An 888,474-nucleotide genomic window follows, 5' to 3' on the forward strand; every position below is an offset into this window, starting at 1 on the left:
GGTCACTCAACTATGTAGAGGTTTTACTGAGAGGTTGGCACCAGCAGAGGAACCCATCAATAACTGGTCAGTGAGATCTAAGGAAAACCAGGAGAATGGGTCTCCGGGAAGCCTAAAAAAGAAGAATTTCAGGAAGGAAGGTGATGCCAAATTAGTCTGTTGAAAAGTCAATGAAATGGGAAAGAAAACAGCCTGCTGGGTTTGATAAGATGATGATTCAATGGAGATGCTGAAAGAGGAGAATGAAAAGTAAGAATGAGGAGAGGATGAGAAGTGGAGATTTACGGACAGAAAGTATAGACAAGCATGCTTCATGGAATTTGGTTGTGAATGGCAGCTGCAAGAGGTTAATATGGCAAAGAATGCTTGTTTGTTTATTTTTAAGGTCAGATTTCTATAGATAGACACAGACATAGATATACATAGATAGTTACAGATATACATATAGATACAGATACAGATAAGATATACAGCAGTTGTAGCTGGTATTGTTGACTACCTTTTTCCACTACCCATTCTGCATTCCCTTTGCCTTCAGCAAGCACTTCAGCAGGTCGTGGTGTTTTTCCTGGTGGAGTGACCCAGGCTTTCATTCCTGAAGGGTCTGGGCCATTTGTAGCCCTGCCTGGATTGGGCTGTTGTAGTTTCTCATTGACCTTAATCACAGGGCATGGTAAGACTAAGAGATGCCCTAATGGATCTCGTGTATTCCATGCATACTCTTCTTACCTCCACTGTGGAGTAGTAGACTGATTTCATCTTGATAGTCCAGGTCAATTACCCCAGCCAACACTGTCACTCCCTTCTTAGCCTGTTGGATTAAAGGTAGGAGAAGCCCAAAGTGTCCAGGTAGCAATTTTAATTTCCAGTTTAATGGAAACCTTGTTGTTTCTCTTGGTGGTAGCATTTCTCCCTCTGGAACTAAAACCTCTAGGTCAGCCGAATGTTATATCAAGGGAACAGGAAGCAAAAATTTTGCTAGTGGATCACTAGGTGTGATGGTGCACCCCTTGATTTTTGGACGTGTGAATCCTGGCTATGGGAGAAACAGTACCATATATTGGACGCTGATTCAGAGCATATACAGCCTCTGGAGAACTTTGCCCCAGCCCTGCAATGTGTTGTCACCTAGTTAGCATTGTAATTGTCACTTCAAAAGGCCATTCCATCGTTCTATCAATCCAGCTGCTTCTGGGTGATGGAGAACACGATAAGACCGGTGAATTCCATGAGAATGAGCCCACTGCTGCACTTCTTTAGCCATGAAGTGAGTGCCTTGGTCAGAGGCAATGCTGTGTGGAATACCATGATGGTGGATAAGGCATTCCATGAATCCACGGATGGTAGTCTTGGCAGAAGCATTGCATGCAGGATAGGCAAACCCATATCCAGAGTAAGTGTCTATTCCAGTGAGGACAAATCTCTGCCCTTTCCATGATGGAAGAGGTCCAATATAATCTGCCACCAGGTAGCTGGCTGATCACCCCGAGGAATGGTGTCATATCGAGGGCTCAGTGTTGGTCTCTGCTGCTGGCAAATTGGGCACTCAGCAGTGGCCGTAGCCAGGTCAGCCTTGATGATGGCTAAGTTGCTAAGTCCAAGTTGCTAAGCCCATGCATAACCTCCATCCCTGCCACCATGGCCACTTTGTTCATGGGTGATGGACATTGGGTGATGACAGGGGTGGCTGGGGAAAGAGGCTCAGTGGTGTCCACAGAACGAGTTATCCTATACACTTGATATTAAAATCCTCCTCTGCTGAGGTCACCCGTTGGTGAGCACTCACTTGGGATAAAAAATATCTTCAGTTTTTGACTAATCAGAGAGGTCCATTCACATACCTCTTCTCCAAATTTCTTTGTCACCAATTTTCCAATCATGCTTCTTCCAAGTTCCTGACCATCCAGCCGAACCACTGGATACAGCCCATGAATCAGTATATAACCACACATGTGGCCATTTCTCCTTCCATGCAAAGTGAACCAACAGGTACACTGCTTGAAGTTCTGCCCACTGGGAAGATTCCCCTTCTCCGGTGTCTTTCAGGGATGTCCTGGAAAGGGGCTGTAGTGCTGCACCTGTCCACTTTTGGGTGGTGCCTGCATATCGTGCAGAACCATCTGTGAACCAAGCCCTAGTCTTGTCTTCCTCTGTCAACTGATCATAGGGAACTCCCCATGAGGCCATCGGTGCAGGCTGGGGAAGAGAAGGCAGCGTGGCAGGAGTGGAGACCATGGGCATTTGAGCCACTTCCTCACGTAACTTACTTGCGCCTTCAGGACCTGCTCAAGCCCGATCACCTATATATCAGTTCCATTTGATGACAGAATGCTACTGTGCATGACCCACTTTATGGCTAGATGGGTCAGAAAGCACCCAGTTCATGATAGGCAGTTCAGGTCACCCCAGAAACACTTTTTAGAAGCTCTGATCTACTTAGATGTTGAAGTTGCTGAGAATAAGGTTTGGATGATTGGAGGAGAGCTGGGGTGGAAGACAGGAGAAAAGGTGTTAAGATTTTAGCACACAACCCTCGTTGTGGCTGGGAAAAAAAGTGATAAAGCAAGGAATTAGAATGAAAAATATGATTTTGTATGTACCTTTGTTACCTACTTCTCTTTCTTGTGATCCACGCATTGCCTTTTCCATAGGACACAGATCCGTAGATCCAGTGCAAATACCGAAGATCACAAACTCTGCTCTAAGTAGAGTCACACTTTCTGACACTAGGGTAAGAGGATTGTTTGTTTCTTCACTTTATGTTTCTTATTTAGCTAATGAATTGTACTTTCTTAACCTAACTTGGGAGCTCTCCCGGGCTCATCACAGGCCCCCGCAAAGCCCCTCCAGCTTCAGCTCCCATAACGTGGACAGTATCCCTACCCCCTTTCACAACTGCTCCCACCTGGCTTCGTATTCTGTCTCCCACTCCATACAGACTCTCCCTGCTGGGCGGGGGCGGTCTGTGCAGGCTCACAGGTGGTCCTGTTGGTCAAAACTATGAGGGTATTTAGGTGAAAACAGTTGAAGACCATTCTCTTGTAAGGAAATGCTGCTCTGGAGGATTAATCATGTTACCGATGGAGGGTGTCCAGGTTCTTGGTGTCTTGAACAAAGAATTGAACAAAACACACAAATAAAGCAAGGCAAGAATAAAGCAACAAAAGCAGAGATTTATTGAAAATAAAAGTACCCTCCACAGTATGGGAGCAGGCCTGAGCAAAGGGGCTCAAGAGCTCTGTTACAGAATTTTCTGGAGTTTAAATGTCTTCTAGAGGTTTCGTTGGTTATTTGGTGTATGCCCTATGTAAATGAAGAGGATGAAGCAGTTACAAAGCATTTACTTGGTGTACACCCTATGTAAATGGAAAGGTTACTTCCTGTCATACCTGAAGTGTTTCCATTTGATTTAGTTCTAGGAAGTCAGCATTAATTGGCCTTATGTTCCCTGCCTCCAGACCCTATTCTCCTGCCTCAATCATACTTTTATACAATGAAAATATCTAAAATTTAATTATATAATTTAGGACATTGGTTTTCATTAATTTATACAATTTTAAACCTATTGCTCACAAGTATATTCATAAAATGTTAGCTTAGCTTAGAACCCTCCGGGTTTTAAGAGTCTATACATGTCTATATTTCAAAGTCCATAAGCCAAGTTTGAAAAGGATTTTTTGTTGACAAAACAAGATCAATGCCAACCGGCTTTGTGGAAAAGGGCTGGTGTTGATGCAGAGCTAACCAATATTAGAAAAACAAGAGCAACAAAAGTATATGCAATAATTGAGACAGATGCAGATGGTATAATGCTCTACTGGAAGAGACATTAGATGCCAATCAAGTATTCATTCCAACAACATGTTTGGGTCCCAGTCCTTATTGGGATGTAATAGAAAGAGTACCGTTAGTCGTAGTTCTAATTCTGATTAATCTCTTAATGAGCTATATGACATTGGTCAAGCAGGTCAACTTCTCTCATTCTCAATTTGCTTCCCTGCAAATTGGGGAAAATTATATGTACTTCATTAAATTCATATGGGAACTAATATACGTATTTCTGTAAAAATCCTAGAAGAGCATCCAATCATCCTTCAATAAATATTCCTACATCACCCATCCATACATGTATTTCCAAGTTATCTTAATAATAAGTAAACTTTGGTAAGTTTTAGATGAATAAAACAAATACATTTTTCTTACCATTTATTGACTTTACTTATAATCTCATAAATGTGTTAAATACTGAAAGGTATTTTCTTATTTGTCTCCTCTTTTCTCTATACTGTGTCTTCCAGTTCTTACTATTTCAGTTTAATTTTTCTTAATTTCATGTATTTTTACAAACTAAAATAACTTGGTATGCCCGATTTTAGAACAAAAGATACCAAGATAAATATGGTCCTCCTTTCTAGGCTTACTTAAACTTTCACAATGACTCTCTACAATAATTAAAACATAGGAAAATAAACTGATGACCTCAGGATGCTAACATTATTTTTTTATTTTTAAGCCCCTTTAGTTTCTCACACAGTCTTGGTTACCTGTATTGTGGGTGTTCATATTATACCAGTTTTTTCAGATTAAAAATTGGGCAGTCACAGGAGAAGAGGAACATGTTCAGGAAAATATAAATAGTATGACACAAAGAAGAAAATTTAAATTCATCCAAATCTTGTTGTCTTAGTCCTTTCAAGCCTCTATAACCAAATCTCATCATCTGGGTAGTTTATAAACAATAGAAATCTATTTTTTTTTGCAATTCTGGAGGCTGGGAAGTTCAAAATCAAGGCAGATTTGGTGTCTAGTGAAGACCAGCTTCCTGGATCACAGTCAGCACGTCTTTACTATATCCTTACATGGTGGAAGGGGCAAAGGATATCTCTGGGGTCTCTTTTATAAGTGCTCTAAACCCATTCATGAATGACATGGTTTGGCTGTGTACCCACCCAAATCTCATCTTGAATTGTATCTCCCATAATTCCCATGTGTTGTGGGAGGGACCAGCAAGTGGTAACTGAATCATGCGGCAGGTCTTTCTTGTGCTGATCCCTTGATAGTGAATAAGTCTCACAAGATCTGATGGTTTTATAAAGAGGAGTTCCCCTGCACAAGCTCTCTCTCTTTGCCTGCTTCCATCCATGTAAGATGTGACTTGCCCCTCCTTGCCTTGCACCATGATTGTGAGGCCTCCCCAGCCACATGGAACTGTAAGTCCATTAAACCTCTTTTTCCTGCCAGTCTTGGGTATGTCTTTATCAGCAGCATGTAAATGGACTAATACAAGGACCTAAACATTTTCCAAAAGGTCCTTCCTCCTAATATGATCATCTTGGAAGTTACCATTTTGACACATACATTTGTGGCAGATGTAAACAATCAAACCATAGCACTTGTGTTCACACTGTAAGAATTCCAGGAAACATGAAAGATATTAGATTAGTTCAAAAACTCTTGCAATTCTTGTTACATTTGTACCCTAAAAGTGTGCATTTGTGAATAGTTCAGAAATAATATGTCTGTGGTTTAGATTTGAGAACCTTGATAGTATTTCAAAGAATGGGAGAGAAAACTTGAAAGAATCTTGTAAGGTGATACACAAAGTTATTCACACAAACTTTTGGAAGAAGCAAACACTCAGCCATCACAGATACTTATCTTCTTCTGCACATGAAATATTTTTTACCATTTTTGATAAATTTTAGCTTATGAATAGTTGTATTGGTTAATACTAGTCCATCATTCTAAAGCATTAGTTTTTGCATTCATTTCTGTGATTTCACCGCCAAAATCTATTTGGTTATTTCTTTAACATGAGACATGAGTGAGAGGTTGTTAGTTTTACAATGAGCTCCATAACTGTCTAAATTTTAAAAATCACGTCATCTTCATTTAAAAAATTTACTATAATATTATTAAGAAGGCATATATCCAAAAGTTATTTTACATAAATAGAAGAAACATTTTGGCTCTCAAGTGTCTTTACATTAAGAATCAACTGATGGAACAATAAACATTGTTCCAAAGGGTGTAACTGCCATTGTCCATTTCCATGGAGGATTTGGCTGAATGTGCCTACTCTAAAAGTACTTTGCTATTCATAACATATTGATACTGTACCTTTTTAAAGTCAGAGATAATCCTATAATATATTTTAATAAACTATTTTTAAAGCAGTTAGAAGAATTAACAAGAAGATACAGAGATTCCTCATATACACTCTGACCCCATACATGCCTAGCCTCCTGCATTTTCAATATCCCACACCACAGTGGTGCATTTGCTGCAATCGGTTAACCTACACTGCACATCAGTATCACCCAGAGTTTACATTCAGGATAACCCTGCATGTTATACACTCTGTGAGTCTGGAAAAATGCATAATAATATGCACCCACCATAAAGTGTCATACAGAGCAATTTCACTGCCCTAAAAATCCTCTGTGCTCCACTTTTATACTTTATTTCTCCACTTTTATGTTTCATTGAATATATTATAATTTCAAACCAGTTTAATTTTAGCTTGGCAATAATTATCAAATATTTTAAAGTCAAATATCATAAATAATTTACACCCACATATAGTTTATAATCAAAGAACATTCACCTTTTCTGATAATAATTTGCTGACTGGTTGATGTGAAGAGAGGTCCCATTTTTAAATTCAGTTTTAACCTTAAATAATCAACCACATTTTCTAGTTTACATTTGCATCGTGCTGTCATCCATGTGCCTGAACTTTTAAAAAATAAATAAAAGATATGCGGCGTTATTTCTGAGGGCTCTGTTCTGTTCCATTGATCTATATCTCTGTTTTGGTACCAGTACCATGCTGTTCTGGTTACTGTAGCCTTGTAGTATAGTTTGAAGTCAGGTAGCGTGATGCCTCCAGCTTTGTTCTTTTGGCTTAGGATTGACTTGGCGATGTGGGCTCTTTTTTGGTTCCATATGAACTTTCAAGTAGTTTTTTCCAATTCTGTGAAGAAAGTCATTGGTAGCTTGATGGGGATGGCATTGAATCTATAAATTACCTTGGGCAGTATGGCCATTTTCACGATATTGATTCTTCCTACCCATGAGCATGGAATGTTCTTCCATTTGTTTGTATCCTCTTTTATTTCATTGAGCAGTGGTTTGTAGTTCTCCTTGAAGAGGTCCTTCACATCCCTTGTAAGTTGGATTCCTAGGTATTTGATTTTCTTTGAAGCAATTGTGAATGAGAGTTCACTCATGATTTGGCTCTCTGTTTGTCTGTTATTGGTGTATAAGAATGCTTGTGATTTTTGCACATTGATTTTGTATCCTGAGATTTTGCTGCAGTTGCCTATCAGCTAAAGGAGATTTTGGGCTGAGACAATGGGGTTTTCTAGATATACAGTCATGTCATCTGCAAACACGGACAATTTGACTTCCCCTTTTCCTAATTGAATACCCTTTATTTCCTTCTCCTGCCCAATTGCCCTGGCCAGAAATAACGCCGCATATCTACAACTATCTGATCTTTGACAAACCTGAGAAAAACAAGCAATGGGGAAAGGATTCCCCATTTAATAAATGGTGCTGGGAAAACTGGCTAGCCATATGTAGAAAGCTGAAACTGGATCCCTTCCTTACACCTTATACAAAAATTAATTCAAGATGGATTAAAGATTTACATGTTAGACCTAAAATCATAAAAACCCTAGAAGAAAACCTAGGCAGTACCATTTAGGACATAGGCATGGGCAAGGACTTCATGTCTAAAACACCAAAAGCAATGGCAACAAAAGCCAAAATTGACAAATGGGACCTAATTAAACTAAAGAGCTTCTGCACAGCAAAAGAAAATACCATCAGAGTGAACGGGCAACCTACAGAATGGGAGAAAATTTTTGCAACCTACTCATCTGACAAAGGGCTAATATCCAGAATCTACAATGAACTCAAACAAATTTACAAGAAAAAAACAAACAACCCCATCAAAAAGTGGGCAAAGGACATGTACAGACACTTCTCAAAAGAAGACATTTATGCAGCCAAAAAACACATGAAAAAATGCTCACCATCACTGGCCATCAGAGAAATGCAAATCAAAACCACAATGAGATACCATCTCACACCAGTTAGAATGGCAATCATTAAAAAGTCAGGAAACAACAGGTGCTGGAGAGGATGTGGAGAAATAGGAACACTTTTACACTGTTGGTGGGACTGTAAACTAGTTCAACCATTGTGGAAGTCAGTGTGGTGATTCCTCAGGGATCTTGAACTAGAAATACCATTTGACACAGCCATCCCATTACTGGGTATGTACCCAAAGGACTATAAATCATGCTGCTATAAAGACACATGCACACGTATGTTTATTGCGGCACTATTCACAATACGAAAGACTTGGAACCAACCCAAGTGTCCAACAATGATAGACTGGATTAAGAAAGTGTGGCACATATACACCATGGAATACTATGCAGCCATAAAAATGATGAGTTCATGTCCTTTGTAGGGACATGGATGAAATTGGAAATCATCATTCTCAGTAAACTATCGCAAGGACAAAAAACCAAACACTGCATGTTCTCACTCATAGGTGGGAATTGAACAATGAGAACACATGGACACAGGAAGGGGAACATCACACCCTGGGGACTGTTGTGGGGTGGGGGGAGGGGGGAGGGATAGCATTAGGAGATATACCTAATGCTAAATGACGAGTTAATGGGTGCAGCACACCACCATGGCACATGTATACATATGTAACTAACCTGCACGTTGTGCACATGTACCCTAAAACTTAAAATATAATAATAATAAAATAAAATAAAATAAAATAAAATCAAGAATTAACATTAAAAAAAGAAACTACTTTTATGCCACACACACACACAAAAATAAATAAATAAAAGAAAGAAAAAAGAAATGAAACAATGCCTGTCTCAGCTTTTAATTACAAAGGAATCATATGCAAATGATAGAACATTTAAAAAGAGAGAAAAACACTAAGAAAAAAAGTGGCATCATATTACATCCCTTTTTCATGAGAAAAAAAATAACTGTTCCTCACTGTTAAATCATGTTGCATTATTTCCTAGTAACACAGCATATTAATATACTTTCACATATACATGCATGCACAGTCTTATATAAACATGAGAGAATAGTCTGACATTTGTAGGGGTATATCTGATGATCTTGCACATGCTATTTTCTATTTATCTGTCAGATTTTTCTATCATTTCTTTTTCCTAACTAAAGGCTCATACTCCAGTTAAGTGGCAGATATTATAACCACACACAAACCAATGTGAGCCTTTCAGCATCCTGTTCCTGCCATGTTGGAGGATCAGCACGATGGTAAATGGGTTACAATCTTTGATTTCGTGCCTTTGAGAAGCCACATTATCCCAAAATTTGCAGCATCTGCCATCTAATCCATAGACACATGTGCCCTGCTTTCTAAGGACGCTGTGTCTTTTTTCATCTTTCTAACCTTGGAAACAAATTGCAAGTTAAATTTGTGAGTTTGGAATACTTTGCCCTGTGGCTGGTGTCCCAAAGTGAGAGTGATTAAAGAGAAAGGCCACATAAACAGAAATACTAAGATTTATCCATATCTTGTTTCTGCCCCTGCACAGTCTGCTTTAACAGAGAATCTACTCATGTTACTAATAATAGGAGCATAAAACCTCTCATTATTACTACAAGTATTGTTACTGACGTCTAGCTGTAAAGAGGGTTATTTAGGATGTAGTTTAGATTTTGTGGGCCTCAAGTGATCAATTTTCATAAAAATGTTTGATGTTTTTCATCAGGAAATCTGTACTTTGTTATGTACAGCAATTTATTTGCTTCATTAATGATATATTTAGTACAAATCTAATCTCTCTCTTTCTCTCTCCCCCTCCATCCTTTCTCTTCTTTCTCTGACTTTCCAAACACCTTCTTCACCCAGCTACCTTTAACACAGAGCCCTTAGACATTAAACATTCCTGGGATAAGGCTAAGGAAATGGATCTTCCCACTTCAGTGGACAGGAGCTGTAAAAGAAAGGCGTTTCTGTAACAGGTCAGAGAAGTGAGTGAGTCAAGTAATATAACAAAGAAATGATGCTCCTGGTCATCAGCCTGTGGAGATATTAGCAGCTCATTATCTCTCTGGAGAATGGTGGAGCAGGGCTACACCAATATTTGAACCAAAAGGGGTCATTTCGCACTGTCTTCAACTGAAAAGATCCCCCCAAAAATAAAGCATACCTTTTTAACTGCTCAGAGATAAAAAAGAGAAGAAAACGAGAAAGGAAATACATCAGTAGTCAGAAACAAGAAGAGTCAAAAGCAATACTGTATATATATATATGTGTGTTTAATTACTTGCACTCCCTTTTCTGGACTATTATGCATTAATAATATGTTATTAATATTCTTATTTTCTTTTTGGAGACAGGGCTCACTCTGTTGCCCAGATGGAAGTTCAGTGGCACAACCATAACTCACTGTAGTCTCAATCTCCTGGGCTCGACAATCCTCCGACCTCTGATTTCTCAGTAGCTGAGACTATAAACATGTGTCATCATCCCAAGCTAATTTTTTTCCAAATTTTTTTTGTAGAGATGGGATCTCACTATGTTGTCTAGGCTGGTCACGAACCCCTACCCTCAATCTAATGTTCTTAATGTTCATAGTATGAAAGTCTTGTAGAATGTGCACAAAATAAATTGTAATGACTTACAAGAATACATTTTTGAGTTTGTTTGTTTGTTTGAGATGGAGTCTTGCTCTGTTGCCCAGGCTGGAGTACAGTAGTGTGATCTCGACTCATTGCAACCTCCACCACCCAGGTTCAAGTGATTCTCCTGCCTCAGCCTCCTGAGTAGCTGGGATTACAGGCGCCCGCCACCACGCCCAGCTAATTTTTGGATTTTTAGTACAGATTGGGTTTTGCCATGTTGGTGAGGCTGCTCTCAAACTCCTGACCTCAGGTGATCGGCCCACCTCAGCCTCCCAAAGTGCTGGGATTACAGTCAGGAGCCAAGGTACCCGGCCTAAGTTTGAATGAAATTTATAATTAATTGGAAGATGAAAACTCAAGAAATATCTAAAGTTATGTGACAAATTTGCATATATCTATTAAATTTTTACAGATCAGACTATATATCATGGACCCTGATTTATATATAAAAATTCATCATGACAACTTTATAAAATGCATCTCGACTAAACAGCTAACATTCTGAATTCTGCTTTATGCAGTGTGTTTGGGTCATACATAGAGGCCGTGAAAACACTGAGCTTGGCTTAAATACACTGGTTTCTCTTATCTACGTTACCATCAGTTTAAAGTAAAATTTGGAAGAAAAAATATATTGAAGAATAATATAAGTAGGCACTCAAACAATGTGCCACACACTTCCATCTTAAAACAAAGTTAATATGTAGAATGGCACAGGCTTCAGACATTTTCATATTATCTGGTAACACTTTTCTTTAACTACAGCATTTAAAATATATAGGCAGGTTAATATAAGAAATATCATTCCAAAGAGTAAATTTTCTCTTTAAAATTTTTTAATGAATCCATTTCAAAAATTTTAAATCAATTATCTTTTTCATTACATAAACTCAGGCATGTATGAACATATTTTTTAGTGGAAGTAGTCAAATAATTTTGATTTGAAGCCTTTTAAGGCTTAGGAATGTCAAGACAGACATCAAATATTTAACAGATCCATGATGCAAAAGCAATTTCAGAGGCTTTTGAAATAGACTTTTGGCCTTATGCTGAATCATCCCATACTGAGGTGCTCTTTGAGTTATTACATTTGCCCTTCATGTTTGTGTTTTTCACCTGCTATTCGCTGGTATTTCTTGACACCACATGCGTTCCTCCCTAGAGGATTCTTTTCAGTGTTGTGTGGTGCCTGCCCTGGTTTGAGCAGGTGCATAGCCAAACTCAACATGAAAGAAGACAGTAAGTAAAGTCCAAATCTAACAGAAGAAGCTTTAGAGCTGGGAGCATCTTATAGTGACACACAAAAAAGACATGCTCCAAAAAAAAAAAAAAAAAACATAAAAAAGAAAGACACATTTCAAAGGTGAGAGGAACCAACTGAAAGAGCTCCAAATGACCAAAACTGGATCAATTTCAGCAATAAAATAAAGAAATATTGGATTATAACCCAAAATATAATATATTCATAAATACACACTGATATAAATAAGTAACAAAATAAGTGAATAAAATGGAAGAAGAGACAAATCTTCCATACAGAAAAAAATCCAAATAATTTCTGTTAATGCTGTATTCTCAAGGAAGTAGAGCAAAAACCTGATTCCTCAGGTGTGGGCTGTGCATAATAACTTCCTTCCAAAGAATACAGTATGGCAAGCCAAGAGAAGAGAATAACTGCACATTACAGAAACATGGATAAGGCCAATATCCACAGGGATGAATCATGTTAATATTATGTACCCTTGATAAGATGTGATAAGAATGGCATGTTTCCTCTTTAGTCTTTATCACAAGAGTCCAGAACCCCTGTCTAACCTTGAGAAAAATGTTCAGCAAACACAAACTGAAGGATATTTTACAAACTACCTGACCAGTAATCCAAAAGTATCAAGGTCATCAAAAAACAAAGAATGTCATGAAGTCTTTACCAGGGCCGAGGTCCAGAATGGTATTTCCTACATTTCCTTCTAGGGTTTTTATAGTTGTAGGTCTTACCTTTAAGTCTGTAATCCATCTTTAGGTAATTTTTGTATATGGTGAAAGGAAGAAGTCCAGTTTCAATCTTCTGCAGATGAGTAGCCAGTTATCCCAGCACCATTTATTTAATAGGGAGTCATTTCCCTATTGCTTATTATTGTTGACTTTGTCACAGGTCAGACAGTTGTAGGTGTGCAGCCTTATTTCTGGGGTTCGCTAACCTGTTACATTGATCTATGTGTCTGTTTTTGTACCAGTCCCATGCTGTTTTGGTTACTGTAGCCTTGTAATATACTTTGAAATCAGATAGTGTGAGTCCTCCAGCTTTGTTCTTTTGCTTAGGATTGCTTTGGTTATTCGGGCTCTTTTGTGGTTCCAAATACATTTTTGAAATTCGTTTTTCTAATTCTGTAAAAAGTGCTGTTAGTAATTTGACAGAATGCTCCAAAACCAACTGCAACAAAAACAAAAATTAATGATAGGGCCTAATTAAACTAAAGAGCTTCTGCATAGCAAAATAAACTATCAACTGAGTAAACATATACCCTACAGAATGGGAAAAATAATATTTGCAAACTATGCATCTGACAAAGGTATAAAATACAGACTCTATAAGGAACTTAAACAAATCAACAAGCAAAAAAACAAACAACCCCATTAAAAATTGACAAAGGACAAGAACAGACACTTCTCAAAAGGAGTGTCACATTGTCAACAGCACAGAAAAAAATATCCAATATCACTAATCATTAAGGAAATACATATCAAAACCAAACTGAGATATTATTTCACACCAGTCAGAATGGCCATTACTAAAAAGTCAAAAAGTAACAGACGCTGATGAGATTGTGGATAAAAGGGAACATTTATACACTGTTGGTGGGAATGTAAATTAGTTCAAACATTGTGGAAAGCTGTCTAGAGATTTCTCAAAGAACTTACAGCAGAACTACCATTCAACCTAGCAACCTCATAACTGGGAATATAAATTGTTCTACCATAAAGACACATACATGCATATGTTCACCACAGCACTATTCACAATAGCAAAGTCATGTAATCAACCTAGATACCCATAAACACGGAGTAGATAAAGGAAATATTGTACACACACACCATGGCATACTACGCAACCATAAAAAATAATGGCATCATGTCCTTCCTTAGGACAATGTCCTTTGCAGCAACATGGCTGGGGCTGAAGGCCATTACCCTAAGCAAATTAACACAGGAATGGCACACCAAATACCACATGTTCTTATTTATAAGTGGGAACTAAACATGAAGTACACATGGACACAAAGAAGGGCAGAGTAGACACCAGAGCCTGCCTCAGGGTGGAGGGTGAGAGGGGAGTGAGGATTGAAAAACAACCTATCAGGTACTATGCTGATACCTGGGTGACAAAATGATCCATACACCAGACCCTCACAACACACAATTAACCCATGTAACAAACCTGCACATGTACCCCTTGAACTAAAAGTTGGAAAGAAAGTATAAATAAATAAAACATAAATAGACAAAACCAAACAAAGAAAACAACATCCTAGATGCTATCACAGTCAAGAGGAGCCTGAGGACTAAACGTAATGTGATATCTGGATGGGATCCCGGGAGAGAAAAAGACATAAGACGAAAACTAAGGAAAGGCCAAAAACAACGGAAACAATTACATGAAGTAATTTGAGTTAAGAATGTGCTATTAATTCTTATATATTGGTTGTAATAATTGTAACATACTGTAATGTAATTTATAGTTATTATTAACAGTATGCAAAACTGAGCTTGGGTGTACAGGAACCCTCTATATTGTCTTTGCAATCTTTTTCTAAGCCTAAAACTATTCTAAGATTATGGTTTATTACAAAAAACGACAGCCTCTTTCATAGTATTTGTGTGTTTTCTCCTTGTTATTTGTTATATAATCTGTTGTTTTAAATCATTGGTTTCCCAATTCTAATCTGCTGGAGAATCGCTAATATCTTTTAAAAATTGTATTAATAGTTAGGAACCTTGCACTATGTTGGATTTCCTTATAAAACTATATCTACCCGGATCCCATACTGAGAGATTCTAATTTATTTGCTTTTGTGTGTGCTTGGACAACAGGATTTTTAAACACACCCTAGAGATTTCAGTGTACAGCCAAAGCTGGGAAAATCTTCTTTTAATAATCCACATTGCAGATGTTGTTAGCATGTTCCCCACCTCCTCAAAATGCAAAGAGCTGATCAATTGTATCAGTGTCTCTAGAGATGCTTGTTAAACATGCAACTTCCTGGTTTACATCCAGAAGTCAAAATTATTGTCCTTTACTGGCCAGCAGGGTGCCTAACAGAGAGGAAAATACATTTTAAAATGAGAAGATAATGAAGGAGGAAGAGAAGGAGGCAAAGAAAAGTAACTGAGAACTAAATGTGACTGGGTTGATGATTATTTACCTGGCATACATACTTTCAATATTTTTGTCATATTAAATTCTCACAACAATCTTTGTAAGTTAGTTTTGCTATTCCCACTTTACAAATGTGGAAAGAGACTCAGTGATGCTTATCAACTCACCCTGAATCACTTAGCTAGATAGAGTTCAATGCACTTGAGTATAGAGAGTGCACACACACATACACACACACACATAAACCCTGTTATCTCAAGGATACCAAAATACAGAGATGCTTTAGTCCCATATATATATTTGCATATAATATGTGTGTAAGACACATTTTCTCATATCTTTTAAATCCTCTCTAGATTACTGATAATATGTAACACAATATAAATGCTATGCAAATAGTTGTTATATTTTGATGTCTAGAGAATAATGACAAGAAAATAGCCTGTACATATTGAGTACAGATGCAACCATCTATTTTTCTTTTTCCCATATTTTTGACCTGGTTTAGGGAACCCATAGGTCTAAAAGGCTGAGTGTATGTTCTGTCTAAAATAATGTTCTGCTTAATATAACCATAAAGAATGTGGGTATTCACTGTGTATTTTCCAGCTGTTCATGTTTCTTCTGTTTTGCCAGGAGTTTCTCCTGGAGCACCTACAAAGAAGTGCCAGAGTCATGGGATTCGTACACATCGGAGTGGATCATGCCATGTTGGGGCAGCTGTTTCCATAGTGATGAGTATGTGGGTAGATATAAGGAAATGTTGGTATGCAGATCCCAATATCAAACTCTAATAAATGACTAGGAAATAATATTGCTGAGAAGTCCAAACTCCAAAGTGTGAAATGAAAACATTCAATGATGCTATAGTATACCTGGTCACAATCTGCAAATAAGAAACATCAGGAAAATACACAATACAATTTGGAAATATCATCCAGTGGCATACTGTTTACTTAGGAGGAGCGTTATAGTACTATTTAGTTTATCTGTACAGAAAACATGAAGAGAAATTTGTACTAAGAAGAATTAGGAGGCATTCTTCGACAACGAAGAGGAACACACCATATGTTGAAGGAAGAAGCTGTTTCATCGAGGAGCATCATGTGTTGCTGTATTAAAGTTAGATAAAGGTCTTCACTACAGACGGTGAGAGGGAAATTAGTGGGGCAGGCTGCATAAACAGCCTCACAGCGTGGCTCCATCACAAGCTCTGTGAAAGCCAACAGGAAAGAAAGCACAATCCTATGGTGGATCTTGAGGTAAGATTCAAAAGCTCTCCGAATTTGCTAATTGTTTTTTCGTGGAAAGAAAATAATCTCAAAATGAATGAAAAGAAAGCCAATTGGGAAGAAGGGTAGTTAGGGAGAATGTTAGAATAAGAGAAATGAAAAGAAAACTTCATTTTAAAATAGAAAATTTGCATTGGTGGAAATGTTTTCAGAAGATAATAAATGCTAAAGTGCTTTTATTTGCTTCATTTTTATAATTTTTATTTTTAATTGACAAATACTCATATTTATTTATGAGGTACGATGCAATGCTTTATATAAGTTTACAATATAAAATGATTAAATCAGGCTAACTAATCTATCATCTTACATATTTATTAGTTGCAGACCAGGGGTTTCTGGATCACTGCTATGTGTGTGTGTGTATATATATATATTTTTTTTTCTTTTTTTTTTTGAGACGGAGTCTCGCTCTGTGGCCCAGGCTGGAGTGCAGTGGCGCGATCTCAGCTCACTGCAAGCTCCGCCTCACGGGTTCACGCCATTTTCCTGCCTCAGCCTCCCGAGTAGCTGGGACTACAGGCACCCGCCACCACGCCCGGCTAATTTTTTGTATTTTTAGTAGAGATGGGGTTTCACCATGTTAGCCAGTATGTTCTCCATCTCCTGACCTCATGATCCGCCCATCTTGGCCTCCCAAAGTGCTAGGATTACAGGCATGAGCCCCTGCGCCTGGCCTGCTATGTGTATATTAATGTGTGGTCTTGATCTTGAACTGAGGCTCTGAAAGGGTATGACAAATACTGACGGCCATCTGCCAACTACAGAGCTGTGAACTGTTCACTCATTAACAGTTTATAAACAACAAGATAACATCCTCCAACTTATCTTCCTGCTCTAGCAGAGGTGGGCAGTGAGGATAACTGTTCAGGTCCCCTCTTTGGAGGTCTGGTGTCATGAGCATGAGCCCTCCTGCAGGGCACTCCAGGACAGCTCTCCCTGTGCCCACGGACAGACCACCTCAGGGGCTGCCATCTAAGCTTCAGATGGTGCGGAGCTCTGAGTGTGTGTGTGAGTTTAAGTATGTGTGAGTATGTATGAGTGTGTGTATGAGTTTCTGAGTATGTGTATGTGTGAAAGAGAGAAAGAAAGCAGCAGCAACTGAGAAAGAGAGAGAGAGAGTGACTCTCTAGTCATCAGCTGTGATGGTGAAATTTATGTGTCAAGTTGACTGGATTGAAAGATGCCCAGAAAACTGGTAAACTTTATTTCTGGGTTGTGAACGTGTCTCTGGAAGAGATGGGCACTGGAATCAGTGGACTGAGTAAGGAAGATCCACTCTCACCTGTCATTCATAAGAGCAGGCATCATCCAGTCCCTGGAGGAATCCAGTAGATCAAAAAGGTGGAGAAAAGGCAAATTTACTCTCTCTTCTTCACCTGGGACACCCATCTTTTTCCCTCAGATATTGGCACTTCTGGGTTCTGGGCCTTCGGGTTTGGATTTGAACTACACCACTCACTTTCCTGAGCCCCCAGCTTGCAGGTTGCATACTATTGGGCTTCTCAGCCTCCATAATCATGTGAGCCTATTCTTCAAAGTAACTCTCTTCCTTTCTATCTGTCTATCTATCTACTTACCTACCTATCAATCTATGTATCTATCTATCTACTTACTGACCTACATATCAATCTAATGATCTATCAATCTATTAATCTATCTTTATCTATCAATCTATCATCTATCTACTTCCTACCCATCAATCTATTAATCTATGTATCTACTTATCTACCTACTTATCAATCTATTGATCTATCAATCTATTAATCTATCTCTGTCTGTCTATTGATCGATCTATCTACCTACCTATCTACATCCTATTGGTTCTGTTTCTCTGGAGAACTCTGACTGAGACATCATCAATGTCTAGTTGATTTTGTCTAATAAACAGCTTCCCTTCAGTTTTGGCTCCACTCTGTCTTCAATTTCTGGCCCAAGTTTCCCTAGGCCCCAACATAAAAGAATATTATTGACCCAATTGACCCACTGTGATAATTTGTTTAATATATTCAACAATTTGTTGAAATAATAAAAGTAATAACACTCACTGATCTACTGATTTGAACTGCTAACCTTACCAGACATGTGCCATGGCTTGTCTATCCTCCTAGATGTTGTGTAAAAGCATTTGAGAAAATAATGTATAAAAATCACACAGGAAATGTCATCAGCTATTTATTACTAAACTTTGTTCAGGTTAGATGTTTATCGTAGTTCACAATGCTGATTTGAACAAAAAGGCATCCAAGCCAATAGAATGAAATTTAATTTGTTAAAGTAAGATGCTTTATTCTTAAGTATTTATATTTAATATGCCCCATGGAATTTTGAACTTAAATTTGGTGATGGTAAAACATAAGTCACTTTAGATGTCAACATTTTCTGGAAGAAGAGTGCCAAGCATGATTGCCCATGTCACTTGGTGTTAGGTGACATTTTTGTTCCAGCAGGTGGTGCCATCAGAGCATGAAGGAAACTCCATTTTAAAAGGAACTTAGGCAGTGGGGACTCTTAGAGTCATCGGAGGCAAGAGAAAATGTCCCAGAGCTTCTGTGGGTCTGAAGGTTCATGTTTTAAATGTTCCTATTGTAGATTTTAAGAAAGTATGTAATTCAAAATTTTTTAACTTGTATTTTAAGTTAGGCATACATGCGCTGATTTGTTATATAGGTAAACTTGTGTCAGAGGGGTTTGTTGTACAGATTATTTCATTATCCAGGTTTTAAGCCTAGTACCCATTAGTCATTTTTCCTGATTCTCTCTCTTCTCCCACCTTCCACCCTCCAAAATACCCCAGTGTGTGTTGTTCCCCTCTATGTGTCCATGTGTTCTCATTATTTAGCTCCCACTTATACGTGAAAACATGCAGTTTTTGCTTTTCTGTTCCTGCATTAGTTCTCTAAGTATAATGGCCCCAGCTCCATCTATGTTCCTGCAAAGGATATGATCTCGTTCTTTTTTATGACTGCATAATACTCCATGGTATATGTACCACATTTTTTTAAATCCTGTCTATCACTGATGGGCATGTAGGTTGATTCCATGTCTTTGCTATTGTGAATAGTGCTGCAATGAACAGACACATACATGTGTCATGATTCCTTTGGGCATATGCCCAATAATGAAATTGTTGGGTGGAGCACAGACTTAGGGTCCTGAGACCCTTAAAGAGTAGGAGTCAAGTCAAAGAACTTTATTTTATGGTTGGTTGTGATAGAACTTCTTAATGTTGTAAAGTGTGGAAAAACAAACATTTTAAACAATGTTTTCCTTGTATATAGCCCAAGACAGGCTAAAAGCTTTCCTCATTTTGCATTCTGAACTGGAATGGAGGGACTGACTCTGGGAAGTCCTGTTACTTTTAATGGATTGAATGTTTGTGTCCCCCTGAAAATTCATATGTTGAACCTCAAGACAATGCCATTTGGAGGTAGAAAGCCTTTGGAAGGTGATTAAATTTAGATGAGGTGAGGGGGATGAGGCTTTTATAATATGAGTAATGCCCTTATAAGCAGAGGAAGGGACACCAGAGCTTCGTCTCTCCTCTATGTGAGGACACACCAAGAAGGTGGCCATCTGCAGGACAAGAAGTGGGCCCTCACCAGGATCAAATATGCTAGCACCTTGACCTTGGAATTCCCAGCCTCCCAGACCTTGAGAAACAAACGCCTGCTGATTAAGCTACCCATATATGATATTTTCTTACAGCATCTGCAGACAACTATGGCACTGTTACATCAACTCAACACATTCTAAATTTAATTCACAAGTTTGCAGCCATCTTAGCTCCCAGATCAACCTTCTGTTCACCAGCAATTTCCTACCCAAATGAACATATTCTCAGGTACCTACTCACCTCCTTTCTTGCCTTTCTTTTCTCTTCTTCTTCCTGTTCTGTAATTCATTGTTCCACGTTTGCCTTTTTTCCTCTCCCTTCCCTCCAGTATCTCTTCTTACTTTCTTTTTCTATATCAATTATATCATTATACACTTTGCCCTTCATTATATCCTGGAGGATAAAAAAATTTTACTCCAATTTGGTTTGAGATTCTCAAAACACACCTTTGGTGGGTAAGAAATACATAGTCCCTATTGTCCATATTAGGGTCTGAACATCAGGAAAATGTTGGCTGTTGATATGGTTTGGCTGTGTCGCTACCTAAATCTTACCTGGAATTGCAATAATCTCCATGTGTCAAGGGTGGGACTAGGTGAAGGTCACTGGATCATGGGGGCGGGTTCCCCTATGCTGTTCTCATGATAATGAGGGAGTCCCATGAGATCTTATAGTTTTATAAGCATCTGGTGTTTCCCCTGCTGGCATTCATTCTCTCTCCTGCAGTCCTGTGAAGAGGTGCCTTCACCATGATTGTAAGTTTCCTGAGGCCTCCCCAGCCATGAGAAACTGTGAGTCAATTAAACCTCTTTTCTTTATAAATTACCCAGTCTCCGGTATTTCTTCATAGCAGCGTGAGAACGGACTAATACAGTAAATTTGTACCACAGACAGTGAGGTGCTGCTATAAAGACACCTCAAAACGTGGTAGTGACTTTGGAACTGGATAATAGGCAGAGGTTGGAACAACTTGGAGGGCTCAGAAGAAGACAGAAAGATGTGGAAAAGTTTGGAACTTCCTACAGACTTGTTGAATGGCTTTGACCAAATATCTGATAGTGACATCAACAATGAAGTTCAGGCTAAGGTGGTCTCAGATGGAGATAATAACTTTTTGGGAACTGGAGTAAGGTCACTGTTGCTATGCAAAGAGACTGGCAGCATTTTGCCCCTGTCCTAGAGATCTTTGGAATTTTGAACTTGAGATGGATGACTTAGGGTACCTGGCAGAAAAATTTTCTAAGCGGCAAAGCATTCAAGAGGAAGCAGAACATACATTTTTGAAAAATCTGCAACAGCCTGACAATTCAATAGAAAGGAGAAACCCATTTTCTGGGGAGAAATTCAAGCCTGATACAAAAATTTGTGTAAGTAACAAAGAGTTAAATGTTAACCATCAAGGCATGTCTCCAGGACATGTCAGAGGTCTTCATGGAAGCCTCTCTGATATGGTTTGGCTGTGACCCCACCCAAATCTCATCATGAATTGTAGCTCCCATAATTCCCATGTGTTGTGGGTGGGACCCAGTGGGAGATAATTAAATCATGGTGGTGGTTTCCCCCATACTGTTTTCATGGTAGTGAATAAGTCTCATGAGTTCTGACGGTTTTATAAGGGGAAACCCCTTTCACTTGGCTCTCACTCTGTCTTTGCCTTCCACCATCCATGTAAGTAAGACATGACTTGCTCCTCCTTGCTTTCTGCCACGTTTGTGAGGCCTCCCCAGCCAGATGGAACTGTGAGTCTATTAAACCTCTTTTTCTGTATAAATTATCCAGTCTCAGGTTTGTCGTTATCAGGAGTGTGAGAACAGACTAATACAGTAAGTTGGTACCAGCAGTGGGATGCTGCTCTAAAGATACATGAAAAAGCGAAAGCGACTTTGGAACTGGGTAACAGGCAGATATTAGAATAGTTTTGAGGGCTCAGAAGAAGGTAGGAAAATGTGGAGAAGTTTGGAACTTCCTAGAGACTTGTCAAATGGCTTTGCCAAAATGCTGATAATGATATGGACAATGAAATCCAGGCTGAGGTGGTCTCAGATGGATATGAAGAACTTGTTGGGAACTGGAGTAAGGTGACTCTTGCTATGTTTTAACAAGAGATTGGCAGAATTTTGCCCCTGCCCTAGAGATCTGTGGAACTTTGAGCTTGAGAGAGATGATTTAGGGTATCTGGCAGAAGAAATGTCTCAGCTGCAAAGCATTCAAGAGTGCTGCTTGGGTGCTGCTAAAGGCATTCACTTTTCAAAGTGAAACAGAATAAGAGTTCACAAAATTTGCAACCTGATGTTGTGATAGAATAGGAAAACACATTTTCTGAGGAGAAATTGAAGCATGTTGCAGAAATTTGCATAAGTAACCAGGAGCCAAATATTAATTGCCAAGACAATGGGGAAAATGCCTCTAGGGCATGTCAGAGAACTTTGCAACAGCCCCTCCCATCACAGGCCCAGAGGCTTAGGAGAAAACAATGGTTTCCTGGCCAGGCCTAGGGCCCCCTTGCTGTGTGCATCCTAGGGACTTGGTGCCCTGCATCCCAGCTGCTCTAGACATGCTAAAAGGAGCCATGGTACAGTTTGGGCCATAGCTTCAGAAGATGCAAGCCACAAACCTTGACAGTTTCCACGTGGTTTTGAGCCTGTGGGTGCACAGAAGTCAGGAATTGTGGTTTGGGAACCTCCGCCTCAATTTCAGAAGGTGTATGAAACCACCTAGATATCCAGGCAGAAGTTTGCTGCAGGGGTGGGGAACTCATGGAGTACCTCTGCTAGAGAAGTGTGAAAGGAAAATGTGGGGTTGGAGACCCCACAGAGAATCCCTACTGGGGTAGTGGAGCTGTGAGAAGAGGGCCACCATCCTCCAGACCGCAGAATGGTAGATCCACCATCAGCTTGCATTGTGCACCTGGAAAAACTGCAGGCACTCAACACCAGCCCATGAAAGAAGCTGGAAGAAAGGCTGTACCCTGCAAAGCCACAGAGATGGAGCTGTCCAAGATCATGGGAGCCTATTTCTTGCATCAGCATGACCTGGACGTGAGACATGGATTCAAAAGAGATTATTTTGGAGCTTTAAGATTTTACTGCCCCACTGGATTTGGGACTTGCATGGGACTTCTGTCCCTTCATTTTGGCCAATTTCTCCCACTTGGATGGGTGTATTTACCCAATGCATATACCCCCATTGTTTCCAGGAAGTAACTAACTTACTTTTGATTTTACAGGCTCATAAACAGAAGGCTCTTGCCTTGTCTCAGATGAGACTTTGGACAATGGGCTTTTTGAGTTAATGCTGGAATGAGTTAAGAATTTGGGGGACTGTTGGCAAGACATGACTTGTTTTAAAATGTGAGGTATATGAGATTTCGGAGGGGCTAGGGGTAAAATGATATGGTTTGACTGTGTCCCCCCATCAAATCTCACCTTGAACTTTAGCTCCCATAATTCCCACATGTTGTGGGAGGGACCTGGTGGGAGATAACTAAATCATGGGAGTGGTTCTCTCATACTGTTCTCAAGGTAGTGAATAAGTCTCATGAGATCTGATGGTTTTATAAGGGGAAACCCCTTTCACTTGGCTCTCTGACTTTGCCTGCTACTATCCACATAAGACATGATTTGCTCCTCCTTTCCTTCCCACCATGATTGTGAAGCCTCTCCAGCCACGTAGAACTACGAGCCCATTAAACCTCTTTTTCTGTATAAATTACCCAGTCTTAGGTAAGTCATTATCAGGAGCATGTGAACAGATTAATACACCCTCCCATCACAGGCAAAGAGGCATAGGAGGTAAAAATTGTTTCATGGGCTGGGCCCAGGGCCTTGCTGCTTTGTGCAGTCTCAGCACTTGGTGCCCTGCATCCAAGCTGTGGCTAAAAGGGGAAAATGTACAGCTCAGGTCATTGCTTCAAAAAGTACAAGCCCCAAGCCTTGGTGGCTTACACATGGTGTTGGGCCTGTGGGTACACAGAAGTAAAGATTTGAGGTTGGAACCTCCACCTAGATTTCAGAGGATGTATGGAAATGCCTGGATGTTTGCTACAGGGGTGGGACCCTCATGGAGAACTTCTGCCAGGGCAGTGTGGAAGGGAGATGTGGGGTCAGAACCTCCACACAGGGCCCTCACTAGGGCACTGCCTAGTGGAGCTGTGAGAAGAGAGCCATCATGCTCCAGATCCCAGAATCATAGATCCACTGACAGCTTGCACTGTGCACCTGGAAAAGCTGAAGACACTTCAATGCCAGCCTGCAAATGCAGCCTGGAGTGTAGGTGTAATCTGCAAAGCCATAAGGGTGGGGCTATTCAAGGTCTTGGGAGCCCACCTCTTGCATCAATGTGAGCTGGATGTGAGACACGAAGTCAAATGAGATTATTTTGGAACTTTAAGGATTAATGACTGCCCTTTTGGATTTTGGACTTGCATGGGGCCTGTAGTCCCTTTGTTTTGACCAATTTCTCCCATTTTGAATGGGTAAATATACCCATTCAATGCCTGTATCCTCATTGTATCTAGGACATAATTAATTTGCTTTTGATTTAACAGGCTCATAGGGGAAAAGGACTTGCCTTGTCTCAGATGAGACTTTGGGCTTGGACTTTTGAGTTAATGCTGGAATGAGTTACGCCTCTGGGGTACTGTTACGAAGGCATGATTGGTGTTGGAAAGGCATAATTGTGTTTTGAAATGTGAGGACATGAGATTTGGAAGGGCCCAGGGGTGGTTTACCTCATGCTGTTCTCATGATAATGAGTGAGTCTCACAAGATCTGAGGGATTTATAAATGTATGGCATTTCCCCTGCTCGCACTCATTCTCTCTCCTAACACCCTGTGAAGAGGTGCTTTCACCATGATTGTAAGTTTCCTGAGGCCCCCCAGCCTTGCAGAACTGTGAGTCAGTTAAATCTCTTTGCTTTATGAATTACCCAGTCTCAGGTATTTCTTCATAGTGGCATGAGAGTGGACTAATACAGTCATAGAGTCAGATAGACCTTGGTTTGGGCCTGGCTCCACCACTTTCATGTGTGTGACCTGAGTCAAGCTTCTTCATTCCTATAGTCTCAGCTTCACCATCTGTGCAAAGAATGAAAATATCTCTTCTCTCTTAGCACAGCTTAGATAAATGAGGACATACATCTAATGCATCATGTCTGGCACATGCAAAGGTTAAATTAATGTAAAATGTCATTAGCAATTGATTAAAATATATTAAATTACAAAAACTAAAATAAATATATGCTCTTCACCTTTGTTGTTGTTTTGCTTTGTTTTGTTTTGTTTTATTGAGATAGGGTCTCACTCAGTCACCCCGGCTGGAGCGCAGTGGCGCAATCTCAGCTCACTGCAACCTCTGCCTCCCAGGTTCAAGCAATTCGGGTGTCTCAGCCTCCCAAGTAGCTTCTATTACAAGCATGCACCACCATGCCTGGCTAATTTTTATATTTTTAGTAGAGAAGGGGTTTTACCATGTTGGCCAGGCTGGTCTAGAACTCCCAGCCCCAGGTAATATACCCGCCTCGTCCTCCCAATGTGCTTACAAGCATGAGCCTCCATGCCTGTGCCTGCTCTTCATCTTATATAAAATTCAGGTTAATTAGAAAAATATCTATTCTTTGGTCTTATTACCTTAAATTAAGAAACCTCTGCTTTTTTTTTTAACTTTAAATTCTGGGATATATGTGCAGAATGTGCAGGTTTGTTACATAGGTATACGTGTGCCATGGTGGTTTGCTCAACCCATCATCTAGGTTTTAAGTCCCGCAGGCATTAGGTATTTCTCCTAATGCTCTCCCTTCCCTTGTGGCCCACCCCCTGACAGGCCCCGGTGTGTGATCTTCCCCTCCCTGTGTCCATGTGTTCTCATTGTTCAACTCCCACTTATGAGTAATAACACGTGGTGTTTGATTTTCTGTTCCTGTGTTAGTTTGCTGAGAATGATGGTTTCTAGCTTCATCCGTGTCCCTGCAAAGGACATGAACTCATTCTTTTTTATGGCTGCACAGTATTCCATGGTATATATGTGCCACATTTTCTTAATCCAGTCTATCACTGATGGTCATTTGGGTTGGTTCCAAGTCTTTGCTATTGTAAACAGTGCTGCAATAAACATACATGTGCATGTGTCTTTATGGTAGATTGATTTATAAGTCTTTGAGTATATACCCAGTAATGGGATTGCTGGGTCAAATGGTATTTCTGGTTCTAGATCCTTGAGGAATCACCACACTGTCTTCCACAATGGTTGAACTAATTTACACTCCCACCAACACTAGTTTTAAGGGAAAGTCCTATAGCAAAGTTTGCTTTTTGTATTTTTTGTTTGTTTTTCTTTGAGGTTTATTTATGACAGTTCAATTGTGCAGTCTCAGACTTCCAAAGGGCCTAGATACCTGAGGAGTTACGATGTTTGAAATTTGTACCAGTTCAGCATCAACGCTCAACCCTGTCTAAATAACAAATATGCAACAAGTTTTTCCTAAGTTTAGACATTCTACTCCTTTTGGTAAATATAAATAAGCATTCTTTGATGGGTGTATTTGAAAGGGCAATAAGAGAGTATATTAGTCTGTTCTCACACTGCTAATAAAGACAGACTCAAGACTGGGTAATTGATAAAGGAAAGAGGTTTAGTTTACTCACAGTTCAGCATGGCTGGGGAGGGTTCATAAAACTTACAATCATTGGGAAGAGGGAAGCAAACACGCCCATCCTCACCTGGTGGCATGGAGAAGAAAAATGAGTGCCCAGCAAAGGGGGAAACCCCTTATAAAACCATCAGATCTTGTGAGAACTCACTCACTATCACGACAACAGGATGAGGGAAACCACCCCCATGATTCAATTATCTCCACTTGCTGCCTCCCATGACTTGTGGGTTTATGGGAACTCCAATTCAAGATGAGATTTGGGTTGGGGCCACAGCCAAATCATATCAGAGAGCTAAGTATATGAGTGTTTTTGTGTCATTTAGGATATGGGAGACAGAAACCACTCAGTAATTTGAACGAGGAGGGCAATATATGCATATATATAGATATAGATATAGATATATACACACACACATTCATACACACACACACATACATATGTGTGTGTTTAGATAGATGATAGATATAAATTATATCTATATCTATAGATGTAGACATATTTATATATATTTATATCTATAGACAGATATAAATTATCTATCTATACACTTATCTATAGAAATTATCTATGCAATTATCTATCACATTGATAATTTCTATCTATCTATCTATCTGTCATCTATCTATCTATAGAGAGATTATTAAGAGGAGATGAAGCCAGGTTCAGTAACTAGCACCTATAATCCCTGCTGCCCTGCCCTGGAATGCTGAGGCAGAAGGATGGCTAGAGGCCAGGAGTTCAGCCTTAGCAATATGAGCCTGTATCAAAAAAAAAAAACTTTATTAGGTTAGCTGCATAGTCGTGGTACACGCTTCTGTGCCTGTAGTCCCAGCTGCTCACTACTCGGGGACGAGGCAGGAGGATCACTTGAGGAGTTTGAGGCTGCAGGTGAGCTATGATCACATCCCTGCACTCCGCCATGGGCAACAGAGTTAGACTCTGTCTCTAAAACAAACAAACAAAAGAGAGGAGGTGAAAAAAAACCGGAAAGGATACCTAGGCGTACCAAGAAGGGAGCAATCCTGGTCTGATGGGCACACCCCCACCAAGTTCCTCTGAGGCTGAGACTCTGTTGGAGAGGGGATGGTTTCAGCTCACTGGATGCCATGAAAGTAATGAAAGTGGCTGGATAGCCCCTAGTCGGAGCTGGCCCACAGTCCACTCCTGGCTGAGCCTGGTAGTGAGTACTCTGCAGGCCAGGAGGGGCCACAGCCTTGCTAGAGCGTGAGTATGGATGCAGATCTACAGACCTGTACTTAGTGACTTGAAGAGGTGAGCTGAAGAGCGAGAAATACTCAGGGGGCCAGGCCACATCACAGAATAAGACTATAAGGGCATATTTGGAGAGGAGACCATGACAAATTGACAGCTGGTACAACTGATTTCCCAACATCATCTCTGCTATGTTTTAACTCACACATTCCATTTTGTGTTTTCTGTTTTCCAAAACGCTTAAACCTGACAACTGGTGATGGACCTTAGCACTAAAAGACCAAGGATTAGTTCAACAAAAAGCCACATGCGACAACATGGCCAGTGTATTATCTTAGGAAGGAAGTTAGGATGCAGTGTGCAACTTCAATGAAAACTTGGTGATAACAATTCAGTTGCTCAACAACAGATGAGTGTTTAGTACATGTCAGGCTGTCGGGGAAAAATGAGCATCTTATTTCATATACAAACATTAAAGAACAGACTTTTTAAGAGCAATTAATATGTGTAAAATGAACACACACATAGGAATTTGGTTATAATTACAATGAAAAAATTTTTAAATTGCACTGGTAGAGTCAGTATTGTAAGGTAAATGTCTCTTCTCCGTTTCTCTCTCTCTTAGAAAGTTTTTCATAGTATGAATAATGTTTTAAATTATTTTTATAAATTCAAGATTGTAACACTCTACTTTCTTAAAACTAGATGATCATAAAACCGATAGTGCCACATATACTTAATATCACCATCCCATCCTGTTATGATTATGTCTGAACTCAGGTCATTCTTCACTGATAATGCCAAGCCATTATCTCTGTATAGTTATTGTCCCCTCCCTAGGAAGGGCAGGAAGAGAGATGGCTTTAACTTCACATGACAGGATTAATGCCACAGTTGTTGAGATAAGCTCACAACATAAGCCAGCAATTCTTTATCCAAACAAGAGTCCAGGTTGCAATCCTCCGAAAACACCCTGGAGGGTATTAACAGTTGCTGTAATCTATGTAATGAATTGGACTTTTATACTCCTTCAAAGAAAGGCTGCTTCCTAATTGGCAGCCTAGGAGGTTTTTTTTTTTTTTTGGATCCTGTACTTTGGAATAAATAAATTGCCAAAGTAGGAGTGAGGGGAGATGGAGGGAAGAGGGCCAGCAGGAGTGAGGGGAGGTTGTAGCCTCATTAATGGTGGGCCTAAGGCAGCCACTCGGCCGGCCATTCAGTCATTCCATTTGTGCTACCAGTCATTTGGGGAAAATGAGAAAAATCTGCATTTCAATAATTGCCCTTTTTTTAAGATATGATTAACTTTTAATGATAAATATAAAGCAAGTAAAATGTTATTTTGTTTAAAATGAAAAAAATTTGTTATATCATTCTCTTTCCCAGAATGATCCAAAAGAGCTATTTATTTATGCATTTATGTTGAAATAAAATGTCAGAAAACTCATATATATAAAGAGAGAAAATCCAGCACTTAATGATGCCTGAAAAATTCTGAATGATCATAGACCTGCCTATTAGTTTTAGTCACATGATAGAAGCTCAGGAAATGTGGAGTAATTGGCAGAATCTGCGGACTGAGACATGAACTGGAAATCAGATTCCACGGGTAATATTTTCTTTTTGCTAGGAGATTCCATAACACTCCAATTCCTGAATTGCAAGGAAGCTCTGGGGATATTTCAATGTCCTAGAGAGAATTATTTACATTTCCAATACAGTGCAGGTTAAAGGTCCTCAAAGAAAAATGGCATGCAATATCCTGGGCCCCAGGGGCCCTCGTGAGATGATGGGCAGAGTGAGGGATTGAAATAACTCAAGGCAAATGCCACCCTGTCCATAATGAAGGGCTCTTTTGGAAGATGAGTTGTGGGAGAGAAAATCATAAATAGGTTTTCAGATGTCAGTCAGGAAATAAGCTATTACTTTGTCTAAAGTGAAGGAGTTAGGGATAGTAGACCAGAATGTCCAATGTCTGAAATTCCATGTGAGTTCTGGGCATCAGGACAACCAAGCTGGGGGGGGTGGGACAAACCATCACTCCCAAAGGCAAATGGATCACAATGATTTTCCCTCCTTTTGAACTCAGAGTACAGCTAAGAGGGATAAATGGAAAATGCAGTTCAGTAGCCCCATCCCTGATGCTCCTGAAATGTTCAGACTTCTAGAGACAGTGGAAAGGTCCTGGGTCATGGGTGTGCCTGGTGGAGATTCGACTTCAAACAACATCTATGCCTGCCCTTGTGTGGAACTTGGCAACGTCTCATTTCCACTCTGTGAGAAACAGCAATGATCAGAACCTTTGCCAACTGCTGCTGTGAAGCGAAAATTAAGGGAATAAAGTGGGGATTTTGAAAATAAAACAGTCTTGGAGAACTTAAACTTTGCATGTATAATAGGGCTTACTTGCTATCATAAAAGGATATTTTTGAAATTCGAAAAGCTTTAATCCACTAATTCTGTGATGCTAACAAGAGGGTCTGGGTGCCAGGAGGGTAAAAGTTTCACTCTCATTAATTATTTGGTTCTCATTTTTGAGTAGTATTTCTTTAAGAAATGCAAACACAAAAAACTCATATGTGAACTTTGCAGACATGAGTAGATCAGAATTGGAAGATAACACGGAACCCTGCTTCAGACACAGGGATTTGAAACTTTGATGTGCTTTGATGTGCTATTTGCAATCTTCCTTTCATCACAGTTTGCGCTAAAGTGGTCATCTGTCTGTTAAAGCTTACACAAACTAGTTTCACATGTAGTCAGGGTTACCTTATGTTCCATAAAAATAAAATTTGAATTCTTATCAAGAACTTCTAAAAGCTACAGCTTATCTATTTCTGTGGGAACAAGGAATCTTCTCAGGAACAAGAATTCTACAAAATTCTGAATTTTTAATTTCCAAAATTATAATTTCTATAAAACCTTTATCATGTTGTATTTTTAGTTCATTTATCTTTATTTATTTATGTATATAAAGGACAACCTTTCCTTTTAAATTGATAATCTGTATTTGTCGTGAATACTTATAATTTTGTGTTGCCTCAGTATCCATTTTTAAATATGTTTGACTTTCTCATGCCAGAAGTAAGGCTCAGTCACGGTTGACAGTTTTTATACTATACCCCACACAAATGGCTGCAACCAGTGGTCAGAGATACAGTTTGGAGTCGTCTCTTCCACCTTGCAGACTGGGCTCCCCACTTTCCCAACACTGCCTTTAAACAGGCCATTGAGATACTTGTCTGCCAACTTAAAGGGACAACCTCTCAGTCACAGCATGGTCTCCTAGAACTAGTACCTGCTAGTTTTTAATCTACCACTTAAAGCTTTCCTAGGGAAACCTGTTTGTATTACACCCTTCACCCAACAAAAACCTTGCCCCAGTGGATCCCTACTTTCTCTCTGTGTTTGTGCTCCTTGACGTCCGTGTGTGTGGGGGTTGGGTGGGGAGGCATCCTTGCATTCTATGTAGCCTTCAGGGTCTGTAAGTACTAAAAATTCTTTAACTTTTACGTTGTGGTTGTGTCATTGAAGCAGTGCACACAATCAGATCTCTGATGGTGAGGCCACCCCAAAGGGACCCACACATGTGGACCCCCTGTTGGTGCCCTTCTGTTTGGGCTTCTCGGCCACTGGTGACAGTAATTACCAGTTAAGATGGTAGAATTTTATTTAAAACATTGTTGGAGGATGTTTACACTGAGTAAGTCTTTAGATTCTTCAGATAGTCTTTTACATATTGGTACTACACATGCTTGCCATTTTGTCTTAACTTTAAAAAAGTTCCCTTACTCGAGTTTGGGGAATTCTGCTCAACACATATCTATGTCACCCTTTGTTCCTAGAACTTTTGGATGTAACTCAGTAATAATAAGCAACTTGCCTATTTCTGGGTGTTCAGCATAACTGTCCTTGGTTTGACTGTTCTCCTGAATTTATATTGTTAATACTAAAATATAACAATAAAATCTATCTGGAGTTGGGAGAGTATCAATCTTTATACATTTAATGAAAAGGAAAATATTTTGGATTATCACTCTCTGCATTCATTTGTGTAAACAGAGGAAAGAACATATGACTAAAGTAGAATAAACTTGCCTGGAGGTGAAGTGAGTAAACATGTCTGCTGATTAGCTGGAAATCCATTTCAGCATTTGAAATAAACCAAACGTTGAAAGCCAATTGTCTATGTGTTTCTTGAGTTTCTGAAAGTCTTGTGAACAGAGATAATAATTGGCTTTATTCTAGATTGTCCTTTCCAGAATACTTCTATAGCGAAAAGTTTTGGAAGACAGTGACAGAGGGCAGACGTGCTTACTATGTTTCCCTTCAAGCAAAGAGTAGGCAGGCTTATGGCCTATTATAAAAGACCCAGGATCCCTAAGCTAGGAATTTCTCTTCTTCAATCAGCCTACAGGGTGTGCGGTGTCATCTAGGTCTCCTCATATTTCCCTGTGGCAAATGAAAAATGTAAGCTTTAAATCATTTAATATAAAAAATTAAAGAACCTAGAAATTCAGAAAGGGAAATATAGCTGTGGAATTCAGTTTATGAAAATTCAATGCATTCATACTCTATGATCCCAAAGAAAGGCCTGGAAACAACTGCAAGAATTTTCAGGAAGGCAATTTTCAGGTAAAGTTTTCAGGCATTTTGAGTTGACTGACACTGAATTGACTACTTCCTCAAGGAAATGTGTCCCTAGCCCTTCCAGCAGAGGCTTCATGACCATATGAAGAGACGGAATCTGTGCCTCTGGCATCGGCTAAATGAGCTCCGAGCAGCCTCCTTACATAATTTTTAAGTTCTGTGGCTGGAGGGCAAGGCTGTTGGGAATTTGGGAGATATGAGGCTCATACTGAGACAGGCTTCTCTGCACATTCCATATGAAAGCAAGTGCAGTCACTGAAAATGCTGTAAGGATTTGCAGTTGCCAGCATGCCAGCATTGTGTGTTTTCCTATCATATCTCCTTTCATGAATCATCAGTAATCATATTTGTTTCCTTTTCTTCTGGATAAATCATAAGAAATGTATTTATATTGAGAAGAAGATAATTCTTTAATAAAATGTCTTATATGCCCTTTATCTGGGGTTTACTTTTGAGGATTAAGCCAGTACAAAGTTTGGTGATGGTTACACAACTTTACACAATTATCTAAATTCGGAAATATACCCCATAAAAGTAAATTTTTCTGTTTGTTAGTAAAAACAACAACAAAGAAAGCTCAGTTCTAAAATTACTTTCATTTTTAATCATGTTGATTTAAAGACATTGTTCAGGCACAGTGGCTCACGCCTGTAATCCCAGCACTTTGGGAGGCCGTGGTGGATGGATCATCTGAGGTCAGGAGCTCCAGACCAGCCTGGCCAACATGGTGAAACCCCTTCTCTACCAAAAGTACAAAAACTAGCCGGGTGTGGTGGCACATGACTGTAGTCCCAGCTATGCAGGAGACTGAGGCAGGGGAATCACTTGAACCCAAGAGGCAGACCCTGCAGTGAGCCAAGATCAGGCCACTGCACTCCAGCCTGGGTGACACAGTGAGACTCCATCTCAAAAAACAAACAAACAAACAAAAAAGAAATTATTTTTACTTCCTGGAAATTCAACATTTTAACAGAGTGCCTTTCCAAGCCTGCTTTAGAAGGATCTTGACTTACACAGGATATTTTATTCATTTTGAGAGAAGACTACATCATATTCATCTTGGACTGAAAAGAATTTCAATTTTTAATTTTCAAGTAGTCATGAAATTAGCTTTATAAGGAAAGAAGTCACTTATTAAGTTGAAATATCATCCCGGGAGTTTGTAGAACTGCATTGTGTTTATTTGATCCTAGAATAACACCTGGTATTAGTCTTTACTTCCTAGAATCACTGTTAACTATGAAGACATTGGCATTGTTAAGTCTTGGTATTTACTTGATGCTTTGCAAAATGTCTCACATATATTGTTATCCTTCAACTCTCCAACAATTTTGAAGTTTCAATACTGCATATCATTTTTATATTTTTATAGAGGAATAAAATCAATCTATTCTATGATGGTCATTTAACTAATCAATGGGCAGGACTCAGATTTGAACCTAGATCTGTGTGTCTCAGGGATTCATCTTCTCAACAATGTGCTGCTTGTCACACAAGTCTCAGCTACCCTGAGCTCTGTTTAAATTGATCCTGATGCACATTTCAATGCCATATAAATTCCATAACATTCTTAGAAAGCAATAAGAACTCACTCCTCTGCTAAACACAGTATTTACAAATAGGGTTTGGGAATGCTACTTTCTATCACTCAAATCAAATTTTACATCCACCATTGTGCTGTCCATTTGAAGTAAAGAAAGCAAAGCACTACTATAGACTGTGAACATCTCACAGATGTGTTCCTGAGAGCCTGTCTCTCTGTGATTGTCCTAGAGGGAGATGGACCGTGAGGACTTTGGCAGGTTCTGCGGCTGGGGATCAGTAGGATTTTGAGGAGGAGGAAGGCAATGAAAAGTTTAAGTTCTTATCCCCCTAAGTTTAAATGGCATCATCCAGACAGTGGCCGTTCCTTATTTCTCCTGGGGGACAACAGGTAGATTGGAAGCAGCAGGGGGTGACACATTAGCATGTCACGGAGTTGAGCTAGAGTTTTGCTTCTGCACATTATACTGAACTGAAAGTCATTCTCCTTCTAGGCATATTATATTATTTTGGACAGATTTGAGTAAATTGCTACTAGAAGAGGTTGTTGTAAATTAGGTTGTGAGTTTCAAGACTTTTTCTGGTCTATAAACAAAGTTCTGTTAGTAACTCAATGTGGGCTCTGTGGCTGTGAACCCCCAGATGACAATACTGTACAACAATGGAAAATGAAATTATTGATCTTGAGAACTGAATCTCTGTTATTATTAAATCTGTTCCATGCTATTGTTTTATGGAGGTAACAAAAGCTCTTTTTCTGTATTACCTATAAATCTTTTCCCCACAACCATATTATATTTTCCTATAAAATAACTACTATTGTTGCTAGTGATTGGGAAATATTAAATATAAGTAGAGCTTCCCTATTACCCATTACTACCATTTTTTCTTATAATAATCTGGTTTGTGAAGCAGTAGAAAGAAAATATGTTCACTTAAGAAAAATATAATAATGTCACTTAAATCCGTTCAGTTTGTTAATGTGAATGTAAGATGGGAGGAAAGGAAAGCCTGTGACAGTGGCTTTAAGGTAAATTTCTTCTTCCTCAAAGTGAGGTTCTCATATGTTGCGGACATTGCTCGCAAACCTTCTGGATAACAGACATCACTCCAGAGAATGTGTTGCATTTGCTTGTGTGTGAGAGGTTCTCCTTTTGTTTAATTTGGAAATGCAGCGTGCTGCAGTGACTCCACACGGAACATTAAAATCAGGGGGCTGTGAAGCGTGAGTTCCTCTCTCCAATTTATCATTGGTTTCCACTTCAATCACTCTATGACACAGAGCATTTGTTCAAGAGCTGATGGGCCCCAAGTTGTCCTTCCCATCTTCCCCAGTGTCCCCTGGAGAGACCCAGTCTGCCCACAGACCTCCCCAAAGGATGCCCTGTGCTTTTCCATTTCAGCAGATGATGCCTGAGCTACCATTAGCTTGAAAACTTAGAAAGAGAGAGAAAAAAGACAAAGGAATATTGCCACAAACCACAACTGCCTGGTGAGTCTCCTAGGACTCATAATTTCACAACTTCTGTTGAGAGAACTAATAGGGCGTTAATTAGTCATTGTTGTGACTGCTACTGAAGTGAATGATTTTTTTTTATGGAACTGATATGTGATCTAGGCTAATTTGCAGAAGTTGAGTAAACAGATTTTTCATGCCAGCATGAAAAATAAATCACACGTGATGAAAACCTATTTGATGACATGATTGTATATCTAGAAAACCCCATCGTCTCAGCCCAAAATCTCCGTAAGCTGATAAACAACTTCAGCAAAGTCTCAGGATACAAAATCAATGTGCAAAAATCACAAGCATTCTTATACACCAATAACAGACAAACAGAGAGCCAAGTCATGAGTGAACTCCCATTCACAATTGCTTCAAAGAGAATAAAATACCTAGGAATCCAACTTACAAGGGATGGCTAGCCATATGTAGAAAGCTGAAACTGGATCCCTTTCTTACACCTTATACAAAAATTAATTCAAGATGGATTAAAGACTTACATGTTAGACCTAAAACCATAAAAACCCTAGAAGAAAACCTAGGCAATACCATTCAGGACATAGGCATGGGCAAGGACTTCATGTCTAAAACACCAAAAGCAATGGCAACAAAAGCCAAAATTGACAAATGGGATCTAATTAAACTAAAGAGCTTCTGCACAGCAAAAGAAACTACCATCAGAGTGAACAGGCAACCTACAGAATGGGAGAAAATTTTTGCAAACTACTCATCTGACAAAGGGCTAATATCCAGAATCTACAATGAACTCAAACAAATTTACAAGAAAAAAACAAATAACCCCATCAAAAAGTGGGCGAAGGATATGAACAGACACTTCTCAAAAGAAGACATTTATGCAGCCAAAAAAACACATGAAAAAATCCTCATCATCACTGGCCATCAGTGAAAGGCAAATCAAAACCACAATGAGATACCATCTCACACCAGTTAGAATGGTGATCATTAAAAAGTCAGGAAACAACAGGTGCTGGAGAGGATGTGGAGAAATAGGAACACTTTTATACTGTTGGTGGGACTGTAAACTAGTTCAACCATTGTGGAAGTCAGTGTGGCGATTCCTCAGGGATCTAGAACTAGAAATACCATTTGACCCAGGCATCCCATTACTGGGTATATACCCAAAGGATTATAAATCATGCTGCTATAAAGACACATGCACACGTATGTTTATTGCGGCACTATTCACAATAGCAAAGACTTGGAACCAACCCAAATGTCCAACAATGATAGACTGGATTAAGAAAATGTGGCACATATACACCATGGAATACTATGCAGCCATAAAAAATGATGAGTTCACGTCCTTTGTAGGGACATGGATGAAGCTGGAAACCATCATTCTCAGCAAACTATTGCAAGGAAAAAAAAAACAAACACCGCATGTTCTCACTCATAGGTGGGAATTGAACAATGAGAACACATGGACACAGGTAGGGGAACATCACACACCGGGGACTGTTGTGGGGTGGGAGGAGGGGGGAGGGATAGCATTAGGAGATATACCTAATGCTAAATGATGAGTTAATGGGTGCAGCACACCAACATGGCACATGGATACATATGTAACAAACCTGCACATTGTGCACATGTACTCTAAAACTTAAAAAGTATAATAATAATAATAATAATAAATTCAAATAATCAAAATAATCAGTCTGCAAACTGCCATTCCTGCCACTCCTGAAAGAATACCTTAAAGGATTCTGCTAAAATTCTACTTTATTCTTGTTTTTAAAAGCAACTATAGGAACTCAGCCTGGATGCGGACAGCACCTAGGACAAACTGTGCCTAATGGCACTCGGCTGACAGGGCCAGCAGGCTGGGCATCTGCATGGAAGAAATGAGGACCCACGAACCTGCTGCACTCCCCAGTTCTGGGGCTTCTCCAGAAGGAACAGGCCAGGCACAGGCTGAATCCTTTCAGAGGGGTAATACCCTCACACTTCCACCTGCAGAGAATCACACAGGCTGCAAAGGCGCTAGTCACCCAGGATAGAGCTCCTCAAACAGAAGGTAACAGAGGCATCCATGCATTCGTTGCAGATGAATCTGTACAATTACCTTTTTTTTTTTTTTTTTTTTTTTTTTTTTTAACAGAGTCTTGCTTTGTCACCCAGGCTGGAGTGCAGCAGAGTGATGATCTCAGCTCACTGCAATCTCTGCCTCCCGGTTCAAGAGATTCTTCTGCCTCAGCTTCCCGGTAGCTGGGACTACAGGCACGCACCATACCTGGCTAATTTTTGTATTTTTAGTAGAGACGGGGTTTTACCCTGTTGGTCAGGCTCATCTCAAACTCCTGACCTTAAGTGATCCACCCCACCTTGGCCTCCCAAAGTGCTGGGATTACAGGCATGAGCCACCCCTACGAGTCCACAATGACTATTTAAAAAGGCAATTGCATAACAGTCAGACATGGCTCCCAGGCTCATATGACAAAAGATAAGGCTCCACCGTGGATTCTCCTATAGATCACAGAAGGGCTAAGATGCAACATCGGAACTGACAGTGCCATGGTGTTTGCACCCACCTCCTGATGAAAGTCAGGGGCCTGCCTTCCACAGAGAGGAACGCTGGAATTTTGTGCTGCAGTTATGATAGCTGTACCTGAGAGGTGAGGAGAAGTGGCAAGCCTCAGGCAAGTCATGACCTGGAGTAACCAGAAGATGGGTTCGCCCCACAAGTTTCCCTGTGCTCAGAAGTGAAAGACACTCTGAATGTGATTCCTCATTTGATCGTCAGTGCAGTCCTAAAAAATGAGCCCATGACCATGGAGGAAACAGAGATTTTGAGAGACTAAAGGAGTTACATCACATCACTCAGCTAAGAGCCAAAAGAAGGAAGGATTCAAATCAGGATGTGTCTCACACAGAGTTTAAATTCTTTTTTTTCCTTTGTTTTATTTTTTTTGAGATACAGTCTCACTCATTCACCCAGGCTGGAGTGCAGTGGCACTATCTCTGCTCACTGCAACCTATGCCTCCTGGGTTCAAGCAATTCTCCTACCTCAGCCTCCTGAGTAGCTGGGATTACAGGCATGCCAGCATGCCCGGCTAATTTTTGTATTTTTAGTAGAGACAGGGTTTCACCATGTTGGTCAGGCTGGTCTCAAACTCCTGACCTCGTGATCTGCCTGCCTCAGCCTCCCAAAGTGCTGGGATTACAGGCGTGAGCCACTGCACCCGGCCCAGAGTTTAATTTCTGCCACCACCTTGTATCTTCCCCTGGAAAAACTTGGTAAAGGTCATGTCTCCCTGGGGTCTTTACCCAGTGGTCCAGAAGTGGATTTTCTCTGCCTGTAGAACCTCAATCATTTCACTCATGTTCAACACACAAGACAGTGAAATTACCAGGAAAAAAGAAAGAACATCAATGTCCACAGAGGGACAAAACCTACTACATTAAAGCACTCAGTTAATCAGTCCCAGGCTAAAGAACCGCAGAAAGCCATGTCTTGCCAGTTAGGGGCCAGGCCTTTAATTCGGGGGCTATGAGCTACTTGACTACTCGTCCTGGGTTATTAATCAAGAAGAAAACACAAGGTATCTCACCATACCTGTGTGTTAGAGCTATCATAGATTATTGTGATTAAATCCCTTATAATCACTTAAGACCTAACATCCATGTATTAGAATACTATATAGAGGATTCTTCAAGGAAAAGTGATAGAGGAAAGTACTCAAGGCCAGCTCCATGACAAAGCAGCAAGGAATAGCAGGACCAAGAGTTACACTCACTTCTCCAACCAAAACATGCAGTGGCAAGGGAAATGCTTCAGCTGGGGCACTCCGGCAAGACCCATCTGAGAGTGGGACATTTGAGTTGCAATATGATTGATGAGGGAAGGCAGAACTGTGCATATATGGAGGAAGAGAAGTTCATTGGAAGGAATGGCAAGAACAAGAACATTTAGGCAGGATGGAGCTGGGCATGATTTAAGACAGAAAGGAAACCCACAGCTGGCAGGTCACAACAGGTAGTGGGATGCTTTCAAACAATCAGGTAGACAGGTGAGGTTGCATGGCTCCTTTAAGACTATGCAAATGCAAAGAGTGCTGGCTTCTGTAGAAGCTGTAATGTGAAATTAATTGAACTGACAGTGACTTGTCAGTTTTGATTTACATTTTAGGAAGGTAATGTTGCTTCTCAGATTGACAATGTTGGGTGGAAGCAGGAATGGAGGGCAAGGTATCCTAGGAAGCTGTAGAAATGGTCCAGATGCCGCAGGAGACTCGTTTGGACCATGTAATTAGCATCTGACATGAGAGAAGCAGATAGATGATTGACATATTTGGAATGCAAAGCTGACTAGATGTGTTGCTGGAGTAGGTATGAGGTGTGCAGGGGAGAGAGCAATCAGGCTCATCAGGGTGTCCAGCCAGAGCAACTACAGTTTTTGTTTTCCTGGAGAACAAGTTGGGAGAGGCTTTGGCGGAAACAGATCTGTGGGTGTGCAGGGTCAGACATGGGATAGGAAAAGAAACCTATGGTACTTCACTTAAGCAAGAATGAGATCTAGCCTTGATCTCATTTTTCCTCACCCCCTGCCTCCCCATTTCATTCATGAGGGGGTATAGTTGACACTACTTCCAACACATATCCTCGATCCTTCCATATTCCCCCGTACCTATAGCCACCTCTCTTGTAACCATCATCCTGACTTGCCTCCTCCTTCCCTCCTTTATTCCATATTCCATTTTTTATGCAACAATCTTTTAAAAATGCAAATCTGACCCTATCACTTTTCTGCTTAAAATCTTCCAAGGGTTACCTCTCAGATTTAGGTAAATGTAAAAGCCTGGCTCATCAAAGGTCTGTGTGTCCAGGCCTGTCACCTCTCTATCCCCTGGCCACACCAATCCCTCTGCCCCACAGCAATCTGGCAAGAGAGCTTTCTTCCTATTCCTATTTCCAAACTCCAGCCCATTCTTAGGACATTGGGAATAACTTACCTCTGCTTAACTTCTACATAGTGAGCCCCTTCCTGTCACTCAAATCTCAATTCAAACGTCACCCCTTCAGAGAAATTTCTCTGCCCATGTAATCTACAGTGGCCACCCAGCCCCACCTCATCACATAACTTTATTGAAATTATCATTATTGCTCTCATTACTGGGATTATACCTGTTAATGTGTTAGTTTGTTATCTTACACGTTTTCTTTCCCCCCAAATTAGATCAAGGTACATGAAAAAGGACCCGGACAATGGCCCCTGGACAGTGCCTGGCACCTAGAAACACAAGCATTATCTGAAGGAATTAATTGTTATTTCCTTAACACCTCGTAACTGTACTTGGCATAAAGCGGAAGCTCAGTGAAGGTTTCGGAAGTGTGGATTTTGAAAATAATAAATGTATACAGGAAGAAAGAACCCAAATGACACTCAAAAGTCATTCAAGCATCTCATATCTCTTCGTTTTACCACTTGAGTGGACACTAACTAGTAATTTTCCTAATCTTTAAATCAAAATACTGCTGTGACAACTGTCTGCTAAGTACTCTGATATACCTAATATTTTTTGTTTGTTTTGGACTAAGAAGCATTATCTCAGTATTTTCAAACCCAACTTCTCATGCACTGCTAAATACAGTCACTAAGTGTTCTATACCCCTGGAATCAAGATCATCTGTCCTTGCTGTCTTAAGTTTTGCCTCTGGTGGAGGTGAGTGCACCTGCCACCATCATCAAAAGCTTAGACTGCCCCTTTTCTACTGGCTGTAAGAGAGGAGGGAGCATTTTCTTCTCTCTGGGGGCACATTTCACTCTCAAACGTGGGTTCTAGTTTGAAAGACAGCAACATATTTGCAGATGGGCTGCAATATTATTTGTTTCAGAATAAATAAGGAAATCAAGTAGCTAACATTCCTTTACTTCCCCAAAGAAAGAAAAATGTTAATTCAGTCTGAATAATAAACAGAATCAGGTCTTGCTAAATCAGCCATTTATCAAATTGACTCTGTTGCACTTATGCCCAATTGATCCACATACAATTATCGTGACTGGCATACGTTGCTAAAGTTTGGGGGCTGATGGAGGAGAGAGGGAACAGATAGTACTGCACACATCATTACCCAGCTGGGGCCTATGAGCCAAGGGTGCAATGAGGTGGCCAGCAGCCTCAGGATAAACATGGCTTATTGTACTGGAGCACTGACATTTTCAAAACTTTGGAGAGAACGAATTCTAGACAATTAAATGTAAACTTATCAAGAACTATCCTTTTTATATAAAACAATGTCAAGGATTTTAAGAACTAGAATGAACTTTTACATGAATTTATGAGCTAAAAGATAAAATTGTAAAGGGAAATCCCTTAGGCAAAAAGGCTTCTTAAGTTATATAATCAGTCCCTGCACTGTCCCCACTGCCATTAGGGATTTCAGCAGAAATATTTAAGAAGTTCAACCACAAACAAGGCTGCCTTACTATTTCCAGCACACCAAGCCCTAACACACACATCCACCTCCCAGCTGTACTTTCTTTCCTTTCTTACAAAACCCCAACTGGTTCATTCATGACCCACTCAGGGATACTCCCTTAAGGAAATTTTCCCAGAATTAACCCAAATAAGGTTAACCCAAGTAACCCACTCCCCAATACAATGCATGAGCATCTGAGACTCACTCATTCCACCAGCTTTCAATTTCTGCTTCCCTACCAGGGTGCAAGATTCTCCACTCTGGAGCTGACTTTCATCTCTGCACTCATAATTCCTGCTACCTTCTGGGCTCAATAACTATCTGAAGAATCCATGAACTTACTTTTAATCTTGGATGGTTGTGCTGAAATTGATGAGAGAATAGTGGCCAAGAAAGTCACATGGGCAAGAAGAGATGAAAGCAGAGGGTTAGGAGTGAAGGGGGGAGTGACAAGACATGAGGCTGGAGAAATAAGCAAAGGCCAGACCAAAGTAAAGAAGATGAATTTAGAATGAGTGCAATGAGAAGCCTTCAGAATTTGCATAGAGGCACTCATAAATTTGCAAGTTATTGCAATTTCCTAGGGTGGCTGAAGGGTATTTTGCAAAGTACACTTAAATCTTAAATTTGTATCATCTAAAATACCCTAAACTAACAAGCTGCTCATAGCATGCTAATAATTCTTTACATAGGCAAACAAATGGATACAGAATGCTAGAACTGGGAATAGTTTTCTTATTAAAAGTGTTTATTGAGTTAATTACATTTTCATTAAATTTAAATAAAATTTGGCACTATTTAGATAATTTGACATAGAAATTTGTGTTCAATAATTAGGTTTATATTGCTTTCTAATTTTATATATATTTTAATATGTGAGAAAAAATGACAATTTTAACTTATTTATTTATTTTTTTATTTTTATAATTTTTTTTTTGAGACGGAGTCTCACTCTGTCTCTGAGGCTGGAGGAGTAGTGGTGAGATCTTGGCTCACTGCAACCTACCCAACCCGGGTTCAAGCGATTCTCCTGCCTCAGCCTCCTTAGCAGCTGGGAATATAGGGGCACACCACCATGCCCGGCTAATTTTTGTATTTTTAGTAGAGACAGGGTTTCACCATGTTGGCCAGGCTGGTCTCAAACTCCTGACCGCAAGTGATCTGCTCACCTCAGCCTTCCAAAGTGGTGGGATTACAGACATGAGCCACGGTGCCTGGCCAAATTTTTTATTTTTGTTACATTAACTTTAGATGTTTGTGGAAAATATACACCATTTGTGTACTTCAAACAATTACATTTTATTTTCAGTCTTTTAAATTATTAATATGAATTTGTGTCAACTGTGACTTCATATATTGATGTGAACATTTTAACTATAAAACAGAATGAATGATGTTGTCTTAATATTACTATTCATCCAACCATTTCCAATCTATTAATAGAATAATCTCATTATTATTCACCCAACCATTTCCAATCAATTAATAGAATAATCAGGCATGGTCAATAATAATTTAATTGTAATAGTTTTAATATTAAATATCAGTTTAATACTATTTTGGTAGTTTTAATATTTTGCTGAGTTTCTCTTATATAAAAATATAGAGTCTTAATCCATTCTGGCTTCTATAACAAAATATCATAAACTGGGTAACTTATAAACAATGGTATTTCCTAGTGTTCTGAGATTGGGAAGTCCAGGATTAAGAGATGGCCAATTCAGTGTCAGCACAGATGATGCCTTAACTGTGTCCTCACATAGTAGAAGAGAGCGAGGTCTCTGGGGTCTTTTTATAAGGACACTAATCACATCATGACAGCTCTGCTCTCAACTTAATCACCTTCCAAAGGCCTCATCTTTTAATATTAACACTTGGGAGTTGGGATTTTAATATATGAGTTTTGGGAGGATGCAAATATTCACACCACAGCAAGTAAATTTGTATGTGTATTTCAATATTGTCATTTTAACAACATATTTAGAAAGGTAGAATGATAGAGCATATTTTATTGAGTAAATTGTTAGCTTTGTTCATAAGTATTACCTATAACATGGTTTTTGAGGATCCATTTGTACCTTTGTCATGTACCATTGTTTTGCAATGTTAGGGGTAGACCCATTGGTCTTAGCAGTGGAATACAATCAATACCCTTACCAAAACTTCACTCGCTCATTGCCTTTTCACTTTAGTTTTCATCCTATATCTTGACAGTGAATAACACAATCAGACATGTCTACCTGAGCTGCCCAAGATAGGAGGTGGGCTGAGGATGGGGAATTTAGAATCACATAGATTGGAGTGACCACAAATCTGTCCACCTTCATTGACTGGTGCCTCAATGCTTCACCCCAACATACTGTGTTTCCCATGAGGCTGTTTTCCTCACATTCTACAACGATTATTTCAACTGATTGCTCTTCTCCAAAGTGAATGCTCACAAGATGAATGAATTCGTTGGTAGGAGCAAGCATCACCATCGTATCTTCACTATTTACTTGGCTTGGTCAAATTCCAGAATTTCTAAGAGCTTAAATTTCTTCATTCCTAAAACGGAGATTTTACCATATACCCTACAGTGTTGTCCTAAGGATTGGAGATAATGACTAGAAAGTGCCATTCATACATGAATGTTAATTATAATAAGTATCAATAAGTATTTCTTCTTTTTACGTTTTCCTTTTCTGTTGATATTTGTTTATTTACTTTTTCTTCTTTTTTAAATTATACTTTAAGTTCTGGGATACACGTGCAGTATGTGCAGGTTTGTTACATAGGTATACACGTGCCATGGTTGTTTGCTGCACCTATCAACCCATCATCTACATTAGGTATTTCTCCTAATGCTATCCCTCCTCTAGCTCTCCACTCCTCGACAGGCCCCGGTAGGTGATGTTCCCCTCCCTGTCTCCATGTGTTCTCATTGTTCACTCCCACTTAGGAGTGAGAACATGAGGTGTTTGGTTTTCTGTTCCTGTGTTAGTTTGGTGGGAATGACGGTTTCCAGCTTCATCCATGTCCTTGCAAAGGACGTGAACTCATCCTTTTTATGGCTGCATAGTACTTCATAGTGTATATGTGCCATATTTTCATTATCTAGCCTACAATTGATGGGCATTTGGGAATAAGTAGTTCTAAAGTCCTCTCCTCCACCAACTATGGAAGATAACCTTACATCTTCCCAACATAGAAAATAGAAGCCATAAAGCAAGACCTTGCTCAACTTCTGACACAATCAGGTACTAATTACTCATTTTTTCTCTCTTCCCTTCCATCACAGATTGTGCCTGTGCCTATATAACATAACTTCCCTGCCCACATTATTTTCAATGACTACACTTCCTCATCCAATCTCAGCTCTATTGTATCTTTACCTTCCACAGTCCATTGGGTCCTACTTATCAGCGTTTAAACCAATTTATACAACATAAACCCAACCATTTTCCCCAAAGGAAAACCTCTATTAGCCCTTCTGGCTCAAACCATACCATCTCCTATATTATCAAATTCTTTGTGTAGTTTTTATGGTGGTCATTTTTAATAAGATGTGTTCTATAGAAGGGAACAAGAGGAGTTATACCTTTGATTCTCCTACAGTTCCTGATTTCATCAATCCAAGGTCATACTTATTGGCATAGTCTCAGGTCGGTATTTCTTCTCCATGCAGGTAATGCAAATTCAGACTCCACATCTCTGTGCGGCAGGGACTGAATTTATAGGTTTCATTTCATTCAATAAGTATTTGCTGAACTCCTATGATGTGTGTAGTGCTCCAAGTGCTAAGTACCCCAGTTAACCAGAGTAAAAACTTCTATCCTCAGGAAGCTTACATTTTCAGACGGAAGTGAGTCTTCATCCTGAGGCACAGGAAGATAGAAAGCTCTTAGTCCATTTTGGCATGGTGGTGGTTTTCTTGCTGCTTAAACTGGCAGCATTTAAAGGACCTTGGCTCTAAGGCAGTGAGTCAGATCTATATACCCTCTTGGTTAGATAGAAGGCCACAAAACCTGCCCTCCACTGAGATTTAGAATCCTAGCACTCGTGTGCCTGTGTCCTATACGTGGTGGGCTGCTGGAAATTCAGTTTGAACTCCCCAGTAATTTGCTATAGACTAAATGTTTGGTTCTCTGTAAAATTCATTTATTGAAACCCTGATCCCCCAATGTTATGGTATTAGAAGGTGGGGCTTTGGTAAGTTATTACATCATGAAATTGGATCTCTCTTGAATGAAATTAATGCCCTTATAAAAGAAACCCTGGAGAGCTTTCTTGTCCCTTCTGCCATGTGAGGACACAGAGAGATGGGACCATTTATGAACCAGGAAGCAGACCAACACCAGACACATAACCAGCCAATATCTTGATCTTGGACTTCCCAACCTCCAGAACTGTGAGAAGTCAATTTGTTGTTTATAAGACACTCAGTCTGTGGTATTCTGTTACAGCAGCCCTAATGAACTAGGGCACTTCTTGACCAGAGTGTTTCCCTTTCTTTTGAACTAAGCAATTTATTAAGGGCTCTTTACTGTGTTTTATCTAGTGCATCTCAGGACGTCCACGAAATTCTGGAATTATCATCAATAAAATTTTCAGGTCGAAAATAATCTAGATGATTGTTTCTATATTAGTCTATGCTCCCAGGTTTTATCAACATACTTGTCTTTAGAATGTGTGAGGGAAAGGGCAGGTTTTGATTCAGCACAGTTCACCAAGCTACTGAAAGGACATAACAAATTTTCACAATCTTCCTGTATAGGAACCATTTCCACTTTTCAACTTCAGACATTAATATAATCTTATTGGGGAGTCATTAAAGGGAATGAGTCATAGACCATATCCTGATGAGGGATACACACTATTTAAGGAGCCAATGCTCTCTTCTCCCTTAACTTTCAGCTGAGCTCATGCATTCTATGATCACTATTTTCTTTCTTTTCTTTCTTTCGTTCTTTTTTTCTTTCCTTTCTTTCTTTTTGCTTTCTTTCTTTCGTTCTTTCTTCTTTCCTTTCTTTTTGCTTTCTTTCTTTCATTCTTTTTTCTTTCTTTCCTTTCTTTATTCTTCTTTCCCTTCCTTCTCTTTCCTTTTCTCCTCTTTCTTTCTCTTTCCTTTCTTTCCTTCTTTTCTTCTTTCTCTTTCTTCCTTTCTTTCCCTCCCTCTCTCCCTCCCTCCCTTCCTTCCCTCTTTCCTTTCTTTCTTTCTTTCCTTTTCTTTTTCTTTTCTTTCTTCTTTTGTCTCTCTCTCTCTCTCTCTCTCTAAGTCCCACTCTGTTGTCTAGGCTCGAGCACAGTGGTGCAATCACACCTCACTGCAACCTCAATCTCCTGGGTTCAATGAATCCTCCCACCTCAGCCTCTCAAGCAGCTGGGATTACAGGTGCATGCCACCATGCCTGGCTAATTTACTTTTGTGTGTGTGTGGTTTTCTTTTGTTGTTGTTATTTTTTGTAGAGATTGGATTTTGCCATGTTTCCCAGGCTGGTGATGATTATTTTCTTCTAGTGTTTGTTTGTGCCACCTGAACACTGAAGTGGTGTACCACCTGATCCTCAGGTCTTCTTGTTTCCCTCCTTCCTCCTGGTGGTGAACAACACTTTTTCTGTGCAGCCAGCATCCCTTTCCTACACCTTTGATTACAATGTCCACCTCCACTCTAGGAAACTTCTTCTTTCCCTCAACATGAGTGCTCTGCTGTCTATGGCAACAAGAGAGAAGGAGTGAGCCAGCCTGACTTATTATATAGCTGTGCTAAGGCCACTATTTCAGGTAGCAGTTCTGTACAGTAAAACATCTCAAAGCTTAGAGCCTTAAAGAAAGCTTGATTTATGTTCTGTCATGTGTTCTGGGGGTTCATAGGGTAGGTCTTCTCCAAGTGTCATTGGCCACAGTGACTCAGGCGGCTGTATTCAGTTGGTGCCTGAGCAAGGCTGGGATGGAGGTCAAAATAGCTCTCTGTCAAGTTTGGGTTTTGATGTGTGTCAAGTGGTTCTACTAGCCTCTCCTCCATACAAACCCTCTATACATGGCCTCTTATCCTCCAGAATATAGCCATAAGCCTCCCTCTTCTGTAGAATCACCTGGGCTTCTCTGCAGCATGACAGTCAGATCTGAGAACTAATTGAAAGCTCCCAGGTCTCTTAATGACTAGTTCTGTAACTGACACAACATCACATCTACCACCTCCTATAGGCAAGTCACTAAACTGGCCAAGATCCGAGGAGAGGAGAAATAGATTAATCTGCAGATAGGAGAAGAAGCTTTCACATATAAAGGGACGTTGAAGTGTCAGTACTCAGTTTTGGAGGCTATCTACCACAGATGCAGCATTTGGTACAAGATTTGGTATAGCATTTGGTACATTTGGTACAGCACCCAAGCCAAGCAAGCAAGTAATCAATATTTCTGGATTGCAAATCATGGAGATGAGAGCTGCTGGTCATCCTGTCTCCTCCAAAAGAGGAAGTCAGTGAGGCCAACACACAAAAGCTGAGCAAAGACAGATACAGAGAGCGGACATGAGCCGAAAGCAAGGTGTGGACTCAGACTTCAATACACTCACCTTGTGGGAGGTTCCTCAGAGCCGCTCACGGCTGAGGCCAAGTCCAGGCTTCTTCTTATAGACAAGTGAATCATTACATTTCTTTCTATTTATCCAATGTCATCTCTTTCTCACACTTGCAACTGAATGAATCCTGGGCATTTTCATTTGTTTGTACAGCTGCAACTTCAGTCTGCATTTTTAAAGCTCCCACTTTGTTATCTTCAACTTGTTTTTGTCTCCTGAATTTTACATATACATATTAAACTCCCCTACAATCACTTACCAGGTAGCTGTACCTCATTGTTACTTCAGAGCCTCAAACTCATCGAAAGTCTAAGCTCCATTATGAAATCATGATTCTACGTAAATCCATTTTTCATGTTGCCATCCCTACATTGGTTCTGGGTACCTCCTTCCATCCAGTTTTCTAAGCCAGCATTCTAGGAGTCTTCTTTCACACTGATCCTTTATTTTGTGAGTAGTCTGGTGCTGAGAAGTGCTCCACCTGAAATCCTCAGCTCTGTCACTTTTCAGTCCCTGCCTCATCTCAGTGATTTCCATCCCTCATAAATTCTCATGGCTGCACTTTCTTCCACTTGCTACCATTCACCTTATCCCACCAAATGCTGTTCCACACAGTTGCCATGGTGACATGATGAAGCAGTAATTTGACCATGTCCTTGCAATACTGACTTCTTCAAAGACTCCTCTTAGACTTCAAAATAAAGCCCCAAAATGGGTGTAGCATCATAGAACCTGTCACTTGCTGATCCTGCTACTTTTTACAGCCGTAACCCATACCTTGGCTTACCCCTTGTCCTCACCCGCACTCTCTTGGGTTTTGCCTACATTGAAATTGTCTCATTTACAAAAATATGTCACTTTTGTTTCTTTAGATATAGGAGTCTGGGGCTTCTGCCTGGATTCTCTTCTTTTCATCTGACGCCCATTGAGACCACCCTAATGGCTTATGTCCAGGGTGGGGTTTAGTAAGGTTGGGACAGCAGATGGGAGAAACTACACAATAAACATCGATCCAATGTAAACACGCACTTACCCTTTCACTCAAATATTATACTTCTAGTCACTTAAAAAATATTGCTCAAATATTCTCTAAGATGATCATGTAACAGTGTAAACATATATCAGAACATCAAATTGTGCCCCATAAATATATAATACATACAATTATTACTTGTCAAAAGTAAAATGAAAAAACAATGTTTTCTATTATAGCAAAAGGTGGAAATCACCTAAATGTTTTTCCATTAGAGACTGATTAAGAAATGTTTTGTACATCCATGCAATGAAATATAATACTAACCACTTGCTAAATCCATATGTAATAACAGCAAGTGAAAAATCATATTATTAAAGGACATGATGAAGGGAAGCATCCTAAGGGTCTGGGAATGCTGCTTACTAGAGAGTTCTACTCTCTCTGTGTTAATTGGAATTTTATTACTTACTGTCAGAAATAATGTATACTTCATTTTTGGAACATAGAGGTAGATATATTTAGATATCCCACTAAATAAATCTCAACTTCTGGGTTAGAATTGGAAATTTTTTATCTCAGAATAAAAATGACCCATTTTCTCTCTTTGACTGTTTCCTAGTTTAATTTTCTGTCCACATTATGCTGCTAAAGTGCGTGGAAGAGCTATGGAATACAATTAGATATGTTCAAAGAATTACTTTTATTCTAAATCTCATTTTTAGCTGCTTAAAACTTCTTGAAAAAAAAAATGTGCCTTTGGCCTAAGATTTCTCGAGCTGTTCTCAAGCTAACACTCAATTTTATTTGGAAAGCTGGGTGGAAGTTATCTAGTTCCTTTCAGTTTTCAATATTTAAACCAATGTTTTTATTGCACTGAAAGGAAAAACAATAATGTTCAAATACTTTATTTATGAGTAACCTGAAAAGGTTTCCATTAAATTATCCTCAAGTTGGCATGGTTGCAGTCTGAATTAAAAACAAAAGGAAACCCAAAGCATGTTTTCTCTATCCATACTGGCATCCAGGTAAGTAAAATTGAGCAACAGCAACTAAAACACTATTGTCTTTGTGGTCTCTGTGTTAACATCAACTTTCACGTGGACCCACACATATAAACAAGTCTTCGTGGCATTAGACCGCAGTGTAAGTCTTTCCTTGTGCAAATGATTTATTTTTACATTTGTTTGTTTTTAATTATGGCAGCAAACCAATATGGCATTTCCTGTATGTTAACATTATGTCTCTCTTCTCTCTCTCTACCTCTCCCTCTCTCCCCCTGCCTCCCTCTCTCTCTCTCTCTCCTACCTCCCTCTTACCTCCCTCTAGCTCTCTCTTCCTCTCTCTCTCCCACCTCCCTCTTCCTTTCTCCCTCTCTCTCTTCCTCTCTTCTCCCTCTCTCTCTCCTCCCTCCCTCCTTTTTATTTGTCTCTCAATTCAGATTATTCTCTCTTTGACCTTAGTAGTATTGATTATTCATTTAAAAATAATGATCCAGGCCAGGCATGGTGGCTCATGCCTATAATCCCAGCACTTTGGGAGGCCAAGGGGGGCAGATCACCTGAGGTCAGGAGCTCAAGACCAACCTGGCCAACATGGTGAATCCTCGTCTCCACTAAAAAATACAAAAATTAGCTGGGCGTGGTGTTGGGTACCTGTAAGCCCTGCTACTCGGGAAGCAGAAGTAGAAAAATCACTTGAGCCCGGTAGGCAGAGGGTGCAGCGAGCCAAGATCACGCCATTGCACTCCAGCCGGGGCAGCAGAGAGACTCCATCTCACAAAAACAAAAAACAAACAAACAAAAAACTTTATCCTTGGCATGGGCCTATTTTCGTGAATACTATTTATCAAAAGCTTTCCTTCAATTTCCTGATTTTACTCCCTTGCCCCATGTTCTGAGACACCTGGTGGTGCCAGTTTTCAGCCATCAGATCAACCTGCTTTGTGAAGTCAATGAACTCCTGGCATTGCTCACCATCCTCTAAGGGCATATATGTTACACTTCAAATCACAATAAAATCCCGCCTTGAGTGTCCCAGGTCAGTTATTAGCATCTCTTTCCAGCATCCAAAACACCTTTACTATTGTTGCCTCCCCTGTTCTCACAACACTTGTATTTTGTGTGTGTGTTTTCTTTAAATTAGTTCTAGTGGTGGTTCTTGGAGGGAGCATATTTAGTTCTCATACTTTGAATTTTATTCACCAACTTATCCTAGAAAGTGTGTAAAATTTGTCAAGTGAGCACAAAGCAATTGTCCTTCGTAAGTGGCCCTGGAAGGCTGAAACAGCAAAGAAAATCTAACCATGACTGCCACAGTTTTTTTCTGTACTATTTTAGGTGGAAAAAAAAAATGCCTGAAGTCTTCAGAGCTACATGTCATAGGCAAAGTAACATTTTATGTAATAACAAACTAAATATATCCCAGAACAGCAGTACTAACGCATTTAAATTTCTGTGTTATTGAACACAAATTAAAGAATCATTTACTCTCTTACATATTAAGACGCACAGTTAAAAGCGAACCTATAAAATATACAAATTAAGTTTAAACAGAATTATCTAATGCCTCTGCGTGAGGAAGATAATTATTGGTAACTTCCCAGCTATAAGCTATTTATGTTTTAACCATGAACTAGAAGAACATTTAAAGTGAGTTTTGTAATCCATTTTTTCTTATCCAATTTAACTTCCCCTAAAAGTTCAATTAGAAATTTATGAGGAAGAAATCAGAAATCATTAGAGTAAAGCTGCTATCAAATTTCTGATTTATGGACTTCCAAACTTTTAGCCTTCTACCCTTTTTTGATTAAAACTCCTATTCTTTACTAATCCACAGGAACGAACAATTTAACTCTAATTTGTCATTGCCAAATACATTTGAAATGTTTCTTATTGATGCAATGATATATGTGACTCTACATAACGCTTATTTTCAAAGGATTTGTATTAATATACATATATAACTATATCTGTAGCTCCATCTATGGTTAATGGTTTTCGTGGATTTCTATTTCAAGCAATATGGCAGACTAAATAGAAGGCCACTCCATCTTAGATGAATTGAAACAAATACATCTTAAATTTACTGTGAAGCTTACAGATGTCAGACAGGATGTAAGACAACTGTCTAAAGGGCAAAAGGAAAAACAGAACATTGCAGGGAAAACACATGTTATAAAACCTGGAATTTCCTGGAAAAAAAAAAAGCCAACCCAAACCTAGCACCTGTAAATGTTGGAGACCTAAGTGTGAGACTCTTCCTTTAATCCTTGACACATTGTAGGCCCTCAGTATTTCTGTGATTAATTTTAACCAATGAGGAAAAACATACCACCAATGGCAAAAGAAAACAAGTCACCAATGGTTGGTAGTCAGTAGAAACAATCCAATATAAATAAAACCTCAAAGGCTTCAGATACTAAAATTATAACGGAAAATGCTGTGTATGAAATATCTAAACAAAAGAAGGAATCACATATTAAGCAGCAATATGCTATCAGAACTGGCAAGGAAGATTTGGAAAATCACTAAATAAAGCATTTAAAGATGAAAAATATAATCACTAATAATCAAACTTCAATTAGTCTATTTAATGCCAACTAGGGAAAGGCTGAAGAAGTAACTGGTATCTTTGGCAATAGAAACAAAGAAAGTATGCAGAATATATTGAGTCAAAGGATAGTAACAGACATATTCCACATTCTATTGAATCATTAATAACCTATCCCAAAACTTAGTAGCCTAAAAAATCAATTATTTTATCCTCCACATGGATTCTGAAAGTCAGTAGTTCATTTAGGGCACAACTACAAGCAAGGATGGTTTCTTTCTGTTCAACGATGTGAGGGGCCTCAAAAGCGGGGGGTGACTTCAGCTGATGGCTGATGGCTAGGTGACATCAACACTCACGTCTGATGGGTGATGTTGGTTGGCAGCTTGTACCTAAGTTGGGCTGTCAACCAGAACAACTGCATGTGGCCTCCACACACAAGCTTTTACCTGTGTGCCCCATGAGAAAGCTTATTTGAGGTTCCTCATATTATGAGGCTGGCCCCAAAAGCAGGTGTCCCAAAAGACTGCAACATTATTATGACCTAGCCTTGGAAGTCAGATGGAATCACATCTGCTATACTCTGCTGGTTGAACAGTCACAAAAATCCACTGAATTCCAGAAGCAGGGAACTAGGTGCATCCCACTCTTTGATGAGATGAATGCCAAGATCACATGGCAAGCAAATCACGTTGAGCCATCTTTAGAAACACACTTGGCTACAGAAAGGTAAAATCTATGGAATGGATTGAGAAGGTCCTAAATAAAGATAATCAGAATCCTGGAAAGGGGAAAGACAACAGCAAGGAAACAATTTTCCAAATGAAAGTGGCTGAGAATTTCATACAAGAATGAAGGCACAAATCCCCAAACACAGGAATCACAAGCTATAAAAGTAAGGATAAGTAAAAGAAAACTTGTCTTTTCATATTGTAATGAAGCATACAAACAAACATACAAAAACAAAAGACAAAGAAAATTCTTAGGATAAAAAGAGGAAAGACAGCTCATCTAATAGAATAACATGAAGACGGCTCCTCAGGCACAAAAGTGAAGGCCAAGAAAGCAGGGAGTTATGTCACTAAAGTCTCATAGAAATCTAATCTCCTCCTGGAACTGTCTATTCAGAAATGTTTTTTTTTCATTAGTGAAGGTAAAATATATTTCAGATTATCAAAAACTAAAAAGAAATTCACCATCTTAAAAAAATCAACATGTGTCAAACTTGGCTAATGAATTTTCAAGGATATATTTTAAAAAGAAGAAAAATGACTCTAAGAGAAAAATGAACCAAAACATTGGTGAATATGTTGGTAAATACAAACTGGGAATTTTTTGCATTAAAAAATGACAAAATAATTAAAAATATCTTCTTTCTAAAGTTAAAGTGATGAAGAATTTCTAGAATTAAAATATTAGACTACAATAGCTTGTGATATTGTTTGGATCTATGTCCGGGCCCAAATATCATGTGGAATTGTAATTCCCAATGTTGGAGATGGGGCTGATGGAAGGTGATTGGATCATGGGAGTGGTCCTTCATGAATGGATTAGCTCCCTCTTCTTGGTGCTGTTCTCATGATAGTGAGTGAGTGATTTATTGTGAGATCTGTTTTTTTAAAAGTGTATAGCACCTCCCTCCTCTCTCTTGCTCCTACTCTGGCCATGTAATATGTGTGTTCTCTCTTCACCTTCTGCCATGATTGTAAGTTTCCTGAGGCCACCCCAGAAGCTGAGCAGATACCAGCATGATGCTTCCTGTATAGCTTTCAGAATCATGAGCCAGTGAAACCTCTTTTCTTTGTAAATTACTCAGTCTCAGGTATTTATAGCAATGTGAGAATGGCCTAATACAGCATGTAAGTTGAGGTGTGGGAAGGAAAATGAACGGTTAATGTTTCCTAAGCTCATCTTACTGTTCAGGAGGGAAGGTTCAGATATTGATTGCTTCTAGACATCGTTAAATGCAGTTTACAAAATTGAAGGGATAGTCATTAAAGTAATGAAAACCAAGCATACAATTTACATACCAGTAAAGGGGTAAAATGAAATTTAAAAATAAACATGTAAAAATGGAACAATAAAAATAGGTCAAGAAAGAAGGATTTTTTAATATGAATAAAGTGGGACAAAAAAGCATTAGGAATTGAGTCCAAATATTACTAATCACAATAAACATAGATCCAATCATTAACCTACAGAAAGTAGAGATTAACCAATTGCATTTTTAAAAAGTCAAATGCTTAATACGAGACAAAATCTAAAACCTACATGTATTATTATAAGACTGGGCTCAGAGGTTCCTGCTGCTGTTTCACATCCCTCTATAAAGATTGAGATATTTGCAAAATGAGGAATCTGGGATCTTATATCCTAGCAAGACACAAGTTTTCATGGCTTCTCTGATCTTCCCTGAGATAACTAAATGGGGGAAAAAGAGAACTGAGGATGGCTGGGCAGTGCAAGAGGCAGCAGTGGACACATTGCCCCAATCCTTGGCCTGGCAAGGATGCTGTGCAAGGTGGCTTTGCAGGAGGAATCTCGTGTGACTCCCTTTAGTGGGTTGACCCCTTGGAGAGGACCCCAGTTACAAAGTCTGTGGGGAGTTCTATCATAGTACAGTATTGATTTTGGAGGAAAAGGCCTAGCCACAACCTCATACTCCACATCAAGGAAGCGTGCAATAGGAACACCCATCTTGGGGCCAGAAAAGAGAGTAACTTTGCTCAAACCTTCAATGATAGTTCCTTAGAGGGACATAGAGACTCAGGTCGATCTGACTCTGGGCCACCCCTCCAGCTCATCCTCCAGCCACCAGGAGCCTCAGAAACAGGTCCTTCCCTTCATACTCCATCAGGCTACTGATCTCGCTCCCTGAAATTCCCCCTTTCAGTAACTCCACGTTCTTCAGAACTGCACCCTTCTCAGTCCATCTGTGCTAAGGCCCCAGCCTGGGATCTATGCTTCTTCCCAGCTCCTGTGGTCCCATGTCTACTTCTGTCCTTGTGCTGACTACACCCAGCTCTGACTGCCTGGGTAATATCACCATATAGTAATGAACCAGGGAAATAAATTGGAAAAAGGGAATAGAAAGAAATGTCTCAATGGGACTAATTATGGAATATAAAACACAATGACTCCCTGTATGCACTGGAAAAAGGCAGAGAGAAAAAGCTAACAAGACAGGCACCCCTAGTGAAGCAAATTAGGTTCCTGATTACACCGCTGTGGAGCTGAAAGAGAAAGTTCTCCAGGGTCCCTGTGCATCTCTGGTCTCTCCATTCAGAGTGGGGTGCAGGGCTGCAGGTGCCTTTCTCCTTCCTGGGGTATAGATCCTAAGGTGTAAGGTCCCCAGAGTGCTGAAACTGTGTGACACACAGGTGTAAACCCACTCTTATGGCTGACTCCTGAGGATGGGAGCTTCCAGTGGGGTCTGGGACTGCATACCAATTCCCCTCACTTAAGACCACTGAGGGTGACTGTGCTGTGAGGTATGGTAAGCGCCATTTGGATGGTGTCTTACATTGCAGGGAACGATATGTCTAGTCATTCTCTACATCCAGCTTTTGTGAATGTGCACCCGATAAAAGAGACTGAGGGCGAGTCACCTGTGGAGGAGCTGCTTTATAGTCTAAGGTAAACTCAGTACTCTGTATATCCATAGCAATACAGGAACAAATCTGTCTTCTCCTTTCCCCTGATAAAGTCTTATGTTGTTACTATGGCAACTCAGTCCACAAAATTGATAATAATTAGAAACAAAATAGGAGAACATCTTTACCTACTGGAACTGGGAAATAAATCCCCAAAAGTACAAAGAAAAGATAGGCAAATAGCAAGCCAGTGGCCAAATGTAATAAAACACAGTTGGGCAGTTTATGGGACTGAGGAAATGTATCCTGCCCTTGGTAACCACCTGTTTTATTCTCTATCTCTCTGTATTTGACTTTTTAAAGAAACTTTCTTTTTAGATTCCACATTTAAGTGACATCACACAGCATTTTTCCTTCTGTGTCTGGTTTATTTCATGTCTTCTAGATTCATCTATCTTGTAGCAAATGTCAGGATCTCTTTCCTTTTTAAGGTTGAATAATATTTTATTAAACACAAACACACACATACACACACACACATACACACTTCAGTCTCTTAATCTATTCAGCCATTGATGATACTTCAAATGTTTCCATATTTTGGTTATTGTGAACAGCACTTCAATGAACATGGAAACGCAGGTATCTTTATGAGGTGGTGACTTGATTTCTTTTTGATCTGTACCCAGAAGAGGGATTACTGGGTGGTACGTTAGTTCTATATTTAATTTCTTTAGGGACCTCCATACTGTTTTCTACATGACTGCACTAATCTACATTCCTACCAACAGTGTACACGGGCTTCCTTCTCTCAATAACCTCCCCAGCACTTCTTATACAATCTTAATTGATGCATAAAAATCATTTGACATAGTCTGACATATTTTCTTGACAAAAATCATTAACAATTTAGGTATGTAAGAAATTTACTCAATGTATTACAGGACATTTATGAAAAAACACACAGTTAACATTATGATCATCTAATACTCAGCACAAAGCAAGGATGTCCACTCTCACCACTTCTGTTCAACACAGTACTGGAAATATTGGCAAGAACAGTCAGAAAAAAAAGTAAGTCAAAGGAATACATCAGAAAGAAAGAAGTAAAAATATCTCTATTGGTATACAGTATAATCCTGTATCTTTAGCTTTTTATTTACAAAATTTACATGACAACACGCTTTTTTAAAAATCATTTGAAAAATACAGTAGGGTGTTTTGTAAAATATACTTTATTATGTTTATAATACATATATTAGTATATACTATATATTCTACCAAAAAAGGACAGTCTATGTTCCTTCTCCTCACTCTGAGTTTCCAAATATTGCTACCCAAAGCTAGCTTCTTCCCTAAATGGAACCACTTTTAACAGCTTGTATGTGTATCTTGGAGGGAGGAAGGGGTGAGAGAAGAGATAAAAATATACCAAGTTTTCTAAACCTCACACTGTTGACATTTTGGGCCATATCATTCTTTGGTTTAGGATACTGTCATATACACTGTGTAGGATGTTTGGCAGTATTCTTCACCTCTACCTAGTAGATGCTAGTAGCATACACCTCTCCAGTTTTGTCAAACAAAAATACTTTTAGACATTGCCACCTGAGGTGGCTGCTCTAGAGAAATCTTTCTTTACCTCATTTTCCTTTTTCTCCACTTACACTTCAATGAGCAATGATGACATGAGTCTTCCCTGAAAAGGTCCTGAATTTATCTCACAGTTGTGAAAGTAATAGGACAGGGAAAGTTCCTCAATACCATGCTGGTGGGGGCCTAATGCCTCCCAGTGCCATATTCAAAAATTTAAGAACTGTCACACTGGGTTGGCTCCATGTGTCCCCACAACATCTCTATGTATACAACAGGATCTTAAAGTTGTTGCTACCTGGATTGAGTGTGCTACAATCTGTGGGAAATTAAGAATGACAGGAACTCTTGCTATGGAAAATCAAAACTTTTATTTCAAAAAAAGCTAGCCTCTCATACATTGCTGATAAGAATTTAAATTGCAGTGACGTCAACAACATGGTGGAACAGGAGGCTCCTGACTCTTCCTCCCACAGACATAACAAGTAAACACCTAGACATGGATTGATTGTCTCCAGACGAAGCCAAAACCCACTTTAAAGACTCTGAGGCAACTGGGGACTAAGAAAATATCCATATCAATATAAATGGGAAAAGTGAAGATACACCTATGAACCAACCCTACACTGAGCACAGCACGTTGTAATTGAGAAGGAAACCCCAGCTCCCAGCTATTTTCTGGAGTGAGAGGCATATACCGCACAGAGAATGTCCAACTTTTACAGTTCCTGCAGGAGGGCATGGCTGTTACATCACCTTTTTTGAAAAATGGCTGCGACAAGGCATCAGGAAATTTTTCTCAAGCACAAAAAACAAAGAGGAGTTTTGAACCACATGGACACTCCCAGATGCTGTAGCATCTCCTAGAAAGAGTTTGGCTGCACACTTTCCCAGCAGCTCTCTGTCATTCTGGCCTGCATCAAGCCAGTATCAGGAAGCATACAAAGAAAATTAAAAAAAAAAAAAAATGAATCTCTTCCAGCCTAAACGGGAAGCCTAACACTCTCTGTACCCTTCTCTCCTGGTTTGTTTCAGTGATAACTCAAGACAAAAAAGTTCCCTCTGCAAGAAGGGTAAGAACCATCTGTTTTATTGCAAATGGGAGTGGGTCCAGCCCTACAATCTCTCCCAGAAAAGAGGCTGGAGGCCTCTACGTGTAAGAATAGGAGCAACAACACTCCTCACCACTCTTCCCCTGGCTTGTTTCTGAGGAAAATTTCTTCAGTTTCTTATTATAGGGAGGCTAGGGGACATCTCTGTTCTGAAAGAGAAAGGGATAACTCCCTGTGTACTTTTCCTTGGCTTAATTCAATGATAACTCCAGACCAGAATACTCATCCTACAAAAGGGGTGAGAAGGCAGCTTGCTTGAACAAAAGGGCAAGAACTTTCTGTGCCCTTTTCCCCTGCTTTCTCCAGCAATAATTCCAGTCCTGAAATCATTCCATAGAAATAGGTTACAGGCCTCTGCCAGCAAAAACAGTAAGAATGGCACTCCTCAGCTTTCTCCCTCAGCTTGCTCCAGAAATTAACTCTTTCAATTTTTCATTGAAAGGAGGCAAGGAGACTTCTCCATGCCTGAAATGGAAAATAGACACTGCATGTGCCTTCCTTGCTGACTTGCTTTGGTGATAACTCCAGACCAGGAATCTCTGTAAGGAAGGTATGGTATTTAAACTTACTCAAACAGGAGAGTGGGTACTCCCCATGTTTTCTGTCCTGGTTTGCTCCAGCAGTTAATCCAGATAGGAAGAATCTCCCTTAGCTTCTGTACATATTGAACATTTTAACATTTATACCCTCTACTCAAAGGACTGGCTCATAAATTACCTAACTGGGAGTTCACAAAGCTCTGCACTTCTTAGACTCTTATACTAAAGAGAACAAATAGATGACTTTTAAACTTGTAAATGTCCAGCAGCCATCTCTCCCCATTCAAAGTGAGCAGTATGATAAACAGTACTGACATCTGCCTTAGACCCTCTCCTTGACAAAGGGCAGAAGGTATAGAAAGTAAATTCTGGCTCTAAGCTTCTCTGCAAGGAAAGAATAAATTTGACCACAAATTTAACACTCTATGCTCTTCAACTGCATGTGAAGGGACTGCCTTCTATCTCAACTCTCTCAACGCAATAGAACAACATTTTGACACTTTCTAATTTCTTGGATGCCACTAAGAACAATGGCAACAGGTTGGACAAGCATAAAGAGTTTTGAGGAACCTAACATCTCTACCAAGGCTGAATAAGGAGGAATATCTCTGACACAAAACCAGTTTAACAAGACTTTGAAGAAGTCTTTTGTTTTGTTTTGGATTTTTCTTTGTTTATCTAATGCACATAAAAATGCATAAAGTCAAGGAAAGTGAAGATGGGAAAATATATTCCAAATGAAAGCACAAGATAAAGCTGCAGAATAAAATCCCAATGAAACAGAGATATGTGGTTTACCTGACAGAAAATTCAAAAAGATAGCTGTAAAGATGTTCACTGTGGTAAGGAGAGCAATGAGGGAACAAACTGAGACCATCAACATAGAGATAGAAAATATTAAAGGTAATAAACAGAAATAATTGACCCAAAGTACACAATAGCTGAACTTAAAAATTCAATGGAAGTGTACAACAGCAAACTAGATCAAGCAGAAAAAAAATAATTAGCGAACTTGAAGACAGGTTATTTAAAATCATCCAATCTGATGAACAAAAAGAAAACAAAAGGTGAAGACAACCTAAAAAAATTTATAATACTATCAAGTAAAATAATATATGCATTATTTATGTACCAGAAGGAGAAAAGAAAGAGAGAGACATAAAACATGTTCAAATAAATAATGGCAGAAAAATGCCCAAGTTTGGAAGAGGAAATATAAATTCAGATCTAGAAAGCTCAATGAATACCTGATATGATTATTTCCAAGGGACACACATCAATTTACATCATAATCAAATTGTTAAAATTTGAAGACAAAGAGAGAATATTGAAAGCTGCAAGAGGAAAGTGACCTGTTACATACAAGAGGAGCTCCATTACACTCTCATGGGATTTTTCAACAGAAACCCTGGAGGCCAGAAAGGAATGGAATGCTATACTTCAAAAGCTAAACAAACAAACAAAGACTAGCAATCAAGAATACTGACCCCAAAAATACTGTCATTCAAAAATAAGGCAGAGATAAAAAAATTTTCCCAGACAAAGGCTGAGATATTTATTATCCCTACATTTTCCTTACAAAAAATGCTAAAATGAGTCCTTAAAACTAAAGAAAAGTATTTCTAAGTAGTAATATGAAAATACAAAACTCACTGGTGAAAACAACTATAGCTACAATAATTTCTTAGCGGCACAAAGTATAAAACATATAAAATTTGCAAACAAAACAAATTGTGGGGCAAGGGGAGCAAAAGTGTAGACTTCTCGCAGGTGATAAAAGTTAAGTCATTATCAGCTTAATACAGCCTTTTATTAGTATAAGATTTTTTATGCAAGCCTCATGGAAACCACAAAGCAAAAATGTTTGTTTATATATACACAAAGGATTAAAACAAATAATTCAAATACTATCAGTAAAGAAAATAATTAAAGCACAAAATAAGAAAGCAAGAAAAACAAAGGATCTAAAAATTAACCAGAAAACAATATTTAAAATTTCAATAGTAAGTCCTTACCTATTAACAATTACTTTAAATGTAAATGAATTTAATTACCCAACAAAAGGCAGCAAGTGGCTGAATAAATTAAAAGAAAATCCAATTGTATGCTATCTATAAGACTCACTTCACTTCTAATAACACACATAGACTAAAGGTAAATAAATGGAAAAAGATATCCCACAGAAATAAAAAACAAATGGTGTGTGTAACAATATGTATAACAAATAAAATATACATTAAGTCAAAAACTGTAAAAAGAGAAAAAGAAAGTCATTATTTTATGATAACATGGTCAATTTATCAAGGAGATATAGTAATTGCAAATACGTATGTACCTAACATAAGAACACCTAAATTCATTAAGCAAATACTAATAAATCTGAAGGGAGAGATAGACTGTAATACTATAATAGTAAGATATTTCAATATCCCACTTCAACATTAGACAGAAAATTTAGACATAAAATTAATAAGGAAACATTACACTTGAACTACACTTTATAACATATATACTTAAAAGATATTTACAGAACATTTCATCTAACAGCAACAAAATATACCTTCTTCTAAAGTTGACACAAAACATTCTTCAAGATATATTACAACTTAAGTCACAAAACCATTTTTAGTACATGTAGTAAGAATTGAATCATATTGAGTATCTTTTCTGACCTCACTGGCACAAAATCAAAAATCAATAATGACAGCAATCTTGGAGAACTCACAAATATTTGGAAATTAAACATCATGCTACTGAACAACCAAAGAGTGAGAGAATGATTTTAAAAAAAAAATTAAAATTATCTTGAGATGCACAAAAATGGAAACATACCTTACCAAAACCTATTGGATGTAGCAAAAGCACTACTAAGAGGAAAGTTTATAGCAATAAAATGGCTACAACAACAAAAGAGAAAGATCTCAAATAAACAACCTAATGTTACACCTCAAAAAACTAGAAAAGACAGAAAAACGTAAGCCCAAGTTTAGCAGAATAAAGGAAATAACAAAGAAGGCAGAAATAAAATCAAGTCTAGAAAAATAACAGGAAGTATTTTAAAAACCAAAGTTTTTTTCAAAAAGATAAAATCAGCAAACATTTAGCTAGACTAACAAAGAAAGGTCAATTTTTCTGATGAACACAGATGCAAAATAACAGAAACCTGAACTCCATGTCACATAAAAAATTAGTTATCATGATCAATGATATGTGAGGGATGCAAGATTAACTTAACATATGTAAATCAATGTGATATACTATATTCACCAACTGAAGGGCAAAAACCACACGATCATTTCAATAGATACAGAAAAAAATTAACAAAATTCAATATCCATTCATATCAAAAGCTCTCAAAAAATGGATATAGAGGGAATGTGTCTCAACACACTAAAGGCCACTTATAACAAGTGCACAATTAACAGCCTACTGAATGAGGAAAAATTTGAAAGCTTTTCCTCTGAGATCAGAGACTTGACAAGAATATTCATTCTTGTTATTTTTTTAAACATAGTAGTAAAAGTCCTTGTGTAAGCAATTAGGCGACAGAAGAGGAAAGAAAGGAAGGAAGGAAGTGATGGAGGGAGGGAGGGAAAGAAACAGAAAGAGAAAGAAAGGAAGAAAGAAACAAAGGCAGAAAAAGAAAGAAAGAAAGAAAAAGAAAGAAAGAGAGGGAGGGAGGAAGAAAGAGAAAAAGAAGAAAGAAAGAAAGAAAGAAAGAAAGAAAGAAAGAAAGAAAGAAAGAAAGAAAGAAAGAAAGAAGAGGGAGGGAGGGAGGAGAAAGAAAGGCAGGAAGGAGAAACAAAGAAAGAAAAAGAAGAAAGAAAGAAATAAAGAAAAAGAAAGAAAAAAGAAAAGAAAGAAAGAAAGAGAGAAAGAAAAGACAGAAAGATGAAAAGAAAAGAGAAATGAAAGGAAAAGAGAAGAAAAGAAAGAGCATCCATATAGGAAAGGAAGAAATGAAAGGTTTTTTGCTAATGTCATGATCTTATACCCAGAAAACCCTAAAGACTCCACTAAAAACCTGTTAGAATGCATAAACTAATTCAGCAATGTTGCAGTTTACAAAATTCACATACAAAAATTAGTACCATGTCTATACACTAATAATAAACTATCTGAAAAGAAATTAATAAAACAATCTCATTTACAATAGCACTAAAAAATACATAGAATTAAATTTAATCCAAGAGTGAAAGATCTGTGCACCACAACAATAAAACTTTGTGGAAATAAATTGAAGAAGACAAATACATCAAAAGATATCCCATGTTCATGGACTGGAAGAATTAATACCCCCAAAATGTTCATACTATCCAAAGCAATCTACAGTTTTAATAAGTCACTATTTAAACATGCCAATGACATTCTTCATAGAAATAGAAGAAAAATCCTAAAACATGTATAGAAAAAGAAAAGACCCCAAATAGACAAATCAATTATTGGAAAAAAGAAAAAAGTTAGAATCATCACACTCTCTGATTTCAAAATATATTACAAAGCTACTGTGATCAAAAGAGTATGGAACTGGTATAAAAACAGACACATCAACCAATGGAACAGAATAGAAAGCTCAGAAAAAAAATCCAAGTAATTACAGTCTATTGATTTTCAACAAAAGTTTCAGGAATACACAATGGAAAAAGAATACATAAATGGATGTTGAGACAACTGGATATCCACATGCAGAAAAATAAAATTGGACCCTTAGCTTACAACATATAAAAATTCAACTCAAAATAGGTAAAATACTTCAGTGTAAGGCCCTAAAACTGTAAAGCTACTACAAGAAAACAGTGGAAAAACTCCACAACTTGGGTTTCGGCAATGGTGTTTTTGAATAGGACTCCTAAAGGACAGCAACAAAAGCAAAATTAGACAAATGGGATTGCATCCAAGTAAAAATATTCTGCACAACAAAAGAAACAACTAACAGACTGAGAGAAAACCCACAGATTGGGAGAAAATACTGAAACTTCAGCATTTCCTCAGTTCCGGGACCTACTGCTGATATCAAAATCCACTGATGCTCAAGTCTAATATATAAAATGGAATAATATTTAATTTTGTTTATGTGGTGTATCAAATCTATTGATTTGCGTATGTTAACCCATCCCTGCATTCCTGTTATGAAACCCACTTGATCATGGTGAATTATCTTTTTGATATGCTGTTGAATTCAGTAAGGTAATATTTTGTTGAGGATTTTTGCATCTATGTTCATTAGGAATATTTGTGGTTTTCTTTTTTTGTTATGTACTTTTCTGATTTTGAATTAGGGTGATACTGACTTCATGGAATGATTTAGGGAGCAATTCTTTATCTTTTGTAATATTTTAAATAGGATCAGTACCAATTCTTCATTAAGTGTCTGATAAAATTCTGCTGTGAGTCCATCTGGTTCTAGACCTTTTTTTGTTGGAATTTTTTTTGGTTACCATTTCAATCTCACTGTTTGTTACTGGTCTGTACAAAGTTTCTATTTCTTCCTGGCTTAATCAAGGAAGGTGGTATATTTCCAGGAATTTATCCCTCTTCTCTAGGTTTTTTAGTTTATGCACATAAAGGTGTTCATGGTATCCTTAAATGATCTTCTGTATTTCTGTAGTATCAGACGTAATATCTTCCATTTTGTTTCTAATTGAACTTATTTCAATCCTCTCTCTTCTTTTCTTGGTTAATCTCACTAATAGTCGATTAATTTTTATTATATTTTTGAAGAACCAGCTTTTTGTTTCATTCACATTTTGTATTTTTTTGTTTAAATTTTATTTAGTTCTGCTCTGGTCTTTGTTATTCTTTTCTTCTACTTGGTTTCGGTTTGGTTTGTTCTTCTTTCTCTAATTTCTTGAAATGTGACACTAGATTATCTATTTGTGGTCTTTCAGACTTTTTGATGTAGGCATTTAATGCTATGAACTTTCCTCTTAGCACTGCTTTTGCTGAATCCCAGAGGTTTTCATAGGTTGTGTCACAATTATCCATCAGTTAAAATAATTTTTAAATTTCCATCTTGATTTCATTGTTGATCCATTGATCATTCAGTAGCAGGTTATTTAATTTCCATGTATTTGTATGGTTTTGAGGGTACCTTTGAGAGTTGATTTCCAATGTTATTCCACTGTGGTCTGAGAGAGTATTTGATAAAATTTACATTTCCTTACATTTATTGAGGCTTGTTTTGTGGCTTATCATATTGTCTATCTTGGAGAATGTTCCTTGTGCTGATGAGTAGAATATATATTCTGCAGTTGTTGGGTACAATGTTCTGTAAATATCTGTTAAGTCCATTTGTTCTAGGGCATAATTTAAGTATATTGTTTCTTTGGTGATTTTCTGTCTTGATGACCTGTCTAGCGCTGTCAGTGGAGTACTGAAGTCCCCCACTAATATTGTGTTGCCGTTTATGTCATTTATACAGTCTAGTAATATTTGTTTTATAAATTTGAAAGGCCTAGCATTAAGTGCATATATGTTTAGGAGTGTGATTTTTTTTTTTGTTTCACTAGAGTTTTTATCCAGAAAAAGCATTTGACAAAATCCAGCATCCCTTTTTAATTAAAATCCTCAGTAAAACTGGCATAGAAGGGACACACCTTAGGGTAATAAAAGCCATCTATGACAAAACTACAACTAACATTGTACTGAATTGGGAAAAGTTGCAAACATTTCCCCTGAGAACTGGAACCAAACAAAGATGCCCACTTTCACCACTTCTATTCAACATAGTACTGGAAGTCCTAGCCAGAGCAATCAGAGAAGAGCATGAAAGAAAAGGCATCCAAATGGATAAAGAAGGTGTCAAACAATCACTGTTTACCAATGATACAATCATATATCTACAAAACCCTAAAGACTCATCAAAGAAGCTCCTAGATCTGATGAATAAATTCAGTAAAGTTTCAGGATAGGAAACCAATTTACACAAATTATTAGCACTGCTATACACCAATAGCAACCAAGCTGAGAAAAAAAAAATCAAGAACTCAACCTCTTTTACAACAGCTGCAAATAATAATAATAAAATACTTAGTAATATGGTTTGGCTGTGTCCCCACCCAAATCTTACCTTGAATTGTAATAATCCCCATGTGTCAAGGGGGCCAGGTAGAGACAACTGAATGGGGGTAGTTTTTCCCATACTGTTGTCATGGTAGTGCATAAGACTCATGAGATCTGATGGTTTTATACTTAGGAGTTCCCCCACACAAGCTTCTTGCCTGCCACCATGTAAGATATGCCTTTTGCCTTCTGTCATGATTGTGAGTCCTCTCCAATCATGCAAAACTGTGAGTCCATTAAGCCTCTTGTTCTTTATAAATTACCCAGGATCAGGTATGTTTTTATCAGCAGGATGAAAACAGACAAATACAGTAAATTGGTACTGGGAGTGGGGTGCTACTTTAAAGATACCTGAAAATGTGGAAGCAACTTTGGAACTGGGTAACAGGTAGAGGTTGGAAGAGTTTGGAGGGCTGAGAAGACGATGGAAAAATGTGGGAAAGTTTGGAACTTTCTAGAGACATGGAGTACTCACAAGACAGGAAGATGTGGAGAAGTTTAGAACTTCCTAGAGATTTGTTAAATGGCTGTAACCAAAATGCTGATAGTAATATGGGCAATAAAATCCAGATTGAGGTGGTCTCAGATAGAGATGAGGAGGTTGTTGGGAACAGGAGTAAGGTCACTCTTGCTATGCAAAGAGACTGGCAGCATTTTGCCACTGCCCTAGAGATCCGTGGAACTTTGAACGTGAGAGAGATGATTTGGGTATCTGACAGAACAAATGTCTAAGCAGCAAAGCATTCAAAAGGTGACTTGGGTGCTGTCAAAAGTATTCAGTTTTGAAAGGGGAAAGAGTACAAAAGTCCAGAAAATTTATAGCCTGACTATGAGACAGAAAAGAAAAACCCATTTTCTGACAACAAATTCAAGCCTGCTGCAGAAATTTGTATATGTTGATAAGAAGCCAAATGTCAACTCCTAAGACAATGGGGAAAATGTCTCCAGGGCCTCTCAGAGATCTTTGTGGCAGCCCCTCCCACAACAGGCCCAGAGGCCTAGGAGGAAAAAATGGTTTTGTGAGCCTGGCCCAGGGTCTCCCTTCTGTTTGCAGCCTAGGGACTTGGTGCCCTGCATCCCTCCCACTTTACCCATGGATATAAGTGACCAAGGTACAGCACAGGCTGTGGCATCATGGGGTGCAAGCTCCAAGCCTTGGAAGCTTCCATATGGTGTTGAGCTATATAGGTGCACAGAAGTCAAGAATTGATGTTTGGGAAGCCTCACCTAGATTTCAGAGGATGTTTGGAAATGCCTGGATGTCCAGGTAGAAGTTTGCTGCAGAGGCATGACCCTCATGGACAACCTCTGCTAGGGAAGTGCAGAAGGGAAATGTGGGATTGAAGCCCCCACATAGATTGCCCTACTGGGTCACTTCCTAGTGGAGCTGTGATAAGATGGTCACTACCCTACAGAACCCAGAATGGTTGGAGACCATTATTCTGAGTGTTTAGTTAGGTAACTCAGGAATAAAAAACTAAACATCGTATCTTCTCACTTATAAGTGGGAACTAAGCTATGAGTATACAAAGGCACGAGAATGATATAATGGACTCTGGGGACTCCAGAGAGGGCAGGCTAGGGGAGTGAGGGATAAAAGACTACACACTGGGTACAATGTACACTGTTCAGGTGATGGGTGCACCAAACTCTCAGAAATTAGCACTAAAGAACTTCCTATGTAACAAAAACCCACCTGTTCCCCCAAAACTATTGAAAAAATAATTTAATGCCTGCTCTTTGAAAATAGACTTAGGAAAATGAAAACCAAAAAACCCAACCATATACAGAGGGACAATATTTTTAAAACATATTCCTGATGAAGAAATGTTCCAAATTGCAAACAAAACAGACAAAAGAGCAAAAACAAAACTGAAAATTAAACATTGGTATAGGTAATAAACAAAAAGTCATTTAACATAATTATTCATTAGGGAAATGTAGATTACCACATGAAATATTGCTGCACAATTCTAAGAGCAAATCTAATACCCTCCCAATGGCAAAATTAAACGCTGGAAAACATATGAAGAAACTGATATTGTAATAGTTTGCTGACCATTTTGAGGTTCTGTAATTACTCTCGTTTCCCAGAGTAATAATATTAACACCAATTGGAAATGTTTTTCAAAACAATGACTTTACATTCTATCTCATATGTGTTGAGTAAAATATGTTTGAAGTTAAAATGATGCCAATATTAATGGATTTTGCTACAAAATTAGATATATTTCTATTTTTATTCTTGGAGGAAACTGGCTCATTAGTTTATAATTCTTTTTTTTTTTTTTGCCTGAGCAAAAAGTTCACAAAATTTAAAATTCACAAAATATAAAGGAGTATACAATGAAATGTGATTTTATTATGGCTCTGTTTTATGAGTATAATCTGTTTACTCAGACAGTACTGCTAAGAATATTTAGGTTGGCTCCCACATTTTGCTGTCACAAGCAGTACTTTATTGAGAATAGTTGCAATATATCATTTTATTAATACACGTGTGCAAGAATTTTGACAGAATGCTTCACATATAGAATTTGATATATCAAAGTACATATGCAATTATACTTCCAAAACATATTTCCGAATTACCTTCCAATTAACATTCTCTTTTTCTCACTTGACAAAAAATAATTTTGTACATTTATGGGATACAACATGATGTTTTGATCTATACGTACATTTAGAAACATTAAATCAAGATAATTGGCAATTTCATCAGTTCACCAATTTATCTTTCTTTGTGATGAGAATGTTAAAAATCTATTTTAGGAATTTTGAATTATACAATACATTATTATTAACTGTGGCCACCATTCCATGAAATAAATCACTAAAATTTATTCTTCCAGTCAAACTGAATCTTTCCACCATTTAAACAACATCTTCACTTTTGCTATTCCTCTCACTGTTCCCAACTGCATGTAACCATCTTTCTATTCTGTTTCAATGAGATCAACTGTTTTACATTCCACATAAGTGACATCATACAGAATGCGTTTTTCTGTGCCTGGCTTGTTTCGCTTGCATAATGTCCTCCAGTTACATTCATATTGTCACAAATGACAGAATTTCCTTCTTTTTAAAGGCTGAGTAGTATTCTTATGCATACATGCCACATTTCGTTATTCTTTCATCTATTAATGGACTTACTTCCATATCTTGGCTAGTGCTGCTGAAATGGACATGGGATTTGAAGACCTCTCTTTGACATACTGATTTCATTTCAAATATATACCCAGAAGTGGAATTGTTTGATCATACGGTAATTCAATTGTAATTTTTTTAAGGAACCTTCTTACTATTTTCCAAGGTGGCTGTACTGATTTACATTATCACTGTACAAGTGTTCCCTTTTCTCCACATCCTCACCTACACAATCTATTTTTGACAATAGCCATTTTAACAGGTGTGAGATGATATTTCATTGTGATTTTAATTTGTATTTCCCTGATTATTAGAAATGTTGACCATCTTTTTATGTATCTGTTGGCCATTAGTATCTCTTCTGTTAAGAAATGTCTATTCAGATCCTTTGTCTATTTCTAAATTGTGTTGTTTGTTTTATTGTTATTGAGTTATTTTCCTTCTGTATTTTAGATATTAGGCCCTTATCAGATGTACAGTTTGTAATACAGTTGGCCCTTTGTATTTGTGCGTTTTGCATCTGCAGATTCAACCAATCGTGAATCAAAAATATTTGAAAAGAAACAATAAAAATAAAAATACAACAACAAATGATATAAATAAATATAAAGCATACAAATTGCAACCTAGTATTTACATTGTATTAAGTATTTTTAGTAATCTAAAGATGATGTAAGGTATACAGAAGAATGTGCTGCATAGGTTATAGGCAAGTATGGACTATGCCATCTTTTTTATTTTTAGGGATTTTTTTTATTTCAATAGGTTTTTGGGGAAGAGGTGGTGTTTGGTTACACAGATAAGTTTTCAGTGGGGATTTCTGAGATTTTGGTGTACACCCAGTGTACACTGTACCCAATGTTTAGACTTTTATCCCTCACACCCCCACCCTTCTTTCCAAGTCACCAAAGTCCATTGTATTATTCTTATGTGTTTGTGTCCTTTTAGCTTAGCTACCAATTATAATTGAGAACATATGATGTTTAGTTTTCCATTCCTGAGTCACTTCACTCAAAATAATGGTCTCTAACTCTATTCAGGTTGCTGTGAATGCCATTATTTTGTTCCTTTTTATGGCTGAGTAGTATTCATGGTATATGTGTGCCAAATTTCCTTTATCTGCTCATTGGTTAATGAGAATTTAGGCTGGTTTTATATTTTTGCAATTGCAAATTGTGCTGCTATAAACATGCCTGTGCAAGTGTTTTTTTTATATAATTACTTATTTTCCTCTAGGTAGATATCCAGGAGTGGGATTGCTGGATCAAATGATAGCTCTACTTTTAGTTCTTTAAGGAATTTCCATACTGTTTTTCATAGTGGTTGTACTAGTTTACATTCCCACCCGCAGTGTAAAAGTGTTCCCTTTTAACCATATCCACACCAACATCTATTAATTTTTTATTTTTAAATTCTGGCCATTCTTGCAGTGGTAAGGTGGTATTGCATTGTGGTTTTGATTTGCATTTCCCTGACCATTAGAGATGTTAAACGCTTTTGTATATGTTTGCCATTTTTATATCTTCCTTTGAAAATTGTCTATTCATGTCCTTAGCCAGTTTTTGATGGGATTATTTGGGTTTCTTTTCTTGCTGATTTGTTTGATTTTCTTGTAGATTCTGGATATTAGTCCCTTATTGGATGCATAGTTTGTGAAGATTTTCCCCCACTCTGGGGGTTGACTGTTTACTTTGTTGATTATTTTATTTTCTGGGCAGAAGATTTTTAGTTTAATTACTTCTCATCTCTTTATTTTTGTTTTTGTTGTATTTGCATTTGGGTTAATGGTCATGAATTCTTTGCCTAAGCCAATGTCTAGAAGAGTTTTTCCAATGTTATCTTTTAGAATTTTTATAGTTTCAAGTCTTAGATTTAAGTATTTGAACCATCTTCAGTTGATTTTTTTTAATAAGGTGAGAAATGAGGATCTAGTTTCACTCTCCTGCATGTGGCTTGCCAATTATCCCAGCATCATTTGTTGAATAAGGTGTCCTTTCCCCACTGTTTTTGTTTGGTTTGTTGAAAATCAGTTTTCTGTAGGTATTTGGCTTTATTTCTGGGTTCTCTATTCTGATCCATTGGTCTATCCTATTTTCATGCCAGTATCATGCTGTTTTGGTTACTATAGCCTTATAGTATAGTTTGAAGTCAGGTAATGTGATGCCTTCAGATTTGTCATTTGTGCTTAGTTTGATTTGGCTATACAGTCTTTTTTGGTTCCGTATAAATATTAGGATTGTTTTTTTTTTCTAGTTGTCAAGAATGATGATGGCTCTTTGATAAGAATTGCATTGAATCCATAGATTGCTTTTGGCAGTATGGTCACTTTGACAATATTGATTCTACCTATCCATGAGCATGGGTTATGTTTCCATTTGTTTGTGTCGCTGATGATTGTGTTTTCTAGTTTCCCTTGTAGAGACCTTTCACCTCCTTTGTTAGGTATATTTATAAGTATTTTATTTTTATTTTGCAGCTGTTGTAAAGGGGATTTGTTCTTGATATTTTTCTCAGCTTAGTCGTTTTTGGTGTATAGCAGTGCTACTGATTTGTGTAAATTGATTTTGTATCCTGAAACTTTACTTAATTCACTTATCAGATCTAGGAGATTTTTTGATGAATATTTAGGGTTTTCTAGGTATATGATTATATCATTGGCAAACAGAGGCAGTTTGATTTCCTCTTTACCAACTTGGATGCCTTTTATTTATTTCTTTTGTGGGCATTTTTAAATTTTGGTGATACCTATTTTTTTGCTTTTGTGATCCATCCATATTACATTGTATTTAAGGATTCTTTGGTTGACTCTAAGTCATCAACATGGTTTTTCTATTTTATTCCAGAAATTTTGAAGTTTTAGGTTCTACATTTAGATCTCTAATTCACTTTGAGTACATTTTTATGTGGTATAAGGCATGAATAACCATTGACAGTTTAGCCATAAATCTTTGCATGCTATTTTGTAGTGATTCTTCTTGGGATTACAAAATACATCCTTGATTCTTCACAGACTACTTAGAGTTCATTTTGTAGCCCTTCCTATAGAACCAGCCTAGAAACACCAAGATTTCATTTTGGCATGCATGAATTTTTATGCTATAATTGATATATATGCATTATATATTCATATCATATTAAATTCAAATACAATGTCATAGTTTTGTATAGTCATGTGTTTTAAAAAAATAAAAAAGATTACTTTTCTGTGTATCATATTTTCCTATTGCCAGTGTTATTCATGCCTTCCTGAAAATTTAGGTTTTTTAACTACCTTTACTTTACTTCAGCCTGATGGAATTACTTTTAACATTTCTTGGAGAAGATTTGTTCTGCTGACAATGTTTGCATTGTTTTTAATGTGCTATTAGCTGCCTTTCATATCTTCATTCCTCTGTATGTAATGTGTCATCTTATTTCTTTTTACTTTCTAGTGTTTCATTTTATCTTTGGTTTACGTGAATTTAACTATTTTGTGCCCAAGGTGATGAATTTATTTTATTTATCCTGCTTAAGGGCTGTTTAGTGTATTATCGCCTTCGTCTGTGCATTACTTAAATGATGATATTCTCAGAACTCTGCATGGACTCTATTTTCATCTCATTTTCAGAGGAAATTCATCCTTTCAAAATAGCAAGTTACCATCTGTGTGTTGATAATTCCAACATCATTAACATTAGCTGACATACCTCTCTTCTTTTTTATGACTGTATGTTCAGATATTTTTTTCCACAGTCTTTATCAGGCATCTCCTTTGTGGCCAGCACTTTTCCAGGACACGTGTATAAAATCTTTGAAAACAGATTGAAGAACATAAACAGACACTTCTCAATAGAAGACGTACTAGCAGCCAGCAAATATGTTCAAAAATGCTCATTATCACTAATCATTAAAGAAATGCAAATCAAAACTATGAGATACCATCTGGCACCAGTCAGGTGGCTTTTGTTGAAAAGTCAAAAAATAACAAATGTTGGCGAGGCTGCAGAGAAAAGGGAATCCTTATACGGTGTTGGTGGAAATATAAATTGTTCCAGCCACTGTGGAAAGCAGTTTGGAAAATTCTCAAAGACTAAGAGTTGAACTACTATTTGACTCAGCAAACACATTACTGGGTACATACCCAAAGGAAAATAAATCATTCTACCAAAAGCATATGCACCCATATGGTCATCATACCACTATTTATAATAGCGAAAACATGGAACTAACCAAGCTGCTCATCAGTGGTGGACTGGATAAAGAAAATGTGGCACATATACATAATGGAATACTATGCAGTAATAAAAAAAATGAAATTATCTCCTTCGCAACAACATGGGTGCAGCTGGAGACCAACTTCCTATATGAACTAGTGCAAAAACAGAAAACCAAATATCACATTACTTTCGCTTGTAAGTGGGCACTAAACATTGAGTACACATGGAAATAAAGATGGAAACAACAGATACTTGGGACTAATAGAATGGGGAGAGGGAGGAGAGAAAAGGCTGTAAACTACCTATTGGTTATTATGCTTACTACCTGGGTGACAGGTTCAATCAGATCCCAAACTTAAGCATCACACTATATCCCTTTGTAACAAATCTGCACATGTACCACCTGATTCTAAAATAGAAGTTGGATAAAGGAATGAACACCAGATTCTACTTAATGGGGTTCACATCACAGTTGGAGAGAGATAACACAAACAAACAAATACAAGCATAACTGATGAGATTAACTAGTGAGCATAATGAAAACAAAAAGGAAATTATCCCAGAGATTTATGGAAATGAAGGGTTTTAGCTAAAATAGCCTGAGAAGGCTTTCTGCAGAGTCAACATTTAAAATGAAACCCAAATTCACATCTCTTCACGGAACTCCCCCTCTTAGGTATCAGATTGCCTATTTAAGAGATCCACTTAGATGTCTAACTGTTACAGCAGGTAGGTAGTCAGACATAAGCAAGGCAAAAGAGTCCTCCATCTCCCACCCCACCAGGAATGTAAGGAGACCATCAGGTGATGGTCAGTCGGTTGTTAAACTATCTGTCTAGAATAATAATTGGTCACAACTGGTGCCAGGGAAAGGAAGTCGCCCAAAAGATTAAAAAAAAAAAAAGAAACCTAAAACTGATGATCAGCAGCTCCTGATAAGATCTCAGGAGTTAGGTGAGTGGGCTCAAGCATGTGCACTAAGAGGTGAAATGGCAGAGTTTAACTGGTGACACTCAACTGATAAAAGAAAACATCTCAAGTAAGCACGCATACAACTTCAGCAAACACATTGGGCATGCAGCCCCTCCCGTGTGCTGGTAGGCCACTGCACATGCAGACAGCCCACCCCAGGGAAAGAATCAGGGGAGAAGAGATGCAACTTCCTGGAAACATGCCAGCATATAAAACCCCAAGTCAAATGTCAAACCGCACATGAATCTCTCAAGTCACCCTCTTGGCCCTCTTCCAAGTGTACTTCCCTCCATTTCTTCTCTAAAACTTTTTAATAAACTTCCACTCTTTAAAACTTGCATCAGTCTCTCACTCTGCCATATGCCCTGCAGTCAAATTCTCTCTTCTGAGGAGGCAAGAATTGAGGTTACTGCAGACCCATACAGACTCACTGCTGCTAATATACCTATTGGATACTTAGACTTTCAATACTAACTTTCTGATTTTTACCTAAATATGTTTCTTCTACAGTCTTCCCCAGGGTCAAGGCCATCTTTTCATTTTCTCTGGCCACTGAAAGAATTAGTGACCCTGTCAGATCTTGCTTTTATATGTTAGGTGAGATTAGGGAATTTTTGGTCTAAGTCCCAGCTTCGAGTAGTTGCTCCACCTTTATGTGCTCCCCAGTACTCTATGGAATAGGTCCTTTAAAGAACTTCAGATTCATCTCTTTCTGCAGTTCCCTTCCCTCTAGGCCTCTAGAGTTTTGCAAACTCTAGCTATCTTGGTCTCCCTAGATTCTCAGTTGTCTCTTCAACTAAGGAAATCTGCTAGGTTCTGTCCACCTTCCCTCTCTCCACGCTCTGTCTTGGAAACTCAAAGGCAGTAAATTGGAGTGATTTGTAGTTTTTACTTCATTTGTTTTCTGTCTCTTGTGATCCGTCCGTCTCCTTTGCTGCTTCTTGAAATCCATTATTAAATATATTTCTGCATTTTTTTACACTTTTGGGAAAATAATATATCCTATTCTTACTATTACATCTTGGCTGGAGGTGAAGCTTCAATTTGCATATTAATAGAATTCAAGATACTGACCAGCAGGGAAGTACCCCTCAGGGAAGATCAAGAGCAGCTCTTTCCTGCAGCAACCAAGCACAGATCATGCTCAGGGCTGTTCCTCAGGCATGTGGATGGCAGCATCCACTTAGCTTTCAGACAACTCTTCAAAGCAATAGCAGCTTGCTTCAAAAACCTCAGGGGGATGATGAGAATGTTAAGGGGGAACAAGAACATGATCACACAGGACTTACTCAGAAAGATTTTACTGCATTGCCTTTGTAATCATATTCTAGTTTGATCATAATCAAATGTAAAAATAGAAGCAGATTTAATTAGTGTGACGAGTTGGATATAGGAAAGCAAGAGTTCTATGTCTGAATCATATTTTCTTTCTTACTAGATGATATGGTTTGGCTCTGTCCCCACCTAGATTTCATCCTGAAATATAATTCCCATATATAGGAGGAAGGACATGGTGCGAGGTGATTGAATCATGGGGGAGGATTATCACCTTGCTGTTCTCATGATAGTGAGTGAATTTTCACCAGATCTGATGGTTTAAAAGTGTGGCACTTTCCCCTTCACTTTCTCTCTCTCTTTCTCCTGCTCCACCATGTTGAGACATACTTCCTTCCTCTTTTCCTCCCACCATGACTGTAAGATTCCTGAGGCCTCCTAGACATGCTTCCTGAAGAGCCTGCAGAACTATGAGTCAATTAAACCTCTTTTCTTCATAAATTACCCAGTCTCACATAGTTTTTATTGCAGTGTGAAAATGGAATAATACAGAAAATTGGTATCAGGAGAGAGGGGCACTGTTATAAAGATACCTGAAAATGTGGAAGTGATTTTGAAAAAGGCTAATGGGCAGAGGCTGGAAAAGTTTGGAGGACTCAGAAGAATATGAGAAGATGTGGGAAAGTTTGGAACTTCCTAGAGATTTGTTGAATGCTTGTGACCAAAATGCTGATGGTGATATGGACAATGAAGTCCAGGCTGAGGTGGTCTCAGATGGAGATGAACCGCTTATTGGGAACTGGAGTAAGGGTCACTCCTGCTAGGCTTTAGCAAAGAGAGTGGTGGCATTTTGCCCTTGCCTCGTAGATCTGTGGAACTTTGAACTTGAGATAAATTATTTAGGGTATCTGATGGAATAAATTTCTAAGCAGCAAAGCATTCAAGAGGTGACTTGGCTGCTTCTAAAAGTATATGCTCATATATGTAACAAAAAGATGGTCTGAAATTGAAACTTATATTTAAAAAGGGAGCAGAGCACAAAAGTTTTGAAAACTTTGCAACATGACCATGCAGTAGAAAAGGAAAACCCATTTTGTGGGGCGAAATTCAAACTGGCTGCAGAGATTTTTGAAACTGAAGGGAAGTCAAATACTAATAGCCAAGACATTGGGGAAAAGGTCTCCAGGGTATTTCAGAGATCTTCGTGGCAGCCCCTCCCATCAGAGGCCCAGAGGCCTAGGAGAAAAAAATGGTTGTGTGGCCCAGGCCCAGGGCCCTGCTGCTCTGTGCAGCCTTGGTTTGTGGCACCCTGCATCCCAGCTGCTCTAGCTCCAGCCATGGTTAACAAAAGGAAAGTAAACCTTGGGCTATGGCTTCAGAGGGTACAAGCCCCAAGCTGTAGTGGCTTCTACATGGTATTGGGCTTGTGGGTACACAGCAAGTAAGAACTGAGGTTTGGGAACCTCCACCTAGATCTCAGAGGATGTATGAAAATGTCTCAAAGTCCAAGCAGAAGCCTGTTGCAAGGGCACAGCTTTCATGGGAAATATCTACTAGGGGAGTGCAGAAAGGTAATGTGGGGTTGGAGTTCTCATACAGTCTCTCCACTGGGACATTGCCTACTGGAGCTATGAGAAGAGGTCCATGGTCCTACAGATCCCAGAATGGTAGATCTACTGACAGTTTGCACCATGCACCTAGAAAAACCACATGCACTCAGTACCAATCTGTGATAGCAGCCACAGGGGTTGTACCCTACAGAGCCACAGGGGCAGAGCTTCCCAAGGCCTTGGGAGCCCACCTCTTGTATCAGCATGTCCTGGATGTAAGACATGGAGTCAAGAGAGATTATTTTGGAGTTTTAAGATTTAATGACTACCCTGCTGAGTTTTGGGCTTGCATAGGGCCTTTAGTCCCTTGGTTTTGGCCAATTTATCCTTGTTGTAACAGGAACATTTACCCAATTCTTGTATCCCCATTGTATCTTGGAAGTATTGTTTTCTTTCCATGGCTCATAGACGAAAGGGATTTGTCTTGTCTCAGATGAGACTCTAAACTTGGACTTTTGAGTTACTGTTGGAATGAGTTACGTATTTGGGGGACTGTTGGGAAGGCATGATTGGTTTTGAAACGTGAAAATGACAATTTTGGAGGGTCCAGGGGCAGAATGATATGGTTTGCCAATGTGTCCCCACCCAAATCTCATGTCATATTGAAGTTCCCAAGTATCACAGGAGGGGCCTGGTGGGAGGTGATTGAATCATGGAGGCAGATTTCTTTCTTGCTGTTTTCATGACAGTGAGTGAGTTCTCATGTGCTCTGATTGTTTAAAAGTGCGACACTTCCCCCTTCCATCTCTCACTTTCCTGCTCCGCCAAACTAAGATGTGCTTGCTTCCTCTTCACCTTCTGCCATGATTATAAGTTTCCTGAGGCCTTCTAGCCATGCTTCCTGTATAGCCTGCAAAACTGTGAGTCAATTCAACCTCTCTTCTTCAAAAATTACACCGTCTTGGGTAGTTCTTTATACAAGTGTGAAAACAGACTAAAACACCAGATATAATAATAAATTAATTGTTATAATCCTTCATATAGCCAACTATAAAATGGGAATGAGATTAATAGACACCTACCAGATCAAATATGAGAACTGGGCACACTGATGGATAATATGTTTTATCTCTGACACACAATTTACACTCAACATAAAATAACTAGTATAATTATTCTTAAGACACACATGTCTAGGCTGTAGTTCTAGAAATAGTAACAGAAGTCATTTCTCCTCCTTTGAAAATTAAATAAAAGCACAACTATAAGTTATTAATGAAATTGGTAATATATTAGTGATTTTATTATTTTGTAAAATATAAAAGGTGAATAAAACTCTACACAGTAACGTGGAACCATGTTAAAATGTAATATAATCAAAAATTTTAACATGGTTTGTTAATTGGAAACGTGTGAAATAGCTGGATAAGAATGAGGCATGAGCCAGGCACAGTGGCACATGCCTGTAGTCCCAGCTACTTGGGTGCCTGAAGCTGTAGGGTTGCTTGAGCCCAGGTGTTAGAAGCCAGTCTGGGCAACATAGAAAGATCCTCACTCTTAAAAAAAAAAAAAGAAAAAAAGGTATCCTTTGTATCCTTCAACCAAGAGAATCCAATTATCTTATTTTTGACAAGTAGGATTCATTTTTCTTTAATAGAGATCATTTCAGAGCAGTTTTAAGTTTAAAGCAAAATCAAGTAGAAAGCACAGAGTTTCTGAAGTCCCTGCCCCAAACACCTACAGCCTCCCCCACTATCAACATCTTATATCACAGTACTACATTTGTTAAAATCAATAAATTTGTATTTACACATCATTATCACACAAATGTTTATACTTTACATTCAAGTTTACTCTTTCACATTCTATGAATTTTCACAAATCTTTAATGACATGTATTCACAGTTGTGGTATCACATAGAATAGTTTCACTGTCCTAAAACTCCTCTATGCTCCACCTATTCATCCCCTTCTAACCCTCAACCTTGGAAAGCACTCATCTTTTTTACTGCCTCATAGGTTTGCCTTTTCCAGAATGCTATCATACATTATATAGCCTTTTAGATGAACTTATTTCATTTAATAACATACATTTAAGGTTTCTCTATATCTTTTCATACAGTTCACTTCTTTTTAGCACTGAATAACATGGCATTGTCTGGATATACCACAGTTTATTTATTCATTCACCTCCTGAAGGGTATTTGGTTGTTTCCAAATTTGAGCAATTTTGAATAAACGTGCTATAAACATCTGTGAGCAAGTTTTTATGTTGATAAAAGTTTTCAAGTTGTTCGGGTAAATAACAAGGAGAGCAATTACTGGATCGTATGGTAAGGGTATATTTAGTTCTTTAAGAAACCAAACCTAAGTGACCATATCATTTTGAATTCCCATCAGCCACATATGAGAGTTTGCTCATATGCTGGTCCACATCTTCACCAGAATTTGGTATTAATGTTTTGGACTTTAGCCATTCTGATAGGTGTGCAGTTAGCTGTCTCTTGTTTGAAATTGCTACTCCCTAATGACATATCACATCAAACATATTCTCATATGTTTATTTATCATCTTATATTGCCTTTGGTGTGGTGTCTGTTCAGGTATTTTTGCCATTTTATAATTGGGTTGCCCATTTTTTTATTGTGGAATATTATGAGTTCTTTGTATAATAGCCCTTTATTTGACATGTTTTTTCAAGTATTTCTCCACATCCTATGATTTGTTTTCTCATTATTTTGACATTGTTTCTCACAGAGCAGTTTTAAATTTTAATGAAATCCAGCTCAGCAATTATTTGTTTCATGGATCATGCCTTTTGTGTTGTATGTGAAAAGTCATTACCTAACCTAAGGTCATCTAGATTATCTCCTATGCTATATTATAGGAGTTTTACCTTTAAGTCTGTGATCCATTTTAAGTTAATATTTTGAAGACTGTTATGGTCTGAGTCTAGATTTCTTTTTGGCATGTGAATGCCCAGTTTTCCAGCATCAATGGTTGAAAACACTATCTTTACTTCATTGTATCACCTTTGCTTTTCTGTCAAAGACTATTTGACTATATTTATACAGCTCTATTTCTGGGCTCTTGGTTCTGTTCCACTAATCTATTTTTGTATTCATTCACCAATACTACACTGCTTTGATTATTTTAGTCTTGAAGTCAGGTAGTGTCAGTTTTCCAGTTTTGTTCTTCTCTAATATTCGGTTGGCTCTTTGAAGTCTTTTGTCTCTCCATATAAACTTTAGAATCAGTCTGCCAATATCCACAGAATAACTTACTAAAATTTTGATGGGGATTGCACTGAATGTACATATCCATTTTGGAACAAGTGACATCTTGACTATATTAAATCTTTGAGATCTTCTCCATAGACAGTTATGTCATCTGGAAGTGATATGCTTTGGATCTGTGTCCCCACCAAATCTCATGTCAAATTGTAGTGCCCAGTGTTGGAGGTGGGGCCTGGTGAGAGGTGATTGGATCTTGGAGGTGAATTTCTCATAAATAATTCAGCACCATCCCCCTTGGTACTGCCCTCACAGCAGTGAGTGAGTTCTCATGAAATCTGGCTGTTTAAAAATGTATAGCACCTCCTGCTTCTATCTCTTCCTCCTGCTCTGGCCATGTTCGGAGTTCCCTTTGCCTTCTGTCATGATTGAAATCTTCCTGAGGCCTCCCCAAAAGCAGAAGTTGCTATACTTTCTGTATAGCTTGCAGAACCATGAGCCAATTAAACCTCTTTTCTTTAAAAATTACTCAGTCTCAAGTATTTCTTTATAGCAATTTGAGAATAAACTAATACAGCAATCAAAGAGAGTTGTATTTTTTCCTTCTCACGCTGCAGACCTTTGATTTATTATTCTTGTCTTATTGCATTAGCTAGAACTTCCAGGATAATGTTGAAAAGTAATAGTGAGAAGAGACATTCTTGCCTTGCTCATAGTAATACTTTGAAAGAAACATTCTAGTTTCTCACCATTAAGTATAATATTAACTGTAGGGTTTTTGTAGATATTTTTTATCCATTAGAGGAAATTCTCCTCCATTTGTATTTGCTGAGATTTTATTTTTTAAATCATAAATGAGTGTTGAGTTTTTCAAATGATTTTTCCAAATCCATGAATGTGATTACATAAGTTTTATTAATTGTTTATATGAAGAATTACATAACCGATTTTCAAATGCTGAGCCAGCTTTGCATACCTGAAATAAAACCAACTTGTTTGTGGTCTGTGATTCCTTTTACATAATGTTAAATTTAATTTGCCAATATTTTGTTGAGTTTATTTATTTTTTGCATTCATCTATGTTTATAAGAGCTACCAATATGTAGTTTTCATTTCTTTCAATGTCTTTGTCTGGTGATGGTATTAGGGCTATGCTGCCCTCATAGAATGAGTTAGAGAGCATTCCCTTTTATTATGTTTTGCTATAATTGGTATAGAATTGGTATAATTTATTTCTTAAATGTCTGGTAGAATTCACCAATGAACCCATCTGGGCCTGGTGCTTTCTGTTTTGTAAAGTTATTAATGATTTATATAATTTGTTTAAGAGATATGGGCTATTTATATTGTTTATTTCTTCTTGTGTGAGTTTGGCAAATTATGTCTTTCAAAAAAAGATTGCTTTCCTATAGTTTATCAAATTTGTTGGCATAAATTTGTTCATAATACTTATTATTATTTTTGATGTCAAGGGATCTGTGGTAATGTTCCCTTTTTTATTCAAGATATTGGTAATTTGTGACTTCTCTGCTTGTAATTTAGTTAGCCTGAATAGAGGCTTATTTTATTAACCTTTTCAAGAACCAGCTTTTGGTTTTGTTGTTTTTCTCTATTGGTTTCCTGTTTTTAATTTCATTGATTTCAGCTCTAATTTTTCTTTTCTTCTGCTCATTTTGGTTTTAATTTGCTCTTCTTTTTTTTTTTCACTTCCTAAGGAGAAAGATTAAATTATTTATTTTTTATGTTTCTTTTAAAATACGTGCATTCAATGCTATACATTTTTCTCTAAACATTACTTTTCCTGCATCCCACAAATTTTGATGTTACATTTTTATTTTAATTCAATTTAAAATATTTTAAAATTATTCTCAATTTTTTTAATTTTAATTTATTTTTTGTGGATACATAGTAGGTGTATGCATTTATAGAATACGTGAGATATTTTGTTAAAGGCATATGATGCATAATTATCACATTAGGGTAAATGCAGTATCCATTACCTCAAGCATTTATCCTTTCTTTCTGTTACAAACAATCCAATTATCCTCTGTTATTTTAATGTATAGTAAAGTATTATTGACTGCAGACATCCTGTTGTATAATCAAATATTAACTTATATTCATTCTATCTAACTTTTCTTTTGTGCCCATAAACCATCTTCCTCCACCCCTTGAATTTTCCTTTTGATTCATGTATTCTTTTAAAGTCTTGTGTATAATCTCTAAGTATTTGCAGATTTTTTTTAGTTATTTTTCTGATATGTATTTTGTGTGTCATTCAATTGTGCTCTAAAAGGGGACATTACTTCTATTCTCTTAAATGTGTTATTGTATGTTTTATGAGCAGAGTATGATCACAGGGGAATATTACATGTGAGCCTGAGAATAATGTGTACCCTAAATGAAGTAGTAAATAGATGTCAATCCAGTTGATTGATGATGCTCTTGAATTCAAGTATGTATTTACTGATTTTCTACCTGCTGGCTGGATTCCATCATTTCTGATACAGAAGTATTTAAGTCACCAACTATAATAGTGGATATGATTTGGATCTGTGTCCCTGCCTAAATCCCATGTCAAATTATGATTCCTAATCATGGAGGTGGGGCCTGGTGGGAGGTGATTGGATCACAGGGACAGTTTCTCATGAATAGTTTAGCACCATTGGTATGATTTGGCTCTGTGTTCCCACCTAAATCCCAACTGCAACTGTAATCCCCACATGTCAAGTGAGGGATGTGTTGGGAGGTGATTGGATCATGGGGACAATTTCACCCATGCTGTTCTCATGACACTTCATGACACTGAGGGAGTTCTCATAAGAGCTGGTGTGTTTTTTGTTTTTTTTTTAGATGGAGTTTCACTCTTGTTGCCCAGGCTGGAGTGCAATGGCGCCATCTCGGCTCACTACAGCCTCCACCTCCTGGGTTCAAGTGATTCTCCTGCCTTAGGTTCTGGAGTAGCTGGGATTACAGGCATCCATCAACACGCCCAGCCAATTTTTTGTATTTTTAGTAGAGATAGGGTTTCACCACGTTGGCCAGGCTGGTCTCAAATTCCTGACATCAGGTGATCCACCCATCTCCCAAAGTGCTGGGCCACCATGTCTGACCGAGATCTGATGGTTTTTAAAGTGGCAGTTTTCCCTGTGCCCTCTCTCTCTCTCTCCTGCTGCCATGTAAGATGTGCCTTGCTTCTCCTTGGCCTTTCACTATGATAGTAATTCTCCTGAGGCCTCCCCAGCCATGTGGAACTGTGAGTCAATTAAACCTGTTTCCTTAATAAATTATCCGATAGTTTCTTTATAGCAGTGTGAGAATGAACTAATACAACCATCCTCCTGGTACTGTCCTTGTGATTATGAGTGAGGTCTCATAAGACCTAGTTAGTTAAAAAATGCATGGCACCTCCCTATTTCTTTCTCTTGCTCCTGGTCCTGCCATGTGAGACATCTCACTCCCCTTTTGCTTCTGCCATTATCGTGGAAGCTTCCTGAAGCCTCTCTAAAAGCAGAAGCCAGTATGCTTCCTGTACAGCCTGCAGAACCATGAGCCAATTAAACCTGCCTTTATAAATTTGATAGTCTCAGGTACTTCTTAACAGAAATGTGAGAATGAACTCACAGTGAATTCATCTATTTTTCCTTGCACTACCATTAGCACTTTTCTTTTTATATTCTTTCCCTCCCACTTTTTACACACACACACACAAGAACACACACATATGCACACACATAGAAAATCTAAATTTAATAATCAAAATTTAGCCCCAATGCATCTTATATTATTCAGCAATGTTAAGGAAAGTTTATAAGATGATTACGGAATTATTTTCATATAAATACAAATAATTTTGCAATTACATTATGTCAAATTAAAATAAATTAATAATCTATTTTAATTGTGTTGCATTGTTGTACAGTTGGCTATACAAGATAAATGAAATGCATTGATTTCTACTTGAAGACTTCAATTTGATCCTGCATATATTGAATAAAGTATGACTTAAAATTTTATGCTCACATCATTCATCCAACAACAAACAATGGCTTACTCTGTTAAAATGAAAACATTGAGGAATATGAAAATAAGTTAAGCTGATATTTTGTCTAGAATTAAGAATGAAAGCAAAAATAGTTGTTTTATCATCATATGGACAAAACATAGGAACTTGGCATGAAATTTTCTGTTATTATTAAAGCTACAAAATTTTTATACCACAAAACATGATATTACTAATACACACAAAGGATAGAATTATCACTTTATTTATACTGCTTTTGAATGAATAGACTAAAAATATGTAAATGCAATTTAATATGCAATGCACAATGTAACTAGAATTTTAGGTTACTCAAATTTACGAATACTTTTATCCGAGATCATTATTTGCATTTAATAATCTTTCCATTTTGTTTTAAGATATAAAGTCTTAGTAATACCACTTAAAGGAAACACACCATAAAATGATAATCATTGGAATAAAAGCATTTTCTCATTAAGAAAATTTTTGCATAAAATTATATATTACTATGTCAAAATATATCTTTAGCATTATAATATATGCTTCTGTATAAGTTATTATGTATAACATGGGGACAAACTCAGAAAATTCATTCTGTGTGATTTTCTTCCTCACTAGTAAATCAGAGCTGAATGCTAATGCTGTTCCAATTGAAATATTTTCTACTTATATATGTTTATCCCTTCAGGGTAGCATGACAATATTGATACTTCAGTCATTAATATAAATAGATTTGTAGCACCAAAAATTTAGATTCAAACAGGATACACCTAGCTGCTCATGGCTTACAGTTTACTTGTTGTTTGATTTGTTGACTCGTACAATATCTATCTTTAGAAAGACCTTAAGGAAGTTCATATTAACATACACAATGAAATAAGACAAAATATAATAATTCAAGTGGATCAGAAGAGTGGCCTATTTTTTCATTTGCATGCCCCATTATGTGTTCCTTGATACGATTACATTGTTTTAGTCAAACATTTTTATTTGAGGACAAAAAAAATTGGATCCATCAAAGATAGTCTAAGCCACATGATACTGAATGATTTAGAATTTCAGCTTGAGACATTCTGGACATCCATATAGGTATGCAATTTCAGCAATTTTCCATCTAGCAGACACATTTCACATAAGACCACCATCCTATTCTTATATGATTCCCCTTTGTAGACTGTTTACCTTGTTCTGGGGGTGTCTTCATAATTACAAGCTCACACAGAAGACATGGCATTTATAATACTAGTATTGTGGAAGCTGGGAAAATGCTGACTAGAATGCTAAAACAGTCTGGTGTGGGACTAGCGCACCTGTCACTCAAGATAAATGGCCATAAGCACCACAAGCAATGAAGGTGAAAGCCCACAGCCTTGGGCCAGACCTCTGTTATATTCACTCTCTCAAGGAACTGATGTAAGAAGGACTTAATCAAAGGTAATTTATGGCAACTCACAACCTCTTGATTTGTTCTATTTGGTAGCATTTTAAATTACAATCAATGAAATTATAGTCAATTGTTTTATAAATCTCCATTACTTTCACAAATTTACTTGTTTTGTAAATATGTAATTTTATGCCACTTCTCAAAAGTGAGGCAAAATAAAAATTTTCAAAGGATAAAAATTGTCAATCTTGACAAGTAAGTCGTTTATCCTGGTCTTTACCAAAATTGATAGGATGGATGAAGCCCAGAAAACTCTGTTAAACCTCTGCCTTCCTCAAATTCTATTGTCTGCTTGTTGCAGGAATATTCTTTAGTTCAGCTAAACAGGGGTCCTTGTCCCATAGCCATGAAAGTTTAGGCTCGCAGGTGGTTTGAAGGGTGTGTAAAGCAGAGTTTTATTGGGTGAAAAGGAAAAAAAAAAATTGGGGGGAAACAGGGACTCTCCACAAGGCCAGAGTTCCTCTAGAGCTTCCCGCCTCGCAGTTTGAATCCCAGGTCCCACACAGGAAGAGAAGGTTCCAGGCAACTCCCTGCTGCAAATTGCATGAACTTCTGTGGCTCCACCCCAGTGTGCATTCCTCCCAGTGTGCAGGCTGGTTCGAGTTTCTCTGGGGACCCCTTACCACCTGGCTGTCTGACATTCACTCAGTCACCTTATGACTCACCAGAGGCTTAAGGGGTATTGGATCTGTGCTACCTCCCAGGGCCACTAAACCAGACAACTGGTACTTATGGAACTCTGGCTCCACTGTCTAAATAAGTAAATAGATAGGGAAGTTAGAAACTGTGATGTGTCTTATAAAGCAACAATGACTGTCCTAACCTGATGTATCAGACTGGCCGCTTTCCCATCCATAATCTCCTCCCTGTGCTATAGAAAGTGAAACTGCAGAGCCTCCATACAGGCTCCAGAGCCACTCTTGGGTTTGAAGTCTCTGGTAATCTCTGCATGTGACCTTGGGCAACTCACTGACAAGGTGCCTCAGTTTTGTCATTTCTAAGATGGGCACAATAAATAGTATCCACCTTCTCATGTTACCATGAGGATTAATGAGTTAATGTATTTACTTGCTTAGAATAATAGCTGACATCAGGATGAGTGAGCTGTTGTTACTTACTATTTTTACCCATGGGAATTACAGATTCTGACATTTATTTTAAAGAGAAAAATTTGGAGAAAAAAGAAAAGCAATCAGTTAAAAGGCAATGACTTAAAGCACACAATTTTGGAACTAAGAGAACCCTAGATACTATCTGATACAAACTTTTCATTTTCCAAATCAAACATAGAAACTATTTGTTTTGTGCTGAATGCGCTCAGTAAATTAGCAGCAGGGCCCAGCTGGGATCAAAAATGTCTATGGCTGGGTCAATGGGCTCCCTGCTGCACTGCAACCTCACTCTATAGAATCTCCTTCCAGAATCCAAGTGAGGAATTTATTTGAAAACCACCAAGGAAAGTCAGAATAGACCAGGTTTACAGCATGTACATTCTGATGGGCTAACTTTCTTATTTTTCTCTCCTATAACTCATTTTTTAAAAAATTTCTAGTTTTCTACCTCCCAAGTAAAGCAGGAAGAATTACTCGTTATCAGCTGTTCCAAGTGTGAAGAGACACTAAGTTGTCTACAAACATCTTCTAATCCTCAGCCTACAAAAAAAAAGGCCATCTAAATTATTAATCCTCAAAGTGGTTACCCTCCACAGCACACTAAATTGTCAAAAGCCTATAAATGGCACAAAACAGACATTCCTGTTTTTGCCCAATGGGCAAAAACAGGTTCTCCAACTGTTAAGAATGGCTTTTAGAAAAATCTCTCAAACACCAGGACACACATAAAAGCAATTACACCAAGGAAATAGTTGGAATTGGATGTTCTAGTTCTCATTCTGGCCATTTACCAAGAGAGTTCTAAATAAAATGGGCATGTATCTACACAAAGAAGATTGGGAGATGCATCAGAATTCCCTCCAGGGCCCAGAAAGCTCTGCCCTTTAAAAGTCAGAGAAATCCTTTTGCTTCAAAGGAAATAAAAGTTTATTCATGTGTACCTAGAGGCAGACGGCTGAGGGAAAGGAATTAATATGTGTAGGTGTGGCCTTCCTGCATTCTGATTACTAAAATAAGCTTGGGACTGAATGGAAATCTAGCTCTTATCCCGGGTATACATATCTTGGAGGGTTTTACACCCACCATTTTCAGGGTACAGTTAGCCTTTGCTTCCCAGACCACTACCAAGGCATCCTTTGGTGTCTGGGCACACACTAGCCAATGGCTTTTTTCCTCCCTCCCCAGCCAAATCAAGCCTCATTCATTCCTATTTATTTTCCAAGATGGAGTAGGGGTTTCACTTCTTCCAAGTCATGTTTTCTGACTCTCAGTGGAGCAGGTTGGGGGTGCTCCTGTGTGAGGCTCTGCTCTCCCCTCTGTGCCTTCATTGTCTTGCCTGTCTGCCCCTCCGAGCAGCAAAACTGCTGGTGCATAGGAACTGAGTCCTTAATCTCCGTCTCCCTGGCACCAAGCATTAGTCCTGTGGCATAACAAGTCTTCAGTGGATATTTGGTGAAGTTTTTAATTAATTAATTAAAGCCCAGCCTTTTCTGCCATCTGGAAAAGCATATATACGTATATACCCTCAAGCACATGCATGCTGAAGCCAACTTTTATTACCCACTGAAGAAAGAGTATTAGAATGGGAGTGAGGGTGTTTCCAGTGGAAGGTGTCTAGGTTTTTGGCATCTTGAACAAAGAATTGAACAAAATACACCAACAAAGCAAGGAAACAATGAAGCAACAAAAGCAGAGATTTATTGAAAATGAAAGTATACTCCTCAGGTGTGAGCAGTTCTAAGCACAGGGGCTCAAGAACCTGGTTACATAATTTTCTGGGGTTTAAATACCCTCTAGAGGTTTCTGTTGGTTACTTGGTGTACACCCTATGTGAAGGAAGAGGATGAAGTAAAGTTACAAAGTCGTTTACTTGGCATATGCCCTAAGAAAATGGAGAGGATATTTCCTGTCATTGCTGAAGTGTTTTCATTTGATTTAGTTCTAGGAAATCAGCGTGAATCGGCCTTATGTTCCCTGCCTCCAGACCCTATTCTCCTTCCTCAAGGGAGAACCACATCCTAAGGATAACACTTAAATCTACTTCATTATATATTAAACAGAGATGAATCAGGCCAGAAAGAACACTAGCAGATGAGGTTTGGAGCGAATCAGAGCTAGCAGAGAACTGTTCTGCAAGACACATAGCTGCTCCCAGCCTGGGAAGTAGAAGGCAGAAGCAACACAAATAAGGAACTTAACACAAAAACTGAAAGAAAACAGACTCCAACCGTGAGCCATTTGGAAAACTGTAAGTACCCAGAGTTTGTGAGGGAGATAAACTGCCTTTATACACTCCCACCAGGGAACCTGGCAATCCAGGCCATGGGGGAAGTCCTTAACCCTACCCAGCACTGGAGCTGATTTAGAGAGTGGTGGGAGCATGTAAGAAGGAGCGGCACTGGGATATTCTTTGTATGCACTCCCAGGCTCCAGTGGATGTGGAGGGAAGCCATTCCTGATCCAACCTCACAGGGGATGTTTTGGAAGTCTGTCAGGTAACTCAGGTGGTGGTCACATGTTAAAAGAAGCTCCCAATTGAGATTCTAGATATAATCCAGAACCAAAGGGGAAGTGGCAAGTGGGCTGTAAACATGGGCACTGGAGCTGAATGTCCCTGCTTGGCTGGCTGAGCAGAAAAGGCATGGCCTAAAAGCCAAGGATTCGGTCTTCCAGGGGAAGGCATATGGCCTGGGGAAGTTTTGAGTTCTGAGTGCAAACTGCCTGGAACATAGCTAGCTGCTGCTAGAGAAACATTGAGATTGTGAGACCTGCTTTGCCAAGTGTATGGGAGCTAGGTGAGTGATATGGTTTGGCTGTATCCTCATCCAAATCTCATCTTGAATTTCCACGTGTTGTGGGAGAGACCTGGATAACAAAGTGCCTAGGAAGAAGAAAACTTATGCGTGTCCTCAACTATCACCACTGCCTGCATCATCCTGGCTAACCAGGAGGTCCTATGTCTGTCCATGTGACCAGTTCATTACTACTGGCATTTGAGACTTCCTGGCATTTGAGAAAGCCAACACAATAAGGCTGTTTATAACCAAGGAATCTTACAGAGTCTATGTTACTCCCCTGTCACCCCATAAGAGCTGGTGCTTGTTCCCACTGCTGGGAGACTTGAGGACAGGTCACATCACTGGATCACTTGCAAGCATTCCCCAGCACCAGCCTGGAGTGTTGCATTCACCCCATGGGGAAGCTGGACCCAGAGAAGCAGTGGCATTCACAGTAGTCTGTTCTTCAGGGATTCCTACTCCTAGGGGAAGGGGGAGTACACCACATCAAGGGACAAAAAAATACAGACAGCAGGACTTGAGTCCCAGAACTTTCTGCTATGGAAAGCATCTTTCAGCAGAGGCACAAGTGCAGTGCTGGGCTCAGTGTGGAAAGTCTATGGCCCTAATTCAACAGTCAGGCAACCCTGGTGCTTGAAAAGGGTCTTGGAGAAGGTGACTTCTTGTCCCCCTTGCCCACCACTGCAGACAGAGCTAGGACTTCTCTCACATGATCAAGGCTTAGGTACAGCTATAGACAGCCTTTCTGAAACACTTCAGGGTCAGTGCATCTTCACAGGACTCCCCTCCATGTTCAGAGTTGCACAAGGGGTTGAGTCACAGTGCTGCTTTACATCTAACATCAACATTCCTGCAGATAAAAAGAGATGCCTGTCTCAGTTGAAGAGCTGGAACACTGGGTCAGGAGGGTGACTCAGAGGTGGATCATTTTTCTGCTGGCCTGGAAAGGAAGCTGACTTGGCTCCCACACATCCCCCCTGAAAAGATCTCAGTGTATTTCAATTGAGAGCTCCCCCAGCTGCCTCTGTCAAGGCTGGGACCTCTGCCCACCATTGGGTATTGCATTTACCCACCTGATTTAGCCACTGATGTTTTTTATCCATGGACACCTCTCTTACTGGCCTGAAGCCTGAGCTGTTCAACACAGCAAATAAAATACTGGGGAAAAAAATAAATAAATAAATGTACACCCCTGGGGAATAAGATAAGATTCAAGAGGCCTCTGCCATTTCAACCCCACAGAGGACAGTGAATCTGCCCCACACTAACCACATTGTTATTACAACCAGCATCTGAATAAGCCCTCATACAGAGACTCTTTATCACCAAGGAACTCATACATAATCTTCACCCCAAAAGCACCCAGAGTTGAATTAGGTTACAATAAAGTATACTCATGAAAGTCATATCTTCAAGGGAGAAAAAAAAGAAATTAAACAAAAACAGTTGAATTAAAAATAAATTCAAAAATAACTAGAAAAAATAGTCCACTCAAATGAAAAGAAAGAAGAAAAATAATTATGGCAATATAAAAAAACAGGGTTCTATAATACCCCCAAAATATCATGAATGAATAGCAATGACTCCAAACCAAGATGACACCTTTGAAATATCAGATAGAGAATTCAAAATGTTGATTATTTAGTTACTCAAGGAGGTACAAGATAAAGGTGAAAGCCACCATAAAGAAATTATAATGTGAATAAAATATGATTCATATTCAGGATATGAATTTGAAAAATCTAAAGGATAGATGTTTTAAAGCAAAGCCAATCAGAACTTCTGGAAATGAAAGGCACATTTAGGAAAATACAGTTGGAAAGTTTTAACAACAGACTAGATCAAGCAGAAAAAATAATTTCAGAGCTTGAACACATGACATTTGAATTAACCCAATCAGACAAAAATAAAGAAAAAGGATTTCAAATAAATGAACAAAGTTTCAAAGAAATATGGGATTATATATAACAGCCAAATCTAAGAAACATTGATGTTCCTGAGGGAGAAGAAAAAGCAAAAACTTGGAAATTTTATGTGAGAAAATAATTGAGGAAAACTTTTCTGGCCTTGCTAGAAATTTAGACATCCAAATACAAGAAACTCAAAGAACTCCTGGAAGATTCATTGCAAAAAGGACATCACCATGGCAAACAGTCATGAAGCTATCTAAAGTCAATATGAAGGAAATAATTCTAAGTGCAGTGAGACAAAAGCATCAGATAACCTATAAGGATAAACTTATGAGACGAACAGCAAACTTTACAAACCAGATGGGATTGGAGTCCTATGTTTAGCGTACATAAACAGAGTAACTGTCAGTCAAGAATTTTGTATCCAACAAAACTAAGTTGTATAAATGTAGGGGAAATAAAGTCTTTTTCAGACAAGCAAATACTGAGGGAATTTGACATTACCAGACCAGCCCTAAAACAAATGCTAAAAGGAGTTCTACATTTTGAAAAAAAGCTCAATATGCACTAGAATAGAACCTCTTGAAAGCACAAAACTCACAGGACTTATAAAAAAGTGACACAATGAAGAAAACAAAGTATTTAGGTAACAATAGATATCATGACTGTAACAGTATCTCACATCTCAACATTAATGTTGAACATAAATGATCTAACTTAAAAGATACAGATTGGCAAAATGGACAAAAATAATCACAAACCAAATGTCTGCTGTCTTCAAGAGACTCACCAAACACATAACGATTCTTATAGACTCGAAGTTAAGGGGTAGAAAAAGATATTCCACACAAATGGAAACCAAAAGTGAGCAGGATTAACTATTCTTAGATAAACCAGACTTTAAGGCAACAGCAGTAAAAAAAAAAAAAAAAAGACAAAGAAGGTCATTGTGCTAAAAGGAAAGTGTATAATGCTAAATGCCAACATCAAAAAGTCGGAAAGATCATAAGTTGGAAACCTAATGTCATAACTCAAGGAAGTAGAGAAATAAGAACAAACCAAACTGAAAGCTAGCAGAATAAAAGAAATAACAAAGGTCAGAGCAGAACTAAATGAACTGGAAACAAAAAATACAAAAGAACAATGACACAGAAGGTAGTTATTTGAAAAGATACAAAGATTGATAGACTATTAGCTATATTAACTAAGAAAAAACAAGATTTAAGTAAGCCTGATTAGAACTGAAAATGAAGACAGTACAACCAACACCACAGGCATAAAAAAGATTATTTGAGCCTGATATGAACACCTCTATATACACAAACTAGAAAATCTAAAGGAAATGGGTAAGTTCCTGGAAACATATAACCCCCTTACATTTAATCAGGAATAAACAGAAATCCTGAACAGACCAATAGCAAGCAGTGAGATTGAATCAGTAATAAAAAATATTGTCAGCTAAAAAAAGCCCAGGACCAGACAGACTCACAACCAAATTTTACTAGAAATTCAAAGACGAATTGGTACCAATCATACTGAAAGTATTCCAAAAGATTGAGAAATAAGGAATCCTCTGTAACTCATTCTATGAAGCCACTCTCATCTTGATAACAAAGCCAGGAAAGGACATAACAAAAAAAGAAAACTACAGACTAATATCCCTGATGAATATAGATGCAAAAATACCAGCAAACCACATCCAACAGCACATCAAAAAGATAATTCTCCATGATCAAGTGGGCTTTATCCTGAGGATTCAGGGATGGTTTAAAATATATTAGTCAATAAATATGATTCATCACATAAACACAATTAAAACAAATAACTACGTGATCATCTCAATAGACACAGAAAATGCATTCGATAAAATTCAGCATACCTTTATGATAAAAACCTCCAATAAACTAGGCATAGAAGGAACATACCTCAAAATCATAAAAGCAATATATGGCAAATCCACAGCCAACATCATATTGAATAGGGAAAAGTTGAAAGCATTCTGCTTAAGAAATGGAACAAGACAAGGATGCCCACTTTCACTACTATTCAACATAGTACTTCAAGTCATAGCCAGAAAAATCAGACAAGAGAAAGAGAGAGTATCCAAATTGGAAAAGAAGTAATAAAACTATCTTTGTTTGCCAATTACATAATCGTGTGCCTAGAAAACCCTAAAAACTCCTGCCAAAGACTCTTAGATCTGATAAATGAATTCAGTAAAGTCTCAGGTTACAAAATAAGTGTATATAAATTGGTAACACTGCTATACCTCTACAACAACCAAGCTGAAAATCAAATGAAGAACTCAATTACTTTCACAATAGCTGCAAAAATTAAAATACCTCAGAATACACTTAACCAAAGAGGTGAAAGATCTCTGCAAAAAGAATTATAAAGTACTATGAAAGAAATCTGTGAAGGAAATCATAGATGACACAAATACAACTACATCCCCTGCTCTTGGATTAGAAGAATCAGTATTGTGAAAATGCCATACTGCCCAAAACCAATCTACAGAGTCAATGTAATTCCTATCAAAATACCAACATCATTTTTCACGAAATTAGAAAAAAAAATTCTAAAAGTCATATGAAATCAACAAAGAGCCCAAATAGCCAAAGCAATCCTAAGCAAAAGGAACAAATCTGGAAGCTTGAAAAATCCTTCAACTTAAAATTATACTACGAGGCTATGGTTACCAAAATAGTTTGATACCGGCATAAAAGTAGATACATTTGCCTAACAGAATGGAATAGAGGACCCAGAAATAAAGCCAAATACTTCCAACCAAGTAATCTTCGACAAAGCACACAGAAACATAAATTAGGGAAAGGACACCCTATTCAATTCATGCTGCTGGGGAAACTGGATAGCCACATGCAGAAGAATGAAACTGGATCCCCAACTCTCACCATATAAAAAAAATCAACTCAAAATAGATTAAAGGCTTAAATCTAAGACCTGAAACCATAAAATTCTAGAAGAAAACCTAGAAAAAAACACTGCTGGATATTTCCCTAGGCAAAGAATTTATGACTAAAATCCAAAAAAAATGCAAACAAAACAAAAATAAATAAATGGAACCTAATTAAGCTAAGAAGCTTCTGCACAGCAAAAGAAATAATCATCATAGTAAATAGACACCCCACGGAACAGGAGAAAATATTTGCAAACTCTGACAAAAGACTAATATCCAGAATCTACAAGGAACTCAAGCAAATCAGCAAGAAAACAAAACTAAATCGTATCATCAAAAAGTGGAAAATCACATGAATAGACATTTCCCAAAAGGGGACATACAAGTACTCAACAAATATATGAAAAAAAATACTCAACATCATTAAGCATCATGAAAATGCAAATTAAAGCCACAATGAGATACCATCTTAACCCAGTCAGAATGACCATTATTAAAAAATAAAAAAACAATAGATGTTGGCATGGATGTGGTTAAGGGGGAATGCTTATACACTAATGGTGGGAATGTAAAGTACAACCTCTATAGGAAACAGTATGGAGATTTCTCATAAAACTAAAGGTAGATCCACCATTCAACCCAGCAATCTCACTATTGGGTATCTACGCAAAGGGAAAGAAGTCATTGTATCAAAAGGATAGCTGCATGTGTATGTTTATCACAGCACAATTCACAATAGCAAAGATATGGAACCAAGCTAAGTGCCCATCAACCAATGAGTGGACTAAAAAAAATGTGGCATATATACACCATCGAATACTGCCATTCAGCCATAAAAAAGAACATAAGGTATTTTGCAACAACTTGGATGGAGCGGGAGGCCATTATTGTAAGTGAAGTAACTCAGGAATGGAAAACCAAATACTATATGTTCTCATTTGTAAGTATGAGCTAAGCCATGAATACGCAAAGGCACACTGAGTGGTATAATGGACACTGGAGACTCAGAACAGGGAAGGGTGGGAGGAGGTTAAGGGATTAAAAAACTACATACTGGGTATAACATAAACCACTCAGGTGATGGGTGTACTACAATCTCAGACATCATCACTATATAATTCATCCATATAACCAAAAACCACTTGTACACCAAAAGCTATTAAAATAAAAATATATGTTAAAAATATAAGTAAATAAATAAAGGCATATTTTTAAACTATTCTAACAAGCAGGAAATGACTTGTAAAACACCTCATATTAAATTACATTTTATAGGTTTTTCACCAATCTGGGATTGATTAACCAGCACCAAATGATCAGGAGAAAGAACATGCCATGGAAAAGATATGTCCCCAATACACAAGAAGACACAAACATAACTGTGGCTCACACATAAACTGTAACAGCTACATCTCTATTATTGACGCCACATGCTTGCCAACATTGCCTGTGTTAATCATAGAGATAGCTACAAGGGGTGAGAGAATCAACGCTTGAGAAACCCATGTTAGGCCAGGTGTGGTGGCTCATGCCTGTAATCCCAGCACTTTGGGAGGCCGAGGTAGGCGGATCACAAGGTCAGGAGATCAAGACCATCCTGGCTAACATGGTGAAACACCGTCTCTACTAAAAATACCGAAAATTAGCCGGGTGTGGCGGCGGGTGCCTGTAGTCCCAGCTACTCGGGAGGCTGAGGCAGGAAAATGGTGTGAACCCGGGAGGTGGAGCGTGCAGTGAGCTGAGATTGTGCCACTGCACTCCAGCCTGGGCAACAAAGCGAGACTCTGTCTCAAAAAAAAAAAAAAAAAAAGAAACCCATGTTAAATGCTGCTTTACAATAATACAAAGCATCCATCCACCTAGAGCAATATGTACAGGCTTCCCTACAAGTGTTGCCAAGTACCAAACATAGAGAAGTAAGATATATTAAATTTCAGAACTACTTACCGTGTCCATTAAATCCATGTAGATGTATTTGGGAGCCCAGTCTATGCTGTTTTCTTGCCTGAAATTAAAAAGTGACTGTTTATTCTCACTATGGACCCAGATTACAGTCCTAGTTCCCAGCACAGCAATAGGAGCTGAACAAAATTGCTTGAGGAATTAATACCAAGAGAAATTTTACAAGATAAAATGTAAGCTTGAAATAAATGTTATGTCTTTATGGTATGATCATTAAAATGACAATTTTTACATAGACCATTAAGTGCATCTAATGAACACACATGTGGGAGGACGCACCTGTGCAAAGTCCTCCCTCAAAGTCAGGTACGTGCAGAGAATGTCAACTAGGAGACACAAGCCTCCATTCCGAAAAAAAACAGATGTCACCACAGGGCTTCAGAAGCAATGCTGGCAATAAGAGATGGTTTTTTTACAAACTAAATATTGTGTGTTGTAACAGAATTTTTAAATACATATTTTTCTCACGAAGGTCAGTAACGATGGTGTCTCCAGTAGTAATTCAGTCTTTTGAAACTAAGATAATTAATGCTCAATTCTATTGTCATGCATCTGCTCATCAACCTTTGCAAGGGTTGGGGATCACAGCCTTCTCCTCCATGCACAACCCTGCACCACTCATGAAGAGCTGGTCAGAGGGCCTGGAGGCCAGGGCTCTACTCTGGCACCCACACTGCATTGGAGTGCAGCAGATTTCTGCACTGAGCACCTCCTAGTGATGCTGAGAAAGAGTGAGGCACCTCGGCCCTGGTGGTCTACTGGAAAAACCTCTGCTGGAAGCTCCTGAGGTGTTTGAAACAGAGGTTTGCATTCAAAGTGAATACTGGTAAAGGATGAAGACGACTAAAAATGTCAAATATGAAAGCCAGAGTCATCTTTACTGGTACTGTTATAAAACTGGTGTCTCATTAAAGTCAGAGCAACACGTATACGTATATACATACGTATAAATACATAAATTTATACATATTTAAGTCTAAATGAGAGTCCCAGGAGAGGATTCATCTAACTCATGGTTGCAATAATATTGGAGGATGTCAGGGTCTCACTTTCACTTGTTTCCAGGTGAGGTGAATCATTAAAACATTTCTTTTTTACAATGATGACTCCTCTAGGACCCTCCACCCACCTCCCACCACCATCCTCCAAGCCCATGTGACAAGTTTTAATAGCATAGCAGTGACTAGATTTCCCTAAATGGGATCTACTGACTCATGGACAACAGATGAGAACCCTGTCATCTCAGTCTTCTGTGTAAAAACATCATATGTCTCAAAAAAGACATCCGTTGAAACATATTTAAAATATAATAGAACCACTTGGTAGGAAAAGGCTACTTTCCTGCAATATTGTCATTACTAAATTTTTCAGGTAATTTACTTTTTTGGTTTTGGTTTTGATTTTTATTTGATCAGGATGTGCAACAAGGTTGCTCATTTAGTATTCAGATTTCTGATGACTGGAGAGAGATAATATTTTTATTTTTCATATCCATTTCTTTATGTTTTATGAATGCCCATTCATATCCTTTGTCAATTATTTATTTGTTGCTTTTGCTACTTTTTCCTGTATCAATTTTTAGAACCCTTTGTTAGGTGCATGTAATAAACATTTCCTCCCAATTTGTTCCTTCACTTTCTTTGTTTATTTTGATTGTGTTATTGATTCTAGAAAATATATAATTTTATTGAGTTAAATTTGTTATGCCATTTATGCTTTTTAATCTTTTGCTTTCAGTGTTTATGTATATATTTAATTGTGCCAAGTTTTAAATAGTATTGTCTTCCAGTATTTAATGCATCCTTAAAATATTTGTATGCTGTTAGGTGTCTATTTTTTCCATTGGAATATGGAATTAGTGCAATACTTTTATTGAACAGTAGCTATAATATTATGAAACCATGCAGAGATCTCATACATATATTAAAAACTTTGGTCTTTACATCCTACAAGCCCTGAAAAATCGTTTAAAGTTTTTATTAGAAGAAAGACATGCTGAAATTTGCTTTTAAATCTAAAATACCATTCTCCATGGAGTGCGGAAAACAGATTACAGGATTAAGAACACATGTGTTGTTAGGCTGGACTATCTCCATGTTTTTCTCTGGCATTAAATGCCATCATTCTAAGATGAGAGTCTCAAAAACTGGCTTTTTTTCTTTCATATGAGTTACATGAAGTTAACCAAAAGTTACATTCTGTGGAGACACTTCAGAAAATGCTATTAAATTTTCCAAACATGCAAAGAACAGTTTTGAATTTGTAAGATGTCAGACATTCCAAAAGGCTAACAAGTAAGGGCAAATTTAAAATTGGGTCCTGTATCCAATAAAAATGTCTGTATTCTGTGTATAACGCTTTTCGGGATTATGAGATTTCAAGAAAGTTTACGTGACAATTGCAAAGATCATATTGTGTTGCAGATAAATTTAGGATCTTTATGACCCAGGTGATTGACATGTATATGTACACATTATACATATGTATACATATTTTCCAAAATACATATTTCCCAAAACTAAGAATTTAAATAAAGGGTATTTGCTGAAAGGATGGGGGTTGTGTGGGTGAAAAAAGTATTCTCATTAGTTACAATTCAAAATGGTTTTGTTAATTCTCAAACACACATTCTCCCATTTGGTCAATTATGAAGTGCTGTTCTGTTTATTGCTGTATACCATCTGAAAACTAAAAGGATTAAAACAACAATTTGTGATTGCCTTTCACAGTTCTGGAAGTTTATAGTTCAGTTGGACATTTCCCTCTTGGGTTCCTCCATCAGTTACAGGTAGACTGGGGCCGAGGCTGGAAACATCTCAAGGCCTCTTCACCCATGTACCTGACATCCAGACTGAGAGGTCTGGAAAAGCTGGGGTAGATCAGGAAGGCACCTTCTCCATGTGGCCAATTTGGGATTCCTCAAACCATGGTGCTCTCCAGGTAGTTAGGCTTCTTATTTGGCACCTGGATTTTTACAGAGGGGGTGATCTAAAAAAATCACAGCAAATGTTTCACAGGGTCACAGAAGCTTCCTATAACTTAGTCACAGAAGTCACACAGCATCACCACCACCACATTCTCTTGGTTACAGAGGGCTGGCCCAACTTAGCGTGGAGAGGACTACCAGGAGGCATGGTTCATTGGTGCCACCTGGGAGCGTAGCTACTGAGAGGTTATATTCACGTACTAGAGGGCAGTGGAGACAAGAAAATGTGTCACTAAAGGCTGTCTGGGGACTAAAGAAAGTCCTCATTATTTTGAAGAGGGATGTTTGTTACACAAGGGATCCCTGCTATGGTATGTCATCGAGTGGACACCACACAGGAAGCTAGTTTAACTAAAGAGGGAATTCATTTTTTACATTTAACTACTAACATTTTGGGAGAAAGCAAGAAACAAGATGAGCACTGAGCGTTGTTATTATTATTTGAGATGGAGTTTCATTCTTGTTGCCCAGGCTAGTGTGCAGTGGTGCGATCCCAACTCACTGCAACCTCTGCCTCCCAGGTTTAAGCAATTCTCCTGTCTCATCATCCTGAGTAGCTGGGATTACAGGTGCCTGTCACTACGCCCAGCTAATTTGTTCTATTTTTAGTAGAGATGGGGTTTTACCACGTTGGCCAGGCTGGTCTTGAACTCCTGACCTCAGGTGATCCACCCACCTCGGCCTCCCAAAGTGTGAAGATTACAGGTGTGAGCCACTTTGCCCAGCCTGCATTGTTATTTTTTGTTCACAGAGAGAGTAAATAACTAAAATGCTTCTTCAAGTCGCAGGTTACATTTAATAGCAGAAAAAGAATTTCAGGAACTGTTACTTATTGCCAGGAAATAAGGGGCCAGGTCAATGCTCAGAGCCTACCATACCCTTGAAGATTCCTAGCAATTAAGTGAACTATTAATTTCTGGATTCGGAAACCAGAAACAAAACTTTGCCTTCTTTACAGATAAGGGGGACACTGTATCATCTGCTGTCCGGTGTCAAATGTCACAATGAATGGTCTGTTCTCCCCTGTGAATTTGTTCTGTGGTCATAACTGTATACAGGAATCACTTTGGAATCCTCAAAACCCCCGAGCCTTGTGTTAAACCCCACGAGTATTTAGAGTTTTACAACTACGAAGCTGAATGTCGAGAGAAAAAGACAAAGATTCCAAAAAAATGGTCTCAAAGTACCTCCTTGTTTAAGTTGGCTGCCAGGCAAATCAGCTCATCTCCAGCAGAACAGAAGCCGCCTTTTCAGGGAAGCGTGGCAGCTGCCGGCGAACACAAAGCAGCTCTGTGATGGTTGAAGCCAGCAAAGAAAAGCGCCCCCTCCGAGTGGAATCACAGGAAGGAAACCTCCGTGGGCAGCAGGAGCAAGTGCAATCCCTGGAGACGAGTCGAAGGGGCCCGAGGCCCCGAGAAGGGCAGGATGCGATGCTGGGTGTGTGACCTCAGCCATGGAAGGGCCACCTGCCACCGGGGGGCTGGGCCGTCGGGCCTTTGGTTGTGGAGGGAAAAGAGTGGCCACTTGCTGGAGCTGGGAACGTGCAGTGATGAGCACTAGGACAAGAGGACCGTGACAAACAGACATAGAAGGTAAAACTGCCCGAGTACAGGCTGATCCACAGACCTGTGTCCAGGGAGAGGCCTCAGGATGGATTTGGAAATGCAGGACAGGTTCATGAAATCCTCACACACCTGCCACATACTCAAGGAGGGTGCTGTTTACTTGATTGATTGTGCTGGTCCTGAACATCTGACATGATTTGTGGTTATAAATGGGTGTTTGCCGTTAACTATAAGTATCTTGGAGTAATTTAACAAACAACAATAGGTATTGGGGCAGGTCAGCGCGTCTCCACCTGAAAGACAAAGGAAAGCCGTGAACGCAGGACCAGCAGTTGTGGCTCACGGTGAGAGGTGACAGCGTGGTAGCATCCCTTGCTGGCTCTGGGCGCGTCCTCGGCCTCGGCGTCCGCTCTGGCCGCGCTCAAGGAGCTCTTCAGCCCGCCGCTGCGCTATGAGGGCCTCTCTCTGGGGCTGGCGGAGGCCGGAGCCTGCTCCCTCTGCTGGCGGGGAGGTGTGAAGAGAAAGGCACTGGCTGGAGCCGGCGCTGCGCGCGGCGCTCGCGGCCCAGCGCTTGGGTTCCAGGTGAGCTCCGGCTCTGCAAGCCCCGCACTCGGCGTGGCCGGCCGGCGCCTGCTGGGCTTGATCGGAGACTGAATCCCTGCGTGGACCACCGTTCCCTCTTCGCGGGATTGTTGGCCACCATAGCCGATCTCCGTCTCTTTCTCTCTTCCCCTCTTTTCCTCTTGATTGTCTGGAACTAGCTCCCTCTGGGCTGCCGGATTACCCGGCCCGCCAAGTTCCGCAGCGAGAGCCAGTGAGAGATGATGCCGGCTGGGCTTCTGGGACGGTTGGGGACTTGGAGAACTTTTGTGTCTAACTAAAGGATTGTAAACGCACCAATCAGCACTCTGTGTCTAGCTAAAGGTTTGTAAATGCACCAATCAGCTCTCTGTCAAAACGGACCAATCAGCTCTCTGTAAAATGGACCAATCAGCTGCCTGTAAAGCGGACCAATCAGCAGGATGTGGGTGGGGCCAAATAAGGGACTAAAAGCAGGCCACCAGAGCAGGCCGCTGCAGCTTGCTCGGGTTCTCTCTCTGCTCTGTGGAAACGTTGTTGTTTAGCTCTTTGCAGTGAATCTGGCTGCTGCTTATTGTTTGGGACTGTGCCACCTTTTTTTTTTTTTTTTTTTTTTTGAGACAGATTCTTGTTCTGTCTCTTAGGCTGGAGTGCAGTGGCGTGGTCTCGGCTAACTGCAAGCTCCGCCTCCCAGGTTCACGCCGTTCTCCTATTTCAGTCTTTCCGGTAGCTGGGACTACAGGCGCCCACCACAATGCCTGGCTAATTTGCGCCATCTTTAAGAGCTGTAACACTCACCGCTAAGGTCTGCAGCTTCACTCCTGAAGCCAGCCAGACTACGAACCCTTACTACGAACCCATCAGCTGGAAGGAACAATTCCAGACAATTCCACACAGGAGGAAGCAACAACTCTGGATGTGCCACCTTTAGGAACTGTACCACTCACGGGAAGGTCTGCAGCTTCACTCCTGAAGTGAGCAAGACTACGAACCTACCGGGAGGAAGGAACAAATTACGGACACACCATTCTTTAAGAACTGTAACAAACCCGCGAGGGTCCGCAGCTTCATTCTTGAAGTCAGCGAGACCAAGAACCCACTAATTCCATACGCAATGGGTTCATTTCTTTTTTTTTTTTTTTTACAAAAGTCTTCTCTGTGCTGACTTAAGGGGACACTTTGTGTCACTTCCAGGGAAGGATGCGCTGGGGTCCCGACATTCTGTCAGGGTCCAAACACCCTCGTTCCTCATCCAGGGCATGGAGCACCTGAGTAGGATGGAACATTTGGGAAAAACCCCACCTCAGTCCCAGGCCCGGCAGCCTGAGGAGATCTAAGGCTGGCTGGGCATTCGAGCTGTAAGAGCAGGGAGTGTTTACTGCACCCAGGAGAGGTGATCAGGACACAATTTCACTATTTCTGGTTGTTTTAGAATCAGGTTCCTTTGTCTCCTTATTTTACCTCAGTTACATTTTCCAAGATCCTAGGACTCACAGAAGGATGCAGTCGGTGGGGGCAGAGTGCTGTACCAGGGCCTCCAGACATGGTTTCTAGACACTGGCTCATGTGATGGCACCAGGGCCCCCAGCCATGGTTTCTAGACATTTGGTCATACCATGGCCTTGGTTGATGACCCCATCCATCGGATTTCATCCTCCTCAAAACGAAACAGAAGGTTTAGCCCAGCAGATCTCTGGAGTCTGTGATTTTCAGATGAGAGCCCAATTGATGGTGAAGCATAACAAGAGTACGGTTGATTTCATTCCTTCAGCATTCACTTATTCCATGTGTGTGTAAAGCCTGATCTGTGTTGGAGAGCTCAGCATGCAGACATGACGTGATGGAGCTGTGGCTCTACAGTTACCCCTCACCATAGTAAACAGATGCACAATTACTTTTGATTATGTTCGTGTAATAAAGGTAGTTAAAGTTCAACATTTATCAGAAAAACATATGAGCTCTGACAGTTCATAATTTGACATCATTTAGAACCATGGCCATAAAAGAGTCTGCAGGCACAAAGCCCGTGTCAAAAGAAGAAGGAAAGTGATCAGGTGTCTCTTACTACAGGTCCTTTGCTTATGACTTCCAGAGATTCAGTATAATTGTGCATCAGATAAACGGGCTAGAATAAAGACTCATAACTTCTTTGTCACACTTTTGACAGCTTATTAAGCTCTAAGACAATTATGGTATTTAATTCATTGATTAGGATATGTAAATTATACCCCCAAACCTGAGCCTTTAATAGAAGCATGACAAATACCGCTGTCACTTGCCATATCACATTTTATGTGAGGTGCACAGTCAGAAAAACTGAGGTTACAGGAGTTTAGTTCATCTTCTCAAATTCCCCCAGTTGCTGATTGGTGTCTTTGAATGTCATGCTCTGGTTTTTCTGGCTGAAATATTGGTCTTTTGTTAAAACAAAGGACATCAGCTCCAGTGCGGCTCGTGCACAGGACATGTTATGTCCGGGTGAGCATCGGACCTCCCACTGATGGTCGGCCCCAGCAGCATAGCATCTTGAGATGAACCCCACCAGCTCCCTCACGGCAGCTGCTCCAGCAGCTGATGTTCAGTTTCCTCACTGTCCAGCTCTGCCCTGTGCTGCCTCTGCTGCCCTCTGGCTTGCAAGTTTCTCTCTGCTAGTCTATTTCCTGTCTGTTCTACTGGAGGCATCACCTGCTATCTGCACAGAGTGAACATGGGGTGACTGTCACTTGATTCCATAAGCAAATGTGGAGGGAGAGACCTCACTTGACAAAGAATATCCATACTCAGCTATTATTAGATCATCATGGAGAGAATCAGAAGTCAAGGGTAATTGTAAGTGTCCCAAAAGGTCAAGTTTGAGAACCACAGTCTTGCAATAAACAGGGAGGAGCCCTGAACAGATCAGCATTTGTTGTGCTTAATTTGCCTGAGGCAGCTGGTATGATGAAGTGTCCTGGAGGCTGAGGCTTGAGCAGAGCTCTCACCCCATTCACTCCAGAGGGGAAAGGCAGGCGAGGTGGGGGAAAGGCAGGCAAGATGGGGGAAAGACTGGGACTGCGCCTCCTGTGCCTGCTGTTGGGGCGCAGCAGAGTCCTGAAGGCATGGCTCCTCATTCCCAGTTGAGAACCCCTTTGGCCTCCCTGGGACCCTGTTCCTGGCTTTTCGTTCCATCAGTTGGAATGAGAATGTTTATCAAAGAATGGTACTCACGTGGCTTTCAGATGTCCTTGAAGAAAAGCTGCTTTCTCCATTGTATTTATTGCAAGAGCAGGATCACTTGAAACTTAAAGCTGAAGACTGACACGAGACTAAATTGCACAAGCCATTTCATTCCCAAGTGTCCCAGCAAATACACATGTCAAGTGATGTGAGCAGCTGTGTGTGTAGAGCTGACGCACGTCCTCTCCAACCCTTAGTGCTCCTGTGTGCTAATGAAGGATGCTGAACGCAATCATTATGGTAATGAGGAGGTGGACAGTGCAACCTCCCCTTCCCTCTGTGTTCAACAGCTTCCCACAGGGCAGGCCCCACACGTGCTGAGGCTGAGACCCAAGACTGGTGACTCAGCAGAGCAGACGAGCGTGTGTGTGTGTGTGTATGGATAGTGTCTTTTTGTCACAGAGAGAGGTTGGATATGTGTGTTTCAGATTTCTAGTGCATGTTTGTGATCCTGTGTGACTGTCAGTGTACTTTTGTGAGTGTTTTGTGAGAGTGAGGCCATGTTTGGTGAAAGAATGTGTGACTGTGTGTGTGTTCTGCAGGACGCAGGAGTAAGAAGGGGATGGAGAGAGCCTCTTACAGACTCCCCGGGAAACATGGGCACTGGAATTTCACCCAATCCTTGCATACACATCTTGTTAAAGCCCCACAATGCTCTAAAAAGCTTGGGAAAGTGATGTGGCAACCCTTCAAAATGAAAAATTAGATCCCTGTAAACACAGTGCTCCTAGTGTTCCTTCTCTTCCTTGCCCTGCAGGGCCTTGATCTTGGCGTTGCTCTCAGCTGACTGCATGGGTTCCGTTATCCATGGAAAGAAAGCCAGCTAGAAACAGTTGAGCAGATCTTCTCTCTTTCTTAACTTTCATTTGTCAACCCGTCTTGGCAGTTCCTTTATACTTTCATCCTGATTGCTTCGGGTGAATAACTTTAAAAAGAAATGATTTGGAAAAGTCTGTTTATTAATTTTAGATTCTGCTTTCATACACCCATTAAAGCAACTTAAGTAACAAAATCAGCAAAAAAGCACAGAGAGATTTCTGAATTAGCCATTTCTGTTTTGCCCTGAAGAAATCCCCCATAACTGGGCACCGAGAGGTTGTTGGAAGCTCTAACCAGGGAGCTTGGCTGCCATATGTTGCCCTTGCAGGAAGAACATTCCTCCATCTCCTCCGGAAGTCCTCCTCTGGGAGGTTTTGCTGGGCTGCCAGGCAGAATGGGGAGGAAGTGGGGAGCAGGCAGAGGACAACGGGTGGCACAGCCGCCTCTTCTGCCAAATCTCTCTGAGGAAACAAGTGGTGACAGCTCATGTCCCCCAGACAGCTTCTCTCAGTCCAGGACTTCCTGTCTAAGAGGGAATGCATTCACTTAGGGAGCAAGCAACCATACAGTAACAGGAAGACAGATGCGATGCTGGAACATTCCATGGATGAGAACCTCAGTTAGCGAGTCAAGACTCAAATCTGCATCTTCAGGCTTTCATCTTGAAATGAGATTCGAGTTTTTAAAATATTGTCATCCCATATGGGAGTGCTTATCATTAAGTTTTTTAAGAAATTGTGTCTTATTCTATGAACGTCCAAGTTCACATTAGAAAGACTATTTACTACAAACGTTTGAAACCCAAAGAGCTGTCAGTGGTAGCAAGTCAATGTGGGCGCATTCCTGAGACAATACAGCTGAGTTACAGCTGAGCTATGGCCCTAGGTAAACAAGGGCGGAGACCATTTTACCCTCTACCCGGGCCTCTGTCTTTGGCCTTGGTCTATTCTGCTGCTCTATGCAGTGGCCACTACTGCTGTTGTGTTGGGAGATGACCTACAGGGAGAAGAGTCAGAGCTGAGTCAGGAACCTCTCACTCTGACAGATTGTGATACAACTCTGTTATTCCAAAGTATTGGCTGCTTTTTCTTTCAGGAAAAATGCAAACACCAGTCTTTCATTCATATTAATAGATACATTAATATGTGTAATATGTTTTGATGTCATTGAGCCTATTGAAGAATGTTGCTTATGATCTGTTTCTGTGCGGATTTTCATTTTTGTGATCTCCATGGCTTTCAAATTAAAGCCAGAGCCAAAGAGAACATACCCTGTAATACTTTAAAATGCATTTTAGTGTTCTTTCTGCCATTTTAGGTGCTTGAGATATTTTCACTTCCACAAAAACAGCAATTGCAGCAGGTACTCTTGCCCTGAGATTTTCTTAGTGACTCAGGGCAAGAGTACCTTCTTATAGTAACCTGTAAATGGTCTATCTTAATCACCTGTAGATGGCCTATCTTAATCTTCCTACACCAATACCCATGGGCATGTACTAGTTTTTCTCCAGCCTCAAAAGACAGTCCAAATTCTTTGCTGTTTGGTGTGTGCTGCAAAGAATTGAGAAGGAAAGAACAAACTCAAGATTCTACAATCAGCACTGGAGTATTTTTATTATTAGTTTACGTAAGTTCAGATCATGAAAATTCCTGTATTGCTTTCTGACAACCATGTTTTATATCCAGTGAGAAATGTATCTCTTTCAACAATGCTGAGAACAAGTTGAAGTGTCTTTGATTTTTTTCATTCATTAAACGGAAAGCAGGTTGTTAGCTCTGAACAAATGCTGAAACTAATCACTAAATATTTTGTTAAGAGGAAAAAAAAAGTCAGACTTCCAAAGTGGTACATTCAGGATTCATGAGATCTAGATAAAAACAAGTGACTTTAGTGAAAGCTAGGGCTAAATTTTAAAATGTGTGTTCTGACATGGTAGAAAAGATTTTGGTTTTTGAATGTTTGGAAAATATAAGTACAGCCTGTGTTACCGTACCAATACAAAAGCTTGAAAAATCTTTTTAAAATCTACAAAACAAGCAAATTTATAATTAATAAATCATAAACTGTTATTTTTACATATCTAAATAGGGATATACTTATTTAAATATAATTAAAAATAAGAGTATTTATTATATTGCTTAAATTAAGCACAACTATTTTAGTTTTGTTTTCACTGGTCCCATATTGTTTTGCACAACTTGATATTGGCTCTTTGTTCTGAAAAAAGTAACTGACTTTGAAGACTTCAGAAGATTAGTTCAGAAGAATCTTGCCTATACTCAGAAAACCATTGTCTCTGAGGCAAATTTACTACTCCCAAGCATACCCCTTCTTGCTGCTGCATTTTAAGCCAAAATATAAGGTTGCTTAGTAGAAGGTGAACTGTACTGCTTAGATATTCCAATTGCTCTGTAACAAAAGAAGAATGAAGTAAATGTAGGTATTATAACTGTTTTACTATTGCTGCCATGGCAGATTACCACACACTTGGAGGCTTAAAACAACAAATTTATTGTTTCCTAATTTTATAGAGCAGAAATCTAGGTAGCTTGGCTGATGTTTGTGCTCCTGGTCTCAGAAGTCTGAAATCAAGATGTCTACAGAGCTGTGTTCCTTCCTCGAAGCAGTGGAGAATCCACTTGTAAGCTTATTCTGGTTGTTGGCAGAAATCACTTCCAGGTGGATGTAGCACTGAGGTCCCCATTTCCTTCCTAGCTTTTTGGGAGATATTCTAAGCTTCTAAAGGACACCTGAATTCTCTGGCTTATCACCTCCCTCCTCTTCAAAGCCAAAGTCAAGTCTCTCTCACATTTTAAATTTCACAATATTCTTGTCTGCCTTATTTCTGTGCTTCTGCTGGAGAATGTTCTCTGCTTTTAGGGGCTCATGTGGCCTGACTCTGGATAATCCAAGCTAAATCTCCCCATCCATAAATTTAATTGTATCTGGTAAATCCCTTTTGCCATGTAATGGAACAAATTCACAGGTTTCAGGAGCCAGGGCATGAACATCTTTGGGGAGCTGTTACTTTTTCTAACTGGAACTATTTTAAAGTAATACAGAAGGTCTAGCAATTGTCCCCATATAATTATCTGCCATTCTGAAATGAAATACTAGAACTTTGAGTTTAAATTATTGGGAATTAGTTAATACTGAGCTATACTGTTTAAATATTTTGGTAAGGCGATATTTCTCATGTCGGCACCATTTCCTTAGGTTTCTTACTCCATACGTGCATATTTTCTATATTTGTATTCTATGTAAAATACTATATATACTTATAATTAGCATATGTATATATGAGTGTACGTACTAAGGGTGTGAATTAATGGTCACTGAAAATTTACCTGTATTAAGTATTTAAATTTCTCATGATTCTTTTTCCTTTTTACTGCTCTTGGTATTTGCTGATTGTCTTTTGTTCATGTGATCATTTATTTTTAGAATTAGCATTTATTAGCTAAGTCATTAGTAAAACTGTTAAAGGTAGTTTCACTGGAGGAAACATACCTGCATTACACATGTGAAAAAAGTCTTGCTCTTTTCTATCTATTTTCCCCAATGATGTAATGGACTATCTTAGAACTCTTACACAATGTAATACCTTAGCCCTCAACCCAAATTCTACAATTACTCAAATTGAAAGGGAAGATGAAAGATGATAATGATTTGTATTTGCTTTATAGTGTGATCCACTTTTTTAAAGGCACAAACTTTTTGTATTCCTATTTACTAGAATCATGTATTTAACTTTCAAATCGCAAACTGGGTTGATTCCTTCTTTTTAAAACCACTTTAGGGGGGAATTATTGATATATAAAAAATGGCACACATTTAATGTGTACAACTTGGTGAATTTGGAGATAAATATACACCCATGAACCGTCACCACAGTCTTTATCATAAAGATACCCATTACCTCCTAAAGCTTCCTCCTGCCTTCTCTATTATTATTTCTTTTGTCCTCATAGATCCCCCTGCCGAGAGAGCCCGACAGCTGCCCCAACCACCCATGGGTTGATTTGTAAGAAGCATATTGGAATACGGTCCTGCAGACAATAGACAGTTGCAAAATCAGGACCTGACGCTAATCCCCACTGCTTCAGAAATCTTCATTCCAAATCAACGAAAAAAGAGCGCAAACCCCAAAAAGACCTGCACTTCATAGAATGGCTTTGGCTTTTATCAAGCCACAGAGAAAATATATCAAAACCCTTGAGAATCCAAGCAATTTTTTTGTTGCTCTAAAATTTGTCACAGTTAACATCAGAGAAGAGAAAACTTGTCTCGTTCAGGCCTACTTTCTAAAGAAAGCAGTGAAATTCAGGTCAAAATACTACCAATACTGGTTATATTCTTTTATTCTTTTTCTTTAAAAAAAGTAAATTCTATTTTCACAACAGCTTGCAATTTCTGATCAAAATAAAATGCTGATATTTAACTCATTTCCTGTAGAATGTTTCTAATGTAAGATAAATTCAGAGAAAAACACACTGAAATTAATCTATTCTAATCCACTGCTTAGCAAAAGGAAAGATTAACCAAAAAGAAAAGTACAGTGCTAAATGTTAAATGAAAAAAAAATCACCACAGAAATGACAAAAAGGAAATATTAAATACAAGAAAATCTGCCCTGAGCAAACATCGTATAAAATCATGATGTCATGATTTTATAGCATTTCCAATATCAATTGTAAAACTCTTAATTGTCTTTAATATTTTAAAAGGAGTTTAAAAATTCAGGCAAAGTGGAGAGGAAATTCCACAAATGGAGTCTCACGCCATTGACTTTGGTGCCAGAACTGGCATCAGGGACTCAGCCTCATTGTTTATGCAATGAATCAGATGCTACTCTGCCTTGATCCAAGTGCATGACAACAACCGTAGGTGGGTGACATCACCCAGGGTAGGCTGAGGGCAGAGCCTACATTTAGTAGACATAACTCCTGATGCTTCCCTTGGCTGTGACATTTTCTCAGATTTCCCTTGTTTTTAATGACTTCCACAGTTGTGAAGAACATTGGTCAGGTATATGGTAAAATCCCTCCTCTCCATTGGGACTTGACAGATGTTTTGCTTTTGATTAGATTGAAGTTGTGGGTTTGGGGAAGGAAGACTACAAAAATGAAATGCCATTTTCATCACATCTTATCAAGGGTCCTTCCTTCCTTCCTTCCTTCCTTCCTTTCTTTCTTTCTTTCCTTCTTTCCTTCTTTCTTTCTTTTTGCGATGGAGTCTCTCTCTGTTACCCAGGCTGGAGTGCAGTGGGTCCATCTTGGGTCACTGCAACTTCCACCTCCTGAATTCAAGCAATTCTCCTGCCTCAGCCTCCCGAATATCTGGGATTACAGGCACCTGCCACCACGCCCAACTAATTGTATTTTTAGTAGAGATGGGGTTTCACCATGTTGGCCAGCCTGGTCTTGAACTCCTGAAGTGTTGGGATTACAGGCGTGAGCCACCACCCCCAGCCAAGGGTACATATTATGAACCCAACTAATTGCTATTGATGTTGACTTTGATCACCTGAATAAGGTAATGTTTAACATATATAAATGACATAATGCTGAGGTATATTAAATAACTTTAAATATGATAGATGTATCTTAAAGGCAAAGTGAAATCACACATATTTTATGACTTTCAAGAGTGCTGAGTGTCTAGATGATCTCAATATTAGGAGCTGTAAATTGCTTGAGAATAGATTCACTTAGAGAAAAAAAAATCCATAAATGTTTCATCCAATCTAAGAACTTCTGTTTTCCACGAAGATCCTATCACAGGAGAGTTCTTGTTGATCTGTGAAATACTTTGAGGTGGGTGTGGAGCTCAGTTTATCAGTGATGTCAGGGGTAACTTAAATGCCCAACAGAAACAAGAATTTTGAGAGCCTAGGCACTATTCATGACAAAAGAGAGTAAGCAGTTAATATAGAAGTAGGAAAGAAAGGAAAAAAGCTGATAAAATAGGAATGGAGGTATATATTTGTATAAATGGGTGAGAGATTATCAGTGTCAGGAGACCCAGGCATTGTAACTTCTATCTCACGCAGTAGGCGAGGTAACTCCCCATCCCCCCAGGTCTCCAGTACAGACTCTTCTACCCTGATGTATCAAATGTCTTTGATGAGGGAAATAAAGCAGAACAAATTGTTGCTTGGACCTGAGATCATATCAGGGCAATGATATAAGGACTTCCTTAAAACACACACAAGACAATCTAATTCATGGAGATACTACATTGACAACATAGATGGGGAAATGTAGATCTGCTAAAAATTTGGAGAGATCTGGGGAATGTTTTCAGACTTCCACAGTTGTTGGAAAGAAGGTTAGAATCAATTTTTTTCTGAACATTAGGGGTCAGGAAAACTCCACTGGCAGTGGGTTTGCTCATCCAAGTTAATAACTTGATCACAGCCATGGCCCTAGTCATGCTAGATTCGGGAATATTCATCATAACTGTCTCCCTCACCCCGGGCTGCTTCTTATTTTTCTTTGTCCTCATCCCACTCTTCACCCCTTCCCTGCACACAGGATTGATCCCTACAAGCTGCATTTCCCCTTCTCCCAAGACAGCTTTATTCTGGCAGGATTCAGCCAATAGGAAGTTCCAGCAGGAAATGAGAGTGGGAAGGAGAGGGAGAAACCAGAGCTTTTCTTCTCCTCCTTTTTTAGGTGGAGGCTGGCAGTGCCTGGGTCTCCTCTGTGTCCTTGTAGAATTCTGTGCCTGCCTTTGCCACTGGGTGGCCCCAGCCCTGGGCTCTGATGCCTGCCTCCGGTCTTCAAGCCCAGGGTGGCAACAGCTCTCTAGGATGGCTCTTCCCTGGGTGGCCTCACTCACTCCGGCATGGATGCTCAGCTTCTTCATCATGTGGATAAACAATACTGCTTAAATTATTTCTGTTTAAATGTGTCTGTCTGAAACACACAAAATAATTTTCTTTTTCTTTTTTAGACCCTCATTGATAAATTGCTTATGCCCAAAGGTCTCAAGCAAGCCCGCATGAGAAATATATACTAGTGTTTCGCTTTAGATACTGTATTTCAACCAATATCTTTCTCTGAATGTAATACAAGAAGGCCATCTGAAGCAATAAGTATGGCATTTATTCTAAATATGTGAAAGATAAGGTAGCTATGGAATACAAAAGTTTTACTAACCCCTTGAACAAACAGGAAAAGGGCAATAAAGCCTTTCATTCATTCATCCATTCATTGCTGCATTCATGCATGTATTTAACAACATTTGCTAGCACCTTCCATGAATCAGAAATTCTCCTTTTTTTGTTTTTGGAGGAAAGATTAGGGATCTGTGCCCAGGGATTGATGATAGTAAAATAAACAAACAAAATTAGTTTCTGGCAAAATTGGTTCAGATTCAATTGCAGGAGAAGAGAATAAACAGATAATTCTATGACTCCCATCCTCCCACCACACTCACTACCACATACCCATTAGTGCCAGGAGAGAAGGAAGGAACTCCTAAGACATTTCTCATCAAATACACAGAAATCTGGTTTTAAATAAATATTTGTTATTTCCCGAGGGTTTACTCTTATTGCAATTTAGTTTTCTGCATCTTCTGTTTGACTTTCTTAAGGCTGTTTGATGTTCAAGCCACAAATTCTGCAAGCCCTGTGGTCTCAAAGTTGTTGAGGGACTGAAGTCCATGCTTTCGTGATAATCTGATTGATCACACATACAGCAGATACATGTGTACTCTACAAAGGTATCAGAACATCCATATAGCAAGACCTATTTTTAAATTGGCTACATCATGTGTTTCCTTTTCTAATTCACTGAATATTTCCCAGAGAGGAAATACATTGACATTTGATATTGCATAGATGTATCTGTGTACCACCAAAACATACTAGTTCATTTAATTTCAAATTGATTACCATCGGAGCTATAACCTACATCTTCTATGGAATGCTATGGTATGAATCAAACCTCAAGGAAGCACAACTGTGATCACTGTCCTGTGGATCACCCCAGCATCTGGGGGACTCTGGAGAGGCAGAAAAATTCCTATAATCTATAGCAAACCTGCCTAGGAAACCAACCCATGATCTACAGTAACCAGCCGAGGAAGCCAGCCTTCTCTCTCCAAATCAGACTTGTAGGAAGGCAGGGCACTCTCTCTAGCAGTGATATGGGAAACCAAACAATAACACCTGTAACAATTGGCCCAAAAGGGCCAGGACTTGATTGTTAATGAGCAGTTTCCCTAACTTTTGTCCCTGCTTCAAACTTAGGACCAACTAGAAAAAAGGCAAATATGCTCCTAACCCATCTGGTAAAACACCTGCTTTTCCTTAGTCCACCTGCACCTTCCCCAGGCCAACATCCTCCAGTCAGGGCACACCTAGAGCCTTCTTTCTTCACCCCCATGAAACTTTCCAGATCTTCTGCCTGTCTTGGAGTCTCTGGTAAATGCAGGTGGCATTGGTTGAATCTCTTACTCTACTCTGAGAAGCTCTGAATAAGTAGCCTTTGCTGTTCTTATTTGATTGGTCTTCATTTATTTCCACATTGGGTTGGTCTTCATTTATTTCCACATAGGATTTCTCTACTTTCTCTTTTCACCTACATTGAGTTTGCTAGATATAACATTCATTATTATGAATGAGACATTTGTGTTTTTAAAACCAGATTGTCTGAGCTTCAGCAAGCCACTTTAGAGAGAGGTTGTGAAACTGCTTATCATAGAGTCTTAGCTCTAAGCCTGAATACATCTAACAAGTACAATAAAAGAACAACAAGGGATTCCTTCCTAGTGGTCTGTGCCATTTGGGCTAAGAAAAAAATTAGATATTAGTGGGACAAAAGCTAAAGAGATAAAATTAGAAAGTGCCAAGAGAACAACTCTGTGGTACAATGGAGGTAGACCAATAACTATCATAGTTCAGGAGAGGGTGGGGAGGACATGGGGTAGGTCTGGAAGCCTCACTGGAGAGGACTAGTAACAACAAGCATTGGTCCAGTCTTAGTAGAGATTAAAGAAGAATTTCATAGCCTATGCCACAGATTTAAAAGGATCTGTGGTGGAAGGGCAAGGTGATCTAAAATACCAAACAAGACATTATGTTGAACGTGGATGAAGAAAAAATACATTTAACCCTTAAAATATCGAAATATTTGAAATGTGAATTTTGGTGGGCATTAGGTGGATGATTTCTTATTTTTAACTTTTATTTTAGTTCAGGGGTACATGTGCAGGTTTGTTACGTAGGTAAACTTGTGACATGGGGGTTTGTTGTACGGATTATTTTATCACCAACATACTAAGCCTAATACCCATTAGTTATTTTTCTTGATTCTCTCCCTCCTCTCACTCTCCACCCTCCAATAGACCCCAGTGTGTGTTGTTCCACTCTATAAGTCCATGGGTTCTCATCATTACACTCTCACTTATAAAGGAGAACATGTAGTATTTGGATTTCTGTTCCTGTGATTGTTTGCTAAGGGTAATGGCCTCCAGCTCCAGCCATATCCTTGCAAAGGACATGACCTCTTTATTTTTTATGGCTGCATAGTATTCTATGGTTTATATGTACCACATTTTCTTTAACCAGTCTATCATTGATAGACATTTAGGTTGATTCCATATATTTACTATTGTGAATAGTGCTGCAATGAACATATGCATGCATGTGTCTTTATAATAGAACAATTTGTATTCCTTTGGGTATATACCAAGTAATGGGATTGCTGGGTCAAATACTATTTCTGTCTTTAGCTCTTTGAGGAATTGCCACACTGTCTTAGGTTGGATGATTTCTAAAAACTCATATATCTCTAAGATTTTACATTTCTACTTAACTACAATTATTGTACTGAGATAATAAATAGCCAAATGTTATAGAGAAAAGTACAGATGTGATGTTTATAAAATAAAGACTGTATATTTTTCAGTTAGTTGTAACTATCAGCAGAATTCAAAGCCTACAGGTATGTGGGGACACTCTGACCCACTTCCGCCTTGTGAATATATCCTCAGTGCAAGCTCAGGGATCATGCCAGATGGGTGGCAATCACCCTCCACTGTCCTCAGCACCATAGTCAGAACTATGTATTCCATTTCTGGGTTCTCCCTGCACAAGACAAGGCCTCATAGGAGACTAACCAGAATGGCCACACACAGCATTGCCATAAGAGGTTGAAAGAAGATGAAAGGTTTAAGGCAATTGGCAGGTTTAGCCTCAGTAGCAAATGACTTAGAGAAATTTCATCTGAATCCCTGTTTTGGAAAATTGTTACGTGAAATGCAAATCTCTTCTTACCTATGTGTAGTTCCACTGAACAAAACTATGGCCACGTTTGGAATTCAGGGAGGAAAACTGACAGTCAGTAGTAGGAAGAGATTTATAAGAAGGTCTATATATTTCTTATAAGCTTTATAAGAAGACATGATGAATAAATTTGATATTTATCCCATATTAGATCCTGGAACAGAAAAAAACACATCAGAGAAAAACTTTTTATAATCCAAATAAAGTATAGTGTTAATAATAATATAACAATATTGGTTCACTAGTTGTGACAAGTATACTATAAAACATATGACCTTAACAACAAGAGAAATGGAACATAGAGTATACAGGAACTCTCCAAACTATCTTTGCATTTTCTCTGTAAATCTAAAAGTATTGTAAAATTTAATGTTCATTTAAAAAAATAAGAACTCCTTAAAAATGAATATGGCTGATTGCCCATGGAATTTTCTTTCCCTTCCACTCAGGATATACAACTAAAAACATTGTCAAAGGTATAAAGTATCAAAGATAACGTCATATTAAATTCTAATCTAAATATGTGTCTTCGAAAATGCAAATAAAGAGGCATAACTTATTTTACTGGCAATTAATTCACAACAGTCACCAGAATTTTTATAAGAAGTATTTAGAGCCAGTCATTGCCATAGTTATCTAAAACTATTTTTATTGAATATCTTTTCCAGTGTTCATGATTAATGCTAAGGTATAGAAGTAGAAATACTTATTACAAAATATATAAACTATTACAAAATGGTCAGGATTTTCTTAAAAATGGGATTTCACTTACGGACTTGGAGCTCCTTTCTAAATAGTGTGGGAATTTATTCTTTTAGTCACTACACTAAGTAAACTGTTCTGGCCGAAAACTCTAAATAACAGCATGCTCTTTAATAAATAACCACTAACGATACTCAATTAATTGAGAGTGACAAAGCAGAGTCTCACATCAGCAGCTCCACTAGATTAAGTACCATGTTCTACTCAGCAGGACACTACTTTAAACAATTATTTATCCATTATAAATTAAGCTTAATTAAAGGTTAAATATGAGAAACAAAGCAAAAAAGCTAACAAAAATATTTAGAAGCAACTCTCACAATCATTTATGTGCCAATTTCCAGTTTCATTAAGAATACATTAGAGATAATTTAATATAAGAAGGTTAAAAATGTAAGGAAAGATGACTTACTGTTGCATTTTAACATATATAAATTCACTGAAGCTTTAAAAAAAGTTTTATTGAGATATAATTGGCATAAAAACCCCACACATATAGAAACTATAAAATGTATGCTTAAACATACAACCATCACCACAATCGAGAGAGTGAATATACCCATCAACTCGTAAGAGTGCCTGTGGCATTTTAAAATTCTTCTCCCTCTTCAGCACACCCATCCACAGGCAAACACTGATCTAGCTGAGTCTCGCAGAATTGTAGAGTAGGTATATTTACAGGGATACATGTACACAACTCGGAAAATATACTTCTTTCACTCATATGTTGTGGTTTATTCTGGTTGTTGTGTGTATCAATACAATCATTCATTCTGTTTGATTATTAATATTCTAAATATTTCATGGTATGGGTATAGGATGGTTTGAGCACCCACTCACCTGCTCATGGGCATCTAGACTTTTCCAGTTGTTGGTTATTGATAATAAAGCTACGATGAGCATTAGCATGTAAGTCTCTGTGCGGACAGATGTTTTCTTTTCTTTTTTTTTTTTTTTAATTATACTGTAAGTTCTAGGGTACATGTGCACAATGTGCAGGTTTGTTACATATGTATGCATGTGCCATGTTGATGTGCTGCACCCATTAACTCATCATTTACATTAGGTATATCTCCTAATGCTATCCCTCCCCCCTCCCCCCACCCCACAACAGGCCCCGGTGTGTGATGTTCCCCTTTCTGTGTCCAAGTGTTCTCATTGTTCAATTCCCCCCTATGAGTGAGAACATGCGGTGTTTGGTTTTCTGTCCTTGCGATTGTTTGCTGAGAATGATGGTTTCCAGCTTCATCCATGTCCCTACAAAGGACATGAACCCATTCTTTTTTATGGCTGCATAGTATTCCATGGTGTATATGTGCCACATTTTCTTAATCCAGTCTATCATTGTTGGACATTTGGGTTGGTTCCAAGTCTTTGCTATTGTGAATAGTGCCACAATAAATGTATGTGTGCATGTGTCTTTATAGCAGCATGATTTATAATCCTTTGGGTATATACCCAGTAATGGGATGGCTGGGTCAAATGGTATTTCTAGTTCTAGATCCTTGAGGAATTGCCACACTGTCTTCCACAATGGCTGAACTAGTTTACACTCCCGCCAACAGTGTAACAGTGTTTTAAAAGATCAGGAAACAACAGATGGACAGATGTTTTCATTTAGATTGGCTAAATACTTAGCAGTGGAATGTCTAAGTCATATGAAGCTTTTAACTTTGGAATTCTAACTTTTAAGATGTTGTCAAACTGTTAGTTCTAAGTAGTTGTGCCATTTTACATTCTCCTTGAGAGTGTGTGATAGTTCCAGTTACTCTGCATCATTGCCAGCGGTTTTTATAAGCTGTCTTTTTACTTTTAGTTCTCCTTATAGGTGTATTGATTTTAATTTGCATTTCCTTAATGACTAGAATTTGAGAAACTTTTATGTGAGTATTTGCCATTCTTACATGTTCCTTGATGAAATCTTTTGAAATCTTTTCCCGTTTTATTACTAACATGTTTGTTTCCCTTTATTGAGTTTTCAGAGTTCTTTACATATTCAAGATCCAAGCACTTTATTAAATATGTGATTTGCACATATTTTCTTCCAATCTATGAAGTCTGTTTTCATTTTTGTTAACATTGCCTTTAAAAATCAGAAGTTCTTAGATTGGGTAAAATAACATCTATTTTATAAAGTTAATCTACTATTGAGCAGTTCATAGCTCTTAATAATAAGACCATTTAGAAATGTACCACCCTTGAAAGTCATAAAAAGCTGTGTCATTTAACTCAGCCTTAAAATGTATCTATCATATTTCCAGTTGTTTAATGCAGCCTCATGTTATGTTACTTATTGATATACGTTAAACACTGGCTCATCCAGGTGATCATAGTTAACATCAATAGCAATTAGTTATGTTCATTTTCATAGTACATACCCTTGGTACAATGTGATGAAAATGACACTTTATTTCTGTGATCTTCTTTCCCAAAACCCACAATCCAAATATAATCAAGACAGAAACATCAGGCAAACCCCAAAGGAGAAGAATTCTACAATATACCTGACCAGCAGTCCTCAAAATTCTGAAGGTTGTTAAAAACAAGGCAAGTCTGAGAAACTGCCACAGCCAAGGAGAGCCTAAGGAGACAGGACTACTCAATTTAATTTGGTAATTTGGATGGAATCCTGGTATAAGTAAAGGATATTAGATAAAATCTAAGGAAACTGAATAAAGTATGAAAGTATAAGAATGAGTCAATATAATATAATGGTATTACATATAATATAATGTTCATCATATAAACATAATGTGAAAATTTAATTATACAAATGCTATGAAAACTTAATAAGAGAGGGGGATAATAACAGTGAAAAACAGAGCAGGGTGGAAAGCCAGGTCGTGATCTCACTTGCTGACCATGTGGTTTTAGGTAAGCTATTTAATTGACAGTGCTCTCCTTTTTCTTCCATAATACAAGGAGTAATAAAGTACCTTCTTCATAGGGTTATTAATTGTTGCTATTTTTGTTATACATTTTACTTCTTAATTTGTCAAAAAACTTGCTTTACAGTGTTATTGTTTATTCTTCAAAAGTCAGTTTTATTTTAAATCAATTAAAAGAAGAAAGAACATATCATATTTTATAGTTAATCATCTAGTCACCATTCATGGTGCTTATCATCCCTTCCTGTAGATCCATGTTTCCAACTAGAAACATTCTCCTTCAGTCAGGACAGCCATTAGAAAATCTTGCAGTACAGGTGTGCTGGCAGCAAATTGTCCCAGCTTTTGTTGGTAAGAAGGTATCTTGATTTTGTTCTCATTTTTGGAAGATGTTTTTCTGAGAAGAGATTTTTGTTTTCTTTTTTTAATATCCAACACTTTAAAAACTGCACTTCTGTTATCTTTTAGAAATCCCCAGTTATTCTCATCCTTTCCCCGCTGTACATAATGTGTCTATTTCCTCTGGCTACTCTCAAGGTCATTTTCTTTTAAAACTTTGGTTTATGGCATTTTGAGTATAAGGTGTTTAGTTTTGGGTCTTTAGTAATTATTTTACTTGGGTCTCACTGAGATTTTTGAATGCATGAGTAATTTTTTATCAATCATTGAAAGGCTTTAGCTATTATTTCTTCAAATATTTTATTCTGCTCTAATTATACACTCTTCTCCTTCTAAGGAACCAACAACATATATACCAGATCATTTGATGTTGCTCATAACTTCTTGAAGAGCTGGTCATTCTTTTCAATTGGGATCTCTCAGATTGGTTAATTTCTATTGTCTGTCTTCTAACTCCAGTCATCTGTTAAGTAATTCAATTAATTTTTTATTTATTTTGTTGAACTTTTCACTTTCAGAATTTTCATCTGGTTCACTTCTATATTCTTTATGTCTGTTGAGGCTTTCTACTTGTTCTCTCAATAAGACCACAAAGGACCCTGAATAGTCATGGCCATCTTGGGCAGGAACGCAGATGGAGGCATCATACTTTCTGATTTCAAAATGTAGCAGAATGATACAGGAATCAAAACAATATGGCACTAGCATAAAGACAGACATTTAGGCCGATCAAACAGAATAGAGCCCAGAAATATATTCATACATTTATGGTTAACTGATCTTTGGCAAGGGTGTCAAGAATACCCAATAAGAATACCCAATCTATTAAATAAATTGTGTTGGAACAACAAGATATCTACATTCAAAAAAATAAAATTGGACCCTTATCTTATAGTATATTAAAAAATCAACTCAAAATAGATTAAATACTTAAATGTAATACCTAAAACTGTAAAACTACTAGAAAAAAACACGGGAAAATATTTTTTACATTGGTCTGGGCAATGATATTTTGACTATGACAACAAAAGCACAGACAACAAAAGCAAAAACAGGCAAATGGGATTTCATCAAAGTCAATAGCTTCTGCATAGAGAATCAACAGCCCAAAGAGTCAACAGCCTGAAGAGACAATGTACTGAATAGGAAAATATATTTGCAAACCGTGAATCTTATAAATAGTTAATGTCTAAAATGTATAAGAAACTCATACAATCCAATAGCAAACAACAAAACACACACTAAAAAACTAACTAAAAATGCAAATTATTTAAATAAACATTTCTCAAGGAAGACACACAAATGGATAAGAGCTATATGAAAAATGTTCAACATTACTATCATCAGGAAAATGTAAAATTAAAAGTACAATGAGATTATCTCACACTAGTGAGAATGACTATTATAAAAAAGATGAAAGATACATGTTGGCACATTGTAGAGAAAAGGGAATCTTTTACATTATTGATGGGAATGTAAAGTGGTACAACCATTATAGAAAATAGTATAGAGGCCAGGCACGGTGGCTCACACCTGTAATCCCAACACTTTGGGAGGCCAAGGTGGATGGATCACTTGAGGCCAGGTATTTGAGATCAGCCTGGCTAACATAGCAAGACCCCATCTCTACCATATTTCTATGAAAAATACAAAAAAATTAGCTGGGCATGGTGCCATGGTAGTCTCAGCTACTCAGGAGGCTGAACCACAAGAATTGCTTGAACCCGGGGGGCAGAGGTTGCAGTGAGATGTGATCGCACCACTGCACTCTAGCCTAGGTGACAGAAGCTTGGCCAACATGACAAAACCCAGTCTCTACTAAAAATACGAAAATTAGCAGGGCATGGTGGTGCATGCCTGTAATCCCAGCTACTCAGGAGGTTGAGGCAGGATAATCACTTAAATCTGGGAGGCTGAGCCAAGATCATGCCACTGTACTCCAGCCTAGGCAACAGAGTGAGACTCCGTCTCAAAAAAAGCAAGAAAGAAGATAGTGTAGAGGTTCCTCAAAAAATTAAAATTAGAACTACTTTATGATCCAGAAATCTCACTTCTGAGCATATACACAAAGGAATTTAAATCAATATGTCAAAGCAATATCTGCACTTCCATGTGTATTACAGCAATATTCACAGTAGCCAAGATATATAAACAAACTACATGTCCATTGATGAATAAATGAATAAAAAAGTAATATATATTAATGTAATGAAATATTTATATTATTTTTGTGTAGTTTGTACATATACATACATACATACACACAAAAAATTGAATATTATTCAGCCACTAAAACGAAGGAAATCCTGCCATTTGCAACAACATACATGGGCCCAGAGAACATTATGCTAAGCAAAATCAGCCAGGTAGAGGAAGACAAATACTGCATGATCTCACTTATATGTGGAATCTAAAACTTTGAAGTCACAGAAACAGAGAGAAAAGCTGAGAGGAGGTGGCAATGGAGGGATATTTGTCAAAGGGTATAAAGTTTCAGTTATGCAGGTTGTAAACACTCTGGAAATCTAACGCCCAGCAATGAGAGTATAGTTAGCAATACTGTATTATAAATCTTCATAGCTTCCAAAACGTATGCCCTGACTATAAGACCTTTACCACCTATAACATATAAGAATGTTCACCTATTTTCTTCTAATAATTTGTTTTTATATTAAATTTTGGATATATCTAAATTATGAATCTGGCTACATCATATTTTAATGGCTGGCTATTTCCCCCATCAGTATATGTTTCAAAGTACATATCTTTATCACTTACTTAAATGGCTTAATTATTATAAATTCCCTATATAAATATAGGTGTGGTTAGGGGACAATATGCAGGCACAAATTTCTAAGATTTTAATTCCTGCTTTAAATAATATAAATTTGTATATATTTTAATGGAGGATTAGTTTCACTATTTCTCATTTGACAGAGTAAAATTCTCCAGCTGTTTTCACTGTCCTTCCTTAGTGGAATTGTACTTCCCCAATTTCCTGAATTTATACGTGGCCATATGACGTGCTTCAGTCATAAAATGTGAGTGAAAGTGGCACATGACTCTTCCAGGCGCTGCTGTCTGAGCCAGCAGATTCTTCATCGTGTTCTCTTTTTTCTCTGCCTTCCTGTTCACCTATGTTCCAGACAGTTGGAGTCTCACCGGTGTGGGTTTGGCATGCAAATGACACAAAGCAGATTATGGAATGGCCTGAATGTAGAGTAAAATATTTGCTGTTTTAATTACTGAGATGTGAGTGTCACTTGTTGCTAGAGCAAAAATTAGTTTATCTGACAGATACTATAGGTCAGATATGTATTTATTCACTAAAATTTTAGACTATCTCATCAGGTTTAAATATTTTTTACTAGATGGATTGGGCTATTAAGCATATAGAATAATTCAAAATAATAAATAAATTTAGATTATGAATCTTCCTCTGCAAGAGTCTTTCTATTCATGTAAATCTCTTAAGGGGCAATTTTGGGGCTGTTATAGCATAATTTATTTCAACATTTTCCTAATGAAGAATATATAATTATTTTTATCTTTAATCTGTTAATAGTACTGTAATAAAATTATTTTACATAAACATTTTACTTGACTTCTAATTTATTCTTCATTATAAATGTGTGTAACAGGACCCCTAGATTAAAGATAATAATGATTTTGAGCTTCTATTATCATCAAATAAAACTCTAGAAGAATTGCATGAATTTTCTCTTCCATTAGCTGTATTATTTATGTTGGTATTTTAATACAATTTTGCTATTATTAAATATTATCTTTTCTTTGGTAAAGTGTTCAGGTAGAAAGAGAGAGAAGGAGAGAGAAATACCATATATGTGTGTGTTGAAGAGACTCCCACAAATAAAAAGTGTATAAAAGCCTGGGAAACATAGTGAAGCCCTGTCTGTACAAAAAATACAAACATTAGCTGGGTATAGGTGTGTGTACCTATAGTCCCAGCTATTTGGGGAGCTTGAGGCTTACTTGAGGAGGATCACTTGAACCCAGGAAGTCAAGGTTGCAGTGAGTTGAGGTTGTGCCATTGTGCTCCAGCCTGAGTGACAAAGTGAGACCCTATCTCAAAACAAACATGTGTACAAAATGTGTGTGTATGTATATAGGTGTGTATGTTTATGTATGTATGTATGTACACACACACACGTTTTAACCTACACAGTGAAATATACAGACGTCCACTTACATACATATTCCCATGCACATATCTACACATACACATACGGTTTTTGACTGTTGATTTCTATGAGTGTTAACAATCATTATTCAGCCAACCTACTTTCATTTGTACCTTTTTACTACCCATAGTCCCTAATCCACTGAAGTATTTTAAAGCAAACCCCAGACATCATATTATTTCACCAATATATTTTCCATTATGAATCTAACAGATAAGGAGGCAATACCATTATTGCAAATAACAAAACTCTAGTGTTTCCTGAATGCCATATAATATTCATTCATTGTTCAAATTTCAGAAAGTGTCAACAAATATTTTTTGGTCTTAGGTTGTTTTTTCTGATCCCTTCTTTGTTTTTCTTGTCATCTATTGGTTATAGAAATCCAGGTTATTTGTTCTGTGGGATTTACCACATTCTGAATAAAGTTAATTACTGTTCAAGCTGTCTTTTGTGGTTCCAATGATACAGACAGAAGACAGAGAAATACTGGGTAGGAGAGGATGGCTCCCTCGCAAAGGCCCTACCCTCAAGCCTGGAAACCCGTGGCCCTAAATGGGAACATGTATTCCTGTTTTCCTACCCAAATGTTGCCTTTTGGCCCACCACGTCCCCCTATCCTGTAACCATATAAACCCCAAACCCAGGTTCCAGGAGCAGACAAGCAAACAAACAGAAGAACAGAGGAGCAGAAGAGTGTCACGGCAGAGAAGGAGAGAAGAGTAGGAGCTTCTGAACTTAGAGGCTGGGGGAAGTCAGAGAGGAGATTGGTCACAGGATTACCAGGGGAAGATCATCTTCCTATTCCAACCCCTTTCAACTCCCCATCTATCCTATTGAGAGCCACCTCCATCTGGCAATAAAATTTCCTGCATTTACCATCCTTCAATTTGTCCGTGTGACCTGATTCTTTCTGAATGCGGGACAAGAACCTGGGTACCAAGAGGGCACTGAGCTGGTTAACACTTGAGCTGTCTGCAGACAGCAGAGCTAAAAGAGCACTGTAATATGACTGCTGGGGCTTCGGGAGCCACAAGAACCCACCCGTAGACACTACCATGGGGCCAGAGCCCCAAAAGTGCTCACTTTGGCTCCTGAACTTGCCCATCTGCATGCTTCCCCTCCCCTAAGGGGTTTGAGCACACAGAAGCCAAACAAACAAGCCACAGCCCTCTTGCACGTCCTGCAGGGGGCATCAGGGAACTCTCCCATTTCACCAGTACCTTGACTGTCATCTGTAAAGACTTGATCACATAAGTCCCAGAGAAGGTACCACTGAAAGCAACGATGTGCTAGTGGGGATGCTGGTGCCTCCCCCTAAGTGACCTCAGGACACACTCCAAACTCTTTTGTCTTCTTTTTGTGATGTTATCATTGGTAAGTCACTTAGTGTCAGACATATTAGAATATATTTTAAATAAGTAAATCACTATAGATTCAGGAAAATTCATTTTATATCTCGCTCACATCCTTTTACTCCCTTCTCTGATGGTAACACATACTGTGTAATTTTATAGATGTGTGTCTGATAAAATATAGTGAATTTTTATAATTTTATATAAGCAGTCTATTATGTATATGTTTTTGTATCAAGATTTTATTTCAACATCTTTCTTAGATTTATCAAGATACATATATAAATATAAAACTATTTATAGAGATACATCACACATTATGCATCCATTAAACTCTCAAATTTTAAATTTAAAAAATTATTATTAGAAATCAGACTGAAATTAACATACTTGTGCTTATATCCTTGTGAATATGTTACCCATTTAATCTTTGGTATCTCCAAAAGAGTAGAAATTGTGAGATCATAGAAAAATCTACTATTTTGTTTTGTTTTTCGGGTAATGCTAAATAATTATCCAGTGATTATACTTACCTATCTGACCAAACACAGCATATTATGATTCTTATTAATCTACATTCTGGCCAGATATGTTTGTTTCACATCATTATCAAATTGTTGAATCTGCCTTCCCCAATTACTAGGTGAACTGATAATTCATATGTCATTAATGCTTTTGTACTCTACCTTCATAGTTGTTCCATGTTTCCAAGCATTCAGGCAGAGAGGAGGAAACTCCCCTGCCCTTAGGGAGATAATGCTTCCATCCCCACACACAGCAGCTGCCCAGACTCTCATGGGTTGTCTGCCTCTCACCTCTGTGTATCTTTAATAGGAAGTGGCCACATACCAGGATAAACCATTGAATTATTATTAGCAAAGTGCTGTGTTCAAAGAGGAGTCTATATTCACTATAGTAATCGTTGAGAAATGGAGCTGATGCCCCTGGGTCGTGAGCAAAGAGAAATCCATGCCATCTTTTCTCTTTACCTCAAGCAACCATAACAACTAGCTTCCTGACAGATCAGACAGTGAGGCTATTCTCTGTATTATACATTGAAAAGATAACTCAGGGGCTGAAGCCAATTCGAAGCCAGTTTGTAAAGCCATTCTCTTTCAGAACGGCTGCTCAAACCCGTTCTAAGGAGAGGGGTGCCTTGCACCAGTCAGTATGGCAGCACAATGGCAGCTTTGCAGCAGGGTGAGGGTTAAAGAAACCAACATACTTTGGGCTGCAACACTGCAAAAAGCAGCCATGAAAGGTTGGGGAACCTTTCAGACCCCCTGTTCTTCTACCATTACCTTCCCAGAAGGCAAGATAAGAGGAGGAACTTGCAGGAGTGGAGAAGAAGCTTTCTTCTGCCCCATTTATTGTTTACCTGACCATTTGTTGCAGGCTCTTGCTAGTGTTAAAACACCAATTGTTCCTGACATTTCTCCGTTTCCAGCTATTGTGTGTTGTCTAATACATCTCATCCCCATCTTGGACAAAGAGACCATTGATGTAACAACACAGACTTTCCAAGGTGCCATCATGAGCCATGGATTCTCTCTCAAATATCTGTTTCCCTGCAAAAGGATGATCATTATAGTTTATCACCCATAAAGCTACCTCCAGAGCTCTAAAACATAGCGCTCTGCGGAGCAGCCCTGCTTGTCTTTGGGGCTTCGGAAGCAGTGAAACCTTTCCTTCTCTGTACTCTCGCAGCACAGTCATTGTAGGGCAGGGCTGATCGCTGCATGTTTTCAGTTCCTTCTTGAGTATATAATCGACTGTTAAGAATGTGAAGTACTGGCAACATCACCCAGAGTGTCAGCCTTCATCCAATCTGGGAAAAAATAAGCAGTTCCCCTGCTTCTAGTGGGTTTCATCAAGAGGTCAATGGGTCTGTCTTGTGGCAATGCCTCTCAAAACCTTCCCCTTGAACTATTCCTCCAAGCAGAGGAAAGGGAAGTGGGACCACTGAGATACAGGGGTGGCTGGCAATGAAGCTTCAGAAAAAGTGAAATTCATATGTGAACATTTATATCTCATCTGTAAATGTTATCTGGATTTTGTACTGTGTGCCATTATACATTCACCTTTTTAGAAAAATAATATTTTATGTAACCTTTCTTCAAGTAAAATGAGTTATCCCTGAAAGTTCACCATCTCTATCTTGTGGCTTCCTGTTCTTCCTGTGTGTGTCTTACTTTGAAAATTAAGAACTTAGGGTTCTTAGCCTCTCTTACTTAAAAATACTCCTTGAGTGGCAGATAATGGATTGGTTTATCAGTCAATTACAGGTTGGTATGAATAATCTTGATAGTTCCTTTCTAATAAAGTGTTAGTGTAGGAAAAAGGGTGGTGAAATTACGAGGATTCTGTTGAAGTGGGAGTGGAGAATGGATATCACTGAGCGAGGACACAGTGGCAAAGGGCTGAGCAGGAAAACCACTGAATGATTGGGAAGCAAGATGTATTCAGTGTAGTTTAAGGAATCAGTACTGCAGATGAAAAGCTGGCCTTTCTGTTAATAGGTACCAATTTAATAACTGCTATAGAATCAGTTATTTAATTTTACCCGTTGTATTTCCAATCATAATTTGCAATAAAATAGGACATATACCCAACCTAAAATGAAATGGGAGCTAAAAGGAAACAGATATCGACCTTTCTCTTTTATTTCTGTTTCATAGCTGAAAATCCAATGTAAGAGCGAACCCTGAAGTCGCAGCATTCAGGTCTCTGGCGCATGACTTAATGTTCATTAACAATTGCACTGAATCTTGTTCAAATGATTCTCTCCTGCTGAATTGTTCTCATTCCTTAATTGGCTTTGTTGTTATTGCTTATATGCTTGAATCAAATTACAATACGTGTCACCTATGAAAGTCTCTCAGATAATAGATCTGGTAGCCATTGTGTATTTTGTGATCTTCACAATACAACAGAAGTTGGGCATCAATTTGTGCTACAAAATCTGGCACACGGAAGCCCACATTCAAGTATATTGTGCACTGAAGAAGAATGTTTAGAAGGAGCACCTGGGACCCATCTATACCAGCTCTTCTCAGTTCGTCTGTGCTTTTGCTATGTATGCATTTACTTAATGCAACTTCAGAAAGTTGACCATTACAGAGCAGTGCACCTCTCCTTAGCCCAGTCAGCATGTCCTTTCCCCTTCTATTCTACTTTGTTATAGCAAAATAGCTTGCCAATTACAAGTGCACAGTTAAGCAGAAGCCTAGCCACTCATATAGCTACAATTGTCCCCAGATTGTGTATTTTTACAACGTGCAAGTTCTGATAGTAATCTTCAGAAGTACTCAGAACACAGAAAGAATATAACTTTAAACATTAAATACTATTAAAGGCTTAGTTAGAACCTATCTTAGTGAAAATTATTCAGAACTTAGAATGTAAAATATTTCAGAATTGTTTGTCAAAGGCAAAATTATGGAGTGAAATATATGATATGAATGGCTATTTGTTGAAGAAGTGACTGGTAAAACCAGAGCAAATGAAGATGTCAGTTTACATATGGATATAACATGTTCCATGTGGTGGTTTTCATTCTAGGATTTCAAATACAATTTTTTATAAGGAGCTCGTAGTTTTCAATGATGGTTGAGTGGGTCAGGAGAAGGCAAAGTGATGTAGTTCAGTAGATCTCAGCATCAACTGCAGGCTGGAATCATGTAGAGAATTTTAAATACCACTGTTGGGAGTTGCACCCCACAGGTCTGGTAAGTGGGAGACTAAATATTGTGTTTTTAAAAAACCTCCCAGGAACTTTTAATGTGCAGAAAACTTTGAGACTCACCATATACAGTCCAATTCACACATATTGAGCAGTCATATTCCCTGGTCTATTTTTCTTGTTCCAAAGCCAAGGCTCAAATGTAACTGCCATTTATGACTTTCATTTTGCCAGAGGTCTTCCATGCCCTCATTCACTATTCTCAACTGACTGAGAGTAGTTTCCCAGAACTAAGCTTCTCATGCTTTCCTGGGATTAGGAGTCACCACTGGATGTTATTAAAGTGCAGGTTCCATTTCTGGAGGTCTGGGGTGGGGCCCACACCACAGCACCACTAACAAGCCATCAGGGGATGCTGGGCTCATGGTCCAGGAACCACATTTTGAGTGGCCAAAACCTAGAATGTATTTAACGATCCCTCTTTCTAAACACCATTAAAATGTTTTTTGAATACATTTCTATTAAATTGTGAGGGGGGAACCTTGAATAAACTGTCCATTTATAACCACCAAATTAATTACTATTATGTGGATGTCTGGGTTTCATACTGTTTATATGCAGTGTAAGTATAACAACCATTTCAATGAAATCCTGTCATTTGTGAATCAAATTAACAGGGCAGCTTTCTTGTCTCAGAATTCTGATATGACCCACTCATCAGATCAACATGATGCCACTCTGCACTGCGTGATACCTGATGTCTTCCCCTTCAAGCTGCTGTCATGAAATACCATAGAATGGGTGACTTATCAACAATAGAAATTTATATCTTGCAGATCTGGAGACTGGGGAAGTCCAAGATCAAGGCTCCAGCAGATTCAGTATCTGGTAAGAGACCATTTCCTCATAGATAACCATCTTCTCAGTGTATCATCACATATTCGAAGGGGCATAGAAGCTCTGTGGGGTCTCTCTTATGAGGGCTCTAGTCCCATCAGCAAAGGCTCCCCTTTTATGACTTAATCTTCTCCCAAAGACCACCTCCAAATACCATCGCACTGAGCATACGGTTTCAACATAAGAGTTTTGGCTTCAACTTATGAGGGATACAAACTACCAGTCCTATAGCACCTGTTATGATTATGAATCTCAGCCCACAGATACACGTGTATAAGAAATACACCTTTGTTTGCTGTCACTCCACATAATGCAGTCTCAATTACCAATTCACCAGCCAGGTAGGAGACTTTGTGCTAGCTCCTTGGGATGTGACCCCTGCTCCCAAGGCTTATGCCATAACTCTGGGCCTTTCTCATGCCAAGGCACCTGGTGGTGAGAGAAGAGACCCACAGTTACACAAAACAGCATCAGTTTCCCAAACAGCATCCCGTAGCTCTAGGAGCTACAGCTGTGGGGCAGATGGCTGACTACACACCCTATATGCTTTGCTTGATTGACTGATTTACAATACTCACTGTGGAGAATATCTACATTCTTAATTATTCTCATTTGTTACAGTTAATTCCAAATAAAATAAACAATAGTACCATGGTGGCCATTCTTTCATACACATCTCAGAGCACTGGGCCAATTTCTGCCTTAGCAGGTGTAATGGCTGGGTCAGAGGATGTGCACACAGAATGGCGTTTGCTAGGAGATGTAACGAGACCGCCAAAAAGTCTCCATCATTTCAGACACTCCTCAGCGGTTTCAGGGGGCCAGTTCCAACAGCCTCACCTTAGAAGCTAGTAAGCCAACACGGGTTAGCTTTCTGTTTGTTTTCTAACCTAATAATAAATAATGTGAAAGAACAAAGGTTTAGTTCATTTTATTATTTAAATTTGTTGTTGGGTAATTTCATAATAACATAATAACATACTGTTATTGATACGGGAGAGTTCCCTTATCCCGCTTGCAGGACGTGCCAGGGGTGTGGCTCACTTGCTCAGTGCCCCACTGCTCAAACCCCTGGGGAGAGCATGCAGGCAGGCAGGAGCAGAGGGTGTGGGGAATGCTTTTGGGCTCCCACCTCGCGGAAGCGTCTGGCAGTGAGAGTTTACGACTCCTGAAGCCCCCGTGGGTGTGTGTTACAGCGTGTTCTTTCAGCTTTGCAGTCTGCAAACGGCTTGCGTTAATCAGCTCAATTAGGCCCTCTGCCTTATTGCAAGGGCAGAGGGCTTTCTGTATCCCGAGTTTTTGCCCAGTGTACCAGAAAAATCAGATCACACGTGGGCTTGGAGGGTGAGGCTCTCAGCAAGGGGAATGGAGTGGGAAGATGGTCTCCCCTGGAGTTGGGCGGCCCGGAAGCAGGACTCTTCTCCGACTGCCCCAGCTGAACTCCCCTCCGCGTCCACGTTCTTCTGCCGTCTGGTCTTCCGGGTGTCTGCTGGTGTCTGCCAGGGTCTGCTGGTGTCCCCACTGGTGTCCGCTGGTGTCTGCCGCTGTGTTCCTCTGCTCTTCTTGATGTCGAGCCGCCTGTATTTGTGCCTACCAGGTCTCAGGTTACTCTGGGAACAGGATGGGGGGCGTGGCGGGCCAAAAGGCAACTTTTTGGGCATGAAAACAGAAATGCCTGTCCTCACATAGGCCTGTGGGCACAGGACCCAGGGTGGAGTACTCACCGGGGACCCCGCCCTTCACTACCCAGCACTTCCCCGGCCCCCTCCCGTATTTTTATGAGCTGAATTGCATCTTCTCCTCAAATTCCTATATGGAACTCCTAACCTCCAGTACCTCAGACCTTGTTTGAGATAGAGACTTTAAAGAGGTGATTAAGTTAAACTCGATAGTGTCAGTAAGGAGGGCCCTAATCCAATATGACTGCAAGAGGAAATTTGAACACAGACACACACACATAGGAAAGCTTTTGTAAAGACACAGGGAGAAAAATAGCCACCTATAAGCCGAGGAGAGAGGCTCCAGAAGAAGCGAATTCTGCCCACGCCTTGATCTCAGGCTTGCAGCTTTCAGAACTGTGAGACGACAGACACATTTCTGTGGTTTAGGCTCCTGGTCCGCTTTACATTGCTAATGCGGCATAGCAAACTGATACATATGCATTCGTAGTTTTTCTACTAGCACTTCATCATTTGTTATTTGAAAAGTTGTCATGAAAATGCAAATATTGGTGTCTATTATCTATTCACTTCATCATGCTTTATCAATGTTTGAATTTAAAAATTTGGAAATGAAAATTAACTAATTGTTTTCTTTAAGGTTTTAACCTTTAGTGTTATACTTAGAAAATCCTTATCATGTTATCCTCTATGAACTTCTATTTTTCCTCCTAGAACTTTTATGATTTACTACTTTATATTTAAATCCGTAATTACCATGTTTAAATCTTTAATCAGTCTCTAATTCTTGTTTTTTCCCCCATATCAACAGCAGATGTTACCATTTAAAAAAATCCTCTGGTAATCTTATTATTTAAGTTTGCCCAACCCACAATTGTTTATTTAGTAATTTTGAATCAGAGACAGAACAGCAAAATAAGGCAACATCGCTTCCTCAAAGGAAAGATACTTTATCAGGGGACATGGCTATCTACACAGGCAACTGGAATACAAATCAGATTGAGATATGTGCTATGTAGAGATGGGAGCATCTCTTGTGGGCACAGAAGGAGGGTGACAGGAGCAGAAATCTCCACAGCAGTAGAGTTTGAGATCAGCCTCAAAAAAAGAGAAAAGAAAGAAAGGGGGAGGGGAGGGGAGGGGAGAAGAAGCCAGGCAAACATAATGAAAGGAGTTCTATGCTAAGGAAACTTAAGGAAACTTATTTCATGGAGGCTTCAGGCTTTAAGAAGCACGGCCTCAGATAATGCAAAAAGGGTTCTTCCATCTTGGACCTTGGACGTCGTGTTTCTGGATTATTGGGGATGTGTGGGTTGAAGAAAGAGGAGGAAGCAAAGATGTAATCAAGTTATGGAGAACCATTAATGATGTACTTCGCCATTTGAATTTATCCTATAGCTAAAGGAAAACCATTGAATGACTATGAAGCAAACACAATTCAACTGTCTTTTTCTAAGGAATTAGTACTAGAAATGAAAAATGCCCTTAATGTTAAATGATGGCAATTTTAGTAGCTTCTTTAACTAAAGTTATTTTAATTTTACAATTCACATTTCTAATTACAATTGGCAATTAAAAGTGGGGCATATTCCCAAACCTAAAAGGAGATGTGATCTAATAGGAAACAGATATGAATGAGTGATGTGAATACAAGGTCTCTCTACCTTTCATGAAGTTGCCACAAACAACCTGACCTAGAAGTTCAGCTCATGGAGAAGGGGACATGGAGCTTGTTAAAGGCTGTAGATATGTTTAATGGTCACATATGAATGATAGAAAAAGCATCAATCTGTAGATTAGACACTGTAAAGCTGTAGAGGACAGAAGTTCTTTGCACGTTGAGAAAGCACCAATTTTTAACACAGTTGTGGTTTCGGGAATGTGTGGGAGAACAGTGGGGTTAGGGGCTCAGGTTGCAAATGGCCTCAACAGTCCAACTACAGAGACCATATTATTCAGTAGACACATGATGATCCAAGCATCCTCCTCTCCTTTCTTCAGAGGCCAACACTTGCCAGGTCATGAATAAAAAGGGGCCAGAGTGTATTGAACAGCCCTCCAGCATGTGCCCAGTCTTGGCACTTGCTCTTCAGGTCCACATGCCCCTCCCAGCCAACATCTGATCCTCTCCTCCTGCCTACCCATTCCTGCCCTTCCAGCTCCTCCCTGGCCCCTCAGTGCCTTTTCCACTTTGCCCTCCCTCATCCTCTCTCTATCCTTCCACTTAACTAACAGCCCCCTGCCCCTCCCTGAGCCATTGCCCTTTCCCTGGTGATGAAGCCACACAGAATGCTTCCAAGGTGGGGAGATCTGGCCTGCCTTGATTGTGCTTCCTTAACTCCCTGTAGCACCACCAACCCAAGGCCCTACAGGTGCATCAGGGCACACCCACTTCCTAGTGTTTTCTCCTGTTCACATCCCCATGACTCGGGGAGCAAAGGCAATTCCTCAACTTCTGCTGGGTCAGGCTCTACCCATCTTTCCAGAAATGTCTCTCAAAACACATCAGCATGGGCTTGCTCTATAACCCATATCTTCTCCCAGAAGCAAGCGTACCAGTCAGACCCCAGATGTACTCTGGCGTTGCAGGTGCTAGAATGTTCCATAAAGGGTTTTGACATTCCAGTTCCAGCTGCAGAGCCTAGGGCTGACAGAGATGCTAGGGACAATCCCTATCCAGCCCTGTCAGAGATCAGGGCCCCTTATCTCTGCCCCTAGTCAAATGTGAGTTACAGCATGCATGCTGTTGTGTACTTCCAAATGCTTCAATGGAGACTGACAAATTAGACACACATACACACATACACACACAAACACCTGTCAAAAACAATTCTCAAAGGTGGTAGAAATTGTTTTCTACCATAATTTTCATGGTTGTATCTGACAGTTGATTTTTTTCAAGTAAATGAGTAATTAGTGTTATTTTCTTCATCCCATGCTATGAAATCCTACCCTTCTGTCTGGCCAGAAATGAGATGCAGAACCACTGGGGTTCATTGACTTGCAATGGGTCCCTTTCTCACTTGCAGGAAACCTGGTTGGGGCTTCAACAGGAACACCTGCAAGGACCAGCTGACTTCCTGCCCAGACACCCTTGCATTCTCAGCCTCTGCCTGGGAGGAGGAAGAGGCACTTCCACATTTCTTGTGACAGGTAGTTTGGAGCCAATGAAAGCTTCCAGCCATGGAAGTGCCATGATCAAATTGGTATCAAACAAAGGAACTTCCCAGTTGCAGGGTGTAGTAGAGGCTTCAGGGAAGGGGGTTTGGAATGAAATAATTTGGGAGACTGTAACCATGGAGCTGAACTGGGATAAGTACTAGGTGGCCTATCTGAAATTCAGAAGACTCACTGGAGCTACAGATGTTAGTATTGGGTGATGTGTTATGAAGACCCCCCACCTCCAGCTCACTGTCAAATGCAGACACCCACTCACCTATGTGTGGAGGTTTGTCCTGCACAGACACTGCTGTTGACCCAGCCCACCTGCAGCCTCCTGGACACCTGAGGGCCACTGGCATAGTCAAGGCAAAAGCCTTGGGCCGCACTCCCATCTGCTGTAGCTGCCACAGGTTCCCCATCTCAGTGGCAGTTGGTTTCCAGGTGCTCATCCCTTCCTGGCATTGCTAGAGGCTTAGAGGCGGCTGTTTCATGGAGCCTGGTATGTCTCTTGTGAGAAAACATGCGACATTTCTTGCTTGTCTGAACCAACACACCACACTCCCTTGTTAGAGACAATGACATGGCTAGAGAATAATTGAGGTTAGCAAGACTCACTTCTTCTGTCATGCCTGGACAGCGGTTCTGCTCTTCCTTTTACTTTTTTTCCTGTAGACTTAAACTAGAAGTCACAGCAGTAGCTAATCATGTTGAAAAAAAATCCTCAATATTTGGATTTTGCTTTTGAATGTATTAAATGTGGTCAGTGGGACCCACACTTTCTTGATGACCTTCCATGAGAAGGAATTCTCTGATCTTGTTGAATAGTTTAAGCCTTATATTTGCAAGAGGCTAAATAATATTCTAGGAAAATAAAATGTTGTTTGAAAAGCAATCATTTATTATAAGTTTGTCAGCTGAGGAAGATAACTAGCATTTTGTTGTGGCCAGGAATGTATATGAGCCAGGAGGACTAATATGATACTACCCTGGAAGTCAGAGCTTGAAGTTTAGTTACTGTGGAGATCACCCATCTCTCACCTGGAATGCATTTCTGACAATTAACATTAATGGTTGCCATTGTAGTTTTGGTCCCTGGGTAGATATCACAGAGAATCTGTGTTCAGGAATTTACACAGAAAATACATCTTGGGGTCAAGTATTTCCATGCCTGAGCCCCACACCCAGAGATTTTTGGTTTACCTGGTCTGTGACTAGTACTGGATATTAGAAGGTTAAAAAGGTTTAACTAGGATTATGAGTCCCTGATTTCATGCCAGGTGGGTATTGAGTGTCAGGCAATTGTTCCAAAGATTCTTTTTGTCTTCTGAGACTTGATTCCAAAACTAATTAAAAATAGTAACAATAGTATGGCAATTCTGTTCACACATACTCTTCAAGTTTCCAATTCGCTTTGGAGAAATGAGCTTTCTAGGTTCAATGAGATGTCTACTAAGTTCACGTACCTTTCCTCTCTCCAAGGATGTCCTTACTTTACCCATATAAGAAGCAGAATTCCTAGGGAATCAAAAGGACCCCAAAGAGTTAATAATTTCCCCAAGGCCCTGAGGCCATCTGAGGGCTGACCCAAAAGCCTCAGGTCTCTCCACCACCACACAGTTTTTCGACTTGTCAACTGAAAAGATTACACTGGGTCGCTGTGCCTTTGCCTCCCAACTTGCATTCTCTACCAACAGTTTCCCCACATCATGATCATTGGAGACATTTACAGATGTGTGTTTGTCCTCCTTCCCAGGGCATGGCAGGGCTATATTTCCTTGCCCCTTTAGAAGTTGGCTGACTGGTGCATATCTGATTTCGCCATTGCCATGTGAGTGGAAGGAAACGCAGAACTGCCGGGCAGACACCCTAAATGCCAGCATGTCACTTCCCACGTCCTCCCTAACCTGTTGCAGCAAGTGTGGTAACTTCTACCAGGATGTAGCTTTTGCTTTCATTAGCCCAGATGGTGAAAATAAGTAATTCAGAATCTAAGTTATTGGAACTCTACAGTTTTTTTGAACCTTAAAGCAATGTAAATTACTTTAAGGCCCAAGTCATGTGACAGGCAGTTGTAAGCTGTTGTTTATCTGAATTAAGTCTTTTACCTGCATTATTTTGTAAAATGATGTAAATGGTGAAGGATGCCAGGGAAGATCCTTCCTTCTTCCTGTTGACTTTCCTTATAGATTAACTTCCCTCTTATCATTCATTTTTTACTTTTTTAATTTTTGTGAGTACATAGTAGGTGTGTATATTTATGGGGTACATGAAATGTTTTGATATAGTCATGCAATGCATAATAATCACATCATAGAGAATGGGATATCCATCCTCTCAAGCATTTATTCTTTGTGTTACAAACAATCCAATTATACTATTTTAGTTATTTTAAAATGTACAATTAAGTTATTATTGATTATAGTCACCCTGCTGTGCCAACAAATAGGTTTTATTCATTATTTCTATTATTTTTGTACCCATTAATCATCCCCACCTCTCCTCCACCCCTCACTACCCTTTCCAGCCTCTGGTGACCATTCGTCTACCCTGTATCTCCATGAGTTCAACTGTTTTAATTTTTAGATTCCACAAATAAGGGAGAACATGCAGTGGTTGTCTTTCTGTGTCTGGCTAATTTCACTTAACATAATGATCTCCAGTTCCATCTATGTTGTTGCAAATGACAGCCTCTCATTCTTTCTTATAGTTGAATAGTACTCCATTGTGTATATGTACCACATTTTCTTTATCCATTCATCTGTTGATGGACACATAGGTTGCTTCAAATCTTGGTTATTATGAACAGTGCTGCGGTAAACATGAAAATACAGAAATCTCTTTGATATACTGATTTCCTTTCCTTTGAGTATATACCGAGCAGTGGGATTACTGGATCATATAGTAGCTGGATTTTTTTGTTGAGGAACCTCCAAACTTTTCCCCATAATAACTGTATTAACTTAAATTCCCAATTTCCACATCCCTAGTGGCATTTATTATTGCCTGGCTTTTGGCTATAAGCCATTTTGCCATTTTAACTTGCGTGAGATGATATCTCATTGTAGTTTTGATCTGCATTTCCTTGATGATCAATGATCTTAAGCATCTTTTCCTATGTTTGCCACTTGTATGTCTTATGCCTTATTTTCAGAAATGTCTATTCAGACCTCTTGTCTATTTTTGATCGGATTATTGGATTTTTTCCTGTAGAGTTGTTTGAGCTCCTTATATATCTGGTTATTGCCCTTGTCAGATGGTTAAGTTGCAAATATATTCTCCCATTCTGTGGGTTGTCTCTTCACTTTGTTGATAGTTTCCTTTGCTGTACAGAAGTTTTTTAACTTAATGTGATATCATTTGTCTATTTTTGATTTGGTGCTGTGCTTTTAGGGTATTACTTAGGAAATTTTTGCCCAGGCCAATGTCCTGAAGATTTTCCCCAAAGTTTTCTTAGTCTGCAGAAAGTTTGATAGTCTGCAGACTTTAATTTAAGTCTTTAATCAATTTTTATTTGATTTTTGAATATGACAAGAGATAAGGGCCTCATTTTCTGTGTGTGTGTGTGTGTGTGTGCGTGTGTGTGTGTGTGCATATGGATATTCGGTTCTCCCAGCATCATTTATTAAAAAGACTGTCCTTTTCCTAGTGTATGTTCTTGGCACCTTTGTCAAAAATGAGTTCACTGTAGGTGCGTAGATTTGTTTCTGGGTTCTCTATTCTGTTCTGTTTTTCTGCCAGTACCATGCCATTTTGGTTACTATAGCTCTGTAGTATGATTTGAAGTCAGGTAATGTGATTCCTCCTTTTTTTTTTTGCTTAGGGTAGCTTTGGCTATTCTAGGTCTTTTGTGGTTCTATATGAATTTTAGATTTTTTTTTCTATTTCTGTGAGGCATTTCACTGGTAGTTCAATATGGATTGCATTGAATCTGTAGGTTGCTGTTGGTAATATGTATAGTTTATAAATATGGATTCTTCCATCCCATGAACATGGAATACCATTCCATTTTTTTGTTGTCCTCTTCAATATCTTTCATCAGTGTTTTACAGTTTTCATTGTAGAGATTTTTCATTTCCTTAAGTTAATTCTTAGATATTTAATTTTATATGTGGCTAATGTAAATGGGATCAGTTTTGATTTCTTTTGCAGATCGTTCCCCATTGGGCATATAGAAATGCTACTGATTTTTTATATGTTGATTTTGTATCCTGCAACATAATTGAATTTGTTCATTAGTTCTAAAAGTTTGTGGTGTGTTTGTGTGTGTGTGTGTGTGTGTGTGTGTGTGTGTGTGTGTGTGTGTGTGTGTGAAGTCTTCAGGTTTCTCCAAATATAGGATCATATAATCTGCAAGCAAGGATAATTTGATTTCTTTCTTTCCAATTGGGATGCCCTTTATTTCTTTCTCTTGTGTGATTGCTCTAGCTAGGACTTCCAGTACTATGTTGATAACAGTGGTGAAAGGGGGCATCCTTGTCATGTTCCAGATCTTAGAGGAAAGGCTCCAGTTTTTCCCCATTCAGTATGATACTAGCTGTGTCATATTTAGCATTTATTGTGTTGAGGAATGTTTCTCCTATACCCATTTTTTAGAGTTTTTGTTATGAAGGGATGTTAAATTTTATCAAATACTTTACAGCATCAATTGAAATGATCATCTGGTTTTTATTCTTCATTCTGTTGATATTATGTTTCACACTGATTGATTTGCATATGTTAAGCCAACCTTGCATCCCAAGGATACACCCCCCTTGGTTAAGATTAATGATCTTTCTACATGTATTGATTGCAGTTAATGCTGGTATTTTGTTGAGAATTTTTGCATCAATATTCATCAGAGATATTGGCCTGTAGCTTTCTTTTTTTGATGTGTCTTTGTCTGGTTTTGGTATCAAAGTAATATGGCCTCGTAGAATGAGTTTGGAGGTATTGCTTTCTCCTCAGTTTTTTGGAATAGTTTGAATAGGGTTGGTATTAGTTCTTCTTTAAATGTTTGGTATAATGCAGAAGTGAAGCCATCAGGTCCTAGGATTCTTTATTGGGAGAATTGTTATTAAGGCTTCAATCTCATTACTTTTTATTGATCTGTTCAGGTTTTGGATTTATTTCTGGTTAAATCCTAGTAGGTTGTATGTGTCTAGGAATTTCTCCATTTATTCTAGATTTTCCAATTTATTGGCACATAGTTGCTCATAGTAGCCTCCAATGGTCCTTTGAATTTCTGAAGTCTCAGTTGTATTGTCTCCTTTTTCATTTCTGATTTTATTTATTTGGGTCTTCTCTCTTTTATTCTTAGTTACTCTGGCTAAGGATTTGTCAATTTTGTTAAACTTTTTTAAAAAATCAATTTTTGTTGATCTTTTGTATTTTTTTATTTCAATTTTATTAATTTCTGCTCTGATCTTTATTATTAAAAGGACTTGGGTTTGTGATTTAAGCTGTGTCTACTTTAGGAGGCCCTCCATACCCAGTAATATTGTGGTTCTTGCAGACTCATATAGGTACCACCTTGACGGTCCTGCACAAGATCCGAGAGAATTCTCGGTATTACTAGGCAGAGACTCTTGTTCCCTTTTGTTACTTTCTTCCAAAGAAACAGTCTCTCTTTCTGTTCAGAGCTGCCTGAAGCTGGGTGTTGAGTGACACAAGCAGCCCTGTGGCCACCACCACTGTGACTGTGCTGGGTGAGTCCTGAAGCCAGCACAGCACTGGGTCTTGCCCAGGGCCTGCTGTGACCACTCCCTGGATACTGCCTATGTTCACTCAAGGCCCTCAGACTCTACAAGTGGTAAAGCCAGTCAGGTCTGTGTCCTTGCCTTCTTGGCAGCAAGTTCCCCAGTCCCCGGGCAGGTCCAGAGGCAAATTCGGGAGCCTGGGACTAGAGTCAAAAACCTTAGAAGTCTACCTGGTGTTCTACCGTACTGCAGGCTGAGTTGGCATTTAAACCACAAGACACAATCATTCCCACTCTTCCCTTCCCCCTTCCAGAGGCAGAGGAGCCCCATCCCATGGCCACCGCCACCACAGTTCTACAAGGGGTACTACTGCCAGCCTATGGCTAATGTTCTCCTTAAGGCCCAAGAGCTCTTGAGTCAACTTGTGAATGCTGTCTGGCTTTGGACTCACCCTTCAGGGAAGTGGGCTCTCCTCTGCCCCAGGGCAGGTCCAGAAATGCTGTCCAAGAGACAAGTTATTGTGTAGGGGACCCCAAAAGCCCAGGTGGTGCTCTGCTCCCCTGTGGCTGAGCTGGTATCTAAGGTACAAGACAAAGTCCCCTTTATTTTTCTCTCTGCTTTTCTCAAACAGAAAGAATCTCACCTCATAGCCACCACAGCTAGGAATGTGCTCAGTGTCAACTGATACCAGCAAGTCTCAGAGCTTCACTAAAGGCTCTCAACATAATACCTGGCTATCACTACTGGTTATTCAGAGGTCAAGTGCTCTTCCCTTAGCAGGTGATGAATCTTGCCAGGACAAGGTCCTTCCCTTCAAGGGAACAGGTTCTTTTCTGGCCGAGGGCATGTGTAGAAATGTTGTCCAGGAGCTAGGGCCTGGAAAGAGGACCTCACAACTCTGACTGGTGCCCTATCCTACTGTGGCTGAGCTGGTATCCATGATTCAAGACAGAGTCCTCTTTCTTCTCCCCTCTCCACTCCTCAAGTGGAAGAAAAGGGTCCCTTTTAGAGCCCATGAACTGTGCAGCTTGGGTTAGGAAAGTGGTGATGCCATACCCCCTTAGGTGCCCTGGTTAGTGTCTCAGTAGCTCATGTGTACCCAAGCTGTTGTTTCTGTGCCCAGCTCAGCACTAGGACTCCTATAATACTTGCAGTCCTTGTGCCTAGACTGCCTTTCAAGTTTATTAGGGCCCCAGAGCACTTTAGCCCACGGTGGTGAGGCTTTCAGGAACTTAAATTCACTGCTGGAACTGGTGATTCTATTTGACTAGGGCTGGTTTATATGTTCCCTCTGTAGGTGGGCATCAGTTGAGTTTCATCTGGTTTACCTTTCTGTTTTAACAGGACAGCATTGAGTTCATTGCCTCAAAATTGCTGCGCTCTCCTTCTGCCAGTGCCCAGAGATGCTCCCCACACCACACTGCACTGCTGGGGGATGTTAGAGGTGATTCAAGACAGTTTTTCCTACCTCTTCAGTGCCTCTTTCAGCAATATGAAGTTAAAACCAGGTACTATGAGAACTCACCTGATTTTTAGTTCTTATGAAGGTGCTTTCCTTGTGTAAATATTTGTTAAATTGTTTTCCTTGCCAGAGGAATGATCAGTGGAGCCTTCTATTCTGCCACCTTTCTCTGCCTCTCTCCAATCCTCTTACCTTTTTCACACAGCCTTCGTGGTTATCACAGAGACTTAAGATGGAATGTTAAATACACTCTTTTATATTGGAAATAAAATGAAAACCAGATATAAACAAATAAACAAGCCACGGAGAAAAGAAAACAAACTTTGAATAATTAATTTATTGTAACTCATAAGCCCAGCGTTGTATAAAAAATGTTGTCATCCTGTTATATTTCTTTGTCTTCTTCCTGTTAGCAAGAATTTGGCTTTTAACTTCTAAGCACTATCCCTGTTTCTCTGTAGTGGTGCATCCCAGAATGGCCATTCCTAGCTTTTTGATTAAATACTCTTTAAAATAGAAATCTGACCCTTTTGATTATTTCAGTTTGGCAGTGCGTTGATTATTACAGGTGCAGTATCTTTGCCAGACTTCACTGTATAACCTGGAAGCAAACGTGAATTGTTTAAAACCACTGAAATTTTAGAATTGTTTGTTGCTGAAGCACCACCAGTTTTTTTCTGACCGATGCACTGTCACTCAACTTCTGAAACTGCCATGGGGTATTTTGAAAATGTCTGGTGGCTTGCTGCGAGTAACTTAGTCTAATATGTGATGATGATGATCCTAATACAGTAATGTGTTTGAGTTACCAAAAAGAGATTATTTTTCTTGTGTTACACCTATAAAACATGTTTATGACTTTATTTGGCAATTTCTGGGATTTGGCCAATGTGATTTACAGATTTCAATGTGTTTCAGAGTTTTATGATTCTAGGGCTGAGAATAACAGATTTTCTAGGGATTTTGCCTATCCTGACAGCCATAAAAAAAGCAGCAGGATGTACTTTTGCAATCTAGTGGTCAGTTATTTGGGCATCAACGCCCACATAACCTGTATGAGAAGCTTCACAGAAAGTCAGTTTCTCCCACTGAGGTTTTATTTTATTGGGTTTAACATTTCATACCTGATATTTGGTTATTAGCTTATACATGTGGCAGTGAACTAAGTAGATGGCATTTAGCTGAGATCATAGGCACAAAATTACATTAAAAATTAAGATAGCAAGGTTCATTTACCATAGCTGCTTGCTAATGAAGATATATTACTAATGAAGAAATTTAGCTTGTAACAGGAACTTCCACCTGAGAGTGCAAAAAATACAGAAGCCACGAGTAAACTAAGACAAAGGCATGAGAAATTATTCCCAATTAAATATCAATCAGGTATTTTCTGAACCTCAGACTGCAAGAAAAAGTGTCCCTAGTTGTATAACCAAAGAATACAGGCACGGCTCTGTCTGATGTGATCCTAGACTAATTCGAATTTGAAGTTGTCAGTATACTCTCCCCAGTGTTCCCGTCCTTTCAAAATGCAATTGCTTATATCTTTGCTCTTGGTTCATGCCTTCTAAAATAGGGTGATACAAAACCAAACAGCACTCAAACTTTAGAATAACTGCTGTGACAGCAACAAACATGTTCTACATTTGTTCTCTTTCTTCTGCTGAAGTTTTGAAAATACTTTGACCTGCCAGAGTCAAAAAGCAGGGCCTATAACTTGTCTGATAGCTGGAACTGCATCTTTCTTGTTAACAGACTCCATGGTGTTTACTTGCATTCTAGAAGCACATGGTAAAATTGCAGGAAAAAGTCTTATCCTTTGGTTACTCACAGGAATGCTTTCAAGAATAAGCACAGCATAAAAAGTCATGAAATGGCAATCTCTGAGGCTGGTAAGTTGGAGACAGTAGTGTGCAAAACAGTGAGGCCAAATGAACAAATGAGGGTATGCCAGGGGCTCATGGAAGGCTAAAGTACTGAAAAATGTTCTCAGCCCAAGGATAGCAGATTGTGGAGTCTCACTATGTTAGTGGACAGCCTGATACCACTCACCTGTTGGGTTGTAGTTCAAACAATGAGTCTTGAGAAACCCAGAGGGGAATCTGGTGGAATATTCTGATGCAAAATGATGGTGAATTTTTATAGACCTCAAGCATTAGTCAATGTATTGTTTCACATGCAGGGTCCTCCTGTCCACAGTAGTTGAGTGTAAACTATATTTTTGGTGTTGATGTTCACTCAGTTCATAAAGAGTATTTATTGCATGCCTATGTGCTAAACCTAGGGCTATAAAAATAAACAAGTCCAAGGTCTTTTTTTTCCCAAGGGGACAAATCTAGTTGGCTCTGAGGGTTTAGATTCTTTATTCTTCTAGGAGTTCCTGAGGTAAGTGGCTCAGCAGGTCAGAGTTAATTCAATAGAACAGGCTGATACCAGCCACTGCTAATTCTTCCTGACAAAACCATTTTTAAACAGAGAGCATCCATTGGTACTAGTTACACAAGTGCTCCATGCTCCCAAGCCATATACATATGCGGAGCATCAGAGACATGAAGGCGCTGTATACCAGCTTGTTGGCCATAGGTATGAAGACTATGATGTTGGGTACTGAGAGTTCAAGGGTGTGTGTGCCTCCTACTTCTCTGATCCTAAGCTTGTCCCCAGTAAACTCCATGCTCTATCTGTACCACATGCTAGTGGTGTTGACAGTAACCCCTTTGCACAGCTCAGGAGGGGCACAGACAAGTAAAGAGCCAACCAACGTAGTCTTAAAGCATATAAAACAGCATTATTTCGCACTGCTGAGAAAGAGCACTAATACCATCAGCATTCTATGGGGCAGTTTCACGAAGATTCTGCCGATTAAGGAGGGCCCTAAATACTGAGTAAAATTTGGATAGAGGCAGGGAGGAGGCATTTGGAGTGAAGGCAAGTGGTTGAGAAGAGTGTAGGGTGCTTGGCTGGTGAGAAGCTTTTAGGGCTTGGATGTGTGTGCTCTCAGCAAATCACATCTGCCCTTTGCTAAGGACGCAGGGAGTAACTGTGCATTGGTTTATGCCACAGCCTTCCTAGAAATATCAACACCAATAGAATAGTTATGAACACGAAATCCTACAACATAGAGCTGAAATGCATCTGAGATCTATTAGAATGGTTTTTTTCTCTTCAAGCTGATTTTCCACCTTTCTTTCAAGGCATTGCTTTCTCTGAAGGGGGCAGCCTTGAACTTCTACACATAGCACACACTCTGTTAAACATTCATATATTTTTAAAGTTTGGATTTTACTACATTTTTCTTATAATTATGGTTTGGTATTTGATGGTAATAGGTAGGTTCTCTACCTTGTTCTCTTCCAGCAAGTAGGTTCACATTTTTGTATTCTGGAAGCTCTGGGGTTTGCATCTATTGCTAAAATAGAGTCAAAGTTGTCGGCATCAAAGGAGCAAAGCTCAATCCCCTTTAAAATTTCTAAGAAAACACCTGTGTCTAAATGCCAAGTAAACAATTTAATAATAATGTGACATTCTATATTTTCTAATAAAGTTTTTTTATGTCACTTTAGCAGAATAAATATCAAGAAAAAAATAGAAAGGTCACCTAACTGATTCTTTCTCAAACCACACAGTACCATTGACTAAAGTAAGAGTTTTAATTCATCTAAATTTCTCTGGACTGTTGAACAAAGGTTTTATAGATTTGAGGTTATGTGAAGATTATAAACTTAATAATACAACTCGACTTCACATACCCTAGCTTCTGCCTATAGACCATGACTTGGTAAAAAGGGCAGATGCACATGTTGTATTAAATATGAAGTTAATATCCATCCTCTCATTCCAACTACCTTCTTTTCTTAACATGAAATTTACTTTGACCTTCTCAAATAATAATTCTCTGTAGCTAGAAGAGGGCAGGGAAGGATAAATAATGAATGTTACAAAGTGATGGGCAGGCAGGGTAGGGGGGTGGGGGAATGACCTAGAATGTTAAATCTAGCTAAATTTATATTATGAAGGCAAAATAAAGACATAATTTAGTTCAAACAAAATCAGATGCAATCTTTTTTAGCCAACTTTCTCTACAAGATATAATAGAGAAATTTCTTCAGGTTGAAGGAAAATTATAGTACGTTAAAATTTGTATATACATAAAGGAATGTGCAGACTTGGAAATGATAAATATCTATGTAAATAAGACAAGTATTTTAGGTTTCTATTTAAAATATAATTAACAGTTTAAAGAAGAATTTCTCAAACACTTTTGTCTCATCATACCTTTGTAGTTGTGATAATTATTGAGGATCCTGGATAATTTGTTGATGTGGATTACATCTACTAATATTTTCTGTATTAGAAATTAAAACTGACATATTTATTAATAATATCTATTAATGAAAATATTTATTTATTTGTTTAAAACTAGTAATAATAACCCCATTTTATATTAACAAAAAATAATATCTTTTTAAGAAAAGTAACTATATTTTTCAAGGAAGAAAAACAATTAGTGAGGAGAATGGCATTTAAAAAATATTTTGCCAATCGCTTCAATTCCAGACTTAATAAAGAGCAGCTAAAGCATAATATGTGCTTTTGCATTTGGTCTGTTGCAATATCGTATATCATGTAGCCTTTGAGAGAATGAGAATGAAAGTGTAAGCAGTGTCTTACAATTATGAAAATAGTTTCCACCTCATGGATACCCTGAAAAGATCCTATGAACCACAGGAGACCCCAGACTGCACTTTTAGAACTATTTGTGTAAAGCAAAAATAATAGGACTGTACTTTGAAGTTTATGACATATATAGAAATAAAATATATGAAAACATTAGCATATAGGTTGGAAGGGAAAAATGAAAGTAAATTTTGTATGATTCTCATCCTTTACCTGTGGATTTATAATATAATTTAGAAGTAGCCTGGGGTAAGCTAAATATGTGTATTGGAAAGCCTAGAGCAATTATTAAGAATAAATAAATAAAACAAATTTAACAAATAATTTAAAAGTGGAGAATATTAAAATATAACATTAAAATAATCATTTAATCTTAAAGAAGTCAGGAAGAGAGGCAAAAAGAAAATATGAATATATGGCACATATAGAAAATAAACAATAAAATGCTAATCATGTGCCCAAGAATATCATAAATTACATTAAATGTAAATGGATCATAATCAATGACTTAAGCTTCTACCTAAAAAGCTAGAAAAAGAAGGAAAGACCAAGTTTGACCAAAATAAGTATAAGTAAGGAAATAATAAGGGTTGAAACAACAAAATAGAAAATAAAGCAACAGTATAGAAAATCAATAAAAGCAAAAGCTTGATCTTAGACTACATCAGTAAAATTAAAAAACTCTTATTACTCATTCTGATCAAACTTGTACAGGAACTGAAAACCTAATACCACATGTTCTCACTCATAAGTGGGAGTTGAACAGTGAGAACGCATGGACACAGGGAAGGGATCATCACACAGTGGGGCCTGTCAGAGGCTAGGGAAGGGATAACATTAGGAGAAATACCTAATATAGATGAGGGGTTGATGGATGCAGCAAACCACCATGGCATGTGTATACCTATGTAACAAACCTGCATGTTCTGCAAATGTATCCTAAAACTTAAAGTATAATTTAAAAAAATTAAAAATTAGAAATTAGAATAATGAAATATATTATGAATAAATTTGTCGAAAAAATCAACTTAAATAAGTATATAAATTCCTCAAAAGATGAAAACAAAATTGAAACAAAAAGGAAAATATTAAAATAACCTGTACCCCAAAATTAAATTTTAAATAAAAAGTTTTTTATAAAAATCTAAGTCCCAGATGGATTCACTGGTGAATTCCATCAAATATTTAACACAAAAGTAATACCAATCTTATGCAATAGTTTTTTAAGTAAGAGGACAAAACATTTTGCAAATCCTTTTATAAGGCCAGCATGGCCCCATTCATTACCAAAACCAGAGATAGTACAAGCAAGTGTAGCTATGACTCTTAAGAACATTTATGCAAAATCCTTTACAAAATCTTACTGTTTAGCAAAACAAATGCAGAAATATATAGAAAGACTAGTACTTAAAGGTCAAGTGAGGTTATTCTTAGGAATGCAAAGTTGGTTTATCATTCAAACCACAATCATTTAAATTCTCCACATGCAGGCAATATAGAAAAACTCTATGATTATTTCAACAGAAGCAAATAATAATTTGTGAGAATTCAAAATGTATTCATTATATTTTTTAAAAATCAGAAGATTAGGATTAGTTTTAAAAAAAGCCTTCTATAACCTAATCTAACCTAATACAGAATTTGAAAGAATAAAACTTCCTCTCTCAGTTTAAGAAAAGGTCAAGTATTTCTGCTCACACAGTTCTGCTAAGCCTTATACTGGAGATCTCAACCATTGAAATAAGGCAAGGGAAATAAATTTTCAAAATACAAAATAGAAATGAGGAAACAGGATTATTCTTATTCAGAGACATGAATGTGTCACACAGAATATCCTTAAAAAATTACAAATAGCAGAACTAATAAGTTATTTTTGCAAGACTACAGGGAACAAAGTCAACATACAAAAATAAAATGACTTATATGCAAATAAACAGTTAAAATATAAAATTTTGGAAATTCATGATTATGCCAAAACCAGGAGATAACCAGAGACAAATTTAATAAAACCTTGAATTTAATATTGAAGCCCTATACAATGAAAACTATAAATCATTCCTGAGAGAAATTATAAAAGATCTATATAAATGAAAACATGTATTTTTTTACTGGATTAGAAAGCTCAATATTGTCAAGACGTCAATTCTCCTCAAAGTGATCCATAGATTTAAGGTAATTCCAAATTAAATCTAATAAGTTTCTAAGGAAATTTAACAAGATATCTCTAAAATGTATGTGGTTATAAGCTAGAATATCCAAAATGATTTTGAAAGTGAAGCACCAAACTGGACAACTTACACTGCTTTGTCTCAAGAGTTTTAGAAAGCTAAAAAGCATTAATTAGGAGTTATAGGTGGATGTATGGGCCCACATACAGCCTTATTTTAGCTATGAGGCTGTAGAAATTATGACCGTTTTCAATGATGATTCCAGAATTCAGGATTCAGTGACAGACTGAGGATCATAAGGGATCGCCGCTATTGCTCTGTGCCTCACTTCTGCTCCAGGTGATGCTAAGGTTGGTGAGCCAGGGTTGGTAGACTCAGCACCTTTCCTGTCAGAGGCCCTGGCAGCCTGGAACACTGTGGGCTTTGAATGAGTGACACACACTTTGGCCTTATTTTGCTAATCCTTTACGCTGCCCTTGCAGACTCATCTTTTCAAAAGTTTCTCAATTCTAAATATTTTACTTTAAAAATGGCAACATATGTAGTACCAGGTATAAAACCAAAGGAAAACCCAAAAGAAGAAAATAGGTTTTAACAACTGTATAATAAGTAAACACTACTTAGAGCTATTTTTCTAAAGCCCAGAGCAGAGAGATATAGGCAAAAGTTAGATGAGTATTGAATGAATATTTAGAAACTGGTTTACACTTATCTACAGCAATAGAAGTCAAAACAGCAGCTGCATGCAGGAGGGATACTGAATGGAGAGGAGCACTCAGGTACCCTTGGGGAGCTGGAAATGTTCTATAGGAATATATGCATGTAAATATATAGACTCAGTTGAGCTGCACACCTATTAGTGCAGTTCTCTCTATGTGTGCTTCTTTCAATAAATGAGCACAAAACTGTGCTTGATAGAATTGATTTTGTTAGAGATGCTGATTGAGAGAATGCAAAATTAGATTTGGAAATATTTTATTGTCCTATACGAAAATTTCCTCCTTAAAATACATCTAAAATAAATTAGAGCAAGGAACAAGCAGGCTATGTTTAAACACAGAGCTCACTGGTCATGTGGGATCCAATTTAATGAGAAGGGACATAAAGCAATTTCCCATCAATGGAAGTCCCCATCACCCAGTCCTGGAGTTTTCCTGAAAGGCAAAGCAACCTCCTTCTGAATCTTCAAACACCATGGCCCTGAGCGTGCTGTATTTGTCTTTATTTATGACAGCCACACACTATCTCATGGCAGAAGACACCACTTAACCCAGGCATCCCACATGGAGGCTGTATGTACTGGCAGATTTTTAATGACCAGGACCACTATGGATCATAGAACAACTTGGAAGCTAGTTCTTTTTTTAAGCATTGACATCCATCAATCTTTCGCCTTTACCTAATGCTGCATTCAAAAGAAATATGTGGAGCAGCAGCAAATTAAAGAAGACCAAAATCTGAACCACTGCCAGGCTCTCTCCATGTAAGTGGGTTTCTTTGTTCTCCTTATAAGGCAAGATAATGAAGAACTTTTAACTAAGAGGGCGGGCTAATGTTATTATAAATTAATAATATAATGACTGATTCAGGGATAGACTGCTTAGATGGAGCATGGTAGAGTGTTGAAGTCCTGGGCTGGGTACACTGTGAAGGTCCTACAAAGAAACTAGACTCAATTTTCTAAGTGAGCAATTTACAGCTATTGCAAGGAAAACAAGCACGATGTTTAGGGGAGGAACAGATGTACCTAAAATCTCAGTGATTCAATGTAATAGAAAATTAGTTCTTGTTCCTATAAACTACAATAAGCATGTTCATTTCTGTGGGCCCATTCACGGCCCCATAACATGGGAAGCTCAACCTGTGTAGCACCTGGTGACCTCTCAGCTGGTTGAGGGAGAGACATAGTGGTGGGTATGTCTGGTGGGCTTTGAGGGTCAGGCCTAGTAGCAGCATCAATCACATCTGTCCACATCCAATTGGCTGGAAGTCAGTCATGTGGCTACATCTAGATAAAAAGTGTCCAGCAAAAGTAGCTATATTATGGAAGAGATGCATGAGTCTTTGGTGGCCTGAGAGCTGTCTCCACCACAGACAACAAAAGTACTGTTTGAAAATAATTTTCAAGACTATTAATACAGTAAGTTATTTTAATGGGTCCAAAGTATAAAATGCTTGCCTTGGACATCAAAATATCAAAGCAATTGGATTCAATTATCCAAAAATAATCTGCCAGAAAGACTTACCTTTGAAATAAAATAATTCCTACTTTAAGTGTAGAGCAGTAAGAAATGTATAAAAGGACTGGAATATATAAATTGAGAAAATGGAGTAAAGATCAATAATTCTTCATTAGGGAGAGTTAGGTATTAATTAATTTCTATATAAGAGTATGTGTGTGAAAATTTTAAAGTATAAACTTTCTTTTAAAGTATATGCTTTATTTAAACACAATATACAAAATTTATACAAATCAGGAGTGCTCACCTCAATAAATTTTAACAAAATGAACACACCTATAAAACCAGTACCTGGATCAAGATAAAAAAATGTTAAAGTGCTGCCTTCAAGCCCTCTCCTCCCTGACACCAATCACTGTGCCAAATAAAGTTAACTTCTGTCTTAGCTACAAGCATTTCAGGGCAATTCGATCTGATTGTGAATGTTATATGAATGGTGTCATACAGCATGTACCCTTTTATCAAATTGGTTTTCCTCAAAATTTTGTTTATCAGCTTTATTTATGCTGTGACATATGGCAGTGATGATGAAGAATACTCCATTGCTACTTCTAAAGCTTTTGTTTTGTTTGTTTGTTTGTTTGTTTTTTGAGACAGAGTCTTGCCTTGTCGCCCAGGCTGGAGTGCAGTGGCACAATCTCAACTCACTGCAACCTCCGCCTCCCAGGTTCAGGCAATCCTCCTACCTCAGCCTCCAGAGTAGCTGGGATTACAAGCAGGCGCCACCATGCTGGGCTAATTTTTTGTAACTTTAGTAGAGACTGGGTTTCACCATATTGGTCAGACTGGTCTCAAACTCCTGACCTCGTGATCCGCCCTCCTCAGCCTTCCAAAGTGCTGAGATTACAGTCGTGAGCCACTGTGCCAGGCCACTTCCAAAGCTTTAAATAGTTCCCAGAATATCATGTACACTCTTCTCTGTCTTTGGGATTTTTCTTTCCAACTTCCACCTAACGCTGTATTCTCATACATTTCACCTAAGCCTAAATCCCTCATCTAATGATAATACCTAACTTTATTGCACAGATACTAAGTATAGGGCCCTGAGATATGGAGATTGATAAATAGAGTTTCTAGGTACTCCTTCCTTAGCTTCTTTTGCAGTTAGGTGTGGCCATATAGCTAAATTTCAGCCAATGGCAAGTGAGTCTGTGTGATATCTGAGACTTGCAGAAATGACCCAATCCATCCTCTCTCAATCAAGTTTTTGTATTATTTCCTCCCCATGACCATGCATGGGGATCCTGGAAGCCACATGTTCAAGATGATGAAGGCACAAGAAAAAGGGGGGCTGGGCTCCTAAATCATTGCTCAAAGGAAAACCTTCTGCCATCCAGGAACACTGACTCTGGGATTTATGTATGTAAGCAGTAATAGCCTTCTACTTAGGTTTGAGATATTATACACACAGGATTTTGCTTTGGTTCTGCTCTGCTTGAAGTATACATACATGTTTATCTGCTACAGCAGCTGGAGTCACCTTAACTAGTATACCTGCTGCAGGGACACATGGCTGGCTGTCTATTGACATCTCCCCTACAGGTTTCACAGGGTCCTCAAGTTTGGCAGGTTCAAAATTTATCCTATTTCTCTTGCCCATCCCAACTCTATTGCACTCCCTCCACTGCATGCTGTATTAGTTCATTTCAATCTGCTATAAAGAAATATCCCAAACTGGGTAATTTATAAAGGAAAGAGTTTTAATTGACTCACAGTTCCACATGGCTAGGGAGGCCTCAAGAACCTTACAATCATGGCAAAAGGCAACGGGGCAATAAGCACCTTTTTCACAAGGCAGCAGGAGGGAGAAGAATGAAGGGGGAACTTCCAAATACATAAAACCACCAGATCTTGTGAGAACTCACTCACTGTCATGAGAACAACATGGGGAAACCGCACCCATGATCAAATCACCTCCCTCTCTCAACCCATGGGGACTACAGGGCCCTTTCTCAAAAGGGGATTACAATTCAAGATGATATTTGGGTGGGGACACAGAGCCAAGCCATATCATCCATCCCTGGTCTCTCCCAAATCTCATGTCTTTTCACATTTCAAAACCAATCATGCCTTCCCAACAGTCCCCCAAAGTCTTAACTCATTTCAGCATTAATTCAAAAGTTCACCCTTCCTTCAGCTTCATCTCCTGACACTTTTTCCAGGCACCCCACTCTGAATGCCCCTCTTCGGGACCACTGGCTCAGTCCTGGGCCTCTGCTGTGCTAATGGGCATGTCTTAATGTGCTTTTCCTGCAGGCTTTGTCTATTCTGTGTTCTCTGTCTGGCACACTCTGCATCATTTTGTGAGCCTCTGGGGCAACTACTCAGAGGTACCCTTTAACAAGATCTCCTTCCTTAGAGGGAAGCCAAGATGCTGTGGACTGAATTGTACATTCCCAAAATTCGTACATTGAAGCCCTAACCCCCAAAGTGATGGTATTACAGGTAGGGGCCATGGGAAGGACAAGGATTAGATGAGTTCATGAGCATAGGCACCCCCACGATGGGCTTTATAAAGAGAAGATGTGATGAGTTAATGATAATGGGATTTGAGATGAGACAGAAAGACCAAACCTCCCTCCTTCCTCTGTATGGAAACACAGCGAGAAGGCTGTACTGGCAAACCAGGAGCAGAGCCCTCACCAGTAACAGCCCTTACCAGCACCCTGACCCTGAACTTCCAGCCTCCAGAACTGGGAAGAATTCACTTCCGTTGCTTAAGCCCCCAGTCTACGTATTTTGTTATGGCAGCCTAAGCTGGGCCTAGAATGGTGCCTAGAATATAATGCATCCTTTGTAAACATTTGGCTTTTATTCCTCTTAGGTACTTATATCCTATTTTGTGTCACACTTTCACATTGGAATTTGAAACACTATTAAAAAAGCGAAGCCAGGACAATATGTTTGATGTTATTATTAACTTGGAGAAAATGCTCTTTATTTGCATTGTTATTATTTTTCAGGGCCTCCTTTTCTTATAGAGGTTGTCAGGGGAACATTCAGCACAGCACGCCTGACTCCAGTGAACTCGGAGTTAATGGACCCTGAATGAGACTTCAGTACATGAAGTACCTTCTATCCTGGAATAAGATGATGGACATATTAATAGCACACATACAGCTTTTGAGGCTGAAGATTCAGGTCAAGTTAATTGCTTTAAAAACCCAGTAATTTAACCTACAGAAAAACAATCACATTGGTAATAGCAGTCTTAAATATAGTTTTGTGTACTTTAAGACTTTAGTTAGTGTTTTTACACAAGATGAGAGAAACTCATGACAAATACAATGGCAGTGAAGATTAAACATCAGTAAAAGAAAAAGCACATGCAAGAGAGAACAAAAATGCTAATAACCAATTACATCAGATCCAGGAGAAAGTCAGCTATATATTCTTGTTGAGATTGAAACAAAAATGTGAAGATAATGTAATGGAGTTAAGAAGTGGTCAATAGTTGAATGCATCCTAGGCCACTTAACAAAACCAGAAACTCTCAGCCGTAGGAGAATGCAGATGCCCTTTCTTTACCAAACAAGGGGAGAGCAAGGAAACAAGAATGGATCACAGGATCTCATCCTTAAAAAAGTACCCATGGGAGATGTGGACGTTCCTTGTCGGGAAACCATCAGTACTAACTCTATTTCATGTACACAAAATGAGAATTTTGCCACAAACTTCTTGAACCGGAGATAGTAGACATATTCAGCCTCTGGATAGCCTACATTATAAAGAACAGAGATTCATCCCATCTCCTTCTTTCCCCAACAAAAATATAATCATATGAAAAGAAGTCAAGAGAACAATTCTCCAACCTGAGATTTCCTGTATTTTTTATTTTATCTCCCTATTGTTTCTTTTATTTGTCGTTGTTTTCATTCCAGTTTCAACCAGAGTCACATTTGCTTCCTAATCCAGTGCTTGTAAATTTCTGTCTTCTTGGATAATTGTTGTTAATAATTGCTGTGGATGATTCTCTAACTTAGGAAGGTATCTAGATGAACCGTTTCTTTTTTCTGTGACCTGGTGCTGAAGGGCATGTGTTGCCTGGGAAGTCAATAAAATGAGATGAGCATTATATCCTCAATTGCTTTTCAAACAGTCCTTTGATATGCAACAGTCCTTTGCCCCTTTCTGAATCAGCCCATCCTCCAAGTGTTCCCAGGTCACAGCGCTGTCAGTACCCATGGGACAGCATAAAAGGAAGAGGTGTGTTACTTCTTTTCTTCCCTTGAAGTTTTTTTCTTTGGTTGGTTTAACCATTAAAGATAAGGTTTGAACTTAATGAGCCTTTTATTCGATGTAAGTGATGTTTCATTTTTACATGATTCATCTAGCCTCAGATTAATTAAGTATAATATTTTCTATTTAATTACTGGGCATATTTAGGTAATTAATTTTTGAAGAGAAGAAGTGGTTTTGTGTAGGCTACTTTATCTCATTTTTTAATTGACTGAATTTTTTTTCTCTGTTAGACTGAAGAATATTCTATATAATTTTCATCAATGAGTTACGATAATTTTCTGTAAAAAACTTTCACAATAAGTTTTGTTCCATGAGCAGGTGGCTCCAAATCCTTCATCATTAACTCTGGTACCCTGCTTCCTTTCCCTCAATTCATTCCTATGGCTTCTTGGGAAATTCCTTAGAAGCAATTGACTGAGAAAGTAGAGACTCAAGCCTGGTTTACAAATGGTTCTGCATAGTATGCTGGTAACACTTGAAAGTCAGTAGGTAAAGCACTACCAGGCCACTCAAAGTCCTCTCTGAGAATTGGAGGTGGCCCCTTTTCCCTCTGAGCCTCTACACAGCACCAGCCTTCAACCTGGATGCCCAGAAGCTCTAAGACCTACTCTGGGTCTTCAGTGTTCTCAGGAGGCATGGGAGGCAAGAGGTTTTTCCAGAGGCTTTGTAGGCAGAGCTCATAGGCCCCTGAGAAATTATCCAGAGAGAAAGGAAAAGAGGCAGACTTGTATGCTTACGAGGACACACGGGGTGAGGACACACGGGGTTCCCTCTAAGGACTTCCACAAATAACTGGAGGCCCTTGAAGAAAAGACAGATGCTCCATCACTAACACAGAAGAAAGTTTTCAATGCAATGGCTGCCAACTGCATCATTATTTCACAGAGCCATGTCACTGCCCAATAACTATTTCCTATGATCTCTTGATTGAGATGTCTCACACCATTCATGCAGCTGGGCCACTCCCTCTCCTAATTAAATACATACATGTTCTCAGCATCTTTCACAATTCCAGGATAGCTTTACTTCTAAAACCGACAAAGATTGAAAAAAGGAAAAATAAAAACAAAAAAACACAGATATTTTTCCCCTAGTACTGGTGAAGGTATTTGGCAATGAGATGGAAATATAAACTGGAATAATGTTTCCAAAGAATAATTTAACCATCAAATCAAAAGCCTCAAGAGTGTGCCAGACATTGGCCCTGTAACTTCATTTATGGGAAATGTCTTAAGACAGACTTACAAAGATTGTCATCACAGCCTTGTTTGTAATGAAAGACTCGGAATCCACCTAACTTCCCACAAGCAAAAACTGGACATTCCTGACAGGGAAACTTTGGAACCACTCAATATGATGAAGAATATCCAACAATTTGTTGCATGGAACAATGTCATGTAGAATGTTAAGAAAGGAAAAACAAGTTAAAGAGTATTCAATTTCATATTTATAAAGATATGTATATATGAGTAATAATATAAACATCCTCACTGGAATAACACATTCTGAATATCAATTTGCCTTGTGAGCAGCACCATGCATAGACTTACAGAATTCTTATCCATCAGCATGGTATTCTGCACAATAATGCTTCTGATCTGCAACTTACTTCACAGCAATAAGTACAGCAATGGGCTTATATGCATAGAATTAACTGGTCTTATCACATTACCTGGAAGTAGATGGCCTAATTGCGCAGTGGGATGGTTTACTAGGGACTCAGTTATGGTACCAGTTTGAGCAGAATGCTCAAAGAGAATGACATTCTGTATTACAAGATGTAGCATATTTTTTTGAATTGGAGATCACTATATGATGTTTTCTCCCTCCAGAGGCAGAATACTCGAGTCTAAGGATCAAGGTGTAGAAGGTGGTCCATCTCCTTTCAAAATTATTCCTAATAGCCAACTTGCAAAAGCATTGCTTTTTGTCCAAGAGATCTACTGGTTTTGAGGTCTTGTTTCCTAAAGGGTGAGAATTCACTGCATTGGAAAATGAGACTGCCATCTGGACATTTTGATCTTTTTATGCCAAGAGAGAGAAAATGAAATTACTCTGCCTGGTGGAGGAATTGATTCTTATTATTGAGGAAAAAATCCATTGCTGCTACCAACGGAGGGTAAGGAAGACTGTGTCTAGAACCCATAATGGTTCTCAGGGCTAATGCTTAGTACTCCCCATTCTCAACATTAAAAGTTAATGAAAAACTATAGTAATCAAAATAGAATTTTTGAGCATCAATACTATACAGGATTTGGGCCACTCCACTAGAAAAGGAACCCTGACCAGCTTTGGTTATGGCTGAAGGAAAAGGGAATGTGAAATGATTAGTAAAGGAGAAAAAAAACAAAAACAAAGATAAACTACAACCATGTTACCAGTTTCAAAACTGAGCATTATAGTTTATTTGCATATTATATTATTTGTAATAAAATAAAACTACAGTAATCAAAATGCACTTTTTGAGTATCAGTACCGTATAGGGATGAGGATTTGGGCCACTTCACTAGAAAGGGAACCTTGACCAGCTTTGGTTATGGGTGAAGGAAAGGTGAAATGTGAAATGATTAGTAAAAGAGAAAAAAAAGAGCTATCAACTACAGCCTTGTTACCAATTTCAAAACTGAGGATTATTGTTTATTTGCATATTTATATTATTTATATTTAATAAACATTTTCCTTCTTCATTTTTATTTTATGTACAAGTTGTTTCAAAATAACTTTATATAGTTTTTAGGTAGTAGAATATTTAATGCTGCCGTAACTGAATTTGACCAGTAATTAATATAGCCAACAAAGGAATCCAACAGACTGCTACAACTGTGTGCATCTTCCTGATAGAAAAAAAGGATAGCTTATTCAATTATATGGAGGATGGCTTCCCCTTTTTAGGTGGAAACACAGAGTCACATTATTGTACAGAAGTTCAAAAATGTGTAGAAGGGTGCACTGGAAGCTGAGAGTCTAAAGGAACAGTCTGTATCATGTAACAGTTGATTGCCCCTTGGCTCAAAGCTACATTTTTTTCACTCTTCCTGGTTATGCTAGACCTGTACCTGTGAACATTTATTATTTGCCAGCTGACAGGATATTTAAGGACACTGAAGAGTCACTGCAAGAGGTAGAGTTTCATCTTCTTCCCACAGCATGGCTACCCGAGGCACACCACCTCTAGGGAATTTCCCATGTACCTCCGTAGTTAGTTTCCTACTGGCCAACCGTGTCCCACGGCACCTCAACACACTTCACTGATCGTGAATAGTGGTTTGTTGCTGTTGCTACTTGTTATTTTGGGAGAGCTGGATTGGGGCCCCCAGGTATATTCTCCTCAGTAAGGTTTGAATCTCAGCCTTGGGGGTTGAATGGAGAGGATTTTCCACAACAATTCCTTCCGTAGGTATTTTCTCTCATCCTTCAATATTCCACTTTCAGTCTTGCATAGAACAACTAGACAGAAGATCACTAAGAAAATTGGAGGCTTGGACAATACTACAAACCAACTAGGTGTAATAAACATCTATAGAACACTCGCCCAACATACTCTTCTCAAGCGTGCACGGAGCAGTCTGCAGGAAAGGTAATGTTGTTTCATGAACAAGAAAGACTCAACACATTTTGAAGGACTGAAATCATACTTTTAAAAAATTGAAATCATATATAGTATGTTTTCTGATCACACTGGCTTAAAATTAAAAGTCAATAACAAAAGGAGGTTTTGAAAATGTATATGTATGTGGAAACTATAAAAGATGCTCCTAAATAATAAATGGGTCAAAGAAGAAATTATGACTTATGTCTTTTAAGTATTTTAGCCATTGCGAGTTATTTTTGTACATAATATAAGGGTCTAATTTCAAATTTTTTTGCAAGTGAATATCCAGTTTTCTCAACACCGTTTTTTGAAAAGACTGTCTTGTCCCACAATTGGAATTAGAAAATACTTTGAGATGAATGAAAATGAAAAGAAACAACATAATGGAACTTAAAAAATTCAGCAAAGGCAGTGTTCATAGGAAAATTTTTGGCTGTAAACATCTACACTAAAAAAGAAGGATCTAAAATCAACAACCTAATTTTCCATCTTAAGAAACTAGAAGCCCAGATGAGATGGTTCACACCTGTATTCCCAGCACTTTGGGAGGCCAAAGCCGGAGGTTCACTTGAAGCCTGGATTTCAAGACCAGCCTAGACAACATAGTGAGGTCCAGTCTCTACAAACAAAATTAAAAAAAAAAAAATAGCAAGTGTGGTGGTGTATGCCTGTAGTCCTAGCTGCTCAGGAGGCTGAAGTGGGAGGATCACTTGAGCCCAGGAGGTGGAGGTTGCAGTGAGCTATGATCATGCCATTGCCCTCCAGCCTGGGTGACTGAGCACAACCCTGTCTCTATAGTAACAAAAAAGGAAAGAAAGAAATTAGAAAAATATAAGCAAACTAAACCAAAAGAAAGCAAAGAAAAGAATAAAAATTAGAGCAGAAATTAACCACATAGAGAACTAAAAATCTGGGAAAAATCAACAAACCCTAAAGTGTATTCTGTTCTTTGAAAAAAAATTAAAATGACAAACTTTCAGCTAGACTAATCAAGAAACAAAGAAAAGATGCATGCTGGACCAGATAACCTCACTGCTGAATTCTATCAAATATTTAAGAAATATTAACACAAATCCACCATAAAATCTAACAAAAAAACAGAAGGAACATTTTCTATCTCATTCTTTGAGGCCAGTGTTACTCTGACACCAGAACAAAGGACATTACAAGAAAAGAAAACTACAATCTAATATTCCAAATTAATAGGGAGAAGATGCAGATCTCCAATATGGAGCTTCAAATAAATTGTTTACATACTCCAGTCTGAAGGAGAGGAATCATGACTCTATAGTCATTAAGTTTGAGCTGCAAACAGTGACTTCCTTCCGAAGACTGCCATATGGAAAGAAGGAATAAATAGAGTAACTTTGCAAAAGAGAAACCTTATAAACACTACATTGGCCTGGTGATCAACGTCAGTATTAACAGTTATAAGTCATGTTTAAAGCATGGACCCTTGATACAATAAAAATGGTGTTTTACTTCTGTAATCTTCCCCCCAAAAGCCCATAATCCCAATCTAACCATCAGAAAATCATCAGATAAATTCTAATATAGACGGATATCCCATAATATGCATGAGCAGTATTCCTCAAAACTGTCAGTGTCATCAAATACAAAGAAAATCTGAGAAAATATCACACCCAAGAGAAGCTAAAGGAGACATAATAACCATTAAATGTAACATGATGTCCTATATCTCGGAAAAGAAAAAAAAAGGTAAAAACTAAAGAAATCTGAATACATAATGGCTTTTAGTTAATGATTTATAATATTGTATGAAAAATGTACTGTCCTAATGCAAGACGTTTATAATAGGAGATACTGTGTGCAAGAATGTGTAGGGGAATTGAATATGGAAACTGCTAACTGCTCAATTTTTCTGTCAACATAAAATTGTTACAAAAACTAAGGTCTATTCATAAAATTTATTTAAACACTTTAAAATGGGTAAAAGGTTTGAATAGACATTTCTCCATAGAAGATACACAGCTGGCTCATGAAAGATGCTCAGCATTGTTAGTCATTAGGGAAATTCAAATCAACACTGTAACAAAATGCCATCTCACATCACATCCACTAGGAGGGCTATAATAATTTTTTACGTGAAAAATAATAAGTGTTTGGAAGGATGTGGAGAAGTCAGAATGCTCATATGTTGCTGGCTACATTGCTGAATCTGAAGTGATGCAACCTGTATGGAACACAATTCGGCAGTTCCTCAAACCCTCAAACATGGAGTTACCACATGACCCTAAAATTCCATTCCTAAGTATATACCCAAAGAAATGGAAAACATATGTTTAGACAAAAACCTGTACGTAAATGTTCATAATAGTATTACTATAATAGTCAAAAGAAGAAAACAACACACATGTTCAGCAACTGAAGAATAAAACACTTTTTAATGTGTTCTATTGATGCAATGGAATATTATTCAGCTATAAACATGAGTGATGTACTGATACATGCTACATGAAGAAACCTTGAAAATATTACACTCAGTGAAAGAAGCCAGGTATACAAGGCCACAAATTGTATGATTCCACTTCTGTGAAATCTATAAAGACAGAGTAGGTTAGTTGTTGCCAGGGGCAAAAGGAGGGGGACATAGGGAGTGGCTGCTAATGAGCATGGCTTGTTTTGAAAGCAGAGTGATGAAATTTTTCTAAAAAAAGATTGTACTGATGGTAGTCCAACCTTGGGAGTGTGCTAAAAATAGCTGATATGTACACTTTACAGTGATAAATTTTGTGGTATGTAAATTATACCTCAATTAAAAAAACTTTTATAAGGGGCATAGCGTATAGGAAATTCCGAAGTGAGTTTATGGAGGAAAACAGTGATTACACTGTGGAGGTTGGCTTAGACTAGATCATAAAAAAATTTTATATCCATCCTAAACTAAAATTTTACTTAATTGAAAATTAAGAGAAATGTTTTTAACAGGAGAGTAGAATGATCAGGAATGAGTTTTAGATACTCATTGTCAGGGTAGAGTGACAGAGAAGGAGACTAGAAGCAGGGGCAACAGTTGGGGGCTCATTGCAATCGTCCTAGTGGGAGACAACGAGAGTGTGAACTAAGATGAGACAGAGCAGCTGAAGGGTCAGGAGAGTAGAGTGCACTGGCCACAGACACTGGGCATGTCTATTAAGAAAGGGGAAGAATCAAAGATCCCTGGAAATTCCTGTCTTAAGGCCTGGAAGACAAGGTGAATGGACATGCTATGATCCCAGGAGGGGCTTATGAAAGGAAGAATTATTTGGGTGGGGAAGTGAGTAGATACACTGTGGACATGTTGAGACTGAGGTGCTTATAGTATATCTGGGTAAAGATATCCAGTTGATGGTTGAATATTTCTGTCTATATTTCAATAAAGGTATCTAAGCTGGAAATATGATCCTACATCTATAGTTATATAATTATAATTTTATATCTCTAACCTATAATATAATTTTAAACCTATCATTATCCTGTAACTGGTAATTAAAGTCACCAGAATCCTTCACCTTACCAATTAAGTCACTTAATTTGAGATAAGTTATGTGAACTCTCAGGGCACTAAAATATACCAGACACAGACAAGTGTCAGGAAATTCACAGAAAAGAAACACTAGCACTGAGACCCCAGGAGAAGAAAACACATAATCTAGGGTTGCCCCATCCTATCCCCAAATCCACTGCTTGATTGCATCCTACTCTCTCTTCACCACATATTCTAAAAAAAAATTTTATGCTGATGCATAATAAATAGTGGGAATTTTAAACAATTTTCTTGTTTCAGGAGCAAGTTTATCAGCTTAGATGTCTTGGACATTGCCTAGATACACTGACAAGTGTTTGAAACTACTATTACTTTAGGGCAGCATATAATAATCTTACAAAGCAAGCCACACCTCATGACGAGATCATTTCTTATATAGTCCCAAGGCATGGGACTAAATTCCTGATTCTACCAATTAGAGAAAAAGCCTTTGCACCTGTCTATGTCTGCAGAGTGACCAGCTTTGATATGCATGTGTATGTTGGAGGTGGGAGAATTGTTTTATCTTATTTTACTTAATTTCTTGTTTCATCTACCCTGGATGCCTTTCTGTAAATTATTAGATATTCCCATAACAGACCACTGAATGACACATTATCATGGAATGAGAATTTTTAAAAATACTTTTGTCATTTCGTTACATGTAAGAGAATAAATTACTGGCATCTTATGCGAATGATGAAAAAAAGATGCTCAAAATATATTCCAGAGCAATTTATACTCACACTAATAAATCTATGGAAAAGTAAGACAACGTTGCTTCTAGAAAGAAGCATCTAATATTTTATAATATAATAAATGAACCATTCATTGAAATGAATATTACTCAGATAAAATAAAAGGTGCATAGAGGGCTGGAAGCCATGAAGAAAACAGCCATAAAAACAGATTATGTGGTAAGAGAGGTCAGCTTTTCTTTCTTCCCTCAAGCAATCATTGTATTGAAAGCACCTAGATTTCACCAACAATAAATGTAAATTTCAATTATTAGAGGTTGACAGGGGCCCATCTGGGGAGTCATTAGCAACAAAGTCATTCATTCATTCATTACACTCACACAAGTAATAAAAATGGATATCCCAGCTTGATTCCTGCAGTTATTGTTTTATAATAGAATTGGAAAGACAATATGACAGAGGTAGATAGGCCAGTGAGAAAGACCACTAACCTTGGAATTCAATCACCCATGCTCAAATCTCACTACTGCCAATGGCGTAAATCACTCAAGCAGAGTTTCAGTTTTCTCCTCCCTAAAATAGGTATAATATTTTTTGCCCTACTTCTCCTTAAATGTTGTTTTGGAAGCTAAATAAGACTATGTACTACTTTAAAAGTGTATTAGTCCATTTTCGTGCTGCTGATAAAAACATACCCAAGACTGGGCAATTTACAAAATAAACAGGTTTATTGGACTTACAGTTCCACATGGCTGGGGAGGCCTCATAATCATGGCAGAAGGCAAGGAGGAGCAAGTCACATCTTGCATGGATGGCAGCAGGCAAAGAGAAAGAGCTTGTGCAGAAAATCTCCCGTTTTTAAAACCATCAGATCTCATGAGACTCACTCACCATCAAGAGGACAGTGCAGGAAAGACCCACCCCCATAATTCAATCACCTCCCACCAGGTCCTCACAGGACACACAGGAATTGTGGGAGTTACAATTCAAGATGAAATTTGGGTGGGGACACAGCCAAACCATATCAAAAAAGGAATAGTCATTTCTAAAGTATGGTGCCATTAGTGTTAATTTGATCGTCAGAAGATGAGTGTTGGGAGTGCACTTAACCAATCATGGAACACTGTCGTTTCTAGTGCCGAGCATGGTGTACTGGATTAAGAATAAAATCAGTTACATGTGCATTTTGTCTTGCAACACTTGCTGTGGCAAAAGTTGCTTTTTTCTACTTCACTTAAGTTAAATCTGCTCTGACCCTCGCCTGCCTAGGAATTGGGAAATCCAGTCTCAATCACTATTCCTGTTGTATACTCACTGCTCCCTCCCCGTGCAGGTTGTACAAGATCCTGCTGGTCTGTGCTGCCATAAGCCGGCCTCGGCAATGATCTCAACTAAGTTCACAATGTCCTCTTAGAGCTGCAGACAGAGATGGAGCGTGTGTGCTCCATTAGAATCAAGGGTTTCCCTTCTCTGTGGCAACCATGGGTTTTTATCAAACACCTTTGAGTTCAGCCTCCTGATTTTGTGCATTCGATCACAGTGCACATCAACTCAATGCATCCCAGAACTTTCAGAATCTCCCATCCTTCTCATGCCCTAAGTTCAGAGACAGCCTTCTCTCCTATCCTGAGTCAGTCACTTCTGCTGCCTCAGCTCTAAGCAGCCATCTCAGGTCTAGAAAACTCAGGACAATGGCCTCCAGTGAGCTGGAAGCACAGAAACTATTTCCCCCTCGTAACTCATCCTCAAAGCCTCAGGCCTTCACAACCAGAAAGAGAGCCATTAAATAAAAAGGTAGGAGCCGGAGATGGTGCTGCTTTATTCTTTGATAATGAAGCTCTGGCTCCCGTACCATTTGCACCACCAAAAACAATTAAATAAATAGCACTAGTTAGTTTCTTCTCTCTTTAATAACTCACACAGTCACACGCATATAGAGACAGGCACATGCATATACATGTAATTTATTGCCTACTGAGTACCTATCTATTTCTTAAGTAGTTCCTCCTACCAGTTCTAATTTTATTCAAGTGGTCTTTATATTCAGGTAATTTATCAGAAGCAGGTTCTATCCACACATTCATTATTCACCATTCACTCATTTAGCAACCCTTCTACCACCCTTATTTTGTTCTAGATATTTTTTCAAATATTGATTCAATAACTCACAACCCTTTGTAGGTGTGTCCCCCCAAATAATCTAAACAACAAGATTTAGTCCATTCTCATTGCCAGTGTTGAGATCTGGATGGGAGACCTAGCAGCATCTGGGCCAATGAAATATAAAGAGAAGTTTCCCACTGGCTTCATGGGAAGTTCCCATTGCTCCCCTGGGAGAATGCTCAGGAGCAGCTCTCTGCATCCCCAGGTGTGAGAATGCTTCGAGTCCCGGGTCCTGATAACTCCATACTCAGGGAAACAGCCCTGCTCGGAACTGGACTGTGCCACGGGGACTGAAGAGACAGAGAGTATGGATCCCCTATGGCCCAACTGAGCAAGAGAACCCATCAGCACCAAGGCGAGTGGGGCACTTGTATCTCCAGGGTGTGACCTCAGGGTCACTTCTTTACTCCCTCACTAAGCAGTTAGCAGTAGGTTCTACCTTCAATCTGCTGGAAATACTCCCACTTGTTCGACAAGCCCTCCAAGCTGAGAGAATCAGGTTGTTTCTAATTATGTGGACAATGTACAGTGATAGAGATAAGTGCCTGGTAGAAGTTGACTTTACATAGCAGACCTTGTCCCAAAGAGCAGCTTCCCTTTTAATTATGGGCAGATGTTTCCATAATTTGACTCTTCCTCGGTCTTAACACTTAAGTAGGTAAGAAAAATTATTCCATGGGACATGGTCAATATGCAAATGAATGACAATACTCACACAATCAATTATAATTAAATTTATCATGCTTCCAGCTTTCTCTGATTTATTATGGAAAGATAACTTGTCAGAAGAGTTTGAACTAATTATAGAGTAGAATTTTGGTCTCCAGTTTCTTTCCCTGAGGCATTATTGAAGTCAGCCAGTGGCAGTGATTTAAAATGCATTCCATTTGGAAGCCTGCCAGAGGAACGCCCTACTCTTACAGAAGTAAGAGGCAATGAAACAACTCCGTATTTTCAAAGGCCTCTTTCAAATTGTATATCAGCAAAATTCCTGGAAAATGTGTTTAGAATTCAGCCACCAAATGTGTTGGTTCTTGTCTGGTCACATTTCCAAGGTACTTGTTGAACCAACACACATCTTCCCAAAGTCACAGATGAAGTGTCTCAACTTCCATCAGTGTAAAAAGGCAAAGTGGAGCTCACAATGTATGGCTTGTACCAATTGGCAAGAACTGGGGGCACATTAATTCTCATCTTTCCACCTCAGTTCCCTTTTTTTGTAAAATGGCAATAAACCTCTCTGTTTAAAGATTTATGAAAATTAAATGAGACTGTATTTCTAACACTAAGTACCATGACTGTCTCATAGGAGGTATGCAAGAACTATTTGTGTTCTCCTCTTTTTCTAAAAGTTCAAAAAATAACATTCACCCAGTCTACTATTCAAGTTCCTCCTGAACTGGGCTCCCGTTTACCCTTTAATCTCATCTTGAACTTCTCTCCTAGGTCCTGCCTTTCTCTGTGAAGCCATCTCTATACATCTTCCAATCACTATGCATTACCCCAACAATCCACGCCTCTGTCCTTGCTTCTCTCCCTGCCAGGCAGGCTTCACCCTCCTCTCAGCACTCACGGACCTTGGAAGCCCAGTTTGCAGCCTGCATCTTCACGAAGGCCTCTGCCTGCTACAGACTCCATGGGCTCTGCCTTCATTGTGAAGCGCACTTCTGTTCTGCGCCGTTCTCCCTCAGAGGTTGTTTCCCCCTCACCTGCTGTCCCACAGTGTTATTCAACTTCAGATGCCTGGCTTCCCAGCGGCTGGACACTAGGCTTCTTGAGGGAGGGAGGCACAGTATCATGCCCTATAACACAGTGGCCACAGGAGATTAGTTGCCCCTCTCTACCCACTGAGGTTTTACTCCTCAACTGTGCCCCACTGGGAAAGTGGACAAACTAATTCATCTTCTCTCTCATTACTTTGATAATTGGGCAGAGTATTCTTTATTAAACATGGCATAATTGAATAAGATAATGCCTTTCTTAATTTGAACCTGTCTATTTACAAATTACAAAATTAAATTATATGATCAAAATCAATATAAATGGTTTCAGAACAAGTAGTTTGACTTTGAAACTATTTTCAGAATGAACAAGAGCAACTGGGTCATTCTGCAAGTGTAGCGCCTTTGTGGGTGTATGCAACAGCTCGCCCTGGCACTGTGACAGGCCAGGCTGTGTGGCACTGACGTTAATGGCAAGAGATGGGGATCCAGAACACCTGGGCTCTAACCACGTCCTGCCACTAACTGGTCATGTAACTTCAGCTTCTTAATTAACCTCAACCAAGACCCTCATCTGTAAAATATGATGATAATAGCGCCTACCTCATAGGGTTGTTTTGCGTGGGGATCAAATGAGTGCATACACCTGGAGCGCTTGCAGCAGAGTCTCGCACGTGGAGTTTGCTCATTAACCCCAGAGCTCCGCATTGGGCAATGATGGAATGATGTCTACTAGGGGCAAGGCACGGATGATTCACCACCACAAAGCTCACAAAGAGGGAAACAGGACAGAAAAATCTGGAAACGGGCACTCCCTGGTATAAGCAAAATCCCACAGCTGTCCACCATTGACAGCAAATGGGTTCCCAAAACAATAGAGACTGAAAGTAGTAATTATATTTTAAATATTTTATATGATACAATTTGATTTCTTTCAATTTATATTTTTATTAGTGACACGATTCCTCTAGTGAACTACAAAACTTGTAACTATTAAACTTAAAGAGCAAACTGCCTAATCTTAATTTCAGTCAGATTATCTCATCTATACATCATGCTTTAGTAGAAAATATGTTAACCTGGACTCTAAATTCAGCATGAAAAGTTACGGCCACATTTTCCTCCCAAAACCTCAGTGTCTTTATTTAAAGCAACACAAACCGAACACCTACCTTCACTACTTAATGAATTTTTTGAGAGTTTGAATTGAAATAATTTATGGGAAAGATGTGAGTCACCTTAAACCACTGTAGAGGCACAAAGGCCTATTAGGAAGCTGAATTTACAACATAGAGTTTAAATTAAAAATTTCTGAGTCACAGGTATTCAATGTGTCATCTGTTCAAAGTTTACATAAAGCAAGAGGTTATTATTTTAGTCTGGTTATGATGTTAGCTTTTTGGAATTCACATTTAAATCAAACTGGACAGTAGGATGGAATCTGGACTTTTTTTTTCAAATCTCCTTCAATTATTAATAGATCGATATTGCTATGTGTGTTTGTGTGTAAGAATAAAACACATAGTCATATACGTTAATGTCAGCACTTCCTGGAAAAACCACGGCTTAAAAGCACGTACTTCTGCTGGAAAACATAGATTCAACAATTGTTTAACAGACTATAAGAAAGCACTTGATATCAGATTATTTACTCCTCCTACTACTCCGGGCGACCTGTAGCCACTTGGCTTTCCCTGCATGGGGTACCGTGGTGACAGGAGTGCCATGGCTGTGGGTTTCTCTCCCATTTACCTGCCATGACCAGGGGACATGAGAAAGGAGTTGGGGAGACCCCACAGCAAAGCAGCACTGTTCCTCTCTGTAACTCATTGCTCTCTCCTCAGTAGAGAAGTCGCTGGGGAGGTGAAGAATTCTTTAACCTCTATTTCCTCATCTATGGAATGAGGATGATGGGACCAGCCATCACAGAACAGAAGTAAGAATTAAATGATAATTCAGGGAAAAAGTTGTTGGAATCCTTCATCTCTGTGTTCTCTTCCCTCGGTGCCTCCCTGGACACAGGTCCCGTGACTACAGGTAGTGGAAGTATGCAGGATGCCCTGTGCTAGGTCTGGAAACGTCAAAAGGAGCATCTCCATGGAAAAGCTTGCAGTTTTATTTCTTTGTTTTCTGTGAGCGCTTTTTAGAGCTCCAGACTTCTTAGCGCCTCCTTAGGGTTGGCACAAGAGTGAGGGAGACATAGGAGCAGTTCAGCTTCTCTCCACCGGGGGCAGCAGAGAGTCCACCCCAACAACTCTAAAGTGGAGATATTTTTCCTCTGTAAGAAAGAAATTGAGAAGGATAGGTGACTTTCCCAGTGTCACAGAGAGAGTGCACATGACTCATGGTTGGCTGGGTTTAGACTGGATCTTTTGGAACATCCTGCATGTCTTTGGCAAAAAGGAGACCAGCCCACCTCCAGGCACCTGGTCACCTGGGCATGAGATGAAAGAGGGGATATGGGTTTGTCACTCCTTGGAGCCACAAAGCTTGTGCTTGAGGAGAGTATCTCCTTAGTTGGAACATACAAAGGGGCCTGTCCTTCTTCCTATCCAGAGCTTTAGCACTCTTCTCTCCAGTGACGTGGAACCACCGGAGGCATCTGAACCAGCTAAGGGATGCCCAACTTCTGTAGCTCAGAATGACTTGACAGGTGGCCCACTGGAGTGGAAGTTTGATGAACTGACCTCTCAGCAAAGCCATTCACCTGGTAAAATACTATATTCTCCATCATATAGCATGCCTTCGTCTTTGCCAAAACATTTCTTGTTCAGTACTAGTGCATGACTCTACTGCAGGGATTCTGTTTCATTGTTGAAAAGGAACAAAAGAAATATTCATGTAGTGAATTTGAAACTACAGAAAACTGGACTATTTAATGGTATTTACTTCAACATTTATCATAAAACAACTAAATCTATTCTGAATGTCATAAGAGGATGTTGTCCTGGAAAAATTTACTTTCTAGTTTATCTTATTTATGACAAGGATTTGTTGGCAGCAATGAAAGTCTTTCAAAACAAGAGTATAATGATTTGTAACTCAGCCGAGTTCAGAAGTCCTGGTTTAGTAAGATGCAATTAAAGTATAGATCCTCATTAGATGGTATTCCTCAAAATGGTTTACAAATCCAAATGGACAAGCAATTGTTTCATCCATGTATTGTTATTATTAAATATTTATGATTGAATTTTTGATTTAAATGTATCTCAGTTGCATGCATTGAGGAACACTTTTCATAACTGGGAAAAACAAATACTACACAATTTGGATATTATGATGTGAATGTTTTAATAGATTTTCAGAATACTGTGATTTCTCAGAGGTGATATTTATAGCTTAATATAAATTCTGAACACAATATGTCAGATGTGTGACATTAAGCATATGTACTTATACTTAAATATTAATCTAAGGTGTGTGATACCAGGTAACAGGAAGAGTAGATAAAGATATGTCCAGGGTGGCGAAGTTATGACACAGAAAACATAAAACCCCTTCTGTAGACATCACACAGAAATTGTGCCAACTCCATGGAGAGATAAGAACAGTAACCTTTACATCTTCACAAAAATGAGGCAGTAATAGTGCACAAAAATTGTGTACTTAGCGTTTGCCAGGCATCGTGCTAAGGATTTTACATGCATGTCTTATTTAGTCATTAGGATATTTTGGGGAAAGAAAGGCAGAGCTCAGCAACAGGGAGGAGTGGTGGACCTGGCTAAATGAAGTGGTACCAAAAAGTACCATGTTTTGGTTGCTAGGACATTCTCTACCATCCAGGAAGAATTTTCTGCAAAGTGAGAGTTTCTTGGTGGTCAGAGTATGCATGCTAAAGACTTTTGATTATTCTGAGCAGCCAGTAAATTAGTATGGTGTAGTGATAATGAGTAATAACAGAGAAAATGTATTCAGGAGTAGGGGTAATTAAATAGGACTAGGTCATAAAAGAAAGGTGAGGACTTCCTCCTCTGCAGTCAACTAAATCCTGAGGTTAGAAAGATGCATCAAGTCGAATCCTGCTATTGTTCTATCATATGTACAACAGGGTCAACGGTTAATTGAAGTAGAAGCTGAGGATTTTATTTTACTTTTTAAGTTTAGGTCAAACAGTGTTTCTGTGCATGGCTAATGGAGTGTTTTGGGAGATAGATAGTTAAATTGTAGTTCATTGCATATGTACCCTAAGGGAACACTAAATAAACTATACTCTAGGTAGAATCATGAATGTACTTTGAAATATGTTTAATACTACAATTAATACAAGCAAGACAAAAGTAAAACTGGGCCAATTGTTTCACCTCCTCATCCAGCTGGCCGTGATTTTTAAATATTAATTTCTTTTTTGGCACTCACTTTCATTATCTATAAAATTAGGGCAGTTGAATTATTATGTCCCTTTAGGAAGAAGATCCCATGGCCCTGAAACCTCTCTTCCTTGACAGAGAGTTTTATGAGTGCTACACAGAAAATGTCACAAAATATGTGTCCTGCTTAATAGGTGAATTTTGTTTTCATGTTGTACTCTACCATTCCCAGGAAAAGGAGATTGACACACTTACCTCTAAGGAGAAGTAATCAAAAATAGTGGAAAATGAGAGGTCTTCAGAATGGGACCTGAAGACCCCAGAGAGATCCTGTGTCTCTTCCAGGCAGTATGCAACATCAAAGCAAAAAGAATTCAATGACATTATTTGCCTTTTCCACTTTCATTCTGTTGTAGTTAGACTTGAGTTCGCTGGAGGATACATCATGTGATGTCATCATCAGTCTGATAACAGAATGTGTGTCTGTGTATTCATGTGTATTCTAGAGCATTCTAATGTATTACATTTAGAGTATTCTTACGTTCAGTGTCAGAGATTAACTAGTTTGTTCTCAGTACTCCTACCATCTTGTTCTTTCTATCTTTGTTTATACCTGCTAAATTTTCTTTAGCCTCATTACTGTTCAGTACGTAATTTTCCCAAATCTGGTGATTTTTCTTAGTTGTACGGAGAAACACAAGAAGCAAGTATAATTTTTGTCTCATTTTGCAATATAACTTTTTGGAAAACATATTTAAATTTTTTAAGTTTATTTATACTATTATTTATTTTAGAACCTAGTAATGTATTATTGTAAAATACAAGATAATTAATTTGTATTCTATTCAAGGATTCAGCATTGGCTTTAGAAGGGATTATAATACTTCTATCATCTATGTCTAAAGAGACTCTTCAGAGTTGACTTATCAGAGAGTTCTCTAACTTATTAAAGGACATACTCTACTAAAAAATGGGTAAAACTATATATAAGAAATTGAAATATGATGAAAGCTATTTTCTGCTGGCATTATAAATGTTAATAATTTACTATAATCTTATGCAATGGAACCTTTTGAATAATGTTATGGTACCAGGTAAGTCGTAGCATCACTTTGAGATCAATCAATCAAAGAATAAAGAAAAGGAAGTTGAATATGCTAACCAGAGCTATGATGAACTCTTTCAGATCCATGAATAATTATTTGTTACAGACTTGCATACCACAAATAAGAAAGCGAGGGCAGCATTTTCCAAGGTGAGCTATTGCATTGTTTTGGCTGAAGGACCACATGCAATAGCTGAGGCACACTGCTGAATGCCTGCTGGATGAAAATGCAACATAAGAACCAGGGCCACTTTCCCACCATACAGTAACTTGTTGATTCAAGCATTTTGCTGAAAACCCAAAGTCTCAGGGTAATATCTCGTCAACAGAATTTCCCTTTGCCTTACAAATGGCTCAATGTGTACATGTGGCGGGACTTGTTATTTTGCTTGCATTGGTCCAATATGAGAAACAATCATCGGGAAATATTTTCTACCATGTGAGTGCCTAACAAAAACATCAAGTGGTGCTGAAATATTCCAAGTATCAAATAACCATTTTGAGATACCTTGGTTTATCCCAGAATTGTGTTGATGTTTTTATTGATGATGCAAAAAGCAATGGTGGCTTATGGATCAAGGCAATGGCACAAAACTCTGTAGGCAGCAGTTATATTCCTCCCCACCACATACTCCCACTAAAGAAAACAAATAAGTTATACTTAACGAATGCATCAAAAATTATTACAATTAATGTACTAGGGCTCTCTAGAGGGACAGAACTAATAGAACTAATAGAATTCACATGCACATTTATTAAGGAGTTTATTAAGGAGAATTGACTCACATGATAACAAGGTGAAGTCCCAAGATAGGCAGTCTGCAAGTTGAGGAGCAAGGAAGCCAGTAGTGACTCAGTCTGAGTCCCAAAACCTCAAAAGTAGGGCAGCCAACAGTGCAGCCTTCAGTCTGTGGTGGAAGGCCTGAGAGCCCCTGGCAAACCACTGCTGTAAGTCCAAGAGTCTAAAGACAAGAACTTGCAGCCTGATGTTCTAGGGCAGGAAGCATCCAGCATGGGAGAAAGGTAAAGGCGGGAAGACTCAGCGAGTCCACTCTTTTCCCCTTCTTCTGCCTGCTTTTCCTAGCCACGCTGGCAGCTGAGGGGATAGTGTCCACCCAGATTAAGGGTGGGCCAGCCTCTCCCAGTCCACTGACTCAAATGTTCATCTCCTCTAGCAACACCCTCACAGACACACCCAGGAACAGTACTTTGCATCCTTCAATACAATCAATTTGACACTTTATTAACTATCACAATTATCAAATCTCAACCCTTTAGTATTCATCCTTTTAAAAATATTTTACCTGTTAAAATGAGAAATTCAGTGATTATCTCAAGATAAGTCAGTTGTGTGATTACTTGAGTTGCAAATTGTACAAGCCATTTTTTCCAGAAACCACCTTTTATATTTGAAAGAAGGGCAGACAAACTATGGTTATTTAAACATAAATATTTGGCAGATTTTTTCTTTAAAATGTATAAAGTAAGCCATTAGCACCAAGGGAAACAGCTGATAATACATGTTTTCAATGATAAAATCTGAGCTTTCAAGTGAAAATTAGAGTTTTGGGAAAGTTACAGCTGACACTTTGAGTTTGGCTGCTTCTTAATACTTAAGCCATACTTCGTATGAGATTGGAGATCATATTCACAAATGTGATTTTGTGTGCATGTTATATTTATAATATGGAATATATAAATAGACATAACATTTATAAACAAAAGCTCTTTTGGAAAACTCATTAATATTTTAAGAATACAAAGGGGCTCTGAAACCCAAAACTTAGAAAACATGAGTAGTCTATTGTTGCAGGAAAACAAGATCAGAAGATGTGAAAAATAAATTCTGGTCAGAACAATCAGAATAGAGATCATTTTCTTTCTTATTTAAATTCAGCTAAGAGATTTCACAAGCACTTTATTGAGGAGGGTCTAGAATTCTGTATTATCACAAACAGGTATTTTTTTTTAATATGGAGCCACTTTACCATGACTGTAATTGAACCAGTATTCTATAAACTGCTTGAGAAAAACCAGACCTCATTGTATGATGTGGGCTCAGACCAACCTTGGGAAACCCAGGCTCACCAGGCACATGGGTATCATGGCCACTGAAAGCCTAGATGTAAGTCCTGGCCCTACCCACAACCATTCTGTCACTTATACAAGTTGCACCCGCTGCCAGTTTCCTCATCATTAAAGCTGGCGTAATAGCAGCACCTAATTCATAGGGTTGTTAGGGCAATGAATATGCAGCAACGTCCTGACAAGAGTACCCAAAAGAAAGTGAAACCTGACAAATGCTCTCTGCCTGCAGCATGCTCGTGCCCAGAGTGAACAAAAACAGAAGATATCTGTGTTTGAGAAAAGCAGTGGTTCTCAAACTTGACTGTGTTTGAGAATCCCCATCAGGACTCTCCAGGCCCTTCACAATCTTATTCCTAGTTCTTCTTCCAGCCTGAGTTCCCACCATTGTATGAACAGACTGTGATCTCAGCAAATTCCCATGCTCAGTTGTTCCCATTCCTGGGCTCATGCCCTTCCATGCTCCAGTTTTGTGCAGTTAAGATGGAGCAGCCTTTCTGTGTCTGGCTTATTTTAGGTTCACCTATGTTGTCCCAAAGAACAGGATTTCCTTCTTTTTGAAACCTGTATAATATTCTATTGTGCTTATATATACCACAATTTTATTATGTCATACATCCATGCATACCTAGGTTGATTCCTGTATTAGTCCATTCTTGCATTGCTATAAAGAACTACCTGAGACTGGGTGATTTATAAAGAAAAGAGGTTTAATTGATGCACAGTTCCACAGGTTGTACAGGAAGAATGACCGGGAGGCTTCAGAAAACATAATCATGAAAGAAGCTAAAGAGGAAACAGGCACATGGGTGGAGCAGTAGGAAGAGAGCAAAGTGGGAGGTGCTACTCACTTTTAAACAACAAGATTTTGTGAGAAATCACTCACTACTACAAGAACAGCAAGGGGGAAATCCACCCTCATGATCCAATCACCTCCCACCAGGCCACTTCTCCAACACTGGGGATAACAACTGGACATGAGATTTGGGTGGGGACACAAATCCAAACCATATCAATTCCTTGACTTGGCTATTGTGAATAGTGCTGCAATAAACATGAGGGTGCAGATATCACTTCAACACACTGATTTCATTCATTCCCTTTGGATATATATTCAGAAGTGGAATTGCTCCATCTCATGAGAGCTCTAACTTTAACTTTTTTTGAGGAGCCTCCATAGTATTTTCCATAATGGCTCCACCAGTTTATATTCCCACCAATGAGGTACAAAGGTTCCATTTTCTCCACACCTTTGTGAATCTTGTTATCTCCTGTTGTTTTTTCATAATAGCCATCCTAACTGGTGTGAGGAGATATCTGATCATGATGGTGGGAGGAAATGGGGGGATGTTGGTCAAAGTGTACAAATTTGAGAACAAGTTATAAGACGAACAAGTCCTGGGGGTGTAAGGTACAGCAGGGATGATGATGGATGTGTACATTAACTTGACTGTGATAACCATTACACAATGTATACCTATATCAAATCATCGCATTGTGCACTTTGAATGTCTTCACTTTTTGTTTTTCAATTAAGTATTTCAAATAAATAGATAGAGTAGCCATGTATTTCTTTCAGGAAGTCTCATTCACAGTCAGAATCAGTACTGCTTTCTGCTGATGCATCGTTACCTTCTGTGGTTCCTTTGTTATAGGTGTATCTGCTATAATACATTTCTTTGTTACATAGGAACACGGCTAACACAGTACTTGATATAAAATGACATCCTATGAAATATTATTTCCTGAATTGAATAGATAATTTTTTTGTTTGTTTTTGTTTTTTCTTTTGAGATGGAGTTTCACTCTTGTCACCCAGGGCAGTGGTGTGATCTTGGCTCACTGCAACCTCCTCCTGCTGGGTTCAAGTGATTTTCCTGCCTCAACTTCCCGAGTAGCTGGGACTACAGACATGTCCTGTCTAATTTTTGTATTTTTAGTAAAGACGGGGTTCTACCACGTTGGCCAGATGGTCTCGAACTCCTGATCTCAGGTGATCTACCCGCCTCAGCTTCCCAAAGTGCTGGGATTACAGGCGTGAGCCACTGCATCCGGCCTGAATAAGGAATATTTTCTTAATAAGGTGGTATATTATCAGACAAGGTAGAAACAAAATGACATTCCTGTTATTGGTTTCCTTGATATTTAAAAGTTCCATACTAAAAGGGATTAATACATTGCAACCAGCTACATTTCTTTTTTAATCAATATGGGAAAATATTTGAATAAGGAGTCATGTCATTCATTTGATACAAGTTCAATACAATGACAGAAAACAGTAAAATATATTCTTAAACATTAAATGAGTAATAAGTTTTTTTGTTTATATATACTTTCAAGAAGCACTTTTTGAACTTTTGTTCACTTATAAATCTGTCAGATCACATCCAGGCCCTGGTAATACAAGCAGTCCTTTGGAGGCCAGTTTTTGTACCTATAGAAAGATAAAGACAGGTCAACTGAAAGCACTGTCTGGTCACCTTGTTTCAAGCTTGTTTGAAATCACATCAGAACTGATCTGAAGAAAATATTCTTCTCATCCACTTTTAATATGAAGGAACTAGTAGGCACTAGTTTCTAAAAACAGTCTAGTATCATAGTACATATGGAAATGGAGTGTTTTGTAAGATATAAATATTCTTGATTCAATGTAAATGCATTTCTTTTATTTGAATGATTTGGAGACATCGAAGTTTATCCTCACAGTCCTAACATTATATTGCTTATTGGAACAAGCATGAGCTTTGGACTAAGTCACAGGCAGTTGGATTCAAATTCTAACACTTACAAATATCATTTATATGGCTACAGGCAATTTCCCTAATTTCTCTGAGCTTCAAGTTTTCTCACCTCTACAGAAAGGACCTTTCTACTTCTGTGCATAGTTGTAAAAAATGAATGTGATGTGGCAATTATAGTGCTTGGCAGAGTGATCATTATATTATTCTTTTGTATTGTTTTGTTTTGTTTTTGAAATGTTATACACTTCTAGGATCCCAGGCATTGTGGAGGCTGCATGGGAAATCCTATTTCCTTATTTGTTAAGGCATTTAGAATATTGCACTTATGTCAGAAGAAAAAGATGAATTAAACAATGACCAGTATTAATCAAAAACAGGTCACTGCTATAAAGAAAATTACTCAACATTTCAGAAACAAAACAAAAGAATAATATAATGATTCCTCTGCCAAGCAGTATAATTGCCATATTATATTCATTTTTTACAACTCTGTACAGAAGTAGAAATGTCCTTCTTTCTGTAGAGGTGAGAAAGCTTCTAGGGTCCCAGGCATTGCAGAGGCTGCACGGAAAATCCGACTTCCTTATTTATTAAGGCACTTAGAATATTGCACTTGTGTTGGAAGAAGAAGACGAATTAAACAATGGCCAGTATTTAATAAAAAAAAGTCATTGATGTGAAGAAAATTACTCAAAAAATACATAGTAAAAATTGGATTTTAGACACCTATATAATGGGCATGATTATCCCTTTCTACTCCCACAGATGTTTATAAGATTCAAATGCACAAAAAGGCACATTGAATTACACACACATACACACAGAGGCAAAAGGTACTGATTTTATTCTGAGAATTAAAGATAATTTAGATTATAACCAAAAGGAAAAATATGGCAACATACTATAAATACCTTTTCTTTATTTTCACTGTATTCTATTGAGGAGCTTAGTATATCATTATTGAGGACTATAGGTCATGTATCCTTTCAAACAATTATTTCACAAATTATATTCTGGATTTTGTGACAAACAGTGCAACCACCTTTATGAATAAAAGTATTACTATTATTTTGGCTTCAGAAAATACAAACGTTAACCAAATAAAAGAACAAGTAAATTTTAACTGTAAATTGTGATAAGTTCTGTAATTGAAAACAATATGCAGCTATTCAAACAAATACCTAGGATGCAGAAAGATTGAGTCTGAAATTAGTGACAGTGGTCTCCAAGGTAATATGTAGGCTGAGATGGGCAGGAAGGGTATAGGTGAGGGAGGTGAAGGGGGGATGTTAGTTCAGGAGTGGGAACAGCACATGACAATGTTCTCAGAAGAGAAAAGGGGCCACCATGGCTGGACATTATAAAGAAAAGTAAGGAAGTGTCAGGAGTTGGATGTAGAAAGACAGTCTTGTTCTAGTCATGCAGGGCCTCAAAGGGCATATGAAGCATTGTTTATTTATTTTAACTCACACACAATGAAATACATGAAGTGCTTTCAAAAGGTGAATGGGGGATCCATACATGAGAATTTAATTTTGGCCACTCTACACACGGCACATAGGAAGGTGCAGGTAGAAGCAAGTAAAACAGCAAAGACAGCCTCTCAGTTACCAGGTGTGACAGAGGACAGCATCTCACTGCTGGGATGTAAAGAGAGAGGACACCATTTTAATGGTGGGATATGAAAAGCGGGGAAAGCATCTCACTACTGGGATGTGAGAAGGGAGGATATCATCTCACTACTAGAATGTGAAGAAGGAGGACAGCATCATAGTACTGGGATGTGAGAAGGGAGGACAGCATCTCACTGCTGGGGTGTGATGAGGGAGGACAGCATCTCACTACTAGGATGTGAGGGAGGGAGGACAGCATCTCACTACTGGCATATGAGGAGGGAAGACCACACCTCACTACTAGATGTGAGGAGAGAGGACAGTGTCTCACCACTGGCATATAAGAAGGGAGGACCACATCTCACTACTAGAATGTGAGGAGGGAGGACAGCATCATAGTACTGGGATATGAGGAGGGAGGACAGCATCTCACTACTAGAATGTGAGGAGGGAGGACAGCATCATAGTACTGGGATGTGAGGAGGGAGGACAGCATCTCACTACTAGGATGTGAGGAGGGAGGACCGCATCATAGTACTGGGATGTGAGGAGAGAGGACACCATCTCACTACTAGGATGCAAGGAGGGAGGACAGCATCTCACTAGTGGGATGTGAGGAGGGAGGACAGCATCTCACTACTAGGATGTGAGGGACAGAGGACAGCGTCTCACTACTGGCATGTGAGGAGGGAGAACCGCATCTCACTACTAGAATGTGAGGAGGGAGCACAGCATCATAGTATTGGGATGTGAGGAGGGAGGACAGTCTCTCACTCCTGGGATGTGAGGAGGGGGGACAGCATCTCACTGCTGGGGTGTGAGGAGGGGGGACAGCATCTCACTCCTGGGGTGTGCAGAGGGAGCACCACATCTCAATCCTGGGATGTGAGGAGGAATGACAGCATCTCACTGCTGGGATGTGAGGAGGGAGCATCGCATCTCACTGCTGCAATGTGAGGAGGGAGGACAGCATCTCACTGCTGGGGTATGAGGAGGGAGGACAGCATCTCACTTCTGTTCCAATTTTTTGCCACTTATTTTTTTCTGAAGTTTCCCCCACATGCATGTTATAGAGGTATTCATATGTTAACCTTTTCAATCTATTAAATATTCTATAATTATCTTACCTACACATTTACTTATATTTTTACTTTATGTTACTTGCTTTTATTTTCTTTATGCAGATGATAAGAAATGGTGAGTTTTCATAACTATATTCAAAATATGCAGGATTATATTTATAACTATGATGTAATAAAATTAGCATTGTAACTAGTTTGCCAAGAAGGGAATGAAGGAGGATAACTTTTCACTATACATACATAAATAAAATAATACAGAGTTTTACAATAAACTGGCCAGCCAGAAGCATCTGAAATAAATGTTGTGGGTTTCTGTCATCACCAGATTTAAGCTTGTCATCCTCTCTGCATTATTCACAAGCACTACATTTTCTCTCTCTAGCTTTTTCTGCTCTCATGGAACTCTCTTGTGGGGAAATGGGAAGGGAGGGACAATGCCTGTTCCCTCACAGAAGGCACTTAAGCCATCTGTAATTCTTCATCTTCTCAGTGATTTCCCAATGTAAATGCCTTCATATACTCTTTGCTTTTGAACTTATCCAGTGATTGATTCTTTCCGAAATGGATCTTTCATTCACCCCGGCACATGTAGAAATAACTTACGATTTGCTCAATACATCAACAATAGAAGCACCACTATTGCTTCCTGCTAGTACTGAAGACACCGCATTATCAGGAAAATTAATAAAATTCATTGATAACAACACTAATAAAGTTTTATATAAGCTTCATATAACTTAAAATCATAAAATGTGGCCAAAGCAGTAAATACATAAGAATCATTCAAATCCATGGAGATTTGTGATTTCCCACTTACCAGGAATCTCACAGAACTCCTTAAAGTGCAGAAGAGGGCTCCAAAATTCCCAAGAGTTTCAACCAATGACTTTGTGGAACACTAAGCGCTCCCTAAGAAGCACTATTGGGAAAGAAAGAACCAGAGCATGAATTTAGCTTCTCTTAGACGTTTTCAGATTGGTTGGAACCAACTAGGCCTCAAGGCAGTGTGCTTAGGGTCAATGGTGCTGTGTTCTCTTCCCTCTGAGCCCTTAAAATTAATTTAATTTCAAATACTGACGGTAAAAAAAGAGAGCCTTAGTTCTATAGATGATATAAATTTTAGAGTCAGAAAACAAACCTGATCTTGTTTCTTCTCACAGTTCTTTCTGCCCTTTCTGCTGCACAACACAATCATACGGAGAAATTATGTGTAGTTTATCTTCTAATAAACACATCAATCTACTAAAGATACAAGTTAACATTATTAACATTTTTTCTATAATTCTAGAAAGTTTATATAAGCCTCATATCAGTATCTCATTTTTACTTTATACACAAAGTAAAGCTGTGGAAAAGGTAGCTATTGTTTTCTTTTTTTTTTTTTAACAAGTGAGAAAGATCAGATAGAAAAGTTACATGATTTCCTAAAGGTCTTGAAGCTTGGGAATGGCAAAGTCAGATTTGGGTCAAGGCATCTGACCCCCAGTTCTGGTCTCTTCTCACAGTAACATAAACATCCTCAGTCCTTACTCTGCATTGACCCACAGTGCTTTGAGGTAGGAGATTAAATTCCTTTGGATTAAGGGGAGGAGGTACATGACAATCATATATGTATTTTTCTGATATTAGTGCCTGTTTTTATTATATTATTTTGTATTTACTTGCCCAGGTTTCCAATATGTTATAGTGGATTTTCTGATAACTGTACATTAGCTTGTCGCTTGCCAACCCTCTGAACAAGAAAAACTAGAAACCCTGACCAAGATAAGAAAATATCCATTTGAAGGTTCTGAAGAATTACCAAGACAGTAGAAACCAAGATCCCAGAGAAAGGAAGTAGAAACAAGTAAATTTAACACTAAGCATTATATTTTCTTTGAGCCATTTGTGCATTAAAAGACCAGTTCCTAGTGGCTCAGAAGCCAGTCAGGAAGCTGAAACTGAGAAGTGAAGCAGAGTAAAGATTCCAGAATTTCATTGCACTAGAGAGACCACAAATGAAGTTCAGGTCACAGCAAAGAGGAGGATGCCTGGTAATTAACAGTGGTGACCATGAAGGAGTACATTCTGTATGTACGAGCAAACAGGAATGAACCAACCTTCAAGAAGATTAAAACTTAGCCTTTATTCTGTCAATCAATCCCTCATCAGATTAAATTTATAATTGGCTTCTGAGCCATAAGCTCTGACTTTTTATTTCACAAATACCTCAAGGGAAAATCATGTTTGATAATGAATCAAACATCTGTAAGAAGTAAAAATAGATTTTTTTCTGCCTGTAAGAAGTAAAAATAAATTATCTATAAAAATAACAAACTGTCCTCACAACATTTAAACATATGTATGGCATTACATTAAAAAGTTACTTTACACAACAGAAACTAAGGTCAAATCATAGAAAATAAAGAAGAAAAAAACAGAAACAACCAGGTTTCTGAGAAATGCAGATATAGATAGTGAAGTTTCTAAATACAAACTTTAAATTAGATACATATATATTAATAAAATCAATAAATTCTGTGGCAAATAGGAGATTATCAGCAGAGAAACTGAAACCATAGAAATGAATCAAAGAAAAAATTATGAAATTTAAAGTATTATAAATATAATTAAGAGCATAATACATTAATTTGACAACAGAATACTGAGGCTGAAAAGAGGATTATTAAACCAGAAGATGGATCAAAAGAAAACAGACCAGAAAATGAAGAAAAACACAAGAGCATGAAAGTTATATAATGCATGATGAACAAGGTCTAATATAGGTCTAATTGGAGTCCCAAAAGTAGAGAAGAAAAGAGAATGAAGAAGAAATAAATGCCAAGAACTTTCAGTAAAACATGAGCAACATCAAACTTTATATTCATAATTTATAATGTATACTGTTAAATCTATAAAGAAGAAAAGTATGCCCATTAGGATACTATATCTCAAAATTTAAGACAAATGGAAATTATAAGAGTTCCAGAGGGGGCAAAAATACATAAAACCTTTAAAGAGGAAAAAGGTTTTACAGAAGGCTTCTCAACGAAAACAATGCAAGCCAGAAGACCAGATAATAAAATATTCAATATATTGAAATGAAAACCTAGAATTTTATACCCATAAAAATGTAATATATTTCAAAAAGGCAAATAAATAAATTTTTAGACAATCAAAACATAATATAACTTGCAACCTCCATACTGAGTAAAATGATTACAGAAAGAAGAACAGAGATATCAGGATGAATAAAGAGAAAGAAAAAAAACAAATGTGGGAAAATCTAGTATATGTTGATTTTCTGAATCAATTATAAAATTTTAAGTTTTAAATATCAGAATAGTAAAATATATAATATGCACATGATATGAAATAAAAATAAATAGAGTTAAAGTGTTCTAAATTCCTTGAAGTGGTAAAAGTAATTATGAATTCACTTTATAAACTCCAGAGCAGTGGTTCTCAGCTGGGCTTAGTGGTTCTCAGGGGCCCAGTGGTTCTCAACAAGGCTCAACCTCAATAGGGCTGAGGTTGAGAAACCTGCTCTGAAGTATCCACTAAAGATTGGCTAGTGTAAAAACGTAAGTACATGTATGTACTATCAACTGGCAAGTTTATACTCAATTATATACCCAACAGAAATGTGTACATGTACATACACACACACACACACACACACACACACACACACATATATATAATTCTGTAGCAACATTATCTTTAATAGAAAAAAAAAATAGAAGCAAACTGACATGGTTCGGACTTGTGTCCCAACCAAAATCTCATGTTGAATTGAAATACCCAATTTTGGAGGTGGGGCCCGGTGGGAGGCGATTAGATCATGAAGGTGTTTCTCATGAATGGTTTAACACCACTACCTTGGAGCGGTTCTGCTGATAATGAGCAAGTTCTCATGAGATATGTTTGTTTAAAAGGGTGTCACACCTCCCCTCCTTGCTCTTGCTCTTGCTCTTGCTGATCTTGCCACATGAGATGTCTAGCTTCCCCTTTTCCTTCCACCATCATTGTAAGTTTCCTGAGGCCACTCCAGAAATCAAGCAGATGCCAGCATCATGCTTTTTGTACATCTTGAGGAACCATGAGTCAATTAAACTTCTTTTATGTATAAATTACCCAGTCTTAGGTTTTTCTTTATAGCAATGGGATAACTGACTAATAAACAACTTAAATGGTCATTAATAACAGTGTGTCAAAGTATATTCATTCATACAGTAGAAAACTATACAGCAAATAGCATATACACAAAACAACGTGAATTAATCTCATAAACACACAAGAAGCACGGCATAGTAGAATACAGACTTCATGATTTGAAAACAAAAATTCAAAAATGTCCAACGCTTAGCTAGGATATGTGAAGCGACAACGGTGTTTTTCAACTCAGGGAGAGAAAAGAGACAGTGATCAGTGCAAGATGGCTGAATAGAAGCCTTTACCAATTGTACTCCCCACAGGAACACTAAATTTAGCAACTATATACACAAAAATCACCTTCATAAGAACCAAAAATCAGGTTAGTGATCACAGTATTTGGTTTTAACTTTAGATTACTGAAAGTGGCAGTGAAGAAAGTAGGAAAGACAGTGTTTTATTGCCAACACCATCCCTCCTCCATCCCTCAGCAGGGTGAGGAGAGAGAATCTGCGTGCCTGAGAAAGGAAGAGTGCAGGGACTGTGGGACTTTCACTGGAACTCATGCTGTCAGCACCAGGGAGAAGTCAGCTAACACTCACAGAGGGAGCATTTAGAGGAGCCCTAACTAGGGTGGAATTGCCCATCCCAGTAATTGAAACTCAGTTTTGGCAAGCCTCACCACCATGAGCTAAAGGGCTCTGGGGCTCTAAATAAACTTGAAAGGCAGTCTAGGCCACAAGGACTGCAACTCTTAGGCAAGTCCTAGTGCTGTGCTGAGCTCAGAACCCAGATATAGCAGACTTGGGAAGCACACAACCTAGTGAAACATCAGCTAGAGGGGCTAAGGGAGTGTTTGTGCTACTCCTCCTCCCACACCAGGCAGTGAGCTCGCTTGGAAAGAGAACTTATTCTTCCTCTTGAAGAGGGGAGAGGGAAGAGGAAAGACAACACTTCTTGCAACTTGAATACCAGCACAACCACAGTAGGATAGTGCCCCAGGCAAAGTTGCGAGGACCCCTTTCCAGGCTCTAGCTTCTGGATAACATTTCTAGACACACCCTGGGCTGGAAGGTAACCCACTGCCTTGAAGGGAAGGACTCAGCTCTCACAGGACTCATTACATGCTGACTAAAGAGCTCTTGGGCCTTGAATAATTAGCAATGGTAAGTAGGAAGTACACGAAGGAAATCTTGGGTGAGACCAAAATGTGCTGACTTCCAGTGTGACCCAGCACACTCACAGCTGTAGCAGCTATGAGGAGAGACTCCTCCTTGAGAAAATCAGAGAGAAGAGAAAAAGGGACTTGGTTTTACAGCTTAGGTACTAGCTCAGCCACAGTGTGGTAAAACAATGAAAAGGTTCTTGGGGTCCCCAACTGCAGGCCTTGGCTCTTGGATAGCATTTCTTGACCTATCCTGGCCCAGACAGGAGCCCACTGCTCTGAAGGGTGAGTCTCAGCCCTGGTAGCTTTCACCACAAGCTGACTGAAGAGCCTGAGGTCCTTAAGTAAACATCAGCAGTAGCCTAGTGGTACTAACCATGGGCCTGTGGTGGCGATGGAAATGGAGAAAGACACCCCTGCCTGGGGAAAGGGGAGAGAAGAGTCTTGTGGTTTGGGTTCAGCTCAGCTGCAGTAGAATAGAGAATCAAGTAGAGTCCTAAGGTTTCCAACTCCAGGTCCTGGCTCCTGGATGGCATCTCTGGAACAAACCAGAGCCTGGGGGTACTTAGCACACTGAAAGGAAAAAACAAAAAAGCCTGATTGGATGCACCACCTGCTGATTGTACAGCTGTTGGGCATTAAGCAAACATAGGCATTAGCCAGGTAGTGGTAACAGTGCACCTTGGGTGAGACTCAGTGCCACGGTGGCTTCATATCTGATGCAATAGTCCCAGTGGTGGTGGTGACAGGAGGGCTTGTGTCACTCCTCTCCCAGATCCAGCAGCTCAGCAGAGACAGAGAGAGAGAGAGAGAGAGAGAGAGAGAGAGAGAGAGAGAGAGAGACTCCATTTGTTTGGGAAAAAGTAAGGAAAGAGAAAAAGAGTCTCTGCCTGGTAATCCGAAGTATTCTTCTGAATCTTGGCCAAGACTACCCAGGCAGTACCTCTACAAGTCTTTGAAAACCACAGGACTACTAGGCTTAGGGTGACACTTATACAGAAATGGCTGAAGTGAGAAAAGACTTAGATCAAAACACCCAAGTCCCTTTGAATACCTGAAAAGTCTTCCCAATAAAGATGGGTGAAAACAAGCCTAGACTGCAAAGAGTATAAATAAATCCCTAACTCTTCAGTGCCCAGATACCAATGAATATCCACAAACATCAAGACCGTCAGGAAAACATGGCCTCACCAAACTAAGTATGACACCACGAATCAATCCTAGAAACACAGAGATGTGGGACTTTTCAGACAAGAAAAATTATAATAGCTATTTTGAGAAAACTCAAAGAAACTCAAGATAACACAGAGAAGGAACTCTGAATTATATCAGATAAATTTAATAAAGAAATTTAAATAATTAAAAAGAATCAAATAGAAATTCTAGAGCTGAAACTCAATTGATATACTGAAGAATGCATCAAAGTTAATTAACAGCAGAATTGATAAAGAAGAAAAATTAGTAAGATTGAAGACAGACTATTTAAAAATACACAATCAAATGAGACAAAAGAAAAGGAATACAAAACAATGAAGCATACCTACATTATCTAGAAAATAGCCTCAAAAAGGCAAATCAAAGATCTAGTGGCCTAAAGAGAATGTGAAGGGGGTATTAGAATATTTATTCAAAGGAATATAAGAGAGAACTTCCCAAACCTAGAAAAGGATATCAATATTCAAGTATAAGAAAGGTATAAAACATAAACAAATTTAACCCAAATTTAACCCCTTACCTCAAGCCATTTATTAATCAGACTCAAAGGTCAAGGATGAGTAACATGTCCTAGAAGCAGCAAGAGAAAATAAACAAATAACATACAATCAAGCTCCAATACATCTGGCAGCAGACTTTTCAGTGGAAACTATAGGCCAGGACAGAGTGGCATGACATATTAAAATGCTGAAGGAAAAATTTGTACCCTAGAATATTATATTGACAAAAAATATCTACAAACATGAAGGAGAAATAAAGATTTTCCTAGGAAAACAGAAGTTGAGGGATTTCATCAACTACAGTGAGATATCATCTCACTTCAGTTATATTACCTTTATCCAAAGATAGGCAGTAACAAATGCCGACAAGAATGTGGAGAAAAGAGAACACTGTACACTGTTGATGTGAATGTAAATTAGTGCAACCACTAAGAAACAGTTTGAAGATTTCTCAAGAAACTAAAATCAGGGCTACCATATGATCTAGCCATCCCACTGCTAGGTATATGCCCGAAAGAAAGAAAATCACTATATCAAAGGGATACCTGCACTCCTGTGTTTACTGAGGCACTATTCACAATAGCCAAGACTTGAAAACAACTTAAGTGTCTATGAACAGTCTTAGGGAGAATGAATATGTGGTACATATACACCATATGCATAAAAAAGAATGAGATCCTGTCATTTGCAACAACATGGATGGAACTGGAGGTGATTATGTTATGTGAATTAAGCCAGGCACCCAAAGAGAAACTTTTCATGTTCTCACTTATTTGTGAGGGAAAAAAATTAAAGCAATTGAACTGATGGAGATACAGAGCAGAAGGTTGGTTACCAGAGGCTGAGAAGGGTACGTGGGGGGTCAGGAGGAAGTAGGGCACAAAAAATAGGAAGAATGAATAAGATCTAGTGTTTGATAGCACAGCACAGTGACGCTAGTCAATAATAATTTAATTGTACATTTAAAAATAACCAAACGTGTGGCTCACGCCTGTAATCCCAGCACTTTGGGAGGCCGAGGCGGGCAGATCATGATGTCAGGAGATCGAGACCATCCTGGCTAACACGGTGAAACCCCGTCTCTACTAAAAATACAAAAAAAATTAGCTGGGCGTGGTGGCGGGCACCTGTAGTCCCAGCTACTCTGGAGGCTGAGGCAGGAGAATGGCGTGAACCCGGGAGGCGGAGCTTGCAGTGAGCCGAGATAGCGCCACTGCACTCTGGCCTGGGCGACGCAGCGAGAATCTGCCTCAAAAAAAAAAAAAAAAAAAAAAAAAAAAAAAAAAAGAAACCAAAAGTATAATTGGATTGTTTGTAACACAGAGGATAAATACTTGATGTGATGGGTACCCCCATTTCCTTTGATGTCATTATTGCACATTGTAATGCTGTATCAAAATATGTCATATACCTCATAAATATATACACTTACCATGTATCCACAAAAATTAAAATTAAAAATAAATAAGTAAAACTAGCAGGTAATGAAAATCTGTGGCCTCTGATTTCCAAAGTAAAATCTGGTGTCGTTTTCCAGAAGGCATCAGGATTTCTACCAGGCTGAAAACTCTTGCTAGACCAAGACCCTTGTTTTGCTAAAGTCATGCTGGTATGTTTGCCTGCGTTTTCCTAATGTTGATATTTTACATTTCAACATTATGATACTTGGGTGCTGGAGGAAAGAAGGGAGAAGGTGAATAGGAAACAAAAGGATCGGTGTGGAATTGCATGAGCGTGAGCTTGTACAAAGAAAATACCCTATTTAACTGGCCTATAGCTGTGTCTAGGAAGCAGTTAAGTTAAAATATATTTGGCATATGTTAAGGAAAATGTGACAGAATTAAATCTATGAATTAGAATATTATAGAAATGTGAGCATGATTCACTTACAAATTTACTTCTCCTAGAACAATATCCAAGAAATGTAATACTCAGTTGAAATGAATTTACTGAACTTATTAACAACTGTACTGAAAGTTCAGAAATCGACCATTGGGATTATGTCTAGTAAAATGCAATATACAGAATATATGAAAGTTTCAATACCTCTCATTGATTATGAGTAATATTTTTATAAAGTAACTTGTTCCTAATTCTTTTAAACATTCTTCTCACTCTCATTTTTAATATAAAATGATGTATAAGCAAAATGACTGAAAAGCCTTTTCTGCGAACAAAACTGGAATTGAATTTTATTATTGTTTGTTCTTATGTTCAGTTTTTGTTTTTTATGTATTTGTCTTATGAAACCCATGGGGCTTATGAGTGGGAGAGAAATCAAACTCTTCCGGATTCTTAGAGTAAATAGGAAAAAATATCACCGGTATTCACAGAAGCCACATGATATTCAGAAAAGAATCTGTGTCTTTATTCAAAATTTTCATAAAATGTATGATTTTGAAAAATATTTTACAGTAAAGATGGCAAATGTGCAGATGTCTTTAGATTACAATTGCACCTCAGAATGAAATATAAATTCACTCCCTTCCAATTCACTTGTCTCCAAACTATAAACAAATAACTTTCCCATTCTCTGCAGATTATTACAAATACTAATATTTTCTACTCTCCTAAAATTCCACCTCGAATTCTGCAGAAGCCCTATTTCTACCACCTCTGGGAGTTTAACCATTACTGAATCTATCTCAGATTTTTTTTCACTAATTGTACACATCTAGTTTTACTTGCATTAATTATATCTTTCTTTCCTCCTGTCAACTAGGAACAGGTGCTACTGACTTAAGCCCACATTCTCCTCAAGTGCACTGGGGCTCATTTATCCCAAAACCTTCTCGAGTTTCGGGAGCCCTGATGTAGCAATTATCTTCTTCCTGATCTATATTCAACCTCACCCTCTTCGTTTCCTCATCAGCATTTTAAAATGCTCAAGAATCTCCCATTTTTTAAAAAATGACTTTTTAAATATCCAAAAAACATTTTCTCCAGTCACCCATGTCCCTTATTTTCCACCAAAAACTTGCCTACATTTGTTCTATTTCTTCATTACTACTCCCCAACTCACTCATTTATCTCTTTTCTCCCAATACACAGCTCAGACAGCTGCATGTAGGGTACCAGTTACTTCCTGCAGCTATGCCCAAGAAATGTTTTCATTTCTTCTCCACCCTAGATTTGATTCTTCTGTCCTCAAAGCACCATGCTCTAGTAAGTTATTGGAGCCAAAAACCAAGCAAGGGATGCCATTCGAATGGGATTATCATTGTCTTTCTTTTTCACCACACACTCCGTGGAGTTCTGCTGTGTTTCATAAGTGGAGTAAATGCAAAACAAATTTTTAAGGCTTTAAATTTTTTTTCAATTATCTCAGAAAATTTGTGGGTTTTTTTTGGTAATTCTACTAAAGGTAAACAGACGGAAGGACTGCAATAAACAACATTGTGTGGTTTTACTCTCTTTTGCCTTGACGAACTTGGTGATGGAGAAATAAAACTTTGCATTTTATTTGTATTTATTTATATTTATTTATTTTATTTTATTTTTAGTTCTGGGGTACATGTGCAGGATGTGCAGGTTTGTTACATAGGTTAATGTGTGCCATGGTGGTTTGCTGCACCCATCAACCCATGATCTAGGTATTAAGCCCAGCATACATGAGCTATTTTTCCTAATGCTCTCCCTCCTCCTGACAGGCCCCACTGTGTGTTGTGCCCCTCCCTGTGTCCATATGTTCTTATTGTTCAGCTCCCACTTATAAGTGAGAACATGTGGCATTTGGTTTTCTGTTCCTGTGTTAGTTTACTGAGAATAATGGCTTCCAGCTTCATCCATGTCCCTGCAAAGGACATGATCTCATTCCTTTGTATGGCTGCATAGTATTCCATGGTGTATATGTACCACATTTTCTTTATCCAGTCTATCATTGAGGGGCTTTTGGGTTGATTCCATGTTCTTGCTGTTGTGAATAGTGCTGCAGTAAACATACGTGTGCATGCATCTTTGTAATAAAATGACTTATATCCCTTTCATTATATATCCAGTAACGGAATTGCTGGGTCAAATGGCATTTCTGGTTTTAGATATTTGAGGAATCGCCACACTATCTTCCACAATGGTTGAACTAATTTACATTCCCACTAACAGTGTAAAAATGTTCCTATTTCTTTGCAACTTTGCCAGCATCTGTTGTTTCTTGACTTTCTAATAATGGCCATTCTGACTGGTGTGATATGGTATCTGATTGTGGTTTTGATTTGCATTTTTCTAGTGATCAGTGATGTTGAGCTTTTTTCATAGGTTTGTTGGCTGCATGAATGTCTTCTTTCAAGACGTGTCTGTTCATGTCCTGTGCCCACATTTTTTTAATGGGTTTTTTTTTTTGTAAATTTGTTTGAGTTCCTTGTAAATTCTGGATATTAAACCTTTGTTAGATAAATAGGTTGCAAAATTTTTCTTCCACTCTGTAGGTTGCCTGTTCACTCTGATGATAGTTTCTTTTGCTGTGTGGAAGCACTTTAGTGTAATTAGATCCCACTTGTCAATTTTTGTTTTTGCTTTTGTCAATTTCTTAATGAAATCTTTACCCATGCCTACATCCTGAATGGTATTGCCTAGATTTTCTTCTAGGGTTTTTATAGTTTTGAGTTTTACATTTAAGTCTTTAATCCATCTTGAGTTGATTTTTGTATAAGTCGTGAGGAACAGGTCCAGTTTCAATTTTCTGCAACTAGAGAGCCAGTTCTCTTAGCACCATTTATTAAACAGGGAATCGTTTCCCCATTGCTTGTTTTTGCCATATTTGTCAAATATCAGATGGTTATAAATATGCTATCTTATTTCTGAGTTCTCCATCCTGTTCCATTTGTCTATATGTCTGTTTTTGTACCAGTACAATGCTGTTTTGACTATTGCAGTCTTATAGTATCGTTTGAAGTCTGGTAGCAAGATGCGTCCAGCTTTTTTTTTTTTAGAGTAGTTTTTTATTTACATAAAAGTTACAAAGGTTGTGCAAACAATTGCCATACACGCTGAACCCAGTTCCCCTATTGTTAATATCTTACATTGCTATAGTCTTATTTGTCACAACTAATAAACCAACACTGGTACATTACTATTGACTAAGCTCCATACTTAGTTCTGTCTCATGACCTTTTTCTTTCCAAGATCCTATATCCAGAAGACCGCATTACATTTAGTCATCATATCTCCTTAGTCTCTGGTTCGTGAGAGTTTCTAAGACTTACCCTGTTTATTCTTCAGCTTTGAGAAGTACTCCTCAAGTTATTTTGTAGATTGCCCCCAATTTGGTTTTGTCTGATGTTTTTCTTTTTTTTTAATTATTATGCTTTAAGTTCTAGGGTACATGTGCACAATGTGCAGGTTTGTTACATATGTATACATGTGCCATGTTGGTGTGCTGCACTCATTAACTTGTCATTTACATTAGGTATATCTCCTAATGCTTTCCCTCCCGCCTTCTCCCACCCCACAGGGAAAACTGGCTAGTCATATGTAGAAAGCTGAAAATGGATCCCTTCCTTACACCTTATACAAAAATTAATTCAAGATGGATTAAAGACTTAAGTGTTAGACCTAAAACCATAAAAACCCTAGAAGAAAACCTAGGCAATACCATTCAGGATATAGGCATGGGCAAGGACTTCATGTCTAAACACCAAAAGCAATGGCAACAAAAGACAAAATTGACAAATGGGATCTAATTAAACTAAAGAGCTTCTGCACAGCCAAAGAAACTATCATCAGAGTGAACAGGCAACCTACAGAATGGGAGAAAATTTTTGTAATCTACTCATCTGACAAAGGGCTAATATCCAGAATCTACAAAGAACTCAAACAAATTTACAAGAAAAAAACAAACAACCCCATCAACAAGTGGGCAAAGGATATGAACAGACACTTCTCAAAAGAAGACATTTATGCAGCCAACAGACACATGAAAAAATGCTCATCATCACTGGCCATCAGAGAAATGCAAATCAAAACCACAATGAGATACCATCTCACACCAGTTAGAATGGCGATCATTAAAAAGTCAGGAAACAACAGGTGCTGGAGATGATGTGGAGAAATCGGAACACTTTTACACTGTTGGTGGGAGTGTAAACTAGTTCAACCATTGTGGAAGACAGTGTGGTGATTCCTCAAGGATCTAGAACTAGAAATACCATTTGACCTAGCCATCCCATTACTGGGTATATGGGATTATAAATCACGTTGCTATAAAGGCACATGCACACGTATGTTTATTGCAGCACTATTCACAATAGCAAAGACTTGGAACCAACCCAAATGTCCATCGATAATAGACTGGATTAAGAAAATGTGACACATATACACCATGGAATACTATGCAGCCATAAAAAAGGGTGAGTTCATGTCCTTTGTGGGGACATGGATGAAGCTGGAAACCATGATTCTCAGCAAACTATCACAAGAACAAAAAACCAAACACCGCATGTTCTCACTCATGGGTGGGAATTGAACAATGAGAACACTTGGACACAGGAAGGGGTGCCTCCAACTTTGTTCTTTTTGCTTAGGATTGTCTTGGCTATATGGGCTCTTTTTTTGGTTCCATATGAATTTTAAAATAGTTTTTTTTCTAATTCTGTGAAGAATGTCAATGGTGGTTTAATGGGAATAGCATTGAATCTATAAATTACTTTTTGCAGTATGGACATTTTCATGATATTGATTCTTCCTAACCAAGAGCATAGAATAGTTTTCCATTTCTTTGTGTCCTCTCTGGTTTCCTTGAGCAGTGATTGGTAGTTCTCTTTGAAGGGGTCCTTCACTTTCCTTGTTAGCTGTATTCCTCTTTGTAGCAATTGTGAATGGGAGTTCATTCATGATTTGGCTCTCTGCTTGCCTGTTGTGGATGTATACAAATGTTTGTGACTTCCGCACATAAATTTTGTATTCTGAGACTTTTCTGAAGTTGCTTATCAGATTAAGAAGCTTTTGGGCTGAGACCATGGGGTTTTCTATATATAGGATCATATTATCTGCAATCAAAGATATTTTGACTTCTTTGAGAAATAGGACTTTGCATTTTAAAATTCCAGAATGCTTGATTCTTTTTCAAGGTAGCTATTGGCCCTTTTTTATTTGGGCATTTGCATTTTTATCCTTGCCTCATTTCCTTATTATGTCAACTTCTTGTGGGTGTGTAACAGTCTAAAAATTGATATAAACCCTTCGGAAAAGTTTTGTTTACAAATGGAACATACCCTAAAAGTTACACACTATTATAAATCTATATGCATATATAGAAAATATAATCAAATAAAAATAACTCAGGGTATGGCAGAAAATTGTAAATGTGCTACATGTAAAATATTAGCATTATTGTAGATCCAACTTTTGGGCTTCACAAACAGTATTGGGGCCAATGAATCATGGCTTTATTCAGGCTGAAGGAAAGCCTTGAATTTTTTACTAGTTCATCCTATCACAGACATGACATTGTTTCTCAATGAAGTTCAGAATTACTGATTTTATTAATAGCTAGTCAAAGCAACGCAATTGTCTTACATAATAGTGAAGTCTGTGATGCTTTCAATATCTCCTACTTGGGTGGATCTGTCAGTTTGCTGGGTGCTTTTCTGTTCCTGATGGGCTCTGTTGAGGACAATATTGATCTGAGGAGGGCTGCAGAGTGTGCAGTATGAATCTCTCATCAATCCCCAATGTCCATGAGAATACAACAATCTTTTTATCTACAATTATGAAATCTAAATGTTGAACAAGAGAAATATGCAGAAATCTGGACTGAGGAAGACTGTTTTTGTGTTGTCTTCAGATGGACTGGGCCCCAGTTCCTTGGTGTCTCTTCCCAGCTCTCTCCACTCCTTGCCTGGAAGAAGCAGTTCATTCCACCCCCCACCCCACCAGCTTCTCTGATTCCAATCATTCCCTCTCAGCCCAGTTTACACAAAGACATCTGAGAAGTTTTCCAATCCTTGACTTTGGCTCCATCACTCCTTTTACATCTCTAAAGAACAAGAAGAGTAGGTTCAGGATACCTATTTTAATGCCTGGCAGTTATTACATGAAGAGTGTTAGCTCCTTTTCCAAAGTTTTAAGATAACAATAACTCAGTGAGCTCGTCTTTACAGATGGTATTAAGCAAGCATCTCAGCACAAGGCTGAGGCCTCCAGCCTCAGACATACTCTCAAATTTCGTATCTGAAGATATGTGCTCCACACTCCCTCATGGCTCCCCTAAATGACCCGCCGTCTCCACACACACCACACTGCACTGTGTATTTTCTCAGGGTTCTGGCTCTTTAAGGGATCCTAACTGCTGGCTTAGGCTGGGAAATCTCTGTCTGTCATTCACCTTGCATCTCACAGCTGTTGCTTCTGTAGCCCTAATGTCCCCAGGACTCATCCTCAAGGCATAGGCATGGCAAAGACAGTGGGAAATGCTGGATCCTGGCCTCACCAGACCTGGGTCATAATTTCAACCATGTCTCTGGGGCCATTCACTACTCTGTAAAGCCTGAGAACTAATGCTTGACTACATAAAATGAATCCACCTGCTTTATTATTTAGTTGCCACAAGTGTGCCCTCTGCTATCTCCTTCCCTTTGACTAGTTGGGACCTGGCTAGCTGATGCTGGCCTGGATCTGTTACCTCCTACTGGATTCCCTCAAGTCCCACCTGCGTCCATGTGGCTCCACCTTCTTGTAGCAGTCTGTGATGACTCAGTCCCTATCAGCCACACCAGGCCCTGGCCTGGCTGAGCCCTGGAGGGGCTCACCTTTCTCCAAGTGAAAAGCACATACAAACTTCATATGGATCTCCCCCTAAAGTGAAAACCCCACCTACAGAGTTTCTGAGCCTTCTGGTGATGAAAAGCTTTCTGGAGAGCCACCTGCCTTCACTGAGAACCTGCCCATGTCAGGAGGAAAGCAGCCAAACTAAGAAGTATAAATCACTGGAGCATAATCACTCTAAGAATCTTTTCTCTGCTAGACAATAAAAATAAAAACCATACTTTGAGCAACTGGGAAACTTAAGCTTATATTTGGAATTATGATCTGCTCACAGTGTTTCTTTGTTTTTTGTTTTGTTTTGTTTGTTTTTGTTTTTTTCTGGTGAGGTAAATGTGCCTTTGTAGTATAATCCTGGAAAACAATCCTTAATACCATAATCAGGAATGTTGAAATTTTGAAAATTCAAAAATCTCTAAAATCAACATTCTCCAAAGTCTAAATTCCTAAAATCTAAAATCCCTAACACTTAAAATCCTGAAAATCACAATAACAAGGCAGTAGCATTACGTTAGACAGGACTATCATCTAGTTATTGCCTTCATGCAGAAGAAATGGATTTCAATTGGATTCCTAAACCATAATGAAATATTTGGAATTAGGTGTGATCAAGCCTTCTAAAACTGAATTTCAAGTTGTTGCCAATAACACTTGTTTTTTCCATTCAGCCCAAAACATTTGGTAAAAAATTTATATGAGTAGATTGGCCAACCAAGAAAACTTCAGTTTAAAAGTGTGGCATTTCATTCCAAACAGATCTTTGGAAAGAAGACATTCAGAGTGTATACAAGGAGGACATAGACCCTGGACTAAAAGGGTAGGGAACTGAAAGCCCGGAGTGGGTTGCTAAGCACTAGAACTCGTTCCTGGCCCTGAGCCCTTCCTAGGCAAGGGGTGAGTGAAATACGTGTGAAGTGGCCCACTCTCGCCACGGACCTCTGGGATCCTAGCGCAGAAGACCCAACAACCCCCATGGACATTTAAGTTGGCAAGGAGAATAGTTCAGAGATGGCAAAGACAGAGGTCCAGTATGCATGGAATGCAGAGGATTTGACATGGGAATGGCTGCAGTGGAGCATGACCATGGGTGCCCGTTGCCTAAGGCTTACCATACTCCTCCAGGTAGCTTTAGCCTTTGTATGCTGCTTGTCTTGGAGACAGCAGGGCTGTGTTGCCACAGGATGAGGTTAGTCTGATCTGAATGCCCCTCTGTATGCTGGCCTTATCTAGAGTCCCTGCCTACCTGTACCTGCCTGCAGTGCAGCCTCAGCTGCCCTATCAAATACTTACCCACAACCACCACCATAGCTCATTTGCCAGAAAACCCCACCTTCCTATTATAGTGTTTTTGCAGACAGTCCCCTCTGACATACTTGCCCACAGCCTTCCCCTGCTGCACTGCAGGCACACACATGCATATGAAAATCCATCACTTTGCTGATATGCATGTGCTTGTGGACCTACCACTAGCCCACCAGCATGCACATGCTCACAGCCGCTGTGCCACTGTGCACTTTCAGGCAGCACTCACCTTCCCCCAACACTTCCCTGTTAGAGCATACTCATCCATGTCTTAGGCACCAATCCCCTGCCTGTGCACTTTTGCCAGAAGCCCCTGTCAGAGTGTTGTCATGGGAACATCTCAGCCCCTCCAGCACAGCAGATGCTTGACCTCAAGGGGCCAGAAACAAAAGTTTCTAACCCTTGCCCCAGGGTCAGAGCATGTAGTCCAAGAATGTTGAGCTGAACTTTGGCCCCATGAACACATCCAGAAATGAAGCCAACAGACCAAACTTAACTTGTACAACAATCAAACTCTCAAGGTCATTAAAGAATATAAAAACAAAAAATAGCAACTTCAAAGATTAAAGAAACACACAGATGAGAAAGAATCAGTGAAGAAACTCTGGCAACTCTGAAAATCCGGAGTGTCTTCCTACCTCCAAATGACCACACTAACTACCCAGCAATGGTTCTTAACCAGACTGAAATGACAGACATAAAATTCAGAATCTAGATGGCAAGAAAGTTAGACAAGATACAGGAAAAGATTGAAACCCAATCCAAGGAAAATGGTAAAACAATCTGAAAGTTGAAAGACATAGCCATTTTAAGAAAGAAAGAAAGAAACTAAAATGTGAAAATAAAAAATTTACTAAATGAATTTTATAATGTAACTGGAAGCATTAATAACATAATAGAACAAGCTGAGAAAAGAATCTCAGAGCTCAAAGACCATTCCTTTGAATGAATACAGGCAGAAAAAAATTAAAGAAATGTTTTAAATGAACAAAACCTCCAAGAATATGGAATTATATAAAGATGTCAAGCCTATGATTCATTGGCATTCCTGAAAGAGATGGACAGACAGCAAGCAACTTGAAGACATATTTCAGGATATTGTCCATGAAAATTTCCCCAACCTCACTAGAGAGGTCCACATGAAAATTCATAAAATTTAGAGAACTGCTGCTGCAAGATACTATACAGTACAACCATCCCCATAGTACACAGTCATCAGATTCTCCAAGGTAAATATGGAAGAAAATTATTTAAAGGCAGCTACAGAGAAGGAGCAGATCACTTACAGATTGAAGCTCATTAGGCTAAGAGTGGATGTTTCAGCACAAACTTTAAAAGCCAGAAGAAACTGGCAGCCTGTATTCCACATCCTTAATGAAAGAAAATTCCAACCAAGTATTTTATATCCAGCCAAAGCAAGCTTCATAAGCAAAAGAGAAATAAAATCCTTTTCAGAGAAGCAGATGCTAAGGGAATACATTACCACCACAACTGCATTACATTTATGAGAGGTCCTTAAGGGCATGCAAAACCTGAAAATGAAAGACCAATACTTGCCACCACAAAAATACATTTAAGTACATAGCCCACTGACACTATCAAACAATTATATAATCGAATTTACATGACAACAAGCTAACAACACAATGACACTATGAAATCCTCACTTATCAACATTCACCTTGAATGTAAACTTGCTAAATTGTGGGGAAAAGGAAGAGAGATCAGATTGTTACTGTGTCTGTGTAGAAAGAAGTAGACATAGGAGACTCCATTTTGTTATGTACTAAGAAAAATTCTTCTGCCTTGAGATTCTGTTAATCTATAACCTTACCCCAACCCTGTGCTCTCTGAAACATGTGCTCTGTCAACTCAGAGTTAAATGGATTAAGGGCGGTGCAAGATGTGCTTTGTTAAACAGATGCTTGAAGGCAGCATGCTCCTTAAGAGTCATCACCACTCCCTAATCTCAAGTACCCAGGGACACAAAAACTGCGGAAGGCCGCAGGGACCTCTGCCTAGGAAAGCCAGGTATTGTCCAAGGTTTCTCCCCATGTGATAGTCTGAAATATGGCCTCGTGGGAAGGGAAAGACCTGACCGTCCCCCAGCCCGACACCCGTAAAGGGTCTGTGCTGAGGAGGATTAGTAAAAGAGGAAGGAATGCCTCTTGCAGTTGAGACAAGAGGAAGGCATCTGTCTCCTGCCTGTCCCTGGGCAATGGAATGTCTCAGTATAAAACCCGATTGTATGCTCCATCTACTGAGGTAGGGAAAAACCGCCTTAGGGCTGGAGGTGGGACCTGCGGGCAGCAATACTGCTTTGTAAAGCATTGAGATGTTTATGTGTATGCATATCTAAAAGCACAGCACTTAATCCTTTACATTGTCTATGACGCAAAGACCTTTGTTCACGTGTTTGTCTGCTGACCCTCTCCCCACAATTGTCTTGTGACCCTGACACATCCCCCTCTTTGAGAAACACCCACAGATGATCAATAAATACTAAGGGAACTCAGAGGCTGGCGGGATCCTCCATATGCTGAACCCTGGTTCCCCGGGTCCCCTTATTTCTTTCTCTATACTTTGTCTCTGTGTCTTTTTCTTTCCTAAGTCTCTCATTCCACCTTACGAGAAACACCCACAGGTGTGGAGGGGCAACCCACCCCTACACTAAATGACCCGTTTGAAAAGCCTAGAGTGGCAACATGGATAAAGAAGCAAGACCCAATGGTATACTGTCTTCCAGAAACCTATTTCACATGTAAGGACATCTATATGCTCAAGATAAAGGAATGGAGAAAGATCTATCAAGCAAATGGAAAACAAGAAAGAGAAGAGTTTGTTATTTTTATTTCAGTCAAAACAGGCTTTACCAATGATCAAAAAGTACAAAGAAGGGCATTACATTATAATAAATGGTTCAATTTGGCAAGAAGACTTAGCTATCCTAAATATGTACACACCCAACACTGGAGCAACAAGATTCATAAAACAACTTCTTAGAAACATATGAAGAGATATGCATAACCACACAATAATAGTGGGATACTTTAACACCCCAGTGACAGTATAACACATTATCGAGTCAGGAAACAAACAAAGATATGTGGAACTAAACTCAACACCAAATAGGCCTAACATAGATTTACAGAATACTTCACCCAACACCAACAGAATATGCGTTCTTCTCCTTGGCACAAAGCACATATTCTAAGAATTACCATATGCTCAGGCATAAAGCAATTCTTATGAACTTCAGAAAAACCAAAATCATACCAAGCACACTGTTGGACCACAATGCAATAAAAATAGAAAACAATATCAAGAAGATATCTCAAATCCATTCAATTGCATGGGAATTAAACAATCTGTTACTGAAGGACTTTTGGGTAAAGAATAAAATTAAGGCAGAAGTCAAAGCATTTACTGAAATTAACAAAAATAAAGATCCAACATGCCAGAATCTCAGACACAACTACAGCAATGTTAAGAGAAAAATTTATAGGGCTAAATGCCTACATCAAGAAATTAGAAAGATCTCAAGTTAAAAACATAACATGACACCTAAGGTACTAGATAAACAAGAGCAAACCAACGCCAAAGCTAGCAGAAGAAAATAAATACAATCAGAGCTGTACTGAATGAAATTAAGAAGCAGCATCCCATAAAAATGATCAATAAAACAAAAAGTTGGTTCTTTGAAAGCCTAAACAAGATTGATAGACCACTAGCTTGACTAATAAAGTAAAAAAGAAAGAACATCCAAATTAACACAATCAAAGATGGCAAAGTTGAGATTATCACCAACCCTACAGAAATACAAAAAACTGATGGTCATGCATAGTGGCTCACGCCTATAATCTCAGCACTTTGGGAGGCCAAGGTGGGTGGATCACCTGAGGTCAGGAGATCAACAACAGCCTGGCCAACATGGCAAAACCCATCTCTAATAAAAATTCAAAAATTAGCCTGGTATGGTGGCATGTCCCTCTAATCCCAGCTACCTGGAAGGTTGAGGCAGGAGAATCACTTGAACCTGAGAGGTAGAGGTTGCAGTGAGCCAAGATTGTGCCATTGCACTCCACATTCCAGCCTGGATGACAAGAGGAAAACTCCCATCCAAAACACACACACACACACACACACACACACACACACACACAACTCTCAAAAACTATTATGAACACTCCCATTCACATAAATGATAAAAGCAAGAAGAAATGAATAAATTCCTGGAAACAGACAACCTCCCAAGACTGAACCAGGAATAAGCTGAAACTCTGAATAAACCAATCAGTAGTTCCAAAATAAAATTACTAATAAATGGCTTACCAACTATAAAAAGCTCTGGAGCAGATGAATTCACAGCCAAATTCTACCACATGTGAAAAGAAGAGCCGGTTCCAACCACCCTGAAATTATTCCAAAAAAATCAAGAAGGGACTCCTCCTTAGCTCCTTCATGTGCAAATATACAATGAAAAAATAAAACTTCAAGCCAATATCTCTGATGAACATAGACACAAAATCCTCAAAAAATACTAGCAAACCAAATGCAACAGCACATCAAAAAGAAAATATACCATGATTATATTAGTCCATTCTAACATTGCCATAGAGAACTACCTGAGACTGCGTAATCTGTAATAAAAAGAGGTTTAATTGGCTCATGGTTCTGCAGGCTGTACAGAAGCATCGCTGAGGAGGACTCAGGAAATTTATAATTACGGTGGAGGGTGAAGGGGAAGCAGGTACATCTTACCTGGTTGGAGCAGAGGGAAGAGAGAGAAATGGGAGGCACTACACACTTTTAAACAACAAGATCTTATGAGAACTCACTCACTATCACAAGAACAGAAAGGGGAACGCCCACCCCATGATCCAATCTCCTACTGGGCTCCTCCAACATTGAGGATTACAATATGACATGAGATTTGGGCAGGGACACAAATCTAAACCATATCAATGACCAAGGAGGCTTTAATCCTGGGATACAAGGTTGGTTCAATAAGCATAAATCAATAAATGTGATTCCTCACATAAACAGAACTAAAGACAAAAACCACATAATCATCTCTGTGTCACGTGACACAGAAAATGCTTTCAATGAAAATCAACATATCTTCAGTTAAAGACTCTCAAAAAAATAGGCACCAAAGGAATATACTTCAAAATAATAAGAGCCATCTGTGAGAAACACATACCCAACATCATACTATAAATGGGCAAAAGCTATAAGCATTCCCCTTGAGAATTGAAACAAAACAAGAATGCCCTCTCTTACCATTCCTATTCAACATAGTACTAGAAGTCTCAGCCAAAGCAATACGGCAAGAGAAAGCAATAAAAGGCATCCAAATAGAAAGAGAGGAAATGAAACTATCTCTCTTTGCAGAGTACATAATTCTATGCCTAGAAAACCCCATTGTTTCTGCTCAAAGGCTCCTAGAACTAATGGACAACCTCAGGAAAGTTTCTGGATATAAAATCAACTAAATATTGAGGACACATGAACAAAAAGATGAGAAGACTAGACATCAGGGCCTACTTGAAGGAGGTGGTTAGGAGGAGGTGAAGGTCATAAAAACTACCTATCAGGTACTATACTTACTACCTGGATGATGAAATCATTTGTACACCAAACCTGAGCAGCATGTTTACACAGGTAACAAATCTGCAAATCTGCACTTTTACCCCTGAATCTAAAATAAAAGTTGAAAAAAATAAAATAAAAATATTTCATTTGCCTGCACTTGCATTCCTTCCAGCTGATGGCATTCCAGGAGTTTTTAATGAATTAAAGCCTCATTTTCAGAAGAAGCCAGTGAAGTTACTGACTGGTTTGAAAATAATTATGTGCATGATAGAATAAAAAGACACTTATGCAATGGTGTTGCTGTTTGATCACCAATATTGTTTCTGCCAAATTTGTTATCTATATATGAATACATGTGAAATACATTTCTGCATACACAAAACAACATTGAAGCATGGAGCAGAAGATGGGAAAATTTAATAGGGAACATGTATGTTTATATATATCAAATTATAAATTTCATAAAGAGCAGCACCATGTAGAAAATGAATGTGAAAATATTCTCTGAGGAGAGCTGTGTCCTAAAGGAAAACAAATGCAGCTACTCATCATGATACAAGAATTCAAAATAAAATTTAATGATCATGAAGGTCAGCTATCTCTTATGAACTGTCTCCATGTAATCGCCTAGACTCTATTCCCTGTAATGTACTTTCAAATATGTCAAAATTTTTTTTCTTTTTCTTTTTTTACTATTTAAAATTATAGTCATTATTTTTTACAAATCTCTGTGTTATGCATTTCGTCTTTGAATCATTTCTAATACTGAAGGCATACATTGCATAATGACTTTTAGATAGCTCTAATTAGTTTTACGCAATATTTGTAAATGTGAGTCCGTGAAAGTGCATTATTACAATGTTGACTTTGTGTGTGAGCATTGCGTTTGTATGTAAAAATCTTAATACTTCTTTAATAAATGATGAAATGTCCTTTTTGTACAGCTGCATCTGTGAACGATAAAATTTATCAAGATCTTGACTTTTGGGGCAGTTGATGAGGCGGTGATGTGGTGGTGATTCTGTGGATTTTGATCAATATTGTCAAAAAACTTAGGTTGTCCCTCATGGTATTTCAGATAACTGCAATTTTAGCTGGGTGCAGACAGTTTCCAACCACAGTGATACACATTTATACATTTCACATTCGACCTATCTCTTTATAAATAAAGTTTGTCTTCTCATAGCCATTATACCTGCATGACTGTCATTAATATACCTGAATGTTTATGCTTGGAAAAATATGTATGTTACTATTGCCTATTATATCATGTAAAGTGGCCTATGAAGTGTTCTATTGTAGTTGTATATGTTTCTCAAATAAACCTCCATTTTAAAATGTAAATAAATATTTTTTAAATAATTTTTACTTTTTTTCAGAAGTATATTTTTGAATGCTCATTGACACAAACACAATTCTTCCACGCAAAGTCAACATTGTACTAATGCACTTTCACGGAATGACATTTACCAAAAAATGCATGAAACCAATAGAAATATCTAAAATCTTTTAAACAATTTATACCTCCAGCGTTAGAAATAATTTAAAGACTAAACACATTTTTTGGTCTTCGAGAATTTCAACATCCGGGATCATAGTGCTTGGATATACAGATTAGTTGTATTTTTTTAAAAATGATGATAGGATCCCAGAAAATATCACCTTCAATTTCTAGGATGGGGAAGGCACAGGCTGATGTATCACTCCTATTTACTCTATAATCCCCTAAGTTTGACATGAACACATTAGGGTTTACTTTCCTCCAACTGTAAGTCCGAGAGTGCAGGTCAGCTGCTTCAGAACCTGAAGTTTTCTGAGGTTCCCATCCAGCATGTGGCTTCCGACTCAGGGTCACAGGAAGGCCACTGGTGCACATTCCAGACAAGTGAAAGGGAAAGGGAGAAGCGTGTTCTTCCCATGAACTTTGGAAGCTCTATTCTGGCATGACTGCCTAATTGTCCAAAGCACACCTCAGGATCTCCTAGGCTCACACCAGAGGATGGCTGCATATTTTTAGCTTGGAACATGTTATTCACCCCATAAAGAGGACAGACATGTGTTAATAAGAAAAAAAGAAATGAACATTGGTAGGCAACATGCAGGGACTGCTACAATAGGCTTACTTTCCTCACCAAGCAGAGAAAAATGGAACTCCTGCTGTAGCAACACTGTATACTGCCCTTGACCCTATCTTAAAAATATGAATGCTGTACTATTCTTTGTGCCTATGTCAGATAACTTGGCAAATCTTCAAGCTTTATACTTAATCCATTGTAACCATGTAAGAAATGATATTTATGTTTTTATAGATAAACCACACATGTAACATTTCCAAACAGCCATATATTTCATTTTATTGTTGCTGTTGTTACTGTTGTTTATTGACAATTTGTCTACCTAAATTATTAAGTTTCTTCTTTTGTATATCTTTCCCGTGAGCACGGTTTGGGTTTGTGATTCCGGAGGTAGGGGGTGTGGGGGAAATGCATCACTCTGCAGTTCCATATTCTGCCTCCTCAACCCTTACACACAAATCTTAGCAAAGAGGGTAGTATGAATAAAAAGGAAAAGGTCAAATGCCAAGAGATTATTCATGTCTGATTCATGTGGTTTGCAGAATTGTAAAAATTGCTTAATTCATTAGAATATAGAAACCATTTCAATAAGTTTCTATGTGATTGCAGCACGTAGGACACTGATAAAATATTTGATGACTTAAGATATGAAACATTTATGAAGGTTCATAGTTATACAGATCAATTCATATTGACTCTCCTGAAATCATATTACCTAGATCAAATTGAGGAGTACATTTTATAGTCATGCAGTTACTGTCAAAAATGATAATTGCCAAAATGGATAATGCAGGTAAAAATGGCCTCCATTTCATGCCTCAGTTATCAGTGTTCACTGATCCTTACAATTTTCCTATAAGACGACAAAATAGAAAATAATTCAGTCTAGCCATTTGACAATAAGTATAAGAATGCTAGTTTTTTCTAAGTTTGCCATAAATACAAAATTTCTTTGATATTTTGGCCACTATTCTTTACTTTTCCTACAAAGAGAACAGAGAGTAAAGCTTACTGTATTCATTTAATGGTTCTTTTCTTTTTCTAAAACTTGTAATCATAACCAGTAACACATGCTGAGACCAAGATATCAATAGAAAATAAGAGAAATATCTGTCCTGATTCACGTGTGTGTGTATGTGTGTCTCTGTGTGTGTATGTGAAATATGAATGGGGAAATGTGTAGTGACTATGTTATATCTGTCTAGCTCTGTTTTATCTTCCATGAAGGCCCTGTGGTCACAACTAGTTGTTTTATATTGATGAAAATCACCAAAGTGAGATGCAATAAACAGAAAGTGAGCAAGTGTATTTTATATCTAAAAAAAAAAGTACAGATCCATATTTCCAATTCATGACTTCAAAATCAGCTATGCGGACCACTGCAAGAACAGTTTTTTGATAGGTGGAACCTTTGTGTCAGTGTATTTGCACATGTTTTGTTGTTATTGTTTCACTTTACCTGTTGATTTTCCCCCACAATGGGAATGGCCCATGTATACCGAAAAGATGACTCCTCAGAGGGAACATAGACGAGAGTTGTTTGTTGAATGTAGTTGAAAAGATTCTTCCCTAGGCGGAAACCCAATTCAAACCAGCTTAATGTAAAATGAGGATTTAATGGCTCCCAGAGAAGAAATCTTCAGGAATGGTTTAATCAAGGTTCTCACACAAGGTCAGTGGGTACCCCTGTCTCCCCACCTCTCCCCTCCCTTGCTCCCTGGACAGGACTCATCCTCAGCACTGCTCTCTCCATGCTTGTGATGATCAATTCTATGTGTTAAATTCACTACACAGGCCATGTGTAGTGAATTCTCATAACTTTATATTACCTTGGCATCTGTTTTGAATACAAGTTTAGTTTTCTCATACTAGAAGCAGGGTTTAGTTACCCTTGACATGGTTTCCAATTCTACACTGCAACCAAATGGCTCAATCCAGTGGCCAGAGATAAGAATTTATCTGCCTCTGATACTGGAACTCCCATTTAGCTAGAGGCTCTCAAAACACTATGATACCCAGTTTTGGGTCAAATATCAGTTTATATATTGATTCAAAATTATTATTTAGCTGTGTTTTTAAGTTATGATTAATATTTAATTCAGTGGACTTTCAGTAGAGAAGATTATAACCCCCTTTCTCTGTGTGTATATGTGTATTATTATACACATAATAAGTTTGCTGACTTTCTCTTCCTAGCGTCTTATTTTGGTGCTTTTCTTATCAAGCTAAAACAAATTAGGAGTCTTAGAAAGGATAGTTGATATTCTCAAATCATGTTAAATTGTTTTACATCAGTGAACTGATTTTTTAGCCAATAATGATACATGTAATCTTTCTTTCACATGGCAGTTAGATCACTCCTATATTCTATTCCACAAATGCTAAAGAGATGACATCCTACAAGAAGCACTTTCTCTCCCACTGAGCTCACTGGAAAGCCCCTGTCACTCTTTTTTATCCCACTGTGAGTATGAATTCAGCTTTCCCAGTATGTCCTCTCGTACAGTCATTTTAAAATACAACCAATTTATTCTCTCTTTAAAACATCCATTTAGAAATCCTGATAACTCCTGGGACTCACTACCATGTTTCATGTTGACGAGAAAATCACCTGTTTATATGAATAGTCCATACACAAATAGCCAATATTATTCTACAGAAGGTAATTTAGTACCATAAATTAGAAACGAATTGATTTACACATCTGGAAATAGATGTTGAGGTCTTTTATTCATTGACTAATTTTCCAAAATTATTTCCCTCATGTCCCAGAACTTTAAATTTGATAAAATAAGATTCCCACCCCTCTTTTCACAACTGTATTTAAGAGAAAAAGAAACACAACCTGAAATTTCCCTTAATCATCTGAAATGTATTGCTAGCTCACATGACATCCCTTTATGGCCAGACGTTCTGCCTCCTGAACAGACTTCTGTCCACTCGCATTTAGCATGTCTCAAGTCCAAAAAAAAACAGCTAATTGACAGGCCACATTGTAAAAATCTGCTTTTAACTTGCTTTGTGCCACATTGTTAAGAAGCAGTTAACTAAATTACTATTGTCAATTATCAACATTAAATTGACACTATTAAAACTGATGATTAAAATCACATTTGATGATTTGTTTTGTTTTCTCTTGGTTTTCTTTGGGCTTTGAGGGTGTAGAAAAGATTGTGTGTTGGATTCAATAACAACCAAATTGTCCTTTGGTCTTCTTTCCCATGGAAGTGCCTAGGTGGTGGGGGTTGGGGGTAGTGTCATGTGGGCTAGTCAGGACTCAGCTCATCCAGGTTATTTTTGAGCTGACAGGTCACATTGGTATAGGTGAAGACAGCCTATTTGAGGGTGGAAAGGGCCATGCTTAGGGCATTGTCTGGGATGTGTGTATCAGTAGTTCACCTGCATATGATACTTGAGCAATCTCAGAGAGTCCCAAGGGAACATCTATTGGTAGGACTGCCAAGAACTGTGACAATGAAGACATAATTTTGAGGGCTCCAGCAATTATCTTTGAAGAAGCAGATAAGGTCCATGACATTATGAAGGCATAGAAAAACATGTGGGGTTTTTTTCATGAAGGAAAAAGACTGGCTAAAAGGAAATCCTTCAAAAAGTCTAGGCACAAGTAGTCAAATTAGCACATAAAATATTGAAATTAATTGCCAAATAATCAATTTGTACACACTTCCACAATCATAGTTGACTTTGCGAATAAATCCACTGGGCTTTGTGAGGAATCTATTCTACGACCCCAGGCTAATTTTCCCCAGTGTATCGTGACAATCCTGAACCATCAGGGGAAGCAACAGAGAGAACCCAGCCAGTTGTGAAAGTCACTGTCTCCTCTAGTCGCTCTCTGTTGGACAGCAAGTTAGAATATTTGGCCCTTGGGATATTAGAAGAGAAACACAAATCGATTTTAAAGTTAACCAGCACTGCAAACCAATAAACTGAGAATGTAAACCAGACATAATTTCCATCAATGATGTACTAAGAAAATCAACACCAAAAAATAAAATGAATTTAGGGAGGGGCTACCAATAATGACTGTAATAAAATCAGACAAAATAGAAAACATATACTGTATTGTATTAATATAACTCTGATGGGACATTGTTCTCTGTGGCCTTAATTACTTAGTCATTTTCTTTCATCTTAGATTTTATTCAGTAATTCATTATTTCTATTGTTATTATTGATAATATTGGAAGAATGCTACTATGCTATTTCACATGTATCATCTCAGTTAATCCCAATAATGATTATATCACAACTTCTGATATTATAGAGGAAGGATCTGAGGCTTCACAGTTCATGTGAAGTGTCAGACCTACGAGGCAGGAAGGTGGAGTCAGTTATCAGAGCTGAGTCGTCTGACTCCGGAGCCAGACTCTGCACAATTCAAAGTCTCTGGCTCCCAACTCCCATTGCTTATGACCTGGAATTTGAACACTTAGCAGTATTTTGAAACCAAGGTGTTCAATTCCACCTCTACTGGAGACTTGACTAGTATAGCTGTAGAACATCCTTCCTCTGAGTGTCTTTCTCTCATACTTCAAATCAACTTTTGTAGCAGGGGAATTTATTATCCACAGTGCCAGTCAGGTCACCTGCATTGAGTATAAGAAGATATAAGAGTGGAAGAGGCCTGTATCCAAACAGACACACAACACACACACACACACACACACACACACACACAGGCGTTCAAACTCTCTCTTATAATACACAGTGCTAACCAAAGAACAATCAACCATCTGCAATCCAGATTATACTTGTGGACAGAGGCTTATGACCCTAGTTCTAAAGTCTCCAAGAAAATTAGGTAGGATAAGTGCCCAGTGTTCAGTTAGTTAAGAAGATCCAGATTTTAAGACACTTTAATAAATTCTCTTAAATAAGTAGATTGCACATGGCATTCTTTTACAAAGTTGAAAAGGAAAACTTTTGGAATAAAATAAAATTGGGCTATCATATTGAGCAGTAGTTGAATAAAAATCGGATAGTATGCCTATTCTAACAAGATGAATTTTTAATGCTGTTACTATTATTGAATTCTAAGTTTTCAGAAGTCAAGGTCTTTTGTCCTCATCTGATATGAAAGATCCACAATTGTTTCAAAAAAAAACCCAAAACTTAAAGATGCCAAAATGGAATATCTAACTTATGCAAACAACTTGCGTATTTTAATCTATTCTGTGGCATGTGTATTGAGAAAAATTAAGAAACTGCATTTCTATAATTCATCTTTGTTTAAATTGTAAAATAGTATATTGATGAAACAAAGATGACTGGAAATTACATTTAACAAGATTGGAGAATATTAATGTGCAATGTAGATAGAGACCTGCAGTGTAAATATAGATGTCATTGCCAGGCTGCCTTAACACTCATAATGTACCTACTATCTGATAATTACTGTTTGGAGGGGAAACATTTATAATTTTGACTTTAGCTGCCTTTTGCTGTCTATACCTTACTCTAGCAAAATACTATATTAATTGTGAATTCATGCAACTTTTTACTGGAAATGGAAAAGGAAACACAAAAAGAAGCAGAATTGTATCAGAAGATGTTTATGGGAAGACAGAGACACAGGGAAAATGCAACATGAAGAGGGAAGATTGGAGCGAGGCATCTACAACCCATGGGAATACCAATGACTGCCAACCAACCCCCAGAAACTAGGAAATGCAAGGGAAGGGTGCCCTGCAGTCTTTATAGGGAGCATGGCTCTGCCGACACATTGATTTTGGACTTCCAGCCTCTAGAACTGTGAGACAGTAAATTTCTGTTGTTTTAAACCACCCCATTTGTGGCACTTTGTTATGACAGCCCTAAGCCACTAATACAGTAGAGAGCTAGAAATGGACTTAATTGGTACAAGAATCACATATTTCATTTGCTCAAGACATTGCCAGTTTACATTAATTTTCTTGGTATAATTACTAATAACATTCTTTAATTTTAGAAAGTGACCTAACTTGGATGTGCTGGAAAAGTACTAGAGGCTCATTCTACACCTTGCATCTAGCCAGCTTCAAAACATCTCTAATACCAAGTGTTCCTCTTCTTAAGTATGTGTGAGTGCAGCATAGGGAGAGTAAAGAGTTAAAGTGAACAGCATCCTAGTATAACTTGGTAACATAAACATTTTTCTGAGATAAGAAAAGAAGTATGGACTATGAATACTTAATTGAAGTGTAGGAAAACTGGTTGCTTCAATTCTTAGCTCAGTTAATCAGTCAGTGAATAGTTGAGGTTTCAAATGACCCAGGAACAGTGAATAGAAACTCAGAAAAAGGGAAGAAGACTGGATGATTTCTGACTTTTACAGCATTTACCTGAGGGCGGGCTTTAGTCAGGGTCATGCATGACAGAGGGCTTACTGGATTGAGAAATGAGAGGACAGAGTTCAGGGTGAACATGGCAGATGGAAAGTGAGAAAGGAAACCAAGATGTGTAGAAGAAAGTCACAGTAGAGGGGAACCAAATCATGTGGATAAACTCTGCCTACATCTCTGGCTGACCTTTGAACTATCCACAGGTCGGACAAACTAAGCTAAGCTCAGCTAAGGTTAAAAGAAGAGGAATTTAGTTGCTGCCCATTTCAAGGGAGACATGATTGGGAATTTGAATTTAGTCAAATTAATTGGATGTCCAAAAAAAAAAAAAAACACTTTGAGAGGATTATATCAGAATTCATGGTTTTACGGTATCTCACTCTTAACGTTTAGGATATATTCAAAATTACAAGACATACAAAGCAACAAGAAATGTGAACTCATACTCATGAGAAAAAGCAATCAGGGGAGTCCTCATTTCCTGCAGATTTCTGAAAAGAAAGTGGAAATAAATGAACACACTCAGCTGGAACTATGGGACTCTGGCACAGAACAGCAACAGCGAGGCAGCCCTCTGCCTCAGGGCACCTACACTTCTACTTTTTGTTTCCACAGGCCCACCATTCAAAGGTCCTGACTTCACACCCTCATCAGTCAATATATTATGTTTTATCATTAGAGTGGAGGACAAGGAGAACCTAGGTAAGAAAGAGTGTGAAAGAGGAGAGATAGCAGTTTTGCTTTCCTAGTTAGGTTAGTTAGTTTTAATTTTCTCAGGCTTAATGGCATATGACATTTAAGGGACTGCTGGGGAACAGTCTCTGAGCTATGGTGAATCTGCTGCTCACTTATGAGACTTTTGAAGGACTGAACAGAGAAGGTAATATGTGTTTGTCAAAGATTTTGCATTGACTCCATTTACCTCTATGCCTGATTCTCTAGTTGTTTCCTTTTATTGGCTTCTTAAGAACTGAAAGAGCCCAGGAGATCATTTAATTTACCCCCATCTTTGAATAATTTGTCTCAGAAAGTTTAATATACATACAAGGTTAAACAACTGGTTAGTGTTAACCCTACACCATGTCTTGATCTCAATACTGTTCTTTGCACTGTTGCATCCTTTAACCAATTAATTAATTAATTAATTAAATGCAATTTTTATCACATGCCTACTAGGTGTCAAGAATTGTCCTGCAGGATGGAGGCACATTAGTGAACATGACAGACAAGGTTCTTGTCCTCAATTCACACATCTCATGCTATCTTGGAAGCTGTATGTTGCCTGACTTGGAGTTCTAATCAACTGATATATACAACTTATTATAATTTTCACTTCCAATAAAGAAATTCCATTTGTTGATTTTCCTAACACGTTATCCTCCTATTCCTGTTTGTTTATAAGAAGTTAAATAAAAACTATACATTTCAAAAGACAAAATAAAATCTACCTACTCTTGGCTATAACTAGGCCGGCTTCTAGATATTAGCTCTCTTAATTTATTATGCCATTTATTCATGTGATGATTGACCTACTGAAGCCAAGTTGAAATGATACATGTTACATTCCATGAAATGTTTTCTATTCCAGTCATTCAGACATCTTTTAGTTGCCATCTACCTGCTGCTTTGTGAATTGCTGAGATCAAAGAAAACTGCTGAACAGAGTTAGACATTGCATTTTTCTTATTTTATTTGGTATAATTTATTATAATCTAGTAGATATTCACTTTCAAATAACTAAAGATATACTTTTTGTGTATTGACATGAGATTCTTGTTTCTTTTCACGATTGTTGATGTGGTTTGGCTGTATCCCCACCCAAATCTCATCTTGAATTGTAATCCAAATTGTAATCCTCATGTGTCAGGGGAGGGACCCGCTGGGAGGCGATTGGATCATGGGGGCAGTTTCCCCTATGTTTTTCTCGTGATAGTGAGTTCTCACGAGATCTGATGATTTTATAAGTGGCGATTTCCCATCTCTCTTTTCTCCTGCCTCCTTGTGAAGAAGGTGCCTGCTTCCCCTTCTGTCATGATTGTAAGTTTCCTGAAGCCTCCCCAGCCATGTGGAACTTGGAGTCAATTAAATCTCTTTCCTATATAAATTACCCAGACTCAGGTATTTCTTTATAGCAGTGTGAAATCAGACTAATATTTGTCTTCTGTTTTTTAAAATGTATTATGACATTAGATCTTCACTCATTATACTGTAATTATTAAAGTTGAATCCAGCAAAATAGTAAGCAGAGTGCAGGTGCTGAAGCCATGTGGTTTGAACTGGTGAAAGGAAGGAAAGAAAAACAATGTTATGTGGTTATCCAGTTGATCTAAAGTGAGTATGTGAACAGGAGTTGTGTGTGTGGGGGTGGATATTATTATGTATATATCATGAAAATATAAAATATTACATAATTTTATAATAATCTTGTGGATCACCATTTACAATACACTAAGATATGGTTAGTTCTTACTCATATATGGCAAAGAAGCCCATAGCTAAATCTGCAAGGTAGTGCTATTCAATATTCAAGATCCAAAACCTAAAAAATGGATTGGCCAACACTTTAGGCACTTTAATCATAGCACTCTCTAGTTTATTTAACTTCAAGTTCTTTAATCTGTGTATGTTTTCATACAACAGGATCAAGAAATTTACTTGAAGATTTAACCAACTGCTAAGGATATATTTTAGGTTCCCTTCAAAAACCAATCTTTTTCCTGCTCCTACATCCCAAAAGTGTGTCTTTATTTCTGATAAGACTTGACCTCTCGTCAAAAGGATAGTGTATACTGAAACAACTCTGCCCTCTATTCAAAGGTAAAGAACAGATAAACACACATACACTCAAAAGTAAGGTAAATTAGCTGTGGGTATATCTATAGAGTAGGGTCAAAGCACACAGGAATCAAACCAAGATGTGGAGGCTCAAATTTAATTTGCCTCACAGAATCAGCAACTGAACACAACCTACTGACTGCAGGAGAAAATAAACCAGCTCTCAATAAAAAGTGGCTCCTGAGTCTCAGTTCTTTTCTGAAGAGCAGAAGCTGAACATTCTCTGCCCTGTGCTTGAGGGTTTCAGTTAGAAACAATTTGCATACTTGTAACAGTACAAAGGAAATAATCAGAGACCCCTGCACAACAGGAACTGGATATAGCCTGAATGTTTGCTCCAAACCGAGAAGAGAGATACCATGGAAAGAAACCCTGAGCTGCTGATGCAAGACCTGCTCTGCTTCTGAGAAGTGATCCATCAAAACTTCTCACAGAAAGCAATGAATGTGGGGGGAAAAATGAAACAAACCCTGTGCAATAATGAGAACATGAACAAATGAGGAAATGCATGCAAAAATGAAAATCAGCTTTGGATTTTGTTTTTTGTTTTTGTTTTTTGTTTTTGTTTTTGTTTTGAGACGGAGTCTCACTCTGTCGCCCAGGCTGGAGTGCAGTGGCGCGATCTCGGCTCACTGCAAGCTCCGCCTTCCGGGTTCACACCATTCTCCTGTCTCAGCCTCCCGAGTAGCTGGGACTACAGGCGCCCGCCACCACGCCCTGCTAATTTTTTGTATTTTTAGTAGAGACGGGGTTTCACTGTGTTAGCCAGAATGGTCTAGATTTCCTGACCTCAGGATCTGCCCGCCCCTGCCTCCCAAAGTGCTGGGATTACAGGCGTGAGCCACCACGCCCGGCCAGCTTTTGATATATTTTTAATCACACCAACTATAGAGACAGAAGACATATACAGTTGAAGAAAATATCAGTGAACTGAGAAACACATTAAGGCCTTGACTCACAAGAACACAGCACAGAGCATTAGAGACGAAGAGGACGAGAAAAGAAGAGAGAGAGAAAAGCTGAGACACATAGAAGATTGAGTGAGATTAGAAGCTTCGAACTATGTTGCTGAGTAGTTCTGAAAGAAAGGAAACAAAGCATGGGGCAATGGTGCAATAGAGAATGACTGAGAATTTTTCAGAATTAGAAAAATAAATAAAATGACTGTTTTTAATTTAATGAGCACACTAAGGTCAAATGGATTTTGTAAATTTGCATCTTAGACAAACAAACACATTTCACTGAAACTTCAGGATGTCAAAGTTAATGAGGAAATCTTAACAGTTCCCAGTGAAAAAGAGCCATTTAACTACAAAAGAATGACAGTGGGTCTGATTCCCCTGAGAGCAGCTTTCAGCTTTCTCATCAGAAAAAAGAGATGGAAGATTACAGTGGTTGTATTTTTTTCTCTTCCAAGTGGTGTGTGAAAATACTGTTCTACCTAGAATTCTTTCATCCAAGAATCAGGCAAAATAGAATACATTTCAGATTTATCAAACAAAGAAAGGCCAATAAGAACAGGCACTAGGTAGACATTAGATAAAAGACTTACTAACGTATATAGTGTATCAGAAAAAAAAGAACCCAGAAGGTCAAAGTAGGATATAAAAATCAGTGATTTTTTTTTAAAAAACTTAAATATATAGTATTTTAAGTACTATTTAAAAAATGTTAAAGCATCTTTGTTAGGTACAGGATAGCAATTCTATTTATCCAATAAAATTTCAGAATAAGTAGTTATGTACATATATATATATATAAAATTTCACAACTCTAACCAAATAATCAAAAATAAAATGTATAGATTTCAAACTGCAGACAGAAAACATCTAAGTACATTTTATATGCTCAACACAGAGAAAAAATTAATCAAATAAAACTATGGTAAATAGGAGAAAAAATAACATTTAGATGTAAGTTCAACATAACCAGTTGCAAAAAAATAAAAAGATTAAGATGCTATATTAATGGATAAATGCCCATAGATTGAACTTTTAAAATGTTATGAATGATGTTATTTGTATTTTCACCATGTTAGAAGATAATTCAAACCCTAATATATGTAAATAATGAGAGACACAATTCTTACTTTCAAATTCTGCTTTTCATCTTTTTCCACTGTAGGGGGCAGGTTGACGACAGTAGTAAGTGATAAGCAGTTTGAGAAAGGACCCTATTAAACAGAAACTCTAAATGTGCTTCTGTGTGGCATATTTATTACTATGCATGTATATTGCTTGTAAATAGGGTTTTTTCATTTTATAAATTCCATATTAATGTCACACGACAGTTTTTCTATAGCTCTATTATTTTCTTTGGAATCATTATGAAGGATATTGGAATAACAAAACAAACAAACACAAAATAAATACAGAGAATCTTTATACATCTCAGGCGTTTGTGGGTATATGGTTCATTATACAGAATTTTTAGTGCAGGTAGATTTTCAAAATAGGGGTATACTTCTTACTGTCTTCCATTTTTTACACCCTCCTCCCTTGTCCCCTAGGTTTTGGGCTGGCTACTATTTCTTGCTTAGTAACTGAGGCATATTTCATGTTCCGAAGATGACCACACCAATATCTCCCATCCTGCATGTCCTTTGTACAATGTAACCAGCACTCCTTCCTGGAGAGGTGTGTAGGGTCTCATGGATAGTATAAACAACAGTGTGCCAAAATGGTATTTTGTGGCTTGCAAGACTAAGTCATAGTCTTTCATGTCTCTCTAGTCTTCATATTCTCTCTGTCATTTGACCACTATGCTTGCCCTTGGACTCCACCTACCACATTGTGAGAAAGTCCAAACTAGCCCATAAGAAAAGACCACAAGGAGAGATCCACTGTCAATGGAATTGGAGTCTCCTGCTGAAAGCTAGCACCAACCAGCCGAAATGAGGTTGAGTGAATCTTCAGATAACTTTAGCCTTTCAAGCTTCCCTATGATGTGCCCTGTTTGAATTCCAGACCCACAGAATGTGTGATTATGATAAATGTTCTCTTTACACCACTGAGTTTTAGAGTATCTCATATGCAGCTTTAATAACCATTCATTGTTTGTACCTGTATAATTTACCTAGAATTATTTTGGCCTCTGGAGAGGAGGACAAGAATATGATTTATTACCTTTTTCTCAATATTTTCTTTTCATTAGGGAATAATGCAAGTAGAGATTCACCGTCCCTGGCCCACTGACATTTTCCTTTGGTGTCTTTTGTAAATATGTATTTGCTACTTCACATTATGTAAATAAATCATAGGCATTTTTTTTCCTATCCAGGGTTCCTCAGGATAATTTTTCAGTAAGATTTATTATATGCACTAAGTGCAGGTGAACTGGGGGAAATGTTTCTTTTCACACCTGTTTCTATTTTGCCATTACGTTTAAATGGCAAAAGTAGCAATTACTTTCGCACCAACCTAATACATACTCCCCAAGTCCAAGGCTTAATTAGCTTCTGCTTTCCAAAGCTCTATAAGCACTCTTATGACAATGTGCCCTCCACACAATAAAGCACCGTGACCATCCACAAATAAAGTTTTATCTTCAAAATAAGTTAATTGCTAAGATCAAGTCTAAGTACTTTCCCTATCAACCAGAAGTCAGAAGATGTATGAAAAGTGAACTTCAGTATAAATACAGAATCTTTTTCAATCTAAGTTACTTGAAAGTAGGCTTTTATATAAATTCTACTGCCGTGTAAAGACATATTACAAACTGTTCTTTGGCAAGTCTTATTCCTTTGAATAAATTAATATTATTAGAGTCATCTAGCATTTTGTCATTATGCCCTTTCTCGTGAAGCTGGTAATACAAATGCAGTCATCTAAATGGCAACACTAACTGCAATTACTATGGCTGCTGTTCATCACCATCCATTTTTTATCATTTTCATTAGACCTAGATTTCTTGCTCATTCATTGACTTCACATGCCATGTAGATTTGATTTCCTCACTCGAGTTGTCAAGGATGCATTTCCATAGATGACAATATGAGACACAGACTTCCATAGTAGATTTCAGGGGGTAAATTTTAGTGCTGTGCTACAATTACTGTTCTGTCAGGTTCTGCTAAGACCAATTTAATTTCACTGCATCATGATTTACTAGAAACTGTGGTATAAAATAAGATCTGGCTGAACACCTGGGGTATCTAATCAGGTTGACAATGATGGAGTGAAAGTCAAATTGCCCTTGGTATTAGGGAAGCCTGGACATTTAATTCCTCAAAATGTGTGGTGAAAATCTTCTCTAGCACCTAATAGTGCCCTTTGTTCTGTGAATAGAATGCTGTTCTGATCTTCCGTGTGGGAGGAGCATGCCTTCCTCCTGAGCAGTGCCATATTACCTACTTCATTGTTATGGAGTTCTACACTCCTTACAAATGAGCTAAACTTTTTTCAAAACTTCTATATTTTCATGTATGTTTTCTGCTGCAATTTTTCTTCAATTGAATAAAAATCTGGAGACATAAGGTATCATAACTCTATACCATCACACTTACAAAAACGCAGGACACTGCCACCACTAGTTACAACACTGGCAACCCAGTCTCATACATCCGCAACGTGCTCAGATAGATAGGTTGTGGCAAACCACCAACCTGAGTGTTGCAAACAGTTCAAGGTACGGGGAATTAGGAATTCTTTTTTTTTTTTTTTGAGATGGAGTTTCACTCCTGTTGCCCAGGCTGGAGTGCAATGGCGTGATCTCAGCTCACTGCAACCTCTGCCTCTTGGGTTCCAGCGATTCTCCTGCCTCAGCCTCCTGAGTAGCTGGGGTTACAGGCATGTGCCACCATGCCTGGCTAAGTTTTTTGTATTTTTTAGTAGAGACCGGTTTTCTCCATGTTGGTCAGGCTGGTCTCAATCTCCTGAACTCAGGTGATCCACCTGCCTCGGCCTTCCAAAGGGCTGGGATTACCGGCATAAGCCACCATGCCCAGCCCAGGAATTCTTATAATATGATTTCAACACATTGAATGGTCCATCATTAAAAGTGAAAAATGTGAATATTCTACTATTAATTTATCCATTTTTTTTTAATTTTGAAACTAACTGGCTGTGTGCCACAGACCATATTAGACATGATACATATGAAGACTGGATGTGTGATACATATAAAAATAAAATATTTGAACTCACAAAAACAGAGTCTAAAAGGGGAAACAGTGTATGCCAACTACAGAGAAAATAATCTACAAGTAAAACCTGTGCTGTTTACTTACTACAGTTAACTGTTTTATTTTTCTATATTTGGCTGTCATGTTGGTCCTTGGCTCTAACATGATGGGCATCTATGAAGGAAATGGGATAACAGCATCAGAGCTTGGGAAAAAGATAATTTATGGTTGAGGATACAAGAAGCCAAATCAAGGGCATAAATTCATAACTGACTTAAAATTTAAAATCTTAAAATTTATAAATTTATAAATCTATTAAACATACTCCCAAATTGTAAGAATAATTTTTTATTTACTTCAAAGCATTCTAATTCACAGTCTCTTACAACACTTCCATGGAGATAATCATTTTCAGGTGAGGAGGGGTGACCACATGTAAGCGAAGCCATGACTTTTAAAAATGTTAGGATTCCATGTTTGAAATTAAAAGGCATGGGTAGAACTTTCTTCCCCTTCGTGAGCTGCAGGAGGCACATGATGTGGCATTAGCCTCTTCTAATAAGTCACTGACACCACTTTGCTGAACTCAAAAGGCATGAAGAAAAGGTTTCCTTTCTTTGCTTCTACACACCCCCTGGGAAGCTACCATACTCTCTTCTACATTAGGTCACTTTTTTTTTCTCCACGCTCTTCTAACTTAACAAATGTTTCCTTTGAGTTCTTACACAAACACATTATAAATGATGACCTCCTGAACGGTGTAATCTGGGAGTGCGGTTGAATGCTCTGTCCATGGTAGAGCCTTGAAGTGGCTTCTGAGTATGAAAGGATCACGTCCAGGATCCTCATGGATGATTTTAATCTCCACCCCATCTTCAGCAGGACAATGGTAGCCCATCAATGTTTCCCTTTTATTTAAGAGGTAAAATTCTCCTAGAACATGGGAAAATGACGTTATTTTTACTTGTCATAATGCACAATTATGTATGACAGATCTGCTTTCTGTTTGTTGATAAAATACACTTTCCCAGTCTACCAGCTTTTATTGATGTCATCTCTTTACTTCAGCACTTCTGGTTCTCAGTCTGTATATATGATACAAAATAATATATATGATCACATAGATTAAATAATCTCAAATTAAAATCAACTGCAGTGGCTTTCCATGAACTTGGGAACAACGAAGGAGATGGGTAGATTAATACCTGTCCTTAAATCAGCCAGAAGATGGGTCTTTCCTTCAGGCAGCAGGTATAAAAATGAAGACAGTGCCAAGCATGGGTGATGGTGAATGGATTCCTGAAGCTTCCTGCAACCCAGGGTACCTCGTGCTTTTTGCTTGGCTGAGGTGGGAGTAGGTTAAGGACCTATGTGACACTGGCAGGAGGCAGGCAGCCCACATGGACCTTCACATGCAGGTTGCTCCAATGTGCATCAGGACAAATACCCACTCAGAAGACTCTACCCCAGGACTCTGCACAGGAGACAAAAGGGCATTCAGCTGAGCCTCAGAAGATTGGGGGTCAGCCCTGCCCCTACCCCAGTGAGACCTTCCATTTGGAAAGGCACTTTGACTTCCTGCCTTGGATTCCTCAAGGGTGGGAGGAAAGAACTATAACTAAATCAGCTCTGAATACCAATCAAGCTTTGTTATTTTTTTTTTTTCACTCAAAATGTTAGGGACAACCACAGATTGTCTTGAGATCCAGCAGACGTCCAAGCATTTTATGACTTTAAAGGATTAAAGAATGCACACATGTCTAGGAAAAAGCTAAAATGAGATGTTTCCAGTTGTAGCTAGCAATTTCTTGTGATTGAGGAGCTCTGGATGAGGATAAATGATCATATGTCTGCTAGGAAATACAAATTATAAAGTGTGCTGAGATTTCAGTTTTTCTTCAAAATGTTACAGAAGTCAAGGCCCATACAGTTCCTTCTTAAAAGAGTCAACAGGGAAGGGTGTACCTGAACATAGCAGAATCTGAGGTGCCAAGCAGTTACTGGAAAAGAGTTGTGAATATAATTTTTGGCCATTTTTTTGTTTTTGTTTGGGGTTGTTGTTGTTGTTTTGGAGGAGAAAGTCCTTAGTTTATATATATTCTACCATCTTGAAATCCAAGAGAAAAATCATGAAGTGACAGAAATCAAAGTATTATCATGTTTACTGTATACTTGGTCTCCTGAAGCATAGAAATGTCTTATATTGATTTTGCTACAGATGTCACCCTTTTCTTCTGAATGATGACAAAAATTTTGTAAATTAAAATTTGGAATTAAGTTTTCTTTAAAGATACAAATTACTAAAACTAAAAAAATCCTAGCATTTACTAATTTTACCAATAGAAGTGCTATTATATTGTATATGTGAGATACAGCAGTATTTTTAATATTCTCCTATGGTTTGATTACTGGCACAGAAGATTCTAACAAGGCACTTTTGTGTTCAAGGCACAAGGTGATTTAAGGATGCACGCCACCCCTGTGTCTCCTTGGAGGAGTTACAATCTATGAGACAGAATGCACACACAAATAACTACAAAACAACTCAGTGAGAGATAAACAAAATTAATGGTGCTTCTCCATATAAATGGCTCATTCTTAAACATTAACTTTGTGGATCCTGTCCACAAATCTGTGGAAGATAAAAGGGTGGATAATACTGTTCCAAATTTACTAATGAATATGTAAGCACAAATCAAACAAGGGCACCATCAGCAAATGAGAAGTGCAGATTTTTACTTCTGCCCCATACACCAAGTTATACTCACCATTCATGGGTGAGAATGGTTTTTATACGCCCTATCAAGCTTAGTAATCAGAAAAGTATTTGATTTTTTATTTAGGAAGAACAGGGGTGAGTTATCTTCATGAAGCTGAGGGTGCTGAGCATTTTAGGCAGAGGAAAGAACATGGGAAAAAGGATGGACATAATGAAGTGCTAAGGATGCTCGGGTTACTTACAAAAACACACTGTGGCCAGCACCTGAGGCTCCTGCACAGTCACAGAGGAGGGGGCATCGAAAGACAGGCAGCATGTGCTTGTTTTTCAAGGATTTCAAAATTTGGTCCATGGACATTGGGAATCCCTGGCAATATTAAATCAAGAAAGGGATAGATTAAATAGATAATTTGGGAAGAGCAAATTCAAGGAGTCTTGCAGATTTACCTTGAAAGAATCCAACTGAGGAAGGCAAGCTAAAGGGAAGTGGGAATTTCTGGGGGTATGAGGGTAAGAAACCCAGTTGAGATTATTTAAGCATAAAAGAGAGTTTAGCATTTCGTAAAACTGAAAAGTTGAGATGTGCTGACTTCGAGACCAGGCACTAAAGCTACATCATCAGAGATCTGTCCCTCCTCCTTCACCTTTTGGTTCTGCTTTTTGTGTGGGCTTCTTTCTCATGCTTTTTCCACATGAGAGGCAAGAAGGTACTGCAAATTCCCAGTTTGTACAGCCTAGCATGCCAAAGAGATACACTCTCTCCCACAGTATCAGTTTCTCTCTCTGAGAAAGAACTTGGATTGGTTTCTTTCAATGTCTCCTGCCCAGAAATCACTAATTCCTAAGGGAGAATGGTAATCAGATTAATCAATGTGAGTCTCACGCTTACCCCTTTGGCAGGGATATATAGAAATAACACAGCAGCCCCAAATACTAAGGGTTTAAATCAGCACAATTGTGTTTACTGCTCATTCTGCTTCTATTCAGGATCAGCGTGGGTTCTGCACTGTTTCTTCTTCATTCCTAGACCCAGGCATGTTAAGAACAATAAGTAATCAACAAAAATGACGTTAAACTCATTGGTTCAGTCAATAACATCTATAACCTCAATTTAACAGCTAAAGGTATGCTAACTCCTGAACACTAATGGCTTTAAAGCTTGCCAACAATCCATGTAGGAGAGAGTGGGTTAACAAGAGTCTACCTTCTTTGTTTAAGCAAATAAGAAACTCAGATACACACACACACACACACACACGAGATACTGCATGGTAGCCTCTTTCTTTGACAATTGAAAGTTTATCAGATTCTTTTGAAGACCCTCTCCTCTTGGTGTCATTCCAAAAAACCTTGAAACAATAGGAAAACTCGGAGGGCTCCTTGTTCCCCACAGTCTGACAGGCCTTTTGAAGTGCTGCCTGGGAATTTCTCAACAATGATGTCAGATCTGACTTCTTTCATTGAGGTTGCATTGCTAAATTTATTTTGTTACTCTATGGTTTGTTTTTAAAAAGTCCTTTCTATAAAGGAGTTTGAGCTTTTTAGGGGGAGTGCACGATTTAGTAAATATGCTCATCATTAATCTTCCTATCTTTTTACCGGGTTTCTTCACATTCATTTTTTATTGATTTAACCGCACAAAGGCTTGTCTTATTTGCTTCCATTTTATGCCATTTTATGTCTTCCAGAGCATATGGAAGTGATGGAGGCAGGGGCCAAAGAAGCTTTCAATTAAGACAGTCCCATGGACTGATGTTTGGAGGTCTGCTAGAATGGCAGCCTATTTGTGCTAAGGTGGCATGTCAATAATGATTGCTTCTTTTCTGCCCTCCACACCACCAGCTAAATCTATGTGGTGACACTCCTTATTTTATCAAATCATGAAATAAGATCATTTTCTTTTATTAAAGTTAGGGGTTACATGTGCAGAACATGCAGTTTTATTACATAGGTATACGCGTGCCATGTTGGTTTACTGCACACATCAACCCGTCATCTACAATAGGTATTTCTCCTAATGCTATCCCTCCCCTATCCCCCCAAACCCCACAGGCCACAGTGTGTGATGTTCCCCTCCCTGTGTCCATGTGTTCTCATTGTTCAGCTCACACTTATGAGTGAGAACATGTGGTGTTTGGTTTTCTGATCTTGTAATAGTTTGCTGAGAATGATGGTTTCCAGCTTCATCCATGTCCCTGCAAAGGACATGAACTCATCCTTTTTTTGGCTGCATAGTATTCCATGGTGTATATGTGACACATTTTCTTAATCCAGTCTATCATTGATGGACATTTGGGTTGGTTCCAAGTCTTTGCTATTGTGAATAGTGCTGCAATAAACATACGTGTGCATGTGTCTTTATCGTAGAATAATTTATACTTCTTTGGGTATATAGCCAGTAATGGGATTGCTGGGTCAAATGGTATTTCTAGTTCTAGATCCTTGAGGAATCGCCACACTGTCTTCCACAATGGTTGAACTAATTTACACTCCCACCAACAGTGTAAAAGCATTCCTATTTTTCCACAACCTCTCTAGCATCTGTTGTTTCCTGACTTTTTAATGATTGCCATTCTAACTGGCGTGAGATGGTATCTCACTGTGGTTTTGATTTGCATTTCTCTAATGATCAGTGATGATGAGCATATTTTCATATGTCTGTTGGCTGCATAAATGTCTTATTGAGAAATGTTTGTTCATCTCCTTTGCCCATATCTTGATGGGGTTGTTTTTTCTTGTAAATTTGTTTAAGTTCTTTGTAGATTCTAGATATTAGCCCTTTGTCAGATGGATAGATTGCAAAATTTTTCTCCCATTATGTAGGTTGTCTGTTCACTCTGATGATAATTTTTTGGAAACGAAAGTCAAAATTGACAAATGGGATCTAATTAAACAAAAGAGCTTCTGCACAGCAAAAGAAATATCATTTTATAATGACATATTCTGGAGTGGGATTGTCAGCTTTCATATCAGATGACTTATTCCTACCCTATACTTTTCCAACACCAAGACAGCATTCAGTAGCTTAGGATTTTGACCAGGTATAGCCTCATTTGTGTTTGTCATGGAACTGTCCCCATGAAAGGCACAAACCCTTGCATTTTACATATCCTCTCAAAGTGGCTCTTATAATTAGCTTGACATTTGACAAGAGTTTATTAAGGAAGACTTAGAACTGCAATAACTGTTATGGAGACATTTTGATACATCAATAATAGATTGAAAAGAAACTCTAGGAGGAAAATAAAATATCAAACACATGGTAAATTTTCTCTAATTACATGATTAAGCATAAGAAAATAAAAACTCCGGGTTAGCCTCCCTCAAACTTTCTATTGAGAATGTTCACTACCTCTCAAGTCTTCTGAAACCCACACTCCTTGCATCTCTCTGTATCTGGCCTTGTCTTCACCACCCTCTCATACCGCTTCTGTTCCTTCTGTTCTACGTTTCCCTCATGGTTCTGCTTGTGTTTTTACTTTGAACAGGAATAATTCACATTGAAATTGAAATCCCTTTTATTTTTCTAGATCTATAGAAGATGAACTTAAACTCTATCTAGAGATAACTTGAGAGCTTTACCCTAAATTTTTAAAGTAGTTCCTCAGGTTTCACAAAGACAAACAGAAATCAGTGCCAGAATCCAGGATTTTGATAATTATTGTCATGGAAAATCAGCTTCGTACTATCAAGCTCCTTTCATTCTTAGGCCCTTATAAGGGGAAAATGGTTAAAGCACCATAATATGAAATGCCAGCAGAAGATTTAAATAATCTAGCTGTGCATAAACCAGAAAATCACTTTAAGAGTGCATTTTTAAAAGAAATGTATTATCTAAGGTCCTTAAGTTCAGACTGGGAAAATATACAAATATATAAACAAAATGAAGATGAATCAAAATAAAAATTAACATATTTAAAAATAGACTTCAGAAATACTTCAAACAGTGTTCTGGGGTACATCAAGAGCTAAAGTCAAGACAGACTTGTTCCTTTATAAAGTGGTATAAAACTATTCACAATAGCAAAGACGTGGAATTAACTTAAATGCTCATCAATGACAGATTGGATAAAGAAAATTTGGTACATATACACCACGGAATACTATGCAGCCATAAAAAAGGATGAGATCATGTCTTTTGCTGGAACATGGATTGTACTCCAGGCTATTATCCTTAGGAAACTAATGCAAGAACAGAAAACCAGATACCACATGTTCTCACTTTCGAGTGGGAGCTAAATGATGAGAACTTATGAACACAAAGAAGAAAACAACAGACACTGAAGTCTACTTGAAAGTGGAAGGTGGAAGGAGGGTGATGAAATAATCTGTACAACAATGAGATAAGTTTACCTATGTAACAAACCTTCACATGTATCCCCAAACCTAAAAATAAATGTTGAAAAATAAAATGGGCTCAAATACAAAAAAAAAAGAACTTTTGAAACTCAACAACAAAATAACAAACAACCCAATGAAAAAATGAGTAAATGGTTTAATATTTCTCCAAAGAATATATACAAAAGGCCAATAAGCACATGAAAAAATGTTCATCATCTTTTCAAATGCAAATCAGAACTACAATTTGATACTACTTCATACCTACTAGAATAGCATTATCTCAAAGACAGAAGATAAAGACTTTTGGCCATGATGTGGAGAAATGGGTACATTTCTCCCTGTACATTACATCCCTGTGCGTTGCTGTTGGGAACGTGAAATGTGCAGCCTTTGTGGAAGACAGTGTGGCAGCTCTTCAAAATGCCAACCATAAAATTACTATATGATTCACCAATTCAACTTCTAGTTATATACCCCAAAGAATTGAAAGTAGAAATTTACGTAGATTATTGCACACCAAAGTTGATAACAGCACTTATTTACAATAGTCAATATCCTCTGACAGGTGAATAAATCAGCAAAATGCAGTGTGTATACGTGTGTGTATGTATACACACACACATATATATATTACATATGTATATGTGTATTATACATTCTACATAGATAATAATCAATTGATACAATATATAATGGAATATTAATTATTCTTAAAGAAATGAAATTCTGATACATGCTACAACATGGATGAACCTTACAAACACAATGCTATGTGAAATAAATTAACCAGGCATGAAAGTATTAAATTGTACTATTTTGTATACATGAGGTACCTACAACAGGCAAATTCGTTGAGGCTGAAAGCAGAATAGTGGTTACCAGGACACTGGAAGGAACGGGAGTCATTAATGAGCACAGAGTTTCAATTTGGAATTACGAAAAAATTCTGGAGATAGCTAGTGGTGATGGTTGCACAACGACGTGAATGTACTTAATAGCATTGAATTTAATATTCTAAAAGGGAAATGTTATGTCATGTATAGTTTAGCACAATTAAAAAAAAAGGAACAAAAGTCCTTGAAAGTAAGGAAGCAAACAACAAAAAAATGCATTGACATCTAGAGTAAGAAAACGATCTGTATCTCCAAACAACAAGACTAGCTTATGCTCTGTTCTTTAAGAATTAGCAGCCTATCCTGTAACCCTAGCACTTTGGGAGGCCGAGGTGGGTGGATCACGAGGTCAGGAGATCAAGACCCTCCTGACTAACATGGTGAAACCCTGTTTCTACTAAAAATACAAAAAATTAGCCGGGCTTAGTGGCACACGCCTGTAGTCCCAGCTGAGGCAGGAGAATTGCTTGAACCTGGGAGGCAGAGGTTGCGGTGAGCTGAGATGTTGTCACTGCACTCCAACCTGAGTGACAGAGTGAAACTCCATCTCAAAAAAAAAGAATTAGCAGCCTATAGATCAGTGCACTTGTATGTATTGAGAGCCAAGGGCTACTCGAAGGACCAGAGTCCCATATTGTCTAAGAAACAGAGGACAACTTTCCAAAATCTTTCTGAAGAAGCCACATCAAAAAAAATCAATGGCCTCAGCTTCCACATTTTCCCCCACCCCAAATCCCATGTTAAAACTGCATGTAAACTAAAGTGTAAAACCATGTGGCTTTCTTGTTGGTATAGGTACCTCTGAATCTACCATCAGTCTTAATCAATGAGGATTCTGAGTATCAATGATTTGTGCCCAGGTTTTAACTCACAAAGGTAACTGAGTAATGACACACAAAGGTCAATACCACTGAAAGAAATATTTAATGCTACTCACAGTTCTCCTGCAAAAGTGAAGCACTGTGTGCCATGTAGAACCACAAAGGGATGCCGGCGTCAAGAGGGCATTGGCCACAGCCTTTTTTGTTTCCATTTCTGTAGGAAAAGTGAAGGCAAGGCAGAGCAGGATTCAGGAACTGGTCAGTTGGAATAATTTGGGCATAGAGACTGTTCTTAGTTGCCTGGTTCCTGACCTTGCATTGATTTCAGGTGGGGGAAAGAGTGGCTGGGTATGTGAGAGTCAGAGAAAGGTGGTATTGCAGGTACAGCCCTGGATTGGTTGGTTTGTATATGAAATCACTGGTGAGTTGGTTACTGTCTTTAGAAACTAGCTCCAGGAATGGAAAGTATCTTCCCGGCCAGGAAGGTCCCCCAAAGATGTCAAAACATCATAAATACAGAAAATATTAAAATATGATTAAGGTAATCATATCCCTTTGAGTTCTAAAATCACTCAAGTGGTGGAAATTTCTAACAATCTTTTCTTCATGGCAGAAATTGTAATGTTATTTTGGGACCATTGCGAGAAGAACACAGAATTCTCTGAAGCACAACTTTTATAACATTTAATGAGTAGATATCTATTCTGCCAAGAGAACAATCAATAAAATGTACTGCATAGGAGCTAATTTTAGAAGTACCTGAAAATTATTCTATATCTGGTCAAATTATAACTAATCCATACATTAATAAAGCCATATTCTTTAGAATTCAAAACATAATCAAATAAGTTGTAATGTTCTGAGAAACCCTATAAGTATAGACTTCTTAGACATAGGCAGATGATTGGAGAAGAGTCCTTTGAACACTAGACTGATTTTTCCTAGGTTATTATAACTGTTCTTCTTGTATATCACATGAAAGGCTCTAGTTACCCAACTCAAATACAAGGAAAACTCTTGATAATGATTATGTTTCTGAAAAGTGAGATGTGTCTACTCCCATAACAGATGAGTTGAACATTTCAAGACAAAATTCTAACAGCATTGTTTGTTGACGGGTTTATCATAAAAATGAAAATGAGAACAAATGTAAAAGACAATATCAGACTTTGCTTGAAATACTCCAGATCCCCTTGTAGAATCACTTCTTTACCAGATGGCAACTAGTCTCAAATGGCTGAATTTAAGGCATTCTCTGGGGCATGTTAAATTGTTAAAATTTACAATAGAAATATAGGTGGTAAAAATATCCACCTATATTTGATACACTTCTGATAGAGTTTAAGACTTTAGAATGCCAGGAAACAAAGAGTGCTCTCAGATTCCTGAGATACCCCAATGAAAGCTGCCAAAAATTGAACAAGATTTTCTTATATCCCTGGAACACTCTCCTTTGCATACTCTTTTAGTCCTATTTTGGATGGGTCATATATCCTTTATTCATCATTTTTTATTGATATAAAATATCCATACATATTTATGAGGTGCATGTGATATTTTGCTGCATATATAGAATGTGTAATAATCAAGTCGCTTTATTTGGGGTGTCCACCGCTTTGACCAATTAACATTTTTACGTGTTGGAAATATTTCAAGTCCTCTCTTCCAGCTATTTTGAAATATGCAATATATTGTTATTAACTTTAGTCACGCTGCTCTGCTATCAAACATTAGAACTTACTTTTTGTATCTAACTCTATGTTTGTATCTATTAATGAACTTCTCTTATTCTCCCCCTCTCTATTCACAACCTGGTATTTTTCATTCTACTCTCAGCCTCTGGTATTTATCATTCTACTCTCTACCTCCATAAGATCTATTTTTTTGGCTCCCTCATATGAATGAAAACATACAATATTTGCCTTTCTATGCCTGACGTATTTCACTTAACATAATGACCTCCACTTCCACACATGTTGCTGCAAATGACATGATTTCATTCTTTTTCATGACCAAATAGTATTCCCTTGTATATGTGTACCCCATTTCCTTAATCCATTCATCTGTCAATAGACATTTAGGTCAATTCCATATTTTTTCTATTGTGAATGGTGCTGCAATAAACATAGGAGTTTAGGTATCCATTTGATATACTGATTTATTATCTTTTTGATAAATATCCAGTAGTAGGATTGCTGGGTTGCATAGTAATTCTATTTTGGGGTTTTTTGGAGTGTATTTTTATGTTTATTTTTTGCAAATCTGCAAATCTCCACGTTGCTTTCAATTGTGGCAATACTAATTTATATTTCCATCAACAGTGTGAGTACCCCTTTCTCCACCGGCATCTATTTTTTTGTCTTTTTAATAATACCCATTCTAAATGGGGTAATTTTATATCTTATGGTAGTTTTGATTTACACTTCTCTAATTATTGGGGATGTTGAGCACTCTCTTATATATCTGTGGGTCATTTGTATATCTTCTTTTCTTTTTCTTTCTTTTTTTCTTTTTCTTTTTCTTTTTTTAATAGAGAAGGGCCTCAGTATATTACCCATGCTGGTCTCAAGCCACCTCCCTACCTCAGCCTTCTATAATGCTGGATTACAGGTGTTGGTCACCATGTCCGGCATGTATATCTTCTTTTGAGAAACATCTATTCATGCCCTTTGCCCATTTTTTAATGAGACTATTTGTTTTTTTTTTACTGTTGAGTTTCCAACTTCCTTGTTTATTCTGGATATTAGTCCCTTGTTGGATAAATAGTTTGCAAATAACTTCAGTCCTTCAACAGGGTGTCTCTTCATTCTTTTATTTCTTTTGCTGTGCACAAAACTTTTTAGTTTAATACAGTTCCATTTTTCTATTTCTGTTATTGTTGCCTATGCTTTTGAGGTCTTAGCCATAAAATCTTTGCCTAGACCAATATCCTGAAGTGTTTCACCTATGTTTTCTTCTAGTAGTTTTATAGTTTGGGATCTTACTTTGAAGTTTTTACTCCATCTTGAGTGGATTTTTTTTTATATAGTGAGAGATAGGGGTCCAATTTCACCCTTCTGCATATAGACATCTAACTTTCCTACCACCACGTATTAAAGAGGTTGTCTTTTTCCCAGTGTATTTTCTTGGCACCACTGTTGACAATCAGTTGAGTGTAAATATGTGGATTTATTTCTGGGGTCTCTATTCTAGTCCAATTGTCTATGTGTCTGTTTTTATCCCAATAGCATGCTGTTTAGGTTACTATACATATACTTGTAATGTGTTTTGAAGTCAGGTAGTGTGATGCCTTCAGCTTTGTTTTTATGTTTTGTTTTGCTTTTTTGGTTTGTTGTCTTTCCTGTTTGTTTCTTTTTTCTGTTTCTGTGAGAACTGACATTGATACTTTGATAGGAATTGAATTGAATCTGTAGATTGCTATAGGCGGTATGATTATTTTAATGATATTACATCTTCTGATCCTTGAGCATGGAATGTCTTCATTTGTTTCTGTTCTCTTCAATTTCTTTCATTAATGTCTTACAGTTTGTCTTGTAGAAGTCTCTTAACTCCTTGGTTAAACTTATTTCTAGGTATTTTACTTGTAGCTACTGTAAATGGGGTTGCCTTCTTGATTTCTTTCTTAACTAGTTTATTATTGGTGTATATAAACTCTACTGATTTTTGTAAGTTAATTTTCTATCTTGCAGCTCCACTAATTTTCTATCCTGTAATTGCACTAATTTTGTTTATAAGTTTCAAGAGTCTTTTCAGTGGAGTCTTTAGGGATTTTCTAGACATAAGGTCATAACATCTGCAGAGAGATATAGTTTGACTTCCTCTTTTCCAATTTGGATAACTTCTATTTATTTCTCTTGCCTAATTGTCTGGCTAGGACTTCCAGTACTATGTTGAGTAGGACTGGTGGAAGCAGTCATCCTTGTCTTGTACCAGTTCTTACAGGAAAAACTTCCACTTTTAACAATTCAGTATGATGTTAGCTGTGGGTTTGTCATGTATGGTCTTTATTATGTTGAGGTATGTTCCTTCAATTCATAATTTGTTGAGAGTTTTTATCATGAAGGGATGTTAAATTTAATAAAATTTTATAAAATTTAATACCCCTTTATGATATAACATTTAAATATTATAACATTAACATTTTTGCATATATGGATATGATACATGGTTCTTAATCCTCATTCTGTTGATGTGATGCATCACATTTATTGATCTGCATGTGTTGAACTATCCTTGCATCCCTGGTATAAATCACACTTGATCATGGTATATTACATTTTTCATGTGCTGTTAGATTACTTTGTTAGTATGTTGTTGAGGAATTTCGCATCAATATTCTTCAGAAATATTGCCCTGTAGATTTTTTGTTGTCATTATTGCATTATTGTCCAGCTTTTGTAACATGGTAATAATGGCCTCAGAGAATGAGTTAGGAAGAATTCCTTCCTCTCCAATTTTTCGGAGCAATTTGAGGAGAATTGATATTAGAAAGCCTGGTAGAATTCAGCAGCAAAGCCATCAGGTCCTACAGTTTTCTATGTTGGGAAATTTTTTATTACAAATTCAATCTCATTACTTGTTATTGGCCTGTTCAGGTTCTGTATTTCTTCCTAAATCAATCTTGTCAGAGTGTATGTTTACAGGAATTTATCCATTTTTTCTAGTTTTTTTTTTTTTGGTTTGTTGGTATCTAGTTGATCATAATATTCTCTGATGATCTTTTGTATTTCTGTGGCATCAGTTATAAAATCTTATTTTTATTTCTGATTTTGTTTATTTGGGTCTTCTCTCTTTTTTTAGTTCCTTGAAGTGCACCACGAGATTGTTTATTTGGACTCTACTTTTTTGATGTACGCTTTTATTGCTATAACATTTCCTCTTAGCATTGCATTTGCTATATTACAATGGTTTTGGTACATCTTGTTTCAATTTATATTTGTTTTAATAAATTTTTTAGTTCCTCCTTAATTTTTCCTTGACCCAATGGTTATCAAGAAACTTTTTGTTTAATTTCCATGTATTTGTAGAGTTTCTCAAGTTCCTCTTGTTATTGATTTCTTATTTTACTCATTTGTGATCTGAGAAGAGACTTGATAAGATTTTAATTTTTTTGATTTGTTGAAACTTGTTTTGTGTGCTAACATATGATCAATTCTGAAGAATGTTCCATGGACTGATGAAAATAATACACATTCTGTAACTGGTGGATGAAATGGTCTATAAATGTCTGTTTGATCTATTTGACCTAATATGTAGTTTAAATCCAATATTTCATTGTTAATTTTCTATCTTGATGATCTGTATAGTGCTGAGATTGGGTTGTCAAAGTGTACAAATGCTATTGTATTGGAGTCTATCACTCTTTTTAGATTAATATTTGCTTTATATATCTGGTTGCTTTGGTGTTAGGTACATATATGTTTAGTATTATTATATTCCCTTGCTAAACTGATCCCTTTGTCTTTATTTAATGACCTTATTTGTCGTTTTTTGTTTGTTTGTTTAAGTCTATTTCATTTTATATAAGGATAGCTACTCCTGCTTTGTTTTATGTTTGTTGGAATATCTTTTCCTATAACTAAAATTTCATTCTATACGTGCCTTTATAGGTAACATGAGTTTCTTCTGGGCAGCATATAGTTGGGTCATTTTTTTTTATTCATTTAGCCAATCTGGGTATTTTAAGTGGAAATTTAATCCATTTATATTCAAAGTTATTATTAATATGTGAGGCTTTATTCCTGTCAGTTTATTAAGTGAATTCTGATTGTTTTGTGTATCCTTTGTTCCTTTCCTTCTATCTTATGATTTATCATAGTGATTTAGTGATTTTCCTATAGTGGTAACAATTAAGTCCTCTCTTTTCCTTATTTGTATATTTGCTCTATCAGTGGGTTTTACATTTCATGTATTTTCATGTTCATACTTTAATGTGTTTTCATGTTAATAGATATCATCTCTTTTGCTTCTGCATGTAAGACTCCCATAAGCATGTCTTATAGGACTGGTTTGGGGGTGACAAATTCCCTCTGCTTTTTCTGATCTGGAAAACCTTTATTTCTCCTTCATTTTTGAAGGATAACTTTGCCGAATATACTATTCCCGGATGTCAGGTTTTTTTCTTTCAGCATTTACAATATGTCATTTCATTATCTCCTGGCCTGTATGGTTTCTACTGAGAAATGTACTATTAGTTTGATGAAACCTTCATTAAAAGGGACTAGATGCTTTTTTTTTGATGTTTTATAATTATCTCTTTTTCTTTGGCTTTTGACAGTTTGACTATAATATGCCATGCAGAAGACCTTTTTGCATTGTATATGTTTGAAGATATCTGAGCTTCCTATATCTATATGTTTAAATCTCTTGCTGCCCTTGGAACACTTTCTGCTATTATTTAATTAAATGGGTTTTCTAAAACTTTCATTTTATCTTTGCTTTCTGGGAGAATGAAAAATTGAATATTTACTCACTTTATGGTATTCCATATGTCATGTAGGTTTTGTTCATTCTTTTTTATTCTTTCTTCATTACTTTTGTATGCCTGGGTAATTTCAAAAGATCTGTCTTCATGTTACATGATTATTTCTTCTCCTTGGACTAGTCTATTGTTGGATTTCAAGTGTATTTTGTATTTTATTCAAAGATTTCTTCAGTTTTATTTTTCTGTATTTTCTTGTATCTGACTGACCTACTTTGATATCATTATTTTTAATTATTTATCTGGGATTTTATAAGTTTCTTCTTGATTGGTATCTGTTGCTGGAGAATTATTATGTTCCTCTGGAGGTGCCATATTTCCTTGCTTTTTAGTGTTTCTTGTGTCCATATGTTACAACTATGCATCTGGTGTAACAGAAATCTCTTTTAATTTTTAGAATTTGCTTTCATAGGAGAGGACTTTTTTCTGAAGATGTAGCTATGGTGTTGGCTGGGCAGAGGACTGTGGTTTTGATTCTGGGTGCATGCAATAGTTTATTCTTTATTATTTATTTGGCTGTAAACTGCATCAGGGCAGTCTGTGATTTTCTCAGTTGTTGGTGGAGGTTGTAATGAAGTTTTGCTGGGTACAAGGACAACACGTGAGCTTATCCTCAGACCCCAGTGGTTGCAGTGGTGACCCAAGCGTGCTTATCCTTGGGCCTCTAGGTGGCTTGTTCAAGTGCCAGTAGTAGTGGTAACAGTGGTCCAGGCAGATGAGTGGCAGTGGGTGTGGTATGGGTGACAGTAGTAGCAGTGGTGGGACAAACCTCTGGGTCCAAGTGATCCAGGCTGGTGTTGGCCATGGCTGTGACAGGCTGGATGGACAGCCCTAAGCCCATGGATGCATGTGAGTAGGTTCCCACTGTGGTGGTAGCAGCAGGTTAGGTGGGTCCAACCTCAGCCCCTAGGCAGAGTGCTCATGTGCCAAGAGTAGTGGACTAAACTGGGAGAGCCCCAGGCTCCTGGAGAGCATGCCTGGGCACCGGAGGGTTGGGCAGAGCTAGACTTGGCATACTTGTCCTCGGGCTCCCTGGTGGTGGCATACAGGTGCTGGCTGTGGTAGGCAGAGGTGGGATAAGTACCCTAGGTCCACAGTGGAATGCTCTGGAGGGGCCTGGAGAGTCTCTGTAGAGGCTGATGTGCTGCAGCCTTGTTACTGGGGAGGGCAGAGTCACTTTCAGTGGCAGCAGCATTAAGTATATAGGTGACTAGGGAGCATGCTGTTTGCTGGCACTTCAGGCTTGGCCACAGCAACTCACAGTGACAGCTGCTGTGGTCAAGGAAGTCTGTCCTTGGAGGCTATGAAAATATTCAGCAGTTTCACTGCTAGGGGCATCAGGGTCTTTGACGATGGTTCACACTTCAGTGCTGGAGGCAGCAAATTGCTGTGGCAATGGCTGCAGGCAGGAAATGTTAGTGGGGTTTCAGAGATGTGGAGTCAGGGGCTGATGGGCTTCCAGGCAGGAGGCAGTCTGGTGGGGGCTGGGCTCTCAATATGGCAACTTGTTGTGGCTGCTTAGAGCTTGGAGGATGTGTGGGATCCAGCTTGAGCTCCTTTTCTGGATCAATGCCTCTGTGTGGTCTCTAGGTAGCTTGCTATGCTAGTCTCAAGGCCTGTGATGGCCTAGGGGCTTTCCCATGGATAACATGTGGGAGTTTATGGTGGAAAAGTTGAGCACTTGGGGCTATTCAATTACCTTTTTCCCACATTGAAGAGCCTCTCCAGACTCTCAGCTAATTGCAAGTTGCCTCGCCTCCCTCTCCTTTCTTGCTTTAGGTGTTTCCTTTCACTTCTCTGTTGAATTCCAGTGATCTCTCTTAGATGATATATCCAAAATGTGATTATCTTCTCACAATTTTGGTTCTTCTATATGGAGGAAGCAAGTACCAGATGCCTCTCTAGTAAGTCATCTGGAAGCTGCTACTGCTGTGTCTTTCATCCTTTGTAATCTATGAGTGAAGGTATAGTGTGAGAGTACAATAAAATCCTGAGCAGATTAAGCCATTTCACTCATTTCTAGATTTCCTTGGAGAGCATAAGCAAGTAAAACGTGTTCAGACTGAAATCACAGCTCTTATCCTCCAGGCTCCATTACTTTCCACAACATGCCTTTAGCCCTCTGGACCAAGAGAAGAACCTGTAATTCTTTCGTAACAGTTGATACTGTACGCTTCTCTCTTAACTCATCGTGTTTCCCTAAGTAACAATAACAACTTGCACTTGCATAGGTCTATGTTTTTCTGCAATCACCACCTGAATCTTAAGGAATGTTAAGCATATTATCTCTTGCCAAAAAAAAATGTCCAGAATAGCAATTAATGCTATTAAAATATATCTTTACCAAGGATATAGTCATTACTTATCCTTAACAAATGGTAGACTAATAAATATTTAGGACAGGGTGACTATAATTTTACTTATATAAAAACCATAATTCAACATGATCATGTAATTTGATCTGTTCCTAATAATACTTTCTCTGTTATGATTGCTCATAGTATTTCTTTTTAAATCATACTACAAATCAAATCTCCAAAGAGACTCAAACATTTGAAACCATATCTACTACTATAAAATGATAGCAGTTCTAAATATTCAGGCCTATAAAAATAGAGAAGGACGTGATGCTATGTTACACCCAATTATTCAAAAATGATTCAAAGGCAAACACAAGGTGAAATATTAACACTCACACTACAGATCAGATTTCTGTACATTAAACTTCAATACTGCAGATAATCAACACTTTTGACTGAAAGTTTGGATAAGAGTTCACCAAAAAATGAGAATACAGGTTTCCCCAGTCTCAGAAAAAGAAAAGATTGCCCTACAATCATGGCAGGTAACCACGAGGAATAATTTAATCAATGATAACTCAGCTCCATGACATCACTTTTTAAACCTATTCGACTAGTGATAGGACACAGTTTTGAATCCACTGATTGGCAGCAAAGACATGTCAGTAACAACTCTTGTGAATGCCAGCCAGATCATACCACCACACACACACCTATAATAATAATCACCCAGATAACAGTAACAAATACCTAAATACCTCTACCTCTTGAAGTCCACCAACGTCTTAACTACACATTTCTCAGAATCACATAGAAATCTTGCTCAGTTTGGAGAAGTCGTTTCTGCAAACTTAGTTCTCTGACTTAGGCATACAATGAGTTTAACTTTACTTAGTGGTGTCCTCCTCCTTTGACAGTCCAATAAAAAGATCCCAGTAATCAATTTCATATTTTATAGTGATGATGTTGCTTTCTGTCTTTTAAGTATGTAGAAAATAAATGCAGGGAATAGTAGGAAACATGCCTGCCTACTGGCAGATAGATTCAGCAAATATTCTAAATTTTATCAAGGGAAAACTTTTTGTCATTTAAGAAAAATAGATAGATTAAAAAGTTAATTTTATGACAGAAAATTCAGAAGCACTTTCCTTAGTTTCTCTTAAAAGAAACACAGCAGCAGATATTTCTCAGATAGTCCTACCTTCAGGTAAGCAGGCTAGAGTGCTGTCAGCTGTAAGTTATTTCTTAAATTTTGTCTTGCTCTGCTTTTTTGCATTTACATTCTTTGTGGACTTGGAATTTATCTAACTTCTTTTATAGCTTTGCCTGAGTTCATACGTGAGAGAAACAAATAGTAAACTTTATATGTATAATGCTAATTATGTATAATATGGTATCATATGTTTCAGACTTTTTTTGTAGAATAACCATCTCTTTTTGGATTTGATGAGAACACATAACACCAGACACCACTCTCCCTGCCACAAGCACAAATTACAAACATATAACTCATTAAAACTCTTGCAGAACAGAAAACCCAACATGACATTTAGCATTCCTTTAAAGGAAAGACAGCAAAGGGCCAAGGAACAATCATCTTTTAATTTAGTATTTTAAATCCTCTTTGACATTAATCCACTATTGTTTACAAACTCATACCTGCTTCTGTACAACGTGAAAGCAAAAGAAATCATTTCATATTAGAAGGGGCATAAAATTTGATTTCTCCTTTGGTGGTAGAAGAATTGGGGATCATTCAAATGATGCACAAACTATGATGTATTAATACACTCTTACAAGTGGTAATATGGCCATGAACATAAAATATTTCCTTACATGTTATTCAAAGTTAATTTCAATTTTAATAATGGCCATCTGACCTGATGTTTAAATGATTCATAACAACTGATTAAGTGACACGAGAATCATTGAGTCAACATTTCTATATTGCTATAATTTAAGAGTCTGTGCCTTAATAATTTGAAATGTTTCCGTAATATCCTACTTAACACTGTTCGCTAATGAGATGTTTTCAAATTGCATTATTCCTTCGAGCATATGCATAAATATAGTCTTTCCTTCAATTCTTTATAATAACAATTTGCTTTGCCAAAAAAAGAGGATTAGTTATTCCTAAAACCATAGAAAGAGTAGAAAATGCAGAGTCTAAATTTTTTGAAAAAGACACCACATAATTCCCAGTTTATTTCAGGTTTACCTTCTTTGAGTCCCCAGATCATGCTGGATGTTGAGTACAAAACTGAGCATGTTCTCCTAGCCTTTAGGATTGATGTAAATATAGGACACACCTTAATGAGGAAATCAACAAACTACCACTGTGTAAGTTACACATTTAAGAGACATTAGTTGCACTTGCTATATCCAGTCAGTACCTTAAGAGGAATTAGCACACTCAGATGGGATATTTATAATGCTGTGTGTAAGCTTAAAATAAAACCAAAAGGGATGTTTTAGCACCCAGAGTACAATAAGGACAATGATCTTTTCTCAACCATGGGCAGATGCTAAGAGGAGGGAGCTTCTTTCAAAACTCAAAGAGAGAGTAATTGCTATAGAAAAGGAACACCCAAAAGAAGCAGCATCCTTACAGGAAGGATCACAGCTCCTACAAACCCATGGTCTGGCTGGCAGGGAACCCCAGGAATAAATACCTAAACCTCATTCTCCCCCATTGCACAAGCTCAATGGGGAGTTTGGAGAGAGTGGAACCAAATGAAACGGTTCATAAAGGTCATCCTGAGAAGGAAAGCACAGTGAAAAAGGGAGGAAACAGATCTAGGGCAGCAAATTCAACTTGTCCAGCACATATGCCCTGTTGCTTTTCCTTTTTGCGGAAATCCTCTTCAAGGTTTGGATCTGTGTCCCCACGAAACCTCATGTCAAATTGTAATCCCCAGTGTTGGAGGTGGAGGCTGGTAGGAGGCGCTTGGTTCCTGGGGATGGTTTCTCACAAATGGTTTAGCATCGTCCCCTCGGTGCTGTTCTCGTGATAGTGAGTGAATTTCGTGAGATCTGGTTGTTTAAAAGTGTGTGGCAACTCCCCCACCTCTTTCTCCTCCTCCAGACATGTAAAGTGCTGGCTTCCCTTTCATCTTCTGTCATAATTGTAAGTTTCCTAAGACTCCCCCGGCCCCTACTCCAAGCCGAGCAGATGCCAGCATCATGCTTCCTGTACAGCCTGCAGAACCCGGAGCCAATTAAACCTCTTTTCTTTATAAATTACCCAGTCTCAGGTATTTCATTAGCAATGTGAGAATGGACTAATACAAACAGGAAGCAAGGACACCTCCTTTCTACTCAGGCTGTCCTCTTTGAGAGGTTAGCTGTGCTCCCAGCCCCTTATATGGCTGCATTGTGGTTGTTTCTCTCTTGGAGACTTGCTCAGTGTGAACTCATCATGAGCAGAGACACTATCTCATTAATCGATGTCTCTCTAGTACATGGCAGGATACCTGGCGTTGCAAGTGTATTCTAGCCATGCATCTGTACTCCTAGCTACTCAGGAGACTGAGGCTGAAGGATCCCTTAAGCCCAGGAGTTGGAGACCAGCCTCGGCAACATCGCAAGACCATGTCTCAAAAAAATAGTGTGTATCAGAAATTTTTATTGATTGAATAACTATTGGAATTACCAAAATTTCACTGCAAATTTATAATTTATAATTATATAAATATATGAGATAGAAGATGTTGTTATAATCTATGAATACAATGTGGAGTAATTAAATCAACCTAGTTAACATATACATCACCTCCAGTACTTAACATTTTTTATGGTGAGAACATTTGAAATGTACTCTCTTAGCAATTTTGAAATGTACGATTATCCACTATTGACTATATTCATCTTGCTATGCAATAGAACATTTTAAATATTAAAGAATGTTATAAAAAATGACTGATTAAGTGGGGAATAATAAATACATTGGTATCCACTTCTTCCAGACATACTATTAGAACTGTATTTACTTCAGGCAACCATCTCAATTTTTTTCCTGAGAACAATTTCACAGAGCTTTCAGACTACAGCATTTTCCTGTTATTCATGACTATTATACATTCTCTGTAAGAGAAAATGTCCTAAAGAGAAATTGATGCATGACAGAGAACTCCAAGCCTCCCATTCTTTCCTAAGCTCTGCCCTCTGCCCCCTTTGTCCTTTGATTCTGCTCTGGTGATGTGCCCCTGACTAATCTCCAAACACAGAGGAAGCTCTTTCAGTGGTCCCCAAATTCACTCTTGACTCATCTTTCTAAATCAAATTAAAATTAAGGAAGGTTTTATGTTAACTCCTCCACACAATGAAGAATCCAAGTATATTTCTTTGTTTTCAACTCTAGTAGTTCTTCCAAATTAAACTATAACCTGTTAGACCCTGGTCTTGCTGGCTATTCTCCTCTCTTCCGGTGTTCCTTCCAGGGAATTCCAAATCCTGCACTTCTTTATGCATTCCGTTACCTGTGTATGTCTCAGGAGTTCCCTGCATTACTTGTAGTGGCTTTTTTAAAAATCAAAATATTTGTTCCATTCAAATACAGCATGAAGCTCAGCCTACTGCTATTGTTGAATGAATGTGAAATTGCAGAAGGAATAAGAATTAAATTATGTAAAATCAGCTTTCTTTTTAAATGAACTCATTTAATCCCTAGTCCCACCTGTATAAAATAGATACATTTTTAAACCCCATTTTATGAGATGAGATGCTGAATTTAATCAACCAGCTCCTCCTGTTGCACAACCCATATTGTTTTGGCCTGATTGTATCAATCACCAGCACGAAGATGACCACGTGTGCTTTGTCCTCATCTAGACTCACTCCAATTTCCTAGTCAGGAAAGTCACCCTGCACTGAATAGTAAAGGAGTGAGGTTAGTGTTGGGGAATAAACAAAAACATGATTTACAGGATCAGAGCTTAGGGACCAGGAACTTCTGACTGTGGTGCAGATCTTCCTGGGCATAGATCCTGACTCCCTTAGTTGTTTACCGTGTCACTTCAGGAATGTTAGTTAACTTTTTAAGCCTCAATTTTCTCATAGAAAAGTGTGAATAATAAGGGAATCTGACTCAGGCATGGCATGAGAATTAGATTAGCTCAGGTGAGTTAATATTAACAAATAACCCACAGCTTGGTACACTATAATTTTGAAACCATATTTTATTTACCAAATACTTACACAACATATATTGTCTCCATTTGTTAAATGCCAAAGTGGAGAGATAGCTTCAGGCTGGTAATAAAGTTCCCCCAACTGTCACATCTTAGGACTCAAAAACATTTATCAAAAGGAAAAGAAAATTTAAAATGAAGGTCTTTGGCAGCCTATTAAAAGACAGGTCGGGAACGTAGTATGTTCTTATGCTATAAAACAGCTTGTAGCTCTTTAGCAAATGCTCCCCCTACAAAGGATCTCATTTTATACTTTTATAAACTAGGAAAAAGGACACATTCTCATTTTAAACATGAGAAATGCAGTGAATTCCTACCATTTTATGTTGCCTCCGTGTCCATTTTGAGTCGAAGTGTAACATTCTGATGTCAGAAGCAGACCTAATCACCCTCAATACAGATTCCAGGGCTCCATCTCCTCCCAGTTCCTCAGTGTGGTGGATCCAGTATAGTGTTGCCTCACACTATGAGACAACTACATACATCTTTCTTGACTCACCCTACTGACCCGCACACCCACACAGACTGCACAGGTATGCTTCAGAGACACCCTCTTAGTTGCAGCATGAATCCACGGGACTCCTCCCTGTTTGCTCTAAACCCACCAATTACAACTTCCCATGTGAAACTTACTTGGGCGATAACTTGCACCCCAGTAAAGGCTTTGGCTCCCAGGTCTGTTGTTTCCTGTCTCCTGCTCCCACCTGCTGATGGAGCATACATGTCCTGATGGCTCTCCCCTTCCCCCTGGCCTTGTGAGGCACACTGTCCTCTTCTCCCTGGGATCTGTAAGTAATAATCTGCCTCTGTTATTTCATGTGTTTGTTGAGTTCTCTCATGTGTTTCTTACTCACCCAAAACACCTGATGCTAACCTCTTTCTCAGTCAGGGCCCTCCTAAACAGTGGCTATCTTGTTAGGAAAAAACCAGAAACAAGTGAGAAACAACCACCAGGGTGTCTGCCAATATAAACAAGCTTGGGGGAAAGGACTGATGCTGCACTCCAAAACAGAGACTCACCAAGTGGGAGGTACCAACTACATTCTTAATTCACACAAGTAAGGCACTACTCTACGATAAGGTCTGGTGATCTCTTCATTAATATGCTTTATGCCATTTATGCAGATGGACCTCATCATCTAATTAAGTATCTGTATCTTCTTAGCACTCTAAAATTCCAGAATGATTTTATCAAAGACTTTTTTAAAAAAGATAATTCTTCCAGCACTAGTGAAGAAACTTAGAAACAAGATAGAAATATAAATTGAGATAACCTTTCCAAAGGGCAATTTTGCAATCAAATCAAAAGCCTTAAATATGTCTATAACTTTGACCCAGTAACTTCATTTATGGAAAATATCCTAAGACATACTTACAAAAATATTCATCACAGCCTTATTTGTAATAACACTTGGAAACCACCTAACTTTCCCCAAACACAGATTGTAATCCCTGACATGGAAACTATGAAGCCATTTAACAGGATGAAGAAGAATACCTCTGAGCTTTTGCATGGAATGTGTTCACATATAACGTTAAATAAGGGAGAGCAAGTCAAATGACAATCAATCCTACATTATAAAAATATTTGTGTATCCCTGATCAAACAGACATCTAATGATAGCAGTCATCTCTGGATGGCCAGTTCACACAGCAAACTGCTTTTTATCTGCATATTAACCATTCTGCCCTTCTTCTTACCTGAAGCTTCACCTTGGAATTGCAAGATACCCAGTTACAGAACTAAGTGTCCACCCTCTCTTGCACCTAGGGCTTTAACCAAATGAGAAGGTGCAGAGGTCTGCCAGCAGTTTTCAGGACAGGCCTGCTGCTGTACTGCAGGGACATCCCTACTCATCAACCCCTTTCACCCTCCATCCCTCCTTCCCATTTTGTTTGCAATAATAGAAAAGAGAATCACTCGCAAGAAGAGAAGAGTAGAAAGATTGAAACAGTCTTTGCCCTGGAAGACCTTGGTAAGCCCTGGAATGCCAAATTTCAACTTTCTTATATAAGACACACAGCCTCTTGTGACTAAACCACACTTTCGTGGGTTTCTGTAATCCCCTAATATTCCTGATACAAGCATTTTGGTTAATTTTGAAACGTAGACAAGCAAAAAATTAATTTGAAAATGATTTTGTAGCCAGGCACAGTGGCTCACGCCTGTAATCCCAGCACTTTGGGAGGCCACGGCGGGTGGATCACGAGGTCAGGAGATTGAGACCATCCTGGCTAACATGGTGAAACCCCGTCTCTACCAAAAATACAAAAAATTAGCCGGGCGTGGTGGCAGGCGCCTGTAGTCCCAGCTACTTGGGAGGCTGAGGCAGGAGAATAGCTTGAACCCGGGAGGCAGAGCTTGCAGTGAGCCAAGATCGTGCCACTGCACTCCAGCCTGGGTGACAGAGGGAGGCTCTGTCTCAACAAAAAAGAAAGAAAGAAAGAAAGAAAATGCTTTTGTAAATATATTTCTGTAATAAAATATTTTAAATCATACAAGCAACAAAAGGACGTGTCTGGACCATCCCCACGATATTAATGATGGATTTGATGTGGGTCTGGTTTGGTCCAGCCTTACAAGCCAGTCTTTAGATTTATACTTTCTCCCCTTTCTCATATAATGAGTAATCCAGACTAAATATTCTCTCCTATTAGACCTCGCTTCAGTCTAGCTTCTTTGCTTCTTTCATTTGTCTGTGTTCTTTAATTAGTTCAATTTATTTTTCAAAACACAACCCATGATTCTTACAAAAGCACACATGGGTGCACCTCATTTTTTTCCTATCTCACTGGAATTGAGTTTCCTGCCATGAACCTGCCTATGTTTTCTCTTTTTCTGGTTCTCTGCACCTGCCTGCTTGTTCTATACACATACTAGAGACTGGGCCTCCCTTTCAGGTGAAGAGCTTTCTCTCCTTTACCCTTTCTATCGTATTTATAAACATGTCAGCCCCTTCCCAGATTCCACATTGTCATGTCTTCAATTTTTAAAGTATTTGCTCCAAACAGGGTCCAAATACAGATATAAGGGGGTCATAAATATATTCTAAAAATTAAACTTTGGAAGGTTAGTTTTTAAAATATTTTGTTTACATTAAAATCTCTGGTTAGGTTTATTTTAACTTTTCAGCACATCTTTTTTTGGCAGAATAGTAGGCTGGAAATAAAAAATACTCTTTTCTGTTAGCTTATTAATTATACTTGCTACTTCCAGCTGTGGTGTCTGTCAACTGTTTAGGAAGCAATATTCATACTCATATGCTCTGAACAATTTTACCGCTTTTCTTGGAAAATAGAGCTATTTGAAGAAATAATGCACAGTTAACCCTTTTAAAATCTGGAAAACATGTTTCCTCAGACTTAAAAACAATAAAAGTTACCTGTGCCCTTGCCTTATTGTCCTACCACACACAGGTCTGATTATGGAGCTCTTCAGCATCCATTCACATTGCCGAGATGGCCTTCCTTAAATCAGCTTGCTTCTTTTTTGATATTTGCAATTATAGTACATCTTCCATCAGCACAAACACCGTGGTCAGCTACCTTCAGAAGTTTGGGATGTATGGTTTCTCCCCAGCTCCACTTTACCCTAGGTGGCATCCTCCATCCTGTGCAGCTGCCAATCTCCTTCCCTTCGGATGGACCATGGTAGCCTCCATGCTGCTTAGGGGCTGGAGATGTTCTCTGAGACATTGGAGACCAAGATCTTGTGTTTGTGTTCACTTCATCTTCTGCTGAAGACTCTGACGGAATAAAACTGAACTACCTGGAACTTCAATTCTTTCACAGTTCACATCCCAAATGAGTAAGCGGTGGGCCCTTAGGAGTGTTCTGGGGTGACATCACTAGGAAGATCATCAGGTTAATGGTTCTTAAAATGTAATTCACTGGTGACACGCAGGGTGAAAAATATGCTTACAGGATCCTTCCTCAGCTCTACAAGACTCCTAAGAAATTGATAATCTGAAATATTTAAACAGGTATATCTGCCAAGAATTTTCACACAGAAGCTTAACTCAACAAAATAGGCTATAATATTAAGGTACAAATCAATCATTTCAGGAAGATTGACATTTCTGAAAATTTAGTTTATAATTTAGTAACATAGCTCCAGTTCACATTGATTTTATCTCCTCTTGCCGATTCCACCACATTTGACTTTTTCATTGCTCTTAGGTTTACATAAGTAAAATTAACATTTTTTTGATGTACTAAGACGTGTAGAGTCGTGGAACCACCACTTCAATCAAGGATACACAAAAGTTTTATCACTCCCAAAACTCCCTTGAGCTGCCCCTTTGTGGCTACATTCTTTCCCCAAACTTACCCTTGTCAGCCACTGATCTATTCTCTGTACCTTGGTCTTTTCCTTTTCTAGAATGTCATGTAAATGAAATTATGCAATATGTAAGTTTTGGAAACTGGCTTCATTCAGCAAAAACATTTTGAGATTCATGTTTTGTTGCATGTGTTCATAGTTTGTTCTTTCTTATTAAAAGTCATATTCCATTATGTGGATGTACCACAGTTGGATTCTCCATTCACACATTGATGGGCATTTGAATAGTTTTCAGCTTGAGAACATTTTGAATAGAGCTGCTATCAACATTTTTGTGTATAGTTATTTGTGAATATAATATTTCATTTATCAAGGAGTGTTGTCAGAGTCATATGGAAAAATATATATGTAATTTATAAGAAAAATTCTAAATTTTTCCCCAAAGTGATCATATCATTTTGCATTCCGAAACACAAGAGTTGGTCAAGGGATGTGGCTGGACCTGCCGATTTCTAGTCTGAAGATCTTTCTTCTATATTACTCTCTCCTAAATTTACTTTTTGACATTTTCATATTTACTTTAACCCAATATTTTAATATAACTCCACTGAAAAAGTTATGAAATTACTGTCTTGACAACGGTTATCATTTTAGTATACATCCATGTATAGGTGTTAGCATCTTCTTCCCTAAAATTGTGACATAGCACCACCTCTATCTTGTCTAAGTTAAAGAAATATACTGAGGCATATGAGTAGATGCAATGAAGGCTCCACAGCTCATAGTGAGTGGAAATAAGGAGAGATTTATTAGCCTCTGTAACGGTTGTTAATGAAATTTTCTAAAACCTCAAAAAAATGGCTTTAATCTTTCTAAGGTTTTTCTCTTGAAGTTATTTAAAATAGTTTATCTCTAATCTTAGAAAATGCTGAAAACATACTTTTTTCTCAACAATGCATGATTTCCATGAACACTGATTTTCACAGGGGCTTGACATTAAAGATGCTAGAATTCTTCATTTTTAATTAACAAATGCATGATCTCACATAGTCATTTTTGTGGTGAGAGCCCATAACTTCTACTGCCTTTACATTTCTCAAGAATACTATATATCATCATTATCTAGCCTTACCTTGCTACACAATAGATATAAATTTATTTCTCCTAACTATAATTATTAAGGCTTTGACCAACATCTCCTCATAATCTCTCCCCATAGCCATCCCAGGCCCTGGTAACCACCATTATACTCTCTACTTCTGTAATATGAACTTTTTAAAATTCCACACACGCGTGAGATCATGTGCTATTTGTCTTTCTGTGCCTGGCTTATCTTATTTCAGTTATCATAATGTCCTCCAGAATCATCCATGTTGTCAAAATGACAGGGTTTCATTCTTTTTATGGCTGAATAGTATTCCATTGTGTGTGTGTGTGTGTGTGTGTGTGTGTGTGTGTGTGTGTGTGTATTTTTACTACCTATTCATGTATTGATGAACACTCAGGTTGATTCCACATCTCGGCTAATGTAAAGAGTGGCACTAAGAACATGAAAGTTCAGATGTCTCTTCTACAAACTGATCTAATTTCCATCAGATATATACCCAGTACTGAGACTGCTGGATCATATGGTAGTTCTATTTTAAATTTTTTGATGAACCCCCATAGTCTGTTCTATAATGGCTGTACTAGTTTACATTCCTATGAACAGTGAATAAGGGCTTTCTGAACATCCTTGACAAACCATGTTATCTTTTTCCCTTTTGATAATAACCATTCTAACCGAGGTGAGTTGCTTTCTCATTGTGGTTTTGATTTGCATTTCCATGATAAATAGTGATGTTGAGCATTTCTTATATAATTATTGGCCGTTTGTATGTCTACTTTTAAAAAATGTCTATTTTGGTCTTTCACTCATCTTTTAATCTAGTTATCTGGTTTTTTGCTGTTGAGTTGTTTGACTTCCTTATATATTTTGTATATTAACTCCGTGTCAGGTTTACATTCTATAATTTGTCTCTTTACTATGTTGATTGGGTCCTTTGCTGTACAGAGACTTTTTTAGTTTGACGTAATCCCATTTGTCTATTTTTGCTTTTGTTGCTGGTGCTTTTGAGGTTTTATCCAAAAAAATCCTTACCCAGTACAATGTCATGAATTATTCCACCTATGTTTTCTTCTAGTAGTTTCATACTTTTGGATCTTGTATTTAAGCATTTAATTAAGTTTTAGTTCAATTTTGTAGATGGTGAAAGATAAAGGTTTGGTTTTATTTTTCTACATGTGAATATCCAGTTTTTACATCATTATTTATTGAAAAGACTATCCTTTCCCCAGTGTATTTTCTTGGTACCTTTGTTGAAAATCAGTTGGTTGTAAATGTATGCATTTATTTCTGGGGTTTCTATTCTGCCATCTCTATATATATATCTGTTTGTATGCCAGTACCATGCTGTTTGGGTTGCTATAGATTTGTAGTATATTTTGAAGTAAGGTAGTGTATTGCTCCCAGATTTGGGTTTTGTTTTGTTTTTTTCAAGATTGATTTGGCTAAGGTGTCTTCTGTGGTTCCATAAAACTTTAGGGTTATTTTTTTCCATTTTGGTCAAGAATGTCATTGGTATTTTGATAGGAATTTCATTGAATCTGTATATTGAGTATTAGGGATATTTTAACAATATTGAATCTTTCATTTTATTACATGGAGTATCTTTTCATTTATTTGTGTCTTCTTCAATTTCTTTCACCAATGCTTAGCAATTTTTATTGTAGAGATCTTTCCCCTACTTGATGAAGTTTATTCCTAGGTATTTTAATTTTTATTTGGCTACCGTAAATGGAATTGTTTTCTTGGTTCCTTTTTAAGATAGTTTAGTATTAGCAGATAGAAACACTACTGATTTATGTATGTTGATTTTGTATTCTGCAACTTTACTGAATTTATTTCTTCTAATAGTCATTTGGTGGAGTCTAAAATTTTCTGTAGATAAGATCATGTTGTTTGTAAATAAAACAATTTGACTTCCTTCTATCCAATTGTATGCCTTTTATTTTATTCTTCTCCTGACTATCTGCTTTGGTTAGGTCTTCCAGTACTATGTTGAATCAAAGTGGTAAAATAAGTACTCTAGTCTTGTTCCAGGTCTTAGAGAAAAATTTTTCAGCTTTTTCTCATTTAGTATGTTAGCTGTGGTTTTATCATATATGGCCTTTATTGTGTTGAGGTGCATTCCTTCTATATCCAGTTTGTTAAAAATTTTTATCATGAAGAGATATTAAATTTTGTCAGATAAATTTTCTGCATCTATTTATGATTATATGGGTTTTGTCCTTCATTCTGTTAATGTGATATATCATGCTTATTCATTTGCATACATTGAACCATCCTTGAATCCTTTCAATGAATCTCACTTGATAATACTGAATTATATTTTTAATGTATTACTGAACTTGGTTTGCTAGAATTTTGTTGAAGATTTTTGAATAGATGTTCATCAGGGATAATGGCCTGCAGTTTCCTTTTATCATTGTGCCCTTGTCTGGTTTTGATATCACAGTAATGCTGGCCTCATGGAATGTTTTATTTGGTATACATCTTGCTATCTTTGGTTTTCCATTTGAAATGACTATTTTTTCTATCCCTTCATTTTCAGTCTCTGTGTGCCTTACAAGTGGAGTGCTCTTTTGTAGGCAGCATGTAGTTTTGTCTTCTGTTTTATCCATTTAGTCACTCTGTGTCATTTAATTGGAAAGTTTAATCCACTTATATTCAATGTAATTATTGATAAGTGAAAACTTACAACTGTTTACAACTGCCATTTAGTTGCTAGTTTGTTTGCTTGTGTGTGTGTTTGTGTGTCTATGCGTGTGTGTATAGAGCTTTTCTTATTCTCTTCTGTCTTCCTTTGTAGTTAAGTGATTTTCTCTGGAAATATGTTTTGATTCTTTTTAAAAAATGTTTATCATTTATAAGTTTTTATTTTATGGTTACCATGAGACCTATTTTTAAAATCTTATATTTGAAACCATTTTTTAAAAATAAATAACAACTTATTTTGGTCACAAAAAAACCATCTACACTTTATCTGCATTCCCGCTCCACATTTTTAATTTTTAATGTAACAATTTACATATTTTTATATTGCCTATCCTTCAACAGACTATTATAGTTATTATTTTACTAGTTTTATTTTTTAACCTTAACACTGGTGTGTCATGTATACACCGAGATTACAGTATTATCATATTCTGAATTTGATTGTACACTTGGATTTACTAGTGAGTTTCATACCTTCAGATGTTTTTGCATTACTCATTAGCATTCTTTTTATTCAGTTTGAAGTATTCCCTTTAGCATTTCTTAAAAGACATATCCATTGGTGATAAATTCCATCAGCTTTTCATTGTCTAGGAAAGTCTTTACCCTATATTTCTGAAGGATAGCTTATTGATTGGCCGGGTTTTTTTTCCCCTTTACCACTTTGAATCTGTCATCTCACTCCCTTCTGGCATGTAATGTTTCTGCTGTGAAGTCTTCTGCTTCCAGGCATATTGGCACTCCCTTATGTATTATTTGCTTCTTTCTTTATGTGGCTTTCAGGATCTACTTTTTTTCTTTGACGTTCGATAGTTTGACTATACTATGTCTTGGGGTAGTATTATTTAAATTGTATCTGATTGGTGACCTTCAGTCTTCCTGTACCTGTGTATTTATATATTTATCCAGGTTTGGAAAGCTTTCTGCTCTTACTTATTTAAATAAGCTTTCTACATTTTTGTCTTACTCTAATCCCTCTTGAATGACAATGGGCCAAACATTACTTGTTTTCATAGTGTCCTATAGATCCTGTATGATTTCCTCATTTTTAGTTGTTTTGTTTTTCTTTTCTCCAATTATATATTATCTTTATTTTATTTTATTATTATTATACTTTAACTTTTAGGGTACATGTGCACAATGTGCAGGTTAGTTACATATGTATACATGTGCCATGCTGGTGTGCTGCACCCATTAACTCGTCATTTAGCATTAGGTATATCTCCTAAAGCTATCCCTCCCCCCTCCTCCCACCCCACAACAGTCCCCAGACTGTGATGTTCCCCTTTCTGTGTCCATGTGTTCTCATTGTTCAATTCCCACCAATGAGTGAGAGTATACAGTGTTTGGTTTTTTGTTCTTGCGATAGTTTACTGAGAATGATGATTTCCAATTTCATCCATGTCCCTACAAAGGACATGAACTCATCATTTTTTATGGCTGCATAGTATTTCATGGTGTATATGTGCCACATTTTCTTAATCCAGTCTATCATTGTTGGACATTTGGGTTGGTTCCAAGTCTTTGCTATTGTGAATAGTGCCGCAATAAACATACGTGTGCATGTGTCTTTACAGCAGCATGATTTATAGTCCTTTGGGTATATACCCAGTAATGGGATGGCTGGGTCAAATGGTATTTCTAGTTCTAGATCCCTGAGGAATCGCCACACTGACTTCCACAATGGTTGAACTTTGTGTTTACGGTGAACTAGTTTACGGTATCAAATATCCTGTCTTTCAGTTCACACATTTATTTTTCTGCTTGATCAATTCTGCCACCGATTCTATTAAGTTTTAAATTTTGTTCATTGTAGTATTTAGCTCCAGGATTTCTGTTTGATATTTTAAATTATTATTTTAACCTTTCTGATAAATTTCTGTTATGTTTCTGAATTATTTCCCTGTATTTTCTTTAAGTTTGCTGAAGAGCTTTCTTAAAACAGAAATTTTGAATTGTCTGAGATGTCATACATCTCCATCTCATTAGGGTTAGGCATGAGCACCTTGTTTTGTTCATTTTTTGAGGTCATGCTTCCCTAATTAATTTTGTACCTTATATTCATATGTCATTATCTGTGTGTTTAGTAAGTAGGTATTTATTGAAGCCTTTGCAGTCTGGCTTTGTATGTGTCCATCCTTCTACAGTAAGTCTGTTCAGAAATTCTGAGCAGACTGACTGTCGTGGTCCTTAGATCCACGAACTCTGCAGCCATTTCAGCACGACAGAGTTCCCCAAGCGCAGGTCATGAGTCTTGCAAGAGCTCTGAAGCTGGTTTCATTCCCAACCTTTAATTTTCTGGGGAAGACCCAAGGAGGATGCCTAAGCTATGTGGGAAAACTGACTAGAGGCTTGAGCCCAGGAGACCTGTGGGCTTTGCTTCCTGCAGCATGGTGATGCTGACAAGTCTTCTATGCTGTGGCATGTTTACTGGCAGAAAAGGAGAACAACCACAGAGTTCCACATGCTGATTATTGTAAGCTCTACCCCTATTCTTTATCTCTAGCTGACCTCAGGTAGTTCAGCCCTGCCAATGCTTGCAATTATTTTTGTGAGATAAAATAAAAGCAAACCTCCTGCATAGAGTCTCAGAATGGTGGGGAAACTGGATGTCCACCTCTAACTCACTTTTTTCACTGTAGGAACTATAAGCTCAGTAAAATACCCCACTTGTGGTGCTTGGAGGAAGGGCACTGCAATCAAAGAGAGTCATCTCCATTACCATCTGATTGTGTTTTTTTTTCAGCTTTGAGGTTCAAGAGAGTATCACAACCTTGCTCCTGATTTAAGAATATTCGGATTGGTAATCATACTTCTGGATAGTTGCTAGTTTGGATTCTGTGGATAGGAATGAAGCTGGAGAACTTCAGCTTCATCATATTTTTTTCATGTGACTTACTGGAATTCTTTATAGACTCTGTGACCTTGAAAAATGAAAAAAACCGTAACACAGAATCTATCTCTTCAAGAAAATAACATCTATTTTCTAGTAAAGTACTTCGATTCTTTGGAAAAACACATATTGTGAACATTCAAGGTCTTCATCATATGAACAGTACCCATTTCTAACATCATTGATCCTTGGTGATACAGCAGAAGGGACTTACTAAATAAACAATAGTCTTGAAAATTATTACAGTTAACTTTTTAAAAGATCAAAGTGATTACATTTCTAACATGGAAAGTATGTTGTTATAGAATTATCAAAGCATTTTAACTTCTGTTTTAGTAACAGTAAGCTAACTGATTTAGCAAAGAGACCCAAAATTGCATAATGGCATAAGCACCATAAAAGTCTGGTCATTGTGCCCACATACCCTTTCAGGTCAATGAGGGGTAAATGAATTACTGATGCAGCAACAGCACAAATGAATCTCAAAATAATTAGGTTGAATTTTGGGGGGTCTCCTCTTGGCAGTGTCAATGTCTTAGTCAACATGTGGTCTCCAAGACTCTCTGGACGTCTCCAACCAACACATGAGCAAAGGCTGAAAGGCTCACACCAGAAGTAACGTGCATTGTTTTCCAATGCTCACATTATATTGGCCAGAATTAGTTATCTGGCCCCACCTAAAGATGCTAGGATAAGAAAATAAATTTCCTGGGTAGCCATTTTCCAGAAACAATTCTAATTCACAAATGGGGAAACAGCAATCTTTGACGACAGTAAACTTTCTTTGACAAATAAGTGTTAAAAGAATTTGTATTTGTTTTATTTATTTTACCCAATACTCTGGAACATTGAAACGTATTCTGGATTTTTCCCCTAAATATTTTTCTCCTTTTTCAAGTCTCTAATCCTTTTCTTTAATCAATAGCATTAAGTATAGGCAAGAGAGTATAAGCTGGTATCCAACAGAGTGTTTAAATATTGCTTCTTAACATATTTATCTATTCTCAGTTTTAGCCCTAGGTGTTTATTATATAATTTCTCTTTGTCATGGCTCTTAATTCTTGTTTGATATAGGATATATGTGATGTATTTTGGCTTATTTCCTCATTTCTAACTTTGAATTACTATTTTCCTGTTAGCAATATGTAATTTACCATTTACCTATTTTGTGAGATATTTTTCAAGGATTATAGTTTTTTTCAGAATTTTTATGTTTTTTTCTAAATTTTCCTTTTCTTTGGGACTTATGTCATATTCTTGCCTTTTGGGTTCCGCCTTTTCTTCTCTTTTTAAACATCTCTAAAATATTTATTTTAAAAATTTTTTGCAAGCTTTGAAACAGTTCCAAAATAGATAAAACCCAAAAGTTAATCAACTGGTGGCAGTTTCTGGATGTCTCTCAAGAAGGTTAAGGAGGGATGTTCTCTTGTGTGCTTCTATTTGTTTCTTACCTGACTTGGGAGCTGTTTAAGGAAGGCACACTTTGCCCCTAGTGGTGAAGACTTTATAGTGAAAGAGTTTTACATTTGTCTCTGCCTGGTCCACAATATTTTATCACTTCTAGACTATTTTTGTTTCCTATCAGCATTACTGAAATGTCTAAGTAACACAACATACATGTTAAAGGTAAAATTGCATAAATTTGACAAATGTATACAATCATGTAACCACAACATTTATTTCCCTTACTCAAATTTCTGTCTAATGTCCTTGTAGAGGATTTGTTCATACTTCCATCCCCAGACCCAGGTAATGCCAAATCTTCTTCCTATTACTAAAATTGTGCCTTTTCCAGAATTTCATATAAATGCAGTCACAAACCATGTGTTTTTTGGGGGTATGCTGGACTTATTTTACTTATTTAATGCTCTTGAGATTCATTTCTGTTGGGTGTATCAGTAGTTTATTCCTTTTTATTGCTAGACTGTATTCCATTAGATGAATATACCACAACTTGTTTATTCATTCACTAGTTGATAGACTTTTGGGCTATTTTTATTCTTTTGCTATTATGAATCTGTGTGCTACACAAATTTTGCATACAAATCTTTGGACAGATGTTCTCATTTCTCTTTGAGTACATATCTAGGAAGGATTGCTAGGTTATATTAAAAAAAGTTTGTCTTTATAAGAAATTGCTGACAATTTTTCAATAAGGCTATTTCATTTTGTATTATCACTAGCTTTGTATAAGAGTTATCCTTGCTCCAAATTCTCTTCATTGTATAGTCCTCTCAGTGTTTATAATTTTGGCCATTATAGTGTGTATGTAGTGATACCTTAGTAAGGTTTAAATTTACACTTCACTAATAATAATGTCCTTCATTTATATGTACTTATTTACATCTGTAATTCTTCCTTGATACGGTGCATGTTCAAATATTGTGTCATATTCTGTGCTGCATTATTTAATTTTAAGTGTGTTTTATATATTCCAGATACAAATTATTTATTAGGTTTATTTTTCAAATATTTTCTCCCAGAATTTTGGTGACTTTTTCATTTTATTAACGGTATCTTTTTTATATGGTTTGACTAAGTCCCCACCCAAATCTCATCTTGACTTGTAGCTCCCATAATCCCCACATGTCATGGGATAGACCCGGTGGGAGGTAAGTGGATCATGGGGTTGGGTTTTCCCATGATGTTCTCATGATAGTGGATAAGTTTCATGAGATCTGATGGTTTTATAAAGGGCAGTTCCCCTGCACATGCTTTCTTGCTTGCTGCCATGTAAGACATCACTTTTCTCCTCCTTTGCCTTCCACCATGATTGTCAGGTCTCCCAAGCCATGTGGAAATGTGAGTCCATTAAGCCCCTTTTTCTTTATAAATTACTCAGTCTTGGATTTTTCTTCATAACAATATGAAAATTGATAAATATAGTAAATTGGTATCAGTAGAATGGAGTACTGCTATTAAGATACTAAAAAATGTGGAAGTGACTTTGGAACTGGTTACAGGCAGAGGTTGGAACAGTTTAGAGGGCTCAGAAGAAGACAGGAAAATGTGGGAAAGTCTGGAGTTTCCTAGAGACTTGTTGAATGGGTTTGAGCAAAAAGTCCAGGCTGAAGTATTCTCAGATAGAAATGAAGAACTTATTGGGAACTGGAGCAAAGGTGATTCTTGCTATGCTTTAGCAAAGAGACTGGCAGCATTTGGCCTCTGTCCTAGAGATTTGTGGAAGTTTGAACTTGAGAGAGATGATTTAGGGTATCTAATGGAAGAAATTTCTAAGCAGCAAAATGTTCAAGATGTCACTTAGGTGCTCTTAAAACACTCAGTTTAATTCATTTACAAAGATATGGTTTGGAATTAGAACATATGTTTAAAAAAGAAGCAGAGCATAAAAGTTTGGAAAATTTGCAGTCTGATGATGTGATAGAAAAGAAAAACCCATTTTCTGAGGAGAAATTCAAGCCAGGTACACAAATTTGGGCTGTGGACTTTTGACTTACTGCTGAAATGAGTTAAGACTTTGGGAGATTGTTGGGAAGGGCATTGATTGGTTTTGAAATGAGAGGACATGAGATTTGGGAGGAGCCAGGGTGAAATGATATGGTTTGGCATGTCCCCACCCAAATCTCATCTTGAATTTTAGCTCTCATAATTTCCACATGTCATAGGAGGGACTCACTGGGAGATCACTGAATCTTGGGGGAGGGTTTTCCCATGCTGTTCTCCTGATAATGAATAAGTTTCATGAAGTCTTATGGTTTTATAAAGGGCAGTTCCTCCACATGCTCTCTTGCCTGCTGCCATTTAAGACATGCCTTTGCTCCTACTTTGCCGTCCATCATGATTGTGAGGTGTCCCCAGCCAGGTAGAATTGTGAGCCAGTTAAACCTTTTTTTCTTTATAAATTACCCAGTCTCTCATATTTCTTTATAGCAGTATGAAAATAGGCTAATACACTTTATATAATAAAAAAGTTAATTTTGTTGTATTGCAATTTTTCATATTTTTATTTCATAGGTTGTACATTTTGTGTTTTAGAAATCTTTGCTTAACCCAAGGTCACAAAAAATTTTATCCTGGAAGTTTTATAATTTTGGCTTTTGCCTTTATGTATGATTCAAGTTAGCTTATTTATAAAGTATAATGTAATCACTGTGACTTTTTCACACAGATACATATTTCCTCTTCAAGAAGTTTGTCGATCTTCGTGGATATGTGAGTTTATGTTTCTCCTCAAATTTGTATAATTTTTGGCAAATATTTTTTCAAATATTTTTCTTGTCCTTTTTTCTTGTTTTCTTTTCTTTTTTTTTCTTTTTTCTTTTTTTTTTTTTTGTGAGACATGGTCTTACCCTGTCACCCGGCTGGAGTGCAGTGGCACAATCTTGGCTCACTGCAACCTCCGCCTTCCAGCTTCAAGCAATTCTCCTCCCTCATACTCCCAAGTAGCTGGGATTACAGGCACCCACCACTACGCCCAGCTAATTTTTGTACTTTTAGTAGAAATGGGGTTTCACCATGTTGGCCAGGCTGGTCTTAAACTCTTGACCTCAGGTTATCCACCCGCCTTGGCCTCCCAAAGTCCTGGGATTAAAAGCTTGAGCCACCACACCTGGCCCACTTGTTTTCTTTTGAGACTCCAATTACATGTATGTTAGGCTGTTTGATATTGGTGGATAGGCTTCTGATATTTTATTTATTGTTCTTATCCTTCCTCTCACTTTGCCTTATTTTAAATGCTTTCTATTGCTATGTCTTTAAGTTCACTAATCTTTTCTTAGGTGGATTTTTATTTTTGTTATTGTATCTTTTATCTCTAGAAGTTTTATATTTTATTTTATATCTTTGTTACTTTCCTCATCATCCTGATGCTTTTTTAATACTCTTGACATTAAAGGCAAGTTTATTGTTGCTGTTTTAATTTCCTTATCTGAAGATTTCATTATCCAACTTTAGTATTTCCAGGTCAGTTTTTATTAATTGTTTATTCTTACTATGAGTCATGCTTTCTTGTCTACTTGCATGCTTGATATTTTGGGAATGGATGATAGAAATTGCACATTCATTTTATTTAATAGGGACTTGTTCTGATGATAACTTATGTTACTTTACCTTTGAAGAGGCATTTTATGACTCCAGTTTTATCCTCCACTTCTCCACAAGCTTGTCTACTACCTGTGGAAGTTATCAATATCAAAATGAAGTCACTCATGTTATACCCTAATAAAATGGAGTTGGGAGACCATGAAGAAGGAGACTTTATGTACATTTGCCTGATAGCAAGAACTATCACAGGATACTCTGCCAAATCCACAATCTTGTACAAAGGTCACCACAACCTTGCACAAGGATAACTCCTGCAATGACACCTGCCCAGCAACTGCCTGTTTTACTAATGGACTGATTCCAGCCTTGTTATTAATTCTTATAGCTACAGATAATTATTCAATAACCATTAATGTATATGCCCTCATATTGCCTTTAAAAAGCTTTGCCTTCCTTTTCCTCCTTGGATGTGCCAGTGTTTCACCATAGCATCCATATACTGGATTGCAAATTCCTACTATTCCTGAAAAAATTATTGGTTCTGGAGAGCTGGTCTCTCTGCTGTTTATTTTTTACTGACCCACCTCAATTCTAACTTGAACAACACTGTGTTTTAATAAAATAATGAGTTTAAGGGACATTGGGCATTTTTTTGGTAGAGATTTCTGGACGACAAAGTCTTAGGTATTTCAACTATGTATGTAATTTTATTTCTTTAAAACCACTCTTTCAGTGTGAGCACAGTGGACTGCAGGGAAATGGGGGACTTACTTCTAGTATACATTGACCCCAGCACTTTACAGGTGATATGACAGCAATGTGAACCAGGTTCCCAAAAAAATTAGTTTCCTTCTTCAAAACATATCTAATCACTAAAGGGATAATCCTATGTAATGTGGCAGATATAACAATCATCTTCCCTAGAAGAATAAAATTGGCAACGTTCTCTCTAATGAATCCATTTGTAAGTTACATGTTTTAACTTGCTTTTTGCTTTAGGCTGTCACAGCATTGTAATTAACCATACCCAGGTCTGGCAGTATGGATGTAGGATTGAGACATTCCCTGAATTTTCTCCCTAAATCCTTCTCTCCATTTTTTCCCAAGCATCTAATCCTTCCTTTTTTCTTTACATTTTGCCACATTAACCTTGGCAAGGCAGGTGAGCCATCACCCCTCAGGGTACTAGGAACAAATTCAAAAGGCATTTTCACTGAGCTTGGGTAAAATCCCATTGTCTGACAAAGAATAACTTTCACAAGCATAAAATACTTATTATACAGTTGAACAATAGGGTTTATTGTTACCTGGGTCCAATTTTAATGTTATTATAATGTTGAAACTTCTTTCTCTGAAAAGCTTCCAGAAAATAACCTGACTAAACTGTAAAGTTAACGGTGTTGGATTTTAAGATAAACAAGAGAGTTAGCTATTTTCTAAGCACTGAGCACTCATTCTGATATCCTGAGCTCTGGCTTAGAATTTGACATTTGCTGACTTTCTATAACAGAGGGCCCATCCTTAAACAAAGTTCGAATCCTCTGATCAAGTGACCTTTCATTCTCTCAGCATACCTAATCATTTTTCTTTCCATCACTCTGTACTCTATAATTACTTTAACTCGTGTCCATGTGAAGAGACCACGAAACAGCCTTTGTGTGAGCAATAAAGCTGTTTATTTCACCTGGGTGCACGCAGGCTGAGTCCAAAAAGAGAGTCAGTGAAGGGAGATAGGGGTGGGGCCGTTTTATAGGATTTGGGTAGGTAAAGGAAAAAGGGGGGTTGTTCTCTGGTGGGCAGGAGTGGGGGTCACAAGGTGCTCAGTAGGGGAGCTTTTCAGCCAGGATGAGCCAGGAGAATGAATTTCACAAGACAATGTCATCAGTTAAGGCAGGAACAGGCCATTTTCACTTCTTTTGTGGTGGAATCTCATCAGTTAAGGCAGGAACCGGCCATCTGGATGTGTACGTGCAGGTCACAGGGGATATAATGGCTTAGCTTGGGCTCAGAGGCCTGATATTCCTGTCTTCTTATATTAATAAGAAAAATAAAACAAAATAGTGGTAAAGTGTTGGGATGGTGAAAATTTTTTGGGGGTGGTATGGAGAGATAATGGGCAATGTTTCTCAGGGCTGCTTCTAGCGGGATTAGGGGTGGCGTGGGAACTTAGAGTGGGAGAGATTAAGCTGAAGGAAGATTTGTGGTAAGAAGTGATATTGTGGGGTTGTTAGAAGAAACATTTGTCACTTAGAATTATTGGTGATGGCCTGGATACAGTTTTGTATGAATTGAAAAACTAAACAGAATAAGAGCAGGAGAAAAACAGGTATTAAAGGACTAAGAATTGGGAGGACCTAGGACATCTAATTAGAAAGTGCCTAAGGAGGTTCAACATAGCTTTGCCAGCAAAGATTATTTATTTACTTTAAGAGTTAAGAGTGGTGGTTTGGGGATAGCACCAAGAAATATCAGCTATGATGGCTTGGAGAAACAGTGTAAACTGGCAGTGTAAACAAGAGCAGGGCATGTATGAGTAGTTGAGAATGGTGAATAGGAGTATGACTAGACAGAAGATAGTAGGGATGACAAGTTTTTTGGGGCACAGTCCAAGTTGGTCTGGTGTCTGGAATGAGACTGGGGCCTAATAAAAAGAGCGTCTATACAGGAGCTCAAATGGGCTGTACCTTGTAGCATTCTGAGGACAGGCCTGAATTCTGAGAAAGGAAAGTGGTAAAAGTATTGTCCAGTCCTTTTTAAGTTGGTGGCTGAGCTTGGTGAGGTGTGTTTTTAAAAGACCATTAGTCTGTTCTACCTTTCCTGAAGACTGAGGACTGTAAGGGATATAAAGTTTTCACTGAATACTAAGAGCCTGAAAAAATGCTTGGCTGATTTGACTAATAAAGGCCAGTCTGCTATCGGACTGTATAGAGGTGGGAAGGCCAAACCGATGAATTATGTCTGACAGAAGGGAAGAAATGACCTTGGTGGCCTTCTTAGACCCTGTGGGAAAGGCCTCTACCTATCCAGTGAAAGTGTCTGCCTAGACCAAGAGGTATTTTAGTTTCCTGACTCGGGGCATTTTGAGTAAAGTTAATTTGCCAGTCCTGGGCGGGGGCAAATCCCTGAGCTTGATGTGTAGGGAAGGCAGGGGGCCTGAATAATCCCTGAGGAGTAGCAGAATAGCAGAAGGAACACTGAGAAGTTATTTCCTTGAGGATAGATTTCCATGATGGAAAGGAAATGAGAGGTTCTAAGAGGCAGGCTAGTGGCTTGTACTATAGCATAGCCTGCCTTTGCTGGTGTGTGGTGATTAGGCCTGGTGGAACTGTCATCAATAAACCAAGTGTGATCAGGTTGAGAAACAGGGAAGGAGGAAATGTAGGGAAATGGGGTGAACGTCAGGTGGATCAGAGAGATGCAGTCATGAGGGTCAGGTGTGGTATCAGGAATAATGTGGGAGGCTGGATTGAAGTCCGGGCCAGGAACAATGGTAATTGTGGGACACTCAACAAAGAGTGAGTACAGCTGAAGGAGCCAGGGAGCAGAAAGTATATGCATCAGGTGTGAGGAAGAAAACAGATTTTAGAAATTATGAGAGCTGTAGAGAGTGAGTTGAGCATAGTTTGTGATTTTAAGGGCCTCTAAAAGTATTAGGATGGCAGTAGCCACTGCATGGAGACATGATGGCCAGCCTAAAACAGTAAGGTCAAGTTGTTTGGACAAAAAGGCTACAGGACGTGATCCCAGTCCTTGTGTAAGTATTCTGACTGCACAGCCCTGCACTTTGGTTGTGTGTAATGAAAAGGGTTGGGATGAGTCAGGGAGAGCTGGGGTGGGGGCAGTCTCTAAAGCTGTCTTCAAGGAACAGAAAGAGGAGTGGGGAAGGATTTAGGATCTATGGGGTCAGCTAGGTTTCCTTTTGTGAGTTTATATAATGGTTTTGTTAGGATGGCAAAACCAGGTATCCAAAGGCAAAAGTATCCAACCATGCCCAGGAAGGAAAGAAGTTGTTGTTTTGTAGAAGGGGTTGGGGTTTGAGAGATTAGTCAGACATGATCAGCAGGGAGAGCACGTGTGTTTTTATGAGAATTATGCTGAGATAGGTAACAGATAACGAAGAAATTTGGGCTTGACTGAAGTAATGGGGTCTGTCTGTTAAGCTTTGCAGCAGTACAACCCAGGTAATTTGCTGAGCCTGATGGTTGTCAGGGTCAGTCCAAGTGAAAGTGAAGAGAGGCTGGGATGAAGGGTGCAAAGGAATAGCAAAGAAAGCATGTTTGAGATCAAGAACAGAATAATGGATTGTGGAGGGAGGTATTGAGGATAGGAGAGTATATGGGTTTGGCACCATGGGGTGGATAGGCAAAACAATTTGGTTGATAAGGCATAGATCCTGAACTAACTTATAAGGCTTGTCTGGTTTTAGCACAGGTGAAATGGGGGAATTGTAAGGAGAGATTATAGGCTTTAAAAGGCCATGCTGTAGCAGGCCAGTGATAAGAGGCTTTAATCCTTTCAAAGCATGCTGTGGGATGGGATTTTGGCATTGAGCGGGGTAAGGGTGATTAGGTTTTAATGAGATGGTAAGGGGTGCATGATCGGTCACCAAGGAGGGAGTAGAGGTGTCTTATACTTGTGGGTTAAGGTGGGGGGATACAAGAGGAGGACACAAAGGAGGCTTTGGATTGGGAAGAAGGGTGGCAATGAGATGCAGCTGTAGTCCAGGAATAGTCAGGGAAGCAGATAATTTAGTTAACGTGTCTCGGCCTAATAAGGGAACTGGGCAGGTGGGGATAACTAAAAAGGAGTGCTTAAAAGAGTATTGTCTAAGTTGGCACAGAGTTGGGGAGTTTTAAGAGGTTTAGAAGCCTGGCTGTCAATACCCACAGCAGTTATGGAGGCAAGGGAAACAGGCCCTTGAAAAGAAGGTAATGTGGACTGGGTAGCCTCCATATTGATTAAGAAGAGGACGGACTTACCCTCCACTGTGAGAGTTATCTAAAGCTCGGCGTCCGTGTTGGTCTACAGGGCTTCCGAGGCGATCAGGCAGCATCAGTCTTCAGCCACTAAACCGAGAAGATCTGAGAAAGAGTCAGTCAGAGAGCCTTGGGCCAGAGTTCCAGGGGCTCTGGGAGTGGCTTCCAGGTGAGTTGAACAGTCCGATTTCCAGTGGGGTCCTGCACAGATGGGACACGGCTTAGGAGGAATCCCGGGCTGCGGGCATTCCTTGGCTTGGTGGCCAGATTTCTGGCACTTGCAGCAAGCTCCTGGGGGAGGCGGTTCTGGAGGAATGCCTGGCCACTGTGATTTAGCCATTTGGAAGTTCTTGTGTGCTGGATATGTGGCTGGGGTTTGTCTCACAGTGGAGGCAAGGAATTGCAACTCAGAAATACGTTGCAACTTGGCTGCCTCTACTCTATAATTGTACACCTTGAAGGCGAGGTTAATTAAGTCCTGTTGTGGGGTTTGAGGGCCGGAATTTAATTTTTGGAGTTTGATTTAATGTCAGGAGCAGATTGGGTAATAAAATATGTATTGAGAATAAGATGGCCTTTTGACCTTTTAGGGTCTAGGGCTGTAAAGCGTCTCAGGATTGCTGCCAAATGAGCCATGAACTGGGCTGGATTTTTATATTTGATGAAAAAGACCTAAACGCTATCTGATTGGGGATAAAGAAAAAGGAACATTAACCTTGACTATGCCTTTAGCTCCAGCCACATTTTTATTATTATTATTATTATACTTTAAGTTTTAGTGTACATGCGCACAACGTGCAGGTTTGTTACATATGTATACATGTGCCATGTTGGTGTGCTGCACCCATTAACTCGTCATTTAGCATTAGGTATATCTCCTAATGCTATCCCTCCCCCCTCCCCCAACCCCACAACAGTCCCCGGTGTGTGATGTTCCCCCTCCTGTGTCCATGTGTTCTCATTGTTCAATTCCTACCTATGAGTGAGAACATGTGGTGTTTGGTTTTTGTCCTTGTGATAGTTTGCTGAGAATGATGGTTTCCACCTTCATCCATGTCCCTACAAAGGACATGAACTCATCATTTTTTATGGCTGCATAGTATCCATGGTGTATATGTGTGATATTTTCTTAATCCAGTCTATCATTGATGGACATTTGGGTTGGTTCCAAGTCTTTGCTATTGTGAATAGTGCCGCAGTAAACATACGTGTGCATGTGTCTTTATAGCATCATGATTTATAACCCTTTGGCTATATACCCAGTAATGGGATGGCTGGGTCAAATGGTATTTCCAGTTCTAGATCCCTGAGGAATCGCCACACTGACTTCCACAATGGTTGAACTAGTTTACAATCCAACCAACAGTGTAAAAGTGTTCCTATTTCTCCACATCCTCTCCAGCACCTGTGGTTTCCTGACTTTTTAATGATTGCCATTCTAACTGGTGTGAGATGGTATCTCACTGTGGTTTTGATTTGCAATGCTCTGATGGCCAGTGATGATGAGCATTTTTTCATGTGTTTTTTGGCTGCATAAATGTCTTCTTTTGAGAAGTGTCTGTTCATATCCTTTGCCCACTTTTTGATGGGGTTGTTTGTTTTTTTCCTGTAAATTTATTTGTGTTCTTTGTAGATTCTGGATATTAGCCCTTTGTCAGATGAGTAAGTTGCAAAAATTTTCTCCCATGTTGTAGGTTGCCTGTTCACTCTGATGGTAGTTTCTTTTACTGTGCAGAAGCTCTTTAGTTTAATTAGATCCCATTTGTCAATTTTGGCTTTTGTTGCCATTGCTTTTGGTGTTTTAGACATGAAGTCCTTGCCCATGCCTATGTCCTGAATGATAATGCCTAGGTTTTCTTCTAGGGTTTTTATGGTTTTAGGTCTAACATTTAAGTCTTTAATCCATCTTGAATTAAGTTTTGCATAAGGTTTAAGGAAGGGATCCAGTTTCAGCTTTCTACATATGGCTAGCCAGTTTTCCCAGTACCATTTATTAATTAGGGAATCCTTTCCCCATTGCTTGTTTTTGTCAGGTTTGTCAAAGATCAGATAGTTGTAGATACGAGGCATTATTTCTGAGGGCTCTGTTCTGTTCCGTTGGTCTATATCTGTGTTTTGGTACAAGTACCATGTTGTGTTGGTCACTGTAGCCTTGTAGTATAGTTTGAAGTCAGGTAGCGTGATGCCTCCAGCTTTGTTCTTTTGGCTTAGGATTGACTTGGCAATGCAGGCTCTTTTTTGGTTCCATATGAACTTTAAAGTAGTTTTTTCCAATTCTGTGAAGAAAGTCATTGGTAGCTTGATGGGGATGGCATTGAATCTATAAATTACCTTGGGCAGTATGGCCATTTTCACGATATTGATTCTTTCTACCCATGAGCATGGAATGTTCTTCCATTTGTTTGTATCCTCTTTTATTTCATTGAGCAGTGGTTTATAGTTCTCCTTGAAGAGGTCCTTCACATCCCTTGCAAGTTGGATTCCTAGGTATTTGATTCTCTTTGAAGCAATTGTGAATGCGAGTTCACTCATGATTTGGCTCTCTGTTTGTCTGTTATTGGTGTATAAGAATGCTTGTGATTTTTGCACATTGATTTTGTATCCTGAGACTTTGCTGAAGTTGCTTATCAGCTTCAGGAGATTTTGGGCTGAGATGATGGGGTTGTCTAGATATACAATCATGTCATCTGCAAACAGGGACAATTTGACTTCCTCTTTTCCTAATCGAATGCCTTTTGTTTCCTTCTCCTGCCTGATTGTCCTGGCCAGTACTTCCAACACTGTGTTGAATAGGAGTGGTGAGAGAGGGCATCCCTGTCTTGTGCCAGTTTTCAAAGGGAATGCTTCCAGTTTTTGTCCATTCAACATGATATTGGCTGTGGGTTTGTCATAGATAGCTCTTATTATTTTGAGATACGTCCAATCAATACCTAATTTATTGAGAGTTTTTAGCATGAAGGGTTGTTGAATTTTGTCAAAGGCCTTTTCTGCATCTATTGAGATAATCATGTGGTTTTTGTCTTTGATTCTGTTTATATGCTGGATTATGTTTATGGATTTTCATATGTTGAACCAGCCTTGCATCCCAGGGATGAAGCCCACTTGATCATGGTGGATAAGCTTTTTGATGTGCTGCTGGATTCAGTTTGCCAGTATTTTATTGAGGATTTTTGCATCAATGTTCATCAAGGATATTGGTCTAAAATTCTCTTTTTTGGTTGTGTCTCTGCCCGGCTTTGGTATCAGGATGATACTGGCCTCATAAAATGAGTTAGGGAGGATTCCCTCTTTTTCTATTGATTGGAATAGTTTCAGAAGGAATGGTACCAACTCCTCCTTGTACCTCTGGTAGAATTCAGCTGTGAATCCATCTGGTCCTGGACTTTTTTTGGTTGGTAAACTATTAATTATTGCCTCAATTTCAGAGCCTGTTATTGGTCTATTCAGAGATTCAACTTCTTCCTGGTTTCGTCGTGGGAGGGTGTATGTGTCAAGGAATTTATCCATTTCTTCTATATTTTCTAGTTGATTTGCGTAGAGGTGTTTATAGTATTCTCTGATGGTAGATTGTATTTCTGTGGGATCGGTGGTGATATCCCCTTTATCATTTTTTATTGCGTCTATTTGATTCTTCTCTCTTTTCTTCTTTATTAGTCTTGCTAGCGGTCTATCAATTTTGTTGATCTTTTCAAAAAACCAGCTCCTGGATTCATTGATTTTTTGAAGTTTTTTATGTGTCTCTATTTCCTTCAGTTCTGCTCTGATCTCAGTTATTTCTTGCCTTCTGCTAGCTTTTGAATGTGTTTGCTCTTGCTTCTCTAGGGTGTCATTAGATCCCTAATGATGTGATGTTAGGGTGTCAATTTTAGATCTTTCCTGCTTTCTCTTGTGGGCATTTAGTGCTATAAATTTCCCTCTACACACTGCTTTGAATGTGTCCCAGAGGTTCTGGTATGTTGTGTCTTTGTTCTGGTTGGTTTCAAAGAACATGTTTATTTCTGCCTTCATTTCGTTATGTACCCAGTAGTCATTCAGGAGCAGGTTGTTCAGTTTCCATGTAGTTGAGAGGTTTTGAGTGAGTTTCTTAATCCTGAGTTCTAGTTTGGTTGCACTGTGGTCTGAGAGACAGTTTGTTATAATTTCTGTTCTTTTACATTTGCTGAGGAGAGCTTTACTTCCAACTATGTGGTCAATTTTGGAATAGCTGTGGTGTGGTGCTGAAAAGAATGTATATTCTGTTGATTTGGGGTGGAGAGTTCTATAGATGTCTATTAGGTCTGCTTGGTGAAGAGCTGAGTTCAATTCCTGGATATCCTTGTTAACTTTGTCTCGTTGATCTGTCTAATGTTGACAGTGGGGTGTTAAAGTCTCCCATTATTATTGTGTGGGAGTCTAAGTCACTTTGTAGGTCACTCAGGACTTGCTTTATGAATCTGGGTGCTCCTGTATTGGGTGCATATATATTTAGGATAATTAGCTCTTCTTGTTGAATTGATCCCTTTACCATTACGTAATGGCCTTCTTGGTCTCTTTTGATCTTTGTTGGTTTAAAGTCTGTTTTATCAGACACTAGGATTGCAACCCCTGCCTTTTTTTGTTTTCCATTTGCTTGATAGATCTTCCTCCATCCCTTTATTTTGAACCTATGTGTGTCTCTGCATGTGAAATGGGTTTCCTGAATACAGCACACTGATGGGTCTTGACTCTTTATCCAATTTGCCAGTCTGTGTCTTTTAAGTGGAGCATTTTGCCCATTTACATTTAAGGTTAATATTGTTATGTGTGAATTTGATCCTGTCATTATGATATTAGCTGGTTATTTTGCTCGTTAGTTGATGCAGTTTCTTCCTAGGCTTGATGGTCTTCACAATTTGGCATGTTTTTGCAGTGGCTGGTACTGGTTGTTCCTTTCCATGTTTAGTACTTCCTTCAGGAGCTCTTTTAGGGCAGGCCTGGTGGTGACAAAATCTCTCAGCATTTGCTTGTCTGTAAAGTATTTCATTTCTCCTTCACTTATGAAGCTTAGTTTGGCTGGATATGAAATTCTGGGTTGAAGATTCTTTTCTTTAAGAATGTTGAATATTGGCCCCCACTCTCTTCTGGCTTGTAGAGTTTCTGCAGAGAGATCAGCCGTTAGTCTGATGGGTATCCTTTTGTGGGTAACCCTACCTTTCTCTCTGGCTGCTCTTAACATTTTTTCCTTCATTTCAACTTTGTGAATCTGACAATTATGTGTCTTGGAGGTGCTCTTCTCGAGGAGTATCTTTGTGGTATTCTCTGTATTTCCTGAATTTGAATGTTGGACAGCCTTGCTAGATTGGGGAAGTTCTCCTGGATAATATCCTGCAGAGTGTTTTCCAACTTGGTTCCATTCTCCCCGTCACTTTCAGGTACACCAATCAGATGTAGATTTGGTCTTTTCACATAGTCCCATATTTCTTGGAGGCTTTGTTCATTTCTTTTTATTCTTTTTTCTCTAAACTTGTCTTCTCGCTTCATTTCATTCATTTCGTCTTCCATCGCTGATACCCTTTCTTCCAGTTGATTTCATTGGCCGCTGAGGCTTGTGCATTCATCACGTAGTTCTCGTGCCATGGTTTTCAGGTCCATCAGGTCCTTTAAGGACTTCTCTGCATTGGTTATTCTAGTTAGCCATTTGTCTAATTTTTTTTTCAAGGTTTTTAACTTCTTTGCCATTGGTTCGAACTTCCTCCTTTAGCTCAAAGTAGTTTGATCTTCTGAAGCCTTTGTCTCTCAACTCATCAAAGTCATTCTCCGTCCAGCTTTGTTCCATTGCTGGTGAGGAGCTGTGTTCCTTTGGAGGAGGGGAGGCGCTCTGATTTTTAGAGTTTCTGGTTTTTCTGCTGTGTTTTTTCCCCCATCTTTGTGGTTTTATCTACCTTTGGTCTTTGATGATGGTGACGTACAGATGGGTTTTTGGTGTGGATGTCCTTTCTGTTGGTTAGTTTTCCTTCTAACAGTCAGGACCCTCAGCTGCAGGTCTGTTGGAGTTTGCTGGAGGTCTCCTCCAGACCCCGTTTGCCTGGGTATCAGCAGCAGTGTCCAGCCACCTTTTTAAGAGTAAATTGCTGGGCAGGTGGGGGAGGGCTAGTCACGGAACGAAACTGTAAGCCAGACTGGGTGTGAGGAGGGGAGGTGGTAGAAGGATTATAGGGTGAAGGAGCGGAGGCTGAGGAAGAATTGGAACTTAGCTTGGCCTGGCAACGAGCAGCCTGAGGAGGAGGAGAAAGATCAGATGGGTCTGTAGAAAAGGAAGACTGGAAAGACTCAGCGACACTTGGGGTTGGGACTGAGGGGACAGGCAGGAGGGAAAGAAGGATTTGGGAGGAATCACATTGGGAACAGAGACTAGGGAAGGAAAGAAGTGTGAAAAATGCCTGGACGTAAGGCACCTCAGACCATTTGCCCATTTTTCAACAAAAATTATTTAGGTCTCATAGGATGGAGAAATTGAAAGTGCCATTTTCTGGCCACTTAGAGCCATTGTCAGTTTGTATTGGGGCCAAGTGGTGTTGCAGAAGAAAATAAGGCATTTAGGTTTTAGGTCAGGTGTGAGTTGAAGAGGTTTTAAGTTCTTGAAAACACAGGCTAATGGAGAAGAAGGAGGAATGAAGGGTGGAAGGTTGCCCATAGTGAAGGAAGCAAGCCCAGAGAAAAGAGAGAGTAGAGACACGGAGGGAAGGGGTTTGGGGGTTCTTACCCTCCAGAAAAGTGGGAAAGGGGTCAGGGTGTAGAAATAAGGGTTTGGGGCACACAGATAAGATGTTGGGGCACGGAAATAAGGGATGGGGCAAAGAGATAAGAGGTCGGGGCACAGAAATAAGGGATCAGGGCTCAGAGATAAGAGGTTGGGGTGTGGAAATAATGGATTGGGGTACAGAGATAAGAGGTCGGGATATGGAAATAAGGGATTGGGGGTTCTTGCCCCCTAGAAAAGTGGGACTTGCTGCTAAGGGTGAAGGAGGAGGGGCTGAGGGGTTCTTGCCCCTCCCCCAGAAAAGCAGAGAAGGGGTAGAGACATGGAGAGAAGGGGTTGGGGTACTTGCCCCTCCCCCAGAAAAGTGGGACTTGCCACTAAGGGTGAAAGACCAAGGCAGGCTTCCCTGCATGGTCTGACACCTCTGAAACGTGGGTGAATAATCAGAGAGGCGTCCTTGCAATTTTTAAACACCAAGAGAATGCTGCCTTCCCAGTCCGTGACTGGCACCGGAGTTTTGGGTCCACGGATAAAACGTGTCTCCTTTGTCTCTACCAGAAAATGAAAGGAATTGAAATTAAGAGAAGGGAAAGATTGAAGTGTGGTGCCAAGATTGAAAGGAGAAAGAGGTTGAGGGATAGTGAGGGAGGTTGGAGAAGAGAGTAAAAAGAGGCCACTTACTGGATTTGAAATTGGTGAGATGTTTCTTGGGCTGGTCAGTCTGAGGACCTGAGGTCATAGGTGGATCTTTCTCACAGAGCAAAAAGCAGGAGTACAGGGGATTGATCTCCCAAGGGAGGTCCCCTGATCCAAGTCATGGCACCAAATTTCACTCATGTTCGTGTGAAGCAGGGCATGGAAATAAGGAATTGGGGTGCAGAGATAAGAGGTTGGGGTGCAGAAATAAGGGATTTGGGGTTCTTGCCCCCTAGAAAAGCGGGACTTGCCACTAAGGATGAAGGAGAAGGGGTTGAGAGGTTCTTGCCCCTCCCCCAGAAAAGCAGAGAAGGGGTAGAGACATGGAGAGAAGGGGTTGGGGTACTTGCCCCTCCCCCAGAAAAGCGGGACTTGCCACTAAGGGTGAAGGAGAAGGGGTTGAGTGGTTCTTGCCTTTTCACGCAGTTGTGCTGTAGTTATTGCATCGGGTCTATGAATGGACTATGGCTTCCCGGTGATGGCTTCCAGGGTGCCAATTCTTCCAGAGGCAACAATGTGATTTACAGATTTAGATTGCTAGGGAATCTAAATCCCTGGGCCATGGATAATAGCAAAGAAAGTCACACCTGTCTCACACCAAAGCCATACCAGCTCCACCTTTAACCTTTAACTGTTCTACATATTTGTGGTTCACTTTTTGGTTTTGTTTTGTTTTGTTTTCAAGAGAAAGAAGTGCTACTGAACAAAATCACTGTTCAGGAATAAAAGTTGTTTTTGTTTTTTTCTTTTTGTTTTGTTGGAAAGATAGCTAAAGCTTTTCATTGTAGGGCTCCTCCTGATCTTGCTAACTTCCTTCTTTTCTTCTCTTCTCTCCCCATAAACAAGCTCCATTCCTATCAGACTCACCTCTTTACTACCAGCCACTGCAACATGCCACAAGCATTTACATACCTTTTCATTGGCTAATACTCTTTCCTTTGCATAAAATGTACAACCCCGATTTTCAACATCTGCCCTTCAGTAAGTACTTGCTCCATTCCTGCGTTTTCAGGCAAGTGGCCAATTATTCTTCATTTCCCTCGTGATGGGCATAGCCACTTCACAATAAAGCCTTGAGAATACTTTTCCTTGATCATTTCCCCAAAGTTGCACAGAGTAGACTTCGATCTTCCACACCACATGAATCCTCAAGTAGTCCTGCACACCTGAAAACACTCAGCAAAGAGTGGGGCTGCTCACTGGTAATTAATAAACTCATTTAAGTTTGGTGACCTTGCTAGTGCCCTCAGCTGCATGAGCACATCTGTTCCACCCCAACCAACTCCTGCCACTCCCTCAGGGTGAACTGGGTCGGAGAATGTTGGCATGTCTGCTGGATATGACATGTGAATGTGCATGAGTAAACTCTGAATTTATGGAAGAATGGCATCACGTAGCCATGTCTTTGAACACAGTAATACAATCACTGCATGTGTAGGGAGCGGTTCTGAAAACCTTTTTATAAAAGCAGAGATGACATGGGAAAATGGCTGGATTAATGAGGGCCAGCATGATAGACATTTTAAACGTTTTATTAGGCTTTAAAAATGCCTGTGCCAAGGTGTGTTCAGCATTTATTAAGAAATACCCAAATAAATGCTTCTCTTTTCTTATTTCTCTTCTCATTCAGTCATATCTTCTTGTCTTCATATAATGGAGGTCACTTGTCAAATCAAGATAATTGGAAGAAGAAACACAAACTAAATTATTTCAAAAATGTTCCAGTTGTTTCACTTTCAAAACAATCAGCGAGGCTCTTTCTAGGCCCAGGATCATGGGTCTTACCTACATCCCTAGACTGATCTTCCACAATTCAGTGTGGTGGCTATCCTCACCCTCATTCTCAAAAAAATTCTCATCTCATGGCTTTTGGTCATCTGACTAAGGCCCCACCACTGGACAGCCAAGGCTGGATTGGCAATCAGCTCTGCTGCCTGGAAACTGGTGCCACCCCTGGTCACCAAGGTGGCAGTGGACATGGCTCTACCCTATGGGAAAAATGGAATCCATGCAAGAACATTCCAAATACTTCAGTATTGGCTGGTCATGAGTTTCTAGACTTTTGATTCTGTTATTGGTAGCTCTCCCTTTGGGCTGAAACACAATATGTAAAAACACATTTACATTTACTTTGTTTTCTAAAAAAATTATTTTTCCATTACCTTCAAACACCAGATTCAGCAAAAGATGCTCTGTATTTATGTTTTTGTGTGCAATTAAAATATACCAAATCATGAGGCCGGGCGTGGTGGCTCATGCCTGTAATCCCCACACTTTGGGAGGCCGAGGCGGGTGGATAACGAGGTCAGGAGATCGAGACCATCCTGGCTAACATGGTGAAACCCCGTCTCTACTAAAACTACAAAAAATTAGCCGGGCATGGTGGCGGGTGCCTGTAGTCCAGCTACTCAGGAGGCTGAGGCAGGAGAATGGCGTGAACCCAAGAGGCGGAACTTGCAGTGAGCTGAGATCGCGCCACTGCACTCCAGCCTGGGCGATAGGGGGAGACTCCTCTCAAAAAATAAAATAAAATAATAAAATATTACCAAATCATTTTAGGATCTTACTGCAAATAAAACTTGTGCCCTTCAGTTCCAGCTGACTTAACTCTTTCATATATTTCACACTAGTAGCCTCTCTACCCAGTAAAATGCTTTGGGAACTCCTACCATCCCCACCATCTGAAGTTTGGTATATTTGAAAAACTCTCCCATTTATAATTTCTGTAAAACTTTTGAAAAAATATTAATCAGTGAAAAATCAAACTCAATGATCAAATGGGAAAAAGCATATCCTGGTATGAAATACGTTTTTGCTGGCAGATTTTTCTTCTCATTCTTGAGTAGCTTGTGTGGTCTGTTAACGACCTTACCCTCCATTTTCTGAAGGAAAGTTCAGAGGTTGTATTTCTGTTCTTTTTACCTTTTATGGTTTCCCAACATTATCTCATTTGGTAAAAGAAAAATATACCAGAAAAAAACTATTACCATAACAAGCAAAAAGCTACCTGCCAAACTCTTTCCTTCTCTGATCACAAAAGCAGAGAGCCCAAGATAAACAACAACCATGACTACTGACCAAGGAAAATACATTTTTTTCATAATTTTTGAAAAAATTGAAGTACCTCACTGTCTTTTTTTCAACAATACAATCTAGTAATGAGAATGTTACCTTAAATGTACAGAAAGCCATTCTTCATAAGAGCTAAAAGAGTATTTTGTGTTTGAACAATTCCTTCCATCTTCCAGGGAAGCCAGGAAACGACTTTGCTCTAAGGAGTTGCCATGTACTCCTGTACTCCACAGAACAGAGCAACCAAGGATCTAAATGGAGAATCAGTCTTCACAATGGCACTTCTGTTATGGATAATCATAACTTGCTTGTGTTTTACGGAACCCTTAATCAATCCCCAAAATAGACTTCTGACCAACCTGACTCTCCATTTCCCTGCTATGGAAACATATCTGTTCTGGTATTTACTCAGTTTGAAATCACATTTCCTTTATTCAAATGCTATGGGATTTAAAAGAATGTTCAACATCCCAATTGCCACAAGGAGTTTTAATAAAGTATCATATATTTAAAGGTTATTTACATCATTTTTCAGATTTTATAAAAGCAATAATAACAATGACTTATATTTGTTGAGCACTTGCTAGGCAGTCAAGCATTTTTCTTAGTGTCATATGGATTAACTCAATAATCATCAAGATAAACCTGTAATCTAAGATGTTCTTATTATCCCCATTTTACACATGAGAAACTGAGTCATAGTAAATGCAAACAGCCCCCAGATCACCCAAACAGTAATGGACAGAGACACTAGCAAAACTCAGCCCACACCTCCTCTCTGCCATAGGATGTCCAGGTCCTTTGAAAGGGAATCATCCACAGCTGCCTTAGTCAACACTGGCATCCAATTATCCAGCCTGAACCTTGCACCTAGGAGTACAGAGATGGAGTATCCTCAGATTAAAGTCTCAGGAGCATCAGGAGTTCTCATTCCCACATGGTCATGTGGTTTTCTAAAATGTGATCAATTAAATGATTTTAGCTGCAGTTAAAACTTTCTCCAACTTTCTTTATATCACATATTCCCTGGAGGTAGGTGATGTTGGAATGGCTATGGGCATCTCTGGGAGGTTCTAAGGGGAAACTGAGATTGGGATAGATTTAGTTTAGGTTTAGAGAAATGCATGCATGTGGCTTGCAGACACTGCCACGTGCAGTAAAGTTTCTGTGGGCCATCTTGCAGTAGCACGGGAGTCCTCAACGTCCATGTGTCATGTCATTAATGTGCTGATGTGAAGAGGCAAGATCAGAGGCGCTGTCCTCCAGAGCATGGCCCCTGAAGTACGTGAACGGTAAAGCTAGTCTGTGGAGTTAATTATCCTAATCTCTTAGCTCATACATGAATGAAAGTTGATAGGAGTGTTCCAAAATTTGACAAAAATACCAAATATTTACATGTGATTATACATAACAAGCTGTAATTGATACAAATAAAAAACACACATTTACATCTGATTATACATAACAAGCTGTAATTGATATAAATAAATCAACCTTAATTAACAATTATTTTCTATTCAGGCAATAAAAAAAGGCTATCATATGATAGAAAAGTCAAAGTATACACAAATAAGAAACATAATAAAGACATGTCTGGCAGTTAACACAAATATTGTTATTCCTTGAAATTATTAGATATATAGTTTCTATCAGATTTTTTAAAGTGAAGTTTGTTGTGATTTCTTTTCCAAAACTAAAATCCACATTTCTACTGGACTTTTTTAGTGTTCATTTTATATTTCTTTTCTTTCAAAAGGCTGTCTGAATTAAGCTTCAGATACTTTAAAAATGACCTATCCCTATGAGTATGGGCTAAAAAATGTATGTGTCAGAAGTTGAGTCAAAATGACTAGAAGTTCATGAAAAATGTTGCTCTAAATTCAGAATCAGGCCTGCCTTAGTCAGTCCAGACTGCTATAACAAAATACCATAGACTTCTTTGGGAGGCTGAGGCTGGCAGATCACAAGGTCATGAGTTAGAGACCATCCTGGCCAACATGGTGAAACCCTGTCTCTACTAAAAATACAAAAATTAGCTGGGCGTAGTGGCATGTGCATGTAATCCCAGCTACGTGGGAGGCTGAGGCAGGAGAATCACCTGGATCAGGGAGTCAGAGGTTGCAGTGAGCTGAGATCGTGCCATTGCATTCCAGCCTGGTGACAGAGCGAGACTGCATCTCAAAAAAAAAACACAAAGAATAAAAACAACAACAACAAAAACATAGATTTAACAAAATACCATGACTTAAACAGCACTTAATTCTCACAGTTCTGGAGAGTGGGAAGTCCAAAATGAAGCGCCTGGCAGATGGTGTCTGGTGAGAGCTCATTTCCTGCCTTGTGGAGGGCCATCCTCTCACCGTGTCCTCCCATGATGGAGAGCAGAGAGAGCTCCTGGAGCATCTTCTATAAGGGCTGCACCATCCTGACCTAATCACCTTCCAGGTCTCACCTCTTAATACTATAACCTTGGGGGTAAAATTCAACACGTGAATTTGTGGGAGACATAAGCACCCAGTCCATAACTGAGCCTCTCCAGCTGGCACACTTACTTGTGAGTGTGTATTCCCCGGGCCCACTGGGCAAATGTGAGCAGCTCATAGATTCAGAATGGAGCCCCTCAAGCTGCTGTCCTTACCTGTGCAAGTGTGCACACCTGGTGAGCCCTTCTCTCTGTCCCTTGCCCACTGAGCAAATATCTCCCGAGCACCTTCTAGGTATAGGGCTCTCAGCAGGCCCAAGGAAGGGCAATCAAAGAAAGACAGAGGCTGTCCTTGCCTCCTCAGGCTTAGGGTATAAAGGACAGGACTTTCATCACAGGATCACACAGAGAAATACTGATAGCCTCAAGGATTGCTGGGAAGGAAAGGTGCCCAGGGCGCTGTAGCGGAGCCCCTTTCTTTTTGGCAACTTTCTCTTCTCTTGAGGAACTTTCTCTTCTCTTGAGGAAGTTACTTAATTACCAGAGCGCAGACTGATTCTCCACCTATCTGTCTTTCAGGCTCTCTCTACCGCTGTGTCTCTACCTGTGTCTCTCTCTCTGTTTTATTCTCTCCATTCCCCTCTCCTTCCCTTTTTCTCTCCCTCAGGCTGACATTTTAAAGGACTTCAGATGACTTTAAACACTTTAGGGAACAGGTGTTCAGACTGTGATAGGAAAGTTTTGATTTAGCCTTAAGCAGCCTTGACTTTGCTGTGTGACTTTACAGATGTCACCAAGTGATCTTCATTCTTACAGAGGACAGTCACGCCTTACTTCGCAACCCACATGGGCTATTACAAGGATTCCATTCCTTAAGAGATAACGTGTGCTTTAAAAGATTTAAATCTATCTATCTATCAATCAATCATTATATATTATAGTTAGTACTATCAAGGGCATGTGGAAATTTTAAAAATTTTTCTCTTCAAAAAATTTAAAAAGAAAATAATAAGCTAAATGTTTTAGAGAAAATGAATACATACCACAAGAGTGTGGGAGAAAACATTTCAGAATATGTGATCTTAATTATCTTAAACCATTAAAATGTGAAACATTCCAAAGACCTAACCCCATCTCAAAGAGCAAACTGTTCAGGAAATTACTGTCAGCTCCAGCGTGACCCCATCACTCTGCCCCGGGCTTCCTGTGGTGGCATAACTCTAACCACATTCTGTTATGTTTAATTCTTAGGGTCTCATTTTTTCTAATTATATTGAGAATTTTCTGAGAGCAGGGAATTGAATCCTTTTCCTATTTGCATTATCACTGTAACTCATGAATTTTAAAATGTTTATGGATTTGAACTGACTGTCTGCCACTCCTTGGTACACCCCTAGTTAGAAGCAGTGAGCTTTCCAGCATCTTTTTCCCATATAGCCATTATATTCGTCCTCTGGGGCTGCTGTAACAAAATACCACAGACTGGATGGTTTAACAATAGACATGTTTTCACAATTCTGGATGTTGGAAGTCCACAATCTAGATGCCAGCAAGTTAAGTTTCTTGCGAGGGGACTCTTACTGGCCTGAAAAATGCCACCTTCTCTCTCTGTCCTCTTGTCATCTTTCCTCAGCACAGGGAGAGACAGGGAGGGGCATGAATGAGTGAAAAAGCACAAACAAGCTCTCTTGTGTCTCTTCTTATAAGGAAATTAATCCTATTGGTTCAGGGTTCTACCCTGATGTTCTAATTTGACCTCAGTTTATTCCTCTGAGGTCCCATCTCTGAATACAGCCACACTAGGGATTAGGGCTTTCACATATATATGTGGAGGGTGGGAGCACAAATTTCCAGCCCATAACAGCTAAGCTGGCCAAACCAGATGTAAGATTATATTTTCAGTTCACATCGAGACTTGCCTGTGTGCCTCCATTTGTACTGCTCCAGGCACTTGGATGACACAAGTTGGTTTACAAATTTTCCCAGATTTATTCAGGTCAAAATGCCACCACTCAGAGGCAGAGCCAGACAAAAACCTTATAATTGCTGAGGGCTGGTCTTGCACCAAGCATTTGGCCTTTTTTTTTTTTTTCTGTATTATTCTTTCCTTAAGACAACTTCAGTTCCTCTCCCTGTCTGTAACCACAGATTCACATTTCCCAGGTGTTGCCCTATGCTGTCCCCAGTGAGGTCCAGAGCTTCTCCTGGGAGGTTGAACAGATGGATAATGCCCGGCCTGGCCCCAGCTTAGAGGATGCCTCTCAAGAGCATCAATGCATGCATCATTATTTTGCAGTCATTCATCTGTTCCCCAGATTAGAGCTGGGTTTCAGGGAACCTTTTAGTTATTTCCCTTGGTCTTCTCTGGCATAAACACCACTGTGCTCTCAGCAGATTTGGCCACCCTAAAATCTGTCACTTCTGCCTGGTCATTAGAGAAGGAATTGATACAATCAGTCTTCCTTAACCAGTAGCTCTAACTGCTAACCTTTATACTCTAGGAGCTGGTTGTTGACTAGAACAATGCTTCCCTCTCGTAGACCTTTGTAAAATAAATAGCTGTTCTTGCCTACCACTCTATCTATGGGTCGCATCTTTTGTCTCTTGTGAGGGAGTTAACAAAAACCTTTCAAATCTAGAAAATATTGCATGTCTAAATAAATCATGTCTCCTGAGCTTTCTTTAGTGACTACTGTGTCAATTTCAAAAGTTCAGTGATATATTAATATTATAAAAGTCAGCACTTACAATTTTTCTATTTGTATTAAATCTCTATTGGCTAAAGATTTACTTGATATTCTTTCTTTCTTAGTTTCTTCTTGTTTCTCCTGACTTGTTGTTGTTGTTGTTGTTGTTGTTGTTGTTGAGAGGGAGTCTCACTGTCTCCCAGGCTGGAGTGCAGTGTCTTGATCTTGGCTCACTGCAAGCTCCTCCTCCTGGGTTCACGCCATTCTCCTGCCGAAGCCTCCTGAATAGCTGGGACTACAGGCGCCCGCCACCATGCCCAGCTAATTTTTTGTATTTTTAGTAGAGACGGGGTTTCACCAGGATGGTCTCCATCTCCTGACCTTGTGATCCGCCTGCCTCAGCCTCCCAAAGTGCTGGAATTACAGGCATAAGCCACAGCGCCTGGCCTCCTCCTGACGTTTTTGAGATCAAGAGAAACCATATCCACTGGATTCACACTCTTTGGACTGTACTTTTTTTTTTTTGAGATGAAATCTTGCTCTTGTCTCCTAGGCTGGAGTGCGATGGTGCAATCAGCTCACAGCAACATGTGCCTCCCGGGTTCAAGCAATTCTCTTGCCTCAGCCTCCCGAGTAGCTGAGATTACAGGCACCTGCCACCACGCCTGGCTAATTTTTGTATTTTTTTTAGTAGAGACGGTGTTTCACCCTGTTGGCCAGGCTGGTCTTGAACTCCTGACTTCAGGTGATCCGCCTGCCTTGGCCTCCTTAAGTGCTGGGATTACAGGTGTGAGCCACTGCACCCAGCCTGTCTTTTTTATTAAGCATTGCATTTCTCACTGATTTTGCAGTTCTTGAACAAAAATCAGTGAGTGACATCTTTGGATGCCCTTCAACAGGATCTGTAGAACAATTACCAGGAATTCCATGTTTGGCCTTAGTGTTTATTAATAAAATAATGTCTGTACTCTAAATGGACATCTGGTCACCCTAGCACATTGATCTGGACATTTTGCAGACCTGCTCTTGAGCCTGATTTTGTCTACAATGATGAGAAACTGTCCTGGGGCCAAATTAAAGAAATCCCATTGATTTTCTTACCCAAGGACATGAAGTTCACAATTCATTAAAATACTAAGTACTGTGAGCTACAAAATTAGAAAATATTCATCAGATTTTAGCTGAGCTCAAATTACCTCTCTCTGGCCTATGTGTCATGTAAACTCGTCTAGAAGACAGTGACTTTGGCATGTAGCTGCCCTTAGGACAGATATAGAATGAGGATTATGGAATACCATCTCTTCCTGCAGTCTCTGTCTCTGATAGAGATAGCATGGCTGATTCCACATTATGCTGTCACAGCTGGAAAAGATGTAGAAATAGACACACACATGCTGAGCCTCTCTAGAAGGGGTTGCTGTCCATGATTGAAGCCTCCAGAGGAGGCAGCTCAGGTTTGTTTGCTAATCAGAGTGAACAGTAATTGTCCCATGGCTTCCCATATGTCCTGACTTGGCAGCACTTGAGCACAGGTCTCACAAGTCATGAATGGCACAAGTGAACCCTTGGTCAAGCATGATCCTCCCAGGAGTAGTTAATATTCTTGAGATAGTATTTCTTCCAAAATTGATTTACAGATTCAATGCAACCTTTTTCAAAATCTCAGTAATATCCTTGCAAAAATTGACAAGCTGATCAAAAAAGTCACATAGAAATGCAAAGACCTAGAATAGACAAAACAATTTTGAAAAATAAAAACAAAATGGAAGGACTGTCTTAGTTTGTTTTGTGTTGCTATGACAGAATACCTGAGGCTGGGTAACCTATTTTTAAATATGTTTATTTAGCTCAAGATTCTGCAGGCTGAAATGTACAAGAAGTATGGTGCCAGTATCTGCTCAGCTTCTGGTGGGGGCCACGTGGTAGATCAAAACTTCTCAAAGAAAGTCAAAGGGGAAGTGGACACATGCAAAGAAATAAAACTAAAGGAATGTCCTGCCATTGTAACAACCCATGCTCCTGAGAACTAATTCATTTCCATGAGAATTAACAGTCTCATTGGAACGAAAACTCACTCACTACTAAGAGAACACCATCAAATTATTCATAAAAGATCTGCTCCTATGATCCAAACACCTCCCACTAGGCTCCACCTCCTGACATGGGTACATTGGAGGTCAAAATTCAACATGAGTTTTGATGAGGAAAAATAAAGCATATCCAAACCATAGGAAGGACTCACATTTTCTGATTTCAAAACTTGCCATGAAGCTATGGTAATCACAACAGCATGCCACTGAGATAAAGATAAACATATAGATCAATATAATAGAATTGAGACTCCAAAGATAATCCCTCACACTTACAGTCAATTGATGTTTGACAAGGATGTCAAAACAATTCAATGGAGAAAGAGCAATCTTTTTTCTTTCAAATAGTGCTGGGGAAACTAGATATTCTGTATAGTATACAAAAGAACAAAGCTGAACCTTCATCTCACACCATATGAAAAATCAACTCACATGTTATAAAGACTTAAATGTAAGAGCTAAAGCTATAAAACTCTTGGACAAAAGCACGGGTGTAAATCTTTATGATTTGGATTAGACAATGGTTTCTGAGACATGACATTTAAAGCTCAAGTAACCAAAAAGTTAAATATATTAGACTTTTTCAAAATTAAAAAACTTTTGTGTTTCAAAGTATAATATCAGTAAAGTGAAAAAAATTCCACATAAGAGAAGAAAGTATTTGCAAATCATGTATCTGACAAAGACCTGGTATCTAGGATAGATAAAGAAGTCTTATCATTAAAAAATAAAGGAAAATAACACAATTTAAAAATGGGTAAATGATTTGAATATATATTCCTTTTTTTATTCTTGCTATTTTTAAAAAATAATTTCAACTTTTATGTTAAATTTAGAGGCTAAATATGTAGGCTTTTTTGTTGTTGTTGTTTGTTTTGTTTTTTGTTTTTGAGACAGGGTTTTGCTCTTGTTGCCTGGGCTGGAGTGCAATGGCACGATCAGCATGATCTCGGCTCACCGCAACCTCCGCCGTCTGAGATCAAGTGATTCTCCTGCCTCAGTCTTCTGAGTAGCTGGGATTACAGGCATGCGCCACCACGCCCATCTAATTTTATATTTTTAGTAGAGATGGAGTTTCTCCATGTTGGTCAGGCTGGTCTCAAACTCCCAACCTCAGGTGATCCGCCCGCCTCAGCCTCCCAAAGTGCTGGGATTACAGGCTTGAGCCACCGTGCTGGGCCAATATGCAGGCTTTTTACAAGGGTATACTGTTTGGGTTACAGTTGTTCCCATTGGGTTACAATTGATCCCATCATCCAGGTACTGAACATAGAACTCAATGGTTAGTTTTTCAACCTTTGCCCCTTCCCTTTCTCCTCTCTCTAGTAATCCCCAGTGTCTATAGTTGCCATCTTTATGTCCATGTAATACCTAATGTTTAACTCCACTTATAAATGAGAACATGTAGTATTTTGTTTTCTGTTCCTTTGTTAATTTGCTTAGGATATTGGCCTCCACGATGGCTATGTTGCTGCAAAGTAAATTATTTTGTTCTTTTTTATGACTGTGTAGTATTCCATGGTGTATATGTACTATATTTTCTTTATCTAGTCCACCATTGATAGGTATCTAGGTTGATTCCATGTCTTGTTTTTTGAATAGTGCTGCAATGAACATACAAGGACTTATGTCTTTTTGAAAGAACAACATATTTTCTTATTGATATACACCCAGGAATGTGTTGAATGGTAGTTCTGTTTTGAAGTTCTTTGAGAAATCCACAAACTGCTTTCCACAGTGGCAGAATTAATTTACATTCCCACCAACATTGTATAAGCATTCCTTTTTGTCTGGAGCCTCACCAGCATATTTTGCATTTTGACTTTTTAATGACAGCCATTCTGACTTGTATCACATTGTTGTTTTGATTTGCATCTCTCTGATGATTAGTGATGTTGAGCATTTTTTTATGTTTGTTAGCCGTGTGTATGTTTTCTTTTTAGAAGTGTCTGTTCATGTCTTATGCCTGTTAGTGGGGTTGTTTTTGCTTTTTCAGCTGTTTAAGTTCCTTATAGATTTGGAATATTAAACTTTTGTCAGATGCATGGTTTGAGAATAGTTTTTTTCCACTCTGCATGTTGTCTGTTTACTCTATTGACCGTTTCTTTTGCTGTGTAGAAGCTCTTTAGTTTAATTAGGTCCCACTTGTTAATTTTTGTTTTTGTTGCAATTGCTTTTGAGGACTTAGTCATAAATTCTTTCCCAAGGCTAATCTCCAGAATTGTGTTTCCTAGATTCTCTTATAGTATTCTTATAGTTTGAGGTATTACATTTAAATCTTTAATTCATCTTAAGTTAATTTTTGTATATGGTGAAATGCAAGGGTCCAGTTTCTTTATTCTGCATATGGCTAGCCAGTTATCCCAGCCCCATTTATTGAATAAGGAGTCCTTTTCTGATTGCTTATTCTTGTCAAAGACGAGATGGCTAAAGTTGTGCAGCTTTATTTCTGGGTTCTCTGTTCGATTGCATGGTTCTCTGTGTTTGTTTGTGTACCAGTACCATGCTCTTTTGGTTACTGTAGTCTTATAGTATAGTTTGAAATCAAGTCATGTGATGCCTCTGGCTTTGTGCTTTTTGCTTAAGATTGCTTTGGCTACTTGGGTTCTTTTTTGGTTGCACATGAATTTTACAAGAGGTTTCTCTTTTCAGTTCTGTGAAAAATGTCATTGGTAGTTTGATAGGAACAGTTTTTAAACTTTTTAATGTATACATTTAGCACTATAAACTTTACTTCTAACACTGCTTTTGCCACATCCCAGGGATGTTGGTATGTTTTCTTTCTGTTTTTATTTATTTCAAATAATGTTTTTTATTTCTGCCTTGATGTCATTGTTTAACTGAAAGTCATTCAGGAGCAAGTTGTTTAACCTCCATGTACTTGTGTGATTTTGAGAGCTCTTTGTATTCCTTTTTATTTTTATTCCACTGTGGTCTGAAAGTACAGTTACATGATTTTGATTTTTTTAAATTTATTGAGGCTTGCTCTATCACCAACCATGTTGTCAAACTTGTAGTATGTTCATTGTCCAGATGAGAAGAATATTTGATCAGTGGAGTATTTTGTAGATGTCTATTAGGTCCAATTGGCCAAGTTCTTATTAAAGTCCAGGATTTTTTTTGTTAGTTTTCTGTCTTGATCATCTATGTAATGCTGTCAGTGTGGTGTTGAAGTGCCTTATTATTATTGTGTGGATGTCTAAATTCTTTCTTATGTCTATGATATTTGTTTTATGAATCTGGGCGCTATATACATGTAGAATATTTAAGCCTTCTTGTTGAATTGAACCCTTTATCATTATGTACTGGCTCTTTCTGTCCTTTTTTACCATTATTGGTTAAAAGTCTGTTTTATCTGATATAATAATAGTGACCCCTGCTCTTTTTTGCATTCTATTTGCATGATAGATCTTTATCTAGCCCTTTACTTTGAGTCTACGGATCTCATTACAGGTGAGATGGGTCTCTTGAAGACAGCAGAAGGATAGGTCTTGCTTGTCTGTGTGTTTTTTTTTTAATCCAACTTTGCCTTTGAAGTGGGGCATTTAGACTATTTTTCTTCAAGGTTAACACTGATATGTGAGGTTTTGAGCCTATCATGAAATTTTTAGGTGGTTGCTTTGTATTTTCTACTGTTTGATTGCTTTATGAGGCTTGTGGGCTATGTAATTATGTGTGTTTTTGTGGTACCAGGTATCATTCTTTCATTTCCATATTTAGATCTCCTTTTGCAACTCTTGTAAGATTGTCTAGGGATAACAAATTCCCTTAGAGCTTGCTTGTCCAGAAAAGAGTTTACTCACCTTAAATTATGAAGCTCAGATTAGTGGGATTTGAAATTCTTGGTTGGAATTTATTTTCTTTAAGAATACAGAGAAGGAACAAGCACAAGAATTCTGACACCATGAAAAGCCTGAACGTAGTGACACCACAAAAGAATCACACTAACTCTCCAGCAATATTCCCTAACCAAAATGGAAGCTCAGAAATGACATATAGAATTCAAAACATAGATAGCGAGAAAAGTCAATTAGATCCAAGATGAGAAAACCAACACAAAGAAATTGTGGAATTTGAACTTTTTGTTGGAATTTCTTTTCTTTAAGAAAGCTGAAAACATGGTCATAATCTCTCCTGACTTGTAAGGTTTTTGTTTAAAAGTCCATTGTTACCTTGATGGGGTTCCCTTTGTATATTGTCTGACATTTTTCTCTAGCTGCCTTTAAAATATTTTCTTTAGTGTTGATGTTGGACAGTCTGGTGACTATATAATTTGATGATGTTAATTTTGAATAGTATCTTGCAGGTGTTCTCTGATTTTTTTCTATCTAGATGTGTACATCTCTAGAATGATCAGAAAAAAATTTTTTGAATTATTCCCTTAAACATGTTTTCCAGGTTTTCTTCCTCTCCATCTCTCATAGATTTGGTCACTTTGCATAATCTCATTTCTTGAAGATTTGTTAATTTATTAAAATTCTTTTTTTCTTTATTTTTGTCTGCTTGGTTTAGTTATAAAAAGCCATCTTCAAGCTCTGAAATTCTTTCTTCTACTTGGTCCAGTATATAGATAAAGCTTTCAACTGTATTTTGAAACTCCTTTAGAGAGTTTTTAAATTCTAGAATCTCCGATTGATTTTTCTTTTTTTTTTTTCTTTTTCAAATAATTTTATTAAGTTCAGGGGTATATGTGTGGTTTGTTACATATGTAAATGTGTGTCATGGAAGTATTTTGTACAGGTTATTTCATCATCCAGGTATTAAGCCTAGTAGCAGCAGTTATTTTCCCCACCCTCTGACAGTGTGTGTTGTTCTCCTCTATGTGTCCATGTGTTCTCATCATTTAGTTTCCACTTAGAACATGCAGTGATTGATTTTCTGTTCCAACCCTAGATTGCTAAGGATGATGGCCTCTAGCTTCATCCATGTCCCTGCAAATGACATAACACTCTTTCTCCCTTCTTTTCTTTTCTTTCTTTTTCTTTCTTTCTTTTTCTTTCTTTCTTTGTCTCTTTCCTCTCTTCTTTCTTTTTTCTTTATTTCTCTCTCTCTCTCCCCCTCCCTCCCTCACTCCCCCACTCTCTCTCTCCCTTTCTTCCTTCCTTCTTTCCTTCCTTCCTTCCAAAAGATGTTTATATCTTCCTTCATTTCCCAAATTGCTTTAGAACTTTCTTTGTGTTTATATTCAACCTTATCTTGGATCACATTGACTTTCCTTGCAATGCATGCTTTGAATTATTTCTGTCATTCTGAGTTTCCATTTTGATTAGAGAACATTGCTGGAAATCTAGTGCCATCCTTTGGTAGTTCCACTACATTTTTCATGGTGCTAAAATTCCTGCGCTAGTTCCTTCTCATCTGCAGATGCTGGCACTTCTAATTTTTGTAATTATTTTTATACAGGTAGAATTTTTCTTTTTGTTTTGCTATAATGTTATTTTTTTTCTTCTTTCCCTTTCTCTTTCTTCCCCTCCCTTTAGGGAGTGACTGTAGAAAACGCTGGGTATGGTCTTTTGGCTTTGCTTCTATAGCTACACGCACTTTTTTAGCCAATTTTCTATTATGCAGTTTGACCTACAAGCCAGTAGATGATGCATATGGGTAAGAGCCAGCCACGGCCAGTTCAACTGGGTATATTCCTGTCCTTGTTTACTGGGAGAAGCTATCTGTTGCCTCAGGCAATGAACTGATCCCTGGGATACACAGTGGTCTGAGCTGCCTGCTCCGTCCCAGGCAGCTGGAAAAAAAGATGGAAAGGACTGAATGAGGCACATTTACCTACAGGTTCCCTGATGGCAGACATAGGTACCAGCAGTGAGGGATAATCCAGTGGGTGGCCACCAAGCAGTCAGAGGTATGCCTATTCATGGAACTGGGAAATTTCTTTGGCTTACATTCTCTGCATGGGTATTAGAGTGGCCTAAACTCCTAATGCAGGGGAGTGGGTCCTCCAGATGGCTGGAGAGATCTGCCTGGGTATGGGGTGAAGAGGGTCCACCTGCAGTAAGATCGCTACACAGGAATGAAAGTGAGCCAGGATGCTAATCCAGGGAAGGGGGTGCTTCTAACATCTGGAGGTCTCCATACATGTGGAGCCATGAGGGCCCCACTGTACTACAATATATGTCCAGGAAGGGTGGGGAGGCTCAGGCTGCTGGTCCAGACAAGCGGGTGCTCCAAATATGTGGAAGTCTGCCTTGGCAAGGAGCAAGGAGGACCCTCCTGCACCACAGTCTCAGGGGAGCAGATCAGAACACCCAGCAATTACACACATAGACCGGTCCCAGGTTGCCAAGCTGGTCCCGGCTGTAATCTTGTCATCTAAGAGAGCAGCAGCTAAGCAGTTCTTCTCTCACCTCAGGCCTACAACAAGGCAAACAACACTCCCAGCACCTACTGCTGAGACACTTTCCACATTTCTGGCTGTGGAGGCCCCTACTCCACTCCAGTCAAATTCTCCAATCTTTGGGCCAAGACTACAGTGCCTGTGTAACCATACAGCCAGGTTACCACGGAATGGCTAAATATGTATTTTCCCAGATTAAAAATGGCACCCTGCTGTCAGTCCTGAGTCTGGGAAAATGTCTGGAACTTTTCCTAGTTTCTTTCCCTCACTGTATCTCCAAGCAGGAAAGTGTCTTTCTCTCACTTGCATCTCCCCAAGTTAGCTCCAGGGCTTGGGAGAAACAAAATGCTCTTCCTCAGCCTGGGTTGCTCAGTTCCTCAGAGGAAAGGTGAGTCACAGAGGGAGGCTCACTGCTTCTCTTGCATACTGGGACTTCACTCACTTTTATCAGCCAGATGCCATCACAGGGGCTGTTTGCCTTCATTCTCCCTGAGATCTGAGATGTCATTCATGATTAGGGTGGTAATATAGTTTGGCTGTGTCCCCACCCAAATCTCATCTTGAATTGTAGTTCTCATAATCCCCACATCATTGGAGGGACCAGGTGGTGATAACTGAATTATGGAGACAGTTTCCCCCATTCTGTTCTAGTGATAGTAAGTTCTCACAAGATCTGATGGTTTTATAATGGGCTTCCCTCTTCACTTGGCTCTCATTCTTCTCTCTCCTCCTGCTTTGTGAAGAAGGACATGTTTGCTTCCCTTTCTGCCGTGATCATAAATTTTCTGAGGCCTCCCCAGCCCTGTGAACTGTGAGCCAATTAAACCTCTTTCCTTTATCAATTACCCAGTCTTGGGCATGTTCTTATGGCAGTGTGAGAACCAACTAATACAGTAAGTTGGTACTACAGAGAGTGACATTCTGCTGTAAAGATATCAAAAAATGTAGAAGTGACTTTGGAATTGAGTAAAAGGCAGAGGTTGGAAGGCTCAGAAGAGTTTGGAGAGGTCAGAAGAAGACAAGAAGATGTGGGAAAGTTTGGACTTCCTGGAGACTTGCTGAAGGGCTTTGACCAAATTGCTGATAGTGATATGGACAATGAAGTCCAGACTGAGGTGGTCTCAGATGGAGGTGGGGAACTTTTTGGGAACTGGAGTAAGGTCACTCATGCTATGCAAAGAGACTGGTGGCATTTTGCCTCTGCCTCAGAATTCTGTGAAACTTTGAACTTGAGAGGTGATCTAGGATATCTGGCTGAAGAAATTTCTAAGCAGCAAAGCATTCAAGAGGAAGCAGAGACAAAAAGTTTGAAAAATTTGCAGGCTGACAATGTGATAGAAAAGAAAAACCTATTTTCTGGGGAGACATGCAAGCCCATTGCAGACATTTGCATACATAATGAGAAGCCAAATGTAAATCACCAAGACAATGGGGAAAATATCTCCAGGGCATGTCAGAGACCTTCATGGCAGCCCCTTCCCATCACAGGCTTAGAAGCCTAGGATGAAAAAATGGTTTCCCAGGCCAGGCCCAGGGCCCCCCTGCTCTATGAAGCCTCAGGACATGGTACCCCACATCCCAGCTGCTTCAGCTCCAGCCGTGGCTAAAAGGGACCAACATATAGCTCAGGCCATTGATTCAGAAGGTGCAAGCCCCAAGCCTTAGCAGCTTCCCTGTGGTATTGGTCCTGCAAGTGTGCAGAAGCCAAGAATTGAGGTTTGGGAACCTCTGCCTAGAATTCAGAGGATGTGTGAAAATACCTGGATGTCCAGGCAGAAGTTTGCTGCAGGTGCACAGCCCTAATGGAGAACCTCTGCTAGTGCAATGTAGAAGGGAAATGTGGGATCAGAACCCCCATACAGAGTTCCCCCTGGGTCACTGCCTAGTGGCGCTGTGAGAAGAGTGCCACCATTCTCCAGACCATAGAATGGTAGATCCACTGACAGCTTGCCCCATGTGCCTTAAAATCCACAGATACTCAATGCCAGCCAGTGAAAGCAGCTGCAGGGGCTGTACCCTGCAGAGCCACAGGGGTGGAGCTACCCAAGTCTGTGGGAGCCCACCTCTTTCATCAGCATGACCTGGATGTGAGACAAGAATTCAAAGGAGATTATTTCAGAGCTTTAAGATTTAATTACTGCCTCAATGGACTCCAGACTTGAATGTGGCCTGTAGCCCCTTTGTTTTGGCCAATTTCTCCCATTTGGAGCTAGTGTATTGCCCAATACCTGTACTCTCATTACATCTAGAAGGTAACTAACTTGCTTTTGATTTTTCAGGCTCGTAGGTAGAAGGGACTTGCTTTGTCTCAGATGAGATGTTGGGCTTGGACTTTCTGGTTAATGCTGGAATGAATTAAGTCTTTAGGGTACTGTTGGAAAGGCATGATTGTGTTTTGAAATAAGAGCACATAAGATTTGGGAGGGGCCAGGGTGCAATAATATAGTTTGGCTGTATTGCCATCCAAATCTCATCTTGAATTGTAGTTCCCATAATCCCCACGTGTTGTGTGAGGGACCAGGTGGAGATAATTGAATAATGGGGGTGGTTTCCTCCATCTGGTTTTCATGATAGTAATTTAGCACGAGATCTGATTGTTTTATAAGGGGCTTCCCTCTTTAATTGGCTCTCATTCTTCTCTCTCCTGCCACCTTTTAAAGAAGGGTGTGTTTGCTTCCCCTGCTGCCATGATTGTATGTTTCCTGAGACCTCCCCTGCAACACTGTGAGTCAATTAAACTCCTTTCCTTTATAAATTACCTAGTCTCAGGTATGTCCTTATAGAAGCATGAGAATGGACCAATACAGGTGAATTCCCATTTTCCTCCTTGAATTAAAGCTCAAAGTTGATATTTATGCACTATCTTGCTATTTCCAAGGGTTGAGGCACGCTAAAAGCCTCTAATTTGCCATCTTGAAAAACAAACAAACAAAAAAACTAAATAGTTCTCCAAAGACCATATACAAATGGTAAATATACATATAAAAAGATGTTCAATATCATTAGTCATTAGGAAGATGCAAGTCAAAACCATCATAGATACCACTTCAAACCCACTAGGACGACAATTAATCAATGAAAAACAAGTTTTGGTAAGCATATGAAGAAACTGACACTCTTATATACTGCAGGTAGCAGATCGAAAAGAGGCAGCCACTTTGGAAAACAGTTTGGCAGTTCTTTAAAATGCTAAATACAGGGTTTTCATATAGCTCAAAAACTCTACTCTTAGATACACACCAAAGATACTTAATATATATTTCCAGTCAATAATTCGTATACACATTTATAGCACTGTTATTTACAATAATCAAAAGGTGGAACAACCCAAATGTTTATCAAATGATGTATACATAAAAGAAATGTGTTATGTCAATAAAATGGAATATTATTCACCCATATAAAACAATTACTCATGATTCAAAATACCACATGAGTAAACCTTGAAAACATACTAAGTAAAAAAAAAAGTCACAAAAGTCCACATATAGTATGCTTCCATTTTTATAAAATGTCCAGAATAGGCAAATCCACAAAGATCAATACAAGATTAGTAGTTGTCAGCAACTAGGGGGAGGGGGAAAGGAGAGTAACTGCAAATGGGTATGAATTTTCTTTTTGCTTTGATGAATATTTTCTGCAATTACATAGTAGAGATGGTTGCACAATCTTGTGGAGATACTGAATATAATTATGTACTCAAAATAGGGAATTTTAAAAATTGCATTTGTAAAAGAAAAAAAGAGGTTTAGTCTAGGATCAGCAATGTGTGTCAGGACTGCCATGAGCAATAGAAAGCCACACAAGCCACACACTGCTATGAGGTGGTAGCAGGTAGAAGAGGCCATACTTCTTGGGGGTGGCCTTTTATGCTCCTTGGAATAATGGCTATGGCTTAGGGGACCCAACCTCCATCAAATATGTTCCATTTCCTAGGTAGATTTGCTGATATTCAATGGACCATGCAGCCTTTTCTCTTGTATGTCGGTGGTGTCTAGTGAGCAATGCCAAAGTGTCTCCACTTCCCAATGGCCATTTTTTTTTTTATATACCATGGAAACTTTGTATCATCTTAGGGATAGGGATTGGGGAGAAAATTCCAAGAATAACTAAAGTTTTATCTTTTTATCATCTAAGGCGTTATTTTAACTGATTCAAAGAGATAGGGATTAAAAATAAGTTTTTTCTTGTATATCTGAGTTTGTTAACTGAGAGTCGTACTTTATACCTTTTATTGGAAACTTAAGTTGCTTCCTTAGATTATTATAAAAGATACATAAAAAGTTTGTAAAAACAAAGATCTTCTTTTGCAATTATAGCTATTAGTACTATGGAAAACAAAAACAAAAACAAAATCTTTTGATCAGGAGAATTCATTCTTGCCTCTGTTATTTATTCAACTAAATTTCCAGTTCAATCAACTGGTTGTCAATCAATTCAATTTAAATCAAATTCTATTTAATAACTTGTGTTCTACCTGTCTCTTCATGTCTCCTCTTTCCCTGATGCATCCTTTGAAAACTTTGCCTTTCCCTCCCTGCTGCCCTCTTGCTGTGTTTACTCCCAATCCATCTCTGTGTTAAGTCTCAATCCAGGAGTCGCCTCACCAGGGCTGTTTCCTTTTCACTTGCATGGGTTTGGTGCTTATGTTATAATAATCAGAGAGAAAGAGCTCATGTCTGCCCACAGAGAACTCATTAAAATAATAGAACTTATTTTGTCTAATGCTTGTCTTTCCAGTGTGTGTATTCTTTAGGCCTTGGCCATCCTGTCCCATATAGAGACTGCCATCATATTCAGAAACAGAAAATCAGCTTCTGCATCTTTTGTCCCTTCCCAGATGATCTTCAACATGTTGTGCAAAGCCAATAACAGTCCTCTTGATCATCAAGCCTCACATTTCAAACCTTTTGAATGTTTAAAAGGTTGTGCTTAAATGTGTGATATTTGCTGTTGTTAGTCAACTGCATTTTTGACCTTTTGTTGCATTGTTTCCATCTTATCAATGATCATTGTTTCAATATTAGGAATTGATACCCAAATTCTTATCTCAATAGTATGTGACAGAGGAAAAATTAAACATTCAGAAAGATTCCTCATGAAGAAACAAATTAGCTTTTCATATACAATATTGAAGCCCTAGGTTTTTGACAGGTTACTGGATTCCCCTTCTCAGACTTGTGTTTCCCAAAACAACACAAAACTATTTCCCTCACCTGAGCAAGTTGCTTCAGAAAGAAAGCAAAACCAGAGCTCTGCAGGCAAGAAGTAAGCAGGAGTGTAATCCACTTTCTTATAAAGGAACATCCTCTTCTGTCTTCAGAAATGAGGCATGTTTTACACATTTATGCATTATTATTGGTTAATTTCTCAAGTTATAGATAGATAAAATATTAAATTATACAAGTAGAAGGTTCCAATCTTGGTTAGTGGTAGCTACTTCCAGAGAATATTGCTTGCCTCCCTGATTGTTAACTGTAGTCATGAATTTACTCCTGGGCCTCCCGTGAACCTTCTCCTCATTTGTATGGGGCATATATTCCATTCAGGCTCAAAGGCTTCTGCAGTCACTCTTATTAATTTATAAAACTGGTTCACCTACAACTTTGAGTCTAAAGAGGGAAAATGGCTTGCACTGCTCCCAGAGAGAGAAGATGAATACAAGTAAAGTGAGTCCCTGAGTCATAATAATGACAACTACACCATCGTTTATTGGGAACTTACTGTATATGAAGCATTGATGGTGTATCTTTCAATTTTATTATCATTCATGTTCTTTCTATATGTTACTGCTTGATGTAATGATGAGGAGTTTGAGCTTCAGGGAGGGGGGATAAGGAAGTCAGGTGGTTGAGCCATTTATCATTTCTGGATCTTCAGGCTTGCTTAAGCCTGTCTTTCGGAGTTTGAAGTCAAGCCCCTGCCCCAACTTCCTTCTCCATCCTCCCATGTCCATTCGAAGATGTGGAGTAGAGCAAGGGAAATTTCTCTTCATAAGGCAGAATCTTTATTTCACGTGACCTTCCTGAATATATCTAATGCTCAAACAAAACATAGCAAAGTCTTTGTAACTTATCCAAATTTTTGTGAAATGCCTGATTTAAAGAACTTTTCCAAAGAATTATGGTTTCAAGTACAAGCAATAATACTGCTTACATAAGGAAGAGAATGACAAGCCCAAATTGTATGCCCTATTATAAAAATCTCATTAGTAACTGACAGTGTTCATTTGTAATGAGCTTATCCCATGTGTGCATACTAACTGTTGCTGAAAATGGTCTGTTTGACTTTTCTTTAAGGAAGATGAACATTTTCCCTGTTTATGGGATACACTTACTGAAAACATCATGTACTAATTTCAATTATTCAAATTTAGACTAGACGGAACCTGTGTCAATGAATTATGCTGTTGAATTATAACAGCCAATATTTGTGAAAGAACAACATCCCATGCAGACACCCTCTTTTCTTTTGAGAAAGGCCCACCAAGCCTGGATTCCATAAAGTATTCTGGTCTCAGGAAAGAGAATAGTATGAAATAGATTGTATTTTTTTTTCCTTTTGGGGGAGGGTTAAGATGAGATGTAAGAAGGTGGGTGGGGAGAAACTCCAAGGTAGGAAGCCACACATGGCATTTCTCCTGCTCAATTTTCTAAGTTGATATCAAATATGGGGCCAACAAATGACCTTTGACCCAACTTCATTTATAATCTCTTGGGAACTGTGCATTTGCTGTGTCCTCCCAATCTCATGCATTTACTTCCTTAAACTTCTGTCTCTGTAAAGGACTCAATGCAGCGTAGAGAATAGCTATTTAAAGGGCATGGACCATGCCACCCCTCATTTTATCCCCGCCTGTTAGCACAATGGATGCTGGAGCTTTTCCAACTATCTGTGAAGATGTGAATGTCTTGTTCTGTGTTATTTACTCTTAGATTGTCTCCAGATTTTAGAATAGGGGTGGAAAGAACTCTAAATGCAGAGTCAGGACACGTCTTTGAGCACAGAGAGTTGGAAAGTGTATTTTAGTGAAACACTTTCTAAAGAGCTCACAGAGATTAAACAGGTCACCAAGATTTTGGACAGGAGTTTGAAATTTACTTAATTATTTCTGAGAACAGGGCTGGAGGGAAAAGAGTCTTGGTGGGGATTTGCCACACTGGGTTTGAACCTGGCTGTACTTGTTTGGGTCCTCAAGGCATCTTTCTCCTCTCTGTAAAATCTGGGAATTTAACTACTATCATTTCACCTCAAGATAAATTCAGGGACCAAGAAAATTCCATTGTTTCACAAAACACATTTTCTTGGAACTTCCAGCTAGAAAGGAAGTAGAGAAAGGAGGGCAAATATATTAGTCCAAAGGGAGGGTGATGTGTTTTGTGGCACTGGGTGGAAGAGGCCCTGTGAGCTGTGCTGTTGCCTGGAATTCACTCTCTAAATGGCTGCTCCACTGTCATCTCCCATGTATGTTCCTGATGGGGATTTCCAGACATGTTGCTGCCACCAGCATCCTTCTCTCAGGGAAGGGTAGGTTCTTGTCACCAGGAGGCACAGAACCTCAAGAGAAGCACCATGAAACCAGGTAACTTGCAACTACTATAGGAAACAGGAGACGACTTAGAGCAATTCCTAGGCGGGAGAGAGGAAGCAAAGTGAGTGGACAGGAGATAGAATGTAGATGTCTTCACTACCTATGCATTACTTTCAAAGGAAACATGGCCCGTGAATCCATCCTTGTGAGGAACAGCCAACCCTCTGGCATTTAGGCAAGGCCACTTAGATTAAGAATTAAAAATCATATTTCAGCAGTTTTCTGTTTCCTATGATAAGGCTCATTTTCAAAATATTACATTTTATTAAACATAATTATATTTGAGCTTCATTTCCTCCATCATGCTTTTAGTAGCTCTAGTCTTAAGATCTCTGCAACACCCAGATCTATGTTAACCAAACGTGAACTTGTGGTTTCAGTCCTGGGTCTCAGTCTGACTGCAGGGTAAGAGCTGCAAATGCTTCCAAGAAAAATGTACAGCAAGCAGAATAATGTGACAAAAGCAATCTCTGACACCACTTTGACTTTATAAAGAAAATCATATCTACTTTATAAAGAATAAACCAAGAATAATTTCAGAAAAGTAATAGTTTCATATTACTTTAAGGGAAATTTCCTTTTAGACTAAATATCCATAATTGTGCAGTCAGTACATTCAATCCTTTATGCTGTTTTTCCCAAATGGGGCTTGAGGAGATATTTTAAATGAAAAATTACATCATATATTTCAAGTAGGTCCAGAAAGATATTTGAAATCATATTTCAACCTGTTTCTTAAAGCAAGTGAATGAAATGTGGAGGACCTGGATACACAAGCATTTTGTGAGACCATCTAAATATCAGAATATATATTACCAAGATTACAAGTGTTCAGGAACAAAAAGGCAAGAAACAAAATTATGGTATGACACTGTAAATTCCATTCACTTTCTAAACTAATAGCCAAATATAGGTTATTCATGTAATGCTTTAAAATTTTAATTTTTCATTGCTTAATGAAAAAATAAGTAATTTGGGGGTTAAAACAGTTTAATCTTTATAACATGCTTCACTAGTTCATATATTTATATAGTTGTATTATGTTAATTTTTGGCCCCATATTAAGTGGGCTTTTTCAGCTTTTTGGTCAACTGAAAAATATATATAAAATAATTATACACATATACTTTTATGTATACATATATGTGTATATATGACATATATAAATACATACATATGCATGTATATTTTTTCCTTTAATGGGATCATGAACATTGAAATATGGCTTTCACTAAATAGGGTGGTCTTCCTGGGTCAAGCTTCTTATCTTTGTGTTCATGCTGACTGACAGCAGTTCATTCAAGAAAAACCTTGTTTTATGCAAAGAAGAATGGAATAGGGTGTGTTGGAGAGAGGGTAAGTATAATACAACTCAATGCATCATTCATCAGCTCAACCTGATACCAACTCTTTGTAAACAGAAAGCCTAATTGGCCTTCCTTATCACATATTTCCTGTTGCCCATGGAAATATTTCTAAAAGTGCTTTAATACATCCTTATGTCATGTCCTGGCCACCATTCAAAAGGCCTGAAGATAAACAGGAGTGTTATGAGTTTTCCTCAGCAGGAAGTGGTCTGCACTTCACTCTGATGAAATTCATTCCTTTGAGCAGTGGCCATTGCTTAGCACCTCTGGGGAGACCGCACACTCAGAGGCAATACAAAGAAAAATGCCACTAAATTGTCCCCTAAATGGTAGGATTTATTTCAATGCTCACATACAATTGAATGAGACAAACTATTTACATAAAACATAAGTACAAAAAATATAATACAATTTATACTGTACACAATCAGGATTCCCTTGTTTTGTTCCCCCCACAAATGGCAGCTAGAGATGGTAAGAAGGGGGTTGGTAGGAAAGTGTGACTGCACACTCAGCAGTGCTGAGGATAGATCTTCAGAATGCTTTTTCATAAAGATGAATAGGGTTGAGATACAGAAACTGTCAATGCACCAAGAGCAGTAAGAGAGCACAACATATTCACTTCTGTAATAATAGCTATATATTTTTTCTTATAAACGTGTTTGTTTCTCAAAGCTGAGGCTTGGAGCAGGTGTGAGTTGCCTTCCATTGATTGGTTAGGTGACCTCCGCCCACCCCTGCTCCAACTTCCATAGTTGATCCAATGCAGCAGGTAATGAGTTTCCAGTTGCCACAATTGGTGTCTTAAGCTGATTTCAGAAAACAATGCATCTGTCAGATGTCATTAAGCAACAATCTGGGATACAGACCTAGACAGCTCTCAGGAAGCATTTACAACCAGTGAATTGATGGACAGGAAAGATAAAAGTCATGAACATTAGAAATTTCTATTGCGCACATGTAACAAGAAGGTTTTGAAGAATATCAATGCTTCAAATGTAAGGATTGAAAGAAAGTGTGGTGTGTCCATGGCCCCCTTACAAAGGACCCAGCAATCTACAAGTGTTCTAGCATAGCAACCCAAGATCCATTTTCTCATTCAAACAAAGGGGAAATGTAAAGCTATCTCATTGTTTTAAAAAGCTAAATTATAATTAAGATACATTGTCTTTTAAAATTAAATTTAAGATCAGTAACTGTCTGCAAGCTTACCAAGGGCTGAAATTGGCTTTGGAGGAGTTTCACAAAAAAAAAAAAAAAAAAAAATCTCAAGTTTATTTTGTGTTCACAAAACAGCCAACAGCAAATTAACGCAGAATGAGGCATTTAACATTTGATAACATCTTTAAAAGTTACATCAAGCGGCATAGCACAAAAGTTTTGCTATGCACTTTTGAAGAATCCAACATTGGACCAAAAGTTTGTGCATTTTCTTGCAGATGATGTAGAATCTCAGTGGTGAAACTAAGTGCTTGGGTTAAAGATTCATACTGTGCTTTGTTTCAAAGTGCAGAGGTTCAGCTTGCTTTTGGCCAACAGTCATGGTAAAAGAGAAAAACAATCAACTTCAGCAGAGATAATACTATTACTTTTCTTAACCCAAATTAAGAGTGACAACTTTTGTGAACTTGTGAAGCAGTTTTGATATAAACTTAAAAATAATCAGGCAATGTTGTAGGTGGTTCTCATTCCATGCTCACTGTATCTATACCAGTTGTCACCAGCCTGTGTCTGATTTTCCTCTATCTATGGACTTGCCTGAAGAGAAACAGAAACAAAAACCTCTAACTTCTATAGGCATCACGTTAACATTCTTATTACAGAACAATCACTATGATTTTTTTTGGAACATGTAAAAATTAAAGTGATGTTAGTTTCTAGAAGGCTAATACTGAAGTCACCTCTCTTCTGAGCATATGTTGTACCTATTCTGGTTCTACATCCCCAGTGAGGGCAAAAATCACATCTGAAGATGATGTGCTTCTTGGTCATTTTCTATTCCTGAGTTCAAAGAGACATAGGAGAATAATTTTCTTTAAAGTAAATCCAATCAATCTTCTCCTTCTAATTAGACCAATAATATCCACATGAAATGATAAATGATCATCTTAAACAAGGCACTAGCAACTTTTTCTAGGAAATTAAACTACCGCACTTACAGAGAGGGAAGAAAATGATGCTCTCATTTTAGCAACATGATAAAATAGTTCCGATTTTTCAGAGTCCAGATTTTGCTCTCAGCTTGTATTTATCAAACATTTGAATCATTTTATTACTGCCATTCATCTAACATTTGGAATATTTGGCATTAAATTGCCAAAAGGCTGAGAAAGAACAAGATCACATTTCAACTACTGGCCCCAGATTTTAGAGCAAATATGAAGGGGTGGAATAAATTTTCTTGCTTGATTGACAGTTTAAGAAACACAAAAGAGTGATTTTCTACCTCCTCTTTCCTCTTTCCAGATCTGAAAGTGCCCTTGACTAGTTCCTGCCATTGCGCCAACACTGTAAAACATGTTTGCTTGAGCAAGAATTGATATTGACTCCGATTGCAGGGAGTAAGCTTGATTGCCTTTCTATGGCAGATATGAGCTAATATGATCCATCAAAAAGGCTGTGTTTTGAGACAGCTTTCACTAGGAAGTATACATTTTGTGCCAGGCTCTGAATTGGTTTTGATAATGCCCTATGTCGCTTGCAATGTGAACTCTATTTTCAAAAGTGGATAGGATTCCCTTCCTCATGCTTCTGTAACATGTATCAAATTTCTGATAATGCAACAGATGACCACTGAGTATATCTTTGATCTATCTGCTAAAACAATGTGTACAATGCATCTTTAATATAAGTCCATAGGAAAGGAGTATTTAAAGAGTCGTTTTAGAAATCATCACCAGCAGTTCAACATTACATCTTATTTACCTTTTCTATTACCAAAAGAGAAAAGAAGCAAGGATTAAAGCAACATATTTTCCTTTGCTTTATTAGGTTAACAAGCAAGGATTAAAGCAACTTATTTTCCTTTGCTTTATTAGGTTAACATAGCAGATAACCTGAATTCCTTGGCTTAGTGTTTGTAGAGTTTAAAAAAAAATCTTTAAATCCATTATAATTAATGACCTCAATAGGGCAGAATAGCAGAAATAAATTTCACGATGATCCCCTGTCCCCAAACATTTTATCTTACATTGTGCATGGCATTCCCTTTTATGCGTTTCTTAGGTCAAAGTGAACATTTCTCTATGTTCTCCCATTTCACCCACTGCCCAAAGAAGTAAGGGGCTCAAATGGCATCTAGGGTCTGATAAGATAAGCGTAGGTAATTGCAGATAACCATAGGTAATCAAATATTGGTAACGTTGTGTCAACATGCTTCCCCAAGTGCATCAGGAAGTGATGAAGAAGTTAGGATGAACAAATGGGCTAGGCAAGGCCAAGGCCATCTGTAAACTCCAGTTTGTACCATATCATAAGTGGTGAAGAATTTGCATATAGTTAAGGTTATTAGTACCGTCATAGAAATTGATTATTGGAGGTGTGGGGCTTAAGCACAGCCCTGCCATGTGGAAAATGGTTATGCAGTCGCTGTTAATTTTATCAACCATTAGTACCTGTTGCCTCTGGTTCTGTGTTCCAGAGCCATCTCTTGAGATAGAAATGCTGAGGTCAATGGAGTTACCCCCAATGACACACACAAGAAAACCCCATTGAAGTGTAAAGGATACCCGGACCCTAAAGAAAGCTGATGGTTCAGGGACAAAGTTGAAGAAGTATCTTGACAGTATTGGGGAAATATTTATGATTTATTCTAAAAGCAAAAGGAACACTGCAAATAAGCAAATGAATATTTGTAAATTCAAATGCTAACAAGGCTGTGTTTAGACAAAACGATTAGCTGAGTATAGACTTGATATATGTTTAAGGTAAAATTCCCTTTGATATTCAATTATACGCTAATGGATCCCCTTAGAGAGCCACTTGGGGACATAGAGACCCCCCGCTAAGACTTTGTTCTTTTTTTTTTTTTTTGAGACAGGGTCTCTCTCTGTCACCCAGGATGGAGTGCAGTGATGTGATCTCAGCTCACTGCAACCTCAACCTCCTGGCTCAAATGATACTCCCGCCTCAGCCTCCCAAGAAACTGGGACCACAGGCACGCACCACGATGGCTGGCTAATATTTTGTATATTTTGTAGAGATGGAGTTTCCCCATGTTGCCCAGGCTGGTCTCAAACTCCTGAGCTCAGGTGATCCGCCCACCTTGGCCTCCCAAAGTGCTGGGATTATAGGCATGAGCCACTGCACCCAGCCTTTGTCCATGATTTTGACAGCATGACCTGCTAATTCTACCAGAGACTCCAGTGGGAACACTCAGCAAAATAGGCTTTGACTCCCACAGTTTCCATCCTTTTGCAGATAAATAAGGAAGTAAGTACACCTTTGGCTAAAACTCTGGCACTCTGGGCAGTTGATCCTGGCAGAGTCCAAGGGTCAGACCCATGGACCTGTGAAGTGGGCAACCGTTTCCGGGAACTGTCCATAGCACTTGCTGGGGTGACCAGGTCCTGCCTTTCACGTCACCTACTTATCCGACTATTTCCTCCATTTGCTTCTTTTCTATTTGCCATCACCTGTGACCCGATGGGGCCAGACCCCTGGTTCATCCCAAACCACATGACATGAACGGACTCTTCCTAGGGACAGAGGTTTCTCCCCAGCAGGGATGCCCTCACCCTCATTCAATGTTTATCGTCTCTTTTCAATTCCTTTAGAACCTCAGCCCCACACATACATTTATTAAATGTTCTTTTCTTCTCAAATATGAATGGTAACTCTAGTGAGAGCCTACTTGAACAGGCTTAGGGAACCATCCCTACAAACATGAAGAAGCTGAGATGCCTCATGTAAGTCACAAGAAGCAGCAGCATAGAAATATGCTCAGAGGGGAATGGGGAGTTCTGGAGGGAACGCCATGAGTCTGGAGACTGTGGCTCTTCTGTGCGGTGGAGCCTGACCACGTGCCCCCTGAGTTCCTTAGAATTCACTAAGTCCATATCATTCAGAGGTTACAAAACCCCAGTTTCACCAAAGCTACATGTCCCTGGAGCTACAGGAAGCCCACATGTTGTGTAGTGTGCAGAAATTCTGTTCTTCTCCTTCCTGTAAACTGTCAGTGCACTGTAAAATCAATAGTAGATGGTGATGAGTCTGGCCTCAAGAAAGGACCCTGAATAGCACTGGGAGCCACTTTCAAAGAATTTAAATGTAAGACTAAAGCCAAGCCAGCTTCCTCATGAAAACCAGCCTATCTCCAACTGTATTCAGAAATAATTTTAGAAGTTAAATAGTGATTAATGTCATTTTACATCAGGTGCAGAAAGGTGTAGCTTAAAACTATGTGTTGGTTTTTGTTCCACTTGTACCAAGAAAATAGGAAGAAAGGAAGAATTAAAGAAAGAAGAAAGGAAAGAAGAAAAGAAGGCAGGAAGGAAGAACAAAAGGAGGGAATGAAGGACAAAAACAAAGATAAAGAAAGAGAGAATGAAAAGGTCATTCAGGAATTTAAAATGTGAACCGCAAAGTTTCACCAGGACTTCCAAACAGCCCAGGCCTAAGGAAGAGCGGCTTTATGAAGGAGTTTCCAAGACAGGTGAGAGATCACACTGTGAAAGTCCAACATGTGAGGGTTCACGCGATAAGCGTGGAGTACAGAGCCAGAACATGTGAACGGTAGCTACACAGTGATGGACAAACACAACTTATTCCACAGCTGGTAAAATACTTAGAATATATCTGAAATTATCTAAACACTTGCTATTCTGTCAAATAAGAGAGAGAGAGAAAGGAAGAGAGATAAACAATTTTCCTTTGAACAGTGTGGTACGAAACAAAAATGGGATTCTTTTGCAATGCTAATTTCAAAGGTTTGTTTATATTATTAACAACATGAAGATCCTGTAGTGAGGGAGGGTGTTTTTCCCAAGTCATTGCAAAAGACTCATTAAAGACCAGCTTCGATGCCATTTAGAAACCATTTCCCATCAATTCCAGTGAAACATTCTTGAAATATTAGAATCCTCTTTACCAGGGAAAATAAAATGTCCCTTTAAGCTTACAAACTATTAGGGAAGAAGACTCAAAAATAACTAAAATGTGCTACAAAGTGAAAATGTTTTTTTCTTACAAGAAACTGATGAGATGAGTTGAAATATCTGATGATGAAAATCCAGCCGAGGAACAATTGGAGAACCATCCGGCTAGATTTCCCCTACTGAGTATGGACTTTGAGCATGTGCATATAGACAGAAGACTCTGACATATGAGGAATGAGTGAGAGGCAACATGAAGTCCCCACTGCAAAGACCCTGAATGTCATTAATCCAAAATAACTTACAGAGCCCACCTGCCATTTCAATACTGTGTCATCTCTGTAAATCTGGGTATATGAGAATATTTTGAACTCAACAATATTCATTATTAAACATAGAATTCTTCTAACACTTTCTGAAATTGTTTCTTTAAATTAGAAACAAAGATAAGGGTAAAATCACATATGCTAATAAAATTCTATGTTCCTTAGTCCCCCTACTATATTTTCTTTCATAGATCCGAAGGTTCATTTGTAAGAACACGTTTCCGTGTCTACCCAGGACTTTATCACATGCTCAGAGGCATCAGATGAACTTTTTCAGTCGTGTTCTTTTTTTCAATAATTATTCAACCAACTGCCATAGGTTATGTATTGGTTGTTTGTGAGAAAATTATATATTTTTTTCCAGGGACCTCTGTGAATGGTGTTAGCACACTCTTAAATGCTTATCGATGATCAGTGAAGAGACCACAGGGATCCCAAAAACCCTTACTTCCAGCTATCCTGACTTCCCAAGGTACATCTTGAAATGCTGTTGCCTCCATGCAGGGAGAGGTGAGGGTGAATGGACTGGGTGGGTGGGAAGGCAGCACTGAAATAAAAGAAAAGGCACCAGAGCTGAGCATCTCCTGCTCCCCTGGCCTGGAGGCAGCAAGTAACAGCAGAAACTGGGGGTAGCACTTCGTGTGGACCTGGCAGACTCCAGAAAGCCAGCTTTACATGGTATTAATGCTCGTGGTAGGGGCTGATTGCCACACATTGGGTATATCAGAGAGATGAAAAATAAAATGATTATCATTAATATCAGTTCTTTCAATATTTTCAATAACATAAAAAGTTGCTTTTAGTTATAATTTAGTATTTTCAATACTTTCACTAATTGACATCATAAATGTTCAAGATTTTTCTTTGCAGGGAGAGAGAAGGCATGGAGTCTATCCAAACGCTAAGTAAGTGGTTGGTTATTTTACAGACTGGCTCTTCAGGACGTCACTATGGACCAGACAGGTGGACTTCCAGGCCAACAGCATGGCAAGGAGCTTCCTGGAATGCCATGAAATCCAAAAGTCAGAATAAGGTGAGTTTTGCAGCAACCTGCAGAACACATCCACGCTTCATTGTGCCTGAGCCTCTGCTCCGCTGCCTCCACCAGCACCAGCAATGGCACAGAAACTGCATCAGGAGCAAGGTGGGGTGCCTCACAGTCTACTGTAACTTCTGCCGGTGTGGACCAGGTGGAATTCCTGGGCTTCCCAGGCAAGATGAAAACACTCAAGCTGCTTCCAAGAATCCCACAGCTTTATCCAGATTTGGAAAGTTGGGCAATCCATGGTGAATAATTGTTTGGCCACATTCTTTTTCTTCATTTTATGAAATATTATGGACCTATGCACTTCTTGTGGAAGGAGCAGGTCTTTCAGAGAAAGTGCCTATTTTCTTGAATTACAACATCATGAAGATTTACACTCCAAAGTTCTAAAGAAAGACTCCTTCCAATGTGGGTGGCACATTTATAAAATAATGCTCAAAAAACAAACCAATGGACTTGTCAGAAAAATAGGATGAACACAATTAAAAACTTCACACCCTGGCTCATTCAACAATGGTCAAGATTTTCACGATGTCTTATTTCAATTTTTGTTGCTTTTAAAGACGTGTATTTTTGGCAGCAATGGGACACTCTGGTGGCTTGAAATGCACTTGAAATGTATCCAAACTTCGACTCTGAAGCCTCAGAAACATGGGCAGTCATGGGGCACAGGCCTTGAGGAACTGGGGATTTACAAGAAGCCAAAAACATGAAAGCTGTTAGTACTCATCATAATTATTGAGATCTGTAAAGTAGGCATTAGAATAGGTCTTCCCAGTGAGATGTGGGTTGAAGTATTTGTTTCTTTCCTCTAGGATCAAGTTGTTTTTGTTAAATGCCTGGAAAATATATTAAAAAAAAACAGGTTTAAGAATGCTGAGTAGCATTTCAGAAATAATATAACAAGGATGACTATTATGTTGAATTTGAGCTCTCTGCTAAGACTCCATATTTTAAAATATGTTTTCTTATTTATTTGCTTCCCCAGATTATTTGCCCCATGGAGGACTTGCCTAATTACCAGAATAAGGTTGGCAGTTTGTGATATCTTCTGGTTAAGTTTTCAACTTTAGTTATGAAGTTACCACGAGAAGCAGGAGGTAAGAAAATCTAAATCTAAATCTCTAGAAAACCTAAAACTATAATGATTTCAAATTAACAGACACTTTGACTGTAACTGAATATATATAACTAAATTCGTATTCATATAACTGAATAGATATATAAGCAGCTTTCAGATGACCATGGGTGAGGACATTTATCGGAGACCTTGATGGAACTTATTTAAGTAAGGGCCTCAGGTTTCAAATGCCTTAATTGCTTTTCATCCTGAACTTATTAGAAGGTGATCACTGTAGCCATTTTCTATTAATAGTCATTAAAGTCACCTGCAGTTTCAAAGAGCTTCAACTGAGCCAGGTAGAACATATATATTGAGAGGATTAAAATGAAGATGAAGGAGGGTGCCCAATGGCCATCTGTCCAGGGTTAGTCTGGGCAAAGTATCAGACAAATGTTCTAGAAGGATTCGTTAAAGACTGGACAGCTGTCCGTACCTTCAACGTCCTTTATCTTCATGAGAGAAACATTTCTGATTATCTTAAAAGTGGCTGCTGAATCTTCAGTGGGAACACAGGACTGGGTAAATTACCTTCTGATGCCCATAGTAACAGTGATCAGAGACAAGCTGATGTGTTGGAATCATGCTCAGAGGAGCCCCTTTCTTGAGATCCAAATGTTTGTTTTGAAAGCTGTTGTTCATGGAAGGAGCTCGTGTTCCTCTTTGGGCTTCCTCCCTACTCTAGGAGCTAGTTTCTGAGAGGCCAGGAGGGGCGTGTTATTAATTCCTGGTGCTTCATTCCCCAGATCTACCATCTGAGTGAGGGGAGATGCTCATGGCTTGTGGATCTTGGTTTAAGCAGGGTCCAAGGGGAAAAGTCAATTGGTGTGTCTCCATACAGGTGGTGGAGAATAGAGGCCACATGGCTAAGAGACAAGTATGGACATTGTGGCTCCTGGGACATAAGTTCTCCCAGCCACCTGAAGTCGTAAGGACTAAAGATGTTTCTTATTCTCACATAGGGAGAAAATTCAGTTTCAAAGGAAACCACCACAGCAGAGAAAGGGCATCAAAATACTCCCTACAAGTGTTAAGGAAAACCAGGCACTTAGCAGAAATATTAAAATTCACTTACCTTGATGGCCTCCACCGAGTCGTACTTGTCCAGTTTGTTGATGTGGTTGGTTATGCTGGTATTAAGGGGGGCAGGTGAGACGGGGTGGATGACAGTCGCATCGTGGGATTGCTGCTGGTACCGCTGGCAGTAAGTATAGACGAGCAGGGTGAGGAGGCAGCCGAGGATGGAGCTGCTCAGCCCCACGGCGATCATGTGGAACATGTTGAACTCTAGGGAGACATGAGCAAAGTGATGCCACACTTGAAAAGAACATCCTGCCTAGCTACTCAAAGCACTAGGATGAAAAGAGAAAGTCAAAATGAAAAGCTTCATCCCCATTCCAAAATTAAGGAAATTATCATTCTTAAGAGTCTTTCATTGGAAATGTCATGGCCATCAAGAAACTTCTACACAGGGAGCACAGGATTATTATTATTATTATTATTTGAAATGGAGTTTTACTCTTGTTGCCCAGGCTGGAGTGCAATGGCATGATCTCAGCTCAACACAACCTCTACCTCCTGGGTTCAAGCGATTCTCCTGCCTCAGCCTCCCGAGTAGCTTGGATTACAGACATGTGCCACCATGCCTGGCTAATTTTGTATTTTTTAGTAGAGATGGGGTTTCTCCATGTTGGTCAGGCTAGTCTCAAACTCCCAACCTCAGATGATCTGCCAGCCTCAGCCTCTCAAAGTGCTGGGATTACAGGTGTGAGCCACTGTGCCTGGCAGAGCACAGGATATTTTAAGTTCATTCTCTTATGAATGATAGTCTTTTGGAGTGACCTTAAACTTTAATACTCTACCAGAAGCATGTTTTTATTATTATTTAAAGGTTTGCACAACAGTGTTCTGCTTCAAGTGCAGCCTAATCCATGGTGTACAGGGTTTCTGCAGAAAAGTTTATTCATGCACCTCAATGGGTTGAGCCTCCCTGTGCAGCAGGGCTGTGTCCTGAAAACAAGGGAGAAGCAGCTACTTTTCTAATCTACTGCTCGCCTGCAAGCCAGACTGCTTTTAGCTCTCTCTCCATTTCATCCTATTTAAAATGTTTTCTATTCACATAAACACATACACTTTTCATTATATTTTTTGAGTATGAATATGCACACATTAGAAAGTACAAAAGGGTCTACAGGAAAAATAAATCCTTTCCTAGAGGTAACTATTATACCTAGAGGTAACTATTATAAGCACTTTCTCCCGTGCCCTTCCGGAGATACTCAGCACACATGTGTGCTGGTGTGGTGTAAATACTATCCTGCGTACCACTTTTCTCACTTATGTTGTATTTTGAAGGTCTTGTCAAGAAAATGGTTTACTAAAAAGAAATAAGGGATTTGTGTTAAATGAACAAAATATGATATTTTAAATGGTCATGAAATGACCTTCTTTTCCCCTAATGTTTTCCTATTTAATGGCATCTCTTCTGTCTCATTATTTTCCTGCAGTTATGAATACAAAGCATTCAGAAAATTTGCCAGCATGGACTTATATCTCTAAAATAGGATTGGCTCAAGTGATTTCAAGGCACCATACCAAGACCTGTGTTATGTCGGAGCAAACAAAAGACAACAGATATTCCTTGTGTATGTTGGTGAAATACTACTATTAAAGTTTCAAGCTTTTCCACAAATGAAGGCAGCATCTCGTCAGTGCCACATCACTGGGCTTCAGGAGAATTGGGTAAAGTAAAACAGGGCCTTATCTTCCTCTGTGTTGTTATCTTCCTCTGTGTTGTTAGAACCAAGTGGCTGCTGCCCATGGGGTACTGGCCTCATGTGCCACCTGCTCAGAGCACATCCTGAGGACACCAGCTTTCCCCAGAGTGTCTCCTCCACACACCACCAGGGTGAGGGGCAGTGTCACTAATACCTTTCCCTGACCTGTCAACCCTGCACCCAGTGAGACGATTGGAGGTATGTGCTGAGCATCACTGTGATGCTGGCAAGTCTACCTGGCTGCAGAGCAAGGCCTTTCAGGCTCTGGAGATAATGAGAAGAGCCTGGGTGCATCGTAACCACCCCAGTCTGTCTCCTCCCCAGGGATTTTCTGAGCTGTCTTCCCTGTGCTCATGATCCTCCCTACCTGGAAGGGATTCCACCCTGCCAATGCGGACCCACGGGGCTCTAATACTTGGTGTCAAAGGGAGGGTCACTGTTCAGTGAGTGCCCACCTGGCCTAGGTCTACGGGGCTCTGTTTGAGTCCTTCCTGAACCTCATGCAACCCTCCAGTGGCTGATAGGCCCCAGGGAAGCTGAACCTACAGTCAGGAGATGCCATCAAGGCCTCACCTGTGATACATGGCAGAGGTCGGATATCTCTCTTTGTCCCTAAACCCTGAACTTTTCCCTCTAAGCTGTGCTCCTTGGCTGCTCCAGACAATGTGTTCCAGGAACCCAGGACTTTGGAGCTGGATCTGCCCCTTCGGGTGCATGGACACTGTGAAGGGAGGCTGCTTTCTCTCTGACTCACTGTCAGGCAAAACTCACAACACATTCCTGACCACTGAAGTGCCAGTGGATAATGCAGTTCCCAGCACAGTCCTGATCACTCACTCACTCACTCACAACCACCTCAACTTTTCACTTCCAGCTTAGTTGGTCAATGGTTTCAGCATCTTTGGCCTTTCTTGACTCTGTCTTGAAGCCTCTAGGGCTGGAGAACTGCCAACCTGGGACAGACAGATAAAGTATCCAGGGGACATTTCACCAGCAGCCACTGGGACTTTAACTGTAACAATGACGCTATACTTAGATAAGCAAGAGCTGATTTCACACAAGTTCTTACTTCTTCTCTCTCTGACAGAGCTGTTAGCACTCTCAGGGTCAATGCCTTCTTCTGAAGGAAATACTTCCTGCTGCACCGGTAACTCATGTTTCATTATAACATAGGGAAGATGCATGATAGTCTCCATATGCAGATACTGTGTCATTAGTCAAATGAATCATTCCAGCAGGTGCCTGGGAAAGGCTGGGGCCAGCTGACATCTTTATGATGATTATATAGTCTTTGTGTCTCATGCAACTAAAAATAGCTCTCTAAGACAAAAAATTTGAATTGAAGCACATTTTTCTGCATGGGGAAAGTAGTGCCCATTAAATTTCTTCTGATTTTCTGCATGGGGAAAGCAGTGCCCATTAAATTTGTTCTGAATGTGCTTACTATAGTTCTTTCCTTTGAATATGATTTTCTGCTGTTGATTTTGATCAGTAAAGATGGAATACAGACCAACTACCCTGTTGGTTCAATTGGCTAATAATTTCCTGTACAATGATTGATTTTCAACAAAATGAAAAAATAAACAAGTGAAGATGCCTATGTTGTCAAAAACATCCTTGCTAGGTAACTGTTTTCAACCATTAGCCCTACAATAAGATTCATCTAAACTGCCTATGCCATTGTGCCAGTGCCAGCAGCCTGAAGATCTAAAAAAAAAATTCCATTCTGAATATCTCAGAATAGTTCAACTTCCTCTGATTTAACCAATAGCATCTCAGCTGGTTCAGACACACAGGAGTAGTATTTTAGGGTGGTGATGGGCTTTGCACCAGGTTCTCCTGGGTTCTCAAGGCCCTTGAAGGTCTTCCACAGGGTAACTGTGAGGCTCAGCAGGAGGAAAGTGAACTGCACACGTCTGGCAGCAGGCACAAATACCTAGCCAGCTCTGCTGAGGCATCAGCTGTTTGAGCCTCAGGCTCTGCATGGCCTCCCTGAGAATGGGAACACTTATAAACTCTGCTCCACTCTTGACCTACACTGTCCTGGACCCAGGCAGCAGACAGTCCTGGACCCTGGGTGTTGTCCAAGTGTGTTACCTAACCAGGGCTACTGTGGCTCGAGCCTCCCGAACACAATGCTTTTGGATAATTTTATTGTCAGGGCTCGTTTCCTACGGTGCTTTGGGTTCAAAACTCACACTGGATCCCACTGGCTGAATTCCATGTGTGCACTTGGGCCAGTGACATCATCCCTCTAAGTCTCATGGTCTCCATTTATAAAATGCAGATTAAATACATAAGCACTGTTCCTTTTCTATAATTCCCAAGTGCAAAATCTCTGAAAAGTAATGCTTCATCAGTCATCTGGCATTAAAATGTCACTGACCTGAACCATTTTCTGTAGACCTGACCAGAACTTCTAGGAAGACCCTTAGCATCTTCACTTTTTTCAACATCTCACAGCAGCACTGTTAAGGAGATTGGTTGTAGAACAACCCCAGGCCCTGTGCAGGTGTCACGTAATATAGAGTAAAGGCCCCACATACCCTTCTAACAAACATCTAAAAGCTGCTGAGTTCCAAAACCCTTCTCTATTTCCAGAGGTGTTACATGAAGAACTGTAGACCCTTGGTGCCTACATCAATGCTCCTTGTGAGGACCAAATGGGCTTTGCACCATATTCTTGTCTATAACATGTAAAACAGTGTATAGCACACAATTAGTGATCTAAAAACATTAGAGGGTACTAATTGGTATGATCATTTTTATGTGAACTGTTTGCATATTCATCTTGTAGTTGGATCCCATGTTAGCAACTGTTAGTTAGTGAACTCACTCCACTGACTTAGCTCAGACACCTAACATTGCCCTTCTGAGGCACTGGGGTCTCTGATGATATGATTGCTTGTCAGAGGGGCTGGGACTGCGTGGGTGCCCATCCTAAGCTCAATGGCCTTCACAAAACTGACACAGAGCAGGTGTTCAGCAAGGATTACTGAATGAATGACTGAATGAATGAATGAACTAACAGACTGCTGACTGAGCAGACAGAATGTCACAGATAGTGAGCTCTTCTATTATTTATTTATTTATTTATTTATTTTTGATGCAGAGTCTCATTCTGTCGCCCAGGCTGGAATGCAGTGGCACGATCTCAGCTCACTGCAACCTCCACCTCCCAGGTTCAAGAGAGTCTCCTGCCTCAGCCTCTCCACTAGCTGGGACTACAGGTGTGTGCCATCATGCCAGCTAATTTTTACATTTTTTGGTACAGATGGCATTTCGTCATGTTGGAAAGGCTCATCTCGAACTCCTCCTGACCTCACGTGATCTGCCTGCCTCGGCCTCCCAAAGTGCTGGGATTACAGGCGTGAGCCACTATGCCCAGCCAGTAAGCTCCTAATCAAGGTAGTTAATAATGGTAGTTAGGAATGATAAGTACATTCCTGAAACATGCCTATGAAGCTTCAGGTTCCATGTGAACATGTCAGAGGCAATGCCTGTTGGGCTGGGCTCTCTGAGACACCCTGTGGAACGGATTAGGGGAGCAAATGGGAATCTATCATCATCAGTCACACATGTGGAAGTTAAGGTCTCAATGTAGACATTGGCTCGGATTCTGAAAGGCGGACATGGGCTGTTCCTTGGTGGCTGGACAGCCAACCTCTCCATCCAGGCATGTTCACAACACAGACAAGTACTTTATGGGTATATGTAAGGCACAGACTGTAAAGTCCAAATTTATCATGTACTTGAACCAGATAATGTTGTCTTTGACATTCAGGGTGGCAGGAGGTTTGAAAAATTCCTCTAGCACTATAGGTATAACCTTATGCCTCATTACAATTTAGTCATTTCAGTGGGTTGGAGATTGGAAGCTAGCTGCCATGGATTTGTATTATAAATATAAACAAATTGTTTGAATTCTACTTTACTCATGAAATTAACTATAGTGAATACCGAGACCACTGGTTCATAAAGCTTAGAACCCATAAGAATCACCTGCAAGGCTAATTGAACCACCAACTGCTGGGACCTTCCCATGAGGTCCTGATTCTGTGGATCAAGGTGGGGCCTGAGGATCTGCATTCCCATCAAGTTCCCAGGCCATGCCCTGGACGTGGGTCTACGCACCCCATTTTGAGAACCACCGATCGGTACATCAAATATTGACTATTAAGCCTTTATGCCAAGGTAGAATGCCTGGGATCCATGACTTTCTCCGGTTTTTCATTCTTGGCCAAGAGGCAGAAAAATTATAGAAAACATGCAGGAAGGGAAATGATTAGAATATATCAGTACATCCATTACAACTACTTAAAAGGAATAACGTACCTCCACACCTTTTCTCTTCTACGCTACTGGATCTTGCCACAGATACTTCTGGAAAAAGAAAAGTCGAATCACAATGTGTAAAAGGTGTTCAGAAGACAGTCCACATTCATGCTTCATGTATGTTTGTCTAATGATTCTGAATGTTATGTGACACAAAGTTTCAAAAGCTTGATTAATTATCAGAAAAATTCTACTTGTTTCTTTGCTTGTTTTAACCAACCTGATATGGATTTGGCCAAATCACCTTGACTGGGGAGAGATAAGATTCATTTATCACAGAAAGATAATGCTATGGTCTCTCAGGCTGAAAGCAGGGAATGTGCTCATTTTCCATTACAAGGTGTCTTGCCGGGGGGATCCCCCCACTCTGCCCAACACACAGAGTACTCCTGTGGTATTCCTGCTTCTGAGACTTGTTCCATCAAAGCCAGTGTTGTCACCTTCCCGGCAGAGGGAGGGCCCATTCACCAGAGCTCAAGGACATCTCCAGAACAAGTGAAGTCCCTCTTCAGGAGGCCACTGATGCTCTTGGCATGCCACACATGAAACCCACAGTAGGATGCAGAGAGAGGCCACATCTCATACATGTTTTAACTCCTGAGGATAAAATATCACTCGGTAGTCTAGAAACACCATTCTTTCCTGTACTGATTTTTTGTTAGACAACAAGAATTAAAAATATGTCTATCGTTAAAAAGGAAAACAATAACAACCACTCTTATAGTTCTGTGCCGTACATGACTGAGGTATGGTATGCTAATTTTCTCTAAAATAGTATCTTTTGCACAGACGAAAGAAAACAAAGAAAACTGGCTTATAGAATTCAACTCTACTATTTATTTGTAAGAGGCTGGTCCACCTAACAGTCCTAAGGCACACAGTGGACATATGCGCAATGATCTATGCATTCATATAGCACCTTCTCACAGTGAGCATGCAACAAGTGATCAGCTATCACCAACAACTACACACTGACTTTACCATGAGAAGCTGGTTGAATGAGGGCCAACCTCTTCTCCAACAGGAGAATAATGATGCATTTCTACCTTCTCAAGTATATTAAAGATAGCATAAAGAGAATGGTGCTTTTTCTCTGTGTGCCAGTGCATACACAGCGAGCACTGCCTAAACATTTAACCTAATATTAAAATAACCAAATAACCAAAACATATTTAATAATAACCAAATATTTTCATTTTTTTGAGCAAAGTCTTCTGATTGCATTATAGTTGATAAACTGCAAAAGACACTTTTCCTAAGAAATCTTAAATTCATGAACTGAATTCATGTTTAAATCTGCAGTTATCTATAGACCTACGTTTTAAACACCTTGAAACCATGGGGCTTGATGGAATCATCTCTATTTCACCAAATAAGCCAAATAAAACTCTGACCTATGAATCATTTTCTCTCTCCATGTTGGAAATGATTTTATTCTTACTGATAAATACCTCTGCTCTTACCTGGGATGAAATTAGAGTCAAACACACACGGCCGGCTCTCCGTGGTGTTCCCGGAGCACTGGCTGCCCATGGGGAACAGGAGGATGCACTGGCGGGCGCGGACTTGGACGCCAGAGGCTTCACACTCAGACCAGTCCGACCACTCCGACCAGCTCTCTGCAGAGACCAGAAAAGGGGAGATGGGGCGGAATGGCCAGTAAGCTCAATCATCCTAGACTCACTGGCAAGTTACATATGTGATTTCTGGATTCCAGGATTCCATAGCATATTTTTAATGGTTCTGTGCATCAGTAAGATGTAGTTGTATCATCTAACAGATCCAGTACATACAGTACACACGAGGATGAATAAAAGTGCCTGCGCTGTTATATATTTGATCAGATATCATGAGCTTAAAATAAACATTATTTTAACGTTATAAAGTAATTGTATTTAGACACTCAATAAGTGAATCCATGAGACCCAGCTGTGTGCAGACCATCAGCAGCAGCGGTACATAAGTCATCAATGCAGATGCCATTTTGCTATGGGTAATGCTCCCCTCAAAGAAACTCAAATGCTTTCCTGAAACATTCCTGAAAATTCTCCACCTTCCTCTGTGCTCAGGCGAGAGAAATAATTGTGTGCTCATGAGAGTCCTGGGTTGCTGAAAGGGAGTCTGAAGCTACACAATTACTTTCTTTTCTGTTATAAAAACAATTCCGCAGAGTCAACATGCCAAAGTCAGGTGACCCTTGATGTAGAATTCATCTTATCTCGTGTTTGCTGTCTCTGAAGAGATAAGGTCAATGCACAAGTCTTGGGTCAAGGCCAAAAGAGGGGCATTGAAAGGATACTTCATCCCGAAGTGGAAGATTTACTAGGATGTGTGAAATTCACCCAGGCATACAGATGTGTGAAAAGAAAGGAGTAAGACTCCTATATAAGTAAGAAGGTTAAAAAAAAAAAACTCTGGATATTGTTTATGGAATTTTAATCAGGATAAAAAGGTATTTTTCTATGCAGTTTGCTTTTTTCCCCTTTTTAAATAGAAGCATCCACTTTGTAGTGGCAGGGAAAATTTGAAAATCAAACTTGTGCTTTGCTCCAGTTAAAGGGTAAAATGTTTCCTTAGAAATGCAGAAAGTGCCAGTTTTTGGAATGACAGTGAGAATCTGGCTTTAAGGCCCTTTTCAATATACATAGAACCTTCTAGAAAGATGTGCAGGAGCAAGCTAAAAAAAATTGTGTGTTTCAATGTCAAAGTTAGACCAAGAAAAGAATAGCTCATTTTCATTCCAGGTCATTCCTTCATGTCAGTAAACCAAGCTATTTCTGGGATGGTGGTGGTGGTGGAGGCCCCAAGCGCCTGCATCAGCCACAGGGAGCTTGAAGCGAGGAGCTCCCACACCCACGGGCCCAAGGCTGGCTCCTATGAGGTGCACTTCACAGCGGTGCTCCCTGCTCTCCACCCTGATTTTCAACAACAAAACCTCAGACTCTGTTATTAGGCTACTGGCTTTAAGAATGCTTTGCTATCACCAGTTTCTGTTGTTTGCTGTGCTCCTCCACTTACTGATTTGATGTCATGCTTTTTCTTTCCTTTAATTGCACTACCTCTAAATTACAGCCCATCGACCATGGATGAAGCATCCTGCAAGAGTGCTTAGTGTCCCCTTGTCACATTTTAGAAGTCATTCCTGGAACACAGGTCTGGAGATCTTTGGAAGACATGTGGCTGCACCCAGGCTGGTTTTGAGACAAAAAGGCTGCAGGCGATTTCCCCACTCAGACCTCCAGACTCCATGGGGGGCACTAAAAATGTTCGTTCTTTCCCACCTTTCCTTGGACTTTCTCCCTCAACACAGCAAGGTGTCACCTGTGGGTCACTAGTGTTAATTAGCAAAGTCAAGAATAAATTGGGATGTTTCCTAATTAGGGAGATTGGGTGTTGTAACATGCCATAGATTCAGAACTCGTGCTTGAAGCCTTTAGCACTCTCCCATTGCTGGGCTAAAGGCTTTGAACACGAGTTCTGAATCTATAGCTCAGTGAGAACTATTTTATTATAGATGCTATGTTTTAAAGTCACTTCAAGGGTAATAGCATGTTGCTAACTTGCCCACCCCCCTTTCAGTACTTACCATGATGCAGTATCATCAATTACACCATTTATCCATTAAGGAAAGAGGCCAATTTGTCTGAAAGCTGTGCAGTAGGTGAGGTGCCGCTTACCTGGGCAGGGCTGCGTGTTGCAGAGTGCCTCTTCTGTGTGCAGCCCCAGGCAGATGTCCCCTCCATAGGCCGGGGCTGGATTGGAGCAAGAGCGGGTCCTCATATAGTGTCCACCGCCGCATGTTGCTGAACATTTTGTCCAGGGGGACCAGCAAGACCACACGCCATCCACTGTGAAGAAACACAATGTCACAGCTCTTCTATAATCCAATCCCAACCAAGTGAAAGGAGTTACTAAATGGAAGCTAAGTGGATTCTGTTTAGTAAGGGAAACAAAATGGAATCTGCACTCCAGAAAGGCTTCAGTGCATAGGCACACGTAGCAACAAGGCTTCTGACCCCTCGCAGGGCTGCATTTGGAGTCTTCCTCTTGGTGACAGATCCAGTTTTACAGATTCCTCCCTACACTTTTTCAGTTCCCTTTATTCACTGTTTCAGAAAACATTTCTAAATCAATCGTATCTAAGTACAAACATGACAGCAGAGTGCACGAGCTGTCATAGTAATTCCAGCCCCTGAGAACAACCATGAACCACCTTGTACGGTTATTGATGTAAAGCCCCAGCCAGCTCTCACCTTTGCCATCTAACTAGCCAGACAAGACTTAAAGCCAAGGTAAGTAGTTCAAGTCACGAGCTCCTTTACTAATTGGATTATGGTTTACTCCCTGACAGTGGGATAGAGAAAAGCTAACACGTCCCATGAGGAAGGTAACTGAAGAATGCTCGGTAAATTCAGGCACAGAATGACCAAATTAAGTACAGCCACACAGACTTGACACTATGTTTAAATGACTATAGAGAGGAATCTGAAAATCTGCAGCCATATGTCAGATTAGATATTAAGGGTGCAGTTTTACAATGTGAAAGTTAGGCCGAACTGGTTCCTTGACTAACCATTTCCATGACAGCTCACAACCCAGCACATGTCTCTGCCTGCTCAAGTTAGCCTCCTGAATTCTTTAGGCTGGGCTCTTGGTACCTGTAGACCCGCCTGCTGAATGCTGGGGTCAGGTGGCCCACCTGAATCTGGGAGACTTTAAGAGTCAGTCCTTTATTAGCTGATCTTGCTAAAACCAAGACCTCATGTTGGCTTGGGCTTGTGACAATGTCAAATATGATTTTCAGTTTAGCTAACTCCTGACTGTGCCTCTCTCTTACTAGCCAGATCTTCCTTGTTATTGCTGAGTCCCAGGACAAAGCTACAGGACGTTGTCAAACAAGGTATTAGATCCTAATCTGGGGTTAAGCACAAATTGTAACCACAGCTAACTCAATTAAAAAGCTGAGGAGAGACTCACTATTGCTGTATGTAGACAGTATCATATTTTAACATTCTTTGTAGCCTACACAAAGAAACAGGAGCAAGAGGATGCCAAAATCATTCAGGGCATAAGATTGTTTTAGCTAGAATAACTTAGATTGTTTTTTAATATGCCTGTCATGATGTATTACATCATTATGGTGTAATGTTTCTTTTTAGATATTGGCAAAGGTAAAAAGAAAGCATTTTTGAGAAACCAGAGCAAAAATATCATCTTTATGACAATATTATAATTTGCAGAAAGTAAAAAGAAAACAAAAATATTTGAACCCAATTTAGAAATAAGTTTGCAATCTAACTGGAAATTTTGTGATTCAATAGTTTACACAAACTTGCAGAATTCAACAGTATTTTCCCTAAAAGTTATACGGTATATCAGACAGTTAGAGGAATTGATCAAGTATTTGATACTGGCTGTAATATCAGCAATAAAAAAGCCAGGCATGTGTTTTCCTAGAACTTTAAAAATTAAAAAAAAAAAAAAGCTCTCTCCCATATCTATTCTCACTGAAGGAAGCACTTGCTGACAGTTTTTTTCTGTTTGTAACCTAAATTGGAGCTTGGCATCAGTGAGTACCCTTGCATGCCCCATACACCAGGGCAAAAATAAGTCATTGTGACTTATAGTAATGGCAAGTGTCTTAGATCTTGGCTTTCTAAATGCGCACAAGGCAGCTCAGGGCTCAGAAGGGTCTAATGTGTGCCCTAGATTGTGTCAGGGCCTGATGTATAACCAACCATGTGTTCTGTAGATCCCTGGCCTCTGTATGGAATGATAAACCTGCAGATGAATGGCCGACAAGTGTGTGAAAAGATGCTCAGCATCATGAATCAACAGGGAAATGCAAATCAAAACCACAGTGATGTATCACCTCACACCTGCCAAAATGGCTATTATCCAAAAAACAAAAGATCAGTGTTGGTGAGGATGTGAAGAAATTGGAGCCCTTATACACTGTTGGTGGGAATGTACAATGGTGCAGCTGCCTCGGAAAACAATGTGGAGGGTCCTCAAAAAATTAAAAACAGAGGCCGGGCATGGTGGCTCACACCTGTAATCCCAACATTTTGGGAAGCCAAGACAGGCGGATCACCTGAGGCCAGGAGTTCGAGACCAGCCTGGCCAACATGGTGAAACCCTGTCTCTACTAAAAACACAAAAATTAGCTGTGCATGTTGGTGCAAATCTGTCACCCTCACTACTCAGGAGGCTGAGGCAGCAGAATCGCAGGAACCTGTGAGGCGGAGGTTGCGGTGAGCTGAGATGGTGCCAATGCATCCAGCATGGCTGACACAGCGAGACTCCATCACAAAATAAAAAAATGAAAATAGAATTACTGTAAGATCTAGCAATCCCAATCCTGGGTATATATCAAAAAAACTGAAATTAGGATCTCTGAGATACATTTGCATTCTCATGTTCACTGCAGCATTTCTCACAATAACCAAAATTTCAGAACAACCTAAATGTCCATCAAGAGATGAATGGATAAAGCAAATGCGGTAGGTACATACAATGAAATACTATTCAACCTTAAAAAATGAGATCCTGCCACATGCAACAACATGGATGAACCTAGGGGAGGACATTATGCTATGTGAAACAAGCCAGACACTGAAAGACAAATAATACATTATTCCACTTAGATCAGGTATCTAAAATAGTCAAACTCATAGAAGCAGAGAGTAAAACGGTGGTTGCCAGGGACTGGGGGAGAGGGAAGTGGGGAATTGCTGTATAGCTGGTATAAACTTCCAGTTATTCAAAATGAGTAAGATCTAGATATCTACTATACATCGTTGTATACCTATACTTAACAATACCGTATTGTGCACTCAAAAATCTGTTAAGTAGGTAGATTTTATGTTGAGTATTCTTACCACAGCGAAAACAAAAATAAAAACAGAGACTAAATGTGCTCATTTCAACGGTTCCATAATCATGCAACATCTAATGATCTCATACCAGGAAGCTGATGTACATAATATATCCTGTGATATTCCAAACAATATTTATTCCTGTCCACATTTCTACCAACATGTAAGCCAATGTGTATGTGATCTAGTCTAATAAATCCTCTCTCACACATACACCAACTGTCCATCTGGTATCATGGTAAATTCTCCTGGCACAGGATCATTTATTGTTAAACAGAGAGAATGGAGCTGTTGTTTGAATAACCGTTTAAGAGAGCATTTGGAACAGAATCCAGTTGCTGAAACATTCCCACTTGGGAGTTCAAATCACAAGATCACACTCTACCTCTACCAATTTCAGCAGTCAAAGAACTGGGGAAATGGATGTTTCTAGTACAGAGGGAACTCAAAGGAGACCTGGAACCACTTCCTTACTCTGTCCGGAAGTTGCTTAGTCTGCAATTGCCCTATGTCCCCAGACCAATTCTAATGCGGTGCTTGCTTTCTGTCCTCTTGACCCTGTCTTTATGTTACAGGTTTCAACCCACATCATGGAGCCATAATGTAGGATATTGATTATTGTACTAACAATTCATATTAGAAAGGCCAAAGCATTTCTAAAATAGACATTTCAGAACACAGATCTTAATGAAATAGCCTTCATCACAAGGGAGCCTGTACAACCTGGTGGGGAAGTAGAAAGTTGCAGGGCCAAGAAAACAAAACAAATGTAAGCCACTGTGGAAGGCACAGCATGTCAGGGGCCTGAGTGAGGCTGAGCCACTAAAATAGATTTTTTTCCCCTGCTATGTGAACTATATTGGACTAAAAAAATAACATTAGTAATAGTAATAATTAAAATAATAAACTCATTCAATATTCCATCTCCATCCTCACAACTGCCCTGGGGGTTGTTCCAGAAATGAAAGACTTGAGGCATAGAGAGGTTAGGTCCTGGGCAAGTGAGTGGGAAGCTGGGGCTGGAACAGTGGCAGGCTGAGCACAGAACCTGACACACAAGCACAGGTTAGGGCTTCCCATAACTCCTCCCATGTTGCTAAAAATCACATAGGAATCTCCTCATGGCTTGAATCATCACCCAAGTTAGCTCAAGAAATACTGGTTCATGGGAAGATCAGACAAACACAAACTCAGATCCATGTTTCTTTCAAGGAATCAAAGCAATTAATTATAGGAAATTATTTTTGATAAAATGAAATTTATACATGAAATAACTTGACAGAAGAGGATAACATTCTTGTTGTAGAGATTCTAGCTAAATATTCCACCCACTACAGTAAGATTAAAAACAATGGCAGTAACCAATGTACAATTGCCAGAGACCTAAATAGCAAAGTAAAAACTAAATAACTAAGATTTGCTCAACAGGCTTCCTGTGTGTGATCAGAGATGTGAAGCCCTTCACTCACAGTCTCTCGGGACATGGGCAAATGTGGTATTGATTCTCCAGCATACTGAGGTCTGGACTACATAGGTTTGCACTGCAGGACAGCTGTGCTCTCTGCTCCTAAGGATCTCTAAGCAGAAATTTCCTACACCAACTGCCCCCTGCCTGGCTCCACTTCAAAGTATGGACTCAAGGACTCCAAGAATGCAAAGGAAGAGAGGGTTCTGAGCACACCAGAGATGCCTAAGAGATTTATCTATAGGACACACAACTGCCAGAATTATTCTTTTGACTCAGAGTCTGTCCCTCCATTAGATTTAGTGTTCCTTCCCCCATAGAATTATTGTTTGCAAAATACAAAACAGAACCATCTCAGTTAAGTCTGATGAAAAGAGTTTGTGTTTACTTCATTAGGTTTTTACCTTCATTTTCTTTTCTTTTTTTTTTTTATACTTTAAGTTTTAGGGTACATGTGCCAAACTCTGAGGTTGCTTTCCTCTTAGCTGAACATTACTTAGCAACAAAAAAACATCTGTTGTCTGTACCTTTGTAGGTCAAAGTCTGGAGTCTTTAAGGCTAAATCAAATATGCATTGAGGAAAAGGAGTGAAGAAGAAATAATTAGCTATTTCTCAATGCTGGCGTAAATTATGTAGGTGAAGGTACTAGTTAGATGGACCCACAGAAGGTGAAAAAAATGATTATTTCAGCATGGGCTTGACTTAGAAACCTTATTATAGTTTATTTATACACATCAGTCTTAGAGGTAAAATTTTTTCATTGATTAATTTAAAATGTGTTTTTATATTCTCTGGTTTATTTTATTTTTATTTTGAGACAGAATCTCACTGTGTCACCCAGACTGCAGTGCAGTGGCATGATCTCAGCTCACTGCAAACTCCACCTCCTGGGCTCAAGCAATTCTTCTGCCTCAACCTCCTAAGTAGCTGGGATTACAGGTACATGCCACCATGCCAGGCTAATTTTTGTCTTTTTAGTAGGAATAAGTTTTTACCATGTTGGCCAGGCTGGTCTCAAACTCCTGACCACAAGTGATCTATCCAACTCTACCTCCTAAAGTGCTGGGATTACAAGTGTGAGCCTCCATGCCCGGCTGATTTATTTTCATATTTAATTTTAATGAGGAAACATATTTTTAAATAAAATACAGTGTCCATTTGTAATTGTCCACTATGAACCCAACAGGGTTAAAGAAGAGTAAATTCACAGGGGAGAGTATCCTGAGTGAGACAGGAATCGGCCTCTAACTGGCTTCCTGGTGACTGTGCAGCTCAGCATTCACACCCCTAGCACTTCCAACCCTCCCTGCTGGGTCATGCCCGATCATATGTTTAGGAATTTCCCAGGCAGGGGAAGCACCACTCAGCCCTGACTCACCCACTGCCTAGTGCAAGGTGACATGGGCCACTCTGAATAACTCCACAACACTCTGCAGAATCTTGGCTTTTAAAACGAAAATGAGGACAGGGTTATTTCAACATATTAAAGTTATGTATACATGGTATTGGCTTGACCACCAAATCAACTAAAATGAGAGCAACCAACAGATCATGTTAATAGAGTGTCTCTGAGATGAGTGGTGACCCTTTGTACTTGTGCACTAGGACAACATCCAAGTGTCTGCAGGAATCTGCACATCCTACCCATGGCAACAAGGATAGGGTCTGGAGCCCAGGGAGACAAGGGTGGGTGGAGGGACCCTGACATTCCCATGACGTCTGCCCCTGTTCCAGTTTATAGCATGGACCCGAATCTAGTGAGCTTGCCCACAGGATTCCTCTCAGCCCCCAGAGGAGGACTCCTTTTACTGGGGCTGTGGGAAAGAACAGTTCAGTGACCTTTCCCAGCCTCTCAGCATCAGCTTGGCTGGGAAAGCTGGGTGGGCAGAGGAGGAGTCTCCTGAGGCTGGAGAAATTCAAGCAGAGACACCCTAGGAGGAGCCAGGCAGCTGATAAGAGCAGAAACATTATTGGGAGCCTCAGCTACAAATCTGGAAACTATATATTTTCAGTTTTATATACATGTTTATTCATCTATGCATTCATCCATCCATTATCCACCCTTCCAAGCACCCAATCCAATGAATTTTCATTGAGTATCTGCTACAAGCCAGTTTCTTGATGTAAGAACTCAGAAAGTTGTATCTACTAGAAATATGTTAATATTCTATGCCTTTAAAAATGTTGTATCCAACTCCAGAATGAGCCTTCCTCCCAATTTCCCATCTCTGCTTGTCAATTTCACCAACTCGTTTCTGTCCCTCGAGACCCAGCTTAAGGGCAGCCTGCTTGCTGTGGCTGCCATGATTTCTCCTTGGTGAAATCCACCAAGGGGCTGGCTCCTTGGTGGATATAGCCACTGCACCTGGTTGTCATAAACTCAGTAGCCAGTGGCCATACTGGGTTGACGCTGCTCCCAGGATGCACTCTCCCTAAACTCTTAAGTTTCTTTCTGACCTGGATCATAACACTGCATCTGTGTATACCCTGTAAACAGTGCACAGTCGGTTACTCAAAAATGTTTCCTGAGAAATGACATGAATGAAGAAAGATCAATTAACCAACTCTTTGTTTCCTCATTATTAAAAAACAATCCCTGATGGGTATTTCTAGTATGTGCCAGGCCCCTGCTGGGAGCTAAGGTTGCTGCCATGAGTGAGACCAGGCCAGGAGTCCCTGTCCTCATGGAGCTTCAGACAAAAGTCAAGGCAGCCTCCCCAGTCACAGATCAGCCCTCAGGATGGCCATGACGTGTGGGCTGAAGACTTTCCGTGGGTTCTGGACAGGAGAGCAGGAAGTGGGAAGTTCTGGTGGAAGTGTTTTAGGTGCTAGGGACCCTGAGCTGCGGCAGGAGAAAGGCAGAAACAGGGGCTTGAATATTAAAGGGAAAGATGGAGGAGTGTTTCAGGCATTGTCAGAGCAAAAGCCCTGGGCGGGGGCTCTTTCGGCTCATTTTCATGACTCTGTGCTTGCTTGGGAATTCAGTGGAATGAAAAGCCAGGCCCCAGGAAGAAGACCCAGAAAAACAGCTCTGCTAGGCCCACAGGAGAGAAGAGTTTGCGTCTTTGGAGGACTTAATTAATGAGGTAGACCTTTTGTGACAGAAGACATGAGGACCAAGAACTGGCTTGGCAGGCCCAGGGTCCAGGGGTTGCATGTTTGATACCCGTGACCCTGGATGACCACCTGATGGTACATGGAGGCCATGTGGGGGAGGGCTGGGTCCATCAGTGGCCCAGGAAGGGATCAGCCTCCAGAAGGAGCTGATGGTCACTCCAAAGGCCCCAGATATTTCAGACCACATTAGAAAGGCCGGCTTTTCCATCAGGCACAACAACTAGAGTCCATATCCTTCGAGTAGCTCATAGGAAAGTTTTAGTTCCTTTTACAATCAGAAGAAAAAAACATGAACACAATCTAGCCTAGATGATGTCTTTCCCCAATGCATTAGGGAGTGGGGGGCCCCTGCAGACAAATGTGCCCAGGGCCCAGGGAGGTCCCACTGTGGCCCGGCCTATCAGATCTTTTTATACAGACAACTAAAGTTGCATGCTTGTCTGAAAGGAGGGCTGAGAGAATGGTCTTAATATTGCTTGGAATGATTTAGGATTTGGTTTCAGGTCTGCTGGGAGAAGGGGTTTCTTTTTCTTTCCTTTTTCCACTCTGGGCTAATCCAACAGGTGATGACATCACACAAGACATTTATTTATTTGTTTGTTTATTTACTTTTGAGACAAGGTCTCGCTCTGTTACCCAGGGTGGAGTGCAGTGGCCTGATGATGGCTCACTGTAGTCTTGATCTCCTGGACTACAGAAATCCTCCCAACTCAGCCTCCAGAATGACTGGGACTACAGGCGTGCACTAACATACTTGGCTAATTTTTGTATTTTTCGTAGGGATGAGGTCTGGCTATATTGCCCAGCCTTGAGTTCTTAGGCTCAAGTGATTCCCCCTCTCTGGCCTCACAAAGTGCTGGGATTACCAGCATGAGCAACCACGCATAGCCAAGACATTTATTAAGAACACAGATCTCAAACACGAAGCCAGGGAGCTGCGTGAGGCCTGGTAAATTAGAAGACTCTCCAAGGCCCTTGAGTTTTCAGATGTTTTGTAGACTACACAATCCACTTACCTGGGCAGGGCAAAATGTTGCATTCCTGGTATTCCAGAGATGGGCCAAGGCAAGGCATTCCCCCATACTTGGGTTCGGGGTTGTTGCAAACACGCTTCCGGTTCCGAATGCCCCTGCTGCAGTCACGGCTGCACTGTGACCACGACGTCCAGGCTGACCAAGCCCCGTTGACCGTGTGGGCAGAGTATCTCCCAGCACGCAGGAAATCCCCAGAAAGCCCTGCCAAGGAAACAGGTGAAGTGTGATTCTGTTACAAGTTTCAGAGGAACTACAGTCCATGCTGACTTTCATTCTGTATCTGCTGTCTGCCTTATTTCTAGAACTACCCTCTCACATTCCGTTGAGCTCTTTTTACACTTCAGTAGCCAAAAATCAGTGGTGTGATAGCCTCTTATCTCTCAAGCTTGTTTCCTGCAATTACTATGAAATAAGGTTGAAATTAAGAACTCCATGTGAATGTGGTGAACCTTTACACAGTAAATAATAGATTCTATATAGGTAGTTCGTTTACTTTTTGAAGACACTTCTTACAAAGAAAACACAACTTTCTCACTTTCCTTGGGAATTCTACAACAAACTGCCCTCAGACACAATGGGTAGAGCCTGCCCTCAAGGACCTCCATCTGGAGGAAGGGAAACATAATTCAGACATTTTCTAAACCTATTCTTTCAGCTGTTAACCTTTCAAAGGTGAATTAATGCTGGTAAAAGGGGCCAAGTCAACTGCTTCTGGATCACAGGCCTGAGAAACTCCTGTCTGCTCTGTGGAACTCATGCCCTAGAACTGAACACAGCACTGAGTGACATTGGCAAACGTTTCTATGAAGTTTAGAGCACACTACCTAACAAAATGTGTTTCCCAAGGAGCCAAGAGAGGCAGCAGCAGCAGCAGGTGGGCTGTGGGGTGAGTGGGGAGTTGCTGTGGCAGGAATCACAGCCAACAGGCTTTGAGGACATATTGTGGGTGATGTGTACAGTGAGCACTTTCACTTGTTAAGTCACGTAATTAGCCATAGTCAAAATTTTATGAAAATGTCTTCCCACTCACAATACTAAAAAGTATTCAATAATTTTCTCAAATGTAGGCAATGTGACACAAGCTTTAACAAATAACTCTAAAAGTATGCAGTAAAGTTCCGGGGAAGTGTGCTCAGAAGACAAGTGTGCCAACAGCTCTCAGTGTTGTTAAGCAACTCTGTTGTTTACTTAGAAAATCTGTTTCTGAAAGGATGGCAGCATACTCTTCAGAGAAATTGAATTAGAATTGTCTGTCTGTGATAAATTAGTATTCTGTGGTGAATCAATAAAGAAAAACTATGCACAAATCAAGCCTCATTTTATGTGGTCAGAGGAAAATGAGTCCCATTTTGTGTTTTCAAGATATCAATACCAAAATGTGAAATGGTCATGAGAACTCAAAGCCATTGAGATACAGAAGAATAAAACTCTATGCGCACGTATGTTTATGGAGGCACTATTCACGATGGCAAAGACTTGAAACCTGGCCAAATGCCCATTGATGATAGACTGGATAAAGAAAATGTGGCACATATACACCATGGAATACTATGCAGTCATAAAAAAGGATGAGTTCATGTCCTTTGCAAGGACATGGATGAATCTGGAAACTATCATCCTCAGCAAACTAACACAAGAACAAAAAACCCAAACACTGCATGTTCTCACTCATAAGTGGGAATTGAACAATGAGAACACATGGACACCAGGAGGGGAACACCACAGACCGGGGCCTGTCGGGGGTAGGGAGCTAGGGGAGGGAGGTTGAGCCATGATTACACCACTGTACTCCAGCCTGGGCAACAGAGCGAGACCCTGTCTCAACAAACAAACAAGCAAAAACCAAAAAATTTCATGGGGCTTAGTCATTTAAAAAGTTATGTGGGATATACTTTTCCTGAAAAGGATTCATGGGATATACTTGTACTAGAAAAAAACTTCTAAAAGATAACTGAAACTTGCATTTAAATTTTGTGCTTCATCTCACCACCCTAGGTGGAGGTCACAAGATCATCCTTTATAAAATGTGCATATTTAAGTCCTCAGTTATCTTTCTCTTGGTATTTCATCATATACCTTCTCTTCTAAATACAGCAAGAGTTTACAAAATTAAAAAGAGTGACTATTATTTTGTTACCCATTTTTCCAGGTGAGTGGTATTTGTTTAAGTTGTACATAAAATACTGTATGAAAGCAGACTTTTTTATTTGCTTCAAGGAACAATGAGCTTGGGTAATCACTGAACTACAGTGAGCAGTGGTGTGAGGAGAGGAGAGAGTTAATGTCAGTGAGAGCAATAGGATGAGGAAGCAGGCTTGTAAAGCAAGTGGCTCCTGCTGCACCTGCTGGGCCTCCAGGCATCCAGGCTGTTCACCAGCTCCCAGGAGAAGTCATGGTGATCTGTGACACGAGAGCAGCTGGTGGCCGTCACACAGAGCCACACTGTCTCAGAGCCTTCCCTGTGGCAACACCAAGGAGATCTACCAAACCTCCATGAATTTATCCCACAATAAATTCTGTCCAACGTGGCAACACACCAGCTCGGTGGCACTTGTCCAGGCTATCCACTCTGGGTAAAAGACCCCTTCTCTGTAAATGGTGGCTGTCCTTTCGTGTTGGGAGAATAAGGTAGAATCACCTGTGCAAAGATGCTAAGGCAGATCTAAGAATGGCCACAAGATATAACAATCACTGTTCTCATCAAACTGTGTACCAAGGACCCATCTATGAGTATCTATTTCCTTTTCTGTTGGTATCTTTTCCTTTGGAAGAGATTTTGCCCAATTAGAGGAGGCTGAAAAACAGAAATGAAGAACAAAGCAAAGCATCAAGCTCTTAAGGACCACCAGGCTCAATTCCTTTTTCTGCAGTTGAGACAGCAGAGCTCTAGGAAGAGAAAGTGAATTGCCCCAGGTAAAAGGACCACTTGGTGTTAGGGCCAGGCAGAGGCCAGATCTGGTTTCTGCCTCAGGGCTTTCTCCATGCTATTACTATGGCATTCAAGGGATTTACTCAATTATAAGGAGCAAAGTTATTTCAAAGACTATTCTAGTATCCTTACACAATGTGCTTTTTAAAAACAGAAACATCCTTTTATAGGTACAAAGAGAAATGCACTTCCATTGCCTTTGTGAAGTTTTGGGATAAATAAAGAAAAACCTTTTTTCAGCTTACATTTTAGTGCCAGAAGATGTATGAAAGATCAGTGATGCTTCCCCAGTACATTTTCTGATACTGAATAAATCTCACACAAATGATTCTGGGTCTATAATAAATATAGTGTTATCTGGGGGCCTGATTTCATAGTATCACTTCAATATCTAACTTCTTACAGTAAGGCTCCTTTCTTTCAATTTGTCCTACAGTCAGTTGTGCTCTACAGGGATCATTGTTTTCAAGGCTGCTAAGCCATAAATAACCAAAAAGGAAAATGCCCCCTTGCTGTTTATGACCTTAGAGAAAAGATCAAAGGCCCTTCCATGGAAGTGGGTCAGTCCCCACGGAATCACTACTCACCATCTGTGGAGCAGCCACTGGTGCCGTCGCTAGAACAGTACCGCATTTCGATTCTCTGTCTTCCCACTTCCAGCAAATTCGGATCAGCCAGGCGGGCTTTGCATGTGTATCGGAATCGTTGCTCATAGTGGCCGCCGTTGTCAGAGATGTTGACAGGTGTCCAGGGTGTCCAGGGCGTGGTCTTCTTCAGCTCAGGACACGGGTTGGTGTTGCAAGACTGGTACTCCTGGGGAGAATGCGCAGACGAGTGTTACTATACGGGGTAAACAGAGCAACCTCACGAAGGGCTCCTTTCCTTTAGGGAAAGATAAGGGTCTCTAAAACACCAGCTCCTAAGACACTCACAGCTACTCTACCAAACTAAAAACACATTTATGTTAAATTAGGTATTCAACAGAATGCTCAGTGTTCAAGACATCTCCAAAAGGAATCCCCACAGTCTCTCCTGTGTAAACAATGGGAATGAGACAACAAACTTAATTGCTTGTGGGAAAAAAACCCACCGATCCCATAAAAATCGTCTTCCTTTCACTTAATGAGTAGCTAAAAGTACCCATTATTCCGATGTTAAGTTTAGCTATTTTCTTTAAAAGATTGATTTGTAAACCTCACAATATTCAGTTTGAGATTAATGGATGTTTTAAGACCTGGGATCACAGATGTGAGGTGTTAGAGTGGTAGGGGAGCCACAAGATAAAATGATGCAAGAGACTTTTTTTACGTATAAGGTTTCCCATCATCTCACAGCTAACACCTTCAAGGCCCTTCTGAGCTTCTCCTGAGAGTACACTAAAATGTAAGTTCTGTTCCCTCCCTCCCAGGTACCTCCCTTGTAACCACAGGTAGGAGGATCCTGGGTAGCTGAACATGCAGTGGCTTTGGAGGTCTGGCACGTGGAGATGATGAAAATCTGCCTGGAGCACCTACTGATTTATTTGACAAGCATTCTACATACAATTGCTGCAGACACAGAGCCCAACAGGAGGGATACAGGAGTTGACCTTGGATACAGTGTGACATAATTTCTCCATTTTACACCAACGGGTTTCACTGGAGGGAAACCCATACACATAATACACCTAGTGATGGCCACAGGATTAAAGATTTTTAACAATGTTTTATTAATAAAATAAGAATTAAATCACTCTTTAAGCTTTATCATAAAATAAAATAAAATAAAATAAATTGCTCTATCATTCCTCCACCTCTTTCAGTTGCAGATTTTGATACTTATCTCCATAGAGCTAAACTTGAGTTTGGGTCCTTTTGGTAAAACCTTTGAATCTACAAATTCCTTTGGTTTTAGAAATATTCTTGATTACTTCATTTCATGCTCTCCCTCCCTTTTCTTGCTGCATCTCTTATCTTTTGGATGTAAACTCATTTATCCATTTTCACGTTTCTCATCTTTTATCTCATAGTTTCCATATCTTCATCTTTTGCTTTAGTTTCTGGAAGATTTCCTCAACCTTATCTTTCAAAATGATGATTGAAATATTCATCTTCTCTACTACATTTTAAATTTCCAAAAGCCCTTTTGTGTCTTTTTTTTTGGTTCTTGATTATTCCCTGTTATTGTATGCTATTCTTATTTTTTTGGTCACACTACTTTCTCCAATTTGAGCACATTGATGATTTGAATACTCTGAGTACTTTGATGAATTATTTCAAGGTTGTAGTCTTTCTCTATAGCTTCTGTATCTTCTAATTGCTGAATTCCCTTTGCTTTTTTGGATCTCTATCTTTCTTGTTAGATTGTTTCTTCTGTGATCTGAACAGTCTTTGTTTTCTGCTCTGATTTAGAGTGGAGGGCTAAAAAGTTTAACTGGAAGGTCTGTAGCACAGAGAAGTCTGTAGACCTGGTCAGATCTGGTTGAGATCTTTAAACAGAATTTAAGAATCTTTGTCAGAATCTTAAACCTTTCCTGCTGGACTCTTCAGAGACCCCTGAGAAGACTGCTCCAGTGTCTTGCCTGTCTGGATGCTGGAGGCTGAGCCATGGAGGATCTGGGAGCTGAGTGGAGGAAGAGGGCAGAACTCTCAGTGTCCAGTAGACACCCACTTATCTCACTCTGCCGTTCTCAGTTCTGAAGCACCCAGTTAACTGAGCCCAGTGCTCAGAGGTCCAGAGACGCTCTGTTTTCCTCTCCAGAAAATAAGCTTCCTATCATCTGCTGGACAGAGCAGGTCTAGTCCCCTTGGTGGAGTGGGAGAGAGGTATGGAGGTCTGATAACTTCTTAAACAGAAGTCACCCAATGTTGTTTTGCCACTAACAAAAAAAATGGGGCTGTGGATTCCTAAGCTCTCTGAGGGGTCTCTGGTGTGCATTGAGATGATTATTTTCATGTATGTGCTGGGGGTCCCCAAGATCCCTCCAGTTTCTATGATTAGATAGCAGGATCCATAGGACTCTGTGTGCAGCAGTGTTCTCAGCTAAAATGTATTACGGTAAAAGACTACAAAGCAAAATCAGCAAAGAGAAAATGCACATGGGGTAGAAGTGCAGACAAAGCCAGGCAGCACAACCAAGAGTCCTCTCTCAGCAGAGTCATGAAGGATGTGCTCAGGTCGCCCAGCAGCTAGTTGTGATGACGTACAGGGAAGGTGGTCTACCAGGGAAGCTCACTGGAGACTTGGTGCTCAGGGTTTTCACCGGGGTCTGGTTGCAGAAGCATCCTTGTTTTGCATGTACCAAAAGTTCAGATTCCCCCAAGGAAGCTTTCAGTATACACCACATTGTTTGTACAGACAATTTAAGCACAGAGAGCCATTCTTGCCATCTGGGAATGGTAGAAACCTTCCTGAAATCCAGATTCCCAGATGCCAGCCAACAGCTAGCCTTGCGAGCAGGCCTTTCTAAGAATCACAGGACTGGGAAGCATTGTCTTCCACATAGTTCTCCTCTGTTAGACTTGAATTCATGCTTCTTCGATGTATTTCCAGATTCTACTTTTTAAAAACAACATGGTTCTTTCTCTTTTTTTCTGACTTTGCGCATTCATGCCTTGAAAAATCAACCCCTCTAACACTGTATTAGTATGTTTCCAGTGGGATAGAAAGCAACTTGTGTGTCCATGCCACCAACTTTACCTGGGAACCTAATACAATCTTTATTTTGTACTGTTTTAAATACTCTAACTAGCTTTCTTTACTCACAATGCATTTATTTTTTATTTTTTTTACAGCGGATAACACTCAGGATTTTTGTGACATCATAGGCTTTTAACAGAAAATATGTAAGGCGATCATCGCTGTTTCTTTGATTTAATACTCTCTAGGCATTCCTCCCGGCCTGCATGATCTCTACATCAACAAATACTAGAAAGATAGATGACTTCATTTTCTTGTGTTTATAGCATCTTTTATTATGGCATCTTTTGAATGCTGCCTCTTAAATGAAAAAGCCCCAATGAATGCCATAAACCCAGTCATGTGAAAAGCCAGGCACAACGCGTGTGTGATCTCTTTCACTTGGAATGAAAACCACATGACAGGAAAGCCATAAACCCTTGTCTTGGACCCTCTGTGCCTCTAGTGTGGGGATGCTCTCACCTCTGGATTGAGAATGTCATATGCCACTGCCCTTCCCTCCCTCACTCCGAGCCAGCCTGGCCAGATAAGAATCCTGGAGTTCCTTGCTGAAATGGGCTCAAAACACATGCAGCTCGGCCATGCGTGGTGGCTCACATCTGTAATCCCAGCACTTTGGGAAGCCAAGGTGGGCGGATCACCTGAGGTCAGGAGTTCGAGACCAGCCTGGCCAACATGGTGAAACCCTGTCTCTACTAAAAATACAAAAATTAGCGGGGCATGGTGGCAGGTGCCTGTAGTCCCAGCTACTCGGGAGGCTGAGGCATGAGAATTGCTTGAATCTGGGAGGCGGAGGTTGCAGTGAGCCGACATTGTGCCACTGCACTCCAGCCTGGGCAGCAGAGTGAGACTCCATCTCAAAAAAACAAACAAACAAAAATCATGTGCAGTTTATGGGCCTCTGTTTGAAAAGTGCTGGTCTTTAGGTCTTAACAAATGCAGCATTACCTATAAATTAGTAAAATCCTACATCTTCATAAACAGATTTATAGGATACCACCAATAATTCTTAGGTTTCCCACACTGCAAACTTCATTCTTTCTATGGAGATGAAGTTTAATTTTTGAAATGTATGAGGGGCAAATGTGTTTGAAAGCTGGCTCAAGTGTCTGCATTGGCATCTGTGTGTTGGTCCCAGAGGTGGGCACAGCTCACGGCTAAGAAAGATCAGTTTAGTCTCTTCAGATCTAAGCCTCCAACAACAGTCTGTTCTTATGTTCTTATTTTCTCATGGTTCAAAATTTAACATGAGACTCAGAATTTCTCCTTTCAAGTGCTTTTTGAGGTTTAATTATGATACATTCACTTGAAGTATCAAATTATGAAATGGTGAGAAATGGTATGGCCAATTTGTTTTATCTTAATGAGCAAAATCATGAAGTGATTTAATTCTATTGTGATCACTTATATGGCTTAACTGAATATGTATGTTACAATTTACTAGAGAACTGCTGCTGTAACTATCCAAATGTAAATGGAACTTTAACAAAACTGCACTTAATACTAAAGAGATAAATGATTTTAAAAAGGATTTCAGGAAGCTAACTATTATGATTTGGCACCTAAGGTTCTTAATATTCTGGTGCAAAATATGAGATAAGAATGCTTACTAAAGCAATTATAAATAATTCCTCCAAATATGTTCCCCACGTATTATGTATTCCAGTCAACAGTGATAAAAGCACTCATTTAAATGTTTAATCCTGCAACCCGGGAGACACTCTGCCAGTTCTCCCTTACTTCTATGCCAAGTACTACAGTCATGGCTTCCTGTGTTCCTTCTGTCCTCTCCATCTTAATTGCCTCTTCTAATTCAGGCCCCCATCACCATAGGCCTGATTTAGAGAATCAAAGCATGTAGTTCCTTAAAGCTTAAGTGCCTATTTATAATTCTGCATCCACTAATAGACTGCAAATTTGTCAAAAGCAAGAACTTTGTCACGTTTATTTTATATTACCAATCTTGGGCATAGTAACACTATTTGGTAAATGGATAAATCATATTGATTAAGTAACAGATAAGTCTACTGAGATGAAATTTGCATACATTTGGGGAACAGATTTAGATAGTTAAGTGGGACCTCCTGTTTTGCTGTTTATTTTTCCCTTGAGAAAATTAAAATATCTCATATTTCATACATTGCAAGTAAAGTAGAGAGACAGAGACAACCCAAGCAGAATTTTGATACCACATGCTCAGAGTGAAGCCCAAAAATTACCCTTCAAGTCATCTCATCCACAACTGAATATGTAAATCAAATTTATTCTCATATGGAATACTTATGGTTTCCATATGCATTTATCAAGTTCTCTTTCAGTAACTAAGCTTGGCCTGCTGAGACTGAAAGCAATTCACATTAGAGAAATAACAAAGTAATTGAATTGTGCTTGCAAAGAGCCAAAACACTCAAGTATCTACATGGAAGTAGAACCATGCTCCCAGGAGCTTGTGGCAAACAGAACAAAGATTGACTGGAAGTTCTGGAAATTAGTTTAGTTGTACCCAGTAAGGAAGGTATATAAAGGAATGTGGTGCATTCAAAATTATATGGTCACAGAGTGTCTTCTGTTTCCCACCAATATGGAGTAAGAGAAACTGGATTAACCCTTTTATCCAAATAACAAAAAGTTATATTAAATAATGGTTCTTAAAGTACTGGACTTCAGGCAATGAAGGTCAGTGATCACTGAGTAATGGGAGACAACTTATGGGAGACCCATGAGTGCCACAACCTACAGCCTTGAGAAGGTTCCCAGGCCACAGCATGGGGAGCAGAAACCCAGGCACAGGCTAGAGACTGAGAAGACAGGTTTGGGAGCTGGAGAATGCCAAAGTGGCTGAAATTATTGGAAAGGAGAAAGTTGCACAAAATGAACACACCAGTGATGTGCAAAAATCACCCATCACGATTTCAATTGAGTACAAATCAGGTAACAGAGGTTTTGACTTAAAAAATCAGCAAGTTCATGTGAGAAACTACACAGGAATAGGGAAAGATCTGCCTGAAATGATCAGAGGGAACACTGTGTGTTACCCACACAGGACCAGGAACAGTGCTTGCTTCAAAGAGCAAAACCAAAAGACCTCATAATTCAAGGGTCATTGGTTGGATACCAAAAGGGGCCTTGCTTCCACAGTGGGGAAAAATTACTGCAGACTAAATGTGGCTTTGATCCCAAGTAACTAAGACTAAAAGCAAGCACCAAAACCATCAAACTGTTTTTACATAACTTAATTATGTCCTCAAAGAGAACCTTAGCATATTTTTAGGACAAAAAAATTGTCTACCAGTTTAAATTCACAATGTCTTGCATCCAATCTAAAATTACCGGATATGGAAAGAGGCCAAAAACATGACCCGTAATGAAGAGAAAAATCAGTCAATTGAAACTGATGCAGATATGACACAGATGACAGAATCTGTAGTCAACAGCATCAAAACAGTAATTATAACTGCATCCCATATGTTCAAGGAAGACCTCGAAGAGATAAGGAAGAAACAACTTGCAACATGCCAGCTGTAACATACAAAATATTTGCAGATAATTGCAAACGAGACAGTATCTCCCAAGTCATTCTATGAGGCCAACTTTGATATCAAAACCAGACAAAGACAGAAAGAAAGAAAACTACATGAATGTAGTTTTCTATTCCTCATGAATGAGTATTCCTCATGAATGTAGATGTTAACATTCTTAAAAAGAATTTAAGAAATCAAACCCAAAATATATCAAAAGGTTAACACCTCATGATCAAGTGGCTTTCATGTCATCAATGAAAGACTGGGTTATCATTTGAAATTCAATTAACGTAATTCATCATATGAACTGTATAGAAGTAAACTCATGTAATAATCTCAATAGATGCAAAAATTATTGGATAAAAATCAAAATTAATTCCTTATAAGAACTCTCAATCAACTTGGAATTCAAATAAATTTCCTAAATCTCATGAAGGATATCTATTAAAAACCTACAGACTGAATCACACTTAATGGTTAAAGCCTGTGTGCTTTCCTCCTAAGATGAGAAACAAGGCAAGGATGTCTGTCCTTATCACTTTTATTCAAGATTATCCTGGAAGTTCTAGCCAGTGCAATCAGGAAAGAAAAAGAAACGAAAGTCATCCATATTAAAAGTAAGAAATAATTATATTTTTACTCTCATACAATATGATTGTCTATGTAGAAACTGTTATGGAGTCTACCAAAAAAAAGCTACTAGAAGTAATAAATTAATTTATTAAGGCTGCAGAACACAAGATCAATGTAAATATAAAATATTATTTCATTCCCATGCACCAGCAACAAGCTACCAGAAATTAAAATTTTAAAAGAACACTACTTATAGTAGCATCAAAACATAAAATACTTAAGATTAAATCTCAAAAAAATATGTGCATGACTTTTACAATGAAAGGAAATGGAATCACTACAATCCTAATTATAATTCCAGGAGGCATTTTTGGTAGAAATTAACAAGCTAATTCTAAATTTCATATGGAATACAAAGTTATCTAGAATAGTCAAAATATTTTGGCAAGGAAGAACAAAGTAGGAAGACATACTTTCTAACTTCAGGATTCATTATAAAGGTACAATAATCAAGATTCTGTGGTATAAGCATCAAGATAGAAAGACTGAGCAAAAGAACAGAATGGAAAGTCTAGGAATTGACCCACCTGTTTATGGCTTATTGGTTTGTTTTGTAAATGTGCAAAGGCAATTCAATGGAGAAAGCATAGTCTCTTCTGAAAATGATGTTGGAATAATTGAATATCCACATGTGAAAACATGAATTTTGATCAATAACTTGTTCCATCTATGATAATTGATGTAAATGGATCATAGCCCAATATCTAAAACCAAAGAACTCCTAGAAGCAAACACATGAGAACACCTGTGGGGTCTTAGGTTAAGCAAAAATTTTCTAAATAAAATACCAAAAGCACCATCCATAAAATAAAAAAAACAATTAAAATGAATTAATCAAAATAAGAAGTTTCTGCCTTTTAAGGATCACTGTTAAGAAAATTAATGATGAGCTATATAGTCTGAGAGAAAGTATTTGCAAATCATGTATCTGATAAAAAGACTTGCACCCATTATGTATTTTAAAAGTTAAAACTAGAGTATAAAAACTAACTAATAGAAAAACTGCTGAAAGATATGTATAGGCATTTCAACAAAGATATGTGATGGCAAAACAAGCGTATGTAAACTTAGAAAAAGGTAAATTGAAACCACAAGTAAACCACTACACATGTATTAGAATGACTAAAATTCAAACAACAGAAAAAACAAAAGCCCCCAAACCCAAAATCGTGTCACAGTATCAGATGCTGAGGAGGACACAATGCTTTAGATTTACTCAGCCACCCCAAATAAACACCTGGTGCATGTATTTGGATCTGGTCCATAGAACGGAAAAAGACTCAATTTTCAGAATGCTACAAGACAAACTCAGTATATGCCAGTTACTCTGAAGACAGGTTGATGATTTAGAGATTTTTAGATATTCCTGGTTTCTTTCCACTACTCTTACTAGTCATAAAAACACAATAAAATACAATAGAAATGTTTTGAAAAAAATGTGAAAACAATATTATAACCAAAAAGTTGAGTATTTCTAAGTAGAAATTAATCCACAATCCCACTGTTTTCTATGCAGTAACTCCATTTCTGCAGGTTTGCTCTATCTCATACACTGCTGATAGCATTGTAAATGGCACAAGCCATTTGAAAACTGTTTGATACTTTCCTAAGAAGTCAAACGTATACATATCACATAGCCTACTCATTCCATTCCTCTATATTTACCCAAGAGAAAATGAAACACATGCCCATACAAACACTTGTACCTGAATGTTCACAAAAGCTTTAATTGTAATAGACAAGAAACTGGAGACAACTCATATGGCCATCAGCAGATGGATAGCTAAACGAATAATCTTATGGAATATTAATCAGCAATTAAAAGAAATGAACTCTTAATATACAAAACAACAAAGCATCTGAAAATAATTATGCACATAAAAAAGCCAGCAAAAAAAAAAAGGTGTGACACTGTAGAATTCTATTCATATAACATTAGGGAATATGAAAACTAATGCATAGAGACAGAAAGCAATCAGTGCTTATCTGAGATGAGGGAGTACTGGGACGGGTATCAGGGAGGTGTTGCAAAAGGAAATGAGGAAATGGGTTGATGGACATGTTCACTACCTTTATTGTGTCAATGGTTTTATGAATGTATAAATACCTTAAAACTGACCAAAATTTTATCATTTTAAACATGTAGTGCATTGTATGCCAACCATACCTCAATAGAGGTACAAAACTGTATGGTCTCAGAAAAACAAGCCTCTTTCTAATACATGGTGGCTTCTTTGCTATTTAGAAATTATATCTTCAGGCCAGGCATGGTGGCTCACGCCTGTAATCCCAGCACTTTGGGAGGCTGAGGCGGTTGCATCATGAGGTCAAGAGATCAAGACAATCCTGGTCAACATGGTGAAACCCCGTCTCTACTAAAAATACAAAAATTAGCTGGGCATGGTGGCACGTGCCTGTAGTCCCAGCTACTCAGGAGGCTGAGGCAGGAGAATTGCTTGAACCCGGGAAGCGGAGATTGCAGTAAGCCGAGATCGCACCACTGCACTCCAACCTGGTGAGAGAGTGAGACTCCATCTCAAAAAAAAAAAAAAAAAAAAGAAATTATCTTGAAATCATGTCATTTGCAGCAACACAAATGGAGCTGAAGGTCACTATCTTTAGTGAAATAATTCAGGCCCCAAAACACAAATATCACATGTTTTCACTTATATGCCAGAGCCAAAAAAAGTTGATCACATGGAGGTAGAGAAATATAGTAAATAGAGTTTGAGAAAGGTAAGTGGAAGAAAGAGAGGAGGATGAAGAGAAATGGATTAAAAGGTAAAAACATGCAGCTGGATAGAAGGAGTAAATTCAGTATTTGATAGCAGAGTAGGGTAACTATAATTAAGCAGAAATGCATTGTACTTGGGTGGTGGACACCCTAAATACCCTGACTTGATCACACACATTATATACATGTAACAATATTTCATGTGTACACTACAAATTTGTACAAATAAAAAATGGTATCCAAAACAACTATGAGTTTATACATTCCTGTATATAGTAAAATCATCGTAATTTTTTTCATGGCATTTATGTTTGCTTATTTAGGACTGAATATGACCAGTATTTGTAGATAAATGCTTCATAAAGCATGCACCATCCATTCATTTTCACTTTCCACCATATATGTCCACAAAATGACACTGTTATCTACCACATAGCCAGCCAGTGCATTGACTATGCATTACGATCTTTGTGTGTGTGTGTGTGTGTGTGTGTGTGTGTGTGTGTGTGTAGCCTGTGCATGTTCCTCATTCTTTTAAAATCACTTATGTCTCTTCTAATCAGTTTCTTTGGTCACAGTGCTTTTTCATGCTGGCACAGGCCTTTGAACATGAGGAAGTTATCATACAATCACCTTCCATGGGATTTGGAGAAGTGTGGGAGTCACAGGGTAACTTAGGAGAACTTGGCTTCCAGGACTGTTTCTTACTTACTCACCATCCAATCCTCTGCAAAACATCTTTAAATGCTTGTAATACCTCCCAACAAAGGCCATATAAGAGGATAGAGAAGCTGATCTCCTAACACCAAAATGCCTTTGCAATCCACAACCTTGCTTTAGATTTACTTAGCCATCCCAAATAAACACCCAGTGCATGTATTTGGATCTGGCTCATAGAAGGGGAAAAGAATCGATATTCAAAATGCCGAAAGACAAACTCAGTATACGCTAGTTACTCTGGGGAGAGGTTAATGATTTAGATATTTTAGATATTCCTGGTTTCTTTCCACTACTCTTACTAGTCATAGAATCACAATAAAATGCAATAGAAACGTTTTGAAAAAATGTGAAAACAATATTGTAACCAAAAAGTGAGCATTTCTAAGTAGAAAATCATCCACAATCCCACTATTCTATGCAGTAACTGAATTTCTGCAGGTTTGCTCTAAGTAGCTACAGTACTCTCTACATACCTTATCATGCATCATGAACCTTTATTATGCCACTTGTTTGCAAGGCGGTCTCCCAAGCATGTGAGCTTCCCCAGGGCAAAGCCTGGGATGGATGCGACTTCAGGTCTCACCTGGGTAACTGACACCCTCACTGGCTCGAAGTGGGGAGTAACTGAGCCAAAATCTCTGGGGCTTTTGAATGGCCGCATTCACTTTCAACCTGTAGCCAACCTGGGTTCTTCTAAGTGCAGAAAAGCAAACACATACTCCTCTGCTTTCTTGCTCAAAAGTGATGTATGTATGTGCACAACATATATATGTGCGTGTACGTACAAAAATGGAACTACCTTTCCTCCTTACCCATTATTTTAGGCATTCCTTTTTATAACAGCCTAAAGCTCAGGAGAATAAGAAAATCAGTGCTGTCACTGGAAATCTTTATTACAGAGGCTGTGATTTGTGGGCATTTTGCTTCCATAAACTTACATCTCAAATGAGAAGATCCATCTATTTATTTTATTGTCTCACTGTAATGCCTTTAAATTCTCACTCTCTGAGAGCAAAAGCCAGGAATTCAGATATCTTTTTCCTAGCAAATATCTTGCAATGAGAGGAGTAACTACTTTTAGATAGAAGCAAATGCCTGTCCTTTGGGAAACGTTTCCTTCTCAAGCTAACAATTGAAATCGGTGACCTTGAGCAGAGGCATCTGCCTTTTATTTCTAATCTTCCATTTTTAAGGGGAAAATGTTTAAACATACTATAAGTGCTTGAGAACATGATGATAATTTGTACAGATTTTAAGAGTTCTTATGAGGAACTTTGGAAGCATTGAATACATAACAAAAGTCTAAGCGAGACTGTGTTATTTAAGATTAAGGTTTCAGCAGGACTGTCATGAATTTGCCTTTACAATAATGCATGGGGACATTTACCCCAGATTCTTTGAAGGACAAAAAAAAAAAGTGGCAAATATTGGTCTGCCTTCTGACCAGAAAATTTCAGCTGGGTATGTACACACACACACACACACACACACAGTCATACATATGCAACAATAAGAAAAACAAAATTTAGAAAAAAAAATTCTGCCTATAATAATAGGATTTGTATGGGATGGTTACAGACACATAAACATACTTGTATAGGACCAAACTGGCTCCATTTTTTGGCAAGAAAATATAAAATAAAATTAGAATAATAGAGTACTTATGGCAGACATAGGGTAAAGCCATACTCATGTCCTTGGGAAACCATCTCATTGATAAAAATTTATATTGCATTAAAAACTCTTCATTCAGCAGCATAGGCCACTAATAGTAAATAGTTTGCAAAGACCTGATGATTAGTCTATGATAAGTTAATATTTTCTGTTTAAATTGATATCTAACATTTTTAAGTTTTGAGCTTTTGAGAAATATAAAAAATATAAATACAGAAACTATAAATATAAATAAAAATAAATGTGAATCGCATGGCTTAAATATATACCAACTTGCTTTTTACCTGAAAATTAATGGCAAATAATTTAAATACCATTTTCCTCTCCTAGATCATTTGGATGCCATTTAAAATTTTTTGCTTTTTAAAACTAACACTCCTTAGCAAATGCAAAAGAACGGAAATCATAATAAACAGTCTCTCGGACCACAGTGCAATCAAATTAAAACTCAGGATTATGAAACTCACTCAAAACCACACAACTACATGGAAACTGAACAACCTGCTCTTGAATGACTACTGGATAAATAACAAAATTAAGGCAGACATAAATAAGTTCTTTGAAACCAATGAGAACAAAGACACAATGTACCAGAATCTCTGGGACACAGCTAAAGCAGTGTTTAGAGGGAAATTTATAGCACTAAATGCCCACAAGAGAAAGTAGGAAGGATCTAAAATTGACATTCTAACATCACAATTAAAAGAGCTAGAGAAGCAACAGCAAACACATTCAAAAGCAAGCAGATGACAAGAAATAACAAAGAAAGAGCTTCTGCACAGCAAAAGAAACTATCATCAGAGTGGACAGGCAATCTACAGATGGGATAAAATTTTTGCAGTCTATCCATCTGACAAAGGGCTAATATCCAGAATCTACAAAGAACTTACTTAAACAAATGTACAAGAAAAAAACAAACAACCCCATCAAAAAGTGGGTGAAGGATATGAACAGATACTTCTCAAAAGAAGACATTTATGCAGGCAACAAACATATGAAAAAAAGCTCAACATCACTGGTCACTAGAGAAATGCAAACCAAAAACACAATGAGACACCATCTCACGCCAGTTAGAATGGTGATCATTAAAAAGTCAGGAAACAACAGATGCTAGAGAGGATGTGGAGAAATGGGAATGATTTTACACTGTTGGTGGGAATGTAAATTAATTCAACCATTGTGGAAGACAGTGTAGCGACTCCTCAAGGATCTAGAACCAGAAATACCTTTTGACCCAGAAATCCCATTACTGGGTATATATCCAAAGGATTATAAGTCATTCTACTATAAAGACACATGCACATGTATGTTTATTGCAGCACTGTTCACAATAGCAAAGACCTGGAAACAACCCAAAATACCTATCAATGACAGACTGGATTTAAAAAATGTGGCACATATACACCGCGGAATACTATGCAGCCATAAAAAAGGATGAGTTCATGTCCTTCGCAGAGACTTGGATAAAGCTGGAAACCATCATTCTCAGCAAACTAACACAAGAACAGAAAACCTAACACCACATGTTCTCACTCATAAGTAGGAGTTGAACAATGAGAACACATGGACACAGGGAGGAGAACATCACACAGGGGAGCCGGTTGGGGGTGGCTAGGGGAGGTATAGCATTAGGAGAAATACCTAATGTAGATGACAGGTTGATGGGTGCAGCAAACCATCATGGCACATGTATACCTATGTAACAAAACTGCACGTTCTGCACATGTATCCCAGAACTCTTAAATTAAAAAAAAAAAAAACTGAATGAACTTAGGATGAAACAATTGTAGCATCTTCTATTGTTTTACTCAATTGGTAAAACTACTAAAGACCTCCACAAAGACTCAGGGGTAACGATGTAGTTTGCACTACTCAGTCTTCTTGTATTTCATGAGGCATGTGGTGTTGTGTGTCCTCAGGGTCCACAGGTGAACAGTCCTGCTTAGAGCCTTCAGAGCAGCTGGTCCATCTTCTTCCATCACCTGCACCCTGACTCCTTCATTGTAACGCAGCTCTGATCTGAGGGGCCCTCTGATAGGAAGCACCCACTCACACACCTATGGTGGGGAGAATTCTAAGAAACCCCGAGATTCCCACCACCTGGGTGTCATGCTCTGCATAATCTTCTCTCTTGGAGTGTTGGTGGGTCCTGTGAAGATGATGGGATAGTCACCCTCTTAATCAGGTTACAATAATCCACAACCTCCTCGTACCTTACTAGAAAGAGATTTTCTTTTGCTGGCTTTGAAGAAGGAAGTTGCCTTGTGGTGAGTGGCCCATATGGCTAGGACTAAGGGCAGCCTAGGAGCAGAGAACGCCACCCTCTAGCCTATAGCCAGCAGGAAATACAAGATCTCAGTCCTAAAACTACAGGCAACTAAATCCTACAAATACCCAGTGAGCTTGAAACACTCAGTGAGAACCCTGAGCCACAGAAAAGACTGTAGCTCTGGCCAACACCTCAATTTCAGCCTGTGAGACATTGAGCTGAGGGCACAGTTTGAATTTTCCCAGACTTTGACTCACTGAATGATCAGATAATAAATACATGTAGTATTAAACAACTGAATTTGTGCTAATTTATTACCTAGCAATAAAACCCTAATATACATTTATGTATGTATGTGTATATACATACATATGTGTGTATATATCTATATATAGACATAGATAGAGATATATACATCCAGTTTCCCACTGGCAAGGAATTTTCCAAATGGAAGACTCATTATCCTCTCGCTATGATATTTCTCCAATGCTTTCTCATGAAAAAGTTTCAGTTAAAAAAGATGACCATTACTTATTATTAATGGTACATAGGCAATTTGAGGTGTTGATGAAAGTCCTGCAAGTTATCTAGGAAGGTGAGGCCAGTGGTTACAATTCATGTTATTTTAAGGTGCCTGATACTGTTCAGAACTCATATTTTTGAATTTAACTCTCCAGAATAGTGATGAACTATGCATGTGTTGACAATTTGTACTTCAACTTTAACAATTCCATTAAAACTCTGAAGTTCAGTCCACTATTTTTGAGGGAAATGTGTTGAGTAAGTATCTTCTGCTTTAAGAGAATTCACAGAACTTAAAGCGGTGTTCTATTCCTTCCAGGGAAGAGTTTTTCCTAAAAGGCGACTCCACAGGGTACTAATGAGTGCTACAGGAAAAGCATCTGTTGTCAGGAAAAACTGAGAAGTCTTGGGTTAAAGAAAGTTAAATGGGTTTCTCCAAATGAGTGATCAGAGCTGCTCTTGGAGCCCTTTTTCTCAAGAGCTTCTTGCAAATGCTGCCAGGGAGAATGCTATCTGGAATCAAACAAGTTCTCAAAAGATGTGAGAATTTCATTGTTGTATGACAGATTCTACAATCGATTTACTGATTTAAAAACTGAAAATAGGGGTGCATCCCTACTGTTTTGAAATTGTATAGAAGTTACCCTTCTTCTGCCCAATGTAAACAGAATTCAAAAGATTGAGGATGGAGTCTTATGTTCATAAAATCCTTAGCCCATTGATTCTGTATTTTAATGGGGAAAATTGTCTAAAATATCCACCTCCTTTAACACTGTTGGTAGGTAACTGAGTTTCCAGTGACTACCTAAGACAGAAAGAGTTGATTCTTCATTAGGGTTGATGTCTTGAAAACAATTTTCTTCTCTGAGTTCACTCAGAAGCGGGCTAATCAGTCTAAACTGTGATGCTCTCTGCTCACTCCCAAGTTCATTGTTCTGTGTTATAAGCAGGAGAGCCCACCAAGGTCTGCCCAGGGGTTCTACTCCCTTCAATCCTTAACCTAGTTCCTCCACTTTCTCATCTATAAAATGGGATAGAAAGAAAGTCATCCACAATGCTAATTTTGAAGTGTTAAGTGAGATAATGTGTTTATAGTGATTAGCATAGAGCCTGTTCTATATGGCATCTTTACACGGAGCCCTGGAAGCAAATATCAGATGCAGACCACAAAAGCATCAGGGATTCTCCAAAATGACCACTGGAGAAATCATCCTTTCTTCCTAGAAAATGCAGATGGTCACAATACCCCATAATTATCCTACTAGGAATATCCACAGCAGGGTGCATTTATCTAACTGGTAAAATAAGTTTCAATTTAACTTGCATCCAAGTTTCTAGGGGTATCATTTTACTCCATTTGTGCTCATCCAAAGGAAAATTATCTTCTAAATATGATTTTATCAGAGTTTACATGAAGCTGTCTTTTTATCAGCTCATATTCTGTAAATAAGTAGTTAAGATTTACTGCTCTAAAAGATAGTAGTAGAAACATTTATTTAATCTAAAGTTCTCACATCATGAATGATGTATTTGGAACATGCACAGCTATGGTCAACGTCCCTGTGACATTTCATTTCATTGTATGCAAATATTTGGAACTCTTGGGTGTTTTCTTGGCTCTCTGTGCTGGGATTTCATCATTTAATGGATCTGGGCTTTGGAAAATATGAATGTGTTATCAGCATCACTTTCCTACAATTTAAATCCCAAGGAACTGCATTTTTTGTTCTTTTATTGGCCAATTTACTATGGGAAATTAATTATGTTCCTCTTAAATTCAGATTTTAAATGACTTTAAAAAATAACTCAGGTTATTTAATTAGATTCTTATTACTGCATGAATATTTCCTGCCAGAACTTATGGATAATGACCTAAGTACCATAATTTAAACACGTACATGTTTGAAACTAAAAGTCAATGTAGTGTTGCCTAAGTGATACTTTCTATTTACAACACAGTTATGATAATCAAAATATCAGGTTTTCCATTCATTCATCCATTCATCCATCCATCCATCCATCCATCCATCCATCCATCCATCCATCCATCTTTCAGTTATCACTGTTGGAACATCTATACCATGTGCAAGAAGCTGAGATTCCTCCTGAGAATTCTCAGACACCAATGGTGAAAATAAACCCATGAAGTTTAAGGAAGACATGTGGAAGTGCCATCAGCCTCACACCAACTACTTATGAAAGGAGTTAAGATGCAAGAGGGACTTAGTGTTACATAACACTAGCACACAGTAATTGTCACTCTGGCCAACCCCATTAACCACCTGATTCAGGACTCTCTGTCTGACAGACTGACTTGTTTCATATACAGGTGCCATTGTCTTCCTTGATCATGGCACTAGAATTGCAACACATACAGCATTTTAGTTACCTTGAGCAATCAATTCTGCCTAAATTATCCATGCCCTAAAAGTGGAATATCATTGCTAACAAAAGGAAAACCTTAGAGAAATCTTAGCCCCTTTAATAAAAGTTGAAAATCTTGATCAAAGAAAATAAAAGACCTACTAGTCAAAAATAGTAAGTTATCAAAATAGTTGGATGCAAATGTTATTTTTTAATAAAGCTTAAAATTTTTGAGCCCTGGTTTTGTAAATACTCAAGATGTGTGCCTCCTGTTCCAGCAGTCATCCAAATTAAAAGACTAGAGTATGATGGTGGCCTTCCCAGAACATGCAGCCCCAACTGAGAGACAAGGTTAATTTGAAAGCCCACAGCATGAGTGGGGCTCCTTGTTCTCCAGTGATGTTTCTGTTGGCTTCCCTCCTGATATGGTTTGGCTGTGTCCCCACCCAAATCTCATCTTGTAGCTCCCATAATTCCCATGTATTGTGGGAGGAACCTGTTGGGAGATAATTGAATCATGAGGGCAGGTTTTTCCCTTGCTGTTCTCATGATAGTGAATAAGTCTCATGAGATAAAATGGTTTTAAAAACAGGAGTTTCCCTGCATGAGCCCTCTTCTCTTGTCTCCTGCCATGTGAGATATGCCTTTCACATTCCACCATAATTGTGAGGCCTCCCCAGCCACGTGGAATTGTAAGTCCAATAAACCTCTTTCTTTTGTAAATTCCCTTGTCTTGGGTATGTCTTTATCAGCAGTGTGAAAACAAACTAATAAAGCAAATTGATACTGTGAGTGGGATACTGCTGAAAAGATACCCCAAAATGTAGAAGTGACTTTGGAACTGGGTAATAGGTAGAGGTTGGAACAGTTTGGAGGGCTCAGAAGACAAAAAAATGTGGGAAAGTTTGGAACTTCCTACAGACTTGTTGAATGGTTTTGCCCAAAATGCTGATAGCGATATGGACAATAAGGTCCAGGCTGAGGTGGTCTCAAATGGAAATGAAGAACTTGTTGGGAACTGGAGCAAAGGTGACTCTCATTATATTTTAGCAAAGAGACTGGTGGCATTTTCCCCCTGCTCTGGAGATCTGTGGGATTTTGAAGTTGAGGGAGATGATTTAGAGTATCTGGCAGGAGAAATTTCTAAGTGGCAAAGCATTCAAGTGGTGACTTGGGTGCTGTTAAAAGCATTCCGTTTTATAAGGGAGGCAGAACATAAAAGTTTGGAAAATTTGCAGCTTGACAATGGGATAGAAAAGAAAATCCCATTTTCTGAGGAGAAATTTAAGCCAACTGCAAAAATTTGCATAAGTAACAAGGAGCCAAATGTTAATCCCCAAGACAATGGGGGAAGTGTCTCCAGGGCAGGTCAGAGGTCTTCACGGCAGCCCCTCTCATTACAGGCCCAGAGGCCTAGGAGGAAAAAGTGGTTACCTGGGCTGGGCCCGGGGTCCCTGTGCTGTGTGCAGCCTAAGGACTCGGTGTCCTGCATCCCAGCCACTCTAGCCATGGCTGAAAGGGGCCAACATAGAGCTCAGTCTGTGGCTGCAGAGGGTGCAAGCCCCAAGCCTTGGAAGCTTCCACAGGGTGTTGAGACTGTGATTGCACAGAAGTCAAGAACTGGGGTTTGGGAACCTCCACCTAGATTTTAGAGGATGTATGGAAACACATGAATGTCCAGGCAGAAGTTTGCTGCAGGGGTGGGGCTCTCATGGAGAACCTCTGTTAGGGCAGTTCAGAAGGGAAATGTGGGGTCAGAGCCCCCTCACAGTGTCCCTACTGGGGCACAACCTAGTGGAACTGTGAGAAGAGGGCCACCATCCTCAGACCCAAGAATGGTAGATCCACTGACAGCTTGCACCATGCACCCGGAAAAGCCGCAGACACTCAATGCCAGCCTATGAAGGCAGCCAGGAGGGAGGCTGTACCCTGCAAAGCCACAGAGTTGGAGCTGCCCAAGACCATGGAAACCCACCTCTTGCATCAGTGTGACCTGGATGTGAGACATGGACTCAAAGGAGATCATTTTGGAGCTTTAAGATTTGACTGCCTTGCTGGATTTTGGATTTGCATAGGGCCTGTTGCCCCTTTGTTTTGGCCAATTTCTCCCATTTGGAATGGCTGTATTTATCAAATGTATCTAGGAAGCAACTAATTTCCTTTCAATTTTACACCCTCATAGGCAGAAGGGACTTGCCTTGTCTCAGATGAGACTTTGGACTGTGGACTTTTGAGTTAATGCTGAAGTGTGTTAAGATTTTGGGGGACTGTTGGGAAGGTATGATTGGTTTTGAAATGTGAGGACATGACATTTGGGAGGGACCAGGGGCAGAGTGATATGGTTTGGCTCTGTGTCCCTACCCAAATCTCATCTTGTAGCTCCCATTATTCCCACGTGTTGTGGGAGGGACCTGGTGTGGGTCTGGGTGGACCCACATGGAGGTGGGTTTTTTTCCTGTGCTGTTCTCATGATAGTGATAAGTCTCACAAGATCTGATGGTTTTAAAAATGGGAGTTTCCCTGCACGAGCTCTCTTCTCTTGTCTGCCGCCATTTGAGATGTGCCTTTCACCTTCCACCATGATTGTGATGCCTCCCTAGCCACATGGAATTGTAAGTCCAATAAACCTCTTTCTTTTGTAAATTGACCAATGTACAAAATTGGGTATGTATTTATCAACAGTGTGAAAACGGACTAATATACCTACCAAAGCCTGGAGCAACATTAGCCAGGAGCTTCCCAATCTGCAAGCAGAATAAATGTGTTTTCTCACAAAAGCAAATATTCTTTCTAAATGAAGTGATGACATCATGACCCAATAATCCGTTTATGAATGCTGTTGATAGATTTATTTCTGAGATTTATGACCATTTCTTTCTGAACTTAATTTATTTCTTGGGGTTATAATTAAATTTATTATTGAGAATACTATTAATGCATTTGATTTTATTTTCTTTTTTGCTACAGCCTAAACACATTTCTTAGGTCTTCTTTGATTGTTTTTTTAACTTAAGTTTTAGACTGTCAGGCAGCAACTCTGCTGCTTTCTCTGTGCCCACTTCTGTGGACTTCTCTCTACTTCCATCTGTGTGACAATCTGAAAGATAGACGACTAAGCTGATAGAGAAAGTATCAAGGGAACAGCCAGATACAGCACGATGTGAGGACATCATCTAAATCCTTGCTACCAGGTATGGGTCAGCAATATCCCTGTTGCTCACCTGCTCCCTAAATCGGACCCCAATCCTGGCTGCCATTACCGACATGGCTGTTTTCACATAACTGAGCACTACATTGCAATTAAAATAGTCAGGATGTTTAAATCAAATGTATAAGTTGAACTTAAACATTTCTAGACTTTAAAATACTTAACATATGGCAATGATATAAAACAGTTCATTTATCTTGAAGTTTCCTATAAAATAAATAATTATCCAAATCAGTGTTTAAAGACTGGGTCTTCATCTGCTTAAATATGATTTGAAAATCATTCTGCTGTGTGTTTCTAAAATATAAAATGGTGATTAAATAATTAAATGGGCAAACTTCTTTTAAATTTGTATTTTTAGCCACAGATGTTTATTTTTATTATATTTATTTATTTTATATTTATATTTATTTTTCCTAATGCATGCTGTACATACATTCTTTAGTTTCTGGCTGTAAAAATCATTCTCCTTATCACTATAAACACACACACACACTTTCATATATTATAATATCATAACTTATAATGGAGGTCACTTATATGCCAGTTCATATATAAGGTTATCTAAACCAACAAATGCAGTTACAAATCTGTTCTAGAAGTTGCCTAATAAGGTGGGATGTTTCTTATTCAAAGCCCTCTTTCAGGCCTATAGAAAATGCTCCAGTTGTTATACACAGAATTCTGTACCATGGATAAATGTTTTTATTTATTTTTCTCTCCTAGGAAACATTGCAAAATTTAAGCAAGTGTATTGACTGCTTTTTGCTTCAATTTCTATTCACTTAGACAAATAATTCAATAAGGTGTTTCATAAAAACACCTGCTCTTTCAAAATATGAAGACAGTGGCCGGGCGTGGTGGCTCACGCCTATAATCCCAGCAAAAGTGCAAAAGTGGCCTCTCAAAGGGGAGGCCAAGGCAGGCAGATCACGAGGTCAAAAGATCAAGACCATTCTGCCCAACATGGTGAAACCCCGTCTGCACTAAAAATGCAAAAATTAGCTGGGCATGGTGGCATGTGCCTGTAGTCCCAGCTTGGGAGGCTGAGGCAGGAGAATCCCTTGAACCCAGGAGGCAGAGGTTGCAGTGAGCTGAGATCATACCACTGCACTCCAGCCTGGCAACAGAGTGAGACTCCATCTCAAAAAAAAAAAAAAAAGAAAAGAAAAGAAAGAAAGTATTTTTTTAATTTCTTAATTTTCCTATAAATATAAGTATATAGAATAAGGGTAAGTGTTATGTTGGGGTGAATATAGAAATCTAAGTTTTCTCTTATACTGTGACAGAAAAAAAAGTTAGTTTTCTTTTAGAATGTTCCTCAATATTAGAGGTTACTCAGCTTTATTACACCCTGAAGTTTTCTAATCATATTCAGATAGTACATTACAAAATGTCGGGAATGAGATGCATGGTTGTTCAAACAAGAATTTACACAGGCAGACAAAAATGACAGCAGCAGCAGGAAGCCTACATTTATAATATATATATATATATATATATACACACACACACTCATGGAATTCCACAAAATTATAATCCAAATAGGAGTGTGGACACTCTCATATAAGAGATTTTGAACAGGTCATGGTGCCAGTTTCAAAGGCACTGGGCTAATTAGTATTAATTGTATTTCTGCAGTTTCTTGTTACCAGCAGAATAAAAGTCAAAGTGCTTAGCTTCTCTGATATTTGGAAAAGTCTCATCCATTGCACTGTGTTAACCCCTCCCACTCCCGTGGCCTGTATACTAGCCACATGGCACAGTCTGATAGCTCACAAATGCTGTGGGTTCAGGCCTCCATGCTTTTGCCAGAGCTGCTGTCATTCACGTAAGATTCTGTTCTCCTAAATTTACCTGAAAACACTACTCCTTCTTTGTGCTACCATTGGATGCAATATCCAGTGACCTGTCTGTGCAGGGGTCTCCCTAACAGACTGTGAGACTTGAGAAGACTGTACTTATCTATTTCTCATTCCTTTATTTTTGGCCAAGCACTGGACACTTGCTATTTATCACACAGCAGGCACTTGGCAAGGATCAAACCTCACAGCACTTCTTCTGTAAGACATGGCGCTAATGCGATCCATGCACCAGAAAACAAGCGGCCATCCCTTGGATAATGTTTCATAACTTTTGTTCAATGGTGTTCAAAATCTTTAAAAATACTGAATAACTCTTTACTCAATAAACAACTTTTAAAAGATAAAAAGAGGTAAAGATCAATCTGCTAGAGTTCAAATGGGTCAGAGGCCAGGAGTGCATCCAGTTGTGAGCCCCCCACCAACTCCCCCCATAAAGGCTCAGCATGGCACCTTTCACCAAAGACTGCAATGGGTGAATATCGCAGTACATTTGATGACCAGTCATTAACCAATAACCTCTGACCTTTGAGATGCAGGCAAGAGGGCTGGAAGGAATCTTTGGGATAAATTATCCCCACTCTTGACCTTACCACCCTTATTTCTTTACCTTGTTGCATTGAATTGGCTGTGATCTCCAGTACAATATGGTATTGAACGCTAGCAGCCCTGGCAGGAATCCTAGGCTTTTTCTTGACTTTAACAGAAAGGCTTCTAACCTTTCATCACTAAGTATGATAATGTTTGTGGTAAGATTTTAATAGGTATCCTTCATAAGGTGAAAGAAGCTCCCATTCACTCTATGAATTATTCACTCACAATTCATATTAGGATGAGTGTTAAACTTATCAAATGTTTATTCTACATCTATTGAAATGATTGTAACATTCTTTCTCTCTTAATCTTGTTAACATAAAATGTATTATTTACAAGATTCTCCACTTGGTCATTATAAATATCATATTGTGAATATGACTATATAAATATAAGTGAAATGTAAATATGTGTGTATACATGTGTAATTTATATTTAAATCCTGATGAATTTACTCTGTACAAGATTGTACAGTCTGTACACTGCACAAAAGGAGCTGTGTGAGAGCGTGGAAATTCAGACAGAATCACCTCTTAAACCCTGAGTCTTGAAATAGGGCTCTCTGTGCCCAGGTGAAGGGACCTTCAGCAGGGTAAACCTGTTCTACTTCACACAAAGGCACTTTCAGGATAGCAATGCCTCTGGATGCCATTTATTTCTAATTCTCAGGCCCAACTCCATTTACCCAGTAACCAAGCACTGGACATATTAGCTTGGGTGAACCTGCTACAAAAGTCCTCGCTTTAAAACGAACTTCCATTTCCATCTGCTGATAGCTCTTTAACTTCTAATGCCTTTGCCTACTCCTAAAGGTGGCCCTGAAAAATGCCGTGAAAGTTTAAGTAAAGAAGAGAAAGATAATACAACTTAAAATGTTGAAAGAACTCTTCTCTGCATGTCTCCTTACAAATATGATGACGGTTGGGGGACTTCTGGTGCAACTGTTTGATCTGTGCAGCTGGCCTCAAACCTGAAACAGACAGTTCTCCACTAATCTGAATGCTGCCAATGTGTTTCACACAATGCCTAAGAAACTACTCATGGAGCAGCTACTTTATGCCAGGCACTGAGAATGTCCTGAGGATGCAATGATGAACCAAAGAGACAGGGCACCTGCAACCGGGGAGTTTGGAATCTCAAGCGATTTTCCAAGAGTCTCCATTCGTCCCTCATACAGAAGGGCACAGGAAAGCCCCGGCATCACCAACTTCCTCTCACTTTGTGTTCACCAGTGACTTTACCCTAAGATAGTTACGAGAGCATGATTTATAATGTAAAGCTGTGCCAAGCAAATATCTGTCCTCCACTGAGATATAAATGAAATGTCTGCAAAGTGCCAGGCTTGTAAAACCTCCTTTGGTAATAGGAGGCCTGTTGTAAGTAGTTATGTAGAAAGCTTATCATTTTTACCTTCAGTGCTTAGGCTGGGAGTTAATTCAGATTCCTCTCAAACCAAGGAAGCACAAGCTGAGAAGCTCACAGTAAACTCACAGTCACCCCTACTCAGAGGCCTCTGCTACACAAACAGCAGTGCTAAAGCAACAAATGGAAGTTTCAAATTCTGTTGTGGGAAAAGGAACCAAGTCTACTTAGAAAAACTTACAATGTCCATTGATTACTTTTCTTTCCCCACAAAACATGAAGTAAAAGATAGAAGCCAACTGTCAGAATTTTAAAAATCAACGATTTGTATCAGAATGAAATGGTGTTTCCCTTGTCCAGATTTATCTTGTTATACTGTAGATGTACCCATGGGGTACATCTGAGAAAAACAGGGCTCTGTAGAGCTGAGGATGACAATCCAGACAAGGATAGAGCAGTGTAGGTCCTGAGAAGTTTGTGTAAGATATGTGCACCCGAGGAGAAGCCTGCCAAATCTCTTCAGGAAGGCACACACATGGAAGTACATCTCCTTACAAGCACTAGATTTGTGGTTTACAAAATTCAGCATAAATCACAATGGGTCGGAATTATTTCTATTTCAAGTTTAAGACACAGGCTAAAAGACCCATTTGTTTTCATGAGATTTGCAGTTCAAAACACAACAACCCTACTGAAGACCCACAGGCCAACCTGTATTCTGTCACATAAACCATGAGGGCTCCTCAGTGGACATAATGCGGCACCCTCAGGACCATAAGCAAGCCACTACCACAATTCTAGGAAAACAACAGAGCCTCAGCCAATTCCAATGACAACCCCTCTTATTGAAACAAACATCTTGGCATCACCATTTGTATGACAGTCCTGTTGAGCACTGACCTCCTGAAGTCTCAGTAACCACCCAAGAAAACCCAAATGATGGCATGAGACTTTTTCAGAGAAGCCTGGCTCATGTACAAGGAGCTTAAAGTTATGAGCTTGAATCCTTCCATTCTTTGAACACCTGTGGCTTGCTTTCAACTATGATACTTTCTATCAGGCATCTGTATTATTCGGTCTTGGGATCTTTCTGATTCCAGAGTGAGAGCTCCTTAAGGTCAAGCTCAGCAAGTCAACCAGATTCATATTCCACCCAGCTGCATCCTGAGCGATGCCTCATACTCATGGTTGTTCCAGGCTTATTGTGAGACAACTAAGCTGCACTAGATGACTAGACTGGGGTTGATGTGCATGAGGTGCAGCATGGGAAATAAGACTGTATTTGTCGAATGCACAGGGTGATGGCCCCAAAAGGGCTCAAGGCCATTATGTTTACAATTTTATTTACAGGAGGAAGCTCAAATATTGGAATTCGCACCATTTTAAAGTATGAGATTCAGATTTCTTTTCTAATGAGGCTCTCTATAATAGTTGCATGTGCTCAATCAATTCTTGCCTGTGGGGACCTGATAAGGTCCTGGAAGATCCCTGCCAAGTATTACCTAATATCAAAACCAATTTTAATGACTGTACACTATTACTGCAGGAACACGGAGTTTCAGTGCTAACATTTTACCATTTGGAGCAGCCCTGCAAAGCTAATTAGAAAGAATTTGAAATAATTTAAGAATATGAACAGGAAATGAGATGTTCATAAGCAAATATCATGGAAAGAAAAGTTAAATGTGGACTAAGAGTAGCTCCATTTTAGTGTGAAGAATCTCTTTGAATGAGAACACAAAATGTGTTGCATTGTAAGAGATAGTAAGAATGAACCCAAGAGTAGATAAGAACAATATAATACACAAGAATAATCACTTCATTTGGAAAGGTGGTGACACTCTTTTCCCAAATTGCCATTACCTTTTTAAAAAATCACACATACATTAAATAACTAGGTTCATTTATTCACTACCCTACACTCTGCAAGGTGTTGAGAAAACAATAGTGAAAAAAATATTGTCCCTGATTGTAAAATCATAAAATGTCATTTTTTAGTATTAGTAAGCTTTGAAACAAATTAGTTCATCTAATAGTGTAGTGGAAATTTCTTCTCTGAAATTGAACTAAATCCAAGTTTATATAACTTATTTTGAAGAAACATTAAACTTAAAATTGAGTTTTTTAAGATTAGGAGTACTTACTAAGGTAAATAAATTGTGATAAGGAAGGAAGTTGTAACTAAAGTTGAAGAATGATTGTGGGAAAGGAGAATATGGCTACATACATATATCTGAAACCATAACATTATGTATGTATATACAATCAGATAGCTTCCCTCTTTTAGATAGTAAGATCAACATGCTTTCTTCCCTGTAAGAAAAAATAATTTAAAACATGATGTAACATATTTTTTGAATTATTAACAGAGTTCTACTGTGTAAATTTTAACCCAAGAAAGTTGGTACAGGTCTAATTATGCAACTGTGACAGCAAGCTAAAAGAACTGAATGGCCGGGCGTGGTAGCTCATGCCTATAATCCCAGCACTTTGGGAGGCTGAGGCAGGTGGCTCACGAGGTCAGGAGTTCAAGACCAGCCTGACGAATATGGTGAAACCCCGTCTCTACTAAAAATATAAAAGTTAGCTGGGCCTGGTGGCGCACGCCTGTAGTCCCATCTACTCGGGAGGCTGAGGCAGGAGAATCGGTTGAGCTCGTGAGGCGGAGCTTGCAGTGAACTGAGATTCAGCCTGGGTGACAGAGTGAGACTCTGTCTCAAAAAAAAACAAAAAAACAAAACAAAAAAAAACCGAATGACTGTGCACCCCCATGCCTGGTACTCAAGCCCTTTCAGGAATGATGACTACTCACTTTCCAGATCTGTCCCTTGCCGCATCCCTGTACACATCCTGTAGCCCACAAGTGACTGTGCTTCCAGTGTTAGGTGTGAATCCCATGTCCTTGGGTTCACAGCCTGCACACAGAGACTTTCAGGGAAGCTCCTCCTCTTAACTTGGCCGAGTCCTGCCCACACCTGTTGGTGCCCTTGACCCTCCACACCTGTTGGTGCCCTTGACCCTCACTTCCTCCTCCTCATGTTCCACTCAGTGTTCTCTCATAATTGCTCTGATGGCATTTATTACTTCGTTATTATTTAGCAATTTGAATTATGTTTTTTTCTCCTAAGCCAGAAAGGAGGCTCCTTGAGAAAGTTTACTGTATCCATCTACATGGGTTCCCTTGCACCAATTCTTTACACACAGTATGTAGTCAACATGTTTTCATTGACTAAATACATAGATGAAAGATCTGAAAATTCTGCAAAGTATAGTACCACAGACATGAATCAGTCATTGAAGTCATTGAGAATTTTCTTTTCTTCCACATGCAAAATTATTTCAAATGAACAGTATCATGTGAGATCACACCAAGCATTAGAGAAATTAATGATCAAAGATGATGCATGTAACAGGCAGAGTTTCTTTCTTCCTCTTCAGTTTCAGACGTCAAGGCCTTATTACTGAAAGCTATTAGCAGTTGCAAGAAGATAAGAGAAATAAACCAATTAAATGAGCTTCATAATGAAAACTGCCCAGCAAATGTCAGAGGCTCCTCTAAATGTCTGGATTCCATCTGTCTGCCTCTGCCATTTTGTATCTCTCTCTTTTGAGTTTGAGAGGCTTATTGTTCCAGAGCTTCTGACTTTATGTGCGGAGCCCGAATAATTTTATAAGACAGATTTCACAGTCCTTCTTTCAGTCACTGTCATTTTTCTCACACAATGACATTAGAGGTCCTTCGAGGATTGCTTTCTAATAATCTCAAATAGGGCAATTTCGTGGGATTAGGATAGACTGAAACAGATGTGGAAAACACTTTACATCATGATAGAAGCAAGATGCCAAATAATAGTGTGTGGGATGTTACTTTCTCATGCAGCACGGCTTATAAAATACTGTAGGAATGTGACATGGAATGTGAAGAGTGTTCTTTGCAACTCTTCCTTCCACAGTAGAACCTCACGAGATTCTGCAAGTCAAATAGATCTTGAAAAAAAAATATGCCATGGAGGGAAATGAAGGGACAAGTGTTCAGAAATGACAGTTACTGTGGCACACTATCAGGCCACAGAGAAAACCAGCTATTTATTTACTTATATTGACATATTTTGAAGGCTTCTAAATATAACCTTGTATTCCTCTTTAGAAATATTAACAAACTAACACAAAAACAGAAAACCAAACACTACATGTTCTCACTCATAAGTGAGAGTTGAACAGTGAGAACACATGGACATGGGGAGGGGAACATCACACACTGAGGCCTGTCGGTGGGGGTCTGGGGCTGGGAAGGGATAGCATTAGGAGGAACACCTAATGTAGATGATGGGTTGATGGGTGCAGCAAACCACCATGGCACGTGTATACCTATGTAACAAACCTGCACATTCAGCACATGTACCCCAGAACTTAAAGTATCATAAAAAAATTAAAAATAAAAATATAGTAGCCGCTGTTGTGCCCTTTCTCACATTCACGTAGAAGAGATCTGAACTAGGCTCCAGTTCTTAAAAACTTTTAGGATTACTAAAGGGATAGTGTTTGGGAAGAAAGAAACAATGGAATCTATAAAAAATAGTCAATGTTTTGAAATAATTTTTCACACTCCAACACCTGTTGTTTCTTCTTTAATTACAAGTTGCCTCAAAAATTATTATGTGTGCAAGTTGTTTTAACAACTGAAATGACACATGCTCAGTAATACCATTGGAGGCACTCCGATGAAATAATTTAAAAATGGAAACTGCAAATCTTAAGCAAAACACAAATTAAAACATATTGTTGATATAATTAAGCATTTCTGTCACTTCTACCAAAGGAAGCATGGTTTGCCATGAGGCAAACCAAACGAGTATAATGCAATCAAAACATATTTTGAAAGTCTCTGGCTGCATTTGTATAAACATGTGAACTGTTCCTATAGCATGCCTCATTCTTGTTCATTGAACATTGGTATTAAGATTATATTGCGTATTGCAAATAATGCTACAGTGAACATGGGAAAGCAGGTGCTTTACGAGGTAGTGATTTAATTTCCTTTGGGTATATGCCCAGAAGACGGCTAGTAGGGTCCTATGGTAATTCTATTTTTAATTTTCTAAGGAATCTCCACACTGTTTTCCATACTGGCTGTACCGGCCTACATCTCCACCAACAGAGTACAATCTACATTCTTTACACCCTCACCAGCACTTGTTATCTCCTGTCTTTTTTATAGTACCTGTCCTAACAGGTGTACTCATGTAGCAAATTTCTGAATACAACACACCATCATTAACTATAGTCCTAATGTTATACGTTAGGTCTTTCAAGGTGTTCATTCTACATATTTGCTACTTTGTGTTATTTGACCTATATCTCCTCATTCCCCCTGCACTCTCCTGCCAACCTAACAACCACTGTTTTATTTTCTCTCTCCATATATGAGACCTTTTGTTTTTTATATTTCACATCTAAGTGAGATAATGCACTATTTCTCTTTCTTTGTTTGGTTTATTTTATTTAGCATAATGTGTGCCACATCCATCCATGCTGTGACAAATCACAGGATCTCATTTTTAAGGCTGTATAATATTCCACTGTGTGTGTGTGTGTGTGTGTGTGTGTGTGTGTGTGTGTGTCCCACAGCTTCTTTATCCATTCATCTATTGATGGACACTTAAGCTGTTTCCAAATGAAATGGCAACCTACATGTTGGGAAAAATATTTGCAAAGTATACATCAGATAAGGGATTAATATCCAAGGTATATAAAGAACTCATACAACATGATAAAAAAAATATATATGACCCAATTAAGAAATGTCAAGGGACTTGAAAAGAAATTTCTCCAAAGACATAAAAATAGCCAAAAGGTACATGAAAAGCTGCTCAACATCACTGGTCATCAGGAAAACACAAATCAAAACCACTATGAGATGTCACCTTACGCCTGTTAGGACAGGTACTCTCTATGATGAAAAAACAGTAGACTTTTCATCATAGAGAGGAAAAACGAGTAACTATGAGAGAAGGTGGATATATTAATTTGTTCCACTATAGTAATCATATGACTATATGTACCTTTTACCATCATGCTGTATATCTTAAATATACACGATAAAATTTACTTTAAAAAGAGGGGGGAAAAAGCATACTGTGAACAGTAGCATCAACACACCAAAACAATGTAAATAAAAGACAGGTACCCAGAGCATTTTGATTTAAGCCTCACAAGTAGTAATACTGCCCCAGGTTTAAGTAGAGACCACACTTCCCTTATTTACACTGGTATCCCCAGAGTCCATCACAGGGTAGAAGCTTATTCTTTATTAAATAAATGGTGGAATAAAAATGGGTAAAAAACCAAAATGCTCAGATTCTAGGTACAGAGTGTGAGCTCAGGTAAACCTCTCTTAATACTATGATGTATGCAGGGATTTGAACCTGAACAAACCAAATGAAGACCACGCCATAAGCAGCATAGTCAATTAAGGAGATGACAATATCTTTTGAGCAGATGTATGTCTCTGAAGCTTTTTGTTCAATTCTCTACTTACTTCATTTTAGAAAGGTATTGGAAATGAGTCTGCTGAGAGGCAATATGCTGGCCTCTGCAATATGGAACCTACAATGGGTAATGTCTCAGGTGATCTCCACCTTTTCTGTACATTGAATGAGCAGAGCTAATATCAATTAGACCCACAGGTTTCAGATTGGGATCCTGGGGTGGGGAGAGTGTTACTCTCACTCAGTCATGGCCCAAGTGCCATATGGCATGGAATGTCTCCTGGAACCATGGCCCAGCCTGTACAACAAGGTGATGGACTGAAATAGGACTTTAAAAGGTAGAATGAGCTATACAAAGATGCAAATGAATACAAGAGCCCAGCCTTGATGCTACAAGTTGCACAACACAAAAAGGGAGTACTTGGCTGTTGGTAAGAGGGACAACATCAGTACATCACTTAAGTTGGCTGGATAGCCAAATCTCTTTTTAAAAAATAAGGGCTGAGTGTGGTGGCTCATGGCTATAATCCCAGCACTTTGGGAGGCTGAAACAGGTGGGTCACTTGAGGTCGGGAGTTTAAGACCAGCCTGGCCAACATGGTGAAACCCCGTCTCTACTAAAAACATAAAAATTAGCTGACTGTGGTATCAAGTGCCTGTAATCCAGTTACTCGGGAGGCTGAGGCAGAAGAATCACTTGAACATGGGAGGCAGAGGTTGCAGTGAACTGAGATCATGCCACTGCACTCCAGGCAACAGAGTGAGACTCTGTCTCAATAAATAAATAAATAAATAAATAAATAAATAAATAAATAAAATGAACAAGCAACACTACTCCAGGAGACTACTGTCTTTTAATTTCAGTAGCAAGTGCTCGGTAGAATCAGAAGTAGACAAGGTGAGCTACAGAAATTGACCAAAAACATGTGTCCAATTTGAAGGGAACATTTAATTGACTAAAAAGCCCAGTGAGTGTTCTTTATGGATAATCAATTGATTAGCTCAAATCCGTCAGCAGCACTACAATCAATGACGGAAGATGCATTTGGAAAAGAATATTGTCTGATTGTTTTTAAATAAACTTCTATTAAGACTTTAAATCTAGAGAGTCACTCTTAATTACTCATTTTTAACAGTTAAAAAATCTGACATTTAAAAAACCAGAGACATGGGTTCCATCTGACTGAGCATTTGCTATGCCTTTAACAGAATCTGTTTGTTCTGCATGTACTGCCTACTCGTGTAGGCCTATAAAATATTTTTTAAATTGTGGCCATTTAGTAGAAATTATTACAATTGAAATACTATTATTGTGTCTCCACATATAAGTTCTAGGTATTTTAATATCAAGTATTGAATAATCTTTATCATGGAATTTATTGGAAAGTTATAAAGGAAAAATGTGTGTGTGTGTACAATTTAAGTCACTTTTACAGTAGGAAATCTCTTCATGAAAACTTCTTTCAATTAACTTTGCAATCACTGTATTTGAATTATTGTAGGCATAAAAAATTTTTAAAAACTATAGAAATGTACAACAGAGTCTTCCAACATTATAAATAAAACATTTTTGTGAAATATTCCAGATCTCCATACCAATTGCAATTTCCAGAGATTGTAGATGATTATTTATATGTCCTAGAGGCAGACTCTTGATGGATTAATTCCTATAATCCATCATTTTTCTTTTCTCTCCATCTGTGCCATACATCATTCTTAAGCTTGATTGCGAAACTTTCAGTGCCAAATTTTAGAAAACTTATACTTTTGTGGCCATCTGCTGTACCACTCAATTTTGTGTACTGATATTAACTTTCTCAAAAAGCTTAAGCATCCTTTAACAACATGTGGCATTTTCACTTTGACAATCTTTCATATTTGCAAGCTCTTCACTGAGATATTTTATTAAAAAAAAGAAAACAAACTTTGCATTCCAGTGTTTGTGAAGATATAATATCCAGTTTCAGCAAGGGAGATCAATTATTCCCTTTACGGAAGAATATTGGGAAATATAAGTGAATGGATTTTACAACCACAATGCAATGGAAGAGTTCAGGTTGCAACCTTCTTCATAAAGGTCAAGGTCATGTCTTTAGCTTTCATGGAAATGGGTCACTTGAAAATCCTAGATCATCTCCATCAGATACAGCAATTATTAAGGAGGGACATGTCTTTCCCCATCAGCTACTGAACGGTATTTGAAGGGTAGCTTCCACAAAGGGGAGGGGAAATACAAAGCAGTTAGAATGATTTTGACTCAGACTAGCTGAAGCCACCAGAGCTTTTGATTTCACACATCAGGCTGTGCCCAACAAGGTGGATTTTGGGGAGATGAGCCCCTTGGTGTCCTTAGCTCTGTCTCCCTGCTTTGCTCCTGTCCTCCTCCTCCCTGACCTAGCTACTCTCAAGGCTGCCAGCTAGTGGGCAGCAGCTCCAGCTTCACTCTCGACACTCTGTGTGCAGAGAAAGAAAGGGCCTTCCTGTCCTGTATCTCTCTCTATGGAGAAGAGAGAACCTTTCCAGAAAAATGACTTTTCTTTCATGTGTCCCAGGCAAGAATTGGTCCACACAATGGAGAAGCCGTGTGCTAAATAAATATGCCTGGCAGAAAGTGGAGTGCCATCTGGCCTAATAATGGGTATCCATGGCTATGCGATGACTGGGAAGTTCTCACCAGTCCATGGGACCTGTAAGGCAGGAGGGCTCCAGATTGTGTTTAACCCCAATTATTGGACTGCAGCCTCAGAAATCCTGTTCTTATTGGTCCATTCTACTATGGTCAGGATTTGTTTTCACAAAGCCAGGTGTAGATGTGCTTTTGGGGCCGCACAGCCCCTCAGCCTCCTGTGGTCCCAGCTGCGGGCAAAATGGTGGTCAGTTCTTTGCCAGACACATCCACCTGGGGCACACACTTCCCTTCCTGTGGCTTTCCATGTTGGGAGTCTTCTCTGAAGCCCCAGGAGACTGCTGGGTTAGTGAAAGTGCAGCCTGGGTGCATCCTCAACCAATGGTAGCTGGGAAGGTGACACACTCCCGAGAGGCATTTACAGGCTTCTCAGAAAATCAGTTCTGCTGCCCTTAGCAGTGACCTTGGTGACAAACCCTAATAGGAGCTTTTCCCTCTTTCCTGCCTCACCCTGTCATCCTCTCCACCTGCTGCTGTCGACATATAAAAAACCACCTGCCCTAAACCCCTGTCTTGTCTCAAAATCTACTTTAAACAGGGGCCAAGCTATGATGCCAGAATTTTCACTCTCAGCTCCTATTCCCATGATGAAGAAAATAGTCCAAAATAATGGTTGGGATCCTACATGTCTCGGAGGCTTTGAAGAACACACTGAGTTTTTATGCACTCAGTTCAGGGCTAGGGTGGCAGCCAGGATGTGCTGCCCTTTTTCAGAAGTGCTACTCACATCTCCATAATGTTTAATACTCCCTTTGGAATTCTGCAGTGCACAACCTGCACAACTGTATGCATTGCCTTTGGAGGAGAAAGTGAAAAAAAAGGAGAAAGATGGGCATCACTTCTCAGATGCATCTAGATATCTGGGGCTTTCCCAAGGTTTCTTGCATTCTTCTGGACCCTCAGTTACATGCACAGTCTGAAGCCACCAGGGATTATCTCAATAAGTGCTTAACTGTTTTCGGTTTTTAGTTAGAACCATTCACTTTATCGAATCTCATATAGGTCATATTTAGCTAGATACAACAAACTTCTATAAGCTCATTGGTGTTTAAGTTAATCTTATGAAAACTACAGTCCTTAACCTTTTCAATTACTTATCAAATATTAGATGAGGCCACACAGTGTAGTGGGGGAAACAAGCAGGCCACCATTATAAATGTCTGGCTTTGAGGCTGGCAACCTTCCTACAACCTGGACCATCTCGCTTCTTTGCTCCAATTTCTACATCTATAAGTTGGTTACACTAACAACAATACTACTTCATTGGATTATTGGGAGGAATTCCTCACTCATTCCCTAAGAAGCACTTTAAACAATACCTGGCATGTAGCAATTATAATGACAGATGATGATGATGGTGATGAAGAATATTATTTTTATCTATAAAAATTCTGTATGTTTTCAGTGGAGTTAGAGTCAACTATTTTATGTATTTCTTAAACTTTATTTTAGAAAATTTCCTTTCTAGGATTATAAAATGGTATTTTCATGAGCAATGGATAAACTTAGTTGTATCTAATCCAGGTCCACCGGCTTGTTAAAGTAAGAACAGCTTCCAGACACATCAATAAGTAAGCCATACAAATAGCCTACTATTCATATAGGGTCTGCATTAGTACCCTATTCAATAGTAGCCTATATGAATAGCTTACTATTCATATAGGGTCTGCATCTGTGAGGTTTCAAGGGTATTATTAAGGGCAGCAAATAAACTTGGAAATGGGTCTACGTCCAATGTAAAATAACAACCCTTTAACAAACACAAATAATTCAGTGTGAGCTGCCAATGTTCAAGTATCCACAGCTTAGCATATATTGGGGTGACATTGCCCAAACATAACCAAATAAACAAAAATAAGTGAATAAGAAGAAAACTTTTCATATATCTCTTCATAACAACCCACCTGCCATCTAAGGCAGGACTATGAATCTCTAGAAAGCCACGGTTCAAAAATGAGGAAACACCAAATATGAATACAAAGGGAACTAACGATTACAAACAAGCAAGCAGCCAATTTTAAAACAGACTGTTCAATTGTAAAACTGTCAATCTCTCTCAGGCTACCTCTCCTCTATATTTTATGATGAAAGGAAGTGCCAGCTGTCCCATTTGAATAAAAGTACACACCATTGCAAGGAGGTTGCTATGCTCTTGAAAATATTTTAGTACTAAAAATTAAATGGGGAACTAGAGATACTTTTTTGAAGTCTAGGAAGACAGGAAATGAGTATTTCTAAAACCCACAGGAATACATTGTCCATGGAACACGAAGATGCTGCTCACCTGATACCAGCCAAATAGGAAACTTACAGATAAAATTGTCCCAGAAATCAAAATTCTATTAGAGTCTTATAAGGATATAGAGTCTTACAAGAGCATTCACAAGGATGCTCAGAAAATGTTTTATGAAATGTATCCTGAAAAATATAGTATTTATATCATTAAATTATTTATACTTACTAAAACAGCATTGTCAGAAGTTGAAATTAAAACATTTCTTGAAATAAAACTACAAAAATCATCTACAGTATGCTTTAAATATCACCAAATTAAGAACAATACAATTATTAAAATTTATACGAAAATATTTACAATAAGCAGTGGTTTGTAGAAAAATCCTGAACATGGATTCAGAACTCTAATTCTGAATCAGAGCAGTAATATTAGGCAGATGAGGCTATATGCAGCTCCTACTTTTTAAAACTTGAGTAAAATGTGAGCCTCAAATAGTTTTTGTTGTATTAGTGAGGTTGTTTAAAATTGGGCTTACACATACATCACTGGCCAGAGGCAAACACAGCTGAGACTGTTGAGAAATACGACTGGAGCTAAACAAATACAAAATATACCTGTTTGGGGCTTTTGAATGGTCTACTTTCATGGGTATGAGATATTAGATCTTTCCCATTAATCTCACTGTTCTTGTTCGTATACTTGCTGAGGGAGACACAGCACCCTGGATTGTCTCAGGACCTCTGAGTGGAAAGACCTGGACCGGGGGTCTTGCTGTCTCCAGTTGCAGGGTTTTTGGGTACCTAACTGGTTTTCTACAGGTCTCGATTTTCTCATTTGGAAAATCAGGAAAACACGAGACGACCTTCCCCAAAGCATTCTGCAGACCCTAATGTGCTACACAAAAATGTGATATTTTGTAATGCCTGTCATTATTTTCATGTGTCACAACCTATTTAAACTTCCAATGGCCACGTTTCATTTGCTCTGAAGATTATCCATTGTGCCATTATTTGACACAAACAAATGTTAGTGTGTTATATCAACTCTGACTGACCCTCGCAGAATCCCTTTTGACAGCATGTATTGATTATAATGTCTTTCTTCTTGACCTTTCCAGGCTTTCTGTGGTCTGGTTCTTTTGTATCTAGGAAATAAATATCTCCCCTGTGCTCCCTGTTGCTCTCTTAAATCATAGCTTGTGGTCAATTGTTTCACGCTTTACATGATATTTCAGTAAGAAATATAGTGCTGCCAAATACTAAGTCTGCTGTTCTTTGTAAATTATTTTTGCTGTATCTGACGCTGTCTTTGGCTCTGATACAGCAAAAAATAAGGTAAATCTGCTAAACCTTTGAGGAAATTTTGAGTTGCATTAATTTAAGAAGTAATTCTATGTATACAACATAACATTTTATATCTTTCTTCCTTTCATGTGTTGTAATTTTCAGCCAAAATGTAGAGTTAAGATTTGTGTTACGAGTTTATCTTCGATTAATTCCTATGCTCATGATGATCTCCTAATAGTACTCTTATGGTTGGCTGAAATGATCACAATATTATAAAAATCAAGAGTGTAAATCAAGAGAAGAGCTATAGAAAGACAAAAAGCTCCTCCTTCTTTTAAGCTACACTTCAACCTAAATAGGAGTAAAGTAAGGCTTATCATTTATCACTTAACATTGGGCAAATAAATTATACAAATGGAGTTGTGTCATTAAATTCTATTTGTGCCCAGAGGACCAGTTCTCAAATGCTGGTCCAGTCCCCCACTGGCAACTTGCTACTGGGCAAGTTCATTAATCTTTCTCAGGCTGATTTTTTTTCCATCTCCAAGCAGAGGTAATAATGAAAACTGCCTTGCAGGGATACAGAGAGAATAAACATAATAAATTTTAATTACTCTTAGTGCAGTGCATGGCATGTAGTAGGCACTCAACAAAAGTTATTTTATGATGTAATACAGGATTTCAGGCAATCATTAAATATTAACTCCAGTATGTGTAGTTATAACTTAATTTCAATATTTAATTTGACATCACCTAGTAAGTTGGGATTTGCAAGTCTTCATCCAACAACAATTGTTACAGTTACTATTGTCAAAATAGGGTTAAAAGGAAACACACATATGACAGTGACAATCATTTCTATTTTATAAATGTCTATGTTAGACTTGGCACTGGGCTAGGATATATAGAAATATTAGGTACTATATGTAATCCTCTAAACAGCTCTGTCATTCAAGTGTTCATGCTTCATATTTCATTTGAAAACAACCATGTGGAGAAGTAGAACAGCAGGTCAAATCTCACAGTGACTCAGAGGCAGAGCCCCTCTGACCCACCACCCTGCTCCTTCCACCCGCTCTGTGAAGCCACAGGCATGCAGGGCTGACATGCAGACCTGGAGAGCAGCACCAAGGACCAGAGGACCCCAGATGCTCCTGTGGGTTTAGCCTACTTGGAAGTGGGGAGTAAACATCTGTGTTTTAAGTGTCTCATTCTGAGCTCACTGGAGCTATGAGCCACCAGGGAGGGACATTTGCTAGAAGTGGTCCCTCAATCAGCTGGACACATGTGCCCCAGGGTCCAGAGAAGGAATGCCAGGGTCACAGAATCATCAATTTCAGGGTCTGGCCCTGCACTTTGCAGAGCAAGACAGAAGCCCAGAGGGCAGTGAATGCATCTCAAGTTCACAGAGTTAAGTGACAGCACAAGATCCAGGTCCTCCCTCTGTGTCTGTCAATCAGCTCCCCGAACTAATCCAAGGCTCTGGGTTTCCCAAGCTTTTGACATTGAGCAATTTACGAGTAGGGATTCATGGAGAGAACTAATAGCTCTTGGCAAGGGTCCTTCACTGCCTCTTTATTGAGATTCAAATAAAGGCTTGGTGACTTAGTCTAAGACAAGGATGTAGAAATTTCACAAGTGAAGCTGGGAAAATCCTTTCATGAAATTTCAGCTTTAAAGTGTTGGCAGAAGCAGAGATTCTTGAGTCTTTTCTAACCGATGCATACTTGAACTTGAAATAATCAATTCTTTCTTTTTCATAAACTGCTATAATAATCAGGAAATTGAGGTTTTTATACTTTCCACAAACATATTCTGTATTATATAAATGACATTTCATTAGCTGACTCCCATTTTTAATAAGCTGGAACTCAGAGAAGCAGCTGAAGCCCATGGATAACAATTAAAGAAATGAGACTAGGAAGGAGCACTCAAACGTGAGACCTGCCAGACCTTACGGATGGCACCCTCCTTGATACAGGAGCTCTCAGTAGGAAAAACCATCACCGCCTTCTCCAAGGATGACACTGAGACTCAGAAATGTCACCTCTTGTTATCCAGCCACACACACTGGTCACTTCATGTCTCAAAAATCAATACTTTTTTTATACTTACAGCTACTATCTTGATAATAGAACTCAATAAAAACCGAACCCTTTGTGGACAAAGATTTACGAACTGCAGCTAGAATATGAAGACCAAAAATGTTGCTTTAGCTAGGTAACTATCATTTTTAAATCAACTTCTTAGGAATTCAACTGATAGTATAGATCTTCCAAACAATCCAAAGAAACCGAGCCCTTCCTTTCTACTGTTTGCATTCCTCAATTAGTGTGAGCTGGCATTCCTGCCTTAGGACAGACAGAAACCAAAATGCATGGGAGAAGACACGTCAGAAGAAAAATATACTCCTACCACTGAGAAGTGGATTGCTCCTCATTGCCGCAATAACACCTTCCTAGAAGTAGACTACCAAAAGGCTAAGTTTGGTGGTACAAACAAAAAGAAAAACAAACCTTTAAATTTCCCAAAAAGTGACAATAGTCTCTTTGGAGACATATGTGTTATTCTGGATTTGAAAGCAGTGGTTACATTTGTTTCATAAACTGTAATTCTATAATAAATAAAGCAATAAATACATTGATATTTTAGAAAGACCTTCAATTTTTACATTTATCATCAGATGGATGTCACACATACACACATAGGAACTACATAAAAATGCTACATTATTGCTTAATATAATTTTTTTATTCATTAAGCTATATTTGAAGGTAATTATAAAAGTCAATGAACAATGAGAAAATTAATGATGTGGACTGTTCTCTGAATTTTTCACACTGCAATGTATTTAGAAACTAGGGTGTGAGATCAACCCAGATCATCCATTCCTGTGGTTTCCCAGCAAATGAGACAAACCTTGACATGGCAATGCAGACCTCAGGGGGCACACATCATGCCACCAGGAACAAAACATGACATTCTTCAGCAAAATACAAAGTTATCCCATTTGAATGGTTTTCCTAGAACATGTGAGTGTTCATAAATTTGTCATTTTAAAATTATTTAAAATAAATAGTTTTAAATGTCAGCATCTGAAATATCAATAAATATACATCGTAATGAAGATTTTTCATGGTCTACAGTTAGTTCAGGCTGATCTGGAAAGAAGTGTCTTTATAATCAGTACTAGACTATATGAGAGCTACGACAGTATCTTTTCCATTGTGAAGGGGAAGAAATCTAATTGTAATTTCCAATAACAGAAATCTCCTTGGGTCTGGTGTAATATCTGACAAAGAACCTCATATCCCTCTTCCTTTCTGAGAATTTCCCAAGGATATCTCGGCTGTGTGGTTTTTGCATGTCACAAAAGCAGGCTTTACAGCAGCACAAAAGCATTGCTCAGCCTCACAAACCAAAGGATAAAGATGCTGCAAAGGCCAACTGGAAAGATCAGTGAGGAAGCAATTTAGCCAGACCTTCTCGTGCTGAGCTTCTCCATCAAACCTTTGCCACTGTCTGTGTCCACTCTGTGCAGCCAGCACCAGAGGCAGGTGAGTAAGGGGAAATGCTGTTACTCTTACAGAAGAAGCAGGAACAGCAAAAGCAAGTCTTTTGAAAAGAGCTTGTCCAAGAGGAATTTTATTTGACAGTTTAAAGTGTTAAAAGAAATATAACCTGTAAAGGCAGGAGAAAAAAAAAAACATGCATTCTCTTTTATCCTCTCTGCATTGGCACCAGCTTACTCTAACAATGGCTCCATATAGTTTCTCAGTCCCCAGGGTGTGTCCGGTTCATCCCACAATGTTCTATACCTTGGTGTAGGCCTGATATGGGGATATTATTCCGTGTCCCAAACCGAATAGAGTAGCCATATATAAGCAGGCTGAAGGCTTTGTGACTCAGAAATCAGAACAGAAAAACTCCTGGGACAGTTTATCCCATATGTGAATACTTAATTCACGAAGCCTCCAGGATACTCTGAATTTCAAGTATTTTCTCCAGATATTCTAATTAAATTGAAAAACTTGCATGATTTGCAGCATCTAGTGTGTGTAGAGAATCGAGTACTTGACCATGTTGTGTTTACAGAGCACTCAGTGGTTGCAGAACATCTAGTGTCTGCCAAGAATCTCATGTTTGCAGAAGATCCAGTGTGTGAGAGGACCTGGTACCTCCAGAGCATCTATTGTATGGGGAACATCCAGTGTCTGGACATGTCATATTTATAGAGCATTTAGTATCTGGAGAGCATAAGGTGTTTGCAGAGCTTCTAGAATGTACAGAGCACCTAGTGTGTGAGACCATTTAGTGTTTGCAGTGTACCAAATTTGTGCAGAGCCTCTAGTGTGTGCAGAACATTTATTGTTTGCAGAACATCTAGTGTGTGCAGAGAATTTTGTGTGTATTGAGTCTGTATTCCTGGTTCTGGATTGTGGGCTGGGTGTGAGAAGAAGGCTACTCACCACATTGCAGCCTGCACAGTCAGGCCCATTCTCACAGATCCTGCGGCGAGCTTGAATGCCACCCCCGCATTGGGCTGTGCACCGTTCCCAAGGACCCCAGCCTGTCCAGAACATGTGTGGGGGACATAGCAAATGTTCATTGCAGTATCTGTAATGAGGAAACCAAAATGACAAGGAAACTAATTAGTGCCACTTGAAACCACTGACGTTTCCATCTCCATCCCTGCACCAGATGTTGAACACATGGGCATGCTCTGCGTGGAGGAGCTTTTTGTATTTTGAGCAGTTGCACCATACAGAAGGCAGATGTGGTGCTGGCCATGCTGTGTGTGCACAGACAATGGGATGCATGGCAGACAATGAAGAAAATGCTAAACTCACAATGCAGGATGGATCTTCCTGTGCAGCCAATTAAAGGAAAAACAAACAAAACCCTTCAAACAGACACCCAAAAATAAGAGTATACAGAAAATATCTAGGTAGGGCATTTATCTTGTGAACATAAACATTGAAAGATAAAGCAGATTACAGATACAAAGTCAGCATAGCTTTACTTGGAATTCCTTTCTCATTCTTGAATCAAATAAGCCCATAGTTATATTAGGATAAGTTAAAGAAAAGTTAGAGCATGGGATTAGCATGAAGGCCCAAGTTATATACTGCTTAAGCTATTCTACTTTTAAATTTATTTGTAGGCTCTCAGAAGAATGCCAAACAATTTAAAAGACCACTCGTTATTCAAAAAGAATTGATTATACAATTTTACAAATATTAGTTCTATTTTTCAGTGTTTGAATATACTTCTATACTTCTACATATTTTTCCAAATGTCAGCCAAATATCCAAAGCCTCCTTTATCCTTATCATGAGTCATATTATTTCTCTTCAATTTTTTTTTTTTTTTTTTTTTTTTTTTTTTGAGACGGAGTCTCGCTCTGTCGCCCAGGCTGGAGTGCAGTGGCGTGATCTCGGCTCACTGCAAGCTCCGCCTCCCGGGTTCACGCCATTCTCCTGCCTCAGCCTCCCAAGTAGCTGGGACTACAGGCGCCCGCCACTACGCCCGGCTAATTTTTTGTATTTTTAGTAGAGACGGGGTTTCACCGTTTTAGCCGGGATGGTCTCAATCTCCTGACCTCGTGATCCGCCCGCCTCGGCCTCCCAAAGTGCTGGGATTACAGGCGTGAGCCACCGCGCCCAGCCTTCTCTTCAATTTTTAACACTGCAAGTGAAATGAAGTGAAGTGAGGAAAGTAAACAAACAAAAAACAAAAAGGAAACAGCCTGGCATTCTACAGGTTACAGCTCATAGAAAGGAAGAGGTTAGTCTGAACAGCACCAAATGTAGTGAGACACACTCGGTGATTCATAGTCCATCTAAGAAGCCCAAATTCCCAAATTTACCTTCTAGAGAATACTAGAATGCACAACTTTTTCTCATGCCCTCCTCTCTTGCTAGGCTATCTGCCTTAAGAAACAAGAGGCAAAGGTTCCCATCTGCTGGTGTAAGTCAGTCACCTTTATTGTCATCAATATTAATAAAGGCTTAATCCTGCAGGGCCTATGCAACAGGAATTGCAGAAGGCTTCCTGATCACAGGTATTCACAGTCGAAAATAAACACAGGGACATGGACACAGCTCAGGATGTGCAAAACTATCTTAATACACAGTGGCATTACTGTAATTATTTATGCAGAAGTAAATGCTTTTCTGGAACTGAAAATAGGGGCAAATGGTAGCCAGCCACCAGGAAAAGAAACTTGGAGAGTGTAGTTTCCTGACAGTGAATGCTGGTAAGATGGAACTGTTTTCCTGTCAAACCAGAAAAATTTCATGGGGAATGTGTGGGCTTCAGGAACAGGGACAATGTGAAAAGTAGAAAGCAAGGCCAAGCTGAGGGGTGCTGACGGGATGAGGCACACTGAACCCCTGTCAGCATTTTGGAAAATAATGGAAGGTAGAAATGGAAAGAGTAAAGCACGAAAGATCATTGAGAAGAACAAAACATAAAAAGGCAACAGGGAGTGGGATGATCTATCTTTACCAAATACAGTGGAAAACTGGAACTTTATGAGAAATCAGGAAACTTCCACAGAGCTCCAGAGACAAAATAACTCCATGAGAGTTAGATGGCAGACTCATCTCCAGGAGTTGGTGCTTCATCTTGACTATTCTCTGGAGCCCCTGAGATTCGAGGAGCTCCTCATATTTCAGTATGGGGTCTGCATCTCCCCAGACAGGGCAGTTTAGCAGCAGGAAGAGCCCATAGAACAAACAGCAACTAGAGGACGCTGGATTGCAACAATTCAAATGAGAGATACTCCAACCTAGAAAACGGCGATGGTGTTGGAAAGAAGGAGAAGAAGTGGTGGAGATGGAGCTTGGTATAGTGAAAGTACAATATGGCAACTGTGTGACTGTATAGAAAACAAAACAAAAACAGTGGAGTCCAAAGTCAGCCTCTTAACTGAAAGTGGAAGGCAGAAGACACTCTTACTTCCAGGGAGAGATAGTTGATGTGTAGGGGGTGAAGGAGCCTCCGGAGAGTCAAGAACCAACTGGGCAAGCAGTTTAGTTTGTCTAAACTTACACATTTGAGCGTAGCCAATGGAACTGAACAGTTATCACTCTTCCTCATCTTTTCCACATTTAAGATAACACAGAAACGTAAGGTTTTCCTCTTTAGGTGGTAACTATAGTCTCCCAGGGTCCTATTCTCAGAGCTCAGGGCCACTGGACATTCCTACACGTAGTAGGGGAAGGGAAAGGACCTTCTAATTAAGAGATCATGGCCTCTAGATAGGAGAGACAAGACAAATTTGAGAATACAACAGATGAAAAGAATTTGATCTTAGGAAGTACGTGCAAATGTGTCGAGTTCCAATAAGTAAAATTAATATGTGTGTTGGTTCATGGAGTATTCCAGGAGAAAATTGACACTTGTTTTGAGAACATATTTTGAGGAAGTCAAGAAAACTCAGAATATCAGAACTCTCAGCATTTAGTTAAAATATCTATGTGTAGCTCACTGTGGGTAGAAGGAGAAGTAGGCTATCTCCATTTCTAAGCTGATTCACCAGCATTTAAAAGGCATGGACTTGTTAGAAAACTTGATCCTAATTTCAGCTTTCAACAACCCCTCTCCTAAAAACAACAACAAAAAAATGGGTATGGAAGGCAGAGGGAAACCTTACCAAAAATGTTTATAAAACCCCTGACTTTTAATAAAAAGCACAGCAACTGAGCTACCATTTCCCCAAAGCAAAATAAACCATAGCACACAAATCCTTTCTGTTATTTGCTGACAGCAGGCCACTCCTGAAAATGCTCAGCATGTTATTATTGTAAAAATCTACCGCAGGGTAACCCGTGCATGGAACTTTCAGCCAGTGTTAATAAATTGTCTACTGAGCTGCATTTTAAGGTTGTCAATAACCTGCCTTGTTTTTTTCTCTTTCTCCTATAGTAGTCCATGAAACAAGCCACACCAGGATCTGCTGGCGTGTCACCCTCTGAAATTGCAGCCTCCCCATTGAGAGAGGTCAGAGGGAAATAGAAATTACTAGGCTAACTCTGTCTCTTTGTGTCTGGGTTTTCACTTAGGAATTCACCCTGGAAGAGACTGTTCAGAGACAAAGTGCTTGGAAGCCTGTAAGTATGGATCCTACACAATTGTGAGAAAGTGTTTTCCTCTGACCCTCTCCCTGCCCCCAGCCCAACTAACTCATGCCCCTGAGAGAAGCCCCTCTTATGAAGCTATACAAAAAACAATGAGGTTGGAAGTCAGTTACTTTGGTATCTGCTGGTTAAGGGTTTTAAAATTAATTGTGGATAAAATATCTACACAATGGGCCAGCAGTTGGTCCCCTTTCTCTAGTCCCCAACACACTGCAGACTTTTAGCAAAGAATGAGCTACAATGTTTTTCAAATGCTATTGGCTCTTGAGTGTCTCTACTGTGTTAAAGCATTGCAAGTCACAGATGTACCTCATGATGTGTTAATAATTAAGATTTTAATTTTGCCCATGACTGCTTATTCTCATTTTGTATTTAAAAGTCAATTAATGACCTAGCACTGTTTCTCTATAAATTATCCACTTTTTTTCACAAATCTAGTCTCTTATGAAAATAAAGACCTTTTATAATTCCATATGGACTAGATTCTCAGCACTATATCATGCAATAAAGTGTTCTTTCTATTATAAATTATAAAATGCATAAATTATGTTCCATTCTGGTTAGATCCATGCTAGTTGCTCACTGCAATCTCTGTTAACCTGAACCAATCAGGGCCTCTTCTGAACTATTTTCTTCTTGCTTCACTCTAAATGATCAGCCCTCTACTGGGCCATACTGCTATAAATTTTTATGGCAACAGGGAAACTGCACGTACATTAAGTCTACCATAATATTTAATTCAAGCCATTTAGGAAGAAAAATAACTTGTGAAGAACATCAGTTTGGCTCACCACAGGATTCAGCAAACATACTGATGAAGACAAATAATCACTTAATAAAAACCATTGAGCCCTGGGACTCTTAACTTTGAGAATGCATTGGACAGGCTCTAACATGTTCCCCGTGATCCCCAGCTCCTAGAATTCACACCTTGCGTAATCTCCTCCTATTGAATATGAATGGGACCTGTCACTGGCTTCTAACCAACAGAATATGTGAAAGATTTTGGAATGTCACTTCTGTCATTATGTTACATAGATTGTAATACCCTAATTTCAAGAGAACTTTCTCCCTTGTTGGCTTTGAGGAAGCAAGCAAAAAGGTGAGAAGGACCCAGTTGTCAAGGAATTGAGGGCAGCCTCTGGCTAACAGCCAGCAAGAAACTGAGGCCCTCAGTCTGACATCCCACAAGGAAATGAAGGCTGCCAACAACCACATGATCTTGGAGGCAGGTCTTTCTCTAGCTGAGCCCTGATGACATCACAGCTAGGGCCTCTATGTTGATTTCAGCCTTGTGAGAACCTGAAGCTGTGCCCAGATTAAAAAACTCATAGACACCATGAGCAAATAAACACCTGGTGCTTTAAATGCCTAAATCTGTGGTAATGTTATTATATAACAACTATTAACAGACCGTGGTACATGGGAGTGCAGTGCTACTGTAAGAGGTTGGAATGTGAAAGTGGCTTTGAGACCACGGAATGGCAGGAAGCAGAATAATTTTGAGGAGCACATTAAAGAAAATCTAAATCACCTTGAACCATCCATTAGTAGAAATCTGGACTTAAAGGACATGGCCAGTAAGGGTTTAGAGGAAAATGGGATAAAGAACTAAAACTGAACATCAAAACAGATGGTCTTCCCACCACACACACAAAAAAGAAAAATTTGTGACGTGATGCATGTGCCAATTGGTTCAATTTAGCCATCCACAATGTATGCATATTTTAAACAACATTTTGTACATGATAAATATTTACAAATTTCATCAAAAATAAATTAGTTATTGAAAAAGACAAAAACACAATTAGAAAAACAGGCAAAATATTTGAATAGACATTTCTATAAATAAGATACACTAATGTCCACTAAGCACATGAGAAGATGCTCAACAATATTAGTCACTAAGGAAATTCAAATCAAAACCACAATGAGATACCAGTTCATACCTACTAGGATGGATAAAATTAAGGAAAAACAAAAGTAAATAAGAAGAATGCAGAGAAATTGGAACTCTCATGCGTTGCTGTTGGGAAAGAACATTGGTGAAGTCTCTTTAGAAAGCAGCATGGTGTTTCCTCAAAAAGATAAACATAGAATTAACATCCAATGCAGCAATTTCACTCCTAGATATACAGTATACACAAAAAAGTTAAAACAGGGACTTAAATGGATACTCATATGCCAATATTCAGTACAGCATTGACAATAGTCAAAATATTGAAAATATACCAAGTGTCCACTGATGAAAATAATGGATAAACAAAATGTGGTATAGCCATACAACTGAATCTTATTCAGCCTTACAAAAGGAATGAAGTTCTGACACATGCTACAACATGGAAGAACCTTGAACATTATGCTAAGTGAAACAAGCCAGACACAAAATGGCAACTACTGTAGGATTCCACTTATGTGACATATCTATAATAGGCAAATTAGTAGAGACAGAACATAAATTAGAGGTTATCAGGGGTTGGGAGGAGGGTGGAATAAGGAATAGTTATTATTGCTTAACAATTACAGAGTTTATGTTTGGGGCAATGAAAAGTTTTGGAAATAGTAGTTACGGTTATACAATAATGTGAATGTCAATAATGTCACTGAATTACACACTTATAAATGATTAAGTGGCAAATTTATGTTTTTTTTGTGTGTGTGTGTGTAAAAGCACAGTAAAAACTTAAAAAGTAAACAGGAATATATTATCAGGAACTGGAAAAAGGGAGAACTGCATTACACAATGGGTGAAAACTGCCAAAACTGCTACCTTTGTTAATATGAAAGGCAAAACACATAAGTTGAATTACATAGCTAAGGAAATTTCCAAACAAAGTGTTGAAGGTGCTGCTTGGTCTCTTCATGCTGCTTACAGTGAAATGTAGGTGAAGAAAGACTGAGGAATGGATTATTAAACTAAAAGAACAGGAACTGGATGATTTTGGAAATCAGTCACTTTTAATGGCAAAAGATGCAAAAAATATGAAATAGCTTTCACAGTCCTTTCAAGTACTGTTAGGGAAGGTTGGAATACAGTAAAAGCTGATGTAGTGACTGTAAAACCTTTTATTGTAACCTCAGAAAGATGAAAGAATTGGAGTAGTATTTAGTTACACAAAGAGTCCTTTCTAGAGCAAGTGTGTGCCTCACAGATCCTCTCAACTGCATCAGATCACCTCTAGTGAGCTGGAGGGTGTTGTCTCTCAGCCATCTCAGCAGCACCCCAAGGTAGAGAAGAGCTAACTCAAAAAGGTCTGTGAATGTAGCTTTTGTTTAGTGGAGTAACCTTGTAGAAATCCATTGAAGGCCCATAATGTTTTTAAGAAACTTATTTCCACAATGATACCAGCAGCTTGGATGGAAAGGGACAGAGAAAATACACATGAAAGGCTGCTGGAAACCCTGCACATTCTACTGACAGGAAGGAAGCTGATAAAACTACCTAGCTACAAGCACGTGCTCTCTTCAAGAAAAAGAAAGCCTGACTCAGGAAGCATAACTAAGAGTCCAGAAGGCAGAGCCAAGAACCATAAAACATTATGCCCACTCCCTGAACTTAATTAAGCAACTCCAAACACTTGCTCAGCTAGATTTCAGAATTTATATGGAACAGTGATTCCTTCATAATTTCCATCACTCCACCCACCTACTGCCTTTTTGAACAGAAATGTCTAAAGCTGTTATCCTTTGCCTGACTCTCCAAGTTTGTTAGTGGCAGATAACTTCTCCCTTTGGCTTTAGAGATTAACAGACTGATGGGAACTACACCCAGACAGCCTCTTCCACATGTGGGCCTGATGTAAATAATAAGGTTCTGGACTTTGGGGAGATGGCTTAATGGGATAAGACTGAGGGACCTTGAAAGTGGGTGAAATGCATTCAGCATGTGAGGGGTAGGGATGTGAATGACTGGGGAACAGAGAATCAACTCTGGCAGATAGACTCTATGGTGGCCCTAGTGAGCTCTGCCTCCTGATATTCATACCCTGTGTCATCACCTCCTCTAGGTTGTGGAGGCCTGTGTCTTACTTCCAAACAACAGAATATGGCAAAGGGGTGAGATGTCACTTTTGTGATTATGTTACATAAGTTTGTAATGCCCATCTTGCAAGGAGACTGTCTTTCCTGCTGGATTTTAAAAGGCAAGTGACAACACCAGGAAGGATCGCTTGGCAAGAAACTGAGAGTGGTCTCTAAATAACAACTATGTAAGGAATTGAGGTCTGCAGTTTGACAGCCCACAAAGAACTGAATACAAACAACTACCACATGATCTTGGAAGTGCATCCTTCCCCAGTGGAGCCTCAGATGAGACCACAGTTCTGGCCCATGTTTTGATTGAAGCCTGCTGAGGCCCCAAGCAGAGGATCTAGCTAAGCCATATAGGAATTCCTGACCCACTGGGACTATGAAATTTCAAAAAGAAACGTGTGTTGTTTTGAGCCACAAAGTTTATGGAACTACCACTACACAGCAGGAGGAAACTAGCACAGATAATAACATTTGCATCTTGATAATATTTGCAGACGTCCATTTCTTCCTTTTGTTAGTAGCCTCTCTGGGAGTTGGTGCTTCTACTCAGTTCCTGCTACTCCAGAAAATCTTTTCAAGGAAATGTCAGAAGAGAAAAAGAAACTGTCTATACATTTTAAAGTACATGTAAAAATTAAGCTAGAGTTATTTTTCAGAAAAAAAAATTATGTAAATACTTCTGAGATTTTTGTTGCAACAAAGCTCCCATTGAATAATTCCACACACTGGAGATGTCCCAGATGAAAAATCACTAACTATAAACCTACCATTAACTTAGGGAATCTTTTGGGAAGATCAATTCATTATCTTGTGGCTACCCAGGATTTCTTGAGGGTTGATGGTGTTTAAATAAATATGATATACATGTATCAATTATTTTGTATGCCTAGTTCTTAGTCTTTTGTATTCTCCCATGGAGATCATAGTCTCCTTCAATCTTGAGCTTAGTCCTCAAACATCTGCATTGTTGGAATCAGAATGCTTTTATATTTCTTAGGTGAAGAGACCTTTCATATAACATGGCAGAGACATCTAAGAACCTATTGCTTATGAAGACCACAGAGGAAACTTTAGGTACTTGGTTTTTCTGGTTTTCATTAATCTCCCAGTAGCCCCCTAGAAAGACTATTCAATAGAAAAGCTTAAATTCTATAAAAATTTTACATAGTCCCTGTTCTTACTATCCATCTATTATTTAATTTCACGTTTTCCTCCATTGAGCAAATGCTAATCTACAAATGAACATTTCTTCTTTACAAAAGGAATATTTTACATATAAGTCCCTCAAACACACTTGTCATCTTTATTGAAGACACCGCTGTATCTTTTCCTGAAGACACCGCTGTATGAAAAATCCTATGTGGATGCAAACGTACGCATATGTTAGCCACAGTGTTAATCAGCCTCTTCCTTCCTGTGTGATCAGCCTGGGAATGGTGATAACACATGCTAAGTTTGTGGTGGTGCCTTGACTCTAGGGAAGCCTTTGTACAGATGGAAGTGACTTTGCCTGGATGGGCTATACAGGTTGAGCATCCCTTAGCTGAAATGTTCAGGACCATTAGTGTTTTGGATTTCACATTGTTTCAGATTTTGGAATATTGGTGTATATATAATGAGATATCTTGGGGATAGGACCCAAGTCTAAATACAAAATTCATTCATTCACACATCAAATATACCATATACACAAAGGCTGGATGTAGTTTTATATATTTTAAATAATTTTTTGCATAAAACAAAGTTTTGACTGCATTTTGACGGCAAAAGTCAAAAAACCGTGTGGAAATTTCCACTTGTGGCATCATGTCACTGCTAGAAAAGTTTTGGATTTTGAAGCATATTGGGTTTCAGATTTTCAGATTAGGAATGTTCAACCTGTCCTAGGTGACAATTCATAGCATTTAAAAACTTCCAACCAATTTAAAATTGTACAAGGCTTGGAAATAATAGGGAGACAATTCTTCCATAATAGGCTTTCCCACTTATCAACTGGTGTTAGAAAATGACAGGGCTTGCACAAGACTGTCTCAGGGACTGCTTAAAAAATGACACACCCTGCTTGGTAAAAATCATCTTCATTTCCTGTTAGTCAAAAGGAGTGAAATCTTAATTGGCAAGTGAGGAACACACTTGAAGAAAAAAAGGAATGATTCTCCTTAGTTGATTTTAGGTTGTAGTAAATACCTAATAGAGAGCTATCTAAACAGTAAGTCTGTTGGTTCTGTTCGTATAAATACTAAATGCATAGCAAATAACTATATACAGTATTTTTATTCGAGGTTCCAGTGAGCTCATGTCATCAAATATAAACCTGCTACATTTTAATTAAAATGCACTGAAAGTCATTCAATAAGTTTATATTAGTATAGCTGAATAAGAATCCTGAAAGCATTATGAAATTTACCTACTTGAATTCTTTCCCAATAGTGACAAATTAGAATAAACATTAATAGTATATTTAATGCATATTAAGACAGATTCAATGATCTTGCAAAACAGATTCAATGATTACGATTGCAGAGGTTGAGCCTGAAACCAAATGTCTAATTCTACACCAAGAAACAAATTGTTAAATCCAAGACTAAATCAAAATGTTGCCATGATGTGCTGAAAGCTCAAAATACACGTGGAAAAGAGCCCCCAATTTGGGTTGTGCTGCAGCTTCATTGAGGGTATTTCTGAATATGCCCTCCCATGCCTTCCAGAGGATTAACTGAGTTCTGAGGAAAACCCTACCGCACCTGCCCAGTAGTGTCTGCATCCGGGACCTTCTTAGGTCCTCCTTGGAACTGGAGCTTTGAGATCTGTCTGGTTAAATTCTCACAAGAGTAAGTCTCCTGCAGACGTACTTCCAGAGTCTCCAGGAGCCTAGCACAGCACAGAGGTTCCTGGGTACTCTAATCCCTTGGCAATTGCTCAGCGGAGCCAGCCCAGCTGTGTAGGCACCAGAGCAGCCCAGTGATGCTGTCGACGAGGCTTTGATCAAAATTAAAGGATGCCAGGAAAAGAAGAGGACGACTGGCTCAGCGGAAAGGGATGCCACACATAAGCTTAGGCAGATCCAAAACTAAAACCGCGGGGAACTCGACCTGGCCGGAATGAGAGTAAGCGTGAGGCTGGCGGTGCTGGCAGCAGGGTGGGCACGTACCTTTCCTCGCGGTTCTGTCCCACGCACACCCGGCCCCCGTGCCTGGGAGTGGGGTTGCTGCAGGAGCGCTGCCGCACCTGGAAGCCGATCCCACAGGTAGTGCTGCAGGGAGACCACGAGGTCCAGGGAGTCCAGCCTCCGTTCCTGAGGGAAGGGAAGCAATGCAATCATTAGGTCCCGCAGGCTCAGAGTCCAAGCCCTGTCTGCACCCACGGCCAAATGCCTGTGTTCCTCAGGAGGATCACGCTTGGGGCTGCTCAGGAGAGAAAACACCAGCCAGGGGACTGAATGGACTGCACCCTGTGAATCTCAATTCCTGTGTCTGCAGCCCCCAGGCATCTGGTTTATAGCCAAGATAGGAAATTTGAGAATAAAGTTTTAAGTGCACCATAAATAATGGACTATATTAGAAACTATCAAAAAACTTGAGTCATGAAAATATTAAACTAATAAAGAATAAGGTTATTTCACTGAAAAGCATTTAGAAATGAATCCCTACACCTCTACAGTTTAGGATTTTTTGGACTTGTATTATATCATTTATAATCTATGAGAAGTGCACCTTTGGACAAAATGCTCATCTAAAACTGCCGAAAATGCTATCTTTTAAAATCTATTAATATCAATGAAAATCAGTAACTTTCCTGATAGCATCAAATTGATAAAGAGTGTTGTACTGTTAGAATAACTATCAAAGCTTTAAAACGAAAATGTTGTATTGTTAGAATAATATTCAAAGCTTTAAAACAAACTTTATTAAAAATTTAAAAAGGATGTTTAAATTCAGATTATTGGCTATCTTTTCACAGATTGACAGAGACATAAAGAGTGCAAATAAGAAGTGCAAATTGCATATAACTAACCATGTGTATTTATGTTATTACACATACAGAGTAATGTAGATATATAAAAATATAAAATAAAAATAGGATGAACCAATTTAAAAAATTTTTTTAATTCTATTGACAGCTCTAGAAATGTTTTAGTATTGTATTTTTTCCTTAAAATGCTTGTATTCAGACTGGTTATAATTTAAGTGTCCCCCTTAACACGTTGCTCCTGCTATTAAAAAATACATAGGTTTTTTTTTAAAATTTTATGTGTTAAAATATATATTAAATCCAGATTCCAAACTTCCACATAGACGGTCTACTTCATGCAGAATTTTTTTACTTCTGCAATCACATATGCATTTCTTTGGATATTTGTCACCTTCATCCATAAGATTTACATTTCCTATGAAAAAATATTAGCTCACATTAATTCTCATTTTTACTTCGTGTATTTCCTTTTAAAACATGGAGGTCAACAACTATGCCACTGAAGGTCCTGCTATAAATAATATGTTGAATATATCATATTAAAAATAATTTCAAATAAAAATTTTTCTGAGAAAATTCTTAGAATATTTCATGTTTTCCTACTTTACTGAAACCTAATGATTTAATAAAATATGTAGTAATAGCTTTATGTATGATATTATAATAAACCTGCTCTATAATAATATAACCAAAATTATCACACAATAAGACAAATCTTCCCACATTTCTTATAAAGATAATCAGCTAGTATCTTATACCCTGCTACCTAAAATCTTAAAAATTATCCATGTTATTCACTGAATTATATTTAAAAATTTAAATAGCAGTTTTAATATAAATAAATTACATTTAATTTGCAAAGTTTCATTACATGTGCAAAAAGTTGTTAGATCATGAAGCAAATGGTGCTTTCAAATTTGTTTGGAAACTCTTCATTTTTTAAATCTTTTAGCAAATGTGGATTGATTTTTTTTTTTTTGAGACAGAGTCTCGCTCTGTCGCCAGGCTGGAGTGTAGTGGCTCTAACTCGGCTCACTGTAACCTCCGCCTGCTGGGTTCAAGAGATTCTCCTGCCTCAGCCTCCCGAGTAGCTGGGATTACAGGCATGTGCCACCATGCCCAGCGAATTTTGTATTTTTAGTAGAGACGGGTTTTCTCCATGTTGGTCAGGCTGGTTTTGAACTCCCGACCTCAGGTGATCTGCCCACCTCAGCCTCCCAAAGAGTTGAGATTACAGGCGTGAGCGACCATGCCAGGCCACAAATGTGGAATTTTATGACATATTCCATTTACAATATATGGAACATGTTTGTATATAGGGTAGTAACTAAATAAAAGTGTATATAAGTAATAGGAAAAGAATATCTGAGGAAAGAAGTGAATGCAGCTTTACACGTATATGTCTATTACCCAGACCTGAGTTTCCATACTTCTAAATGCTGCTTAGAGGCAGACACAGTGACCAAACAAGTCACATAAAGTAAACAGAGATCAGGAGGGGGTCACTTTCACGATTATTAGTACAAAGCAATCCACTTACGTTTTTAAAGCCTCATTAAAACTAGTTCACTTTCTAGATTTTTAATCTTAAAATAACTACTAGTTGCATTGCAGCTCTGCTTAGAAAATGACTTTCCAACTAGAGCAAGAACTGAAGACAGATCGATAAATAAGTTATAGCAATTCATTTGATAATCTTCTTTTTCCATGAAACAATATGAGCAAAGAGTATTAGCTACTTGTTGTAATCTTCAAACAACAGCAGTTTGATAGTTTTTGTAAGTTTTACCCAGGCATCTGTGGAAATCATTTCATTTAATAGAAAGCATACAGTACATAATGCAATGTTGATATGCCTGTGTCCCCTGTAATACAAAACAAAACAAAAAAAAACCCTAATCTCTGTGGCCCTGATTTGCTCCTTTCACCTTGGTGGTGAGAAAAATGTGAGCAGAGGGCAAAGTCGGCCTTTTGCTCCTGCACTTTACTTTCCTGGCCCACTTCCTCTTAGGTGCATGTGCCTGCATGACCTGGGCTCTCCTACAATTTGATCACCCAATCTGATTTCCACTGTTAGTGACTTCATAAACAATTGTCCCAGAGACTTTTTTTTTCATTCTAAGTGGGCTCATGGAAAGCAGATAATATGTTTAAAAAATACTGCAAATTAATGAACAAGTGACAAAGAAGCATAAAGACTGATCTCAGAAGTGTTCCTGATACTTGCTTTAAAATTTCTCTGTGATCATGGTGTTATAGGTGCAGGGGATGGAGAGCAAACAGAATATAGTTGTAAAAAAAATAAATAAATAAAACAAACACCACCACAGTAAGCGGAAGCAACAGGAAAGCTATTCAATAGGTTATCTTATTTAAACTGCTCTCTTGATTACCCAGTGCCTAACGTTAGCTCAGGTGAGGTGCTCTGAGCTCCAATATCCTATGGAGTAGAGCAAGTCGATCAAGGACTTGGCTTCTTCTACCTCCTAACCTAGTGTTATTATATCCTACCCCTAATGGACTATTTGTAGATATATTCCATGAAAAGACTATTAAATAACATGGATGTTTTCCTTAAACAAAGCCAATCATATTGTCCAAATTGTAAATACTTTTCCTAATCTAATGAAGAGTATGTGAATAAGCGTAGATCTGTAATCCAATTTATAGTTTAAAATCTCCTTGCAAAAATCATGTAAGTTTTAAATGGTGAATGTCCCTGGTGTTTCACCACAGTTCTCTCCAAAAGGGAGTTATATTATAAATGATGTCCCAAACTCCTCGAGAATCTGAGTTTAATACACAGCAGCACAACTGGCGTGTTCTGAGCGGCACACCTGGAACAGTTGGCGATCTCCATGCCAGGGCCCTCGCACTGCCAGCCACCACACTGCGGGGCCGGGCTGTCGCAGGAGCGGGTTCGACAGAGGCAGGATCCCACGGCGCTGCCATCTGTGTGCGTGCAAGGCGTCCACGGAGACCACACACCAAAGTGCCCATCCACGGTGAGATTCCTGGTCTAGGAAGCAAAACCAAGCAGAGGTGTCAGAAAAGGTTAAAGCTGAACACATAATGGAGTAAAAATTAAAAATCCCTCATAAGACAATCAAAACTCCTCTAGAATTTGTTGTTGTTGTTGCTGCAGTTAGAAAAAGGGCCAGGCGCGGTGGTTCACGCCTGCATCCCAGCACTTCAGGAGGCCGAGACGGGCAGATCACGAGGTCAGAAGATCGAGACCATCCTGGCTAACACGGTGAAACCCCGTCTCCACTAAAAATACAAAAAATTAGCCTGGCATGGTGGCGGGTGCCTGTAGTCCCAGCTACTCAGGAGGCTGAGGCAGGAGAATGGTGTGGTGTGAACCCGGGAGGTGGAGCTTGCAGTGAGCCGAGATCGCACCACTGCACTCCAGCCTGAGGGAAGGAGCGAGACTCCGCCTCAAAAAAAAAAAAAAAAAAAAAAAAAAAAAAAAAAAAGATTGCATAAGGGAGTATTTCAACGTAAAGCAGCAGAGGTGATTGCTGGAGATGGTGAGGAAGAAGCAGGGAGGGAGACAGGGGGAAAGGGGAGACAGAAAATAAGAAGAGGAAGATGAAGAAGAAGAAGGAAAAGGAGGAGGGGGAGGAGGAGGAAAGGAAGGAGAAGAAAAAGGAGAAGGAGAAGAATGATGGGAGGAGGGCTGAGAAGAGAGGAGGAGGAAGAGTGAAGGATACTAGTGACTTGGCATCAAGTTATGGACAAATTGTCCACTAATTTGGAAAATCCAAAACTAAGAGGAACTGGAGTGAAAAATCACAGCTGCACAACCCCATTGCATGTTTATGTGCCTTTAAAAAATGAAAGCTTAGTAACATTTATCATTAAAGACTTGGTTTGGCTCTCAAACTGAAAGCATTCAATTCAGAACATATTTAAAGAGTATCTATTAAGCAGCTGCAGCGCTTCTCTTTGTTAAGAATATCCCAGTCAAACCTGTTTTCTGATCAACTTCTAAGAGCTTACGGGCCAGTGAGAAACAGCTAGACACATAACTATTACTCCATGTAGAATCCGACGATGGATTCACGAACAGGGGCTATCGGAGCAGAGGAGAGAACACCCAACATGCTCACAAGGTCTGGGAAGAGCAACGAGGAGCCTGTGTTGAGTCTTAAAAAGTGAAGAAAGAGCCAAGTAGAGGGGCTAGCAAGGGCTGGCAAGGATGAAGGCAGAGGAATGAGGCTGCCAAATGCAAAGGGCACATGGGCATTCCCCATCAGTGTGGGGTGAGCTGGTGGTTCAGGGGAGCAACACCAAGGACTGAGGAGGAACCCAGGGCAGGGACCTTATGGGGAGGGGTCAGGGAGCCCCCTGAGCTTGCTGGTGTGGCACCTCTGAAGGCACTCAAGGGGAGGGCATGGCATCGCTGGGACATGCATGACCAGCTCTGGTGTGGCGGAGGCACCAGCATGTACCTGGCTCATTGAAGAAGGGACGGCTTCTTGCCAAATCTGATAAGCAAATCTGCTCAGGAGGTGGCAGTGCTGCTGGAAGGAGAGACTCATGGGGCACAGCCTTACATCACATGCCCAGAAACCAGCAAACAGAGCTCTCCTCAGAAAGGCAATGGGAAGAAGGCCTAAGTCTAAGCCTCCTGTTTTGGTTGTTGTTGTTTTTGAGATGGAGTCTCGCTCTGTTGCCCAGGCTGGAGTGCAGTGGTGTGATCTTGGCTCACTGCAACCTCCACCTCCCAGGTTCAAACGATTCTCATGCCTCAGCCTCCTGAGTAGCTGGGACTACAGGCACCTGTGACCACACCAGCTAATTTTTATATTTTTAGTAGAGACAGGGTTTCACCATGTTGGCCAGGCTGGTCTCGAACTACTGACCTCAAATGATCAGCTCTCCTTGGCCTCTCAAAGTGCTGGGATTACAGGCATGAGCCACCATGCACGGCCTCCAAACCTCCTAATATTAATATGGAAACTTCAGCATCCTTGAGAAAATCTGAGCAAGGAAGACCTTTGGTGATGAGTGAACCGCATGCTTTCACCTTGCCCTCTGCAGCTGGCTGCACCCCTCCTCCTCTGCCAGAGTTCTCTTCCAGAACCATCCACTACCATCGGAAAGACTCATCATCCTCACATGAAACAACTCACAGGAAACAACTCTATGTACCATACAGTTCATTCTCTTCGGGTTACAAACTATACCCATACTTCGCCATTTCAGAATAATGCTGACACCATATTTTGTGGGTAAAAATATAGGCAAACTTTACTTTTGATACATCATTGACCCAAATACAATAGGAACTAACATGAAAAGTGTTCGTTGTTTTTGACATGACCGGTTGGCCAAATCCAATTGCTATAATTATGACTATCCCTCCTTTCTAACCAACCCTCTAACATTTTCTATCCAGTAAGGTGGATGGGATTGGGAATTTCCTTCCATACCTGGCTATCTATGTAAGAAACTGTGGCAAAACGGACGGAATGGAGCTGCACCATCTGTTAGAGCAATTCTTTTCTTTTTGTAAATTTTACTTTAAGTTCTGGGACATATGTGCAAAATAATCAAGTTTGTTACATAGGTATACATGTGCCATGGTGGTTTGCTGCATCTATCAACCCATTACCTAGGTTTTAAACTCCACATGCATTAGGTATTTGTCCTAATGCTCTCCCTCCCCCTCACAACCCACCCTCCAACAGGTCCCAATGTGTGATGTTGCCCTCCCTGTGCCCATGTGTTCTCATTGTTCAACTCCCATTTATGAGTGAGAACATGCAGCACTTGGTTTTCTGTTAGAGCAATTCTAAGTGATACACTGGATCCTACCCAAGAGGAAAATATCCCCATTTCCAAGGTCTCGGTGGCCTCCCTATTGGCTAAGATGAAAAGACAGTGCCTACTCTGATCATGAGGTTCTCTGAAGACCGTAGAGCTTTCTTGGAGAACCAAGCCTTGCATGACAACGTGACTCAAGCCACTAATACAGAAGATTCTGTGTTAAAGAGGCAAAGACCCTACCATTTGGGATTTTCAACATTCTCCTTTCACCTGTTTATCAGCCCTCCCTCTTGTCTCCAGCCAAAAGACTCCTGTGTCAGTGGATAAGAGGTCACTTTCACTGTGAGCAAACGTAGTTCCTATGCTTACACATCCTCGCCTGCTTTCACATCCAGACTCCTGCTTGCTGTGCAAACCTTGCTAGTATTGTTTTGACTGTCAAAAGCATGTCTCTTGTTCATGGAGCCAGCCTCAAGCAATAACGGTGGTCAGACAGAATATTTGCATCATAGTTACACAATATATAGGTCTGTACTATTTTGACTCTTTGCAGTGTGGGCCCAGTTAAGAAACCTTCTAGGGCTGCTGAAGGCCCCAGCAGACACCACCATGGGAGCTGTGACCATCCTAAGCCTGCAGGTGGGAGGGAGGACAGGGTGGCTGGAGCAATCCTTAGTTGAAGGGGGTAAGGGAGTGATACCCGTCTTATTCCTCCTGCCCATGCCTCTCATTACCTGAGCCCAAGGTCACAAGACAGCAAGGGAAAGAGGATCGGACATTGGATGTGAGGAAGGTCAGACCCTTGAGGCAGAGAGTTAGTGGGGAGGGAGACTGTTTGAGAGGCTCTCTGGGACATCTGTTCATCCTTAGCCTCACTTCTCTATGAAGGTGTAACAGCTCCAAGAGTTCATCTTGCCCTCCACTCAGAAAGCCAAATGCACTGGGAACAACAGGAATGACAGCAAAAAAAAAAAAAGAGCTGAATTATTACAGGGCCAGGCAAGTGAGGAGAACAGAAAGAAATTCCTCAAGCCTGACTCCCTGAGAATTCAGAGGCTAGGGGTTTTTGAGGGTACTTTGGCAGGCCGGGGTGGGGAACTGAAACAGTTGATGAAATCACAGCAGTGTTCAAACTGCCTTCAGGCAGCTGAGTCAGTTCCTGAGAGGGGGTCTCGGACTACAGGACAGCTTTTGGTCAGCTGAAGTGCTAAATCTGAAAAATATCTCAAAGACCACTTCTTTAGGTTTCACAATTGCAATGTTATCTATAGGGGTGAGTTAGAGAAGTTATAAATCTTGTGACCCCTGGTTACCTGAATCTGTGGTAACCAGCTTAAAGAAAAGCAGGTTAAATGTCAGCAGGTCATTGCTCATGCCTATTCTTCAGCAAAGGTCAAGCCCTTACCATTGTGAATACAGTTTCAATCTCTGAATACGAGGACAGGGAGGTAAGTTTTCCTTGCCTCAAAATTTAACCATAAACTAAATTCCTCTCACAGTTATCTTGGCATTGGTCTCTGTGTTATTATATGTAAAACAAAATTACATAAAACAGGTTAGCCTGCGACGTTAAAAGCAAGGTGGAATCAGTCATGCTGGAATTCTCTCATCACTTCTAATTCTGCAAAGGCTGTTCCAGAGGTGTGAGGGGTCATTCAGGTTGGGATGCTATGGAGGTCAAAGCAGTTCTATCCTGGATGCTAATCCACCATGCTGACTTCTGATTAACCCAAGTTCTGGGAATGCCTCTAAGATTTCCAGTTTACCTATTGTTCCTTGTGTAAGAGCATGTACTTAGCGCAAACAGTGCCCTTCAGCAAATTCCTAGGCATTCCCTCTGAAGCACATATACACTTTCCCTATGGCTCATAAGCCCTGGGAATAATGGCATGGAGATCTACCTGTCCTGCAGCTGCCCAAGAGCATATTTCTCTCTGTAAGTTCCCAATAAACTCACCCTGTACCGACAAACTGACTTTGTCTGCCTCACTCTTTGGTTTCTTGGGTCCTTCTGTGTTTGGGGGTTTATTTGCACATATGTCCCTTTCATGAAGCAGATGCATTTGTGATTTTTTTGAAGGTTTATAAATCCCCCTAATATTAATCAGAAACATTTGACATGGCAGAATTGGGACAAATTAGAGAATTTGAGGCAAAGAAGAGCTTTCCAAGCCCCTTTGGTCTCCATTTTCTCATCTAAAATACAAAGGAAATGACCAGGGAGGTTCCTAGGATCTCCTTAGCTCTAAGAGGTCATAAGGAAATCCTAAACTCATAATGATATAGATGATAGAAATATCTAAGACTGTGAGGCCAGAAGGAAGTACAATATGATGGTGACAACCGAATGAAGACGGAAACAGAAATCACTCAGAGTTCCAGTCCACGTGATTCCTTAAAATAATCTCCTGTCCTGGAGGGAACCTGAGAATTTCCACTTTTCCAAAGAGGCTAAGGTAGGGACACCAGCCAAGGTAAATGGATTTTTATGAAGAAAGTACTTTGAAAAAAAGAGGATTTGCATTCATTATGGGAATTATTCCTCACCATTGTGAGGTGGAGCAGAGGGAGGAGGAATCTGTGGTGAGTTGGGCTGGCACCACCGGCCATGCTTCTGAACCTCAAACAGGACATATCTGAGGCCAGGGTTGAATCCTGACTAGGCTATAAGCCAATCATGGCAACCCCTTCAGTTGGGCCAGTGCTGGGTCTAGAAACCGACATGTGACCCAGTTCTGGCCAATGAGACTCAAGAGGACACTGCAAGAGGTTTCTAGAAACTATTTTCATTCAAATGAAGAGGAGGAAGCTTTCTCTGCTCCTTCTCTTCCTTCCTGCTTTGGACATGGTTATGTGTGAATATGATACTTGGCAATCCTACTGCCATCTTGTGAGCAAGAGGAGAAGGCCTAGGGAATCAAAGACTTGCTCATCTGCTGTCCTGCCTGAATTCGGCAGCAGAATCAGCCCTGAAACTGCTGCCTCACGATATACCACAGGATGAAAATAGTCCTTAATTAGGCCCTATTCACAGGAAATTTAATTACCATTAGGCATATACAGTCTATATGATTTAATTTCTTTATGCTATTTTTATAGAAAAATTAAACTAAGATTCATATGAATTTGATAATATCCCAAAGAATCCCTAGCTACTTATTTGGAAGATGTAATCTGAAGCACTGGTCTTCCTTTTCTCCACTGCCCCAGAGTTTCTCCACATCGGCACTATTGACATTTGGGCTGGATAATTTGCTGTAGGGGCTGCCATGTGCATAACAGGATGTTTAGTGACACCCCTGGCCTCCACCCACTGGATGCCAGTGCCCTAACACCCCCAGATGTGACAACCCAAAATGTCTCCAGACATTGCTAAATGACCTTGGGGGCAACTTTTTTCCTGATTGAGAACCACTGCACCAGACATTCTTTGTTCATTTTCTTTTGGCCTAGCATGAATTAGTAGGGTCTTAAGCAAAGAGATGCTATAAATGTTCTCTTTCCAAATATATGAATCGGCAAAAGAGGAGCTCATAAGAAAGGCACAGGGAAATAGAGGAAGAACTTGAAATAAGTGATGGCTAATGAAAGAATGAAGAGGAAAGAGGCAAATAAAATAGTGCAGAAACAGTTACCAAACCCTGGAAAGAAAAGGAACTGCATTGGGCAAATCACAGTGAGAACACACAGCAATTGCACTCTGGCAGGGTAAGAATGTGAGATTCAGTTTCTGGCCATGGCCGGAGTAGTTGAAGACTTTAAGGGCAGCGTTTTCAATCCAGGATCACTGTAGTTGGTTCTACTACATTTCAGAATGAGGACTTGCAATCCTTAGAAAAGTACATGGGTCTTTGGGTGCAGGTTCTCTGTGTTGCATTTAAGCACTTGCTCATTTTGACCCTGAGTATATTCGTGTAAGAATCTGCCTAGAAAGCAGATCCATGAATAACAATCTAAGTTCTGTGGCTTTACTTTTTCATATGAATAGGTATTTTTATATTTTCTTAGGCTTCCTTAAACAGACATCAGACACATATCTAGAATAAATTATCTGTAGTTGTGCTATCTTCCAGATTTCTGCAATGAAAGTTTCTATTAGGGGTATGTGTATTATACTATTTAATATTAAACATTAGACCTTAGTGAGACATATACCATGTAGTGGTAGTTTCGTGTATGCCAGGCACTGTGCTTTACATGTATTAACTCCTTGAATCTTCAACACATCTGTAGCACCTACAGCCCATTCTACAGATATGAAATGGGCTGAGATATGATAAGTAAGTTGCTCAAAGTCACTCTGGTTGTAAAAGACCCAAGAATCAAACAAGCTAGTCCAGAGCCTATGATCTCAACCACTTCATTCTGTAAAGTAATTTGTAGATCCTTCTTTGGTGAGACTCTCAAAGAAATTAGCTTCAAGTAATTTTACCCCCAACTCTGTAATAGCAAATTTCCCTTCATCTAGGAAATAGCAGGTTTCCAAGTGCTAGCTAAGGAAGATTCAATTTTGTTACCAAGCACCATCTACAATCCTATATTTGATTTGTTCATGTCCATTTCATTAATTTCAACTGACCAAGGATGTAGATGCATTTGGTGAGTGCAGAGGTCCCTGGAGTTCATCTTTAGATTCTTACTATATTCCAACCACTATTGTTTCATGACTTAATTGAAGTCTTATTTTTCTATTCTGATATTTTTTCAAAAATTAAAAAAAAATCTTCCTTTTTAAAATTTTCATGTACGTTTTGCCATAGAATGTAACAAAACAGAATGTTAGATATGCTCCTCGGGAAAGCTTGTCTCATGCTATGATATCAACTAAGCATCATCCCTAAGCCTATCTCTGCAAATGAGTTACACAGGAAATGCAGTGCCTCCAAAAAGAACTAAGCTGAAGCACTGTGCAGCCTCTGATAGGATGGGTGAACTGGGGCAATAGTTATCTAATACCTCTGAGCCCCACCTCTTCCATTTATAAAATGGAAGCAAAAATATCCATCCCTGGGGATCACAGTGAACGTTAAATGAGATAATCCATTGAAAGTTGCCTCACATGGCACTGAGCACACGTTCCAGACATACAAGTAAACCTTAGTTCTCTTTTCTTTCTCTTATATTAAGATTCTATCACAAAATTCAGAAATAATCTCTCACCTACTCTCTAAGCATCATCTGTTGGTGATGACCGTGTCACCCCTGCTTTGGAAAGACGTTGAGAGCTTAGAAGGGCATTATCCTGAAGATTAGGTATAATGTCAAAAATGTTGAATTTAAATCCTGGTTTCTTTCCCAGTGCAGTTTTGGAACATTTGATAAACCCCTTAGACTATAGTCTATGGTACTGCCATCTAAAAGAGGGCTCTGGGCTTGATCACTGCTAAAGTCCCCTTTTATTCTAAAGACCCTAACTACATAATGGCATTGAGGAGAATCCTGTTATTAGGAGACCCCCTAGGTGTTTATTTGCTCCTTGTATTTTGTTACTTATTACATGATGTATAGCTCATTTTGCATTTCTGTAAAGGAATACCTGAGGCTGGGTAATTTACCAAGAAAAGAGGTTTATTTTGGTCACAGTTTTGCAGACTGGCCAAGAAGCATAGTGCTGGCATCTGCCTCTGGTCCTACAAAGCTTACAATTATGGCAGAAGGTGAAAGGGGAGCAGATGTGTCACATGGTGAGAGAGAGAGTGAGAGATGCTAGGGTCTTTAAAACAACCAACTCTCAGCTGGGCGCAGTGGCTCACGCCTGTAATCCCAGCACTTTGGGAGGCCGAGGCGGGTGGATCAAAAGGTCAGGAGATCGAGACCATCCAGGCTAACACGGTGAAACCCCGTCTCTACTAAAAACACAAAAAATTACCCGGGTGTGGTGGTGGGCACCTGTAGTCCCAGATACTCAGGAGGCTGAGGCAGGAGAATGGCATGAACCCAGGAGGTGGAAGCTGCAATGAGCTGAGATCTCGCAACTGCACTCCAGCCTGGGCGACAGAGCGAGACTCCATCTCAAAAAAAAAAAAAAAAAAAAAAAAAAAAAAAAAAAAAAAAAAAAAAAAAAACCTGTCATGTGAGCAATAGAGCAAGAATGCAGTCATTACTGAAGAGAGGGAATCCAGCCATTCATGAGAGATTCGCCCCCATGACCTAAACACCTCCCACCAGGTCCCAACTCCAACACTGGGGATCACATTTCAACATCATATTTGTGGGGAGTGAACATGCAGACTATAATACATGATGCATTTTGGAATAGGGACTCATTACATCATATGGTACCCTGGTCATCATGTATCCACAAAGGGTGTGGATGGTATTCATGCATAAATAAAACTCAAGTAGATTCCTAAGACTATGCTACCCTTGTTAAACAACATTATGATTTATGCAGGACATATATATTATTCTAATCAGTCTAGATATGCCAATTTAGATTTTACTGATGCACTTCAAATCTCTTAAACTGAGAGTAATGTTTTCAATTACAATTTTATAAGCAAACAGAACATTAATCAATATGTGAGTAAACTATTGCCCTGTCATCTGTACTATAGAAACCCATAAACATTTTTAAATAGGGATCCCTCTGTAGAAAATAAGTCTTCTTTAAGTCCCTAATTCCCTAGAAATATTTATTGGGGGTCCCTTATCCAATTCAAACTCTCTGGATAGCAGAGGATTTAAGCCACTGCCATGGCCTGAATGTGCTCCTTCCAAATTCAGGTGTTTCCAGTGTGATACTATTAAGAAGTGGAATCCTGAAGAGGTGATTAGGTCAGGAGGGCTCCTACCTCAGGAATGGATTTGGTACCCTTATAAAGAGTTGTGACAAAGAAAGTTGGCTGTCTCTTGCCCTCCCAACTTCTTCTAGGCGGGACACAGCAAGAAGCCCCTCACCAGACTAAGTAGTGGTACCTTGATCTTAGACTTACCAGCCTTCAAGACGATGTGAAATAAATTTCTGTCCAATTTAAATCACTCAGCCTTATGTATTCTGTTGTAGCAACATAAATGGTCTAAGACAGCCATAAGTCACAGCCACTGCATGAAGTTTGACTAGAACACTAACTTTGGGAAACTCAGTTGTGCTATGTCATTGATCCAAGGTTTGTGAAAGTTTACTTGGGAGGGTCACACACAAGAGGGTCTGAGGTTGACTCACCATCATCAATATTCCTGTAACTCTTATTGCACTCAATGTAACAGGATCTCCTGTCTTTCATTATGCAGCTTGCACTTTTACATGAGGTATAAAATATTTGGTCTCATTCAAAAATCCCTCAGCTTATAAAGCTTAATTTCCTTTGGAAAGAGATACATACCTCTATGATCTATATACGTAGAAGTAGGTAACAGTGTTTACTGATTGCAAACTTCCCTCTGCTTTTTTTTGTATTTTACCATCTCTAAAATAAACTGGCATCTTGCAATCCATGAGAGTGTTTTTTGTTGTTGTTGTTTCTTAGCAACATATAAAGCAGTGGTACACATCACAACCAGTGGCATATCAGAAATGATTATATATGATAGATTTGCCCAATAAAATTAAGCCCTTGTTCCATTTCAGTTAAAAAATAACACGGAAGAAAATTACATTTCAATAGTTTTTTTAAATACCTAAGTTAATACTGATGTATATTAATGCAAATCATTTACATCTAGGTCATCTCCTTCTAAGAGACAGATTTTTAGAAAGAGATGTATAGTTAGATAATATGAATTTCTCATTTTCAAAATGGTAGCCTATATAACCCAGAAATATATATGGTTTCCTTTCCTGTGTTTTGTGCAAAATGACATAATTTATTGTCTTTTGTTGCCTTCTTTGTATATGCTTAACTTATCTAAAGTGTATCTTGATATGTGATAAAATACATTGGGTGGGATGACAGACATAGTTTTGTGTAATGAAATACCCTGTCATCAGAAGAAGCAGACCTTGTAATGAGTGTTTTGCTGACTGAGAGCCAGATATCACATCTCAGCTTTATTTTTGAAAGCAGAGATGGTAGAGGAGGCAGCCTTGACACCATGGCAGATCCTTGTTACCTTCTGATCTTACTTGTTAAAAACTCAAGTAAGGTCAGAAGGCAACAAGGACCTCAGGTCCTCTCAGTAGTAGGAAACAACTTTAGTGACCATCCTCTCTTCACTTCTGAAATATTAAATCTTTCCTTTTCTTTCTTTCTTTTTTTTTTTTTTGAGACAGGTCTTGTTCTGTTGCCCAGGCTGGAGTGCAGTAGTGATATGCTTTGGCTCTGTGTCCCCACCTAAATCTCATCTCAAACTGTAACCCCCACATGTCAAGGGAGGAACCTAGTGGGAGGTAATTGAATCATGGGGGTGGTTTCTCCCATTCTGTTTTCCTGATAGTGAGGGAGTTCTCACAAGATCTGATGGTTTAAAAGTGAGTTTCTCCTGAACTCTCTCTCCTGCTGACTTGTGAAGAAGGTGCATGCTTGCTTCTTCTTCACTTTCTGCCATGATTGTAAGTTTTCTGAGGCCTCTTCAGCCATGCAGAACTGTAAGTCAATTAAATCTCTATACCTTATAAATGACCGGTCTAGGTATTTCTTCATAGCAGTGTGAAAGCAGACTAATACAAGTGGCATGATCTCGGTTCACCACAGCCTCAAACTCTTAGGCTCAAGCAATCCTCCCACATCAGCCACCAGAGTAGCTGGAACTACACGTATGCACCATCATGCCTAATTAAATTATTTTACTTTTCTGTAGAGTCAGGGCCTTGCTATGTTGCCCAGGCTGGTCTCAAACTCTTGGCCTCAAGCAATCCTCCTGTCTCAGCCTCCTAAAGTGCTGGGTTTACAGGCATGAGCCACTGTGCCCAGCCAACTCTCCATTTAATGACTAAAGACATATACAATACATACATTCATTATAAACCAAGTGCGTGGGTGTGTATTTCTGGCCCATGAACTCCAGCCCACAAACACTAGAGCACAGAGGGAAAGCCCTTCTAGGTTGAGGGTCCCACGGGGACAAGCTGCCTGCTGGGAAGCTCCCATTACAGATAGTAATAATTACATAATTAGTATCTCTCAGATATATACTAAAACAACTCTGGGTCCTAGACAATGGCCTTATTACTTAAGAAACACAGCTATTATCTTGTGCCTTTTTTATGATTAAAAATGCAAGATCAAAGATCTGCAAGAAGATTTGCTGATTCTTCCAAAGTGTATGTCTGTACTTTGGAACCACATTTCAGGTATTAAACATTATGTTTTATCAAGCTGCAAAGAATGAAAGGTGAGCACCCTTGTGTTCTTAGTATTTTTCAGAAATAGGAAGGGCCTTAGAACAAACAATGACATTTTTCTAACCATTTTAAAGGGATTTTGCAGAAAAATTGGCTACTAAAATAATAGATCTGAAGTTAAATAATCATGAGGACCCACAGCTAATCCTACTAGGAAGCTGTCCAGAGCCTAGATGTGGTGATGCACACACTGTTACAGTGAAGGCCCCTTGATTCGGTGCCAACATTTGGGAAATGACACTGGTTTGAATAGCCCCAGACTTCCTTGCTTCATCCTGTCTGGTTTCTGGTTTTCCGACTTTCTTTTTTTTTTTTTTTTTTTGAGATGGAGTTTCGCTCTGTCGCCCAGGCTGGAGTGCAGTGGCACGATCTCGGCTCACTGCAAGCTCTGCCTCCCGAGTTCACGCCATTCTCCTGCCTCAGCCTCCCAAGTAGCTGGGACTACAGGCGCCCGCCACCACGCCTGGCTAATTTTTTGTATTTTTTAGCAGAGATGGGGTTTCACTGTGTTAGCCAGGATGGTCTCGATCTCCTGACCTTGTGATCCACCTGCCTCGGCCTCCCAAAGTGCTGGGATTACAGGCATGAGCCACCGTGCCCGGCCTGGTTTTCCGACTTTCAAGCTGAAGGACAGGCTTTATGAATATGTGGTTGAGATAACAGAAAGGGTAAGTTCTTTGGTGGGAAACAGGCTGACTGTTGCAACGCCTTCGCAGTTCTAAAGCATGGAAGAAACAGCAAGGAGTTCACACACTGAATGTGCCACACCTCTGTCTTGCAGAGATACAGCAGAACTGATGGGCAGAGATCAGCAGTTTTGTAAAGGCAACATGACTTATGACTTTTCCATTATATGGAAGTTAATAACTGTTGTTCATATTCTATGAGAACACATAAGAGAATTTAAGATGATTCAATGAAATGTTCTAAAGGCCAAAAACCCTCCAAAAACAAACAAACAAAAAAAAAGCAAAAAATATTCTAAGTACTGGTTCCTATAAATGTGGACCCAAACACATATATCAGCAAAGGAAACCATGAAATGTGCTTTTCTTGGATTCAGTCTGGCTCTCAATACAGGTGAGTTTCTCCTCATTCCATAGAGTCCTCTATGGGAACGCACACTAGGCGGTCTCTTCCAGACCTTCCTGTGACCTTGAACAGGATCTACGGGTTGGCCCCACATGAAGGTGAAAGTAATATCCTTTAGTTTATTCTTTTCTCATCTTTCCTTATGTCAGCCTCTGGAATTATATCTCCCAAAAGAAATTTGTGGGTGTGGAAGTTTCTCTTTTATTAGCGCTGTAAGGGGCAAAATAGTCCACACCAAACTCTGGAGGGGGAAAAAAAAATCCAAGAATAAAACAAACCATAAACTCCATTATCAAATCAACACAGTTTTCTGTGAAGACATTTCTCTTCAAACAGACAAAAAAACCTATAACAGCATTCCACGTGGCCCTGTGCAAGCCAAGAGCTGAGTGATCTGAGAGAGCACAGACTGGGTTTGCAAAAATGGTTCTCATATGAAAAGGTGCAGACAGCGTGACAGTGTGACTGAGGATCGCCAGGGGAGCATGGCTCCCATGGGCAGCATTTTCAGAGGATGGAGAAGGTGGGCACTCACCGGACACGCAGAGATGCTCTGTTCCCACTGCGTCATGCTCAGGCTCTCCTCCAGGCTTGTGCATTTCTTCATTACCACATCCCAGCCACAGTAAGGGTCCTGGGCCCCAATGCAGGTGCTGGAAACACACACCAAATGGTCAACAGAAAGGTCGCTTTACCCATGATAAGATACACAAGACAAGGCGAACCTGTCCCTTGGCAGAGAGGTATGGGATTTCTTACATATGAAGCCCAATGGGTATTTAGGCTGCACACTGGAGAGCACAGCTATCTGCACACTCCAGTAAGTACCTAATATTAAATCATTTACACAGACATTTTGAAAAATCTATGTTTTAATCTAACATACATGACAGATGACTAAAGATGAGCCAACACGAGCATTTTGCTGTCATAAATAGTGCTAAAATCAAGATTCTACAATGTTCAAAAACAATATAGCTGTGCTCACCACTACCGTCACCATGATCATCCGCCTCCTCTTTACAACATGTATTATTTGTTTAACACCTACTATCATATTAACTATAATACAAACTATCATAGCATGCAGACGCTTAAACGATTTGATAGGCAGGTTTTATTTACTGTTACCATCACCATAATCATCATCGTTATTACCACCACTTTATTGATGAGAAAACTGAGGCACAGAAAATCTGAGAAATTAGCCCAACAACATGCAGATACATCCAAAACTCTTCAACATGAATAGTTCAAACTCAAAAAATAGGAGCATCTTTCATTTGTTTACTGTAGCTTAAACGTATTAAAATTTTCAATTTAATAGTAATTTCATATAGTTGTGTCTATAATATCCTACATATGATATCAGAAGTATTTTAGATGGCGGATATTTTCTTTTTAACTTTGTCTAAATGAAAGAGTTCATACACTACATGGGCATTATTAGATGAGGGCTGTGGCCTTTACATTATAAAGACAAGCAAAGGTAAATGAGGGAGGAAGAAGACGGAGATGATAGCGATGGAGCCAGAAATATACAGAAGATAATGTCATGGGCACGCAGGACATTGAACCTGGGAATTCTGTGAATGCACCAAGAAGTTGGAGGGGCAGGAAGCAGATGTGAGGAAAGAGAGACAATGCCAGCATGGAGGTGCCAATGACCCCTCTTAGAGGCAGGATAGTACTTACAGTGAGGGAGGTCCTGTTACAAACTAGTCAAGGACTAGAAATCTGGTAGGACCAGAAGTCATGGCTTAACCATCAACCCTGTCAGCAGGGAGGTAGCGTAAGTAAGTAATGATGAGTTGTTCATATTTATAATACAAAATAATCATTGTTAAAACACCAAATGTATTAATCATATATAAAGCAGTTTTCTAAGAATGTGACTTATATTTGGTCATTTAAACCCCATGACAACCTTATTAATACAGTACCTCAATTAGGCACTACATTGACTGTCGCTTTGAAATGAAAAAACTGAAGGAGGGAAAGATCGATTTGAAGGCTGTACAGCTAGGGAAGATATGTTTACAGTTGATAAATCTACTGATAGGTAGTAAGTTATTATACAATTGTCATTTATTAATTACCTAAAGAAGTGCAAATGATTTAAAAAGCTGTTTCTCAGAAGTAGGGCTAGGTTGGGGTACAAAAATGTATGAAACAACTACCTGTTCCTATAACCTCATTAAAACTCCTTGATATGCGACCATATGCAGACATGACTTCCATTCAAAAATACAAACAAGGCAGTTATAAAGGACAAGGGGAAAGCCTATTTCCCTAGTAGTAGTTTATACTGTTTATACTAACTCACATATTCTGCAGATATTTTATCCATACATATAAGCATGCTTGTGTACACATATCTATATATACATATATATATTTTGTTATTGTTTATAGGCAAATATATGTTTTATATAATAATGATATGCAATACACACAAATGTGATTGTGCACGCGGTTTCGCATTTTGCTTTCTACAACCAATAATCTATTATTGCACTATTCTTGTCAATAAATATAGCTCTACCTTACTCCCTTTAACAGCTGTATAGTGCTCCATTTCTTTGATGAACCAACATTTATTTAAATTTCCCTTTCATTTTATTTTATTTATTTTCAATTTTTTATTTCCATAGGTTATTGGGGAACAGGTGGTGTTTGGTTACATGAGTACTTTTGTGGTGATTTATGAGATTTTGGTGCACCCATCACCCAAGCAGTATACAATATCCACTGCATCCAATTTGTGGTATTTTATCCCTCACCCCCTTCCTACACTTTGCCCCTGAGTCCCCAAAGTCCATTGTGTCATTCTTATGCCTTTGCATCCTCATAGCTTAGCTCCCACTTATGAGTGAGAACATGCGACGTTTGCTTTTCTATTCCTGAGTTACTTCACTTAGAATAATAGTCTCCAATCTCATCCAGGTTACTGTTAATTTATTCCTTTTTATGGCTGAGTAGTATTCCACCATATATATGTATCACAGTTTCTTCAACCTCTCCTTGATGGATGGGCATTTGGGTTGGTCCCACATTTTTGTAATTGTGAATTGTGCTGCTATAAACATGCATGTGCAAGTGCCTTTTTTCATATAATGACTTCTTCTCCACCAGATAGATACCCAGTAGTGGGATTGCTGGATCAAATGGTGGTTCTACTTTTAGTTCTTTAAGGAATCGCCACACTGTTTTCCATAGTAATTGTACTAGTTTACATTCCCACCAGCAGTGTAAATTTCCCCTTTAAAATTATTAACTTTACCCTTTAAAAGCAAGGCTGCAGTGCTCATTTTTGTATGGGTTTTCTATATGATAAAATTTTATTCATGTAGTTATAGGCATTATTAAATTTGGACCAACCAACAATATGGGAGTGCCTCTGCTGCCTCACCCTGTTACACACTGGATGTTACCATATTTTTTAACTCACCCAAAGGGTGAGTCTTTCAGAAAGCTGGTATATGAAAAAAATAGAATTTCCCAATTGTCTGTTTTCATTTCTTTCAGTTGTGTCTTAGGTTAAGGCTTAGCATAGATGAATATACTTTTTAAACATTTGCATTTTCCATGTGTAAACTTCCTATCCATATCCAATTCCTGATTTGATCTCTTTCATGAGTCATTCATTTTATTACATGGTCACTGGAAGGGGTGATTTTTGCATTAAAATGCAGCCCTCTCTGAGTAATATTTTCCCTGTTTGACATTTTTTTCTTGAGATATACATGTTATAAGATTTTATGCAGTAAAACTTATGAACACTTTTCTTTATAGCATCTAATGTGTGTTCCATGTTAAGATCTTTCTCACTTAAATCTTCCCAACTTAAAGATTAAGCATCAAACATTATAGAAAGATTAAAGATTATAGAAACATCACTCCCCCGATTCCTTCTGATTCTTCTAAGGTATCATTTTTTGGCTCCCTATCCTTTATCCACTTGAAATGTATTTTTCTCCTCCTCATAAACAAACAAACAAATCAAAAATCACAAATACATATTAAAAAATCTAAACATCTCAAACCCCACACAAAACAAACAAATTCAGGTGTTAGAGGAAGAGTAATAGATGTGAGTATGGTTTCTTTTCCCGTTATTCAAATGACATCCTTTTCAATTACTACAAGTTTATAACAGAGAGTGTGAGCATAAGCATTTTAAAATCTCTAGCTTTGGGAATATGATTCCCAATAATGTACTATTTTAAATAAAAAATTATTCCAATGATCAGTCTCATTGAATAAAACTTGAACCTGTATTTTTATTGTAGAAAACACATAAAAATTTTCTCAATTCTCAAGACACGCAATTGATTTAATAACACTTTTTTGTGCAGGGAATAGAGAAGATGAGAATAAACTATCACAACCAATGACTAAGACCATGAAAAGTGTGCATTTATTATCCAGGTGTCAGCAATTTCTTCCTGAGTAACTTTGCATGTGCAGTGTTGTTCTGTAGAAAAATGCCCAGAGGAAGTTGCTGGAAATCTGGAGACCCTTCAAGTGCAACTCATGAGACAGACCCGGGTGGGGTGAGCGCTAAGAGTCCTTCTGCTCCCTGCTGTGACTCCACCTGGCTGTGCCAATGAGATCGAATCTGAGAGTGTCTTCATCTTACTAAACTAGCCAAAAGTGACATATTTATATTTGCGGCTCCTATGGCAAACCTGAGAGTAATTCTTTTATTGACAAAATAACATAGTGTATATCACATATGGGAATTCTCTGTGTATGATTCTTTACACAGAGCAAAAGCATAGCGAGGCTACACTTAGAGATCATTCAAAAGGCCTGCATTCCTTTTCGTGTTTCTTATTAAAGCAACATGACCAGTAGTTAAAATTAAACCTCCAAAAAGGGAAAAATTCCACGGGCTCCTCACGTTTACCCCAGACTTCCCATGCAAAGCTGCTTGGAGACTTAAAACAATGCCACAGTGTTAGAGGGAAGTATTTCAAGCTGTTTTAAGTGGAAAGCTGCATGTAATAACATCTCTTTCTTCTGATGATTCCAATGGTTCTGCACGTTCTTAACATTACACTTATCCTTTAAAATGTTAAAATGTCTTTACAAACACAAATGCCCATTCAATAAAATATCATGTATATTTAAATATAATTTCCTCATGCAAAATATTTTACACCATGGGCAAAATTCTGATGAGATCTACCTTTATTCTAAATTATGTCTTAAGAAAATCTATTACACAATTTTATTTTTGGAAGCTGGATCTCTTTAAGAAACTGTGGAAAATCATGGGTTTCCAATTAATGCAGCCATTGTGAAAGTGGCTTTTCTGTATTCCACTTTGAAAATGTTTTTCCTTGTGTGGTAAATATTTTTAATAAAAGTTTTAGCTTGATTTAATTATTCTAAATTGTAAACATATGTCATAGCATCATTTTGTACCCCATAAATATATTCTGTTCAAATATAATTATCAACATTCAATTTTAAAATTTCCATAATGTGTTAATGACCTTACACTATTCTCATTTTACATATTACCCTGGTATTTGAAAGTATCTGAATTTAGATAAAAATGTTAGTCAGAATCCGAAGGTTTAATTTTTTTCAAAAACACACTTATTGAGGGTATTTTTTAGAGCTAAACATATATTTGGAGACAGGCCTTAATTCTAAAAAGCAGGATAAATGTCTACTTTCCTTTCCACATGACAATAACATCAACATATATCTAAAGTATTTCTTTACATTTTAAAAATTTGCAATTACGTTTTTTGTTAGTTGGAGTAACAGAAAAATAAGTTTATTCATTAAAATATTTTCACTGTATTTCTGAAAAGTTGAGATTTATTAATAAGTACAATTCCTCGTGCCTATTAGATTATCTAAGTATCAGTGATGACTTTATCTGGCTTGTCACTGTCACACTAATTATCATTAGGTCAGTTTATTTTTGATATTAAGAATTTTTGCCATTTTGTTAATATAAAATGTATTCTTACACATGGGATTTTAAAAGTGTTTCAATCATGTATCAATTCAGCACATACTTACGAGCACTTGCTATGAAGTCAACTTTGAAAGTGCTGGGTGTACCATGGCAAACAGACACTGTCACTGAGCTCCAAGAACTTCCCATTTGGTTAAGAAAGTAAATATTAAATAGTTACATGATAAATATCAACAACCAGTTGCAAAGGAAGAATTCAAAGGGCCATAAGAGTCTGGTGAATCCCCACTTCGATGGGTGGGTGAGCCTTGGATGAGAGGATATGTAGGGACTGGAACAAATGGGATGAACAGAAGTGACCCATTTGATAGGCGCCAGCAAGAACAGAACCTTTTTGCAGAGAGATCAGCTTGGGAAAAGCACTCAGTGGGGAGAGAACTTGGAGAGTTTGAAGAACTGGTAAAATGGAGGCTGGACTTGGGCTGAAGCTTGAGGAGAGAAATGGGCAGAGTCCTTGGGCTCCACTAAAGATTGAGGGTTTCCTTGCAAGTGTTGCATACTTTAAAGTGCTTCCCAAATACTGTGCAAGAGCCACACTTCAAACATCAATATTAACTTCTATTATCATTACAATGATTGTGGTAGTGATCAAACTGCCTATGAATTATCCCTTCCCTAATTCCTATGAAAATCTGTCCCATTCCTAAGTACCATGTTACCATATACTTCATAAGCTATTCTTGTACTTTAAGAGCTGCAATTAAAAACATTATCTGGCCAGGCACGGTGGCTCATGCCTGTAATCCCAACACTTTGGGAGCTAAAGGTGGCTAGATCATTTGAGGTCAGGAGTTCAAGACCAGCTTGGTCAACATAGTCTTGAACCATGTTCAAAAATAGAAAAATTAACCGGGCATGATGGCACATGCCATGTTGGGAGGCCGAGGCAGGAGAATCACTTGAACCTCAGAGGCAGAGGCTGCAGTGAGCTGAGATCGTGCCATTGCACTCCAGCCTGGGTGACAGAGTGAGAATCCATCTCAGACAAACAAACAAACAAACAAATTATCTTACAAAAAATAAGACTGAAGAAAATTCCAAGTAGACAATAGCCTTCCTGAGACATCCACAGATCCTTCAATTGGTAAATCCAACTAGAACATACATTTTCATTGTTTTCCTCTTCTGCAAAACTAGAACAAAAATACCTATTCACAGGGCTGTTTGGAGAGTTATATCGTGCTAGACAGTATATAAAAAAGGTTTTTTTGAGATGGAGATGCATACAGTTGTTATAATTAGTCCCTAAGCACAATTTCAAGTTATTATACACTATGGATTTCTGAGGTAGTTGAAAACATTCTATATTGAAAATACTAAGTCCAGCAATAATTCACATTACATGCTATGATTTGTAGGTGAAATTAATGTACTTGATTTCAATTAGTGATTAACTTTTAATACTTTTCATGTATTAAAACTACTCGGCTTAACATTAAATAACACTGATCAAATACAATGGCTGTTTTTTACATTTCATTTTGCACTTAATATTAAATTTAAATAATTGACTTATACTGGCACTAATATTAAGCATACTAAGCATATGTTCTTTTAGTTAAAACCCATAGGCAAATATAACATTTCAATTTTCCTGAAAAATCTGTTTTAAAATTGAACAAGATTGATACACATTTTACAGTAAAGCATTTCAGGAAAATTGATAATTTAAAAAACAGTGATGGGATTAGATAGAGCACATGTGAAATAAGCAAGTCAAAAGTTCTTCCTGGATCTAGGACTTGTGATTAACTTGGTTTGCCAGCTTTGGTTTCTGACCTGATGCAGAGACCCCGTTCCACTCCCTCTTTAAGCACTGAATCCTGAGCTGTTTATCTTGACCTCCTTGTGGGCTTCAATCATTGTAAATTTTCTCTAGAACAAATATAAAGTCTTTCTAGAAAGGCCAAGACTGCCTCCAGGACAAAGCCAAGAAAGGCAGCCTCTTCCATGGCTAGGATTGTACCAGGGGACCAAAACCAGGACAAAGGAGGCACAGGGTGTTTCAATGGCCCAACATAAACCTTCCATGGTTCCACGATGTGGAAGTAACTCACCAGGAATGGCAACCAGAAACAGCTGTGTCTATGTGCTCAGGAAGAAAAGAAAATAATTACTGGTCACTTCATTCAGGGAGAAACCCACACCATTGGTATTCCACATTCTCTATTCCATAAGTAGGCATAATTATAGGTACCTCCAAAGTTCACCCTCCCCCAGTGTCCTCTCCTCTTGGCTAATTAAGATTTAAAATGAAGACACAATTACTTATTTGCTATATAACATGTTTTTCTTTTTCAAGAGAAACACTTCTGTGAAATAGGGTTTAAGGGTCAACAATTATGCCTGAAGAATGCAGAAGGTGTCAAGTAATACATTTTAATTTTTACTCAAAACCTTAAAAGGGCATAAGTCCAGAGGGGAAAATATGTATTATTCTGTTTTCTTATAATTCACCTAACTTAACAGTTTGACTGCAATTGAGTGGAAGAGGTTCAATGCCAAGGAACCCTTCTGTGTAGTACAGCCCACCCCTCAGAAAGAACATTTGTCCCTCTCAGCGGGTAGTTACAGCAAGTGTGAGGTCTGCCTTGAATGTGGATTCTCTGGTGCCCTCATGACTGCTGGGCAGCCGGTGACAGTGGTGAAGGCAAGCACCTGGCTCTCTTCACACTTGGCCTTGTGTAGCCTTCATCAGTGCCTGAATCCCAGTTGCTCTTGTGTGGATAGAGACATGTTCACTTGAGACAGGGAATTATTGCAAATCCATGGACAGATGCTCCCGCTGCTTGGATGAGGCCATGCTGACATCACTCACCCAAGCACATCATGTGGTCATGCTAGAGTCTCATGAACTGTTGATTTGCCCCGGCAGAGTCAGGTAACAATTGAATGAAAGGAGAAGAATCCTCCTCTCAGACAACATGAAGTTGTTTGAAGGCAGAGCAGCAAATGATTGGCTGGTCAGTTTACCTTCAGTTTAGTCCGGAGACCATGAGAAGTATATGTGGGCAAAGAAGGCAAACCACACATAAAAGAGCAGTCTGTCATTTTTACTTTTTTTTTTTCCTTCTCTTTCTTGTTTGTTCATTCACTTTTTATTTTGACTTACATCTAGGACAGAGGGAGACTTTGAATCCCAGCCTTCAACATAGTGTGCAGAAAGTGTAAAAGACCACTCACAGGCAATGCCAGCTCAGAAGGACCTGCATGAACTGAGTATAGTATTAAAACAGGAAAGGAACTATCTTGTGTCAAATTCTTATTAAGTACCAGCCCCCTAACATAGCCTCTCTCTCTTTATCTCCAATAACACACTCCTATGGAAACAGGGTTGAGAAATAAGATACAAAGACTTTGAGTAACTGGCTTATGGTCACACACACAAAAGCCCCATCCAGAACCATCTGAATGCAAAGCTCATGCTCTTTCCATAGGCAAGCTGTTTTGCAAACATATGAGAACAGTTATCTCCTTAAGAATTCACTGGACTATGCAGCAAATAAAAATCTTAGGAGAAGTCCAGGTGCTCGTATTTAGAATAACTCAGGTGCAGGGGTCTGGAGCCAAGAAGTGGTGGCAGCTCAAGCTTTCCTATGGAATTCTTACATAACTTTAAATTTGAGAGCTCAAAAGCAGGAGGCCTGTGGAGTAGATATTAAAGAAGAAAACTTTTTTTTTTTTTTTTTTTTAGATGGAGTCTCTGTCACCCAGACTGGAGTGTAGTGGTGCAGTCTTGGCTCACTGCAAACTCCACCTCCCTGGTTCAAGCAATTCCCCTGCCTCAGCCTCCCGAGTAGCTGAGATTACAGGCGCCTGCCACCACATCCAGCTTTTTTTTTTTTTTGTATTTTTAGCAGAGATGGGGTTTCATCATGTTGACCAGACTAGTCTTGAACTCTTGACCTCAAGCAATCCACCCTCCTTGGCCTCCCAAAGTGCTGGGATTACAGGTGTGAGCCACTGCACCTGGCCAAGAAGGAAACTTTTTCTTTCTGATATCCTTTAGTTGTGTTTCTCAACTGAAGTACAAACAGTTGGTAATAGATTTTCAAACTTTACCCAGCTGACTGTTGAAAACACACATTGCCATTTAGAGACCAAGGACACATTCTCTTTGTAAAGCAGTTTCACGTGTTGATGGGTTCTTACCCACCCTGCCCAGGGTCTGGGGGTGTTACCTTACGACAACACTGGAATACACTGTGCTCCAGCCCAAGCCTACCTTGGAACCCCTCTTATCATGTCTTCCTCACTGTCCTAATTAGCACTTACCACTTTTGTTAGTGCCAGCACCAACAAAAACTCGGTGCATTTACTTTCTGCCATTTCTCTATTTTTAAAAACAGATTTAATGGTGGCATCCATATAATGTTGCTGTGCTTTATTACATTTTTGTTGTGTCATACAGATGTCTTCATAGGTGTCGCTTAATGGCTTCAGAATAACTCAATCAGAGAACAATCGTTGAAAGGATGTATCATAAGTGGTGATTAATTCCCTTACTACTGGAAATTGAAAATTAGAACACTGGTTATGATACAGATATAGCTTTAAAAAATAATTGGAGAGGAACATTAGGTGAGGAGATTAGGTCCTAGTGTATTCCGGGATCAGACTTTAAAGATAAATCGATTTTGGAATAAATTCTAAGGCAACTCCAAGGTCCTTCGGTTCAGTTCCATGACAGCAGGTGATTTTACTTACACCAGAATTTCTTATTACACTCTGAGTCCTCTGAAGGCAGGGTCAGGGATGCCTCATTCATCATCCTCTATGCAGGGCCCCACTTGGTGTTTGGCATGTATTGAGTTCAATAAATATAATATAAAGGAATTAATTACAAAAAATCCACATTCTCTAGAGGTTAAACCAAAGCCAGCACAAACAAAAACTCAAGACTTTGAGATTTGGCAAATATTAAATTCATTCTGAGGGGATAATATTTACTTTGTAAAATGGGTACATGTCAAAATGTCCTCCTGAATGTTTATTTGATTAATGACCAAATGAGTAAGGTTGTCTGGCTGGGAGACCACGTGGAGACCCTGCAATTTCTCTGTACACATTGTATGCTTTTTCCATTGGCAGATGCTGTCTTTAGGGAATATTTAATTAAGAAAGGTGTCAACCTATTAACTCCGGCTTTTAAAACTTTGACCTTTAGAGCAATAAACATCCTGTAGTAATCTAATTTTCCATACTAATTTTTTGATGAGGTGTTAATTTCTTTAACTAAATGATACTATTAAAGGCTAACTGCATTAAGAACGCCCAAATACCAGTTCACTCAATAGAACCAATGTCTTTTTCCTTTTCTTTTTCTTTTTCTTTTTTTCTTAGACAGAATCTTGCTCTGTCACCCAGGCTGGAGTGTACTGCAACCTCCGCCTCCTGGGTTTAAGCGATTCTCCTGCCTCAGCCTCAGAGTAGCTGGTTTTACAGGCTTGTGCCACCAAGCCCAGCTAATGTTTGTATTTTTAGTAGAGACAGGGTTTCACCACGTTGGCCAGGCTAGTCTCGAACTCCTGACCTCTTGATCCACCCGGGTCAGCCTCCCAAAGTGCGGGGATTATAGGAATGAGCCACCACGTCCTGCCCAATGTCTTTTTCTTAATGGTCCATCTTTCCCTCTAGTCTTATAAGGCACAATTTAAAAGGTGTGACTCTTTTATATGTAAGCTATAATACTTCCAGTTCCCAGATTTTCTCTCCTTTCCCCCAATTAGTTCATTAAGCAAAAATAAAACAAACCAAAAAAAAAAAAAAAAAACCCACCTAAGGCCCAAAGGCTTTCAATCCTTTTGCTACTGTATGATATTGCCACATTTTTCTGCAAAGGAATTTTATTTTGTCACAAGAATTTTGCTTCCTTTCAAGGTATGAAGTAAATTAGCAGATAAGGGAGAGGCAGAATGTCCATTTGCTAATTTAACAAATATTATATTTACTGACCCTTTTTTGAGCTGGATACCAGGCTGGGGGCTTCATTGAACTCAGAAGCACAGAGGAAGCCCAGGCTTTGGGAGCTTATGTTCCCACAGCTTGAATGAAGCCTGTGCTGGCATGCAGGAATTTACAGTCTACTTTCTGTTCTATGATAAAAGATTAAGTGCACACTCTTTCAATGAATGTTAAATAAAAAATTAAGATTGTATGAGTAAGTATCCAAAGGGTAGAAAATTCCATGGTGTTCAGAAAATATTAGGGTACAGATTAACCTATGTAATTTAATAACTCATTTGATAAATGAAATACCTAATTTTCTAAATTAGTGTTATTAAGGAACATTCATTTATTCAAAAGGTAGATGATAATCTAACTTAGGGGTCAGCAAACCACACAGCCTGTGGCCAAATTCATACGGCCACCTAAACTTTTCCTGAAACACAGAACTGGGGAATGTTCCTCTCTGGTGACTGTTCATGAGTGCACAGAGGCCACAGGGCAAGGCTTACTCACAAGTGACCTAAGCTTTGGCCCCAGGATCCTCCCTGGTCCTGGAACGCGGGAGGATTATGAGGAACTGCTGCAAAACCATTCCTCCCTCATCCCTATGTCCCAGGAAGGCTGTCAGGAGCTTCTCATTGCTTTCCAGGTTCTGATGAGGTGTAAGGCTTTCTGCCCCTTCATATACCCGCACTAGGATACAGCTTTAGGCTCTAAAACTGCCAGGCTACAGCATGGAACGGGCTCCTGAGAGTACAGTGCCTTAGTCCTCCTGCTGCACTGTCACCTGGCCATTTTGTTTTGTTTTGTTTTGGTTTTGAGACAGAGTCTCACTCTGTCGTCCAGGCTGGAGTGCAGTGGTGTGATCTCGGCTCACTGCAACCTCTGCCTCCCGGGTTCAAGCGATTCTCTTGCCTCAGCCTTCTAAGTAGCTGTGATTTCAGGCATGCGCTACCATGTCCAGCTAATTTTTGTATTTTTAGTGGAGACGGGGTTTTGCCATGTTGGCCAGGCTGGTCTTGAACTCCTGACCTCAAGTGATCTGCCCTCCTCAGCCTCCCAAAGTGCTGCAATTACAAGTGTGAGCCACCATGCCCGGCTGCCCCTTTTGTTTTGATGTCATCCTGTGGGACAAGGGATGTGGTGAGTAGACTCATTTTCTGCTCTTTTTTTGGCTAAGTAATAAACTGTCTGGATCTAAAAGCGGATCACACTTTTTTCAACAGACAAATCCATCAGCCTTGCTTGACCCACACATCTACCCATTCATTATGGTCTATGGCTGCTTTCACACTGCAAGGGAAGAGCTGAGGAGTTTCAACAGAGACTGGACATCTGTGCAGCCTACAAGTGTTTCTCTCTGGCCCTTTGCAAAGAAAGTTTGCCAACATGCTGATCCACTCCACACAGAGGCCTTAAAATGACTTTAAAAGTCCACATCAGGGCCAGGTGCGGTGGCCTATGCCTGTAATCTCAGCAATTTGGGAGGCTGAGGTGGGTGGATCACCTGAGATCAGGAGTTAAAGACCATCCTGGCCAACATGGTGAAACCCCGTCTCTACTAAAAATACAAAACTTAGCCAGACCTGGTGGCGCATGCCTGTAGTCCCAGCTACTTGGGAGGCTGAGGCAGGAGAATAACTTGAACTCGGAAGATGGAGGTTGCAGTGAGCTGAGATCACACCACTGCACTCTAGCCTGGGTAACAGAGTGAGACTCGTCTCAAAAACAAAACAAAACAGAATAAAAAGAGTCCAAATCAGCGGCCCTCCCATCACCACACCTCTAAGCTGTTCTTTTCTTAGCCTTGAAGAGGTACAATCAGTCACACTACTTGGAAGGCTATAACATTTTCTTGTGGGAGAAAATAACAACCTGATTTCTAGACAAGATTATTAGAGCACAGGTCCTGTGGCTGCTCTTTTCCTCCTGAATTACAGAGGTGGGAAGCCTATGAGTTCTTGGCCAGAGCTCATAGGGTAGCAGGTTCTGACTTCGCATTGGTGTTTACACAAGGCAGGAAGTCAGTGAGTGGCTGCTCTTGGCTGCTCCATCCTGTGCCTCCTCATGGAGACTTTTTCCACTAAATTAATTTATTCATTGTAGAGACAGGTCTCATCATGTTCCCCAAGCTAGTCTTGAATTCCTGGCCTCAAGCAATCCTCCTGCCTCAGCCTCAAGAAGTGCAGGGATTACAGGTGTGAGTCACCACTTCCAGCCTTTTCCCACTTTAAAGACCACATGATGCTACTCGACCATGAGCCAGGTGCATGGCCTGGCCCACAGGATGAGGTCAGCTTTCCTGTCTTCCCCTGTTACTCATGGTACTCATAGCTGGGCCTTCCCAGATCCCCAAATTCCTCAGAAATTAGTGAATGTGAACTCACTTTTGCAACTTATACACAGATGTGGTCAATAAGGCCTAAAATGAAAAAGGATATGCATGAATAGTGCAGTTTCTCTGGTACTCTACATCCCCAGAGATCACCACCAATTCCAATGAGTTAGCTTTGTCTTTTGAATGATTTTCTCACTCTATCTATTAAATGGCTGTGCTAAAAAAAAATGCTAACATCAAAACACAATTTTTTTACTCGTCTTTGAGGTCAAACTTGACGGAAATATAATTTTGAAATATTGATCTTTTAAAATAACTTTCTAAGGCAACAGTGCTATGTTCTGATCAGTCACAACACACGTGTGGTCAGTACAGGCAGGTGTTCTCTCACCACTCCCAACCCCCGCCGCCTGAGGTCCCAGGATCTCCTTAAGAATAACCAGGGAATGGAGACTCAGCTTAGAAAGCTTTGGAAAAACAGAGTATAAAACCTCCTTCATGTTTGCTTGATCCAGTCTGATGGCAAGCAGAATGAGGAAGAGGCTAACGGGAAGGGGGTTGAGCCTCTCTCAGAAGACCTGGCTTCTGCCTGTCTGGGTACTGACCAGCTCTGCCTCTCAGTTTCACACATGAAGAGTGCAATCCAGCAGCTCCTTCAGCTGAAATCTGACCACTGAATGGGTGGTCCTCGTTGTACCGGGGCAGCAGAAACAACCAGTAATACAACATGGGCCTGGGGCAGTCTCGGCTCTGACCCAGGTCTCATGTTGCAGTAGCTATGTGACTTTGAGCAGGACACCAAAAATATGAGCTGCCATTTCCTCATCTGAACAATGGATATGGTATGCTACTTTACTTTCAGGATTGACATAATAATCCCGCCAAATTCTCACAAAATCTAGCATATTGTCAGATATGTGAAAGAAATTTGTGAAATTGTATCAGTTATCATTTATACACATTTTAATAAATGTCATTGTGCATTGTCTTTGGAAAAAAGACTCAAGAAAATTAAACATGTAAACATGATTTAGAAGGAGATGGGTAATTTAGATAAGCAGTTTCCCTTTTTAAATACTTCAAGATTCATTTATAAGACTGGTTTTCCAATAATAAATGGCATTACTGAGATTCTATGATGGAAAGTATATTGGCAAAGAAATTAGTATCCAATCGTTACCCAATTGTTTTCCTATTCCTATTTAGTGTACTTCTTTAAGCATCTTTCTGAAAGATTAAAATTGCTTTTGTCAAAAAACCCCACAATTTTTCCTTATAATTTATAAAAAATGTTTGTGCAGTTATTTTTTTTTAAAGATTCTTTTCTCCATGGAATGTTAACTAGGGAGGGTTTCCTATCTTTCTACAGGAGTAGGATAATAGAGAAACACATTGGAAATATTCAGAGAAATGCTTGGGTTGAAATCTTTAGTTTTCTTTTCTCGAATGAAATACTAAAGGACCAGGCAAAAACTAACCCCCTCTGAGGAAGGGCACACAGAAGACTATAGTCTATCAGTTGAAAATGAAGTTACGATTTCTTACTGCTTCTCTCAGAGTAAACAGCAGGATGATTAAGCTCCAGCTATAAATGTCAAGCTCCTTCCCTCTCAGGAGCCCAGTGAAGACACACCAGTGTCATCATTCTCCTTGAAAGGAAAGAGGGAACAGTGAACTCCTCCCCAGGCCTCTGTGCCTGGAGCACCAGCTCCTGTGGATCCACAAGTGGGCTGGCAGTTCAGGTGCATGAGAGATGCCAGGGACACTGTGCCTCTCATCACTGATCTGATGCAGAACTTAGTTCCTAAGTTGCGTGTACAAGAGGCTGAGCGATTATGACCCAGACTCAAGGAAGGAGAGCAACCTGTAAAAGATGAATTGCCTCATGCTCTGTAAGCCATGCACTCCCATTCTGGCACCAGAATCACCCTGCAGACAGCACAGGCCTGCGGCTTCCTGTGGGTTATCCCGTGTCACCCTCCAAAAAGGTCATCCTTCACTGAGCTGGAGTTGAAAGACTGGTGTCCTTCTAGATATATTCCAGCTATGACATCCTGTTGGCCAGACCCCAATCCTGTTACCCACTGAACCAACAGCAACTGGAGGAAGAATAATTCCTTCCCTAGGCTAGTTCTGCAGGGAACACAAACCAGAACACATTTCAAGCAGCCAGTGGTTAAATTTAGGAAGTAAGCATATATAAGAATGGCAGTTAATAAATACCACTAGCTGTTATTAATGTTCACAATATCATTATGATTAGCTGGGAGGTTCCTGGCATTATTCCTCAACTCTCTCTCTCATTTCAAAGGAGACATTAAAGACTTCATTTTCTAGAATCATCTTGACAGGCTTATTGCTGTGATTACACATCAAAACCTTCCTTCCACCTAAGAATACTCACTTTGCAGAGTGCTTAAATTTTATACTCTATATATTATCCTATTTGAGTCTACAGCAATTCACATGTGTTGAGTGACAAAGTGAATTCTGAAATACTTTTGCGACCTGGGTCAAGAAACAGCAACAACAGGGCTGGGCGCAGTGGCACACGCCTGTAATCCCAGCACTTTGGGAGACAGAGGCAGGTGGATCACTCAAGGTCAGGAATTCGGGACCAGCCTGGCCAACATGGTGAAACCCTGTCTCTACTAAAAATACAAAAATTAGCTGGGCATGCTGGCACATGTAATTTCAGCTACTCAGGAGGCTGAGGAAAGAGAATCGCTTGAACCCAGGAGGTGGAGATTGCAGTGAGCCGAGATCACACCACTGCACTCCAGCCTGGGTTACAGAGCAAGACTCCATTTCAGAAAAAAAAAAAAAAGGCAACAACAGGTCTGTTCCATGAACCCTAGCTTCTGAGTTCCAAAGCCAGTGTAACTTGGCACCTTGTTTAGAGAGAGAGTGGCCTGTGTAGGGTAGATGTCTGTGAGTGATATATCAAAAAGGACTATTTCTACTCCAAATCTGCAATTACACCCTGCTTTAGGAGTGGAATTAAACAAGATGCCTAAGAACATTTAAGATTCTGATTTCCCCAAGGGCGATCTTTTGTCAGGGATCAGAGTGTATATACAATCTCCCGGAGTAAAGTGCTGGTCAGGTGTGTGATGTATACAGTACTTTTTCATTTCCTAAGTACCTGGGCCAACATGTTTCCAAATTAAACTTTAAACACAACTGTGGTTGATCGTGGATGTCCCACGGAAGATAAGACTGGCCTGAGGGTGAAGGAAGATGCAATGACTCTTGGGTTTCCCTGTGGCTGGAGACCTCCCTCCCTACCCTCTCTGCAGGCTCAGGAGAGAAGCAGCACTCCAGGGGAGCTGGTGCCAAGGACAGTGGCGGGGGAGGGGGGGGTGTCCCGGAAAGTGGGTGCCACTGCAGCAACATCAACCACTCCTTCTTCTCAAGGGGTTATCAGCATATGAGCTGTGGTCGAGAAGGACGTATACCTTATAATATTTTTTGTTATTTCTATATTCAAATAAAATACAAGCTTGAGGCCAGGTGCAGTAGCTCAAGCCTGTAATCCCAGGACTTTGGGAGGCAGAGGTGGACAGATCACTTGAGGTCAGGAGTTCAAGACCAGCCTGGCCAACATGGTGAAACCCTGTCTCTACTAAAAATACCAAAATTAGCCAGGCATGATGGCACACATCTGTATTCCCAGCTACTTGGGAGGCTGAGGCACGAGAATCACTTGAACCTGGCAGCCAGAGGTTGCAGTGAGCTGAGGTCTCACCATTGTACTCTAGCCTGGGTGACAGAGTGAGACTGTGTCTCAAAAAAAAAAAAAAAAAATATATATATATATATATATATATATATATATGTGTGTGTGTGTATGTGTGTGTATGTATGTATGTGTGTGTGTGTATATATATATACATATATATAAGCTTGTGCCAGATTAACATATTAATACAGTCATCAAATATCAGTATTACCACTGAGTGTTCTAAGGCACTGAATAATTTATTTTAACCCTGACAACTTCTTACAGGTATTATAACGTGGCTCCTCCTCTGAGGAGAACTGGTGGGTTATTCTCATCACAGTGAATCTATTTTAATGAAAGCTCTGCATCCTAGAGCACAGGACTCTCAGAGGCATGAAGGGTGGCTCTGAGGCCATTCAACTTCAGGGCATCTGAAGCCTCCCTGGCTCTCTCTGGGTGGGCCCTTCACACACACACCAGTGCATCCTGACCCCGGAGATGCCCTACCTGCGTGTGCGGTAGAACTGGCACCTCTTCAGGGGGATCTTGACCACGTGCTCCCGCAGGCCCACGAACAGGACACTCTGGCTGTGCAGGATCTGCAGGCTCCTGATGGGCTCCCTCCGCCTCTCAGGGAAGAGCTCAATCTCTTCCAGCAAACAGCTGCTTGAGGTCTGATTCAGGGGTACCCGCACTTTCTTAATGGTTCCGTAATCTATGAAGGTCACAGGATGAAAAGGAAACAAGGTCAGAGGGTCTCACAAACCAATCCCTGGTTAAACAGAGTGTGCTGTGTATGCAGCCATGGATCTTCAGCCAGGAAAGCCATCTGAGCATCCTTCAAAAACAGTACACCTGGACACCACTGCAGACCAGTTAGGTCAGCTGCACTGGATGTGGGGCCCAGGCAGCAGTATCTTTTAAAATGATGCTCTCATGTAGCAAGGGATGAGGACTAATCATGTCCGATTGGACCCTTCCAGTTCCAAGTCTCGGGATGGAGAGCTCAAAGTAGCAAGCTTTGTGCCATCCCATGGAAAACATCAGGAAAGAAAGACCCTCAAGGGACGATCTTGGATTCTTAGTGACAGAGATGCTGATTTTGGTGCCCAGCAGGGCAAGGAAAATGCAATGTGATTGGCAGCTTCAAATATCCAGTACGACTGTGATGCCCCCTCCTCCTTCCTGCCACGAGAAGTACACCCTCCTCCATCTCCCTCTCTCCTCTGTCTACATTAGCTCCTTCTTTCCTCCTAGTGCTTGCTCTTTGGGATGATTTTCTTGGGCTCAACTCCTCCAAACTTTCTTTCTTGTGCTTCTGAGTATTAATTTCTGGCCTGATCCAAGCCCTCCCCGCTCCAGGCTTCTTGCTCCCTGGGTGTTTCTGTGCACTTATTTATCTGCTTGACTGCTAGCACTGCTGGAGGGTGAGCGGCCCCTGAGCCATGCAGCCTTCCCAGCTTAGGGGGACACACAGTTGAAACGAACATTGCTCTCCCAGGTACCCTGTGCTGCACCCCGCAACTCCTTGCTGACACCCTGCAAATCCCAGGCATGAAATCCAGCCTTCTGGAAGCCGCTTAGAGATCCACTCAAGTACCTGGAATCATCCTGAAGGCCCTGACTGAATAAAACCTTCCATGATCCCGAGTTTCAAAACATCATGGTTCTTATTTTGCAAACACAGAAAATGAGTTTAAGGAGTTATTCTAAAACCAGAAGTAGTCAAGAATATTTGACTTCAAGGCCTCCTATCAAGCAATTCATTGCAAAAGACCTTGGATAAAATACTTTACATTTTTCTCTCTCTATGAAAGCCATAGAGATGGAGGCTATTTGTGTTTAAAAAAATACATAAGCAGACATGTTTTAGCCTGAATTTACTTTAAAAAGCATATCTGAAACATCTCCAGTGAGCATTTTCTGATTATACACTGACTGAAAAATCATGTAGACAGTATTGGCAAACAATTGCTTGCTTTCATTTTAAGCTAACTGGTTAAATATGCTACTTTTTAAAAAGGTCAATCATACACTGAAGTATGCTATATGCGGGGAAGATTTTAAAATGATCTTGAGGAAAGAGCATGTATTTGTGTTCATGTAAAAGGGTGAGGACAAAAGAGAGAACGAGAGAGGGAAGAGAAAGGGGCAGCTGTGGCGTAGAGAGGCAGACATTTTAGCAAATTCACAGTTCACAGATGTAAGCATGTAAGAAAAAATTTATGTCTTAATTCTATAATTCAAATTAATTTTGACTTGGACATCACAGTTCATAAGCTTGTTGGAAAATTCAGCCTCAATGATTCTTAGGTCTCTCTGCCTGGGGTACAGCGAAGAGTCAATAAACTTACACAGCACCAAGGAACTAACAGGGACAAGATGGGGGCTTCAGGGAAGGTGACATCAGCTCACATGTGTCAGCCACAGGCCCTGCAAGGAGGTCCCCATGAGGCACCAGCAGAGGGAGGTGTCAGCCTTCCTGTGGAGCAGTGATGGGCATAGAGCCTGTGGCTGCCTTTGCGACATCATTACACAAGAGGACATCATCTGAGACACATGTTAGGAGGGAGGCAGGGGAAGCAAGGCTCATGGGAGAACTTATGTGAGAGACCCCTGGGTGAAACAGGAGCTTTCATAGAAGTTCAGGGGTGGGTGGCCTGCCTAGAGTCAGGATCCAGCTGGAGGATCACTGTGCTGTGACCAGCGTCACACTAGTTGTTCACCAGCCTAGAGTGGCATGGGAAACAGAGTTTACAGAACTATAGCCTATCTGAGAATTTAACAAAGACTCATTGCTGTTTATTATTTATTTTGTTGAAGGATTATGATTCTGAGAAACCTGCCCAAATTAACAACAGTCCAAATGTCAATATGCTCATATGTATTTCAAATTCTTAAGTAATTGTGGAAAGAATCAAATTTTTAAAGATCTGTGATAGTTTGACTTAAAAGAGTGAGCCATCTTTGATCATAAACTTTTACTGCATATTTCTGCATACCTTGTATCTGATTTTCCAACTAGTGGGAACTAACAAAACTACAGGGCTTAGCATTTCAGAGCAAAGTGCTCAGCGTGGGCTTGCATGCTGGTCCACAATGGATGACCGTGCATCCTTCACTCCCTGGAGTGTCTAGTCATGTGACGAGTCCCCTCCACAGTTCCCCCTTCCCTCTGCATCAGGTTTAGCACACAAAGACCCTTCCTGTCTCCTTGAAGCTCTTCCTTCCCCTGCCTGTGCCCTGCCCTTGTTCTGAACTCCTGCATGCTCACATGTTTGGTCACAGCCTTCTCATCCCCTGTCCTCATGATTACCCTAGGGTCTGTCTTCAAAGCCGGGATCTGTCTTCAAAGCTGAATGTTGGCTCTGTATCTGCAACTCAACCGTTAGGGACTGGAGACACCAGAAACTTGACAGGCCTCCCTGACTCTCCATGTGGCCTACCAGCATGTCCCACCTCCTGTGACCTTGTCTAAGGGACAGCAGCACCATAATCCCAGGGCCGATGATGGGACCTCTCCTTCCCTGTCACCCACAGCTCACCTAGTTCTCGTCCACCCGCCCCTGTCATCCCTGCCACTCCTGCAGCTTCCTCTACACCTCTGTCACCCACATCTCACTGCATCTAGAGGCAGGCTCCAGGCATGCACATGGTGGCCCCATGCTCCTTCATGCCTCCATCCTTGCCTGTGCCTCTCTGTGCTCTGGCAACGGCCACCAGGAAGCACTTGCAGCCCAAGAGCCTGTGATTGTGGCATACCCTGGACATGCAGCTCCTTTGCCTGAGGTGACAAATGACAATGTTATTTTCTTTCAGTGGCAGAAAGACAGAGATGGCCCTATAGAAGAGACACCCCGAAAAACCCCATAGATTTCTATTTGACATAGGAGGACAATAGCAGGACCCTGGTGGATCTTGCAAAGCTATTTGTATTTGGTTGCTGTTTTTACTTTACAACATTTACCATGGTTTTAGTTACTAACTTACTTGTTTTGTGGTTTTTACACTTGATCTTAGGCTCCATAGGGAAAAGAACTATGTCAGTTGTGTCATATGATGTATGTGTAGTGGCTGCTATTAGGGCCAGTAGAGATTAGATGTTTCATGAATATATTCTGCTGAAAGACTGAACAAATGAGTGAGGGAAAGAAGTGTAGCCAGCCTGGAATGAGAATGTCATTATTACTCCCACATTTGCTAAAGAGCGCTGATTAATATTTTTCCCATTATAATCTCTAGCAGGAGTTATGATATTAGTCAGTGTGAAGGTGAAACAACAAACATGAATTTCACCAATATGGAAAGATTTCAACCCAAGATGTCATAAACTAAATATGAATGAAGAATTGGTTTCATCCAAGAAAATATTAACTCCGAAAATTTGCCACAAGAAATAAAGCCATACAAAACTTCTATACTTCTGAAATTTAATACTCTAACCAAAGTTATTTGCATGAAAAAAAGTGCCAGAAATATGTAAAATCTTCTTAATCATTCTTTAACATTCAGAGATCAACAAGTAAAAAAAAAAAAAAAATAGGCATTTCCTGTCCATTTCAGTTCCCCTTCCCAAGGAGAGACGACAATGTGAGGTGGAGCTGCAGAATCAGTGCTGACCAGAGGATGCTCAGAATGGACACTGCTTCAGTGCAAACTCTCATAGTATTTGCCATTTGTGAAAATGTCCCCTACTCATTATGCTATGGACACAAATCTGAGTGTCATCTATTTATAGTTTCTCTCTCAAATAGAAAACTATAGATACTCATCATGAAAGGGACAGAGCTACTTCAAGACTTTAAATATCCATTAGTGTTGATATGGTTATTATTCAAAAGACACAAATACTTGTAATTACATGAAAACATCATTAAATATTATACTTCACTACATATTTGTCTCATCTTAGCAGAAGAGAAGGGATGTTATATTCTAGGGTTACCAGATTAAATACAGGCTGCCAATTTGAATTTCAGATAAACATGAATAATATTTTAGTATTAGTATGCACTATTCAATATTATTCATGATTTATCTGAAATTCAAATTTAAGTGTGCAGCCTGTATTTATATTTGCTATATATGGCAGCCCTATTACATCACATCTCCTTTGATCATCTTGGCAAGCTAGTGAAGATATGTTGGATATATGTAGCAACATATTCCTACTTTATAGGTGACGATATTGAGTTTTAGAGAACAGAACTGATACATATTTTCTATGAACTGGTTAGACATGAAATGCCTTTTCACTTCAATGTTGATGAATGAAATAAAGGATTATAACAATGGACTCCACAGTGAACATTAATTATAAGGCTATTACTGAGGATACAGACTGAAACAGGGGAAGAGGTAGTTGTGCTTTGATTGCATTGTCCTTTTTTTCTATCCGCTCTTCTAGAAGTCATAGAACTTAGCCAACTGGAGGGCAATGAAAAGAAAGTCAGTATTCTAATGAATGCTGAAAAAAGCTCAATATCATTGATCATCAGAGAAGTGCAAATCGAAACCAAAATGAGATACCATCTCATGCCAGTCAGAATGATTATTAAAAAGTCCAGAAACAACAGATGCTGGTGAAGCTGTGAAGAAATAGGAATGCTTTTACACTGCTGGTGAAAATGTAAACAGTTCAACCATTGTGGAAGACAGTATGATGATTCTTCAAGGATCTAGAACCAGAAATACCATTTGACCCAGCAATCCCATTAATGGGTATATACTCAAAGGAAAATAAATCATTCTACTATAAAGCCACACGCACACATATGTTTATTGCAGCACTATTTATAATAGCAAAGACATGGAACCAACCCAAATGCCCATTAATGATAGACTGGATAAAGAAAATGTGGTACATATACACCATGGAATACTACGCAGCCATAAAAAGCAATAAGATCACGTCCTTTTCAGGGACATAGATGAAGCTGGAAGACATCATCCTCAGCAAGCTAACACAGGAACAGAAAACCAAACACCGCATGTTCTCACTCTTAAGTGGGAGTTGAACATTGAGAACACATGGACACAGAGAGGGGGACAACACACACCAGGGCCTGTTGGGGGAAGGGGAGTAAGGGGAAAGAACTTAGAAGACAGGTCAATAGGTGCAACAAACCACCATGGCACACATATACCTATGTAACAAATCTGCACATTCTGCATATGTATCCTGTTTTGCTATTGTTGTTGTTAAGAAGAAATAAAGAAAGAAAAGTCAGCATTCTCCTCCATTGGAAGACTTTGTCTGTCATCCATCTCAAGGACAAGCAGAGGCACATCTGTGTCAGAAGGCAATATGTTCTTCTGGCCTCAATGACCCCCTCCCTCTGTACATACAAGGTGGACTCGAGCATCCTTGGGCAAACAGTGAAGGACCTTCCTGCTCCCTTAAACCAACTGTTTAAAGAGAGTAACATGCAAAGAAAAGTTCACATAACTATAGATGAGTAGAAGTTATGTGTATAATTAAATGTTGGTGTTTCTGAGAATAAGATAAAAGGATGATTTCCTAAAGAAACAAGGACCACATAACATGCTGTCACCAGACCAACTCTCGAACAAGCAAAGGGCTTCAGTGGCATGCCTGCCAATGAGAAGAAGAGAACCCTCCTCGGCACAGATCACTACATTGTAGGTCTAAACAATTCTTAATATATATATATTTTTTGCTGGTGACCAATGCAGTCAAAGAAGACCAGGAGTAAACCTGATGTCAGGTATAAAATGCAGAGGTAAAACTGGATTACCATAATGACAGAGATGGTCCCTTCAACCTCTACAATCTGAGTCATTAGGAAAATGACCAAAAGAAAAAGCAAAGGTCATAAATGAAAATAGTTTACAAAGGTAAAGTTTGCACACTGTCACACAAAACAGTAGTAGATTCCATTGGAAACATGACTACTGGAGAAGAAATGTTTACACAATGCTTATCAAAAGACAGGAGTGTAACTTGAAAAGGACAAAAAGAAATTACCCCCAAAGAATTCCAGCCACAAGAAATGACCCATGAAACACTGAATCTTATATTCCCAGTCCCCATCCCACAGGAAAACGTGTTCATGTCCTGGAACAAATAAGTTACTAAGTACACTGTGGGAAGAATAACTGGAAAGAGAAATGTGTTTTTTAGTGGGGAATTTTTTTTTTTTAATGGGAGTTTGAATGAAATACTGTTCTTAGAGCAGAATGTGGCAGTAAGTAAAGCTACCAGGATAAATTCCTAATGCATTTCATGGGAACGCAGTGACCTGAACGCGGGAACTGGGGAAGCAGCAATAGCAATTAGGATCCCCACAAAAACCCTCAAGCACTGAGGTTTAGGAGGTAGGAACCGAAAGGGTTTATCTAGACTAGCACTGTCCAATGGTGACACATCAGACTCCACAAAAGTAATTTAAATTTTTCTAGATGCCACATTTAAAATGGAAAAAAGGAAACAGGTGAATAAATTTTAATTATATATTTTACTTAACCCAAGGTTTCCAAAAAAATTATGTGATATATCATATGTAATCAATATAAAATATTTGGATCTTTTATATGAAGTGAAATCCAAGTGTATTTTATACTTATAGTCCATTTCAGTTCATACTAACCACATTTCAGCTGGCCAGAGACACATTTCAGCAGGCTGTGGCTAATGTACGGGACTGCCTGAGGATGTACAGGGGTGTCCTGGTGCTGCTCTGGAGAGCCAGGTACTCCTGGCTACACGCAAACAAGAGACAAGTCCAAACCCACAACATCATGAGCTTCAGTTTTCTGCATTTCACATATTGAACCTTGCCCTATTTTTCAAATATAGAGGTCCTTCTCTATAAGTGTTTAAAAATCCCTGCACCAGGTCAATTGCCTCCTCTTTCAAGTAAGATGATGGAGGTTCACCAAGGTGAAGTGACAGCTCACAGCTACACGGCCAGTAAATGTGGCCATGAGAATGGAACCTGGTCTCTAAATCCTTACCTGGACACCTGCTATCACTTGCTGGCACACAGCTCACAGGCAGTGGCAGATGCCCTGTGGGAGTGAATGCCATGTAGGTAGTTCATTTCAGAAACTTATTGATGGACAGAAAGCAATCACGACCATTAGAAAAGGTTATTTCTGTTTTTCATCTGTTTGCTTTGTAGAGTTTTCTATCTACCAAGAAGTCAAGTTAGTTCCTACTTTTCTTTGGAGTATAGCTTCTGTGTCTCTTTTATGAATAACCCTGACTGACCTCCCAAACAGAAACACTGCGGCCAACATGATTTTCCATCATCCAGAGCCTGAATAATCCACATATTAAAGCAAGTGCAAATCACAGGGGAAATCAGATGTATTTATTCCTAAATTAAGCTAACAAGGAAAAGCAAGCAAAGGTATATAGCATGATGTTCAAACAAACATGTGTGTGTGTGTGTGTGTGTGTATATATATGTGTGTGTATATATATGTATATATATGTGTATGTGTATATATATGTGTGTGTATATATATGTGTGTGTGTATATATGTATATGTGTATATATAGGAATATATGTGTATATGTGTATATATATGTATGTGTGTATATATGTGTGTGTGTGTGTATATATATATATATATATATACACACACACACACAAACCATCTTTTCTTCCTTAATGTAAGAAATGCAGTCGATTTCCTTAATCCAGCAAGATACATTCTTGGGGAGACTATGAGTGATCCTACTGATTTTGGTCATCTCTAAATTTGAACCTTCTTTCATCATTATATTTTCCAAGTTAACCTTTCAAACAGTCAAAGATATGATGGATGTTAAGGTTGGAAGGGACGTAAAACAATATTTTAAATTGTGCAGTTGAGAAAAGCAAGGTCCAGAAATGTTAACTGATTTCCAAAGGTCAGACTACTGGGCCAGAGTTTAGGTCCTGTTCATACGGATCAAGAGCTGGTTTCTGAATTTTTGAAGGTATTTTTGTTTCAAAAGTATAAAAAGAGACATATGCAATCCCTATAATGGTGCCTCAGTAATAGTATAGATTGTGAGTTCCTAAAAATCAGGTGAACTGATACAACAGCATATTAAATAGCAGTTGTTATTCCAGGAAAAGATGCAGCTGTGATGTATAGACATGTGCTTATCTTATCATACCACTGACTACACAGAAAACTAGTGTCTAAAGGATGCCAAGCCCAGGGCAGATCAGACTTCTCTATCAGGCTTCAAGCTCCCATTTCTATGGGCTCATGAAGCAAACAGGGAAACAGACGATGAAAAAAAACCTTCTATTGCTGTTTCATTTAAAAAAAAAAAGAATTTAGATGACAAAGGATTTGTTTAAACATTAAAATTGACAATAAAAATAAGCCCCTTAAATCACTATTTGCTATATATAATGTAGACTCTCATGTGCATAATTCAATTATCAGTGGTGAAAAATTAACCATGTTTTTTGCTCTGGGGGAAAATAGCTGCTATTTTTTAACTTTCAATGTTTAAGTAGCTAACATGAATTTTATGGTTTGAACAAGATTCCGTTTTGCATCTTCAGAGTACTGGCCAATTTAAATGAACACAAATGTAACAATATCTCATTTGTAAGGTAAATATGCCTTATACTAAGATAGAGTCTGTTATGAGCTGAACTGTGTCCACCCAAAAGTCATATGTTTAAGTCCTGGCCTTCAGGACCTCAGCATGTGACTGTATTTAAAGACAGGCTCTCTAAAGTGATTTAAGGTAAAATGCAATCGTTAGTGTAGGCCCTCATCTGATATGAGTGTTGTCCTTATAAAAAGAGAAGGTTAGGATACAGGCACAAAAGAAAGACCATGGAAGGACAAAGAGAGAAGGCAGCCATCTGTAAGCCAGGAGGAGAGGCCTCAGGAGAAACCAAACCTGCCGACAGCTTGATCTTGCACTTCCAGCCTCCAGGGCTGAGAAATAAATTTCTGTTGTTTAAGCTGCTCAGTCTATGGTACTTTGTTATGGCAGTCCCAGCAATATTGTATTATATAACAATTATATATTATGTATATAATATAATATATATTTATAATATAAATATTTATATAATATAATATATATTTATAATATAAATATTTATATAATTTATATAATTATAAATATATCATATAAATATTTATATAATTATAAATATATCATATAAATATTTATATAATTATAAATATATCATATAAATATTTATATAATTATAAATACATAGTATATATAATTATATAATTTATATAATTATAAATATAGCATATAAATATTTATATAATTTATACAATTATAAATATATGATATAAATATTTATATAATTTATATAATTATAAATATATATAATATAAATATGTCAAGAGTAGGATATAGAAATAATAGATTCTGGCATCCAGATAAACTGTTAAGCGCAATTTAAAAACTAGATTATAAATATTTTTTTGCTTTCCTCTAAAATATTGTGATTCAAATTCTAATACGGAAGCATTATAAATTATATATTAGATTCAATCTTTTTAACCTTGTACTATAACCTTGTACTCATATTATGAATAGCCTATTATTTGTAAATGTTTTCATTTATTTCACATAACCACCTTTATATGTAGTTCTGATCTAGAAAAGTCGCAGGGAATGTCATAGGACGTATAACATTTTGCAAAATTAATGCATTTTGATCAACAATATGTAATAATTCATATGGTTGGTGCTACTGCTTAAAACCTTTATGCTACTGCCTCTGGTGATTTTGGGGGAAATTCAGAGAGAACTAAATGAGCACTTAAGAATGAACTTTCAAGTACCTAAAGAAAAGGTCTCTGATTATAATGAATTTCTTTTTGAAGGATTTCTAGAATTTTAGCTCCATCAACATTTGAAAATTTTACGGAAATAAATCTTTAGAAGGAAGAAGGTAAAGTGGGAAACGAGGGGTGGAGACAGGAGGGAAAGGAAACACAGTGAATCCAATATAATATTTACCATCACAACGAGTAAAAACAGTGCACAATTGTCCATACTTGTGTATGATTAGATAGCCTTCTATCATCATGAGTGCATGAACAATGAAAAAATTTAATGCTTAAACAGTATTTACGTGAAAGTCCCTGTGTCTCACGTGTATAATGGCTTAAATGCTGAGACACCTGGGAACACTGAGCAATCAAAAAATACTCAAAGAAGTTATTTTGTCTCAACAACAGCAGCCCAAAACACTTCCAAAACAGAAGATAAACATATATTTTCTCTAAGGTGCAATAAAAAACTTAAAGGGTAGAAATGTAATATATCTGATATATATAAAAATTCTTATTTTGTATGAAAAGAAAAAAGTCCTACCCACAAAGAAAAGGAAACGAATTGAGGAAAATGTGATATAAAAATAGATTATTGCAAAGCATTGGATGGTGAAATCTATTATCTGGATTCCATTCTCTTTTTATTAATTCTGTAACTTTTGTTATAGTTTAAGGTATTTTTAAAATTATTCAGCCTTCAGTGTGCTGAATCCAATAGAGAAATTAAACGTGTGAGGAAGACAAGTGGCACCCCTGACAATGGTCACTTGTGACAAGGCTGGAGATTCATGTGGACAAGGAGGCCACTAACCTGGGAAGCTAAATTAGTTTATTTCCAGTTGTGCATTTGGATTCTATTTGATTCTCTGCCGCTATGTCCAAGAGGCATTTCTAGTGTTTGGCTCATCGACCCAGAGTCACTGCAGAGTAAAAGAAAAGCTTTTGTATTTGTATGTGTTACCATACCAAGCATTATCAGCGAGGTAATGATGAAATACCCGCTTCCACTCACTGGGCAGCTCGTCACCATGGCAACAGATCATTATATAAAGTTCATCAATTCAGCTGGTCATTATCCCAAAGCAGCAGACAGCTAATATGTTAAGGAAAGTTCTTTCTCTTAACTTGTAAACGAGCAAATGAATTAAATTGGTCTTGGCACTGGGAGCTCAATATTACATTTATATAGAAAAGGAGAATTCAGAGAAGAAAAAAAGGTCTTCTTGGCTAGTGTATGCTTGAAAAGGAGAATTTAATTCACTCAGTTACCAGATTCAACTAATGGCTTATTTTTTCCCTGAAAAGGATAGTCAGTCGGTTTAAACTTTCCTGGTCATAAATTAAAAGCAAAATTTTAAAATCACAAAGTATTAATATTTTAAACCATATTCTCATAGCCTGACCCTCTGCATGTAAGTTCTGGAGACCCGGCACTAGGGGATGCAGCCTGCCTTGTTCACTGTGACCCTGTTGGTTTCCAGAACAAAGCCTGGCACATAGTAGGTGCTCAAGCAGAGACATGTTCATTGTGTGGCCTCTGGGGCACAACAGCCCAGGTTAAACTCCAGGCTCCCACAATCACAGGCCGTGTGACCGAGCGCAGATCCCTCATATCTCTGTTGCCTTCTCCCCAGTGCCCAGCTCACAGGGTCGGCGGCCACTAAGTGAGTTTAACTGTATGTTTGTTTGGATGGTACCTGGTACACAGGACACGTTGTATAAGAGTTTGCTGCTATTCTTTTCTTATTAATGTTTAGCTTGTAAATGATAAGTCCTATTCAAGTTTTGTCTAAAATCAGCAAGATCCCTGCTCCACCACTACTCACTGTACATATGCCAGGAGGAGAAATGACAACTCTTTTACAGCTGCTTTGGCTGCCTTGCTGAACAAAACCTCAAAAGCTCCTTGCAGTACCCTAAATCATAAGCCAGCGCTTATAGGAAATTTACCACTGCATTTCCTGTGAATAAAAACCATATTACTTTTAAAACAAGAGTGCAATTAATAGAGCCCTCTGGGTATCCTTTCTAAACTCTCATCTAACCCACAGCTTAAATATAACTCCAATCATTCTGTTAAGGAAGCAATTCAAGTTTCTGAAAGGAAATTACTTGCCTTAGATTTATTGTATCTAAATTACAAAACAACCACCCAGTTGGTAAGGTTGGCAGCCCTTCTCTGACAGTCACCAGGCAGGCATCCAGAGTCTAAATTACCCTCTAGCCCCCAGTGGTGAAATTTATACTGTGTCTGGTCCCATTAGTTGTCAATTGAGATGGTTGAGAAAAATCTATGCTAAGCACTTTTGCACTTTTGAAACATTAATTCTAAAGGAAAAAAAGAGAGCTCTCTTACTCAGTGGAATAAGAAAATTATTTTGTCATTTTTCTCAGTGGCTACATTACACCAATTACGACTAGTGCCTGATGTTCCAAGCTGTTTGTTAGCTCGTTATGAGCTTTCTTTAGGCACTGTCTTATCCATTTCTATGATTTCAAAGAAAACCTGAGGCTGCCATTACTGACCTAAACCTTCCTCTCTGGCTTCAAAGAAGGATTTCCAACCAACTCTCAGGCGTACCGCATGCAACTAGAACTCAGTATACCCAAAACTGGAAACTCAATGTCTCCCCTTTGTATCAAATCTGTCCATGCACCTGAAATCCTGAATCCACTGGCTAGGATGGAATAGTCAATATGACTATCCTACTGTTCAGCTTCATCTCCTATCTCTTCACCCACAATTGCAGCTCATTTCAATGTCTCCCCCTTTCCAGAACACCCCAGGACTTTCTAGATCTGCATGCTTTGCATATTCTGTGCCCTCTCCACCAGGCAGCCATCTCCCCATCCCCCAAGAGCCAGCTCTCAGGCCTCTGGTCCGGGTGGAGTGGGAACCTTTTCTCACCTCCCAGGCCAGCTCAGTTTTTCCAAAGTCTGTGTGCTTATGGAAGGTATTCTTCCTTCAACTAAGATAGTGCATTAAGTCAAACCAAAGAATAAATGTCCATCTTTTATGGGACATAAGCTTTCCTTGGTGTGATATGCTGAGCCTTATCCTTATTCATGACCACCGTCATGCTCTCGGGATACAGTAGGCCGTCAGTTGAGTCTTAGTGAATGAACATATGAGGATTTCACAATTCTAGAATCATGCCTCAGAAGTCAATCTTTAAGCTCAAGGTGGAAATATGTCTTTCAATTTTCCTGGTTATTGCCAAGAAATAGCAGAATAACCATGTTAAAAATTCTATAGGTGTCCAGAGCACACAGGTCACTCCTAACTTCCTATGCACCCCTCTCACTGCCCACTCCACTGAAAGTTGCCCAAGAGGTGAGAAGCTGAAGTGAGATGGAGTGGGGTGGGGATCTGAAAAGGAAGGTGTGACAGGAGGAGAGCCGTAAGTACAGCAGAGTGGTTCCCAAGCTTTATGACTAGAGAAGCTACTCAGGGAGAAGCCTGAGATGGACCTTCCAGGTGCATCCCTGAGACCGTGATTTGGGAGGTCTGCAGTGGGCCTGAGGACCATCGTCAATCATTAACAAACATTCTAGGTGACTCTAACTCAAAGGATCTAGGATTTGACCAACAATAAGGGGCTGTTTTTAGTCCATATCACCAGATGCCAACAGTGAGGTCAGTGATGAAGGAGCTTTGAGTCTTGACTATTCTTTAACTGCCAGGAGCCCTTATGTAAAGGGCTTAGCATGGTGCCAAGGTCAAGGGAAGCACTTTATGTGTCTTCATCATTGTTACCATGTGGGTGAGGGGGAGGAGGATGCCACGGCCAAGGGCCTCCCTCCATCTCAGAAGCTCTTCTTTCCATATATTAAAACTGCTACAGGAAAAAACCAATGGGCAGGGATACTACCTTCAACCTGTGAGTGACAGGGGCTGGATGTACACTGCTTCCAATTTAATGCATGATAAATAGTGTGATTCTTGCTTGACAGATGCAAAATCTGAGGCTCGCAGAGGCTTCCTCATTTTCTGACAGCACCCAGCTTACAAGAGGTGGAGGGAATATTTGACTCAAATGCCCCTGGAACAAAGGCTTAAATGCTCCTCCAGGCCATGTTGCTGTGGCTTGATCCCTTTCTAAGTACTTTATTCATATATTAATCTCATTCTTGTTCTAAAATCATAGTGCATTAACCATTACCCAAAGAGTTACATTTAACACACATTTGAGTCATTCCTTAATGACATCACAAGACTCAGACCCCTCTGCCAAAACTGGAACCTCCTTAAAGTTAAGGATGAAGTATTTGAGTTAGAAAAGATGAAAAAATCCTGGGGGTCTAATGTACAGCACGGAGACTATAGCTAACAATGCTGTACTTTACAGTTGAAATTTGCCAAGAGAGTAGATTTTAAGTGTCCTTACCACAAGAAAAAAGCAAGCAAGCAGGAAAAGAAAGAACAAAGAAAAGGGTAACTGTGTGACCTCCTGGGTATGTTAATTAACTTGATTGTGGTGATGATTTCACAATGTGTTCGCATATTGAATCAAGTTGCAGACCTCAAATATATACACTTTGTATTTTTTAAAAACCCATAATAACCACCTCTTAAGTTTCTCCTATATCTTGAATCTCACACAGTAAGTAATGTGTCCTCTCTCCATGCTTGCTTATTAGTCATGGAGTAATACATATATAATGAGTTTGGCTTTGTTCAGATAGTTGGATGATAGCCACGGCATGTAAACGTGTCACACCCTTGTTTAGTACTTACTAACTGGACTTTCCTTCTAGGAGCAGAACTGTGTAATGTTCACGTGATGCAAAGGACACATTTGGCCAAGATGGGCTTGCTCACCTGACATTCTTCTATCATTTTCCATCTGCTCTTGAACAAATAAAACCCTGGCATAGTCAGACGCTCTCCCACTCTCCTCTCCCTTCAACACATAGAGCAACTTTGGTGTGGCCTCTAGTCAGGACTGACTATTCCTTCAGCTGCTTCATGACAAGGAAGGGCCTCCAGGCTGCTCAGGTCTGTGATGGGCCACTCAAATGACACTGCCCTCATGATAATTACCCACTCAGAACTACCAACTATTTGCCCTAGGACACAAATACTCATTAGTTCATTTGCTCATTAGGTGAATATTTATTAAGAACTTATTTGGGTCATATTCTGGCTTAGCTGCTCTTGCTACAAAAATATCAACTTCCAAAGGTTTTCTGATGTTTGGATACTGGGCTCAATGTCCACTGATTTCCTTCACCCGAGGGAAAGTGTTACTTGCAGGGAATTATTTTCACTGTCAGTATTCCATCTGGGAGGTGTGAGCCACAGTTAATGGTGCATATGAATTAACAAGTCAGGAGTGACAATGCCCCCCTTTTCTAGCCTAAGTATGAACAGGGTCTGTGCATTCTGAGGGCTTTCAAATGCTTCAGTGTCCTACCTTCCATGTCCAGCCTGGTAGGGTGGAGGAACCTCAGCTGTGTGCATGAACATGGGTGACTCATTTGCAAGAAATGTGGAATGAAAAATACATGTGAAACTTTGATACCCAATACAATTCTTGACTTTTGTGAACTTATTTTGAAGTAGATACCCATGCATGTCACTAGTACTTTGTGCCATACTCCACTACCCAACATGTACATGTTATAGGAACCTACTCTTAGATGCAAATATATTAAGTCTACATTAAAAAATGAGAGACAGGACATGCATATTGAAATAGGCTGAATATTTGTGCCCCCCTACCCCCAGATTTAGAGGTTGAAATCCTAAGTCCCAACGTGGTCATATTTGGAGGTGGGGGGCTTTGGGAAGTGATTAGGTCATGAGGGTGGAGCCCTCATGAATGGGATTCATGCCCTTATAAAATAGGTCTCAGAGCCCTGCCTTGTCTCTTTCCCCTGTGAGGGCACAGGGAGAAGGTAGCTAATTATAAGCCAGAAAAGGGTCCTCATGAGAACCCAAGCATGCTGGCATCCTGATTTCATGGCTTTTCATCCCCCAGCACTATGAGAAATACATTTCTGTTGTTTCTAAATCACCCAGTCGACAGTAGTTTTTTATAGCAGCCAGGACCAAGACAAGTATATGATAAAGGAGACCCTTTCATTCACCAACAGTCCTACTGGGGAGTTTCCAGCCATCCTTTGGGTGGTGCCCTGTACAGAGTTTGACATGAAGCCTACACTCTCCTCCTTCCTCGCCCCCAGACCTACATATTGGTTGGGTCAAAAGAGCTGAGAGAAGAAGGGGCTCCATATGGGAGAGGGGTTGGAATTCCTCTGCTATCCTCCTGAAAGAAACAGAAAAAGTGAAAGAAAAGGGGTGAGAGTGAAAAACTAGAATGATGGCAAAAAGATGCCTACACCTCCATCAATCCTTCCTTGTGAACACAGGTCCTCCCATAATCTATTCAACTCACACAATTCTGTCCTTTTTTTTCTTTTAAAACACGCTCTGGGGAAGGGGTTGAGTTGGTGTTTGACAGTGAGAGAAATTCATTCACCCTGAATATCAACAGGATCTGGTGAGCATAAGCCCAAGGATTGGTAACAGAAATGATGGGGAGGGCTGTGGACTTCCTAGGCAGGAAATTGAGAGTCTGAAATATGAAAGCAAACAGCAAACATCTGGAGGGCAGGAAAGGCCCAGTTGGCATCTGAGGGGCAGGAGTGACAAGTTTTCTTAAACATCAGTTTGGAGAAAAATTGTTTTAAATTGGGACTCATGGTCGAGACGACAAGCTGAAAGATTCAGTCACTAAACATGCTCCACGCTAATGATGCAGAGTCCAGGGCCCCCAGCTCTCCAGCTTCCATTGACTTTCCAGTGAGACTCCCCAAATCTTTTCATGGGTGCAGATTTATTTATGATCTATGAGGAATCTCAGGCCAGTTCTTATTGGGCAGCAGGAAAATCATGAGTCTTAACCAATTCATTGCTTTCCCTAACTGGGATGTAGATGGCTGAGAGGGAGCCGGGTTCCAACACTAGATATATGTCCTCCAGCTAAACACACAGGCTGCGGCAAGGGTTCCAGTCAGACAGCAAGAGTCAGAAGACCTGGAGGATGAGAGGTCAGTGCCTGGAGATGGGACGAGAGGGAGCGGGCACCAACTTACAGGGCACAGAAACGGCTCTAATTCTGAGATGGGGATATGTCCTAGGACACAGGACAAAGCTCAGACACCAGAGCAAAGAACTGATCACTTGAGAAGATGTCAAAGGCCAGGTCACTCAAACTGGGTGAAAGGTCAGAGCTGAGCCAGGACAAAGATGAGGTAGCATTGAGCCTGGGCCCCCGAGCTCCTGGCATGCCCTGACTCCAAGGCTGGAAAACTCCAGAATCTAGGGAACTAGAAGTGCAGGTTAAGTGTTAGAGGGTCCCACAGACAAGCTGCCAGGTGAGTCACTGCAGGTCAGCAACTCCATAAAGCCCCAGACAACTGGCTATTATCCAATCCGTGCACAGAGAAATGAATGCTGCCTAGAGATATTAAAAATGCCAACACCGTGTAATCAATATGATTTCTAATTGAAGGAAGATTATAGTTTAACTCAAAGAGCAGCAGTTCCTTGTGACGATTGCCATTTAAAGACAGTTTACCAAGGACAAATCAAGGCATTTGTGGTTGAAACTATTTTTTTCACTATGAATCAGTGTTCTTCCGCTAAGGACAAGGTCAGATTTTTAAAATTAATCAAATGATCACATCATTGAAGGCCTAAATGAAGTTTCTACTCTGACAATTAATCTTGGTGATCACTTCAATACTAAAAATCATAACTTTTTTAACTAAAATCCCTTAACTGTACTTGGGCATTCAAAAAATTAATTACTAAATTTTTATCATTGTCACAAACACATGAAAATTGAAGCCTACAGAAACCTCTAAACTGTTCTGGGTGTGTAGAAATCAAATTCTACCTGGCATAACTGAAGATCACTTTAAAGGATTTTTTACTAATTTCAGACAATAATGCTCAATATTTTAGTTACACATGAGAACAATTCTTAATACATATTTTCTGGTTATAAGAAAGAAATCTTCAGTTTCTTGAGCAAATTTTCCTTTCCTTTCTCTCAATTTTAATTCCTCAAAGAAACATACTATGTATTTAACAAGATTCACTATACTCAGTTGAAACACAGTGGTTATAGGTAGCAAGAAATGCCCTTCTAAACAATGCTTTAATCTCAAAATGGTTTAAAACTTTCAAACATAGCTGAGCTTTCACAGCCTTCAAAATCCAGAATCTGGTGATAAGTGTTCTCTTGGTCAGAAACTTATTAAACGTGTGTTGATTGCTCTTAAATGGGAAAAAAATTCAAAAGCTCTTTACTGCTGTTTCCATATTGTTTCTGTTTTGGGATTAGTCAAAATAATGAAATGGCACTGTTGAAGATCTGAAGAAAGGAGGAATGCACACAGGGACAGATGGCTTGCTGCTTTCCAATAACTCATTCATTCAGCATTTATTTTGCACTTACTACAGTCAGAAAATTCCAGACAGGGAAAGTTGTTTTCTTCACCCGGTTTTTTTTTTTTTTTTTTTTTGGTCTAGAAGAATAACTGGCTACATAATTATAATTTCAGATATTCTCAACTTTAGGAGCATCTTTAGTCCATTCAGGGTGCTATGACAAAATACCATAGACTGGGGGGGTTATCAACAACAGAGATTTATATCTCATAGTTCTAAAGCCTGGGAAGTCCAAGATCAGGGTGCCTGCAGATTTGATGTCTGGTCACAGCCACTTCCTCACAGATGACACCTTCCTTCTGTGTCTCACATAGTGGAAGAGGTGAGGGATCTCTTTGGGATCTCTTCTATTGGGCACTAATCCCATTCATGAGGAATCCATCCTCATGACCTAATCACCTCCTAAAGGCTCCACCTCCAGATACCCTCACATTGGGAATAAGGTTTCAACTTATTTTCAATCTGGAGGGACACAGGCATTGGTATCATTGCAAGAGGGCTGGTTAATGACAGGCTCCTTTGATTCTTCAAACAAGGTCTCGTTAACACATTGCATGTCCTCAGCTTCTCCAAGGAAATGTTGATCTGATGAGTAAGACAGGATCGTGTAGGAACAGCATTGCCCCTAGGGACATAGCTCAAAACATCATTCCTTTCTTAACATTATGAAAACATAACATTATGAAACTCCACAGCATCCTTTGGTAACAATTCTGTTTAAACCCCAGAAAATACCATACTTAAGAAACGTAGTGTTGGACTTCTCTAGGTTTCAAAAAGGAAAGAGAGATGAAAATATTATAAACCAATAAATAATGGAGCAGATTTTTAGGCTGTGTTTTGAAACAACCAAAATAAAAGTAATTCTGATGTTACATCTCTGCAAGTGACAAATACTGTTTTTCCCATGCCTGGGACAAGTATGCAGTTAGACTTGGCCATTGTCAATAATTGCACCGCTGTAAATTACAGCTTACTGCAGACATTCTGGTGAAAGGAAATGTTCTAAGTGTTAATTTGCTGGGAGATTTGAGGCGAGTTTTTTTCCACTAATGACTTCCAGGTGGGAACTGCAATATTGACAGTTGCACCTTACTTCCTACTCCCAACCCTCTCTTAATCCCAGATATGTGAAATATCTTCCTTCTGTTCCTTAAGGTATCTTGGTATCCTCATCTTCTCTGCAAAGGCTTTTTTGAAAAGATGTGGTGAGGTACCTTTTCTTCCAGTCACTCTGCTTTGTAACAACTCCTGGAGGAAAGTTCGTCTGTAACACCATTGTTACTGCTATTTTATCACGCACTGGAGGATGCACCCATTCCTTCCATGTCCTTCAGAATGCACTGCTGTCTGTTTTAGAATTTAATTACAGAGGTCAAGGCCTAAATGTGCTTAGTAATGCCTGGTCATCATTGCCAGGCAGGGGCCATCTATACAAGTTAACAAGGATGACAGGATGTGCTTAGATCCAAAATAAAAACATCAGATACTCAAAGCCAAGGCAGAAAAAAAAGTCCTACAAGGAATTTGACTTCTATGATTAGCTGTGCTTCCACTTTGCACCAGTAAATACAGCCCAAGCAACCTCACTCCTTCAGAAAGTCTCTGCTACCGTGCCCTTCATGTTAGACTACATCATAATAGGAAGCTTTACTCTACAGACCTTTGAAGGCGTAAGAGACGACAGCTCTGTGGTGATCTGAGCTTGGAGTCAGAGAGGTCTCCCTGAGCAAAGATTCCATTTGTTAACACATCACAGCAGAATCAAATTATTCCACATTTTATGGTTCTAAGAAGTATTTTGTTTTCTGATTTCACAGCTTAGAGAATGACTGTGGTGGGCCAGGTGACAGGAATTTTATATATTATTCTAATATTCAGCAGCAAGTGGGGGTGTGGTAGAGTTCTAAAATTCTGCTCCCTGCATCCCCAAAGGAATTGCAAAGGTCATCCAGATCCCGTGTGTTCATGGAGGGTCAAGTTACTCCCAAGCAGTGGATACTCTTTTCTTGCAGGATTCCTTAAATTCTCTCAGTGGTCCTTGAATAACTGGGTATCAGAGACACAGCATGCCCTGGGACAGAGATGCAGTCACCTCACTGCCTGTATTTCTGCCTCCAGTTAGGCACATGTTTATGCCTCCAGTTAGGAAATGAACACCCATCCCATTGGCAGTACAAAGAAAGGAAAGAAAGAAAGTGCAGAGATGGCTAGAGGGGTGCAAGCAGAGATGGCGGTGGCCCTTACACGTTTAACACTGACAGGTAGGGGTTTGGTTTGTTCACTGACTTGATTTCAGTTAGTGGGAAATTACCCTTTGAATGCCATACAACATATGGCATCTTCCTTTTGTCCTTCTCTTCTACATTCCAGAATTTTTCTTTTTCATTATACACATTTGCTCATGGAGCACTTGCAAAAATGGAAAATAACTCCGTTTGGTGGAAGCACTTCAGCCAGGTCTGGATAACTAGATGTAGAGCAAATAACCAACGTAATTACTTGTGCAGCTCAAACCAGAACAATTTCTCCCTTTAAATAGGAACAGCCTCGTAATTGGAGTCCTAGCTGTTTGCTCCAAGGAAAACCATTTTACATTTAATTTTAAACTTTCAAAATTAAAACATATTTAGAGGGTTTTTGGGGGATGAGAATAAGAGGTGTCATCTGTAAGACAGAGGGCATCTAATAGACCTCCTACCATAGGCAGATTCCTAAAACAGTCCCTATCATTCCCAACCCCTGGTGTTCATGTTCTATGTAGTCCTCTCTGGTGAGTATTGGCCAGACCTATGAATATGACAGTGTGTCACTCCTGTGATTAGATCATGTGACATTGCCACAGTGAAGGAATTCTGCAGATAAAAGATTACAAATAAGTTAATTTCAAGTTAATCAAAAGCTGGATCATCTTGGATGAGCCTGACTTAATAAAGTGAAAAACCCTAAAGGGAAGACTGGGCCTCTCTGAGAAGAGAGGCTCTCCTTGCTGGTTGCATAGAGTAAGTGGCCACATTGAAGAAGGGTATGGGTGGAAAGCTGCAGGTGGTCTTAGGATGTGAAAGTAAACTCTGCCAACAGCCAGGACAAAACTAGGGCCCTCTGTCAACACCATGAGGAAATAAACTTTGTTAATGAACTGAATAAGCTTGGAAACTGACTCCTCACTAGTCAAGCCTTCAGATGAGACTGCAGCCCTAGCTGGCATCCTGATTGCAGCCTAGTGAAACCCTGAACGGAGGACCCAGCTAAGCAGTGCCTGGGGTCCAGGACCATGGAAATTGTGAGCTAATAAGTGTATGATGCTTGAAATTGCTAAGAATATGATAATATGTTGTACAACAATGCAAGAATAACACATCCTCTGAATACCCTATTTAACACCTTGTTGAACTGTGTGTGAAGCCCAGGGTCCCCTCTGAGGTTAGCTGTCCTGCTCTTGTTGAAAAAAGGGGCCCCAGTTCTGGCAGAGGTGACCCAGTTCCTATTCCCAAAGCTGATGGTGTCAGAGGTTGGCCCCTGACCCAAGGATGGCCACTCTGCCAGCTGACCAGCAGCCTCAGAAGTGGCCTAGCCTGTAGCATGTGGCACATTCAGGATAATGGTGATCTGGTATTCAGGTCAGACTCTCCCTCTCAGGAATGTGAGTTAAAGAATGCACAGATGGGTGACCACTGATGGGGCAGCAGAAATATGTATCCTTAAAATATACCCCATTGCTTAAAATAACCCAAGGATTTCCTCACTGCCAGAATAATCTAATTGAAATTAGGTAGAATTTAAATAGAATTATCAGATAGGGACAATAATAAAGCCCATGCTTACCCAGCATGTGGGTGCCACTGTAACTGGACTGCTCCAGCAACACAACAGAATTAATCCCATAAACAGACTCAGAGGAGCAGGAGCAGCAGTGATCACAGTTGATTCATTGGAGTGACAGTACTTAAATTCTTCCTATTTGGCCAGATGCATAGTTACTTAGAAACCAGAAAACTGGGGCAGTTATAGGCTGCTGAAGTCTCTTTGGAACCTGGTTACCCTAAAGAATTGACTTCAGGGTGCAGGTTACAGAAAATGAAGGTAGAGGACAAGATGAGTGCTTTAAATGATGGAGTCATTTCAGATGTTCTTCTAATTGCAGGTATAAAGACACAACTGTGGGAAACAGTGATGTTGACTCTATCCCAATATGCCTGAGGTTCTATGAGGGCAGGTTGTGTTCCTGACATAGCCTCATCTGAACATTTGGAGGGCTTCATTCTGGTGGAAATGTATGTGTATTTTCTGTTGATATGCATTTTCTGAAGTCAGTGCCTTGACTTGGCCTTCGTTGAAGATTGACTTGTTCATCTTTGTTCACAACCATGGGTGAGTTCCACGCAGGTCCTGAGAAGCCACCAAGGCTCATCTCCATTGTCTCTTCCCAAACTGGGGCATCCCAGGATACTCCTAGGAGATGCAGGCCTGGGCTGCTGCCAGGTGACCCTAAAAGACATCCTGCATCTCACAGGTTACTAGGGTTATGTGGATTTTGACTTTGAACCCAGCCTTAGCACCCTATTAGAACTCTAAAACTAAGCATGAGGATACTGGAAATGGACACACGGGGACACATGTCAAGAATCACCATCCAACAGATGAAATGGATTAGCTTTCGAAGACTTAATTTTTACATATTTGTCAGTATAATTTCAGTTCTATCTCTGATATCCATAAACACCTTGGCAGAACTTATAATAAATTGGAATTTACATGACAGTACATCAGATAAATTGAAACCTTCAGCCTGCCTCATTCAAAACCAACAAAATTGATGTCTCATGGTGACAGAACTTGGATTTATTCCTCAAAAAAAATTTAGTTGGTAAATGCTTCTTATGGAGAAAATAATTTTTAAAAAACTACCGAGAATCTCATTATCCAAGTTAAATCACCAGCAGAATCTGCTCTTAAATATTTGTTTAAAAATATTCTCATCAGAATATGTTGAACAAAGGAAACACTTTCAGTTATGTTCAATTTGCACACTTGGGTCTTACAAAAGTGAGCTCCTGAGTGAGGAAAAAAAATGTATAAGCTCTCTTTCTTTTTTTTTTCTCTCCTTTTTTTTTTTTTTTTGTTGAGATGGAGCCTAGCTTTGTAACCCAGGCTGGAGTGCAATGGTGCAGTCTTGGGTCACTGCAACTCCATCTCCCGGGTTCAAGTGATTCTCCTGCCTCAGCTTCCTGAGTATCTCGGATCACAGGCACATGCCCCCACACCCGGCTACTTTTTTTTATTTTTAGTAGAGACAGGTTTCACCCTGTTTGCCAGGCTGGTCTTCAACTCCTGACCTCATGATCCGCCTGCCTCGGCCTCCTAAGTGCTGGGATTACAGGCATGAGCCACCGCGCCCAGCCAGATAAGCTCTCTTTTAAGACATGCCAGTATTCTGTATAGATAATAGTTAAAAAGTGTTGGTAATGATTGTAAAATATGTTTTACCACAACAAATGATATGGATGAAGATGGAGGAGCCATTTAATTGAAAGCCCTTAGTACCTATAAAGACCTATGTTCTTATCATCAACTAGAAAAGTCCTTTGTAAAAACACTTGCAGATTCGTCATCAAATTAGCAGTCAAGTGGGTCTTCTCATAACTGAATTTTCCAGGATAAATATCTGTTAAAAATTCCTAAGCCTGTGTCTACATTATATACTCCAGTAACTCGTGTTCTACATTAGACATGTCTCATGAAGCTTTCACGTAGAAAATGGTTTGAATGTCCCTCTGTAGAAGTAGAGATTAGACTTAGCAAAAAATAAGAAAACCTGGGGCACTGAATCAAGATTATGAAAAATCCTCGTAGTTATAATACCATCATCTCAAAAAGAAACAATACTACCCTAACTGGGTTTTTGTATAAGCAAGAGGACAGCAGGTTTGGGAACAGGAATCCACTGGGCTTCATCTCCTAGCCACTACCATTAAACCTGAAGGAGTTATATCAAAAATTTGTATCAGGCAGGATCTGTATGAAAAAAGGTAAAGATAAGCAATTTTATTTACTTATGTATTTTTTGTCCACAGACCACAATTTTTACTACTGAGGGCAACTTCCAGTCAATACTAATCATGTGAAACCTGAGAGGAAAGTCACCTGTCTCAGGTGGGTCCAAAGCAAAGCAAGGTGGAGAGGAAGCAAGAGACCAAGAAGAAAACAGGAAATTTATCTGCTCCATGAAGATGAAGTTGGTTGCATCCTATTTAGAACATACTGGGAAATTTACTAATTCATAGGTTATAACTTCATATTATTTTGTGGTTGGGAGACCAGGCATCAGCTACTAAAAATATTCAGAAAACATGTTTAAAAGCTAAACACATTAAAATACAAGAACTAATGCTCCCACATTTAATCAAACAAAACAATTAGTTGTTTTTATAGCATTTTAAGTGGTTTGGCATATACTAAATTATATTCAACACTATTTTTTCATTTTAATCGGGCCTAAAACAAACTCATACTAAAGAACTAATTGTGTTCATGGAGTTCAGGGAGTAGGAGAAGACCAGGCTACTCTTTAAATTTGACTGTAAGAGCAGATGCAGTGTGGCAAAGTCTACCCAGGTATATTAGTAACCTAGGGGTGCTGCAATAAAGTACCATGTTCTGGTGGGCTTAAAGCAGCGGAAATGTATTTGCTCACAGTTCTGGATGCTGGAAGTCTGAAATCAAGGTATCAGGAGAGCCATACTTTCTTAAGAATCTGGGTGGAATTCTTGTCTCGTGCTAGTTTCTGAGGGCAGCTGTCCATTCCAGGTGTTCCTGGGCTTGCATTTGTGCACTCCAATCTCTGCCCGTGTTATCACATGGCATTCTCCTGGTTTGCCTCTTTTCTCATCTTACAAGCACACCAGTCATATTGGATTAAGGGTCCACTGTACTCCAGTATGACTTCATCTGGACTTTACTAATTACATGCTCATGCTCAAAGGCCCTATTTCCAAAGAAGGTCAAATAGGGTACTGAAGGGTTAGGAATTTCAACATACCTTCTTTGGGAACACACTTTAACCCACACCACCAGGTAATTGAGTTGCTATTGGTTGCTGCAATTATTCCCTCAGTAAATGAAAAATTCATTAAATGTTATCAAAGAAGCACTCAAATTATGTAATGTACCCCCTTCAGTTGATGGGAGCCCCTTACATAAAGAAGCACACGTAATGCAAGTCCAGACTTGGTTTGGATTTATAATTTCTGGTGAGAAGGACAGAATTTGGAGTGAATGTAAAAAAAAAAATTCCAACATGATAGTTTTTCACAAGTTAATACTTGTTCCTGACACTTAGATAGTTGCAAATTGCTTAGAAACATTGAGTGAGATAATTCTCAGGAGTGATGGCAGCCGTAAATGTATTAACTTAATTTCTGGTACCCAGAAGGGTATCCTTGGGGTCTCTAAAGTCTTATGTATGTTGGACAAAGGGAATGTCAAGTTCTGTTCCTCACTCAGCCTTGCCCTACTTTTTTTAGATAGGAACCTGAAAACCTTGAAAATTAGGTGCTAGAAAAAAAAATTTGCAGGGAGAAAAGAAAATTAGAAACAGAATTTTAGCATTTGTTGAGCTAGTTGGCCACTATCACTCTTGCAGAAGAAACTTCTAGAGTACATAGAACATTGTTTGTCTTTTCTACAAGTTCATTTGGAAAGTCATATTGATCTCCTGACTTTAAAAAATGATTCGTAGCAAGCAACCATAAAAAGATACTCCTCTGTACTTAAAATGAGTTTGGAAGGGAAGAGTGAGAACAGGGGAGGTCCCTGGTTACATTTCCTCCCTGGTGCTCAGGGCAAAGCTAAGTGAAGGTGACAGGCATGAGTCTCAGGCCCCCAGGTACATCAGGGCATCTCCGCTTTTTTCCCTGAGGTTATTCTGACCTCTGCCCCCAACCCTTGTGCACCTCAGAACCTCCCCAACTTGGGGACCCCTCTTTCTTACTCCCTCATTCTTCCTCCTTGGTGAAATGATGCCCATTGGCAGTAGTAAATATTTAAAAGCCACATTCATAGGTTCACAGGATCTAACCTGTACTGAAAACAGTCAAAATTGCATGTGCCAAAACCCCAAAGTCCTTACAGGTGGAATTCCATCTTTACCTAGTATTAATACCCTTCAAAAGCACTAAACAGCATGGACTTCAGGTGCTGCCCTTAGAAACTATTCTGTTGTTGCCTTTCTCACTTCTCCAGTGGCTGGTTTTTCCTCAATTGGCAGCCCCCCTGGCACCCCACCAAACACACACAGTCACGCCTCCTTCCCCAGCTCACACCCTCTCTTGGTTCCCTTTGGTGCTTTATTTTGAGGCCTAACTCAGCCCCTCAGCCAAGTCCTCTCCTTCCCCTTGGCTTCTCAGCCCAGGTTCTAGGTCTGCATCTTGGAAGATTGGGGATGGGATTGATAGAAACACGTTCCTCTGAGGTCCGGAAGGGATGCGACAGTGAGTATGTGGAGATGGAGAGGGGGGACTAGAAACATTTACAGATGCATTTCCCCATGACAGGTGCAAAACTGTCTGCTGACACCCACAGGTAAAGTACCCTTGCCAACCCCGCATGGTACTCGATTCAATCTGCTGTCTCCCCCAACCCCCTGCCCCATCTCACTCCCAGCCGCAGAGTCCCTCATCTATTAAGAAGTTGTCTAGATGGGTATCTATTTCCTGACCTCTATCTCCTCCTCAACTCACCCCAATCTCTCTGCACCCCAATTTTCCATGAAAGACAGCACAACTTCCAACTTTAATGGACCTGTTTCTCTCCGCACATTGCACGTTTCTTCTTACCACTGAAAGCCCTGCCTCCCCCATCTCATCTTCCTGTTTCGTTTTTTCCTATTTAACATTTAATGCAACTGCTTGTTTTATTGCTTCTGCCCCCCACCCCAAAAAAAAATACGCTTCCTGAGGACAGGGTGTCTGTCTGTCTTGTCCATTGCTGAACCCTCTCCAGTGAATTTTGGCACAAAAACTCCAGTGTCTTCTTTTCAGCAAAGGCCACGAGAAGTATCAACTGTCCAAACCAAAAACATCAGGAGTCATTCTTAATTGCACCCATTCTCTCACTCCTCCAAAACACCTGCTGCATCTGTCAGCTTCTCTTCAAGAAATTAACCAAGAGCAGCATTTCTCAAACTGATAGGTGTTCCATTATCACTTCTACAAGAAGACTTCTCACATTTTTCCTGATTGTCCCCTCACCCATGAAATTTTACTACAGATATTCTGTACTGTATATTTGCTTGTATAGTCCATGTCTATTTGAATAAAAATAAGATTTTTTGTCCCCCTAAGAACCAATGTTTGCTTCATTGAGGGTGACATCTGCCTATCTTCTGGCTGAGCATGCCATGCTCACCTCCTCCTAGACCACCTTGATGACTTCAATAGCTTTGACCCCAGCCTACTCTTCCTTACTCAGTTACAATGCAATGACATCTAGAATGCCTGCTTATTTTTATACAATGGCGGATCCTGTAGCAATACAGTACTGTTGGTTTAGAAAGAAATTGTACCCCAAACTTTACCCTCCTTCTACCCTTTTTGTTATCCTCTGATTAATTCTCCAGGATGTATAGATAGTAATCTTTGAAAACATGCATCATATCATGTAACTTCTTTTCTTTACAGAACTTTCAGTAATTATTATTATGCTTAGATTAAAATCTGAATTTTTAAACATAGCTAGAAGGCACATATTAGCTATCCCTGCCTGCATCTGGAGCCTAGAAACTCTACAGGGTTGAATGAACTCCAGGCATTGTTGGATCTCTTACTGTGGTTGCCTAGAAAACAGAGGGAAGGATTCAAGTATTTGGTGCTAATGCATTACTGGGGGTGCAATCCCAGGGCTGTGTGGTGAGGGAAAGGAATAGGGAGCAGGAAAGAGCAGGAAGTGGTGCTATATGATTTGTTACCATGGGGCTCTTCCTTTATGATGAAACAGAAAGAGACATCTGCTTGGCTACATGAGAAGCCTGCCCTTGGACAGCCGCCTGGAGGTGAAAATGGAAGGGGAATTCACCAGTTGCGTTCTGCCCATACCCGACATCCCTCTGGGTGAGGCTTGCTTCATGGAGAGTTCATCCTCCTGCACTTCTGGGCTGCAGCTACCAGCTCTTCCAGCACCTGCTTGAGAAGCCATATCCCACTCCCAGAAGCGTGCGATCTCATCCAAGCCCAGGTGCAGCAACAGCGCCACAGACGCCTGACCACCAGCTGCTCAGCATCAACTGGAGGAACCTCCTGGTCCTGCCCAGGAATCTGTCAGCCACGGGGGCAGCTGAGGCAGAGCAAATGGCCAAGGGTTCAGGGTCAAGTAAGGCTGAGAGAACCTGCGGTTGAACTTACGACCTGACCAATGAGCGGTCCTTCTCTGTTGTCTGAGCTCATTATGCTCCATTGCACCCCAGAGCCTTGGCTCACGTGACACCTTATTGCTTCTTCCTCAGATAGTAAAATGGGTCCCCAACACCTCACTTGCCCTCTTTCCACAACGTCTTTCCTGAGGTTTTTGTTCTGATTTTCTTCTTTGGCTAGCAGCCAAGGTTGTCTGTTTTTGAAGTAGGAATCACAGATACATTATCCCTAAATTTTCCATGTACCTTTATTTTTGATGGAAAGATTAGCCTAGAATAACATTCTTGAGTCACATTTATTTTCCTCTAATGTGTGTATATATTGTTCTACTTGAAATCTGGTATTGAGTGTTCCCCTATTTTGGTTTTACTTTCTCAAACCTTCTCTCATCATTTGGCTGAATTTAGCCCCTAATTAGTCTTATTTCATGTTTGTAAAAGAGATTTTTGGTTTTCTATTCCTTGAGATTTTCATTTTTGTGAGTGTCTGTTTTTTTTTATTCTTGGATGAGTATAACATGCTCAATTCACATTTTCTTTTTCTCAGAATATTGCATAACCATGTTTCACAGATTTATACAGCTGCAGAGTATCCTGAGACCATGTGATTTTTTTTCATTTTTAGTTTTTTTTTTCCTCCTCAATACCTAAATAATTATTTCTGTATTCTTGGAATTTAAAAACTTACCTGGCTAGTGTTCCTTTATTCTGAATTAATATTGCACAAATACAGTATGCTTTGAAATTTGCAGACTCAATTCTTCCTTTATTGCAGGGTAATTTTCTCCAATAGTGTCTTTGGGCACAAGTTTTTAGCTCCACAGACAGGGTTCTTTGGTTCAAAGACACCAATCACTCTGTGTGGTCCATTGTCTTTGTGGGTCCTTCATATTTAAAACCTTATCTTTTATTTCTACATTTTCCACCTTAATCACTGCAAACATTTACTCTGTGTCTAAGCTTTAGCTGTGTTTTTGTTTCCATGAAGTTTCTAATTTAATTTTTACTCTTGTAGTAGAATAGCACGTCATTTTGATCTTCTATTTATTCGCTTATCTCTGTGAACTTCCTTTTCATCTCATTTTGTTTCTTTCATCATTTCAACTCTGGGTACTGACTTTATTTACATTTCTCTCCCTTTTTTTTCCAAGCAAAGTAACTTTGTGGCACATGTCCTGCTCCTGCTGGGATGCCTTCTATTCCATTTGCTTTTCTGTAGACTGAAGTGACAGGACAGGGATGCAGAGAAGGAAGCTCAGCCCAGGCTCCCTCTTTGTTGAAGGTCTTGAGCCTTCATATTTTTTTTTCCTTTTTGAGACAGCATCTTACTCTGCTTCCCAGGCTGGCGTACAATGGTGCAATCCTAGCTCATTGCAGCCTCAAATTCCTAGGCTCAAGCAATCCTCCCAACTCAGCCTCCAGAGTAGCTGGGACTGCAGGTGCTCACCACCATACCTGCCTAATTTTAAAAATGTTTGTAGATGTGCAGTTCCACTATGTTGTCCATGCTGGTCTCAAACTTCTAGCCTCGAGTGATTCTCCTGTTTTGTCCTCCCGAAGTTCTGGGATTACAGGTGTGAGCCACTGTGCCCAGCTCTATTTTTTGAGATTTCTATAAATATTTCATTCCACAATACAATTAACCTTGGGGCTAGGGGAAGAGAAGGAAACAGAGGTGATAAACATGGCACAATCTCACATGAGTTCAGCAGCTAGAAGCATATAAACCTCTATATGAATGTTTCCTGCTTTATATTCATCTATTAGCTGCCCCTGATTTTTCTATGTAAAATTTTGCAAGTTTGAAATGAAAAACAATGATTCAAAATGTGTGTGTGTATGTCTTCTTCCTTTACATTTCTTTAGTGCCTGATAGGTGTTTTTATATAAATGTTTATGAATTATCCTCTAACTAAAACAATTTATAAAATATAACACAAAAAGAGATCACATTCCTTTTAAAAAATATATTTATTGAGATATAATTTGCATGCCATAAAATTCACCCACTGATTTTTAGTATATTCTGAGTTGTGCAATTATTGCCACAATCTAAGCTTAGAACATTTTAAGATTATATACAATTTAAGGTTCAAATGCTTTTCTAAACACTAGAATTGAGTTAAAGTGAAAATAAAAATGATATATCTCATCCTAGAAGGGAGAATAGAAAGCCCAAGACTGAATGGCATTGTGGGGGAGGGAGCATAGAATTAGAACAACCATGGCCATGCTGTGGAAAAAGCCCAGAGCGGCAGCCACATGTCTGGACCAGGAGTGCATGTGGGACTGCGAGGGACTGTCACAGTGGTGGGGAAGAGCCAGTGGAGAAGTGTTTCCAAGTCAAGTAAGGGAGAAACTCCCAGAATACCTGATTGCTCAGCATGACCTTAATTTTGTCTTTGTAGAGAACTCAATAGCATATGAGACTCCGTCACTAACAGAACTCCAGTCATAAATATTCTACCATTTCCACTTGACTCTGGCTCTGAGAAAATCTTCAAAAACCAACTTACAAAATATTAGCACAGTCATGATTCAGATAACATGCCTGGCCCTGGGTGGATGGACACCAGGAGAGATACAGGGCAGTAGCATGAAAATGGACCCAGAATGTATCTGGGGAAGACTGCTGACTCAGCATAGTGGCAGCAGTGGGAAATGCCACCAAAGAGGCAAGACGCAGATGAACTACACCAGCAAGAGAAGTCTAGCTCACATGGATCTGTAGACAATATGGACAAATAAAATAAACTGACTTTTCAAACAGCCATTGGCTGGTTTCCTCCCATTTGCATGTGTTCATGTAAAATCAAAGTAAAAGAAAATACACCTACCACCAAACCTGGATTCCCAAGCCTGGAAGGATATCAAACTGATTCTGCAAGTAAGGTAGGAAGGACTCTAGCTTCACATTCATTAGTTATGAATGTCTTACCCATGCTCTATCAGTTGATAACTCGTTTAACTCCTGGATATGGTATAGCAAGTGCACCCAGACTGAAAGGACTCTAGCATGTGTGCTCAATATCAGATTCTTTTTTAGATTTACCTTTTTAATTGTTTTAATTGAAACATATTAGATATATATATTTTCAAGGTAGATGTGATAATTAGATACATTCATATAATCAAATCACAGTAATTGAGAAATCCATCACCTAAAATATTATGTTTTCTTTATTCTAGAAATATCTGAATTATTCTAGATTTTTTTCAAATATTCAATCAATTAATGTTAACTACAGTTGCCATACTGATCTATTGAACACCAGGTCTCACTTCTATCTATGTCTGTATCTGTACCCATTAATCAATCTCTCTTTATCCCTCCCGCTTCTATATCAGTTTTAAAATCAAATGAGATGAATTTCCCTGGTTTGCCTTGATGTAACTACTGGGGCTAGTTATAAATAAGAGACCGGAAAAACATCAGCTTTTTGAATTCAAAATGTCAAAATCTCTAGTCTTTAACATTTCTGCTTGTTGGGGGTTATTTGGCTCTTAGAGGGTTAAATTAAAATGTATATTATTATACCTTCCAGTATTCAATTCCTTGGACATAAAGACTGTATGTTAAAAAAAAATATCCCTTAAAACTGAATATCATTCTTAATTAAAATCTGAAAAAAAGACTATATCTCCTTCAAAATATATTAAACAGTGCTATAAGAGTAAATGAAAAGATCCACAAGTTAGTTGAGACATGAAATATGTAATTATAGAGGTTGTTCAGTTAAAATTGTCAAGCCAGTCTAAACAAGCTGAAATGCTTTCTGGGAATTCACTTTTCAGTAGAACTGCTTTTGTACCTGCCCTGGGTCACTGCATATGGTTTGGAGCAGGGTTTGTGTTGGGCCCCGGGTATCTATGGCTGTTTTCTGCTGGAAAGTACCTTCACCCACTACAAAGTTCTCCTCCTCTTGAGTTTAACTAACAATCCAACTAGTGAGAGATGGAAACTGTCAAAGAGTTCTACATATGGCATCTTTACCCATAATCCCAACTTGTGATTCAAATTAACAGTATCTTGATGTACATGTACAACACAATTGAATTTGTACACAGGCAGTAGATCAAAAGAAAAGCCAAAAATCAGGTTTGTGGAACAATAAAGCGAATCTCTGCGAAATGCATTTGCCAAATGGCACATAGTATATCAATATCGGAATCAGATCTGCACATCAGACAGGATCAGATGGTCTGGAATCCCTGCGGCAGCTGAGTCCTGAGCTACTCTCAACACGGTGTGGGGGTGAGGGTGTTGGGAGCAGCAGTCCAATCATGCTATCATTCAAAACAGACATGTGCAAGCAAGTTTCTAGAAACTTTTAAATAGTGGTTTTAAACAATGGTAAAAGAAGTTGCTTGTAGCTATGGACTGAATGTTTGTGTCCCCCCAGGATTCATATGTTGAAGCCCTAATCCCCCATGAAATGTAATTAGGAGACGGGGCTTTAGGGAGGTGATTAGGTCATTAGGATTGGAGCCCTTAGGAACGGTATGAGTGTCCTTATAAGAAGAGACATAGGAGAGAAGATCTCTCTTCATTCTGTGAGGACACAACTAGCAGGCAGCCATCTGCAAACCTGTAACAGGGCCGTCACCAGGAAATGAGTCATCAGCCACCATGATCTTAGACTTCTAACCTTCAGAACCATGAGAAATAAATTTCCGTTGTTTAAGCCACCCAGTCTATGGTAATTTGTTGTAGCAACTGACTAAGACACTCATCAAAGTAAAAATAGAGGAGTTTCATCAGAAATCCTCAGAAGTTCACTACAGTTCATTATAAACACAAGAGAAGCAAACATGACCTACTTGGACTTACGTGGGGAGTACGTCCAAAGGCTCAGGTTGAGACCTCAGGCTGCTCTTCACTGACCCATTCAGGTCTACTCAAGAATAGCCTCAACCCCCATCAAAATCCCTCCCACTCCCAAGGTACTAAGGAAGTCCTCAACTGCCTCCTAGAATTGGAAGAAGATGGCCCTATTCTCCGTGTCATCAGCCTGGACATTTATGGTGAAAAACTAGGAACTCTTATGGAAGGGTCCAGTTCATTCATCCCACAAACCTATTCCGTGCCGGGTACCCTGGGGAAAATTAAGGAAATACATGACAGAATAAAGAGAAACAATCCTTCCTTTCTCTTAACACAAACAAAAATCAACAAAATCCTTTCCTTGACCTCCCATCCCCTCCAGATAACTCATCAATCCTCCATTTCCCTTCCCTGAAAAGCTTCTAGAGGAGATGCCCTAAGCAGCTGGTTCCATCTGACTTCGGCCAGTGCTCTTCCTCCTCTCCAGTTCCTCCTCTTCCCACAGACTGGCCCTGAGGAGCAGCTGTGGCCTCCATCTGCCCACTCAGTGGTCACATCTGTCCTTACCTTACCTGACCACTCAGTGGCACTGCCTGCCACTGGCCAGTCCCACATCTGGCTCATTGGTTGTTTCCCTTATGGGTGCAGGGCTGGCCCTGCCTTCTCAGTCCCTGCTTAGCTTCATCATCACCTCCTGGCGGAGATCAATGCTAACTAGCAAATGCAGGAGCTTGCTGGGCTGTCTCTGCGCATCTGCTGTGTCTGCTCACCGTCACCTTCCTGGCATCTTACTGACTGCTCTGTTTATTATCTGCTGTCCCCACTAGAACGTAAGGTCCAGCAGGGCAGGTGATGCCTATGTGTTCACCAGTTTCCTTCCCAGTGTTTCAAATGAACTCCACAAATAGTAAAGATTCAGTAGATAGTAGCAACTTCATGAAAAAAAAAAAAAAAACTAACTGGTAAATATGTGGTAAATATGTAACTAGGAATTGAGAGGTTCTTAGAAGAAAAAAAATGTATATTATTATCAGCAACAAAAACAGTAATCGTGATCCATGAGAAATGACAATTATACAGAACACTGGACAAAGAATGGGGAGGGGCAGACTCCACCATGAGATGGCTCTGTATGGGAATCTGAAGGCAGGAAAGAGAAGGACAAGCCCACAGAGCTCAGCCAGGTCCCTACAGCTGGCCTCACACACCCAGAGCCGTCTGTGTAATGAACTGAGATGGAACATGCTTTCTACACTCTAGTTGCTTTGGAAACTGAAGAGACCTAATTGTCATTTGTAATTTGAAAGTATCACTGCCTACATTTGCTGTAAATGTTCCATTATTTATGCCCCAAAACATATTCTTTGAACACTGCCATGTACCACCATCCACGCAAATATTTTGCTGAAGGCACTGTTTTTGAACAAATGAGAAATAACCATGACAATCCCAAGATAATATTTCACCCAACAACATCTTCCAACAAAGCATACCTTTGTCTTAAATTATCCAAATTCAAATGGTCTTGCCAAGAAAAGACTTATTTTATGAATAGTTGAGGAATAATAGCAAAGAAACAAGCCATTGTCTTTCCAATTAAAGTTATGACCAATATAGTGAAAATAGATTGAGATTTCCAAAAAGAGGGACAGAGGCTGAGGAAGATAAGTGAGCATCGCGGGTTTTGCTGGTTGCAAAAAGAGACATCAGGCGTAAAGCTTGAAATTGAAATTGAATGTTTAGAATCTAAATCTAAAACACAAAATCAGAAGATGGTAGAAAACCCCTCAGAGGGGGCCAGAGCTCCTACCTGTGGCCAAATAGATGATGTGGACGAGCGCTTCTCTGCCCTGCACCACGTCGACTGCCACGTGGGAAAAGCGGCTATTGTCCTCCATGAAGGAGGGCACTGTGGTCACTGGCTGTACCACCTCATGCATCAGAATGAACTTCTGAGCATCCTGCAGATTTCTCTCGGTCAGGTTCACGTACAGGCCCTGGTCCACGGTGCCACACTGAAAGGGAAGACGGGCCAGGTTACCAGAGCCGGCAGCCTGGACACCCACAGCTGGCTGTGGCCACCCTAGCTGGAAAGTAACTTGGAAATCAAGTAAGCCACAATCCATCATTGAAGTATGCAAACATGTCTGCTTCTCCATCCTCCCTGCAGCCCCTATCCTTAGCATCCTTTTCATGTTAGATTTGAACTCATATCTTGGGAGTCTCCCAACATCATCATAAATGAACTGATCAGAAGTTAAAAAAAAATTAAAGTGGGAGTGATTGCTAACTTTAAACAGCAGATGCATAGAAACTCCTCCTTTCCCGTCGAGTTACTTGAAAGCTGTCTGGTTAAACACATACTATTATATCTGCCTGACAAATTAGGTAGCAAATTGAAAATGCAACAATCAAGGATCTCATATAGATGTATTAGTTTTTCTACTGCAGCAGGGGGTCTGTAAGCAAGGCATGGATTTCAAGCTGATAGCATTAGGTCATTCTCATCTGTAAGATCGAACAGCATTCACATGGGCTACAAAAATACTGTGCTGGCCTTACTGTTTTCTACTTGTATTTCCAATTAGAAGAAATTATTAAAAAATGTTTAGAGTCCAGGAATATGGAAAAGAACATGGCAAATTTATAAGAAGAACAGGAGATGAGGAGGTAAGGGAAATGGGGAAGGAAAGGAGAGGAGTGGGGAGAAGAGAGTAGAAAGGAATAAAGAAGGAAGAAGGAAGGAAAGAGATTTCAGATAGAGCAAATATCATGGAGATGAACCTGGGATATGCAAGGGGAAATTCAGCCCTGTACAATGCTGGGAAATAAATTCAGAGCTGTGTTGTGGGGAGGCTGGCAGATGTTATATAAGACTGTTTCTGGCAAGGATGAGGTAAAAAGAGGGATAGAAAGGAAAGCACTGCTTTCTTAGAGCCAAGCTCAGAATCAGAAACTACTACCAATCCTTCTCATGTCTTTCATAAACTTTAATTCCTGGTACAAATGGTGACTGATCCCCAGTAGAACTTCACATAAGTAGGTTTGATGGAAAAGAATTTCCAGGCCCATACCACCTGAAACTACCCTTTATAACATGTCATGTCTAATATGTGGTTTTATAACAGGTGAGAGGTGCAAACGTATAAGATGGAAATTGCTTTTTGAAAAGTAGATGAGATATTTGTATAGCATTTGATAAAATGCTCCATAAGCCATAAAATGATGGGATGATTGTAGAAAAAGAGAATCTGAGAGTTAAACGGATTTCATGCATCCAGTCCAAGGCTTAATTTACTATCACACCCTTGCAGGGGCACCCCAAGTTCCACAGGCAAGGACTGTGTGAGTTTAGGTGAAGGGCTCAGCCCTGCCATGACCCAAGTGTGAGTTTAGGTGAAGGGCTCAGCCCTGCCATGACCCAAGTGTGAGTTTAGGTGAAGGGCTCAGCCCTGCCATGACCCATGTGTGAGTTTAGGTGAAGGGCTCAGCCCTGCCATGACCCATGTGTGAGTTTAGGTGAAGGGCTCAGCCCTGCCATGACCCATGTGTGAGTTTAGGTGAAGGGCTCAGCCCTGCCATGACCCATGTGTGAGTTTAGGTGAAGGGCTCAGCCCTGCCATGACCCATGTGTGAGTTTAGGTGAAGGGCTCAGCCCTGCCATGACCCATGTGTGAGTTTAGGTGAAGGGCTCAGCCCTGCCATGACCCAAGTGCTACTCTGGCTCCGTGGCTCTCAAGCCACATGGAATCAGGTGAGTGGCAGCTGTCCTGCCACATGGTCTGAGGTGAGGTCTCGCCTCTCAGTCTCTGTCTCTTTACCTGTCCGGTGGCTAGGAAAATAGTTACCCTGCTCATTTCTCAGGGCTACTGTGAGACCAGCTGAGATAATCCGTGGAAAGCATTTGTAAATTAACTGGAAGTCCTTATAAATGCCAAAGAACAAGACAATGTGCCTGGCACTAAAGAGAAGCCATTCAACTAATGGTGAATGGTAAATGCATTGGTCTTGGAGCAGGACAGCAATTCTATGGTCTGTTGAGCTTCAGTGGCCAGAGGGAAATGAGTGAATAAACAAAGAAGGGAAGGAAACAATGAGTGAATACACAAGTAGTTGTAATTGGGGGGGGGAGGGGATGTGCTAGGAAAGTTTATATAATTACAGTATTAAATAGTAACATTTGGAGGTCAGAGACAAGTCCTTACCTGTCAACACATGTTTTAAAAAATGAAAAAGAGCTCTACTAGGCTTGATCTAATGTCTACGCAGAAAGGTTCTAGTTCTGAGCATGATGTTACGTGTGGTGGTTTACATTCCTGAAATCAGTGGTGATACCCAAGTCACGGCGGCAGTTAGCTGCCTACCTGCTGGGTGAAGTTTGCACACAGGTCTTGTTTTGTAAGCATAGTGTTTAAAAAAAAATTGGTATCTTGAAAACCGGATGGCATAATATACAAATAAGAATCTCTTGCTGTTCTTAAGGAACCCAGAAAAATTGGACACCTAACAGGGAGTTCTCGGTGGCAGGGGTGAGGCAGGATCACTCGCTACGCCTTGTCATCTTTATTTATATATCGCCTGTATCAATCTTATTTATGACTGCCAGAATTGCCAAGAATTGGTTTTGAGGTATACTCTACTACTTCTTGGTTTATTTTGCTGGCTATAATATTCCACCCAGTGCTTCTATTTCAAATAGTTGGAAGAGTATTCAGAGTTATAGAATCTATGTATTGGATCATAAGCAACCCACTTAGCTCTCTAATACCTGAAAATTTTCTAGCTTTGCCTTTTATGCTGGACTCCCGCTGTGTCCGTGTGGGGCACTGTGTGACTCCCTGGGTTCACCATGCAAGAAGAAAACAATAAAAATAGTAAAAGCACAGCCATTGCTCTCATGTGCCCTACAATCCACAACAGTTTTCATGCCAACATCTCTTCAAGTAATTCAGTCAGTAATTCTACAATTTTTTTAAATGATAATAAATATTTGCACTTTTGTTTATTTACTTGTTTCTAGGACAACAAATCCATTCTTGTTCCAGCACACTAGTGCATGGTGGTCAAGCCCACAATCACCTAACCTCCTGCAGGAGTGCCCAATTTTAATGGTCCCTTTGTTCACTTACTCCCTTGCATCTTGCTGCAAACATGCTTGGCAGGCCGGGGGCGGTGGCTCACATCTGTAATCCTAGCACTTTGAGAGGCCGAGACAAGTGGATCACGAGGTCAGGAGTTCAACACCAGCCTGGTCAAGATGGTGAAACCTCGTCTGTACTAAAAATACAAAAAAATGCCTGGCGTGGTGGTGGGCACCTGTAATCCCAGATACTTGGGAGGCTGAGGCAGACAATTGCTTGAACCCAGGAGGTAGAGGTTCCAGTGAGCTGAGATCGTACCACTGTACACCAGCCTGGGCAACAGAGCAAGACTCTGTCTCAAAAACAAAACAAAACAAAACAAATCTGCTTTGCATATCAAAGGGTCCTGATGGACAGGATCAGATCTACGCACTTGCTCCTCCAACAACTGCCTCCTCATCCACTTAACTACATTTGAGGGTCTATTCGTCCATTTCAACTCCATCCTTTCAGAGTGACAGTAATCAAAGCTGCACAGAAAATTCTGGAGTCTGTCACAGCTCAGCTGTGCCACTGGGCCTCGGTGATGTTTTATATCAGTGATTGCCGCGTGTCTTACTGAGGGTCAGGGTCTGGATGACTTTGAGGACTGCAGCCTCTAACAGGGCAGGGCTCTGAAGCACCGCCTAGAGTGGTTTATATATTTTGTCCGAAAAAAATGATACTTTTTGTTGCTTTGTTACTGTTTTGAGATTTCTATATTAAATGTTGAAATATCATGCACCATCTCTCCTAACCCATTCTTCTTCCTGAATCCAATTCTGCTTTCTGCTTCTCTGATTAATTAGCTACTTCTAGTATGTAAGTACTGCACAAAATCCTAAATGTCAGTAGGAAAAACAAGAATTTAAAAAATCTAACCACTTTCCATTGTTGGTTATTGCAAACATAAGGCCTCTTATACATGTCTGGGGAGGGATCGTTAGTTCAAATTGAATTCCCACTCTATGCCAGTCTGGATGGTTTCATGAATGTCTGTGAGGATACTTTGCCAGTGTGGTTATCAAATAGAGTAAACATAAAGAAAACACTTGCTGTGTACTTGTACTAGGAGTTATACAAAGAATCACCATAATCTGTAACTTGAGCTCCATTGGAGTCTTAAATAATACTCAGAGAAGAACAGCTCAGGAATGCAAGCTTCCTGCCTGAAACGCATGCCAATTTCTGCATGCTTCATTCATTATGCTACATGGACTGGCTTCCATCCCATAATGAGAGTAAGCCATTCAGTGTGACACTGGCATTATAAAACCAGTCGCTCCTGGCCTTAGGAAATGAGATTTGCTGTGTGCTGCAAAGGTATCCTGATGAACGGGCTACAAGTTATCCACTGCCTGGAGGTGGTAAGGGGCTATGAAGTTTACTAAGCCACGCTGTTCACAGTAAGGCCTTCTGCAATAAAAACATCACTGTATGGAAAATACAGTAAGCATTATTAATTATTTAACCTTCAGGATTTTATTATACAAAGGACTTTCTTAAAAGGAGTATTTCCTGTATTCAAGAGGAGAAAATGAGACGAAATATGCATTTACACAACATTTGATATGTAGAAGGCACCAAATAAATGATTCTTTTTTGATTTTTAGAGACAGGGTCTTGCTCTGTCACCCAGACTGGAGTGCAGTGGATGGATTATAGCTCACTGATTGAACTCCTGGGCTCAAGCAGTCCTCCATCTCAGACTCCCAAATAGCTAGGACTATAGATGCATGACACCGTGCCTGGCTAATTTTTTTTATTATTATTTTTGTAGAGACAGGGTCTCACTCTGTTACCCAGGCTTGTCTCGAAATCCTGGCCTCAGGAGATCCTCCTGCCTTGGCCTCACAAAGCACTGTGATTATAGGCATGAGCCTCTGGGTCCAGCCCTTAAGAGTTATATTTATCAAATATTTTATACAGTAAACAATGCACATTATTCAGTGTTATCAAAATTTACTCCTAAACTATTTGCATGCATTTTTATCCCTTTCCCCCTTTGTTGATGGAAATATGCAATAAAGATGCATAATAGATAGATGTGTGATAAAAATGCACATAATTTGCTCAAGGAAAGCAGCACATGGAAAGATGACATGTAAGCCAGCCATCTTATTTTTAATCTCATGCTCCTTCAAAAGCTTAAAGACAACAACAAACACAAAACTCTTTCAAAACAATCATAATTGAATGGTCCTTGCAAAAATCAAAGTAAAGTATAAAATCACTGAACCTTTCCATACTCCCAGTTTTGGGAGTCCCAGATACAGGACCCACTTCTACCACTGATTAATAATAGTAACTAATGGCCATTTAGTTGGAATAGGCTAGGATTTTGCATCTGAGGACCGAGGTTGGAATCCTCACTTGGCTACTTATCAGCTGTGTGGCCCTGGCCAGGTGATCTGCCCCAGGCCCACTGTCTTTCCCTGCACATGGAGAAGGCATTACCCACCATAGCACTGCCACCAGTGTGCAAGCTGATCTATCTGAAGCATCTAGCACAGGGTCTGGGACTTGCTGGTGCTAAAAATGACAGCTGTGATAATGATGATGATGATCTTAAGAAAGCTGTCAGAAGGCCCTCCAGGGAAGCCTGCTGCTATGGACCCAATGTCTGTAAGCCACCCAAATTCCTACCCTCCAGTGTGGCTGTATATGGAGATGGGGTCTTAATGGTAGTAAATGAGGGTAAGTGAGGTCATAAGGGTGGGGCCCTGGTCCAGTGGAGCTGGTGCCCTTACAAAACAGGAAGAGATACCCCAAAGGTGTCTCTCCACCATGTGAAAATGCAGCAAGATGTCCACCTGCAAGCCAGGAAGAGAGAGCCCTCACCTGAAAATGGCCCTGCTCACGCTTTTGTCTTGAAGGTCTAGCTTCTAAAACTGTAAGAAAATAAATGCCTCTTTTTTAAGCTACCCAGTCGGTGGTGTTTTCTTACGGTAGTCCAAACTGACTAATACACCTGCCAACTCACCAAACATGAGTAAATTGCTTCATCTCTTTGGGTCCCAGCTTCTTCTGAACACTGGGAGATGGATGACTCACAAAGCCCTGGAAGCTTGAACCTCCTGCAGTTTTGTGATAACAGATGAAGGGCCTCCACCTCCTCTTCTTTCCTCAGCTGCCTGCATCACATTCTGTCCTTCCCAACAGGGAATCCCACCACATTTGCCAATTAGCGCTCTAATCCTGTTTGTGTGTCTCTGCTGCTCTGTGCCCTGGACCCCATTCATTAGAATGTCATTCATTAGGGATCAGAGATTCTGAGGACACAGAGCCCAGCATCATTAGTACTAATTGAAGCCTGGATTCCTAACCTGCTGCAGAATGCTGGCCTTTTTCCGCCCAGTCTCAGGCATCACAGCTGACAAAAGGCCCTTTCTGGGTCCAGGCGCCACAGTTCACAAAAGGCCTTGGTCTATTGACATTAGCCAGCAGAGTATGGGGCTGTCCATGAGGGGCCAGGGAGACAGCTGCATGGTGCATGCACCCGCGGTTTAAATTACCCTTGCCTGTCTACACAAGGCTTCTGCATTCTTCATGGGGGATGCCAACAGTGCCCCTTTGCCCCCCGAAAATTACCTGGAAGTGGGGGTTTGGGTTGGGATACGGTAGCCAGGCCGAGCGCGAGTTTTCTTGGTACTTGAAGGGCCCAGAGAAGGCCTGCGCGATGGCGCTCAGGTTGAAGACGCACACAGCTGAGGCCGCAATGCTGTTCCTGGGAGCGGAGGGAGAGAGAGAAGGCAGTCAGAGAGCTCGGCAGCACCTGCTGACCTCCCCCTATGGACTGGGCAGCAGCTGTGACCTACAGCTTCCAGAGGTCTCAAGACCACAGTCTCTTAAAGATCCCAAAAGGATGAAGTCAGAGCGTGAATGGGGCTCCCCTGTGGAGGAACAAACATCTTGGTACAGAAACCAGGCTAGTTAGCATTTAACACCTTGTAATCCTGTCAGCCAGGATTAATTCACTCAGTTGCAACAGGGGCAAGAGGGAATTTGAAGAGCTAGCTATCTGCTTCACCTTTCAAATTCTGGAATAAAAAGACTTCCTTCTCCAACGGATGGCGTCTCTCATCAGCCTCATGCAGTTCCCTTCCTGACCTGTTTATCTGGTCACTTTGCCCAGCAGCAGGGAAAGCTGTTTGTGTGTGTGTGTGTGTGTGTGTGTGTGTGTGTGTGTGTGTGTGTGTGTGTGTGTGTTTTAACCCAGATATTTGTTTTATTTGTCATCCTTTAAAAAAATCAACTCAAAGTATTTTATAAAAAGTGACTGTCTGACTCTTCATATTTTCTTTTAATGTAAAGTAGATTTTAAATTCAAAGGGTCAAAGAGAAAAATTTGACATAGCACTGACATATGAAATCCTGAAGCCATAATTTAGAATTCAGGCTCTGAGAGAAAGTCATAAATGGGAGCCCTCAGAAGGTCAGTGCCCTCTGACTAAGTATGGAAACAGCAACATTATTTGGTTAAGTAAATTTGCATTTTGAGCTCAGTCCGGGTTCTCAAAGGGGAAGTGGAGATAAAACAAGAAAGCTTACATATATTTTCTCTTGCTCTGAGACAATACCACAAGCATTTCTCATCAATTTTCTTTTCCTGCATCAAAGGAAAGGTCAAACTCCAAAACTGAAATACCTACCTTATATTTCTTTGATTTGATAAATACTGAATAGGAACTAGGCTCTATTCCAAGGACTTTACTAATTCCCATTCATTTAATCCTCATAAGGTGAAGGAAATTCACAGGTAAGGAAAACCAGGCACAACGAGGACAAGACCCTTCCCCAATGTCAGCCAGCTACTAAATGGGGAAGCTGGACTTGAACCTAAGGCTGGCTCCAAATGCCCGGATTTTCCCCAGTATGGCTCCAAATGCCAGGATTTCCAATCCTTTGCAATATCTGTGGGTGAAGTAGACAGGATTCTACTTCAGGAGAGCAGACAGTAAACACATCCTTATGGAAAAGTAGGGCCTTGAGGGTATTGTGGGCCTTCTGCATTTTCTCCAGAAGTCCAGCACCAAGGACAAGGCTCAGCATGATGCATACAGGGCCTGGCGCTGGAAAATAAAGGGGCGAACACCAGCTATGGGTTTGTTCACTTTGCTCTTTTGACTCTTCATTATCCTTAGAGAGAATGGGAGAAGTTAAAACACAAGTACAGGGAAGAAACTGGCCTTTGAACATGTGAGTGGACTTTAATAAGGACAAGAAAATAAGTGTGCTGGAGTAAGAATGGCTAGACACAGGATATCCCATCCAGGCATGCCTTGGGCCAGGTGCAGAGGCAGGCAAATGGGGGATATTACGAATAATAACAATATTTCCCTGAGCCCCCTGCTAAGCACTTGATACAGATCATCTAATTTCTCACTGAGAACCTACAGATCCTGAGAAGACCCTGACTTACAGGTAAGAAAACAGTAGCACAGAGAGTTTACGCAGCCCAAGTCACAGGCTGCAGAGAAATAAAGCAGGATTTGTACCTGCTTTGCATGGGGCCCCAGGTTTCCAGGCAGCTTCCAGGTAAAGGAAGAACCTAATCTTCTTCCTGCTGGCATAATGTTTCTCTGTTCACTACAACCACCAGGACTGAATGGGCTGACCTGGGCTCTGGTGTCACCCAGAGACTCCCCTGGATGTCCCAGTAGCTGCCAGTCTGAGCATCCTTTAATAGTGTTGTGGGAACACTTCTTCCTGTCCCCTGTGCCATCCCCTGGGGAGCACAATTGGTATAGTATAGCCCATGCCTGCCCCTCTACCCTTTCACTTGCTGTGCTCTGGGGGCAAAGGACGGGCCTGTGTGACTCCACTGTGCTCCTCCCTCTGCCCTCCCCGCTCTTCCTAGGATGGGATTGTCTACAGGAAGTACATATTCACTCGCTTCTTCAGGGTCTCCAGACCTGTGGGCAGGCGAGGGCAGCCCAGGTCTAGAACATGACCTTGAGAATGAGAAGGCTTAAAGCTGGAATCAGTATGAACAAGCTCACTTGGACAACAGACCTGCAGCCACCTGTTCCAATCTGGCTTCTATCAGCAATCAAGGTAATAACTTACAAGAGCAATAAAAAAATCCTACCCCCCACCGCAACTTTACTATCTTTATATCCATATCTATACATAGTAATACTTTACTACAATCTCTACAGTTTACTATCTACACTATAAACAACTACAATGGTAAGCCACCATTTTTAGATACCTAGAAATAAAGCCAAATCTTTAGAGACTCCATTGTAGTAGCACACCATTTTCTGCAGGCCAACCCATGCTCAAGTGACTGAGAAAACTACACAGTCGTGCTAGGAACAGAAGGAGTCGGAATGGTTATCTTTTCCCCATTCCCCTAGTGCTGAGAAACCTTGACGAATGTACAGAGGCAAAGCAACATTCTGAGCCCTGAAGCTCAGCCCAGTATCGGACAGCTTTCTGATTCATAAGACCTCTGATCCTCCTTTTCTTTCCGTTTGAAAAAAACCTTGTCTGAGACATGAAAAGGAGGTGGAAAATATTGTGAAATTTGAGTTGGGCATATTAGAAATGCATTCTCAAGACCCAACACAAATTAGTATTCCAGGGAGAAAGGGGAGATGTAGCACTTCTATCTCTAAAAGTATAGATTCCGTACATTGGGTGACTTCTGACATGATGGGAATTTGCAACACTAAACAAATAGTCTAGAGTAGTCTGAAACTTATTTTTGCAACTATCTAAATTGACCATACACCATCTTGCAATATTCCAGGCATGGTACTTTTATAACTTCTGAAATTGGTGTTTTGTTTTGTTTTGCCCAGAGCCAGGGGAATGAAGAGCTAAGTAAACCAGACTCTCCTTGTGCATAAAACTGATGTCAACTGAGCAAATGCACATTTATCTTGGGTGTGACTACACTAGTTTTTAAACAAGGTTTTGGAAAGAAAATCAACTTCAGAAACTGTAAATTGATTTTTTAAAGTAACTTATCAAAGAGAAGAAATAATCTCTGGGTTGAAGACCAGATTTATGAAAATAAAGATGGCCACGGTGGAGCAAGGATATGTGTGGAGCCATCCATACTAGCCTTATTTTTCTAACCTCATGTCAGAAAGAAGACTCTTCATGGGGGGTAAAAGTTGTTATTAAGCAAATACTAACACAAGTTAAGCAGTGGAGAGACCAGGAAGAGAAGGTTAATGAGGAAATAAGCTGCAGGTAAAGGGACTTTTTAGAAATACCACTCATGGGCAGGCATCTGATGCCCAAGAGATGAAAAAGTAAATTAAAATACTTAGGAAGCAGAAAGGACATCATAGGGTGACCAGTTGTCCTGGTTCACCCAGGAAAAAGAGGTTTCCTTAGTTACAGGGCTGTCATCAATGCTAAAACTGGGATAATCTCAGGCAATTCAGGACTGTTGGTCATCCTACCTCATTTATCAGCACTTCCAACCCATCCAGATTTTGATCCTTTACTTTGCATACAAATATTCAGCTTTTGCTTAAAGTCTTAAGTCACAAGACAAGAGATTTCAAAGGTGATCCAAATCAGAACCCATAGTGTAGGATCAGCAGCAGCACAGCCAGTGTGTAGGAAAGTGATGCTCAGAGTCTCAATGTGAGCCTTGATTCCTGGGTTTGGCACGTGCTCCTCCTGAGTCTTACACAGCATACCAGCTAAGGATAGGAAATAACTCTGGAGACATGTGATACTCCACTAGATTAAGAGTGAAAGAGATCAGAAAACTTCATAAGCTTAAGACAGCCGAAATATTGTTCATTCTAAAGTTAGGAGTATCTCCCTGTCCCACCCCCAGACAAAAAATACTATAATTTTTACAAAAATATTTCAAAAGTATAATTGACATTTACAAAATGTGTGCTCAAGTAAGCAATCTTCTAGAATAATAGTGTAAAATGCAGCTATGGAAAATGTGCATTTCAAATATGAGCAAGGTTTAAGCAAGAGCCATGTTATCTCAAAGATTTCAGATTCTCCAGGCAACACTATTTTCATTATACACAAATGCATGACTTGCATATAGAAAAAATATACATATAATATGTATCAGTATTTCAAAAAGTGCCCAGAACACAATGGCAAATCAGGAAGGAGCAATTTATAATAGAATAATTTAATGTCACTATATCCTAAAGATTGACAAAAACTTTCTTGATTTGGCGTATTTTTCCTAATACCAGTCTCACAAATCACATATCTTTATCTAACATGTAGTCTACTGAAAAGTCCTCTTTTTTTGTCTGTTAGCCCAGTAAATTAAGAAAGATTTTCTCTAAAGTAAATTTAAAACCTCAGAGGTCAAAGAACAGAAGACTTATTCAGAATGAGTAAGAGAGAGGGGAGAAAAATTATTTCAAGTTACATACACATTGGTGGTAAAGATGCCATAGATCAAATCCAGCTCAGGCAGGAAGAAAGTACTCTGCAATTCGTTGTAGTAAAAGGGGACTTCCCCAGGACGGGAGCAGTTCAGGCGAGCCTTCATGAATGTGGTCCAGGTGTCTTCCAGCAGGAAGCGCCCACCAATATCGTTCTTGCACACCCGGGCAGCTCTGGAGAACACTGTTTTCCCACAGTCATGCTCTACTGCATTTTCTCGGAAAAAGAAGTAGGTAAAATTTCCGATGTCATAAGATGACACAAAGTTTGGCTCTGGAAACAATAGAAAAGAGGGAAAAAATCTCAACATTCATGTCATTCCCTTTTGGTCTTGCCTGCTCAGTATTTCATCCAAAGAGACGTGGTTTTGTTTAGATAACACCTGGTTCCTATAGGACTATTGGGAGGCCCCGTGAGCAGCTTAATGATCTACACTGTTGGGAAACTCAGTGTCATACACAGATTCTAAATAATGGGAAGTCACTGGTATGATTACACACTCAAGTATCCCGAGCTAAATTAGGGCTCAAGTTAATGGGACGTTAATACCAACAAAAATTGGCAGCAAATATTTGCAGTACATTTTAGAGCAATATGTATTACTTTATTTGCAAATTCTTACATAACCTTCAGAGAGGGAGAAAATATGATTAAAAAGATGAAATGTGGTTCAGAATATAGCAGTCTACAATCCTATTTGTGTGCAAGACAACAAAATTATTTGACTTATATACATTCCTGTGACTTCGACATAATGTATGTGCTTTTACTAAGGACGTTAAAAATGTTTTCATTGTTGGGAATGAAAATAAAGACTAAAACTATAAGGTGTGTCTGGAATTAGCTGTAGCAATTTCTGTTGCTATGGTGACCATGGAATAGTGAAAAACAACTCTGATTTTCTTATTTCTGGTTTGCTGGGTAAACCATTTAGAGGAGGGAAGAGTATGGGGATGGAGACATTGCTTTGTAGTTTTCTGGTCTCATAATTAGTTTTAAAATGGGGAAACAAAGAAATGGCAAAATTATGGCAAAGCCTTTACTTAATCACCAAGATCTTCAGGAATTTAGGAAATATACATTATCAACTGAATTTTACATACAGCATTTGAAGTTTTAGCTTCCTAACTTCCGGTTTGAAACCAGTGATAATAGAGATAGTACATTTTGAGATACACATACTCCGTAATATTTGCTTTTAAAACTCTAATCACAAGGTTTTATTCTTCGCTATTTCTAAATGCTATTCATTCAATCAGCAAGTATCTTAATTTTCTGGTGCAAATTAGGATAATTATAGCAGTAACCTTTGGTGTCCAAAATTAATGGAAAGATACAGACAACAAGTATATTCACAAAGACACATTTTCAGGGACAATTAGTTTGTTGGGGCAATTCAATTGGCCTTGTACCTTTCCAGATACAATTGCACTGCAATAATAACATGTTACTGGCAGGACAACTAAAAATATGTGTGGCTGCAAGATAAGCCATTAATGTTAAGAGTAAGACACATAAATGGAATCACCTAAGGTCTGAAGTGCAGAAGTTGACTTCAGACATTGACAAAGGGTTGGGATTGACTACTCTGTTATTCTGTCCAGGAAGACTATTGCCAATTTTCAATCAATACCTATATTCGATATTTTCACAAAATGTTTTAATTTAATCCAACTTTACATTTTAAAAATGTAATAAATACTCTAAATGGTTTATGTATGATACTTTTCCCTTCAGTACAATACGTTGTTAAGTCATTGAAGTATATCAAGTAATATACTGAGGTGATTTTAATTTATAAACCGTCCAACATATTCTTAAGTCACTATTGCTTTCACCCTAAATGACTGTTTAAAAAAAAACTTGAATTGCATAACATTGTAAAAGATGGAGGTTAGATATCTTTACTGTGATAGTATGCTTTAATATCCTGGAGAGATGTTCACAAAAACAGCAGATTACATATCTGTAACTTGTGTTTTTGGAAAATAAAGAAAATACTGGGTGGTGGGTGGGGGGGTGTTAAGTCTGTGTTTACTGTAAGTCTCCAAAACAGAATTACCTGATGAAGCAGGCCCCAAAAGCAAAGATACGGAACAATTTCAAAACCATGTGTAAAGAAAATAATACTGGCATGTCTAATTCTAAATAAGAGTCTAAATTATTTTGGAATGGGTCCTGCACCCTGGCTAAACAAAACTAGAGTTTGGGAATTGTACTAAAAACAAACAACAACAACAAAAACAGCAACAAGCAACCCTTCCTAAAATGTGGAAAACAAAGAGAGAAGGCGTAAGGGTCCAAGTGTGTCTAGCCCGGGACTTAGGTTACCAGCACACATGCAGGAGGTCCACCAAAACTTATCAAATACACTCACTATTACCCACTTCTGCTATTAACTTGGGGACAAATGGCATGAAAACCACATAGTAAATAGCTCCAGTTTCTCAAAAGTCCTGAGCTGAAAAACGAGAAGATACAAAGGAAGAAAGATCTTTTATGGTTTCCAGCTGAAGGATGAGTTTATAATAAAAACAGCTAATATCTGTAGAATGCTAAGTCTTGTGCCAAGATCTGTGCTTGGTGCTTTATATCCCCATTGAACTCACAAGAATCACAGAGCTAGGTGCTGTGCTATTCTTCCCATTTCACAGATGAGGACACTAAAGCCCAGAGATTTAATAACTTGTCCAAATTCACATAACTAGCAGTGGGGGATGGGGATGGAAAGTCCTGAATCCATTAGACCGGGGGTCACCAACCCCCAGGACATGGACCAGTACCAGTCCATGGCCTGTTAGGAGTCAGGCCACACAGCAGGAGGTGAGCAGCAGGCAAATGAATGTTACCTCCTGAGCTCCGCCTCCCGTCAGATCAGTGGCAGCATTAAATTCTCATAGGAGCAGGAACCCTACTGTGAACTGTGCATGTGAGGGATCTAAGTTGTACACATCTTATGAGAATCTAATGCCTGATGATCTGAGGCAGAACAGTTTCATCCCTAAACCATCCCCTCTATCCTCCCTGCCACCCCCAGTTTATGGAAGACTTATCTTCCATGAAACTGGTTCTTAGTCCCAAAAAGTTTAGGGACCACTGCATTACACTATACTGAAAAAAATAAATAGTGCTTGCAAAAAGAAAACAATCAAAAGCTAGCAATATTCAACAGGATTTGATTTTCTGCTTTAGAAAAACAATGGTAAGCTCTTGGCTGGACAGTCATCTTTCCATGGAGACTGGTAAGCAGGTTTACTGAGGAACAGTCTAAGGGGGGTTTCAGAACCAACCAGAGAGACAATAAATGATGAGATGAAACTTTAAACCACAGTTATCATGGAAGTCAGGAATGACACAGAAAGAAGAAAAAGTGGAAGAAGAAACAACTTTAAGGACTTATTAAACAAGAACATTGTTGGAAAGTGTTTGACCCAACTCCAGAGGGTGTTTCAAGGAGGGCCAACCATAGCCTCAGAGAGCCAATAAATGACTTTCACGAGGTCATTCTGTACCCTGTGTCTGTTCCAGCAAACCACATCCACTTTTGCAGACAAGGAGAAGACTGAGCAATGGCAGGTAGACTGACCCACAGTTTCCTCTTTCCACAGAGAGCCTCTACCATATCTCCAAACCACCCTGAACCAATGTTATAAGATCACAACGTCCATTTTAGATAGAAATGCTCAAATACATGTTTTCCTTTTGGTTTGCAAAAACAACAAAATAATTTGTATTCAGTGTGTAGTGAGTGCTGTTCTCTAATTCACCACACAGTGCAGGTCATGTTGGTCAGGGAGTGAGACTGCATTTGGAAACACATCATGCGGCCCTACACTGATCCTTCAGGATGAGGGTGGACCCCTGACTGTGTGACCTGCCATTAACTCGGGAAACACAGTTTCTTGAAAAGTAGAGCCTCTTGAAATTCGGCTAGCATCCTGTTCCTTTTTCAAAGACAATGAAAAAGTGGGAATAATTGTAAGACAGACAGTCAAATAGCTCTTATATTTATTGATATAAATTTGGAAGTAGGGGATGTTAGAGTCTTGCCAGGCAGGATGATAAGATGAATTTTGTTTTCCTTCCATTATTTAAGTTCTGTCTTTTCTCAAAATGCAATCCACCACAAACTAGTATCTGTCACTCCTGAGTGAATTGAACAAGTCAGAAGGAAAATCAGGTATTTTCTTCTTGTCTACAATGGATAGGAGTGCATGAAAGAGAGATCTGAGGTATGTTGCTAACTAAATCACAGTAAAAACAGGCACGTCAGCTGCTGTGTAAACATATGCATGGAGAAACTGTTTTTTCTAATGTTTGTAAAACATACTGAGTTATGTATTACCGTGTTGTACAAAATATATCATGTTAATAAGAATTCTTCTTCATGATATAAGAACTTTTATTTTGCATATTTACTTACATAATAGTGACCATACAGATAGGACTACCGAGAAGTGACTCACCATATATGTAATTACAAGTGATGCGAAGAAAAACATCAAAAATTTTGAGATTTCGACCACGCAAAACCAAATACTGAGAATCCAAAAGAAGCCTCCCATTCTATATTCTTTCTATTCCAATGCCTAAAGCATCAATATGGGGGTACACCATATTCAAATGGCTCGATCTGATCATTGAGCAGATCTTTAATAGGTTCTTGATATAAAAATATTTGTACACAATGGGAATGAATATTAAAGGCACAAAGGAATCCCAACTCTACAAAAATCTTACTAGAATCAAAGTCAATTATAAATTATTTTGCAGTCAAAAGTCGCCTTGTGAGACACTTGCCAAAGTCAGGCTGGAAAATGCCTGTACACGATGCCTGTGACTCTGCCCTGGTTGGACCATTGACATCTGATATTTTCTGTTGTTGCATCTGACAATCAGACCTAGTTTGCAAAGCTGTGAAAATTAAATGGGCTGATACATAGCAGGATGCCAATAAATGGTGGCTATTATTATTTTGGCATCGTGTACAGGCATTTTCCAGCCTGACTTTGGCAAGTGTCGCACAAGGTGGCTTTTGACTGCAAAATAGTAGCCACCATTTATTTACTCTCAATGTCCCTTGGAATAATTTCTGTTGAACAGAACTTCACATAATGATAATGAATGATCAAGTGTATATATATATATATATATATATATATATATAAAGCTTAAAGGTCATTAGAATTTTAGGAGCATAAATAAGTCATACTGAGTTTTGTTTGTTTGTGTTTTGAGACAGAGTTTCTCTCTTGTTGCCCAGGCTGGAGTGCAATGGTGCGATCTCAGCTCACTGCAACCTCCGCCTCCCAGGTTCAAGAGATTCTCCTGCCTCAGCCTTCCAAGTAGCTGGGATTCCAGGTGTGCACCACCACACCCGGCTAATTTTGTATTTTTAATAGAGATGGGGTTTCTCCATGTTGGTTAGACTGGTCTTGAACTCCCAACCTCAGGTGATCCGCCCACTTCAGCCTCCCAAAGTGCTGGGATTATAGGCATGAGCCACTGCCCCTGGTCTACCATGCTGAGTTTTTAAATAGCAAGCTATTTCACAAAAATAAGATGAGTTAACGGAAACAATATTCAGATGTGACACACAGCCAGCAGTTTTCTGTTCCTAAATTGTTGGTATCAGTCAGTACAAAATGCCTTCCATAAGCATTCCCTGATTTTAGACCCTCTCTGTATTGGGTACATTGTTTCCATTGTCACAGTTTATGTAGATAAAACTGCTGTAGAAGCTTCCAGGGCAAATCTATTTTTATCTAGATATTCATTAAAATTAAAAGCGGATAACTTAAAATTAAATTAAATTAAACATAGGTTAAAAGCTACTGGTAGGCTAAAGTTCTTTTCCTGAGGTTTCTACTAAAAGACAGATGATGATAGATAGATAGATAGATAGATAGATAGATAGATAGATAGATAGATACATAGATAGATAGATAATAGATAGATTTTAATAGATGGATGCGCACATTTGTGTCTGTGTATATGTGTGTATCACATACATGAGTATAGAGATATATGTATACATGGCTCAATACTTCCACCTACTGGCTGTGTGAATTTACTCACATTATTTACCAGTATATTTTCTCTGTTTCCTGTTTTTGAATAACAACAACATCCAACATACAGTATCATTGTGAGAATCAAACGCACTTTGCTGGTAATCATCAAAATACAGACCTCTATTTATTAAAAATAACTCCAAAAATTAATATAAACACAGATGTGAGTAAATAGTATCAGTAATTAATAAGATAACTCATTGAGTATGCATTCCGTATATCAAATTAAGATCTACACTTATTCCATCAAGCCTGAAACCAAACACAGTGGCAGGGACCATGCTACAGACGAGCCTGGAGCCGGCCAGAGTACTGCTCTAGGCATTTCCTCACTGCCTCAAGGGGCTGTCCTGGGCACTGGGTGCTCCTTAGTAAACTGATAGACACAGCCCGTGCCCTCAAGAGCAGTGTGAGGAGACAAACAAGACAGATCAACAAGTGCTTACAGTGAGGACAAGGGTATGGAGGGCCAGGGCAGCTGGGAGAAACAGAGGATCAGAAAGGAGAGAATAGGGAAAGGGCAGAGGTGAGGCTGAGAAGGGGCCACCCAGACAAGGATGGGGGAAGAGAACATCCCTGCCAGAAGGAGCAGCCTGGGAGAAGACCATAAGGCTGGCAAGGAATGGAATGAAGCCACAGTCAGGATCAAAGAGATCAACAGGACGGGAGGTGGAAAGCCAGGCAAAGCCAGGAGCCCATAACAAGGAGTATGGATTTCAACTGCCATTGGAGAGACACCAAAGAGTTTTAAAGAAAAACTTATCACTCCGTTTCCTGGGTGTGTGGTGTGGGATGGGGTAGGAAGTTGGAGCCAAGTGCATCCTTGGTAACTATTTTCACAGCAATCAGGGCCTTGCATCCTCAGGTGTGTCACTCATTGAGCCCCTTGACAGAAAAAAGTTATTGCTAAGACCCTTGCAGTAGGAGTGGAAAGACAGTTCTAGCACATTTGATTCCTTCCTTCTTCCTGGGGAATATGACCCATTGAAAATACACTACTTTCATGAATTTGCTGATTCAAGTAGGAACCACTTTTACCAAGGGGAAATGGGCTGGCTTCCCCTAAATGAGAAGCACCACTTCTTCACACCGCCCTACAAGTCCAAAACTCACACCTACAATTCTCCATATCTTTAGGTCAATAGGAGTTTTATTAACTGGATATGTGTCTAAATGTTCTAGTTCAAAGTGACAGACTTTAGTGTCTACTCTGCTCTTATTCCATTCCAAGCACATAGCCCTCTCTTATAAAATTCTGCCAAATCACACACTCCTATTAGTTATATATCATTTCATGAATATTTCTGAAAATTGTCAAAACACAAAATTTCTATTCGCCATGTTCATTTTTCTCTGATGATATTTTAAATTTACAGGTTCACTTCTTTGAAGAATTAATCATTTAATCTGCCAGATCAAATTAATACAAGGTTTTTATTGGAATGTTAATTTAAATTTTAAAATCTGGTAAATATTTTAACTCCTAAAAAATATGTTAAAAGACTGAAAGAAAACCATGTAAGATTTTACTGAAAGAAGACATTGAGCTCCAACATTATTCAGTTGTTATCATACTTCTTCCCAATAAGCTACTGTAGAATAAGGAAACGTGCATGATGGCTCTGGCTTTGTCTCCTGAGTTGATCTGAGCTGGGGCAAAAAGAAGACCAAGACACAGGGAGCCGACTTCCCAATATGTGGCAGTGAGTGAACAAATGTCAGAGGCCCTTGACTGGGATAAATAAAAAGTTCAATAGAATAATATAGAGACAAATTTATAGAAACACATAAATCTGGGCATTTTAGAAACAAGATGACAACATGATTTATGCTCTAAACTGGGATGCTTTTAAGAAGGAAAGGAGGTAACATTAGTCATCAGGCAAGGACATCAAGAGGGATTCAAGACTGTCACTAGGAAACTGCTAGAATCTCTAGACAATGAACATTGAGCCATTTCCCAATTGTTTTAGCAGTTCTAGTACACGTCTGCATGATATCTTCACTACAGTGAGGCATCCCTTCTTGTAGTGGATTTATTCTTTATGAGGTTTCCTTGACTCATGTATATACAGTTCATGCAAGTATCCCCATAATGTGGTAGCAGGAGAAAGAAAGATTTACTCATCCCTTTTCTTTTGGAATGCACAAATTAAAATCTAAAGGTAGTAAAAGACCTTTGGCAAGTATATTGGCAAGTGTAGAAGCTTCCTCACATGACTGGAGAGGACCTGTGGCTCCCCAGCTTTTAAGCCCTCTGTGCTCGATGTACAGGATGGAGCAATACAGTGTTTTCAGAGCACCGTAAGAACTGACTCATGTCACTTAACCACACTTTTGTACCCATAAAGGTCTGCATTAAATTACCACACAGGCTTTTCTACTTTGGGTTTAACAGCCCCAGTTTATTGCACCATGTATGCAAGGCTACAACAGTCAAGAAAATGCTCTCAACCTTTTCCAGAGTCCACATACCCCTCTTCATGGCAGCTCATGCATGAAAATGTGGGCATCGGGAGAGAGAGATGGAGGCCATTTGTAACGCTGGTATTTCCTAAAGTGCCAACTAAACAAAGGGAAGGTCAGCAGCTTGTAAAGGAGGAAGGGTGCAAGCTCTGGAGTGGATCTGTTTTCAAGCGCTAGCTCAGGTATGCATCAGGTATGGCCTGTGTCAGGGGGCAAGTCCCTCTGAGCCCCATAGTGCTCATCTGTAGAAGAAGGATAATGCAATCTCCCTTAAGAGGTTGTAAGAAGGATGGCAGATGACATGGATTTGGAGTCTTCCATCTACCTAGCATATTGTAAATAGCTACTGCGACTCTTCCTTGCGGGTGGTGTAATAACTACAAGTAACAGATACTCCAATAAGTACATGGACAGGCAGGCGATATGCATGGAGGCCATTGATTTAAAATGATTCCTGACCCTCAAAGATAATAAGATTAGATTTACAGCACGATATCTGAACTGCAGCCATCCCACAAGGCATAGGCAACTGGCAATGGCTGCTGACAGGCTTGATCAGGCCTGAATATTAGAAAAGGGCATCTCATTGTGCTGTGTCACATGTCACACAACTTTGCTCAACACACTTTCCATCCATGTCATCTCATCTTCACCCTAGCAAGTTTAAACTTGAATAAGATATCAGCCTTGGACTTGTAATGCTGAAAAGAACTTATTGTTCACAAGGTCATTCTTTTTAAGCATCTCCCCAGGTGCTTATTTGGAAAAAAAAAATAGGCTGCTGACTATGCAGTCTTGATTCTATTCTGGCTTTACAGAGCTTCTTTTTCTTGACAAATACTTGCATTTTGGTACCCACATATACTTCATTCCCAATCCTCATTTGTCTTTGTTTTGCTTGTTCTCTGACCTCTGCTTCCATTTCTGAATTTCCAGCTGTAGCGAATCTTGTCAGTCGAGAGAGCACCTCTTGCAGACCAGTCACACCTCCAGGTACTGTGCTGTGCATACCCTTCCAAACAGGCTCTCACTGTCCCCAGGTTGGAGCCCAACAAAGTCACGCCACCCTAGCTGTGCTCAGGCTGTTCAGAGTCAGCACCTGGTCCCAAGGAGAAGCACTGAGCTCCCCAAAGCACCTCTCTTCAGGACAAGCAGAAAGAATTTCTCCTTGACTTAAGCACGGAGGAGATTTTCATCCTCCAAGTAAATTATCATTAATCATTAGAAGGTTCATAGTTGCATTTTAAAGACCTCAAGGGTCTACTTAATGCTTGAGTAACATCATCAATGTATTTCAAACAAACAGAATTTAACATTGTTACCAGAAGAGTTTTCTCAACTAGAATTATAATAGCTCATAAAAAATGATACAGTTGAAAAGACAATGCTTGTGGATTTCAAGTGAGTTCACCTCCATATGAAATCCTGGCCAAAATCTCAGAGACTGCAGGACACTGTGGAGTTCCCTGGGAGAACTCAGTGGGATAAGTACACATTTCCACCAGAGAAGGAAAGCCAGCTGGTCTCTGAGTGTTAATAAGGCTACGTGGATTAGATGTTCATGCTGAGTTATTAAGCCTCATTTAGGAGTTAGTTTTTCCAAGTTCCTACTCAAGTTTTTCCTCTGTGTGCAAGCACATAATTCCTTCAAAACTCACAAACTCAATTTGCACAATATTAATTTGGAAATGTATTTTCACCTTTTCATGGGTTTATTGTTCCCCAACTTGATTGCCAGTTTCTTGAAGGCAAGTTTTATTGCTTTTCTATTTTAAGCATCAACCATTAAACATTTATTATCCTGCCTTACAGTAATCATTTCAAAGTTATTAACGATTAATATTTTAATGCATTAAAGCTGTTAAGGTATTTCTCTAAACACATAAGTTTGTTTTAAGAGCGACTTTGGCACAGGAGAAAATATGACTTTGAAATATATTCATTACCAAACACATAACTTAATGTTCCAGATTCATCCAGAATGTCATCCAATTGATTGTACTGCCTTTGAGAAATGACAATAAATAATGGCTGGAAATGGGGGGCTAAGTGAGATGAGGGCTCAAAGGGAAGATGTTATAAATTTTTGGACCAGGTTCAATTTCAAATATGCATATCTGTGTTTTTGTTGCTGTTTAATTCTGATATATAATTAATAGAACATTCTCCCATGTTTAACATTATTCACATTTCTGCTATTTGTGAAGTGTGCTAATGTCTTACTCATTCAACAAATATGGATTAATCCTCATCTATGTTTCAGACACTGAGTAAGATGCTGAGCACATAAAGCAGGCTTCCACAGAGCCCCTGCCCTTAAGGAATTCATAAAATAGTGGGGAAAACAAAGAAGTCAACTATCTACCCATTGTCTTCATCTATTCCAGCTGCTGTAACAAAAAATACCATAAACTCGGCAGCTTATAAACAACCAACATTTCTTTCTCACAGTCTGGAGGCTGGGAAGTCTATGATCCAGGCACCAGTAGATGTGGTGTCTGGCAAGGGTTTGCTTTCTGGTTCCTAGCCGGCACCTTCTCACTGTGTCCTCACAAGGTGGGAGGAATGAGGGAGCTCTCCGGGGTCTTGTTTACTCGGGCACGAATCCCATTCATGAGGGACTCCACCTTTATGACCTAATCAGCTCTCAAATGCCTCACCTCGTAATACCATTACATTGAAGGTTCAATTTTAACCTACGACTTTTGGGAGGACATAAATGTTCAGACCATAGCACCATTTAACTCATTAATTAGAAAAAATGTCCGTTGAGTGCTTACTTTAATGCCAGCACTGCTGTAAGCATGTGGGACCCAGGAGTGAGAAAAAGACGTTAAGTCCTGGTCATTGGGAACTTTCATTGTAGTGGTGGGAGGAAATAACATTAATAGCTGAGGCTAAAACTGAACATGGTAAGAAGAGTCAAAAGGGCTAGATAGGAGGGAGCTGTGATCTGAAATAAGGTGGTGAGGCTTGGGTTCCATTAAGAAGATGGCATTTGAGCAAAGACTCAAAAAAGATGGGACAGTTGGCCAGATGGGTTGTCTGGGGGAAGAGCTTTCCAGGCAGAACAGCGCCCAGCAAACTCTAGCCCATGGGCCAAATCCTACCTGCTGCCCATTTTGTGAATAAAGTTTTATTAGCACCCAGTCACACTCATGCATCCATAGACTGTGGAGATTTTCATACTATGATGGAAAGATTGAAAAAATGCAACAGTGGCCATGTGGACTGCAAAGCCTAAAATATTTATTCACTGGCCCTTTATAGAAAAGTTTGCTGAGCTCTGAAAGGCAAGGAAGAACCAGAGGCACTGTGTGGCATTTCAGAGGCTAAAGCCAAGGGAGCACATAGATGAGGACAGGAAGGGAACAGGAGGGCCATGGCAGCACTCTGGCTTTCTCTGCAAGTAAAATGGGGGCTCTCGTAAGGTTGGGGCAAGAGACTGACCAAGAGCTCCAGTAGTATGGGGGAAAGTGCAACTTGAACAGTGTGAGAAAGGGATGGAACAGACCCACCAGAGACTGGGGAAAATGGAAATTTAAACTAAACTAACTAGGAGCCAGAATTAGCCAGGAGGCAAAATCAAGCAAAGTGAGGACAAAATAATCACAAACTGCAAAGCAACATGGTGAGGAAGGCAGAATGCGCCCCCGAAACTGCACATTGCTCCTTAAAGGACACCAAGCATGCATGCGGGAAAAATAGCAGGAGCCAGGGCTGTAAAAACAGGCAGAGCCAGATCATAGCGGCCAGGCAAGAAGAAACAGGCAGAACCCACAAAGGCTTCCAGAGCTCGGGCCAGGCCTGCTGGCCCTCTCCAATCCAGCTTGTGCTGACAGCTGACAGCACCTCCCACCATCTAGAGCCCCTGCAGAGGTGCAGAGGATCAGGGGGAAGGGAGTGTGTATTCATCAGTATATAACCAATAATGCTGTTGGTGTCATAAGAAATTGCACCTGGAACTGCAGTATAAAATCCAAGAGACTTAGCTTGCTAAAGGCAGGTTTTTAGAACCATACCAGATATTTATGATGGGTTTCTGCAAGATGTGGTGGGAAGGTTAGAATTCTGGTAGGTCCTTACTCAGGGATCTCTGTATCCCGGCCAGATGTCACCATGGAAAAGCCAGTATCATCATTTGCCTGAAGATTAGTTCTGAAACTCTGGGTCCTGGGGTTGCAAAAGGCCACAGCATGTCATGCTCTGCCCACACATTCTGATGATGCATGCTTTGTGCCTCTGTGCTCCTCTTAGGCTAGACTATGAGAGCACTCATTTCTGCCATCCTTCCCTGTAGTCTTTTGAGATAGTAATTCAGATATAGAATAAGCAACACAAGATCGAGCTCACTGCTAACTCAAGCATCAGCAATGCTCAAGAGTTTTAGCATTGTTCAACTCAATAATGAATCTTGACTTGCTGGATCTTGCATTCTTGAGACTTGCGGAGGAGAGAAGCGCCCCTTCCCCAGAGACATAGGGGCAGGGAGCGATGCACAGTGGACAAAGCAGCAGTTCAAGTGAATGCATTGTCCATAGCAGTACTGTAGAGAGAGGAAGGAAGAAACATGTAAAACAGCCCTCTGCCCTGGGCAAAGCAGACAGGAGATCACCATCCCTACCTCAGGACTCATGACTCTCACAGGAAACAAGAAGACAACGCCATCTGCTAACAATGGAGATGATATGGCTGATATAGGAAGCCTGAGAAGTAAACAGATTTACCAGCAGTAGAAGAAAGAGCATTAAGATTGTCAGCAGAAAGTAAGGCGTTGTGACTTCAGATCTCAACAGTTGAGTATTTCTTCCTTTGGACAGTGTTATAGTTTAACTGTACCCATCCCCCAACCAAAAAAATATGTTGAAGTCCCAACCCCCAATTTTCATGAATGTGACCTTATCTGGAAACAGGGTCTCTGCAGATATAATCAAGTTAAGATATTCCAACATGACTGGTATCCTTATAAGGAAAGGCTAATTTAGAGAGAGGCACAGGAAGATGGCCATGTGAAGATGGAGACAGACATAGGATTGAAGCTATCATAAGCCAAGGAGTGCCTGGGGCTACTAGAGCTAGAGGAGGTAACCATGGTTTCTCCCCTCAAGGACTTGGAGAGTGCATGGCCATGCCGGCACCTTGATTTTGGACCTTCAGCCTTCAGCATTTTAAGACAATACATTTCTGGTAGTTTCTGATGGTTATTTTTATTTCTGTGGGTTCAGCGGTAACATTTTCTTCTTCATTTCTAATTGTGTTTATTTGGATCTTCTTTCTTTTCTTCTTTATTAGTCTAGCTAGTGGCCTATCTTATTTTTTTTTTCAGAAAACCAACTCCAGGATTCACTAATCTTTTGAATGAGTTTTTATGTCTTGATTTCCTTCAGTTCAGCTCTGATTTTGATTGTTTGTTGTCTAGATGAGCACTGTGGGGCTCAGAGAGATTTGCCCTTTAAACACAGGCTATATATGATGCATACCTGAGCTAGGACTTTGGGGTTGATTAGGTCCTGTTTCTTCTAGCTTTGGGGTTGATTTGTTCCTGTTTCTCTAATTCTTTCCATTGTGATGGTAACCTATTAATTTGAGGTCTTCCTAACTTTTTGATGTGAACATTTAGTGCTATGCCTCTTCACACTCCCTTAGCTGTGTCCCAGAAATTCTGGTATGTTGTATCTTTGTTCTCATTAGTTTCAACGCACTTCTCGATTTCTGCCTTAATTTCATTGTTTACACAAAAGTCACCCAGGAGCATGTTGTTCGATTTCCATGTAGTTACATGGTTTTTTGAGTGATTTTCTTAGTCTTGACTTCTATGTCTATTGCACTGTGACATGAAAGTGTGCTTGGTATGGTTTTGGTTCTTTTGCAGCTTCTGAGGATTGTTTTATGTCTAATTATGTGGTCAATTTTAAAGTATGTACCATGTGACAATGAGAAGAATATATGTCCTGTAGTTTTTTGGTGGAGAGTTCTGTAAATGTATATCAGATTCATTTGGTTCAATGTTGAATTCAGGTCCTGAATATCTTTGTTAATTTTGTGCCTCAATGATCTGTCTAATACTGTCAGTAGAGTGTTAAAGTCTCACATTATTATTGTGTGTGAGTCCAAGACTAATTGAAGGTCTCTAAAAACTTATGAATCTGGGTGCTACTGTGTTGTGTGCATATATATTTAGGATAGTTATGTCATCTTGTTGAACTGAATCCTTTACCATTATGTAATGCCTGTCTTTGTCTTTTTGATCTTTGTTGGTTTGAAGTCAGTTTTGTCTGAAATTAAAATGGCAAACCCTGCCTTTTTCTCTTTTCCATTTGCTTGGTAGATTTTTTTCCATCCCTTTATTTTGAGCCTATGGGTGTCACTTCATGTGACACAGGTCTCTTGAAGATAGCACACTATTGAGTCTTGCCTCTTTCTCCACCTTGCCACTCTGTGCCCTTTAAGGGGAGCATTTAGCCTGTTTACATTCAAGATTAGTATTGATATGCATGGATTTGATCCTATCATTATGTTGTTAGCTGGTTATTATGTTGGCTTGCTTGTGTGGTTGCTTTATGGTGACACTGGCTGCGTGTTTAAGGGTGGTTTTGTATTAGCTGGTAGCAGTCTTTCCTTTCTATATTTAGTGCTCCTTTCAAGATCTCTTGTAAGGCAAGTTTGGTGGTTAACAAAGTCACTCAACATTTGCTTATCTGAAGAGAATCTTATTTCTCCTTCACTTAGGAAGCTAAGTTTAGCCGGATATGAAATTCTTGGTTGAAGACTTTTTCTTTATTTTTAATTTAAGAATGCTGAATATAGGCCCCCAATCTCTTCTGGCTTGTAGGATTTCAGCTGAGAGGTCCACTGTTAGCCTGATGGTGTTCCATTTGTAGGTGACCTGTCTTTTCTCTCTAGCTGCCATTAACATTCTTTCTTTCATTTCGACCATGGAAAATCTGATGACTGTGTGACTTGGGGATGATCTTCTTCTGTAGAATCTTGCAGGCATTCTCTGTATTTCCTAAATTTGACTTTTGGCCTCTCTAGCAAAGTTGGGGAAGTTTTCATGGATGATATTTGAAATATGTTTTCCAATTTGTTTGCTTTCTTCCCCTCCCTCTCAGGGATGCCGAGGATTCATAGATTTGGTGTCTTTACCTCTTTACATAATCCCACAATTCTCAAAGGTTTTGTTCATTCCTTTTATTCTTTTTTCTTTGACTGTCTTATTTCACAGAACCAGTCTTCAAGCTCTGAGATTCTTTCCTCAGCTTGGTTTATTCTGCTGTTAATACTTGTGATTGCATTGTAAAATCCTTGTATTGTGTTATTCAGCTCTGTCAGACCTGTGAAGTTCTTTTTTATATGGGCTATTCCTTCCTTCAGCTTCTGTATCACTTTATTATAATCCTTATTTTCCTTGGATTGCATTTTGCTGTCCTTCTAAATCTCTAACTTCATTCCTATCCATATTCTCACTTATAAATGAGAGGTAAATGAAGAGAACTTATGAACACAAAGAAGGAAACAAAGAACACTGGGGTCTACTTGAGGGTAGAGGCGGGGAGGAGGGAGAAGAGAAGAAAATATAACTATTGGGTACTGGACTTAACTCCTGGGTAATAAAATAATCTGTACAACAAAACCCCATGACATGGGTTTACCTTTGTAACAAACCTTCACATATCCTGCAGAACCGAAAAGTTAAAAATTAAATAAATATTTTTTAAAAAAAGAGAATAAATTTCTATTGTTTTGAGCTACCCTGTTTGTGGTACTTTGTTTTAGCAACCTAGGAAACAAGCACAGGCACTGTCCAAAATGTCACTGAAGGTATGGCTTGATGAAACAATTCATTGGTGGCTGTCTGCTGGCTGCCTGGAAGTTTGGGCAGAACAGTGCCCAGTATATGAGCACGCAGTAAAAGTTAGTGACTGCTCTACTGGGCGTTTCATCGGTTTGTCCAATAACTATTGGAAACATGCAGAGGGACTACCTAAATGCATAAGCAAATTGTCTCATACACAATTTAATCACAGTTAATCGGAATGCAAAAATTTTGCTGACTAAGGTTAGCAGCTGCTATACCCTCCCAACTTCTCCTGCTGAGACAATTTTCTTTCCTCAACACAAAAATGTTGCAAAAAACTGAAAAGCATGCAAAACAAAGAAGTGAGTTTTGTTCATCATTATATGTAAGCAGCTGCTAGCTGAGTGGTGGCCTTCTAGAGGATCCAAGTCCTGCTAATGTTCTGGAAGTCACAAGATTAGATGGTGATGGATGTAGCTTGAATGTGCCAGTAAAGATGAGGAAAGAGGATGTTGGAAGGTGTCAGTAATTCAAGAACCACAGGCCCAAATAATCACTCATTTATTCAGTCAACAAACATGTATTAACTCCCTACTACATCTCAGACATTGTATCGGACTTTGGGGAGTTCACAGTAGCTCCCCTTATTTGTGGAGTACTGACTATGTGCCAGACACTAATACTTATCATCTTCGTTGTCCCACTTTATTCTCACAATGTCCAGGTCAGGTAGTCAGTGATCTGCAGTATGCAGATGAGGAAGCCAAGAACCAGTAAGACAAATTTATGCCCCAAGGGCCAAGCCTCAGATCGTCTAACTCCAAAGCTTCTACTGTCTATCTCAAAGCTTCACACCACATATTACTGGCTATTCTGTGGAGAGTGGGTCAGAGAGGGGCTAGTGCAGCATTTCAGATGAGGAAGGCTTGAACAAGCACAGAAGTGGAGGAATAAGAAGAAAGACTCAGGTCTGGGAGCCACTCTAAAAGTGGTCTCTGCAGGACCTGGGGTTGAGTGGGTCTGGAAAGAGAGGGAAGGAGTTGGCTGAGATTTGCAGGTGTCTGGCTCAGATGAGAGGTGAAACATGGAGCCTGCTCTGGGCTGAGTTTTGTCTCCCAAAACTTATGTTAAGGTCCCAGCCCCCAGTACTCCAGAATGTAACTATACTCAAAAACAGGGTCTTCAAGTGGGTAATTAGGTTAAAATGAGGTCATTGGAGTGGGCTTTAATCCAATATGACTGCTGTCCTTATAAGAATAGGAAATTAGGCAACAGGCATGGACAGAGGGAAGACCATGTTTAGAAGATATAGGGAGAAGATGACATCTACAAGCCAAGGAGAGAGGCCTCAGGAGACACCAATCCTGCTGACAGCTTCCTTTTGGACTTTCAGCCTCCAGAAGTTTGGGCAAATAAATGTCTGCTGTTTAAGCACCCAGGCTGTGATACTTTGTCATGGCATCCCTAGAAAACTAATACAGAGCCCATACCCAAGATTGAAAAACAAAGAAATGAACATGAATGGGGTAGGCTGAGCTGAAAGTACTGCAAGGAGCATCCAGCTGGAAGTGAACATCGCATCTGTGGACTAAGTCGGAGCTGAGACCAGATCTGTGAATGGTCCTCAGTAGGCGGGCATGGTGTGAGTCAGGGGAGTTAAAATTTTGGAATAGAAAAAAAAATGTGATTACATATACACCATGGACTACTACTCAGCTATAAAAAGGAACAAAATAATGTATTTTGCATCAACTTGGAAGGAGCTGGAGATCATTATTCCAAGGGGAGTAATTCAAGAATGGAAAACCAAATATCGTGTGTTCTTACTTGTAAGTGGGAGCTAAGCTATGAGGATGCAAAGGCATAAGAATGATACAATGGTCTTTTGGGACTTGTGGGAAAGGTTGGCAGGGGAGTGGGGGATAAAAGACTATATACAGGGTACGGTGTACACTGTTCAGGTGAAGGGTGCACTACAATCTCAGAAATTACCACTAAATAACTTATCCATGTAACCAAAAACCACCTGTGCCCCAGAAATTATTGGAATAGAAAACTAAGAAAAAACAACAAAAAAACTTCAGGATAGATGGGAATCCAAGTAACCAAAAACCACCTGTGCCCCAGAAATTATTGAAATAGAAAACTAAGAAAAAACAACAAAAAAACTTCAGAATAGATGGGAATCCAAGTAACCAAAAACCACCTGTGCCCCAGAAATTATTGAAATAGAAAACTAAGAAAAAAACAACAAAAAAAATTTGGTATAGATGGGAATCCAAGAAAAGCGTGTGGAATGAGAAGAGTGGGCAGAAGGAAGGGATTGAGGACAGAATTCCCAGGGATAAGCAAAGCTTAAAGACCAGCGGAAGGAAAAGAGTCAAGGACAGGGCAGACGCTCAAGCCACAGCGTGCACTACCTAAGTATGGTACAGCATAAACTTTCTGTAAAAGAAACTTCGAGGCAACAATGTCATCCTTCCAGTAAGATAGTTAAGGTAATGGCTGGAAATCGGTCCTCAAATAATGTAACTAGACACTGTGGGACTGGGGAGAACCACAGCAGCGCCGCATGGTGGGATGCAAAGGGCAGAGAAGATGAGAATTGCCTGAAGATGGGAGTTTAAGACTGCCGTCCTCAACAAAGTCAGCCAATAATGGAGGGCAACTGATGGGACAGGGACTTACCCTCCACTCCTCCTGTTTCTGCTGAGAGAAAATTGCCACTGCATGGCCACCAAAGCAGGAAGACCTACGCCTTCACCACCCCATTGTAGCCTCCTTCCGCAACAAGTCCAACTCTCAAATTTTATTTTGCTCACTTGGTTGAAAACTCAAGAGAGAAGTCTGAGAGCATCATTTAATGGGTCCTTAAAATCACCATGTGAAAGGGGAGCATTCTTGGACACGGCAGAACTAAGGGTGTTTGTTTTTAGCTTGTTGCGGTTTCTTTGTTTTTGTCTTACTTAAGAGAAAAGGCATCCGAACATTTTCTTTTTTTTTTTTTTTTTTTTTGAGACGGAGTCTCGCTGTGTCACCCAGGCTGGAGTGCAGTGGCGCGATCTCGGCTTACTGCAAGCTCCGCCTCCCGGGTTCACACCATTCTCCTGCCTCAGCCTCCCGAGTAGCTGGGACTACAGGCGCCCACCACCACGCCCGGCTAATTTTTTCTATTTTTAGTAGAGACGGGGTTTCACAGTGTTAGCCAGGATGGTCTCGATCTCCTGACCTCGTGATCCGCCCGCCTCGGCCTCCCAAAGTGCTGGGATTACAGGCGTGAGCCACCGCGCCTGGCCCCCCGAACATTTTTCTGAAATCATGAGTCATCATTAGAAAGGAAGAAATTTGAGGTTATGGTGAAAAGAAAGATAATGGATAAGGCAGAAATATTGTCCAAAAAACGAAAATTACTCCAGAACACAGCAGAAAGAATCAGCTACAGACCCCGAGTGACAAGAAGAGGTAAGTTTGAGGGCTTACTGGGAAAAACCCTTTAGAACCTAACATTTCTCTGTAAAGTAGGAGGAAAGATAAACCCATTGAGAATCCCTGGGAGAGGCTGGGAGAGGACTGGAGTGGGGGTAGTTGCAAGGGGAGAGGACAGGAACTGGGGTGCTTAGACCATTACGGAGCTGACCTGAGGGCCTCACTGAAGACAGAGGCTCCACCTTTTCTGTTGCCCTTTCTACCACAGGACGATTCTCACTAGCACCCCAGTGTTTAAGAGACACAGAAGCCAAGGGGTGGCCCCCCCTGGGGCTGGATTTGGTGGGAGTCAGTGCAGGCGGGCAGGAGTGGAAGGAGAACTAAAGGAGGAAGACCTGAGACAAGGGCATCTGGCAAAGAACAGATGGGATGCAAAGCCTGTGTCCCAATTAGGCCAGGAAGGATAAATGTCCCTGTGTTCAGGCTCAGCAGGGGGTGGAAGCAGAACCTAGTGTGGTTAGAGACCAGAATCCATCCTGGATGGAGGATCAATCAGAGAAGCGAATCAGGGTCAACTAGGAGTGGAAATAGTATCTCAGGGCTCAGCAGTAGCAGAAAGTGCCCTAACAAAACACAGGAGAGGTATGAAGACAACACTTCATATGCAATAACTCAGGGTCCTCAGGCAGGGCTCTTGGTTTTCTATCCTAGGAGAGAGGGTCTTCCCAATGTAGGCCAGGGAAGGAGTGTGGGGGAGGGCGGTGGAAATGCTGCTTTCCTGAGAAATGCAGGCTATTCATTGTCATGCAAATTGTGCTGCCCTTGTGGCCTGAGTGGTAGAGCCACCGTATTGACCTCTGAATTACTTTCAGTGTCTGCAGTTATCAGATCTTAGAAATGAACAGCAGAATGTTTTAGGAATCGGAAACATTAATGCCTTTGTAAATCAAATAACAATGTTATGCCTGAGAAGACTGTGATAAACACTGTTTTAGCTCTTCCATTGCCTGGATGGCAACACATGACTCTCCAATGGAAAAGGAGAATTCACAGATGCTGACAACCAGGACGCTGACCGATACTGACCACCTGATCAGCTGGTGGTCACTCAGTCACATGTAAGAAGGCAGCTAGTGTTTGTAACTCATACTATGACCTGAATTGTTTTTCCAGGATATTCTTAAAGTGTCACTTTGGGAAAAGAGCTTTTTACTTTGCTTCTGGCAAATGCTAATTACAAAGCTTTTATTGGGATAGGGATTCTTGATTTTTAAGTGGAAACTTCCTTGGCCAGTCAGAATCAACAAACATATGGAAAGAACAACTTGAAGCTGCACAGATGAAAGTTTCAGGGCCAAAAGGGGACCATCCACATAGAATCAACTGATTCGGTTGAAGTCAGTTCAACAGAAATGATGTTAATGGGAGAATTCTAGTTAGTGCTTCAGTTTGGGAAAACAATTCATGTTTCCCTTTGGAAGCAATAGAGTCATTTAGTTTACTTGAGAAAGTTAATGACGAGGACATCCTTTTTTTCCTACAGGACAGTCTTTTAAAGGCAATCTCTGATGATTAGGTTGACTGTATTATTTGGCAAAATACTTGCATTGAATATATGTACACGTATCCATGGTTTTGCATATATGATGAGTCTAAAGCAGTGGTTCTCAACTAGAGTTAATTCCCCCCTCCCAGGGGGTACTGAAAAATTGCTGAAAACATTTTTTGTTGTTACAACTGGGCAGAGGAGGATGCTACTGGCATATAATGACTATAGGTTGAAAATGCTGCTAGACATCCTACTATGCCAAGGACAAGACCCACCCCCCAGTCCCACAACTAAGACAATTTGGCCCAAAACATCACTAGTGCTGAGGTTGAGAAACTCTGGTCTACATAATTAGCTGATATGTAGCAAAAGTCTACTAACTCTCAAGATTTCACTTTTGTACAAACTATCAAATAAATGCTTGGGGCAATGGATTACACATGGTACATATACATTGTCTTTGTAGGTGTATGTGTATGTGCGTGTGTGTGTGAGACCACACTCACACATGAATGCACAGATATACAGAGGGCTGCATTTCAGCTGACACACATCAGGGCTTTGTACACAGCGAACCTCAATTTGGATGGTTGTCACCATCTTCTGATTGCTCAGTAAGCAAGTGACCAAGTTCTGGCCCAGAACTGAAAGAAGCCTTCTAAGGGTTTCTGGTTTCTTTAAAAATAAATGCATGGATGAAAAGGGGAGAGGGATGTGGCTCTTCTTCGAGTGGATGTTGCCACATGTGGATGCAATACCTGAATTTGCAGCAACAATTTTGCAACCACAAGCAGAGGTGGCCTGAGGGCCCATCTGCCAGACTGTGGATGGCAGAGACTGCAGTGAATACTCGCCTCCTTATTAACTGAGCCACTGAATGAATAAACCCTGAAGATGCCTACTACTAACTTCTAAGTATGTGAGTTGATACATTTTTTACATTTTTAATTGTCATACTTTTTGGAGTTACCTATAGACAAACACATTCTTTTATACAGTTGCTGAAAATTACATGCCATGTTAGTAATTTCCATTTCTAGACACATAAAATGGAAGTTAAGAAGTAATGCACAGGAGTCTACACATGACAAGCTGTCAAATTTTCTAGACATTAAACAACAATATAAAAAAAAACAGCAAGTTTCTATAAGTGGTCATATCAACATTAGCCATATTATCATGGTTAGAGTGTTGCGAATATCACTTCTCTTCCAAATACTAAATAGCCATATGATATCCTGTTTATCATTAGTCCTGAACAAGCGACACTTTGATTTCTTTAGAAGATGAAGAATTCATTTTTATTTAGAGTGTTGTAGTTTGCTTTTGAGCACCAAATCACCAGGAATCAAAGACAAATGAGGTGAGAAAGAGGGAGTGACGGAAGGCTTACCATTGAGCCATTTGGAGTTGTACTGCGCCGTGCGGAGAGGAGGTAAAATGCCTAGGCTTCGGTAAATGGCAGGATCACGTCCTGGAAAATCCATGGCTGTAGCAGCATAGAGCTCCCCACCAGCTGTGAGGAGCGCTGTGGAATTGTGCTGGGGACTGTAGGGACAGCGGGCCATGCCACTGATCTGATCATGGATCTCAGTCAGGTTGCTCAACTGTGGGGGAGGATGAGAGGGAAAGCAGTTATCTCTGCACAAGCCCCTTTAGTGATGCTTATGGTCACACCCACCATCATCACAGTGACGCTTGTGCAACAGCCTCTCGGGGGCCCATGGGGCAAGATGACCAACTTTTACATTCCAACTGATGTAAAGAGCCTACTCTGCTCATGGTAAGACAGTCCATCAATCAGTTTCTTTCTCATCACTTTAGAGTTACTGAACCTTGTACCACTGAATACTCACAAAATAAGAAATAAGATCATTGTATATATGCCTTTGATTTATAATGCACAAGTATTGCATACTTTTCCACTTTAATATAAAAACCAGTGTCAATATTTACAGAAATAGGATCACAATAAAGAATTATGTATAATTGCCTGGGCACAGTGGCTCACGCCTATAATCCCAGCACTTTGGGAGGCTGAAGCGGGCAGATCACGAGGTCAGGAGATCAAGACCATCCTGGCTAACACGGTGAAACCCCATCTCTACTAAAAAAAAAAAAAAAAAAAAAAAAAAAAAATTAGCCACGCATGGTGGCATGCACCTGTAGTCCCAGCTACTCGGGAGGCTGAGGCAGGAGAATCGCTTGAACCCAGGAGGCGGATGTTGCAGCGAGCCAAAATCGTGCCGCTGCATTCCAGCCTGGGAGGCAGAGCGAGACTCTGTCTCAAAAAAAAAAAAAAAAAATTATGTATAATTCTATCAATATAAGTGAAGCAAAATATAATGAATAGCCCCAAAAAATGTGTTCACAAGTAAGGATGTGTGGATATTCAACACTATGTGGCCCACATTTCCAACACTTTCTTTCTTTTTTTTCAGTTTTCAGAGAGATAGCTAAGCGTCTTGGAGTCATTTCGTATGAATCCAGCTTCCCAAATGCTGGATTCCCAACCAGCCATTGAATGAGAAAAGCTCTTGGGTACTGGTGGAATCTTTGCTCAATTTGGTTCTTGGTTCTCGCCTGAGAGGTATTGGAGCAGAAGGGTCAGGCCCGGTAGGTACAGGCACACTGCTTGCTCTGCTATGAGATGTGTACCTGGGTAAGTTCCTTCAGCTCTTTATGTCTCAGGTTCTTCTTTCATAAAAGGGGGCCCCAAAGAGTAGCGATCTTGTGGGGCAGATGTTGAGGACTGAACCATGGCACTGGTGAAAGCGCCCAGGGCAGGGTGCAGCACCTAGAGAGCTCCCTGAGTTTCACACCCCTTATCATCCAACTCCTCCCTTTATTTCCAATAACTGAATGCTAACCTGAAATCATGAACAGTAAAAGCAGATGGTCAATTAAGGTCTTGAGGAAAGTTGTGCAACCAGGGAATGAACATATTTCTTCATGATATTCCCAGAGGAAGGTTGCATTTATACCCTGAATTAGGAAGATTCCACGTGTGTTCTACTGACCCTGCCATGCTACTGCTATGGTGTGTGCAGCTGAAAATTACTCTGTCAATGATTGCCAGGTTAAAGACAAGAAAGAGGATCAGTTATAACTGGACTTTGCCTAGGGTGCAATTTCTTAGTTTGCTTATTTTTTTTTACATACTTCTTATCCAATTTGTAGGCTAATTTTTTCTTCCCTTGGATTGTGATTTTAGACCATTTTAATAATTTTAAATAAATATAAATAACAGTAACAGTATCTCTACCATAAAGCAGAATAAGACAAAAAAGAATATGTTTAGGATTAATGTTTAAAGTCACTGGTGGAAAAAAATGCTGGTTGGAATAGTTTAGAAACATATTTAAGTTTAATTATACAAGTTATAATTATTTCCAGTTATTTATCTAATTGATGGTCCTGATTAGAAATATATCAATAAATCAAATATTTATTCAATTTGACAAAAAGTGCTTTAGAATTGAACAGCAACACCTTGGTGTATAGAAATTCATTTAAAACTAGTATTTTTACACAATGTTTTGCCTCTTCTGATATTAAATTCTTTTGAGGCACAAAAAGAAGCCATACCGAGCGGTTGGTGCAGACAGGCGTGAATGCATTGGTCCCACAGGTGAATAACCGGTCGCCACCCACCAGAAGCACCCGGATGTAGTTCTGACATTCCTCCTGAGGGAAAATAAATAAATTAATTAAAAATATATATATATATGTATAATGATAAACATGCTAACAAAGTCTGAGCACAAGAAGAATGGTGAGAAGGAATACATTTTATCTAATAAATATGTAAGCCATTAATAAAATGTAAACCATTAAAACAACAAATAAACCTTTCAGATATTGACCAAAAAATAACAACAGAGCTATTAAACAATTTGATTTTTATCAAATAAATTTAATTGCTGTATCTGCACCTTGTTTGATAAAAAATATGAAGATAAATACATGTTCAATTAAATTCTCAAAGCATGCATCTAATTTTGACAGAAATGATTTCATTTTGAATTGTATCTGATAGTAGCACAAATGCTAAATGGCCTTGGACGGGTATTAGGAAAATAAATAAAAGGAACCTATTAGATGTCGCTCGGGAAGCAGTGCCTTGGAAAACTTCCTCAGACTTTGAGAAAATGCTGCAAGCGCTTTTTGATCAGAAGGTCACATGAGAAACTCTGTACACAAACTGGAGCAAATTTTACTTTATGGGATCCAACTGCATATTTTAAATACAAAGCAAGTATCTATATGAATTTTTTTTTTTTTTTTTGAGACGGAGTCTCGCTCTGTCGCCCAGGCTGGAGTGCCGTGGTGCAAATTCGGCTCACTGCAAGCTCTGCCTCCCAGGTTCATGCCATTCTCCTGCCTCAGCCTCCCGAGTAGCTGGGACTACAGGTGCCCGCCACCACGCCCGGCCAATTTTTTGTATTTTTAGTAGAGACAGGGTTTCACCATGTTAGTCAGGATGGTCTTGATCTCTTGACCTCGTGATCTACCTGCCTCGGCCTCCCAAAGTGCTGGGATTACAGGCGTGAGCCGCCACGCCCGGCCTGTATAGGCATTTTTAATTCATTGATTGAAAAGTGAAAATATGCTTAATGAGGACAAGATGTTCGAAACATTTGGGACAAAACCCTAGGCTGAGGGATACTCCAAGAATGGAGTACTTTTTGTGGTTGCAAAGTGTTCTTAGAAAACCCTGGGTATGGTCATAGCAGTGATGGACATGTGAGCTGGAGAGCTCCTCACTTATTCAGCAAGCATTCACTGAGTAGCTCCTCTTTGGTAGCCACTGGGTTAGAAGTCTCAATCCAGGCTCCTGGCAGAAAAATACAGGATCATGACAATTACCACAGAGCTGTCCATGCACTGTAATGAGGACACACAGAGGAATAGCATATTACGTAGCTCCAAAGGAACAGGGAAGGGAAGAGGTGTAGAGAGGCTTCCTGAAGGAGCTGACAACTAAGTGTTAAATAAAGTGTAAGGTTTAGTGAGGCTTCCTGGAGGGGGTGCTTGTAGGACACCTGTTGGACTTTACTGAGCAAAGGAGGGAAAAGACACTCCACTCAAGAGGAGCAGACTGTGTCAAAGTGTCGTGGCTAGAGAAAGCATGGCGCTCTCATTGTGTACAGAGGAGCTCACATAGAAGCCGAGGAGCCTGAAACAGGCCAAGTGTGCCCAGGTAGTGAGTTCACATGTTACTCTGAATGTGAAAGGAGCCATTACATGTTTTGACTGCGTGAAGTATTGATGAGCTCTCATGTTTTATCACTGAAGAAGCACTCAGAAACCAATGTGCAGGATAAGCTGAAGAGAGAAGCCTGGAGTCAGGAAGCCAAGGAGGAAGTCACTTCCATAACTCAGGCTCTTGTCATTTCATGCCTAGACCAAGGTAGTAGGTGTGAAAGGACAAAGCCAGAATAGTGAGTCAATTGCACGCCATGGCGAATGAATGACGCACGAGGCATGAAAGATGCTGCATGATAACATGATGATTTGAATCACATCATGCTGGAAATCAGGGGAATCTGGATGTAATGGTATAGCTCATCTTCTCTTCAACCAAATGGACCCCCACTCTAGATGAAAGTGTTAATTTCCCATAACCCAGTCTACTGCATAGCATCGAGACAGCGGAAATGCATAGTGCTAATTTCTGTATTTTCTTTACTAGAGACAGGGTTCTGTCATGCTGCCCAGGCTGGTCTCGAACTCCTGGGCTCAAATGATCCTCCCACCTTGGCCTCTCAAAGTGCTGGGATTACAGGTGCGAGCACCACTCCTGGCTCAGATTGGCTTCTAAATGTAAAGTGAAATACCAAGGGTGGATTATCCTCCTAACATTATTCCTAACAGTAATAGTAACCACTTATCATTGGAAGCTGAACTGAGGAAGATGGAAAACAACCACAAAGACCTAAGTAGACTTCAGAAGAATTACCAAATGCTCGTAAACAGTAGACAGTGAATCTGGTAACTGAGAAAGGTACACCAGAGGTGGGAGGCTTGTCTTGTTTTGTTCTCTTTTGTTTTTATTCCTGGGGAAGGGTCAGGAGAGTTCTAAAGGGAAAGAACAAAACAAAAGACTTCAAAGAACCACACAGTACTTCCTTCCCAGGCTGAAGAGAACACAGGAGGGCCAGGGAAGAAACTAGAGGGGTACGGGAGCCTATAAAGGCAGGCAGAGTGAGGATAAAAGAAGGAAGCCGATGCCTGTCAGAGGAGACCCACAAAGACATCTTCCAGAACACAGGGCTGAGCAAGCTGATGGACTTAATGGATGACACAGACATATTAATGACACCATCATAAGGACTGGGATGGAAAATTACAAACAGAATAGAAGGGTGAGGTTTTGTTTGTTTTTTGATGCTGCTTTTAGAACTCTTTTAAAAGCAAGGCAAGATGTAATAAAACTTTTTCCTTTAAAAAAAAAAAAAAAGCAAGAGCTTGCCCCAAGGTAAACCACAAACAACATGGGCAAGGGTAATTTGTTCCAGGAGAATCATCTGGATTGAAAAGATGTGATTTCACAGCAGAGTTCTACAGCCCTGGTGAAGAGAAAGCAAGGGCCTCCAGTCAATTATGGAAAGGAGAATAACCAAGATATCAAATATGGTGTTTACGTTAATTTCCCAAAGGAAGAACAAAGTGCAAATAAGACTGTAGGTTGCTTTCTTTTGTTTTTGTTTTTGTTTTTTGAGACAAGGGTTCACTCTGTTGCCCAGGCTGGAGTGCAGTGGCACAATCGTGGTTCACTGCAGCCTCGACCACTTGGGCTCAAGTGATCCTCTCACCTCAGTCTCCCAAGTAGCTCGGATTACACGTGTATGCCACCACCCCTGGCTATTTTTTTCTTTTTTTTTTTTTTTTTTTTTTGTAGGGTCAAGGACTCATTATGTTGCCCAGGCTGGTCTCGAATTCCTGGGTTCAAGGGATCCTCCTGCCTTGTCCTCCCAAAGTGCTGGGATTGCAGGCATGAGCCACAGTGCCCTGCAACTATAGGTTAACATTCCTGAAGACCACTCTCAAGGTTGACGAAGAACCAGCATGTTGGTCAGAATGTGTGATAACCATGGTAACCATGGTGCAGCAGTGTGCCAGGGAGGGGCAGTGCAAACCCAGCTGGTAGTGTAAGAATATCAGAGAAAAAGTAAATGAGGAAAGGGACAGAATTATTTCAATTAGGGCAGAGAATGAAAGAGCACGTTCTGATCATTAAGACCACGTGAGAATACATGAAGACACTGGCTCTATTATTGGCGATGAGCCACATCCCCATGTGTCACTGGTGTTCTTCGCAGAACGGAGTGAGTGTGTGGAAAAAAAGGAGGAAGATGTCAGGGATCCAGATGATCAGGCAAGGAGGTCTGTGCAGAATTTTTATAAAATGATGGAGGGTGGCCCCAGCCCTATGGAACCCAGAGGAGCCTGTGGCAATCAGGAGCTAATGAAGGAGGGTAGTAGTGTAGTTGGCCCCAGCCTTAACTAGAGGTCTGAGTTATCACCAATAACAGTAGGTGTGCTCATTCACTGAGTCCTACAGGAGCAACGAGTGGAGGTGGGTGGTATTCGAGTTTCTTCTTAACTGTCAAGAGCATAACTCAGTCACCCAACTGGCTAAGGGCATCTCACGTACTTCCCGTTCTTACTCCCTTAAAGGCATCCTCATGTTTAATTCACAGATTGTGAATTCCAGATGTGAATTCCAAACAAATTCATTTAAAATAATAAATGTTTTGAAAAGAGAGATTGGGACAAGTTCAACTGAAACAGAATGTGAAAACACAGGGAAAAAAAAGAAAGTAGAAGTATTTAGCTTTTGAGCAGAAGATAAATTTGGGAATTGGACAGTCAATACTGTGAATAAAAGGAAATGAGTGGCTGGGCACGGTGGTTCCATGCCTGTAATCCCAGCACTTTGGAACGCCAAGGCAGGCAGATCACCTGAGGTCAGGAGTTCGAGACCAGCCTGGCCAACATGAAACCCCATGCCTACTAAAAATACAAAAGTTAGCCAAGTGTGGTAATGCATGCCTGTAACCCCAGCTACTACTCAAGAGACTGAAGTGGGAGAATTTCTTGAACTCAGGAGGCGGAGCTTACAGTGAGCCAAGATGGCGCCACTGCACTCCAGCCTGAGTACAGAGCAAGACTCCATCTCAAAAAAAAAAAAAAAAAAAAAAAAAAAATGGAAATGAGTAACCGTTCCAGGCTGTGTAATAATTAGTCTCCTCTTGATGGTGTTTTCAAAACTCAAATTCTCTTGCAGATCCACTGGCAACGCACTTTGCCAATCTCTGTTACAAACGTGGCCTTTCCATGGGTTACCTGAACTTGCTTGAAGTACTGCTTGGAGTCACAATGTAGAGGTAGAGTCACAATGTAGAAGTCCCTTTAGGAGATTCTTTTAAAGGTTTCTCTTATAAATCAGCATACTTAAATGTCTATGATTTTCCTTTTGTCATCTAAGAATTTTTTCTTCTAGCCCATTTCTGTAACTTGAAAATAGGTGAAGAGGATTTAATGAATTCTGATTTTCCAAGAAGTCACAGTGCACATCTCCAAGGCCTCTAGCAGCTTGCTGCCACAAGGCTTCTAGGGTTGATAATGAGAGTCATCTATCTACATTTTGATCACAGCACTTGAACATTAAAATGACCCATGTGGGCCTGTGATCCACAGACGTATCAACCTGTCCTTGACTTCAAGGCAATTGATAGCCGAGGAGCATGGTTGCTGACTCATAGAAAGGGCTTTTACATGGAGACTGGCCAATACCCACTTGGTCTCAAGGACACAAGGCCCCAGCCCCAGCAGAGAAAACATGTTTTAGGGCTGTTTTCTTAATGAATTAATTGGTTTTGTCATATAGCATTTCATGATTTTTTTTTAAACAGGTATGTTCTGTGGATCCCTCAGGTATCTCTTCAGCAATACCCAGCCCGTCGCCCAGCCCACTAATTTTAGGGAGGAAAGGTAAGGGTTAGAAGGCTACAGGCTTTATGTTAATCATAGTGCTCCCAGTGAAATCAATGTGTCCTCTTCATAATGTGTTATCTTTGTCAGCATCAAAGTGCTGAAGAAGAGCAATTTACAGGAATTGCATGAGCCTTTCAAAGTTGAACCCACATCAACCTAAATCATGATTACCTGGTGACTCTTGCAAAACCATACCTAACCAAATCAGATGTATGTGTGTATGTGTGTGTGTATAAAGGTTGTATCTATATAATTGTATACATGTATTACTTGTGAATATATGCACATGCAAATCACAGATGCAATATGTAGAGATAAACACTCATATACATATATTACGTGCTATGTAATGTACAGTGTATTGATATATAAAATATACTATACTGTATATATGTACATACTCTATTTTCAACTGAGCTGACTTCATGGGAAACCTTTTTGGATACCTCAATTAAAAAAAATAAAATTAGGTGTGCATAATCTAATTTTAACCTAATGTTAGTATTTAACCTAAAGTACCCTCAATTTTTAAAGCAATTACATAAAATAAAAGCAGGGCTACAATGTGTCCCATGTATTGATTAACTCACAGCTTTCAAAATATTGGCACTTAGGTACAAAATGTCAAGATCCAGCCCTACACCAGCAGGCACTTAGGTAGTATGGTGTCATGAGTTTCTTCTCCTGTTCACTAGGAGTTTACCTCTTTACCAGCATAATTTGACAACTTGGTAAACAGGACCACAGGATATGACAGGGAGAACAATATACATAGCTCTGGATTCTAATCAAAACCCTCCCACTAACTAGCAAAATAATTCTAGGAACTTGGTGTCAAAAATCCTGAAATGAGATCATGAACAAAAACTTTTGAAAATCACAAAGTGTAATAGAAGCATACAGCAGCTCTTTCATTCCCATAATAATCAGCTGTGTTTCCTTTGTAAAGTTCCTAAATGTCAGAGTGGGAGGAACGTCAGTTCAGACATTATAGCCCAACACACACAAGGAACTCTTGTTAGGTCGTGAGAGAATTGACTATTTGTGTTTAAAATAATATTTGTGTAAAAGATACTTAAGTAGTTATAGAATTCAGTTTCTATAATGCTATGTCCAGAAGAACTAAATACAACAGGTTTTATTATAAGTTTTTGAATCCATAAAAACAGATTCCCCACCCCCACTTTTTTTCCCCCATGGAATATTTAAGCCATTGCAGGCAAAGGCACTCCCTCTTTCCCAAGGGAGCTGAACATTTTCTAAATAAAATAGAATTCAAACTTTACAAGGGCTTGGCAGCTTCAGTACCTACCTTCTTTTCAAACCTGGCCCAAATAAAAAATCTGGATAACTTCTCTTGACCCTAATTCCCTAAATTGTACTTTTAATGGATTATATGTGAAATCATATCTGTGTCTGGATACAGACATCCCAGGGAAACAAGGGGAAATCCATCATCTCTACTCTCCTCCACTCTGCAGCAAGCTGAGGAATGCTCCCATCAGAACAGCAAGTGGGCACAGGCAGTGTCCTCCCTGCACACCCAGCCACCTCCTTCCATGCATGCATTCCAGCTCAGCTCAGCAGCTAAATGCATTATGTGCAGAAGCACAGACCACTTTTCTCAGAGTAGGAAAAAAAAAAAACAACTTCAGTTTAAATTGCTGGCATTCTTCTCATTTTTGAGATGTCACATTTTGCATTATTCTTTTTATTTCAGGGAGAAGGGAAACTTTGTAATTCTGTTCTCATAAGAACTTCAGCACAAGCAAAACTACAAAACAGCTGAATTAGCCTTCTAAGCTCATGACCACTAAGAAAAGTCTTCATTCCATTCACCCAAAGAGACGTTACCTATCAGTCAAATTGACTGTGAGAATGTTCTCTGAATTGGCTCCTAGGAACTGTCAAAATGGGGAAATGTGGGTTGTCTGAATTCTGAGTTCAGGGGGCAGTCCTTCGGAGGCTGCATTTGGTCCAGTTGCCCCTGTTCATAGGGGCTGCCTTGTTTCTTTCCCTTCTCTGTCCCAGGAGCTGGGCTTGGTCAGCCAGCTTGGTCACATCATGGTCATTGTTCAGTTACTATGTTAAGAAAGCAAGAGAGATGCCAAATAAGAAAGAGGAACTTATAAAGGTGGGTGAAGAGCCCTCTCCTCTCACCACCCATGAACCAGCCCAGTGCTGTCTAGACCAACATGTTTGTAAAGCTACTGCATCATTTTTGTACACAGGAATTTCCAATGCACACAGCTCTGCTACATAAACTGAGCTGTACTTCGAAGCAACAGAAGTTATTTAAACTGTCTGTGAATTTATCAATATACTTAAGGCAACCTAAAAGAACGTGTGATTTATCTTTCTCAGAGTACGTGGTGCTTGACACTCATCTTCATCTGTCTTACTATATTAGTGTTAAAAAATCCATTCACAAATGCGGTTTGAGTCAATTAATAATTACTAAGATTTCCCATTATTTTTAATCCATTAAAACCCAAAGCATGTGAAACATAAAGGTTTGATTTTACTTGAAAATATTTGTTTCCCTCATTTGCTTTCTGTGTATCAAGAAAATTCAATTAAGTGTAGTAACGATTGGTCTCCTCCGTGAATCGAGGGTATATTACCTATCGGTCCCAAAAGATGGCCTTTTCCTAATACTTCTCTGGGTTCAATTTACTTAAGTTCTAAGCACCAAACAACCAATGATCACGGCTTAAGGCAAAACGTGGGCTAGTTCTTCTTCAGCAGAAGCAATTTTTCACCCCAAGTAGAAATAATCTATTAGCAAAAGGCAACCACATAGATTCTTTGTAAATTATGGACTTCCAGACTATGAGGAGGAAAAACCCCTCGCTACATGATGGAATCTGATGCTTTGCTTTAGTAGGACAAGGAGTATAAGGAGACTGAAGCTCATAAAGGGGAAGGGAGTTAACTGTTAATTTTTAAACGTCTTTGTAACAAATATATACATGTAATCAAGATGAAATATGAGAGGACTCTAGGGAGCATAAAAATCAAAATAAACAATGCAAAAGTGACAAATAAATTTGCCATTTTGGAAATTAAAGCAGGGATTCCCGACCAGGTCAATGTCTGGCAATGTGTTTCCTGCCATGTATGGAATAGCTGCCATGTCAAAGCATAATCTGGCCCCAAATATCAATAATGATGAAGATGAGAAACCCTAAATTAAAGTTCACTACCCTGGTATGGGCTTCTCATGTTCATTCAGTCATTCAGTGGAACATCTTTAAACGCTCACCGTGGGCTGGGAGTGTTAAGATCGGACGAGGAAATAGCACTGGGACCTGGGAGAGGGAAGGAGGGTGGGGCCCCTCAGGTCTGGGCTATCAGCTAAACATTTTCAGAACAGACACTGTGACAAGTGTGCATCAACAATATCTGCTGCTAGGTTGCTCAAATCTGAATAGTGCTTATTGATGTGTCCATGAGACCCAGAAAGAAAGAAAAAGAGGAGAGGAAAGAGTCAAAGTACCAGAAGGAAGATAAAGACAAGAAGAAAGAGTTGAGAAAAAGCAAGAGGGAGAGCTAGGTCACTGTATTAGTCTGTTCTCACACTGCTAATACCTGAGACTGGGTAATTTTAAAGGAAAGAGGCTTAATGGACTCATAGTTCCACATGACTGGGGAGTCCACACAATCATAGCAGCAAATGAAGGGGAAGCAAGACACGTCTTACATGGCAGCAGGCAAGAGAGCTTGTGCAGGGGAACTCCCCTTTAAAAACCATCAGGTCTTGTGAGACTTATTCAGTATCATGAGAATAGCACAGGGAAGCCCCACCCCCACAATTCAATTACCTTCCCCCAGGTCTCTTCTAGCACACATGGGAATTATGGAAGCTATAATTCAAGATGGAGTTTGGTGGGGACACAGCCAAACCATATCAGGCATCACACAGAGCAACCCCTGGGAGGCATTGATATCCCCAGGCAAGGCCCACGGCAGGCCTTGAGAGCATGGAACAGTGGTGCTTGCATCAGTGAATCTTACTAGTTGAAATAAAGAAAGCCATCTTTCCACCCCTCACTTCATGTAAGTCTGACTCCAGGTCCCATCTCATTCCTTGGCACAGGTGGTCTTATTTAAAGGACTGTGCTCTGACCAGTGAAGTGGGGCCGAGGGCCGAGCCACACAACCCCCACATTGAGACTCAAACACCACAGGGAGGAAAAAGGAAACTATTTAGAAATCACCTCTTCAAAAGTCCTATACATCATTTCTACAAACTCAACAAGAAGGTTATAGGGGTCCCCGATGTGTGGGCTTTAGATTATTTATTTATTTTGGGGAGCATTTGAGGATATCACATTCGAATTCTTTGACAATTGGAGTACCTTTAAATCTCCTTATATCTCTGATGATTTAACTCAGAGGCCTTTTCTGCGGTTAAATATCTTCCAGAAAATACCCTTCATCAATTCCTGCTTTATTTCCCCCTTGTCTCCAAGTGTTTCCCTGGCTAAGACTGCATTTTCCTCCTTCTCTTCTTCCTACTCCTTTATTCAGGGTTGGGAAACCCCATAACTAAGCTGGCTGACACTTGCCTCAGTGTCTGACTCCCACAGCGATTCAGTTAAAGGGCAGGGAAGCAGACAATGAAATTGGGTAAAAAAAAGGTACATAACACTCTTTTATAAATACAGAAGGGGGAGGATCTTTTGCCAGTGCTCTCTGCATTTGCTATATTTTTTTCCCCAAACTATTGGTCCTAGGACCAACTTTGCATAGCAAGCCCTCTTTTCTACTCTGTGTATAACTGCTGTCTTCTGTAACCCAAAGCATAATTCACCATTGGAAGTCTGTGCTCCAATATAAAGTAAGAAGATCACTAACAGAATAATACACAGTGAGCCTGTTCACAAGCTGCAGAAGAATTTCCTCAAGTTGATCATGAATAATTTTCTCAAAGACACATAGTCTTCCTGGAAAGGCAAAGAATCACGCATCTTTTTGAGCCAGAGAAACATTTGAAAGAAGCCTGCAACATGTACAATTGCTCAAGAAACACATTTCCAACCTTAGCTATAAACTGCACATTCTATAGGAACATGGGATGTAGATTTTCGTATGAAAAGAGAGTTTATTATAAAGAATATGTTAAGATAAAGAATCTATCACAAATAATATTTTATGTAATAAATTTATTTGTCATATCATTACTTTCTAGATTTAGCTGTAAAGTAAGAAAGGAGGAATTTAAAATATCTTAAAAATTCAGGCCCATATTTTTTCCAGCGCTATCAATCAATTAATTTCTTATCTTAGTCTAATGACAGAAAGGGCAAATTAGCTCTGATCTTCTTATGTTCTGAATCCTTTTTGGAAATGATTGATTGCTGGGGTTAATTTTAATTTAGTATTAAAAACTTGAGAATATACCGTATACATATTTTGAATCTTGCTTTTTTCACTTTACATGGCACCGTAATCAGGAATACTCTTCATATCAACATGCTTTATATAGTGTAGAGTCCTTCAAGACAGGGTGATGGCTGCTCATAATTGCATTCTTCTTACCTTTGATTTGCCTTTGCTGTAACAGGCCTTTTTGGTAGCTTCATCACACTCCCATTCCACAGCCTGTAGAAAACACCAAAACAATAGCAGTCATGGTTTTGACTAAATAAAAGGGAAAATATAAACAAGGTAACAAGGCACTGGTAACCAGATTAGGAAATATGGCTGCATCCTGGCACCAACATTTTCATACTCATAGAATTTACACCAAATACATGAAATTTAGTCATGGGCTTAGATTTAGCTCTAATATTGAAGCATAAGGACCTTCCCCCTTACTATTTGCTTTTGGGTAGTAATGATGGGATGCTTAGATCTAGTCACTGTTAGAAAGGAACAATGAGTTGGTGACTATAGCACTGATGGTAGAAATGATCACTTCAGTGAAACTATGGAATAGACCCAGACGAGGCTTAAGGGAGAGGCCTTGAGACAAGATAATTTAAATATTAATTTTAACATTTTTATTTTATTCAAATAATATGTCATTTATCAATATTCATAGATAATGAAGGATGATTTTGCATATCCTTACTACCAAGATATACCTGTAAATGATAATCAATCAATAGATAGCTCATGCAAAGAACATAGCTAGGATTTTTCCCCAGTAGCAGTCATTTTCATACTATTATTAGCTCTGACTAAATGTTTAGAGCCACAGCTTTTAAATATTTTTTCTCAGAATTTCCAAATCTCACTTATGCTGATTAATTTGCTATGTGTGCTTCCACGTCTGATGCTAACTCACAAATGAAATGTGTGATTAGTGAAGAAAACAGACAGGGCTTGCTTTACAGAAAGGATGCCTACAGGCATCCATGGCCTAGCTCTCGTGAATAGTTTTTTGCGCAAATTGAGGCACCTGGGCTTTTTTTTTTTCTCTTTTCTATCATTGTATAGAGTGTGAACTTTTATAGGGTAAAAATATTTTTTTCATTCTCCATACCTGTTATCAGAATTATTATTTTCTATTTTACTATTAAAATTGGATTTCTGAAGGAACAGGGATGTGCGGTAATTCAATCATTAACAGAAAGACATTTTGAGATAGAGACTTTTTTCTGTTAATTTGGACTAATGTCAAATAATAAACTAAACCAAAAGCAACCTAGTGTCAAATCATATGAAGGAAAATAATGGCTTCACCCTTATTTTTTAGTAAGAAATGTTTTCTTTCTAATTATCCAAACTTGGGAGAATAACAAAGTCAGGCTAACACCATTCTCTAATATCTTCTGCCTTCCAAAGAATGTTACATAACAGAGATTAAATCATACAACACTGCATCTTGTATAATTTATGTTACTTGGCAAATATGAGTCCATAAGAAAAGTATTCTAGAAAGAACCACTTCAGTGTCTTTGAAACCAAAACAATGCTATAACTGTTTTCCCTTGTGCAGACTTGAAGATTTTTGTCAGTGTCAACATCTGATAAGAGAATTTGTTAATTCCTTCTGTGCTGTTTCCCTGTTCATAATGTTTGATGGTAACAATACAGTCATAGCTAATCAGCATCTGATGCAAACACATGATTTGAATTCCATACCAGGATGACAAATATTTTCATGAAAAGCAATGACACCTCCAGAGAAAACAGCCTCCCATACAGTTGCATAACTATATCCCCATGAAGTACAGATAAAATAAATGAAAATAAATGTGTTGTTGTTCATCTGATTTGACCTTTAGTATATTCCTTTCTTAGATCTCTTTACAAAATATTACTCAGTTTTTTTGTATTTAAGTAGATATCCACGTCTTGGCCTTTACTTAAACTTAAAACAGTATTGAGGATTGATTAAAACAGTATTGAGGACTGAAAGAATATGATATATTCTTTCAGCAGAGTAAAACTCATTATAACTTTGATTGTGTATTGCCAGAGGTTTCAGTATTACATATCACCAAGAGGAACTGGTGTTACACAATTACTAGGAAAACTATACAGTGAAATACTTTAGATAAAGAGTCATTCACGGTGGCTTTCATTGGTCTAGTGATTTTGTTAAAAGTTAAATAATAATGTTCTCTTCTATAAACATGAAAGCTATAAAGAGAAGGATTAGTCCCAGGGCTAAGGAAGAAGAATATTTACCAAATGCCATCAAAATTGTTCAGATCCTGCGGCTGAAATGGCAAACAAACAGCTTCACAAGTCTACCTAATGCCCAAATAGCCTTTGCATTTTCAAGATAAATATTGGCCAAAGATTGAAAGGGAAAATAAGAGAAGAAAGAATGTGAGAGTTTTAAAAAATATTTCATTATTTTTATCCAGCATACCAAAAAATAGCAACTGCTCTTACAAGTTTATTAGACCAATAATAAATATGACAAATCTTACAGATTTTCTGAAGATAGTGATTAGAAAGAAAAAAAATTAATTTCCTAAGGCATTTTATTACAGCCTCACTAGCTTGCCTATAATATTCAAATCCAGAATTAATTAAAGACCATGATTGTACAGCTTTTCTGTTCACTTTCTACCTGAATAGAGAACAGGATAAAGGGAAATTTTATATTAAGAATGGAACTTTACTTATTCCAGAAGACAGCAGGAATATATACATATTATTGGATAGCACAGAATTTGAAAAGGAATAGAATGGAGAAAAGTGGCTTTTCCAGATTATACTAGAATGGGATGCTCCAGATTCATCCCATAGTGTCCTCCTATTCACTAGGTCAGCTAGACTTTGCCTATTTCATCACTTGACAGACATGAAATTAAAAAAAAAAATCCATCAGAGACAAATAAGAGTATCAATGTACCTCCTCTCTGTGGGTTCTTATTTCTCACAGTGACGCATTTTTCTGTTTGAAATTAGGCTGTTTGTTTAACCTGGTCACAACTTCCTTATTCTTCTAGATCCATTCTAATGAACCAAATACCTCTTAATCAAGCCTTCTCTTTCATTTCTCAGTGAAAATTTTTATTATTTCATGTATCATGATTATAGAACAAGTCTCACTACTGATTTGAGAAGCCACGTGTCCACTTGTATTCAAAAGATGTTTTTCCACTAACCCAAACCTATCTTTACAATAGTCAAAACAAGTGCTAAAGCATTCTACATTTCAGATCTCAACCCAACATTCATAGTCTCATTTCCTGAGTCTCCCTTTTAAAAATATTTAATTTTTGTCATCTTTTGTCTTTTTCTATTTCAGGATAGCCCAGTAGAGAAAAGAAATATTTCTACTCTAGGCTATTCAATATTTTGTCTGCATTATATATTTCAGCAGCAGACATATAGCAGTAATATTGTGGTTACTTGAATATTCAAAGATTAGATACAGTAGGCAGTGAGTTTGAAACACCTACATTTTAAAAGACACAACGATTCCTGTTTGCAGTAAGTTTTTTTCTGTAAATACATACAAATAATACCTGTACTAAGGAACAACTCACAGAAGTTTTGCTTTATGCAAATACATTAATTATCTCCTTTATTTAACAAATATTCATTAAGTACCTACCAAACAGAAGACACTCTTCTATGTGACTGACAGAAGGAAAAACAGACATAGAGATACACATCAGATATTAATTTACAATACAGCATAAGTGTATTCCATCAGCCTAGACAGAATTATGTTAAATCTGAGGAGTCAACAGTGTTCATTTTCATTGTTATAGTAGCCATATGCACGTTAATCTCAGGTCCAGTGACACACTCTAACTTATAATATCATTAGCTTTCAGGATGTGACAAACATACAAAGAGAGCTACAAAAAAAAAAAAAAAAAAGAAGAGGCTTATGGAAAACCCATTTTATATCTGCATAAATCCTGGGTATGCAACAAAGCCCCCATTGTTTCAAGGTACAGCATCCATTGGACCGTGTTGCACACAGACATACTACGGTTAGGATAAATGGAGCTGTGATCTCAAGAGTAAATCAGATAGAGAAAAGAAAAAGAGATTGGCTCTTTTTATGTATGTGTTACATACATATAAATCCACAGTTCTCAGAAGTATATAAACAAAGCTGTGTATTATCACACTCCACCGCCAGATAAGTTAATTAGATAGGGACCAGCAAAGGCAGACACTTCATAAAAATGAAGAGAACAACATTCTAGGCAAATGGGCTACTACTCTTTCAGCAGATGGCTTTGCTAATTAGATACTGGCAAAAGATAACATTAAACAAAACTAGTTTAATTACACAACGCCAAAAATTAACAACCACCTGAGGGCTTTCTTTTTTCATATGTTTACATTCATATTCTTATGTCATGTATTCTGCGATGCGCTGGGAAATGTTACATTGCCATGGCAATTATAAACAAATCGTCAGGGTATGCAAGACTATATCTTTGTTCAAAACTGAAACAAATGCAAATGAGTTGGAACTAGAAACAACTGTGATTTGACTTGAATAAAATGTCAACCTATAACAGTAACTTTGAGAGAGGACATCTTTGCTAATTATAATACCTTCATGGTCACACGTGTCAGGGTCACACAAGTGTCACTTGAGCTAGAATGGCGTGCATTGAACGAAAAAAGGCAGTAAACATTTCAGTCAATTTGGAAGGATTTGTTCGATGTTCCTCTGCCTTTACTTCCTAGTGGATATTCAATGTGTTTGTTATTTTTTCACATTAATTTTCAGTATACTTTCATTTCCGTCCATGTCAAATACAAGCAAGTACAATTATAACCTCAAAATCAAAAGACTAGCCAAACATCTTATGTTCTCACTGGTATGTGGGAGCTAAGCTATGAGTATGCAAAGGCAAAAGAATGATACACTAGACTTTGAGGACTTATGGGGAAGAGTGGGAGCGGGGCAAGGCATAAAAGACAACCAACGTGGTGCAGTGTATACTGCTCGGGCGATGGGTGCACCAGGATCTCACAAATCTCCACTGAAGAACTTACTCATGTAACCACATACCTTCTCTACCCCAATAACATATGGGAAAATAAATTTTTTTTTAAATGATCAATTTCAAAATTTAGAAATTAACTTAAAAAAGACTGGAATCGCATTAGAGTCATATCATCCCACTATTTTTTGATTCTCATACACTGCCATCATCTAAAATTAGAAGAAATATCTTAACTTTAGAAATACCTATGAAAATGTGTTATAATAATTTTTAAAGCCCTTATGCTAATGCCCAAGATTTTCTTTCACATAATAACACCACATTAAACTTACATTGATAAGGAACTGCAGAGTGGTGCTCCCAGCCTGTTGAATGCTCACTGGGCGTTCTGTTCTCTAATTGGGAGTTGACAATGTATTCATTCCCTAGAGCTGTTGTGAGAAACTACCACAAACCAGGTGGCTTTAAGGACAGAAATTTATTCTTACAGTTCTGGAGGCTCGTTGGCAGGGTTGAATCCGACTGAAAACTTTGAGGGACAATCTGTCTGGGCCCCTCTCCCAGCCCCTGGGGTCTGCCGCTGACCTGTGGTACGACTTGGCTTACAGGGCATCACTGGAACCTCTGCCTCACTCATCGCATGGTGTTCTCCTTGTGTTTTTCTTTGTCCAAATGTTCCTCTTCTTATAAGGACACCGGCCACTGGATTAAGGCCCACTGTATTCCAGCAATGAGCTCATCTTAACTAATGACATCTAGAAAGACTCTTTTTTCAAATAAGGTCATATTCTGGGAATCTGCATGGACATGAGTTTTGGGGTGATACTCTACAACCCAGTACAAACAGCATGGCATAAGAGATTTGGAGAAACAATTCATAGTCACAAATTAGGGTCATTGCTTTGCCACAAATTAGTTGCCAATTCTCAAGCAAAATAATGGTAACAATTTATTAAATGTGTGATGTGCTAGCTACAGTGCTAAATGCTTTCTATACACTTACCTCGTTTAATGTGAGAGGTACTATTATAATAAGATTTTGGATGAGGACTTAGGGTAAATAACTTGCCAAAGGCCACAGAGTATTAAGTGGCAGCCCCAGGATTGGCACTTTATAACTTGGATCTGGAGCCTGTTATCTGAACTACTCTCCTGCTATTTAAATTGCCAAATTAAGTGCCCCTTCTTACCTGATTTTTACAGTTTCTTTGTTTTCCACCCCGTAATTTAGAAAAATACATATCTGAAGCAGAGAAATTTGTGCATGTCTAAGTTCAGAGCTGTTGGCATTCAGTAAATATTAATCAAAAAAGCCATTGATTCCCTTGTCATAGAATGTATTCATGTCTAAAGCCTCTGGGCCCATTCACAGCCCTAGAATCGATTTTAAAAGGACCATGATTTGCCTAATGAAACTCTAAAGTCAAGAAAGGTGCAGCCAGGGTATGATATAAGAATCTTGGGTTGGTTTTGTGAAATTAAACATCTTCTGTATAAGAACACAGTTTGTTCTTGACACAGCAGCAATGTCCTGCTTTCAAAATTCAGTCTGAAGACCCATCACTTCTATTAAGCCCTACCGGGGCTTCCCACACCTCCTGGATTAAGAGCCAAAGTCATCTAGAAAATTCTGCCATGTCCAGGTACTTATTTCCTAGTGCCCCCACCCCATTCTTTTACGGGTGGCATGGGTTTCTCAGCATGGTCTCTGAACAAAGCAGACACATTCCCTATGGCCTGTGGACTTACTGGCCCCACTACCTGGAATACTTTCCTCCAGATGCCCACCTAGATAATGGCTGTGCCTCCTACATACCTTTGTTCAAGTGTGAGCTCCTCGCTGGACCCTATGTAGCCATATATGTATATGTGAAACTGCCATTTGCTTCCTCCTTTCTCACTAGAAAGCAAACTGCACTTGGGCAGGCAGCTTGGCTGCTTGGTACACGTCTGTATCTGCAGCACCTAGGACAGTGCCACATACACAAGCACTCAATATCTAGCTGTTAAACAAATTAACGGATGTGTTAATAGAATGCCCTGCACCCATGCCCTTGGAAGTCGCTCAGGTGTCCTTCTAGAGACCCCTTGTAGAATGGGCACATGAGGCTTGGCAGCCCTTGAGCTGGTTGGGTGAGCCTACCACGTGTTGCACCTCTGTGGCAAAAACATCCCACAAGAATTTCTCTTCCACACTTCAATTTGCCCTGACACTGGGAAGAAGAATATGAATGCATCCGCTCTGGGAAGACAGAAAGGGAAGGATCAGAACAAAGATTTTACTACTTTTTCAGCAGTAGACAACGTTTTTTTAAGTAACATCTTCAGCCTAATCTCAAACAAAAGGAGATAAAAGTGGTATAGTATTCCCCTTCTCTGCAGTTTTACTTCTTGATACCGCAGTCAACTGAAGTTCAAAAATATGAAATGGAACATTCCAGAAACAAACAATTCCTAAGTTTTAAATTGTGGACAATTCTGAGTAGCATGGTGAAATCTCAAGCCACCCTGCTCCATCCTGCCTGCGGAAATAAAGGATCCCTTTGTCTGGAGTATTCACATGTCTATGTTCCCTGCCTATTAGTCACTTAGGAGCCCTCTCAGTTATCAGATCAAAAAAACATAGCACACACAGTGTTCAGTACTATCAGAAGGTTCAGGCATTCCCTGGGGGTCTTGGAACCTATCCCCCGTAGATAAGAGAGGGACTACCATATTATGTCAAAGTCATGCTTTAAGTGCAAAATTATACTAAGTCATTAGAAAAATGTGAGACCAAGTGACTGCTGAGTCATAACACCCTCGGTATCCAAGCATTTCTGTATTTTGTTTTGGTTGCCTGCTTTTGAAAAAAACACAAATTTATAAAAATTAATAGTTATAAATAAGACCACTTTGAATCTCAGTAAATTGGCAGTACAAATTGAAATGACAGCGGACACCTTATTCCGTACTCTATAATAAACCAGGGAGGCCAAGTAATGTCACAGTAAAAGTTAATTTACTGAGTGAAGGATTCTAAAGTCTTAAAATTCTGTACATGGTATACATTTTTGGTATAAGTGTTTCTTAAATAATGGGATTAAAGCAATATAATATCTCAAATCTCAGAAGCACCTCTAGAATCTGAGGGTTCTGAGTAACACAGTTGGCAAGTCACTATTTTAAGGAACCAAATTTATCTGATAAGAAATTTTGGGGCTGGACCTGGGGTCAGACAGAGAAAAACAAAGTGATGGAAGATGAGTTCCAATGACCCTACTCCTGAACACGAATGAACCCTGCTGGGATGATCTTTTGAAAGAAGAACATTAGAGAGAGAGAAGAAAAACAGTATCAAGGACATTATAATATCTGGTATAAAATTTAAAACCATGATTGTCAGACCTTGAAGCATCAAACGACTGGTGCACTTCAAAAATATTTCTAAGGTAAGGCTCATAAGAGCCTTACTTCTTGGTTGCAGGGTTTTACAGAAATTATTTTCATGAATGCAAGTAGGATTGGTTTAAAAAATGGTGCATCGTCAAATTTGCAAGACTAAATGTAGCGAAAAAAATCAAATCACTGGAGGGATGGCTATTTTTATACATGAATTTCCTAAAAGTATTAGTATAAGGAACCCAATTCAAAGTCAATCAAGCAGGGATAAAAGTATTGACATCGGAGTGGATTGAATTCCCAAGGACTGGCTTGCCTAGTTTAATATTTCCCAAATGCATTTGGTGGAAAATTGATTGCATCTAATGTTATATTTTCTCTCTTTTACAACATACAATTATATCTTACATCACATGGATGATGCCATCCAAGTACCACAATATCTGTATACTGTTCAACAGAAATGTTTGCTAGCAATTAGATATATCACAAGCAAATTAGAATTAGATGTTTTATCTGATGTAACATTTATTCTGCATATGTAGAGATATTCCAAAAGGAATAAGTTGATTATAGAAAGTTATGAAAAATGTCACACCAACCGAGCTTAGTAAGACTATCTGAAGATTGTATGGGACACCAATATGAATTCACAAGATAAAATTTTAAACAATATGAGAAGCAGCATGTTAGCATGGGATTCTCTGTAAAACCTTGACCAACACTAGGAAAACACAACTTGATATAATGAAGCCTGCCTTGAAAATACTTTTACAAGGCTAAGTTTGTGGTGTGGCTTTGACCAAATCTTTCTTTCACACGCCAGTTAACTACTGACAATAATATTCTAGCACTATTGGTAAAAGTGAAGATTAACCATCCTGTCCCTAAAACAAAAAGAAATTTCACAGTTATATGCCAAGGTTTCATCTGGGAATATAGTTAAAGGGTTCAAAAGGGACTGCATGTAGCAAGTAAGAAGAAGTACCAATCTTTTTATTTTGAGGCAACATGAAACAGATGTAGAAAACGACGCCAGCAACCACAGCATGAATGCAAATGAAGGTGCAGAAACCACGCAACTCTTTGTTGTTTGGCTTAGAATTTTATTTTACTGATGTGAATGAAATATTTTTATATTTTCAAGAGGAATATCCCATTTGTGATTTTGTGTGTTAGATTTCTCTTGCTTAAAATGTAAAGCCACCTATATTGGCATCATTGGTTTGAGTCCTATTATTGTGTATTCTGGCCAAATCTTAATGAAGACATTCTGTATGAACTGTCAGCCTAATAGCCAATATTGATGTAAATATATGGATGTTTGCTTTCAGTTTCTCCATAAATCTTTTCTATTTTTCTAGTCTTCTGAAACTGGCTTCATGAAAACAAACAACACTTCATACCTGATTACTTTCTCTAGAGTTCTGGGTTAATATCTATGCACTAGACTCACTGGAGCACTTACAAAACCCAGATTATGAATGTTTCCTGGGGAATTGTTTTATACTCATGGAACAACTCAGAATTTATTCATTATTCAAGTTAAAAATGCTTGCTTCCTGAGATATATCCTATCAAAGTCAACAAAGATTGACTTTACTTCCAGCTTGAGAACATATTGATCTATTTTCCAGATCTCAAGATATATGCAAAACCCTCCTTATGAACCTTATTCAGCATTATTTCCATAAGCTTTTGTTTTCAGCTACAAAAAAATGAACACGAAAATTTGTTTTCTAGTGTAAGTTTGGTAGTCATTGTTTACTCTCATTTTAAATAAAATGTGTAACAGGATAATATACTCTGTTCAAGAAACACATTATTTACTATATTATCACAATGGTAAATGAGCACTTAGTGAACATGACTGATACATTCATGTCCTAGTTAATATTGAACACTCTCATAACTTAATGAATATCTGCTTAAACGTATTAAATCAAATAAATAATTTAGCATTAAACAGCAATTGTGTGGTTTTGCCATTTATTTCTCCAAACATTTTTCTCTCTTCTATAATTTGTTCATTTACATGCCAGAGATGTCCTAAAATATTGTCATTACTATTATTAAGATGTTTGATAAGAGCTCCATCTAAGAAAAAAGTCCAAAAGCATTTCAAGTGTGAGAATAAGAGTTGGTGAATTTTTAATGTCTGTAACATCTGGGATATGTTGATGGAAAATTGATGCCTTTTGTTATAATTTTACAACAAAATGAAGAGAACATGAGGCACTCCTTCCCTTCCATCTATTTAAATCATTCCTTTTGTTATGTGATTAGCCAGGGTTGGCAACTAATTGCCAAATGTTACAACTTCACTCAATTTCCTACTAAAGGAATTTGATTTTGAAATAAATTAATTGCCTACACCAATTAGGGCCTTGAAACACAACTTTGTGTATATCTGAGGGTGGAGCATTGGAGTAGGATGAACACTGGTCCCTTAAAAGATATCCATCATCATCTCTGCAACCTGTGAAGTTAACTCATACGGCAAAAAAAAAAAAGAAAAAAGAAAAGGACTGAAGATAATTAAATTAAGGATCTTGAGATGGAGACATTAATCTATTATTCAGGGAGCATCTCAACATCACTGAAAACATTCTCATATGAAGCAGGCAGAGGAAGATGCGGAGCATACAGAGGAGAAGGAAATATGACCGTGGAGGCAGAGATAGTGATGAAGGAGCCTCAAGTCAAGGAGGCCGGCAGCCACCCGAAGCCAAAAGAGAAAAAGAACAAATTATTTCCCCCAAACTTCTGGAGAAAGTGTGGCCCGGGGGACCCCTTTATTTTAGTCGCATAAGAATTAATTTGGACTCCTAGCCTCCAGAACTGTGAGAGAAAAAATTTCTGTTGCTCTAACCCACCAAGTTCATGATAATTTGTCACAGCAGCCATACAAAACTAATACATACATACATACACATGAATTACACACATGAACACAGTCACACTCAAGCGAGTTTAGGAGCATGGGGTGGACATGTTAGTATCTGTGTGTCCATCTACCAAACATCTGGGCCAGGCCCATTGTACGAAATTGGAACATGTCATCCCAAAATATGCCTTTGTCATGGGATTATTTTGAGCTGATTATTTTGAGAAAGCCTAGACACAGGAGAAGCTCTGAAAACAGAGTAGAAATTGTGTTTGTGTAAGGTAAGCTTACATCTATAAAGGAAATCTCTATTTGTAAGGGTGTCTCCCCTACTGTACCAGGAAGAGAAATATGATCCTGGTCAGGAGATAAGTCAATGGAGAAGCCACTGACTTAAATGTGCACAACAAACCTTACTCCGGCTAACCATGCCATTTCTGGTCACGTTGCCATTACTTACCTCTCCCACACACTTCTTTCTTTAATCTAGCTGAAGATGGTATTTAAGCTTGAATTCTAAGATATCTCTTTGAGAGTGACTCATTTCCCTGGGTATCTCCCGTGTGTGTAAGACATAAACATATTTTTATAACTTGTTTTTCTATTGTTAATATGTCTTTTGTTACAAGGGCCCAGCTGAGAATTTAGAAGAGTAGAGGGAAAATTATTTCTTCCTGCCCTACAATATATATGAAAGATGTAGTTGTTGATATAAAAGACCTCTTAAGGAAAACATGCTGTGATCTTGGGCGTCTTGAAGGGGAACACTCAACCCAGATGTAGGGATCTGGAGATGGATGAAGGAACATTTCTTAGGGAGGTCAAGGCTTGAGCTGGATCTTGAAGCAATTGACCAGTGAGTGAATAAGTGGAAGAGTAGATGTTCAAGAAAAGCAAATGAATAAGCTGGTGCAAAGGCCTGAAATGGGAAGAAAGGACATCTAAGCTGGAGAACTGGACCCCAGGGTGGGGATTGGAGAGGTCTCTGGCTACACGCTGATATGCAGCTCAGGACAGGCCTCCTGAACCATGCTAAAAGAAGTTAGTTCAGATTTATTTTTCATGAGTTGAAGAAAAGCCATGAATAAAATTTTAAGCAAGATATTGGCATGGTGAGAGACAAGTAGTTGAGAAAGACTTCTCTGTGGGTATAAGACCTGGAAAGCAGTGTGGCTGTAGTGGTGAATACAAGGAGAGTGATGTAGAGGTCATTGCAGGCAACCAGCAGGTAGGCATTGGGAACCTGAAATTAGCAGGGACAATAGGGATAGAAGAAGGGATGGGTAACCAGCAATTTAGTAGTGGGAAGGGCACTGTCTTTTGATCATGTAGATGTGTGGGTGGACAGCAGTAGCACAAGTCTGCCTAATCTACAGTATGAAACTAATTCCCACCCATTCCTTAAGCTGGGTTTGGACTGAATGCCACACACAATTCTGAACTGCTTTCTTTCCACCCCCATAAGTAACTTTAACCTTAGACAAATAAAACTACCTATACGATCCTGTTTAAAGAAAACACAATAAGACAGTAAATCTTCCAAAATAGCAAAGTAGTTCAAGAAAAAAGACCGAATTCATACAATGTTTTGATCATCACACTTTTAAATCAAACACACTTTAGTTCATTGGTAATACATTCTGGATTTTTAAAACAAATGGAAAACCAACCAAAGAAAATCTTATGAATCACATGAAAGTTACCTTTAAAACTGTAGGAATTCAAAGTAATTCAGTACAAGAACTTCTTTTTCAAAGTAATACAATAATGATTTATTTGTTTGGAATTCTGTGTCCTAAGTCAAGCAAATAAGATATAAAAAATTACACAAACATAAATTTCAAAATGAGAGAAAACTTACAACTCTTGACTTCCAAGACATTTAGCAAAGCTAAAGAAGTTGGAATTTAAAAGTGGAAAAACATAAGAAAAATAGACTAACAAATTAAGATTTTCATATCTATTAGTATTACATTTTTCTTAGATTTTCACATGCTATGGTTTTAATGCTCCACCAAAATTTATGTTGAAATTTAATTGCTGTTGTAAGTATTAAGAGGTAAGACCTTTAGGGGACAACTAGGTCTTGAGAGCTCTGTCCTACTAAATGGGACTAATGCCATTGTCTCAGGAGTGGGTTAGTTATAACTGGAGTGGGTTTCTGAGAAAAGGATAAATTTGGGCTAGTGTTCTCCCTCTGTCTCATGAGCTTTCTTCATATGATGCCTTCCATACTAGGATGACTCTAGTCAGAAGCTGGCACCAAACTCTTGGACCTCACAGCCTCCAGAACCATGAGTCAAATAACCTAATATTTTATATAAATTACCCAGCCTATGGTAATCTAACAGCAGAAAAAGTGCTAGACATCACATCTGAGAAAAATTCTGAAAAGAGCCATGCTATTAAATGCTGATATTAATTGTCTCCAACCTAGAAGAGGGAGGGCATTTCTTCCTTAATCAGCCAACTTTAGAATTCACACTAAAGTTTCAGCTGTACTGTGTCTCAATTATAATTCACAATATCAACAGCAAAAATTCAATGCTATTTTCTAAAAATACTTTAGGTATGACTCTGATTTCTCAAGTTTTGACTATGACTATGAGTCATGACTACCAACATTTAGATCAGCACTATGAGATTAACCAGAACCAATATGTAAATGTATACGGCAGAAAGCCATCAATCAATCTGGAGTGGACACAATGTTTCCAAGTGTAACTATAATAGAGGAGCAAAGCAAAAACAGAATCCTGGAATCAGACAATGTGTGACAGTACAACAGCCTAAAAGAGCTGCCGGCAAGACATATTGGGAAAGTTAGTCCAAAGGAGCACATCCATGCTCAAGAGATAAGAATGAATCAACTCCTGATGGGGAAGATGGCTGGTACTCTTCTGCCCATCATAACTAACTCTACCCTCCCAACAATCTAGGGTATAGGTACCAGTATTACATTCATCTTACACAGTAGGTAGAAAGGAGCTTAACAACTTGCCAAAGATTACTGAGCTTTTAAATGGATGGCCTGGGATTATGAAGTCAGGCCACCCTGGCTGGCTCCAGGGTCCACAATCTTAACCCACGTGCGATGGACTCTTTCAGTGAATGAGTTGGCAGGATCTCCCAGATTCCTAATTCCTTCCTGTCTCACCAGAGTTCTATTGACAGATTGAGTTTGTTTGCTTTGAACTTGTCAGACAAAATAAAATGTGGTGCTTTTGAAAGGCCCTTGGTGGGAAAGCGGGGAATGAAATGGTTTGGCTGGAGAGAGAACACTACTCCACATCTTCACTACTGAGATTTCAACCCAGTTGTTATGATTTCAGTGCTGATTTCACAAAGTCATCGATTCGAAAGCTTCCCCCATTCCCACCCTGTAATCTGAACTCTGAAAGTACATGGAAAACACAAAAGTAAACTTAATTGTGAATAGTCTTATTATTCTGCAATTTTGTGTAATTATCCAAACCCACTTGAAATAATAACAGAGGTCAAGACAAAGAACATGCACGGATAAACATGGATATTGTTCCATAACCTGACACATTATATGTGGGTTAAGATCTTTACACTATACAAAGAAAATTCAAACTGGGTTATATTTCCTAAGCGAGTTTATACGTTGAATTAGGAGAATACAGCAAAAACTATCCCATGGAGACATTATGCAAACTGGTAAGCATGGAGGTCATCAAGCCTTATGTACTGGAGATGGTAGGACAGATCCATCCATTATTCAAGCACAGCCAAGAAAGTGCACTTGAAGTTCCAATCTAAGATTCTAAGATTCCATATTCTTCCTTTATGGTAAAAGATGGGTTCCAAGTTTCCCATATGGAATATAATGGCCAAGCCCTTTCTTATACAGCTCAGAGCAGGGACACCCTGGGGAGGTGTGAAGAACCGTGGAAGAGATGAAGATGAGGGCCTAGTGCACTCTTGGGCTCTCACCCTTTTGCATGGGCTAGCTCCCTGCTTTCTGACCTGCTCCCTACCAGAACACAGCTCTTCCTCATCCCCAGCCTCACTATCCCCCTACTCTCCTCTAATTGGAGTATCCACCTCATTAGAGTCTCCTTAAATGGTCTCAGGGCTGACAATAACACAACAATTTATGGAAGAGCTAAACATTCCTCCCTATGCTATCACACAGGCAATGGGTAAGTACTGCATTTTAAATTTAGTGCTTTCTAGGACAATCATACCCCAAAAGAGCTCTAATATGTCTGAAACAAGTAATGCTAACAGAGTTGTCTGCCTCATTTCCTAATGCTTCAAGCTCTTATTAGGCTGAATAATTAAGAAAACTATTTTTTCTTCTTTGTTTTTCCAAGTATGATAACTTTCTTCCATACATGTCTATATAAGCTTTTACTCAAGGACAGCTGATTTAATGGGTTGTGATGACGGATAATTAAGTCTCTTAATTATTCTCTTAGGATTATTGTAGCTGTGAAAATCAAGCCACATACACATACATTCAAACAGCAATTAAAAATATTGAATTGCTTTTTAATTTAGAAATTATTTCTGGTTTTGGAAGCTATCTCTGGCCCCAATATGCTCATCATTATATTTGCATATTCAAAGACTTTATCAGTCTTCATAACCATTTTGATTGGTCTACCTCCTATGGTGTTTTGACAAATATTATTATAATCTGTTAGATTTATGTTCCTACTAATACACTATCCAGGTGATTTAACAAACATATAGTGTTTCGTTATCCAATTTTAATAGAACCTATAAAAATACAAATGTAACTAGTCCAAATGTGGTACAAAATCTCATCCTTTCAAGAAACCTGAATCTGGTTATTACCAAAATAATTCCTTCCTGTGCCATCTACACCAGCCTCTACTTTCCCTTTAAATAATGATGAGCCTCAAGAGAAAGAAACTCAACATTAGGAAGGAGCTTCTATATTGCCTTTACATGAATAACAAACAAAACTATTATAGCATGATCATCCTAAGATAAAACAGTTAACTTTGCTCCTCCATGCCTAACATCATTAAGGACATTCCTTGAGGTTCAGTAATGTTTAATATCAATAGATTCACAACATACAAAATAGAAATAGAAACATTATCAACTATATAAAATCACTTGATTGGTTCTCTACCAAGAAAATGCCACAAAACAGGAAGTGTTAACTCTCCAGTAATATTCCTACATAGTCAGTGGAACTTGTAAATGTATTCAACTAATATTTACTGAGCACCTATTATGTAACAGAATTTGGGATATAATATGAGCTTTTCTAAAGCCTGCTGTATTTTAGAAATTCCCAGCCTAGTAAAGGCAAGAGAAAAAAAGTAATTGTAATACAAGTTGAGAAGTAAAGGTATATACTGTAAGAACACAGAGAGAAAAACACGTTTGTAGAGAAGATGGAGGATTACACAGCGATGCCCAGCCCAGCAGCCACCTGAGCAGGAATGAAGGGAAGATAGAAGTTCTTGAGAGATAAGAGAGACGTATGCTTGCTGAAAACAGGTACCAGGATGTGCAAAGTCTGTGAGAAGTGGAAAAACATCTCACATTCATGAAACTGCAAGAAATGTGTATGGCTGAATGCCACAAGGAATGTTGAGGAATAAGCAGATCTTGAAGCTGGAAAAACAGGAAAGGTCAGACCATGGTGTTTCATACAGGATATTGTTTGAAAATAGGATTTTTTTTTTAAATTTAAGAGTTTTAAGCAGTAAGGTAATGCCATAGTTTACATATATTAAGCCATGAACCACAGTAGGAGGCAGGAGGAATGGAGGACACAGAGCATTATAAACAACTGCCCAAGGCCAGAAAGCAAGTAAAGGAGCTAAGATTCAAATGTGATCAGATGCGCAGTTTAGAAGGATGACTTGAGGAAAAAGGGATAGAATGTATGTGAGGATAGAATACAATTAATAAAAGATTAGCTAGTTTAAGCCCGTGGTGATAAGGCAACGAGGCTGAATTCAATAAGCTTGAATAAGGCTGAATGCACTGTAAGCTGTAGACTAGACAGAACAGTATAAGTACACATTTAGGGACCATCAATGAGAACGGGGAACCAGCAAAGGCATCCATTGCTCTGGACAAAAGGTTATGAATCTGATCTCTGAGGTCAGTTTAAAGAGCTCCATCCAAATGATGATAGTATGAAAAACTATTCTACTGTTCAGGAAAGAAGTTAGTTTGGAGGTAAAGACAAAACATTCCTTATCTTGATTTTTGTATGTCTTTGCTTGGGAACAAAGGAGATACAGTGATGTAAGTGTGGCTCAGATGTTTTGTTTATTTTGACTTTGCTTCTTTTGAGGGGAAAGGAATGGAACAAGAAGTCACCTACAATTGCTCACACAATCATCCATCTGCATTTGTCATAGCTGGTCAACATGCAGGGTCCACACCAAGGTGCTGACCACATTATGGGTATGATTAAGGATGAGGACCCTCATGTGAAATAGCTTTGTTGAGCGTGAGAAACAATGTGCCCTAACACAAAGACATACGGCTTGATCACCATGAAGTGGGGATCACAACAATTCACTACAGCTCTTTTTCCTAAAGAACAGAACAAAGTATCCATTATAGCATTTGACAATCTAAGCATTCCTTCTGGGACCACCTTCTGCCCATGGCTCATCCTGTCCAGGTTTTCTTCCTCATCACTAGCTGCTCCTTCTCAGTCTCCTTTAGCAGACTAAGCTGTGTTTCCTCCAATGGTGGCATGGCCCTGGCATCTGCTTCGGATCCTTCACTTTCCACTCTTCCTTCCTCCTTGGGTAATATTACCTTGTTTTATGACAGCAAACACCATCAGTACAACACACCTGCATTCCTGTCCATTACTGGAAAGTATTAATTCTTCCACCTCTCTCCTGGGTATATTCCTTGGCATATCCAAAAGCATCTCAAACGTAATACATGTAAATCACCAGCCATGATTTCCCTCTCTGCCTCCCAACTTGCTTCTCCCCTAGTGTTGCCCATACACTACCCACTTAGTTGCTCTGGTCAAAGGTATACAAGTCATCCTTGAGTCTTCTTGTTTCCTCACTGCCAACATCCAATCCACCAACAAATCATGTTGACTGGAACTAACAAACAAAACTTTCCAAATGCGTCCATTTCTCTACCAGTAACTCTTGCCTAAATTCTAATGCAATTTCCTAATGGATGTCCTTCCTATAACTTTGTCCCATTATAACCCTTTCCTCTATGACTCACCCAAAAGTATCTTTTTAATAAGAAAAATAGATGATGTTTAATACCTTCGAGTGGCTTGCCATTTAGGTACCTAAAACACAATTCAAAGTCTTGGGCCTGGTTCACAAAGCTTGAGGTGTTTCTGCCTCCAATTCTCTGACCCCGTGTGTCACCATTCCTCTACTCCTTGAGCCCTGTGATCCAGCAACTCTAAACCTCTGTAGGTTCCTTTAGCCTTATCCACTGTTCCCTCTTCCAAACCTTTGTATTCACTGAGCTCTCTTTCCCAAAGGTGCTTTCCCTCACCTGTGCCTGACTCCTCAATATTCAGATATTGACTCAACTGCCACTCTATAAGAGTAGACCATTCTTTGCCACCCTATCTACAAGAACTTCATAAATACTTTCTATCACATCACTGCATTTGAATTCTTGGCAGCACACTTACCAGTTTCTAACACTTTTCCTAACTATTAATTGATTAAATATCTCCTCCAACTATAATAACACTGTAAGAGAAGTCCTTCCCTTGGTTCAACACTTTATTTCCTGTACTTGGAAGTCTGACTGCCCCATAAGAGACCCTGATTAAATATGTGCTGAAGGAAGGAATAATCTAGGAGTTTGAAATGAGTTTACTTTTGCAAACTTCTGTCTGAAGGTAGGAATTTCAAGGCGAGAGCCTCATCACATTTGTCATCAGGTGAACCTGGTTTTAAGAGTATAAGTTCAAGATTAGCATGAAGAGTGAAAAAATCAGTTTGCATTTAGTTTTCAAATTCATCTTGCATATCTATGTGATGTGAATAATAATCTCTGACCTTCTTGGTTCATAAAATTGTTGTGAGATTTAATGAGATAGTTACAGAGGCACTGTATAAACTCTCAGGCAAAGTAATTTAGTAGAAATAGTTGGGTCTGTAGTCTTCTGTCTGCATCACCAACTGGAGAGCTTATTCATGGCATGGAGGAATTTGCTGGTACATTGAGTGAGTGTGGCTTAACTGGGGCGGTGGGAGTTGCCACCTGGCCCTTGAAGAGTTTTGCATCTGGCAATAATCCAGAGAATGACTCCACTGAGAGGTAATAAACACAGAGAAAACTCTTTACCTATCATCTCTATGACCTTCTCACAGCGTCTTGTATTGGAGACATTTCAATTGTTCCTTGGATGGAAAGTAGCTCACCTTTTACTGTCAGCAGGACACATGGTACATGTGCCATTACGTTGGGAAATGGCTGCACAACTATTCTAAGTGGAAAAGTAAAGCTCTACACATCTGTATACTACCCACATAGATCTTTTTTTTTTCCATTCTACATTAAATGTCACTGAAAGTAGATCAAATGAAGTGCAAGCTCCCATGTCATCCTGGAAAATGTCCATGAAAACAGTCAGCATTAACACAAAATGTGTGGTTTATACTAGGGACTGAGATTCTATTTTGCTCTAAAAAAAAAAGACTATAATTTCTCCTGACAGATGAGGTCAGTGAATAATGTTTAAAATAGATGACGTCCCCTTACTTCTTACCCTTCCCCTTGGTCATAAGGCACCACTAGTGGTTCAGAACCCCCAGCATTACAACCACCATTACATGCATCAAGGTGGTGGTCAGGGCTTGCAGATGTTTTATTACAACTCTACCAAGGGGCATCCATGGGAGGGTTCAGCAAAGCCCAGGAACAGGGTACACAGGGGTGTGCAGGGCAAGTCAGCCCCTAGACAGCTCTGTACCCAGTAACTGAGGCCTCAGAAGGCAGAGAGAAGCCAAGTAAAGGGCAAGGAGGGTGTTAGGGTGTTTTGTTTCCTTCCTTCGAGGCTATAGATGATACCACTACACCCTACAACTAGCTGCCAGCACCTAGTGCAAACATGCTGAGATTTTGACCTGCTGAATACACATTTGGACTGAATACTGAAAAGTCGCTGAGAAGAAACACAAGGGGGAAGAACTGTCAAATGGCATGGCATATTACTAACATAAAAAAAGAAGCATTCCTGTTGATTTGAAAAGAATATCAAGAGAAGCTAGAAGCCTTACCATCGCCCCTTCAAATAGGTTATCAAATGCTAGCTTCAGTCCTAACTCTATATTTTCATGTAAGTTCTTAAATTAAGAGGCTCAGGGAACCAAAATTTTACTATGCAATGAACATCTTGGCCATTGGGTTACAAATGAATTGATCAAACTTACTTTGTCTTGGGATTGGATTTAGGTTACCTATTGAAGACTGGTAGCCAACCAGGCGTGCTGTCTTTCAGTGAGGTGGCAAGAGACCACAGGCCTATCTCATTCTGTCTTCTCCACTCGCAGGCTCAAATGCCAAGGCCTCAATGCACTGGCTCTCTCTCTCTCCTTAAGTGTACAAGACAATGGAAGAAGTCTTGCCCTAATCACCCTTAGGTTATCCAGGGGAACAAAGAGCTGGGCTGAATCCTGGTGATGAGATTTACTCAAGTCTTTTTATTTCCCTATCCCTCATTTTTCCTCATTGCTTGCTGGATATAATAAAAATAGCAACCTCAAAGGGTCTTGGTGAGTATTAAGGAGTGCTTACAAATAGCATTTAATCCAGTGTCTGCACATAGTAAGCCTGTGATATTGTTAACTACATAATTACTTCCACTATTATTTGTCTTTTCTTCTTTCTTTCTTTTTTTTTTTTTTTTTTTTTTTTTCCCTGAGATGGAGTTTTGCTCTATAGCCCAGGCTGGAGTGCAATGTCATGATCTCTGCTCACTGGAACCTCTGCCTCCTGGGTTCAAGCGTTCAAGCAATTCTCGTGCCTCAGCCTCCCAAGTACCTGCAACCACAGGGGCCTGCCACCATACCTGGCTAATTTTGTATTTTTGGTAGAGGTGGGGTTTCACCATGTTGGCGAGGTTAGTCTGGAACTCCTGACCTCGGGTGATCTGCCTGCCTTGGCCTCCCAAAGTGCTGGGATTACAGGCATGAGCCACCAGGCCCGGCCCCATTATTTTTTACAAAAAGCCTTTTTAATCCCATTCTAATTCTTTTGCTATCTGCCTTTCACTTGGAAATACAGCTACAATGGAAGAGAGAAATGCAAACTGCTTCTGGGCAAAATTTGCTTTTAATATTCTCAAAAGGTTTGTAGTACCAAATTTTTCCCCACATGTTCACTTGAAATTATTCTTCACTTTGGGGGAGATTTAAAAATAAAATTTTAGTTTCCATGTAGTTGAGTGGCTTTGAGTGAGATTCTTAATCCTGAGTTCTAGTTTGATTGCACTGTGGTCTGAGAGATAGTTTGTTATAATTTCTGTTCTTTTACATTTGCTGAGGAGAGCTTTACTTCCAACTATGTGGTCAATCTTGGAATAGGTGTGGTGTGGTGCTGAAAAAAATGTATATTCTGTTGATTTGGGGTGGAGAGTTCTGTAGATGTCTATTAGGTCTGCTTGGTGCAGAGCTGAGTTCAATTCCTGGGTATCCTTGTTGACTTTCTGTCTCCCTGCTCCTGAATGACTACTGGGTACATAACGAAATGAAGGCAGAAATAAAGATGTTCTTTGAAACCAATGAGAACAAAGACACCACATACCAGAATCTCTGGGACGCATTCAAAGCAGTGTGTAGAGGGAAATTTATAGCACTAAATGCCTACAAGAGAAAGCAGGAAAGATCCAAAATTGACACCCTAACATCACAATTAAAAGAACTAGAAAAGCAAGAGCAAACACATTCAAAAGCTAGCAGAAGGCAAGAAATAACTAAAATCAGAGCAGAACTGAAGGAAATAGAGACACAAAAAACCCTTCAAAAAATCAATGAATCCAGGAGCTGGTTTTTTGAAAGGATCAACAAAATTGATAGACCGCTAGCAAGACTAATAAAGAAAAAAAGAGAGAAGAATCAAATAGACACAATAAAAAATGATAAAGGGGATATCACCACTGATCCCACAGAAATACAAACTACCATCAGAGAATACTACAAACACCTCTACGCAAATAAACTAGAAAATCTAGAAGAAATGGATACATTCCTCGACATATACACTCTCCCAAGACTAAACCAGGAAGAAGTTGAATCTCTGAATAGACCAATAACAGGCTCTGAAATTGTGGCAATAATCAATAGTTTACCAACCAAAAAGAGTCCAGGACCAGATGGATTCACAGCCGAATTCTACCAGAGGTACAAGGAGGAACTGGTACCATTCCTTCTGAAACTATTCCAATCAATAGAAAAAGAGGGAATCCTCCCTAACTCATTTTATGAGGCCAGCGTCATTCTGATACCAAAGCCGGGCAGAGACACAACCAAAAAAGAGAATTTTAGACCAATATCCTTGATGAACATTGATGCAAAAATCCTCAATAAAATACTGGCAAACCGAATCCAGCAGCACATCAAAAAGCTTATCCACCATGATCAAGTGGGCTTCATCCCTGGGATGCAAGGCTGGTTCAATATACGCAAATCAATAAATGTAATCCAGCATATAAACAGAGCCAAAGACAAAAACCACATGATTATCTCAATAGATGCAGAAAAAGCCTTTGACAAAATTCAACAACCCTTCATGCTAAAAACTCTCAATAAATTAGGTATTGGTGGGACGTATTTCAAAATAATAAGAGCTATCTATGACAAACCCACAGCCAATATCATACTGAATGGGCAAAAACTGGAAGCATTCCCTTTGAAAACTGGCACAAGACAGGGATGCCCTCTCTCACCACTCCTATTCAACATAGTGTTGGAAGTTCTGGCCAGGGCAATCAGGCAGGAGAAGGAAATAAAGGGCATTCAATTAGGAAAAGAGGAAGTCAAATTGTCCCTGTTTGCAGACGACATGATTGTTTATCTAGAAAACCCCATCGTCTCAGCCCAAAATCTCCTTAAGCTGATAAGCAACTTCAGCAAAGTCTCAGGATACAAAATCAATGTACAAAAATCACAAGCATTCTTATACACCAACAACAGACAAACAGAGAGCCAAATCATGAGTGAACTCCCATTCACAATTGCTTCAAAGAGAATAAAATACCTAGGAATCCAACTTACAAGGGATGTGAAGGAACTCTTCAAGGAGAACTACAAACCACTGCTCAAGGAAATAAAAGAGGACACAAACAAATGGAAGAACATTCCATGCTCATGGGTAGGAAGAATCAATATCGTGAAAATGGCCATACTGCCCAAGGTAATTTACAGATTCAATGCCATCCCCATCAAGCTACCAATGACTTTCTTCACAGAATTGGAAAAAACTACTTTAAAGTTCATATGGAACCAAAAAAGAGCCCGCATCGCCAAGTCAATCCTAAGCCAAAAGAACAAAGCTGGAGGCATCACACTACCTGACTTCAAACTATACTACAAGGCTACAGTAACCAAAACAGCATGGTACTGGTACCAAAACAGAGATATAGATCAATGGAACAGAACAGAGCCCTCAGAAATAATGCCGCATATCTGCAACTATCTGATCTTTGACAAACCTGAGAAAAACAAGCAATGGGGAAAGGATTCCCTATTTAATAAATGGTGCTGGGAAAACTGGCTAGCCATATGTAGAAAGCTGAAACTGGATCCCTTCCTTACACCTTATACAAAAATCAATTCAAGATGGATTAAAGATTTAAACGTTAGACCTAAAACCATAAAAACCCTAGAAGAAAACCTAGGCATTACCATTCAGGACATAGGCGTGGGCAAGGACTTCATGTCCAAAACACCAAAAGCAATGGCAACAAAAGCCAAAATTGACAAATGGGATCTAATTAAACTCAAGAGCTTCTGCACAGCAAAAGAAACTACCATCAGAGTGAACAGGCAACCTACAACATGGGAGAAAATTTTCGCAACCTACTCATCTGACAAAGGGCTAATATCCAGAATCTACAATGAACTCAAACAAATTTACAAGAAAAAAACAAACAACCCCATCAAAAAGTGGGCGAAGGACATGAACAGACATTTCTCAAAAGAAGACATTTATGCAGCCAAAAAACACATGAAGAAATGCTCATCATCACTGGCCATCAGAGAAATGCAAATCAAAACCACTATGAGATATCATCTCACACCAGTTAGAATGGCAATCATTAAAAAGTCAGGAAACAACAGGTGCTGGAGAGGATGTGGAGAAATAGGAACTCTTTTACACTGTTGGTGGGACTGTAAACTAGTTCAACCATTGTGGAAGTCAGTGTGGCGATTCCTCAGGGATCTAGAACTAGAAATACCATTTGACCCAGCCATCCCATTACTGGGTATATACCCAAAGGACTATAAATCATGCTGCTATAAAGACACATGCACACGTATGTTTATTGCGGCACTATTCACAATAGCAAAGACTTGGAACCAAGCCAAATGTCCAACAATGATAGACTGGATTAAGAAAATGTGGCACATATACACCATGGAATACTATGCAGCCATAAAAAATGATGAGTTCATGTCCTTTGTAGGGACATGGATGAAACTGGAAACCATCATTCTCAGTAAACTATCGCAAGAACAAAAAACCAAACACCGCATATTCTCACTCATAGGTGGGAATTGAACAATGAGATCACATGGACACAGGAAGGGGAATATCACACTCTGGGGACTGTGGTGGGGTCGGGGGAGGGGGGAGGGATAGCATTGGGAGATATACCTAATGCTAGATGACACGTTAGTGGGTGCAGCGCACCAGCATGGCACATGTATACATATGTAACTAACCTGCACAATGTGCACATGTACCCTAAAACTTAGATTATAATAAAAAAAAAAAATTAAAAAAAAAAAGAAAATATATTTCTTATAAAATAAAATATTTTCGAAAAAATAAAAATAAAAATAAAATTTTAAATAAATGCCTAAGGAATTCCAAATGATTTGGCAAGCTAAATCCATTCTGTCAATAGAAAAAAAAAAAAAGATACAGATGTCTCTGCCAACAAAAAATCGGTTCAGAATATTAGGTTGTTTATTGCAATATTTGTATTTGAAGAAACCCACAATGGTTCTGTGCATTAAGAATTTTTGAGAATTTGTTATCATTGAAAGAAAGAAAAATTCCCATTCCCCATTCTTTTTTACTCCGTCCTCCAGGTCATCTAAGTCAGGGGTCCCCAACACCCAAGCCACGGACTGGTCCTGGTCCATGGCCTGTTAGGAACCAGGCCGCACAGCATGAGGTGAGCAGCAGACAAGTGAGCGTTACTGCCTGAGTTCCTCTGCCTGTCAGATCAGCAGTGGCATTAGATTCTCTTAGGAGCATGAGCCCTATTGTGAACTGCGCACTGCAGTGAGGGATCTAGGTTATCTACTCTTTATGGGACTCTAGTGCCTGATAATCTGAGGTGGAACAGTTTCATCCCAAAATCAACACCCACCCTTTCCCCACTGCCCCAATGCTCGTGGAAAAATTGTCTTCCACGAAACTGGTCTCTGGTGTCAAGAAGACTGGGGACCACTGATCTAAGTCGTTAGAACTCTTGTATTCTACCATTCAACCTTTACCTATGACATGAATTTAGGTTCTTGCAAAAGAAAGAGAACATAGGTTTTCATGCCTGTGATTAAATGCCTATGATCTGTACTTTGCCATGTGATTCCATGGTGGGAGGCAAGTTATCCTCATCGATCACATTTAGAGTTTAACCACATGAGCTACTCTAAAGAAGATGTTCTCATGGCTGAGTTTTCCCTGTGTCTCTTGGGTATTTCTCAATGTGCACTGCATTTAGAAATAAATCTCAAAGTGCTCTGATGACGTATCTTTTCTCAAACACACATTCCCCTCATCTCTCCCCATCTCCCCTGCAGAAATTGATAAGAAGTGAATTTCTCTAGAAAATCTAGTTTTGTTGTTGCCATTAAACTAATTTTAGGATTGGAAACTCACATATATGGTCACTATGTGCCTACCTTCTTTTTAGGAAACATGAGTCTGTGATGAAAGATATAAGTGAATCCAAATTCAAGTTTAATTTTGGAAACCATATGGTAAGATAAGAAGAGAATAAAACATAGCCTTCAAATAGATCACATTAGTTTTCATTTAGACCTATTATTTACTATTTAAGAACATTTTACATTTGCCAAATACATTTCTATAAGCCAAGAAGAACCAAATTTTTAGAGCTAGAATAAAGACAGAAAAAAGCAGGAGCCCAGAAGGAGGAAAAGAAAGGAAAAAGAAGGCCAGGAAGGTGAGGGAAAGTGGGAATAGTCAAAGGAAAGAGGATGGCAAGGACAAAGAGGAAGTGAAAAAAACATTAAACCATCTAGGCTCCAAGTAAATAACGCATTTTATTTCAATATGTCAAAGCAAATCCTAGAATAACGTACCAGGCACTTGAAATTAAAATACAGCCATATGCTCCGGGAATGATTTTACAAAGAAATGAAGGCAGAACTGATGTCAGCTGAACCACTTGAGAAGAAAATGCCCTACAGTTCTCAGCTTCGGGGTTCCAGGTTGCTGGGGGTGTGGCATTCTCATAGTGACACCTCCCACCCTGAGGTCATAGTGACACCTCCCACCCTGAGGTCACCAGCGGGTTAATGTTCAGTTTGCCCTTGGTAGATCCTGGCAACCAGGAATGGCAACATAAAAAAGGAAGCACATCTCTGTTTTATAATTTTATGTATCATATTTGAGGACAAAAATATATCTTTCCAAGTAAAATGAATCTAGTTCTTAAGTAACAACAACATTCATCACTCTCAAAAGTGTGAGGGGCTGGCTGACTTCGGGGTGGGAAGAAACATGGGGCGAGGGTGCAGTGGGGAAGAATCAAGTTTCTTTACCTACTAAGTACATTATCCCTTGTTTCAAACCCCAAAGACGTGAACAGAGATTGACTTTGATCTGAAATTCCTTCTAATCTTACTTTGGGAGCCTTCATTATAATGCACATGCATTTAGGAATAAAAGTTAGGGAAAATTCTTACTATGTGGATTGAATGACTGAAACTGTGAGTGAATGGTCTGTTGTGGATGAAATAAGGACATTCCCCATAGCCCCAAACCACCGCGAGACATTTTGGTGTGAGAGTAAAATTCAGCTCCACGGTCGTGTGCTAGCTCAGCATCTGGGAGGAACCAGGAGGGTCTCCAACGGCCTAATTACATATTCCCCTCCTGAGGCTCCTCTTGTGGATGAGGTGCTCTAGACAAATAACCTCCTTATTAGAAGGACAGGCCCAGTTCCTGCCTATCCATGAGGTGTGGGCTTCAGCTCCCTACCAGACCATATAATTTATCTAACAAGTCAATCCCATCCTTCTATGGAAACCACAGGCATCCTACCTTCCTTCCACTGTAAGGCCTGCCTCCCACAGCCCTGTGATGTTCAACTCTTCTGCCGCGGGACTCCCATGTGGCTTTGTGTGGTGTGTGCGGTCCTCCTGCTCCAGGCTGTGAGTATATGTGACTCATAAACTGCTGCTGATCTCATCTGTCCAGTGCCTGGCGTCCCATGTTCAGCTATCCCCATAACTCTAGGGCAAGGGATCCCTCCCTCACGAATAAGACAAACAAAAGGAAATTAAAACAAGCAACTTCTGAGGTCTGCTAAACCAAGTTCAAGTGAGCTGTCCACTTAGCGTCTGTTTAGGCCACTGCAAGGCTGCTTTCTCCCTACCCTGCAAGTCTGGGTTCCAGACACAGGATTCAGCAAGCCCTGGCTGGCTCTCCAGCAGGCGCTCTTGAGAATGTTAAGGGCTCAGCAGGCACACCGTGTTTTCATGTTCAGGGCCTGGCATCTGAAAAATGCTAGGCGGAGAAGGGCAGTGTTTTGCGGAGGAAGACCAAAGAGTAATTGCTACATTTCAACATTCCTTGCCCCACGGCTGCCCTGCTTCCAAATCTCTCCCACATTTTCTCCCACTTACCGCGAAAAAATCCATTTATCTCACATTTCCCAATCTGTTTGTGAACAAAAGGCATCCGTCCTCAATGCCGCACTGTATGAGCTCCAAATACTGCTGGTGCTACGTCTGCCTTGAGGGCATTTTAGGAGAGCAGGGAATGGTTCGAGTCTCTGAATACAGGTTGATGTTTCCAAAGGAGAGAACAGTCTATCCATGGTTCTGTGTTTTAGTTTGATATATCAGATAACACAAGATGCCAGAGTTATCCAGGGCACATTTTAAAGCACAAGTGAGCTTCTGTGCTAAGTATCTTATAAATAGAGTCTTCTGGCAAACTTCTGCTTTTAAATACTATTATTAATGAGAATGAATGGAAATAAATGATCTGGAGGGTTTCCTGTTATTCGTGACAATCTTTAGAGGGCCATGGCTCCTTAAATGACGAGATACTACACATTTTAAAAGTCTCTATCAATCTAATGATAAAATGCTAAGTTGAATACACCATTATTATTTAATGTAATTTCAGGCTAAATTAGAAACTTTTATCTGGTCCCGTAAGATAGTGTTAGAAAACAATATTTTATCTTCTAAGCAACTTCTTCTCACCCTCATGAGAAAGAATGTAGGAAGATTATAGCAATGAAATAATTATAACTATTCTCTTTTGATGGGACAAAGTAAGCATGATTAACTTATTTATCCTACAGTAATAAAGGTAACTTGTCCAGCTCAGAAAGCCCATGAAACTCTAGCCAACTTGTGGCCAGACCCTGTGTAACTCACTACTGAACCCCAAGTTCAGACTGCTGAATAAATCAATACAAACTCAACTTTACCAAAGCAGTATCAATATGGAAAGTTCAGCAAGCTCTGGATATTGGAAGAGTAAATATGAACACCTAATACAAAATACCTAACTAGGTACAAAATGAAGGAGAGAGATTTTAAGTATGCACCTAATTTAATTCTCAGAAGACTCCCTTAAAATCCCATTGTACAGATTAGAAGCCTGAGATTCAGTGAAGACGTGATATACCTTACAGAGCTCTGCCCAGCTAGAAAGTAGCAGAATCAAGGTGGATTTCTAGGTTGCTGGCTCAAAACCTTCGAACAGCTCTCTGAGTCCACATTGCAAACAGCAGGATGAGGCTCTTACCTGATGTTCACATTCAGAAAAGATTAGATTCTTATTTAATATATGAGCCAGGAAGAATTTCAGCTGAGAAGCCCGCCACACTTTGCAGGCTTCTGGGTTTGGAAAAACTCACAACATAAAATCTCATCTGAATCTCCTGTACTTTGCCTCTATATCGCGCTATCAAGCTGTTGCCCGATCCACTTGAAAACTCTGCTGAGCTGAAACCATCAATTCCTTGTGACAGTTCATTGAATCTTTGGTCCACTTTACTTTAGGAAGTTCTTCCTTAAACTGAGTGACATCAATCACCCCATACCTTGTACTCTTTAGTTCTGGGTCTATGCCTTAATGACACAGAGATAAATTCTTAACTGGTTTCCACATTATTGTGCTTTTCTTATTTACAGACCCTGAAATCTTCCTCCTGGGTCTTCTAGACCAGTGTTTCTGAAAGAGAGTATTCCTTCTCTCATTTCTCAGATAAAAGGCATCTGATTCCTCTGACTGCCCTGGTCTCTTTCTTCACTCTTCTTTCTGATTAGCTAGACCTCAAAAGTATAGAATTCAACTAAAATAGTTAAAGATAAAAAGACACATCTGAGATCGACTTCAGAATCATCTCTGGCCGGGGTGGGCATGGGCGAAGTGGATAAGGAAAGAGATGAGAAAAGATTTACAGAACACGTGGATAACTTTTTAAATTGGCAGCTGGGTACAAAGGGTTTTATTATACTATTCTCTTTACCTTTGTCTATGATTGAAATTTTTCATGATAAAAAGCTTTTTTCAAAAGTGTAGCATGCAAAAACATGCATATGACAGGATCTGTTAGAGGAAGCTAAGTTATCACATCCTGTATCATAATAATATAAATTGAGTAATAAAAATATGATTAAAAATTTGAGCCATGTAAATATGCTAATTTGTGCCTTCTGAAACACCTATAGTATTGGTTATACCTATAGTAGTTGGTTCTTGTTGTTCTTGTAGGTAGTGCATTTAGCACAATTGTAGGGCTTCTTATTTGCCCTTGAAAATTTTTTATTGGTAGATTTCATCTGTTAAGAATCTATGGACCCTAAAGCTGTCAATCAGCTGATTCACTTGGGATGATCCTCAAATATTTTTAACACATCGATAAAAATACAGAGACAGGCTGAGTTTAGAAACCTAGAGAATCAACTTCCAAGACATTTTCTGTGTGTGGAAGATGTGCACAGCTAGCAGTTCAGTCTGGAAGGATGACTGAACAAACAGTGATAAGACCACCCATTCACTGAGGAAAACACAGAAAACGGCGTCATGAGACTCCCAGGGAAGGAAATGTAAAGCTTACTTTTTATCCTTTTTTGGCAACACAGTTCAGAATTTTTCAGTAAATAGTAATGTGATAGCACTGATCTGGAATTTGAATAAAGCTAAATTATGATGGAACTAAAAATGCCATCTTAATAAATACTACTGCCCCCAGGCCATAAGAGTTGATACAGAGGTAGGAAATATTGAATCCATAAGTGAGCAAAAGATAATTAGATGTTAATAAAGAATTTATTTTCCCCGCACTGTGGCAAATTTCATTTACATCACACTTCATAAATAATCACCTTCAACACTTCAACAGATTGCTGTAATTTATCATAAATTTTTAAAATGCTACCTTGTATATATATAATTAATCAGCACCAACTGCTTGAATTTGTAATTGCTTAATAATTTGGGGATAAATTATTATCTGTGTTTTAAACATACTAATTTATTTTTAAAGTAAGTATATTTCTATTTGTTTTAGAAATGATGACAATTTCCAGATCAAGAGCTAGGAAGGCATACAACATTTACATCGTACAATTACCTTCTGGATGCTAAGGACAAAACACATTTTTGTTTCTCCAGGTTGCAAGATCTATAGGCTGATAGAAATGCATCCCTCTGCAACAACACACAGCACATGTGGTGGGGGAATGAACTGAGAGAAAATCCGCGGGATGGAGACTGGGAGCCTCATGCCTCTAATTTGTCATCACGCTGAATCATCCAACATCCTCACCTACAACAAATTACTGAGACTAGCACCCTGCTTACTCCCTTCCCCAGCTCTGTGAGAGACACCTTGGCGCCAGATGGCAGGCAGGAGATGGCCAGGCAGATAATACAGGATCTCCTGTAGGCATGGAAGCAGTAGAAATAGATATTAATAATAATCACCTATTGTGTTGGAGCTGTGACTTGTATCTGACTCAGTAGAAAGACAATGGAGATGGCTATGGAATTCCTAAAAAGTACAAGAACAGTATTTGTGTTCTGGCTTGGTTTTGATTAGCTATGCAACCTTGAGCAAATGGCCTCACCTGTCTAAGTTAGCGTACTCACTTGAAAATATGGGGAGAAAATAATAAATGCCCTAATTACCAAAAAATGGTGAGGTAGAGCTTGAAGGAGATAATGTTCATGAAAATATTCTTGTTAACACTAAAATAGAATAGAAACATTGTAATTACAACTGCTGTTGTAAGAGTAGCAAAAGAGACATAAAATATAAAATGTAAGATTATACATGGTGGTGACCTTAAGGCTTCTATAAATTTTTATAAAATATCTATTTATATTCTCTATGTCTATATACATAGTATGAAATGTAATAAATCTGCATATGCAAAACATAAGAATTAGTTCTAACACTCACTTCTGAGTTAGGAAGCCAGTGTTATTAAATTCCGTATGACAATGAACTCCATCCAGTCCCCTTTTTACAGCTGCACAGAGAAGACTTAGTAGAGTAGGCCTGAGACTGTCATCCTAGAAGGGCCTGCTTGCAAAATTGGCCCCTTAGCTGGTTTCTGGGAGCTCAGATATCAGGAGGGTTTCCACAATTCCCTGTTAAAAACGGCTCACTGTGCCTCAATTATTAATACATGCAAGGTGGTTTACGCAAGCATCTGCTTTCCTTCCAGGAGTCTGCAATTTTAATACATTCCAGGCAGAGAGGTCCTGTGTGATCTGCCCGCAGGAGAAACCCAGGGCATTGAGCCTCTCTGGTAGACAACACTCTCCTCGTGTTGTCACAATTTGCTGATGGAAGGATTAAGTGCATCCAGTGTGATTCCACTGGAAGAAGACTCTTGGAAGATCACACCTTGTTTTCTTCATGATCTATCCATGCACCTCTTGTCTTTGCTAATTTTTTTTTCCTTCACTGTAATAAATCACAGCCATGCATGACTACATATTGAGTCCTTGAGTCCCGGAGAATTATTGAACCTGGGGTGATCTACGAGAACCTCAATTCAATAGCATTACAAATCTATATGGAAATGACAATTTTCAGAGATAGATGACCCAAAACTTGAGCAAGTCCCATAGGAAACAATAACAACTCTTTCTAGATTCTGGCCAGAAAAGGAAGTATGAAAGGTACTGAGAGCGGGGGAAAGTCGAGTCTGGTTGGAAACACAGCATTCACTTTGGGAGCACATTCTCAGGTTGCCTGAGAACTGACTAGAGATGCTTCCAATATACCTAGAAAGCAGCAGCCCAGATTTGGCATACTCTGATGTTGGGGCAGCGGGTGGGGGCAGGGGGAGGAGGGTTTCCCCAGGACAAGGTTAAGGAGCTTTGCTTTACCTGGAACTTCTGGTCAAAAAAGAAAAAAAAATAGATTAAATATAAGCCATAATGTTATTGAGATCTAAGAGGCAGACTTCTCCAATGTACATCAGAGTAGCAAACTACAGCCTGTGGGTCAAATCCAGCCCATTGCCTATTTTCTGATCACTTGCTTGCTAAAAATAGGTTTTATATTTTCACATATTGAAGAAAGAATTTGTGAATGTTTGCTTTCTCCTTTTTAACATAAGGAACTTGATACGGTTTTGTTCTCTGTCCCCACCCAAATCTCACGTTAAATTGTAACCTCCACATATCGGGGAGGGGCCTGGTGGGAGGTCTTTGGATCATAGTGACAGATTTCCCCCATGCTGTTCTCCTGATAGTGACTGAATTCTCATGAGATCTGATGGTTTAAAAGCATGTGGCACTCCCCCGTTTACTTGCTCTCTCTTCTGCTCCTCCATGGTAAAACGTGCTTGCTTACCCTTTGCCTTCCACCATAATTGTAAGTTTCCTGAGGCCTCCAGGCCATGCTTCCTGTTAAGCCTGTGAAACTGTGAGTCCATTAAATCTCTTTTCTTCATAAATTACCCATTCTCAGGTAGTTCTTTATAGCACTATGAGAATGAACTAATAAAGAAAATTGGTAACAGGAGTGAGGTACGGCTATAAACATAACTGAAAATGTGAAAGCGACTTTGGAACTGAGTAACAGTTAGGGGCTAGAACAGTTTGGAGGGCACAGAAGAAGATAGGAAAATGTGGAAAAATTTAGAACTTGCTAGAGACTTACTGAATGGTTTTTGACCAAAAGGCTGATAGTAATAAAAACAAAGAAGGGGACTGCTGGCAAGATGGCAGAATAGGAACTGCAGCTCCCAGCAAGATCAATGCAGAAGGTGGGTGATTTCTGCTTTCCCAACTGAGGTACCTAGTGCATCTCATTGGGACTTGTTGGACAGTGGGTGCAACCCAAGGAGGGCAAGCCAAAGCAGGGTGGGGCATCACTTCACCCGGGAAGCACAATGGGTCAGGGAACTCCCTCTAGCCAAGGGAAGCCATTAGGGATTGTACCATGCACTCCGGCCCAGATACTGCACTTTTCTCACGCTCTTCACAACCCACAGACCAGGAGATTCCCTCCAGTGCCCACACTACCAGGACCCTGGGGTTCCAGCACAAAACTGGGCGGCTGTTTGAGCAGATACCAAGCTAGCCACAGGAGTTGTTTTTTCATACCCCAGTGGCACCTGGAGCACCAGCGAGACAGAATCATTCACTCCCCTGGAAAGGGGGCTGAAGCCTGGGAGCCAAGTGGTCTGGCTTGGCAGGTTTCAACCCCACAGAGCTCAGCAACCTAAGATCTACTGGCTGGAAATTTTCACTGCTAGCACAGCTGTCTGAGCTAGATGTGGGACGCTGGAGCTTGGTGGGGGTGTAGGGGAGTGTCTGCCATTGCTTAGGCTTGAGTAGGTGGTTTTACCCTCACAGTGTAAACAAAGCCACTGGGAAGTTCGAACTGAGTGGAGCCCACCACCGCAGCTCAGCAAGGCCACTGAAGCCAGACCATCTCTCCTCTCTGGGCAGGGCATCTCTGAAAAACATGCAGCAGCCCCAGTCAGGGACTTATAGATAAAACCCCCACCTCCCTGGGACAGAGCACCTGGGGGAAGGGGAGGTTTTTGGCAGAGCTTCAGCAGGCTGAAACATCCCTGCCTGATGGCTCTGAAGAGAACAGAGATCTCCCAGCACAGCATTTGAGCTCTGATAAGGGACAGACTGCCTCCTTAAGTGGGTCCCTGATCCCGGTGTATCGTGAATGTGAGACACCTCCCAGTAGGGGCCGACAGACACCTCATACAGGAGAGCTCTGGCTGGCATCTGGTGGGTGCCCCTGTGGGACAAAGCTTCCAGAGGAAGGAACAGGCAGCAATCTTTGCTATTCTGCAGCCTTCGCTGGTGATACCCAGGCAAACAGGGTCTGGAGTGGACCTCCAGCAAACTCCAACACGCCTGCAGAAGAGGGGCCTGAATGTTAGAAGGAACACTAACAAACAAAGGAATGGTATCAACATCAACCAAAAGGATGCCCACTCAGAGACACCAGCCAAAGGTCACTGACTTCAAAGACCAAAGGTAGATAAATCCACGAAGATGGGGGAAACCAGTGCAAAAATACTAAAAATTCCAAAAACCAGAATGCCTCTTCTCCAAAGGTTCACAACTCCTCACCAGCAAGGGAACAAAACTGGACGGAGAATGAGTTTGATGAATTGACAGAAGTAGGCTTCAGAAGGTGGGTAATAACAAACTCCTCTAAGGTAAAGGAGCATGTTCTAACCCAATGCAAGGAAGCTAAGAACCTTGAAAAAAGTTCTTGAAAGTTAGAGAAGAACATAAATGATCTGATGGAGCTGAAAAACACAGCAAGAGAAATTCGTGAAGCATACACAAGTATCAATAGCTGAATCAATTAAGCAGAAGAAAGGATATCAGAGATTGAAGATCAACTCAATGAAATAAAGGTGAAGACAAGATTAGAGAAAAAAGAAGTGAAAAGAAATGAACAAAGCCCCCAAGAAATATGGGACTATGTGAAAAGACTAAATCTATGTTTGATTGGGCTACCTTAAAGTGACAAGGAGAATGAAATCAAGTTGGAAAACACTCTGCAGGATATTATCTAGGAGAACTTCCCCAACCTAGCAAGGCAGGCCAACATTCAAATTCAGGAAATACAGAGAACACCACAAAGATACTCCTCGAAAAGAGCAACCCCAAGACACATAAATGTCAGATTCACCAAGGTCAAAATGAAGGAAAAAATATTAAAGGCAGCCAAGAGAGAAAGGTCAGGTTACCCACAAAGGGAATCCCATCAGACTAACAGCAGATCTCGCAGCAGAAACTCTACAAGCCAGAAGGAGTGGGGGCCAATATTCAACATTCATAAAGAAAAGAATTTTCAACCCAGAATTTCATATCCAGCCAAACTAAGCTTCATAAGTGAATGAGAAATAAAATCCTTTACAGACAAGCAAATGCTGAGAGATTTTGTCACCACCAGGCCTGCCCTACAAGAGCTCCTGAAGGAAGCACTAAACATGGAAAGGAACAACCAGTACCAGCCACTGCAAAAACATACCAAATTGTAAAGACCATTGATGCTATGAAGAAACGGCCTCAACTAACGGGCAAAATAACCAGCTAGCATCATAATGACAGGATCAAATTCACACATAACAATATTAACCTTAAATGTAAATGGGTTAAATGCCCCAATTAAAAGACAAAGACTGGCAAATTGGATAAAGAGTCAAGACCCATCGGTGTGCTGTATTCAGGAGACCCATCTCATGTGCAAAGACACACATAGGCTCAAAATAAAGGGATGGAGGAAAATTTACCAAGCAAATGGACAGCAAAAATAAAGCAGGGGTTGCAATGCTAGTCTCTGATAAAAACAGACTTTAAACCAATAAAGATCAAAAGAGACAAGGACATTACATAATAGTAAAGGGATCAATGCAACAAGAAAAGCTAATTATCCTAAATATATATACATGCAATACAGGAGCACCCAGATTCATAAAGCAAGTTCTTAGAGACCTACAAAGAGACTTAGACTCCTACACGATAGTGGGATATTTTAACACCCCACAGTCAATATTAGATCAATGAGACAGAAAATTACCAAGGATATCCAGGACTTGAACTCAGCTCTGGACCAAGTGGACCTAATAGACATCTACAGAACTCTCCACACCAAATCAACAGAATATACATTATTTTCAGCACCATATCACACTTATTCTAAAATTGACCACGTAAGTGGATGTAAAACACTCCTCAGCAAATGCAAAAGAATGGAAATCATAAAAAACTGTCTCTCAGACCACAGTGCAATCAAATTAGAACTCAGGATTAAGAAACGCACTCAAAACCACACAACTACATGGAAAGTGAACAACCTGCTCCTGAATGACCACTGGGTAAATAACGAAATGATGGCAGAAATAAAGATGTTCTTTGAAACCAATGAGAACAAAGACACAATGTACCAGAATCTCTGGGACACATTTAAAGCAGTGGGTAGAGGGAAATTTATGGCACTAAATGCCCAAAAGAGAAAGCAGGAAAGATCTAAAATCAACACACTTACATCAAAATTAATAGAACTAGAGAAGCAAGAGCAAACACATTCAAAAGCCAGCAGAAGGCAAGAAATAACTAAGATCAGAGCAGAGCTGAAGGAGACAGACACATGAAAACCCCTCAAAAAAATCAATGAATCCAGGAGCTGGTTTATTGAAAAGATCAACAAAATAGATAGACTTCTAGCCAGACTAATAAAGAAAAAAAGAGAGAAGAATCAAGTAGATGCAATAAAAAATGATAAAGGGTATATCACTACCGATCCCACAGAAATGCAAACTACCATCAGAAAATATTATAATCACCTCTACTCAAATAAACTAGAAAATCTAGAAGAAATGGAAAAGTTCCTGGACACATACACCCTCCCAAGACTAAACCAGGAAGAAGTCGAATCCTTGAGTAGACCAATAACAAGTTCTAAAATTGAGGCAGCAATTAATAACCTACCAACCAAAAAAAGTCCGGGACCAGATGGACTCCCAGCCTAATTATACCAAAGGTACAAAGAGAAGCTGGTACCATTCCTTCTAAAACTATTCAAAACAATAGAAAAAGAGGGAATCCTCCCTAACTCATTTCATGAGGCCAGCATCATCCTAATACCAAAACCTGCAGAGACACAATAAAAAAAAAGGAAAATTTCAGGCCAATATCCCTGATGATCATCGATGTGAAAATCCTCAATAAAATACTGGCAAACCAAATCCAGCAGCACATCAAAAAGCTTGTCCACCACAATCAAGTCAGCTTCATCCCAGGGATGCAGTCTGGTTCAACATACACAAATCAGTCAAGGTAATCCATCACATAAACAAAACCAATGAGAAAAAACACATGATTATCTCAATAGATACAGAAAAGGCCTTCAACAAAATTCAACAATGTTCATGCTAAAAACTTTCAATAAACTAGGTATTGATGGAACATATCTCAAATAATAAGAGCTATTTATGACAAACCCACAGCCAACATCATACTGAATGGGCGAAAAACTGGCACAAGACAGGGATGCCCTCTCTCACCACTCCAACTCAACATAATATTGGAAGTTCTGGCCAGGGCAATCAGGCAAGAGAAAGAAATAAAGGTTATTCAATTAGGAAAACAGGAAGTCAAATTGTCTCTGTTTGCAGATGATATGATTGCATATTTAGAAAATCCCATCATCTCAGCCCAAAATCTCCTTAAGCTGATAAGCAACTTCAGCAAAGTCTCAGGATACAAAATCAATGTGCAAAAATCACAAGCATTCCTATACACCAATAACAGACAAACAGAGAGCCACATCATGAGTGAACTCCCATTCACAATTGCTACAAAGAATAAAATACCTAGGAATACAACTTACAATGGATGTGAAGGGCCTCTTCAAGGGGAACAACAAACCACTGCTCAAGGAAATAAGAGAGGACACAAACAAATGGAAAAACATTCCATGCTCATGGATAGGAAGAATCAATATTGTGAAAATGGCCATACTGCCCAAAGTAATTTATAGATTTAAAGCTATTCCCATCAAGCTACCATTGACTTTCCTCACAGAATTGGAAAAATCTACTTTAAATTTCATATGGAACCAAAAAAGAGCCCACATAACCAAGACAATCCTAAGCAAAAAGAACAAAGCTGGAGGCAACACTGGAGTTACCTGAATTCAAACTATAATACAAGGCTACAGTAAAACAGTATGGTACTGGTACCAAAACACATATATATATACCAATGGAACAGAACAAAGGCCTCAGAAATATCACCACACATTTACAACCATCTGATCTTTGACAAACCTGCCAACAACAAACAATGGGGAAAGGATTCCCTCTTTAATAAATGGTGTTGGGAAAACTGGCTAGCCATGTGCAGAAAACTGAAACTGGATCCCTTCCTTACACCTTATACAAAAATTAACCCAACATATATTAAACACTTAAACATAAGACCTAAAACCATAAAAACCCTAGAAGAAAACCTAGGCAATACCATGCAGGACATAGGCATGGGCAAAGACTTCATGACTAAAACACCAAAAGCAATGGCAACAAAAGCCAAAAGAGACAAATGGGATCTAATTAAACTAAAGAGCTTCTGCACAGCAAAAGAAACTATCATCAGAGTGAACAGGCAACCCAAAGAAAGGGAGAAAATTTTTGCAATCTATCCATCTGACAAAGGGCTAATTTCCAGAATCTACAAAGAACTCAAACAAATTTACACGGAAAAAAACAAACAACCCCATCAAAAAGTGGGCAAAGGATATGAACAGACACTTCTCAAAAGAAGACATTTATGCCACCAACAAACATATGAAAAAAATGCTCATCATCACTGGCCATTAGAGTAATGCAAATCAAAACCACAATGAGATAACATGTCATGCCAGTTAGAATGGTGATCATTAAAAAGTCAGGAAACAACAGATGCTGGAGAGGATGTTGAGAAATAGGAATGCTTTTACACTGTTGGTGAGAGTGTAAATTAGTTCAACAATGGTGGAGGACAGTGTGGCAATTCCTGAAGGATCTAGAACTAGAAATACCATTTGACCCAGCAATCTCATCACTGGGTATATAGCCAAAGGATTATAAATCATTCTACTATAAAGACACATGCACACATATATTTATTGTGGCACTGTTCACAATAGCAAAGACTTGGAACCTACTCAAATGCCCATCAATGATAGACTGGATAAAGAAAATGTGGCACATATACACCATGGAATACTATGAAGCCATATAAAAGGATGAGTTCCTGTCCTGTACAGGGACATGGATGATGCTGGAAACCATCATTCTCAGTAAACTAACACAAGAACAGAAAACCAAACACCACATGTTCTCACTCATAAGTGGGAGTTGAACAATGAGAACACATGGACACAGGGAGGGGAATATCACGCACTGTCAGGGGGGTGCGGGGCTAGGGGAGGGATAGCATTAGGAGAAATTCCTAATGTAGATGATAGGTTGATGGGTGCAGCAAACCACCGTGGCACGTGTATATGTATGTAACAGACTTGCATGTTCCGCACATGTACCCCAGAACTTAAAGTATAATAATAAAAAAGAACACATCTAGTAGAGACAGTATTGACTTATCAATAGACCCAGAAAAAATGTTTAAATTAAATTTTGGAGATGTGTTTATTTTACTTTATCAGTAGTTTTAAAATCAGCCGTATTTACTAAATGTTATTAAAGTCATGTAAACTTAAAAAAAAAAAAAAAGAAGTCCCAGCTGATGAGGTCTCAGCTGGTAATGAGGAACATACTGGGAAGTGGAGTGATGGCAACCCTTGCTATGCTTAAGCAAAGAGACTGGTGACATTTTGTTCCTGCCCTAGAGATCTGTGGAACTTTGAACTTGAGAGAGATTACTTAGGGTATCTGGTGGAAGACATTTCTAAGCAGCAAAGCATTCAAGAGGTGATCTGATTGTTTCTAAAAGTGTATGTTCATATGCATGAACAAAGAGATTATCTGAAATTGGAACTTAAAAGGAAAGCAAAGCATAAAAGTTTGGAAAATTTGCAGTATGGCCATGTCGTAGAAAAGAAAAACCCATTTTCTGGGGAGAAAAATCAAGCCTGCTGCAGAAATGTGCATAAGTAAAGAACAGCTAAATGTTAATCACCAAGGCAATGGGGAATATATCTCCAGAGCATTTCAGAGACCTTCAGGGAAGCCCTCTCATCACAGGCCTGCAGGTCTAGGAGGGAAAAATGGTTTTGTGGGCGAGGCCCAGGGCCCTGCTGCTCTGTGCAGCCTCAGAACACAGTGCCCTGTATCACACATGCCCCAGCTCCAGCTATGGCTAAAGGGGCCAAGGTACAGCTCAGGCTGAGGCTTCAGAGGGTGCAAGCCCCAAGCCTCAGTAGCATCTACGTGGTGCTGGGCCTGCAGGTGCACAGAAGGTGAGAGTTGAGGTTTGGGAACCTCCACCTAGATTTCAGAAGATGTATGTAAACACCTTGATGTCCAGGCAGAAGTCTGCTGCAGGGGTGGACCCCTCATGGGGAACCTACAGTAGGGCAGTGCAGAGTGGGAATGTGGGGTTGGAGCCCCAGTATGGACTCCCCATTGGAACACTGCCTAGTGGAGCTGGCAGAAGAGGGCCACCATCCTCCAGACCGTAGAATTATAGATCCACCAACAACTTGCACTGTGTGTCTGGAAAACCCACAGGAACTCAACGCCAGCCCATGAAAGCAGCCAAGGGGCGTGTACCCTGCAAAGCCACAGGGGCAGAGCTGCCAAAGGCCTTGGGAGTCCAGCCCTTGTGTTAGTGTGGCCTGGATGCAAGACATAGAGTCAAAGGAGATTATTTTGGAGCTTTAAGATTGAATGATGGCCCTGCTGGGTTTTGGACTTGCATGGGACCTCTAGACCCTTTGTTTTGGCCAATTTCTCCCATTTGGGATGTGAATATTTGCCCAATGCCTGTACCCCTACTGTTTCTTGGAAGTAACTAACTTGGTGTTGATTTTACAGGATCATAGGTGGAAGGGACTTGGCTTGTGTCAGATGTGACTTTGGACCTGGATTTTTGAGTTAATGCTAGAATGAGATAAGAGTATGGGGGATTGTTGGGAAGCCCTGATTGTTTTGGAAATGTGAAAAGGACATAAGATTTGGGAGGGGCTGGGGCAGAATGATATGGCTTAGCTCTGTGTCCCACCCAAACTTCATGTTGAATTATAATCCCTGCATGTCAGTGGAGGGGCCTAGTGGAAGGTGATTGGATCACAGGGGCAGATTTCCCCCTTGCTGTTCTCATGATAGTGAGTGAGTTCTCATGAGATCTGATGGTTTAACAACATGTGGCACTTCCCCCTTGACTCTCCCTCTCTCTCTCTCTCCTGCCCACCATGGAAAGACATGCTTGCTTTCCCTTTGCCTTTTGCCATGATTGTAAGTTTCCTGAGGCCTCCAAGCCATGCTTCCTGTTAAGCCCATGGAACTATGAGTCAATTAAACCTCTTTTCTTCATAAATTACCCAGCCTCAGTCTCAGGTAGTTCTTGACAGCAGTGTAATAACTGACTAATATCAACTTGCATATGACCATTTTGTCACTGGCTAAAATATTAACTATCCAGCCCTTTCCAAGAAAGAGGTGACTGAACCCTGATGCAGAATGATGAGTGTCTGAGGGACAGGATTTTAGAGCAATTTCTTTTAACATGTATTTTTTCTTGGAGGAATTCCATCCTAGGAGTAGGAAAAAAATACCGATGTCAAAAGCAAATCTAATACCAGGGCTTTGTACACTGACAGATCCAGGATCCCTAATTACAGATTCTGATTTTTACTTTACATTTACTGCAGCAGATATCTCTGTATTCAACAGATTCCATTTGTTAATAAATGGACCAATCACTACAAAAAGCACATGATCCCTATTGATCTTGTCAATGAATAATAGAAAAGTAAAGAAAAGAAAGGCAAAGATGAAAGTGGGAAAGGTCCTTCAAGACCACCTGAGCAGCATCATTCTTCACAGGTGAGAAAGTGAAGCACATCTGGACACAGGACTTGGCCCAGGTCACACAGCCCTTGCAGAACCAGGACTCCCTCAGCCTGACCCCGTGTTAGTGCCTATGTCCCTCAACAGGACCAGGGTTACTATTCATAGGAGAAGCTCTCACTTGGCCAGCCTCAAATTATATCAAGGATGACAATCTAAAAATGACATTTGAAGTCCAGTTTCCTACATTAAAAATATGCAGTGTTCAATACTTCAGTTATTTTGGTACATAGGCAAATTGGATACCTCTGAAATTAACAGAAACAAGAATTTGAAAAACCAACCAAAATTTTTACATGGAGGACTCTCAAGTTAACCAGGCTTGCTAAGATGAGAACATCACTGACAACAGCAATACTCACCCAATTGTCTTCCTCAGACCTGGAAGGAAATTGTTCCAATTATGAATAAAATGTAACGTTTTAGCAAATAACAATAAATAATTGTATGTGTATGTGTATCTGTGTGTATACAATTTAAATAATTCCTCCGTTAATTTAACCCAATTCTTCATTAATAATATTAGCATGAATTAAGAACTTCTAGGCTTGAGAAAAACCACTTTAAAAGTCTCATTTAAGCTTCATAATAACCCTATGAGTTACAAACCATTATCATTCTTACTTTATAGATGAGAAACCAAATATATTTATATTACTGAATTAAGATGAGTTATCAGAATTTCATTTCTAATATTTAATGATCCTGGTAGGATGGAAAATACACAAAAATGATACATCAGTTACTGTACTTTGATAATGTATCTTTACTTCTATAGGAATAAAATTTCCATTTTCCCTCTAGCACAGAATTTTTCTCTTCTATAATGTAAATACCTTCACTTCATGCAAATACCTAATTCAATCCAGCCAAGAACTCCCATCCAAAATGTTTTCCCTATAATTTTTGTATATATTTATAACAGTGGTCCCCAAATAGGGATAGTTTTGCCCCCCCAGGGGACATTCAGCAGTGTCTGGAGACAGCTGGGAAGGGTTTGCTACTGGCGTCTAGTGGATAGAGTCCAGGATGCTGCTAAATGTCCTATGCTGCCCAGGGCAGCCTACACAACAGTGAATTATCTAGCGTAAAAAGTCAACTGTGCCAAGACGGAGAAACCCTAGTTTATATGAAAAGCAAATCCCATATCCATATTATTTTATTGATTATCTCTTGACTTATGGACTAACAGGGTTCTTCAGGGACAATGAGAATTATCTGGATTCTTATAGACCCCCAGATCACCAAATAGGGTAAGGCAAATCGGGTAAGGCAAATCATACAAACTGATTAACAGGAACCAAGAGATACTGCTGTCCAAGACCGGGGAGAAGACGGCATGCTGTGACTAATGGACATCAGTCAATAATTTCATAACCTCTTTGGGATACAGGCACTTTTTTTTTTTTTTTTTTTGAGACAGAGCCTTGCTCTGTCACCCAGGCTGGAGTGCAGTGGTGCAATCTTGGCTCACTGCAACCTCTGCTGCCTGGGTTCTGCCTCAGCCTGTCACGTAGCTGGGATTACAGGCACTTGCCACCACGCCCAGCTAATTTTTGTATTTTTAGTAGAGACAGGGTTTTACCATCTTGGCCAGGCTGGTCTTGAACTCCTGACCTCGTGATCCACCCATCAGAGCCTCCTAAAGTGCTGGGATTACAGACGTGAGCCACCGTGCCCAGCCCAGGCACCTTTTAAGTAAAGCGAGAGACAGTTCAGTCCTCGTTTCCTTCCACCTTTAACACAAGAGCATCATGGCAGATTAGTTCAAATCTTGGAGCAAAAATATGAAGGCCAAACACTTAAAAAATGAATAAAAATAAAATTACAAAAACACACCAAATAGAAGAAAGCAAAATTTAAAACAAATGAAGCAAAGAGGAAGTTGATTGGAAAGACATGAGGCCAAAACTGATTCAAGCGGTGAGTCCTGTGAACATGGGTATGGGCCACATATTTGTCTCTGCGGTTTTCAGTAATGAAAGAGAAGAGGATGTGGGATTTCTAAAGGCAGAATCCTGGAAAAGCAATAACTTGCCCATTCCTAAAACTTTCAACCAATGTAATGCACATGTACAAAATGACACACTCCTCTCTGAAAAATGAATATTAAGGAAAATGAGCATTATATGACGTATATTTATACCTAAATCCTAAATACTTTTTCTAGAAAATAAGAAAAAAACAGTATAATCTCAGAGGTTCACGGAGGCATCATGCACTTTCTGGCAGTTGTAGCTGACCAGACGGATAAAGGGACCCCCAAACAGCCGCCTCCCGTGTCATCAGATTGCTCTAAAATACGTAATTCCATCTTCTCACATGTGCACCTCCCCATCCCACAGCATCAATCCTAAATTCCTAGTGGTAGGCAAAGTAGAGTCCCACTTTCTAATCCTTAAAACCTGTGACCATGTTATGCTTCATGGCAAGGGGGAAAGTTTAGATTGCTGGCAGAATGAAGGCTGTTAATCGATTGAGCCATGACAATCAGGTAGCTTGTAGAAGCTGGAAAAGGCAAGGAACCTGACTCTCCATAGAAGAGCCTCCAAGAGGGAACCAGACCTGCCAACACCCTGGCCTAAGCACAGTAAGACCAATTTTGAACTTCTGGCATCCAAAACGGTAAGATAATCAATGTGCATTGTTTTAAGCCACTGAGTATAGGATAATTTGTTGCAGCAGTATCACAAAACTGATACAACTCGTTTTAGTTTCCTTTTGCTGTCTAATAAATTGCCATAAACCTAGAGCCCTGAAGCAATACCTATGAATTATCTCTCAGTTCTCATGAGTCAGGAGTCCATTCGTGGTTTAACCAGATCCTCTGTTTAGAAGCTCATTGTCCTGACACTGAGATGTCTTTTTAGGCTTGTGAGAGTCTTCTAAACTCATTGGTTGCTGGAAAAATTCAGTTCTTTGTGACTGTAGGACTGAGACCTCTTGATACTAGGGAATGCCCACCCCTGTCTGCCCTGTGGTTCTCTCCACAACATGGAATTTTGCTTCTTCAAAGACAACAGAAGGGCACCTGCTGTGGCCCTTTTAAAGACTTGCCTGTTAGGTCAAATCCACTCAGGATGATCTCCCTTTTGACTAACCTATACTCAACTGATTAGGGTTCTTAATTCCATCTGTAAAATCCCCTTACTCTTACCATATAAGGTAAATTAATTATGGTCCTGCTCACATTCAAGGGGAGGGGATGATATAGGGTAGGTCCACCAGGGGGCAGAATCCTGGGGCCATCTTAGAATTCCACCTACCACACTCCTTGGCTGGGCAAAGTAGCTACTGTACCAGTTTGCCTCTGCCCGTTAATTTTTAACCAAATGCCCCAACACAGGCAAGTTAGTAAGGTTTGTCCACTGTCCTGGACATGTTCAGTATTAGATACATAGAACATATGCAAATGCTAGCATGTTCCTCTCTCTCCAGTGACTGTTCCCAAACTTCACCTTATTTTCATGATTGCAGGACATAACACAGAACCCGAGGTACATGGACTTAATCACTGTACATCTCCACGCATGTGATACATGGTCTTACTAAAAAATAGATAGATAGATAGATAGATAACAGATAATAGGCAGATGATAGATAACAGATGATAAATAAATATCAAATGATAGATAACAGATGATAGATGATAGATAACAGGTAATAGATAGATAGATATTAGAGAGAGAGAGAGAGAGAGAGAGAGATAAGAGATAGATGCTGTCTGTGCCAAATTTTTTTCTTGATTGAATACTCTAATTCCAAATTAGGAGATTGCTTGATCAATTTCCCTGCCAATCATTCCTCCACAGGTAGGCAATCAAGGGTTCCAAATGAAAGCATATCATAATGAATATCTAACACAGTAGCAATTTGCAGTAGACTATAAAACAGTAGCTAATACAGAATTCTGAGAGAAACTAATAGTGACAAGGAGAAAGCAAAAGACCTTCAGTTTCATAATGTAAACTCAAACTCAGATTTGCTTGCCTGAAAAGTATCAATGTAGGCACATCCTGAATGAATTATGTAGAGAAGGCAACCGTTTGGGAGTTAACAATGAGCCAGCATATAAGGAAAGATGGCAACATAATTACTTCCATTCCTTTTCTATAATGGATTGGGCTGATTCAAATTCAACATATTTCATCAATTTTTTTTTTAACAATCACAAGTGATGGTATTTTTCCCTTTATTTGCTAACTCAGTAATTCTTTTGGGGGGTAAAATTTTGAGGAAATCACAAATGAAACAAAATCCCTGATCATGGGCTAATGCAGACCTAAGATGTTTTTGTATAAAATTAAGAACAGCCTTCGTATTTCTTCTTGCAGTTTTTAGCTGGAAGAAGCCTACCAGCACAAAAAGGATAAGCTTTAATAAATAGCTCTCCTTGTGATAATGTAGCACACATTGCTTCAATTATAGTTCTATTCTAGTACTGGGGGAGGGAAGGATCCGTCCTGGCAGCCAGAACCCTGCCCAAGAAAATGTGATGATAACACAGGAAGGGGGCACCCCCTTAGCCAGCCAGATAAACTCTACCAGTCTGAGGCAGACTTCCCAGCAAGAAAATTCTCACATCCTCCTATTCTAATAATAGAACCAAACTAGAGGAAGGGAGGAAGAAACATCTGTAGTTGTGTGCTAAATTCCTCAAGCCTCCTACACTTTTTGAGTCCCCTCCCTTTAATTAGAAGCATTTATGCGTCATTCCACAGTCTCTTTTTCCTTCCAACTATCGTCTAGTATGTCTTCTACTCTACAAATGATTTCTAACATTTCTTGTTACAAAATGTTCCTGTGTGGAAAATGCTAATATTTCATGATGCAACTGACCCAACTCCACAGTGCAGTGTAGGATTCTGCAAACACCATCTTGTTATTCTCCGTAAATATCCCCCTTTCCTTCTTCTGGAGAAAATCTCAAGCTTCAATCACTGGGCCGTGAACCCGCCAAGACAGTGGCCTTTGAGTCAGTTTGAAAGAACAAAAATGCCTAGAGCCCTTCCTCCCCAAAGAAACATGGGATTGACAAGAAACTCTTTAGTCTCTCAACATACTAACATACAAATTAAACACATTGTTTAACACAAACTATACTTGCCCCATTAAAACTATCAGTCAAAAGACTCAGAACTAGCCAGGCTTGGTTCTTCTCCAAGCCAGACTTAAACACCAGCTCACAAGTTCCCACAACATCTGTTTCTAGATGCTTGATCTATCTCCCTGCCAATCATTCCTCCACAGGCAGGCAAAGGTGCCTTTTGAAGCTTCAAGGACTGATCTCAGGAGCATAGGATGGAGAACACACTCTCAAGGAGATGAAAAGCCCTTTTCAAGCCATGAGGGTGACCTCCTATAATGACCTTGACCCAAATGTTCTGGTGATGGCTGCTTCATGGGGAGCAAAAGGAATACTGTCTTAATAATAATTTATTGTCTATTTCAAAATACGCAGAAAAATAGATTTATAATGTTTCTGACACAAAGTAATGATAAATGGTTGAGGTGATGCATACCCCAATTAGCCAGATTTGATCATTATATATTGTATATGCTTGTATCAAAATACTGCATGTGTTCCATACATAGGTACAACTATAATATATCCATAAAACTTTTTTTTAAAAGGATGCTTCCTGAAAAACTGAGGCAAACTGCACTAAGTGATATTTATATCTTTGTATAACGCTGCAGAATGCTAGGAGTTCGTTCCACCATATTGACTAAATATACTTGCTAAGATAAGGTGTAACGATTCCATCTTTAACATTATAATAAAAAGAAACACCCGGGAGACTTCTTATGAGCCTCTATTTGATAATATGCCATGTGTATTATATATAGTTGGGTTACTTTTAACTGATTTTAACAACATAAAGGCAAATTTTCAAGTAATTGCAATGTTTTAATAAGCTAATTTTTAAAATTTATATTATATGAACTTTTTTCCTACCATTGATTTTTTCCCCCAGACTCTGACACCCCTCCGTACTCTTTTTTCTATCTCCCGGACCATATTAATAAGGTTCAGCAATCATTGTTTGCTGATTGAGTTTGACTTCCCATGTAATGCTTTGGGCAACGGATATTTGCATGCAGAGAAATGTGGTCCTCTCCTTGGCTCACCACCTCACTGCCAGGAAACTACCCCTTCAAGAGCTGACTGACCAGGGCTGGACAGTTAACTCACTCCTCCAGTCCAAATAATATGTTCCTTATTCATATGTTTTTATTCAATCATTCATTCATATTTTCATAATCTCTCTCTCCCTTACACACACTTATACACACATACACACACACACACACACGTGAATTTTTATAATTAAGTATATAAAGACTGAAAAATGGCAAATTCATCTTGGCAAATACCCAAAGTAAAGCCCATCAGCAGAGAATAAGAAACACTGAGTGATAAGATAGCTGAGAGTCCCCTGAGATCTTGGCCTTGGGCCGGGCTCCTTCTGCACCTTGGACCAGAACTGGCTTTGGACTCTTCAATCTTTGAACACATTTCCTTTTTTAGTTGCAGGCAAAACAATCATAAGCAAATGCTGTCCGTCACTGTTTTCCTACATGTACCCAATGCATTGAGGGAGATAACATACACTCCTGGGGTGGCCAGGAATGCAGAGGACCAGAAGCGAATGGGTCAATTAGCCACTAACCCTCCCCCGTCCACCTGCACTTCCTCCAGAGACATAGGCAAGTGTGCACTTGAGCACAAGTACATGCACACATGTGTACGATGGATACAGACATTCATCTTTATATTAACCCAGGCAGCAGCATGATCCGAAAAATGCCATCTATATTAACATCATCAGCTAGGGTTAATTGAATATCTGTTAAGTAACTTTGGTGTCAGCAAAAGTATCAAATTCTATTTTTAGACATCACATAATACAATAGATATTATTCAGTTTAAGCAGAATAGACACTACATCCTTTCATATATACATAATTCCTAAAGCTGAGTATTTCTTTGTACATTGCAATTATTTTTAGAGGAACGTAACTAAAACTTTTCCCTAAATATGATTTAAATAATAATTTAAATGTCAAAAATATTTTAATCTTATCCATTGCAAGAATTTATAATTTATAAACCTTTAAAAATTATATTCTTCTGAAATAAATTATATCAATTTTCTAATGTTATGTTACCCTAGTACAGGACTTGGCAAACTATAGTCAGCAGGCCAAATCAGGCCTACCACCTATTATTATAAATAAAGTTTTATTAAAACTCAGCCATCCATATTCATATACTTATTGTCTATAGCCGGCTTTGTACCATCATGGCAGAGTTGATGAGCCATACCAGAGATCACGTGGCCTGCAAAGTCTCTGCATTTACTATCTGGCCCTGTACAGAAAATGTTTGCAAAGTCTTGCTCTAGCCAATTATGGCAAAGTAACTTAAAAATTATTTCCCTCAAGCCCTAATTTTTAAAAAATAAAATGTCATCATGTTCAACCAAACTCAATAGATTCTGAATATCCTTCCAGATATTCTGAATATTCTGAATACCAGAATAGTAGATTCTGAATATTGCTGTCTTCAAAAACACTTATGGATTAAGAGGATAAGCAAGCAAATGTATAAGATAAATGTAAAAGAGACACATGACATATCTAAAATAGAATTAAAAGCACTTCACAAAACTGGGAAAATATTAAAATATGTTTTAGGATACTTTATGAATCAAGGGTTCTATAGGAATTACGTGACACCATCACATAAGATAATTTGAAGAAGGCTTGACAAGACAACTATCAACAAAGACACAGGTGTGGAAGAGGCAAACACAAGAGTTCCCAGTGGCTACTAAGGGGCCCAAAGGAATGCTGGGGGATAAAGGGTCATAAAGGGAGAGCCAGGTGGGTGTGGCTGCTGCGGTGTGAGGCCAGGGCCACAGCCAGTCCCAGGTAACCCAGTGGCAGCCAGTGGTGGGAATCGCAGCTCGGACTTCCCTCCCCTTTCTCCCACAGGCCTTCCAAGGACCTTTTCCATGGCCCTATCCAGCTGGCCGCGAGAGGGCACAGGGGCATGACAGCAGTCATAGAAGCTTCCCAGTACAGAGGCAGAAACAGACGCTGGGAGGGGCAAGAGAAAATAGCCAGCAGGAGTTCACTTTCTTTCGAAGATGATAAAACAGGAGAAAATAAATGTGAAACTGTTCTCTACAGTGTTTATATTTCTAGCCAAGAACACTCTCATGAATGAAATTCATTTTCTAAAATTAGGGCAATGCTAAGAATAAGTCTTTTCTCCAACATTAAAATAAAAATAAATTTACCAAAAAATGGTTGCATAATGAAGTGGCTGGAACCAAAATGTAGTCTTGGTAAGATTAAGCCCACAGTAGCTAATGTACAAGTTGTAAACTATATCTCATTCATATCATGTTGATATTTGAAAGAAGTAGAAATGAGGACACACAAAAAAAAGGAAAGCATTTTTACCTCATCCTTCAAACAAAAACAAAAGTATTTTTTCTCCCAAAATGATTTTTAAATTAAATGCTTCTTTTGTCAGAAAGTGAATCCTAGCGTAGTGACATTGCCATTGATGGTTTAAGCCTATTAGAGACCTGTGTTGCTCACGAAACATGTTGAATAGGACTCTAACAGTATTTTCACAAATGTTTTTCTCCCACATCCTCATCAATGAGATCTGGCATTTACTTCCAATCAGTGTATATGTCTTCATTTATATATTATAAACACATACAGCTGTGCATGTATATAAGTATATTTTAAATACAGTATACACATCTGAAAATAATGACATCAAGATAAAATGATTGATATTATAAAGTAAATATTATGTTATAGTCTGATTTAACAAAACTTTTTAAACTTAGTGCAATAATTTATGATAGAATGAATTAAAATTCTGTTTTCTACATTCAATTTATATTAATTTTTAGTTTAAAAACTTCTATAACTGAAGTGGACAACTCAAACAGATATATAAATCCAATTTCTTGGGAGGCTGAGGCAGATCGCGAGGTCAGGAGATTGAGAACATCCTGGCTGACACGGTGAAACCCCGTCTCTACAAAAAATACAAAAAATTAGCCAGGCGTGGTGGCACGTGCCGGTAGTCCCAGCAATTCAGGAGGCTGAGGCAGGAGAATCACTTGAACCCAGGAGGTGGAGGTTACAGTGAGACGAGATTGCGCCACTGCATTCCAGCCTGGGTGACAGAGCAAGACTGTCTCAAAAATAAAAAAAAAAAAATCCAATTACATCATTGGCTGTTTTTAATAAATTTTGATATACTACTTTTTCAACTTCATCTGCCAATTAGACAATGTTTTTTGTTGAAATTTGCCAAGCACATTTTCATCTTCACTGATGTCAATATCTTGTGCTCAAAAATTTATCAGAAAGATTAAAAAATGAGCTTAAAGTCCACTGAAACTTCCCTTTTGGGAGTTTTAAAAAAGGGTTAAAAGTACACATAAGACATTTCAAAAGTGAATTTTCTAAATTTATATATTTAAAAATCAGGTAAGATTGTTATTATAGTGATTGTTGAGCATCATCATTAACAACCAATTCACATAAGGACAGAAATCTTCTGAGGTATCTGATTTAAAAATTACTTTTAATTTTTTTATTTCAATAGGTTTTTTGGAAACAGGTGGTGTTTGGTTATATGAATAAGTTTTTTCGTGGTGATTTCTGAGATTTTGGGGGCACCTATCACCCAAGCAGGCTACACTGTACCCAATGTGTAGTCTTTTATCCCTCACCCCCTCCCACCCTTTCCTCTTAGTCCTCAAAGTCCATTGTATCGTTCTTATGCCTTTGAATAATTATAGTTAAGCACTCCCATTATGAGTGAGAACATATGATGTTTGGTTTTCCATTCCTGAGTTACTTCACTTAGAATAATGGTTTCCAGGTCCATGCAGCTTGCTGTAAATGCCATTATTTCATTCATTTTTATGATATACATATATATACACTACATTTTCTTTATCTACTTGTTGACTGATGGGCATTTGGATTGGTTCAATATTTTTGCAGTTGAGTATTGTGCTGCTATATTGCATGAGTTTCTTTTGGAAAGCAATTACGGTCTCATTAATTGTGAAACAAGACAATTTCTTTTCTACAGGTACCTACTATTCATCATACTATTAAAAATAACAGGAAGTTCAGCAAATTTAGATCCCTTATATCTTAAAAAAGGAGAAATAGGTACATAGAGATGATAGCGCTAGATATACAGAAACATTGATATATGTGTATATACATACACATCCATTGACGTTAAGCTTCACAATTTTTCAATATCTTAAATTAATGACAGCTCTTTAAATATGTTGCCACTAGGTATCCAGAGACCCTCCCTATAAAACAGAAAATAATGGTTCTTTCCCACCTCATTTCAAAACATTATAAATACTCTCCCATGTTAAATAACATAACACAAAAATGCACTTTACTGGAACTTGTAAGTCAAAACCCTTCCAATATTTCCCTGATTCCCTCAGGATGCCTTAGAAACTCACTTTGGCATGTGTCAGAGCTTGACATATTGAGCAAGTGAGGCACCAGCATCAACTTACATTTTAATATTAGTACATTTTACATTGCTGTGGTATAAACATTCTAGAAACAGAATTTCCCATTTTCTTTCCATCCGTCTCTTGAGATCACTGCTATTGACTCTAGACTACCTGCTTCAGAATCACATTTAGATGTTTGCTAAAAATGGTCGTTCTTGGCCACTGGAGTCAGAATCAATGAGAAGTGGAGTCACAAAACCCAGAGTTTAAACAAGTTCTGGATGCGGCAGATTTTGCACTTCGCGGATGGTCCCAGCAGCATGTCCCCCACAGGCTCTCCTGCATGCAACCTGCTGGTCATCCATCCACAACTGGAGTCTATTTCTCTACCACCTTGGATTCTGGAAAGCCTAACTCCTTTGACCAATAAAATATGACCGAAGAGCTCCTTTGCCAGTTCCAGGCATGGCCTTAACTGGCCTGGAAGCTTCATTTCCAGTCTCTTGAAGGCAGGTGCCATGTAAGAAGTTCAGCCATCCAGAGACCACCATGTTAGGAGAGAATAAAGAGATGACATGGTGGGCAAAATGACAAATGGAGAAGAAAGGAGGATGTAGAAGCAGGAAAGAGAGAGAGAGAGAGAAAGAGAGAGAGAGAGAGAAAGGAGACAGAGACAGATACCAAGGAGCAATGGCATGCAGTCCCTGTGAGTGGATCAACCACCTTGAATATGGAACCTCCAGTCCAAGCAGCCTCATCTGATGCCAACACAATCATAAACAAACTTCTCAGCCAAGTTCTTTTTTTTTTTTTTTTTGACTTTTGGAATTTTGGAATTTTGGAATTCCTGATCAACAAAATTGTGAGCAAAATAAAACGGTTGTTTTAAATCACTATGTTTTGTGGTGCTGATTAGGTAGCAATTAATAACTGAAACAAGAAGTCATTATTTTGCTACAAGTAAGGATGTCTAGTCAAGATTCTCTCCCTGCCCATCCCAAGTCTCCATACAGGAAGCCCCATTCCCCTACCTGGGATTTGCGGTGAGGCTGCAGCCCTAGAAAGATGGCTGGCTGTCACCCCTGCCTCAGGAGTCCTCGAGGCTACTTTTGGTCAACACTATAACTGAAGCAGAAGCAACAGTGGCGTTTAGAAGATGTCAAACATGGAAATAATGACTTCTTGGACTTATACAAGTATTTAACCCTCCTTTCCCTTTGTTGAATGCCTGACATCCCACGTTTGTAAATCAATTCTGTGAATCCTCCAGCCCATTTATGGTCCATAACTTAAATTGCATCAAATAATTTCAAACACGGTAGTTACCAGTATATACTTGATTTATAAAATTCACAGTTATAACAATATGTTAACTCGTTTACTCAATCTAAAACCTTAAGGAAAACATTACTATTATTCCTGAGAGGGAACTGAAATACAGTGAGATTAAGTAACTTGCCCGAGGACACACACCCAGTAAGTTGAGGCAGTGGCTACTCAGATCATATATCCCCAAACCCTCTTCATTACTGTCTTCAGTTATTAATACAGAAATTGTAGTTAGGATGTCAGGTAAATAAATGGTGAATTTCCATAAACCAAAGGGAATTTACAGAAATATTAACTATTCTAAAATTCTTTCCAAGTTTAAACAATCAATTTTCATGGTGATTTATTCAATAAAAGCTGCAAAAAAAACCATGTTTGTTTGAAAATACACACTCAAGTCCATACAAAGAAAAAAATCAACTGTTTAGATTATATGAGTAATTCAAAAGGTGAAGCAGTTTCTATTGTGTAGACCAGGGTTTCTCAACCAGGTGCGATTTTGCACCCCAGGGAACACGTGGAAGTGTCTAGAGACAGCTTTGGTTGTCATTACTAGTATGTGTGGGGTGTGCTACTGGCATCTAGGGGTACAGGCCAAGGATGCTGTTAAACATCCTACACTGCACAGGACAGAACCCCCATGACCAAGAATTATCTGGCCCAAAACATCAATAGTGTGCAGGTGCAGAAACCCTGATGCGAAACGTGATCGAGGCGTTTCTTCTGCCCTGATCATCCTTTCTTGTGGTCATCTCCTCTCCCTGCTCTGAGCCTTGGTAGCACTGTTTCATATCCCACACTGAATACCTTGTGATGGCACTGCCACTACCACTGTTCATTTTTCAGGTCCATAAATCTTATCTTGTCAACTGGAACGTGAGCTGCTAGAGAGCTCTCAGGTCTCTCTCTCTCTCTCTCCTGGAAGAATGTAGTGCAAGGAGGTGGCATCTGATATCTTTTTGTCAACACGGTTTATAATTTCTAATTTCTTGAATACTTGAAATGAAATACTCAAAGCCATCCAGGTAACTGCCTCCTTCTGAGAAAATGTCTTCCTTGAGTGTCTTTTACTTCTTAAGGGTTTAAGAAGCCATCTCCTCACCCAGGGCCATATGAAAAATAAACTTCCCTTTGTTTTAATTTCCAAGAGGAAGTTATCACCAAGGGACACAAACTTGAACTTTTGAACATGGAATGGTCAACATTCCAGCTTTTATACTCACTGTATGGACAATCAGTAATTGCTGCTTTTTAACAGTAGGAATAAATCTAATACATGTTATTAAATTCTGCATATTTTGTCACAGTTTGTGTTTGTGTAATTTTCCTTTCATGCCTGTTGCACTTGTGTTATTTGATCATCTAATTTCTCTTTTACTTTTCTTTCTCCTCCTCCAAAATGGAGGCTTATTTACATCAATTATTGATCTGCCATATGTCTAATTTAGCCCTATGTCCAGTACTTGAACTAGAGAAACTGTTAAACCAAATTAGTAATAATGTTTAGGCTAGAGGTGGAGGGGATATTGGGTAGGTACTTTTTGCAAAAGTGAATACATAATTAAATAAAAAATAGTAATACTGTTGGTGGCCACATTAGCTGTAAACTAACATAGAGAAAAGAAATAATGAGCAATTGGTTCCTTTCTTTGTAAGATCCCAATTGCAGTCCATACAGTTATTCTCCATGACTTATCACAGGGTAGTCCCTCTGCCAATAGTGGTATAAGTGAATTGAAAACACATTACATTTTAATTAATCATTTAATTAAAGGAAAAAGAGAGACATGAAAATGAAACAGGGAACAAAAGCTCAGGTCACATACAGCAATGGGTGATCTCCAAATCTTGTCTCCCTGTCTTTGAAATAAGACCAGACAGCATTTGGCCTTCCGGTACATCGTCACCTCCCCTCTCAGCTCGGCTGCAGCCACTCAAGGTTTGGGACTTCAAAGTGCCATGACTCCTCATAGGCATTAAGCCTACAGTATAAGCCCCAGCACCCCCAACCTGCCTCACTCTGTGGACTTGCACACAACCATGGGCCACTTTCCATCCACATCATCAAAGCTGTCCAAAAATGGGGCAGGGGACCCTGGCCTTCGTTTCAAAAATTACAGTTCTGCCAGATGCCACGAGATGGATGCTAAAACCCTGTTCCTTCCTGGATTCCCCTGCCTGCTCCTCACACAAATATGGATGTCATGCCTCTTTCATGTCAACACCTATTGTGCTGAACTCTACACTTGGAATGTCTCAATACCTAGTGCTGTCCTTATACCTTGACGAAAACTCTCCCTAGATTTACTGAGCACTCTACTTGCTTAACCACTCAGAATCCAAACACAACATATGTCATCTGCTTTGTCCAGGGAATTGGACTTCTAAACACTTCCCCCATGGAGAAGATAATCCACTCTTCCTTTACACTGAGAGGTCTCAATGAAGAAATGGCTTCCAAACCAGCCAATAATCCAGCCCCATTTTCACATCTACCTGATTCAACAATTCATTCATTCATTCATTATGTCTCTCACTCATTCACTTTCACTTGGTCTGTTTTCCTCCTTCATCCCTCCCCTCCTTCTCTTCCACCACCAGAATTCTCAATTAGCCTTTCAAATACCCACAAGAAAGTCCCACTGTAATCCTCACCATCACTCAAGGTCACTAGCGCCAAAGCACAACTTCCTGTCTTCCATCCCTATAACTGGCCTACACATCCAGACCCTCAAAACCCACTCTCCCTGCTACTCTCCAGTGCTTCTGGGATCGGATACACTATTTTCATAGCCCCTGTCAGGGTCCATTCCCACAAAGTATGACTCACAACAGGCTCCAGAGCTCTAGTTTCCCAGGGTTCATGTTCAAAGTAGGGATTCCCGCTACCCCAAATTCTTATTCAGTAAGCATAAAAAGGATTTGGGGATTTCCATTATTAAAAGTCCATTTGGGTGAATCTGATGATCAACAGATTCTAGAACTCCTGTGCTCAAAAGACAGTAAGCCTCTCATCCTAACTGCCTTTTGTAATGCTGATGCTATTGACAGAGGCAGTGCCTAGGATTAAACTCCCCTTTGTGAGTTGGAATTCTGGTTTGCAAACTCCATCTACTTTTCAAAATTAAGTGAACAAAGAGAAAGATGGGAAGCCAAATAATTCACACTGAATGTTTGAATCTTAGGCTGGGCAGAATTTGATAGTTGTCTAGGTGGTACATGGGAGTGACTGGGGAGAAGGACGAGTGATGGGGAAGGAGGAGGAGGAGGAGGATTTTCTACTCTTCAGAGCTTATGGCAGAAAGTTATCAGCATGTGAGCTGGAGCCAGGTGGTCTGAGAGCTAATCTGGAATGCACCAAGGCTGCAGATACTTGATGCTGACCTGATTTCCTCATGCAAAATCAGGATAAAGATGATACCTATCAAATATAAGCACTGATAAGATTAAATGGAATAATGCATGCTGAGCTCTTACCATAAAGCTGGATATAAAATAATAACTCAATATTAGCTATGATCATCATTATATGCATAAGATTTAGGAAAACTTAACCTCTTTATTTTGTTATATATCTTCAGAGAATTACATTGTACACATCCAGACGACCTGAGTGGAAATCATTGTTCTCATCCAAATATCACCCAATGCTTTCTTTAATTCTAGGTAGAATAATCAAAAAAGACACTTTGTCTCCATATGCCAAATAACAGCCCCAATCAGCCAGTGGAACAACCAGATAATTACTTATCAACTAAGGGGTATTTTAATGTGATGCATGATAACTAAGGACTTAAAATCACAAATACAATCATGCCAATTTTTAAAGGGATGTGTAATTGGGGCAAGAAAATAGAGAGTTGAACCCCACAGAAGGAAAGAAATAGAATCTAAAAATATCAGTTATTTTAAAAGTTCAATAAAGGCTATTAGTGTATAAAATGTATAATTAATTTACTATCTGTATATCCGTTTACAGGCTTATCATATCTTTGAGGTTGATCTATAAATCTTCAAATATATTAATTATATTTAACCAGCTGTGGTAAACTGCGATTTGTCAAAAACTGGTAAAACACTGTTTTCTTTTTAAAGCAGCTAAATGTAATATATTTATAATGAGCCCTTCTTGCATCAGCTATAAGTACATGATGTGACATAATTTATAACTATAAATATACATTTTATATGTAAATAGAAAAGTCTCTGTATTCTATTTGAAATACTGTACTTTTCACAAATGCATTGCTTAACAATTAATGTGGTCAAATCTTATAATGCCAAAATGTTTTTTAATTATGTATTTCATACCTTTATGCTCAAGCTTAATTTGGTTACCTGTTATTCTCTAATTACAAAAAGGAATCTTCATTTAAGAAAGTCTTGGACCAAATATAAAACATCATTCAGAAAGCAGGCCGGTCAAAAAGTAAAAGCTTATGGTTTCTAAATTTCAGGATTTCTTTATGAAAAAATGTCTTCTGTAGTATTTTACAATTTTTAAATTTCAGGATTTGTACAGGCAGTAGTAACAGGCAGGAAAGGAGGGTAAGGGGAAGGAGAAACAGCATATTTCCTACAGGTGAGACATTATGCTCCAAACTGTGATCTCAAAAAAAAAAAAAAAAAAAGATATAAAAACATTTCCTTAGGGAGCTTTAATGGATTACTGAGTTACTATGGGCGGAAACTTCTTGATCTCTTTCTGGGAGACAACCAAAAAGGTGCAGCTAAAGCTCAGAGAAGAAAATCAGCATGGCTGAGCTTCCATTATGAGAAAATACATGAAAACAGTATTGGATGGTGGTCACCCAAGAAAATGCAATAATAGCTGAATGTTGGAAAGTGACAAATTCAACCTAAAAAAATACATATATATATACATATACATATGTATATACACATACATATGTATATACACATACATACACACATACTTTTTCCTAAGTTTTTTTTCTATCGACTCAAATATTTCACAAAGGGGGAATTACGCCTGCAGGAGCACATAGCTGTGGTGTGAATGACTGTGTCCTCTGAGAAATTCATATGTTGAAATCCTAACCTCTCAAGGCCTGCAGGTGGTGATTAGGTCACGAGGGTGACACCTTCTGATTGAGATTAGTGCCCTGATAAAAAAGGAATCAGAGAACTCAGTCAGTCGCCACTTCCACTATGTGTGTGCCCTCAGCAGACACTGAACCTTCAGGTGCCTTGTTCCTGGACTTTCAGGCCTTCAGAACTGTGAGCAATAAATTTCTGTTTTTTTTGTTTACTTGTTTTTGAGAGAGTATCTCACTCCAATTGCCCAGGCTGGAGTGTAGTGGCATGATCTTGGCTCACTACAGCCTCAACCTCCCAGGCTCAAATGATCCTCCCACCTCAGTCTCCCGAGTAGCTGGGACTACAGGTACATGCCACCATGTCAAGCTATTTTTTTTTTTTTGTATTTTTAGTAAAGACAGGGTTTTTCCATGTTGCCCAGACTGGTCTTGAACTCCTGGGCTCAAGCCACCTGCCTACCTTGGCCACCCAAATCACTGGGGTTACAGGTGTGAATCACTGGGATTACAGGTGTGAACCACCATGCCTGGCCAATTTCTGTTGTTTACAAGTTACCCAGCCTAGGGTATTTGGGAAAACAGCCTATATAAACTAAAACACACACAAATACACATAGAGTTAAAGAATATATAGCTATAAAGTTAGGTGACCAAAATGTCCTCTAGTCATCAAAAATTATACTAATGTCATTATGACTTGAACTGTGTCCTCCCCAAAAGATACGGTGAAGTCCTAACCCCCAGTACCTAACAAATAATCTCATTTGGAAATTAGGTTTTTACAGAGGTAATCAAGTTAAAATGAGATCATTAGGGTGGGCCATAATCCATATGTGTCCTATGAAAAAGGGAAATTTGGATGCTGAGCCAGACAAGCATAGAGGAAAGAGGATGTGAAGACATGCAGGAGAAGATGGCCAAAAGGCTTGAGTGGTGATGTGTGTACAAGCTGAGAATGCCAAGGATTGCTGGCAACCACCTGCAGCTAACGAGGTGAGGAAGAAGACTCCCCTAGAGCCTTAGGGAAGAATATGGCCCTGCCAACACTTGATTTTAGATTTCAGGCCTCCAGAACTGTGAGGTCATCCATTTCTGTTGTGTTAAGCCACCTAGCTTTTGTTTCTCTGTTATAGCAGGTCTAAGAAACTAATACACATGCGTAGAACAGAAGTATCACAACCCAGTCCTTTTTTTATCTTCTAAGTTTTTTTAAAAGTTCTCTCCTAAATAAACAAAAATACATAAGTAATCTTTAAAACTTACATAGGTTAAGTTTCTAGTGCTGTACTGATTGGTTCAATTGTTAAGAATATTGACTATAAGGTCAGTTCTGTCTTTGACATAGAGTTTTGAATAAGGAGTTTGATGGAAAATATCTGTAGATTAAGGTTCTTTTTCAAGACTGTGATGGTAGCTGACATTTTTGCAGCTTTAAATATATACTGAGTCACATCCTTAGTAAAGAAGGAAGGTAATCGTCAAACATTTTAAAATACCCCATTGTTATAAGATTTTGAAATACCATTATCACAGCATTTCAGTAATGAACTCTCACAGCCTTCAGCTCTGCCCACTGTTGAAGAGAAGTAATCAGTCTAGATGCATACTTCCCTTATGGAGCTTTTAGGGGCATAATATCCATCCAGTTAGTCATTTGGACAGGCTTGATAAACTAAGCCCACAGTCAACCTGCCATTAAAAGCAGAGTGAGTTAGATTTGTGGCATCCTCAGTATTAATTAAACATTGATGGTGGGCATCACTGTTCAGAAGAAGGGGGCATCTTTACCTAATGTGCGCGCAAATCTCAACAGTCTTAGAGCTGAAAGGGCCCTTAGAGATCATCTATTCATCTGGTCTAATCCTGTTGGAATGGGGAATCTCATATTAGAACTGCGGGTAAGAGAGTAGGTGAAGAAGGAGCCTGGCATTAGAGGGGAGACTATTAAAATAATACCTGGCAGGAATTGATGTGGATGGAGAGTATAGACAGAAGATGTTCAGTGTCGAGCAAAAGAAATAGCAAGTGGAGATGGGCCTGGAAGGTTTGAATTCAGTTGGAGGAAATCAAGCAAACACCCAGGAGAAAGGCAAGTTGGGGATGATGAGTTCACACCTATCTCCTGCAGGGGACTTTCTCTGAGCTGACCTTGTATTTTTACCAGCTTCCAATCTTGGGTGGGGTGCTGACCAGTGGAGTGGGAGAGGAAGACTTGGCAGAAAATCTTCACTAGTGACCCAAGTCAACCTTGCCAGCGTTGGGCTCAGATGTCAACTTTAAGCATCCCTTGAGGCATAAACTTAGGCAGAATTTGATCATTTACAAACACCTGTCATTTGAACAGGTTTTGGGAAGGAGGCCATAAATGTTAACACCTTTCTCTGCTCTCCCAACTGAAACTCTAAAATGCCAAAGAATATTTTCAGGAAAACATAGTGTGCTTACTCCAAATGGCACAGACAAAAGCCATACTTCACGTCTCCTTCCCTGATGGGGCCAGGCCTCAGATATCCAAATGTAGCTGAGATGTAACAGAAGAGTTTTAAGGCCCCTCAGTGGCCCTGCTCTAATGAGAGCCAGAAGTTCCCAATGCTGCCACCTCAAGATATTATTACAGTACTGAAATGACATCCAAAACACGAACAAAAAGAAAACTGAAATTCTGCCCTCTTGTTTCTCCTCACTTTTTTGGGGGGCGGGGGGCAGGTCTTGCTCTGTTAGACTGGGGTGCACTGGCACTATCATGGCTCACTGCAGCATCGAGCTCCCCAGTCTCCAGTGATCCTCCTGCCTTGGCCTCCCATGTAGCTGGACCTACAGGCACACCCCACCACACCTGACTAATTTTTGTAATTTTTGTAGAGACAGGGTTTCGCCATGTTACCCAGGCTGGTCTCAAACTCCTGGGTTCAAGTGATCCACCCGTCTTAGCCTCCAAAAGTGTTGGGACTGCAGGCGTGAGCCACTGCGCCCGGCCATTTCTCCTCATTTCTAATGCCATGTCCTGGGTGCTGAACAGGATAGTCCCCTACAACACAGAATTATCTGACCTACATTTCCATAGTGCTGAGATGAAGAAACTCTGAGAAGGAGAAAAAGAGGATAGTAATTTGGAACAAATCTTACAGCCATAATACAGGAGTAGCCTTATGTCACCATGGGTAGGTAGAATCTCTTCCAAACAAAGAGGCATAAACCCAGGAATATTTTCTTCTGAAGATCTCCTGAATACTACCTGAATTGGGTTGAATGGTGGCCTCCCAAAACATATATCTATTTGGAACCTGTAATGGTAACCTTATTTGGAGAAAGGATCTTAGCAAATGTAATTAAGAATCCCAAGATGACATCATCCTGGATAATCCTGGTGAATCCTAAATCCAGTTGCAAGTATCCTTATAAAAGAAAGTTCAGGGCTATATTAGACACATAGACACACAAAGGAAGCCATGTGAAGATGGAGGCAGAGATTGGAGTTTGAAATCAAAGAACACCTGGAGCCACTAGAACTGGAAAAGGCGATGAAGCTTTCTCCCCTAGAGTCTTCAAAGGGAGTGGAGCCCTGCTGATATCTCAGTTTCTGACTTCCAGGCTCCAGCACTGTAAAAGGATAGATTTTAGTTGTTTTTAAGCCACCAAATTTGTGGTAATTTGTTATTGCATCCCTAGAAAGCTAATACACTACTAAACAGATAATATGTTCAGACAACTTATATTCTCTCTAATGGCCAGAACTGACTGGTTTAAATGTGACTTCAGAAAAACTTTGACAACTATATTAACAAGCTAAGTGTTTCTCATGAGTTACATGAGCTAAATGACTTCCTTCACCAAAGGTAATGTTTAGTATTTTAAACAGAAGAAAGTCACACTTGGTATTTGTATCACAGACAACTTTCTAAAGACAGCCTCTTATCTCAGAGTTGATAAATTTTAGGCAGCGAATTCATAAGCATCAGGTGTCTCAAAATGTGCAACGTCATTGAAATCTGTTTCGAGAAGTTTTAATGTGAGCAGCAGACAGGAGTAAAATCGTATTACGCAAGCCCTTCAGGCTCTCTGGCAAGTGATAAAAACTCAATGCCAACTAGGTTACGCCAAAAACAAAAGCACAGATTCAAGCATAAACTCAGGGAGTCAAAGTATGCTGTAAGAATTCCATGGTTCTTACTCCTAGTTACAATGGCCTCTGTTGGGCCTTCTTCTTGGAAAGACTCCATATGGTGACAAGATGGCTGCAAGTAGCCTGCACTTGACGTCACTCTTTGAGCTCATGATTGCAAAGAAGAAATTGGTCTTGCAGCTCTCAGGCACAGTGCAATGTCATTAAAGGCCACTGATTAAGGGCACTTGGGTCATTTACAGCACTCAGGACCCAGAGGATATTATTCTCTTGTTGGGCTTCCTGGGAGACCTGCCCACCTGCAATATATGAGAAAGAGGAGCCATGCATATTAGCTTCCTGTGGCTGCTGTAACAAATGGCCAGCAATTTGGTGGCTTAAATCAATATGACTTTATTCTCTCACAGTTCTGGAGAGAAGTCAGAAATCAGTATCAATGGGCCAAACTCAAGGTGGTAGCAGAGCTATGCTCCCCTAGGAGGGCCTAGGGGAGAATCCATCGCCCCTTGCAGCTCTGAGTGGCTGCCAGCTTTCCTTAGCTGTAGTTGCATCACTCTAATTTTCAAAGCCCATCTCTTCAAATCTCTCTCAAATCCATCTTCACATGGCTTGCTCCTCTGTGTGTGTGTAATCTTCTTCTGCATCTCTCTTCTAAAAACACATGTGATTGTATCTAAGAGGCACCCAGATAATCCAGAAAAATCTTCCCATTTCAAGATCCTTAATATAATCACATCTTTGCCATGTAAGGTCACATTTAGAAGTTTCAGGAATTAGATATCTTTTGGAGGGCCATTTTTCAGCCTACTGCATGATATCACTGACAATACTGCTCAAGTCACAGGGAGTAGAGTCCTGGCAATCCCAGAAAAATAAATAAGGCACTGACAGATGCACCTTACAGGCTAACGCATGGATCATCTCTCAGCTGTCTGCTAAATACAATGACGTCATTACAGAACTGAGCCATCACATAAGCCAAACTCAATCTCATACTTGCTTTACATTTATGGTGGGGCTAAACAACAGATAGTGGTAGAAACAGCACATTTCATTTCATGCTCTCATTCATGTGTTCATTATGCTCATGAACCTGGATAATTCACAGCTGTTTCTCAGTGCAAATATGCAATGTTCATCAAGGCATGATCTCAGAGCACAAGCACCTAAGATGCTATAATATCGATATTGAACACATCTAGACAAAGATAAACCTTTAGAAATTGACATAGAACCACCTACTGTCACATGCTAGCAGAGTAGGGAACTCTGCTGACGGTGAGAAAGAAGATACATATCCATTAGTTCAATGTGTTTTCCCTGACTCATCTTAGGCTCTAAACAGCAGGAAGAAAAAGAGGCCGCTTGACAAATACTAATTATAATGTAGATAGAAATTTCAAAGCCAGATTTTTTAATTTTGCCTGTTTTCTTTATGAATCAATCTAAATTTATTAGCCTTTGCTAGTGCTATAAGTCATGCATATATATGACAGACAATTTGGGAAATTATGGTAAAGTATAAAATGAAAAATCCAAACCACTCACCACATGGAAACAACCACTTGCTAATTTACTTATTTCAAATAGTAAATTTAACTTAAATACACACACACACACACATACACACACATATATATATATAATTTTTTTTTTTTTTTGAGACAGAGTCTCGCTCTGTTGCCCAGGCTAGAGTGCAGTGGCGCCATCTCGGCTTACTGCAATCTCCGCCTCCTAGGTTCATGCCATTCTCCTGCCTCAGCCTCCCCAGTAGCTGGGAATACAGGCGCCCACCACCATGCCCGGCTAATTTTTTGTATTTTCAGTAGAGGTGGGGTTTCACCGTGTTAGCCAGGATGGTCTCAATCTCCTAACCTCGTGATCCACCTGCCTCGGCCTCCCAAAGTGCTGGGAACTTGAATATATTTTAAAAAGAACTTGAGGATAGATTCAAAGAATGCCTGAACTTCATATTTCTTCACCATAAATATCAACTCCTAAAAACTTCCCAAAAGATACCATTAATTTTTTTTAAGTTTACACACATAGATACATGTTTCTTTGTAGCATACATTTATGTTTCTAGGAGGTATAATATATTATAAAATAGCTGGAAGAGAGACTTTCGAATGTTCTCACCATAAAGAAATGATAAATGAATGAGGTGATGAATAAGCTAAATACCCAAATTTGATGATTATGCCAAATATATATGTACAGAAGCATCAATTTTATCCCATCAATATGTACAAATACAATGTGCCAATAAATATTTTTAAAGGAATACATTAAAAATCACTTAATCAGAATCCAAAGAAACAAAAGACAATCCTTGAAAACTATAAGTTTAACAAATCCTATATAAAATATTTTAAAAATAACATATTTTGAAATTTGAGCTTGCTTTTAGCATTACCCTCAAAGACATACAGAAGGGAAACAATGAGCATTTCTCCAGCAAAATATTCCCTTTTGTAAAAGATAGATCACTTGTTGAAGAAAAACAAAATAGACATGGAAAATTGATTTTATCATGAACTATAATAAAGCCTGAGAAATTACACACAAGTAGACTGTGGTGTTTATGTTCCACCAAAATTTGTTGTTTTCATTTCTTAGACTCAACTACTCAAAATAACCCTATTTGTTTTATAATTGGAGCAGTTTTCTTGGATGCCTGTTTTCTCTTGTATACCTATTTATCTTTGTTGTCTATATAATTTCCAATAGTATTTCCATTTTTCTTAGTGATAAAAATAATCTTCATATAATTAACACTTTCTCTTTGTTAAACTTGTGATTTGTGTAAAAAAATCTACTTTTCTCATAAAGTCATTTTTATAGAATCTTCTAATTTGTTCCTTAATAATTTTCGATGAACTATGTCTATGAAAGAACATATCCTTATTTTTTGTGAATTCTTTATCGATCTGATTTGTCCTTTTCATGTCAGTCTTTTCATACTTTATGAATATAATATCATCTTTATATTATTTTTAAAGTTAAACATACACTCAATTCATAAAGAAATCTGCAAGATCTAAAATAATAAAGAAAGCCCTCTATGTCATACAGCCTATATAGTTTGCTTAAAGCAAAAACTTTCAACTCTTTAACTGGTTTATTTATGTATTTTTCTCCAAATTTGTAACTAATAATATTTTACTGCTGTTTCTTGATATTTTCAGTTAGAAATATTATTCACTGGCTCCTTTTTACTTTATCCCTCTTCCTCCATCAACATAGATGCATGCTCCCTCCCCCACTTTCTCAGTATTGATTTATGATGATTCTGTAGGAATATGCAGTACCTACATAACTATGCAAATACTCTTCACAGATGGGCCATGAAATAAGATTTTACTACATCTTGTTTCTCAAAACAATTATACGTTTCTTAGAGTTAATAATTGTCTCTTGTTTTTCTATGTAGTTATTATCTTTTTGTCCCCCACACCGAAATGTAAGTCTCCTTTTTGTCTAAATGCATTCAAACACCTCAGATATCCCATTATTGATATCCTCCTGGAAAGATGCCTTCGGTAACTGTATCATCTACTCCAACCTGGACTGGTGGCTCCCAAGGCCCGCCGCACAACAGTTCCACAATTATCTCCCTTTGCCCTCATCCCAGGAATATTTTTCTCCCTCTCGCCTGTATTGGAGCCTCTATTTCCTGGGCCTAGTGTGTTAACCATTCATATATTTCCCTTGATTTTTCATCTCTTAGTCTTTATTCAACTTTCTGGGAAATTTTTATCAAATTTATTTACTAATTTTCCATGGATATTTTTATTTCTATGATCATATATTTTCAAAATAATCTATGAAGCCTTTTGAAATACACTGAATATTTCTTTTCTCCTTGTTTCATGGTAGTAATATCTTCTCTAATTTCAGAAGACATTCATCATAATTTCTTGTCTCTCTGTCTTCCAAGTTTCTTATTTAATTTGGTTCACTCTGTGTTTTTCGTAACTGGGAACTGCAAGAACATTAGAGCTGGGCACCCACATTGCTTTGTAGACCAGCCATCATTGCTTAATCTGGGTGGGATTTTTTTGTATTAGAGTGACCACCGATGTCACTATCCTTAAGGTTCTAGTTGTAAGCTGATTAGATACCAACAAAAGTGTACGCCAAAACCCATATAAAATATATGCAAAGAGAAACACCAACACCGGGGAGAAGGGCTAGGATCTCAATATACAGTATATATACTGTGTGTGTGTGCGTATATATATATATATATATTTACACGCACACACACACACACACACACATATATACACATACATACATATACATATATACTGAATTCTCCCCTTCTTTTTTAAGGGAAGTTCTCAGGGGAAATCTTGGTCCCCTGGTCCAATATATCAGCAGCTTTGTCATCTTCCAGAATTGCACTACTGTCTTCTTCCAGCATGGCAGAGGAACAACTGTGTTGAGACACAAAGTGAGCGAGCAGGAAGATCTGGGTTCTAACTGCTTCTTCCATTGTCTCCTGAGTTTGTGGTTTCTCTTGAAAAACTGGCTATGGATCTTATTTTTACTCCTCTGAAGGTTATGTCTTTTTCTGTTACTTGATTATTTTTAAGATTTATCCCTTTTCCACGAGTTTTCAGAAGTCTGACTATAACGTGCTGGTGTGGTTATCTATTGTATTTGAGGTTTGCAGAGCTTCTTAGTCTGTGAGTTGATACCTTTCATCACTTTGGAAAAGTTTCAGTGATAATTACCAGGCACATAGCTTCTGCCTTGTCCTCTTCCTTCTCCTTTTGAGACTCAAGTTGTATGTGAGTTAGAGTTTTCAAGGTGTCATGTGTGTCTAATACTCTTTTATCTACCCTTTCCAATTCCTCTCTGTATTTCAGTTTGAATATTTTCCACAGACTGGTCTTCCAGTTCACTAATACAATATTTTTTTTCTGCTATGTCTAATCTGCTGTTAAAATAATTCATATAGTTCCATATGTCAGATATTATTTGTTTTTAAAAAATTATAGAAAATTTATTTGATTCTTTTTTATTCTAATGTTCTGGTAAAATTCTCCACTCTTTAATTAATCTGTCTAAATTATCCTCTACTTTCTTCCTTATATTAATCATAATTATTTAAAGTTACCTTCTGCTAACTTTACTAACTGTATCATCTGTCACTTTCATCAGCCAAGAGCAACTCTCCAGAGGAAGGGGCAGCTATGAACCAGTATCAAACAACCCTCACAATAGCCAGGGATAGGGTGCCCTGTTCTATAAGGAGAGCTGGGTAGGGTGTCTCTTGTGTTCATAGAGATTTTCCTTTGATGTACCTTTATTGTCACTTAAATGCTTTATTTTAAATCAATGAAAGAACAGTACATAGGTTCCCTTCATCTTGAATCAGAAACTAATGGCTATGGTTTAAAATTGCATTTGATTTTGATGCTCCTTTATTCAAATGGTGCTTGGCAATTCTTAGGCAATGAATTGCATGAGGTCTTCGGACTCCAGATATTACCAAAATTACATGTATAGTCATGCCTAATTTCGTATAAAGCAGCCTATTCTTAGTAGGGAATTTCTGCATGGGCAACTTGCCTCTGCGATCTAAGATGCATGTAAATAATAACTGAGTATTGCCAAAAATTGAAAGTAGAATTGAATTTCAAAAATTAAACTGAGCAACCAACCCATATAAAATCATTGAAGGGATCATGTAGTATCACTTGAAAAAGTGGCAATAGCCCCCACAACAGTAAGAATTGATACAAGCAGATTAAACATTGTGTTCTAATGAAGAAGTATTATATAAACTCTTAAAGGTTAGCTATGAGAGCACAGCAAAAGGATTGTTTGTCAAACATATGTTAAACAAGGGTGTTGTCCATTGCAGCCCTATCCACAATGACTCTACCCATCTCTGTGACAGTTATCAATAAATTCTGGATGACAAATGGCTTACATGTTAAAGAGTCAACAAATTAAGGGTTCCAATCCATCCACTCCAGAGAGTGGTCAGCCAATGTGACTTTTTTTTTTTTCATTTATGTTTCTCCTTTGCTTTTTATTTTCACTTTGTTCTTAGGTAATTGGGAGACAGCTTACAGAACACATTATCTCTTACTCAAACAAGAAATCATTACTAAAATTTGGAGCAATGAGTTTTCCTGGTATGTTGGCTTATTTATTTTTGTTAGCATTTTGGAAGGGACATACAGATAAGGGAAATGAACACAGGGCAGAGAATTCTGAGCATGCCCATCACTCAGCAGTCATGGCACTTATGGGGGCCATTTTTGACATAGAAGGAGAAATGCATTTTAGATAAATGAAATGAACTCCTCCATTTATCTAGCAGCTTGTGATTGTCAGACAGTGTTTGCTATTGGATTACATAAATTGCCTGACTTCGTTTCATGAAACTAAATGATATACATGACTAACAAATATATTCATGCATCTTCAATTTAGTTTTTGAGGCCACAAGCAAAGCAACAATTTAGAAATGGATAAAGAGAGTTATTAGAAATTAAGATATGCACAACACAAAAGAATGAATTCAATAATAAAGTATGTACTTTTTTGTCAAAGACATAAAAACACTTCATTTCAGTGGCAGAGACTAGTGTCTGTTCGGTCAGAGTCAGGAACATCAAGAAAACTCTAAGTAAGATACCTAAAAGTATTGAGTATTATCAATCATAGTGGGTGCTATCGGCACCCCATCCAGCTCTTATGAAACAGGACACTGTATCCCTGGCTGCTGTCACTGTTAGCTGATCCTGGTTCATAGCTTCCCAACTCTCTGGAGAATTGCTCCTGGTTAATGAGAGCCACCTCACCAGGAAGTTATGTCACCAAACACTCCAAATGTGGCAGCCGAAGAACAAGGGAGAGTTGGTTATAAATCGCCACAGCCCTTGCCTCAAATGGGATTAACAGCGGTTCTATATATGCTCTAGAGCTGCATCTGGGATCGGGTTGAGGCTATACTCCAGCTGACAGGAAATTTTTGCCTACTTCCTTTCTTTGCTATGTCACACACTCCCTACCTTTTGAGAGCATGCCTTAAGTAAATCACATGCTTGAGAACCCCTATCTCAGACTGTGTTTCCAGGGTACCAAACCTAAAACCCATATTTGAATTTCAATTAAAAATTAACGGTTATATTCACTGTAAGCCAGATGTCAACTATAGGTCGTATGCTGGCCAGTACAAATGAGTACAATAAAGCAGCAATTGTCCTCTGGAGCCCTACACACCCAGGTCCAAATCCTAGCTCTACCACCTATCAGATGGCTGATCTTGGCTAAATCACATAAACTTGTAGACCTCAACTCCTCTGCTGTTGAATATTGAAAATAATACCCCCACTTTAGTGCTGCTGGAGAACTCGATGAGATGATGCTTGCAAAGTGCCAAGAACAGAGTAAGGGCAGGATGAGTGATGCCTGCTATTATTTTTGTTGCTGTCATCATGATTTCATGACAAATTAGGTCATTAAAGTTACATCAAATAAGCATAATGCCAAGTTTCAAATTAGTAGGGAATGTTTTCCTTAAACAGGAGTTCAGGCATTACTTAAGCAAGACAGAAGAAAGAGTAAGTGGAAGGATGATGCATATTAAAAATTTAATCCTGGCAGAGAATTCAGGGATAAATCCAGTGTACTCTTCTTCCTGGCTGTCCTCTCCAAAATGTACTATAGAGAAAATTGAGGTAAAGAGAGGTTAAGTGGCTTGCTCAAAGTATTCCTGCTTGTTATTTACAGAAATGTTAGAATCATGAAGAAATCTGTTGGTACGTAGCAAAAAAATTAGAATGGTATGGCGGGGTGGGATGAGGGTAGAACAGGGAACAGTTAAGTGTATCCCCAGGGGCCGGTCTTGTTTTCCCTAGCACAGACTAGGAGAAAATGCTAATATCTGTCAATGTCTGAATGCATACAAACCACATATCCCAACCTGCCTTGTGATTTCTTGAAGTTATGTGACTGAGTTATGGCCAGTGGAATTTGGGCACAAGGGATGCACTTCCTGGCATGGCATGATCCTTTGCATGATCCTCCACTCGAATTTGTCTTTCTTCCCTACTGCCTCTGGAGGCATGGATTGAAGACGGGATACCATAAGAGAACACTGTGGGATCCTGAACGGCAGCATGGAACCAAGCCCCACAGACTGCACTGGACTCACTTGCGAGGGAGGAATAAGTCTTCTGCATGTGAATGTTCAGCTTCTAGGAGGGCGCAGTTGTTTTAATGGCAGTTAACTTGGTTCATATTCTCTGAAACTAGTAAAATCTTAGTCCTCATCTACATAAAATATACATAATCAACTATAAATCTTCCAGAACGTTATTTAAAAAGTAGAGTAAATATGTTTGAATAAATCGGTATATAAAACAGCATCTGACAGAAAATCTTCACCAAGGGAACAGATATAAGAGCCTAGAATCTGAGGAGGACCGTTGGTAACGCTGTCTCAGGTTACCAACTTCTGGGTCAAGATCAACTGGGGATCATGTAATTATTACACAGCGAGTCCAAATAAACACAGCAATCAAACATTGATAAACTAAAAAAAAATACTGAGTCATATTGTGTTCACTCATCAATTCAGGAAATATTCATTGAGAACTTGCCGAGTACTAGGTACCATAATAGGTGACAAACTTTTTCTTAAAGGAAGAGAGAGTCACATAGTTTATATTTTAGGCTTGGTAGGCCAGGCAGTCTCTGTGGCTACTGGTCAAGTTAGCTGAACAGCAGCCATAGATGTTATGTTAAAAAAAAATGAACAATATGTCTGGATTCCAAATAAAACTTCATTAACTATTATTATAGGCCAACGACATGCAAATGAATGGCTATGTTCCAATAATACCTTTACTATGATCAACATACCTTAGTTGTTAACTCCTGAAAGATTTTAATAAAAATAATCTTTAAAATCCACTTCTATGACAATAAGAACATATGACAAAGATAGGCAAAAAAATAAATGAGCTCAGAATCATGATTTTTGAGAGCTGTGGGGGAGACCAGTCTCTCCTTGCCCAATAAATATAAAACATAATTTAAAAAATTAATCATTGTGAATATCTCATTGGAATAGTTATTCTAAATTATTAATTAATATATCATGCTTTAAATTATACAGAAGAATTCCAACAGAGGGTAGTTATATTATAGTGTTATGACCCATTAGAGAGGGTATTATAAATTGCCTCAATTTATTTTTAAATTTAATTTCATATTAATAAAAGGAAGTAATTTAAACACAAGAATCCCAGCAGCTTCTTTAGAACTGGCAACTAAAGATTCATAGTTTGCATATATACATATATATATATATGAACACACATATGTATATGTGTATATATATACACACAATATATATATTGCATATATAATATATATATACATGAACACACATATGAATCTTTAGTGTTTAGATTTCTTCATATGTGGAGACATATATATTCAACATATATACATAGAAATCTAAACCGAAAAATTCCCTAAGCACATCAAAGATCTTATATGTTCAATCAAGTAATCTTAATATCACAGATTAGAAAATGGCTTCTTTAAAACATGTGGAAACTGAGGCAACAATCAAGGAACATAGGGTTTCTCAACGTTGGCACTGTTAGCATTCAGAGTCAGGTAAATTTCGCTCAACGGGGGGGTCCTGCTCTGTGCATTGTAGAAGGTTTGGTACCACCCCTGGTCTCTACACGCTAGATGCCAGTCAAAGCTTCCCCCACCAGTTGTGACAACTAATAATGTCCCCAGATATTGCCAAATATTCCCAGAAGGTGAAATTGTCGGAAGTTGAGAACTTCTAGTCTAAAAATTGACTCACGTTGAAACTCAATCCCCCCAACCCAGATATACAGGAAAGAAGTTAATAATGTGGCACATATACACCATGGAATACTATGCAGCCATAAAAATGATGAGTTTATGTCCTTTGTAGGGACATGGATGAAATTGGAAATCATCATTCCCAGTAAACTATCGCAAGGACAAAAAAACAAACACCACATGTTCTCACTCATAGGTGGGAATTGAACAAGGAGAACACATGGACACAGGAAGGGGAACATCACACTCCGGGGACTGTTGTGGGGTCGGGGGAGGGGGGAGGGATAACATTAGGAGATATACCTAAAGCTAAATGATGAGTTAATGGGTACAGCACACCAACAAGGCACATGTATACATATGTAACAAACCTGCACATTGTGCCCATGTACCCTAAAACTTAAAGTATAATGATAATAAAATAAAATAAAATAAAAAGAAGAAAGAAGTTAATATCCACTTTAACTTTGGAGAGAATTCTCTACCGATATTGATCATGTAGTCAGAGAGATTTAAGTTTTCAATTTAGAAACCATAGAGAGGCAGGTGGCAAATTGGAACACAGATTTCATTTTTTCTGCTTATCCCAGCATTTGTGAGTGAGAAACAAGCAGTGAATTTATTTCCGTTAGAAACAAAACAATATAAAAATGGATTTGGAGCTATTTCCCAAAAGAATTTTAGTAAGACAGTGAGGTTAAATGAGCTCCAGCCCCTTTGTGTTTTTTGAACTCTGTTCAGTGAGCATCTACCTCCAGCCATCTGCGGTAGGATCCCAGATGGGCAAATGCTGTGAATTAGTCTGAGGCCAGCTCCATTTTTATATTTTTCAAAAAGCTTTGTTCTTATAAAATAATCTCCATGATTAAGGCAAGAAGAAAACTTATACTGAAGATTTGAATCTGTTATTATGACATGAGGTAAAAGAAACAAATTATGGCCAACCATCACTATGCCTGAAAATGACTGGTTTTCAATAGGGGATGGCTAAACTTCAGCATGCAGTGAGTTGCAAAAAAAAAAAAAAAAAAAATTATCACAGTCTCTGAGCAAACAGGTGCCTTATAAGTGAAAATAAGTTAACATTTGATTCTCTAGTCATTGATGATAAACAGGTTTTATTTTCTTAAATTAAAAGCAACTCTTGGTCTTTAAATGTTAAGAGACATCTTCTCTTAATATGTTAAGGCATACCTGTCTGAAAATCATAAGAAATATTCCAAATATAGCCATTTTACTTCATAGTACATTTGTATGTGAATATTCATATGGTCATGCCAAGAGATTTACCTCATACAGATAACATTCACTCAGGGTAACAGAGTACTTGTATCCCAATTCCTGCTCAAATCTTCACGGCTTTAGCAATTCCACCAGTGATGTTTCTAGTTTGTCAAAAAGACAAGATTTTTTTTGGCAAAAGGGAAGAGACTTCCGATTTGAAGTACTGTTGACTCCATGTCCAAAATATTCCTTACACCAGATTTATCAGGCAACCTGTCTTGGAAGTGAGTTTTCTCCTTTGGGAGCCACCCCACAAAAGCCTATTTTTCTCATCACTCAATTTCAGTATGGTTCTACAGAGCTGAGCCGCCATGTGTGACAGTGCTTTGATAGATATCATAAGGTCACAGAATGGTGGGAGAGGAGTGGAGAGGGTGCACTAAGGTGGTGTCCCCGTGCTCCTACTGTAGCCAGGAAGTGTGCTGGCTGCTGGATGGAAAATACCACCCTGGATTTCAGGGCAATTGACAAGGGACAATGCAGTGGGGTCTCCAGAATTCTATGAATGTCACTAAGTAGGAAAAAAGAAGAATCATTATTCAACATCCGCTTTCTCATCATTGTTGCTAAACCAATGTCAAAGCAGGAGAAAAAATTTGGGAGAGAGGAAAATTGTAAAACAGTATTGAGAAGACAAGTGGTTAGTATGTAAGGAATGAATATATCAGTCAGGAGTTGCCTGTCTCATCCACGAATTGTCCCCTGGGGTGACAGTATGCACATGTGTGTTTTAGGATGTCTCTTCTGAAAGCATTTCTTATAACTCTAGCTTCTGGGTTAACGTTACTTTTCTTTTCTTGAATTTAGGGACAAAAATATGATGTTTACCTCCCACTCCATTAAAGTTATGTTTAAAAAGGTTAGGGAAGAGTAAGCATATTAAATACTAAGGGACAGAAACTTGTAAGCCATCTGTTTTGACTCTACCACCTTCCAGGTAACCTAATCTAATAATATCATCTAATTCTGAACATATAAAAAGAAAGAAAACACTTCTTACAACACAGAGAATGAATTTCAACATGAAACAATAAGTACTAGTCAGAAGTAAAGGCTATGAGGCTGTGAAATGCCTCAGAGGGTCACCAGCCAAGCAGGCACAGAATGGGTTACAAAGAGGTGTTGTCTCCAGTGAAACTCAAGGATGGGCAGTCTTTTTCTTCAGGAAGAAGATAAATAGGGTGAAGGTGATTGAGACAGGACAGCAAGAGCAAATGCTTCAAGTTGGAAAATAGCCTACAGTTTGGAAAACAATATGCAGCATGACATGACCAGACAAGGTAGAAACTGCCCTCAGGTGATCAGGAGAGTCACAGGTAATGCAAACTGCCACCTGGAGGTGAACCTCTGTCCTGCATAGGGGCAGGACCCAAGGATGCCTTGTCTAGTGTTAAATAAAGGTTACTGGTGAACTACATTCATTTCTCATTGTCTCCAGTTTTCTTGAAATTGGTTGTCCTCCTTGATCTGTTTCATCATTTTTCTACATTTAAACAATAATTTTTAACTTTGGAGAGAGAAAAGGAGAAAAATATTAACCTGAGATATACAAATCAACCCCCATGATTTGTGGTAGAAAACCATCTTTCTATGTAATAATTGAAAGCACACAAGTCAAACGTTCTGTCACTTATTATCTAAAACTGTGTTTTCCAATGGGGCGCACCAGCGATCCAGAACACTTCAACTCTAGCTGGTCCAAATCCAAATGTGATGGAAATATAAAACACACACTGGAGTTTGAAGACTGAGTTCCAGAAAAAAAAAAAAAAAGTGCAACAGATCATTAATTTCTTACAATGATTCTATGCTGAAATTAAAATATTTTGGATATATTGAGGTAGTAAAATATACTGTTAGTAGTCATTTCCCTTGCTTCTTTGTACTTTTTTCAGTGTGCCTAGCAGATCATCTTAAATTACCTATTTGGCTCACATGGTGCTTCTATCAGACGGCACTGTTATAAGACCCTTTGTCTACCAGTGTGCTTATTCCTTTCTGTTATACTTGGGAACTGTCATGTAAATTAAAATAAAATATTCATAGAAACCAACAAGGCCTCTTTGCTGGAGACACGTGATATAAAAAAAAAAAGTGTGTCATGAATTGCCAGCCTTCTCTCTCCAGACTAAGTAAACAGTAGGCTACAGAACTCCGTACACAGCCACATAATATGAAAAAGCAGAATTGCCCTGCTTTGCACCAATGGTACAGCAGTCTGACCTCTATCATTAGAGCCGCATTTTTAAAACCACAGTTCAAAAAGTCACGTCTTCTTGCTTGGTGCTATGTCAGTAGACTAAGCTCTCACCACGTGGTGGTACTGATGGGCATCCTATACTTCAGTAACAGCTCATCAATCCCATCAATAATTGCAACCTGATTTCCACCGAAGGCAGCCAAGACCAAGGAGGCAATGATGAGAAAAGTACAATCAGTTTCCTTGACCTCACAAAAATATATACACATGAGTTAATGGAAATACATCTCCTCACTTTTTTGCATCTATTTATTTGGACATCATGTCAGTAAAATTTGCAAAAATATCACAATAGACTCTCATAAGCCCTTCACCTAGATTCCCCTGTTAACACTGTATCATATTTGCTTTATTATATTTGCCTCTGCACATGTGTATAGCTTCTATGTATGTATGTGTATAACAATTTTAAAAGCTATTTTGATATAAGTTACAGAAATGATATCCATTATCCCTATATCTTTTAGCATGCTTTTCCAAAAAACAATGACATTCTCCTATATTACAGTTATCAAAATCAACAAATTAATATTAATACATTTCTACTATCTTATCCAGACATTTGAATTTCTCCAGTTGTCCAAATAATGTCCTTTATAGTAAGAAAAAATATATCTGCTGCAAGATTCAATTTGGGTCAAGTATTGCATTTGATCCCCATGTCTATTTGTTGAGCTTTATGATGGAAGAGCTCTTTATTATTTCTTCTTTTTTCATACCTTTCATGACTTCGTGATATCTGAAGGGTAGAGGCCAGTTTTTTGTAGGATGTCCCTCAGTGTATCTGATGGTTCCTCATGATAAAGTTATTAGTTATAATTTTGGTTATAATTTTTGGCTGAAATATCAAGGACATCTTGCTGCGTCCTCTGTGCATCAAATCACTGAACTCTGTCCCATTGCTGGTGAAGTTCCCCTTGACCTTTGACTATTTGGTCATGGGCTATTTGCCAGATTTCTTTACTATCAAGTTATAAGTTTTCCTGTTGTAATTAATAAGTATCATATAGGTAAGTACTTTAAGACTACCATGAATAAATATCCTGGCTGTCATCAAACTCTGACCCATAAATTAGCATCTATTGATCACTTTTGCCTAAATCGATTTTTAGTATAATGGTTGCCAAATCATAATCTCCTAATCAAATTATTCCTTCAATATTCATTAGTTGGCATTTGTTTACTCATTTATTTATGTTTTATGTTAGCATCTACTCATGGATTCTTATGTTATTCAATGTGTTATAATCTACCTCTGGCATTATCTATTTTGACAATCAAATTGCCCCAGATTTCTTCAGCGAGCCCACTTCAAGCTGGCTCCTAGTTTCTTATGACACACCCTCATCATTCTTTAAATATTTTCCTTAATTTCTGAAACAACAAGCTCTTCCAGTCTTATCTGAGTTCTCCTTGCCCAATTCTAGATTAAGTCACTTCTCAAAAAAATCCTTCGTTTGTTTTCATGGAGAATTAAGTTTAGAAACAAAGTAACATGTATCAAGTGTGTTCACTGCTACTAAGAATACTTCTAAACCCTCTCAGCTGACGGAGCTAGCAAATTTAAAAAGAAATGAATGCGTATATGTAAATATATGTTTGTGCACACACAGACCTACAAAACCTCACTTTTTAACACAAGTGATATGCCAGAGAGTATACCATGAGAATCAAAATGAGTATAATATGTAGTTTCTATCTACTAAACGATATATATTTTAGAAAAGGTTATCTAAAACAATCTTTAAAATGGCATTATGATTAAATTGTTGATCATTCTTTTTTTAATTAGCAAATAAAAATTATATATATTGATAGTGTACAACATGTCACTTTGATATACGTATACGTTGTGGAATGGCTAAATCAAGCTAATTAATATGCAGGTATCTCACATACTTTATTTATTTATTTATTTATTTTGGTGTTGAGAACACTTGAAATCTACTCTGTTAGCAATTTTCAAGCACATAGTACATTGTTAGTAGTTATAGTCACCATGTCATACAATGGATCTCTTTAACTTATTCCTTTGTCTAACTGGAATTTCTTGTTCTGTGGCCAACATCTCCCTAACACCTTCCCTGACCTTCTGGGCCCCTGGAAACCACCAGTCCACTCTCTGCTCCTAAGAGTTTGTCTTTTTAGATTTCACACATAAGTGAGATCTTGCAGTTTTGTCTTTCTGTGCCTGGATTATTTCACTGAAGGTAATGTCTTCAAATTGCTGATCATTCTGATTCCTTAATAATAAATTCATAATTTTACCACTCAATTAGCTCAATGAAAGACTCCAGTTATGTACTAAATTGCAGTGGAAAGACAATTTATTGTCAATTGTGATAAAACTATTATAATGGAGATTTATTATTTATTATCATCACTTTAAAAAATCAAGAATAATAGAAAATTCTTGATAAATTGCAATGTTTTATCTCTTTTGAACGTCTTACTTATTTTTCGCCATGCTAGTATGGAGTTGGCAGTGATTTGTGACCATTTCACAGATGAGGAACCAATAATTCCTAGAAGTCATGGAACTAGATCACAAATCAGGTTGATGTGTCTTCAAAGCCCTTGCTTTTTATCAATATTAGCTTTGATCAGGGGATTGGCTGATTTTAACACCTTGCTAAGTAAAAGATAGATTTAATATTAAAACCTAGCTCTGAAGTTCCCTAAATGTTCACAAGCAGCAGCATTAAAGAGAGAATAAAATAATATAAAATCCTCTCCAATCACCTCTTAGAGCTCTAGCACATGAGAGTGAGACGAAAATTGGTTGAAGAACTTTTTCCAAACTCTACACAGCCCGAAGATTCTGGCATAGTCTGTAGGGAGTTCCAGAATCTTGGTGAAGAAGATATTTGTGTCTTAACTCTCTTATTTTCTAGGAGACACTTTTTAAAGACTAGAGGGAAAAGTGGGCTTTTGTGACTCAGATCTGCTACTAAAATAAATACTTCATTTAAGTACAAGATCTCAGGTCCATTGTTCAAACCGCAACAACAGAAGTAGGTAAATTTCATTTTGATCTATTTCCCTTTATTCTTTGTTATAGATAGCTTTTAACCCAAGTATTCATATTTATGTTAATATAAATTATAAAGAGGAAACAAAGCTGTTTTACAAGAAATTGATGCCCGGATGCATCAAACTAAATAATCGATGATTGCTGTAACTGTGGGGGAAGGAATGTGTCCAGGCTTTGAAGCAATGTTCCTTGAATGGTCTGTCATCTAAGGAAGGACAAATCAGGATCACATCCACGGAACAAACAGGGCCACCTGACAGGAGGAAAAGGCTAATCAGGAATTAAGGGAGGTAATGACTCGTAACAAGTAGGGCCGCCTTAGTCCCGTGGCCTGACCTGCTGAGGAAACGAGCCCCTGCTCAGGCTGGATTAACACCTTTACATGCATCTGTCTTCATCCCCTCAAACAGTGAGTTAATTGGGATGGAAAATGAAAGCTTGAGAAAAATAAATTGCACCTACCTGGATAAGAGACAGATCCTCAAGCTGTAACCTGAAGAGGTAGTTTCTGCAAAATACAAAAACAGAGCAGTTTTATTTTTAATAGATCACAGAAAGTTAAGAGTTTATAAAAATTTCAAGAACAAAGAAAATAATAATTTTGACTTCAAAAGCATCTTCTTTCTAAGAATATGTTCAGCACTACTTTCCTTGGATCTTAGAGTACAAAGAGGAATTCAAGAGGTCAACAAATACACATTAGAGATTGGTGAGAAAGCTAACGAATAAGTGGGGTGTGTCTGTACATACTTACGGTAAGTGTAAGTCATTAACTGGATCTCTTGATCTATATGGAATAAATAAAAGGACATGGGCATTCCATTCTGAAACTCTTTTACTTAAGATGATGTACAACTATTCCTCATAGGTCTTCCTTTATAATTATCACCTAAATTCACCATGTTTTATAATTAAGATTTTGAATTCAAGCAATGCTCTGAGGTTCACAGTACTCTACCTTGTAAGATGGATTCAGTACGTAATAAACGTTTAGAAATATGAACTTGGGCCCGGCATGGTGGTTCACACCTGTAATCCCAGCACTTTGGGAGGCTGAGGCAGGAGGATATTTTGATCCTGAGAGGCAGAGGTTGCCAGGCTCCTGGGAACCATGGCAAAATCTGTCTCTACAAAAAATACAAAAGTTATCCAGGCATATTGGCTTATGCCTATAGTCCCAGCTACTCAGGAGGCTGAGGCAGGAGGATGCTTTGGTCCTGGGAGGTGGAGGTTGCAGTAAGCTGTGATCACACCACTGCAGTTCAGCCAGGGTGACAGGGCGAGACCCTGTCTCAAAAATAAATAAATAAATAATAAATACATAAATATAACTTGCATTATATAGGATTTGGTTTAAAAAGAAAAGAAAAGAAACATGAACTTGGTGGTCTGCCCAAAGGAAACTGATGACATCAAGGGCTTCAAAGAGTCAAGTTTCACTGCCCAAGTATAAAATAGGAAATTAGAGAAAAGTAAAATATCAATTTCAACAAAGAAGGGGAAGAATAGTGAAACATGCAGTGGAGATCAGTAGAGGACACAGAAAAAAGATAGATTAGTTACACTGGGCTTTGGACTCTAGTGTTGTAGGTTTTAGAAACAACTCATTAACCTACCTCAGTATTCTTTGCTTCAGCCTCTAACTGAAATCCTGGCATCATGTAAATGGGAAGATGGGGCGGGGATGTGCACCAGCAGCACCCCAAAGAGGAAGGGAGGAGAAAGCCAGCCTAAGTGCAAATAATAATGTCAAGAACATGCTGGCACATAATGGTAAGCAAACTCTAAGATGCAAATGAGCACGAGGTGGGATCTCCAAGAAGCCAAGGATGCTGTTATAATGGGCTGGTCCAAGGTCACTTCTTATTGGTTTTACAACACCTATAAGACATAAATGTTGACTATTTTCACTATCGTGGGCGGGGGGTGGGGGTAGGTATATAAACTGGACATATATCCCAGTAGAAGTGACAAGTGACAGCCAAAGAGGCCCAAGGGCATAGCCTTGAGATGACCAAGAAACATCCCTATGAGTTATGGACAGAGTTAGGGAGGACAAAGCCCCCATGGAAGCCGGCACTCAGAAGCACATGTACACACACAGCTGAAGGATGAAAGAGGACTAGGCTCACATTCAGGTAGTCTCATGAGTCCAGGCATTGCCTCCTGGGCATTCAGGTTTCACACAGTTTGCCTCCTCACATGGGGGTACCACCTCTCTAAACCGAGTGAAAACAGCCTCACCCAAACCACAGCAATAGTCTCCTTACCACACTCTTTCCACCTTTCAAATCTCACCTCTGATATACCCCAAGAGAAGCTCCCAGAAGCACTGCTTGGCACATGCCACCTCCATCACAAAGCCATTTCAGGAAACATTCCCCTGTCCTTTATTATAATGCTACAGCCCTCTATGTAGAACCAGGTTAAGGATACCTCTGAGGGGAGGGAATATTACAGGAAAGTCTTTTGATTTAGTCAGTGCCATGAGAAGACTAGGACTCCAACAGAAATGTCATCTGCAGGCCAGGCACATTGCCCCGTAATCCCAGCACTGTGGGAGGCCAAGGTGGGCCAATCACTTGAGTCCTGGAGTTCTAGACAGGCCTAGGCAACATAGGGAGACCCTATCTCTACAAAAAAAGAAAAAATACAAAAATTAGTCAGGTGGCATGGTGCATGCTTGGAGTCCCAGCTACTCAGGAGGCTGAAGTGGGAGGATCCATTGAGCCTGGGAGGTCAAGGCTCCAGTGAGCCACGATCCTGTCACTGCACTCCAGCCTGGGTGACAGAGAGAGATCCTGTCTCAACAACAACAAAAAGTCCTTTTCAGAGGAACAAATGTGAACTTGGTGCACATACAGAAGAGTATGTTGAAGCAGCCAAGGTAGGTGGCACTGGAGGGTGACTCGCATTTCAACATTAGCCAAGCTTTCACCCAGTGTGACCTTGAAACCAGCACACCTCCTCTAAGGGAAGCAAGAAATCTACACACACACACAGACAAGTCTTTCAGAAGCGGGGCTTACCAGTGTGATATAGTTTGGCTGTGTCCCCACCCAAATCTCATCTTGAATTTTAATCCCCATAATCCCCATGTGTCCAGGGAGGGGCCTAGTAGGAGGTGATTGGATCATGGGGGCGGGTTACTTCATGTTGTTCTCATGATACTGAGTGAGTCTCATGAGATCTGATGGTTTTATAAGCATCTGGCATTTCCCCTGCTTGCATTTCTCTCTCCTGCCACCATGTGAGAAGGCCCAAGCTTGCTTCCCCTTCACCTTCCACCATGATTACAAGTTTTCTGAGCCCTCCCAGCCATGTATAACTGTGAATCAATTAAACTTATTTCCTTTATAAATTACCCAGTCTCAGCTATTTCTTTATAGTAGTGTGAGAACAAACTAGTACATAGCGGCACCAGGGAAATTACTAGCCATTGTACACCCGTTGCCTCTATGAGCAGCTCAGCTCCCCACCCTCACATATTTCCCACTGTCTTTCTGGTTTCAGGAGGCTGCCCCTCTGCTATGGGAGTCAGCATTACCTAGCAATTAAGAATATTCATGCAAAAACCAGAGTTCTGCCTCTATACAATCTCAGGAAGAAAGCATTTCTTTCTATGCCTTAGTCTTTTCATCTGTAAAATGGAGCTAATAATCAAACCCATTCCCTAGGGTTGTTGTGAGGTTTAAATCTAAGAAAAACACTTGGAATGAAGTCTGACCCATTGTAAGCATCAATTAATGGTGCCAACTTCTATGTTAATTTTGTCATTGGTCCTGGAATCCAGTCACCCTACTCCTTTTCAACCCACTGGCAATTTTAAGAAGGACTTCTTCAGTAAATATTTCCAATAAAAGAAACTCATTCATTTAGTAAATGAATTACCTAAGAGCTTTGGTGATATCTCATGGTTCATTCTTTCTTGCTTACTCACACACATACACGTGCACATGTATGTTCACACTATGGTATCTGTCTCCAGAAACTTTCTTGAAAAGAAGCTTTCATACACAAAGGAAGAGCTGGAAGTGCATCAGGGCCTTGAGAAAAGACGATAGCACAGTCTGCAGTGCTCTGTAGAGCTCTGTGCAGATCAAGCAGAGAGCTCTCTGTCTACTTGGAGAGGGGAGTGGAGGAGACACAGAGATCGCCATCCACAACACCTGCTTCCGGTTTTCAGGTGTTTTCCATAGAAGAAGATAATGGCTTATAATAAAAAATACGCCACTTTCTCAGTCCACACCTCCATAAGCAAATATAACTCTTCTGATCATTATTTTTCTGCTTCTCAAGTTCCAATGGGCTGTAAAGGTACCCCTCCTCTCCAGAAACATTGCTAGTGGAGTTTAACCATCTACCTCTTCTCCTTCCAAATACCTGAGAGCTATGGTGCCCTTCCAATCATCTCATCAGTAATAACAAATCAATATGGCAGAGGTATTCAATAGGGGAAAGGAAGGGGCAAAGAGGAGGGAGGGGCATGCTTACTAGGAAAAATAGCACAGTTACTATGAAATACCATCACCAGCACCAGCACCATCACCATCACCACATCCAATACCCCAGGAAGGAAAGCACCAGAGGATTTGAACTTTTCTTTTTGTAGTATTTTCTGGGTTGCAAGATAAAAATTGGTGATTATTTTACCCCATTCCATATTTTTAATCTAATAATATAGAGTCTAAGAAATCAAGAACTAAGAGTCACTAAAGAGTATATACCCTTCAATTTATAGATGAGAAAACTTCTATAAATTAACAGCTGCAGTGAGATTTGTCCAATACTGTAAGGTTTCAGAGAAAGTCCTGGGATTAGAAACAAGCCCCCCGTGTCTTGGTGTCCTTTGTCCCATTATGCCTCAAGGCCCCACCTATTAGTTATTCAATGTCACCTTCCTAATTTCACCTGCACCAAACATGCACACACACAGAAACAAACACAGTAACAGCTCTTATGCTACTACCATTTCATAACTTCACTGGTCATTTACAGCAACATTTACAAATCATTTTAAGAAAATTCAAGTCTTAGTTCTGCTAATAACAAACTTTTGATCCTAGGCCATCAATTTTCACCTCTGGGACTGTGATCTGGCTGTGATGTATGTCTCCCCTTGAGGAGAACAGTTTGAGCCTACGGGTCTGGCTGTTTAAATGGCACCTCTTTTCTCTCTTTTTATTTTGCCTGAACAACTCCCTGCCCATACCTAATTCTAAGAATATCCCTATTTCTTAACTTATAAAATGAAAGAGATAAACTATACAATTATCTCAATGTATTTAAATAATACAAATTCCCAAAAGACTGTGACCATGTTTAGATATACACATTGCCTAACTAAGTTCTACGAATAAATGGCCATTCAACAAAAGTATTTTTATTATGGCAAATTTAAATCATTTCCTGAGAAGTGTTTTTCATGTGTTATTTTTCACAACTGAGTAACTTATTTCAAAATAATCTTAAAAGAAATCTCAACATATAAAATAGATACAATAATTCTTTAATAGTATAAATTGATGTAATAAGTACTTATGTATTTGTTAATAAAATCAGTTGATGAAGCTTTCTTAAAAAAATTAAAACTCCACTTATCAGAACTATTTATCATCTTACACAGATCAACATCTATTTAATGTGTATATTCATGCCAGTTGATTGGTTATATTTTTGTTGATTTTTTATTTGTTTGATTTTTAAGGCACAGAGTTGGTAGGTGCTTTTAAATGTTTCTTTTTTTCCTTTTTTTTTTTTTTTTTTTTCTGAGATGGAGTCTTGCTTCTTCGCCCAGGCTGGAGTGCAATGGCATGATCTCGACTCACTGCAACCTCCACTTCCTGGGTTCATGCAATTCTCCTGCCTCAGCCTCCCCAGTAGCCAGGATTACACTGACATGCCACCACGCCTGACTAATTTTTATATTTCTGGTAGAGACAGGGTTTCACCATGTTAGCCAGGCTGGTCTTGAACTCCTGACCTCAAGTGATCCTCCCAAAGTGCTGGGATTACAGGTGTGAGCCACCACGCCTGGCCTAAATATTAGTTTAATAAATGACTATGGTCCATGGAAAACCCAAGTAGTCAAATACCTCACTACACAAACAGTTTAGTATTCACCTTATTACAATTTTCAGCTATTTTAAACAATATTTTATTTTATTTTTTTTTTTTGAGATGGAGTCTCGCTCTTCCGCCCAGGCCAGAGCGCAGTGGTGCTATCTTGGCTCACTGCAAGCTCTGCCTCCTGGGTTCACGCCATTCTCCTGCCTCAGCCTCCCGAGTAGCTGGGACTACAGGCGCCCGCCACCACACCTGGCTAATTTTTTGTATTTTTAGTAGAGACGGGGTTTCACCGTGTTAGCCAGGATGGTCTCTATCTCCTGACCTCATGATCCACCCACATCAGCCTCCCAAAGTGCTGGGATTACAGGCGTGAGCCACCGTGCCTGGCCTAAACAATATTTTAAAAGGTGAACCATAAGTAAAACATTTGTGGAATTCCCTAATCACATCCCAAGAACCTAAGAATCTGATAAAACACAGTGTGGATTCTGCTATTCTCAAATCTCTTTCCTTGAACTATTTGGCCCCACATACAACTCCAAATGCATTTTTGCTGTAGGAAAAATTCCAAGCCAGCTGGCAACATGAGGGACTTGAAATCTCTCAAGACAGCTTGATCCATCACAGTTTAGGTCAATGACCTACAAAGTTAAAGGTTACAAAAAGAGAGAAAACCTTCTAAAGGGGATAAAAAATTGATATTCCCAGGTGTTGGGCCACTCACAAACTAAAGTAAGATCTACAGAACCCTGCAAGTGGCTGTCCTCCAAGGTATTACAGAAGAGGCAACCACTTTATCTTGCAATTGTGTGAGCACAGAGGAGGGAAAACAATATGCGTGAGGTTCATGAGAAAGGCCACCAGCCTTTCCAACATGAAGGAATAATGCTTCTGGCCCCTGGCCAACTGGAAATGCTAACCAAATGTTGCAAGTAGGGTCAGTCTCCCTAACAGGGCAATGCTTTGAGCAACCCAAAGCATTTAAGTGATCTCATTAATCTTCATAACACCCCTAGATGTAAATAGGTAGTAATAAGGAATATTGCCATTCTTCAGGGAAAAAGGCAGTGGTGCAAGAGGTTAAGAGATTAGATTCTTTGAATGCATTAGTTGTATAGCTTGGAGGAATGATTCTATACTTCTATTTTTCTCCTGTCATTACCAAAATGAAAAGCAAGAGTTTGCCAAAGTGTAACAGTTCAGTGTTATGGCTATAGCAAATAAAAACATGAGTTTTTTCTGCCTGTGGTATGGATCTACTTTTTTTTTTTTTTCTCAAATGCCATGGAATAAAATTTGACATTGCACATTCACGTGCAATAAACCAGATTCCTTTTAGGAGTAATAACATATGAGGAGTACACAGATCCAATGGGCTGAATAATTCAAATCACAAAGCTATTAAGTTTGGCAGATGCAAAATCACAATATTGAAGCCCATTCTTCGTTTCCCCACTAGACACCTGAGTGCGTTTTCTACGTCTTCACCAAAGTTTCTTGCTTACTGACTCTAGGATTGAATAACTCATTCCTGGGTCCCATCACTTCCCCCAGTGGCCTATTAGAAACAAATCACTAAGCATAACAATATATTCTCGGAGGGAGCAGTGGGGACCTTAATAGATGAAGTTCATTTGTATCTTCATGTAAAGTAGTAAAATGCAGCCGGCATTAAAGAAAAGGTTGAGCCATCATGAGCATATTAACTAAATGACTCATTTCATCTAGAGACACTATAAAACTTAACTTTGACCTCCATAAATTATGAAAGACACAGGTGTTTTAAAAGGACATTCTCTTAGAATAACTCAATTGGCCTCTGATGAATATGACTATAAAATCAAAGAAAAAATTACAAGTTCCTATTGAACGTATGAGTTAGAGGTTTGCTTACAACTGAGAAAAGAAGAATTAAGGAAGGTAGATTTGTATTTTGTACTAGAGCAAATGAAGGCAGAAGCCGATAAAATGTATAAAGACATTTTAACAATGTTGACAGAAACGTTTGTTGCTGATTAATAAAAGTTTAGACCAAGGCTGATCACGAAACAATCCAAAGACAAAACAGACACTGCCCATGAGCCAGTTGGGGAAGGCTGAGAGCTGACCAGTCTCTCCTGTCCCTGCACCAGCTTCCTGCACACAATACTTTCCTCACTGCAAGTTTCCTTCCATCCTCACTGCTGTCAACATCTAACTGGCACAGAACTTTTCAAGTATAGTGACATCCTACATGATACGCACATTTTCAATTGCACTGGTAGACTTTTGAAGATAACAAGTTATGTTTGAGATGGAGTCTCGCTCTGTTGCCCAGGCTGGATGTGCAGTGGCAGCATCTCGGCTCACTGCAACCTCCATCGCAGGCATTCAGCAATTCTTGTGCCTCAGCCTCCAGGGTAGCTGAGATTACAGGTGCGCGCCACCATGCCCAGCTAATTTTTTGTGTGTTTTTAGTAGAGATGGGGTTTCGCTGTGTTGGCCAGGCTGGTCTTGAACTCCTGACCTCAGGTGATCCCCCTGCCTGGGCCTCCCAAAGTGCTGGGATTACAGGCATGAGGGAGGCCGAAGCAGACAGATCACCTGAGGTCAGTAGTTCGAGACTAGCCTGGCCAACATGGCGGGAACCTACCCCTACTAAATATACAAAAAAATTAGCTGGGCGTAGTGGTGCACAACTGTAATCCTATCTACCTGGGAGGCTGAGGCACGAGAATCCCTGAATGTGCAAGGTGGAGGTTGCACTGAGCAGAGATCCTGCCACTGCACTCCAGCCTGGGCTACAGAGCGAGTCTCAATAAATAAATAAAATAAGGAAAAATAGTAACTATATCCTTTAAAACATAAAGTGTTGTAAAATTAGTTTGATTATCTAAGTGTAAATATTTAATATCGTGATCATATCAGTAAATTTAAATATAATGATTTAATTTAATCATGTAACCAACTCATATAATTCACCAATTCACCAGCATGTCTATAATTGTGATTTCCAAGACTTTTCATTATGCTGGTCGACTCTAAGTAAATTCTAGGAGACTTTTTATTTTGTGGTTATAACTATCCTAAAAAATGTCTGCTTCATGTATTTTTTTCATGGGTTTCTCAGAAGATAATTAAATTTCAAAATTACAAAGCCTTTCCAAATAGTATCACATTATATTTAAATAGTTAGATCACATTTAAATCACAGTTTTTAATTCTTTTGTGAGTTTTTTTCTAAAATATTTTAAAATATGGTGACAAATTTATAATATGGTCATGTGATTAGCTATCTCCTCAGTCAGAATTTTCTCTACCCTCCTCAAAAATAGTAAATATGTATTCTTCGGGCTATGCAAATTTCAAGATAACTGTAATTTAATTTTTGTTGCTGTTAATACTGTTACGTGTGTCTGGTACCCATTCTCCCAGAATCATATTAACTTCTTTCATTCCCTATCCCAGAAAGAGCATTTTGAGCTCCTTAAAAGTCTTGGTTATTAGAAATAAATTTCAAAGAACACACTAAAACTGAGATCAAACCATTTTAATAGCATTCTTATATATTTAAATACCAAGATTAAAAGGTGCAAAAATAGATGGATAGTCTCTTATTATTTAGCAAGTAGAATGAAATAACAAAGATACATTTTAATGGCATGCAGTAACTAAACAATGCCGCCAGCAAATCTTAGAGATATAAAATCAGGAAAATATTTTCCCACAAATATATTTAGGGTAAAAGTTATTAATCAATATTGTTAATAATTACACTAATAGTTTACATTTTATTATGCTTTAATTATTACTTGCAAATCTCTAAGTGCTGTGAGGATTACAGATGATGATTTATTGCTCTAAATTTAACTCGCGACTTTTGCCTTTGTGGGTCCTCTGGGTATCTGATTTGTTCCTTTCTGTTTTTCAGTTAACAGAGATAATTTTTCATTTGAAAAAAAATGCCAACTGAATATTTCTATGGTTCCTTTAACCTGTGATTTCCTAGGACTATTCATGCTTTAAATTATCTCCATATACAATTAATTTTCTAGGTTATCTTCAGTATTCATACAAATCTGAGATCTTTTTTCTCATGTATCTTCTAATAATCAAAGAATTACAGCTCATCCTCCCATATGCTCTATCCCAGTCACACTCCCAAAACTCACTGAATGGTTTGATGCTTCCCACCAGCCAACCCACTCTGTTGGCCATCAATTGCTGTCAAAATCAGAACTGAAACGTGTCTCAAATCTGGCTTCTCATCTCCATTGCCATCATCACTGCCTAAGTCTAAGCACCCTCTACTCTCACCTGATCCACAACCCGCAACTGCCATGCCTCGCTCCAAATTCTGCAAGTTCTAGTGCCTAGTGCATCCTGCACACAATATGGTGGACGTATCTTCCTAATGCAAATATGATTATGTGAACATATAAATGTAGAAATCTCCTGGGCTCCTCAATGCCTTTAGCAGAGGTTCTCAAATTTACCAAGCCAGCAGAGCAATGGGAGCTTGATTAAATCAAAGATTCTGGCCGGGCACAGTGGCTCATGCCTGTAATCCTAGCACTTTGAGAGGCCAAGGTGGGTGGATCACTTGAGGTCAGGAGTTCGAGACCAGCCTGGCCAACATAGTAAAACCCTGTCTCCACTAAAAATACAATTAGCCGGATATGGTGGTGGGTGCCTGCAATCTCAGCTACTCGGGAGGCTGAGGCAGGAGAATTGCTTGAACCAAGGAATCAGAGGTTGCAGTGAGCCGAGATCATACCATTGCACCACTGCACTCCAGCCTGGGCAACAAGAGTGATGCTCTCTCTCACAAAAAAGATTCTGGCATTACTTCCGGAAAGTGGAATTCAGAGGACTTGAGGACAGGCCTGGACATCTACACTCTTGAAAGGCCTGTCAGGTGAACCTAAGACTGGCCCAGTTGGAGTCACTGGTCTAGAGGACTAAGTCTAAACTTCTTTATAATCTGGCCCCAGCTAATGCTCAGAGCTTCACCTATAATTACTTCCCCCTCTCTGTCACCAACAGGTGCCACGGAGCCAAGCACTTTTCAGCCTCATCAGAATCTCTGACTTTTCCCATGTGACTCTCTGTCTTCCCTGCCAGATTCCTCAAGCATCTCTCAGGCCCCGTTGGAGGAACACCTTCTCTATGCAGCCTCTTCAGATCGATGCACCATCATATCCCTTTACTCTTGGTGTTTTCAGGACCCTTTACTCAGGCTTCCCTTGGAGAATCTAATTGCTTGTGCCCGTCTCACCCACTAGGCCAAGATCATCATACTTTTTGTTTTGGGGCCAGAGAGCAGATAGTTTGCTTTTGTGGTCTATGTGCCAACTACTCGTCTCTGCAGTTTTAGCTCAAAAGCAGCCACAGAAGATGTGTGAATGAGTGGGTGTGGCTGTGTGCCAATAAAAGCATATTTACAAAAACAGGAGGCAACTCTGGGGCCCCAGCTTGCCAACCCTTGCGCTGGACTAGAAAGTCCTCATCAGGTAGAGAAGATGCTTCATCTTTGTTTCTCTAATGCCTAAGAAGCTTCCTGGCATAAAGTAGGTTCAATAAATATTTGAGTAACACAGAGTCTTGAAAGAAGAACTACATGAACTAATACATTTGGATGAACCCCATGTGGACCTGGTAGGAGAAAAGCTCTCAATACTCAGTCTGTAGCACATGTACATGCAAATAAGTTATTCAATTATTATCACAGCCCTTTGTTGGTTTGCTCATGGGATCTGGGAAATAGGAAGCCTTTGTACATTTATTTATTTATTTACGGCTGTCCCTTGGTATCCCCAGAGCATTGGCTCCAAGACCACCTCGAGTGCCAAAATCCATGGATGCTCCAGTCCCTGATATCAAATGGATTGGTATTTGCCTATAACCTATGCACATCTTCCCATATACTTTAAATCATCTCTAGATTACTTATATCGAGCACATTATAAATGTAAATAGTCGTTATGCCATATTGTTTTTATTGGTATCATTTTTATTGTTGTATTGTTTGTTTTTAATTTTTCCAAATATTTTAGGCTTGTGGTTAAATCTGCAGATGCAGAACCCAGGGAGGACCAACTGTATGTACTTACTTGCTTATAACTAAATAGATAACTGTTGTACTAGGCTGATATTCTCCCAACTCAAGCAGGGAAAAAAAAAATACAGATGGGAGGCCGAGGTGGGCGGATCGCCAGGTCAGGAGATTGAGACCATCCTGGCTAACATGGTGAAACCCCGCCTCTACTAAAAATACAAAAAATTAGCCGGGCGTGGTAGCGGGCGCCTGTAGTCCCAGCTACTCGGGAGGCTGAGGCAGAAGAATGGCGTGAACCCGGGAGGCGGAGCTTGCAGTGAGCTGAGATCACACCACTGCACTCCAGCCTGGGCGACAGAGCGAGACTCTGTCTCAAAAAAAAAAAAAAAAGTACAGATTAGTTTTTTTTGTTTTTGTTTTTGTTTTTGTTTTGTTTTGTTTTTTTACAATAGCAGAAGGAACAGAATGGTTAGAAATCTTTCCCAGGCATGTCAGTTGGCCACCAGTTTGTTAAAAGCACACACCCTGAGCCAGCTAAATCAGCAGAGCTGGGAGGGGCATCTTAATTTTGAACAAATGTCCTAGCTAATACTTAAGAACATTAATGTTTGGCAAATGTTGGACAAAAGGTAACAAAGCCAGCAGACAACAAGGAGACTTTTTAACATATATTGGGTAAATTAATCAAATAAGCGAATTAGAAGAAAGGGGAGAACAAGTAGAAGAAAGAGAGAGATAAGCCCAGAGAATCATAAAGGACATACCTGTGCATAGGGGCCAGCCCTGAGAAGGAAAGGGACAGAGAAGGGGAAACCTTTAAACCCTAAAGTGGAGGTTCATAAAGATTTGATTGGAAGAGGACAAAAAAGACTGCAGTGAAAAGCACTGTTCCTTTTCCATCACCAGCTGCTTGTCTTAAGTCATAATTAATGTAAACACAACATGAAAATCAGCATTACCTGGGATCTCTTCCCACAATGGGGTTCTACTCCTTTTTGCATTCACTGCTAATCTCTGATTTCATACCGCTCAGCATGTATTCCCTTTAATTGTGTCAACTTGACTAAAATATACTCTTTGGAAAAGACGAATAAGTGTGGCTACTGGAAGCAGAATCGCTGATCTGATAAACATCTTCAGTTTTCCTGTTAATTATATATTGCCTCCAAAAGAGTAATTCCAAGGTAAAATTTTCAAGTAAAAATAAGAATTATAATCACCGAAAAATAATGATATTGGCCAGTTGTTTAAAATAAATTTTATGTGAATTTAAAATTAATCCCCCTTGTTTAGAACCAGTGTGATAAAGTCATTTTGTAAAGAAGAAACTCATTAAATAGAAGCCTACCGTTTATTTTATGCGTCTCATAAGAATATATGCTATGTTAAAATAATTGGGAGGCCATTAGATTGAGGAGGCTTCACTGTCTTGGGTTCCTATGTAAACAAACCAAAATTCAACTCAATGTAAATAGTAAAAGGAAACTTAAGCTTAACCAATCAGAAACAAAACCCTAACTAAAGTCTAACTTCAGACTTAACCAATTAGAAACCACCAACTAACCTCTAACTAGGGAGTTTCCACTTTAACCAACTAGAGGCATTTTCTTTGTCTTGTTTCTGGGAAGAATATTATAAAAGTTTCCTCCCTTGCCACCCCCACCCACAAGTGGAGAGCTGCTGGAAGTCTGGTGATGCTTGATTCCTAAATCTCTAAATGTTCAAATAAACTTGTTAAAATTTTAATGCACCTAAGTTTATCGTTTAAGGGTTTTGAATACTTACAGCAAATTCAGCCAGAGCATAAAAACAGCAAGTTAATCTTTCCTTTTTTATCTGTAGTTTTGTAAATTCAAACCATTAGCCAAACAAATGGTTCAAAATAATAAACGAAAAGGATCAGAAATCCATACTATTTGTTGCACATACATTTATACAGACATATCTTCTGATATCTAGAAATACTGTAATGGTAAGTCAAGGGGTTTAGTGCAAGGTATTCAGGCAGCTATGGGCTGATACTCACATTGGGTCAGGTGTGCAAGGCGTGCAGTTATGGGCTGGTACTCACATCGGGTCAGAAGTACAAGGTGTGTAGTTATAGACTGGTACTCACACTGGGTCAGGTGTGCAAAGTGTGCAGTATGGACTGGTGCTTACATCATGTCAGATGTGCAAGGCATGCAGCTCTGGGCTGGTACTCACATTGCGTCAGGTGTGTGAGGTATGCAGCTATGGGCTGGTACATTGGGTCAGGTGTGCAAGGTGTGCAACTATGGGCTGCTACTCACATTGGGTCAGGTGTGCAACGTGTGCAGTTGTGGGCTGGTACTCACATGGGGTCAGATGTGCAATGCATGCAGCTATGGGTTGGTACTCACATTAGGTCAGGTATGTGAGGCTTGCAGCTTTAGGCTAGTACTCACATTGGGTCAGGTGTGTGAGGCATGCAGCTATAGGCTGGTACTCACATTGGGCCAGGTGTACAAGGCATGCAGCTATGGGCTGGCACTCACATTGGGTCAGGTGTGCAAGGCATGCAGCTATGGGCTGCTACTCACATTGGGTCAGGTGTGCAACGTGTGAAGTTGTGGGCTGCTACTCACATTGGGTCAGGTGTGCAATGTGTGCAGCTATGGGCTGGTACTCACATTACATCAGGTATGTGAGGCATGCAGCTATGGGCTGCTACTCACATTGGGCCAGGTGTGCAAGAAGACTCATGCATCTCTAGTGCCTTTTGTTCCCTTGGTGACTTAATGTTCTCATTTTGTGATGTTATTTTGTATAGAATTAAAATCAAACATTTCCAAGGACATAAATCATTATATCTGCTATGAATTATGATCATTACCTGATCCAAGTATTGGGTCTGTGGGCCTCAATCCCACCACCTTACCCATGGCAGATGTTTAGGCCATGTGGACTCACAGGTATTTGTTTGAGAGCTTACAGACGAACTTTCTTACTAAAATACCACAGTTTGTAAGACTGTACCCTTTGATTTATGTTTATATTACACTCAAGCTTTTTGGGAAAAGTAAGAGAATCAGAATTGAGTAATTGGATGAAAATAACTTAAAGACCAAGAAACACATTTAAAAACCTGAAGAAAATTCACATTTTAGAAACTGAGATAGATGTTAAAAAATGTTTTCATTTAGAAAAATCACATTTTGAAGAAAAGCACCTAAATAGCCAGAAAGAGTGACTCCACATCTTCCCCACAGTTCAGTGGCAAAGACTCATGCTACAGATGCTTTGATAATAAACTCTTTTTCATTAGCACTGTAGGTCTTTATGCATTATAAAAATATGGCCAATTTGTAAATGTCCAACAGCATTCAAACACTGCCTTATGTGTCAACCAAGTTAGTTGGCATTTGGAATAATACTTGGATTCAGCACAGAATACATATCAGAGTAATTCGGGATGGAATCACTTGCCACCCTTAGAATGAACCTGAAACACTAAAGACGAACTAATTCATTTGGGAAATAAAAATGTAATCACCCTCCCTTGTATCTGTTGCAACAATTCAATCTGCAGTGAAACTTACACTTGTATCAAGTGTGTGGAGTGTTATCACTGCCATTCCTTTTATAATCTTCTATACAAAAACCAGTCATAATATATTCTTTCATTTTGAATTTTTTATACCAAGAAACTGATCTTAGTAGGATTTGTGACAAAGAAGTATGCAATCATTCAACAAATATTATCCCAAGAGTAGGAACAAATAGAAATCAAATAATGCAAGGAAATAACTGAAATGCTTCACTGTGATTATCTCTGAAATTGTTTTTTTCTTTATGCTTTACTGTATATTCTACATTTTGTAAATGAAGATACCTAAGTTTCATTACTGAAAACACAAATATTATTAACTTTTAAAGAGACTGGGGGAAAACAAGATATGACTGTTGATGCATTTAACATAATACGAAAGTTCATGTGCATCCTGGAAATGAAAATGTATGACTTCTTCCAGAAATTCCCTGAATTCAGATCCAAGTACCTTCCGATTCTCCATAACCACAAATGGCTGAAAGAGAGGCTTTTCTTTTGCAGCCTAACGAACTTCCTTTATCAAAGAGTACAAAGAATCTTTAACTGTTTCAATTTCAGGAACATACAGTATCACTAGTATAAAGTGAAACCATCCAATAAATGGTTCCACAATGCCTAGTGCTATGAGAAAAAAAAATCGACTATTATTCTATTTTTTCACAACTCATATTTTTAAACCATTACTGATTTCTGAAATATACACCTGTTATCTAAACTTACTCTTGCTAAATCAAGCTTTGCCAAACAGGAATCTGAGGGCTGGGTTATTTTTAAAGTTTTATATCTTACTCATATGCCCTCTCAAACTTTCTGAGCCTAATCCCATGAAATTTCCCAGGTGAAATTCCTATTCTCTTCTTTAGGTAGCGTCTGCCTGAAAGGCATATGCACACGTATGCGAAACCCATGAAGACCCTCAGAGCTTCCCTAGGGCTGCGCGCTCACCAGCCTGCCTGTTAATGTGACAGTAACTTCTCACGGGTTATTTTATTTCATCTTCGCAACAGCTGAAAGGGGTAGAAATTGTTGCATCATCTTTACAGGTGATAAAATCAGGCTCTGAAACTGGCTTAGAGTCACTTAGGTAGGGGCCAGCCTCTTTTTTTTTCTGTTATTATTTATCAAGTGTCTATAATGTACCACACACTGCTCTAGAATAAAAAACTACAGCCCATGCTCCCGGGGTCACCAAACCTTTGGAACATACTTATGATAAACATATAAAAGGTTGTTATTTGGAATTCAAATTTAACTGGGCATCATGGATTTTTATTTGCTAAGTCTGGCAATCCTATGTATTCATGTCCACCATGCCATACAGCATGCTAGGTTGACTCAGCGGCCCATCCGATCCTTCCCAGCAGACCATGTTGATATGCAATGGATGGAGACCTCCAGGAATGAGGTCTGGGATGAGGACTCCAGGGATATTGAATTGCAGATTCCAGGGGCCCTGGGATGGAAGCCACAAGACACATTGGGATGGAGACTCTAGGGACGCTGGGATGGACACTCTAGAGACATTGGGATGGAGACGACAGGGATGCTGGGGTGGAAGCTCCAGGGAAACTAGAAGACACAGAGATAGAGACTTCCAGGAATGCTGAGATGGAAACCATTGGAGATATTGGACAGAGACCTCTAGGGATACTGAGAGAGAGAGAGACACCCCACTGACACTGGAATAGAGAACTCCAGGGACTCTGGGATGAAGACCTCCTGGGACAGGTACCCCTTGAAAACAATTCCCAGCTGCCATCCACAGCCAGAACAGGAGCATAAGACATCTCTTCAAAATACCCTAATTTGCTCTGTGGCTTCTCACATCCCTTAGGAAAATCTTGAGTCACTGACCAAAAGCCAACCACTTGCAGAGAATGAAGCGCTGGTCTGTTCACACAGCACCCAGGACCTCCAGAGACAACAAGAGAATCTCATGAGTCAAAGTCATAGAAAAGCCTTTCCAAAGTTCTTTAGAGATGAATGAGGGATGCAAGACTCAAAACACTAATTGGGGTCACATTTGTACCTGCCCCACCCCGGTAAGGGGTCTGTTCCCTTGACTCAGAGTGAAAGCTCATTTTCCCTCAGGGTGAGCTTTGGTGTATACAGCCTGCCACTGGCTCATGCCCTTGCCAGATGTAGGTGTCTGAGATAAATTGTTATAATCCCAACCCCCTTTTCCCTAAGTGTTCACCTGGATGCAGAGGGGAACATAGACAAATTCAACTCTGGAAATAAATGTGTTGAATCAACAGGTATCTTTGAGCTTCTATAAGCAGGAAAAATCTGTGCTATATGCTGGAGAAATAAAGAAAAGACAGGCACTTCCCTTGCCTTCTGGTAAGTCACCATCTGATAAGGGTGACTTGTCAAGAAATAATGCAATATTGTACATTAAGTGCAGTTAAAAAAAAAAAGTAGATGTCCAGTATGTTACTAGGGCCACACAGGACAGAGAATGTGGTGGTTCAGGACTGCTGGTGGACCCTTGAGCCAGGTCCTTACTACAAGTGGGAGTTTACCAAGCAGATAATTTGGAGTGGGGGTTGGTGGCAGCCAGTATTCCAGAAAATGAGAAAGAGGTCAGAAGGGAAAAAGCCCAGAGGCAAGAAAGAGCATATTCCATAAGTGTAGGCAGAATAAATAATTCCACATGCCTGGACCATGTGAGAATGAAAACAGGCAAGTCTGGAAGGGAAGTGGGAATGCAGGGCAGAAGGGCTGGCGTACCACACCAGGGAGACAGCTTATATCCAATGGGAGCTACTGAAGGTGGGCATTTTTAAAAGATGATGTTGGCTGTGGTATGCAGAAGGAGGAGAACATCTGGAGGCCAGGAGACTGATTTAACACCACTGCAAAACACAGGCCGAACTCCAAGTGATGAAATTTGTTGGAAGTGAGCATCAGAAATCCCCCAGTATTGCTACTGGACTAAGGTAAGGAAGAGAACACCAAGTAGCCTTGTCCAATCCATACTCACCGCCTCCTCACAAACGTCAAAAGAGGTGAAGGTAACTTGCTAGGTGCAATAAACTATGCCAACTTCTTCCTACTCATGTAAAATTACAACCATTCATCACTTCAAGTGTTGAGTGGATGTACAAGGACACCTCAAGATCCAAGAGCAAAAGCAACGATCCTAGAAACTGTTCAATGTTTATCTAGAGTGCCCAGACTATAAGCTAGATTTAGCTGCACTCGTGTTTATAGAGAGACTGCAAAACCTCTGTAGCTATGGCAGGCATGCTTTATACTCTGGTACATTTGGACAAAAAATATAATGAACTCTCCACTGCCCAATGTGCCATCCTTAGATGCCAGAGGAACCCAATTCTACAAATGGACCCTTTCTTAAACTTTAATGTCAATTTTCCTAAAAGATGGATATATAATCCCAAAATAGGTAATTTAAATGCAAGGATTATGCAGGTTTTCTAAGGAAGTGATAGTGAAAACAGGGGAAAGAACTCAAATTTGTTTGGATTGTGTTCCAGTGGCCTCATTGTCAAACTGGGATGCAGATGTTGACCTAGATACGGGAACACTCACACCCTTAAGAGATAAAGATAAAAATAACTTCGTTGAATCTCAATTTACTGGTATATGGCCTAATCAAGGTAACAAAGAAAGGTGGTGGTGGGCCTTGGGGTACACATCAAGATCTCTGGATCTCTAGAATCCTACTGAAGAATATAGTGGGAAGTCAGGAACATGTTTTCAGGAGTCAAACTGACTGGGTTTGGAACCCAGGTCCATCTTTTCTTAGGCATATGCCCCGGACAACTTATTTATCTACTTCCTTCCTCAGTTTCCACATCTCTAAAACAGCAATGTTGATAGTACCTACCTCTTAGGTTTGAATGGAGGAACAAATGAGTTAATTCATGTTAGAACAGTTACTGGCACAGGGTGAGGGCCCGATCAATGCTTACTCTAACGGGCAGCCATCAACATCTTATTAGCAGTAGTATATTTTATGACACTCATACTGTATTTCATTCTTATAAGAAATAATATTATTCAGCATTCTTCAGTTTTGTCAGTGAAGGTCACATGTAACTGCACAGATGTAAAATGAAGTCCAAAAATATCTGTGGTGGCAAAATACAATATCTCTCACCTTGCTCCTACAACAAGTTCTTTCTGTCCTGGGTCAAATGTTAACTGCGAGAAATCCACAGCATTCTTCGCTCTGAACTCCCGTAACCAGGGGCCAATTTCTAAATAGAAAAAATAAATAAATAAAAAGATAAAAATGAATTATTTTTCCTCTGGGGACCACAGATAGTGCACATCAGGTAGCAGACGTTACATTTCAGAGAGGATTCGGAGGTCCCTCTATGCCATCTTTCAGAGGCCACTGGAGGTTTCCCTCAGGATGCCCCATAAGCCATACTAAGAACTTGTAAAGCACAGAGGGCAGCCACCCAATAAAGAGCAAGCGAGGCATCAATGCTTGGTTGTGATTTACAAGCCAGATGTGCATTTTCCTTTTGGCTTTGGGCTGGGCAGAAAATAACACAGCATTCACATGATTCATCAGAGGAATACTGAATGCAAACAAGACCATTTCCTGTGCAACTTGACTCAAAAGAGCTGCAGATTTTTAAATATTACAAAAGCCTCCTTAGGAGCAAGGACCAAGCACACAAGCATCATTTGCCTTCTTTCAAATTAGATGTTCCATTTCCCTGTCCTTTGGGTTTCTATTTTGGCCCCATGATTAGACTTGTTAAACACATTCCGACCTTTCTAGATGAGAAATCCACAGTTACTTCTAGGCTTCATTTGCATTTTTTTTTCTAAGGGAAATCAGAAAATAGCCACTCTATAGAGACAGGCTTTTACAAGCACGGTTAACTCCTATTAGACAGCCTCCAGCCCAGAGTCCGATAATTATAAAATGACAGTATTTGAGGAGAGATAGGATGCTGCTTCAATGAGCCATTTTTGCAACTTTCATTAGCTCATTTTTAACACTAAAAAATATTCAGTGAGTTGCCCACCAAACGTGGGATACCTTATCATTATCATTGACAATTAACCATAACATCTGATTGTCGTTTTTTCTTGGATTTAGTATTTTGAATAACACCACCCTGACTAACCAGGCACATAACAACTGTCAAATCAATGAAGATGTTGGTTTGAGGAAAAAGTGTGTGATACAGGAAAGAATCTCCTCCAACAAACGCTGATGCTAAACACATCAGTGTTATGTTTTTAATGGGGGCATATGGAAATATGCCCCCATTCCGTCTCATATCCTAAAGAAATCGCTTTGTTGATGTGAATGAGAGGGACTATTTTTTCAGGAATGGTTCTGTATAATAAACATGTCTTTTCTCTACTAACAGTTACGAGGGGGAAGTGATATCAAGTAAAATTTATCTTCTGCTTAAAGGAAACCAGGGGTGAGTCATATAGAGAGGGACTTGTAATGTATATGATAGCTTGATTTTTTTAAGGATTTTCATATAAATTTCTACATTTTATAGGCAAATCAATTAAAATACGTAGAACAAGGTATGTACAAGGCAATGGAACTATGAAAAGTTATTAATAATCCTTCCAGGACTTTATAATTCAGTTAAAGAAACAGCACTAGTATCTTTAAACAGGGTGTCTATCAATGCAAGTGTTTATAGGGGCTTGTGGGGTTACAGGAATTATTCTTATATGAAAAGAAGAGATGATTGAGAGCTGCAGTAAAACAAGAGGAAAGATTTGACCAGAGAGTGACAGGAAAGATGTCCTAGAGGGGCAAAGCAAGACAGCAACATGGGAGGCCATGGTGCCCCCTGTGGCCATAACTGGTATCACTCATCTTCACTCCATCAATGCCTCCATTCCTGGGCAAAAGAGAACCCAATGGCTCTTGCGTCTGCATTGCTCCCTGCAGTGCATGCAGCATACAAAACAGCACATTGAATGCGATAGGAAATAATAAATATGTGAAATGAAGTAAGAACAAGTAAGTGAGTTCAAGAGAGAAATAATCAAAAAGAAAGGAAATAAGAAAAAGAGAAAGGAGAAAAGAAAAAGTAATAGCAACTTAAGAAACTACTAGGAAAGGAAACTGAAAGGTGTATTTAAATACAAACTGTAGAAAAATTCACTTTCAGGTTAAAAGGTTTGGACTTGATTTCATATGTGACAGCAAAGCTTTGAAACGTTTTCAGGAAAACTCTTGACCCATTTGAGCAGATGTCTTTGGAATATCAATGAGCCCTTGATAGAAAGAATGGTCTGGAAAGAGTAGAGAATGGAAGGAAAAGTAGTATATTTTTAAAAACCTAAAAACCTACAATTTAGGTATTGGCCTTGAAAATGAATAAAGAAGATGTGGGATCACTGATTAGAGATGAAGTCAAGGTAAACAACTTAAAAAGAACAAAACAGTTACCAAATTAAATGAAGAAGAAAACAGTGATGACTGAGACAGGCATCAGAGTTTGAGGTGGCTTTAGAGAAAGATAGTAAATTCAGGTGCAAGAATGGGAATGTTTCAGGTGAAAAATTTCCAATGGTAGGTTGGCCCACAGCCATTGTTAAACATCGCTAAGACCTAGAAATGTCCATAAAGATGTTCTAGTTCAGGAGGTTCATCATTCAGATGGGAAACACATGACCAGGGAGCACTGCCAGGACCAGGCTCCAGAGTGAATATCAGGGGCTCTGTTCACCACAACTCACAGCCCCCAGAGCTGGGCTCACATCCAATCTTCAAACCACATGAGGGAAGAACAGAGGGCCAAGGGCTGACCTTCCTGCTAGGGGAGTGAAGAGATGAGCCTCTAAGAGGAAAAAAGACTACGAAAGATAGAAGAAAATCAGGTTACTCTTTTCCCATGCATTCATCTTTCTTTTTATTTAGAAGACTTGGAAGAAAGTGGCCAACAGGAACCAGGCTAAAGAGACATACATCAGGTTTTGGTCCCTATACTGAACAACGGGAAGGCAGTTTTGCTACTTCCTAAAATACCCTGAAGTAATAAAAGGAGTCATGTACAGAGGAAAAAATGAGTTAACAGCATGTAGTTCTGTCAATATTGTTCAAGTTTCCTTATTTGAAATTCTAATGAACTTTCCCAATAAAACTGTGTATTTTTATGGTTAACATAGATCAAAGTTGAGTAATCTGCATATTCCCTTCTCTTTCCTCCAGAAGGTTGGCCATCTCAACTTTGCATATTACATTGGCTTCTATCTCACTGATACCAAGAGAGCCTTGCAAGAAAGTCTCTGCACCAACTCACCTCTTGAACTAAAAAGAAGCCTGCACCAATACCTATCCTCCCAACTTTCCCAACAGATCAGAGAAAAGGCACTCAATCCTCTTTTCAAAGACCAGTTGCTCTCATCTCTTCTTTCCCCTTTAATCGCTTCTCAATTACCTAGGCTTTCCTCTAAAATCTCCAATGTTACCTAGTCCCTTTCCCTCTGCCTATATGTACATCCTCTCCTATTTCAAAAAGCATTACATATTTTTATTACACTCCCTTGTTATTATAGCTTCAAAAACCCCAATAAAATGCATAATAAACTTCCAAGTACAATATAGCAATATATCAAAAAAAAAATCACACACATACAAACACACACACACACATACACACACACACACACACACATACACTATATTTCATAGGGAATAGGGCTTAGCCCAGAAACGCAAGGATGGCTCAGCAAGCTTAGTAACAGAAAACCTATTACTATAATTCATCATCACAATAACAGATTTCAGTAGTAGCAGGAAAACGTCATCAATACTGCTTTCTAAGGAATCAGAAAATGAACAGTTTTGGAAATAGAAGATCTAAAAGAGTTCAGGGCAATTGGTCACAAACTAGATGCCAGAGGAAGTTCGGGGAGAGTGAGGGAGCAGGAGGGGGTCCACAGCAAGTGGTGAATTGAGGGGATACAATTTTCAATAACATTAAGATGCTCATTGCCCCCAGTGAGTTTACCTTTTTCCTCCTATCCCTATTTTCTGATATTGCTGAAATAACCATATGATGAAATGGAGCTTAAATATGGCAGCCAATATGACTATATATATATAATATATATAATATATATTATATATATATAAAATTGGAAGTTAAGTTATAACATAAAATTTGTAAATTCCAACTGAACACTTGATAGATAATTCATAATATTTGAGGTTAACTATCCTAGATAATCCAATTTTTACACATATATTTACGTGATTGTTGAAATATGGTCTCCAGCAATGATTTTTTATTGCAAAATTACATTCATTGATTCTTAGTTGCCTTCTCTTACAGCTACATAAGCTCGCATGTGATTGGTGTATAAAATATTTTATCAAAAGTATAATTCCATTTTTTTTAATAATCCAGTCTTACAACTTCAAGAAACGATTTATTTTATGAACAAGTCAGTATTAATAATTTGGTCCAAAATACTTGACAAATATAACTAGAGATAAGCTAAATAGATTCAAGTTAATGTCCCTTCCAAAAAAGAAAGAAAAAAAAATCAAAGAAAAAAGAAATGCAAAGAAAAAGAAAGGGAAAGAGGGGTAAAAGCTACTCTTTTAAAAAAAGCAGACACTCTAAATATAGCCAAGGTAATGATGTTTGTAAACCAAAACAACAACAGCAACAAACAAACAATAAAGGGCAGCTCTTGTGGAAGACATGACAGTCATTCCAAAATCTGACTGAGAGCCACTCCACATGCTAACACCTGCAGCGCCAACTGTCCAGAAACCAATCTGATTTGTTAGCAAACACTGACCAGGGAAACCTCCCAGGCACACTAAGGGCTGGCTCCGGATACCTGTTTCATTCCTCACACCTTCAAACTTCAGTTAATTAAGGGGCTGAGAAAGCAGGATTTCAAAAGCTATATGGGTGACTTGAAACCCACATTGGAAACTAAGATTCAAGCCAAACTAGGTGGGGCCAGGGGACGGTGGGTAAAGATTGTTGAAAAGCACGGAGAGCAACTTACATAACACACATAAGTACAGTATGTAGAAATACAAGTGCATATCACAGCCTACTTCTATTTATCATGTAGTTATGTAACCGATTTAGTCTGCATCATGACAAAATAACGCTAACAATATGATTATCAGCAAGACAGCTCAAAAATAGCTAATGTTTAAATAGTAGGTTCTATCTTATCCACTTTATAACTATTAATTCCTGTATTTCTCACACCTGCCTTATCATAGGTGAAGAAACTGAGGCATTGTAAGAGTGAGTGTTGCCAAGATCAATAGCTGGTAAGATACAAACCCAACCAGCATAGTTTTTGTGGTTCTAGCCACTATGCTATATTATTAAACTTCAGCAAATATAAAATTTAGCTTCCTATACAGCACATTTGGAAAATTACAGGAAGAAAGAAAAATCGACAGCCTCTCCACTTTGAAAGTTACTCTATTCCCATTGATAGACTGTTAAGCAAAATCACTACGCACTCAGTTTTCAACTATGGACTAGAGAAAAATGAAATACAACAGAAAGCTGGGTCTCTCAAAACCAGCTACTACTTTAACCTGTGAATAAAATATTGATTGTTTTTGCCCATGTTAATAAGGGTGATGATCTACACAAAAACCATTCATCATTTTTTATTACCCAAGTGTCTTTATGTAAGTATGGAGGAAGAAAATGACAACCATGTACTGATCTGCTTTATTGGAGTAAAGAACATTCTGAAATCAGAACGTAGGAATGATACAAGCACTGTGGAATGCTTGAGTTTCTAAGCAGTCTAAACCACTCAACTCCAATACAGGAGTTGGGGGGCAGGGACAAGGTACTGTCCTGAAAATGAAAGAGCTGTGTCTTCACCTCCTCAAGATGGGAACCTTCTGTGAGCAGCACAGGAAAAGAAGTACAGGGCATATTCTCTGTGGAGAAATTCTGGAAGTTCTTTTTTCTGACCTCTTCCTGAAGTTGTGAAAAGATCCATCCTACCTCAAAGGTAGGGACCTATTACTCCTTAAAGTTGGCATGCTTCTCCCTTCTATGGACTTCATTTTTGGTTTCAGTGCATTACATAAACCATCCTATCAATGAAATCTGAGCCAAAACTATGATAGAAAAACAAGGGAGTGGAATGTTTAAAAGCTAACACAAGTAGAAGAAGAGCACGGCAGGTCTGTGCTGGTTTACTATGCTGTGTCTTGCCTGCTACCAGTTTCCTTCCCTTTCCTTTGCAGTTTGCGTTACCAGGCCTGTTACTTCAACAACCACTCAGAACAAGGTAATCTCACTTTGGACAATAAATCAGCAGCAACCCCATGCCACGTGTACCCCCAAAATAAGATACATCAGGCTTTCAACCAACTTGGTTCCCTCAAATCTTTTCAGTGATTATCATAGCTTTCAGTCCCAAAGCTTCACACACTTGTCTGGTGCCAGCGTGTGAATGCAAAACACGTCATAAGGGAATAAACATGCACATTCATAGATGTTTAAAATATGCTGCTGAAAAACATACATATCAGAATAACCAACATTTCTTACTTATACTTCTTTATTTACTAACTATATTTTCAGTACTGACTTGGTATCAGGAATTGTATGAGATACTTTTACATATTAACTATTTTTATGTTTATAATCTTGTGAAGCGAGAGCTATCATTTTTGTTATAAAATTTTTTTAAACCCTGAAATTTTGACAAGTTAAATATCCAAACATGACATAAGGAATAAGTAGCTAAACTGGAATTTACATCCAGAATAAGGCTAAGGCAATATTTCTATAAGACACAGATTAAAAATCAATTTTCCAAGGAATGCATAAAGAGCATGAATCCTTACTGCCTAGTAACATATACGCATGGATTAATTTATCAAAAATGGTAGTTGTACCCAGCAAAGGAGAGAAAAATTGGAAAGAAGGGAAGCTGGTAATTTCCAGATAGGAGACAGGAATGTTCCAGCTTGGCTGCCCACTGAGCAGGACATAAGTGAAGGAGGAGTACCCCAGAGAAAAACAGAAAGAAACCAGGGCACACCCCAGGCAGCAAGAAGTCCAGGGGAAAGAAGATCTCAATATTGGAGAATTTATCTCCCTCAAATGACTTTCCAAGACAAGTCCTATTTACATTAGCAAACTCCAAAATGTACAGATATGCTAAACCTTACTTTTGCTTTGTAGAAAGGTTGGAAAATATGAGGCCAATTTTTTATCTCCAAATATATGAGCCTCTACTATTTTCAGTATAACTCCTATTGAGGGCTTAGTTGAATCAAAGCAGGTTACAGCAGGGCATGACATTAGCTGCACTTCAGTCCAGCCCTTGACTTTATAGTTGAGGGCAGGTGTGTTACACCACCTGCCCAAGGCTATGCATGTGCAGTGAGCTGGAAAATCCCAGGTCCTAAGGTTCCTTTGCTGGTCTATTTTCTTCCCCATCACAGCACTAGTAGAATATCTAAGTAGAAGTACCATGGCTGAACCTCACCTAACACCGGCATTTAGATCCTGAGATTTGACAAGTATTTATGGTATGGCCTGAAAATCATGCAAACAATTGAAAACATGAGGTAAACCCACCCCTGTTTCAGAAAGGTAGTGGATTTCAATTGGTTACAAGATGATCATTGTTTCCAATGGAATTCTGCTTCCTAACATTCCTCTTAAAATATCCAGGAAAAATATCAAACATGTTTCTTTAGTTGTTCTATATTATCCTTCAACAATCTAACTTGGAGAAATGATGGGCCTGGAAAGTCACATGGGAGTCCCTTCCAGACATGAAGCCTGTCCACCACCTGCCCTGGCAGCCTTGGTCACCAGCTGCCTCCCCATGCAGGCCCCTGCTCCTGCCTTCACTGGAATGCATGCATTCTTTCCTACAATTTCACAGATTGGTGGTTAGTATTTAATGCTGATTTACATTATGGATATATATTTATAACATGGATTCCAGGATGTAAAAAAAAAAAAAAAAGTGGTCTGTACCAGGCTGACCACATTATCTGAGCACATGAAAATTTCTAAATGATAGTATTTTAAATGACCAAAATTATATGTATCTATAGTTATCAATATATCTCAGTCCCAAGGCCATCCCACTCAGCAAGCATCCTCCTTCAAACTACCCAGTATAAGAACAAGAAAGCTCTTGCAGACTGCACTTAGTGAAGTAGATTAAGCTTTCCAAATGTGGATTATAGTCATATTGTATCTAGATATATTGTATATAAGTATATACACAATACATATACTGTATTATACACAACACAATACATATTTTGTGTATATGTATGCAGTGTATATGTATACACATGTATTTATTTCTATATATCTGTATACATATAGACACACATATACATGATAGGGAGAGAAGGCAGAGAGATTCTAGGTGGACATGGGAGGGTCCCTGGAGAAGAATCACCCTCAAGCTTAAAAGCCTGACAGACTGCAGCCCAAAGTGACAACTTATATTCTGTTTTCCTGCTTGAATGTTACCTTTTCCTAAACCACCCATGTTCCCACCCCACCCCATCCTGTGCCTATAAAGACCCCAGACTCAGCTGGCAGAGAGGAGAAGCTGCTGGACATTGTGGACTATGGCTGGATGTTGGAGAGAAGTTGGCTTGACTTCAGAGGGACAGTTTGATGGTGTAACTTTGAAGAAGAATCTGGCCAGAGATGTCCGGACTCCAGGGGAAGATAACCTTCCTGCCCCATCCCCTTTCCAGCTCCCCTTCCACTGAGACCCACTTTCATTGGCATTTATCACCATTTACCTCCACATTTACCACCCTTCAGTTCGCTCATGTAACCTCATTTTTCCTGGACACCAGACAAGAGCTTGGAAACCATGGGGGCAGACACAAAAGGGCCTGCTGAGCTGTTAACATTTAAGCTATCTGCAGGCAGCAGAGCTAAAAGAGCACTGTAATATGCCCTCTGGGGTTTCAGGGGTCACAGGTTCCCCACTAGATGTTGGTGCGGGGCCTACAGGGAGTTGGCTCCTGCCAGCATCCAAAATTGCTCACCCTGGCTCCTGCATCTGCTCACCTGTATGCTCCCTCCAGCATGGGGTGGAACACGGAGGGTCTGAGTCAGTGGAACTCACCCCTGCTAGTGCCAAAGTGGCCAGCTGGTTCCAGCGTGTGTGCACTCCATTTCCGGCCTCGTTTGCACACTCCCTCCCACAGGAGTTGAGAGCTGAGGGCTGAGTAAATGAGGCATCCCTATCACAAGTCCTGGGAAGGGGTCAGGGAAATATCTGGCTTCATACACACATAGATATATAAATATAGGCATCAATGTGGTCATTGTGTATATATATATGTGTGTGTGTGTGTGTGTGTGTATATATATATATATGTATTTGCCTAAGTGTATTCAAATAGATATTATAGACACTTAATAGACTACAGTAGAAAGAAAAAAATTATCTCAAAAAATGTCTACAGGAAATGAGTCTGTCCCATTTATAGAACTTTTAAAAAACAAAAATATTTAATAATAACCAATTAGAGAAATTAAAACATTTCGTATCACGAAAAAAGACCCAAAATAGCAGGAAGCATAAAGCATCTTTCATTTGCATTTTCCTTTGTAAATATGACACTGAAAACACAGCATTTTAAAAATGCAAGCAGTGCTTTTTCGAATCTTTTCTGGTTTCTATTGCAGTCTGTTGAAAGTGAGTCAAGTGTTCTATCAAGTCTTCATATGATTTTGTTGCATTAACACATAGTATACCTAACCCATTTCTCACATGTTCATTGTAGAAAAATATTCACAAACTACAACTTTTGCAAAAGGTCTACACTCTGGATTTGGATTCTTGTGAAGTTCACTGTTTCATCTTGGGCAGGCTTCCTGGTGGATGTCTCAGAAACCAAAAAGCTGTGATAGCTCCTTTTTACTCGATGAGTTCCTGATTGGGTCTTCCTTCAAACACCATTTGAAAACTACAAGCTTGTGTCACACATTTTTTTCTTTTCTTTTTTTTTTACATCCTGGAATCTATGGCATAAAATGTATCCATAATGTAAATCAGCATTAAATACTAACCACCAACCTGTGATTGTAGGAAAAAATGCGTGCACTGTTTCAGTGAGGGCAGGAGCAGGGACCTGCATGGAGAGGCAGCTGGTGATCAAGGCTGCTGGGGCAGGCGGCAGACAGGCTTCATGTCCAGAAGGGACTCCTGTGTGACTTTCCAGACCTACCGTTTCTCTAAGCTAGATCGTCGTCACAAGATAATACTGAACAACTAAACATATTTTTCCTTGGTATTTTGAGAGAAATCTTAGGAAGCAAAATTTCACTGGAACCAATTACCATCTTGTAACCAATTGAAATGCACTACCTTTCTGAAACAGGGGTGGGATTAATAAATTCCACTGTTACCCCACGTTTTCAATTCTTTGCATGATTTTCAGGCCATACCACAAATAACTTGTCAAATCTCAGGATCTAAATGCCAGTGTTAGGTGAGGGTCTGGCTACTCCAGCCCAAGGAGTTCCGAGTCATTCAAGGGTTGCCTCAGACCCACCTGGCAAGTGCAAAGAGACACTAGTGAAAAGTTGTCTGTAATCTGAGTTCAAAATCTGCCTCACAGGCTAGAGTTGCCTTCCCTTTTGTTTATAACTTTCAAGATCTTGGTAAATTCCTATTTCATTAAACCATCTGAAGCAATTAATTAGGATAAGAAACAAGCTGATAAGTGCCTGGGTTTTATTGCTAGATAACTCCTAGAAGAAGCAATTTCTACTCATCCATCAGGAAAGACAGATTTTTTTTAAATTTATAAGATTATGCAAATTCATATATTATAACACAAACTAAGCATGACCCTCAAATTCCTGGACTGTGATTAACTTTGTCCTTCAGGCTATGAAGTTGGTGCCCAGCCTGCCCCTCCCTTCAACTTTACGTGGCTTCAAAGTACTTTGAGTCACCCATAGGAAACTTTGCCCAGTGCAGAAGGGTTTTCATTTTGACTCCTGACCTGCAGCATATGATTTTAGGCTATAAAATCTAATTGCAAAATCTCCATGTTGTGACAAAGAACAACAAAAAGTAATTTCCCTTAGATTTATAACTTTAGAATTACAAATGATGTTAATATGACTAAAATTACAAAAATGAACAATTTCTATTCAATAGGCACTTAGATTATTCCAGAAGTGGCCAAAGTGCTGGCTGTGTAAACAGTGATAGCCAGAAGACTGACAGCAAAGAAAGCCATTCGCCACCAGATAACGACAGAGATTGCAGAGGAACGTGCCAGAGATTTCTTAGAGCCTTAGGGTGTGTGGTTTTAAAATATCCAGAATAGTTCTGCTACATATTCAGAATTTGCCAGACCTCAGCTTTAAGACAATAAATCATTTGCTTAAGGAAAATCTCTTTCTGTCACATTCTCACAATTCACACGTAAGTTTCCTGTCTGCCTCCTCACTATAGGAAAATCTTTAGCTTCTAATCTAAGCCACTACTTCTTCAGACCTTAGGATTCAAGGGAAGAAGAAAGCTGTGGAACTCAGGAGACAAGACAGGGTCATGCAAGGAAGGCTTCTTGCTTGAAGAGAGGTCTAATAAGTCCCAAGGTGGCCTCTTTGCCGAAGTACAGATTCTATCTACACATCGGAACTAGAACATATTTGCCAAGTCAGACCAAGGTTTTTCCAGGAACTTTAGGGTTAAGCATTAGGTGGATGTGCACCAAAAATACTGGGGCAGCACAATAATTCATGTACGTAGTCAAGTAATATTTATTTATTGAGTACCTGCTACATAGAAGAACCAACTGTAGGTACTGCCTGGAATACAAAGTTATATAAGACAGACCTCTGCCTTCAAGACATTTATAATTTAGCTAAGAAGATGAGATACACACAAAAGAGAGTTAAACTGAAGAAGATAAATACTATCTGATCCCAGGGAAAAGCATAAAGATGATAAATGCTCTAAAGCAGCACCATCCAATGAAAATGTAATGTAAGCTGCACATGTAATTTTGTATGTCCCAGTAGCCATGTTAAAATGCTGTTAAAGAGGGTTGGGCACGGTGGCTCACGTCTGTAATCCCAGCATTTTGGGAGGCTGAGGAGGGTGGTTCACTTGAGGTCAGGAGATCAAGACCATCCTGGCTAACACAGTGAATCCCTGTCCCCACTAAAAATACAAAAAAATTAGTCAGGCATGGTGGCATGCACCTGTAATCCCAGCTACTCGGGAAGCTGAGGCAGGAGAATTGCTTGAACCCAGGAGGCAGAGGTTGCAGTGTGCCGAGATTGCGCCACTGCACTCCAGCCCGGGCAACTGAGCAAGATTCCATCTCAAAAAAACAAAACAAACAAACAAACAAAAAAAAAACATGCTATCAAAATAAAATTCATTGAGGTATCTTTGTGTATGTGTATTCTAAGTCTTCGAAATCCTTACACTTACTGCACTGGACACCTTTCAAGTACTTTGAAGCCATACCTGGAGAGTGGCTACACGATTGGACAGCACATACCCAAGATATTAAGAACAGGCTTCCTTGGTAACATGGAGCCTTTGTTGGATGGAAAAACAAATTAACTTGTCTTCTTAGAACCAGCTGCCATAGAGGTCAGCGCAACCTAATCAGGCACTGATTCCAACAAAACTACCCTGCATTTACCAAATATACTGATGAAAGTAACACAGTCCTTGGAATTTGGTTGATTTAGGTTGGAATCTCACAGGCAGAACTTTTTTCTCGGGAACCGTATTCATAAGTGAGTAGTTTAATAATGGGTTGACTCAGCAGGTCTGCGGTATTCAAGCCAAGCATGTTCCAAGAGAGTGTCTGGTCTTTGACTGGCTGCTGGGAAATAATATCTAAGCCCTTACAATATTCTGCCTGATAGGAGTGTCTCTCTCTCTTGACCTGAGATCTTTGATCCATGCCAGATAGTCTACACTAACAATGCAGTTTACAGTGGGGACCTGTGGCCAGGCTGCATCTGGTTGACTTCAGGAAGGGCTGGAGTCTGAGTAACTAAGGTCAGCCATGCAAGCATTCCATGCTTTTGTGATCAACCCTCAATAAATCCCTGGACACCAAGGCTACATTGCATTTCTTTGGTTGGCAATATTCCATTCATTTTGCCAAATGTCATTTCTGGGAGAATACAGTGCTGTCCTTATGACTGCACCGGGAGAGAACAATCTTTCCCAAGCTTTTCTGAGCTCAGGATTTATACACAGTCTTTCCTAAGCTTTGCCCCACATGCCTTTTATGGGTGCTAACTTTAATCTACATCTACCCCATCACTGTAATCAACCCTAACTGCAAGTATAAATGCTTTTCTGAGTTCTGTGAGTCCTTCTAGAAAATCATTGAACCTGACAGTGGTACTGGAGACCACCAACTCAAAGCTTCTCCCTCTTGTGATGATAAGCACAGTAAACACAATAATAAAACCTGTATAAATATCCCTGGACACAGATGTGTTAGTTTGGAAGAGTCAGAAATATATAGAAATCACTGTCTCACTTTATCAGGGCATTATGGTACCTGCTTATCTAGGAAGAGATCCAGTTCCCTCCAATAGCATCAGAATCTCTTAGGCAGCAATCTTTAGCTTTTACAAAGGGTAAATTCCTTCCTAGGATCAAGCTTGAAACTTCTTTACATGAGTTATAATAGGCATGTGGCTAGAAACTAGACAAATGCCACTCATGATCCAGTTCCCTCCAATAGCATCAAATCTCTTAGGCAGCCAGCCTGTACCTTTTCCAAAGGGTAAATTCCTTCCTAGAATCAAGCTTTCTATGAGTTGTAATAGATATGTGGCTAGAAACTAGACAAATGCCACTTATGATATAATTAGTGCATTTCATTGTTATCTTTCTTCACATATTTTATAGCCCCCACCGTTTTTTTTTCAAAATTAACATAAGAAGTTTATTGCCTTATGTATTCTTACTTTGTACTGTCTCACAGAAACCAGTACATTACCAACAAATTAAGAAAAAATAATAGACATTCCATTCCATTTTTCATTATTTTATTGAGCAATTAACACTGTTATTCAATGAAGAAAGCCAAAATGCAATCTGGTTTGCATAAATATTTCAACAGAGTGGGACAGAAGAAAAGTCAGATCCCACATCATGAGTGTCCCCAGTTCATTGTGAAATACACCCACACAGATGAAGACATATTCTTCGTCTATGGTGTCCCCATGGACTTCCAGACATATGGACTAGCTAAAAACTTTTGGAAGCCAATCAAATCTCAAGTCTCAAAGCTGTACTCTACTTGCATTGGCTTTCTCTGTCTGCAAGGGTCTAGAGACCAAGGCACTCTACCTTTAGCCTTCACTCTTTCTCAGACTCCGCTGCTTTTCACTTCTCTCTCATCGTTCATTCAAGGAGACCCCCTTAGCCTTGCTATAACACTGATTCTCATTTCTCCATGTTGATATCAGGATTCCATCCTGTCTGAATTATCTTCCTATGTACTCCCTGTTTACTCAAATTCTAATGAATGTAACAGGTCGGGGGGGTTACTTAAGAGTAGGGTATAAGTTTACTAATATCTGTGTTCTCTTATCTAGTGAAATAGTCTTCAATGCATGTGTTAAAAGGAACATGGGTCATATCAAAGCAGCATGCAGTCCTACATGTCATCTGTATTCTTCCTTAATAACCTCACTAACCTCCCTCCTTTCCAGGCCACCAGACACTACCAATCTGATATATCTTTTTATTTTATTTTATTTTTTAATTTGTATCTATCTATCCATCTATCTAGCTATCTAGCTATCTAGCTAGCTAGCTATCGTCTATCTATCTAGAGATCAGTTTATGGCGCTGGCTAATTTTTGTATTTTTCGTAAAAACAGGATTTTGCTATGTTGCCCAGGCTGATCTTGAATTCCCAGGCTCAAGAGATCCACTGGCCTCTGCCTCCCAAAGTGCTGGAATTACAGGCATGAGCCACCATACCTGGCCCAATTTGATATACCTTGACTAGTGATTGTGTTCGAGAAGCACTTATGAACTATATTCTATCATTCTTCTAATCATTTTACATGGGATTGTTTATATCCAAATAATATTGTGAATTTAGTGAAAGAGGTCATCTTTAACATTTATGAAATATAAGTATTAGTCTCTAGGCTCTAAAAGAGGGATTGGCAAACTATGGCCTATGGGCCCAATCTATCCCATCACCTGTTTTTGTTAATAAAGTTTTATCAGAACACAGCCATGCCCATTGTTTACATATGTTCTATGGCTGGATTTGTGCTACACTGGCAGAGTTGAGTTCAGACTATTTGACCTGCAAGGGCCAAAATATTTACTATCTTACCTTTTACAGAATAAAACTATACCAACCCCTGCTCTAGAAAATCATAGAGTAAAAGGCTCAACAAATATGTATTACAGATAATTAAACATGCTAAGCATAGTGTTTTAGAAATGAAAGAAAGAACAAAAGAAGAAGGAAGGAAAGGAAAGGAAGGAAAGGAAAGGAAAGGAAAGGAAAGGAAAGGAAGGAAGGAAAGGAAAGGAAAGGAAAGGAAAGGAAAGGAAAGGAAAGGAAAGGAAAGGAAAGGAAAGGAGGGAAAGGAAGGGAAAGGAAGGGAAGGGAAAGGAAAGGAAAGGAAAGGAAAGGAAAGGAAAGGAAAGGAAAGGAAGGAAAGGGAAGGGAAGGGAAGGGAAGCAAAGGAAAGGAAAGGAAAGGAGGGAAAGGAAGGGAAGGGAAGGGAAGGGAAAGGAAGGAAAGGAAAGGAAATGAAAGGAAAGGAAAGGGAAGGAAAGGAAAGGAAAGGAAAGGAAAGGAAAGGAAAGGAAGGGAAAGAAAGGAAGGAAAGGAAGGAAAGAAAGACAATTTTAAAGTAAGAAGGAACCACCTCTGGGCATATCTACTCATACCTCTTCCCTAAGACTCCAGAAGAGTAGAGGGTCTTGCTGAAATTCACCCAGCTAGATATCAATGTGGATTAGCTTAGAAAGAGCCCCTAATCGTTCACCAGATATCATATATCTGGTTTATCATATATCACATGGCATCAATAAGGAGGAGCACTTCCACAATATTGCATCCCATAGTTTTATATGGCATTTAATATCTTCCGGTGAAAATGATAAGGACATGCAGGAAATCATTACCCTCTTCACAAGTTGAGTATTTTCTACACTTTCACACAAAATCGTTTTGAAACTCCAGCTAATTACTATACTTCCATTTCCTCTGAGGGAAAAAATAAAATAAAAAGCAAACCTTCTGGAATTCCTAGCACAGCCTATTAGTTAATATTATCTACAGTCCCATAAAGTCACTGGCCTCACCCCCAGGCTTGCTTTGGTATCAGCAGCCCCAAGTCAAACACCAAAGATGTTAAACTTTAAAAAAAGAAAAAGCACGTGTTAAAAAAAAAAAAAAAGAAACAAAAGCTGACATTTATGGTTTCAGGGTTTTTATTTCCAACAGAGGTGGATTTCTGCCACGGCCCAGCAACCCCCAGAGAGCTCAGCATGCCACACCTCCAAATCACCAGCCTCTGCAAAGACAGGTTCATAAGGCAATGAGGAAAATAAATGTCCTTCCATTGGCTTTGCCCTTTTTGGTGTATTTTGGCCAATCTCTTCATGCTTTCATTTCAAGGTACTAACCTGCCAAGACCCATAAGCCAGGGGGTATAATAGTCACTCTTGTTTCCCAGCGTGGGACGAAGCCATCACATGGACAAACTAGAAAGCTGTATTTACAGCCCCACTGACTTCCTGGGAGAGAGTTGTGAATTCAATGTCACAGTCTCATTTCTAATCTTGTTTCCAATTTTTCTTGACATGTTTATATTCTCATTTCCTGATGTGTGCCAAACAGCTTCAGAGACCCTTCCTGCTCTGGGCCCAGTTTTCATGGTGTTTGTCATGGTGAACTTTAATTATTTGCTTGACCCCATTAATGTTTCTTCACTAGACCGTCTGCTCCCAGGCACGTGACAGCTGTTTGTTCATTCAAGCCTTCGGGCAGCAAACGTGTACCTACTCTGTGCCTGGTCCTGCTGTAGACACTACAGACGCTGCAGGAAAACAAGTAGAGAAGGCTGTTCCTCTCATTGAATGCTTATCCGAATGAGGGAGGCAGAATCAATGAAATAAGGAGTGCCATGATGTAACTAAAACAGAGTAACTTTGTAGAGTGTGACTTAGAGCAACATGGTAGAGTCTGTGAGGAAGGCCAGTCTGTGCAGGTAACATTTAAGCTGAGACTGGAATGACAAGAAAAAGCCACATAGAGGTCTAGGCAAAGGGCATTCCAAGAGAGGGAGTTGTCTGGGGAAAGGCCCTAAGCTGATGATGATCCAGGGCAAATTAAGCAAGAGAAGCAGGACAGGAGTGTAACGAGAGACAGGAGAGGAGAGGTGTGAGGGAGGTAGGGCCACTGCATGCATTATCTTGCAAGTAGAGGTAAAAAGCTTTGGATTTTATTCTATGGGAGAGGTTGGCAAACTTGTTGCAAAGGTCTGGATAGTATTTTAGGCTTTGTGGGAATATAGTCTCTGTCATAACTACTCAACTCTGCCTTTGCCACCACAGACAAGAGTGGGTGTGGCTGGGTTCCACTAAGACAATATTCACAACGACAAGTGGGAGGCTGATTCAGCTTGCAGCTATAGTTTTGCCAACCCTTGTCTATGGCACTAGGAAGCCAAGGTATGTATATGGAACAGTCAAGGGGGAGGCATGAGCTGCGTGGCATTTTTTAAAAACTCTTAGGACTGTAGCATGGGGAATGGTCTGCAGAGGATGGAGAATGCAGGAAATGGGATAGACCACAGTGGTCTAGAGAAGATGGAGGAAAGGAGGCAGATATGGGAAGCATTTTGAACTAATTGATTAGGGAAATAAGGAAACGTGAGAAACTGAGGATAACACCCGAGATTTTCACTAGAACAGCTCAATCTATGGGGTGATTTCTGAGACAGGAGAGATGGAGAAAAAGTAAATTTGGGGAACAATCCAATAGTTCTTTCCTGGATGTCTACGCGGAGGTCTTCACTAGAAATTGCAATGGAGAGGTGAGTAAGGTGGGAACAGAGAAGTCCTGGAGCTCAGAGGGGCTGGGCAGAAGATAAAGGTTTGGTAGCCCTCAACATAAAGATGTCATTTAATACGGTGCTAGAGGTGACATCGAGGTGAGGAACGACAGAAGGAGAAGAAAATGGCCACTCATTACTGAGAGTTGGAAGAAAGATGTGTGGAGTGTTCTGCATTAGAACAAATGAATGCATGCAGAAATGAATGAATAAAGCCCACATCCCTGCATTAGGAGGGTCATCTTATTCCTCTCTATCTACAACCTCTATAGTTCACTGTAGAATTTCAGAGCGATGGCTATGACGATTTTGATCTTAGAATCAATTTGATTATTTAACGCCATCCCTGATACATAACCCATTTATCTTCATACAGGCTTTTAAGGACTTCCCAATTGGATTCTGTTTCTACTGACATCCATATAAATTGGAACCTGCTCCTTCCCTTCAATTCTTTCCCCAGAAGTGAGAGCTGATAGCCCCAGGTAAGTCCCCAGCCCCCACTGAAGACGCATTTCTTCTCTGAGGGTTACCTTGAGAGACAGAGGCTCTGTTGGTTATGATTAGATGGTTTACTAACATAATTGTGAACATAATTTGTTCTGATCTGCTTCTGCCTTCCAGTCAACCCACGTTCCGTATATTAGAAGAAGAAAGGGTTGGTGTGTGTGCATGTGCGTGCACACACACAAGTGAAGAGTGTTTAGTTCTGCCTGTCTGTGCCTCAGGGAATGGAATGTAACAGATGTTACAGTAACACACATTTTTTGCTTTAAGAAAAGGATGAAGGAGGTGGAGTGGGCCAACTTGTAGACACTTTGGATTCCAAATCAAACCAGAAAAAAAAGAAAAGGCTGCACACAGTTAGAAGAAAGTGCAAGCGGAAAAGAACCCCCACCAAGTTCAAAGGGACTTGTGTTTAATCAGACAAAAACAATTTTTATAGCCTCGGGAGCCCGTGTGGTGTGTGAGGAAGTTGTGCAGCAGGATGGCATTAGGCACTCAAGCCAGCATGCTTTTGTGTTATTTTCTTCTTTCTTTGTTTGCAACCGGGGTTCAAAGAAATTCACTGTGCAAAACAGATACTGAAGTAGATCATACCCACGAATTAACATTGTCATGACAAGCAGCTCTGTGTTATGAGCAAAATTACAAGTGACCCATCAAATAAAGCAGTTATTGTCTAAGTAAGAGCTCCTTTCTTCCAGGATTCCACCGTGTTGCTAGCTTTGTCTCTTCCACTGAAACGCTCATGCACCTGATATGAACTCCAAGCAGCCTCCTGAACATATTCAGTGAGCCTGACTTCAAGAGAAAGCCCCGAACGATGAGGAATTACCAGCTTGCAAGACATAGAGAACCCATTCCTTCTGAAAAATCATTTTCCTTCCTGAGCCCATTCACACAGGGCTTTGACTGTTTCCTACCTGAAGGTCACATGCATGGCCAAATCTCCATCTCATTAATTACAACTCTTGGCAAGCCATTAAAAATCTCATTTCATTTTACCATCCAACCTCCTTTTAACTGACTTTTCATAATTATAATTCTATTTTTGATATACTGGACCTATTAAATTTAATGCCATACAGAGATTTTAGAACTCCTTAAAAAAAGACTCAAATTGGACTGTGTCCACCAAAGGATGTGTAGTCCTTGCTTAGGAATATGAAAGGGGAAAACTGCAGTGCATTCTATTTTCATCCACAGAGGAAGAAAAGTCAAGCTAATTGCATATGGTCAGTATAATAATGCTGTCATTCTAGAAGGGCTATAATTAGCGAGAATTGTTTTCACAAACAACCGACCAAGCCCATGACTCCAGCTTGCATTAGTTCTTTTTTCCCCACCAGTTATAAACATTTCTATTTTTGCTCCTCCCCAAACATAAACATTACTCCATTAAAAATACCCAGGGAGAGGAGATCCTGACAGTATAACTGCAAACTCTGGGAATAGACATAAGCCTTTTTGCAAATGTTGAGTCTGTTAAAAGGATTAGAGTGCCAAGAGAGGGTTGGAGGAACTATTATCCAACAAGCTAAACTTTACCTGGTAACATCAAGGCGGGAAGCCCCAGGTGAGGCACCTCTCCTGGACAGAGAGGAGTGAGCACTCCAAAGCCCCATGTGAAGATGAGGGGCCATTGGGATCTTTCACATCTGAAGATATATAAGGCAAAACTTACTTAGCTCCACGTCATGTCGTACAGTATGGATGAATAACTATGGACAAAATTCTCTCTCACTTTAAACTACAGTTATTTAACAAACATTATTTGGACAGGAATTATGATCAGTGCATTTTCCAGTGCTGAAATTCAACTAAGAAACAGGGATTGTTGAATTTTGTCACACTAGACTGAGACAGTGGATCATCTGGAGTATCTAGCACTGATTCTCTCCCCAACATATGTTCAGAGTCCTGTTGCTCCAGCTTCTATAACACACTTTCTTCTGTCCCCACTGCTTTTTGTTTGGACCCTCCATACCTCTCATTCCATCACTGGTTGTCCACCTATGCCAAGTCTGTTCCTTGGTGCCTGGGCGCTCCAGTCAGCATCTCTAACATGAAACCTCAATAAGACCAAAGCCACTAAGAACCACACTGGCTCCATTTTACCTTCAAACCCATTTTCAGTGCTGTCCCTTGTGCAATTTTGGTTCTAACTGTAGTGAGTGCTTTTGGTCCAGGGACCACCCAGAGCTCCCTTGACTTCCCTTTCCTTACCTGGTGGTCTGACGCCTGTCGTTCTGACTCCAGCTGGGATGACAGCTGCCACAGAACCTCTCTGTGCATCTCCTTCAACAAGAGGAAGGGTCTTCCCTGTGCACACAGTGTCCAGACCTTGCCTCTCAGGTCCTATGCTGCAGCGTTCAATTTGTCTATTGACACATCCATCTTTCCACTAAATGGCAGGTGCGCTGCTATGTCCTACACTCCCAGTGCCTAATGCAAAGGCTGCCCTGATGCAGGCACTTGATAAAGATGTGATTCAATGAATGAATGGATGTGGGTTCAAAGAGTGGCTGAATGAATAAATGTCAAACACATTGATGAATGAATGAACATAAGTCATTCAGTGCACCCTCTATGTTGAAAGAAACGAAGCTGGAAAATAAGACAAAGCTTGGGATGCTAGGAGAGAGTTCTTTGAACTACATTTGGAGCATACCTGTCCTCTATGCTATGACAAATATGCCTGGAATCTAGAAAAGGAGGCTCTAGGTTGAGGCATTGAGGTACATGATGAGATAATTTTCTCTCAAAATTTTTTGATTCAAGGAGCAAAGCACTGGTTCAGACCCTCTTGCAAAGACAGTAGGATGTGGGGCTATGGAAAAACTCAAAGTGAAAAAGGTGAGCACATACATGTTAATTAGGGCTCAGTCCATTTCCTCTCCTAGACAGGCCCCCAGATCCTCAGCAGCAGCACCCAAACCAGACACATACACACTCACGGACACACACACAAAGCAGGAATACCACAGTAGCAGCTCCTCCCCCCACCAGCTAGAGGCTGCAGAATATGAGAACCTGGCCTTTGCAGTGTAACAGGCCAGGAATCTAGCCTCTGCTCTGTTCCATAAGCACCATGGGTTCATGGACTAGTTAATTAAATTCCTTAGTTTTTTTCCTCAGCTACATAAAAGGGGAAAAATAGTCACTTTATACAATTTTATAAAGACTGAATGGCATACTGTATGTAAGGCACTCAGTAAGCATTTGTTGTTGGATTGCTATTGTGAGGCATTGTTGAACTTGACATTGCTATGCTCAGCTTGGCTTGGTGTTTATCCAGTAGATTCCCTTTATAACATAATGGCCAGAATAAAGGAATGGCCAGAGAAGGAATTTCCTAGCATAACCAGACTGAAGCTGAGTTGATGATAGGTTAGACATCTATGGAATCTGAAATGAGTCAGTCCTTCCTTTCCTGAAGGTCATGATGTAACTTTTGCACCTATAATAACTATTCCCCTACAGCTGATTTTGCTGGTTTTTAAGTCAAAATTTAACCAATTCCAATTAATTCCGTCTTTATATTTGCCACCACTCCATGTTGGCTTGTTAGGCAATTAAGTATTCAAATTAGAGTAACTCTCAAATATTTCCTTGCAGAGGAAAAACAAAGAAACAAAAAACTATGAAAAAAATTACCCTTTAAAGGCAAAATGTCCATCCAGTTTTGAAGATTAAGAACCACTGGGGCAGAAGAGGGAGAATGACCTAGAATTCAGAACTGCAATGATAAAATTATTCCTTTGACAACACTAGGTGGCTGATTCTCCTAAGGTTGTCTAATAGATTTAAAAATTTTTGCTATCCTTGTTTTATGGAAATATAATGAGAAATATAGACATGGTTTTGTTTAGTTTTTAAATTCAAGATAAACAAGAATTTCAACTGTGACATTATCTCTCAGCAATAGCCTTTGAATCTCTTGTGTTGTTCAATGAACTACTCACTAGATGAACCACTGGCCTTTGCAGGTATTAACCTCTGCAGTAGGTCATCCTACTTCATCTGTACTGTTAGTAAATTAATCAAAAGCTAGCATCAGGTATGCACACACCTGCAGAGATAATGTGTACAGTGTTCTCCAGAGGGATGGGATTTGATTCTGTAGGTGACACTGATGGAATACAGCAGTCAGGGTCTTAAGAAATTGGATAGATTAAATATATCACAAAAGAGACATTTTAATAGTCTAAAAATCAGTAAAGGTGTTTTTCAAAATACATATAATTGAGAAAATATACACTACCCTAAAGAGAGAGTAGATTATGAGATAGAGATGCAGGAAAGAACTATCTCAATTGTGTCCCCCAAAGCAAATAAATTTTTATTAAGTCCAGTACCTTGCTTTTTAAAACAACACGATAGCTTACAAAAGAAATGAAGCTTTAGTACACACTCTTGGAAATACCTTTTCAGATGATGGTGAAAATAATAAAACTGCAATGAAAATAATGACACCCATAATAGGACACACTGGGTGCATACAATATTCTCGGCACTAGGCTGAGCAACACAGTGGGTATTTTACATACACATTCCTGAATCCTTGAAAAATCCATGAAGCCATGTATTAGTACTTACATTATTCATGCAAGAAAACTAGAACTCTAAGGAAAAGCAAGAAACACAAACGATTCTTTTCATTTTATAATTTTCTTTATCAGTCTGTGATTTATCTTTTGAATGCCTGATTTTCTATCTTCTTCATCCTAGGGGAGAGAGTATTAAGTTCTTTAACAGCAAAGGATTAAAAACATAGTCATTCTCTCCACCAAGATCTATAAAGTATTTTTTAGGGGCATAACAATAAATAAGACAGAAATCTTGCCCTTTAAAAACTCAAGTCTGGCCAGGCGCAGTGGCACATGCCTGATATCCCAGCACTTTGGGAGGCCGAGGCAGGCAGACCACCTGAGGTCAAGAGTTCGAGACCAGCCTGGCCAACATGGTAAAACGCTGTCTCTACTAAAAATACGAAAATTAGCCGGGCAAGTTGGTGGGCGCCTGTAATCCCAGCTACTCGGGAGGCTGTGGCACGAGAATCACTTGAACCCAGGAGGCAGAGGTTGCAGTGAGGCAAGATCATGCCACTGCACTCCAGCCTGGGCAACAAAGCGAGACTCTGTCTCAAAAAAAAAAAAAAAATTGCAAACAACAACAACAACAAAAACTCAATTCTATGCAGCATCACATACTTTCTTCCTTAAAAATAAGACAAAGACATGGTTCTGTTATACAGAAAGGAGGGAAAGTGATGAAAATTATACCAGCATTACCGCCATTTTTTCTGTGAGGTAGGACTGAGTCACATATATTTTTATATGTTGTGAGTTCTAGATAAATACTTAATAAATGTCTTACTCTGGGTTTAAATGTGAGTTAATCTGTTCCTCCCTATGCATCACCTTCTAAGAGATTTCCTCAGCATTTTCATCCACCTCATAATGCTCTTTCTCACTACGTCTATACTCTGTCTCATCCACATCATGATCTTTTGCTCTGACCATATTGATGCTACTAGGTTGGTGCAAAAGTAATTGCTCTTTACCTATGTATCTCTTTAAACACTTTCAAGTCTGTTGGGAGTTGGTCTATTTTGCGGATCTAGGGTCCAAATTCTGTCACTGATTGTTCTGCTGATGCGCTTAGTTCCATTCATTGTTTCATTAGTGGGTACCCTTTGACTTGAGTTCACCATCACCAAGAAGCTGTGTTTACAAGAGCCCCAAATCCAGAACTGAGAACACTGCCATGGGCATGAACACTAGAGGGCGCTCTCAAACTCGAAGATTTGGTGTTAAGGCCCCTGCTGGCAAGGAAGGTTCTTATTTGGGTACCTCGTGGGAACCTAGAAAGCAGGCTTGAGGCCCCAGTTTCGTCTTCATGAGACAATGTCCACCCACAGCCATCTTCCTCTTCTCGTCTTGGGGGGTGAATCTGCGGTTCTTTTGCGTTTTCCTTTTGCAGGTAGAACAGCTCACTGTAGCTTCCGGATTCAGTTTCTGGCCTCCCTGCTCATCAGGCTCAAGCCTCACCTGCTTCTCCCATCCCTGAGCATGTTTATAAGCCCCAGCCCCCAGAGGCATTTCAACTTGGGTTCCTACTGAGGATTCCAGACTTGACCTCTCTTTTTTATTTCTGTCCCCTGGAACTGTCCCTTTCTTGCTTTGGGGACGCTATTTTTTAAATGCCATTATATGAGGGTAAGAGATTTCAACCATCAACTCGGCCTACTGTTTTGCTGGAAATCTTACAAAAGAACTATCTTCTGTATGTTTTCACCTCAATTCCAGAGTAACTAGAAATACTACCCTACGAGGGCAGAGACACTTAGTTTGAATGCGATTCCAATGTTTTCATGCTGATAAATATGAACATTTTAAATCTTAAGGGAAGATAGGTAGTTTTAAGTCCGTCCTTTCAATTTTACACCTGCATTTAAAAATATAATTTAAACTACTATTTAACCATTAATTATATCCCAAAAAAAGAGGATATGAAAACCCGAGTGAACACAGTTAATGTACTTGCCCCCATGGTTTTGAAACCCAGCCCACACACTTCCCAAACTCTGTAGTATGCTCTCATGTCTAGATGAATATCAAATGTAAGATGATTTCTATGGTTAGGAGCTGAGTTGAAAGCAGAAACTCTTTAGTCTTCAACTACAAGTTTCATTTTTTTATGTGCAAAAGTGTCTATCTGCAAATGCACAAATGAGAAACAACAGACTGGCTGAAACCATTCAGCACCACACCTGGCTCCTAGGGAGTGTTCAGGATTTCTCAGCGACTGCCTCACCTCAGCATAATATTTGTAATGCGTCTTACTTTTTACTTTTGAGTTTATTTCTTTGAATAGGGTCAGGAAAATCCATTAATTAAAGATTCCAGGACTCTAAAGTACATTTCAAAAAAGCAGAATTGTTCATGAGATCTTATAACCATCCTAGGTTCTTCGGATATTACTTTGTGTGGTTATGTGGCCAGAGGAGTTTGGTCTCAGACTATAAAAGGCATAAGTCTTTCTAATCTGTTCATAACCAAATATAGCACACAGGAAATCACTGCAAAGCGCTGATATAATCTTTTCTGTTTTACTCCATCTGAAGATGGTTCCTGCCTGAACCATGCACACTAATCATTTAATGTTCTACAGAAGAAAAGAACAAACAGAGCAGGGAGGCAGATGTGGCCACATACTGGATCTACACTTAAAACAGTGAATGGCTGCTACCCCCACCTCCTGCAGTAGGTAAGGGGGGGTCATAATTACATGGTGGGGTAGGAATGGGTCAAAAGCAAATTGCCTGAGTGAGAGAAGTTCTAGAAGGTCACATGGTGAGACTGGCTGAAAAGTACCTCCAGAACTAGCAAATGTTTTCACTTGGCTTGAAGTCACAGAAAGAGCATTGCAGCATAATAGAATTACACATCCTTTGGGAGATATCCTTCTCTCACTTGGAGTGTGAAATTCTTGGTGATATCAACCGAAGCTCCACATAGTTATGGAGGTAAAGGAAACTGGAGGCTTTGAGAATTACAAAACATACCACAGATGGAATATTATCCAACTATATTTCTTGCCTCCCCTAAACATCAGTTACACGGTTCTGTCAAGAGACTCAGAGCTGCCAAGGGTCAGTTGCTCAGTTGTAGCAAAAACTATTTTCAATTCATGGAATGGCATGACTAAATCAAAGAAAAATAAAATAAAAAGGCATTTCAAGTGGCCAGAAAACATGGGGCATATGGAAGTAGGCAGGCGATGAGGCAGGATGTTCATGGGAGAAGCACAGTATTTCATTAGCTCCTTTAAAAAATGTTGCTGAAGAAACCTGGGGTGCTCAAATTTGGCTCAGAAGGAAGGGGAAGTCTTAAATAAGTATAGTAATGATAAACACATGCAAAGTTCACTATAATCTTCCCACTCTTTCTTTCCTTGCTAAGTTAATTTTTCTTATAGCAGGCATCTTTAACAACCATGTAAATTTATTATTTTCATATGTTCTTTCTTTATTCTCTCTAAATTCCAAAGATTGCCCTTAAGAGCTTTCAAAATCTGAATTAAATCAGAGAAGACATTGAACAATTTTGTGCAGACACCTTTGAGAGTGAAGAACTATATCTTATAAATGGTGTGAATAATGCCTTTGGCCCTTAATACAAACTTATTTTATAGCCCTGAATGTAATTCCTACTACATATCTATATTAGTCAGGCTTCACAGGTCTAGATGAAATTCTTTTCATCTAATATTTTCACTGAAGGAGCATAGCTTTTATTCACAAGGAACATCCTAATAGGATTTTAAAGCTTTTCCCAATGAGAGATGGCTTGCTTTTATCATGCTCCTTGAGGAGAAAAAAGCTTAAGAGGTTTCAAATAAACAGCTTATCAATATCAAATATTATTTAATCAGACCAAAGACATAGTTAGATTAAAATTATAAGAAGGACAAATTATTGTGCACCAGCTTTCATAATTTTTAATTATAATTTCTACAATTTTATAACGTGAGTTATTTGAAAACATACTTAGCTATTCCTAAAGAGAGTCAAATTCCCATTGTTCATCTCAAAAGTCATAAAAAGCACCAACAGATCCTTCCATTCTCCCAAACTTGTTGTGACTCATATTTTTGAATTTCGAGTCATTCAATGTCTTCTAAAATACAAAAAATATATTAAAATGAGGAATTATTTATTTTCTTCTTTGTATCTCAGAATTGATTGGGAATAATTTGCAAGGGTTGAGTTTTCTGTTTCTTGTCAAAAGAGTTTCTGTTCAGCTATTTAATAAAACATGTATTGAGTACTCATTGTTCAGAAAGAGCCCTTATGTAAAGCACAAGGTGGAGTATACATTTTATTTACTCACCAGGGTTTTATCACAGGGGAGACAGACATATTCCACAACACATATATAAGGATACCCATTTCTGTGGGCAGATGCATTAGAAAATATACAGAACTGACAACACAGCTGAGGAGAAAGCTAAACTACCGTAGTACGGATCTTCCTTGCTAACAGAACCTGATTTTGTTAAACAACCAGGGCTGGAGCAAGGGCAAGGCTAGTAAGTACCTCATTTGGAGTGTAAAATTTCAGGGGATCAAAAAATTTCAGTAATCAAGATAAATAATATTTTAATATAATATTTTTCAAGGTCTAGATTAATGCAAAAATCCAGGAGGAGCAAACCATCAACATTTTGAATAAAGACCCTGGAGCCCCAATGGGGCTCGGCAGGAGACTGTACTGATCCTGTCTTTATTTAAAATCTAGAGTGCTGTTCATCATTGCTTGATTTTTTTGCATTCAGATAGCTTTTTAAAATATTGCATTAGTATATTATTTATCTTGATTACTGAGTGTTTCAGCACCATTTAAATAGTGTACCCAAGATGAGTTCCTCACTCACCTAATCCTGGTCCCAGGCCTGCTGGACTCAGGACATAAATGGTGGTTTTTTTCCATTCTCCCTTGCCAGACACTTCCTTTTCAATTACACCTAGAGGCAGCCACACAAATAGCTCTGGCCATTCATATGCAAACAATTCTGCACATGGCTTCATGTAAGATTTGGCTTTTGTTGTTGATTTCTGATACTAAGCAGAGAGCAAAGAAGCTGGTTGCCCCCACCCTCCCACTACTGCCTGTCTCTGAACACTGCCAGCAGCCATCCTAACATGAAATAAAAACCAAGGGCAAGAGCCAACCCCGTGAGGATTATTGAGCAAAATGACAGCACTTGGGTCCTTGCTGCCACTGTTGAGCTCTGAACCAGCCCTGCACTGCTTACTCTTTGCATCTAGTTAGGAGACAATGAACATCCTTATGATATAAACCACAATTAGACTAACTATCTATTACCTGAAGTCAAAATATTTCTAATGGATATTCTAGCTTAATAGCCAGTGAGCTTTCGGGGTAAGGGTTTCTAAACTTTACTGCACTGATGACTTAAAACATGTATGTTAATATTTCATCTCTGAATCATTTGCTTCTAGGTAGTGAAGCAGTGCAAATTCTCAATTGGAATATGGCTGTAATCTCTTTATATGGCAATTAATTGTGGAAATGTATGCAAATTGGAGGTCAAACCATCATTCAAATAAAATATACTGATTTTTTCCTACTAAATATTTGTGACAAAAATGCCAGTGTCAATAATGTCAACAGAAATCTCCATTTTTATTTTGCTCCTGCAATAAAGAATTCTTTTTTTTTTTTTTTAGATGGAGTCTCGCTCTGTCGCCCAGGCTGAAGTGCAGTGGTGCGATCTCGGCTCACTGCAAGCTCTGCCTCCCGGGTTCACGCCATTCTCCTGCGTCAGCTTCCCAAGTCGCTGGGACTACAGGTGCCCACCACCACGCCCAGCTAAGTTTTTGTATTTTTAGTAAAGACGGGGTTTCACCGTGTTAGCTAGGACGGTCTCCATCTCCTGACCTCATGATCCGTCCGCCTTAGCCTCCCAAAGTGCTGGGATTACAGGCGTGAGCCACCGCTCCCAGCCACAATAAAGAATTCTATTGTGTTGTTGTTTGAGGATGAAGAAAGGAGGGAATTTTCCTGAAGAGATAAAGAATGTCCCAAATGTCCCTTATGTTCCCTTATTTCCCTAGTTTCAAGAGCAATAGAATCAATGTGGTAGGAACCTTAGATATAGTAGCCCTATGGGCTCATTTTTCACTTGAAGAAATTGAGATGAAAATGGAACACAATAGATTTTCTATACATCAGAGAAGCAGTTAACAGCAGATTCACAACAATTGCACAGGTTTCCTTTCCTAGTCTGGTATTCTTTAAACATGAACCATGATGCTTTCCAAAAAATTGACTCAGAGAGGAGGCCAAGGCACATGAGTCTCTGAGCAGAACAGCCTACATCGATCTTCGTTAAGTGATGCTGGAAGGCAAAGGTCTATAATTATGCTATCCAATATAGTAGACACTGGCAATAAATGACTACATTTTAATTTAACTAATTAAAATTAAATACAATTAAAACGTATTACTTTAGAAGTAACATTTCAATCCTCAACAGCTACACATGGCTAATGGCTACCATATTTGTCAATACAGAATATGAGCATTTCTATCATCATAGAAAGTTCTATTGGCCAGCACTGCTTTATAGCCATGAGTTCTCTTATTGTTCTGTTTCTAATTGTAGGAACAGGAAGAAAGGAAGGATCACCTATAGAAAACTCACCCTGAAAAGGTAAAAGAAGAATTGCATGCATTACTACAAAAGCTACTCAGGCTAAATATGTATCTCTCTTATTTCCTCTCCATGGTTAATATAATATCTATTATTCCAAAAAGTATTTTTATCACTTAAATTCAAAAGCAATCTGAAAATCAACAATTCTCAAATGTGATGGCACCTCTGAAAGTGGTATACTCAGAAATTTTCCTCCAGACTGCCTTTGGGAGTTAAATAAATTAACTTTCTTATGCCAAGTTAACATGAACTTAGCCCTTAAAATAACTTTGTGAGGAAAACTTTACTGATAAAACAGTCTGATATAGTCTGGTTGTTTCTTCTCTCCAAATCTCATGTTGGCATGTGGTCCCCAATGTTGAGGGTGGGGCCTAGTGGGCTGTGCTTGGAGAATGGGGGAAGATCCCTCATGAATGATTTGGGGCCCTCTTTGCCGAAATGAGTTCATGTAACATCTGGTTGTTAAAAAAGAGTCTGGGACATCTGCCCTGTCTCTCTTGCTCCCGCTCTTGGCATGTGATATGCCCATACCCCCTTCTCCTTCTGCCATGAGTAAAAGCTTTCTGAGGCCTCACCAGAAGTCAAGTAGATGTTGGTGCCATGCTTGTACAGCCTGCAGAACTGTTAGTCAAATAAACCTCTTGTCTTTATAAATTACCCACTCTCAGATATTCCTTTACAGTAATGCAAAATGAACTAAGTCACAGTCTATGGTGGGTTTTCATTAAAGATAATCTTGGATTTCAAGTAATTTGCTGAAACATGTACACACACATACACACACCTAGGTCTTATTAAATGTTACATAACACATTATTCAGAATTATCTTTCACATTGTAAAGTTCTCACATAATGCTTGGACGTGATGCCCAAAAATATGTGGCATTGTATCCTAACAAACTCAGGCTATTTCTAAAGCAATATGATTACTGGATTTGACACTCTCGACAAGTTTATGCATCCTCATTTGAGTTGGGACTAACGTAATTTCAAAAATTGGTTTCATAGAGGTATTATTTAGGTAGAATAATATTTACTCATTTAAATGTAAAATTTAATGACTTTTAACAAATGTATAAAACCTGTCACCACCTCTTCATCTTGATATAGAATATTTGCAGCAACTCAAAAAATCTCTCGTACACCTTGCAGTCAATTTCTTCCTTGACCCTATATCCAGGCAGCCATTAATAGGTATTCTGCTGCTACAATTCTATCTTCCACAGAATGTCACATAATGAGATAATGAATACATATTCTTTTGTATCTAGACTCTTTCATTTAGCATGATACTCTGAGATTTCATCTAGCTTGCTATCTGTATTTGTAGTTTGTTTCCTTTTTATTGCCCAGTAGTTCTCCATTTTACATAATTAATTTATTCATTTCCATTGATGAACTTTTGGGTTGTTTCCAGTTTGGAGTTTTTAAGAATAAAGCTTCTATAAACCCTTGGATACAAATCTTTCTGTAGACATTATTCAATATTATGTTACTGTTGGGAAAATACCTAGGAGTGAATTTTCTGGGACTTATTGTAAGTATATGTTTAACTTTTGAAGAAATGTCACATTTCCCAAGTGGCTGAATCATTATGCATCATCATCCTGCATTATTAACAACAAAACAAGAGGTCCAGTTGTGCCATATCCTTGCCAACACTTGGTATTGTCAGCCTTTCTAATTTTAGTCAGTCTGCAGTGTGTGTGGAGGTATCTCACTATGCAGTTATGTCTAAATTGCTAGTCCATTTTTAAAAATTAGATTGTTTTCTTAAGTTGTAAGACTTTATATATGCTGGACACAAGACCACATATATATATGGTAAATATGTGTATCTCTGTGTGTGTGTGTATGTATGTCAAATATTTTGCAAATATTCCCACACAGTGTATGGCTTGCTTATCCATTTTCTTAATGGTGTCTTCGAAGAGAAAATGCTTTTCATTTGAATGTGGTCCAATTTATCAAATTTTCTGGTATGTGCTTTTCATATTCTAGCTAAAAAATCTTTCCTAATTCAAAGTTTTGGAAATATTTCTTATATGTTTTCTTCCAGAGGTTTTTAAATTTTTGCTCTTAACCTTAGGTCTGTCATCCCTATCAGGTAATTGTTGTATATTGTGTGAAGCAATATTTAGAGTTTACTTTTTGCAGAGAGATATACCATTTTTCCAGTACCACTTGTTGAAGACTACTATTTTCTCATTGATTTACCATAGCCTCTTCACTAAAAGTTAATTGACAATATATATGTATATGTGGGCCTATTTCTGATCTCTGCTTTCTGTTCATTGCCTTATAGTTTTCCTCATGCAATTACATCATTGTTTTGAGTTCTTGTAGTGTAGGTCTTCCAACATTTCCCTGCAGAACAAACCAAAAAAAAAAAAATGGCAGTGCAGGAGCTTAGAGGCATACCTGGTTATCATTATGAAAGTTCCATCGCTGATGGAACATGTGTGATTAGATGAACCCCTTCCTTCACTTAACCCATTCCCTGCCTTATATTTTTCCTCAACCCTTATCACTATGTAACCAATTCTACTACATGTCTATATCTTATTATTGTCTGACTCTCCTAATAAAATGTAAACTCAGTGTGGGCCAGGATTTATTTCTGTTTTACTTCCTGGGGTAACCCTAGTAACTAAAACAATTTCTGGCACATAATAAGCACTCAATAAATATTGACTGAATTATTAATGAACTGGGCCTCTGCTTTCATCTTTAAACAAGTAATTCTCTGTGCTGAAGCCAGAGAATTGAGTGGCACAAAAAATCAAACATACAAATGAGAATGACAACCGTTAATCACCTTCTGAGAGCTGCCATGAGCACTCTGCTCAGCCGTTCCTGGCGTCAGGGTCTTGCTTCATTGATTTTAGTTAGCAGGGTTTGCAGCCTCTCTAAGGCACACCCAGACATATTTTCAAGGTAGGATGGGTCAAATAGTGTTACCCCGACTTTTTACACTGGGGATTAGAGGAATCCATTCATTTTGGTGCTTTAGCACACAACATCACTGTGGATGACAGCATGAGTCTGGCAGGCTCTTAATCATGAATAAGAACACTTTCTCACTCATGGAACATGTGTGATTAGACTTGCCCCTGAGTCATATGAAGGAATTGGGAGAGCAAAAGAGAAATTAAAGAATAAAGCTAGAGATTACCTCCCAGCCTCTCTTTAGTCAATAATAAAAAAGATTCAAGAAAATACAAATTTAAAGTGTTGATTAAATTAAAAACCAAAGTAAATAAGATTTGGAAACCTTCATGCAGTCTTTTTCTGTTGTTTTGTTGGTAACAGAGAGACATCACCACTGCTATCCACTGGAGATGGCATAAGCTTTGTCTCCCAAATGTAACCAAGGTGGCTTACCTTGTGCTGATATAAAGAGAAGAAAGGAGGACATAATCCAAGAAAGATACTGCCTAATTAAAACTTTACTCACCCCACATTTAATCTCCAACTCTTCCTCTGTACATAAAATAAGGATTTTTATCTACCTTCAGTATGACAAACAGATGAATTGCCCATTTAATGCTTAGAAAGATTATAATATACTTAAAGATAGATAAAATACAATAACGTACCATTTGAGGCCAAATGGAAACACTATTTTAAATCAGAATTCTAACAGTAACTTTACAAATCCTTATTCCCAGTTTTAACTCAATCAAATTGCACAACTTTACTTACAAGCAATCCACTCAAAGACTTAAAATAATAAAAACTATCTCCCTATTGAGATAAATCAACCAAAAAACAATTGAAATTTTACCTGAAGATAAAATATAAATATTCAATCTTATAAATTATTTAATTAGTGGCCCTAGAACGCAAAAGTAACATGAAAGTTATTAATAATTTTCAAAACTCAATAAACCATTTTCGTCAGTCTAATTATTGCTTATAAAAATGCACAACAGGGACCCTCTCAGGTCTCATCAGCCAAAGATCAATAACAACATTAAAGTCCAGTCTAAGTATTAGAACCAATTCTCTTTGTTAATAACTTATAGTGGTTACATGCTGCATTTTCTCCTAACATCTCTGTGCACTCATGAATAATTATTACATACCTAGATTATAGAATTGAAAAGTGGTTTTTTAAAAATATTTCATTTCTCCAGATAGAAAACTGACAATATATTTTAAAATCAGAAATGTATCCCAAAATGCATTTTGTAATGTAAAAAGCAGGCAATGTGGTTATACCTTAGCTGGTTCCTTTGCAAATAGATTAAAATATTTTGCCAATGTGATTTTGACATTACATCACATAAAACATCCAGTCATATGCATGATAATGAAAAGACAAATTATTCATGGAACAAAGGATATTTAAGGATCCATAACAGCACGTTTCCTCCCCAAGTAAACTCTTAAGAGGATAAGTCATATCCTATTCTGAAACAAGTGAAGATCACACTTGGTTTATGTAAATTTTAGTTTACAGAGAAAATGTTGAGTTCAAGACAGTTTTCAACAGTTAGCAGTGTCTTCCTATATGTTAATCAGATTCATATGAAAATGTTAAAACTAAGTATTAAAATTAATGTCATGCTATCTATTTCTAATTAAAATAAATGTTCTTAATTCCTCCTTGGAGAAAGTAGGACATTATCATGCAATCACACACATTTATGATTTCTAAAGGTCACAGTGGTAGATCTGAGACTAGATGAACAGAGAGAAATACTGGAAGCAGTTTTACCCAAGATTTATATATTCAGACTCAGAAACCTCTGGAATCTCACAGGGACTCGAGGAATCCTCTACTGCAGCCTGTCCTGTGGCAATGAGGTTGCTGTATCCTAATGAAGAGGCTAAACTCAGCCAGTACCATGACTCCACACAACTGCTTGGTGCATTAGACACCAGACAGCCAAATCCCAGAGAAGAAACAGAGCATCATGAGACACGCATGGAGCCATGGGACACGCATGGAACTGTGGGACACGCGTGGAGCCATGCGGCATGCAAGGAGATGTGGACGTGCATGGAACCATGGGATATGTGTGGAACCATGGGACACACATGGAGCCATGGGACATACATACATGGAGTTGTGAACATGCCTAGAACTGTGGACACACATGGAGGGATGGGATATGCATGGATACATGGACACACATAAAGACATGGATATGCCTGGAGCTGTGGGACACACATGGAACCATAGACAAGCATGGAGCCATGAGACATGCATGTAGCTGTGGGAGACACATAGTGCCATGGCACATGCATGGAGCCATGAGACACACATGCATGGAGCCATGTCACACACGTGCAGCCATGGGAGGCACTTAGATGGCACATAGAGGGAGACATGGATATGCATAGAGCCATGAGACACACATGCACGGAGCCATGTCACACACATGGACCTGTGGACACACATGGAGCCTAGCACAGAAACATCTCCTTCACTCATCCAGCATGCCTTCATTTTCTGAGAGGTTACAGTTTGTTGTACCTTGACACTGTCCGTGTTACGCCTTCTCCAGCCGCAGGAGGAGCAGGTGGCAGGCTGAGCAATGCCAGTGGCCCACAAGACAGCACGGGGTCAAGGGAAGAGTGACAGGAGGCCAGAAAACAGGCAAGAAGGGCAGTTATGATGACAACATGTAATATGCACATGGCCACATTAGAGAAGGGCAGAAAGAGCTTCTTAGACTAGGAGAGGGGCTGGGGGCACAGTGAGTGAATACGAGAAAGAGCCAACTCAGAGTTACAAAACATGTCAGATATTCTTCCTGTCAAAATTTAACAAAGCAATGCATGCAACACACACATAAATATAATGTAATATAATGATATGTTTTGAAAGGAAAATATAGGATCCATGAAAAATAATCATTCATACTGTGATATGGGAATAAAACCCAAGTTTAAAATCCTAATTGGTCACTTTCAGTCACTGTTTTTTCAATCATCTAAGACTACATATGGGGATAAAGGCAGCTGTTAAAACCCAAGTTCCTTAGGGAAGCAGCAGAAAACCAAGTGCAACCCCCTAGCCCAGTCCCGGTGATGGCCCAAGCTGGAGCAGTCATCTCAATTCCCTCCATGCCCTTCCCAAGCCACTGGAGCTAAATGTTGCAAATCCTCTATCACGAGTCCATGCAGCTCTTGCTTAAGTTTCAGAACAATTCTCAGGCCAATCAATAAACCCATAAGTAGGAGGACACTCTACAGGAACATTAAGGAGTTAAAGATAAAGATCGCTGGGACCTGGGAATGGAAATCAATAGGGCCCTGCCTGATTCTGCAGGCAGGAGTAATCTTAGGCATTAATGCTAAATGCTGCCAGCTAACACCCTGAAGAAAGGCCTCCAAATCAGTCATATGAAGGACCCACGCAAAGTACAGCATGACTCACATCACTGGTGGTCTTTCTTTGTGAATAATGTGAAATTGCTTCCCACAAACCAATTCCTATAACAGGAGCATGCTCTCTAAATAGCCAGCATACTGAGTAAACTTTAATCAATAAACAAACAAAAGCAGAATATGGCACATTGCCTTAAGTAGACATTAAACATTTAAAACTAATTTCAGAGATGGTTTTGAGACTCAGTAAGCATGCTGAGAAACATGCTGTCTTGAAGGGTCACTATTTTTCCCCTCTTTATTGGAATAGACATTTAAACAAATGACAAGGACATATGTGTGAACGGTGCATCTGTAATGGGTCAGGGTGTTTTAGCAGCCACTGCACAATCAGGGCTAAATATTCCAGAACACAGAGTCAGGCAAGTAACCTTGCAAACATAGCAAGCTGTTAAAGCGTGTTATGCAATGAACTCCACTAGACAGGAGGAGCCTGCAGTGGCAAATATTTCACAGAGGCTGGAAAAAAAAAAAGATTCTACCAGCATCTTCTGCCTAGCCAGGTAAATCAGATCAAGACTCTGACAGAACATGCTAAGTTGCATGAAGACGTTCCGTTACCATCCAGTCCTTCATCAGTAGCATCCTATGCAGAATGCCTCCAGTGCATAATACTATCTGCATGGAAATCAGGATTTTAAGTCAAGATTATCCGGTTCTCCCTTTATTTCCCCTTAGTCAGTGTTTCATCCTACTTTCTCAAAGTTTCTTGGAATGGTGCCTTACAAAAAAGCGTTCACGGGGAGTCGCAGAGACCACTTGTTCAGCTGTAACATGAGCCATTTCAAGGCCTGACTGGGTGCATAACATCACAAGACATCGTGTGTGTGTGTGTGTGTGTGTGTGTGTGTGTGTGACAGAGAGAGAGAAAAATAGTTTTATTCCCTCCTCAGAGAAGCACTTCCTTTCTAAGGCCCTGTACTCTTGGCCTGGGGCCTGCCTACCCCTCTTCAGCCAAGACAGAGATCTTCAGGAACTCCTTCCTCTCCCGCACCCACCCCCACCCACAAGCTTTCCTGCATCCTGGGTGCTTTGGCCTCCTGCCCTCCAGGCTCACTGGAGGTGGAGTTGGCTTCCTATAACTTTACTGGGCACCTGTTCCCAGTTGCTGTGCCCTCCTACAGCACCGGGGTCTCTGCTTAAACAATCATCTCCCCTCTCTTCTCTCTCTTTAGCCTCTTCCTTCACCTCATTCCTTCCCATCGCCATTTGAGGATGGTTAAGTCATGCTCTTTGAAAAGCTGTTCCCTGCCCCTTATGTCCTTGCATGACTGACATGAATTCTCTCCTTTTATATCTATCATCTAGTCCCTAACCTTTGATATATCCCCACACATATCACCATCTGGTTTCTTCCCCCAACCCTGCACTGAAACTGCTCCGATAAATGCTGCCTTTTATGTGTCCTCCCAAAAGATATACTGAAGTCCTAACCACAGGTACCTCTGAATGTGACCGTATTTGGAAACGGCACCTTTGCAGACAAATTGTTTAAGATGAGGTCGTACTGGATTAAGGTTAGCCCTAAGTTCAACATGACTTATGTCCTTATAAAAAGAGAAGACAAAAAGGCAGGGACACAGAGGGAGGATACCATGAGACTACAGACTAAGAGACTGGAGTGATGTGTCCATGAGCAAAGGAATGCCAAACATTGCTGACAATCATGAGAAGCTAGGAGGAAGCAGAGATCGGTTCTTCTCTAGAGACTTCAGAGAGAACACAGACCTGCAAACACCGTAATTTTGGACTTCTGGCCTCCAGAACTGTAAGAAGAGACAATTAGGTTGTTTTAAGCCATCTAGTGTGCAGTAATTTGTTACAGCAGCCCTAAGCAGCTAATACAGTACTGCTGACAGAATTTCTCAGAAAGTGACGAATTGTCCTGGCTTTCCCAGAACAGAAGCAACCAGGAAAGTCCCAGGAAGACCAGGACAAGTGTGTCACTCTTCCTTCTGGCATACACCTGCCTTGAACACTCTGCAGTATCTGACGCTCTGCTGGACATAGCCTTCTTGAAAATATCCCCATTCTTGGTTCTCAGAAAGGCTTGCCCTCAACTAGATAATTCCATCTGGTGGCTCACAGGAACTCAGCCTTTTCCATCTAAAATCACCACACCCCTCTTATCTGCTTTCTCTTCTTGATTCTATATGGAATCAACAGCCAAGAATGTGGGGATTGCAGTCAGGGCTTCCTTCTCATTCCTGCTCTACATCTACTGAATCCTCAACCACACTCCTTTCCAATTTCCAGAATCTACTTCTTCTCTACATTTCTGCCTCCCTTCCCTTAATGCAGTTCCTCCTCCCTTTGGTCTCAGTAGCAGCCTCAGAATGGGCTGTCCCTGCCGGCATTTTGTCATCCTCCAGATAAAGGATAAACTTATTCAGATGACTTCCAATGCCAGGCACCTCCGAATCCCCACTTGCCATGTGAGCCTCATGCCCTCCACCTCCTCCTCCATATCGTAAAATAAGATGTCCTGACTTCCTGTGCGTGAGGCTTGCCAGGACCCGCAATGCTCCCTCTCTCACTTCAGGGCTTATCACTTGCTCTTTTCCTCTCCCTGGAAACCTCTCCTTTCATAAGTTTTGTAAACACCTTCTAACAATCACTTGGGATGCAGTTCTGGCATGGCTTCATCCTAGAAACCTTTTTCAACCACCGTCCTACAGCCCAGGATGTGGGCTTAGAGCCCCTCTCCTAGGCTCTGCAGCACCCAACACAGGCACCTGTTAGGACCCTTCACAGAATATTACGCAATGGCCCTTTTGGTTCACATTCCTAAAAATAGTCTAAACCCTTTTAACAGGAACTGAGCATCTTCTTGATCTCCTCAATATCTAGTAAAAACCCTGTACACAACAGGCTTCTCTTAAATGTTCATTGAAGGTTCACTCCGAATTAAAAACATGCAAATAAAAATACACTGAGATGCCATTTATGCACTGAGTTTGGTCCAAATCCCAAAGCCTGACGGTGTACTCTGCAGGAAAGGCGGCAGAGAAATAGGTATTCATATCCAGGGCAACTAGAATGCAAAGTGGTGCAACCTCTATGAAAGAGAATTGGGCAACATTTACAAAACGACATATGCATTCACCCTTTGGCCCAGAAATCCCAATTCGAATAATCTCTTTCAACGGTACACTTGCAAAAATATTACATAATGTTTACAGGAGGCATTACTCACTGAAACACTATCCATGGTCACAAATGGCAGAAAATAACCTAAGCATCTCTCAGTAAGGTGTTTTTGATTAGGTTAGGGCTCATCACATAGTGGAAGCTATGTAGCTACCGAAAAAAAAAAAAAAAAGAATGACATCAATCTCTACACTCTTCTAGAGAGTAGGCTCCAGCATATATCATTAGGTTAAAATAATGTTACACAGAAACAAGTCTATATAATTGCCACCTTTCATCTAAGGAAAGAGAACATAAATATATATTTGTATGTGTGTGTGTTGCTTTGCTTCTATTACAAAAGTAGCCTAACCCATAAAATATAGGTAAATAGCTAAATGCAGAAAGAGCTCTGGAATAGGATCAAGAAAACAGGAAGCAAAGCTAGATTCCTTTGAACACCTTTTGCTTCAATAATTAAACAAATGATAGTAACTGGGTCTTGGGTTGGTGCCATAACCACGCAGAAAGAAATTATTTCTACTGGTTTTAAAGCAGTAATTTTGCTAATTTCACTAAAATTTTCCAGTGAAATATATACGCGAGGACAAAAAAAAAAGAGAGAGAAAAAAGTCATTTTAAAGATTTTTCAATAATCCAAAACAACTAGGTTTGCATGAAGCTGTTATTCTAAAATGACTGTGTACTAAAGAAAAAAGGCAAAGAAATAATTAGGTTGGTCAGCAGAGACTTGAGATTTTGTGCAAGGAAGAAATAGACACTAAGATGGGAAAGGTTAACAAAGACCCTAGAGTCCTGGAGATGAGTTGGGAGTATCAGGAGAAGTTTATGGTATGTTTTAAAAATGCTTTTGTTAGCACTGTCCACTGAGAAGACCTGTGGGCACCTTTGGTGCTCAAAGCATACAGAAATGAGTGATTCCCAGGTCTGTGGAAGGAAATAAGTAAAAGGAATAGGAACATCTTGTCAACCCAGAGAGTAAAGAAGCTCTCAAAGATGACTTGGATGGAGTCAGAAGAGTCCAGAAGCTGCTCTCAAGAGGCTACACTGGGCTTAAAATGCTATAATTTCACCATGTACAAGGATGTAAACTACATGGATTAAAATACATCAAATATGTTGAAATTCATGTATTAATAATAATTATAATAATCAAAATAAGAAAAAGGCAAACATAACATCTTATTCATCCCCTTTGGATGACAAATGAATGACCTGTGGGATGTTAAAGAACCAACCTACTTGTGTATTTAAAAAAAAATAAAAGTATAAATTGATGGGGGGCGGGGAACATTTATTTTGCCTTTCCTGCATAAGGTGTACCTTCAGGATACGTAAAGAGTTGATGAAGGAAAGATAGTTTATATAGAAGTATTCTAACCATTAAATGAGCAAAATAATAAAATGAGAAAATCCCAGTTTTGTACCCACAGATGAATCAGTAGATTGAGGCTGTGATCATCAATGACTGATCATTTCCCAGCTGGATATGCTCTGCCTCCTGAAGGAAATACGCTGCACTACCCATGACACGGTCAAGACAAAAAGATCCAAACCTGGATCTCAGCAGGTGTCTTGAGATTACTAGGAATTTACAGACATCTTTGGAAAGAGGAATATTTGAAGCACACAATCAGAATGCGATGAGCAAACTCCAGACTGTGGGAAACTGTCCAGGACAAAGAACTTGGTTTCTGTAATTTGCAAAGGGTGTGAAATAAAAGTAAAATATTAAAAGAGACTCAAGAAATATACCAACCAATGGCAGTGCATGGAATTTACTTAAATCTCGATTTGACTTAACTGGCCAAAAGATGCCGAAGTATTTATGAACCCATGAAAGATCTCTCAATGCCCTCTGGGTGCTTGATGATGTCATGAAATCATTTATTATTTGTTTGTTTGTTTGCTGTGATAATGGTACTGAATTCCTTATCTTTGAGTATTATCAACTGAAATCTGATGGATAAAATTATTTGATTTTTTTTTAATTTCCTCCAAAATAATTTAATGGGTATGAGATGAAGCATGAGTGGAAATTTAGATGAAAAAGGATGGGGATGGGCCATGAATTGATAAGTGTGGGGCTGCATGCTCCTTAGACTATTCTTTCTTTTTTTGTGCTCCTTAGACTATTCTTTCTATTTCCATAGATATTTGAAAGTGTTTGATACAAAGTTTTAAAAACAACAAAATATAAAACCACTTGTTGCATGAATTACTGAAATACAATGTCTCATTCATCATATTTAGCCTGATAATATAATTCCTTGAGGACAGAGATAGAGTCTATTTTCTTTTCCACTCTGAATGCTTGAGTGCCCCGGGTGTGAAGGACCTTAAATAAATTTCAATGAATGAAAGAATAAATGAGTGGATATACAGATTAATTATTTAATCCTACCAATCCATAGAGATACTTGGGACATTAAATCAATTCTGCTGCCATGCAATGCTAGATAGAAACAAAGGGCTAGGTTTGTGGCAAGACTAAGGCTTTGCAGGGAAATGCCATAGTGAAGAATTTTAGGCTTTCCTTGGTTTTGTTGTTATTTTTATGGTCACATTTTTATCCTTTGGTTCAAACACTTAGGAGGCCCACAGTACCTGTTAAATAAAGGTGACCAGAAATAATGAGATTTTTTTACCTTGGTAATCCCTGTCTTAGATCCCTCTTGAGGTGGTAATCAGTTTCTGGATATGAAATTCTAATGATAGAGGCTTTTGTAGTTTTACCTTTATTTTAAACTGTGTCTGAAACAAGAGCCACTGGATTATACAGCATTCGTGATGCTCTATTATCTTCTATCACTAAACACAGAATGTGCATTTAGATGACGGCTTTGCAATCAGTGCGTGCTGGTTCCTTACCTTTATAGGAGATGACTGGATGCTCGGTTCTCTGGCACTGAGTCGTACCCTGGGCCTCTGGGTGGGCGAGTCTCCACAGCCCCAGGCTTGAGAACAGCCATGCTATAACACAGGTTCCCTTCATGGTGGGCAAGGGGCCTCTGACTCTGGGCACGTGTCTTCTAAACAGAAGCTCTTCTTCTCCTCATGTGTGGAAAGTGCCTAAAACACACAAAAGAGAAGAATCAGATGACTGTGAGTTCGTTTTCTGGTGGGTGGTCTTCTGGTAAAACTTCCTCACTAACTTTAAGGTTACACTTTGTGGAGATAGAGGAGAGCTTGGAGGGCTTAGAGCAGCATATTTTTCTAGTCATATCCCAGGTCGTGTGTGTGTATGAATGCATGCGTGAGTGCGTGTATCTCAATACAGACCTCTCATTCTCCCAATAATTGCATGACATAGCCCATTTGTTTTAAACGAGAAATGCTCAAGCTTAAGCTGTACTGTCGTCACACTCACTCCTAAGGAATGCAGATTAATAGTTGGGATTGGCCGGATTTCCCTTGGTCACCTGTCCTAACCCCTTGCGCAAACACAGGTCTATATGTGGAAACCCTACAAATACCTGCCCATCCCTTTTTAACATTTAAAATATTTAGTTTTAAGAAGGCCACAGCCATTGTCTTTTACTAATAAATTGATGAATATTATGCTGCCCAACTTTAAAAAATCATCACGATTTGCTAAATTCTGTATTTAGTGATGCAGGATAACCTTTTAAAATTGTAGATAATCTGCCTGCAAAATATCTGGCTAGAGATCAAGTGTGAATCAAATAAAATCTATATCGAGCACCTACTGGGTGAAATAAAAGTACTATGCTTGGAAACTTTAAAGATTATGAACAATTTAAATGATTAACAAGCATTAAAGTAATACAGGCCTGTAAAAATAACTATAATCCAAGCTGTTAGCAAACCTCAAAAAGAACAGGAGTGCTGTGGGAGTCAAGGGAGAATACGACTGCTACAGAGAAGGATCTATGACGGGTCCATGCAGGGGCTCAAATCTGAGTGTAATGCTGGAGGATAAAGAGGATTTCAACAGATGGAGGTTTCTGGAAGGACGTTCCGTCCCCAGGGAGGAGGATGAAAAGGCACATTGGAGGGGCAAGAGGAAGAGGTACGCAACATGTTTTAGGAATGGTGTGCTGTACTCGATCTAGGAAGTTTAAAGGGAAGTATTGGGAAGAGCTTACAGAGTAGGTTAAGATATGGAAGGCAAACTACACTAAGGTGTGAGGTCTTTATTTTCAGGCAACAAGCTACCATAGTACATTAATGTTAGAAGATCTTATTAATATTAATAAGACCATTATCACAATAGTGTACCTAGGAAACTAGGCAGATGAGAACATAGAAATGGAGAAGTCAGTTTGAAGCCATTACAATTGTTAAGAAGAGAAATAAATGAAGCAGTGACTTTGAGGGTTTCAATGTGAATCAAAAGGCAAACATAGTACACAATAACTGTGGGTAATGGAAACTACGGCAAATTAGAGATGGCCACAGATTCGGGCATTCCTCCCATTGAGAGCTGGATCTATGTTCTCCACCTGGAATCTGGGTTGGCTCAGTGACTGCTCTGCTCGCTCTGCTCATTTTAATACAACAGAAGTCATGTTGTGCTAGTTTCCAAGCCCAGGACCTAAAAGCCTGGCAGTTGCTACATCCTGTAGCTTAGAACACATTCTTTAAGACACTGAGACACTAGGTCAGAAGTCCAACTACCCTGAGATGGCCATGCTAGAGAGAACACATTTAGGTGCTATAGTTGATGGGTCACACATGAGCCCAACTCTCCAGCCATGAGTAAAGCTGAAACCCATTGAGTAATTTCAGTAGATACTATGAGAGCAAAAGAATCTCTCAGTTGAACCCTGCCCAGATTCCTGACCCCACAAATGCAAAATGTAATAAAAGAGTGGTTGTTATAATCTGCTACATTTGGGGAACACAGAGCAAAGAGACACAGATGGACTTAAGATAGATAATGTAAGTGACTTCAAGGATAGTGATGCCATTCATTTTAATAGGATAAACAGCAGATGGATTTTGTTTAGATGAGATTAGAATCATTTTGTGTGTGTGTGTGTGTGTGTGTGTGTGTGTGTGTGTGTGCGCGCGCGCGCACATCAAGTTTCAGACACGTGGCCAGGCATGGTGGCTCATGCCTGTAATCCTAGCACTTTGGGAGGCTGAGGCGGGTGGATCACCTGAGGTCAGGAGTTCGAGACCAACCTGGGAAATATAATGAGATTTCGTCTCTACAAAAAATAAAACTAAAAATTAGCCAGGCATAGTTGTGTGTGTCTGTAGTCTTAGCTACTTGGGTGGCTGAAGCAGGAGGATTGCATTAGTCCAGAAGCTCAAGTCTGCAGACAGCTAAGAATGTGCCACTGGATTCCTGCCTAGGCAACAGAGCAAGACTTTGTCTCTAAATAATAATAATAAATAAATGAATACATAAAAGAGAGAGGAACTGGAAGAAAATCCAGAGAAAACTGAGGGGAAAAGCTATTAGGGTCCCAGGAAAGAAAGTGAAAGAAAGGAAAGAGGCCTTCTTTAAAAAGGAGTGCTTACCACCTGAACAAATGGTGAGATTTCAAGATAAATAAAACATAGATTTGAGGGTGTATCAAATTTCACTGTCTGTATTTTTTGAGTCAAACAAATGGGGAGGAAGGAAAAGACATGATAATTGAAATTTTGAAATTGAAGAGTAGAAAAATTAAGGGTTAATTTCATGGAAGTTGGCTCAATATGAATAAACCTGACCAGAAACCTGAAGGTCCAGCTGAGTTTAGAGTCTCTCACCCACTCAATATTTACTGAGTGACAACTGCATACTCAGCTCTATGCATGTATGAATTTGCAAAGGAACCAAGAAGCATGAGGTAAGGCCTATTGCATCGATAAGCAGCAACCATGGAGTTGATATAAGGAAGCCAAGTACAGAGTCACCAGGACCAAGAACTTCAGAGCAGGCAGAAGGTTGAGGTCCTTAAGAATGGAAGGAATTCTACAACATTCCCATTGACCAAAACATTCAGGTTGGGCAGAGAAACAGGTAATGGCACTGCAAATCAAGACAAGGGAAGAGTATAGCTTCTATAGGAATAAGAGATGCTGAGCATGAAGGTGGGGATGGGCTAGGGAGGAAAACAGAGAGCCAGAGGCTCATCTGTCCGCCAGCCCACAATCCCTGCCCAAGCACAGAGCACTGTAATGGACAATGGATGAGAAAATGCTCATTGTCCCTGGATTATAACATTAAAACTATGAGTTTCACTTTTGAAAAGGAGTTACAGTGTGCAAAACTGGTGTCTGCTTTAGAACTCCAGTCCAAAGGTAACAAGATGAAGTAGCCTATCTTTTCTGAGCTTCCTGATCTGAGACTTAAGATATGAAATGTTATCAAATGATGTATTTCAAAATAAAATAGCACTTGTTAGAGGTGCTTTAGATGTGATTTCATTCTGTTAAAAGCAAGGAGGTTTGGGGCACCCATATCAGTTCGGGTAAATTATCACAGTCCCACATCAAAACAGATCAGCAATGATAAAGATAAAATGGGAAGGATGATGAAGTGGCAATCAATCCTTAATACATGCTAGCTCTGCAGTAAGCATGGTGCCAAGCACTCACACCCATGCCTGGCACCCAACAGCCACCCAGAGCCATATCAATGATAAGTCCACTGTCACAGAGCAGCAAGCCATCATGGAGATGGGTTGGAGCACTGCCCTGTCATTATCTCCAAGAATGAGTGCAAATCAACTAGGGACTAAGAGCACATTCTTTTCTTACACATAGTTTTTCAACGTGCACATCTAAGCCAACATAGATTCCCCTTCTGCTACCGATGAAGGGCATCATCCAGACCTGCTTGTGACCGCAACTGTCCTTTATTTACAATATGCCCTCCACTCTGATCTTAACAGACTTGATGTTAGAAGCCCTAACATCTTTGCCACCTGAATGAAAGGAAGAGAAAAATAACCCAAGTGTCTGAAATGCTCTTTCCTTGGGATTTGGAAAGCGACAATTAGAGAAGAGGGGAAATGACACATATAGAGAATGAGCAGCTAAAATGGAACACGTAGTTCAAGGGTGATGAGCTGAAATGACATGTTTGTCATGTTAGGAAAGAACATTTAATGAGAACAGGTAATTTTTTGAGGTTTATAATTTTCAGACTACAACATAGTACCTTTTTTCTTAAACTAAAGGTACTGTAAACTGTCATTACAGTAAGGTGACAGGAAAGGGCATTCATAGTCTTCATGCAGAGACGTGGGCTTTTTTAAGCAACTTACCATGGAAGGCTAACTCCTTGAAGAGGCTTTTACTCTAAATAGACTCAGCTCTAAATAGCAGGTCCCTCCTTCCCGGACTCAGCAGGTCCATATTCCACTGAATCATGGAGCTCTTGCCTCTCAGTGGTGTAGGAGGAACACATTCATACCAGGGCTTTTAGTGCTCACGCTCAGCACTATTGATATTTTAGTCATATAATCCCGTGTTCTGGGCTATTCTATGAAATTAGCAGCATCCCCGGCCTGTACCTACTAGAGCTAGTAACACCCCCTCCCACCACCAACTTTGCACCAACCAAAATTGTCTCTAGACAATGTCAAATTGCCCCTGGTTGAGAACCTCTGCTATAGATAGATAGATAGATAGATAGATAGATAGATAGATAGATACATAGATAGATAGATAGATAGATAGATAGATAGATAGATAGATAGATACATAGATAGATAGATAGATAGATAGATAGATAGATAGATAGATATAGATAGATAGATATAGATAGATAGATAGATAGATAGATAGATAGATAGATAGACAGACAGACAGACAGACAGACAGACAGATGCATACATACATCTGCATATGCATACATACATAGATAACTTCCCTCTTTGGAAGTTAAACAAGCTGCCATGACTTGAAAGATTATTCAAAATATGCTTATATAAAACACCAAACTAAATTTGTGTTGAGTCATTCAGGCAAAATTTCAAGATATATGAAATTCCTGTTAATTATAACTATGTGCTACATTTGGGAAATACATTATGAAGGAATTTTCAAAGGATCAAAGTTCTATCATCATTCAACCAACTCTAGAAAAATAAAAATATATTACGTGAGTTAATATGAAACAAATGAATTTGCCAATATGAAGATTTATTCTAGAAAGCCAATTTGGGAGACAACATATAAGCATTTTTGGTGCGTCTACTTCAAAACCCCTGAAACCCCTAAACTTCCTTTTATTTTCCAGATGTAGGAGGATATCTCTATAAGCTCGATCTAAATAAGTACAACTCTGTATAGAAGTGTTTGTGCAATAAATAACATTTCTCATTCACTCCCACGCTACAACTGAAACTGAATAGGCTTTGGGGACAGAAAATAACTGCTCCTTTTAGGAAAAAAAATTGCTGTCAGATAAAAAAGAAATCAAAGGAATAAAAGCTTCCATGAGGCATTTTGCTTAGGGAACAGTGTCTAACCAGTTATTAGTAAAAACAGATCCAACATAAGCTTAATGTACTTTTCAGAGGAGGCTGGGTTTCTTCTGAGCTATAGGCCTATCATAAAGATGGATATAGCCTAATCTGTTGGTATAGTCCAGAGAGTCCACAAACCCCTCCTGCGCCCATCCCCTACTTGATGGCATTAGAGACTTGCTTTGGCAAAAGGACAAAGGAGTCAGGTGAGTGAGCTGACCTAGTGAGGTGGCCTCAGAGATGTCTCAGGAAGTCCTGTCCCATGCATGCCACAGCAGGACAATCCTTAGTACCAAAAGGCTGAAGCGATTGCTGCATGTGTGTCTCTTAATTAGGAACAGTTACAGATTGTCATAATGTAAAAAAACAAAACATCCAGGATTTGCAGGAGAAGGAGTTGGAAAGCGCTTTTTTTTTTTTTTTTTTTTGAGACAGAGTCCAGTCTAGTTCTGTTGCCCAAGCTGGAGTGCAACGGCATGATCTCGGCTCACTGCAACCTCTGCCTCCCGGGTTCAAGCAATTCTCCTGCCTCAGCCTCTTGAGTAGCTGGGATTACAGGCACACACCACCACACCTGGCTAATTTTTGTTTTTTTAGTAGAGACAGGGTTTCACCATGTTGGTCAGGCTAGTCTTGAACTCATGACCTCGTGATCTGCCCACCTCAGCCTCCCAAAGTGCTGGGATTACAGGCATGAGCCATCACGCCCAGCTGGAACGTGCTTTTCAAATGTTTGTTTTTGCATTTGTTCTTTCCATTTCTTAGCCCTGTTTTAAGGGATCAGATGAACTGCTCACACAGAAACTAGAGTCGCCTTCCAGACTGAATGCAGAAATACTAAAGAATCATTCCAGCAAACAAACCAACCCCGAAGCCATGCCCTACACACCCTGACAGAGCCAAAGATGGGGTCCAGTGCATGATTGTCAGCTGCTGCCCAGTAAATAGTTCTGCGTATTGAAAAACTCAGTATTCAGCTTCTGCCTTTCAAAAAAAAATCATGCTTTTAGAGGAATAGCTGAGAATGAGCTCCTTCTTAATCTGTCTCCACTACTCACACTGCAAGACCTTCCCTGTGGTCCCTCTCACCTTGCCAGGGTCCTCAGAGGCAGCCTTGCACACTCAGTAGTCACATCTGCACCCTTGCTGATGTCATGAGCCCCTCATCTGTCTAGTCCTCCCACTGCTCCTGGTGCAGACTGTCTTCCGTGGTCACACCATGGTGGCTGACACCAGCCACAGCGGCAGCTCCTTTCCAGAAACCCAGATGGGACATTAGAGTGCCTGCCACACCACTGCTTCCACGTGAAAGGTTGCCTTGGAGAGACCCAGACCTTTTGTTTCTAAGTCTTGATTAAGTTTTGCTTCTCTCTTTTATTGTAAACAATCTACACATAGTCCCAATGCCAAGTGTATGTGCTCCAACATGCTGAATTGGCTGCCTGAATGAACCTGAGAAAACAGAGCTAGTGTCCTATGGACCATTTATAATCCACCCATCCCCTGCCACTGAGTGAGCCCATTGTGAGGTGGCTTAGGCCCTTGGTACATCTGAGACAAGAAATGAGTCAAGGACTCCCAGAATTTGGAAGGTGAACGAGGAAAGATAAATCATCTAGTCTCTCTTCCCTCTTTGTAGCTGAGAAGGCTATGGGCTCAGAGAGATTAAACAGTGCATGTGAGATCAAAGGTGCAGTGACAGGCCACATCAGGATGGGTCCTGCTACCTTCTGGCTGCTTATATTCTACAGCCCAAGCTCTCTGCTCAGGCTTCTAAAACCACATACTTATGGCCACAAGGTCACATGACCTGAATCACCCCCAGACCAGGAGCATAGCCTTGTCTCTAGTGAATATAATCAGGGATGAACCTAAGGCATGAAAACGGGCAGTGTCTTCGGGGTATCCTTAATCTGTATTAAACCAGCCATAATGAAGGATTTCTTCGGTGGACAAGGTACAGCTTTCCAAGATAGGAGCGAGGATGAAGAGGACACTAGCCCCACTACTCCCAGATCACAGCTCAGAGTAGTCAAACAAAGAAAAAGCTCTTTTTATATTTATGAAATCGAAGTAGGAATAGAAGCAAAGTCGTCAGAAACAAAGAAGGAAGAAATCCTCCTGAATGGGGGAATATAGAGACTGTCATCTTTAAAGAGGTTCAAGTAGAGCGTTCAATGAAACAGGAATAAACAATCCAGGAGAATCAAAGCCCACGGTGTGTTCAGGCCTAGAAGGAATGTATTAAATGAATCTATGCTCTTTTCTTGCTGTTGTATCAGATATTCTAGGTACAGTGTAGGAAATGGAATTAAATGAAGAATCAATAAAACAATAAACTTAAGTTAATGCAATGTTCAAGTAAACAGATTCTTCTAATCTTTTTCAAAAACGATAACTGAACATTTTATTATTTGGGAAATACAGTGAAATTAAAGGTTTCTTCTTATTACATTGAGCCCATAAGGGGAATCAGGATGTTCCACAAATATATCACATCTCTTCAATTTTTATAGTGCACTTTTAAAGAAACAAGATCTTTTTTATATTATTTTAACCCACGTGTCTCGATTGCCAAGTTTCAGCTGAAAGAAGTTTGTCATAAATGAATTAGGGAAACATCTTTAGGAATGTCTTACTGAAACACAGACCACTCTTAACTCCAGAAACACTACTCACTGCCACCTTCAGGTAACTGAAGAAGTTGGCTTTGTTACCCACAGATTTTCATCATATCTGAACTCAGAGGAGATGGAATTTTATGGCTATATAAAAGGACCTCATGATATAAAATGGAAAAAAGCAAACATTAAACTATTTTATACATTTCAATAATGGTTCGGCTCCAGTGACCTTCTTTTATATCTCCCTTCAAAGGGAATTGTTATTATACTTTTGTCTTCTTCCCCTTGTTTAGCTCCAGATCGCCTGGAGGAACGATAAAAATAAATGAAGTCCATTAGATAAAATTATTATTTACACAAAGGCAATATTAATTTTATCTGTCAGCAGGTTTTAAAACTAAGTGAAAGTTCATTCAATCTACTTCTGTGTCAGCTAAAGCAACAAAAGTCCTTTCTAAGAAAAAAAAAAAAAAGAAAAAGAAAAAAGTACTTAAATAATGGGCTTTCAAGGCAATGTAACTACCTTGGCAATTTCTAAAGAATTTACCTAGAGATGTTTCCTCAGGGCAGAAAATTCATGTGGACACACTAAAATATTCCAGTTATAGGCCGCGCGTGGTGGCTCACGCCTGTAATCCCTGCACTTTGGGAGGCCGAGGTGGGCGGATCATGAGGTCAGAAGATCAAGACCATCCTGGCTAACACAGTGAAACCCCATCTCTACTAAAAATACAAAAAATTAGCCGGGCATGGTAGCGGGCACCTGCAGTCCCAGCTACCCTGGAGGCTGAGGCAGGAGAATGGCATGAACCTGGGAGGCGGAGCTTGCAGTGAGCTGAGATCTCGCCACTGCACTCCAGCCTGGGTGACACAGCGAGACTCCGTCTCAAAAAAAAAAAGAAAGAAAGAAAGAAAAAAAAGAAGGGAGCACCATTTTCTCTTTCGTCCACTGCAAGATGTGGAGTCTATGCCAACACAGAAAAGCAATGCTACCACAGTGGGAAGAAAAGACGATACCCTTCTACTGTCATCAGTCTGGTCAACATCACTGATTACTTCCTGCTTGTGAAATCCAGGAAGCTTATGTAACTAGATATCTCCATGGCCTTTGTGACCACTGACCTTTCCTTGAATATCTCCTGACATCCTGTCTTCCCTGGATTCTGTAACTCCCCAATCTCTCTGTATTTATTTCACATCTGGCATTCTCCTCGAATGAAAGTACACTCCAACCTCTTCTGAATGTTCATTGTTTTCTCCATCTACACGTTCTCAGAGGCCCTTTTCTTCAAACCCATGTGATTTCACATGGTCTCTAAAAACTGGTGACTCTCAAATCTAGATCCTCTCCCCAACCTCTGTATATAATCTAGACTCATACATCAAAATAGGGGTATTTACATATAAAAGCCAGTGTAACTGCTCTAAAGCAGGCCTCATTATCTGTCTTCATCAGCTGTCTCCCTTGCGTCTGCTTCCTCTCATAGCTAACTACACCATCACTCAGACAGCCAACTCAGAGCTCAAGGGATACCCACCATTCCCTCCTCCTCCATCTTACCAAAACTCACTCCTCATTTTGTGAGTGTCTTGACAATCCTTCCCTTACCCACATTTAGAACCCATGCCCTCCTCTGGAATCCATGCCCTCCTCTCTGTCCTGACCAACCTCCTGTATTTCTTACCTCTGCAATTTCAGCCATTTTTGTTGTTGTTGTTGAGTTTCCTTGCTGCTAATCCCAACCCTTAAGCATCACTTCTATGGAGCCTTCTATGAATTTTTTCCCACTTTTCTCTCGTCCCTATCTGGCCCCACTGTACGTTGATTCTTATTCCTGTTACAGCCTTTATCATCCTGAACTACAATTACCTGTGTATCTGCCTCCTTCTAAAACAAGGCTGTTAAAAACTCAGTCTCCAGATAGTACTGGACATAGTGCAGAAAAACAATCAACACCTGAGAAGTGGATTGATGGAGAAAAAGAATGCAAATCCACATGTGCCTCTCTACCTTACCTCTGTACCTCTTTACAATATTAGCACTTCCATTAAAATGCCATCCAAGTTCCCTTTTCTTCTATGACTCTGCCATTCGTTGTCACAGATGTTTTATCCCTCTTTTAAAATTCTCTTAACATCTGGTCCAAATATAAAGATTCCCATGGTTTTGAAAAATGTCCTTTCTAAATGTCATAATTGTCCAATTAATGGTCAAAGGGATGAAGGGATTACTATAGCCAGACAGACTTAAAAAAAGGGGGGTCCCCTGGGCCTGGAAACATGAAAGCAGACGGAAGATATCACCAAATGTATGAACCCTGAGGGGGTCAGATAAGTTATTCCAGCACAGATAATTCACTGGAACCACTTGAAATGTCAAAGGACAAAAAAGGAGGATATTATAATTCACACCAGAAAGAAACTTACTGAATTAATAATTTTAGGTTAAGAAATACAAATACCTTAAAATATTATCAGATAAATTTACAGTAAATAGACTGCTAATAAACTTAGATAAACTATTTAGCAGAAAGGCTTCTGATCTGATGTTTTCAGATTTTAGTCAGGAATAACACGGTGTATATCTGATGAAACCTTTTAAATCCAATGGATTAGACATGTCAATGCCGATACCTTTGAGTTAATTAGAGTTTGTCACAATCTTTGATCTCAAAAAAAAAAAGTCAGACCTCTAGAGCACTAATCACCATTTTTGGTGAGTATATTAAAAATAAAAATAAGAAATCCATCCTAAAAGAAAAAATTACCAAGACATATCATATAAAAATCAAAGATTTCACTAACTAGACAATAAAAAAGATGCAAAAAATCCAAAGTAGGTTATGTACACTACTCAAACATCTTTTACAGGTTTCCTGAAATAGACCTATAAGATAAGTGTTCTCATTCCTTTGCCATTTTGCAGATGTGGAGACAGGACTCAAGGAGGTCCCATTTCCAAATGGAAGAAGTAAAATTTTAACAGGTAAGTCCCTGGCCCTAAAACCCAGGGTCATCTTGCTGTCCTCTCACTTCTACAAAGATTGTCTATTGACTAAGGATTAGGAGTCATGCTAGACACACAGGTCATCCAGCTGAAGAAATAAGCTGATGATTTATTCCTACTAACTAACTTCTTGTCGGGCCTGAAAATGTGTTTTCTTAGAGAGGAAAATTTCACTAAGTAACTAGCTGCAGCATCATTCACTGACCCTGGGACCAGAGACCTCACTGACCAGGATTTAATCCAGCAAATGACGCAATGGCTTTGTCCGTGTCATGTGCCCTCCTGTCCTTGAGGCAGGGGCAGAGGGGCAGGATGGGCTCATTCAGTCCCATGACTTAAATAACATTTATCGGCTGGTGAATATAAGTGTACATATCACCTTCAACCTGTGCCTGAAACTGCAACTTCATCTGCCTCTTCATCTCTACCTGAGACAAAGAATTGCCTCCCAACTAACCAGGATCAAGCAAACCACTGGTGGTCCCCCTTCCCCAGTCTACTTCCTGGCTGAGTCTTCGCCATCACAGCTGGAGTCATTTTGGATTGCTCTAATTCCCCCACACAACACTCTAAACCATAAGCAAATCCCGTCACTACTTCCTCAAAAAATGTATACCGCACCCCTGTCCCCTTCTCTCCCATCTGCTACTGCAATCCCACCTCAAGCACCTTCCTCTCTCACCTGGATTTAGCAGAAGCTATTCTAATGTGCCTTGGTGTTTTTCATTCATGCCCCTCAAAAGTCCATTTTCTGTGTTGCATCCAGATAAATCTTTGTAAAGAGCTCATCTGATTAAGTAATTTTTCCCTGTTCAAAAATTTCCAATAGATCTCTTTGCAACCTCCCTAAAATGCAAGATCCTGACCCCACCAACAAACCCTCCTCCATGGCCACCTCCCTATTTCTACATGATCTCCAGCCTTCCTGTTCCCTGTGCTCCCGCCACACACATGCACACACACATATGCACATGCACGCGTGTGCATGGAACTGCTTTCTGGTCTTGAAACCCACCAAGCTCATCACCTTGCAGATGGCGCTTGCTGGCCCTTAGATCCTAGATCTTTTTCTACATTCTCCCAAGGTCCCTTCTCACTATTCAGGTTTTACTAAAATGTCACCTCTACAGGAAAGCCTCCCTGGCCAGGCAGGCTAAAGTACCTCCCTTTTACTCCACTATTAGATTCCATTATTATTTTATCTTCTTCACATCACTTAAAACTACTTAAAATTGCTTGACTGATACATTTTTGAGTTTGGGAATTTTTTTACATCCTATTATATGAAATTGATTTAAAGGATCTATAATTTTCACAGCTTCTCCTTTTAATGTGCTGTATGTATATCAAAATAACATGTTGTACATCTTAGGTATATACAAGTAAATACATAAATAAATAAAAATATTTCATAAGATACAGGTATATTCAGTACCTTCAAAGAAGGTAAATTGAGGGGGGGAAGCTTCAGTAATGGGACAGAATAAAATATATTGGCGAGCTCAATGACAGCAAAATAGTTTCCAGAGGCCTTTGTCCTCAGTCATTTCAGTGATATTGGATATGTATGCTTGTGTGGGAGGAATAACAGGACTTAGATTATGATAGTCAGTTGATGTCCTTGTGTGAGTCCTGTTTAACACACTGGAATACAAGTAACTGGAGGACAGATTTTATTTTGTTCTCTTGCTATCCCCAGGGCCTAGGACACAGTATGACCCATATAAATATTATCAACTGATTGACTAGGCAGTGGAAAGGCCAGAAACCAAGATAGTCATTTTCCAAGTGATGGATAAACTCACTATGAAGGCCAAGATACCTTCTACTAAATAAAGGCAATGAATCATCCACTTTATTTTAGCCATTGAGCAGTGCTTACGGCAAGTTTCAGGAGCACTGCTATGGAAAAGTACAAGTTAGTTCACAGTCAGCCTATTAGGTGAAACTTAGGAATACAAAGTCAGTACAGAATTAGCTTCCCCTAAAGCATCTAATGATTAGCACATATGCGATGCTATAAAATCTCACATGCTGTGAACATACGGTATCTCATCCTTCAGTTCATTAGCCTGAAATGTGGAGAGGTCATGGAGGACATTACAATAAAGGTCTCCATGGTGGAAAAGTAACCCCCAAGTGTGTTCACTTCTGTATTTCAAAATATTAAAACCTATGTGATGGGAAATATGTTAATGAAAATACAAAAATGATCCCATCCTAAATATAAAGCCAGAAAAGTGAATGACAGATTGCATCCATTTGGTAAGTAGCTCCTAAATACTGAAGGGGTTAAATACTGTTGCTGGATGCCTGACTGTCTCCTTTTTCAGTCCAAAAGAGTGAGAACCATCTACGGTGTTCCTCAGCCTACAAAGTACCAGTGATCCACCCTGCCTCCAATGCTAGTTTAGGAGAGGCAGCCTTGCATAGATACTAGGAGCACAGACTCTGGATCCAGATCACCTGGGTTCAAATCTTCGCTCCACCATTAACCTTATGCTTCAGTTCCCATGCCCTGTAATATGGAGATAAAAACCATAGCTTAAAATTATATGAGTTAATTTGAAAGAACTTAGACCACTTACTGGCAATTACGAAGCACTAAAAAATTTTGACAATTATAAACAAATAAAGGCTATTTAATAAAAAGAAAAATGCTTTATAAATCTTGTAGGAAAGACACGTCTAACAAACAAATTAGTGTCTTCCTAAAAAAAGACAATAAAACCAGTTCAGTGTTTAATAAGAACAGTGAGAATGTGCTGCCTTAGCCTTAGGAAAATTCAACATCTGCCCAAGAAATCTATAAAAGAATGCTCATAGCAGCATTGTTCATAATAGCAAAAAATTAGAAATAATACAGGTGTCCATTGAGAGAATGCAAATATTCATGGTCTCTTATATCACAGTGAAAATGGATGGACAACAGCTATATGCAAAGTAAATATTAGAAATAAGAACGTTGAGAGAAAAAAGAATAATATAGTAAATCAATATTTACCGCCAATAAAAAAACAAGCACAATTAAACAATATTTTGAATTCGATAAAAGTAAATGTGCAAGGAAAAGTAAAAGGAAGCTTCACAGTAGTGCTACTGTGAATATGAATAAGTGTGGTATGAACAACAGAGGTATTCCCCAGGATCAAGCCCCCAGTGGAATGAGGTCACCCACAGTCCTTCTTAGGCCCCACACTTTCCCACTTCCACCCTTCTGCCTGGAACACACTCCCCCATGTCCATTTTAGAACCTTATCCATTCTCTGAGGTCCAAATCAAACACCAGCTCCCCCAAGAGTGGTAACCATTTACCATGTGAGAAGCAAGGAAGCCTCCAGGAAGCGTGCTCAGGACACACCATTGCCTCCATGGCCCTCAGCACGCCCTGCCGTGGAGTCTGGCTTCCTGTGATGTGGGATACGGTGTCCCTGCTGTACACTAAAGCCACAAGACCAGAGCCTGGCCTGCTTGTTACTGTGGCCACTCACTGCCCACCAAAGTTTCTTGCACGTAGAAAGTACCTAATATTTATGGAATGAACATAACAACCAACCGAGCAATAACAAGTCATGGAAAGAAGCCCCAGGTTGATCTGGGAGGAGGTGGGGGAGCAGGCAGGTTTTGGAAGTGTGGGAATCATGTCAACGAAGTGGAAATAAAGAGACCACACTTTTGGCAGAGAAATGAAATAAAGTCTCAAGATAGAATGTACCAAGAATGGAGGTAGCAAATGCATTTTTGTTTGAAAAGACCAAAGTTATAAGTAGTATGGCACATCCATACTATTAAATATTATACAGCTTATTAAGCCAATGTAGTAAAACTCTATATACTGAGTTTATAAATTCAATAATGATGTGAGTGGAAAAAAATAAAGTGCAGACATTTATTTATCTATAGATTAAAAATAGAGAAGAAAAACTCCAATGTTTGACTAAAATAAACTAATTTTTTTAATGTTTGTAAGTGCCAAGAAAATTGTGGTTACTCCTAAGTCGTAGGAAAATTTTTAAAAATATAATTCTATATTAAATTTTCAACAATATGCATTTATTAATTTGGTAATTTAAAATGAGCAAAATATTTACATTTAAAGGAAGGAGGTAAGATTAGTTTTATGGGTTAACCAGTGAGACAGGACTTCAATGCACATATTTAGATCCAGTTCAGGGTTGACTTGCCAGGTATAAGACAGCAGAAAACCATGGAGGGAACCATTGCTGCAGTACGGAAAAGAAAAAACTGGTTCAAAGAATGGGAGGTGTGAAGATATAAACCTTCATAAAGCAGAGGTCTTCTTTCCATAAGTGTTCTCCAAACTGAACGTGAAATCTTTGTTATTCTCATGTAAAGTTGGGCCAAAAAAAAGTTATGTTCAGAATGTGTGGCGTACAGGTGTAGCCTGTAAGTCAATGATAGCCATTCCTAAAACTGGAACCTGCTACCTCTTACTTGCTAGACTCAGTTTACCTGGAGGGAAAAAAGTCACTTGTACCTAAGGAAATGAAATTGGTTTTATCAGCTGCATCAGATAAACTATGTTATCCAAAGCTTTCTGCTTATACCAAGAAGAAATGCTCAGGCACATAGTCATTGACACTTTCCACTGTGACTTGGCCATACTGCATTTTGGTCCTCAAAGTGGCCCCCGTAGCTAGGTAAATAGAACACACCTGTTAATTCGTTATAGGCAAAGTAGCACACATGTTTTTCTCTGTATGCAATAGATTACATTTCTGGTTGAGTGAGTAGATGAAAGTGATGTGCCTTCTCTAACATCATATGTAGGAGGAAAAATGTTCTGCTTAATCTTACTGTTCAAGAAAATCCCTGCAGTTCTCTTTGATTATGACCACAGTAACATAAGAGACAGTTCATTAACCACAGAGATGAAACTGGAGGAGATGGGGCTGTGCTTTAAGGAATAAACACTTCATTCTGGAAGGTCAGATGTTTCCCAAGCACAAATCTCACAGTTTAAGGATACTTCCTTGCAGGGGCACACAGACAGATCTATTTAGTTTAGTAACTAATACCGTGTATCACAATAAATGACAGGTTGTGGAAGGAAGCTACCCACACGAGAAGTCTGGAAAAAAGTTAGTTTACAACTTGTAGGATCAGGCAGTACTTTAATGACTGTGAGTTTTAAAACACAAACATGAGGCAGTTGGTTGGTATGGCTGCTTAACAGAACGGTCTCTTTTGATTTAATGCGCGTGCGTGCACACACACACACACACACACACACACACACAAATACATCCTAAGAGCTTAACATTATTTATCTACTTTGCCTAGTTGGTTTCACCTCTAGGACATTCTCCAAAGGAATTCATCAGATATTTTGTGCTGGGTATATTTTCTTGATTTCTGTATTCTTGATCCTCTGGCATTTGGAGCCTTGTTTCTAGAGAGACTGGCCCTCCTAGGGCTAGCATATTCGTAAAGACAGCAAACAACACCCCAGAGGATACCTCTGCATACCTACCAACCAGCCAAGCCAGAGCCCCCACTCTCAACCATCTCCTTTATCAAATTCTCACCCAATGTGCTAATGTTCCCCCTACCTAAAGCACCCCAGAGCCAACTACCACAGCAGTAGGGAACACCACATAGCCCAGCACCCACCAAAAATACTCAAACTCTCAAATCCTAAACTTAGTGTACTCACCCTGCCTTGCCCACTCCTTACAGAGAGAACCCCAGTCAAGCCTCTGCAAGCCTCGGTTTTCTTCTGCCTCCCAACCCTCCCTGGTCCTTCCCCACGTGGCCCTGTGTAGCATTATGAGCCTCCTGTTTACAGAGTCTGTGAGCATAAACCTTTTCTTCATGACCATCATGTCTGCCTCTGCTGTCTCACCATCCTTGATTAACACAAATCCCACAGACATTTTTAACATAGATGTCAGCAAAGATTTACACTGAAATATATTCAACCTAGTCTGATTATTATGTGTTACAAGCATCGTTTGGAAGCTTCTACTGAGGAAGAGGGAAATAGTTCTATACAAATGGAACAAGGAAGACAAAAAAAAAAAATAGGACCAAAGAAGACAAAATAAAATCAGGAAGACAAGACATTGCTTTTAAGATAAATATGCTCAAGTTATAATATTAAGTGTATTGGCAAGAAACTCAACTCTATGTACAGCACATAAACAAACACACACATAGTTGCACACCCACATATACACATCCACACAGCTGCACACATAAATGAGTGCTCATGTGAATGCACACACAAAAACACTTTCATATTGAAATATAAACATACATTTCTATAATTTATAAAACCAGCTGCACCTATCAGTGCCAGGTTGCAAATTCCAGCTCAGCCACTTCCTGGTTGTGTGTTCTGTGCTTCCATCTTCAAGTGGGGATAATACTAGCACCTTTCTCATATGGTTTGTAAGGATTTAATAATTTAATCAACGTAAAACACTTAGAACAGTGCCAGGTCCACTGCAAGTACTCAATAATGGTTAGACATGACAATGCAGGTCTTTAAGGTTATAATGAACATCTGGAGAAAAACACACCCAATCATTAGAACATTCTGAGATATATGGCTTTGCACATTTTTAATGCTTTGGGGCAATTGTTTTTGCAAGATTAATGTAAATTAGCATGTATGATTATTATAATAAAAAGTCATGTATCCTTTTGCTAAGAAGATGCTGCAGACAAGAATCAAGATGAATTGGGAGCTTAAGCGCTGTCTCTAATTCACACCACCAGAGGATTGCAGTAGCTTTACTAATAAGTCCAGTCCCCATAAATTTGTTATACATGGTCATGCTTGAAGATGGCATCAAGAATGTGGAAGACAGTGTCAAAGACAGCCCTTAATTATTTTTAAAATGACTAGAATTCTCATACCAAATTCTCAAATCACCATCCAAACAGCCTCATCCTAACTCCACAACACCATGTTGATCACGATTCCCTGGAGCTTGGCATGTGAGTGGTGCTCTTCTGATAGGAAGAGCTGATCCACGCTATCATCTTCAGAGAAAAATAAAATAGAGTGCAATGATATGCCCAACTTCTCTACAGGAAATCCAACATGGCCAAGTATTTTTTTTCCACAGTAGAAAACTTGAATTTAAATTAGATTTTTTACATAAGCAGCACAATGACCAAAGACCACTGACTGAGATGAAAACAGAAAAACACACGTCAAGGAAAACACTATGATATCCAGAAGCCTAGAAAAAATATGACACTGGTGTGGCATCAAATTCCAGATCAAATTAAGTGCACTGGTGGCAAGCATCCATAACTTCCTAAATGGAAGTCGGAGCTAAAGTGTTCAAAAACACCAGAGCTGGCATCTTCATTTATCTTGAGAGTTTCCCCCACATATCGTACTGAAGATAAAATACAATGAGATCATAACCCTTCAAAAGCGTAGCTTATTGTGCAATATTTTTCTCCAGTGGTTAATGGTGATTCTCACAGATTGGAACAGAAAAGGTTATAGCAAGGGCCAGGTCTGCAAACACATTGAGAAAATAATTTCCTAACAGACAAGAGCCTCAGTAGAGTAGAAAAGACACCAGCATGGCTGAGGATACTGAAGAACTGCAATTCAGGTAGATCAGGTACCAAGCCCTTCTGCCCTTCAGATGAAAAGTCTCTTCCATTTACCAAATTTGCCCACAAAAATATTTCAATTTTCTGTGTCTAATGTCATGAAAAACTTTGGAAAAAACTATGAGAGTTTGAGAAACACAGGCCTAGGTTTAATCTGGAAAATAAAGTATGATTCGGCAAAGTGAACCTTCTAGCACCAGGTTATCAGCAATCTAGAAAGTGGCTGTGCCAGGACTTGAATTCACATGTGTCTGAATCGGAAACCACTGTGCAAGCCTGTGCTACCAATGGTATAAAGACTGACTGTTTTGAGTATCCTGATAATTTGCAAAAATATTGTACCATCATCATCAAAGAAAACGCCACATTTTTTAACTTTGAAAAATGTGTGCTTCATTTCAAATGTAAGATAGTGCTAAGATAGTTACCTCTCTATAAAAAATGAATTTCAATAACCCAGCAATCCCACTCCTATGTCTATATCTAAGAGAAAGAAAATATCTGTTCACATAAAACTTGTACATGAACATTCATAGCAGCACTATTGATAATAGTCTAAAAAGTAGAAATGATCTGAATGTCCATCAACTAATACATGGAGAACAGATGAAGAAAATGTGGTAGATGCTACAATGAAGTGTTATTCAGCCAGTAAAAGGAATAAAGTGCTGACATATGCTATAATGTGGATGCTATAACATGCTATAAGCCTTGAAAACATGATAAGTGAAAGAAATCAGGCACAATAGGCCACACATTTTACGATTCCATGTATATAAAATATCTAGAATATGCAAATCCGTAGAGACAGAATATAGATTAGTGATTGCCAGGGGTTGATGGAAGGAAGAATGGAGAGTTTCTGCTAATGGATACGGGTGTTCTTTCTGGGGTCATCAGAATGTTCTAAATTTAGATAACAGTGGTGGTTACACAGCTCTGTGAATGTATGAAAAATTATGAAAAATCTCAAAAGGGTAAATTTTATGATATGTGATTTATATCTTATGTAAAGCTGTTATTAAAAAATAATTTCCAACTAGCAACCAGGCTACCAGGTTCTTGTGATGATGGTTCCAGCAGAAGCTGGTGATAGAGAAAGAAGATTAGGGTGTGGCTGATGACGGAAAGGGGCCTTGAGGGGAACTTCTCAGTCTTGGGTAAGAGGGGCTTCCACAGTGGTGTTTGGTGATAGCGGTGACTATGGGAGTCACAAAAGTAAAGGAGAGAGCTCTTTATATAGGAAGCTTTCCATAGTCTAGGTTCCCATTAGCTTGACATAGATGGTGAAGGGGGATAAGATACTGGTATACATACAAAGTAAAAGAGCCATATACACCGTGGAATACTATGCAGCCATAAAAAAGGATGACTTCATATCCTTTGCAGGAACATCTATGAAGCTGTGAACCATCATTCTCAGCAAACTAACACAGGAACAGAAAACCAAACACCACATGTTCTCACTCATAAGTGGGAGTTGAACAATGAGAACACATGGACACAGCGAGGGGAACATCACACACCAGGGCCTGTCGCAGGGTTGGAGGCGAAGTGAGGGAGAGCATTAAGACAAATACCTAATGCATGTAGGGCTTAAAACCTAGATGATGGGTTGATAGGTGCAGCAAACCACCACAGCATATGTATACCTATGTAACAAGCCTGCACGTTCTGCACATGTATCCCAGAACTTAAAGTAAAATTTAAAAAATAAAAGAATTAAACTCAGATAACTTAAAAAATAAAAATTAAAAATAAATTCTTTTTATCATTTTCAATTCAGAATAATTTGATCAATTTAGACAAATTAAACAATCTGAAGATCTAAAAAAAAATGTAAAATTGACATTCTTCTTCAATAGTTTGAACACAATGTACATTTTTTTTTTTTTTTTTTTTTTTGAGACGGAGTCTCGCTCTGTCGCCCAGGCTGGAGTGCAGTGGCGGGATCTCGGCTCACTGCAAGCTCCGCCTCCCGGGTTCACGCCATTCTCCCGCCTCAGCCTCCCAAGTAGCTGGGACTACAGGCGCCCGCCACTACGCCCGGCTAATTTTTTGTATTTTTAGTAGAGACGGGGTTTCACCATTTTAGCCGGGATGGTCTCGATCTCCTGACCTCGTGATCCGCCCGCCTCGGCCTCCCAAAACATTTTTTACTGAAATGCACCAGCTCTCCAGATAGCTCATTGCCCTGTTAATATTCATGAAGAAATCAACTCTACAATTACTTTAAATACGTTACATTATATACAATTATAATTTATTATAATTTACATTACCTAGAATTATAAATTACTTCATGATTTATATGACTTATTTCCATGATTTATTTAATGCTTGTGTTGGTGGAGACCAGTGTCTGACCTCAGGAACTCACTCTCCTCTCCAAAATGCATGCTTTTGTGTACCCTTAGACAACCCTGAGAGACTAGGTACACATTTCTTCACTCCAACTTGTTTATTAAAAATTTCCATTCTTTTCCCAGAATTTTTTTTCCACTGTTCAAGCAATTAAGGCAAATAGCTAAAGAAAACTTTTTCAGTACTGGTCATTCCCAAAGAGAAGAGCAAGCTGGAAGACCCAGTGAGCATGAAGGTGGATGAGCAGTATCCATAAAAGTCGCGCCACACTGCCTGGACCTATTTCTTCCACTATGTATCACAAGTGCTTGCATATTTTACTGTACAGTGTGTTAAGTTTCAGTGAAGACAAAGGGTCTAGTGCCATATGTCAGCCAAAGACAATGTTTCCCATGGTGTCCACCCTTAATTATTAAACATGTCCTTCTAGAATCTCAGAACTATCCCAAAGGCCATATGTGCCACCTCGTAATGTGAGGCCTCAATCTTATGACACCTGTGCAATTACAATGACTCAGCATCCCCGTGTGGTCCTCTTCTCAGCTCCTAAAAGAATCACCCTCATTCCACCATTGCCAAAGCACAGGAATATAATGTGGGACGTGCTGTCAAAACAGGATTTCAGATCACAAAATAGTTATGTTCCCCAAAATCACAGTTCTATAAATCGTTAGCAAGCATCTTTCCATAAATTAATGCCTTGACCACTAGGCAAGACTCTCATCCTATGGGGATTTTCTGGGCAATGTTTTTGTCCTATAGGAGTTTTCCTTAAAAAATTTAAAGATGAGAATCAGCCTGGGGTTGCTAGTTAAGCTCAACACAGTCCTAATAAGCAGCTGCTTCTGCTCCCAACTGTCACCATTCCCTCCATATCAATATCTCTGAGAAGGTCAGCACACTGTCTTCAGCATGCTCTAATAAATCAAACACAAGTTTGTACCAGTCGAATAAGGCCCCGTGTATGTGTTGCTACACACTTGTCTCCACTGGTCTACAACATAGAAAATTGTGTCCTTATTTGCTGTAACCACATGTTCACTACAATTAACTCTATACATGTACACACTACATGCTGGACTCAGATGTCTAAACCATACTTCTTTGGCCCATCTATCTCTCTTAATGTCAATCTATAAAGGAGGATCCACAGAACATTCATGTAATTACTACAATTAACAAGGAGATGCAAGTCACGGCCAGGGACTAGTAAGTTCTGCTATAAACACACAATCACAGAGCAATAAAGGATTTTGGCAGCTTATCTGCTCTTTCATCACCTCTCTGGCTCTTGCAAAAGTGGAGTGTCTCAACCTCACCACCAATTTCACAAGAGATGCTATGACTTTATCTATGATTCCTCCATGCAAATGTGACTATTCTATAGGCCCTTTGAGCTCTTTCTGGAATCACACAGATGTGAGTTTGAAATATGCCCCACTTTCCAGCTTTGTGACTTTGAAAGAGTTACTAATCTTCGGTAATTCTCTTTTTTCTTCTTCTAAGAAGTACCATCTACCTGTCAAGGTTTTGGGGTTTTGAGTGTTAGTGAGGTGAAATGATCTACTGGTACCATCTACCTGTCAAGGTTTTGGGGTTTTGAATGTTAGTGAGGTGAAATGATCTACTGGTACCATCTACTCATCAAGGTTTTGGGGTTTTGAATGTTAGTGAGGTGAAATAATCTACTGGTACCGTCTACTTGTCAAGGGTTTGAAGACCCAATAATCTCATCCTGCTTTTAATGTTCCCAATACACCATCAGAACTGTATTAAGGGTCCACAAGATGTTATCTGTTGAATGCCCTTCTCACCTTGCCCCAGCCAGTATCCTGGTTGAATCATTCCTGGCTCTGTTCTCCTTTTTCTCTCATGTATCCTCAACATGGCTTAAACCCATCTATCAGGAACTTCTGGACTTGGTCTTATGACAGCCCCTGAACATGGCCAGCAAGATGCAACACAAACTCACTCCAAATTCCTCTTCCTGCCTCATGGTCCTCTTTGCACCAACAATTCAGCACCCTTGACACCAGCATTTTCATGCCTACATGCCCCTTGCTCTTTATGCTCCAAATGCCATCTCCAAACTACAATTTTCTATCTTCTCCCATTTTATGAAGATCCACTACAAATGCATCCACAAAAGCTGTGTTAATTACCCTCTGTCATGGCCCATTCGAATGAATTATTCCTTCCAATTTGCATTCAAACTCATTGTATATACCCCTTATTATTTCACTTACAAAGTGATATAACTGTTTATGAATTTAACTCCCCAATACAAACCAGACCGTAAGCAAAGACACTCTTTTAGTACAGTACACATTTTTATCACAATCGAGCTTAGGTCTGAAACATTGCAGAGACACAGGCAATGTTTGTAAGACAAATGAGGAAGCACAAGGAAAGATTAGGAAGCCCAGCTCCTCCACTAGGCACCCGAGTTTAAGTCTCTGTACTGCCCCTTGCTGGCTGGGTGACTTTGGGCGAGTTATTTCACCTCACTAACATTCAGCTGCTCGTTACAACACTAGCATATTAATTGTACTTTCCTTGTGGGTTGCTATAAGGATTGTAATATTGAATACCCTCCATGCATCATCTCACACTGACTAGCATACAATGATTAACACATACCTGCTGCCACATTATAATGAAAATTGGAACCCCCAATTTTAAGCCATCTCATGCTCTGCTGAAAAATGAGCCAATCCTCTTTGCTGAATGCTCCTTGACAGTCCACAGAGGCTTAAGGCTTAGAAGCAAAGAACTTATTAAAATAGGAGGGAACGAGAGAAAAGGGAAACAGTAACTGTTCACAGACAGCTCTCCTCTTCTGCCACTACAGCCAGTCAGAAACATGGCAAAGGTCTGGATATAGAGTGTTTACATCCAAGTTCTAAGCCTCACCCAGCCTCCTACTGTGAATCAGTTTGTTTGTTTGTTTGTCTGTTTGTTTGTTTTTTGAGATGAAGTCTCGCTCTGTTGCCCAGGCTGGAGTACAGTGGCATGATCTTGGCTCACTGCAAACTCTGCCTCCCCAGTTCAAGCAATTCTCCCGCCTCAGTCTCCCCAGTAGCGGGGATTACAGATGCATGCCACCATGCCAGGCTAATTTTGTATTTTTAGTAGAGATGCGGTTTCACCATGTTGGCTAGGCTGGTCTTGAACTCCTGACCTCAGGTGATCTGCCTACCTCAGCCTCTCAAAGTGCTGGGATTACAGGCGTGAGCCACCATGCCTGGCCTGTGAATAGGTTTTAAAAGAATTACATATGATTTCTCTGTTCATTTTCCCACCTATGAAATCTACAGCTGTCATATTTCCCAGAACCATGGTGATACGCGTTTTCATTAGCTGCCTGCCATGAAGTTAGATTAAGAAGACATCAATGATTTTTTCTAATCAAAGTCATAAAGTCAAGTGGTTTCAAATAACAACCTCCACTATATATATGTTAAAGAGAAAAATAGCACCCATATCGCAGCCTGGGTGCCCATAATCTTCTAATACCAGTAATAAATCTTTCTGCGAAGGCTAAATCATTTATAAACTTGTTAACACAGCTCAAGTCTCTAATGCTGTATCACTAGGTTTCTTACTTAATCAAATTGTTTAAAAATGTGTATTTGCAATACTGAGTGATTAGGAGGTTTATCTTATGAAAGACCATTCCAGTGTCCCGTTGTACACAAATAATTTGAAGGCAATTTCCCCTTGTTAAGGGTAAAAACTCTGATTAGACTAACTTCTGATAGCTAGTTATTGAGATCACAGAAAGAATGCAGCCACTAGTGAATAAACAAATACTAAGACCTTCCAGGTGGACTGTCTCAGGTGACCTCCAAAGGTTAATTCATGTAAAAAGGATACTGCCATTACAACCAGAAACCAACAAGTTATGCCCTCCTTTTGAAAAGTATTAGATTCCAGGATGGATTATCCAGCCAACCAAAGAAAGGGCGAATATAAGGTAACCAGCTCTCCAGAGTATGTTCTCTCACCCAGTTTAATGGGAAGCTATGTGGTTTGGAAGCAAATTCTAGAGTTACAGAATGTTAAGCAAGATATTCATTATTTTACCCCATCATGAAACAACAAGCCCAAACAGCTAACTCCAGGAACGTTTTCTGAGACCGTGTGCACATCAAGAAACAAGAAACAAAATAGGTTGTTGAAAACACCCACATGTTACAGCATTTCTGCCCTTCCTGAGGATGGGAATAACATTAGAAATAACTTCACAGAAAAACAGACTCCCCAGAGATTCAAAATTCCCCAGGAATCTCACCATTTGGACAGACATATGTACTCTGGAAAAATTGTTCCTATCATCCAGTAGCCATGAATTCTAACTTAGTCTAAACTTTCCATTCAAAAGGCAGCACCTTTCTTAATTTTAAGCAATGTCTAAAGTCCAAAGCCCCAGGACAACATTTCTTCTGAGCCTGTGTCAGCTTCATTCAGTCTCATTGAACTGAATGATGTATAATCAAAGCCAATGGGATTCTGAAGGAGAGAGAAAGTGAGAATACTAGACTCAAACCTGAACAGAGCTGAGTCAATTACAGAAAAGTCTTGGCAAAGTAACTTCAGCCCCATGAGGTGCTGTTTCTCTGTGGGTAAATAAGGATACTCACAGCCCCCTGTCTCTTGGGGCATTTGCAAGGAGTGAATGAGCTAATACGTACAAAAGGTGGCCAGAATGCTGGGTGCACAGCTAATGGCCAATAATCATGAATTAATCTCCATGCCCTTTTAAATGGAGGGACTTCGAATATGCTGGATTCTCTTCCATATCACTTATTACTCCATCATTGAATTGGCCATATAGAAGGCATATGCAGGTAAACGATGTCTGTAACAGAGGTCACCAACTCATCCACGGTGAGCAGATGCAGACAGGTGCATCATATAAGGTCACAAGTGGCCAGCAAAGAAAAGGACTCACAGGCCAGCAGAAACAACAAGATGATGAATATCTGGGACCTGTCTTTACCCAACAGGAATAAAAGAAACTTGGGTTTCCAATTTACCATGAATGATGATGGTACTACAGGTCTTCTGCCTTACGTAGTCAGAGAAGTAGACATGGAGGAAGAATTTGTTAGAAGCAAAATAAAGCGAACATGGTTAAAATGACAACAACAAACTAGCTCTGTCTCAGAGGACTCCGCATGCACAAGAGCAGTATTTGTCCAAACACAAACATTTTCCCAGTGGCAATGACTTACTTACTGCTAAGTCCAGCAGAGGCAGCGATACTAATTTATAATGTGTGAAATAAAGAAAAGATAACACAGGCTTCTAAAAGGCTGGCCAGTGGGAATAGTCACATAAAGATCCCAGCCTAGATTTATTAAAAATTACAATAATTAGTCCTAGAAAAGTAGAAAACTAGAATTATTTTCTCAAACATAAAACAAACTGCCCTCATGTCAGTACTCAATTCCAGTGAGAATTGAATAAATTTCTGCTTTGGGAAAAAACCAGCAACACTGATTTTATCTTTAATAAAAGGAGTTATAAATATCAAGAAAATATTTTGATTTGTATAAATGCATCAAATATAAAATTTAAGCCTTAAATATTTATTGGATATGTCAAGTATGGATGGCACTGGACATTTTAAAAATTATTCAAAGAAATTTTAACAGGTATTAAGTAACTCAAATCCAAATTAGAAAAGAAGAAACATATATAGGTTAATGTATAATAACTGATAAAATATCAGATTTAAAATCATAAAACATCTGTAAGTTTAACACAAATGTGAAATGTTTACGTGAAGAGAATGTACGGAAATGATATTAAATGAAATTAGCCCAATGCAAGTAGGTGTCCTGTAGTAGATAGATTTCAAACAGGTCTTTCAGTAAAAGTTAGACAGTTATTACCATGGAATTTGGAAAATGGAAAATTAAGAGATTCTAGAATGAGGAAGGTACTGTATCAAATTTCTCAGAGAATAAACACTATTCCAGAGTTCCTTAGCTTCAGCGTGACTGTCATTTTGGACAGGATACATGTTTATTGTGGATCTGTCCTGTGCATTGAAGGATGCTTAGCGGTATTGCCTGCTGCTTTTCATGAGATGTCTGTAGCACAAGAAACAGTCTTGACAATCTTAGTGATGTTTCTAAATATTGACAAATGTCCCCTTGCAGAGGAGGAGAAGGCAGAATTGCTCTCCCTTCCATTGAGGACCACTGCTGTATACAAAGATACAATCTACAAAAAGAGTATGTAACAAGTAGACTAAACATAAAGAGAGAATATCGTGATTTTATTTTCCATATTTTGATTTTCTTCTCTACTTACTGTGCTAATACGATCTTACAGAAAGTGCTACGCATAGTAATCAAAACTGTATCCTGAATTAGTACAACACAATTTCAGCACAATGAAACATGGGTTTCAAAAATCAGTTATATAATGGATACCAGAAAAACAGGCTTCTGTTACCACAGTAATAAGGACAGCACAGTTTGGTAAATGAAGTGAACATTGAAATTTAGCCCTCATTTAACACATTTCTAAAACTTAAGCAGGAACCACAAACCTCCAAGGGAAGTGTATTTTGGTCCCATAAGCTACCTGGCTGCATTTGCTTTGCTTTGCTAATGACAACAGAATTACCAGCCAAGTGTTCACCTGTGGAAGAGGGGCTATACCTTCACAGGGATCAGCAATAAAGAATAAAATCTTCCTCAGTCCCCAGCTACCCTCCCCATCTCTTACCCTCATGCTGCTAGGTCAACTAAGCCATTCCTTATCAGTTGATGCAGTGGCCTGCCAGATTCCTTTAAGCTCTGGATGGTGAGTACCTAGCGCAAAAGTCACTTTAGGAAAAAGAAGAGTCTGTAGTCCTGCCTTACCACCATCACCATCACCATCATCACCATCTCTACCACCATCACCACCAATACCACTACCATGACCACCATCATCATTGTCAACACCACCACTATGACTTTTACCACTATTGCCACCATCACTACTACTGCCATCATCACCATCACTACCAACACCACAACTACCACCATCATTACCATCACTATGACCATCACCACTACCACCACACCACACCACAATCACTACCACAATCATCACCAACACTACCATCACCACCACCATTTTCACCACCATCTTCAACATCATTATCACCACCACCACCACCACAATCACCAACACCACTGTTACCACCACCACCATCACCACCACCACCACTACAGCTAGCTAGAAGTCTCACTCTCCACAGCACGGAATACTATAACCCTGCATTGGGCTCCAGCACAATCAAACTTCTCCTTGAACATAATCCACTAAGGCACTCCAGCTCACACTTCTTAACTCCACTAGACTTTTCTACTTCCTGCACTTTTACAATTCCAGAACTTTCTGAAGTCATTATCTTGATCTGGGATGTCCTCTCCACACAAATTCTTAGGTTACCAACTTATTAAGTCAAACTTGAAGCACAGTGGATATGCAGTAAATACTGAATTGCTCACAAATTACAGAAATTCCCTCCATGATATGAAACAAGCTTTCCAGTGGATTGGCATCTATTGATTTAACTCCTACATCGTGCTTAGTAGGTGCAGGCATGGTACTAAGTATTTTATATTATCAGTTGATTTATCCTCATAACAGCACAACACAACGGTTACTATTATTATCCTCATTTTTCATATGAAGAAACTGAGGCAAAGGGACATCAAGAAAGGTGCACAAGTTCACAGAACTAAAATTTGAATCCAGGCAGCAGTCTCACCATGATCTCTGAACCACTCCAATGTGTAGCTACTCTACACTGAAAACAATTTCAAAACAAATTTTTAGTTATTTTTTTTTTAAATGTCATAGAGTCTAAGAGATAGCCAGAGATTTTTCTAACAACAGAATCCTATTTTTAAGAGCCTCAAGCCCAGCCTCCCTCTCCTCTGAGAGCACGTTGAAGAAAATTTGGGCCCATTTTAAACACAGTTTAGACATCACTGTTTTTACGGCAAATATTTGTTTTTCACAGACATGGAAACTAAGACCTGAGAAAGGGTAGTCGTTTACCCAAGTAACACTGAATTAGTTGGCAGCAGAGTTGAAACTAAAACCCTGGAGTCCCGATGCCAACTGGATGATTTTCAATTATCCCTTGGCCCCCTGGCTAATCATTAAATAGATTTTCTACAGAAAGGTGCAGTTTCATATCTACCAGGTAAGAAACATGGTTGATGACACATGAAAATGATTCACTAGAAAAGACAAAAGATAATCATTCACCCAAACACGCCTCTTGCTAAATCTTCAGAGTCTAATATCGCACAGTGCAATTTGGGATTCAGGCTTTACCTCTCATCTAAGGAGTCCAAAGCCCTTCTCAGGCAACCCTGGGCCACTAAGTTACTGGCCAGTTAGCAACAGAGAAACCATGTAACAAAAATTGTACTCATCTGGTAGGCTGAGTTCATGGCCAAGCCAGAACCAAAACTCCACCTCTCTCTGTACATCCACCTGTGATCTGGTGCATGCCCCCAGCCCTGGGCTCCCCCTCCCGACCCACACCTGTGAGGGGACCTTTACCTGCGTGTGCTGGAGGCTCCTCAGCTGTTTCTCCTTCTCTGTAACTGATTTACTGGCTGACCTTCAGACCATCTTAAGCCTTTCCATGACTAAGTTTCTCCTGTGCAAAATTACACTTCTCTCTCTGAGGAGGTGTTGAGAATGATTAAATGAACCTGGCCACAGAGCGAGAGCTCGTCAGACACGAGGCATTAGATCGGGGGGCTGTGTTGTCCGCGGGGTGCTTTCTGGTGATCATTCATGCAGATACCCAAATCAAAGTCTCCAGGTAAAGAAAACGACTTTGGAAAACTCTGTGGTTTTAACAAACACATAACAATGCCCCCACCCCCACCGTTCTCTGGTTTCATATTAAGTAAATCTTTTACTGAGGGTTTTTTCTATCCAGGCACAATGGAACCCTGATAAAAAATTTTATGTATCTTCTATGAAAATACCTATAAAAATAATTTGATGGGAAAAAATCTCTTTTAGCTTCTGTTTTACCATGAGAATTTCTTTTTTTAGAGACAATTAAAAGTTAACACAAAAGTTTTATTTCTCAGTACCTGTAATTTGTTTTTATTAAATTAAAGAAAGAGTATACATAACAGATAAGCATTCACCTATACCTATAATAACTGGGAAAAAAATCATATGATCATGTAGGTCTATTAAGAAAGTAAAAATTAAATATAACAATGCACTCCAGAAATGGATACTAAGATCTTATTTAAAATACAGTATGTATGACTAATAAATTGTCATTCTCATTACCATGCTCCAAATAGTTATTTCCTTTCTTAATTCACCTTTTGAAAGCATTTTGTTCCATTTTCCTGGGGCTGTTTTACTGCGTGACTTCCCTGGGCATTCAACAGTCAATCTCCGCAGGATTGGGATTTTCATTTCACGTGTCTTTAATCTAGCAAAGCATTCAGGCTACTCTTTTCACAGATATAAATAAGTAAATACAACAATCTTCAGGTAAAGAAAAAATACATTCCTCAGGGACAAGGATAAAGCTGGAAGCCATCTTCCTCAGCAAACAAACACAGGAACAGAAAACCAAACACTGCATGTTCTCACTTATAAGTGGTAGTTGAACATTGAGAACACGTGGACACAGAGAGGCGAGCATCACACACCTGGGCCTTTTAGGAGGTGGGGGTGAGGGGAGGAATCTTAGAGAGCGGGTCAATAGGTGCAGCAAAACACCATGGCCCACGTATATCTGTGCAACAAACCTGCACATTCTGAATATGTACCCCACTTTTTTTAGAAGAAATGAAAAACAAAAAAAAATTTTAAAGAATAAAAGCAGGAAAAAAAAAAAAGACATTCAAGCCGCCTACATTTCCATAACAGAGCGTTCTCTATCTACTTACTATATTTATTCTTGAGTTATAGCAAATGACAATTTCCATCTGGACTTTTTTTTTTTTTTAAATAAAGGCATTTCTCATTTCATCTTGTGATAATTTGAAAAACTATGTATACTGTGTAACCTAAATAAAATAGATTATAGCACCACTCCAAAAATTGCTGTCAACTTCCACACATACTAAGCTAGTGGACCTACCCCAGGCAAAAGAAACAGGGTCAGATGCTGCCTAATAGAAATCAAGTGACACGTCTTTAGCATGTTCTTTGCTATGCCACTGGTTATCTGTAGAGGCTCCAGAGTTTAGTAAGTCTTCTTAATTGGACATCATTTAGCTCAGCCACTGGGCTCAAGTAGACAAATAGGAAGTGAGTTTTCCATGTGTACTCTGTTCCTTATCTGCACAGTGGGTGCCCTCTGAACTGAGCCTCATCAGAGGCTATGTGTCTCAGCCCACACGCAAGCAACGTGCATGCTGCCTGAAGTGGAAGCAAAAGTGTGTTGTTAGTTGCGCACCCATAGAAGCACACCTGAGCCTCCCTATACAGTGCCCAACTAGAAGAGGCTGAGCACTTCCCTCCTGTCATTTGTAGACTGATAGTCCAGTCCCATCATTACCAGGTCTCACCCACTGCCAGAAGGATGGCTCGTCCTCAGTCCCATGAACTCAGCTGTGCTCATGAGTTACCAATGAGGAAGGGATGAAAGGAGAAAATAAAAATTAATCTTGGCCGGGCGCGGTGGCTCACGCCTGTAATCCCAGCACTTTGGGAGGCCGAGGCGGGTGGATCACGAGGTCAGGAGATCGAGACCATCCCGGCTAAAACGGTGAAACCCCGTCTCTACTAAAAATACAAAAAATTAGCCGGGCGTAGTGGCGGGCGCCTGTAGTCCCAGCTACTTGGGAGGCTGAGGCAGGAGAATGGCGTGAACCCGGGAGGCGGAGCTTGCAGTGAGCCGAGATCCCGCCACTGCACTCCAGCCTGGGCGACAGAGCGAGACTCCGTCTCAAAAAAAAAAAAAAAAAAAAAAAAATTAATCTTGTATCCACAAAACATAAAAACTCACATTAAGTATCCCATCATGATTATAAAATATCACCACTCATCACCTATAGGAGGATAAACTAAGGCTAGTTAAGGGTAAATGATATTGTGACTGTCAGGACTAGGGCATTTGTTTAGAATGACATAGAAGGTCTTAGCTAAATCCATGCAAAGTGTTCCCCGAAATGAACGTTCAGTCTCCTCCAGGAAGGTGATTCCCCGTCTCAGTAAAACATAGGTAGAAAAATCAGTCTTATCATGGGTTACAGAATACCCTTTCCTTTCTACCTCCCCCTTCTGCTTGTCCTAATTAAGTCCTCGAAAATTAATTGTATAAAAACAAAATGTAGTCTACCACTTATTAGATTATCCTATACCCAATAGACTATGCATGAAGATCTTTGGAATGATTTCCTTGATTGACCTACAATATTCTTTAAACTCTCAGATCAGGACTGTATATAAAGTAAATTATAAACTGTTTTATTGTTATTCCTCTACTACTTCATTGCTTTTTTTTTTTTTTTTTCACATGGAACAGTCCCCCTTGTTATTACAGGCTAAGAATCTCTTATCTGAAATGCTTGGGGCCAGAACGGATTCAGATTTTGCATTTTTTTTTTTTTTTTTTGGATTTTGGGATATTGGCATATACATAACAAGTTATCGTGGGGATAGAACCCAAGTCTAATCTTGAAATCTCTTTATGTTTAAATACACCTTATACGCATAGCCTGAAGGTGATTTATACAATATGTTTAATAATTTTATGCATGAAACAATGTTTTGACAGCATTTTGACTACAATCCATCAAATGAGATCAGGTGTAGAATTTTCCACCTGTGGTATCATCTTGGCACTCGAAAATGTTTTAGATTTTGGATCACTTTGGACTTTAGTTTTTTAGATTAGAGATGCTCATCCTGCATTTTCTTGTATAAAGATACTTCATTACCATGGCAAAGCATTCCTGTACCATCCATTAACAATCTCTGGTGTTTCGTTCATAATGTGTACCATTCCATATTTCCCATCCAGTGAAATGTATGCATAACAAGTATTGGCAGGAGACAAAACAAAATCCTTACTCCTAGCTATGGGTACAAAGTCAGGTGGCCAGGCATTGGGCTCCTAGCAGTCAAGAGTGAAGGAGACATTGGGGAAGGTGGGCAGGTCCTCAGGAAAACTGGAAATAAAATTATCCAGTGACAGGACAGTGGCCAAAAACATTTCTCAAATTGTCATGGGAATGGTTTACAGGAGAATGGGCGTTACTTAAACACAGGCCACTTATGACAGCAAACGTAACCATCTACACTAGATATATATGGCATTAATCAGAAATAAAGATGTTAGAAGGAGAAGAATCAGAAATAACACACCTGGATTCTGAGCCTTTGGAAAGATTTTGAAAGTTTAGGCAAAGAGCATCCAAGGCTTCAATGGCATGTACAGAGTATTGAGCAAGATGGAGCTAGGAGTCACATAAACGGGCTGTTATACACTGGCATATTGGGCAAAGCCTTCTGGTATATTCCAGCAAGACTTCATAACGAAAGACCTTACGCCTTAAAATAGTATTAATTGAAAAGAATGATAAGGCCTGCTGGGGGCTAAAAGGGCGTAGAAGAAGACAGATTTAGAAGAGAGGGTAAGAATGAATGCTTGAAATCATTGCATAAATTAATAAGTTTCTGTGTATGTTTACCCTGTTGAGTATCCACAGTTACAGGATAGGGAAGACAAGTGGTAGCAGATATTATGTGACAATGTTTTTGTTATACATAGACAACAAAAGCTCCATATGCTCAACAAAAGTCAGATTACAGAGCCATAATAATGTACATGTTTCTGAAACATTCCTGTATTTTGAGTTTCCCTCAAAGCCTAGCATTTATAAAGTTTATCGCTGGTCCTTTCAATGAATTTCACTGAACACAAGCCAGGCATGTATCAAAATAGGTATATAAAATCTCTATAAAGTAAATAAAACTCATCAGAGAAGCTGGAACAGAACATTTCCTAACTTTTTTTCAATCTGGGAGGATCTGATTCATAATTATCATCTACTGTCTTTCTTGACTAACAAGTGAGAGCCAAAAGGATACCCAACCCTTTTGTCTTGGTGAAATGAAAATCTATTATGTAATTATTTTACAAATAACACATATAACATGTATAAACAGACGTTATTATAATCATCATATTTCATTTTAATATTTGAGGCTTTAAAGGATACCATTAAACAACATTAATTTCATTTACAATAAATGAAGCATAAGACATGGAAAACTACTTGGCTGCATTTAAGATCTAGCGATTCAACTATAAGGAAAAATTACTTTCATCGAAGATGACAGTTTTCCTCTAGCTCTTCCTACTGATGCCTATGCAATACAGTCTCACTAAATGAGCATAAAATAAAAAGATGTCCATTTGATCTTTGGACAAAGATCAGATTTGATGACACAGATCTACATCCAGTGGTCTGATTATGGATCCTGCATAAATAGATGGAAATAGGTTCACTTTCAAACGTTTAGGCATCATTGGCAAGACTGACGCTTCTGCTTTCTACCAGTCATAATATGAAAACATTGGCAATGACCTTTACTAGAAATCTTCATGCAAATGCAACAAGAAACTCACCCAAAACATTAGCAGAACCTACCAGATCTATTCATTAGAAGAAAATATCAACCATAGGTATCATTCACAAGTAAGAGAAGAAAAGCATTAGTCATTTTACCTAGTATCACACCATGGGCTTTTGAGTTGGCAAAAATGGGAATGAATCCCAGCTTCATGACTCTACCCTGGGAAAGTGACATATTTCTGTGTCTCAGCTTTATCTGTTAAATGGGACCAAGAGCCCGTTACCTTGTAGGGTTCACAAGATGACTGATTGAAACAACATATGTAAAACACCTAGGACAGTGCCTGCATATAGCATGTCCGCTATAAATATCACTCCCTTTCATAGGCGACTGCTCTAAAAATATTATGTCATTTCATAGATGGGTCTCAATTATTTTGTGATTCATTGCCTCCCAAAGATCAATCTACTTGACACAAAGGAAAGATCTAGTCACCATGAGACAGAATGGATATTGAAGCATACAGACATTTGACTCAAATTAATCAAAAAGTTGCATTTTTCAGTAAGTCAGCTATTACCAAGTGCTTCTTATGAATAGTTATTTTAAGATGCAGCTTTCCAGAAATACTGCTTTCTTAAACAAAGTTTCATTCCAGAAAGGAAAAAGCCTTTGGCCAATTTAGAAGAAGCTTTGTACCATTCCTGGGAACTGCTCAGCATCTGGGGTTGCTGGATTTTAAGATGGAGTTCTCCTATCTAATAAAGCTGCTATGATCATTGAACACAGACACATGTAAGATGTGTTGGGGCCTTGGGGACGTAAAATGATAGCACGAGGAGGGACAGGAATCTAAATGCTTTGTCGCACACACCAGAGCATAAATAATTATCAAAGAATGCTTAGGGGAATTTAATTTAATTCTGCATGTAATGAAAGATGAAAAATTATCTTTTCCATTAACATCAATTGCATCAAAATCAGTATTTTTATAATTTTCTCAACCTATTTTTTTTCTTTCAACTGGCGAAGTATCAAAAGGCAATAAAGAGAAAAAAAGTACTTCCAGATGGTTGGTCTAAGCAAATTACATGCAATTTTCCTTTAAATAAAATGGAAAATATATGTAATAGAAGCCCTGCTGAACACCTATCAAATCAAAATGATTACTGTCTGCACCGTTGTAATTCACTCACTGGTTTATGGCCTCACTCTATTTCAAAGAGTTTCCCAAATTCATATAATGTTCTGCAGTGCTAGAGCTGGCATCAGATCTCTGATGTAGCTGAAAGATGCAGACTGTGAAATCTTCCATTGTTGGACAACTTTCTTATTTGGGACATAGTTGAGAAAGCTGAGCAGCCAAAAAATAAAATAAAATAAATTGTCCTTTCAAAGGCAGCTTTAAAGTCGCACTCACTCAGCTCAATAAACTCTGTGTTTCAGGGGTAACCACAAAAAGAGAAGACTTTCTACTTGTTGTTCCAAGTATACATTTTACACTAAACCCTATGCTATTTAGAGAGATATTGGTAAAAAATTATGGCAGTGGGTCATCAGATGAGGAATTCCCTCTCAAAACCCTTCTAGATAAACTGACTCTCAATTCCCCCAACCTTTACTCAAGAAATTGGATTTTATGTGCTCCATCCTTTTACCCTAAAACTCATTAGTACATAAATGAGGAGAAAAAGTTGAGAATTGGAGAGGTGGGAGGTCAGGGAAGATAGAGGGTCACTGGGGGAGTGGACTGTCCACTCTAACCCGTTTCTGATCACTGGTATCCACAGAATGAACCCCAAAGCCATCGCCCATCAAAGGGCAGGTCCCACACTTCCCAGCAATTAGATCCAGGTGGAGGTGAGCCTCTGGTGGGGTGGTGCGGAAGGGCAGAGCCAGGTAACCAGGGTAGTCAGGGCATGCCTACCTCGCCCCTACCCCAGAGCCTCTCACCTGCAAACTGGGTACAAGCAGTTGGTGTAAGGTCAGGAATGTTGTCAAAGGCAACATGAAAGTTATAGTGTATCAAGTTCAAGACCTGGACTTCACAGATTTATGGCTACATAAATACACACAATGTCTTTATGAATTTGCCCCTGCTTTTAATTTAGTAAGAGACCTTCAAAGCAGGAGTTCAAAACCAGGGGCAATTTTACTTCCCCTCCTCAGGAACATTTGGCAATACCTGGGGACAATTCTGGTTACCACAGTGAGGGGATACTACGGGTATCTGTCAATAGAGGCCAGTGATGCTGATAAATTTCCTATAATGTGCTACCCTCACTGACAAGAAGGGATTATCCGGTGCAAATTGTCAATAGTGCCAAGGTTGAAAAACTCTGCTTTACACTGAAAAAAAGAGAGATGGAATTTAGGTAGCATTATGTTCTGTAAGTAGAAAAGAAATTGGTAAGACCAGAATCTCTTACCACTGAAATGTTTCTCAGCTGCTAAAATAGGGAGCCTGGTACACTCATTGAACAGCTTTCTAATTTTCTTTTATATCCTACACAGATTTTCTCTTTATTCTGCCATGCAGAAAAATAAGAGAGGCCATTTATAGCAACCATTTGAATTCTCTCCTGTATTATTTTAAGATGCTGCTGCTTTTACATTTTGCCCATAAGAAGTTTTACTAGAATAAATAAAACCAGTTGTACACAATTCACAGACAATTGTTTTCCAAAGGATTTTTTTAGTATTATAAGCTGTAACCTCTAATTAAATATGTGATCCCACTGGATTTTATACATAGAATATAGTTACCATATTTACGTGTGCACATTATCCACTTTACTAACTTTTCTAAAATTTCTCACATAAATCTGAATTTTTAAGCCTTAAGTGGGATCCCAATTTGTACATTTTTCTTTCAACTATCCATATCTTTTGATAGTGAATAGACCAGTCCTCAGTTACTCCTTAGCACCTCCTATATTTGCAATGCAGGACCCAGTGATTACTTCTATTACTTCTGGTAGTTCTCAAAGTTACAAGGAACAAGAATGATCATGAAGGTTCAATTCACCTGATTCCATAATCACATTCTTTGCTCTTGAGACATTCGCCCCGTTACTTCTGTGCCTTGTCTTTATCACCACAAATCCTCCGATCAGCACATCCCTTGCCTATCAGCCTCTCTACTTAACAACTTCATTTTTACATTTATTACATCTTTCCTGCCAGAGTCAGTTTGGACTACTATAATAAATTACCATACACCAAGTGGCTTGAACAAGAGAAATGTATTTCCCTCTGTTTAGAAGGCTGGAAAGCTCAAGATCACAGTGCCAGCAGATGCCATGTCTGAGGGAGCTCCTTTCCTGGTTTGGAGGTGGTGTCACCTTTTGTATCCTCACATGGCAGAGCAGAGCACAGGAGCAAGTTCTCCAGTGTCTCTTCTTTTTTTTTTTTTTTCGAGATGGAGTCTCGCTCTGTCGCCCAGGCTGGATTGCAGTGGCGTGATCTCGGCTCACTGCAACCTCCGCCTCCCGGGTTCACGCCATTCTCCTGCCTCAGCCTCCCGAGTAGCTGGGACTACAGGTGCCCGCTACCATGCCCGGCTAATTTTTTGTATTTTTAGTAGAGATGGGGTTTCACCGTGTTAGCCAAGATGGTCTCGATCTCCTGACCTCGTGATCCACCCGCCTTGGCCTCCCAAAGTGCTGGGATTACAGGCATGAGCCACTGTGCCTGGCCCAGTGTCTCTTCTTATAAAAGCACTGATCCCATCATGAGTGCTCCACTCTTACAACCTAATCACCTCTCAAAGGTCCACCTTATAATACTATCAAACTGGGTGTTAGGATTTCAACATATGCATTTTGAGGGGACACAAACATTCAGTCCATAACACTTCCTATATGCAAAGCAGAGCAAAATAAAGGCAAATACTACATTTTCAAAGTTATTTGCCTCAGTAGCATCAGCATTTGGTTCCAGCTGTAATCCTCAGCCCCCTCCCATGATGGTAATCAAAGGCTTGCCATTTGCTGGAAATTCCTGCCCTGCAATAGGAGTGTTCTTCACCCTCTACATCTGACAACTGCCCTCCACAGTTCACAAATACTGACGGCGCACTAAACCATAAGCTCTTTAGGAACAGGAACTCTGACATATATGTATTTATACCCCGGAGAGTAATCAAATTGTACTACATATACTCCTGGTGCTGATGAGGACCAGTAATGAGACAGATAGAATGTATCCAGAGACATCTGTTGGTGCTAAGAAGGGCTCAGGCAGGTAATAGGCATCCTAACCATTTAGGACAAAGTAAAGGACAAATAAATCTCCAATTTTAGTCATTTATTTTCTTCCGCTAGCTTTCAGGTTGATGTGTTCTTTCCTAGTTCCTTTAGGTACAAAGTTAGATTGTTAATTTGAAACCTTTCTAAACCTTTCTAACTTCTTGATGAAAGTGTCTTGGGGCTACATGCTTTCCTCTTAACACTGCTTTGGCTGCATCCCAGAGATTTTGGTAAGTTGTGTCCTCGTATTCATTGATTTCAAGCATTTTTTTTTTATTTCTGCCTTAATTTCTGTGTTCACCTAGGAGTTATTCAGGAGTAAGTTGTTCAATTTCCATGTGTTTGTATAGTTTTGAGAGATCTTGGCATTAATTTCTATTTTTATTGCACTGTGGTGTGAGAGTGTCCTTGGTATGATTTCCAGGTTTTTGAATTTATTGAGGCTTGCTTTGTGACCAAGCATGTGGTCGATCTTAGAAGACAGTCTGTGTGCAGATGAGAAAAATGTATATTCTGCGGTTGTTGGGTGGAGTGTTCTGTAGATGTCTATAGAAAATGTTTTGGCCAGAGTGTGTGCCTCACTTAGAAAGGAAGGGGAAAGATAGAGGAAGGGCAGTGCAAAGTCATGTTCAATGGTCATGGTCAGTGAGGCAAAACTGCATCTCTGAGCTCAGGATGAAAGAGGATGAGGCAACGATGGTCGAGGATGCTGATTACATCTCCTAAGTACAGGTTTTAAACATGCACACATCTGGTCAACCTCTTCTGATTGTGTGCAAACCTAAGGAGTCACAGGTGGGCCCTGATAAGGTCATGAGATAAAATAGGGGGCTTTATGTTTCCTAGGGCATGCATGCACACACAAGTACATGGCAGATTTAACATTTTATAAATGACACCCAAATAACTCCTGTTTATCATCTGGGAGCATTCCATTTTTTTCTCAAGAATCATTGTATGACAAGATATGGCAAAGCTCAAATTAAATCAACACAACGAATAACCAACAAAAACAAGTGAAGTTTCAGAAGGGCAAATTAAGAACAACTTTTGTTTTTCTGTGGTGTCACACAGAGAAAAGTTATGTCTAGAGTAGATACTCTTTGATGTACATCCCAAAAGCTCTATTAGCACATCTGCAGCCAAACCACTGGTTTCAGGATGTGTACTGTTGGGCCCCTCGGTGGCCATATTGGTTCCAGATGGAGTTCAAATAACATAAGGGCCTTTGTTCCCGGGCTGAACTATTTCATTTCTCCACTGGTAACTTGCACACATGATGGAGCGCTCCATCATGAACGATGTGCAATGCCCAGGGGTGCTTCAAAAAATGTACCACAGAGACTGCTAAAACTCATGGAAGCCCCTGCTTTTAAGTGATAGCAGCAGCATTTGCCAACAGAGTGGTGCTAGTGGGCTGTATTACATTCCATCTTTGTTTATGCAACACCCCTGGAATAAAAAGTTAGGCATTTACCATTATAATTTACCTTAATTATAGTATTTGTCACTACCTGTAATGCACAAAAGAATTATGGTAGTTGCACTCATAGAAGAGGAAAATGAGACACAGGGAGCCTTTTTGACTTGCACAGGGTTACTCCTATGCTGGAGAGAAGGGGAAATATTAAATACCTTACATCAAATACCTAAGGGCAGACTTAAGGATTTCTAATCCACTGCTGCTGACTGCTGGTATTTTAAGACGGGAACTTTCAAAGAAGAATGAATGTTGTCAGAAACATGATTCCTAACATAAGGAAGCAATGACTGGGGGCTGGGAGATGGCCTATATCCCTTGTAAGAGTATTTTGAGCCCTTTAGACAATAGGAAGGCTCTCTGACAGTCTTACTTGTCACCAGGCCTCTGCTATGTCCAGAACAACAGGGTTAGAATTCATGGCCCCGCCAGGCATGGTGGCTCATGCCTGCGACCCCAACACTTTGGGAGGTGGAATCAGGTAGGTCACAAGGTCAGGAGTTCGAGACTAGCCTGGCCAATATGGTGAAACCCCGTCTCTACTAAAAATATATAAAAAATTAGCCAGGCATGGTGGCGTGCACCTGTAGTCCCAGCTACTTGGGAAGCTGAGGCAGGAGAATCGCTTGAACCCCGGAGGGGTAGGTTACAGTGAGTCGAGATCGCGCCACTGCACTCCAGCCTGGGTGACAGAGCGAGACTTTGTCTCAAAACAAACAAACAAAAAAGAATTCATGGCCACATTTCCAAAATCTTCATACTTTTGCAAGCTCACTGCCTATTTCAGGGCCATTTCTTTGAACTTATTTCTTCCCCTACCCACATAATCAGTGTGAACAGTCTAGTGTACTGCCTTCTGTATCTTCCTCCATGTTTCTGCAATAACATACAAATACAGGTATTCAGACATGGGGGATGGAGGTCATTTTACTTTATAATTTGAGATTTTCTCATAATATCATAAAATCTCTCCAAGTTAACCAGGTATGATTAAAATTAATCTTTAATCACATCTGAGACATTCTTACAACATAACTGACATATAATCTATACTTGATTGGTACACATTCAATATGTGAGATCAATTTTTGGGAGAGAGGAAAGGAAGCAGTAAAAAAGCTTCTATAAACATTCACTATACATGCCCTTATATATGTATGCTGGTATTTTTATTTTTACAATATATATGCCCTCATATATTATATACGGGTGTTTTTCTTTGTATAGTACATATTCCCAGGGGTTGTAATACTGGGTGAAATAGTTTGTATATTTTTAATTAGGATTATCAAACCACTTTTCCAAAATATGTAAGTAATTCATGTTTCCATCAGTCATGGGTGAAAGTCCCCTTTAATCAGCATCCTTACCTGTCATGGGTGTTATCTTTTTTCTCTCTCTCTTTTTGGCCAGTCAGAAGAATGATATCTCATTTGAATTATCCTAAGAGCAATGGATAGAACATTGTTTCATCTACTTACTGGACATGAGGATTTGCTCTTATGTGAACTACCTATTCATATATTTTTCAATTTTCTTATGGGCTGCTTGAATTTTTCTCATCAATTTGTAAGAGCTCTTTGTATATTAGAAATACCAACCTTATGCCTATTGCAGGAATTGCAAATATTATCTCTATCTAATGTTAGACTTTTTAGATGGTTTATGTCATCTTTTAGCACAGTTTAGTTTAACGATAACCAAATTACAGTCTATCCCTTAAGTTGCCAAAAAGAAGGAATCAGCAGAAAATTCTCGTTCTGCAATTACTAAGATAAAACATCCAGTGAAAGAGGAACTTGGAAAAGATCCAGTACAAATAAAACTGCATGTTCAAGAATGCTTTCTTAACCTTTGGCACAGATGCCACCTTGCCCCCTCCTTGGCTTATAAGAAGCTGTCATACACCATCATTAACACAGTTGGTCTCACCCTTCAATGCAGATGTTATAGGGTGCTGCTCCTGAATAATTCTTCAACCTGGGCAACGCATTTAAATTGGGAATTTTCAGCTATAATTGTTACTCTCTGCTGTCCATAGGATGAAGTCTTTGACCCGAACCTAAATACAGACCAGAATTCTGAGCCCAAAAACTATCTCCAGCATCCGGAGAAGAAGCATCATGAAAGGGGAGGAGAGAGCTGTTTATATATAAAATAAGTTGAATTTGCAAGAAAGAACCGACTGTCTTTTTCTTTAAAAATTGTAGGTAGTATCAAAGTTTTTCTCCTCTTTACAGATAAAAACAAAAAGGCTAACGGAATGCAGTCGACCGAGAACTAGTTTCTTACATTTCCATTGAGGGTATCTTTCTCTAGATCTGTCATTTTTCAGAATTTTCCAAGTAATAAAGTCACAGGCTTTTTTGTTAGGTGGCTGGAAAGAGAAATGTATTTGTCATTCTGTCTGATCTTCCAAAGCATTTTTCAGTGTTGTTTTTGTTGCTGTTATCTTGTTGAATTTTTTATCAGACTATTATTGGTATCACCAATAAAGAGGATGTTGAATTATGTTTCTCATTCCAAAAATAGTGCAAAAAAATTAATCTTAAAAAGTATAATGGAATCCACTTTTCTTTCACTGACTCCATCTGCAAGCCAGGATCAACTGTAAAATCATTTTATGAAGAAGCAATATTGCAGGGGATTTATTCTCTGGGTCTAACAGACTGCTTGCAAGCCAGCGTTAAAGACCTTGAACAGTTGATGCAAATTCCACCTTTGTATTTTACTGCCCTCAGTGAGCTCAACATCATTCATTAAAGGGTGTATTAGCTGATATCTTACCACCGCCATGCAGCAGAGAAGGAGAATCACATAATTTTAAAATTCAGGCTGAGGGCCACTGTGGACGCAGAAGGCTGACTTCCGACCACCTGCTTCCCCACTAGACTTGTTCCAAATGGCTTTCTTGAGAGGTGATTCACAAGTGCTAAAAAATCACGAATTTTTAAAGTGAGATATTTTGGATTACTTATAAACTACTTTCCGTAATGGCATTTTACCAATGAAATGATCCACTGGATGAAAATGACTTATCCTTAGTTATCTGTTTTATTCCTGAGCTCATCTATTTTGACAAGTTCTTGATCATTGTGCAGTACAAACTATGCGCAGCCTTTTCACAAAGGCTTCCCTATGGATTCTAGGAGCTCACAACCCACCGCTTCTCAACAGACAGTCATATATTCTACTTTACAGCAGAATACTTCTGCCTCAGGGAATCCTAATGGCCAGTGCCAAATCTTGTTTTCACTAACTGTGAGAAATGTGAGCCTTATGCTTTACATTAATAGGCCAAATGTATTTCTCTTTGATAGAAAATCAAACTTCTAAGCCACTGATAAAACTCTGGTGACATCCTGAGCTTCACAGGTTTGATCCTCTTACAAAAGGTGTGAACAATGCAAGTGAGGTTAACAAAAATCCTTGCAGGGAATCACACACTGAGTGGCTCTCTGGCCTGCATCACTAACTGCTGCATTTTATTAACAGCAGGTCAAAGAGCCTCTCGCCCAACACATCACAAATGTTCACAGAGATTCAATGAGTCAACAAGTATGCCTACTGCAGCTGGAACTGACACTGAAAATGTGAACTACATTGACAAAAATTCTCAGCAGGCCTCTCAAACACAAACTTTTCCCTAGCCCAAGGTCTCTGGGGAAAAATTATAACAATTAAAAGTGCAGTGTGGAGTGAGAACACAGTGCAGCAAATTTTTAATGTCAGAAAGTAGCAATTTGATAACTAAGAAAACTGGAAAAATCATTATAACCTATGCCTTACTTTGCCCAGCACCTCCCAAGACTCAACTGGAAAGAGCCTGGCTTTGAGAAGAATGAAAGCCTGAACTGCTGATTGTGAGAAAAAAAAAGGCAAAATAAGTGCTGAAAGGAACTCACATCAAATATTTCATTGTAAGAGTCTGATCTTATTTCCTATAGCCAGAATGGCATTTGACGATACAACAGTGGAGAATTTTGCTACTAAGATGTTGAATGAAATCCCTCAAGAGGAGAATTACCTTTGAGATTTTCTGTCACTTTTAAGATCACTTCTGAAGTATCAAAGCACTACTATAGCAAATGAAATATTATGAGGAGCTTTGCAACAGATGCCAATACCTTCCCAAACATGTCTGAGGCATCTCCTAGGTCAGAGGCCCTGGATTTCAAACATACTGCCAATATGTCAATGACCCCCAGATACACAGCTCTATTCCCAATCATTCCTCGATAGCCCACACTTGTGTATCTGTCTACTCTCTAGACCCGATGAGAAATGAAAGCCTTCAACTCAAAGTTAACATTGCCCTAGAAGAACTGTTGCGTTTCCCTCCAACCCCTATACCTCCCCAGGGCTTCTCTGTCTCAGTAAGTTGTCCACCATCCACTCACTTACTGAGGTCCAAAACTTCCAATTCATTCTTAATTTATCTTCCCCTCTCTCCAATGCCCAATCCATCAGAGCACCACAGACTCTACCTCTAAATATGTCAAGCCCATCCACTTTTCTCCTTCTACACTAACAACCCTGTAGTCTGTGCCACCATCACGCCTGACCCCATCATCTGTGAGAGCTTCAAGCTGGTCTTCCTGCTTCCCCTCTAGCTACCCTGGAATCCATTCTCTGACCCAGTGGTGACCTTGATAATATAACCGACAATTTGGAAACGTAAATAACTCATATCCCACCACTGCTTCTCCAAAGGGTTCCCAATGCCCCTAATAGACATAGAAGTTTCATGTCCCGGCTTACAAAGCCCTACATATGCTAACCCTTACCCACCTCTGTGGTCTCAATTCACACCACTGTCCCTTTCCCCACTACACACAAACCAATCCAAAGTTGTCCCCTGTTCACTCTCTGTCACATGAACCCATCTGAATTCTTTGCATAGCACTTAACCACTGGACAATACTTTTTTTATTTATTGTGAACGCAATTATTGCTTATGGTCTAACTCTTCCACCAAAAATGTATGCTCAGAGAGCCAGGAGCCTATCTGTCTTGCTTACGTGCATATCGCCAGTGCCTAAAACCGAGGCTCACACACTACATGTGTTCACACACACACACACAAATACCTGGGGAGGAGGGAGAATGCAAGTTATTTCTCATGGTCACTTTGACTGCAATTTTCAAGAAAAGCAGTCAGTGTGTGACAGCAACAGTAGAAGCACGATTTCCAATCAGACATTAATTGAGACGACCACTAGCCCTTGGTGACCCCATGTACAGGAAGAGATGTTTCAGGGACACCATTTGTTTATACAGATGTCTGTCCTTAAGGGATTTTTGTTTGAAATCAACCACCAATCATGTATTTTCTGCAAGGAAATTACACAGTAAGGGTGGGTTCCAACCCTCAAAATATTTGCTAGCTCAGTGAAATAAAACCAAGATTCCATTTGGAGAAACCTATAGCTGCTTTACTTTGCAATAAATTGTAAAATAGGTGGGTTTTATTGTTTTATAATTCTTTTCTGTAATAGTCTACCAAGAGGAATCCCTTGGGGACCTTTAGAAAATAAAAGGGGTAAAACACATGCTGCATTAAGAAGTTATATATTATCCACTGGGCTCAGCCATGCAGGAGGCCTCAGCATGACCTTGGCAAGTTTCTTAACCTCACCACACTGTTCACTCACCTTTAAATGGGGATAATATTAGAACCTGCATGCTTGTTGAGAAGATGAAATGGCATGCATAAAGCAGTATCTGGGACACAGGAAGTGCTCAGATAATGTAAGCATTATGAATTATCACCAAGTTATTAGCAGTGCTTCAAAAAATATTTCAGATTTGGAAATGTTGGAAAATCCACATTATTAAATTTGTATTGTGGCCGGGCGCAGTGGCTCACACCTGTAATCCCAGCACTTTGGGAGGCCGAGGCGGGCAGATCATGAGGTCAGGAGATCAAGACCACGGTGAAACCCCGTCTCTACTAAAAATACAAAAAATTAGCCTGGCGCGGTGGCAGGCGCCTGTAGTCCCAGCTACCCGGCAGGCTGAGGCAGGAGAATGGCGTGATCCTGGGAGGCGGAGCTTGCAGTGAGCCGAGATCACGCCACTGCACTCCAGCCCTGGCAACAGAGCGAGACTCCATCTCAAAAAAATAAATAAAATAAAATAAAATAAAATAAAATAAAATAAAATAAAATAAATGTGTATTGTCATTGCTACATTACAAGGAACTGTTTAATGACTTGCTCTGAGCATGTTCAAGTGCTCCTTTGGCTGCAAACACAGATGACTACCGCAGGCCCGTGGAGGTGACCCAGGATTAGCTACACTCTATTCTTTCTACACTTGGGGAACTGGCATGTGCTTAAGAAAAGACAAGAAAAGCTACTTCAAATCAATAAAGTCTTCACAAATCATGCACACGTGATTAGAAATGTTCGTTCTGGGTGTATCTGATCATTTAGTAATTGCTCAAGAAAACAAGAATAACTTTGTACATTATCTGCCATAAAGACAAAAAATGAGCAAGAAAATGAGAGTCAAAGTTAGAAAACAAACAAAACACTTAATATTATAATCAGAGAACTGAGTCACACTGTCATAATTCACTTTTTTATTGTTGCTAATATTATGATGTCCCAGAAGACACTTCTAAGACATTTACATAGACCTTAACACCTGGTTTATAAAATAATATTAAAAGAATATAGTCCAGTACATAAAAGAGAAAGTTATTTTAAAAAATGAAATTGGCCAGGTGCAGTGGCTCATGCCTGTAATCCCAGCACTTTGGGAGGCTGAGGCGGGTGTATCATGAGGTCAGGAATTCAAGATCTGCCTGGCTAACATGGTGAAAACCCAGCTCTACTAAAAATGTAAACATTAGCCAGGCATGGTGGCAGGCGCCTGTAATCTCAGCTACTCAGAAGGGTGAGGCAGGAGAATCTCTTGAACCTAGAAGGCAGAGGTTGCAGTGAGCCGAGATCCCGCCACTGCTCTCCAGCCTGGGTAACAGAGAAGACTCTGTCTCGGGGGGGAAAAAGATGAAATCAACTCCTAGAAAATACTGCAGCAGAATGATAAAGTAAACATACAACTACATATCAAGTTGAGTCGAGAAGAAAGGAATTTCAGGAAAATACACAAAAATGATAGTGGCTTGGGAGAAAAGAATAGACCTGCCTATCAAAGCATGTGTTGGTTCTCTGATGAGGTTTCAGCCTGAGAACTAACATGGGAAATGTGCTGTCCTTCTCCTGCTTTACTAACCTTCTGCCTTCTTGGTTGGTGCATCCCTGTGCCGGGCTGATGAATACATCACAACTGCTGCTCACAGCTGGGAACACAACCAGTAATAAGGCACAGTTATAGCTTCAGGGATGTAAGGAAGGTGAGTGACTGTCCATACTGTGCGTGTGTGTATCCACAGTCACACATGTGTATGTAGCACCAAGTTAGTGAAAAGGTTTTATTTAAAAGGTGCTACCTAGGTTGTGATTTTCCTCTAGTAGGTGGATCCTTGAGCAGCCTACCCCTAATTTGCCACAAATTCATAATTAAGTTACATAGCTGGGTGTTAGTATACTGTTTTACATATAGATTTCAGAGATTTTAACCCTGCCTTAGTGCACCTAATGCAGTAGGGTTTCATCCAATTATAAGGCTTTCTCTATCTGTTTCTATATCTATTTATCTATCTCTATATAATTTACATACATGCATTTATATAGGTGGATATTCTATCTTTCTGTTTATTCAACTCTATCTACATATATTACATATATGTGTGTAAATATATATATGTGTGTGTATATATATATATATATATATATATATATTCAACTCTATCTATCTATCTATCTATCTATCTATCTATCTATCTATCTATCCATCCATCCATCCATCCAATTGACCCAGAATTGTGGTCACAGCAAGGCAGATACTCTTAAACATTAGTGCTGTCCTCTGGACATGTACATCCAGATAACTATGTTACAGGAAATACAATTTCAGTCTTCTGAGCTTGGCTCACCCCACAACCTGACAGTCATGCTGTGCTGCGCTATTTTTATGTTTAATATGTACTCCTTGAAGATGATACTATGAAATTCCACTGTAACACTGATAGTGTTCAAATGCTCACTTTAAGAAAGGTTAGATGCCAGGAAGGAAGTGATACCGAATCCTACAGTGCAGGAAAGCAGCTACATTGGTTTCGGTCTTGGTGCTATTTGAATACCTCACCTTCCTTTTCTGTTCTCTTCTACATCTCATAGATAACCATTAATAAGAAACGGACTTTAGAAGGATCTCACAGTCTTTCCTGTCTTTGGTACACTGTAAGTGATGTTCAATTACACTGGAAAACAGTGAAGACTATTTGAGAAAGCAGTAAAATGAATGGCCCCAGCTGGACAATATGGGGACAGTCTATAATGGCTACAGCAAATATAATTATTTAATTATTGTAAAATTATGCAATAAACTTCTTAAACTAAATATAGCACAATCAGAAGGCTAGAGCAGTACATTTAATCACACTCTTAAGGACCATTAGAGAAGTTATATTTTACAAAATTTCCATCTGAATCACTTCATTAAATAACATATACGTATTCAGTGCTTATTATGTGCCAGAGTGTTAAGTATTGGGAAGACGGATGCAATAATCAAGCCAAGGACTTCACAGTGTGAAAAGGAAGGACTATATGTATTTACAAAATACTACAATGAATCCTACTTTAAATTGCCATTGCAGGGATGTGCACAGGAGTGTGGGGACACAGAGGGGGTGTGACTTAATTCATCCGGCCATGGAGAAGGAAGAGAAAGGTTCATGGAAAATGAGACAGATTAGCTGAGAACTGGTGAACAAGCAAATATCTACCCACTGAACAATGTGGGGGAAATTATACCAAATGCATGAATCTCTGATTGGGGTGGGGGAGGAAGAATCCCATTCCTCTTCTCTTAGCCAAGCCCATAGCCTTCCAGCTCTGTGTCCAAATTAGAAATAGGGTATTACTCATGCGATTCAGAAAGTCCCAGAAAAATCCATCCATCAACCCATCTACACAACAAATAATTATTGGCATCTTATTACATCTTAGTCCCTTACCTCACCTAGGAATGGAGCAGTGAGTGAACAAAATAAGCAAAATCCCTGGCAGGGTAGAGCTTACATGAGAAGGCAGGGGCAGAAGTTATGTAAAATTGATAAACAAAATATCTCATGTATCAGACAGTGCTAAGTTCTTTACAAGAAAAGCAATAAAGCAGAAAAGGAAAATAGAGAATAGCAGGGAGACTTTCCATTTTAGTCATTTGATCAGGAATATCTCCTGACAAGGTAAGAGTTGAATAAACTTGAAGTAGGCCAAGGAGCAATCTTCAGGGATCTTCAGGTAAAGAGTGCTGCAGGCACAGAAAGGAGTCAGAATGAAAAGACTGAGCAAGGAAAGTGGCTACTCTGTTCCAGGGAGACCAAGGAGGCCAGTGAAACTGAAGCTGGTGCTTGGGAGAGAAAGATAGATAGAGAAGAGAGAGGATGAGGACAAAGAAGGGACACGTGGTGCCTGGCGCACCAAGGGAGGAAGCTGGCTTTCCATCAGAATAAGGCAGCAGCTGCTGGAGGATTCTCAGCAGAGAGCCTGTCTGGTCACTGTGTGGAGAAAAGACCACGGAGGCCCAAGAGCAGAAGCAGCGAGACGGCCGGAAGACCTGAGAACTCACGGGGACCAAGTTGCTGGGAGCTTAGCTGAGGCAGGGAGCAGTGAAGGTGCTGAGAAGTGGTAAGATATTGGATATATGTTGAACAAAAAAACGAACAACAATAAGATTTGTTGACAGCTGGGATGTGGGGTGACAGAGAAAGAGAATAATCAAGTATTGTTCCAACTGTTTCAGCCTGAGCAAGTGGAAGACTGGACTTCCCATTAATAAAATGAGGAACTCTACAGAAGGACATGGCTAGGGGTTGTGGGGAGAAAAGAGTTCAGTTTGGACATGGTTAATTTGAAGACATAAATTAGACATCCAGTTGTGAGGTTAAATAGGCAGTTGAATATATAAACAATTCTGGAGCTTAGGGATAGGTTTTGGCTGAAGATAGACATGTGGGAGTAATTAGTGTGCAAATGATACTAAAGCCATGAGACTGGAAGAGATTTCTAAATGGTGAGAATGGTGGGAAAAGAGACAAGGTCCAGACACTGAACCTTATGGGACTCCAGTGCTTGGATGGCAGGGAGATGACCATTTGAGGCTAAGATGCAAAGCCCAGAGATATGAGGTCAGGCCAGAGAAATGGAGCATCCTAAAGCCAAGTAGAGAAAGTATGTCAAGGAGGTGGGAGGGGTCGATGGTATAAAAGCTGCTAACTGTTAAGTATGATGATGACTGAGCCTCGACTGCTGGATTTAGCAACATGGCGGTGTTGGGTGATCTTGACTAGGCAGTGCTGAAGGAATGACTAAGGGATCAGACTGGGCTCAAAATAAAATAAAAAGGCAGAAATGGAGGACAACAAGTACAGGCAAATACTTTAAACCAAGTTTTTTTTGTTTTTTGTTTTTTTTTTAGCAAAGAGGAGATAAATGTATTATAACTAAAGAGGAAATTAGAGGCCACAGGTCAAATTTTCTTAGGATGATAGATGTTTCCATTCCTATTGGAAAAAAAAATAAACAGCATAGAGGGAAAAATAAAAGCTGATTATGTAGGAAAGAAAGGAAATAACTGCTTAAGTACTGTAGGAGCAAAGGAATGGGATACAGTTTGGCCAAACTAGGGTTAAGAGTTTCCATCAGAATTAATCAGTGTCCACTAGCTGGAATATTGTGATTGGCCCACTTGGGTAGGTACCTCACCTTTAAAACATCACTGTAGTAAGGAGGTGGCCTGCAATGAAGAAAAGAGGAACAGTTCTCAAAAAGTATGTGGCCCCTGAGCTGTGATAAGGGTACCCCAATTTATATGTACTAAAAAAAATCTGAGCTACAGTAAACAACTTAGATCAACCCACTTAATTCCTCAGCACTGGAAATGTAAGTGCACTATTCTTAGATACTGTTACATGAAAATGTGGTGATATTTACTTCCCAGAATCTCCCAACCAACTTCCCAACCTTTGCTTTTTCTGCTTTGGTTTAACCAATAGTGGTTACTGCTCAGGCTTTAAACAAAAACAAATGAAGCAAAATGACTCTGATTTCTTTGTGGCCTCGGAGGCTCAAAAAGACACAAACACACATGAAACCCCCACTAGCTTTCCTAGATAAAGCATGAACTGATTAGGTTTGCAGCCCTGCAGCTATAGAGGCCTCTCCAATACTCTGATCTGGAAACCACAGGGCAGGAAAATCCCCAAAGTCCCATGAAATCCAAAGATCCAAACGTGGGGTCGTTTTTATGCCCTCAGGAAAGTTCTGCCAAAAAAAGAGATCTTACACACAGTGTAATTGAGAGGGCAGTATCCTTACGTGCACATGTAAATCCAAATCCAAGCAATTAACCCCACACACATCTGCCCCTCTAATGGGTGTCTGAGAATAAACAGCACACGTCAATCCCTCCCAGCCTCACTCAATCACGAAACTAAGAAAAGAAAATGAATTCTGAACTTCACCACACAGCTGTGATTCACAAATATTTATAGTAGCCATAAAGCTGGTGACCTTCAGGAAGATAACACACTTGGCAGACATTCACCTAAACAAAAGAGGGGAAAAGGCCCAAATCTCAAACAGCAGAGAACAGAGAGAGAGGCAAGATTTCCCAAGTTCCATAATGGGGAATTCCAATGCATTCTGATGGAGATAATGGAAGCTGACAATTCTCCTGTCAGTGAGCTTTGGTAAGCGGAGTGAAATGCTTGTGACAAAACAGATCAGCTCTGCACGGGCCTTTCTGGATGGCCTCACAGAGATTTTCCATCAGGCTGAGTACACAATCGGATGGGACTCAGGAGTGGTGTCTACAGCCCTGTATTTCTGACATTATTAGGAATGACAGGCTAAACCTTTATCCCAAATTACAACCACTCAGCATGTTTAAGCAAGTGTGTACCTTGTATCAACAATATACATAGAGATGCCCTGAAAATATCACAAAATAAAATTCCTTTCAGGAACGTGGCACCGAAAGAAACACCGTCAGCAACTCAGCAAGCACTTTTTTTTTCATATTTGGTCTCTTTGTCTAGTTTAAACCCCTCATTACCTATTATCACACCCAAACCTATGTCTTCTCACTTTCCTTATTTTATAGCCAAGAAATCTAACAAAATCAAGACAAGTAAAGACTGAGAGCTGACTCTTGGTCCGATCTGTCCACGGTCAGGTGGTTATGAATCTCAAAAAGCGAGATCTAGATTCAATCTTTTGGAACTCCTGCCCTTAACATTATTGTACGCACATCACAACAAATTACTATTTTACATCAGTGCTCGAGACTGCACAAACGAGGACATCTTATTTGTGATTTGACCAGCCTTAACTTGGTCTTTGATACCCACCATGTAACATTTAATGCAAACACCTTAAGTTAGCTACAAGAATGAGCCAAGAAGCAAAGCACTGTGATCAGGATTTAATCATGGTTAATATAATGGGTTAAGTTCTATAAAATTTTTTAAAAATGAAATATAGTTGTTAAAATATAGTCATAGGTTATATAAAATCTTAAAATAGAAAGTTCCCTTCTCCCTAACGAAGAATGAATAAAAGAATGAGAAAATTTAAGTTGTCTGGTTCTAAACTAGGTCTCTATTTGTAGAAAGGAGAAGTGTGTTTCTGGGATTTTCTCCCACTTGTACAAATATTGTTATTGTCCGAACATCCACAATAAATTAAAATTGGGGATTGATTTTTTTCAGTGAGGACAAAGAAAGGCAGAATAAAACATTGAGAAGGTTTTAAAAAGCAAAACTATATTTTAAATATCTGTTCCTGAATTAAACAGTTAAATATTTTTAATACAATCAGAAGAAAGTAAAGAATTTTTGTTCATTTTTTTACTATTCCCATTTTATAGATGAAAATGTTTTGTTTTATTCCTAAGCACTGATTAAAATCATTATCAAGAAAAAATCTGACATCACTAAAATAAACTTATTTAAATTTAAAAGGATAAAGCAAACAAGCAAATGAAATAGCGGAAAAAACAGTGACAATAATGAGTTAATATTCTTAATAATTAAGCCTTAAAATCTGTAAGAAAAATGTTGAGTCTCTATAGCTAAACAGTTATAAAATCTGGACAAATAATTCTCACACACGCTTGTTTGTCTCTGTCTCTCTCTTTCTCTCCCACCCTTCCCTCCCTCCTTCCCTTCCTCCTTTCTCTCTTTCTCTCACCTCTTCTCAGAGTAATGGCTAATTATTGCTTGAAAAAAAATTAGCAAAGAAACACAATGAGTAAAAAATAAAATATATAAAAAAAGAATATTATCAAATTGACTAAAACAATTAATAATACTACTCAAAGTTTTTGAGTAATGATATTCAAATTTGTTTTAGCAAAATAAATTCTCCAGCATATAAATGAAGTATAAATATCTACAATACTTTTACAAAGCCAACTGGCAGATTTTTAAGACTCCCTGGGTTTTATGTAGTAAATCAACCATAGCTCTTCTGAGCTAATGAATTAACCCTCAATTAAAAGAAAGTATTACAATAACAATTGCTATTGTTTTTGAAGCATGTACTTCATGCACCAAATACAGTGACCTGCTCAAAATGAGAAAGCAGGATTGGAACTCAGGTGTATGAAGTCTCCCATCACCCTTTTCATGTTCATTTCAGCATGGTCTATGACTTTTGTGAACTGGAAGCAACATATGTTCCACAAAAGAAGCAGGAAATGACATTACAGTGCCTTTACACGATAGAGTATTACATATACATTAAAACAAGGGTTTTTTCTTCAATTTGCAATAATATGAGAAAGTATGTATAAGTGAAAAAGCAGTATGCAGAATTTTATGTCTAGTATTATCTCAACTCTTTAAACTGCTTATCAAAAATATTCCATAAAAGACTACATTAAATGTCGTCTGTGATTGTCTTCAATAGAGGCATTATAGTTGAATTTTCCTCTTCTTTTATATATTTTCAGTAATGAGCATTCACTACATTAATGCACTTTAAAAATTTTTTTAATTGTAAAAATAATAATACTCCTGAAAATCTTACTGACCACATGGATGATAAAGTGCAAACACCTGTACTCCAGAGATAATCTCTGTTTAGAGTATGGTATATATTAATATATATTCTAGGAGACTTTATAATACACATGAACTTGTGCATAGAGATTGTGTGTGTGAGTCTGTGTTTATTTTTAAGAGGAATGGGATTATATTAAATATATTATTCTGCAATTTGCTTTCTCAGTTAATAAGGAATCAAGGATAGTTTTCCATTACTTTTATGGTCAGAATTTCATTTTTTATATCATTGCTATTAAGGTGAAGCACACTTTGCCATGGCACATGGAATAAGTACCTAGGGGCCAGTGCTCCTTGACAAAGGCATGTCTCCAAAACTTCTGCTATATTATCAGGCTCTTGAGTTTGCTGCAATTATAGATTTCTAAGAATGAACGAATGAATGAGTACAATAGTTCCTTGCTTAAATTGCTTAAAGAAACACAAATTAATTGGTCTTTCAATTTTCTTTGCCCATCTTTGTAAATGATATAGTAGAGAGTCAAATATGCCTTTAAGTATCAGAAGTATCCGTTTGTAATAAAAAAGAAAAATTTAAAAAATCATACCACAATTTATTTATGTGGCAAAGGGTATTGCCATGTTATTTCATCATTTAACTATGTCAATCCTGTTCAAACTCCATCTTTGCTCATAATAAAAGAGGGATATTCGAGACCAGACCAGAACATTCTTGTTCAACAAAATTATCAGAAGGCCCAAGATAATTGCATGTTTACCCTAATATATATAAAAGGCAGTATGTATAAGGGTGCAAACTAACAGTGTCACATTCAGAAACTATATAAAAACCAAAGTAGGAAATACCATCTAAACTTATTTCATAAATGAGTTATATATACCAGCTTAACAAAATGTCAAGAAAATAATATTTACCAGGCCCTAATTTGAGCAAAGCTGTAATTTAGGTGGGACTTAGACTAACACATTTGGGGCATATAAACCATGTCAAGCAATAGAACATCAAATGTCCTTATTCTAAGGGGTAAGGTTTGCAGTTACAATAGACTTCAATAAAATTTGTTTATAATTAAAATCCAAGCATCCAAGATAAATTGCACTGTGGGACTAATACCTACTGTCCCCGAAACACTCTCATTCACTATACTATGAGGTCTTCGGCAGTGCAAGGATCGTGTCAATCATAGCTCAGAAAGCTGCTTAGCCTGGAGGCCAAATCCAGCCCACCACCTGTCTTTGTAATAAAGTTTTATTGTAACACAGCCATGCCCATTCACTTACATACCTATGACTGCTTTCATACTACAACGGCAGAGTGATGCAGCAGAGACTCTATGGCCTGTAAGCGCCAAAATGTTTTCTCACACTTTTTAGAAAACGTTCGCCAATTCTTGATTTAGATTACTGTTTGAAAAACTGATTTCTTAATATTTGTTCTGAGTTTCTCTCTACAGGTCTGAGTAACTCCAGTAAGGAATAAAAACTAAAATATGACTGTTCTTATTCTAGGGAGGCATGGTTAGTGCTAAAAGGCAGTTTTCTGTAAAGGTTAAGAAGATAGAATCAAATCCCAGCTCTGCCTCTGACTCACTGCAATTCTCTTGCAGATTATTTAAGCTCTCTGTGCCTCAATTTCCTCATCTTTAAAACAGTGACCCAAGAATACGAACCTGAAAGGGTTGTTATGAGAATTTTAAACATCTCACTCAGCACAGGGCCTGACACACAATGAGGACTTACATTAGCTAATAACTCTTCCTATCATATATCATGATAACCGCTGACCATCCAAAGCAAGCCAACACAGGCTCCATGTGGTCATTCTTCCAGCTCTCAGGTGCTGTGGTTCTCCATGGGGGAGGGAACGGGAGGTTCCGGTTAAGACACTATGTGAACCTGAATCTACGTGGGCTGGAGAAAGATACAAAATGCAGACCTCCGTTTCTTCTTCTGCAAAACGTAAGGACGACACAGGAGAACCTCTCGTCTCAGCTGAGCACATCTACACATCTATACAGAGGGCCCAGCTCTAAGACCCATTTAGCCTCCTTCCTCATAGACGAAGCCAGGGACTGGTAACTCATAATCCAAGAGCAGGAATGGTCACCAATTATTCAGAAAATCTCTGGATTATCTAAAATCAGCAAAGTGTTTTGTGAATGGGGAAAAAATATAAGCCTGTCCACAATGAGACGGTAATTTAGTTAGGGAGAAAAATAAATAAGTTAATAAACAATGGTAGTGTCTTTGCAGTGACTAGTATATGGAATGAAATTGTCACTTTCTCTCACTTTACTTGTTCCTCCCCTACACAACTAGTCCTCTATCCCCCTTCACCCCTTCCTCTCTTCTAGCCTTCCCAGAAGGTAGCAACACCTAGGTCTAAAGTGCTTCAGAAAGGCTCCTGTGAAGCCAGCATTTCTGAGCCAGCCTTTGGAAGATCCAAACAAGCACGATTCGTGGTGGGAACAGATCATTGTGAAGTGGGGGGTCAGTCCCTACACTGTCCCAGGGCCACAGGAAGGAGGAAATTGTGTGGAGGCCTGACCAGGAGGATCCCTGAGAGTATCATGAGAGGTTTAGGGCTTACCCAGCAGGTACAGGGGACTGCAGAAGGTCCCAGGACAGGAAGTGAGATGACAGTGGTATGCACTGCAAATAAGTGGGGGCAGCGCACAGAGGTAACTGCAGGAGACAAAACTGAAACCAGGTAGGCAGTCACACTGGGGCGCAGAAGATGCTAAGAAGCATCTAAGCCTTTTCACGTCTTCGGGTTCCTGAGTGATGTAGCGGTGGTATATGCCCACAATTGTTTTACTTGAAAGATTTCTCTATCTGAAAGCTTGCTCATTAACTCTCATTTTTTTTTCTTTTCTTCTTTTCTTCTTTTCTTCTTTTTTCTCTGAGATGAAGTCTTGCTCTGTTGCCCAGGCTGGAGTGCAGTGGTGCAATCTCAGCTCACTGCAAACTCTGCCTCCTGGGTTCAAGTGATCCTCATGCCTCAGCCTCCCAAGTAGCTGGGATTATAGGCACGCGCCACCACGCCAGGCTAATTTTTGTATTTTTAGTAGAGATAGAATTTCACCATGTTGGCCAGGCTGGAACTCCTGACCTCAGGTGATCAGCCTGCCTCAGCCTCCCAAAATGCTGGGATTACAGGTGTGAGCCACCAAGCCCAGCCTACTCTTATTTTTAATAACAGAAGTAAAGCTCACAAGCTGTCAAAAATATTTCAATCTGTAATTTTTTTAGTTTCTTCACTTCCCATTTAGATGTCTCACTTACCAAGGAGAGAGAGGATGGAGGACGCGTTTCCTCAATCATGAATCACACTGACTCCACAGCCACGTGGGCACTCCAGCCCAAGTCTCACACACCAACACTTCAAAAAAGAAAATAGAGAGATCCTGTCAACCCATTTTAAAAGAGGATGTGGTCATTGGTCATGAGTTCTATGAAGTTCCATTAAAGTCCTAAACAATCAGAGCAAGCTGCTTTGGCCACGTAGGATTAAAGCAGTGACGCAGGCCAGCTTGGCATCACAATCATGCTACCCTAGTTCAGGATCATGTGCACTAATGGATTCTTTTTCTTCAGAAAAGGAGAAATAAAACATTTAAATGCTGTTAACAGATGAAATAACTCTCATAAAACATCCAGAAGAACCATTATTTCAAAATTATCTTAACCAGTCTGAAATTATCTAAAGCAGTCTGAAAATTAAATTAAGATTCATTATATGAATTTATCCTTTTCATGACTCATTCCACTTTTTGGAACACATGGTACCTTATACAATTCAAGAACAGGAGACAAAGGCAGTAGCACAAACTCTGCTAGAAATTTGAGTTTGTATTTTTATTTACATACTGATTTATTAGGTGCACAATTATGAGGCTTTATAGGAAAAGGAATGATGCATCGTGAAAAACAAGCCACTTTACCAAAACCAAGTAAACCTGTCCAATCTCGTCATTCAATTTCATATACAAAAATTCTGAAACCTTGATGTTGTCATTGGATGGAAAGATGACCACGAAACGCCAGCCTCCCTAGAAACATGTATGCCAGAGGCTGAAAATATAGGTGACTTTCCATCTATGATCCATATGAGAAATGTGTTCATCACCAGTGAAGGATGCCTGTGACTTCAAATACTGCATTTCAGGGCTCATGCTTTTTTCTGTTCTCTTCATTCATCTGGTTTTTCTCTACACTTCCCAGGTGGCAGCTTCTGGCTGCTATAAATGTGAAACACCCTGACATTCTTCCTCGCCACCCTGAAGAAGGGAAAATGGGAGAAAGAACTTCCCAGAACATTCTGGCTGTCCCTCTAGGCAGTGATTCCCACACGGTCAGCTTCAGTCATGATCCGAGGCCATCTGCCTGCAGAAAATGAACTGAACGACAGCAGCTGGAAATTTATAAAATGTTATACCTGCTGAAGTGCCATTTTGGAAGCCCTAGGGTTCAGAGGCCAGGGAACAGGTCAAGGTGGCACTGCCTCTCTATGAGTCTCCCTTCCTCCAGGACGGGCCTTTGGTATGTTCATGGGAAGCAAGGGGGTGACCCAGGGCAACACACTGGGACATGCCTGCCTGAGACGCCCCAGCAGCCCAGGCACCCTCATATCGTGCAGCACGGCCAATCCTCCAGTCCCAGCAGAGTCCTCAAAAGTCCGTGACATCATCCTTTGGACAGGAGAAGGTGCAGATGCAAATCCTTGAAGCCAAAAGAGGAGCCAGGGAAGCACACTCAGTCTCAGAAATATTCCTCAGAGTGGCCAATTTCTTTTACACAACATCACTAATATCACCTTTGGGCGTGGCAACAAAATATGTTAGTTGAAACTCCTTTATTAAATGGCATGTTTGAATACACAAGCATCCTCTCTCCAGTCCTAAAATCTATTTTACAACAATTATTACTAAAATGTCCTTGTAGTTGTTTAGATCTGAGTTGAAATGTAAGTAATAAAGTTTGACAGATCCTCTGGTTACCGCCATGAATAGCTGGCAATTTCTGTAAGTTCCCATGTCTCAGAACTACATTAAAAACAGGGCTAATAGGTCTCCTGCCTCCCCCAGTGAGGTCACAAATGAGCTGATGTGAACCCTCAGCTGGACAGCAAAACCACACCTGCAGAATATGGGTCAGTCTCTTAAATGAAAGAGACTGGGGCCAAAAAGATCATTGCAAGAATTCACAATCAGTAACACAACCAGAGAGCAAATACTGCAGGAAGAAGACATCCCTGCCGAATCCAGCATGGACAGCCCACAGCCTGGACCGCCAGACAGTCCTGGTGCAACCAACAGACTCCAAAACCCAGCCCCTTCCTTGTGGAAAAGCAATACCCACAGGACAGAGCTCTCTTGGCTTGGGGGAAAACACAGCTTCCTACAGAGTTTGATGTCTAAACAGGAAATCAGTCTCAGCAGCAGGATTCAAGGGTGTCCACCCGAAAGGGTTGTTACTGTGCCTGTGTTTACATAAATAGTGAAAAAGATATTTTAACAGCCTGGGGGCTTGTCAGCCAAGTGAGCCATGTTGGGACTTTCTGCTCCTGAGGGTCAGCCCTTGCCTGGGGAAGACAGGGTGCTCACCAACACACCCATGTGTGCCTGGGAACGTGCACTCAGGAACAGAAATGATAGTGACAAAGCAGAGGCCTTGAGTTGGAGCCAAGCTAGAGGAACAGACAATGATTCTTGCAGGTCCAGAAGCAGAGCCCCCGTGTCCTCTCCCAGCAAGGTCATAAATTAGCCAATGCATTAATCATAAATCACTGACATATTTTCTAGAAAACTGAGAAGAAAGCTGAAAGGCAAAGAAACTACAAAGCCCCAGAGGCTCACTCCAGACTGGAAGTTGGAAAATTTTTAAGCGACAGTTAACTACCCATTTAATAAGAAACTGCTTATTTTTTATAAACATATAAATTTCTCTATTTGACTCAATTCCATATTATCCTTATTCTTTTCTCTTTTAGCTTAGCTTTAACCTTGGTGCCAACAACCTCTGAAATCCTCTGAGTCATAATTTTCAGAGTTCTGCCTCTTAAAAAATGCCACCATGAACATATATGTGCAGAACTATCTTGACGACACTTTTGATTTACAAACAGTAACTCTTTCCCAGAAGTTTTGCCCTGTGGCCACCTACACTCTTCAAATTGTCTCTAGATGGAACTACATGAAGAAGATTGAATACCAATTATAACTTACTAAGTGCTCATCAGCACATGACTTTCTGCTAAAATATGCAACCTTCTCCCTGCCCAACTTACTCAGAATGAGGTAAGATGTAGACTTAAGCATTATTTTGGAGACCAAAGTTGAGCTGAGTGGTAGCCTTTATCCTGCAGATACATGGCAGAAATTAACATGCCAGGCCAGTCTTATGAGCTGAATTTAGAAACCGTACAACAGTAAGATTACACTGGAAATAAAAATGGACAAGACCACCTGGCATCAGAAAGTTTAGTGGAGTGATGAAAAGAAACCGTAAAAGATACAGGTTCAAGAAACCTAAGAACTGCTGGGCCAGCATTTCCCAAAGGCAAGACTTAGACCAGTGCCATGGCATTTAATTGACAGGCCTCTCATCATCAGTCCCTCCGTTAATCACCATGCACAGCACAGCCCCATGGCCACACATGGTGGATGCTTAGAAGACAAAACAAGAACCTATTACACTCTCAGGAGCTGTCTATATGATTTTTCTGCTATGTAGTTCAGTATATACTATGAATTGGAGGAAAGAGAAGTTACTTATGGGCAGAAGAGTCAAGGAAAAGATTTCTGAAAATGGGAAATGTGATGTGGGCTCTAAGGGATGAGGAGGAGATAAGGAGGATATTAAAAGACACAGTGAAGTATGTTTTAGTGGGTGCATTGCAGGTGAAACAAACAGTAGATGAGGGAGGAACAGCTGAAAGTCATCAGGTATAAGAGAAGAGCCATTTACGCCAGCACCATGGTGAGTTAAAGCATGAGTTCCTGGTACCATCCCTGGAGTTGGGTGGAAACCCCACCACGGAGCCCACCAAGATAAGAGTTTGCAGGAGTGCAAACTGAATGAGATAGGTGAAAAAAAGCAATTCCACAAAGGTAAAAATCTGGACTGCAATGCCATAAGAATCACAGACAGAAATCTGGCCTCATGCTCAAGTCCCTGGAGGAAGACAAGGAAGTAAACAGGAGGGTGGATTCCAGGTGGCAGGCCAAGGAGCAGGGAGGGTGGCATCAGGAGTGTGTGGAGGCAGCCAGCATCGGCTAGCAGCAGCATGTGCCACGATGACTACCTGCAAGATCACTCACATGCAAGAGCATGGAGAGCTCAAAAGAGGCACTCCAGACAGCTAACAGATGGGAAAAGTAGATGACACACAGATTGTAGGGAATGTTAACATGAGAAAGAGATGAGACTTCATCCAAAGGAAGGCAGAGTCACTGAAGGTTCAGTGGGATGTCAGGATGAGCAAACTTTGGGAGGGTGAATATGGCAGCTCTGCAGAGGATGCACAAGACAAGAAGGGGAGAAGCTGGGGTAAAAAGCCGCCACCAGAGAACTCCAGGTATGAGGAGAATTGCAGTGAAGGATGAACATGGCCCTTGCCAAGCAAAGGACTTGCCTTTGCCAAGTTCCTGGGAAGTCACCTCTAAGACCTTAGAATGTCCTGCCTGATGAGAGACTTTGTTTTGGGGGGGCTTTAGGCCACACAGATAGTCTAGGCTAACCATGTGGTTAATGGCTGAGGGCTTGGGCCTCTCTGGATTAGTCTGGCCATGTCTATGTGGTCAATTCTCAATAAAAACTCAGGACACCAAGGCTCAGGTGAAGTCGCCTGGTTGGCAACACCCTATGCATGTTGTCATACATCCTTGTGGGGGAAGAAGCACTGTCCACGTGTCTCCACTGGAAAGAGACCATCAGAAGCTCGTGACTAGCCTCTCCTGGACTCCAGCTATGCACCTTTTCCACAGCTGGAGTGTAAAGGGTACTACTGTACCCTTTGACTGAGATCAACCATAATCACTAATACAACAGGTTTTACACATTCTTAGAGTTCTTCATGTAAATCATTGATCCTGAGGGTGCCCATGAGCCACATGGCAAACAGGGTCAGGGGGCCCCACATGACTAAGTGTGCAGCTTCAGCCCTAAACATCAACATTTAAAACCCAGGAGCAACAAATGGCCTATCGCATTGGAATTATTCACAAAGAAAATATATTCCACATTCCCAGAAATATATTAACTATCTAAAATAGATTTTAAAATATGCTAAATAAAAAGTCAAAACATCACAGTCCATTTTTGCAAAGAATCACTTATATAGAAACATCAGTCTAAAAACTCAGCATGTACTTACTGAGGAATGAATGTTCTTGAATTTAGGGCAATAAACTAAATGACGAAAATCAGAATTTTCTCAGTAGGAATGAAAATACAAAATGAGTAAAGGACACTATTTTTGGAATTGCCTTCATCCAATGCCAACTGGTTTGATTGACAGGAACTATGTGGAGGACCCAGCACTCAGATGTGGGCTGTGGGATAATGAAACGCCATTCACTCTGGTTATACGCACTGCAACCCTTTCTGTCACTGTCCGTAGCCTGGGTGTCCAGGCTTCCATTAGGTCACTTCTGACAGCCTCTGTCACTTGTTCCACAGGTGGTCTCCACAGGAATGTGCTTGGATAAATCGACAGTGGACATTTAGGATAATAATGTCCCTTGAAAGAATGGCAATCTCTGTGGCTGGGGGTCCTTGGAAACCCCAGCCACTCAAGAAAACAAAGAGTGGGTGACAGGAACAGAGAACAAGGCTTTGAGGCAAAAGTTATAGGGAAGAAAGCAGAGAGAGGGGAGAGGGGAGGAAGAGCAAAAGAAAAGGAAGAGGGGGAAGAAAAACACCCTAGAAGCAGCTACAGGGATAACAGGATGTCCTGAAATGGTGCAGCCAACTGAAAAATATGATATAATCTATCATTATAAAATGGACTTTTATTGTTTCCTTCAACTTTTGTTAAAATAAATTTTATGGAAAACTGAGGTTTACAACATGATGTAATGGGTGACATATAGATAGTAAAATGGTTACTCTAGTGAAGCAAATTAACGTATTTATCATCTCACATAGTTACATTTTTTGAGGTAAGAGCAGCTAAAATCTACTTATTTCACAAAAGTTCTAAATACCATATATGGTTCTCACGCCTGCATTAGTATCTTTGAAGGATACAAATAACAGCAATGTCAGCTTCAGGTACGAGGGAGGAGGGCCAGTTCCTGGCCATTCCCTTCCACTGGCAGAACGTCTGCTGCCAGCTACCACCACATTCCTGGGCAAATATTCCAGCATTCAAGGAAACAATTTGAAAAGGAAAAGCAAAATGCACAAAAGCTTGAGGTGATGAAGAAATTATAGGATGAAGGCAGCAGCCAGCCCCAACCACTCTTACCATGGTCCAGGGAGCAGCCGCATACCCCACCCCTTCTCTCCTCTACAGGCCAGCACTGGCTGGGGTCAGAGGCTGATCCATGGAGCAAGTCCATTGAGACTCCCAAATATGAGATTGCTGGCCACTTTACATTCAAGACAGGGTCAGGACTCAAATGAAAAATGATGTAATTTTTAAAGATAGATCTCTGGATTTGTTCAATATCACCACTTAAATTTTTTTTTAGTTTATTTTTTTTAATTTTTTTTTTATTTCCAAAGGTTATTGGGGAAAAGGTGGTGTTTGGTTACATGAGTAAGTGTAACCAAACTTTTGTGGTGACTTGTAAGATCTTGGTGCACCCATTACCTGAGCAGTATACACTGCAACCTATTTGTAGTCTTTTATCCCTCACCCGCTTTCCACCCTTTCCCCTGAGTCCCCAAAGGCCATTGTGTAATTCTTATGCCTTTTCATCCTCATAACTTAGCTCCCACTTATGAATAAGAATATACAATGTTTGGTTTTCCATTCCTGCATTACTCCACTTAGAATAATAGACTCTAATCTCATCCAGGTCGCTGTGAATGCCATTAATTCATTCCTTTTTATGGCTGAGTAGTATTCCATTGTATAGATATACCACAGTTTCTTTATTCACTTGTTCATTGGTGGGCATTTTGGTTGGTTCCACATTTTTGCAATTGCGAACTGTGATCCTATAAACATGCATGTGCAAGTATCTTTTTCATATAATGACTTATATTCCTTTGGGTAGATACCCAGTAGTTGCACCACCTAAATTTTGAACGGTATTTGACATTGTGATGTCTAAATGCTGAGAGCGGAGTTAGAAAGAGATGGGATATAGTGGGCCCATCTCTTAACGGTTTTTCTTTCTTAAGGATGTTCCTTTGCCTCTTGGTTTGCCCGCACCGGCCTGAATACAGAATCTGTGCAGGACCCCAGCCAAGCTGTGCACAGACAAACAGGTTCTGAATGAAGTGGTGTCTCTAGCAGGGACAGCACTGATGCAAACACCCATGGCTTACACATTAGAGACCTTACACAAAATGTGGGACAAAATAAATGCACAGAGAAAGAAAACACACACACATATTTACAATCAGATCGTTATAGATATCCAATAATATTGCATTCCAATAAGCAAATAAATGGCCTTACTTTCCACATCAGCTTGAACCTCCAATCAGAGAATTTTTCCTGCATCCCAGTTTAGCATGCTGGATGTTGTGCTGAATGACGTGCATAACACCACAATGACATGGGAGGTCTCTGCCCTCAAGGAATTCAGCCTTTGGAATCGCTTTTCCCCAAATCAGAAACAATCTCATTAGGAACCAGCTAATATTTGATCTAGAAATAATTCCACATATTTACCAAGAACATTTAATAAAGAATCCCTTCGGTAAATATCTCTCGTGCCATTAAAAAAAAAAAAAGTGGGCCGGGCACGGTGGCTCACGCCTGTAATCCCAGGACTTTGGGAGGCCGAGGTGGGCGGATCACGAGGTCAGGAGATTGAGACCATCCTGGCTAACACAGTGAAACCCTGTCTCTACTAAAAATACAAAAAATTAGCCGGGTGTGGTGGCGGGTGCCTGTAGTCCCAGCTACTCGGGAGGCTGAGGCAGGAGAATGGCGTCAACCCGGGAGACGGAGCTTGCAATGAGCCGAGATGGCACCACTGCACTCCAGTCTGAGTGACAGAGTGAGACTCTGTCTCAAAAAAAAAAGTGTCAGATGTGAGATTCCCCTTCACTGAGTCTCTGGCTCCCACAGGGCCAAAGTAAGAACACCTGGAGACCAGTCCCAGAGGTCAAGGCCTCATGGACAATAAGTCCCCATGTGATGACACATGACCTCACACCTGGGTCATTTAATCATGCAAATATCTGGCTCTATGACTGGCAGGGGCAAGTTCTACTTTCCTGTACAGAAGAGCAGGCACTTCTACAAGTTGTATCCAAAGAGTAAGATGGCATGAAAGAGAAATACTCTTCCCACTTGGAGCCTTCATGCCCAGATCCAGCCTGAGACCCCTCTCTCCATCAGACAGTAGTCACTGTGAATGGAATGATCTAGAAATATTAAACATAGCTCCGAGCTAAAGAAAAATAAACACAGTAACAGGGGATTTTGTTTCTCAAAGCATTGACTAATCCTAACAACAGTTTGGAAGGAAGAAATCCAATTGTTTTCCATTTTGTCTTCATGCAGATTATCCTTTGGTGAATATTTAAAGCTAGTAGAAATAGCTGGCACTCAGTATTGCCTCAGTAACGGAAATAAAGCTGGAGTAAACACTTCCTATTTCATTACTCTCACATGAGACAATGATGTGTTCTGAACTGCAAAGAGGCATGGGGCTGAGGGAAAGAAAGAGAGGGGGCAAAAATGACTTCTTTATTAAAGCAAACAGGTTGCCAAAAACTAAGCAAGTGCTCAAAATGAGCAATTTCTGTTATGCGCTCTCTAAGGACACCAGGGCCTCAGAATAGTGAATACTTTCTTATTTTGGCCACCATGTGCCAGATTTTCAAAAGGCCACCTCACTTTTCATGCAGGCAATTTTGAAGAGCTTGCACAACCAGTTAATTTGCAAGGACAGCCGGCCTCTGGGCTTCCACTCTGACAGCTAAATTGATCAATCCTTTGTAGAGGAAAATCTCAGTCCCTAGAAAAAAAGGGTGTCTGAGACCCTTTGAAAAATGTGGTCTCTCAATTCCTACTTATTCAGAACTACACAGCCAACAAGACTTATTCTGTAAGCAGTAGTTTGCCTACACAAAGGAGACTCAAGATTTAACTCTAGATCTAAATTTAAGATTTAATTTTAATATTAAGATTTAACTCTTTAAAAAATTATTTGACTACTCTTGTTACTTAACTATCTCTGTTAAAACATAAAAAAAGGGCTGGGTTCTTATATCCGCCCTCTGGTCATTACATAGAAGAGCGAAATGCCGGCCACAGATTAAACCACATCTGACACCAAACCTTTCTCAGAGAAAAAGCTGAGCTGAGGCAGACAAGTCTGTTAAGAAATATGAAAACAGAGAGGGGCTCATTTATCCCATAAAAGTTGGCTAACTGTGAAATTCACAATGAATTATTAGTGAAATGGCAATTGGTTAAATTGTTCAGAAAAATATTTTCCTAAAAACAGAACAGGCAGTAGATTTTTAGAATTTTCTAGCTACACACTCAGAAAAGAGAAATGAAAGGATGTGCTCCTTCAACTCAGTAATGGAAAGAAGATTAGTATAAACCCGTGCAAGCCAATCCAATGTGCATATTGGGCTCTCTGTGACTTCACTTATTTTAGATACCTAAGCCCTAGTGTCACTGTTTTACATGGTATACAATGATCTGGGCCAAGCCAATTGCGTTTTGCCTTGGAAGACAAACTCTGATGTTCTATTCTGGCTTAAACCTAGTGAATGTTCTGGAGTCATTTTAGAATGTTCGCTTCTTTGAACACATGAAAAAGAAGACTTTTAAATCCTCCTGAATCAGTCCCAATGACCTGTCAGGTCTTTCATCGTCCAAGATGGGCACCAAGGCCTAAAGAAGAAAATAGCATCTCATTTTCGCATTACGGCATGCAGGCAACTTGCTCAGGAATGTGAATTCCACCTAAACGTTTGTTTCATGTTTTATAGAGGACTTAACACTATATGAATCCCTGAGTGTGTCGCACAACCAAAAATCTAATTCTGTTCTATTTGTCATCCCCTCAATATAAATTAGTGATTAAAAATGAGAAATAAGCTACAACACAACAAACCAGATGGTGTCTTACCTTCCTATAAACACTGTTGTGTTTAGAGAGTTTACACATGTGGGGGAATGTAATGACTTATTTTTTTCACATTTGGCAATGAGTCATGTCATCCATTTTAGCACAAACTGTCCTGAAACTTCCTCCCAAATGAAGACATGGAACAGTTTCACTAATATGTAAAAGCACCCATGCCAGCTGCCTTTGATTAGTCATGATGCCTCTCTGCCCACTCTACAGCCCTCATCTAGGAGACAACCTGATCCAGTCGGACACCCAAACAGAACCAAAAGGTCGGCATGTCCTGAAGTCAACCTGCTGGGGAAGCAGATGCACTTTTGGAGGGGCCAAGATGCTTCTTCCCTTTGCTTCCCAACACATACCCTTAAAAATTCAACCCAGGAACTTGATTTAACAGTGTCCTCCTCTTTACTTTTGACACTCTCCCCAACCTTTCTGAGCTATCCTATGGACCTAACATATAGAAGAGAAACCATGAATAATCTCAGGAAAGTTCTAAGTTCACCAATTATTAAAGGAGCCAGAGTCTATCCCAACTGCCAACATTCAATGGATGTCCACTCTGTGGAACTAAATGGGAAGGAAACAAGACCAGCCTGAAATGCAAACCATGTTTGACAAAACTGTGTTTCATTATTTTACACTGACAGTGCTTAGGGCTATGCCTGACACATGGTAAACCCCTAGCAGGGAGTTAGCCCCGCCCCTTCTGCCTACCCCAACAGTGGAATTGGGTTTATGTTTCCCCTTCATCATCTGTCAAGACAACTCCTCCCCTCCCTTTGTGGAATTAACAGTATTAAACTGACTGCTGGTGTTAGTCTGCTTTTTGGTTTTGGTTTGCTAAGCCATTGAGATAGTAACACCTCTCCTCGTGGTACCTGTGAAGTTTATTTATGAAACTAAATCCAGATCTCTGTAATTCTTGCTCTTTAGATTTTATCTTATTGGCTTGACTTCATCACTGAAGCCATTCATCCTAACATCCCTGCCTGCTGGCTCTCTGAAATCCAGGTGGCCCTGACATCCCCGTGTGATGTTGTTGCCTCTCCTCTGTGACCGTGACATGTGATGCTGGCTTTTCTGTTTCTCCCATCACCCTCCATTGTTTACTTCTCTGTCTCCTGGTCAAGGGCAGGCATCTGTCTTAGTCAGCTGACTTCACATTCCCAAGGCCAGGCCTAAGTAAATGAGCATATTCAAGAACAACAGTTTGGTTGGTGGGAACGTAAATTAATTCAACCATTTGGAAGACAGGTGGCGATTCCTCAAAGACCTAGAGGCAGAAATACCATTTGACCCAGAAATTTCATTACTGAGTATATACCCAAAGGAATATAAATCATTCTGTTATAAAGATACATGTACCCGTATGTTCACTGCAGTACTACTCACAATAGCAAAGACATGGAATAAACATAAATGCCCATCAGTGATAGACTAGATAAAGAAAATGTGGTACATGCACATCATGGAATACTATGCAGCCATTAAAAGGGACGAGATCATGTCCTCTGCAGGGACATGGATGAGGTTGGAAGCCATTATCCTCAGCGAACTAATGCAGAAACAGAAAACCAAACACCACATGTTCTCACTTACAAGTGGTAGCTGAACAATGAGAATGCATGGATATATGGGGGGGAACAACATACCTTGGGACCTGTTGGGAGCATGGGGGAGGGAGAGCATCAGGAAGCATAGCTAATGGATGCTGGGCTTAATACCTAGGCGATGAGATGACCTGTGCAACAAACCACCATGACACATGTTTACCTCTTTAATAAACCTGCACATCCTGCACATGTACCCTGGAACTTAAAATAAAAGTTGAAGGAAAAAAAAAAAGAACAACAGTTTGATGAACATTTCTCATTTTTATCTCAGAATGTGTGTAAATATTAACAGGGGCATATCCCTAAAGTTAGCTTTAACATCAGTCAAAATCACCCAAAAATGCAGGGGAAATTAACCCGGGTGGTACCTGGAGATGACCTAAGCCTCACCCAGATCTAGAAGATACCACACACACAGAAGGTGCCTGGGTAACGTTTGGCAGATAGCAGCATGCAGGAACCCCTTTCTTACAAGTTGCTAGAGAAAACTGCAGCTTCCTCCTCCAGAGGCTCTAGGCCTACCTTGATCCCATCTTTCCTCACAATAAAATTCTCTTTTCAATCCTCCTTAGGAGGTTTTCTAGTCTCAGAAGAAGCCTTCAATGCTGTTCATAGGAGATTAGGTCCCCCTGTTTTAGATAACAATGGCTGTCCATCCTGTTCATGCTCATAAAAGCTCAACTTTGCACAGACTTCCCTGTGCAAACATACCGATGTCTCCCCTCTTCCTGTCCATTAAGCTGAGTCCCCTATACCAGGATCCTTCTACAGACCCCCTTGGGGCGGCTGTCTCCACTGCCCTTGAGAACCACTCTCAGCCTCAGAGACATTTCCAGAGGAGAAGGGCTGCTCATGAACACAGTCAAGTGGGGAGAACGAGGCCAACCCGGTGGCCAATAGGGACCAAGAAGGAAAATAGCTTCCCCTTAGAAATATAAACATTATCTTTGTAAATGTCATGCTTATATGGATAATCCACTTAGTAAGCTCACTTTTCATAGATATCAGGCCAGTTGCTAAGTATACATTGTTCCAGTATCTGAAATTAATGATATTCAGTTTAATAGGAGTGTTCCTCTATATAGCAATTCTGCAGTCATTGATTAAAACAGTCCTCACTTTTGCTGTCTGGACTCCCATTCTCCCTCCATAATCATAGGCTTCAGGCTCCTTCACCCATCCAATGACCTGAAAGCATCTCCCTTGCTGCTGCCTGTCACACCTACACCCCTCTCCACTCACCCAGCTGTCCCCTCTCCCCAGTCAGCCACAGAGAAAAGTTTGAAGGAGCTTTCTTCTCACTGCCCAGTTTTCTATTTTACAGAAGGCTTTAGAAAACACATATGTGCTCTGGCTAAAATAAAAGTGAAGTTATAATGTGATCTACCACATCAAAAAAAAAAAAAAGAAACGGAAAATAGTTTTAGTTAATTCAGCATCAGAAAATCAATATGTCCTTAGCAGCATTCTGTGCTTGACTTCAAAATGTGTGTTTTAATCTTGACTTTATTACATGTTGTACTTGGTTAGCTCACACTTAGAATTCTCATCAACTGCTTTTTAGGTCTGTGGATGGGAAGGTACTCCATAAGAGAAATCAGCCTAATAATTGAATACAGAGCTTTAAAAAGAAAGGCTTGTATAACTCTGAAGGGGACAAAACAATGACGCAGAAATAAAGTCAGACTACAGCAGTTCAAAGACCTGTCCTTGTTTGTGATTTTTTTTCTAATATACAGACTCAAGGGTTCAACTAAGAGGCTGTTGTCGGTTACGCTTCTCATCTATATCCTCTCTCAGATCAGCAGACATCTAGCCACTCTGCTGCATGCTAATATAAAATCTGTCTCTGTCTCCTCACACATCCCGTCAGAGAAACCATCTAATCATGAACCATCCTATCATTACAGCAGCCACTGTAAATGCTTGGGAAATTAAACAACAAACAAGACTCCTCATTCAAATGGAAAGCTGGCAGCATTGTTGGGGAGATGACAAAACCCATCATTAGACTGGGAACAAACTGCCTTGCCCTATGTGCCCTTTACTGCTTCTCTTTTTCAGGGTACGCTGGAAGAAGGGGCATAGCTATCCATTATTCACTGACAATCTCATAAGTCATGCCACTTTCCTAACTATTGTAAAAGAGCCATAGTCAGAAAAGTGGGGTGAAATGTTGGTGACAGCTGCTTATCTCAAAGGCTTCTAAGGTAAACCACCAAACCATAATTTGATGCAATAATATGGTGGTTATTGCTATTCCTTGACCAACTACTCCCAATCCCTTCAGGTTAGATTTCTCCTATTTTTACATTCTGGAGTACACAGAGTTCTTTCACCAGTAGCTAAGAAGATGCAAATTGATCACAACCTCCCTGAAATAAAATGAGGAGGGTAAGAAATGGCCCAGGTTTCTTGATTCTCTCTGCTGTGAACCTGGGGCCATGTCACCTTCCCCGTCTTCTTTCCTGCACGGCTGAGGATGGCAGACAGTAACTCTCCTTAGCAGACAAGGCAATCTACCCAGCATGGAGGAAACAACAAGTAAGGACTGAAGTTCTACCCGAGCCACCTGGTAGAAGAGGAGGAAAAAAAGATGAAGGAAATCTGAATAATTGAAAGGCGTTAGCCCTACACTTAATCTGCCTGATGTTACATAATAAACTCTGTCAGTAGAAACAGACTCTTCCTTTCACCCACTTCCTTCACCTTTTCCACCAGATTTCTTCCATTTGTCACCCCTACAGCTCAGAATTGGCCCTGCCCTGTCTCCTAATGCTGAGGACAGACCATTAAAGGAAGGAAGGTCAGAGAAATTACAATGACATGGCTTTGTTCCCCAAGAACATTCACTCTGGAAGCTGTCACTGCTCAAAAGACATCTTCATTCTAGCTCATATGGCCAGAGGGAGCCCCCTTCTCCTCAATTCCAATTTGCTTTGACAGACACATGGCTGTGAAGCAGTGGTTTGCTTCCCGGAGCTGAAGCTGCACTGGAATTCCAAAGCTGCCCTAGCCCTGTCAACAGAAGTCAGCAGCTTGAAGAAGAACTGCTATCCAGTCACAGCCAGCGTTCCCTGACACCTGATAATACACACTCTCTCAGGCAAGATGCATCCCACCTCAGATTATTCCAGCCCTGCCTCTAATTGCTCCCACCAGGGCAAACAGGGTGGCATTCTGCTTTGGAAGGAATTATTAAGGCTATGTTGAAATGAAAGTCAAGGTGAGCCCCCGCAAATACAGCTGCATTTTTTAATCCAGACCAAACAAAACTTTCTTTTAGCTTCTAGCCACACTCTCCCAAAACAAAATTTTAAAAGAAAAACTGAGATGCAGGTCTAAATTATATAATAAGAGGAACCCCAGTTTCCCTACCCAGTTTGTTACTGAAGAAGCTATTTATTACAAAAGCTCCAGAGTCACTGTTCTCCTCCAGGTCCATGCAGAAGCAATGAAGCCCAACGACAATAATGCCATCAGGAGGGCAGGCAAAAAGCTCGTTTTAAGGCTCCCAACGGGGTCTAATACATCATCCAGGAAGAAGGACTACTCTGAGAGGTGCCTCAGAGGGAAAAGCCTGTCAAATGACTCAATGCCACCAGACTCTGATCTGCCACCAGAAATGCTGCAACCACCACAGATACTCACTGACATAGACAGAAAATCCTGCTTCATTATCCTAAGTCTAAACACGTACTTTATACCTGTGGGATTAAAAGTGCAAAAGGAGTCAGATCAGTCTAGATGTTATTTATTTTACATAGTAATTGAGATTCATAAAAGAAAAATACAGTTGGACCTCATTATCCAGAGATTACATATTTGCAAATTCACCTGTTAGCTAAAGTGTATTTGCAACCTCAGAATCAAAACTTGAGGCACTTCCCAGCCATTCATGGACATGAGCAGTGAAAATTTGAGTCTCCTGACAACAGGCATTCCCAGCCGAGGTCTGACAAGGCAATCCTATCACCTTCTTGTTTCAGCTCTCATACTGAAAATAAGTGCCACATCCTCTATTTCGTGCCACATTTTTTGCACTCTTGTACTTTTTGTTGGTGATTTGTCTGTTTAAAATGGCCCCAAGCATAGGGCTGCAGAACTGGCTGGTATTCCTAAGTGCAGGAAGGCTGTGATGTGCCCTATGAAGAAAATGCATGTGTTAGATAAGCCTTGTTCAGGCATCAATTATAGTGCTATTGACCATGAGTTCAATGTTAATGAACCAATTGCATATTAAATAAGTTGTTTTTAACAAAAAATGCACTTGAAACAAGGTTATTTATTGATCAGTTGACAAAAATATGGTGACCAGAGGCTCGCAGGAACCAAACCCTATATTTCCCCTAGGAGCAGTGGTTCAGGATTTGCTAATTCAGTATTTGCAGTGACTTCATAGAGCATAATTACCACATGCTCTCAATGATAAGAAGAAAAGACGTAAAATATCAAAGGACATGAGCAACAGATATAACACCCTAACAGTCTTCCCCAGCCTGACACAGGATCATCACAGGCCAACCTGAAGGACTGTGTAAGTAGAGTTTTTTCAGTTCACTCAGAAGAGTAATCAGCTCCACAGAGGGAGATCCAATGGAAGCTACCTACTCACTCCTGAAAGCAAAGTACTAGCCTTCTTGCTTCAGGGGAGCACAGAACTTATCTTGCTAACTGAAAGCTGGGAGCCACTGGTGCCTGACTGTCTAGCACTAGCCACCCTGGGCGGAGACCTTTCTGAAGTCATCCTGGAGTGAAAAATAGACTCCTCAGAAACACAAATCTGTACCATTGACAGGCATCAGGGACGACAGGCTGGTGGCCAAGGTCACGTGCTGAATGGAGGTAGGAGGCTCTGGCTGTGACTCATGGGACTCTTTACTGCTCTCATTACATAATGTGAACCAGATCCTCATCTTCTCATCAGATAATGATCTTTGTTCTCCAGACTAAAGGGGTGATTACAATCTGAAGAGCTGATTGTGTCTCATTACACTTGTGATAATATATTCCTGATGACCAAGGCTAACCAAGGCTATTAACTTGAACCTTCAAATACCAACAGTCACAAGTTGTCCCTTTGATATATTCGCATCTGTTCTGTGTTGAATTGAAAAAGGTTTTCTTGCTACAAAATGTGTAAAGGAGAAAAAGTTAAACCAGTACAGAACAGCCAGTGCTGTTTTTTTCCAATCCAGGAAAGCATCTTAATTCAATTGAATGACTTTTAGTACACTGAGATCTTAACGTAAAAACAAAACAAAACAAAAAAGCAAAGTGATTCATAAATGTCACAGCATAAAAAGGTCCAAAGCCCTCACTTTATTGCTTCCTGATAGTCTTAAGCGCTTCTCCTCTAGCAATGTTTTCCTCTGTATTATAATCTTAAGAACTATAACCACTACCTTTTGGAATGGAATTGGTTTCCTTTTAAACCACTTTCCTCTCTTTATGACGAAAAGGAAATTTGAGTATCTTTCTCTACCTCCATTTCTACATTGTCAGTTGTCAAAAGAAAGTGAACAAAAATAAAAGAACTAGATGACATGTGTTCTCAGATTCAGAGATGTACTAATAAAGGGATACACGTACTATTTTGCAAATCCTAGAAGACTAATTTCTATCATGATCACAAAAAATCTAAGTTGGTAGTCTCCAAAAATGGATTCATGAAGAAAATCAGAATAATTTATGAGTGACAAATCAAACTCAAGAGTTACAAATAGGATTCAGGTACCAGAATTTTCATTCCACCAGCATAAGATGGGGCTTTACCTGACCCTGTCCCTGTCCCTGAAGCTGAGTGAACTGCAGACTAACGGCACCTCTGTCTGAGTTTCCTGCTCAGATAGCATATTGCAGTTTAATTTATTTTATTTTATTTTATTTATTTATTTTTTTTTTTTTTTTGAGACAGAATCTCACTCTGTCACCCAGACTGGAGTGCAGTGGCCTGATCTCTGCTCACTGTAATCTCCGCCTCCCAGGTTCACGCCATTCTCCTGCCCCAGCCTCCCGAGTAGCTGGGACTGCAGTCACTCGCCACCATGCCCAGCTAATTTTTTTGTATTTTTAGTAGAGACGGGGTTTCACCATGTTAGCAAGGACAGTCTCAATCTCCTGACTTTGTGATCCGCCCGCCTCGGCCTCCCAAAGTGCTGGGATTACAGGCATGAGCCACCGCGCCCAGCCGCATATTGCAGTTTATTTCTAGAGAAAGCATCAGGACTAGGAAGCAGTATGTCAACATGAATGGGCCAGAACAGAGAAGGGTTTTAAACTGCAATCAAGCAATCTTATAGTAAGAAATTGTGAGAATTATTTAAAAATGACTATTCCATTTGACTTTTCAGCCAAACCAGGCTCTAAAATTCCCCCAATCTCTCAGAATATTAGAAGCTAAAACAAGGACGTGTGTATAAATAAATTAACTGAGAGCTTTAAAAAGATCTGGTGACAACATGAAAGGAAGGCTTACGACCCACTAAAATTTTGAACTGAAAAGCAGAGAAATGGTTGTTATTTGACTAAAACTTACAGAAGACCCTTCTTCTTCGGGGAAGCAGGAGTGAGTCAGCAGGGGACACATTATGGAGAATCTCAAATGCACAAAGCACTGAGAGGAGAAAGGGATGAAAAGAATTTCAGGACAATCCAGAGGAGGTGCTTAAAAAGAATCAAGTCTCTGCCAAAGACAGAAAGAGCCAGCTCTTTGTTTCAGAGAGGCCTGCAGCTACAGGACTTAGATTGGGGCATAAATTCTAATTAAAGCAAATCTTTCTAGATTCCCTGAAGAATTTCCACTCACCAGCTTCATCTGTCAGTGTGGCTTGAGCCACTTGCTACACAGCTCGACCCAGAGCTGCTCTGTCCCTGGCCATGCCAAGGAGGAAACTGTGTGTGGTAGCCACACTCTCCCTACCTGGGAGGTTTATCCTCTTCTGCAACTGGCTGCTTCTGTAAAGACAAGCGTCTGGGTGCAGATGAGCACCAGGATTTGACCAAGGAAGAGGAAGGAGGTTAGGAAGCAGAGAACAAAACACAACAAAACAAGAAAATTAAAAACTCTAACCTTCAAGGGATTTCAAGGAGAAAACAGAGGAAAAAGGACAAGTAGAAAAAAAGGAAGGCTTCTTTGAGCAGGCAGAGCACAATTAAGGACACCTGTGATTTTAGGAGCTAACAAAAAGCAGATGTGTCATGGCCTCAGACTCCCGTCCCTTCAGCCCAGTCCTCATGCAGCCTAACTGGACCCCAAACCACAAAGGGGCTGGAGGAGAAAAGGGAGGTCTAAGTCAGCCCAGCTGCAATAACAAAGGCAGAAGGCTGGAACCACAAAAGCTTTTAAAAATAAACATTGTGATTCAAGGCAAGGGGGGAAAAACAGCACTGAGGGAAACTTCAAGAAGCACTGGCTCTCAGCAGACATCATTTTAAAGAACCATTTGGAAATTGCCATTCAATGAGGTGTTTAAATGACAACAGAGAGGCTGTCTTACCCAAGTAGAACAGGATCAAACAGAGAGATCAGAAGTACCCTGCCCTGCTCGCACTTTTCTACAGAGCAACTAAACTTGCCTTTCATCTCTCCAGGAATACTTTCTCCATCATGAACGTAACTAAAGCCTCTAAGACATTGAAAGATCTGGAATTTTCATACTGTTATACCCCCTACACATTCTAGATCGAGCCTAGCAAATTAGCCCAAATATGTATCTATTTCAGAGCTTTTAGGAAAATAGCTAGTCTCCCTGTTTGTACTAACCACGTGCTGCTTCTAAATTCAATGTCTGAATGTGCAAACTATGGCCTAGAACTTCCTAAGATACTTAAAAGAAAGAGGAAACGTGGTAAACCTACAACACGCAAACTCTCCTTGAAGAGGACTTCTCAAAAGCTCCTCAGAGGAGTAGAAATCGCACCATGATCTAAGTTCAAACCCTGTCACCAATTTCTACCTGTGCAGAGTGGATATGTATTTCTGTTGTTTTTTGTTTTGTAAAACTTCTCTCAGTTTCTTCTTCTGTAAAAGAGAGGTAACAGCAACCAGGTTGCAAGTAAATGTTGAGGTTCCAACAATATGCATACCAAGTTCCTCACTCAAAATTGCTCTTAACCCTTCAATATTATTATCATCATAACAAACAAATATTTCTGACACCAAAGGGCTGATGGTTAAGAGTGTTGGAATGGTCTACTCTACGAGCCTGCATCCATGACTTTACCCATCTGTGCCTCCTTGCTTAATATAAAAAATAAGGTATGTTAGATTAATTTCTTTAAGGCCCATTTGAGGACTAACAAGTCTAGTTGTCTGGGAATTTGAATTCTTCCTCTGTATTTTACAACTGTAAGGATTCATCCTATTGCTATTAGGAAGGTTTTTTTCCTCCAAACAACTTTTCAAAAAAAGAAAAATTAAATACATTAATTTGATGCCTTTTGGGGCTACATGTTTTGAAAGGGTCACAGGATAAGATTTTGATATGAGGTACAAAAGGAAAGAAAAATAATTCTTGAAAAACCAGCATCTCTCCTTTTTTTTTTTTTTTTTTTTTTTTTGAGACAGAGTCTCGCTCTGTCACCCAGGATGGAGTGCAGTGGCGCCATCTCGGCTCACTGCAAGCTCCGCCTCCCGGGTTCATGCCATTCTCCTGCCTCAGCCTCCCCAGTAGCTGGGACTACAGCCACCCGCCAACACGCCCAGCTAATTTTTTGTATTTTTAGTAGAGACGGGATCTCACCGTTTTAGCCAGGATGGTCTCGATCTCCTGACCTCGTGATCCGCCCGCCTCGGCCTCCCAAAGTGCTGGGATTACAGGCGTGAGCCACCGCGCCTGGCCCAGCATCTCTCCTTTTATTTAAGGATGAGACAAAGCCATTATGTATCACAATTGTGTAAAGGCACAAAGAGCTAATGACAAAGGGCCTTCTTTGTTCCCTAGTCATAGCAGTTTTGTTCTAAATCATCAAGTCTGCTACCTCCTAAAAATTGATCTGATGAATCTTTCGCTCTTTCTCAAGCTTTTGAAATAATGTAGAACCCATAAACCCTAAACTAAGATGAACATTTGCCAATGACACTCCTTCATCAAACTTTAAGCTGCTCCTCCTCATAAGCACATCAGCAACAAGGCAGTTAAGGTGATTCAGATAGCAGGCACTCGCCCATACGCCACCCAGCACGCCAAGGCAGCTTTTGGTCAGATTGCCCAGCAAGCCACACAAGATGGTGGCAAACTGCTCTGGGGCTGTGGGAGAGAGCCAAACACAGAAGCTCCAAGGGTGAGGGAGGGAAGACTCTACAGAAAACCAGGGCTCCATGTTCAAAGCTGAGTTTGCTGTAAAATGGAGCACAGGAACCCTGAATTGCCATGAATAACAGTGCCAGCTCCTCGGAACACGTATGAGCATCAATTTGGGAGGAACCCAATGACAAACGACAGATACAAGTAGTTGAGAGGCTCCTAGGCAGGGAGTCCCAACGATGTGCACATTTTACAATCAGATTTGTATCAAAGGCATCCTTTAATGCCCCCAGGGACAACTTTCAGCTTCAGTTAGAATAAGGTAAGCTGTGTTGTAGGAAAACTGATTCAAGTAGTCTTGGAAGACTCAGCCAATAATTTGATCTATTTTCACAAGAAAATATGAACCAGAATGATTTTTATCAATGCCAGTGGCAATAAATAGTGTACATAATATGCTATACGTAGTATATAAGGTTAATAGCTAATATCAAATCTCAACTTTTTAAAAAAAGTCCCATAATTACACTATTTTCTTTAAAAATTAGAACTGTTTCCTGGAAAGCCTTTGAGGGATCGTAATTTAAACAGATTTTAAGGCAGCTACCCTGATACCTGCTTCCTCCTGTTCACACTCCTGCATGATCCCTTGAGGGTAGGTGGGACCTGTGACTTGTTTCTACAAATAGAACACAGCAAAGATAATATATATGCATGATTAGGTCGTTATATTATATAAAATTGCAGCACCCATCTTGGCAGCTTCCCTTTCTCCCTGGCTGGCTTTTGGATTCAAACAGCAATGCTGGAGAAATCCATACGACAAGGAAGTGCAGGCAGCCTCTAGAGCTGAAAAAGCCTCCAGCAAGAAAATGAGGCCCTCAGTCCTACAACCACAAGGAAACAAATTCTGCCTACAGCCCAAGTGAACCCTGAAGCAGATCCTTCCCCAGCTGAGCATTCAGATGAGATCCAAGCCCCAGTCAACTGTCCTTGATTGCAGCCTCGGAGAAAACTGAACAAAGCCAGATCTAGACTCCCAATCCATAGAAATGATGACATAATATAATGTATGTTCTTTTAAGTCACTAAGTTTGTTGTAATATTTTTATGAGTTAATATTAGTAGATAACTGATAAAGATCATTAAATCTCAAGTTGTTAAATACAGAGAAAGATAAATAATTTTATTTAAAATAAATCTATATGATTGTTTATTCAATGGAACTGGTCTATAATAAAATATAAATGTATATTTTAAATGCCTGATTTTATTAAGCTTCTTTTTAATTACAGCACAAAATCAGGCATTGCAGATAACTGATTCCTTTTCCATTTACAATTCTGCAGTGGTTCTAAAGAAAGCAAGGTCATAATCAAATAAGAGAAATAAAATAACATCAAAATATCAGCATTTGATCATTAGTTACCATGGAGAGTTCAGCTTTTAAATTGACCTACAATGATTAGACAGTGCCACATCATCTACTGTCAAGATTTGTTTTCAAATTTTTGGTAGCTCATATAAAACACCTCTGAGAATACTCAGTAGGAGATTTTTATTCTGATTTTATCAATAATACAAATGAAGAATCTGATTGTTGACCAGGCATCAGTAAAGTACTGTATTACTAAATTGTGTAATGATAGGAGTTCATGGGTTAGAACAACTGTCAGTGAGTTCACAGAAATACATTTAATATTGTCATAAATATAGACTTTAAAAATACGTAGAACAAAACAGTTTTAACAAAACAGAAAATATTCAAGAAAAGATGCAAGTCTATTTCAACAGATTAAGTATATACCCAAAACATGAAACAGCCTATGCAGATACTAAAGTATTTTTAAAATCATATTTATGAATTAATTTAAACATAATTAGTATAAGTATATTATTTCAATCTGTCTACTATTAAAGATTAAAAAAGTAATAAAATATAATATGCTAGATGTTCAAGTAGCAAAATCTACTCACTCGAAGCAAAACGATTTTGATTACTTCTCTACTTTTTGGGAAAACAGAGAAAAATGATTTTCAGTCTTGAAATGTTTATTAACTTGAAACTGAAAGAAACATTCCAATTTCCATTTTTGAACTCCCAGATATTAAGGGATTGCTATCTTCTAAAATTAATTATCCTTTTAATGATAGTATATGACACAATCAAATGAAATTATTTGCTATATTAAAGCCATGTATTCCCTTACTAAGAAGCACCTATGATAACCTATGTCATTATGTTTTGAAATTTTTCAGCTTATTTATTACCTTAAGACTTAAATGTAGTTAAGCAAGTATCTATTTTGTTATTTTTATGAAGAGTAAGCTGACAATTTTTCCCTCAATTTGCTATCTTAGATTTCCCTAAACCTTGCTTAGCAAGTACTCTATCACTTCTCTTGGTCTTAACTCCAAAGATGGATGAGAAAACTTGAGTATAGACAGGCTCACTGTAATTTACATCATTCATGGAAACGCCTCTTTCCTTGGTCGTTGGCTTTTCTCAAACATACACTTAGCATAGAGATTTCCTAGCATGGAAATGATGGTTAAAAGCTCATGTGTGAAGATCAGCTAGGAAACTATTGTGGCAAAGCAGGAATATGGAAAAGCTGAATACCAGGTATTATTTCAGATTTGGTTTTGTTCTCCTCAAGGTGTCTTACAGAGAATGCTCACTGAATCTTCCAGGGTATCTTAAAGGCATGGAAGATTATAACTTAGGAAAAAGCAAATATAATGACCAAGAGCTGACACCAAATGGAAATGCTTACAGCAATAGCAGTCAGCTGCCTGAAAACCTCAGCTTGCCCCTGTTATTACTAATGGCCCAGGTAAGGCAAAGTCCTTAGTTAGAAACTGAAAAATCAATTATTGGCTGCCAAGTACTGGTTGACCTGACAATAGAATGGCATAGAGAATGATATTTTTCCAAGTAGAGGCCCATCATCTTCTGATTTTTTACAGTAGAATCAAATGTGGGGTCAGGAACACCTGCTCAGAAACACCACCGTGATATCACTCCAGCACACCTTGCTACCTCTCTTCCCTGAAGGATGCATCTGTAAGAAGCGGTGTAATTAGAGATACTTCACTGCACAATCATATGTGGAGGAAACAGCAATAGTATAGTCCTGCAGAGACAACTAAGTAAGAGACAGGCAACGATTCTTTTATTTAAAAAACTATGAGTATAGTCTAAATAGTTTGGTGTGTTTGCACATATGTATGAACGTACTCCACAGATGCTTGGCATTTATCATTCTGTTACCTAGGAGGGGACTTCCACTCTGTCCTATAATCTCCAAGTTAGCCTTTCTAGCCAGAAAAAATCAGGGATCAAAGAGACACTGAAACTGTGGCAACATAAAAGGCAGAAACACAAATGTCTTGATCATTGGCCTACATCCATTGTTAGGATGGTGGCACTGCTATCTACAACCTTGGCTTAAAGACTTCAATCCCAAGACTTTCTCATACTCGAGTTCTAGAAGTATCTCTATCCCAAACCTAAACAAAATGTTCACCAAGTCTTCCCCAAAATTGCCTCTTACATGAGCACACTTTTTAAAAGAAGACATACACGCAGCCAAAAAGCACATGAGAAAGATCTCAACATCACTGATCGTTGAAGAAATGCAAACCAAAACCACAATGAGATACCACCTCACACCACTCAGAATGGCTATTATTAAAAAGTCAAAAAATAACAGATGCTGGCGTGGTTACAGAGAAAACCAATGCTTAGACACTGTTGGTGGGAGTGTAAATTAGTTCAGCCATTGTGGAAAGCAGTGTGGTGATTCCCCAAATAGCTAAAAACAGAATTACCATTCAACTCAGCAATCCCATTAATTGATACACATACCCAAAGGAATATATATCATTCTACCATAAAGACACACGTGTGTGTATGTTCATTGCAGCACTATTCACAATAGCAAAGACATGGAATCAACCTAAATGCCCAGCAATTTTAGACTGGATAAAGAAAATGTGGTAGATATATAGCATGGAATACTATGCAGCCATTAAAAAAATCAAGATCATGTCCTTTGCAGGAACATGGATGGAGCTGGAGGCCATTATCCTTAGCAAACCAACACAGGAATAGAAAACCAAATACCGCATTTTCTCACTTATAAGTGGGAGCTAAATAGTGAGAACACATGGACACAAAGAGAAGAATAACAGATACTGGGGCCTATCAGAGGGTGCAGAGGGAAAGGAGACAGGGGATCTGAAAAAATAACTAAGGAGTACTAGGCTTAATACCTGGGCAATGAAATAATCTGTACAATGAACCCCCGTGACATAAGTTTACCTATATAACAAACCCGCACATGTATCCCTGAACTTAAAATAAAAGTTAAAAAAAAAAAAAAAGAATTTTCAAGAACTCCCTGGGACATGAACAATAAAAATGCCTTTTGTGGATGCTTAAAAAAAGAAAAAAGAAAAGAACAATAAGGATGCAACTTGCATCCAAGCTCTGATAAAAGACTCATCTTGTGGGAAACCATCTTAATTTATGTTGAGCAAGAAAGTCTTATTGGGGAACCACCTAGTCTGAAGAAAAACAGTGAAAGCGTTCTCAAGTGCGAAGTATGGATTCTGACAACGAATTCTAAATAAAAGATCATTGAAACAACTAAAGGGAGAGAGGGAGGTTTTGTGATAAACTGCATTTGACAGAGTTCCTTTAGATCTAGAAAAAACAAAACCCTCCATACACTTATGGTATCTCCTAAATATTAAAGTCTTCTCGAGGGAAGGGCAGGAGGTCAGGACAATATCATGAACAATTAAGTATTATTTTCCAGGCAAGTTAGTTTTTTTTTTATTTTTCTAAACTGTCAGTGGCAATCATTCTCTAAAGAAAAGGGGCCTTTATTCTGAGCCTGAGTAAACATAGTGAAGTTGCTATAGAAATAAAGAAGCCAAAATCTAAACCATAAAAAAACTCTGGTGCTAAAAATGGATACTCTCATTTTGCTGCAAAATTATAGGTTCAGCAGGTGCTCCAAGCCACTGAGACCTCTGCTGCCAACGTGGGGCTTTCCTCTGTCCCTAAGCAGCTCACTGTCTTCCAAGGAATCTAAGTCATAGAAATGGCAAGGTGTATTGAATATTCTGGTAGTAGATGCTAGACCACCAAAGTTGTTTCAAATCAACAGCTGTAACCATCAGACTTAGCCTGGAATGTGTTCTCATCTGGCTCTGTTGAAAAAGTACTCCACACCCCCCTGAAGGTGTTTTCACTGTGTCTGCGTTGTGGCTTTGGGGGAACATTATCTATGTTGTTACTGGTTGATAAGCTACACTCTAAAGGCGAAATCCAAAGGAGTCTTTTCAAATCTGTGATGCTGTATTCAGATTTTCTAAACCTCGACACTGTTGACATCTGGGGCCAGATAATCCTCTGTCATGGGGGAGCTGGTCTGTGCATGGTGAGATCCTGAGCAGCGTTCCTGGTCTCTACCCACAAGACACCAGCAGCAGCTCTCCCCACCCTGAATGACAACACCAAAAATATCATTAGACATTGCCAAATGTCCCCTAGGAAACAAAGTTGCCCCTGATTAAAAGCCACTGTGTTAGATCCATTTAATAGTATAACTTTCAAATGAGGCCTTGAAAAGTATAGGGTAAATCTATTTGCTTCCCTATTTGGAAGATAAATAGTTACAGGAAAAAAACAGGAGCCAGAATAATGTCTAAACTCCCATGTCTTACTAAGAGTATGCATACATACACACGTTTCCATCGGCTTAGAAAATTTCTGGAAAGAACTGTTAAGAAGATGTTAATAGTGCTTGCCTCTGGAGAGTGAACTGTTTACACTTTCCTACTGTTTGAACAGTTTACTCACGTACCCCTTTTCAATCATGTTTTAAATAATTTTAATAACATATTTTTAAGTCACATTCAATATATTTTTTAGAAAGCAATAGGTGTTGATTTTCAGTCAAATTAGAGTTAAAATGGGGTTTTCCAATCCATTTGAAATTCCAAAGCCCCCGTTGAGGGAGCTGGGCCCCAGGCTTGGATGCCATCTGCCGGCAGCAGCCCCAGCCCTGGCATGGAAGCTTGTAGACCATCACAGCCTCCTTTGAGTGGAAAACAGAATAAAATGGAAGAAAGTGCCACAAAAGCCCACAAAGGATTGCTCGCTGTGTGGTCATCGTTCTCTGGAATAAGATCCTTAGTCCTAAAGCACTCAGGTCTCTTTTGGAGCAGATGCCAGTGGCAAGTCTCACAGCGGTCTGCAGCCACCATGAAGGGAGGTCTGAGTTTTCTGTCCAGCACGATGGTCTGCAAGCGTGTGCGGACCTGTGGCTCGTGTTTCCTAGTAATCCCCAAAAATGCTTCCTTGAAATGCTTCTTTAAGGAGCCCCAACTACAGTCACCTGGAACGAGCTGTAAAACTGTGTAACATGAGGTCATTTCATTCTGGATTCTGGATCCTGGATCCCCAACAGAATCAATAAGAAAATGTCAAAATGCTGGGCCCCAGGCCCGCTCCTGACTTGCTGAATCAGGACCTCTGGGTATGGGAACACAGTCTCATTGTTAACATGTTACCAGATGATCCCTGTGAAACTTTCTGCTTATCTGTGGGTCAGTATTCAAGAGTTTCCGTAATTTTCAAGTTGAAATAAGAATCTTATGTAAAATATAGTGACTTTCCCAAGGGCTGAAACTTGCAGATTTTCCCAAAAGAGACTCCATGTCTCAATCTTGAAATGGTTGGGAGAAATTTATGCATCAAAAAGGAGCATTTTAAAGACTTATCGTGTGCCAAGATATATTAATACAGTCAGCCCTCCATATCCATTGGTTCCATATCTGTGGATTCAACAATCAGGGATGGAAAGTAATTGGGATAAAGAAATTCCACAAGTGCTGTAAGGCAAAACTTGAATCTACTGTGTGCCAAATACTATGTTGAATCCAAGCAAATGAAATGATGTATAGGCATTACATAGGATACTACAAGTAATCCAGAGATCATTTAAAGTATATGGGAAGATGCTCACAGGTTATATGGTAACACTACACCATTTTCTGTCAGAGACTTGAGCATCCACAGAGTTTGGTATCCACAGGTTCTTGGAACCAATCCCCCATGGATACAGAGGATGACTTTATTCTCCATCTATATTCCACTGGGCTGACTGCCATGTAGTTATTTCATTACTTTTTACTGTTTTGGGTCCTTGGGAAAAACAACATGTCATGCCCAGAATGATAAGGTGATATCTGAACAGGTTCCCCAAACACAAAGACGAGCATGCATGGCACTGAAGTGAGAGAGTGAGAAGAGAACTTCAGAGAGACGTCCAGTGTTGCTAACCACAGAGGACCCAGTGGAGAATTCAGAGAGAAATTACAAGTTAAACCAATGCTAATTATTGACCAAGAAGGCCTTAACATTTCTTTCTCTCGAGGGTAATGTCAAGCCAGCAAGGTCTGAGAGTTGGGGGTGCAAGTATCTGAGTAGCTGTGCACACAGATACCTGGGTACCAATGTGGAGATCACTGGGAAACAGGATTAAATCAGTAGGAATAAGAAAAGTCCCCAGGCACACCGGGGACTGTTGTGGGGTGAGGGGAAGGGGGAGGGATAGCATTAGGAGATATACCTAATGCTAAATGACGAGTTACTGGGTGCAGCACACCAACATGGCACATGTATACATATGTAACAAACCTGCACGTTGTGCACATGTACCCTAAAACTCAAAGTATAATAATAATAAAATTTAAAAAAAAAAAAAAAAGAAAAGTCCCCAGGCAGTGAAGGAATCATGCCTCACACTATCAACATGGTTGAAGAGGATGGGAAAGAAGGGCTATTGAAGGGCTACTGAGCAGTGAAGTTATTTATGAGATAGAATTTTGTGGCTATTAGAGAGGGGGTTTGAAAAACAAAAGGGTAAAACTTAGAATGATTCTGAGATTTCTAGTTTGGGAAACTAGATTCGTGTATTTACAGACAAAGATAAGGAAATCCAATTACCAAAAAGTCATTAAATGAATACAATCTGCTCTTACATTACTATAAAGTTATTATTTTCCATGTTTATCATAAATATTTCAGAGCTAATTATCTGGGCTTGGTTTCACTTGTGTACTTGGCTGATTTTTCTCATTCCTCCTCTTCCCACTCAGCATTAAATAATTGGGATCCACTCCCAATGAGTGTTTCTGAAATACTCTTCAAAGTCATTGCCAAGGGAGAGATTGCCTTTTCGGATTGGTGTGTCTCAGATTTATCACAAGAGTGGGCAGATGTGAGGGAAAAGGAGAATGAGCTTTGGCAGTAACAATGCAGAGAAGAGTTTTGTTATTCTTAGTGAGCATCAAAAGGCAGAAAGGCATCCTCATAAATCATTGTCCAAACCAATAGCCTTCCCCAGAAACAAAGTTTTGGCCCTTCTCATCTTTTGAGCTAAAAGAATCAGATGCCAAGAACAGGGAGATGAGATGCATGAATTGTTCTTTTTTTTTTTGAGACGGAGTCTCGCTCTGTTGCCCAGGCTGGAGTGCAGTGGTGTGATCTTGGCTCACTACAACCTCCACCTCCTGGGTTCAAGCAATTCTCCTGCCTCAGCCTCCTGAATAGCTGGGATTACAGGCATCAACCACTGTGCCTGGCTAATTTTTGTATTTTTAGTAGGGAACGGGGTTTCACCATCTTGGCCAGGCTTGTCTTGAACTGTTGACCTCATGATCCACCCGCCTCAGCCTCCCAAAGTGCTGGGATTACAAACGTGAGCCACCGCGCCCGGCTGCATGAACTGTTCTGAGGCCTGATGAGCCTTTGCTTATTCCCAGATTAGAACTCCAGGCACCTTCCACTTCCATGGGTGAGAACTTCAGGGTATTTACTGGAGGACTCCAAACTTCTGTTTGTCCATGCCATGTTGAGGAACACCTCAGCTGGCCAAGTGGGTATACCTGGAAAAAGCTCTTTGTTTCCTGGCACAGACTAGAGGACTGTAAGCATGGGTGGCTTTCCAACTGGACAGAATCTGGTAAACAAGCACCAGGAGCCTCTAAGCCAGGATCAAGCTGAGGCAGGTAGCAGCAGCTCTGTGCCTGGAGGTGGGAGCCGGGGTGGGTGGAAGGTCTAGGCAGGCCTAAGCCCGCCCTGGCCCAGCGTGGGTCTGGCGTCCTGCCTGCGGGAGGCTGGTTCCTTGTGCAGAATTACTAAATGCTACAAATAAGGAAACACTGCAGATGAAAGTTTTAAAGGTTTATTAGTAATAACACCATTCGGGGCACTAAAACTTCAAAGTCCTTTGACTAGCAGAGTCTAACTAATCTTTACAACACCCCAGTGGGCTAGGTAAGCAAATAAATATTATTATCCCTATTATGTGGAGCACAGAGAGCTGTAAGAGGACTTGCTCAGGGCTACAGGAAGATCAGCGTTACTCACATCTTGGTAACTACCAAGTCCAGACTCAGAACAGCAGGCTGCCCCTTACTCCACTGACTCATGCTGCCACAAAAACGGCAGGGAGGGCCCGGGAAAGAGACTCTCATGATTCAGAACAGAACTTGTGACAGAAGCAGGCATTGTTGGTTTTTTTCTTGTTGCAGCTTTAATAACAGTAAATGACAGTAATTTTGCCCAATTAGAAATGTCTGACTTGAGATGTTAGGCAGACGCCTTCATTACTGGAACGTCTACTGTAGGATTTTGACAAATCTTACCCAGAGTGGGACCAGCTTCCCTAGGGCTCCTCCTGAATGGTGACTCCTACATACTAAGGCTTTCCAGGTTAACCTAAAAAGTGTAGGTTTGCGAACTAAACAGTCCTTAGTGGGGGTTTTAATCCTTCTTTTAATAAATTACAATATGTTTCTAAATAAAGAAATTTTAGAAAATATGAAATGGTAAAAAGAAAATGGTAGTATGTGAACTCTTCCTAGTACTATAAGTGATTTCTGGTAACACTTGGGGGTGTGTCCTACATTTAAACTATATAAAATTCAGGCTGTCTATATTTCTTCAAATCCTTGAATACCATCCAAAAATCTGATTTAAATGGCTACATAGCAACCCGTCAAATGGTGGCATCCATTTACTCGGCCAATCTCCAGCTACATGATAGTTTGGGGTTTCGAATTACTAGTATCACAACACCAGATAAACATCCCTTTTCATGAATATTTCTATTAATTTCAAAATTTTAGAAGAAGAGCCACTGAGTAAATGGATTCATACATATTTAAAGCATTTCATACCTACCGTCACATTGTTCTCCATAATATTCTATCACTTTCCACTTTCGTATGTTGTAAGAGGTTCATTTTTCTGAGCCTCCAAAATTTCTATGTTGGTGAGGCTTAAGAGTAGCAATGGATTTTTTTGTTTTGTTTTGTTTTGTTTTGTTTTTGAGATGAAGTCTCTCTCTGTCGCCCAGACTGGAGAGCAGTGGCACAATCTCGGCTCACTGCAACCTCCGCCTCCCAGATTCAAGCGATTCTCCTGCCTCAGCCTCCTGAGTAGCTGGGACTACAGGCGCCCGCCACCACTCCTGGCTAATCTTTGTATTTTTAGTAGAGATGGGGTTTCACCGTATTGTTCAGGCTGGTCTTGAACTCCTGACCTTGTGATCCACCTGCCTCGGCCTCCCAAAGTGCTGGGATTACAGGCATGAGCCACCACACCCGGCCAGCAATGGATTTTAATTAATAGCTAGTGAATTTAGCATAAGGTCATGCTTAAAGCCTAGATTTTAGTTATGCGGAATGTTTAATTGGGGTAGTGAGAGAGGGCTACCAGAAAACAGAGAAAGGTAATGTTTACCCATCTCCAAAATAGCCACCACCTTCTATTAAGCAACCATAAAAACAACTCATGTACAAGATTTTTGCAAGCAAGGTGTCCCCATTTCACATTTGAGAAAAATGAGGCTCAAAAAGATTCACTCACTCGCTCCAGGTCATTGATCCTAGGTTTGGAGCCAGGATACCGGCCCTAGGGCATCTGTTCCATCCCACTGGGATATCAATGGAAACTAAAAGTGCTGGAGACCCTGAGCAGGGTAGACAAGAGAATGTTTTTGTTCATGATTTTTTTTAATCTTCTTCTTCCAAATTATAAATGGCAGAAATGTTTTTGATGCTAGCTTCAAGGCAACCTTCAGCATGCAAGAACCCCCAGCAGGCTTGCATTAAAAGCATTTTGTAAGAACCTTGGGTATTTGGAGTACTTTTACTTAAATCTTGAGGAACACATGTTTAAGAGGGCAAGCTCTGAGCCAGACAAATGTGGCTTTTATTCCTGAGTCTGCAATTTAGGATGTGTACAACTTTGAGCAGGCCCCAAATGGAAAATCCAATCTTCATTTGTGAAATGAAAAAGAGGGGGAATTAAAAGAGACAGTACATGCAGAAGGGTAATTCCAACGTCTGGACATGGTAAGTCCTCAAGAAATGGCAGCTTTTAAGATGAGCATGTTAGGGGGGGTTCCACTATTTCAAACAAGGTCACAAAGAGGTAGCATAGGTTTTTGACTTACAAGGAGAGAGAAGGTAATCTCAACTCCACAGGCTGGAAACTCTATTCCCTTGATGTTAGGGTGTGTCCCCAGGTTGCACAAAGAAGTTTCAGAAGTGGGAAATTCCTTGTTCCTATAGTGTGTGCTTCAAACAAATTATGCAGCAATACTGTACAATGACTGAGATTTGGCTCTGGGGAAATAAACAAAATTAGATTCCACAACCAACTCTGTCCAGGAAGTACCACTGCCTCTTGAGTCCTTACCTTCAGTAAGCTCCATATGTAAAATAAAGATCATTGAATTTCCAGCTCATGTGAGAAGTGACTGAGACAACATGACATATGCAAAGGTAAGGGTAACAATGTCTATCACATAAAACAAAAAACTCATACAGGAATTACAGTATCCATGAGCGCTGTCCAGTCTTCCTCCCACTTCTTCACCTCTTCAAAGTTGGCCATAGTCCCAGGATTTCTCTGGCCAATGAGATGTAAATAGAAGGAAACCATGCCTCCTCTGGATGAAAGCCTTCCCAGGGTCAATGGACCATATGCCATGTTCTCTTATTTCCCTAACAGTGACCAGCAACTCTCAAGATGACAGCCACCCCAGAAATCAGCCTGCCTCCCAAAGACAGACCTCTTCAAAGAGCACCTCCAGCAAGCCCAGATGCACATGGAGCACAAATGAGAAATGAACATTTGTTGTTTGAAGCTGCAGAGATTTAGGGGTTGTTGGTTACAGCAACCTGGCCCATAGAAACTGATGCAGATTTTAATATGAGTAGCTTATTAGTCCATTCCATAGAGCTGGAAAAAGCGATCCTAGTTATTTTTTATCAAAACATTAATAATAATTATGATAAGGAGGGCTTTCTCAAGTAGAGTAGGTAGCTGAAAAGAAAAACAATGTAATGTTGAAGACGAAACCCTCATTCAGGACCCTCTGAGAACTGACTCTGCTTTCTGCCTTGGAAAAGGTCAGGGCTCACTGACATAGAGTCTAATTTAGGAACCAGGAGAACCCAATTCCCTTCACATCCGTATATCACACACCTAAGTCTACAAGAACGGTAATATGAGTGTCCTGAGGATGAACGAGTGATGGGGTCTCAACATGTTGGGGCTGATGTCTCAGTTCCTACAGGACCCTTCTTGGGAGTGTCCCTGAAATACTGCCTAACTGGGTATCTGAAGAGGAACGAGGCAAAGGAAAGCTGCCCAGAGATAGCCTAAAATTGCCTTCCAGAGGTTTCTGTATTCTAATTGTATTCTGTATTCTAATTCTCTAATTGAGTGAGTTAATTAGAGAGAGAATGGTGTGGCCCTTCCTACCAATACATAATCCACCAGAAAGACTGGAAGTTTTTCAGTACCAGCATAAGTAAGGATAGGAATGCTTGATTTAAGACTAGAAATAACTTACGACAATTAAAAAAACATTTTTAGCAAAGTAACCCGTCCGATTAGAAACTGGTTTGTTAGAAACAGTAGCAAAGAGAGTTTTTAAATATCCAAACTATGCATCCTAAATAAGTTTATAAGTCAATGTTTGTTAAGTTGAGTAACTGTTGCTATTAACAATCTTTGCAACCAATAAGTCTGCATGTACCCCTTTTAACAAGATTCATTAAATACCTAGCTAAACGATACAGCTAAACGATACAAGCAAACTCATTGTTCAAATTTAAATGCAAACTCATTGCTCAAAATTAAATGCTCTGTGGTATGCTTTTATTCCCAATTTTTCTTGAAGGAAGAATGCAGAAAAGTAGAAAAAGTAACAACCTGCTCCTCTTAGAAAAATGATTGAATGCTTTATACAGTGTAAGATCTATAATGCAAATTATTAAGAATCTGGCTACATTTTTTTATTATACTTTAAGTTTTAGGGTACATGTGCACAACGTGCAGGTTTGTTACATATGTATACATGTGCCATGTTGGTGTGCTGCACCCATTAACTCTTCATTTAACATTAGAAAAAAGCTATTGACTATTGACTCATTGCTTCTATCTCTCAAATACACACAACCAATCATGTTTTCTGACAGCATGCATCCTCTGGGAAATATTTCCTCCACCTCTTCTCTAAAACTTGGCAGTGTGAGGTTTTGCTTTGCCTTTGGTTTTTCTTCTATCTGCCTCATGACACTTTTGAGCATAAGAAAGACATCATCTAGTGCCCTGGAAGATGCTTTGTTTTGATTCTTGTTCTTTTATGGCACCCTCTGATAGCATTACCTGACTTTGGAAATCAATTCTGTGCTGTGAGAATAAGGTTTGAAATGAAAACTTCCTGCCTTGTGTTGAAAGGACAGAGTTAGTTTTATTGAGGCTAGAAAGTATTTTTCCCTGTATTGTTCTATAGACACAGAAACAATCCTTAGCTCAGTCTGGGGCAAAAGCCAAAGAAATTGTCTAAAATGGCAGATCCTGAAGGAGGCTTGGGGGTTGGGAGGTGATGAGGAAGCAGTCAAGAAAACTGTATAATAATAATTTTGTTCACTTCCAGATAGTCTCCTAATGTTTTCATAGATCTACTTTTCTTCATTGTGCAAGCTGCATATGTCCACTGTAAAAGTTTTAGAAAAATGTAATAAAAGAAAGGGAAAAAAGCATTCACTATCTGAGTATCTACAGATAATCATCACTATCATTTTGATGCATTTCTTTCTAATCTTTATTCAAAATTATTAGAAGTATATATAAAAATATATAAAATACATATACTTATATAGAATTAGTATTTATTGAATAAGTTATGTATAGGATATATTTCTCTGCATATAAAGTGAAATCCTTTAAAAGCAGAATTTTAACAACTGCATAATATTCATGTCATGTACGTAGCATTATTCATTTCATCATTTCCTTACCGGTGGCCATTTCTTTGCCCCATATTTTAAGTTGTTCATTCTTTTTTCTGTATTTTGTTTATTTACATATGTACCCTAAAACTTAAAGTATAATAATAACAAAATAAAATATATATATATATATATAATGCCCACAAAATAAAGGAACTAAGTCATAAATATGCATATGATTTACATAAAGGAGCTAAAATAAGAAAAAAAAAAAGAATGATAAAAGTCAGCAGGGAAAAGAACTACCAAATCACCTAGTCAAGTAAATGATTTACAATAACAAAAACAAACTTAAAAACTCTACTTGTAACAATTTTACTGGTGACTAATACTTCTTTAATTAATAAAACCTATTGGCTGCATATGGCAATCAGTGGTAAAAAAAAAAAAAAAAAAAAAGACTACCAACCAACCAATAAGCCCATGTAGACCCTGGTTCTGTGACCCTGGTTCTGACTCTCCAGGAACAGCCACCGGGGATCAGGCTACCAAGACGAAGGCAGAGAGCAGGCAGGGTATGTAGATTTTACCCCAAAATTCAGGCCAAACCTAGGGCTCAATATATTCACTGGGGAGAGGAATAAGGAAGGAGAGAGAGGAGGAAAGAAGGAGGGAAGGAGCTGAAGAGGAGGGGCTGGGGAGGAGTAAAGGAGAAGAGAAAGAAACAGGCTCAGGGATATGGGCTTAGGGAACGTGGTGTGCATGGCCATGGGTGGACTGGCAGAAGGGCTTCTGGAAAAACTCAGCCCTGTAAACTGGCAGAGAAGGGCACACATGCATCAGCACGAGGATACCAGGCATGAATATCCAAGTGCTGCAGAAGCCATGTGTTCTCATGAGCTGGAGGGAGGGGAGCAGATGAGCAGCACAGCAGTCCAAATGCTGAAAGAGCAGAGCTGTGAATCAGTGATCAAAAGACAGGGTGACCACATGGAGTCCAAAGATGCTGGTGAGAAGCAAGATCATACAACAGATAGGAATGGAATGCCCACTCCACAACATATGGGGCATGTAAGATACATCATGGACGTCTACCCACAAAAAGCGATGTCAAATGAGTTTTTTTTAAATATTAGAAAGACGGTGAAGAGTATAATAAAGGAGGGGCTAATAAAAGGCAAGGATGCTGACAGAAAGAAGTCCTCTCCAAGGTGAAGAATTCCGTCCGTCAGAGCTGATGATCAGATTGATCAGTGAGAGAAAGGATCTTACGTGGAGTCCGAGCATCCCAAAGAAGGCCACTCCCGTACACCCAGCTGAGGCCAGGTGCAAATGTGATGTGTGGGGTGGGGGTGTGCCTGAAGCCAAGGCTAACCCAAAACATCTGCTGGCTTAAAGGGATTCTGGGGGAGGGCTCAGACACACATGGGGAAACCAGCTGTGAGAGGCATGAATCAAAGAACAGAGCCTTCCCACCAGGAAACAGGAGTCTGGCTTGAAAAAGACGCAAGAGTAAATAGGCACATGTGAGAAGCATGCTTAAAAAAAAAAAAATAGGGCATTCTGGTATTTCATCTGAAAGAGTCTACACATGTTTTAAAGATTTATCCATTCACTAAGAAATTGCAAGAGAAACACCCACCACGTGCAAGGCACAGCGGCATGCATCTTTTTCTAGCTCAAAGTGAATTGAATGTGCCCGTGATTGCAGAATCATTTCCATTGTCAGAGTAGAAATGGCTGCTTCCACTCTGTATGGTGGTAACTCAGTGAAACTTACTGCCACCTACATGGCCCCATGTCATCCAGCTCTACCCACCTCTCCTGCCTCACCCCCTCGCCCGAGACACTCTGGCCATACCAGCTTACACCAGCCAACCCTCAAGGGACATTGGTTTCTGAAACAGGTGAGCCTTTTCCTGCCTCTGGGACTTCACGTGTTGGAACCCACCTCCATTCTTGTACTTTTGGTTCCTTCTTATTCTTCATGTTTGCTTTTATTTACTTATTTATTTAGAAACCGAGCCTCACTGTCACCCAGGCTGGAGTGCAGTGGCACGATCTCAGCTCACTGCAACCTCCACCTTCCAGGTTCAAGTGATTGTCCTGCCTCAGCCTCCCGACTAGCTGGGGTTATAGACATGCACCACCTACTTTCGTATTTTTAGGAGAGACTGAGTTTCGCCATGTTGGCCAGGCTGGTCTCGAACTCCTGACCTCAGGTGATCTGCCCGCCTTGGCCTCCCAAAGTGCTGGGATTACAGGTGTGAGCCACCACACCTGCTCTACATCTGCTTTTAAATGTCATGGCCTCACAGAGGCCTTTGTGGTCCACCGTGTCAAAATCTTCACCATGCCTATTCTCCCATCACCCTCATCTCAAGTTTAATTATGTACCACAGTCTTTGTTTTCTTATTTGTTGTCTATTGCCTTGGTTAGATTTTCCAAAGAAAGGACCGTGTCCTTCTTAGTCATGGGTGTCTGTCAAGTAGTGGAGGCTCTGTGAATACATTCTCTAATTTTGAGCAGGTCAAAGCAGGACAAACACAGAATGTTTAATGAAAAGGCAGCCTTTAAAGTAACATTTATTTTCCATTTCATAAAAGTTTTCAAATGATTTTACAAATATGCAAGAAAAATTCATCTGCATAATACCTAGTGGCATTATCTATATTATAACCTAATTGTCCTGAGCAACAAAGTAACTAAGGACCCCAAAATGAAAAATAAAGTTGATTTAGCCAGTTGGTATTGTTAAAAGTTTGACTGGAAGCTACTCTATAGCAGGAAAAAAGAGTCTCATTCATATTTGTATTATCAGTGCCAAGCAAAGAACCTGGCAATTAATAAGTGCTCCATTAATGTGATTTTGATTAAAAGTGTTCACGTTTTAAACTAACATATGGCAGTTATCTTTAAAACTATAGAATGACACAGGTGGAAAGAAAATCTCCCTTCCATTCCCAAACTTCAACTCATTTTACAGAGGTAGCTAATGAGAAAAAGTCAATGTATATTCTTCGAAACATATCCATGCATTAATGATCAAAAATACCTATGCAAGGAGATATTAGGCTATACATGCTGTTTAACACCTTTCTTCATTCACCCTTCATTCACATATAATAGATATTTCCATGTTTGCAAAAATAGATACATCATTCTATGTAAAGGCCGTACATTACTCTGTGCTTTATTTAACCAGGTCACTTCTGTGGACATTTAAGGTTTTTTCCACGATTAAAAATAAAAAAAGCAATGAACATCTACAATTGTGTAATTAGGTGGACATAAATACAAGATAAATCCCCAGAAGTGGAAGCATCAGATCAATTAATGTTGATAGAAATTTCCTAAAGCACCAAACAGCTATTATAGTTACATCAACCCTTGCACATGTTGGGGGTTTACTTTTTTTTTTTAATCTTTACCAAGCTAATAGGTGAAAAATAGTTGATAGTTTACATTTCTTTCATTCTGAGTGAAGCTGAACAGCTTTTCATACTGTTAGCTGCCTTTTTGGTTTCTTGATAAAAGCTAAAGGAGACTGATGCCTCCATGCCAGGTACCAGGAGGGTTATGGCAAGAGCAACAACCCTCTGAAGACAGGCTGGATGGAGTCATGATTCCCATCCACACAGAGCTCAAACCACCCTGGGCTCTGAATCTCCAGCCCAATTGCCTAACGCATCTCTCACCTTACCCACACTTCTGCACACTATGCCTTATTATTTTTTAAATGCCTATTCTTCATTTCAGGTGACATACTTTTCCATCATCTTTACCACAACATCTACTAAGGCAAAATAAAAATACCCATTGCCATTAGAAAACAGCAGAACTGTACCAGATTTGGTGGCTCATATCTGTCATCCCAGCAGTTTGGGAGGCCAAGGTAAGAGGACACATCACCTGCGGCCAGGAATTTGAGACTAGCCTAGGCAACATAGCAAGACCATGTCTTTACAAAACTAAAAAAAAAAAAATAGCCATGCATGGTAATATGATTTGGCTCTGTATCCCTGCCCAAATCTCATCTCGAAGTTTAATCCCCATATATCAAGGGAGGGAGGAACCTGGTAGGAGATGATTGGATCCTGGGAACAGTTTCCCCATGCTGTTCTCATGATATAATGATTTAAAAGTGTGATTCTTTCTCCTTCTCATTCTCTCTCTCTCTCTCTCTCACCACCATGTAAGACGTGCCTCTTTTCCCCTTCATCTTCTGCTGTGACTGTAAGTTTCATGAGGCCTCACCAGCCATGCAGAACTGTGAGTAAATTAAATCTCTTTTCTTTATAAATTACCAAATGTCAGATAGTTCTTTATAGCAGTGAAAACAGGAATGTAATGTAATACAGGAAATCAGTACCAGAAGTGGGACATTGCTATAAATGTACCTAAAAATGTGGAAGCAACCTTTGAACTGCGTAATGGGCAGAGGTTGGAATAGTCTGGAGGGCTCAGAAGACAGGAAGATGGGGGAAAGTTTGGAACTTCCTAGAGACTTGTTGAATGATTTTGACCAAAATGCTGATAGTGATGTTGATAATCAAGTCCAGGCTGAGGTGCTCTCAGATGGAGATGAGGAACTTATTAGGAATTGGAGCAAAGGTCACTCTTGCTATGCTTTAGCAAAGAGACTGGTGGCATTGTGCCCCTGCTCTAGGGACCTGGGGAACTTTGAACTCGAGAGAGATGATTTAGGGTATCTGTCAGAAGAAAGTTCTAAGCAACAAATTACTCAAGATGTGACCTGGGTGCTCCTAACAGCATATAGTCATATGTGTTCACAAAGAGATGATCTAAAATTGGAACTTATATTTAAAAGGGAAGCAGAACATAAAAGATTGGAAAATTTGCAGTCTGACCATGCAGTAGAAAAGAAAAAAACATTTCATAGGGAGAAATTCAAGCCAGCTGCAGAAATTTGCATAAGCAACAATGGGGAAAACGTCTCCAAGGCATTTCAAAGATCTACATGGCAGGCCCTCCTATCACAGGCCTGGAGGCCCATGAGGGACCTTCCTGGGCCCAGGGTCCCTGTGCTCTGTGCAGCCTTGGGACATGATGCGCTGTATCCCAGCCACTCCAGCTACAGACATGACTATAGGGGCCAAGGTACAGCTTGGGCTATTGCTTCAGAAGGTAGCTTCCTTCTGCCAAGAAGACTTGGCAGCTTCCACGTGGTGTTCAGCCTTCAGGTGCACAGAAAACAAGAGTTGAGCTTTGAGAACCTCCGCATGTATTTCAGAGGATGTATGGAAACACCTGGATGTCGAGGCATAAGTCAGCTGCAGGGGCAGAGCCCTCATGGAGAACCTCTACTCAGGCAATGCAGAGGGGCAGTGTGGGGTTGGAGGCCCCATACAGAATCCCCGCTGGGCATTGCCTAGTAGAGCTGTGAGAAGAGGGCCACCATTCTCCAGACCCCAGAATGGTAGATCCAATGACAGCTTGCACTGTGCACCTGGAAAAGCTGCAAGAACTCAATGTCAGCTGGTGAATGCAGCTACAGGGGCTGTACCCTGCAGAACCACAGGGTCAAGGCTGCCCAAGGGCTTGAGAGTCCACCCCTTGCATCAGTGTGCCCTGGATGTGAGACATGGAGTCAAAGGAGATTATTTTGGAGCTTTAAGATTTAATGGCTTTCCTTCTCAGTTTTGGACTTGCATGGGCCCTGTAGCCCTTGGTTTTGGCCAAGTTCTCCCTTTTGGAATGGGAGCATTTACTCGATGCCTGTACTCCCATTGTATCTTGGAAGTAACTAAATTGCTTTTGATTTTACAGGCTCATAGGTGGAAGAGACTTCCCTTGTCTCAAATGAGACTTTGGACTTATACTTTTGAGTTAATACTGGAATGAGTTAAGACTTTGAGGAGAGGCATAATTGTGTTTTGAAAAGTGAGAAAGACATGAGATTTAGGAGGGGCCAGGGTGGGATGATATGGCTTGGCTCTGTGTCCCCACCCAAATCTCATCTCGAATTGTAATCCCCACATGTTGAGGGAGGAACCTGGTGAGAGGGATTGAATCATTGGGGTAGTTTCCCCCATTGTATTCTCATGATAGTGAGTTCTCACAAGATCTGATGGCATAAGTGTGGCATTTGTCTCTCTTTCCTGCCACCTACATGTACGACGTGCCTCACTTCCCCTTCACCTTCCACCATGATTGTAAATTTCCTGAGTCCCCCTCCAGCCATTCAGAACTGTGAGCCAAGTAAATCTCTTTTATTTATCAATTACCCAGTCTCAGATAGTTTTTTTAATAGCAGTATGAAAACAGACTAATCTACATGGTGACACATGGCTGTATTAGTCTAGCTACTCAGGAGGCTGAAGCAGGAGGATCACTTGAGCCTAGGAGTTTGAGGTCAGTGAGCTATGATTGTGCTATGGCACTTCAGCCTGGGTAACCTAGTGTGACCATGTCTATGAAAAAAAAAAAAACTTAATAAAGAAAAAAGCAGAACCTTTCTACAATAAGCGATGGCGGGATAGTGGGCAAAGCAAAGCCTTGGACGTGGGCTCTGCAGCTTATAAGTGTTCCATCTGGAGTGTCGGAGCGTCAGCTTCCTCATCTGTAACATCTACCCTGTAGGAATGTTGTGTGGGTAGAAAGAATGTATGTACAGTGCCCTGGACTTAATACAATCCAGAAACGGAAGTGGTTATTATTGGCAACATGATGTGGGTAAGATTTGTGGTAAGGAATAAAATCTTCTTCGGGTATTAATTCTCCCTTCATACCAGGATTTCAGAACAAGGGAAATCTTTGCTATTTCCCCATCAAGAATCATGTATACAACCTGTTCGCTGGAGAGGCACCTTGGGCTGGCAGGTACTCCGGAGATGGCCACTCCCTCACTAGCATCACCAGAGGGTGATGATAAGAGAAGGCTACAGGGAGAGGAGGTTGATGATCACACACATCACCTCTAAGGTGGTGGAGGTAATTCATCAGTATAACAGGCACTCACAAAATACTTCTTGAAAGAATGAATGAACTGCCCACCTAAGAAATCCTCTGATAAATGTTCTTTTTTTTCTCCTCGTTTAAACCAAGAGTACTCCACCACAGCATTGCTGACCTTTGGGACCAGATTATTCTCTGTTGCTGGGGGCTGCCCTGTGCACTGTAGGACATTCACCAGCATCCTTGGCCTCTGCACATTCGACACGAATAGCACACACACAAGGGCAAGTTGTGACAACTAAACCATCTCTAGACATTGCCAGATGTCCCCTGAGGGCAAAATCACTTCCAGTAAAAACCAATGGTTCAGACTATAGGAAAGCAAAAAAATATATTTTTGAGGCTAAAAATAACTTAACTTTTTACTATGTCCCTGAATCCAAAGCTGTTTTGAAGGCTTAGCAAATAATATAGCTATAACTTAGCATAGCAAGTCCTTAGAGCAATTTACAACTGACTGGAGAATATTAACCGCCTAAGGCAAATCAGTCCTTAACTGCTGCTATTCTGGGGGTGGGGAGGGGGACACAGCATTAATAATTCAATAAAGGAAAGGCTGCAGGCAATGAGACCCTAGAGTTATTTATTTAGCCAATTAGATTCGTTTTTGGTGGCAACCCTGCCTTTGTGAGTATGAATACGCCATGTCTATTCTTCAATTAACCAGGAAAATTGTACCTCACAAATCTGCTCTTACTGCCTTTCAGCTGGAGGATGTGCAGTTCAAGTGGTCCTGGAGCCTTCAGAGGAGGGAAACAGGCTGGGAACATTCATCACTTACACGTGTGCCTCACACAGAACAGATCCATGCACTGGGGGTGTGCAAATTAGAGGTGTCAGCATCAGTCCTCACTGTTCCTGCCCTAACTTTCCAGCCCTAATCCAGAGCAAGACAGGGATGAATTATATCAGGTAAAATTTAGAGCCATGGACACATAGATATGCTCAGTTTATTACTGTTAGTGATAAACAATCCTACTTTAACCACTAAGAGACTAGAAAACATGGTTTTTTGTTTTTTTGGTTTTTTGGTTTTTTTGAGATAGAGTCTCATTCTGTTGCCCAGGTTGGAGTGCAGTGGCATGATCTTGGCTCACTGCAACCTCTGCCACCCAAGTTCAAGCGATTCTCCTGCCTCAGCCTCCTGAGTAGCGGGGATTACAGGTGCATAACTACCACGCCCAGCTAATTTTTGTATTTTTAGTAGAGATGGAGTTTCACCATGTTGGCCAGGCTGGTCTTGAACTCCTGACCTGAAGTGATCTGCCCACTTTGGCCTCCAAAGTGCTGGGATTATAGGCATGAGCCACCATGCCCGGCCCAAAACATAGTATTAAATATACGTCTGGTGAAGCAAATCCAAGAGCTTTCCTGTTTTAACTTTGCTCACAATTTAGGCTGCAGGAACTGCTGGAGGTCCCTGAAGTGGACCTATTTTGGTGGCTTATTTTGGTCTAGATCACAATGTGGAAGGTGTCCCTATCACTCTCTTGTGGTCAATAGGAGGTCAACTCAAAGCCCTACAGACTACAGTAGCTAATGGGGATTATTTTTTTAAAATCATCAGGAAGAAGAATATATAAACCAACATAGTCCTGTTCACTGGGACAAACCATTAGAAATTCTAGAGATTTCTCCATAAGCTGTTAGAGATTTTCTTTTTCCTTGGGTATTTATAACCTTAGCACTTCCATTTCTACCATATATTTTACTTCCTTTTCCCTTTCTTGCTCTCCTTTTTCTTTTTTGGTTCCACTTATTTGTTTAGAGCCCAGATTCTCTAATAATTACAGGTGGCGGCAAGCTGTGAGGCTTCACAAAAAGTCAGATACTTAGACCAGGAAATCACAGAAAGGCCACTGACAAGATTCCAATGTGAAGATGCCCCTGACCATTGACTTGTCCTCGATATCTAAACAAAGAGCACATCCCTAACAGGGGGACCAAGATTTCTTATGCACACACACATCTGTCTGTCGCAGGCCTTGGAGACCTGGGATCAGTCAGATCCCCAATGAGAGCACAAAATGGAAATCACATCTCCAAACCACTTTTGTTTCACTAAAATCAAACTGATGTTTCAGTCAACAAAACATAAAGAGTTTCAGTGCCTCATGAAATTTCACTGACCCAAAAATTACTTTTGTCAACCCAAACATAGCTTTCTTTTCTCATTTAATGTGATCGCAGTTGTGCTCACCAAGTCCAGTTGAGTACAGAGTGGGATGCCCGTGAATATGCCAGGAGCTGAGAGCTGAACAGTACCTGACATTTCACCCATTTAAATTATAGACTTTTCCTACTCCAGAAGATTCAGGACATCTATAGCATGTGTCCAAATGTGGCACAAAGGAAAAATATCTTATTAACTCAGCACAATTATGGGGTCTGAGATCAGAGGAACTGGAGGCCTTGTAATGTAGAGCAGCAGCTTACAGGAATGGAACTCAGAGCAAATAAATTTTGATTGAGACAGGAAGAAAAAGGAAAAACACAAGACATTACCTAGAGTGAGCATACCTAAAGGCCAAGATTCTGGGTGAGTGGAAGGTGGGAGGAAAAACAGCCCCTCTCAGGCATACAATAACAGGTGATGTGGATACCACTCACTGGAAGGGAACTGGGGATGCCCAGTGGTGTGCCAGCCAATGTTTAATGACCACCCATCGGAAGAAGCCCTTACCTGTGGTGTGTGCCAATTTCCATGGTGTAAACACTCCCACCATAGCCTACATTAAGCTACTATCACAATGTCACTGAACACAGAGACAGGGAGACACGCACACAATTGGCTCTCACAAGGTAGGAGGAACAGCTCCAGCACAGAGCACCCCTGGCACAGGAAGTGGAACTGAAAAGAAGCTGGGCAGGGGCCTGGTGCCCACTTCTTTTGACAGGCGATTTGTGTGTATGGGGCTTCTGTCTTGACACAGCTGGACTTTCCTGATCATTTAGTCTCAGAAACTGAATGGAGATTGTTTCCTTTGTCACTCCCAATTCTGCTCTGTGAAATTCTTAGGAATTTAAAAATTCATGATGAGCACATAGTAACTTAAATTCAAACATCAAAGGACTGCTCAGTTTTTTCTCCTGTTGTGACCTTATTGTGGTAAATATTGCATTAAATTGCCATGCCAATAATTGAGATTCAGAAGCACTTTAGTTTTGAAGAAATTTGCTGTTCATGGCATTTAGTGACAAAGATTTTCACCTTCTCATTCCCTATCTCTCTTCATTCTCCTTCTACCACTCCCTCTCTCTCATTTTCTCTCCCATAATGTTCTGTCTTTGGGGCTGTCTCCAACCCTTTCCCATTTATCTTTCCAAGTATCTCTATATATCTCTTTCTCAACTTCTTTCCCCTTACCCCCTCTCCCTCACTCTTCTCTCAACTTCTCAGTAAGGGAAAGATTTCTCGTCCTATCTGCATAATGTGTCTGACAATTCCAGTCTCTGTTTGCTAATCATGCTTAAAAGAATGACATACCAGAATGTAGAGACAACAGGAAGAGGTAAACTAAGGGAAGCACTGAAAAATACCAGGCATAACAAAAGCCTGAACAAGCTCTGCATGCATAAAGAGGTACTATGCATTAGGCATATGGACTTCACTTGAGATTATGTACCATAAACAAGTACAACATGACAAAAAAGAACATACAGACGTGGAGTAAACTACTGACCACTTAAAGCTGGCTGAAAATCCCACAATACGGATCCTGAGTTTTACTTCCCTTTTCTTCTCTGGTTCCCCTTACCCTGGTACCTGCCAACCGAGCCTTTGATTTAAACATTTTTATATATCAAAAGATACAGAAGAAAAAAGTAATTTAGATGTAAACATTGAAACAGCTTATGTTACAAAATGAGTGCAGTTTTAAAAAATAAATACGCAAAGCCTTGGGGGGAGGAGAAAAAAACAGCTTTGAAGGGAATAGACAAATAAAAAGCCCACTAAAGACACAGATCATTCCAGAGGTGATTCCTTCTTTCTGCCTGACACAGGCTGTGTGGCCAACATATGTATCAACAGACAGGAAGTAACAGAACTCCAAACCAGACAGGCGCTGGGAGCTCATTCTATATTCACAGAATCATATTCGGGAAGGCAGGGTCCCAGGAAGTACTAAATCAAATCCTGCCACTTCACAATAACAAGGAAAGGATAAAATGAATTCTTGATAGCCACAGATTTTTCAGAGGAAAAAAGAACAGATTTTCAACTTGAAACCATTACATTTTAGACAACTTTTTAAAAAGCTTGAATTTCAAGGATTAGGGCAAAGTACGTGCTCTGTGTTCCTCTGCTAACTGAAACTGAAGGCTGTGTTCCCAGTTCTTACAGTCATTTGACAAATACATCAACAAGAATTAGCCACCAACATGATTTCCTTGGCCTCCCACAGTCAGAATAATAAAAAGAAATTCCTTCCATGATCTCTTTATTTTAACACACCGGTTGTTATTTAGTGTATCATCAGGAGGCTGTAGGCAAATCGCTGGCTGGCTGTCACAGTCAACATCAACCCCTTTGAAGTCAATGACACTAAATGGAAACACTAGAAGTGCCATTAATGAGCATGTTTTAATAATGCTACTGAAGTCTTTTACATTTCAAGAAAAGTACCAGAAATAACTCTGTAGAGTTTATGGTAGCACGATTGAAGTGTTGCTAATCATTATATATCGGTTTATTAATCATTATAAATGCCATCACAGTTAAATGTTATTTGGATTGTTCATATGCTTAACATTGAAGGTGTAATTAAGAAATGGCCTGATTGATACCAGGCGAGTCGGTCTCAGTTGAACTAGGATTTCATTGAATGTAGTCCTCAGGGTGGATGGTATTGAATGGATCCACAGCACTGGGGTTCTATGGAGGTTCTTGCATCAACATCCCAAAAGTTCGGGTCCTTCTCTCCTCCTCCACACCCTCCATTACACAAGTGCCCCAGAGTCAGCGTAGTATCTATCCAACAGACACCCATGAGTGGGGCTGCATATATAACAAATAAAGATACTGGATGTGGACCTGAATTTGAATTTCAGAGAAACATCGAGTATTTTTGTTAGATTAAATACAAATTTAAGATAAACAGAAGATATATAATTTGTTAGTAAAGCTACAGTTCAGACTTAGACTAATGTAATTATTCATTGTTTATCTGAAGTTTAAATTTAACTAAGCGCCCTGTATTTTATCTGGCAACTCTACCCAGGGGAAACATGTGTGGAGCCTTTTATGGTCTAGAGATCTGCCTCTAGGTGGGACCATGATGGCCATCTGAGCATATGTACCTGTCCTTCTCCCACCCCCAGGCCCTGGAAATTAAAAAAAAAAAATAGATGTGTTTAACGAGAAATTTCACAAAACTGACAGAAGACAAGGAGAAGGTGTCATGTGGGTCAGAAACCTTGAGAAATTCCTGAAAGACAGAAAGAAACCTGGCTCATCTTAACAGAGGAAATTGCAGCCTCAGAAATGAACTAAAAAGGTTGCTGGAAAATGTTGTAGTATGTCTAGGGATGCCCCGAGCTCAGAGACAACAAATGCAATGAGCAAACGAAACAGAAGCTATAGAGATTAATTGGGGGAGCATGTTCAGAAGTGCTGAACAAAGAGTGCCTGCTGCTCCACCCTGTGTCAAGCAGCAGGAGCATAGTCTGTCTAGATAGAGCCACCAGGGTGACCGCTTGGGCTATAGAGGCAGAGAGGTGCCCCGAATGACTGTTGATAATTGGGTGCACCAGAAAATGAGAACCTGCTATACACCAACATCCTCAATGATCTCCAATTATATGGAAAGCAAAATGGAATCCACAGATAGGAGATCACAGACTCTCAAGATGACCAAAATTATTAGAAAAACCAACATCAAAATAAAGAGGCATTGAAGAGCAGACACATGCAGAAACAGGGTTAAAGTAGCAACTATTAGGCTTTAAAAGTAGTGTAATTAATATCTTTAAATATTTAAGATATCATCTAATATAAATGAAAAAGAACAGGCTGCAATGGGGAAAGCATATTTTAGAAATAAAAAATAGGATTATTTGTAATTTCAAAAATATAAAACTCCTTGGGGACCAACCCAAATGTCCATCAATGCAGACTAGATAAAGAAAATGTGGTACATCTACACCATGGAATACTATGCAGCCATAAAAAGGAATGAGATCATGTCGTCTTCAGGGACATGGATGAAATTGAAAGCCATCATCCTCAACAAACAAACACAGGAACAGAAAACGCAACACCACATGTTCTTACTCATAAGTGGGAGGTGAACAATGAGAACACATGGACACAGGGAGGGGGAACAACACACACAGGCACCTGTTGAGTGGGGTGGATTGTGAGGGGGAGGGAGAGTGTCAGGAGAAATAGCTAATGCATGTGGAGCTTAAAACCTAGATGATGGGTTGATAGGTGCAGCAAACTGCCATGGCACATGTATACCTATGTAACGAACCTGCACGTTCTGCACATGCATCCTGGAACCTAAAGTAAAATCAAAAATAAATAAACAAATAAATAGATAAATACAACTCCCTGGGTTAAATTGCAAAGTTAACACAGCTAAACATCAAATCAATTAACTGGAAGATGGCATTGAGACAAGGAGACAGTCAAGAGAGATGTGTAAGCTCCAGAACCCACTGAATGAAAGTTCTAGAGGGGAAGAACAAAGATCATCGATGGGAGGAAATACTCACATAAAAAAAAAGAAGAAACAGAAATAGAAATGCATGGAAAAAAATGGACTCCTCAGACTATAATAAGACAGAATGCAAGAAGAAACCTTACATATAAAGTGATGAAATTCTGTAACAGATGATGAGAAAATCTGAAAAGCTGTCTAAAAAGGGGGCCAGAGGTAGAAAACTTTACCTATGATAATCTGCTTCTCCTCACAGTTCTGAATGGCCACACTGAATGCTAAAAGACAATAGAGTCATCTTTTCAAATTTTCAAAAGAAAAATTGTTGTGATTTTGAAATTAGCACCCTCTACTCCACAAACTTGTGTTCAGCTGGGAGATTTCTAGATATGCAAAAATTCATAGTTTGCCAACCATAGATTGTCTCTGAAAAAAAAAAACTAGTAGAAAATGCATACAAACAAAACAAAACACTATCACAAGTTATGGGAAGAAAAGTAACATACACTATAAAGTAAGAAAGATACACTGGTAAGTACAAGAACCAATAAAACTTTCATTTAAGCCTAAGTAACTGTTAATTGGAAATCAAAAAATTAATAACAATCTGGAACTAAAACCCCTGGAAAATAAGAAGTTCACATTAATTATGGTCTTACGTGGCAGCAGGCATTATTCTAAACTCTTTTTGTGTGTTAGCTCACTTAATCTTCACAATAACCCTAAAAAGCATTTACTACTATTATCATTTTATAGATTTGGAAACTGAAGGCCAGGGAGTTAAAACCTTGGCCAAAGGTCACAGAGGTAGGAAGGGATGGGTTTGAGCAGGACACCAACCATGGGAATCGGCTCCAGAGACTCCAGGCAACCCATAAGCTCAGGCGTCAAGGCTGAAGGGTGGAGGTTTGGGGGAAAGATGGAAAGCAGTGAAATGGGGAGAGGAAGGTTCTTGTTTGATTGTTGGTTAGAATTCCATAATAATTCCATATGTGGAGGAAGAGGATATAGTTCACTCTACTTTAAAGAGTTAAGTGAAAGTGTTAAGTGTGATCTCTAACACAGAAATAGAACATACAATTTCCAAAATGATAGGACACCCCTCCACTCACTCCAGTCTTTTTTTATATTGCTTAGTAGAATTTTATGTCTTGTCCATATGGTTGCCACATATTCTTTTAATTTTTAGGTATTCTGTATTTTTCCTGTCATTGTGAATGGATCACATTATGTTGTTATATATGAATGAGCAATTGTTAGTAAATAGAAAATTAACTTTCGCACATTTATTGTGTAACTCATACCCCTACTGAACTCTTATTTTTCTAATACTTATAATTGGTCATCTTGTGTTTGGGGGGCCAAAAATGTGGACTAATTTTATATTTTCCACTTCAACATGCAAAATTTTTCTATCCTTTTTTATCCAGCTGTATTGCATAGAACTTCCCTAAAGCATTAAATCATACGGGGATAGCTGACCTCATCATTTCACCACCTTTAAGGGGAAGAAGCTGGTTACCCCATAGGGTAGTTTATGTTCTGTGTCTATAGGTACTGAAGGAGCTGTTGAACATTCTACTAAACGCTTGCCTGTGAGGCTATTCAGTCCCCACTTTGGCTTCTCGAGTTTCAGGCTGAATTACTGGCTCTTTCCTCCTTCCTTGGACATGTAAAATTGGTCTAGATTGGCATGTCCACCTACACATGAACCCAGATGAAGTCTCAGAGGAACCACACTCCTAGATCTCACCACTGGACATTTTACATCTTGCGTGATGTTTAAGAGACACTTATAAGATGACTCCAGATGCAAAATATGCTGCCTTTCACATGTAAGCTTCTTGTGAAAGAACTCTGGACATTAATTTTGAACTATCATATTCTACCATCATTCTGTCCTATTATCAGCCTGAAAGCATGTTATTCATTATGGCCCTCAGGTCAGGAAAATCAATGACTAATCTCAACTCTGTATCTATTGAACATTGATAGCTGCATGGGTCATATGTCTGACATAAGACTTTGTCCTCAAGTTAATCAATTCCTACACTGATGCGGCCTATGCTCTCTCACGCAGCCCTTGTGTGTTCCCAGATGACACGTATTTATTTACAACATTTACTTGTTATATTCTAGAATAAAATTTTCCCATTTGGAGTCTTTTCTGAAAACAAAAGGGCATTAGGTCTAGGACAAATCCACCATAAGGTTCAAAGATTTTGGAAAGAAGAATGTTAGAAATCTATGTATGAAGTTCTTTCTGAATCGAGCATATTTTAATATGGACTATTTTCCTGTGTTCTTTTGCATTTTAAGTCAACACCATCTTCTTCTCAAAAGCATCTTTTGACATGTTCAATGGTTGGTTGGTTTGATTGGTTTCATTTCTGGCTATTTACTTTGTGGTTACCTCCAGAGAGAAATCACTTAACATTTTCATGAGTATCAGGCCTCTGAATAACGTGAAATCTTGGGCAGGGCTCATGTACCATTTTCTCAAGGGCTTTCCCAATACTCAGTCAGGCAGGTTGACACATACAACCATTACATCCAAAAAGCATCCTTCAGCAGCTTTGGCCCAAATAAAAGAAACAGAATTGAGCTAACAATGAGTTCCTTTACTTCTAATGAAAATTGCTCAACAAAGAACCAAATGTTAGCATATATATATATATATACCTGCTCTCAGAATGCTTACTAAATGGCAGGTGCGGTGTTAGGCTTGGGGTATAAGGGTTTCCTTCCATCTAATTAAAATTATGCAAAAGGGAACAAAATGTCAGCCTTTCCATAAAACGCATACCTTTGGAATCTCTCTTAGGAAACAGGCCCTGTGTCTGGCTAGAAATGTAAGGTGGGAAGGAGGGCCAGGGCACCCACAGGGATGGCGGTAAATGTATTTTGCCACAAGTAAATGGATTGTGCCAGATGTTGTGGGTTACACGGCCAATATGTCTGATCTATAATATTCACTTTAAGTATAAGAAATTTTGAGAAAACCACTCTTCAAATAGCATGATCAAAATGATTCAAATAGAATATTTTTAAGTGAAGTAGGTATTTAACACTTAAGAAACAAAAGTGTTTTTGAAAAAGGGCTTGGAGGCTACGAGTGGCTCTAAATGGGAATAGCTGATATAAATTGTCAGTGGATAGATTATTTCTAACATCATCCATTCCAATAACAGTGCAAATTTCTATCTAGTAAGTTACTCAAGTGAGTATCTGCTTTAAGTACACTGACTTCAAGTACCACTCAAAATTTCTAATCTTTGGCTATGTGATGTCAAACTTTCTTTGCTACTAAATGATCTCACATGCCTCTAGCTCCATGCTGCTGTTGATGTTTTCTTCTTGCTATGTGATTTTGCAGAAGACATGGAAGTTGGCAGGCTAGCTGAAATGAATACTCCAGAAACTCATAATTAGAGAAGAAAATGATTCTTATCTACTCCCCAAACATACTGAATTCCTTGGTGAGGCTATGCAGGTAAGATAATAAAAAATACATAAAATGTCTGAGCAAATTTCATCAAAATAAAAGCATTTAACAAATAAGATTGTCAACTTTCTTCTGCTCATTTGACTAAAAATTTAAAAAAATAGCAATGGATGCAATTTGAGAATACTAAAACAGGCCCAATATGAATTCACTAAAGGCCTAACACAGCAGAGGAGAAAACCAAAGGCAAACATAATATATCTTATTTAAACTGACACAAGCTTTGTTTTGACACAACCTATGGTTACATTGTAGTTTTTGGAGACTGTAAATCAGATGTTTAGGACTGAGAAAGAAGAAAATAGAAGATCATTTTCTTCTTTCATAGGATCCATTATTTTTCTCCGTATTTGAAAAAAAAATTTTAATAATTATTACACTAAAATTATGCTTTGGCTATCAATATTTTATTTCATGAGATATCAAAATCATCCACTAAAGCAGATGTATAATAAATAAATAAATGTATTCCTCTTTCAGGGCAATATCCAGTTGCTGTACTCAAGCAGGCTGGTGTGAAGGGTCACGTGCAGCTCTTAAAATAAATGGTCTGCAAAGCTCCAACACTAATGCCTAATCCCATATCTTGTCCTGAGTATGTGGCCCTCTTCCCGGGGATGCCCCCTGTGACTCCTTGGGGCAAACCTACTTAGAGAGGTCTAAGGAAGCCTGCCCAGGGGAAGAGTGTCCTGGACAATGACCTCACACTTAGGCAAGACTTAAATCTGGCTTCTTTTATTCAAATTATCTCAGAGCTGGTAAGTGGCAATTGGCCAATGCTCAGGCTGTCCCCACTGTCACATGTGGCCTGCCTTTCCACTGTGTCTTCTTCTAGATATACAAAGCAGTTACAGCAGGTACTGCACCTATTGCTTTTTGTCAGCCTCATGGAGTGGCTCTTATGCCACAGAGTTGTCCAAACCCATGGGCAAAAACAGATAAAATGGAAGCCAGGAGTCTCCACCCACAGAGACAGGGACAAGTTATTCTCCTCAGATGTCTATAGAATGTGGCCAGCACATTGTTCGCGATGTCCTCAAGTTCAGTTTTGGACAGAAACGGTCATACTTATATGACACACACCCATTTGCCTCAGTTTCCCCCACTAGGAGACAGTAAAAAGATTGGTGGTTGCCAGGGGCTGAGGGGAGGGAGGGATGAACAGGAGAGCACAGGGGATTTTCGGGGCACGAGACTGGTCTGCATGATGTTCTATTGGTGGATGCATGTCATTACACATTTGTCCAAATCCATAGAATATACAATACCAAGAGTGAACCCTAATGTAAACTATGAACTCTGGGTGATAATGATGTGCCAATGTAGGTTGATCGATTGCCCCACCCCCACCAGCCACACAACCCACATCAGCACTTTGAAGTTATTCTATATTTATATACTTAGATTGCATACACAACCTGAAGACTTGAATGGATGCAAATGCAGGCAAAACAATAAGGAGGTAACAGTTTATAACAGGCAATAAATATTGGCAAATTTCCTGATTAAAGTCAGGTTTAGATTTCTATCATCAACTTCAGTGTTGTCTTTCATCAGATCACCTTTAAATTACCACTGCCAAAATAATATTAAAGTAAAAAGAAAAACAACACAAAAATAACAATTCTTTAATAATAATTAAGAAAAGATGTTGTATTACCACTAACATTTTACCCATTCAAAAGGGGCATGATGCCCTAATGCCTTGAAGGTAAACCTGGTAGTCCTACAATCATGAGTGGATATTCTTATTCAATATATGCATTGTAAGAAGGAACCACAGATAAAATCAACTGACTTGCCAGCAGTGGTCCTCAACTTACAGACAAACACAACTTGCCACTATTCTCTCTCTTCCTTGGCAAATCTATGACCAATCTTCCTGGATTACAGATAGAAGACACACAACAGCTTTTATAAAGTCTATCAGTTCATTTGGAAAGTTCATTCCTTCACCCAAAAGCTATTTATTAAATGCCTGCTGTGTATGACACATTCTTCTTGGAACTGCGGACCCATCAACAAACAAATCAGATAAGCAATGGAGCTCGTATTTGGATGAGGTAGGAAAGACAACCAACAGCATTCAAAAGTAAATGTTATGAGTTGGAAAGTGGTAGGTTCCATAAAATACTATAATCACTTGTTGATGACTTCTTCTGTGCCAGAAAAACACAAATTACCAATAAAGTGTTATTGCACCTTTTTCCAGAAAAGAAAACTAACGTTCAGAAAGATTAAGAACCTTGCTGAAATTCACACAAATGGGAAAGCTAATGCAGGGATTCCATGTCACATCAGAGGGAGTTTTTCTAGTCATTTCACAATTAGACCCTTAAGCAATCCAAAAATAGACCCCATTAGTTATCTGAATGGAGGAAACCAGGCTCTATGCATGCTGCACTCTGAGCAAGAAGTTAACACATTGATCCTGGACACCAGACAACCCAACATCCATTTACCTCCCTGAGACCCAAGCTCCTCATTATCATCTCCCTAATGTTTGCAACATGCAATTCTATTTACTTTCCATTTTTACATAAATCTTTATTTAGAAGAAAATAGCATACCATGGAATATTAGCCTGTGCTAAAAAGAAATGAGCTAGCAAGCAATGAAAAGAAATAGAGGAACCTTTAATGCATATTACTACGTGAAAGAAGCCAATCTAAAAAGGCTACATACTATGTGATTCCAAATATATGACATTCTAGAAAGGGTCAGACCATGGAGACAGTAAAAAGATTGGTGGTTGCCAGGGGCTGAGGGGAGGGAGGGATGAACAGGAGAGCACAGGGGATTTTTAGGGCATGAGACTGGTCTGCATGACGTTCTGTTGGTGGATGCATGTCATTACACATTTGTCCAAATCTGTAGAATATACAACACCAAGAGTGAACCCTAATGTAAACTATGAACTCTGGGTGATGATGATGTGCCAATGTAGGTTGATCGATTGCAACAAATAGACCACTCTAGTGGGGAATGTCAACAATGGAGGAGGCTGTGAATGTAAGAGGGAGGTGGGATAGGAGAACACTCTATACTTGTTGCCCAATTTTGCTGTTAACCTAAAACTGCTCTAAAAATAAAGCCTAACAGTTCATAAATATATAAATATATATAATATAGGCCTATTAGTTCATAAATATATAAATATATATACCTGTAAATATGTATGTAGCAGCATCTATCTATCTATCTATATATATAAAACATTATATATATATAAGCATACTGTCATCTCATATTAATGTTTATTCAAAAGGTTGTACAATCCTACACTTATACATTTTTTTGAAAATGGCCTCTATCTTTCCCACACTTGCCTAGTTTGATCACTGTGAGACTCCTCAAGAATGATGCCCGGTAAAATTAATTATTAATTATTAACTTATTTATTTCTATGGGGAGAACATCAGTACAGTATTTCTGTTTATAAAACAGAATTGAAAGCCATGGGGCAATGGAACTAAGAAGAGAAAAATCTAATTAGGGCCTGACAGCCTTTGATAATAGGATTAAAGTTATTTTCCTCCCAACTACTAATATGTGAAGTCAATAGTGTTGTGTTTTCTCTTCTTAGAAATGTGTGGTATGCCCCTGCAAGCAACTTTTCCCATGCTATAATGTTTGTAACTCACAGAAAATAAATATGATTTCTTTGATGCACTATCAGGAAGATGTCAGCAAAACATGAAGTGACACACACCAGCAGCCTCTCAGAACCGAGCTTTACAGAAATGGAAACTTTTGAAAGAATATTTTCTAGCAGCAAGTAACAAAGTATCTGTTTGAATTTGTTTCTTAATATGCTCAGGTTCAATGCAAAGAATGTAAGGTTACCATAACTTTAACAAGCAGCATCTATTTCCAGCATGTGCTAAATATTGTACCTATTTTTGGTAAATTTTAAAAAATATATTTTATATAAATTCTTATCTGGACCTGTACTTCAAAATGTTCTTCATAAAGGCTGAGCATAAAAATTCCTGTTTAATCAAACCAAATTAAATCAGCAACTATCCACAGAGCTCTTCTCCCTTGTGCAATTGGTATTGTGGGCATAATAATAAATAAAATTTAAGATGTAATTTAAGATCTTGGCCTCAAGGTGCCTATCTCTGGGGGCTATAGGAGAGACAAACAGGACACATCAAAGTTAATTATCTTTTAGCTCTCAAACTCAAGACAATCATAGAAATAGAACATCAAGGCAGTACAATATCCATTCAAAAATTGAGTAGGTATATGGTGATGGACATAGATCTCCTTTTCCTTCTGAATATAATCTCTTTGCTTTCCAGATGAATTTCCACAAATGAGACCTTAATCAGAACAGAGTCTATTCAGGACACATATTGATAATTATCGAGGTCAGTGGCTCCCCAACGCGGCTGCTCATCAGGAGGGCAGATGCTTCCTAATTGACACTGCTCCTAGCCCCCAGGCCCTGATCTTCTCACTTAGTAGGTCATGGATGAGTCAGCTTCTGCCAAATCCCCCCCTTCAATGCCCCCCTGAACCAAACTAACATTTGTACAGCACTTTAGAATTTCCACAATGTCCCTTATCCTCCTAATTTTTTAATTCTGTGCAAAATCATTGTTGCCATCTTTTAGATGAAAAAACACAGATTGTATAACGTGTTCCTGTTTTCAGTCAGTGAATAATAAATACCATGGGTTAAATTTAGATATTAGGCAAGAGATGTTTCCAAAACAAGTATTTTGTGCTTTAGACTAGCATATATCAGTGGCATCAAATCACGTACAAAAAATTATGCTTTCCAAAGTATCTGGTTCAAGTGTTCAAGGTTCTTCCTAAGAAATAACAAATGCAACCTTTGACATATTTCTTTTAAAAATTTTTAACTGTCCATATATATTAAAATATTTATTCTGAAATTACAACTAGAAATTTCAGTAAAAGAATATTTGTACCTATGTGCACAAACCAACTTCAAAACCAAAGTAATTGTAGGATATTCCAAAGTGTTTAAATTCTATTTTTCTTTCCCCTTTGAGGCTGCCATTATTTTAGGTAAAACAAAAATCTGTGTTCCTTCTAAGCCATAGGACTTCGATATCTTCAGGGATACCTGGCGTCCCTGTGAGTAATTACCCAGGCAGTGATTAAACCACCAATACTAGGAGTCAGCAGGCAGGCTGTGTCCACAATAGGAGTTTCTGAATAACAACGTCACACAAGAGCAAATTCAAGAGCTACCGTGAAGCCCACTCAAGGGAAAGCAAGCAAGTAAATGAGTTGAAACTGGAGGGGAGAAGCTGATTGTTACAGGAGTTCTCTTGCCCTTAGCTTTTACCCACCCAAGCAAGACAGCTTGGTTCTCTGTTTGCACAAGGACCATGTTTAGAAATAGAATCTGTGCTCCATCATTAAATATATATTTATTGAATCCCTACTAGTGCCAGGCCCTGTAGCAAGCCCTCGAATATGAAGGAACAAGACTGAGCCCCACTGTAAGGGAGTTTACATCATTGAATAACCAGCCCCTCAACAAGACTATAGTGAGACAAGCGTACACTCAGCAGGATGCGTCCACAGGAGGATGAAGAGAAAACTGGCGGGGCCTCCGGCTCCCACTAGTTCTTGACAGAGCAAACCCATTTTCTTTACATTTGAAAGTAGACAGTAATGGGTAAATAATAAATCAGACTATTTGTAGTTTATCCTTAATTCTTCCAGTTTAGCAATTTGTCCCTCTTATTTACTTAAACTCTTAATTCAGCCTGCTTAATTTTTCTTCATAGTATTTGTTTTTACCTGATCGACTGAATACTCATTGGTTTACTCATTACCCCTCTGCTCCCCTCTCCCATCCACACACACTAGAATGGAAACTTCATGAGGACCCAGATTTTTGTCACTGTTGTATCCCCAGCATGCTGGGTACATAGTGGGAACTCAATATTTCTTTTATTTCATTATTATTACTATTATTTTGAGAGGAATCTCACTGTCTGTCACCCAGGATGGAGTGCAGTGGCATGATCTCGGCTCACTGTAACCTCTGCCTCCTGGGTTCAAGCAGTTCTCCTGCCTCAGCCTCTCAAGTGTCTGGAATTACAAGCGTGTGCCACCGCACCCGGCTAACTTTTGTGTTTTTAGTAGAGATGGGGTTTCACCATGTTGGCCAGACTGGTCTCAAACTCCTGACCTCAGATGATCTGTCCACCTCGGCCTCCCAAAGTGCTGGGATTATAGGCAAGAGCCACCATGCCCAGCCTCAATATTTCTTAAGTGAACATTGGAATAATGTCAACTAATGAAGAATGTATAATTGTATAATCTGTTAAAATGCATTTCAGATGAAGCTTAAGTGTAATATACTAATAGAAGTTTATTTTATAAGGAAGCACTAGAAACTTCCACCTAGACAGTCCACAGAGGCCACTGAACTGTAATGAAGCAGCTATCACTAACATTAGAATTACAGTGAATATAGCCAAAAGAAATATTACCATGTTTTTTTCAGATCAGAAAATATGTCTAATTCAACCCAGCTGGGATGTGGCAGGGTCAAAATTTGAAATTCAGAGTTGTTGGAACTTAAGGTATAAACTCTGTCTGCTCGGTCACCAGCCTGCCTGCCAAGTAGTCAAGAAAAAAATGACCATCCTGGAGTATTCAATTACCTGAGGAAGGCTGGGTCTCCAAAGGGACTGCCTCGATTTTTCACTTCTACAGAATTTTTAGATATACATTTCCACAATTTACAGATAAGTCTATGAGGATCTTTTTAAAGCCCATAAAACCACACACACAACCTGCTACCAGCTACCAGGAGTGACAAAGCTCCGAGTGGAGCATTTGAGATAATCACCATTCATTTGTGTTTTAATATGCATAGAGAGAACAGGCCTTGAAATAGCCTTGCATATGAATTCAATATTTGTCTTTTAAACTAGTTAATCTGGTACAGTCTTACAAATGCAATGCCTTATTAAAGAGAGTATCACATGGTAGCATTTTTCTCTCCCCTTTAGTTGAGCACATTAGATACTTATAGGGACATGGTATTTCTCTCAGAAACACTTGGGAGCTAGTGAAGCCACAAAGCTAAGGAGATAATCAGCTGATGATCAATGATGAGCTCCCAAGAGTAACCAGCCTCTATATAGTCAGCATCACTGGTTTCTCAGGAAAAGCATCACCATTGTTCATCTTGCTGCAAAATGTATGCACAAGTATCTTTTTATTTTTAAAAAAGCCCTGACATTTTATGACTGCTGCTTTTCTAAGATATTTTCAAATATACAGTCCATACGGTTCAGACACAATGGACTGGGGATAGAGACGGCTATAGTGCCGATAATGGAGAAACTAGCCAGAGCTTCAGATATTTGTTTTCCAGGACATCTCAATAATTGGGTACACCTCACAATATGTGAGACTTGACGTCGAGTGGCACGGCATACTCTGGCGCAGGCACTTGATAAAGACTGTGTTTGCAAATACTTAGCCTGCACTTCAAGATACCAGGCATCTAAGCACGTCCCAGATGGTGACAGTTAATCTTCAAAAAACCCTATGTGGAAGTATTATCATTGTCCTCATTTTACAGATGAGGAAAAAGAGACACAGGGATGTCAATATCTTCCTCAAGGTCACACAGCAAGTAAGTGATGGAACAGTGGCTCAGCCATGAAGCTATTGCTGTTAACCACTAGGTTGATTTGCCTTCATTAATTTCTTCCTAAAACTGCACATTTCCCGTTAGTCCCTCTTTTGGTCTGTCGTTTGACTCTTGGCTACTGCTTAGAGGAAGATTCATTCTATTATTTTCTAACTTAGTAAATTATGTGCAACTCCTTGGGGACATGACACAGGCAAAGCTGTATACAGAGATGTATGCCAAGACACCATCCCAAGTTAACCCTAACAGTCTATCTGATCCTGTATGTAAGTGGGTATATTGTAAATATTTTTAAATTTTCTGTATACTACGATGTTTTGATAGTTTAAAAAAGCCTTCTGGCTGGGAAGAGACTGCCCCTCCCTGGGCTAGTCAGTTCTTAAAGATGGCCATGGGCCCAACCTGGAGCTTACCTTTGATATGAAAACTAACTGATGCAGAGCCACACCTCCTCTGTTTGGGCCATATGGCCCCAGGAGGCACTACTCCTCTGTCATAACCATCCTGGGGCCAGGCACCACATTTATGATAATATATTTGGAAGTATATCATTATCATAATCTGAGGTGTCTAAATACAGCAATGTCACCACGAGGGGAAAAGGACTTTCATTCACCATCCATCGAATTCTTTGGAGATAATTACAAACTTTGTAATACTTTATTTCGGTTCAGAAATACAATTTAGAAATTTTAATACAAATTTCTGGAAGTTCTGACATTTTTAAAAGATAAATTTAAGCTTGTTATCCTTCAGCTTGCTCAGACTACTGTATGGATGCTACGTGGAAGGTGGTTGATCATTGAGGGACCATCATTATGAAGATGCGGGGTCCACAGCGTACATTTCCCAGCCGAGATATAGCAGCAGGGAATAAAACAGTGGGAACAGTAGATCAGCCTCATATTGCAAATCGGCGGCACACACCCTGGAGTCGTTTGTTTCCCATGAGCACGTTGTCTAAGTACTACGATAACCAACTATGACCCAGTAACCTTGTCATGCCTGGGGCCATTATGACTCAAGACTGCATACCTGGAATCAAACTTAAACTGTGAATATATATGGCATGTTTAGCATGATTTGGGCTGGGTTAGGTGTGGAATTGTTAGCCTGTGTTTTCGTCTGTATTTATTTGACATGTTCTGTGTATATGATTAACAATTACAGAATTCACTCTATCAAACAGATATATTAGTTATGGCAAGCTATAAGGAACGTAATGAAAATGTATGAATGCTGCAATTATGACAATGCCGCAACTATGTGTGTAAACGCAAAGCAGTGGATGTAAACATAGGCAGCGAAAGGTCCTCCTCCTACCTTCCATGAGAAGGAGGCTTGTGCTTTTGTGGTGCCACCTGGTGGAACAAGGGAGATGAGAGAAGAGAGTCCTGAAATGGTTAACTGGCCCCTAGAGACACTCTTCACAATAATCCAAGTCCTATGCTCTTAAAACTTCACAAACCTTTATGGAGCACTTGAAAAACAATTTTTTAAGGAAAAACATCAAAGAATTTAGTGTCGTGTCCTTATTTTCTTTCCACCTCACCTGACTCAATTTCCCCACATGAAAAAATGTCATCAAATGCCAAATAAAGAAAAAAGCAGAGAATGGATAAGAACAAGGGGTGTATTTGCTAATGAATGCACTCCAAAACCACAGAAATTAACAAGGTTACAAAGCAGCCTAGCTTCCAATGGAACACAAAGGATGCCTCATTGACCTAGTTATTTGCATGTTTGTCTTCTTCCTCCATTAAACTGCAAGCTATCTGAAGTCAAAGTAACATTATCAGTCAATACCTTACATAGAGAGTACACTCTATAAATAAACTAATGTATGAACAGGAAGTTTGACAGGCAGCATCTTTACTCATGGTCCAGAAATGGACAGTTCAGTTCTTTAGTATTTTACTTCTCTTTTATCGCTCAAGACAAAGGATACTACAGCAATAGCAGATAAATAACAAAACCACAACCCCATCTATACACAGATATTGCTGTTACCTTCAAAGTGTCCCAGTCTGGTTGTGTATCATTAACTTTCATCCACTAATAACAAAAACCAAACATCACATGGAGCACAGAGCACAGAAGTGCTTCCATCATAGAGTAATATAGCAAGAAGAAACCGAAATAAGAAGGCTTGGGGAAAAAAGTCTGAAGCTGGTTCTGCCCTGAAAAAAAAAAGGTTTTATTTTACAGCAATAGGTTCATAAATAAATAGAAAACAATAAGAAAATATATGAGATCTGAAGCTCCATTAGCCAGTATCCATCTGTTACTCATATTTTAATATCTTCTATATCACCCTACAGCGCAACATATGCAATTAAGAAGAAATGGCTATGCAACTTTTTGGAGATAAGTTATTGTCAATGGGCCAACCACACAGAGCCAGATGTAAATTACTAAGTCAATTTAGCACCAGTTTATAAAGTTTTGATTAATCCTCAGCTCATTTTATGTTATTATAATGCATTATTAAATGCAGCGCATGGCTTGAACTTGCTCCTTCATAAATTCACTACATATTGATCCTGATGGTGGGGCGGATGTCATCCCCATGGGGCCTCTGAAGTGATATTCTTTCCAAATGACAAGAGAGCTTCTGCTCATAAGACACATGTTAAGAAATATCTGGCAAAACAGCAAACCTTCCAACGGTTTTCATCATGTTAGCTTTTGACATGTGCATTTGTAATGAAAGTGCGTCTTGTAGTACCAGCAAGACACTCATTTTCTCCTAACTGATCCAGACATCATCCCACTCCATCCTCAGGGAACCCACTGAGCTGATCCATGCTGATGTCACACAATGGCCCACACTGAGGTTTGCTGAGGATAGGGCACTGGATAAAATACAGGACACCCAGTTCAATTTGCATTTAAGATAAATTATGAATAACATCTTAATATAACTATATCACATGCAGTATATAGGGTATACTTATACTGAAAAATTTGCTAATTCTGGCAACCCCACATGCAGAGTTTCAGGTTGTGGTCTGTGCCTGGCTGCGGTCCACATTATATGTGTTTTAGGAGAGGAATATGTTTATGCTACAATTCCAAGCACACTTGCTCCCTCCTGAGGCTTTCCCTGCCTTCCTGGAGCTTGCCAACACACCTCTTCTAATCTGGCGTTGACTGTATGAGAATCTTTCATCAATATCTTCAGAAGTTAAACTGTTAATTAAATATCAAGCTAAGTTAATATCCTAGTGGAAGAATTAACCATCCCTGCCTTTATGAAAAAAATCTAGATACTAATATAATGGTCCCTGTGTGAGGCTAGAATTTCTTACACTGATTTTCTTGATATTTATGATGATTTAATACAAAGACTATGGGAAGAATCAACAATATTCTGAATAAAATGGCTTTTATCCAATTAAAATATACTTGGATAACAAAACACCACAGCAGTTTCATGCAATTGTGTCAAAATGGTTGCTAACACAATTTAATCTCTGACCTCTATTTGAAATTTCCTATAACACAGAAAACTAAAGTCTATGCTTACTTGCATTCTTAAAATGTAGAAGGCTGAGATAAGAGAAACTAAATTGCCAATGAATTACCTTTACTCTAAAGATAAGTGTCAACATATACATATGTGTCTACGTGTGTGTGTATTTGTGTGTGTGCATGAAATACTGTATTAAGTATACATATAAAAACATACACACACATCCTTCTGAGTTTTTTCCTATGTAGAGAATACAGAAAGAGCATTAAGTGGGCAAAGGAAAGCATCCAAAAGCAATGTCAGCAATGGAGGAGTTCAGAAACATGAAGTAGATGCTGATGTTAGCCATATCCCTTCCCCTACTCAAGAGAAGGAACGACCAGCTCCCTTCCCTCCTCCTGCTGGAATCCGGGCTCTGGGCTGCAGGGGCAGCAGCTGTTTACACCCTTTAAGTACTGACATGAAGACAAAAACTACTCGCCAAAGATGACTGAGCAAAAGAGAAAAAAGCCTGGGTTCCAATCGTCACCCCAAGAGCACCCAAGGACTCAGGACACATAGCTGTTACATGACAAAAACACAGGTCTTGGTTGGCTAATGTGCCACCAATTGGGTTTTCCCATAGGTGCAGCTACTCATTTTCCTGTTACAAAATGGAAAACCCAAAACTTTCCATTCATCCACCCGTAGAAAACATAACTTGCTCAGTTTCTAGATTGTTCTACTGTAATTACTAAGCATAAGATGGAATTGAGGTATCTATATTTTTTTGTGGCCTAGAGACTATATTCAAACTGATGAAGGCTACCACAGAAACCTAAATGGACAAATATTTAATCATGAGCATTCTGAATTGGCTCTTACTCTTTGTCCCTAAATATTTTTTTAAATAAAAAACAACAATATTGAGGAAGTCACTGAAAGATCCAGGTTAAGAACTGAGGAAACACAACACATTCCTGTGTTCAGCATGGTTATTTCTCCTTGAGGGTAGGGTTTATTTCTCTGTAGCAGTTAAGACAGAGGATGGGTGTAACACGCATAGTTGGAATTTAAATAAAAGCAGAAGCAGCCAACTATTTGCAACATGATGAAGTTCCCTATATATTTAAGGAATTATCCACAGATATATATGAATATCAGAGGCACCATTTGGCCCAGGGTGAGAATGCCAGGCTGAGCCAACCATACTTTAAGCACATGTGATTTGAAGTAGCTGAGACATTCATGACAAGACTGACAGTATCCCAGCAAAAACTTAGGCCAGAGATAGCAGAGAGCTGGCCTGGAGTCGCTTTCAGCTGTGGGTATCTCTAAACATCCTGTGTCTTGAGCTTACAGAGTTGCATGGGCTTCCTCAAGTGTCAGCCAGCCTAGTCCTGCCCAAGGAAACATGTGCTGAGCTTGTCACTTGGTACTTGGCAGGCTCGCAGAGAAACCAGAGAGCGCAGTCATAGTGGGAGGCCTTTAGCACTGCAGTCCTCAACTTCAAGGAGAGGAGCAAGCCTTTGAAATCCACCAGAGACAAGATGCCTGAGAAAACAGGGGCCACTCTACAACTAAATACCCTTTCCCAAAGGGTTCTAATTGGGGGAAGGACAGAGTGACGGAGAAGGAAGAAGGAAAGGAAAGCAAAGACAAGAAGAAAAGTGTCAGGGGTCAACAGATTTTGTTCCATTCTTTGATTTCCTGGATATTTTCCCAAAGGGATGGTAGCACATTAAACCTGGACTCAACCAGAGCTACAAGTTTTATTTCAGTGAAGGCATTTTCTTGATCATTTTGCACTGTGTCCAAATAATGATAGCACAGGGAATACATGAATAACTGGGATAAAGCTGTCAGTGAAAGGAAACAGAGCCTCTGGCTTCTCCAGTATTGAAAATAGCATAAAAGAGAGAGAGAGAGAGAGACAGAATGAATGAATTCAAAATACATTGTGAAACCACTCATCCATTTGCAGGACTAGGTACGCATAAGAGGGGCACTTCTTCACCCCCCAGGAGGAAGAGACTTGTCTGACTTTCTTCCTTAGGAACACAGACCATGACCTAAGGCAGAACTGTGAGGTTCAGCAGGGAAGAGGAAGCTAAAAGAGCCCCGAGGGCTCCAGGCACAGGTAACATCTTGGATGCTCATAGCAGGTTGCTGGGGAAAGCCTGTCTGTATCTAGGAGGTGGTGTCCTAGAGACTATCTATTTCCATGAAAAGCTCCCAGTGAGTTAATTTCAGAGCCAAACACAAGAGCCTGGGCTCACAACATCCATGTTCACTCCATTACCATGTGCTACTGAGCAGATTCATCCACACGCTGGAGCCAACCTTGAATGGTTTCAACTTCACATGGAATCATCTCTGTGTATTTTATGTAGCATCCTAAAGTTGCATTTAAAATTTTAAAAATAAACACTTCAAATGTTGGACACCTTCTCATGGATGAAGATCTGCATAACAGCACTGCTCTTACAATGCCATCTCTCTTTAAGGATAGAGGAGTTCATTGCCCGCCACACTGGGAATATTATAAAACAACTTCTTAGGATGAAACAAAAATTAATTTTAAGTCATAGATTTATTTAAAACCCAAAGATTTGGCATCATTTAAGTCAATAAATGTCCAGAGTAATGCCTGGAACAGACAAAGTGCTAAATAAATGGCATCTGGCATTCACCATTCCCTCTAATTATAACGAAATACATTTCACGGCTGGGCGCGGTGGCTCATGCCTGTAATCCCAGCACTTTGGGAGGCCGAGGCGGGCAGATCACAAGGTCAGGGATTTGAGACTAGCCTGGCCAACATGGTGAAACCCTGTCTCTAATAAAAATACAAAAATTAGCCAGGCATGGTGGCTCATGCCTGTAATCCCAGCTACTGGGAAGGCTGAGGCAGGAGAATCGCTTAAACCCAGGAGGCGGAGGCTGCAGTGAGCCAAGGTCACGCCACTCCACTCCAGCCTGGGACAGAGCAAGACTCCGTCTCAAAAAAAAAAAGAAAAAAAAAAAAAAACAAAAGAAAAGAAAAGAAATACATTTCACTAGCATCATATTATACATTGCAATCTTCTTGCTAATATTATAAAACCAAGAAAAAAAGTTTATTTTTACAAATACAGTTTCCACAAAACTCAAAAAACCTCTTTTCATTAATGTATTTAGGAAATATTCAGCTTCTGTTGTTTTCCAGAAACTTCTGCAAGCTCTAGAGATGCAGAAGTAAGCAGGGCAAAGTCCCCTTTCTTGCAGAACGTGGATTCACATCAGGAGACAGGTAATAAACCAATAAGTACCGGGGTCTCAAATGCAACAGCAGGTAAGCACAAGTGCTGTGAAGGGCAGAGCATGGTGAGGCGCAAGGGGAATGCTTCGTAGGACTTACACAGAGTGGTCAGTAGAGCTGCCCCTGAAGAGGAGGCATCAGCACAGAACCCTTCCTAAAGAAAAGTGAGTACATGAGGCTGAAGGACAGGTGCAAGGGAGGAATCAGTGAATGAGGGCAAAGAAGGAGCTGGGAGCCAAATCATGGGAGCTGGGTCACCACAGGTCCCGAGCAGAGATACCACATTGACAGCAACACTGCCAGCGGATTATACCCTGATGTCCAATCAATGGCAAGGGCCAAAGCATCGGGTTCCTTTTATGTTATATCCTCATTTTTCAATCTATCACCTTCTCCAAAGGCTTCCATTTTCCTCTCTGTTTTCCTCACCCCTGTGCTTGGTGTAATAGATAGTATCCGATCATCATAGCAGCCTTGTAACTCATTTTTAACTGAAATAAATACTTGTTACTTAGTACATAATTTCTCCTGATCAAAAATTCCAACAAAGTTCAGAACACTGAAGAATTGAAATTCTAATTTAGTTTTACTATTTATCCTGCATTTGAGCAGAAAAGACAAATTCTAAAACAAAAAAAAAAAATCTAGAAATATTTAGTATTCCTACAATGATAAGCTGATTTCATATCAAGGGGACCAAGGATGTGAGTCCCAGTTCCCTTTCCCTGCCCTGAATCTAGCACTTATTTCTAGAAGGCAAAAGGCAAAAGCATTTCGCTTTCAGTAGAGAGCTCATTTGGGCTTGGTTTTTCCTGAGGAAATCCATTTAGTATAATTTTTTAAAAATTAAACTTCACATGCCTATGACTCAAACTTTCAAACCACCCCCACACTCCATCAGTTATTTTCAATAATTAACAGTGGGTGATCTCAGATACAGCCTGGATGTTTTGGAAAACAGGAAATAGTCTGCTAGATTGTAGCCTCATATTCCCCTTGGAAGGCTTCTTGATTGAATGCTACAAGTTGTCAAACCAGACTGGTTCATTTGACTCCCCTGAAGCGCTTGCAGGAGAGTTACTTAGTCTCTCTCTTCCAGAAAGGAGAGCAGCCAGAATGCCAGAACCCAAACATAGTCACCCCAGGACTCTGGTGAAGGAGAACCTTGCAGGTGGCTCCCAAAACACCTCTGCTGGCAGCTTTTCCCAAGAGGAAGGCCAAATGGCCGAAGCTAAGTCAATGATTTATTTCTAACTGCTGCTAGGAGGTATCGTGCAGGGTTATGGATAAGTACCATGACTTTTCTTTGTTGTCTTTGACTTTCTGGCTTACAATTTCTGTGATCAATAGGAATAGTCTCAAAGTGAGCAATCAGAAATTTGTCCTGGTAGATTAACTGTCATGCAAGCTGCAAAACAGAGCCAGATGAAAAATGCAGAAACTAAAACCATAAAGAATGAGTTGAGATATCAAGAGAAATGGCACTGGACTACTGGTGGTCCTCAACCTCATGTGAAACTTTCAAGTATAATTAAAGTAACACATCCACCAGAATAATTTACATTATTGATAAAAGAATAGAAAGGATTAGATAATTTAGGCTTCTTTTTAGAATCATTAGAAGACTGAGCAATAGACAAAGGCCAATTTAGTTGCAAAAGTTTTAATTTTATTTTAGCTATAATGGGGACACTCTTTTAGCAGGCTATGTAAATTGCTTTAAATTCAAGCCATTGGTGAGGAGTTGCTAAAGTTGCCCGATTTCTTAGTTTGTTTATATCTGCATTTAGCTGCTATGCAATGTATTAATACATGAAGATCTAATAAGATATTAAACAGCTCTAATGTTCAGGGTGACTCCCAAATTATTTTTGAAAAATTAATATAATGGGTCATATTAGAAACCTTTCATTTTGGGCTGCAAGTAACTATCCAGACAGTCTTACAAGGTTCAGTGCTTAGAGAGACTGCCGACAAGAGATCCCATTTAAAGCGGAGGCCATGCTTAATGAACAACGAAATATGGCCCCATGGGGTAGGGTTGAAAGGGAAGGTCCTAGGTCTCTTGTATGCTCAAAATAAGGTCTAAGATGGCTTATGGGGTCCAAAATCTCAGTATGGCTTCAATGCATCCCTTACAAATTGTGGGCAAAAATTGCAAATGGACATGTTAAGAAGGTGATGAAATTTATCAAAACAAATTATTTGAAAGCCAAGGCCAATAGGGAGCTTCCAGAGCAGCACCTCCAGTCATCAGGTCACAGAACACAATCAACACCAATTCCCATGGGTTCACTTTCATGCTGAAATCATGCCTCCCCCTCTATGTGCTATCCGAGGATCACTGTGTTTCCTACAGGGAGCTCTTTCCTGTAACCTCCCAGACTCATGAGCTTGTGCTGAGATAACTTTTAAAATTGAATACTTACTGAGTATTTATTGAAAGCTGGTTTCTTTTAAGTTTGCTACAACCAATACAAAAATCAAATGGGCATCAATTCCTTGTAGAGCAATGTTTACTCTTGTTAGAAAGGAGGTGCCATTAGTAAGATAACATAGGTATTATTTTACTAGAAATAAAATAATTGTAATAAATGACATGGGTGTGTTTCATTGCAATTAGGTTTAATCATGTTTTCTCACTGTAATAAAGAAGCACCTGAGTCGACATGGAAGGCGTGATTGAGTTTTCACCATTGCCCTAAAATAGTGGGTGTGTATCTCCATTATCTTCAAGTCACTTTCAGGTTAAAACCATCCCAGAGTATTTGGTGCAGATTTACATGTTAACTAGTTCCTCAGAGAGAGGGGATGTGAGCAGTCTTAAAGAATATGCCATCTGGTGCAGTACGACTTCCCGGTAACAGTTTATCTAAATGTCATCATTTTGTTTTTCCCACACATGCCTTAATCACCTTCTTCAGGAATAAATTGACTCTCTTGTCATATATGCTTTTCCATGGTTTCTACACAGTACAGCTCTAAATGCTTATTGCCCTTTACAGGTTGTACTCCTGAGGTCTTTCCTTATTTCTTGGCTTCCATATTTGACGCAATCTCCTGTAAAGTCTTTGAGATAAAGTCTCAGTCAGTGTAAGAGAGAAGGAAACAGGCACCTGCAAGTGCTGAATGGTGACCCAGGCAGAACTCGTGCTCTACCCTAGAGGCACCCACCGTGGAAGGCTGCTTTTCTAGCATGAGGTAAAACTTCAGGGACGGGTGCGGTGTCTCTCGCCTGTAATCCCAGCACTTTGGGAGGCCGAGGCGGGCGGATCACGAGGTCAGGAGATCGAGACCATCCTGGCTAACATGGTGAAACCCCGTCTCTTCTAAAAATACAAAAAATTAGCCGGGCATGGTGGCGGGCGCCTGTAGTCCCAGCTACTCGGGAGGCTGAGGCAGGAGAATGACATGAACCCAGGAGGCATAGCTTGCAGTAAGCCAAGATTGCGCCACTGCATTCCAGCCTGGGCGAGAGAGCAAGACTCTGTCTCAAAAAAAAAAAAAAGAAAAGAAAAAAAGAAAAAACTTCAGAAAGCTGGCTTGGGGAAGCATTTCCAGAACGTGATCATAGAATCCTAGCAACTAGGGAAAGATGAGTCACTGTGAGGAGGTTGAGTCTGAAGATACAAAGCTTCGAATTTATCACCCTGCATTCCACAAACAACCACAGCATATGCTTTCTCCACTGTTTCTCATTTTGGTCACTAGAGCACCTGTTCTATGGATTGAGCAAGATGCCAGGGAGTGTCATCTCCCTCTTCCTCATGAAGCCCCCACCACCACCGCATCCAGTAGTCACCGAATCGTGTACATCAAGCCTCCTAAATATCTTTTAAGTGGACCTATTTCCCTCCCACTCCCCTATCACCACTGTAAATGTCGCCACTGTAGTGGTCTCCTTGCGTCTGATCGCTCCTTGCTGCAATCCATTCTCCACGTTGCAGAAGGGATAGTTTGTAAAATTCCCATCAATGCATACCAGTGACTGTGGAATGGACATTAGCCAGATCCAGCATTTTCAGTCCTTTGGCTGCTGCAAACTTTCTTAAATCACACTCCTTTCAACATGCAGCTCCCTCTGCCTGGAATAGCCTTCCCCTCTGTCTACCTAGGCCTTCTCCCTTCTGCGGGTGTCCAGAGAATGGTCCTCCTTTGTAAGGTCTTCCTTGAAGTCCCCTGCTTACCACCGTCCTGCTCTGTGCTCCAGATCCTTCTCTATTTTCCCTTCCACAGCCCTCCTGCCACTTCACTGTAGTCATGTTGCAACTACCCATCTTCTTTGGCACGAAGGAAGTTCTGACAGGTTTCACAGCCATGTCTGTCTTCTCCGTCACTGTATTCTCAGTACCTATTATAGAGTAAATGCTTAAAAACATAGGATGAAGAAAAAGTGGATCTACAACTAGGGACAAATTTACAATGAGGCAACCCCAAGGATGCTTATCAGAACTCTGCAGATTCAACAGTGAAAATGGCAGGCATGATAAATCAATGACTTAAAAAGAGAAGGGAGTTTACATAATCTGCAAGCACTGAGCAATTCTGGCCAAGCAGAGGGTATGGGTGGGTACAAGGTGGTGCTTTCTACTACTCACCAGGACAGCATCACTACAAGGGGAAGGCAGGTGTCCACAGGGGTGAAGAAAAGAGCAGGATGAGAGGAGGAATTTGGAAAGTTCACTTTTACATTTCTTCTATGGTCCGCTAAGTACCCATTGCCTGACACTTAGTAGGCATCCAACATAAAATTATTATTATTATTATTATTATTATTATTTTGAGACAGAGTTTTGCTCTTGTTGCCCAGGCTGGAGTGCAATGGCATGATCTCGGCTCACTGCAACCTCCACCTACCGGGTTCAAGTGATTCGCCTGTCTCAGCCTCCCGAGTAGCTGGGATTACAGGCGCACACCACCACGCCCGGCTAATTTTTGTATTTTTAGTAGAGACAGGTTTTCATCATATTGGTCAGGCTGGTCTCGAACCCCTGACCTCAGGTGATCCACCCACCTTGGCCTCCCAAAGTGCTGGGATTACAGGCATGAGCCACCATGCCCGGCCCCAACATAAAATTATTTAATGAGTGGATATAGGTTCTACAGCCTCAGAGCCCCTGCAATACCACAGTATTAGACTATCCATATGTACCCAAAGTTTATCATTGTAATACTCTAAACTCTGTAAGAAGCCTCAGAATTTCATCTTAAAGTTGAGTTTCTGAGTTAGACCACTGGCAAATCAGCTGCTCTCACTAGATAGTTTTTCTCCAAACCACTCATTCATTAATTCAAGAAACATGTATTGAGAACCTACCATATGCCACCCCCTCTTCTAGGAAATGGGGAGACATTACTGAACAAGACAAGGTGCCTCCAATCATGAACGCTATTGGAGAAGAGAGAAAACAAAAAGTATATAAACTAGAAAGAATATTATTTCAAGTAATAGGAGGGAGAAAGGAACTAAACGCAGAGGAAAAAGCAACAGATTTTACATGGGGATAGAATGTCTAGGGAAGGACTCTCTGGTGAGGCAACCTCCAAGGGGCCACGACGGTGGAAAAATTAATTCCAGGGAATCTGGAAAGAACATTAAAAGAAATAGCCTTAAGATTGAAAGCCATGCCATTTTAACTCCCGTGGCATCTGGCACAACGCCCAGCCCAGAAGTCTCACCTATTCACTCATTCAATCTTCTGTTCATTTACGACCTCATTCATTCCTTCTACAAAGGGTCAGTGAGGATTCACAGCACACCAAGCACTGTGTTAGACAGTAATAATACAACAAACGTTTATTGCTTTATTGGGAGAATTAGTGTGTATTTGAACACATTAAAACCTCCAGTATTTGACAGATTTTGACATACAAATGGCAACTTCATGTAATTCATAGATGCTATTTATTTCTAGATTGGTAAGCACAAACTATTGGGAAGTAAATAACGCATTTTGGAAACTTGATTTTTCAAGTTCTTTGTAAGAACTCTTTTACATAGCATTGTAAAAGATATTTTACATTGTACTTTTAGTTGCAAAGGAGTTTTATAAACGGGTTATAGCAAACTTTTTAAGGAACTATATAAGTTCCTTTAAGGAACTATTTGTCAACCTTATTCCATTTACAGCTAATAGTTGAAACAAATGAAATTGCATTTTCTTAAAACATATTATATTTCTAATCCTTCTCCCAAGTTAATGCAAATTTAGAAAATTTTGCATGTATTGGTATATATCACAATTCCCTTCATTTACCTCCCAATTAGAATTTCAGCCTAAGGCTACCTTTGTAATTTCTCAATAGAGAAATGTTTTAAAATATAATTTCAGATAATTCAAGGAACTGAGTTAAACAAGTTTGGAGCATATTTTTGGTGACAACTATTGGACATACGAATTGTCACCAACTGAACCATGGTCCATTCGGCCTGCCATGCCCATTCCAGAAGATACCCGAGAAGTCATTGTTGTCTTAGGCCATTCAAATTTTCGTTTGCATCTGTGGCCGTGAGTATCACACACTGTGTTTCCTGATATCTAGTGTACCAGAAATTTTCTGAATTTTCCAGTAGTCATTAATGGCTCTTTAATTCATATACTCATTCAAACCCTATGGAATTCATTTACAATGAATCATTATAATATATTCTTTAACTCTTGGAGTGATGAATTTTATAGGTATATTTACAACAGTGCTACATAGTCCTTCTACAGCTTGTCAAATGCACATCACATTCAAGAGATTTTGTGATGTCATAATGTGATGTTCCTCTTATCTCTGTTACTCATTTTGATATGGAATTGGAATATATCCTGTTCCCAGTTCACACTCCCTTAAGTTAAAGAGATACATTCTTTTTACAACAGAGCCTTATGTTTTCATCTGGCTAATTCAGAAGGTAATTCCAACGGTGAAAACTATCTCGAGTGGTAATTATTTGGGCAGTATCATTTCATGCTACTCAGAATCCAAGGAAAAGTCTCTGATATCCTGGAGACAGCAGTCTTGATTAAAGAGCCTGAGACCACTTAGCTCTTTCAGAAGACCTCTGTAACCTGAAATATTGTAGTGTAATTTGTGCCCCAGGTATAATCTAAAAGCAAAGTTAACATTCTACCACATGGTGACTAAACAAACTTATTGTATATTTTAAAATTAAATTAAGACTAGGTTTTAAGTGATCTCACCACAAAAAAAAGAAAGATAAGTAAATAAGGTAATACATATGTTAATTAGCTGGATTTAATCATTCCACAAGATGTACATGTATCAAAACAGCATGTTGAACACTATAAATATATATAACTTTTGTCAATTAAAAATAAATTAAATAATAATGAAGATGAATTCCTGTTAACAACTAGAAAACAAACAATTTGAGGGCAAGTTATGATAAATAATAGTATGTAACACTAAGGCAGACAACATTATCCTGACAAAATATGATTTGTCTTCTTCTTTACACAGATATCTTGTTCTCTTTTGACCAGAGACAAAAGAAGAAAAGTCTTGGAAACATCCTTCACAGTTTGGGGATGAATGAAGGCAGAGAAGTATTCATCAGTCTTATGTTCCTGGCAATGAAAGTCAAAGGAAGTCAAAATTGTGGCTTCTAGAAAAGAGAGGAGCTGACATAGCCCCAGCTCCACCTCCCTTGTCTCAAAGCATAAGAGCATAACTGATTATTCTCAACCTCATCCATACATAAAAAAGCGTGCTAAACATTTACTTTTGTATGACTTTAGCAACAATCAAAATAACTTCATAATTTTGCATTTCCTTTTTATTATATATAACATCATATTTTACTATGTGTTTCCATATACCTAACCCTTAGATCCTCCTAAGCCCTCTGAATGGGAAGCAAAATAGGTATCGTTACTTTTCAAATGAAGAAGCCAGAGCTCAGTGCATAGCAGGGACTTGTCTAAAGTGATGTGGGTAGGAAGTGGTGAATCCAAAAGCTGAAGTTCTGGTCTTCTAACTCATAATCCGGTGTTATTTTCCTTTCTATCTTTTTTTTTCTTTTTTTAAGATCAGATGTTCATAGTAACTGAGCAGTCTCTCAGTGCACATGGAGTGGTTTTAAAAGTCAACATTAATGTTCAATTCTGCTGCACGGTGTTGAGTATTCTGGAAAGATCTCAAGAAGAGCCTGATCCCATGCCAGCAGAGGCTCTGTTATGCATCCTGCTTTTCCTTTTAAGGCATTTTAAATTAAAGGAAGCCTTAGACACCACCATTTCTTTCTGTCCCACTGACAACCAAATCCTTTCAACGAAAGCACCAATTTGGTTTAGCTACAGATTATTTTTATCTGTTCTTGAAAGTCACATAAACGTGACCTGAACAAATACGCTCCCCTGCATGTTCTTCCTGAATTTCAAAGTTTTTCAGTAATTAAGCATTTTTCCTAGAGTGTTGCAAACCAAATAGAGTTCTGTGCCAAAGCAAGGAACGCATTAATGAAAACGAAGAATAAAAGGAAGCCAAATCCAAGTTGCAAAAAATGCTCTGCCTTATTTTGCTGAAATGAGATGCAAATATATATATATAATATATATATATATATATGCAAGCTGAGGACTAGAGTAAATATAATATGTTGATGTGAATTTTCATACTAAAATTTTTCAAGAAAATAAATATCCCATCTCAAGATATGTTTTTTTAAAAAGAATCACACAATCACATGAATTAAATGTGTGTCTTGGTAAATTTAGGGATGTTAATAATTCATTCCGATAATAGTATTAAACCAGAAAACTTTACAGAGTGAAAAAGTAATAATCTAGCAAAGAATCCTATCATTGGATTTCACCCAAAAAGGCATCAAATCCTCTAGATTCCATCAAATTTCTTTAAAAGGAAAAACACTTTTTCTTTTCAGGATGTCTTAGAAGTTTTCATTAAATCAAAAATGTGCACAGCTTATACAGTGGTTCTCCAGAAAACTTCAACCACTTGGAACACATGTTTGTGTTTAGGGGAAGACAGAGGGAAAAGAGAGGAAAGGTTGGGAAGAAAGAGATCATAATGGCTTCAACAAAATTTACAACCAGTGATTGTATGATATTGTGGCGGCGGCAGCTCCTCACACAAAACAGATGGTACAATACAGAGCTGTGTCTTAAAATGCCAAGCAACTAAAGATTCACTGATTCCATCTACTTCTGAAGCCTTTCCTAACAATCTATGCCCCAGAGTCGACTTCAGAATATTTTTACGTTTTAATTATCCCCTTATTTGAATTACTATAGCAATTATAGCTTCATACAGGCTCATTATACATTTAAACATTAATTTTATGTTTTAAAACTCAATACTCTTAGGTCAAAAGCTCACTAGTGAGATAGTGGAGTGGAACGTTAGTTTCCTATGTAACAAATGACCACTGTAACAAATTCCCATAAACTTAGTGCCTTAAAACAACTCATATTTATTCTCTTGCATTTCTGGAGGTAAGAAATCTAAAACGAGTTTCCTTGGGACAAAATCAAGACCTCAGCGAGGCCCTGCTCCCTCTGGAGGCTATAGAGGAGAATCTGTTTCCTTCCTTGCCTTTTCCAGCTTCTAGAGCTGCTTGCCTCCCTGGGCTAGGGCTTCCCTTCCATCTACAAGGGAGGAGCAGGGCATCTCCAATTCTCTCTCTGCTCCATCTTCACATCGCCTTTTCCTCTCTATCTGCAGCAAATCTTCCTCTGCTCCCTCTTATAAGGACTCTCACGATTACATTTAAGACCCACATGGACAATGCAGAATAATCTCTCACCTCAAGACCCGTAACTTAATCACATCTGCATCATTCCTTTTGCCATGTCAGGTAACATTCACAACTTCCAGGGATTAGGACAGGGACGTCTTTGGAGTGGACTATCACACCCTCCACAGCAGCAGAGGTTAACCTCTTAATGTCAATCATTTAGAACTACAGTCATCCTTCAGTATACCTGAGGGATTGGTTCCAAGACCCTTCCCCATACCAAAATCCACAGATGCTCATGTCCCTGATATGTAATAGTGTAGCATTTCCATATAACCTATGCATATCCTCCCATGTACTTTAAATTATCTCTAGATTACTTACAATCCCTAATACAATATAAATGCTAAGTAAATAGTTGTTATACTGTATTGCTTAGGAAATAACAAGAAAAAGTCTGTACATGTTCAGTACAGATAGAACCACCCTTTTATTCCCAAATATATTTGATCCACAGGTGGCTGAATCCATAGACTTGGAACCCATGGATATGGAGAGTCAACTGTTACTTTTAAATCACCTTGCAAATGAAAATATGCTTGCTAAGGTTCCTTCAAAAAGATCATTCTTAAAAAGAGTTTTGGTTAGTGTAGATTCCACTCAAACTTAATCCTCAGCTCCATGCATCATTAACCTTATGGATAAAAAATTGTGGGGTGGGATCCTGCAATTCTCTCGTTCTGTCAACAGAGAATACTAAAAAGTTTAAAGCCATGTTCCTCAAAATGTTTTTCTCCTACACTTAAATCGTATTTTCATAACAGCATTTAATATACTAAACTACATCATAGCCTAGCCTAGCCTATTCTAAGCATGCTCAAAACATTCCCATGAGCCTACAGTTGCAAAAATCATTTGGCAACTCAGTCCACTGTAGAGTATTGGACATTTACCCTTGTGATCAAGTGGCTGACGGAGCTGTGACTGATGGCCACTGCCCAGCATGGTAAGAGAGTGTCCACCATATATCACTAGGCTGAGAGAAGATCAAAATTCAAAATTTAAAGTACAGCTCCTACTGAATGTATATCATGTTAGCACCATCATGAAGTCAAAAACTGTAAGTCCAACCATCTGAAGGCAGGGACCATCTCTAGTTCGTCATGCAACGGAAACTTAAAAATGCCTTTAAAAGTTAACATAGGGCAGCTTAATTTGACGTTAAGAAATTTTCATTGAGAACCTTGAAATAAGTGTGAAAAATGCATGTGTAATATGGTTATGGCAATAGGGGAGTTGGCAAAGAACTTGGGAGAACGTGCAATGTTCCCAATTAATTTTAGACCCCATAAGAATGACACAAACAGAAGAGCTTGCAGCTGCTAACAAATGACAGATATGTTCTGTCACACCCCGGCCAGTCCAAAGGGTAATGCAGCTAACCTGATAGTCCCCGGGAATAGCAGCTGTCAGGAAGGTGCTGCTACATGTCAGATCCAGCTCCTTAAGAGCAACTGATAAGAAAAAGATGAAGAAGAAAACAGCTTAATGTCAGTGTAAAATCTGAAATTCACTTAATCATGGGATTTTAATTTGTTAACCTTCCCAAAAAATAGTATGCTAAGAACCAAACTGTGTTCCCTAGTCAAGGTGGAGACCCATAGGACATCTCACTTCTCCATCAACTGCCACCCACGTAGCACCTCATAAATGAAAGTGGGACAGGGACACTTTTCTCTTATTAAATCATTTTCTCATATCTGAATATAGTTACGACATTTGTGAAATCAGTGCAAAAACAATCTCTTTTTATTGAACGAAACATAGCCCAGGTACCATGTGCTTAATTCAATTTAACTGAACAAATTTACTGAACACCTACGGTATATAAAGCACTGTGCAAGGCACTGCTGAGTCCAATGTGAACCCTGCCTTTACAGAGGTGTGCAGACATGCACACACACATACACAGACACACTCACATGACATACATACCTCTGCACACGTATACACCACACACAGACACAGATACGCAAACACCACGCAACACATAAATACACACGTATACACACACACCACACACACACCTGCTGTCCATGAAGAGCAGGAGTTTTGCCCATCACATGGAGAACAGGGAACGTACACATGGCAAGGATTTCATAGCACCGTTGGAAGCAGCACTTAGAATCTCTAGAAAAAGAGATTTCTCTTATTTACCATTTCTACACTCTCTCACAGTGAACTACCCGTATAGTCAGCTGTGAAGGTTATAACGCCCACTGGACAAAATTTTAAAATGTAGAAAACTGTCTTCACTTTAGTATGAACAAGAGAATCCTTTGTCATCCCACCCCAGGGAACCAGTGTGAAGAGACACGACAGTTTGTGTGGAGAAAGGGGTTGACCATTTACAAGGAGAGAGCCATTTCCTAAGACGTTGCTTCATCAAAGCATCCTGGAACCCCAGAAGAGGGAAGAGTATCAAACCGCATCTGTGTGCAAGAAGCCTGGCTCCCCTCCCCATGCAACTGGAAGACCAATGAGAATCAGAAAAGCAGTGACCACGGGCCATCCTGGAGCCACATGGGGGCAGCGTCTTCTGGGACACAGGGGAAGCACTGAGAGGCATTTAGGAACCAGGGATCCATGGTCATTCTTACTTAAAGAACACACCCATTATTTACATCCTATCCCAATGGTGGCAAAATAATACCACTGAGCTGAAAAGGATCTCTACATTCTACCAAATCCTGTTATTCTCACATGGGCTTCTTCAAAAGTATAGAAGGTTGTCAATGTGAACACAGTGCACTTCATGACTATCATATCAATCCCTGAGTGTTTACTTTCTTCTCAGTGACATTAACACTGGAACATCCATGTCAAGGAAGTACGATCTGTTCTTTTCAAACTAAAACATGTCCAGTCCGGAGTGGGTGGGAGCAAGCCCACCTTGTGGCCACTACTGAACTACCAAAACTCCAACAGAGAAACCAATTCTGTGAAGCCTATGGGGAATGCCACATTTTTTCTAAAGAACCATAAATTAAGTTTAAATTCATGTGGTCTGTTCACTAAATGTCTTTGCAGAAGGAAAAGGGAATTGGCTCCAAGGATTGCAGTTGCTCTGAAAGTGCATGTGGCATCAATACTCACTTCTCTAAGTGGGGTCCCAGGACCTGTGGCATCAGTATTATCTGGAAACAGAAATGCAGACTCTCAGGTTCCACCTCAGAACCCCTGGACCAGCTTCTGCATCTCCACAGAATCCCCAGGTCCTCTGTGCCTTTAGGTTGGAGAATCAGTGGAATAAACACCAGGAGTGCAAACAAGATCAAAGAAGTTACCTGTTGTAGTTCACTTTTTCAAATAATTGACTGAAATTAATTTTTATAATTAATGAAGCTAGTGATGATTTGGAATCCCTTGACTAAGAGAAGGGTTTTAATGTAATTAATCTGCAAAATGATCAGTTTTTGTGCATCACTAAACCTATGAAGTTTATAAAGATTATTTTCCTAGCTGGTTATGAAGAAAATAATGTCACAAAAGCATCTAAGGGCTGTGCCTTACCAATGAGCCGACCCTCTCCAGTCTGCTTTCCTGTAATCATAGTGACTCAATTTCTAGACTTAGAAAGAAAAAACACAGAAAACTAACATAGAGGATTGTTCTCCCTTCTGGTCACGGTTTATGGTAGCAACAGGTGAAAAAGGCCAACAGAAGCAACGATTTGCCTCATCACATTAAAAGAAACATTTGCTTTCTCTTCCAAAAGCGTAAGTAGTAACTATGGAAACCAGACAAAAACGTTGAAAATGACTTGCAATTCACAAAGAGCAGAACAACTCTATTTCACCCACCAAAAAACAAAAAAATTAACGATGAAAAAATCCACCGAAACCTTCCCCAAGAAGAGCTGGATCTGCAGAAGACATAATGTGAGTGCTTTGCTCATGCACCATCATAAATTGTTTGATTTGCTACAGAATTGTTAAATTATGTTTTTACAAATCGGTTATTTAGCTGTGACTCCATTTAAATCTACAATTTTATGTGTCCTGATGATAAAATGGGCCCTTAGCTGAGCCAGCTAATTCCTCAGGTAAAAGGCATATTCTTTTGGCAGTAAATTAACTTTGGAAGGTCAGTAGGTGGCCTATCACCAATGTTAGAGATTTAAGAAATGCATATTTTGTCTAAAACACTTAATTTACACCTAAGGAAGCTGAATGAATGATCTCAAAATTTCCAGCTATTATCTGTTTACTAAGTTGGTCCTCTGGATATCCTATTTAAAGGTTGAAATAAATGTACACATGATTTATGGAGAGAAAATAAAGCAGGAAAACTTCACCCAATTATGCCAACCTACTCACTGCCCAGAAATTTCCATCCAATTCCACTGCCATAAGCAACTTCTCTGTGTGTTCTCCCATTTATCTGTTTGATGTTCCTGTATCCCTCCCCCACTTTCAGATCAGATGTTACTTCCTTTTCAGACGAGCTTGTGCACTGCTTGATCTTAATGGAACCCCATAAGGAGAAAATGACCACTTTATTTTAAAAAACAGAGGAGATGCTGACTCAAAACAGAAGAGAGTAAAGAACTTCCTTAAAAATATGAATCTCAGTGATACTTTTATAGCCCAGAATGACATGTTTATCTTTCACCTATTTTTTTTTTCACTCCAAGCAAGAGCAGAAAATTTTTTTTTAAGCTTGATAAGCAAAGACTCATTTGGGGATACCTGCTACCTGAATTATCACTATCAGGGTTAAATTAATAACTATGGCATATTATAAAGCCATAAATATAATTTTGAGCTCCACTCTTCCCAGCATATTTATGTGAGTTTTTGTCTCATTTTGTGTGTTTGTGGTGAGTTTTCTTCCTTTCTCTGTAAAACATGGAGCTGCTAAGGCATCAGTCTGTTATTGTATACTGACGGAGTGTGGAAATAAATGCCAATATCATTTGCAGAGCCATCCTGGTTGTGACTTTTTTTTAGGTGAGTATCCCACTTTCAACTAAAACCTAGAAAAAGAATTCTAAAACCTTTTTCCCAATTAAATGTTGGCACTCATAACACATTGTTGATGGATTGACCAAATTAAAAAACAAAAAATCTTAAGTTTAATACTGTTTTCTTCAGATGGCATCAACAGCGAAGTATGTCCCTAAACTTTTCATTGTTCAATGCTGGGTTGACAAGCAAGAAAAATCTTTTTATCACCAAAATGCAAAAACAATCTGAACTAGCTGCTGTGTCCAATCCAGCTTCGTTTTAATTTGGTGCTAATTCTCTAATTTGCTCATTTATTTTCTCTAACCACATAATTAATGCTGAAGAAAGTCTTTTACAGCTTGCCACTGAGCCCTCCATGTCTTAATAGAAGGAAAAATTCCTTAGATATGTTTCCCATCACCATGCATGTGCTGAAGCCAAGAACTAGAAAACCGTAACTGTGAAGTATTACGAAATCCACACAATTAAGTGCTGAAACCAGCAAGGGCCAAAACCACTCTGAGACCCAGCTCAGACCAACCCAGCCTGCCCTTTCAAGTCTGTAAATTGGATCGCGGTCCAGTGCTTTCTCTTACCTCATCAGCCTTCCTTTTTCCTTTTGCTGTAGTGGTATGTTTTCAATGAACTCTGACATATTTCTCTGATTGAAAACCATTTTAATACTCCTAGACAATGTGCTTCTGAAACATTGTCACAACACATACAATAACCAAAAGTTTAGACCTGTGTAAAGCAAAGTGAAAAATGGAGTGTCATTGAATCCCACAATTCTCGAAATACAAGTTTATGGGAAAAGCCAAAGAGAGCCAAGTGATATAGTTTCCAGCCATGGCACCTCAGGAAGGCCCCTCACCTGGCCTAGCAGCAGCCATTCCCACCCCCAAATTGTAACCTCAGAGGTACAGAACCATTCTCCAAGTGCTGTGACCTTTCCTCCTACAAATCATTCATCAGTCCAACATTTCCTAAGCACCTACTCCAGGCCAGGCACTGTTGTCAGGACTGGACATACAGTGAAGGAAGCAAAGGCTCTGCCTCGTGGGACCCACACTCCACGGGAGGAGGTAAACCACCAAATACATGAGTAAACCTATGGAGGATGATGGAGAAGAGAACAGAGGAATGGCGTGCTGGGAATAGGGCAGGGAGGGAGTCGCTGAAATGGAGTGAGGGGAACGTGAGCCTCTTGAAGGACAGGGCACTGGGGCGGAGTCAGAGGGGCTTAGAAGGTGAGGGTGGGTAGGGGGAGGACAGGAGCTCAGAGCAGGGAGGTGGGAGAGCAGGCACTGCTCACCAGCATCTGGGCCTATTGAAGATAGGGATTGGTCTGGGATTGGTCTGTTATTCCATATTTTATACTCTCCCAGCCAGGAGATCAAAGTCAGTGGCATCACTGGTAAGTCCTGTCCATAGCACTCATCCTTGATATCATGATGATGGCGCTTTATTTCTGTTTCCCTCCAGAAAATCCTAGCTCCAGGCAAGTCATGAGAAAAACCTCAGACACAGCCAAACTGAGGACATTTGACAAACTACCTGATCAGTCCTCCTGAAAACCATCAAGGTCATCCAAAACAAGGAAAGTCTGAGAAACTGTCACAGCCAAGAGAAGCCTAAGGAGACAGGCAGCTAACTGCAATGGAGGGTCCTGCACAGGATCCTGGCACAGACAATGGACATGAGGGAAAAAGTGAGGAAGTCAGAATAGAGCGTGGCCTTCAGTGAGTAATGATGCATCAGTGTCGCACATTAGCTGTGGCCAATGTACACACAAGTGCAAGGCGTTAGCAATAGGGGAACCTGGGCACAGAGTGCATAGGAACTCTCCAAACTGACTTTACAACTTTTCTGGGCATCTAAGACTATTCTAGAACATTTTTTAGGCTAGGCCTGGTGGCTCACACCTGTAATCCCAGCACTTTGGGAGGCTGAGGCAGGCAGATCATTTGAGGTCAGGAGTTCGAGACCAGCCTGGCCAACATGGCGAAACCCCATCTCTACTAAAATTTAAAAAATTAGCCGGGCGTGGTGGCGCACGCCTGCAACCCCAGCTGCTCGGGAGGCTGAGGTAGGAGAATCACTTGAACCCAGGAGGTGGAGGCCGCAGTGAGCGGAGATCACGCCACTGCATTCCAGCCTGGGCAACAGAGTGAGATACTGTCTTAAAAAAATAAAAATAATAAAAATAAAATGAAATGTCTTTAAAAGTTTATCTTGTTAAAAAAAGATGCAAATGCTCTCTATCTAGAAATAATGATTCCAGAATAAAAACTGCAACAAACAAAAAAGGTGGATGTGAAACAACTGTACAGGTGAATGAGTCAGGATTTAACACCGCTCGGTCTATTCCTGCTGAGCGGTTTATGAAATCTGCTGGAGCCCTCACAGCTGGCCATTCCATTTATTTGAAACTCTGAATGATTATGTTTTTCCCTATTGGTCCCAGCTCTTTCTTCCAGGGCCACACACTACAAGGAAAACCTCCTTTCCTGTCAGCAGTGCCTCAAGTCCTCAGAGAGAGCTTTCCTAATAAAGCACGCGCTCCCTGCAGCCGTGTTCTGAGCCTCCCTTCACCCCACAAATCATGCCTGGTCTGACTCCAAGGAGGTGACCTAGACACCTTACAGGGAGGAGGGGCAGAGAGGACAGCACCTGCTCAGTTCAGGCTGCCTGTCACACCTGTCCTCAGGATCCTCCCTCCCTCTCTTTAGGGGTCCAGGGTGCCACTGAGAGGCTCCACCTGATTTCTGAGGTCCAAGACCGTCCTGGGTTCCAAAACAGGGTCTCAGACAGCCTCCCCGTCGCATAGCCTTCGCCTGCATGGATTGAACTTAGCAGCCCTTTCTTCTTCCCTCCTCTGTTACCTCCACAGCCTGACACCATGGTGACACCCACACATGACTCAAGAAAGGATGTTGACAACTTCCATGTAGAAAGGCAAGATCGGGCTAATGTAATAAATAATCTCATACCTTGGAAGCAGTCAGCCTGCACGTACGAGACAGAGAAAATGAGGCAGAGACAAAGGGCGTAATTGCAAATAAGAGGAGAAGTAGGAGGGGAACGGTGGCTCACACCTGTAATCCCAGCACTTTGGGAGGCTAAGATGGGCAGATCACCTGAGGTCAGGAGTCCGAGAACAGCCTGGCCAACATGGTGAAACCCTGTCTCTACTAAAAATACAAACATTTGCTGGGCATGGTGCTGCGTGCCTCTAATCTCAGCTACTCAGGAGGCTGAGGCAGGAGAATCGCTTAGGAGGCAGAGGTTGTGGTGAGCCGAGATTGCGCCATTGCACTCCAGCCTGGGCAACAAGAGCAAAACTCCATCTCAAAAAAAATAAATAAATAAAAAGGAGGGGTAAAGAGTATGTCTCTTTACTCTCCTGTATGTGTTTAACTCCACGCCCTCCAAAATGAATGATTTTAACCTGGAAAGTTAAACCAAACATTTGAGGCCCACCATAACTATGGAACTAACAATATTTAAAGGAATTTGAAATTTACCAAATTTGGTCTCCAATGACAAGTATGATTCTGCATCTCCTGTTGACATGGAACATTTCAGTTCATGAGAGAACTGGTCTTCAACTGAAATTGAATGCACACAGCCTTTTATGCACTGAGATAGACGTGGCTTCCCTTCTCATAGCTCTTCATAATGTTATTAAACAGTTTCTCTAGGGCCATTTTTACTTCTCTAAATGATGACGCACATACATATTTTGAGTTTCTGTGGTCTCTTTTTTTAACAAGATAAAGCAAGTAGTAAGTAATAAAGGTGGTTTCATGTACACAGCTAATAAGAGTGTTTAAAACCTAATATCAGCTGAAGAAATCTTTTCCTTATTTATGTAAAATGGGAATTAACTCATCCAGTCAAGAGGAAAATGAAATCAACAAATGAAACGTACACAAGAGAACTGTAATAATTGCCAAACTCAGCTCCGCAGAGAACAATGGGATTCCAGCAGAACACAGCACCCGGGCAATGGCGGAATGTGTGCATCGTTGCCTCCTTTTCCAGAGCCTTATCCTATCACAGCCCTGTTAGAGATGTAAGCTCCTGGTCTCTCTTTGAAGGGTGTGGTTTCAGTATCTAAAGTGATTATCTTACTTAGGTTCATGAATCCCATAAAAATGCAGGAATTGTAAACATTTAAAGTGAAAATCCTTCCTAGGATGTCTCATATCTTAGCTATAATTGCAACCACTCCATATTGTGTAAAATTGTTTACAAAAATTCAAAAAGCCAAACAATTAAACATATTCTAAGTGTCTCTCAATTGCCATACAAATCTATAACGAGGGACAAAGGGAAGGTGACATGACTCAGAGTCTCAGCAGTGAGTCATCAATCATGGCAAAATAATCACCCTCCTGGGTGAACTCTCTTTGTCAACAGTTGGTCTGGAGGAGGAGGCATACAGGCATACAAAAATCAGCAAGTTCTTAAAAGCATGCAAAAACTGAATTCTCTGGACAAGGTCCAGTGCAAATAAGTTGGGATGATCCTCAGGAGCAGAAAACAACTCTGTCAACAAGGTGCCACCTCCAGGTCATCCTCTGTGCTCCGCTCCCTTACAGATGGTGTACAGGGTCAATTAGTGTCTGTCCCCTAAAAGTTCACGTCCACTTAGAACCTCAGTGTTATGTTATCACTATGTTATAGAGCTTTTGCAAATAGAGTTAAATTAAGATGAGGTCTAATATGCTTTAGGTTCTGTGTCCCCACCCAAATCTCATGTCAAATCATAATCCCCACATGTTGAAGGAGAGGCCTGGTGGGAGGTGATTGGATCATGGGGTGGTTTCTAATGGTTTAGCACCATCCCCCTAGTGCAGTGTTGTGATGGAGTTCTCACGAAATCTGGTTGTTGAAAAGTATAGTTCTTCTCCCTTTGAGTTGTCTCTCCTGCCTCTATGTGGAAAAGAGTGCTTGCTTCTCCTTCACCTTCTGCCATGACTGTAAGTTTCCTGAGGCCTCCCCAGCCATGCGGAACTATGAGTCAACTAAACATCTTTTCTTCATGAATTACCCAGTCTCAGGCAGTTATTTAAAGCAATGTGAGAACGGACTAATACAAGATCATACTGGATTAGAGTGAGCCCTAATGCAATGACTGGGGTCTTCATAAAACGGCCACATGAAGGCAGAGACACACAGGGAGCACTCCACGTGACTACTGACATAGACACTCCACACTGGAATGATGCTTCTACAAGCCAAGAAATGCCATGAACTGCCAGCAATTACAGGAAGCTGAAGATAGACCTGGAATATACTGTCTCTCGGAGCCCTTTGAACCAATCTGCTAACAACTTGATTTCAGACTTCTGGCCTCCAGAACTTCAAGAGAATAACTTCTCTTGCTTTAAGCCACCGAGTGTGTGCTGATTTGTTATAGTAGCCCTAAGAAGCAAATACAGATGGTAACAATGACCACAAAAATAATGATGAAAGTCCCCTTGGTCACAATATCAGTCCTTAGCTAATTTTCAACCATTATTAATGCAAAATAAATATATACATAAACACTTTTTTTGGGTGACTTGACAAATATTTAATGAACTATTAGTTTTCTTCCCATGAAGGGATTTGAGTGAGGGTCCTGCCTCACAGTCATATACTAACCATATATCTATTGAATGCCCAAAATTTGACACTTTGGCTTAGATACCATGGCAGGCTAAAATCAAGCTAATAAAAAAGAGAGAGAGGAAAAAAGAGATTTCAGAGGATACTAATATTTACAACAAAGTTTACAACCTGTTGTTTGAATCATATGAAATTGCCAATAGTTGACCTTTCTTGAACTACAAAAATAGCTATTTCATATGGTTTAGGCCAAAGGTTGAACACTATGGCCATAAGCCAAATCTGGCCCACTGCTTCTTTATGTAAATAAAGTTTCATTGGAACACAGTCATGTCATATGTTTGCATAGTCTCAATGGTTGTTTTCACGCTACAACAGCAGAACTGAGTAGTCATGACAGAGACCATATAACCCTAGAAGCCCAACATACTTATTATTTCACCTTTTACAAGAAAACTTTGCTGATCCCTGATTTAACCTAAAATGACTGGCAGCAACAGTAAAGGCACCAGGATTTCAGAAGAAGCCAAGATCAATGTAAAAGGAATCCTTACTAGTGTGTCCATCTGAGACTCCAGACATAAACTGGGACTTGAGAAAGAAGCTGAATTCTAATGAAGAAAAAAGGCTCTCAATGCAACAGTTCAAGCTAAGGACAGAAGGGACAAGGACCCAGGGGATGGCGAGGATGATAATGGCTGTACTGGCCTTTGGCCCCAAATACCAGGAGCACTTGTCTCTCGGAGCCTTTTCAACCAATCTGCTAACACCTTGATTTCAGACTTCTGGCCTCCAGAACTTCAATCACTGGGACACCTCAAAATGCCCCCATTTGGTTCCAGGTCCTGTCCCTGCTAAAATCCTCACATGAAGTAGAACTAGAATGAGAAAACTTTGATAAGGTTTCAGAGATCAAAATTCTTTGAACACCAGACTGAGAAATTGTATCTTTTTTTCTTTACGCATGAATCAATAGAAGGATATGTAAACAGCATGATAGAAGAGTTATATTAGGAAAATTAATTTCTGATAGATGTGAAATAATTGAGTCTAGAGCAAAAACTATATTATTCAGAATATCTATTCCTGTGGCCCTTTTTAGGGTTGTATGATAAAGGATAATTACTCCAATGATTGCAGTAATTACACTTTAAAGATTTATAGAGAGTTCTAGAGTTGGGAATCCCTTTGGGGTTATTATCAAATAGAAAAGTAATCAAAAGGAGCCTTTTCTGCTTCATTAATAGGCCACACATTACAGCCAAAACATAACCTGCTATAAAGCTTGCATTGTACATCGAGCTGCAAAGTCTTACTACCAAATGCTTCCCAGGGATTTATAAATATTGAAAGGTAGAGAAGAATTTGCTTGAGTGAGGAAAGTTCTCCTCTTTTCCATTTACTTCAATTATCCAAAAGCATATTAAAAACATTTAAGTTTAACATTAAACTAGAAAGCCAAGTGGGATGTGTTGTAAGTAAATTAATAGCTAAATAGATATGTGCATGTTTATCAACCTGACATTAAATGTATCTTAAACCACATATATAAGAGCTGTCACAGGGTCATACAGTTCATTGATTTTTTCAAAACTAATTCACAGGTACCTTTAATTATGTAAACCAGCTGTTCACTGCCTGGTAAAGACTTCAGCTTGCAAAGTAAGAATTATCTACTTAGAGAGACTGACCTAGAACACAGTTGCTCCCAATTTTTTAAAGGAAATGGTGTTACACTGCAGCAATTTCTTCTCATGAACTTGTTAGCTATGAGCCCTTGAGCCATCAGCAACTGAAGGTCCGGAGAAGCCCCGGAGCAGCTTGGCTTCAGCTGTACATTCACGTCCCCTAGTTCACATTTTGCTGGTGGCCAGTGAGACAGGGCCTGCAGGCAATGCTCAGAGGGTCAGGATGCTGGAAATTGCCTTAGCACTGTGGGCTTTAGGTGACAACTCAAGAACTGGGAAAGCTACCCACCCTACTGGGCTGTCAGTGACTTCATAAGACAATGCATCTACATAGCTCTTGACATACTCAGTAAAAGATGCTGGAGTTTTTAACTTCTCAAGCTGTTCCCCTTTGCAATCACAAAACCAACTGAAAATTGATGTTAATGGTCATTATCTTGGTGACAGACATTTCCCAGGGTCTCAGAAGGGTTGTATGGCAAACTCCACCTGGGTATGGTAAGGGGAGTGTAAGACGGAAAGTGTGGATGGAGGCCAGGGAAACACAAGGGATAGTGCAGCGACAGGGCTAGTCACAGTGGGCTCAGCTATCACCTTGAATCCTGACAGAGTGGGAGGAGTGAGCACTTACCAGGTCCCGAGTGTGCTGAGGCCTTGGGTGGAAGGATGCAGCCAGACCTAGGAGACCCCTCAGAGCACAAGCCCTTCTACCTCTCATCTTCTCCATGGCCCCCAAGGGAAAAAGCCAACCAGAAGCAGAGGGCTAGCAAGACTTCAATGCAGTCCAGAGCCTGGAGGAGGCTCCAGAGGATCTGGAAGGATAAGCAGAAGATGCCCAGCATACTTCTCTTTCTTTTTTCCTACCATCAAGAGATGTTTGCTCTTATGCAAAGTCAAGCAACAATTCCAAGCCCTGGTTTTATTTTTAGCAAATTCCAATTTTTCCTCTCATCTTCCTTCTCGCTCTCTGTGTGGGTGTTCCTGTGCAGGTGACCAAACAGAGGTGGCGATTCAACTGCATTTTGCAAAGTGCTTTCAAGTGAACAAAGACATTAAACCACACTTCAGCTTGTAACAAGAATTTCTATTTCTTGAATCATCACAAAGTAATACTTGCTAACATTATGGAGTGCTCACTATGGAACAGGCAATTTACATGCATTAACAATTTCTAATGTTGGCAAAACCCCTATGAGGTAGGAACTATTGCTATCATTTTAGAATTGGACAAAGTGGGGCATGGAGAGATTGAGCATGTTCCTCAGGTCCTCACAGCTACCAAGGGGCAGGACTGAGCTTCAAAGCCTGCAACCTGGATCCAAAATCTGCTCATCTAACCACTACCTTTATACTGCCTCAAAATTACAGTGAAAAGGCCTAGAAGATCTTGATATTTAAAGACATCCTGCAACTAATCTTCTTCATAGAATAAAAATATCTATTTTTATGAAACAATCACCTATTTTGTAATTTGTAAATATGACATTTGCACGTAGCATTTCCTTATGTGTCCATGTGTCAGTTTCCAAACATTGTCTTTATAGAAATGAAATAGAATATGATCAACTTAGGTAAGTTCCCACTGCCTACCAAAGACTTCAGCTTGCAAAATATGAATATCTACTTAGTGAGACTGACCTAGAACACAGTTCATCCCAATTTTCTAAAGAAAATGGTGTCAGCCCTCAGTTACACTATAGCAATTTCTTCCCATGGTCTTTTTAGCAACGAACCCTCAAGCCATCAGCAACCGAAGGTCCCCAAGAAGTCCTAGGGCAGCCTGGCTTCAGGCTACAAGTTCAGGTCCCTGATTACACATTTATTTTTCTGGGTTCCTATTCACTAAACATGAGAAATGGGGTGGGAGATGGCATTTTCCATTATGGCCTCAGCACAGTCTCCCCACCCACAAATTCTTCTGCAGTGTGCTTTGCCACTTGCCTGTCCATGGGCACTCTCTCCAACCCCATGAATCTGAGCCCTAGGACTGCTTTGACCAGTAGAATACAGTGGAAGTGGTCCTATGCCTGTCCTTGGCACAGCCTTTAAAGGGCCTAGAAACGTCCACTTCCAGTATCGAAGCCCATGCCTTCCCATAAGGACAGAGAGGCCATGTGGCAGGATACCAGGTGACTGCTACTGCATGAGGCCCAAGGAGAACCACTCAGCTGAGCCCAGTCCACCCAAGGAATTGTGAAACATAATAACAAATTGCAGGTTTAAGTCACTAAATTATGGGAAAATTTTCTGTATACCAATAGATCTCCAGAACAAATGAGTTTACCTATTTAATGCATTTTATTTTGGGAAGAGGGAAAAAGATAAGAGAACTACATTGTTTGCTCACATTCCCAGGTAGAACAGTTTCACCTGGGAGCCACGAGTCTCTAGATTTCAGGAGAACCTGGCTCCAGAGACCAGGCAGGGCTTTAGGGATAGCTGGTTCTTAGGTCATGGTGATTTTATTTGTAGGACTTTGTACTTACAAGAAATCCAAAGAGCTAGGCAGAAGAGCTGCCTTTTCTATTCTGAACCCATGGTAGCACTGTATCCAGATGGTTCTGGTTATGACCACAAGTCACTCCTTCCAGTTTTGAAAGCACAACCAGCTGTCAGCTCCATCAAGGTCTGAGGAACTGCCACCCAACTGTGGCCGTGTGCTCTAGGGATGGTGGCCAAGCCTCTGGTGAAAGGGCTACCCACCTGCACCTGCCAGCTTTGCCTCTCACCATTTCCGCCCTGCATGGCTGAAGCAGAAGTCCCCACAGCCTCCTCCCCAGCTGCCAGGCTTCTCGGCACCTTTCCTAGAGGTCAGGATCCTACTTGGCCAGCCCTCGTGGGCAGCCTGCCCCTGTGGGAAGCCAAGAGCGTGACCTGCCCTGCCTGGACACCCACCAGCTGCACAGCTCCTCCCAGTAGCTTCCGGGTATGGGACTGTGGCCTTTATGTCATGCTGAGCTACAGAGCTGAAATTACTACTAATATATTTCAATTAAAATAAAATAAAACATGTAATCTTCATATTCCAGGAATATTTCAGACATTGACCTATAGGCCTCTGCCAGCCAACAGTATTAAGACATCTACTAAACTGGGGCCAGAATTTTTTTTCCTTCACATTATAAACTAGTAACATGCTTTCAAATACCGGACTCCTCCTAGTATTTAAACCCTTATAAAATCCATGGGTATATGAAAGTAAATATGAACTTAGCTTCCTATTGTTCATTCATTCTACGTGAAGCTCCTCAAGAAGAGGGTGGGGGTAGGAAGTGTGGAATAAAAATCCTTTTTGGCAACCTGAGCTATTACCACATTTTCTCTCCAGTCTTAGAAGACTCAGATCCTCCCTTCTTTCATCTTCCCTTGTATCATTGGACCTGTAGCCCTAGGCATAGTTCCCTGAAACCCAAGTACCATCAGATCCGAAAGGTGTCACGTGGAAATAGCCTCAATACCTGGTGTTCGACAAGGCTCAGCAGCCAGCACAGGCTCTGAAGAGCAGGCAAAGGCAAGGCAGAGGCTGGGAAGCCCCAGGGAGGTGTGCGGGCCGCGTTAGGATGGACATTTGTGCATAACTCTTGCCGCTCTGACTCTCTGCCTCCTCTGGCCATGTTAGATGCGACCATTTCCACAGATACGTTCCACAAGCAAAGCCAGCAACTGTTTGCTGTGTTGAGTTATACCATGGAGGGACAGATCATGTGTTAAAAAGAAAAAAAAATGTGCTTACACATGGTTGCTTGTGATGACAGCTGAGTTCAGAGATTTCCATCTTGTATGATATTCACATTTTTATATGTAGTCTTTTGAGATTGCACAGAATTTGATGGATAATTACAGCATAAATACATTTATCCAAATTAAACATCCAAAAAGAAACTACATGCAAATTTATAAACTCTTCCAGTCTCAACCAACACACTGACCAAATAAATAATAAAATGTTCTTTTTTTTTATTTTAAAGTTATTTGCCAAAATGTATCCCCAAACCAGGTGCTTCTCTTTCAGGTTTACATAAAAGGACAAAAGGAAGAAAACAGAATAGAAGTTAATTATTCTGGTTCACAAGCCCTTATGTAAGGAGAAATGATTAATTAATTGCATTTGCCCACATCTTGAGAAATGCAAATAGTCTTTGGTATTCTGACCACTCAACTCAGACCTCAGCTGCACTCAGGATGCATCTATAGTGGGCAGTAGAAGCGAGGAGAGATCCTTCTCCAGAGCTCAGAGGCTAATCAAGGAATCTTGACTTGCACAATGGAATCACCTGGAAAAGGAGCTTTCCAGGAAACCCCAACTCCTATGCTAAGGAGCTACAAAATCGGAGGGAGAGAGGCGAGAATGTGCCGCCAGTCAGCAGGGAAGCCTCCTTAGAAGTGAGTTATAAGCAGCTTCATTACCTGACTGCTCTAGCTCCAAGTACCCTCTTCACATCTTGAGGCTTTTCCATTCCCAGAAAGGTCAGCCTCCTCTTCCTTATCCTGACTGCAAAGTGTTTTCAACACTGGAAAAGGTCATCTTGCAATGAAGATGAATAATGTGGGTTTTGTCCCTAAAAAACTCCAGGAAGCATCTTGCGTGGGAGTCCTTGTGAGACCTCGAGCACATCAGATATCAAGGTCTCTGCATCAAGCACTCTGACCAGAAACAGCCCCCAGAACAAGGTCCTAGAGAGGTGACCAGCTCCAAACTTCTCTATGATCCTGAAAAGGAAGACTGTAAATAGTTCTATCTTTTCTTTGGCACTCTTGAGACCATTTCTGGTCTTCAGGCCACCTACATTCGTAGGGAACTATATCTGCAGACACCATATCCTGGCTTTGTGTGGTTTGACAGATGTGGCTGTGTACCCTGAGCTGGAGGGTCCTCTCAGAGCCCTGGGCAAGTACCAACAGTGTATCTGTGCCAGATGGGCATGTACCTTTGAAGCTTCCTTCAGCCCCAGCAAGTGAGGAAGCTCCCTCAGGGCATGCAGACACACAGGACTCTTTCTGTCATTCACTGTCCCACACCCCACTCTTCCTCTCTCCTGCTGTCACTGCAATTCTGCCCTGAGGTTCCTAGGAAAGCCTCAGGGTTTGATTGAATTGAACCTGCAACATTGGTTCAGGTCCTTGAGGCACGCTGGCAAAAAATGGTATCCATGCCAGGACAAGGGACACCCAACTGGAAAACAGATACCGAGAGAGGAAAAACCATCTCTAGCCTCTACACACTGTCTTCCCAGGGCAGAGCCTAGGGTCTGTCCCAGAGAAAGTTTCTAGTAAATATCCTGCTTCATAGACCAAATACTACCATTTACCCTAGTATCTTTGCTGGAGCAAGACACACTAAAAGCAAACAAGTGATCCAAGTTATAATGGGACCCCATCATAAGCCCCTCTCTAAGAAGATAATAGATGACCATCTCTCTATGAAGTTTAGAAAAAGACCTACCTGTGGACAAAGAGATAAATTGGAAAACCTCAGTTGTGTCTTCCAGGTTCTAGAAATCTATGGAATGTTTTTATCAACCTGAAGGCAGTCAATATTCAATGAATAAGGCACAATAATTCACCAAATCCATATCCCTTTCTTTGACTCAAATCTATCCTATCTGCCACATCAGTTTAGGACAACAGAAAGTGTTTGTCAGAATAAAGATCTTAAATATCCCCCCCATCCTCTTATCAACTACATATTACTTTACAGGTGAACAAAAAACCTTGGGGAAAAACAGTAATCAATGAACTTTTTTTTTTTTTTGAGACAGAGTCTCGCTCTATCGCCCAGGCTGGAGTACAATGGTGTGATCTCGGCTCACTGCAACCTCCGCTTCCTGGGTTCAAGCATTTCTCCTGCCTCAGCCTCCCAAGTAGCTGGGATTACAGGTGCCTGCCACCATGCCCAGTTAATTTTTTTCTTTTTTTTTTTTTTTTTTTGTATTTTTAGTAGAGACGGGGTTTTGCCATGTTGGCCAGCCTGGTCTCGAACTCCTGACCTCAGGTGGTCCACCCACCTCGGCCTCCCAAAGTGCTGGGATTACAGGCATGAGCCACTGTGCCCGACCTGCATGTGTATTTAATAAGAAGGCATTTCTCTAGACATGGGGAAATGTAAATATAATTCTTTCAAAGAGAAATGGTCATTTGTCTCTCCGATGATTGGGGACGAGTGTTATCACAGATCTTTTCACAGAGGGCAACTGTATCTTCCTTTTATTTTCCACAGATAAAGGTTGCCATGATAGCCAAGCCCTTTCTCCACCAGGCTTCTCCTTTGACACTTTTTTCATGTAAACCAAAGAGAAGAGTGAGGGGAAAAATCTCAGCTGTTCTCCTTTATGCTCCCTGCCAATACAATAAACATGTCCTTGGTAGGTATTAATGGTCCTTACCACCAAAAGACTGTCATCTTCTAATAGCCTGCAACTGCTCCCAATTTCATGCAGTGTTCACTTTGTCAAGCACCTAATTCCAAAGCCTCCAACCCCCATGCTTACAAATAGAGGTTATTCTTTTGTTTTCTCCAAAGAATGAAGCATCCTTTGACCAAAGCCATCAATCCTAGTGTTAGATTTAGGTTGACAATTGAAAGATGTTGAACACGCCAATTCGTCTGAGCCCATGATACTGTGGTGTCCAAGATACCATCACTAATTTTGGATCATTGGAAATATTCCACCACAGGATACATTTGAACTTGTTAAAAATAGCCCAGCTACCCCTCTGAACATTTCAACTTACTGTGGCATCAACAGAGACATGCTCCTAGTTACAACATTGGCTTGCTCCTCTGGAATGCAGGAAAGGAGTCAAATTTCATGATACGGAATTTTCGAGTTTGTCCATAAGATTTTTAAAATAGACCTTTCACTTTAGTGTAAAAGGTTACATACATAGTAAAAGATTGTAAATATAGAATTTAATGTCTTTTCTCCAAGTATGAACAGACCATATTGTATATTTTAGGTATAAAATATTCATCTAAAATATTCAGTATGAAACAATTGATACTATTTTCAGAATACTCCCTGTGCCTCCACTCTACTTAAATATAGAGCATTTAATTAAGTGAATCCAATTAATCATGTGAAAGTTAATGTGGGAAAAGGAAACAGCTAATAAACTCCCAATGGCTCAGAGAAGCAAAGCATTTCAAACATGCAGACTTTACAAGTTTCCTATGTGCCTCTAATTATGTCTTTATACAAATTCCTTTAGCTTTCTACCAATTCTGAGAAGTCTAAGGCCAAATTCTTTTCTATAAATATATCTACAAAAACTTTTTCTTCCCACACATAGGAAAGACACAAAAGATCGAGTGAGCTGGAACCCGTGGCCCCCTTCCTCATGGGTTTTTAAAACATCTGACATAAACTGCAACATATTTGGGCCACTGCAATTATCAAGCAAAACCGCAAACCAGCAGAAGTCAAAGTCAACCCCAAAAGCTGTGTTGAAAAAGATACACCAGCACTCACCTGAAGAGGAACAAAGATAAAAGCGAGTGACCCTATAAACTTTCAAGAAAGCAGCTTTCCCTAACCTGCTTTTGATTAGTGTTCATAGGTTTAGCCCTGAAGGCTTAATTAAACCCAGTAGCCAACTCTGTCTCACTTAAAAGTGCAATTAAAGAATCCACAAAGGCCACTGGGCCCTGAGGGCCTCCCACATGAGGCCCCACTATGAGCAATTCACTAATTGCGCCCTTTGTCCCCCGACTCTTAATGATGACGCTGCCACACCCCCAGTCAAGATGCTTATTCTCCCCACTTAGGGCCAGCTCCAAAAACCTCAAGGCAGGAAGTGTGGGCCCAAAAGCCTGTTCTGCAGAGAACATACACTTTTAATTAAACAACAACAAATTAAAAGCTCATTGAAAAACACTTAGCAACAAATCCAAAACTGCACTAAAGTCCATGTGTTACCACCACTAATTAAAAGGACTCTTGATTACAGATCATTGGGTGTGATCTTGTAGCCAGGACTTATTAAGGGCCATGATGGAGCCCACTCTGAGGGGCAAGCCAGCCAGTGTTGCATCCCCATGGAACATCATGGTACCAGAAAGCGGTCCCGATCCAGACCCCAAGAGAGAGTTCTTGCACCTCGTGCAAGAAAGAATTCAAGGCGAGTCCATAAAGTGAAAGCAAGTTTATTAAAAGCAAAGAAATAAAAGAATGGCTACTCCACAGGCACAGCAGTGGCAGTGGCACGGGCAGCATGGGGCGGGGGTTGTTTAGAATTTTATTTGGGGTTTACATTGGGCAAGTCAGTCTTCTCCTCTAGCCATAGTCCAAGTTCAAAACATTGATTTCCTTCAGCCTACCTCAATAGACAATTCCTCAATAGATACTCTCTTTAAAAATGCCTTTCAGGATTTCAATGGACAGGGCACATAACCACAGTGAAGCCTGACTCTTGTCCTGACTTGTGTAAGACTTCAGGACCTAAAGTCCAAGCACCTACATTGACTCCTTGAAGTTGTAGAGAGCGACCTGACTGCAAAGTCGGGTCAGGGCTGAATGAGGTGTGAGCCCCGGGAAAGCCCTTCTGCTCTTCCCACCTCCCAGCTTCATCCTGAAGATCCTCGCTGTGAATCCTTAAGGGCTTTCCTATGCAGCAAGACAAACCTCAGGGAGCTGGAAACTCCGCAGGTGGGCCTGGAAAAACTGTTCAAAGTTAAGTAACATTCGCAGGCGTAAGCTTTCAAGTGAATGAATCTTTGCGATTCTTACTTGCCAGCTTGCAGTTTCCTGAATGATTTCTTTTCGCAAGCTGGTGATAGAACCTAGGAATTCCATCACTGCTGGCAGACGGAAAGTAAATTTGGCTCCAGGCCTGACTTTCGGAGTCAGCGTGGAAAGCTGCAACAGCCAAGATGGGCTGCCTGGACACGCTGAGATGCTCTCTCTATATGGGGCCCCTCCTTCCCAACTCTCACCTCCACTCTCCCAACCCACCCACGACCGCTACACAATTGACATTCAGTGTGACATTCTTAGGTGAAGAAAGCTTTAGAAAAAAATACTAGTTTAAAGTATGTGTTGTTTAAAAAAAAAATGCAGGGAGGAGTGGATCGGCAGAGTGGGAATACTTTCAACTCAACCACCTGGGTTGGGTTCAGGTCTTCCCACTTGCTCAGCACCACCTTTGAGGAGTAAGGAGGCGAAGGAAGTGAGAGTGATTCAAAGATGGAAAAGAGGGGGGCCTTTAAGAAGCATAGCCTGGAAACTCCAGATTTTTCCCACCAGGAACCAGGAATGAAGAAGGGAGGGAATCTCTACTGCCCTGCGGCAAGCCAGGAGAGAGTTACCCCACGGGCAGATGCTGGATCTTCCCAAGCTCAAGAGCACCGTCCAGTGTGATGCAGACGTCGGGATGTAACTGAATAGCCATACGTGCCTGTCATACTCAGAACTGACTTAGATGTGGTCCTGTCTATAGGCGCCAACATGAAACCACCCAGGAACAAGACTAGGAGAAAAAGGACACGTGCTCCTGCTCCTGTCATAGCAGCAGCAGCTTGAATCCCACAGCAAAGTGGCCAGATGCTTACAGACACCTGATAATATCAGACACAGAGCACAAAACTTGGTGCACCCACTTTTACATGGGTTTGGGGGAGGACGGTTTGGCTCAAAACTTTCTGGTGAACAAAGAGCATAATAATTAAAATTATTTTGGTTTAGCAGAGAAATTAACCAGAGGACGACAATCATAAGGAGGGGGAAAAGGAAAATTCCTCTGATAGATGGGGGAAAAGTCACTAAAGGGTATCTGAAGAGCAGCCCTATGCAAAAAGACAGGAGGCCAGGCACAGTGGCTGATGCCTATAATCCCAGCATTTCGGGAGGCCAAGGTGGGTGGATCACTTCAGCTCAGGAGTTCGAGACCAGCCTGACCAACATGGTGAAACCCTGTCTCTACTAAAAATACAAAAATTAGCTGGGCATGATGGTGCATGCTTGTATTCCCAGCTACTTGGGAGGCTGAGGCAGGAGAATCACTTGAACCCGGGAGGCAGAGGTTACAGTGAGCCGAGATCGCACCACTGCACTCCAGCCTGGAGAACAGAACAAGACTCCGTCTCAAAAAAGAAAAAAAAAAAAAGACAGGAAACTGCAGTCTAGGATTTCCCTTTCCAGTTTAGATCACCCAGACACCCTGTCCTGGGCAAAGGCTCAATAATATCTGGACAATGGACCCCTGCTCTGTAAAACACCATTTTTCTTTTCTATTTACAGCCTGGAAATATTAAACTTAAATAAAATGTCTATCTTTAACTCCTAGGCTCAAGCTTCAATGAAGTTTCTCTTCACTGACACTGGCAAAGATATTCTGATTTTAAACTTCAGAACAGTGACAGGAGGACAGGAGGTGCCGCAGACACAAGGCATTGGACATGGGCACCCTGCCAGGCTGTGAAGTGAACATTCGAGGCCCTTCCCTAGCTTCTAACCTGTCAGAATAAGGTTAAAATCCCATACATCTTAGAGTGTCCAAAATCAATATTAGAGGCTAACATTTGGATGCTTTTCAAAAAAGAAAATGGTTAGAAAAAGTAGAAATCATTAAAAAAAATGGTCTAATACATTTTATCCACTTAGGACAATGCCTTCACATAATTCTATACATAACACTATGAGCTGCTTTAATTATGATCAACTGAAGCTACCGGAACCAATACAAATCTATGATTAAAGGAGATTTTAAAATAAGGGAAAATTACCTTGCTTTCTTAATCCTTCTGTTTCAAAACTAAATACCTGCCCTGGTAACACAGACATTTTTCCAATCTTGTAACCAGCCAGTCTGTTTAACTGAATGGCTAATTAGTTATCCTTGAAATCTAGAGAACATTAGCTTGTTGAAAATGAAAGAAAACCAAACCACAAAAAGTACCTACCTAAACAGTATTTTATTGACTAACTGAAACCATCAAAAGTGGTATGAAAGATAAAAATGTCACCCACCCCACTGCCATCTAATCAGCAGAAGGAAATATTAGTGTATCCTCATAAATAACTCCTTACCACTCATGAAGGGTGATAATTTAGGATTGGTAATAGAAAAACATGGTCGTTCTGTAAATGTTACTCTTAATTTGCTTGTAAGCTAGGCTTCATGTTTGGAAAGAGGCAAGTTCAAAGTGAGCTGGTCAGAAATGACCCTGGCAAAAGGTCAATAAAGCTATTGCACTAGGACTTAAAACGCTGTTGATCTCCATTTTTGTGAACAAGTAACTAGAAATACTGAAGAAATTAGGCACTATGAAAATGCTTGCCTGAAGCATCACAGGGCTGGATAAAAAAATACTCTATTACCAGTGGAGAAATGCATATGAGTGCTAAAGGCCAGCTAGCCTGGACCACATCCCCAAAGCCATGCTGAGTGTATCTGGACCATGGACCACCTGTGCCAAAGTAAACACTCCCATGGAAAGCCACTATGTGGAAACCAACTGGTGTGAGGAAAGCAAGGTGCCCACAAGAGAGCTGAGGAAGCCTGTGGCAGGAGGCAGAGAGGATTTTAATACACTAAACAGATGGAAGGTGCAGTAAACAAGGTGGGAGAGCTAAAGACACTCACTTCTACCCAGAGAAAACAGTGGAAGAGCAAGGAAATGAGAGGCAATTCGTATGTATCTCTACCCAAAACCTATATTCAGCATTACATTTTAACTGCAAAATGTGCCAAAGCAGAATGGAAAGAGCTAGAAGCAATTCTTTGATTCTTCTCTAAGAGCGGGGCGGGGGGAGGTGCGCGGGGTGGGAAACACTCCCCTTTAAATACTCAGGCTCTGGGCATTTAAAACTCTGCATTCTGCCACTGGGTCTGGCTGTTAGAAGTTACCTGCCACTCCAGCTGAAGCGAAGGCCTTGCTAAGAAAGTGTACAAGGACACAGAAGCAGGCATCATGAACTTCTCCCCCATCAAAGGACAGCAACCTCATTTGTTGAGCAGAATGATGCTAGGAGTTCCAGACTCTGCAGCTCTAATGAGACCACAAGATTCTGTGTTGTCAAAGATGTTCCCCCTGAGCTATGCCCATAAAACAATAAAATTGGCAGAGAAGCATACTCTAAGCAATGACTGGGAATTGGGGTGTACCCAACATTCAGCGGCGAGGCTGGCTGATGAGTTTAACTGATTTAATCTGGTTATGTTGTCGCATCCGGAAACAACCTAAGTTTGCTTGTTTTCATAACAGAGATCACAGCTCAGATAGACTTCCCAGGAAGAAAGTGTTTCAGTATCAAAGAAATGTGCTCATCCTAGCACCCACTGGCCCTGGCGCTAAGCTTTGTACAAGTAATGTAAACACAGAAAACATTTCCCAGTAGACGCAGCAGGACTCGTATTTAGGCCACTGGCTGTTTAATTTACTCTAATTTTAGAGATGATGTCCAGAATTTTCTTTTTAAAAAAGTTTTATTGAGGTATATGTTACATGCCATAAAATGTACTCTTTGTAAGTGTACAATTTAATGATTTTTAGTACATGTACAGAGTTGTATGACAATCTCCACAATTCAGTTTCTTACCATTTCCATCACCCCCAAAAGGCCTAGGCTGCCCATCTGCAGTCATGTCCAGTTCCCACTGCTAGCCCGAGGCAACCACTCACCTGCCTGCCATCTTTATGGGTTTGCCTTTTCTGGGCATCTCTATAAATGGAAATACATGGTGTGTGGTCTTCAGTGACTGGCTTCCTTCACTTGGCACAAGGTTTTGAGGTTCATACATATTGCAGCATATATCAAGAGTTCATTTGTTTTATTGCTGAATAGTAGCCCATTGTAGGGATAGGCCACATTTTGTTTACCTATTCTTCTGTTTCAACTTATTAAATCTATAAATCCAACTACATGACTAGGCTTATTAGTCTGATCTTGGAAATATAAGAAAAAGCCTGCCATATTTTTAAAATATTCTAGGATGTCTAAAATCTCTGTAATGTGTAAACATATGTAATAAAGACACAATATGTTCCCTGGAATTTGTGTGCTTGGAGGAGAGGGTGCTGTTTTAAATGAGAACATCCCTGAATTTCAATTTTTCTGTGTTTTAATACAGATTAAGTATCCCTTACCCAAAATGCTTGGGACCAGAAGTATTTCAGATTTGGGATTTTCTCAGATTTTGGAATATTTGTATTATATATATTAGCATTTTTAGGGTCATGTCGGTGCTCAGAAAGTTTCAGATTTTGAAGCATTGTGGAATTGGGATTTTTTGATTAGGAATATTCAATCTGTACACAGAAATTATATTTATGCTAATCTCCAAGTCATGCAAGGTCGTCAATTCATTTAACAAGCACTGACTTACTGTGCAAATTGTTGTGTATTAGGAACTAGGAAATATGCAGTCCCTCTCCCAACCCTCCACCTGCCAGTTTACAAAGACATTTGTATTTTAAGACTGTGCTAAAAAATCAGTTTGGAGGCATTTGGAACATTTTTCTCTAAATAAAGAATATAAGTAGTTTTAGAGTCCATGGTTAGCCCCCAAAAGTCTTGCTTAAGCCTTAGTCCTTTCTCTCAGTATACTCTATTGCAGTCTATACTATATACATAGTCTCTAAGGGCATTTTTTGATTCGGTCACTTACCCAAGATGGCCCGAGAGCCTCCTGCGTGCCAGGCACTGTTCTAGGCAGCGTGGGCAACACAGCTGCGAACAAAACAGTCTCATTGGTCTCCTAAGCTGACATTCTGTATCAGTGAAAGACTTTAAGAAATAAAGGCAGTGCGTGGAGTTCTGCAAAATGATATGGAGAGAAGGCCGGGCGCGGTGGCTCACGCCTGTAATCCCAGCACTTTGGGAGGCCGAGGCGGGTGGATCACGAGGTCAGGAGATCGAGACCATCCAGGCTAACATGGTGAAACCCCGTCTCTACTAAAAATTCAAAAAAAAAAAAAAATTAGCTGGGCATGTGGCGGACACCTGTAGTCCCAGCTGCTCAGGAGGATGAGGCATAAGAATTGCTTAAACCTAGGAGGCAGAGGTTGCAGTGAGCCAAGATCGCGCCACTGCACCCCAGCCAGGGTGACAGAGCAAGACTCTGTCTCAAAAATAAGAAAAAAAGAAAAGAAAATCAGTAGTTTTACAACAAACCTAAATCTCAGTCCTGTAAAAGGAGTCACGGAAGCCAGTTGTGATTCTAAAATCCATTTGTTTACAGGATGCCCAACCATAAATGTCCCTGGCCTCCGAAGCGTTCTCTTTCCACAGCAGGTTTGGGGGCACTGGCAGGAGTCAGCTGCCTTGGTAGCTGGCTCAGAACAGCTTTGGGGGCCCTCTGCAAGACGTGTCACATCTCCGGTTTTGTTTTGTTTTGTTTTTACAGAAAGAAAAGCTCTTTGTGTGGAATTTTATTTGAAGTCACTTTGTGAGGAATGCCATCTCTGCTGTGATTCAGGAGAATAGAAGTTTCGGTTTTATGATTTTGCAGACAGATCACAGGAAACTGCTTAGCAAATTTTTTCTTAGTTGCTTTCCTTGACTCTGTTTTTCTTTCCATGAGTACATCATACATCCTTGCCAAACATTGGGTGGATTTGAACTGATTGAAAGAGGCTCGATTTTCTGTGAACGATTTGTCCTTGTGTTATCCTGATTGTCACTCGCCTATAACTTACTTAATTTCACGTCTCAACAAATATAGTATTATTTCACCCACAGAGTTGGCTTCTGATAGAATCACTCTACTGGTTATTTATCATACATATCTGTAATTGAATTACCTATTGCAGTAGTGTAATTTACTCTCAATTGTACATAAAAATGTAACATAAAATAACATTTTTCCAGTGTATACTTCCTCATTATTCTACATGAACCCTAGTTTAGCCAATTCTACAGAAATACAGTGACAAATAATGAGTGAAAGATGGGAAGATAAAAGATTAGTGGGCTCATGACCTTTCAATAATAAAAGAATTTCATCCTCTAAAAAAATTATTCTCTTTTAAAATAGTTTTTTTTCCCCAAGTGTTAATCAGGAAACCAATTCTAGGAAACCAATAAGGAAAAAAAGAGTTTAAAAACAGAATGATTTTCTTTTTTCCAAATGCAGCAATACTATGTCACTACATTTTAAAATGTAGGAAAGGGAAATAAAGTGTGCTTGTCTTTGCTCTTGTCAAACAACCATTAATCTTGGACCAAAAAAGAAGAAAGAAGATGACAACAGCAATTCCTTTGGGAAATTTTTCTGTTTTCTTGATCCACTGTTGTGTCACTCCTACTTTAAATTTCATGCACAAGGTGAAATATGACTTGTCTTTGAAGTTGCCTGGCTTCAAAATACTCTGTGAAATGGACAGCCTGGTTTCCTTAGCTATACAACCTTTTAGATGGCAAAGACTGTCAATACTAGTATGTTGAAATAAATTACCTATTATCCAATACCTTCTCTTGGGTCAAGTTTTCATTTGTTTTGTTCTATTTTGCTTCAATTTTGAATCGAAGCAAGTTTTGAGCAGGTTCATTTATATTGAAAAGTTTATGTATATTCTAGCTTACTTTAATTTTGCTTTTTCTTCTTTTCTCCCTATCAGAAATTGATTTTGTATATCTGGATAACCAATTCTTAAAAAATTCATCTGAAAAATATGCTATATATTTACCAAGCGTACCCATATCTGTTTCTCCAAAGTGCTTCCCAGCAGCCACATCTCACCTGCTGAATTTATCCCCAAGTTGCTCCCAATCTATACAGGAATTGGAAACAGGAGATTGCCCCCTATCATTTCTGCAGGGTAGCAGAGTGATAAAAACCTAATTTTCAACCAAACTTCTGCATCTCAATTTTAAAAGGTTGCTGAGAACATATGTGAAATTATCTATGTTGTCAACTGTACTCAAGACAACTGAAAGTACTTATAGACGCTCATTTTATGATTCAAGAAAACAGTTAACTTTCTTGGTATAAATTTGCAAGTAGATGCAGGTGAGCAGAAATGTACAATGCTTCACTTTAGACACTTTGTACTTAGTTGTAACTCAATTTGTTAGACACCATAATTTACATTTTAAACATTATTTAACACATAAAAACTTGTCACCTTGGTATAATTATACCCCAAGCAATTTGTCTGGGTAACTATAGCAACAATTGCAGAAACATTTTTAAATACAAAATTGGTATAATTTTAGAATCAAGAATTATGGAGGATTTATTGCAGGATGTACGGCTGCTGTACTCAAATAGTTGTACATATACTACTATAAAAATGGATTCCTTGACTGGGATATGTTATAAACTCATTTGTTCTATCTTGCACACCATCTGCTTTGTAGCTCAAACCTCTTCCTTGGGATGAGTTTTTGATATTAGTTAACTCTAGGGTTCATGATCACTTGTCTACATAATGCAATGCCTTTATACTCTTGGCTGGACATTTAGTAAAGGTTTTCTGCTCCTCCTCCACATCTTCCTGTATCAAAAGCAAAGGCTCAATTTCAATGACTTTATGACCAAAAATAAAATCACTTGAAACTCTTAAAACTAATCACCAAGTTAAGTAAAACTGTGTCACGATTCAGATAGGCAGCTCTCTCTAACATCAGGAGCATCTGACATTGTCCCCAAAGAGCTGGCATCTGTTATTTTGGGCCACTAGCACACGGTACAGAGAAAGGCTTGTTGGTTGTAACATTTGTCCTTCAGCAAGAGGCTAACATGACTCTGGAACTAAATTTCTTACTGCAAATCCATGGACGGGGCTTCAGAAGGCCCATGACTCTAAAATTTATGCAGAAGTTTGTATAAATGTGCTTGTATTTATTTCGGTCTCGTGGTCAATAAGTTTTAACAGCCTCTGAGCTGTAAGTTTCTACGTTTCATTCTCCCAAGACACGTGATGAAATCATTTTAAAGGGAAACGGCAGTGAAGAACGCAGGTTTATTTTTACCAAATTCTGAACGTCTCAAAAATTTCCTCTGGACAGAGACAAGCTTTACCACCCAGGAGGCCAAAGCTTTACTCGCAGCAGGGATCTCGCAGCTGTTTGACATTATAACAACCAAATGAGTTAGTGCAATTCACAAAAGACATAAAATGATTAGCATCATCTGTCTTCTCCCTGTTAATAAAAGTACATATTGGCTAAAAGCACATAGAAATAGATGTCAGTTTGTCAACCCCACACTTCAATGAGTATACAGATGCTTAGTGTGACTGCATGGAGCAACGTGGATGAGCAAGCTTCTATCTCCAAAGTTTTTACAAGAAAGAAACTCAAGGGAAAAAACATCTGTGTTTCAAGTGAACCAAACAATTACACTTAGGGCTGTATTTTTCATGAAAAAAAAAAAAAAACATAGAAAAAGAAATCTTTTGGAGGGGAAAAAAAAATCCATGTTTCTTTTGGTGTAAATACAGGCACAGACAAGAAAATTATTTCAGTTATACATAACTTAATGGTATTATCTGCTTGAACTGAAGTTGTGTAAAGTGGTCATGATAAACATTACACTCTCTAAAATAATGAAACTGGCATTAATTAGCAACAAATTCAGCAATCCTAATTAGGTATTGAAAAATCTTTCTTATTAAAGCCTGGTTTTGTGTTTCTGTCTCCTTATGAACAGACTACCTCTATAATTAATAACATATCTGCTGATTCCAAACTCAGCCATTATGACAGAGCTCTTCTCGGTAAGCTAGACGTAAAACTTGTCTTTCTTCAAAACAAACCAGAACAATCATTTGTGACTCCTGATGTGTTAACTAAAGTACCCCTAAAAAGCAGAACGGTATTAAACAAAGCTCACGTTATCTTCCCTCAATTTCGATTTCTTTCTGAGTAAATGTAACAGTCACAAGGAAGGCAGATGCCCAGACAAGGAAGACTTTACAGCGATCTTTTTCTCTGGAAGAGACCTTTCTAGTTAGAGCATTTATGTCTGGCCACCACCTTTCCTGTCCCCTCTCCTAGCAAGGCTGACAGCTCTCTATAGCCACCAGATCAGCTCCCCCAACCCCCGGCCCCCAAAATGAAATTATTGCAAGATCTGCCTGGTTCTGCTGTTTGTTGCCTGGGACTCCCGCCCACTCGCCCAGGACCCAGCAACTGCCTGTGGCGCCTCGTCCTCCGAGCGCTCGCTCGCAGCGCCCCCTGCCGGGAATCCCGAGGACGCCGCAGGCGCAGGAAAGTTAAATCCCAACTCCGGCCGCGGCATCCTGGTACAAAGCAAGCAAAGGGCGAGGAGGTGAACGCGCTTCCCGCCAAAGCCAGGGGAACAGGGATGTGACCGCTCCAAGCCAGGCACCGGCCGCCGCGGGGAGCGAGCCGGGGGAATCACTCCTCCACGACCGTTCCCACGCACATCTTGGGAGAAACCATTCCCTCTGGAGCCCGATCTGCCCGAAACCCTGGGGTCTGAAACCCTGAGCCGCGGTGTGCAAAATCCGTGGAGCAGCGGAGGGATGCCTGGTGAAAGGGGCTCGCCTAGCTGCAGCGCACCTGGCTGGTGGTTCCCCAGGCCTCTGCATCCCCCGCCTTAGTGTCTTTCATTAACCAAGGCGCTTGGCGGAGTTGAGCCCAAGTCCCATTGCCTCCCGGTTCCCCTGTAAGGAAAGCAGGAAAACCTGCCCAAGCCGGTGGGGCTGCGAGGTGGCCGCTCCCGAACCGCCAAGTCCCGACCTCCGTGTCCCCTGCCCCCGGCTCGCGGCAGTGCGAGCCTGGAGGCGCGCCGGGGGCGGGCACAGACCAGTGTGCGCACCTTTCCGGGTGTTGGGCAGGGGTCCCGTCTCGCCCACCGCGACACTCCGGCTCCTTACCTCTCCATGCTCAGACCTCGGCACAGGCGGGTACACAAACTTCCAGCCCGTGCACTAGCTCAACTGTGGGCGCCCCCGGACTGACGGTCGTCCTAATCCTGTACGCGCAACCCCCGCCCAGGTGCCTGCTGATGGATCCCACCCGAGATCGGCACCACCCACCAGCCGACCGCTGCAGTCCCCGGGTCCCGGCCAGCGGCGCGGCGCGGCGCGGCGCGGTCAGGGGCTCCTGCCAAGGCCACGCAGGAATCGGGCGGGGGTCGCTCACCAGGTGCGAGGAGCGCTGGTGCCAGTCATCCAGCGCCTGGGGGCCAGAGCGGCTCCGAGGATCCTCTTCAGCACCTGGCTAGGGAAGTGGAGGCAGCAGCTGCAGCCGCCCCCTGCCACTTCCCCAGAGCCGCCCCCTACTCGCTGAGTTCCAGAATGGGGGCACCGGCTTGGGGGCCACGAGCACGGTCCCCGAGCGCGCGGCCAACCGGTGGGTGGGCAGGTTCGCGCCCAGCAGAGACGACCCTCGAGGTGGCAAAGTTGGGTGTCCAAGCCAGCTCCGCGGGGCAGTCCTGGGTGGGAGAAGGGAGCGTCCCGGGATGAGCGACACTGGCCGGGCCGCCCCTGCACGGGGAAGGTGGAGGGCCGGGGCTGCAGCGGGCCAAGGGCCGCGGCTGGCCTGAGGCTGCGAAGCCCACCCGCGGCGGGAAAGCAGCGCTCGGGAGCGGGCTCAGGGAGAGCAGCCGCCACCGGCGCCGCCTTCCCGGCAAGTAGATCGGCGCGGGGCGAGCGGGCGCGGAGAGCGCGGGGCGGAGAGCGCTGGGCGGGGAGCGGGGGACAGCCTGGGCCCACCCCCGCCCCGCCCCGCCCCTGCCCCGCCCCCGCCGCCGCGCCGCCTCCTCCTCCTCCTCCTCCCCGCCGGGGTGAAACTCGAGCGCCCCACCCGCGCCTGACCTCCCCGAGCCCCTCCCCGGGCCCCGCCCCTTCCCGGTACAGGACCCCCACCTTCGCTCCTGGGAGCCCCGCTGCACCCCAGGAGTTCCATTCCAGCCTCCCCAGTGCGAGTGCGGCCGAGCGCTGACTTTTGGGGGCTCCCTCCCCCGTCTCACTGGGTCCCTCTGCGGCTCCCCCGCCCGCTGTCCCGGTTCAGACGTGGCTGCACCCCGGAGGGGGGCGCCGGCCGAGACCTGAGACGTGGCGCTCCCTCTCTGCCGGCCTCGGCTTCAGGTACGTGCGGTTCCCTCGGCTAAATCTGGCCCGGGGGATGGGGGGCAGGGGCCGTCTGGTCCTCCGGAACTCGAACTTTGTGATTTTGTTCTTTCTGTGTGACATCCTCATCCGTTCTGAGGGAGAAACTCCTTAAAGAAGACGAGAGAGTCAGTCGTTGCGGGTTCTTGGAGGAGCACTTTGGGGGTGAGACTCCCGGCTAGTTCGGGTCGATTTCAGCGGGATTAAGTCAAGGAAATGAACAAATCTGACGAATCAGGGAGGCCAGAGAAGGCGTCCCCAGGTAGCCACGCTGAGCGTTAAGAGAGAAGTCCCGTATGGTCAAAGTCATTCGTCCAATTCTGTGTCAATTATTCCTTGTTGCACTTTTGCAGGATCCTTGGGCCTTACTAAGTACTCAGGTGAAAAGTTGATAATTGGGAAGCAAGTAAAGTACCTTTGAAGACGTGTATAATTGGACACTTTGTTGCAGTTCTTCAGTTTCTGGAGGAGGCGGTGGGGGGGGAGAGGGAGGGGGTCAGCCTCGCGAAAAGAGCAAATGGTAAAGTTATAGGAGTATAAGGCATAAAACTTGGGTTGGGAGTCCTGACTGGCCTTGAGTGGCCCTTTCCCACTGGATGGGGGTGCGGGACAGTATCTCTGGGCCCTTTTTACTCAGTCTGCGCCTCAGAGGGAGGCTTGAAGGTCCCCTGCATGAGGAAATGTGTGAATTGCCCCCTCCTGACCGCAGTGAGGTAGGGACCCCCGCAAGGACCCACGTTCACACCAGCGCCCTTCCAGCCAGTGGTGGGGTATGGATGGGCCTCGCTGGTCCTGGGCATGGTCCGGTGCGTCCATAAGGGTTCCATTGAGCTCATCCATAAAACAAAGAAGCTATTGCAGGCTGCAGGGTGTCATAGCTCGCACAGTAGCCATGCAGACCTAAGAGGACAATGGAAATACAAATTGCTATCGATGTGTCTTTATTTTCTAGAACTTTTTTTTAAAATAAAAGAATTAAGTGAAAGCAATTCCGAAGGTTTCTATGAAAGCCCAGCCCATCCCCAAATGCCCAGTCTCTGGCACGGGTGATCTGGCTGTCTTGGGTACTCAGGCCTTACTGGGATTTCCTTTAAGACCTCTGGGAGGAAGTGTCAGTAGCTGGGCAGGCCTTCTTGGCAAGCATTCCTCCCTGGGTTGTGGCGGGGGCTCCCGGCCTGCTGTGTGGCAGCTGCAGGCTCCTGGGGACCTGAAGGAAAAGCTTAACCGTTCTCCCTTCCCTTGCTTGGCACTTAGAGCACTAGTTCCATTCCAGACATTCCGATTATCTTGCCTACGTGGCACAGAGGCCTAGGAGCCTCCCTGGGAGGAAGAGGCAGGCCAAGGTCTTGCCTGGCTGCTTCTAGGGGGAAAGATGTAGGGAGGAAGCTGCCTTATGCTTGGATCTGCAGCCTTTGCCTGGACCTGTGGAGCCTACGTGGCCAGGGTGAGGGAGACAGAAATTAGAACCCAATGTATTCAGCTAATCCTCTTCTTGCCTCTGAACATTGCCGTTAATACTTGAAAAGAAAAAAAAAAAGCAAAAAAACTCTTGGCATATAGAGCTAAGCAGTGGGAAGAAGATAGCTTTCTAAACCATGACCCAATAGGTCTGATAACATAACATTTAACTGGATAAATTACATAATTTTGTATATATGTAGGGGGGAGTTGAATTCAGTTTTGCTGTTTACAGGCTGCACCAATGCATTGTTAAAAGATGTATATTTTAGTGATAATTGTGATTAATTACAAAATAATTGCTAATAAGCAGGTAAATAAACCAAATTATAATTTAGAGTGCATCCTTTGTTTAAAGTGAAATGGATCTAAATTGAGGATATAATTTTGAGTTTTAATCTGGGGAAAGTTCTTTAACTTTTCTGAGCTACAGTCTCTTCACCTGGAGCTTAGACACACCAGCCTGGCAGGGGTATGTCAGCTGTCTGCTTGAAAGGAGAAAGACAGTAATCTGTGTGAAATACTCACCGAGCACCCAACATATAAGCAGGCTCTTCATAAAGTCATTTTGAGGTATCCACAAGTATTTCTTTTTTCTAAACAAAATTTCTTTGTTTTTTGTTTGTTTTGCTTTGCAAAGGTCTTGCTTGCTAGAAAGCTATCTGCATTAAGCTGCTTCTCATCACATTATAAAACTAAGGATGATCATTTTTAAACAAACAAAAGTATTTAGTTATCTTTTCAAAGTAAAATATAGCTTTCCCTAAACTGTTTTAGGTGAGCCATGCACACAATGTGAAAGAATGAAGAAACCAACAAAACACTTGGTGAAAATGATGAATTCTGGGGCGCTGATTCATGTGACTTGAAAAATGCCATCCATTTCCTGATTCACCTCAATTCTGTTCGGAACTATGAAAGATCATTTATGTTTCTGCACTAATTGACCAATTTTGTCTTGTCTTTACTTCCCTCCCTAGTGCTTGAATTTCAGCCACATCCCTAAGCTGCCATCTCAGACCAGAGGAACAGGGAGGGGGGCTTTCTGGAAAGAACATCACCTGGAAGAAATCAGGACATGACTGTGGGCCATGAGTGACCTTCAAAGGAAAGCCGGGTATCTGTGGTCTTTAAGATGTGGTAAGATTGTATTAAAATTATAGAAAAAAACCTCAATCCAGAAATCGTGGCCTCTTGACATTTACATCTTAACTGCATTTTCCTACCAATGAGATGCATTACAATCATCCTCCATAAGTGTTCTCTTTTTACCCCTGTTTCCATTCTTTTAGATCCATGACATTTAAAAACTGAAGAAATGGAAAGATCATCTGATCAGGCCCATCAGTCTTTTTCCTAATGCTAAACATTGGTACAAAGACGTGAAGTTTGATGTCTCACTAAGATTGCCTAGGGCTGCTTTATTGCTCACCTACTTCAAAGTATTGGGAAAACATGATTATGGGTACAGGTGATGCTGTGTTGCCCCCAGACAGGTTTCTTTTGTCAGGTTCTTTTGATGGATTAGGAACCTACAAGTGGGGAGATTTTAGGGAAATAGCCCCTCCACTTGGATTTCACCAAAACGTCTTTAGGGTTCTCTTACCCCAAGAAACACGCATTCCTCTTTAGTGTGGCAGCCCACTCTATTGGCAAAGTTAAGCAGACCAGTTTTACTAAAAAGGAGCCACCCAGAAACTTAGACAGAAAATACTTGAGGCACAGATGAGAATGAGCACAAATGTGCATAGCAAGTGCAGTTTCCTGGCCCTTAAACTGAAGGGCCAGGTCAGTCTGCTCCTCCAGGCACAGCCTGGGACCCCATCATGTGCCCCACTCTGCAGTCTGAGCTTCCACTCAAGTCCACCAGGGCCTGCCTCACATATATATACAAGACCCAATGTCAGAGTCTGCCTCTGCCCATGTCTGGTCAGAGGGTTGCACTTTGCCACTGCTACATGTTCCCAGAGGTTGGCACAGCATGACCTGGACCTCACCTAACCCAGGCAAACTCTGCTCATCTTCGAGCTCTCTGGAACCCATTTCTCAAGGGAGAACCACATTCCCCCACCTCACAGCCAAGTTCAAGGAAGCAGCCTGGCTAAAGCAATGACTCAAGGATACCAGAAGCAGAGCACGCATTTAAGAAGATGCGCTGACTCGCAGGAGCAGCTGACTCTTCTTAAGAAGAGTTTACTGATTCTTCTTTCAGTACGGGCCTTTTAATAAGATATTGTATTTTACTTCAGCTATGGGTGCAGACAATTAAAGGATTCTAGAAATCTGAAAGTGTTTTGCCTTGTCCTCTTGGTTAAATTTCTGGATATATTGTCTAGCAACTCAATTTGCTTAAACAAAATTGTTGTGTCAAAAAAGCCCAAGTCATCTTTTATAAGTGTGGTCTGGGGAGAAGAAAAAAATGCTAAGTTTAAAAGATTTTTGGAATATCTGAAGAAAATACAGATAGCTTGTAATGGAGATGAAGCCTCTGGATGGTTTCCAGGGTGTTATTTTCCGACATTGAGTCTTGTATATATCTTGAATGTCTATAAGCAAAGAATGGCTATACTGTTTTTAAAAAGATATGTTTTATACTTATTAACCAATGTCCTCTCTATTCCTCTGCCTTTGAAAATAGAGCTTTGGGGGAAAATAAGTACCTTTGGAAATATGTTTTCAAAAATAATATTCATCCTGCTTAGATTTAGAAGCACAGATTACTCTGCCTTAGTTTACTTCATTATTTACCAGAGAGATTAACTCAAAATAACCTTGAGTTAATGAAAAGATGATTAAGTGAAATTAAACCCAAAAGTAAAATGTCTCCTGAGCAAATCCATAGAAAGAAGAGCCATCAAGCATCCAGTGGGCCCTCCATCAAGTGTTGTTTCAGGCCCTCCTTTCCAATCCATTCTCATTACCATAATTCACAGTGTCAGTGTCTCTCACCCAAACTACCAACACCTCCTCTTACCGTCTTCCTGACTCCAGTTCCAGTGATCATTCCCCAATCAGCAGCATCACACCCACCCCTCACACATACATCATCATCATCATCATTACCGTTAATAACACAGACCTGATTTTATTTGAATTGGAAACTACTTGGCTTTAAAAAAAAAAACTCCCTTGCAGCTAGGTGAGGCCATAGAACTCAGCCATAACCAATAAGATATAAGTGGAGTAGGATTCTAAGATAGGCTTTGTAAAAGGGGGCAGACAACTAAATGGGCATGGTCTTTCCTGTCCTTCTCTCCTACTTCTGGATTCCCACCTGGAAGTTGATTGTGATGGTGGAAATACCAGGCACTGGTCGGGTGCGATGGCTCATGCCTGTAATCCCAGCACTTTGGGAGGTCAAGGTGAGTAGATCACCTGAGGTCAGGGGTTTGAGACCAGCCTGACCAACATGGTGAAACCCTGTCTCTACTAAAAATACAAAAATTAGCCTGGCATGGTGACACGCACCTGTAGTCCCAGCTACTCGGGAGGCTGAGGCAGGAGAATCTCTTGAACTGGGGAGGAGGAGGTTGCAATGAGCCAAGATCAGGCACCTGCACTCCAGCCTGGGTGACAGAGTGAGACTCTGTCCCAAAACAAACAAACAAAAAATGAAATGCCAGGCACCAGTTTAGGCTCTTGAGGATATAAGTTATGAGCCAAGGATGATGGTGTAAAAAGTAGCCTAAATCCCTGGTGACTCCATGGAGCCCCTGCCTCAGCCCTGAATTACCTAACCCCAGACTTCATGACATGAGAAAGAAAGAACTTTCTGTTTTGCTTTAGCCATCATTGTTTCTGTTCTGTTTTTAGCAGGAGAATGTGATTCCTTACCAATGGAGGGGATTCAGTTCCTCCAGGTCTGGCAACCCTGCAGCTTGGGTCCAGTTTCATCCCTCAACATTGCGGCCTATGCAGCCAGTGCCCCCTCTCCCTTTCTCCCACCCAGCTTTCCCATCTGCAACCAAGCTTGTTGCACACCATGTGCCAGACGCATGGCTGCACATTCAAAATAGAATGAAAAGACACACAGGCGATCCCTGCCCTTTCAGAAGTTACAGCTTACCGAGTTACAGCTTACTGAGTTATGGAACCCACAAGTATGTAATTCTAAACCCTGATAAATGCTATGAAGGACAAATATATGGGTGTCTGGTTTAGTATGGGGAATGGGAGAGGCATCACTGAAAAAGTAGCATTTGAGATGAGATTTGAAGGATGAGTAGAGACCAGCAAGAAAGTGGGAAAGATAAAGGATAAGAGTAAGACTCCAGAAAAGGGTGGAAATGGAGATTAACTTTGGAATTTAATTCAAACACACTTGTTAACATATCAAGGATTGTAATAGTAATTGCAAATGAATAGCAATAAATACTGTCATAGTCCATTTCAGGCTGCTATAACAAAAAACCTTAAACTCAGTAATATATAAACAATAGAAATTTATTTATAACAGTTCTGGAGGCTGGAAAGTTCAAGATCAAGGCACCAGCAGGTTCAATGTCTGGTGAAGGCACAGTCTCTGCTTCCAAGATGGTGCCTTGTTTCTGCATCCTCTAGAGAAGAGGAACACTGTGTCCACACATGGCTGAAGAGCTGGATGGAGAAAAGGGCCCAGCTAATTCCCTCCAGCCCTTTTATAAGCCACTAATCCCACTTATGAGGTCAGAGCCCTTATAGCCTAATCACCTCCAAAAGGCCCCACCTCATAATATTGTTGGATTGAGGATTAACTTTCAACGTGAATTTTGGGGAGAATACAGTCAAACCATAGCATTCTTCCCCTGACCCCTCAAAATTCGTGTCCTCATATACAAAATTCATCCCAAAATCGATAACTTATTGCCCAAATTCTTAACGTGTTCCAGCATTAACTTTAAAGTCTAAGTCTAAGGTCTCATTTAAATATGATCTATATCAGATACAGCTGAGACTGAAGGTACAAGTCATCCTAAGGCACACTCCTCCAGCTCTGAGCCTATGAAATCAAACAAGCGATGTGCTTCCAAAATACGATAGTGGTGCAGGCATAGGATATACATTCCCATTCTGCAAGGGAGAAATGGGCAAGAAGAAAGGGTCACAGGCCCCATGGAATTCCAAAACCCAGCAAGGCAAACTGTTAAATCTTGAGGCTTGAGAATGGTCTTGAGTCCATGTTCATCCTTCCGTACACACTGGGGCAAGGGTTGGACATCCAAGGGTCCCACCCGCCCTACCCCCATGGCTTTGCTGGGCACAGCCCATGCTGTAGCTCTCACAAGTTGGAGTCCAGTGCCTGTGGCTCTCCTAGGCTGGCATTGCACGCTGGTGGCTCTACCAGTTTGGGATCTCAGAGGCAACCCTGACCCCACAGCTCTGCTGATCATTGTCCTAGTAGGGACCGTCTGCACCTATCTCACCTTTGTGGCAGTTTTCTGTCTGGGCTCTGGGCTCTCCAAGACATCTTTTGAAATCTACGTGGAGACAGCCATGCCTCCACAGCTCATACACTCTATATACATGCAGAGTTGGCACTTCAAGAATGTCATCAAGGCTTATTACTTGTACCTTTCAGAAGGGTGGCCCAGGCCACATCTGAGTCCACTTGAGCCCCAGCTGGGGCAGCTAAAAAGCACTGTGTTAGAATGCGGGGAGCAAAGATCTGAGGAGGCCCTAGGCAGTGAAACCTGAGGTGCCATGGGTGCCCTGGGCCCCTCCCTTGAAACCTTTCTGACTTGAAGGCCCTGGTACTCTGGGATCATGATGGGAGCGGCAGCCTCAAAGATTGAAATGCCTTTGGAGTCATTCTTCTATTGTCTGGATAAATAGCATCTGGCTTCCTTATAGCCACACTAATCTCATATCAAAAGTTACATTTGCTTAGCCACGCCCTTGGTATTCTCTTCTGAACATGCCCTTTGAATCTTTACAACCTGGCGAGGCTGAAAATTTTCCAGATCTTTAAGTTCTGCTTCCCTTTTTATTGTAAATTCCATCTTTAATTCATTTCTCTTCTCTTGCATTTTATGATAAGCAGTCAAGAAAAGCCACATAGTACCTTGAACAATTTGCTTAGATATTTCTTCACCAAATATCCTAGTATATCACTCTTAAATTCCACCCTCCACAGAGCACTAGAATGCGGACACAATACAGCCAAGTTATTTGCCACTTTATAACAAAGATAGCCTTTCCTCCAGTTTCCAGAACATTTTCATCTGAGACCTCATCAAAATGACCTTTATCATCCATATTTCTAACAACATTTTTATTACAATCTTTTACGTAATCTCCAAGAAGACTGAGGCTCTGTCTGTAACTCTTCATATGAGCCTTTACGTTTTACAGTCCATTTATGGCAATCTAGGCTTTCTCTAGCCTACTTTGCCAAACTCTTTCCGCCTCTACCCATTACCCAGTTCCAAAGCTGCTCCCACATTTTCAGGTATTCGCTACAGCAGCACCCCACTACTCATTACCAATTTCTGTTTTAGTTCATTCCAGGTTGCTATAACAAAAACCTTAAGCTGGTTACTTTATAAACAATAGAAATATATTTCTCATGGTTCTTAAGACTGAGAAGTCCAAGATCAAATCACCAGTAGGTTCAGTATCTGGTCACTGCTTCCAAGGCAAAATTAATCCTTATTTTATTATCAGCATTCCAGTGAATAGAAAAATCATAGGCCAAATACTAACAAATTCAAGGATGTTTTATCATTAGAAAATATGCTAATATAAATCACCTCATCAACAAATTTTAAAAATGATTATTTCAATAGCTGCAGAATATGTTTTGATAAAATTAAACGTGTTTGTCATTCAAAAAAAAAAAACCTCTTAGCTAACTAGTAATAGAAGGGAATTTACCTAAATTGACAAAAAAAAAATCACCAAAAACTTGTTATTTAGTGGTGAAAAGTCGTAGGCATTCAATTGAAAGAGAAGATCAAGACAACCTGTACTTTCAATCACTGTTGTTGAAGAGAAATATCTGTAAGGACAAATCAAACCTCCTTATGGATATTTCTCTTCAACATCTAAACAGTGATTGAAAAGGGAAAAATTAACTTTTAGTTTCAGATGATATAATTGTATCTAATAAAAACACTTAAGTAAGTCTGCATATCAACAATTAGAATAAAGAGAAATTTCTATTAAGTTCTGAAAGACTTTTGTGAAAAAAATTATAAAGCTAAATTTAAAGATCCTAAAGAAGACCAAAATAAATGTATGCTATTCCACATTGATGTATTGGAAGATTCAGTATACAATACCTTGAAAATAAAATATTCATTCAGAAATATCCATGATACCCAAATTTATCCTTCAATACGATGTACGTCTAATCAAAATCTCAACTGGCTTTTTATGAAACCTAAGATCCTAAAGTTTATACGCAAAGCAAACACAAATTTCCATGAGTGATTAAGGAATGTCCGTAGATTATGAACAAGGTTGATGAGTATCATGTCAATATTGTTCATAGGGCTATAGAAATTAAGACATTGAGATATTGACCCAGGGACAGACATAGAGAATAATAAATGAAGCCTATAAACAGACCCACATAGACTCCCTCTTGAGTGACATGTGACAAAAGATGTATGGTGGCTCACTGGGGAAAGAAGGTACTCAATAGATGGGCCTAAGACAATTGACTACTTATATGTAAAAACAGTGAATTTGTACCTCCCCCTTAAGCTTTATAAGAACAACTTTGAATTAGTTTACAGCAAAAGTGAGAAACAAAACATTACTTAGGAAAACATACAAGACACTATCTGTATGACCACAGGATGGGGAAGCAGTTCTTAAAACAATATATAAAGACTAGCCATAAAGAAAAAAAAATCAATACGGCAAACAACATTAAACTTTAGAACTTCCATATGATGATATACAACTTAAAAACAAGCCATAGCCTAGGGGAATTTTCAGTGCATACAAATGACAGAAGATGGTAGGCAAAATATATTTTCAAAGTCCTACCAATCCATTTGAAAAGGACAAGGCAAAAACTGTACAAATGAAACAAGAAGCTCAACGGCCAATAAGTGTAAGAACGTAACACAAGTTCCCTAATAATCATGGAAAGTCAGTTAAAACCAGGAAGCATCATTTCATACCAGATTAGCAATAATGAAAAAATCTGACAATACCAGCTGTTATCAAATGCTGGCAAGGGGACCTTTAGAGGTGTAAATTGGTACAATCACTTGGGAAGGCATTTTGGCCACTCTTGCAATGTCTAAAATGTACATTCCCTGCAGTGCAGTAGACAAGGTTGCAGAAGGGACATGTAGTATACCGCCAGTTTATATAAAGTACGTAAACCAAAAAATCAGATCTATATTGTATGGATACATCACAGTAGTAAAATAGCACAGAAATGATAAAAAATAAATTCAGTAATATGTCAAGGGAGGGAAAAGGGGGATTGTGCAAAGATCATCAAAGGCCACCAACTTTATCTTTGATTCTGTTTTCCACTAAAATGAAAAAAAAATACGCAGCAAATAATGAAAGATGTTAAGATCAGACAGATATGCTTTGGTGGTTCATTAGATTATTATCCTTTTCTGTATGCTCAGAAGATTTCATAATTCAATAGAGAGGGTTCATAGGAAGTAAGAAAGTGCAGACAGGAGGTGGAAACTCATTAGAGCAGTTTTGTCCTGAAGAGAAACAAAGAAACTGGTAGCAGCTGGACCTGTGCACAGAGGGTTATATTCCACAGTGGGTCATTGGAAGCATGTTTATATGTTGGTTGAGATAACTCCATGGATAGTAAGAAAGTGTCTACATAATAGAGAAATAAGAGAACTCCAGGAACTAAGACTTTGGAAAGATAAGAGTTCATAGGTGTTCGTTTGGAGACAGTAGAGCCCCCCTTGAATGGTCATTGGAGTAGGAACCAGGGAGACCAGGTAGAGGCAGAAATGGAATCTTCAGTGGTGCAAATTGTTCCAGGGCAGCATGTTTTAGTAATGAAGTATGAGGCTAGATTTGGGTGGGCAGTAGGGAAAAGACATGAACGTTAGAAAAGATTAGAGAAACTATAAAATCAACATCTTGGAAATCAGGCAAACAAACTTACTGGGAGTGTGTACTGGAATCTCCATGCTGTGTTGGACGACCAGTCAAGGCTCATGGTCATCACCCTAAAGTGAACCCCATCAGCATGTTTGTGAGATTTTCTCTAGGAACATTCAGTAGCTCAGGCACAGGTGTGGATAACATGGATGATTGATTCCAACCAGGAGGTGGTTTCCCCAGACAAACAGGAGAGAGGAACAGAAAAGTCGAGGATGTCTGTAGGGAGGTGACTTTAAGGATGGTCACACAACGTAAGCTAACAAGGAGGACACAGGGACAAAAAGGATCATGGTTTCAACAGATTGGAGGACTAGATGAGGTCCAGAATCTGAAAGTTTACTTGTGGTCCAAGATGTGTTCGTGATAATAGGGGCTGCAGTGGAATTACTGTTGTTCAACGAGAGGACGATCACCAGCATCTTAGAGGGGTGATCAGTATAGATGTTTAAGTCAGCAGAAAGAAACTTCAGTGAACGAAGCAATGTGACACAGGATGTTCAACAGACAATAGCCACAAGCAAAATCATTTTATAGATGTTGAAAATGTGGTTCAGAGAATGAACCTCTACAAAGCAAATCCCAAACTAATAACCGAAGGAACCCGTGAGTATTTGACCCCAAACTCCATTCTCTTTCCAGTACCAAACTGCTTATACAAGTTTCAACACAGTAAACTTTAACAATTATACAATGGAATTTTATCTTAATCTCCAATAACTCCCCTCAAAGGAGCTGGGGATGACCCTTAACCAGTATGACTAATCAGAAATATCTGGGGAATATTTTCAACATACACAAGCCAAGGCTGATGCTATACGTAGTGAATCAGAGTCTCCCAGGGGTGGGGTCCAGGCCTGTGATTTCAAAAACATTCCCCAGGTGCATCTGACGCACAGCCTGTTCAAGAACCAGTGGACTTCAGATTATTTTCAGTACCAAAACTCACCTGTTTTTAAAGCACAGATCATTCCAATAGTCCTGAGAAAGAACTGGACCAAGAGAACAGACTTTAGGGCCCAGTTGTATTTACCTGGCCATCTCTAATGTCTGGAATTATTGTTTTGTGTGCCCTATATAGAAACTCATTCCATCTTGGACTGTATTGAGAAGCATGTTTTTCTATTCAGTATCTTATGTAATCACAAAAGAGTCTTAGTGTTTGCTTACTGTGCTCAAAGATTCACTTGTATCAATTTATTGATAAAATACCCACTTTTATCAATTTGTTTTTATAAAGTGTTTTGCTTGTCAGTAATGTCGTCTGCAAAATTCTCATTGCCAGATGTATTACTTTAGGGACTACGTAAATTATGGGGGGTTTCTCGCTCTGTCACTCACACACCTTTTCTCTTCTGCTAGGATCAGCTTTCACAGCTGTGTGCATGGGGGAAGGGCCCTCTCTGGGATATGAACTGAGGAAGGACGCCCCATTGACCTTTGTTTCCTCTCTCCTACCCCAACCTCCCAGCTCAATCAGCACAGACATGATTATGTAATCATGCCAATATAAGAGCCACAATTATGTTTACTTCACCCTTCCCCTACCTCTAGGAGATAATATCATTTCAACTCACCCAGGGAAATATATCAGAATTTTGGCCAACTGCAGAAATAGCCTATATAAATACACTGCTCCCAGAAAATTCTGCCACACCTTCCAGCCTCCACCAAGTCAAACACTGGGTGAGCTGGACTGCCTTCTATTTCATCCCCTGGATTCTTGTGGGGTGGGGTGTGTGGACATAATGTCAGATTCATCCCTATGTGGTGACAGTATCAATGAAGTTATAAATATCTAAGGCTTGTGGCATTCCCTAGCGAAGTGTCTCACAATATACCTTTCATATATCAATAACTAACAGGTTTTGAGTATTTCCTGCTTGCCAGGCTCTGGTCTAAGAGGTTTAAAATGTTAATGTATCGACCTCTTGAATTAACTGTCTGTGCTGGGGAATGTTATTACCCCCACTTTATGGATAAGAACATTGAGGCACAGAGAGGTTGAGTAAATTCCCCCACGATGAAACAGCTAGGAGGCATAATTGGGAGACAGACAGTGGCATAGCTGGCTTCGGAGACTGGCTCTTCCCCAACACCTCCATGGTGCACCAGGGCCAGGGTTGACAAACTTTCTCCATAAAGGGCCAGAGAGCAAATATGTTAGGCTTTGTGAGCCATACAGTCTCTGTTGCAGCTCTAGACAATATGTAAATGAATTGTGTTCCAATAACAATTTATTTACAAAAACAGACCAGATTTGGCCTCCAGGTCATAGTTTGCTGATCCCTGCTCTAGCCCAGTGGTTCTCAAATTTGAGCATGCTTTAAAATCATCAGAAGGACTTTCTAAAATCAGATTGGTGCCCAACAACATCCTGAGTTTCTGATTCGGTGGGCTTTGGATGGGGCCCACACTTTGCATCTTTAGCCGTTCCCAAGTGATGCTAATGCTGTGGATCTAGGAACTACTCTTTGAGAACCACTGCCTAAAGGAACATTAACAAACACAGCTTGCAGGTTATCTTCTGAAAGCAAATCAACGTTAATGTAAAATCTTACCATTCCTCTAAGTCATGATGACTTAGAGACTCCTTTGTCTCGCAGTCTCTGGACAAAGACCATTTTTTATCTTCTTGGTATTCACAGTGTCTGAGATGGTGGCTTCTGTGTCCTAGGTACTCAAAAATGGTTGCTCGTGGAATGAAACTCAAATGAATGACTGTAATGCTATGTTAGGTCGTTCCCATTAATTTTAAAATGTGATGAAAATACTCAGGATTGGAGTAAATTGCTCTACCTCAGAGAATGACATTACCTAATATAGGCAATTTGTTTGTATGGTATAGTAAGTCATTTTTCCCAGTTCACGCATTTAAAGAGAATATACACCTTAAGATAGCCCTGAGTTTTTCCCAAGTCACATTAAATGTAGCCTGCCCCAAGTTATGATCCTACATAAGAAGCAGCTCTTGTTTGTCAAGATACTGTTCCTTAGAGATGAGGTAAAAAAGAAGTCGTAGGTTATGGGATTTTACAGAAGGCATTACCAGTCCCGGCAAAACCAGTTCTTAAAAAAAGATTAGGATCAGGCTGACTGGACACACCTAGATATAACTTGAGCAGAGGATACCTGCCAGGACTGATTTCCCCCTTGGGTAAACAGCCAGATGCAAGGCAATGCACAGGCCATTTAAAATCTCAGTGCTGTGACTGAACCAGAGCCTCGTGGTTCACTTTATTTAGAAAAACAGGTGGGAAATTAAAAATCCTCCAAACTATTTTGAATTGGAAAAAGAAAACCTCATTTGGTTTCAAAGCATGTTTTTTTTTTTTATTTTTTATTTTTCCTAACTCTGAGAAAACGTGAACACTGCAGCGAGTAAAAAGACTGCTCACTGCCTTCCATATACACAAATCAGGGCTTTCCTGCATCCAAATGTTACTTTGAACTGACAAAACACTCTTGGCACTTTAATTTTATTTCATAACGAAAAGGCAAACTTAACTTCTAAGCATTTTTATTCCAAGTTTAATGGCTTACATTCCCGGGGTCAGCAAGCAGATGGAGTTGGAGACGAGAATGTATAATTGCAGATTATGAAACAGCAAAATTAATGTTACTTTGTTAATGTCAAGATAGGATTTGAGAGCTAGAAGGGATTTTCAAGATCATTGATCCTAAACCTCATCATACAGATGAAGACACTGAGGCTGAAGTGATTATGTGTCCTGCCCAGCTTTGCAAAGCCAGTTGGGGACGGAGCTGCATCTGCTGCCTGGTCTCCTGGCAATTAGGCCAGTCCTCCCACTGCAGTATGCCACTATCCTCATCAGTTCCTTACAAGAAAGAGGCTCGTATTTATCCTTCACTGCTTTACCTTTCAGTGTAGAAGTGTGTGTGTGTGTGTGTGTGTGTGTGTGTGTGTAATAAAGGGGAGAAGAAGAAGAAGAAGGAGAAGGAGAAGGAGAAGGAGAAGGAGAAGGAGAAGGAGAAGGAGGAGAAGAAGGAGAAAGAAGAGCGAAGAGCCAGAACTGTTGGCTTGCAACCATCTGCAAATTTCCTAGGGATGTGGCTCCTTCTGTCTGTGGCTCTGCCATTCTCAGTGGGCTGCCCACATCGTCATGGTCCATGATTAACCATCATCTTGAAAATTCCAGCCAGGAGGGAGGAGAGAAAGGAGAAGTGGAGTGCATACTTTTCCCCATACAAATGTGCCCTGGATGGCACACATGCACTTCCTTGGCCAGAACTTACTTGCATTGACAGACCTAGATTGTGGGTCACCATGCACCCAGCTAAATATAGTATATAGTATTATATCCAATAGAAGAAACAATGGTCACTGAGGGCTACCTAGAGGTTTCTTAGTTGACTCCCTGGCCATCCAATATCTGTGCTTACCTTTCATCTCACATAAAGAACACACGTATTCCCCACCTAAGGGAGGCAATCTCTGTATATATCTTATTGCTACTGCTTTCACCTTCAAGTTCATGATCTGTACCTGACACACACTGTTATTCACTGCATCCAGGCTTCCTCCTCTCAGTTGAACAACTGTAAACTAAAAGACAAGTTTTCTGTCCACCCATTGGATCCAATATAGAATGGTAGAGTAGGAAAAGAAACTTCAGTGGCAGACAAATGGCAGTGGTGGATCCCTGCTAATGAAGGCATGCTTCCCAAGAGTTCCAGCTGTAAGAGTGAAGTCACTCCATCTGGTATCCCCTGGGAAACTCTCTGGAAGGAGATCACTAGGAGTGTGTGGAAGGGTGTATTAGTCCATTTTCACACTGCTATAAAGATACTACCTGAGATTGGGTAATTTATAAACAAAAGAGGTTTAATTGACTCACAGTTCCTCATGGCTGGGGAGGCCTCAGGAAACTTACAATCATGGTGGAAGGCAAAGGCAAAGCAAAGCAGCACGTCTTACATGACAGCAGGAGAAAGAGCGCTTGCAGGGGAAACTGCCAGACACTTATCAAACAACCAGATCTCATGAGGACTCCCTCACTATCATGAGAACAGCATGGAGGAAACTGCCCCCATGAGCCAACACGTCCCACCACGTCCCTCCCTCAACCCATGGGGATTACAATTCTAGATGCGATTTGAATGGGGACACAGATCCAAGCCATATCAGAGTGCATTGCTCTGGTTCAGCTGGGGCACACAGCCTTTGCCACTCACCCCCAGCAGGGTGGCCTGACTCACGCCCAGCAGGGTGGTCTGAGTCACCAATCAAGCTTGTCTGGTGGCTTCTTTGGCAACACAATTTCCTCAAAAACTTAGCAGGCAACTGTCATTTAAACCTGAAGATTTCGCTTCTTTATTTCCTGGCCTCTGGGTACTGCCAAAAGTCCTCTCGAGTTAATGGTGTCTCCCTTGGGAGTTTCAGTAACATAGTCTTTGCGGGAAGTAAATCCCCTTATTCTGGTCTCTCATTTTTTGGCAGAAAATTCCGTATGTGAGAAGACTTAGCAAAATAGGATCACACAGTTCTATCTCCTCCCCTTGCAGTCTATTTGGAGCCACCTCTTCTCACCGTTTCAGTTTTGGATAAGGTTTGGCTTTATCAAACTTGCAAAGTCCCAAGATAACTCATATTCACTTCAAGTTGACTATGTGAGCCATGAGGATGTTCCTGTCATGAGAGGATCTAACTTAGCGGAGCTCTGGTTCTCTTTCATTTTTGCTTGATGTCCAGCCGCCTCTAGCATAAATTGGCCTCTCTCATGAGGACTTCGCTGAAAGTGTCAAGTGTCAACAACAAAACATCAACATTCTGAATTTTCTGATCATTTCCCCTAATGTTGGTCATGCCCTGTGTTCTTCATCCCAAGATGCTGCAGATGACAATGTCATTAGATGCTTTGTCCCTGCATAACAAGGGTCACCAGCTTTCTACCCACCAAAATCTGCATTTTTGCTGTCCACTGTCCAGATGCTTTCTCTAAGACAATGACATCAGTGTGGCCAGCTGGATTCTAACAAATGCCACGCACAACATTCTCTTCCAAATACCAAATTCTGCCATATACATTCAGCTGTGTATGAGAATGATCCAAATTTGCAGTGACCTAAACACAAAATGAGTTTATTGCTTTCTCCCATAAACATCTAATGTGGTAACTGTGCTCTACAAGGTCATGGGGTGCTCAGGTTCCTTCTCCTTGTCATTTTACCACGCCTTGGTGATTTTCTGGTTTCTATGGCCCAATATTTCTCAGCACCATATCTGCTTTTCAGCCAATAGGAGGGGAGTGAGATGGTTGGTATTATCATCTTGCCTATTAAGTAAGGCACAATTTGGAGATTTCACGCATCACTTCATTCAATCCCATTATTCGGAATTTAATCTCAGGAATAAACTTACTTTTTTAGGATGTCAGAGTCCCCAGACAAGGGTTTTTATTGCTAAAGAAGTAGAGGAAGTTTATATTGCAGAACATGAACAGTCTCTGCTGCATTATGTACATCTTTTTAATGTTCAGCATAAATATCTAGAACACAACCTATAATTAGTTTAAAGATGTAATTCAGCATGGATATGCTGTTTACCTCTAAATCTCCTTATCTAGAATATTAGTGAACCTACCAACCAGGAATTCTTGGGAAATTTCTTATCCAAACCTTTAAGGTTATCTGATCTTTTGCTGTCATTTCATTTTCCTCTAACTCTTCCAAAATGGGCATCCACACAGAATTCTGTCAGACCAGCATTTGATATCCAAAATGATATTAATTAGGTGAATAAGTCTTTATGTAACTGTTCAAACTCCACATTTTGGATGTATCTGGTTTAACTCACTATTTTAACTTGCCCATTAAGCTTCTATTTTCAATGAACATAATTTTTATTACTAGAATTTACATAATCTTTTGGCAAAATGTTGAACTTATTTTCTGTTTTCTGTTGTGTCATTAGTATCTCAAGCATGCTAATTTTTTAGTCGTTATCCTATTATTCTCATATCTGAATCTACTGTGTTTTCTGCTAATTTTCGCACATCGTAGCCTGTTCTTTTTATGATTTTTAAAAGTAGATTGTGAGTTTGTTTGCTCTGTGGGGCTTTATGAAAATCCTGAGTGTCCTGGATTAAAAGTTTCCCTTTCCTAGAAGGTTCTGGACATTTAGGAGTGGTACCACGCGGGGATAAATTTTTGTTGTTGTTACTTTCCTCCTTTGGGGGCTCCCAAGTATAGTCACATCAAACTAAAACCTTATGAGAGAAACACTTATTATCTTAAGGGAAGAGTTTTTTCCACCAAGATCCCAGAAGACAATCTCTTTGTTATCTATTTGCTGGTGAGTGGATGTTTTACATGCCTGTTCAATAGGGCTGACTGTACTGGGATGGGATGGGATTTCACCACATCATCATGCATGCCCCAAGGACTTATTTCCTCTGACCCCTAAAATCCATGCCTATGGTCGTTGGTTACCAAGAAAGGCACACCCTGTTTCCCCCTGCTCCCCACCTCCAACTCACCCAACACAACTGAATGAACATCTATTCTTTATTTTGTGGCCTTGGGAATTTCCTTACTTTCTTTTGAGCTTAGCTATGTATTTCAAAGAAGCTGAGTTTATTTTTTTCTAGCCTTTCTAGGTGTTCTGTAGTAGTATAGTTTCATATTACTTAACTGTTTCCATAAAGAAAAGTCAGCTCCCTAATTTCATCCATGAAGTTGCAAACTGTTACCTACTTCAACCTAATAAATCGCAATGGAAGCAACAGGAAAACAATATTTACAACATTTGTGAGGGACAAGTGGTCAGCATACTTGTATAACGTGGCATATCTGGCTATTTAAGCTGGATTCCAGAGGCTCTTCAGTACAAACAGTGACTCTACCTCTCCTTCCCCAGCAACTCACTGTGTTGCGCAAATCTCAGTAAGAGTTTACACTCTCTGCTAGCCCCAGTAATAGGGAAGGCAACGTGGATGGGAGGCATGAAAAAGGCAAAGTTCAAAGAAGGAGGTCTACATTTGTGCTCCTGTATTTTAGGCAAGACCAGAAGATATGGGGGGACTCATGACTTTGAAAGTTCATGAGAAACTTTATGAGACTCACAAGCCCTAGGAGAAATGCTTCTAGGCCTAGGAAATCAGATATAGTGTAAAATTATAAAAAAGAGCATATTCCCTATTTCTGGAAGCCTGGAAAATTCTTTTTTTTAAGACAGGGTCTCACTGGCTCATCCAGACTGAAGTGCAGTGGTATTTCACGACTCACCATAGCCTCAGCTGCCTGGGCTCAAGCGATTCTCCCACCTCAGCCTTTCAAGTATCTGGGACACAGGCATGCCCCACCACACCCAGCCAATTTTTAAAATTATTTGTAGAGATGAGGCTGGTCTCAAATTCCCGGGCTCAAGCGATCCTCCCGCCTCAGCCTCCCAAAGTGCGGGGATTACAGATGTGAGTCACTGCATGCAGTGTGGAAAATTCTTGCAACATTAGAACAGGCATGGCAGAGTTTATGGGATTGGCACCACTCTTTTTCCACCCAAGAGACGATAGTTTTTCTGTTGACTTCCTCAGGGTATTCTTGACTGTTGGTGGCAGCAGTGTGGCTTCCCAATACTGTGTCTTGACAGTAGACAGGGGCAAGTGGGAGCCAGCGCTAGACGCGCAGAGGAAGGCAGACAGCAGGTGGGATGGGAGCTCACCAACTGGGCTCGTTGGCTCGTGTGAAGCACTCCTTTGGGGACTCCCAGAAGTAACTCAGAGAAAATGCTTTGTAGGGAGCTAATTTTTAGCAATCAGGCTAGGGGTCACTGAGCTCCCATAATTGATTGAGTCTCTAAAGTTAAGGGGACTTTATACTGGCAAGATATGGGTAGACCATGTGAGTGCTGCTAAACATATAAAGAGAGTTCAAGTGATGGGCATTTAGGGTGATTCCATAAAGAAAATGTGGCATATATACACCATGGAATACTATACAGCCACAAAAAAATGAGACCATGTCCTTTGCAGGAACATGGATGGAGCTGGAGGCCATTATCCTTAGCAAACTAACTTAGGAACAGAAAACCAAATACCACATATTCTCATTTATAAGTGGGAGCTAAATGATGAGAACACATGGACACATAGAGGGGAGCAACACACACTTGGGCCTATCAGAGGGTGGGGAATGGGAGGAGGGAGAGGATCAGGAAGAATAACTAATGGATACTAGGCTTAATACCTGTGTGACAAAATAATCTGTACAACAAACCCCCATGACACAAGTTTGCCTATGTAACAGACCTGCACATGTACCCCTGAACTTGGAAGTAAAAAGAAAAAAGAATGCTTAAGAAAAAGACAGTCTCAAACAAAAGATGAATGAAAGACAACTCATAAAAAGAGAAATGAAATAGATTTCACATATAAAAAGAAATTTTACTAAAAAATTTAAAAATAAATTAACGATATTATTTCCATTTACCAAACTGACAGAGATTATTATGTGTTTGCCCTCTTATTTCTCTGACTGATGGGCATGTAAACTTGTATAAATGTGACAAAGAAAAATACTTCACAAGAGCTTTTAAAACATGCAGACCAGGCCGGACATGACGGCTCACGCCTGTAATCCCAGCACTTTGGGAGGCCAAGGCGGGTGGATCACGAGGTCAGGAGATCGAGACCATCCTGGCTAACACAGTGAAACCCCCTCTCTACTAAAAATACAAAAAATTAGCCGGGCATGGTAGCGGGCACCTGTAATCCCAGCTACTCAGGAGGCTGAGGCAGGAGAATGGCGTGAACCAGGGAGGCGGAGCTTGCAGTGAGCCGAGATCGCGCCACTGCACTCCAGCCTGGGCGACAGAGAAAGACTCCGTCTCAAAAAAACAAACAAACAAACAAACAAACAAAACAAACAAACAAACAAAACCGTGCAGACCATTTCACTCCAAATTAATTTAAAGAAATAATAAAAGAGGTTTGCAAAAGTTGGGGACAGAGATTGCCAGTATGAGGCTCTCATATTGGTAAAAAGATGGAAGCAACATAAATACCTCACAATAAAAGAATAATCAAATGAATTTTCTATAGCTATAATGAAGCCTGTTGAATCTTATGGCCTTTTCAATGCCTATTTCAACACATGGAAACTTGTTTATGAGATACTCATAAAAATTTTTATAATGTAATTACATTATGACATAGGTGAGTAGCACAGGTTGTAAAACAGTATGTATGGGATATAATCCTAATTTTGTATATTTATACAAGTATGCACTGAAAAACTGGAAGTTTGTACAGTCATCCCTCATTATCCATGGAGGATTGGTTCTGGGACTCCCTATGGATATCAAAATCCATGGAGGCTCAAGTCTCTTATTAAAATGTAGCACTTGAATATAATCTACACATATCCTACTATGTACTTTAAATCATCTGTAGATTAAATCATCTGTAATACAATGCCAATGCTACATAAACGGTTGTTATACTATGTTGTTAAGGGAATAATGACAAGAAAAAGTCTGTGAATGTTCAGTACAGATGCAACTCTCCATTTTTTAACAACATTTAAAAACCCACAGGTATGGAGGACTGACAGCACACAGATAAGTGGTTATCACGTTCTTCATTCTGAATTTCTCCACTACATTTTTTTTTCACAATAAGCATGAGCTGTCTCTATATTCAACAAAAAAAAGAATAAATGCTATTGTTATGGTCATATTGTCTTCATCAATTGGCTTTTCGTGCCCCTAGAGTTTTACTCCCATTGTTTCTGATGCACAGATCTGGAGAGAAGCTCAAGAGAAGGAAGGCTCCCTCTTCCCACTCTGAGCTCCTACAACCAGGGCTGGCCCCTCACAGCTGCTGCCAAAGAGGATCTCCAGAGACCCAGTTGGCTTTTGCTTGGAGGCCCCCATTTATGGTTGGGACGTTCCCTTAGTTAACTGTTCCCCTACATTGAGGACTCACGTTTCTCATTTTTTTTGTTTTTCTCTTTGCTTTGTTTTGAATGATCCCTTTCTGGATTATTCTGCTGGTTAGCAATTTCATCACTCACTCCCCATACCGAGTTGCCTACGCATATTGGGTTAAACCAGAGAAAAGTGTTTTCTATGGAAGTTAAAAAAAAAACGTAAATAATAGCACTTTGATCTCATTTAACCTATTTCTATGATACCTAAGTTATCCCATCAAAGTGGAAAACATTTCATTTTTCTGATTAGAAATTCTGGTTAACTGGTTGCCCCACATGGGTAGTGGTGCCAGGCAGAGCTACAAGGACCCTGAGCAATACTTTCACATGAGCAGGAATTGGTTGATTTTTACTTCAGTATTTTTCGAATATTGCTTTCTCACTAATCTAAGCTATCAACTTGGAGGATCAGGTTAGAGTATTGACATTGAAATAAGCTTCATATATATAAAAAAGAACAGTTTCCTCCTGGATTCAATTTAAAGGAATAAGCAAGAAAAGAAAAAAATAGATAACTCTCACAAAATTTAATAAATTGATTGGATTTGTGAGATATTTTTAAATAAAATTTAATTCAAAATGTTGAAACTACAGATGACTGGAAATAATGTAAAAATAGAAATCCAATTTTAAAATACATATTTCATGTTGGAGTAGAAGAAACGTGCATCTCAACTTATTCCTAAAGTTCTCAAAGTAGAAGAATAAAATAAAATGTAATCTAGAAATAAAAGTAGAAACCTTTCAGCAGCTCTTGGGCAATGATTAGTAAATGGGTCAAGTAATTACTATTTAATGTAATTGTCATTTTCTTTGTAATAGTTTATTGCCTTTAACCTTGGTTTAAGAAATGAGATTCTGTTGGTATGAAAGTAATGATATGAGTATTCCTCAGGCAGGTAGTTGGATGCACATATCTGAAATTCAAGAGAGTGGATATGGGAGTCCTCCATTCACAGATGATGAGTCTGGATGAGAACTTAGAGTGAGAAGAACCAAGTGCAAGAATTGAGTTCCTGAGCTCAGAATTCAGGGAAAAAAGAGAAACCAGTAATGAATTCATGAGTGCCCAATGAGACAAGAGGAAAACTAGGAGAGCTCAGTGTAGGGAAGCCAGGAGCAGGAATATGTCTAGGAAGAGGCAGAAATCAACCCCATTAATGCTGCCAAAAAAGGCAGCTACATAGAGAATTGCCCATTGGATCTAACTATGCCAAGGTCACTGGGGACCTTAACAAGGGCAGCTTTTGTGGAGTCATGAGGCTGAGACAAGGTGAGACAGTAGTGAGTCTGAGAGAAGTGGAGAATGGAGAATAAGCTTTTTTATTTTTTTTATTTTTTTAAGTTTTGCTGCAAAGAATAATGGTGGTGGCTTGAATCCTAACATTTCAACTCAAACCAAGAGCAAAATGAGGACCACTTATCTAAATATTTAAAATGTAAGTGAAACTAACAAATTGTTTCAGAAAAGATGCTCTATCTTCATACCTTGGGAAAACATACTTTTGATGTAAGATGTTTCCACAGGAAGAAAGTGGCAGAAAAGTATCTGGGATCTCTCTGAAGATTTTCTTACAACTGCGTGTAAATCTACAATTGTCTCAAAATGTACCTCAAAAATTATCATTACAATTATCTCAAAAGTTAAAAACTGTTACCTTTGTTAATAACCTGGAAGTACAGGCTTGAGTTTAGACATTAGAATTCCTCAGAGTTCTGCTTCAGAACCCGGAGAAAGGACTATCTGTAGAATTTTCAGGGCCCAGTGAAATGAAAATATGGGGCCCCTGGTTCAAAAATGATGAAGAATTTCAAGATGTTAACAGCCAGACATTAAACCAAATGTGGAGACCATGTGAACCCAAGACCCCGTCTGACTGCACAGGATGCATGGTCTCCTTCTAGCAGGTGTTTGCACTTGTGTGGTTTGAACTTCTCCCTGGCACCATCATCTTGCCCGCCTGTGAGGCAGAAAGAGAGGGAAGGTGTAAGTTGAAAGCTGTCAGAGGTCAAACATCAAAAATAGAGACAGATTCTTGATGACACACTTGCATCCTTCAAGTCTTTGTTCATAAACCGCTGTCTCAATGACACCTACTTGATTATCTGATTTAAGATGTCGCCCCCTCTCCTCACATGCCCATTACTGATCTATATTTTTTTTCCAGAGCATGTATCACCTTCTAACAAAATGCATACTTTATTTTATTGTGATTATTGTTGATCTCCTCTCACTACTAAGTTAACACCATAAGGACAGGGATTTTTGTCTTTTTTGTACTGAAAACCATGACAAGCCCATATTTAGTGCCCAATAATATAGCAAATAAATGTATGGTTGGGGAAACTTAGGGTCCAATAAATCAGCCTTAATGTGAGGGTTCCCTGGAAAAAATTCCCCAACTACAGAATATCTGTCTCCTCTTGAATGTGACTCCCAAATGACACAGTGGCACACTCTTGTTTCCTCTTTAAGATGCAAACATTACAAAGGCTTCACATCATTCAACTCTAGGGTTGAGTTTGCCTTTTATTGCTTTTGGACATAAGACCACAGACCAAAGCAAGAATAGTGGAGATGTCGCCTTTAAAATATAAAACTGAAAACAGCAAAAGTTAGAGAGTGACTGAGTAGGAGAATAGGCAACATTTTAAAGTTGATTTTACAAAGGCAGTCATCAGACAGCACTGTGTCATTTTAACTCAAGATTCTCAAGTGGCTCTCATGCTGATTGTTAAAGCAGGAGAATGATTGGCCCTAAGATGATGTACTCCTCCCAGGAATCTGAAATTCATAGATCATCTGGAAGGACCAGAGTGCTTGTGGAGTGATGGGGGATGGGGTAGATTATTATGAGAAAGAAGAGGGCTCCTCAAAGGAAAAATGCAAAAAGGAGACTGTAAGACAGAGGCATCAAAAGCAGATTTCATCACTTCCCCAGGGCTCCTGAGCGCGAGAGGGAATTGTCTGAGTCTAATTAAGAAGCATGGACTTTGGATCTTATTGCAGGTTATGGATAAAATCAGTCTCATATCAAGTCGTCTTGCTTCTGGTGCCTGTGTTTATTAAGCTTCAGGAATAGAGGAAAAGCCGAAAGGCTCCTTCCAGGAGCCCTGCCTTTTGTGTTATCTCTGCTCTTTATGATCAACGTGAGGAAGCTCTACCTACACCTCCACAGCACTTAACCGTGTCTCTTTGATTAGTTGGGTTCCAAACCAAGATTGTGTCTCACTTTTGGGCCTTCTCATGGCTGCCTGCTGGAGTAAGATAATGAAGTAAAAAGAAGTTGGACAAAAGAAAAGAAAAAAAATAAAAAGTTTACCTGTTTTAGTCCTACACTTTCCAGTACTCCATGGAAAATTCCATCTCTTCATTTGATGGTCTCGATTCTAGAATTCAAATGTTGCCCCATCACTTTTCCCCAGCTTGCCCCCCACTCTGGATGTGGGATGTGGCTGAATCTCAATTATTACACAAAATGGAAATGGAGGCACATCAGAGATTTATTGTTTCAACCTTGGAGACTGAAATATATTAAAATAAATGGCAAAAATCATGAATCTTTGCTTGAAAATGCTTGTGAGTTTTCACCTTGGGAATTCAAGGTTACATAACTAGATAATTACGCTTTGCATAATATGTCAATCTTTGGGCTTCCGTATCAGTCACAACATTAGCAAAAGAAGAAAATCTTCAGCAGTCTATACCCAGCCGCTACCGTGGAAACATCCCAAAGTCTAATTAAGAGTTTGAAAAAATAGTTGTAACACTCCCCGAAGAACTCATCTGCATTCCAACAGTATTGAGAAGAGTGATAATAGAATTCCACCATGTAGTTAATATTAGTAAGTCCAGGAAAGGATTAAAGAACAAACATTTTGACCAGAGCATAGGGAGATTTGACAATTTTTGCCCAGAAGGACTGATGTGACAGCCGTGTGTGGCTCCTCCCATTCTTCATCTGTACAAATGGAAGAGTTTATTGTGTCACTGTTCTTCAAAGATAACTTTCATTATTGTTGTTTGCTTTTGTTGTTGCTGTTCATAAGTCTTCAGATCAAGAAGTGTCAGATGGAGAGACTACAGAAAACACTGACCTTTGATTGACAGTGATTAGGCGGTGTTTTCTTCCACTAGAGCATGAGATACGTCACACAGAGGGAGAGAAATGAAGATGTATGGCCAAGAGGGTGCACTGGGATAACTTGTTTTGTCAACTCTTGGCTCTCTCTTCCTGGAAGAAGATTCTCCCTCCCCTTCTTCACATGGTCAGACTGGACAAGGAGACTTGCTTTGGCTAGCAGTGTGAGCTGACAAGGTATGTACACTGCATCTGAGCAGATGCTTTAAGAACGTTGGTGTGGGCCGGGCGCGGTGGCTTATGCCTGTAATTCCGACATTTAGGGAGGCTGAGGCGGGCGGATCACGAGGTCAGGAGATAAAGACCATCCTGGCCAATATGGTGAAAACCTGTCTCTACTAAATGTACAAAAATTAGCTGGGTGTGGCTGCATGCCTGTAGTTCCAGCTACTCCAGAGGCTGAGGCTCCAGTGAGCCCAGATCATGCCACTGCCCTCCAGCCTGGGCTACAGAGTGAGACTCCATCTAAAAAAAAAAAAACTTTGGTATGTTTGTCTCACCTCTGAGGCTCCTTGCCTTTGGCCATGATCAGGACATGTCTCAAGTAGGGGCTGCTCCTTCAGCTTTTATCCTGAATAAAGTTTCATGAAGCCAACCCACAGGGAATGTAAAATGTGAATGAGAAATAAACCAGAGATTTGAGGGTTGAGGGTTGTTTGGAACTGTAGCAAAATAAATATAGTGAAAACTGACAGATTCTGGAATTACCTATATAGTTGAGTACCTGCACAACAAGAGTAAAGCAATGTTGTGCCTAGAAAGCATCAGGTCAATATGGCCAAAGGTTTCTTTGTCAAAGTTTAAAAGATCTGAGAAGGCCAGGTGATGTGGCTCATGCCTGTCATCCCAGCACTTTGAGAGACCAAAGTGGGAGGATCACTTGAGGCCAAGAGTTTGAGACTAGCTTGGGTAACATAATGAGACCCCATCTCTACAAAAATTAAAAATCAGCTGGTCATGGTTGTGCACAACTGTAGTCCTAGCTACTGGAGAGGCTGAGGCTGGAGGATCACATGAGGCCAGGAGTTTGAGGTTACAGTGAGCTATGATTGCACACCACACCCCAGCCACAGCAACCTAGTGAGACCCTGTCTCAAAAAAAAAAAGAAAAAGAAGTTTGAAAAACAAAGGGTTGGCAGCATATAAACAAAACATCTAGACTCTCTTGGGTAGTCTAGACTGAAACGTAGACTGAAATGATGATGTGGCCTGCCCTACTGTTTGGCTGTAATCACCGTGCCAAAAGAATTTGTAGTGCTTTTGAATTTAGGAAAATTCTGGCAAGTAGGACTTACTTGCATTCTATGTAACTATACTGTGTGCTGAATATGATTTTCTCAGGGAGTAATCAAAACAGATTTCTTTGAAGATGAAGCAAAGTTCAGAGGTTTTGTTACCTGAATATCTGTACATTTAGAATGGGATGTCTAGCCGTAACTGATTCGAAGGTTATTTGATTTCTCTCCTGCTTTATGTAAGTTAGTTTTAGAGGGGGGTAGACAGATTGCTATTCTCTGTTCCATTCCTCTTGTTATCCCCAAACAAAAATATTAAGGCCTCAACATTCCTTTTTAAAAAATCAACATTAAAGCTCACACATTCAAAGTCATTTGTATAAATTACATGGAAAGCTGTTGCCCTCCCACAATCGGTGGGCTCTAAACAGAAGTCTGACACAGCTTGTCAGTGTTCTTGTTGGGGCATCAATAACCTTGGCCTTTGGGAAGGAGAGATGGATGAAGACGGATGGGTGGTGGACTCCGCCAGTCAGGTCTCTCCACTGCCAATCATGGACACCAGCACATTCACTAGAGGCAGAGCTACTCAAATGCAATTACCAGATGCCGCCGCCAGAACAACTGTTCCTCATCTCACTCAGAGCCATTGCTCTGGCTTTTCTGCTACCTCTTAATCATTTTAATAATGTGACGTGCTGCTTTTTCTTTGTTTGGTGTATGCTGCAGTGACAATATTTTCCAAAGAATGATTCATAATGTGTTAGAATTCATAGTTTACATGTGCCTGTCAACCATTTGTAATGCAGGTGTTTAGAAAGTTAGCATATTTGAGTAGAGCCCTGATAGTGAAAGAGGCATGTTTGAATGTACGTAAAGTCAATAGGAAAAATTTAGGCACACATATGCCTTAGCTTTCTTTAAATATAAATACTTTATATTTCCTTAAATAAAATATAAACCTACCATACATTAATTTATTTGAGTGGTTTCTGCTCTCTGTATATTTTCAACTTATACTTCTGCTTTATTAGGACAATGCTAGCTGCTGTAACAAATAAGTCCAACACTTTGGTTGTTTAATATAATGCAGTTTTTGTTGTTGTTGTTCATGGATCATGTAAGAGTCCAGTGAGAAATTCCTGGAAAGTAGTCAGTTTTCCTTTAACTCGTGACTCAGAGATCCTAAAGCCTTCCATCTTGTGGCTCCACTATGCCCTGGGTGCTATAGTAGACCCTCAAAGTCTTCTTCCTCTAACCAGCAGAAGGACAAAAAGACAGCAAAAAAAAAAAAAAAAAAAAAAAAAAAAAAAAAAAAAGCATATCTGCTTCTTAAATACCCCAGCTCAGAAGTGACACACATATCACTCCCACTCATATCACATTGAAGATAATTGGATATGGCCAGACTTAAATGTAAAGTTGAGGTGGAAAATGTTGTCCTAAGTTGGGAAACCACCTACCAAAACCATCTCTATATTATGGAAGAAAGAGTACCATTTTTTGTTGGATAGTTCTCTGTCTGTGCCACAAACACCTTGTGCGATAATAAGTTTTTGCTCGTATATTTTAAAACACAGGACTTCTTTTTATGTCAATGTTATGTCAATTCTATTTCAAAATTCAAGGGGTAACTTTTACATACATCACTGGATGACTAACATTCTGCTTCCATCTTTCTGTACAAACAATTTGTATTCTAGTTCTCAAAGCATTGTTATGTAATGCTTGCTGATTCATATTCACTTAAACAGGGTTCATATGGAGAGTTTCACACCCATGATTTGGGGTTGAGGACAAACATAACAACATGTACCTCACACACTCTTCGCTTACATACCATAAAACCATTAATACTATGACCCCAGAGACTTACTCCCCAGAAAGAATCCAAGTAATTTCTAATTCTCCCCCATTATTCATTTACTCATTCAGAAATACTCATTAATTTCCTGCTAGATGCCAGGCATGAAGTCTCATTTTACATTCTTCAGCCAGTGTAAAATATTCCATGTAACTACCTATAATTTTTAATGTCAATTCATTAAGAACTTTCCAAAGGGAAATGCATCATATTACCTGATTCTGCACCTCTTCCCTGTAACATGTCCACCTGCTTATTCTTTTTCTCAAAATGCTCTGGCTTCTTACTGCTCAGCCGGGAAGCCATTCTCCCACAGTGCTTATGTACTAAAGTGTAAACGCTGAGCTGCTTTTACTGGCGTGGAGCAGTGGCTCACAGTTTCGGAGACCATACTCTTCACCTCCCTTCCCCAACTCCTTCTTGTGCCTTCCACTCACCTGGGGAATCCATCAGCCCTTTAGCTCTTTAGCGGAAAAAGCCACTTTGCTGAACAAAAGTCTGTCTCTCACCACTCCTTGATCATCCCATGAGGTCCCATCCCAGAAAGTCTCACTTTGAGGAACAAGGAAAGAAGTCCATACTAAGGACTTGGTAATAAAGTTAGATTGGTTTTCAACTTTGTTTTGTTCTATTTTATTTTCAACCAAAATGAAGGAGAACTCAATTGAATTGTCAGCTGATAGATCGTTAAAAGCAATTTTTGATGATAAAATGTAGTATGATTTCTGGAGTATAGTTTGGAAAGTATTCAAAGAATTGAGTGGCATTGTTATAACAATCTGACTCTATTTCCATCTATTTATGTGGATGAATTTTCTAAGTAGTTGAACTTATAAAACTGAGAAATAGGAATAGAATTGATGTTAAATCTTTTTTCACTTTAGCAATAAGTAATATTTATATGGGGACATATGAACTAAAAGAAAAAAGAATAAAAAGGAAAAGGAAGAAAATAGAAGAAAAAATCCCTCTTGCTAAGGATGCATTTTTCAATAAAATGTTATGTTCTTTCATATAATTATAAAAATTTGTGAGACATTTTTATTTTTGTTTTATTGTACCATGGTAATTATTGCAATGATAACTAAATCCACAATTATTCAAAATATAGACCAGAGTATTTAAAATATCACATATTTTAGAAAATTAAATATGAATACATACTCATATTTATATTGTAGAGAAGTATAATGGAAATGCAGATTTAATGACTGAAACAAATTTTGTGAAACTTCTCCTATGAAAGAAGAGTTTGTTCAGGTAGTTTAAAAATAGTGAATAGTAGATATCAAATTACTTTGGAATTTAGATTTTATTGGATATATTTACAGAAGAAAATATAAAGGTTTTACTTAAAATTTCCAGTGTTTGTAAGACATTAAAACTTAAAGACTTACATGTTAGAACTAAAACCATAAAAACCCTAGAAGAAAACCTAGGCAATACCATTCAGGACATAGGCATGGGCAAGAGCTTCATGTCTAAAACACCAAAAGCAATGGCAACAAAAGCTAAAATTGACAAATGGAATCTAATTAAACTCAAGAGCTTCTGCACAGCAAAAGAAACTACCATCAGAGTGAACAGGCAACCTACAGAATGGGAGAAAATTTTTGCAACCTACTCATCTGACAAAGGGCTAATATCCAGAATCTACAATGAACTTAAACAAATTTACAAGAAAAAAACAACCCCATCAAAAAGTGCGCGAAGTATATGAACAGACACTTCTCAAAAGAAGACATTTATGCAGCCAAAAAACACATGAAAAAATGCTCATCATCACTGGCTATCAGAGAAATGCAAATCAAAACCACAATGAGATACCATCTCACACCAGTTAGAATGGCAATCATTAAAAAGTCAGGAAACAACAGATGCTGGAAAGGATGTGGAGAAATAGGAACACTTTTACACTGTTGGTGGGAGTGTAAACTAGTTCAACCATTGTGGAAGTCGGTGTGGTGATTCCTCAGGGATCTAGAACTAGAAATACCATTTGACCCAGCCATCCCATTACTGGGTATATACCCAAAGGATTATAAATCATGCTGCTATAAAGACACATGCACACGTATGTTTATTGCGGCACTATTCACAATAGCAAAGACTTGGAACCAACCCAAATGTCCAACAATGATAGACTGGATTAAGAAAATGTGGCACATATACACCATGGAATACTATGCAGCCATAAAAAACGATGAGTTCATGTCCTTTGTAGGGACGTGGATGAAGCTGGAAACCATCATTCTCAGCAAACTATCGCAAGGACAAAAAACCAAACACTGCATGTTCTCACTCATAGGTGGGAACTGAACAATGAGAACACATGGACACAGGAAGGGGAACATCACACACCGGGGACTGTTGTGGGGTGGGGGGAAGGGGGAGGGATAGCATTAGGAGATATACCTAATGCTAAATGACGAGTTAATGGGTGCAGCACACCAACATGGCACGTGTATACATATATAACAAACCTGCATGTTGTGCATATTTACCCTAAGACTTAAAGTATAATAATAATAAAATTTTTTAAAAAAGTTAATCTGGCACAGATTGTCTGAACCACAAAAAAAAATTTATATCCTTGTAATTATTTAAATTTATGATAAAACATTTTGGATATTAACCTAAAATGTGAGAAGGGATATATAGTTTTTCAACATCCTTTTGGGAAAAGTATTTGAATATTTCTATCATGGTGTTAGTGTACATCCACATTTGCATGCACCAGATTGAACTAGAAGCAGACAGTATGCTCACATCCAGGTCTTCTCCCTCTTACCTGAACACCTTGGGGTTGGAGACATATCTAACTTCACAAAGGTAATATGATGCCTATACCATACAGTACGTAAAGACCTGTGGTGGGTTAAAATGATCACAAATCCTTTGCTACTTCTCTTTTTGAGAGATGGGGTCTATTCTCCTTGTCCTGAAGTCTGGGCTGGACTGTGACTTGGCCACTAAAAGGCAGTGTAAGTGACATGGTAACCTTTGAGTCTGGGCCTTAGGAAAGCTGCAGCTTTACTTCAATCTTCTTGGAGTTCAACCTCTTAAAATCCAAAAGCCTTGCTGAAGAAGTCCAAATGAGTTGCACGGAGAAGGCTCATGGAAAATAACTGACATAGCCAAAGGCCCAGCTCAGCCCTACCTGACAGCCAGCACCAACTGCCAGCCATGTGAGTGAGCTGAGCCACCTCTGGCATCCCCAGCTCAAGGGAACCTCCAGCTGACTGCAACCCCCAGCTGATACTAGGAGGAACAGAAGAACCACCCAGCTAAGCCCATCAACCCTTAGAATCATGAGATAATAAATGGCTGCTGTTAGTTTAAGCTGTATGATTTGGTGTAGCTCATTACATAGCAATAGATAATTGGCATTTTCCACCAATGGAGTCTAGGACAGCATTATGAATTTGAATCTGAACCTTAGAGCCCAGATGAAATCTGTTCTCCAGAATGGAGTCACTAATAACACCCATCAGAGGTTCCCTGTAACCTTATAACCATCACTGCACACTCAGAGGCACCTTTCATTGGCTTTTTGTATCTTTTCTTGTTGCCACATTAGCTCATAAGCTCCCTGAAGGCAGGGAAATATTCTTCTTCTCTATCTGTCTGGAAGTCCCAACCTTTGGGCTTTGCACCCAAACACACCCACAAGGTGAAAACTTGCCATCCTCAAGTATTCTTCTATCTCATCTTAGTGTATTATATATGTCTACAATTACCCCTCTTTTGTAGATATGGAAACTGATGCCCAGAGATGTCAAGATGTTTCTCAAAGTCACACAGCTAATAAATGGAAATGCTTGGATTTGAACATGGGTAGGTGAGCTTTGGAGCACTACAAATGCTGTCTATATTTTGAATAACCATCAGCTGAGCTGCCTAATTCAGCCAGTAAGCATTTCTTAGGTGACAGGAGGTTATATATGAACTGGTACCTTTCTTCCTACAAAATTTGATACATTTAGCAAATGTTTAGAGACCAGCAAAATACTGTATTAGTTACCCAAAGTGATACAAAGATGATTGACTATTCATGGAAATCACTCAGAAGTCAAATATACAGGTATAAAAATGTATACTGCTCACACAATTTGCATTTGCAAAAATGTGAAACCAGTCCAAATGCCCATCAATCAACAAGTGGTTAAAGAAACTGTGGTGTGTATATAATACACACACACACACACACACACACACACACACACACACACACAATGGGCTACTTCTCAGCCATAAAAAGGAATGAATTAATGGCATTCACAGCAACCTGAATGGGATTGGAGACTATTATTCTAAGTGAAGTAACTCAGGAATGGAAAACCAAACATCGTGTGTTCTCACTCATAAGTGGAAGCTAAGCTGTGATGATGCAAAGGCATAAGTAGGATACAATGGACTTTGCAGACTCAGGGGAAAGGGTGAGAAGTGGGTGAGACATAAAAGACTACAAATTGAGTTCAGTGTATACAGCTCAGGTGATGGGTGCACCCAAAATCTCACAAATCAACGCTAAGGAACTTATTCATATAACCAAATACCACCTGTTCCCCAAAAACCTATGGAAATAAAAATTTTTTTAAAAAAACAATTATTGCAATAAAACAAGTCACATATACACACACATAGTAAGTATATATATATATATATATACACTGTGTATATATATCTACACACATATATATACAGTATATATATATACACTGTATATATATATCTACACATATATATACAGTGTATATATATACATATAATAGTGAATTAATAAACTACTAGTTCGATCTCCCTGGCTCATTTGTCAAGGAGCTTACAATCTCTCTTATTAAGAAAACACATATTCATTAAAGCAGGTGCTCTTATAAAAAGAGGTACAGCCAAATAAGACCACAAGGTAAAAGAAATACAAGCTTTAATAACAATCTAATTATGCCCAAATGATGCTTACCAGATACAAGCTTTACTTAAATCTTTTTCCCCCCTTTTCACTTAACCGTTGTGGACACCTTAGACCTTCTCAACAGTCCCCTTTCTTCCAGGGCCAAGTCCTTCCCAACTCCAAGCCCCTCACAATTCTAGGGTTCCTCCCTGCCCCCCTTCATTCTTCCTGCTATTCATGTGTTTGCTTCACCAAAAGTCTTCATCCTGCACTGGTCATTGGCCCTGTGTCCTCCTCTTCTTTGAAATGTACTGATTTTAAAACTTCCCCTCTTGGTGAGAAGTTTTCTATTTTATAGCCCTGCCTTTTCCAGAAACCAGATGCCTTTTCTCCTGAATATTTGGAAGTCTGCAAAAGCAACCAAATTCATTTAAAGTGACACCTGAGAGGATGAATTCCTGAAAGGTGCATTTAATCAAGGTTAACCAGTTTGCCATGGCCTGAAATTACGACATGTCATGTTAGAAAGATGTACAATTTGGCAACATTTTCAAAGTCTGTAGGTTTTGAACCTACAGTAAACCATTGACCTCCCTATTTTAGGGGCAAACACTTTTGAAGAGAATCTGCATTCCACTTGCTAAACCATATAAAACAAGGTGGAAGAGAAAAAAGATTCAATTAAACATCACTTGGGGATTTCAAAGAAAAGATATTAATCTGTCTTCTCATAAAACTCTTCACCCACAATTGTGATGAATTTGAATGATTAGTAATAATCTCTCAGACTTAAAAAAAACAGACAGCTGGATCATTGAATTTGAAAAATAATCCTTTGCTATTTACATAGAAATCGTTAGAGGCTGAGTTTTTAGGTTTATAGTTTTACAGTAATAAAATTATTTTTTTTAAATTAGCCAGGTGTGATAGTTGTGCACATTTAGTCCCAGCTACTCAGGAGACTGAGGCAGGAAGATTGCTTGAGCCCAAGAGTTCAAGGTTGCAGTAAGCTATGATTGTATCACCCAGCCTGGAGAACAGAGTAAGACTCTGTCTCTAAAAGTAATAAAATAAGGCTGGGTGTGGTGGCTCACACCTGTAATCCCAGCACTTTGGGAGGCTGAGGTGGGTGGATCATGAGGTCAAGAGATCGAGACCATCCTGGCCAACATGGTGAAACCCCATCTCTACTAAAAATACAAAAATTAGCCAGGTGCGGTGGTGGGTGCCTGTAGTCCCAGCTACTCGGGAGGCTGAGGCAGGAGAATCGCTTGAACCTGGGAGGCGGAGGTTGCAGTGAGCCAAGATTGTACCACTGCACTCCAGCCTGGCGACAGAGTGAGAATCCGTCTCAAATAATAATAATAATAATAAAATAAAATAAATATAAATATAAACAAGGTTAATATTTGTATTTATAACATAGAATTATATATAAATACCCAGTTTGCCATTTAAATAGTTAACATCTAGGGCATTGTAGAATATGCATATTTAGGTTCATACAGAGGCTATGTATTTAGGTAGTATTGTTGACAAAATATCAACAATATTGCCCTAAAAGACTGCTTCTGAAATTAGAAAAGCTTCACATTTTAAAAGAAATGCAAATATTTGTCTATTTGCTGCTCACTTTCGCTGTATCACAAAACACCTGAAGGGCTACTTGCCTTCGGATTTTCTTATCTTAATGGTAAACAGTGTTGACGATGAAAATCACACAGCACTTTGCTGCAAATCTGAGTTTTTATGTGTAGTGGATAAATGGCACATCCGTGCCCAGTGCTATGAATTGCTCCTCTGAAATCATGACTCAAAGAGGGCCTGGAAAGATGAATAACTGTCCACTCCTGGACAATCATCTCCACCGCTGCTCTGAGGTCAGGTAACAGCAGGGGGCTTATGTCTTCTCACTTGCTTAGGGACATGAAGTCCATCCCTGCAACATAGTCTCCCTGACAAAGCTTCCCAGGAAATTAAGGTCTCTTTGTAACTTGTTATCTATTAGAGGTAACTGTCTGCATTTCTGAAAACTGATCAGCTCCTAAAGGCCTAAGAGCGTAGCCACTTGCCCTTTGCTCTTGGCCCCCACTGACACTATTCTGAGGATATAGGCTCAACTTAAGTGGACCTTGATAAGGCAAGCATGAATTGCTGCAGGCTTGTGCACACAGGATGTGGCCCACTCACATTAGGTGGCCCATTCTGTGGTTGTTCTAAACTCAAGGTCAGTAATGATCATAAATAAATTGCACCAAAGTGCCGGAGGATGAAGGACAAGATTGCTTCACAGGCTGGAGATTAGAGCTATTGTAGCTTGATGAAGTAGCCAGTGGTCCCCACACTTCCTGGACAGCTAGCTTATTAGGAATAAGTCTTTGTCATCAAATTGCAGAGAAGACTGCAAACTCCTCTTACTGGTTTTATGAGTAACTGTACCCGAGGGAGGCTTGCATGACTGTCTGGTAAACTCCAGGCTGGGAACCATTTGTGAATATGGTTGCAGAGGATTTCAGTGTGAATAAGACCAGGTGCCTGAAAAGCTAGATTTTAATAGAATGATACAATCAATAATATTACCATTTAACATGTTGTATCAGTTAGAATTGGGCAGTTGCATGGAAGAGAAGGCCCAAACAGTGCTTTATCCAAAATAGAAATATATTTGTTGCACCTGTAAAAGCAGAGTCCCAAGAAAGGCATCAAGGGAGTGTGTGGACCTGCTTTCCTAAGTCTGCAGGACACAGGATCTGTCCAGCTCATACCGCTTCTGTTCCCAGAATGTGTCTCGTGACCTCAGTGTCCAGGCAGGATGTCAGAGCTCCAGCCATCGCAGCCATGGTCCAGGGAGGAAGAAGGTGGCCCTCTTCCATTCAGAGACACTTTCTGGGAATTGCATGAAGCACTTGTACTTACATTTCATGGGCCGAAACACATGGTCACATCTGGGTTCAAGAGACATACGCAAGCAGTCATTTGGTTTGATGCCAAAGAGACTAGAAAAAAAGAACTGGGGTCTTATTACTAAGAAAAAGTAGGAAAGTGTATATTGGGAGGCGGGGGCAAGTAGGAGCTTCTGCTACATATAATTATAACCTCTTACCGTGTAAATGACTTTCCATTAGGGGCTACTTTTTAAAAACAAAATTTTCTCTTTTAAAGCTGTCATATTATTTAAACCTAGAAACAAAATAAATGAACAATGCTTGCCTGCTCATGATGATGATGTAGAGAATTATATTCTGGCTAGAAATTATTTGAAATCCAATAAACTGTACTAATTATATATTAACTCATCAAGTTCCTAAAGAACTTTGATATTGTAAAGTACCACAGAATTAAAATATAATTCTCACTAAGCTAGATTGAGATTTTTTTATTGAAATTTACTTTGCTAAAAATAAAATAACAGCAAAAAGTCTATAAGAGAAGATTGTACTCATCAGTCCAGAAGTTCTAAAACTAAAATCCCTAAAGCTTTTTAAAGTATTAGGATTCTAGTCATAGAATTAAACCATTTATTCTCTTGAAAAAAGGGTTACAATGACCTCTCCAGTGTCCTCCCCTCAAGACACACACACACATTAAAATTTATATTTTGAATTCTAAATCTGGTTGCTACGACAACTACAAAAACGACACTCACTTTCATTGGGGCATGCTGGTTCCATTTGTTTTTAAAGAAAAGGGTGTATTTTGCTCCCTGTGAGACAGAAATGATGGATGGAGTCTGAGCCTAGAGGTCAGAAGACTGGTTTCTATTCTCAGCTTCCAGCATTGATTTGTGTGGCTGCAGGCTAGTTACTTAAAGTCTTTGGTTTTACATCCACTATGTACAAAACTTATTTTCCTTTGATATGTACCCTTCATAAGTGGTAGGTGTTAACTGGGGAATTTACCATGAAAACCCTTGAGATTCTCCCATTCTGGTACTGCCCAACCTAATTTCCCTAAACAGGTAACTTTTTTTCTTTTTTCTTTTTAGTTTAATTTTATTTATTTTATTTTATTATTATTATAAGTTTTAGGGTACATGTGCACAATGTGCAGGTTAGTTACATATGTATACATGTGCCATGCTGGTGCGCTGCACCCACTAACTCGTCATCTAGCATTAGGTATATCTCCCAATGCTATCCCTCCCCCCTCCCCCCACCTCACAACAGTCCCCAGAGTGTGATGTTCCCCTTCCTGTGTCCATGTGTTCTCATTGTTCAATTCCCACCTATGAGTGAGAATAAGCGGTGTTTGGTTTTTTGTTCTTACGATAGTTTACTGAGAATGATGATTTCCAATTTCATCCATGTCCCTACAAAGGACATGAACTCATCATTTTTTATGGCTGCATAGTATTCCATGGTGTATATGTGCCACATTTTCTTAATCCAGTCTATCATTGTTGGACATTTGGGTTGGTTCCAAGTCTTTGCTATTGTGAATAGTGCCGCAATAAACATACGTGTGCATGTGTCTTTATAGCAGCATGATTTATAATCCTTTGGGTATATACCCAGTAATGGGATGGCTGGGTCAAATGGTATTTCTAGTTCTAGATCCCTGAGGAATCGCCACACTGACTTCCACAATGGTTGAACTAGTTTACAGTCCCACCAACAGTGTAAAAGTGTTCCTATTTCTCCACATCCTTTCCAGCACCTGTTGTTTCCTGAATTTAATGATTGCCATTCTAACTGGTGTGAGATGGTATCTCATTGTGGTTTTGATTTGCATTTCTCTGATGGCCAGTGATGGTGAGCACTTTTTCATGTGTTTTTTGGCTGCATAAATGTCTTCTTTTGAGAAGCATCTGTTCATGTCCTTCGCCCACTTTTTGATGGGGTTGTTTGTTTTTTCTTGTAAATTTGTTTAAGTTCATTGTAGATTCTGGATATTAGCCCTTTGTCAGATGAGTAGGTTGCGAAAATTTTCTCCCATTTTGTAGGTTGCCTGTTCACTCTGATGGTAGTTTCTTTTGCTGTGCAGAAGCTCTTGAGTTTAATTAGATCCCATTTGTCAATTTTGGCTTTTGTTGCCATTGCTTTTGGTGTTTTAGACATGAAGTCCTTGCCCATGCCTATGTCCTGAATGGTAATGCCTAGGTTTTCTTCTAGGGTTTTTATGGTTTTAGGTCTAACGTTTAAGTCTTTAATCCATCTTGAATTGATTTTTGTATAAGGTGTAAGGAAGGGATCCAGTTTCAGCTTTCTACATATGGCTAGCCAGTTTTCCCAGTACCATTTATTAAATAGGGAATCCTTTCCCCATTGCTTGTTTTTCTCAGGTTTGTCAAAGATCAGATAGTTGTAGATATGCGGTGTTATTTCTGAGGGCTCTGTTCTGTTCCATTGATCTATATCTCTGTTTTGGTACCAGTACCATGCTGTTTTGGTTACTGTAGCCTTGTAGTATAGTTTGAAGTCAGGTAGTGTGATGCCTCCAGCTTTGTTCTTTTGGCTTAGGATTGACTTGGTGATGCGGGCTCTTTTTTGGTTCCATATGAACTTTAAAGTAGTTTTTTCCAATTCTGTGAAGAAAGTCATTGGTAGCTTGATGGGGATGGCATTGAATCTGTAAATTACCTTGGGCAGTATGGCCATTTTCACGATATTGATTCTTCCTACCCATGAGCATGGAATGTTCTTCCATTTGTTTGTATCCTCTTTTATTTCATTGAGCAGTGGTTTGTAGTTCTCCTTGAAGAGGTCCTTCACATCCCTTGTAAGTTGGATTCCTAGGTATTTTATTCTCTTTGAAGCAATTGTGAATGGGAGTTCACTCATGATTTGGCTCTCTGTTTGTCTGTTGTTGGTGTATAAGAATGCTTGTGATTTTTGTACATTGATTTTGTATCCTGAGACTTTGCTGAAGTTGCTTATCAGCTTAAGGAGATTTTGGGCTGAGACAATGGGGTTTTCTAGATATACAATCATGTCGTCTGCAAACAGGGACAATTTGACTTCCTCTTTTCCTAATTGAATACCCTTTATTTCCTTCTCTTACCTGATTGCCCTGGCCAGAACTTCCAACACTATGTTGAATGGGAGTGGTGAGAGAGGGCATCCCTGTCTTGTGCCAGTTTTCAAAGGGAATGCTTCCAGTTTTTGCCCATTCCGTATGATATTGGCTGTGGGTTTGTCATAGATAGCTCTTATTATTTTGAGATACGTCCCATCAATACCTAATTTATTGAGAGTTTTTAGCATGAAGGGCTGTTGAATTTTGTCAAAGGCCTTTTCTGCATCTATTGAGATAATCATGTGGTTTTTGTCTTTGGTTCTGTTTATATGCTGGATTACATTTATTGATTTGCGTATATTGAACCAGCCTTGTATCCCAGGGATGAAGCCCACTTGATCATGATGGATAAGCTTTTTGATGTGCTGCTGGATTCGGTTTGCCAGTATTTTATTGAGGATTTTTGCATCAATGTTCATCAAGGATATTGGTCTAAAATTCTCTTTTTTGGTTGTGTCTTTGCCCGGCTTTGGTATCAGGATGATGCTGGCCTCATAAAATGAGTTAGGGAGGATTCCCTCTTTTTCTATTGATTGGAATAGTTTCAGAAGGAATGGTACCAGTTCCTCCTTGTACCTCTGGTAGAATTCGGCTGTCAATCCATCTGGTCCTGGACTCTTTTTGGTTGGTAAGCTATTGATTATTGCCACAATTTCAGATCCTGTTGTTGGTCTATTCAGAGATTCAACTTCTTCCTGGTTTAGTCTTGGGAGAGTGTATGTGTCAAGGAATTTATCCATTTCTTCTAGATTTTCTAGTTTATTTGCGTAGAGGTGTTTGTAGTATTCTCTGATGATAGTTTGTATTTCTGTGGGATCCGTGGTGATATCCCCTTTATCATTTTTTATTGCGTCTATTTGATTCTTCTCTCTTTTTTTCTTTATTAGTCTTGCTAGCGGTCTATCAATTTTGTTGATCCTTTCAAAAAACCAGCTCCTGGGTTCATTAATTTTTTGAAGGGTTTTTTGTGTCTCTTTTTCCTTCAGTTCTGCTCTGATTTTAGTTATTTCTTGCCTTCTGCTAGCTTTTGAATGCCTACACAGGTAATTCTTCTGCATTACACAATCAAGTGTACTCTGTGTAGCCACTAAACTTCAAGAAATTGTTTGGATTCAGATGTACTTAAATGATAAGAAACCCATTTATAACCCATTCACAGGCAGGGCCTGGGGAGGCAGGTTTCTCTAAACACTTTGCATAAAATTAGACAAGACCAAGAGAGTTTAGACAAAGCTCAGGCTGGTTCCATTTCAAATCTCAGATCCAGTGGACATGTGAATGAATACCTGGGATTATGTGTTTCTGGCATAGACCAGGCAATTTCACCTGCCACACAACTGTGCCTAATGAATGCTTTCTTCTCACTCCGAATGGATCTTCTGCCACATCTAAACACATGGTATGATTGTCAGTTGTTCTGTTACCATAAAGTTCTGAGACAAAACTTCCCATGTCAAAATAAATCAGTCTGCTAAGAATTTTTTGGTTCATCTGGAAACCTTGGGACTGCCTATATTTCCAGGACTATTTAAAAATATTTTAAAAGGTCTGCCAAAAAATGGGAATATATGAAGAATCAGCATGATAACTAGTTTGAACACATTTTTTATGAAGCAAACCACAGAATGCTTCACAGAGTTAATAAAAACATGAGTCCTCAGAACTCTTTATGACATTTGAGACTAAAATTGGCTTCACTTTAAATCACAGACTTTAGAGTCAGGCAGACCTAGGTATAAATCTTCTATTTACCTTTTACTTGTTGTGAGATTTTTGGCAAATGACTTAACCTCTCTGAGCCTCAGCTTTCTCATCTGTGAAACGGAAATGTCTGCTTCCCAGGGTTATGGGGGTTAAAGAATGAAACTGTGAAGAATGCAACTAGACTTCAACATCAGTCACTCCCAAGGTTCTTTCCTTTCTGTTTAGAAGTCACCTCTGTGGAAAAAGAAGGCAGATCCTACACAGGTGATGGGATTTTATGCTCAACCTGGACAACTTTCAATCCTTCCTTCTTATTTGTGTGCAAGTAATAAAATTAAAAAAGCTTGAGTTCCATAATCAACACAAAACCTCATAAAGCCCAGACCAAGCCATTTTCTTTCATTCTTTGCGTTCTTTCTTTCTGCTCATTTGGGAACATCTTTATCTTGTAGACACTTCAAGAAAATGACAGGCAACCATGGCTAGTGTGGGGACACAGGACTCTGTAAAGCGGGAGAAAAGATTCCAAGGGTGCCGTTAGCCTAGTTCTTTCTGCCCCTTCAGTAAAACAGTGTCAACAACCCTTGCATTCCTGCAGCTTCAGGACAGCATCCCGTGCTCAGAAGGTTCCCTGGACTTCCCGTCCTCCCAAGCAAGTTGAAACTTTTGTCTTTGTTCATCAGTGTTAGTGAGTATAGTCTAAGGAAGGTAGCACATTAGCTGCCTTTGCTTTCTTTCTCCATCCCTTGGTATCCTGAGGCGCATAAGGATTTAAGAGTTGCTGGGCACGGTGGTTCAGGCCTGTAATCTCAGCACTTTGGGAGGCTGAGGCGGGTGGATCACCTGAGGTCAGGAGTTGGAGACCAGCCTGGCCAATATGGCAAAACCCTGTCTCTACCAAAAATACAAAAGTTAGCTGGGTGTGGTGGCGAGAGGCTGTAATCCCAGCTACTCAGGAGGCTGAGGCAGGAGAATCACTTGAACCCAGAAGGTGGAGGTTGCAGTGAGCCAACATCGCACCACTAAACTTCCAGCCTGGTGACAAGAGCAAGACTCCATCTCCAAGGGGGAAAAAAAGTCAACTAACACAGTTCTGGGAGCTCCATGACACTGAGTTTAAGCAAAGTAGAGGAGCCCATTGTAGCCTACTCTGAGGACAGCGTTTTATTTCCAAATATTGTTCTTCCTAGATCTAGAAGCCAAACTTTCTATATTTTAAGCTACATGTCACACTCCTCTTCTACAACTAACATTAATTTTGCTGAGGAAAAAATACAAATGCATGGTACTGTCATAATAAAGCCGCTGCCAGGGGAAGAGAACACAGCTGATCTCCTCCTGCCCCCTCACCCTTCTGCTCAGCGCAGCTCAGAGCAATGCACACGTGTCAGAGGCCACAGAGAAACCTGCGGCCTTCTTTTGTCAACATTTCTTTTAGAACATTGGCAAAGATCTCAAATGTCAGTGTGTAGAGGTATGACAGATAAAGATTTGTAAGTGCGTGTGTGACAGAGAAAGAATATGTATGCTCAATGAAGAAGCTGTTGTACACATGGCTTTGGAGTCTGTGTGAGGACACCCTCAACCCTCCAGGTCAGCCTCTGGTCCTCCCATATGAATGCTATCCCTTGATTCCCACCAGGGTCATCCAACACTGGCCTCAAGCCAACTCCTCCTAGGAGCCTTTTCGACTCTCATGCTCATCAAACAGCTGCTCTCTGAACACATTCTAAAGCTCCCCTGCAGACTGGCCACCCACATCTCTCTCTTCACCTCCACATGAGGAATAGCAGTTTAATCATGCATAAGTTAATATTTCTCTGAATCTGTGCTTAACTCCCTTAGACTCCAGGATGCTGTGGAGTGTCTGTCAGTGCAAAGGGCATCATCACCATCACTCTTTCCTGGCTGGAGGTGGAGTAGGGGTGGGGTAAAATATGTAGGGCTCCTGTAGCCAGGGAGAAGCCTGATGAGTTGTCATTCCTCCTGATAGGGGCACATAGATCAAATCTATGATGGTAATAGAAGGGAATAAGACACCTAAGCTCATAAAGAGAAAGCAGTCCCACCAATCTTGTAATTAAAGAATAGCAAACTAATACAACAGTACGTGCATCTCTCACACTTACTACCTGGGTGGCTTGAAGGAACCTGGGAACCCTCTAGAGCCTCGTTTGTCAACATGGGAAATAAAGAACATAAAACCAAGCATATAGACCTGTCCAGAGAATTGTTAATGTAAAACCTGGCATATCATGGAGGAAATGGTGGTTGTAATGTCCCTGGTCGTGGGTACATCAATCATCTGCTGCTATTCTTTTTTTTTTGAGACAGGGTCTCACTCTGTCACCCAGGCTGGAGTGCAGCAGCAGGATCACGGCTCACTGCAACCTCTACTTCCTAGGCTCAAGCTATCCTCCTTCCTCAGCCTCCTGAGTATCTAGGACTACAGGTGCATGCCAGCACACCTGGCTATTTTTTTTTTTTTTTTTGAGATGGAGTTTCGCTCTGTCACCCAGGCTGGAGTGCAGTGGTGTGATCTCGGATCACTACAGCCTCTGCCTCCTGGGTTCAAGCAATTCTCCTGCTCAGCCTCCCGAGTAGCTGGGACTACAGGCACGTGCTGCCACGCCCTACTAATTTTTGTATTTTTAGTAGAGATGGGGTTTCACCCTGTTGGCCAGGATGGTCTTGATCTCCTGAACTCATGATCCACCCACCTCAGCCTCCCCAAGTGCTGGGATTACAGGTGTGAGCCACCGCACCTGGCCTGTATTTTTTGTAAGATAGGGTTTGGCCATGTTGCCCAGGCTGATTTCAAACTCCAGGGCTCTAGTGATCTGCCCACCTCTGCCTCCCAAAGTGTGAGGATTACAGGTGTAAGCCACCACACCTGCTTTGCAATTTTTTAAAAATTAATAAAACTGAAAGTTGGCCAAATTTAGGGCAAACAAGTAAAATAATAATTATGTACACTATTATAGAATGTGTAATCTTTTAAGGGCATTGGGTCATACATGCTCAGAATTCCCCAAATATGATCCATATCACTTGTTTCATTGATTATATTCTGGTGAATTTGTGATAAGAAAACAATTTTAAAATGCCCCATGTGTCATGATTATAAAACTATAATAATTAAGACAGTACCTGGTTATATGACTAAGATCAATGTGTAAGAATGGGAAGTCTAGTCACAAGGCCCACATATTTGCAGTTACCTGAAAAAGTGGCAGTGCCACGCAGAAGAGATGGTTGTTTTGGTTGATGCTAAGCCAGGTGCTAGGCCAACTGGATATCCATGAGAAAAAATGATTCTGACCCCAACTTCACACTAAACACAAAAATCAATGACAGATGGAGTGCAGATCTAAAATGCAAATGGCAGAACAATAAATCTTTTAGAAGAAAATATAAGAAAACATATTCGTGACCATGGAGTAGGCACAGATTTCTTAAACAAGATCCATAAGATGTTAATTATAAAGGAAAAAATGATAAATTAGAACCACATTAAAATCAAGAACTTCTATATATCAAGACATCATTCGGATTGAGAAGAAAACTCACTGAATGAGACAAATTTTTGAAAAATATGTATCTGAAAAAAAAAAAAAACTTGTATCCAGAATATATAAAGAACTACAAATCATCAAGAAAAAGGGAAGACTGCCCACTGGGCAAATGGCAAAAGACTGGAGCAGGCACTTCATGAAAAAGGGCACTCCAAAGAAAAAATAGACATATGAAAATATGCCCAACAAGGCTGGGGAGAAATAGGAACACTTTTACACTGTTGGTGGGAGTGTAAATTAGTTCAGCCCTTGTGGAAGAGAGTGTGGCGATTCCTGAAGGATCTAGAACCAGAAATACCATTTGACCCAGCAATCCCATTACTGGGTATACACCCAAAGGATCATAAATCATTCTACGATAAAGACACAAGCCCATGTATATTTATTGGAGCACTATTAACGATAGTAAAGACTTGGAGCCAACCCATATGCCCATCAATGATAGACTGGATAAAGAAAACGTGGCACATATACACCTTGGAATACTATGTAACCATAAAAAAGAATGAACTCATGTCCTTTGCTGGGACATGGATGAAGCTGTAAGCCATCATCCTCAGCAAACTAACACAGGAGCAGAAAACCAAACACAGCATGTTCTCACTTAAAAGTGAGATTTGAACAATGAGAACAAATGGACACAGGGAGGAGAACATCACACACCGGGGCCTGTCGGCAGGTGGGAGGCAAGGGGAGGGAGAGCATTAGGACAAATACCTAATGCATGCAGGGCTTAAAACCTAGCTGTTGGATTGATAGGTGCAGCAAACCACCACGGCACATGTATACCTATGTAACAAACCTGCACGTTCTGCACATGTATCCCAGAACTTAAAGTGAAGAAAGAAATACGCCCACGAGGCAACAGACAAATGTGATTAAGACCACAGGAAGGTATCACCACACAGTCATTAGGATGGCTAAAGTGCCAACGATGAAAAGTATGGACGTGGAACCAATGAAACCTTCTTACACTGCTGAACACACCATATGGCTGTGGCCCAGGGTTTAGAGCCAACAGAATCAAACAAGTATGTTCACAAAAGACATGCGTAAAAATGTTCATAGTGGCACTGTTTGTATAGACCCAAACTGGAAACTACTTAAAAGCCCATCCGCAGCAGAATGGATAAAAAAATTGCAGTGTATATTCACACATCGAATGCTATGCAGCTGTGATAACGAATGAGCTACAACTACATGCAACACAGATGAATGCCACACACAACAGTGAGGAAAGGAAACCAGACATAGCAGGCAGAGGTCATCTGCTTTAGAAGTCAGTAGTTACTGTCAAGCAGGGGAAAGGAGATGTCAGGGGATCCTCTGGTGCTGGTAATGCTGTGTTTCTTCTGGTTGCAAGGTGTGTTCAGTTTGTGAAAACTCCTTGAGCCATATCCTTATGATTTGTAGCATTTGTGAATCCTTATGGTTTGTATGCATTTCTGGGTGTATTCTATGCCTCAATAAAAAGTTTACCCTCCAAAGTACAATACATATGAAGACACACACACACAGACACACGTAAAGCTCACTAACACCAGATTGGAGAAGCAGTTTCAATGTCTCAGTCCTACCCTATAACTCCTGTAGACCTTCTAGCTGCTAACGCACAGAATACTTCATTTTCGACACATTCTGCCCCAGTTTATCTTGCATCTGAATTTCCTTATTGTATTATCAAATAAGAGATATATATATCAAACCTTATTAGTGTTTGTTTCCCATAAAATCCACTGCTCCATTTCCAGGTCTGGGCTTAAGACGCTGATCGGTGGGATTGCCAGCTGAGCAGATCTCAGACACTCCAGCTCCTCTTTTGGTTGAATCAGTGGGTCACTAATAGTTATTGACACCAACTGAGCTCAATATCACTGGTCATCATTACCAGTCCACGGAATCCACAGAGACAGTCATCCACATTTCCCGTTGTGATTGGTGAGGCATTAGAAAGGATAGATTTTCACAGGGCGAGGTTGTGAAAATGACTTGAAAAATCTCAGTGGCTAACAGGTAAAGGCATGTCTTCCTCGCACCACAGGTTCTGCTCATCTTCACGATCCAAGAACTCAGGTGACCCAGGTCTCCCTGTTTCCATCATCAAGATGGGAAAGGAGCAGGTGCTGGTTCTTAAAGCTTCTATCCAGAACACTCATATCTCATTGACAAAGACAAGCCCGAGATTCTCCTCAAGGATGTGCCATCCTCCATGAAAGGGGCGCTGAATACTGTGGATTCTGGTGCCTCCCACCGTGGGGGCAGCTAGGGGGTATCAGCAACACCGGATGCTGACAAAATCACATTGATTTTCTTCCCAGGTGTGGTTTGGAGAGAGGAGCACTTTGGGTAATGAGGGAAAGGAGGCACAGCCAGCCAGCCAGTTAGCAGGATCAACCCTGGTCCTCAGTGGGTGATATTCCATCCAGTCAATTATATATATATATATAATATATACTCTTATTAAGTATATATTATATATTAAGTGTATATATATATATATATACTCTTATTAAGGAACAAAAGTTGGGCCAGGCATGGCTCATGCCTGTAATCCCAACACTTTGAGAAGTTAAGGCAGGAGGCCTTAGGAGTTGAACTTGAGCCCAGGAGTTCGAGACCAGTCTGGGCAACAAAGAGAGACCCTATCTCAAAAAAAAAAATAAAAATGATAAAACCAGCTGGCCATGATGGCACACAATTGTAGTCCTAGCTACTCAGAGGCTGAGGTGGGTGCATCGCTTGGACCTGAGAGTTCGAGGCTGCAGTGAGCCATGATTACACTTACACTTACTGCACTCCAGCCTGGGTGACAAAGCAAAACCCTGTCTCAAAAACATATTTAAAAAGAAGAAAAGTTATTTAATGATATTTGCTATCACTGCTAAAACCTGGTAAGAAAGACTTTCTTCAGGATCATCTCGACAGGCATAGGGACTACTGCAATGGGATTTTGCAGTGTGGGAGAGAGATTGGGCTGAACTCTGAATACAACCTGGACAAGTGGGAATTTCTAGCCCAGGAGCATGGTGGGGGTCAGTTGATGGAAAATTACAAGGAATAAACATCAAGGATAAGGGGAATTCTGGCTAAGCTGACCTAACGGGTTTCTTACTGAAGACAGGCCAGGGTGATCAGACTATATCTGTGGAATGGTGGAGGTGGAAGATCTTGATCAAATATAGACGAGATAATGAGGGTGGGGAGTTCTTGCTAAACTGACTTGGCCGGGATCTTGCTAAACTGAACTTTACAAGGAAGTGCACAGATGGGCCCAGGAGAAGGTTCAGGAGCCTGACTAAAGTTTAATCAAAAAAGAATCTTTGTCATTCTGCAAGCTCAGAGGGACTCTTGGGTGATCAATAATAATTTAGCTCCATTTTCTTTTGTTTGTCCAATGTTGTACTTTAAAGAACACCTAAAGAAAAAATAAAATACAATCAAAATTTGGAGAAATAATTTCTCCATGAAGATGTGAAGGGCTCTGTATTTATTTAACTTAAAGACAAGGAACAGAGTCAACAGCCATTAAGTAAGTGACTTGATAATACATAAACACATTTCCTCATTCCTCTTAGAGATGAGACAAAAAGAAATTATTTATTTAACAGCAGAGCCATCTTAGGCTAAACACTAGGAAGAGCTGACTTTGCATTTTATTGTCTGAGGAGATTGTGAGGTCTTAACATGCCCCTGAATGTAGTATCACTGAATTAATTTGGGGATTCCCTCCCCCCATCAAATTTGGAAACATTTATTGAGGCTTTGCTCATTATTTAGTAAAGTTAACCTCCTCTTTATAAGAGAAGTGTACTGAACATATGCATAATATTTGCAGTTCTATAAAGTTTAAAATAAAAAAGAAGTTTATATCACAGGTGGCAGGGGCTCAATATAAGTTGTTAATTTTATTGAGTGAATTATTTTACCATAAAAGTATGTTTCAGCATTTTCTAGAAACCCTTATTTTGTCTGAGAATCTGATAGAGCTGCTCTCAATACTTACATGGCTCAGCTGGCAAAGGGAGGACAAAATGATTGTAAATAGCTTTGCTTTTCCTCACTGAAAGCCTTTTTAGGTTTTGAAGCCTCTAATGAAGGGAGAAGACACTGGCTCCACACTCCAGGTACAGAGCTGTTTTTGATAAGATGAAAAGGATGTTTTTCTTACCAGGTATCATTCTCTTCAGAAGTAATGTTTCCTACACAAAGTGACTGCATGTCAAATGTGCAATTTGTCTCTCCAGAGCACAGTGACTGGCTTCTTCGTTCCTGATATAATGGCTAGCTCTGGATTTTTCTTGGTAATTTCTATATCTCTGTTTTCCTCTCAATTGTAATATTCCTGCATCAGAAGACGAACTCAGAAGTTGTGGTTCTGCGAAAAAAATTAGTTTCTACTGTGAATTTTCTTTTCTTATCAAATTGTACTAAAATAACTGTTCACAACAGTGTTTCACCAAATCGTTCTCAAATTTGGTGAAATTTCATTTAATTCTTCCCATTGATTTAAAACATAAGGTATATTGGATGCCTAATTATTGCTGCAATTATGTTCTGAAATACATAACATAATATTGACCAACTATATTTTCTATGGTGGTAAAACATAGATAATGCACACTGACCATTTTAATCCTTTCAAGGTGTACTATCAAGCTGTGGTTTTCTTTGACAGATGACACCATCCTACAGCGGGAGACCTTCTCCCCGGTTCACACCAGGACTCCAGAAAGGACACCCCAGCGTATCCTACTGTGGAGCACATAACTGGATGCTAAAGAAGAGGTCTGCATTAACTGACTGCCCAGCAGCTCCTTCCCCAGCTGAGCTCATTGCCATCTAATCCATTGCAAATATACAGGAGCGTGCCTTGGCTGTCTCTTTCGGAGTGGAGAAGCTTGACATTTGGATACGATTGGTTGCAGAAGTTAAGAACTAAGTTTCACTTCTTTATTTAACCTGAAAGTTCTCTTAATTCCCTGCATCATTGTGCCAATAATTCTGCTTTCTGAGACTTTGCTGGATGAAGAAGACATCTGGATTTGATTTTAGAGAAAGAAAAAGCCAAGACAATGAAATAAGTGTGTTTGTAAATGTAACTTTTAGGTCCGTTACATGGTTTTGTCCTGTTTCTTCCCACCCCCACTCCCAATTCCCCTTCCTGTTAAAACCTCAAGTCAAATCACAAACCTATCTGGCTGCTTTCAAATGTAAAAGAAGACTTTACACCAAAAATACAGACTTCTCTAATGGTCTAAACTACAACTTCAAAACTTAAATTGTTCCTATGGATGCAAATGCTTAAGAAATTGGTCGTAAAATAATCTCTCTTTAAAATATAAACCTTAGCATTTTATAATGACAACAAACCATGTTTCTCATTGGCAAAAGCACTGCTGTTTCTAAGTCTCTCGTCTCACAAGAATGAGAGCCTCACTGGTCTCCCCCCAGCACCTAGAGCAGGACCTGGCAAAGAGCTGGCCCTCCTTCAATATCTGCATAATGAATAACTCTCCATGGAAACCAGTGCCACTGTGGTCAGTGACAACGTGCTGTAACTTACTCCGAAGACAGCAGGGGCATGGGTGACACCGGGAGCTCAGGCCATTTGCACCAGGCTCTCTCTGGGTCTTTGTTTATGCCCCTTCCCCTTCCTCCTCCTCTGTCACTGGCCTCTCCATATGAAGTCTCTCCTTTTCTTTCCCTCCTCACCATGGCCTTTGTGCCTTTTCTTCTCCTTCCCTTTAATTCCCACTTTCTTCCTTTGAGCTTTCTCTTCCCTTCCTCTCATTTTCCATTGTTCTCCTCCCCTTTCCACCTTCTCCTTTATGTAGTAAAAACATGGATCTGACGTGTATTTTAAATTGGCATTTTAATATCCTATCAGCTTCCATTCTTCATTTTTCTCATGGAGCATACAAATTGTATAAGTGTTTACCTGGCAACAACTATGTTTTGCTTGTTTGTGGCAAAAAAAAAAAAATTGCCACGATGACAAGTGCCTCTTGCCAAGTCGGGTGTGCAGGTGCAGAGTCACACCCAGCCGCCCTCAAGGTCCACACGTTGCCCAGTCATCTGGCGGTTTTCTCTCTAACCCAAGCATCCTGGTGCCTGCGATGAGGGGAATAGGTAACCCTATTGCTACACTCCCAGCTTATGAAGAACACAGAACACAGAGCTCAAGGGAAAAGAGAATTCTTTTGGAGACAAAAGATAATTTTGTACTTCTAATCTGGATCCCTAAGGTCGTGCCCTACCTCCCCTATGACCATCCCCATCTTTACTGAAGTATAATTGACTAATACAAATTGTATATAGTTACGGTGGACAATGTGATGTTTTGATATGTGAGTACATTGTGGTATGATCACTATAATCAAGCTAATCAGCATATCCATCACCTCACATAGTTGCCTTTTGTTTTTTGCCTGTGTATGGTGAAAAAATTTAAGATCTACTCTGTTAGCACTTTTCAAGCATACAATGCAGAGTTGTGCCCTTAGTTAAAGGACTCGGGGGCTTTGTGAGGTCTGAATCCTATTGATTATCCAGTGCCTGCTTTTTCCCCCTTCCAGTTTTTCTGTTCAGTTAATGTTGGTGCCACATACATTAAATTGAGTATGTGGACAGCAGAGTGCAGTTCCTGAATAAAGAGAATATGAAAATCTATTACTTATTGCTTAAGTTAACAGGAATAAGTGTTAGGCTTATTTCTGATTCTATAGGACAATCAATACCTGTTTTTATCAAGTACCTGCCTCCTTAATTAAGAGCAATAGCTGACAAAAGTTAATTAGCAATGTCAACATGACCCTATCACGTTGCCCTGCTCTGACTTCAAAGAAAATTTAGATAATGTTAAAGGATTAGAAAAGAATAACAGAAAGTCCAGCATGCCTACTTTAAAACACCTGAGTTTTCAAGTTCTCCAGATATAAGTTATATATAACTTTTTATTATATAACATATTATATAATCTGAGGGAAAAAAAATGCCACGATGACAAGTGCCTCTTGCCAAGTCGGGTGTGCAGGTGCAGAGTCACACCCAGCCGCCCTCAAGGTCCACACGTTGCCCAGTCATCTGGCGGTTTTCTCTCTAACCCAAGTATCCTGGTGCCTGTGATGAAGGGAATAAGTAACCCTATTCACTCCCAGCTTATGAAGAACACAGAACACAGAGCTCAAGGGAAAAGAGAATTCTTTTGGAGACAAAAGATAATTTTGTACTTCTAATCTGGATCCCTAAGGTCGTTCCCTACCCCCCCCATGACCATCCCCCATCTTTACTGCAGTATAACTGACTAATACAAATTGTATATACAGTGGACAATGTGATGTCCCTCTTTCTTCCTGCTAATATCACATACATTTGTACTGTTTCTTTTGAAAACTTGTAGAAAACTTGGAGGGGAAAGCATTTCTAGCCTCTCCTGTTGGTCAGTGGATTAATTTGCCTCCAGTAAGTGTCTCTGTGGCTTACTGTCATTCAGCTGATACCGAAGCTTTCCCTTCCTGGATGCTCAGGACATGTGATTTGAGGATAAGTTTACCTGGGCTTTTCAGGCATCTTTGTTTGCTTCTTTTCATTCCAAAGCTTTTGCTAGGAACAGGGAAGCTGACACATCAGCAGGCGAGGACCCTTCAATAGTGTGGAGAGTGAGGGAAGGTTGAACAGCTAGAGAACACAAAGGGAAGAAAATAATATACTTTGCCATTTCTATAACCTTAATACAATTTTAATAAAATTTTTCTTTGGAGGCTTTAAATTCATTTCTTTAAGAAGCTTTGTTGAGCAAAAATATTCTTACAATTGCCATTAAGTGCACCATTTTGTTCAAGATGAACCCATTAAACTTTTTCTTTATCATAATTAAGCCCAATATGCCAAATGCCAAAGATTAGCTATCAGCTTAGTACAAACCAGGAAGCTGAAGAATAGCTGTATATTCATTAAGCCCCAAAGAGTGTGTTTTTGTTTTGTTTTGATGCTAAGGAAAGGCAGGTGGCTCAAACCCAGGGCAGTGTCTTTGTCTCCACAGGATAAGCCTATTTAACTCAGCTTAGTTCATATCTTCAGATGCAATCCTTAGCAGACCAGTGACCTCGGGGAACCCTAAAGCCAGACAGACCACCTGCAGGGGAGAGAAGCGGATCAGAGGAAGGTCACAGGTGGCATGAGTGGTGGGCTCTGACAGGAATAAGCCCGTTAATGGGCTGTTATGGAAGGAAAGCTGGTCATCTGGCCTCCCACCCCTGGCCAGGAGAACCTGGACTGCAGTTTCAATCTCACTGCATGCCATTTAGATGTTTGTCTGCAGTGCTATCTGTGGGGTTCTTGAACTTGTGACTTTTAAAAGACAATACAAGGATGGACTGGTAATGACTGACATTTAGTTGAATGAAAATTACCCAGAAGTTTACCAAGCAATAAACTTCAATCTAACTAGATACCCAATAAACTGTATACAATATGCAAATGCAGAATTGACTGACTGAGAACATTAATTATTTTCCTGTGGTCCAATTATGAAAGGAAAAGAAGCTTTTTTACTTTGCTCTTTTCAAATGCAAAGTGGTTATTGGGAGAAAAAAGGCTGGATTCTTACAAGTGAAGCAGTATAAAGAAGGGGTAGGTAAAGGAGAGTGGACGAACCTACTCAGAGAAGGATTCACTGGGCAGAGGAGGGGTAGCAATGGGGGTTCTGCTGGGCTGGAGACCTGGACTCCCAGGTAGCACCCCACTTGTGACTCACCTATGAAGGTAGCTTGTGGTGACTTGAAGGCTTATCTCTAGGAGCTATGACCTTTGAGGCTGCATCAAAGACCCAAATTATCAAATTAGTCACAAGAGAGTAGATGCCGTGAGGAGCAGGTTGTTCTACCATCAGGTGGGCTATGGAAAAGTCAGCAAACATGGCTGATGGACCAAATCCGGTCAGCCTCCTGTTTTTGTAAATAAAGTTTCATTGGCACATAGCCAAACCCATTTGTATACTTATGACCTATGGCTGTTTTCATACTTCAGAAGCAGAGTTGAGTAGTTGTGACAGAGACCGTATACATAGTCTGCAAAGCCCAGATTATTTACTAGCTGGCTCTCTACTGAAAAAAATATGCTGACCTCGGAACAGTTAGTGTGGACTGTGGGCTGAGAGTAGATTGCACCCGCTATTCTCCCCTTACCCTGCAGTCAGGAGATCCTTTGCAAATTTTCTGGAGCCCTTAAGTCCTCCAGGATAGTCAAGTGATCCGAGGCCAATGAACGATGACTGATATCACATATCTCTTCATCTTCCCAATTCTTGCCAGCTTAGTTCCAGACTGAAGTATGAGATGATATTTTATATTTATATTATGAGCACTGTAACACAAATTTATACCTCCTAGGTGCGTCATTGGTTTCCTATTGTTGCTGTAACAAATTGCCACAAACTAAGTGACTTAAAGCAACACAAACTGATTATCTTACATTTTGCAGGTTAGAAGTCCAAAATCATTCTGTGTGAACTAAAAATCAAAGGGTCATCTGGGCTCGGCTCCTTTGGAGGCTCTGAGGCGGATTCAGATTCTTACCTTTTAGAAGCCTCCTCTAGTCCTCAGCTTGCGGCCCCGTCCTCCATCTCCAAAGAGACAGCATCTTCTCTCCTCTCTGACCTCTGCTTCTATTGTCACATCCTCTTTGACTCTGATCCCCATGCTTCTCTCTTATCAGGGCCCTTGTGATTGCATTCAACCCACCTGGATAATCTCTCTGTCTTAGATCTTTAATGTAATCATACCTGCAAAGCCCCTTTTGTCATGTAAAGTCACATTCCCAGGTGCTAGGGATTAGAACGTGGAAGTCTTTGAGGGGCGTCATTCAGCCAGTCACACATAGAGAACTTTGAGGCTTTGATACCAACTTCAACTCTATAAAGAACTGCTGAGAAGCCATGGCTATCTAGGGGGAATGGGACTATTCTGGTCCTGTCTAGAGTCTCTACTTTCTATTCATTCTCAACTCTCATTCAGGAAAGGGATGGGTGGGGAACAGCACAGACAGTCACTGGTTCATAGCTCTTATCAGCACTGCCTGCCAAGCGAGATTGGCCAGGGACCCAGCCTTGGCAACGGAGTGGGCACTTGGACAACCTTATTTAGTAACCTTGGAGGACCCCTCTTGTCCTCTACCGCCCTGACTCATATTTCCACTCCCTGGGAGGGGCTTCCTTGTCTACATCATGTTCCTCCATGGCCATACCTTAGGTGGACATTGGGGAGAATGCCTTTCTAGGGGAAGCAGGTGTAGGTTTTGCAGTGCAGTACTTGTTGCAGGTTTAGGGATCAGGACACTGCTGTGAGGGGTCAAATACTCAAAGGCTATTTGTGACCAGACTCCAACTAGTGTTACAGTTTTCCTAAAAAAAAAAAAAAAAAAAAAAAAAAAAAAAAAAAAAAAACGCTTCTAATTTGTTATGGACTGAAATGTGTTCCTAACTCCTAGTATCTCAAAATGTGACTCTATTTGGAGGTAAGCTCTTTAAAGGGTAGTTATGTCAAAATGAGGTTGGATGAGTGGGCTGTCATCCAATATGCTGGCGTTCTTATAAGAAGAGGAGATTGGGGGGGCACGGTGGCTCACGCCTGTAATCCCAGCACTTTGGGAGGCTGAGGCAGGCGGATCACCTGAGGTCAGGAGTTCAAGACCAGCCTGGCCAACATGGTGAAACCCCGTCTCTACAAAAATACAAAAATCAGCTGGGCATGAAGGCAGGTGCCTGTAATCCCAGCTACTCGGGTGGCTGAGGTGGGAGAATCGCTTGAACCTGGGAGGCTAAATTTGTAGTGAGCCAAAATTGCGCCATTGCACTCCAGCCTGGGCAACAGAGTGAGAATCCATTTCAGAAAAAAAAAAAAAAGAAGAAGAAGAAGGAGATTGAGACACTAACGCATGCAGAGAGATGACCATGTGAGGAGAACATCAGAAGAAGATGGCCACCTACAAACAAGGAGGGAGGCCTCAGAAGAAACCAACCCTGCTGGCACCTTGCTCTCAGATTTCCAGCCTCCAGAACCATGAAAAAATAAATTTCTGTTGCTTAAGCTGCTGAATGTGTGGTGCCTTATAGTGGCAGCCTGAGCAGACTAACAGAGATTCTAAGCAATGGGAGCTCCGTAAGGTGTGTGTGTTGGGGGAGACATCAGAGAATTGTTAGCAGCCGACACTCACAGCAGCTGGGGGCACTGGCCCAGGAAAGGGCTTCTGGGCAGCCACCAAAACAGCATCTACCCCAGCGGGCAAGTCCCCAGTCACAAAAAGACAGTGCAGATTCTGGAGAATCAAACAGAATAAGAGCTTTCGACTGCTCTATGCTATGAAACACAAAAATTGGGACACCACCAGAAACTTTTGAAGTTGGAGCTTGAAGTCTCTTTGCAGGCAGAATATGTTTTGCCTTAAAAATAGCACCCAATGATAACCCTTATCAACATCCATTCTGCAGATAACAGGCCTCCCTCAGGGACCATATAGGTGCCATTCTCCCCTAAAGTCAACTGCAGCCTCAAAGAGCCATTGAATTCATAAGGCAGCATGGAGATATAGGTCATGTTTTCTTCCCTCCAAACCTAGAAGCTTGTAAGGGTACATGCTCTCTAGACACAAAATACCATATTTCCTTTGCATCTTAATCCACTCAACCCTGGTTGCAGTCACCTTCTTATTATTCACTCCATACAAGATAGATGAATTTTCACGATTTTCCAGTTTCCGTTCTGGTTCTCCTGTTCCTGGTAGGACAACAGAGAATACTATCTTTCTCTTTCTTCAAAGATTCTGTCCTGTGAGAATGTTCCTCTCCAGTGATCTAGTATAAACTGCACCATCCAGCTCTACTCATGATTTCGCTGACCATAGATTCTTTGTGACATAGTTTCTTATTTCTCATTTCTCCTGTGATGTTATACCCTTTGTCAAGCACAGAAGAAATAATGGAAACTACATTCACCTTTATTTTCTATGCTTGATAGAACTAGTGGTGTATAGCAGTTGGCATCAAAAGATGAAGGTACAATAAGACATTTGATTAGTAATCAAAGAGGTGAATGAAATAAGATGGAATGCCAAGTTACACAGTGGTATAACCCAATGGTGAGTCGGATATGTTTTTTTAAAAGCCTACACATTTTCTTCTGCATAGGACATCAGACAATGAAATACAAACATGTAGAGTTTTTTTGTTACAATCAAAGCTAGAAAAGTTTAGGGTATTTTCTTAGTAAAGAGTCTTCGTATGGTTAGGAAGAGGTCTTCAGGCAAATGTACCATTTCTCTATAGGAGAAATAGCTCTTTCTTCTAACAACTGCTGAATTTAGTTTTCAGATATTAAATGTGTATAAACCGAATGGACATCCATCAAAAGGATTGAATTGGTGCAAAAATGAGTGACTTTTGGGCCTCTCTTTATGGTTGCTTTGAGAACTGCTGCATCTAAAAGTGGACTACAATGGAAGGTGTAGATCCAGCAGAGGAACACACTGGGGAATAAGAGGGGCAATTTTAAGCATGTAGGTGATCTCAAGTAGGCTGATCTCAAGTAGGCAGACCACAAAGGATCTGAAGCCACCAACAATGTTGAGCAAAGATGTCCAGAGACACTTACGCGGGTCCTGCATTGATGGTCATCCTTGCAGGTCTATGGGTGGGGTAGGGCTATGGGAGGCTCCCAGTTCAATAAAATGAGGCAAGTATAGAGAAGAGGGTCTCTGTTATTCACAGGACCATTATTGAAATCAGTTCCAGATATGTTTGAGTAATAATAGTTCAACAAGAGATGGATTCCATGGGAAAGAAACTTGCAAAAGACTAAGAAGGGAAGCAAGTCTATCAATACGCAATCAGGACTGTATCCCACAAACGAATGCTGTAGTTCCTCTCTTCAGTCAGGACTTACTGAGGATTTGCTACATGCATTCACGAGGTCAGCACTTGGCATCAGTTGAGCAGTATCCCTTCAGCAGTATCCCTGAAGCTAACGTTTCAGTGGGAGAGCAGGTGGTGACCCTTCTGTAAAGCAGGTGAGGGGCTGAAGAATGGAGAGGAAGGGGGTGGAGTTTTCTACAGCGTGTTCATGGAAGGCTTCCCTGAGTGATACAGTGAAAGGAAATGAGTCACGCAGAGATCTTGGGGTGAGATGGGAGGAAGAGGGAATATTCCAGGCAAAGAGACAGTGACAGTTAATTTTAGGTGTCCACTTAACTGAATTAAGGAATGCCTAAAAACTGGGGAAGATTGCTTTCGGGTGCATATGTAGGGATATTTCCAGAGGAGACTGGCATGTGAGTTGGTGGACTGAGTGGGGAAGGGCCACCCTCAATGCATGTGGGCACCATCCAATCAGCTGGAGGCCCGATAGAAGAAAAAGGCAGAGGAAAGGTGAATTCACCGTCTCTCCTGGAGCTGGGGCACCCTTCTTCTCCTGCCCTTGCACATCAGAATTATAGGCTCTCTGGCCCTCCTTGGATTCTCAGGCCTTTGGCTTCAGACCCAGAGATACACTACTGACTTCCGTGGTCCTCAGGCCTTTGGACCTGGACTGAGCTTGGTTTCTCTAGTTCTTCAGCTTGCATATGGCTTATTTTGAGACTTCTCAAATTCCATAATCTCATGAGGCACTTCCTTTAATAAATCCCATCTGTCTGTCTATCTATCTAGCTAAATCTTCACCTATGTTTATTGTATTGATTCTTTCTGGAGGACTCTAATACAAAGACTAAGTGCAAAGATCCTGATGTCACAATCAGAGTTGCAAGTTCCAGCAACAAGAACATTGGTGAATCTGGGACGGGTATTGAAGGAGATGATATCAAAGAGACAGACAGTGGCTGGACATGTGCAGCTCTGTATGGGACTCCCACCCTTCATGGGATGGAATTCCACCCTTCATTGTAGGTTTTGTTTAGGGAAGTAATGCCATTTGATTTCTCTATTAAGAAGGTGGCTAGGTGGCCACAGCTGCTCATAAAATCCATTCTGAGATCATCAAGTGTAAAACCCAGTGCATTTCATGAAGCGTTTTACTTGATGCTCACGGCAACCCCATAGGAGCTCACTTATTATATTTTTGCCTGGAGTCACACAGACAGTGACCGAATTTGGAGTCAAACCAAGACTTGTAGAATAGCCACAGTACTGCATTGCATCACAAGGGAGTGTGGGTGAACGGGCGAGAGTAACTCAGCACAGAGAAAATTAGAAAGAAGTGAGGTCCAAGGGTTGGCCTCAGCTGCCATCACCAGAGAGCACTGCAGTGGGGATTGGGACCTGAAATCCAGGAATGGGCTCTAGTTCCATTAGCTCATACTAGTTTGTTGGCTGAGGCAAGCCATTTAAATCAATCTGGACCTGCTGCTTCACAAATAAGGTTGCTGAACTCCAAGACCCCAAGTTACATTTTGCTCTCGGTGATCCATATACTGTATAAATGAAGTATTACACTATCAAAATATTTTATATTGAATTTTATTATGGTTTATTAGGTTTTATAGAATTAAAAATTATAGGAGTAGAATGGTCTCAATCAGCTCATTTTATTTATTTCTTAGCCTTATGGATGAAAAATAATGAAAACCACAAATAAATAAAAATAATATCTTTGCAGCCAGGCGCAGTGGCTCATGTCTGTAATCCCAGCCCTTTGGGAGGCTGAAGTGGGTGGATCATCTGAGGTCAGGGGTTCGAGACCACCCTGTCCAACATGGTGAAACCCCATCTCTACTAAAAATACAAAAATTAGCTGAGAATGGTGGCACACATCTGTAGTCCCAGCTACTCGGGAGGCTGAGGCAGGAGAATCTCTTGAACCCAGGAGACAGAGGTTGCAGTGAGCTGAGATCGTGCCATTGCACTCCAGCCTGGGTGACAGAGTGAGACTCCATCTCAAAAAAAAAAAAATCATTGCAAATATGTATTAATATACATTGCATACACAGACATGTTTCATATAAAGACATACTTGTACACACATACACATACTCCCCCAGCCACCAGTACTTCTGTGTCATAAACTCTACCCCAGTGTGACTGGTGCTTTCTGGAGCTCCACCAAAGAGTTCCTGCCCCAGCAATCCCTGATTTTACCCTCCGGAGACAATCACTGTCTAAATAGGTTGGCTCTATCTCTTGTGGACACGGACCAAGTTTACTAACTTCTCAGCATCTTCAAACACTCTTGGGTATGTCTGGGGAATTTCTAGCCTTGTGAGTCCCACCTTCCCAAAGCAGACCCCAAAGGACTCAGAGTTGCAACTTTGACAGCTGGGTCGCAGGAGTTTTCAGGCTCCACCAAGCTGATCCTCACACCCTAGACCCTCCCTTGAGAAGGATCAGCCTGAGGAAGGAGGCTCCACCGGGATCTACCTTTGGTGGAGGCATCTGACTCCTGGAGGTGACAGCCTGCTGTTCTAGCCACTGGAGCAGGTGCACCATGGGACGTAGGGTAGCAGCAGCTGTGTCCAAGCTTGACATCAGGGCAAACTGTAGCATCCCAGGCTTAGTGACAGGGGGTAGGGGGACTCTCACTGTCAGGCCAATTCCTGGAAGCAGAGAGCCTATTTCTCTAGGCCTCTTAAGGATGTCGTGGACACCCCAGTCTACTCTTTTTCACTGAATCCACCATAATGAACTATTTTTCACTTGTAACTAATAAAACGGTGTGATCCTGACTGCCCAATACTTGTTGAAACATGTCTCCAGAGCCTATACACATTTAAGCAACATGTATTTTTATACTTAACAATGGAACTCAGCTGTACACACTGGAAAGCTTAGACCCATTCTTTCTTTTTGACTGCCCCATGGTATTTGATGGTATTGTATTGGTGAAGCATACTTTGCTTAACAAGCCCCCTATTGCTTTACATTTAAGAGATTTTTCTTATTTTTACTGTTCTATACAATGTAGCCTGACACACATTTGTCGTTTTCAATTCACTCTGTGGCTTTCGTACAGATTACTAAACAGTAAGATTGCTGAAAGATTATATATGCACAGTAAAATTTTTAACATATAAAAACAAATTTTATTTTCAAAGGTTATTCCAATTTATACCTGCATTAAATATTTATGAAGACACCAATTTTTCCCCACCCTTGCTAATACTTGATGTTATTAGTCCTTTGAAATGTTGCCATTTTGAAAGGCAAAACTCCACCTCATTTTAATTTATATTTTTAAATTTATTAGTGATTTTTAGCATATTTTTACATATTTACTGGCCATTTGTATTTTTCTTCTGTTTTACCTATTTATATTTGCCCATTTTCTATTTTTTTACTGACAGAGATCACATTATATGTTGTACATAATAATATAGCACATATTGCATGTAATTTGTGTATATTCTGTTGCAAATACTTTCCCTAAGTCTCTCATTTATCCTTTAATTTTATTAGGGTATTTTCTACTACACAAAGTTCTATTTAGCACTTGCTGGAGTGATTCAACTTTAGAGGATTTAACAATATAATTAAGTAAATTAATAAATAATTTGAGTAAAAAAAAATCACATCAAATACAAAGGAAAAAAGAATTATTGAATTGAGACAAAATTGTTCATTAAAAACTTTAAGTAAAGTAAAACGTTTGATTAAATACTTTAGGTAAAACTTTAAAAAAACTTCTTAAGATGAGTTTCGAATGCTATCAGAAGTCATTATGAAAACATTACTCTAAACTGGAAAATCCTCAATGCATTCTGACTGAAGTTGGAAGCAGGACGAAGTGTAGGGTATCTCCTCACTATAACTCAATTGTGTTCAGGAGGTTTTAGCTAATGCAATCAGATAGAATTAAGTGACTGATATAAACTGAAAGAGAGATAAAAGCAGTATCACTCTTTGCAGATAATAAGATTTTACTCCTAGAAAATGCAGGGGGTAAAACTAAAAGAAAACCTTTTAGAACTAATTTTCCTTTCAAAAATTTCACAGGAAGGTGTCACTGTGTAAGTAGTGACTTTGAAACCCTCAACAGCTTTCCTCTATGCTAGTAGTAACTATTTAGAAATTAAAATGGTAAAAGTTTCTATTCATGACAGCTACTAAAAGTACAAATGGCCAAAAATAAATTTATCAAGGAAAATACAAGAGTAGAATGTATATTTCAATATTAATATTTTACTGAAGACATAAAATAAGATTCCAGTAAATGGAGACATGTCATATTCCTGTATGGGAAGACTCAACATCACAAAAGCTTCTCAAATCAATGTATAAATTTAATGCAATTCCAATCAGAATTCTAATGGATTGTTTATATATTCTGGTCCTGCTTTTGAAACTGAATAAGTTGATTATAAATTTCATAGGGATGAATTACCTTGATAATTTCTGAGAATGTTTTGGGAAATTATTTTTCAGATATTTAAGTGTATGTTAGAGCTACTCTAGTCAAAACTATATATTACTAGTATAGGAACAGACAAGTTGATGACCAAAACAGAACATAGAGTCCATTAACCAATCCCAAAATACGTGTTTTATTATGGTAAATGATACTTGAACAAATAGCTAATAGTTTACAAGAAAAAATATGCATTTATGCTAAATTAAAAAATAATTTTTGGCTAGATTAAAGATCTAGTGAAAAGATAAAATCCATTTAATGTTATAGTAAAATATAGGAGTTATGTTTTTGTTGTTCAGCCAAGTGGGGAAGGTAATTCTCACTAAATCTGATAACCTGGAAGACATGCAAAAAAACAAAAGAAAAAAAACTCACCAGATCTCTTTGATTATATATTAACCCCACCATATGATAGGTTAGGATATAAGACCTATAAGTGGGAATAAGTAACTCATGCAAGATCACTGGACTTGGCAGAGAGACAGAATAAAGGGCTAATCAGATGGTCAGAGTGTTTAAGTGGTATGAGCTACACACTTTTCTCTTTCCCAGTCGTTCATAAACTTTAATGAACATTAAAAACCACCTGGAGTGCTCATTAAAATTTACCTGACTCCCACTCCCAGTTTCTAATTTAATAGATCAGATTAGGGACTGAAAATTTGCATTTTTAATAAGTTCATAGGTAATGTCCATGCTGCAGAGTGTAGCATCACTTGGAGTAATAATTTGCTATGCAACTTCCTTCAACAAAAAATCATGCTGCATACACACCCACACACACACACACACACACACACACACACATAAGCTTGGATGTCATCAAAGAGCATACATTTTATGCCGAGTTATTTTAGGGGTACATCCATGTTATGGGCTAGGGAAAACTTAGTCTGAGGGGTGAACAGGTAGAAGGGTCAATGTCAAATTCCATCAGGGAGAGAAGTATCAGGTCAGGTTGAGATTACATAAAAACAACATAATTAAGACATTTCATTTATCAAAAGAAAGTTATAGGATATTAGTGAAAATGGCAGTGCAATGACGTTCAAAAATCTCTTCTCCATAAAAGTGATGAGAAAACTGGTAAAAGTTGTTGGAAACAAATTTTTCTGAACTCTGGAAATTAACCAAGGCTTGGAATAACCTGGAGAGGGTTCATTCAAGAAAAAATGGCTGAATTTCAGGAAGGCCAGTGAGCTTAGGGCATTTTAATAGTCTCATTCCCTGCTCTCCAGGTGCACAGTAATCTTGTAAAATAAAACTCTGCATTCCTATTGCAGCCTGGCAGAACCCCCAGAGGTAACAGAATGAAGCTGGAGATCTTACAAAGCTCCACTTCCAAATAATTGCCCTTTAAAAAGAAACCTATTTCATGGTTTCCTGGACCGTTCCCACTTACAAGGCTGTCTGTATCTGACCTGACTTAGAGACTGCCCAATACAAAAAGCCTTCTCCCCAAGGAACATTTGTTGAGAACAATTAATAGGCACATATTTTAACTTTGTAACTGCTTGAGGTGGTGAATAGCAGTTGAAACAACCAATAGGCTAGCCAAAAAAGCTGTAAAAGAAAAGCTGGGGCATGAGATAGTCCTAGGACTTAGAAAATCCTGACCTATTCCTGGGAATCTAGAAGGTCATGTGTATGTCAATATTGGCCACATGCTCCAGGCTGTGTGCATGCTGAGGAAAGACCTGAGAAGGTCCTATGCTCTCACCTCTCGCTGACCTTGAGGCTCTGTGAAAGCAGAAAGGGAAAGCTAGGCAATATTGTCAACTGCCTGACTGAGTGTTGAAGAAGTGTTCTAACACATGAATATAGCTCCTTGGCAGAAACAGAAAGATTTATTGGTTCCAGACATTTGAGGAAACCTCTATCTAATCATTAGCTACAGAGACTTCAGTAGCCACACATGGAAAATAATACAGATTTTGCAGAATTAGTTTAGAAAAATCCCTAAATAAACAAAAATAACTAACAACTACAAGCAGCAATAGCTATAAACCTGGAGTGGGGAGGATCTAATTTTCATGATTGTCAAATTATATTATTTTAAATGTCTAGTTTCCAACAAAAATTGTGAGACATGCAAAGATACAAGAAAGCATGGTTTATATGCAGTTGGAAAGACAAGCAATCAGTAGAAATTGTCTCTGAAGAACCCCAAACGTTGGACTTACTAAAGAAATACTTTAAATAAGCTGTTTTGTTCAAAGAGCTAAAAGAAACAATGTGTCTTTGCTTGAACATTTTTGAATATGTTCAAAGAGCCAAAAGAGACAATGTCTAAAGAACTAAGGAAAAGTATGATGTGTCAGCAAATAGAGAATATTAATAAAGAAATAGGACTTTTATTTGGAAAAATCAAATAGAAATTCTGCAGTTAAAAAGTACAATTAATGATATGAAAAATTCACTAGAGGGCTCAACAGCAGAGATGAGCAGGCAGAAGATAGAATAAATGAACTTGAATATAGTGAATAGAGATTATGAAGTATGAAGAACGGAAAGAAAACAGAACAAAGAAAAATGAACAGAGCCTCAGAGATCTGTGGAACACCGTTAAGATTACCAACAACATATGAATAATGGGAAACTCAGAAGAACTGGAGAGAAATAAAGGGGCAGAAAGAATATTTGAAGAAATAATGGCTGAAAACCTTTCCAATTCGATAGAAAACATTTAGCTACACAGCCAAGTAGCTCAGTGAATTGCAAGCAAGATAAACTCAAAGAGATCCACAAGTATTCATAATCAACCTGCCAGAACCCAAATACAAAGAGATAATCTTGAGAGCATCAAGAGAGAAGCAACTGATCATGTACAAGGAATTCTTATTTAGATTACAAAGAGATAATCTTGAGAGCATCAAGAGAGAAGCGATTGATCATGTACAAGGAATTCTTATTTAGATTACAGCTGATTTCTAATCAGAAACCACAGAGAACAGAAGGTAATAGGATGACATATTCAAGGTGCTGAGAGAAAAGAAAATGTCTACCAAGAATTCTATATTTCGCAAAGCTATGCTTCAAAGATAAAGGAGAAATTAATATTTTTCCATCTTTAGGAAAGCTTTGTATAGCCACCATGGCTCTGATCTCATCTTGAATTGTACTGTCATAATTCCCACATGTTGTGGGAGGGGCCCAGTGGGAGATAATTGAATCACGGGGGTGGTTTCCCTCATACTGTTTTCATGGTAGTGAATAAGTCTCACGAGATCTGATGGTTTTATCAGGAATTTCCACTTTTGTGTCTTTCTCATTCTCTCTTTGCCTGCTGCCAGCCATGTAAGATGGGACTTGCTCCTCCTTCCCTTCCACCATGATTGTGAGGATTCCCTACCCATGTGGGACTGTAAGTACAATTAAACCTCTTTCTTTTGTAAGTTGCCCAGTCATGGGTATGTCTGTATCAGCAGCATGAAAACAGACTAATACAGACTCACTCCTGTAATCTCATCACTTTAGGAGGCCAAGGTGGGAGGATCACTTGAGGTCAGGAGTTTGAGACCAGCCTGGGCAACATAGTGAGACCTAAATTCTATAAAAAATTTAGAAATAGCTGGGCCATGGTGTTATGTTCCTGTAGTCCCAGCTACTTGGGAGGCTGAAGCAGGAGGATCACTTGAGCCCAGGAGGTCGAGGCTGCAATGAGCCATAATCAGGCCACTACACTCCAGCCTGGGCAACAGAGTGAGACCCTGTCTCTAAAAAATAAATACATACATACAGAAATAAAAATTAAAAACCAAGATAATTAGTCACTGGTAGACTTACCTTACTAGAAATACTAAAGGAAGTCCTTCAGGCAGAAATGAAGAAACACTAGGCAGTAACTTGGATTCACGTGAAGAAATAAAAGAGCGACAGTTAAGGTAATAACACAGGTAAATACAAATGACACAATCATTGTAAGTTTTATTTGTAACTCTTTTCTCTGATCTAATTTAAATGACAACTGAATAAACAATTATAAATCTGTTGATGTATAAACAATGGATAAGGATGTCACTTGTGATAATAACAGCACAAAAAAGGGGCAGACAATGAAGAGCAAAGTCTTGTGCACTGTTGAAATGAAATTGGTATGAATCTGAACTAGTTTGTTATAAATTAAGATGTGACTTGTAATCCCCAGAACAATTTATATGAAAATCACTATAAATATATGGTAAAATACATGAAAAGAAAATTAAATGATACACTAGAGTATATTTAACAAAAGAAGGCAGGAGTAAAGGAACAAAAAAGACATGAACATGTAGAAAAAAATAGTGAAATGTCAGACTTAAAGACAAGGTGAACATTCTTGTCTGTGGTACAAGGACTGAGATGGATTGATGCAAACAACAGCTTGCCAATACCAGGAGATCAATAGGAGTGAGGAAGGAGCAGGAGAGAAATACTCCTAGAAGCAAATCCATGGTGGTAAATCCTGTACCCTCGACCCCACCAGGTAGTCCCATTTGTCCGCCCTGCAGGCTCTTGAGCTGTTCCTACCTGCTCCAGGGTTGGCTCCCACTCAGTAGTGGGTTTACCATAACAAGAATGAAGCTTACAGTAGGAGACTTCCTTCAGAGATTCAGGGATGTGGCAGATTCAGTCACTGGCCAGGTACATGGAGCTCTGCCCCAGCCCAGTAGTCACCATTACATTTTGCTGGTGAGAGGCTACAGGAAAGGCCAGAGCACTGGCAGCATTGCCTTGCATCTTGCAGCCCCAGTGGCAGCCTGCCCCTTTTGGACCGATGGGGCATCCCGAGCCTGTGACTGACTTCATGGAGATGGATCTGAAGGATGCTGCTCTTCTCCCTGCTTGGGGTGGACCACTCCTGCAAGAGTGAGAAGGTTAGGGCGAGGGTGTGGGAAACTGGAGGGTCACATCCTGAGAGATTGGAAAATTAAAGGCCCAAGCTGTCTGAGGGCTTGGCCTAATTCTCCATCTCCCCCAACCCCCTAGAGCCTCTGCTCCCACTAGAGGCTCTGAGGGCTTCCTTTGACTCTGCACCCCTCTCTAGTCCCCAAAGAAGAACCCGCTGAGCAAGAAACTGCACAGAAAGTCACCATTGTGGATTACCAGTTATGAGAGGCAAAACTGAAAGAAGCTTTTCTAAACTATCAATAATAACAAAAATTCTGTCAACACTGCTAGAGGAAAGATGGAATTAGCTTTCTATTCTCTCTGCAGAAAATGACATTACAAAACCGTTGTCATAGGAAGAGGCAATAAAAGAATATGCAGGAAAAAAAAAAAACACAGAGAAATGAGTATTACCGATTTGTGTCAGGCAGTCAATGACAACTGCTAACAATTTCATGTTATTTTTCTGGATTTAAGGTATCTATGATATTTGGTAGCTTTTTAGTATTTAAATTTGCACGATTTTTTTCTTGTTCATTATCTAATTCTGTATTCTTTTTTTTTGTCTAAAGTGGCTTACAAATTGCATAAGCTTTAGACCGCAAACACCTCCAGCTGGGCCTCTACCCACTGCTGATAGACGACCCCCAAAGAGGCCACAGGGGAAAGCAGGCCTCTCGTCTCAGCAGAATCTCTCAGTTTCTTGTTATGTGGTTGGTCAGTGTAATCACTTTTAATTTAAAAAACATTGTACCTCATCTGTTTTGTCTCCTTTGTAGTCACACATATAATTTGTTTTTGTCTTCCTTTTCTTCATTTAAAAGCCTTATCAGAAGAGTATTATTTTTATTTATTTATTTATTTTTTTGAGACGGAGTCCCGCTCTGTCGCCCAGGCTGCAGTGCAGTGGTGTGATCCGGCTCACTGCAGGCTCCGCCTCCCGGGTTCACGCCGTTCTCCTGCCTCAGCCTCCCAAGTAGCTGGGACTACAGGCGCCCGCCACCAAGCCCGGCTAATTTTTTGTATTTTTAGTTTATTTTATGAGATTTTCTTTAAAAAATGTTTTGCTTTTGTAGATTTTGTTTCTTTGTTATCTAATTCAATTTCTACTATTATCCTCTTTTACTCTTTCTGCCAAAAAATACAGACCAGATTTTAAACATCAAAACAAAAAGCTATGGCTACAGTAAGGATGAAGGCCAAGTCTTCACTCCCATGGCAATTTTCTCCTAGCTAAGGCGAGGTATAAAACAAATTAATAACTGAATGTATAATTTATTGTCAGGTAGTGATTGGTACTGTGAAGAAAAATACATGTAGGTAAGTGGATATGGAATGATGGAGGTGGCATCTGCTTTAGATGGGATGGTCAGGGAAGGACTTTCAAGAAAGTGATATCTGAGCAGAGACCTGAGTAGGTAAGGAAGAGAGCAACACTGTGTGTGTTCTGGGCAAAGGGAGAGCAAGTGCAAAGGCCCTGAGGTAGAAATGGGATTGGAGTGTCCTAGTACTTGCAAGAAGGGCACTGTGTGCCATGCAGATCAAGTAAGGAAAGCAGAGAGAGAGGTTCCAGAGCTCAGATCTTATTTAACCCTATTAACTATAGGGAGAGTACCATTTTTATTCTAAATAAGAAAGCAAGACAACAGAGAGTGTGGGGCTGGAGAGCGCTGAGGCAGATTGACGTATAAATCTACAACAACTGCTGGTAGGAAAACCTCCCTTCCATTTGATTCCACTTCTCAGAACTTGCTTGTTGGCCCCAGAAGCACAAAGGAGCTGGGTCCCACCAGGAACAGCTGGGCAGCAGTGAATGCTGGAAAATGAGAGAGGAAGAGACAGATGGATGAGGATTAGAGGAATCCTCCAACGGGTCCAGCTTTGAATGAGGCAGAAAGTGTGAAGGTGAATGGAGAGTCACTGACACAGGGACAAGTTCTAAGACTTGGAAAAGGAGGCAGAAAACACAGCAGAAGTTAGAAGGAGTCTCTCTTTTGCCTTTATTATTCATTTGTTCCACAAGTAACACACGTCATTTGTAAACATATTAGAAAATACAGATAAAGAAGAAAAAGAGTCATTTTAAATTGCAAATCTAAAGATTGTTAGGTTAAATTGCAAATCTAAAGACTGTTAATATTTTGGTCTGTACAGTTCCATCTTTCTTACACATTTACACATATATAAACATGTATATATATATATATACATGTATATATAATGTATGCTTTTTACACAAATCATATTTGCATTATACTGTCATTTTTGCATTAAATATTTTATAAACATCCTCATGTCAATAAATGTAGGTTACTATTAACATTTTCAATTAGTGCAGGAAGACTGCTCTGTATGTTTTTACTATAGTTTATTTAAACACTTCCCTGGTCATTTAGGTTTTTTTCACATTTTGCCTTCATAAATGGCCACGTAACAGAGCTCTCTAAATTTAGATGCTGGGCACTTGCTGTTTCTTGATACTAAATACTTAGATAGGCTATCGCTAGGTTAAAGAATTAAAGATTTCAAACCTCTAGATATATCAGCAAATAGTTCTCAAAAAGTCTTGACTTAAAAATTCCCCCAACATGATGTTCCTACTACCCCCACACCATCACCAGTACTGGCTACTTCATTATTTTGCATTTTTGTTATCTATCCGGTCAACTGTGACACTACTTAATTGTTGTATTAGTTTTTATTTTTCTTACTAATTTTCATGTACTTATTCATCTTGCTGGAACTGCCTAGTTCATATCTTTTGCCTACTGTGTTGAGCAGGCTTGTCTTTTTCTCATTGCTTTTGAGAGTTCATATTATGTTTATAGTAATTCTATTACATATGTTATGGTGGTTTCCCAATGTTATTTTATTTTTTTTTAATTTTTTTTATACAGAGTCTCACTCTGTTGCCCAGGCTGGAGTGCAATGGCATGATCTTGGCTCACTGCAACCTCCGCCTCCCAGGTTCAAGTGATTCTCCTACCTCAGCCTCCTGAGTAGCTGGGACTACAGGCGCCCGCCACCACGCCCGGCTAACTTTTGTATTTTTAGTAGAGATGAGTTTCACCATGTTGGCCAAGCTGGTCTTGAACTCCTGATCTCGTGATCTTCCCACCTCAACCTCCCAAAGTGCTGAGATTACAGGCGTGAGCCACCATGCCCGGCCCCAGTGTTCTATTACCATGGTGAGATTTTATTTCCCTGTAGAGATAGTTTTAAATTTTTATGTAATCAGACCTATGAAGTTTCTGATTGTAATGTCCAGGTTGGAAAGACTTCCCCTGCCCCAAAGTTCTATCAATACTCATTTTATATTTCTGGTAAAGATTTATATTTACATTTTAACTCAGCTGGCTACCCTAGTCCTACTAGCATTACAGTGAGAAACAATTTAAAAACAAAGTCACCCAGTTCCACTAGCATCCCTCCTTACACCAACATTCCCTGTTCCACCAGCCTCCCTCCTTACACCAGCATTCCCTGTTCCACTAGTACTCCTTGCACACAAGCTCTCCTCCTGACTCCTTTTTCTCGTAGCTTATAGAGTGGCCTGAGAGTAATTAATCTCTGGCTCTGAGCACAGTGAGGCTCAGCAGGCTCCAATCACATAAGGCACAGTCCCTAAGGCTTGCTTCTATCTCTCCTCAGGGGAGGGCTGTCCCCAGCTCCTAGAGCGGCCCCTTGTGTCTTCTCACACACACAGGGAGGAAGGAGATGAAGGAATGACACTCCTCTTAGAGAGCCTGCCTATTTGGCTTGACCTTTCCCTACATCTGTCTAAAGTACTGATGGATGGCCGTACTGGAGACACTGTTAGACTCTCTTCAGAAGACTGTCTGGACCACCAGTGACCCTTAACACAGACAAGCATATGCTGTGGAAGAGTAGCTTCTAGACTTTTCTTCTTCCTCTGCAGCCACCCCCATTTAGTACATGCCACCAGAAGGCAATCAGGGTATCAAATCATTCTGTTTGAGCTTTGAAAACAGTGCTTTTTAAAACTATGAATACAAGGAAGAGGTACACTTCTTAATCCCCATAGACCGTTGATCTTCCCTTGAGATTTCTGTTCAAATGTCACTGTGAATTTTCTACTCCCTAAATTTACTAAACCAACAGCATCCCAGCACACATGTACATACTCGGTATTATTGAAATGCTGTCACTTTGGGGATAGAGCAGCTGTTTCTTACAGGCAGTAAACAATGGTTTTGAACAGGAAGCAGGAGAAAACATGTCCGGAGAAAACTTTCTGGGAGAAAAACAAACATTGACTAAGTTTGATTCTGGTCAAGTGACACAGTTTTATCTAGAAAGTGATATCGCAGAAACTCCATGTTCTAATATTTAATTATATGATTAATACAATGGTCACAGATTACTTAATTATAAAATTGTTAGTCTGCATATTTACTGGTCCATTTGTAAAGTAAAATAAATGAGTTCCTCTATCACTGTCGTTCTCAAAGGCAGGGGTAGGGTGGGGTGGGGGGAGCAATTTTGCCTGCCAGGGACATTTGACGATGTCTGGAGGCATTTTTTAATTGTGACAACTGGGAGGGTGCTACTGGCATCTAGTGGCTAGAGACCAGGGATATTGCTCAGCATCCTACAATGCTCAGGACAGCCCCTGCCGCTGCTCCCATCAAAACAAAGAATGACCAGCCCCAAATGTAAATCGTATCGAGAGAAAAGTGATCAAGAACAATTAGGAAAGGCATCTCCTACATGTTCTCTCTGATTTTCTCCCAGTTTAATGCAAGCAGAAAAACGTTGACCTATGCCCAGAAGGACACTCGTGACGCAGGAAAAATGGAACCCTAGGAAGCAGGAATCATTGCCCTGCTGATGGGAAGGTCCTGGGAACATGGAGTATTAGAACTATGTTTATGGGGGCCTAGTCCAGTCCCTCATCCCAGGTCTTGTTCCCTCCATGTCATGACTTCAGTGCCCTCCACACTGTAAAATTCACCAGTGAACGGCACGTGAAAACTTCCAGGCTTTCTGTGGGTCGGAGCATGGGCGCATGTCCCAAGTGCTGTTGAACCCTGGTCTCGGGTCGGCTCAGCTCAAGCTGCTGTTACCACAGCTCCATCTTCAGCTCCTTAACATGCTCTTCCTCTCTACCTCCTTTCTTCTTTTCTTCTCCTGGTTAAGTTTAAGAACCTGCAGTCCCATCCACCCCTGCTCCAGGAAAACCTCAGCAACACTTCTCTGGTCTACTCAATCCCTCCTTTCCTAGGGGCTCCTTCTCTTCATCTGTGATCTCCCAGGAAGCAAAGGTTCCCTTGAACCCATCTACCATCCTCTTCCCAAGCCTCCAACTCACCTTCTTGCAAACATGGTTTCAGCTATCTCCTCTGTCATTGATAATAATGTGTGTCACACACTGTGCTAAGAATTTGACCCTCAATACCCTTAGGAGGTCAACATTGCTATTCAGCCCATGGTACAGATGAGTTTGAAGACCTAGGTTCAAACCGTGGCTGTGGCAGTCACTCAGCCTCTGAGTCTCAGATTCCCTATTTGTAATGGGACCAATAACATCTTCCTTGGGACTCAGGGTTTTAAAATATAAAGATCAAGTGAATTAAAGCACATTATCATCATCATCACCACGAGTGCTTTAATGTATTATTGATTCAATATTAATTTCTAAAGAAACCAAATAAGGAGACAAGGTATAATCATTTAACATATTCCTGACTTTCTATCTGTGTCAAGACTTTGAAGAAATCACACACAGGGTCTGTTTCCCTATGCCCAGCCCAGCAACGACAAGCCCTCAGGGCAGGGACTGTGCAATCTGATCACCTGAGCCAGAATCCTGATGGCTGAGTGATTGCAGGCAAATTATACCTTCCAGTAACCCTGTCTTCTTATCTGGAACCTGAGGATGAAAATAAGGATGCCCTCCATGCTGTTTGGAAATTCATTCAATTAATCTTTGCGATGAGCTGAGGACAGAGCCCAAACCATATTACACACAAGGTATGTTGCCAATCTTACCACACCTCCAGGGAGGACTTGCAGTAAGTAACATCGCTCTCTGAAACACCCATGCTTATGGCTATGAGCCATCTCTGTCTGCTGTAAGCCGCCCCCAAGTCTCTGGCCTCTGCTCTGCCTCTTGGAGTATTTCTGTCTCCTTCCATGGCCACCCTGGCCAGCATGCACTGGCATCCCCCATGTGCCAAGCTGCATGCCAAGGGCAGATGTGGAAGGTCCAGTGACTTGGGTAATCTTGGCAGGACACAGTGGGTGCAGAATCTTTCACATGCTCATTTTGTAGGTCTCTAACTTGCTGAGGTTTATTGAGAAAACTTAAAAGCTAATTAGGTTCTATGTCAGGTCCTAAGAAAAAGGCTTAAAAAATGAAGATGAAAAGCAAAAGTTACTGGATAATTATTTTAAGAGAGAGATTTGCAAATTAAAGTCTCTCTCTTTGCATCTATTAAATTAGCAAATGTTAAAGAATAAGATATTAACCAGCAGTGTTGGCCAGGATATAAAACACCAGCACATTGGTGCACAGCTAGTGGAAATGCAAATCCATACAATTCCAATAAAAATAAATTTGCCACTGTATTTCATAGCCACTGATCCAGTAATCCTCATTCTCAGAACCTTTCTTAGAGAAATTGTAAAGAGTAAGAAAAAAATCCACAAAGGTGCCCACTACATATTATACATAATAGTAAAAATGGGAACAAACTCAATGCCCCTAAATAAGGAAGCTGATAAGTAAATCTATTAATTCATATTTTCAACAAATATTTATAAATTGCTCCATTTCTGAGTTCTCTGCTATATCAGCTCAATAAAATATCTTGTAGTCAGTAAAATCATCAATAATAAAATATGTAACATAAGAAGTGAAATGAAATTCATAAAAATACACTTTTGCCATGATTATAATGATGCCAAAATTAAATATTTTTATTTGCAGTGTTTGGGAACATGGACAAATCAAAATTGCTCATTTATTAAGATGGTGAATTCTAGATTATTTTCTTCTCCACTACTTGTTATTCATTATTACATTATTTGAAATGAAGAAAAATCTTATTAAACATGTAAAAACGCCAGGCATGGTTGCTCACGCCTGTAATCCCAGCACTTTCGGAGGCCAAGGCGGGTGGATCATCTGAAGTCAGGAGTTTGAGACCAGCCTGGAAGACGTGGTGAAACCCCGTCTCTACTAAAAATACAAAAATTAGCTGGGCATGGTGGCAGGCACCTGTAATTCCAGCTACTCGGGAGGCTGAGGCAGGAGAATCGCTTGAACCCAGGAGGCAGAGGTTGCGGTGAGCTGAGATTGTGCCGTCGCACTCCAGCCTGGGCAACAAGAGTGAAACTCTGTCTCAAAAAAAAAAAAAAAAAAAAAAAAAAGTAAAAGTCCCCACTCTTGCAGTCCTGTGTGAGCCCTACTCTGGGACTCCCACTCCCGATCGTGACTCTCTGCACATGAGTGGCAGCAGCGGCCTGGCCTGGGTCTTGCTTGACCATGGCCACGGGAGGGCTCAGCCTGTGGACCTGAAGCCACTTTCCCAGGAAGCCCCTGCTTGTTTCTCCAGATTGTTCTGCTGTACTTTATTTTTGCTCTCTCAAATACGATTTAAAACCCCAAAGAGAACACACTGGAGAGTCATTTCACAAGAAGTCCATCTATTCATTTCACAAGAAATGACTCTCCAAACACGTTGGAGAGTCATTTCACAAGAAGTCCATTCTATTCCTATAAAAGCAGGGAGATAGCCATTCATCCTTGGGATCCCTCTGGGAATTCTTTAGAAGCAGTGAGGCTCAGGCCTATAACTGACAAGCTCTGCTCCGCACATTCCAGTGGATCTGGGTGCAAAAGCTGACCAAGCGGCTGCGATTTGCAGGGGTGGAAACCTGGAATGTAACAAAATACAAAGCATGGGAAAAATGTGTGGCATTTTCAGTTTAAGTTGGCCAGCTGAGCTAGCTGAACTAAGCCCTGGCTAAACTCATACGTGGGCAAGGGCAGCTATCACCAAAGATAAGCCCTCTGAGAGTGCCTTAGAGGGTTTATAGCTATAGATATGGAAACCAGTCCCACCCGAAAAGACATTTTTATTTTTAACATTCTGGAAGCATGCCATCTGTAATCAGTTTGCTCACTCTGAATGAGCTCGAATGATTCAATCAGTCTTTAAAATTCTTTACTACAGGCAATCAAGCACAACTTTGATGCCCCGAGGGGTTAGAGTTTCTATTCCCTGATCATTTGCTCCAAGCACCTTCTGTTCAAAAAAAAAAAAAAAAGAAAAAGAAAAAAAGAAAGAAAGAAAAAAGAACAAAAAAAAGAAAGAAAAAAGAAAAGAAAAGAAAAGAAATATGCTTTTTAGGTTTGAGTTTGACCCTTAAGATGAGTTTCAAAGTAAACTCTTTTTAAAGACAATGTCCATGGACTTGGGTTTTTTTTGTTTGTTTGTTTGTTTGTTTTGCTGTATTTCAATCACTGCACGTGCTTGTGTTCAATGGCCTGTAAAATGTCTTGTGTACTCTGAAAGGAGAAGGAGTTCATATTGGAATGGCAATTGTCTATTTGGATTCTAAAAGTATCTGGGTGCACAGTATTTATCTGTTAGCCTAAACACAGTATTTATCTGTTAACCTAAACATAATCTGATTGTAATGGGGAAGACTAATTGAGGTTTAATCATGAGTTCATTCACAATGGAGATTCGGTCACCTGTGTTTTCCCCATGAACAGGACCAGAATATCCTGGTAGAAGTACACCTGGTTCTGCTCCTTTTCTTTTTTGGTAGAATTTTTTTTTTATTGTGGCTATATATATATATATGTTATATATTGTGTATACATATACATATAATAACATTTACCATTTTAGTGTATAAGTCAGTGGCCCTCAGTTGTGTAACTATCACTACTATTTCTGGAAGGTTTTCACCATTCCAAACAGAAATTCTCTATCCATTAAGCGATCACTCCCCATTTCCCCTGCCCCCTAGCCCCTTGTAACTTCTATTCTGCTTTTTGTCTCTCTCTGATTTTGCCCTCTATGTGGGATGGTACAGTATTTGTCCTTTGTGCGTGGCTTATTTCTTTCAGCATCATGTCCTTAGGGTTTATCCATGTCGTGACATGTATACAAACTTCATTCCTGTTTAAGGAGTATTCCATTGTATTAACATGCACTTTGTCTCCGCATTTATCTGTTGGTGGACATTTGTTTTATTTCCACCTTTTGACTATTGTGAATAATGCTGCTATGAACACGGGTGCACATCTATCTGTTCCAGTTCCTGTTTTCAGTTCTCTTGGGTGCATATCTAGGAATGGAATTGCTGAGTAATGTAGTCATTCTATGTTTAACTTATTGGGGAACTGCCAAGCTACTTTCCATAGTGACTGCATCATTTTACATTCCCACATGGTAGGATTATTTTATTCCCAGATATTTGCTACCCTTCTGTGAGGAATTCCGTATCTCTCCTTTTTACTCTGGGCTTGGCTGCCTGATGTGCAACTGGATACGACAAAAGCTTTAGACTTCCCCGGTCCCCATTGTTTTCACTCCTTCCTCTAGCCTGTTCCAAACAGGAGCTGCTCCTGCAGGAGTGTGAACAGTAACAGGGCTGCTGAACAGCCACAGCCAGTGCACGACACAAGTGAGAATGAACCTGTGTCTTGGAGGTGCTGCAGTCCTGGTGCCATTTTGTCCCGCAGCAAAAGCAGCTCCACATACCTTTGATTGTTCCCTTGGCCTCTCCTCTTTTCACTTGTGCATGATTCTCTATGGGGTTTCTGTTTCCTTTCTTTGCCAGGTACTTTTACATGTGCTGTTTCCTTTTTCTAGAATTAGCTGTCCTCCAAAACCTGTGACTGATTATTAGGGGGAAGCATACAAAACTGTCATTGTTGCAGATAGAAAGTCATCAAAGTCTAGCAGTTTCCTAAGGTTAACATAACTAAAAACAACAATGGCAGCAGCCAGGCATTGTGCTGGGAACTGGGTTCCACTAACCCCTCAGCTCCTCTCATTAAGCTTGGAATGATTCCTAACCCCATTACGAAGATGAGGAAATGCGAGGCTCAGGCTCATCAAGTCACTTAGCTCATTAGTGGTGGATCTAGACTCCAAATCAGGCTCTTAATTAGGACCCTCTATTGTTCAACGTTTTCCCTCCCATGCACTCTTCTCTTCTCTGGAGGGGCTGCTGGAGATTCCTCGTGACAGTACTTGTTACAGTTCCCATTACCTGGAGGTTATATTCATTTGTGCTCACAATGGTGAAGAAGCTTAGCCAAGCATGTGGTATGTATTATTCTTAATCCCATTTTGCAGATGAAGAAATTGAGACTCAGCTCATGACAGTGCTAACTGCATTGCACAAAAGTTGCCTAAATCACCAAAATAAGCAGGTGCGGTTCTAGGGAGGAGAGCTGAGGAGACTGGGTTGTTGGCTTTGTGAACGCAGTGCTGTGGCTTGCCTACAGACTAATGACCTGTCTTTTAACAGGACTATACAAATCCAGTCAGCCTCCCAATCTAAAATGTCACACTCAAGGTTCCCTCTCTCATCCCATAGAGTTGCAACCAATGCTGCTGAAAACATCATACCTCATGATCAAAGGCATAAGTCCTTAGTTCAGGAATTTCAAATATTTTAGCAGATAAGCAGTGGTATTTTGGAGACTATTAATCATGAAACCAAACTTCCTGACCAAATCTTATATCTGGTCAATGTTTCTAGAAGCCACCAGGCTGGGTTTCAAGTGAAGACTTACTAATTTACAATCGCAAATGCAGCATCTGCTGTTCAAATGGGTGGGTTTTTTTTGCCAGAGGACATTCCATGTATTTAGTGATATAAGGTCCTAGTCCACTGTTAGCCACTTATTTATTTTCTACACTCCTTTTCATCTGTTCAACCTCAGAAGAATCTGAAACGTCCCCAGCAGTTGTGGAATTTGGGTTATTCAAGTGGTGCCCACCAAGTGCCAAGTCCATTCTAGCTACAGGACTTAATCCCCGCACACTCCCAAATTCAAATTCCACCTGGCACACTTAATGTGTGTGCTTATCTTGTAGTACTCACACCGATCCATGGGAGGGAGAGAGGTTAAGTCATGGAAGCAAAAGCTCTCTCAGAAGAGCATGCATCCCAACTTCAAAAGTAGAAACAGAGTGACGCTGTACCTTTTTTCCTCAGAAATGTTGAAGTTTGAACAAAATGAATCTTTAGTATTTTTAAAATTGACCTGGGCCAGGCACGGTGGCTCACGCCTGTAATCCCAGCACTTTGGGAGGCCGAGGCAGGCAACTCACCTGAGTTTGGGAGTTCAAGACCAGCCTGGCCAACATGGTGAAACCCCGTCTCTACTAAAAATACAAAAAATTAGCTGGGCATGGTGGCACATGCCTGTCATCCTAGCTACTCAGGAGGCTGAGGCAGGGGAATTACTTGAACCCAGGAGGCGGAGGTTGCAGTGAGCCGAGATCATGCCACTGCACTCCAGCCTGGATGACAGGGCAAGACTCTGTCTCAAAAAAAGAAAAAAAAATTGACCTGTCGTCAGAATTTTAAGTCAATTTTTGATTTAATATTATGTTGATGATCTTGTGGAGAAATGTTTAAAATAGAAACAATATAAAACGCCAAAAATAATAAAAGGAAACCCACACTTCATTGATATAAATACGTTTTAAATTTTAGGATACAATCGCCAATTCCTGATTCCCAGTCAAAAAGATTAAGTAGATCCAGATGTCACAGATGTGAATCCACATGTTTACATCACATCTTGAAAACAATCATTATTTTAATCCTACCAAGGTATAAGTTGCTGTATTAGTGAGAGACTAGTTTTGTGTAGAATGACAGCAGTAAAGACGGCAGTGAAACAAATGTCCATGAGCTATCTTGAATTTGTATTGACTCTCCCCAAAATCTTAATGATTTCAGCTCATTGAGGAAATTTTCCTAGTACATACCCTTCTCCTGGCATAAAGTTTTCCTAGAGAGTCTGCAATTTTTAGGTAAGAAAGAATATTAATAATAAAAAAGGAACTTTCCACTGATCTCAAGTTTGTGTTAATATGATGTTCAGTCTAACTCCAAACTCATTCCCCAGCAAGACCCTCTTTAAAACATGTGTGTCTCCCCATCCTCGTCATTTGGATTTTTCTCCATTATGGGTGCCATCTGTCTGTAACATCTGTCATCCCTTTGATTGCCAATGTGAATTTCGATGGTCTGGCTGGTTTCTTTCTCTCTTGCATATTTCTGACTACCTGTTTCTCTTCTCACCCAAAGAGGTATAACTCCACAAGGACAAAAGTTATGGAAACTATATTTTCAAACCTAAAATCACAACATCCATAGCATGAGAAGTATGCCTGTACTTAAACATACTATGGGGCAAAACATTTGAACTGTCTGAAGCACCTAGGATGCCTGGTCATCAGCCTGAAGAAGACGGATGGTAGACATCAGATGTCTTTCTAGCACCTTCTTGTCCGGAGCATTGTATCTTCAAGCAATTGTTACACTTGAATGAGTGACTAAGAATTTAAAAGGCATTTATCATTGGTGAGACTTTTGAACTAGTGTTTAACAT

The 888,474-nt window shown here is 39.7% G+C and overlaps 1 protein-coding gene, 6 long non-coding RNA genes and 2 other non-coding genes across 24 annotated transcripts, besides 11 other annotated features; 5 read left to right on the plus strand and 4 right to left on the minus strand.

Annotated features, from left to right (window-relative positions):
* Positions 1-18,536: 18,536 nt before the first annotated feature.
* LOC101929307 (uncharacterized) lies at positions 18,537-106,624 on the minus strand. 6 transcript variants are annotated; one of them, XR_007058685.1, is made up of 4 exons: positions 105,851-106,624; positions 97,499-97,556; positions 73,807-73,908; positions 44,668-45,844 (listed from the first exon to the last, which is right to left on the minus strand). It is a non-coding gene; the product is annotated as an uncharacterized LOC101929307 (long non-coding RNA). The 6 variants fall into 6 exon arrangements; XR_007058687.1 differs by lacking the exons at positions 44,668-45,844; positions 73,807-73,908 and adding an exon at positions 18,537-20,383; XR_925772.4 differs by lacking the exons at positions 44,668-45,844; positions 73,807-73,908; positions 105,851-106,624 and adding exons at positions 18,537-20,383; positions 101,687-105,611.
* Positions 90,915-92,114: an enhancer, noted in NCBI's record as "MED14-independent group 3 enhancer chr5:8828894-8830093 (GRCh37/hg19 assembly coordinates)". NCBI's record gives its function as "activates an origin of replication core promoter dependent on BRD2, BRD4, P300/CBP and CDK7 cofactors, and independent of MED14, by STARR-seq in HCT116 cells {active_cell/tissue: HCT116}" and the evidence as "EXISTENCE:reporter gene assay evidence [ECO:0000049][PMID:35650434]".
* LINC02199 (long intergenic non-protein coding RNA 2199) lies at positions 101,865-143,658 on the plus strand. The gene is made up of 3 exons (NR_109932.1): positions 101,865-102,091; positions 143,021-143,184; positions 143,269-143,658. It is a non-coding gene; the product is annotated as a long intergenic non-protein coding RNA 2199 (long non-coding RNA).
* Positions 275,752-276,951: an enhancer, noted in NCBI's record as "MED14-independent group 3 enhancer chr5:9013731-9014930 (GRCh37/hg19 assembly coordinates)". NCBI's record gives its function as "activates an origin of replication core promoter dependent on BRD2, BRD4, P300/CBP and CDK7 cofactors, and independent of MED14, by STARR-seq in HCT116 cells {active_cell/tissue: HCT116}" and the evidence as "EXISTENCE:reporter gene assay evidence [ECO:0000049][PMID:35650434]".
* On the minus strand, positions 297,166-808,208 carry SEMA5A (semaphorin 5A). Of its 11 annotated transcripts, none has more exons than XM_011514156.3 (25): positions 807,717-808,208; positions 699,889-699,985; positions 685,227-685,371; positions 683,810-683,882; positions 641,956-642,156; positions 599,846-599,945; positions 580,505-580,550; positions 499,961-500,023; positions 489,002-489,100; positions 486,807-487,020; positions 464,088-464,373; positions 459,301-459,436; positions 452,400-452,604; positions 416,621-416,828; positions 398,637-398,754; positions 384,789-384,970; positions 381,131-381,274; positions 370,273-370,420; positions 328,554-328,779; positions 325,020-325,238; positions 316,220-316,390; positions 314,006-314,161; positions 312,543-312,590; positions 306,506-306,717; positions 297,166-305,149 (listed from the first exon to the last, which is right to left on the minus strand). In XM_011514156.3, the coding sequence occupies exons 5-25, from the start codon at positions 642,077-642,079 to the stop codon at positions 305,030-305,032; spliced, it is 3,225 nt and encodes a 1,074-aa protein (XP_011512458.1). In that variant the 5' UTR covers positions 642,080-642,156; positions 683,810-683,882; positions 685,227-685,371; positions 699,889-699,985; positions 807,717-808,208; the 3' UTR covers positions 297,166-305,029. The 11 variants fall into 11 exon arrangements, with proteins under 11 accessions (XP_011512458.1, XP_047273822.1, XP_011512459.1 ...); XM_047417866.1 differs by having other exon boundaries at positions 807,449-808,208; XM_011514157.3 differs by lacking the exon at positions 685,227-685,371.
* On the minus strand, positions 315,949-316,028 carry MIR4636 (microRNA 4636). Its single transcript, NR_039779.1, has one exon. It is a non-coding gene; the product is annotated as a microRNA 4636 (primary transcript).
* Positions 384,321-384,862: an enhancer, noted in NCBI's record as "H3K4me1 hESC enhancer chr5:9122300-9122841 (GRCh37/hg19 assembly coordinates)". NCBI's record gives its function as "activates a minimal SCP1, AML or CMV promoter by ChIP-STARR-seq in naive H9 embryonic stem cells {active_cell/tissue: H9 hESC(naive)}" and the evidence as "EXISTENCE:reporter gene assay evidence [ECO:0000049][PMID:30033119]".
* Positions 418,463-418,532: an enhancer, noted in NCBI's record as "active region_22348". NCBI's record gives its function as "activates an Ori minimal core promoter by ATAC-STARR-seq in GM12878 lymphoblastoid cells {active_cell/tissue: GM12878}" and the evidence as "EXISTENCE:reporter gene assay evidence [ECO:0000049][PMID:35858748]".
* LOC124901170 (uncharacterized) lies at positions 440,450-448,537 on the plus strand. Its single transcript, XR_007059120.1, has 2 exons — positions 440,450-445,589; positions 448,173-448,537. It is a non-coding gene; the product is annotated as an uncharacterized LOC124901170 (long non-coding RNA).
* Positions 458,869-459,369: an enhancer, noted in NCBI's record as "H3K4me1 hESC enhancer chr5:9196848-9197348 (GRCh37/hg19 assembly coordinates)". NCBI's record gives its function as "activates a minimal SCP1, AML or CMV promoter by ChIP-STARR-seq in primed H9 embryonic stem cells {active_cell/tissue: H9 hESC(primed)}" and the evidence as "EXISTENCE:reporter gene assay evidence [ECO:0000049][PMID:30033119]".
* Positions 459,370-459,870: an enhancer, noted in NCBI's record as "H3K4me1 hESC enhancer chr5:9197349-9197849 (GRCh37/hg19 assembly coordinates)". NCBI's record gives its function as "activates a minimal SCP1, AML or CMV promoter by ChIP-STARR-seq in primed H9 embryonic stem cells {active_cell/tissue: H9 hESC(primed)}" and the evidence as "EXISTENCE:reporter gene assay evidence [ECO:0000049][PMID:30033119]".
* Positions 484,386-485,006: an enhancer, noted in NCBI's record as "OCT4-NANOG-H3K4me1 hESC enhancer chr5:9222365-9222985 (GRCh37/hg19 assembly coordinates)". NCBI's record gives its function as "activates a minimal SCP1, AML or CMV promoter by ChIP-STARR-seq in primed H9 embryonic stem cells {active_cell/tissue: H9 hESC(primed)}" and the evidence as "EXISTENCE:reporter gene assay evidence [ECO:0000049][PMID:30033119]".
* Positions 623,953-624,002: a silencer, noted in NCBI's record as "silent region_15909". NCBI's record gives its function as "represses an Ori minimal core promoter by ATAC-STARR-seq in GM12878 lymphoblastoid cells {active_cell/tissue: GM12878}" and the evidence as "EXISTENCE:reporter gene assay evidence [ECO:0000049][PMID:35858748]".
* Positions 625,475-625,674: an enhancer, noted in NCBI's record as "active region_22349". NCBI's record gives its function as "activates an Ori minimal core promoter by ATAC-STARR-seq in GM12878 lymphoblastoid cells {active_cell/tissue: GM12878}" and the evidence as "EXISTENCE:reporter gene assay evidence [ECO:0000049][PMID:35858748]".
* Positions 718,166-718,705: an enhancer, noted in NCBI's record as "NANOG-H3K27ac hESC enhancer chr5:9456145-9456684 (GRCh37/hg19 assembly coordinates)". NCBI's record gives its function as "activates a minimal SCP1, AML or CMV promoter by ChIP-STARR-seq in naive H9 embryonic stem cells {active_cell/tissue: H9 hESC(naive)}" and the evidence as "EXISTENCE:reporter gene assay evidence [ECO:0000049][PMID:30033119]".
* On the plus strand, positions 773,466-780,219 carry SEMA5A-AS1 (SEMA5A antisense RNA 1). The gene is made up of 3 exons (NR_109935.1): positions 773,466-773,543; positions 774,113-774,198; positions 778,705-780,219. It is a non-coding gene; the product is annotated as an SEMA5A antisense RNA 1 (long non-coding RNA).
* Positions 808,142-808,331: a silencer, noted in NCBI's record as "silent region_15910". NCBI's record gives its function as "represses an Ori minimal core promoter by ATAC-STARR-seq in GM12878 lymphoblastoid cells {active_cell/tissue: GM12878}" and the evidence as "EXISTENCE:reporter gene assay evidence [ECO:0000049][PMID:35858748]".
* Positions 808,333-812,431, plus strand: SNHG18 (small nucleolar RNA host gene 18). The gene is made up of 3 exons (NR_045196.2): positions 808,333-808,663; positions 811,123-811,282; positions 811,435-812,431. It is a non-coding gene; the product is annotated as a small nucleolar RNA host gene 18 (long non-coding RNA).
* Positions 810,960-811,047, plus strand: SNORD123 (small nucleolar RNA, C/D box 123). The gene has a single exon (NR_003689.1). It is a non-coding gene; the product is annotated as a small nucleolar RNA, C/D box 123 (small nucleolar RNA).
* Positions 856,950-862,549, minus strand: LOC101929359 (uncharacterized). Its single transcript, XR_001742497.2, has 4 exons — positions 862,355-862,549; positions 861,152-861,276; positions 857,768-857,974; positions 856,950-857,014 (listed from the first exon to the last, which is right to left on the minus strand). It is a non-coding gene; the product is annotated as an uncharacterized LOC101929359 (long non-coding RNA).
* Between the last annotated feature and the right edge of the window lie 25,925 nt (positions 862,550-888,474).

Source organism: Homo sapiens, chromosome 5, assembly GCF_000001405.40.
Source record: "Homo sapiens chromosome 5, GRCh38.p14 Primary Assembly".
Lineage (NCBI taxonomy): Eukaryota > Metazoa > Chordata > Mammalia > Primates > Hominidae > Homo > Homo sapiens.

What these genes read in the sequence shown, in the direction of transcription:
- SEMA5A (XM_011514158.3), bottom strand. Translation starts at nt 642,079, where the DNA reads ATGAAGGGAACCTGTGTTATAGCATGGCTGTTCTCAAGCCTGGGGCTG. An exon ending in AGGATCTGTCTCTTATCCAG is followed by an intron (nt 500,024 to 580,504) that starts GTAGGTGCAATT and finishes TGTTTTCTACAG; the next exon opens with GCTGTGGAATGGGAGTGTGA. An exon ending in GGACAGAACCGCGAGGAAAG is followed by an intron (nt 370,421 to 381,130) that starts GTACGTGCCCAC and finishes TCCTCATTACAG; the next exon opens with ATACTGCAATGAACATTTGC.